This window comes from Schistocerca americana, chromosome 4 (assembly GCF_021461395.2).
Source record: "Schistocerca americana isolate TAMUIC-IGC-003095 chromosome 4, iqSchAmer2.1, whole genome shotgun sequence".
NCBI lineage: Eukaryota > Metazoa > Arthropoda > Insecta > Orthoptera > Acrididae > Schistocerca > Schistocerca americana.
This window is the reverse complement of record NC_060122.1, coordinates 330,665,573-331,819,005: the sequence shown is the minus strand read 5'-3', so window position 1 is coordinate 331,819,005 and position 1,153,433 is coordinate 330,665,573. Positions and strand designations below refer to the sequence as shown.

Below are 1,153,433 nucleotides of genomic sequence, written 5' to 3'. Positions count from 1 at the left end.
ACAGATGGACCCAACAACATTCCCAAAGGAGCGTTCAGGATTGGCATCACGTTCGTTTCAGCGATGAGTGTCGCATATGGCTACAATCAGACAATCGTCGGAGACGTGTTTGGAGGCAACCCGGTCAGCCTGAACGCCTTAGACACACTGTCCAGCGAGTGCAGCAAGGTGGAGGTCCCCTGCTGTTTTGGGGTGGCATTATATGTAGCCGACCTACGCCGCTGGTGGTCATGGAAGGCACCGTAATGGCTGTACGATACGTGAATGCCATCCTCCGACCGATAGTGCAACCATATCGGCAGCATATTGGCGAGGCATTCGTCTTCATGGACGACAATTCGCGCCCCCATCGTGAACATCTTGTGAATGGCTTCCTGCAGGATAACGACATCACTCGACTAGAGTGGCCAGCATGTTCTCCAGACATGAACACTATCGAACATGCTTGGTATATATTGAAAAGGGTTGTTTACGGACGATGTGACCCACCAACCACTCTGAGGGATCTACGCCGAATCGCCGTTGAGGAGTGGGACTATCTGGACCAACAGTGCCTTGATGAACTTGTGGATAGCACGCAACGGTGAATACAGGCATGCATCAATGGAAGAGGACCTGCTACTGGGTATTAGAGGTAGCAGTGTGTACAGAAATCTGGACCACCACCTCTGAAGGTCTTGCTGCATGGTGGTAGAACATGCAATGTGTGGTTTTCATGAGCGATAAAAAGGGCGGAAATGATGTTTATGTTGATCTCTATTTCAATTTTTGTACGGGTTCAGGAACTCTCGGTACTGAGGTGATGCAAAACTTTTTTTGACGTGTGTGTTGTGTGTAACAGTTCTTACATCAACTGCATGCCATATGTGTTTCCCAAAGTATAGGATGGATACTTTTCAGTTTGTGCATTTCTGTGAAATGCAGTTACTTTGATGTTATGCCATAGCGATGTACACTGGTGTGCAAAACTTAAGGACAGAATTAGCTTTCATGTGATGAAGTTTTGCCAAGTAACTCAGGTCGATGAAATCTGGACCACACATAGAAAGAACTGCTACAAAATAGTACAAAAGGTAACTGAAAGAAATACGCAATGAGACGAACAGGCATGACACTATTATTCACAGACACTAATTACATTGACGTCACTGCTATTTATAATGGTCTCCTGGACATTACATAAAGCGGGAGATGCTTTCTTAATAGGGTGTGTGGTCACTACAGACGCCAGTGCATGCCCCGCAACAGGCTTCGATGCTGGCCTCAAGGTTGGTAAAGAGTTCTGGTAAAAGGGCGTTCTATTCCTTCACCAGCGTGGCTTACAGCTGCCGGATGCTCCTTGCTACATACAGGCGTGCTGCAATACTTCCCCCCCAAAGCATCCGCACGTGCTGAATGGGATTAAAGTCGAGGGTCGCTGACGTTCCAAGAGCTCCTCCAACTGCGCGTTCGGTGCGGTAGTGTGCTGTTGTCCGTAAAAATGATGTCATTGCCGAATGCACACCTGAAAAGTCGCACTTGCGGAAGGAGTATAGGTCTCAATAATTGTTACCGGTGACTATACTGTGTTCAGAAATTCGGAGGTCTATGTCCTTGCAAGCATGATCCTCTCCACACCATAACAGCCGAACCACCAAAACGATTGTGTCCGACAACGTTCCTGGGTGCATTTTGTGTTCCGAACTCTCGCCACATGACGGTACATCCAGCATTGTCGAACATGATCATTTAATGGTCTAGGTGTTGTTATGGGAAGGTATAATATTGCGTGGCCGTAATGACCTCAAATCTTTGAACATGGAACACTCACAGGTGAACGTTCCTGTGACACCGTACTGCTTCCCCATGTCTGTCTTTTCAGAGGTGCATTTGGCTCTGACTTCATTTTTAGGGATGACAATGCGCGACCGCGTCTACTACCGCATCTGAAGGAGCTTTTCGAACGAGAGGATATCTGGCGAATGGACTAGCCTGCCCGTTCCCCTGGCTTAAATCCCATCGAGGACATGTGGGATACGTTGGAGACCTATTGCAGCACCTCCACATGCACCAACGACAATCCAGCGGATGTCAACCGCGCTAGTGGACGAATGGAACGCCCTATCTGCATTGCTGCTCTTGGTGACCACACGTCCTGTTAAGGACTATGTCCCGCATTTTGCAATGTCCAGGGGATCGTCATGAACTGCGGTGACTTCACTGTGATTATTGTCTTTGGATAAAAGTGTCATTTCTATTCGTCTTGCCGCATATTTATTCCAGTGACCTTCTGTGCTATGATGTAGCAGCTATTTGTATGTACAGGCCATGTTTCATCGAGATATGTTACTTGCCAGTGACACATCATCCGAAAGTTACTTCCGTGCACTGGTTGAAGCAAATTAACATTATTGTAATAAAACAATTTAAATATTGTTATACTGTTATCAGTCCTACGCATCTGTGTGATATGAAAACTGAAGGAGGGGGGGGGGGGGGGGGGGAACGGCGAGTTTTATTATAGCGAGAGGATGGCGGCAAGAGAGTAACCGTCGATGTGGGTCATCTGAAGAGAAAGTAGCCTACACACTGAACAACAAAATCTGATGGTAGTGGGGCATATGCGTCAGTCTCAATTCCCCTCTCTCCCAACAGAGATTTCGTAGATGGAACTTACTTTGAAAATCGCCCTAAATCACGAAGGAACTGTGACTCCCTCACCGGCAAAGGACTGAACCTGGCTCCGCGCTTGTCGGCAAACACATACAGACGGGCAAAATTTAGCACTTAATTATAGAGGAACAGTTTTCCACGGACACTGAGGCAAATTCATATGTGCCCCAGGAAGCGCGGTCCGCGCGGCTTCCCCCGTCGGAGATTCGAATCCTCCCTCGGGCATGGGTGTGTATGTCGTCATTAGCGTAAGTTAGTTTAAATTAGATTAAGTAATGTGTAAGCTTAGGGACCTATGACCTCAGCAGTTTGTCCCATAACACCTTACCACAAATTTCCAATTTTCCAGGAAGCGCACTTTGGGCGCTGCTGTTCGTATTATCTACCACACGTGAGGTCACTTTTCAACGTTTCAGTGCCGCCGACAGCTGCATGTGTAGCCTGACGTGGTACGGAAACGTCTGCTTGAGCGAGCTCCGCTGTACACGGAAATAATGTATCAGCGAACGGACGCTGAACACAAGAATATACGCTACGAAGTGACGTACGTATTTCTGATCCTCCGTTTAGATCCATACATCGGACCGACACTAAGTTAGAAGTAGATATTTCTGCATACCGTTGCATTTTATCTTGTAAATTACGACAAATTATTACTTTTCACATAAAATACGGTGTATACAGGTTGGTCCTTTGATAGTGACCGGGCAAAATATCTCGCGAAATAAGCGTCAAACGAAAAAACTACAAAGAACGAAACTCGTCTAGCTTGAAGGGGGAAACCACATGGCACTATGGTTGGCCCGCTAAGTGGTGCTGCCATAGGTCAAACGGATATCAACTGCGTTTTTCAAATAGGAACCCCCATTTTTTATTACATATTCGTGTAGTACGTAAAGAAATATGAATGTTTTAGTTGGACCACTTTTTCGCTTTGTGATAGATGGCGCTGTAATAGTCACAAACGTATAAGTATGTGGTATTACGTAACATTCCTCCAGTGCGGACGGTATTTGCTTCGTGATACATTACCCGTGTTAAAATGGACCGTTTACCAGTTGCGGAAAAGGTCGATATCGTGTTGATGTATGGCTATTGTGATAAAAATGCCCAACGGCTTGTGCTATGTATGCTGCTCGGTATCCTGGACGACATTATCCAAGTGTCCGGACCATTCGCCGGATAGTTACGTTATTTAAGGAAACAGGAAGTGTTCAGCCACATGTGAAACGCCAATCAAGACCTGCAACAAATGATGATGCCCAAGTAGGTGTTTTAGCTGCTGTCGCGGCTAATCCGCACATCAGTAGCAGACAAATTGCGCGAGAATCGGGAATCTCAAAAACGTCGGTGTCGAGAATGCTACATCAACATCGATTGCACCCGTACCATATTTCTATGCACCAGGAATTGCACGGCGACGACTTTGAACGTCGTGTACTGTTCTGTCACTGGCCACAAGAGAAATTACGGGACTATGACAGAATTTTTGCACGCGTTGTATTTAGCGGCGAAGCGTCATTCACCAACAACGGTAACGTAAACCGGCATAATATGCACTATTGGGCAACGGAAAATCCACGATGGCTGCGACAAGTGGAACATCAGCGACCTTGGCGGGTTAATGTATGGTGCGGCATTGTGGGAGGAAGGATAATTGGCCCCCATTTTATCGATGGCCGTCTAAATGGTGTAATGTATGCTGATTTCCTATTTAATGTTCTACCGATGTTACTACAAGATGTTTCACTGCATGACAGAATGGCGATGTACTTCCAACATGGATGTCCGGCACATCGCTCGCGTGCGGTTGAAGCGGTATTGAATATTATATTTCATGACAGGTGGATTGGTCGTCGAAGCACCATACTATGGCCCGCACGTTCACTGGATATGACGTCCCCGGATTTCTTTCTGTTGGGAAAGTTGAAGGATATTTGCTATCGTGATCCACCGACAACGCGTGATGATATGCGTCAGCGCATTGTCAATGCATGAGCTGTTGAGAGGAATGTCGTCACACGTATTGCCAAATGCATTGAGGTTGATGGACATCATTTTGAGCATTTATTGCATTAACGTGGTATTTACAGGTAATCACGCTGTAACAGCATGCGTTCTCAGAAGTGATAAGTTCACGAAGGTACATGTATCACATTGGAACAACCGAAATAAAATGTTCAGACGTACCTACGTTCTGTATTTTAATTTAAAAATCCTACCTGTTACCATTTGTTCGTCTAAAATTGTGAGCCATATTTTTGTGACTATTACAGCGCCATCTATCACAAAGCGAAAAAAGTGGTCCAACTAAAACATTCATATTTCTTTACAACATTCATATTTCTTTACGTACTACACGAGTGTGTAATAAAAATGGGGGTTCCTACTTAAAAAAAAAACGCATTTGATATCCATTTGACCTATGGCAGTGCCAGCTAGCGAGCCAGCCATAGCACCATCTGGTTTCCCCCTTCAAGCTAGACAAGTTTCGTTCTTTGTAGTTTTCTCGTTTGACGCTTATTTCGTGAGATATTTGGCCCGGTCACGATCAATGGATCACCCTATATATATATATATATATATATAATAAAAAAGTGAAATGCCCAGAAGACATGGTAGGATCTCAAAAAAAACTTTATACATAGCAACGGAGGATGTGAAAATGATCAGAGCTGCAACTCTCAGCTTCATGTAGAACGGCCAAGAGTATGCGTTAGTGTCGTTTATATTTAGTGTTATTACAATGCCTGGTAGGGTGTTGATGACTGACCCCTTTGAAGAACACGGAGATGCCGTGAACTCATGAAAGACAACATTATCAGCACATGACAGAGTTTGAAAGTGGCGTTGTTTTGGTTCTTCATCTGTCTGGTTGGTCGAATCGTGCAATATCCAGATTTGTGGTGCATTCAGATGTGGCAATGGCCCGATGTTGAACTGCATGGGAACGTGAGAGTAGCGCACACGTCGTCAAGGTTCCGGTCGACCACGTTTGACTACCACAGGGAAGGGTCGCCGTACTGTGTAGCAAGCACGTTGTAACCCCTCCACATAAGCACTGGCGTTTCGAGACCAAGTAGTGGACTCCCTCCGACATTCTGAGGGACCACACACACCATTAGTCAGCGAGTAGCAGGAGCCGGACTAGGGAATTACTGACCAATGTGCAGGCTGCCGTTAACACCACAATACAAACGGCTCCGTTTGGAGTGGTGCCGTGACCGCGAAGCATATTCCCATGCCGGCCGGAGTGGCCGAGCGGCTCTAGGCGCTGCAGTCTGGAGCCGGGCGACCGCTACGGTCGCAGGTTCGAATCCTGCCTCGGGCATGGATGTGTGTGATGTCCTTAGGTTAGTTAGGTTAAAGTAGTTCTAAGTTCTAAGCGACTGATGACCTGAGAAGTTAAGTCGCATAGTGCTCAGAGCCATTTGAACCATTTTTGAAGCGTATTCTGACGTTGATTGTGTTCAATGACGAATCGCGGTCCTGCGCTATCCTGGACCATCGTTGGCGAGTGTGGTGGCAACCAAGGGAGAGGTCCCATTCTTTCAGCAGTGTTATTTCTGGCGTCATGGTATGGGCGAGTATGGCTTCAGATCATAACTTTAGCGATTGAGTGAACTCTTCCAGCTCAACTAAACGTCACGGATACCTCTCATACGACAGTATTTTCGTGCTGTTTTTCAATAGGACAATACTCGTCCACATATGCACGTATTTCTAGAAACTGTCTGCATGGTGCTGATGTATTCCGCTCTCCAGATCGGTCCCCAACAGAATACGTGTGGAACCAGCTCGGACATAAACCCGATTGCAGTGCCAGTATGTAGGATGTCAAGGACCAGTTACAGCACTTGTGGAGGTGGCTGCCTCAGGGTAGCATCCATTAGCTTTTATGACACCTTTCCCAACCGAATCGATGCATGCATCCAATCTACAGGGGATGCAACATACTGATAAGTGTGCCAAGTTATTTGTAAATGTAACTTGATTTTGCAATCCTTGTCCCCTTCTGGTTGCGTAACTTATAAGTTAAGCAATATATATATATATATATATATATATATATATATATATATATATATATATATATATATATATATATAAACTGAAGCGCCAAAGAAACTGGTATAGGCATGAGTAATCAAATATAGAGATACGTAAACAGGCAGAATATGGCGCTGTGGCCGGCAACGGCGTAGTAAGGCAGCAAGTGTCTGGCGCATTTGTTAGATCGGTTACTCTTGCTACAATGGCAGGTTATCAAGACTGAAGTGAGTTTGAACGTGGTGTTATAGCCGGCGCACGAGCGATGGGCCGCAGCATCCCTTAGCTAGTGATGAAGTGGGGATCTTCCCATACGACCATTTCACGTCTGTACCGTGAATATCAGGAATGCGGGAAAACATCAAATCTCCGACGTCGCTGCGGCCGGAGAAATATCCTGCAAGAACATTTCCAACGACGACTGAAGAAAGTCGTTCAACGTGACAGAAGTGCAACCATTGCGCAAATTGTTACAGATTTCAATGCTGGGCCAGCGTGCGAAACTTTCAACGAAGCATCATCGATATGGGCTTTCGGAGCCAAAAGCCCACTCGTGTATCCTTGATGACTGCACGACACACCAGTATTGGACTTCTGATGACTGGAAACATGTTGCCTGGTCGAACGAGTCTCGTTTCAAATGGAATCGAGCGGATGGACATGTACGGTTATGAAGACAACCTCATGGTTCAAATGGCTCTGAGCACTATGGGACTTAACTTCTATGGTCATCAGTCCCCTAGAACTTAGAACTACTTAAACCTAACTAACCCAAGGACATCACACAACACCCAGTCATCACGAGGCAGAGAAAATCCCTGACCCCGCCGGGAATCGAACCCGGGAACCCGGGCGTGGGAAGCGAGAACACTACCGCACGACCACGAGCTCCGGGCACAACCTCATGATTCCATGGACCCTGCATGTCAGCAGGGGACTGTTCAAACTGGTGGAGGCTCTATAATGGTGTGGGACATGTACAGTTTGAGTGATATGGGACCCCTTATGCGTCTAGATACGACTCTGACAGGTGACACGTACATAAGCATCATGTCCGATCACCTGCATCCATTCAGCTACTAACGGGCGTTGATATATATCAACGGAGACAGGTGAAAATGTGTGCCCCAACCGGGCTCAAACCTGGGATCTCCTGCTTACATGACATACGCTCTATCCATCTGAGCCACCGAGGGCACAGAGGATAGTGTGACTGCAGGGACTATCTCGCGCGCGCCTCCCGCGAGACCCACATTCTCACCTTGTATGTCCACACACTACATTCGTAGTGTCCCTAGCCAACACACGCATTACTCGTGGAGGGCATTCTTACCAAGTCCCGTAAGAGTTTGTGTAATATGTGTGCATCCGCACAGAAGAAGGAGATCATGGCCGGTATTGCCAGAAGCATATATTTATATGGATATGGTGTCTGTTCTTTCAGACATGTCCGAAAGAACAGACACCATATCCATATAAGTATATATGCATCCATTCATGTCCATTGTGCATTCCCACGGACTTGAGCAATTCCTATTCAGCTATGCTGTTCACCTCAGACACTTCCTGAACCGTTTGGGATATCGTAGTTCGGTCTTGACTCAAATGAACTGTAAAATGCCCTCACTAAATGGCGTGTGATTTCATTCCACAGTTATGTTAACTGCAGAGGTATCGGTATCTCCTTAGATTTTTCAAACGGAACTGTAGTATCTTCTGCCGGTATCATTTTTCTAAAAGAGACGAATTTAAAGGTGTTTTTAAAATCCATTTATTAGTTTCAGAGAAAATGCAATATTTAGAACTTAGGATTTGTCTGTGCCTGAAACCAACTGGAGTCTATGCAGAAATCTGTGTTTTTATCCCGAGCTGACGTCTTATAATGGTGCGTTCCAGATTGACGCACTATGAGAGTGTCCTTACAAAAACGGAATAGTGGAGAAAAGTTAAATTTATAACTGATACTAATCACTTGGTTGGAAGGCAAAAACGTGACATCTAAGGGTGATTCACCAGTTAACTACGCTCTTGTTTCTGTCAGAGCTTTGAGACAAAGGTCCCTTTCAAAAATTGAGTGCATTTGTAAAACAGTAAATTAGAGTGAAGTAGGAGGAGGTTAGTGTTTAACGTACCGTCGGCGTTCTTTTACTTGTTGAAGTTTTTGCAATGAAAGACCGACCACGTGGGCCCCAATAGTCAAGCAGCAAACGTCCACACTCCACTGCCTCTGAAGTTCAGCTTGCCTCAGGCAATGCGGGTTCTGTGTGACGCAATAAAGCACAGATCTTACATTCAGCTTTCCACTATTGGTAAAGGTAGCTTCATCTGTAAAGAGAATTCTGTGAAGAAAGCGCTTATTGTTCCTAATGTCGCACTACACTGAGGTGGCAAAAGTCATGGGATACCTCCTAATATCGTGTCGGACCTCCTTTGGCCCAGCGTATTGCAGCAACTCGACATGGCGTGGACTCAACAAGTCCTTGGAAGTCACCAGCAGAAATATGGAGCCACGGTGCCTTTGTAGCCGGCCATGACTGCGAAAGTGCTGCCGGTGCAGGATGTTGTGGACGAACTGGCCTCTCGATTATTCTCATGATCTGGATGGCCAGAGTATTCAGGATGGCCAAACTATTCAGTTGAATTGTCTAGAATGTTCTTCAAACCAATCACGAACAGTTGGGGCCTGGTGACATGGCTCAATGTCATCCATAAAAGTTTCATCGTTTTTTGGCTGCAAATGGTCTCCAAGTAGCGGAACATAACCATTTTCAGTCAATGATCGGTTCAGTTGGACCAGAGGACCCAACCATTCCATAAAAACAGCCCACATCATTATGGAGCCGCCAGCAGTTTGCATAGAGCCTTATTGACAACTTGGGTGCATGGCTTCATGGGGTCAGCGCAACACTCGAAACCTTCCATCAGCTCTTACCAACGGAAATCGGATCTCACTTGACGAGTCCATGGTTTTCCAGTCGTCTAGGGTCCAACCGATATGGTCACGAGCTCGTGAGCGGCGCTACAGGCGAAGTCGTCCTGGCGTCTGTCGTCTGGTGCCACGATCCATTAACGCGAAATTTCGCTGCACAGTCGAACGTTGATTTCTGCGGTTATACGACGCACTGTTGCTTGTCCGTTAGCACCGACAACTTTATACAAACGCTGCTGTTCTCGGTTGTTATACGTAGCTTCAAAATGCGTCTGTAACAGAAGTGCGTTCCAGCCAATGAGTTGTTATTGAGTTTCATTTGGCGGATAATCATAGCAGCGTAGATATTCATATGTACTTGCATAATGTCATCGGAGACTTGGCAGTGAAAAAAAGCACGGCGAGTCGTAGGGCGAGGCATCTGTCATCATCGCAAAAAGGTAGCGCAAACCTGACCGATCTCCTGCGTGCTGGCCTGAGGCGCAAAGCTGTGGCTCCTACAGTGTTGGAACTTGCGAACACTCTCTTTCGAGGTGACAGACGGATCACAATCAGACCCTTCGCTGCCCAAATGGACGTCTTTGTTGGTACTGTTGACACACCCGTCTACCAGTTTGAGTACTTAAAGGTGTGTGGTCACAGGGCTCCTCGCCTTCCGGCTTCCATCTGTTTGGCCCAATAAAGGATGCTCTCCGTAGGAAGCAGTACGTAGATCATGGGGGGGGTTACTGATGATCCGACGTCGACCAGTAGAGGGATACCATGCAGTCATGCAGGCCTTCCTAGTACAGTGGCGTAAGGCTATCATATTGTCATATTGAACGGAGATTATGTTGAAAAATAGGGTTTTGTTGCCAAAAGAGTGGGAAATAATATGATGTATTGGAATCCTGAATAAAACAAACCTGCTTTCAGAAAACAAAGTGTTTTGCGTTACTTATTAAACAGCTCTAGTAAATGCCATGTTCTAAATATTATACACTACTGGTCATTAAAATTGCTACACCAGGAACAAATGCAGATGATAAACGGGTATTCATTGGACAAATATATTATACTAGAACTGACATGTGATTACATTTTCACGCAATTTGAGTGCATAGATCCTGAGAAATCAGAACCCGAACAACCACCTCTGGCCGTAATAACGGCTTTGATACGCCTGGGCATTGAGCTTGGATGGTGTGTACAGGTACAGCTGCCCACGCAGCTTCAACATGATACCACAGTTCACCAAGAGTAGTGATTGGCGTATTCTAACGACCCAGTTGCTCGTCCACCATTGACCAGACGTTTTCAATTGGTGAGTGATTTGGAGAATGTGTTGGCCAGGGCAGCAGTCGAACATTTTCTGTATCCAGAAAGGCCCATAGAGGACCTGCAACATGCGGTCGTGCATTATCCTGCTGAAATTTAGGGTTTCGCAGGGATCGAATGAAGGATAGAGTCACGGGTGGTAACACATCTGAAATGTAACGTCCATTGTTCAAAGTGCCGTCAATGCGAACAAGAGGTGACCGAGACCTGTAACCAATGGCACCCCATACCATCACACCGGGTGATACGCCAGTACGGCGATGACGAATACACGCTTCCAATGTGCGTCCACCGCGATGACGCCAAACACGGATGCGACCATCATGATGCTGTAAACAGAACCTGGATTCATCCGAAAAAATGACGTTTTGCCATTCGTGCACCTAGGTTCGTCGTTGAGACGTGGCTGCAAGATCCGTTACAGCCATGCGGATAAGATGCCTGTCGTTTCGACTGCTAGTGATACGAGGCCGTTGGGATCCAGCACGGCGTTCCGTATTACCCTCCTGAACCCACCGATTCCATATTCTGCTAATAGTCATTGGATCGACCAACGCGAGCAGCAATGTCGCGATACGATAAGCCTCAGTTGCGATTGGCTACAATCCGACCTTTATCAAAGTCGGAAACGTGATGGTACGCATTTCTCCTCCTTACACGAGGCATCACAACAAAGTTTCATCAAGCAACGCCGGTCAACTGCTGTTTGTGTATGAGAAATCGTTTGAAACTTTCCTCATGTCAGCAGGTTGTAGGTGTCGCCACCGGCGCCAACCGTGTGTGAATGCTCTGAAAAGCTAATCATTTGCGTATCACAGCAGCTTTTTCCTGTCGGTTAAATTTCACGTCTGTAGCACGTCATCTTCGTGGTGTAGCAATTTTAATGGCCAGTAGTGTACTTTCTCTGAAACTACTGATCGGATTTTGAAGAGTTAAAACCTGTTGAACTTTTCTCTTTTAAAACTATGATCTGTGATACAACTGGACAATGTGTTGGCTGACCTTACCAAGATGGAGGACCGTGGATGGAAGAGAAAAGCAGAGAATGGAGATGTTTGGAGGCAGATTCTTGAGGAGGCCAAGAGTTATCAAGGGCTGTAGAGTCAAAGAAGAAGAAGAAGATGAGTGATACTAGCAGAATAAAGTACTGTAAATATATTTGGGAAAGCGAAGTTGATATCTATATATACATAATTGATAGAGCTACGAAAAGAGGCTGGACGCCGTTTGGTGGAGACTTTCTCAAAAATCATTTGGTGAAAAAGGAATTGCGATAACTTGAATGGTTCGTGAAATATTGTAGGTCAACAGCTTACTTAATTCACCTTGGATTGCAAGGTGATTCAGCTTCCCCTGCTGCTTGTATGCAACCCACAATGCCTTGAAATGCGTGTAAGATTTTTGCAATCTCTCGCTCATTACATGCATACTATTAGCTCTAGAGAAAAAAACAGGGCCTTTTAGCAGGAAATTTAATGCAGCTAAATTATGTACTGGGGTACTTTTCCTTAGAGGGCATAGTTTTCGAACGATCCAAGAAAAAAGTACAAACGCGTTTTTCTTGTTTAATCTGAAAACAGTGGTCCCCACCGAAAACGCATTCCAGCACTAAATTTAGCTGCATTAAATTTCCTACAAAAAAAAGGACATGTTCCTTTTTCTGTAGGACTAATAGTTTGCGTGTAGCTAGCGAGAGAGTACGAAACTTGCACGCTTTATTTTAAGGCATTGCGGGCTGCATAAAACCGAGACGCTGGGGCAGGCTGAATCACCCTCTATACAGGATTTCCATTTATCTTGACCTCCCCAAATAACTTTTTGTCCAGGAGTTAAATAGAAAATGAACCAAGCAAATGTTGTTTAGCTGCAAGGGGAACCTTAACCAGCATGATTGCCTTTCTTGAAACTTTTTTCGTTACTAGGATATGAACAGCTATACATCTTTTTTAAATAGGGCCCTAAATTTTTTATTTGTTAACCCACTTCCTCTCCTCAATACCTGATCAGAAACTCACATGTAACCATGACGTTACTGAAAATGTTAACACATAATCGACTTTGGCTTTCTCGTTCTAGCACCAGTGCAGGTACTCCGGGTGACGTAACTTGTCTGCATACAAGAGTTGACAATAAAGGAATGGGAACAGACGAGAAATATAGACCAGTCATGCAGTCAATAGTTTACAGCTGAAGATCAGTGTGAGTACAATGTGCATTAACGAAGAGACAGCAGAAATGCTACTTATGATGCCGTGCTGAAAAGTAACACATCCTAATTTTTTATGTGAAAACTCTTAATACTTCTAAAATAAAACGAAAATTGTTAACATTCAACACCTTTATCCTTCATGTCTACATACTGATTTTTCAACATAGCGACAAACACATTTCTCCCAACGACAGAGCAGTTTGTTGATACTGTAGAATGTTTGACTTTGCTGGCGGAGCCACAACCTCACCTCTGCTTGCACCGCTTCATCACTATCAAAGTGAAGTCCTCGAAGGTGTTTACTAAGTTCTCGAAACAGATGAAAATCGGCTGGGGCCAAGTCGGGCCTGTATGGAGGACGATCGATGACTGCAAACCCAAGGCTACAGTTCGGAGCCCTCTAGAGGCAGAGGGCTGCAGATATGTAGACATGAAGAATAAAAATGTAGAATGTTAATAACATTTGTTTTATTTAAAAAGCTTTAAGAGTTTTCACATAAAAAATTCGACGTTACTTTTCAGCACGCCTTCGTATTTCGGGTGGTCAAGGTAAATGCGACTGTTGGTTTCAGGCGGTGGGATGTGAGTTGGCTCGTTGGGATCACATACAGTCATCTTCAGATCTCCTCCAGGTTTTCATCTACATCTACATCTATTCTCCGCAAACCACCTAACGGTGTCTGGCGAACGGTACCCTAGAACCATTAACTGACCGCTCCCTCCCGTCTTCCGTGTTCCATTCGAGAATGCCGCGTGGAAAGAATGATTGTAAGCGTCTGTTTTTGCTCAATTTCTCGAATTTTCGCGAGATGTATGTGGGAGGAAGTAGTATATTGTCTGTTTTTTTTCACAGAAAGTACTCTCTCGAAATATCAATAGCATACATCTATGTGATGCACAACTCCTCCCTTGTAGCGTCTGTCACTGAGTTTTTTTGGGCATCTCTGTAACGCTCTCGCGCCGACTAAACGATCCTTCGACGAAACGCGCCCCTCTTCGCTGAATCTAATCTATCTCATCTATCAGTCATACCTGATAGGTGTCCCAGATTGACGAACAATACTCAAGAAACGGTCAAACAAGCGCGTCGTAAGTCACTTCTTTCGTGGATGAGTTACATTTCCTTAAGATTCTTCCTATGAATCTCAGTTTGCCATCTTCTTTTCCTCCTCCTTGTTTTGTGCGGTCATTCCACTTCAGGTCGCTTTGGGTAGTGGCTGATAGATATTTTACAGTAGATACTGTTTCCAATCTGTGTGTTGAGCAAGCAGTAAAGGAAAAAAAAGAAAAATTCGGAGTAGGAATTAAAATTCATGGAGAAGAAATAAAAACTTTGAGGTTCGCCGATGACATTTTAATTCTGTCAGAGACAGCAAAGGACCTGGAAGAGCAGCTGAACGCAATAGACAGTGTCTTGAAAGGAGGATATAATATGGACATCAACAAAAGCAAAACGAGGATAATGGAATGTAGTCGAATTAAATCGGGTGATGCTGCGGGAATTAGATTAGGAAATGAGACGCTTAAAGTAGTAAATGAGTTTTGCTATTTGGGGAGCAAAATAACTGATGATGGTCGAAGTAGAGAGGATATAAAATGTAGACTGGCAATGGCAAGGAAAGCGTTTCTGAAGAAGAGGAATTTGTTAACATCGAGTATTGATTTAAGGGTCAGGAAGTCGTTTCTGAAAGTATTTGTATGTAGTGTAGCCATGTATAGAAGTGAAACGTGGACGATAAATAGTTTAGACAAGAAGAGAATAGAAGCTTTCGAAATGTGGTGCTACAGAAGAATGCTGAAGATTAGATGGGTAGATCACATAACTAATGAGGAGGTACTGAATAGAACTGGGGAGAAGAGTAGTTTGTGGCACAACTTGACTAGAAGAAGGGATCGCTTAGTAGGGCATATTCTGTGGCATCAAGGGATCACCAGTTTAGTATCGGAGGGCAGCGTGGAGGGTAAAAGCAATAGAGGGAGACCAAGAGATGAATACACCAAGGAAATTCAGAAGGATGTAGGCTGCAGTAGGTACTGGGAGATGAAGCAGCTTGCACAGGATAGAGTAGCATGGAGAGCTGCATCAAACCAGTCTGAGGACTGAAGAACACAACAACAACAACAACAACTGTTCAATCATCTTTCGGGCGTGCACTCGGGACAGCGACAATTCTTCTTGCGATATTTCGGCTAGAAACCTCCCAGCCATCTTCAAGGCGAGTCAGAGAATGAGTTCATAGCGTTTGCGCGTGCCTATTTATACGGAGAGTCACGTGATACAAAGCTGCTGAGGATTGAAAGCGCATGCGTCAAAGATATCAAAGTCGACACTACTGCGCTAGTCATAGATAAGATGTATATAGCAAAGATAAACATATAAGCGCAGAGTGCAAACAAAATAGTGCTGCTGCGAATCCACCGTGCTTGTAAATAAATAATTAATCCTTAAATGTGGTAACATCTGTCGGAAGTGAAGATGCAGAAATTCTTTCCGAACGAAGGTGTGAAATAAGCGGTTTCCAAGCATTGTCAAGATGAAATCCTTCGTCACGGTTTAGCAGGTTGTCGGCTAGTTGTATTTCTACAGCTTCCTTAACAACTGAGTCCCAAAAAGATGAAGCAGTAGTTAAAATCTTAACATCTTTACAATCCATGGCATGGCCAGTAGAAATGCAGTGTTCGGCAACTGTTGATTTGTTGGACTGAAGAAGACGTGTGTGCCGCTGGTGTTCGACGCATCGTTCCTGTACAGTGCGCGTGGTTTGCCCTATGTAACGTTTGCCACACTCACAAGGGATTTCATAAACTCCCGCCTTTCGCAAGAGCAGATCATCCTTAACGGATCCCAACAAGGCTGCAGTCTTAGCTGGTGGGCGGAATATCACATCCACTTTATGTTTCTTCAAGATTCTAGCGATTTTAGAAGAAACACTACCCACGTATGGGAGAAAGGCTGTAGATTTCACTTCCCTTTCCACTTCCTCATCCTTTTCCTGTGATTTTTCTGCAGTTTTTATTTGCAGGGCTTTCTTAATCTGCTGTTGCGAATAGCCATTTCTCCTAAAAACTGCCTCCAGGTGTACAAGCTCATCCTGCAGGCTGTCAACATCAGACACTACATGAGCCCTGTGGACCAAAGTTTTCAGAACACTCATAATTTGCGACGGATGGTGGCAGCTAGACGCCTGCAAATACAGGTCTGTGTGTGTGGGCTTACGGTATACGCAATGACCTAGGGATCCTTCTTCTTTCCGGCGAACCAGCACATCCAGAAACGGTAAACAGCCATTCTTCTCTCGCTCCATAGTGAACTTGATGTTTCCGTGAATGGAATTGAGATGTTCCAAAAACTCTATCAGTTTATCCTCTCCGTGGGGCCACACTATAAAAGTGGCATCCACGTATCTCCAGTAGACCGTCGGTTTTAATACTGCTGAGTTGAGGGCTTTCTCTTCAAAATCCTCCATAAACATATTAGCCACCAGGGGAGAGAGAGGGCTTCCCATAGCGACACCGTCAATTTGTTCGTAATATTGTTCATCAAATAAAAAATAAGTGGAGGTTAATGCATGCTTAAACAAAGCTGTTATATCATCCTCAAACTTGCTGCTAATGAGATACAGGGAGTCAGCCAGAGGTACTTTGGTGAACAACGAGACAACGTCAAAACTAACTAATAAATCTGTGCTATTGAGCTTCAGACCTTTCAACCTACTGATAAAATCCGATTCATGTCGGGCGATGTGGGTGTCCAAATCATTCGGTCGAATTGTCCAAAATGCTCTTCAAACAAATCGCAAACAATCGCGACCCGGTGACGTGTTTGTTGTTTGGGAACATGAAGTCCGTGAATCGCTACAAATGGTATCCAACTAGCCAAGCATAAGCATTTACAGTCAATGCACGGTTCAGTTGGATCAGAGAACCCAACCCATTCCATATAAACACAGCCCACATAATTACGAAGCCACTACTAGCTTGCACAGTGCCTTGTTGATAACCTGAATCAATGGCTTTGTGGAGTCTGCCCACCACACTCAAATCAAAAATGGTTCGAATGGCTCTGAGCACTATGGGACTTAACATCTGAGGCCGTCAGTCCCCTAGAACTTAGAATTACTTAAACCTAACTAACCTAAGGACATCACATACATCCATGCTGGAGGCAGGATTCGAACCTGCGACCGTAGCAGTCGCGCGGTTCCGGACTGAGGCGCCCACAACCGCTCGGCCACCGCGGTCAGCCACTCAAATTCTACTATCAGCTCTTACCATTTGAATTCGGGGCTCATCTAACCAGGCCACGTGTTTGCTGTCGTCTAGGGTTGAACTGATATTGACACGAGCCCACAAAAGGTGCTGCAAGCGATGACGTGCTGTCAGCAAAGGCACTCGCGTCGGTCGTCTGCTACCATAGACCATTCGCGCCAGATATCGTCGCACTGTCCTAATGGATACGTTCGTTGTACGTCCCGCATGATTTCTGCCCTTATTTCACACAGTTTCGATTTTCTGTTAGCACTGACAACTCTACGAAATGCCGCTGCTCTCAGTCGTTAGGTGAAGGCAATTGGCCACTACGTTGTCCTTACTGAGAGGTGATGCCTCAAATTCGATATTCTCGGCACACTCTTGGCACTGTGGCTCTCGGAATATTGAATTAAAAACTAAACTCCTCCCGAACAGGCCATGAAGGCACAACGGTACCGACCGGCCGCCATGTCATGCTCAACCCACAGGCGTCACTGGATGCAGGTATGGAGGGTCATGTGGTCAGCACACCGCTCTCCCGGCCGTATGTCAGTTTACGAGACCGGAACTGCTATTTCTCAGTCACGTAGCTCCTCAATTTGCCTCACAACGGCCGAGTGCACTGCGCTTGCCAACAGCGCTCGGCAGACCGGATCGAATTCCCTAACAGTTTCCGAAATGGAATGTCCCATGCGCCTTCCGCCAACTACCATCCTGCACTCAGAGTCTCTTGATTTCCTTCATACGGTCATAATCACGTCGGAAACCCTTAAATGAATCACCTGAGTACAAATGACAGCTCTGCCAATTCACTACCCTTTTGTACCTTGTGTACTCGTATCCATTACTGCCCCATCTGTGTGTGTGCTATCCTATGACTTTTGTCAACTCAGTGTCCATTGCCTCTCACACTTCCTTGAGGTACTCCGAAAATTACCTTCACATTGGTTGATTTTGTTCCGTTAAGAACGACATGTTGGGTACTACCTGCAAGGAAGTCTTAAATCCAGTCGCAACTCTGACCCGATGCTTGGTAAGCTCGCATTTTTTTTTTTTTCATTTAACAGCGGTGCAGGACGAAACACTTCTCTGAAGCCAAGGAACACGGCATTGAGCTGAGCACTGTAGTCTACAGGCTATGGATCTCACGGAGGAACAGAGCGAACTGTTTCGCAAAATCTCCGATTGCGGAATCCATATTGATTTTTTATAGTGGAGATTTTCGTTGTCCACAAACGTCATAATACTTGAGCATGAAACGTGTTGCATAATTCTACAACAGACTGAGGCCAAAGTGTAGGCCTATAGTCATGTGCATCTGTCGTACGACCCTTCTCGGAAACGGGAATGATTAGCACTTTTTTCCAGTCACGAGGTACCCTCAGTTGCTCTGCCAAACTACTATAAACTGTTGGTAGAAGGGGAGAAAGTTATTCTGCATTATCTTTGTGAAATCTCACAGGTATCTCGTCTGATCTTCATGCCTTCCCACTACCAAGCAATTATATTTGCTTTTCTATTCGGCTATCGGTTATCTCAGTATCCACCATTTGTACGTTCGTACGATGATTGAAAGGAGGGCACTTATACGATCTTCAGCGGTGTAACAATTTCGGAAGACCGAGTTCAGCATTTCAGTCTTGTCTCTGTTATCTTCTGTTTCGGTGCCTGTGTGGTCACTGAGTGACTGAACAGATGATTTTGAACTTCTTGCTGCTTCACCGTAAGACCAAACTCTTTTGGGGTTTTTAGTCAGATCGGCTGACAAAATTTTACGTTCAAAGTCATTGAAAGCTTCTCTCATTGCTTTCCTTACGCTCATTTTCGCTTTGTTCAGCTTTTGTTTGTCTGCTCTGTCTTAACTTCCTTGAGTGAATGGTGAAGCTCTCTTTCTTTACTAGCAGTTTTCTAACATATGTTTAAAACATCGGTGGGTCTTTCCCATCCCTTAACACCTTGCTCGGAACAAACCTGTCGAGGACATATTGAACGATGCTTTTGAATTTTTTCTAGTTGCGCTTCACATCTTCGTCTTCAGGACTGAATATTTGATGCTGACTACTCAGATACTGTGCAGTTTGTATCCTGTCACTCTTGCGAGGCATCAATATCTTCCTGTCTTTCTTAACATTCCTTGTAATACCCGTTGTCGTAGTTGCTATCAGTGTTAAGATCACTATTTCCTTCTTCTACGTTAACTGATTCGATAAGTTCAGATATGTTGGTTGCTAGGAGGTCTAAGATGTTAGTTTCACGAGTTGGTTGTCTAACTACTTGCTCGAAGTGCTTTTCGGACAAAACATTCAGAATAATTTCAAACTAATCCCTGTCTCTGGCACCAGTTTTGATAGCATGGCTCTCGCAATCTGTACCTCTCAACTTGAAGTCACCATCTATTACGACAGCTTGATCAGGAAGCTAATTCATGTTTTCTGCAAGTTCTCTCTGAAGCGATCTACCACTACAGCTCCTAACGAAGGTGGTCTTTAAAAGCGTCCGATTACCATTTTTGACCCATCTTTGATACTTCACGCAGATTAATTCCCATTCGGAATCCGTGAGAACCTCGCTACATGTTATCGATTTCTTAATGCAATACATACGCCGCTACCGTTGAATGGTTTGATTTCTTTGGGGTTTACCTTTCGGGAGTACCTTGCAAGGTGCCTTGCGGTCAGATCGTCTCCCACGAATATTTTGCTACCGCCTTGAAACATCGCCTCGAACTCGCCCTTCGCCAGTTGCGCTTTGGGTCTGATAAACTTATTTGGTGTTGCACTGCCAGTACTTTGAAGGTTCTTAAGCGAGGCAGCTCTTCTTCTTTTTTATGGAGACGTTTCCTAAAAAAAGATTGCTATCCCTGTTGAAAAGTTTGAATGCGTTCTGAGGCTTTCCGCGTGTTTCTGGTGTGAGCAACATGTCGAAGTTGTACTGAGAAACAAAAATACACTACTGGCCATTAAAATTGCTACACCACGAAGATGACGTGCTACAGACGCTAAATTTAACCGACAGGAAGAAGATGCTGTAATATGCAAATGATTAGCTTTTCAGAGCATTCACACAAGGTTGGCGCCGGTGGTGACACCTACAACGTGCTGGCATGAGAAAAGTTTCCAACCGATTTCTCATACACAAAAAGCAGTTGACCGGCGTTGCTTGGTGAAACGTTGTTGTGATTCCTCGTGTATGGAGGAGAAATGCGTACCATCAGGTTTCCGACTTTGATAAAGGTCGGATTGTAGCCTATCGCGATTGCGGTTTATCGTATCGCGACATTGCTGCTCGCGTTGGTCGATCCAATGACTGTTAGCAGAATATGGAATCGATGGGTTCAGGAGGGTAATAAGGGACGCCGTGCTGGTTCCCACCAGCCTTGTATCACTAGCAGTCGAGATGACAGGCATCTTATCCGCATGGCTGTAACGGATCGTGCAGCCTCGTCTCGATCCCTGAGTCAACAGATGGGGACGTATGCAAGACAACAACCATCTGCACGAACAGTTCGACGACGTTTGCAGCAGCATGGACTATCAGCTCGGAGACAATAGCTGCGGTTACCCTTGACGCTGCATCACAGACAGGAGCGACTTCGATGGTGTACTAAACGACGAACCTGGTTGCACAAATGGCAAAACGTCATTTTTTCGGACGAATCCAGGTTCTGCTTTCAGCATCATGATAGTCGCATCCGTGTTTGGCGACATCGCGGTGAACGCACATTGGAAGCGTGTATTCGTATCACCCTGCGTGATGGCATGGGGTGCCATTGGTTACACGTCTCGGTCACCTCTTGTTCGCATTGGCGGCACTTTGAACAGTGGACGTTACATTTGAGATGTGTTACGACCCATGGCTCTACCCTTCATTCGATCCCTGCGAAACCCTACATTTCAGCAATATAATGCACGACCGTATGTTGCAGGTCCTGTAAGGGCCTTTCTGGATACAGAAAATGTTCGACTGCTGCTTTGGCCAGCACATTCTCCAGATCTCTCACCAAATGAAAACGTCTGGTCAATGGTGGCCGAGCATCTGGCTCGTCACAATACGCCAGTCACTACTCTTGATGAACTGTGGTTTCGTGTTCAAGCTGCATGGGCAGCTGTACCTGTACACGCCGTCCAAGCTCTATTTGACTCAATGCCCAGGCGTATCAAGGCCGTTATTACGGCCAGAGGTGGTTGTTCTGGGTACTGATTTCTTAGGATCTATGCACCCAAAGTGCGTGAAAATGTAATCACATGTCAAGTCTAGTATAATATATTTGTCCAATGAATACCCGTTTATCATCTGCATTTCTTCTTGGTGTAGCAATTTTAATGGCCAGTAGTGTATTACTTGTTGTTAGTTTCAAGTTGATAATTCCATTAGCACTTTACACAATGAGGCGATGGGGTTGCAATACGCACATATACAGATGGTGGTCGTATCGCGTACACGAGGTATAAAACGGCAGCACATTGGCGGAGCTGCCATTTGTACTCAGGTAATTCTTATGAAGAGGTTTCAGACTTGATTATGGGCGCGCGACGGGAATTAACATATTTTGACCGCGGAATGGTAGGTAGAGCTAGACGCATGGGCATTCGTTTTCGGAAATCATTAGGGAATTCAATATTCCGAGATCGACAGGATCAAGAGTATACCGAGAATACCAAATTTCGGGCATTACCTCTCGCCACGGAGAACACAGTGGCCGACAGCCTTCGGTTAACGACCGAGACCAGCAGCGTTTGTGGAGAATTGTCAATTCTTTGCGTGAAATAACCGCAGAAATCAATGTGGGACGTATGACGAAGGTATCCGTTAGGACAGTGCGGCGAAATTTGGCAATTAATGGGCTATGGCAGCAGATGCCTTTACTAACAGCACGACATTTGCCTGCAGCGCCTCTCCTCCGCTCGTGACCATATCGGCTGGACATGGTGAACGAACCTCTAAAATAATATCGGTTGGCCCCTAGAGGACTGGAAAACAGTAACCTGGACAGGTGAGCCCCGATTTCGGTTGCTAAGAGCTTATGGGGGGATGAGTGGCGCAGACCTCACGAATCTGTGAACCAAGGTTGCCAACGAGGCACTGTGCCAGCTAGTGGTGACTCTATAATGGTATAGACTGTGTTTATATGGAATGGACTGGGTCCTCTGGTCCAACTGAACCGATCATTGACTGTAAATCGTTGTGTATGGCTACTTGGAGACCATTTGCAGCCATTCACGGCCTTCGTATTCCCAAACACGTGACCGGGCCACAATTGCTCGCGAGTGATTTGAAGAACATTCTGTACAGTTCGAGCGTATTGTATGTCCACCAAGATCGTCCGACATGACTCCAATCGACTATTTAAGGGATATAATCGAGAGGTCAGTTCGTGCACGAAATACAGCATCACCAACACTTTCGGTATTATGGACGGCTATAGAGGCAGCTCAATATTTGCGCAGAGGACTTCCACCGACTTGCTGAGTCCATGTCCTGTCGAGTTGCTGCACCACGAGGGAAAAAAGATGTCGACACAACATTAGGAGGCGTTCCATGACTTTTGTCGACTCCGTGTGTAGCTCTCTGTAGATGTTTCCTGCTATTTGCCGTAGTATGCTTTCATTAGTCTAGAAGGGTCGCTCCTTGGGTCGAGACCACACATTCAGTTATCTTGTTCCGGACTTCTCTGATTTTTCTCGTGATTTCCACAATATGGATTAAAAAGTTCGTCTCTTTAAAGCTATTCCAGAAATGCTTGGTTTTGGTTAATTGCATCTTCAACTTGTTTGTTTTCGTCAGCATTTAATGGTTGTTCCTAGCCTGGTGTGTGTGTTAGTGTCCATAAATGTGTTCAGTTTGTACAGGCGTTTCGATGTGTCTCCTGGCGTTTGCAACTTTCGTGTTACTTTGACGATGGTTTCTCTCCTGTCCTTGGTAGACGCCAGCGGTGTCTATGAGAGCGTCGCTGTATGTTTAGGTAGTTGATCTGGCCACATTGTAGTTTCTTGAAGCCATACCACGAGTCATCACCTCTACATACGGAGTACCTTGCTTTCACGTTTCGCAGAAAGTGACAATCCTTTCAGGGATGCAGCCTGCACATTTTACAGGTAATGCCAGTAACAGCAGTAATTTTTTGTGTGATGCAGCCTTTGGCATCTCCCGCATTGAGGTTTTCTGTATAGTAGGTACGATATTTACGAAATTTTGTCTGTTTTTTATATTTCTCTCAAGCGACTGCATAGGCCGCTAGTGGTATTGAAATTCCATTGTCCTTATATCATTTTTGGTATTGACTCCCTTTACTGTAGCCGGCCGGTGTGGCCGAGCGGTTCTAGGCGCTTCAGTCTGGAACCGCGCGACCGCTACGGTCGCAGGTTCGAATCCTGCCTCGGGCATGGATGTGTGTGATGTCCTTAGGTTAGTTAGGTTTAAGTAGTTCTAAGCTCTAGGGGACTGGTGACCTGAGATGTTAAGTCCCATAGTGCTCAGAGCCATTTGAACCATCCCTTTACTGTAAATTCTTCCTCCTGGAGATCTGCTTTGATTATTTGTTCTGGAATTTCAGTGGGCAGATGTTTGATCATCACCTTCAGGTCTTGGTGTGTTTAGAAGGTAATGTTCCTGTCAAGTCAGAATCTGAGTGCTGTCTCTGGTCTTCTTAGGACTCAGAAAAGTTTTTGATATCGTCACTACGGTATTTCGCTCTCAGACCTTCTTTGACAATTCTATTGAATCGTAATTCAGCATCGTGCAGTTCCCGACATGATGGATCACTCTTGGCGGTACTGTGTTTATTTATTCATTTATTTATTTACTTATTTGCCTCCTCTGTTTCTGCATGATAGTGGGAGGCTCGTGCTAAGTTTTCACCATCTTGTAACTTGTGTGAAAACGTTGTGGATGTTACTTGTTTCTGAAGTTGGTTTTTTTGTTTCCCTTTCTTCTAAGATCCATGTTCTCAATTCTATGACCATCCGGAATATTCTCTTTTTACACATCAACTGCATTTCCGTCCGAGAAAGCATTCTCTGAAGAAGATCATTCTTCCTGGTTGCTCTCTTCCTCCGACGAACTGTCGATGCTTTCATCGTCTTCCTTTCAGATTGCTGGATCTCATCTTGAGTAAGTTTCCTGCTAGTGTTGATGAATTCCTGTGTTTGTTTCTCTTACAGGAGACGTTGTCACTGTCTCTTCGTCTCCGTAAGATTTCGTCCGGTAGCTATTGCTTCAGGTTTCATGTGTTTTCCCAACGTCGATCCCATCGAGGGTGCAGAATCTACCCGACATTTCCTTCGCCGCTATTCTTTTTAGCTTGGTATACCAGACCGCGGGCCAGGCCCACCGCACCAAGACCTCTAGGTCCGTATTTTCCCGGCTCTAAAAGCCCTATAACTCCTGCTATTCCGCATTACGTCACCTAGCAAGAACCTTGGTCTGTGATCAAACTCGCAACGAGAGAACATCACTTTGCCACAAATACGACTGTTTATGACGATATGACGTGACTGTTCTCCGTTAAATCCGCGTTCAAAGCTCACAACGTTTTCGCAATGTGACTCCAACCGTTTCTTGTTTCCCCATTCGTCTCTGCTCCGCTTGTATTTTCTCCTTATCGTTTCACGTACCCAGGGTGCAACCAGGCGAGATTCTATCTCTGGGTGGACAGTAGTCATAATTTTTTGGCTCGTCGGTATACAAGGTGTAAATTCAGTTCCCTCTACACGCGTTGAGGACTTATAGTACCGTTTTTCCGCTACAGGCAAAATCCAGGGTAAGCACAAAGTCTTTCCCTGATTATAACAATTTATTACAGAATAACCGTTTGAAATAATAATTTACATTTGATGCCGTTACATAGGTTAGTGTTACTAGTTTTTTTCAAGGCCAATTACGTTAGTAAACCTCAACGAGTGCTCCCTTGGTAGCTCTGAGAATGTCGAGTTCCCGCCAGGTTTTTCGTAACATGTTCACTCACAGTACCCACAGCAGCTTGTATCCTAGCCTTCAGTTCGTCGACGTCAGCAACTGGTGTGTAGAAGACTCTGTCCTTGATATAGCCCCAGGAAAAAAAGTCATGGGGCGTAATGTCTGGAGAGCGGGGTGGCCAGGGTGTTGGACCGTTCCTTCCAGTCCACCGATCCGGAAATTTTTCATTCAGGAAATCATGCACTATCAGAGCTCAGTGGGGACGGGAGGAGGGGGGGGGGGGCGGAGAGTGCTTCTTCTTGCTGGAAAAGCATCCATGGTTGATATTCTTCTAACTGTGGGGCAATTAACTGTTGCAAAACGCCTAAGTAAATGTTAGCGGTAATGGATTTTTCCGCGAAGAAAAACGGTCCAAAAACCTTGTTATGCGTGAGGCCGCACCAAACATTCACTTTTTTGCTGTCTCGCTGTAACTGTACAGTAGCTAGTGGAGACTCTGAACCCCATACACGGACATTATGCCTATTTACCATTCCACTGACATGAAAGGTGGATTCATTGGTACAGCATATGCGATTTAAGTAATCTTTAGCGCCATCAATCCTGTTGAGAATCTCAGTTGCAAGTTCAGCACGTGTCAGAAAAGCATTCGGTTGCAAGACCTGCACGATTTGCACTTTGTAAGCATGCAACCTAAACATTTCATGGAGAATCTTCACCACTCTTGGTTGCGGTATTTGAAGTTCACATGATGCTTGACGATTTGATTTAGACGGATCCGTTGAAACGATTGCCGAACACGATCAACAGTTGCATCACTCACACGAGGCCTGCCACTTCGAGGACCATCTTCAACACTGCCTGTTTCGTTAAACTTTGCATACCGTCGCTTTATTGATTTAACGCCAGGAGGGCTGCGTCCATAAGAAGCCCTAAATTTACGCTGAACACTGATGGGCGATTTCGTTTCGTGAAACCAAAGCACACATTGCGCTTTCTCCTCCTTCGACGCCATTTCGCCAGCACTTGCGCCATCTATTGGTCACAATAACTAGTAACACTAACCTATGTAAAGGCATCAAATGTAACTTATTATGTCAAACGGTTATTCTGTTATAAATTTTTATAATCAGGGCAAGACTTTGTTCTCACCCTCTATATGAACACGTGTTTAAATCTCTCGCATTTTCGGCGCCACTGTCTAGGATATTGTTGTTGTTGTTGTTGTGGTCTTCAGTCCAGAGACTGGTTTGATGCAGCTCTCCATACTACTTTATCCTGTGCAAGCTTCATCTCCCAGTACCTACTGCAACCTACATCCTTCTGAATCTGTTTAGTGTACTCATCTCTTGGTCGCCCTCCACTATTTTTATCCTCCACGCTGCCTGATGCCTCAGAATATGTCCTTCCAACCGATCCCTTCTTCTAGTCAAGTTGTGCCACATATTTCTCTTCTCCCCAATTCTATTCAATAGCTCCTCATTAGTTATGTGATCTACCCATCTAATTTTCAGATTTCTTCCGTAGCACCACATTTCGAAAGCTTCTATTCTCTTCTTGTCCAAACTATATATCGTCCACGTTTCACATCCATACATGGTTACACTCCATACAAATACTTTCAGAAACGACTTCCTGACACTTTAATCTATACTCGATGTTAACAAATTTCTCTTCTACAGAAACGCTTTCCTTGCCATTGCCAGTCTACATTTTATATCCTCTCTACTTCGACCATCATCAGTTATTTTGCTCCCCAAATAGCAAAACTCATTTACTCTCTAGGATATTATGTACAACATTTTCCGATCACCTGATGTCCCATGCCCAGTACACGTTTGCCTACATACCACTCAGCTGAGTTTGTGATTTGTACAGAGAGGCTTGTGCGTGCTATTGTGCATGTGGTCTCTTTTCATACTGTACTTGTGTGCAGTAGTAATCATTCACTACAGTACAGAATGCAAGCTGTATGTACATTTTAGTTTTAGTGTTTGTTGTTGGCCACAGTGCATGGCACGTTCGCGGAATACGCCGACATGTTATGCGTCGAAGCTCGATCCACTGGGAGGACTGCTCGTCAGTCATATGCAAAGCGCATTCCCCACCAGCAGAGCCAGCTGTGGCTATCACGGCGGCGCCGTACAGTCTAGCTTGCAGAGGCTGTACTCCATAGAGTGGGAAAGGATGCGACGACAAGTACTAGAAACATAGCAAGTAGACGAAGTCTGGTCACAAAACTGTGTGGCGTGTTTTGCAAGAGCAACTGTGACGACCGTACTGCTGTATCCGATATTCCGGAGATAACCTACGTGGAAAGTCAGATCGCACTTAACACACTTCCTCACAGTCTAATAACTGACACAGTTTTTTCATGAGCATAAAGTAACTTATAACATCAGATACGTGGCTCAAGTTCAATGGAGAATCGCTGAAATGGATTACACAACAGCCGGCCGGTGTGGCCGTGCGGTTCTAGGCGCTTCAGTCTGGAACCGCGTGACCGCTACGGTAGCAGGATCGAATCCTGCCTCGGGCATGGATGTGTGTGATGTCCCTAGGTTAGTTAGGTTTAAGTAGTTCTAAGTTCTAGGGGACTGATGACCACAGATGTTAAGTCCCATAGTGCTCAGAGCCATTTGAACCAATTACACAACACCAAGTTTCTTTTTGACTTAAATGATAAAAGAAAACATTCTTCTGAAAAGTATCTTATTTTTTTCTGCAGCTCGGCGGTATTAGTCCCTTTGGAATAAGGAGTTAAATCCTGCTGAGGAAGCAGCGAAATATTTTTAAGTCAGAAATAAAGTTTCTCCAACCTGGACGAAGCAAAGAGCAGTCACCAATTACCGCTCTTCATGGGGCCGATCAGGATTCCGTCGCAGATCCACGCGATGAGGCGATTACCCGAGCTGCTAAGTTCGGAGTGATGACAGCGTGATCCTTGGTCGCAGGCTGTGATGGTTCTTTCTTCGAGGGCAGCTGCGCCGAACTACAGCGTGGCAATTATTGGACTATATGAAACAAAATCGTCACAACTTCTGAACGGTTTGTGTTGAGACGTTCAAAGTGCACGGTTGGCCACGGGGCATGATGGGAATTAGTAAGCGCATGCATGTTTCGGTTTAGCAACGAAGCCCACTTTCATTTGGTTGAGTTCGTCAATAAGCAAACTTGCTGCTTTTGGGGAACTGAGAATCCGCATTTCGCCATCGAGAAGTCTCTTCACCCTCAACGGGTGATTGTGAGGTGTGCAATGTCCAGTCACGGAATAATCGGTGCGATGTTCCTTGATGACTACCCAATCGTACGTGAAGGTTTTGGAAGATGATTTCATCCTCGTTATCCAAAGTGACCCTGATTTCGACAATATGTGCTTCGCACAAGACGGAGCTCGATCCCCATCGAAGAAGGAGAGTGTTTGATGTCCTGGAGGAGCACTTTAGGGACCGCATTCTGGCTCTGGGGTACTCAGAGGCCACTGGCATTGGCCTCGATTGGTCAACGTATTCTCCGGATCTGAACACATGCGACTCCTTTTTGTGGGGCTATATTACAGACAAGATGTACAGCAATTACCCCAAAACTATTGCTGAGCTGAAAACAGCCATTCAGGAGGTCATTGACAGCATCGGTGTTCCGACACCAGCGGGTCATGCACAATTTCGCTATCGTCTGCGTCACATCATCGCCAATGATGGCAGACATATCGAACATGTCATAACCTAAATCAGAATATCTGTAGTGTCGTTTACATGTTGAATAAATTATGTGCACTCTGAAACGCCCTGCTTAAGTCTGCAGGACAGAACAGGTAGTTGGAATTGTGGAAAAGGGCCAAAAGGGGCTGTCAGTTACATTCAAACGTATAACTTTATTTAGTTGTCCAAACAATACAGCAACAATTTTTGAACTTAGTTATCATCTGAATAGGCCACACTATCTTGTGCCTTAAGGGCACAGCCACTTAAATTTAAAAACGGCTGAAAGCCATTAACTTAAAATTCAGACTCGAAACAGAATATTTAGAAGGCAGAAGGCCTCATGTAAGTAAGTTCTATAACTTGGCTCAAGGCCCAACAAATCCAACACTTGAAAGGCAAACTACTTTAATTTAAAGACGGCTGAAGGCCCAACATTTAAGACTCTAGGTAAAATTAATTAAAAAAAACACACAAGGCAGAAGGTCTTATCTTTAATTAGGCTGAAGGCCCCACACAGTCTGATACTTGAAAGATAACAACTTCAATTTAAAAACGGATGAAGGACTATTACTTAAAACAACTAAAATAATTTTTAATACGCAGAAGGCCCAAAGCTTTATCTTCAAACAGTACTTTACACAGGCTGAAGGCCCATTATTGAAAAACACAACTACAATAAATTTTCAAAAGGCAGAAGGCCCAAAGCGTTATCCAAAAAATGTTTTAAATGAGGCTGGAGGCCCAAACAATGGAAGACTTGACAAGTAAGGAACTTTCAGTTTTAAAGCGGCTGAAGGCCACTGGACTAAAACCATACAAATTCAAACCATCGGCTATAAGCCATTAAAATACACAATCAAACACCAATAAGAAAAGGCAGTACAGCCAGCGGTGCTCAGAAGTTTCCGGGGGTCGGTCTGTACTTGAAATATTAACATTCGCTTAGGGGAGACAGGTAGTTGGCCCAACTATATCCGATCCGCCGGCAACCCAAACATGGGACAGTCAACGGACCTGCCGACAAGACGACGTGCTTTCCACCCGACCAGTGCACGAGGAACTCCAAAGCCAGAACTTGAAAGGCGTAGCCGCCCACAACCAAGTATGCATAAACTGTCAAAACTACACACACGTGTTGGTCAGAGACAACACTGCCTGAATTTTACGTCAGCGGCCAGGGCAGGTAATCGGAACGCTAACGGCCACAAGGCAGAAAATTCCGCTGGTGCACCAAATAACCAAAATACATTTAAACTCCTCTGGATGGTGGCCAAACTTTCGCCAACTCTAACACTCGCTGTTGCTCACGGGTATACCCCCAACAGCCAACCTTGAAAAAAAAAATGGTTCAAATGGCTCTGAGCACTATGGGACTTAACATCTGAGGTCATCAGTCCCCTAGAACTTAGAACTACTTAAACCTAACTAACCTAAGAACATCACACACATCCATGCCCGAGGCAGGATTCGAACCTGCGACCGTAGCAGTCGCGCGGTTCCGGACTGCAGCGCCTAGAACCGCGTGGCCACCGCGGTCGGCCAACCATGAAAACCAACGGCACAATGTGAACAGTCTGGCTTCGGTAATTAAATGACCACTCAACTTTGATGACCTGGGTAGGTGAGCCACGAACCCCTTAGCAATCGGAACAGCTCCCACACCCTCCGACACTGCGTAGAGACCACCAGCGGGCCCGTCCCACTGCGCCGCAAGGAGATTTCCTGGCTGATCCACACCAACCGACCGACTGCCACACGTCAGCACGGAGACAGCACTAAAATAACTGAGCAGTCGACATCACAGTTTCACGAACACTTGCACGAAGGACTAGACAATACTAATGGCAGCGACTGTGCAATAACAAGAACGAATGACGAGTCGACACACGCAGGCAACCCATATGCAGTCGCCGGCCAACATACGCGTCGTCCGACAAGATGACCGACCGACGGCCAACCATGGTGGTCCACAATCAAGTGATGTATATCGGCAACCGTCGGGCGAGTCATGGCTGTCCGGACTTCACTGCAGCCGTGCCCCGACTGAACTTCTGCCACGTCCTAAGTCAAACACTGCCCGGTCCGAACTGCACTGCTTGTACCTCCCAGCTCGCTGGCAGATCCGAACTAACCCGGAACACACGACAACCGGGAAGTAATAGCAGTCAGCAAAGATAATACGTGAGGGCTTATATCGATAAGCGCCGCTACTGCCGCTCACTGGCAGGCAAGGTGGCAACTCAGTGACACCAGCAACTGAAATTAACATAACGAGGTGGTAGTACAGTAAAAACAGGATGTCAAATGAGGTACGGCACGAACACGAGCCACGCACGTCTCACACCCTGTATGTTGTAACAAACTGACGTTTTTTTCCATATAGTTCAGTAACTGTCAGCCTGTAAATAGGCCGCGGCGGAGAGCTACAAGTTTCCGATTGACTGCCCTTGCGGCTTCGGCGGTAGAAAATAATTCCGCATTCGAGCGTCTTCTAGGATGCGCGCACCGATGTATCTCCTGGACTTCGCAGAGCCGCCGCCCTCTGTCGGCTATGCGGCAAGACTGGTTCTGTGAGCCGCCACAGTGCGTCCGCGGCCGCGCGAAGTGCGCTAGCTCACGAGGTGTCGTTGGCGCGTTCACCGCGCATTCATTCACTACTGGCCATTAAAATTGCTACACCACTAAGATCACGTGCTACAGACGCGAAATTCAACCGACAGGAAGAAGATGCTGTGATATGCAAATGATTAGCTTTTCAGAGCATTCACACAAGGTTGGCGCCGGTGGCGACACCTACAACGTGCTGATATGAGGAAAGTTTCCAACCGATTTCTCATACACAAACAGCAGTTGACCGGCTTTGCCTGGTGAAACGTTGTTGTGATGCCTCTTGTAAGGAGGAAAAATGCGTACCATCACGTTTCTGACTTTGATAAAGGTCGGATTGTAGCCTATCGCGATTTCGGTTTATCGTATCGCGACATTGCTGCTCGCGTTGGTTTAGATCCAATGGCTGTTAACAGAATATGGAATCGCTGTGTTCAGGAGGGTAATACGGAACGCCGTGCTGGATCCCAACGCCCTCGTATCACTAGCAGTCGAGATGACAGGCATCTTATCCGCATGGCTGTAACGGATCGTGCAGCCACGTCTCGATCCCTGAGTCAACAGATGGGGACGTCTGCAAACAACAACCAACTGCACGAACAGTTCGACGACGTTTGCAGCAGCATGGACTATCAGCTCGGAGACCATGGCTGCGGTTACCCTTGACACTGCATCACAGACAGGAGCGCCTGCGATGGTGTACTCAACGACGAACCTGGGTGCACGAATGGCAAAACGTCATTTTTCATATGAATCCAGGTTCTGTTTACAGCATCATGATGGTCGCACCCGTGTTTGGCGACGTCGCGGTGAACGCACATTGGAAGCGTGTATTGGTCATCGCCATACTGGCGTATCACCTGGCGTGATGGTATGGGGTGGCATTGGTTACACGTCTCGGTCACCTCTTGTTCGCATTGACGGCACTTTGAACAGTGGACGTTACATTTGAGATGTGTTACGACCCGTGGCTCTACCCTTCACTCGATCCCTGCGAAACCCTACATTCGGCAGGATAATGCACGGCCGCATGTTGCAGGTCCAGTATGGGCCTTTCTGGATACAGAAAATGTTCGACTGCTGCCCTGGCCAGCACATTCTCCAGATCTCTCACCAACTGAAAACGTCTGGTCAATGGTGGACGAGCAACTGGCTCGTCACAATAAGCCAGTCACTACTCTTGATGAACCGTGGTATCGTGTTCAAGCTGCATGGGCAGCTGTACCTGTACACGCCATCCAAGCTCTGTTTGACTCAATGCCCAGGCGTATCAAGGCAGTTATTACGGCCAGATGTGGTTGTTCTGGGTACTGATTTCTCAGGATCTATGCGCCGAAATTGCGTGAAAATGTAATCACATCTCAGTTCTAGTATAATATATTTGTCTAATGAATACACATTCCGGCCGCGGTGGTCTAGCGGTTCTAGGCGCTCAGTCAGGAACCGCGCGACTGCTACGGTCGCAGGTTCGAATCCTGCCTCGGACATGGACATGTGTGATGTCCTTAGGTTAGTTAGGTTTAAGTAGTTCTAAGTTCTAGGGGACTTATGACCACAGATGTTGAGTCCCATAGTGCTCAGAGCCATTTTGAATACCCATTTATCATCTGAATTTCTTCGTGGTGTGGCAATTTTAATGGCCAGTAGTGTATGATTGATTCGCCTCGACGGATGGTTGATTGGTTTGGCAGGAAGGGACCAAACAGCGAGATCATTGGTCCACAGCTAGGTCATTGGTCCCTTTCAAGGGAACAATCCCGGCATTTGCCTGAAGTGATTTAGGGAAATCATGGGCAACCTAAATCAGGATGGCCGGACGCGGTGTTGAACCGTCATCCTCCCAAAATCGAGTCCAGTGTGCTAACCACAGCGCCACCTCGCTCGGTCGCCTCGACGCGGAATGACGTGCGGACGCACAACTACGTTAGACGTCCTGTGGGAATGGAGCGTGGAAGACAGGGACGAGGACTGAGGATAGGTAGAGCTTGGTGAGAGTGTGGGTCGGCCAAGAGGCGTGCTGAGATAGTCCGCGCAATTGTGATAAGCACTGTGTGCCGGTGGCGCAATGGTTAACCCAACTACCCGGTGAGCAGGAGATTCCATGTTCGAATTTTTTCATTCGTTGCCGATGGTTCTACTTGAAGCAGCTGACATCAGTAGCCGCTTTCCTTTCATTTCTCCCATCTCCGCATTCAATTGACATAAAATGCCATCAGACTTGCAAAAGGTCTGGAATTCGGCTGAAGTGAATTGAGGACCATTGTCTGTGACAATCCACGCAGACCGCCATTCGAGGGCGAAAATCTTTGTCAGTGCTTGGACTGTATATGGGGATGCCATGGACATCGTTCGTGTTACGAACAGAAACCTGTGCCAATATCTACCGCTATGAGCCACATAGTTCCTAGGAATGGGCCCACAAAATCAAGGTGGATACAGGACCATAGGGTTGAGGTCGTTGGCTAAGGGGAACAGTGTTGGGGTGGGGCAGCGTTGCCTACTTTGACAGTTGTACACTTGGCGACCATAGCTGTGATATCATAGTCCACACCTCACCAGTAGATGTGGTGTCTTGTGGGTCGCTTTGCAAGCGCCACACGTCAGTGATCTTGGTGTAGCAGATCCAGGGCCAGTTGCCTATCTACTTTTCGTAAATGGGGTGAATACGCCATGGTTGTAGCTCACTGTGTAGCTTCTCACTAAATGCGAAAGGCATGTCATGTGGTTTGAAAAATTTGGGTGCCGCCATTGTAGCAAGTTCATGTGTGTCTCAAAGCTCGGGACACCTGAGGCCTTTCGTGAAAACATGGTCGAAATTTCTCTAACACGTCTGTAATATCCGCAGTTTGTCCAGTACCGTCACGGTCTTTGAAATGTCATGAATTTCCAGTCGTGATGTATTAAATAGATCCAAACTCAAGAGGTTGGAAGCTCGCTGAGAGGCGACCACCAAAATTCGTTCTGTGAGAGTGGTTACACCACACTGAACTAATGCATACAAAATCCTGGCACAGATATGAGGTCATTACTACAACTGCGAAATGTGTTGTTGAAAGGATGTAATTGTGGTGGCCCAACATTCTGATAAGATTTCCAATCAATGACGGTGGCCGAGGAGTCCATGCAGATTTGGAAGACGACTGGGGCTCCCTAGAGAGACACTGTAATCGAGATGATTCATTGTGAATGGGAAGTACCGTTTGCATGTGGGAGTCGCCTGGCCAGACTTTGTTAGCAATGAGTGGTTCAGCTGGATCGAAGAATTCCAATACACTACAGCATAGAGCAACAAGTTTTCCATTAGCTGCGCTTGCGGCTTCAGCAGAAGAAGATAGTTTTGCCTGCAAGCGTTTTCTACGATGTGCATGGCGATGAAAGTTCTGGACAGCCTGGAGCTGCCGCCCTCTGTTGGCTTTCCTGTGAGGCTGCTCCACTGAGACGTTGCGGTGTTCCCGCAGCTGCCCCGGCTGCGTTGGTCCACAAGGTGTCATCGGTGTGGCGTAGCTGTCACAACACATAGGACCCAAGGATTTTACATCATGAGCCAACTTCTACAGGTGGTTCTTGCACCATGGCGGATCCTTTTTGCAGAAGACAACCTCTTCAGGGCAGTTGTTCTCAATTCTCACAACAGTCAGGTTTAGTCTGATGAAAACCTGCATGCTGTGTGCCCCTCCTCCCCCCCCCCCTCCCCTCCTTTTCTCCAATAGGTTTCAGGAATGATGCGATCTGAACATTTGGACAGGGATACTCGATGGAGGTGTGATTGGGCCATACTTTCTTCCATCACATCTCACAGGTGTTGCGCAGTTGTGATTCCTTGATGGCATACTGCATGAGCTGTTGAAAGATGTGCCATTTCATGTGTGTCAAAACATGTGGTTCCAGTGTGATAGTGCACAACCTCATTTTATCATGTACGACCCAAGATCATCTGCATCAACGATTTGGAAAGAGCGGATAGGTCGTGGTAGCCTTGTTGCTTAGACTGTATTCACTCCTGATTTGAACCCAGTAGACTACTATCTGTAGGGTCACATGAAGTCCTTCATTTACAATACCCCTGAGGCATCTGAGGAATATCTACTGGAGCGGGTTATGGTTGCAGCAGATGATGGAGGACCAGAGACTGGTGCTCGTGTGTACCAGAACACGCCACTGATGTACCGTATCTTGGCTGTCGGCAATTATCACATTGAGCCGTACTTCTAAGTGGACTCCGACGACAAGCAGCAGGAGTCAGAGCGACTGGTGTTGTATTTTGCGTGTAGCGGGAAAACGGAAAAATTCCAACACAATCCTAGGCTACATATCGAGTGTTTTGGGTCTATGCCACATTATGACTCGAATACGACATAAACTGAACATCACAGTAACTAAGGAATTCATGAATTGATGTCAGCGCACCAAGAAAATGCAATGGAAAAGAGTGGGATGACACAAGCATGACCGACTCCCGAATGGCTCCTAAGGCAGTTGTGTAAAACTACCATTGCGTTATCTCTCTCATACGCCAGGTAGTGAGACAAGAGCCACAGCATTTTATGGCAGTCAGAACAATTGAACAGAATAACTGTGCCATCGCAGGACGTCATTCAGCCGCGGCAGTTTGGAAATCTGCATGAAGAGACTTGCATCTGCGGCAGGGTGACTCCATGAGGGTGCTCTCAGTGAGAGCAACACGGCAGCAGTGCAGGCACGAGTCGGTATACAAGACCAGTGGACACGTCGGACAGAACTGGGAGTACGGCCGAGCGAGTAACATGAGAGGGAACCTCTAGTACAAACCAGCAGCCGAACAGGACGGATTTTATCAGACGTATCGTAGCGCATGGCTGGCTGATGTGGCCTGTAGCCTTTAAGAACAATATTCTATCCAAAAAGTGGAAGTATGGCAAGTCTATCGCTGTTTGCTACTGAGCAGTCTGTTCCTGGCGGTTTCTGGAAAGCACGACTTTGGGACAGCGTCTTGCGCCGTGGAGTGTATTGTCATACAGCGCTTCCCTCGTTTCTGGTGCTAGTTATTGTTGACTCTCCTTCATATACGACTGCCATCGTGTTTGTAGGAAAGAGCAGACACTGTAATGTTGTGTACATAGATACTTAGTCTCTGCAAAGGTGATTATTTATTACAGCGTTGCCGTTAAATACTTTTGTAATAGATTATACCTGTTCCTGAGTGCATGTAGAGCTCAGTGAATCTGCAGGTTATGTCATTGTACGTTTCGCCAGGTGACGTAAGCGAGTATAGGCAAATAACAACAACCTCTGCATGGTACCTTCGTTGTAGTGTTGTTATAATTACAGCTCTGGTTTCTTTTACAGTAAGTGAGCTATGAATCTTGACATTCTTCCCATAATGCCGGTTCTGAGTGCATGCCCTAAAGCTGTTCTAGGAAGTTATTTGGAAATGTTCAATCAACATGTTATATTTATGAATTGTAACGAAACTCCATAAGTCTTCTTACACCCCTTGTCACGGGGCTGTGCCGTCCGCCCCCGGTAGCTGAGTGAATTGGCCTCCGTAATAAAAAACTGAGTAAAAGGATCAACAACGAACTTGAACGGATGTCATGTGACGTCCGCAACGGCCAAACACAACGATCAACAATGAACAAAATGCAAAAAAGAAAAGTGGTCAGCGTGACAGACTGTCAATCCTAAGGGCCCGGGTTCGATTCCCGGCTAGGTAGGAGATTTTCTCCGCTCAGGGACTGGATGTTGTGTTGCCGCCAAACTGGCGTCAAATCGAAAGACTTGCACCTGGCGAACGGTCTACCTGACGGGAGGCCTTAGTCACACGACATTTACATTTTTTGTGTTATGCCCACCAGCCCACGTCCAAGCCAAACCATTTGTTATCCCCCTGTAGTAATGTACTATCAATGATCAATGTAATCGCCCACCAAACCACTCCCAGGCCAAACAATTTGTTATCCGCCCCCTTAGTGAATGGTCCTTGATGTACTATCGACGATCAGTGTTGTCATCAGGCAGTGCACACGGGTGGTGCTAGATCATCATTGTTACTCATGCGTAATAGTTAGAATAACTGCACTAGATTTTGATGATCAAGCTGGTCAAGCGTGGCTTACTGTCGCTATTGTTCGTGTTGATTCGGCGTTACGTTTATTGGCTACTAGTTTGGAAAACGTTCCATCTCGTGATTAGATTGCATATCGAACTTTTATGTTAAAACAATCTGAAGTGCTGCAGGGACTGAAATTTCAGGCAACTTTTTATTGATAAACCTGTGTGTGTGTGCATACTCGTCGCCTATGTAAATTATCTAAAAATGACAGTGTATCTGTTTTTATTAGGGGTCGTGAATTGCCTATGAAGTTTAAATTTGTTGGCGACATGACTGTACATAATAGTATTTAAGATCGGGATGTCATCAAGAAACCATTGATGATACATCGAGTAACTGTAGAAGTTAGAGTGTAATAAGTTGTTAAATAAATTACACATTGATCTTATCGAAAGCTGAGAAGTGATTTCTTTTGTTATTTTGTAGCCACCCTGGGTCCTCACCTCAGTATCCTGTCCTCTATCTCAATCTTTGCATAATCTCTTGCAAAGTTGTGTTGAGGCCTGTTGACCTTGGGCCCTGATAAGCCGCTCTCCCGTGGCCGAAGGGCGGAGCTATATTTACCACACCATCTGTTTGGGCACGAATGGACATAGACTCGGTATAAATGCTCTTCATAGCTGTTTACGTTGTTCATACGATATGCTACTGTTGTGGGAATAAGCGACGGAAGTTAAAGTTTTCACTCATAAGAACGTTTTGAAAAAAATGTTCGAGTCCGTTCCTGCCCGTACAGGCACATAGTAACTACAGACCTTCCCGTTTACCGATGTGCCCTGTAAAGTAAATCTAGATGTGCTCATTACTGCCTACCAGCCCAACCCCAACATAACCATTTTTAACCCCCCCCCCCCCCCCCCCCCCCTAAGTGAATGATTCTCTACGTACCATCGATTATAAGTGTAATAGTCTAATAGTGCAGATTGGTGGTGCTAGACAATCAGTGTCGGTCATGCGTGATAGCTAAGTCAATGCGATAAAGGAACAAAAGTTAAAGAAGACTACATAGAAGGAAAAATACCTGTCCAAATTATCCCGAATGTCATGTGAACAACATGAAGAGATATGAACACGATTAACTCCAGTTACATTGATCATTGATGGTACATAGAGAATCATTCACTACGGGGGAGTAACAAGTGGTTTGGTTCAGGGGTCAGTTGGTATTCATAAATGGGCACATCCAAATTTACTTATGTTCCTATTTGGACAGGAATGGGCTTAGAAATTTTTCTGTCAATGTATGGGTGGACACGATTATTCAGAGCAAATTTCCATATACAAATTATTAGGGGTATAGGTACAAATATTGTGATCAGTGGTACCTTAACATTTATCCACTTCAGTGTATCAGTTGCCTTTTCTCTAATAATCTTCCCTCAAACACGTCACGTAATTTACTGCCTCTTGTTTTCTGGACAGCCGTAACTGATTACGCCTTTCGGTATGGACTATCCATTTGTTTCCACGCGTTCACACTTCAATATCTGACCCTACTGCTCAGCGAAAAATAAACTTTAATGGCACACTTTGGCCATGCGTAACCTGAGATACTAACCAAACTAAAAACATACTATCGTAATGGGTACACTTGTTAGTCTGTAAATGAAGTAAGTATTGATGTTATGTTGTTCAGTACACTGTCCTCAGTCATCGATAAAAATATCTGCACCTATACCACTAATACCTTGTATATGTTCCGGCCTGTGTGCGATCAATTAATTTTTCGAATTGGGTATGTGTTTTTAAATTATTCTCATTCTGTGGAATGTCCCATTGTAATTTTATTGTGTTATTTGTTTTTAATATTATGGTTAGTATCTTGGGGGCGGGATACCTCTTTTTGAGTTTTAATTAATTGTAATGGTTCTTGCAATTTTGCCTTGATTGAGAGGGCATTACTCTATTTCTGAATGTTTGTCGTTATTCATTGACTTGGTGGATTTTATCGATTTGCTTTTATAAGTTTTTTAAGACTGGTTGCAATGTAAAATATCTGCAATATTGTTAAATAACAGTTTTAAAATTATGACCACTCACCACTCATGTACGTCGGGAGGCAATGGAGAACGTTGAGGAAGAGGTATATCGATCTTTAGTACCAATCTTCACTACCAGTCGAACCCCCCCCCCCCCCCCCCAGTAAGGATAGAATCTGCCAAACCGGACGCATGCCGCATTTGTCAAACGACAACCCAGCGCCCGATCAGTGCAAGTATAACCAACTCCTGAGCACCACGATGTCCACAGTGCAAACACACCGGCGTGTTTTCTTCTGTCCTCCAACAGTCTATTCTTCGGGTGGAGCGTTATACTTGGCGGAGTAGTTGGTTATACTTGCACTGATCGGGCGCTGGGTTGTCGTTACTGCAAAGAAAGATGAAGAGTTTTCAACGACTGAGGCATTGGTTCTATTCATGCCAGTCAACTACAGATTATTAAATTAGACCTACATCACTGAACAGAATAAAAAGAGAGGAGTGATATGCGCTTCTCGTAATCAGTTCTAAAAATATAGTTCTCTCCCTCAAGATAAAACAATGTAGTCATTCTCAGCCGGTCGCTGTGGTCGAGCGGTTCTAGGCACTTCAGTCCGGAACCGCGCTGCTGCTACGATCGCAGATTCGAATCCTGCCTCGGGCATGGATGTGTGTGATGTCACATTGAGCAGATCCTTAACAACATTCCCTTGTATAATACACAATATAATACACCATATACACCATCAGATGTAATACACAAAAACAAGGAAGATTCAAATGTTCAAATGGCTCTGAGCACTATGGGACTTAACATCGTAGGCCATCAGTCCCCTAGAACTTATAACTACTTAAACCTAACTAACCTAAGGACATCACACACATCCATGCCCGAGGCAGGATTCGAACCTGCGACCGTAGCAGTCGCGCGGTTCCGGACTGAAGTGCCTAGAACCGCACGGCCACAACGGCCGGCAAAACAAGGAAGAGAACGAGTGGAATACACTGATTCTACTTATGCCTAAGGAGGAAGAAAAAGTAAGGCAAGTACTAGTATCTTAACATAAAGTGCCAAGGTGTGAAAGATTCATTATGACATACGGCTGCGTAGGATTAATCTGTTCTCTGTTGGGGAAAGTATACTGGTAAAGATATACTGTAAACAATCATTGTTACAAAATAAAAATAAGAAATGGCAATTGATTACACCGGTTCTTTTCGCATTGTGCGAATACCCCATGATGGAAGCTATTTACTCGCGTACCCACAGAATAGGAAGATAAAGGGTTTGTACGGACATCGCGACCTGAAAAAGTGTTTCCAGTAGGAAATCGTAAGGAAAACTAACGGCAAAGACAATGCTTGTATAGGTAATAACAAGTACGGCTGTAGATCGGAGCACAAGATTAAAGAACATCACAACACAAACATACTGGTACTATTCTATCTTTTACACAGTACTTAAGTAAAACAAAAATTAGTACGTTTATGTGGCAAATAAGGCTGGATTATAAAAACGAAAGTGGGCTAGGATAAATTTGTGACCAACAGATAAGAAGTGAGGAAATGTAATTGTCAGGCAAGATAGTCCTCTGATGCTGATGACTGTAAATTTGAATGAGTGATAGAGGAATTCGTCGCCTATGCATTTTACTGCAAGTTGAACAAGGTGAGTGGAGAAACGATGGGAAAAGAAATTGACCTCCTTAAAGGAATGGAATAGAGGAATCGATACAAGTAGATTTTTTTTTGTCTTTGCATAAATATACGTTATCCATGCGACTTTGAATGCTAATATTACTCTTGACACCACAAGAGCTAACTGTTCGGAACACATAGGAAGAGTAAGAATACTATTACACACAGTATTTTAATTTTGCCTTTATTTTTAAGCGAGTTATATGAGTGTTCAGGACTAAAGTTTGGAACCGGAAGGACAAACTACATCTAACCCACAGAAGAGTAGAAATACAAATCACTCGAGAAGAACCAGCAGGACCCAAACACCGATGCTCGGACAGAAGCATAGAAATGAATGGAGAGACAAAGATACGCAGTAGCACGACAAGAGCTTAGCTTTAGCACATACTATTTTTATTTAATAGGTGTAATCTGTGCAGCAAGCCGCGGAAGGCGAGTAACCATAAACGTGAATAAAAGACACAATTAAATGAACATGAACCACAAACACAACTAAACAATCAGATCAGTGGATACGGTGAATCTAGTAGGAGAATAACAAATGGTACACACTTAGATGTAAAGCTATCTATGTGAAGATGTCACTAACTAAGAAAGAATAATCTTCTCTACTCTAGATTTGTCTATTATATATTTTTTTATTACAGTTAGTGCTTGTATTATGATTTGAAGTTATCAGTTGATAATTACCGCGAAGTTGTGCTCTGGGTCTCGTGCAAATGGAATTCTTTCTCACCCCCTCCCCTCCCCATCCCTCAACAAGCTTGCGGTAAAAACAGTAATTCACATCTCAAATTTGAGATGATTGCGAGCGCTTGACGGTGCTCCGAAATCTTGAATCGAACGTAACGAAACCATTAAGCAAAGCGCATTCACGATGATAGAACTGAGTACTGTAACTTCACAAGGCGTGCTTTCTAGACTACCCGCGTAATACACACGATTCACATTTCGGTATGCTGGAAGCACAAGGTAGTATCATGTAATCCGTATTTGCTTATGCCCTGAATAATAGGGAGAGGAAGCGATACCTCAAATAATTTTATTGCAAATAATAAAATCTAAATGAATGATTCTTGAACAGAAGCATAGAAATGAATGAAGAGACATAAAGATGTTCTCAAACAAGTAAGAATTGTGCTCATGAGCAAGGACAGTACGAAGGAAGATTGTTAATAACTTAAATTAAAAAATGACTATAAACTTAGTGGCTACATTCGAGCAGTGCAAATATTGTGCAGTGAAAACTTTGGTTTATGGAAGTTTTGTTGGTGTTGTAGAGGAAAACCTGTTCCGGACTTGTAAGGGCGGACAGTAAGCAAGGAGCAGGGAAATTAACAGTAAAATGTGTCATTTATTGGGTTCTAGTGGTAAGGAAAGGTTTTTTCTACTTCTTCAAGAACCTTGCTACTCTTCTCTGGGTGTGTTGGAGCCCAGTGCACGTAAAACCACGATGAAAGAAAGCACGCGACAACCCACGCTCGTAACACACGTAGGGTTATAAAGTATACTGAACCGCTCAACTGTGGTGGATAAGAAGACCAGTTGCCGCGATGTAGTACCATACTGATCGTTGCGTAGGCACTCATCTACGCATGAGCTTCCTTGCCGCCAAAGGGCGTAGGGACAATGTCAGTATTGAAATAGGAAGCGAACTTCACAAAGACACTTATACAAGTGCAAATTAAGAAAATTTGTAAAGATATGAATTCATGTATCTGGAGACACCCCACACTTCAGATTACCGGGACTGAAATGATATGGTAAAGGAGAATGAGGACAATGTAAATATACTTCAGAGAAGCGTCATGAGTGGCGAAATTTTGAGCAAAACCTACACATTTCTCTTGTTGCCATGTTAAAACTTACTTCTTTTGCCAAAACATAGCGGAGTTTACCTCACTAACATGTTGCGCAGACACAGTTACGAGAGAATCCTGAAACAATGGTTTATTAAGTTTATTAAGTTAGGAACTGAGGAAAAGTAAGGTTAGTAGCTTATGAAAAAGAACATTCTTGGTATAAAATTAAACCAGCAATCTCTTCAGTTATGTTGTTACAAAACACATAGCATTTCTCATTTCATCAGCATCGATGGCCCTAAAAAATTACATTCTTTTATCGAAAATGTCTATAGTTAGTGGAGTAACACAGTGGACAATGAAGTTTTGCATAATAACTATATGGCAAAATACTCTCCTCCTTGCGTGCTATCATTTGGCAAAATCTCATTTCGATATTTCAAACAGTTTATGAAATATGAGGCCTGTGCTATGGAAAATAAATGTCCTACGTCTGATCAGTTTTCTTGAGACTGATGACAGATAAGGCCCTCCACCCAAGTCCATAGAAAAATTCGATATGTCAGTTAAATTTCATATGCAGCAACATGTTATGTAATATGCACCAAACGCAAAATCATAGCGACCCATGTTTTCCATTACAAACTGACATATAATGCTATCAGGAACGCAAAAATGATTTTTTTTTACCGAATAGATTGTGTAAAATCGTCTGAGAAAGATTGCAGGGCATGTTTCTCGAAACTGACATCGCCGAGCAGCCGAAAGAGGGCAAAAACTGTCGGCCTCCCATCTGTAACAAATGAATGAACTCTCCCAGCGCTTTGGAAGAAAGTTGGTCGCTGCACATCGGCCACTGTATCCTGCGTAGGCTCTAACAGGCACACTATACGTTATACTGCTCAGAGCCGGCTAACTCACAACGACATGCACTGCATTACATAGCGAGATCACTTAGGACTGCCCACATCTGACCACAACAGACTGACTGGCTCCATACAACTGATTCTCTTTTTTTTTTCCTTATTGTATTTCAATGCCCCATATGGGGTGGGCTAGCAGCAGCATAGGCGCCGCCCTGTAACTTTTTTCTACAACGGACACTTTTATCTTTCATCAACAATGTTGAAATACACTGAGGTTCCAAAATGGCTCTGAGCACTATGGGACTTAACTTCTAAGGTCATCAGTCCCCTAGACTTAGAACTACTTAAACCTAACTAACCTAAGGACATCACACACATCCATGCCCGAGGCAGGATTCGAACCTGCGACCGTAGCGGTCGCGCGGTTCCAGACTGTAGTGCCTAGAACCGCTCGGCCACTCCGGCCGGCAAATACACTGAGGTGACGAAAGTCAAGAGATACCTCCTAATATCGTGTCAGACCTCCTTCTGCCCAGCTTAGTGCAGCAGATGGATGTGGCATGGACTCAACAAGTCGTTGGAAGTCCCCTACAGAAATATTAAGCCATGCTGCCTCTTTAGCTGTCCATAATTGCGAAAGTGTCACCAATGCAGAATTTTGTGTACAAACTGACCTATCGATTGAGTCCCATAAATGTTCGGTGCGATTCATGTCGTGCAATCTGGGTGGCCAAATTATTACCTCCAACTGCTCATAATCAAACCAATCGTGATCAGTCGTGGCTCAGTAACATTACACACAGTCATTTACAAAAATTTCATTGTTATTTGGGAACGAGACGTCCATGAACGGCTGCAAATGGTCCCCAATCAGCTGAACACCTGCAGGGCCCAGTCCATTCCATATAACCTCTGGCCACAGCAATATGGAGCCGCCACCATGTTGCACAGTGCCTTGTTGACAGCTTAGAGCCATCACTTCCTGGCGTCTGCGCCTCACTCCAATCCTATCATCAGCTCTTACCAACCGAAATCGGGACTCATCTGACCAGGCAATGGTTTGGCATTCATCTAGGGTCCAACAGACACTGTCACGAGCCCAGGAGATGTGCTGCAGGCGATGTCGTGTTGTTAGCAAAGGAACTCGCTTCGGTCGGCTGATGCCACGGTCCATTAGCGCCAGATTTCGTCGCACTGTTCGAACCGATACGTTCGTCGTAAGTCCCACATTGATTTCTGCGGCCATTTCACGCAGTTTCGCTTGTCTGTTGTCACTGACAAGTCTACACAGAACCCTCTGCTCTCGGCGGTTAAGTGAAGGCAGTCGACCACTGCATTGTCCGTGATGAGAGTTAATGCCTGAAATGTGGTGTTCTCGGTAGTCTTAACACTGTGGATTTTGGAATATTGAGTTCCCTGACTGTTTCCCAAATGGAATGTCCGACATGTCTAGCTCCAACTACCCTTACACGTTCAAAATGTGTTAATTTCCATTGTGCAGCCATAATGGTGTCGGAAGGCTTTTAGCATGAATCATCTGAGTACAAATAACAGCTCTGCCATTGCACTGCCACTTTAGACCTTGCGTACCTGATACTACCGCTACCTGTATATGTGCATATCGCTGTCCCATGACATTTTGTCATGCAGTATTTTTATTGTTAGTGACCTGGGGACAATTACAAGTGATAAAATTTGACAACCATCACACAGCATGATATTATGGCAAGTATGCAGAGAATTTCATCCATGGAAAGCCATCACTGTGATATTACATTCCTGCAGCACTGTCCACACTTAATGACAATCGGTTGCAGACTTGGCACAGACAACTGCATGATTGCAGCCAGTTGTGAAATGCTGTGAATGACTGGCTGGACTTGTAGCATGATGGTGGCAGTGGTTCTGTTATCAAAATCTCTTCAGTGCATATGGACCCAGGGGCTGCAAGGCAATGTGGGGGTGGCAATGTGGGGGCCCTCCCCTGTGTACACCCTGCATTTTTTAAATAACGACATAAACATTTGTATCCTATCGCAGTGCTGGTGCTAATTGTTTAAAAATTACATAGTTTTAAACTTGCAGCATGTGGACTCTTGCCAAAAGTGATATGTGACCTTATAGGAGTGGAGAAAACCAATTAATTTTGAATTTCCCACCATTTTAAACTTAGAACAGGCCTCTAAATTTAGAACAAGTGACCTGGCAATCATACAGAGTGGTCCCATCTTCTCAGGTCCACCATCTTAATTCTACATTTAGCACAAGTGACCTGCAATCATGCAAGCTGGACCAGTATGCCCATGTCACACAGCTTGTGTAAGTAGGCTGTTTAGGTTTTTTTATTGGTAACGCCACCTCTGTATGAAAATCACTGGCTGTGCTGTGTGCAGTCTGTGGCTAGTTTGCATTGTTGTCTGCCATTGTAGTGTTTGGCAGCGGCAGCTGGATGTGAACAGCGCGTAGCGTTGTGCAGTTGGAGGTGAGCCGCCAGCAGTGATGGATGTGGGGAGAGAGATGGCGGAGTTTTGAAATTTGTAAGACTGTCATGAACTGCTATATATAATATGACTATTAAGGTAAATACAGTGTTTGTTCTCTATTAAAATCTTTCATTTGCTAACTATGCCTATCAGTAGTTAGTGCCTTCGTTAGTTTGAATCTTTTATTTAGCTGGCAGTAGTGGCGCTCGCTGTATTGCAGTAGTTCGAGTAACGAAGATTTTTGTGAGGTAAGTGATTTGTGAAACGTATAGGTTAATATTAGACAGGGCCATTCTTTTGTAGGGATTACTGAAAGTCAGATTGCATTGCGCTAAAAAAATATTGTGTGTCAGTTAAAGCACAGTCATGTATAATTGTTCAAAGGGGACGTTTCATATGGCGACCCTGCCAGGATACCTCACTGGAATCTTTTGATTTTTTTCTTGTAGTTTGTGTAATTAGTATAGCTTTTGTTTATTGCTAGCGTGTAATTGTAGAGAAAATATCCTTTGTAGTTGCAGTCTTTCATTGTGGTACAGTAAAACAGTTGTAGGATGCATGCAGTTTTACACCAAGTATTTCGCAGCTGCGCTTGCAATTAACTAGATATTTTTTCAGTGCTATGTTAATGTGTTCTCTTATTTTTGCTCTTCAAATTGTGCTTTTCTGTGTTGTCGTGTGAAATATTGTGACAATAATGGCGTGTGAAAAACGTAACACTAAGCTCCAAAGTAAACTGAGAAATGACAACGAAGACGAAAGCAGTGTGTTAGCGCCACCGTGTAATGAATTAACTAATGTTCAAAGTAGTAATTTGGTAATTGTGCATAGGGAAATGGAGCGGGCGGCAAACAATGGCGTAGGCAGTGAAACAATTAGTGAACAGGGAAGCATTATCGATCGATCGCTCAGCAACAGCTCACCTCAGGAATCCGAAATGACAGGACACAATTTTGCAAATACTGTAGATTCAGGTTTTGGGTCCTCACCGTTTTCGCAAATAAGTCAAGACACATTTTCTGCTTGTCAAAATGTAAATGTTGCCGGTGCAACTTCACTGCCGAAAAGCACTGAGGAACATGTTTCAGACACCAGTGCATTGTTATTACAGTTAATGCAACAAATGGGACAAAGGCTACAAAAGTTAGACACAATGATTGAACAAAATCATAAACAAATGGGACAAAATCTTCAAAAGTTAGACACAGTGGAACAAAATCTTAAAAAAGTTAGACACAATGGAACAAAATCTTCAAAAGTTAGACACCACACTTGAACAAACACGTCAAGATTTAACTACTGAGTTACATAACATCGAATCGAAATGTCAAAAAGTCTGTTATGACGTAAAAACACAAATTTGTGAGCATTTCCAACCTATTTTTTCGCGTCATGAAAATGCATTACAGAATCACAAGCAGCCATAAAAGAACTGCAAACTATTGTTCATGAAAATCACGACACCTTGCAAGCTAAAATTGACTCAGTTGCATCTACCGATTCGGTTATGCAACTTGCAAAAACTCAGGAAAACTTAAAGGACGCAGTAGATTCGATTTCAACACAAATGGACACTCTGAAACTTGGTTCAGAAAAACACACTGAGGAAATGTGTTCACTATCGGAGAAAGTAGCCGAACTTTCGGATCAGTTCACTAACTTATCTACGAAGGTAGATGATAATCTGAATGACGCAAAACTGGTAGTCTTTAATGACACAGAAGAGTGCGAACAAATTAAGAAATTCAAACAAAATCAGAATCAAATTAATACGCAACACCAAAGAGAAATCCGGGAAGTATAAGATCAGCTGACTCAGGTAATACAAGAATTGCGTATTTCAGAGGCCACTCGCGCTCCAATACGGGAAGAGGGACATAGAAGTACGGAACAGCCACAAAATAATAACTCAGGGCACTTCGGAAATTATGAAAGAAATTGGCAAGGTACACCGAATTATGAGATGGAACCGCCGAAACTACGTAACAATGACCGACATGCGACTAGCTGACATGATGATTTTGACTATAAGCTGTTTATTACTACACGTAAATTCAAAACATTTAAGAATTCTGGCAACGACATTCATCCACGAGCATGGCTTCATCAATTCTCTCATTGTTTTCCTCCCAACTGGTCATTGCAGCACAGATTAGAATTTATGTGTGGCTACTTAGAGAATGAACCAGCTGTAAGAATGCGATCGGTCATTCGCGAGTGTCACAGTGAAGGAGAATTTTACCATGCCTTCCTCTCAGCATATTGGTCTCAAGCCACACAAGACCGAGTAAAACATAGCATCATAATGACGAAACATTTCGAACAATCTGAATTCTCCAGTCTTGTGAAATATTTTGAAGACATGTTGCACAAGAATCAGTACCTGTCAAACCCACACAACCCCTCAGAACTCATCCGCATTTGCTTAATCAAATTACCTGAACATTTACGACACATTATTTTGGCAGGACGTTGCAAAGGCGACATTGAAGCTTTTCAGGGACTCTTACAAGAATTAGAAATTGACACAGGCAGTCGCCGGATGCGAAAACAGGAAGACAATCACTACAGGTCACATACGTCACAATTCCGCAATGACAGAAACAATAACTGGACACGACAAGGCTATTCTTACAACGTAAATCGTGACCAAAACAGATACCACCCGTATGACAACCACTGGCAGAGTAATAGTTACAGAGAAAGATCGCACTTCCATAGTAATGAATATGACAGAGACAACCATAGAAACAGACAATTTGGCAACCAGAACTATTATTATCACGGGAGACAGAATAACTTTAGACGCAACGGTCCAGCGCGCAGTTACGATTCAGGGAGAAATTCGCCACCTCGTGACCGACAAGAAAGAAACTATGGAATCTACCGACATGACGACAGACGATATGATCGTAACGACAGACCTGAAATGCATCAGAACTGGCGGGATTTAAACAGGGCAGGGCCTTCTCGTCAAAGTGAATTTGTAGAAGTTAGGTCTCCTAATCCCAATAACGGCGCGCGCCAACAAAGAGACAGACAATGACTCGCACAGCAGGCAACCACGTGCGCCCGCTGGCTCCGAGAAAAATAACATAGACGCTGACCTTGAGAAAAATTCCAGTATTCTTTACCGACGTATACCGCATGACAATTGCATTCAAGTTGAAACTCTGCGTACTAGGAAGAGCAAAGGATTGCACCACACTTCACATGTAAAACCGTTTATTGAAGGATAATCTGCTTTTTAACTTTGTCTTTGCCATATAACTTTTCACTTTACATTGCTGGTATGCTTTGTCAGACTTAAGAAACTGTTAACATGCAACAATGTTTGAAGTTAAATATCCAGTCAAGAACCAAGAGAACTTATTTAAACAGAAATTACGAATGCATTGTTATTGCGAACAGACGACACAGTGTTATTGTGTGTGTACATTCTTGCTTGGTAGTTGCACGATTACGTAACGACTATAAGGCTCACATACTTAGAACATGTACCGGTACTGCTAATGAGATTGTAATGCAACATTTTGGTTTACTTGAAATTTGGTGTATCATGAGGTAAGTACATTGGCTTCTGCAGAACTTAGCTTTCGGAGGACGATAACTACGACACTTCCACAGAGATTATCTTACAAGACGCACAGTTTAGCGCTACAGTACACTTATTTGAGTGATTAATTTTGTACTTAAATCATTTATTTTTAAAGATATTTGAAGTACAATGACACAAAGGTTTTCCGTGATACATTTCATTCCATTGCTGTAATCTGTAACACCTGAGGGTATAATTACATTAATCCTCAGGGTGGTACACGCTTACTTTGTGTACCATGTGTTTGGCAAGCACAAGGAGCCCTAGCTAATACGGTATTTGCTTATACAACTTTACACATCGGTACCATATTTCTCCAACACACAAATTACACAGCTATCTGATCATTTAACTGAGAGATAAATTTTTTTTTACTACATCAGTGACAGATGTTTACGTAATTACACAGTTGGATAACTTCACACTTATGAAATTGTATTTTGTCTGTACTTTGTGAAATGCTCATATTTTTCGGAACCATTGTGATACTATGAGAGCTTTGAATGATGTATTTGGTATGGGATTATGATTTTTAAAGTGCGTTTGAGGCAGATGACACTTTTGACATGTGCAGAGAATTTCATGGTAGGTTCAGCGATCTGAATTGCTCTCACAGTGGTTGGGCAGCGCCCTAAATAACTACCTGGTGCATGGATATCTGCTTGTAGTTTGGACGGCATATGATTCATGGAGGTAAAATAGAGTTCACAACTGCATCAATGTTTACAGCTATAGTCAATCCTTTTGTTTTGAGTCTAGTTCTTCATGTTTCCATGAAAGCTGCAGGAGGTTCCTTTGACAACAAACTGGCAGGTGAAGAGCCAGGATATATCATCCCTCCACCAAAGGGAGGGATGTTGACGTAGCACTACAGCCCAGCCTCCTTTCTCACCCTTGTAGAACGATGGCAGCACCTTTGGGATGCATGGAGGTGGTTTTGTTGACTGTCAGAAACATTGTTCAGAGGCCGCATCCATGAACCTCTGATTCTGGACGAGTGATGGGAAAACGTTTCTGGATGCTGATGTGTATAGCCTCGGTATGGTTGCAAAAATTGGGGCAGGCGTGGGTGGTTTTATCTAGAATTGCCAGCCACAGTGGCCGAGCGATTCTAGGCGCTTCAGTCCGGAACCGCGCGACCGCTATGGTCGCAGGTTCGAATCCTGCCTCGGGCATGGATGTGTGTGATGTCCTTAGGTTGGTTAGGTTTAAGTAGTTCTAAGGTCTAGGGGACTGATGACCTCAGATGTTAAGTCCCATAGCGCTCAGAGCCATTTGAACCATTTATCTAGAATGAGTCTGTAAGGATAAGGATTTGTATTGTTTTCGCAGAAAGACTTATTGTGACAGACCACGGAGATGCAGTCCAGCGTAGATCCACTTTTTACGCACTGATTTCTGAAAGAGAGGAACTGAGAAACTCCAGTTGGTGGTCCTCATATCTTGTCTCGGTGTGGAACAATGGTCACCCTGTATAACTCCCATGGTCCCTCCTGGAGCCATCCAACTGAGGATTCTTGGTGAGTCGACCAGACTGGAGCAGGGCAGAGGGTGGAACGGCGGATGACTTGATGCATCATGCTGTGCTAGTTTAGGCATAGAAAGTGAAACAGAATGATTAAGATGTAGTCTGTTTGGAAAGGAACTGACTGCCTGAAACGGAGTCACAGGCATGTGGAAGTGGATTACGGCAGTAGTGCGAGAACACCTTGTAATGAAATTATCTGGATGTACTGTGCCCTGAGGGCGGGTAGTAGTGCGAGAGCACTTTATAGTGGAGTTTTGTAGACGTTTTATGCTGAGAGGGCGTATAGCAATGCGAGAGCATCTTTTAGTAAAGTTTTTAGGTCTATTGTTTCTGGAGGATGCACATTGGCCCTGTAGGGATGGAAGCGTTTTGAGCGTCAACATTTTGATAAGGATTGATAGGCGGTCCTGGATTGGCGTCGTACATGCCACGGAATGTGTACGGTGCGTATTTGTACCAAGGATTTGACAAGTATTAAGGACTGGTAAAGTGTCCTGAAACAGCCTGGAGGACGCCATGGAATGTGTATGGTGCATATTTGCATTCAGGATTGGACAAGTAGGAAGGATTGGCAGTGAGTCCTGTAGCGTCGGTGTAGCAAGGATCTGGCAACTAGGAAGGACCAACGAAGAGTCCTGAAACATCGAGAAAGACGCCTCCGATTGAAGAGTGTGCACATGAGCACAAAAACTGTCAGAGGAAGTGAAATAGGCATTTATTGTGACAAAGGGCAAGTTATGACATGATCAAACCAAGGAACTTGGGTTCCTGAAGAAGGTAAGAAGAAAGCCCATTGATAGATTTCGTCTGAAGAGTCTTGTGTAATGAAATGCAGTTCCAAGCGTGGAATGGAGTTGGCACAGGTGTCTGTCGCCTTGTCAGAAGCGAGCTTCCAGAGCCCATAGACACTGGAGGCAACCTGAGAAAGGTGGCTGGGTACCTCTGGTGATGTGGCGATGTCAGTCAGCTTCTTGAATATTAGTTCTTGCTTTTGCTGTATGTGCTTCAATAAAGACAGAACACGTGGTGTCAAGTTTGTGATAAAGACGAACACCAGACATGTGAAGAATCGTCTTATGATCATCGTCTGCTGTGGGAGCTGTGAGAAAGTTCACTGTATATGCTCTTAAAAACTTGTCGCCATGGACTGACAGGACGAAAATTTTGAACCATATCCTTGTTGCTATTGACGTAACTCTGACTTAACTTTGCAATCTTTAATCCTCATTGCCATTTTTTGATATGACCTAGTGTGGGATCACAGAAAGAACAGACTCCGAGTGGACAACTAACAAGAAAGACGCTATGAATAACAACTTAAAAAAAGAGAAAATTTTTATTAGTCACAGGTGGTTCTGTTAAATCAGTCACAGGAGTGCAAGACGACTTCTGGATGCTAGATGAATTGGTGGCCGTCTTATAGGTGGATTATCAGTGATAAGTCTAAAATCATAGTTCGTAGTTAAATCTGTGTCCAGATGGATCACAGATCAGATGGATGTCCAGAATTCACAGTCACAGAAAAAGTCCAAAACTGCTTGATACCAGTTCCTGATGTTGGAGTCCATGGAGGCTGAAGTCGCAGAACATTGCTCGTGATCGACTGATGGCAGGTCGTAGAGGACTCTGGAGGTACTGGTGGGTCCTGGTTCAGCACTGGACCTACTGACTTCAGACAGATGATCCTCGGTCGGCTTGGCAAACTCAACTGCTTTCGTAGCAGCCGGGCGGCACCCTGAACACCTGCCTGACGCGAGGATATCTGTTTGTCGCTCGGAGGCCACGTGACGCACGCAGGCAGAGTAGTGTCTACATCTACATCTACATCCATATTCCGCAAGCCACCTGACGTTGTGTGGCGGAGGGTACTTTGAGTACCTCTATCGGTTCTCCCTTCTGTTCCAGTCTCGTATTGTTCGTGGAAAGAAAGATTTTCGGTATGCCTCTGTGTGGGCTCCAATCTCTCTGATTTTATCCTCATGGTCTCTTCGCGAGATATACGTAGAAGGGAGAAATATACTGCTTGACTCCTCGGTGAAGGTATGTTCTCGAAACTTCAACAAAATCCCGTACCGAGCTACTGAGCGTCTCTCCTGCAAAGTCTTCCACTGGAGTTTATCTATCATCTCCGTAACGCTTTTGCGATTACTAAATGATCCTGTAACGAAGCGCGCTGCTCTCCGCTGGATCTTCTCTATCCTGGTACGGATCCCACACTGGTGAGCAATATTCAAGCAGTGGACGAACAAGTGTACTGTAACCTACTTCCTTTGTTTTCGGATTGCACTTCCTTAGGATTCTTCCAACGAATCTCAGACTGGCATCTGCTTTACCGACGATCAACTTTATATTATCATTCCATTTTAAATCACTCCTAATGCGTACTCCCAAATAATTTATTGAATTAACTGCTTCCAGTTACTGACCTGCTATATTGTAGCTAAATGATAAAGGATCTTTCTTTCTATGTATTCGCAGCGCTTTACACTTGTGTGCATTGAGATTCAATTGCCATTCCCTGCACCATGCGTCAATTCGTTGCAGATCCTCCTGCATTTCAGTACAATTTTCCATTGTTACAATCTCTCGATATACCACAGCATCATCCGAAAAAAGCCTCAATGAATTTCCGATGTTGTCCACAAGGTCATTTATGTATATTTTGAATATCAACGGTCCTACGACATTCCCCTGCGGCACACCTGAAATCACTGTTACTTCGGAAGACTTCTCTCCATTGTGAATGACATGCTGCGTTCTGTTATCTAGGAACTCTGATAGTCCATATGCTCTTACTTTGTTCATTAAACGGTTGTGGAGAACTGTATCGAACGCCTTGCGGAAGTCAAGAAGCACGGCATCTACCTGGGAACCCGTGTCAATGGCCCTCTGAGTCTCGTGGATGAATAGCGCGAGCTGGGTTTCACACGATTGTCTTTTTCGAAACGCATGCTGATTCCTACAGAGTAGATTTCTAGTCTCCAGAAAAGTCATTATACTCGAACATAATACGTGTTCCAAAATTCTGCAACTGATCGACGCTAGAGATATAGGTCTATAGTTCTGCACATCTGTTCGACGTCCCTTCTTGAAAACGGGGATGACCTATGCCCTTTTCCATCCTTTGGAACGCTACGCTCTTCTAGAGACCTACGGTACACCGCTGCAAGAAGGTGTCAACGATTGCACCGCTGTTGACGGCGATAATCGCGCCGATGGTGGCGCGGCTGGCGCCTCTCCTGTCCAGCCTGCCACCGCGCGTTTCCGTGGCGGCAGCGTGAGGTTCCTTTGATCCTCAGATCCAACTTGAAATGTTCAACAAAGCCAACTAGCTCACACCCACCCACCCACCCACACACACACACACACACACACACACACATACACACACACACACACACACACACACACACACAAACGAGCGTGCTATTCGCTGGATATGAATGAAAGTCTGGGTGAATGTTGCCAGAGGTCCCACAGTAGAGTGCAAGAAGAGGGACATAACAGATTATGAGGTAAGCGTAACTTTAGTGCCCAATGGGGCTGCCTCCACAACACGAGGCAGGTCGAAGAATGGGAGAAGGCAGTGTATGCGAATCAGCAAGCAATTACTGTGCACTGTGGTGGTGTTCTGTGTAACAGCATGCTCACTTCACATGGGGAAGAATCATCTGGAAACTGGAAGACGAATGAAGTGTGACGGAAGTTTGGTATTGCTCACAGCATTGTTTCACGTGTACTGGATGCATTCTGAACAGCAGGCACTGCTGCCCAAAGGAGAGGAGGTGGTCGACCACAGTCCTTTACAGCAGCAGATCACCGCTACACTGAGCAACAAGCAAGAAGGTACCCACGTCAAACAGCCAGTGGAATAGCAGTCGCCTTTAACAGGACTGAGGCGGCATCATTTGAAATGGTGCCAAGAGCGTGAGGAGAGGACCAACGAGGAGTGGAGTTGCGTACTATTCTGAGTTATGATTCTGGACGTACCCTCATATGGCGAGGGATGGGGAAATTTAATGAACCCTGGAAGATCGTCGAAAATGGTCGTTTTTTGGTCCAAGAGTTATGATGTGGGGAGGCAAAATATTGCATGGGCGTATTGACCTCCAAATTTATGAACACAGTACACTCGCTGACCAGCGGTGTTGTGCCACTGTACTCCTTCCCAACGCGTCCTTACAGGGGTGCATTCGGCGCTGGCTTCATTTTTATGGGTGTCAATGCCCGATCGCAAATAACAGCGAATCTGGAGGAACTGCTGGAACGAGAGATTATTCAGTGAATGGGCCTGCCAGTCTCCAGTTTAAATGCCATCGAGCACATATTAGATGCAGCACGTCCAACGACCATCCAAAAGTTGTCAACCGTGCTGGTGGGGAATGCAACATCCTATCACAAGGAGAGTGTCGCGGAGCATGCACTACTGTCCGTGGTGATCATACTTCCTATTAAGAACCCTGTCCCATCTTTCGTAATGTCCAGGTGACCATCGTAATTCAGAGTGATTTGAGCGTAGTTATTGTCTTTGATTAAAAGTTTATTTTGGTTCGTCTTACTATGTATTTCTTTCAGTTACCTTCTATACTCTACCGTACTGTACAAATTTTTAATCTAGCTATGTTATCTGACGGTGACACATCATTACTTTAGTCCTTACGGATTTCACGCCAGTGTGGTAGTACAGCTTATAATACGCACTCCGGCTTTTCTAATTTACGATCCGTGTGCCCCAAAACAGGTAACTGAATGTGAAGCAGACCTTGTAAATAATGAGTTTCAAGTGGAGAACTGAGGTAAAGAGTACGACACTCTTTCGAAATGTCGCGGTGTTTTAAAGCTGCCACTTGACTGCAAAGCAGAAAGCTTTTCATCAGTAGTATATGTCGGGAAAGTCTACATTCACATATGCACTCACAGAACTAGCACCTGTAACTGTGTAATAAAGTCATTTCAGTTGTATCGCACTCCCGTTAAATGGAATGTACATCCTTGACTTATTTCCACGTGGAATCTATGGAATGCGACTAGAGTAATGTGAATTCCTCAGAGGAGTGCTGCAACAGTTGTTAGGGACAGAACCTCTAGTTTTCCACAAGAGGATGCGATTTCAACACGACGACGCACCATCTCGCTTTGATATTAATGTCCGTGAGCACATGAACAACAGAAATAGATTGAAAAGACAGTCCTGTACCATGTTGCCGCCGCTGGAGCTACTGGTACCGGTACGTATCGTTGCCTGAGAAATGATATGAAGTCCTGAGTAAAACTGCAGTACAAACTGTCGTGGAACTGATAGTTACGTTTCTGGCTGACTATTTAATTTTGCAACAGACAATAAGGATACCTGACTATGGCTGAATTTATTGCACCGTTGCATTGAACGCATCGAGAATGACGTCGTCGCTGTGAGCAGTTGATATAAGCTGAAGATATTGCAGTACGGTGTAAGTTTTATGAATAAGAAACGAGATTTTCGTTTCCAGTCCTTACTTGTTTAGGTTTCGGATGTTATACCATCCACAAAATTTTCACATAAGCATTTGCGTCTCTGAATATTACTCACTTGGGGATCGTGAGTGTTATTTAAGGAGAGAAAAAATTTGTATATTGAAAAAACAGTAAAGGAAACTAAGAAGAAATTTGAAAATAAGTTTAAAGTTGAGGGAGAAAAAATAAAAACTTCGGGATATGCAAATCACATTGTAATTCGTCCGGAGACGGCATTGGCACTTGGATGAGCATCTCAACAGTGTCTTGAAAAGAGATTATAAGATGAAACACAAAAGTAAAAGAAAGTTATTGGAATGCAGTGTAATTAAACAGGTGATGCTGAGTGAATTAGATTAGGGATCGAGACACTAAAAATAGTAGGCGAGTTTTGCTATTTGGGCAACAGACTGACTATAGAATGAAAAGAATTTCTGAAACAAATGATTTGTTAACATCTAATATAAATTTAGTGTTAGGGAGTCTTTTCTGAAGGTATTTGTTGGGAATGTACCCTTGTACGCAAGTGAAACGTGGACGATAAGCAGTTCATACAAGAACAGGAGAGAAGCTTTCGAAATGTGATATTACAGTATAATGCCGAAGATTAGTTGGGGAGATTGAGTAACTACTGAGGAGGCACTGAAACGAATTGGGTAAAAAACAAATTTATGACGTAAGGTACTAAAAGAAGGGAGACACTTCTTGAAGCATCAAGACATAGTCAATTTGACAATGGAGGTGAGTGAAGGGGGTAAAAATTGTAGAGGAAGTTGTTGGCATGAACACAATAAACAAGTTTAAATGTACGAATATTTTAGTAGTTAATCAGGGGTGAAGTGGCTTGGACAGAATAGGTTAGCGGGAAGATCAGAATCAGAACGATTTTGGGGAGAATACCACAACAAAAACATCAGAATTCGCTGTCATAGCACAGCACGCTGCTAAGTTCACATGCATCGTCGAGTATTGAGTCATATGCTGTGACTTTGTAAACAGGGATTTCAGGTTAGAAGCAGGACCGTGAAAAGTCCTAAAGTCCTTTAATAGACCATCGTGTCTAGCACCTCTAATGCAACAAAAGTCTTCTGAAACTGCAGATGACTTTAGAGAATGTTGATCCATACCTGTTTGAGCTGTGCACGGTACACGTTATCCCATTTATTGTTTGTCATCTTCTAGTACGGTACTGCCGCCTCGTTTTCTTATTCCATTTACCGGCGTCACTAATATCCTGCCTTACTTGCCCGTGAGCGACAGCAGCAGCGCGTATCGATAAGTGAACTGTCGTACCATCCCTGGAGCGACCGATAGTAATTCTGGGTCGTCGTGTGTCTGGCAGTCAGTTTGAGACGGACCAGCAGTGCAGTCGGGACGCAGCAGCAGTGAAGTCGGGGACGGAGTACTGGTGAGGAGTGAACAGCCAGTGCTCGCCGACCGCTGGCGACACATATGAACCGTCAGACTGAGGGAGATTGGAGCGGGACGACCATTGGTTGGTCGTTCGGCTGGTTGTCTCATCGGTCCTCTCACCGTTTCCGGGCCTGGGGAGTTAGTCGGTTGGCGTGGAGCAGCGAGGAAATCTACGCGGTGCGTAGTTTGGCCAAGGCCAATGGCGGCGTCCACGCGCGGTCAGTGTGTGTGTGGTGCTGTCCCCATTGCTACAAGGGCTGTGGCTCACCGATCCTGGACACGAAAGTTGAGTTTTGACTTAATCTACCAGCAAGTCATGACTGTTCATCTTGTGTCGTTTGGATTTCGTTGTCAGCTGTTTGGACATTCCTGACAGCAACAACGAGTGTTTTCAAGTTGGCAAATTTTAGCCACCCTCAGGTGGAGTTTAACTGTACTTGGTTATTTTGAATTGAAGTGCACCAGCGGAATCTTCTGCCTTGTGTCCGTTAATGTTCCGGTTACCTGCCCTGGCCGCTGACGTAAGTTCAGGCAGTGTATTTTTCGCATCGTGTTGTCGCTGTCCACCACAGTGTGTAGTTTGACAGCTCAATATACACTACTGGCCATTAAAATTGCTACACCACGAAGATGGCGTGCTACAGACGCGAAAATTAACCGACAGGAAGATGTTGTGATATGTTAATGAATAGCTTTTCAGAGCATTCACACAAGGTTGGCGCCGATGGCGAAACCTACAACGTGCTGGCGTGAGGAAAGTTTCCAACCGATTTGCCGGCCGAAGTGGCCGTGCGGTTAAAGGCGCTGCAGTCTGGAACCGCAAGACCGCTACGGTCGCAGGTTCGAATCCTGCTTCGGGCATGGATGTTTGTGATGTCCTTAGGTTAGTTAGGTTTAACTAGTTCTAAGTTCTAGGGGACTAATGACCTCAGCAGTTGAGTCCCATAGTGCTCAGAGCCATTTGAACCATTTGAACCAACCGATTTCTCACACACAAACAACAGTTGACCGGTGTTGCCTGGTCAAACGCTGTTGTGAAGCCTCGTGTAAGGAGGACAAATGCGTACCATCGCGATTGCGCTTTATCGTATCGCGACATTGCTGCTGGCGGTGGTCGAGATCCAATGGATGTTAGCAGAATATGGAATCGGTGGGTTCAGGAGGGTAATATGGAACGCCGTGCTGGATCCCAACGGCCACGTATCACTAGCAGTCGAGATGACAGGCATCTTATCCGCATGGCTGTAACGGATCGTGCAGCCACGTCTCGATCCCTGAGTCAACAGATGGGGACGTTTGCCAGACAACAACCATCTGCACGAACAGTTCGACGACGTTTGCAGCACCATGGACTGTCAGTTCGGAGACTATGGCTGCGGTTACTCTTGACGCTGCATCACGGACAGGAGCGCCTGCGATGGTGTACTCAACGACGCACCTGGGTGCAAGAATGGCAAAACGTCATTTTCTCGGATGAATCCAGGTTCTATTTACAGCATCATGATGGTCGCATCCGTGTTTGGTGACATCGCGGTGAACGCACATTGGAAGCGTGTATTCGTCATCACCATACTGGCGTATCACCCGGCGTGATGGTATGGGGTGCCATTGGTTACACGTCTTGGTCACCTCTTGTTCGCATTGACGGCACTTTGAACAGTGGACGTTACATTTGAGATGTGTTACGACCCGTGGCTCTGCCCTTCATTCGATCCCTGCAAAACCCTACATTTCAGCAGGATAATGCACGACCGCATGTTGCAGGTTCTGTACGGGCCTTTCTGGATACAGAAATGTTCGACTGCTGCCCTGGCCAGCACATTCTCCAGATCTCTCACCCATTGAAAACGTCTGGTCAATGTTGGCCGAGCAACTGGCTCGTTACAATACGCCAGTCACTATTCTTGATGAACTGTGGTATCGTGTTGAAGGTGCATGGGCAGCTGTACCCGTACACGTCATCCAAGCTCTGTTTGAGTCAGTGTCCAGGTGTATCAAGGCCGTTATTATGGTCAGAGGTGGTTGTTCTGGGTACTGATTTTTCAGGATCTATGCACCCAAATTGTGTGAAAATGTAATCACATGTCAGTTCTAGTATAATATATTTGACAAATGAATACCCGTTTATCATCTAAATTTCTTTTTGGCGTAGCAATTTTAATGGACAGTAGCGTATAATTGGTTGTGGGCGCCAATATCTTCTATGTTGTTCCATTGAACTCCCTGTTGTGTGCTGGTCGGGTGGAGTGGTAGTTATCTTGTCTGTGGGTCCGTTGACTGTCAGTCGGTTGGTTGTCGTTGGATCGAGAATGGTTGGGCCGTCTGCTTGTCTCACCTAAGCGAACGTTTGTGTTTGAATTCCAGGCCGACTAACGGAACTTATGAGCGCTGTTGGGTGTACTGCCCTTTCTTATTTGTTCTTGTTGTTTGTATTTGTATTGCTTCTAGCCGATTTTTAAATTAAGGTTGTTTTGTCCTTAAGGCGTAAGATTGTTTGGACCTTCAGCCTAATTTAAAAAACTGTTTAAAGATAAGGTCTTTGGCCTTTTAAAATTTTATTTTGGTTTGAGTCTTAAGTGATGGGCCTTCAGCCGATTTTTTAATTCAAGTTGTTTTACTCTTAAGGTGTCAGATTGTTTGGGCCTTCATCCTAATTGAAAGAACTGATTTAAGTTAAGGCCTTCTGCCTTTTACATTTCTGATTTTGGTTTGAGTCTTAAGTTACTGGCTTTTAGCCGATTTTAAATTAAAGTGGTCTTGCCCTTAAGGCATGAGATTGTATGGCGCATTCAGCTGGTAATTAAGTTCCAAAAATTAATGCTGTGTCTTTTTTTTTTAATTTTCCTTGCTCTTTGGTTAAATAAATGAAGTTGTATGTTCGAGTGTAACTGACAGCCGATTATTTTAGCCCCTTTCTACAATTTAAACTACCTGTCCTGTCCTGCAGGTTCAGCAGGGCGTCTCACTGTTAATTTATTGGACCTGCCAGACAAATGGTTCCGTTGAGCGAAGCCCTGAGCTCAGTAACACCTGTGTCCGCCAGATATCACCTACTGGGACTGCTCTGGAGACCAGAGTACACTGAGGCGATATCTGCCAATATCGTGTCCGACCTCCTTATACCATGGCGTAGTGCAGCGACGCGGTGTGACGTGGACTCAACAAGTCGGTAGTCTCCTGCAGAAATATTGAGCCATGCTGGCTCTATAGCCGTTCACAATTGCGAAAGTATCGCCGGTGCTGTATTTTGAGCACGAACTGACCTCTCGACTACGTCCCATAGGATTCACGCCGAGGGATCTGAGTGACCAAATAACTCGCTCTAGTTGTCCAGAATGTTGTGTGGTCCGGTGATATGGCGTATTGTCAACCATAAAAATTCTGCCATTGCTTAGGAGCGTGAAGTCCATCAATGGCTGCAAATGGGCTCCAAGTAGTCGGACATATCAAATTCCAATCAAAGGACGGTTCAGCTTGAGCAGAGGACCCAGTCCATTCCATGCAAAAACAGCTCACACCATTATGGAGCCACCAACAACTTGGGCAGTGCATTGTTGACAATTTGGGTCGATGGCTTCGTGAAGCTGCGCTACACTGAAACTCTACCGTCAGCTCTTACCAACTGAAATCGGGACTAATCTGACCACGACATTGTTTCCCAGTCGTCTGTGGTCCAACCCATACGGTCAAGGGCCGGGTGCTGCAGGCAATGTTGTGCCCTTAACAAAGGCCGTTGCGTCGGTCGTCTGCTGCTAAACCCCATTAACGCCAAATTTTGCCGCACTTTCCCAGCGGATGTGTTAGTTGTATGTCTAACATTGATTTGTGCTGCTGTTATTTCACGCAGTGTTGCTTGTATGTTAGCACTGACAACTCTACGTAAACGCCGCTGCTCTAGATCGTTAAGTGAAACCCGTCGGCAACTGCGTCGTAATGCCTGAAATTTGGTATTCTCGGCCCGCTCGCGACACTGTGGATCTCTGCTTACGGAATTCCATAACGATTTCCGAAATGGAATTTCCAATGTGTCAGAGTCTGTTAATTCCCGTCATTCGGCCACAATCACGTCGGAAATCTTTTCACATGAATCACCTGAGTATAAATGGCAGCTCGGCCACTGCACTGCCCTCTTATACCTTCTGTACCCGATCTACCGCCATCCGAATATGTTCATATCGCTGTCCCATGTCTTTTACCACCTCAATGTAAAACGCAACGGTAGCCAGAAAATGACCTTGTTTATGTTCACATTTAGAGGGATCAAACTCTTCTCCTTATATATTGTCCGGTAATAAATGAATTCTGCAACGTGGCTAACTCAAGCTATTGATTCAGCTTATGAATTTTGTGTAGGAAAAATTTATTCCGACCAACCCACGGTTTTTTAATTTTGTTACGACAACTTCAGAACAGATTGTCCTACCCATTTGGGTGTAGTTCGTTTTATGTCAGATAAGATCTGATTAAAAAAGAGCAGTTGGCGGCAAACTCAGTGTCTATTTCATTTTGTTGCGACAACTGTAGAACAGCTGCTCCTCCCGCTTTATGTAGTTTGTTTTTTTATCAGATAAGCTCTGATAAAAATCGAAAAGTTGGCGACGAGTATTTTCGTATCTTTCAAGTGTGTATTTGCTCCGTATGGAGTCTGTGAGGACATCTCATGCAGCTGCTGAAAACGTTACAAATAGTTCAGCTAGTGCAAACCACTGTTCCAAATACACTGACGGAAAAAAATCGCAACTCCAAAAATAATTAACGTAGAGTAATGAAACTACGAGAATTCATTTGTCTAGGTAACGTATACAAGTGATTAACATTGCAAGATGACAGGTTAACGAACGCTCGAGATAAGCCACTGCAAATGTGAAAAGCTGGCACATAAGTAACTGGTCCAACCGCCAGAATGCTGAATGCAAGCACGCAAACGTGCCTGCATTGTGGTGTACAGGTGCCGGATATCAGTTTTCGGGATGAAGTTCCAAGCCTGTTGCACTTGGTCGGTCAACGCAGGGACGGTTAATACTGTTTGTGGATGACGCTGGAGTTGTCATCAGATGATGTTCCATATGTGGTCGGCTGGAGACAGAGTGGATCAAGGCAACGTGCCGACACTCTGTAGAGCACGTTGGGTTACAACAGCAGCATATTGGTGAACGTTATCCTGTTGGAACACCTCCCCCCCCTCCCCTCCCCCTCCCCTCTCCCCCCCCTCCCACTCCACCACTGGAATGCAGTTCATGAATGGCAGCGCAACAAATCGAATCACCTGATTAACGGACGGACTTGCAATCAGTGTGCGTGGGATTACCACGAGAGTGCTTCTGGTGTCATACAAAATCGTACCCCAGACGATAACTGCCGAAGCAGGTCCAGTGTATCTAGCACGCAGACAGGTTGGTTGTAGGCCCTCAAATGGTCTCCTTCTAATTAACACACAGCCATCATCGGCGGCGAGGCAGAACCACCTTCCATCGGGAAACAGAGAAGATTTCCACTCTGCCCTCTAATGAACTCTCACTTGACACCACTGAAGCAGCCAATATTCGGTGGTGGTGGTGGTGTGTTGGGGCTTATGGGCGCTCAACATCGAGGTCATCAGCGCCCTGACACACATTAAAAGGAACGAATGTGGACAGACCTAAGAAAACTAAAGCACACACTCAAAGAAAGCAGGAAAAGAAGGAAAATGCTACATAAGAAAGTAAAACCTAAGGAAAGGGAAAACATAGCAACAAGAATGTCACAGGAAATTGTTATTGGCTGGCCACTTACATAAAATATGGGCGAGCTTGTCACACAGTGAGGTGTTTTGGGGTCAGTGGAATGCTTTCTACATGGCGTCTGGCTCGGAGCTGTCCTTAAAGTAACCCGTTTGTAACAGTTTGTTGTGTCACAGAGGAGCATCTCGCTCAAACTCAGTGAGGTGTTGATAATGGAGTCCTTGTCGCCTTAAAGGCATTTTTATCTAACATCAACTCACTACGTCCAACCTCAAACGTAACTAGTGCTCTCGACCATTACAGTGCGTATTTAAAGCAAACCTGATTTGCATCCTCATAGTGGCGCTACTAGCGGTATTCTTATTCGACTGTCGCGAATAGAAACTCGCCTACGAACTTTCGCTTATGTCGCACAACTCCTTCTTGGTGTCGAGATTTTTCTTCAGTCGGTATATGATCACAACCTACAAGTCGTTCCGCACCAATCGCATTCCCTTCATTTGTTCATACCCCCGTCTAGGCATCCTGATTTTTCCCTTGTTTCCCTAAATCATTGAAAGCAAAACCGGGGTACTGTCAGTTTCTTCCCCAGTCCGAACTTCGCCTCTAATGACCTCATCATCGATGGGACGTTAAATCTCAATCTTACTTCATTTCGGACTTTAAAAAAAAAAAAAACGCTTGAAGGTTTGGACTTATACTCGCAAAGATTACATCTTTATTTCCAGGCTTGCCAAGCACTTGTCCCAAATGCATAGAAATCATTTTTCTTCTTTTGGATAGGTTCTGAAAGTTATGACTTGCTGAAGTTGTAACTGGATTGACAGAGAGTCATTTCTTTTAATTGAAGGGTGGGGGAATTTTTCCATCTCGTGCATGTCCGTAGAAATAATTATGATTTGTAAGTGTGTCTTGACTGTATAGGGCAATCGAACTCGTCCCTACTTTCAGGGGATTGTAAATTACAGAACTGGCGATGTGGAAAGGAGTAACGACACCCAATGAGTAACGTTACCAAAGTGGTGACAAAGTCATGGGATAGCGTATGCTCATATACGGATGGCGGTAGTATGGCGTACACGAGGTATAAAAGCACAGTACATTGGCGGAGCTGTCATTTGTACTCAGATGATTCATGTCAAAAGATGTCCAATGTGATTGTTGCCGCACGACGGGAATTAGCAGACTTTGAACACGGAATGGTAGTTGGAGATAGACGCGTGGGACAACCGATTTCGGGACTCGTCAGGAAATTCTGTATTCCAAGATCCACATTGTCGCGAGTGTGCCGAGAATACAAAATTTCAGGAGTTACCTCACACCGCGGACAACACAGTGGCCGTCGGTCTTCACTTGTCAGTGCTAACAGACAAGCAACACTGCGTCAAATAACTGCAGGACTAAATTTGAGACAAACGGCGAACGTATCCGTTTGGACAGTGCGGTGAAATTTGGCGGTAATGAGCTATGGCAGTAGACGGCCGATGCGACTGCCTTTGCTAACAGCTTGATATCACCTGCGGTGCCTCTGCTAAGCTCGTGGCCACATACGTTGGATCATAGATGACTGGAAAACCGTGGACTCGTTAGACGAGTCCCGATTTCGATTGGTAAGAGCTGATGGTAGAATTGGACCGTGGTGCAGATCCCACGAAGCCATAGACCCAAGTTGTCAACAATGCACTGTGCAGGCTGGTGATGTCTGATAATGTTGAGGGCCGTGTTTACGCGGAATAGACTGGGTCCTCTGTCCAACAGAACCGATCATTGACTGGAAATGGTTACGTTCGGCTACATGGAGACCATTTGCAGACATTCATAGACTTCACGTTCCTAAGCAACGATGGAATTTTTATGAATGACAATTAGCAAGTCATCGGGCCACAGTTGTTCGCGATTTATGTGAAGAACATTCAGGGCAATCGAGCGAATGATTTGGCCACCGAGATCGGCCGACATTAGTCTCGTCGACCATTTCTGGAACGTAATCGACAGGAAGGTTCGTACACAAAATTCTGCACCGACAACACTATCGCAATTATGGACAGCTATAGGGGCAGCGTGGCTCATTATATCTGCAGGGGACTTCCTGCGAGTTGTCGATCCCATGCCAAGTCGTGTTGCTGCACTACGGTGGGCAAAAGAAGGTCAGACACGATATTTGTAGGTATTCATTGGAAATGGAAATGCCGTGTGGCTAGGGCCTCCCGTCGGGTAGACCGTTCGCCTGGTGCAAGTCGCCACTGCGGCGACTTGCGTGTTGATGGGGATGAAATGATGATGATAAGGACAGCACAACACGCAGTCCCTGAACGGAGAAAATCTCCGACCCAGCCGGGAATCGAACCCGGGCCGTTAGGTATGACATTCCGTTGCGCTGACCACTCAGCTACCAGGGGCGGACGTAGGTATTCCATGACTTCTAGCACCTAAGTGTTCATTAAAAGAAAGAACTTTCACGTTACCGAGAACAGCCTTCACGAAGTGTGAATGCAGCCAAGAATTCACTACAGCCACCCATAAACAAAATACTGACACTTAAAAGGAAAGCGGCATTGCATATATGTTACCAAACGTAATGGTTATAGAGTGGCGGACAACGTACCGTTACTTTATAAGATACTATTGCGGGAAAGGTTCCTTTATGAACCGAAGATATGACAGATAGATCGTAGAGATCATTGCACTCAGTTTGGTCGAAACGACGAAAAAGGGGGGGGGGGGGATTATCTTCTTACCACATGGTGATATGTTGAAGGGGCCTTGCAGCATCCATCAGGCTGCTATAACGCTCAGTTCCAAAACAGTTGCTAGCGCCGCGTTAAAACGGCGCGAGCATCATTAAGCGTGACTGTCCAAGGCAATGAACAGCAAAACTGTAATGAGACTCTAGGCGGAAAGTGGCTGGTGACGAATGCGATAACCGTAGCAACATACTTCCCTGTTATTGTTTTTGTTTCTCTATTCAGTTTGACGTATTGTATTCGGTGTTGTATTTTGTAATGCTGAATAGTCCGCCCAAAAAAATCGCATAACATGTTGTGAAAATCAGGCGTATGTCTCAACAAGCGTCGACTGTAATTACCTCTGTGAAGAGCTAAACAGTTTTAACTTCGCAGTAATTAAATTCGTGATGAGTCACCATGTATGTAGTGCAGGTTCATTGGGATGTCTGTTAGGTTCTCCCCGACATCATGTCCTCGTAGACGGTCTGGAATTGTTCTATAAGATTAATAGTAACTTGATAAGACAGTCATCATCATCATCAGTTATCTGCTATATTAGCAGGTCCTTTGCCTCTCCATTTTCTGCGATCCATTGCTTCCTTCTTAAGGCTGCTGTATGTTGTACCGTCCATCATGTCATCCAGTATCTGGAATCTCTTCCTTCCTCGCTTCCTTTTCCCTTCTACATAACCTTCTAAAACTGTTTTTATCAGTCCGTCATTTTTTCTTAATATATGCCCAATCCAATTTCTTTTTCTTCTCTTTATTACATCTAGTAACTGCCTTTTCTCTCCCACTCTTCTCAGTACCTCTTCATTTTTTACTCTGTCCATCCAACTTATTCCTTCCATCTTCCGCCATGTCCAGATCTCAAAAGCCTCCAGCCTTTCTCTGTCTTTTTTCCTCATAGTCCATGTTTCAGCGCCATATAGAAGAACACTCCATACAAGACATTTTATGAGTCTCTTTCTTAGTTCTCTGTCCATACCGCTGCAGAAGATTCTCCTTTTCTTATAAAACGCCTCTTTTCCATTGCTATCCTTGTTTTAATTTCTGTGGTGCACTTCCAGTCGGTGTCTATCCTGCTTCCAAGATACTTAAAATTTTGCACCTGTTCTAGTTTTTCTCCATTCAGCAGAATTTTTAGTTCCTTATTTCCTCCTATTGCCAATACTTTTGTTTTATTTGTGTTAATTTTCATTCCATATTTTTTCCGTTAGTTGCAATGGTGTCCACCAAATCCTGTAATTCTTTTTCCCCTGTGGCTAGAAGGACCATGTCATCAGCAAATCTCAAGCACCCTACTCTTCTTCCTCCAATTTCTACTCCTTTGTCATCTAATGAGCATTGGTCAATCATATTTTCCAAGTACAGGTTGAAAAGAGTAGGTGATAAACAGCATCCTTGTCTTACTCCTTTCCCTAGTCTGATCCAGTTTGTACTTTCTCCTCTCACTTTAACTGAAACTTTTTGATTAAGGTACAATGAGTTTATAAGTCTTCTGGTTTTCCAGTCCACTCTCTTTTCCCTCATAATAGTCGCCAGCTTGTCCCAAACCACATTGTCAAATGCCTTTTCTAAATCGATGAAGCACATATATAGGTCTCTTCCTTTTTCAATAAACCTTTCTCCTAAGATTCGTAGGAGCCCTATTGCATCTCTGGTGCCCGTATTCCGTCTAAAGCCAAACTGCTCCTCGCCGAGATTCTCCTCTATTACTTTTTCAAGTCTTTTATTAATTATTCTTAACATCACTTTGGCTGCATGTGAAATGAGGCTGATTGTCCTGTGCTCGCTGCATTTCTTGGTTCCTTGTTTTTTCGGCAATGGAATCATTACTGTTGTCAAAAAGTCCTCAGGCCATTCACCTCAGGGAGTCACACCTAGTGATACGTGGCTGGCGACCAAGGGGGCCCGAGCTGAGTCCTGGCATTGCTTCCACTTACTTATGCCAGGCTCCTCACTCTTATCTTTCCTATCTGGCCACCCTCGGCCAGCTCTTGTTCTTTTCCGACCCTGACACTATTAGGTTTCGAGGGCTAGGGGTCTTTCATTTTCCAACCTATACTTCTCATGCAGCGTCTGACCCGGAGCGGGCGGCTGCAAAAGGCGTCTGTATCCCATGTTAGGGGCGGCCTCCAGAACTGCGGAAGGCAACGGAATACCACCGCAGATTATCTTCCCTGCATAATGCAGTCTCCATTTTATGCACAAAAAATGGCTTCCTCTCATGATAAGACAGTGGATAAGATTAAACCTCACCTATTATTCCATGGTGACTACCGATTTCTTCTCCAATTATTGAATAATACACAGAATAAAAAGTTATTTCCATTGCTTCCCTACCATGTTCCACAACCGTCGACAGTCAAAGATATGTCTTTATAATAATGTCCCTGGTTAATAACACTGTCACCTAATAAAACTGTCTTTGATTTTTACGTACGGTACAGTCTTAAACACAGGTACGACAAAGTCCATATACAATGAGGTGACAAAAGTAGTGGAATATTTATATCATGTCGGACTTCCTTTTGCCCAGCATAGTGCAGCAACTCTACGTGGCATGGACTCAAAAAATTGGAAATTTATGGTAAGGTCTTATGATACCAGACTGCTGACGTCATCAGCCCCTAAGCCTACACACTACTAACTTAGGCTATGGGTGATACACACATCCATGCTCGAGGGAGGACTCGAACCTCTGACGGGGAGAGCCGCACGGACCGTGACAAGGCGCCCCAGACCTCGCAGCTACCCCGCGCGGTCGGCATGAACTCAACAAGTCGTTGGAAGTCCCCTGCAGAAATACAGATCCATGCTGCCTCTATTGTCGTCCGTAACAGTGAAAGAATCACCAGTGCAGAATTTTGTGCACGAATAGGCCTCTCGACTATGTTTTATAAATGTTGGATGAGATTCATGTCGGGCGATCTGGGTGGACAAATCATTCGCTAGAATGATCCGATTCTTCAAAACAATCGCGATCAATTCCAGCCCGCTGACATAGTGCATTGTCATCCATAAATATTCCATCTTTGTTTGAGAACATGAAGTCCACGAATAGCTGCAAATGGTCTCCAAGTAGCTGAACATAGCCATTTCCAGACAGTGATCAGTTCAGTTCGACCTGTTGCGGCCCATCAATGGTCGAACCCTGGACTCCAGATGGCCGAGCTGAAGCCGGCACCCATCGCGCCGTATTTCGTGAGGAGTCTGAGCGAGTTCAGTAGCGTCAAGGGGCAGTTCAGAGTGATACAGCGGTATTCAGAAGTATTCCCTTATTCAGCCAGTTTATAGAAGCATAATGTCAGCGCGCTGCCCGCAGGCTGTTCCGCGAGTCCGGCCGTCTTACAAGGGAACCTTCCCATCACACCCCCTTCAGATATAGTAACAAGTTGGCACAGTGGATAGGCCTTGAAAAACTGAACACAGATCAATCGAGAAAACAGGAAGAAGTTGTGTAGAACTATGAAAAAATAAGCAAAATATACAAACTGAGCAGTCCATGTAAGAAATAGGCAACATCAAGGGTAATGTGAGCTTAGGAGCACCGTGGTCCCGTGGTGAGCGTGAGTAGCTGCGGAATGCGAGGTCCTTGGTTCAAGTCTTCCTCGAGTGAAAAGTTTACTTTCTTTATTTTCGCAAAGTTATGATCTGTCCGTTCGTTCATTGACGTCTCTGATCACTGTAATAAGTTTAGTGTCTGTGTTTTGCGACCGCACCGCAAAACCGTGCGATTAGTAGACGAAAGGATGTGCCTCTCCAATGGGAACCGAAAACATTTGAACACAAGGTCATAGGTCAACCGATTCCTCCACAGGAAAACACGTTTGATGTATTCTATACGACACTGGTGGCGGCATGTGCGTCACATGACAGAAATATGTTGTCGACCCACGTAACTTGTACAGTTGGCGAATGGGTAAAAAGATTCTTCTACCTTGCCAGATTTAGGTTTTCTTGTGGATGTGATAATCACTCCCAAAAAAGTGATGAAAACATAAGAGTTTGTCACATAACCTGAAAATAAAAAATTAAAACTTTTACTCGAGAGAATACATGAACCACGCTAACCACGGGACCACGGCGCTTCTGAGCTCAGATTATCCTTGATGTTGCCTATCTTTCACATGGACTACTCAGTTTGTATAATTTGCTTATTTTTTCACAGTTCCACACAACTTCTTCCTGTTTTCTCGATTGATCTGTGATCAGTTTTTCAAGGCCTATCCACTGTGCCAACTTATAACTAAATCTGAGGGGGGTGCGATCGGGAGGTTCCCTTGTTAGCACTCCTGGACTGCAGACACTGCTGCTGCAGTCATCGAGGCTGACCGGCGATGGAAGCCAGCCGCGCTCGCCTTGTCACTGCCTGCAGAGCCGTACCGACTGGCGCGCTCTACTGGCCGCGATTCCGGAGACTGTTACAGTTCCTGGTCCGCACTGCCCTCCGCCCTGTTTGGCCGGCTCTGTCCGACCACGGGAAGAAGGCGGTTGTACTGGCCACCTGTGACCCTCGGCCACTGCTGCTCCCAGGACAGGATCTGACTCGAACCCGCACCCTCCTGGACACCGTGCCGCAACTTGCCGCTAGTGGTGTTTGCTGGATGGCAACACCTGCCTCCGTCCCTAACGCTGTTTCAGCGCTGCTGCGTCTCCCGCAGCGTACGCCTCCCCCGGACCCCGGTACGCCAGGTGGGAAGCGAACGTGGCCCGTCCTGGACCTGCTGCAGACCGCTGTCACTGCCCTCCTTCAGGCAGACAGTGCAATCTCCAAGCATCCGGCTGCCGTTCCGTCCCGCCGGAAGCAGAATACAGCCTGAACAAGTACATAAAAACAAAGCACAAGTTTACACAGAATATATTTACAACATCGCTACCAGACTGACCCCTATAAGTGTAGATCAGCACAGTTCCGACCCAACTCTCGACTGACCTGGCACACCTCTCAAGCTAAAAGTGCCGTACTATTTATACTGCTTTTCCCCTTGATTTTGTTTGCAGTGTCAGAGAGAGACAGAAACTATGGCAGCGGTAAATTCCCATACGTCAGCCACTTAGACATCGCCACTCCCGGCTCTGGCCTACTGCCTCGCCTCATACATCGCAATAACTTAAAGCAACGCTGCAATCCCCTGCCTCGCTGTTGTTCCACAAATCGTACGTGCAATACGCCGCTGCAGCTCCGCGCCATGTTTACTCTACCTGGCCTACTGGCTGCTGACTATTACCACACACTGCCAGCGGCCCTAGACTTCGTTGCCCAATCATGCCTTTACTGAAATTCCCCTTTCATACTTCTAAGACTAACACTAGCGCAGCAGAGCACAGAACCCAGTCCTTTCTATGTGAACACAGTGCACACTATTATGGAGCCACCGTCAAATTGCACAGTGCGTTGTTGACAAGTTAGGGCCGTGGCCTTGTGGAGCTGTACCACGCTCGAATCCTACCATCAGCTCTTACCAACTGAAATCGGGACTCATCTGATCAGGCCACGGTTTTTCAGTCGTCTGGGGTCCAACCGATATGGTCACAAGCCTAGGATACGCGCTGCAGGCGATGTCATGGTGTTAGCAAAGGCATTCGCATCGATGATCTGTTGCCATAAGCTATTAACGGGAAATTTCACCGCACTGTCCTAACGGATATGTTTGTCGTACGTTCCACACTGATTTCCACAGTTAATTCATTCAGTGTTGCCTGTCTGTTAGCACTGACAATGTTACGCCAACGCCACTGCTCTCGGCCGTTAAGTGAAACACATCGCCAACAGCGTTATCCGTTGTGAGAGGTAATGTCTGAAATATGGTATTCTCTGCAGACTCTTGCCATCGTGTATCCCGGAATATTGAATTCTCTAACGATTCCAGAAATGGAATGTCCCATGCATGTAGCTCCAACTACCATTCCGCTTGCAAAGTCTGTTAACTCCTGTGGTGCGGCCATAATCACGTCAGAAATCTTTTCATATGAGTCACCTGAGTACAGATGACAGCTTGAGTATGCGATACTGCCGCCATATGTATTTGTGCGTATCGCTGTCCAATGACTTCTGGCACGTCAGTGTATGTTACATTACAGTAGGCGTTTAGCGAACATGCAGCTGCTGATGTGTGAACGAGGAGAATGGGGTTGAGACCGCCGTGTCCTGGAGCTTTATGACCTCGGAGCGGCCACTCCGAACTCAAAAAAATTAGACCTCTTCCCAACTGCTGAGAAAAGTAACGGCAAAGTGCTACCTGTTGGCATGCATAAAGTGCACCGTATCTTCGTTCCTTAGAGGTTTCCCAATCTGTGTAATCACTGACCAATACGAAGGAGTACGTTTTCCATATCAAGGAGCATCTTTCAAGAAGAAGGAGCTGTTCAGATTTTCAGCTAACGGTTGTCTCCATTTCGGAAAAATTGCTTTTATCTCATGATGACCCTATTATAGATCAGATTCCAGGTTAAACGCCCGCATCTCGTGGTCGTGCGGTAGCGTTCTCGCTTCCCACGCCCGGGTTCCCGGGTTCGATTCCCGGCGGGGTCAGGGATTTTCTCTGCCTCGTGATGGCTGGGTGTTGTGTGATGTCCTTAGGTTAGTTAGGTTTAAGTAGTTCTAAGTTCTAGGGGACTGATGACCATAGATGTTAAGTCCCATAGTGCCCAGAGCCATTTGCACCAGGTTAAACTTCCGTAGTCCGAAGGAATCTATCTATGACCGTCTGTTTCCTCTCCGAGTTTTCTCTGAAGGGAAATCTGTAACGTTATGTATACATAGAATTAAACGTGAGGTGTGGAAATGAAAAACGTCCCATTTTTTTCACAAAACGCGTTTCCAGTTCTGTTGTACTCTCAGTACTCTGTTGTAGGACCCTGGACTTGATCCAGGTACCAAACCAAGGAGAAAGTCTTTCAAACATGCGTTAGCAGATGGGGCGTTAGCTTTCTGCCAAGCTGTGCTTCCCTCTAGGGTTACCAAATTTAAAAGATAAGAACAGCAGTGTTTGTTGACTACAGTTCTACCAGTTAAAACATAACGCTGTATTTCTATATCTTTATTACCACAAACAAAACGTAATAGGGCAGTATTAATGCCAAACAAAAACTGTCTTCCTGCCACTTTGTCGAAAACTGATAACTTTCAGACAGTGGTTGTGTACAAAATAAAAGGTGATTCGTTCGAAGAAGAAAACAGCAACCAGCTTCTGTTAATAATGCAGTTTATTTAGACAAATAGCGCCGTTACCAGTTTTGAGCCTATGTGTTAACTTCAGATAGCTGTTCACATTTATATTATATTTATTGTTTCTTACATTATGTGTTGAAAAAAAACAACCGTATATTAATTTAAACAATAAGAAGTGTAGTACGAAAGTCAACATCCGTCTCAAGATTAATCCGTAGCTTCGAAATCGATAAGAGCGCTATTTGTGTCTATAAATATCGTAATTAATGGTGGGTGGTTGCAGCTTCTTCATTGCGAGAATCAAATTGTGAAATAGTTCTTCATCGCACTTAGAACCAGTCAGTTTCCTAGTACGGCATTTCGAATGTTTTTAATAAAGTATTTGTTTTCTAATTTGCCTCATTATTGTTCGCGGTGGTGCGGTGAGCAATATAATTCCGTGGTCTCAGGATACCTTCTCAAGTTTTTGGATACAAACCAGTTATCTGAAAACACAGATTTATTGTTTTTTCATTCTCCTGACGAATGTCATTTGTGGCACTTACAATGTATTCCATTTCCGCTCTTCAGTTATTATAAAGAAATGAAATACACAAGAGTGTTTATTGTACCGAGGGTATCAATGTTCCATAGCAGTCTAATTGTGTAGTTAATTGGAACCTCATTCTTCATTATTTGATGTAGCATGAGCACTTATGTGCGCTTCTTGTCATGTGATGAGGCTGGCTTTAGTTGTAGTGTCACAAAGTGAACCCCACTTACGAACCCAGCAGCGTTGCCTTTGGACGAAATTTCTGCGTTACTTGTTTCGTATTTTAATAAGAACCGCCAGGTCGCTGTAGCCACGCTAGCATTCCACAATATAGCCAGGGAGCCAGTATAAAAAGGCTGTAAACCTCGGGCTGACTTAATAATTTCCACTGCCTCTCCTTCTCCCGGAGAAGTTCTGTTAAAGGCGTTGGGTATCTTCCTTTCTCGACCGTAACACCAAACATCAGACTTCATTTCCTACTAGCAGGGTAGAACTAAGATCAGACTTTCTGCTCAGTTACAATTCACATATTTAAAGCTGCACATAGAATTACAGCACAGTAGGGGAGCTTCACAACCATACTCAGAGTACTGTCGTATTTATTGGCAAACTCGAGTTAAATCACACATTGTGATCCTAAAGAGTACAGTGCAGTACATATCGATCGAAAAATATTGATAATACTGAAATAGGTTGCGAAGAGTGGTTAATTCGTGGAGCCTGAATACAAGAATAAATCCTGCGGATAATGCTTGGATAAGTGAATGATGCAACTAACAGGCAATTAAAAGCATTGGATAACTTGGCGAGCGAATGAGGTGTATCGTCACCTATTCATAAATAGACAGAAAATCTGGCGTTATACACTACTGGCCATTAAAATTGCTACACCAGGAAGAAATGCAGATGATAAACGAGTATTCATTGGACAAATATATTATACTAGAACTGACATGTGATTACATTTTCACGCAATTTGGGTGCATAGATCTTGAGAAATCAGTACCCAGAACAACCACCTCTGGCCGTAATAACGGCCTTGATACGCCTGGGCATTGAGTCAAACAGAGCTTGGATGACGTGTACAGGCACAGCTGCCCATGCACTTTCAACACCATACCACAGTTCATCAAGAGTAGTGAATGGCGTATTGTGACGGCCAGTTGCTCGGCCACCATTGGCCAGACGTTTTCAATTGGCGAGAGATCTGGAGAATGTGCTGACCAGGGCAGCAGTCGAACATTTTCTGCCAGAAAGGCCCGTACGGGACCTGCAACATGCGGTCGTGCATTATCCTGCTGAAATGTAGGGTTTTGCAGGGATCGAATGAAGGGTAGAGCCACGGTCCCTAACACATCTGAAATGTAACGTCCACTGTTCAAAGTGCCGTCAATGCGAACAAGAGGCGATCGAGACGTGTAACCAATGGTACCACATAACATCACGCCGGATGATACGCCAGTATGGCGATGACGAATACACGCTTCCAATGTGCGTTCACCGCAATGTCGCCAAACACGGATGCGACCATCACGATACTATAAACAGTACCTGTATTCATTCGAAAAAATGACGTTTTGCCATTCGTGCACCCAGGTTCGTCGTTGAGTACACCATCGCAGGCGCTCCTGTCTGTGATGCAGCGTCAAGGGTAACCGCAGCCATGGTCCGCGAGCTGATAGTCCATGCTGCTGCAAACGTCGTCGAACTGTCGGTGCAGATGGTTGTTGTCTTGCATCTGTTGACTCACGGATCCAGACGAGGCTGCACGATCCGTTACAGCCATGCGGATAAGACTGCCAGTGATACGAGGCCGTTGGGATCCAGCACGGCGTTCCGTATTACCCTCCTGAACCTACCGATTCCATTATTCTACTAACAGTCATTGGGTCTCGACCAACGCGAACAGCAATGTAGCGATACGGTAAACCGCAATCGCGATAGGCTACAATCCGACCTTTATCAAAGTCGGAAATGTGACGGTGCGCATTTGTCCTCCTTACACGAGGCTTCACAACAGCGTTTCACCAGGCAGCGCCGGTCAACTGCTGTTTGTGTGTGAGAAATCGATTGGAAACTTTCCTCATGTCAGCACGTTGTAGGTGTCGCCACAGTCGCCAACCTTGTGTGGATGCTCTGAAAAGCTAATCATTTGCATATCACAGCATCTTCTTGTTGGTTAAATATCGCGTCTGTAGCACGTCATCTTCTTGGTGTAGCAATTGTAATGGCCAGTAGTGTATGAAGGCGTGGTGTCTGTTCTTTCGGACATGTCCTTCTTCAGTGCAGATGCACAAGTACGTCCGACCTCCTGCGGGAATCTAAGAGTAGCGAGCAGGGACTGCGGACACGTGGCGGTCGGTGGGGATGCGGGTCGGCTGTGAAGTGTGCCGAGCTAGTCCGCGCAGCTGCGAGTGCGTTGTGCGCAGGGTGGCGCAATGGTTAACGCACCTGCCTAGTAAGCAGGAGATCCTGAGTAAGAATTTCACTCGTCGCAAATGATTTCACGTAATGTCCCAATCCAGCTGACGTCAGTAATCCCTTCCTTTCCATTTCCTTTCTCCCCTCCTCCTCCATCTTCAATTTGCATATAATCTGGCGTTTCCTGGGTGGTTAACATGGATGGTCTTGTTATTCGGTGGGAATGATAAATTTGTGCTAGCGTTTTTAAATCACCCAATGCGTTATCACGACTCATATGTAATAACATGATCTAAATGATTACTCGTCGCAGCTTTCGAGGTTTCAGCATTGTGGAGAACTTCTACCCACATGGCGCCTTTGTGGCCTGTCCACGAGGCCTAGTGACTGGCTATGCAGATAGCAGTAGTGCGTGTTGTCACTTCGAAGGCTAACTAAAGGGGGAAAGGTGGCTGTTCTCTCAGTATCCTATTCGGAAACTCCTATCCAGGGAAAAACAGATCCCTGACCATGGTACTACGTTTAGTAATCATTCTAACAGCGTCCGTTTTCAGCAAGTTCTACGGTTGGAATTCCTAGGCCCTGACAATATTTTATCGCCAATATCACCTAAAAGGCGTATCTCTGCATGTGAAGGTGGGCTTCTACATACAAAGGCACCGTTTTAGCGAAAGGCACCATTATGGCGATAATTTGTAACTTGTTAATAGGATATTATTAATCAGAAAAAATACCTCTGTTCATGAGGAACATAGTTACCGTCATCTTTCAGTTGCCTTGGAAACATACTTCAAATCAGCATTTAAACTCCTCTGCTCCCGTACAGGCCATGAAGGCCGAAAGGTAACGAATGGCCGCCGTGTCATCCTGAACCAACAGGCGTCGCTGAATGCGGATATGGAGGGGCACGTGGTCAGCACACCGCTCTCCCGGCCGTAGGTCAGTTACCGAGGCCGGAGCCGCTACTTCTCAATCAAGTAGCTCCTCAGTTTGCCTCACAAGGGCTGAGTGCACCCCGCTTGCCAACAGCGCTCGGCAGACCGGATGGTCACCCATCCAAGTGCTAGCCCAGCCCGACAGCGCTTAGCTTCGGTGATCTGACGGGAACCGGTGTTACCGCTGCGGCAAGGCCGTTGGCAATATTTAAACTACAGGACTTAATTATTAATGAAATTATTTAGTATTTAGCCATAATGACTTCCCATACTAAACTCCTCTTCTTTATTGACTACACACTCGGTACTATAACTCCCTGTGAGCGTGGCATCACACCAGATCAGTCGTGCGGTGATGCCACACTTCCCAGAAGCGGCAAATTATTGTCACCTCTCAAACACATGGATGTCAGCTGGGGTATGGGATGGGTCGTACTTTGTCATCATCTTCATCTCTATGTACTTCTTCGTGCTGCATAGTCGCATTTGTGATATGAATACTGCCTGATAGTGGCAACGCGTTGAACACCTTTTTACTCCAATTACTACATCAAAGTCACTGTTAGATGCTATGCCAATATTCATCCATTTGGACTCGCTAGCAGCTGAATTATGTGTATCGGAAAATAGAAGTATTCTGCAGACGCTTAACTGCGGCTTGGTAAGTTGAGTAAGTTCAGGCGGCTACTGTTGCTGTGGCTGTGGCGGTGGATGGAATAGCCGAACGGCAGGTCCAATAACTCAGGAAGACTGCACGTGGACTGCCCGTGGACTGCTGTGGCTGTGGTTGTGCAGACAATACAGACAATACCTGGTTTTCCGGATCCTGCAGTTCTGCTAGTACTGTAGCAGGGGCATGTTGTGCTACTGAAAAAATAACAAAATGTAGGTGTAAACAAGTGTATTAATAATCGAACATAATTATTAGTAACTGACGAACAAGTATTTACTTTTAGATCTGAAATACTTCTTCTGCTTTTTATTGTATTGTGGTTCCTGCTGATGGCGCTCCAAAGTGGTCGGGTGTTACAAAAAGGTACAGCCAACCTTTCAGGAAACATTCCTCACACACAAATAAAGAAAAGATGTTATGTGGACATTAATTTCCATGTTAGAGCTCATTTTAGCTTCGTCATTATGTACTGTTCTTCCTCGATTCACCGCCAGTTGGCCCAATTGAAGGAAGGTAATGTTGACTTCGGTGCTTGTGTTGACATGCGACTCATTGCTCTACAGTACTAGCCTCAAGCACATCAGTACGTAGCATCAACAGGTTAGTGTTCATCACGAACGTGGTTTTGCAGTCAGTGCAATGTTTACAAATGCAGAGTTCGCAGATGCCCATTTGATGTATGGATTAGCACGGGGCAATAGCTGTGGCGCGGTACGTTTGTATCGAGACAGATTTCCAGAACGAAGGTGTCCCGACAGGAAGACGTTCGAAGCAATTGATCGCCGGCCGGTGTGGCCGTGCGGTTCTAGGCGCTTCACTCTGGAGCCGCGTGACCGCTACGATCGCAGGTTCGAATCCTGCCTCGGGCATGGATGTGTGTGATATCCTTAGTTAGGTTTAAGTAGTTCTAAGTTCTAGGGGACTGATGACCACAGCAGTTAAGTCCCATAGTGCTCAGAGCCATTTGAACCATTTGAAGCAATTGATCGGCGTCTTAGGGAGCACGGAACATTCCAGCCTATGACTCGCGACTGGGGAAGACCTAGAACGACGAGGACACTTGCAATGGACGAGGCAATTCTTCGTGCAGTTGACGATAACCCTAATGTCAGCGTCAGAGAAGTTGCTGCTGTACAAGGTAACGTTGACCACGTCCTGTATGGAGAGTGCTACGGGAGAATCAGTTGTTTTCGTACCATGTACAGCGTGTACAGGCATTATCAACAGCCGATTGGCCTCCACGGGTACACTTCTGCGAATGGTTCATCCAACAATGTGTCAATCCTCATTTCAGTGCAAATATTCTCTTTGCGGATGAGGCTTCATTCCAACGTGATCAAATTGTAAATTTTCACAATCAACATGTGTGGGCTGACGAGAATCCGCACGCAATTGTGCAATCACGTCATCAACACAGATTTTCTGTGAACGTTTGGGCAGGCATTGTTGGTAATGTCTTGATTGGGCCCCATGTTCTTCCACCTACGCTCAATGGAGCACGTTATCATGATTTCATACGGGATACTCTACCTGTGCTGCTAGAATATGTGCCTTTACAAGTACAACACAACATGTGGTTCATGCACGATGGAGCTCCTGCAAATTTCAGTCGAAGTGTTCCTACGCTTCTCAACAACAGATTCGGTGAACGAAGGATTGGTAGAGGCGGACCAATTCCATGGCCTCCACGCTCTCCTGACCTCAACCCACTTGACTTTCATTTATGGGGGCATTTGAAAGCTCTTGTCTACACAACCCCGGTATCAAATGTAGAGACTCTTCGTGCTCGTATTGTGGACGGCTGTGATACAATACGCCATTCTCCAGGGCTGCATCAGCGCATCAGGGATTCCATGCGACGGAGGGTGGTTGCATGTATCCTCGCTAACGGAGAACATTTTGAACATTTCCTGTAACAAAGTGTTTGAAGTCACGCTGGTACGTTCTGTTGCTGTCTGTTTCCATTCCATGATTAATGTGATTTGAAGAGAAGTAATAAAATGAGCTCCAACATGGAAAGTAAGCGTTTCTGGACACATGTCCACATAACATATTTTCTTTCTTTGTTTGTGAGGAATGTGTCCTGATAGTTTAGACGTACCTTTTTGTAACATCCTGTATATAATGAATGGGAGGCAGTTGGATTTTTAAAAGGGGAGGAGAGAGGGAACTTGATTCCTATTGGTCAAGGGCATCATAGCGCAATTGCCTGAGAGCAATGTGAGGGAGGGATGTAAGGACAGATGAGGGGAGGATAGTAGATTCGGTGACCTTGAATACAACAACTACAACTGCATCTGCTGTATTTTGACACCTGCTTACACCGATTTAATGGCCAGAATCGGCAGTGCCCTGGTACTTCTACAAATATGTGTACAGAGCCATTTAATTCGGAAGTATCTCATAAAACTAAAGGCAGATACCAGATTGAGATTCATTGAAGAATTCTCAGGAAGAGTAGTTCTGGAATCGTAGGGACTCGATGGTGAAAGTGGTAAGGTGCTGGCCTGGTAAAATTCTGATTAAGTTTAGCAAACTTTCCTCACAAAAACGACTGCTACGGTCGCAGGTTCGAATCCTGCCTCGGGCATGGATGTGTGTGACGTCCTTAGGTTAGTTAGGTTTAAGTAGTTCTAAGTTCTAGGGGAATGATGACCTCAGAAATTAAGTCCCATAGTGCTCAGAGCCATTTGTTACCGAGTTGCTGCTTTGCCTGACCGTGAGCAGCGTTAGCAGCGCGTATCGATATATACCCTCTTGTAGTATCTTTGTTCGACTGCTATTACTTCCCGGTCGTTGTCTGTCGTAAGGGAGTTCGGATAAGGAGTTCGGCTCGCGAGTTCGGGGCTATCAGTCAGTTGGAACGCGTCTGGAGCACAGTCCGGACCCACTAGTTGGAGAGTTGCAATGCGGCGCTAGTGCAGTCGTTTCATATGAGCGCACACTCCGCTGCAGAGTGAAAATCTCATTCAGCGATGTAAAATTTTTTAAGGCTGAGTCACACCCAAAAAAGAAAATTAATGTAAAGGGACAAAATAGCGAATAGTGGTATTAATACTAACAGCTCCACTGTGTTGCTCGGCTTTTAACAAGAAGATTTACATCACAACATCACTGCAAGTGGCAGTGACAAAAATGAGAGGCCATTAACCTTAACCTCCAAGAATACACAAACTAGTACTACTGCATCGACATCTAGAGAAACCTTACGAAGCAAGGGAAGAAAAAGAAAATACCTATGCTTTATGACCTGAGGATAGAAATGAAGCTAACTCAGGTTTAGCAAAAGCAGACAAATGAAAGACAGTTCAGCTAAGATGCATCAATTTGAATTAAATGAAATAAGTCTTACTCACTCAACTCATTAAGAACTATACGTAAACTCGATAAACAAAGGGGTGAAAAAATGGACACATAGAGCACAGAAAAGATTTTCTTAATTTAAATATAACAATTAGTCGACAGTAAGGACAATTATATTTTATCCTGCAAGATAAAGCAATACTTGCGGTATGTGCACACTATGTGCCACCTTGAAGCTTACCAATCAACCTTGAAGACATGAATTTTTAAGCTTATTGTTTCAAGGCGTACACAAAACTATCTGTTGCATGTTATGAATCAAAGGCCACATTTAATTACACATCCTTTTACAGAAACATAAATGGGGTTAATGATGGCCGGAAATTCACAAATTGTAATTAGATAATTCATACATCAAATAATACATAGTAGGTTTCGACAAATGGCTTATTAAATCATTGCAAAAGGCCACCCAAAAGGAAGCAGGTCGTGTGATCTGAGCGAATAGGTGAATCAACAATCAAACAACTAAATTTTCGGCCACTTGACAGTTAATCTTGAATAGAACAACGAATAACATGTATTGACACCTGTATTAGTGGAAGGCGTTCGAATACCGTTAACAATCTGGTCACTGTCCTACAATTAGGCACTAGGTAACCGGGATGATGAGTTACAATCCATATACACACTTCACGAAGAAAACTACTCATCATTAATCTCAAGCAGTATCATCCTTCCAATGGTCGAGGTTTCAGACCCTTTAAAATAATAAGTGTCGCAAAGATACTTACTGGCCTCAGTCATGGCTGCCGCAATTCCACTATCTTCAGTTGTGGTCCAAAATAAACACTTCCACCACAGGTATGGACACTAAGTGTCGTCTGCTTACATGAGGGAGCTTGCCTGATTTAGCACTGAACTACACTTCCACACCGCATTGTCGCGCCGAGTGACACCACAACCACCACCAACTGCTGGGAGCGTCTTAGGCAGTTGACGGGCGACCTGTGAGAGGAAGCCCTGCCAGGCAGACTATATCGACAACAAACCAAGTGACCGATATAGTCATGGCACGCCACAATTCTCCGCCACTTAAGGTGGAACAAGTGGGGAACTTACCAACATCATGCTTACAATCACTGAGTTTAAATGAATAATGTGTGAGGCAATGCACTTACATGAGGAATGGTCTTGGATCTGGACGTTGACTGGAAACATCACCCTGACGACCTTGTAGAGCCCTATGAAATGGGACAACATCTTATACGTCATCTTTCACCCCTCATTTCTTGTGCCCAAAAGTTTGTTAGGAAAACCATATCCCCTAACCGCAGTGTGGTATGATTCCTTCCTTTGTTATAGCGAGCAGCCTCTCTGTAGTGTGCAAGCCAGATATTACGAAGCGCTGCTTCCCAACTTTTTTCTAATGATGTTAGGTCATTACCCTCTGTCTGGAGATCATTGATGGATCATGGGTTGGACATTAGCAGATTGGCCAGAAAGGTGAACATCAGTTTAACTGGGGTGATTTTGTGTGATTCATGTACAGCAGTGGCGGAAAAAAGTCTTTCTGTCCATCTGACTGATCCCACTTGGTTTGAGCTTGTGGGTGGTAGATTACCAGGGCACATTTATGGTTGCGGTTGACCTGTTCAGCAAACAAAGGTTGTGGATAATATCGAGTGGTCTTATTTTGTTTTGAATTCACAAGATAAGAAGGCTGGAGCATTATCTCCAACCTGTGCCTTCGGACCCTTAAATACAGGAAATATAAGCCTCAAGTGGCTAATAGTAACACCAGTGGTACCCAACATAATCGTACCAACCACACAAACTGCGAAAAGGCGTCTACCAGTATCAAGATGTTCTGATTCCCTGTCTTCATACAGGGTAGAGGCCACAAGAAATCAATGAAAATTTCAGCGATGGAGTATTCTTCCCTGGTAGAATTGGGTTCTTCTATCCAGCTGTGGGGATTTGGTTTACTTTTGATGAATTCTTCACACTGACAAACTAATTTTAGGTTGGGCCAGGTTAGGGGTTCCTTGATCTTTAATATTGTTTTGTGTGCCTATTGACGTCCCCCACAGAGAAAATTGTGAAACTATTTAAAGACAGAGTCTCAAGCAAATAAAATGCTCACTCGCAGCTTGAACAGTTACCTTGAGAATAGCGGATTAATGTCTTGAATGAATTTACTTAAAATATTTTCCGTATTGAACGATTACTAAAATTAATCCCAGGCAGTCAGGCGTCATTAGTAACTACAGCATGAAACAACAAAGCCACAAATCGATTTCATACCGTATTAATTATCAATCACCAAAGGGAAGGGTTTCAAAATGTGAAATAACTAAAATTAACGTTTTATTTAATCGTTTGGCTAGGGTCACAGCTGTGGTCATCAGTCCCCTAGAACTTAGAACTACTTAAACCTAACTAACCTAAGGACATCACAGACATCCATGCCCGAGGCAGGATTCGAACCTGCGACCGTAGCAGATTCTACCAGAAAGCCCACACTGCGGAATAAAGAATTTGTACACTGGGCAGATACAGAAAAAATAATGGAAACCGATTGATAGTGGGCATAGCCAAAATCATTTTCGTGATCTCAAAGCTAACCATGGTAACAGCGTCAATCGCTCTATGGAAACTTCAACATCAACACCGTGTCACTAGTAATTTCACTGTACTCATGCTGACATGTGGATATATGTACACTTCTAAAGTCACTAATCACCCTTGTTATCTAGCATAAATGCTTCAGTTATTCACGGGCATATATTTGTACACTAGTTTCAACTTTAAATGAAATGAACTCTTTCGTTCGGGACGCGATTTAAACTCAATACTTACGGGAATTGCTAACTAAGGAAAGTTTTCGAGCCAGTCCTAGACTTGAACACAGCAGCGATCGTCATTGCTGACTAAGAGGAAAAAAATATCTTATTTTTGGCCGATATCTATTTGAAATTACACGACTAAAATTTTTGTTCTGAACTGAAACTCCTATCCCTTAACTACTGTCCCTGTTAACTAACCTCGAAAGATGTTAAAAATGGTTCCATTCAGAAGTAAGAATGCGAGTGCACGTTTAAACTTGAAATGATGTGACGAAAAGCTTGGCGTTGAACGGGGCTCTAACCCGGCAATTAGCAGACCTATGATTGTCGACTAAGCACAGTCAAAGATTGGGCATCGAAGTTTACACCGTTAGTGAGATGTTTGAAACTGAAATGTCCAGACGAAAAATTTTTGTTTTACTGAAGGACGAATTCGGCAGCTTTCGTCGTTATATTCTAGCCGCTAACAGATATTAAATATCGATTTCTTTCCCCAGTGGAGAAATGTGCGTATGTTTTGAACTAAAAAGAACGTGACGAAAAGTTCTCTGCTGACTGGGAGTCTAGCGCCACACATTATACACGAAAAGATATTATCTATCGAATTCAAATGGTTCAAATGGCTCTGAGCACTGTGGGACTTAACATCTGTGGTCATCAGTCCCCTAGAACTTAAACCTAACTAACCTAAGGACATCACACACATCCATGCCCGAGGCAGGATTCGAACCTGCGACCGTAGCAGTCGCGCGGATCCGGACTGAGCGCCTAGAACCGCTAGACCACCGCGGCCGGCTATCTATCGAATTCTTTTTCAGCTAGGAATGACATATTTGAACCTTAAATGGTGTGATTAAAAGATGTATGTCTAAGTGTTGGCAACACATGAAGAGACCTTAAAAATCAAAATTATTTTTCTCCGGTAATTAGGTATTAGCATGAAACTTCCTGGCAGATTAAAACAGTGTTCCGGACCGAGACTCGAACTCGGGACCTTTGCCTTTCGTGGACAAGTGGTCTACCATCTGAGCTACCCAAACACGACTCACGGGCTATCCTCACAGTTTCACTTCTGACAGTTCCTCGTCTCCGACCTTCCAAATTTTTCACAAGCTCTCCTGCGAACCAGGTAAGAGACGAGGTACTGGGAGGAGTGAAGCTGTGAGGACGGGGCGTGAGTCGTGGTTGGGCAGCTCAGATGGAAGACCACTTGCCCGCGAAAGGCAAAGGCCCAGAGTTCGAGTCTCAGTCCGGCCCAAAGTTTTAATCTGCCAGGAAGTTTCATATCAGCGCACACTCTGCTGCAGAGTGAAAATCGCATTCTGGAAACATCCTCCAGGCTGTGGCTAAGCCATGTATCCGCAATATCCTATCTTTCAGGAGTGCTAGTCCTGCAGGTTCGCAGGAGAGCTTCTGTGGAAGGTAGGAGACGAGGTACTGGCAGAACTGAAGCTGTGAGGACAGGCCGTGAGTCGTGTTTGGGTAACTCAGATGGTAGAGCAGTTGCCTGCGAAAGGTGAAGGTCCCGAGTTCGAGTCTCAGTCTGGCACACAGTTTTAATCTTCCAGGAAGTTTGATATCAGTGCACACTGAGCTGCAGAGTGAAAATCTCATTCAGGTGTTAGCATGCCAGAGCTTAATGAGATATGAAACAAAATAAGAAATTAAAGCCTTGTTACTTTACAAGATGATTGGTTTATTAAATGAAAACTTACTGGTAACACAATTTCTAGTAGCTGCAATTTTCTCCTCTGTCATGGCCAAATTTAAGGAGACTCTTCTCCAGGTGATAGCGGAGAGACTACGTTCTTCACTTGGCGTTACCAGGGATGAAGAGGGACTGTTTGTTTCTGTTAAAAATGGTCACCTGTAGTGGCAATCGAAACCAGACTAACTCATACCAAAGCTAGAATCAATCCAACAGACCACCGAACTACACATTTGGCTTGCTCATGATTTTTTCGGAACGGAGGATGTGTCACACCGGATGATGGCTGAGCCTTGACTTCCTAGAGGTGAATTACAGTCCATCCAACACATTAATTTCCTTGCTCGATCGCATCGCAGTTCACCCGGTGCCTCGTGTACTAATGTCTACTTTTGGCTAGATTTTGTAATCACTGATGTTAAATCACTTAATGACAATTTGTACGAACTGGAGTCACTGTACGATGTGAAAGCTTCCAAAAAAGTATTGCTTTGCACTTGGGTTATTCTGGTGCTGTACGTGCTTGTGGTGTAGTGGTAAACGCCGTGCTGTGAAATCGCAAAAGTATGATATCGAGCCAGCCGCATTCTTCATTTCTTTATACCGCATTTCGTCTGATATGATTGCTTATTTAACAGCGTTGCGACTATTGCTCATGCAGCATATGAAATGAAGAATACTGAAGTATATAATTTACCACTGCGGGCAAAATGTACCTGAGAAAAGTAGATTATGCATAAGTTCATGCGCTTTGGCAGTATGAAGGACCAATGAGTAGATACAGATGCAGGAAGCTATAGCTGTTCTCTTAGAATGGGAGTAGTACAGGGTGTGGTACGTCGTCAAACGTGATGTAACGGTCCTAGTCACTCGCTGGCGATTTGTGGGTCAGTGGTTCAATTCCCGTCTCCTGCAAATATTCGCCATTTAAGGTTTGTGAATTTCTGGAAGGTGGTTTTGGGGTTCAATTATTTATGGAATAAGGTAATTTACTAGAACATCCCATGTACATATAAGAAGGACCACTCTCTACAAAGGCAAGCAGTTTAGCTATGCATGCGTATTTAATAAATGTGCTTTATTAGCTGTTGTTGACAACCTCATCTTGTAACTGGGGCGTGCTTTCGTTTTCTACATGACAATATCACTCCTTTCCAAAAACATCTTGCGACATGTCCGTGACGGGAAAAAATGAGCAATTCAAACTCATCTAGAGAATCACCGACAGATTTCCTTCCCGAGCATGGATCAAGGAATTTGAAGGGGGAACAAAGGTGAAGGGGGGGGGGGTATAGACGTAATTGTAAATGTTTTCGTTTCATAACTACGCAATGTCATTCTGTCACATCAAAAAGCGAAAAGCGCAGAACTGGGCCGTATACGAAGTAAAATGGCCGACTAGCAATGAGTGGGTGATCTGGTGGCTCGAGATCTGGATAGTACAACATCTCTGTAAGTGACGAAAGGAAACAATATCAATTTCCGACAAGACAGACTTTTAAAGATGAGACTACTGAGCAAGGGGACACAAAGACATAAGAAGTAAAACGATAATATGCTGTACTTTAAAAACGAAAGGTTTTACTTTATTCTCATAAAGGATCAATTAAATTTGTTGTTATCATTTTCGTGAGGATAAGATTTCAAAAATGGCTCTGAGCACTATGGGACTTAACATCTGTGGTCATCAGTCCCCTAGAACTTAGAAATACTTAAACCTAACTAACCTAAGGACATCATACACATCCATGCCCGAGGCAGGATTCGAACCTGCGACCGTAGCAGTCCCGCGGTTCCGGACTGAGCGCCTAGAATCGCTAGACCACCGCGGGCGGCTAAGATTTCCAGACAGGAATACACCATGTAAATAACTTAGGAATGAAATAAATAGAAAGTGTAAGCAGCAAAGGCGAAATGGCTGCTGAAAAATGCGAAGAAATCGAAAAAAAAAAGATCGTTGGGAGGACTGACTCAGCTTATAGAAAAGCCAAAACAACTTTAGGTGAAATTAAAACCAAGGGTGGTAATATTACCAGCGCAGTGGCAATGCCAGAGGGAAGAGCGGATTGGTGCAAAGCGTACAATGAAGGCCTCTGTGAGAGGGAATACATGCTTGATCACATGATAGAAGAAGAAATTGGAGTCGATATGGAAGAGCTATGGGATCCAATATTAGAGCCGGAATTTAGAAGAGCTCTGGAAGATCTGAGCTCAAATCAGGCAGAAGGGATAAATAATATTTCATCGGTATTTCCAACCAACTCGTGTGTAGAATCGATGAGATTGGAGTCGTACCATTAGATTTTCGGGAAAATATCATCTGCACAGTTCCCTAGATAGCAAGGGCAGATAAATCGGAGAACTACCGTACAATCAGCCTAGCAACTCGTGAATCCAAACTGCCGACAAGAATGATATAGAGAAGACTGGAAATGGAAACTGAGAATTTGTTAGATGACGATCAGTTTAGCTTTAGGAAAGGTAAGACCACCGAGAGGCGTTTATGTTGTAGGGTTTGATAATGGAAGCGAGACTAAAATCAAATTGGAGACACATTCAGAGGATTTGTCGACCTAGAAGAAGCTTTCGACAACGTAATGTGGTACAAGATTTCGAAATTCAGAGAAACGGTAAGCTATAGGGAAAGACACGTTATTAACAATATGTGCAAGAACCAAGAGGGAACAACAAGACTGGAAGACAAAGAACGAAGTGATCGCATTAAAAAGATGTCTTCACACATACTGTTCAACCTATTCATCGAAGAGGCAATGACGGGAATCAAACGAAGGTTCGAGAGTGGGGTGAAAAGATATCAGTGATAAGATTCTCTGTTGATATTGCTATCCTCAGTGAAAGTGAAGAAGATTTACAGTATGTGTTGATTGGAATGAACAGTCTAATGAGTACAGAATACGGATTGAGAGTAAACCGGAAAAAGACAAAAGTTATTAGAAGTAGCAGAAATGAGAGTAGCGAGAACATCAGAATTGGTGATCATGTAGAAGACGAAGTTAAGGAATTCAGCTACTACGGAAGCAATGTAACTCATGACGAAAGAAGCAAGGAGGAGCTAAGAAGCAAACTAGGAGACGAAAAAGGACATTTCTGACTAAGTGAAATCTTCTAGTATCAAACATAGGGCTTAATTTGAGGAAGGCATTTCTGAGAGTGTACGTGTGGAGCACAGAACTTCATGGTGATGATTCGCTGACAGTGGGAAAACCAGAATAGAAGAAAATCAAAGTATTGTACATGTCAGGATAGTATCAAGAGCTTACGTGAGCATCTGGGCTGTTTTTGCTACACCTAAAGACAGTATTCGGGGAAAAATGGACTTTATTCCTAAGAATTACCACTAAGGGGTACAATGCTCATGAAAACTGACTATGGCCGCGGGGAGAACCACACGTGGTACGGAAAGAGCATTACACCTTCGATAAGAAGGTTTGGAGGACACGTCCAGGGGGAAGGAAGCTGGCAGGCAAGAAAGCGACCCACAGTTGTGGCCGCTACCTCGCGGACTGCGTATCTCACGCGACTGCTTGCGGTCCTCCTATTGGCGGGTTTGTGGTAGAAAATTGGCGTCTCTCACCCAGCAATACCGTGGTTGTGTCCTCAACTCAGCGTAATTGCGTTGGAGCCGGCCAAGAGCGCTTCAGAGTAGTTTACGTAGCTGCTCACGCTACTGCCTGAGCCTAAGTCAAAGTGATGGAACTAGAATACCAAAAAAATTTTTACATTATTATCTGTTATCATGTACAGTGCTTGAAAATGCGATGCTACAGAGAAATGTTGAAAATCTGGAGGACTGATAAGGTAAGGAATTAGGTCTGCCACAGAATCGGCAAAGAAAGGGACATATGGAAAAACTGTGATAACAAGAAGGAACAAGATGATAGTTGTTATGTCGGCTACTGTGGGCTGTCAACACTGACACAAACAAGGAAGGAGGGAAGTTGCGATGGCCTGTGGCAGGAATCCAAAACGATCTGTACAGTAAACTTTCTAGTTAATAGGAGTTTTATTTCTAAAAGGAAAAGAAACATAACTTAACACTATGCCGTCCGGCGACACCACAATGGTGTGCGCGATGTAGCGGTCAACGGCCGGCGATACCACAGTGGTGTCGTCTGCATAGTACCGCTCAGTGGCCGGCGACAGCACTTTAGTATCTTTTGCTTGCTGCTGGTGTTTTGTTTAGGTAGCAATAAGTTACACACGTCAACAAGTTTTTTGTTTTTATAAGTACTTGTGCCCTTTCATCATGGCAGACGAAAGAGGCAATAGGATTACTTACGATGAATGCGCGGACGTCTTGTCTGACGTTCCGCATGACTTGGCCGATTGGGAAGAAAACATTGGATATTAAAAAAATGAAAGTGAAGCAGAATCGTAGGAAGATACTGAAATACGTCCAAAGAGAATTCGGTTGCCAAGTGATTCGGCTGAATCAGACGAAGAAGGATCCCCGGGTCCAAACATATTTCACAAAGATACACAGAGCGTCGAGGATATCGTAGAATTATATATTGGGAATGATCTGTTTGAATATATTAGCAACGAAACCAACAAGTACTACAGTCAAAATTGCAAAAGAAGGAAACTGGATTTTAAAAAATTCCAAGTTTGTCGACGTTACGGGACCCGAACTTAGAAAACGGTTCTGGCTTGCTATCCTTATGGGAATTGTAAAAAAACGCAATGATCGATGATTATTGGTCAACGAAACCGTTGATAGATACACCGATATTTCGCAAATCGATGTCCCGCAACAGATTCAGACAAATATCATATTTACATTTTTCCGACAGCAGCAATTAACCGGATAATGCCGACCGGCTTGTCAAAGTGCATTTCGTGATTGGTTATTTTTCCAAAAAGTTTAAAGAAACGTTTAACCTAAGTCAAAACATCTCAACTGATGAAGTAATGATACCGTGGCGTGGACGATTAAATTTTAAAGTTTACAATCCGTCGAAAATTACGAAATATGGCATACTCATTCGGATGCTGTGTGATTCGATTACCGGATACATTTCCTCATTCAAGATATATTCCGGCGCTGGACAGCCTTTAGCAAAAACAGTGATGGAACTAGTGACACCTTCTTACGGAAAGTGGCATCACCTCTGCATGGATAATTATTGTAACAGTGTAGAACTTGCGGAGAAGTTACTTGAAAAGAAAATTAGAGTTTGTGGAACGATACGGCAAAATAGGGGATTTCCGAAAAATTAAAGCGCGCAAAAGTCACTGTGTTTGAAGCTTATTATCAACGGAAAGGTGGCAAGCGGCCGGCGACAAGCCAACTAACACGAATTAGCGCTGCCGGCGCCAAGCGAATAAATTTGTGCGAGACGTGCGGACGGCAAAGTGTTAATTTCTCGTTGTGAAGTGGCTACCTGTGCCTCTTACATGCAATTACTGCTCGCAGAACGCAGGCCAAGTATCGTCTTCCTGTTGCCCAGTAATGATACTCTCGATGTCTGCGACCGAACTGGGGTCGATCAGCGGTGGGTGGCTGCTTAAGTAAGTGTTGACAGGGAGCGCTGAGCTCTGGATACCTGGGTGTGTGGCGCTGCTCGCTCTTTCCCCATTGGCGCGCGGGTCACCGCCTTCTCGATGCCGTTCTGTGGCGCAGTGCTGGTAGGTGTGCAGTCGATGCTTTAGGATCGCACAATAGGACATCTGTTAAGACATCGGGGAATAACCTCCATGGTACTAGAGGGAGCTGTAGAGGATGAAAACTGCATAGGACGACAGAGCTTGGAATACATCCAGCAATTAATTGAATACGTTGGATGGAAGTGCTACTCTGAGTTGAACAAGTCTCTGCAGGAGAGGAATTATAAAAACAATCCTCAGCGGAACGAACGTCGAAGAGATTACACAGGCATCTGACAGTCTGAATTATAAGTATCATGTCGATCAGCTTTAGGTTCCTCCGTCTTCACGCTGAATGTGTGTTCAAATAATGGCTTTTCAAATTGCAAATTAATAAGGTACCGACATTGTACAGGACATCGAAGTGAATATTTTAGATGTGATATTAACAGCCACTTTCTCGGTATGACATAAATGGTGGGTCACACATTGTACATTTATTTTTATTTTATTTTTATTTATTGATTTGTTTAACCTGGCAAGATTAGGGCCATCAGGCCCTCTCTTACATCTAACCAGGCATTCTACTTATTTTACATTCATATGTTTTAGTAGGCATGTTAAACTACATCTAGTACAAAAAGTGAAATAAACAATTTGAAAGGTACACCTGGAAAAATACATACATATAGAGTTTATATTCTTAGGTCACAAGTACTGTTATAATTAGACATTATTGAAGAGACAGATTTTAGATAGGAGTGCCGGCAGCACGGAGTATGAGGGAGACTCATGGTGAAGGGAGGAGAAGAATAGAGACATGATGAAACATAATTAAGGAAATATAAAGGAAAAGAAGATTGCGTGGCTAATAGAGAAAGATGAAGAGGAAGGCATCTCAGGAGCAAGATAGGAGACGCTAGCTTTGCTATTTGACAGGTGAGGGGATTGTCCTTGTACATTAATTTTGTGGAGAACTTTGTGAGGATGATAGTAGGAAATGCTTCAACTTCTTCTTAAAAGCAGCAGGAGATCGAATTTTGCACAAGGTAAGGGGCAGTTTGTTCCATAGGCGGACAGCGGCAACTGAGAAGGAGTTTGCAAAAGTTTTTGTTTTGTGAGTGGGCACAGTTAGGATACCAAATAAGAGTGACCTCGTGTTTCGATTATGATGACATGACAGGTTTTTAATCTCTGAAGCAAGGTACTGGGGTGCTTGCGCGATGAGGAGTCGGTGGAGTAGACATAGAGTGTGGTAGTCACGCAATTTGTCCGGCCGCAGCCACCCTAGCTCGGAGTATGAAGCACTAACATGATCATATCGGCGAATGTTGCAGGTGTAACGCACACAGGCATTCATGGCTAGCTCTAGCCGTCTTTTGTTTTCACTACTCATGCCTTGTTGAATCACATCACAATAGTGGAGGTTCGGTAGAACGAGTGCTTGCACGAGCTGGCGTTTCAAGTCCTGTGGAAATATGTTCCGAAACTTTTTGAGAGCATAGAGACAAGCAGACGTCTTTCGGCACACTGCGACTGTATTCTCCGCCCAGTTGAGATGCTCATCCAAAGTTACACCCAAGTTCTTCACTGTTTTCTGATATGGTATTGGAGTACCGTCGAGCAGAATAGGAGGTAGCCGTTCGCGGAAATCTGAACTTATTAATTTCTGATGGGCTATTAAGATTACTTGCGTCTTTTTTGCATTTAGTTTAAGCCCCAGGTTTTTCGCCCATCTCACTACTGAAGACAGATCATCATTCATCTGAGCGATTGCAGTGTTTACATCTTCAGGTCTGACGCTTAGGTAGAGCTGGAGGTCGTCGGCATAGAAATGATATTTACAGGAGGACAGAACCGACGAAATATCGTTGACATATAAAGAAAACAAAAGTGGTCCTAAGACTGATCCTTGTGGCACTCCCGAGGAAACATGTTTCCAGGAAGATTTTTCATTTACGCAGACAACACATTGCTGTCTGTCTTTTAAGTAGCTTTCAAACCATCTCATTGCACTATCAGAGAAATTAAGCTGTTGCATTTTTCTGAGCAATATGTCAAAGTTAACAGTGTCAAAAGCTTTGCTGAAGTCCAGTAGCGTCAATATTGTTGCCTTTCGATTGTCGATGGCATATTTCAGGTCATCAGTTACTTTAATTAGAGCAGTGTTTGTGCTGTGATGTTTACGGAAACCGGATTGAAATTTGTCATATAGGCTGAATTCATGCAAGTGTTCAGTGATTTGGTCATGAACAATATATTCAAGTGCTTTGGAAACAGCAGGCAGTATGCTAATTGGTCGGTAATCACTAGGCAGTTGCGGGTTTTCGATCTTAGGGATGGGTCGAATTAGGCTTCTTTTCCATGCAGTAGGATATATTCCGTTCACGAGGGAAAAATTAAATATGTCAGTTAAGACAGGTACTAAGATATCGGCAACATTCTTAATCATGGTTATACCGATACTGTCGTTGCCTATTGCATCAGAAGAGATTCTCATTATTGCTTTTCTTGCCGTATTTGTTGTTACATGTTTTAGATGGAAGGTATCGTTGTTAGTTATCCTGTTTGGGGATTCTTGTGGACGGTAATTATCAGCTGTGCTGGTATTCAGAGGTGCAGAGAAGAATTCATTTAATTCGTTAGCAGACACATGAAAAGTAGTTTCCGATTTTGCCTTTCCGACCCCCAAGCTACGGAGATTCTTCCATAGAGTCGTGGGCGTCAGATCGCTGCATACAAGGGAGCGAGCGTGCCTGATTTTAGCATTGCGAATGCATTGTTTCACTCTGTTCCGTAGCTTTCTGTATTCTTCGAAACGCTCGGGTTTCGGATCTGCCTTGAAACGCCTGTGGGCAGCATCCCTATTAGTCATCATTTGACGTAATTCAGCTGTCAGCCATGGAGCAGGAGATTTTCTTACACGGATTGTGCGCACAGGTGCATGTTTGTCATAGAGGGCAGTGAGTTTATCACCAAGGTCATTAATTTTGCCGTCGATTGTGGGTTTTCTGATTATTTGATGCCATAGGATTTCTGAGCAATCGGCTGTTAGAGCGTCAAGGTCAATACGTTTCATGTTCCTACAAGTTATGTAACGCGATTTGATCCTTGGGGGCTGCACAGAGTAGGCCAGGAATATTACATCATGTGCTGAGAGGCCAGGGGCCGATGTTTGACCAACATCTCTTACTTTGTCAGTCTGTTTCGTTGCGATTACGTCTATAAGAGTATGACTGTGCGCCGTATGGTGTGTAGGTTGTAATGGAAGAATGTTCATGCTATTGCAACTAAACAGTCTTCTTAGGTTTATTGCGGAGGGAGTGTCTCTTAGCAGGTCTATGTTCAAGTCACCCATTACGATGACATGTTCGTATTGACACTGAAGTGAATGTAATTCCGACTGGAAAGAACTCATTGAGCTTATTTTTGGCGGCTTGTACACGACGCCAGTCAAGAATTTCCGACTTTGTATATTTATTTCAATGAACATGAATTCAGCCTCTTTTTCTTCAGCAGGATTTGACGTACATAAGACTTTCGCTTTGAGATCTGTTCGTATATACGCGCCGACCCCGCCACCTCGCTTTTTTGATCTGTCTGCCCTAAGAAATGTGTACCCTGGGAGATGAAAAGATGCAGAGGATATGTGTGGTTTCAACCACGTTTCGGATAAGAGGATTACGTGGTAGTTTAGTTGGTTGAAGAGGAGGCTAAGTTCTTCGTAATGCGCAGGTAAAGACTGGACGTTGCAGTGAGCTGCTAAAAGCTCTGACGAGTTCTGCCGAGCACCCTGGAGTAGGGTGGCAGACTGGTTTGTCCCTTTGTTAGGCACTACCTGCCGCGAGGGGCACTGGCCGCTGCTTCCGCCAAGTGACATACCACAGGGGTGTCCAAGATTTTGCACGCCCTGTTTGTGACACCGCGAGTGCCGAAAGAAAGGCGCCTGCTAAAGATTTCCTGAGGTTGCGGGAGTATAGAAAATGGATTAGTGGTATTCTGTGCAAGGAGAATATGACCAAAATAGTGACGGCTGTGTGTCACTGTGTATCCTCTGTCGTACGAGGAGAAATGTAATTAGCGTATTTGAAACAGCTTAGGGTGGAAATAAGGGAGAAGGGAGTGATTTAAGAGGCCGATGCTGCCAGCAGAGAGAAGTAAGCTTAGTAATTAATAGATTATCGTAGGAAGCTAGAATTAAATTGAAATTTACTAAAGTGATACTGGTAGTGATTATCGTAGGAAGCTACAATTTGACTGAAATTTGCTAAAGTGATACTGATAGTGATTTTTGTTATGAACAATTTAAACCGAAGAGATGGGTGATTAATGAACTAAAGGAGAGACTAATAATTGCAATAGAACTATTTCAGAATCGAAGAGAATAAACTGAGAAAATGAAAAAAGAATTAGCAGTAACTAAAATTAAGTAATGGTTAGAGCTACAGACACAAAAAAAATAGTGAAAAGTTAATACAGTTACAAAAATAATTAGTTGAAGGTACAAATATGGGTATAATTAAAAAATTAATACAATTACAAGACTATATCTGAGTATTGGGGCTGTTACAATTGCAAATGGTGTTAAGTTTGCACTTTTGGCTCGAGTAGCTTCACTTAATACTATTCAGTTCTGTCATGTTTGTGACTGTCTTCTTTCCAGCTGCTGTCTTAATGATTACTCTGCCATCCTGAGTCCACACATTCTGAAGACCGAAATGGGATATGGCACTGTTTAAAATCTTTAGCCGTTCATGTGTCAGATCTTCCCTTACTGTAAGCCCTGTCCTTGCTAACTTCTTCTTCTGGGTATAGATCTCTGCCCTTTTTCGGTACGAAACAAATTTAATTATTATTGGACGAGGTTTGGTGGCACCTGGTAATTTTCGTCCCACCCGATGGCTCCTGTCAATGTCTGCCTTGGTCACTTCAACACCTAATTTTTCACGTGCAACTTGTATAAGCAGGTTGTCCGTGTCTTCTTCCTTATTTTCTACTACTCCAAACAGTCGTAGACTATTTCGCCTTTGGTACTGTTCTAGTTCGTCAGTTGCGGCAGATAGTTTGACTTCCAACTCTCGTGCCTTTTTCTCGTATTCAGACACAGACTTTTTTAGTGCTGTAATTTCGGCAGTATTGGCCTCAACAGTTTCACGCATTTTGGCCAATACTGCTGCCGTTACAGTATCTGATATAGTGCCTGCTATCAGATCGAGATTGTTTTTAACGCGAAGCGCAGCGTTTACCTCAGAGCGGACCAGCTCCGCTATACCGGGAGCCGCGGCCGCACCTTCCGCCAAGAGCGGGCCCGCCGCACCTGCTGCTTCCCCGCTGCTGGACGCGCTGCTGTTCACTCTTCTGTTTACCATTTTCTCGAAGATATTGGCGGAGCACAGAAAAAAAAATAGCACTACTGCACAGAACACTGTTGTTTTCACGATTTCCACTTGTACTAGACAACACCACCTGCGAGAACACCTTCGAATTCAACTAAATTTCGCGAGCCGAACTTAACACACATTGTACATCTCCACTGAAAGTACAGTGGGAGGGAGAAGTGAAACGGCTAAGCTGTAGAGTGTTAAGTCAACAGCACTTCAGGCAGACTAGTGAAGGTGAACTGTAGAGGTATGTTAAATTATTCCTCTTACTCCTATTAAAGGATGAACGGTAAATTAGAAATGATACAGATCGTAGGATTTGAGTATCAAGTTCGAATCGTGCTAGCGCTGTATTTCAACTAATACCAGACCTCTGCAGTCAGATACCAGGACCAAACAATCACCAATTGTAAACGGACTACGAAATTTAGATCGAAGACGGACAATTTCCAAACAAATGAGGTACTTTCTGCTCAACAGTGAAACAGGGAGTACACTATGGAATCAACAAAACAATAGTTTTCATCAGCACTATTACATGAAATGTACAACACTACCGGACTAATTATGGTGCATCCTTGAGTGTATTATTGTGCACAAAAAGTAGCCTAAGTTTCAGTTCAACATGGTCCAAGTAAATTTCAGCTATTTTCCCAGTACTACAAACTGCTGAATTTATTCACACTTCTTTTTTTTATTAGGCATTTCTGTGGTTGTATTTACGTCTTGCGGTTGCGCTTAAGCTCCACCGATCAATGAAATGAATGTTTTCAATTACTTCTGTTATCAGTCGGAAAATTTGTTTCAGAATTATGCTGTACATTTCGTCTAAATTAAAGCCAGCGAGCAATATATCTTCTCATATAGCGAGCGACTCACACCACCGACAGACTATAAGGTAAGAATCATATGTCGCAGCATACAGGAGGAATAGTAAATATTTTGGGAAGTGCTAGTATAGATAAATGCGAATAAAACACTTCATATAACATGCGTCCAGTTCATGTTACAACTGATTACAGACATAGTACGGATTACAAAGGTACAGCTGATTACAGAAAGAAGCTTTCAATTCGTCTATTGGTACTCCTGTTGTGAAGGGGTATATTTATCGACAGTCATTTCTATTTTGAAGTTCAAGTTGTGAGCTGTGCTTGAGTTTGAGTTAACATAACTGATTTTTTTCAATGTGATTGTGATTTTTTGCTGTGACTGTGATTAGTAGGCCAATTATACTGTATCGTTTAAGCATGTGGCACGTATTTACAAATGCTTAGTGTTCCAGTATGGCATTTGCGGATAGGTTTCCTAATGAGAATGCTGCGTCTGACAAGGACGTCAGTTCGTTAATGTTTTGAAGGCGCAAATGAAGCCTTAGATTTTTCACTATAGCTACGTCCAACACTTCGGGTCTGTGTGACGAATTGTTTGAGACGTGATGGCTTCCAGTCGTTCCTCCAAGCCACACAGTTGATACCCTCGTGGGCTGGAACGGCGCGAATTTCAAGTGAAGTGCTCGGCGTTGACTTCCCACAAAGCAGAATTCTCTCATGTCGAACAAACAGCAGCAGAAGGTCATCCTCGACGAACGGCCTCTGAGGACTAAGATACCCGTAACTAATGTAATGATGCAAAAACGAGCGGAGATGTTAACTGCAGTTGTTTCCAGAGCTGTAAATTGTTGCAGTGCGAGAGGAACGTGACTGATCGCTTGATATATATGGTCGTGCCACCCCTTCAGACATTTGCTTAGCCGTCGGGTAACCCACTGTGTTAAGTAAGTTGAAAGGTTGGGTGGGGCGGAGGTTCGTTTCCGTTAGGAATAGAATGTCGATCTTAAAACGGATGAGGTTACCCTCAAATTCCACCTTGCTCGCGTTGAATATAGAGAGTGAAAAGTTATCCAGCCTTGTTCGTCTATGGGCCATTACTAGGCGTGCGTATCTTCACGACTCCATATGCTAAGGTGAGCAGTTTTGACAGGGTGTCTGGTACTTCATTAATTTTTCGTAAGGTCTCTTGAAGGAAGGTAAATATGTTCTTTTGGCAGAGTCGCTAAAACTTCTGCTTCGCTCGTGACAATCTTCATGACTTCTGAGAAGTCGAACTGTGAATGTGTGTCAGTTGTAGTCGCGCTATGTTATGCACATCTGGTGCCAGGGGAAGTGTGTCGGGCGGTTATAGATTGTGTCGTTCTCCGACGTAAAGACGGAAATTCTTTTTCGTTGGCGAACGTCCAGTTGAGTGGGGGTATCAATCGGTTGTCGTCTGGTCTGTGCTGATTGTCCCTGCGCAATGTAAATCCACAATGCCTCCTGGAACTTTGGGACATCCTCTCCATGTACGGCGATGTTCGCCTTCATAATTTACATATTTTTCCGTTTGGTTTGGAGCTTTTTGGAAAACCTTGGACACGTAGTGATCTATGCACTTCAAAGTTCGAGGTGGCAGGTGGCAATGATCCGTTGTATGGAAGAGACGTAGACATCTTCTGCGTTGTCGAGGCCCATCTTCTGGCCGATATGTTTCAGTTACCACTTTGGTATCCAGCAGGTGTTAGACGTCATATATTGACTCGCTGGCTGAGCCTGCTGGAATGGCCACACAACAGAGTGCATTGAAACCGAAGGTGGAATGTGCGGTATCCGTACATACTCTCCGACCAGACAGCAACTGGATGTACGCCTACTTCCTGCGTGTGGCCTAACCTCAGGTGTGGTCTACTTCCTACACAGGTGTCTGTAAGCCACCTACCACCAAAACAATTTCCGGGTAGCAAACTAGCTCACCAGTAACAACAACTGGACTTGGTATCGCCTGGAGCTCGGGATTCCACCACTGCAGGTACTACTACTGCCGCATGCGGGATTTCGGTTGGCAACAGGAAGTTCCGCCAATGCAGGACTATTTCTCCCCGAGTTTCATGCCTGGAAATAGTCTGCAGTGTATAGCTCCGCCTCAGCAGTAATTAGGTCGGCGTGCGGCCTTTGAGAAACAAGTCATCGTCGGGAAATTTCAATTACTTCTGTTATCAGTCGGAAAATTTGTTTCAGAATTATGCTGTACATTTCGTGTAAATTAAAGCCAGCGAGCAATATATCTTCTCATATAGCGAGCGACTCACACCACCGACAGAAATGTCTGATTGTTCCACGGTTCCTCGGTCGTAGTAACCCCTGACCAACACCGACCTCCGCCGATACGCCGAATCTTCTCTAGGCGGACGCCGACTCGTAGATCCCGGCCTTGAACTGCAACTCACTGTTAAGGTTCAACCGTGCACTTTAAAACGATGTTCCCAGCCTGATGATATATCCTCTAGTACCTCCCTAGGTGGTGACCAGCTATGTGCTATGTCTTCCTGTAACCCACATAGACTGTAAAGTTGCTTATGAAGTGTTACTTCTTCCTGCTCTGACTGCTGTTCTGTCCACAACAGAAGCTACGAAAATTAACTTTTGAACTTGATTTGCCTTTATTTTGCATGATATGTGCGGCTTCGTTTCGGATACATTCCAGTAGCTGAAACTCCGTAAACTATAAAAATTGAACCATTTTGTATGCCATATTTCATCCGAATTAGTCTCTGCTACCAGCTATAAAATATTTCAAGATAGGATTAAATAATCAATCAGTTGTACATAAACGGTAGGTACATTGACCTAGGTTTCGATGCCTATTACGGGTGTCTTCATCAGAATTAAATGTCTCTAATTCGTAAAATTACATTGCTAAAAGGCAATAGTCAGAATTTGGAGCAGCTATGCTCATACTAAAAGCAAAATACAACGTTCTAGCCTTTCTCACGTGTACCCAGCTGGAAACAAAATCAGTCTGATGATGTTCCCAGCTGAGCACACGTGAAAAAGGCTAGAACGTTGTATTTTACTTTTTATATGAGCAAAGCTGTTCCAAATTCTGACTGCTGCTTTTTAGCAATGTAATTTTACGATTTAGCAACATTTCATTCTGATGAAGACACCCCTAATAGGTGTCGAAACCTAGGTCAACGTACCTACCATCCAGTGTAACCGGTTGGCTGTTAATCCTATCTTGAAACAAGTATACAGTTGCTGAATAACAGCCGTGTTCAAAACTTTAAAATATTTACTATTCCTCCAGAAACACCCCATATTTGCTGCTCAATCTTCTTTCGGCCATGGAAATAACAGACTATACTGTAGCTCTGTAAGTAACCGCTCGAGAAAAAAATAGTGTATGAATCACTGTAATATTTAAAAACCTAATTAGAGGAAATATAAAGAACCCTATTATGAAAAGTTTCGTCACAGTCGCTCTCTCTCTTCTTTTAATGTACTCGTGTAGTATCTGATATGTATGGAGACTGATAGCGGTGACATAAGACTAGCCTTTAGAGTAAATTAACTATAGTTTAGTGTCATAAATCTTGAAAAATAACTGTTTTCATCGTAACTGAAGTCTAAGACAAAAAACATGTAGATGTAGTTAGGGAAACGATGAAATATGGTCGTGACATGGCGTTAAATATAGATTCTTCGATGAAGTAGTCCTATAAGAGTTTGTGACTTGATGCTGATTTATCAGATTATTGCTGGATTGAGACGTAATAACCAGTTTCGAAATGTCTGTACTTTTTTCTGAGAAAAAAGCAGTATCATGTGGTAGTATCTTTTCATTAATTATGTAAGCCGGGTCAAAGAGTGTTTTCTGATTATGGTTTGTAGCTTTGTGTTATTCTGTCTCTGGCTTGCGATTGATAAATTGTTACTTACGAAACTGTCAAGTAGCAACTAAGAAAGAGCTGTTGAACGCTGGTTTCTGATTACATATACACAAGGATCTGTAGTATCGAGTTGGGCAACTGAAATGCTTTCTTATTGAACGCAACGTTAATGTTCCTAAATGTAGCTCATTACTTCGGAAACGCGTGATGTATAGTAAGTAGCTCTTGCACAGAGCAGTACAGATTAAGAGTTGAAATTCCCAACTCTACTAATGAATTCTCCAACATTCGAGAACGATACGAAATTGAACTTTGGTAACAAACCGCTCCGTAATTAACGTGTGAAGTTTATCGATTTTCCGATGCAAACTTTGTCAGGCTGAAAAGGCAGAGGCGGGGAGGTGGTTGAGCGGGAAAGAGGTACGTTCCGCGAGATCGTTTCGTTAGTACGCCGCCACCTAAGTAATGACTACGATACATCTGCGGCATAAACCTGCCTGATAATAAGTTGGATATAAATGGCGCGCTCAAAGGGAATGTTCCAATGCACAACTTGTCGGTGTTGAGAAGGACGAGAAACTGTAAAATGCCATTGTCTACATTTGTTTTGTTCCCTTTTAGTGCTTGATAATTCTTAGATTTTTTATAACATTTTGTTTCAGTGTTACACGTGATATAAGCAAAGAAAGTCTGGATAGTGACTTTACCATTGAGATTGTGCGCATTACCAACAACTCTAGTACTCCCAGCCCCCTGTTGTTCAGGTCACTCAAATTTTTTATTGAATTTGAATACTAGAATATCTGCTTGTATAAAAATTGTATTTCCTGATGAAATAACCAAACAAAAAAGTCTATGTTGTGATATTTAGCAATAGACTAATTATAAAACAATAGGTGGTATATATAGCGTGCTTTACAGACTGTGCACTTAAAGTTCAAACTATTCTATTGATGAACTGAAAAAGTTTTCCAGTCATAATTTTTTTTTAGATGTGGGAGCTGGTGCGTGAGTGAGCCACGTAGCCAATAGTTCATGGCAGAAACAAGCAGCTATCAAAGCAGTGGAAGGGATTCAGTAGTCGTACTCAAAGAGAAGGAGCAGTCGATTTCATCGACCGGAAAGGTTGTAATCACTGTATTCTGGGATGCAAAATAGGTTCTCCGTATTGATTATCTTGCAAATTGTGAAAAAATAACTAGCTAAAATTGCGCAGGTCTTCTGAACCAGTGAGAAGAGATGTGTATTGCAAGAGAAATTACCAGTACACCTTCTCCCGTATGTTTCAGTAGTAGGAAATACGAAGGAGTACAAATTTTTGGAACATCCAGCCTATTCCTAAGATATGTACCTCTCTGACTTTTACCTAAAGAAATTTGTGACTTGGACACTTTTTCAGTTCAATGAAGAGACGATGGAAGCCGAAGATAATTTGAATTTGAATAATAGAATTCTACTAATTGGAAAACCGTTGGACAAGATGGACCTGCAGTAAAACCACGATGAAAATTAAGTACAGTTTTGACTTACTTTCTCATTGCCAGTTCAAAAAGTTCCCCTTGTCCTCGTAGCAGTTCTATAAGAAACTTTATTCTCTATTGACTGTTTATTTCTAGAAATAAAGATTTAATTCATTTATTGTAACAGACGTTCTTATGGGAACTTCTAAATGTGAAATACCTTTATTTAATAGTCCACACCAAAATAGACTCGCATGGTCAAATTTAACCACTCGAATTTCATGTTTTGAAGTGATGATTTTTGTCTAGTATTATAAATTATTTTAAATCATGAAGCGATCTCTCACAAACCCGCAGCTGTAAACGTGCACCTTTCTTGTTCTGGCTTTCCGCAACTTCTAAGAGTATGTTCATTTCCTGAAAAACTATTTATTTTGACTGTTTTTAATAGTGCAGTATGTACCAAGCACCGGTTGTTCCTTTTACTTATTTTTGATATAGTGTGTAGAAAAGATAGGAATATACGTACAGCTGGGGATTCTTACACTCACAGAGGAGATATTATACGTCTATTGGCGTATGTGAGTGGTGGTTGATAACATGAATTTGCTTCAATACGCCACCAGCATCCATTCTGCGAAGACAAGGAAGAAGATGATCCGAAAAACAGTTAAAAAAGAAAGAACAGACATTCTACTATCTACATTTTCAAGAAATTGCTACGAGAGATGTGACTATTAATGACAAAACCACAGGTTTAGAAATTAATTTGAAGGCGAAGTCTTTCAATTTTCTTCAGGAGTGCTTCATACAGGTGAATAACACTAACAAAATTTTCGAGGTCGTCTGCGTTATTTTCCGAGTATTTTGGTACAGGGAGCCCTAATCCCCGATGGCTTGTCACAGAATATGGAGAAACAAACAGTCGTGGTTGCAAGCTTGTAATTATTATTTATTTACCAATGACGTTTCTCACCTAATTCAGGCATCTTTAGATTGGCTGATATTTGATAGTGTTATCCACCTCGAATACAGAACATGCAAAACATCCTAGCAATTAATTGGCCTTGTCAAATATTCGTAAACATTTCTCGAGGTCAGTTATTTGCTGGGACATTTTGGATGATGATGATGATGATGATGATGAAATTGATGAAATGTATGACGAGATAAAAGAAATTATTCAGGTAGTGAAGGGAGACGAAAATTTAATAGTCATGGGTGACTGGAATTCGTCAGTAGGAAAAGGGAGAGAAAGAAACATAGTAGGTGAATATGGATTGGGGGGAAGAAATGAAAGAGGAAGCCGCCTTGTAGAATTTTGCACAGAGCATAACTTAATCATAGCTAACACTTGGTTCAAGAATCATGAAAAAAAGGTTGTATACATGGAAGAATCCTGGAGATACTAAAAGTTATCAGATAGATTACATAATGGTAAGACAGAGATTAAGGAACCAGGTTTTAAATTGTAAGACATTTCCAGGGGCAGATGTGGATTCTGACCACAATCTATTGGTTATGAACTGCAGATTGAAACTGAAGAAACTGCAAAAAGGCGGGAATTTAAGGAGATGGGACCTGGATAAACTGAAAGAACCAGAGGTTGTACAGAGTTTCAGGGAAAGCATAAGGGAACAATTGACAGGAATGGGGCAGAGAAGTACAGTAGAAGAAGAATGGGTAGCTCTGAGGGATGAAGTAGTGAAGGCAGCAGAGGATCAAGTAGATAAAAAGACGAGGGCTAATAGAAATCCTTGGGTAACAGAAGAAATATTGAATTTAATTGATGAAAGGAGAAAATATAAAAATGCAGTAAATGAAGCAGGCAAAAAGGAATACAAACGTCTCAAAAATGAGATCGACAGGAAGTGCAAAATGGCTAACCAGGGATGGCTAGAGGACAAATGTAAGGATGTAGAGGCTTATCTCACTAGGGGTAAGATAGATACTGCCTACAGGAAAATTAAAGAGACCTTTGGAGAGAAGAGAACCACTTGTATGAATATCAAGAGCTCAGATGGCAACCCAGTTCTAAGCAAAGAAGGGAAGGCAGAAAGGTGGAAGGAGTATATAGAGGGTTTATACAAGGGCGATGTACTTGAGGACAATATTTTGGAAATGGAAGAGGATGTAGATGAAGATGAAACGGGAGATAAGATACTGCGTGAAGAGTTTGACAGAGCACTGAAAGACCTGAATCGAAACAAGGCCCCGGGAGTAGACAACATTCCATTAGAATTACTGATGGCCTTGGGAGAGCCAGTCATGACAAAACTCTACCATCTGGTGAGCAAGATGTATGAGACAGGCGAAATACCCACAGACTTCAAGAAGAATATAATAATTCCAATCCCAAAGAAAGCAGGTGTTGACAGATGTGAAAATTACCGAACTATCAGTTTAATAAGTCACAGCTGCAAAATACTAACGCGAATTCTTTACAGACGAATGGAAAAACTGGTAGAAGCGGACCTCGGGGAAGATCAGTTTGGATTCCGTAGAAATGTTGGAACACGTGAGGCAATACTAACCTTACGACTTATCTTAGAAGAAAGATTAAGAAAAGGCAAACCTACGTTTCTAGCATTTGTAGACTTAGAGAAAGCTTTTGACAACGTTAACTGGAATACTCTCTTTCAAATTCTGAAGGTGGCAGGGGTAAAATACAGGGAGCGAAAGGCTATTTACAATTTGTACAGAAACCAGACGGCAGTTATAAGAGTCGAGGGGCATGAAATGGAAGCAGTGGTTGGGAAAGGAGTGAGACAGGGTTGTAGCCTCTCCCCGATGTTATTCAATCTGTATATTGAGCAAGCAGTAAAGGAAACAAAAGAAAAATTTGGAGTAGGTATTAAAATCCATGGAGAAGAAATAAAAACTTTGAGGTTCGCCGATGACATTGTAATTCTGTCAGAGACCGCAAAGGACTTGGATGAGCAGTTGAACGGAATGGACAGTGTCTTGAAAGGGGATATAAGATGAACATCAACAAAAGCAAAACGAGGATAATGGAATGTAGTCAAATTAAATCGGGTGATGCTGAGGGGATTAGATTAGGAAATGAGACACTTAAACTAGTAAAGGAGTTTTGCTATTTAGGGAGTAAAATAACTGATGATGGTCGAAGTAGAGAGGATATAAAATGTAGACTGGCAATGGCAAGGAAATCGTTTCTGAAGAAGAGAAATTTGTTAACATCGAGTATAGATTTAAGTGTCAGGAAGTCGTTTCTGAAAGTATTTGTATGGAGTGTAGCCATGTATGGAAGTGAAACATGGACGATAACCAGTTTGGAGCCGGCCGAAGTGGCCGTGCGGTTAAAGGCGCTGCAGTCTGGAACCGCAAGACTGCTGCGGTCGCAGGATCGAATCCTGCCTCGGGCATGGATGTTTGTGATGTCCTTAGGTTAGTTAGGTTTAAGTAGTTCTAAGTTCTAGGCGACTGATGACCGCAGAAGTTAAGTCGCATAGTGCTCAGAGCCATTTGTATCCCGCCTGGGATGCGGCGTGTGGGTAAGGAGCAGGAACAGGAACAGGAAAAGGTACTAATCTCTAGTTACTGCCGGTACTGTTAAAAGGAACATTTACTAGAGGATAACATATGCAAAGATATTACATAACTGCAAGGTGGTGCGAAGTTGAAGCGAAGTGTCCTGGCTGTTTGCACCTGATCAAATGGGCAGAATCTGTAGCGGAGCTTGGAGAGCTGCACAGCACCAGCTAGAGGGCGCTGCCATCGGTGTCTCGTGGTAGTGCCAACTTTGAAACTATGTGGCATCGTTACTATCGATACCACACACAATGCCACTCTTGCAGTGGTGTGGGTTCTGTCTAGGAATTGCTTTTACGGCAGTGTTAACTGAAAGTTAACTGTTATTCACAGAATTACGAATAGGTTTGCTGATGAAGACTCGACCGACTTACACCACATGTATGGGTTCACTGTGTGCAATGGAAGACAGACGCAACGAATCTATGAAGAGCTGTTGCAGCATCGACTGCAGCCACATCGGAGAAATTTTCATCACTACAAAGGATTTTTCTAAATTAGTTACACAAAAGTAACCTTTAATTGTGGAAAGGATAAATAACTCAAGAAATGTTTGTTACTTCATTGAATACATTATATCTACAAGTTTTGTCCCCGGATACCACTGTTAGTTCCTGACCTTCTCGCTAGATGGCATCCGTGAAAGAATTATTCTAACAGTCGTCGTTGTTGTTGTTGTGGTCTTCAGTCCTGAGACTGGTTTGATGCAGCTCTCCATGCTACTCTATCCTGTGCAAGCTTCTTCGCCTCCCTGTACCTACTGCAGCCTACATCCTTTTGAATCTGCTTAGTGTATTCATGTCTTGGTCTCCCTCTACGATTTTTACCCTCCACGCTTCCCTCCAATACTAAATTGGTGATCCCTTGATGCCTCAGAATCTGCCCTACCAACCTATCCCTTCTTCTAGTCAAGTTGTGCCACAAACTCTTCTTCTCCCCAATTCTATTAAATACCTCCTCATTAGTTGTGTGATCTACCCATCTAATCTTCAGCATTCTTCTGTAGCAACACATTTCGAAAGCTTCTATTCTCTTCTTGTCTAAACTATTTATCGTCCATGTTTCACTTCCATACATGGCCATACTCCATACGAATACTCTCAGAAACGACTTCCTGACACTTAAATCAATACTCGATGTTAACAAATTTCCCTTCTTCAGAAACACTTTCCTTGCCATTGCCAGTCTACATTTTATATCCTCTCTACTTCGACCATAATCAGTTATTTTGCTCCCCAAATAGCAAAACTCCTTTACTGCTTTAAATGTCTCATTTCCTAATCTAATATCCTCAGCATCACCCGACTTAAATCGACTACATTCCATTATCCCCGTTATGCTTTTGTTGATGTTCATGTTATACCTTCCTTTCAAGACACTGTCCATTCCGTTCAACTGCTCTTCCAAGCCCTTTGCTGTCTCTGACAGGATTACAATGTCATCGGCGAACCTCAAAGTTTTTATTTCTTCTCCATGGATTTTAATACTTACTCCGAATTTTTCTTTTGTTTCTTTTACTGCTTCCTTAATATACAGATTGAATAGCATCGGGGAGAGGCTACAACCCTGTCTCATTCCCTTCCCAACCACTGCTTCCCTTTCATGTCCCTCGACTCTTATAACTGTCATCAGCTTTCTGTACAAATTATAAATAGCCTTTCGCTCCCTGTAGTTCACCCCTGCCACCTTCAGAATTTGAAAGAGAGTATTCCAGTCAACATTGTCAAAAGCTTTCTCTAAATCCACAAATGCTAGAAACGTGGGTTTGCCTTTCCTTAATCTTTCTTCTAAGATAAGTCGTAGTGTCAGTATTGCCTCACGTGTCCCAACATTTCTACGGAATCCAAACTGATCTTCCCCGAGGTCGGCTTCTACCAGTTTTTCCATTCGTCTGTAAAGAATTCGCGTTAGTATTTTGCAGCTGTGACTTATTAAACTGGTAGTTCGGTAATTTTCACATCTGTCAACCCCTGCTTTCTTTGGGATTGGAATTATTATATTCTTCTTGAAGTCTGAGGGTATTTCACCATACATCTTGCTCACTACCTGAATAATTTCTTTTATCTCATCATACATTTCATCAATTTCTTCATCATCTGCAGAGCTAGCTGGCATATAAACTTGTACTACTGTAGTAGGCGTGGGCTTCGTGTCTATCATAGCCACAATAATGCGTTCACTATGCTGTTTGTAGTAGCCTATCTGCACTCCTATTATTGTATTCATTATTAAACCTACTCCTGCATTACTCCTATTTGATTTTGTATATATAACCCTGTATTCACCTGACCAAATGTCTTGTTCCTCCAGCCATCGAACTTCACTAATTCCCACTGTATCTAACTTTAACCTATCCATTTCCCTTTTTAAATTTTCTAACCTACCTGCCCGATTAAGGGATCTGACATTTCACGCTCCGATCCGTAGAACGCCAGTTTTCTTTCTCCTGATAACGACGTCCTTTTGAGTAGTCCCCGGCCGGAGATCCGAATGGGGGACTATTTTACCTCCGGAATATTTTACCCAAGAGAATGCCATCATCATTTAATCATACAGTAAAGCTGCATGCCCTTAGAAAATATTACGGCTGTAGTTTCCCCTTCCTTTTAGCCGTTCGCAGTACCACAACACCAAGACCATTTTGGTTACCGTTACAAGACCAGATCAATCAATGATCCAGACTGTTGCCCCTGCAACTACAGAAAAGGCTGCTGCCCCTCTTCAGGAACCACACGTTCGTCTGGCCTCTCAACAGATACCCCTTCGTTGTGGTTGCACCTACGGTACGGCTATCTGTATCGTTGAGGCACGGAAGCGTCCCCACCAACGGCAAGGTCCATGGTTCCAGGGAGGGGGGGGGGGGGGGGCTAACAGTCGTCAAGAAGTCGTATAACGGTGCAGACCATGTGCAGTGTTGTTTATGGTTTCACGAATCCAGATCCTCTACTGCAGTTTAAGGGCAATTCATCACAAAATCGAAAGCCACAACCTCAAAGACAAAGAGTTATAAATTAATAAAATCGTTTCACCGAAACTGGCTGTGTATCACATAGGACGCTGGGTCAGGGTCGGTCTGCAGTTTCTGAGGCAGTTGTTGAACGAGTCAGTGTAAATCAATGATACGTGCCAGCTTATAACTGAATATGCTTAGTGATACAAAGTGGAAGCAAAAACAGTTTAGTATATAACATGTATAAGTGTATTAAACGCCAACAAACAGTATTTACAATGTGCTCCACGCTAATCACTTCTTTGTTGTGTCAGTCAACGACGAACTTACAGAACAGATAGTTTAAAGGAAAAAAGTTAGCCATGTATTAGAATTTATGATGGATGGTTATCAGTTTAATAAGTCACAGCTGCAAAATACTAACACGCGAATTCTTTACGGACGAATGGAAAAACTGGTAGAAGGTGACCTCGGGGAAGATCAGTTTGGATTCCGTAGAAATATTGGAACACGTGAGGCAATACTGACCCTACGACTTATCTTAAAAAATAGATTAAGGAAAAGCAAAACCTACGTTTCTAGCATTTGTAGACTTAAAGAAAGCTTTTGACAATGTTGACTGGAATACTCTCTTTCAAATTTTGGAGGTGGCAGGGGTGAAATACAGGGAGCGAAAGGCTATTTACAATTTGTTCAAAAACCAGATGGCAGTCATAAGAGCTGAGGGGCATGAAAGGGAAGCAGTGGTTGGGGAGGGTTGTAGCCTCTCCCTGATTTTATTCAATCTGTATATTAAGGAAGCAGTACAAAAAACAAAAGAAAAATTCGGAGTAAGTATTAAAATCCATGGTGAAGAAATAAAAACTTTGAGGTTCGCCGATGACATTGTAATTCAGTCAGAGACAGCAAAGGACCTGGAAGAGCAGTTGAACGGAATGGACTGTTTCTTGAAAGGAAGGTATAACATGAACATCAACAAAAGCAAAACGAGGATAATGGAATGTAGTCGAATTAAATCGGATGATTCTGAGGGAATTAGATTAGGAAATGAGACACTTAAAGTAGTAAAGAAGTTTTTCTATTTGGGGAGCAAAATAACTGATGATGGTCGGAGTAGAGAGGATATAAAACGTAGACTGGCAATGGCAAGGAAGGCGTTTCTGAAGGAGAGAAATTTGTTAACATCGAGTATAGATTTAAGTGTCAGGAAGTCGTTTCTGAAAGTATTTCTATGGAGTGTAGCCATGTATGGAAGTGAAACATGGACGATAAATAGTTTGGACAAGAAGAGAATAGAAGCTTTCGAAATGTGTTGCTATAGAAGAATGCTGAAGATTAGATGGGTAGATCACATAACTAATGAGGAGGTATTGAATAGAATTGGGGAGAAGAAGAGTTTGTGGCACAACTTGACTAGAAGAAGAGATCGGTTGGTAGGACATGTTCTGAGGCATCAAGGGATCACCAATTTAGTATTGGAGGGAAGCGTGGAGGGTAAAAATCGTAGAGGGAGACCAAGACATGAATACACTAAGCAGATTCAGAAGGATGTAGGTTGCGGTAGGTACTGGGAGATGAAGAAACTTGCACAGGATAGAGTAGCATGGAGAGCTGTATCAAACCAGTCTCAGGACTGAAGACCACAACAACAACGATATTAAAACTACACCAAACAAACATAAAGTAAGAATTGTTTTCTGTGTGTGAATGTATATGCGAAAATTAATAAAATAAAAGTACACGAATATTTGTTTTTAGGTTCTTTATCCTGGGTAGCTCGAAGTATAGTAACCGTTGTTTCATATCTATATGAGAGCAAAGCATCTCCGGCGATTGGCTACAGCTGGTCGACCTCCACTCCCTATTATTAATAACTAACGAACAAATACTTACTCCTAGTTTTCTTCTGATTTTTGGATGCAGTGGCTGGTCCCTGGTGACAGCATTTCAGAGCGGTCTTCTCATTATAGAGCACAGACCTCGAGTGATCGCTGGCCGGTGTGGCCGAGCGGTTCTAGGTGTTACAGTCTGGAACCGCGCGACCGCTACGGTCGGGCATGGAAGTGTGTCATGTCCTTAGGTTAGTTAGGTTTAAGTAGTTCTAAGTCTAGGGTACTGATTACCTCAGATGTTAAGTCCCATAGTGCTCAGAGCCATTTGAACCATATGAACCTCGAGTGATCTCTGTTGGGCAAGAGCAAAACAGGGGTGAAGAAAAGAAGCTGGGCCGATCACTACATGCACGCCTCGAATGATCCCATTTGGCCTACCACCCCTTCCCTTCTCCCTCCTTCACCTCCACCTCCGCCAATCCTCCCTTCCCCCAACCCTCATCCCTGGAGGAGTGAAGCTCTGGCTGCCATTTCTTTTCATAGCAGCAAGACTCCTTTGGTTGTCATCCGCAGCATCCTTGCAGCACAGCGAGCGGTACGTCGACGATGTTTTACGCCCCGCTTTGTTGCTCTTCATGGCAAGCAAATCTAGTCTTACATTACATTTCAGCAAGATAATGCCCGCCCGGACACGGCGAGAGTTTCTACTGCTTGTCTCCGTGCTTGCCAAACCCTACCTTGGCCGGCAAGGATGCCGAATCTCTCCCCAATTGAGAACGGGATTATTGATGGTGTAACGCCCCAGATGGACAGAATTTGATATGGCATCCATCAGGAGAACATCCAACAGCAGTTTTCATCAATGCGAAGACGAATAACTCCTTGGGTAAGGACTAGAGGTGGGTCAACGTGTTATTGACTTGCTCGCTATTTTAGTGAGGAAACATAAAATGAACTGCATATTTCGCTGTGCCCGAAATGAATTGCAAAAGTTTCTTTAACACTGCTTCAGGCCATTACAAACCATCCTGTGGTGTTGTGAAGACGAGAATTTTAAATACCAGCGGCTGCTCTGACAACATTACGAAATGTTACTCGTAAGACAAACCTAGTTTCAGCTGTAAATGAAATAAGGAGCCAGTTAAATAATAGAACATTCATCATCCTGTTTAGGAGGTGTATTAATTAGTATTTTTTCTTTCCACTGAGGCTGTCACTGCATACGATGTGTGGCGACCACTTTTACATTTGATACTACAACAAGCTCAGGATCGTCTAGGTTAATGCGGATCCTGCTGCTGTTTACTATACTTACAAAACATACCAAAAGCCACATTTGTAAGCAGACTGCCTTACTTATACACGGGTCCTCTGGACACTGCCAACCTGCTCACAAAATTACACTTAAAACATCTAACTACCTAGGATGTTATTTTGAGCCGTTCACAGCTCGCATTTATCCCTTTTATTGTTTGTCATCTTTTAGGGTACTGCCGCCTCGTTTTCTTATTCCTTTTACGGGCATAACTAATTTCCTGCCTTACTTGCCTGCGAGCGGCAGCAGTAGCACGTATCGATAAGTGCACTGTTGTACCATCTCTGGAGCAACCGATAATATTTCCGGGTCGTCGTGTGTCTGGCAGTCAGTTGAAGACTGACCAGCAGTGCAGTCGGGATGCAGCAGCAGTGAAGTCGGGGAGGGAGCGCCAGTGAGGTGTGGACAGCCAATGCTCGTCCACTGCTGGCGATACACATGCACTGTCCAACAGAGGGAGATTGGAGCGGTACGACCATTGGCTGATCGTTCGGTTGGTCATCTCATCGGTCGAAGTATATTTTGGTCCTTCACCGTTTCCGGGCCTGACCAGTCGGTCAGTTGGCGTGGAGCAGCGAGGAAATCTCTGTGGCGCATGGTTTGGCCGAGTCCGCTGGTGGCGTCTACTTGCAGTCGGAGTGTGTAATGCTGTTCCCATTGCTATGAGGTCCGTGGCTCACCGATCCTGGACACGAAAGTTGAGTTTTGACTTAATCTACCAGCAAGTCACGACTGTTCACATTGTGTCGTTTGGATTTCTTGTCAGCTGTTGGGACATTCCCGCAAGCAACATGTGTTTTCAAGTTGGTAAATTTTAACAACCCTCCGATAGAGTTTAACTGTACTTGGTTATTGTGAACTGAAGTGCACCAGCGGAACCTTCTGTCTTGTGGCCGTTAACGTTCCGGTTATTTGCTCTGGCCGTTGACGTAAATTTAGGTAGCGTATTTTCCTCATCAGGATTGTTGCTGTCCAGCACAGTGTCTAGTTTGACAGCTCAATGCATAATTGGTTGTTGGCACCAATACCTTCTACGTAATTACATCGAACTCCCTGTTGTTTGCTGGATGGGTAGAGCGGATGTTATCTTGTCGATGGGTCCTTTGACTGTCTGTCGGTAGGGTTGTCGTCAGATCGAGAATGGTTGGGCCGACTGCCTGTCTCACCTAAGTGAGCGTTAGTGTTTGAATTCCTGGCCGAAAACTTCTGAGCACCGTTGGGTGTACTACCTTTTCTTATTTGTTCTTGTTGTTCGTATTTGTATGGCTTCTAGCCGATTTTTAAATTAAGGTTGTTTTGCCCTTAAGGAGTAAGATTGTTTGGGCCTTCAGCCTAATTTAAAGAACTGTTTTACAGTAAGGCCTTTGACCTTTTTTTTTAAAAAAAAATTAGTTTTGTTTGAGTCTTAAGTGATGGGCCTTCAGCCGATTTTTAAATTAAAGTTGTTTTGCTCTTAAGGTGTCAGATTGTTTGGGCCTTCAACCTAATTAAAGAACTATTTTAAGATAAGGCCTTCTGCCTTTCTAATTTTGGTTTGAGTCTTAAGTTATTGGCTTTCAGCCGATTTTAAATTAAAGTGGTCTTGCTCTTAAGGCATGAGATTGACGTATTCAGCCGGTTATTAAGTTCCAAAACTTAATGCTGTGTTTTTTAAAAATATCTTGGCTCTTGTAATGTTTGGTCAAATAAACAAAGTTGTATGTTCGAGTGTAACTGACAGCCGCTTATTTTGGCCCCTTCCCACAATTTAAACTACCTGTCCTGTCCTGCGGGTTTAGCAGGGCGTATCCATTTTATTTTTATTTTGTGTACTATGTCGTTTCGTCTATGCAACTATTTTAAGTGAAATGTTTAGCTCGTTAACTGCAAATGTTTTGGGCTTGTCATTTTCATGAACAACCCGTCGTTGGCCGGGTTGGAATATTGTAGCCATGATATTCGGTACAGAATAAACAGTAGCACATTAATACGCTATTTGCTGTTGTCGCATAGCAGTAGATTGTCCAGTGCTACTTGATAATAGTAAATGGTTGGAAGTGGACATTTTGAATATATTGTGTGGAGATGATCCTAACACATGACTTCCCGTCACAAAGAAAACTTCGTAGATGGTATAAGTGTCTAAAGTCGAAATAGGGCATAGAACCATCTTTGAAGTTATGCAGGGATAACTGTCTCGCGAAGTAATTAAAACATTGAAAACATAAAAACTGAACGTTCAAAGTAGCGATTTAAGATGCAGCTTTTAATATGAAAAAAAGATGATCAATAGATAGTTGCAGCAAATTTCTGGCTGAGATCATTTACACCAAACACAAGAAAGAGCGGCTCACACGTTTCGCGCCGTATATGGCGGGGTGTATTCTGCGACGCGTAGAAGACGGATCTGAAACAAGTGCGGAATGAGTTGCAGGAGATTCAGGCATGAACCAGTCTTTTGCATGATCAATTCTGTGTGAGTAGTTACGCCATGTATATCACAGCGTGAGCAACCTTTCGCGCTGCAGGACCTCTACAGATTACAATTCTGTCAATTGATTCCAGTACGGAGCGCTGGAGATCCGAAGTTCACAGAATGCATTTTATTTGCCGATGTGGTGGGATTCGCACTGAGTGGGATAATAAATTACCACAGTAACGACGTGTGGGCGACTGCAAATCCTCGAGCGGTAATGGAAGCAAGGCATCAGGTTCGCTTTGGTACCGATATGTGGGCAGGAATAGTGGGAGTCACAGGGCCATAAACTTTACCGGACAAATTAAAAGGCGCTGTTTATCACCAGTTTCGGCGTGGCATATCACATACGCTGTACTGAGAACTTTATCTCTGTAGGAAGATGAAGGATGTGGTTTGCTCACCATGTGGTACCAACCCATTTTCTAAGCCTCGTACGAGAGTAGTTAACACAAAATTTCGTGAGCGACGGTTTCAAGGAGTTCCAGTAGCGTGGCCATCTCGTTCACCTGTATTCAATACCTTATATTTCTATTAGGATACTTAAAGGTGTTGACGTGTTCCACAGCTATCGACAACGTGCGTATGTCACAGGGGTGCGAATCCCATGCATGCGACGATAGCTGAGCGAGATAGCACAGTAGACTCTCATTCGGAAGGACGGCGGTCAAATCACCCACATCTAGGTCGTCCGTGGTTTCCCTAAGTCGCCTAAGGCAAATGCCGATATGGTGCCTATGGAAATGGAAATGAGCGTTTGGCGTCTTTGGCCGGGAGGCTCCTTACGGGGCAGGTCCGGCCGCCTTGGTGCAGGTGTTATTACATTCGACGCCACATTGGGCGACCTGCGCGCAGGATGGGGATGAAATGATGATGAAGACAACACAACACCCATTCCCTGTGCGGAGAAAATCCTCGACCCAGGCGGGAATCGAACCCGGGCCCCTTAGGACAGCAGTCAGTCACGCTGACCATTCAGCTATTGGGGCAGACATGGTGCCTATGAAAAGGTCTTACATATAAATACCGCAGACCCAAAACATGACGAAAATAGCTTGTTGGTCCACCTTACGAACTCAGTAGAGCAGCTATTCTGGTAGATTTGCAGAGGTACGTGGCAGTAGATGCCCACGCACAGGTCACTCAGTTCCGGTACATAACAGCCGGTGGCTCCTGGGGATGGACCTGGCGCCTGACAGCATCTCAGATGTATTCCAATCAGATGAGGCGAATTTGGTGGCCATCAGTGTTAGTTCACGATCATGCTCCTCAGTCTTCTGTAGCACGATTGTGGCCCTGTAGCGTGGGGAGTTATCCTCCCAGAAAATGCCATTTTCGTCAGGGGATACACAATGCTCAGAATTGATCCAAACAACAATCCGAATTTTTTGTATAAAAACTGAACTATTGGAGCCATTTGATAAAATTGTCTTACACTGTGACAGTGTAAACAAAAGATTTTGTCTTCATGTGAATAATTTTATATTCATCATTTACAATGAATATTTATTTATTGATTAGGTTCCTCGGGTCCATGCAAGCCAAAGCTACTTCGTCATGGAATGACTCTGTAATAGTTTACAGAACACTCAAAGAGAATTTCTAAATGAAAGACTAAAATAATATTTAATCTAATCTAACCTAATCGACGCAAAGCAAAAATGAGTATTGCACAGCTTTTGTTCAAACATTAAAAGATAAATGATTCACCAAGAACCGTACCAAGAATAGAATAATATGATTGTTAACGGCTTACAACTTTCAGCAGTGCACATGAGGATGTCCCCTCAGGTATACAATAACTGATTCTAAGCATGAAGGAGCAATTGAGTCATTAAGATCAGTGCACAAGTTATGACTACCATTTCCACCTAATACCTCAGCAAACTGTCAAATCAATCTTCAGTACAGAGAAAGTACAGCTCATCTGTGATAGCAGTTTCTGAAACCTAATTCGCACAGTGACAGAGTACTTATATGCAACGTTTTGCAATGTCAGGCATAATTTAGTGAGTTGTCTCTGATGCATCAGAATATTCACGTACATATAACGAAGAAATCACTTGGTTTGAAGAAAAATAATTAAGGAATGAATCTCATTAATATAGAGTTATATTATTACCAAAAGAATACAGTTAATTTACGATTCCACATAGGTTCTCAGGCCAGTAAATGTAAAAGAAAATCTCACAAAACGTAGTCGGAGGAATGTATTACTAACACAGAACTTTATACAAGGCATCGGCCCTTTTATATTTCAGGAGAAAAGGATAACTTTGAATTTACAGCATGACGGGTTGATGAGATAACATTTGTTCCTATAATCAGCTTCCATTTAATCAATAATTAGCTATCTGTTCATTTCGCCATGAAGGAGAATATTGCCTCAAGCATGAGCGCAAAGTAATCGTGAATTAACCTGCACGTACTTGTTGAGTACACTCTCTAAATAACCTAACTATTCGCTTGATAGTCGTCACTGCAAGTAATTGAAATTATCTCACACGATGAACCTCGTACCAACCAAAGCCATTTCACCTCATAACCCAAACAAAACTGAAATCGACGAAGAATTCTGCCAGAATGGAGACTGCACATCCAAACAAGGAACACTTCACGGCTTCCAAACCGCAAAAGCTTCTTGTTGACTGATACATAAACCTATCTCCCAAAGTTGGAAAAATACTGTAGTTGACGTACAAAGAGGTTACTCAAAGAGCTCATATCGCTCAATCAAAGCTAAGTTTAGCACAAACATACAATGTACAGCAAAGATGTCACGATATATGAACATCAACAATCCAGTGGGTGTAATGAAATACTCAAATGAACAGTAGCTTATCAAATGGTTTAAATGGCTCTGAGCACTATGGGACTCAACTGCTGTGGTCATAAGTCCCCTAGAACTTAGAACTACTTAAACCTAACTAACCTAAGGACATCACACACATCCATGCCCGAGGCAGGATTCGAACCTGCGACCGTAGCGGTCGTGCGCTTCCAGACTGTAGCGCCTTTAACCGCTCGGCCACTCCGGCCGGCAGTAGCTTATCACTTAGTTTTTTTCTTTTCTGCTGAATGCCTACTGAAAATGAAACCTTCTGAGTAGTGCATGCGCTTTTCTAGCAATACTTAAGAAAGAAGTATCCAACGACGCATTGTTTTTCCTGGTAGTGTTCTCTGAATGAATGCAATATTTTCTTCTGAAAAGGCCCATTTTTCTCAACAAAAAATCTTATGATGGAATATATATGTACGGCAGAGTTAGAATTGTGAGACATCTGAATAAATGTGATTTAAGAAGACTGTTAGTGAATGCACAGAGTCGCCTCAAAATATATAACCATACGAGATAAGAGAGTAAAAATAAGCAACAATATACAAGCCTTCGCACTTCAGTGTCAGAGATAGTGAAAAATTACTCTTAGATTGAAGATAGCAGCATTCAGTTTCTGCTCAAGATTTCGAACGCGATTGTTTCAAACAAGCTTGCCACCTACCGTCGGTCCTAAAAATTTAAAATGGCCACCTATAATGACTGCTTCACTACATTTGGACGACAAAAAAATCACTTTTACAAGGACTCCCTGCTAGAAACTATAGGCATTGTGTTTCGTTGCAAATTAAGCGATAATATTCTCCATCTGCATTCAACGCCTAGGCATTAAGCCTGTTCCGACTTCACATAATTATCACCATCTCTTCCTAAGCTATCCTTCATCTGTTCTTATTGAAGGCTTGTTTACATCTGCTGAGGTGTTATCTCCATTTTCCTCGTATTCTTTAATCTTCTCATGTAAGTTATAAATTCTCAGTTCTGCCAGGATGACATCATTTTTTATGTGGTCCCTTCCTGAGCAGTCTTTGACAGTTCTTCAAAAAACTTATTTCCACTGACTTGAATTTATTACAGGAAAAAGCTGGACGGATCATTTGGCAAACGAACTTGGTGAGAAATTAAGAACAAACTACTGGAATTCCAGATGGAACAAAGATAAGCTATAAACTTTTTTCAGAAACACATATACAGATGTTACTGATTAACCTATTACCTAAATCATGTTTCAAGTCTTTCACGATAACGCTTGTGTCATCCGCAAAGCGAAATTTTTTTTCAGATAACTTAATGTTTAATGCCAGATCATGTATACACCGGGCGGTCATACGAGGTTTAGAACTTTAATGGTGGCAACTATTTTTTTACAGCTTGTACAAAATAGTTACGTGGTTCAAAGTTTTATTGACGTTCAAAGTAGTTCAAATGGCTCTGATCACTATGGGACTTAACATCTTAGGTCATAAGTTCCCTAGACCTCAGAACTACTTAAACCTAACTAACCTAAGGACATCACACACACCCATGCCCGAGGCAGGATTCGAACCTGCGACCGTAGCAGTCCCGCGGTTCCGGACTGCAGCGCCAGAACCGCACGGCCACCGCGGCCGCCTTGTCCTTTTCTTAATCATCATCGTCACTGTGGTCATCTTCTCCTTATTAATCTTCCTCAATGTAATCAACATCTTCTTCTTCTCCTCTAGTATCTCCACCTCCTACTTTCACAAGTACATTGTTTTTCTTGACTTTAACTTTGTCTTCTTCATCTTGGTCTGTCTTCGTCTTTCAGAATTCTTTAATCTATCTCTGAAAAACTGGTATGATGGTAAGTTGAAGTACGTACTTCTTGAATGCATCTTCTTTTATAACAAAACATGGCATCTAAATATGGCGCAAGAAAAAATTCAGAGCATTCGGATACTTTTGAGCACTCTGTAAAATACCTTGAAGTACTGCAGTTTACACATTTTACATACTTTTTTAGATAAATACTTTTCAATATTGGACAAAAAATTAAGAGCATTGAGCTTTTTTATGTCTTTAGTATAATTGAATATAATGCAAACAGTACTACGCTGTTATTTACTGTAAAAAAGTCCCCCCAACCCCACCACCCACCCACCCCCCCACCATCCTGGATCGTTAGGCACTGTGACTGACGGAAAAAATTTTCCAGTCCATAACATCTTGCATTTTTTAACTTTACTGCTATCATCAATTGCAACTTTTTTGATTTCCCACCATCTGACTTCTCTAATTTTTCAATTTTCTGGCATCTTCATCTTCGATTTTTTAATTTCCCTCCAACTCTATCTTAGTTTTAAATTTTCCACCATCCGCCGTCTTGATTTTTAAATTTTCCGCTAACGCCTTTTACTGACGTCATAAACAGCTGCGCTGACTAGTGGCAAAAACTTGAACTATGTATATCACTTAGTTCGCAGTAATATTGGTAATATAGACTTACTAATATAGACTTATTAATATAGAATTAATAAAGCATTTGGTTTGATTTGTGTGGCTCCAAATCAGCCTCTTTGCCTTCTTATGACATGCTCCTGAAGCTACTGGGTCTACAACTTTGCCTTCGCCTTTTTTCTCGAAGTTCGAGATTTTACTGTGAAAAATTTACAAAAAATTTAGAAGTCGAAGTATTAGCCATCGCTGGCCACCACTTTCTCTCATTTTCGGGCAGTTTACTAATCCCACGGCGGACGAATTCGGCGTCTTTTGAGGAGATCCTTGAATCTATCCAGTTTTGCACTTGGTCATATGACTGGAAGTGCTAGTCTGCCAGGCCGTGTGACACTGATCGAAAAAGGTGGTAATGAGAGGGAACAGTGTCTTAAGAATACGGCGAGTAAGGTAGAACTTCTCATTTCAACGTTTGCAAATAAGTTTTGATTGGTTTTGTGACGTGGAATTGACCAGAGTCATGTTGCAAAATTCACTTTTTCATGTTGATCGCTTTATTGTGGCAGTTTGTCTTTCAATGTTCTTCTCAAACGCTTCAGTTGCGATACCAATGTCGTGTGATTGTTACTGTCAGTAATACCACTTTCTAAAAACTTCTCCCTCCCATTGCCATGCCGGTCGTAGACGTCAAAATCACCGTTCTTGAAGCGTTGGAACCATTCTCTGCACGTTCTTTCACTAAAACGTTCCTCACCATAGGTCTTACCCAGCATTTAATGAGCCTCAGCAGCAGATTTCTTCATGTTAAAACAGAAAATTAGAACTTCCCGAAGATGACGATAATGAGGCTCGTAATTTGATATATTCAATCGAGAATAAGAATGATATTTTGATGACGTCATGTTTACAAATACATGAGCTTATTGTATGACACGACCTACCATCCTCACCGCCACCTGCAGCTACTACCGTATGTTGCAAAACGGCGGAGGCCAGTTGTAGACCTAAAATGAATATAACTGTTTACCTTCAGTGGTATGGTACACACCAATCAATCCAATAGTACAGGTGGATCGTATACAAACATAAAAAAAAGTTCTGCAACACTTTGGTTCCGACTGTTCTCGAACCTGTACAGAAAAGGGGATTAGAGATCAACATAAACATCATTTCTGCCCTTTTTATTGCTCATGAAATCCATACATTGCATGTTGTACCACCATACAACGAGACCTTCAGAGATGATGGTCCAGATTGCTATATACACTGGTACCTCTAATACCCAGTAGCACGTCCTCTTGCATTCATGCATACCTGTGTTCGGCGTGGCATACTATGCACAAGTTCATCAAGGCGTTGTTGGTCCAGATTGTCCCACTCCTCAACGGCGATAAGGTGTAGATGCCTCGGAGTGGTTGGTGGGTCACGTCGTCCATAAGCACCCATTTTCCATCTATCCCACGCATGTTCGATAGGGTTCATGTCTGGAGAACATGCTGGCCACTTTAGTCGAGCATGTCGTTATCCTGCAGGAAGTCATTCACAAGATGTGCACAATGGGGGCGCGAATTGTCCTCCATGAAGACGATTGCCTCGCCAAACGCTGGCGGTATGGATGTACTATCGGTCGGAGGATGGCATTCACGTACTGTACAGCCGTTACAGCGCCTTCCATGACCACCACCGGCGTACGTCGGCCCCACATAATGCCACTCCAAAACAGCAGGCAACTTCCTCCTTGCTGCACTCGCGGGACAGTGTGTCTAAGGAGTTCAGCCTGTCCAGGATGCACCAAAACACGTCTTCGACGATTCTCTGGTTGAAGGCAAATGCAACACTCTTTGGTGAAGAGAACATGATGCCAATCCTGAACGGTCCATTCGGCATGTTGTTGGGCCCATCCGTACCGCGCTGCATGGTCTCGTAGTTGTAAAGATGGTCCTCTCCATGGACGTCGGGGGTGAATTTGCGCATCATGCAGCCTACTGCGTACAGTTAGAGTCGTAACATGACGTCCTGCGGCTGCACGAAAAGCATTATTCAACATGGTGGCGTTGTTCTCAGAGTTCCTCCGAGCCATAATCCGTAGGTAGCGGTCATCCACTGCAGTAGTAGCTCTTGGGCGCCTGAGCGAGGCATATCAACGACAGTTCCTGTCTCTCTGTATCTCCTCCATGTCCGAACAACATCGCTTTGGTTCTCTCCGAGACGCCTAGACCTTTCCCTTGTTGAGAGCCTTTCCTGACACAAAGTAACAATGAGGACGCGATCGATCAAACCGCAGTATTGACCGTCTAGGCATGGTTGAACTACAGACAACACCAACTGTGTACCTCCTTCCTGGTGGAAAGACTGGAGCTCATCGGCTTTGGGACCCCCGCCGTCGAATAGGCGCTGCTCATGCATGGTTGTTTTTAACTTTGGGCGGGTTTAGTAACATCTCTGAACAGTCAAAGACGCGGTGTCTGTGATACAATATCCACAGTCAACGTCTACCTTCAGGAGTTCTGGGAACTGGGGTGACGCAAAACTGTTTTTAATGTCTAAAACCTTCTGGTAGATTAAAACTGTGTACTCGACTGAGACTAAAACTTGGGACCTTTGGCTTTCGCGTGAAAGTGCGAAAGGCAAAGGTACCGAGTTCGAGTCTGGGTCCAGCACATAGTTTTAATCTTTAACATTATGTGAGTTGAAAGCCATCCACAGAAGTTGCATTTTACAAATTCGGAAGACATGGAAACAGTTCACATAATTAGTGCATGGTGTTTCGCATTTTGAACAGCAAATGTTGGTTTTTGGGAGTAGATGGTGAAGGATCATAATCGTTTTCAGAGGCGAACTGAAATTGTAGACTGAATTATAGTGCCAATATTACAAGCTGGTCGTCATAGAAGCTGACAGCTTATGAGATGCATTTGCGTTCTTGCAAGAATCTACTGTTTGCGACAGATGATATTCTGAAAGATGCTTAAGACGAATAAGACTGTGGTGGTATGAGATGTTAAACGATTTGTGTTCCAAGTTAAAGTTAACTGTAAAATATGTGATTTACAATGTGAAAATGTAAAAGAAAAATTAGAATAAAATTTATATCTAGAGTATTTTGGTTTTTTTTCCCTTCCAATCCTTCTGTAAATATTATATATTGATTCCTCATTAAAGCAATCATTACAGAGAAAGAGGATGATAAAATTTGGTACAAACATTTCTAGAGATGAAATACATTGATGAGGTAGAATTTTAGCTGCATTGTTATTTTAGACAGAAATACTGTCAGAGATAATGCTTTTGAATATGGTGCAAAATTCAGACGTGTGTGCATGCTTGTGTGTGTGTGTGTGTGTGTGTGTTTGTTTGTTTTACAAACTTTTGTACTTCAAGATAAAGTTAAAGCCCTAGCACTAGTCGCTATAATATGTGACTGGCATTGGTATCAGTTGTAGAGAAGAGTTTTTGGCACAGCAAGAGCATACTTTGGTAATTCTTGTCAACAATAGAACTTTATGTTATTAGTTTGATCAGTGATAGTGCCCATGTGTGTTTTGCAGTGAGGCATGTGTATCATATTACAATGAACCGAGAGTCATATGCATTGGGTATCAGGAAGACAACTTACTGGAACAAGAAAAACGCTTAATCAATGAGTTCGATCTTGGTGATGGCTCCCTATCTCCCTTATGGAAACTTGACAGGCATAACAGTATGTTATTTGTTCATGAGATGGATAGTCAATGCGATTTTATGTTTCTGCATGACTGACATGTGATTTGTATTGGGCAATTTGTCACACCAGATGACGCCTTAGACTGAAACTGGTAGTAAATAAGTATTGTTATAATGCAGCTCTGTGTCATGAGATTTCTGAAATATGTATCTGCTTTTGATAATAGCAGCATAAAACAGTTTAGATGTGGAAAATATGCTGCTTTACATAATTTTTGGATAAATATTTTGAATATGTCGCAAAAAATTCAGAACATTTGTATACTTTTGAGCATCTTACAGGGTAAATGACACGTTGAAAATTGCACTATTTATGTAGTTTTTTGGATAAATACTTTCGAATATAATGTAAATAATAAAGGGCTATCAGATGCTTTTGAGCCCTCTGTAAAGTACTTTCAAATACTGTCGTTTACATTCTTTACATAATTTCCTGGATAAATACTTTTGAATACTACAAAAAATCCGAGCATTGAGACACTTTTGAGCATTTTTAGGGTTCTGTACCTCACCTGGTAAAAATGGAACCCATAAATAGCATCACTTTATTGCCTGTCTATCTGTCCGACTGTTATGACCCCTTTTTCTCAGGAATGGGTAGATGTATCTAATTGAAATTTATGTCACACACTAAAGTCAATGGTCTCTTGGAGGAATGAAAACTTCAATCTTGTTAGTCAATCCAGTCAAAAGATATGGCCATTCATGTCACATATTTTGATACACACTCATTATCAAAACCCATTGACCAACAATAAAAAAATGACAAGAAGCAAGATTTCAATGTAGAATTAAAGGAAAAAATTGAAAATTGCAAATTTGTGAATATATTGCATAAAAAATTTGGTTGCGATTTTTCATCAATCTGTCTGTTCGTCTAGCAAGACCCATGCTTCTCAGGAGCAGATAGAGGTGTCAGCTTGAAATTTATAGCAAATCATAAGGTCTACGGCGCAAGTAATTTAAGCTTGTAAGACAATGCAAGCAATGAAATGGCTATACATGTCATATATTTTAATATTTGCGAATTCATTCATCAAAACTAAAAGTTACAATTTGCAAGAAAATGCTGTCAGATGACGCAGCCATCTGGATACACTTTTAATAGCATTACTTACGTCTTGACCACACTTTTATTTTACGTCAACCTTACGTGTTTCGAATTTCAGTCATTTTCAAAGGCTACAAAAATACAACATAAAACTGATATCAGACGAAATGAAAATGATACATTTCACCATTGATAAGAGACTGTTACGATGACTAGAACGTGGCTTCCTAGCTCACCATTGCTGTGTTAGTCATATAAAAACGTTACATACATTGTACCACGACAACATTCTTGCTCACAAGACAAGTGCAAACTGCTACCAAGAGAAACTTTCCTGGAAGCCATGTGGACTAGACCACCAGGCGGCTTTGGGTACGTGGCACATTCTGCAATTTCTGTTTTCAATCGCAATTGTCATCATAACAATGTATAAAATAATTTCATCAGTCAATATGGGAATTACTTACAATGTTTTGCAAAAGATATTACTTTGCAAAACAATGTGTCACAGTTTTTTTCCTAATACACTACGAGAGCGCACTGATTGACGCTGGGGAAAACTGTCGGTTAACAAGCAAATCTTTTGTTTTATTTACAACTTGCAGCATATAAAATACTACCATCAGTAAAAGTTCATAAATATTTAATAAAAGTTAAAATTATATAGATTGCTAGAGGGTTGTAGGGGAACTGATTAAAGTTGGCATACTTAAGATACTGTACGTAAGATCTTCTGTAGTTGTATGAAAATAAAATTGTTTTCTGTGATTAACAAACATTATAAAGTGCCATATCGCAATTAAAGGAAGGAGGAGGAGACAAGGGGTACACAATGTTAATCTTAACATATTAAAAATCCTGTAAAACCGTTTGTAATAGTGTGGCTACAAATGTTTATAAAATGGCAGCATAAATAAAATACCACGAAAACATTGTGAAACAGCTACAGTTGCGCTGTTGCCACGAAGCGTGAGGCGCTGAGCAGCTGTATATGATTAGTTCATCGGCGTGCTTAAGACAATGTACATATGCCAAGATTAATATTGTGTACCCCTTCCCCCATTTTTAATTTGCGTCATGGCATTTGTAAGGTGTCAGACAAATAACACACCTTACATTGAATTCCTGAAACAATTATAGTTAAATCGATATGTGACACAACATAATTACATGAAAATCTACGAATTTTATTGATAGGCAAATCAAATAAACAAGCCGACATTTTGTGAATGTAAACCACTAACACTCACACTAGGAATTGTACACAAGTAATTTTCCAGACCTGAGCTATGAGCCGCAGTTCTGAGTAAAGGAGAATTTTATGACAGCAACACCCGTCCCATGTTCGGCTGAAACCTTCACAGCACGACATCCAGTGGACACAACGCGACACTGGAGTCACTGCACAGGCCGCTGGCAATAGCCGCCCTTGTCGTAGCTTTTAACGACGACGCTTTGGAAAGCCTTTCTGCAGGGACACGACTGGAGATGGCAGATAGGCGTCCGGAGAAACCCAACTCAAAACATTGGTGACTCACTGTAGCTACCTGTGTTAAAACCCACGTGAAAAAGAGCTGCTTGTCGCAGTATTACGTAGCAGAAGTTAAACTCTGCCTTACTAAAGAAACGACGCCCTCGATAGGCTTCAGAAACTCTAGTGGGTGGAGTTATAACAAGAGGAACACTGTGATTGGCCAGAAAGAAAAGGCGTGGCCATCAGCTTTGATATAGACAAAATGCAGACACAAAAATTCGCTCTTCTCTTGCAGCAAATCGTCGAGTGTCTGAGCGAGGTGACTTGCGCCGCGCTGAGACGATTGCGAGAGTAATTATCTGAACACTTGTTTACAGGCTCGTCTTGACTCTTATGGAGTTGAACTGCAAAGTTTCCTAGTACAGAGAATTGCACCGAACACTGACAGTTAATGCTTGCGAGTGAATTGAGGGCAACGACATAGACGCTATTCCAGCCAAACAGCGTGTACCATGTCACTTAGCTAGGGAATATCTAGGAGTCTCGGCTTCATCAAAGACGTAGGAAATGTATCAGATCGGTGTTTAAAAGTCGAGAGAAATTTAGAATAGGTTCTCAGGTTCACAGCTCGAGCCGACAGCAGGCACTGCCGCCGCAGAAGGAAGGTACGCACGCGCGCCCGCGCCACGCCACGCCACCAAGTGATATTCAATTGACACTCAGAACTGCGGTCGTCTGTCTCTCCTAGTTTTTCGTACATTCAGCCATGACCTGTAGTTAAACATATTCACGATAGTCGAGCTTCATTGAAAAGAAAACTCGCGATACATCTTACCAAATAAAAAGGATTGATTAGCCACTGCAGAGTACTTTGTACTCTGAAGTTACTGAACTGTTTTAATTGTGCAATTACATTGGCAGTGATATTTACGTGCCCTATACAGACCCCATTTATTTCTGGGTATTTTCATTCCGCATTTTAGCTTAATTGATATCTTTGACCCCAATTGCACTTAGTTTGCTTTATTTTATCGTCCCCCAGACATGGTCATCAACCACCTTGCTGCAAGGTATGCAAGAGAGCTTTGTAACCTCCCCCTCACTTATCGACCTTAATGACAGTGGAAAATTAAACCGCGTGTACCTAATGGAAATTTGGGAAAAGCAATCGTCACCAAAGTCAATCTGTCGGTAAAGAGGGAGGAAAGGGTTACATCTAAATGAAAGGAAAATTGCAAATGAAACTGGTGGAAATTAATTTTGAAAAGGGGTAAAGTTAATAAAAAAAGTAAATGTGCGGCCGTTACGTTAAGAATTAACTAGCGGTAATTAGATATTTGAGATTTGGGGGAAATTACCGTCGCCTGTCCTATGGACAATTACTATAGTAACTGAAAAAGAAAGGTTATTACACATATAATTAGCACTAGAAGCGTCGCAACTGAAGGTTGACACGTGTAGTGTGAAAACTGAAAGATTGTCAGAAGTTATAAATTTCGCTACACTCTGACTTAACTTAGCAAAAGAATTAATAAAACCGGAAAATCGAAAGTTAATTTAGTGACTGAAGTCAATAGTGAGCTTTCTTTCTGAAGCACATCGAAATTCAGTAAAATACGGTTAGTCTTGGACTACCTCAACAATCATTTCAAAAGCTACTTGAATCTACACAATTTAGAAATAAGAGATTTAACTTTGAACTTGAATTAAATGATTCTGAACAATTAACAATAGTAAAATTTAGTACGTACCAAGCTGAGCTGGAGTCACAGGTAAGCTAAAATATGCAAACAAAACTCGCACTCTTAATTTGTGCTTGTGTAATCTAAATATTGTAGCCAGCTATGAATACCTTAACTGAACTTTGAAATTAAAGCAGTGAAATCGAATGCTTTTACTTTAATGCTGACGTTTGAATTTCAGCGACACTCGAGTTCATTCCGGAAAAGGAAGGGACCCTGCTTGGTAATGCAGTTGGGACAATGAGCAACAAAGGTACATGCTACGTTGCTGTAATTTTGTGATTTGAACAGTTTGAAAAGCTGAGGTCTGCCATACAGTTCTAAAACTTTACGTGCTTCCAGTCTTCCTTGTTGGTTGATTGAAGGTTTGAAGCCGTCGATCGAGGAGGTGGCGACAGTCACTCATTGTCGGCCGTCGCTGTTGCAGAAGCTGGATGTTGGCGCGCCTTCTTCTCGACACGGTCACCAGGCGAAACGGGCTCTTGATGTGCGCCAGCTAATGCTTCCCGTCCGCGATACCGTGTCAGAAACTATCATAGCAAGTTGAGCACAATTACATGCTGCCCAACCCCGAAAGCGCGGCAACTCGCGGGAGCGTCACACAACACACCTGCTCCACTGCACTACCCCAGCCAGACTCTCTCTGCTCTGCCCGCGCTCCACGCGGCAGAGTTAACACTACCAAAGATCCTAAACACTTTGGTTCTCCACACGACCTATCGATGTAATGGTTCGATAGCATAGTTTCCCTAGGCCTGACCCAGCGTAAAAATACAAATAATCTTTACACAACAAACCAATTATACATCGACATAAATGCATATATATATACAAATAGTAAAACAATTACAATATGCAAAGACACAGAAAAGTAATATATTCAGGTAACAAAATAAGGAAAAAAAATTATAGTACAATAGATGGAAATACGAGGATATGCATTTCCGGCGTTACGGCTTCTGCGAAGTTTGGAATGTAGGAGACGAGGTACTGGCGGAATTAAAGCTGTGAGGACGGGTCGTGAGTCGTGCTTGGGTAGCTCAGTTGGTAGAGCACTTGCCCGCGAAAGGCAAAGGTCCCGAGTTCGAATCTCGGTCCGGCACACAGTTTTAATCTGTCAGGAAGTTTCAATCTTAGAATAGTTAGGAACTTTGCTTCACAGTTGTGAACATCCATTATCAATATTTCACTATCCTGCACGTATTATAATTTAGATTACTATGTCATGAAGTCACACTTAGAGTAGAAATAAACCTTAATAACGAATATCTAAGATTTTCATTTTTTCTAACGTATAGTTACACCTGAACCTGTACAGTATTTTCTGTTAGCGATAACGTACCTTTTCAGAGAGTGTGGTGGAACTGACATTGTGATCTATGTCTGATTACATCACTGTCCATTCTGATGCACTCTTCTGAACTTTGCATAATGAGCTAGTGTCTGCTTACCTTGAAGGCCGTAGGTTCAACACAGATTCCTAAAACATTCACAGAGCGTCCTTGGGCAGCTGTCGTAGGAAGATGGACCTGGACCAGTTTCAAACATGTTAGACATTCTACAATACTTATTATTCACAGAAAAAAAGTTTTACGGTCATACAACCATAAAAGACCTCATGTACGTTACCTTAAGTATGCCAATAAAGTATTCACATGCGACTGATCAGCGCCTCACGCTGCATGGCACAAATTGAAAATTATTGAAAACAGCGTTACTATAGCTGCTTCACAATGCTTTCGCGCTATTTTATTTAAGCTGTCATTTTATAAACATTTGTGGTTACACTATTACAAACGGTTTCAGAGGATTTTTTAATATGTTTAGATTAATATCGTGTATCCCTTCACCCCTCCCTCTTCCGTTAATTGTGACACGGCGATCTACAATGTTTGTTAGTTACAGAAAACAATTTTATGGTTCCATTACGTGTCTTAAGTGTGCGAGCTTTAATCAGCTCTCCTACAATCCTCTAGTAATCTATATAATTTTAACTTTTATTAAATATTTATGAACTTTTACAGCTGGTACTAATTTATGTGCTGTAAGTTGTAAACAAAACAAAAGATTTGTTTGTTAACAGATTGTTGGCCCCAGAGCCAATAGCGCGCTCTTCCAGTGTATTAGGAAAGAAAACTGTGACACACTCTTTTGTAAAGTAGTATCTTTTGTAAAACATTGTATGTAATTCCCATATTGACTGATGAAATTATTTTATACGTTGTTATGATGACAATTGCGATTGTAAACAGTAACAAATTGCAGTGTATGCCACGTACCCAACGCTGTCTGGCGGTCTAGTCCACATGGATTCCAAAAAAGTTTCACTTGGTAGTAGTTTGTACTTGTCTTTTGCCCAAAACTGTTGTCGTGATACAATGTATCTAACGTTTTTATATGACTGACATAGCAATGGTAAGCTAGGAAGCCACATTCTAGTCATTGTAACAGTGTCTTATCAACGGTGAGATGTATCATGTTTTCACATCGTCTGATATCAGTTTTGTGGTGTCACCGCCAGACCCCACACTTGCTAGGTGGTAGCCTTTAAATCGGCCGCGGTCCATTAGTATACGTCGGACCCGCGTGTCGCCACTGTCAGTGATCGCAGACCGAGCGCCACCACACGGCAGGTCTAGAGAGACGTACTAGCACTCGCCCCAGTTGTACAGCCGACGTTGCTAGCCATGGTTCACTGACAATCACGCTCTCATTTGCCGAGACGATAGTTAGCATAGTCTTCAGCTAAGTCATTTGCTACGACCTAGCAAGGCGCCATCACCAAGTATATTGAAATGGAGATTATATCTGTACAAGAGTGATGTTATATAATTATGGATTAAAGTTAAGTATTCCAGAAGCTACGTACTTTTCTTTATAGCATTCATTACGTATCCTGTTTCAGACCTCACGCCAGCCTGCGTGAGTTTAAGCGCGTGCCTTTCGGCTTCCTCTCATTGTATCTAGGCTGTCTTGTCTAGACACAACAAGTTTTATGTTGAATTTTTGTAGCCTTTGAAAATGAAGGAAAGTCGAAACGAGTAAGGTCGATGAAAAATAAAAGTGTGATCAAGACATAAGTAAAGTTATTAAAAGTGCAAAACCTATCATGTCGGACCTGCAGGTCAAGCGGGAAAGCAGGTGGACGCCGCAAAAATGCAGCTTATAAGAAAATTAATATACCGCTGGATAGCGGAGGCGTGCAAGGCTCGTAAAAGAAAAACCAGACAAAATCGGCGCTAATTATTGTGTCCTGAATGGTATAAATAGTGAGAAGCTTCATGAAATTAACATATCTTAAATTTCCCAGTGTTTGGCTAGTTCAAAAACCAACAGTGCAAATAAGGAGTACGATTAATAACCTTCCAGTTAGCCGAGCCACACTTGCATCAACACATTGATTTAAATAAATCTAGTAATTACTAAAAGAACGAAGTTTTTACTCTGCAGCGGAGAGTGCGTTGATTTAAAACTTTCCGTCAGATTAAAACTGTGTGCCGGACTGGAACTCGAACTCGGGACCTTTGCCTTTCGCGGGCAAGTGCTCTACCAACTGAGCTTGCCAAGCGCGACCTGTCCTCACTTCTTGGAAGGTCGGAGACGAGGTACTGGAGGAAGTAAAGTGTGAGGTCGTGAGTGGTGCTTGGGAAGCTCAGTTGGTAGAGTTAGTGTCGGCGACAGGCAAAGGTCCCGAGTTAGTAATTACTTAATTGGCAATTCAGTCCGTTATCACTTCAACAATTTAGATGAGCTAGAAATACAATAAAAAATTAAAAGGAGAGCTGCAATAGGTGCGCAACGATTAAGACACAAATAAATACATCGGCGTGCTATACAACCCCTTCTTGGCAATGTGTAGTGGGCTCGGAAAGACTAAAGTGGTGCACGACCGCCGGCATTCGCTGGCCATTCAGTCGTGTGCGGACTTGTCTCTGCTTCTGGACTCTACTCCTGCTCTGTCACCCAGGCTGATTTTAGCCAAGTCCCATCAAAAGACAAACAAATGGCAGCCTATTTAGCAGAGAAATACAGAATTTAGTACGGGAACTGAGCCAGCCCTCTACTATAGACCTAACGCCGCCGAACGACACTCGAAATTGCAGCAACAAGGAAACGATTGAGTTAATGGAGTCGAATAAAGGAAACTTGCAAAGCGGCCAAAATATAGATACCGTTCGACTGCCAACTACAAAATGTACCAAACTGGCGCCGCCTAGGCGAGGGGTAAACAAGTGATCGCCACGCGGAGCGGAGCCCTAAACCCCAAACTCACGCGTCCGGTTGGCTAACGAACACATGACTAACAGCAGATACAGCACAACCTTCTGAATAACATTACAGCCACGTGTAATAGTAACAAATTTGAAATAAAGTCCTCACTCAGAGATACTTACGAATTGAGATTAAGAGGCCCCACCCTTACAAACATAAAAAACACAGACAGTCTTGGAAGTAGAAACACCCAGTAAGAGCTTTCCAGTAATAGTAAGAGTACACGCAGGACATTGCACGTTATGTGAACCGACTCCAAATAGAAACACGCGCCGCCACAAATCCGACGCCTTACACCAAATAACACTTAAATTGGGAGCATTACATAAAGAAACAAAATCAGTAGCTTTATAGGAGAGCACACGCACAACTTTCCTGCCTAGAGACAGAAGCGGGATCAATAACCACAAGTCTGACATGAAATGGGACGTTAACCTTGAACAGACAGCCACAAATTACCGAACACTACAGTCACAGTACTGATACAGGATCTCGTGGTCGTGCGGTAGCGTTCTCGCTTCCCACGCCCGGGTTCCCGGGTTCGATTCCCGGCGGCGTCAGGGATTTTCTCTGCCTCGTGATGGCTGGGTGTTGCGTGCTGTCCTTAGGTTAGTTAGGTTTAAGTAGTTCTACGTTCTAGGGGACTGATGACCATAGATGTTAAGTCCCATAGTGCTCAGAGCCATTTTGAACTGATACAGGAAACGGCAATTATGGTTGTTGGTGAAGCTCGGCTCACTCGCATCCGATAAACCAAATCGGAAGCTCACGAGACATATCCGTCCAATGATGCGAGATGGACAGCATGTAACCGACAAACAACTTCAACACAGCGGCGGTCCGCCGTCCGTCTCCTTCATTCTGCTCGTATTATTCGTGTGTTTTTCTTTTAATGATGTTCACTTCCAGTCCCATTTCTACTGCTGTTGCCATCAGTGTCCTATATGTTTCGTTACCAGCTGGTTCTGTTCTTGCAAAAATATTCACATCATTTGCATAGGCCGGAACCCGCACCGTTCTATTGCCATTGTGTCTGTCATGCTGATTTGAGCTGTCCTTATTACCTTCTGTAGCGCTACATTGAAAAGCATACATGAGATCTCATCGTCTTGTCTCAGTACAAGTTAGTTTCAAAAAGGGGTGTGATATTTCCTAGTATCCGTACTTCACATATTACTTTTCCCATAATCAAATTTATGACGTGTATTAACTGTTGTGGTATGCCAGTTTCAAACATGGCTTCAATAAGCTTATTTTCTTTTATGGTGTCATACGCTACATCTACATTTATACTCTGCAAATGACCGTGAGGTACATGGCAGAAGGTACGTCCCATTGTACCAAATATTAGGGTCTGTTACTGTTCCATTCACGAACGGAGCGCGGGAAGAATGATTGTTTGAATGCCTGTATGCATGCAGTAATTATTCCAATCTTATTTTCACAATCTCTTTGTGAGCGATACGTAGGGGATTGTAGTACATTCCTAGAGCCGCCATTGATCGGGATAGTTCACGTCTATCTTCAAGAGTCTTTCAGTTCAGTTCCTTCAGTATCTCTGTGACAGTCTCTCACGGATTTAACAAACTGTGACCATTCGTGCTGCTCTTCTCTGTGTATGTTCACTATCCCTTGTTAATCCTATATGGTACGGGTCCCACACATTTGAGCAATATTCTAGGATGGATCACACGTGTGATTTGTAAGCAAGCTCCTTTGCAGACTGTATGTATTTCCCCAGTATTCTACCAGTCAACCGAAGTCTATCATCCGCTTTATCCACAACTTACCCTATCTGATCATTCCATTTCATAAAGTTTTAAAAATGGCTGCGTTGTCAGCGACCGTTACGAAGTAAAATTAAAGCAATAACAGCCCTCGGTCGCAAAAATGAAGTCTTATTGACCTAGGTTTCGGCCACTACTAAGAGTGCCTTCATCAGAAATAAATAATTTCAACTGGCAAGTCACATATAGAATAAAAATCAAGCGATAAACCTTTAGTCACAAAATTTTAAAATAGAAAACATGTGTGAAAACACGTGAGCGCAGCCCATAGTGGTCTGCTGTACAGTAGTTGTGCCTCAACGGAATTTCGCCCTCCTACAGCAAATTACAGTACAGGTATGTACAGTAGAGTACCCGTGGTCTAGGGGTGCCCGCATCTCGTGGTCGTGCGGTAGCGTTCTCGCTTCCCACGCCCGGGTTCCCGGGTTCGATTCCCGGCGGGGTCAGGGATTTTCTCTGCCTCGTGATGGCTGGGTGTTGTGTGCTGTCCTTAGGTTAGTTAGGTTTAAGTAGTTCTAAGATCTAGGGGACTGATGACCATAGATGTTAAGTCCCATAGTGCTCAGAGCCATTGCGGTGGAATCTTCTCACAAAATTTCAGTCACCAACGGAATGGAAAAATATTATTTATGCCGGCACAGTAGCTCAGCGTTTTCGGTCAGAGGGTTTAGCTACCCTCTGTAGTTAAAAAACTGAGTGAACTGATCAACGAACAACCTGAACGGGTGTCATCGGACGTCCGCCACGAACAAATACAACGAACAACATAGGACAAAATGAGATCAATAAAAAAAAGGGGTAGCGTATTTGATTTATAATCAAAACGTCTTCGGTCCCGGGTTCGATCCCCGCCACTGCCTAAATTTTGGTAAATAATCAGCATTGGCGGCCGAAGACTTCCGGCATAAGAAGTCAGCCTCATTCTGCCAACGGCCTTGTCAAAGAGGGCGGAGGGGCGGATAGAGGTTCAGGGCACTCTCTTGTCCTAGGGGTGGGAAATTGCCCCTAAAAGCGGAAGAATCAGCAATGATCAACGACATGAGGATGCAGAAGGCAATGGAAACCACTGCATTAAAGACACGTAACGTGTATCCACAGGACATGTGGCCTGTATTTGAAGAAGTGTCATGATGATCTCTCCATTGGCAAAAGATTCCAGAATAGTCCCCCATTCGGATCTCCGGGAGGGGACTGCCAATGGGGAGGTTACCATGAGAAAAAGATTGAATAATCAACGAAACGATAACGTTCTACGAGTCGGGGCGTGGAATGTCAGAAGCTTGAACGTGGTGGGGAAACTAGAAAACCTGAAAAGAGAAATGCAAAGGCTCAATCTAGATATAGTAGGGGTCAGTGAAGTGAAGTGGAAGGAAGACAAGGATTTCTGGTCAGATGAGTATCGGGTAATATCAACAGTAGCAGAAAGTGGTATAACAGGTGTAGGATTCGTTATGAATAGGAAGGTAGGGCAGAGGGTGTGTTACTGTGATCAGTTCAGTGACCAGCTTGTTCTAATCAGAACTGACAGCAGACCAACACCGACAACGATAGTTCAGGTATACATGCCGACGTCGCAAGCTGAAGATGAACAGATAGAGAAAGTGTATGAGGATATTGAAAGGGTAACGCAGTATGTAAAGGGGGACGAAAATCTAATAGAGAAAGTGTACGAGGATATTGAAAGGGTAATACAATATGTAAAGGGGGACGAAAATCTAATAGTCATGGGCGACTGGAATGCAGTTGTAGGGGAAGGAGTAGAAGAAAAGATTACAGGAGAATATGGGCTTGGGACAAGGAATGAAGGAGGAGAAAGACTAATTGAGTTCTGTAACAAGTTTCAGCTAGTAATAGCGAATACCCTGTTCAAGAATCACAAGAGGAGGAGGTATACTTGGAAAAGGCCGGGAGATACGGGAAGATTTCAATTAGATTACATCATGGTCAGACAGAGATTCCGAAATCAGATACTGAATTGTAAGGCGTACCCAGGAGCAGATATAGACTCAGATCACAATATAGTAGTGATGAAGAGTAGACTGAAGTTCAAGACATTAGTCAGGAAGAATTAATACGCAAAGAAGTGGGATACGGAAGTACTAAGGAATGACGAGATACGTTTGAAGTTCTCTAACGCTATAGATACAGCAATAAGAAATAGCGCAGTAGGCAGTACAGTTGAAGAGGAATGGTCATCTCTAAAAAGGGCCATCACAGAAGTTGGGAAGGAAAACATAGGTACAAAGAAGGTAGCTGCGAAGAAACCATGGGTAACAGAAGAAAAACTTCAGTTGATTGATGAAAGGAGAAAGTACAAACATGTTCCGGGAAAATCAGGAATACAGAAATACAAGTCGCTGAGGAATGAAATAAATAGGAAGTGCAGGGAAGCTAAGACGAAATGGCTGCAGGAAAAATGTGAAGACATCGAAAAAGATATGATTGTCGGAACGACAGACTCAGCATACAGGAAAGTCAAAACAACCTTTGGTGACATTAAAAGCAACGGTGGTAACATTAAGAGTGCAACGGGAATTCTACTGTTAAATGCAGAGGAGAGAGCAGATAGGTGGAAAGAATACATTGAAAGCCTCTATGAGGTTGAAGATTTGTCTGATATGATAGAAGAAGAAACAGGAGTCGATTTAGAAGAGATAGGGGATCCAGTATTAGAATCGGAATTTAAAAGAGCTTTGGAGGACTTACGGTCAAATAAGGCAGAAGGGATAGATAACATTCCATCAGAATTTCTAAAATCATTGGGGGAAGTGGCAACAAAACGACAATTCACGTTGGTGTGTAGAATATATGAGTCTGGCGATATACCATCTGACTTTCGGAAAAGCATCATCCACACAATTCCGAAGACGGCAAGAGCTGACAAGTGCGAGAATTATCGCACAATCAGCTTAACAGCTCATGCATCGAAGCTGCTTACAAGAATAATATACAGAAGAATGGAAAAGAAAATTGAGAATGCGCTAGGTGACGATCAGTTTGGCTTTAGGAAAAGTAAAGGGACGAGAGAGGCAATTCTGACGTTACGGCTAATAATGGAAGCAAGGCTAAAGAAAAATCAAGACACTTTCATAGGATTTGTCGACCTGGAAAAAGCGTTCGACAATATAAAATGGTGCAAGCTGTTCGAGATTCTGAAAAAAGTAGGGGTAAGCTATAGGGAGAGACGGGTCATATACAATATGTACAACAACCAAGAGGGAATAATAAGAGTGGACGATCAAGAACGAAGTGCTCGTATTAAGAAGGGTGTAAGACAAGGCTGTAGCCTTTCGCCCCTACTCTTCAATCTGTACATCGAGGAAGCAATGATGGAAATAAAAGAAAGGTTCAGGAGTGGAATTAAAATACAAGGTGAAAGGATATCAATGATACGATTCGCTGATGACATTGCTATCCTGAGTGAAAGTGAAGAAGAATTAAATGATCTGCTGAACGGAATGAACAGTGTAATGAGTACACAGTATGGTTTGAGAGTAAATCGGAGAAAGACGAAGGTAATGAGAAGTAGTAGAAATGAGAACAGCGAGAAACTTAACATCAGGATTGATGGTCACGAAGTCAATGAAGTTAAGGAATTCTGCTACCTAGGCAGTAAAATAACCAATGACAGACGGAGCAATGAGGACATCAAAAGCAGACTCGTTATGGCAAAAAAGGCATTTCTGGCCAAGAGAAGTCTACTAATATCAAATACCGGCCATAATTTGAGGAAGAAATTTCTGAGGATGTACGTCTGGAGTACAGCATTGTATGGTAGTGAAACATGGACTGTGGGAAAACCGGAACAGAAGAGAATCGAAGCATTTGAGATGTGGTGCTATAGAAGAATGTTGAAAATTAGGTGGACTGATAAGGTAAGGAATGAGGAGGTTCTACGCAGAACCGGAGAGGAAAGGAATATGTGGAAAAGGAAGGGAAGGAAGATAGGATATCTGCTACGACATGAGGGAATGACTTCCATGGTACTAGAGGGAGCTGTAGAGGGCAAAAACTGTAGAGGAAGACAGAGATTGGAATACGTCAAGCAAATAATTGAGGACGTAGGTTGCAAGTGCTACTCTGAGATGAAGAGGTTAGCACAGGAAAGAAAACATAATAATCACAATGTTCGCTAACAGTACTGAACATAAAAATGCAAGTTACCAAATTATTTCCTATCAACGTGCTTTCTCCGTAGATCAGCAGCATTTCTACCTTGTTGTCATGCGCGTACGTCATAAGCCCTTACACAATAAAAATGATAATCTCAGTGTGTACCACCGCAAGGCAGTTATTAAGTTACTGTGATGCACAACTACACTTGTATGCAGTGTACTACGCGAAAGCAACGACAAATCAGTGCGCGCAGGGGGGGGGGGGGGGGGGGGGGGGGAGAGCGTGGCGGTGGGGAGTACCTGTGTTTACTAGAACCACAAATCATAAACAAAACCCACATCTCAATTACAGCACGACGTTGGGTACGTAATGTGTACAATCAAGGCAGTAAACAAGTCGCTTTCTTCACAATCTGTGTACTCTTTATCGTCTGCAAATCTACGCGTTATTGACAAAAATGATACAGTGTGGTACAGTTTTGAATACCCCTTGGAGAGGGTATTCTTGAATAAAATGTACATAGTTCCATTTAAAAAAAAAAATTTAACTCCTACCCCGTATCTCCTCCAAGTGTGGAGGTACATAAAGCGTATACCCTCAACAAGAACTACCCAATGATATTAAGAAACACTGGCTGAAACAAATTTTCGTTTACGAAAAAAGTTATTTTGAGTGAGCAAGATAAATGGGACACCGTGTATGTGATCTCGGTGATAATGTTGGAAGCCCCGTGATGCTGCTCTCAAATGATGCTGTTGTGTATAGAGAAGGTTCAACGCTGAAAAATTGCAACCAAAAAGTTACGAAAAGATTTACAGAGGATTGATTCTTGGTGCAGCAACTGGTACTTGTCCTTCAAAACAAATAAATGCAACGTACTGCGCATAAAAAGCGAGAAAGGCCCCGTTACTGTATGATAAAACGATTGCCGAACAATCATTGTCTGGTTGTATGGATTTAAATTGTTGGTTGCTAACAGCGAAGTCATTGCCGCCCTTTCTCAGGATAATGGTGCTGTGGACCCCACTGCAATAATGTGTAGTGCCAACAGTCAAGTACGGATGAGGCGTTATGAAGCTTTTTTTTTTTTTTTTTTTTTTTTTTTTAGGGCGTGACCCCCTTATTGCACTTAAGAAAACACTAAATGTAAATGGAGAACGAAATGAACACATTTTGCGGCCTTTCCTCTTGTGTACAATAACGCAGCTTAGGAGTCGATGATTATTTGTGCCAACATGACAAAGCACCCTGTTATAAAGCAGTTTCTGTGAGCCAATGGGCCGGCCGCTGTGGCCGAGCGGTTCTAGGTGCTTCAGTCCGGAACCGTGCTGCTGCTACGGTCGCAGGTTCGAATCCTGCCTCGAGCATGGATGTGTGTGATGTCAGAAATGTTCAAATGTGTGTGAAATCTTATGGGACTTAACTGCTAAAGTCATCAGTCCCCAAGCATACATACTACTAAACCTAAATTATACTAAGGACAAACACACACACACACACATACACACACACACACACACACCCATGCTCGAGGGAGGACTCGAACCTCCGCCGGGACCAGCCACACAGTCCATGACTGCAGCGCCTCAGACCGCTCGGATCTTCCCGTGCGGCTGTGTGCGATGTCGTTAGGTTAGTTAGGTTGAAGTAGTTCTAAGTGTAGGGGACTGATGACCTCAAATGTTAAGTCCCATAGTGCTTAGAGCTATTTGAAGCATTATTGAAAACATAAAAGGCAAACCACTATGGGCTGTGCTCACATGTTTTCACGCACATGTTTTCTATTTTAAAATTTTGTGACTAAAGATATATCGCTTTATTTTATACGTGACATGCCAGTTTAATGTTTTATTTCTGATGAAGCCACTCTTAACAGTGGCCGAAACCCTGGTCAATAAGACTTCAGTTTTGTGACCGAGGGCTGTTATTGCTTTAATTTTCTTTTTCATTCCATTTCATACACCCAGGTATTCCTGTGAGTTGGCCGAATCCAACAGTGACTCTTATTGTCATAAGAGGCTATGTTTTTTTTTTGTTTTGTAAAGTGCACAGTTTTACATTTCTGAACATTTAAAGCAAGTTGTCAATCTTTGCACCACTTTGAAATCTTATCAAGACCTGACTGAATATTTATCCAGCTTCTTTCAGACAGTACCAGCAGATAACAGCATCATCTGCAAAAAGTCTGCAGGGTCATTATTATACGACATGAACAGAAAGGATTCCAACACCCTTCCCTGGGTCACACCCGAAATTGCTTCCACATTTGACGAGGACTCTCCATCCAAGATAACCATGCTGTCCTCCCTACCAAAAAGCCTCTCAATCCAGTCACGAATTTTACTTGATACCGCATATGATCGTACTTTTAACAATAAGCGTAGATGTGGTACTGAGTCAAATGATTTTCGGAAATCAAGAAATACTGCACCTACCTGATTGCCTTGACCCAGAACTTTTAGCTTTCAATTGTAGTTTTAGTTGTTATGAGAAAGACTGCGTTACTGATAGCACAAACCAATGTTACACGCAGTGCGGTGGCTGATGGAAGTGACGAAAGGAATTTCCCATTTACAATACCATTTACACTGCATCGAGTGTCAATTTTGTTTGTGGAAACAGCAAACATGGCAAATTACATCTAAATATGGGACGAATATAAACACTAGGCTGCAACGTAGGTTATTACATACCACAACCTTTATTTGCATTTGAGTTCATTGGCTTCGTCAGTCGCAAACTAATTATCACCTAGGCTTCTAACCTAGACTTTGGGCTACGCTAAATCTCTTTTGCCACGAGCATGCTGCTTTAAAATCAACAAATACGTGATGTGTTTCTATATTTTACGCCCCTGTTTTCTCCAATATCTGCCTCAGGGTGGGTATTTGGTCAACAGTTGATTTGTAAGATTTAAAGCTTGCCTTATATCTCCCAACTGCTATTTCTGCGAAAGATCCTACACAGGTACAAAGCGGGGAGTAGAATTTTTTAGATGCAATATTTAATAATGTAATTCCCCTATAGTTTGTACATTCCAGGATGTCCCCTTTCTCATGTATAGCACACATTACTGCCATATTCCAATCACCTGAGATGATTTTTTGCGTCCATGTACAGGGTGCTCTAAAATTTCCCCTACAGCTCCTAGGACTTGCAGAGGGGACAATATTTTGAATTGGAACCCATGTTCGGAAACGTAACATTTCCGTGTTACAGCCGTTCTAAAACATGTTTGCTTGGTAGGTACGCAACACCGTGGAGGAGCGGGGGGGGGGGGGGGCGGTGGAGGAGGGGGTATGCTTACGTCGGATCAGCTAATGTCATTTAACGTCTATACTGCCTCTCTGACCTAGTTCAAGCCTCGTTCACGCGTCTGTGAGTGTTACAGAAACATGATTGAATACAGGTTTTCAGAATACACCGACATGATCATCTTGTATGGTGGAGCTCACGGCAATGAAAGAGCTGTTCGTCACCTTTTCGCTTCAATTACGCAACGGCTTCGAGAAATGGGTACCAATACCATCAGCAGGTGTGACTGTGGTCTCCAAGGAAGCGCTGCACGCCCGAATTAACTGTAAACAATAGTGTTTGTGAAAACTAATTAAGTTTCCTTTTCGTTTCCTTGGTTATTAATGAGTGGAATTGTAAAACATGTGATGTGCTGGGTCACGCCTACTAAATTACTTCTAAAAGTGGTCGCGTTATCAACGTGTTTTCAAATGGTTGTAGCACAGAAGTGGTACGCTTCCGGACATGGGTTCCAATTCAGAATATTATCTACTCAGTCCCCTCTACAAGTCCTAAGAGTTTGTAAGGGGAATTTCACAGCACCCTGCATGTCAGATCAGGGCGTGCATGCATTTAACAAGATGTTCTACACCACACTCAGTAAGCTCAGCTGGCAGGTTATCATTGTCAGGCTATTGTTGGCTAGTTTTTTTATAGCTAGCCGAACCTCTTGCGTGGAGGGCACCTCATTTTCCTCTTCTTCGGCCTGTTGGTTTTCAGTTAGTTCCCATGTTTCGGCATTCTTTGAGTATAATAATTCCTTAAAGTACTCTGCCAAGTGATGTAACACTCGCCGGCCGGGGTAGCCGAGCGGTTCTAGGCGCTACAGTCTGGAACCGAGCGACCGCTACGGTCGCAGGTTCGAATCCTGCCTCGGGCATGGATGTGTGTGATGTCCTTAGATTAGTTAGGTTTAATTAGTTCTAAGTTCTAGGGGACTGATGACCTCAGACGTTAAGTCCCATAGTGCTCAGAGCCATTTGAACCATTTTGTAACACTTCTGATGTTTGTTCACCAGTTTTTTTTCCCTTTACATTCTGTTTCTTCGGGTGGAATCCCTTTCTAAAGTTATTGACCTTTCTGTGGAGTTTACTGCTTTCATTAGTGTACTTCTGTGATTCAGTATCATGCAACTGCCTTTCGAAAAAGAGTCTCTTCACTGCATTCAGAATCCGCTTTTCTACACGCCTTTTCATTCTCTATAGTCAATCAATAGCGTTCTTGTTCTTCTAGCCTGCTTCTTCTTGTATGCTTCGTTTTTTGTTCTTGTTGTCTCCTACTATTCATTCCTTCTGGTCTGTTTTCCATTTATGAACGTGATTTTGGCGAACAGATATCATTTTGTAAGAAAATGTTTGGTGTATCTTCTGCCGGTGGTGTTTTATTAATGATAAACGATAAAGCTAACTTTCACTTGGACGGCTTTGTAAATAGGCAAAACTGTCGCTATTGGGCAGCAGACATCCAAAAAGCATTGCATCATAAACCACTGTACAATGCTGAAGTGGCCGTGTGGTGTGGAGTTTTCATACTGGGGATCGTTGAGCCTTACTTGTTTTGAAGAAGGCGGCTCTTGTGTAGCTGTAAATTATAAATGTTATGTTGCAATGCTACGCATTATTTTGCGGTCGCAACTAGAGGCTTTTAGGAGCCAGGATGGAGTCACTGCCGACACTGCTATAGCATACACGGCAGTTTGAGAAATGTTTCCTCAAAACTTGAGCCCACGTTTCGGTGATCTCCACTGGCCTGCACGCTCTCCAGTTCTGTCGGTTTGCGTCTTCTTACGGTGTCATTTAAAATTCAAAGTTAATTTCCGCGAGCCTCGTTTACTCAACGATCTGATAGTTTTAATACATGAAGAAATTGCTGTTGTTTCGCACGAAACTTTGACAAAATGTATATAGAACGTGAAGAAAAGACTTTTAACGTGTGTGCACGAAGAGCGCCACATTCATGTTGCCCTTAAAAAAACTGCAGTTCTAAAATTTCGTAACTTACGGGTTGTATTGGTGTAAATACATTTTATATGTGATCAAAATACACGTAAACATAGTAATTTGAAATTTTTGCTCCACACTCTATTTCGAGAAAATAATTTCTTTCCGGAGATCGATACAGAGAAGAGGAAAGCACAGGAACAAACCAAAGAAGAAAATAAATATTACAAGCGAGAAGGTTTATTTCAGGATAATCGCAGAAGACGGTGGGAAGAAGAGGAAACCGAAGATACATCAACAATGTAAACCAGAAGCTGTACCTTTAAGAGAGCACAGTTACACGTTGATTTCTGCGGGCAGCAAACAAAATTATTGCGTGAAGGAGACGAGATACTGGCAGAAGTAAAGCTGTGAGTACCAGGCGTGAGTCGTGCTTCGGTAGCTCAGATGGTCAGAGTCGGCTCTCAGCCGTGGCAGCGTGCGGACGGCACCGCGCGCCGGCCAGTGCTCCGCTGCAGGCGTTGTTTACTTCCGCGTCGTAGCTTTAAGGCTTGTGTCCGTCCACCATGAACAACATGTCGAGCGCTTACCGCCGTGCGACCCTTGAAGTTTCCTTCCCAGCTGAACATGCGCGACCTCGTACACATGAAGTTGAAACGTTCATACGTGAAGAAGTTCGTTTAGATCCTAACCACGTTATCGGAATCCATTTTTCGATCATGAGTAGTGTCGTTTATATTAAAATGACAAACACCGAGGTGTGTGAAGAAGTTATTCGCCGCCATGCCAATGGACTTAAGTTCAAATACTCTGATGGTCACGTCGGAGCTGTAACACTTGAACTCGCAGAGTACGGTCAACGTACGATTAAGGTGTTTGAACTACCTTTTGAAGTGCCGAAGGACGAAGTTGTCTCTGCGTTACAACCATACGGTAACGTCATCGGTTACTCATCGGTTACGTAGAGGAAAAATGGCAAACCTTCACGACCTACCATGTCCTTAATGGTGTGCGTCAGGTCAAAATTGAACTGAAAAAACATATACCATCATACTTGACAATTGGCGGGGTGCGAGCCATTGTCATGTACGACGGCCAACCCCGAACATGTGCTGGTTGTGGACAAGAAGGTCACGTCAGATCCGCCTGCATGCGACGCCGCCTGATTCAGACGCCGGTAGGCGAGGAAGCGTCCCCAGCGGTGATCACTCAGATCCCTGTCACATATTCCAAGGTTGCCAAGGAAGGTAGCACCTCTACACAGGGTCTTCCGGCTCCGTCTGATCAGGTAGATGCAACCGCTACTGAGATTCCTTCTGAGGTGCCACAGACGCCAGATCCTGACCTGCCGACTCTTCGCAGCACTGTGACTGAAAATGCTTCTGAGATGGACGTTGATTCGGGAGTGTTACCTACTTCTGCTTTCCTTCAGACCGGTCCGGAGTCAGACGAAATCCACCCGCAATCAGACTCTGAACAACATGTTCGAAAACAAGGGTCGACACGAAAGAGAAAGAAACGTAGCCGCACACCCCCTGATGAATCCATTCTACGGATGGATACCAGGGATGCAGACCCGAAGATGGACGACAAACCGCTCTTTGATGACCAAAAGTCTGATGCGAACGACCCGCCACAGGCGACCACGGCAACGAACATCCCTCCTTACTGGCGCCGTCGCCCCCACAGGTCGACGTTGAAGAGAGCCTATCCGCTGAGCCGAAAACTACGTCTCCTCTCCACGTGGATGATGTGCACAGCCGATGCCCTACCGCAGTATCAGTCTCCTGGGCAGACGACGTGGAGATCGAAGGGACTGGGGTGGACGGTGCTGATGATGGGGCGCCCCCATCGGTTGCGCCCGCGACCGCAAACTCTCCACAATAGCAGCCTCTTCAGCGGACCGGCAAGATCGACGACCTCTTACTCCTGAAGAAGGAGCCACACCTGTGCCTGTGGGACTACAACACCAGCATTATCGTGTCGCAACGATTAACCTCGCGACCATTCGTGCACCCCACAAACTAGCGCTGCTCCGCGATGTGATTTATGGTGCGGACATAGATATTGCGCTTTTTCAGGAAGTGCATGTCGCCGATTTTTCACCACCACATGCCTTCACGGCGCACCTTTCTCCCGCTTCGGATACCGGTAGTGGTGTTGCCATCATCTTACGAGAAGGTCTTCCTGCCGAAGATGTCCTATACCTCCCCAACGGCAGAGGTATGGCCCTTACTCTCTTTGGTGTGCGCATCGTCAACATTTATGCGCCGTCGGGCTCCAGCTACCGTCGTGAACGCAATGCTTTCTTCGCGAATGGAGTTACACCCCTTTTTATGGGACCAAACGATGACTGGGTCATGGGTGGAGAGTTCAACTGCACCCAGCGACCTCAGGATCAATTGCCGCGTCACTCACCATGCGCAGCTCTGGAAACAGTCGTCACGCGGCTACAATTTGTCGACACGTGGAGACATGTTCACGGTGACCTTATGGGCTTTACGTACTACACTGCGCACTCCTCTAGCCGACTGGATCGCATCTAAATCTCGCGATCCCTAATTTAACACACTCGACAGGCTGAAATCTGTCCTGTTGCTTCCTCAGATCATGAGGCTTACTTCTGTGATGTTGTTCTCACAAGACAGGCAGTATGGCACGGACGTGGTTTCTGGAAACTGAACACGGCACTTCTTAATTCACCTGACTGTCGACTTCTAATAGAAGACACTTGGAACACATGTAATAGACGCAGTCCCACGTATCCGTCTACCATATCGTGGTGGATCCAGTGTGCAAAACCTGCTCTTCGAAAAACTTTGATATGGTATGGCAAAGATGTTGTAGCCTGGAAGAAGAGCACTATGGACTTTTACTACAGGATCCTACGAGAATGCTCCACGATGCCAGCCTCCCCTGAGCGCCATACAAGGCTGAACCATGCTAAGGCACAAATCTCCAATCTCATGCGGAGGCATTTGGAAGGAGCGATAGTACGATCTCGTACTGCTGTTCGCATGCCTCATGAACATCCGTCGATGTGCCATATCATCCAAGAACGCCAAAATCGACGCCGAAAATTGATTCACGTCCTAACAGACCAAGAAGGGCGTCGCTACGTAACCCAATCTGCAATAGGGAATGTGCTTCATGCCCACTACCAGCAGCTCTACGCCGCAATTCCACATTCCCCAGAGTTGATCGAGGAAGTCTCGCAGCTCAACTTCGGTGGTATCCCAGGAGATGCGGCGATTGACTTGATGTCAGAGGTGACTGATGATGAAGTCCGCGATGCGATCCGGGCAGGAACCAACAATCGCTCCCCAGGACCCGACGGTCTTCCCCTCGAATTTTATCACACCTTCCGTGATTTGTTAGCGCCCACCTTCACCTCCATCTGTCGGGAACTGATGTCTCTGGAAGTACCTGTGCCGGACGCTTTCATGGAAGGAATTATTATTCCTGTACATAAACCGCATGGTGGCAACAATATCAGTGATTATCGGCCCATCACCCTCCTTAATACTGATATGAAAATCTTCACTCGCCTTTTGGCGGCACGACTTAAAAACGTTGCCCGATATGTTGTGTCGCCAGAGCAAGCATCTTTGGGAGGGGATAATAATATCCGCACGGCTTTATGCCGCTACAGGGATATGATCGCCGTTACCCAGGCACAACGCCTGTCTGGGGCACTTGCGTCTTTGGACTTTAGTCAAGCTTTTGATAGGGTTGACCATTCTTTCCTTACGGCCGTTCTCCACCATATGGGTTTCCCAGTCGCCGTTATCACGGTAGTGATGCGCCTTCTGCGGGGTGCCTCATCCAGGATTATGTACAATGGCAGACTCACTCCTCCGATAAAAATAGGTCGATCCGTACGTCGAGGTTGCCCTCTATCAGCGGTTTTGTACGCCTTTTCCTTGGAATCCTTGCTATGTGGATTAAGACAACGTTTGGTAGGGTTGTCCATAGATCGCTACCGATTCTGTTGCACGGCCTATGCTGACGATGTAGTCATCTGTTTACGTAATGCCGACGAGGTTCGAGCTGTTTTGACGTGGGTAGCGACTTATGGTGAGGCATCGGGTAGCTCTTTAAACGTACGTAACTCACAAGTTATGTTCATTGGCACGGGGCTTCCCGTGGAGAGCGTTACACCTCTCACCACCGTTGATACCATTCGCTGTTTTGGAATAGATTTTTCATCTGATCTCCGGCGTTCATCCACCATCAACTGCCGACGCCTCCTTTTAATGATCAGAGCAGATCTTATGGACCATTGCCTTCGATCCCTAGATATTCTCCAACGAGCTCGATATGTAAATATATACATCGCATCCCTAGTTCCCCATGTAGCACAAGTTCTACCTTTCCCGATTACTGTGGCACGTCGCATGTTGGCAGCGATGGCATCTTTCGTCAGCTCTGGGCTGTTGTTCAAAGTTAACTAAGCAACCCTTACTCTTCCCCGTGAACGAGGTGGGATAGGTCTGTCTCACGTGCCGGATAGAGCTCGCGCCCTATTTGTCAGCTCCCACATGACGGTATGGACACGTTGCCCAACGAGCCTCACTGGTCTCCTCCTGTCGGCATACTCGCCGGTCTCACTGTCAGCCCCAGTGAGATGTTCCAGCCCAGTTCCATTGTATGCGATACTTCTTTCTTGAACTCAGTTATCTACGCCTCACCTTACCAAGACAACTTTTACTCAAGACAAAGGCAGTATACAATGTCCTCCAATTAGGTCGTCCATCTAACCCGATTGAACAAAAGTTCCCCCAGGTTGACTGGCGTCATGTATGGCGCGCGGTTTTCGCCTGTTACCTTGACACGAATGTTCAATCCGTCTGGTACCTAACTGTCAATGGTAAGCAAATCAACCAATTTCGCCTTCATCGTATCCACCTCGCCCAATCACCTCTATGTTCCACGTGTGGAGTGCCAGACAATGACGGCCATCGGTTTGTTTGCGGACCAGCGGCGGAGGTTTGGCACTTGGTTCGTCGTATTGTGGCTTTTCTAACGCGGGATATTCCGGATCAGATTACTCCCCTTTCATTCTTGTTTCCGGAACGTGACTATTTTCCTCGGACAAAGACCAATGCTGTAAACTGGATTTGCGGACATGCCATTCACTACCTATTTGGACAAACTGTCGACTCTGTACTCGATTTTTGGACATACCTCAATGACCGTCATTATGTCGTTGTCCGTAACCCAAAATACAGACAATTTTTCTCAAACTTCCTTGGGAGTGCTTTCCACGACCCGCCTCGCAGCTGGAATGTGTTAAGCCAAGAGAGAAGAAGTTTTCCTGTTTGAACCAATGAACATTTCTGAACAATTTAACGGAAAACAAGAATTTCGAGAAGACGTGACTCAACATATTACCAGTGGGGCGCAGAAAGCCTCTGATCAATTACACAACAAAAAGAAAAACAAAAAGAAAAACAAAAAGAAAAAGAAAGGAAAATAAAAAATAAAAGAAAATAAAAACAATAAAAATAAAAAAAATTCAGAATAAGGAAGATTTTGTTTTGTTTGTAAGGATAGCCCTAACCTTGATTTCCCATATTTCCCCTGGTATGTAGGTGGCTCTCTGGAGTAGGTTTAGTCAGGAGCCAACGCCTGAAGTGGGCCAGATTTTTTCTTGTTATAGGATGAAAAGTGGCGGTGGCACTTAGGGTTTTTTTTAAAAAAGAAAAAATTAAAAAAAGAGGTTCTAGGGGCTTGACATACTATTTTCTATTATAAATTAAAAAATAAAAAAAGGAAGAAAAACAGAAAAAAATAAAAAAATAAGAAAGGGGTGGCATAAAAAAGATAAAAAATTTAAAAAAACAAAAAAGGGGGTTGCGTCTAAAAAATGTGGTAAGGTGCTGACCTGTGAAGAAGCGTCAGTTATGGTTCACAGTTCCAGACCCCCTGCCAGCAATGTTATTATCTCTTCTGTAAAAAGCGCTTCTGGTAGAGCACTTGCCCGCGAAAGGCAAAGGTCCCGAGTTCGAGTCTCGGTCGGGCACACAGTTTTAATCTGCCAGGAAGTTTCAGAATTATTGCGTCTTCGTGAGACAGAAAAGATACTGAATTTTATTCTTCTTTGAGTAATTCCAATTAAGACCTACCAGTATTGTTCTACACATTGAACTGTGATGATCTTAAAAGGTCAGACAAAACAGCGAAGGACCAAAGCTTCTGAAAATTCTTCTGAGTTGAAATTATTAAACGAACGATCTGACATTTAAATGTACTGTTATCCATTGTTAAACTCAAATCTGTATCTGCGAAGTTTACTAACCTGACGTGTACCAGTCCTGCATCCTGCATCACAATTGTTTTCTCTGAAATTCTACAAGAAGACGCGTCGCGGTGGCGTAGATATTTTTTATTTGAATTTTGGTAATTATTTTCTTATTAATATTATAGAACCGCCATTTTGCCGTGGTTCAGCGTTCTTCAAGAAACAGCACTATGAAGACGGCAGTAAAGAACTCTTTTTGCTGCAGTGCATCCACTGCGCATCTCCCGATGGACTGTATCGGCGTTTCAGCAATTACCATTCAGCTGCCATCTTCATTGTTGTAGGGCTGGCCGGAGTGGCCGAGCGGTTCTAGGCGCTACGGTCGCAGGTTCTAATCCTGCCTCGGGCATGGATGTGTGTGATGTCCTTAGGTTAGTTAGGTTTAAGTAGTTCTAAGTTCTAGGGGACTGATGACCACAGCAATTAAGTCCCATAGTGCTCAGAGCAATTTGAACCATTCATTGTTGTATGGTGTGAAGAAACAGAATTTCGACGTCCAACTGAACAAAGAGAGCGTACAACTTTTAGCATTTCCTTGAGAAAATAATTACAATATTCCACAGCATATTTGAAACTCCTGGTTAAATCCGCAGGACAGAACAGGTAGCTGGAATTGTGGAAAAGGGGCAAAAATTAGCGGCTGTCAGTTACACTCGAACACATATAACTTTATTTAGTTGCCCAAACATTACAGCGCAAATTTCCGACTTTAACTATCGACTGAATATGTCACACAATGTTATGGCTCAAGGGCACAATCTGTTTAATTTTTAAAACAGCTGAAGGCCCATAATATAAAACACAACTACAATAAATTTTCAAAAGGCAGAAGGCCCAAAGCTTTATCCAAAAAAAATATTTTAAATGAGGCTGAAGGCCCAAACAATGCAAGACTTGACAAATAATTCTAATTTTGAAACGGCTGAAGGCCCATTATTTAAAATCCAACTAAAAGCATACGAATTCAGACCATCGGCTATGAGCCATTAAAATACACAATGAAACACCAGTAAGAGAAGGCAGTACAGCCAGCGGCGCTCAGAAGTTTCCGGGGGTCGGTCTGCACTTGAAATGTTAACGTACGCTTAGGAGAGACAGGTAGTCGGCCCAACTATATCCGATCCACCGGCAACCCAACCAAGAGACAGTCAACGGACCCACCGACAAGACGACTTGCTTTCCACCTGACCAGCACACAAGGAACTCCAATGGTAAAACGTAAAAGGCGTAGCCGCCTACAACCAGGTATGCATAAGCTGTCAAAACTACTCACACGTGTTGGACAGCGACAACACGGTGAGGAAAGGACACTGCCTGAATTTTACGTCAGCGGCCAGGGCAGGTAACTGGAACGCTAACGGCCACAAGGCAGAAAATTCCGCTGGTGCAGTTGGACTTCAAATAACCAAAATGCATTTAAACTCCACCGGATGGTGGCCAAACTTTCGCCAACTCGAACACTCGCTGTTGCTCGCGGCAATACCCCCAACAGCCAACCATGAAAACCAATGGCACAACGTGAACGGACCAGCTTCAGTAATTAAATCACCACTCAACTTTGTTGTCCTGGGTCGGTGAGCCACGAACCTCGTAGCAATCGGAGCAGCTCCCACACATTCCGACACTGCGTAGAGACCGCCAGCGGGTCCGGCCCACTACGCTGCTCAGAGATTTCTTGGCTGATCCACACCAACCAACCGACTGCCGCACACCGGCTAGCCGGAAACTATAAGCACCAGACTAAAGATAGTACAAGGTGCGAATATCGATACATACCGCTGCTGCCACAAGTAGAAAGAGGAAGAACCACGGCCTAACTGCAATAACCGCGGGAAACCAAACGCAGATTAACAGTGAAGGTTTAAACCAACGGGAAATCCGGGCCCAGCACGGCTCAATCTTAATTACATTAACAGTAATGGAATTCTGTCTCGCTGCTAGAATATGCGATCATGTACTATAATTACAAATGTGTAAACATTACCACTTGTATTCATTCAATATGTCATACAATGTTATGAAAATCCGGCAAGATTGAAGTCGACAGTACTTCTTCACAAGAAGAGATTCAACTTAGGACTTTGAAATTATTGGCAGCAACGTTATTTTTTTTATTTCGTGCAGACATCATATTGTATTTCTGTATAATGATAACATTAGTTGAGCTTCGTACGTTTATAAGCGATCAATATTTGCAGTAGTCAACATTTTGTTATTGTATTCGATGTGAATATCTTACTCAACACCGAACAGGTAACTGGCATGAGCAGAGCATTTCTGCTCACTTCTCCTTGGCATAACAGTTCCTTCAAACATAACTAAGATACTTGTGTACATAACAATTTACAATTGAAAACAGTTTGCTCAGTAATCAACATTACAATAGACCTTCTGGGTTACGTTTATTTATACCTATGTATGTATATATTTGCATCTATTGTTTTGTAAAAGTGAACGTGTGTGTGTGTGTTTCCCAGCTCATCTCAGTCTGGTAGAAGAGGAAAGCCAGCCATAAGACAATTTCAGGGATTTACTCGTGTAAGTCAGATCAGAAGCATCCTGTGTTAAGCTGAGTTTGGTCATGAAGACGTTGGGTGCTAAAGTATGAAGTACTTGTGACAGCATACTGACAAGGGAACCTCCCCATCGCACCCCCCTCAGATTTAGTTATAAGTTAGCACAGTGGATAGGCCTTGAAAAACTGAACACAGATCAATCGAGAAAACAGGAAGAAGTTGTGCGGAACTATGAAAAAAATAAGCAAAATATACAAACTGAGTAGTCCATGCGCAGGATAGCCAACTTCAAGGGTAATGTGAGCACAGGAGCGCCCTGGTCCTGTGGTTAGCGTGAGCAGCTGCGGCACGAGAGGTCCTTGGTTCAAGTCTTCCCGCAAGTGAAAAGTTTACGTTCTTTATTTTCGCAAAGTTATGATCTGTCAGTTCGTTCATTGACGTCTCTGTTCACTGTAATAAGTTTAGTGTCTGTGTTTTGCGACCGCACCGCAAAACCGTGCGATTAGTACACGAAAGGACGTGCCTCTCCAATGGGAACCGAAAACATTTGATCGCAATGTCATAGGTCAACCGATTCCTGCACAGGAAAACACGTCTGATATATTCTATACGACACTGGTGACAGCATGTGCGTCACATGACAGGAATATATTGTCGACCCACCTAACTTGTACACTTGGCGAATGGCTAAAAAGATTCTTCTACCTTGCCCGATTTAGGTTTTCTTGTGGATGTGATAATCACTCCCAAAAAAGTGATGAAAACATAAGAGTTTGTCGCATAAACTGCAACAAATGAATGCAACAGTTTCACAGTCGGCGCAGTTACCTCGCATCGGGCGGACGGACGGACAGATAATAATTGTCTGAAAATAAAAAATTAAACTTTTCACTGGAGGGGAGACTTGAACCAAGGACTTCTCGTTCCGCAGCTGCTCACGCTAACCACGGGACCACGACGCTACTGAGATCGCACTGTCCTTGATGTTGCTAATCTTGAGCATGGACTACTCAGTTTGTATATTTTGCCTATTTTTTTCATAATTACACTCAACTTCTTCCTGTTTTCTCGATTGATCTGTGTTCAGTTTTTCAAGGACTACCCACTGTGCCAGCTTATAACTAAATCTGAGGGGGTGCGATGGGGAGGTTCCCTTGTGAGTGCATCGGAGCGATGTAGGCAATATGGGACGAACCTATTTGGATTTGCTTACACTTCCCTGTTATAGTAAGAGGCATTGTGGTTTACGTCGCGAATTCACACTTCATTACATATTTTAAAAACTTTCGTAAGTAATCCAGTACCTGTAGCAGCAGTGATAGCCTGGGTTAATCGGAGGAGTCGGTGAAGTAAGTTAGCACCTTTTTAAAAAATGTGGGAAAACTCTCAGGTTTATAACGTATACTAGTATCACCCATTTCATTCTTTACCACATCCGCCTGTAAATGCTCTTCTTGTACAACGGTACATTAAAATTCCTCAGATACTTGTACAGCTGTCCACCTTGGAGTACACGTATGTGTGGACGTCCATATGGAATCGGAAATTCAACATTTTGTCTGTTACTAGTTCGTCCACAATCATCACTAGAATGGGCGATAAAGATCCAGCTCTCATAACGTCTAAGGCAAAATAAAGCTGAATAATATTTGTTTCACGTTACTACTCTCTGAAGGTACTTAACGTTGTACACTGCATTTTACGTATCGAAAAAAGGTCGACGGAACAGGACAGTAACACGTAAATCTGAAAAATTATATGCAAGTAGGGAAAGGTTTTAATGTTAAGAAAATATTAGGAAAACTGCGATGCCTGCCTGCACCAAACTCTTCACTTCAGAATAGCATATATAGCCAACTACCTCAGTTGTTTGTTGAATAGTGTTATTATCTCTGTCTTCGTCCACAGTGTTCACCTTCTACGGTTCCCTCTAGTACCATGGCTATTATTCCCTGATGTCTTAACTGTTGTCGTATCACGTTGACCCTTCTTCTAGTCACTGTTTTGTATGTACTCCTCTTCTCACCGGTAATGCCGAGAATTTCCCTGTTTCCTGTGTTAGCTGATCACTGAATTTTCAGTATCTTTTTGGAACACAACAACTGAAACGCTTCGACTCTGTTCTTTTCGTTGTTCCCACAGTCCATCATTAACTTCGAATACTAAAGTGTGCGTCATTTATGTTGGCGGCCGAGTTTAGGTTCGTTCTGCGCATCTGACGTCACAAAACACAGTCAGCCAATGAACAGAGAACGACGTTGCCAGATCTCGACTGCAGTGCAGAGCACGGACGAGTGTCCTCAGTTTTAGAAACGTTCAGTCATAAATAAAGTAATTGAACAAAAGCAATGTCTTGATAGCAGACTTTCTTTTATAGTTAGTCTGGAAAAAGCATTCTTTATACCAATTGCTTCATATTCTATTAATTAATTAAACCAAGCAAGCAATAAGACTCCTCATTCAGGCGATAGCAAGGAAGGGTGTTCGTATCAATCTCACGAACCGCTTTTTCGCAATAAAGAACAGCGGTAATTGTTTATTTCCTATTGTACTTCGATGAAGCGTGAGTAATTCATAGTCATACCAACAGTGTTTGTCAGTATTTTGCGTGACGTGTTAGGATTCTCATGGAGTTTTGTTGACAGATGAGTTGCGTTAGCGTAGTGGTTACGGTGTTGGGCTGCTAAGTGAAAAGTTGTGACTTCAATCCTTGTGCAGTGCTTGATATTTTCTTTATTTAAAAACAATATTGAAGTGCCTTAACTCACGAATTTTATTCGTTTGAATGCAATTTTTTGAAATTTCTAGTGCTTTGTCTCATCATTAACTCTTTCGCTGCTGCAGACACATGCTCCCCGCATTCCGCGCTGTGCGCGATTTTGTCATCACTGCACTGCTTGCCTGTGCAGACACATGGTGTTCCCACTGCTTTGACACACTTATCGTTGGGTTTCACAAAAACTATTTGGCCCAAAAATTTGATTTTTACACGTCTTCTTGACTGATACCTTCCCCCCACAAATGACTTAATTTTGTTTCGATGTTCAACGCAGTTATTGCGCAGCATTAAATGTAGTAAACCATTGCACGAAATTTTGAAGAGTTTGCAGGTCCATAGAGTATACTTTCCGTATGGTCGATTTTAGTAGCCACAATGTTGAGAATGAAATGTGGACAAGATACCTAAATTCCACATAAAATTTACTGTATAACAATACCTCATTTAATTTAAGTACCACATAGGTGTCGTATGTAATATTGAGAAATATTCCGTCTTTCGCGACTGTAATAAAAGTTTTATATACACACGGCGCGTTTGGCTTTATTTTAAAGCACTTCCATCGGTGAAAGGTATGGCACATACACAATGGTATTCATGTTCTATTTCTTGTTTTCGTTCCACAGTCGCAGTTTTACCAATGGTATTGAAATATATCCCTCTTCTGCAACTGTAATAAGCGACTTATTTAGACCAGACGCGTTTCTCTCTTTTGAAGCATCATAAGAGGACTGTATTTTGTGTCCTCCATTGCCAAGTAACCTTTCGTAGTTTTGTGCTGCGGTAACACAATATTCAACGTTTGCGTTGGCTGATCAGTGTTTTAGCAAATAAATGCTGTTTGTGTGTGCCACACACAAAAATTATATTTGACATAGCTCAGAGGACTTCACTGACAGATGGTATGTTCAAGTCCTAATGTTTTTGTTAGTCCACAGTTTTGTTTAATGTATTTTGTCTACTTCCTTTTGATTGATTGAAGTGCTTTAAAATAAAGCCAAACGTGCCCAGTGTAAAAAGAACTTTTGTTACAGTCGCGAAAGATGGGATATTTCTCAATATTACATACGACACCTATGTGATACTTAAATTAAATGTTGTTATACAGTAAATTTTATATGAAATTTAGGTATCTTGTACACATTTCATTCTCAACATTTCGACCATACGGAAAGTATACTCTATGGACGTTTACTTCTGCAAACTCTTCAAAATTTCGTGCAATGGCTTACTACATTTAATGCTGCATAATAACTGCGTTGAACTTCGAAACAAAATTAAGTCATTTATGGGGGAAGGTATCAGTCAAAAAGATGTGTAAAAATCTAATTTTTGGGCCAAATAGTTTTTGTGTAACCAAATAATAAGAGTGTCAAAGCAGTCGGAACACCATGTGTCTGCACAGGCGAGCAGTGCAGTGACAAAATCGCGCACAGCGCGGAATGCGGGGAGCACGTCTGTGTAGCAGCGAAAGGGTTAATGCGGCCGTGGTGGCTTTACTTGATAAACAGCGCGCTCCCCCCTAAATGTAAGCTTGCGAACTATACTATACTATGGCGCTGCTTCTCTTGGCGCGTGCGTCGTGTGCAACTGGCAACGCAGCAATCTCCCGCGTCTGGGCGGGCATGCGCGAGCCGCCAAGATAAAAGAATTGAACTATAGTTGTAATATAGACGCACATTTTCAGATATTTCCTCAAATTGTCTATGTTTGGTACTAGTGTAATAACTAACCCATTGTTTTACTGTTTTTTCTTCACAGAAAAACATGTGTATTCAGTTATTGATCCTTGAAGCACGGAAGCTACTAGAACCTTTTACATCCCATCGCTAATTGACTTTCGTTTATAATTTGTCTATCTCCATGTACGAAATTTCAGTCTTCGGTCCTCAGTCTGTCTGGAAATGGCACTGCAAAGAGCAGGAAGCGATACTCAAATGCTCTTCTTAATTACACAGTTATTATATGCCTAAGAGCTGCATATCAGTGTTGTACGACGCTCAGGAACGTGTTCATTAATTCTACAGAGATTGGATGCAATTTATTGGAAGATTAATTTAAGGTAAAAGTAACAACAGGCATATCTCATTTGTTCTTAGAAATCCGTACTTCACTCATATTGTGTTAGTGATACGTATTTCTGTTAAAGCGCTGTCTATTTTATACTGTGTGGCATATTATCCAACCAAGCAACAAGAAGAGCTATAGTCTGATCCACGAACGATATGATTCGCCCAAGTCAGGCATTTCAGTTTTGCCAATTACAAGCGACAGCTGCGATACGCGCATACTCGTGCTTTGTGCTTCAAAACAGCGAGTATCCTACAAGTTATGTCCTCGCTTACTTTCATAGAATTTTTCTCTTACTATAACCGTCAGAAACGACGATTCGCAACAAATGGGATAAAAATACACTAAATAATTCGCTACAGTCACGTTTAATACTCACTCTGGCTGCGATATTAACACCAGAGCGCTCAAAAGAATACTGAACGCTCCCTGGCTGTCGGAGAATGCGTGACGTAGATGCACAGAAAAAGCCGAATCTTGAACACCATCGTTCGCGACTGCAACTATACTACGTAAAGGACATTGGTGAGAAACTTAATATTCACAAGCTGTGTGGACTGTTATGTGAGTAAATTAATCTTCGGAAATAGCACGGTCTCAAAAGTTTGATCATATATCGGTGGAATTAATTAACTGGCAAATACGGAAAGTATTCCCAGTTAATAACCTTATTCATATGTTCATGAAATTTTATCTTATGTTCATGAAATTTTATTACTTGGTGATTCACTCATTTCTTTAATTTTATTTCGTGGACGCGTCACTTCTTCTAGCGAAGATGCCCTCTTTGCTTGCGGTGTTGTGTTTCTTATACAATCCTTACTTCGTCTGTCTTCCGTTATTTTGCCTCCTAGGAGTTCTTCTCTTTCTAGGGGCCAAATTGACTGCATGTAGACTTAATTCAAGCAGAGGCCTGCAGCTATTGGCAGTAATGTCTGCTGGTAGCAAATGGCTGCTCACCTCGACTGCAAGAAGTCTTCTTCTCGTGGTTATCGGCTAGTGTCGACTCCATGAGTGTGCATATTGTGAGGAACTGAACACTACTAAGACTGAGGGCGCAAGGTAGGTGGCATAAAGGTGAGCCAGGTTTGCTAGTGTTACCACAATGGCAGTACTCGGTTGTAGTTGTTGAGGCAACTATGACCTCATTCGCTCTAGTCTCCTGTTTGGTCAGCTTTTCCAGAAGCACTGCCTCTACTGTAAAGTGTCACAACTTCAACTTTCAGAGACGTTGGCTGGTGTCAGTGTATTGACTAAGTGTTTTTGTGTAGTAAATACGCGCTCTTGCGCAGAGGCAGATAATTACAGCGCTGTTAGTCACTTCTTCCCTTATGACGTCGTCCCGCTGAATCGACGTTAGAAATGTTCACCACCGGGGGCTAGGCTGTGGTGCAAAAACTTCGTCTTCTACGTGGTCCTTGGGTTCGATAAAGTTTTTTTTATTTATATCATTTCTGCTACTACTCAATAGTATTCTGTTTCTTTGGTTTACTTCCTACCTATATTCAGTTATCATCAGAAAGTTTATTCAGTTTAACAGGTTCTGTAATTCATCCCCTCTTTCACTACGGATAATAACGTCATGAGCGAAACTTATGATTGATATAATTTCTGCTGGAATTTTAATCCGGTTCGTTAAGAGTTTTTTTTATTTTCCTCATTGCTTCTTCGATCTAAAGGTTGAACAGTAGGGGAGATAGACTGGATCCTTGCCTTAAGGGGGGTAGGACGTCAAAAGAGCCGCCTTGGAGTAGGTACCACAGGATATTTTAATTTCCACTGTCTATTCTGTTACAAATAAATTCATAAAACTTTTTCAGCATGACCAGGAAGGATTCAGGATTCACACACATAGCAGCGGAAGTTCAAAAACATAGCAAAATAATTTTTTTACATATAAAATTTCATAATTGTTTCACCTAACTATTGGCTGCATTTGTTGCTATCGGTACACTTTTCTTCATAAGTAAGGTGTATGAAAGTCTAGAATTTTCCAAATCTATTAAAAACTATAGTAAAAATTGAGATTATTAACTATAGAATTTGAGTTTTTTCTAAATATGACGTTTAAAATGTAAAGCTCATTCATGTTTTCATGAATTAAATAAATTCTAGATTTTCATACACCTGTAAGTACGGTTTATATGCTGTGCAAAATTCATCGAAGAATCTCTGTTACATATGAAGAAAAGTGTATCTATAGCAATAAATGCAGCCAATAGTGTGTGAAAAAATGATGAAATTTCACATGTAAAAAAAAATTATTTTGTTGTGGTTTTGAACTTCCACTGCTGTGAGTGTGAGTCCTGAATCCTTCCTGGTCATGCTGATAATGTTTTATGAATTTATTTGTAAAAGTACAGACAGAGGAAATTAAAACGTACTGTGGTGCCTCTCCTGCTCCAAGTTGGCCCGTTTGGCGTCCTACCCTCCTTAAGGCCCTTATTTGTCCGACTACTACATTCTTTGTCTTCCATCCTTATTGTTCCCTCTTCGTTCTTGTGCAAATTGTATATTAAGCGTCTTTTACCTATTTTATGAGAATTAAAAACATCTTTTATAAACAGAATAATACTCTGCAAAGAATTATTATGCTTAACCTATGAGCTAGTTTGAATCTACAGGTTTAAAACACCATGGACGTAATGAGACTCAGGTCAGTCACACATTACAATGTAATAAAATGTTAAAAAATGGTGCAAGTATTAAATTTGTGTTATTATTATGGGTGCTGCAGTTACACAGACAATGAATAGTGTTCTGTAGTTTTACTTAAACAGCTGAAGGTTTCACAATTTTCAAATTTAGTTTTCTAATACCTTACATTGCCCTGGTAAGTAATATTTTCTGTACTTCCATAAAATTTGTGGTTTTGTGTACAATAATTATAGGTAATATAGTTTTGAATGATTTTCTCTTTCATGATATCAGTTGTGATGTGCACGTTCAACATTTTCGAAGGAATGACGCTGAAAATTTACTTTAAACTTCTCTTGTTTCTTCAAAAGTCTAACAATGAATATTCGCTGCGTACATCAGTGAAGATAGGCATACATTTAGTTTACTGTTCTTTTATTCACAAGCTCGGCAATGAACAGTGTTGCTGGGCTCCGTCTACATGTCTGCAGCAGGCAAGAAGATTTACCCATGACGCACAACGCAGACGATTAGCGTCGGCTGCCGACGGCTTGTATACTTGGAGCTGGACTGCTCAAATAAGCGCCAAAGGCGTGAGGGAATTTTCACTAAAGGCTCCGCTTTGAGGGCAGACGCCGACCTCGTTGTGGGCAAACATAATTGAAGCCACTTTAGCCGTAATTTCGCGAGATCACGACACGCGATGTGCAAGCCTCCACCCAACGCAACAGCTACGTGCAACAGCCTGGGCGCTCTTTCCCTGCCACCCGATGACCTTTTCTTCCAAGGCGGCTAACGCTGTATCTATTTGTGTACGAGGTTTTTTCTTCTTTTTAAATCTTCACCTGTTTTCCCGTACAATTCCGTTAGTATTTTTGTAACAAATTCTTTGAGAAAAAGTAATTTTAAGACCCCCAGTAAAGCTGTGATTCAGACAAACAATTCAGTTTTTTCTATTAATGAAGATTTTATATTTTATAAACTACCGTGTTTCTGGTGAGATAAGCCGTAATACATCTTCTTTGTATGTAAGCTTTTCTCAGCCCATAACGACCAGCACGCACCAGAGGACTGAAATACCGGGTGATCAAAAAGTCAGTATAAAATTGATAACTGAATAAATTACGGAATAATGTAAATTACGGAATAATGTAATTCTTTGCTATAAAATTGTTTGAGAATAACATTTGTAGAATATTAGCACCGAAAATTATTACCATGCAAGAAATACAATGTTGCTTGTGTGCGCAATGCACGTGGCGGTATACACGATTTTAAATGTCATTTTTAGTTCACCACTTTAATTTACTAGTGCTGCGGCGCTGCTTGCTGTGCTCCATTTTGAAGAGAAAACCTTTATTGTACCGACGTAAGTGAAAGAATAGCTCAGGGTCATAGTCGTGCGGTTACACTATACATACTGAACACTGTCATTACACAGTTAATTAGTGATTAGATCAGATGGCTTACATTCGGTTTGGAAATTTTTTTCTTGTTATACAAAGTACATTTCTGTGAACAGTGTCATACATCCGTGTGTGAAACCTTTTCCGTGTTCTGAATTTTGTTTCGAAAGTTAGGTACGTAAATCAGCAACGGACTTTTGTTAAAATAATTTGTGTAATTTATTCAGACAAAATTTAGTACTTCAATTGATGTGTAATTTTTATTGGTTTTATTGTTGCGTACTTCTGAGATGTTGAAAACTGTCCAATGTGTCATTAGGCAACACACCGTTGGTCAATCGACTACACAAAACAGGTTTCGTGCACTCTGCACCGCACATATACAGAGATATAAAGCAGAAAGGTTTCACAGTTCACTAAACAGATTAACAGATGCTGTGTATCACAGATTACTGCGCGATGATTTACAGGCGATAATTAGAGAACATTGCCCATGCAGAAAGACAACGACTGTGGTTTATGCGTGACGAGGTAACACCCCATTTTCTACGGATCGTGCGGCAGTAGCAATGGTAACACCGATTCCCGTCAGATCACCGAAGTTAAGCGCTGTCTGGCTGGGCTAGCAATCGGATGGGTGACCATTCGGTCCGCCGAGCGCTGTTGGCAAGCAGGGTGCACTCAGCCCTTGTGAGGCAAACTAAGGAGCTACTTGATTGAGAAGTAGCGGTCCCGGTCTCGTAAACTGACATACGGCCGGGAGAGTGGTGTGCAGACCACATACCCCTACATATCGGCATCCAGTGATCGGTCGGTCGGTACCGTTGGGCCTTCCAAGGTTTGTTGAAACGGAGCATTTTTTTTAGTGCAGCAATACCTCACCGGAAAGTTTCTTAGAAACTGGTTGGTCGAGCAGGTCTGGTAGTTCGGCCTCTCTGTTCACCGGACCTGCATATGTTGTATTTCTGAATATGGGGACGTTTGAAGGCACATTGGTGTACACCCATCCTATCGACAATGTGCGGATGTCACTGGAGCGTGTGACAATGCCTGTGACGGAATCAGAATGGCGCCAGGAGTATCTGAAAGAGTGCATGGCTCACTGAGAAAGAGGGCTGAAGGATGTCAGGATGCTTGTAACCATATGCAGCACTGCCTATAGTGTCTAGCTGTACGTAACAGACAGATGGGTATAAGAGAACAGATTGACCCATATCTCAAAAAGTATTCGTGTACGGACGTGCCATTACACGAACTTTTCTCCAATTACGAATACTACAATGTGACACTTTTTTTTAAGCACCCTACATTTACTGACAGTAAAAGCTATTATAATCTCTCCAGCTGGTGCACCTGACCCAATCGTTAATGATTTCAAATTCTGCGCTTCTTATGCAGATTTTTATTAATAGAAAATGCAAGTAGCTTCTTAATGGGGGTAGTTTAATAAAGCCATCACTGCATCGATTAGCTGCTCATAGTGAACCTGAGGGATTGATCATCACATAATTTCACAAGATTGAAGCCCAGCAAAAGTATCACTACAAAATAATGGCGCTCAACGGATGCTACCAACACGATTTAACACTAGAATTTGTATTTCATTCCTGCAATGCACACATTTTATGTTATTAGTTATTTACAACTGTCCTGCTCAAGCGCACATATTCAATTGACAGTGAATGAATTAATCCTCAATTTTTTGGTCCCGCGCCTATCGAGAGAGCCACAGGATTGACACCAACAGAATCAACTCCCGAACGTGGGGCTCCCTTTAGCAGACCTATTAATACCGTGTGATCAAAAAGTTAGTATAAAATTGAAAACTGAATAAATCACGAAGGCCGCCCGGTGTGGCCGTGCGGTTCTAGGCGCTTCAGTTTGGAACCGCGTGACCGCTACGGTCGCAGGTTCGAATCCTGCCTCGGGCATGGATATGTGTGACGTCCTTAGGTTAGTTAGGTTTCAGTAGTTCTAAGTTCTAGGGGATGATGACCACAGATGTTAAGTGCCATAGTGTTCGGAGCCATTTGAACCATTTTTAAATCACGGAATAATGTAGATAGAGAGGTACAAATTGACACACATGCTTGAAATGTCATGGGGTTTTATTAGAACCAAAAAAATACAAAAGTTCAAAAAATGTCCGACAGATGGCGCTTCATCTGATCAGAATAGCAATAATTAGCATAACAAAGTAAGAAAAAGCAAAGATGATGTTCTTTACAGGAAATGCTCAATATGCCCACCATCATTCCTCAACAATAGCTGTAGTCCAGGAATAATGTTGTGAACAGCACTGTAAAGCATGTCCGGAATTATGTTGAGGCATTGGCGTCGGATGTTGTCTTTCAGCATCCCTAGAGATGTCGGTCGATCACGATACACTTGCGACTTCAGGTAACCCCAAGGCCAATAATCGCATGGACTGAGGTCTGGGGACCTGGGAGACCAAGCATGACGAAAGTGGCGGCTGAGCACACGATTATCATCACCAAACGACGCGCGCAAGAGATCTTTCACGCATCTAGCAATATGGGGTGGAGCGCCATCCTGCATAAACATCGTGCGTTGCAGTAGGTGTTTATCAGCCAGACTGAGGAAGATGCGATTCTGTAACATATCGGCGTACCTCTCACCCGTTATGGTAGCAGTTATAAAACCAGAATCACGCATTTCCTCGAAGAAAAAAGGCCCGATAACGGTAGATGAGGTAAATCCAACCCATACCGTGACTTTCTCGTCGTGCAGTGCAGTTTCCACAACAGTTCTAGGATTTTTGGTAGCCCAAATTCTGCAGTTGTGGGCGTTGACAGGCCCTCGGAGCATGAAATGAGCTTCGTCGGTCCACAACACATTACTCAACCAATCGTCATCTTCCGCCGTCTTTTGGAACGCCCACACCGCAAATGCCCTCCGCTTACTAAATCGCCAGGTAACAGTTCATGATGTCGATGGATTTTGTACGGATAGCATCGAAGGGTACGCCTAAGTGCCAACCAAACAGTAGTGTAAGGAATGCAGGTGCGACGTGCGACTGCATGAACGCTGACTTCCCCGTGCATAGACGAACCCGCTACAGTCTCCATTTCTTCATGAACTGTCTCAGCAACATTACGCCTTGTGCTCGGTCGGCCACTACAGGGCCTACTGTCTAAACAACCCATGGCTTCGAACTTCGAAATCATTCTCGCCACAGCTGCATTTGTCAACAGACCTTTACCCGTTCGAATCCCCTTCCTATGGCGATAGGATCGTAACGCTGAACTGGCGCATTCCCCATTCTGATAATACAGCTTCACTAAAAGCGCCTTTTCAGGTAACGTCAACATGCTGCGACTGCTGGCGCATCTGATTCTCTCTCTCTCTTTTTTTTTTTTCTTCTTTATTGTTAATTTCACACCTGATACAGGCAGGCCAGCAGCGGCATATTACGCCGCTCTTCGGCCACAGATAAAACTAAAGATACAAAAGAAGACAATCGTAGAACAGACAGGGTGGCTATACAGACGTAGACATACAAAATTATAACACACGGAGCCGTTCACGGGCGCAGAGTCCAAGATAAGAATGTTCAGGCACGTGGACATGCACAGAGATGATAGATGGCACACGCGAGCGTTGGAGCACGAACGAATAAACACTGGAACACTTGAGCATGAACACGACGCCACACACAAACACTAGGCCAGGGCTTCACAGTATACGTGCTCGCGGAGCAAGCTGTGAGCAGCAAGGCGCGAGCACGGAGCAGCGCGAACACGCTACCCCCCCCCCTACCGGACCAGAGCAGAGAGTGGGGAGAGTCACATGGGCACACAACAGCTGCCGGCCGCCAGTCAATGTAAATCCGCAGCCACCTGCAGGGATATCACTCACGAATTATTACTGCGACAAATAAAACAAATAAAGGAGAATGTACACGTCCCACATAATTTTATTAGCTTAGTGTATGCCTCTACATTCGTATTAATTTGTGAACTGTTACACAATAAAAGGTGCCACTGAAGTGTGGGATTCTCGGTTATCTTGTACTTTTTGCCCTTTACAATTGCGTCTATGTTCGGAGTAATTTTTCTTGTGCATTGTAGGCGCAGCGTGCAGTTTAAATTTCTATCAGACAATGCGTTTCTCAGACTCGTCTTGTTACATTTCATTGCAGAGAACAGTTGTTCACAAACATACGTGGAACCGAACATTGATATTATTGTAGCCGCCAGTTTCTGCAAACGAGGAAATCTATCCTGAGGGAAGTGTCTGTAGAATTCCAAAATGTTTTTCTTGTTCTGAAATTTGTCTCTGTATTCTCTGTCACACTGCAGGTCAATAATTGCTAGTTGCAGCTCAGGACGAATATCTTCAATATTCGCTGAATATGGAGAGGAGAACAGATCAAAATCACTGCCTAGTGCTGTCAGATATTGAAAGCGTTGATCAAATTCTTCCTTAAGGGCAACTAAACTATGTGAATAACGTTCACAGTCTTTGTGAACATCTTGCATGGATGATAATTTAGGAAAATGAGCTAGATTTCCCGTTTCCAGTTGACTCACCCAAAGTGTCAATTTCATTTTAAAAGCTCGTATTCGATCTATGAAATGAGTAATTAGCGGATCTTTATCTTGTACTGAAATGTTCAAAGCATTCAGATGGCTAGTTAAATCTGCTACAAATGCGAAATCACATTTACATGAAGGCTCTTTCAATTCAGGAACACACATGTTATTTATTTCCATGAACATATTTATCTCATCTAATAGGCAAAAAAATCGATTTAATAATTCGCCACGACTAAGCCAGCGGACCTCGCTGCAATAAGGCAGGCTACCATAGTGGCTTTCTACATCCTCAACAAAGCTTTTAAATTGCCTGTGTTGTAGCCCATACTTCCTTATATAATTGGTTGTACGAACAACAACACTCATTACATTTTTTAGAGTGATACTCTTTGCACATAAGTTTTCCTGGTGGATCACACAGTGAACGCCCCTTATTTCATTCGGTACGGTCAGTTTTTGCATTTTCTCCTTCAACAGCGCAACGAAACCTGATTTTTTCCCTGTCATCGCTGGTGCACCGTAGATACTGACACTAAAGAATTCCATGAAAATCCCATATTTTCAACACTTTCTTCAACACTACTTAAAATATCACCTCCGGTTGTAGTGTTCTTCATGGCTACCAAATCGAGGAGCTCCTCCCTCACCTGAAAATCTCTATTAACACCTCTAATAAATATGGCAACCTGCGCTGTTCCACTGATATCAACACTTTCGTTCAGAGCTAGAGAATACGCCATAAAATCTTTACAGATATTTGCAAGCTGGCTCTGGACGTCGTCTGCCATGTCCTGTGTGCAACGTATAATGGTCGTGTTAGATAATGGCACAATCCGAAACTGTTCAACTTGAGATGGACACAAATGTTCCGCTGCAGCTACCAAACATTATTTTATTAAATCGCCATCAGTGAAGGGGCGCATGGATTTTGCTAAAAGCAAAGCAATTTTGTAACTCACTCTGAGAGCTGCCTCAGTTGATTTTTCTTCGTCGTCCTGATCTTCTTCGGATAGCTTCCTTTTAAGTTTAATAACTTCCTGTGCATGATCTGGTCCATCACATTTTCCACTTCCGTAGTCTTTCGCTTGGTACGACATATAATGTCGCTGCAAATTAAATTTCCTAAAGAATTCAGCGTTTTGTGACATAATAAACATTTTCCAACACCATCTTTTTCTGTAAACAGATACAGTTCCTCCCAATGGGGGTTGAACTGCGAAAGCAAAATGGTTCAAATGGCTCTGAGCACTATGGGACTCAACTGCTGAGGTCATTAGTCCCGTAGAACTTAGAACTAGTTAAACCTAACTAACCTATGGACATCACAAACATCCATGCCCGAGGCAGGATTCGAACCTGCGACCGTAGCGGTGTTGCGGTTCCAGACTGCGAAAGCATTGTTGGGGTTACACAACGGCGACTTGACATGATTCTTAACCAGCAAAGTGACTGTTAGAGCTGATCGTAGTACTTCAAACGTTACACAGTCGGCGCGAATTCAATAGGCACGCTGCGGCCCTATTCAAACATGCGCGCGCATTTCCCCTCCCTCCCTACTCCACGACCTTGCACCTGCTCGCGAGCACGTCCTGAGCAGATGCGAGTACTCGCGCTCAAAATCGGCCAGATGTTAAGCCCTGCACTAGGCGATGATCTCCTGCGCGCGAATGTCCACGTAACGTGTGCGAGTGCGGGGACCTGCCAAGAGGGGAAGAAGGGGTTGGGGGAGGGAGAGGGGAGAGCAAAGATGCCAATGGCAGAGGAGATGGTAGGAGAATGGAGGTATGGGGGTAGGGGAAGCCCGGGGAAGGAGTGGGCAGAAAGGGAGGAGGGAGGGAAGGGGGAGAGAAGGGAGAGAGGGTGCCCATAGGAACAAACACAGGAAGAGGGAGGGAGGATCAAAGTTCGTAGGATGGGTAGATGGAGTGGAGGAGGGCATCATCAGGGACGGGGAGCTGGCGGAAGCCACCTTTGGAGAGGGTATGGAGAGTGGAGAGATGGAGAGCAGGTGGGACGTGGAAATACAGGTGAGGCAGTGGATGGGGGAGGGAGAGGATGGGAGAGACCAGTCGATGAGGAGCATCGAGTTTACGGGAGGTGTAGAGTATCGATATCCGTCCAAGGAAAAGGAGGAGGTGGGGGAACGGAATGAGGTCGTACAGGATCCGCATGGGGGGATTCTCTCTCTCTCATTACAGGTCCTTTTACGCACGATTGTCATGCGCAGTCACTGACGTTTTGCTGTCCAGCGCCATCTGTAGGACATCTTGTGAACTTTTTTTTTTGGTTCTAATAAAACCCATGTCATTCCAAGCATGTGTGTCAATTTTTACCTTTCTATCTACATTATTCCGTGGTTTATTAAGTTTTCAAATTTATAGTGACTTTTTGATCACTAGGTGCATTCTGGTTCTTTGTGGTTTGAAGGGAAGAAAAAAGTGGACGGCAGAAGGTAAGGGGAGAGATCAGATGCACACCACACCGCCCAAGCCCACAAACGACCGTGACGAGCAAAGGCGAGCGGTCATTCTTCCATGCGGTAAGCGAGTTCGGCGGGCGGCGTTTTTTGCGGTTTGTGGCCGCTCTTAAGCAGCGGATTTTGAGAAGCTGCGCCGAGCATCCGCCGTGAAGAGGGACGGGACTTATGCGGACAATGGCGCGCCGCGGGGCGTGGCTGCTCGGCGCTTATTCCAGAAGAGTCAGGCACTGGCGGCGAGAAGCTGGAGCCGGCTGCAGCTGACTGGCGCGGGGCCGGAGGACGGCGGTCGGTCGCCGCGGCCGCGAGTAGCGCCGAGTTGTCTGCTACCACAGCCGACAAGCACCTGCTCGTTCGATCGACATAAAGAAATGTCAGAAGTTTGACGCACGAAAACTGTACCCAGTGAAATTTGCATCCAACCAAAAATCTGTGAAATTTGTACCCGCCGTACTGGAAACAACCTGCTCACTACTTACAACCTACCTGAGACCCGAACCCCCCGATCACGCGCTCCCTACTCCCGCATGGTGTTTTGCGCGGCCCTGTCTGAACCGCGTCGAAGCCGCCATGGTTCAAAATGGCTCAAATGGCTCTGAGCACTATGGGACTTAACATCTGAGGTCATCAGTCCCCTAGAACTTAGAACTACTTAAACCTAACTAACCTAAAAACATCATACACATGCATGCCCGAGGCAGGATTCGAACCTGCGACCGTAGCGGTCGCGCGGTTCCAGACTGAAGCGCCTAGAACGGCTCGACCACATCGTCCGGCGAAGCCGCCATGCAAATGAACAATGTAAACACTCTGTTCCACAGAGGAAGACTGCAGTGCAGTTCCTTCTCTAGATTGTCGCACAGATGACAAAATGGTAGATATCGAAATAGATGACAGAGGGCTGGAAAAAAAATTAAAATCGCTCAAAAGAGGAAAGGCCGCTGGACCTGATGGGATACCAGTTAGATTTTACACAGAGTACGCGAAGGAACTTGCCCCCCTTCTTGCAGCGGTGTACCGTAGGTCTCTAGAAGAGCGTAGCGTTCCAAAAGATTGAAACGGGCACAGGACATCCCTGTTTTCAAGAAGGGACGTTGAACATATGTGCAGAACTATAGACCTATATCTCAAACGTCGATTACTTGTAGAATTCTGGAACACATTTTATGTTAGAGTATAATGACTTTTCTGGGGACTAGAAATCTACTCTGTAGGAATCAGCATGGGTTTCTAAAAAGACGATCGTATGAAACACAGCTCGTGCTATTCGTCCACGAGACTCAGGGGGTTCCCAAGTAAATGCTGTGTTTCTTTACTTCCGCAAGGCGTTTGATACAGTTCCCCACAGTCGTTTAATAAACAAAGTAAGAGCATATGGACTATCAGACCAATTGTGTGACTGGATTGAACAGTTCCTAGATAACAGCACGCAGTATGTCATTCACAATGGAGAGAAGTCTTCCGAAGTAAAAGTGATTTCAGGTGTGCCGCAGGGGAGTGTCGTAGGACTGTTGCTATTCACAGTATAAATAAATGACCTTGTGGATAAGATCGGAAGTTGACTGAGACTTTTTGCGGATAATGGTGTGGTATATCGAGAGGTTGTAACAATGGAAAATTGTACTGAAATGCAGGAGGATCTGCAACGAATTGACGCGTGTTGCAGGGAATGGCAATTGAATCTCAAAGTAGACAAGTGTAATGTGCTCTGCTTTATCATTTAGCTACAATATAGCAGGTCAGCAACTGGAAGCAGTTAATTCCATAAATTATCTGGGTGTAGGCATTAGGAGTGATTTAAAATGGAATCGTCATATAAAGTTGATTGTCGGTAAAGCAGATGCCAGGTTGAGATTAATTGGAAGAATCCTAAAGAAATGCAATCCGAAAACAAAGGAAGTAGGTTACAGTACACTTGTTCGCCCACTGCTTGAATATTGCTCACCAGTCTACCAGTCTGGTATCCGTACCAGATACGGTTGATAGGAGAGATAGAGAAGATCCAACGGAGAGCAGCGCGCTTCGATACAGGATCATTTAGTAATCGCGAAAGCGTTACGGAGATGATAAATGAACTGCAGTGGAACACTCTGCAGGAGAGACGCTCAGTAGCTCGGTACGGACTTTTGTTGAAGTTTCGAGAACATACCTTCACCGAGGAGTCAAGCATATATTGCTGCCTCCTACGTATATCTCACGAAGAGACAATGAGGATAAAATCAGACATCAGAGCTCACACGGAGGCATACCGACAATGTTTCTTTCCACGAACAATACGAGACTGGAATAGAAGGAAGTACCGATAGAGGTACTCAAAGTACCCTCCGCCACACACCGTCAAGTGGCTTGCGGAATATAGATGTAGATGTAGAATGTCTTCCTGCCGGCAGAAGAGCAATTGTCTTCATAACGTTCTTCGATATTCCCTCTCATATACGCGTGTTGCATTGGATCTTCTTGTTTTCAACTTCGTACCCTACTTTTACTTCTTGTGTCTCACATGCTCTGTGATCAATCAACAACAGGATCACAGAACATAAGCGACATTGCAGGTTCGCTCAAGCGGAGAATTCGGTCGTGGCAGAGAACGCGCTGTGTGAGACCGACCACGTGGTAAAATTCGCCGACAGGGAATTTCTGGCTGTAGAGAAGAGCTATCGTGCCCGCTGGTTTAGAGGCGCTGTAGAAAAAAACAAACACAGGGGTAGATTCAACAAGAAAGAAGAAAGCCTCAAGGTAAACGGTTCCTAGCTTCCTGTGCTGCAGCAAACGACCGTTGCAGGTAGCAAGAGGACAACCGCACTTGAAATAACCGAGGAGCAGCTCTTGGACGTAGCACATATAGTCTGCGGCCGCGAGCGCGGCTCCAGCCCACCACCAGCAGTAGAGGATGAAACTTCGACAACGCCAAACACTCGCATTTCTCTACTGTTCCACTGTCTCACAGCGAGCGACAAGAACAAACACTTCAGTCCTTCCGTGCAAGCTATATTTTCTCTTATTTTATTGAGATGATTATTTCTCCCTATGTGGCCGTGCGTGGCTCGTGTTCGTGCCATATCTCATTTGACATCCTGTTTTTACTGTACTACCACCTCGTTATGTTAATTTCAATTGCTGGTGTCACCGAGTTGCCACCTTGCCTGCCAGTGAGCGGCAGTAGCGGCGCTTATCGATATAAGCCCTGTCGTATTATCTTTGCTGACTGCTATACTTCCCGGTTGTCGTGTGTTCGAGTTAGTTCGGATCTGCCAGTGAGTTGGGAGGCGCTAGCAGTGAAGTTCGGACCTGGCAGTGTTCGACTTAGCCGGGGCGCGGCGGCAGTGAGGTCTGGACAGCCATGACTCGCCCGACGGTTGCCGATTCATATCACTTGAGTGCGGACCACCTTGGCTGGTCGTCGGTCGGTCGTCTTGTGAAACTGTGTGTAGCTTGTGATGTCGACTGCTCAGTTATTTTAGTGCTGTCTCCGTGCTGATGTGTGGGAGTCAGTCAGTTGGCGTGGAGCAGCGAGGAAATATCCGCGGGACGTTGTTTGGCCGGACCTGCTGGCGGTCTCTACGCAGTGTCGGAGTGTGTGGGGCTGTTTCCCTTGCTACTATGTCCGTGGCTCACCGACCCTGGACACGAAAGTTGAGTTTGGATTTAATTTACCAACAAGTCAAGACTGTTCACATTGTGCTGTTTGGTTCTCGTTGTTGGCTGTTGGGATATTCCCGCGAGCAACAACGTATGTGTTCGAGTTGGCAAACGTTTAGCCACCGTCCAGTGGAGTCTAACTGTATTTGGTTATTTGCTATTGAAGTGCACCAGCGGAATTTTCTGCCTCATGGCCGTTAACGTTCCAGTTACCTGCCCTGGCCATTGACGTAAATTTAGGCAGTGTCCTTTCCTCACTGTGTTGTCGCTGTCCAGAACGGTGTGTAGTCGACAGCTTAATGTATGCTTGGTTGTGGGCGTCCATGCCTTTTACGTTTGCATTGAACTCCCGGTTGTGTGCTGGTTGAGTGGAACGCAAGTTACCTTGTCGGTGGGTCTGTTGATTGTCTGTTGGTTGGGTTGTCATCGGATCGAGAATGGTTGGGCCGACTACCTGTCTCACCTAAGTGAACGTTAGTATTTCAAGTGCTGGCTCAGCCCCGAAACTTCTGATCGCCGTTAGTTGCACTGCCTTTTCTTATTTTCTTTTGTGTGTATTTGTATGGCTCATAGCCGATGGTCTTGAATTAAAGTTGAATTGCTTTTAGTGGTGTTTTAAGTCATGAGCCTTCAGCCACTTTAAAATTAAGTTCCTTGCTTTTCAAGTGTTAGATTGTTTGGGCCTTCAGCCTGATTTAAAATATTATTTAAAGATAAAACCTTGGGCCTTCTGCCTACTAAAAATGATTTTAGTTGTGTTTTAAGTCATGAGCATTCAGTCGTTTTAAAATTAAAATTCCTTGCTTATCAAGTGTTAGATTGTTTGGGCCTTCAGCCTAATTTAAGATAAGGCTTTGTTATTTAAATTTATTTTACCTTAAGTTTTAAGTCATGGGGCCTACAGCCAGTTTTGGTCTTTCGAGCATCAGATTGTTTGGGGTCTTAAGCCTAATTGGAGATAAGGCCCTCTGCCTTGTGTTTTTTTAATTTAATTTTACCTTGAGTCTTAAATCATCGGCCTTCAGCCGTCTTTAAATTAAGGTTGTTGCTTTTCAAGTGTTAGATTTTTGGGCCTTCAGCCAAATTATAGAACTTACTTAACGTGAGGCCTTCTGCCTTATAATATTCTTTTTATCGTCTGAATTCTGAGTTAATGGCTTTTAGCCGTTTTTTTAAGTGGTTGTGCCCTTAAGGTATAAGATAATGTGGCGTATTCAGCCAATAACTAAGTTCAAGAATTTGTACTTTAATGTTCGATCAAATAAATAAAGTTGTATGTGTTCGAGTGTAACTGACAGCCGTTCATTTTGGCCCCTTTCCACAATTCCAACTACCTGTCCTGTCCTACGGGTTTAGTAGGGCGTTTCAAAAATATTTTCGCAACTGGAGGACATAGTTGGAGATCGAAATTTCGTGGCAAGGTCTCGTCGCAATGAAGAACGCCTTTGGTTTGACAATTTCCACTTCAAAGCACGTACCAAATCCTTGATACTCTCTCCACAATTTCGCGATAATTCGAAAGGATCTATCCTTCTTCGAACTTTTTCGATGTTCTTCATCAGTCCGATCTGGTAAGGATCCCATACCACATAGCAGTACTCTAGCAGAGGGCAGAAAAGTGTGGTGTAGGCAGTCGCTTTAGGTATCAGCCCATCTTTTAAGTGTTCTGCCAATAAAACGCAGTCTTTGGTTCACCTCCCCACAACATTATCTGTGTGATTGTTCCTACTAAAGTTGTTCTTAACTCTTATCCCTAGATTTTTCTTCAACTGACTGCCTTTATATTTGTGTGATCTATCGTGTAGCAGAAATTTAATCGATTCTTTTTAGTACTAATGTTAATGGCAATTTTTTTATTATTTAGGATCACAAATGCCACATTTCGCACCATACAGGTATTTTCTCTAAAACATTTTGTAATTGGTTTTGATATTCTGATCAGTTTACAAGACGGTAAATGACAGGATCATCTGCAAACGATACAAGAAGGCTACTCAGATTATCTCCGAAATAATTTACATGGATTAAAAACAGTAGATGCACTGTATCAGTTCTTGGGGAGCGCCAGATATTGTTTCCGTTTTACTAAATGTTTCTCTGTCAGTTCTGACAAGAAATCACGGATCCAGTCGCACAAATGATACTCCAGAGGCACGCAATTTGATTAGAAGCCACTTATGAGGCCTGTATGTAAAGCCTCCGTGAACTCTAGAAATGTGGAATAAATTTGAGATCTTCCGCCGATAGAAATCATTACTCCCTGATAGTAAAGAGCTAGTTGTGTTTCACAAGAACAATTGTTTTAAATCCGTGTTCACTATGTGTCAATAGATCGTTTTCTTGGAAGTAATTCGCAAAGTTGGAACACAGTATATGTTCCAAAACCCTACTGAAAAACTGAAGTCAGTGGAACGGAACTGTAATTGGCGGCTAACTCATATTTCCTTTTGTTGAATATTGGCGTGACGTGTGCAAATTTTCAGTCTTTAGGTACGGATATTTCGTCGAGCGAGCGTTTATATATGTTTGCTAAGTTTGGAGTATTACATCAGGATACTTCGAAAGAAATCTAATTGGTATACGATCTTGAGCGGAAGACTTGCATTTATTAAGTGATTAGAGTTGTTTCACTACACGAAGGTACCTCCTTTTAAGCTACTCAAGGTGGCAGCAGATTTTGAGTTACATTCTGGAACATTTACTTTGTATTTTTTGGTGAAGGAATTTCGGAAAACCATACGTAGTAATACGATTTTAGTGGTACTGCATCGGTAACATTACCACTCATATTCTGTCCTAAAAGGAAAAATCTTTATGCTTTTTTACCTAAAGAAAATTTTGTCCTTTTGTTACCTAAATTATGGTGTTACCTAAGTTGTGACGAATAATATGTTCTTTTAAAGTGTGTCTGTCTTAATACACAACTTTATCATAACACATCTTCTACCTTGCAATAACGATAATGATATGCAGAATTATCCAGGTGTACTTCTCATACGTAATTCTCTCGCCACTGCAAAGAGGAGTGATACAGATATTAGTGTATGTGATGTTGAGCAACAGAGTTTTAGCACCCGATGGAATACCTATCAGATTCTTTACCACATTTCCCTCTGAGTGAGCCCCATTTTTACCGTAATCTACCACATATTCCTTGACCAAAAAACGGTGCTCACTGGTTGAAAGAAAACGAAGATAACACCCATTTACAAGAAGCGTATCAGAAGCGGAACATAAAACTAACGTCCAGCCACCTTAAGATACATTTGTTGTGTAATCTTAGAACGTATTCTGAGCTCAAACCTAGTGAGGTATCTCATCCAAGCCAAACAGCATGGAGTCCGGAAACATCGACTATGTGAAACCTAACTCTCAGTTTAGTCACATCACACTTTGAAAGCCGTATACCGAGGTAGTCACGTATAAGCAGTATTTCTAGATTTCTATAAAGCGTTTGACTCAGTATCACATCTACGTTTACTATCAAACTTATGATCGTATGGGGTATCAAGCGAAACTTACTGCTCGATTGAGGATTTTTTGGTAGGGAGTACACAGCAAGTTATCTTGGGTGGAGAGTCATCAACAGATGTATAAATACCTTCGACTGTACTCCAGGTAAGTGTGTTGGGACACCTGCTGTTAACGTTGTGTAGTAACGACTTTGTAGACAATCTTTTAGGAACCTCAGACTTTTCGCAGATGATATAGTTATCTATAACGAGGTACTGTCGGAAGAAATTACACGAATACTCAGATCTTGATTAGATTTCAAAGTGGTGACAAGATTGACAACTTGATTGAAATGTTTAGAAATATAAAATTATGCACTTTTCGAAATGAAAACGTGCTGTCATATGGCTACAATATCAACGGGTCACAGTTGGAGTCAATTCGTACAGATACCTGGGTGTAATACTTTGTAGGAATATAAAATGGAACGATCACATAGGCTAAATCTTAGGTAAAGCAGGAGGCAGACTTTGGTTCATTGGAAATGCAATCAGTCTACAAAGGATACCGTATACAAAATACCCGTGCGACCCATTGTCGAATTTGCTCAAGTGTATGGGATCCCTATTAAATAGCACGAACAGGGGACATTCAACGAAAAACAGAAAGGCAGCACTAATGATCAAAGGTTTGCTTGACTAGTCGAAAAGACACGCAGATGCTGATAAAACGGAACTGACAGATGCTTAAAGATGGAAGCAAACTACCCGAAGGAAGCCTCCTTAATAAATTCCAAGTATCAGCTTTAAATGATGAATCCAGGAATATACTGCAACCACCAAGTGTCGGTCCCCTAGGATAGTGAGGACAATGTAGACTAATTACAGCGCCCAATGACGCGTTTAAGCGTTCTTCTCGGGCCCCATACGCGAATGTAACGATAACTAATCTTTATAGCTGGTGCAATAAGTACCGTCCGCCATACCTCTCACAGCGATTTGCGTACTGTGGGGATAATCGTAGAATTATTGTTATAAAGAAATTGTTTTCATGTTTTGTCACTACAGAGGTCGCGAACACACAGCAATAGGATTGGTAGAAGAACCTAGGTTCAATTCATTTCACTTACACAAGAAGAACTCCATCGACCAAATTTTCAAGTTTCTTGCGGGATGCCGATTTTTGATCACTAAACCGGTGTATCACTGTTAATGTGCAACCAACACTTTCACAAAAACCAAGCCGAGACTGGAGCGACCCTTACTGAATGTGAGCTAGTGGACTAAGAGTAAAGTAGGCCTTACTGTTGTCAACAGCAAGTACCTTGAGAGAATGGAACTGACCGAATGAAACAAGTTCGTTTCCACGCAAGACACACAGCACATGCCGTCGACTATTTCGCTGTTGTGCAGATATTTTCAATCCAATACCGGACCACAGGTTTAAGACATCAAACAAGCAGCCGCGCGGGGTAGCCACGCGGTCTCAGGCGTCTTGCACGGTCCGCGCGGCTCCACCAATCGGAGGTTCGAGTTCTCCTTCGGGCAGGTGTGTTTGTGTGTTGTCCATGACCTAAGCAGTTTGGTCCCATAATATCTTACCACAAATTTACAAATTTTACATCAAACAAAATGTAAATACTATGTAATGAAGTACTGGAGACCACCGGTTCCTTGTACCCGGGACAACCTGCGAAATTTTGTGGTGGAGTTCTGGTTCACCCTGTATACATGTAAAGTGGCCTTTTTGTTAAAATGACTGTGCATCTTATGTACACTGAAGCGCCATAGAAACTGGTATAGGCATGTACATTCAAATACAGAGATATGTAAACGGGCAGAATACGGCGCTGCGGTCGGCAACGATTATACAGGATGTTAGAAAAAGGTGCGGCCAAACTTTCAGGAAACATTCCTCACACATAAATAAAGAAAAGATGTTATGTGGACATGTGTCCGGAAACGCTTAATTTCCATGTTAGAGCTCATTTTAGTTTCGTCAGTATGTACTGTACTTCCTCGATTCATAGCCAGTTGGCCCAATTGAAGGAAGGTAATGTTGATTTCGGTGCTTGTGTTGACATGCGATTCACTGCTCTACAGTACTAGCATCAAGCACATCAGTACGTAGCATCTTGATTGAGCCCCATGTTCTTCCACCTACGCTCAATGGAGCACGTTATCATGATTTCATACGGGATACTTTACGTGTGCTGCTAGAACATTTGCCTTTACAAGTACGACACAGCATGTGGTTCATGCACGATGGAGCTCCTGCACATTTCAGTCGAAGTGTTCGTACGCTTCTCAACAACAGATTCGGTGACCGATGGATTGGTAGAGGCGGTCCAATTCCATGGCCTCCACGCTCTCCTGACCTCAACCCTCTTGACTTTCATTTATGGGGGCATTTGAAAGCTCTTGTCTACGCAACCCCAGTAACAAATGTAGAGACTCTTCGTGCTCGTATTGTGGACGGCTGTGATGCAATACGCCATTCTCCAGGGCTGCATCAGCGCATCAGGGATTCCATGCGACCGAGGGTGTAAGCATGTATCCTCGCTAACGGAGGACGTTTTGAACATTTCCTGTAACAAAGTGTTTGAAGTCACGCTGGTACGTTCTGTTGCTGTGTGTTTCCATTCCATGATTAATGTGATTTGAAGAGAAGTAATAAAATGAGCTCTAACATGGAAAGTAAGCGTTTCCGGACACATGTCCACATAACATATTTTCTTTCTTTGTGTGTGAGGAATGTTTCCTGAACGTTTGGCCGTACCTTTTTGTAACACTCTGTATAATACAACAGGTGTCTAGCGCAGTTGCTACTGCTGCTACAATGGCAGGTCATCAAGATTTAAGCGATTCTGAATGTGGCGCTATAGTCGGCGCACGAGCTATGGGACACAGCATCTCCGAGGTCGCGATGAAATGGGGATTTTTCCCATCCGGCCATTCTATGAGTGTACCGTGAATATCAGGAACACGGCAAAACATTGACATCGCTGCATCCGGAAAAGATCGTGCAAGAACGGGAGCAACGATGATGGAAGAGAAAGAATCGTTCAACGTGACAGAAGTGCAACCCTTCAACAAATTGCTGCAGATTTCAATGCTGGGCCTTCAACAAGTGTCAGCGTGCGAACCATTCAACGAAACATCATCGATATGGGCTTTCGAAGTCGAAGGCGCACTCGTGTACCCTTGATGGCTGCACGACACGAAGCTTTACTACTCGCCTGGGCCCGTCAGCACAGGCATTGGACTGTTGATGACTGGGAACATGTTGTCTGGTCGGACGAGTCTAGTCCCAAATTATATCGAGCGGATGGACGTGTACGGGTATGGAGACAACCTCATGAATCCATGGACCCTGCATGTCAGCAGGGGACTGTTCAAGCTGGTGGAGACTCTGTAATGGTGTGGGGCCTTTGCACTTGGAGTGATGTGGGGCCCGAGGTGCGCATAGATACAACTCCGACAGGAGACACGTATGTAAGCATCGTGTCTGATCACCTGCGTCCATTGATGTCCATTGCCGATTTCGACGGGCTTGGGAAATTCCAGCAGGACAGCCCGCCACTCCACACGTCCAGAATTGAAACAGAGTGGCTCCAGGAACACTCTCCTGAATTTAAACACTTCCACTGGCCACGAAACTCCCCAGACATGAATATTATTGAGCACATCTGAAATACCTTGCAACGTGCTTTTCAGAAGAGATCTCCACCCCTCGTACTCGTACGGATTTATGGACGGCCCTGCAGGATTCATGGTGTTAGTTCCTTCCAGCACAATTTCAGACATTAGTCGAACCCATGGCAAGTCGTGTTGCGGCTCTTCTGCGTTCTTGCGGGGGCCCTATACGATATTAGGCAGGTGTACCGGTTTCTTTGGCTCTTCAGTGTACGTTACACGTACCATATGCTGATCCATGGGTGCAGACCATAATTTATTTTAATGTATACTTCATCTAGTAGAAGAGATATGATTTTTAAAATCCGCATTTGTAATTTGATTTTAATGTTTTCCATTCTATTTTCCGAAGATCTGGTTATAAGTAATATATATATACAGTGTGGTTCATTGATTGTGACCGGGCCAAATATCTCGCGAAATAAGCATCAAACGAAAAAACAACAAAGAACGAAACTCGTCTAGCTTGGAGGGGGAAACCAGATGGCGCTTTGGTTGGCCCGCTAGATGTCGCTGTCATAGATCAAACGGATATCAACTGCGTTTTTTGAATAGGAACCCCCATTTTCTATTACATATTCGTAGAGTACGTAGAGAAATATGAATTTTTTAGTTGGACCACATTTTCGCTTTGTGATAGATGGCGCTGTAATAGTCACAAACGTATAAGTACGTGGTATCATAACATTCCGCCAGTGCGGACGGTGTTTGCTTTGTGATACATTACCCGTGTTAAAATGGACCGTTTACCAATTGCGGAAACGGTCAGTATCGTGTTGATGTATGGCTATTGTGATCAAAATGCCCAACGGGCGTGTGCTATGTATGCTGCTCGGTATCCTGGACGACATCATCCAAGTGTCCGGACCGTTCGCCGGATAGTTACGTTTTTGAAGGAAACAGGAAGTGTTTAGCCACATGTGACACGTCAACCGCAACCTGCAACAAATGATGCCCAAGTGGGTGCTTTAGCTACTGTCGCGGCTAATCCGCACATCAGTAGCAGACAAATTGCGCGAGAATCGGGAATCTCAAAAATGTCGGTGTTGAGAATGCTACATCAACATCGATTGCACCCATACCATATTTCTATGCACCAGGAATTGCATGGCGACGACTTTGAACGTCGTGTACAGTTCTGCTACTGTCCACAAGTGAAATTACGGGACGATTACAGATTTAGCGACGAAGCGTCATTCACCAACAGCGGTAACGTAAACCGGCATAATAAGCACTATTGGGTAACGGAAAATCCACGATGGCTGCGACAAGTGGAACATCAGCGACCTTGGAGGGTTAATGTATGGTGCGAAATTATGGGAGGAAGGATAATTGGCCCCCGTTTTATCGATGGCAATCTAAATGGTGCAATGTATGCTGATTTCCTACGTAATGTTCTCCGATGTTACTACAAGATGTTTCACTGCATGACAGAATGGCGATGTACTTCCAACATGAAGGATGTCCGGCACATAGCTCACGTGCGGATGAAGCGGTATTGAATAGCATATTTCATGACAGGTAGATTGGTCGTCGAAACACCATACTATGGCCCGCACGTTCACCGGATCTGACGTCCCCGGATTTCTTTCTGTGGGGAAAGTTGAAGCATATTTGCTATCGTGATCCACCGACAACGCCTGACAACATGCGTCAGCGCATTGTCAATGCATGTGCGAACATAACGGAAGGCGAACTACTCGCTATTGAGAGGAATGTCGTTACACGTATTGCCAAATGCATTGAGCTTGACGGACATCATGTTGAGCATTTATTGCATTAATGCTGTATTTACAGGTAATCACGCTGTAACAGCATGCGTTCTCAGAAATGAAAAGTTCACAACGGTACATGTATCACATTGGAACAACCGAAATAAAATGTTCAAACGTACCTACGTTCTGTATTTTTATTTAAAAATCCTACCTGTTACAAACTGTTCGTATAAAATTGTGAGCCATGTGTTTGTGACTATTACAGCGCCATCTATCACAAAGCGAAAAAAGTGGTCCAACTAAAACATTCATATTTCTTTACATACTACACGAATATGTAATAAAAAATGGGGGTTCCTATTTTAAAAAAACGCAGTTGATATACGTTTGACCTATGGCAGCCCCATCTAGCGGGCCAACCATAGCGCCTTCTGGTTTCCCTCTTCAAGCTAGACAAGTTTCGTTCTTTGTAGTTTTTTCGTTTGACGCTTATTTCGTGAGATATTTGGTCCGCTCACGATCAATGAACCACCCAGTATATACGTGTAGTTTTCTTCGAAAATTTGGGAAGCTCCGCACCAGTACCAACGGTATACCCCACGGGCATGGAAATCAATGTGTTACCGTTCTGTCAAGGCATTCTTGACGTGACACTTTAGACTGCCATCGGTGCAGGTAATATGGATAGCGATCATCTCGGATTTTAGAGGAGCGGCAATCAAGAGACTTGGTACCTCATGTAGAGGCTACTGGAACACTGTTCACTCACCAGCTACATCCTTCAAAAAAAATTGCAGGAGATAAATTCTTAAACACTTACTGTGCTGTGAGCATAGGACTCGAATATCAAAATCTCCCACTAATTTATCAGTCTGACTTGTAAACTCTGAGAAGGTAGAAGTTTGGGGCATTGATATCAGACAATGAGCGTAACCACTCAAAATTCACGGGAATACCAGAGCAATAGCAATTGAGTTCCACTAGGCAAAATGGTGGTTTGTTTCGAACATCGCACTAGGTCAGTAAACATCGCAGGACGCAATTTCAAACAAGTAACAGCGTTTACCGAGATTATATTGTGGGCCATTGTTATGCTGGACAGTCCTTCAGAATTACTGCCAATCACGTTGGATGTGAAGTGTCCGCAGTGTGTCATTGTTGGTTCCGGTAGCCAATGAAAGTACGTGTGCTCATCGTCCTACTGTCCGCCCCAGTAGCTCAGTGGTCAGCGTGACGGATTGCCGTCCTCTGGGCCCGGGTTCGATTCCCGGCTGGGTCGGAGATTTTCTCCGCTCAGGGACTGGGTGTTGTGTTGTGTTCATCATCATTTCATCCCCATCCGGCGTGCAGGTCGCCCAATGTGGCGCCGAATGTAATAAGACCTGCGATATGGCGGCCGGACCTGCACCGCGAGGGGCCTCCCGGCCAATGACGCCAAACGCTCATTTCCATTTCCATCGTCCTACTTCCGGGCAGTAACCACGCTTGAGATGCTGCATCAGACTGGCAGCTATTACTGCAAGCATGGAGAACACTTCACAAAGTAAGACCAATGTTTCACCCAGAGCTACGACGATCAGGAACAATTTCCTGCACGTATGGCTACGAGCAAGGTTGCCATTCCAACCATCCCCCTGCACGTAAACACCAGGCTGATCGCATCTGCAGGTGTGACGAAAGTCGCAATTGGATAGAAGAACATCAAAAATTTGTGTCTGGTGCTTAGAACAGATTCTATCTTTAACCAAATGACTGCGAATACTGTGTCGACCACGCTGCTACTTCTGGCGTGAATCAGGTAATGAGACACACAACTAATCACGGACACTATCGAGTCATAGCCCACTAAGATCACACATGATTGCAGTGTTTGTGATGATAAAATTGAGAGAAATATTCACAATGAAGCCAGCTTATCCAACATCTGCACCATTGTCACAGGATTATTTGGTAACGTGATAGCGTTACGGAGATGTTTAGCAAACTCAAGTGGCAGACTCTGCAAGAGAGGCGCTCTGCATCGCGGTGTAGCATGCTCACCAGGTTTCTAGAGGGTGCGTTTCTGGATGAGGTATCGAATATATTGCTTCCCCCTACTTATACTTCCTGAGGAGATCACGAATGTAAAATTAGAGAGATTCGAGGGCGCACGGAGGATTTCAGACAGTCGTTCTTCCCGCGAACCATACGCGACTGGAACAGAAAAGGGAGGTAATGACAGTGGCACGTAAAGTGCCCTCCGCCACACACCGTTGGGTGGCTTGTGGATTATAAATGTAAATGTAGATGTAGATGTCTCTGCGCACGATTACATTGTAACTACAGGAAGTTACATGTAGAGCTTAAAGTGGTGACCATGACGATGAAATTACAGTCATATACAATGCACACGCTGTACAATACAGGGTATTTCACGATTCATGTTATACATTTCTAGAGGTTGTCGAGGGGCAAATCAAAGTGGTCCGAATGTCAGAGTTCCGGGGTACAAAGAAACACAGCAGGGGAAAGGAAATACAATACTAATCTGACTATAGCAGATGTTGAAAATACCATCATTCATCTATTGACACTTCTGGGCCATGGTCAGCAAGTTGATGAAGCCGTATCAAAGCTGGACTGCTGAAATTGCTGCAGTCTCATCCGAAATGTTCTGCTGTAGTTCTAGAAGACTAAGGGGGTTGTTACGATGCACCTTAGACTTTAGGGCTGCCACATGAAGTAATCGTACACTGGCAGTTCAGGTGACCTGGGTAGCCAGCTAGGACTGCTATCAGAATGACCTTTGCTAAAACCTTTGTCAGCCGTGAAGATTATGTAAATGTGCTCCATGATCGGCCGATTGTATAGGCAGTTGCTCCATCCTGTTTGAAGTACCTGCTGGTCTTTTCCTCCTCAGTTAATGCTGCCACAAATTCGCTTCCAATCGTATCCACTCATCCGAGTCACTTTCATTTGACCCATCCTGTTGATCAAGTTTTACAGAGGAACACATGTCCGTAAACTCACCCAACGACGCTACTGAGCGTCATAGTTACAGGCACGTGCGCTCCTGTATATGTACGAGTGTGTACACGGTGATTCCGTGATTGCGTTACAGACTTACGAGGATGATGGAGAAGAATAAATGTATCAATTTGAGATAAGAGTCCCTGTACCGGAAACGAAAGAGTCGAAAGTTAAGAGCACATGGCTCTGAGCACTATGGGACTTAACATCTAAGGTCATAAGGTTTTAAGCGAAAATCGTTCTGATACTTCTGACAGTGGAATAGATGTACGGCTACGGTTGTCGATGCGGTAGTATGGCCCAAACAAGAAAAAAGTCTAGAAAACATGAGCTCTAAAATCCACATCTAAAACGCTATGAGCACTTGTTCAATAGAAGGGATGTGTTTCACACTAGCTCCTCAGGTAAGCGTTTCAGAGCCCATGTTTACTGGAAATTTTATCTTGTCTGGCTCTCTGAAAGTTGCATACCCCACATCCTTAGCAAAAATAGTATCGGTACATGGATTCCACTGTCAGATGATTTTCGCTCATAAGTCTCGACTCGTTAGTTTCTGAACCAGGGATCCTTATCTCAAATTGATACATTTACTCGTCTCCATTGACCTTGAAAGTTCGTAACATCGTCACGGAATTATCCTGTGTGTACATACATTTAGAGGCGCCGGTATCTATAACTTTGCCACTCTGCAGCGTCGTTGGATGACATTTCCGTACATGGGTTCACATGCAAAAATTGATCTACAGGGTGGGGCAAATAAAAGTGGCCTGGATGAGTGGATACAATTGGATGTGAATGGTGGCTGAATGTCTGTGGGAGAAAGGCACCTTGCTCAAGTGCCGAAACGAGAGACATTAATGATGTCGGACGCTGGGGAGTGAAGCAAAGTCGACGGTGTAACTCATCGCAAAGACGTTCCATTGGGTTCAGGGTAGGACTCTGGGACACCAGTCCGTTCCAGGAATGTTATTATCTACAAACCATTGGCTCACAGAAGCCGCTTTATAACAGGTTGCTTTGTCATGTTGGTACAAATAATCATTGACTCCGAACAGTTGCATTAATGTACACACCACGTAATGCCGTAAAATGTGTTCATATTCATCTCCATTTCGTGTTTTCTTAAGTGCAATAAGGGGGCCACACCCTAAAAAGAAAAAGCTCCACAACGTAACACCATCTCCTTTGTACTTGACTATTGGCACTACACGTGATGGCACTACCGTGATCCTGAGAAAGTGCGGCGATGACTTTGCTGTTTAGCAAGCGACAATTTTAAATCCATACAACCAACCAGTGATCGTTCTGCGCCGGCCGGGGTGGCCGATCGGTTCTAGGCGCTACAGTCTGGAACCGCGCGACCGTACGGTCGCAGGTTTGAATCCTGCCTCGGGCATGGATGTGTGTGATGTCCTCCTTAGGTTAGTTAGGTTTAAGTAGCTCTAAGTTCTAGGGAACTGATGACCTCAGAAGTTAAATCCCATAGTGCTCAGAGCCATTTGAACCATTTGATTGTTCGGCAATCGTTTTATCATATAGTAATGGGGCCTTTCTAGCTTTTTTATGCGCAGTACGTCAAATTTATTTGTTTTGAGGGCCAAGTGCCAGTCCCTACACCAAGTATCAATCCTCTGTAAATCTTTTCGTAACTTTTTGGTTGCAATTTTTTAGCGTTGAAACTTCTCTATATACAACAGCATCATTCGAGAGCAGCATCACGAGGCTTTCAACATTATTACCTAGGTCACATACACGGTGTCCCATTTATCCTGTTTACCCATAATAACTTTTTTCTGATGCGTTAAACGAAAAATAGTTTGAGCCAGTGTTTTTTAATATCATTGGGTAGCTCTCGTTGAGGGCATACCCTTTAGGTACCTCCACACTTGTAGAAGATTTGGGGTAGAGGTAAAATTTTTTAAATGGAACCATGTACATTTTATTCAATAATACCCTATTCAAGAGATATTCAAAAATGTACCACACTGTACCATTTTTGTCAATAACACGTAGAGGTGCAAATGATAAAGAGTACACAGATTGTTAATAAAGCGAGTTGTTTACTGCCCCGATTGTACACATTACATACGCAACGTAGTGCTGTAATTGAGATGTGGGTTTTGTTTATGATTTGCGGTTCTTGTAAACACAGGTACTCCTCTTCCCACCCCCACGCTCTTGCCCCCCCCCCTCCCCCCACGCACCTGATTTCTTGTTGCTTTAGCGTGCAGTACACAGTGTAGTTGTGCATCACAGGAACTTAATAACTGCATGGCGGTAGTACACATTGAGATTACAATTTTTGTTGTGTAACGGTGTATGACGCACACGCGTGACGACAAAGTAGAAATGCTGCTGGTCTACGGAGAAAGTACGTTGACAGGAAATAATCTAGTAACTTGCATTTTTATGTTCAGTACTGTTAGCGATCATTGTGATTATTATGTTATTTGTCTTGTACTCTACTGTACGTACCTGTACTGTAATTTGCTGTAGGAGGGCGAAATTCCGTTCAGGCACAACTACTGCACTGCAGACGATTCCCTGACGAGCCACCGCCTTCCAGCTGGATGTTTGATCGTCTCATTTCCCTTCTACGTGAAGCGGGAAGTTCAAATGCAAGAACTCGAAACCATTGTAGAAAAAGAAACAGACGAAGCTGCTGAGGTCGCTTGGCTCGCTGCCGTAGCCGTGAATCCTCAAGTCAGCACACGACGAATTCAAAATGAAGTTGATTTCTCGAAAGCAAGTGCACATCGCGTTCTGCAACGTCACAAATTCCATTCTTACCTTGTTCATTTACACCAAGAACTTCGTGGAAATGACTTCAACAATAAGGTTCAGTTTTGTCAGCATGCTCAGCAACAACTTCTGACTAATCCTAATTTCTTCTCAGATGTTCCTTTTACCGACTAGGAGTCATTCTCCAAGAAAGGTTGGTTGGTTAGTTGTTTGGGAGAAGAGACCAAACAGCGAGGTTATCGGTCTCATAGGATTAGGGAAGGATGGGGAAGGAAGTCGACCGTGCCCTTTCAAAGGAACCATCCCGGCATTTGCCTGGAGCGATTTAGGAAAATCACGGAAAACCTAAATCGGGATGGCCGGACGCGGGATTGAACCGTCGTCCTTCCGAATGCGAGTCCAGTGTGCTAACCACTGCGCCACCTCGCTCGGTGCCCTCCAAGAAAGGAATAAAGGAATTGTCAATATGAGAATGTGCATTATTGGCCATCAACAGTCCACCATGGCTCTGACAAATGGAGCATAACGGCCATGGAACGTTATTGTTTGGTACTGAATTAATGGTGATACCGCTGTCGGACCTTTCTTTGTAAATGGCAACCAAAATGGCAGACGATACGTCAGATTTTTAGGACACACTCTTTCCGTTCTCTTGGACGCCGTACCTCTGAATCAGGGGGTGGTGGTATTGCATGATGGTTGCCCTGCACATAACGCCTTAGGAACACGACGAATTCTGGATCATAAATACCCTGACAGCTGGATTTGACATGGGAGCCAGTTATTTCGCCTGCCCGATTCTCCGGGCTGTACAGCGCTGGATTTTTTTTCTGAAGGAAACAGTCATGGATGTTGTCTACCAAAATGTTCCAACAACACCAGACGACCAGACACCAACGCGTGTACAGTTTTGACCGTAGTTGCTGAATGTCATGGTGTTGGGACAGCTGGAACGTCAACGTTGCCTTCATTCACCATATCCTGTGTGGGCATGTGGACTCATAGGACACGCGGCATTCAGCAATAGATAATACTCAAGAAACGTTTAACAGCAGTTGAGTATTATAAGGAATGGTATTTGGTGCGGAAACTGCGTCCTCTATAGCGCCCAAAGTTCTTGAGTAATACATTTTAGAAGGCTTTCCACAATTGAAAGCTATTAGGTTCCAGTGCCACTCTGATATGAAGAAATGACACAGAGAGGGAATCGTGGATGGCGACATGAAACCATACAGAAGACTGATGAAAAGAAGGTTCAGAAGTTAAAACCTTACTCTTCTCCCCGAGGACTTTTTTGCTTGTCGATTTCAATATTGATCCGTATCTTTATCATCTAAATAGCTCTGCTCCTGTTAATCGCAGTCCATTACTTTTGTCATAGGCACTTTTATTTTCATATTAACTCTTGCCCTCTCGATCAGATCGGCCGGCCGGGGTGGCCGTGCGGTTCTAGGCGCTACAGTCTGGAACCGCGTGACCGCTACGGTCGCAGGTTGGAATCCTGCCTCGGGCATGGATGTGTGTGATGTCCTTAGGTTAGTTAGTTTTTAGTAGTTCTAAGTTCTAGGGGACTGATGACCTTAGAAGTTAAGTCCCATAGTGCTCAGAGCCATTTGAACCAACCATCGATCACATCAGTTTACGTTAACGTGGTCGTCATACTTTGTTTTGTTTTCAGGTACAAGGTGGCAGCGAAGGTGGTGATGAGTGAAAAAGTTGTATGAACAGTTAAATATCAGAATATACGTAACGTTAACAAAGGTGTTGCGTGTTTTAGTTACGCAGATGTAATCATTACGAATGTAATTAGCTACCAGGTCTTGTTTCCTTGTTTTGAGAAAAACAAAATTGCTAGAGATCCACCTCAGCAAATTAAGATTCTAAGAGGGCATGCTGAAAAGTAATGCCTACAGATTTTTTATGTCAAAACTCTTAAAGGCATTTAAGTAAATCAAACGTTTTTAACATTCTTTATCTTTGTTCTTACATGTCTACATATTTATTTCTCACCATAGTTACGATGGCGACGAGCGCACTTCTCCCAAGGAGAGACCAGTTTGTTAACACCATCACCGTAGAATGTTTGACCTTGTTGAGGGAGCCACAATCTCACCTCTGCTTGTGTCCGTCGCCGGTAGCTGAGTGGCAGTTGGCCTTTGGCAGTGCTGCGGTGAGGACACGCTATGTTCCTGCCGCGGAGCGAGCGCTCGTGTTGTTTACATCGTACTCGGCCGTTTCGTACGTACCGTACTCAGCATGTACAGGGTGTTTCAAAAATGACCGGTATATTTGAAACGGCAATACAAACTAAACGAGCAGCGATAGAAATACACCGTTTGTTGCAATATGCTTGGGACAACAGTACATTTTCAGGCAGACAAACTTTCGAAATTACAGTAGTTACAATTGTCAACAACAGATGGCGCTGCGGTCTGGGAAACTCTATAGTACGATATTTTCCACATATCCACCATGCGTAGCAATAATATGGCGTAGTCTCTGAATGAAATTACCCGAAACCTTTGACAACGTGTCTGGCGGAATGGCTTCACATGCAGATGAGATGTACTGCTTCAGCTGTTCAATTGTTTCTGGATTCTGGCGGTACACCTGGTCTTTCAAGTGTCCCCACAGAAAGAAGTCACAGGGGTTCATGTCTGGCGAATAGGGAGGCCAATCCACGCCGCCTCCTGTATGTTTCGGATAGCCCAAAGCAATCACACGATCATCGAAATACTCATTCAGGAAATTAAAGACGTCGGCCGTGCGATGTGGCCGGGCACCATCTTGCATAAACCCGAGGTGTTCGCAGTGTCGTCTAAGGCAGTTTGTACCCCCACAAATTCACGAAGAATGTCCAGATAGCGTGATGCAGTAATCGTTTCGGATCTGAAAAATGGGCCAATGATTCCTTTGGAAGAAATGGCGGCCCAGACCAGTACTTTTTGAGGATGCAGGGACGATGGGACTGCAACATGGGGCTTTTCGGTTCTCCATATGCGCCAGTTCTGTTTATTGACGAAGCCGTCCAGGTAAAAATAAGCTTCGTCAGTAAACCAAATGCTGCCCACATGCATATCGCCGTCATCAATCCTGTGCACTATATCGTTAGCGAATGTCTCTCGTGCAGCAATGGTAGCGGCGCTGAGGGGTTGCCGCTTTTGAATTTTGTATGGATAGAGGTGTGAACTCTGGCGCATGAGACGATACGTGGACGTTGGCGTCATTTGGACCGCAGCTGCAACACGGCGAACGGAAACCCGAGGCCGATGTTGGATCATCTGCTGCACTAGCTGCGCGTTGCCCTCTGTGATTGCCGTACGCGGTCGCCCTACCTTTCCAGCACGTTCATCCGTCACGTTCCCAGTCCGTTGAAATTTGTCAAACAGATCCTTTATTGTATCGCTTTTCGGTCCTTTGGTTACATTAAACCTCCGTTGAAAACTTCGTCTTGTTGGAACAACACTGTGTTCTAGGCGGTGGAATTCCAACACCAGAAAAATCCTCTGAGGAATAAACCATGTTGTCCACAGCACACTTCCACGTTGTGAACAGCACACGCTTACAGCAGAAAGACGACGTACAGAATGGCGCACCCACAGACTGCGTTGTCTTCTATATCTTTCACATCACTTGCAGCGCCATCTGTTGTTGAAAATTGTAACTACTGTAATTTCGAAAGTTTGTCCGCCTGAAAATGTACTGTTGTCCCAAGCATATTGCAACAAACGGTGTATTACTATCGCTGCTCGTTTAGTTTTTATTGCCGTTTCAAATATACCGGTCATTTTTGAAACACCCTGTAGATCACCATGGCGCACCTTTAGGCGCTCAGTCCGGAACCGCGCGACTGCTACGGTCGCAGGTTCGAATCCTGCCTCGGGCATTGACGTGTGTGATGTCCTTAGGTTAGTTAGGTTTAAGTAGTTCTATGTTCTAGGGGACTGATGACCACAGATGTTAAGTCCCATAGTGCTCAGAGCCATTTGAACCATTTTTGAAACATGGCGCACCAATACAGAAACGAATTTTTACGACCCAAGGCACTTGAAGTAGAACGATTCCTACGAGAAGAGGCAAAAAACCTGGCGACCGACATTCTTGGCATTCACTTGTCCATTGTGAGTAGCATCGTTTATGTCAAGATCATCAACAACGCAACATGTGAACTGATCCTTTGGGAGACGAAACAGGGCCTCCGTTTCTGCCATGTTGTTGGCAATATGGAGACTGGGCACGTCGATTATTCTGGCATGGGACTCCGCACGATCAGACTTTTCGAACTTCCATTCGAAATACCGGTGCAGGACGTCGTGGCCGCGCTGCGCTCCTACGGTACGGTTCATAATCATATTGCGGAAAAATGGACGCCATTCCAGACATATCCTCTACTGAACGGATTCCGCCAGGTCCGAATAAAACTTAATATCGGTGGTTGCCGTGCCATCATCATTTACGACGGGCAACCGAAGACCTGCTCTGGTTGTGGGAAGGAGGGACACCTCAGATCCGAATGTATCCAACGTCGCATCACTCAACTGCCGCCGGCTGACGCGGACCAGCCATCGCAGCCGACGTTTCTTCCCGTGACTCACATAGCAGCCCTCACGACCGCTTCCACTTTACCACGACAGCCGATATACACTGTTGAGTCGCCGCTCCACCCTCCAATACAGAGCGATGACGACACATCTGTTCTACAAGTTACGGATTCAACTCCGATGGAGCCGCCCCCGTATACGGATGACGCGAGGCATGACGATAGCATGGCAGTAGACTCGCTTATTGTGCCAACGGCGGCCTTTGTGCCGGAACGTCGTGAGTCGTTGCCATCATCTGACACAGGACACACCAGGAAGCAACGCTCTCCGAAGCGACGGAAGCGGAGGCGTAGAGCAACTTCCGAACGGGATGCGACACAGCCTCCAGAGGATGACGACTCCACCTTCAATGACGACGCTACCACAGAGGCAGCCGCCATTTGCTGCAGTGTGGCACCACCGAACGCAAATGAGGACAAATCACACGTGTCTACAGAGGCACAATCGGATGCCGATATGCCGGACAGATGCTGCCCACCCCATTCTGGAGTGCAGGCACCCATGCCATGTCCTGAAACAGCTAGGGAAGCCGATCTTGCTCTGAATTCCTCGGTGTGGGCGGATGACCACGACGACGACGGCACCACGCAAGTCACGCCAACGGGGCCAACGCCATTGGCGCCGGCTATCGAGAAACGACTGCAGGTGAGGTTTTGGGGGACGCAGAGGTGCCGATACAATCGGAAGTTCCATAGACAATTCCAATTTTAATGGATAACTTAGCACCTGCGGTTCGACAACAAGCGTATCGTATCGCCACGATTAATCTCAATACGATAAGAACGGCAGTGAAGATCCAGTTGCTGCGTGAGATGCTTCGTTCTTCGGATGTTGACATTGCTCTGTTGCAAGAAGTGTATATAGTGGCCCTCCCAGTCTTCTACGGTTATGTGACATATACACTCCTGGAAATGGAAAAAAGAACACATTGACACTGGTGTGTCAGACCCACCATACTTGCTCCGGACACTGCGAGAGGGCTGTACAAGCAATGATCACACGCATGGCACAGCGGACACACCAGGAACCGCGGTGTTGGCCGTCGAATGGCGCTAGCTGCGCAGCATTTGTGCACCGCCGCCGTCAGTGTCAGCCAGTTTAGCCGGCCGAAGTGGCCGTGCGGTTAAAGGCGCTTCAGTCTGGAACCGCGTGACCGCTACGGTCGCAGGTTCGAATCCTGCCTCGGGCATGGATGTGTGTGATGTCCTTAGGTTAGTTAGGTTTAATTAGTTCTAAGTTCTAGGCGACTGATGACCTCAGAAGTTAAGTCGCATAGTGCTCAGAGCCATTTTTTTTTGTCAGCCAGTTTGCCGTGGCATACGGAGCTCCATCGCAGTCTTTAACACTGGTAGCATGCCGCGACAGCGTGGACGTGAACCGTATGTGCAGTTGACGGACTTTGAGCGAGGGCGTATAGTGGGCATGCGGGAGGCCGGGTGGACGTACCGCCGAATTGCTCAACACGTGGGGCGTGAGGTCTCCACAGTACATCGATGTTGTCGCCAGTGGTCGGCGGAAGGTGCACGTGCCCGTCGACCTGGGACCGGACCGCAGCGACGCACGGATGCACGCCAAGACCGTAGGATCCTACGCAGTGCCGTAGGGGACCGCACCGCCACTTCCCAGCAAATTAGGGACACTGTTGCTCCTGGGGTATCGGCGAGGACCATTCGCAACCGTCTCCATGAAGCTGGGCTACGGTCCCGCACACCGTTAGGCCGTCTTCCGCTCACGCCCCAACATCGTGCAGCCCGCCTCCAGTGGTGTCGCGACAGGCGTGAATGGAGGGACGAATGGAGACGTGTCGTCTTCAGCGATGAGAGTCGCTTCTGCCTTGGTGCCAATGATGGTTGTATGCGTGTTTGGCGCCGTGCAGGTGAGCGCCACAATCAGGACTGCATACGACCGAGGCACACAGGGCCAACACCCGGCATCATGGTGTGGGGAGCGATCGCCTACACTGGCCGTACACCACTGGTGATCGTCGAGGGGACACTGAATAGTGCACGGTACATCCAAACCGTCATCGAACCCATCGTTCTACCATTCCTAGACCGGCAAGGGAACTTGCTGTTCCAAAAGGACAATGCACGTCCGCATGTATCCCGTGCCACCCAACGTGCTCTAGAAGGTGTAAGTCAACTACCCTGGCCAGCAAGATCTCCGGATCTGTCCCCCATTGAGCATGTTTGGGACTGGATGAAGCGTCGTCTCACGCGGTCTGCACGTCCAGCACGAACGCTGGTCCAACTGAGGCGCCAGGTGGAAATGGCATGGCAAGCCGTTCCACGGGACTACATCCAGCATCTCTACGATCGTCTCCATGGGAGAATAGCAGCCTGCATTGCTGCGAAAGGTGGATATACACTGTACTAGTGCCGACATTGTGCATGCTCTGTTGCCTGTGTCTATGTACCTGTGGTTCTGTCAGTGTGATCATGTGATGTATCTGACCCCAGGAATGTGTCAATAAAGTTTCCCCTTCCTGGGACAATGAATTCACGGTGTTCTTATTTCAATTTCCAGGAGTGTATTTCACCGGCGGTACGGCAGTACTAGTGTGTGACGGAATTGCCTTTAACTGTGAGCTCCACCCCAAAGACCAAGTCCCACATTTCTCGACTTCTCAAGAACTTCGGCTAATGACTCGATATCTGCCTCTTACCGACACTTGGAATAAAATGTATGGTGACCGTCCTGGACCTACATACCTTACTAGTCGCTCAGCCAGTCGCCTAGGCCGCATTTATGTCTCACGAGCGGTTCTAGGCGCTACAGTCTGGAACCGCGCAACCGGTACGGTCGCAGGTTCGAATCCTGATTCGGGCATGGATGTGTGTGATGTCCTTAGGTTAGTTAGGTTTAAGTAGTTCTACGTTCTAGGGGACTGATGACCTAAGAAGTTAAGTCCCATAGTGCTCAGAGCCATTTGACCCATTTTTTTAAAAAGATATTTGAGTATTAAACAAAACAAGAACTGTGTTCTTGGAAAGAGGAGGATACTCTTTAATTCATTATTATATTCCTCAAGCACGGGAACAGAGCTTAAAATTCCATTACGATGAAGATTAACAATTTAACTTGAGATAGCGAGATAACAGAGGTAGCAATAAACAGTTTTGAAAATTAATTACTTAATTTAACTATTCCACTACGTAGCCTTCTACCGTCGTACACACACACACACACACACACACACACATACACACACAGTTGCGGAAACCCATGCGTCCTTGCACGCACAATCCACTTACGTAGTGGACCTCAAACGTCTAATGACAATGTGTTTTTCTCTGGGAAGCGGTTGTGTTTGCAAGAGAAATAAGAGGGCGTAGTTAGACAACGGACATTCTCTCTTTCCACCCCCGGAATAGCCACTGAAACAGAACAAGCAGTGAAGAATATCGGCGGCCAGTACCTTCTGCCACGCACGGGGGCAGTGATTTACGGCGTGCAGATGTAAATGTAAATGGAAGGATAAGTGAAGAAATGGAGTAAAATGACAATAGAGGAAGAGTGTGGGAAGGGGCGCCCTTGCGCATGCGCGCGAGCGGAGGCTGGCTGGCGGTGGCGGCGGTCCCGGGCGGCGGCGGCAGCGCCAGTCGAGCGGCGGCCCCCGCGCAGAACACGTCACGCCGGCAGCCCGTTGCCGCCCCCGCCGCCACCGCCTCCGCCTCCGCCCCCGCCGCCCCCGCCGCCGCTCTCCGCGTCTCGCGCCATGGCGGCCGCGCGCTCCCCGGCGCCCGCGCTGCTGCTCGTGCTCGCCGTGCTCGCGCGGACCTCCCTCGAGCAGGACGAGGACATCCCGCACAACGAGTAAGCCAAGCCAGCCGCCTCCAGCGCCGCGCCGCGCCTAGCTTCGCCGCCGTCGGCCATCTTGCCGGGGGCGGCAGCGGCCGCTGCTGGCGCCACACGGGGGCTTCCGCGCTGCGGCAAGCGAGCAGCAGCCGCCGCGCCGCTGCCGGCGATACATTCCAGAGGGAGGCGTCTACTGTGCAACCAGTGGCCCTCATGCCCTCCTTATCCACTGGCCACTGTCCAGTTTCCGGCTCCGAGCCTGGACATTTTTACATCCCTAACCAAGTGATCAGCTCATACATTGCTCACTCTTCGCGATGGTCGACATCACGCCTATTGAAGAATTCTGAAGCGGAGTGTGCGATGTTTTGAAACTTCTTGGCAATTTGAAACCGAGTGCTGGACCGGGATTCGAACCAGGAACTTTTGCGTTTCGTGGGTAGTGCTCTTACCGACGGACTATCCGGGCACGACTCACGACATGCGCCCACAGGCAATGTCCTTTCTTCCAGAATTGCTAGTCTCGCAAGATATGTGGGAGAACTTCTGTGAAGTTTGGAAAGTAGGGGAGCAGTACAGATGGCAGCAAAGCTGTGTGGATTGGCTGTGAGGCGTGCCTGGATATCTCAGTCAGTGAGAGAATTGGTTGTAGAACATGAAGGCACTAGGTTCGATTCCTGGTACGGCAAACAATTTTAATGTCCCAGTAAGTGTCATCAGTTTCTGGAATGCACTTATTAGATTTCTAAACAGTCTTAATTTGCAGTGATTATTTTTATTTCATAGCTCGTTTAAACTTTTAGTAGGCTCACATACCGTTGTAATAACAAAACTCAGTACTCAATAACCGTCAAATTACCAAAAAAATTATAAAAATTAAAAAGTCAAGACTGATGAGGTGTTCTCAAAAGCCGCTTAGATATATGAAGGTGCTTTATTGGCGCTTTCACAGCGGTATCATCAGGTTTATCTGTCAGGAGCAAAAATCACTGTCTGAAATTTTTGAAATGGTAGAAATACAGGAAGCTGGTTATGTTTAGATATCGTTCCCCATCGTATAGCGGAAGGATGACTCGACTTAACATACTGTCCACGACGAACTCAACGGAGAGCGAAGTGCAAGTACGGAGTGGAAAAAGGTGGGCGGGAATTCGGCCATGACCTTTTCAAAATAACAGTCGTGGATTTCTATTGAACGATTTAGGAAATCACAGAAGTTGAAATCTGCATCGCCAGAATGGGATCTGAAATCCACTCTTACTGAAAATCTGTAACAAAATCAATCTATCGACGAGCGTCGTCTTACAAAGCGTTTCACAGTTCTGTATTTCACTAACAAAGAGAGATTGACACATTACAGATGTAACTATAATAGTAAAGCTCTGAAGATGTTCTGTTAATCGCTGAAACCAGTAACGAAGTAAAAATGATCACTGCGATCAAGACTTTTTACTAAAGTTGCTACGGTACGTATTATATTTTCGATATAATTCCGTGACACACTATTCCGGCTGTAACACAGGTAGGGATACTTCGCCGCGTGGTTTGCAACACTTTCCTCCTCAAACCCTTTGTCTTCGAGTAATGATTCCATCAGAGACGCAGTCCGGACAATAAAGCCGAAAGGCAATGGGCCGTTACCCACCGAAGAAATCGTACGGTATTCGCTGGATTGATTTAGAGTAAAGGCGGGGAAAAGTAATTACAATAGCTGGCCAGAGCAGCGCGCTGCACTTTACGGAGAGGCTTGCTACTGTGCATTACGTAAGCGCTCGTTCCGACAAGAGTCAAGCAATGTAATTCATCCTCCCACAGATATCTCATGACATTATTTTGACTGTAAAGTCAGAGAATTTTGAGGTTATACAGAGGATTACCAAAAGTCATGTTTCTTTTTTCTTTTCTTTCGTGGATCATTCGTGAATGGCGGAGGAGAGAGGCGAAAGTGGTAGTGATACACGTCGCACGCGCAGTCAGGCGTACGGGGTATAAATGTTGATCTAGATGCACATGACTTTTCCGATTACGTAGTATGAGTCAATACCACGGAAGCTACTAAGCCGTCGACGAGTACACGCTGGAAATTTTCCATTTCCGTTGCTGAGCTATCTTCAAAAAAACACGGCTTGTTCCATGAAGTGGGCTCTGGAAAGATGCAGGGAACCAGGCGCGGCAGATCGGACGTTCCTTAATGTTTTGCTAAAGGCACAGTGAGAGGTCAGTAATGAGGCGAATGTCGCAGTTACTGTGAGGCGGGGCTGTGTCTTTTCACACAAGTAACTCCTTAACTGTCTTTCCGAGGTTGGACGAGCGGCGTTCTACTCCCATCAAGAAAACACTACACAGTGGCGGTGATAGCAACTAGATCTGAGACACGAAAGCGCAGGCATTTATTCCACTCCATACGCTAAAAACACGCATCCACAAACTTGAAAGAGCGCTCTAGATCAATAACGGTTGGGTGATAAACGAGGAAAAGTGTAGCATATGTGACAATCAATAGCGCCTTTCTCTTCTAAGTCCAAGTGACTGGAATAACACGTAAGAATTACTCGCTGTAGGAGCTAAGAAACATTCTTTGAATGCCGCATGTGACGACTACAGGCTGTACCGGTTTCCGTCCGGAAATGCGCGGAATTGGCATCATACGATACTGTTTCATGAGTGCGTCCGGTATTTTAGACGAACAGTAAATTTCCCTGTCTAGGCCATGTAACATTATTCTTATGGTACAATAGTTTAGCGATACATCTCGTCTCTATCGGCATGTATTTCCTGATGTATTAGGGGAAATGGAATACTAACCGTATAATTGCCGGAGTATTCTTTGTTTATATACCTGTAAGGTCACATGCCTTTAAAAGGCATTTACTCGAGCGTAGCTCGAATTTTGGCGTCTCGTGTCCGTTCTGGCGTATTGAGTGTTGTACGAGTATATTGAGACCAGTGAGATAAACCGTGTGACAGGAAATCCTTTTCAGGGAGGTAACCTGTTTTAATTGAAAACTGTTAGGTTGGTTCAAATGGCTCTGAGCACTATGGGACTTAACTGCTGTGGTCATCAGTCCCCTAGAACTTAGAACTACTTAAACCTAACTAACCTAAGGACATCACACACATCCATGCCCGAGGCAGGATTCGAACCTGCGACCGTAGCGGTCGCGCGGTTCCAGACTATAGCGCCTTTAACCGCTCGGCCACTCCGGCCGGCGAAAACTGTTAGGATTCACTAGAAGTGACTGTTGGTCTGTGAAGAAGAAAACATTTGAAACTTCCTGGGATATTAAAAGTGTTTGTCGTACTGGGCCTTGAATCTAGAACCTTTACCTTTCGCGGGCAAGTTCAGGCTCATTTCTTTTGTTCACCAGTAAGGTCGCCCAAGAACCTGCCCGCGAAAGGCTAAGTTGCCAGGTCTGACGCCTGCTCCAGTACACAATTTTAATCTGGCAGAAAGTATGAGATAAGCGCACACTCCGCTGCAGAGTGAAAATTCATTCTGGAAGGAAAAATTTATTCAGGTGAAACTCGGTTTAGCGATGCATTGATCCATAGCGTTATGGTACAAAAGTTGAACACACAGCACTGGGAAGACGCCTATAGTTTCAAGATCACAGGTTATAAAACACAGGGAAGAAAAGAGTCTTTCAAATTACAATGCATATCGATTTTGCGTCGGGCTCTTTTTTCACTTTTCACCGACGTACATCGATTCCTCGCATTCTTTTTTGGTCAGTATTTAATTTTTTTTATTGATATCACGATCGTTACATGCGATGCTGTAATGAATTGTGTCCAATTCGCGCTGCCTTATTTACACGCTAGATTACCTAATTTTAAAAACACTTATTTACAGTGATAATAAATTTGTATCAGAATGTGACCATTTCAGACCATTTATTGCATGAGGTAGGCTGTGGCGGTGAACAGCACAGGTGTCATAAATCCACGAACGTCACTCCGTCCACCGCCACCGCTTATCATCACGGTATAAATTGTCTGAAGGATGATCACATTCGACCGAAACCGACAACTATTGTAAACAAATGTTTTAGTGCGGTCGGGTTCCTTTCTAATACATTTTTAAATTACTTTTAGCCAAGCCGCTCTTTCTCCACCAGAAGTGTTCTAAAAAATTAGAGATTTGTGAAGTTTTTCAGTAGCAGAAGTGTGATTTGTGATACATCTACATCTACATGCATATTCCGCAAGCCACCTGACGGCGTGTGGCGGAGGGTACCTTGAGTACCTCTATCGGTTCTCCCTTCTATTCCAGTCTCGTATTGTTCGTGGAAAGAAATATCGTCGGTATGCCTCTGTGTGGGCTCTGATCCCTCTGATTTTATCCTCATGGTCTCTTCGCGAGATATGCGTAGGAGGGAGCAATATACTGCCTGACTCCTCGGTGAAGGTATGTTCTCGAAACTTCAACAAAAGCCCGTAGCGAGCTATTGAGTGTCTCTCCTGCAGAGTCTTCCACTGGAGTTTACCTATCATCTCCGTAACGCTTTCGCGATTACTAAATGACCCTGTAACGAAGCGCGCTGCTCTCCGTTGGATCTTCTCCATATCTTCTGTCAACCCTATCTGGTACGGATCCCTCACCGCTGAGCAGTATTCAAGCAGTGGGTGAACAGGTGTACTGTAACCTACTTCCTTTGTTTTCGGACTGCATTTCCTTAGGATTCCTCCAATGAATCTCACTGTGGCATCTGCTTTACCGACGATTAATTTTATATGGTCATTCCATTTTAAATCACTCCTAAGGCCTACTCCCTGACAATTTATGGAATTAACTGCTTCCAGTTCCTGACCTGCTATATTGTAGCTAAATGATAAAGGATCTTCCTTTCTATGTATTCGCAACACATTACACTTGTCTAAATTGAGATTCAACTGCCTTTCCCTGCACCATGCGTCAGTTCGTTGCAGATCCTCCTACATTTCAGTACAATTTTCCATTGTTACAACCTCTCGAAATACTGGAGCATCATCCGCAAAAAGCTTCAGTGAATTCCGATGTTATCCAAAAGGTCATTTATACATACTGTGAATAGCAACGGTCCTACGGCACTCCCTGCGGCATATCTGAAATCACGCCTACTTCGGAAGACCTCTCCATTGAGAATGACTTTAGTGAACTACGTATCTATAAACACAGCGACAATGCAGTTGTACTTATTCCTCCTTTCGTGGATACAAGAGTAGTGACTATAGGTCGAGTTGAGAATCCGTCTTCTGCCCTATCTCGGCAAAGATGTGGTAGCCGTTTCCCCGGCCATTTAGACCGTGACTGTGTGCAGTCCCCTACGAACCTGCGGCAGTGGCCACAGCGCCAGAGGAAGTCGATCGGCGGCTGTGACTTGCTGAACGTTTGCCGCTTTGGGCTGGAAAGCACGCCCGCGCCCCGAGCGTCGAGCCCGGCGGGGCGCTGTCGGTGGCGCCAGCTCCGTGGCGCCAGCGGTGTGGCGCGCATTGATTGACGCCGCTGGCGCCCTCGAGCGGTGCTCCACGGGCCGACGCCGACGCCGACGCCGCCTCCCGCTTCCGGCCCCTGCCTCTGTCTCTACACTTCACAAACACTGGGTCACCTGACACGGTCTTCTCGTGTGTCGCACCCTTATCCCAAAACCCACGTCCCCTTCCCCACTTTTTATTTTCCTTTTTGGCTAACGGAACTGATATTTGTGACAGCAATGGTTCACTAGTAATGAGGCTGTGTAGGGTGAGCAGCAGGCAACGACTGTTTGTCGTTGACGCTACAGTACAGGGAATGTGTAGTTTGGGAGTACATAAATGACGAAATGAACGGTAGGAATACTGGTGGTATTGACAGTATCAGTAAGGAAAGAAGCATAAATGAATGTGTAGAGGAGAAACAGGGAGCCGAAGACTTCTCATTGTTTTTTGTTTGTTAATCTGTTTGTTTTGCACATAATTAGAACTGCACATCGTTCGATGTTACTCCGCTGCGTATTTTATTAGCCAACAAAATACAAACTGCATTTTTAAGTAATAAAAATTAGCTGCTCGCGTACCTTCTGAGCTTTTATGTAACCAAAGCAATCACTTTTGATGCAAATACAGTTTAGACGCGCAAACACAAAAAACTATTGCTGTTATTTTGTACTGAAGAGAACTTTCATCATCATGATCAAAGGCAAGAGTTTCCTGTTATTCTTGACTGGCTTAGCACCAACTTCATCGCTCGCATAGATTGTATGGCCTGCAGAGTTTTTTTTTTGTTTTCATTTAATCGAATTTTTATGTTGTTTACAAGGTGAAACACTTCCTAAGCTTTTCACGCTAATTAATGCCGTATAAGCATTGTCTTTTTCGAAGGTACTTCTGACCAAAAAGCGATTCTCTTAGCTGAGTCCGAAGTTTTTGTTAATCATGCTTTTTGGGTTCTTGTGGAGATATTTTAATTTGTACTTTCATCCTTTAAGAAATATATCTTTATATCTAACCGAGAAATGACTTATCAGTTATCATAAGTTTACCTTTAAAAATTTTTATGTTGTAAAGAAATATTTTCTTAAAAATTTTCACTCCCTGTTGCACTCCATTAAGGTAAAAATCAAATAAAAACAGTCTCGATCACAGTTTCAGATGTTTTATTTGTTAGCAACTGGTTTCGGCCGTTCGGACCATCTTGGGAGATCCTCAGAAGTAAGGTTGACAATCTTATTTCTAAGGATTTTGCTCCGTCCGCCGCAACCAGCAGCCATAATGGCGTTCAAAAGCCTGAAGATGGTCTAAGGATGGCCGTAACCGATTGCCATCAAATAAAAATTCAGAAAACGCAATTGAGACTGTTTTTATTTGATTTTTAGCATTTTATACTGATCGCTGTGCTCCAGTTACAGAATACTTTCTAAACTTTTAAACTCCCTTAGGGGTTGAGTTTCCAGAAACAGTGAAACACACAATTTTTTTATTTCTAGTTGAGAAGCCAAATTTAAATTTTCATAGATTTTGCTTCAAAAATGCATTTGTAATAAAATATTGTCATAAAAGGTCTCATCACCTATTTAACTCCCTTAGGTGTTCATTTTCTAAAATCACTGATACATAGATTTTTTTATTTGTAGGCGAGAATTCAAATACCATTATTCATAGATGTAGCTTTAAAAATACTTTAGTAGTTCCTTAATAATTCGAAAAAAACGCTTTTACCCACTATTTTACCCCCAATGGGGTAAAATTTCGAAAAATACTGAAACAGGTATTTCTTTATTTCTGACCAAGAAACCAAATACTAATTTTCGTTGGTCTAGCATCAAAATGGCCTTAATAGCGACATTTCTTTAAAAAAACCTCCTTCCCCTATTTCACCCCTTCGGGTTGTAATTTCGAAAAAGCCCTTCTTGAACGACGCGTACAGTACAAGATCCACACCTTCTCCAAATTTCCTGTTTCTCTCCTGAGTGGTTTGGGCAGGGCGATGATGAGTGAGCCAGTAAGTCAGCCAGTCAGTCAGAACATTGCCTTTTATATTTAAAGATAAGTGCGAAAGTTGCTCAACAATAACAGAAAAATGTCTTATATAAGCTCGAGGAAATATTGAAGCGATGTTTGATACGTTTTCTTTGTTTTTTTTTCCTGTCTTTAATTTTAACTTTTGTTTTGAGGAAACTGCGTTTTCTAGCGCTATATGATAAATCTGTATTTTTATTTTTTTATTTTTGCAACATCCATCTGTTTCACGTTGCGCATCAACAATTTTCGAACAAAACCCGAATTAAAAATCGACCATTCCCATTTTGTTATAAATATTGTTTATTTTTAAGTAACGGGTAGCTGGATAACCATGTAAAACAAAAATGTTCCTCAGGTTACGTGGCCCCTTATATATCCTCACTGTTTCTAGACAGCTCAACACTTCCGCTTTCTGGGGGAGTCTAGTAGGAGACTGATCGCATACGCAAACAAAGCGATCGAAATGAGGTAACGCCCGATAGATCTGCAGCCCACCTAACGCACAGGTAACGTGGTTGCGATCTTAACTGACAAAAGGTAGTAGGAAAATTACCGTAGTGTGCCATATCTTACCATAGACTACCGTAGCCTACGGCAGTTTTACAACAGCAGTCGTCGTTAACTGATTGTATGAAGTTGCAACATGAGCCGAAAAGAATTTCTATTTGGCATGATGAATAGCAGCTTTTTCTGAATGTGGAAATATGTAAGCTAATGCAAATGAGAGGGAAATAAAATCCCGTCATGTTCAAATACAGCGTCAGTAGTATACAAGTTGTTTGACTATAATGAGCACAAACGAAAGGGGCGGGCAGAGGACAAAGAAACAAGCGATCAACCCTAATAAACATAGACCCGGGAACAACTGCACTCATGCCAATGTAACAACATTGATAATGTCTAAGACTACATTTATATCAAAACACCGCAAGTGAGGCATAAATTACATAACGATAAACTGCCCTCATTTGATACTATTATCATTCCGGATGCGTAAGTACTTGTAGACAGCGTTTCGACAAGTTCAAATGGTTCAAATGGCTCTGAGCACTATGGGACATAACATCTGAGGTCATCAGTCCCCTAGAACTTAGAACTACTTAAACCTAACTAACCTAAGGACATCACACACGTCCATGCCCGACGAAGGATTCGAACCTGCGACCGTAGCAGTCACGCGGTTCCGGACTGAAGCGCCTAGAACCGCTCGGCCACCACGGCCAGCGTTTCGACAAGTGTCTCGGCCATTGTTCGCCAATACCGTGGCCTCCCAGATTCTCATCTTGAACCCATTCTAAATTGTTTTTTGTCTACGTATATTTAAAAGTTTTGGTATGTTCCAGCCCTCTCGACAGTGTCAGTAACCTCCGGAAATACATTGTGAATGTTTGGCGATGCATTGAGAAAACGCCTGGGATGTCTGAACATGTCGATAGAGGGCGTGCTGATGCCTGCCTTCACGTGAGTGGCGGCCATGTGATCACTCAGTGTAATGTGTTTGTGGATATCTGCTGTTTGCATCATCGGGGGTATTTTCATGTATTCAGTCGTAATACGTCGTATCGGGGACACCATTGGATTCCAGACATATATTTACTAAAACTATTTTCTTATTTCATTGCCCTCTACTTTGCGTCTTTCGTTCAGATCTATAATACCACCCTGTATATGAAATGAGATCAAATGAAACTAGCATTGCAGGTCGGTTGTAAAAATAGTGACTGGTAGACTTCGCTTTATTGGGAGAATTCTAGGAAAGTGTACCTCACCTATAAAGCAGACCATGTACAGAACACTTGCGCGACCCAGTCTTGAATATACCAGAACATTAAATTCAGAACACGTCAAGAAGTTCTTATTCCTTTATTATGTAAATCAAAGGTGGTGGGGAGAGAAAAGAAAGGAAGAGGAAGGAACTGATCATATTAGCTGCATCGGAACTTTAAGTGGAATCAGCAGCGGCTACTGAAAATATGTGCCGCACTCGGATTCGAGGATTCGAAAATGAGATCTCTGGCTTACGAGGCAGTTGGATTAACCACTGCGGCACCCAGACACAGTGTTCATAGCAAATGCGCGGATTATCTCGAGCCGATACCCGGCCGACCCACATTCCCACGTAGAGCCACCACTTAACTGTAATCTCCAGCCATGTCTCCTTGCTCTCTAATTTTAGATTCCCACTGGTGGTCGAACATAAATGTGCAACTACACTGACTGGTGTGGATGCATATACCATCGAGGTGTATCAAATATATAAAGAGCGGTGTCTGTTCTTCCAGACATGTCCAAAAGAACGGATATCACACGTTCATATAATATTATTCCTTCCCGCATATGTCTCGCAACAAGACCACGGCAGTAATACTGCAGATATTCTGGGTATATGAAGGCATGCTGTTCGTCTGCCTTCCTGCTCGCTGCCCACGACTGTAATCAGAAGGGGGGGGGGGACATGATACCAATTGACTAGTACCCACCATGACAGAGCATACAGACAGCTTCCGGAGTAAGCAGATGCAGATAAATGGTGGTCTCTGGACAATGAAGACAGCAGAGATGCTCAAGTAGTTCAGTGTCTTGCCGCCTCACAATCACTACAGGAAAACTTACATGCATGAATGAATTATTCTGGTAATGTGCTGTGAAAGGAAAGCGAGTACGAATTGCGAGAAGTGCAGCGTCCAACTGCAGTTCAACAGAATTAATCTCACACACCGATAGGCCGAAGCATTATGATCACTGCCCAAGGCGACACTGAAAGCCGCGTGCTGCCATTGCGGATACGTTATACAGCAAGTAAAGTACGAGGCGTGTTTTTTAAGTAAGGTCTGTTTGAACATAAGTACACCACGAAAGGTTATTTCAAAAAAGTAAATTTATTTTCAGAAATTACATACTTCACTCTATTTTTCGTCATAGTTGGCAAGTTTGTTCAAACACGTAGTATCATACCTGTCAACCAATTTTAAAATGCCCTCTTTATAAAAACTTGCCGCCTGCTCCGATAACCAAGAGTTCACTGCCGTTTTCAGGTCGTCGTCGTCATTGTAACGGTTGCCGCTGACGTATTGTTTGAGGTGGAGGAACAGATAGTAATCGCTCGGCGCAAGATCAGGACTGTAGGGTGGGTGGTCTAAAACTTCCCAGGCAAAACTGTCTAATAAATCGCGGGTCTGACCTGCAGTGTGCGGTCTTGCATTGTCATGGAGAAGGACAATTCCCTTTGTCAGCATGGCGCTTCTTTTGTTTTGAATTGCTCTGCGTAGCTTTCTCAGGGATTGACAGTATGCTTCTGCATTGATAGTGGTTCCTCACTGCATGAAGTCGAACAACAAAACATCGTGCCTATCCCAAAACACCGACGACATGATTTTGCGCTGGGTCTGTTTGGCCTTCACCTTTACAGGCGAGTGTGTGTGTCCTCATTCCATGCTGTGTTGTTTCTTTTCGGGCGTGATATGCGATACCCATGTTTCGTCTCCAGTTACGATCTCACTCAAGAAGCCGTCACCTTCTTCGTGATAACGAGTCAAGAACTTGATCGCACAATCAAATGTTTGGTTTTTGTGGTCCTCTGTTAGGAGTCTTGGGACCCAACGGGAGCACAGTTTCCTAAACTTTAGATGCTCAGAAACAATGTTGTAAAGCACTGATCTCGACACGCCAGGAAATCATTTTGAGGGACTTGTTATTGTGAAGCGACTGTTCTCACGAATCCTCGCTTCAACTGAAGCCACCAAATCATCTGTAATCAAAGAAGGGCGACCGGAGCGGTTCTCATCATGGACGGTGTCATGACCATCTTTGAATTCTCGTACCCACCTACGCACATTGCTTTCACTCATAGCAGATTCACTGTACACTTCGCAAATCTGTCGATGAATTTCTACAGCAGACAGTTTCCTTGCTGACAAAAACCGTATCACTGAGCGAACCTCAAACGCGGTGGGCGATTTGATAGTCTTAAACATTTTGAAAGCACAGAACAGAACCGTACACGTTAGCTACAGAGCTGAAACTGAGCAGAGCTGTCCTCGAGGCATGCCGGTACACGACGCACGCGTTCGTTGCGGTATGCAACAAAACGGACCTTACTTAAAAAAAAACACGCCTCGTATATAACTGGAGCAGATCGAATGTGGAATCATTCTAGCCACGTTACGGGGCGCAAATGGGGAAAGCCACTGACAGAAGCGACTTTGACAAAGGGCTTGGGAACGAGCATGACGGAAACGGCGAAGCTGGTCCGCTGTTCGCGTCCTACTGTCGTGACCACAAATGCAAAGTGGCTGATGGGCGATGAAACCATGAGAAGCTGACAAGGAATTGGATGTCTGCCTCCTTGTCATAGGACATGAACTGATCCTTGAACGCAGAATACAGGCGATCCGTAATAGATCGCATTATGGAGTACAATTCTGGTTGAGGCGCAAGCACACTATCCAGTCCATGTTGCTGAACGTGGCGCTCCCCAGCGGACCATCCCTACATGGGCCCATGTTGACCCAACGACATCATCAGTTATGGTTACAGCGGGTCCATGGATTCATGAGGTTGTCTGCATACCCGTACACGTCCAACAGTCCAATGTCCGTGTTGACGGGCTCAGGAGAGGCGTAAAGCTTTGTGCCGCGCAGTCATCAAGGCTACACGAGTGCGCCTTCGCCTCCGAAAACCCATATCGATGATGTTTCGTTGAATGGTTCGCACGCTGACACTTAATTGATGGCCCAGCATTGAAGTGTGCAGCAATATGCGGAAGTGTTGCACATATGTCACGTTGAACGATTATCTTCACAGTCCGGAACCGAGCGTCTGCTATGGTCGCGGGTTCGAATCCTGCGTCGGGCATGGCTGTGTGTAATGTCCTTAGGTTAATTACGTTCAAGTAGTTCTAAGTTCTAGGGGACTGATAACCTCAGATGTTAAGTCCCATAGTGCTCGGAGCCATTTGAAACATTTTGATTCTCTTCAGTCATCGTTCGTCCCGTTCTTGCAAGATCTTTTTCCAGCCGCAGCGATATTGGAGATTTGATGTTTACCGGATTCCTGGTACTCACGGAACACCCATGAAAACGTCGTACGGGAAAATTGCCACTTCATCGCTACCTTGGAAATGCTGTGCCCCATCGCTCGTGCGACTATGACACCACGTTCAAACTCACTTAAATCTTGATCACATGTCATTGTAGCAGCAGTAACCGATCTAACAGGTGCACCAGGCACTTGTTGTCTTTTATAGGCGTTTCCGACTACAGCGCCGTATTCTGCCTGTTTACAAATCTCTGTATTTGAATACGCATGCATATTCCAGTTTATTTGGCGCTTCAGTGCAAAAACTGCTATTAGAAAGTAATACAGTAACCAGCAACAACAGATACTACTTTTTATAATGGAGTTCTAAGATTCTAAGTTTCTGGAAACAATTTGCCATAAATTTAGGTATATTTTATGAATGCACGATTTTAATTTGTTAGGGTTACAGTTCTAACAATTATTCAAGGTATAATATATGTTTAAGTTATAATTTATTCTTAAACAAACGATTCAATAGTAAAAATAAAGGAATAATGCTGTTAAGAGAACTGGTGTGTAATTTTGCCCCATCGGGTAGCCAAAATGACAAGTTTACAACATTTTTTAAACTGTGAATTGATAGAGAAACTAATTATTTTATATTGAATTCTTTACGCACATCCTATTCTACAATGTCTGTCTAATGTAAAATTGTTTTTAATTTTAATTATCCTACATGAGTTATAAAAGACAGTTTACATTTTAGTGTCTCATTATGGGCCTCTTTCCCCTACTTATTCTAAATGGGACATTCATCTGGGGTTCCAAAGAACCTGTGATAGTAATCAAAGGCGACATGACAGCTGTGCATCGTGAACATTATTGCGTACCATCTGCATCCTTTCAGGCTAGATGTTTTCACTGACGGCGACGGCACCTTTCAGCAGGATAACTCTCTATGTCACAAGGCCAGACTCGCGCTGCAGTGAGCAGGCTGCTCCCACAAACCCCCAGTATGAGAACTGTGTGGCCAGTGTGCAGACATCGGATTTCACATACCTCTAGAAATCTAATGAGACTTGTGAAATCCATGCCACGAGAATCGCTGCTGTATTGCGTTCCAAAGGTGGATCAACATGCTATCAAGCAGGTGTTCAGAGTGTTTTAGAGGTTGAATAAGGTGGTCACATGCGTGACTGTAAGTATGAAAAATATAAATGTTCAACTATTCTGTACGTGTATGTACAAACCTCTTCGACTCACATACACCAGTCACGCTTCTATTAGCATCAGCCTGTGTTCTAGATACGTTGGTACCTGATGACGACAATACACTATCTTTGCCCGGCTATCTGTTAGTGATGCAAACGTACGTTAAAATAAAAACCGACTGTGAACGTAAATATATATGGGTTCCGTCCTATGGGTCGTCAAGCGAATTTTCTATGCTGTTTCGCCGGATATTTACAATTCAGTTTTTGCAGTGTGTAGCTGGAGTCAACCTAAACAAATACGACTCAGCGCTTTTGTTGCGACGCCCAGAGCCAATGGAAACCGTTGGTTTGTTCCCTGTTACGAGGGAAAGGTTTTTATAGCGGCATTTTACGTGCCCATTCGATTGAGCATTGCCACGTTGTGTGGCCATAATGTCAATAGTTGCTTTGCAAATCCTGAGGGTATTTTTGTTCCGTCGTTACAACTACAAGAAAATGTGTGTTTTCCTCTTCAGTCGTATTTCGCTTTATTGGAGTAAAGCATCATCAGTGGTGGCAATTTCTGGTTGGTTTTTTGCCGTCTGCTAGCACGTGCAACAGCCGAAGATCGCGTTTGACGTCATTCTCTCCGGCACACTACTCGAATTTGCACGCGCAACAACCTGGCCAACGACCTGACTGGCTAACTTCAATGATAATTATATTGGAATAAACGTATCGAATATTTTTCCTAACTACTGTTTCTCAGCACAACCTACCCTGCAGCACCGTTACAATATTCTAATGAACTTACACACATTGCGACAAATAAATTAAAAATGACAGTAACTACTGGAAATATAAACTAAAGGAACAGGTATCTATTTTGTACATTGCACGTTTTTGCACAAACGCAGGTCACTGTGCGCCAGACATTCGACTGCATCGGTTGTGAGGTCGTGGCTCCCTTGTAACGCACACTGAAGAATTATCGCGGGCAAACCACGGCCAGGTGAGCGATCTTTTGCTCCACATCGGCCGCACTGGGGTCGTTATGAAGTTCCCCAGTGAGACAGGGTCTTGTTGCAGATACCATGTTAATGTTGCGCCACTGTCTGAGAAAATCCTGGTACCTTCAATAAGTGGTGCCGAGACAAGTTAACGAAACGAAATACGTAATCCCTCATTTACCTAATCAGTTGTGTGTGATTAACACAATTATGTCATAATGAACGAAGGAACGTCTCTGTTACTTGTAAGTCCTTTGATTAGAAAGCGCAACAGAATCGTGAGTAAAGCTGCAACACCACAAGCACGAGAAACTGACAGTAACACAGCGATGATTCACATTTAGAAGGAACTATTCAAATTCAGATGGCTCTAAGCACTACGGGACTTAACATCTGAGGTCATCAGTCCCCTTGACGTTGAACTACTTAAAGCTAACTAACCTAAGGACATCACACACATCCATGCCCGAGGCAGGATTCGAACCTGCGACCGTAGCAGCAGCGCGGTTCCGGACTGAAGTGCCTAGAACCGCTCGGCCACAGCGGCCGGCAGAAGGAACTATGGAGACCTCAAATACATTTGTAAAGGAACCTATACTACTGATGGTACTTACCTCATTTGTACTATCTCTGGATTTATATTCTAGTTTTTCCCTCATGTAATTAGTCTAAAAGGCACTTGAGTTTTAATAACGGTATATTTTTCGGGAGCATGGTCAACTGCTGCTCGAAAATGACATCCCCATTTGCCTGATAGTGATAGGCCTTTGATTTAATTCTACAGAGAGACAGAGATGGTTTTCATATACTCGGATAAACACCTCCGGGAATTCGCGACTGATTTGCCTCAGGTCGCTCGATATGGTGCTGCTACAAAGTCTGCCTCGCTGCTGACGTTTGCTTGCACAAACCTGCACAAATTTGGCACATACGCTCAGCCATGTGCTTTTTGCTGTTCTTGCCCTAAGTTATGTAACTGAAAAACGATCATACCACAAGTAGTTTTTACAGTACACATGATTGATCACGTTTGTTCTACAGGTGGTCAAACATACACCAAATACTGTATCAAACATGCTCATCAAGTTACTGGTCATTAACAGAGATATTGCCGAAACATCGCTCAAAAAAGGACTCTTGCCATTGCCATCCTTTTCTCCCCTCGAAAGTGTGGCGCTTTCGCTGGTGTTTGCTTATCCATTGTGATACGGCAAACGAACCAATTAATACGAGATCCAAGTTACGACAGGTTATTGCTTCACTTGAAGAAAATAATTTAAAAATACGTTAATAAGAAAACTGTAAAACCTCCGTGTCTGTCTATGTGAACACGCTGTCCTCCAAGACTACTAGATAGATTTTCATGGGGTTTCACAGGTAGCTTTAACGTGGCTCGGTGTAACATATAGGCATTACTTCACCTAAATCCGATCACGAAAAAAAATTGTATTGTAATACAAAGATTTAGGAGTCTGCTCGGCTTAGTAGTTCGGATGTTTACCTTAATGACGGCGTAGTACACCAAAGAAGGAATAAATGGCGCTGTTAGTTTCCTACACCAAAGAGCCAATAGATGGCGCTGTTAGTTTTTCTACCTCACAGTTAAAAGTGTATTCGGAAGTTACCGTTAGTGACAGAATTAAGCGCACAATGTTATCTTTGTGATTACCAACTAACATTGAACTTATTGAATATACTTGGCTAGAACATTTTGCTTTGAGTATTAAAACTTACTATACTTCTTTCGATAGTTTTCAGTTGCCGGCCAGAGTGGCCGTGCGGTTCTAGGTGCTACAGTCTGGAACCGCGAGACCGCTACGGTCGCAGGTTCGAATCCTGCCTCGGGCATGGATGTGTGTGATGTCCTTAGGTTAGTTAGGTTTAAGTAGTTCTGAGTTCTGGGGGACTGATGACCTCAGTAGTTAAGTCCCATAGTGCTCCGAACCATTTGAACCATTTGATAGTTTTCAGTTATATTTGACATCTTGGGTAGGAGAAACAAAGTTTTTACAAAGTGATCGTGTGAGCGTTCTGTTTTTACCACTGAGTTGCGGAACCCCAAAAGGTGACGGTGGGCAAAGGCTAGCACTTAACAGGAAACACTTCCTAAAGTTCTGAGAAATTATGTTTATTTGGTCACTGACTAACTTTCGTCTTTTGGGGCCAGTTTCGCCTCGCAACTGAATCTCGTAAAAAACAGATAAAATGACTTGCGACTTACGGAGATGTGGTTTATACAGAAGGTACAAAAGATACAATAAAATGATGACATCACATAGGAAAGTGTCACACAGATAGTTGCAATAACTAAAGCAGGAAATAAATTTTTTATGTGGAGATGGATTTAACAATGATGAAGAATAAAGCTGAATTTATAATTTCAGTCTAGTACTTGTTAGTAAGGCCAACGGGCTTGCAGTAGTGGTAACACCGGTTCACGTCAATTCACCGAAGTTAAGTGCCATTATGGGCTTGGCTAGCAATTGGGTGGGTGGCCATCCGCATCTGCCGAACGCTGTTGGGGAGCGGAGAGCACTCAGCTCTTGTGAGGCCAATTGAGGAGGTGCTTGATTAAGAAATAGCGGCGCTGGTCACAAAAGCTAACAACGGTCGGGAGTGCGGTGTACTGGCCTCATACCCCTCCCTATTCACACCCAGCGACGTCTATAGGCTGAGGATGATACCTCGGCCGGGCAGTACCGTTGAGTCTTCCGAAGCGTGTTCGGATGGAGTTTGGATTTAGTTTTATTTGTAAATAAAATATAACTTACCAGAGCGGAAAAAACTGAGTTTGGTCATTTAATACTAAACTAGCACTCTGTGCCATATGTTCGTTGATTTTAATCACACCTTTTCGCTGAATTAGGTCTTTAGGAAGGACATGTGGACTTGAACACTTAAGCTACGATATTCCGGTTTTAGGTTTATTACGTTATGCCGTCAGCGTCTCTGAAACATCACTTGAAAAAAAAAATCCGTTTCCGGATAAGCAATTAAATTTTTTCTCCATCTCACCGAGTCACCCATTACGGAGGTGCATCTTTGAAGCACCCATGTTAAATAATGAGAATATTAAAAATAAATGAAACGGCAAGTCGTCTCTTTTTGCTACCTATTGCACCGAAGAGCGTATAACCAGACCGTTTTCCTACAAACGCTTCTCTGAAAGTTGGAAATGAATGGTGACACTTTGGTGAGAAGATCAGTGGCGTGGGAAGTACGCTCAAAGAAATCAAGTGTGTAGTGTCAGCTACATCCATCGCATCGTTTATTCCCTGATGGGCGAAGATTTTTCTCTTGCCTTTTCTTTTGCTGCACACCTAAACTTAGCAAATGTCTGTGCGAAATAATTTACAGCGATCAAAATCGCCTTAGCGGAATCGGCCAGATTCGCAAAAAGCACTGGATTTCAGTATCCCCGAAAACGCTTAGTATTTCAATTTACAGGGAAGAGGAAAATCACTCGACCACCCGTAAACATCAAAATTGAGTATTCAGAGGGCATTCTTCGCTACAACTCTGTCAAAATTCATATCATGGTTCTCTTACGAAAGGCTACTGTCGTCGCACTTATATTGTATGGTAGATGCTGACTAATATTATTGAGGAAGAGTTAATAGTTATGTAAGCGCCACAGATTTCTTAACCGCAATTTTGCGTATGAACCTTCCTGTGCGAAATCTGCAGACACGTATATGACATAAATTAATTCTACACTGCGAGTTTTAGGTCGTTCACAGCCAGTTTTCATGCAAATGTGTTTTGTGACTTTTGCGGCATGATTGGTGGAAGATACAGCTAACTTCTTGTGTCCAGCCAGGCTTCAATTCTCTGCACAATTTTACAGAGACTCATTAGCCATCTTTGTCAACTTTACTCGAGGATAAACTGTTACACACCCTACCTTAAATATGCATGCAGCATAAATTAATGTGACAGCGTCTTCTAATTGCGTCATCGAGTATGAAAACTGTATTGAACAACCGGTAGTTGTTTGAAGGGCTGGTGCTGCAGTTTATTAAACTGCTTATATGAGTCGTTGAGCACTCATGGAATACTGATTTTTTCTTCCTTTATCTAACCAGCAGACAGTACACTCCAGATACTTCATAACTCTTATTTATCGTCCGTCCTTACACATAATAAGCTGGATTTGGTGTTCCCGACAGAGTAGCTACATCACATACGATTGTCACTTCTTCAGCTTCCTCTTGCGTATGATCTCGAATTTCTCTGAATTTCCTATCATAGACATTTCATGAGATGTGTGTAGGATGCAAACTCTACTCGCAAAGTGTATTCTCAAAATTTTAACAGTAAACCTTGCCGTGACGCACAAAGACTATTTTGTAGTGGCTGCCAGCTGCCACTGAAGTTATATGACCGTGTCTATCATGCTCTCGTTCTGAATTAATGAGTTCATGACAAAATGTGTCTCTCTTCTGTCAATCTTCTGTATTTATTCTATTTGCTAAAGTTCCAGACTAACAAACAATGCTCAAGTGTCGTTCGAACGGTGGATACCAAGCGTGCTCCTTGGAGTGAACTTGTTTTCAATCATCTTTCCTGCAACATTTTGTGCAGGGTAAGGTAGATAGCACATGACAATCAGAATATGTCAACGGCGAATCCCATACCTGGGCGCGGTGATAATATTTTCCACTATCAAGATTAGAACGCCCTTGGTCGTTTGGAACAGATGCTTCAGGGGTGGGCTATGCAATAAAATGCTTAGAAAATAAAATACTGTATCTGTAACCGATTCTGATCTCGCGAAACACTACACAAAAATGTTTCAAATGGCTCTGAGCACTATGGGACTTAACATCTGCGGTCATCAGTCCCCTAGAACTTAGAACTACTTAAACCTGACTAACCTAAGAACATCACACACATCCGTGCCCACGGCAGGATTCGAACCTGCGACCGTAGCAGTCGCGCGGTTCCGGACTGAGGCACCTAGAACCGATCGGCCACTGCGGCCGGCAAACACTACATACCAATACACAGCAATTTAAAAGTATTTTTGCGGATGACAAATAGTTTACAAAAATGTTACTGTCAAATGAACGATTCCTACATTTATGGTATTATCACCTAACATTAAAAGCAATATTCACTGTTTAGCAGTTGAAATTAATCAGTATTAATTTTCATATTTTAATATATTGATTACACTACAAAGATACGTTCGTCATAAATTTGTGTGACAAGCTAACGAATTTAGCGACAGAGAAATTTTACCGATAGGTTTATGCCCTTCCTGTCGCCACCCTGTAGCCCTCCAGTACGGAATTGGTGCGCCCCAGCTGTCTGCGTCTAGTGTAAGCCATGAAATAGTGCAAACGTTTTCAAATGTCTGCGAGTAGTGTAACTGAGGCGGGACGTGGGGACCAGCCCAGTATTCACCTAGTGGGGTGTGGAAAACCGCCTAGAAACCACATCCCGGCTGGCCGGCACACCGGTCCTCGTCGTTAATCCGTCGGGTGGATTCGAACCGGGGCCAGCGCGCCTATCCGAGCCCAGGAAGCAGCGCATTAGCGCCCTCGGCTAACTTGGCTGGTTAATATTATAATCTATATTAATAATAAATCTGTACAGCAGTCGTGGCATTCTGTTCGTCTTCGAACACGCTAATATCCAAAACTACTAGACTTTCATGGGCTTTTCGCAGATAACTTGAGAATGGCTTGTGGCACAATGAAGGCTTTAGTTAATTAACATCAGATCACCAAAAACAGGTCGTCATACATGTTATAAAAATGTTTGTATTTAGGGGTATATGTATGTACGAGTATGTTCCACATCTCCGAAACCGCTTAACAGATATCATCCAAACTTTGTACACATATCACTTTCAGTCTGGGAAGAAACGCTGTACAGGTAAGAACAACCTACCTATCAATCAGGTAAGGATGGGGGTGAAAAAGTAGTGTAGGGCAAGACTCGCGAATACCCACGGTTGATTCATCCAGTATTTGAGAACGGGACCACTTAGTGACTTGCTAAATGTTTACACATATTTTCGAACCACTACGAAACATTTTCTCGCTGACACCCCCCACATAATGATGAAAGGAAAAACGATTATCGCTTACTACATTTTCGTTAATTTTCACTTCAGGAATGACGTTTCAGTTTATTACTTCTTTACTACAAACTGTATTCGTAACACATTTTACAGAGAGCGTTCACATATACCACTGAATGTATCTGCAAAATTATATCATTGCACGACACGTAGTTCATCATATAGTATATGACGTCGTAAACTATGAGATGCGTGAAAAACTGCCGCATCATGCATGATGTTTAAATTTGTTATTATTTACCAGCTGAACCTATTTCGGTGAAATTTGGTAAGGAAATACCCTGAGACTTGAGGAAGAACATAGGCTACTTGAGAAATTGCGGAGTATTAGATACTTTTTGATTTGAAGAGTAGAACACGAATTAGTGGAAAATCTTTACTCTTTGAAAAATCCATTTAGTCTTTGACTTACTTGTGAAAATGCTTTTCTTGTTTGATATTTGCTACGTGATACTATTGAAAGTACTCTCAATACAACGCGTATACAATCTTCAATGTGTTTAATCCATATTTCCGCACTATTGTTGGATAATTTACACATTGTATAAAGTATAACGACTATGCACACTATTCAGTATTTGCAACAAAATTTACACATAGTTTCAAACCTTTACCAAAATTTTTGTCGCTCACAACTCCCACAAAAGATGAAATGAAAATAGTTTATCGCTTACTACTTTCTGCTGTCCATGCAGTAAAACTGTTGCATCAGGTATGACCTTTCAGTCTTTTTACTTCTTTACTACAAATTGTATTCACGACACATGTTGCAGATAATGTTCACATACAGCACTGAATATACCTGCAAAATTATATCACTGTATGGCACACAGTTCAGGAGATATAAGGACATAAACACCGAGATGCGTGAAAAACTTTCGCATCGCGCATGACGTTTGAATTTATTACTACTTTGATACTAATTCTATTCGCAACCTATTCAGGTACGACACAGAGAAAGGAGGAGAAGAAAGAGACAGAGAAGAAGAAGAGGAGGAGATGTACTGGCAAAGGGGGAAGAGGAAACGGACGTAGAGAGGAAGGAGAGGAGATGGACAGTCGGAGGGGAGGAGGAGGTGGTCAGAGAATGGGGAGTGAGGGAGGTGAAGAGAGAGAAGGAGGCAAGAATGTGGATAGAGAGGAGATCAGAGGAGATGGACAGAGAGAGGGGACGGCGAAGATCGACTAATAGCATTGAAATAAATACATAGCCGGGTACTCAGCCCGTCGTTAGTAATTTCCTCTTGCACACTGTTATCACGATTACTGGTAAAAGATGTACAACATAATGAGATGACACATGCAGTACACTTTTATCGGGCTCGTCATTTCAAATCGACAGATTTGTATCAAAGATAATATGTGAAATTTTTGGACTGATAGAACCAGTTCAAAAATGGCTCTGAGCACTATGGGACTTAACATCTACGGTCATCAGTCCCCTAGAACTTAGAACTACTTAAACCTAACTAACCTAAGGACAGCACACAACACCCAGCCATCACGAGGCAGAGAAAATCCCTGACCCCGCCGGGAATCGAACCCGGGAACCCGGGCGTGGGAAGCGAGAAGGCTACCGCACGACCACGAGATGCGGGCATAGAACCAGTTAATTAGTAAAATTTATCTGTTAAAATGTGACAGCATCGCTGATAAAAAATTTTGAAACCGTGAACGAAGAAATGTTGTAGATTGACAAGTATTCGCTCAGAGGTTTATCTTGTGAGACACACAGATGGGTTCAATACGAATAGTCTGCGTGGAAGATTAACTGTTGTTAGTTTGATTTAAAGAGGAAATGTGGTTTTAAACGGTATATGACAGCGTAGTTTGCTATTCTACATGAGGCAGATAGTAGTTCTCATCAACAAAAACCCCTCGTAATGTTGTCATAGAAGCATTAGTGTTGTGTGTTTTCACATTGACTTGCACGAAAAAGACGAAGGTATTTTTGTTGGCTGTTATTTCTCTGAAAAAAGGTTGTGTCATATTGCCGACATGGCTATCCGAAGTTAGGGATTTTCAGAACTGTCCCGTCATTCTATGAAATCGGGTAGGCTGATAAATACTGCCACGCATCATCAGAAAAGAAGAGCTTTTCAGGAGCAACCTGTCCATAGTGCACAGCCAACAATAGCCAACTGCAGTACTGACGTGGAGTAACAATATCTGTAGACGCATGGTTGACTCCGTGTGGAAGTTTGTGTGTGGCAGTGAGTCTTGCACGGAAAGCCAAATGGAAAGGCGACCGCTCGCGATAACCGGGAAATCCACGTTCGAGGCCCCGTCCGGCACAAATTTTCATTGTCTTCATTCCATTCTACAGCTGATGGTTGCACTTATTCGCAGTTCGCGAATTCATACAATGAACATCTGTGCCGGTCAGTCGACGCTCTACGATTACATCATACGGTTTCTAGTTTCAGTTTGTGCACAGTGCTTCTTACTGTACTTATCGCTATCAAGCCCCTCTTCCACTGGTTTCTGTTTCCTGCTTCCTGCCGTCAATACCTTTCCATGCCTATCTGCAGCGAGTCCTCATGGATTACATCTCTCCACCTCTTCTTTCGCCTACTTAGTGGTCTTCTTCCGTGAGTAGTAAAATCCATGGATTTCAAAGGCCATCGATATTTATACACCCGAGCGACATGACCTCCCCACATAAGCCGTTTGGTTCTCACCAGGTCTAAAATATTTAATTTGTTGTACGTCTCACCCAGCTCGCAGTTATGCTAGATCCTGCATTCCCCAACGATATCGTACTACACCATAGAAATCCTTAAGGCTGTGCACTCGAAAACGAGAAAATTATTTGCAGTTTCGCTCCCATAGAGCCTTACAAGTTGAATCAATCTTTTGTACAGCTGGGGCTTTGAGTTTCTTGAGAGACTAAGCCTTTTAATAAGCTGACTCAGACTGAAGTACGGTCGGTTTGCGTCTTTAATTTTCAATTTGATTTCTGCCTCACATGATGCGTCCTCTGAAAATATCACTCCCACTCCCAGATATTTAAAATTATGAACCTCTTTTTAGGATCGGATTCCGGCCACGCGAGATGGAGAGTTTCTTGAAAAGGCATGGGTCCAGCCCATTAACAGATATTCGGTCTTCGATTCATACACGAGGGAACAGATAGCGTTCACTGACGCACCCACGCTGTCACTTATCCACATCAGTTCTTGCTTGGATCTGGACAACAGGGCACGACGTCTCGTCCTTCTACCTCGATCCCTTCGAAATTCTTATGGAAAGCTTCCCTCATTAGCTTTTCGACCGTTAAGTTGAACAAATTATTGGTGACATCGCAGATCTTTGTCTCAGCCTTCATATTATGTTAGAGTTCCCAATGACTTGGCTCCCGAGCTGCACTTTGCCTTTTGAATAAACGAGACAAACTATAACTAAGCTAACGAGTTTCTTATTTCAAACTGGGTTGGGCAATTAATAAGGCTCTTCCATGAAATTCAGTCGTAGGGTCTAAGTCTTCTTAAAATCTAGAAAAGCATTTGAAGGTCTTCGTCAAATTCCCACTTCTTTTTGATGAGCTGTCACAGTAAATAGGTGCCCGTAGTCGAACGGCCGTTTCTGAAACCGTCATGATATTCACCAGCCACTTCTTGCGCAAGCGACTGGTTTCTATCCATTATACGGCTGGGCAAGGTCTTACAGCAGACGTTCAGGAGGCCGATTTCTTTGTGGTTGGTACAGTCTACTTTGTCACGTTTCTTGTGCATAGGGTAGATGACCGCCGTCTTCCAATCTTATGGGGTCGCCATCATGGTTCAGATCCTCTTGATTAGTTGGCGAAATCGTTTATCAGTCTGAAGTGCGAAATGGCGCTACGATTTTCTCGGACTTCTTTCCAAAGCTTCTCCTAACTCGTCTAGGCTCCGCCACCTTAAACTGGAAAACCACCTGCCCGAGCAGCGGGCCGCAGCGTCATGCGGTTATCGGAGCCTACCTGCAGGGATACAGGTGTTCGCGCAGCGCCAGATGGTTCAAATGGCTCTGAGCACTATGGGACTCAACTTCTGAGGTCATCAGTCCCCTAGAACTTAGAACTACTTAAACCTAACTAACCTAAGGATATCACACACATCCATGCCCGAGGCAGGATTCGAACCGGCGACCGTAGCAGTCGCACGGTTCCGGACTGCGCGCCTAGAACCGCGAGACCACCGCGGCCGGCCGCAGCGCCACAGGCAGCACTCCCGTCGTTCGTGAAGAACCCTGTACTATCTTGGAGCGGTATCACATATGCTCTTCCCGAAAGCGCAACTGTAACAGGTCTGTTTGCAGTTCTGTACGTTAAATAATAATAAATTAAGTGGGATCCGCCTTTCCGCAAGAATAGAATTTTTGTTTTGTTTAATACACAAACACGTTTCACCACAGCTGTGGCATCCTCAGTACGTCTTTTCCCTTTATTGCTCATGAAATGTATACATACAAATTTTAAGTAGCTTAGTACTATGTTACAGGCAACGGTCTTGCCGCAGTGGATACACCGGTTCCCGTGAGATCACCGAAGGGCTGTCGGGAGTGGCTGCCACTTGAATGGGTGGACCATCCAGCCGCCATGCGCTGTTGCCATTTTTCGGGGTGCACTCAGCCTCGTGATGCCAATTGAGGAGCCACTCGACTAAATAGTAGCGGCTCCGGTCAAAGAAAACCATCATAACGACTGGGAGAGCAGTGTGCTGACCACACGCCCCTCCTATCCGCATCCTCATCGGAGGATGACACGGCGGTCGGATGGCCCCGGTGGGCCACTTGTGGTCTGAAGACGGAGTGCTAGTACTATGTTACAGCAGATTTTATTGTTGTTTAAATTAGATATGTACTTACCTTTTTTAATTTGGATGTACTCGGTGCCTGCAAAAAAAACAAAACAAAAAAAAAATACATAATATCATCTGCGGGCCTAAATTGATAAACCATACATCTGAAACACAGGTATGTTATGGCACAGTAGGATTTGAATTTCTGTAGCGACCGAGGTAGCACAGAGGGTGGACGACTGTTCAAACCTGCATCCGGCCATCCTGGTTTAGGTTTTCCGTGATTTCCCTAAATCGCTTAAGGCAAATGCCAGAATAGTTCCTTTGAAGGAGCATGGTAGATTTCCTTCTTTGTCATAATCTATAATCCGAGCTTGTGCTCCGTCTCTAATGACCTTGTTTTCAATGGGATTTTAAACACAAATCTCCTCCGTTGAATTTTTGTTTAATGTACAACCTTTAAACTATGTATTGCGGTAAGACAGTGGTATATGCCTTTTTCTTACGCTTACCATTGCTGCATTTGACTTGTTCTGTGATGTACTTGCTTTTTATTTACCCGCAAAACTTGTTTAAGGTGTTGTTTTTTTTTTTATTTAAAATGGCCTCTGAACATGGATAGAATTTTTGTGAGACTTTAGTATCAAGAACTACTTGTCGTGGTATATTCATTGTGTTGCGTGTTTTAACAGAGATTACTTACTTTTTTTTAGCTCATCGATGAATTATGGATCATATTACGTTACTGTGACTCAGACACAAATTTCACTACACAAGTTAAGTTTCAGATGCGCTTTTGACTGTCATTTGCTTAACGTTTTTCTATTCGATTGGTAGCAACGAAAATTTAATTTGTATCGACGTGTTTTCATTTTGAGTATGTGAATGTGCATGTGTGTATGTGTGCGTGCGCGCGCGCGGGCGCGCGTATGTGTGTGTGTGTGTGTGTGTGTGTGTGTGTGTGTGTGTGTGTGAAAGAGTGGGTGTAATTGTGTGTTATTTGATAGATCGCTTATAACGTTGAATAACATTTTCTTGCAGAGTACTGTTGACCATTCATGACTTTTTTTTACCCTGAATGATAGCTTTTTCGACGTGGTAATTTTCTTTTATTGTTAATAATTGGTACAGATAATTATCGTGTTTTAAGGTCTTGAGTGTTTCTATACCGCTAGGATGGAGGTTGCTTTCAGTGGGTTGGAGCGGCAACAGCGGAGTGATTGCTGTCGCTTTTCAGTGTTCTTAAACGTTCCAACTATCTTATTTTGAAATTTCTTTTTGACTGTCCGGCACACACTGAATCACAATCTTTGCAGATTAACTGGTACATACCTACTTTTCTGAGTTTATCTGTGCTGGCGTTGGGTGTTTTAGACTTTCCCGCAGTGCATTATTTGTTCTGTACACCACACGTGGTCCTTGTTTTCTCACAATGTTTCCTGTTCTGTGTGATATTTTGATGTAAAATTTCAGTGTGTGTCATGTTTGCCTCTTGTTTGTGGTACCTTCATTTTGTGCACTATCTATGTTCTCTGTTGTGTGATCATTACTAGTATGTTGTGCTGTAATACTGTTGTGTGTTTTTGATGTCAACTGTGTGTTTTTTTTTTTGTTCAATTTGTCTAACGTGTTCGTTATGTAACCATTATCTGTGGCAGCCTTACAATCTTTAATTCTTCTTTATCCACTGCAATTCTGTTCAGTCTGTATGTGAGGTATCTGAAGCTGGTCTGTTTGCTGAGTGCTGTTGTGTATTAATGTACTTATCAGCGTAGGTTTTCTGTGTGTTGAAAGCCTGTGTTTGTGTTGTTTGTCTTCTATTATGATATGTAGGAAGTCATTTTTTTGCCGGTTTCGGTTCCAAGTAGGAAGTGCATGTTTGGGTTGGCTGTATTAATATCTCTGTGTAACTGAAGTATTTACTCATGTGTTTCATCTACCAGGGAACTTGAGTAATCAACAAGGTGGTACGAAGGTATTACATTATATTGTTTGCGTTCTATTATTTATTCAAGGATTTTGTTTTCGAGATGATTATATAAGTGATTGGCCAGTTAACTGCTTATGGGTGATCCCGTGGAGATTTTTTCAGCTGGATGTAGAATCCATCTTTAAATTTGAAATAATTTTGCCCTGCGATTACTTTCATTATGATTGAGGCTTCTTATGTCTATAATTGTAGTTTAATGTTAGTCTGTCTCAGTCTTTCAATTTTTTGATTGTTTCTTTAGTCGGTATGTGGGTGTACATTAGTGAGATTTTGAATGAAAGCAATGTAGACGCGTCGAGTATATTCACGACTTTCACTTTGTTTTGTGGTTGCACACTGCTTAATTTTGACATTTGAACTAAGCACACAACATAACAAAATTAAAAATCCACAGTAAACAGAACTAGTTAGCGTATCTAACTGACACTTAAGTTACGTTATTTGATAGGAACTACCAATAAGACAAACATTTTGATTGATACTAACGCCATCTCTGTCGTTAGGCTGAGAGAGCTATACACTTGGTTCTGGTAGCCGTCTTATAAAATGTCGTAGTTAATGTGTTGCTCTACCAGATCCTACATTCTTGCAGAAAACGAAGTTTTCTATTGGCCTCGAAGCCTGTTTCGTTATGCCAACCGACCTTCCTTCTCCGTGGTCAGTCTGTCATCTCGGATAGCCAGTTTCAGTGGCCCGAACATACGATAGCGATTCCGCAAGAAGTCAAGGATGCGACGGAGTTGCTGCCGTTTATGAACATGACGTCTCGTGTGTAAACAAGACGTATTTGGATCGAACTGTTGTATGCATGAGGTCAGTCTGTAGCAGTGCTCAGTAACGCCTACTGTTTACTATTTGCTCACGGCCTGAAAATATTTTAAATACAACTTTTCATTTACTAAACTTTTTTATTTATTTTCCGCTGGGGTTAAGAAATACCTCGAGCGTATGGATATCGTTTGATGTCCGGGTATTGCGTTAGAAGCTGTATGTCGTCGCGTACTTTATTGCTTTCCAGAGCTCTGTAACCGTCTTTCTCTCTGTTACACTAGCACGGTCATACCACAGAAGCATCGTCCAAGTACCGTCAGAAACACGTTGGTTTAACCTGTTGGTTTCTAGTGCCCCTTCTTCAAAGCGTTCCATGGATTTACTATCATGTCAAGCTGCCAAGAGCAGATGAATTTACATCGTGCTTCCTAGTTGTGTTCACTTTTCTGTCCATTCTTGCCCAGTCCGAGCCTAATGAATTCGCATTTGACAGATCACTGCAGTTGAAGTCTTTCATGCATAGCACTACAGAATATGTTTTTCCTAATGGCGTATAATAGTAGTTTAGTGTTCAATGACGTGGCGCTAGTCTTTCAACTAGACGCCGCCTAGGCGACTTGCCTCTCTCTAATTTTCCCCAGTTATTCAGCCGGGGGAAGAGGACCCGCACTTTAACGTGGAATCCGAACCAAGTCTCGTTGCCGGCCAGTGTGACCGAGCGGTTCTAGGCGCTTCAGTCTGGAACCGCGCGACCGCTACGGTCGCAGGTTCGAATCCTGCCTCGGGCATGGATGTGTGTGATGTCCTTAGGTTAGTTAGGTTTAAGTACTTCTAAGTTATAGGGGACTGATTACCTCAGATGTTAAGTCCCGTAGTGCTCAGAGCCATTTGAACCATTTGAACCAAGTCTCGTTGCTGACGACTCCCCACATCGTTGAGAGGCAAAAGGTAGGTTAAAACACAAACTGAAAAATCCATGGTCCGACTGCGATTCGACCCCCGGGAACTTTCGCTTTCCAGGAAAACTTTTAACTGCTAGACGACAATGTCCAAAATTTATGTTCTGCAGAAGCTCACAGGTAGAAAATGTGATATAATTTCATAATCCATTATCGAAAAAAGTCGATGCAGCGCCTAGCATCAAACTCTTTTATCATAACGTAAATTTACATCAAGTAAATACAGTTTTTTTTCTTATATATAATATATATTTATAACAAAAGCACGACATTGCTTGCTTGCAAATTTTGTAGACATTATACAATGCTTCTGAAACTATTTTAGGATTTCTGTAAGAAATTCATATTTTGAATGTTAAAACCAGTTTAATTCGTCACTTCATATTTTTCTGTCGTGAAATGAGGATGTATAGCAACTGAAGACCATAACAGCATTACAGGTTTCATGGGAGACCCACTCGTTAGATTAATTCCAAAACTGTATCACGTATTAACAGAGGGAGCCGTTGTGCAATATTAAAATTCTAGTAAACGACTGTTTTGAAAAGTAACGTTTATTGAACTGATGCTGAAGGATAAAATATCATGTTTAACATATACGACTGTGACCCAAACGCATCAGCTGAATTAACATTACCAATCAGCGCACCCGTTTCAGATGAGGCACTTCTTCAGTTCTCAGTTCTTTCGGATAGCGTAAAAATTTTCATTTATTTTATTTTACTAAAATGGCAGACATGTTTGTGAAAATAGTAGTGTACGTAAGTGTGATTGCTACCACGTTAATATACGTTTAAAAATGTAATGTACAAAGGAAGAACTCTTTTGGCACAAATTAAAATCAATCTAGCCTTCATGAAGCTTAGTTCTATTATTAAGTACACGGTAACAGAAAATTGTATCTGTTGCGCGGTCAGTCTCGTGGAATTTTTAAATGATGTCATAGACAGATCGACTGTAATATTTATTAAAATATTCGTAACTGAAATTTCGACCTTATGTCACTGTCAAGTGATTATATCTGCAATTAACGCGTACGTAAAGGTTAGACACACCATTGGCAAAAATGTGTTTTACACTACATTCGTGAAAAATCTGGTTTAAGAATATACAAAAATTTCTCACATGCTGAAACTCCAGCAGCAATCAAAATTAATAAACTGCACAAAAGTGGCATGAGCCTGTACGGGTTGTTTCAGCACTCGTCACGTACTCCATACGTACACACCATCTTGTTACGAGAGCACAAAAGCAACAGATAATTGCACCATTCTTAACTTATTTTATCGGTTTGTAATGGTATCAGCCTTTTACTTGTACCACATCCCTGGAGACTCTCGCTCACGAAAGGATTTACAGAGCAAGATACGTAACTGTACACAATCACACATGACTCTATATCAATTTCGCCATTCATTATTCTAATAACAGTAGATCATAGGACATGTATTAAATGTTACAGCACTATGAAGGAACAAACAAAGTTAACATTCGGTCGAAATCAAAAGCCATTTTAGGTTAAACGTATTTACGTAGAAATACAGAGTATAGAAAACGTTGAAAAAATTTCTTATGTTGTTGATCATGATATTTGATCAATATGAGAATTTGATTTACAGCTGTGTATACTTTCTTGATAGATATCAAGAAGTTAGGTAGTGCTGAGTGATGTTGGTGTCCTACGAGGCTATGATTAGATGCATGCTTGCTCTGTGCAATGACTGCCGGCGGACTGTATTGTGATTAGAGTGTGGAAAGTCTAATGAGCATCATCCTTTAGGGAAAAATTAGGGGGAAGAGAATGAAATTTATTTGCTTTCTTTGCTCAATAGTATCTCTGTTACATGAATTAAAACCAGAGATCACTTATGAGACCTGTAATTCTTAAGCCATCTCTGATGTTACGAAGAATGTGGAAAAAAATACAAAGTACTAGGGATTAAAAACTGTACAAAAAGCACTGTTCGTGATCCACGTCGAAGACACATTTCACATTTGCGTAACATGTTATGGTAACATTCTGACAGCTGCATAACATGACCTACTTCGTGAATATGGACAGTACTACGTCAGGCAGGCCGTACATACGAGAGACAAAGTCATACCAAACATGAGAGACGTTTGTTTCTAAAGAGTCCACAGAAATCGGCCGTAGCTAAACATGCATTAGTAAAATTCAAATGGCTCTAAGCACTATGGGACTTAACACCTGAGGTCATCAGTCCTCTAGACTTAGAACTACTTAAACCTAACTAACCTTGCCCGAGGCAGGATTCGAACCTGCGACCGTAGCAGCAGCGCGGTTCCGGACTGAAGCGCCTAGAACCGGGCGGCCACAACGGCCGGCGCATCAGCATCAGACATAAAATTACGTTCAGTGACACTTCTTACAACGAGAAGTCCAACCGTTCGTGGGATAGCGTAATTAAAGAATCTATAGACATCAGACCATTTGATTACATCGTCAATAACAAGGCAAGTTGCAGCTGAGTACAGCACACGACCATCGCGAGGTTCAAACGGCGCGGCAGACTCACGACGGAAATGTTGCTTCGTAGGGAGACGGACTGCACTTCGGTGGCGTCTTAACGGCACCACAGCTATGTATGAACGCAACAAGCAACCAGACGCCGGCAGGTAGTTAGTACTTGATAATGTCCGAGACGCACTGAGCCGAAATTTCGTCGATGTGTACCAGTTGAGGCACCTGCATGTCCGTCGATTATATCGTTTTTTATCATCTCCGCCTCTCGCCACAACTGAAAAAAGAAAGCAAAGCAGTACATCTTTTGGTCATTTCTGCTGCCATCCGCCACTTTCGGTGGCACAATTACCTAACTACATTTGTCAATTACACTTCTATGTTTCGTAATGAAGAGGGCGTGGGAGCGGATGGAGGTTCAGGGCACTCTCTTGCCCTTGGAGTGTAAACTCCCCCTACAGGCGGAAGAATCAGCAATGATACACGGAGTGTGGACGCAGATGGCAATGGAAATCACTACATTAAAGACACATAACTTGTATCCACAGGACATGTAGCCTATAACTGCAAAAGTGTCATGATGATCTCTCCATTGGCAAAAGATTCCTGAATAGTTCCCCATTCGGATCTCCAGGAGGGGACTGCCAAGGGGGAGGTGACCACGAGAAGAAGATTGAATAACCAACGAAACGATAACGTTCGACGAATAGGGGCGAGGAATGTCAGGAGCTTGAACATCATAGGGCAACTAGAAAATCTGAAAAGGGAAATTCAAAGGCTCAATGTAGATAGAGAGGGGTCAGTGAAATGAAACGGATTCTGGTCATACCAGTATACGGTAATATCAACAGCAACAGAAAATTTTACGACTGGGGTAGGATTCGTTGTGAACAGAAAGGTAGGGAAAAGAGTGTGTTAGAGTGAACGGTTCACTGATAGGGTTGTTCTTGTCAGAATCGACAGCAAACTGACACCGCCAACGATAGTTTTGCACACATGCCGAAGTCGCAAGCTGAAGATGAAGAGATAGAGAAAGTGTGTGAGGATATTGAAGGGGTAATACAGTAAGTAAAGGGAGACGAAATCCTAATGGTCATGAGGGACGGGAATGTACTCGTAGGGGAAGGAGTAGGAGAAAACGTTACAGGCGAATATGGACTTGGGACAAGGAATGAGAGAGAAAAAAGACTAGATGGGTTCTGTAATAAATTTCAGCTAGTAATGGCGAATGGCGAATACTCTCTTCAAGAACCACAAGAAGAGGAGGTATACTTGGAAAAGACTGGGTGATATGGGAAGATTTCAGTTAGATGACATCATGGTGAGACAGAGATATCGAATTGGATTGTAAGGCATACCCAGGAACAGATATAAACTCAGATCACAATGTAATAGAAGAGTAGGCTGAAGTTCAAGGGATTAGTCAGGAAGAATCAATACGCAAAGAACTGGGATACAGAAGTACTAAGGGATGTCGAGACACGCATGGTTCTCTAAGGCTACAGATACAGCAATAAAGAATAGCTCAGTAGGCAGCGCAGTTGAAGAGGTATGGATATCTCTAAAAAGGGCAATCACAGAAGTTGGAAAGAACATAGGTACAAAGAAGGTAAATGCGAAAAAACCATGGCTAACAGAAGAAACACTTCACTTGATGGATGAAAGAAGGACGTACAAAAATGATCAGGAAAATTCAGGAATACAGAAATACAAGTCGCTGAGGAATGAAATAAAGAGGAAGTGCAGGGAAGAAAGACGAAATGGCTGCACGAAAAATGTGAAGAAATCGAAAACGAACTGATTGTCGGAAGGACTGGCTCAGCATATAGGAAATTCAAAAAAGCCTAGGATGATAACATTAAGAGTGTAACGGGAACTCCACTGTTAAATGAAGAGGAGAAAGGGAATAGGTGGAAAGAGTACATTAAAGGCCTCTGTGAGAGGGAAGATTTGTCCGACATGAAAAAAGAAGACACAGGAGTCGATATAGAAGAGATAGGGGATCCAGTACTAGAATCAGAATTTAAGAGAGCTTTGGAGGACTTAAGGTCAAATAAGACAGAAGGGATGGATAACATTCCATCAGAATTTCTAAAATCATTGGAAGATTTGGCAATAAAACGAATAATCACGTTGGATTGTAGTAGGGCCTACGTGTGAATCTGGCGACGTACCATCTGACTTTCGCAAAAATATCTTTCACACGGTTCCGAAGACTGCAGGAGCTGACAAGTGCGAGAATTATCGCACAATCGCCTTAACAGCTCATGCATCCAAGTTGCTGTCAAGAATAATGTACACAAGTATGGAAAAGAAAATTGAGGATGTGCTAGATGGCGATCAGTTTCTCTTTAGGAAAGGTGAAGGTACCAGAGAGGCAATGGTTGATAATGGAAGCCAGACTAAAGAAAAATCAAGACACGTTCCTAGGATTTGACGACGTGGAGAAAGCGTTCGATAACGTAAAATGGTGCAAGATGTTCGAAATTCTGAGAAAAATAGGAGTAAGCTATAGGGAGAGACGGGTAATACACAATAAGTACAAGAGCCAAGAGGAAATAATAAGAGTGGATGACCAAGAACGAAGCGCTCGGATTAAAAAAGGTATAAGACAAGGATGTAGTCTTGCTCCCCTGCTGTTCAGTCTGTACACTGGAGAAGCAATTATGGAAATAAAAGAAAGGTTCAGGAGTGGAATTAAAATTCAGGGCGAAAGGATATGAATGATGTGATTCGCTGATGACATTGCCATCCTCAGTGAAAGTGAATTACATGATATGCTGAATAGAATGAACAATCCAGTGAGTGCAGAATATGGATTGAGAGTAAATCGATGAAAGAGAAGTAGGAGAAATGGCAACTGCGATAAACTTAACATTAGTACTGATGGTCACGAAGTGAATGAAGTTAAGGAATTCTGCTACCTAGGCAACAAAGTATCAATGACGGACGGAGCAAGGAGGACATAAAAAGCAGACTGGCCCTGGCAAAAGGGGCGTTCCTGGCCAAGAGAAGTCCACTAGTATTAGACATAGGTCTTAATTTGAGGAAGAAAGTTCTGAGGATCCACGTCTGGAGTACAGCATTGTATGGTAATGAAACTTGGACTGTGGATAAACAGGAACAGAAAAGAATCGAAGCATTTGAGCTGTGGTGCTAGAAGCGAATGTTGAAAATTGGGTGGACTGATAAGGTAAGGAGTGAGGAGGTTCTACGCAGAATCGAAAAGGAAAGGAGTATGTGGTAATCACTGACTAGGAGAAAGGACAGGATGATAGGACATATGTCAAGACATCAGTGAATGACTTCCGATGTATTAGAGGGACCTGTAGAGGGCAAAAACTGTAGACAAAGACAGAGATTGGAATAGACCCAGCAAATAATTGAGGACGTAGGTTGCAAATGCTACTCTGAGATGAAGAAGTTGGCACAGGAGAGGAATTCGTCGCAGGCCACATGAAACTAGTCAGAAGACTGATGATCCAAAAAAAAGAAAGCACTCTTCAGTGCAGCTTTTGGAACAAGAATGGTAATGTTACTGAAGATGTCAGACCAGTCTCATTCTTAGAACAGTAACACACGCGTATGAACATAGCAACATAGGCCGGTTTCATGATGTTTCAAATTCTTCTGGACGTTGCACCGCATTATTGTATAAAATACTTTAATTATAAACATAAAACAAACGTTTGGACCCTATTTCCATGGCCGTTCTCAAGGGCAAGAATGTTTTTGGCGGAGGAAAGGTGACTCTATTTAGTCTAGACCATCGGCGTCAATAAGTCATATTTTTGAAACTTTATTGTCCCTAAAATATAATAGGTTATGGTGGAAGGAGGAGGGTCAGAAAGAAGCTGCTGGTGGGGTATCCGGCATGTCAATGACTGGCGACCGTCTGCGAATCAGCGCACGGCTTTTAGATGGATAAGTTTTCTTCTTGGTGTGCGCGGAAATGCGTTGACAGTTGCCCTGTAGCTGTTTGTTTGGGCTGTCGCGCGCGTGCCCGGTGAGGCTTCTGCACCAGCGACCACTCACGGCCCGCTTGAGTCGGATATCTAGCATCCGTTACACCGAAAGTTTGTAGCCGTCTTCGCTACTGATGTTGCTAGGTTACATAACATTTCCATCGCCTCTCGAATTTTGCGTTGGCGCGTCCACGATTCTTTGGCCAGCACACGGTCTTCGTATGCTACAACTTCGAATACCCCAACTGATGGATGAGAGGGTCAGCACTACCAACAGTGACGTCCAATTGAGCAGCGAGGCGTCTGATTGTGATCCATCGATCACTTAGAATGAGAGTGTGTGTCAGTTCCAACATCGTCGGAGTCACACCTGTATGTGGCAGGTAGGCACCCGGGATACGTGACAGGTTTTTAATTCACTGCCAGGTCTCCATAGAAATTCTGTAAATGTCTATGAATACCAGCGATACTCTGGATTTTCGCCGAAAGAACCCTGATAACAGCTCTCCGCTTGGAACGCTCCTCCGTCACAGACGCCATTTTCAACGGTACATATAGTGCCACCACCTATCGGTGCTTCATGAAACCATAGGGGCTGAAGTTGGAATATTCTACGATGTCCCACAACAAATTCCGCATTTTTTCATCTGAAAATGGCCCAGAAAAAAATTTATTGCATTACTTACTGAACGACCTTTGTATAATCTTGTCTTCGCGGTACCTACTCTAAGGATATGTTGGGGCTGAATTACGTTCCTTGAGTCTTCATTTCGTACTTTTATTGTAAGTAGATCTGCAAAAAGTATCATGTTTATTATTTATACTATCTGCCAAGTCACTAACATATCACATGAACAACAAGGACCCAAATAATTTCCCTGTGGCACGCCTGAAGTCGTTTCTACCCCTGTCGATGACTCTCCATTCAAGGTAAAGTGCTGCGTCCTCTCTACACGAAATCCTCAATCGATTCACAAATTTTGTTTGGTACCACGTATGATGGTACTTACGTTAATAGGCGTTGGTGTGCTACTGAATCAAATGCTTTTTTGAAATTCAGGAAATACTGCACCCAGCTTTTTGGCATGATTCGTGGTTTTCGTATGACAAAACCGCGAGTTGGGTTTCATATAAGCATACTGGTTGCTATGGAGGAGGTCATTGTGTTCGAGATACGTTATTACTGGAACAGTGCTGTGCACAACAATCAAATTAGATTTCTTCGGACCATTCTGTCTGGACGTGAAACAAGTCATGGAACGCCTCCTAATATCTCGTCGAACTTCCTTTTTCCTGGCGTAGCGCAGCAACGCGACATGGCATGAACTCAACAAGTCATCGAAAGCACCCTGCTGGAATACTAAGGCATGCTGCCTCTACGGCCTTCCATAACTGCGGAAGTGTCGCGGTGCAACACATTGTGCATCAACTGACCGGCCGATTATATCCCAAAAATATTCGATGGGATTCGTGTCGGGCTATCTGGGTGACCAAAACATTCGCTAGAATTATCCAGAATATTTTTCAAGCAAACGCGAACAGTTTCAGTCCTCTGACAAGGTGCATCATTGTTTGTGAACATGAAGTCCATGAGTGGCTAAAAATGGTCTCCAAGCAGCTGAATGTACCTGTTTCCTGTCAATGATCGGTTCACTTGGAGTAGAGGACCATCTCCATTCCAAGTAAACACAGCCTGTAATGTTATGTGTGCCTCACTGCTTTTTTGTAACTAATTTGTGTCTGATTTTATTCTGAGAAACTCATTAATGTATGCAAATACCGAAAATGTAAATTTGATTCAAAAAGTACTTGAAGTGAAGTGAAGCGCAGCTGGACACCAACAAACTCTTTAGCGGGCAATCCATGAACCGATAGTAATTGTGAATATTTGAGTATGGACTCGAAAAAGAAGTTAATTGATTTATTAAAAAAAAAAGAGAACTGTTAATCTGTATCTTGTGGAAAGAGAACGTGTTGCTAGGCCGTCGCTCAGAACGAATTGTTACATTTAAAGAAAATTGATATATTAGTGATAAAACCGAGTAAAGTATGTGTAAGAATTGCCAAACATTTATGTATACAAATTTTCTAGAAGTGAAAAATAGAAATATCTTGTTTTTGGCTCTCTGAGCACTATGGGACTTAACATCTGTGGTCATCAGTCCCCTAGAACTTAGAACTACTTAAACCTAACTAACCTAAGGACATCATACACATCCATGCCCGAGGCAGGATTCGAACCTGCGACCGTAGTAATCGCGCGGTTCCGGACTGAGCGCCTGAACCGCTAGACCACCGCGGCCTCTTGTTTTTGGAAAAGGAGGTGAACTTCATTGTCGTCGCCGTCTATCAATCGACAGTACTGTAAGTGTACAAAGTTCACTAAAGTACAGGAAAAGAAATGCATTCTCTATAGTTTTCATTCAAGTAACAACCTCTCATAATTTCTTAATTACAGTAATTGAATTATGTTCTTGTACAATAGTATAGTGTCAATTTCGATGTAGCACGACGCGTAGTTTGAACGAAGTTTGTGTGCTAAACGATCTCCTTTTCTCACGAAAAGCAGATTGCTCTTTGATCTTATTTACTTACAACAGTGGCCCCTTAGGTATGGAAAGCTAGGAAAACTTGGGCTCAAAGCTATCCGCAATACGACCAAACAGAGTTGTATTTTAAACCTTAAAGAACAATAACTTCCTCCAATTGTAATATGTCACCAACTGGTGCAGAAGCTGATCATTCAAGGAGGCAGCAACCAAACTTCAGGTACCAGTTACGACTTAAACTAAAAATCTCAATCAAAAATCAATCTCTCTCTCCCTCTCCCTCTCTCCAAACACATATAAAAATATTCATATTAAAAAAAGTCATTTTATAAGCCAACACAACTATTGAGCCGCCACCAGCCTGCTCTGTTACTTGTTGACAAATTGAGTCCATGTCCGTCTGCTGGTGTAGCCCATTAATGCCAAATTTCGCCGTACTCTGCTAACGGATACATTCGTCTTAAATCCCTTGATTTCTGCGGTTATTTCAAACGTTGCTGTTTGTCTGTTAGCACTGACAACACTATACAAACGCCGCTGCCCTCGGACGTTAAGTGAAGGCCGTCGGCAACTGCGTTGCTGAGAGGTAATGCCTGAAATCTGTAATTTTCGGCACATTCTTGACACTGTGGATCTTGAAATACTGATTTCCCTAACGATTTCCGAAATGGGATGTCCCATGCATCCAGTTCCAACTAGCATTCCACGTTCAATGTTTGGTAATTCCCGCCGTGCGCGCCATAATCGCGCCGGAAACCCTTTCACGTGACTCACCTGATTACCAATCACAATTTGCCAATGCACTGCCGTTTTATATCCTGTGTACCTACTGCCATCTATATACACTACTGGCCATCAAAACTGCTACACCAAGAAGAAAATATAAACGGCTATTCATTGGACAAATGTATTATACTAGAACTGACATGTGAGTACATTTTCACGCAATTTGGGTGCATAGATCCTGAGAAATCAGTACCCAGAACAACCATCTCTGGCCGTAATAACAGCCTTGATACCCCTGGGCATTGAGTCAAACAGAGCCTGGATGGCGTGTACAGGTACAGCTGCCCATGCAGCTTCAACACGATACCACAGTTCATCAAGAGTAGTGACTGGCGTATTGTGACGAGCCAGTTGCTCGGGCACCATTGACCAGATGTTTTCAATTGGTGAGAGATCTGGAGAATGTGCTGGCCAGGGCAGCAGTCGATCATTTTCTGTATCCAGAAAGGCCCGTACAGGACCTGCAACAAGCGGTCGTGCATTATCCTGCACATCTCAAATGTAACGTCCAAAGTGCCGTCAACGCGAACAAGAGGTGACCGAGACGTGTAACCAATGGCACCCCATACCATCACGCCGGGTGATACGCCAGTATGCCGATGACTAATACACCGCGATGTCGTGATGTCGCCAAACACGGATGCGACCATTATGATGCTATAAACAGAACCTGGATTCATCCGAAAAAATGATGTTTTGCCATTTGTGCACCCAGGTTCGTCGTTGAGTACACCATCGCAGGCGCTCCTGTCTGTGATGCAGCGTCAAGGGTAGTCACAGCCATGGTCTCCGAGCTGACAGTCCATGCTGCTGCAAACGTCGTCGAACTGTTCACACAGATGGTTGTTGTCTTGCAAACGTCCCCATCTTATGACTCAGGGATCGAGACGTGGCTGCTCGATCCGTTACAGCCATGCGGATAAGATGCCTGTCCTCTCGACTGCTAGTGATACGAGGCCGTTGGGATCCAGCACGGCGTTCCGTATTACCCTCCTGAACCCACCGATTCCATATCCTGCTAACAGTCATTGGATCTTGACCAACAAGAGCAGCAATGTCGCGATACGATAAACCGCAATCGCGATAGGCTACAATCCGATCTTTATCAAAAATCGGAAACGTGATGGTACGCATTTCTCCTCCTTACACGAGGCATCACAACAACGTTTCACCAGGCAACGCCGGTCATCTGATGTTTGTGTATGAGAAATCGTTTGGAAACTTTCCTCATGTCAGCACGTTGTAGGTGTCGCCACCGGCACCAACCTTGTGTGAATGCTCTTGGAAGCTAATCATTTGCATATCACAGCATCTTCTTTCTGTCGGTTAAATGTCGCGTCTGTAGCACGTCATCTTCGTGGTGTAGCAATTTTAATGGCAAGTAGTGTATGTACAGATCGCTGTCCCATGTCTTTTGCCTCCTCAGTGTAGCTGCAGCGTTGCCTGGCGACCAGCGTCTCAAATTGACGGAGCCATTTGCAGGCTTGATCGGGCTTCAGAGGCGCCGGCGCCTCGCTCTGATATTAAACCGGTGCCAAAGGATGAAACGACGACGACTGCCACGCGCCGCTTTCGAAAATGGTCCCGCGAGTGTAGCAGGACCCTCCTCGTTGGAAGTCTTTTGCGTGGCAAACAGTCACTTAAATACGTGCGTACATTGTGACATCGCTTTCTGCGCCGTGCTGTGAAACGCGGAACACAAACGTTAAAAAGACAGAAAGAAGTAGAGAGCGATAGAGAGGGACAGAGAGAGACAGAGGGGGCGAATGCTCTCGGTGAAGAGCATCCGAGTCTGGAGAACAATGCGGGATGGAGGCGCCTGGTAGGCGAGCCGAGGCGAGGCGAGGCGAGGCGAGGCCAGGTCCGTATCGATCCCGGGCCGGCAGATAAGAAAGCCGTGTTTTCGCCGCTGCCGTGCTTCTCCCCTGCCGGCGTCAGCAGCCGCGGCGAGGCGCCGTGGCGCACCTGGCGGCCCGCGGCAATAACATCACAGAGCGCCGGCCGCCAGCCGACTCCACCCTCTGCTATCCCCCATCCTCGTCTCTCCTCCCCTGTCCTGTCCGCCGCCTGCTGACGTCGCTGAGGGGACCAGTTACTCAACGCGGAAGAGCTACTACACCGTTTGATAACGGAGGGCAAACGCGAGACACATGGAGAGGCGTTTGACACCTTCAGAAGAAGGTCTCGAACAATTTTGCAAACTCTGTAGGTCTGAAAAGGGTGAATGTGATAGGAGATAGATCCCTTTCTAATTCCAGGCATATGCACATCCAATTAACTATGTCCACCTTATTGCATCCTTTCTATCTAATCGCCCATCCTTCGTCACTATCAACAATACCAGTTCCCACAACTTCCATCCCTCTGGAGGAGTACCCCAAGGCTCCATCCTCTCTCCTTTATCCCCACTACACTGCTGATGTACCCTAACCACGTCCACCAGTCTACTTCCTCCAGTATGCTGATGCGACCGCTTTCCTCAACCTTTACCCTACACTCCAGAAATCCCAACGACCCATTCAAACACATACCAATCAGTTTACATCAGGTGTAAACCAATGGCTCCTCAAAATCATCCCTCCAAAACCAAGGCAATAATTATAGGTCAAACCACCAGCATCTTCCGCCTCCGTGACTTCTACTTTACCATCTACGACCTCGCTAAAATATCTTGGACTAACCCTCGACAGGCAACTAACGTGGAAACCATCCAACAGAAGCCCACAATAGACTAAAACTACTAGCAGCCTGAACTTGGGAATTACACCTGTCCACTATTCTCCACACGTCCAAACTCCTGATGCAGCCCATTCTCTGCTATGCAAATGTTGCATGGATCTCCGCCCCGCCAAAGTTCTATAAGTCAATCCAAATACTCAAACACCAAACACTCCGGTCTCACGTTTCGCATCCGTTTACCTTCCGCCATCTGGATCCTCTACTATCTCATTCCCACCCCTCCACACTCACATCAAACATATATGCATCTCCTACACTGCCCGCAAACTACACTCCTGGAAATTGAAATAAGAACAACGTGAATTCATTGTCCCAGGAAGGGGAAACTTTATTGACACATTCCTGGGGTCAGATACATCACATGATCACACTGACAGAACCACAGGCACATAGACACAGGCAACAGAGCATGCACAATGTCGGCACTAGTACAGTGTATATCCACCTTTCACAGCAATGCAGGCTGCTATTCTCCCATGGAGACGATCGTAGAGATGCTGGATGTAGTCCTGTGGAACGGCTTGCCATGCCATTTCCACCTGGCGCCTCAGTTGGACCAGCGTTCGTGCTGGACGTGCAGACCGCGTGAGACGACGCTTCATCCAGTCCCAAACATGCTCAATGGGGGACAGATCCGGAGATCTTGCTGGCCAGGGTAGTTGATTTACACCTTCTAGAGCACGTTGGGTAGCACGGGATACATGCGGACGTGGATTGTCCTGTTGGAACAGCAAGTTCCCTTGCCGGTCTAGGAATGGTAGAATGATGGGTTCGATGACGGTTTGGATGTACCGTGCACTATTCAGTATCCCCTTGACGATCACCAGTGGTGTACGGCCAGTGTAGGAGATCGCTCCCCACACCATGATGCCGGGTGTTGGCCCTGTGTGTCTCGGTCGTATGCAGTCCTGATTGTGGCGCTCACCTGCACGCCGCCAAACACGCATACGACCATCATTGGCACCAAGGCAGAAGCGACTCTCATCGCTGAAGACGACACGTCTCCATTCGTCCCTCCATTCACGCCTGTCGCGACACCACTGGAGGCGGGCTGCACGATGTTGGGGCGTGAGCGGAAGACGGCCTAACGGTGTGCGGGACCGTAGCCCAGCTTCATGGAGACGGTTGCGAATGGTCCTCGCCGATACCCCAGGAGCAACAGTGTCCCTAATTTGCTGGGAAGTGGCGGTGCGGTCCCCTACGGCACTGCGTAGGATCCTACGGTCTTAGCGTGCATCCGTGCGTCGCTGCGGTCCGGTCCCAGGTCGACGGGCACGTGCACCTTCCGCCGACCACTGGCGACAACATCGATGTACTGTGGAGACCTCACGCCCCACGTGTTGAGCAATTCGGCGGTACGTCCACCCGGCCTCCCGCATGCCCACTATACACCCTCGCTCAAAGTCCGTCAACTGCACATACGGTTCACGTCCACGCTGTCGCGGCATGCTACCAGTGTTGAAGACTGCGATGGAGCTCCGTATGCCACGGCAAACTGGCTGACACTGACGGCGGCGGTGCACAAATGCTGCGCAGCTAGCGCCATTCGACGGCCAACACCGCGGTTCCTGGTGTGTCCGCTGTGCCGTGCATGTGATCATTGCTTGTACAGCCCTCTCGCAGTGTCCCGAGCAAGTATGGTGGGTCTGACACACCGGTGTCAATGTGTTCTTTTTTCCATTTCCAGGAGTGTAGTTTAAATAACAACATTGTCGCCACTCTGATCACCAATCATGGTATGCTGCCACGCCTTAACAAAAACATCCCTCCATCCATACACCTATACACACTACATATCCTATCCCAACGCAACTTCAATCAACTCCCTCTCCCAGACAATGAGATCTGTCCTAATAATTATCCCTTCTATCAACTCTTCCTCATCCATCCCACTCCATGTCAGGGCTTCTCTCTCCTGTTCCTCTCCAACCATCCCCATCTCTTTCGTCTTCCAATCACTTCCCTCATTCACACGACACACTAGTCTTCAGCCTCTCTCTTTCCCACTGACTTTATTTCCCACTATCCATGTCAGCTCCTACCTTTCATCTCCATAGGTTTCCCATCTCAGAGACTCCTATCTTCGTACTGACACCCCTCAACCCTATATAATATACTCTCTCCTCCAGCAATACCTCCCAACCTAGTGCAGGTCGTACAGATTTTCGTGAAACTGCTGTGATTCAGTAATTTTATCCCAAGAATTTCACCTTCTTGCTAAGTGTTTTTAAAATGTAGATATTTTCTTTGTTTTTTACTGTCTGTCTTCTATTTTTAACTTAAAATTTTGCTTGTATTTCTTGTTGTAATTTTTTTTAATTCGCCTGGCTGAAGAGCCAAGAATTGTGTAGCTGACAGCCCACTCACCGCCCATATGGGTCGAGGGAGATCAGATAGCAATAAAGAAAAAAAGTTAGGAGGTAGAACTACATACTGAACACAATGGTTTAACCAAGATGTTAAAGAATTAGCTACTCAGAAGAAGAAAGCATTCCTAAAATATAAAGTCAGTCAAAGTCAAGACGATTATATGGAGTGTAAGATCATTCGTAATATGGTGCACTCGGATATTCAGAAAATAGAAACGGGATTATTGGGAGCGATGTACATAAGGTATGGAAAGAGAACTTTATGGATGCTTCAAAAACAAAAGAAGAATATTAATGAGCACTTTCAGATACACAATGTAAAAAAAATTCAGTGGGAAAATTATTTTAAATTACAGTATCAGGTTGTAACAAAGGTGGAAATTGAAACCAGTCGTCAAAGCACATAAAATGACAACCAAAAGACATCTCGTTGGAGGAAATATGCACAGCAATAAAAAAACTTAAAAACAGAAAATCTCCAGGGCCAGATGGCATAGTGTAATGGATTAATAAAATAGGGGGGGCAGGGATTATATCAACAGTTTTGTAGTTTGTTTCATAATATCATGAAGGAAGGCAGATACGAAGAGAATAAAAAGAAGGTATTCTAGTTCCTGTGTACAAAAAAAGGAGATAAGCACGTATTAGATAATTATCAGAGAATTACCCTGCTTGATACCGTCTTAAAACTGTTAACATCAGTAATTAGAAACAGAATGCAGAATTATACAGAAACACCAGAAGAATTCAAGGATTCAGGGAAAACAGGAGCACAATAAATGCTATTTTCACTTTAAGACATACTGTGGAGAAATCTAAAGAGTTTAATAACCCAGTCTAAGTGTGCTTCGTTGACATGTCAAAAGCCTTTGATAGGTTTAGAAAAAAAAGGACATAATTCAAACCTTAATCGACAAGTGAGTACCAATAGGTTTAGTGAAAATCATAGAAGATACATATAGAGGTAACAAAACGAGAATTAAAACTCGTGAAGAGTTCGCAGATGTAATTGTACTAGATAAAGGAATTGGACAAGGAAACTCATTAATCTCACACCTCTTCATTTTAATAATGGACCACATCAATGATGAAGTAAGAAAGAAACCAGGCTATAAAATGGCAAATAAAGTGGTAAACATTACGTGTTATGCTGTACTGACGACAAATAATGAGAATAATGTACAAAACTTACTTCGTTAATTTAATAAAACAACTAACCAATGTAACATGGGAACCTCGTCTAAAAAAACTAAGATTATGGTAATGTCAAAAGCACCTGTACAATGTAAGTAAGAAGTAGATCGGGCGACAATTGAAGAAGTGATGGGCTTTAATTATCTAGGAACTGTTATCACTAGCTATAAAGACTTAACCACGAAAATGAAAAATCAAGTGACAACGACAGTAAGTGTGGCCAGATTTCTGCAAAATACTGCATGGAGAAACAAATTTATGGCAAATGAGGGTAAAATAAGAACATATAAAACAATGATGGGTCCTTTTTAGACATATGCACCAGAAACTAGAGCAGAAACGAGAAAGATAAAATAAAAGTTAACGGAAGTGGAAATGAAGATACTAAGCTAAATCCAAAGAGTAACCATGCGGGACAAAAAATAAATATGTCGGGAGCAGTTTGGAACATAGAATGTAAGTAGATGGATGACGACAAGAAAAAGAAACTGGAAGGATCATGTGTGAAGCACGGACGTTTCAAGACTAACTAAAATTTATAAACAGGGACGGCTGCAAGAGACATGACCACCCATGCTACCACCCAACTGATGGGACACCAGTTGGTCCTGTTCAACCACGGAATGAGGTAGAAAAAGAGGGGCAACACCAGTCAGCTAGGAAGAAGGGGAAGGCGCCAGCCGCCGTTACCCTCTCCCCTATCCTCTTCTGTCCTGTCCGTCGCCTGCCTACGCCTCCGATGGGACCAATTACTCAACGCGGAATAGCTACTGGACCATTTGGCAACGGAGGGCAAACGCGAGACAATTAGAGAGGCCTGCGAAACCTCGGTACAGCAACAGAAGGTCTCAACAATTTTACTGCATTTGTGAGGCCATAGTGTCAGAAGGAATGAGATGAGGTGAAAGACTGAGTTCTACAATAAATTTCAGCAATCAGTGGCGAATACACAAGAGGAGGAGGTATACAATATCTGACCAAAATTAATCGGATACCTGTTAGTAGTGTGTCCACCCTTCGTCTTTATGACTGCTTGAATTCTACTGAGCACACTTTCAATCAGGCGTCGTAGTATAAGTGGAGGAACGGCAGCCCATTCTTCCTCAAGAGCCGACACCAGAGATGGGAGTGGTGTTACACGCTCACATTAAAAATTATTCCATTTGGTTCAGAAATTTTATTGACTACAGACCACTGTCTCACAAATACCACTTTATGACAAGGTATATTGTTATGCTGATACAAATAACTATCGTCTCCGAACTGTTCCTGTACTATACGCAGTTCGAAATGCCGTAAAAGTGTTCATATCCGTCCCAATTCAACATAGTCTTAAGAGCAATGAGGGGACCACACTTCAAGACGGAAAACGCTCCGATACCGTAACCCCACCTCCTTTGTACTTCACTGATAGCACTACTAATTATGCTAGGTAAAGTTTACCAGGGAAAGGAAAAAAATGGTTAAAAACGAAGCGTTATGAGATAAAAGAAATCAGAGAAGTACACTTCAGCACACATCGAACAAACTATGACACACAAGAAACACAACATACACGAGCACTATGCTCTCGTAATTTTGTTTGTGAAAACGTTTTTTCCTTAAGAAACTGAAGTTTTCGTGAGGTTTTCCTTCATTGTAAGAACGGAAATGGAAGTCTAGTCACACATACTCCAGAATGGGAACCAGGCAGTCCACAGCATAGCTCAATGAGATCTGAATGACAAGATTGAATCTCAACAACAAACAGAAGGTGTAATACAACGTTTTTCATCCACATTGTACTGTTTTTTGGAAAGCTGCAACTGTTTGTAATATGAAAGCAAAACAAATTGTAATCTGTGACAGTAACATGTTTTATAAAAGCCCACGGCGCGTTCCTAGCGTTTTGAACCTCGTCCTTAGAAAGGTACACACTACTAAAAATGTATCCGCCTGGCGACGGATGTGCACACCCAGGAAGGCGTCGTGTATGAAGCCTGTGACTGTGACAGATAGCCACCTGATATTTTTATGACGACGAAGATCTTTATACGGGAAGTGGAAGCTGCTATGCTTCTTGGAAAAACGAAAACTGTGACTAAAAGTTGAGTGATCTTTTCTCAGAAAAATGCATGTTCTTTATTGCTAACGGTCTTTTGTGATTTACGGAACTACGCCGTCAACAATGTACACCGCCAAAAGACGGCGTGATTGTGCAGAAAAGTAAGCCAAGAGCAAACTTCACCATCACAATGATCCAAAGTTAAACAACATACACTGATGCAACTTCTTTGTTTCAGAAATATAGCACAAAATTGAAATTAATTCCAACGTTTAACTCTTTTTGTGTTTTCCAACATAAACAATTTTTCATGCTACATTTTAGAAATACAGCAGTAGTAACTTTATGAGTAAATGTCGAGTACTATCTACTACTTTCGCAGTATTTCAGCACCCTTTACGTTACATCCTTAAATGAGGTTTTGTTAGTTAGTCTCTTCTGCTTCTTAAAGGACACCATGCCGGCCGGTGTGGCCGAACGGTTCTAGGCGCTTCAGTCTGGAACCGCGCGACCGCTGCGGTCGCGGGTTCGAATCCTGCCTCGGGCATGGATGTGTGTTATGTCCTTAGGTTAGTTAGGTTAAGTAGTTTTAAGTTCAAGGGGACTGATGACCTCCGATGGTAAGTCCCATAGTGTTCAGAGCCATCATCAAAGGGCACCATGTTGGTACCCACGAATGTGAAAATGCTTTTATGCACTTAACCTGAAAAATTTCGGGATGGTTTCCAGTTTCCACCTAACAACCACAAAGCTAAATAAATGAAACACATACACGCTAAGAACCCACTTTAAGCGTTTCACAAACATTCTGAACGCGACATGCCTTCCACATTGCAACTAAGTTAGTTTGTGGTGACAGTAAGTGCTTCTGCCTGAAGAATAAAAATGAAAATAGTTACAAAATCATAAATACAGGAAGGCAAATCATTACCAGATTCTGTTATACTATGGAAAACGCAAAAGAAAAAGTTGGAGGTCGTGCTTCGACTGGTATCGTAACGCCTTCTATCTTATTCTAACTTGGGCTTACTTTTCCCGTCTCTGTGATACCCTGCAAATAATAAATGCAAGCGAACAGGTAGATCTAGTCTATTTTAGAAATTTTTTCGAAGTTGTGCCACACTGCCAACTGACGACACTGATTGCGGCCATCCATATTCTCAAACATAGTGGATCGAAGATTTTTGTACTGGCAGAAACCAATACGATAGAGTGAATTGTGAATGTTAAACAGAAAATATTTGATGTACACGAAAGAATGGCAGTGCATTCACAATTGCTGTCGACATATATAAATGACTGATCAGACACGACCATCAGCACTCTGACTTTTTGCTCTTCATGTTGTTATCTACTGGAAGATCCTGACGCTGCTACATTCTACTCTAAATAAAAGCTTTCATATTATTTGGGTCTACGGAAGATAATGAACATAACCCAGATCAGTTCTCTAATAATATTAGATTACAGCATTAGTGGTGACTTTTGAATCTCTAACATAGTTTAACTATCCACTGTTAGTTCTACGCAGAGACAAAAAAAGTGAAATGAACTATGATGGAGTTAATCACACAAACTTGGTCCAACGAGCTACGGAGGTTGGTAATACTGTCAGTGTTATGTAGTAACCAACATACAGTTGGTTCAATAATGTAAAGTTTTGTGTGAAAGGAATCCTCCAGATAAAAACGTATATAGTATCACCCTTTTTCCTGTTTTTCCGTTCAAAACATAATTATAGCAGCAAATTTAAAGGTTGCCGAGAGTCAGGCACACTAAAAAAAACGTAAATGTCGTGTGACTAGTGCGTCCCGTCGGGAAGACCGTTCGCCAGGTGCAAGTCTTTCGATTTGACGCCACTTCGGCGGCTTGAGCGTCGATGGGGATGAAATGATGATGATTAGGACAACACAACACCCAGTCCCTGAGCGGAGAAAATCTCCGACCCACCCGGGAAACGAGCCCGGGCCCCTTAGGATTGACATTCTATTGCGCTGACCATTCAGCTACCGGGGGCGGATGTCAGGAAAACTGACTGTGGGAGTAATCTGCGGCGGACTGATGACAGAATTCGACTATCAGAGGACGTGAAAGACTAATAAGACGGTGTGTGAAACAAAAAGACCGAAATTAAACGGAAGAAAAGTTGGGCCTGGGGAAAATGTAATTGGAACAAAGACACTAAGACCAGAATTAATTTCCCAGCAAATGACAATCCGTAGAGAAAACCGATAATTATTTCAAATGTTCAAAAGTGTATGAATTCCTAAGGGAGCAAAGTGCTGAGGTCATCTGTCCCTAGACTTACACACAACTTAAACTAACTAATGCTGTGAACAACACACACACCCATGCCCGAGGGAGGACTCGAACCTCCGGCGGGAGGGAACGCGCAATCCGTGACATGGCGCCCTAAATCGTGCGGCCAATCCGCGCGCCTGCAAATTATTTGTCTTGTTTTGTGTGAAACAAACACATTACCTATTTTTGAAGTAATAGGTGGGTTCCAACCAGAAAAGGCTTCTATAATACAATTAACGAAACAGAGTAAATGACTAGCGATCCTTCTCTTTCCCTTTCTTTTTGTTAGGCTGCTAGTTTTCGGTACACTGAATATGACATCATTAGATACGACCCAGCAGATGACATCTGATAGCTGATTGAAATGAGCTGGAGAGTCGTCAAATGAAACTTGACCGATTTACAAAAAACACAAATGATTTGAATGAAACCCTTCAAATCAGGGATTACACACTTTGAAACTAAGAGTGTATATTGATTCGCTATTTCTCTCAATAAGATGACAAAAGACAAGAAATTATCATCTGAAGAGAAATGAGAACAGTTAATCGCAATACGCTGGCTACAGTATGACTTTTCTTATGTCTTGACCACACCTTTATTTCCAAAAGCACCTTACGAATTTCGACTTCCTGTCATTCAAAGGCAGTGTTATGTCAATCATACAAAATTGCTCATTAGATACACTGTATCACTTCAACAGTCTCAATCACAGGTTGCACTTGTCTCGCGATTTAGAATGTTGATGTGATACAATGTATCTAATGAACGAGTCTCTACGATTGACATAACACTGCCTTTGAAAATGACGGGAAGTCGAAAAAGGTAAGGTGCTTAAGGAAATTAACAAAAGTTCATCCAAATCGCCGCTTCGTCTCACAGGATTTTCATGCAAATTGCGGCTATAGTGTGAGTTCCACATTTCACCAAACGTACTGTTCAATGTGCGTCGCTACACAAGTTCAGTAAGCAACAGTTGTGACTACCTAACTAGGTAAGCTCATCCAACACGGTTAGGTCGTACCATATCGTATGGGAAAATTCTGTTTTTAATTGTCCTGAGACCAAAAACCATGTAAAAAGCGAAATGATATGTTTTTTAATTGTCCTGGGGACAAAAGCGACATTAAAAAGCAAAGTGGCATTGGTTTCTACGTGTCGTGAGACTGGCGCTAGACATCTTTAGTATGCTGTCCGTTTTCTGCCACAAGCTGAAATCGAGTAACAGCATGTTCCATAACTGATCGGAGCGTCTCGCGGGTCACGTTCAGAATGCGTTGCACAGTGTGTGTCTTCATTTCAACTACGTTCGTAATTGGAACACTGAACACAACGCCTGTCAGATAACCCCGCAGCCAGATGTCACACACATTAAGATCACGTGATCTGGACGGCCATGCTGTAGGGAAACTACGTCTGATAATTTCAGTTTTTCCGAAATGCCTCTGCAGCAGCCGCTTCACGGGCTGTGCAATGTGAGGTGGAGCGCCACCTTGCATAAAAATGATGCGATCCAAATTTCAAGGCTGTTGAGGCGTTGAAATGATTTCGTTGCTCAAAAGACTATCATGGCATTTACCAGTGGCGGTACAGGTAACAGGACCCGTAGGACACATCTCCTCGGAATACTACGGCCCGACGATAAATGATACTGTCAACCAGCACCATAAAGTCACCTTTGCAGAATGAAATCGTACAGGTTGATGTGCGTGCAGGTTTTCGGTTGCGCATATTCTGCAATTCTGCATATTGACATGTCCTTGGCCAGCCGCGGTGGCCGAGCGGTTCTAGGCGCTTCAGTCCGGAACCGCGCTGCTGCTACGGTCACAGGTTCGAATCCTGCCTCGGGAATGGATGTGTGTGATGTTCTTAGGTTAGTTAGGTTTAAGTAGTTCTAAGTTCTAGGGGACTGATGACCTCAGATGTTAGTGCTTAGAGCCATTTGAACCATTTGAACGTGTCCTAGGAGATGGAAATGGGCTTCGTCTGTCCACAGAACGTTCTACCATTCACTGTCCTCTTCCATGCGAGGAAGAAATTCCAGACTGAACGTTCGTCTTGCTGCCTCGTTAGCTGGAAGTAACTCCTTAATAGGGGTGATTTTGAATTGATTTTTGTATGGATATCAATGTAGGATGCTTCTTAAGGTTTTGTGAACCGTGGTCGCAGGCATGTCCAACGTTCGGGAAATTCCCCGAGCACTGCATGTTTGCACACCATTGCTCAACTCCTCTTGCACTGCTGTGGTCACATCTCCAACTAAGACGGATCAACTGTTTACCTTCCACCGCCACAATACTCTTCAAAAGAACCTGTCTTTTCGAATTTTGTAGTATGCTGAGCAAGCAGTAAAGGAAACAAAGGAAAAGTTTGGAGTAGGAATTAAAATACATGGGGATGAAATAAAAACTTTTAGGTTTGCCGACGACATTGTAATTCTTTCAGAGACAGCAAAAGACCTGGAAGAGCAGTTGAACGGAATGGAGAGTGTCTTCAGAGGAGGATATAAGATGAACATCACAAAAGTAAAACGAGGATAATGGAATGTAGCCGAATTAAATCAAGTGATGCTGAGGGAATTAGATTAGGAAATGAGACACTTAAAGTAGTAAATGAGTTTTGCTATTTGGGGAGCAAAATAACTGATGATGGACGAAATAGACATGATATAAAATGTAGACTGGCAATGGCAAGGAAAGCGTTCGTGAAGGAGAGAAATTTGTTTACATCGATTACAGATTTAAGTGTCAGGAAGTCTTTTCTGAAAGTATTTGAATGAAGTGTAGCCATGTATGGAAGTGAAACATGAACGATAAATAGTTTAGACAAGAAGAGAAGCTTTCGAAATGTGGTGTTACAGAAGAATGCTGAAAATTAAATGGGTATACCACGTAGCACAACTTGATTATAAGAAGGGATCGGTTGGTAGGACACACAGTGAGGTATCAAGGGATCATCAATTTAGTGCTGGGTAGAAACGTGGGGGCTAAAAATCGTAGAGGGAGACCAAGAGATGAACACAGTAAGCAGATTCAGATGGATGTAAGTTGCAGTAGTTATTCGTAGATGAAGAAGCTTGCACAAGATAGAGTAGCATGGAGACCTGCATAAAACCAGTCTCTGGACTGAAGACCACAACAACAACAATCATTTTCTCCAGGCTCTTAGTAGACTTCGGACCAATGCCTTTTATTATACCTTTGAGCGTCCGGAACTTCTGCAGGGCGACTGGCGCACAGCCACCGTTCTTGTAAAAGAGCTTTACCAGCAGGACGCGATCCTTCATGGAGACAGGCAGCCGTGTTTGACGCTTCGGACGCAAACTGAACAACAGCCGCGTGCCACGCATCCTGTTGGTGCGCATACTCTGAGGCTTACAGCGCCATCTAGTAATCTAATTTTCGTTAGTTCTTTTTGTTTCCTGTTGTTTCGCCCTGTGCTAGTCAAATCTGACTTTATTCCGAGCAGTGGTTCTCTTTCTACAGCGTTTTGAAACTGGAACTTTAACCATCGACAATATGTATTTTTAGTGTTTGTATGTGCATTTCAAGAACTTACGAGAATGCACATCGGAAAGAATTCTCGAAACATAAAAATGACCAACTACCAGTACCCGATAATGTACGGAGGGTGAACTGCTATCCCTGAAGAAACGTTATTACCGGCCATTGTTCAACAGAAGATCCCAAATAGGATGGCAATAGATAATCACTTTATAGTACAACATCAATTCTGAGGAAAACCGCACACCACTTCTGAGCTGTGGTTGCCTGATTGACGTATCTGAAGATTCCGGTGAAGATATCAAGAGAAGATACTGACAGGGTATAACACCATAAATTGACGACACTACCCGACTAGCGTATCAAACAGATTTTCAAAGAATAGTGTCAATAGGCAATCACAACATAATACGATCTACCTTCTTAGTTGTGGAATCAGTAGAAAAGATTAGCGGTGTTAAAATATATTGATGTACAGTTGTGATCTCTCAAGATCAATATCGTAAATCAATCCACAATATATAAGAAAACTTCTGAGTACACTACAGAGAATCTTTAGAGATGGGTTCTCTAAACTAATGTATGTTCGTTGGGCCTATACTTTGGTAACAACAACTTCCTTCAGTAATGTAACACCACAGTTTTATTTAGGCCGTTAGTGTTGAAAAGAGTAGGCAACATGTACGCGAACGTTATATGCAACAAAATTAATCTGACACCGACACATTGGATAAATAGTTTTTTTTCTTTTCAGAAGATGTCCAGCTCCGCCTCAATTCAACACCCAAATAAAAACACGCAACATTGTAATTCCAAGTCGGCAAATCACAAATTCACAAATTACTGCCCTACTTATAACTTCTGCTTAAATAAATGCCAATATAGATACTAGTGGGACTCTCAGTGCATAGACTCACAAAATATTACGTACCCGAGTGTTGCAATCTGTAAGTCATGTTTGCTTACGAAAAAACAATCCTATGTCTGTGCCCTGTATTTGAAGAGGATTAATATAAAAAGGTATTTCTTTAGATAATGAAAGAAATCGTTATTTCCATCAGATTGTTAAATCAACGTTAAAGAAAATAAACGACACAAAAACGCCTATTTGCGATCAGCTGATCTGATAGACAAATGACTACTGTTTGTGTATTGTTTCGATGTGATAAAATATATCTCTTCTACCAGAGGCAGTTAACCTCTCTGACAGCTTAAACTTTGTATCGTAACTGTCAAAATTCAATCTTTTTCTTTTCACTTTAGAGAAAAACGTTACTAAATATTTCTGCTCAGAAGTATTTGTATTATTATTTCTGCGTTTTAAATGCTCAGAGACATTGACACAAGAAAATAAGTGGTATTAACAAACTAGACAATAAGTTCGGACACCAGTGGAACTTTGATTTTAATTTAACGATGAACGTTAATTTATTGTCCTTGAGGAACGTTACACAATATTTCCGTCTTTTATGTTTCAACAATTTCAGTTGTTACATAATCTTTTACTGGAAAAGATTTTAAAGAAAAACCTATTTTCGGTATTGAATAATAAGTCAAAAATAAAAAAAAAATCACTAAGCTCCACCGCCACTTTTGTCCCTGTATGGAATAATGTACAAGACTCAACCTCTTCAGGTGTTGGACATTCACGGTTACTAACCCTTTTTAAAATATCTTTTTCCAGCAATGTAGAATAAGAACATTTTTTAGTATGCCGGTAAATGTTCACTTTACTTACTACTCAATAGTAATGTCATCACCGTAAGTGCTCACAGTTATTGAACTCGCAGTTGCTTATTTCAGTATGAAATGGGAAGAACAACTATTACAATAGTATACATTCTTTAGGTGAAATGACCAAGATTTAATAACACAATCGTTTACACTCTCCACAGGGGTTAGTAGTCACAACCACCAACAAATATACCTTACGTATACCGACACCTATCATCAAAATAAATCAATATACGACAGAGGCTTCACTTACGCTTGTCGTCACTTTCTCATCAATTGATAGGTTCGCGTATTTTTCAATATAGAACTACTACCCCGAAGACAACGAAAATTCAGTCAAAATCACCTGCGCCACTTTTCAACCCAAACAAAATTTATTCTGAAATTAACTTCAGATACTACACTGAACCTCTGTTCAACTTTCTAGGACAGCTCAGTCCTTAATTTATAAATCATTTGGAAACATCTAGCTTCAAAACTTCCCATTACAATCAACATAAGAACAATCTCCGACCGAGAATTACTCCATTTTTTACAACGAACTTTATATGGTTGTTCACTCACCTTAAGTGAAAACAGTCTTATCTTCTTCAGAACTAAACGAAAACATGAGCCTTACGTAAGTGATGACAAATTTCAAACTTTCCAATCAGGATAGAATCCAATATTATCTTGCTAATTTTCCTTTCTTTACGTATCGATGTAAATACGTTAAGTTAGATCATAAATTCTCCTACTGCAAGATATAATGTTAATTAAGCGTCAAACGCCGAACTAGTGTCCTAACCATGAACAAACGACGAACTCTGTGTCTACTTCAGACCTACTTAGAACATACTACTAAAATTCTTATTCTCTTACATCATTATTGTTTTAAATGATTAACTCTTCTTTGGCCTTCTGTATTCTTTTTTCTTTAGACGCCAGGTCGCTGTTGTACCGCGATCGGCAGCCAAGCCCACCACTTTGTCTTGCGGTCTATAACATATAACAGAATTCCTTTTAACAAATAAAATTTATATATTTATTATCCAACCACTTTGCGTATTTTGTGCTGATAAAATATGAGCGAATTTTTACTCAGGGGCAGCACAAGGGTCCTACATAACCAAATAACGTATAAAAATTCAAAACCGAATAAAGAAAATCCACTAACGATGGCACAAACGTGTTGGAACATGTTTGAGTTTATATGAAAAATAGTTGTTTGCATGATAGATAGACTTTTTATACAGTAATTTTATCTGCAAACAATGCTACAGCAAGAGCTGGAAAACAAAATATTGATTATATTTTGATCTGTATTTATTTGTCAGGGTATTAAAGGAAACTTGCCTTATAAAATATTGTAATTAACAATGAGGATGAGGATATTTTGCAGAAAAGGAAATTGCATTTCTGCCAAGCTAAACTATACTAAAATGTTACTGGCAGAAAAACGTTTGAAACCAAAGCGCAGCAATTTTTTCGCATAACATACAAGAGAAACCAACAGTAATTCGAAGTAGGCAGAGGAAAAGGTGGAGCGGTAAAGGCTCGATAGAATCAAAGCACTTAACGGAAGAACCATCGAAACAAACTGTTACGTATTTAATGTTACTGTAACAATAAATAGTTTGCACCGTAGGAATTATTATTATTGTTATTGTTGTTCTATGCATCATAACTGAAATAAAAATGAAGCGTAATACTTTAACATCTAACAAGAATTCATTACCATTTACTCACGAATTGTCTTGCGGGCCAGTCCTTAAATCTGTGTCTGATTGTGTGCACAGAGCACAAACTCATAGATTATTCTCTATTGCTCCATTTGAGTCTAATGTAATGGCATAGCCCAGTTGAGTGCGGTATCGGTTCAATATACTCGCATTTTTCTTGGTTGGCATTGCGCACACAAGCTGTCGGTACTACGTACAAGATGATGTTAGTGGAATTTTTTTCTTTTGCCGTTCTGTTTCCCAAGTCTCCTTATGGTCAAGGCACATCGTAATACGCACCAGAAAGGTGCCTTATTAGTCAAAACAGAGGAATCAAATTGGAGAGAAGCGGTGTTCAAATCCTTGTCCGAGCAGATTTAGTTCAAATGGTTCAAATGGCTCTAAGCACTATGGTACTTAACATCGGAGGTCATCAGTCCACTTGACTTAGAACTACTTAAACCTAACTAACCTAAGGACATCGCACACTTCCATTGCCGAGGCGGGATTCGAACCTGCGACCGTAGAAGCAGCGTGGTTCCGGACTGAAACGATTAGAACCGCTCGGCCACAACGGCCGGCTCAAATTTAGTTATTCCGTGGGTTCCCTAAATCGTTTACGGCACGTAAGAACATAATTCCTTTGAAACAAACATGATCGGTTGCCGTCTTCATCCTTGTACTCCGTCTTTACTGAACTCGTCGTCGACAGAATGTTAAACCCTCTTATTCATTCGTTTCTTTTTTCTTTTTTTTTTGTAATAAGCGTAATGCTTCTTTCTGTTCACCCCCGTTACATCTGCTTAGGTGGGAGAGGCTGAAACACGATCCACTGAGGAATGTCGGTGCTTTTCATTATTTCCCACTCCAGCCTTTCATTAGCTGCGTTCTTCTGCGGAGGCGGATCGGGCAAATATTTAATATTAGCGGAAGCCAATTGACAGGAGTTAACTGGATGTTCCCACTGATTGCTTTCACGGATGCATTTAGCTACGCATCAATCTGGTCATACTGGTAGGCGGTACACAGCAGCACGGAAAAATTGAAAAAACGAAGCTCCACTGCCTACTCAGACATCTTATCCTGCAAGAGTTTTTTACGGACTCCCTGTTGAGGATAACTAATGATTTTAGTTCCTAGTGTTAAGTGAGGCTGAAATATTAATGTTGTACCTAAAGTGATTCCACAATTAATTTTCAGTGCACATCAGCTTTGAATTAAATGCACTGCAGGCTACAGGAATTGTACTATGAAGGTGGCATACATAAAACGTAAAATTGGAGTGAAGTGCATTACATGCTAGAATATGCAAATGATTAACAATTCAGCATAACTACCCAATGTAGGGAGTTGGAGGTAGAGACCCGTAATTTTCAGTTCTTTTGTTATAGCGGTAAATGGGAGGCACGTTTTCCAGCGATTTAAAATTGAAGTCAGAGGTCTGCTTGTTACCCACAACGCATCCACCCACAGTGCGAGCCTTCACCCAACTTTAGATCACAGTGCGAGTCTTTGCCCCGTTATAGATAAACGTGGATAAAAAAGGATAACTACACAATAAAAACATTTGAAACAGCCGTTTTTTACGGTTTTGTACTGTACCCAAGTTAGCCAACGTAATAAGGAATTGAATTGTCTCTTAAAATTTGGATATAATGCATAAAAATATTTGAACAAAAACATTAGTTTCCTCTCGACGAAATGAAATTTAGTAGGCTAACATGAAAGAGTACAACTACTGAGGCTAAGCTGTGCAGATACCTAGTAAACAGTGTACTTCATTACGTCCTTCGATTCTTACGTGAAGTCCCAGTCACTTGTTCTTGTTCTCCTTCGGATAATTCTTCACCATATTGTAAACTCATATCTATATCTGAGCTACTGTCGTTATGTGAGAAGTCTGAATCGGCCTCTCAAGAAGAATGAACTGGCTGTTTGATATGTTCTCTTGCTTTTTGGCATTGATGTAATGAAATCTAGCTTAGGGCGTTTTGTTTCTATAGCACGGTGGTATCTTTCTTTGGAACGTATTTCGTTCTCAGTAGCCATTTTTTCTTTCCCCATGTATTCTTCTCCCATTCTTTCTTTATTGGGCGTCAACGTTAGAAGCACGGATTTCAATGTATTGCCAGAAAGTCTCCCCTGAATCCTTATCTTAGACAGTGGAATTACGTATACCTTCAGATAGATAATCTCGTGCAAGGTGTGCTGAATATCGTCTTTTGTGGGGATTACCATTGAAAAAAATGTCGTCACATTGTTGGAGCTGCGAGGATTTACCCAACTTCGCCATTTTCTGAAAAATGCACTATTGTTGATTTTGTGGAGGGACGGGAACAATTATTTCCGCACGAAAATGGAGCTTAATGTGGTAATGGCAACGAGGGATTTGTTGATTCGTCTTTTCAAACAGTACATTACGCAATGTTCCAGTTAAACATCAGAAAAAAATACATGTAATTACTTAAAAACAGACTTACCACATTTTATTACCTTTTGAGCGATCTGCCTGTACGAAATTTCATGGAAGAATGAGTTACAATGAGACAAACCTGCAACCTGATGGTCAATTTCTGAATCGATGGCAGTCAATTCTAAAAATCGGTTAGGGTTTTTACCCCTCGTGGTGCTTTATACTCACTTCTCCACGCCATCTACATTGTGAATGTAAAGGATAATGGGTTTCTCATTCAGAAAACTCGTTTAAACGTTAGTTTCTAGTCAGAAGATCATGTTATGCCTCGCTTAAGAAGGAGCAACGTCTTACAGCACGTATCTGAATTCCACAGCAGCAAAATCGTGGTTTATAGAGATTACAGTTTACTTCCCAGCGATACTGCAGCTCGCGTTGGTTGCGATCCCACGGCTGTCATGCGAATGTATGGAATCCGATGGTTTCGGATGGGCATACTTAACGTCATACATTACTTTTACGGGCCCACGCCAGTAGCACCCGAGGGGACTGACTTATTGGTATCTCGGCCGTAGTACAACAACGTCACATACATTCTCTACAGCAAGGAAAATATGCACACGGACAGTGTCGTGACATTTGGAGGGCGACGTACTGTCAGCACGGATGCTGTAATTGTGGCTTCCCTTGACGAAGCAACAGAGAGAGATTCACGTACAGTGATGCGCCCAAAGACAACACTAGATTGGCACCACGTAGTCTTTTCAGACGAGTCCATCTTCTGTGTACAACATCACGATGCATGTACTAGTGCGTGCAGCCTGTCAGGAGAACGAGCGATGCGGGATTGTATTCGTCATCATAGTATGGGCCACTCGGTACACAACAGGGGCACATCTGGTTCAATAGCCGATAATGTGGAAAACAGACGCTACGTTTATAATGCTGTGGCCCGTCTTAAAGGTCTCCGTGACGCTATTTTTCAACCAAGTGTCGCGTGCTGCCCGTGATGACCTGACCCACTTCCTCAGAGATGGTGTTCGAGTGTCGCACTGGCGAACACTTTCTCCAGATCTCTTACCCACTGAAAACGTGTGGTCATAGACGCGCCATCACTCGCCATACGCTGAAATTGATGAACTCTTGCAGAGAGTTCAAGCACCGTGGATTAGACTACTCGTTTGTGTAATCCAAGCTCGTTCCACTCGATAGTCAGTCGGGTTAGAACAATTGTTTCCGCCGGAGGTGGTAGCTCTGTGCTCTAAATTACGCACTACGCGCACACCAAAATTATCTACAAATTTACTTACGTGTCCTTGTTGCTATACTGAATACGCACAATAAGGAAAATTCCTTTTTTGCTATCACTCATAGTCAGAAGTGCAAGATCTTCTGAAGAGGTTTTCTTTTTGTAGTCATTTCTATTTTCTACCAGCTGATGAACCCGGCATTATCCGGATACTCATTTTGTCAATTATCTATTAGAAACGAAAAATAAACTGCGTTTGTCGTAGAGTATCGGAAAAACTTTATTTTCTCATACTCGTTAAAACATCCTTGAAATTATGAAACAGTCGTACAAAGAAATATGCATAATGTACAAATGTATAAGTTCGGTATAGAAATTAATGAAACATTATTCGGGACAGTTTCCGTACGCTGGGCGCAGCTGCTTCGCGAGTCTACAACGCGATTTTGTGAATGTCTTGCTCTATGGACGGCTACCGTTTTGGCCTACAGTCGTTGCGCTTCACAGTAGAAGGCTGTCAAAAGCGCTACTTGCTGTCAGAGACTTCCTTCATGTGATTGGACTGTACGAGTGTCTTAGTTGTAAAGAATAAATGTATTAAAACTCTACACATGATACGGCATTTTTTCACGTATATCAGCGTGTATTACGTCGTATCTCTTTAACTATGTGCCCTACAATGACTTATTTGTGTACTTACATTGAGCGGTATATGTGAATGCTGTCGGCGAAATGTGTTGCGAACAGATTTAGTAGAAAAGAAGTAATAAATTTATACCTCATGTACGATGCGGCAATTTTTCAAGCATCTCACTGTTTATGACGTCATATCTCCTGAACCATGTGTGATACCAGGATATAATTTTTTAGGTGAATTTAGTGGCATATGTGGACACCGCCTGCGAAACTGGTAGCGAATGCAATTAGTAGCACAGAAGTAATACATTTTAACGTCCTGCATGATGCTGCAGTTTCTCAAGCATCTAATTGTTTATTACGTCATATTTCCTTAACTACGATAAGGGGCTGGTTCTTACCGCCATAGTGATTGTTGCCTGACAGTAAGGGATATGAGTACTAAATTTGGTTGAAAGCGGTCCAATGATTTAGGAGGAGATGTGAAACACACACACACGCACGCACACACATACACACACACACACACACACACACACACACACACACACACACACATACACACACACACACTGAAGCGCCAAATAATTGGAATAGGCACGCGATTCAAATACAGAGATATGTAAACAGGCAGAATACGGCGCTGCGGTCGGCAACGCCTATATAAGATACCAATTGTCTGTCGCAGTTGTTAGATCGGTTACTGCTGGTACAATGGCAGTTTTTCAAGATTCAAGTGAGTTTGAACGTGATGTCATAGTCGGCGCACGAGCAATGGGACACAGCATCTCCGAGGTTGCGATGGAGTGGGGGTTTTCGCGCACGACCGTTTCACAAGTGTACCGTGAATATAAGGAATCCGGTAAAACATCAAAACTCCGACTTCACTGCGGCCGGAAAAAGATCCTGCAAGAACGGGACCAACGACGACTGAAGAGAATCGCTCAGCGTGACAGAAGTGTAACACTTCCTGAAATTGCTGCAGATTTCAATGCTGGGCAATCAACAAGTGCCAGCATGCGAACTATTCAAAGAAACATCATCGTTGTGGACTTTCGGAACCGAAGGCCGATTCGCGTACCCTTGATGACTGCACGACACAAAGCCTTACGCCTCGCCTGGGCCCGACAACACCGACATTGGACTGTTGATCACTGGAAACATGTTGCCTGGTCGGACGAGTCTCGTTTCAAATTGTATCGAACGGATGGACGCGTACGAGTATGGAAACAACCTCAAGTATCGATGGAGCCTGCATGTCAACAGGAGGCTGTCCAATGTGTTGGAGGCTCTGTAAAGGTGTGGGGCGTGTGCATTTGGAGTGATATGGGACCCCTAGTTCGTCTAGATACGACTCTGACAGGTGAAACGTATGTAAGCAGTCTGTCTGATCACCTGCATCCATTCAAGTCTATTGCGCATTCCGACGGAGTTGGGCAATTTCAGCAGGACACCACACGTTCTGAATTGCTACAGAGTGGCTCCAGCAATACTCTGCTAAGTTTAACACCGCCGCCGGCCATCAAATTCTCCAGACATGAACTTATTTAGCATATCTGGGATACCTTGCAACGTGCTGTTCAGAAGAGATCTCCACCCCGTCGTAGTCTTACGGATTTATGGACAGCCCAGCAGGATTCGTGGCATCAGTTCTTTATAGCACTACTTTAGACATTAGTCGAATGTAAGCCACGTCATGTTGCGGATCTTCTGCGTTTTCGCGGGGCCCCTACACTATATTAGGCAGGTGTAACAGTTTCTTTGGCTCTACTGTGTCTTTCCTCAAGTATGATAGGTGGCTGGTTCTTATCCCCACATCGATTGTTGCCTGACAGTAAGGGAAATGGGCAATAAATTTGCTTGAAACCGGTCCAGTAGTTTAGGAGGAGGTGTGGAACATACACACGCACGCAGTCATACAAACATACATATGTTTTTATAATACGTATGGATTACACCGGATACCCACTATTCGTAATTATCACAGATCTCGTTCATTCATGTGTGATTTGGCATTCGATTCCATTACTGGGTGTGGTTCCCACGAATTTCGATAGAATTCAAAAAAAGTAAAAAATGTGGCTGTGCCACCGCAAGATAGTTGGGAACAGAACGCGGCGTAAATCATACCTATACGGGCAAAATAAAGTGCCATTGTTGAGATGGCAATGTGGTGAGCACAAGAGGAGAGTTCGCCACGGCCAAGCAGCCACGTTCCGCGACCTGGCCCGTGTCTCCCTTTGCGCTCGCCGTCCAGTGCCTCGCGGTCAATTGGCCAATTTTCTAGTTGGGAGGCCATCTGCAGGGGGATGCTGGACGAAGGGCAATGAGAGGGCCGCAATTTGGGACGGTATTTGGGCTAATGCTCTGTTCCGCTGCTGAATGCTGAGCGTCACTACACCTCATGGTATCCCCTGACAGTACCACTGTGACCTTAGCACATTAAACGGCGTGATTCTTCTTAACGTTTAGAAACCACCGAAGCGACTTAGATGGCGCTGAGACAAGTAATTTAATACAAGTCATATGGGGCCGCAAATGTTGCGAAATACCCCAAAATGGATCACAATAATACTGGACATGTGACGTCACTGGACGACGTACCTCGCCGCGCGTGTAGCGATTGTGCTTGTCCATCCTTCCCTCGCCGGTAGGGGCAGTGCTACACATCGCTAAAATAGACTACTTTGGTTTAGAACACCTTTTGTAAATGTGATCTGTTGTAAACGTAGATATTACAAAACTATTGTCCTCGCTGAAATGAAGCAAAAGCTGCTCTAATTTCGTGTTCCTTACCTTTTAGGCTTTCTTTCTTCGTCTACAGACTCTATTTAGTAAAGTTTTGTAGGTCATTTACTGGTAGGGATGCAATTTGGAAGCTTACACTTATTTACTTTTGACGCAGTACGGTGGTTTACGGTGCACTGTACATAGCAATTAACCAGCGGAGACCGCGAAACGGTAAATAAATTAATAAACCTTAGCTCAATATAAACACGTTACAGTCTAACGCAGCGCAAAAGAACACTGCCCGCCAAACTCAAGACTCGAAATCTGAACCCCACACGCTGAAATCGCGTACGTACGCCCGGAGAAACATCGACGTGAATGCTTGGCTTGGGTTGTGATGATCAGGTGGGACAGACCGACAGGCTCCATCGCTGCTCGTGCGGCGAGGTACATCTGATGACGTCACATGTTCAACACTTGCCATCCACTTTTGGGGTATTTCCTGATATTTGCTGCCGCATGCATGTTATATTAAAAACGCTAATAAGAATCACCCTGTATTTCAAAAGACTTATTTCTCAAATTAAAATGGCTCTGAGCACTATGGGACTTAACGTCTGAGGTCATCAGTCCCCTAGAACTTCAGAACTACTTAAACCTAACTAAACTGCCGGCCGTAGCGGCCGTGCGGTTCTGGGCGCTGCAGTCTCCGAGCGGAGAAAATCTCAGAATCGGCCGGAAATCGAATCCTGGCCCGCTGTATGGCAACCAGACACGCTGACCACACAGCTAAGTGGGTGGACGAAAACTTTGCATATGGAGGGAAAGGAAGGACGTCAACCGTTTAAAATCTTGTCGATAGCTACATATTTAATATGTAATGTTGGATAACGATCGGTAAGGAAATGGGCAGCTCTTTTTCAAAGGGTGCAACGTAGCATTCACGCTAAGAAATTCAGGGAAACTGTAGATCCAATTTGAACTTAGTTCTTGATGAATTTGTTTCCAGTCCCTTAAAAATGCGCCACCTCACTCACTGAAATTTGCCACACGGGACCACCCCTTCTTTAACAGGAGTGTGTAAGGGTTGCAGTGAAAGTCTACTTTCTCTGGAACATCGCAGGATTATGATCACACTCTTGATAACAAGAAATAGACATATTCGCCAATATGGCAAATTATTCGATGTAGATTACAGAACAAAATACAAATAACTGCACTGCAGTGGACTTGCGTTCTGATAACCAGTCCAAAACACTACAGACATCACCGGATTCATCGCCATTAGGACGTTGGTCTATCGACTTGCCACTGTGAAGTGCATGCCAGAGGGCATTTTCCACTGCACCAATTATTTGGGTTTGGTTGGGTGGTTGGTTTGGGGCGAAGGACCAAACAGCGAGGTCATCCGTCGGGAAGAGTGGGGAAGAAAGTCGGTCGTGTCCTTCCATAGGAACCATCCTGGCATTTGTCTGAAGCGATTTAGGGAGATCACGGAAAATCTAAATCAGGATGACCGGACGCCGGTTTGAACCTTCGTCCTCTCGAATGCAAGTCCAGTGTACTATCCACTGCGCCACCTCGCTCAGTTATTTGGGTTTCTTCCCGTTTTTTACGTAGGGAACGCGGGAAGAATGATTGCTTAAACCCCTCTTTGCGTGCTGTAATTAATCTACCTGATTCCTACTGGAGCCATACTCGCGTGGTTGTAGTATTTTGTTAGATTGATCACTTTTCCTTGTGCTTTTGTGCGTCATCGACGTATGGTCGGAATGGCTATTAACGGATTTGACTTGGTTAGTTTATGGTGTAGACGGATGTCTTTCCTGTCGCCACACCCCACGAAGGAGTACGTGTACTCCAATTGTGTGCTTGTAGTATTATTCATGTGAAAGTAAGCGAAAGTATTCTAAAGATCTGCGATTCGTCTAACTGAGGAGGGACTTGGCTGTCAGCCCGGAATTCACCTAGTGGGATATGGGAAACTGCTTCAAAACTGTATCCAGACTGGCCCTCGCACCGACCTTTGCCGTTAATTCGACGAGCGGATTCAATTGACGACCGCCGAATCTCCTCGTCCCCGGATGCGGCACTCTAACACGCTTCTGTACGGACGGGGAGATTCGACACCTAAAGTTGGTTCCTGAAGTTCTGTAAGAAGGTTTTACCGCGTAGTTTACGTCTCTCTTAATCGTCTGCCAGTTCAGCTGTTTCAGCATCTCCATGATGCTCTTTCACAAATCAAACAAACCTGTGTCTATTCGTGTTGTTCTTCTTTGTATACGTTCAGTAACCTCTGTTAGTCCTACCTGGTATGGGCGCCACATCACTGAGCAGTATTCCGGTATGTGCGCACGAGAGAATTGTAAGCAATCTCCTTGCCAATCTGATTGAATTTCTTTAGTATCCTACCAATGAAGCGGTCTGCAACCGGACTGCACTCAGTAATACCAGCTTCAAGGGCAAGCATGTGTTAATGGATAATGGTGAGCCGGCCGCTGTGGCCGAGCAGTTATCTGCTCTTCAGTCCAGAACCGCGCGACTACTACGGTCGCAGGTTCGAATCCTGCCTCGGGTATGGGGGTGTGTGATGTCCTTAGGTTAGTTAGGTTTAAGTAGTTCTAAGGGACTGATGACCTCAGATGTTGAAGTCCCATATTGCTCAGAGCCATTTGAACCATTTTTTTGATAATGGTGAAATACCCTTTTCTGTTACACTGTGACGAGCAGCTTTCTTATCGGGCGTCGTATCGCCGATTTGCGAGGCGCCGAGGTGGAGAAGAGTACGTACCTCTTTAATACTGGCGAATTTTGCATGAGAACTAGACATGCACTCGACCCCCTCCTTACCTACCACCTAATTAATGATATGTACAACTAGTTTGTAAAATAGGCAGTACACATTCACAATAATTTAATAAAAATCGTAATCTACTCAGTAAAAAAAAAAGGAATTTTATCATAATAAACGACAGGAAATGGGATTCTGCATCTATCTACGAAATGATATGCGGATTAAATATTATAATGAGATTTATTATAAATCAGAACACAAAGGTACTTGATTGTCGATACAAACAGCAGGCTAGTAATAATAATGTCATGTGCCGAGGGCCTCCCGGCGGGCAGACCGCTCGCCTGGTGCAAGTCTTTCGATTTGACGCCACTGCGGCGACTTGCGTGTTGATAGGGATGAAATGATGATGATTAGGACAACACAACACCCAGTCCCTGAGCGAAGAAAATCTCCGACCCAGCCGGGAGTCGACCCCGGGCCCTTAGGATTGACAGTCTGTCGCGCTGACCACTCAGCTACCGGGGGCGGACAACAGTAGGGTAAAGGATAGGGTATACTGAACTATTATGAGAATAAGAGTTGGCTCGAGAACAAAGGGCTCATACTCGCTGTGATGCAAGAGACTGACGATAATGACTGGGGGTCCTAATGAATCAAATATTAGTCCCCCGACTATAATGCAGTATCGCGATTAGCAGTGAGAGCTCAAATGGGAACACATCGAGAAACAAACAAGGTGGACTTGTAGCGAAGCGATCGCACGAACTGCCGAGGATTTCAGTAAAAAGTTGTAGGTCCTACAAAGCCAAAGCCGCAAAACACTTTACCAGTCCTGAAATCTGCAGCACGTCGTCAGTAGGCTGATGATGTAGGCGCCGACTCCTGCTGTGGAGCAGGTCTCTTTCAACCTATAGTCTCGAATACTGTCTGAGAATTTTAAGTTTCACTCACGTGGCCGAAGCAGGGAAACTCTTGGACGCATGAGGATGTATCTCCAGGAAGAGATACAACAAAACCGCCTAAACTCGCCCTGTCGATACAGGTGCGAAAACACAGAGTAAGAACCTGGGTCTTAAGTCGCAGACTGAAACTGGAGTATGACGGAATTCGTGCTCCACAACGGTTCTGAAAAAGTGCGACAAAGTAGCAAGACCGTCCGATTCCAATGAGGATCAGATCCCGAAAGCCCTGCGGCCACGCAACGTAAGAGCCAAGCCATCGTTATTCAATTCTTCACTACCCTCAAAAAGCCGCGAATCCACATTCAGTTCCGATTCCAAAATTCCCCCACACTATCTCAGAACATCATCTGCGCCAATAGTGACCGTTCCCCCCCAATTTCGTGCAGGGTTTTATGATATCAAAAAAATGGTTCAAATGGCTCTGAGCACTATGGGACTCAACTGCTGAGGTCATTAGTCCCCTAGAACTTAGAACTAGTTAAACCTAACTAACCTAAGGACATCACACACATCCATGCCCGAGGCAGGATTCGAACCTGCGACCGTAGCGGTCTTGCGGTTCCAGACTGCAGCGCCTTTAACCGCACGGCCACTTCGGCCGGCTTTTATGATATCAACTGGGTTCAGTTTAAGTTGACCTATCATGCCTCTGCCATTTAGCTGGGGACACTGAACTTTCCATTTGACCAGCTACGGAAACAGCATGCCAAGACCACTGGCCATCTGGCGCCAGACAGTCGTAACCAGCAGGGCACCATCCACAAAAATTCTGAGACTCATGAAGACAATGCAGTCAGTCGGCGCCAGGAGTCTTCGTTCCAGACTCACCGGTTCGGTAAACACATAAACTGTAGTGACACTCAGACAGTTCGCAGGTCGTTTCGCCCTCCATACAATAAGCGAAACTTGACCGAGGCCAGTCGCCCCGACAGGCGCTCGAGTCCATTGATGTACGACGCTCTCCGTATTCGCGGAAGTGCGGACTCCCCACGAAAACGCAGTGTGTCACGTCCTCCGGTGCTCACTTCGCAAGTCACCCAGGAAAGTAACAAAGAAAATTAAAAGCAAGACCACATACAGTTCCCAACATGCACAGTCATCAAGTGAAAAGTAATTTGAGCTCTCAGTACAAATACTCTCATCACAGTAACCTTATTTGGCCCGTTCCCACTGTGAAATGATATAAAGCATTAATAAAATTGATGAAAATGAGAGGCGACATGCAAAAGAAGGCATGGAATCGCTCAGATTTTCTGCCAATGTGTGTGCAGACTTACGAGAATATGATGGTGTAATAGCCAAGCCATAGTAAAAGGAATACCAATGTGCAGTGGAGTGAGAGATTCAGAATTGTGGAAGAATGAGGTTCAGTGTACACAAACAGAGGATTAATTTTCAATATCTACAAAAACCAAACCGTAGAAACAGAAGTGGAAGATCGCGAAAGACAAGTTCGAGGTAAGTAGGGAATAAGGTGGAATAGCATCATATCGTCAGTTTTAACATTTGTGATGGTGGTGATAGTGATGATGACGATGATGATGCAAGGAAGAAAAGGGATACACGCAAGACGTTGCGCTCCTAACTTCAGAGTGATAATAAGGAAGATGCAAAATAAATGTTCAATGGATTAGTATCCTTATCTTATTTGGCACTGACCTCGAATTAAAAAAAAAAATAAAGAAGAAGGATACCTAAGGTCTCACTTTTCAAGCATTTATCCCGACTTGCGGGGTCTGCTGGTTAATCAGATGTGGCATGTTAATGTTAAGGGGTATACAGATGCCCTTCCTGTCGCCACCCCATACCCCTCAGGAAGGAATTAGTGTGCCCCAAATGTCTGCGTCTAGTGTAATCTATGAAATAGTGCGAATGTGTTCAGATGTCTGCGAGCCATGTAACTCAGGCGAAACGTGGGGACCAGCCCATTATTCACCTAGCAGGATGTGGAAAACCACCTAAAAATCACATTCAGGCTGACTGGTACACTGGCCCTCGTTGTTAATCCGGGGAGGGAAGGGGGGGGGGGAGATTCGATCTGGGGCCGACGCGCCTAACCCAACTCCAGGAAGCAGCGCGTTAGTGCTCTCGGCTACCCTGGCAGGTGAAAGACGCTTAAGATATTGAAGATTAAGTGAAACGAATCTGTTTGCTCAATATCAAAATTATATAAGACACCGTAGTAGATCATGTAACAAGAGTACACAAGATAGTCAGAGAGAGGGAAGTATAATATCAGATTGGAAGGAAGAGAATAAGAAAGATTATTAAAGAACTGTGCTTATATTAAATACTAACAAGCAGCAGAAGAATTATCTAAAAATATACATGACTATATTAATGTTTGGGAGGGAAACACAGAGCTTGATAAAACCAGAAAAGAAAGTGAAATAAATTGAAATGTGGGGGTATGAAAGAATTATGTGATCATATAAAGCGTGAAATGAAGAGATACTACAAAGAATAGATACGCTGAGAAGAATTTGAAGAATTCTTGCCCTATGGATCATGTTAATGGAACATCTGCTACAGAATTTAGGCTGGAAGGAGCAATGGAGAGTAGTAGTACCGGCGGAGGACTAAAAGTAGGCCAAACAGATGATAGACGACATGGGGTATAGTAAGCTGAAACTAATTAAATACGTGGTGGGTTTAAAATACGTGTCTGTCAAAACCTCGCGCTAATAATGTGAATTCCGATTATTGAGTCTTATCTAGCATCACCTTTGCTATACTGGTTCAAATGGGTCAAATGGCTCTGAGCACTATGGGACTCAACTGCTGTCGTCATAAGTCCCCTAGAACTTAGAACTACTTAAACCTAACTAACCTAAGGACATCACACACATCCATGCCCGAGGCAGGATTCTAACCTGCGACCGTAGCGGTCGTGCGGTTCCAGACTGTAGCGCCTTTAACCGCTCGGCCACTCCGGCCGGCTATACTGCTTTCAAACACAAACTTCTCTATGTAAATAACTTTTAATGACTGTGATAGCAATTAATCTGAAACGCATTTGACTGTCTGTAGATTAGATCGTATATGAAGAATGGTTCACCAGAATACTCAGATTGACTTTATCATGATATAATCACACACAATGCTTAAATGATACGTAACGAAAACGTGCCCTGTTATAAGAACGCATCTACTGAACTAACATGAAAATTTTCTGGTGGAAACTACCCTTAATTATCTCTCAAAATGTTCATTTAGGCCGTATAATTGTTTCTTACCTTGCCACAGATAACTTGGCTGTGCTGTAGCTGCACTGCAAAAATGATGAGCTGAAATAAAACACTGTGTGGCAGTTCGCCTTCTTGTAGTATTAATTAGGCTACTGTAGCAAATTAAACTTCTTCAGCCTCTTTCAAAAAATGCTAATCACTATTCACGCAGTGGTGCAAACCGTTACAGTGAAACTTTTTACGAAACATGTTCCTCATTTCACTAGTGAGGATAAATTTTAGTGAAATACTTATAAATTAATAGGTAATCACTCTGAAATTGTATTCAGTTCTTTTAATGACACAAAAGAAAATACGCACTAGTATTAATAACAACCATTTTTCAACACTGTCTTTCTTAGCATCACCATGCACCATAAATTTCGCTGCATCACAATATTTAGATTACACAAGATTTACTCTCTTGGATTCCTAAGGAAGGATCTTTAACCTTGGTGGGCAAAATTAATTAGAATACTGAATACATGAATATTATTAGGTATTATTAGACACAATAAAATATCTACACTATTATGATTGCTAAACTCGCGCTTGTAGCGAAGTAAACTCAATAAAAATTACCTTTCTTCGAAGTGCTGTCTCGCTATGCATTCCTCTCAAAAATAATTCTTTACCCTCAAATAATACACCATGGAACATCTGAAATAAAAATGTCTTTGCGGCACAAGGGTCGTCCAAACTCCTTACTGTGACGTGACCCAACACTTTCTTTCCCTCTCTACCGACAACTGCTAGTGATGCCTTCTCTCGCCCGAATTCTGCTCGATAATTCTACAGTCTTTGGAAATCAAAGAATACGTATCTCTCACGTGTTAGGCAAAGCTTCTCAAAGTGGTGAACATTCCGAACAACCGATTTCTTCTAATATTTACATTCACAACTACCATTTCTCCTAATATGCGAGGCCGTGTCCCCTGCCGAGCGGCTCCTCTCAACTTGAACAGTCATTGCCGCTCCCATCATTAAAAAAAAATTAATAAATAAATAAAAAATATAAAAAGATTTTTAAATTTTAACTACCGCTTTCACCAGATGACGGTATATTGGACGCGAATGGTGAGGAGTGGGTACAGGGCAATGTTCTATGTTACTACGTTATAAATAGCGTATATTGCCTGAGATGCACCGATAAGTGGTGCGAAACCGGTCGCAAATTTAATAAAATCATTCATACAGCCAGTGCGGAATTTTCTTTGAAAAAATGTCGAAGTTTGGCTGTGGATGCCCGCCTTACAAAACAACATGTTACATTTTCCTCGTTCAGTTTTAGGTCGAAAAATGCGGAATTTGTTGTGGGACCGCAGAATGTTCTCGCTTCAGTCCCTACAGTTCCATGAAGTCCCGTCTTTTACTGAGGTGCTTTCCAAGCAGGGAGCTATCATTTTGTTTTGATGGAAAGCGACTATCGCAGCTATTTATATGCGCTTGCAGATGTCTACGGAGAGCTGGCCGCGGTGGCCGTGCGGTTCTAGGCGCTTCAGTCCGGAACCGCGGTACTGCTACGGTCGCAGGTTCGAATCCTGCCTCGGGCATGGATGTGTGTGATGTCCTTAGGTTAGTTAGGTTTAAGTAGTTCTAAGTTCCAGGGGACTGATGACCTAAGATGTTAAGTCCCATAGTGCTCAGAGCCATTTGAACCATGTCTACGGAGACCTGACAGTGAACAAAAGAACGGTGAGTCGTTGGGCGAGGCGTATGTCACCATCGCAAAAGGTCGCGCAAACCAGTCCGATCTCCCACGAACATGCCTGCCGCACACAGTTGTGAGTCCTGCAATATTGGAACGTGCGGACACTCTCATTCGAAGCGACCAACGGATCAGAATCAGACACCTCGTTGCTCAACTGGACGTCTCCGCTGGCAGCGCAGACACACTCGTCCACCAGTTGGACTACTCAAAGGTGTGTGGCCCTTGGCTTCCTTGCCGCTTAACAGAACACCATAAAGAGCAACGGTGGCTCATCTGAGCAGAAGTGCATGCACCGTACAAGGTTGATCGTGACAATTTTTTGTCGATCATCGTCACTGGCGATGAAAAATGAGTTCACCACTTCGAACCAGGAACAAGACGGCTATCCGTGGAGTGGCGCCATATCTCCTCTGCTCCGAAGAAAAAATGTCGAAGCCGCACCCTCAGCCGGTGAAGCCATGGTGATGGTCCTCTGGGGCTCTGAAGGGGTTATTCTGTCTGATGTCCTCCCTCACGGTGCAACTATCAACTGTGAACTGCACTGCGCTGCCCTCAGGAAACTGAAGAAACGGCTTCAGCGTGTTTGTCGCCACAAAAATACAAACGAACTACTCCTTCTCCACGACATCGCAGGGCCTCGTACCAGTCTGACCACCTCAGAGGAGCTCACAAAACTTCGTTGGACCGTTATTCGTCAACCCTCCAGCCCGCATCTCGCATCTTCCGAGTTGCCTCTGTCTGGCCCAATGAAGGTTGCACTCCGGAGAAGCAGTACTTGGGTAATGGAGAGGTTATTGATGCAGCAAGACGTTAGCATTCAGGCCCTTCCAGTAAGTTGCATAAGGCCGTTGCATTGAACGAAAATTATATTGAACAATAGGGATTTGTAGCCAAAAGGGTAGGTAATAACATGGTGTATTGGAATACCGTATAAAACCAACCCGCTTTCAGAGAAAAAATGTGTTGCATTCTTTACTGAACGCCCCTCGTGGATGGTTTTCAAAGTTTAGTACCACGCAATCCAGTTGGGGGGAGTGCGTCCGTGTCAGTTCCTGAGAGAACGGCGAGTGACTGAAGGACCGAGTGACAAAAAGCCATATACAGATCCGAAACGACAGGCCGTTAGTAATCCAAAACGTGAAAAGGGCAAGTAGAGAGTAAAATAAAGAGCAAACGAGAAATTGTACGCGAAAATAATGACGACGATCGGAAAGCACCGGGAACATCAGCACAACTGAACTAGGAATGCGCTCCTAGCTTACACCGTCAGAGGGTCTTGCCAGCTGAGGCGAAATTCGGGCCGCCCGCGGTACCGGCGCGAAACAAAATAACTCTGGATGACCAATGATGTGTAGATACCCATCTCCACATCCGAGCCCGGCGAGGATACCGAAATCCGTAATCAGATATGAAAAATATCAGTGCATAATAAGAGGATATGGAAGACTTTCAAACCAGTCGACTGAATGATGAAGGAAAAAATAAATAAAAATGTCCGGCACACAGTTTTAATCTGCCAGGAAGTTTCATATCAGCGCACACTCCGCTGCAGATTGAAAATCTCATACTGGAAAAATGTATAAATATAGTCTTATATTTTAATGTTGTTTGTGTAGGTAATCATGAAGGTGAAGTAAATATTAACACCTGCTGCCGCATACAATTTATTTTTCTTTACAGATGTCTATCAATTTAACAATCTTATTCGATTAACTGTGCTCCACAGCAACAAATTTCGTTAGACAGTGGACTTAAGGCTACGGTTGTCGTATTCTGTGCGAAGGATGAACACTATTCATAAATTTTTCTCTCCTAGAAAGAAGATGAGGATCAAGAAAATATTGTCAATCAGTTAGATGGATGCAGCTGCGATACGTTGAGTGTCTACTACGTAGCCGAGACAAGCTGTAAGGAATAAAAAGAGAGCTAGTAGAAATTGTTTGTGCAGATGAATTGCAACAAAAGTAATCATATTGTAAGCTATTTGATTAATTAACAGGAAAATAGCAAAGCGGTATGAATATAAAAAAACATCCGAACTTCGAGCACACTTTCAATATGCAGCTATAAATTCTATTTGAGCTAATTAGCGAGACAAGCTTTGCGCAAGTGTTGCTCCGCATAACAGCGCCTAACGTGGTCACTAATGAACATTTTCGGGCCCAGAAGAGACAGAACGAATAAGAGAGGGAAAGAGAGAGACAGAGAGAGAGAGAGAGAGAGAGAGAGAGAGAGAGGACACAAATGGAGAGGAGATGGCTAAAAAAATTGCAAGTGAGAATGGATGCCAGCAATAAACGGAATGGAATTGTCCCACGTTCCTAATTTAATTACTTATTTAATACTAGAGGGCGGAAGGAGAGCGCGGGCAGGCGGTGGCGCCGCGTCGCGCCGGCTGAGGGAACCAGGGCAGTGTGCGGTCTTGAGTTACGGTCCGAGCGCTGTGACGCAATTAGATGGTGGCAGGCGCCAGGGGCGTTTCGCGACGGAAAGCGGCGCCGAGATTCACGTCAGTAGCGCCGCAAATGTCGGCCACCGCGGTTTGTCTTCAGGTTCTGCCTAGTTAGCACTGCAAGACCTCTCCAACAGGTGAGGGACGAACCTGGCAATTGCTCCGTAATTGAACTCTCTTCCCAATACGGTTGGGAACGATTACAACAAAAGCTTACTATTAGTAACTGGCTGAGCCCAGCAGCTTCATCTCGACAGTTTCACTTCCTGATGTAAGGTGCGGTAGCCCTCCATCTTCATGCGAAACCCACCCTAGTATTCTATCCTAGTCTTTTACTGACAATGCACAACCACACAACCCTAACACTCAAAAATTACTTGAGCTAGCAGTCGATCGAAAACTAACCTCAAAGTTGGAGTATCGCGAAGCATCCAGAAAAGGCCAACTGTAAGGTGAAACTACTAATCAGACGAACATGACGAATAAATTCCAGGATTATCTTTCATGTCTGTAAAACCCTCATGCTCCCCGTCTTTACGAATGCTATTCTAGCTTAGACTTCCGCTTCTCTAAAATTTTATCAGTCGCTCCAAGTCCTCCTTTCCATATCGGTCGACTTTCTCCCACTCGTATCCTGAACCAGCTCCTCAGACACCCACGTATAACATCCGCCTCTGTACATATCCCGTAAACTTTATACACCCTGAATTCTTCACAATCTTTGATAATCCGACCTAATTTCTTTCCCAAATTAGTTCCACTCGCCTTCCAATATTACACCATGAACTCACCTCTGAAATTTACCTTTTCTTTCAACCATACCTTACCCTGCCTCTCCCAGATGAAGTCTTTAACCATCCTTTCTTTACCCCTGCTCATATCCCACACCATTATCCTACGCGTCGGTTCCTGTCCAGTAGACGTCTCACGCCATTTTTTCACATAATATCCTCCCCAGTATTTCCAACGCAACAATCCCTACCCACAGATACCCAGGAATTCCACCACATCATTTAATACAGAAAATATTACATCACATCACAATCATCTAGTGATAAAAATCATCACCTGTTTTTCCCATTTAAATTATTTTATATAAAGTTTTAAAATTATGTACTCAAAAGAGTGAAAAGCAGCAACTTCGCTGCTGCCAACCTGTCCTCAGTAGAAGGGAATGTTAATGAAAGATGAGTAAAATAAATTAATTGGCTGTTTCCATTTAGACGATATGATCCTAACCGTGACAACTGATCTACGAAACAACCAAGGTTTTGAAAAGTCCTCGGTCCTTTATCACGTCATATTAAACGTCCTCTCCATATTCCACCGAAGTCCCAAAGTTACTTATTTCTAAAACAACCTCACTGCCTATTCTAGTCCTTATGCCACGTCACTTAAACATTCGCCAACGTCCCATTTCTGTGACTAAACCTTTATGGGCGAGAAAGCAACAAATACGGCCCTCCAGAATAATTCCCTTAACTTCTAATCACACAAAACCATTTCCTAAAACCGCTTCCTACCAACCTGTCAACGTGACACTCCAATCTTTATAAACCGATTCACTTCAACAACACTGTTACCTTCTCTCAAATGTCGATGTCCATATGTCATCCTTTCTCCTTCTCTCCATAGCCACAGACACCATCAACCAATCAACGAGACTGTCGTCACTTCAGCCATCATTGTCCACATCAGCAATAGAATTTCGAATCAGTCACTTCCAAAATACTCGCATGTCCTTTTAATTGTATAATCTTGCATGACTTTTCCGTAAAGCTCTACTGCTGAAGATCAGAATGGTAGCGGCTACAAGCTAATTTCCAAAAGGGGAGCTGAAAAAAAGGCTGAAAAATCCACGAGGAAATTCAGCATGTTACGCGAACTTGACATTCAACATCCTACCAACTGTAACCTTCTAACAAATCGCTGAGTGCAGCTGTTGCAAGTCTCCCAGCACATCTTTCCTCCCTCCTATCTTCACACTCCTCGCGCCATCTCGTAACTAGTTTGAATTTCATTTCCCTCTCCGACTCTAAACCACGCCCCAAAATCGTTATCTCGTACCAAAAATAACAATTTACTTTTGTATCTTTTAATACTCACATTAGGCAATAGCCATATATACACTTCCTCCTTCTACAATGTTATAAAAAGGACTGAGTGCTGCTCACCGTGAAGATGATACACTTAGTTGTAGATGGGCACAGCGAAAAGGCTGTTACACACTAAGCTTTCGGCCAAACCCTTCTTCAGAAAAGAAGGGAAAACACACAAACATTCACACAGGCAGACACACATCACGCACACAGTAATTTACCGTTTGCGTAATATTGTTGATATTCCAACTTGTACTTTCCATTCTTTGATTTCCTCCTCCCAGCATCTTTTTCAGTCCTCCATTTTGTTGTGCACATTTCCTGTCCGCTTCTCGTTTTAGTTGTCGTTACAAGAAATTTGTTGTTGACATTATAACTTTACGAGCTCAGCCGGCCGCGGTGGTCTAGTGGTTCTAGGCGCGCAGTCCGGAACCGCGGGACTGCTACGGTCGCAGGTTCGAATCCTGCCTCGGGCATGGATGTGTGTGATGTCCTTAGGTTAGTTAGGTTTAAGTAGTTCTAAGTTCTAGGGGACTGATGACCACAGAAGTTAAGTCCCATAGTGCTCAGAGCCATTTGAACCATTTTACGAGGTCAGTGATAGAATAGCCTCGTATTATCTTGATGCGATATTCAGTTAAAGGATATACAGGGTGGTCGGAAACTCCCGTTATAGACTTCTAGGTCTTGCAGAGGGGAGTGAGTACATCGTATTTTGAATAGGAACCCATGTCCGGAAACGTCATCCAACGAGACTACAGACCGTCAAAGTTATAGGTGCGGGCGTCTGTAAATTGACGTATACACTGGGTAATTCCGTGATGATGTTACACACTTTCTAGGATGATGGAGAACGATAAATGTATTAATTTGAAGTAAGGATCCATGTACCGGAAACGAACGAGTCGAAAGTTATACGCGAAAACCGTTCTGACACCTCTGACAGTTGAATACATGTACCGGTTCTCGTGTTGCGAAGAGTGTAGGGTTGGTAACTTTCAGTTGTGGTAGTGTGGAAAAGTACGAGGAAAAATGTCCAATAAACGTGGGCTCTAAAGTGCGTACCTCAACAGCTATGAACACTTGCTCAGTAGAGGAGATGTGTCTCACATTAGCGAAGATGAACGAATGGTCATAGCTCCTCAGGTATGCAGTTTAGAGCCCACGTTTATTGAACATTTTTCCTCGTTTTTGTCCTCACTACCACCACTGAAAGTTAGGCCCAGATATTTAATCGACGTGTCTGTGTGTTCGAACATTATAATATTTTTTTTCTTACTTACCTTCATTAATTCCATTTTTCTACGTTTAGGAAGATGCTATTCATCACACGAAATAGAAAGTTTGTCTCAGTCACCCTGCAGCTTCCTACAGTCTCTCAAAGGTGACACCCTACCATAAATTGCATTATCATCGGGAAATAGCGCAGATTACTCCCAACACTGTCCGTCAGATCATTTATGTACTCGTACATAGGGAATAATAGCAGTCCCGTCACAACCTACCTGGCGTACTGCTGAGGGTACCGTTGTCTCTGAAGAACACTCATGTCCACGACAATGTATTCAGTTATATTAGTAACGAATTCGTCCAAACATTCACAACTGGGAACCTATTCCGTACACTAGGACCTTCGTTAACAATCTGCGGTGGAACACTGCGTCAAACCCTCTCCGTAAATGTAGGAATATGGATCCTGCCAGCGTGGAATGGTGGATGAGAGATAACAGTCGCAGCGAGGACAAAGAGTATTACATCGCCAAGTTAATGATAGTCGTAAGTTTTTTCACACTTGTTATTTCCTGCTCGTAAAAGCTGGGCGGAGTGTTGTAAGACCTTACCCCCTCCAGCCAAATATTCCAAATGGCTGGGAGCCAGGCAGAAGGAATCCCAATTGGAAATATTTGGGCATTCGCCTGATGACTAAGTGAAACCACCAGAAAACTGTGATCGTAAACTGTGAATTATATCTAATTTTATCTCTGGGGTAATATTACCCATTGGTACATACCAAATAAAAGTTTGTATGTGTATGTGTGTGTGAGTCAGTTGCACCTTGATTTGCTTTTGCAATGAGCGATGTATTGCGGCACTGAATCGTGATTTCGTTTTTTGTGCAATAGTCACACACCAACAGGATGAATGTGCGGGTGCGTTATCGTGACGCAAGAGCCATGTTTTAGGCCGTGTTTCCTTCTCACATTTTCTCGCAGACGTCGCAACACGTCCCGATAGTACCATCGATTAACAATTTGTCCCTGTGGCACGAATTCATGATGAACTAACCCTTTAAAGTCAAAGAAAATTATGAGAATTGCTTTGACATTTGACCTGATCTGACGAGCATTTTTTCTTCTTGGAGAACCTTTCCCATTGTGAAGATTGAACCTTGGTCTCAACATCACAATCGTGGATCCACGTTTCTTCACCAGTCATTATTATCTTAAGAAGCTTCTCGTTCTCATTTGCGCGATCCGAAACCTCTTCACAGATCGCGAGGCGAAGGTCTTTCTGGTCTTGACTCATGAGCTATGGGATGAATTTGACGGCAACACGATGCATTCCATGATGCTGTGTCAGGATTTCATTACATGATCCACCTGAAATATTACATTCTTCTGCAATCTCTCGGACAGACAGTCTTCCACTGGCACGAAAAATTTCGTTGACATTCCTGACATGATCGCTGTCGGTAGACGTCAAAGTCGTCCTGAACGGTCTTTTTAACTTCCGCCCGCCCATTTTTAAACTGTGTGAACCATTCATAGCGCAAAGTACGGCTTAGGCATTCCTCATTTGGTGTGTCTCTGTAAAGGGTTCCTTGAGTTTCACTCAAAATTTAATGCAGGCGCGTTGCTCCCCTAATTCTGCAACCTCGAAATTAGCAAACTGTGCGACGCAACGCTCTACTCAAGACAGCAATGAACAATAACTGACTTACAACAATGAAACGTCTGGCAGTGACACATTAAACACAGGTGTGTGCAGGGATGCCAACTTCATTTCGCTCCAACAAGCCATTGGCACGAAATTACGAATGTTCCGGAATTTCATGAACAGACGTGATATATATGTGTTAATGCCCCCCAATTCTTTTATCAAAACTCTTCACTTAAACAGTGACGCAGTTTATAGGGTGTATGCTGGAAAAATAACTGTTGGGGAAGAGCCGTACATTTTTCAGATATGGCTAGGACTGTAGCACACCCGGCGGCTTTGACTTGCATGAGTTAAGGAACTGAGTCCTTCTCTGATGCTTGCGGAATAGGCGTTTCATCTTTCATCCCTTCAAAATACGACGCAGTAAGTTTCAAGCTGAACAAACTTCAGACGAAATAAGACGATGCCCTCGAGCGAGTAAAACCGACTGAAGAGGGAACCAGGGGAGAGAGGTGGGAGGCGAGAAGTAGCGAGGCGTGGGGCAGAGGGTGGTGGAGAGCGAGAGAGATACATAACCGCGCCGCGGAACTTTAGTTTGCTTGTGGTCGGCCGGAGTCAGGAAGTGCAAGTTGGGAACAGCTGCGAGTGTGCGCCCCTCGCCAGCCGAATACGATACTCACGGCGCATGCGCGAGCTGAGTCCAGAGCTGGCCCGTTTATGCGGCCTCTGGTATACTGCCGGAGGCATTCTGCCCCAGCTGTTATCAACGCCACGCTCTATTATGTCGTCCAAATCTGATACCGAATCTTCTGTTAAGCGATTGTAAGGACTTTCTGCTTTCCGCTCCATGACGTTACAGTCTTTAAATATTCTCCACCTTTCAGTGACAAGAGATCAGCAACCGTGTATGTTCTCAGAAGCACGGTACAGAGGCAAAGAATACAATGTCTTCGGGATGAAGTGACACATCTGTCAGAATTTTTTTAAGGACATCGTGCCACGCATTATCTGCGTACATTACGTCTGGCGTGAGACACCACTGCAGTAGGGGACAAATTTCTATGACGAAACCATCACAGATGTTTCCGCAGCCCACTCATCTATTCGCGAGAAATGAACCTATGAGTCGCTTTCAGTGGGAATGTCCGCGACTGAGACAAAATGGCACCATTGATTGATTCACAAATCAATCTGCAGCCACGGTGTGACTAACTAAAATACCAAAATGTTAAACCCCTCCATGTGTTCCTTGGAAATCAGGAAACGAAGTATAAAGCAGACTTTGCGGGATGAGTAGCGTCGCGATTATTTCCACCGGCTATTAATTTCGTGAAAGGCAAAATACGCCATTCTTAGAGACGAACACAGGTACATTCAAAGTGTAGAGTGCAATCCTGAAATCACAGTTGTGATTCCTTTTGTGGGCGCTAGGCGAAATCGGCGTAATTCAAGTACAACATGATTCTTATTAACGTTAAAAAACCCGGAAGCAATGTAGATACCGCTGCGACAAGCAATTTAACGTAAGGTACATGGAGCCGCAAATGTCGGGAAATACCCCAAAAGCGAATGACAAATGCTGAACATGTGAGGTCACCAGATGACGCACCTCACCGCACCTGCAGCCGGTGGGCTTTTCGATCTTACCGTTGCCGGTAGGGGGCAGTGCTACACATCGCTCCGCTAGAGTTCTCTCTTTTCGTTCTTGCATTATACGATACGGTAAAATTCTAAGTGGTGGTAATACATGACAACGATTAATCGGTTCACATTTACGAAAACAGAGTAGCCTTGCAGATCAATGTGTAACACTCCCCTCTACCAGCGAGAGAATTATATACAATCCCAACGGGTGCACGTGTGGCGACGCACCTCATATGGTGACGTCACATGTTCAACAATCGTCGTCCACTTTTGCTGTAGTTCTCGACATTTGCGGTTCCACGTGTCGTCTTATATTAAATTATTTGTCCCAGAATCATCTACGTCGCTTCGGTTTTTTTTAATATTACTAAGAACCAACCTGTATGCTGCTAGAGTGTCACCGTTTTCTTAATTTTTCCGTCCATTATTATGCATAGGTTCAGTGTGATCCGTTTCTTGTATTGCTACAGATAAATGAAATATCAACATCTTCTTACACTGCCGTGTTTTGCGTTTAAATCTTTTTAAAAATTCATCCATTTTAGACAGTAATCTGAAATTACAGTTTTCTCGAAAATTATTGCATACTTCCTCGTCCTGTGTTGCAAAATGCTTTGTTTCGTATAAGGAATCATGAGTTCCTGCCGATGTCTGTTCCTCCTTTGTTACTAACCGTTGCTATACGTAAACACAAACATTTGATACTGCTACATTTCGACCACATTTCTTCAAAGACTATATTTGATCCATAGGAAGGTCAACATTACTTTTAGTTTAAAATCATTGCTTCCATCTTAATTCGAGTAGGCTATTTTGAAACTGAGCCTTCTGTTGACGGCCGGCCGAAGTGGCCGTGCGGTTAAAGGCGCTGCAGTCTGGAACCGCAGGACCGCTACGGTCGCAGGTTCGAATCCTGCCTCGGGCATGGATGTTTGTGATGTCCTTAGGTTAGTTAGGTTTAACTAGTTCTAAGTTCTAGGGGACTAATGACCTCAGCAGTTGAGTCCCATAGTGCTCAGAGCCATTTGAACCATTTTTGAACCTTCTGTTGACCTCTTCAGCGCACTATTTGATTTTTGTGTATACCTGTCGCACATGTCCGACCGAACAGACATCGGTCGTGATGAGGCGGTTGGTACATACATGAAAACAAGCAATGTAGGAAGGGGAAGGAGAGGGAAAGGGTGGGTTGGAACTCGTGGTGCCTAGCCGCACAGCGCAGCGTGATAATAAAATGGCGAAAGTTGAAAATTTGTGCCGGACCGACACTCGAAACCGGATTTACCGCTTCTCATGAGCGGTTGCCTTAACCGCTTTTCTAAAGTAGATATTTGATTAGTATTTAACAGTTTCACATAATAACAGAATACAGACTCATCTGAAAAATAATTATATAAACTTCAGAAATCTTCAGGAAATCGTCCATTGAGTTATACCTCAGATGACGCTTTTGTAGAATTCACAGTATATTTCCATTTTTTTTCTTCCGTCAGATTTCGTGTCAAAATACTATCATAAGCTTTACGTATTGGAATAATGAGAAAATTCGCGCATGTAACCTCGGCCATCGGGACACGGACTCTGACCGACTCAAATCTCCAACTTATCTCACGCTGCAATGTAGCGTCCCTTGTTCATTAAACTCTCTACTCGCAAATCCTGATTCCCGCAGGAGTTCGGACGATATTTCTGCATTCGAGCTGAAACAAATGTCGAGGAGCTGTCGCACTCTTTTTCAGAAATGTGTGTATCTGAGTCGCGTCTGATTTCTCCGACACCTCCGAGTAAACTGAGATACAGTAAAAATTCAAAACTGCAATTATTGGATGGCACTGAACGTCTGAGACGACATCTTGAAATTAAAATGGAACGGGGGATGAATTAATAATTAACTATAAGAAAATGGTTAAGGCAACCGCTCATGAGAAGTGGTAAATCTGAGTTCAACATCCGGTCTGGCACTAATTTTCAATTTTCGTCACTGCATTACAACAATGCTCTGTGCAGCTAACTGTCGTGATTTCTGACCCATCCTTTCCCTTTCTTACATTTCATATTTACTTGCTTTTTTTTCCTTGACCGTAAGTTATTAAGGATGATTTCAGCAGGTAAGGCTAATCCTACAACCTCACTTCATTTCTTCTGCTCTCTACCTTCCTTGGCCGTAAGTTATTAAAGGATGATTTCAGCTGTTAAGGTTAATCCTACAACCTCACCTCATTTCTTCTGCTGTCCACCTGCTCTGTTTATTTAGTCAGCATTTTTGTCAGTTCTGTACTCACGTCCTCATTCGTAAGGATCTCTGGGAAGAATTCGTCCTTTCCTCCTTCATTCTGTCATTTTACTGGAATGATTTTGAAAAACCAGAATTACATTTGTGGAACCACAAGCAGTCTATAGTGGTATATTATCTCCCTAAAGTGCATCATGTAAAACAGCATCTTTTGAACGTGTTTCCTGCGACCAACCAGCGTTGAAAGAAATCTGCCCTCTTCCAAACTATTAAACTCTGCTCAACACTCTTATTCTTCTGCACGTGAATTTTCTGTATTTTAAATCCAGCATCGATTAAATGTGTTTATAGCACTCTACATACTCAGGTACCTCACGGAAAAGTAGTTATATTTGGAAAACAGACGGAAGAGACTATTGTTGCTAGCACTTTTTATTCGGTAGTTATACGTTAAATGAGTTCATGTGTTACCTCACAGTTAATAACAAAAATGGTTCAAATGGCTTAAGCACTATGAGACTTAACATCTGAGGTCATTAGTCCCCTAAACTTGGAACTACTTAAACCTAACTAACCTAAGGACGTGACACACATCCATGCCCGAGGCTGGATTCGAACCTGCGACCATAGCAGCATCGTGGTTCCGGACTGAAGCGCCTAGAACCGCTCGGCTACAACGGCCGGCAGTTAATAACAGTTTGAAATATAATTTTTTAGTAATTTTCAATATGCCCCTGTTTTCTGAAGATGTGTTCGTTAGATATTTGCCAGTTGCTAATATTCTCACTAATGTCTTAGATTCAGCACTCTGTCTGCACTCTAGCTGTGACCATGTCGTGTTCTCCAGTTTTGTTATAGCATTCAAAAAAATTAAGTGGGAAAGATTAGAGTTTAATCACAATAACATTCACTAAGACGGTGTATAAGTGTGGAGAGACAAGTTGATCCTGAATTCTTCAAAGGAACCATGCCGCCTTAGTCTTGGCACCATCGGCCTTGGCCACATGCTATGAAAGTTAATTCTATGTTTATCGAATATTTATGTAGTTAGAAGCAAACGAGCGATAATGGTACACAGAAACTTTGAACTGGTTCATTTGACTAAGCGAAAACAGCAACTAATCTTGCTGTCAGTGAAAATACACTACCGGTTTTGTGTTAATAAGCAGACATTTATCTGAACTTCAGGAAAATAACTATAAAACACGAAATGAAAAACAAAAGTGAGACCTTTTTACACTTTTATGATTGACTCAAACTGATACATAAACCGAAATGTTACATCACAGATTAGTGTGATCGTGATCGTGGACAAAACAATCACAACGGTTTATCCTGAGCAAAATTTCACTGTTTCTAGACGAGACACCTGAAAAACGAAAGTAAATCTGTTATATTTGAGCCGGCCGGGGTGGCCGAGCGGTTCTAGGCGCTACAGTCTGGAACCGCACGACCGCTACGGTCGTAGGCTCGAATCCGGCCTCGGGCATGGATGTGTGTGATGTCCTTAGGTTGGTTAGGTTTAAGTAGTTCTAAGTTCTAGGGGACTGATGACCTCAGAAGTTAAGTCTCAAAGCCATTTGAACCATTTTTGCTATATTTGAGATGTACGAATGTTTTTAGCTGTTTCACAAGTGTATGATGTATCAGGTCCCCAGTTTTTCGTTCTATGCTGAATCGCTTAAGGCAATTTCATTGATACTTCCTTTCAAAAGCACCAGCCACTTTATGTTTTCTTCCCAGTACTCTCCGAATTTGCACTCTCGTGACTTCCTTTCTAAAAAAATGGTTCAAATAGCTCTGAGCACTATGGGACTTAACTTCTGAGGTCATCAGTCCGCTAGAACTTAGAACTACTTAAACCTAACTAACCTAAGGACATCACACACATACATGCCCGAGGCAGGATTCGAACCTGCTACCGTAACGGTTGCGCGGCTCCAGACTGTAGCGCCTAGAACCGCTCGGCCAGTCCGGCCGGCCTTCATTTCTAGCCACATCCAAATCACAGATTACGTAGCTGCAAGAATCGAGTGGTTGCTTATCCTTCTATAGCGGTTTTGAGAAGATATATTGACTCATTGCCTCCAATGAGGGATATGAAAATACAACATTCCGGCAATGCCATCGATTTATCGCGCTGTACAATATATTATCCGTCCAGCGTTAATTGCAGGCGCGTAATGTTTTACCACTCATAATTATTCCAATTCGTCGCTTTTTTTCACAAAATTGTTTTATATAGGTTTTCCGAAATGTATTAAATGAGCCGTATTCTAATTTATTTTGTTTCTGAGCAAGCTATACATAATATTCTGATGGCATCATAAGTAGCGCCACCATAACACTGAAATTCGTTTTGAACAAGATTTTAAATTATCTTGGATATTGACGAAAAAGCATTCCAGTTCGTTAAATGCAATATGAAAAACAAGTTGCTTAGCTTATTTCAATTTTTTATTTTTGCTTCTTGACAGCATGAATTCAGCCATGTTTCAAGAAACGAGTCTGAAATCCAATGCATTTTAAATATTACAGTCTGAAGTCTTTACATGAAACAGCGCATGTCCTATGAAACTGTAACCTAAAGTACTGGATGATTACGTTTTGATTTTCTCGGAGGACAGACACAACGGCGGCATTTCTAAAACCAGAGGCACAGCTCGAACTGCTTCACGAGGTTGCGACACTACCACAAAACCTCAGAAGCCTGCAGCGCTTGCATGTTACAACTTGCTTTTCATCCGTTGTACATAAAGAAGCTCACACACAAAATCATTTGGTACAATTGCGTACAAAGTAGCAGAAATCGTCGTGCGACGAATAAGAATAAGTCTCCGAAACGCATCATAGCAATAAATAAAAAAGTAGCTGGGTTGTAGAAGTTTAAAGAGGGCAATAGGAAAATTACTCGACCTGCAGAATAAGGCCTTCTTTTTAGGTAAAAAAAGTGGGGCAAAGTGTTGTACTTGCAGCATAGTGTACCCAGGAACACATGATTTTTCCTTGTCGGTGTTTCAATCTAGTGACCAATATTGGAAACACAGTAAGGAACGCGCCATAGAAATCGTCATAGCAGTTCCGACTTCTTCTACTGTTTTTGCTATTGTGAGTCGCGGTTTGTGCAGTCGCCGGATTTAAGGGCTGAGTAACATATTAAAGCTATTTGAATAGTACTGTTAATTCTTCAATTACAGACTTTTATGATGAGTAAAATTCTGTACATTTTTAAAACCAGTTACGTAACGTGTGGACGATTAAATCGTACTTACTGAGTCGTACATCACCTTGGACTTTGAAACGGAGGATCTTCTACTACGAGACACGCGATATTTGCTTATAAAGTAAGGTTTTTTCTTTGACAGTTTTCCCTATCTTTAAAATGGAAGCCGGCCGGTGTAGCCGAACGGTTCTAGACGCTTCAGTCTGGAACCGCGCAACCGCTACGGTCGTAGGTTCGAATCCTGCCTCGGGCATGGATGTGTGTTAGGTTAGTTAGGTTAGTTAGGTAGGTCCTTAGGTTAGTTAGGTTTAAGCAGTTCTAAGTTCTAGGGGACTAATGACATCAGATGTTGAGTCCCATAGTACTCAGAGCCATTTGAACCATTTTTTTTTAAATGAAAATTTTTGTTATTTGCCAATAGCTTCTGTTTCATACTGTTGTTAACTTTTGATCATACTTCTTAATTTGTTTTCACTTACTGATTATTGGTGTGTAGTAGAGTAATAATGTAACATATATGCTATTAAATACAGCACTGACAGGATTTTCTCGATTACAACACTTTTAAATTTGAATAGAATATTTATTCTATGGTAAATAACCATTTTGAAAAGTATTATTTTTCCAGAGTAAATTTTGTAATTTCAGGAAAAGTATGCAGCAAACAAAAAGTGAATGCTATCTTTTCAAAATGGAATAATAAAATTTGTTAAACTTCTATTACAGGTCTGGCTGAGGTCAACATCTGAAATGTCTTCTAAGGTGCAAAACTCTACCCCACATCTAGTAACCGACGTAGCCCCTCTTTATGTCAGTGATCTTTGTTCAGCGTTTGCCACTGAATGAGACCATTCAAATTTCTGCGAAAGATCATCAACAATTCCCATATCTTATTCACTGGAATTGAAACAGTTTTCATCTCCAAATTTCTCTAGATGGGAATATAGTTGGAAGTGAAGGAATGCAAAAACTGGTGAACAGGGTGGACATAGCAAATTGCTTATAATAGATCTTTTAGTTTTGCCGTTGTCATAGTTGCTTTGTGGGCAGGTGCATTGTCCTGATTTTGTTACTATGCAACCCTCTGGTATTTTTCATCCAGTTGACAAAGGAGATATGTGTAGTATTCAGCGGTTACTGTATTGCTCTTTGCGAAATAATCGGAAAGAAAATATCCATTACGTTTGCAGGAGCTGAAGTTGACTTCACCGTATTATAAGGCGGATGAAGTTGGAGTTTTTAAAGAGAGTCAGTCTGGAGAACTGTATTTTAGCATTTGCCTTTAGTCAAATGCGGCACCTATCATTCACAATCCTTGCTTGCCTGTGGTGTTTAACATAAGGTGTTTTTGTCTATAACTTACAATAAGTGAAAGAAGTATTATTTAGATAGGCAAACCTAAGAAAAGTTACCCTCTCTGCACAGTTATGAACGTGTAGTTAATTTTCAAGGAGTGTCACTAACGCGTTATAAATTTGAAATAGAGCACTACCTTTTCCTATCATGCAGTTTATTTATTTTAACCAACTGTATAGAACTCAGTTTAAATCAAATTTCTAAAGGTTTTAGTTAGGGAGCTAGAAACGCTCAAAGCTTTTGGTGAGCAAGCAACATGCTGTACTTAATTGACTGAGCTCAGTTGGAAGTTCTGGTGGCGAAATGTTCTTTTAAGTGAGGTAAATAAACGAGTGTATATTTTTCAGAATGTATTATTTAATGCGCACTCTAGAGCTAGAGTGTCGCAGGTGTCATGGAGCAGGAAGCTTCCTCGATGTGCTGTTTGAAGCCATCTGCCAGAAATAAATAGTTTTTTGATAGCATGGTTTTCCAATTTATCCATCTAAACGAAACAAATTATCCATCACGCATACATTTAAACACCATATAAAATTATTAAGCTGATTTTTTGGCACTTAAATTTGATGTACTGCGTGCACCAACATGACAATAAAAAAATTTTCAGGCTGATAAATTTTCTCCTTGTTCTTATATTTTGCATGGTATGAAAGTTATCTGCAGTTAAGGCATCGACAAGTATTAACTGTGGTAGAGATGATCAAAAATACAAGATAACTAACTTCTTTTCACTGGTTTCAAAGCTGTTTCTAGTTTCTATCACGTTCTTTCAGAATGGAATAAATTTTATTTTATTTTCAGTTACAGGAATTCTATTAGGCTCGCAATGTAAGTATAAGTCATGCCTTTTATGTGGGTGCGGTAGCTGGCCAAAGCAAGAGTGTTGGAGGGTAAATGTTTGACCACTTAGGCGACTTTTGTGCCTAGGATTGAAAATGTTTTGCATTAACCATTTGTAGACAAAAAAATATCGCTGCATACCAGATTAAGGTTGATGAAGCAGTTTGTAAAGACTCTTCCACAAGATGGGTCCTGCTTTAACTATCTTTCTATGTTTTTTTTTTAAGTCATCAGTCTTCTGGATGCGCGCCCGGGTTCCCGGGTTCGATTCCCGGCGGGGTCAGGGATTTTCTCTGCCTCGTGATGACTGGGTGTTGTGTGATGTCGTTAGGTTAGTTAGGTTTAAGTAGTTATAAGTTCTAGAAGACTGATGACCATAGATGTTAAGTCCCATAGTGCTCAGAGCCATTTAGTCTTCTGGACAGTTTGTTGTGACCCTCCAAGAATTCCTCTCTTGTGCCACCTCTTCATCTCAGAGTAGCACTTGCAACCTACGTCCTCAATTGTTTCCTGGATGTATTCCAGTCATTGTCTGCCCCTACAGTTTACCTTCTACAGCTCCCTTTAGTACCATGGACGTTATTCCTTGATGCCTTAACATATACTATCGTCCTGTCCCAATTTCTTGTCAGTGTTTTCCACACGTTCCTTTCTTCGCAAATTCTGCGGAGAATCTTCTCGTTTCTTATCTTATCACTCAAATTAATTTTCAAAATTCTTTTGTAGCACAATATTTCAGACGTTTCGATTCTCCCTCGCTCTAGTTTTTCCACTCTCCACGATTCACTTCATAGAAGGCAGCGCTCCAAACATAAATTCTCAGAAATTAGTTCCTAAAATTATGACCTATGTTTGATACTGGTACACTTCTTTTGGCAAAGAATGCCCTCTTAGCCTTTTCTAGACTATTTTTTTACGTCCTCCTTGCTTCGTCAGTCTTGAGCTATTTTGCTTCCAAGGTAGGAAGTTCCTTAACTTCTTCTACCTCTTGATTACCAATTTTCTCGCTATTCTCATTTGTACTACACATCATTACTTTTCCCTTCATAGGTCAAGAAAAAGGGGAAAACTGTACTAAAATTCACAAATTGATGAAGGATTACGAATTTGAGAGTACAGTGAATGATTGATAGAATGATCAATGTGCCGCCTTCAGGGCTGTTGCTGAAAAATAAAAGATATCCAAATTACATGAACACTGTCAAAACCATGTCGGAAAATTTCAAGAATTTGTGCTGTAACAGCAGTGTTAAAGTTGACTTCTTACAGTGACATGCTCACTGTATCCGTGAAAATCTGGGACATTAAAGTGAAGACCAAGGAGGGCACTTCCATCACGATGTTAACGAAACGGAGAGCAGGTACAAGGGAAAATGGGACGAAAGTGTTAGAGCTGACTATTGTTCGAACAGGTGGAAGTTCTGTGAGAAAACAAAAGGAAGAGAAAGTCTACAAAGTTAATGTAACAGCGTTCTCATAATGTTTTTAAGAGAATTTTGTAGTATTTTTAGTATATTAATAAAAAATTTTTAGAATAATTTTAAAAATATAGACCTTGATTGAAATTTTATTTTAATATTCGTGCTTCCATTACCTGCATCTTCAAAATATGAGATGCTGTTTTGCGAAAAATTCCGGTGAGATGGAACAAAAGAGGTAATATTCAGAATCAGCGTTATAAACTGATTCCGGTACAGCTATTTTTGGGAAATTATTTAACAAAATTTTTAAAAGTGCAAGCTTGTGTAACAAAGGGAAATTATTTGTATGCCTGGGTTGAACATAAACCGTGAGTCTGCTGGAAGTGGCGACAGCAATGTTTCGCTCTCAGCGGGCGCCGTGCTTATCCATGTGGTTGCTGCGTGCTTTGGGGAGCTGCAGCTCGGTCATTTCCCGATGTGCAGTATGCTGCGGGTTGCATCGGCGGCAGGGGCTCGCTCCGCGTATGTGAATGGCAGAGTGAGAGCCGACCGTGGCGATTTGTAGTCAGGCCTGCTCGCTCGCCACAAAGCGCCCATCGCGCCACGCTTCAGGGAGCAAGTGGCACGGCACACTGTGCTCAAACAATTCTCTTTTACTTATCAAAAAGTGGTGATGATGGCGACGACGAATATTTTTGTTCTTGTTTTGTTATGTGGTGTGGCCGAGCGGTTCTAGGCGCTTCAGTCTGGAACCGCGCGACCGCTACGGTTAGTTAGGTTTAAATAGTTATTATTCTAGGGGACTGATGACCTCAGATGTTAAGTCCCATAGTGCTCAGAGCCTTTTGAACCTTTTTTGTTCTGTTTTGTGGCGCAAAAAAACTGAGGTCTTGCGCCCATAATAAGAAAAGGAGGTTAAACGTGACCACACCTTAAGCCTAATCGACGGAAGGAAAGGGAACTAAAAACAAGGACTGTCCGCAGAGGCAGCGGAGGTCTCCAACCAAAGATTAAGTGTCTTTATTGCTACAACGGTTAAAACGTAAAACGCGTTTCAGCTGCGGCGTTAAAAACGATCTTTGCCTCTAGGGACGCTGCTTGGCGGGAATACTTTTCGCCCCACATGCTTTTCTCCTACAGCACATACGCAACAAGTTATAAACATAATAGAATATTGTATACAACAATATTTTTAACCATACAACGGTCTGGAAATAGCGAGGGATTTGCCGACCTTACGATTTATCATTGTTTTGGAAAGAGATGGTGGTACACCAGATGACACAAACAAACGCCTTTTGAATCAATTTACCAGTTGCTGGTTCAATGACAGGAGGTGTGTCAGCAGGGGTTGAATGACGCATGCGCAAAGCACCGATGAAGAAGAGTAGCAGCAGACTGGTGTGCCCGAGGCTATTCAAGTACACGTCACGATGGTAGACTGACAACGTGGTAGCCAGTGGAAGTGCGTGCTGTTATCCGTTATGAATGGGCACGTGGGACTATTGTCTTCATCATTCATGAACTCCTGCAGACCGTGTATGGTGAAGAGGCCACATCTCGTCGACAGAGTACAGGATATGGTGTTTCCTCAGCAGGGGACGATCAATGCGGTACGCTACTGCGACACCCACACCAAACACAGATTCGCCACCCGACGAAAGAGACTATGGCTCTTGAATGAAGGTGTTTTGATCTTGAGCTAAAACGCAAAAACATACCTTGCAAGTTTCACTCAGAACCATATCCGTCGCTTCGGATGGGAGACATTGGACCACCCGCCCTGCAGACTAGATCTTGCTCCAATTGGCTTTCGCCTATTCCCTGCTCTGAAAGCCCTCTCTGGACGTTATTTTCGAACCAATGTTGAGGTGGTGCAGACTGCACGTCAGTTGAATGCTTCACAGAGCCCCGAGTTTTACCAGAGTGGTTTCTTCATACTGTTTGCACGCTACGACAAATGTCTCAGTTCGGTGGCGTGTATGTCGAAAAACAGTGCAAGGTATACAGCTCATTGCTGTCTTGTTTTTTTTGTCTGTTTTTTTTTTGTAATAAAGTTTCCGTGTGAAAAAAAGACGTAACCAGTAACGTCTACCAAAATACGAGCTTGACAGCTACTCCTTTGTGATTGCAACTACGGTGCGGATACAATGTATCTTTGAGGCACACAGTCACTCCAATTCGGAAAGATCCATGCTTCATGGAATACTACAGAAACATACTGTGGCTCAGATACTCAAAGTCAACATACAAAAAATAGGCGGTATTAGTTTCGGAATGGCTGTGGCTTACAGTTCCTGAACGCACCATCTTGCGACGGTACACTGAGGGTATTACACATCTCATGGGACACCTCCTAATATCGTGTGGGACCTCCTATTACCCGGAGTGGTGCAGCAAACTAACGTGGCATGGATGTAGCAAGTCGTTGAAAGTCACCTACAGAAATATTCAGTCATGGTGTCATTCATAATTGCGAAAGTGTTGCCAGCGCAAGATTTTGTGCAGAACTGACCTCCATATTATTTCCCACAAATGTCCGATCGGATTCATGTTGGGCGATCTGGGAGGCCAAATGATTCTCTCGAACCGTCTGGAAACCAATCACGAACAATTGTGGCCCACTGACATGACATCGTTGTTTGGGATAATGAAGTACCTGAATGGCTGCAAATGGTCTCCAAGTAGCCAAATATAACCATTTCCAGTCACTGATCGGTTCAGTTGGACCAGAGGACCCAGTACATTCCATGTGAACACAGCCCATGCCCTTATGGAGCCATTACCACCTTGTACAGTGCCTTGTTGACAACTTGGGTCCATGGCTTCGTAGCGTCTGTGCAACACTCGAACCTTACCAGCTGCACTCGGCACTCATCCGACCAGTTCATCCTTTTCTAGTCGTCTAGGGTCCACCCGCGTCTGTCAGCAGTCACAACCCTACACCGCGCCGCTGCTATCGGTCGTTAAGTGAAGGCTGCCGGCCACTGCATTGTCCGTGGTGAGAGGTAATGCCTGAAATTTGGTACTCTCGGTACACTCTTGACGCTGTGGATCTCTGAATACTAAATTCCCTATCGATTTCCGAAATCGAATGACCCATGTGTCTAGCTCCAAGTGTAAGGTGTCAGGCAAATCCAACACCTTCCATGAAAACCCTCATATGATGAGCAAATCCAGCAGTATGTCACACAGCTCCGAATAAATCGTGACATTAAATTAACCAAAGTAATACGAGTAACGAGTGGGCAAATGGAACACCACAGACTAACACAAGAATGCCTAAATGCATGTCATACCTTCCCACCGTGAGACAGACGCAGTTCTGAGGGGAGAAACGAGAACAGAAGCCGAGAGCAGAACCGTGTTAAGCTAGAAGGCCCTACGATAAGGGATGGACACGTACGTCGCCAGCTAACCACCAGGACCACCCCCCAGCCCATGTTAAAAGCTAGAGCCCTCCAGAAGAACAGTATAGATCTTACAATAACACTAAAAGGGCCACACCAGCCGCAAGTTTTAGCGTGAGACTTTTTCGCGTCTCTGTTACGTTGCAAACTTTAAAAACATTGCCCCTCCACGAAAAGTATAACGTTTCTCATTGGATAGACAGAATTTTTGTAGGCAGAGCTTAAGGTTAACATTGAGACCCTGATTGGTCAGATGAAAACACAGCCAGTTAGTTTTTTTTAAACCAACTTTGGTAAATTGTAGTAAGGAGAAGTTAGGAGGAGTTGCTTCCGAGACGGCGATCTGTATGGAGCTGCGCCAGCCGCCGCCCCCTGACGAACACTGACAAGGTAATGAACCCACGCGATGCCGTATTTTTGAGCGCATAAGGCTTCACTCAGAACTGCAGAAGTCTCATCTGTTACATCCCCTTTTTACGTAGTACTAGTGTCGATCGTCAATTAAAGCTCATGGTGTTCACATTTGCTACGTAAGTTAAAATCTGAAATGCGATGATTTCTCTGTTATATAATTATTGAGAAGCCACATCAGCCACTGTAATTTACGATAAGTTAGATAAGTAATTAAAGATAATTGAGGGTCACTGTAGACTATTTTGATAGTTTTCTCTTTTGTGAAACTTAATTTAAATCTAGATTATAGATGTGATATGGCATAGGTCATCCTTCGATCCATTGTAGAACTTGGAAACGCATTCAGGGAATATTCGTTCACATTTTTGTTGAACGCAGTTGGTTTTTATCATCCTGTATTAAAACATTTCCTTCTATCAATAGTGCAATTTATAAACAATGTTTTGTGAGTAGAATAAAATTTCCAATGGTAAACTTAACTGCTTTTTCGACGTTATTTTACCAGCTAACTAACAATAGGAAAGCCTTGAACCCCTTCCACTAAATTTAGTTAGTATTAAAATTCTTTTACAGGGAGTGCAGTGGAGCTGACGCTGAAATCATTAAGTATTTGGTTGTATCATCGCTAGTCTCACTGAACCCTTCTGAACTCTACATGTCATGTGTGGTCTGGCGTCTCCTTACCAGCAGCAGGTCCCAGGTTCAAACTAGTCAGTTCCCTAAAAAAGCACGCTCAGAGCGTCGTTGCGCGAAAGTGGTAGGGAGACACGACAAAGAACAACAGACACCACGCAGAATGTTAGACAAGTAGCACTCCGCCTTTGTTAATTCCCGTCGTGCGGCCATAATCACGTCTGACATCTTTTCAAATGAATTAACTGAGTTCAAATGACAGCTTCGCCAATGCACTGCCCACTTATATCTAGTATACGCGATGCTACCGCCATTTGTATATGTCAGGGGCGGGCAAACGTCGCACGCGGTTCATGAGCGCACAGCGCTGCACGTGTGCTGCTAGCCTGCAGTCGTCGACCGCGGCAGTGGCGACAGCCAGCAGGTTGGGGCAGTGTAGTACCAGGCTAAGTGCGGACGTTGATGCGAAGCGACCACTACGTAGTGAACGTTGCATTTCAAGAACCGGAAAATGAAGAGTGAATCAAGGAAACGGAGAAGTTGTGATTTGCTATCTTTTTAAAAGGAATGGGAGAATCATTTTTTCTTTGTGTAAAAAACGTGAAAATTTGAAGTGTTTAATATGTGGCAGTATTCTCGCTGGTCAGCGGAAGTTTATTATTGAACGCCATTATAATAAATTTCACAAGGACGAGTACAATTTATTGTCGAATTCTGAGCGGATGGGGAAATTGACTGAGTTTAAGAAGAGCGATCTGACGGTACGAGATGATGGTTCAAATGGCTTTGAGCACTATGAGACTTAACTTCTGAGGTCATCAGTCCCCTAGAACTTAGAGCTACTTAAACCTAACTAACCTAAGGACATCACACACATCCATGCCCGAGGCAGGATTCGAACCTGCGACCGTAGCGGTCGCGCGGGTCCAGACTGTAGCGCCTAGGACCGCTCGGCCACCCCGGCCGGCGATACGAGATGAATCTGACGTAAGTTGCTGTTGTCATGAGAGATCTGCGACTGTCTTTCGTCATGTCTCTCATTAATTAATTTAACATTTTATGGAGCACTGTTTTCAATTTTTCAGGACGGCGACAATGATCGCACAGCGGTACGTGCAAGTTATAAGATTGCGCTTAATATAGCGAGAGCTGGAAAACCATTTGCTGAAGGTGAGTTTATAAAGGAGTACATCAATGACGCTACTGATTTACTTTACCCACTGAATGCAAATCAGTTTCGAGCTATCACTATTTCTCGGCGGAATGTAAGTCGTCGTATAAGTGCCGTGGCAGGTGACGTTTACCGCCAATTAAGGAGTGCAGTGCCCTGCATTTTTCATTGCACTTGATGAGTCCACAGATATTTCAGACACCGAGCAATTAGTGATTTATGTCCGCGGTGTGGACACTGCTCTGCACATAACAGAGGATTTTTTAGATATGATATCTTTAAAAAGCACGACCACCGGTGCGAACATCCTAAAAGCTGTTGAAGAAGCAGTCGTTTCAGCTGGCTTAAACTGGGAACGTTCAGTGTCAGTGACAACAGACGGAACACCTGCAGTGAAAGGGGAACAAATGGGATTTGTTGGACTACTAAGAAAAAAGCTACAGCATTTTGCACGAAGAAGTACTCTGTGCAAAAGCAGCAAAACTAGGGGACGTCATGCAAGTGGTTATTCGGGCAGTTAATTATTTGAGATCCCACGGATTTATGAATAGACAGTTTCACACATATTTAGCTGAAATTGGGGAAGAGTACGGTGACATACCATACCACAGTGAAGTCCGCTGGCTTAGCCGCAGTAATGTACTCAAAAGATTTTTTGAGCTGAGAATACCAATAAATTAGTTTTTAAAGGTCAAAGGAAGGCACGACTCCAAGTTAGAAGATCCAGAGTGGGTTGCCCACCTTGCATTTTTAATCGACATTAACGGACACATAAACGCATTGAACACAAGTTTGCCGGCCGCGGTGGCCGTGCGGTTCTAGGCACTGCAGTCCGGAACCGCGGGACTGCTACGATCGCAGGCTCGAATCCTGCCTCGGGCATGGATGTGTGTGATTGCCTTAGGTTAGTTAGGTTTAAGTAGTTCTAAGTTCTAGGGGACTGATGACCTAAGATGTTAAGTCCCATAGTGCTCAGAGCCATTTGAACCATTTTTGAACACAAGTTTGCAAGGAGAAAATCAGCTAATTTGTGAAATGGCTGAAAAGGTGCAAGCTTTCACTAGCAAGCTTGAGCTGTGGGAACGACAGCTCTCATCAGGGAAAGCAGTGCGTTTCCCTACTCTGTCTACCATGCGAGAACAAAATTGTGAAGAATATGTTTCCGTATTTAGTGCAATAAAAGAGGAATTTATCAAGCGATTTGGGGATATATCATATTTGTCACAAGCTTTTGAATGGTTCTCGAGACCATTTGCTGTTTCTGTAGATGATATTCATCCCAATTTGCAAATAGAATTTATAGATCTACACTGTGATTCTCGTCTGAGGGACAAGTTCATTTTGGAAAGACGTGTAATAGACTTTTATCACGACTTTCCACAGCAAAGAATTTCCTCGTCTCCATCGTGAAGCCGCGAGGATAATGTCAATGTTTGGCTCGACATACGTTTGTGAGAGATTTTTTTCGGTTTTGAAAATTAATAAGTCTCGGTTAAAAGCAAATATCAGTGATGAAAATTTACGTAACTGTTTGTGTTTGTCTGTATGTAGAAATTTTGTTCCAGACATTAAACGTATTGTAAACTCCACCTGTGATAATGAAATAAAACGTATCGTAGGTAATAGGTACTATTTCAAACCATGATTTCCTTCAAGCATTTCTACTAATCTTATTCCTTCATTCAATGAAGCAAGCTAGGAAACGAAACGCATTACAGAGGAAGGAGCGCAGAGACGGTATGGTGGGGAGCTAGTTTGCCCCTGTGTGCACGCAGAACACCTGTTAACTGCACCGGTGCAAATGCACCGCACACGCGCAGGATTCCTGCCCGCCCCTGGTATATGTGCAAGTCGCTATCCTATGACTTTTGTGATCCCAGTGCAATAGTCACTATATTCTTCCCAAGAGTACGAAGCGCAAATCTTACACCTTCGTCGGATTCTGTACAGAGCACGAGGATCCAGTCAGTCTGTCAAGAGCTAAGTTGAATGGTGGCAGTAAGCCTCTCGTTTTTCATTGCCACGTCAGCAGAAATGTCCACCGGAAGGATCGCGCCGACTTGGGAGCACTGTTTTTCTGCGAGCAGAAAAGTTCCCCCCTGGGCAGCTGCCGTCGCGTCGTGGAGGGTATTCGCTGGAGCACGGCGGCCTGACGAAGCCGCCGATGGCCTCTGCCCGCGGAGGCAGCGCTCCTTCAGGGGGCGGCGCGGAGCGGAGCGGCGAAATCGGCTTAGCGCGGCGCGGCGCTGCGCTGCGCTGTTGCAGAATTCGGCAGGTAGTGAATTGCGGCGGATGGCAGAGCAGAGGCGGCCGTGTCGCAGCCTAAGAGGCTTACCAGGGCAGACTACGTGCTGGCAGCGCGCTGGCGGGACTTACCTCCCAGCAGGCGGCCGTCAGCGCTCGGCGCTTGTTAGCCGCCCGTACTTACACAGACGGGGTTTAGCAAATCAAACGGTGTGTCGCACAGCAGCGTATTTAATTCTCCAGAGTGCTGTTGGAAGTACAGATTCATCTTCAATAGTGGTTCAACTGCAGGTGCTGATCAGAACTTCAGTTGTTGGGTTGGAGATGGGGGTGGGGGGGGGGGGGAGAGGCGGCAAGTCAATCCCAGCTTGTTACTCTCAATCCCCTCCCCCCCCCCCCCACCAACCACAATTACAGTATATCATGCCTTCAAGTGCTATAGGTGAATTGGATTTTTCTACTACATATTTTTACCCTAAACACAGTGTCTCAATTTGAATATTATATGATTATACAATTTTATCTTTGATTCCTTCAGCTTTATCTCTTCTCAAAAATCTCTTCAGTCTTTGACTGTCCTCCTGTTTCCATTATTCTGTCCAATTTTTCCAGTTTTTTTTTTCCTTTCTTTAACTACAAATTTCGTGGTTATAATTTTGTCCTTGGATTTACTTATTATTTATCATTTTCCTATTGTTCCTGTTTTGTTTTAGGTCTTCTCCTACTTCTTGAAGCCAACTGGATTTTTTGACTGAACTGTTCAACACATTAAAAATCCTCTTTGTGAGTCTGTTGTTAACCATTCTATGTCTGTGTACATAGAATGTTAGTTGAAGTTTCCTGATCATGTTTGCGATTCTGCCTATACGTTCTTGTATTTCTTTGATTGGCCTCAACATCCATATGCTGTCTCTTTGGGTTGTTGCAAAAATTTTTCCTAGGATTTTATAATCTGTTTTTTTCTTCTGCCTGTGCGATACCTGATGTTCTGATTGTGATCGTTTGTGATGTGTACAGTGCATCTCTTTGGTTGGCCTCTTCGTCCATATCCTATCGCTTTGGGTTGCTGCAAAAATTCTTCCTAGGACTTTATAATCTGTTTTTTCTGCAAAAAATGGTTCAAATGGTTCTGAGCACTATGGGACTTAACTGCTGTGGTCATCAGTCCCCTAGAACATAGAACTACTTAAACCTAACTAACCTAAGGACATCACACACATCCATGCCCGAGGCAGGATTCGAACCTGCGACCGTAGCAGTCGCGCGGTTCCGGACTGCGCGCCTAGAACCGCGAGACCACCGCGGCCGGCTCTGTTTTTTCTGCCTGTGAGATACCCGATGTTCTGATTGTGATCGTTTGTCATGTGTACAGTGTTTCTGGTAGTACAAGAATTGTAGAAAGAGGGAGGGTGGGATATATGCAATATATTTGACATGTGTGTTTTGTACACTGGCGAAACTGCGGGTCAAAAGGTAATATATATCATCAAAATGTTTAAAATGCAATGATAAATTTCACAGACACAAGATTATAAATGAGAAAATAATCACTGAAATACAAATAAACTTTTATTGTAACATTTTTAAACTGGACTAAAAAGTATGAAATAATTTCTCCTAGACCCATGTTGTTGTTGTTGTGGTCTTCAGTCCTGAGACTGGTTTGATGCAGCTCTCCATGCTACTCTATCCTGTGCAAGCTTTTTCATCTCCCAGTACCTACTGCAATCTACATCCTTCTGAATCTGCTTAGTGTATTCATCTCTTGGTCTCCCTCTACGATTTTTACCCTCCACGCTGCCCTCCAATACTAAATTGGTGATCCCTTGATGCCTCAGAACATGCCCTACCAACCGATCCCTTCTTCTGGTCAAGTTGTGCCACAAACTTCTCTTCTCCCCAATCCTATTCAATATTTCCTCATTAGTTACGTGATCTACCCATCTAATCTTCAGCATTCTTCTGTAGCACCACATTTCGAAAGCTTCTATTCTCTTCTTGTCTAAACTATTTATCGTCCATGTTTCACTTCCATACATGGCTACACTCCATACGAATACTTTCAGAAATGACTTCCTGACACTTAAATCAATACTGGATGTTAACAAATTTCTCTTCTTCAGAAACGCTTTCCTTGCCATTGTCAGCCTACATTTTATATCCTAGACCCATAGTAGTCCTGAAAAGTTGTGTTCATGAATTTTTAATAGCTATCTCGATACTTGAGATAAGATCTATAACAAAAAACCTGGGGGGCATTCAGTATATAATAATTAGGTGAAGTATTCATGCTTCAATTATGTATTGCATGTACCCCGCGTTTTGGTTAGCAATGGTACAAGTGTTGTCATAGCTATTAAAAATATACAAGCACTGGTTTTCAGGTCTAACTATATAGGTTCGGGACCCTAGGAGAAATTATTTTGTCCTTTTTATTTCGATTTAAAAAGGTGCTACATCAAAAATTTATTTATGTGTAAATAATCGTTGTAGTGCATCCATGTAACTTTGTGCACCTTCTGAAGTTTTTCTTTTCTTTTCATGTGGAATTCCTTGTTTGATACTCCTGTTTGTATATATTCCCCCAGATACTCGAATTTTTCCAGACGTTTAATCCTTGTATACTTTGGATGCATGGCTCGTGTGTGTTGTTGTTCTTTCTTTCCACGTATTGCGTTTTCTCATATGACATCTGTACACCTGTTTTGGCACACAGTGCATGCAACTGCTCTAGTGGTTCCTGTGCTTCTTCTCTTTTGTCGCTGGGTGCTGCCAGGTCATCTGCAAATGCCGGGCATTTTATGATTGTTTTATTTGGTGGTTTTCTTCCTACCAGAATCTCGTTTATTTTTTTCTTACCATTGTTTGACAATTTTGTCAAAAACAGTGTTGAATAAAAGCGGTGAGAGTCCATCTCCTCGTCCGAGCCCTTTTGTATCTGGAGTGGTTGTGAGACTTCTCCCATAAACTTTATTTTGGATGTGGTGTCTGTGAGTGTCTGTCGTGCCCTAGTTTTTCTGTGTATTACACATTGTTCTTGTTTGTCCTTTCTATAGAGTCGTACACCTTGTTAAAGTTTCACAAATATGATTACAGTGTTGTTCGCCTGACTGACGTTTAGGAATGCTCACAGTTTCCATATCTGTTCAATACATGGTCTTCCTTTGCTGAAACCTGCTTGGTATTCAACTATCTTTGTATCAGTTTATAAATCTAGCCTATTGGATAATGGTTTGGAGAGGATTTTGTAAGTAACCGGTCGTAAATGAGATTTAGATTTACGGCAAGAAAGGAAGAATGAATTGATTGTTGGTGTTAATAACGATCATCCTCCTTTACCAAGTCTGCGTTACTGCAAATGACGTGTCTCTGAGCACATTTGTTCTGTGCATACAGTACACGTGAGGCGCCTAGTTGTTTCTACTGCATTGTGTGGAATACGAAGGTTCTGTTATAGTTCACTAACCTGCTGTCTTCAGGTTGATGTCCCCAGCGCAAAAAAACAGCACGCAGGTCGTAGGTTCTGTATCTTGAGGCCGAAACTGACTTTTAGCGAGGTTCTGAAATAATGTATCAGTTCTTTGGGATGCCACTCGCGTATTTTAATGTAGCCACACGAGAAGACTACATGGTCTTAATACAACAGCACATGGTCAAACACAATGTCTACGAAAATGTATCTTTACACTATTTGTGGCACGTGTCTGTGCCTCATGACTACTGGAGTGAATCTTTTAATACTGAATACTGGCAAACACATCCTGCCACAGACAACATGACCGTACATATCGACTGCCTAATCAAGAGTGACGAACAGGAACTTAAATAAAATTGGAATCACTCCTACGACAGGCATGTCTGTTCTTCTCGACTGCCTAATCCAAAGTGACGAACAGCCCGAAACACTTCGTGCGCCATACCAGAAAAGGCGTGACCCGAACGCTTCCGAAGTGCTTCGTCTGCAATTTCGTCAGTCTTTTGTTTTTGACTTACATTGTTTTTAATAATTCTAAAATGACTGATTGATAGTCATCTGTTGAGAGATATTTATATTAAAAAGTGAAGTCATTCCAATGAGTAGTTTAACTAATAATGATAACTACACTTTAACGTTTTGGCGCCCTTGCTCCGAACACAGCAGCCAATCACAGAGCAGTAGCATTATGCAGGCGGTCTTTCTCACGGGAATGGTACCGAATCTGACATCTGTCACAGGTACCTCACACCACATTTCGTCATCTATATACTTCTCGCATCTCCACTGCTCTGGGAACAGCTTCTTGGAACTTAATATGATGACTGACTAAGCCAGAAATATTACAGATTGACCACAAGATGTCAGGAAAGGCTGACCCGCCAGTATAAAATCCAGTGGTAAATACTGTGTTGTCAGTAGAGAAGGAAGAACAGCAAAAAAAAAATGGTTCAAATGGCTCTGAGCACTATGGGACTCAACTGCTGAGGTCATTAGTCCCCTAGAACTTAGAACTAGTTAAACCTAACTAACCTAAGGACATCACAAACATCCATGCCCGAGGCAGGATTCGAACCTGCGACCGTAGCGGTCTTGCGGTTCCAGACTGCAGCGCCTTTAACCGCACGGCCACTTCGGCCGGCGAGGAACAGCAGAATAGGTCGGCTAGAGGAGGTCGGTGGGTTCGAACGTGGACTAGTCATCTGAATATCAATCCATCAGGGACCTTTCAATCAAAGCTGTCTAAGTCGATTGTTGCTTGATGCGTCCGGAAAGTGGAAACGCGAAGGAACAACCACAGGTAATGTAAGACCGGGCAGACATCACGATCTGACGGACAAAGACCGCCGACCGTTGAGGAGGACGGTGGTAAAATTTCGCATCAAATCAGCGGAAGGATCACTCGTGATTTCCAAAAGCCTACCAGCAGCCCAGCTAGTACAATGATTGTGCGTAGGGAAAGCTCGTCATGAGCCATACATTTCTGAAAACGCTAAGCGACACTTGAGGTGGCGTAAAGAGCGACGCCATCCAGTGGATGATTGGAAACGAGAAATTTGGAGTGATGAGTCACGATATACCCTTTTATGTCGCTAGGGGGAGTGGTAGGACTGGGTTGAGCAGTGAGGGGTACTTGCTCTTCGCTAAAATAATTTTTATTTTATTTAAAAAAGTTCTGAATATTCATTTTCTCATAAAAATAGCATATAGGAAAGTCAAAACAGTCTTCGGTGAAATTAAAAGTAAGGGTGGTAACATTAAGAGTGCAACCGGAATTCCACTGTTAAATGCAGTGGAGAGAGTGGTTAGGTGGAAAGGAGTACATTGAAGGCCTCTATGAGGGGGAAAATTTGTCTGATGTGATAGATGAAGGAACAGGAGTTGATTTAGACTTTCGGAAAAATCTCATCGACACATTTCCGAAGGCTGCAAGAGGTGACTATGCAAGAATTATCGCACAATCAGCTTAACAGCTCATGCACACAAGTTGCTGACAAAAATAATATGCGGAAGAATGGAAAAGAAAATTGAGGATGTGCTAGATGGCGATCAGTTTGCCTTTAGAAAAGATAAAGGCACCAGGGAGGCAATTATGAAGTTGCGGTTGATAATGGAAGCAAGACTAAAGAAAAATCAAGAAACGTTCACGGGATTTGTCAATCTAGAAAAGGCGTTCGACAATGTAAAATAAGCTATAGGGTGAGATAGGTAATATACAATATGTACAAGAACCAAGATGGAGTAATAAGAGTGGACGAATAAGAACAATATGCTCAGATTAAAAATGGTGAAAGATAAGGATGTAGTCTGTCGTCGCTATTGTTCAACCTGTACATCGAAGAAGCAATGATCGAAATAAAAGAAAGGTTCAGGAGTGGAATTAAAATTCAAGGTGAAAGGGTATCAATAACATGATTCGCTGATGACATTGCTACCCTGAGTGAGAGTGAAGAAAAATTACATGATCTGGTGAATGGAATGGACAGTCTAATGAGAACAGAATATGGGCTGAGAGTAAGTCGAAGAAAGAGTAAAGTAATGAGAAGTAGCAGAAATGAGAACAGCGGGAAACTTAACATCAGTATTGGTGGTCAGAAGTAGATGAAGTTAAGGAATTCTGTTACCTAGGCAGAAAAATAACCATTGACGGACGTAGCAAGGAGGACATTAAAAGCAGACTAGTACTGGCAAAAAGGGCATTCCTGGCCAAGAGAAGTCTACTAGTATCAAACATAGGCCTCAATTTCAGGAAGAAATTTCTGAGGGTATACGCTTGGAGCACAGCATTGTATGGTGGTGAAACATGGATTATGGGAAAACCGGAACAGAAGAGAATCGAAGCAATTGAGATGTGGTGCAACAGACAAATGTTGAAAATTAGGTGGAATGATGAAGTAAGGAATGAGAAGGGTATGCACAGAATCGGAGAGGTAAGAAATATGTGGAAAACACTGACAAAGCGAAGGGGCAGGATGACAGCATATCTGTTAAGGCATCAGGGACTGATTTCCATGGTACTAGAGGGAGCTTTAGAGCTCAACAACTGTAGAGGAAGACAGAGATTGGAATACATCCATCAGATAATTGAGGACGTAGGTTGCAAGTGCTACTCTGTGATGAAGAGGTTGGCACAGGAGAGGAATTCGTGGCGGTCCGCACCAAACCAGTCAGAAGACTGATGACTCAGAAAAAAATAGGAAAATTTAGAAATTTTAAAGAGAGTTACTTTTTCCAGACCAAAACTGTTACAATATGGGTAAACAAATCAGCTTTGCAGCTACTCAACAAGAAGAATTTACGCAACACCAAAACGATCACGTAATAATACGTAATTCCACTAAACTGAAAACACATGAAGTGTTAATGCTGCTTCGTAGCAAAAATTGATTTAAAATACATATATGCATCATATATATACATATTTAAAAGTTACAAACAAAACTATTCCTTAAGGAGCAAATTCTAATTCAAATCCTTAAGAGCATTTTTATAATAGAAATACAGTCCAAATAAGCATTACCTGCAACTTGACAGTGAAGTAAGGAGCGGACTGATTTCATAGAACAGTGAATCCAGTGGCCAAAAGAATAAAAATCAAAAAACTTAGGGAATCGAGAATCGACAGATATGAATCACACTTAGAAGGCAAATACTGGTTTTATAATGTGAGCTTATCAGGCTGAATTCACTCAGTACACACATCTGCGCACACCACTTAATAACATATGCAGACCTCCAACACAAGAGAACAGGGCTGTCTAGTAACACACTTACTCAGGTAATGCCACTGTGTCCAGTTTCTGCTTCGGTAACAGCCAGCAGGATAGCCCTAAAGCAAACTGCGCGGATACCTTACCAGATTCCATATATAAGGGATTTCGAAAATCACGGCAGGCGTACATTTTCAGAAAAATCTGTGCGTTTCTTCGTTAATACTTGATACTTATAAATATGTTGTTTCTAATAATTAAATTTAATTAAAAATAGTAAGAAGTTAAAAAACATAATATTCACTAAAACTTCATGCAAATACAAGTGGATTTTTTAATGTACTGACATAACAATTTTTCTTCAACAACTACAATTTTATCATTGTATCTTCGGTGAATTGCAGTATCTCACCATCTACATAATTTTCTCTGCAGCAGCCGTAATTGCTGTATAATAATGCATGGAATGTACTATGTTCTGTCTGGTCGTCAGCTCCTAGAGAGACACTACAGTGGAGTCAATTGATCTCGTATCTCAAGGAAACCAATAATCACTCTAGTTGTTTGCATGGAATGGAAACAAGAACTTCGAAAGCTTAGTGGACTAATTGCGGGAGGAACCTCAGAACCGCTTGAACTCCGTCCTGGCAGGACAGCTCTGTCCCTTTTTAGACACCAGCTTCATTAGCCCTACGTAATGGTTCGCTGACACAAGCTTACACGCGAAAGATACGTGAGCGAAGTTGACCCTCGAACATTAATTAAATAAGCTTGTATACAAAACAAGTATCCTTTCACTGTAGTTGATTTTATTCTTAGACGTTACGCCTAACGTATTTCAGCTCACAGTAGACAATTATTAACTGTTTATATCGATGTTCCGAATAGCGGGGCTACTTTCGAGAGCTTATTTTACGTAGCATATCATTCCACTTTAGTATTTTATCCATCCTCAGCAAATATAATATTATTCAACCAACCAACCAGTTGCATCAAAGAAATGAAATTTCCTTACCGGTTACACCTATCGCATTATTTATTTTGACAATAAGATGCATACAGCAAAATGCCGTAGTCATATGGTTGCACAGTCACCATGAACCTCATGACCACGGCATTTTTCTGTATGCATGTTATTGTTGACACTCGCAAATAATGTGATAGGCATAACCATCTGAAGAAGAGCACTAAGTGCTCGAAACCGGAAAAGAAATTTCTTTTATACAACTTATTGCTTATTATTTTGTTATACGAACGCTCCCTTCCACCATGAGGTATTTCGTTGTATTGTCTTGAACGTTTATGTTGAGTCTATAACATGGCACCCTGGCTGTTTTTCAGCGGGTCCCAGGAACAAATAATAAACTTCACAAGTCTTATGGTTCGGACCAAAGTTCCTGGGAAATTTCCATTATTTTTCGGGTAAATCTGGAAATGGTACTTTCGTCCCGCTTAAAACTCTGTGGGCATGTCCGAATAAACAGACACCACACTTATAAATACACTCCTGGAAATTGAAATAAGAACACCGTGAATTCATTGTCCCAGGAAGGGGAAACTTTATTGACACATTCCTGGGGTCAGATACATCACATGATCACACTGACAGAACCACAGGCACATACACACAGGCAACAGAGCATGCACAATGTCGGCACTAGTACAGTGTATATCCACCTTTCGCAGCAATGCAGGCTGCTATTCTCCCATGGAGACGATCGTACAGATGCTGGATGTAGTCCTGTGGAACGGCTTGCCATGCCATTTCCACCTGGCGCCTCAGTTGGACCAGCGTTCGTGCTGGACGTGCAGACCGCGTGAGACGACGCTTCATCCAGTCCCAAACATGCTCAATGGGGGACAGATCCGGAGATCTTGCTGGCCAGGGTAGTTGACTTACATCTTCTAGAGCACGTTGGGTGGCACGGGATACATGCGGACGTGCATTGTCCTGTTGGAACAGCAAGTTCCCTTGCCGGTCTAGGAATGGTAGAACGATGGGTTCGATGACGGTTTGGATGTACCGTGCACTATTCAGTGTCCCCTCGACGATCACCAGTGGTGTACGGCGAGTGTAGGAGATCGCTCCCCACACCATGATGCCGGGTGTTGGCCCTGTGTGCCTCGGTCGTATGCAGTCCTGATTGTGGCGCTCACCTGCACGGCGCCAAACACGCATACGACCATCATTGGCACCAAGGCAGAAGCGACTCTCATCGCTGAAGACGACACGTCTCCATTCGTCCCTCCATTCACGCCTGTCGCGACACCACTGGAGGCGGGCTGCACGATGTTGGGGCGTGAGCGGAAGACGGCCTAACGGTGTGCGGGACCGTAGCCCAGCTTCATGGAGACGGTTGCGAATGGTCCTCGCCGATACCCCAGGAGCAACAGTGTCCCTAATTTGCTGGGAAGTGGCGGTGCGGTCCCCTACGGCACTGCGTAGGATCCTACGGTCTTGGCGTGCATCCGTGCGTCGCTGCGGTCCGGTCCCAGGTCGACGGGCACGTGCACCTTCCGCCAACCACTGGCGACAACATCGATGTACTGTGGAGACCTCACGCCCCACGTGTTGAGCAATTCGGCGGTACGTCCACCCGGCCTCCCGCATGCACACTATACGCCCTCGCTCAAAGTCCGTCAACTGCACATACGGTTCACGTCCACGCTGTCGCGGCATGCTACCAGTGTTAAAGACTGCGATGGAGCTCCGTATGCCACGGCAAACTGGCTGACACTGACGGCGGCGGTGCACAAATGCTGCGCAGCTAGCGCCATTCGACGGCCAACACCGCGGTTCCTGGTGTGTCCGCTGTGCCGTGCGTGTGATCATTGCTTGTACATCCCTCTCGCAGTGTCCGGAGCAAGTATGGTGGGTCTGACACACCGGTGTCAATGTGTTCTTTTTTCCATTTCCAGGAGTGTATATGTGCCTTGACGGAAATTAATGATCATCCAGAGCAGATTCAGTCTTCGACCTATTTCTCCCGGGAATCAGCGTGAGGCTGAGAACAATGGGCACAATGTACAACGATTTGGGAATTTGGGCTGGACGGGAACTGTGCTCGAATAGCCGAAGCGGTTAAGGTGGCCGCTAGCGTAAAGCAGAAAATCCGGGTTCAGTACTGGTCTGGCACAAGTTTTAACTTTTGAATTTATTTCATTCCTAGACTGCAGCTGATGTCGGAATTTCAGTTTGTCATGCAAAACTCTGTGGGATTTGGCTGAAGGAAACCGAAATTTTGTCATGTCCGGCAATCTTCGGTACGGAAGATAGAGACTAAGGGTTCTCGAATGAGCAGCGGTTTATCCGATCTTTGCTCTCCGCCATGATCTGCGAGCTGTCTCCGTCTGCTAACATCGCGTGCGTGAAGCGTTGTGGACAAACTTAACGGCAAGCAGCGACAAGGACATCACGATCTGGCGTGCCACGCTAAGTCCGCGTGCTGCGTTCCGCTGTGAGTTAAACCTTTTAGCAGGCAATAAATACATAATTTCACTTAACACTTGATGATTAAAGCAGAATTTGTAACAGAAATTCAGCGATGTAAGCAAAGAAACAGTTGTTGATAGTCCACAGACGTACGGTTCAGTTTTCTATGTGCAGAAAGCTCTGGCAGCAAAGAGAGGAATATTAAACCTGAAGTGGAAGAAATACAACGTGTGTAGCGACTCAGGCAACTTGTTTTTGCTATCTGTCCTCTTACACTGAAATATGAACAAGGACTTTTCAAAAAAGTTGTTCACAACGAAATATTTGATAATAGACAAGCAAAATATTTGCCTTTTTAGAATATTCTTTTCCGCTGACTCCCTAAAAGGCTTAAGACAAATACTAGAATGATACTGCCCTACCTTCCACAACCCGAGCTTGTCCCTAATAAAATCGTCGTCGACAAGACGTTAATGCCTAAACTTCCGACCGAGCGAGGTGGCGCAGTGGTTAGACACTGGACTCGCATTCGGGTGGACGACGGTTCAAACCCGCGTCCGGCCATCCTGATTTAGGTTTTCCGTGATTTCCCTAAATCGCTCCAGGCAAATGCCGGGATGGTTCCTTTCGAAGGGCACGGCCGACTTCCTTCCCCGTCCTTCCCTAATCCGATGAGACCGATGACCTCGCTGTCTGGTCTCCTTCCCCAAAAACAACCAACCTAAACTTCCCCGTTCCTTCCAACTGTCCTGTCCCTGCGTTTGAAAATCTGGCATAAATTCACAAAACTGTACTGATTTGACATAAGAAATAGACCCCTTGCAGTTCAGTCATTTGAAGAATTATTTGGCAATTTACAATATTAGGCAATGTATTGACTGAGAAGCAGAGCATCAACACTTACGCCTGTTTTCAAGTTGCCTGTATTAACTGTAGCTGTGCTACACACTATAGTCAATGCAGAAAGATAATTTTCGACTTTTGTTAGGAGAAAAATTCATTGCCTGACGAAAGGAATGAAGCAGCCAGAAGACATGGTCGGATGTCCACGGATCTTTCTACACGTACACACCATCGGCGGATGCGTTAGTGTTGTTCGTATTTAGAGTTGTTGCCAGTTCCGACAGAATATATAAGGGACGTGAACAGCGTCAGATGTTGAGTGATAACTGTGAAGGAAGCAGAGAAGGTGAGTACTCGTATGAAACAGCAAGTTCGAAATGGGCCCCATTGAGGTAGCCATTTGGCCAGTTTGTTGAACAGTACAAACAATATGGAGTTTTGTGGGAGATTTGGATGTGACAGTGGTCCGACGTTGGACTGCATGGGGACGTTACGGTTCGGACTGACCACGTCTGCAGTGGAGGATAGCCATATTGTGCAGCAAGCATATCGTAACCCTTTCTCATCCAAAATGACCGTCGTCGGCCAGTATGGCGACAATATGGCGAGAGGTTCCAATATGAAGATGATTTGAAGAGGCACAGCGGTGTTACTGATCGTGGCGTAGTGGTATCGGATATAACTTTAGGTCACGGCTGGTGCTGACTGAGGAAACTCTGACGGCATGATGCTACGTCACGGACATCCTGCGTCATCATGTGTTACCCATCACGCGACAGTATCGTGGTGCCATTTTTTGACAGTACAATGCTCGTCCAGGTATGGCACTGTCTGCGTGATGTAGGGCTGGCCAGCAAGGTACGTAGCTCTGTTACCTATTGAACATGTGCGGCACCAGTTCTGTCGTCAACTCCACCCCACTCCCAGTACTCAGATTAACATGGACCACTTACAACAGTTCTACAGCTTGCCCGCAGTGGTTAGCACACTGGACTCGCATTCGGGAGGACGACGGTTCAATCCCGCGTCCGGCCATCCTGATTTAGGTTTTACGTGATTTCCCTAAATCGCTTCAGGCATATGCTGGGATGGTTCCATAGAAAGGGCACGGCCGATTTCCTTCCCCATCCTTCCCTAATCCGAGCTTGTGCTCCGTCTCTAATGACCTCGTTGTCGACGGGACGTTAAACACTAATCTCCTCCTCCTCCTTCTACAGCTTGCCTCAGGAGACGATGCGAAATAGGGAATACAATTCTATGGCATAAATGGAAGAGCATATGAGTGGTTTAAGTCATATCTACAGAACAGGAAGCAAAAAGTCTCTTTATATGATTCAAGTGATTCAAAGGAGTTTGCCACTTCATCTAACTGGGGTGAAATTACATTAGGTGTTCCACAAGGTTCGATCATGGGCCCCCTCCTGTTCTTGATATATGTGAATGACCTCCCTTCTTATGTGAAACAAGATGCTGAACTGACCCTTTTTGCTGATGATACAAGCATAATTATTAATCCAGTAAAAGAAAGTCTGATAGAAAATGATACAAATAAGGTCTTTGGAAAAGTTATGAATTGGTTTTCTGCGAATGAGCTTTCTCTGAACTTTGAAAAAACACAGTACATCCAATTTTCTGCTGCAAAAAGTACAATTCCTTCAATAAACATAACACATCAAAAGAAATCAGTAGCCAGGATAGAGCATACTAAGTTTTTGGGTGTACATATAGATGAGAATCTTAATTGGAAAATTCATATTTGGATCTCCTAAAGCGACTAGGTTCAGCAACTTTTGCAATCAGAATAGTTGCCAAATTTGAGAATGTAGAAATTAGTAAGCTAACGTATTTTGCATACTTCCACTCTCTGATGTCATACGGAATGATATTCTCGGGCAACTCAACACTTAGGCAAAAGGTATTCACTGCTTAAAAGAAAGTAGTTAGAATAATGTGTGGGGTTCATAGTCGCACATCTTGTAAGCATCTGTTTAAAAGGTTTGGAATTCTTACAACTGCTTCACAGAACATTTACTCAGTAATGAAATTTTTTCTCAACAACATGGACCAGTTTAAAATCAACAGCGACATTCACGATTACAATACTAGAAAAAAGAAAGACCTACACTATCCTCTATATACGTATCTTTGGCACAGAAAGGGGTACAATATGTTGCTATAAAACTTTCTGATAAATTACCAGATGAAATAAAATGTCTGAAAAACAGCAGTAATGGTTTCAAAAACAAATTGAAATCATACCTCCCTGACAACTCCTTCTATACCATAGATGAATTCTTGAATATGAGTAAATAAATCTGGAGATATAATATATGCGTTTTGTGCCATTTAAGGTAATGGGATAGATAATAGAAATATTTAGGTATAACACTATAATGTAAACAAAAAACTTGTTTCCTGTGCGCATTTCTTGTGCATTTGACACGTTCCATATCATAACGGTTTTTCCGTGCTATTGATCAATGGAACACGTAACTAACTAACTAACTAACATCGAGGTCGGAATAGGTGCAACGCCATACTGACAAGTGGGATAGTACTGCCAACTTCTTTGTAAAGCTGAATCGCTTTCGTAATCTCCGAAATAACATCAGAAACCCTCTCAACAGGTCGTGTAGTTTAATTTCGTTATATCCTACCCTTCTGAGTGCTTCACTTTCGTTGTCAGGCAGTGTATTTCAAAGGCCTGCACAAGGCCAAGAAACTGTTTCGCGCTTGGCACTCTTCCAATCTCTGTCTTCTCATGTAATATTTGCCCCCACCTCCCTAGACAAGTTTTTTGGACAAATGTTCTCGTTGACTGTGTCAGACTGCATCTTGTCTTAACGGGTCCGTTGTTTTAATCAGTGTTTTTTCACATACTTTTTTTTCCTTTTTTTTCCTAATTCTCCGGAGGAACTCCACATTTCTTATCTGCCACTTAATTTACCGGAAACTTATGTAAAACCACATATATAAAGCATGGACTCTACTCTATTCCGGATTTCCAGCCGACCATTACTTACATCCCTACATACAGTCACCTAAATTTTTTTCTCAGATTTCAACCTACGTAGAGTTGTGGCGAAGAAATCTCTCTGCCTGTGTTTGACTGCGTCCGCCTGCTTAGCTGAGTGGTAACGTCCTTGCCTCCCATGCAGCGGGCCTGGGTTCGATTCCCGGCCGTGTTGGAGATTTGCTCCACCCGTGGACTGGGTGTTGGGTTGTCCTCATCATCATCGACGCGGAAGTCGCCCAACGTGGCGTCACATGAAATTAGACTTGCAACAAGGCGGCCGAACCAAGACGGGACCTCCCGCCCAACAACGCCATACGATCATTTCATTTGTTTGACTGCGTCTTATTACCTCCCGGCCCACTGTGTAATGCTTTGTTATGCTTCCTAGGTAGGAGAATATCTGCACTTAGTATACTAACGTGGCCCACAATATTCATGTGAAGTTTATTACTAGTATCAGCTCTGCTACTCATCACAACTTTCGTCTTTCCTCGGTTTACTGTCAATCCAGACTGTTGATTCCGCTCAGTATGTTCCGTACTTCTTCCTCATTTTCACTCAGGATAGCAATGTAATCATAGAAGTTTATCACTGATATCCTTTTATCCCGAATTTTAATCCCATTCGTGAATCTTTCTCTTATTTCTGTCATTGTTTCTTCGATTTACATATATACTGAACAGTTAGCGAAAGAATACATCCCTGTCCTACACTCTATCCGAGCACTTCGTTCTTGGTATCCCTTCTTATTTTACCTTCTTGGCTCTTAAACATATTGTATATTACGTGTCTTTCCCTACAACTGAAACCAACTTTCCTGAGAATTTCGAACCTTTTACACCAGCCTGCATTGTCGAACGCTTTTTGTAGCTCGATAAACCACGTGAACGTGTCGTGATTTTCTTTAGTCTTGCTGCTATTACCAAGCCAGACTGATCATCATTTAACAGAGGTTCAATTTTCTTTTTTCAATCTTCTGTGCATTATTCTTCTCAGCAACTTACATGTAGGAGATGTTAAGTTGATTGTGCAATAGTTTATGGACTTTCCTGCCTTTGTTATCTTCGCTAATGTGTGGATGATATTTTTTCGAAAGTCTCCACAGTCATAGATTCCACAAATAAACTTGAATAGTCGTTTAATTGTCACTACCCTCAATGGTGTTAGAAATTCTGAAGGAATGTTAACTATGCTTCCCGCCTTATTTGATCGCAATTCTAAGAAAGTACTGTTAATTACGATACTAATACTAGATCCCTCATGTCTTTCATATGGAATCCCACGTCTGCTTCTCACCGTTGATCATTGCTCAGTCTTCCACCTTCCAGGGCAGTTTCTCATTCCAAGGGGAAAGTGTGTGCCCGAATCCCGTCCACTCCTCCGCTCTCCTTCACGAGGTCGTTGGTAGACGAGGTTGGCTCTTTTTACCGGATGTATTCGACCAATAGCGCCGACAATTTTTATTCAAAATTTAAGTAGTAGCTAAGGAGAAACACGTGACTCACAATGTTTTGATTATTATCTCTAGTCCGATTTTTTTGTAGCAACTGCTGCATTTTTTTCTGAAATGAGAATTTCTCGTTCATTACAAGAAAGTGAATATGTCATATGTTGATGGTACAAATTATTTATTCAAATTTATTGTAGATGAAAGTTATTTGTCCAAATATTATTTAATGAAACTGTACACATAATAACATTAGACGTGAAATGAAAAACTTTCGATTTCGCTGGAAGAAACTCATGGCTACTACAAAAAATATTTTGTCTCTTTGTATATAGCCTCAAAACATTTTCCATTTTAAACTAATTTATTTGTAGTTTTGCATAACTTTCCCAACTGACTTGTTGAGGTGATTGTGCTGCTTGGTTGAATGCAAAGTCAACATTTTCCGTTCTTAACTTCTCTCCAGTATCACACTCAGGTTATTGTACACAACAGTCCATATCTGGCTTCTAAATGAAATTGAAGGCTCTAGTGTTGTAGTGAGAAAAGGTTGATAAATCCCTGCATATCAGTGGCCTTGAGTTTGGGGAGAAAAAAAGTAAAACGATTGATTAACGAGGAAAGGCACTGTATTTACTGTGCCGCGAAATGTGGACGTAGTTTGGATTTAGTGTGGTTCTCGTAACAATAGAGAACTTATTCATCTGTTTCCAAATGGTAATCGTTTTCTTGGCAACGAGAGGTAGGAAGAAATGAGCTCTCTGGTACGTGAACACGATGCTTTAGAGACAGACAGACAGCACTGGCAGGTCATAGCACCCGTTTGCCCACCTACAGAGTGCCGATGGGGACGTTACGTTCAGGCTGACAAATCAGCAACTCATCATCCCAGAGTTGTGTCGTAGTGGTGCAATGAACAGTTCGTGGACTTTGAGGTAGTTGCTTGAGGACAAAGGTCAAATAACGTTAGTGCTGTCAAGCACAACTTAGACGCTCTCTAAACGGAAGTGCACTTTTTGGCTCCTCCTCCGAACAGCCCTTGCGAGACGTGATGACTGAGCGATTATTAGTTTCCACAAGTCATCCAGAGTCCTTTGGACGTAGTCATTAATGCTTCTACACGCTATTACCAAGGTGTGTCTAATTCAGATGATCATGCGTGTACTCAATTAGTGACATCAATATCACACAAGCCCATCAACGGAGACTTGTTGATACTCTTCACATGTGCCTGGTTTCGCAATATTTGTCGTAAAACAAATTTTCATCATCGTTTACAGTTCTTAAGCTGTCGCTGAGGATCTGTGCAGACTTTCAGACCATGCTGCTTCTACCATTTATCTAGCACTATGTCCAGTTGATCTGACAGAGTGCGTTGACATGTGCCATATCGAAGATCACTATTTGCTGTGCTACGCTCTTGCAAAATCTAATACTTTTTCTCAACATTTTCTGGCAGACGCTAGTTGAAGTATGTGCTTAAAGATCACCATCATCAGCCGATGTCCTGTCGATTTTAAGTTCTTTTCTAGCCTAATGTATAGCCCGTAAGCATCTGATTGAAGATTTGCAGTTTCCTAAAACAGTTGAACCAAGCTAAGAACAAAACTTATTACAGGCGATCTGTTCTTTAAAGTTGCCCTTTGCAAAACTGGAATCTCGCGAAAACAACTGTGGAAATACGTTCACCGAAGTTGAATCCACTACGAAGAACTGCAGTGATTGCAACACCGGTTGGCGAAGGGTATGTGGATGTGTCTAGTGCAGAGGTCGTCATGATTTTTGCTCAAGAGCCAGTATTAACTTGAGGGACGATACCTCGGGCCGCATATGTAAGAATCTTATTGTTAAATGGTAAGCTATACAAATTGGTATGTTGCAAGCGTCCAGTAGACTAGTTGTGGTAAAGGCGCGATAAGTTGGCAGCTGGCCCCCATGTAGTGATCGTTAAAAAACGGTACCATTCAGACCACTTCGTGTCAGCTGTCTCTACTTCAGATTGTTGCAACCTCAGCGACCTCAGAGTCATAGCACAGCTTTGCCTAACAAAGTCTTGCGCTCTATGTGTGAACGGATGGTTAATTGGTTAATGAAAGTAACTGTTGGGTTGGGTTGTTTCGGGAAGGAGACCAGACAGCGAGGTCATCGATCCCATCGGATCAGGGAAGGATGGGGAAGGAAGTTTGCCATGCCCTTTCAGAGGATCCATCCCGGCATTTGCCTGGAGTGATTTAGGGAAATCACGGAAAACCTAAATCAGGATGGCCGGACGCGGGATTGAACCGTCGTCCTCCCGAATGAGAGTCCAGTGCCTAACCACTGCGCCACCTCGCTCGGTAAAAGTAACTGTACTTATGTTTCAAATAATTATTCAATCTGAGACACTATGACATATGACTTGAATGTCAGTTTTCTTCTACTCATTGCACTGTATTATAAGATCTTTAATGTAATGTTCCTTGCTGCAAGTAAGTAGAAGATGACCTACTCTGTAACATGCATTGACAAATCCATGTTACTTCCGTCTCAAAATTCATACCGTAGTAGCTGATCGCTACGAGACGCTCGTACACGTGAGTTATCGGTACTGAAAGACAAAACACTGGTCGCTGTCGCCGATCGTTTATAGGCGCTTCAACCCGGAACCGCGCTGCTGCTACGGTCCCAGGTTCGAATTCTGCATCGGGCTTGGATGTGTGTGATGTCCTTAGGTTAGTTAGGTATAAGTAGGTCTAAGGCTAGGGGACTGATGATCTCAGATGTTAAGTCCCGTAGTGATAGGAGCCATTTTTTTAAAGACAAAACAATAAAAGTTTCTCGCTATAGCTCAGCAGTGGCCGCGCTACTTGACCCCTATACCCTATAACGATATGTTTACGTAATGTGTACACATAAACATACAGTTATAAATGCCCCCGTTCGTAGTCGCTAATTATAACAATGGGTTTACTTTTGTGCTGTAACATAGAGCTATAATCAGCGGTGGAAATATATTTGCGAACGCCGACCGTGTGCGGCTGTTTCTTGTTGGATCGTCTGATCAGTCGGAAGCTGCATTGCAGAGGAGAGTAAATGCCTATTCAAAATATAATTATTTTTGGATAGCTCAACATGAATTTCCTAAGGGACCGTAGTTTATCATGCATTTACCAGTAGAATATGGCGCGGAGAAAATATTTCGCCGCATGCAACTTCCGTCCGAACTCGACGAAAGAATTCGTGACTGTGAACTCTCTATTTGGCAGAAACATAAAGAAAATTAAATAACTTCATGAAAGAGTGAGACATAGATTCTATATTAAATAAATAGTCCATACACCAATTCCATTTAAATCTAAATTTATGGCAATTAATAGATGAACTTACACTGCAATGAAAGATTTAACATGGATGCCGTTTTGACTGGCACTTCTCTTCTCGTAATAAAAATAATTCCTTTGACGTTTTCACATACACGTCGCACAATAAATCTACTGCTATGCAGTATTGCACTTTTAGTATTGCACTTTTACTTTACACTAAAATATTATTATTTTTATCGATAATAATAGGGCGCAAGACATGCGTGTCCGACACAAGTTACAAGAGACAAGAGAAGAATGAGTAACTGTTCATCGAGAATATCTCGTACATCAAAAAAAAAAAAATGTGTAAAAATGTTCTTCTTCTGTCCGTTTTTCGCGCCGCGGTTTTCAAAGTCAATAACTCGCTGCATATGTGACGGCGCTTCGACAATAAACAAGTTACGTCACTGGTCGTTCACCTTTTACATTCTCGCAACATTATTTGCTAACTGTAGCTGTTGCCGAGCGACTGCTCGATTAGTGAATGATTTAAAATGATAAGGCAATCACATAATGTTACAACCCTGAGGTAAGCGGCCAGCTTTACTTAGCTCGTGGACGAACACATCAACATCGATTAAAATTAAGCACATCTTAAAATCGTAACTGGCTGTGCAAGTATTTTTTTTTGTTACTAAGCAGGAAAATTACAGCTCTTAACGTTAGTTCACGTTTTGGATTCGCCTGTTAGTTGTCAGATGCATACTGTTATAAAATACGACTCATAATCGCAGGCCACACGAATACTTGCTTCGGGCCGCATGCGGCCTGCGGGCCACAATTTGACGACCACTGGTCTAGTGTCTAGCAGTCTGTCGATAGACTCATACGCGTTCGCTCCAAAACTTCAGAGTTCAGCGACTTTCTGATTTGCAAACCCTATGTACGCATGCGCGACTTTGTTAGCCAGGTACCTGGTTGTTGACTGCAGCTCTTTCATTATTGCTGCACGACTGTATAGCCTCACACTTTTTTTTTTTTTCATTTTAGTTTTTTCTCGAGTGTGGAGCCCTTTGTCCGCAGAACATTATCTTGGAACTGATGGGTCCACTTTCATCATTACAGCAAACCTTCTGGACGCTTATAAAATTTTCGTAGCGTTGAGGTTCACAGAAAAGCGCCTTATGTTCGCACCGTTAAATTTTATCGAAATTTCTGTCACGCTCGTGGACGAGCTACTCAGTGAAAAGAGGAAGAAGAGACAAGAGGGCGCACAGAGGAAGAAAGAAGAGAAGACCGAGTGGCCGGCAAAAGGCGCGAGGTGCCGTAATGGCAGAACATTACCGCCAACAGCGACAATAAAATTCTGGGAGCACAGTTGTTAGCTGTACTGCTATTTTCTCGGTTTCCTGCGCGAGCATACGAACACGCGCTGCTGTGAACACTGGTCTCACAGAAACTCGCGTAGGTTTCATGAACATTCTGGAATTGTGCGAGTCGTCGGACCTCTGGTGTTTCATTTCCTAACTACTTTTAGTTCTACCGTGCTGTGTAGATATCCATTAACTATCATTCAATTGAGGAAGTAACCAGCGGACTCTAAAAAATCGTAAACGTAAGTCTTCGTGTCTTTTCTTAATTGAGGACCTACCGACCCATAAACTCTCTATTCAGTTCGCGTGTAGCAACGTTATGCAACCTAATGAATTTGTTAATAACATTTTTTCAGGAGTTCAGTCTGGTAGTTCCTACAATTGACAGACTGAACAGTAAATTTGCGGGAGATGCGGTAGCAGTGGACCCACGAGAATGCAATATTGGCTTAAACACATTAGTTAAAAAAAAAAAAAGAACACAATATCAAGCTGGAATGAAGAGTATAAAATATCGTTACTAAAGCTTAGAATATAGGAAAATGCACCCAGAAAGCTGCTACAGTCCGCTCTATTTCGTGTCTTTCAATTGTGTGGATCAATGAGGAAGATTCTGTCTTAGCCGAAATATCAAAGACGTTTGCTAATACTACGCCACAAGGAGCCCAGTGAAATTTCGGGTAAATACGAAATTTCAGTGTCAGTTGCGATACAAACATAGACTCGTTGCAACAGTCAAGCAGTGTCATCAGCCTGTTGTCGCTATTTCAAAAGCTTTTTTGTCACTCCTCTGTGTTACCAGGCTCTGACACGTCAGTAAGATAAATTTCTTTATAGAGTCAGTTTCAGTTCCTTCAGTCATTGAAAAGACACAGTATGAAAAGCTTAACTCTCCTTATATGACTGGCTTGAGCGATTATATTCTTTACCATTTGCCATAGAGATACTTAAAGGGTATGAATCACCACTGAACAGGAACTATGTGGCGAAGGGAGTCAGTACGACAGCCCCAAATTACTGTCGAAATTTAACGTGCTTCCCTTCAGCAGCACTCCTGCCTAAGACGTAGCAGCGGTCAGGTGACGAAAATTTCTCTCTGGAACATGGGTTCGTCCCTAAAGAAGCCAGTGGTGTGATTCTTTGAGGCATGCCGCGGAATTGGTTTCCTGAATCAAGGCGCCAGTCTGTGTCACCACTTATTCCAGGAACGTTACAAGGTGTCAGCGTCAGAAAATGGCGCACCTAATACCGAAAGGAAAGTCTCTGTCAACTAGCTTTCATCCTCTCAGTATACATAAAAAGTAGCTACTTATAAAATATCGGTAACAAGGAACCTAAGAGATTTTATCACTTGACTTTTCTTTAGTTATGCTGACGTATACGGACTGAAGATGGATTTATTACTGCATCTCATAAGCGTCAAGATTTAGTTTCGGACTTCTTCATTTTCCATTTAGTGAATCGATGAGTTCATTTCTCATTTTATCCGTTTCATTAAATTCCCTGCATCCCGTTTCAAAACTTCGTTTTATGTAAATGATCTTACCTGAAAATTATTTCACATAGCCTCCACTAATGCATTATACAACTCTCCACAGTATGTTGTATTAAATGGCATTGTTCCTTCATACAGCTTTTCATTGTTCAGTTTTTTTTGTTACTCCGTTTTATGGTGATAATATCTTTCGCGTCGTCTATATACACATGTTTTATGATTTTTTTCTTGCAAGAAAACTCTGTTGGTGCACGTTAACATATCCTTAGTTAACTGCGATGCTGTTACCATGTTCCTTGATTTGTCATCAATGGGTATTTTCTTCAACAGGCCTATGCTAATATAATCTTGATGCCACAAATAACCCTAGTAATATCTTTTACAATTTTTACTTTGTTATATTTGGCATGCTTCAGCTCTTGTTCTGGTGCGAACATCTAGATTTTTCTTAGTTGTGTCTCCTAATGTTCTTCTTTTAATCCGCAAATACTATATTGTAGTTGCATATAATAGTTAAGACTTAGTTTACTTTTGCAGCTACTGTCCATTGGCTATTTTCTGTTTGTCTGCATTAATTGTTCACAACTAATTTTTTTGTTTTTCAGGATTAGAATCAATTTCCTTCAGTTTCTCGTTCATCACAAGATTGCTACAAGTTGCGTGCTTATTACATGTGTGTAATTTATAATTAGTGCTCTTTCTCTTTATATATGACACTAAGACCATTGATATGAATTGTGTATAAAATATTGTGTAACTTCTGCTTGACGGAGCCCGAAGTACACTTCTGAATCGTAAAACATAGGGCTAGAAGTATTACTGATTTATTTTGTTAACAAATCTGCTTGTGAAAATAGCCTGTTCATTCGAAAATCAGACGGTTAATACAAGGCACGACAATCCATCAGACTTTATTCTTTATTCACACAAGTGAATAAATAGTAATTCTTTATGATTTATTAATGCTGAAAGTCTAATCGACTCTTCAGGAATGATTACATAGGCATTAAAGGCTAATAATATATATAGTAATAAATTCGAGCACGCGAGCCACTGACATGTGTAATTTATGTGTAGTAGCTAAGTGGCCAAGTGCCTTACAAAGTCTCACTACTGACTAATCATACTTCAGTACATAAAAAGACTTGTCAGGATTTCACAATTTCCATAATTACTTTAAAAATGGAGAATTATATTTTGAAAAATTACATTTGAACACTCCATGAATGCATCGTGTTCTGTATTTCTGTAAATCCTTTATTTATTGAGTTGGGTGATTAACACATTTGCTCTTGCGTTCTTATACCTTAGCTTGTTTATATTCGAATTGTTTAATTTTTAGTGGTTCTTATTGCAGTATCATTCTCGTCATATTTTATTTCTTTTTTCTGGGCTCCATGCGTTTACTAGACGCTTTAACGGAAGCTGTTTCTTTACTTATCGTAGCTATCCAGTGTCTGAACTCTTCCCACTGTTAACCACCTATCTGCTGGATCTATATTTCATGCTTAATGTGCTATTTCTTGTGTCTGGTTCACTGAAATTCGTCTTGTAATTATTAAATAGTGAACTGTTCTAACGTTATTCTCGTTCTTCACTTTCCTGTTGACAAATCCATTCTAACTGTTCATGAGTATTTCCAGACATTTTTTCTTGATTTGCCGTCGATGCAGAACTCTAAAATATGTGGCTACAAGGCCCCGAAACGTCCGGTGAAGTTCTGTTAGTCCTTTGGCATTTGTAAGTTCGTGTGAAGAAAAATTTACGGAAGTATTCTATCTCTTCAGCACTACAAATCGTGTGAGAATCCCAACATCGACACAGAAATGGTTTTAACCTTATTTCCCACAGATAACGTCTTCTTTATTTGGATTCGTTTTACTGAAGCTTTTAAAATATGATTGGTGAATAACTGCTTAATTAATAAGAGTCTCTCCGAAAGTGCGACCTGCAGTCGCATTGATGGATTTTGTGATTCCTTTGGCCACAGTAAGAGTATCACCAATTCTGTTTCACATTTCCTTAAGTTTTCGAATTTCGTCGGAAGTTTCCTAGAACCAAAGCACTTATGCAGTGTTCGCTTTGAAGTTCGATAGCGTTGTTATACTGATAGAAAGGAGTTTTGCTTGTTTTTGGAAAGCAAATTGTTCTTCTCATTGTCATCAATGCGCTTATAATTTATTTTCCATGCTCTGGTCTTTGGCACAAAAAAGAAATACTACCTTGATAATCTGAACGAACTTAATTTTTATTTTTTATTTGTTCTTCTTATTAATATGATTAGTTTTGGCATTAGTATTGCTTCGTGTAAGTGAAAATATATATAAATTCAGTGTGGAAAAGAAAGGTACAACGCTACAGAACAGAACGAAGTGTTGCAATCCGTCATTTACGTAGAACTTTAGCGTACCTCATAAAACTTTGAAGTAGGAAATAAATTCTAGGTACAACACACTCCCTAACATCAGTTACTTGTATCAAAGGACTACTTTATTGTCTGCTTTGTATTATATCGAAATTTGATGTAACTGTTTGATTGTTTTCCAAAAGACACGACCTTTCTTCTTTGTATTTACTTTATGGAGTTCTCCAAGAAATCCAGGCCTAAAACCAGAACACTAACTGGAAGATGATATCGGATCGTTTTGAAAATCTCGACATTTCCTCGCCCCAGTCTCTCTTATTGTGTTTGTCATGGCACCAACGCGATATGCCAGAGGGTGTAAGATATGTAGGATAATCTATCATGAATACCATTTCTTTTTTTCCCAATATTATTTCTCGAGGATAACGCCTGATTTCTTTCGGTGAGGATAAACCGAGTTACTGACTTGCTACGACCTTAGAAGCGAGTCTCGAAACTCCTACGATGTGAGGTACGAAGTTTACTTCATAAGAAATATTATATTCTGGATCAGTGCTGTGAAACGGTCCCACTAGTGGTCTCTTTTTTCCCACGATTCTTTCATTTCAAGTCCCTAGTTCACCTTTCCTACATCTTCTTAACGTAGTCGTTCCATCTTAGACATCTTTGTAGGATTTATTCGATGTCAAGTTTAAGGATCTTTACAGTTAATTGAGTCAGCTATCTTATTTTTAGACATTACCTTACATTTATGATGTTATTCATCACACCAAGTGGAAATACTGTGCAAGTCGCCACGCAATTTTTTTATTGTTATCCACAGACGATACTATTCTTTAAACGATAGCCCCGACAGAGATAAATATTAAATTGCTTCTAATCCTATCTGATGAATTGTACAAGGTGTTCGATAATCTTTGTATCAAACATAGAAGTAAAAAAGAGAAGGGAGTTGTCATGATGTCACAAACTTGAAGCAGACGTCCGCCATCTTAAGTCGCCCAAAACATAAGGTTCACCGCGGTGATACTTCCCTGTGACGTTACTCAGACGTGCTTGTGTCCAGTTTCGACCGGTTGGATGCTTTGATTATGTGGAGACGCAGTTGTTTCATCAGAAATGCCTGCTTGCGTTGTTTGTGTACTAATCGGTCCGATCGTAATCTAAAGTTCAAATGAATCACTCTTCATTCCTAAGTGGAGCCGTTCAAGAAATATTTTCTTTTGTGTTCATGAAATATGGTTGCACTGTTTACTTTTATTGTAGTAGTTTTATTTCTGTCATCTGACTTTAGATTTGCCTTACTTAGTGTCTGTTCTCTCTCTCTTCTTTCCAGTGATTTTCATTGCCTTCCAAATCGCAAACGCACCTACATCCGAGCCACACTGTATTAACGCTCTCGCCCCTGCACAACATACGGCTACGTAACCGCGCTAATCGTTGGGTCAGCATCATATGCCCTAAATTCCACCCTCTCATAATTATTCATTGTTTACATTTCCTCCCCCTTTAAGAAAGATTCTGACTAGAACAGTCGGAGACAATGGTCATGTGTGTGTGTGTGTGTGTGTGTGTGTGAGAGAGAGAGAGAGAGAGAGAGAGAGAGAAAGAGAGAGAGAGAGAGAGCGCTTCCTTTCTTAAGAAGGCTTTGGCTGAAAACTTATGAGAACGCTCTGTTCCCTCACGAAGTTTGTTGCAAATAATCCATTGCATTTCAACACGAACAATACTGTACACAATCATAATACCAGAAGAAAAAGAAACTTTCTTACACAACATTAAGGTTGTCTGTAGCACAAACAGGGGCTAACAGTGCTGCAACCAAAATTTTTTATCACCTACCCACTGATATACAGTACCTGACAGACAGCAAAGTAGAATTTGAAACAAAACTGAAAACGTTTCTCTTTGACAACTCCCCACATTTCATAGAAGATCATTTATTACTGTGGTGTGCAAATGGTGATTGGTAGGAATTACTAACATATGACTATCTTTAATTAAAAACCTAAGAATATAATGATTGATCAGCGTCGAGGCGTATTTAAAAAAAGGGTTGATGTCAATATATAATGACTCGTTCCACATCATTGCGACTTATCTTGCAACTGATACATGGAACACGAAACTAACTAACTTATTATTGATATACACAAAGCATGGTACAGTTATATATACTTTGAAAACATCAAAACGAAATTCAAATGTAAAATCAAGCAGATGATCATAGTAAACGTACATTCCAGCTGTGCTCTGTTTGGTTATTCCTGAAAAACTGACACAGTTATTGTCGAGAAATATTTTGGGAAAAGAAGCAAACAGGCTACTGTTGGAAAGGTAGACCTACATCTTACACAGGTTAGGCTATAATCATTAAAAAATTACTTACATATATGTTAACGCAAATATCAATTTTACTTGGTCTTAAGCGTTTGATACTTTTCTCTCAATCACATTCATGATGTTCAGAAATTATATATATATATATATATATATATATATATATATATATATATATATATATATATACCCTGTAAATTGCTATTATTGGCCACACACTGAATGACGCATCAAGGGTAAGATTTCAGAGTGAGAAGATGTCTAAACTACAGTGGGACTAATGCACTGAGAAACTAATAAAGCAAGAATTCTATTCTACATGGAGTTCTGTTTCTTTTCAACAATCGTTCACTTTGTTGACGTACACAACATACAGTAGCATGTCTTGCTTGTTTCCTCATTGCACACGTTTATGAGCTAACAAAGAACACATAGCCAAGTTTTGTGCAAACGTGGGCATTAAAAACACTGTGCATACTAGTTGAAACCTAAAAATATGACGATCAAGAAGCAGTACCAGTAAGCAAACAAGCATTGTTTGCGGAGTTCCAACTTTATTTGCTGTTGATACAAATGAAGCAAAAGTGGAATAAAAGGCATTACAGAAGCATCCGTTTTACATCACATCTTCCTCTTCTTGGTTATGTGAAATATATCAACAAAAACAAGTTTTATTAACGAGAAAAAAATGTGTCTTATTGCTAGAGCAAATACGCATTCAAGAAGAAAAAAACGGTCGAAATTTTCTTTCTTACACTATGTTGTTCATATAAGCACTGTAATTTTTAGTATTTAAAATAGCTGTTGCGTGCACACGATAGAAATTTTGAACAAGAAGCAACCGCAAACAGCAGTTTGCTAATGTTTTGGGCTGTTTGAGATGGCGGCAGGCCCCGCCCACTCTGGCTTCAAAACAACGTACAGCGCAAGTCTATAGCGCCATCTCACTTCTGTTTTCTTACCTCCATAGTATCAAATCTTTAGGGGTGATAAATCACGTCATGGGGAAGAAAACAGTAATCTGCTATGTGTGAATGGGAACAAATCGAGTTCCTGTATTCGTTTCTAAATGATGTTTTTTTCCCATTAGTATACTGACTAGTTTGATGCGGCCCGCCAAGAATTATTCTTCTGTGCCAACCTTTTCATCTCAGAGAAACAACTGCAACATATTTTATCAATCATTAGATGGACGTTTTCCAATCTCTATCTTCATCTACAGTTTTTACACTCTGCAGCTCACTCTAGTACTATGGAAGTTATTCCCTAATATCTTAACACTTGTCCTCTTGTCAGTGCTTTCCATACATTCCTTTCCTAGCCGATTGTGTGGTGAACCTCCTCATTCCTTGCCTTATTAGTCCACCCAATTTTCAGTGTTCTTCTTTTAATAACTTTTCTTATGTCTCGAACAAACTTTTATTTTTCGAACAAACTTACTCGTTTCGACTTCTCAGTCATGAAGTTTTTCATTAGACACATTATATCCCGACGACATTCTCGATAACTTGTCTTGTGATCGAGAATGTTGACATGATACAATGAATCTAATGAAAAACTTTGCATGACTGACATCACACTGCCTATGAAAGACATAAAAAATGTTATTAATAGTGCATGCAAATCGCCGTGTCGTCTCACACAATTTTAATGCAAATTGCAACATTCTTCTGTAGCACCACAGCTCAAACGCTTCGGTTCTACTCCGCTTCGGTTTTCCCACAGTCCATGTTTCACTACCATACGATGCAGTGCTGCAAACGTACATTCAGGCCCTGGCTATGAATGGCATTTTTACCGGTGCTAACTTGTTTTTTATGCCCTCCTTTGTCTGTCCGCCCGTCATGGGTTATTTTGTTGACGATGTAGCAGAATCTCTCAATTTCTTCCATTTCGTGATCACCAATTTTGACGCAAAATTTCTCACTCCTCACATTTCTGCTACTTCTCCTTACGTCAGTGTTTCTTCGCTTTACCCGCAATCCATATTTTGTACTTGTAAGACTGTTCAATCCATTCAACGGATCCTGAAATTCTGCTCACTTTCACTGAGGAAAGCAATGCCATCAGCAAATCCTCTCATTCATATCTTTTCATCTTGAATTTTAATCCCACTCTTGAACCTTTCTTTTATTTCCATCATTGCTTCTTCGATGTATAAATTGAACAGTAGGCGCGAAAGACTACTTCCCTCTGTTATACCTTTTTGAGACCGAGCACTTCGTACTTGGTCTTCCACTCCTATTGTTCCTCCTTGCTTCTTGTTCATAGTACATATCATCCGTCTTTCCCTATTGCTTACCCCTGTTTTCTCATAATTTCAAACACCTTCCAACATTTTGCATTGTCGAACGCTTTTTCCGGATCGACAAACCCTATGAACGGACGTTTTTTTCTGCAGTCTTGCTTCCATTATTAACCTCAACGTCAGAACTACCTCTCATGTGCCTTTACCTATCGTGATGTCCGCCCCCGGTAGCTGAGTGGTCAGCACGACAGAATGTCAATCCTAAGAGCCCGGTTTCGATTCTCGGCTGGATCGGAGATTTTCTCCGCTCAGGGACTGGGTGTTGTGTTGTCATAATCATCATCATTTCATCCCCATCGACGCGCAGGTCGCCGAAGTGCCGTCAAATCGAATGACTTGCAGCCGGTGAACGGCCTACCCGACTGGAGGCCCTAGTCACACGACATTTACATTTATTTTGCCATCCTGATGCCAAACTGATCTTTATCTAACAGATCGTCAATTTTCTTTTCCATTCTCCTGTATATTATTCTTGTTAGCGGCTTGGAGCTGTTAAGCTGATTGTTCGATAATTCTCGCAGTTATCGGTTCTTGCAATCTTGGGAACTGTGTGGATGATGTTTATCCAAGAGTCTGATGGTATATTGTCAGTATCACACGTTCTGCACACCAGCATGAATAGTCGTTTTGTCGCCCCTTCCTCTATAATGAAATTCCGATGGAATGTTATCTACGCCTTATGCCTTATTTGATCGTAAGTCTTCCAAAGTTCTTTTAAATTATGATTCTATAACAGTGGATCCCCTGTCTCTTCCCTACCGAGTTCTGTTTCTTCTTTTATCAGTCATCAGACAAGTGCTTCCCATCATAGAGGCCTTCAATGTACTCCTTCCACCTATTCACTCTCTCCTCTGCATTTAACAGTGGAATTCCCATTGCACTCTTACCCGCTTAGAGTTGCTCATTCATAAGGTTTTATGTTGAAAACTCCATGAATTTTTTGGGGTAGGCAGTATGCAGATCTAGCACACATAGTATTTCCCGCTAGTTCGGTGAAATCTCTTCATCCCTGGGCGGCGAATGCAGTAAAATGCATCAGCGAACATTTTGTTCCTAACAAAAGTTGTTCTGCATGACACGATCTATCACCCCTAGACGCTTGTTGTAAAGTCTTTCAAACATCCTGTACTATAACCCCTAAACGTTTGTTGTTTGTTGTAACGTGCATATGCTGACAACAATCCTGTTACTTTTTGTTGAGGTACAAGTGATGTAAATTAGGTACCATTAAAAATTAGTCATTCAATGTAACGAACATACTGTAGTAGGATTCCAGCAGTCAAAAATTCTTTGACGCAATCGCATATCCAAGAACATCTCATATTGGTTATCAATCCTCAGTATATTACAGCGCCGAGCGCTTTTCGAAAATCTAGGAAAATTTGCTTCTAGCGAACTGTCTCACAGGTGAAGTGTAAGAATACGAAATGTCCCCTTGTGGTGTGAAACGCAAAGTGAGTGGCGTGACGTTCTCGCCCTGAAGCTGCATTTATAGCGCAGCCGTGAGTGCAGCCTAGCGAAAGCCTTGCCGCGCCGGTGAGAGCCCTTGGATGCGACAACGCTCCGGTGCCTCATTACCGTGATGCGTGTTCATCACCGAGTACGGCGATGCGTGGGCACCGGGGCCCGCAAACTGGTGCGCTTAGTAGCACTTTGGGTGATGAGCGTGGCGCGCCCTGGCGCCGCGGCGCAGTTTAGCTCCACCTGTGGGGAAGTCCCGCCGACGGGGAAGTCCCGCCTCAGAGGGGAGGGCGGGGGAATACCGGCCAGCGGTAGCAGCAGGGCGGTGACCCGTCGAGTAACGACTCTGGCGGCGCGCTACTAGGCACTTAGCGACCGAGACACTCTTCCGCCGCCATCTTTTAAGACTTGCAACACCTAACATTATATCGATGATATCTGTCGTTACGCCCCTTCCCTACGCTCCATTACACTCTTCAGATCAATAAGCCAGTCAGTCGCCAACTCAACGTAAGTAACTATGATGCTTTGCTGCTTTAAGAACGCCATCTTTCCTTGTCACCAGACTGACATCAACACACATTTAGCTGCACGGCGCAGTCCAACAGTATAGAAGATTTTATCGTCAATATAGTCACTTTGTTCCTCCTTTCGTAGTTCTCACCCATCCAACTGTTTTAATGCCATCCATGTCTCTCTTTGTTTTTCTTCCTGACACCCTGCCTAGTGATAATATTCTCTCTTTGTGTACCTACTATACCTGTCTCTCCAGTGGGCATTCTGAAGACAGTTTCTAGCAATTCCTCTTCTCTGACTTGTCTTTACCTGCATCATTCTCTCCAGTTCAATAGGTTACATGCATCCTAGGTTTCTGTTAATATGTCTAGCATCCTAAACGTTTTCCGAAGAGAATACTGTACAGTTTGTAACGTTTATGTCTAATGTAAGGTGGGACCTTTTTTTGTCTAACAAAGAACAGTTATATCAAGTGGTGTGCTGACTGCATACCTGATTACGTGAATATGTATATTTACCTGACTATTGTTTAAGCAATCTAAATACTAGCAAGAAATCAATACCCGTAAACCCAAACTAATTAAAACCTGTGTGTGATAATGACAAATTAAAGGTAAGTACACTCAGATCCACTTGATCTTACTACAGCCCTGTAAATCTGAATAAATACAAAAGTGGTTCCTGTGCGAAAATCCATAAATTGTGTGAAATAAATTTCTTACCTCGTATTGGTGTCGCCTTGGATAGCGCATTGTTCTGCTCTCAGCACTGCTAAACTAACTACAGTTGCACAAACCAAAATGCAAGATATTTGACTGAGACACATTTAGAATTTGTATAAATAATCACGACTTGGAATTGGGAAGCGGAACATGACTGAGGAGAAGGACTGTAATATCTTACTTGAAAATCTTACTAAATTGTGAAACTGACTTGCAATTGTTAAGGCATATCATAAAAATTATATTTACGCAAACAAATGATCTTTACGAAAAATACAATAAAAACTTGGGGTTACATACAAAGCTGGTCTTATTCAAATTCGATCTACAGCAAAAGCGCATAAAAATATGAATATTCATTACCTTATTGTAGATCGATGTAACAATATGTATAGAAATATTCTTCATCAAAATTTCATAATAATATTTATAGCATATTCTTAATTAATATTACTTCAAATCTTATTTCTTCCATACAACATTAATACACAACAGTGAAATTATTACACCAAATATTTAATACTAAATGATGGTCGAAGTAGAGAGGATATAAAATGTAGACTGGCAATGGCAAGGAAAGTGTTTCTGAAGAAGAGAAATTTGTTAACATCGGGTATAGATTTAAGTGTCAGGAAAACGTTTCTGAAAGTATTTGTATGGATTGTAGCCATGTATGGAAGTGAAACATTGACGATAAATTGTTTAGACAAAAAGAGAATAGAAGCTTTCGAAATTCGGTGCTACAGAAGAATGCTGAAGATTAGATGGGTAGATCACATAACTAATGAGGAGGTATTGAACAGAATTGGGGAGAAGAGGAGTTTGTGGCACAAGTTGACAAGAAGAAGGGATCGGTTGGTAGGGCATATTCTGAGGCATCAAGGGATCACAAATTTAGCACTGGAGGGCAGCGTGGAGGGTAAAAATCGTAGAGGGAGACCAAGAGATGAATACACTAAGTAGATTCAGAAGGATGTAGGTTGCAGTAAGTACTGGGAGATGAAGAAGCTTGCACAGGATAGAGTTGCATGGAGAGCTGCATCAAACTAGTCTCAGGACTGAATACCACAACAACAACAACAACAACAACAACAAGCGACTGCCCACTCCGTAGAATCGCAACAGACACTGCCAGCCTCTGGCGCATTACTCCCGCTACCCCCGAGCAACAACTGCCTACTACTCGCGACCTAACATAAGCTCTTTGTTACAATACTCTGCCTCAGTGACAGCTGCCTCGCAGCAATCTTTCACACTTACAACTTTGTAATCGATGTATCGCTAATGCTCTTGGATAACACGTTAAAATTTACAATTTTCATTATATGTACCTATTTCAAGCTTCACTGTATGTAAAGAACGGCATCAAGGAGTCACCAAAAGCTACTGTAATGTACGTTAATTCACGGAACAGTAGTGTCTCCTTTCAAGTGACCAATATTTAGTTTAAGGCAGATTCCTTGGCTTCAAAAATATACTTATCTTTAGTTACGGAATCTGTAACACAACGTACATGTGCAAAGTGAGAGACACACGTGTATGTGTGAAATGTTGCAATCACACACAACTACGTGTAGTATGTGATCGAAATTATCCGCAGTTAGTGAACCTTCGCCTCTATGACCGCTTGAACCCTGCTTTGGAGACTCTCAGTGAGGTGTCTGGATAACTGCGGAGGAATAGTAGTCGATTCTTCCTCAAGAGCCGGAACCAGAGAAGGCAGTGAATTTGGACGCCGAGGTCTGGAACGAAATCGATGTTCTAACTCATCCCAAAGGTGATCCATTGCGTTCGGGTCGGGACACTGCACAGGCCAGTCCATTGCAGGTATGTGATTGTCCACTCAAACTATTGCCTCGAGGATCCTGCTGTACAATAGGGTGCATTCTCATGCTGGTACAGTCATCGTCTCTGAACTATTCCTCTACTGTATGCAGTACACGATGCTGTAAAATATGGTCATATCCTTCCATATTTAGAGTTTTTAAGAGCATTACAGGGACCACACAGTAATCGCAAAGAATCACTCATACCGTAGTTTCACCTCTTTCGTACTCCACTGTCGACACTACATGTGTTGGCAGAAAATGTTCTCCAGGCGTTCCCAAACCCATATCTTCCCATCGCATTTTCACAGGGTATAGTGTCATTGATAACTCCAAATCATTCATCTTCCTTCAGACCACATTAGCGTCACTTAGCACTGACCACAAAAATGTATGGTTTATGAGGAGCTGCTCCACCATTGCACCCTACTCCTTTTTAACTCCCTAAGCACAGTCACTATTTACTTGGACTACTAGTAGTATTCTGGAACTCATGAGTGAGGTCCGCGGGATGATGCTTTAGCTGCGGTTGTTCCTTTGCGTTTTCGCTTCACAATCTCATCATCAGCAGTCGAAACTTGGGCAGCTTTAGGTAGGTTGAATTGTCCATGACGGATTTGTACTCAAGAAACATTCAGTGACTAGTCCACGTCCGAAGTCACTGAGCTCTCCTGATTGACCGATTTTGCTGTTACTGATTCTCTGCTGACAACGCGATACTCACCGCCTCCTTTTATACTGGCGTCTCCGCCTCTCATGACATCTAGCGGTCAGTTCCAAATTGCGTAAGGTGCCTGGTACTTTTGATCTGTATCTGTATCTGACGTCATGTAATCTGCCTTAAACTTGATCAGGTGTCAGTCCTTGAATTGAAGATGTTCACTTGAACGAAACTAGTTAAATTGGTCAGTATACATTATTCTTGCATCTACTCCTGTGTTTTGCCCATCTACAGAACCTAAATATAATGTAATATTGTATGTGACATGAGTGAGAAACACACAGGAATCAAATAGTGTCTTATGTGTATCAGTTACCGCACAGAGATAAATTTTTTTGCGCCTATTTTGCCCTGTTAAAAGCACCATTTAATTCCGGGCTTGAAGAAGTGTCTTAGGCGTTCGTAACTATAAATGAGTCTATTAGTCTGTCGGCATTAGGTATGTATGTCACAGCCCATCGTGTGTGTATTGCTCGAGCTAGATTATTTTATTGTTTTTAGGTCACAGATGTCACAGTTCATTGGAAACTCTGTTATGGGTTGCCACTACTGTTTGCACAACTGTCTTTTATTTGATCTGTTGTTGGAACCACCTGTGATTTGTGTTCCCTTCCATTTATCTTGTTTTTATCGACAGTTCTGTTTTTATACATTTTACCATGTCTAGATTAAAAAAACCTGAGGCAAATAAAATTATATGCTATGTTAGAATGAGCAGGAACAGCAGTGTGTACTATGCTAATCTTGTTCCGTATTTCAACAGCGGTTTAGATCGTCTGTGACCAGACAAATTGTTTCTAACGCTTGTCCATTATCTCAGTCAAGTGCCTTCGAGTAACATATCCATTTCAATTGTAGTGTGGGAGATTAGCATATGAACGTTTGGTAATTATAGAAATAAAAAACTTTCATCTCTGGTACAAAGGAATTTAATATTCAAATACTCAGTGAAGATGTATACGGGTGAATTAAAATTTGGAAAGTAGCAGAGGCCTTGTCACTACAATGACGGAGCGACAATCAGAATTAAAATCCTAGAGTTACGAGGCAATATTGACCTTACGACTTATCTTAGAAGATAGGTTAAAGAAAGGCAAACCTACGTTTTTAGCATTTGTTGAGTAAGTAAAAGCTTTTGGCAACGTTGACTGGAATACATTTTTAGAATTGTGTCCAGTGGCCAGGTCCAAATGGACGTAGGATTCGGAGATGAAGGAAATTGCATAGAGTAGAGTGGTGTGAAGACCTCCATCAAACCAGTCTTTCGGACTGAAGACCACAACAACAGAGTCACAAGGTTCTCTCACATCTGCTGACAAGGAATGTCTCAGAAATGCAAGGAGAGTGCTACTTTAAATGACACACTGGATGGCCGAGAGGAGTTTTCCACCAACGTCCTCTCAAATGCGAGTACAGTGTCTTCTAATTGCGCCATCTTGCTCGAAAAAACATGAGGAGCAGAGCAAGACAAAGCATAAACCCCAACACCTTTATGCAGAGTTGTTAAGAAACGATATGAGATCCGCATTTTGAGCTTCATAAGGCGCTTTTGTAAAAATAACGGTAGAAACACAAGAGTTGGCAAATGCTTAAATTTGTCCTGCGGTGAGAGACGAATTACTTTTAAACTGACAGCTCATAATTCCAAATATGAATAATGTTCCAGTAGAGATAATCAGTGGTCGCAAAAATAGTGAATGGTGAACAAACAGGAAGGCTGAGGGATGACGATATAGCTACTATTACAAAAAGAGTTGTCTGCTGTAAACATTCGTTGGTAGTGGCCGACAAACATACAGTTAACATCTAGAATCGTCTGCGTAGTACCTCTGTGGTTCTTACTGATAAAGAAATAATGTGGAGGTAGGTTATAAAGAGTACACTGAGATGAGAAAAGTCATGGGATTGCGATATCGTCATATATATATGGCGACAGTATCGATACACAATGTGCGAGGCGTGTTTTTTAAGTAAGGTCTGTTTTGTAGTAGGCACTAGTAGTTCCCGCGAATACCGCAACGAGCGCGTGCGTCGTGTACAGGCATGCCTAGGGAACAACTGTGCTCAGTTTCAGCTCTGTAGCTAACCTGTACGGTTCTATTCTGTGCTTTCAAAATGTTGAAGACTATCAAATCGTCCACCGCGTTTGAGATTAGCTCAGTGATGCGGTTTTTGTCAGCAAAAAACCTGTCTGCTGCAGAAATTCATCGGCAGATTTGCGAAGTGTACAGTGATACAGTTATGAGTGAAAGCAAAGTGCGTAAGTTGGTACGAGAATTCAAAGATGGCCGTGACAACGTCCATGATGAGGACCGCTCCGGTCGCCCTTCTTTGATTACAGACGATTTGGTGGCTTCAGTTGAAGCGAGCATTCGTGAGAACAGGCGCTTCACAGTAACAGGTCTCTCAAACTACACTCCTGGAAATTGAAAAAAGAACACCGTGAATTCATTGTCCCAGGAAGGGGAAACTTTATTGACACATTCCTGCGGTCAGATACATCACATGATCACACTGACAGAACCACAGGCACATAGACACAGGCAACAGAGCATGCACAATGTCGGCACTAGTACCGTGTATATCCACCTTTCGCAGCAATGCAGGCTGCTATTCTCCCATGGAGACGATCGTAGAGATGCTGGATGTAGTCCTGTGGAACGGCTTGCCATGCCATTTCCACCTGGCGCCTCAGTTGGACCAGCGTTCGTGCTGGACGTGCAGACCGCGTGAGACGACGCTTCATCCAGTCCCAAACATGCTCAATGGGGGACAGATCCGGAGATCTTGCTGGCCAGGGTAGTTGACTTACACCTTCCAGAGCACGTTGGGTGGCACGGGATACATGCGGACGTGCACTGTCCTGTTGGAACAGCAAGTTCCCTTGCCGGTCTAGGAATGGTAGAACGATGGGTTCGATGACGGTTTGGATGTACCGTGCACTATTCAGTGTCCCCTCGACGATCACCAGTGGTGTACGGCCAGTGTAGGAGATCGCTCCCCATACCATGATGCTGGGTGTTGGCCCTGTGTGCCTCGGTCGTATGCAGTCCTGATTGTGGCGCTCATCTGCACGGCGCCAAACACGGATACGACCATCATTGGCACCAAGGCAGAAGCGACTCTCATCGCTGAAGACGACACGTCTCCATTCGTCCCTCCATTCACGCCTGTCGCGACACCACTGGAGGCGGGCTGCACGATGTTGGGGCGTGAGCGGAAGACGGCCTAACGGTGTGCGGGACCGTAGCCCAGCTTCATGGAGACGGTTGCGAATGGTCCTCGCCGATACCCCAGGAGCAACAGTGTCCCTAATTTGCTGGGAAGTGGCGGTGCGGTCCCCTACGGCACTGCGTAGGGTCCTACGGTCTTGGCGTGCATTCGTGCGTCGCTGCGGTCCGCTCCCAGGTCGACGGGCACGTGCACCTTCCACCGACCACTGGCGACAACATCGATGTACTGTGGAGACCTCACGCCCCACGTGTTGAGCAATTCGGCGGTACGTCCACCCGGCCTCCCGCATGCCCACTATACGCCCTCGCTCAAAGTCCGTCAACTGCACATACGGTTCACGTCCACGCTGTCGCGGCATGCTACCAGTGTTAAAGACTGCGATGGAGCTCCGTATGCCACGGCAAACTGGCTGACACTGACGGCGGCGGTGCACAAATGCTGCGCAGCTAGCGCCATTCGACGGCCAACACCGCGGTTCCTGGTGTGTCCGCTGTGCCGTGCGTGTGATCAGTGCTTGTACAGCCCTCTCGCAGTGTCCGGAGCAAGTATGGCGGGTCTGACACACCGGTGTCAATGTGTTCTTTTTCCATTTCCAGGAGTGTAATTTCCTGGCGTGTTGAAATCTGTGCTTTAACACATTGTTTCTGAACACCTAAAGTTTAGGAGACTGAGCTCCCATTGGGTCCCAAAACTCCTAACAGAGGACCACAAAAACCAAAGATTTGATTGTCCGATGAAGTTCTTGACTCGTTATCACGAAGAAGGTGACGGCTTCTTGAGTCAGAGCGTAACTGGAGACGAAACATGGGTTTCGCATATCACGCCCGAATCGAAGCAACAGAGCATGGAATGGAGACACACACACTCGCCTGTAAAGGTGAAGGCCAAACAGACTATGTCCCAGCGCAAAATCATGGCGTCGGTGTTTTGGGATAGGCATGGTGAGTTGTTGGTCGACTTAATGCAATGAGGAACCACTATCAATGCAGAAGCATACTGCTAAACCCTGGGAAAACTACGCAGAGCGATTCAAAAAAGAAGACGCGCCATGCAGAAGCATACTGCTAAACCCTGGGAAAACTACGCAGAGCGATTCAAAAAAGAAGACGCGCCATGCTGACAAACGGAATTGTCCTTCTCCATGAACACTGCAGGTCAGACCAGCGATTTATTAGATTATTAGACAGTTTTGGCTAGGAAGTTTTAGACCACCCACCCTACAGTCCTGATCTTGCGCCGAGCGATTGCCATCTGTTCCTCCAACTAAAACAACACCTCAGTGGCAAATATTACAATGATGACGACGACGTGGAAACGGCAGTAAACTCTTGGTTATCGGAGCAGGCTGCAAGTTTTTATGAAGAGAGTATTTTAAAATTGGTTGAGAGGTATGATACGTGTTTGAACAAATTTGGCAACTATGTCGAAAAATAGAGTGAAGTATGTACTTTCTGAGAATAAATTTACTTTTTTGAAATAACTTTTCGTTGTGTACTTATGTTCAAACGGACCTTACTTGAAAAACACGACTCGCATAAAAGGGCCTTTCACTGGTGGAGTTGTCATTTGTACTCAGGCGATTCAAGTAAAAAGGTTTTCGACGTGAATAACGCCGCGCGACGGGAATTAACAAACTTTTAACGCGGAATGGTAGTTGGAGCTAGAAGCATGGGCATTCAATTTCGGAAAGCATTAGGGAATCCAATATTGTGAGATCCACTGTGACAATAATGTGCTGAGAATACCAAAGTTCAGGCCTTACGTCTCACCATGTATTACCCAGTGGCCGACGGAGAACAGTGGCGTTTCCGTGGATTTGTCAGTGCTAATAGACAAACACCATTGCGTGAAATAACAACAGAAAACAATATGGGACGTGCGACGAACGTATCCGTTAGGGGAATGCGGCGAAAATGAGCGTTAACGGTCTATGACAGCAGACGAGTGCCTCTGCTAACAGCACGAGATCGCCTGCACCGCCTCTCCTGGGCACGTGAGCATATCGGTTGGGCCCTAGACGACTGGAAAACCGTCTGATGCTCAGAAGGGTCTCGATATCAGTTGGTGAGGGCAGATTGTAGGGTTCGAGTTTGGTGCAGACGCCACGAAGCAATGGAACCAATTTGTCAACAAGGCACTGTACAAGCTGCTGGTGGGACCATAACGTTGTGGGCTGTTTACATGGAGTGGGCTGAGTCCCCTGGTCCTGGTGAACATGTCACTGACTGGAAATGATTATATTAGGCTACTTGGAGACCAGTTGCAGCCATCCATGGACTTCATTTTCCGAAACATGTCACTGGGCCACAATTATTCGCGACTGGTTTGGAGAACATTCTGGACAATCCGAGCGAATGATTCGACAAACCCATCGAACGTTTCTGGGACATTGGCTGGTTAGTTCGTGCACAAAATCCTGTACCGGCAACGCTTTTCCAGTTATGGACGACTATAGGGGCGGCATGACTCTGTATTTCCGCAGGGCACTTACAACGACTTTATGAGTCAAAATGGCTCTGAGCACTATGGGACTTAGCCCGCATCTCGTGGTCGTGCGGTAGCGTTCTCGCTTCCGACGCCCGGGTTCCCGGGTTCGATTCCCGGCGGGGTCAGGGATTTTCTCTGCCTCGTGATGGCTGGGTGTTGTGTGCTGTCCTTAGGTTAGTTAGGTTTAAGTAGTTCTAAGTTCTAGGGGACTTATGACCACAGCAGTTGAGTCCAATAGTGCTCAGAGCCATTTGAACCATTTGAACTATGGGACTTAACATCTCAGGTCATCAGTCCGCTAGAACTTAGAACTACTTAAATCTAACTAACCTAAGGACATCACACACATCCATACTCGAGGCAGGATTCGAACCTGCGACCATAGAGGGCGCGCGGTTCCAGACTTGATGGGTCCATGCCACGACGCGTTGCTGCACTACGCCGGGCAAAACGTGTTCCAAACGATATTCCATGACTTTCGACACCTTAGTGTATATATTTATGGAATAAACAAGTATACATGATATATCTTATTCTTAATCTCTGAAAGAAGGAGAAGAGCAAAGTAGAATATTCTGATCATTAAAAGACTATATACACTCCTGGAAATGGAAAAAAGAACACATTGACACCGGTGTGTCAGACCCACCATACTTGCTCCGGACACTGCGAGAGGGCTGTACAAGCAATGGTCACACGCACGGCACAGCGGACACACCAGGAACCGCGGTGTTGGCCGTCGAATGGCGCTAGCTGCGCAGCATTTGTGCACCGCCGCCGTCAGTGTCAGCCAGTCTGCCGTGGCATACGGAGCTCCATCGCAGTCTTTAACACTGGTAGCATGCCGCGACAGCGTGGACGTGAACCGTATGTGCAGTTGACGGACTTTGAGCTAGGGCGTATAGTGGGCATGCGGGAAGCCGGGTGGACGTACCGCCGAATTGCTCAACACGTGGGGCGTGAGGTCTCCACAGTACATCGATGTTGTCGCCAGTGGTCGGTGGAAGGTGCACGTGCCCGTCGACCTGGGACCGGACCGCAGCGACGCACGGATGCACGCCAAGACCGTAGGATCCTACGCAGTGCCGTAGGGGACCGCACCGCCACTTCCCAGCAAATTAGGGACACTGTTGCTCCTGGGGTATCGGCGAGGACCATTCGCAACCGTCTCCATGAAGCTGGGCTACGGTCCCGCACACCGTTAGGCCGTCTTCCGCTCACGCCCCAACATCGTGCAGCCCGCCTCCAGTGGTGTCGCGACAGGCGTGAGTGGTGGGACGAATGGAGACGTGTCGTCTTCAGCGATGAGAGTCGCTTCTGCCTTGGTGCCAATGATGGTCGTATGCGTGTTTGGCGCCGTGCAGGTGAGCGCCACAATCAGGACTGTATACGACCGAGGCACACAGGGCCAACACCCGGCGTCATGGTGTGGGGAGCGATCTCCTACACTGGCCGTACACCACTGGTGATCGTCGAGGGGACACTGAATAGTGCACGGTACATCCAAACCGTCATCGAAGCCATCGTTCTACCATTCCTAGACCGGCAAGGGAAGTTGCTGTTCCAACAGGACAATGCACGTCCGCATGTATCCCGTACCACCCAACGTGCTCTAGAAGGTGTAAGTCAACTACCCTGGCCAGCAAGATCTCCGGATCTGTCCCCCATTGAGCATGTTTGGGACTGGATGAAGCGTCGTCTCACGCGGTCTGCACGTCCAGCACCAACGCTGGTCCAACTGAGGCGCCAGGTGGAAATGGCATGGCAAGCCGTTCCACAGGACTACATCCAGCATCTCTACGATCGTCTCTATGGGAGAATAGCAGCCTGCATTGCTGCGAAAGGTGGATATACACTGTACTAGTGCCGACATTGTGCATGCTCTGTTGCCTGTGTCTCTGTGCCTGTGGTTCTGTCAGTGTGATCATGTGATGTATCTGACCCCAGGAATGTGTCAATAAAGTTTCCCCTTCCTGGGACAATGAATTCACGGTGTTCTTATTTCAATTTCCAGGAGTATATATATATATATATATATATATATATATATATATATATATATATATATTTCTGACAGTTACCTGCAGTATTTTCGCAGTTTTTAATTGTGTTTCTTTTTTAACACTGGTGAAATTCTTAATTTTTATTTGCTGCATAGAACCGTCGAAGTTTGCAAGTGCTACCTCTGAGATGAACAGGAGAAAAATTCGTGCGATCCGCATCGAACCAATCAGAAGACTGATGACTAAAAAAAAAATGGCTCTTGCATCAGGTTTGTCTACTGTTCATTAATGATAAGTTACATTGTCAGCGTTTAAGCGTGGGAGATCTCTAAAGCTACTGCAGTTCGAAAAGTATTAAAAATACAGGCATAATGATGCTGCTAATAGCCTCATCGTAAATATCCGCAACATGCAACGGTGCAAACATCGAGGTAAATAACAGGAAAAAAAAGGGGTGTGTATGGAAAAATGATTGCGACACGCTACTTGTCGCTGAGCCGAGCTAATTGGATCCCTCGGCAGGGGAGCCGCCAAAGTTAACGACCCTGTCCTCTGATGTTTGTCGTACAAGGCAAAGGGAGGATCTAGGTTGCCTGAAAAACCTGCGGTTCGGTTGAAACGATCTAATTTTTATGGTGCGTTACTGGTTACGCAAGAAGCAAGGCGACCACACACGAGTCTACTGGGGTGAATAACATATTCAGCTTATCAGCTTACTGTTCTTCTCATTGCAGACTCTATAACTAACTAGGACAGCACGATGTCCATCTTCTTGTCTGTTGTGTCAGTTCAGAATTCAAGACGTACATGTTCTCCTCCTTGTTCAACGCTGGCTGGGCAACATCAGACGATCTCTCTTTACCTGACAATTATTTATGGCGTTTACGTAGAAAGCACGCTCGCGTTTTAAATGCATATTGGGACATTAAAGAAGAGTTTTGGCAGGAACTTCGATTAGCATCTGATTGCATCAGCTGCCTACATGAGTTGGAAGTTGCCACTTTAACGTGTAAAAGGGAAATTTAAAACTTTGCAAGCAATTATCTGTTCATTTTTAATCATCAACACCGTTCTGATTCCTGCAGCATTAAATATCTCCTCTCGGAAACCACCGACTAGAATATATGTTTATATTCAGTATTTATTTCTGAATCGTGAACGCTATCGCCTCTTTTCTCCTTCAAACACGCCATATAATAATGGGAGCCTGAGCAGTAGGTATTGATTATTAACGCGCATTAACTGAAACTGTTAGCCGTAAATAAAGAAAGTGAAAAATGATTAACAGAAATTCTGTATACGCTCTAATCTCGTCATAACTCTATTACTCACATTTACATCGCAAAAAAAAATTACCAGGTCTTGTGAAACTGACACAGCGAATGACTTTGAATCATTGGTATGCGTGTGTGTGTGTGTGTGTGTGTGTGTGTGTGTGCGCGTGCGTGCGCACGTATTGCCGTCTGTACATCATATGATTCATAAATGTTTACAAGTGATTGTTTCCTTTCAGCCTTGCAGTCGATCTCTGTTGAGTAAATTACGACGCAGTAAATACATACAACCTCGCTGTGTCTGAACAACGCACCTTAAAAACGAAGCGATTTAAAAAATGGAATTTACGCAACTGACTAATTTTTATTTTACTCGACACAGCGTAACGAAAGATTATGAAGTTAACTCTTCGAAGTCATTATTTATATACGTATAAGAGGCTAGACTACTTTCTCGATGCATTGCTTGTGTTAGTTTACGTGCTAGCATATATTTTTGATGTGTCATACAGAATTTCGGTAAAGAATTTTACCGATAAAAGAACAATACAGATCATGTACCACAGATATCAAGTACTGCCTGAAATACTTTCTCTTCGCTACACAGTGACACAGGTTCACAATATTCAGATTACATGTAATAACAGCAGTACATTATATAAAATACGTACCCGCAGTCGCTACGAATACTATTGTGCAGACGTAGTTGATTTCAAGTCGAGGGAAAAAATTTCATCACTAATATTCAGACGTAAAGATGTTGGACATACAGTAACAGATCACCAATTGATTTTCGATGCACTGGTTGAATTCCAAATTCCTGCGCAATACCAGACGAAGCGAGGGCATGTGACACCGTTGATGGTGATCACACAGTCGGACAGGTGTCCTGCACTCTGAGCAGGCAGCGACGCAATCCGACTCTATGTATTACCTTTTCCGAAACGATGATGACAACTTCAAATGTGTTACTGTGAAATTTATGGCTGTCTGTCTACTATATACTCAAACATTTGCGACTTCCGTAGCATTCTTTGTGGCCGAGCAAGTACGAAACTATAGACGAAACACACTGGCTAATGCAACATTATCGGAGAATCAGCATACTGTCAGAAAAATTATGGACGAAAGTTTTATCTGGAGATTATCATTGTATGTAGTTAGTTCGCTAATTACTTGTTCTATAAATTATTTGAACGACTCTTTTATGGAAATGATGTGGAACACGTGTTTACAGAATATGTATACATGAGCAGTGTTAACATTAATAAATATATTTTTTAGTCCTTCACATACACTCGTGCAACTACATTTCATTATTAGTTTTTTACAGGCTATCGGTGTTTAAATAAAAATTCGCCCTTGAAATAGGAGTTGTCTAGGAAAAATGATTTAAAACTTACTTGATTTAAAACTTAGTTTGCTACCTGTCAGACATTTTTTGTTATTGGGAACATCAGTAAAAGATATTATTGTTCGCTATTGAACTTCTTTATGACCCCTGACAGCTTTAAGATGGTTAAGAAATGTAATTTTTATTCTTCTTAAACTGAGATGTATTATTTACGACGAATTTCAATAGCGAATATATGTATTGTGACAAAGTAGCTACCTCGGAAAATTATTACAAGAGACATTACTGAGTTGTAATATGCAAAATATCTCAGGATGTTGAGTACTTAGTTTCCAAGACTAGCACTTATAGGAAGAGCAAAAGTAGCTAAACCTAATTGTTTGAGCAACTCAGTAATATACTACTATATGTTACTTCCGTCTTAAGTTTTTATCAGTATTGTACACCCAAAAATTTGCAGCAATTCACCCTCTTCACTGATTCCTTTTCAACTGCTACTTAAACTGTTAATATAACTCTGTTTGTTGTCCAGAAACGAGTCTCATATGTTTTCTCAAAATTTAAAGGGACTCTATTTTCAGAAGACCGTTTGACAGTTCTTTTAAAAACCACATTAACAATCTCTTCTTCTGCTTTCTCTCTAATGATATTCATCATAAAATAAGTATCATCTGCGAAAAGTACAAATTTTTCTTGGTGGATGTTAAATGGAAGCTCATTCTCATATACCATGTACAAGGAACAGAGATGAACCAATTTTTTTTCCCAGCCACTAAAATGTTCTCTTCCTCCAACATTGTTTGGATTATTCAGCACAACTTTTGCGTTCTGCGTTTAAGTACTATTCAAACCACTTGTGTGCAAAGTCATCAGTTCCATAAAACATTATTTTTTTAAAGATGAGTTACACAACCTACGCCATCAAACACATTATGAAGCCGACAATAAACAGAAACTGGCAATATTTCTATTGTTTAAGGATTGTAATTCTCAGTCGAACAACCGTTCTGGAATCCAAACTGTGAGGTGCTAAGTAAATTGTTTCTCCTTAAATTTGAGGCAGCTGTTAAGCACTTTACTTTTTCGAATATTTTAGAAGAATACGGCAATTAGGAAGTTGGATGATAATCATTTGAGTTTTTCTCATCATCTATCTTATAAAAAGGTTTAATAATTCCGTATTTTAATCTGTCTGCAAAATTTCCAGGTGCCAATGATGCATTACTTATATCATTAAGTATATAACCTATTAAGTTGAAACTACTTATCAGAATTCTGTTTGAAATAACATCACCACCATATGAGCTCTTGTCTATTTATAATTGTTATACTTATATTAATGTCAGTAAAAGACGTTATTCTAACTTGTAGCTGGCTGAAGTGTTGTGGAATGACATTTTTTACGGGTGGTTTTGCTTCTTCAACTGAATCATTTAATTCTATTTTTCCTGCTACATTGCGAAACCTCTTTTAACTTGCTCTTAAAACATTGTATCCTGTTCTCGTTAATAAGCCTTACTGCCTTGTATGAACCTGCCTATGGACTGTAAGATGCTACACTGTTTACTTCCATTACTTGTTCATCGTAAGCAGATAGTCCATTACCAATTAGGTACACATTTATTGCTTCAGCCCGAGCACTATCTATAAAAATGTTATCAATCAGGATCCTACTGGCTTGCTGCACATGTGTTGGAAAATTATCTGCTGAAATTAGAGTCCATTCCATTTTTTCCTGTAATTAATCTACAGGCAAATCTTCATAACCTACTAACTGCTTCTTATTGTGTGGCAAGTAGCTCAATAATGGATACAGATTTCCCACAAATAGCTGAACGTTTGATAGAGCGGATCTGCAGACTGTTACAATTGGCAAAGAAGTGTCCACTAAAACAACTCAGAAGCGTATGCTTCTAGGCTCTCATCTGCACAAAAACTGCTTGTTTCAATGTAGTTCACTTTGTCTCCATACTTTTATTATATTGCAACTCCTCCAGTTTTCGTGTTAACTCCACACGAAAATGATGCTAGTCTATAAACCGTGATATTTAACTTCTCTATCCCTGTGGTTACGTGCGTTCAGGACACAGAACATCTATCACTTCAGCGTTGGTAAGTATAAGATGGACCGTGGGAATGATGGAGGAGGAGAAACTGCAGTATTGTGCTACAGATAGAATCTGTGAATTAGATAAACAGATAAAGAACGGAACGCAAAGTTAGTGGAAGTAACAGTCAAGAAAACTAGCTTGGATAATCCTTACCAGAAAGGACAGGTAAATGGGGCATGTACTAACTTGTCTAATAATAGCTAAATTGATTCTGCTAAAGGAAAAATGTAAGGGATAGAGAAAAACAAGAACAGATGCATGAGATTATCGATGACGATGGGTTAGTAGGCAGGCAGGATCGTGTAAAGGGACAGAGTACGTTGCCAATACATTCGAAACACTGTTTGCTATAAAAGAAACTGGTAAAACGGTGTCGTGCACGACTAAGCTGTCTTCGTCAGTACTCTCTCTGGCCATCCATTTACATAAAACCCTTCAACCCCTTTGTTCCGTCCTTTTTTTTCCTACCGCATACTGTGATTTACACTTGTTCTTTAATTTGCGATGAGCAGTGCAGTTTGTTCTCATGGCACAGGGTTAGATAATTGCAGTTAGCGTGCGCGGGTCCAAGCTATTCGTGTCAGACTGCGCACAGGCAATGTATGAGCACCAACTGGTGCGTGCCGGCACGCAATGTGCAGGGGCAGTTACGCGATTAGGTCTCGTTTGCAAATGGAAGCAGGAGTACCTGACCACGTCTCTGAAAAATCACATCCAGTTTCTTACACGTTATGTTACTTTTAGCAACTGACATATTTTGAGAGGAGATTTATAAGATGGCAGGAAAAGAAGAAGAAGATGAGGACGCGATGTTTCGTCGACAACAAGATCTTTCAAGATAAAGCACACCCTCGAACTGGAAAAAATGGGGCGTTGTTATTAGAACCACCCCAGCGTTCTTAATACGTAGTTAGAAGAAACCACAGAAAACTTCAGTCTGGATGACCGCACGACGACTTGATTGGGTTCGAGTCCTGTGTCGTTGCCAACGTACCGCACCACTTGGTAATTTACAGAAAAGCTGGGTCATTTCAACCACCTACATCCTTACACTGTTTGTGTCCGCATTGCTTTGATGGAGGCGAAAGAGGAGAAAGAATGGGGCGATAGGGGGGAGTCGGTAATGAATCATGTAACTTGAAAATTTCTTGTTATAAACCTGGGAATATGAAGAGTCCAGTCCATAATAATCAGCATAACGTTTGCACCTAGTCACATACGCTGTGCTGTTCGACATTATCATTTCTGTCAGTTGAAGACTCTTTTTTCTAAACCTTTGCTGCTCTTTTACTAAGAGCCTCAGTTTCGTTCTTGAGTCATAAGTCATCTGACTGGTTTGATGAAGTCCTCTCCTGTGCCAACCCTTTCATCTCATCTCAACCAAAATTATTTTCTGATTGTATCCCAATCTCTGTCTTCCTTTCCCTTTTCTACCCTCTACAGCTCCTTAACAAATGTCCTACCATCCTGTCCTTTCCTTTCCTCACCGACTCTAAGGATAACCTCCTCATTTCTTACCGCACCCGTCCACAAAATTTTCAACATTCTTCGGTAGCACCACATCTCAAACACTTCCGATTCTCTTCTGTTCCGGATTTTTCACAGTCCATGTTTCACTACTATACAATGTAGAGTCACAAACGTACATTCTCAGAATGTTTTTTTCAAACTAAGGCCTATGTTTCATGCTACTAGTTTTCTCTTGGCTTACTTATTGACAGAATGAGGTGCTAGATGAGTGTGCTAAGTATTCTAAGCTTAGTTTAGTTTACCTTGGCTTTCTACGGACATTTGTTTCATTTTATCGCTGTTCGATTTTCACCAACTTCGAACCAAGGCGCTTTGATGTTTCTATTCGGATGGTGGTGCCAGTCAACCTTCCATTATCCATACACGACCAGTATTTACATTCTTGATTTTTTTTTCTTTCCTGTCGTTTCTCTTCTTGCTTTGTGAACACTATGATGTAGCCATTTCTAGGTAATTGCCCCAATTCATTTATAGGTCTCCGCATATGCCTGATGCGATCGATATGTTAAAGGTTATTTTCATTCACTTTCACCTAAAGTCTCTGACTCATTTTATTTTGTTTTTGTTTATGAACGTACTTCCTCATAAAGTCAAAGCATTTTTACCACCAATCATAAGTGCTGTTTCATCTTTATTTTGTGACATACAACATGCGAGACGGTGCACTGATAATGAAAATGGGTTGTATTTCTGAAGAGCTGGGTCCGAATTTACGTCTTCCCGTCCTGCATTACGTATCAAGTGATTTTTCTCGAATCATTTCAGAATGGGATGACTTCTCCAAAGAGGCGACAACCGATTCCTCCAGCCATTCTTGCTGAATATGAACCATTCCTTTACCTTTCTTTGCCATAGAGTACCACAGATTCTTAAATTCTAAAGGACTTGTGTCATAACCGCAACTTCCATTTCCTTCCTTTCACTACTGTGTCTAATCCTTTCATCAGTCTTGTGAAAGTTATGAGCATGGCTAAAGTATTACGTAAACCATGCACAATAGCACACTCGTTAACTCTATCGAAGAACTGAAAAGAATACTTAACAGTGTATCCCCCTGTCTTCGAGCTGCTGGGAATTAACAATTTTTGGGCTTTTTGTTCCCTACTCAAACTTGTTAGGCAGTTTTGAAAATTCAAACTACACACATCAAAAAAAGTTCTGCATCACCTCGGTTCCGAGAGTTCCGGAAACTGTACGGAAATTTGGAAGAGAGAACAACATAAACGTCATTCCCATCCTGTTTATTGTTCATGAAAACCACACATTGCATGTTGTATCAACATACAGCAGACCTTCAGAGGTGGTGGTCCAGATTGCTCTACACACCGGTACCTCTAATACCCAGAAGTACGTCCTCTTGCATTGATGCCTGCCTGTATTCGTCGTGGCATACTATTCACAAGTACATCAACACTGTTGGTCCAGATTGTCCCACTCCTCAACGACGATTCGGCGTAGATTCCTCGGAGTGGTTGGTGGATCACGTCGCCCAAAACGGCCCTTTCAATCTATCCCAGGCATGTTCGATAGGGTTCATCTCTGAAGAACATGCTGTCTACTCGAACGATGTAGTTATCATGAAGGAAGTCATTCACAAGATGTGCACGATGGGGGCGCGAATTGTCGCCCATGGAGACGAATGCCTCGCCAATATGCTGCCGATATTGTTGCACTATCGGTCGCAGTATGGTATTCACGTATCGTACAGCCGTTACGGCGCTTCCATGACCACTAGCGGCGTACGTCAGCCCCACATAATGCCATCCCAAAACAGTAGGGAACATGCACCTGACTGCACTCGCTGGACAGTGTGTCTAAGGCGTTCAGCCTGACGATTGTCTGGTTCAAGACATATGCGGCACTCATCGGTGAAGAGAACGTGATGCCAATCCTGAGCGGTCCATTCGGCATGTTGTTGGGCCAATCTGTACCGCGCTGCAGAGTGTCGTGGTTGCAAAGATGGACCTTGTCATGGACGTCTGAAGTTGCGCCTCATGCAGCCTATTGCTGAGTTGTAACACGACGTCCTGTGACTGCACGAAAAGCGTTATTCAACATGGAGGCGTTGCTGTCAGGGTTCCTCCGAGCCATATTCCATAGGTAGTGGTCATCCACTGCAGTAGTAGCCCTTGGGTGGCCTGAGCGAGGCATGCCATCGACAGTTACTCCTCCATGTCGAAACAACATCGCTTTTTCTCACTCCGAGACTCCTGGACACTTTCTTTGTTGAGAGACGTTCCTGGCCCAAGGTAACAATGCGGACGCGATCGAACTGCGGTATTGACCGTCTAGGCATGATTGAACTACAGACAACACGAGCCGTGTACCTCCTTCCTGGTGGAATGACTGGAACTGATCGGCTGTCGGACACCCTCCAATAGGCGCTGCTCAAGCTGGTTGTTTACATCTTTGGACGGGTTTAGTGACATCTCTGAACAGTCAAAGGGACTGTGTCTCTGATTCAATATCCACAGTCAACGTCTATCTTTAGGAGTTCTGGGAACCGGGGTGATATAAACCTTTTTTGGTGTGTGTATTTCGCAGGCTGTGGAAAATTATATTCAATCACTGTTTCCCCAACCAAACAAGAATAGATAAAAATATTTGAATGGAAAAAACATAGTGAGGTCAAAGTAAACATTTTTAAGGAAACCAGGGGATTTCTTCGTACTGCTAGTTATTCCAGGGAGAATGATCTCATGGTCTTACAAAACATATTAACTGCACGTTCTCCACGTTTCTCTGTCCTGCGTTTCTAACTCTGCTGCTCAGTTCATCCTTTTTCAATGTCATCCATAACAGACATTCTAAATTACCTCAATAATCTACATGAGAAAATTAAATCTACAGTGGAACATGAGCAAAATAAAAGCATCAACTTTCTGACCTAAATATTACAAGACACAACAACACCTGCACCTTCAAAATTCATAGGAAAAACACAATGACTGACACCACAATCCCTGAAACCTCATGTCACCCAAATATCCATTAACAGGCAGCACACAGGTCAGTGCTACATAGGGCAACTAAAATTCCATTGAACCGAGAAAACATGCAACAAGAATTAAACACAGTGAAAAAGATTGCAGTTGCCAATGGGTACAATGGTTCCATGGTTGACACAATCCTAGACAAAGTGAAGAAAGTGCCAGGTACAAACTGTGCCACAGAAGAAAAAGAGAAAAACAAATATATATCTAACTTTCTGGAAGATTATAACTATGTGCCGGATCGAGACTCTAAGTCGGGACCTTTCCCTTTTGCGGGCAAGTGCTCTACCGACTGAGCTATCGAAGCGTCCCAACAGCTTTACTTCTGCCAGTACTTCGCCTCCTACCTTCCAAACTTTACAGAAGCTCTCCTGCGAACCTTGCAGAACTAGCACTCCTGAAAGAAAGGATATGGAAATATGTATGGAAATATGTATCTAGTATCCCATACATTCAAATTAAATCGGGTGATGCTGAGGGAATTAGATTAGGAAATGAGACATTTAAAGTAGTAAAGGAGTTTTGCTATTTAGGGAGTAAAATAACTGATGATGGTCGAAGTAGAGAGTATATAAAATGTAGACTGGCAATGGCAAGGAAATCGTTTCTGAAGAAGACAAATTTGTTAACATCGAGTATAGATTTAAGTATCAGGAAGTCGTTTCTGAAAGTATTTGTATGGAGTGTAGCCAGGTATGGAAGTGAAACATGGACGATAACTAGTTTGGACAAGAAGAGAATAGAAGCTTTCGAAATGTGGTGTTACAGAAGAATGCTGAAGATAAGGTGGGTAGATCACGTAACTAATGAGGAGGTATTGAACAGGATTGGGGAGAAGAGAAGTTTGTGGCACAACTTGACTAGAAGAAGGGATCGGTTGGTAGGACATGTTTTGAGGCATCAAGGGATCACAAATTTAGCATTGGAGGGTAGCATGGAGGGTAAAAATCGTAGAGGGAGACCAAGAGATGAATACACTAAGCAGATTCAGAAGGATGTAGGTTGCAGTAGGTACTGGGAGATGAAGAAGCTTGCACAGGATAGAGTAGCATGGAGAGCTGCATCAAACCAGTCTCAGGACTGAAGACCACAACAACAATCCCATACATTGGCATTGTATCACAGAAGATTGCAAATATTTTCAAAAATCACAAAGTAAAAGAAAATAATTGGGTTTTCTACATCTAATAAACTACAACAAAAACTAATACACAATATAAAGTGTAGGCATGATCCATACTCAGACTCTGGAATATACAAGGTCACATGCCAGGAATGCTCCATGTTCTACCTAGGACAAACAGGCCGAAATTTCAACACCAGGTACACAGAGCACATAAAGCCTACACACATAACAGACACACTTCATCAGTCATAGCAACAAATGTACATAATACAGGACACCCATTTAGAAAAATAGAGCAAAATGTCGAAGTACTCCACCGACTAAATAAAGGACATACAATAGATTTGCTAGAAGAACTGGAGATATATTCACATTACAGAAAATATGAAGATAAAATATTAAACGACAAACTTGGAAGTGAATCCGTGAATTTCTTCAGATGTTTCGATTGTATACTTAATAAAAATAGTAACACACAGAAATGAGCACAATTGTGAAATAGACATAACTAAATTATGATCCAAATTGTTAAGGTAAATAACCCTTTGTACAAAAGCATATCATACTCTATGGAAGACCTATAATGTCATCTCTGTTGACTACTTGTAAGAACATGTGTGTCATTGTTTTGTTTATGTAAAATGTTTCCGATGTTTAAAAGTGTACAACAAGTTGTGTGTTATGTTTAGTGTGTGTGAGCCTCTGCACAAATGGACGATTAGGAAACTGTTATTACAAGTTCTTCTAAATTTCGCCACTAACTTCACAAAAAGATCAACAACCAACTAAAAATCACGTGTTTTCTTATACATTGCAGTAAATTCAACGAAATGAAGCAGAATCTCACACATCGACAACATCACATAGGAATGGCATGACAAACACAAAAAACGCACTTGAAAATAGGAATCATTTCCCGAAACGCGTCGTGCGAAAAATAAAATAAAGAAAATCGTGACTGGTATCAGATGAGTTATTTATAAGCAAACCTACTGTTTTCAAAGTCGCAGGCTTTCAGAACCATTTATAATGGATCAAATCAGAAGGTTTAATTTTCTTCACGCAGCCACCTCTGCGTGCACTGCATAATCGTTCCCAAGGTGAAGTCCCCGAAGGTTCTCTTCAAGATTTGGAGGCAGTTGAAAATCAGATGAGACCAAGTCAGAATTGTATGGAGAACTGTCGACGACAGTAAACCCAAGGCGTTCGGTTATTGCAGATGTTGCAGCGCTCTTGTGTGGTCTACATTGTCGTGTTGAAGGAGAGAGTACTGCACGTGTGTAATAACTCTTCGAATTCGTGCTTTCAGTTCTCTGCGTGTCTCTAAGTACCTTGGTGGTACCTTTAGGCATGAATTTCAAATGCACCACACCTCTAACGTCCCAGAACACTGTGTGCATGACTTCACCTGCTGATGGCATGGTCTTGATCTTTTTTGGCGTCGATGATCCTTCGTGGCGGAACTCCATTAATGCGCTCGCGTTTTCGGGCTCAGTGTGTCGAACCCAGCTTTCATCACCTGCCACAATGTTGTTAAGGAACCCATCAATCTCACGCTCAAAAAGAATAAGTAGTTGTTGATAGTTGTCCAATCTTCTCCGTTTCATGTCAGGAGTGAGCATTCGAAGCAACCACTGTGCCTCTCAGCCGAGGTTCTGCAGCCTGAATGTAACGCTCTCGTAATACTGGTTCCCGGGTTCGATTCCCGGCGGGGTCAGGGATTTTCTCTGCCTCGTGATGGCTGGGTGTTGTGTGATGTCCTTAGGTTAGTTAGGTTTAAGTAGTTCTAAGTTCTAGGGGACTGATGACCGTAGATGTTAAGTCCCATAGTGCTCAGAGCCATTTGAGCTCTCGTAATATGCCACGCTTGCCTGAGAGCAGTGTCTGTGTTATCCGACGGTTTTCTCTGATGAGCTCATCAGCCAGATTCCTGTGAATCTCGTCGGTTGCCGTACGTTTTATTCCACTCCAAGCTTTTCTCACGTAGCAACGTTGTTACGTTACACCTTGCCATGTTACACCCTCCAATTTGGACCCGGCTAGCGGCAGGTCGTTTCAGCTTGCTTCATCGAAGCAAGAACGTCGACCAGGTACTATGCATGGCACTTAATATCTGAACCGGTAGAGAGAACAGAGTAAACAGTTCGGAGGCGTTACTTTTCAGCACGCCCTCGTACTTGGATTCATATCCCGCAACTGGTTATGCCAGTTCCTCAGTCACGTACTAGTTCTCCAGAAATTAAACCGATTTGCATATTATTCGTAATTTGTTTCTACTGATCTCTATCAGCTTCTCTGTGTCTCCTTATCGCTACCAACCGCATGTAGCTCTATCTGACAATCGTAAAGGCAGAGTATTTATTTCCACAGTTACTAACAACCCCCCTTCTGACCTTGTACCAAATGCGCGTGCAGATCTTACAAGCACACTTCGTTGCTAATGTCTCAGATGTAATTTTACACATCGATAGCGCAGCTGCTTGTTGAGAATCATACAACGGCAATAAACGGTTTCACTGCTGACAACGTTAATTTATAAGACACAATTGCAACTCGGACCGGCTACTGCATGATTTTGCAAGCTTTCTCAGAGACTGTACTGGGGTGAGCCGAGATGACACAGCGGTTGTCCCATCATTTCTGTTCTACGGAGGTGAAACGCGTCAGGCTATTTTCTGCCACTGCCGTCCCTCGGCGACCGATTCCCGCAGAGACCAGGCCAGTTCTCAGGTCTAGCCGGCTTTGCAACGGCCTCGCGAGAGTATTTTTCCACCCCTGCCCTACGGATTTCCAGACGGAACGAACTTCGCCTTTGCGCAAAGGAACTAGCGGTCTCTTCGGACGGCACCGAGGCAAAGTAGTTCATGTCGAATCTTCACAACTCTTATTCGATGCAAAGTATAGGCAGTAAATATTTTCTAAAGCAAGAGACTGCCGCCCTGAACCAAGGAGTAATCGTGTTAACTGTCACATAGAAAAAATTCAATCTATGACCATCAAACCTGGTGATCGTATTCCACTACAAAAATCAACTCATTGTCATTCTTTACACATTGACGCGCCGAGGAAACTGGCGTAGGCATACATATTCAAATACAGGGATATATAAAAGGCAGAAAACGGCACTGCAGCCGGCAACGTCTATACAGGGTGTTACAAACAGGTACGGCCAAACTTTCAGGAAACACACAAAGAAAGAAAATATGTTATGTGGACATGTGTCCGGAAACGCTTACTTTCCATGTTAGAGCTCATTTTACTGCTTCTCTTTAAATCACATTATCATGGAATGGAAACACACAGCAACAGAACGTACCAGCGTGACTTCAAACACTTTGTTACAGGAAATGTTCAAAATGTCCTCCGTTAGCGAGGATACATGCGTCCACCCTGATGCGCTGGTGCAGTCCTGGAGAATGGCGTATTGTATCACAGCCGTCCACAATACGAGCACGAAGCATGAACCACATGCTGTGTGGTACTTGTAAAGGCACATGTTCTAGCAGCCCAGTCCGTTCACCTAAGATAGCGCCCACTGACTTCTCCATCCTTTCTTGGATGAAGAAACCACTGTGTGGCAGGCATTTACTCTGAAGAGCCGAAGAATCTGGTACACCTGCCTAATATCGTTTAGGGCCCCCCGCGAGCAGGCAGAAGTGCCGCAACACGACGTGGCATGGACTCGACTAATGCCTGAAGTAGTGCTGGAAGGAACTGACACCATGTATCTTTCAGGGCTGTCCATAAATCCGTAAGAGTACGAGGGGGCGGAGATCTCTTCTGAACAGCACGTCGCAAGACATCCCAGATACGGTCAATAATGTTCATGCCTGGGGAGCTTGGTGGCCAGCGGAAGTGTTTAAACTCAGAAGAGTGTTCCTGGAACCACTCTGTAACAATTCTGGACGTGTGGGATTGACATGCTGGAATTGCGGAAGTCAGTCGGAATGCACAATGGACATGAACGGATGCTGATACTCACGCAGCATGCTTAGGTACGTGTCACCTGTCAGAGTCGTATCTAGACGTATCAGGCCCTGCACTCACCCCACACCATTATAGAGTCTCCACCAGCTTGAACAGTCCCCTGCTGACATGCTGGGTCCGTGGATTCATGAGATTGTCTCCATACCCGTACACGTCCATCCACTCGATACAATTTGAAACGAGACTCGTCCGACCAGACAAAATGTTTCACTCATCGACAGTCCAATGTCGGTATTGACGGGCCCAGGCGAGTACACAAGTGGGTCTTCGGCTCTGAAATCACATATAGATGATGTTTCGCTGAATGATTCGCACGCCGACACTTGTTGATGGCCCAACGTTGAAATCTGCAGCAATCTGCCGGAGGGCTGCACTTCTATCACGTTGAACGATTCTCTTCAGCTGTCGTTGGTTCCGTTCGTGCAGGATCTTTTTCTGGTCGCAGCGAAGTCGGAGATTTGTTGTTTTATATGGTTCCTGACATTCACGGTACACTCGTGAAATGGTGGTACGGGGAAATCCTCACTTCATCGCTACCTCGGAGATGCTGTGTCCCATCGCTCGTGAGCCGACTATAACACCACGTTCAAACTCACTCAGATCTTGATAACCTGCCATTGTAGCAGCAGTAACCCATCTAACAAATGCGCCAGACACTTGTTGTCTTATATAGGCTTTGCTGACAATAGCGCCATATTCTGCCTGTTTACATATCTCTGTATTTGAATACGCATGCATATACCAGTTTTTTTGGCGCATCAGTGCAAAATGTATGTCTGCATGGTATTTTCAGGGGTTACAACCCTTTTAAATTTTCAAATTATTATACTAATTCTTATATTTTATTCTTATGTTTATTCGTCAGAAAGGTTTGATGCATGCACTTGGATGATAGCGATCGTAGAAACATTTAAAAGATGAAACTTCCGAACACCAAGAGCAACGCGCCAAGGTACGTTTTACACCGTGACATTCCTTCGTATGAATCGCACTCTAGAAAGAAATGTAGTGAACATTGCTGCAGATTGCTCGTGTTGGCAATAAGTTTGGGCAGACCACGCGTAACAGATCTCTTTACCCAAAACGTGAGCTTGCAATGGTTTTTGAATCAAGATACACTACAGGAATTTCACCGAAAACAGTTTCAAATAATTTTCTCATTCATTTATTTTTTTAATTTATTCACCGGACATAAAGTTAGTAAAAGAACAGGGGAAACATTATTTCAATATACACTGAAAAATATTCGTGTAGCAATCTTCTACGGAAATGGGTAAATAAATAAAAAAACAAATAATAATAGACTTTCGAACACGGGGCGCAAAAGTGTGAAACCGCGACGCTAACTTCTGTGTCACGGCTTTGATTGAATTGTTTATTCGCTAAGAGGCACATAAAGTACCTTGAAGACTTTGACTCTCGTTTTCTCAGAAACAGCCGAGTATCCACGTATAAGCCTTCGTTTATTTTGACCCATCTTTCATTGAGCGAAATTTCTGGGAAATCGGATTATGGCATTTGCCGTGCTCTGCTCATCAACATGGAAAGTCGCAGCATTGCTCCCCTTTAACTACTGAAAACAAATCACCGCACGATGTCTCACTTTATAAATGGGGTACGTCATTGGTCAACAGTTTGGGCGAAGAGAAAACGAGACTCCCTTTAGAATCTTTGTAATCCGCCTTGATGTTGCAGTGTACAATGTTGCAATGTGACAACACATATCTGTGGTAACACAGAGGAGAGCACTGTTACGTTACAGATTATTTCGTTCACTAGTTTTTAACCACGTTGTGACGTAATGTTTTTTTATTTAAATGAAATGGATTTACGTAAGGTTATTGCAGTCAGAAGGTCGATGAAATATAAAGCATCTGTATAAGTGGTGTACCTCAGTAACAGAGATCTGCTCCTTGTCCCAGAATTCTTGCCAAGAACTGGACTCACATTTTAGTTTCAATCAGTGTGCAACGTGAAATAAGAGACAGATACGTTTTGCAGATTTTTTGAACACAGCGACCTAGGCAATACGTCACAAGTCCTTTAGGCCAACAATGCCCCAACGAGCGACTAACGTTCATTTATTAAATCCAAACTAAGTCTTCATTTCAGATACTTAGAATAGAAAAAAATTGAGGAATTGTTAGATGACGTTCAGTTTGGCTTTAAGAAAGGTAAAGGCACCATAGAAGAATTTCTGACGTTGCGGTTGCTAACCGAAGCAAGACTAAAGAAAAATCAAGACACGATCATAGCATTTGTCGACCTGTGGAAATCGTTGCGCAGTGTCAAATGGTGCAAAATGTTCGAAATTCTGAGAAAAATAGAGGTAAGCTATAGAAGACGCGTAACATACAATATGTACAAAAGCCAAGAGGGAACAATAAGAGTGACCAAGAACGAATTGCTCGGATTAAAAAGGGCGTGAGATAGGGATGTAACCTTTCGGGACTGCTGTTCAATCTATACAGCGAATAAGCAATGATAGAAATAAAAGAAAACAGAGGTCAAGAGTGGAATTAAAATTCAAGATGTAGGATATCACTGATAAGATTAGTTATGACATTGCTATCATCAGTGACAGTGAAGAAGAATTACAGGATGTAAACGAAGAAAGCCTAAAGTAATGAGAAGTAGCAGAAATGGCACCGCGAAATAACTTCCACGGTACTAGAAGGAGCTGCAGAGGGTAAAAACTGAAGAGGAAGACAGAGATGGGAATACATCCAACAAATAATTTAGGACATAGGTTGCAAGTGATACTCTGAAATGAAAAGGTTGGCACGGGAGAGGAATTCGTGGCGGGCTGCATCAAACCAGTCAAAAGACTGGTGACTCAGCTATTAAGTAACACAGCGTTATACGACTTCATTTGGTCGTTTATTTTGAGGTAATAATTAATTTCAGATGTTCGTACAAATTAATCGAATTCTATAGGTTTCGTACCTTACAGTTTCAAGATCCTATACACTTCATATCATCCACAAGGTAGAGAACACTAGCGCGAACACTGTACTTATATTATAATTGTACAGTTAATCTGGGTGATTACAAACTCTAAATGAATTAAGAGTTGTGGTATCGAGCGGTGCAGTAAATCTCCTAGGTGGGCTGTTACGTATCAGGACATAGGGTGACATCGCATTCAGTAGCAAAAATATTCTTATAACAACGTTTCCTGTGGTATCATATTGCGATGAGGTCGACAGGACACATCTTGAGAGTCGAGGAATAGTAAATTTAAGGATGAGGTAAAGTGAACGGCTTTAGAAAGCATCGCTCCTGCGAAACGCAACACGCCCTTTTTTCACATGATAGCCTGCGAACCATGGATGATGGGTATCAGACGGATGCCATATTCCTTGACTTGCGGAAGGCGTTTGACTCGATGCCCCACTGCAAACTCCTAACTAAGGTACGACCATATGGGATTGGTTCCCAAGTATGTGAGTGGCTCGAAGACTTCTTAAGTAATAGAAGCCAGTACGTTGTCCTCGATGGTGAGTGTTCATCGGAGGTGAGGGTATCATCTGGAGTGCTCTAGGGAAGTGTGGTAGGTCCGCTGTTGTTTTCTATCAACATAAATGATCTTTTGGATAGGGTGGATAGCAATGTGCGGCTGTTTGCTGATGATAATGTGGTGTACGGGAAGGTGTCGTCGTAGAGTGACTGTAGGAGGATACAAGATGACTTGGACAGGATTTGTGATTGGTGTAAAGAATGGCAGCTAATTCTAAATATAGATAAATGTAAATTAACGCAGATGAATAGGAAAAAGAATCCTGTAATGTTTGAATACTCCATTAGTAGTGTAGCGCTTGACACAGTCACGTCGATTAAATATTTGGGCGTAACATTGCAGAGTGATATGAAGTGGGACAAGCATGTAATGGCAGTTGTGGGGAAGGCGGATAGTCGTCTTCGGTTCATTGGTAGAATTTTGGGAAGATGTGGTTCATCTGTAAAGGAGACCGCTTATAAAACACTAATACGACCTATTCTTGATTACTGCTCGAGTGTTTGGGATCCCTATCAGGTCGGATTGAGGGAGGACATAGAAGCAATTCAGAGGCGGGCTGCTAGATTTGTTACTGGTAGGTTTGATCATCACGCGAGTGTAACGGAAATGCTTCAGCAACTCGGGTGGGAGTCTTTAGAGGAAAGGAGGCGTTCTTTTCGTGAATAACTACTGAGGAAATTTAGAGAACCAGCATTTGAGGCTGACTGCAGTCCAATTTTACTGCCGCCAACTTATATTTCGCGGAAAGACCACAAAGATAAGAAAGATTAGGGCTTGTACAGAGGCATATATGCAGTCATTTTTCCCTCGTTCTGTTTGGGAGTGGAACAGGGAGGGGAGTTAACATCTGAGGTCATCAGTCCCCTAGACTTAGAACTACTTAAACCTAACTAACCTAAGGACATCACACACATCCATGCCCGAGGCAGGATTCGAACCTGTGACCGTCGCAGCAGCGCGGTTCCGGACTGAAGCGCCTAGAACCGCACGGCCACAACGGCCGGCGGAGAGAAGATGCTAGTTGTTGTACGAGGTACCCTCCGCCACACACCGTATAGTGGATTGCGGAGTATGTATGTAGATGTAGATGTAGATGAAAGTGTAGGGATTAAAAATTGTAGAGGACACCAAGCCTTGAATAGAGCAAGCAGGTTCAAACAGATATAGCGTGCAATAGTTACGCCGACCTGAAAAGTTTGAAGAAGATAGACCGTCGTGAGGTGCTGCGTCCAACCATTCATTGGACTGATTACTACAGCAACACATTAAATGCATCTGATGAGCTGGAGCTTTTGTGTGAGCTGAAGACTCAACTTACGAGTATGACCTCTCAAATTTGTTTGTTATTAGATTTAGAAATGGAAATGCTATCGCTCTATTGAAACTGGTGACATTATTCCGTGTATTGATCCTACATTGGAGACACTGAACTTTGCAATTTTACTTGGAGGTTGGGCGCAAGCGTCCACCACATTATTTCAGTCTTGGAATCAGAGTATTCGTTACCTCTGTTGTTCAACATTTACGTAGACTTTATGTAAATTCAGAATTAGATTTGACTCGAAGTAAAGCGGCCGGCCTCCCCGCCTCGCTGTAGCAGCCTAGCTGCAGAGGCGGACTCGCCGTGGCTGGCCCATTCGCAGCGGCGCAAGTTTGGCGAACTTGTTGAAGGCCCGGCGCACGCAATGTGAAGCATTATGGCCGGCCGCGGAACTGTGAGAGACTTTCCGAATATGGCCGCAGCAGGAGCGTTTCCCTTAAACATGGCCGCCGCGCTGCTTATGAGAACGCTGCTCAGGTGGATTCAGGTCATCTGCTTCAGAACCGCCGGCGCTCGAGTAAGGTGTACAGGGCCGCTATCACAGCTACTGACAAAGCAAGCACGACTTGTCCTACTGTGGTTTCACCTCGCAATTAAGAAACCATTAAGAATTTGAGTTTCCGAGGAGAAGTAACATTTCTTGAATAATATCAGTCTGCCGTACTGGCTGATACTGTTAGTCGGTGTTGACATTGCCATCCCGGAGTTGTGCAGTCTGTTGTAAATTTTTTTATTTACGATAGGAATGAAAACCCATAAAGTCAATATCGCACATGAAATCTTCTTTGCCGGCCGTGGTGGCCGAGCAGTTCTAGGCACTACAGTCTGGAACCGCTACGGTCGCAGGTTCGAATCCTGCCTCGGCCATGGATGTGTGTGATGTCCTTAGGTTAGTTAGGTTTAGGTAGTTCTAAGTTCTAGGGGACTGATGACCTCAGAAGTTAAGTCCCATAGCACTCAGAGTCATTTGAACCATTTTTTGAAATCTTCTTTATTTGGCTAACGATGTAGCGATCTTCAGATCATAAATCATTCTTGATTAGTGTTGATCCCATTAAGGCTCCACATATTACTAAAATTTTTCTTAAGATGACGACACCAATAAATAAAATAGTTTAAACAGCTTTTCATCGTTTATGATCAGTCTAACTGAACGATGGTCATAAAGCAAAGGCGTTATGCCGTTAAAACTTGGTAACTGACACAGTCAGTATTTACATCTCGCAACCCCCAGGCTCTCCTCCCCGACAGAAAGTGGGAATGAAGGTACTCCCACCCTGATAGATGGCTCCCATTATACAGTGGAACATGAATGGATTCCGGGAACATGTGACGGAACTGAACCTCCTAGCACAGCAACGCCCCCTGTGCTTGTGTTTACAGGAAACGCATTTAAACCCATCTGATGCTCCTGTACTAAGGAGCTATATGTCATATCGCAAAGATGACCTGATTGGAGAAGGGGCCAAAGGCGAAGTCCCTGTGTTTGTCAATAATGACCACCACTTCTCTGCTCTCCCCCTAGATACTGACCTGCAGGCAGTTGCAGTTGAAATTCATTCACCTCGGAGGCTTACCGTGTGCTCCTTTTATTTACCCCCTCTGGATGCAATGACCTTAGACGCTCTCACAGATCTTATCGACCAACTCCCCCGCCCATTTCTCCTCCTGGGAGACTTCAATGCCCATCATGTCCTGTGGGGCTCCACTTCTCTTTGCGCTCGAGGTCGAATTTTGGAGAGCCTCCTAACATCTCTAGAGTTGTGCATCCTCAACACAGGTACTCCGACTCATTTCTCTACTGCTACAGAGTCATTCTCAGCCATTGACCTATTTTTCTGCTCTCCAACCCTCACCGACTCTGTTCACTGGGAGGTCATTGACGACCTTCATTCCAGCGATCACTTCCCTATCCGCATTCATCTCCTGGATGGTGTATTGCTGGAGCAGCGGCCACCATCGTGGATGATTGGCAGGGCTAACTGGCCACTGTTCACTCGGTTGGCTGTCTTTGACCGCCACAATAACGTACAGGAATGGGTGGATCACATCACGCTTGTGGTCCATCATGCTGCTGACCTGTCCATACCACAGTCTTCTGGCACTCTTAAGCGGCTCCTTGTGCCTTGGTGGACAGAAGAGTGCCGTTCAGCCATCCGGGACAGGCGTGCGGCTCTTCGCCGATTTAAATGCTGCCCAACAGCGGTCAATCTTACCGCCTTTCGAATCGCGAGGGCCAGGGCACGCCGTGTCATTAAAGAGAGCAAGAAAAGGTCATGGCAGGAGTTCCTGGACTCCATCAACCGTTCCACTTGTTCCACAAGAGTATGGGAAGCCATCCGGAGGATTTCCGGTAAACATAGCCGTTTACCAATAGCTGCTGTCCTGAACCAGGGATGCCTCCAAACGACACCCAGAGCCATTGCTCAGACGCTGGCAGAGCATTTTGCACAAAGTACTGCCACTGAAAATCAGGATCCAGCGTTTCGTCGCTACCGTGCGACTGTCGAAAGAGCGACCTTGGACTTTCGGTCGAACAGTTCTGAGGCCTACAATTCCCCTTTCTCCATGTGGGAACTTGAATCGGCACTTACTGAGACTTCTGACACTGCACCAGGTTACGACCGTATCCGGTACTCCATGCTTCGACATCTGCCAGCGGCGTCAAAGGAAATCCTCCTCGAATGTTTTAATCTCATATGACAGACAGGAGTGTTCCCCACCTCGTGGAGGGAGGCAATTCTCATCCCTCTCCTCAAACCAGGAAAGGACCGCACATGTCCCGGTAGTTATCGTAGTATCTCCTTGACAAGTTGTGTCGGAAAGACCCTGGAAGGGATGGTTAACCGGCGTCTGGTCTGGCTGTTAGAGACCAGACAGCTCCTTAGCCGCTTTCAGTGTGGATTCCGAAAATTTCGTTCCAAGGTCGACAACCTGACCCTCCTAGAGGCGGCTATTTATCAGGCTTTTCTCCGTCAGCATCACTGTATCGGTATCTTCTTTGATATCAGTAAGGCATGTGATACTACTTGGAGACACTGTATTCTTGCACAAATGGATCAATGGGGCTTTCGTGGCCGCCTCCCGATTTTCATTCGGTCTTTCCTGTCTCAGCGGTTTTTTCGGACCCGCGTTGGTAACACACTGTCTGATCGCTTTGAGCAAGAGAACGGTGTCCCCCAGGGCAGTGTTTTAAGCGTTACCCTCTTTGCCATAGCCATCAGCAGTATAACGTCTACAGTGAGGAGTCCAGTACAGTGCTCCTTATTTGTGGACGACTTTGCTGTTTTCTGTTCCTCCTCCAGTGTTGCAACCGTGAGCCGTCAGTTGCAGCTAACAGTGCGGCGGTTAGAGGAGTGGGCTGCAAAGACGGGTTTTCGGTTTTCTGCCGATAAGTGTGTTTGTGTTCATTTTAAACGTTCTCGTCATCTTTTTACTTTGCCTGCCTTGCATATGGGGGATACTGTCCTACATTTTAGAGACACAGTGCGGTTTCTGGGCCTAATTTTTTACTCCAGGTTGTCATGGCTGCCACACCTACGTGACTTGAAAGCCAGAACGCTGAAGTCACTGAACATCCTCAAATGCCTCAGCCACAGGTCTTGGGGCGCGGACAGGGCGCATCTCCTACAGTTTTATGGAGCTTTTGTGCGTTCACGGCTGGACTATGGGTGCACAGTATATGGGTCGGCGAGGCCATCTTATTTGCTGATCGGACCAGTCCCGTACCCAGCCTCTGTGCTGAGTCTGGCGAACCGCCACTTACCATCCGGCAGCAGTTCCTGCTGGTGCGCCAGGCTTGTAAGTTTCTTGCAGCTCCCAGATCGCCTGCTCACCATCTTGTTGCCCATCCACCTCTGGACCGCCTTTTTTCCCGCCGTCCCCGGGCTACGTTGCCGTTTGGGATCCGTGTGCAACGTGTACTAGAGTCCCTAAAAAAAAATGGCTCTGAGCACTATGGGACTCAACTGCTGAGGTCATTAGTCCCCTATAACTTAGAACTAGTTAAACCTAACTAACCTAAGGACATCACAAACATCCATGCCCGAGGCAGGATTCGAACCTGCGACCGTAGCGGTCTTGCGGTTCCAGACTACAGCACCTTTAACCGCACGGCCACTTCGGCCGGCCTCGAGTCCCTCGGTGTGGAGTCTGTACAACCCCAAATCCAAGGTTTTAACCTCATGCCACCCTGGTTACTGAAGAGGCCCGGAGTGATTTTAGATTTATTGCAGTACAAGAGAGATTGCATTCCTGCCACCGTTTTTAATGCAGTATTTTCTGCCATTTTATCTGAGCACCACGACTATATAGCTGTTTTTACGGATGGGTCGAAATAAGGGGATTCTGTTGGTTGCTCAGTTGTTTTTCCATATCGTGTCCTCAAGTTCCGACTACCTCAGACTTTTACTGTCTTTGCTGCAGAAATGTTTGCGATCTTGCGGGCACTGGAGCACATGAGACATTCTTCCTCTCCTAAATTTCTTGTCTGTTCCGATTGACTCAGTGCCCTTCACTCATTCCAACGTTTGTATCCGGCAGACAAAATTGTCCAGACCATCCAGGATGCCCTCCTCCGACTACAGCGACTGGGGAAGGTTGTAGCTTTCTGCTGGGTTCCGGGGCATGTCGGCATTGCTGGGAATGAAAGGGCAGATCTCGCAGCGAAGGAGGCGTGTCTCGCCCCACAAGTATCTCAGTGTGCTATCCCCTTGCACGCACTCATCTCGCTGTTGAGCTCACGGGTCATGCGTCGCTGGGAGGATGAGTGGCTGGAAGTGACTGACAATAAGCTCCGTATAGTCAAGCCCACAACGCGTGTGTGGTGTACTTCCTTTCAGCCCCATCGACGGGACGAGGTTCTCGTCACTCGGCTTCGAATAGGCCACAGCCCTATGACGCATGGCTTCCTGCTCCGGCGAGAGGACCCTCCAATGTGTGGTGCTTGCGGCGTCCAGGTCACTGTGCGCCACGTTTTATTGGATTGCATTTTATTTTCTGACCAGCGGGTCGCGGTTGACTTGCCAGCGGACCTGCCGTCTCTTTTAGGCAACACTCGGACGAATGTGGTTAAAGTTTTAAAGTTCTGTGCCCTGTCAAATGTTTTTACAAAGATTTTAGGGAGAGGATTTTAATTTGCTCACTGTGTGACAAGCTCGCCCATATTTTATGTAAGTGGCCAGCCAATAACAATTTCCTGTGACATTCTTGTTGCTATGTTTCCCCTTTCCTTAGGTTTTACTTTCTTATGTAGCATTTTCCTTCTTTTCCTGCTTTCTTTGAGTGTGTGCTTTAGTTTTCTTAGGTCTGTCCACATTCGTTCCTTTTAATGTGTGTCAGGGCGCTGATGACCTCGATGTTGAGCGCCCATAAGCCCCAACACACCACCACATCTCGCAACAGAGATCATCATACACTGACGCAAAAAAATCGTAACACCAAGAAGGGGTTGTGCGACCTAAACGATAACTGGCAAGGGTGTTTCTATGTCCGAAAGATAGTGTCTATTCAAATTTCGTTCTAGTCGCATAAGAGTGGGGCTAGTAGTGCCACTATTAGGATGCAAATTAAGTCTGCTTTAAACACATGCTACAACGGTCGTGAGAGTTAGCTACCCCCTATGAGATTGGATATGCTGAGTTGATGTTAGTAAAGAATGCTTTTAATGCGACGAAGACGCCATTATCAACACGTCACTGAGTTTGAACGAGTTCATGTAATATGGCTACGAGAAGCTGGGTGTTCCTTCGTAAATACTGCAAAAAGACTTGGCTCGAATGTAGCCACTGTACGTGACTGTTGGCAGAGGTGGTCAAAAGAATGTACGGTCGCAAGAAGACCGGGCTCCCGAAGGCCAAGCGGAACTACTGGAAGGGAAGACTGCCGTGTTTGACGCTCGGCTCTGGCGTGACGTACTGCATCTGCAACAGCAGCTTTACAGCATTTGGCACCACAGTGACACAACGGTCAAAAATCTGTTGCTTCAAGGACAACTTTGAGCCAGACGCCCTGTAGCGTGCACTCCACTGATGCTAAAGGACTATCATTCGCGACTTCACTGCTCTCAAGCGGGAGTTCATTTGAGGACAGGGTGGTGATCTGTTGTATTTTTTGACAAAAGCTGGTTCTGCCTCGATGCCAGTGACAGCCATGTGTTGGTTAGAAGGAGGCCAGTTAAGGGCCTACAACCAACCTGTATGTGCGTTAGTCACGCTGGACTGTGATTGGTATTACGGTCAGGGGTGGGATTATGTATAACAGCAGGATAACTCTCGTGGTTACCCCAAGCACCCTGACTGAAAATTTGTACGTCAATCTGGTGAGTCATACTGTTGTGCTGCCATTCATGAACAGCATTCCAGGGGATGTTTTCCAACAAGATAATGCTCGCCCACATGCCAATGTTGTAATCTAACATGCTCTACAGAGTGCGGACACATTGCCTTGGCCTGCTCGATGCCAGATCTGTCTCCAGTTCAGCACATATGGGACATCTTCGGACGACAACTCCAGCGCCATCCGCAAATAGCACTAACCGTCCTTGCATTGAACCACTAAGTGCAACAGACGTGGAGTTTCATCAAAACAATTGATATCCGGCACATGTATAACACAATGCATGCATGTCTGCATGCCTGCATTCAACATTCTGGCGGCTACATCGATTGTCAGTGTACCAGTATTTCACCCTCGCAATGGCTTATCTCCAGCTTACATTAACCTGTGAACCTGCAATGTTAATCAAATATGTTACGTAGACAAATGTCTATCACTATTCTATACCAGTTATTTTTTGGTGTTACAATTTTTTTTTTCGTCAGGGTATATATGTACATTACTGTAGCATGGTATATGTGATTAGTAAAACAGCTGACGCCCATGAACGTTGTAATGGGTGTCAGCTGTTATACTAATCACATGTACCACATTACAGCAACATATATATGACAATCTTTGTTATGGGGTGATGTAAATACTGATTGCGTCACTTACTAAGTTTTGACGGCATAACGCCTTTGTATTATGACCATCGTTTAATTACACTGGCCAGGAACGATGAAAAGCTGTTTTTAACTATATCTTGTATGGATGTTGTCATTTTAAGAAATATTTTAACCATTTGTGAAGCCGTAATGTACCATCACTAATCAAGTGTGTTTTATGATATGAAGATGGCTAGATTGTTAGGCAAATAAAGAATCTTTCGTGTGTGGTCGCATGTGCTGGACTGCTTTGCAAATACACTCCTGGAAATTGAAATAAGAACACCGTGAATTCATTGTCCCAGGAACGGGAAACTTTATTGACACATTCCTGGGGTCAGATACATCACATGATCACACTGACAGAACCACAGGCACATAGACACAGGCAACAGAGCATGCACAATGTCGGCACTAGTACAGTGTATATCCACCTTTCGCAGCAATGCAGGCTGCTATTCTCCCATGGAGACGATCGTAGAGATGCTGGATGTAGTCCTGTGGAACGGCTTGCCATGCCATTTCCACCTGGCGCCTCAGTTGGACCGGCGTTCGTGCTGGACGTGCAGACCGCGTGAGACGACGCTTCATCCAGTCCCAAACATGCTCAATGGGGGACAGATCCGGAGATCTTGCTGGCCAGGGTAGTTGACTTACACCTTCTAGAGCACGTTGGGTGGCACGGGATACATGCGGACGTGCATTGTCCTGTTGGAACAGCAAGTTCCCTTGCCGGTCTAGGAATGGTAGAACGATGGGTTCGATGACGGTTTGGACGTACCGTGCACTATTCAGTGTCCCCTCGACGATCACCAGTGGTGTACGGCCAGTGTAGGAGATCGCTCCCCACACCATGATGCCGGGTGTTGGCCCTGTGTGCCTCGGTCGTATGCAGTCCTGATTGTGGTGCTCACCTGCACGGCGCCAAACACGCATACGACCATCATTGGCACCAAGGCAGAAGCGACTCTCATCGCTGAAGACGACACGTCTCCATTCGTCCCTCCATTCACGCCTGTCGCGACACCACTGGAGGCGGGCTGCACGATGTTGGGGCGTGAGCGGAAGACGGCCTAACGGTGTGCGGGACCGTAGCCCAGCTTCATGGAGACGGTTGCGAATGGTCCTCGCCGATACCCCAGGAGCAACAGTGTCCCTAATTTGCTGGGAAGTGGCGGTGCGGTCCCCTACGGCACTGCGTAGGATCCTACGGTCTTGGCGTGCATCCGTGCGTCGCTGCGGTCCGGTCCCAGGTCGACGGGCACGTGCACCTTCCGCCGACCACTGGCGACAACATCGATGTACTGTGGAGACCTCACGCCCCACGTGTTGAGGAATTCGGCGGTACGTCCACCCGGCCTCCCGCATGCCCACTATACGCCCTCGCTCAAAGTCCGTCAACTGCACATACGGTTCACCTCCACGCTGTCGCGGCATGCTACCAGTGTTAAAGACTGCGATGGAGCTCCGTATGCCACGGCAAACTGGCTGACACTGACGGCGGCGGTGCACAAATGCTGCGCAGCTAGCGCCATTCGACGGCCAACACCGCGGTTCCTGGTGTGTCCGCTGTGCCGTGCGTGTGATCATTGCTTGTACAGCCCTCTCGCAGTGTCCGGAGCAAGTATGGTGGGTCTGACACACCGGTGACAATGTGTTCTTTTTTCCATTTCCAGGAGTGTATATCAAAATGTTATAAGTAGTCACAATCAAGCTGCAGTAGCCCATTAAAAACAGCACTGTAAGGTGCTTAAAACATTATTAGGAAGGCAAAGAGTATGTGGTACGCAAATAGAATAGCTAATTCACAGTATGAAATTAAAACCATATGGTCAGTCGTGAAGGAAGTGTCTGGTCAGCAGCACAAGGTGGACCATGTAAAGTCAGTTCGTAGTAAAAATATTTCTCTTACTGATAAGTCAGGCATATGTACAGTATTTAACAGTCACTTTCTGAACATTGCTGGTGCATTAAATAAAAACTTGGTTTCTAGATGGAATCATATAACTCTCTTGGAAAATGCCTTTTCGAGAGTTATGTCTGAAATACTCCTCTGTGATACTGACAAGATGGAGACTAAGTCAATAATTAAATCACTGAAGACTAAGAACTGTCATGGATATGATGGAGTACCTAGCACAATATTTAAGTACTCTGGTGCACATGTTAGCCCTGTACTTAGCCATATTTGTAATTTTTCCTTTAAGAATGCCCAGATTCCTGAATTACAGAAGAACTCAGTAGTAAAGCCGCTTTATAGGAAAGGAGAAAGGGATGACGTAGACTATTTTAGACCTATTTCTATGCCATCAGTGTTTGCTAAAGTTATTGAAAAGGCTGTGTCTGTAAGGATAATTGATCATTGTATTTCACATAATTTGCTATGAAATGTACAGTTCTGTTTTAGAAGTGGTTGAGTAACTTAAAATGCTATATTCTCTTTTCTCTGTGACATACTGGTTGGGTTAAACAAAAGGTTTCGAACGCTACGCATCTTTTTTGATTTAACTAAGGTGTTGGATTGTGTTGATTACAAAATATTGTTCCAGAAGTTGGACCATTATGGAATACGGGGAAAAGCTCACAATTGGTTCACCTCTTACTTGAACAACAGACAGCAAAAGGTCATTATCCACAGTGTTGAGAATGGCTATAATGTGGGGTCTGAGTGGGGCACGATCAAATGGGATGTGTCCATGGGATCTGTGCTGGGGGCCACTCCTATTCCTTATTTATATAAATAATATGCCCTCTAGTATCTCTGGTTGCTGATGATACTAGCTTGGTAGTAAAGGATGTGTGTAACGTTGGCACTGTTTCAAATAGTGCAGTTAAAGACATAAGTTCGTGGCTTGTAGAAAATAAACTAACGCTAAATCACAGTAGGACTCAGTCTTTACAGATGATAACACACATTTCAACAAAACTCGAGGTTTTAATTACACACAATGGGCACACGATTAGTGAAACTGAACAGTTCAAATTTCTAGGTATTCAGGCTATTGCTGTCATTTTTACTATTCGAACGGTATCTGAAGTAAGTGAAAGTTCGACACGAAAAGTAGTGAACTTTAATTATTTTCACTCTCTTACGACGTATGGTATTATATTTTGGGGCAACTCTTCCCATTCAAGTCCGCAGCTCGTGGTCGTGCGGTAGCGTTCTCGCTTCCCGCGCCTGGGTTCCCGGGTTTGATTCCCGGCGGGGTCAGGGGTTTTCTCTGCCTCGTGATGACTGGGTGTTGTGTACTGTCCTTAGGTTAGTTAGGTTTAAGTAGTTCTAAGTTCTAGGGGACTGATGACCATAGATGTTAAGTCCCATAGTGCTCAGAGCCATTTTGAACCCATTCTCCAAGGATAATTTTGGCTCAGAAACGGGCGGATCGGGAAATAAGTGGTCTTCTCGACCCCTGCTCATTAGTCTGGGTATTCTGACATTAGCCTCTCAATACTTATATATTCTTTACTGTCGTTTCTTGTTAACAATAACAGCTTATTCCCAAGAATTAGCATCTTTCACTGAGTTAATACCAAGCAGAAATCCAATATGCATTTGGATCGCACTTCCTTGACTCTTGTGCGGAAAGGTGTGCAGTACACTGCTTCATCTATTTTCAATAAGCTACTACAAGAATTCAAAAATCTTAGCAGTAATCCACGCGATTTCAAATTGAAACCGAAGAGTTTCCTCATGGGTCACTCCTTCTATTCTGTCGAGGAGTTCCTTGAAAAATTAACCTGATTCCTGTGTTATGTTGTTGGCTGCGTTTACATAAACTAATAGCTTGTCTTTTTTTGGTTTCATAAACATTTTATTCTATCCCTTATTACTTTTATGTTGTAACTTTATGTACTCAAATGTTCCATGACCTTGGAGATTTGCTTCTCAATTTGGTGCTACGGAACTAGACGTGTAAAAGAAAGAAAGGGAAAAAAAGATTTCATGTACGATCCTCGCTTCGTGGGTTTTCATTCCTTAACATGAATAAATGACCCTGTTAGGAATAAACAATCCTTTCATTTCATTATGTTCATTAGGAGGTAATTTCGGCTGTGTAGCCAACCTCAATAATTGTCTTATCATAGCCTGTGGAGCACATTGCGACGCAGCTGTTGCTGTAACACAAAGGGATATCGATCTATAAGGGGTAGTCAAATGAAAACGAGACAAACGGATAAAATCTAAGTAAATCGTTTATTATTTCAAAAGAATTTAACTGTTAATTCGTTTATCCCACTGTGAGACAAGATAATTAATGGCTTCATAGAAAAATACTTGCGGTTGCCTGCGGAACCGTGTTTGCACCCAGGCGTGTAACTCTTCGTGGGAAGCAAATCTATGGCCACGATGTCACGAACATCTTTCTTCAGGACTACAAAAATGTGTAAATCGCATGTGGGGGGGGATCTGGTCTGTATGAAGAATATGTAAGGGTTCCCAGCGGACATTCGGAGCTTAGTCGAAACAACCTGCCAAAGAAATTCCCTCCCATATGTTGCCAACATTATTTAGATTACGTTGCAGAAGTTTCGGTGGAAAGATCTTAAGCATCCTCCATACAGTCCAGATCTCTCCCATGCGATTTCCATATTTTTGTAGCCCGAAGAAACACATTAGTGGCAGTCGATTTGCTTCGGACGAAGAGGCGCACGCCAGGGTGCAACCATGGTTCCGTAGGCGTCATCAAACTTCTCCCGTGAAAGCATTCGCCGTCTTATCTCACAAAGGGATTAATGTATTGTGGCGATTACTTTTGAAATAACACGCAGTTTATGTACTTTTCTCCATCTGTCTCGTTTTCATTTGAGGTTTGACATTTGACATGTTAGTAGTGTAAATGGACATCCAATCAAGTGGTGACCTAGTCTCTATATGTTACACTAAATAAACTGAAATGTGTTAATCAAGAGTGTTTTATTCTACATTTTGGATTATAATGTAAACTGAATGAAATTAAATTTACTGTACAACTCAAATTACATAAAGCTCTGCTCATATACTCAGCCTATACTGCTACTGAAGCATGCAAAAACAAGATCAAGAAAACTCTCATTCTCTAACATTAAATGAAGAGTATAAATGAAAAACGTCATACATGCCATTTTTTCAAATACGCATTATGAGTGCTATTGTGTTCTCTTTACTCTGATGCATGTCTCTAGACTTGTAAGTGTGAAATCATGGAGAAAATTTTGCAAACATTCGTTACCAGTAGGTGCAGCTTATTTTTAAATACCACGCATCAAGGCTGAATCACTTAAAGCTATGAACCTATTCCATGTTGTTTCAATGCATAAAACAGCATTCTTTAATTCAAAGATTCTGCTGAGATATTGTAAGATCTCCAAATACATTATGATCGATGTGTCTCAAATATGTATTAAATATTTTTTCTCTGTAACACAAGAATGGAGAAATGTCAATGTATTCAAAAAAGAAAGACCATGGCTGATGTACGTCATGCCGCACTTCATGTGAAAGGCTAGCATTGTTTATCAGTTACAAACCAACAAGGCCTCTTGTCGATGTCGCCATTTCTTCCTCAACAGCATATGAACTTTACTGTAAACTCAGTAATATCTGACCCGGAGAACGGAGCTGTGGAGCTGTGTAAGAAACAGAAGTGAATGTGGAGATGTTTTCTCTACTTGAATTTAATTTTGTTATTCTCTTGTAAGGAAAATGTAAATGAAATACGAAATGTCCTAATTTTATTCGTTGATACCAGTGTTGCATCCACTACTATATTACTTTTGTAAAATAGGAAAACAAACCTCCTTCAGTCGTAAACCGTTGTTTTCATTTCAGCACACGATGGATTCCGAGCCCGAGGATCGCATCTTCAGATTCTTGATTAGTTTACATCTTTTTTGAGTTTAGGTTGCTACTGTTAACAGTACATAGGTGTATTACGAAGTGGTACTCTGTGAATACAATTTTTACAAACCTAAGACAGAACCGTGGTGAGAACCTAAAGAACTGCGATCCATAGCTAGGACTCAACCCTTGGTACGCACCTGACGTTGGCTTCCATTCCGTTGGCGTACAGTGCTAATCGACCTTAATACGAAGGGGCATTCGGTAAGTAACGCAACGCATGTTTTTCTGAAAGTAGGTTGGTTTCATTCAGAATTTCAATACACAATATTATTCCAGACTCTTTTGGCTACAAAACCCTATTTTCAACATAATCACCATTCAAGGGAACGGCCTTATGCTTTCTCACTGGAAGGGCCTGTACGTCCGGATGGTATCACTCTATTGGTTGACGTCGGGGTCAACGTCTTAGTAACCTCCCCATCATCCATGTACTGTTTCCCGCCGAGTGCACCCTTCAGTAGACCGAACAGATGGAAGTCGGAAGGTGCGACATCTGAGCTGTAGGGTGGATGAGGAAGAACACACCTTTGAGTAGCCCAGCAGTTGCTCAGTAGTACTAACAGAGACGTCCAGTCGAGCAGTGAAGTGTTTCATTATGATACATTAATCACCTCGAATAAGAGTTTATATTAAAAATGAAGAAATTCCTCCAGCTGTATTTAAGGTGTCGATTTTATTTTGGCAACTAGTTTCCGCGTTGTATACCAGCTGACGTCCCACTGTCTTCCATTTCAACTATGGATATACGAAGATCGAATAAGAGTGTCTGCACATTATTCCAATATTGCAGGAATCACAGCTGTGTCCGGCCGATCGGCACGCGAGGGATCAGACACATTTGCACGACCTTATTGCAATGACGAGAGACACTCCTCGCTTCGCCCAGCGGCTGACAGTATTTCATTCACTGACAGGTATCCGTAGACATTCTTCGGGCGCCTATGCGCCTATCAATACCTGCGATGCACCGGTTTAAAAAAAAGAAAAGCGCTGTACTTGAAAAACATCTTCGTTCAAGGCTACATATAGCGCCGCACTAGTCGGAACTTTATACATCTGTACCTGCTGAAGCGGGAATATCCCAGGATGTCCAGCAACAAATTCTGCATTTGTTCAATCAAAGTCGGCCGGGAAACGGAAGATTCTGCATTACTTAACGAATGCCCCTCGTACCTAGCACGCTGCACTCTTACGTACTTGAGTCAGCTACCGGGATCGAGAACGGAAGTTGGGCTAGGCTATGGGCAGTCGTCTTCTTCTGTGAACTGCGGTAAGAGGTCGGGGCGAGAGCATTGGCCGGTGCGGACGAGTGGATGGAGTGGGGGCCGGAGGGGGTGGAGGAGTGGGAGGGGGCTGCGAATTTATTGTAATTCCGGCGGCCGGCGTGCAGTGTGAGACAATCGGCCCCCGACTCGGCGCTTGCAGCAGATGAACGCGCCGTCTTTTGTTTCCGTGATTTCAATACGCTTCATTAGAGGCGTTGGCCCTGGCCGCCGCCCCGCGAGGCGGAGGGCGGGAGGAGGGCACGCTGGAGCTAGTGCTGGCTGCGCTGGAGCTGGAGCTGGCTGCGGAGCCGGCGGCTGGTGCTGGTTGGTGCTTGGTGCTGAGGGGCCGTCACCGGCGAGGGGCGGAAACTGCTGCGGGGCCTGCACTCCCGGTCAAGCCGCCCCACAGTCGCCGACCAGACCTGAGAAAATTTCATCTTCAGATGCCCACTCTACTTTTTCTTCTTAGTTGTACCGGACTGGGCACTCCACGATGTGCACTCACCAACCTTAGGGTTTTCCAAAAAGACTTATTCGATGCCACAAGACAAAGTCTCGATCGCACAGTTTTTTGCACTACTGGCCATTAAAATTGCTACACCAAGGAGAAATGCAGATGATAAACGGGTATTCATTGGACAGATATATTATACAAGAACTGACGTGTGATTATATTTTCACGCAATTTGGGTGCATAAATCCTGAGAAATCAGTACCGAGAATAACCACCTCTGGCCGTAATAACGGCCTTGATACGCCTGGGCATTGAGTCAAACAGAGCTTGGATGGCGTGTACAGGTACAGCTGCCCATGCAGCTTCAACACGATACCACAGTTCATCAAGAGTAGTGAGTGGTGTATTGTGACGAGCCAGTTGCTCCGCTGCCATTGACCATACGTTTTCAATTGGTGAGAGATCTGGAGAATGTGCTGGCCAGGACAGCAGTCGAACATTTTCTGTATCCAGAAAGGCCCGTACAGGACCTGCAACATGCGGTCGTGCATTATCCTGCTGAAATGTAGGGTTTCGCAGGGATCGAATGAAGGGTAGAGTCACGGGTCGTAACACATCTGAAATGTAACGTCGACTGTTTAAAGTGACATAAATGCAAACAAGAGATGACCCACACCATCACGCCGCGTGATACGCCAGTACGGCTTCTAATGTGCGTTCACCGCAATGTCGCCAAACACGGATGCGACCATCATGATGCTGTAAACAGAACCTGGATTCATCCGAAAAAATGACGTTTTGTCATTCGTGCACCCAGGTTCGTCGTTGAGTACACCAGCGCAGGCGCTCCTGTCTGTGATGCAGCGTCAAGGGTAACCGCAGCCATGGTCTCCGAGCTGATAGTTCATGCTGCTGCAAACGTCGTCGAACTGTTCGTGCAGATGGTTGTTGTCTTGCAAACGTCCCCATCTGTTGACTCAGGGATCGAGACGTGGCTGCACGATCCGTTACAGCCATGCGGATAAGATGCCTGTTACCTCGACTGCTAGTGATACGAGGCCGTTGGGATCTAGCGCGGCGTTCCGTATTACCCTCCTGAACCCACCGATTCCATATTCTGCTTACAGCAGTTGACCGGCGTTGCCTGGTGAAACGTTGTTGTGATGCATCGTGTAAGGAGGAGGAATGTGTATCATCACGTTTCCGACTTTGATAAAGGTCGCATTGTAGACTATTGCGATTGCAGTGTATCGTATCGTGGCATTGCTGCTCGCTTTGGTAGAGATCCAATGACTGTTAGCAGAATATGGAATCGGTGGGTTCAGGAGGGTATTACGGAACGCCGAGCTGGATCCCAACGGCCTCGTACCATTACCAGTCGAGATGACAGGCATCTTATCCGCATGGCTGTAACGGATCGTGCAACCACGTCTCGACCCCTGAGTTAACAGATGTGGACGTTTGCAAGGCAAAAACCATGTGCACGAACAGTTTGACGACGTTTGCAGCAGCATGGACTATCACCTCGGAAACCATGTATGCGGTTACCCTTGACGCTCCATCACAGACAGGAGCGCCTGCGATGGTGTACTCAGCGACGAACCTGGGTGCACGAATGACAAAACGTCATTTTTTCGAATGAATCCAGGTTCTGTTTACAGCATCATGATGGTCGCATCCGTGTCTGGCGACATCGCGGTGAACGCACATTGGAAGCGTGTATTCGTCATCGCCACACTGGCGTATCACCAGGCGTGATGGTATGGGGTGCCATTGGTTACACGTCTCGGTCACCTCTTGTTCGCATCGACGGCACAATGAACAGTGGACGCTACATTTCATGTGTGTTACGACCCGTGGTTCTACCTTTCATTCGATCCCTGTGAAACCCTACATTTTAGCAGGAAAATCACGACCGCATGTTGCAGGTCCTGTACGGGACTTTCTGGATACAGAAAACATTCGACTGCTACCCTGGCCAGCACATTCTCCAGATCTCTCACCAACCGAAAAAGTCTGGTCAATGGTGGCCGAGCAACTGTCTCGTCACAATACGCCAGTCACTACTCTTGATGAACTGTGGTATCGTGTTGAAGCTGCATGGGCAGGTGTACCTGTACACGCCATCCAAGCTCTGTTTGACTCAATGGTCAGGCGTATCAAGGCCGTTATTACGGCCAGAGGTGGTTGTTCTGGCTGGCGATTTCTCAGGATCTATGCACCCAAATTGCGTGAAAATGTAATCACATGTCAGCCCTAGAATAATATATTTGTCCAATGAATACCCGTTTATCATCTGTATTTCTTCGTGGTGTAGCAATTTTAATGGCCAGTAGTGTAAAATCATGCCAAAGGTCTATCCTTATGCACTGCAGTCTCTACTGTCGTGTTAAACGGAAACGACTCATCACAGCTGCCGAATGAATACCCACCCTCATTCTGGTCACGGGAAGAGTATCTGAGTTCGTGATATATTCTTCTGGCTCTGTGGTCAAAGCTGATTTGAATGGACTGATGACCCCATAATGAATAATTATCCTTGAAATTAAAGAATACCAACTTCCGCCGAAGTCCGAGAATTTCGACTATGAGAGTTCCTGAAGGCCCACCAATGTGTTGCAGTGTAGCAGCTCCCCTTATGACGTCCGAGAGAGCACGATAGAAAAATAATCGGACAATACATTACTACCTTCTAAGATGAATCTCGCGGAATGACCACAATCAGAAAATCAGGAACTGTAGAACTCATACGGAGGCTTAGGAGCAGTCGGTCTTTCCACACATACATTCGTCACTGGAAACGTCAGCGGTCAGTGGTACCATAAGTTCGCGCTGCCGGCTCCCTCCCCCCCCCCTCCTCCCCCCCTCCTCCCCCCTCCCCCCCCCCCCCCCCATCTCACCTTTTGCAGAGTATACTTATAGAGTGATCAGAAGTATTTTTTTTATATTTCAGTACTCGATTCTGTTACTGGCCGTTAGAGTTCCTCCAATCATCTCACCTTGTCTGTGATTAAGTTCGTTAGATCCGTCTGTGTGTCAAGAAAGCTTTCCTTAGAGGTTACATCACTTTCACAGCTTCATATAAAATTCGTTTTTGAAGTATGGACAGTTTACAGTAAGCTATCAGGCAACCAAACCCTGTAGGAGTCGACCCAGTCGACTGTCGGCGCCCAACAACGCACGATGCCCTGATTACAACTCAACGAAAGGTGTTGCTGTGGCCGATTAATGTAGCCCATGTTTCAACTGTTCTTCGCTCGACGAAATTGCGGGAAAGGACAGGGATCAATGGATCAATATTGGTTCTGTGCTCTCCGTATAAATAGACAAATCTCAACAGGCTAATCAACAACAACCTCTATTTTTAATACGCTATGTTATTCGAAATTCTTCCAATGTTTAAGCGCTAGAGGAATATAGCAGGACATACCAGTATTAATAAATTCTCTATATCAGAAGTAATTGAAATTTTCCAATAAGTTGAACTCCGCCATTACTTCACCCAAGACACACTCTCATGCGTCTTTTTAATTCGTGCCCTCCTGGCATTGTTCTAAGCTGTTATTTGTATACCACTCGACCAACCAAATATTTATAACATCCGACAGAGTATCATGTACTGAAGAGCGAAAGAAACTGGTACACCTAATATCCTGTAGGGCTCCCGCGAGCCCGCAGAAGTGCCGCAACACGACATGATGGACTCGATTAATGTCGGAAGTAGCGCCGAAGAGAACTGACGCCATGAACCCTGCAGAGCTATCCATAAATCCGTAAGAGTGTGAGTGGGTGGAGATCTCTTCTGAAAAGCACGTTGCAACGCATCACAGATATGCTCAGTAATGTTCAAGCCTGGGGAGTTTGGTGGCCAGCGGAAGTGTCTGAACTCAGCAGAGTGTTCCTGGAGCCACTATGTAGCAATTCTGGACGTGTGGGGTGTCGCATTGTCCTGCTGGAATTGTTCAAGTCCGGCGGAGTGCACAATGGACATGATTGGATGCAGCTGATCAGACAGGATGCTTACGTACATGTCACCTGTCAGAGCCGTATCTAGACGTATCAGGGGTCCCACGTCACTCCTACTGCACACGCCCCACACCATTACAGAGCATCCACCAGCTTGAACAATCCTCTGCTGACATGAAGGGTCCATGGATTCATGAGGTTGTCTCCATAGCAGTACACGTCCATCCACTCGATATACAATTTGAAACGAGACTCGCCCGACCAGGCAACATCTTTCCAGTCATCAGCAGTCCAGTATCGATATTGACGGGCCCAGAACAGGCGTAAAGCTTTGTGTCGTGTGGTCAACAAGAGTACACGAGCGGTCCTTCGGCTTCGAAAGCCCATATCGATGTTTTGTTGAATGCTTCGCACGCTGACACTTGTTGATGGCCCAGTCTTGAAATCTGCAGAAATATGCGGAAAGGTTGCACGTCTGTCACGTTGAACGATTCTTGCAGGATCTTTTTCCGGCCGCAGCGATGTCGGAGATATGATATTCACAGTACACTCCTGAAATGGCTGTACGGGAAAATCCCCGCTTCATCGCTTCCGCAGAGATGGTGAGTCCCATCGCTCGTGCACCGACTATAACACCGCTTTCAAACTCACTTAAATCTTGATAACCTGCCATTATAGCAGCAGCAACCGATCTCACAACTGTACCAGACACTTGTTGTCGTATACAGCCGTTGCCGACCGATGCAACGTATTCTGCCTGTTTACATATCTCTGTACTTACCCATGCCTACACCAGTTTCTTTGGCACGTTAGTGTATATCATATAGCTTATTACTCAGTCTTTTTCAATTTGTAGTTCATCTTATGAAAGCTTTTATACGACAATACGGAAAATTTTTCAAATTATTTTTGTTTCACCCGAAAGTTTGCGTGAAGTTATGTTAAAATGTCGGACTAGGAAGCCTTTTTCCAACGAGGGCTGTAAATAATATTGTAGAAACACATACTCCATAAGATCCTTGTGAGTGAGATGCAAGGTTTTATGGCGCTAGACATCATTCAAACAAACCGTTTGCGTTGTATTGACTGTAAAATGGAAAATTTCTGCTGCATGTCTGGAATCCTTAGAATCATGTGGGAATAATTAGTAATCAAATTTTTTAATACAGTGTACCTATATAACTGCTTTTCTGACACTGAAAATCAAAAGCAGAATCCAACTTGCTCAACTAAGATTTTTGGGTCAATTTTAGGAGTCTCATGGAGAGACGGCATGATTAACTTGGGTATATAGTAACATATGAACATTTGGGGCATAGAAAAATCTATGGCTTCCAAGAGGAAGAACGATTGTGTCACGGTGGCTACAGCTCTATAAATTTAGGGTTCAATCTTCGGTCATTCTTAGGATCCTTGCTGTCACTTGTCTCTTCTTTTACCTCTGAAAATGTCCTGTAAATGTAATGAAACTTCAAGTTAACCACTGTTCGGATTCTACACATCGGTCGTCAATCTGTGCCGTTCCCATATGACAGGCTGGGTAAATCAGTTCAAAGGTCCGACGAAGACTTTAATAAAACAAACTCGCCCCCCCCCCCCCGTAACCCCACCGACACCCCAGAAGTGCGAAGCCTAATATAGCTCTGAGGTGTTAGAGCCGTCCTTCGGGTTGAAAATAGCATTATCTCTTAAATAGAAGATGTGTCTAACACATAAAGAACAAAAGTCGTTCCTTACACTGTTGATTACTACTTAAGGGAAGAAGAAGAGAAGAAGAAATTTTAGTATTGACGTCCCGTGAAAAGACGAAAATGAAATAATATAGTCAGAGATACATTTGCCAAAAAAAAGTATAAGGAGTCGGAAGAATTTTCATTGATATGAAGGCCAAGAAATTTTTTTTCTAGCACAAATGACGTGTCTCGAGAATACACTGTGAAGTTAATGCTGTCATAAAGAAAGATAACTCGAGATTCAGAGCAGAGACAGGTGAATTTAATTTGAGGAAAGTTTTAAGCTGCAGCAGAATATTTCGCTTCAGAGATTGTATCTGCCTGTCGACAATTTTAACTTTCTCTGCAGAAGCTTCCTCCTACAGCGATACTCAGAAATTCTAAAAGGCTCGCGCAGCGGTTACCAACGCGGATGAAATTTTGTCTGCCTCCTGAGAAAAGAAATTCATCCTGAAAAACATGTTAAGCAAAAACTGGAACAAATTATTGTACTCCAAAGGCGTTTTACACGTGCTGGAAATTCTCTTGCCTTCCCTCCCTCTGTAATGGTTTTTGAAATACTAGAACACAGCGTTTGGAGAATGCTAATACAGTACTCCACTTGCAAACCCCGGGGCATAATATATCCATTACTTCGGATATTCTAAAGGATTTTCTTACGCCACACATTCCAAGATTGGGTGTCATATCTATGTATCTCTACTCTTTTTTTTCCGCTGTAATTGCATCATTTCAGGGCTGTTGGTTCCTGTGCTGTAGCACGTAGCGTTATACGTAAGTCTTTCATTTCATTAGAACATAGCGATTTCCATTTGTTTCCTTTGTTACAGCATGTATTTTTTTTATCTGTTCAGGTCTCTAACTCAGCTATATACGTAAAACTGACGTAACAATTCTTAAAAGACATCATAGTCGCCGTTGACTATACGAAATATTTGTTATTACGATTGCAATTTCGGCCTTGGGGCCATTTTCAAGTAACACTGCAAAAGTTACATTCTGTCAGAATATAAGGCTATCTGACATGATACTATCTACATGAGTACATGTCAGATAGTCTTATATTCTGACAGAATGTTACTTTTGCAGTGTTACTTGAAAATGGCCCTAAGGCCGAAATTGCAACCGTAACAATAAATATTTCATACAATCAACGGCGACTATGATGTCTTTTAAGAAATATTGTATGACTGTGAATCCCAACCATGATAAGTTAATCTGATGTAATAATGTCACCGGTAGCATGTAATTTATTTCTGTTTATCTGGATCTTGTACTTCCTACTTCGGTAAGTGATCATTTCGTGACCTTCGCTAGTTACCAGATTTTATCTGTTATGCAATGTGTCATTCAAGTAAATTGTTGGATTTCTGCTAGAAACTCTTGCTCTGAATTTTCTGCCACGCCAGTCCCAGTTGAGGCCTGCCTGTAACGTAATGACAAACCAACGATTTCGTTCCATCGCGGCGTTTGCCAAATAATTTCCAGATCACTTTTGTGAGAGTTCTCTAGTAGTTAAAAATGTCTTCACTGTTTGAAAATAATTTCTGTTGGCCTGTTGAGCAGACGAGGATAGGCTCGTATACCGCTCTCGAGTATCCTTGAAGAAGTGCATCACCCTTTGGATCTAGTGTTTGTTCCACAAAGACCATTATTTACCCCATCCACTAGTTATTCGACGGTCCCCATTTTACAAGATAATTGTCATCCTGAAATTCAGATGTCCATATGAATCTACTATCTAAAAACTGAAAGCAAGTATTTGAGATGATTACTGAAGCATTGCCAACTGCAAACTCGTGATGTTCTTAATGGTTTAGCGTCTCTTATCAAGCAGGTAGAAACTGAGAGATTACCATCTATCAACTGTGAAGCTGTAGATAATCAGTAAGGTGCGTTACTTATATACTTAAGTCGTAATTTGTGGTCTTTCGCTTTTGTTACTAACCATACCAATTTGGAACCTTCTTCGGACATTTCATTCTCATAAATAAACAACCAGCAGCAAGTATGGTGATAACAGTACAATAACACGGAGAACTCATAATCCATCATTTCAGAACGATTACTGGTTTTAATAAATGAGAAGGAAGCCACAGAAACCACACTGACTTGTGAAAACAAAAATCACCCCATGAGAAATCTAAGTATACTTAGTAGACAACTACATATTTGAGAGCAGGGCGGCAGTTGATGTTGTGAGAGAGAGAGCAGACACCTGGGACAGATAGTTCAGGCAGCTGGCATGGAAGCATCGTTCATTGTGGACGGCGATTGACAGAGCAGTGGAATACCACACGTAGGCAGATAAATGGGATGGTTTGATATTCATCCATCAGTTGATCACAAGCTGGCTTAACAAATTCCAACCACAGGTTATCAACCAAAAAAAGCCAGCAAAGGACATTAGAGGATAGGATATGCTTAGAAGACAGATATTTGCTGTTGTCCACTTAAAGCTGTAGGATCACGATCCCAAGCAGCGAACGACGAGGTGACTCCATCCTGTAAGACTCGCAGAAGATATCATGAAGAAGGATATGCGTACGAGACGATCAGTAGAGTTTGTATATCTGACCGTTCTTCACAAGCAGGAAATCTTGGCATGACATGTACGAGACGATCAGTAGAGTTTGTATATCTGACCGTTCTTCACAAGCAGGAAATCTTGGCATGACATGTTCGTTGGAGGACCGACCTCTTAAGGGATAAGAACCTTTTCGTCTGCAAACTGATAGCGTATGTGTTACAATTGCAAGGGCTCAATCTTATCAAGCAGGTAGAAACTGAGAGATTACCATCTATCAACTGTGAAGCTGTACATAATCAGTAAGGTGCGTTACTTGTATACTTAAGTCATAATTTATGGTCTTTCGCTTTTGTTACTAACCATACCAATTTGGAACCTTCTTAGGACATTTCATTCTCATAAATAAACAACCAGCAGCAAGTATGGTGATAACAGTACAATAACACGGAGAACTCATAATCCATCATTTCAGAACGATTACTGGTTTTGCCCAATATTGTTTAAGACCTATTTAAACAATCCCATCAGTTATGTGGTTCACTATGTAAACATAAGATAAAAAAGTTATACGTTAATTATTCTTTGATGAAATACCTAAATTAGTGCGACGATTATACTTCAAAATGTGGTGTGCTAGCTGTAGTGATGGAAGTTGGGTACTTTGTAAACATTTTTATTTTCTATTATCCGCTTCACATCTATGTTGAGGGTAGTGTTCTTTCGCTCTGTCTATGGATAATTATTTCTGTTAGTTTTAGACCACAGTTAATTTCATTATACTCAAAGCAAGTCTTACGTCATTGCTTTATTATGTCGTTACAGTCAATAGAGCAGTTGTTGTTAAAAATTACATTTTCTGAAGCGTTTCTGATTTAAGACATCATCAGAACATCTGGCAAATGAAACATAATTGTCACGTAAGTACATGACGCTAAGAGTAAAACTATTTTAAAAGATTGACAACGAAGTTTACATACGATGTATAAAATGGTTTAAAACACAGTATTGTGTCACATAATTAACATTTCGACATCTGTGCCCAATAGGTGGTGGGCTGCCGTTTCAAAAAGTAAGTATCAACCCAGGTCATCAGGGGGCATGGTTGTATGTTTGTGGTGTCGTTAAAACCATACATCAAAGGCAGGTACTTTGTTCCATGATGTTCCATGGAATTCAGAAAACTAATACCTGTGACAACTGGAACTGTGACAAATTGATAATGATCATTTAGCAAACAGATAGTTGCAGTTAAAACTGAGATATGTGGAATCTTGCAACTGCTGTTGCACTGAGCTCATTTTTAAGAGAGACACAGCAAGACTCCACTGTGTCTGCAGACCGTGTCACGAGCGAGTGCACCCAGGTCCCCGCATTCTCAGACTACCAAACAACTTCTACAGATTCAGAGAGACGTTCTCGTCCCGGTTCTCATTCTGTATGCACACAGGACTCATTAAAATGCATAAAGGAACTCGTGAGCCCGTCGCAGACGCACGCTTTTTCATCTTTCCGTTTCTTTTTAGATTGCACGCAGTCCTTCGTCGTCACAAGAACTGCAGGATACCAGACTTACTTTCCTTCGTTATTTTTCCCTCATAGCACAAAGTTGTGATTCACTTCATCTACCATACAGCTAAGAAATTTTAGTCTGCAAACTATAAAACGAAGTCCTTAGTTTCTTCCGGCGTGTGCAATGTTCATTCAAATAACTTACGGGAATGCAGCCGGGTGCTGTCGTCGACAACCGCCAATATTTCGACAGGTGACCGCCCTGTTATTTTCAAGGCAAAACAGCAGCAAGAAAGCGCTGTGCAAGGAAATTTAGAACCTCGGTTTGCAGACCAATTCCGGATAGAACATTGGTTTGTAACTACAGACTAACAGTTGTCGCCATCAGTCTCAGCGTGCAGAGGTACTTCGTATCTTGGTTCATAGGGCCCATGCAATTTCAGATCCTGGTTGTCAACCAATCGACTTAACGCATCTTGAGCTCAAGTTCTGTCAGAATGGATACAGTGAAAGATAGATCCAACGCGTGTTACGCTTTCGACCAACCACGCTCCGGGTGAGTGATGACAAATACAGAGTCGGAACCAATGTTAACGGCCTCTCAGCCTTACGCAGGGAACATCTCCAACAATATTGGTCGTATTTTGCGGAAATATGGTGTGTTTTCTGCCACCACCAAAGATTGTGGTCCTTTTTAGGCCAGCTTAAGGCGTGTCTATGGTATGCCCTGCACTCGTGGAGGACCGGTGTAGTAAGCATATGCGTCACACACGCTTACAATAGCCGAGCAAATCCGCTATTGCAGAACACTGTCTTGGCGCCAGTCATCCTATGGAATATAACAATACGATTTTATCAACTGAAGCCATAAAGTCTGTATATGAGTCCGCGATCATTTTATTTTTAGCACTTATATTTTCACAAGTCCGTCTTGATCACATAGATTTCTTTACACTTTATGACCGGTTTTGGCTTATCGCCATCTTCAGGTCGTTAAAATATTCTGATATTCTGAACACGTTTAACTTGACGATGATTTATATATATTCTGAACACGTTTAACTTGACGATGATTTATATCAGAATATTTTAACGATCTGAAGATTGCGATAAGCCGAAACCGGTCATAAAGTGTAAAGAAATCTATGTGATCAAGACGGACTTGTGAAAATAAAAGTGCTAAACATACGATTTTAAATTACGTTGCATAGCGCTTCCTTGCTGCATGTGGCCTTGAAAGCAGTTGTCCATGAAAATGATAGGGTCGACAACTGTCCCAAAATCGACGGTTGTCGGTGACGTCATCGGGCTGCTTTCTCGTTAAGTTGTTTGAACACTGTACTCTCCAGTTTTCCTTATCTGGTGTGGTTGTGTTGTATGCGTTCTCATTGTCTCGACTCCAACTACACTGTGATCTAGTGTTGGTGTCGCTCCCCTATTTATAGCTGAGATCGACTTCCAGGGTTTGCCATGCCCTGTGTTATTCATTTGTTGAACATTTGTATTTCGCACTTCTCAGTGTTAGACGTGTTGTCTCAGCGTTTTACAGCTTTTGTGCATGCGGCGAAATCTTAATGAGCTGAGGGTAGGATCACAAGCCTTACTTGAATTGAATCCTCTATCCCGGTTTTCTAGGTTCTTTATTCTGTATTTCGATAGACACCTTAATTACGCTGGGCCAGTAAGTTCGTGTCTGCTTGAGTACGTACATTTGTACCAGTGGGGTACAGTTCACTTTTTAGATGGTCAAAGACAGAAAAATGCATAGGATTGAGGTCAAATGATCTTTGTGGCCAAGATATGGTTCCTGCTCGGCCTATCCATCTTGGGATATATTGGCGCTTAAGACATCGTCTTATCTGAGCAGCAAAATGCCCTGGTGCCACGTCATGTATGTAGCACATTCTCCAACGTTAGGCGAAGAACATAGGTGAAATTGAGCCCATTTACAATGGGGACCCAATCGAAAAGTGTGGGCCTGAATTTAAAATACAGATATACTAACTAGGATAATATTTCATAGTTAGGTTTCTGCCGGTTGGTAACCGCAGATCTAGAATTATCTCGAAAATTACTCGTTTGCAAACCCATGTTGAGTGGAACGTTTTTTCTTCTATTATCGCAGACTTTCACCCATGGTACTTTTCATTATTAGTTCTCACACATTCTGGATAACTACAATAAAATCACGGAAAATAATCTAAGCTTTACAGCATAATTATGTGCGATGGTATCTTAGTAAGCCTACGACAAAATTATGTGATTTCCATCTCATAAATCTGTACACAGGAGCAAAATAGTATTTGTTTTACGATCTAAACAATACATGCTGTCAGGTTACTCACTTCCCTGTGTAGTGGCTCAAACATTTTCAAATTGCGTTCGTTATCGTCACACAGGCTCAAATCCTGACATAATGGTATGGGATGTCATTGAGTACAAAACGTGATTACCTGCGGTGCGTAATCTCTAGCTTCAGAAGACATTTAATAATATCGCTACTACAACAACAATAAGTACTGTCATTGTTCCTGTACGCACTTGTTACACTGGTACATCGCTATTTCCAACCTTATCCTTAGCTGAAGCAGTCTCCTTAAATTTCCTTTTCCCCAAATCTCTTTATCGTGAAATATCTATTTTGTAACCTACAGCTTGTTCTTATACTAGCCACAATCATTATTATAATTGTTGTCATTATTTTTATTGTTTCTATTATCCTATCAGTGGCAGCAGCTGTTGTGGTACAAGGACTGCCAATATTAACTTCATTAGTTCGTAGTCAGTATAATTTACCCGCACTCCCACTTCAGAACTCAAATCATTTTAATAGTGGTTGTCATATTAAGATTATTTCTTAAGTAACTACAACGTAAAAAGAGATACTGTATGTGTGAAACACTGTTCTGATGTAATAGAGGGCCTGATGGCTCTAATCGGATCAGACTGAATAAATAAATAATTTGGATAGCGGACAGTGGATTTTACATGTCGTGACTACAATATCCCAGTGCAGGCCGGCCGCGGTGGCCAAGCTGTTCTAGGCGCTTCAGTCCGGAACCGCGCGTCTGCTACGATCGCAGGTTCGAATCCTGCCTCGGGCATGGATGTGTGTGATGTCCTTATGTTAGTTAGGTTTAGGGGACTGATGACATCAGATGTTAAGTCACATAGTGCTCAGAGCCATTTGAACCATTTTATCCCAGTGCAGTAGCCATGCACAATTTTGCTGTACCGCACAACATACGGCCTTGGGGCTGTTCTCTCGCCACAAACCGGCAGCCGGAAAATAAACACGAGACCGCGCCCGCGGCCGGTAAACACGAGCATATTTACCGGTCCACTGACAGAAAGAACCGCACAACACCACGGCGCCAGTATAACTCCAGGTGGCGCCACAGTTACGGACGTTTCCTACGCTGGTCAAGTACCGCCTGTGCACGCCTAACCTGGCCGTGCACTTCAGCAGCCGATCGAGCCACAGCCAGCCAGTTTACGAGAAGTCGACGGCCGCTAGTCACACACCGTGTTTAGACCTAGGAGACTGGGCGGCGAAGCGGAAGACAGGCATCAATGCGGTTAAGAGCCGAGTTGTACAGTTCGCCAACAGATGTCGTCCAGTGATGTAGCAACTGCAGCTCTTCGGCGAACTTATACAATTAAGTAACGACGCAAAGTACCTTGGCGTCAACCTTGACCGTATGCTCACCTGGCAAAAGAATGTGCGTCATGTTAAAGGGAGATTGCAGCAATGACTTGGTGCACTCTACCCAATCCCGCACGAAGGATCCACCTTACCGGTCGACTCCTCTAGGCTTGTGTCCGGCCTATCATGGAAAAGCCGTGCAAGGCATGAGGCACCGCAGGTACCTATCACCTACGCTCTCTCTAGCAGACGCAGAACATGGCACTGCGGAGAATATTTCATGTAACCCGATGGTTTCCAGCTCAACCTCTTCTCGACGCAGTACAAAAAAATGTAGGTCATTGCCAGCTTCCAACATCACGAGAAGACAAGGGGATCCGTTCATCCGCCAACTCGGCAGACGAAAAGGCGACAGAGACAGTTTTCGGCGGCCTCTCACTTGATAGATAGTGGGCTCACTTTACTACGACTTTGCAGTCCATCATTATCGCTTACGAGACGTCTCACCGACAGACTGAAGAAATAAAGGAACAGTAATATTGTTGTCGCAGAAAATGACCAAGGGTGAACATTGCTTTACATCTTTCACCCAGAGAAAGAGAAGACAGCGGATCGCAACAAACCAGTCGTTCTGCGAATCCCAACAGGGGTCGTTCTGAGAGTTCAGTCTCTGCAAGCAGCCAAACCAGCAGCACCGCCATTGGCAGCCAGGAAGGATTTCGCCAGCAGCACGCTCCCGAGTCGCCTCGCCTCGCCATCGCCCCAAGCTGACGTCGCCTGCCCCGACCACAGCCTTCTTAGTCCGCCGCCTGACCCTCCAAGAGCCGCTACGCCGTCACCGCGCAGCCGCCGCTCTCACGCTGGCCACGGCCCCTCTCTTAGCCACCTGCCTTGCGTCCTCGACCTGCCCAGCTGTCACCGGGTGCCGCCACTGCTTTCCACGGACTCCTGCCTCGCGCGATTCTGCAGTTAGGAGCGGCGCGGGGTAGCAGCGAGGTCTAGCCGTCCTGTCACGGTCCGCGCAGGCTCCCTTCGTCGTAGTTTCGAGTCCTCCCGCGAGTATGGGTGTGTGTGTTGTCCTTAGCGTAAGTTAGTTTAAGTTAAATGGTTCAAATGGCTCTGAGTACTACGGGACTTAACATCTGAGGTCATCAGTCCCCTAGAACCTAGAACTACTTAAACCTAACTAACCTAAGGACATCACATACATCCATGCCCGAGGCAAAATTCGAACCTGCGACCAGAACAGTCGTGCGGTTCCGGACTGAAGCGCCTAGCACCGCTCGGCCACCGCGGCCGGCTAGATTAAGTAGTGCATAAGCTTAAGCATCGATTACCTGAGCAGTTTGGTCCCGTAAGACCTTACCACAAATTTCTAATTTTTCTGCAGTTATAAATGCTGTGACACAATACTACCTCAGTTATCAAACCTACACTTTGACTGAATCTTCTTACTTATTTGTGTCTAGAAGCGACTCTATTTTGTTCTTGACGTAAAGCAGTTACTCTTTTTTTCCTATTACTCTTGTTCCGTCTTGTTGTTCATTATTACTGGTGCCACGTCAGTAAGTGGTCACATACTTAAACGAGACCGATGCTGTACCCTGTTTTTGAGGTCTCCGTGTCGATATATGTCAAGAAAATAACGCAAGACCGCATGCTGTTCCTGCTGTCCTGAGCTGCCTCTGCACACACGATGTTCGAACTATTATCTCAGCCAGCATATTCTTACGAAAACTGAAAACATTTGGTTTAAGATTTCGCCGGTCGAAGTGGCCGAGCGGTTCTAGGCGCTTCAGTCTGGAACCGCGCGACCGCTACGATCACAGGTTCGAATCCTGCCTCGGGCATGGATGTGTGTGATGTACTTAGGTTAGTTAGGTTTAAGTAGTTCTAAGTTCTAGGGGACTCATGACCTCAGATGTTAAGTCCCGTAGTACTCAGAGCCATTTGAACCATTTTACTTAATCTAACTTAAACTAACTTACGCTAAGGACAACACACACACCCATACTCGCGGGAGGACTCGAAACTACGACGAAGGGAGCCTGCGCGGACCGTGACAGGACGCCTAGACCGCGCGGCATAGGGGTGAAGCACTGTCGAATGACATTCTTGTATCTGTCATGCGAACTCGGTTCAAAACGTTGTACAAGTGGGTTACAGCCCAACTGGAGGTCGCAGATCCGTACATTAAATTTACCATCCTTTACAATACGAAATGAGGTGAAACTCCGCGATCAGGCCCTGAAGACCACGCAATTGTCGACTAAAAGCCATTTCATCCTCAGTCATTCATCGTCGCATGCAGGATGGATCAGCATGGAGTCAGCACACTACACTCCCAGCCGTTGTTGACATGTAGACCTTGGAGCCGCTACCTCTCAATCAGGTAGCTTCTTAGCTGCCTTCACGAGTCTGAGTGCACACCAGTCCACTCCTCCTTCCTTGGTGCGACAGGGAATTGAACTTGACCCCCGCATGAGGATCTGTTTGTACACCCAGAAGTAGTACGGAATAGACCACCTGGAGTGACGTGAATCGCACTCGCCAGTATTATGTTGACAGTAGAGGACGCAAAACCACAGGGTCGGTTAGGAAAGCTGAATGACTTGGGACGTGGAGTAGTTGTTGGACGTCACCTAAATAGCATATCCATCAGCGATGTTTCAACCCTTCTAAAACTGCTCATGTCGACTGTTGGTGGTGTGATTGTGAAGTGGAAAATCAAGACAAGACAGACCTCATGTAGCGACACGGAGAAACTGTGGAGAATTACAGTTGCTGGTCGTTAAAAATTGCTTGCATTCCAGCTACCACAGTGACTGTATGGCGGGAGAATGGGGTACAGTGGTCGGGCAGCCCCTCATAAACCACACATTCCTGTCGTCAGCGATATCCAACGCTTGAGATGGCATAAAGAGTGACGTCATTGGACAGTAGATGACTAAATGAGAATGGTCTGGAGTGATGACAATCCGCTGGAAAAGTCTGGGTTTGGCAAATGCCTGGAAAACATTGTTGTTGTTGTTGTGGTCTTCAGTCCTGAGACTGGTTTGATGCAGCTCTCCATGCTACTCTATCCTGTGCAAGCTTTTTCATCTCCCAGTACCTACTGCAACCTACATCCTTCTGAATCTGCTTAGTGTATTCATCTCTTGGTCTCCCTCTACGATTTTTACCCTCCACGCTGCCATCCAATACTAAATTGGTGATCCCTTGATGCCTTAGAACATGTCCTACAAACCGATCCCTTCTTCTTGTCAAGTTGTGCCACATACTTCTCTTCTCCCCAATCCTATTCAATACTTCCTCATTAGTTACGTGATCTACCCATCTAATCTTCAGCATTCTTCTGTAGCACCGAATTTCGAAAGCTTCTATTCTCTTCTTGTCCAAACAATTTATCGTCCATGTTTCACTTCCATACATGGCTACACTCCATACAAATACTTTCAGAAATGACTTCCTGACACTTAAATCTATACTCGATGTTAACAAATTTCTCTTCTTCAGAAACGCTTTCCTTGCCATTGTCAGTCTACATTTTATATCCTCTCTACTTCGACCACCATCAGTTATTTTGCTCCCCAAATAGCAAAACTCCTTTACTACTTTAAGTGTCTCATTTCCTAATCTAATTCCCTCAGTATCACCCGACTTAATCAGACTACATTCCATTATTCTTGTTTTGCTTTTGTTGATGTTCATCTTATATCCTCCTTTCAAGACACTGTCCATTCCATTCAACTGCTCTTCCAAGTCCTTTGCTGTCTCTGACAGAATTACAATGTCATCGGCAAACCTCAATGTTTTTATTTCTTCTCCATGAATTTTAATACCTACTCCGAATTTTTCTTTTGTTTCCTTTACTGCTTGCTCAATATACAGATTGAACAACATCGGGGAGAGGCTACAACCCTGTCTTACTCCCTTCCCAACCACTGGTTCCCTTTCATGTCCCTCGACTCTTATAACTGCCATCTGGTTTCTGTACAAATTGTAAATAGCCTTTCGCTCCCTGTATTTTACCCCTGCCACCTTTAGAATTTGAAAGAGAGTATTCCAGTCAACATTGTCAAAAGCTTTCTCTAAGTCTACTAATGCTAGAAACGTAGGTTTGCCTTTCCTTAATCTTTCTTCTAAGATAAGTCGTAAGGTAAGTATTGCCTCACGTGTTCCAGTGTTTCTACGGAATCCAAACTGATCTTCCCCGAGGTCGGCTTCTACTAGATTTTCCATTCGTCTGTAAACAATTCGTGTTAGTACTTTACAGCTGTGACTTATTAAACTGATAGTTCGGTAATTTTCACATCTGTCAACACTTGCTTTCTTTGGGATTGGAATTATTATATTCTTCTTGAAGTCTGAGGGTATTTCGCCCGTTTCATACATCTTGCTCACCAGATGGTAGAGTTTTGTGAGGACTGGCTCTCCCAGGGCCGTCAGTAGTTCCAGTGGAATATTGTCTACTCCGGGGGCCTTGTTTCGACTCAGGTCTTTCAGTGCTCTGTCAAACTCTTCACGCAGTATGGTATCTCCCATTTCATCTTCATCTGCATCCTCTTCCATTTCCATAACATTGTCCTCAAGTACATCGCCCTTGTATAGACCCTCTATATACTCCTTCCACCTTTCTGCTTTCCCTTCTTTGCTTAGAACTGGGTTTCCATCTGAGCTCTTGATATTCATACAAGTCGTTCTCTTATCTGCAAAGGTCTCTTTAATTTTCCTGTAGGCAGTATCTATCTTACCCCTAGTGAGATAGGCCTCTACATCCTTACATTTGTCCTCTAGCCATCCCTGCTTAGCCATTTTGCACTTCCTGTCGATCTCATTTTTGAGACGTTTGTATTCCTTTTTGCCTGCTTCATTTACTGCATTTTTATATTTTCTCCTTTCATCAATTAAATTCAATATTTCTTCTGTTACCCAAGGATTTCTATTAGCCTTCGTCTTTTTACCTACTTGATCCTCTGCTGCCTTCACTACCTCATCCCTCAGAGCTACCCATTCTTCTTCTACTGTCTTTCTCTCCCTCATTCCTGTCAATTGTTCCCTTATGCTCTCCCTCAAACTCTCTACAACCTCTGGTTCTTTCAGTTTATCCCGATCCCATCTCCTTAAATTCCCACCTTTTTGCAGTTTCTTCAGTTTTAATCTACAGGTCATAACCAATAGATTGTGGTCAGAGTCCACATCTGCCCCTGGAAATGTCTTACAATTTAAAACCTGGTTCCTAAATCTCTGTCTTACCATTATATAATCTATCTGATACCTTTTAGTATCTCCAGGGTTCTTCCATGTATACAACCTTCTTTCATGATTCTTAAACCAAGTGTTAGCTATGATTATGTTGTGCTCTGTGCAAAATTCTATCAGGCGGCTTCCTCTTTCATTTCCTAGCCCCAATCCATATTCACCTACTATGTTTCCTTCTCTCCCTTTTCCTACACTCGAATTCCAGTCACCCATGACTATTAAATTTTCGTCTCCCTTCACAATCTGAATAATTTCTTTTATTTCATCATACATTTCTTCAATTTCTTCATCATCTGCAGAGCTAGTTGGCATATAAACTTGTACTACTGCAGTAGGTGTGGGCTTCGTATCTATCTTGGCCACAATAATGCGTTCACTATGCTGTTTGTAGTAGCTTACCCGCATTCCTATTTTCCTATTCATTATTAAACCTACTCCTGCATTACCCCTATTTGATTTTGTGTTTATAACCCTGTAGTAACCTGACCAGAAGTCTTGTTCTTCCTGCCACCGAACTTCACTAATTCCCACTATATCTAACTTCAATATTACCTGCCATCATATGTAGTGCTCATAGTGAACTACGAAGAAGGTGATGTCACGGTATGTGTTTGTTTTCCGTAGTTAGGGTGTGGCCCCTCACTGTGCATAATAAAACGGTAAATGCGGAAGGATATGAACAAGTATTACAGCACTTCGGAGCCGATAACTGTATCAGCATGACAGTGCACCACGTCATAAAGCAGCAAGCGGGAAGCAATGGTTTGTGGACTGCAACATTCCTGGCAGCAATGCACATGCCTCCCAGGGTCGTGACCGGGACCTAATGGAACAACTTTGGGCTGAGTTACGACGTCGGCTTCGCTCCAGACCCCAGCGTCCAACATTACTTTCTCTGGTTTCCGCTGTTGAGGAAGAACTGGAGGCCATTCCTCCGCCGGAATTCAGACATCTCACTGAAAGTGTCCCCATTTGAGTTCAAGTTGTCACAAACGCAAAGGGTATACACACTTCATATTAATTCCTCTAATAGGTGGCTGGATGTTTCTGATCAGATAGTATACAGGGTGACTCAATTGCCTATCGATTGGTTTTATGCAACGTGCAATGCCTTCAAATACCACATGGAAGATTTTAACATTCTTCCGCTTGGCACACCCAAACTTTTACTCCTACACAGAAAATGAACACAATCATTCTGTAGGAGCTTTAATTTAGTTAAATTTTGTAATGGGATACGTTTTGCCGTAATTTTTGAATTATTCAAGAAAAATAACATTCAAATGCCTTTTTTCAATAACTCTAAAAGTATGACCTCCAGCGAAAGTGTATCTCAGTACAAAATTTAACTACACTACTGGCCATTAAAATTGCTACCCCAAGAAGAAATGCAGATGAAGGGTATTCATTGGACAAATATATTATACTAGAACTGACATGTGATTACATTTTCACGCAATTTGGGTGCGTAGATCCTGAAAAATCAGTACCCAGAACAACCACCTCTGGCCGTAATAACAGCCTTGATACGCCTGGGCATTGAGTCAAACAGAGCTTGGATGGCGTGTACGGGTACAGGTGCCCACCCAGCTTCAACACGATACCACAGTTCATCAAGAGTAGTGACTGGCGTATTGTGACGAACCAGTTGGTCGGCCACCATTGACCAGACGTCTTCAATTGGTGAGAGATCTGGAGAATGTGCAGGTCAGGGCAGCAGTCGAACATTTTCTGTATACAGAAAGGCCCGTACAGGACCTGCAACATGAAGTCGTGCACTATCCTGCTGCAATGTAGGGTTTCGCAGGAATCGAATGAATGGTAGAGCCACAGGTCGTAACACATCTGAAATGTAACGTCCACTGTTCAAAGTGCCGTCAATGCGAACAAGAGGTGACTGAGACGTGTAACCAATGGCACCCCATACGATCACGCCTGGTGATACGCCAGTATGGCGATGACGAATACACGCTTCCAATGTGCGTTCACCGCGATGTCGCCAAACACGGATGCGACCATCATGATGCTGTAAACAGAACCTGGATTCATCCGAAAGAAATGACGTTTTGCCATTCGTGCACCCTGGTTCGTCGCTGAGTACACCATCGCAGGCGCTCCTGTCTGTGATGCAGCGTCAAGTGTAACCGCAGCCATGGTCTCCGAGCTGATAGTCCATTCTGCTGCAAACGTCGTCGAACTGTTCGTGCAGATGGTTGTTGTCTTGCAAACGTCCCCATCTGTTGACTCAGGACTCGAGACGTGGCTGCACGATCCATTACAGCCATGCGGATAAGATGCCTGTCATCTCGACTGCTAGTGATACGAGGCCGTTGGGATCAGCACGGCGTTCCGTATTACCCTCCTGAACCCACCGATTGCATATTCTGCCAATACTCATTGGATCTCGACCAACGCGAGCATCAATGTCGCGATACGATAAACCGCAATCGCGATAGGCTACAATCCGACCTTTATCAAAGTCGGAAACGTGATGATACGCATTTCTCCTCCTTACACGAGGCATCACAAGAACGTTTCACCAGGCAAAGCCGGTCAACTGCTGTTTGTGTATGAGAAATCAGTCGGAAACTTTCCTCATGTCAGAAAAATGGCTCTGAGCACTATGCGACTTAACTTCTGAGGTCATCAGTCGCCTAGAACTTAGAACTATTTAAACCTATGTAACCTAAGGACATCACACACATCCATGCCCGAGGCAGAATTCGAACCTGCGACCGTAGCGGTCGCTCGGTTCCAGACTGCAGCGCCTAGAACGGCACGGCCACTCCGGCCGGCCTCATGTCAGCACGTTGTAGGTGTCGCCATCGGCGCCAACCTTGTATGGATGCTCTGAAAAGCTAATCATTTGCATATCACAGCGTCTTCTTCCTGTAAGTTAAATTTCTCGTCTGTAGCACGTCATCTTCGTGGTGTAGCAATTTTAATGGCCAGTAGTGTACATTAAGTTTCCTACAAAAAGTTCGAGTTCATTTTTTTGTGGGACTAATATTGTGCACAGCGCGTGCGAGAGGATATGAATATCTAGCACTTGGTTTCTGAAGGCATTGTGGATTGCATAAAACCCATTGTTAGGGGCAGCTGAATCATCCTACCTAAAAATTTAGTCGTGTGTCCTTTCAACTACAATGTAAATGCACAGTAAACAAAATTTCATCGTTTATTATCCTTCCTTGTTCATTATTAATGGTCAGCAGCGCAGTAACTTCGCTGAGGATGCGACTGCTGAAGATGAGTTGACTCATGCGACTGAAACGCCGCTGAGCAGAGGCGTGTGGCCGGGCGTGCTGCCATGCCGCGCCGACTGTCCCCCGCCTTGCCCACGCAGGCTACGCACTACGCGTAGTACTCGCGCCCCAGGCCCGCTCTGCGCGTACGGCGCGCGGCCTGACCACGGGCGGGCAGGCGCAGCAGCGGCCGCTGCCGCCGCCACGGGATCGATACGGGTGCTGCGAGAGGCGGTGGCGGGAAGCGGGAAGAGAGAGGCGCCGTGCTGCAGCCGCGGGATGCCGGCCTCATTCACCCACCTACTGCCGCTGCCTACAGCCCGCCAATTCACTCTCCTCTGCATCTATACACCGCAAACCGCCTGACGTGGCGGAGGGTACTACTTGCACCATCATCAGTAATCCCTCTTGCTCGCTCGTTTCATTCGCCAAGTGTGCGTTCGAAGAACGATTGTCGATGCTCCTCCGTATGAGCTCTAATTTCTTTTCCATCCACTCTGTTTCTTCCTCACACCTCTCTCCTCTATTCTCTTTTTTTCTTACCTCTCTTCTTTTCTCCATTCTCTCTCCTCCATCCACTCTATTTTCCACTCTCTCTTTTCCCTTTTCTGTACCCCCTAGTGTCGTTTCACTCTCCTGTCTTTAACCTCTCTCTTCTTTTCTCTTTTCTCTCTTCTTCTACTCCTCCATTCTCTGTCCGCCATTTTTTCTCTTTTCGGTTCCCATTCATCTTTCTTGTCTTCTATTTTCTAATCTCTCTTTTCTGTTCACTTTCTTCTCCTGTGTCTCCTCTTCTCTCTCTCTTCTCTTCTCTCTTCTTCTGTCTTCTCTCTTCTGTCTCTCTCCTCTATCTTTTCTACTCTTTCTCCCCTCTTCTCTCCTCTCCAATCTCTCTCCCCTCTTATCTGTCTATCCTCTGTTTTCTCTACCGACTTGCTCTCTTCTTCCTTATCTCTCTTCTCACCTCTCACTTTTGTCTTCCCTGTTCCTTTCTCTCCTCTCTTCTCTCTTTCCTGATTTAGGAGGAAGTAATGTCTTTCAGCGTCCAGTTATAGGTGGGCGGTCCTCCGAGCCAGACTATTGAGTTAATTAGTTAGAGAGAGCTTAGATCGGGGACGAATGTCATCTTGAGGAATATCTTGGTATACCTCAAACACCTGCTGTGTCACATCTTAAACACTGCTGGCTAGAAGCTGGCGTGAAACATTACGCCCTCCTGTCTCATCCTGAACATACTATATGAGTCATAAATCAAGGAACCAAGTAGGCCAGCCAAGCATCCGTGCATTCTTCAGGGCCTTTGCAGTGTGAACTGCAGTGTGGATTCCTGCATAACACTTCAGGAATATGCCTTTTGGTACCCTGGTCATGAAAACTACGACAACAAAATGGTTCAAATGGCTCTGAGCACTATGGGATTTAACATCTATGGTCATCAATCCCCTAGAACTGATGATGATGAGCGTTTGGCGTCATTGGCCGGGAGGCCCCTCGCGGGGCAGGTGCGGCCGCCATATCGCAGGTCTTATTACATTCGGCGCCACAGTGGGCGACCTGCACGCCGGATGGGGATGAAATGATGATGAACACAACACAACACCCAGTCCCTGAGCGGAGAAAATCTCCGACCCAGCCGGGAATCGAACCCGGGCCCAGAGGACGGCAATCCGTCACGCTGACCACTCAGCTACTGGGGCGGACCCCTAGAACTTACAACTACTCAAACCTAACTAACCTAAGGACATCACACACAGCCATGCCCGAGGCAGGATTCGAACCTGCGACCGTAGCAGTCGCACGGTTCCAGACTGAAGCACCTAGAACCGCTCTGCCACAGCGGCCTGCTACGACAACAGGCTTACCATTCTTGCCACATACTGCTGATCACTTAGCCTTCCTAAAACAATTACCAAATCAGTCTTAGTGTCATATCGTCGGCCGCTGTGGCTGAGCAGTTCTAGGCGCTTCAGTCGGGAACTGCGCTGCTGCTACAGTCGCAGGTTCGAATCCTGCCTCGGGCATGAATGTTTGTGATGTCCTTAGGTTAGTTAAGTTTAGGTAGTTCTAAGTCTAGGGGACCGATGACCTCAGATGTTAAGTCCCATAGTGCTTAGAGCCATTTGAACCATTTATTGTCATGGAGAGGTATGTGTCTCGAGGATCGCTGCTTCACCAGGTCGTCCACGGAATGTTGGCGTCGATCTGACCTCCACAAACAGAAGCCCACTGCTGAACACAACATAATTACACCGAATGTCCCAATTGACTCTGCCTCTACACTATTTATTTCTGTTTTACTCTGTTATCTGTCGTACGGCTTCAGCGGTAAGCGGCGTAAGACACCTCAAGATCTCAACTCAGCTTCCAGTAATCTTTTCCGGATGGTTTGTGATGATACTCTGCCAGTAACCGCTGCCCAGATTTCAGCTGTTCTTATCAGTGTGTTCACTAGAGTCAGTTCGAATAATTCTGCGATCTTTTCGTGGTGTCGCGGTGCCTGCTCTTCTTGCCTAGCTATTGTCCTCAATCAATCCCGTCACGGTTTGTTCTGCAGCCACTGTACTAAAGCCATCAGTCTGTGAGATTTCTCGTTGGTTTATTCTTTGAGTTATTTGTTTCGATTTGACTTTGTACTAATCCGGACTCTGCATTATCGGTATCAGGTAATATCGCGTATCTACACAACGCAGGTACAGTACGCAAATGAACCACCATTGTGTTATGTCCCTCCAAATCCAGATATGTTCCCAGATATTATATAACCCGTTTGTACTTCTTTCGTAATCATATAACTCCACTGCTTCATGTCCTCTTTCAACTGAGAGAGCCTATATGTTTGATCCTTCTAAGTCCGCTTCGCTGTGTGAGAGGGAACGTACCTATATCTTTCACTCGACGGTCACAACTCTCCATGGGCACGTGATAATGATTCAACCTGCCTCACAGTCCGAAAGACGACCATGAGCTGCACACACACATGTCCTCTGGGCGCCTGTGTCACCATCTTCACTTGAAAATTCTAGTAACGTCAGAGACACCCGTCAGATATCATGTACTCACACCATTCCGCATCTGCAAGAATACCTTTTTTCTGTACTGAAAACAAATTCACGTACGTATGAATTTTTGATCGGCATATCACACAAACATGAAGTTGCTGGAGTGTGTTGATAGCTTTTGGTCAACGTGTTTCTGAAGTAACACATTCCGTTTCCGTCAGTGTGTTTACATACTTCAATTAAAACAGAGATAATTGTTCCAGTACCTTGGTAAATAAAATCTTCTCAGTATTCAAATGTTACATATAATTTTAGGCAGTATCGATTGTCCGAAACTTCTTTCTATTTTTTGATCTGTTTATGAGACGTTAAATTATTCTAGAGGCATTCCCTCTGCGACATTCCAGGTGCCTACAAATTAGACAAACAGGCACAGCGCTTTTGTAACAACGCTGCAGCACCCCAGCAGAGTCGGATAAGTTACAGATAACACGAATCATCAGTTTGGACGTGATCTTGTATACAAAGACAATTCCCTCCGATATGTTCTTCGAACATGCCGTGGCTGAATCTGGGCGAACTATTAACCAAAGGGGGCGAACGACGGTGATCGTTTATTTATTGGCTAAGTGATCTACAGAGAAATACCAACGGTGAGTGGTGGTATCAATACTTGCTGCAGTGAGAAGCACCTGCTTCCATAGCCGAGCTTGCCAAAGTGAATGCACTCGAACTGGTGGAAAGTGAACTAAAATCCTGGAAGCGAAAGAAATGTTCTTTTGTAGTACATCTGTAGTAAGAGACTGAGATTAGTTGAATGCACTTCCTAATCACCAGACTGTGTTTGAATGCCTAGGAATAAATCTGAATCCTCTAGAATGAGCTCAATGCCACTGTTGGTCTCTTTAAGCTCTTCTAACCTTCGGTTCTATGTGAGAGGAGTAGATAATAAGTCAGCACCAAATTCCACCCTCTCCCGCCGAATCATCCTCATAATTACCCATAGTATCACAACAATGTATGTCTTAGACTTCTCAGAGTCACCTTAGTGACGTAGATCGACATCAGCAGTATTGTTCTCTGATTGAATAACACAGTGAACTGGTATTCGGTAGGAGCTCCGTTAAATCTCCACCCACAATTCAAATATCTCCAAGTTGTGGGGCACCATCTCCTGAAAATATAAATACAACTGTGTAAATTGCTGATAAAATTTCTTCACTTAACAATCAATTTCGGTCCACAGACCGTCGTCAGGTTCCTGTTTACCAATTGAAAGAACATATAAAGATCATTACAAGATTACATTGTCACAATCCTATTAACTGATGTAAATTTTAACGAATATCCACAGGTAATAAAAGTGACGTACTCACATAAAACCTTATGTGGCGTTATAAAACCATTGGACGCAGACAATAAAACAACATTTATGAATTCGTCGCTAGAAACAAAAGGACGACACACGGAATAGTGTAAAGAATTATGAACAAAGCATATCATAAAAACTACCACTGTTCTTGTGCTGTATTACATGGCTGCGAGTGGTACATCATTCATCGTATACACCTTAGAGAGTGTGCATTGATACAGCAACCAACCGGGCAACTAAATTCACTGTCATTGTCACATCCAAACGATAACATCTTTATGCTACTCTGATACGGCTCCCCGACGACCAATCTTTCTGTGCTCATTCCATAAAACTGACTGTGCTGTTTACATCATTCCACTGTCATGACTTACACGTACCTCACATGGAGTAAACTCGCCGTTTACGTGGCGCGCTTAAAAATGTTGGATAACAGGAACGACTAGCTCGCATGCTGACGCAATCACGTTGTGTAAGATCTGCTGCGAGTTGTATCAGGGCAATACACCCGCTTCGAGCACAAATCTTCACTACAGAAACTGTTCCTTATATGCATCAATGAAAACAATAATTGTCTGTCTGATCGGCTGTGAAGATATATGTGGCAACTGAAGGCACGTTAGGCCGCCCTCACATGGGTTGAAGTGGACGTGGCGCTGTACGAGTTTTGTACCAGTTGCTGTTGTTTCACTTTGAGAAACCACTCCTGCATGTGAAACACTAAATAATTTGTACCGTATTTCGGCAACGTACATCGAAACGTTTAACCAACAAGAGCGTTCTCTACGCCACAATCAGATATTGGGAGACGTTGTATTGGATTTTGTCGTTTTAGATGAACCACAGTGAGGCGGCAGAGATCCGCTTGGAGAGTGGTAACGTACTGGTTTTGAAAAACTGTTCGTAATTAAACAGTAGTATACTTAAAAAAACAACTGAATACTTTACAGTTAGTAAAATACCAGCTTAACTCTCGAATGCATGACCTTATTCGTAGAAAACCAATTTCAGTGAAAAAAAAAATCTGGGAGTAGGGTCTAACACAGACAATACTAAGTAATACGATCAACAACAAAAATTTAATTTAATTTTGATATATTCAGTATTTTTGGTCTGTTGTCGATAGCATTGATTAACTATTAATCGCTCAACTACAGTCACAGAAATAATCTGTTTTATCATTAACCAGCATTTTACATATACAAAAATCTGACTAGGTGTGAACTAAAAGACAGAAATAGTACACTCTTTTAGCTGCTTTCGTGCACGTTTGTAGACTTTCGACCTTCCGCAAAGATTATCGATTTTCAACGGTTTGCGCTAACATAATGACGCTGAGCACAGCCTGGCTCGATGCGACCAGATTGTGTGTCTTGCCAGATGGAAGCATCACGCATATACGAGTGGTTTGTTTGACATTACGGGTAAATTTACGTTTTGTTGCCAAATGGCAACACCATGTAGTGCATCGTTAACAGTGGGAGCACTGTTAACTAGTAAATAAGGCAGTTAATCTAAGACTCATCACATCAATAAATATAATCCTCAAAATGTGTGGATGCAAAATTGTAATTTTTGAAAATGAATCGAAGATCACCACACTTTGGCCGACCAAAAATAAAACCTCTTTCCCTTTTCTTATCAAAATAAGTTGAAGTACTAAGCACTTGCAGCAAGAATTATTATTTGACGTTATTCGTTAACAGACAATTACAGGCGAACAACTTCAAATGATAAAAAAATAGCTCCTATATTTAGCAACTGCACAAACGGCATAAGGCCAGATGATAAATGCTTACCACAGCGAAGCCCTTTCAGGTAATTAAATTTTACAAGAAAATTTTATTAAGGAACAAGACGCCTCACCCCTAAACATCAGGTTCAAATGGCTCTGAGCACTATGGGACTTAACATCTGAGGTCATCAGTCCCCTAGAACTTAGAACTACTTAAACCTAACCAACCTAAGGACGTCTCACTCATCCATGCCTGAGGCAGGATTCGAACCTGCGACCATACCTGTCGCGCGGCTCCAGACTGTAGCGCCTAGAACCGCTTGGCCACTCCGGATGATTTTTGGAATTCTGATCCAGTGTTATCTATCCCTTCTGCTTTATTTATCCTTAAATCTTCCAAAGCTATTTTAAATTCTGATTCCCTAACTTTTTATATCGACTCCTATTTCTTCTGCTTGCGTTTCATTAAATAAATCTTCCCCTTCATAAATGGCTTCAATGTACTGTACTCTTTCCATGTATCCGCTCTCTCCTCTGCATTTAGCAGTGGAATTCCCATTGTACTCTTATTAATGTAACCACCCTTACTTTTAATTGGATCCAATTTTTTTATTTTATTTTACTTTTCTGTATACTGAGTCAGTCCTTCCGAAAATAATTTCTTGATCTGTTTCTTCACATCTTTAATGCAGCTCTTTCGCCTTAGCTTCCCTGCACTTTCTGTTTATTTCATACCCCAGTCACTTGCATTTCAGTCTTCCCGAATTTGTCTGAACATTTATGAACTTCCTTCTTTCATCGATCGACTGAAATGTCTCTTCAGCTGTCAATGCTTTCTTCGTGGTTACCTTCTTTGTACCAATACATCCTTTAGGAACTTTTTTTTTTCATTTTTCCACATAATTTCCATCCCTCTCAACTGCCTTACGCCATCTTGTCACCAGCGCCTGTATACCCGACGGTAAAATTCTGGACCAACCTGTTGGAGCCAGTGTTTGGCAGCGTGCACGAGGGAGTCATCATCTTCAAACCTTGTTCCACGAAGAGAGTCTTTCAGTTTCCCAAAGAGATGATAGTCACACGGAGCCAGGTCAGGACGGTAAGGCGGGTGTTTCAGTGTTGTCCATCCGAGTTTTGTGATCGCTTCCATGGTTTTTTGACTAACATGCGGCCGTGCATTGTCGTGCAACAGCAAAACATCCTGCTTTTGCCGATGTGGTCGAACACGACTCAGTCGAGCTTGAAGTTTCTTCAGTGTCGTCACATATGCATCAGAATTTATGGTGGTTCCACTTGACATGATGTCCACAAGCAAGAGTCCTTCGGAATCGAAAAACACCGTAGCCATAACTTTTCCAGCAGAAGGTGTGGTTTTGAATTTGTTTTTTTCTTGGGTGAATGTGCATGATGCCACTCCATTGATTGCCTCTTCGTCTCTAGTGAAAAATGATGGAGCCATCTTTCATCACCTGTCACAATTCTTCCAAGAAATTCATCCCCACCACTCCCGTACTGTTCCAAAAGTTCGCTGCATGTCGTTTTTCTTGTTTCTTTGTGAGCCACTGTCATCGTCCTGGGAACCCACCTGGCACAAACCTTTTTTAACACCAAAACTTTCAGTATTCTATAAACAATTCCTTCCCCTATCCCAATGTAGCGTGACAATTCGTTCACTGTGATGCGTCTGTCAGCAGTCACCAATTCGTTAACTCTCTGCACATTGTCTGGAGTGTGTGCAGTACCAGGCCTGCCGCTGCGAGGACAATCCTCAATGCCGTGTCCGCTTTCATCACGTAACCTGCTTGCCCACAGACTAACTGTACTGCGATCGACAGCAGCATCTCCATACACCTTTTTCAACCTCTTGTGGATGTTTCCCACTGTCTCGCTTTCACAGCACAGGAATTCTATGACAGCACGTTGCTTCTGACTAACGCAAGTATAGCAGCCATCTTGAAGACATGCTGTGACGGCGCCACTCACGGGAATAGTTTGAACTAAGTTTGAAAACAAGCAGGAAGGATGTATCTACACACTGTAAAACTTTCACACATGCAGAATGAAAACTGTATTTTTACAAAAATAGTGTGCATTTCTTTTGGAGTGACCCTTGTAGAATGCCAAAATACGGCAAACAATGTCAAGCGGTTACGGATAAGTGAACAATGGCAGTAATAGATTAAACATGCAGAAAGAATTAGCTAAGTGCGGCTAGCAGAAAAAGGAAACAAACAAATCACAGTATAATTACTATACAGCTGGCTAGTTTGGTAAACAGCTAATAACAGACAACAATCAACTGGCCAGCTGTATTACCAAAAAACATGCCTTTATCACAGATGAACGAGGAATTTACATTACCAAATAAAATTTAGTGAAAGCCAAAAGAGCAGCTAATGCACATGAGAAGGTCCCTCTCCAGGTTCGGTCTTAAATTCTATAAATAAGTTAGTGAATAATTGTAATCTGTCCTGTACTACACATACATAAGTAGATTTTAACACTATTCTCATAAAATACAAAACACCAAAAATAAAAAATAAACGGTAATAGGTAATATGCCAGACAAGTAGCTTAAGGAAAAATTTTTAAAGTGAGAGCTTGCGTTCACAATCAACAAAGCCACGATATCCAGTAACGTGGTAAGTAGCAGTCGAAATCCAAGTTACAATCCACGTTCGTGCCAAACAGAGAATACGTGTCCAGCAATAGACACTTGTAGAAAAGTACAAACGAGCTGCTTCGCTGTCAACAGAATATCGGAGGAACGACCACAAATACCACCTGGATCCGAAAGAAATCAGGATGCAGTTGGTCATACGTCAGTTAAGAACAAAATTACTGCCCCTTACAGGAAATAGGTCTCCATGAAGTCCACAATACAGGCACATAACGGTTCACCGAGTAGGCTCGCTTGCCAAAACTATTTTGTAGCAAAAAAACCCCATCCAACGTGAACGTGACGGTGCCATTAATACTCCACTGGTTAGGATATCGCCTTCCAGCTACGCTCGGCCAAACAGAGCGCTCACACGTCCTCGGTAAATCCAGACCTCAAACCCTCCACACTGCTACCAGAGACTACCTTCAGCCGACCGCCTTGGCCGAGCGGTTCTAGGCGCTACAGTCCGAAACCGCGCTGCTGCTACGGTCACAGGTTCGAATCCTGCCTCGGGCATGGACGTGTGTGATGTCCTTACGTTAGTTAGGTTTGAGTAGTTCTAAGTCTAGGGGACTGATGACCTCAGATGTTAAGTCCCATAGTGCTTAGAGCCATTTCAACCATTTCACTACCTTCACTTATGCGCACGTCCCTAAATCCGCGGTCGCGGGTGCTCACGTGCCCTCTTGCTGGCCGGTTTCCTCCAGTTTCCAGGCAACGAGGCATAGACACACACTGCGCAAATATCCATATCATACTCCACAAGCCACCTAATGGTGGTTGTTGCGGAGGGTGCTTTATGTACGACTGACTGAGCCCTCCAACCCTATTCCACTCGAGAATGGCGCGTGGGAAGGAAGATTATCGATAAGCCTCTGTATTGGCTCTAATTTCTCGACTTTTTTCCTCGCGGTCACTACGCGCGAGACATAAGAGACAGAAGTGGGGGGGAGGGGGAGGGCGGGGAGGGGGGGGGCGATAATACGTTGTCCGACTCATCCCGGAAAGGGCTCTCTCAAAATTTAAATAGCATATCTCTCCGTGATGCACAACGCCTCTCTTGGTTACAAGAGGAGTTTGTTGAGCATCTCTGCAAAGCTCTCTCGCTGGCTAAATGAACCCGTGACGTAACGTGCCGCTCTTCATTGGATCTTCTCTATCTCTTCTATCAGTCCTACCTGGTACGGTTCCCAGACAGACGAACAGTACTAAAGAATAAGCCGAACAAGAACCTTATAAGCCACATCGATAACTGAGCGCCAAGGATTTAATGCCCTCACGGCACCCTAATGTTTGGTGGTTTTTACATAACAACTTACGTCCTACGAATGTATGCTGTTTCCAATCAGCATCTCTCAAAACGCGTCGTTATTGTTAAGATTTGTTGTTATAAAATGACAAGAAACCTCATATTGTTGGTTAAAGAAGTTTTCGTATTTGTTTATCTTAGTATTAAAACTTACGTGTTATGAAAGGCATCAGGCCATTAAAGATTTATCGAAAACGTATTGTTCTTAGTACGGTTTATTATAATTATATGTCAATCAATAACGTGTCATGATACAGTAACATAAAAGATAAGTCGCAAAATTTCATCCTAGTCTAGTGCGGAGATGTGTGGGCTTACAAAGTGAATCTAGATGGTTGACTTCCTATATGTCCAAATATTTTTGTTTTAATTACCGTGGTGCTTTCTAAAACGATGTGGGACTTTCTTATTAATTTAGCGGAATTTTGTTCTACAATATTCGATGTTATATAAATGTAAGTGCACTCTCACAGGAAGGGGGTTTGTTTGATTTTGTGAACATGCCACGGAACACCGACTTACGAACTGCAAGATTGTTTTCTACGACACTGCCTGATTCTGTTGCAACTCAGTACTTATCATTCACCCAAAAAGAATGTTCTAGGTTTGGGATACTCTCTCTCTCTCTCCCCCTGTCTCTCTCTCTCTCTCTCTCTCTCTCTCTCTCTCACACACACACACACACACACACACATGAAAGTACAAAAAACATAATAGTAATATTGCAGTTAATAAATGTTTTTCTGCTTTATTTCAAAGACAGGATGCGTTACTTTCAGTAGGATAGTTTGCACTTGCTTGTTTCAAGTCATGTACTTCACATGTTCTAAAAATTCTCCTGCGGCGTAGAAAGAGTGATCAAATAAGAACGAACTTAGGGTTTTACTCAGAAGTAAGAATGATGAAATAATATTTATATCATGTGGACGACTATTCCATCGCCCCGTTTGTAAAGGAAGTTTTATAAGCTGATATCTTTACTGACAGGACGTGGAAGTGTCCCTTTTAGCCTTATAACATGTTCATGGATATTGAAGCTTTTATTTATGTATGCTGCAGACAGAAAAACATGGTTAGCATGTGGAGAAGAAAAGAAATGTGCATTTTGGTGAAGTTAACGTAACAATTTTACGTCTGTCTATTTTCGTAAACAAACTGACTTGCGAATCACGTACAGCTGACAATTGCGTTGCAGAGAGCTAATCAGCACGTTCTATGTGACGCAGGCACTGCCTCTCTTGCGGTTGCTTTAAGAGTCCGCGTCCAGGTTATGTTCCAGTCACTTGGGAGTCACCGAACAAGGTAGTAATTAAGCATACTATTACTTTGTATGAGAGGGGCTATACGTTACCAGTGGAGAGTGACATTATCACTTGGTACCAGTTCTACACCTAACTTCAAAGCTACCAGTGTGCGCTTTTTAAAAGAGTGTCACTAACGCTTTGTTGTGTGATTTTATTTCTGTCACAGTCCGCTGCCGGTAGCTGAATGGTCAGCGTGACAGATTGTCAATCCTCTGGACCTCGGTTCGATCCCCGGCTGGGTCGGGGAATTTTCTCCGTCCAGGGACTGAGTGTTGTGCTGTCCTCATCATCATCGTATCACCCTCATCGACAAGACCAGCACCCGGCGAATGGCCTGTCCGACGGGGGCTCTAGCCATACGATTAAATAAATAAATTTCTGTCACAAGCTGGATTTGAATCGGTTCCCTCGAAACAGGATGCCTCCCGTTTTCGAGAAGGGTCGTCGAACAAGCGCGCAAAACTATATCCAAACTCTCTGACGCTGGTCAGTTGTAGAATTTGCGAATATGTTTTATGCTCGAGTATTATGTCACATCTCGAGAGTGAAAATCCTCTCTGTAGGAACCAACGTGGGTTCCATAAGCAACGACCGGGTGTGAAATCCAGATACAGGTGCCCACGTAGATACCCGGCTTCCTAGTCTTCTGGAAGGCATTCGATACAGTTCCGCAGTGCCACCCAATGAACGAAATACTAGCTTGCGGAATATCAAACCAACAGTGAGACTGGATTGACGAGTTTCTAGCAAACAAAACTTAGCATGTCATTTCGAACGCCGCGCAGAGTGACCACGGACTGCGTGGGAGGTTCGAGTCCTCCCTCGGGCATGGGTGTGTGTGTTGTTCTTAGCATAAGTTTAAGTCAGATTAAGAAGTGTGTAAGTCTAGGGACCGATGACCTCAGCAGTTTGGTCCCTTAGAAATTCACACACATTTGAACATTTGAAGCATCAAGTAGTACACATACGGAGAGATCTGAAGTGGACTGATTACATTTAATTAACTGCGGGTACGGGAAATGCAAGAGATTCATTGAAACAATCTTCAGGAAACGTAATGCGTCAACAAAGGAAGTAGCTAACAAAACACTCGTTTCACCAATACTTGATTACACGTCAGTATGGGGTCTGTACCAGATAGGGACGGTGGAGGAAAACGAGGAAGAAGAGCAGCGCGTTTCGGTACAGTTTCTTTTAGTAAGCACGAAAGCATTACAGAAATGGTGAACGAATTCCAGTGGCAGATTCTGCAAGAGAGGCATTTCTGCATCGCGGTGTGGTTTATTGTTAAAATTCTGAGAATGCACGCTCCTAGAACAGTCGACAAATAAACTGTCCAGTCACATTAGTGTGAACACGCGTCAAAATCCTGAATAGCCACCTTTGCTGGGAGGACCCTGCAAGAAGAGAATCAGTGAGGTTCTGGAAAGCTCCGACAGGAATGTCGAGCCATATCAAGTGTCGTGGCCAGCTGCACTGGGTTTCTCTGCAATTGCGCGAACTGCCCGACCGAAGTGGTAGCACAGAATCACGATTGGGTTTTAATCCGGGGAGTTTGGTGGCCAGGGTAGTACGGTAAACCCATTCCGGTACTGTTTGAACCATGTGCATGTACTGTGAGCTGTGTCACACATTGCACTGTCCTGCTGGTAGGCGCGGTCGTGTCGAGGAACAACAGACTGTTTGTGGGGGTGGACATGGTCCCCAAGGATAGGAGATCCAGAGTGTCAAGTATGTTACCTCTCACCACGGACAACTCAGTGGCCGAAGGCTCTCAGTTAACGACCGAGGAAAGTGGTTCGTACTTGTGTTGATTTATTGTGCCCTCCAGAATAACGAGGTCACGCAGGGCATGCCACGAAAACATTCCCCAGACCAGAACGCTCCATCGTGATAGCAGGGTGTTTAAATTTCCTTTACTTCATGTCTATGATCACAAATTTTTTGATTTTTGTAAACACAAAAAATTTGCGACCATAGACGTATAGCAAAGGAAATTTATTCTATATTCGGGACACTGTTTAATTCGCGACCATGTCGCAGGCTGTGCAAGCAGTGTGTCTGCTTTCAGACGAGTCACGTCGTACACGCCAACAGACTTCTGTCCGATGGAGCCTAAAATGTGATTCATCTGATTCACCTGTCGCCTCTCAGTAGACGTCCTGTTGGGGCATTGGAGTGCAGATTCCAGCCTTCGTTGCCAATGTACTGCAGAGCATGGGTGCATAAATCAGGTAACCTTCGCTGAACGTTCGTTGAGGAGACGCTCTTGGTAGCCCCTTGATTCAGTTGCTCAACAGTTGCACGTCTACTCACCCGTACACCTCTCCGCAGCCCTGTCACCTACGGCCCGTCCTGCTCCACAGTAGCCACGGCGCCAGTTTTTGACAGCTCCATTTTCCCACGGAGGAATACTTTAATCATGGCGACACGCATTTCGACACACCAATGAGAACGTCCTTTTGGATGTCAGGTAAACCGTTCCATTTCCATATTAGGACACGACTTCACTGTTTTCCACGTCACCCCGAAATGCTTTACACTCAGGTGACAAAAGTCGTGGGATTCCTCGGATGCGAAATGCTTTTGCCTGGCGTAGTGTAGCACCTCGACGTGCCATGGGCTCAAAAGTAGTTGCGAGTCCCCTGCAGATATATTGAGCTACGCTGCTTCTGTAACCGTCCATAATTCTGGAGGTGTTGCCGGTTCAGGATTTTTTGTATGAAGTGATCTCTCGATCATCTCATAAATGTTCGATGGAATTCATCTGTGTGATCAAATGAGTCGCTCGAATTCTTCAGAACGTTCTTCAAACCAGTCACATGACCAGGTCACATGGAGCATTGTCATCCATTAAAATTCCGTCGTTGTTTGGCATCATGACGTCCACGAATAGCTAAAAATGACCACCAGTGGACCCAGTCCATCATGGAGCCACCACCAGATTGCACAGTGGCTTGTTGACAACTTCGGTCCATGGCTTCGTGGGGTCTGGGCTACACTCGAACCCTACCATCACCTCTAACCAGCTGAAATCGGGACTCATCTGACCAGGCCAAGGTTTTGCAGTTATCTAGCGTCCAACCAATGAGAGGCGCTGCAGAGTATGTCGTGCTGTTGGAAAAGGCACTCGCGCCGGTTCTTCTGCTGCCATAGCCCATTAACGCCAGATTTCGCGGCACTGTCCTAACGGAAACGCTCGTCGTAGTCCCGCCTTGATTTCTGAGTTTATTTCCCTCAATGTTGCTTGTCTGTTAGCCGCGATAACTCTGCGCAGACGCCGCTGCTCTCGGTTGTTAAGTGAAGGCCGTTGGCCACTCCGTTGTCCGTGGTGAGAGGTAATGCCTGAAATTTGTTTTTCTCGGCACGCTCTTGACACTGTGGATCTCGGAGTGCTGGCTTCCACCATGATTTCCGAAATGGAATGTCCTTTGCGTCCAGTTCCATTTCCCAATCTGCGTTAAAATCTGTTAATTCCCGTCGTGCGGCCATAATCACTTCGGAAACCTGAGTACAAATCACAGCACCACCAACGAGCTGTCCATTTATACCTTGTGTATATGACAGCACTGCCGCCTGTACATGTACTTATCGCTATGGTTCAAATGACTCTGAGCACTATGGGACTAAACTGCTAAGGTCATCAGTCCCCTAGAACTTAGAACTACTTACACCTAACGAACCTAAGGACATTACACACATCCATGCCCGAGGCAGGATTCGAACCTGCGACCGTAGCGGTCGCGCGGTTCCAGACCATAGCGCCTAGAACCGCTCAGCCACTCCGGCCGGCACTTATCACTATCCCACGACTTTTGTTCAAATGGTTCAAATGGCTTTAAACACTATGGGACTTAACATCTGAGGTCAATAGTCCCCTAGACTTAGGACTAAACCATACTAAGGACAGGCCGCGCGGGATTAATCGAGCGGTCAAAGGCGCTGCAGTCATGGACTGTGCGGCTGGTTCCGGCGGAGGTTCGAGTCCTCCATCGGGCATGGGTGTGTGTGCGTTCGTCCTTAGGATAATTTAGGTTAAGTAGTGGGTAAGCTTAGGGACTGATCACCTTAGCAGTTAAGTCCCATAAGATTTCACACACATTTGAAGATTTTAACCTAAGGACATCACACACATCCAGGCCCGAGGCAGGATTCGAACCTGCGACCGTAGCAGCAGCGAGGTTCCGTACTGAAGCGCCTAGAACCGCTCGGCCACAGCGGTCGGCCCACGAGTTTTGTCCCCTCAGTGTACGTGCCCTCCACTGCTAGTGCTGCCACGTGCGGTCTGTGAGTGGTTATTGTACGTTGACACCGAACATATGCGTCGGTTCCGTGAATATGAGTGGACCGTATATATTGATTCCTCTTACGTACATCCCGCGAAAAGACCATGCAGACAAAATTAGAGCGCTTCGAGCCCACACGGAGATTTACCGGCAAACATTCTTCCAGCCAACTATCCGCCACTCAAACGGGAAAGAGGGGGAGGGGAGGGTGACAAGGGTACAAAAAGTACCCTCAGCCACACACCGCAAGTTGGCCTCCGGAGTATGTATGTAGCTGCATATGTAGAAGTCGACAGGAACGGACGTCAGTATCGGCCTCATACCGAGTGCTAAAAAACCAATAAGTGAACTCTGTTGTTGGCCTGGACGTTGAAAGCTGGCGGTGCGTTGCAGTGCTGCATCGTTAAGCTCCGCCGATTAAAGTGGAGCCGTCAGCAGTATTTACAGCGCTATCCGGCATGTTTATAGGTTGCCCGCTTCCCGCCGTTCGCCTCCTAATACAGCTTTCACGCACTGCCTCGGGGCTTATTGCCGTCAGCATGATTTGGCACTGCTGCCCGCCGGTGGGCGCCGAATAAAAGAGCCGCGTTTAAATTCCTTGAGACGAGTACGAGTATTGGGTATTTTGGTGCGCTTTTGTTCTCATTCTGCCGCGTGTTGTTAATAACGCGCCCGGCGCTCGGTACTTTTTAATCCCTTGTCGCTCCGCGTGTCCGTAGCCTTATGCCGGCGCCGCAGCCGGCCGTGTAATACCGGCACTTCCTCCGCGCTCGACGAAGAAAATTCTTTTGTCCTCCTCGCTCTTCCTCCTGCCTTCCTCTTCTACCCCTGTCCCTGTTCCCATTGCACTAAATCAATGAGGCCGTGAAACGCGAGCACGAAAAGTTTCCAACTTTGTTTACCTCTCCACCCACACAAGCGTCCGTAATACTCGTGCCGGAGGAGCGGGGACGGGTCGAACAATGGAGCTCCAAACAGCAGCCGCGCGTCTGTGTAATTCCGGGTAATTTCGGGGAAGCGAGGCGGATTATCCGTCGGCCAGCCGCGGACTCTGACGGTTAGGGGGGAGGAGGGGGAGTGGGGGGAGGCGCTTCGTTGCCTCGGATTCTTCTTTTAATTCACTGACTCGTGGCGTTCTGAGCCACTTTGCTAGCGTCCAGGTGTGTGCTTGCTGATGGTAGAACGTACGAGGCACTGCCGACAGCAAGTAACGTCAGCACTCGAGAACGGTGATTCATCCTTTGCTGGGAGTCTTAAAGCATGATTAAACAATATGACCATTGCCAATAGTACAGATTTAGCGGGTACACGTTTTAAACTAGAATGCCTGTCCTTACAGTAATGGTGGCAGTAGTTAGCAAGGGCGTCGGCGGGCAACTTCTGCCAACATAAATTGCATCAAACTTGGTAAGCTTCGTGCAACGATTTGTAGGCGGACTGCCTGTAGAAGTGAATCCGGAGTATGTCCTGAACTGAAAAATGCCCTCTCATACACAACGTTTACACCCATCAATCGAATTAGTAACGAGAACTTTAATAACTTTTTTATGTCTTGACCATACTATTTTATTTCCAAAAACACCTTACGCAAAAAAAAAGTTCAAAAGTGTGTGAAATCTTTGGGACTTAACTGCTAAGGTCATCAGTCCCTAAGCTTACGCACTACTTAACCCAAATTATCCTAAGGACGAACACACACACCCATGCCCGAGGGAGGACTCGAACCTCCGCCGGGACCAGCCGCACAGTCCATGACTGCAGCGCCCTACACCGCTCGGCTAATCACGCGCGGCCACCTTACGCTTTTCGACTTTCCTCAATTATCAAAGGCAGTGTCGTCAGCTATATAAAATTGCTCATTACATACACTGTATCACACCAACATTCTCAACCACGAGACAAGAGAATGTTGACGTGATACAACGTATCTAATGAGCAATTTTATATAACTGACAATGATAATGACGGAAAGGAGCATCGCGTAAGGTGATTTTGGAAATTAAAAAAAAAGTGGTGATGACCTAAGAAAAGTTATGAAAGTACATCCAAATGACCGATTCGCCTCACAACATTTTCATGCAAATTGCAGCTAATAAAGAGAACCGACACCGGAGTGTATGGAATAACGTCCTAGACAGTGAAAGCTTACTTTGCGCAGCGCTTTATAATGGGCGTAGGAAAAGAAAATTCAGTTTTCATGGACCTGACTAGTCGTAGCAACCACATTACTTCAAATGAAAACTGCGCTTAGAGCCATGTGCCGTGCAATGGGTACTCGGCCACATACTGCTACGAAGTTCACAATTACAAGACATTAAACAATCACATTTTCTATATAACAAAGGACTATGGCTCTGCCAGATGTGTCAAACTCCAATACTCACCTCATTTACAGTAAAACCATGCACAGGAATACGAAGTATAATGGTCCTAAGAAATTGGGTCTAGTTTTTAGGTAATCGCAGTGAAAATTCTCGAACGTTTATATCATTGGTGAGGTGAAGTTGTACACTCTGCATCAGGTGATCGTGTGCTGACTACTAAGTGCGGTTAGGTATGAACTCGTTTTAATAGGAAAATGGTGCAAAGGAAACATAACTGATTTAAAAATTAATATCTGATTAAAAATATACTCGAATATAATTTCATATAATTGTGTCTTAAGTGCGATGGGCAACACAATTAAAGGATCACTTTTTCGAAACTCCTTAATTGATCCTCATTGCGACACATAAGTTTGAAATTTGACTCAAAGGTGCCTGCAGCCTTTCTCTGTAATGGTGCAAAAGCTTGGCGTCCTACGAGATCACTCTCGGGCTCGGCAACTCTTTAAAGGCGTCGAAAGGCAGACGAGCCTGTCCCACGCTTCGACGCCGACCTTCTTGAGGACATCAAGTATCTGCCCAGGGTCTATTTGACGCAAGTTTCAACTAGATCCAAGCATGATCAGGCGGGAGTAGTCAACAAGTAATTCCATTGGCTGATTTCGGCCTCCAGCAGGAAGGTCGAAGTAAGGTAGACACAAATGGTTCAAATGGTTCTGAGCACTATGGGACTTAACATCTGTGGTCATCAGTCCCCTAGAACTTAGAACTACTTAAACCTAACTAACTTAAGGACATCACACACATCCATTCCCGAGGCAGGATTCGAACTTGCGACCCTAGCGGTCACGCGGTTCCAGACTGTAGCGCCTAGAACCGCACGGCCACACCGGCCGGCAGGTAGACACACTCAAGGAGTCTACTGCAATTTGGCGCTCTTCCTTCCGCTCCTCTAGGAAGGAGTCCACTGTTCTATGCCGTCTACGCATTGGTCATACCAGGCTCACCCATTGTTTCCTCCTGCTTAATGAACCACCCCCACGATGTGGAGCCAGACTGACGGTATCCCATATATTGGTGGAATGTCATCTTCTTATGGCCCTTCGTGCTAAGTACAGTCTTCCTGATCCTTAATTTTAATATTAACAGACAATTCACGGATGGTTGAACTCGTCCTCAGTTTCCTCCGTGAAAGTGGTTTTTATTTCCAGATATAAGGTTTTTATCCTACTGGAGCAGGGGCAGGATGTTTGTGGTTGGGATCTTTCGTGTCTTCTGGGTCCCCATGACCACTTCCCCATGGAAAGGCCACTCTTTTTTCCAGTTTCTTGATTTGGTCTCACCTTTTATGACTTTTACTCTTTGTGTGTTGAACTTCATCATTTCATAATTTGACTCCCCTGACTGGATCCGTCCATCGTTAGTAGACTCTCTTTCATCTGTGAGTAACTTCGGAATCGCGGGACAGATGGCCTCGACATTTGGCCCCATAACCCCTCTAAATCAATCAATCAAGGTAGACAAAGCTTGCCCATGTATCAACGTCTTGAAATATGAAAGTGTAAGACTGAACAAGTTGGAAGATGCGCTCCCTACAAAACACAAACCCTCAAATTACCCTCGACAGTGGTGGGAGTCGTCCGACATCTATTCGTGATGCTTCTTTACTCAAGCGTCTATCCCGTCTAGTACGGGATACGCTTTTACATAATTTCGCAGTTCTTTATTTTATTAACTTTGTGATCGTATGCTCTTTTTGATGCCACTGTCGTCAAGGTAGCCTACGGGAGGGAGCCTTATCCGCCATCTGTCTATGAACTGCGTAAATTTGATCTGCTTGTGTATCGTACTGTGTGATCCGGAATTCGGGGACCAGCCCTGCTTTTGCCTACACGAGAGTGAGAAACCTACACTCAGGCTGCCAGGTCAAGGTCGTTAATCTGCCGTGTGGATTGGATCCGATCTGGCTGACCTCCCTGTCTTATAAGACAGAACGCTGTACGAGCAGGTCGACGCCCATGCGAGAAATCGGCACAATATGTATACACCCACACCTCTGTTGAACCGGAAGGCCTGAATATCTGATAAGTGCCTTGGTACTTGCCGCCTCCACATTCTTCTAAGGCGACCACCATGCACCTGACAAATCCTGCACTCGTCCGCAAAAAGATGCTGTGAATCAAATTCTGTTACCGGTGTTCCCTCCGACGTAAAGGACAACTGATCGTTTTGTGGTACTGATGGTACTCCTTCGGTCAACGCATCCGTCCGAGATCCCTCCAAAACAGTTATGAAGCATTGTCCTCTGATAAGCTAAGATCTTAATCTGTAGGTAGCCGTCGTCACCTGGTGCTGGTGATGTTGACTGCAGGAGACCGCTAGAAGCAGAACTTCATTGTTTTGTCCTCCGCAATAGCGAGGGATCCTACGAACAGTGGTGAGAAACCTCTTGCTGTAAATTGATAGCACACATCATCTAAGCTTGAAATAACACATCGAAGTTCGCTGATAGAAAAAGGCCTTATTCTCCTGTTCGCGGTTGGATACACAGAGCGCAGGAATGAACTGCACTGACAACCCTGGTTTACTTTTACGTCTATTACACGCAGCTGGCTGTATGTAGCGACCGCCTGTGGTTAAACACGTACTGGAAAATTGGTTTCCTATATACTCTAGCGACCAAACGTTAAAAATGGAAGTAGCTTTCTCATCATGTGTCACTCCCAGGTAACATAGCTCGATGAATCTTGGACCGTACATAGACACCAAAAGGTTGGTAGGGAGTTCTTGTGCTAGGGCGTTCCATTCCACCCTCACAACTGCTGGGTGGTCGTTGGTGCATGCGGTCGTGCAATACGTTTTCCCAACACACGCTACAAGTGCTCGATGAAATTTAAAGGGGGGGGGGGGACTGATAGGACAGTCCAGTAGTCTAATGTCATAGCGGATTCACCATGTATACAAGTCATGAGAGTGGTAGAACACTTTTCGTGAGTCATTTGTTTCGAAGCCATTGCGGCAGTTCGAAGTGGTTGGTGGGCTAGTATCTTTTCCGTTTCATTTATCTCTGGAAGAGTTTCAAAGAGAAAATCATTCAAGGGACCGAAATGTGGCAAATATCCGGCACCTGAAGCCAAGATTCTTTCCTGTGAGGAAGATCAGATGAAATGCCTATCCCACGAGAAAAATCCAACTGAAGGCCTTGGAAATAGCAAGAGACTTAAACGTGCCATAAGGGGAATTCCGTGCGAGTGTTAGTTAGCATCGTCGATTTATGTGAATAAACGGCATTTCTGTCCGACGACGTCTACGCTGACGCTGAGAATGCCAGCATATTTCCAGGAGAAACTGATTAACTTCCAGCGGTACGTCATTCAGTTGCGACGTTGTCACTCATACCCTTTCCATCAGATTGGCAATACTGACGAAATGATAGTAATTTTTGACATGCCGAGGAATATGACGGTAGATATGAAAGGGGCAAAAATAGCCCACTAACAGATCAGAATAACTGTGACATTAGCTCATACAGCCGATGGCGGAAAGCTACCCCATTAGCAGTTTCTTCTGGTTGGGCTCGACAGCCTCAATAAATGTTTGGACAACATGGTTATGGGGAAACAGCAACTGCTATGAATTAACTCAGTACTGAGAAAACAGTCTTAATCGCGATTTTTTATTTATTTTATGCCGACCGGTTTCAGGCCATCGCAGGGGCCATCTTCAGGGAGAACATATGGTCTCCTGCCACACATCGGTAGACGTGACGCCACCAGCAGGAGACCATATGCTCACCCTGAAGATGGCCCCTGCGATGGCCTGAAACCGGTCGGCATTAAATAAATAAAAAATCGCGATTAAGACTATTTTCTCAGTACTGAGCCTCAATAAATTTGAAGAAAGACATTACCACTTGACTGTGTTTAAATATTTTATTTGCACTACTTCGTTCTGACTATTCTCAACTGCGTCTATAGTGACAGATGTAGATAAATAATCGTCGTTACAGTAAAAAATCTCTTGCCATGCATATTTGTCTACAGCACGGTCGTAAGCGGTCATCATCTTGTAATGTTTTATCACAAATCACGACGATGTATTCACAGCTGGTGCTATAGATGCACCTGAGAATGGGCAGTGCCAAAAACTAGTGGTGCAAAGAAAATAGTTTAAACACAGCCTGTTGGAATAATTTCACTAAAATTAATCTCCTTATGCCATTCCTAATAGAAAAAACGAACCTAAGGGAAACTTTCTTAGTGACTCGTTGCCGAGAAAACTGCTGGATGACAGCGCAACTGATGGCTGACTGGCTGTCTACTGTTTGGAATCGGACACCTGGGGAACTGCTAGCTAAGAGAGCTATGCTAGTTTTGGGGAATTTTAAGAGGCATCTAACTGCTGAAGGAAAAGATAAGCTTGCTGCTCAAAAGACAGACCTTGTTGTAGTATCCGAAGGAATTTCATCAAATCTACATGTACTAGAAGTAGCCATAAACAAGACGTTCAACGACAACCTACAAAAACTGTATTCAGACTGGCTGCTGGAAGAAGGCCATGTCATTACACCACGTGGTGAGACTAGAAGCCTCAAGTCTCCTTTCTACGCGAGTGGATTCTTCCTTCATGGAGATCAAGAAATGATGCATATAGAACGTGCTGGATGGCAGCGACGATGACGTGCTACGGGAAGAGAATGAATGGGGAGTGACAGTAATCAAAGTGAATACCGATACTGATTGTGATGAAAGTGAACATGGTACTAATATATTATGTGCCATTGTGTTGGATCATATATTAGAACAAATGTTTACAGTACATACCTACGTCCACCGTGTAAGTACAAGTAGATTTCTGGTAATTTCCTCTTCTCAATCAGTGTGCGAATTATTTTCGTGAAAAATATTTTTCTGTTTCTCGAAATTTATGGGTACGGCTTATACGCAGGGGCGGCTTATAATCTGGCCAATACGGTCATAATGACAACAATCGACGACGACAATCATTCACTTTAAATTCAGCGAACTGTATCGTGTTACCGGTAAGTTCACAATTTTATACGTTATCAACTCATTCCATTAACATATAGACGACAATACTGGTAAACGCTGTAAATAACGTCCTATAGACATATGAATGGAAATAAATAGTTGTTGGGATATGGACCATTTTATTTGTTACTGTTGTTTTACGGTGACTACACAAAGGTGTAGGCTGTGTTTCTGTCAACGTTCATTGCTCATTTCTAATTGGGTTATGTCTGTAGCTAAGCCTCTGTGACGTTATCGTACATACCGCTTACAAGTTTTGTATCGTACGTCACCTGTTCCGTATGTACCGTTTTGAGGTTGTGCTGGGAATAGAATAAGATTAGTGATTCCATGGAGAGCGAACAGTGGAAACATTGACATGGTGATTTATTATTAGAGTTGCGGAATCGCAGGTATGGTATTCTGCTACAGTATTTGATCAGAAGTACCCTGACACCCCTATGTCATGCGTACGTGACGACTAAATGTCACAGAGGTGGACCAACCAGTATAAGAGGAGGTGGGGAAGTATAGTGTTGTCACTAGAGAAGCAATAACAGTAGAATAGATCGTTGCCGACAGCTCAGTGACCTTGAGCGTGAACTAGTTGCTGGATGTCGTCTGAAACCGTTAGAACAATTTCAACGCTCCTAAAGGTGCCCAACTCGTCTGTTAGCGACTCACTGTGAAAGGAAAGTCGAAGGAACAACCACTGCCAAACAAAGACCAGGCAGACGCCTCGTGGTGACAAACAGTGACTGTCCAGTATGGCGGAGGGTGGTCGTAAGAAATCGCACGAAACCACCTGAAGGAATCACACGTGAATTGCTAAGTGTGCCTAGAGAGTTAAAAATAACGGGGACAATGGTATTGCAGCTCCTCACAAGTCACACATTTCTACAGCCAGTACTAAGCGACGCTTGAGGGCGCAGCTGGACATTGGTTGACTAGAAACGAGTGACATGAACTGATATGAATCACGATAGACACTGTGGCAATACATTGGAAGGGTTTGGGCTCGGCGAATGCCTGTAGAAACCTGTCGTCTTTTGTAGTGCTAACAGTGCACTACGGAAGAAGTTGTGTTACGAAATGGATGCATTGTTCGTGTTTAGCATATGGTCAGACAGTGCACCCTGAAATATTGCATCAACTGTGAAGGAATAATTCCTGGACAATAACATTCCTTAAATGGACTTCCCTGCCCAGTGCCCCGACTGGAACCCAATGGAACACCTTTGGGCTGAGTTAGAACGTAGACTTTGTTCAAGATCCGAGCGTCCAACATCACAACATTCTCTGGTTTGTGCTCTTGAGATGTCATTCCTCCACAGACATTCAAACACCTCACTGAAAGTGTCCCTAACACATCTCAAGCCATCAAAAAGCAATGAGTGGACACTCCCCTTAATAATGTCGACTAATAAGTATTGGGCACTTTCGATGAGACAGTGTATGTGTTAGCCATTGCCTTTAATCGACAAGCACGTCCTACACACGCCGTACATCCTCAGTGTCACATTACTACATAAAAAGAGGTTCTGGTCGTTCCAGTTACAGTACTCTCCTTGCATTGGCAAGACGTGCCTCGACCTCTGGCTGTATCAGAGCAACAGTAGACGCGAGTTCGTCGTTGAAGCTGTGCAAATCCGTCACATCTCGTGGTTTGTCTTAAAGTCACTAACCTTGCTTCTTGAGAGATGTCCCTATCGCTGCATTGTATACACTCGGTCGTGGGATACCACAGATGCGGTGGATGTGGCGCCATAATGTCGATAACTGGAGAAATCCTTAACTGCTTGGCTTGCGGTAAAGATTACACAGGTTATCTTTTTCAAGGAATGGTATTTATTGATTCCTATGCTTTTAATCACAAAAATGGTTCAAATGGCTCTGAGCACTATGGGACTCAACTGCTGAGGTCATTAGTCCCCTAGAACTTAGAACTAGTTAAACCTAACTAACCTAAGGACATCACAAACAGCCATGCCCGAGGCAGGATTCGAACCTGCGACCGTAGCGGTCTTGCGGTTCCAGACTGCAGCGCCTTTAACCGCACGGCCACTTCGGCCGGCTTTAATCACATCACAGCTCTCTATACACTACGAGTAGCGCAAGATACGCTGAAGAGCGAAAGAAACTGATACATCTGCTTAATATCCTGTAGGGCCCCCGCGAGCACGCAGAAGTGCCAAATCACGACATGGCACGGACACGACTAACGTCTGAAGTAGTGCTGGAGGGAATTGACACCATGAGTCCTGTAGGTCTGTCCATAAACCCGTAAAAGTCACGTAGAACAACTTTCCGTCAGCGAATTACGCCTTCCCAATGTGGCAGCATTTAAAGCGGCTTAGCATTGATCGTATTCCACTTAGCGAGCCACAAAAATGCCGCAGCCCAGTACAATTAAAACGGCCAACTCACCCCGCTGCAACGAGAAACTTCCTTCAAGCCGAGCGCCGTCTCTCCATGCAAGCCCTAACACGACTGCTTAATAACACGTCACAACATTTCTCGGCTTCCGCTGCTGCCTAGTACAAGTTTAGGGTATACTTCGCCACCACACTACCTCGTGTCTGCCGTAAACTCAGCTCCGAGGATGCACCGCACCACATCACATTCACTTGCCGTCCCCAACTGTTTCCACTGCAAAGCCTTACCTCCTTTATACTTCGGCACTGGACTCTCGCCACCTCTCGCGGTACATCGCGGGCTGATAGCAAGACTCTCTGCAATCTAGTACGGACCGTCTCATACTGGAGTCTTGCTCAGCCAATAGAAAGCTAATGTCAGGCCACGCAAGCAAGATGCCACGCTGTAACTTTCATGTTATTCCGACACCATATTGTCTCTCTATGCGGAGAGTACGCTTTGCACAGTATTGCACAATCTTATAATGTCTTGGATATTTGTTATATAACATAAATGTTTTTTAACTTTTGTCGATTTTAAAAAGGCTTACGATTCAATAGATAGACAAACATTATTTCACACTTTAGAAGAGTTCAGGATTGACGGGAAAACAAGGTCAATTATTCAACAGCCATTAATAGATACAACCTCGAAAGTTAAATTCATGGGACGAACATCAGAAGCATTTCATATCCATACTGGTGTTCGCCAATGAGATGGAATGTCCCCCACCCCCCTTCTATTTAACATTGTTCTGGAAAAAAATTGTGAGTACATGGGAAAAGGAAATATAAGAGCAGAGAATCAGGACGATCTTGCCATTCTAACGAACAATAGAGAGGAAGCCAAACTTGCATGGGAAAAAATACACGAAATCTCACAGAAAACTGGCCTACAGATCTCCTACGAGAAAACACAGTACATGGGAAACAAACCTCTAGATAATCTCCCCATGACTACCCAATACGGGAAAGTGGCACAAGTTGCCCACTTCAGATATCTGGGAGAGATAATCCAACCATCAGGATTGAACTCAATAGCCAATAAAGATAGAATCTCCAGATTACAAAAAGCGTATAAGCTCACTTGTAATCACTGTAATAAGAAATCTGTTTCTGTCAGTGCGAAACTAAGGCATTACAACATAGTAGTCCTACCAGAAGCACTTGATGCTGCAGAAACTACAGTGATTCATGGTCATACGAAGATCAGAGAGATTGAAAAGCAGGAAAGAAAAATTCTGAAGAAAATATATGGACCAGTGTTTCGGGAAGGAATTTGGATGGAGAGACCAACTAGAGAGATTTACAAAGACGTAGAAACAATAACAGACACCATTAGAAAGAGAAGGATGAAATTTTATGGACATATCAGCAGGGTGAATAAAAGCAGGCTCACAAGGCAAATCTTTGAGATAGTAAACAAGAGCAAAAACAAGACAAAGTGGATCACTGACACAGAACAAGACATTAAAGAACTGTGGATCACACAAGACAACATAAACAATAGATACCAGTTTATAAACATCATAAAGAAACATACATTTAAGCAAGAACATACGGAGAACAGAACGGGAAAAGGATGGTCGGAAGAACGCAAGAGAGAACGCAGTGAACGTTCAAAATGGTTGAAATGGCTCTGACCACTATGCGACTTAACTTCTGAGGTCATCAGAACTACTTAAACCTAACTAACCTAAGGACATCACACACATCCATGCCCGAGGCAGGTTTCGAACCAGCGACCGTAGCGGTCGCGCGGCCCCAGACTGTAGCGCCTAGAACCGCTCGGCCACTCCGGCCGGCTCGTGTACAGTTATTTAAACGTAATCGGTTCATAGGAAGTGGCGTAAAAATTGAGCAATAAATATATACTTTAATAAAAATTAAAAAAGAAATGAAGCGTAAAGTCTCTTCATTAGATCGAGTGGTTGCGATGGTATATGCAGCTTGAGAACCTCTGCATCAACCAGTACTATGTATTGTGACCAGGCTAGCGCAGGGTGAGAGCGAATTTACATAAAACCAACAAAGCTTATGTATGTGAAAGTGACTACTTGGAGCAAGAACACTGTCGTCTAGAGCTGAATAAGTCACGATCTGAGTGCAGGAAAGAAAACATCCGAGTAGCTGAACGTATTAGTAAGGACCGAATCGGTACTTTAAGTCACGCCGAATACTGTTTTCCCATTGAAATTTCGTTACCCTCGCCCCACATGGGCGGATGGTGGGCTGTTAGCGGTGACATTTACGTAATGTTTATTTTTAGCAAGTTAACGAGCCCCATGAATATACAACCATAGATACGCAAATCAACAACCTCTGTGAACATAATGAACATCTCTTCTGTCGTATTTTGCAGAAGTGCAGGTCCACGGCTCTGGTCCATGAGTGACTGTTTTAATACTGAACAACAAGAATAACATTTAAGAATTATTTGCTTGAATTATTTCTTTGACTTGCAGATGAAACAGCGTCTGACTGAGACATATACATTGGCCAGAATTCTAATATGGCTGACATCGGTGTTGCCATCAAAATATTATGAACTGTTCTTGTTCGAGTGACAAATAGCATGTGTCATCCTTCCCTTGACACTGTTCCGCAGATTGTCAAAATAAAAATTGAATTGGATGTTATTATGTGCAGCGACCAATAGCGTACGATTGCAATCGAATTTTGTCAAAGTAGAACATTTTCCAAGTTATCGGTATCTACTTATAGATGTTATAATTAATTAATATTAATTGAAACACTATTGTTTATGTGAAACTAGTTACCCAATTTTGGCATCATACTTCGGTTGAGAGAGGTCAGTTGTTTCAATAAGCTGTTACTACAAAGTGTTGAAAATACGTAGAGTAGTGCTCTTGTACGAGGCTTCTGGGGTTAGCCCATGGAAGCATCGATTACCCGCGAAACTTGTTACCCCGTTGCGAATACTTGGTGGTGTTTCTGACTTTAGTTAGTAACATTAGGCATGTTTTCTGAAAATTAAAGATCGAAAGTGAAATCAAAGTCACGTGATGACAATAGTGTAAAGCTGAGCAATATCACTGGTACGAAAAAAAAGGGATAATTTCAAAAAAATACTATGTTGTAGTCGAATGCGTCGGTTATTTTAAAACAGAACCAGCTTATTGTTGCGTCTAAATTTAGGCAGTTATGCAGGATTTTTAGTGATGTGTAAAAGTTTGTGTGATCAAATAAAGTGCTAAAAATATGGTCACGGACTCATTTTGAGACTTTATATCTTCAACTGATGAAGAATGAGTTATATGAATGCAACAATTGGTTAGAATTCGATATAGCGTTTGTAATTGACCTATGACTGAGAAAAGAGCATAGAATTCAACAGAATTCTATCACAGCGGTAACAATTGTATCCAGCTTTTAGAGATTTGAGAAATGCAAGAGTTACTTAAAAAAGGAAAAAACGGTGTTAATTACGGATCATTTCATAGATACAATAAAAGAGAATCGAAAAACGGAATGCATACTACTGCAAAACAATATCACAACTGCAGGTCAGCTACAGGGTATTGTCCTGCTGGAGAGAACAGCAGAAAAGATAGGCAGCAATGTTTAAGACTAACAAGCCGGCTCTAGGAGGAAAAGATGTTGCGTAGATCGCATCTCCATCTTGAAAAAGCAGATGAACATATGGTCTTGAGGAACAAGACGACAGAGCCGGCCGTTGTGGCCGAGCCGTTCTAGGCGCTTCAGTCTAGAACCGCACGACCGCTACGGTCGCAGGTTCGAATCCTGCCTCGGGCATGGATGTGTGTGATGTCCTTAGGTTAGTTAGGTTTAAGTAGTTCTAAGTTCTAGGGGACTGATGACCTCAGATGTTAAGTCCCTTAGTGCTCAGAGCCATTTTTTGAACAAGACGACAGTAATTTTCTTTACATAGATAACGGATTTAAATTAAAAAAAAGGCTGAATAATTGTATCGATGTTTGACATCACTGGTGATGCTGGTCAAGCAGAGTTTTCTGACTGTCAGCAGGAATGGATTGGAAGGGATTTATTGAGTCTGAGGATGGAATGAACAGTATCTGTACGTTTTCAGGGGGATATTCAGCCGCCAGATAATTGGTAAAATTCGTGGTGAAACCTTTAGCTGCCATTCATTTTGCACAATGCGTTACTAATTTCAGTCAATGACCATTATCAAGCTAAGCTGAAATTAAAGCCAGGAAAGTTATACCAAGAACAGTAGCTGACTTGTAGCAGAATCGGCGAAAGAAGTCCCCTGACTGTTGCAGTGGGTTTGGCACGGCTGCTTCGCGCGTCAGCCTCAACCAACCACGCAACCCGATTTTGTACACGTCTCTATGGCAACGGCTCAGTGTTGCCGCTGCTATATAGGAGGGTATTCTTTTTCACTGCAACCGTTTGCGCTTTACAGCTGAAAACTGGCAACGGCGCTCCCAACAGTCGGCGATCTTCACCTGCTGACTCCACTACGGGTTTTTGTCTGTCAATGTTTTGCAAACTAAGCTGTCACAGGGGAAAAAAGAGGAGTGAGCTGAAGAAGAGCCCTGATGTGGAGAGTATATGTTCTCTGCTACATCTGGAAAGATAGATGGATCTCTGGGCGAAATACATGATCAGGTAATTATAGTTTCGTTCTAATAGCTTGTCGCGACTGTGTAGATGTCGGTTTAGGGGATGTGCTGGTGCAGCAAACCTTTTACTGAGTAACGAAGGCATGTTATTTCACTCCCTCTCCACTCATGGGCAAGGGTGGGTTGGAAGCATTTTGCCATATCGCTCCTCAATCACAGAATATGCAACATGCATTTTTCTATAATTCAATAACACTCTTAAACGCATTTATTATTATTATTATACCGCCAACCGGTTTCAGCCCGGCGTTTCCTGCCGTTATGTAGACAGGAGTAACACCACTAGCAGTCGAACAATGGTGTAAACGCCCAGAAGATGACCCCTACGTCGGGTTGAAACCGGTTGGCGGTATAATAATATTAATAAATGCGATTAAGACTGTTTTTGAATTATTGATTAATCATACTAATCGCTGCTTCTCCACAACCATGTAGTCCAAAAATACATTTTTCTTTTAAAATATAGAATGCTTTGGTAATGGAGTATAAGGTGATAATGAGATGATGATGATAATGGTGGTTATGTATTAACGTGCGGAGATATATTGTGTGGGCTCCTGGTTGCTGTGAGATATTAGTAATTTTGAAAGGGATGCGTTTGCTGCCTTTTTTACTGTAGGTGGATATGTACGTATCTGGTGAAAGGAGCCGAATTCACCCGCAGGCTAGCTAGGCTGTGGCCAAGGCACCAAAGAACAAAAATTTAAGTCTTCATTTTAGTACTGTGGCGGGCACCTCTTGCAAACATCACAGATGTGATTACTTTTATGGGCTTATTCGGATGAATTAAGTTGGCACTCATTTCTCAAACGCCGCGCTCCTTAGCGTCAGATTCCTAGTGGCATCCAGTCGTCAGCCGTGTGGCCCTTCAGGCGAGAAAATCGCAAGTACTTTTCAAAGGAATGATTAACGAGATTTTCACAGTTTTAAGTGAGTTTAATTTCAGGGAAAGCTAATTTTTTTCTACCCTTGTTTCATCCAAACCATGACCTTTCTGTTGTGAGGTGCAGATTCTTGAGCCCTTGAAGGTTGCGAAAACCAATTTTAGATAACTTCATTCGTTAAGGAGATATTGTGGGAAACGTACGTGCTGTCGTAAAGTGGATAGGGTATTACAGACAGCGTGCTGCTTGGTGACGTCATAACAAGGTCACGCGGCTGCAATGAGCTCTTTAGCGGGGATTTCAAAAATCAAATGGACATGTACATTTAAAAAAGACGATCATATTTTTTTTATAAAAGTAGTATGCTTTTGATCGAAATAATTATACTACTACCAATTGGGAGCAAGTAAGTAATTCCACCATGAGGAACTGAAGACCGCGAAATGCTGACCGGTCGCCGCGTCATTGTCTGCCATATGATGTTATTCACGTGTGGTATAGAGGGTGAGTGGGTCAACACGTAGCACTCTTCTTGCTCTCGGTATTTTAGAACTTGTCACTCAAGTAGCTCCTCAACTGCTAGCACGAAGCTGAGTGGAAGTTATTCCATTCCTCCTGCCAAGAAAAAATACCTGGCAGTACCGGGTCTCCGCATAGCCGTCAGTCAGTCTGACTCCTATGTTACGGAGGTGGACTACCAATTGGAAGCAACTCCAAGAAATTGTGCACATCGCTAATACATCATTATGACGGCTTTACCCGTCACTGTGATCACCTCCGAAATTGAGTAGTCAGAGCGTCTGCCTGCCATACGGATGACCATGGTTCAAATTCCGGTTCTGCCAGGGGTTATTCCTTAGTGAGTGGACTGGAACGTGTTCCACGCAGACCCGTAATGTCAACTAAAGAGCCTCTTGTACGGGAAGTTGCTACTCGAAGACATGGAAAGCCGGGAGACTGATGTGCTGAACTCATGGCCCCCATACAGCAAGCGAGACGTCATACGGCAGAGGATGACACGGCGACCAGCCGTGATCGCGCGGTCCCCTGGGTCTGATCGCATAATTTATTTGTTTAGTATCCATCTTTGCAGTCGCAATGTACATAGCTGATGTGGCATCTGTATCCGCCATTGTAGGCAAATAAGAACAACGTAACAGCAAACGAAACTGTCACTGTAATCATGAATTGTGCAGTAAAATTTTATACGTTTAAGAAATAAGCCTCGAAAAGTGCACTGTAGACTCTTAATTCTAAAATTACTGTAAAACCTACTTTTCGGGTCAGTTATCATGAAATTTTCCCTAGGAGAATTTGGGATTCTATAAGTCCTAATTACTGTCCTGGCCGGTCTCTTTAGTGAAAGATGTTGGTGACAGGCTGAGTAGATTCCAGAAATAGTTGGAAATTAGAGAGGGCCAATTGTTGTCTATTGCCTCACACATGGGGATCGTCACGGTGTGACTCTACTTGTAGTTGTCTGGATTTTCGATAATCTGGAAATTAACAAAAACATTAAAATTTCATGACTTAAAAGCCTAGACAAACAAGCTATATTCATTTTCACATAAAAAACAAATTATACATTATTTTCAAGCAACGGAGGCTTTTCGGCAGTCGTTCTTCCCGCGAACCATACGCGACTGAAACAGAAAAGGGAGGTAATGACAGTGGCACGTAAAGTGCCCTCCGCCACACACCGTTGGGTGGCTTGCGGAGTATAAATGTAAATGTAAATTTTGAGCAGTGATTGGGAAAAATATTCCGCATTTAGTTTTCTAGACTGCTATAGTAAGCTCCTTTCGAGCGAGAATATTACGTCGTTTATGTGCAGCATATCATGCAACAGTTCGGCCAAAGTCGTTTCCATATGGTTTTCCGAAGAAACCATTATTCTGAACAAGTGTGTTGATGCCCCTGTATCTGTCAATGTATTCAGAATGACTGCGAAGTTTGTGAGCTAATGTATCATCACTATCGCCATTGCACGCAGACGAACGAACGGGCGATAATTTCGTCATCAGAAACCATACCGCAGCCAGCGTTGTTATAATTTCACAGCCAGTGATTAAGTCATTAACATTCATATCTGACCACTCTGGAATGTTTGAAGATGCTTCAGCGAACTCCGATCGGTCGCCTTTGTCACTAGTTTTATTCAACGGGCAAACTGCACCAGCGGACTGACAAGTGGCTGGTCATAGATTGTTTTTTCACTCTGACGGAGTTGAATTTCCAACACCAAACTCAGTAACGATGTTTTTCAACAATTCCTTTTTACCCATCCTGTACAGTTTTCTTTTCCTTTCGGGATCTGCATTTTTATACGTGTTGAGGCAATGTTACTAACTGATTAGTGGCTCGTTACTCTTCCTGAAGCAGCCACTCTCCCTAGGACGGAATCTATGTACCCCCGTGTGTTTGTGTCTAGAGTAAAGCTGTGTTCAAGTAAGAAACCGTTCTCCAAACGTTTCCATAGCGTTTATCTCAGCGGGCTGTGAGTACCAGGCCGTATTTACCAAGCTGGATGTGGGTACTCGCCTAGTACCACATCTAGGCTGACCGGCTCATCCGCCTTCGTACTAAGTCCACGAGTCGGATTCGATACTTGACAGGCTCGCCTCCCCGTATCCCGGAAGCGGCGCTGCAATGCGTTTCAGCTATCCAGACAGTTTTTCCGTTCTATACAGCGTATCTAACTTTTTGTTCATGGGTATTATCACCTTCTTTGTCCGCCTCGATAGCTGAGTGGTGCCGGAATGGTAGCTCAGCGTGTTCGGTCAGAGAGTTAGCCGCCCTCTCTAATAAAAACTGAGTTAATGGAATGACGATGAACTTGGAAAATTGGAAATTTGTGACAAGGACTATGGGACCAAACAGCTGAGGTCATCGGTCCCTAGGCTTACACACTACTTATCTAACCTAAACTGACTTACGCTAAGGACAACACACACACCCGTGCCCGAGGGAGGACTCGAACCTCCGACGAAGGCAGCCGCGCGAACCGTAACAATGTGCCCTACACCGCATGGCTACCCCGCGCGGCGATGATGAACTTGAACAAGCGTCATGGGACGTCTGTCCCTAACAAATAGAACGAATACAATGAGATATGAGAGGAAAACGAATGGTCGGCGCGACGGAATGCTGTGCTAAGGGGCCCAGATTCGATCCCCAGCTGGGTCGGAGATTTTCTCCTCTCAGGGACAGAGTGTTGTGTTATCTTCATCATCATCGTCTCATCCCCATCGACGCGTAAGTCGCCGAAGTGGCGTCAACTCAAAAGTCTTGCACCAGGCGACCGGTCTACCCGAAGGGAGGCCCTACCCACACATTTTCATGATCTTCTTTCTCTCTGATGCCATTTTCGCGGCAAACGAAAGCGATAAACCGATGTACAACTCAATGTTAAATTGATAACTGACACCTCGAGAGGAACTGTGTACGGCACGGGGCTGAATTTAAATTTAATTATTGTCGTCGTCGATTGTTGCCATTATTATCTCCCGAGTATCCAATACACTGCAGTTACTGCACTTCAAAAAAGTCGACTTGACTGAATCGAAAATCCAGATTAATGAGGACAGAATAAACGAGCTTCGATCGTATCTGAACAATGAAAACTCCTCCCGAACAGGCCATCAAGCCCCAACGGTACCGACCGGCCGCCGTGTCATCTTCAGCCTATAGGCGTCACTGGATGCGGATATGGAGGGGCATGTGGTCAGCACACCACTCTCCCGGCCGTATGTCAGTTTACGAGACCGGAGCCGCTACTTGTCAATCAAGCAGCTCCTCGGTTTGCCTCACAAGGGCTGAGTGCACCCCGCTTACCAACAGCGCTCAGCAGACCGGATGGTCATCCATCCAAGTGCTAGCCCAGCCCGACAGCGCTGAACTTCGGTGATCTGACGGGAACCGGTGTTACCACTGCGGCAAGGCCGTTGGCATCTGAATCAATCGTAGCCGCAATAACGAGAAGATGCGCAGCTAGGTTGCCACATATTTGTAACGGACTCTAGTGTCCGAACGTTCCCACACAATACAAGAGGAAGAAGGCTATTGAATGCTAACGAGCCGCATATACACGGGAGTGCAAAACGCAAGACCGGAAATAACTGTCGCATGATGTGTCACGACCAAATAACATTGTTCGATGAAACTTGGACCATACGTAGAAAGAGCGGCTACAATACAGTATAGAAGGTAACTGAGGGAAATGCACAATGAGACGAACAGCTATGGCACTTTTATTCAAAGACAATAATTACACAGAAGTCATCCTGATTCATGATGGTCCCTCCACATTACAGATGGTGAGACATGGTTCTTAATAGCATTTGGGTTCGCCACTCACGGCAACGTGATTCCATGCCGGCCACGAGGTTGGTAACGAATTATTGTGGTAGGGCGTTCAATTCCACCACCAGCGCCGTTTAAGTCTGATGGTCATCCATGTATGTGGACGTGTTGCAATACGTCTTACCAATGCATCCCACACGTTGTCGGTGAGATCTAAGTTGGGGGAAAGGGCAGTCCATGCCATTCCATTCACCGAATATTCTCTCGTTCCAACAGCTACTTCACCTGCGCTGTTTGATGCAGTCGCGCGTTGTCGTTCATAAAAATGAAGTCATGGCTGAATGCATCTCTGAAAAGGCGCATATCGGGAGGGAATACAGTATCACAATAACGTTGACCGGTGAACGTACCGCTTCCAAAGGTTTGGAGGTGAGTACACCCACGCAACGTTATGGCTCCCCACATCGTAACACCCCAGCTACCAAAATGATCATGTTTGATAATGTTCCAGCGTACATTATGTGCTCCCACCTCTCGTGATATGAGAACACGTCCATTTGAGACAGTGCGTTGTGGAGAAGTATTTCAGCACTTCCACATGCACCAGTGACCATCCAGCAATTGTGAACGGGCCTGTTGGAGGAATGGAAAGCCCTACTACCAGGCTCGACGAAAGGTGGGTGGGAAGGGGATGGGGGTGGGGGGGGGGGGTCAGGGTTGGAAAAGCTCCTGGATCCAAGCCTCATGGGGGTCCCCAAGTCTCTCAAGGGTTCAGATCCCCAAGTGTGCTAAATTGGCAAAACTCGGACTGCTTTTGTAAAATAATACTTTTATCATATTACGAGCATTATCCCAACAACAGCATAACCAATCGAGCTCTTCCTTCCCATTACAATTTTACGAGTCATACAGGCCAATTGCATACAGTTCTGTTTCGTGTTTAATCTTGAACGCACAATATTTTCTTTAGACATCATGCACTAAAACCATCTTGTGATTGGTTCTAATATGCGCTTTCCAAAATATTTCCCCCTCAAATGTACATGGCAATAGCTGCGAAACGTCGTTGTAATTTGATAGGTTTGCCGGCATTCAAAGATAAGGCACTTCTGATTACATCACATGATGGTTTTACGTGAAAAACGAGTATACAGAAAATATTTTGGATTCATGAGCAAACACAATATGAAACATTTCTATTTGTGTACAGTTGTCCTGGAAGGATCGGAAAAGTGAAGAAATGAAATGACTTAAAAGACGTACATTGGTCATGCTGATGCTCGGAAATAAGGAGTTAATCTTCTTTTGTTCGTCCGTAGAATACCAGCTTACATGGGTACTCTCATTTGACCTTTTCTTTCGTTCATCAACCTTCTGATTAGTTTGATACGGTCTGTCATGGATTCCTCTCCTGTGCCAACTTTTTCATCTCAGAGTAGCAGTCTCAACATTCGTCCTTGATTATGTGCTGGATGTATTCCAATCTCTGTCTTCCTCTATAGTTTTTATCCTCTGCAGTTTCTTCTAGTACCATGGAAGTTATTCCCTCATGTTTTCAGACATGTCCTATCATCTTGTCCCTTCTTCTTGCCAGTGTTTTCCATATATTCCGTTCCTCGCCAATTCACCAGAGAACCTCCTCCTTCATTACATTATCAGTCGAACTAATTTTTAACATTCTTCTGTAGCATTACATGTCGAATGCTTCGATTCTGTTCTGTTCCGGTTCTCTCACAGTCAACGTTTCACTACCATACAATGCTGTGCTCTAAACGCACATTGTCAGAAATTTCTTCTTCAAATTAACGCCTAGGTTCGATAGTACGTAGTAGATTTCTCTTGGCCACGAATACCCTTTTCTCAGTGCTAGTCTGCTTTTTATGCTCTCCTTGCTTCGTCCATCATTGGTTATTTTACAATCTAGGTATCATAATTCCTTAACTTCGTCTACTCTGCGATCCCCAAACCTAATGTTAAGTTTCTCGCTGTTCTCATTTCTGCTCCACCTTATTATTTTCGTCTTTCTTCTGTTAACTCTAAATCCATATTCTGTACTCTTTAGGTTGTTCATTCCAATCAATAGTTCCTATACTGTAGCTGTTCTTTCTACGTATGGTCCAAGTTTCATCGAACAATGTTACTTGGTTGTGACACGTCATGCGACAACTACTTCCGTTCTTTAGTTTTGCACACCAGTGTACATACCGCTCCTGAGCGCTCAGTCGCCGTCTTCCTCTTATACTGTGTGTGAACATTGGACAGTACTATCCGTTGCAACTATGTGGCAACCTAGCCGCGCATGTATTCGCTATTTGGGATACCATTAATTCGGATGCAATCGAATCGCGCTTGAACGGTTCTCGTTAATCTGGATTTTCGGTTGAGTCTCCGCTTTCCTCTCTCTCTCTCTCTCTCTCTCTCTCTCTCTCTCTCTCTCTCTCTCCTCCCACTGCCACTTACTCCTCTCTCTTTCACCATCACTGTTTCTCTGCTACTGCCTTTCAGCAGCGAATATGTTCGCATACTAAAATTTTTGGTGAGAAAGGCAGAATGACGATTGAGGCAGCTGGTACCTCTTTTCTGTCTGACTTTTACAGAGAGAGGTATTCGCCCTTTTGTGCTGTGGCAGCTTACATAAAACGATTTCTATAGATTAGTAAAGTTTTCTCAGTTTATTTATATACTTTGACGCCTTTGTATACTGTGAAACATATAAACAACAAATAACTGCGCATAATATGTGGTTAACAGAAATCGTTTGCTTTCCGTTTTACTCAATGCTTTGCTCATCGATCGCAATTTGTCGAAAATTACTTGCATCATAAAAGAGTAAAAATTCTATTAGAAATATTTTACTGAATCTGTAGTCTTCCCGGTTACACAAAATTTCTGGCAGTGATTTTAAGTTCTTTATAGGTATGTTAAAACTCTTTCTAGCCCGTTTTATTTTTTGTCATTGCAGCACCACATCGGGCGTATTTGTAAAGGCGTGAAGTGCTAAGCATACAGAGACAGTGTGTCATAAAGTTTCATTGTTATAACCCTAGAACTCTTACCATGTGTCAACAACAGTTAAAACCACATTTACGCCTTAGGCTGGATATTACATGCATATTTTACTGCATAAGTTCGAACATTTGAAATTCTGAATCTTGATAACGGATAATGATACTCCAGAAAGTTTCCCGAGAATATCATCTTAAGAAAATATGGTAAATCTTTCGACGATCTATCATGAACAGAAATTATAGAAGTGGACATCTCCCCAACTGGTACTTTTCTTACCCAAAAATCTCGCTTTTTCGGGATTTTCTCAGAAATCGCTTAGTAGGAAATTGTGACTTTAATAGCTACCTAAGGTCTATCGTAGGCCACACCTAAGTCAAACGAGCCAAACGATTTTCTTGATTTGCCTGGGTTGGAGAAAGTGTGTAATGTTTAAATTTTGACCCTCTACTGTAGGATAGCTACAGTGTGGTAATTCTTCAGATAGGTATACAAGTGGTCGCTAGGCAGGAGACTATCCAAAACAGTTGACGCCATATCTCTGTAAACAACAGAACCCGGGACAAACCCCACGGCTTTTTGCAACATATTGGTACCATATACTGTCGTCCATGGACCTGTTGCATTTGTGAAGATATGCTCAGCGTTTAATAAGGAATTATATTTATTCTATATTTCATCCCAATGAATATTTTTTGTGCATCTCCAATATTCCCGGATTGCATTAAGTTTAAGTCATGTCAAACCTTCTTTAAAAAAACAATAAAATTGGTTTGCTTTATTTGGAATTGGTGTCCAGTTACAGATCTTGCCCCGAGCTCAGTCCTGGCTCTCAGTGTTCATGCCTACTACATTACCAACCCTGTGGCCGGCATGGAAGCACTTTGCAGAGCACGCATTGCCTTTCGTGGTGATCGCACACTGTATTATGAACCATGTCCCCCCTTTGTACTGTCCAGTGGACCACCATGAATCGCGCGGGGTATCCGTTTGGTCTCAGGCGCCTTGCCACGGTTCGCGCGGCTCACCCCGTCGGAGACTCGAGTCCTCCCTCGGGCATGGATGTGTGTGTGTGTGTGTGTGTGTTGTCCTTAGCGTAAGTTAGTTTAAGTTAGATTAAGTAGTGTGTAAACCTAGGGACTGATGACCGCTGGATTTTGGTCCCATAGGAAATTACCACAAATTTTTTTACCACCATGAATCTCAGAGACTTCAGTGTAATCATTGTCTTTGAATAAGTCATTTCTGTTCGTCTCATTGAGCATTTCCTCCAGTTATCTTCTCTATTACACTGTAGCAGTTTTTTCTATGTATGACCCCAATTTTCGTCGAGCTTTGTTACTTGGCAGTAACACATGCGAAGGTTCCTTTCGTCCTTCTGTTTCACACACTAGCGAACGTACAGACTGTTTCAAAATCTTTCCATCAAGCGTCTCTAAGTGATAGATTACGTCATTTGGAACAAATTTTCTTAAAGGCAAAGTGTTGGCTGACGCTTTCCGATGGCGCTAGGCGTCTTTTGCTAGCGGTTACGCCCCATAGAGGTCGCAGACCCGAGACACTCTGTAGTGTGCATGGGCAACGTGGGTAGCCTATAACCCGGTCATGTGTTGAGCGTGGAAGGGGTTGGGCAGAAATCCTGATTCGCTTCCAAACTAGATTTCTCCGCTCAGAAACGCTCATTCATAATGGTTCTTGTTGAAAATCACTCTCTCAATTTACTGAGGTTGGTAGTATGCATTACAGAACACCTGGTTAGTAGACCCTTGTAACTCTGTGAAATATCGTTGTGTGAGAGCTAGAGCTGGCGAACTCAGTTAACAGATGCCTAGCAACACCCTCATCATTGTTTGACAAAAGTTGTTCTACACGACGTGACCTATCACTCATATCATCCCTTGCGTATAAATGGCAGTCAAATGAAAACGAGACATATGTAAAAAAGTGAGTGAACTGTTTGTTGTTTCAAAAGTAATCGCCATAACAATACATTTATCCCTCTGTGAAACAAGGTCAGTACCTTCATGGAAAAAGGTTTGCGGTTACCTTCGGATGCATGATTGAACCCAGCCGTGCAATTCGTCGTCCGTAAACAAATGGACAGCCTCGAATGTATTTCTTGAGGTTTCAAAAAAATATGGAAATCGCATGGGGAGATGCCGCAACTGTATGAAGGATGTGTGCTGGCCCACATGTTGGTAAGGCTGTTTTGAGCATGCTCTAGATTTAGAAGCTTCGCTGGGAAGCCCTTTTGCATCCTCCACTCAGTCCCATTTCTCCCAATGCGATTTCAGTATTTTTGGAGCCCTAAAAAAGATAGTCGTGGCCGTCGATTTGCTTCCGTCGAAGAGGTACACGCCAGGATGCAATCCATAGGCAATCGAAAACATTTTTCATGAAGCCACTGACCGTCCTGTCTTGGAGTGTTACGGTGATTACTTTTTGCATACTTAAAACTTCACTCACTTTTTACATCTGTCTCTTCTTCATATGACTACCCCTTATACTCTCGCCTGACATAAAATTAGTGATCCCAGTGCGGACGCACAGATGAATCCTTAAACCTCTTTAGATGGCACAGCGATCGTGTCACGTGCTCAACAGCGCGAGCACTGGCTGTACGTGAGCATAAGCCAGCAGTTGTCAGTGAGACGTAAGTAAACTCAAGGGCGTGACAAAGTGTCAACAAGAGGCTATCGTGTCTGTCTCTGCCCATAACCATACCGTGGGTGATGTTGCTGGATTTGTTGGTGTTTCGCGGCGGACTATTCACCGGGTCTACAAGCAGTTGTGTAATACACGTGGCCATGAAACACATCAGAATTGTGGTCGCAAAAAGATCCTGAGTGTTAGGGACCGAAGGCGTCTTCGACGGCTTGTGAATCAAAATCACTTCCAGACACGACAGTAATCGTTACAGGCAGTGAATGAAAATCCATCCCCACCTGTTAGCGAGAGAAGACTGCGACGGAAAATGCGTGCAATCAACATTTGGAGTCAGTCACCTTGCAAGAAGCCACTGTTCACACAAGCACATGAAGCTGCTCGTCTTGAATGGGATTGAAATGATCGAGAGTGGACCGTAGCTGAATGGCTGAAAATAATGTGGTCTCAAGAATCACGTCTTTGCGTGACACATGTCGTCGAGTGCACCGAGGGTTAGACGAAGCATTTCATCCTGAATGTGTGCAGTGTCAGGTTCAAGAAGGAGATTGGTCTGTGGTGTACTGGGCCTGTTTTTCTTGTCATGAATCGCTACCGCCTGCTGAGGTTACCATTAACCTGTACTGACATGTTTACTTAAGGGGGGTAGGACGTCAAACGGGCCGACTAGGAGCTGGAGAGGCACCACAGGACATTTTAATTTCCACTGTCTATACTTTTACAAGTAAATTCATAAAACTTTGTCAGCATGACCAGGAAGGATTCAGGATTCACACTCGTAGCAGCGGAAGTTCAAAAACATAACAAAATAATTTTTTTACATGTGAAATTTCATCATTTTTTCACTTACTATTGGCTGCATTGGTTGCTATAGGTACACTTTTCTTCATAAGTAAGAGAGACTGTTCGATGAATTTTGCACAGCATACAAACCATACTTACAGGTGTCTGAAACTCTAGAATCTTTTTATGAAAAAAAGAATGAGATGTTACGTTTTAAATTTTATGTTTAGAAAAAATCAAATTTTGTAGTTAATTATCTCAATTTTTACCACAGTTTTTAATACACCTGTAAGTATGGTTTGTCCTCTGTGCAAAATTCATCAAAGAATCTCTCTCACTTGTGAAGAAAAATGTACCTATAGCAACAAATGCAGCCAATAGTAAGCGAAAAAACGATGAAATTTCACATGTAAAAAAATTTGTTATGTTTTTGAACTTCCACTGCTATGAGTGTGAATCCCGAATCCTTCCTGGTCATGCTGACAAAGTTTTATGAATTTATTTGTAAAAGTATAGACAGTGGAAATGAAAATGTCGTGTGGTGCCTCTCCTGCTCCAAGACGGCCCGTTTGACGTCCTACCCCCCTTAAACATTCTCAGTTATCAGGTATTGCCTTTCAGTCAATATATGGGTAATGAATATGCTGTTGATACCCTATTCTACAAGACGATAGCAGCATAATCCACCGGGTTGGAAGAATATGACTCGTTTTCCGAACACCCCCACCCCATTACATCTCGACTGGCTTATAAACTCACTGACTTGACAGATAGAATATCTGTGGAACTCGTTGGAACAGTGGGTGAAACATCGGCATAAAAATCCCTGAAATTCGCTGGAATTTCGCGATCTGTTCCTCGGCGAGTGGCTTAACTTGGATACGACGTATCTGCACAAGCTCGTGGACTCACTTCCTTACCGGAGCCAGGCGGTTATGAAGTCTAGGAGCGGAATTACACTGTATTAAATGATGCTTGTCATGATTTCTTTAGGGGTGTCTAATTTTTGTCCCATGAGATTTTTTTGTTCTTTTTTTATGGCTTTAGGGCGCAAAACTGCTGCGGTCATTGGCGCCCGGTATGTGACTTAGGAAAAGCTAAAAAACGGAACTGGAAACCAGCAGCAATGGGAGCAAAACTCAAAAACGTGGGGAACCGGAAAACAGAAGGAAAGCTCAAAAAACCACTATAGAAGGGGGGTTGTTTGTCCCCAAAACGAGCTTCAAATGACTGACGTCATCTCACTGGCACTAATGAACTCGAGAACGCGATCGGCTGATCGCGTGTCATCTGCTAAAATGGAAGATATATCAGGGGACAGCTGTAGACGGGCGCGTAACGGAGTAAAATAGGGGCACTCAAGTAAAAGGTGTCTCACCGTCCACAGTTGAGAGCAGTGGGGATCGCCGCTTAAAAGATGTCGTTGGCTAAAAAGACAGTGCCCTATCCGGAGTCAGAGGTCCAAGCACAGGGAATAGCTTTCACGTCCCGCAATTTATTATTGGGAAGTGTCGACCAATGTGCGTGCCATAAAAGAGCAACACGGCGACATAAAACACTCCGTAGATCGGCGAAGGGAATCATGCGAATAGCTGGCCGAAGAAGAGAGACTGCAACCTTGGCCGCTATATCGGCCTCCTCATTTCCACAGATACCAACATGTCCTGGGATCCAGACGAACGCCACAGAGACGCCCCTCGAGTGGAGCAAGTGGAGGCAGTCCTGAATCAGGTGGACCAGAGGGTGGACAGGGTAAAGAGCTTGGAGACTGAGGAGAGAGCTGAGAGAGTCTGAGCAGATAACATACTGTATCCGCTGATGGTGATGGATGTATTGGACAGCCTGGAGAACAGCGTAAAGCTCCGCAGTATAAACCGAACACTGGTCGGGAAGCCTAAATCGATTTGTGGTGTCGCCAACAATATAGGCACTCCCAACACCAAACGATGTTTTTGAGCCATCAGTGTAAATAAATGTGGCATCCTTCATTTGTGCGCAGAGAGCAGCAAATGCCCGACGATAAACAAGAGAAGGGGTACCATCCTTGGGAAACTGATAAAGGTCAATCCCATGAGCTTATATACACAGGGTGTTACAAAAAGCTACGGCCAAACTTTCAGGAAACATTCCTCACACACAAAGAAAGAAAATATGTTATGTGGACATGTGTCCGGAAACGCTTACTTTCCATGTTAGAGCTCATTTTATTACTTCTCTTCAAATCACATTAATCATGGAATGGAAACACACAGCAACAGAACGTACCAGCGTGACTTCAAACACTTTGTTACAGGAAATGTTCAAAATGTCCTCCGTTAGCGAGGATACATGCATCCACACTCCGTCGCATGGAATCCCTGATGCGCTGATGCAGCCCTGGAGAATGGCGTATTGTATCACAGCCGTCCACAATACGAGCGCGAAGAGTCTCTACATTTGGTACCGGGATTGCGTAGACAAGAGCTTTCAAATTCCCCCATAAATGAAAGTCAAGAGGGTTGAGGTCAGGAGAGCGTGGAGGCCATGGAATTGGTCCGGCTCTACCAATCCATCGGTCACGGAATCTATTGTAAGCTAGAGTATCCCGTATGAAATCATGATAACGTGCTCCATTGAGCGTAGATGGAAGAACATGGGGCCCAATCAAGACATCACCAACAATGCCTGCCCGAACGTTCACAGAAAATCTGTGTTGATGACGTGATTGCACAATTGCGTGCGGATTCTCGTCAGCCCCCACATGTTGATTGTGAAAATTTACAATTTGATCACGTTGGAATGAAGCCTCATCCGTAAAGAGAACATTTGCACTGAAATGAGGATTGACACATTGTTGGATGAACCATTCGCAGAAGTGTACCCGTGGAGACCAATCAGCTGCTGATAGTGCCTGCGCACGCTGTACATGGTACGGAAACAACTGGGTCTCCCGTAGCACTCTCCATACAGTGACGTGGTCAACGTTACCTTGTACAGCAGCAACTTCTCTGACGCTGACATTAGGGTTATCGTCAACTGCACGAAGAATTGCCTCGTCCATTGTAGGTGTCCTCGTCTTTCTAGGTCTTCCCCAGTCGCGAGTCATAGGCTGGAATGTTCCGTGCCCCCTAAGACGCCGATCAATTGCTTCGAACGTCTTCATGTCGGGTCACCTTCGTTCTGGAAATCTGTCTCGATACAAACGTACCGCGCCACGGCTATTGCCCCGTGCTAATCCATACATCAAATGGGCATCTGCCAACTCCGCATTTGTAAACATTGCACTGACTGCACAACCACGTTCGTGATGAACACTAACCTGTTGATGCTACGTACTGTACAGCAATGAGTCGCATGTCAACATAAGCACCGAAGTCAACATTACCTTCCTTCAATTGGGCCAACTGGCGGTGAATCGAGGAAGTACAGTACATACTGACGAAAATAAAATGAGGTCTAACATGGAAATTAAGCGTTTCCGGACACATGTCCACATAACATCTTTTCTTTATTTGTGTGTGAGGAATGTTTCCTGAAAGTTTGGCCGTACCTTTTTGTAGCACCCTATATATATATATATATATATATATATATATATATATGTGTGTGTGAGTGCGTGTGTGAGGTGGGGAGGCTGTGGACGGCGGCGCTAGCCGCTACCTGCAGAGCAGCGCGGCGCCGCGTCTTGGGCGCGCCCGGGCACTGGCTGCTGCCGCCGCCGCCGGCCGATCGATGCCCGATGTGGGGCACATCGAGCGGCCGGCCCAGCCTAGGCGGCCCCCACTGCAGCCCTGCCGCCGCCTCCCACTCCGCACGCCGACTCCTTTCCTCTCCTCGCACGTCGATCCCAATCTCGTTACACGGCCTCTGTTGTGCGCACCGAGACAGGTGCCATGACAGGCCAGTGCTTTTGTTTAATTTCTGGTGGCTAAATCCCTCGGCGTACCTACAACACTCCGATTCATTTCATCCTCACCTACGAAAATGTTCCACGGACGTCCCACCCATCCAAATTTCACTGTCGCTCCAAACACTCGGGCAACGTGTATTGCGCCTAGCTATCCGTATGCTTTTACCCTCTCCCACATGCATCCTGTACCAGCATACTAATTTTCCACATCTATGCCGGGAATACTTTTCCTAGTTATCTACATCTACATCCTAACTCCGCAAGCCACCTGACGGTGTGTGGCGGAGGGTACTTTGAGTACTTCTATCGGTTCACCCTTCTATTCCATTCTCGTATTGTTCGTGGAAAGAAAGATTGTCGGTATGCCTCTGTGTGGGCACTAATATCTCTGATTCTATCCTCATGGTCGCTTCGCGAGATATACGTAGGAGGGAGCAATATGCTGCTTGACTCCTCGGTGAAGGTATGTTCTCGAGACTTCAACAGAAGCCCGAGCTACTGAGCGTCTCTCTTGCAGAGTCTTCCACTGGAGTTTATCTATCATCTCCGCAACGCTTTCGCGATTACTAAATGATCCGGTAACGAAGCGCGTTGCTCTCCGTTGGATCTTCTCTTTCTCTTCTATCAACCCTATCTGGTACGGATCCCACTGCTGAGCAGTATTCAAGCAGTGGGCGAACAAGCGACCTGTATCCTACTTCCTTTGTTTTCCGATTGCATTTCCTTAGGATTCTTCCAATGAATCTCAGTCTGGCATCTGCTTTACCGACGATTACTTTTATATGGTCATTCCATTTTAAATCACTCCTAATGCCTACTCCCAGATAATTTATGGAATTAACTGCTCCCAGTTGCTGACCTGCTATATTGTAGCTAAATGATAAAGAATCTTTCTTTCTATGTATTCGCAGCACATTACACTTGTCTACATTGAGATTCAATTGCCATTCCCTGCACCATGCGTCAATTCGTTGCAGATCCTCCTGCATTTCAGTACAATTTTCCATTGTTACAACCTCTATATATACTACAGCATCATCCGCCAAAAGCCTCAGTGAACTTCTGATATTATCCGCAAAGTAATTTATATATATTGTGAATAGCAACGGTTCTATGACACTGGCACACCTGAAATCACTCTTACTTCGGAAGACTTCTCTCCACTGAGAATGACATGCTGTGTTCTGTTATCTAGGAACTCTTCAATCCAATCACACAACTAGTCCGATAGTCCACATGCTCTTACTTTGTTCATTAAACGACCGTGGGGAACCGTATCAAAGGCCTTGCGGAAGTCAAGAAACACGGCATCTACCTGGGAACCCGTGTCTATGGCCCTCTGAGTCTCGTGGACGAATAGCGCGAGCTGGGTTTCACATGATCGTCTTTTTCGAAACTCATGCTGATTCCTACAGAGTAGATTTCTAGTCTCCAGAAAAGTCATTATACTCGAACATAATACGTGTTCCAAAAATCACAACTGATCTACACTCCTGGAAATTGAAATAAGAACACCGTGAATTCATTGTCCCAGGAAGGGGAAACTTTATTGACACATTCCTGGGGTCAGATACATCACATGATCACACTGACAGAACCACAGGCACATAGACACAGGCAACAGAGCATGCACAATGTCGGCACTAGTACAGTGTATATCCACCTTTCGCAGCAATTCAGGCTGCTATTCTCCCATGGAGACGATCGTAGAGATGCTGGATGTAGTCCTGTGGAACGGCTTGCCATGCCATTTCCACCTGGCGCCTCAGTTGGACCAGCGTTTGTGCTGGACGTGCAGACCGCGTGAGACGACGCTTCATCCAGTCCCAAACATGCTCAATGGGGGACAGATACGGAGATCTTGCTGGCCAGGGTAGTTGACTTACACCTTCTAGAGCACGTTGGGTGGCACGGGATACATGCGGACGTGCATTGTCCTGTTGGAACAGCAAGTTCCCTTGCCGGTCTAGGAATGGTAGAACGATGGGTTCGATGACAGTTTGAATGTACCGTGCACTATTCAGTGTCCCCTCGACGATCACCAGTGGTGTACGGCCAGTGTAGGAGATCGCTCCCCACACCATGATGCCGGGTGTCGGCCCTGTGTGCCTCGGTCGTATGCACTCCTGATTGTGGCGCTCACCTGCACGGCGCCAAACACGCATACGACCATCATTGGCACCAAGGCAGAAGCGACTCTCATCGCTGAAGACGACACGTCTCCATTCGTCCCTCCATTCACGCCTGTCGCGACACCACTGGAGGCGGGCTGCACGATGTTGGGGCGTGAGCGGAAGACGGCCTAACGGTGTGCGGGACCGTAGCCCAGCTTCATGGAGACGGTTGCGAATGGTCCTCGCCGATACCCCAGGAGCAACAGTGTCCCTAATTTGCTGGGAAGTGGCGGTGCGGTCCCCTACGGCACTGCGTAGGATCCTACGGTCTTGGCGTGCATCCGTGCGTCGCTGCGGTCCGGTCCCAGGTCGACGGGCACGTACACCTTCCGCCGACCACTGGCGACAACATCGATGTACTGTGGAGACCTCACGCCCCACGTGTTGAGCAATTCGGCGGTACGTCCACCCGGCCTCCCGCATGCCCACTATACGCCCTCACTCAACGTCCGTCAACTGCACATACGGTTCACGTCCACGCTGTCGCGGCATGCTACCAGTGTTAAAGACTGCGATGGAGCTCCGTATGCCACGGCAAACTGGCTGACACTGACGGTGGCGGTGCACAAATGCTGCGCAGCTAGCGCCATTCGACGGCCAACACCGCGGTTCCTGGTGTGTCCGCTGTGCCGTGCGTGTGATCATTGCTTGTACAGCCCTCCCGCAGTGTCCGGAGCAAGTATGGTGGGTCTGACATACCGGTGTCAATGTGTTCTTTTTTCCGTTTCCAGGAGTGTACATTAGAGATATGGGTCTATAGTTCAGCATAACTATTCGACGTCTCTTCTTGAAGACGGGGATGACCTGTGCCCTTTTCTCAATCCTTTGTTGTTGCTGTCGTTGTTGTTGTTGTGATCTTCTGTCTAAAGACTAGTTTGTTCGACCCTCCCACACTACTCTATATTACGTGCAAGCCTCTTCATCTCCGAATAACCACTGTAATATACAGGGAGTGGACAAAGATAAAACACCAAAAACACAACCATTACCACACCTACGCTGAGGAGCCAAAGAATATCGTGTAGGACCCCCACAAGAACGCAGAAGTGCCGCAACCCGAACACGACGTGACATGGACTCCACTAATGTCTGAAGTTGTGTTGGAGGGAACTGACACCTTGAATCCTGCAGGGCTGTCCATAAATCTGTAAGAGTACGAGAGCGTCGAGGTATCTTCTGAACAGCACGTTTCAAAACATCCCAGATACGATCAATAATGTACATGTCTGGGGAGTCTGGTGGCCAGCGGAAGTGTTTGAACTCAGAACAGTGTTCCCGGAACCGCTCTGTAACAATTCTGGACGTATGGGGTGTCGCATTGTCCTGCTGGAATTGCCCAAGTCTATCGGAGTGCACAATGGACATGAACGGATGCAGGTGCTCGAACAGGATGCTTACGTACGTGTCACCTGTCAGAGTCCTACCTAGACGTATCAGGGGTCCCATATCACTCCAACAGCACACTCCCCATACCATTACAGAGCCTCCACGATCTTAAACACTCCCCTGCTGACAGGCAGGGTCCATGGATTCATGAGGTTGTCTCCATTCCCGTACACGTCCATCGGATCGATACAATTTAAAACGAGACTTGTCCGGCGAGCCAACATGTTTCCAGTCATCAACAGTCCAAAGTCACTGTTGACGGGCCCAGTCGAGGCGTAAAGCTATGTGTCGTCCAGTCATCAAGAGTACACGAGTGGGCCTTCGGCTCCGAAAGGCCATATCGAGGATGTTTCGTTAAATAGTTCGCACGCTGACACTTGTTGATGGTCTGGCATTGAAATCGGCAGCTATTTGCCGAAGGGTTTCAATTCCGTCACGTTGAACGATTCTCTTCAGTCGTCGTTGGTCTCTATCTTGCAGGATCTTCTTCCGGTCGCAGCGTTGTCGGAGATTTGATGTTTTATCGGATTCCTGATATTCGCGGTACACTCGTGAAATGGTTGTACGTCAAAATCCCACTTCATCGCCACCTCGGTGGGTCCCATCGCTCATGTGTCGGCTATAACAGCACATTCAAACTCACTTAAATCTTGATAACCTGCCACTGTAGCAGCAGTAACCAACGTAAGAACTGTGTCAGACACTTGTTGTCTTATACGGGCGTTGCCGACCGCAGCGCCGTATTCTGTCTGTTTACATATCTTTGTAATTGAATACGCATGTCTATTACCAGTTTCTTTGACGCTTCGGTGTTATACGGTGTAGGATAACCATTGGCATTAAAAACAGTTTCCAGTCGTCTCAGAATGGATAATACATGTTTTTTATGTCTTTCAAGGGACTATTACACAATTATCCCTGCGAAATAGTGGTAAGTTCAAGTAACGATGACGTAGATGGATAGCGGTCAGTTCTGCTCTCCGAAGTAGACAACAGATATTGAGATGTATTAAATGTGGTAGCCAGGATAAATTCAACAATTCACCCTCGCGCTGACAAATCCAGTCCTGGAAGATGCGAGGTTCGTGAATGGGGGTATTGTCGTCTTGGAACACTGCATCTCCATTGGACAACAAACATTGCACCGTAGGATGTACCTGATCAGCCAAAATGGTCACATAATCCTTGGAAGTAATGTGATCTTGCAGAGGAAGTATATGGCCCATGGAATACTACGCTAAGGCTGTCTAAATCATCACTGAACTCCCACCACGTTTCACTTCCGGGAAGTAAACTCTGCCAGAAGTTGTAAACAGTGTGAAACAAGACTCATCCAAGAAACAACTTTCTTCCATTGCTCCATAGTCCAGGTTTTATGACTTCGACACAACGCTCTCCTGTTACGTCCATTTGCATCACTGATGAGTGGCTTTGGAATGTCTGCTCGCTCTAGTATTCATTGCTTCTGCAGAACTTGTCGTGTTGTTTTGATGCTGACGGGGTCTGCGAGTGCGACATTGAGTTCAGCAGTGGCTTATACAGCTGCCGTCCTCTTATGTTTCGTCACAGTCTTCTTCAATGACCGGCTGTCGCGATCACTGAACACTCATTATCGTCCGCTTTGCGACAGTGGAAGATGATTTCCACTTTCCCAATTTGCGATGTAAACCTTCGATATGGTGCCTCTGGATACACCATAACATCATACACTTTGGCTGCCTTGGTTACGGGAGGAACCACAATACCAGCACCAACAATTCCCTTAGCGCAGACATACTGCACTCACAACTACACAGAACCTTGTTCTGACCACGACTGGCACTGGAAACCTATCGACTACGATGCACGGCTGCCGTTCGTGGACAACAGCGCTACCTGCAGGTGTGGCTAGCATCTACATTTATATTCAAGCAAGTGTTTATTGCTGTGATTCAATATTGTTGTGCAACAGCTGAACATCAATTTCAGCCTGCTTACTGTCTACATACCTTGGTCTCCCTATCCGTATAACTTTTACCTTCCACACTTTCCTCCAATACAATTTAACAATTCCTTGATGTCTTATAATGTGTCCTACTTCCATATCTCTTCTTTCAGTCAAGCTGTGACATAAATTTCTCTTTCTCGAGTTCTATTCAGTACCTCTTCATTAGTTTATTGATTTTTAGAATTAATCTATAGCACCACATTTCAAATGCTTCTACTCTTACTGCTTACCGTCCACGCATCACTTCCTTGCAAAACTGCACTCCAGCTAAACATCTTCAGAAAAGACATCCTAACACTTAAATTTACATTACAAATTTCTCGCATTCAGAAATGGTTTCCTTGCAATAGGCAGTCTGCATTTTATATTTTCTTAACTTCGGCCCTACAGTTATTTTGCTGCCCAAATAGAAAAACCTTTCTACTACTTTTCGTATCCCATTTCCTAATCTAATTCCTCAATTTAATTCGACTACATTCCATTACCATTGCTTTAATTTTGTTGATGGTCATCTTATAACCACCTCCCAAGACACCGTTCATTCCATTCAACTGTTGTTCCAAGTTGTTGCTTACTCTGACAGAATTACAATGTTATCAGCAAACCTCAATTTTTTGCTTCTTCCCCCTAAACTTCCATACCTTCTCTAAATGTTTCTTTGTTTTGCTTTACTGCTTGCTCAGCGTACAGACTGAATAACATCTGGGATAGGCTACAATCCTGTCTCGCTCCCTTCCCAACTACTGCTTTGCTTTCATGTCCATCGACTCATAACTGCAGTCTGGGTTCTGTATAAACTGCATACAGCCTTTCGTTTCCTGTATTTTATCCCTGCTATTTTCAGAGTTACCAATATTTTATTCCAGTCAACGCTGTAACAAGCTTTCTCCCATTCTTTTCACTTGCTAGGCCTGTGTCTCCCGACAAATCTAAACCCATACCCTTACTCGCATCCCCCACCTTGGAGAACCGTGACTTGATGCTGCACCGCTTTCGCCACGCTTCACCTTCCTCCTTCCTAAATTTACAGCTGTATTCTGCAAGGCACTATATGGTGCGTGGTAGAGGGTACTTATGTATCACTACTCTTTTCTGTTCCAGCAGCTAATTGCCCACAGTAACTTTTTGGTAAGCCTCAGTGTAAGTTTGAATTTCTCTAATTCTCCATGTATGTTCTTTTCGTGAGATATACGTAGGAGGAAACAATACAACGGTTGACTCTTCTAGGAACGTACGCTTGCGAATTGTCATAGTAAACGTCACTGTGATGCACAACAACTCTCTCGTAGTGTCTTCGAAGAGCATCTTCCGTCGCGCTTACTAAATGGTTGTTCTTCTTTGGATGTTCTCTATTTCTTCTTTCAATCACATCTCGTACGGACCCTAGACAGACGTGGAATATGCAAGTACAAATTGAACGAGGGTTTTGTAAGCTACCTTCTTGCGGACGAACCACATTTCCCGAGGATTCTTCCGATAAGTCTGTCTGGCAGTTCCTTATTTGCTCTTAGTTTTATGTTGTCGTTAATTTAAATCGCTCCGTGCGCATACTCCCAGATATTAAATAGATGTGACTGCTTCCAGCAATTGTTCTACAATAGTGCAATAGTGGGTCTTTCTGCTTACTTAAGCGCAGTACGGTGTATTTATTTATGTTCAGCGTCAACTGCCTATCCCTGCACCAAGCCTCGATCCTCTGCAGGTCTCCATACATTTTGCTACAATTTTCTCTGTTTATGTCCGCACCGATAGCTGAGTGGTCAGCACGGCGGTCTGTCACGCCAAGGGACACGAGTTCGATTCCCGGCTGTGTCGGAGATTTTCTCCGCTCAGGGACTGGGTGTTGTGTTGTCCTCATCATCATCATCAGTGTAAGGCAACGGGAAACCACCACTGGAATCACTTCCCTAGACGCTCATGCGGTGGACCTCTCTGACGAGGCTTCCCCCATGACAAGACCTGCCTTAAGGCAGAACACAAAGTAGTCTCTGTCTACAACATCATCAACCGCCAAAAATTTAATGTAACTTCCTACGTTATCCACTAAGTGAAAAGTAATGCTCCTATAAAACTCCTTTGGGAAACGCCAGATATAGCTTCTCCATCTGAAAATGCCCCTCCACTAAGAAAGTTATGCGGTATTCTGTTTTCTAGCAACTATTCAGTCCAGCAATATATCTGGTCTGATATCCCCGTAACCTTACATTTTATTCATTAGGCTACAGTGCGGAACTTTATCTTACACCTTCTAGGCTATTTTTTCCCGGAACATTTCCAATCCTGTTTCCTCCCAGGCCATGACATTATTCCTGAGACTTACGCATACTATCAACAATAACCTAACCTTTCCTTTAGCCCTGAGGGTTCAAATCCACTCTTCTGCATATCTTCAATAATACCAGCCTCTTGTATTTCCCATCTATGGACCCTTTCCGTTACTCACCCCACGATCTTTGTCCTACCACTTCCTCTCCGATCCCACATGCATTCACACCCCTGATTCAGTAAAAACACCATTAAAAAGATTTTGATCTCACATCACCACATCAACCTCAGATCATCAGTTTCATTCCTGCCTTTATGTCCTCTCCAGATACGGACGCGTAATCGTAAACAAAGTGAAGTTAGTCATGAGTGGAACACAGAATAAAGAAAGCCAGAATGTTAAAGTCCACAGCACGGTCAGGTTCCATAAAGAAGCTATGCGTGATAGCTACTAGCGGGAAGTACTACGAGGGTCAGCCGGCCGCGGTGGCCGTGCGGTTCTGGCGCTGCAGTCCGGAACCGCGGGACTGCTACGGTCGCAGGTTCGAATCCTGCCTCGGGCATGGGTGTGTGTGATGTCCCTAGGTTAGTTAGGTTTAAGTATATCTAAGTTCTAGGGGACCTATGACCTAAGATGTTGAGTCCCATAGTGCTCAGAGCCATTTGAACCATTTTACTACGAGAGCCACACCAAAAGAAATGCACACTATTTTTGTAAAAATACCGTGATGCTGACAGACGCATCACAGTGAACGAATTGTCACGCACGTTGGGACAGGGGAAGGAAGTGTTTGCAGAATACTGAAAGTGTTGGTGTTAAAAAAGGTTTGTGCCAGGTGGGTTCCCAGGATGTTGGCAGTGACTCACAAAGAAAAAAGTAAAACGGTATGCAGCGAACTTCTGGAACAGTACGAGAATGGTGGAGATGAATTTCGTGGAATAATTGTGACAGGTGATGAAACATGGCTCCATCGTTTTTCAACAGAGACGAAGAGGCAATCAATGGAGTGGCATAATGCAAATTCACCCAAGGAAAAAAATTCAAAACCACACCTTCTGCTGGAAAAGTTATGGCTACGTTGTTTTTCGATTCCGAAGGACTCTTGCTTGTGGACATCATGCCAAGTGGAACCACCATAAATTCCGATGCATATGTGACGATACTGAAGAAACTTCAAGCTCGACTGAGTCGTGTTCGACCACATCGGCAAAAGCAGGATGTTTTGGTGTTGCACGACAATGCACGGCCACATATCAGTCAAAAAACCATGGAAACGATCACAAAACTCGGATGGACAACAGTGAAACACTCGACTTACAGTCCTGACCTGGCTCTACGTGACAATCATCTCTTTGAGAAACTGAAAGACTCTCTTCGTGGAACAAGATTTGAAGATGATGACTCCCTTGTGCACGTTGCCAAACAGCGGCTCCAACAGGTTGGTCCAGAATATGACCGTGCGGGTATACAGGCGCTGGTTTCAAGATGGCGTAAGGCAGTTGAGAGGGATGGAAATTATGTGGAGAAATGAAAATATTGTTCCTAAAGGATGTATCTACACATTGTAAAACTTTCAGACATATAGAATAAAAGATGGATTTAAAAAAACAGTGTGCATATCTTTTGGAGTGACCCTCGTATTTCAAACTGAGCCGCGGCCGATTGCTTAGCCCGTTGCGGTGAGCAGCTGAGCCCACGTGACATGCGCTCTTCACTCATGTGCTGAAATGCCTCCGATACTTAATCGGTATCGTCCGTTGGCGTCGCTATTAAACTACCAGTGTCACTGACTTTTCTTTCTACTGGATCATCAATTAACTTAGTGACTTCATAATCCCGCCACGACTTTCCTGCCGCACCAAACCCATCATCTCAGAAAAACACTTAGTTCCAATGTCCCCTACCATGTGTTGGTTATATTCCAATCTTTGTCTTCTATTAAAGTTTTACTCTCTGCAGCTCCCTCAAACGCTATGAAAATTATTCCCTGATGTCTTAGCACAGTCCCATCATCCTGCCTATTCTTCTTGCCATTGTTCCCACATATTTGTTTCCTCACTTATTCTACTAGAAACATTCTGATCTCTCATAAATCCATCTAATTTTCAGCATCCTTTTGCAGCACCACGTCCCAAATGCTTCGATTCACTTATTTTCCTATTTCTCCACCGACCATGACTCACTAACATAGAATACCGCTCTCCAAATGTACATTTTCAGAAATTTCTTCGACAAATTAAGGTCGATGTTTGTTACTAGTAGACTTTTTTCCAGGTTTACCCCTTTTATCTGTGTCAGTCGCCTTTTTATGTTCCTCTTGCTTCCTATGTCATACGGTATTTTGCTTCCTAGGTAGCAGAATCCCTGAATTTCGTCTGCTTCGTTGTCTCCAAAGTTGACGCTAATCCTCTTTCGCTACTCGTCATTACTTTCGCCTTTCTTTGGTTTACTCTCAGTCCATATTCTGTCTCAGTAGACTGTTAATTCCATTCAGTATCTTCTGCAATCCTTCCTCTCTTTCACTGAGGATAGCAATGTCATCAGAAAATCTTATCATTGATATTCTTTCACCTTCAATTTTTATCCCACACATAAACCTACCTTTTGTTTCCGTCCTTTTTTCTTCGATGACAGATTTAACAGAAGGGGAGAAAGACTGCATTCCTTTATAACCCCGTTTGATCTTCTATTCTTCTTTCATTCCCTATACATACTACATGGGGCCCAACCGTGGTCTAGGGGGTAGTGTCTCTGATAAGTAATCAAAACGACCTCGGTCCCGGGTTCGAAACCAGCCACCGCTGAAATTTTGACTAATAATCAGTACTGACGCCCGAAGACTTGTGGCACAAGAAGTCACCCTCATTCTCTTGTCGAACAGGGCGCAGGAGCAGACAGAGGTTCTGGATACTCTCTCGTCCTTGGGGTGGGAAACTGTGCGTAAAGGTGGAAGAATAACCAACAATCAACGGCATGAGGATGCAGATGGCAATGGAAACCATTGCATTAAAAAAACAAAACGTCTATCCACAGATGATCTCTCCATTGGCAAAAGATACTGAAATAAAGCGCCATTAGGAGTTCTGGGAGGGGACTGCCAAGCGGTAGGTGACCATGAGAAAAAGATTGAATAATCAACGAAAGGATAACGTTCTACGAGTCGGGGCGTAGAATGTCAGAAGCTTGAACGTTGCAGAGAAGCTAGAAAATCTGAAAAGGGCAGTGCAAACGCTCAATCTAGATATAGTGGGGCTCAGTGGAGTAAAATCGAAGGTAGACAAGGATTTCTGATCAGATGAATATAAGGTAATATCAACAGCAGCAGAAAGTTATGTAACGGGAGTAGGATTCGTTATGAATGGGGAGGTAGAGCACAGAGTGTGTTAATGTGAGCCGCCCGGGGTGGCCGAGCGGTTCTGGGCGCTACAGTCTGGAACCGCGCGACGGCTACTGTCGCAGGTTCGAATCCTGCCTCGGGCATGGATGTGTGTGATGTCCTTAGGTTAGTTAGGTTTAAGTATTTCTAAGTTCTAGGGGACTGATGACCTCAGTAGTTAAGTACCATAGTGCTCAGAGCCATTTAAACCATTTTGGTTAATGTGAACAGTTTAATGATGGAGTTATTCATATCAGAATCGACAGAAAACCAACACCGATAATGATAGTTCAGGTATACATGCCGACGACGCAAGCAGACGATGAAGACAAAGGGAAAGTATAAGCGGATATTGTAATAAAGTACATAAAGGCAGATGGAAAATTTAACAGTCATCGGGGTCTGGAATGCAGTTGTAGAGAAAGGAGTGGAAAAGAAACGGTTACAGGGGAATATGAGCTTGCGAGAAGGAATGAAAGAGGAGAAAGGCTAATGGAGTTCTGTAATAAATTTCAGCTAGTAATAGCGAATACCTTGTTCGAGAATCAAAAGAGGAGGAGTTATACTTGGGAAAGGCAGGGTGATAGGGGAATATTTCAGATTACATCACGGTTTGGCAGAGATTCCGAAATCAGATGCTAGATTGTAAGGCGTAATCAGCGGCAGACATTGACTCAGATCACAATGCAGTAGTTATGAAGAGTAGGCTCAAGTTCAAGAGGTAAGTCAGAAAGAATCAATATGCAAAGGAGTGGGATATAGAAGTACTACGAAATGATGAGGTACGCTTGAAGTTCTCTAAAGTTGTAGATACAGCAAATAAGGAATAGCTCAGTAAGTAGTATAGTTGAAGAGAAATGGACATCCCTAAAAAGGGCAGCCACAGCAGTTGGAAAGAAAAACATAGATACAAAGAAAGTAACTCCGAAGAAAGCATGGGTAACAGAAGAAATACTTCAGCTGATCGATGAAAGGAGAAAGTACAAAAATGTTCAGGGAAATTCAGGAATACAGAAATACAAGTCACCGAGGAATGAAATAAATAGGAAGTGCAGGGAATATAAGACGAAATGACTGGATGAAAAAATGTGAATAAATCGAAAAAGCAATGTTTGTCGGTTCAAAAATGGCTCTGAGCACTATGGGACTTATCTTCTGAGGTCATCAGCCCCCTAAAACTTAGAACTACTTAAACCTAACTAACCTAAGGATATCACACACATCTATGCCCGAGGCAGGATTCGAACCTGCGACCGTAGCGGTCGCGCGGCTCCAGACTGTAGCGTCTAGAACCGCTCGGCCACTCCGGCCGGCCTATAGGGAGAGACGGGGAATATACAATAAGTACAAGAGCCACTATGGTATAATAACAGTGGACGACCAAGAGCGAAGTGCTTTGATTAAAAATGGTGTAAGACAAGGATGCAGTCTTTCACGCCTACTGTTCAATCTGTACATCGAAGAAGCAATGATGGAAATAAAAGAGAAGTTCAGGTGTGGGATTACAATTCAGGATAAAAGGATATCAATGGTACGATTCGCTGATCACATTGCTATGCTGAGTGAAAGTGAAGAAGAATTACGTAAGCTGCTGAATGAAATAACAGTCTAATGAGTACAGAATATGGACCGAGATTAAATCGAAGAATGATGAAAGTAATGAGAATTAGCAAAAATGAGAACACCGAGAAACATATCACGATAGGTGACCAGGAAGTAGATGACGTTAAGGAATTCTGCTACCTAGGCAGCAAAATAACTAGTGACGGATTGAGCAAGGAGGACATAAAAAGCAGAGTAGCACAGGCAAAAAGGTCAATCCTGGCCAAGAGAAGTCTACTGGTATGATAGGTAGCTCTTAATATGAGGAAGAAATTTCTGAGAATGTACGTTTAGGGCACAGCATTGTATGGTAGTGAAACGTGGACTGTGGGAAAACTGGAACAGAAGAGAATCGAAGCATTTGAGATGTGGTGCTACAAACGAATGTTGAAAATTGGGTGGACTGATAAGGTATGGAATGAGGAAATACTTCGCAGAATCGGAGACGAAAACAACATGTGGAAAACACTGACAAGGAGAAGGGACAGGATGATAGGACATCTTTTAAGTCGTCAGGGAATGACTTCCACGATACCAGAGGGAGTTGTAGAGAGCAAAAACTGTAGAGGAAGACAGAGATTGGAATACATCCAGCAAGTAATTAAGGACGTATGTTGCAAGTGCTACTCTGAGATGAAGGGGTTGGCGCAGGAGAGGAATACTTGGCGTGCCACATGAAACCAGTCAGAAGACTGATGACTCAAGAAAAATGTTGTGTATTATACGTTTCCCCTAGCTTACACCAATTTTTCTGAGTGTTTCGTATATCTTGAACCATTCTGTATTGATCAGAGACTAAAGATCAGTAACACAGCCACTGCCATCCCATGCCACCAGTTATCCTAATGATGGTCAATGAAAAAAATGTGTTTACATTCCGCGCACCGTATGAGAACTCAGCGTGACTACCCTTAATTTTAATACCCCAGATATTTCATAAATGGTGTAAGATAGCCGAAAATATAACACTTCAGGTATTTCCAGCGCTTCTGTTCGATATTTGGTGCTTGGGTCTATCGTCGAGTATGAAAACAGGTCAAGGATCGTGTATTCTATCGAAAAAACTGCTTTCAGCTAGTGGTAGAGTAGGAAAGGGCGAATATGTTGACACAGGTGAATATGATAAACGATTTCATCTGCAGAAGTACAAAAGCAACAGTTTTTTTGAACTGAAAAAATGGCTCTGAGCACTATGGGACTTAACTTCTGTGGTCATCAGTCCCTTAGGACTTAGAACTACTTAAACCTAACTAACCTAAGGACATCACACACACCCATGCCCGAGGCAGGATTCGAACCTGCGACCGTAGCGGTCGCGCGGTTGCAGTCTGTAGCGCCTAGAACCGCTCTTCCACTTAGGCCGGCTTTTGAACTGAATATTTATTTAAAAGAATAGATTCGCAGTAGGAAATAGGTGGGTTGGTCTAACAGTAGGCGACGTGACAAGCAAGAGTAGATTACGAATTTTGGAACTTGCAATATGAAATAATATAAAAGGCCAGCAAACAAAAACGAAAGAGGTAATGGATGACGGACAGTAATTTCAGATGGGCGTAGTAGCTCTTAACGAGACTAAACGGAAGAGGAAAGGAACTGAACAGCTGGACGGTTGTATCCATCTATACAGTAGTGTCGATGATAAATTTGAGCGAGCACAGGCTTGGTGTTTTATACTTATCAAGAAAAATTTAATTAAAAACACTAAGGATTGAGATGCAACATAAAAGTGTATTATAAAGTAGAGCTTAATGTAAGAATGTATGATGTGCGTGTAACTGGAGTACACGTTCCGTCAAATGATGACAGAGTTAACGCCAAGGATGAACATGCTAAAGAATTAAACCAAGAATTGGACAGTGTTTACCGAAGGATACAGGTAATTATTTTGGGTGATTTTAACGGTCGTGATGGGTCCTGACTAATGGACGCAGTTGTGGAATCATGTGGAGGAAAAGATGTGACTGATAATGTCAGCAATATTCACTAAGGATTCAAAATGGTTATTTTTAGAATAAAGATGTATACAAACTTATATGGTCACAGGCTACACTCCAAAGAAAATCTGTAACTGACTAAATTATAGGTAGACGGAAGTCATTTTTAAAATTACACGACGTGAAAGAGAATAAAGCACTCAGGAATGCAAAGAATGATGTGTGTGATAATAGATGTACACACAATATATTGGAGTTGGGCTAAGCAATGGAACATAGAGAAATCTGAAATCTCTGCAACACAGCATAAAAATTGTTTATCTCAGATGCATCTTATGAAAAGAACGAAAAATTATGTCTATAGAGGTTAGAAAAGTGATTTTGACTATGAAGAATGGACAAGCTTCAGGTCGAAATGGATTGCCCATCTAATTGCTCAAAGGTAGACCAGACAAACGTCTGGCCAACATTTTCAATTGCTTCCTAAGGGAGGACAATTAACTGAGGGATGGGGAACATCAAATATTTCCACCATAAATACATACCAAGGACGACAGGAAAAAAATGCACAAACTACAGGGGAGTAAGTGTAACAAATTCAGTATGGGAAAATTATACAGCGAGAATCGAATCACAGATTGTGGGCGAAGAAGAATAGAATGAGTTCTGTGCCAAAAGATCATGCAAAGACCATTAGTTTTGCCTAAAATAGCTCATGGCAGAAAGGCAGACCAGGAATTTAGGGAGCTATATGGTCTCTATTGCTCTTAAGAAAGCCTATGATACTATTTCCCTCTGCAAACTGTGGACTGTAATGTTAGCAGTGGTACAATCTCTAGAATTAAAGTAGATGCAAATATATTTGCAGAGATTCCACTAATCAAAAAGTTCGACAAGGAATTGAAATAGCACCTACATTTCCAGAATGAGATTTTCACTCTGCAGCGGAGTGTGCGCTGATATGAAACTTCCTGGCAGATTAAAACTGTGTGCCGGACCGAGAGTCGAACTCGGGACCTTTGCCTTTCGCGGGCAAGTGCTCTACCAACTGAGCTACCCAAGCACGACTCACGCCCCCTCCTCACAGCTTTACTTCTGCCAGTACCTCGCCTCCTACCTTCCAAACTTTACAGAAGCTCTCCTGCGAACCTTTGGAAGGTAGGAGGCGAGGTACTGGCAGAAGTAAAGCTGTGAGGACGGGGCGTGAGTCGTGCTTGGGTAGCTCAGTTGGTAGAGCACTTGCCCGCGAAAGGCAAAGGTCCCGATTTCGAGTCTCGGTCCGGCACACAGTTTTAATGTGCCAGGAAGTTTCAGCACCTACATTATTTAAAATATAGTTGAATTCTTACTTAAGGCCATAGAAGTGTTCCTGCTGCAGTATGAGTGTTTCTATAAACGATTAAAATCTCTTCACTAAGCATTTTCCTGATAACCTACTCGTTTTTGCAGAGGACAAGGACGACAAAAATTATATTGCTCGAAAGTTGGCCAGAGAACATCAGAATCGGAATTTAATCATTAACTTGCAGGAAATGAAATAAATATTTGGTTCTGGAGAAGCAGTTAAAGACCTAATGTTAGACTTTGGAGCTTTCAAATGGCTCTGAGCACTATGGGACTTAACAGCTATGGTCATCAGTCCCCTAGAACTTAGAACTACTTAAACCTAACTAAACTAAGGACATCACACAACACCCAGTCATCACGAGGCAGAGAAAATCCCTGACAGACTTTGGAGCAGTAAGGTCTTTGGACTCATGTAAATATTAGTGAATCATTACTAATGAGGTTGGACCCAGTAAAATCGAAATTAACAGCCGCATTTCCCAAGGCAGGCAAGCAAACAAACAATTAAATGGAATTTTATGAAGTTCACCCGTTAAGTCAGAAACCAAGAGTAGGATATGCTTAACTGTCGTAGAAAATATAGGAATGCATGGAGGTGAAACTTGGGATACGATTAAGAGGTGCATACTGGCAATGGAGATGGTATTTTGGAGGTGTTGACACTACCTGATAAGACTAAACATGAAGACTTACATAAGAGAATGCACATGGGCACAATACAGTGGATATAATTGCAGGAAAACGGTTGAGATGGTATAAGAATGTTTGCCATTTGATTGCTGACATATGACCTAAGAAGATGATGAAATGGTTTCCTACAAATGGAAGGAGAAGACGCCCGAATTCATACAGGGCCGGCCGGGGTGGACGAGCGGTTCTAGGCGCTACAGTCTGGACCCGCGCGATCGCTACGGTCGCAGGTTCGAATCCTGCCTCAGGCATGGATGTGTGTGATGTCCTTAGGTTAGTTAGGTTTAAGTAGTTCTAAGTTCTAGGGGACTGATGACCTCAGATGTTAAGTCCCACAGTGCTCAGAGCCATTTGAACCATTTTTTGAAAAAGGTCCTCCAAGTTGTTCCTATATCGTGTCTTCACAATATTCTTTCTTCCGTGAGTGCTAGTTCCCATAGTATGCAAGTTTGGAAGATAGGAGTTAAGGTACTGACGGAAATAAAGGTATCATGGTAGGTCATGAGTAGTGGTTGAAGAGCTCAGTGGTTACAAAATTTGGTCGTGAAAGACAAAGGTCCCAGGATCGCGTCCCGGCCCGGCACATAGTTTCAATCCACCAGTAAATTTCAAATCAGCGCACACACCGCTGCAGAATGAAAATTCATTCAGAAAGCAGATTTGTGGGTATTATGAACAGAGATTTAGCAAATTAACTATGGGAAGGCAATCGCCAACACGACGCTGTAAGTCTTCGTTTACATTTAAGCATTCCAGTCCCAAGTTTCCCCACATATAACGATACAGGGTGAATATTCCTAAAGAAAGGCATACTCTTCAGCCTTTACGGAGTTTCAGGATGTGGGAGGGAAAGAGAGAGAGAGAGAGAGACAGACAGACAGACAGACATTCAACTTGAAATGATGTCTCTAGAGCAGGCTGGCCAAACTGTTCTGCAGAACAGTGGTGTTTCATGGGAAGTGAATAACCCCTCCACGAAAAACTATTAATAAAATGCTGGTGTTCTTCGACATTTTGACGATACTATTATTCGAAAATTTTATTATGATTTCTACGTTATTAGTTTGATTTAAAATTGAAGTAATCACTGAATAAAACAAGTTTTTCCCATTTTTAAAATTTTATTAACCTTGAAAATAAACCAAGTGTTCCGTCAAACTACCAGCATTCTCAAACTGTTCCGTCAAAGGAATGGTTTGGGACACCTTGTCCTACAACAACTGTGAAACGTGAGAGGTTATTTACACAGTTTTAAGCTTTTGCAACTGTTAGGTCGACCACAGAAGGCAAATTGCATATAGCATTTCTCCTCCATATCCTTTCTCCGAGGTAATTCAGGCCTCATTGATGTCAAGAATTTCAACGATCGAAAGCTGAGAAAATCTGTATCAGAACTGTATTACATGCTGAATAAGACATATAACGTAACGAAGGAATCATAATGATAGAGTGAATTTTGCACCACATGCAACCATGGATAAAGTGTAGTAAGTGTTGCTCTCCTGGTTTTAGGTATGTATGCATAGCATTCCCCACCACTTTTGAGTATTACCATTAGATACCTATGTGGCGTGACGTCTTAAGATATTCACCACTAATCTTGTAATCTGATGCTACTGGGTTCATTCTCTTTGTTCTGTGCCTTATATTCTTCTTCTAATACTTCTTCTTCCATATGGTAGGTGTTCCAGGGTTTGGCTAATGGTAATAGTCACTCTGATATTAACTGCACGTGGTCCTACCATCTTATATTACTTCGTTTCATTGGTTCAACGTTAACGCCGGCCGGTGTGGCCGAGCGGTTCTAGGCGCTTCAATCTGGAACCGCAAGACCGCTCCGGTCGCAGGGTCGAATCCTGCCTCGGGCATGGATGTGTGTGATGTCCTTAGGTTAGTTAGGTTTAAGCAGTTCTAAGTTCTACGGGCTGATGACCTCAGATGTTAATTCCCAGAGCCATTTTTTTCAACGTTAAATATTTCATAATATCTTAGTTTTTTGTTTTATCTAATTTTGCACATATCTTCACATCGTCGAAACATAATAATTACTCCAAATCTAGAGAAGAGATGGGAAGTTAAAAAGAAAATTTTAGAACGTTGACGACCGTAAAACTGAACCGAAACGTACTCAGTTAAACAGTGTTTCTAATCAAAGCGGACTAGCAAACCCTGTGTTGTTTTCTGCAGCTGCGGACCGATCAAGATAAGAACCCAAAGTGTGCAACGCTTATAAAACGTGAAAGCTGAAAACACAACTTCCCTTTCGCCTGCGTTCAAGTTACGAACGCAGCGCCCGCTTACGGACTGCGCAAATGTGTCACGCACGCGTCCCGCTGTGGCGTCAATTATTTTTCCTCAAAGGCCCGTGCGAGGTAATTACGGAGCCATGTCCCTTGCACGCGGGGAACTGACGCGGTGCAATTTCCTGCGCGAAATGGACTGGCTAAACTTGGACTGCGCGCGGCCTTTTATACCGGCTTACTGCGGGGCCAGTATTTTTGGGCCTGCGCCGTCGAGTCAGGCGTTAATGCGGTTTGAAGGCCATTGCTGGAGGCGACTTGTCGTCGGCAGGAGCCGCTTCCACCACGTGGGCCGAGGGCACTACATCCAGTGGGAAGACCACAACTGTCGAGGGTGTTTTCAAGCTATCTCCAAATAAGGCACAAGCCAGTTGAATGTGATGAAAAGTCTAATGTAAATGGAATATAGATTGAGAGTAAAGCAAAGAAAGGTAAAAGTAATGAGGAGTAGAAGAAATGAGACTAGCGGTACACTTAACATCAGAGCCGCGAACAATGAAGTAGATGAAGTGATGGAAAACTGCTGCCTTACAAACGAAATACCACATAGCAGAGGAAGCTAGGAGGGCATAAAAATAGAAAAGCATAGGTAAAGAGGGCATTCCTGGCCAAAAGAAGTCTACTAGTATCAAATACAGCACTCAATTTGAGGAAGAAATTTCTTGGAATGGACGTTTGTTGCACAGCATTGTGTACAAGTGAATCATGAACTGTGATAAAACTGGAAAAAAGTGAATGGAAGTGTTTCTTGTGTGGCGCAATAGAAGGATATTGAAAGTTAGATGGCTAAATAAGATAAGAAATTAGGAGGTACCCCACTCAAAATTGGTGAAGGAATCAGCATAAGTAGACTGCTGAAAAGAATATGGGACAAGGTAACAGCATCAGCAGCAGGAGCACTCCGTTTTCAGGCCACAAGTGGCGCATCGGGACTATCCGACCGCCGTGTCATCCTCAGCTGAGGATGCGGGTAGGAGGGGTGTGTCATCAGCTCACTGCTCTCCCGGTCGTTACGATGGTTTTCTGTGACCGGAGCCGCTACTATTCGGTCGAGTAGCTCCTCAATTGGCATCACGAGGCTGAGTGCACCCCAAAAAACGGCAACAGCGCATGGCTGCCCAGATGATCTCCCATCCAAGTGCCAGCCACACCCGACAGTGCTTAAGTTCGGTGATCTGACGCCAACCGGTGTATTCACTGCGACAAGGCCGTTGCCCACAAGGTAACAGGACTTGCGTTAAGACATCGAGAAATTACTTCTTTTGTACTAGGAAGAGCTGTAAAGGGTGAAACCTGTAGAAGAAGGCAGAGATTGGATATATCCAACAAATAATTGGAGATGTTGAGTACAAGTGCGTCTCTGTAATAAAGATGTTCGCTCAGAAGAGGGGTCGGAAGAATGATGACCCTAAAAAATTAAAAGAAAAGCTGTTTGGTATAGCTCACAAAAAATAACGTGGCACTTGTGCAGAAACATATTTCCATCCTGAAAGTTGGGTAAGCCCACTCGCTTCACTTACCTGTCAACTGCCGACTTGCACACTTCATGCTTCCTTATTGCTTCGCCTTACTACTGTGCCATGAATTATCACTTCACGGCAAAGCTGAAGTCCCATTCCGCTTCGCAGATGACGCCAGTGCTGTTGATGTGTTCCTATCATGATAGCATGTTCGCGTAACTGCGAAATAGCTGAGTGCAACACAACACAGAGGTGAGGACTGATCATGAGTTACCGTGGAGAGCAGTCTGGTGTGGGGCGAGGAAGCAGCGACAACTTGGACCCAGTGCCCGGGGCAGTGGGAAGCTGTGGCAACACAAGATTTTTCCTGTGGTGCCGGCCCATGGACAGCGCAATGTTCGGTCTTGTTTACATCCTGAACTGACTGTTTCAGTGACTTGGCCAGCGAGCAGCGTCATCTGGCAGGACGAGTGCCCGTTCGTAGCTGGAAGCTGATGACAGTGGGCCTGTGTGTGTGGAGGAGGCGGCGGCCTCTGGCATGATGGAGAATGGAAGCTAAGGGAGCAAGGAGTTTGCAGGGAGCCACTGAGCAAGCACAACAGGCTGGCAACTGGGATAGCTGTATAGTTTGAGCGGCAAGTTCGCGTGGCCAGCAAGGGGGGGGGGGGGGGCAACTAGAAGTGGCTGTTGTTCTGAACACAATGCATCGATTTCTGTTCCATGTTGACAAGACAAAGGCAGAGATGAACTGTGGTATGTACGTTCAAACGGTGGTGCATGAGAAGAATAACATACTGTTTGTGCTCGGTGGAAACGTCGGTGTGCAGAAAATTGTGTCTGTCTCTGTGTCAGCTTCCGCAGTGCCAGTTGTCCTCTTGTGATAAAGGTGGGGCAACTGGAAGGCCTAGTATTGTTATCGAAAACTAGTTTCAGGATGACAAGATTCTAGGTGATCTAGACTTTATCGTAGTGTTGGAAATGAAATGAGCGTTTGGCGTCATTGGCCGGGAGGCCCCTTGCGGGTCAGGTCCGGCCACCATGGTGCAGGTCTTATTACATTCGACGCCACATTGGGCGACCTGTGCGCCGGATGGGGATGAAATGATGATGAAGACAACACAACACCCAGTCCCTGAGTGGAGAAAATCCCCGACACAGCCGGGAATCGAAACCGGGCCAGTAGGACCGCAATCCGTCGCGCTGACCACTCAGCTATAGGGGCAGACTTCTTAGTGTTAATTGTGCTTAACTAAGTTAACTTTCTGGTTTATGTTTGTGGGTCTTGTTTTGAATTATTAGTCCGATTTATTCGGTCCTCTTGCCAGGACTGGGTAGGCTGATTCTGTGTACTGTTACTACTTACTGTTATCTCTTGACGAATAGCGGAATTTGTGTTAGTTTGAAGCTTTTGTGTGTGGGCTCTGGTTGGTTTAGTCTGGATATTGTGTACTGAACTAGAGTCTTGACAGTCTATTTTTCTTGTCAGCCTTTCTGTTTTATCATTGTAAAGCTACATTCATTTCTGGGGCAGGGAATTTACAGTGTTGGTGTCCTATGTTAGACAATAGCTTCATGTGTATTTTTTGGATTGAACACCAATCATTTCCACAGGGGCAGCAAATTAAGTATTTATCTTGTGTGGAATGCAGGCAGGTGATTTGTATAGTCGACTAATCATCATCGAGGAGTGCTGGATGCGTCCCTACGACCCCGGACAAAAGAGCAAAGCGAGCTGTGTGAATCACCGAAAAAGGTGAAGCGGCAACTGATCGGGCAAGGTGATACTGAGTGTTTTTTGCTACCGCAACAGTGTGGCCCTAACAGATTATAGTCGTAATTAGTTGTTGGCCGCGACTGTGTTCATATATCAGAAGTTTTGTTATGGTGAGTGATAATGAGCAAGTAAGCTATTGTACGTGCAATATTGCCTGTTCAGGTAAGCATAGCTCGTGATATGCGTCCCGCTCTCCCCCTCCCGAGCTGTACGAACCAACGCACCATGCGTGGCCATGCGCACGTCTTTGCCATGCAGTGCGTACAGAGGGCCGTGGGTACGAGCGCGCATCTGTACAACGTGCTATTGATGTAGCTATATATTATACAACGTGTACATTATACAGCAAATTGTGTGGAAGTATGGATTAAACACATTAAAGACAGTATAATGGTTGTATTCACTACTTTGAATCGTATCACAGAGCACATATCAACCAATAAAGGCGTTTCCAAAAATTTGACAAAAATGGCTCTGAGCACTATGCGACTTAACATCTATGGTCATCAGTCCCCTAGAACTTAGAACTACTTAAACCTAACCAACCTAAGGACATCACAAACACCCAGTCATCACGAGGCAGAGGAAATCCCCGACCCCGCCGGGAATCGAACCAAGGAACCCGGGCGTGGGAAGCGAGAACGCTACCGCACGACCACGAGCTGCGGACAAAAATATGACAAAGAATAAAATTCAGAGATTAAATAGCTTTCTCAAAGAGTAAATATTTTCCCTACTTGCGAAATAGTCTTCAAACCAATAACTTTCTTGTACTACACACTTTATAATGTAGCTTATGATCTTCCTCAGGGTTCAAGCTACCTCCATACAGATTTCATCGAAACTGGTTCAGGGAGATAGTCGAGGAAAGGTAACAGAGAGGTAGTTACGCACTTGAAATACTAGTACGATGAAATATTCAATATCTTTTTTTGTTCGTGATCCGATTTTAATGAAATAAAGGCTACACGGTGTCCCGAACAATGCTCAAGTTACATGCGAAAACCCCACGAAAATTTGTCTACAAGATTTGGAGAAGTGTGTTCAAACAGGCAAATAGATAGACACGACAGTTTTACAAACTTATTGTTAGCAAAGATGTAGATGGGGAAACGTTCAAAGCCCCAGTTCATACTGCACACGACACAAACAATATTCTTTTCCGATGTACAAAATTTTGTGTTACCCCTGCCACTGCATGGCAGGTGTTCCGAGAACAAGAATGAGGTGATTTTCCAATTGAAATGTTTCCTCATTTTTATATAAAACACTACAGATTTTTCACGCATCCTAACTTCCAAAGTCTCTCATCTTTCCATTCTTCCGCCTGAAGATTCCTCTCTCACGTAGCTCTTCTGACGTGGTGCCTTAGATCGCGCGGCCCCTCCCACCGGAGGTTCGAGTCCTCCCTCGTGCATGGGTGTGTGTGCTGTTCTTAGCATAATTTAGTTTAAGTAATGTGTAAGTCAAGGGACCGATGACTCCAGCAGTTTGGTCCCTTAGGAATTCACACACATCTGAACACATTTTTTTGCTCTTCTCTCTTTCCGTATTTCTTTCGGGCGCCTTCTTTTTGTTCCATTAGTTGGAATCCATTCTACCACCTTCTTAGGTCATCTGTTCTCACCAAAACTGCATACATGCCCACAACATTTCAATCGTTTTGATTCGATTGTATCTATTACAGTGGTAGCAAGGTTCATCCTGTCACTTATTCATTTTGAAGTTTATTCCATAGTGCCAACCTGCAGCAACATCTCCAAAATCCCATCTCAATTGACCATAGCAAAAACGGAGAATTCTACGAAGAGTATCTCCAACAAGTTACCCATCGTTGCGGAAAATGTATAGCATAGGAGAGTGAATATACATAGAAAGAAGAACTTCAGGATCAGGCAATATACATGTCCGAAAGAACACACAGCACACATTCATATATAATATATGCCAGCCGGTGTGGCCGTGCGGTTTAAGGCGCTTCAGTCTGGAACCGCGTGACCACTACGGTCGCAGGTTCGAATCCTGCCTCGGGCATGGATGTGTGTGATGTCCTTAGGTTAGTTAGGTTTAATTAGTTCTAAGTTCTAGGCGACTGATGACCTCAGAAGTTAAGTGCTCAGAGCCATTTGAACCATTTTATATATATATATATATATATATATATATATATATATATATATATATGTGTGTGTGTGTGTGTGTGTGTGTGCGTTTGCGCGCGCGCGCAAGACCGGGAGTCGAACACGGATTTCCTGTTATACACGAGCGGCCGTCTTTCCCACTGCGTTTATCCGGGCACACTTCCCGTGCATCCCAAATTCCCAACCTGTCGCAACTACTTTCATAGCACCCCCCTGTCCATCATCCTCATTTCTTGCAGCATTTAGCATGATGCCCACAGGACTTCAGACCTAGTGTGAATCCACAATGAAGTTATCGTAAAATACCGTCAAGCAGTATACATTAATATTACACCGAAGCGCCGAAGAAACTGCTATAGGCATGCGTACTCAAATAAGAATATTAGGAAATTTGTGGACGGGAGGGGGGGGTGGGGTGGGGGGGGGAGATGGGAGCCGCATGAACCGTGGCAAGGTTCCCTAGACTATACGGCTACCCCGCGAGGCTTAAAATAAGGAGATGTGTAAACAGGTAGAATGCGCTGCTGCGGTCGGTAACGCCATTATAAGACAACAAGTGTCTGGCGCAGTTGTTAGATCGGTTACTGTTGTTCCAATGGCAGGTTATCAAGATTTAAATGCGTTTGAATGTGATGTTATAGTCGGCTCACGAGCGATGGGACACAGCATCTCCGAGGTAACGATAAAGTAGAGATTTTCCCGTACGAGCATTTCACAAGTGTACCGTGAACAACAGGAATACGGTAAAACATCAGATCTCCGACTTTACTGCGGCAGGAAAAAGATCCTGCAAGAACGGGACCAACGACGACTGAAGAGAACCGTTCAACGTGACAGTAGTGCAACCATTCCGCAAATTGCTGCAGATTTCAATGCTGGGCCATCAACAAGTGTAAGTGTTTGAACCATTCAACGAAACATCATCGATATGATGACTGCACCCTTGATGACTGCACGACACAAAGCTGTACGCCTCGACTGGACCTGTCAACACCGACATTGCACCGTTGATGATTGGAAACATGTATCGTGCAGATGGACGTGTACGGGTATGGAGACAACCTCATGAATCCATGGACCCTGCATGTCAGCAGGGGGCTGTTCAAGCTCGTGGAGGCTCTGTAAAGGTGTGGGGTGTAAGCAGCTGGAGTGACATGGGACCCCTGATACGTCTAGATACGACTCTGACAGGTGAGACGTACATAAGCATCCTGTCTGATAACCTGCATCCGTTCATGTCCATTGTGCATTCCGATGGACTTGGGCAATTCCAGCAGGACAATGCGACATCCCACACTTCCAGAACTGCTACAGAGTGGCTCCAGGAACACTCTTCTGAGTTGAAAGGTAGCACGTTTTGTATTATCGCGAAATGTGGGAGAGTGTGTCACAGAAATGATACAGGGTTTGTGCTGGAAATCATTAAAAGAAAGGCGTTTTTCGTTGCGACGGTACCTTCTCACGAAATTTCAATCACGAACTTTCTCCTCCGAATACGAAAATATTTTGTTGACACCGACCTACCTAGGGAGGAACGATCACCATGATAAAATAAGGGAAATCAGAGCTCGTACGGAAAGATATAGGTGTTCAATCTTTCCGCGCGCTGTACCAGATTGGAATAATAGAGAATTGTGAAGGTGGTTCGACGAACCCTCTGCCAGGCACTTAAATGTGATTTGCAGAGTATCCATGGAGATGTAGATATGGGAACATTTCCTCTGGCAACCAAATTCCCCAGACATGAACATTATTGAGCATACCTTGGATGCCTTGCAACGTGCTGTTCAGAAGAGATGTCCACCCCACCGTACTCTTACAGATTTATGGTCAGCCCTTCAGAATTCATAGTATCAATTCTCTCCAGCACTGCTTCAGACCTTTGTCGAGTCCATGCCACGTCGTGTTGCGGCACTTCTGCGTACTCGCGCCGGTCCAACATAATATTAGGCAGGTGTACCAATTTCTTTGACTCTTCAGTGTTTATGTATGCTGTCTATTCATGGTATGTTCAGTGTGGATGCACCCTGCGTAAGAACTCCTGCAGGAATCATGCCAAATCATACATGTAAGCTTTTACGGCCGGTATTGTCCTCACTTAAAACTTCCGGGCTGATAGGCCGTGGTGGAAGTATAAAACTCTCTCCTGACGTTTCGTCTCCAACTGCGGGAGACATCCTCGGAGGTACAGCGGCGAACTGCTGTACCTCTTAGGATGTCTCCCGCAGTTGGAGACGAAACGTCAGGAGAGAGTTTTATACTTCGACCACGGCCTATATCAGCCCCGAAGTTTTAAGTGAAGAGAATCATGCCAAAAGCTGCAAGCAGTGAGGACGGTGGACAGGGGGCCTCTACTGAAGCAATGTGCGACAAGTTGGGAATTTGCTTTGGACGGGAAGCGTGCTCGGATAGACGAGTCCTGCTCTGGCTCAAATTTTCACTTGTCGCCATTGAATTATTACAATGCCCTTATGTGGCTAACGTCGATATTTCTCTCATATCAAGTTAAAACTTCGAGATTACCTCTCACCAGGTACAGGTGAATCGTTTTGTTGTGTTATTGACGATAGTTTTAAACAGAAGAAAAAAAAAAAAAAAAAAACACGAAACCCAGAATGGGGAGAGCATGGGAAGGGGAAGGGGAGGGTATACGTTGTGACGGCAGCCGGCGCCCACGCAGGCCATTATTTGCGGTGGACCAGTGGGGGTGACACGTGCAGGCGCTCGGCCGCCAGTGCCGCTCAGAGCTGCGAGGGCGGCCGCTTCCCTCCAATCAATACGCACAGCGCGCCGCGGCACAGCCTCCGCCGCGCCACGCCGCGCCGGCCGGCATCGGCGCGGTGCGTGGGTGCGTAGCCGGCGCGCTCGCAGGCCGGGCCGGCTGCCCGCTAACCCCCTCATTCAGAAAACCATATCGCTACACCTGTTTCGGCAACAGTACGAAAATCTCAACCAGGTACTGGACTTACACAATCTGATCAACACATCAGAAGAACTCGGACACCTATTACAGAACAACAATGTGGGTATGTCCACCGTTCACGTGTATGATTGCCTGAACTGTGCGATGGACTCAATGACGTGCCTGAATACCTGTGGAGCAACGGCAACCCATTCCTGGTCAAGAACAGAAACCAGAGAAGTTGGTGATGCTGGACGCAGCGGTCTGGAGACTACTCGTCGCAAAGGTGTTGCTTTGGGTTCAAATCGAGACGTTGGACAGGACAGTCTGTTTCAGCAATTTTGCTGTCAAAACACCATTGCCTCATACAGGGGTGACAATATGAAATAGAACGTTCAAATAGCACGGTTGCCTGCGGGGCGTGATGGGGATTAGTATGCTTATTGTTGTTTGTTTTAGTGAGGAAGCCCACTTCCATTTTGATGGGTGCGACAATAAGCAAAATTGGCACATTTGGGGACTGAGAATCCGCATTTCGCGATCGAGAAGTCTCTTCTGCCTCAACGGGTGACTGTGTGGTGTGCAGTGTCCAGTCACGAAATAATCTGCGCGATATTCCTTGATGGCACGGTGACTACCGAACCGTACGTGAAGGTTTTAGAAGATAATTTCACCCCCATTATCCAAAGTGACCCTGTTTGTATCCTATGAAAGTGTCTTGTTAAGTTTTACTTTATTTATCAGGCGCGACGTCAGAAACTGCCTCTCTGGTCTCCTCGCCTTTCCTAATGAAAAATTAATCGTCATGTAACAGGTCCTCAGTTCAATACGACTTCATAATTTCTGTCTTTATGGTTCTAATCTCGTACTATCCATTCTAATGTGTCAACCCGCAACCGTACGTGGTATATTGAACATAGTTGTGGGGTAATGCTCATCTTAACCGATAAATCTTGATTCGTTGTAAGCAGCGACAGGGAAGTATGGTAATACGTTACTATTCACAAAATGTATTTGACTAAGACTATCAGTCGGATGTCGGCGTCCATCACTTCCATTGGAACAATGCAACTGCATATCTTTGTGGCAGATTCAGTAGTAGGGTATCGACATTATGGCGTCGCAAAAAATGGAAATGTTCAAATTTCCGTGAAACTTAGAGTTGCGACTTCGTTGTCAAGGAATTCCAGCTTTGCTAAGATAGCGAAGTACTAGGACGTGGTGCAGTTGGTGTGGTCTGCGTTATCACCAAGTCGGAATAGATTACAGAGTGGGTGGAGGATCTCAGAGAACATGCGCAGAGCAAGCGACAACAGTCCGTTCTGGACCTGGAGATAGCACTGAGGGATAAATGGAACGCCACACCAGCTGGGTTACTCAATATCCTTGTGGTCAGGGCACCAAACAGAAACAGATCTTACGTTTTTGTCATAACCTGAAATCAAAAGATAATTTTTCCTACTTGTATTTCAGCTGTACCAAAAAACAACAACACATTATTTAGCTACTGATGTAGTAACTTCCAGCATATTTTAAACATTTTCAGTTATCTTGTAATTTTATTATTTGAGTTTTCTGTGCTAGCAAAGTGCTTAGGAAAAGAGGTATACCTTAATTTCTAATCTAATAAAAACAAATAAACTTTCCGTGATGTTACTGCATAATCGTTCACCACAGAATTATTTAGTCTACTATCATACGACCAGCTTTTTACGATTGTGCTATTAATATGTTTCCATAGCAAGTATATGCATCAAAAACAATTTAATAATGATGCTGTAATGACAATAAAATTAGATTTAATTTAACTCTGCCAGCACTTATCATCCGCTGCTAGCGCAGTAAACATGTATTGGTGGTCGCACTGTGCGCAGAAGCATCTAACACCTCTTGGTTCGTATTCAGACCACTGTTTGATACATTCTGGCAATTCAGTGAAACACCAGAACGGCAAATAAGCAAGAAAAGGAAACTTTCTTTGAAGGATAATATGATAAAATATCATGTGTATTCTTTAATGCCGCACTCAGAAAAAAAAAAGAGTTTTCGCTTCAAATATCTAAGCTATACCGCTCAGGGGATTGACCTTGAAAAGACTAGCTATAAAATTCGTTACAACAAAAGGGAAAGAGTTTTCAGACTTTTAACCAGCACACGGTTTGGACAGCTAAAGATTTTCTTTTATCATCACAGAAAATTTCTGTCTTTCTTTCTGTCTTATAATCTCCATCTCTGCCAGGTACATTTTTTGCGTCATCTTATCACAGCAATATATTAGAAATATTCCAGACAAAAATTTTAACTTGTGATAGCTTTATCTGCCGTATTAAATTTATCATCGTTTCATTTTATATAATGAAGTTTTATTTCCCATAATTTTTCAGCACATTACAGACTACATAACGTTTAAAAGTCACATATTCCTTAAAACATTAACCGAAACTCATTTTACATGACATTGTATTGTAAAAAATGCACGGTATGCCGATTCTTGTATATCGTATGTACTGCTGTTCTTAAGGAGAGTCCTCTAGGTCCACGGGCAGCTGGGAATCCACGCATAAACTCCGTAAAGGGGACGGTAACAATCCGTAGCTCCCCCTGCTGTGTGTTTATCACTGTCACCCACAAACGATCGCAAGAAGTGGCCGTGCTAGGGTGTCAAGTGGAGTTGCCATTGACAAGGAAAGTCAATCATCGCCGACGCAAAAACAGGATGTAGTGTGACGGCTCGCGCGTCGCAGACTTGTTAGCGCTGGTGTCCTGCGGGATTGCATAAAGGGCAGGGGGCTGCCTTGGCGTCTCGAAATCTTAATACAGAGGAAGTCACTGACAAAGTGACGTCTGGGGACAGTCCGCTGCAAGAGGTCTGAACATCATGCAAGGGGCTCCTCTCACACAATTGTTTAACATCTTTTTTTAAAAAAAGAAAAATGTGAATCTGAATTTAATCTACAGGAGTTCCATTTCACAGTGAGAACAAAGTCTCTCTTCTCTTCCTTCCACGTTGTTGAGCTCGCTGCTGTATCACAAAACAAACGTTCTGAAGAGAGACTTAAACGATAGGAATTTTACGTTGTTCTGGACTGTTCTAAATCATATGCTGTTAAAAGAATATGCGTGAACTAAGCGTCATGTGCGACTTCTTGAGACTGTACCCTAATTTATTCAGTATTTTTTAGAGGTGGAGGGGTCTAGAGCGGGGACAGCTGTTCTCAACCTTCTTTCTCATTTGATGCTGCCCTCCAAGAATTACGAATTCCTCTCCGCCCAACGTTCTTAATTCAGTCTATCCTTTTCATATTATTGTTACTACATCCTGACTTCCGACTAGTTATTTATTGGATATATTCCAAACTCTATCTTCTCTTATAGTTTTCACTGTCAACATATCCCAAAATATGTCCCTTCCCATCTTCAATATTTCCACATGTTCCTCACCTCGCTAATCCTCCGATAAACTTCTTCTTTTCATATCTGATCAGTCTACCTCAACACAATTCTGTACTCCAAGTGCACATTCTCAGAAATTTCTTCCACAAATTATATCCGATGTTCGATTTTAGTGGACTTATTTTGACCGGAAGTGCTCTCTTTTCTTCTGTTAGTCTATCTGTTAAGTCTGCCTTGTCTTATTCATCATGTGCTGCTTTGTGGCAGAATTTTTGCACTTCGTAGTGCCCAGTTTTTATGTTCAGGTTATTGCTAATCTCATTTCTGCTACTCCCAACTCTTTCGTCTTTCCGCTGTTTCCTCTCTGTCCATAACGTGTGTTCATGAAACGGTTCTTTCCATTCAACAGGTCCTGCAATTCTTGCTCATACGTACAGATTTGTCCAAAATTTAAGAGCAAGTAGCAGATGTATTTTAAATATAATGTTGTGATTAACCATATTGTACAACAGAAGAAGGATAAGTAAAGAATCAAAAATAGCGATAACAACAGAAAGAATTCGGAGTATGAGGTCACCGACATTTCAGAAAGCGCGAATTGTGCAGAAATGCAACGGTTGACGCGAGATTTAGTAGGCGACTTACGCTGCTTAACATGGTGAGTATAAGGAGTCGAAAGTTCCGATGAAGTGACTGTTTAACGAAACTTCCGTAAATTCAAAAACGTTTTGGTCTGAATTTTCCAGAAATTATCAGTTATCATACATATTTCACCGCCGTCTCGCTGAATACTGTCAGTCTGCTGCAGTGCACAAATACAAACTATGAAAATATCTTTCTTTATGTAACTGAAGGTATTTATTTTGTTTCAGGGTGAAAAATTGGGCTCTGAAGTTCGGTGTTGGTCTTTGGGAGTTCAGCCGGCAATTCACGAAAATGGTTGACATACAAAAGGTAAATCAAAAGTTTCTTTCTTTTTCAAATAATTAATTGTTTAGTTTGCCTATACTCTATGAAAACAGTTCTCACTGTTTCTAGTCGTTTTTATGTAACATATTCTGCAATGTTCATTGATGCTATGAAATGATATATTATATTCACTTAGTCACGTGTCATGTAAATGCAACAGCCTTTGTGTTCTTCATGTAGTAATATCAAACTGTTGTACAATAAGCTGGCTGAGACGCACTAAACATAACAGGTTACTTCAGAGCTCGTTTAACTGTCTCAGCTAACGTACTAAGAAATTTACCGTCAGGATGATAATCTCTGCACAAACCTCCTCTGTTCTGTTGCATGAGATGTTACTGCTTCTAAGTACTGTTTCTGACAGCAATGTATTTTTGCTAGTGTGATAGATCGAAACCATGCGAAGAACCTTCCTCTTCGTGTAGCAGACGAAGTCGACCTATAACTCACCTTAAAGTGCAGCCCGCTGCATAGTTTTTTTTTTTAATTTCCTTAAATAAATGTTGTCTCTGAAATAAAATACGCCTGTTGCGAGTTGTGACGTCACCATTATGCTTTTATACTGAGTTGCTACCCAAGAAGGCACCAGACTGTATAAAAGTGTTAGGATAATACATCATACAACGTTCTCAAGGTCGTTACGTGTTCTCACATCTCGCCGTATGAGGGCACATTCAGTATCATCCAACATGACCGTTTTGGTGGTCCAGGTGAGGCATAATGTTGTATTGGCTTCTGCCCCCCAGTTCTTTGAACACGGTATACTCATCGGTTGCTGTTATTGTGACACTGTGCTCCTTCCCATGTGCTTCTTTTCAGTGATGCATTCAGTCCTTACTTCATTTTCATGGATGACAATGCGCGACCGGATAGAGCAGAGCAGTTGGAGGAGCTGTTGGAATGAGAGTGTACTCGGCAAATAGGCTGGCCTGCAATTCCGTCAACTTAAATCACAGCGAGCATGTGTGGGATGCTCTGGGGAGACATATTTCATCAAGTCAACATGAACCTGCGCCCATCCAGCAGTTTTCAAGCGCGCTAGCGACGGATGGAACACCCTGTCACAACAACTCCTTACCAGTCTTCCGCCCAGCATGGGAGCACGTTGCAGAACTTGCACTGGCGTGTTGGTTATCAGACGCACTATTAACAACGACGTCCTGCTTTTTTAATGTCCAGGGGATCATCATAAATCGCAGTGAGTTCGGTCTCATTATTGTCTGTCTTCGAATAAAAGTGTCATTTATGTTGGTCTCATTGCTTTTATCTTTCAGTTAGCTGCTGTACTATATGGTAGGACTTCTTTTTACTTGTATGTACGGTCCAAGTTTCATCAAGTTATCTTCTTGGCAGTCACTCATCATATGAAATCTACACTATTGGCCATTAAAATTGCTACACTATGAAGATGACGTGCTACTGACGCGAAATTTAACCGCCAGGAAGAAGATGCTCTGATATGCAAATGATTAGCTTTTCAGAGCATTCATACCAGGTTGGTGCCGATGGCGACACCTACAACGTGCTGACATGAGGAAAGTTTCTAACCGATTTTTCATACACAAACAGCAGTTGACCGGCGTTGCCTGGTGAAACGTTGTTGTGATGCCTCGTGTAAGGAGGAGAAAAGCGTGCCATCACGTTTCCGACTTTGATAAAGGTCGGATTGTAGCCTATCGCGATTGCGGTTTATCGTATCGCGACATTGCTGCTCGCGTTGCTCGAGATCCAATGACAGTTAGCAGAATATGGAATCGGTGGGTTCTGGAGGGTAATACGGAACGCCGAGCTGGATCCCAACAGCCTCGTATGGCTAGCAGTCGAGATCACAGGCATCTTATCCGTATGGCTGTAACGGATCGTGCAGCCACGTCACGATCCCCGAGTCAACAGATGGGGACGTTTGCAAGACAACAACCATCAGCACGAACAGTTCGACGACGTTTGCAGCAGCATGGACTATCAGCTCGGAGACCACAGCTGCGGTTACCCTTGACGCTGCGTCACAGACAGGAGCGCTTGCGATGGTGTACTCAACGACGCACTTGGGTGCACGAATGGCAAAACGTCATTTTTTCGGATGAATCCAGGTTCTGTTTACAGTATCATGATGGTCGCATCCGTGTTTGGCGACATCGCGGTGAACGCACATTGGAAACGTGTATTCGTCATCGCCATACCGGCGTATCATCTGGCGTGAGGGTATGGAGTGCCATTGGTTACACGTCTCGGTCACCTCTTGTTCGCATTGGCGGCACTTTGAACAGTGGACGTTACATTTCAGATGTGTTACGACCCGTGGCTCTACCCCTCATTCGATCCCTGCGAAACCCTACATTTCAGCAGGATAAAGCACGACCGCATGTTGCAGGTCCTGTACGGGCCTTTCTAGATACAGAAAATGTTCGATTGCTGCCCTGGCCACCACATTCTCCAGATCTCTCACCAATTGAAGACGTCTGGTCAATGGTGGCCGAGCAACTGGCTCCTCACAATACGCCAGTCACTACTCGTGATGAACTGTGGTACGGTGTTGAAACTGCATGGGCAGCTGTACCTGTACACGCCATCCAAGCTCTGTTTGACTCAATGCCCAGGCGTATCAAGGGCGTTATTAGGGCCAGAGGTGGTTGTTCTGGGTACTAATTTCTCAGGATCTATGCACCTAAATTGCTTGAAAATGTAATCACATGTCAGTTCTAGTATAATATATTTGTCCAATGAATACCCGTTTATCAACTGCATTTCTTCTTGGTGTAGCAATTTTAATGGCCAGTAGTGTACTTTCATCCGTACGTTCTGCACACCATGGTATTTTTAAATTGTGATTGTTACCGGTGATTTTCCGTCAATAATGCGAACAAATAATAATGGAACTCCAGAATGAAATTTTCACTCTGCAGCAGAGAGTGCGCTGTGATTTCATTCTAGAAAAATCCCCCAGGCTGTGGCTGAGCCTTGTCTCCACGATACGCTTTCTCCCAGGACTGCCAGTTCTGCAAGGTACTTCTGTGAAGTTTGGAAGGTAGGAGACGAGGTACTGCAGAATTAAAGCTGTGATGTTCAGTCATTGGAGCGGTGAACATATTGAACACAAGATGTATATGGAAAATGAATTCGAGAAAACACTTAAGTATCAGAATCACAATAAGAAATATGGTAACATGCTCCGAATTGTCTTCAACTGAATGGGTATAGGCTAGGAACTAGACTCCTCGTGGAGAGGGAATGGGTTGTGTCACGTTCCCGACCCTAACCTCACCTGCAAGTCACACATGAAAAATAAATCAGTAGTACAGCGCATACAAGAATATGACGGCAAACATCTGGTGTCTGTTATAAAGGAAGATCTTGAACTCCCTAAGGATGCGTTTAGAAGGTTGGAACTGACAAAAATAACACGGCAGTGATGGACTGCGATGTCGCTGATCGGGACTGCTCTTCTGTCCATGTGATTTACCCTCGAAGGAACACACATCAAGGATTTACTGAATGATTAATTTGGGTCTCGAAAACGAGGATAAGGAAGCTCAGACTGCAGAAGAAGAAAATGTGCATGCTGAGCTGCCACCAGTTGAAGGTGACAGTGGAGGTGCTAAATGTGTGCTGCTGCTAAAGACTGCATATCATTACTCATTCTTTGAATGCTGTAATTTATGACTGCAAATATCTGTCACCTTATTTGTGTCATTTCATTGTAAGCTAGCCATTTTTGTTACTGCTTTTGTGGAATAAAAAAAATTTAGGAAAAGGAAGAGCACTTGCCCGAAAATGGCAAGGTCCCGAGTTCGAGTCTCGGTGTGGCACACAGTTTTAAAATGCCAGGAAGTTTAATGATGGAACTTTTTGACTATTTATTCTGCTTGTGTCCCTACATTTCATTACAATTTTCACACTTTGCAACTTTTCTATAGAACACAACTGTGAATATCCCCACGGACCTTCCAACATTGTTCACAGGGTCATTTATGGTGCAGTAAACAGTGAGGGCCCAACATCTTGAAGGAAGGAAGATTAGGGTTTTACGTCCCGTCGACAATGTTGTTAAGGTGGGGAAGGAAATCGGCCGTGCCCTTTAAAAGAAATCATTCCGGCATATGCCTGAAGCGATTTAAGGAAGCACGGAAAATCAAAATCTGGATGACGGGATGTATATTTTAATTGAAGTCCACCCGAAGGCGAATGAAGTGTGATAACCACTGCGCCAGCTCCCTCAATCAATAACTTAAGACACTCTCGAAGTTGCTTTCAGATCTGGTTTCTCCCCGTTAAGATGAACGTTCTGTGCTCTACCTGCTAGGAATTCGTAAATCAAAAAGTCGTCCGATTTTCCGTATGCTCGTATTTTCTCCACTATTCCAATAGCGCTATGACGTGTGCTTCTGCTGCCTATGAGTAACTTCCGAAGCATCAGTGCAACAATGTCATGGATGTGGAAACCCGTTGTTCGAAGCAATTGCCGCTCTCCGTAGTTACGGCAATAACATTCTCCACCGTAGCGTGAAAATATTTCATAGATCGTTACGAATTGTCCGGGACCCACTGATCCGTACAAACATCTGTTTACGCACGGGTTGCTGTCCGCAGATACAAAATTACGCATGATAGACAAATCTTTCCCGATCAGAAAATGCGCGCTCGAAGCTATTAGACAACATAACCAAAACTGCGCAGTTGCCTACCGCTGATGTAAACTAAATATTGCCTTCATTTCACGGGCTAAATATAATACGAGGAAGTTCCATCAGAGGTTCCATGTTTCGAGAGATGTAGGAAAGAGAAGTGCTTCTGGAGTGCGTCGCAATTAGCGGCTAATTGCTGCAAGGGCTGCAAGCAGCAGGTGTCTGAGGCCTTCACGAGAACTGTTGGAGGACAACTTGTTCCGAGTGGTCGCCCTGTCTGAGTTCAGCCGTCTGAAATGTGTAGCAGCCAGGTGTTGCTTTATTAACGAGGTCCTGAAATACCCGACAACCCCCGCGTATCCACCACAGAGTGTTAAGCAGAAGTCTGCGCGGGTGAGGATATCCGAGGATATTCCGCAGATTCTTCTTCTTATTATTATTAATGTTAATTGTCGCATTGGCCTGGGAAACAATATGCGTTCTGCACATTCCTCCACCAATTATTTCTATTCCTGACTTTCGGAGCTCATGGTCCTTTCCTCAGGGCCATCACCTCTGTATCTGTGTTGATACCATCCTTACATCTTGTCCTCTGCCCCTTCTACTCTCAGTAGTCTTTCCTCTTCCTTCCTAATTAGGTATCCTACCGACATCAGTCTTCTTTTCTTCGTTCTTCGGCCGATACAAACTTGTGAGTACAGGTTTGCCAGTTTCTGGTTCTTTAAATATAGTCCATTCCCGTGAATGGGTGACCCTTTGGGTTGGGTTGTTTGGGGGAAGAGACCAGACAGCAAGATCATCGGTCTCATCGGATTAGGGAAGGACGGTGAAGGAAGTCGGCCGTGCCCTTTCAAAGGAACCATCCCGACATTTGCCTGGTGCTATTTAGGGAAATCACGGAAAACCTAAATTAGGATGGCCGGACGCGGAAATGAACCGTCGTCCTCCCGAATGCGAGTCCCTTTTGGGGCAAAATATTTTACTTAATATCTCTTGCTCGAATACATGCACTTTTTGTTCATCTTTTCTACTTAATATAAATGTTTCAGACCCATATAGAGCTATCGGAAGAAAACACTCTGGTACAGAATGCTTTTCAAACTTCTCGAAATTGCTGTACCGCACAACACGTCCCTTACCCCAAAATACGCTCTGTTCGTCGCTGCAATCCTTGCCTTAATCTCAATCGATGTTCTGTTTTTTTTTTGTTTTTTTTTTTTGCTAAAATTGCTTCCTAAACATTTAAATAAGTCTATTCTTTTAAAATTCAATTCATCAGTTGTCAGTAGGGTACCAACATTGGGTACCCTGTTTATCACCATGCACTAATTCTCCTCGTTAATTTGTAGCCCTTCTTTCCTTGCAGTATTTCTGTAAGAACTTGTCACGAGCTGCAGGTCCACTTCGCTATCACTTACCTGCGTATGAAAGCCGATTTATTCTATTATTACATCGTCTTATTTCAGCTAGGCTGAATTATTTTGTGTTCTCTCTCTATCTTTTGTAAAATTAAACAAAAAGATATTGGTGATAATGAGTCTCCTAATCTAAGGCTAGTTCTGATCCCACAATATTCTGACACGCCTTTACTGATAGATTTCCTCTAGACACATCTCTACTAGACGTAATAACTTTTGTGGAAACAGACTCTTTCAACACATTGGTGACTCTGCCCTTTATGCTGTCAATAATTTTTTTGAAGGCAACAACAACCTTGTGAACCTCAACGTTATGTTACCAACCTTTATCGGTTACCTATATGTGCGTAATAAGCCTACATACAGGGTGAATCACTTAAAACTTGCACCACAATTATTGTGGAAACAGAAAGTGCTACTGATGTGCGAATTTCACAGAATTGATTGGTGGCCAGGCGCCCGTATTGTTAGCCAATCAACAGATTGTAGTAATACTTAGAAAGTATATTTATTGTGTAAACATACACTTTTTAAATGGAACAATGACTATTGATATTAACATACTAAGAGTAGGGTAAACTGGAATTTCAGTGGTGTTTGTTGCTGGATTCTAGTGCTAGTCGTTTACGAGATATTATGTTTTGAAAAGTTCCCAAGCCGACACTTGAACTATACCTGTGGTAGCACACACTAAAGAACAACATAAATGCATACAGTAATTATATAGATTCTGACCAGTAACGAGACAATTGACCATCACAGGCTGTGTTCAAAATGACCGGCGGCAACAGCTATACAAGCTTCCAGTCTGGTATGGAACGACTGCAGAACTCGTGCTAGCATTTTAGCGGAGATGTCCGAGAAGGCTGCAGTAATACGTCGTTGCATATTGCCGGACGTTGCTGGTGTCTCCTAGCATACAGGGTCTTTCAGCTTTCCCCACAAAAAAAAGTGTAGCGGTGTCAAATCAGGAGAACGGACTGGCCAAGTTACAGGTCCCCTGCGTCCAATTCAATGATTTGGAGACAATTCGTGAAGAAATGCTGTAGTACTTCGTGAACTAGGGGTTGGACAGCTATCATGGCGGTACCACAGGTTCCTCTAGTCTGCAGAGGAACGTCTTCCAACACCCGTGGAAGATGGTCTGTTAGGAGGCTTCGATACTGGGGCGCTTTCATTGTTCCATCGATGAAAAAGGGGTTTATGAGCTGATGCTTCACTATCCCACACCTCACCACACGTTTACACTTCTGACAAAATCAATGGGGATTGTCAAAACCTCAATAATGCATGTTTCAGCGGTTTGCCAGGGTATGATTGGTAAATGTGGCTTCATCACTACACAAGATACATGATACATCTGGAGTATCCTGTCTAAATATCTATGTACAGGAATTAACATGAGGCTCATAATCGCTTCCTTAGAGCTTTTGATGGAAAGAAACATGGTAGTGTTGGAACCTATGTTGATGAAGAATGCGTAAGACACTTGCCTCACTCATCCCACTTCCTCATGAGATTGTGCGGAAGCTAACATGCAGATCAACTGCAAGAATCTCAATATCGCCTTCTTCTGTCATCACTTGTTTCCTTCTGTTACGTTGTCTAGGTGTTACACTACCACTTTCACGTAACTGGTTGAAGAGGTTGATAAATAACGCTGAGATGGTTGATATATATTGGGATATATTTGCCACATACACCATGCAAGAACGAAGTGCATTCTTCCTACACTCTCCGTACTCCATGAACATGTCGGCTCTTTTCTGCACCGTAAAAGCCATCCTCCACTTATGACCTACTGCTTGGACTGTCACACATCAACTGACCAGCAAGTCGCAGTGCACTCAGGGAACACACTAGCACACTGCAAGCAAATATAACGACATCGCGCGTAGCAACTACGCTGGTTGAATGGCACAAACAAGTATAGGTGTGGAAACTTTTCAAAATATGATATCTCGTAAACGACTCGCACTAGAATCCTGTTACAAACATACCTGACATTCCAATTTACCCTACTTTTAGTTTGGTAGTGTCATAGGTATTGTTCCATTTAAAAAAAGTTTAGGTTTGCACAAAAATACACTAAGTATTACTACAGTCTTTCGATTGGCTAACAGTACTAGCCCTTGACTACCTATACATTTAGTGAAAACTGCGCATCAATAGCACTTTCCATTCCTGCAATATTTATGGTGTAAGTTTTTGGTGAATCACTTCATTTGGTTGGTCTGTTTCTTCTGAAATCACAGCCGTAGTCCCACATAATTCCTTCTTAAGTTGGGATCATTTTCCTCAGTAGACACTTACACAGAACTTGGTAGATTACATTAGTGAGTGCAATCCTTCAATAATTATCAAATGTAAAGTGGTGTAGTATAGGGAATATTACGGCCATTTTCCAATCATCAGGCAATAGTTTCGTAATCATTTTAATCAGCACAGGTCCACCATTTGATATTCACCGAAAGCCTTATCATTTTTTAGGTTTTTTGATTATTTGTCGTATTTCTCCTTCAGGGATCTCTACGCTGTTATCTATGGTGTCTGATACCTCACATGGCAAAGAGTGAATGCGGTCATCAAGTTTAGTAATTCTGCGAAGTACTGTGCTCATCGCCGTTCTACTTTCGTGTCATTCGTGAGGCTCTTCCCCTGCGTGTCTCTAGCTAATGTTTTCCTTTTCTTTAATTTATGTGTTACTCTCTTTACTTTTTGGTACATTCGCCCTATTCTGTGCTGGATACAGTCCTCTACGGCTTCTCCTATTAGCTCCTTGTAATACTTCAATTTCTCTTACCTTATTATATTTGCTGTTTTCTTCCTTATTCTGGTATACTTGTCTTTTAACTCTTCGTCTCTCATATTTTCTAATCACCTCTTCCTAGCCAATCTTCCCTCTCCAATATTTTGCAGGCACATTTCATTGTACCACACTTCCTTGCTGATTCAGGAAGTAGTAAATACTTTGAGGATAATATCCCACACCAACGCTTTGGGGTTAAAAGTTATAGGATAGCATCAATATCACTATTTTCGTCTGTTTAGATTACATACGAGCGACAGTAATAATAATTATTGTTTTAATCCACTATTATCAACATTCGGGGTTCATTACCAGTGTTCTGTGAACACGAGGCAGGAAAACGATATGCACTTTGATAACACCTGCTTAAGCATTCTACAGAAAGGTGTGTATTACAAAGCAGGTTTAATTTTCAATGGGTTTCAGCAGAGATGAAAAAAATGAGCGATAAACACCAAATCTTCCAATCTAAGTTGAAAGGTTTCCTTGCGGCATACTACTTCTATTCTTTACAGGAATTCCTCACAGTAGTTGAGAAGTTTTCTTTGCGATGTTATTTATTCCTACAGCGTCTCACAATTTTTCCGTGTTTTATTAATTACTTCGCTTATAAATTTTCTAGTCCACCTTCTGTAAATTATACGGGGTCTTCCAAGAGGTAATGTTCAGGGTTATTACAGCAACGATAATTCGAAGGAAAAAGTCTAGTCAACATGGGCTCTAAAATGCATACCTTTCGAGCTATGATCACTTCTTCAGTAGAAGAGATTCTTTTCACATAATCGAAGATGAAAAAGTGCTCGTAGCTCCTAAGGTATGCATTTTAGAATCCATGTTGACTAGACTTTTTCCTTCGAATTATCGTTGTTGTCATATCCCTTAATATTGACCATTCCACTTTATTATAGGAAATTTAATGTAGTTACCTTTTATACTGGGATACGTTTTCGCTGCAGGTCATAGTTCTCGAACACCACAGCCTCCAGTGAAAACGTAACCCAGCACAAAATTTAACCAAATTAAATTTCCTACAAAATGCCCCTGTAAGACTAATAGTTTGCGTGTAGCGAGCGCAACAATATGAGACCGTCGCGTCTGGTTTTAGGAGGCGTTTTGGGCTGCAATAAACCTTAAGGTATTGGATGCTGAATCACTTTCTATAAGGATTTAATCCCTGCGGGTTAGCTATTTTGATTTTCCACGAACGATTGAATACATTGTCGATGAGTTCACAAATGTCAGAGGACACTAAAAGGCAGTTTCATGTTGGGTTATGCATGTAAAACGTGCCTGCGTATTTTTGCTTACAGCGTATTATTCCCTGTTGCAGCTTAGTTGTTTGCTTGCTGTTAAAATGAAGCCTGACAAGACCATATCACCATCTGTTTTGAGCCGTTGTTTTGTTCGTGATCTAGAGTACTACATATTTGGTGGCTATTACTATGCTAGCCGAGCTGCTCGTAGAAATTTAACACTGCGCTGTGTTTAGCAGGTGCTGGATTAGTGGTTCAGCAGACTGACGGCAGTGTTCTCAAATTTCATTTCAAAGGAAGACAGAAAGACTAGAGGTTTTCGTCTCCTTGCCATGTGATTGGAGAAGGCGCTGTATTTTTGTGTTTTATCAGTTGGTCGTTTCAGAGTAACCACTCTGCTTTTCTGAATAGTGTGGGTTGGGATGGAGCAGATAGTCTAATATGAATGGCCAGACATTTAGGTCAAGTTCAAAGTTTCAAATCGAAACTGGAGAGTTTCCTCATGGGTCACTCCTTCTATTCTGTCGAGGAGTACATTGGAAAATTAAACTGGTTCCTATGTTATATTGTTGACTGCTTTTACTTAAACTTATGGTTTGTCTTTCTTTTTTGGTTGATAAACATTTTATTTTATCTTTTATTACTTTTATGTTGTAATTTCATGTACTGACACGTTCCATGACCTTGGAGATTTGCTCCTCAATTTCGTCATACGGAACAAGACGAGTAAAATAAAAATAAATGAAATAACCAAAATAATAGTTCATAAATATTTACCAGAAATGTCATAAAATGTAGATAGACGCAAACTATCCCGAGAAAGCCTACTTACAGAGTTTCAAAAACCAGTTTTATGTGATCAGGCTACAAATATTTTGCAACCACTACGTTCCTGGGATTTCGAGGACAAGGTTAGACTAATTCCAGAACGCAGAGATGTTTGAACAATCATTCTTCCCAAGCTTCATATGTAAATGGAACGGGAAGAAGCCATACCAATGGTACGATGTGAACCACACTCTGCCACTCACTTCACAGCGGTTTGCAGAGCAAATGTAGTTGTAGAATATGATTAATTAGTTTCGAAAAATGAGGTTTAAAACTACATTTTGCATCTACGTTTAGTGCTTTGAAAGTGGAGAATTATCGCCTACTGGAACAGTATGGAGAAAGAAAGAAAGAAATTTTTTAACGTCCTGTCGACAATACGGGAAAGAGTACAGAGTGGGGAAGGAAATCAGCAGTGCGCTATTGATAGGAATCATCGCGGTATTTGTGCCAAAAAATTTAAGGGATCCACGTAAAACCGAAATCCGGTCAGCCGAAAGTTGATTTAAACCGGGATATTGACAGAAGGAAACCACGTCAAACATAAATGTGACTGGCTGTGCGGAGAATTGACACCCACTCACCGCAAAGGCGATCCAAGTGCCTCACTACTATGATATCTGTTCTCCTTTATTAGAGTATGTTCGTCTCAAAATAGTGCATACGTGCCAAAGTGGATGGGCAACCCGTACCAGCTGGCCTGAAACGAAAGGAGCACCTCTGTTCTCGTAGCGTTGCATAAGCAAATCCAGTTACATGAGCAGCACGTCAGTCCAGATTGAGCTACGGCACACGGTGCTGTTGAGTCACGCCACACGCTCGCGGTGGAAGCTCGCGCCGACCAACCGTCACATGACAATCGATTCTCGCTTAACGACCCGTCCACACGCGATGTTAGCGCAATCGATAGTCTAGCGAGGCTGGCTCGCTGCGTGGTAATCGCACCCCTTCCACCCCTACTGATGTTTGCTGTCAAAACACTTGTGCGCTACTGCTTCGCGGGTACTGATGCTAATGTGTAAATAATTCGTGGCGGTTGTCAGAAGAAAACACGATAATAATTAAGATAGCGTTCATTGGGACTTTCTGTTACGGGTTTGCGGTATCAAATGAAATACTAAGCGAGCGTTTGCGTGGTTCAGTTGCTATAGGTGTAGGTGACCAATGGGAGAATTTCGCTTACGTTGATGCAATGAACATGAAAGGACGAAAGCCGTATAAGTGTCAGGTGTCTCGCCAACGAACAGTTACAGCCATTGTGGTTTATGAACTTATAGAAAATTTATATACTGTATAAAAAATGTAATTTAGAAACCTACTGACCAGGCACGAGTATTTCAGTTTTCAGAAATCCGAGGTTCTTAGTCATATGTCTTTATGATTTCACACCATTGTTTTCGATACAAAAGATGCTTCCTTCCTTAATTAGTTATTTCTTCCTTACATGGATAACAATTACGATTTTTCGCTTTGCTGCGGACCGTGTCAATGAGTTGAGAGACATAATACACCTTCTCAGTGAAAAATATGGGAATATGCTGACAATTTAAATTATTCTCTTTTACAAATAATCTTAATTTGTCTTTGTTTTCATATGGGGATATACACTTAGCTCTTTGTGCAATGAAGCGCGCCGGCCACCGTGGCCGAGCAGTTCTAGAGACGCTTCAGTCCGGAACCGCGAGACCGCTACGGTCGCAGGCTCGAATCCTACCTCGGGCATGGATGTGTGTGATGTCCTTAGGTTAGTTAGGTTTAAGAAGTTCGAAGTTCTAGGAGACTGATGACCTCAAATGTTAAGTCCCATAGCGCTCAGAGCCATTTGAACCATATTTTTTTTGCTATGAAGCGCGCACACGCACACACACACACACACACACACACACATTACAATATTCATTATTCAGAAATTCTTCTTTGGAGTAGGAGGAGTTATCAATGAGTTTGATCTCAGTTTAAGTGTGCAGTTAAATCTACTATCTATTAAACTGTTCATAACACTGGGCAACTAGTCAAAGATTTTGATGGCTGAATACCTCAGACCTTTTAATGCTGAACCTCGGACGAAATAACCCAATTATTCTTCTAGTATCACCTTTATGAATCTACTGCTCTTTTTGAAATGTGATTGGTTGTCGACGAAAACTTCACAAAGGCGGCTGTTCACAATATGTTCAAGTGTTAGATTAGGGGTCTACAAAAGTTCATATTAACCTTAGTTTGTGCTTCTGTGCAATGAACACTTTGCCCCAGGTTATGCCCGAAAGACTGTATTGAGTGAAGAGGGTAATAGGAGACTATTAACATTTATTGTGCCAGAATGTCGGTTCTGTCTGAAAAAAAAATCCAGTGATACAAAAAAATCACTAAGTAAAAATACGTATTGAATATGGGGATTTTTGTGCTGTTGCTTCGGCCGTTTGAATGGCTCGCCGCCCAGAAATACTCTGCTCTTAGCTTCCCATCAAGGGTGGCATAAACTTCACGTATCGTTTGATTTGGTGGCATTAGTTTCCGTGAAGAAAGGGGTCATTCACCAAGCGTCGAGATATTCATAAGGTCGCAATATACTCAACATATATTTTTACTCGGCAGTTTGTCACTTCTGCAAATGGCTTATAACACTGAATTTGTCCCATAAGGTCGTTTATGCTGACACGATAAATAGAAAAAAAAGCATTTTAAAATATGCTACGTGTCGTCGTACTCTTTCTCCTCCTCCTCCTCCTCCTCCTCCTCCTCCTCCTCCTTCTTCTTCTTCTTCTTGACTCGAATCTACTATGAAACAAGAACATTTAGTGGAGATATTCTCTCTAATGAGGTACTTCATCCTATCGTGCCACTACTACTTAATGCTCTCGCTCTGCTGGTATTTTGGTTTGTGTATGAAGTTCCTAGAAAGTTTCCTCTCTTTTCTTGAAAACCTTTAAAGATGTTTACTTTATTTCTGAATTTTTCTCTGTTTTGAATAACGCCCTCTGTTATGTTCATATCTTGTAAGTGTTTTTGAGTATCTTCCATCCACCGATTCTTTCAAATGGTTCAAATGGCTGTAAGCACTATGGGACTTAACATTCGAGGTCAACCGTCCCCTAGACTTAGAACTACCTAAACATAACTAACCTAAGGGCATCACACACATCCATGCCCGAGGCAGGATTCCATCCTGCGACCGTCGCAGCAGCGCGGTTCCGGACTGAAGCGCCTAGAACCGATTCTTTCCCTTTTCGTTACTGAAACACTGTAAAATTTGAAGACTCTCTTAGTTAATCTGTTAGCCTTCTCTATTTCCTGATCTCCAAGGAAACTGACTCACATTTTGCGGATTGTGTCTGAAAGTCTGCGAATTGTTAGATTGCTTCTCAATTTGTAGTTTCATGTTCTTCTATGGTGAGACATACAATTTTTCTAAGGATTCTGCTCTCGTTATTCTATTTCTTCTACTTTAAGTGTGGCGCTGCAGTCTGCTGCATAGAGTGCTTGTGATTTCATAACTGTTTCACAGCGTCTGGGGATATATTTTTCGTTCTAGGTCTCGCTGGAGAGTTGATACGCCATTTTCATTTCCTAGGGCGTGACGTCGTTAGTTTCCTTGATCATTCCACTAATTTGAGTGATTTTGTTAGCTTTTCAAATATATTTTGTACGATTTTTGTGCATCTACATTATTTGCATGTATTCTTTTTTCGGTGTCGAGAATTCTAGTGTCGCTTTGTGTAATATTCTTCCAAGAGGTTTTGGATTGGCATAGATGGACAGATTTGTTTCAAAAGGCATTTAAAGAGTACAGAAATCCTGATTTTAAAAACGTTTTCTTTAAAACATGGCAGACAAGTAATTTTCGACAGTGTCAACAGTTAGGAACTTTTGGAGCCAAACAGTCTTTGTCTGAAGCCAAAATCTATATGCAAATGGCATAGGTAGGATGCAGTATCCAGTTCATCTAGAAGATCGCTTATGGACATGAGTGAATAGGCATGGAAAGGCATCACCAGTCGGCTGTTACGTACGTCTTTTCGCGTCGTGGTAGTGTGCATTGAAATACCGCTTTAAAAATGAAGGTTCTAAAAGACTGTGTGGAGCGCTGCTGGAGAAAGTTGTGTAGGTGGAGGAGGATTGAGCAGCGCAGAGCCGGGCACTAAGAGCGCAAGTTGCGGTCCCGCTGGCTGCGACGGCGCGTCCGCAGAGTCCGCAGGCGGTAATTAGAGGCCCTGCGTGTCCTTGTTTACCTTTGCGACCCGGAAAGCGGCCTCTCAAAGGCAAAGGAGCGTCGCCCCCCGCTACCGCCCCGCTGCTGCTGGCTGTGCCGGAATGCAGCGCCCTGGGCACATGCCTAGCGAGGCTCAGACCCTGCCGCGTAGGCCGCCCAGCGGCACAGCTGACAACCCGGCCACGCACCACACACCGACGGCCATCGCAAGGTTTTGCGCTTGCGCCTAGTAGAGCTGCCACACTGCAGCGTAGAACTACAACAGCGCATTGCTTCGAAACGCGTCCTACGCTTATGCAACCTTAACGCTTACAATTTCCTTCTCACATAATAGAAATTAGTATTATTTCTAATAATGGAATGTAGTCGATTTAAATCGGGTGATGCTGAGGGTATTAGATTAGGAAATGAGACGCTTAAAGTAGTAAATGAGTTTAGCTATTTGGGGAGCAAAATAACTGATGATGGTCGAAGTAGCGAGGATATAAAATGTAGACTGGCAATGGCAAGGAAAGCGTTTCTCAAGAAGAGAAATTTAACTTCGAGTATAGATTTAAGTGTCAGGAAGTCTTTTCTGAAAGTATTTGTATGGAGTGTAGCCATGTATGGAAGTGAAACGTGAACGATAAACAGTTTAGACAAAAAGAGAATAAAAGCTTTCGAAATGCGGTGCTACAGAAGAATGCTGAAGATTAAACGGATAGATCACATAGCTGATGAGGAGGTATTGAATAGAATTGGGAAGAAGAGAAATTTGTGGCACAACTTGACTAGAAGAAGGGATCGGTTGATGGGACATGTTCTGAGGCATCAAGGGATCACCAATTTAGTATTGGAGGGCAGCGTGAAGGGTAAAAATCGAAGAGGGAGACCAAGAGATGAATACACTAAACAGATTCAGAAGGATGTAGGTTGCAGTAAGTACTGGGATATGAAGAAGCGTGCACAGGATGGAGTAGCATGGACAGCTGCATCATACCAGTCTCTGGACTGAAGACCACAACAACAACAACTAATAATATACCGTGAATCCATTGAGGCGGCTGATATACAGGGAGAAACAAAATCCTGTCATTCGAATGCCACAGCACTTTTTTGTACTATACTGCAGTTTCCGTGTTATACCATATTGTCCGAGAAATGTATTTCGGCCATGCATGCATATTCCAACCTTTTTGGACTGCTACTCATATACTGAAGTCATTGTTATAGAGGGCGTTGTTCGTCCTCCATGACGTACTCTGTGGCTAGTTGTATAGGTCTGTAAATAGCAGCTTCAGTTTGAATTAAGCTATGTACAAGCTAAGATTGTGCATTTACAACCCTGCTGAATGTACATGAATCATTTCCTACAGTATGTTACTTAATGTGGTGTCCCCAGTTCTGTATAACTGTGATATAGATCTCGTTTTATGCCATTCAGTTTCTCATTCCCTTGTATGTCATGTAATTGCCAGCACTGATGATAGCAATACTGTAGCTGAAACAAGATTTGCAATAAAGTAAAGATTGAATCGCGACTGATTGCTGACTTCTTTCCATCCGAATTACACCACAGTCGTTGTGGACAAAGGTTCTAAAGGAATCAAACATTTTGAAATAATCCTATATTAAAACAACGAACTTTCACCCTACCGAGAACAGTCTTCACAAACATATGGTTGCAGCCGACACAGTCGCTGTACACAACGATTCTGATCGAAACCGTCCGCACTCGTGGTCTCGCGGTCGCGTTCTCGCTTCCCGAGCACGGGTTCCCGGGTTCGATTCCCGGCGGGGTTAGGGATTTTCACTTGCCTCGAGGTGACAGGATGTTTGTGTTGTCCTCATCATTTTATCCTCATTCATGAAAGTGGCGAGACGGGACTGAGCAAAGGTTGGGAATTTGTACGGGCGCTGATAACCGCGCAGTTGAGCGCCCCACAAACCAAAACATCATCATCTAATCGAAAACAACGTGATGAAATATTCATATATTAAAGCAAAGAACTTCCACGCTGCCGAGAACAGCTTCACAAACACAGTTGCAGCCAAGAAGTTATTGCAGCAAATCTTTAACTCAAGTATCGACACTTAATGGGAATTAATCGCCGTTAATTCCTTACTAGAAGGGTCGTCGCTACTCTAGAAGCTACATTCACCTGTACTCGGGAGATACTTTTGGGGATGTGGAGGGGTGGGGGGTTGAAGCTTTCTTTAAAAATCAGGGAGATCATTGCACTCAAAAGAGTTCGGTAAGAAGCTGCAGACAGTGGCTGTTATGGGAGTTGTTACAATATGGCGATTTCGAAAGTGGCTTGCACCACCCAGCAGGCTGCTTCAACGCTCATGTTCCAAACTGTTGTTAGTGAAGTATTAAAACGCTGGCGCATTATCGGAGGCGTCATTACGTATCACTGTCCAAATGGTTCAGACGGACGCGTCTCAAAGTATTACGACTTCAAAGTCATTGCTTTTCGATTCAATAAATTTTACCAATAGTCGTACACTTCAAGATATTTTATTTTATTCTGAAAGCAACCAGTTTCGGCAATTCATTTTTCCATCTTTTGGTTCCATACGCTTTTTTCAAATCAACGAACTTATCGTATAGCGCCCTAAAACTGGATATCGTGACCTCCAGTCGCTGTGCAACTGCTTCATACGAAAGCGTGACAGCAACGTTGATTTGAAAAAAGCATGTGGGGGTCTGAAGATGGCAAAATGAATCGTCGAAACTGGTTGCTTTCAGAATAAAATAACATATCTTAAAGTGTACGGTTGTTTGTAAAGCTTATTGAATTGAAAAATACATAACAGCCGATGTACCCTGGCCGCAATGGACCAACAGAGATTGAAAGTGATTGGTCCTCAGCAAACTTCCAGGCCCTAACGCACAGAAAATAGCTCATTCCTCAGAAGGTACCTAACCCGTCCAGACGCCAAACGACGCAGAGGGAGGGAGTTTTCCGTATCATCTGTACCTGTTCACCTATTCATTTCATTATGTTGTTTGATGATTTTTATCATGAGTGCCAACGTAAATTCGCTGTCGTGCTCTGTAGACCACTGTAGCACAATTTTGGCCTTGTGACATGGGCAGTTATCCTCGTGGAAGACGCCACCGCCGTCGGGCAAATCATCAAGCATGAAGAAACGTGGTCCACAGTTGCCATGGTGCCTAAAATTATTTCCACAGGTCCCATGGAAGCCGATGAACGTGCTGAGAAACACTTGCGTCTGCACCAGCATTGTACTCTGTCATCAGATCTGTCTATCTCGGTTTACAAAGTGGAGGGCCTCCGACCTCCAAGTTCTGTGATGGGGCGTGGATGTCCAAACCCTTGTGGCCTACTTTTGGTGTTGCTATCCTTCAACTATTTTCCATAGATGCTCACGACAGCAGCATGTGAAAAGCCGACCAGCTTCGCCATTTTCCAGATGCTCGTTCCCAGGAACAGAGCCATAACAATCTGCCGTTTTCAAGTTGCTTATGTCAGTGGATTTCCCCATTTGTGACACCACTTACATACTTTCCTTACCGCGTCACGTGCCCGTAACGCTACCAGTCGGCCTTCAGTCTCGCGAAGGGCAGCGGTCGTAGGATTTGGCTCACCAATGTATGCATTATTTATAATTGTTTCATGCGTAACGTAAAATTACAATTTTTGCCATCGTTGTAGAGGATTAATTAAATATGTAACTCGCTTTGCGGATAAGAAACTCGCCAAGTCAGACGTCTAAATATTCTCAGTAAGAACGTTATCGTCAACGCCACAGTCAAGCCAGAAATATTTCTTCCATCAGTCACGCCAGGAAATGTTCAGACGTCAAAACATAACAACAGCTGCAGTCGTTTTGGCATTATACACACTTCAAAAAAAGTTTTGCATCACCTCGGTTCCGAGAGTTCCAGGACCTGCACAGAGAACTGGCATAGAGATTAACATAAACATCATTTCCGCCCTTTTTATTGTTCATGAAAACCACACATTCCATGTTGTACCACCATACAGAGAGATCTTCAGAGGTGGTGGTGCAGATACACACATCAAGAAAAGTTTTGCATCACCTTAGTCCCGAGTGTTTCAGAACCTGTACAGAAAATTGGAATAGAGATCAACATAAACATCATTGCCGCCCTTTTTATTGCTCATGAAAACCACACATTGCATGTTGTACCACCATACAGCGAGACCTTCGGAGGTGGTGGTCCAGATTTCTGTACACACCGGTACCTCTAATACCCAGTAGCACGTCCTTTTGTATTGATGCATGCTGTATTCGTCGTGGCGTACTATCCACAAGTTCATCAAGGCACTGTGGGTCCAGATTGTCCCACTCCTCAATAGCGATTCGGCGTAGATCCCTCAGAGTGGCTGGTGGGTCACGTCGTCCATTAACAGCTCTTTTCAATCTACCCCAGGCATGTTCGATAGGGTTCCTGCCTGGAGAACACGCTGGCCACTCTAGTCAAGAGATGTCATCCTGAAGGAAGTCACTCAGAAGATGTGCACGATGGGAGTGCGAATTTCCTTCCATGAAGACGAATGCCCCGTCAATATGCTGCCGATATGGTTGCACTATCGGTCAGAGGATGGCATTCACTTACTAGACAGCCGTTACGGCGCCTTCCATGACCACCAGCGGCGTACTTCGGCCCCACATAATGCCACCCCAAAATCGCAGAGAACCTCTATCTTGCTGCACTCGATGGACAGTGTGTCAAAAGCGTTCAGCCTGACCAGGTTGCCTCCAAACACGTCTTCGACGATTGTCTGGTTGAAGGCATATACGACACTTAACGATGAACTGGATATCGTTGTCGGGCCCATCTGTACCGCGATGCATGGTGTAGTGTTTGCAAAGATGGACCTCGCCATGGACGTCGGGAGTGAAGTTGCGCTTCATGCAGCCTATTGCGCACAGTTTGAATCGTAACACGACGTCCTGTGGCTGCAGGAAAAGCATTATTCAACATGGTGGCGTTGTTGTGAGGGTTCCTCGAGCCATAATCCGTAGGTAGTGGCCATCCACTGCAGTAGTAGCCTTTGGGCGGCCTGAGCGAGGCATGTCATCGACAGTTTCTGTCTCTCTATATCTCCTACATGTCCGAATAACATCGGTTTGGTTCACTCTGAGATGCCTGGACACTTCCCTTGTTGAGAGCCCTTCCTGGCACAAAGTAACAATGCGGACGCGATCGAACCGCGGTATTGACCGTCTAGGCATGGTTGAACTACAGACAACACGAGCCGTGTACCTCCTTCCTGGGTGAATGACAGGAACTGATTGGCTGTCGGTTCCATCCGTCTAATAGGCGCTGCTCATGCGTGGTTGTTTACATCTTTGGGTGGGTTTAGTGACATCTCTGAACAGTCAAAGGAACTGCGTCTGTGATACAATATCCACAGTCAACGTCTATCTTCAGGAGTTCTGGGCACCGGGGTGATGCAAAACCTTTTTGATTGTTTGTTGAGCCTTATAGCGCCATGCAAGTTGCCTGAGGTCTCTATCGCCTCGTCGTTCCGAGGGGCACAGTGGATGTGATGGCATCCCTCAGAAGACGGCGACATTGCATGTAGTTTACTGCACACCATAAGAGCTTTGCAGGGGAAGAAAATGAGGGACGATTTAGGGGGTCCAGCCTACCATATGCTGCCACAGGCGGCCATCTATTACTGCCCCTTCTGCCTCATGTAGATACAGACCTCCTCATTCACAGCACACAGCCGCCTCCCTCCCACACCCTCGCACCGAATCACATGTTGGTAAAGCAGCATACAGTAACTTCATTTCCATAACACATATTAATGGAGCGACGAGGTCATTAATATCACTTAATAATCAGAGTGTGATGTTACTGCTCTAGTGACAAGCCTAAAAAAGAATTTATACTTGCCGTTGTAAACATTGTTATTTTCCACTTCGTTTGGTAACAACTTTCATCGGAAAAGATACACACGTTTGTTGTTAAATTATTCCTGACGACATATTCGCTCATTGATTCATTCGCATGAGACAAGTCCTTCCTTTGCTGCCTTTGTGGTCTTGTTCATTAGTCCTGTCTTCTCTTTTGGCCTGGACATTTTAATTATATCTTTATTACATGCCAAATGAGCAGTCCCCTTATCATTTACTTGAATTCCAACGAAGCCTTTCTTGAACGTTCCTTTCTTCGTCTTTTGTTGCGCAAGGTTCGGCAATACGGTGATAAACCGTTTTTTGATTATTGAGAGAAGCAATAACTTTGTCCCAGAGTTTAACTTTGTCTTTTATATTGTATGGGCCCACACTAACTAACTAGTTCCTTACGCTTGTGAAGCAATCTGTTGTGCTCTCCTGGCGAATTCCGTCATACTCCTTTATAATGTTCTCGAACAGCACAATGCTGATCTTTACGCTCGCACGTCTTCTAGATAAGTCATTGGAAAATAAAGAATTAATCCATACAGGTCAGCCTTCCTGTATACAATCTGATCTTTTTTTCACTAAAGATAGTTTTCTGTGCAATAAATTGTTAGAAGTATCATGCCGCAGGTAATGAAGAGGTCGTTAGCCCCTAGTCTATGATAGTTGGTACAGTTCATTTTATCATACCTCTTGTTAACATGGCAAATGCTGTTACCGAGTCTTTTCCAACTACATTAAGCATTCAGATATTCACAGTTGGTGAAATCTCCCTCTGCAACCTCTTTAATAACATGAGCTTGATGACATTTTTATTTCGACTTTCGTTGTAAACTACATCAAATCAGTAGCATCTGAAGTCCTTGTGAGCTGACACAAGGGCTTCTAAATACAATTATCTGATTTTGACCCATTTGATACTAGTTCAGTCTGTACAAATCCGGACTACATTGTTAATGACGAATCTGCTAAGTGGTCATAACCGGATGATAGATCAGTTGACGACATACGCGTACATAATGGAAGAGTGCAATCAAACTATACGGCGACTGAGGTCTTGGAATGTAATGACGTAAGCACATTATTTCGTCACTGCAGCTGTCTAAAATTTTTCTTTTCCATTGAGAATATCCTGAAACTGTAGTAGACTGGATCGCTACTGATACTTGCAGCACCATCAAGTGGTGTTATTACCGGTTTCGACTTATTAACAACTCTTCATCAGACGATTTGAGTAACTCGTCACCAGAATACGCCCGAAGGCGCGCTCACTGTGTAAACATGTCTGCGCAGATACGTTTAGTGTGTAATGTTTCTGATAAAAAGCTGTTTTCACTGACATTTACTTCGTGGTTTCCATCTCAGAAAAACGTTCTGCTACGATGGATTTCTCAGTATGTCCCAGACGGCTGTTCCCTTTGTGTTACGGGATTCAAATGGTTCAAATGGCTCTGAGCACTATGGGACTCAACTGCTGAGGTCATTAGTCCCCTAGAACTTAGAACTAGTTAAACCGAACTAACCTAAGGACATCACAAACATCCATGCCCGAGGCAGGATTCGAACCTGCGACCGTAGCGGTCTTGCGGTTCCAGACTGCAGCGCCTTTAACCGCACGGCCACTTCGGCCGGCCTGTTTTCGGGGAAGCGGGTGTTAATATTTCTTTTTATGGTTATCCACATCGCGTTCTATACGTACCAGGCATCGCTCTTTTACTGTTCTTAAGCATTCTTTCCTCTTCTTGGTGGGACTTAAGATCAACCCCAGAGTAGGCCAACACTTCTCCTATTCGAGCCGGCCGGTGTGGCCGAGCGGTTCTAGGCGCTACAGTCTGGAACCGCGCGACCGCTACGGTCGCAGGTTCGAATCCTGCCTCGGGCATGGATGTGTGTGATGTCCTTAGGTTAGTTAGGTTTAAGTAGTTCTAAGTTCTAGGGGGCTGATGACCTCAGATGTTAAGTCCCATAGTGCTCAGAGCCATTTGAACCATTTGAACCAATCCTATTCGACCCGTAGTTTTGTTAATAAACGAGTGGAAAAGTTTCCCTGTTGGCGGATGTTCTTCCTCATTAGTTGTGGCTTTCTCTCTTCCTCGATCCGCCTCCTTATTGGAATAACCCTTTTTCTCGAAAGCCGTAGGTGATTCAGCTCATCTTGTAAATAAACCTGCTCGCAAATTTTATAAGCTCTGTCCACTAGGGTTTTAATGACATATCTTTTTTGTCTCGGGTGATAGTTCCACAGGTATTGGCCAGTATATGCAGTTTTCCTGTACAACTCATGGCCCGAAGTCTCGTAAATCCCTTCGATCACAGATCATCCAGAAAATTAAGTTACCCATTGTTCTCATACGCCATCGTAAATTAAATTTTTGGGTTGATACTGCTGAGATGTAAGAAGATGACATCCAGTTCTTCTTCACAGTTTGTTCACAGTACCAAGGTATCATCGACGTAGCGACAGTGCTTAGCAGGTATTTTATTGACTGTCTGCAGCGTCCGTTGTTCTAAAGCATAGACTGCAACCACAAATGGTTCAAATGGCTCTGAGCACCATGGGACTTAACTTCTGAGATCATCAGTCCCCTAGAACGTAGAACTATTTAAACCTAATTAACCTAAGGACATCACACACATCCATGCCCGAGGCAGGATTCGAACCTGCGACCGCAGTAGTCGCGCGGTTCCAGACGGTAGCGCCTAGAACCGCTCGGCCACTTCTGCCGGCTCTGCAACCACAGAAAGAATTCTTATCAGCAGCTTAGACGTGCATAAAAGGGATTGCTACCTGGCACATAGTGACAAATCGTTCGTATTGGAATATGTTTTCCAAGATGAAAACCACGAAATAAAAATCAGTGATACGAGTGTTTTACCAAAGACGACGCATTACAATGCCTGCGTGTGTAACGGGACGATAGGGATTCACAATCACTATAATGATTTTAATAGAACAGGAGAAAGTTAAGTTAGATAAAGCACGGTTGTCGACATTGCACCAACTAAATGACAGTCGATACATTTCTTAGATGCATTGCATATGGCGAGGATGTGGTTAGGTCAGGACCTGAGTTTAAATTCAGGGCTACAAACCGCATCGTCTGACGCAGTTCAGCCATTGGCCACTACAGATTAGCTCCCGACAGAACATCTCCCATTTCCGTTACACGTTGCGGCGTTCTCTTCCAACAATGCTCCAAGCTACACATTAACAGCACTTACGAAGTGACCCGCCATGTTTGTGTGTCGCCTATAACGGAACGGTGACAGGCAGCGCAATGGTAACACTGTAGCGGAAAGTGACAGACGTCAACCATCGAGTAACTTTAATCAGATTGTAGTGACGGATATGTGTGGCGTTTTCGCAAAGCGGAAGGAGAACAGCAGAAGTCGCAGCAGACTTGAGCAGAGGCGCAGCTGCGGTTCGTTAGGGCAGCGCAAGCGTTGCTCAGCAGTCGCCGCATAACGGCGGCCTGGCAGAGCTGCGCGGTGAGGTGGGTGGTAGGCGACGGCGGTTATCTGACGGCGCGGCGCGCTGCCGCCCGGACGCGTACAGATTTCTCGCCCACGATCTGCCCAATGGACGTGTCGCTGTGAGACAAGGCGGACACGCACAAAAGGCAGCTAGGCGGCCGCGCGGGCCGGCGCCTCCCTACCTCCCCACCTGCCTTACTACCTCCCTACCTACCTGCTGCTGCTGCTGCTGCTGCTGCTGTAGCCGCGTGGTCTCTCTTCATCTCGCAACCCAAACACGTACACACGTAAAATAATTTAACCTAAAACATCACGCAGCCACATATTCACGCTAAAACTTAATTTCGCCACACTTCTGTCTCGCACTGTTGCTACGTTCTTAACCGTTGAGCAGGGGACGGCAAGAAATCACGTAGGTATCTGTTACACAGAAATGGAGAAGTCACAGTTTCCACATTAACAACTTAACAGAAACTGGTTACTACTTCAGTCACAACCAGAGGTCGAAGTTTCTACTTCTTTCTAAGAAACTTTTGTCAAGTTATCGAGTCTGGATGGGATTTCAGTGAAAGTCGCAACTAGAAAGTATCAACTAAAAGTAACATTTAAAGTTCAGCGCCGTATGCAATCTGTCGACCGGCGTCGCAACTAGAAAGTATCAACTAAAAGTAACATTTAAAGTTCAGCGCCGTATGCAATCTGTCGACCGGCGTTCGTACTTCGTTCTAAGAACCTCGTGTCTCGCGCTATGGATGTGTAATCTACGTATGATCTAAGAATGGAACCATGAAGCTAATTTTCTCAGAGAATACTTTTACACTTGGTGTTTTAACTGGCAGCAGCACTTATGACGTACAATATGGGCATACATCGTACATAAACTAAGAAAAGTGTAAGGACCGAAGGGTGTCAACTACGTAACGAAAACTGCACTGTAAACTCAACTTATATTAGATCCAAGAGCGGGGGCATGGCAGCAATGATCGTAAATTTTTAATCTGTTTACTGCAGATCGATTTCAGCTATTCTACCTTCACTGCAGTTATATCCAAGTCGTGATGACTCATAATACATACAACCTCACATGGTACCACTTGACGCTACGAATATCCGTTCTCAGATGAACTTACGTTTGTTTTCTGTAACTTCAAATGGTACCATGTGCTATTATATCTACGATGACCCATCAAGACTCGGATATAATTATATTGAAGGTAGCTACACAGTACATGAAATCGATCTGCAATAAACAGATTAATAATTGACGACCGATGCTGCCCTCCCTCCGATCTTTGATCCCATTAGTACGGTCATGAAGCACACTCTTTATGATGCATTTTTTTTCGGCGCTCACGAGGAAAGAAAATGTTACTATTAACGAAGTAAGAGCATCTCACCGGTAATATTAGAAAAATGAATCATATATGAAAATTAATTCTCTCCAAGCTTTGATCCCTGCGTCACTGACGGGGACTTCGCACATCTACTAAGAGAATGTCATAATTACAATCATCCAAGAACAATTACGCTGTGCAATATCTACAAATTAAGGACTGTTTTTCTCTTGGAGTAGCTAGGAGGTCAATTTGTAAACGCATTTGCCGTTTCATCACCCTTTTGTTGTGGTCTTCAATCCAGAGACTGGTTTGATGCAGTTCTTCATGCTACTCTATCCTGTGCAAGCTTCTTCGTTTCCGAGTAACTATTGCAACCTACATCCTTCTGAATCGTCTTAGTGTATTCATCTCCTGGTCTTCCTCTACTACTTTTACCCTCCACGCTTCCCTCCAATACTAAATTGGTGATCCCTTGATGCCTCAGAACGAATCCTACCAATCGATACCTTCTTTTAGTCAGGTTGTGCCACAAATTCCTCTTCTCCCCAGTTCTATTCAGTACCTCCTCATTAGTTACGTGATCCACCAATCTAATCTTCAGCATTCTTCTATAGCACCACATATCAAAAGGTTCTATTTTCTTCTTGTCTACACTATTTATCGTCCATGTTTCACTTGCATGCGTGGCTACATTCCATACAAATACTTTCAAAGAGACTTCCTGACACTTAAATCTATACACGATGTTAACAAATTTCTCATCTTCAGAAACGCTTTCCTTGTCATAGCCAGTCTGCATTTTATCCCCTCTACTTCGACCATCATTAGTTATTTTGCTCCCCAGATAGCAAAACTCGTCTACTACTTTAAGTGTCTCATTTACTGATCTAATTCCCTCAGCATCATCTGATTTAATTCGACTACATTCCATTATCCTCGTTTTCCTTCTGTTCGTGTTCATATGTTTATATCCTCCTTTCAAGACGCTGTCCATTGCGTTCATCTGCTCTTCCAGGTCCTTTGCTGTCTCTGACTGATTTGTTTATTTATTTTTTTAGCGTATGGCTTTCTTGGATCAAATAATAACATAAAATCAAGTACAGATATCTAAGCCAGTGTTAATATGATGATAATGTACAGTTACAAAGCAAACTACTATATATATATATATATATATATATATATATATATATATATATATATATATATATATTCATAATTTTACAGTTTAAATACAAACAACTATATTTAGAAGCTATTATGATATCTGACAATTAGAACTATATTGTAATATCGAGGCCATCGATTCAGTCCAGCGCCGTGTCTGCAACTTGAAATAAATCGGCTGGGTCTCCAGGGTATGATCTTAGTGGGCATGTGGTTGTGATGTATCGGATAGTCTGGCGAGGTGCACCGCAGTCGCTAGACGATGGTTCTGCAAATCCCCATTTGTAAAGTGCATCCTGACAGACACCATGTGAAGTACTTGTCCTATTAAGTGCCTTCCATATGTGGCGAGGCAGTTCCATTCCTGGCATGATCACAGTATGGCCGATGGTATAGGGGGCAAGGACTTGCATTATGGACTCGCAGTAGTCCCTCCATTTGTCATTTGTACTGAAATTTTCTGCTGGTGGTTGGAAATGGCTCTGAGCACAATGGGACTCAACTACTGAGGTCATTAGTCCCCTAGAACTTAGAACTAGTTAAACCTAACTAACCTAAGGACATCACAAACATCCATGCCCGAGGCAGGATTCGAACCTGCGACCGCAGCGGTCTTGCGGTTCCAGACTGCAGCGCCTTTAACCGCACGGCCACTTCGGCCGGCTGCTGGTAGTTGTCCTGCAGTAAGGAGTGGAGGAGACCTAGATTTAAGTATTATCAGAGCTATACCAGAGAGGTCTTCGTGGACAGCTAGTCTGTGACTCGCTAATATTTTTTTGTATTCTCTAAGGAGGTGTTCTTGCCTGTGAATGTGGGGGGATCAATATGACACAGGACAGGAAGCCAGGGAACTGGAGTACTTCTTAAGCTACCACTGACTATTCTCATAGTTTCATTCAGCTTGATGTCGACTTTCTTTGCGTGGCAAATATTTAGCCAAGCCTGGGAGCAGTATTCAGCAACGGAATACACCACCCTAAGAGCTGAAGTTCTAAGTGTGGATGCCTTTGCACCTCAGGTTGTGCCGCATAATTTGTGAATTATGTTGTTCCTAGCATTAACTTTGGCTGCGGTGTTCTCCAAGTGCCTTATATACGACAGTGTTCTATCCAGTGTGATTCCCAGGTATTTCGGGCATGGATTGTAGCATAGGAGATGGTTGTTAAAATATACTACTGGCTGCTTATTTGCTTGTCCACTGTTGAGGTGGAAATTGGACACTTCAGCTTTATTCATGTTAGGAGTAAGTCTCCAGTCAGTGAAGTATTTGCCTACCACTGAGTGGTCCTCTGTGAGTATATTGCTGGCCTCTTCTATGGTTTTACTGCAGGAAAATAGTGCTGGGTCGTCAGCATAACCGTATTTCTTGGAACTTGTTTGAGGCAGGGCAGAGATATATAGACTGAAAAGAGTAGGTGCGAGCACCAATCCTTGGGGTAGGCCATTATTCACTTTGCTCTTGCTTTCTCCCATGAATATTTGAAAAGGATGGTCACAAAATGACTGTAATTTGTATGTTGCTTATCGATTAGGCGACCATCACCCGACAGAGGTGTTACAAAAGCAATGAACATATTGAGGTAAAGCTGGAGGTGAACACGTGTTGATTAGCAAAGTTGCACTCTTTATCATATCTTTCTTTTTGTACTCGCATCATTTTGCTTGTAAATGTAGATTTTGATTACTATGTGATATACTCGATTCATTTCGATCGCTGACTAAAACAAACAGTTTTCTTTCATTGCATCAAATCTTCGCCGTAAGATGTAAAGAACTGGAAGCCACAACACCATTAAATTCTACAATTCATATGTACTGCTTGCACATTCAATTACTATGGCAGTGTAGCTATACAGCCTAATAAGTCAATTCCGTATTTCTGGTGAGAAAGAGTTGTGGTAAACTGTCTTCGCAACATTGTTGTTGTTGTTGTTGTGGTCTTCAGTCCTGAGACTGGTTTGATGCAGCTCTCCATGCTACTCTATCCTGTGCAAGCTTCTTCATCTCCCAGTACCTACTGCAACCTACACCCTTCTGAATCTGCTTAGTGTATTCATCTCTTGGTCTCTCTCTACGATTTTTACCCTCCACGCTGCCCTCCAATACTAAATTGGTGATCCCTCGATGTCTCAGAACATGTCCTACCAACCGATGCCTTCTTCCAGTCAAGTTGTGCCACAAACTTCTCTTCTCCCTAATCCTATTCAGGTTTCCATATTAGTTATGTGTTCTACCCATCTAATCTTCAGCATTCTTCTGTAGCACCACACTTCAAAAGCTTCTATTCTCTTCTTGTCCAAACTATTTATCGTCCATGTTTCACTTCCATACATGGCCACACTCCTTACAAATACTTTCAGAAATGACTTCCTGACACTTAAATCTATACTCGATGTTAACAAATTTCTCTTCTTCAGAAACGCTTTCCTTGCCATCCTCACTACTTCGACCATCATCAGTTATTTTGCTCCCCAAATAGCAAAATTCCTTTACTACTATAAGTGTCTCGTTTCCTAATCTAATTCCCTCAGCATCACTCGACTTAATTCGACTACATTCCATTATCCTCGTTTTGCTTTTGTTGATGTTCATCTTATACCCTCCTTTCAAGACACTATCCATTCCATTCAACTGCTCTTCCAAGTCCTTTGCTGTCTCTGACAGAATTACAATGTCATCGGCAAATCTCAAAGTTTTCATTTCATCTCCATGGATTTTAATACCTACTCACAATTTTTCTTTTGTTTCCTTCATTGCTTGCTCAATATACAGATTGAATAACATCGGGGAGATACTACAATCCTGTCTCACTCCCTTCCCAACCACTGCTTCCTTTTCATGTCCCTCGACTCTTATAACTGCCATCTGGTTTCTGTACAAATTGTAAATAGCCTTTCGCTCCATGTATTTTACCCCTGCCACCTTCAGAATTTGAATCCAAACTGATCTTCCCCGAGGTCGGCTTCTACTAGTTTTTCCATTAGTCTGTAAAGAATCCACGTTAGTATTTTGCAGCCGTGACTTATTAAACTGATAGTTCGGTAATTTTCACATTTGTCAACACCTGCTTTCTTTGGGATTGGAATTATTATATTCTTCTTGAAGTCTGAGGGTATTTCGCCTGTTTCATACATCTTGCTCACCAGATGGTAGGGTTTTGTCAGGACTGGCTCTCCTAAGGCTGTCAGTAGTTCTAATGGAATGTTGTCTACTCCCGGGGCCTTGTTTCGACTCAGGCCTATCAGTGCTCTGTCAAACTCTTCACGCAGTATTATATCTCCCATTTCATCTTCATCTACATCCTCTTCCATTTCCATAATATTGTCCTCAAGTACATCGCCCTTGTATAGACCCTCTATATACTCCTTCCACCTTTCTGCTTTCCCTTCTTTGCTTAGAACTGGGTTTCCATCTGAGCTTTTGACATTCAAACAAGTGGTTGTCTTTTCTCTGAAGGTCTCTTTAATTATCCTGTAGGCTGTATCTATCTTACCTCTAGTGAGATAAGCCTCTACATCCTTACATTTGTCCTCTAGCCATCCCTGCTTAGCCATTTTGCACTTCCTGTCGATCTCATTTTTGAGACGTTTGTATTCCTTTTTGCCTGCTTCATTTACTGCATTTTCATATTTTCTCCTTTCATCAATTAAATTCAGTATTTCTTCTGTCACCCAAGGATTTCTACTAGCCCTAGTCTTTTTACCTACTTGATCCTCTGCTGCCTTCACTACTTCATCCCTCAAAGCTACCCACACTTCTTCTACTGTATTTCTTTGCCCCATTCCTGTCAATGGTTCCCTTATGCTCTCCCTGAAACTCTGTACAACCTCTCGTTTAGTCTTTATCGAGATCCCATCTCCTTAAATTCCCACCTTTTTGCAGTTCAAATGGTTCAAATGGCTCTGAGCACTATGGGACTCAACTGCTGAGGTCATTAGTCCCCTAGAACTTAGAACTAGTTAAACCTAACGACATCACAAACATCCATGCCCGGGGCAGGATTCGAACCTGCGACCGTAGCGGTCTTGCGGTTCCAGACTTTTGCAGTTTCTTCAGTTTTAATCTACAGGTCATAACCAATAGATTGTGGTCAGAATCCACACCTGCCCCTGGAAATGTCTTACAATTTAAAACCTGGTTCCTAAATCTCTGTCTTACCATTATATAATCTATCTGAAACCTGTCAGTATCTCCAGGCTTCTCCCATGTATACAACCTTCTTTCATGATTCTTGAACCAAGTGTTAGCTATGATTAAGTTGTGCTCTGTGCAAATTCTACCAGGCGGCTTCCTCTTTTATTTCTTACCCCCATTCCGTATTCACCTACTACGTTTCCTTCTCTTCCTTTTCCTACTGCCGAATTCCAGTCACCCATGACTATTAAATTTTCGTCTCCCTTCACTACCTGAATAATTTCTTTTATTTCATCATACATTTCTTCAATTTCTTCATCATCTGCAGAGCTCGTTGGCATGTAAACTTGTACTACTGTAGTAGGCGTGGGCTTCGTATCTATCTTGGCCACAATAATGCGTTCACTATGCTGTTTGTAGTAGCTTACCCGCATTCCTATTTTCCTATCCATTATTAAACCTACTCCTGCATTACCCCTATTTGATTTTGTGTTATAACCCTGTAGTCACCTCGCCAGAAGTGTTGTTCCTCCTTCCACCGAACTTCACTAATTCCCACTATATCTAACTTTAACCTATCCATTTCCCTTTTTAAATTTTCTAACCTACCTGCCCGATTAAGGGATCTGACATTCCACGCTCCGATCCGTAGAACGCCAGTTTTCTTTTTCCTGATAATGACATCCTCTTGAGTAGTCCCCGCCCGGAGATCCGAATGGGGGACTATTTTACCTCCGGAATATTTTACCCAAGAGGACGCCATCATCATTTAACCATACAGTAAAGCTGCATGCCCTCTGGAAAAACTACGGCCGTAGTTTCCCCTTGCTTTCAGCCGTTCGCAGTACCAGCACAGCAAGGCTGTTTTGGTTAGTGTTACAAGGCCAGATCAGTCAATCATCCAGACTGTTGCCCTTGCAACCACTGAAAAGGCTGCTGCTCCTCTTCAGGAACCACACGTTTGTCTGGCCTCTCAACAGATACCCCTCCGTTGTGGTTGCACCTACGGTACGGCTATCTGTATCGCTGAGACACGCAAGCCTCTCCACCAACGGCAAGGTCCATGGTTCATGGGGGGGGTGTTCGCAACATTAGTTTACTGAAACCGGTGTACCGCAAGTTATAATTTCTGGTTGGCGGCTAAGTGTAAGGCATCTGAGTAGGGTGTCACTTTTGCTACGTTGAAACATTTTTGTACATTGTTGAAGTGGATACTACGGTTAGAGTATTTCCGTGGAAATGTGGATTTGGAGCACGTAAAATTAGTTTATTGGAAAGAAAACAGTTGATCTTCTGCAATATTTTCTTCGTTTTACTACTTAAAATAGGTGACGTCGACCATCAATCTGGAGAGAATGATCGTGACATTTAACAGAAGACATTAACGTCCTCTGGTCTTGAAAGTGGTGTTTACAGCCAGTTTTACCATTCCACAAGCGTCGTTGCTAAGTGCAAGTAAATGAAGTAGTGCAATGCAAATTCTGTTATGAAGTAACCTCTTCATCAGTTAATTTAATTTCACCGTAATCTAAGAATAATTCGCGATGTCCAATATTAACTTGAAAAGTATTCCCTAAACATGAAAAGATCTAAATAAATACTTTTTAGGGTCCACTTGCCACAGAACGTCAAAACCATTTCCTGAGATTTAAATATCTACCCGTTTTTGCGCAACTGCTTCTAAAAATGAGCAAGAATCATTAAATGCTTCCTTCAAGCAAGCGTGTAGCAGCAGTAGAATGAGGAAGCTAATAGCGATAATGGCAGTATTAATTGAAGTATTTGGTAACTTCATACTCTGCAACTGCATTTCTCTCTCCAAGAAATATCTTAAAAAAGTGAAAATTTCAAAAGGACTTCCAATCGAGGCTATGATGGCTAAAAGCATCTTTCCATCCCACTGACATGAGACAAGCATAATTTCCGTGTCCGAAACCTTCTGATAGTGAAGCAGTTAATAGAGAACTTCATTTTTCCACAGTGTCTGGTTTGTAAGCTAAGCTCATCATACATGACGACACAATCACGAATGTAACAAATCTAGGCTTCATTGAACTCGTGGACTGATCCCACTTCCTGTGTTACGAAGTATGAGTTCCATTCCAACTTAAAACAGGTACTTTAAACACTCACGCACGAACAGATCTCCTCCACGTCTAGTAATTCCAAGTAAAGAACTTAGGATGCACCGTAGTGCAGAGTCCGCATTATGAACATCATATACCTTCGCTGAAAACTGGGACAGAGCCAGTTAAGGTTTCACTATGCAGAGACGGAAGTCGCTGCTAAAGAAACTCCTTCCTTACACTAGGAACTTTATTTTATTTAATGAGCCACTGGTCACAGGGTTGTAATTTTATTTGAATTTGAGACGTTGAAAAATATGTTGCTGGATTGGGATTCGAATTCGGATCTCCTTATTCGTGGTATCTGACCCACTCGAAACAATATAGCTCGATCATTTCGTTGTTTTCCCCAAAATTGCAAACTCCTTTAGGTCTGCACGAAAGACATGCATGTGGGTTCGAATCCTGATCCAGCACAAAAATATTCATGGTTTGATTTCAAGCCCTAGCATACGTACGCTGAACTACTAGTGGTAAATAATTTTCATTTTTAATGTCTCTTCGTGTGTTATCAACAAAAGCGATAGGTGCCTTATTTCTGGGCAAACATGTACACGTATCATTACTGGTGAGCAGACAATTCATAGATGGAGAAAACTGAGGTAGGTGCCGGGTTCAGTTCTCGGATAGACAAAAAAAATGTGTCTTCATTTCAGATTAGAATTTCTCTCTGTCGGTTAAAAACTTTGATATGTAACAACTGAATTTACTTGTTTAACAATCTGATTAAGTGCTGGGTCCTATTCCAAGTCGCAAACCTTCACATAATAGCACTTGGTTTAAAACACGTAGAAAATTTTACTGAAAATTATGTTAAATGTTTTTCGTGGTTAGTTAACAGGAGGATAAAGATCTTGACAGGATTCTAGGAAGTACACAAATATTTTCAAGTTCATATTTGTTAACTGATACTGGTGAAAACTTCGATATTTCTCGACTCTTTGTGCCTAGTCACCAATGACGAACGTTGCTATAATCGAGTCTCGATCAGGCACGAAAGTTTTGCTTAGTTACAATAGCTATACGTGTTTGGTTTCAATCCAGATCCGGAACAAAAAAATTAGTCATGTCGTTTAAAGTTCAGATATGTGGGCAAATAATTGTTCAATCATAAGTAGAGAGAAATTACTTATGATACGATGTTAATTTTGAGGTTTCCGTAGAGCGCTTTCCGCTGTTAACCTCGCTGCTTTTAACTGGTTAGTTCAACGTCCATTTTACGACAAACGACTGTTATCAGGTTTTACAGGTGTACGAATACCTTTTAAAGAAGAAAAATGATTCAAACTTACAGAGAACATTTGGCGTACAGATATTGTCTCAAAATACCGTGTTCATAAAAATGTTTAATTTTGCCTAAAGATTGCTGGAATGACATTAAAGTGTGGTAGTGATTTTGAAATGTTACTTATTGTAATTAAGTTGAGTTTACAAGCGTTAAGGACTGTTTCATCTCTAATGAAGAGTTTCCTAGCATTTTCAAAGTCGTGGTGTTGATTTTCATCTGTAATTATTATTTTAAAGAACAATGTTCTCTAGTGATCTTTTGCGGTATCCATTTTGTACAGTCAAACGGCCATTACAAGGAGATTAGAGGGCCTGCAAGACAGCTACGTTATGTGGGCTGCATGGAGATTAGCGTGAAACACAATGGAGGCCGTTCGGATTCTTGTGGGTACGATAGTGTCAAGGTGGGTCACGCTAGATCTTTCCATCGGACGGCGGTACCACCGGTGCCTCACACGCGACTCTACCAATTATGCTACCAGCAATACATTAACGTATGATGTATTACCTGTCAGCGAGGCGCCACCAACAGCTGTGAATACAATTCTGAGTGAACCTTCGACGAGAGAACTTTCTGAACAAATGAAATATCACATAATTTGTGATTAATGTAGTGTAAAATTATTTTATGTGATATTCCGTTGTTTTTTTTAAAAAAAAGGGACTTATTTCAGTTTCAAAATAAAAGTTCAGTATATTACAAAACTCTGCAGCTCGTGGTCTCGCGGTAGCGTTCTCGCTTCCCAAGTACGGGGTCCCGGGTTCAATTCCCGGAAGGGACAAGGAATTTCACATGCCTCCATGTGACTGAGTGTTGTTGTGTCGTCTTTATCATTATCATTCATCCCCATTTTGCTCGGAGGAAGGCAACGGCAAACCACCTCCATTAGGACCTTGCCTAGTACGGCGGTGCGGGTCTCCCGCATCGTTCCCCTACGCTCTGTCTAGAAGCATCGAACTTCATTTCCATATTACAATAGTAGCCTAGGGCATTTGAATACGACTGCCGCCCGACGGCAACAAACAGGAAAAGGAGCGCCGCCAGACGAAGGAAAACATGAATACGCGTGCTGCCTTACAGAGCGAAACGCAGTTGTCAGTGCAGCGTGAGTATGTTAACTTATTGATTTTGTGAATTGTGAAAATTGTTTATCTTCCACAGCATAGAAAAATTATACTTGGATATTTTTTTATTATTGAACTGTTCTGTAACTACCATCGGGGTATTGTTATCAATGTTTTTGTTGACCCCTAGACGTCAAACGTAGCCAAATAATTAAACCAGCAGCGCATTGTGAAACCCACGAACAGTTCAAACCAGTAAATCTTCATTTTTAATTTTTTTATTTTTTACTAGCTGTTCTCTGGTCACGCATTACTGTGTCTCGGTCTAGTTAAAAGGAAAAGAAAGAAAAGAGAAAGCACACGTTTCAAATATGTATTGGAATTGGATATACGTCCTAATCTCCTTTTCCCCCTGTCCTTGCACAATTACATAACCCCTTTTCTTTGACCATCTCCTCCTCTTCCCTCCCCCCTCTGTCTATCTTTTCCTCTCCCCTCTCTCTCCATCTCCTCCTACCCACTTTTTCTGTCAATTTCCCCCTCTCTCTGACCCTGAGCCTTCTTTATCGTTTTTGGAAATTCAGATTCTATAGTAGTATTCTATTCATAAGACGATTAGCCATTAATACAACTTTCCTGTTTGCCAACATTTCACTATTAAATATTTTTAAAAATCCTATGTATGTCCCTACGTCTATTACAGTAAAATGTAAAAATCTGAAGTAAATCAGTCAAGAACTATTCGAGATTTTTGGTAATAACGTTCCCCCTTGATATACTATATGTTTATTTATATATTTATATAATAAAATTAGGTATATACACGCGTATTCTAACGCAACGTTGTGTCGAAATATCATAGAAATCGATGAAGAACTTTTGGAGATTCGACATTCTCAACAAATGAACATGAGGTTTTTGCTAACATCGTATCACACTCGTATTCTAATACAACGTTGTGGCTAAATTTCAAAGCAATCTGTGAAGAGCTTTCGGAGACACACAATTTTGAAAAACGAACATTTACATTTTTATTTATATAGCTTCCACAGAGTTAAGTCGCATGTGGTTGGCTCAGCAAATTGTAGGGAAGTATTTGACAGTACAGTTGCAGACTGCAAAGTTAAGTAAAATAAATTTGCCAGAATCCCGTGCTAGACGTAATTAACACGAAAGAGAAGAAGAAAGAGTGTCTTTGGTCTGTGATGCTTCTACCTTATGTTTGTGCTTGTAATTCTACAGGTTTAGAATAGCGGAGATATTCGAATGCCTCGAGTTCCTGATCAGTCATGTGACGAGTTCCTTGAATACCTCCAATATGCTGTAGAGGTGGAATTCATTGTGCATGTCCACGATGAGCGTACGTCGTGGAGCACTGTTTATGATTCGAAAACCCTTATTCTGAACGACCTACTGACGGCGCAGATGAATTGAAGCTGCACGTTACCAGAGAGGAGCAGCGTATGTCATCAGTGATCTAATAAGAGTCATGTACATCAGAGGTCACCAAATCGTTTTCACAGCTGGCCGGATAACTGACAAAATGACGAGCGCGTGCTCCATTATGATTTCGTACAGTACTTGCACGCCAGAACGAAAATTCTGGGAAAAAGACGAAAAATTAATTTTAAAATTCCATGTGAGTGGCATGCAATGCCCAAATAAAAGGACAACCAATGTATTTACTTACTAAAAAAATTAGGAAAAAAGATACTTACATCAGACCTGCTGTTCACATATCTCTCACACTAAACAGCAAAAGATAGTAGCAAGATTTGTGAAACTGACGTTCGGCTTTCAAGATATCTTCAATGTTTAGTTTCGTATTGCTGCATCGAACCAAAATAATAGTTTTCAAATGTTCAACAGTCAATCTCATTCAATGTGCTGACTCAACATACCCCATTTTCATTCAAGCTCGCTCGCAGACATAAGTTGTTTTAAACACTGATGCCACACAAGCAGCAAATTTCTTCAATTTCGGAAACCCGACATCAGGTTAGCAGGGGTAAAGTTCAACAATTTTTTCTGCTTTGTGCTTCTATTTGAACAAGTTACTTACTTGGAAATCAATAAGCACCAACTGCAGTTCAACTGCCACATCACTAAGGTTACGTTCAAACGGATTCTGGAACAGAAGAATGTTGCTCTCACTTCTGTCAAGACCTGAAAATCTATGCAAAAAGTGCTTCTTCAAGCCACGAATAATTTTTTTCGGAAAGTCAAGGTTACATCTTAGAGCACTGTGGCACAAAACTCTTTGGAACAATAAAACAAAGAAAAATTTCCGCCTTGCAGTTGTGCTTCAAACAATGACAGCAATCTCCGAAATCCTTTGATGATTTTGTTCAGATCACAGAAGAAGTTATACTTTCCGTGAAGCTTCAAGTTCAGTTCATTCATGTGGGATGTGATGTCGATCAAAAATGACAATATCGATAGGCAGGTAGGATGTGGCAGTTACGGATCAGCTCTATCTTTCTCAGTAAGAAAAATATCTATTAGTTTCGGAGCTCGTAAAAACGAAACAAGCCTTTACCCTGAAACTTCCTGGCAGATTAAAACTGTGTGCCGGACCGAGACTCGAACTCGGGACCTTTCCCTTTCGTGGGCAAGTGCTCTACCATCTGAGCTACCCACGCACGACTCAGGCCCCCTCCTCACAGCCTTACGTCTGCCAGCACCTCGTCTCCTACCTTCCAAACTTTACAGAAGAGGTACTGCGGAGACATGGCTTAGCCACAGCCTAGGGGATGTTTCCAGAAAGAGAAACATACCCTAGGCTGTGGCTAAGCCATGTCTTCGCAATATCCTATCTTTCAGGAGTGCTAATTCTGCAAGGTTCGCAGGAGAGCTTCTGTAAAGTTTGGAAGGTAGGAGACGAGGTACTGGCAGAAATAAGGCTGTGAGGAGGGACCGTGAGTCGTGCTTGGGTAGCTCAGGTGGTAGAGCACTTGCCCGCGAAAGGCAAAGGTCACGAGTTCGAGTCTCGGACCGGCACACAGTTTTAATGGTTCAAATGCCTCTGAACACTATGCGACTTAACTTCTGAGGTCATCAGTCGCCTAGAACTTAGAACTAATTAAACCTAACTAACCTAAGGACATCACACACATCCATGCCCGAGGCAGGATTCGAACCTACGACCGTAGCGGTCGCTCGGCTCCAGCACAGTTTTAATCTGCCAGGAAGTTTCATATCAGCGCACACTCCGCCGGAGAGTGAAAATCTCATCCAAGGCTTTACCCTATCTGATCCTCCACACTGCTGTGTGATAAGGCAAGTCACAGAATTCCGAATCAGTTTTTTCAAGAAAAGTTTGGAGTTGACGGTGAGCAGAAACGACTGGTTCCGGTACAAAAGAAATATCTAACTCTTTCCCACAGAGTGCTTCCTGATGCAGGACAGAGCGCACGGAATTTGCAAATCGGTCAACTGAGTCCTGATTATTGAAGATAGTAAATCTGAGGCAAATAGCAGCCAGGAAGTCTCTGCACGTGCGACTATCTCCTAGTCTTGTAAACAAAATACTTAAATTTAAACTGTATCATATGGTCTCGTATTCCATACGTTTTCTCAAGAAACTTGAAGTCCCCACGGTGAGACGGATGAACTGACGTCGCGGGCCGTACTTTGGTGACCTCTGATGTACATGAATCTCGACTCCCTCCTGTTCAGAGTGCTGCACCTTGCCTGTTAGGCTTGGGTACAGTTGCTTGAGCCTCACATGCGCTCTGGTGGCGAGCACGGTGTTCAAGTAGCTGACTGACACCGGCATAATAGTCACGTATGGCAAAACAGGGAATCGGGGGGCAGTTCGGCCGCGCCGCACAGTAGATTGACGGCCGGATCCTCTGCGGTCCGGCGAGCGCATTGTCCGCACGCTGCATGCGTTCGCACCGCGCCGCGCCTCGACCAGGGCCGAGCCGATCCGATCGCGAACGACCGCTTTCGATCCGGCCAGGCCGATTTCACAGCGCGCCCAATTCCGCAATAAAGGCGGCCGCGCCGGCCGCTAACTGCGACAAATAAATTACAAAGCAACGCGCCAATGACTGCGCCCGTCCGTTCTAGTACATTACTTCTGGAATGGCCCTCTTGCGCGCATAAACCCACTCGTAATTGTGCCAGACACGCTCATACCTCCAGCTTTTTGGACATTCCTTCCTTCTCTTTTGCTGCCATCAATTTAAACATCAGTCTGCGAAAGACGCTTCGCAACTTCAAATTTGCGTTTCACTGGTGTAATGCACTGGGTAGGCGAGTTGCGGTTAATACTAAAGTGGCTTTTATTAAAGAACAAACTGGCATTCACTATTTGATCAAAAGTATCTGGACACTTATTCGCCTTCATGATGCCGTGAACTCTGCTGGGATGTCTGAATATCTCTGAAGGAATGACAGCCCACACTTCTACATGAGCCGAAACCAGAGAACGTAGTGATATTCGACGCTGGGTCTAGAACGTGTCGACATTCTAATCCATTCCAGGTCGGGACTCTGGACAGACCAGTCTATTTCAGAAATTTTATAGGTCACAAGCCATTGCCTCACAGATGCTGCATTGTCCTGCTCGTACAAATATCGTCTCCGAAATGTTTTTCTGCTGTACATAATACACAGCGCTGTAAAACAAGTTCATATCCTTCCGCATTTACCGTTTCATTCTGCGCAGTAAGGAGACCACGCCTCTTTATTTGTGGAGGAGGGGGGGGGGGGGGCCATCAGTCTTGCGACTGGTTTGATGCGGCCCGCCACGAATTCCTCTCCTGTGACAACTTCTTCTTCTCAGAGTAGCGCTTATGTCCTAGTACTGTGTCTACAGTTTTGCCCTCTACAGTTCCCTCTAGTAACAAGAAAGTCATTACCTCATGTCTTAACAGATGTCCTCTCATCCCTTCTCCTTACCAGTGTTTTCCACATATTCCCTTCCTCTCCGATTCTGCGCAGAACCTTCTTATCAGTCCATCTAATTTTCAACATTCGTCTGTAGCACCACATATCAAATGCTTCGCTTCTCTTCTGTTCCGGTTTTCCCACAGTCCATGTTTCACTACCATACAGTGCTATATTCCAGACGTACGTTCTCCGAAATACCAAGCCATAACCATGAAACAAACTGCCGTACCGTTACAATGCCTCCTCCGTAGTCTGGACTAGACGTGATGGCACATACCGTTCTTCAGACATACGCCAAACCCAAACTCTTCCATTCGGGGTTCCACATGGTATAGCGTGATTCATCGCTCCAAATCACTCGTTTGCAGTCATTCACTGTCCAGTGACGTCGTTCTTTGCACCACCTAAAGCGTAGCTTAGCATTGACCACAGAATCGTGTGACTTACGACCATTGTGCCCCCCTTTTTTTTTAACTCCCTACGCACAGTCACTGTGTTAGATGGACTGCTGAGAGTATTTTGGAATTCACGAGTGTTGGCTTCCGCTGATTTCACGTGATTTTTTACAACCGCCGTTTTCAGTGCTCGACAGGCACTGTCCGTCAGTACGTGAAGCAAAATGTTCAAATGTGTGTGAAATCTTATGGGACTTAATTGCTAAGGTCATCAGTCCCTAAGCGTACACACTACTTAATCTAAATTATCCTAAGGACAAACACACACACCCATGCACGAGGGAGGACTCCAACCTCCGCCGGGACTAGCCGCACAGTCCATGACCGCAGCGGCTAGACCGCTCGGCTAATCCCGCGCGGCAGTACGTGAAGCCCGTCTGTTCTTGGTTTACCTATGGTTTTTCCTTCGCGTTTCCACTTCACAATCAGTCTAATTGGACAGCTGTAGAAGGGTTGAAATGTCCCTGACGGATCTGTTGCTCAAGTGACATCCACTGCGTAGTCCACGTTTGAAGCCACTCAGCACTCCTGTCTAGCCCATCCTGCTGTTACGGCTTATCTACTGACCACTCAGTACTCTCCGCCTTCTTTTATACTGGCGTTCCACCTCTCTAACATCTAATGGTCAATTCCGAATTACAAAGGGGTGTCCGCATACTTTTGAGAAGATAGTATATCTCCGTCAGGAGTAATAAAGACGATACAAAGTAATTAAAGCTGAATAGAAGAGATGAGTAAATTGTTTCATTTTAGGTAGCAACGAAACACTTCAGAGAACTCGGTCGAATTGTGAAGAGGCATGCCACGTCGCATTCTTCGCAACTGACTCATGAGTCATGATTAAGCTTACTAACTGACTGCAGACTGCGAAATGCAAGCTGAGGGCAAGCCTGAACTAATTGTCATTCTTCACCCACCCGAGTAATGGGTTGTATATCTTTATGTAGACTCACCACACTCGCAATTCTGCAGCAGACATATTTGATGTTTCTCTAACTTCTGTTGTGCTGTCTTTCTCAGCTCTTAATATTGTTTCATAATTATCGCTTTCGGTCGGGCTAATGACATATGGATGAAACATAACATGAACTAAATGAGTGTTAATTTCACGACGCGGCCCGAATGAAATTTCGAATGGCATTAATCAGAACAGCTCTAAACCCAGAATCAGTACACGTTTAAAGCAGCATCTACGAAACTTGCTACTGATGATGACTTGCATATAATAAAGGCAAAACGAGTATGACACGAAAACTTCGTTTTGTTCAGTTGTAACTAGACGGGTCCCAAATGATAATTATCAAATAATCTTTAGGCGTCTCTACGTCCTTATGCAGGTGCAATATACAGGGTGAGTTACAACTATTGCCACCAAGAATAACTCCGAAAGTATGATAGGAACTGAAAAGTTTCTGGGACAAAAGTTGCATGGGACAACGGGGCCCATAATATTACGTTGTTTTTTTGTTGCCATGTGGTGTCGCTTCACAGATATGAAGGTCAACTTTGTTCTTTCAAATGGGATGCTATAGTTTGGTACTTATTTTCTGATAGCGGTTATCGAGACAAATCCAATGATGTGTAAGGTCTTTGAAGGTCAACGAAGCTCACAAAGGTGGCAAGAACGTCCATTTACAGAAGGTGTTCGAAGTGATGATCATTGGTATCCATACAGTGCTGCTATCTTCTTATCATGGACTGAGTGGTATTCCTTATCACATCGGCACTGACAATTCTCTCTCGCATATCTTCAGGTGTAGTTGGAGCGTCTTTTACGAATCCCCACAAGAAAAAATCCAGAGGCATCAAGTCTGGCGAATGAGCCGGCCACGACACATCTCCTCCGCGTCCAATCCAAAGATTTGGGAATTATCTCTGCAACTCATTTCTAGCAATCAGCGAAAAATGTGCCGGCCACTCATCGTGTTGATACCGCATTCTTTTCCTTGTTCCTAAAGGTATTTCTTCCAATAACAGACCTAATGTTTCTTGCAGGAATGTGATTTACTTCCCACCATTGAGATTTCCTTCGATGAAATAGGGGCCTATAATTCTGTCCTCCAGAAACTCACACCATACATTCACTGACCACGGTTTTTGGTGTGCAACTTTCCCCATCCAACATGAATTTTCACTTGTCCAGCAATGCATGTTATGCAAATTAAAATTTCCATGGTTCGTGAATGTGGCCTCGTCAGTAAATAAAATCAAATTAATAAATGGTCATCCCTCTGAATCTGAAGTTGAACCCATCAGCAGAATTCACTGCGATGCATACAACCCATACCAATTAATTCTTGGTGGAGACTGATATGGTAAGGACGATATTTACGACGATGCAGGATACGAACGACAATACTCTGGCTCATGCCAGATTCCATTGCGATTTGACGCGAACTAACACAAGGATCTCGAACCACAGTGGCGAGAGTACCAATTTCCGTTTCCTCGTTAGTAATTTTCCTTTGCCGGATATGTTTCCGATGCGTTAAAGATCCAGTTATTCTCAGTTTATCATACAAATATTTAAATGTACGACGTGTAGGGTGAGTATGTTGAGGATATCTTTGAGCGTGTAACTCTCTAGCTCTCACTGAATTTCTTTGGCATTCACTGTAAATAAGAAGCATATCGACATGTTCTTCGAAGGAATACATCATTCACATTCGTTTGATTCGACGATAGTAGTCTTACCGTTCCTATTAGTGCTTTATTGCGAAACCGTCGAATGGTGCTTACATGTCAATGGCACGTGACATGGATACCCTGTATTCGGCGAATATTTACTACGTGCACGATATTCGAGAGAGAATTGTCAGAGCATGTGCTTCGATAAGTGCCGAAGTGATAAGGAATATCACTCAATCCATGATAAGAAGATTGCAGCACTGCAGTGACACCAGTGGTCACCTCTTCGAACACTTTCTGCAAATGGATGTTCATGCCACCTTTTTGACCTTCGTTGACATTCAAAAACCTTACTGTTACACATCATTGGATTCGTCTCGATAGTCGCTGTCACAAAATAAGTACCAAAATATAACACCCCATTTAGAAAAAAAAAGTTGACCTTCATGTCTCTGAAGCGACCCCACCTAACAACAAAAAAGCAACGTCATATTATGGCCCCCGTTGTCCCATTCAACATTTGTCCCACAAACGTTCCAGCAACTAACATACTTTCGGAGTTATTCTAGGTGACAATAGTTACTGACTCACCCTATATAATGGTTTCATGCCGGAAAATCCTGTGTTTTTAGATAAATCCTCAATCGAATCTATGGTATTTTTGTTCCCCATCGGCGCACGGTCAGCTACCCTCCCGGAACAGGATATATGCACCATCTCTGTTTGCCTGTAGTGTTATTCACGTGAAAATGAGCGAAAGTTTTCTAAATGTTTGCGAATCGTTTAACTGAGGCGAGTGGGACTAGGGTATCAGCCCGATACTCACCTACTGGGCTGTTGGAAACCGCCAAAAATCGGCGTACAAGTCGGCCATTACTCCGACCCTCGTCGCTAGTCTACCTTTGATCAGATGCTGGCGTGTCTGCCCGACCCCGAAGCGGGCTTTAATATGCACGGCTATCTGGGTGGTTTCGGTGACCAAACACAGAAGTGAAATTTTTTGTGCAATCAGTTCAGGGGATCGTGCACAAGACTGTTATAAGGTTACATTATACTGCAAACTACTGTTTGTCAATACATGCATTCCTCAATGAAATCTGTTGTCAATAAAGTGCTAAATTTTCATAAGTATAAGAACAATTTGCACGGTACTTTGGTCCAAAAAGGTTTTCATTATTCGGGACAACTCGCTTTCAACAACCTACCGGAAAGGATAAAAAGTTTAGCTCTTAATAAAGCATAGTTTAAAACTGCCTGAACTTTATTTTCGTTAACATAACCAATCGACGTCTACATCAATAATAATGACGCGGATAATGAGAATGCTATGAAGCATTTGCACATCTGAAGACTAGGTCTACCCGTGGTCTAGGGGTAGCGTCTTTGATTCATAATCGAAACGCTTTCGGTCCTGGGTTCGATCCCTGCGACTGCCTAAATTTTGATAAATAATCAGCATTGGCGGCCGAAGACTTCCGGCATAAGAAGTCAGCCTCATTCTGCCAACGGCCTTGTCAAAGAGGGCGGAGGAGCGAATAGAAGTTCATGGCCCTCTCTTGTCCTAGGGGTGGGAAACTGCCCCTACAGGCGGAAGAATCAGCAATGATCAACGAGATGAGGATGCAGAAGGCAATGGAAACTACTGCATTAAAGACACGTAACATGTATCCACAGGACATGTGGCCTGTATTTGAAGAAGTGTCATGATGATCTCTCCATTGGCAAAAGATTCCGGAATAGTCCCCCATTCGGATCTCTGGGAGGGGATTGCCAAGGGGGAGGCTACCATGAGAAAAAGATTGAATAACCAACGAAAGGATAACGTTCTACGAGTCGGGGCGTGGAATGTGGTAGGGAGACTAGAAAATCTGAAAAGGGAAATGCAAAGGCTCAATCTAGATACAGTAGGGGTCAGTGAAGTGAAGTGGAAGGAAGACAAGGATTTCTGGTCAGATGAGTATCGGGTAATATCAACAGCAGCAGAAAGTGGTGTAACAGGTGTAGGATTCGTTATGAATAGGAAGGTAGGGCAGAGGGTGTGTTACTGTGAACAGTGCAGTGACCGGGTTGTTCTAATCAGAATCGACAGCAGACCAACACCGACAACGATAGTTCAGGTATACAGGCCGACGTCGCAAGCTGAGGATGAACAGATAGAGAAAGTGTATGAGGATCTTGAAAGGGTAATGCAGTATGTAAAGGGGGACGAAAATCTAATAGTCATGGGCAACTGGAATGCAGTTGTAGGGGAAGGAGTAGAAGAAAAGGTTACAGGAGAATATGGGCTTGGGACAAGGAATGAAAGAGGAGAAAGACTAATTGAGTTCTGTAACAAGTTTCAGCTAGTAACAGCGAATACCCTGTTCAAGAATCACAAGAGGAAGAGGTATACTTGGAAAAAACCGGGAGATACGGGAAGATTTCAATTACATTACATCATGGTCAGACAGAGATTCCGAAATCAGATACTGGATTGTAAGGCGTACCCAGGAGCAGATATAGACTCAGATTACAATATAGATGAAGAGTAGGCTGAAGTTCAAGACATTAGTCAGGAAGAATCAATACACAAAAAAGTGGGATACGGAAGTACTAAGGAATGACGAGATACGTTTGAAGTTCTCTAACGCTATATATACAGCAATAAGGAATAGCGCAGTAGGCAGTACAGTTGAAGAGGAATGGACATCTCTGAAAAGGGCCATCACAGAAGTTGGGAAGGGAAACATAGGTACAAAGAAGGTAGCAGCGAAGAAACCATTGGTAACAGAAGAAATACTTCAGTTGATTGATGAAAGGAGGAAGTACAAACACGTTCCGGGAAAATCAGGAATACAGAAATACAAGTCGCTGAGGAATGAAATAAATAGGAAGTGCAGGGAAGCTAAGACGAAATGGCTGCAGGAAAAATGTGAAGACATCGAAAAAGATATGATTGTCGGAAGGACAGACCCAGCATACAGGAAAGTCAAAACAACCTTTGGTGACATTAAAAGCAACGGTGGTAACATTAAGAGTGCAACGGGAATTCCACTGTTAAATGCAGAGGAGAGAGCAGATAGATGGAAAGAATACATTGAAAGCCTCTATGAGGGTGAAGATTTGTCTGATGTTATAGAAGAAGAAACAGGAGTCGATTTAGAAGAGATAGGGGATCCAGTATTAGAATCGGAATTTAAAAGAGCTTTGGAGGACTTACGGTCAAATAAGGCAGAAGGGATAGATAACATTCCACCAGAATTTCTAAAATCATTGGGGGAAGTGGCAACAAAACGACTATTCACGTTGGTTTGTAGAATATATGAGTCTGGCGATATACCATCTGACTTTCGGAAAAGCATCATCCACACAATTCCGAAGACGGCAAGAGCTGACAAGTGCGAGAATTATCGCACAATCAGCTTAACAGCTCATGCATCGAAGCTGCTTACAAGAATAATATACAGAACAATGGAAAAGAAAATTGAGAATGCGCTAGGTGACGATCAGTTTGGCTTTAGGAAAAGTAAAGGGACGAGAGGCAATTCTGACGTTACGGCTAATAATGGAATCAAGGCTAAAGAAAAATCAAGACACTTTCATAGGATTTGTCGACCTGGAAAAAGCGTTCGACAATATAAAATGGTGCAAGCAGTTCGAGATTCTGAAAAAAGTAGGGGTAAGCTATAGGGAGAGACGGGTCATATACAATATGTACAACAACCAAGAGGGAATAATTAGATTGGACGATCAAGAACGAAGTGCTCGTATTAAGAAGGGTGTAAGACAAGGCTGTAGCCTTTCGCCCCTACTCTTCAATCTGTACATCGAGGAAGCAATGATGGAAATAAAAGAAAGGTTCAGGAGTGGAATTAAAATACAAGGGAAAGGATATCAATGATACGATTCGCTGATGACATTGCTATCCTGAGTGAAAGTGAAGAAGAATTAAATGATCTGCTGAACGGAATGAACAGTCTAATGAGTACACAGTATGGTTTGAGAGTAAATCGACAATCAAAACGCTTCCACTCGTCTCGGTATGGATAAATGCAAGTTCTGTACGGTTTTCAAGGGGATCATACACCATTCTACCCGCTAAAGAGTGACAAGTTCATTTGACGATGATGGAGGTGGAAAGCGCTCACACACCATTCTCTCCAAAATAGAATACAAAGGCTCAATAAATGCTGAGATTATTGAGATCTGATGTCCGTGGTGGCCGTATGAGATGCTACATTTATCATTGTGCTCACAAAACCATCAGCCATAATGGTCATACAATGCTTGGCAGTCATGTGACCTTCCAGAGTAATCATGAGACCCATGCAATACCACGATACGGCTGTCCAAATCATCACCGAATAGCCACCACGTTTCATCTTGGGACGCAGTCCCGGCCGCCAACTGGGAACAGTGTGAAGCAAGACTCATCCGACCAAATGAATTTCTCCTGCTGCTCCATAGTTCTGGGTTAATGCTTTCGGCACCACGTTTTCCAGTTACGAGCGTTTGCAACAATGTTAAGTCGTTTTGGGATTCCAGCTATCCCTGCAATTCCCTGCTTGTGGAGTCCCCATAGTGCTATTTTGGTCCTGATAGGATTCGCGAGTGAGGCATTCAGTTCTGCAGTGAGTTTTGCAGCTGTTGTTCTCTTATTTTTCGTCACAATGGTCTTTAATGACTGTCTGTCACAATCACTCAACACACCTCTTCTTCCGCTTTCAATATATGTAGTATAAACCTTCAACACAATGCCTCTTGAAATTCCAAACACTTGCGTACCCTTGGGTACAGAAACACCCACCATGCGAATAGCAACAACTTGCCCACTTTAGAGTTCACTTAGCTCCGGCTTAATGGAGTCAGGCCTACATAGAATACTGTTCGCAGCACGATTGACACTTGCAGTGTATTGAGGACATTGCACAGGTGCCGTTCCTGACCAAATATAACAGGGCAACCTGCAGGCTTGGCTAGCATTTACGTTTATGTTTAAATATGCCTTTTTCGCAGCGATTCCATATTTTTGTCTAACCCTTGTACGTCCTTTTGTATGTTCTGAAGTTTCCCCTGTAAGAAAACACACGCCGCCCCCCTCCCCCCCCTCCCCCACGCACACACACACACACACACACACACACACACGTTCACTCAGCACGTAAAACAGATGATACGCAGTTAACGCTCATTTTTAAAATATTGGTTTTGAGCTTTACGGCAGGCAACTTTCCTTTAGAGCACGATGTCTTCATCAAACCAATACGGTAGAAGCCGTGATTACAAATCAATGTCTTACTAAACGTCATTTCTTCCGTTTGTGGCCAGACGTGAGGAATAAAATCAACTGACGGGCCATGTTATACAAGTTGGGCATCACACGGATGCCACCACCAACCAGGAATGTATTATTTAAGATAGAGAAATTCATTGCAAGTTCTGTTCGATACATTAGCCACCCAGCCATCGGTGTACTCTTGTACTTGCACTCTTCGCTCCAGTACATGTTTGTTCAAGATGTGAGCGCTTTATAACACTGTTGATGAGCCTATGCTGATATAACTATGTGATGTTGGTAGGACAGATGGTCATACTGAATGGTGGATTCTGAACATCATTGCGATGTCGTGTTTCTGGATGGTAGTGTGTCCACATTCTTATCGTTATCCAGGTTTGAATCTGCAAGCGACCGATTGCACTTTGGCTGGCTTATCACTGTTGTAGGTGGAGACAGTTCACATTGATCCATATTATTAAATCAAATGACGCTAGACCAGTGTTTCGGTAGCTGTTTTAATGATATCAAAACTGGTTCAAATGGCTCTGAGCACTATGGGACTTAACATCTGCGGTCATTAGTCCCCTAGAACTTAGAACTACTTAAACCTAACTAACCTAAGGTCATCACACACATCCATGCCCGCGGCAGGATTCGAACCTGCTACCGTAGCGATCCCGCGGTTCCAGACTGAAGCGCCTAGAACCGCTCGGCCACACTGGCCGGCTTAACGATATCTCTCGAGAAACTCAGTGTTTGTACCGTACTTCTGGTAGCAATCACCTGCCTGCTGTCAAATGCCCTGAAATTCTGCCTTGTCCCTACCTGTTCGTGACTTCGTAGTATAACATGTGACGTCATCAAAGAAACGCAATTTCTAACATTCCCAACGGAGAAAAGGGCGCCCTGTTTCCAACATGATGGGTTTTCTTCGACAGTTCCTGACTAGTATAATTTTTTCTGGAAATATACATGGTTTTAAATATCTGTTTCACATGCGCTACGTCAAGATTGGCTCCTTTTAGTTTTTTCGCAAACATACTTGGTGTATGTACATCCCCCTTACAAACTCTGAGTACGAGAAGAGGCGGCTGGTTAAGTAATCTCGTAAATACGAATCTATAATATGTTCATATACGTATTGTTTCATACAACAGCTACAAGTAAGTAAAATGCACTGTTCTACCTTCACTTTTCCTGTGTGAAAGAGCGTTAATAATTAAGTGTGACTAGAAAGTACTAGATTTGTAGCTGTGTGAGTAATGCTGAAATTCCCAACAATAAACGAACTTGTAAGAATTCCAATGGAACGACACTACGATAACCAACAGGAGAAGAAGTGACACATGGATATCCCAAATTTCGTATGTTTCTCAGCGGTCAACATTGTTACAACATTAGGAAACTGGCTCCCAATGCAGTAATTAGCAAAGAAACAATCAATTATTGCAGTTTCGTCACCTAACAAATACTGTGTTTTATGTGCTTTTTGTTGTAGCGCGGAAATATTTCGTTTCCGAATACCGGTTCCTGATCAGAACATTAGCTACATATTACTATAGAAATCTGTATATGAGATTTAAAAACACACCATTTATAAAGATGTCGCTTACCCCATACTGTCGATTTAACTTCTACGCCACCTTTCCAAATTGTTTCCTTCTTTACGTTTCTAACATTAAAAATTACTTGTGCAAGCACATAATCAACGTATGGAAAATGAATGTTTCTTTGCTTTGGCCTATAAATGCACCACTGCACCGTTTACATAGACTACACATGACGATTTCTGCGTCATCAGTAAATATTTGTGTCCTTCGCTACATCGTCTCATTGCAGTTTATAATGGATCTCCATTATTTAAAAATTTATCATTGCGTATAATTAAGGATGCTAGAGAAATCCATGCTGCCTCCTCAAGCGAGATCAAACTTAAATGAGTGAAAATAAACTAAAAATTCCGTTGCATAACACCTTTCATTTTATAAACTGTATGAGGAATAGTTTATCCTTTGGAATCGAGTAACAACGGCCGTATGTGAGAACATATTAATGTTACGATGGTGAGTCAAATGAAAACTTTAAATTTTTAAAAAAAAATTATTTATTGTGCAGAAATGTTGCAAAACTGTATCACTTTTAAACATAATCTCCCCCACGCTCAATGCAAGTCCTCCAGCGCTCACAAAGTGCATAAATTCCTTAGAAAAAAATTCTCTTGGTAGGCAACCACTCATGCACCGCGTGGCGTACCTCCTCATCAGAACGGAACTTCTTTCCTCCCATTGCGTCTCTGAGTGGTCCAAACATATGGAAATCACTTGGGGAAAGGTCTGGTGAGTTTGGTGGATGAGGGAGACACTCAAAATGGAAGTGAACCCAGGTTTCGTCGCCAGTAACAATTCTTGCAAGGAAGCCATCACCTTCTCGTTCAAAGCGCCAAAGAAGTTCTTCACAAGCATCAACACGTCGTTCTCTCATTTCAGGAGTCAGCTGCCGTGGCACCCATCTTGCAGACACTTTGTGAAACTGGAGCACATTATGCACAATGTAGTGTGCTGACCCATGACTAATCTGTAAATATGCTGCAATGTCATGCAGTGTCACTCGGCGGTTTTCCTTCACTAAGGCTCCAACTGCTGCAATGTTCTGTGGAGTCACAACTCGTTGTGCCTGACCTGGACGAGGAGCATCTTTCACTGAAGTCACACCAATTGTGAACATCCTACTCCATACGATAGACTTGCTGCTGTGACAAACATGCATCACCGTACTGAACCTTCATTCGTCGATGAATTTCAATAGGTTTCAAACCTTCACTACGTAAAAACCGAATAACAAAACGCTGTTCTTCCCTGATGCAAGTCGCAAGTGGGACGGCCATCTTTATACTGATACTGCGACGGTATGCGTGCATCTGAACTATGCTGGCACCTACAGGCCATTCTGCATGCTGTTTATAGCACGCTTACCAACTTACAGAATAAGGGCGCGAAATTTCGATTTGTTATTACAAATTTAAGGTTGTCTTTTGACTCACCCTCGTATTTGTCTTTGTTAACACTGGACATGTAATGCGTAGATAAGTTTCGTCTTCTTGTGCAATTTTTCCTTTACCTCACAGAAAAACGCTTTTCGCTTTTATAAGATGATATCTCAAAACGCCGACATCTTGAGAGTCCTAAGAAAGAGGCCTGTGAAAATTTCATAAGCTCCGCTTCACGCTAAGACAAAACGTTCACTTTGATTTTATTAATGACGGAGCAATTTAACATTCCTTTATAGAGGTTCAATTTGCTTCTGTGCCAGCGACAGTTCCTCTGTCAATGTCCTTTTTCTTACTTTTCCTTCTCTCTCCGAGAGGACGGAATTAATGCTCCAGAGATTAAGATGTCCGAGCACACAGTCAACGTCTAAGGGCTGCTCGTCGCACGGAATTACTTCACTAATGGGCCACCGGAGAAAGTACCAGTGTAGCACATTTCACAGAATTATTTTCATTTTACACACTGGTAGTTGCTTTTCTGCAACAAAATACAAAATCATATTATCAGTGTTGAAACTTCTCACTTTTCAGTTGTTTAGATATTTATACGTGATGAATTAGCATGATTTACCCTGATGTGGATTACAAGCAATCACAAGTTGCAGCAAAATGGAAGAAGAGAATATTTGGTTGTTGTATGATATTACTAGCTGAGTACCCAGCTTTGCCCAGGTATGTATTTGTTCCAATCTTCTATTAGCCCAGCTCGTCTTCCACCCTGTCTTTGCGTCTCCTCCTTTTCCCTTCCCTGTTCACTTCTTTCTCCCCATCTCCCTCTAACTGCCCATTTCTTCTTCGCCTCTGTCTCAGTTCATCTCCTCCTCTTTCCTTTCTCTGTCCACCTGCTCCTCCATCCTCTGTCTATCTGCTCCTTTTCCTCTGTGTACCGCCTCCTCTCCTCTATCTCCCCCTCACTCTCTCCACACCTATTTTCTCCTTCCCGCTCTCCCTGTCTATCTCCTCCCCCCCTCTCTGCTCTCCTCCCCCTTTATCTCCTCTTTCACCTCTTTGTATCCATCTCCTCCTATTTGCTTTCTCTGTCCATTTCATCTTCTATCGTTTCTCTGTTCATCTCTACCTCTTTTCTTTACGTCCAATCCCCCATCCCTCTCTTTCCATCTTGTCCTCCATATCTGTGTCCATATCCTCCTTCCCTCTCGGTCAGTCCATCTTCTCCTACCCTCTTCTCTCTCCACATTATCACTCCTACTGCACTGAAAGACCTGAGTCGAAACAAGGCACCTGGAAAAGACAACATTCCATTACAACTACTGACGGCCTTCGGAGAGCCAGTCCTGACAAAACTCTACCATCTGGTAAGCAAGATGTATGAGACAGGCGAAATACCCTCAGACTTCAAGAAGAATATAATAATTCCAATCCCAAAGAAAGCAGTTATTGACAGATGTGAAAATTACCGAACTATCAGTTTAATAAGTCACACCTGCAAAATACTAACGCGAATTCTTTACAGACGAATGGAAAAACTGATAGAAGACGACCTCGGGGAAGAATAGTTTGGATTCCGTAGAAATGTTGGAACACGTGAGGCAATACTGACCCTACGACTTATTTAGAAGAAAGATTAAGGAAAGGCAAACCTACGTTTCTAGCATTTGTAGACTTAGAGAAAGCATTTGACAATGCTGATTGGAATACTCTCTTTCAAATTCTGAAGGTGGCAGGGGTAAAATATAGGGTGCGAAAAGCTATTTACAATTTGTACAGAAACCAGATGCCAGTTATAAGAGTCGAGGGGTATGAAAGGGAAGCAGTGGTTGGGAAGGGAGTGAGACAGGGTTGTAGCCTATCCCCGATGTTATTCAATCTGTATATTGAGCAAGCAATAAAGGAAACAAAAGAAAAGTTCGGAGTAGGTATTAAAATCCATGGAGAAGAAATAAAAACTTTGAGGTTCACCGATGACATTGTAATTCTGTCAGACACAGCAAAGGACTTGGAAGAGCAGTTGAACGGAATGGATAGTGTCTTGAAAGAAGGGTATAAGATGAACATCAACAAAAGCAAAACGAGGATAATGGAATGTAGTCGAATTAAGTCGGGTGGTGCTGAGGGAATTAGATTAGGAAATGAGACACTTAAAGTAGTAAAGGGGTTTTGCTATTTGGGGAGCAAAATAACTGATGATGGCCGAAGTAGGGAGGATATAAAATGTAGACTGGCAATGGCAAGGAAAGCGTTTCTGAAGAAGAAAAATTTGTTAACATCGAGTATAGATTTAAATGTCAGGAAGTCGTTGCTGAAAGTATTTGTATGGAGTGTAGCCATGTATGGAAGTGAAACGTGGACGATAAATAGTTTAGACAAGAAGAGAATAGAAGCTTTCGAAATGTGGTGCTACAGAAGAATGCTGGAGATTAGATGGGTAGATCACATAACTAATGAGGAGATATTGAATAGAATTGGGGAGAAGTGGAGCTTGTGGCACAACTTGGCTAGAAGAAGGGATCGGTTGGTAGGACATGTTCTGAGACATCGAGGGATCTCCAATTTAGTATTGGAGGGCAGCGTGGAGGGTAAAAATCGTAGAGGAAGACCAAGAGATGAATACACTAAGCAGATTCAGAAGGATGTAGGCTGCAGTAGCTACTGGGAGATGAAGAAGCTTGCACAGGATAGAGTAGCATAGAGAGCTGAATCAAACAAGTCTCAGGACTGAAGACCACAACAACAACAACCCCAATAGGAGGTTGCTGCTTCTTACCCCCACAGTATTTCTTTCCAGACAGTAAGTAATAGGTGTATTAAGTTTGGTTGAAGCCGACCCAGGGGTTTACGAGGACCTTCTTACTCGTGAATTTACTCGTATACGTAATATCATACATATTTACTATGTCACATATATTTAACACATTTCACACATATCTGCACACATACTTGAACTGTATCTGTAGCGAATTTCGTTTTCACAAAGGTCAATTTTTCCGACGTTACGTATCCTGAATTAGTGTTGTCCAATAATATAATTCTGTAGCAACATTTAGCAGCATACGTGGATACGGTCTGCCAAATGTGTTGTAAACAGACTTAGTAGCAAAGAAGTAATAAATTTAAACGTCATGCATCGTGTGGTAGTTTTTTTCGTACCTCAGTGTTTATAACGTCATATATTCTGAACTATGTGTTGTACAATGGTATAGTTTGCAGGTACATTTAGTGGTGTATGTGAATACTGTACTGCAGTTAGCTGTAAGGAAGTAACAAATTAAAACGTCATGCCTGATGCGACAGTTTTACTGCAGGAACAACGAAAATGTAGTAAACGATAAACTTTTTTCCTTTGACCATTTTCTCGGTGGTGTCAGCGACATATAGTTTCGTAAAGGTTTGAAATTATGTGTAAAGTTTGTTGCAACTCACTAAATGCTTTCATTCTCAAATACTGGATGAAAATAGTCTGGGTATTCGCGCGCAATGCGCGCAATGGGCTACTCTCCTTTTTCACATCCACCCCCACTGCTTTGAGTCCTTACCTCCCGAGTGATTCCTTCCAGACAATAAACGATGTGCGAACCAAATTTGGTTGAAATCGATCCATTGGTTTAGGAGGAGATGTGGAACATACCTACAAACATCCATACAGTATATACATACATACATTTTTATAATACGTATGGATTTCGCCTCGTCCATCAACTTTACGTATCGTTTAGTCTTTGCTGCTTGTCTAGAAACTCTGTTTGCTACAGGCTGTGGAACAAATGTCTCATTGTGTCAGATACTATTTGCTCTGGTTTATGATACGAATTTTTTATTTTCCTAATGCCGACATGAGAATATGCGTGTAATGTCAGTACTGTATTTCTTATTTTTGTTTTTTTAACATCCAAATGCATAAGTACGTTGCTCAGCACAGTGAGTATTTACCAAAGACGAAGGTATCGTCAGTAGCGCTCCAGGGGAGTGTGATATGACAGGTCTTGTTCTCTATGTATTCGCTCATAAACGATCTGATGGACCGAGTGGACAGTATCTGCGACTGTTAGCTGACGACGCTGTAGTGTACACAAGTCTCTTCGTTGAGTGATTGTAGGAGTGTACAGGATGATTTCGACAGAATTTATATTTGGTGGGATGAATGGTAACTTGCTCTAAATGTCGGGAAGCAATGCTCTAATACAATATTATTGGTGTGCAGCTTTACACTGTCACGTCCAATACGTATCTAGCCGTAACGCTGCAAAGCGACATGAAATGGAACAAGCACGTAAGCCCGGTCATAAGGAAGGTGAATGAAAGACCTCTGTATAGTGGGTGAATTCTAGAAAACTGTAAATAATATATGAAGGAGACAGCATATACACACACCGAAAAAAGTTTTGCATCACCCCAGTTCCCAGAACTCGTGAAGATAGACGTTGACTGTGGATATCGTATCACAGACATACTCCCTTTGACTGTTCAGAGATGTCACTAAACCCGCCCAAAGAAGTACGAGGTGCATTCAAGTTCTAAGGCCTCCGATTTTTTTTCTAATTAATTACTCACCCGAAATCGATGAAACTGGCGTTACTTCTCTACGTAATCGCCTTGCAGACGTACACATTTTTCACAACGCTGACGCCATGATTCCATGGCAGCGGCGAAGGCTTCTTTAGGAGTCTGTTTTGACCACTGGAAAATCGCTGAGGCAATAGCAGCACGGCTGGTGAATGTGCGGCCACGGAAAGTGTCTTTCATTGTTGGAAAAAGCCAAAAGTCACTAGCAGCCAGGTCAGGTGAGTAGGGAGCATGAAGAATCACTTCAAAGTTGTTATCACGAAGAAACTGTTGCGTAACGTTAGCTCGGTGTGCGGATGCGTTGTATGGTGAAACAGCACACGCGCAGCCCTTCCCAGACGTTTTTGTTGCAGTGCAGGAAGGAATTTGTTCTTCAAAACAATTTCGTTGGATGCACCTGTTACCGTAGTGCCCTTTGGAACACAATGGGTAAGGATTACGCCCTCGCTGTACCAGAACATGGACACCATCATTTTTTCAGCACTGGCGGTTACCTGAAATTTTTTTTGGTGGCGGTGAATCTGTGTGCTTCCATTGAGCTGACTGGCGCTTTGTTTCTGGATTGAAAAATGGCATCCACGTCTCATCCATTGTCACGACCGACGAAAAGAAAGTCCCATTCATGCTGTCGTTGCGCGTCAACATTGCTTGGCAACATGCCACACGGGCAACCATGTGGTCGTCCGTCAGCATTCGTGGCACCCACCTGGATGACACTTTTCGCATTTTCAGGTCGTCATGCAGGATTGTGTGCACAGAACCCACAGAAATGCCAACTCTGGAGGCGATCTGTTCAACAGTCATTCGGCAATCCCCCAAAACAATTCTCTCCACTTTCTCGATCATGTCGTCAGACCGGCTTGTGTGAGCCCAAGGTTGTTTCAGTTTGTTGTCACACGATGTTCTGTCTTCATTAAACTGTCGCACCCACAAACGCACTTTTGACACATCCATAACTCCATCACCACATGTCTCCTTCAACTGTCGATGAATTTCAATTGGTTTCACACCACGCAAATTCAGAAAACGAATGATTGCACGCTGTTCAAGTAAGGAAAACGTCGCCATTTTAAGTATTTCAAACAGTTCTCATTCTCGCCGCTGGCGGTAAAATTCCATCTGCTGTACGGTGCTGCCATCTCTGGGACGTATTGACAATGAACGCGGCCTCATTTTAAAACAATGCGCATGTTTCTATCTCTTTCCAGTCCGGAGAAAAAAAATTGGAGGCCTTAGAACTTGCATGCACCTCGTAAATAACCGTGCACGAGCAGCGCCTATTAGACATAGGGATCCGACAGCCGATCAGTTCCTGTCAATCCACTAGGAAGGAGGTACACAGCTCGTGTTGTCTGTAGTTCAACCATGCCTAGACAGTCAATACCGCAGTTCGATCGCGTCCGCATTGTTACTTTGTTCCAGGGAAGGGCTCTCAACAAGGGAAGTGTCCAGGCGTCTCGGAGTGAACCAAAGCGATATTCGAACATGGAGGAATTACAGACGGACAGGAACTGTCGATGATATGCCTCGCTCAGGCCGCCCAAGGGCTACTACTGCAGCGGATGACCACTACCAACGGATTATGGCTCGGAGGAACCCTGACAGCAACGCCACCATGTTGAATAATGCTTTTCATGCAGCCACAGGACGTCGTGTAACGACTCACACTGTGCACAGTAGGCTGCATGATGCACAACTGTGGCCCAACAACGTGCCAAGTGGACCACTAAGGATTGGCATCACGTTCTCTTCACCGATGAGTGTCGCATATGCCTTCAACCACATAATCGTCGTGTTTGGAGGCAACCAGGTCAAGCTGAACGCCTTAGACACACTGTCCAGCGAGTGCGGCAAGGTGGAGGTTCCTGCTGTTTTGGGGTGGCATTATGTGGGGCCGAGGTACGCCGCTGGTGGTCATGGAAAGCGCCGTAACGGCTGTACGATACGTGAGCGCCATCCTCCGACCGATAGTGCAACCATATCGGCAGCATATTCGTGAGGCATTCGTCTTCATGGACGACAATTCGCTTCCCCATAGTATACATCTTGTGACTGACTTCCTACAGGATAACGGCATCGCTCGACTAGAGTGGCCAGCATGTTCTCCAGACATGAACCCTATCGAGCATGCCTGGGATAGATTGAAAAGGGCTGTTTATGGACGACGTGGCCCACCAACCACTCTGAGGGATCTACGCCGAATCGCCGTTTAGGCGTGGGACAATCTGGACCGACAGTGCCTTGATGAAGTTGTGGATCGTATGCCACGACAAATACCGGCATGCACCACTGCAAGATGACGTGCTACTGGGTATTAGAGGTACCGGTGTATACAGAAATCTGGACCGCCACCTCTAAATGTCTCGCTGCATGGTGGTACAACTAGCAATGCGTGGTTTTCATGAGCAATAAGAAGGGCGGAAATGATGTTTATGTTGATCTCTATATCAATTTTCTGTACAGGTTCTGGAACTCTCGGAACCGAGGTGATGCAAAATTTTTTTTGATGTGTGTAGAACGCTAGTGCGACCGTCGTTGAGTACTGCTGGAGTGTTTTGGATCCCCGGTAGGATGTCGAAATTATTAGAGACATGGTGTCGCCGAGAGTTACTCGGGGATTGCGGAAATGCTCCGTGAACACAAAATGGGAATTTCTGGTGGGATTCCTCGAAACAGTATTGGGAAAATTTGGAGAGCTGGCATTTGCCACAGACTGCAACTACTGCCACCAAAGTACATCTCGGGTTTTAGGACGGCGATGACAAGGTAAGAGAAACCAGGGCTCGTTACGAAGAAAAGAGACTATTTTTTACCTGGCTCCGCTTGTGAGTGGAATAGGAAGGGGAATGACTTGCAGTAGTACAAGGTACCGTCCGCCAGCCACCTTATGGTGCCTTTCATAGTATGTGTGATGGAGATGAAAAACTGGCGGCCGTGGTATGTCGAATTCGCAAGCCGCACCCCACAGGAGGCGAGCCAGTACAAACAAAACTATACCGGCGAATTTCGAAGAGCTGAGGAACAAACTGACGATAGGAAACCACTTTCGCAGACGTCATCCATGGACGCTACAGAGCTTACAGGGGTTAACGCTCGGCAGCCAGCTAAATTGGGTCTGTGCTCTGAGACAGTGATGTGACAGGCGCGGAAGAGTGTGACGCCACCTAACGCAGAGCCCTACCGAGGTGATACTGCGCCCTTGGCAGAACTACCGATGATGTGCCTCCCTCCCACGTAAAACTACTTTTTTGCACTTTTTCTATTCAGATTTAGAAAAATTTTATAAATTTGTATGTAGGTATAATAAAAATTAAGAACAGCAAAACTGGAAGTTCAGCAATATGTAATGTAAGAACTATAAGGTGGACAAAGTAAATCTACCCAAGTAATATTTGCAATGAGACTGAATCTGTATTGACCCTTAGTCATGAACACCACAGAATATTATTCGCTATAGAGCCCGCTTCGTGCCATTTCGCCACTGTTAAATTTTGCGCTGCAGACCTTTCTGGAGGTTTTACCAAAGCACTTCGTCTTAAGCTCTTGCACAAACGGTTTCGCACACATTTGTCGCGAATTGCACTTCGCATAACGCTTGGTAACGGACACGCGCTGTTGTATCGTAAACAGCAATTTGAGATGCATTCAAAAGAGCACTAAACAGGCCTACTCCTCTCACTCAGTCAAACGCAATGACACAACGAAATACTGGGGTCAGAACATGCTAGGAGATGCGTGTGTGCAGACATGTGACAGCAAACGATTGGTACAACGAAACCATAGTTTCCAGCGTTTTATGTGATGGGCAGATCTGTTCATTAAACTTTTCGTAGTATGTATACAGATGGAGATGGAGATAAAAAACATATGTCTCACTAATGTAATATGCAGTTTTCAGTGTTTGGACATGTATATTCCATATCTGTCTAGTGCTGCCATCTAGCGAGAAGCTTTCGAAATTTGAAAAAAAAATATAATGCTGACCATGGGGTGAGTAGCCCGCCCGGTTGGCCGTGCGGTCTAACGCACGGCTTTCCAGTCGGGAAGGAACGCCTGGTCCCCGGCACAAATCTGCCCGGCGGATTTGTGTCGAGGTCCGGTGAACCGGCCAGTCTGTGGATGGTTTTTAGGCGGTTTTCCATCTGCCACGGCGAATGTGGGCTGGTTCCCCTTATTCCGCCTCAGCTACACTATGCCGCTGATTGCTGTGCAAACAAGATCTCCTCGTACGCGTACACCACCATTACTCTAACACGCAAACATAGGGGTTACACTCGTCTGGTGTGAGACGTTCCCTGGGGGCTCCACTGGGGGCCGAAGCGCACAATAACCATGGGTTCAGTGTGGGGCTGCGGAGGGGTGAAGTGGACTGCGGTAGTCGTCGTGGGGTTGTGGACCACTGCGGCTGCGGCGGGGACGGAGCCTCTCCGTCGTTTCTAGGTCCCCGGTTAACATACAATACAATACATACAATGGGGTGAGTACAAAAAAACGTTATGGACGATCAGATGGAGTGGCGTGTGTATATAGCTGGCACAGCGCATCTCTTTCACTATGATCAGAGCAAATCAGCATCTTGCCCACTCACGAATGTTTGAAGTAAATAATTGGGTTTCCTGATTCACCATACACAGTGTTTCCATAATAGCGTGCAAAAAATGTAATAGGAATAGAGTGTGCTCCAATTTCAGGTAGGGAACCTGGGATCAAAGAAGCCAATTAAGGAGATAGAGGAATAAAATCACATTTAGGTGTACTTTTTTATTTATATTAGTTACAGTCAACTCCAAATACCATCGTTGACACAATGAACGTACCATTTGTACGGCATGCGCCGAAACTGACGTCCATCGACCTCAATGCAAGCATGACTTCGGTGAACAAGATTCTGACGCACCCTGACTAATGTCCATGGTGAATTTCGAATCACATCACAGGCAGCTTCAATTCTGGCAGCTAATTCCATCTCAGTATCCACTTGGGTCTCACATAAAAGTGTCTTTAGACATACCCTTACGAGGTAAACAAGGGGATTCAGGTCAGGTGACCTCGCAGGCCATGGAGTGGGACTTCCACTTCCAATCCAGCGACCAGGAAATACAGCTGCGGACATCCACACTGAAGTGAGGCGGTGCACCGTCATGTTGTATCGTGTTTACATTGTCCCGTGACAGAACGTGCTACGAATCAACGATACAACAGAGCCACCTTATGGACAAGTAAAAAAAACAAAATCTGTATCATCACTTCCTAGTAATCAGGTTCGTCCTCCATGTTTCCTTGCAGTAAACAAAGAATATCCATCACAGTACGTGTAAACTTGTACGTAAATTAACTGTAAATAAGCTGTAAAACAGTAATGCAAGACAAAGCAGTAGGCAAATTTTCATCCATAGCTCCTTAAGCTGGTTTCTCCCACCCCATGTTCCTTAACTCAAAATTGTTCAGTGGAGCATTCTCTATGTCCTATTACATTTTTGCACGCTCTTACGTAAACATCCTGTAGACAATGTTTTGAAATAATGCGAGCTCCTCATTAAGTCTGCTAGTACAGACATAAATTGTATTTATTGGGGCGTATATATCCCAGTAAACTACACAGAATGTAGAAAACGTGGAGATCTGGTACATCAAAGCCATCTCGAAATTTTGGGTTGAAAGTGCAATATTTCAAGTTCTTCTTTTGTCACAAGAATAAATATCTTTTGACACTGATTCGTTACACTTTTTTCCATATTTGTGTCCCGATAAAATCATTCTACAAACAAAAATTTAACTTTGAAAATCTTAAATTCTCGTGAAAACGTGGAACTAGATAGTTTCGTAGGACACATGTGGTTTGCCTCTCAGATTTTGAAAATCGGTAAACTTAAAATAATTATTGATCCTAACAAAAGACAGTTTTTAACCTTTTATTTTTCAGATATATGTAAAATAAATTTTAACCATAAATATTTTTCCAGATCAGTTTTATCTTCTCCACCCTGTAATTGTATGGGTTATACTTGGAGCACACTGATAAACAACGGAGCTTAATACATTCAATGCTTTGGCATGTGTCAGTGTTTAATTTCCATTAAAATAACAACCGAATACCTAATGCATCACTAGGCTTACTTCCACTGGTATTACAGCATCAGATGCTGCAATGCATCCGATGACCAATGGCAGAGCATACACGGGGGTTCCTCAGATGAAGAGCATATAGCTCTTATATATATACACGAGGACTAACAACTTCCGAAATATTATCAATCGTCCAAAAAAGGCGTCTTCCCGAATTCGTTTTTATTTGCAAAGCAGATGGTATGAAACGAAGCTTGGAAGTAGCAATGGTACTGGCTGGAGGGGAAAGAAAGAGCCCGGATTTTATGTAACATCAAATGAAGAAATATGTACATAAGTATTTATGAAACTATACTCTTTGGGAATGTTTCGGTTGAAGTGTTTCTGTAAGAAATGTTTAAATTCAGGTGCCTGAAGTTTTTTCCAGGGTATGTTCCCTGCAACCAAAGAGACACACAGTTCCTTGTAAAATTCACTATTAGATGATGCAGGCCATTCCTATAACTGCGTGAGTACGAGGGTTGTCCGGAAAGTAAGTTCCGATCGGTCGCTAAATGGAAACCACAGTGAAAATCAGAAACATTTTAATTGCAAGAGTTAGCTCTACTTTCCAGATTCTTCTCCACATGGTCGCCGCTCCGACTTAAGACATTTATCTGAGCGTTATACCGAATTTTCAACACCATCGTCATAGAAGGCAGCCGCCTATGCTTTTCGATAATTCTCTACGCTGGTCTATAGAGCTTAGCCTGCGCCCAAGTGTCGTTCGTATCCAGCATTTCATGTGAACAGAGATGATACTCAGGACGAGACAATTAGGGCTGTGTTGTGGGTGATCGAACACTTCCCATCGAAAAAGCTGCAGGAGCATCTTCACTGCCCCTGCAGAGTGCGGCTGAGAATTGTCATGAAGAAGGAAGTGCGTGGCAGTTGTGTTAGGTGGGCTGCATTCAATAAGGCGAAGCCTCTCGGCAGGCCCTTCTACTTGGCAGGAGACATCGTTGTTCCAGGCACCTTTATTCGCTCACAGTGCGCTCACAACTGAAAAGAGCATGTTGATGCGATCGACGGGCATACTAGAGACACTGCCCGAAACGTCTGTGCAAAGATTCATCAGGTTTTTACTGTGGTGTCCATTTCGTGACTGACCGGAACTTACTTTCTGGACAACCCTCGTAGAACATCTAGCTTTGAAGAAATACATTGTTTATTCCTAAAACGTTGTTCAGTTTGAGATTTCATCGTGCACCCTATAGGTATATCACAAATTTGGCGGAGGAATATTTTACCATCTGTGGTTAAAGCAATGTCAACAGAAATCGAGGAAATGGGTAAGATTACGAATGTAAACTTCAGGACTTTTCCGATGGTTTGGTAAGTAGTTGAAAACCTGAAATTTAAGGGGACAGTTACTATAATTGTTTAAGTTCAATGAAAATATTTAAATGCTGTTATCACTTCTCAAATTATGAAAAATATTTTACTCTACCTAAGGGGTAATACGGAGACCAGGGGTGGGTAAGATCACAAATATATAAACGTTTACATTAAGAGAGAAAAAATTTATTTTAAAAATTCAGAGAAACAATGGATGTGACGTAATGTATAAAAGTGAAAGATGAAACAATATAAATACAATAACAGATTGCTGATAATCAAGCTCAGTTGTGAAATATTAGTCACAACAAAAATTTAGAATAACTTTAATTAGGTAGGCAATACACTTCATACAGAAAAATCGCACTTCCAGGGAGTGGCTTTCGCTTCACCATCATCCCAGCCAGAACATGCAGCATGTACCCAAGATTTGCACAAGAAGCACTGATATCATACGTCTTCCTTTCCATGTTCTCCGCAAATAATGCAGTCTTCCTCATCTTCTTCTAATATTGTTCCGATATCAAAGTTGTCGTCCTCCATACAAGGAATCTCTTGCGATGATTTGTCAGCTGATGAGCAGTCCAATTGATACTTATTAGCTTTCTTTACTATTTTAGGAGTTTTCGATCCTTTGGAACACTTAAATTACTTTGGAGCTAGTGATTCAAATTTTCTTTTCAAGCTTTCCTGTCTTTTCAGTTCTAGCAATTTTTTCTTCCTTCTTGTCTTCAAGAACTCGTTTCATAGGACTTCCATAACTGTCATAAGAACGTAGTTTCTTCCTTTTCTCGCCATCTGAAGTGGAGGAAGAGGTGAGCAAGTGGGGATCTGCGGAGGAAGAATCGAGGAATTTGATGACTGTGGAGAAACAGCCGAGGAAATCGTAGGCTGTGGAGGTGGGGGGTTGCTGACATCGTGCGTTCTGGAGGAAGAGCTGACGGAATGAAGTTGATCATCGGCAGGAGCAACCTGTTGATTGTTTTCAACAAGATCAGCGGTGTATGAGGCTTGAAAGTCTTGATCTGTAAACATGTTGCTGTCTAGAGGCACAATGCCAGTAGCTCTGAACCCATTCATAGCAGTCTGAATAGTATGAGGGTGGTTTGAAAAGTTCTCGGAATCACCACGAGAGGTCAGCGCTAGCACAAAGAGTTGTTCACCTGATATTCATTGGACTGTTATCTGTAAACACGTGCCACGTCAGTTCTCTTGGAGGAGAGTTGTGGCGGTGACGTGCCTCTGTTGTTGTTCCCGAGTAGTGATTTGCGAAGATGGAAAAAATCGAGATTCGAGCAGTGATAAAGTAATTCATAAAGAAAGGTATGAAAGCAAAAGGACATTCATGCCGATTTCCAGATACACTCGGGGACTCTGCTCCTTCATATTCCGCTGGTGCCAAGTGGACAAATGAATTGGGGCCAAGATGTGTCACTACTCCAGAAATCATTTTATAGGTTCACGAAATGGTCATGGAGGATCGCCGATTACAAGTTCGTGAAATTGCTCACGCTTGCCAGATGTCATCTGATAGGGTATATCACATTTTATCTGAAGAATTAGAGATGAAAAAATTATGTGCGAGATGGGTGCCGCGACTCTTGATGCTGGATCAAAAACATGTGCCATCATCATGGCAAAATTACACGAACTAAAGTATGAATTGTTGCCACACCCGCTTTATTCAGCTGATATGGCTCCGTCAGACTTCCATCTCTTCCCAAAACAAATTTTTTCTTGATGGACGAAGATTCGCTTCAAACGAAGAAGTGATAGCCGGAGCTGACAACTATTTTGCAGGCCTGGAGGAAACTAATTTTCGAGATGGGATCAAGGCACTGTATCATCGTTGGACCAAGTGTATTAATCTACAAGGAGACTACCCTGAAAAATAAAAAAAAAGTTTTAGTGATGTAAGGACATTTTTACTTTTCTGTTACGGGCACTTTTCAAACCACCCTCGTACTCACTCTGAGGTATGCTTTGTCAAATATTCCGGCTACCTTTCTGGTTGTAATCACGGCTCATGGGTTAGACACTAATCTTCGCGGTCTTGACAATAGGCAGTGTTCAATAGACCACAGAGAGACACATCGATCGGCTGCAACCTGTGACATGAATGAACTGGAAATCCTAGTAGGCGTATCCCATTATCCCTACAAAAGTCATCAGACTCAAGAGTGACATGTGATGCATGATTGTGCATTATAATCAGGACTAGATTTTGTTTGCCTGGGTGAGCATGAATGGTGAAGTGTTCTAATAACTACAGAAAATTTTTAGCTGTCATCCACCCTGATTCATCAGCCACTCCATTGGTGCATGGGGGTGCTCATTTAAAAACTCAGGTTTCATCCTTAACCTGGGAAAGACGAGAAAAGGTGGAATGTAAGTCCCAGTAGCACTCATACCACATAAAGCCGTGACTGTTACTCCTCGTTCAGCAGAAGAAACTTTAATCGTATAGCGGAAACCGATAGGTCAGATCACTTTAGGGGTTTTCGTTGGCACTGTGGAAAATCCCGTTTAATCTAAGTTGTAGATATTCTCAGCTTTGAACAAAGATTTCAGTCTAAGTTCTTTAGTGTTTGATAAAACTTCACTACGTTAACTCTATTCAATGTCATGAGTAGAACTACTGATTTTGCCTCTGGCTTTCTCAGAGATAGTTTGCGGATGTTTCGAAAATATTTTATGAAGTCTTTTCCCTCGGCTTTCATATCTTTATTGAACCGACGGATCACTCCTGGTTCCCCTGCATACGAAAAACACAGTCTCCCAAACTATTTATTTGCTATCCCGAATGTTCTGTTGTCCAAATAAATCGCATATCGTCTCAGCTCTTCTGTCTGATGGTCGGTAAATGTGGTTTAAATCTTTCTAAGGATGCTCCTAAAAAAATAAAAGTTTATCCATAAATTTAAAGATGCACCATTTTTTGAGGGATTTCTTTAAAAAAATTTGCTACGATAGCCCACTTAACGACTTTCCCATTGGAGGTCACATCTCTGTTTAAAATACCTCCATAGTGTTGGCTCTGACACGTTATGTTTCTTTGCTGCTACATTTACACTACAGGTTTTATCTCTTGCGTCAGCAATAGCTGCAGTCGTTGCCTCATCCCAGTATCTCCTGTCACTTTTTATGGTATAATTTCTAGGAATTACGTTTATAAAATCTAAAACGTTAACAGATGAATTGCCTTACATTAGGATTTAAAAATTTTAAAATAGTGCATCTGAAATGCAGTTTTAAAATCAATAATTAAATAACGACTAAAGCTGTTAATATAAAATTTCTTCTCCAAAACATGTGGGGTAAGATGACGAACTAGCGAACTTCTCGTCATCTTACACACCTTGTCGGTCGTCATCTTACCCCCGCCGCCATTTCTGTTTTGAATTCGATTATTATTACCCTAGTTGATCGTCGACCACCTACACCATACACCGTTCGTTAAATTATCTACGAGTTGTATTTTGAGAATAGTTTATGGAGGAACGTAAATAGCTTACCACACTCGAGTAATTCCTTACGCTGCGAAGTCCAAAAATTACAAATTCACAGAAACAAAACACAGCTTTCTTGCCACTGATCGATAAACAATCAGTCCCGAAATCACGTTCGGCGAACTTCGTAACTCATGCCTGAGTCTCAGAAACTGCTTAGTGAGGTGCTGCTATCTATGAATGCGTCGGAGAAATATCGTGTTCGTCATCTTGCTCGCTTCGTCATCTTACCCCACCTTCCCATCCATGATTTCAACTTTGATGACAAGAAAGACGCAACCGGTGCCATGGTTAAGTTAAATGCAACTGACTGTGAAACGTTTGACACCAAGAAAGGAAAGCGCTGAAAGCAAAGTCATTGTTGTCCGCATCGAAGTTGTGGAATTTTGCTTTGACTATAACGGGACTAACGACAGTATGAGAAAAATGATAACAAAACATGACTTTTTTCTTTGTTGCTATGTAACGAAAACGTATCGGACTTACGAAAACGTATAATAATTCCAAAATAATATTAAAAACAGGTAAAGTTATGTAGTATAGTGTGAAATAGGTGTTATACTTCAAAATATGTATATTAAAACTTTGAAATAACGGTCCTTTCTATGTAATTCGTCGATATTTGAGCTTTTCTTCTAACTACTTGTAATGTAACAGAATATGTAATTACATGAAATTCGGACTCAAGTTACATATCCCTTCCACCGTTTTCGCTTGGCTCCTCCACCGTCACGTCTCGCTCTTGTTTTTAGTCGGCAGTTATCGGCATAAATAGAAATCCTTCGTTGAAGTAGCATACGTGCTACAGCTCCCGCTTGCCGACCTCTGACGCCGTACATTACCTTAGTGCAGCAGCAGCGAACGAACTGTGCAGCTGTGTGAAATAGGAGGACCGTTGCCGCAAAAAATCATGACAGCGATAGACATCTGTTCGGTAGTGGTCATTTATGTACGATGCTACGTGGACGAAATGACACTGTGATAACAGCGTGCGTTTATAGTCACGTGCCGAAGGAAAGGCTTCTTCTCGTAGGGACACGACGAGTACGAGAACTCACGTATCTCGCCCGCTTCGTTGTTAAATTGCCATTTTATTTATTTTTGCCAGTTATTGCGACGCCTCTGTGCCTGCTCCACTGGAGGAGGCCTACCTCGCCATCTCCTCTGCACGTTGTAACGCCCTGAATGCTATCAAGTCCATCTACAAGGAGTTTCGCCTGCGGTTCGTCAACATAAAAATCAGACAAGGCTCGTGGTTTCCATCAGACGGGGGAAGGCTGCTACATTTACCGGTCGGGAGTATCGTGCCAGGATACTAAACAGTTTATAGACGTTACCTCCTCTTTTCTTCGTTATTAGATATTAAATCACACCATCGTCAATTCCAAATTAAGATCTGTAGGTAGTGTTTCAGATTGGCTTGGGCTGCGTGGTGTTTTGTTATACTTCACCTCATGCACCAAAGACTTAAATAAGTTACCATCTGAACACTCCTTTTATATATACTATAATGAATGTTGCTTACTGAATATTCGGTCACCGTTGAGTAATCAGGGTCCAGCTAGTCTATGCCCTGAATCCATGTGCCTTCTTGCTCTAACCTGGCTCGGACATCGCTTCCTTACAGGCTGTAGATAAACCTGCTGAAAATTAACTTCTCGTTCTCATTCACTGCACCACATAAGAAAGAAGTGAGATTCAATTCACCTTCCCATATTATCTTCAGACTTACAACTGAGTAGATGATAAATGAGGACAGCTACCAACTAGTATGCTGCCTCTTTGTACTACGTACATAGCAGATCTGATATTCAACTAGATAACTAACAGTTACAATACATATATTATCTTTGACATTTTGCGTTCTTAGATTTCATTTAGCTCTTTTCTTCCACACCGCCCGCTCCACGGTACTCTTATCTCCATCTCAGCAGGTAAGATCGTCTGACTGACATCCACTTCCGTAGTCACTGAGCCGTTACCTCTGGTACCAGCATCTACGATTCAAAACACCTCCTCAACAGTGAGGTGCTCACCACTTATCGACTACTCCGTCGCTAACAACTGCTCTTTGAGATATGTGTTTAAGGACGTGATACCTCTCATTCAAGAGGTCACATTTATCGATTCTTTATCACAATAAAACATACAATAACTGGCGTGTTTTGGAAGGATCTTCAATGCGGTGTATAATGGTGTCGTAACATGATTAATATTTTTCTGTTATTCGACTCAGAACTTCAGACTCGTAAGTTTTTCGTGAGCGTTCAATCCGCGGCGTTTATTAGTACGTGTCTGTGCTGCGATAGACTAAAAGAAGCACATCAACTAGCTTCCTTTTTGGTTTAACTATTTGCGAAGTTTACATGCCATATTTGTTGGTTTTCGTATTTATAGTTGCGTATTGCAAAAATACGCAGTGTAAGTGAGGCTCCAATTAGAGATCTCCCCAAAACGCATTATTTTTAGATTGTTTGGTGATACAGCATCGGGAAATGTGACGCCGTGACTAAACATGCCGCTGTACATTGCTCCACTCGCATTACTTATACACCCTTCGACGGATCTAATTTGGGCTCACAAAGTTCGCTCACTTTCACCCGAAACTTATGTTCCAAATTAATGACTAATAAATTGTACACTGAAATCAGACTGTGCTATTTTTAATTTTGTGGTACGCTGTAGCTGTTTTCAAGGAACTAAAACTCACAAGAACTCGGACGTAACACACTCTGAAAAAGAAACTTGCTAATAACACATTTTACCCCGCAAAAGCCGTCGGCAAGGAAGGGAATTCTTAGCAACTACACGTAACAGGATACTAGACATGTTTCCGCCTCCGCAGCTGAAAGGTATTTCTACCCTCGCCACGTAGTTGGAATGTCTCTTGCCACTAGCAGTTGATCGGACCTGATGCACTATTTTTTTTATTTTTGATACCATGATCTCCAACGGTATTCCCCTTTACTTTCGGGAAGACGTGCATGGATTTCTCCGCGGCTACGAGAGGCTTCCCAGACTTCACTCCATAGGTTATAAAAAAAGACTATAGAAAAAAATTAAAAATGAGTGAAACACAACATAAGCATTCGAAACAAAAAATAAAAAAAACTTCTCTGTTGCATGCATATGATACTCTCTCCCCTTTTACTTTCCTTCTTTCTTAGTTTAGGCAGAACTATTCGGATAGGTGACAAAGCCTGGAGTTGGGGCTACAATTTATAACCGCTGATAATACGATAACCCTCGGCATTAAGTACGACAACACTGAGCCGATGCCATACACAGGTAAACAAAATCGCGTCAGGTGACTAGTTGTGGTAGCAGAACCTACTTTGTCACAGGTCTTCTCTAACCGAATGGACTACAGCTCTATGATTTCACTCCACAGTGAAACTGGGAAGCAAGACGTGTGGAGTTACACCCGTACTTTTCTTTCGAAGTTCTTTGTCACTATGCTGCAACGAAAAGAAAACTGTCTTTGATTACTCGTAGCATCTTAACTGTCACTTCAACGATAATTTAGTTCCTTGCTGGCATCTAAACATAACATGGGCAAAGTATCTTCCGTGATGTTCAGTTCTTGGCAGTTCGTTAAGTTGGCCGTAGCCAATCCGGTGATAATGTACGATACTCAATGAGAGAGGCTGAATCTGATGATTTTTTTCGGTGGAAGATACAAACTGATTACTTTCGTTTTCGATGTGGAGAGTGTAACATTAACTGATGTCAATAGCACTAATACCTTTTTATAGCAATTTGTTGATATTGACAGTCACGTTTTTCTTTCGGAATACGGCTTAACATAACTGCTTAAAGCAATGATTATCGGGTAGAGTGTGATATGGCCACAGAAACACCCCCTCTTAATTGTGTTGACAGATTGACCTGTACTCCAAATGGTTCAAATGGCTCTGAGCTCTATGGGACTTAACGTCTGAGGTCATCAGTCCCCTAGAACTTAGAACTACTTAAACCTAACTAACCTAAGGACATCACACACGTCCATGCCCGAGGCAGGATTAGAACCTGCGACCGTAGCGGTCGCGCTGTTCCAGACTGAAGCGCCTAGAACGGCTCGGCCAATCCGGGCGGCACCTGTACTGCAGCCCCAGGTCAAGATCAGGTTGAAATGTGATAATTTCGTTTGAAATGACGAGACCAACGAATGTAAACTCCATTCACGAGTGTGGTGACGCTTTGACGAAAATCGATGTCTAGATTAGGTTGAAATGTGATAAACAGGTTGTAAGTTGGCAAAGCTAGCGAATGTGAACACCAAAAAATTATTGCGGTAACACGTTGATGTGTAGCCTAGCCCGAGGTCTACGTTTGTCGTTGCTGTCACCTCCCTGAGTGTCTTCAGAATTTGCCGCAATTTTCGATGACGTGGTTAAGATGATACATAGAAACTCAAAATACCAACTAACTTCTTGTACGAAGCATAGGGAACTGCTTTTGAGCTACCAACACTCGACTCATGATTCGTCGTCTTCACTTCCCCTTCCATCACTTGAACCATTACCAACAGCAGGACGGAACGAAAGAGCGGTGGACGACACAAGTGCACTTTAGCCCGTAACGGCGTTAACATCCTGGCTGCAATCACAGTTGGCCATGTTGGGTGGTGATGAAATTCCAAAGGAGGAGTTCACAGAGGCGTGTGTGAAAATTAAGGACGAAAGCAGCAGAGGGTCACGTAGCAGTCGTCCCGAGCGGCAGCGGCCCTTGTCGGCAGCAGCGGGCTCCGGCCAGCACTCTACGCGGGATACTGGAAAGCCATGTGCTCTGCAAGGAGGCCCTCCGTATGCACAGGTGCGGCCGCTGTCTGCTGCAAGGAAACTCATTTAGGCAGCTGCTAATTGCGTGCTAATTAGCCTCGCCGAGGAGGCCAGCCCGGCATCCGCGATATAGCTCTTGTCAGCTGCAGCTGGCGACTCGCCCCGTGCACCGAGTAGTCAGTTCTAGTACTCACACTGGGTGTCGCGGATCAGAACGTCAAAACGGTCCACAATGCATTTCAATTGGCGGAATTCACTCACATCGTTAAGGAAAAGGAACGTCAACGCAAAGAATTCTCGGTAGGATAGTTCTGACCACTGGTGATGGGAAGTGGTGGTTGTGGAGGAGGTGGGGGGGGGGGGGCGGTGGTGGAAAGTGCGTTGTCGTCTAACGTCTGAATCATCAGGAATTAAACTATTCTCGCTCTGCTGACTAATGTTATTGTAGTAGTGGACATCGTGCTTTTGTTTCTTCATCTTTATCCTATAGTCTTCACTGTTTCCGTGTCACTTTGCGAAGATTCCATGATCACTTCGATTCTTTTCCTATGAATGTTCTTACATGAAAGAGGCCAAATATCTCAAAGTGACAATGTAGGTGAGGCGGGAGGGATATGGTTGCGGAATTGAGGAAATTGAATATGTACACTCAAAGAATCGTTTATTATCAAAAACCAATATAAAACCTTACAATTTGCAAAATGCACAATTTAATATTGGACGCACTGATGAGTCGCAAAGAAGTCAGTTAAACCCAAGGCTCACCACATCAATAATGCAGTTCTTAAAAAAAAAAAAAATAAATAAATAAATTACAATCCACCGTAAGTTCACGGACCCCAAATTGAACCTCCTTCCTTTTCTTATCAAAATTATTTCAAATACTAAGCAATTTCAGGTAGGATTATTAATTGCTATACAGCAGTGTTCGTTAACACACAATTACAGGTCAAAAACTTCAGTTGATCAAGCAAATAACTACACTTATCCACTGCACAAACGGCTTAAGACCCAAGCCCTTTCAAATAACTAACTTTTACATACAAATTTCATTAAGGAACAAGATGTCTCCTCCATAAAGACTAGCTTATGGCAACACTGACCGAAGAGAATAAAATTTCACTGCTCAAAGAAACTTTAACAACATTTAAGACGAATACAAGGCAACAGATTCCATGGCCGGCGACCATGCAATCAAGTTTTACAATGTACGATGGTGCTTTACGATTTACACGACGTTTGGTTAAGAATACAAATGCCCATTAGTAAGGGACTTTAAGCTTACATTAAAACACGCGTCTGCGGGCAGCCAAGTTATTAGGCCTATAAACATAGTGAGCCTTACGGCGCAACGGGCGATCAAAAACATTCGGTACAAGGTGTGGAGTTCGTGAGACCTTCACGGCAAATTGCCTAGGACATACAGGCTGTCGCAAACTGTCGAACCAAACTTATACTAAGTGCCGCCTCTAGGCGGTGCTTCCTAGATACACTTAAGCGGGATTTAGAAGGAATCAGTTGTAGTAAATCAGTAGTAAATCTTAAGAGAAGCCGGCCGCGGTGGTCATGCGGTTCTAGGCGCTCAGTCCGGAACCGCGCGACCGCTACGGTCGCAGGTTCGAATCCTGCCTCGGGCATGGATGTGTGTGATGTCCTTAGGTTAGTTAGGTTTAAGTAGTTCTAAGTTCTAGGGGACTGATGACCACAGGTGTTAAGTCCCATAGTGCTCAGAGCCATTTGAACCATTTGAATTTTCTTAAGAGAAACTAATCACAACCTAATCGTAAATATAAAGGCCTTGTGGCCAGAACCACACTCAAATGAAGTAAGGAAACGGAGAGTACGGGAAACAGTTAATCTTGGCAAGCAAACGACGGCAGTAGCCGATCAAATATACAGAAAGAATTAGCTAAGTACGGCAGGCAGAAACGGCAAACAACGAAATCACAATATAATTATTACATAGGCGACCAGTTCGGCAAACAACTTATGCGGATTTTACCTAAATCGGCTGGCCAGCTGTCTTACTAAAACTGATAACTTTTCCACACATGTACGAGGAATTTGCATTACCAAAAATTATTTGATGAAACCAACAAGAACAGTTACAGCATACAGTGAGGTTCCTTTTCTGGGGCATTCTTGCATTCAATACGCAAGATATTAAATAATGGCTAACCTGTCCTTTAACACATACACATAAGCAGAACTAAACATTATTCTTATAAAATAGCGATAAATAGAAAAAGGCTGGCAAGTTCTGAGTAGGTAATACGTCAGACAAGCAACTTACAGAAAAATTTAAGAGTATGCGTGGGGTCAACCAAGCCACGCTTCTCAATAACTTCACAAGTAAGAATCAGATTCCAAGTTACAATCCATGTTTGCCACAACTCGCAAATAGAAGTCCAAAAAACCAGCCAAACAACGCCCGATAGAGAAATATAAATGAGCACCTTTCCTCACAACATAATATCTAAGGAACGACTACAGATACCACCTATATCCGGAAAGAAGCAGGATGCAGTGAGTCACGCATCATTTAAGAACAAAATTACTGGAATGATATTTTCACTGTGCAACTGAGTGTGCGCTGGTATGGAACTTCCTGGCAGATTAAAACTGTATGCCGGACCGAGACTCGAATTCGGGACCCGAGTTCGAGTCTCCACCCGACACACAGTTTTAATCTCCCAGGAAGTTTCAACAAAATTACTGCCCTTTACAGAAAAAGACTCATCATAAATTTCACAATATGGGCAGGCTCTCGTCACTGATTTCTGTACCCGGTCAAAAACTCCACGCACGTTCTGAATGCACTGACAGCCATCCATAATGCGTCCCCAGAGTTCATCGATGATCTCATCAGAACTGGAGTACAACGAAGAGTTTTAATTTCCCCACATTACAAAAATCCAACTGTTTCAAGTGGTGGTAAGTTACTGTGGGACCAAACTGCTGAGGTCATCGGTCCCTAGGCTTACACACTACTTAATCTAACTTAAACTAACAAGGCTAAGGACAACACACCCATGCCCGAGGGAGGACTCGAACTCGAACCTCCGACGGGAGGAGCCGCGCGAACCGAGGCAAGGCGCCATAGACCGGCGGCTACCCACCGCGGCTGTTTCAAGTCTGAGAACCTGTAAGGCCATGGTTTTGAAGAGCCATGACCGGTACACAGGGTCGAAACGCTATTATCGACGCTATTTACCAGTACTTCGGTATACGAAATTATGGGAAAATCAAAGGAGAGCAGTTTATAGCTTTCTAATTTAGGCCTCACTTATGGTGTTTCGAAATAAACGTATCCTTAGACATTGACATGAAACATTTAACACATCCATGGCTGCGCATGTGCATACGTCGTATCAGGGAAATCACTGGTTTGCGGAACTATGTTTGAATATTTTGCTTTGGCTATTAATGAACTGTTTCATTTCTAGTTCCTCATTTCTGATACCCCGACTTTTGGTATCGCGGATGTTGTCTCACAATCTAAACGATTCGACGTATTGACATTCCGTTTAGTGAGAACATCTCTCCATTTGATGGTGACGGCGCCTTCCGATCCGTTCCATTCCGTTGATGTCCTCTGTGAATCGACCTGAACTGGACGTTGAAGAAACTTTGCTTTGAAGAAAAATTTCTTTGTTGAACAGTTTTACCTGAAATTGATGCCTAAGCTTCTCTAACAATGACTCATTGACACTTGCTTCTATTGATGTGCATTTACATTTGTAACTCGAAACCACAGCACAGAGCGTGGCGTGTTGAATTAACAACCAGTACTCAGCCAGTACTTGTCTCATTCTAGCCGCGTATGGACCGAGGAGAAAATGACTGTCTGTATGCCTCTATATGTGCCCATATACAGTTTTTATATATACTCTCATGGTACTATCCGAGATACACGAGAGGGGCAACATCGTCTTTCTTCCAAAGATACCGATTCAAGTTCCTTTAGCAACTCTGTTACGCTTTCGTATGGTTCAAACAAACAGTTTACGATTCTAAAAGCGCCTCCCTAATTTGTCCCTGTTTAATCTGTCTTGCGTATTTGATAATGACTCTAAACACAGGAGCATAACTGGAAAATGGTGGCGGAGAGTCGTGCAGTGATAGCCCTTAGATATGTACTATACACTATCATCCGGACACCCCTATGTGATGCAGAATTGATCGTTAGCTGTCACGAGGGGACGACCCACCAGTATAAGGAGGGGACAGCTCGGAGGCTTTGAATGTGGACCAATCATTGGTTGTATCTGAGTAGCAAATCCCTCAGGAACATTAATCAGCGGAAGGAATCATTCGTGAGTTCCAAAGTGCTAACAGCAGTCCAGCTAACACCATAACTAGGCATAGGCAGTTAAAAAGAATGGGGTACGACGTTCGAGCAGCTCCTCATAAGCCACATGCTTATGTAGTCGATGCTAAACCATACTTCTGGTGAATAAAAGGTAACGCCACTGGACGGTGGATGAGTGGATACGTGAGATTGTATGATTCGCACTATACCATGTAGCAATGTGAGGGAAGGGTCTGGGTATGCCGAATGCCTGTAAAAGGTTACCATCATGTATAGTGCCAACAGTGTAGTGCCAACAGTGAAGCAGATTGTATTACCATATGAGGGCACTGTTCATGTTAGAGTATTGTCCCCTTATTGTGCTTAAGGAAACGCTAATTGCGGAAGGATATTAACACAATTTACAGCATTGTGTATTGCTTGCAGTAGAGGAACAGTTCGCAGACGATGATTGTTTCAGCATTACAACGCACCTTGTTACTAAGCTGCGTATCTGATGCTATGGTTTGTCGACAATAACATTTCTGAAGTGGACTGGTTTGCCCGGAGTCGCGACCTGAACCCAACGGAACACCTCCGGCATGTGTTAGAACATCGACTTCGACCCAGACTCTAGCGTCCTGCATTACTACATCCAGACACCTACTGAAAGTGTCCCCAGGAGACTTCAAGCCGTCATAACGGTCAAGGGTGGACACACCCCATATTAATGTCCACTAATACGTGTCCTTACACTTTTTATCAGATACTGTACATTTCCAGAACCACCCACACTTTGGATTTGTGACTTCACATTTTATGACGGCCACCAGTAGCACATCTACGTAGAGAGGCTGAATTCATATGTCGTGAAAAAAAAGGCAAAGCAACGGATGAAAAAAACATTTCAGACGAAACAACTTCTAGCCTATAACCACGAGATGCACTTTGACACATTATAAAAGATTCTGTTTCTATATCATCATCGAAAGTGAAATTTCAAATACACACCTGGAAATTGAAATAAGAACACCGTGAATTAATTGTCCCAGGAAGGGGAAACTTTATTGACACATTCCTGGGGTCAGATACATCACATGATCACACTGACAGAACCACAGGCACATAGACACAGGCAACAGAGCATGCACAATGTCGGCACTAGTACAGCGTATATCCACCTTTCGCAGCAATGCAGGCTGCTATTCTCCCATGGAGACGATCGTAGAGATGCTGGATGTAGTCCTGTGGAACGGCTTGCCATGCCATTTCCACCTGGCGCCTCAGTTGGACCAGCGTTCGTGCTGGACGTGCAGACCACGTGAGACGACGCTTCATCCAGTCCCAAACATGCTCAATGGGGGACAGATCCGGAGATCTTGCTGGCCAGGGTAGTTGACTTACACCTTCTAGAGCACGTTGGGTGGCACGGGATACATGCGGACGTGCATTGTCCTGTTGGAACAGCAAGTTCCCTTGCCGGTCTAGGAATGGTAGAACGATGGGTTCGATGACGGTTTGGATGTACCGTGCACTATTCAGTGTCCCCTCGACGATCACCAGTGGTGTACGGCCAGTGTAGGAGATCGCTCCCCACACCATGATGCCGGGTGTTGGCCCTGTGTGCCTCGGTCGTATGCAGTCCTGATTGTGGCGCTCACCTGCACGGCGCCAAACACGCATACGACCATCATTGGCACCAAGGCAGAAGCGACTCTCATCGCTGAAGACGACACGTCTCCATTCGTCCCTCCATTCACGCCTGTCGCGACACACTGGAGGCGGGCTGCACGATGTTGGGGCGTGAGCAGAAGACGGCCTAATGGTGTGCGGGACCGTAGCCCAGCTTCATGGAGACGGTTGCGAATGGTCCTCGCCGATACCCCACGAGCAACAGTGTCCCTAATTTGCTGGGAAGTGGCGGTGCGGTCCCCTACGGAACTGCGTAGGATCCTACGGTCTTGGCGTGCATCCGTGCGTCGCTGCGGTCCGGTCCCAGGTCGACGGGCACGTGCACCTTCCGCCGACCACTGGCGACAACATCGATGTACTGTGGAGACCTCACGCCCCACGTGTTGAGCAATTCGGCGGTACGTCCACCCGGCCTCCCGCATGCCCACTATACGCCCTCGCTCAAAGTCCGTCAACTGCACATACGGTTCACGTCCACGCTGTCGCGGCATGCTACCAGTGTTAAAGACTGCGATGGAGCTCCGTATGCCACGGCAAACTGGCTGACACTGACGGCGGCGGTGCACAAATGCTGCGCAGCTAGCGCCATTCGACGGCCAACACCGCGGTTCCTGGTGTGTCCGCTGTGCCGTGCGTGTGATCATTGCTTGTACAGCCCTCTCGCAGTGTCCGGAGCAAGTATGGTGGGTCTGACACACCGGTGTCAATGTGTTCCTTTTTCCATTTCCAGGAGTGTACAAATTTGCGAATTTTAAAGAAAAAGCGGCCATCTATCCAAGACTCAGAAGCAGAATCGTGAACAATGGGCAATATACACTGAAGAGTCAAAGAAACTAATACACCTGCCTAATATCGTGTAGAGCCCCCGCGAGCACGCAGAAGTGCCGCAATACAATGTGGCACGGAATCGCTCAATGTCTGAAGTAGTGCTGGAGTGAATTGACAGCATGAGTCCTACAGGGATGTCCATAAATTGGTGATAGCACGAGAGGGAGGAGATCTCTTCTGAACAGCACGTTTCAAGACACCTCAGATATGCTCGATAATGTTCATATCTGGGGAGTTTGGTGGCCAGCGGAAGTGTTCTTGGAGCCACTCTGTAGCAAGTATGGATGTGTGGGGTGTCGCATCATCCTGCTGGAATTGCCCAAGTCCATCGGAATGCAAAATGGACATGAATGTATGCAGCCCATCAGACAGGATGCTTACGTACGTGTCACCTGTCAGAGTAGTATCTAGATGTGTCAAGGATCCCGTATCATTCCAATTGCACAAGTCCCACACCATTACAGAGCCTCCACCAGTTTGAACAGTCCCCTGCTGACATGCAGGGACTTCGCGTTCAAGAGGTTGTCTCCGTGCTTCTACTCGTCCATCCGCTAGATACAATGTGAAACGAGACTCGCTCGACAAAGGCAACATGTTTCCAGTCGTCAACAGTCCAACATCGGTGTTGACGGGCCCAGGTGAGGGGTAAAGATTTGTGCAGTGCAGTCATTAAGGATACGCGAGTGGACCTTCGACTCCGAGCGCCCATATCGATGATGTTTCGTTGACTGGTTCGCACGCTGAAGCAGTTTGCGGATGGGTTGCACTTCTGTCACGTTGAACGATTATCTTCAGTCGTCGTTGGTACCGTTCTTATAGGATGTTTTTCTGGCCGCAACGATGTCGGAGATGTTTTACCGGATTCCTAATATTCATGGTACACTCGTGAAATGGTCGTACGGGAAAATCCCCTCTTCACTGCTACCTCGGAGGTGCTGTGTCCCATCGCTCGTGCGCCGACTGTAACACCACGTTCAAACTCACTTAAATCTTGATAACCTGCAATTGTAGCAGCAGCAACTGATCTAACAACTGCGCCAGACATTTGTTGTCGTATACAGGGGTTGCCGACGGCAGCTGCGTATTCTGCCTGTCTCTCTATTTGAATACGCGTGGCTATGCCAGTTTATTTGGCGCTTCATTGTATTAGATATGTATATAGAGTGGGACAAAAAATGAAATGATTCCTATATTTCTTATTATTTCGCAGACCGAAAAAAACTTTCGTTGAAACTTGTACCGTATGGGACGAGGACTATTATGATGAAGGAGAAACAGCAATGAAGAAAATGCTATGAAATTAAGAGGAATTACAAACTGGCTTAAAAAAGAGGTTGTGGTAATTTGATAAACAGACGAAAAAATACCGATTAAGGAACTGCCGATAAAAGTGAAGCGTGAAATTCTCTACGTCGAAATAACCAAACAACTTTTTTGGTCTCGTTTCCTTGCGGGTGAGGAAGCTCTTTAGTCATTTAATGGCAGTAACGTATCGTGAGAAAGCGGATCTCAGCTTTAGAGACGACAACAAATTTAATTGTATGGAAGCAGTTGCAGGTGCTTGTTTTTCCAGTTTCCTTAATGGTTTTGTTCAACTCGTTATTTGATACTAGGAGAGTCTTTCATCGAGGCCTGTACCGAAAAATGCTTTGCAAGAAGAATTCGACGTGACTATCATTCGTACAAAAGTCAACAAAATCTGGAATTAGTCTCTTCAAGATTATGTTCTCCTACTGAAAGAGATCCCCAGGCGAGGTGACATTGATCACCATTCGCTGTATCAGTAAATGATATATTCAAACACGCGGTTTCTATCTAATAGTGCGGAAGGCTTGAAGAGCTTACGGAAAAAGCACGTACGTGTTGTGGATTCGTTGCCGAAAAGAAGTAGAAAATGAATGGGAATGTAAATTTCAGAAACTCCAGTGACAAATAATGCACTAAAGACTCAAGTTCAAATGGTTCAAATGGCTCTGAGCACTATGGGACTCAACTGCTGTGGTCATAAGTCCCCTAGAACTTAGAACTAATTAAACCTAACTAACCTAAGGACAGCACACAACACCCAGCCATCACGAGGCAGAGAAAATCCCTGACCCCGCCGGGAATCGAACCCGGAAACCCGGGCGTGGAAAGCGAGAACGCTACCGCACGACCACGAGATGCGGGCGACTCACGTAACAACCTCGTTATCCACATACAGAAGCCGGCGGACATACGTCATTTGATTGCAACTACGAGGGAAATGGCAATAGATTCTTCATTTGCAACGACGTGGCCAATACCTCAGCTAAATCCATGTAGGCAAAGAAATATTGTCTAAAGACGACGAACGAAAGCGCCGCTACAAAGAGCATGGGCCAGCTGTAACTTGAAAAGTATTCGAATGTTCAAACGAGAAGTGAGTGTTTATTGACTGTGGAAATCAACTTAATAGAAGGCGCCTATGAGGCAATGGTTACGCTGGAACTGTAGAACACCGAGCGAGGCGGCGCAGTGGTTAGCACACTGGACTCGCAATCGCGAGGACGACGGTTCAAACCCGCATCCGGCCGATCTGATTTAGGTTTTCCGTGATTTCCATAAATCGCTTCAGGCAAATGCCACGTGGTTCCTTGAAAGGACACGGCCAACTTCCTTCCATAACCCGATGGGACCAATGACCTCGCTGTTTGGTCCCCTCCCGCAAATCAACCAACCAGCCAACCAACTGCAGAACAAAAATGTGATTTTCGAAAGAGAAAAACATTGTTTCTCTACAAAGGAATATAACAAGTTCTGTTGAGATTAACAGTGTTAACAATGTGATGTACATTGTGTTGCATTAGGAAACACTATGAACTGAAACCTAGTAGTTTGGAACAGTCTTCTTGAGTAACTAGAAATATTTATAAACAAAGGTGGAAATACTATTTAGGATCCACGTGTGTATCCTGTACATTAGATTAATCATAACTGTACTGTGAAAGCTAAATTAGCGAGAAAACAAAGGAAAATGCACAAGATTTAGTGGTTAAATACGTGAAGATTCTTGTCAAAGAAGAAAAACTGTCGGTTAGCAGAATCCGTAAATTGATATGACGAGAAAAAGAAATTGTCAGCGACGGAGTTCGGATGAGACATGATTAAGGAGTCATCGGACCAAGCTGATCTGAACACGCAGGCCAACTCACAGTGAGAAAGAATAAAAACGGGGAGCATGACTTATGTGTGGTCTACGGTAATTGAAATAAAATTATGCTGTATTTAAGTCATTACCTGTTGCCCCATATAGAAGATAGTGTAGGTAAACAGCAAGATGCTGGTGTCATTTGGGCACTGGAGCCCAACAATAGATTCTTTCACAATGACACTGAAAGTGAATTTTGTCCGTGACATACTCAGGACAGTTCCAGTACAAGAAATTCCCATTTGGAACATCAAATTCGCCTGCAGTTACCCAGCCCTTCACAAACACTGTTTACTGGATTTTAACTTAAGAAAACGTATTTATTATTTACATCAAAGAGTTTATAATACCAGTGAAAAACTTGTATGAGGTTCTTAAGCAGTTTGGTTTAGTGTAGGAAACAACAGAACACGACCCAAAAACTAATTTAGCAGATATTCAGTTCTTGATGAGAACTACTGAGTTTCCAGGATACGTCCTACAATGCAGATGAATTCAGCTCTCTTCTGAGAAGACAGAAGCCATTTAAAGCTTTTCAGAATTGCAACCCAATGTAGGTTTTTTTAATTGGAAATTACGTATATTCATAGGCTCGACCTGTCTTCCTTGTGTTGCTATAGACATGAAGCTTCTATAACGGCTGATAGATTTCAGAAATATAGTTTCTAAACTAGCCATACTTATTGTGTGATATCAAGCCGCTCGAAGTGTCTGGTGTGTGGTTTCTTCACAATAAAGTAAATATTAAGGAGATATTTCTCACTAAAATCATAAAGGTGTTACCAATATGCGAACACGCTCTCTTACTTATTTCTGATGGGGACCAGCCCGACAAGCTGTCTTCTGGATAGGATTTTCTTGGAGAAAAGTCCACCTTCACAAGGTAAAACAAGAAGCCGAAGATTGTGCAAAGTATGCTCAGTCAAAGAAATAAAAGAAAACTGGAAAGGCTGCAAGAACAGACACAACATGCCAGTGCAGTGAGTGCAATGTCGGCATTTACAAAGTACCATAATTCAGAGTGTTTCATACTATATGGAAATAACGTGCAATAATTTATATTTAGGTGTTTACCATGTTAGTTTCCAGTTACTGAAAGTGGAATAGGAGATTTACTGAAAGTGGAATAGGAGATTGTTAGTACCGGAATGGTTATTAAAGAATTTTTTGACTTTGGTAATTTTTTTGTATTTTTTAAAAACTAACGTAGTTTAAATAATTACAGGGAAAGCTAAATATTCAAAGATGCTTCCATACAAGTTTAGTACCACATTTGTATGTGTGCTAGTTATCTAAATAAAAAATATCGAAAATCCATAAAAAGTACAGGAATTGTAGGAAATGGCAAGATGATACATTAAGTGGATCGAAGGCGGCGGACTAAGCCCATGAAACTGGTTGTCAGTTTCTACTTACGCTTGAAAAAGAAAATACCTCAGTGTGCTCAGTGTACTGTTTGTCCTGCATTTATTTTAATTAATTTGAATACCTTATATTCACAACACAAAGCAAGTTGCATATCCGTTGTTTAACATTAATGATCGCCACGTCGTTAGCTAACAGCAGGATCAGAGTAATTAAGATATGACACACAAAGGTATCCAGAAGACGCTACTTTATTACTTACTGCTCTCCAGATAACACGACAGCATTAACTTTGACACAAGGAAATACAACTGACTTCTTGCAAAAAAGAACAAAAAAGATATGTTTTCAACTCTAATGGACCTAATCTCAACGCCTCATCTCTTATTATCTGCAGACCCCCCAGTTCAATGATTTTATAGTACTTAAGCCAAAACTACCGCACGGTTCCTTTTCTTTTGCTCTTGGAAACATGCTCAGGGACTCCCAAAACACACATATGAAAATACGAGCATTACATGGTTGGTTATAGAGTGCGTTTTCTCTCATCCTAATCGCACTTTGTCAGACGTAATACAAACATTTTAATAAAATGAATTACCAGGTATTACACTTTATCAGCGTAAGCTCTTGTACGTTTCTGTTTAGCTAATTGTGCGTTCGAAGAAAATAAATCAGACTGCTTACATTACTAGAGAACTATCTGGCATGGCGTAACAGCGTTTAATAGTTTTTCGACACTTTTAGTGTCTTTTGACTGTAACTAGTGTCATCAGTATTGATCATCCCAGGTAATGGAAGCGCGGTTCACTGCAGAACTGACACGGATCGTGATTGCCATAATGGGGAAGCTCTCTAAAACGTTTGCAGATTGCACCTTCTTTTCATAATCAACTACCTCATAATACGTATAGCTAACTCCAAGATAAGATCTATACGTAGTTGTTTAGCCGTTGACGGCACATTACCTGACACCTTAGCATAAAAAAGGGACAGTATTTTTTTTTGCGATTTACCGGTCAAACTGTATATTTTCGTACTACGCAATAATATTCGCGAAAACCACCAAATATTCCATATTATCTTCGCTGGAAGCTTAATGTTTTTCGATTTTTCAATTCTTAACTTATACATTAAAAGTGTTTCGTGTGTTTTCAGTCTGCGGCGTTTGTGAGTTCGCGCGAAGAAACAGTGGTGTTTTTGTGATGTCCCCAGTCCTGTGCTGTGAATAGCTGAAGGAAGCAAACCGAGCAGCCGCCATGTTGATCAGAGCTATTGCCAAGCTATCATGTTATGTTTGGTGTTTTTTCTTATTTATACTTCCGTTTTAGGAAAATATTCAGCTTTAAATGATACATCAAATTAAATATCTCTTGAAAGTGCTTTATTTTTGGTACGATTTGTTGCACTAAAGAGCCAGGAAATGTGAAGACGTTGGCAAAACATGTGTCCAGTTATTACTGTGAAGTTAAAGGTACGCTGTAGTAATTCATAAGAAAGTAAAACTCACAAGAACGCGATAACAATACATTCACAAACAGAAACTTGTTAATATCGTCAGCAAACAAGGAAATTCGTAGGAACTGGAGGTAATGGCACAATTTTGCACTCTTCTTTCTCTTGGGAAACGCTCGCAGCTTGGTAACAGTTATGTTACCATATTCCATTGCACTCTAACGGAAACTCTAAAAATTTAGCATGTCTTTTCTACAATGAATGGAATTCCCAATATCAGAAACAAAGAGAGTATTTAAACCACCAAAATATCAATATTCAACTTCGGTTAACGACAAACGAAATCCGTAAACAGCGTAACGTGAAAATCATGTGGAGATTATTAGATCACCCTTAGACTCCACAAACTGAACCTTCTGGAAGCCTATATGAGCTGTACTCCGTAGAACCACACCCTCAAACTTCTACTTCATGGAGCTAATCGACATTTCAGTGTGTAGTCTTAGCCATCACTTGACGTCATCTGTTCCAAAAAACTTGACTGTCATTATTTATGTCGATGCGGAAAATATTATAAACGCGTCCTAATAATTTAGATTTTGTAATTCATTATCGAAAAATACAATTAGGGGCGGCGCGCTTCAGCCCGTTAACTACAAATTGCGCCTGCTAAAGAGGTAGTGTTGCGCTTTGCCGGAAGGCGAAAACCGCAAAACTCCTGCGCTGACTCATTGAAAACGACTTGCAGAAATGTTTCGGGCCACTAGAAGGAATCATAGAAGCCTGTGTGGAATCAAGTTAGGTCCGTTTCATCTTGTGTCAGACAACTTGCACCACATTCTCCGGTATAGTGCAAGAACAGACCTGTAGTAAACCGTTCGTCTGTTTCCAATGACTTGATCGATCTCTGTTAAATGTGTCGCAGCTAAGTTCGAGTTTAAAGGGTGAAGTCACTCGCCTACTAATACGCTACGGCTAGCGTTCCCTTAGTAATGCTGGTTGTCTCGTTTTCACAAAGAAATTTTCTCTCTGCAGCGGAAATTGTGCAGATTTGAAACTTCATGGCAGATTAAAACTGTGTGCCTGATCGAGACTCGAACCAGGGAGTTTTACATTTCGCCGGAATGCGCTCTACGACTGAGTTATTCAAGTACAGCTCACGACCAGCCCTCGAAACTTTACTTCTATTACTACCTCATCTCCCATCTCCCAAATTTCACTGAAGTTCTCCTGCATATCTTGCGAGATGAGCACTCTCGGAAAAAAGGATACTGCGAAGACGTTGCTCATCCTCAATCTAGAACATTGTTCTCAGATTCAATTTTCACTCTGACGTTTCAGATCAGCACACACTCCGATTCAGAGTGAAAATTCAATCTGAAAACAATTCCCTAGGTTGTGGCTAAGCCTTGTATTCACAGAAACCTGTCTTCCAGGAGTGCTAGTCCCACTAGGTATGCAGGAGAACTTCAGTGAAAGGTGAGAGATGACGTACTGGCAGAAGCAAACCTCTGAGGACGGATCGTCAGTCGTTCTTGGACTGTTCAGTGGGCAGAGCACATTCCCACGAAAGACAAACGTCCCAGTTTCGAGTGCCTGTCCGGCACGCAGTTTTAATCTGTCAGTAAGCTGCCTATATATTTTTTCGTAGTTCAGAGTAAAGCATTGTTTTCAGTTTCTTTCGTTGTACATAACGTAACATTTTTAGGTTGTATGATTAATATACTGAGTGCTCCAAGATTCCCCTTAGAGTCTTCTAGGACTTACAGAGGGGACTGAATAGACAGTATTCTGAACTGGAACTCACTTCCGGAAACGCACCGTTTCCCTGTTAGAGTCGTTTGGAAATATTTTTGCTTCATAGGTATGGAGCAGGGTGGTCGTGGTGGGGGGGGGGGGGAGGGGGCTGCTTACGTCGGATCATCTGATGTCATCTGACGTCTGACCTACCTCTCTGAGCTGGTTCGAGCCTCATTCACGTTTCTGTGAATGTCAGAGCGACATGTTTGAGTACACGTTAGCAAAATACACTGACCATCAGGACCAACGATTCGGACACCGATGGATAGGCTGAGGTGGTCCAGTCGCATGGCCTCCATGATCACTGGATTTGACTCCATTGGACTTTTTCTTCTGGGATCCATTGAAGAGTTTGATTTATGAGACTCCTGCTGAGACAGAAGATCTAGTGGCAGAAGTTGTGGTCGCTGTAGGATAGATTGCAGAGACACCAGGTGTGACAGAGCGGGTGCACCACAATATCGTTCGTAGGTACAACGTTTGCACTGAACTTGGTGGGCCGGCCGCGGTGGTCTAGCGATTCTAGGCGCTCAGTCCCGAACCGCGCGACTGCTACGGTCGCAGGTTCGAATCCTGCCTCGGGCATGGATGTGTGTGATGTCCTTAGGTTAGTTAGGTTTAAGTAGTTCTAAGTTCTATGGGACTGATGACCACAGATGTTAAGTCCCATAGTGCTCAGAGCCATTTGAACCATTTGAACTTGGTGGTCGCCAAATGAATCTTACTCGTTGTGAATCAGAATATTAACCTTCATTTGAAAAGGGCAAAAACGGTTTAAGTTTAACTGTAAACAACAGTATTTGTGAAAACTGATTAAGTATCCTTTTTGTTTCTTTGGTCATTAATGAGTAGAACTGTAAAACAAGTGATGTACTGGATCACGCCTAATAAATTGCTTGTAAAAGTGGTCGCGTTACCAAAGTGTTTTCCAATGGTTGTAGCACGGAAGCGGTAGGTACGTTTCCGAACATCGGCTTCACTTTAAATTATTATCTACTCAGTCTCCTCTACAAGTCCCAGAAGTATGTAAGGGGGATTTTAGAGCTACCTGTATTTATTGTTAAGATAATTCAGACTGATACCTCGTAATATTTGAAGGCTGTGGATGGTTCCTGTGATTGAGCGGTTTTAATGTGTGTAACACGATCATGTCTTGCAGCCTATTTCTGTACATTACACTAACTGAATTTGACTGAGATCCTATTTTTTTCAATTAGCTAAGTGCTGCACGCTGACGATAAGAGAGCGCAAGAAAGCAGCCTGTCCATGGATCTTTAACACAGATGAGCTTCAAGTTTTACGCTTATTCAAAAGCAATCTCTGCTCAGATATCTACATGGAAATTTCCACGGTGCTGCTTCCTTGGCACTGCTCCACGGCAGCTCTTTATCTGTCATATTTATGCATCCCAATGCCTTCATGGCCTGTTCGGGCGTAGCTTAGTTTCAATACATAGTTATCGTAAACTGAATATCCTTAGCTATAGCAGCATTCAGCGTCCGGAAGCACTAATTTACATCTAGCGTAACGCTGGCGATAGAATGGTAGTTCGGGATTGTACAGATGAACAATATTTGGCAAGGACCCCGGAAAGAAAAGCTTGTGTCTTGCATCAGCAAAATACGTGAGCGTTTCTTTCCTGTCCTCGTGAGAAGCAATTTACAGGAACCTATATTTCATTATTAGAGTACCAACATTCCCAAAAGAAAGTATAATTATTATTCCCCTAATTTACCTGCAAATTTAATTTGGAAATCTACCGTTTCAGCCGCTACGGTACTATTCGCAGGGTGCAGGTGTCTCAATGCAGATATATGTAACTCAGAGCTGAATTAGAGTTTGAATATCTCTCGTGAGACTTAACATTTGCGAAACAGCATTTCAACTAAGAATCACGTAACTGAAAAACAAAAGTGTTGAAGAGAAGATACAGAATCAAAATGAAGAAAATGGAAGGTAAAGCATTTATGAAGTGAGATTACTAACAATGTCAACCGTTTTCTAAAACTTGTAATTTAAATTACGGGCCTTTTGGACCGAAAAAGAGTTTATAGTTAATCATTACAGTCCTATTGCATCCAGTTATAACAATTCCATCCATACAAATATCCCAAGAAGAACGTAACTGACATCTCTCTTGAAACACAATTTCTTTTTTGTTATTATGTTTTTACGTTTCTGTCAAGTATATACATACATACTTTAATCCTTGTTCCATAGATCATGAATACGACATTTCGTAATGATGTGAACGATCACTTTAACATAAATTTTCTTTACACAAAATAATAAATTAATTAACTTTTTTCTTTTATAGTTACTAATTCATATCTAGGAATTCATCTATTGAGTAGAAGGAGTTGTCATTCAGAAATTCTTTTAATTTGCTTTTAAATGTTGGTTGGCTATCTGTCAGACTTTTAATGCTATTTGGCAAAAGACCAAAGATTTTTGTGGCAGCATAATTCACCACATTTTATGCCAAAGTGAGATTTAATCCAGAATAGTGAATATCATTCAATCTTCTAATGTTGTAGCTATGCATTTTGCTGTTACCTTTGAATTGGGATGGGTTATAGAAGCTTTCGAAATGTGGTGCTACAGAAGAATGCTGAAGATTAGATGGGTAGATCACATAACTAATGAGTAGGTATTGAATAGAATTGGGGAGAAGAGGAGTTTGTGGCACAAATTGACAAGAAGAAGGGACCAGTTGGTAGGACATGTTCTGAGGCATCAAGGGATCACAAATTTAGCATTGGAGGGCAGCGTGGAGGGTAAAAATTGTAGAGGGAGACCAAGAGATGAATATAATAAGCAGATTCAGAAGGATGTAGGTTGCAGTAAGTACTGGGAGATGAAGAAGCTTGCACAGGATAGAGTAGCATGGAGAGCTGCATCAAACCAGTCTCAGAACTGAAGACCACAACAACAACAACAACAACATATAAATGACAAATTTCATAAGTGAATATGTGTATTGTGAAGGTACTGTGAATATCCCGAGTTGCTTAAAAAATGTCTGCAAGGTGATCTTGGGTGGGCTCCAGCTATTATTCTGATTACACGCTTTTGTGCAATGAATACTTTCTCTCTTAAAGACGAATTGCCCAAAATATGATGCCATATGAGCAGTGAATGAAAATAGGCATAGTAGGCTAATTTAGTGATATGTTTTCCATCAAAATTCGCAATAACCCTAATAGCATAAGTAGCTGAACCTAAGCGTTTCAGCAGATCATCGATGTGTTTCTTCCAATTCAATTTTTCATCAATGCACAAACCTAGAAATTTTGAGTTTCTGCCTTAGCAACACATTTCCGCTCATAGCCTATATTTATCAATGGTGTTATGCCATTTACTGTACAGAAATATATAAACTATGTTTTCTCAAAATTTAGTGAGAGTTCATTTGCAGAGAACCACTTAACAATTTTCTGAAAGATATTATTTGCAATTTCCTCAGCCACTTCTTCCTTGTTGGGTGTGATTATCAGACTTTACTTTAAAATTACTATACTACTTTGAAAAGTTGAGACATTATCAAAAGCATGAATCCTGCATACAAAATGTTTCAAGAGCAGAAGTTATTTAAAATTAATATCTGTACCTTTTACATAAAAATCTCCTCCTAAATAACTGGATCGATTTCAACCAAACTTGGTACACATACTACCTGTTGTCTGAAAAGAAGCACTGTGGGAGGTGGGGATGAAAACTGTAGGTAACGCTGACATCTAGGCTACCCTTCACCGCCAGATTGTGCTAGTAGCATCAGAAGGCATATTGATTGGGGGAGGGGGGGGACACTGATCAGAGAGGGGGGGGAGGAGACCTAAAGTGAAAAGGGGAAGGATGAGATGGACAGTGAGAGGGGAGAAAGGTAGCTAGACAGATAGACCACAACAACCACAACAATTAAAACTTTATATCTAATCTTCGTATTACGTTGCTCCTAACGAGGGTAACAATGTTGGAAGTGAAAATGATGGTCGTTATACATCAAGTAAATGTTCGCGGTATGAACAGGAAACGACCTGTCGATCAACTATCCTATCTCTGTGGCTGTTCGCAGACTATGCATTTCAGCTGATTTCCTTCTTCATCCTTTCGTAATCCGAGTTTTTGTTTCGTTTACAAGGACCTCGCTGTCGACGAGATGTGAAAGTCTAACAATCCTTTTTTCCTATGGCATTATGCTGTCATGGGCATACGACAGTGACCTGTTTGTTATAATTGTCTGAATGAGACTATGTTACGATTTTTACTGTATTAGTATGTTATATGATCAAAAATATAACAAAAGTTGCGATCTAGACTGTGTTATTCAGACTGAGACTTATCGAATCACACCTAAGACACTGTTTACTCACCACAAGCCATAATTTAACAGTTACATACTTTTTACAACGTAAGTCACATCGAATATCTGCAGAAAAACATCTTTTGAATGTAGCATCTGCGTACAGATAAATATGTAAAATCTAAATTTCATCTTAGAAATAAGAACATATATCTATGTATGAGTACAATGGCATGAATACACCTACGATTAATACATTTATTTCAAAAATTATTTACATTTTAGTGTCCACCTCCGCAGCTGAGTGGTTGGCAAATCCTGTATGATCTGGTAGATTGGTTCATGTTTAATATATCGAAAGTCTCATTTTCTCCGAAGGCACAATGATCAGTGCTTCTGACTGCCATGTGGAGAACCTAGATTCAGCACCTGGTACTCACACGGATTGATCCTTGGCATGAGGTCTTGAACGGATCCACACATCCTCAAGATGTTAAGTGAAGAGCTGCTTGAAGGATAAGTGGCGTCTCCAAAGACTGAAAGCCGACAGATCCGAGAAAATGGCATAATAACAATGATTTCGTGCGCTCTTTCAACTGCGCCCAATTGAAAGAATTGCACCTGGCCACTGAGCCGCACGAAATAATAACAGTAATCACACTGAAGCGCCAAGGAAATACGGAGATACGTAAACAAGCAGAATACGGCGCTGCGGTCGGCAACGCCTATATAAGACAACAAGTGTCTGGCGTAGTTGTTAGAACGGTTACTGCTGCCACCATGGCAGGTTATCAAGATTTAAGTGAGTTTGAACGTGGTGTTACAGTCGGTGCTAGAGCGATGGGACACAGTGCCCCCGAGGTAGCGATGAAGTGGGGATTTTCCTGTACGAGCATTTCACGAGTGTACTGTGAATATCAGAACATCAAATCTCCGACGTAGCTGCGGTCGGAAAAAATCCTACAAGAACGGGACCCACGACGACAGATGAAACTTTCACCATGACAGAAGTGCAAACCCTTCGCAAATTGCTGCGGATTTCCATGCTGCGCCGTCAGCAAGTGTCAGCGTGCTCACCATTCAACGAAACTTCATCGATATGGGCTTTTGGAGGCGCAGGCCCACTCGTGTACCCTTGATGACTGCACGACGCAAAGCTTTAAGCATCAAATGGTTCAAATGGCTCTGAGCACTATGGGACTCAACTGCTGTGGTCATAAGTCCCCTAGAACTTAGAACTACTTAAACCTAACTAACCTAAGGACAGCACACAACACCCAGCCATCACGAGGCAGAGAAAATCCCTGACCCCGCCGGGAATCGAACCCGGGAACCCGGGCGTGGGAAGCGAGAACGCTACCGCACGACCACGAGATGCGGGCTTTAAGCATCGCCTGGGCTTGTCAATACAGACATTGGACTATTGATGACTAGAAATATGTTGCCTGGTCGGACGAGTCTCGTTTTAAATTGCAGTGGATGGGCGAGTACGGGTCTGGAGACAACCTCATGAATCCATGGACACTGCATGTCAGCAGGGGACTGTTCAAGCTGGTGGAATCTCTGTAATGGTGTGGCGCGTGTGCAGTTGGAGTGACATAGGACCCCTGATACGTCTAGATACGACTCTGACGCGTGACACGAACGTAAACATCATGTCTGATCACCTGCATCCATTCATGTCCATTGTGCATTCCGACGGACTTGGGAAATTCCAGCAGGATAATGCGACACCCCAAACGTCCATAATTTCTACAGAGTGGTTGCAGGAACACTCTTCTGAGTTTAATCACTTCAGCTGGCCACCAAACTGTCCACATGAAATTATTGAGCGTATCTGGGATGCCTTGCAATGTGCTGTTCAGAAGAAATGTCCACCCCCTCGTACTCTAATGGTTGTATGAACAGCCCTGCAGGATTCATAATGTGAGTTCCCGCCACCACTACTTCAGACATAAATCGAGTCCATGCCACATCGTGTTGCGGCACTTTTGCGTGTTCGTGGGAGCCCTACACGACGTTAGGTAAGTGTACCAGTTCCTTTGCCTCTTCAGTGTATTGTTATTATTATACCACTTCGGTGACATGCGTGTCCCTAATCTACCCCAATTATCAAACTGAGGATAGGGGAACCTCAGTTTACCGTGTAATCCGAAACAATTGTCCTTCCTGGCGACTCTCAAATCGTTGAGAGAAGAAGGCTCGATTAGCGGAGGTCTGAAAATTTCCGCGATCCGAGTGGGGGTCAGTCCCGTGATCTTTCAGTTTCCAGCACGCGATGTACCACTAGACTACTAGCCCTGAGGTGAGATAGATGTTTTGACCCTATGCCCCCCATACTGCCTCCAGATGACGCCACATCTTCTGGGCCCGATCGCATTGCAGGTTTTTCATTTAGTATTTACTTTCTGACAAACTCTCATTTCTATGTTTCTTACATGAGTTATTTCCACCGTATCAAGCCGCCATTTTCGGATCGATGTCCGTTACTGTGGTCTTATCCTCCTTCCTCTGACACCAGCACTGAGACTCTATTTCGGACGGCACTGTCTTTGCTTATTTTTTAAAAAATAGTATAAGGAATTAAGTGGTTTGGCAAGGTAGACTGAACTTGCTGCTGGACCCCGTGCTGCGTTCCTGCGTTAGGATGAAAAATACAGGTTCCTAGTGTGAAGGCTGTACCAAACACTAAAAAAAGATTTGTGCAGAATGAATGAAAATGACTGACACGTGGTTCTTGAAACCAAGAAGATGTTTTCTATCGCAGCTGTATACGTATTCACATACCATTCATTTTACAGAGTAATCCCAACCAGAAAAGAAGTTTGAGAACAGCTGTCTTCGTGATAGTGCTTTAGTCCAATAGTTTATATCGGAGAGCTGGCACCAAACGTATCGAGACATTCAAGCAGCACGCAAAACCAAAAATAAATTTGCATCGCATTTGCATTAGACTGCCTCTGGAGCTACATTATCGCTGAAAATGTGTTTTCCTCGGAAGCCATTTGGAGAAGATTTATTGTTACATCCAAGAAGTAAGTGTTCACCTTTATTCAGTAAGGATGATTAATTGGCCATTCCAAAGTCTCCTGCTCCCTAAAGAAAGCACCAAAGTGCCATCCATTTCCTCCTGTAGCAAGCTATCACGGCGTTACAACGTCATTCGTTTTCGATGCGACAATATCGATAAGGTTATGAATTTTACAACTGTCGTGCTCTGCCTCAAGTGCTGTGTCTGTTGCGTGACGTTTGTAATACAGCAGAATGACGTTTATATCTAACGTAAATAGCTGTTGAGTGACTTGTGTACTTTTCTATGTAATTAATAATTATAACTGTAATGATTCATCAACGAAGTGTGAACGGTACCCATGTCACGTACAATTACGGAAGAAAAGACTTTTGGCACCAAATCTGCTGTTTATTCACTGACTGACTAGTTTCAGGCCTTGCTCATTTTCACAAGCCACGTATTTGTACAAGCCAACGCGACACACAGTGTAATTCAACGAGAACAAATGCTCCATTGTGTACAAAACGTCCCACGTGGATCATGTCAAGCTGGATAATGAAGATTTGAGACACATATAACCTAAGTACGAGTTGCGACAATACAGTAATGAGACTGATGTGAAAAAAATGTTGCTTACCGTTTTAGTCAAGTTTAGTGTAGTCTCCTTGAAATTAGTTCCCTTCTGATTGCACACACTTTTTCCAGCACTTCTGTCATTGATGGTAACATTTCTGGAACTCATCTTCTGTAAAATCCTCCAAGACCTTCGTCATAGCTTTCTGGACATGTTGTGTTGTTTGAAAATGGTGTCCCTTGACCGCCGTTTTGACTCTTGGAAATATAAAAAAAGTCGCATGGAGCGATATCTGGCGAATAAGGTGGCTGTGGTAATACTGAAATTTGTTTTGAGGTTAAAAATTGCTGTACTGACAGAGAAGTATGGGATGGCGCATTATGGTGATGCAGAATCCAATTATCAGCAATGTTGGCACGAACACGAAGAACTCTTTTACGAAGTCTTTCTAAAATTTCTTTGTAGTAAGATTGGTTAACTGTTTGTCCAGGAGGCACCCACTCCTTATGAACAATTCCCTTGGAGTCGAAGAAGCACACAAGCATTTCACTTTTGACTTTGACATGCGAGCTCTTTCTGGTCTGGGTGATCCCTTTGAGCACCATTGCGAACTTTGGCGTTTTGTCTCTGGATCGTACTGGAAAAAAAAAAACTTTCATCACCAGTGATAACACGGCTCAACAATTCTGGATTGATTTCCGTTTGCTCTAACATATCGGTTGCCACATTTTTCCATGTTTCTCGCTGTTGGGGTGTGAGATTTTTGGGGACCATTTTTGCACAAATCTTTCTCATACCAAGACGAACCGTTTCTCGATTGATGTTCAGTTCTTCTGCAATCAGTTTCACGGATAATCTTCGATCAGATCGTACGAGTTCACACATCCTAGCCAAGTTTACATCTGTCCATGGGGTTGATGGTCATCCATCGCGGTCTTCATCTTCAACACTCTTTCTGCGTTCACTAAACATTTTATGCCAAGGGCTCTTGACATAACCTCCTCTCCAAAAGCGTTCTGAAGCTTACCATAAGTTGTCGCCGCGTTTTCACCCAATTTAACGCAAAAAGAAATGGCATACCGTTGCGCAATATTATGCGGTTCCATTTCTGTGATAAGAGACACAAACACGTGTTAACTTATTACAGCACAACGCACGACTGAGCAGTTGCATCTATGTACTTCTTGGACTAGAAGTGGCTTATAGACCAAGGTCAAAGATGTTGTGCCTACGCAGGCCTGGAGGGTTGCCACATCTCCCAAAGAAAATCTGTCTCATTACTTGCGGCTCTTCGCGGATGATGCTGTAGTATACAGAGAAGTTGCAACATTAGAAAATTGCAGCGAAATACAGGAAGATCTGCAGCCGATAGGCACTTGGTGCAGGGAGTGGCAACTGACCCTTAACATAGACAAATGTAATGTATTGCGAATATATAGAAAGAAGAATCATTTTTTGTATGATTATATGATAGCGGAACAAACACTGGTAGCAGTTACTTATGTAAAATATATGGGAGTATGCATACGGAACGATTTGAAGTGGAATGATCATATAAAATTAGTTGTTGGTAAGGCGGGTGCCAGGTTGAGATTCATTGGGAGAGTCCTTAGAAAATGTAGTCCATCAACAAAGGAAGTGGCTTACAAAACACTCGTTCGACCTATACTTGAGTATTGCTCATCAGTGTGGGATCCGTACCAGGTCGGGTTGACAGAGGAGATAGAGAAGATCCAAAAAAGAGCGGCGCGTTTCGTCACAGGGCTATTTGGTAAGCGTGATAGCGTTACGGAGATGTTTAGCAAACTCAGGTGGCAGACTCTGCAAGAGAGGCGCTCTGCATCGCGGTGTAGCTTGCTGTCCAGGTTTCGAGAGGGTGCATTTGTGGATGAGGTATAGAATATATTGCTTCCCCCTACTTACACCTCCCGAGGAGATCACGAATGTAAAATTAGAGAGATTCGAGCGCGCACGGAAGCTTTCCGGCAGTCGTTCTTCCCGCGAACCATACGTTGGGTGGCTTGCGGAGTATAAATGTAGATGTAGATGTAGATGTACTTTATTGTCGCACCTCGTACAAATACGAGGCTTGTGAAAATGGGTGAAGCCTGAAACTAGTAATCCAGTAAATGAAAAACTGCGATGGTGTTAAAATGTCTTTTCTTTAATACTTGAGACCTGTAAGGAGCGACGTACTGAAGATGTTTATATTATGTATAATTAGAATTGCATAGTTACTGTAGCTTATTAATGTAAAATAAATATTATGATATATTTATGTGCTACTGGTCCCCGAAAGTAATAACTAACACTTTTTATCTTAAGAAACACATGACAGCACATACAGGTGACAAAAGTCCTGGGATAGCGACATGCACATACATAGATGGCTTTAGTATCGCGTACACAGCGTATAAAGAAAAGGGCAGTGCATTGGCGGAGCTGTCATTTGTACTCAGTTGATTCACGTGGAAAGTTTCCCGACGTGATTATGGCCGCACGACGGGAATTCAGACTTTGAATGCGGGATGTTACTTGGAGCTACACGCATAGGACAATCAATTTCGGAAATGGTTAGGGAATTCAATACTCCGAGATCAAAGAGTATGCCGAGAATATCAAATTTCAGGTATTACATTTCACCACGGACAACGCCGTGGGCAACGGACTTCACCTAACGACAAAGAGCAGCAACGTCTGCATAGAGTTCTCAGTGCTAACAGCCAAGCACCACTGCGTGAAATAATCGCAGAAATCAATGTGGGACGTACAACGAACGTATTCGTTAGGACAGTGCGGCGAAATTTGGCGTTAATGGGCTACGGCAGCAGACGATCGACGCGTGTGCCTTTGCTACCAGCACGACATCGGGCTCGTGAAAATATTGATTGGATCTTACACGACTGATCAGATGAGTCCTGATTTCAACTGGTAGGGTTCTGATGCGGAGCACCCACCCTCCTCCCCCCCCCCCCCTTCCCCATGAAGCTATGGACCCAAATTTTCAACAAAGCACTGTGCAAGCTGTGGTAGCTCCATAGTGGTGTGGGCTGCTTTTACATGGAATGGACATGGTCCTCTGGTATAATTGAACCGATCATTGACTGGAAACGGTTATATTCGGCTACTTGGAGGCCATTTGCATCCATTCGTGGGCTTCATGTTCTCAAACAAAGATGGAATTTTTACGGATGCGCCGTGTCGCCGGACCACAATTGTATGCTACTGGTTTCTACATTCTGGACAATTCGAGCGAACGATTTGGCTACCCAGATCGCCTGACGCGAATCCCATCGAGCACATATGGGACATAATGGAGAGGTCAGTTCGTGCACAAGATTTTGCACCGGCAACACTTTCACAATTATGGACGGCTATGGAGGTCGTTATCAAGAGAAAGAAAACTGGCGTTCTACGGATCGGAACGTGGAATGTCAGATCCCTTAATCGGGCAGGTAGGTTAGAAAATTTAAAAAGCGAAATGGATAGGTTGAAGTTAGATATAGTGGGATTAGTGAAGTTTGGTGGCAGGAGGAACAAGACTTTTGATCAGGTGAATACAGGGTTATAAATACAAAATCAAATAGGGGTAATGCAGGAGTAGGTTTAATAATGAATAAAAAAATAGGAGTACGGGTAAGCTACTACAAACAGCATAGTGAACGCATTATTGTGGCCAAGATAGACACGAAGCCCACGCCTACTACAGTGGTACAAGTTTATATGCCAACTAGCTCTGCATATGATGAAGAAATTGATGAAATGTATGATGAGATAAAAGAAATTATTCAGGTAGTGAAGGGAGACGAAAACGTAATAGTCATGGGTCACTGGAATTCGACAGTAAGAAAAGGAAGAGTAGGAAACGTAGTAGGTGAATATGGATTCGGGCTAAGAAATGAAAGAGAAAGCCGCCTGGCAGAATTTTGCACAGAGCATAAATTAACCATAGCTAACACTTGGTTCAAGAATCATGAAAGAAGGTTGTATACATGGAAGAAGCCTGGAGATACTAAAAGGTATCAGATAGATTATATAATGGTAAGACAGAGATTTAGGAACCAGATTTTAAATTGTAAGACATTTCCTGGGGCAGATGTGGACTCTGACCACAATCTATTGGTTATGAACTGTAGATTAAAACTGAAGAAACTGCAAAAAGATGGGAATTTAAGGAGATGGGATCTGGATAAACTGAAAGAACCAGAGCTTGTACAGAGTTTCAGGGAGAGCATAAGGCAGGGCCGGCCAGAAATTCTGCACGCGTGCGGTGCCTCTGCACATGTGCAACTTCCGGGCCACAGCGTGCACGCCGCAGCCGTCAGTGTTCATGTAGTGCATGTTTGTACGCACAGATGTCGCTTTATCCACTTGCTGAGATACTCTGTACCGGCGCATTCTAGTGCTTTTTCCACAGCTTGCAAACCAATCATGGGAAGGTATTTCGCGTATTAAACACTTAAAATACTTTCACAGTCTACTCATTGAGACGTCTGCTTTTATGTTAACAGTTTAACCCAATAAGACAAGTAATACAGTTAACAACCGTGGGTTTTTATTAAGGCAGCTTGACTGACGGCACGTAAATACGCGTAATGTTTTTGATCTAGTATTTAAGAACGAGAGCACTTAGCGACTTCCAACGAACCGTAGTCATGATTTCAAATAACATTAAACCAAAGCAAGGTTTCCTATAATTTATTCTCGGTGCCCTCAGTTACACCCACATAATTTCTGTCTCGCTGACCTCTGAACAGAATGACAACCGCAGACCTCTCGATGATCACCTGTACCATTATTGCTATATCTTTCATCAGTTCCGTCTGAAATCTGCGTAATAAACGACAATTAGATGAATGTTATGTTTTATCGACTTCAGCTGAGCTTAGCCCTTCACACATTTAAAAAAAACTAAATGTAAGTATATAACAATCGGTTTAATGACCAATTTTTCTGATAATAATGTAACATGGAGCAGAATGAGGCAATAATGCACAGTTAGTAAACACTAATTTTTAATTATGAAAGGAATAAATCCAAACACGTTTATCACTGGTCATGCGAAATGATATAGTTAATATCGGGTACAAAAGCACGGCTCATTGACAAACGCAAGCAATTGAGGGAGATTTTCATCACTGATGCTTGATCGAAACGACCGAGAACTTAGATCTGCCGTCCGTTGCTTTTTCACAGTACCTACCATTTCTCAGTACTGTCAAGGTTACGGTCACCAGGGGGTAAACGAGACTGGGTATGTTGCGCTCTTCCTTGTACCACATAAACAGGGAAGAGGAGCCGCCGCCGTTCATTTAGGACACATGTCTAATAACAGATGTCGCTGTCGCTCGCTGTCGCTCGCTGTCGCACACGTGCGCACATGTGCAGCACTTCCGCACGTCTGCACACTGTGCAGCGTTTGGCCGGCCCTGGCATAAGGGAACAATTGACAGGAATGGGGGAAAGAAATACAGTAGAAGAAAAACAGGTAGCTTTGAGGAATGAAATAGTGAAGGCAGCAGAGGATGAAGTAGGTAAAAAGACGAAGGCTAGTAGAAATCCTTGGGTAACAGAAGAGATACTGAATTTAATTGATGAAAGGAGAAAATACAAAAATGCAATAAATGAAGCAGGCAAAAAGGAATACAAACGTCTCAAAAATGAGATCGACAGGAAGTGCAAAATGGCTAAGCAGGGATGGCTAGAGGATAAATGTAAGGGTGTAGAGGCTTATCTCACGAGGGGTAAGATAGATACTGCCTACAGGAAAATTAAAGAGATCTTTGGAGAAAAGAGAACCACTTGCATGAATATCAAGAGCTCAGATGGAAACCCAGTTCTAAGCAAAGAAGGGAAAGCAGAAAGGTGGAAGCAGTATATAGAGGGTCTATACAGGGGCGATGTTCTTGAGGACAATATTATGGAAATGGAAGAGGAGGTAGATGAAGATGAAATGGGAGATACTGCGTGAAGAGTTTGACAGTTCACTGAAAGACCTAAGTCGAAACAAGGCCCCGGGAGTAGACAACATCCCATTAGAACTACTGACAGCCTTGGGACAGCCAGACCTAACAAAACTCTACCATCTGGTGAGCAAGATGTATGAGACAGGCGAAATTCCCTCAGACTTCAAGAAGAATATAGTAATTCCAATCCCAAAGAAAGCAGTTGTTGACAGATGTGAAAATTACCGCACTATCAGTTTAATAAGACACAGCTGCAAAATACTAACGCGAATTCTTTACAGACGAATGGAAAAACTGGTAGAAGCTGACCTCGGGGAAGATCAGTTTGGATTCCGTAGAAATGTTGGAACACGTGAGGCAATACTGACCCTACGACTTATCTTAGAAGAAAGATTAAGGAAAGGCAAACATACGTTTCTAGCATTTGTAGACTTAGAGAAAGCTTTTGACAATGTTGACTGGAATACTCTCTTTCAAATTCTAAAGGTGGCAGGGGTAAAATACAGGAAGCGAAAGGCTATTTACAATTTGTACAGAAACCAGATGGCAGTTATAAGAGTTGAGGGACATGAAAGGGAAGCAGTGGTTGGGGAGGGAGTGAGACAGGGTTGTAGCCTCTCCCCAATGTTATTCAATCTGTATATTGAGCAAGCAGTAAAGGAAACAAAAGATAAATTCGGAGTAGGTATTAAAATCCATGGACAAGAAATAAAAACTTTGAGGTTTGCCGATGACATTGTAATTCTGTCAGAGACAGCAAAGGACTTGGAAGAGCAGTTGAACGGAATGGACAGTGTCTCGAAAGGAGGGTATAAGATGAACATCAACAAAAGCAAAACGAGGATAATGGAATGTAGTCGAATTAAATCGGATGATGCTGCGGGAATTAGATTAGGAAATGAGACACTTAAAGCAGTAAAGGAGTTTTGATATTTGGGGAGCAAAATAACTGATGATGGTCAAAGTAGAGAGGATATAAAATGTAGACTGGCAATGGCAAGGAAAGCGTTTCTGAAGAAGAGAAATTTGTTAACATCGAGTATTGATTTAAGTGTCAGGAAGTCGTTTCTGAAAGTATTTGTATGGAGTGTGGGCATGTATGGAAGTGAAACATGGACGATAAATAGTTTAGACAAGAAGAGAACAAAAGCTTTCGAAATGTGGTGCTACAGAAGAATGCTGAAGATTAGATGGGTAGATCACATAACTAATGAGGAGGTATTGAACAGAATTGGGGAGAAGAGGAGTTTGTGGCACAACTTGACTAGAAGAAGGGATCGGTTGGTAGGACATGATCTGAGGCATCAAGGGATCACCAGTTTGGTACTGGAGGGCAGCGTGGATGGTAAACATCGTAGAGGGAGACCAAGAGATGAATACACTATGCAGATTCAGAAGGATGTAGGCTGCAGTTGGTACTTCGAGATGAAGAAGCTTGCACAGGATAGAGTAGCATGGAGAGCTGCATCAAACCAGTCTCAGGACTGAAGACCACAACAACAACAACATGGAGGTAGCATGGATCAAAATTTCTGCAGGGGACTTCCAGCAGGAGGGGGGAGGTCCGACACTATATTGGGGGATATCCCATGACTTTTGTCACCTGAGAGCTTCTGATGTTGGGGGATATCCTATGACTTTTGTCACCTTAGCGTATAATATCTGAGAATAAGGGCAGTGGTATTTCGCACAATGCGGTTCAGCTAAGGATGGGGGCGGGGGTATTCCGCACATTGTAGTCCACCAGCTGAGACAGTAAGCGCCTTCTAAACTACCATCAAAGCACGAAGAAAGCAGCAATTCTTCCGATGAATGATTAACGCTGCAAACCGCGCCTGCTCCCCTAGCCGCCACGCCGAGCCCTGCCCATTACATCCGTTACTTTTACGTATTTTAAGACAGTGAAATCACTTTCACCTGCGGGGAAGGTCTTAACACCTATCTGCTTCATCAGTTATGTAAGGGGTCCTGGAACACATTTCGTGTTCGAATGTGTGACTTTACTTGGAGCTTATATCTAAAACAACACGAAATTCCGAAGTGATGGTCCTGAAGAACACACTCCTCACTACTGAGTTTCGATATACTCAAGACTATTTTCAATGGAGATATAGTGTTTAATTTGGTTTCCAGAACAGTTTTGGTACAATCACGCACTATCTGTTAATAAATGAGATAACTGTTTATGCGCCTATCTCCCAATAACAGAGACAATTTCTTGTTATGAACAGTTGTCAACAGTCGTTTAAGGTTAAAGAAGACGTTTATTAATAATTCGGAAACGGAAAGTGGTACGCTCGTTTCACTATATCAGTTCTTCGAAGCATCCTTCCTGAATGTCAACTCACTGTTACCATTTTTGCAGGAGATTCTTTGGTGTGGAGAGATGTTCATTGTTGTAGTGACCTTAGTAAACTACCTGATGAGCCAAAGCGTAATGATCTCTTGCTTAAAAGCATGTTGGTCCATCTTTGGAACGGGATACAGCAGTGATTCTGCGTCACGTGGACTTCACAGGTCCTTGGCAGGTTTGCGGAGGTATTTGACGTTAGGTGTCTACGCAGTCGTCATATAATTTCTATAAATCATTTCTATAAATTACAATTGTGGGCGTACAGCTAGCTCCCGATAGCGTCCCAGTCGTGATCCATCGGGTTCAGATCGGATGCGTTTAGTAACCGAGGTTTCAAAGTGAGTTCATTATCATGCTCTTCAAACCACTGTAGTACGATCCCGTCCGTACGACACGGACAGTTATCCTGTTATAAGACATTCTCGCAGTCGAATAAGACATCGTGCATGGAGGGATGCAAGTGGTCCGCAACAAGGTTCGTGTGGCTCAAGCTGTCATGGTGCATTTGATTACTACCACAGGTGAATGTTGGAGAGTGGGCAAGCCTGTGACCACATTCTGAGATGATGAAGCGTGGACGTCCAACACCTTGCTGCCAATTAGTGGTTTCACCGTCCTTGTAGGACTTTTCATGGATGCTCACGACAGTAGCTCGTGCACAACCAATCATCTTCGTCGTTGTCTAGATGCTAGTCTCCACGGACACGGCTATAAAAATCTAGCCTTCCTCAAAGCCACTTATGTTAGTGATTTTCCCCATTTGTAACTCGTATCGTTGCTAGAAAGAATCCCCATCCATATTAGGAACTAAAGGACTAACCCGGCTCATGGCGCACGCCCCAAGTGCAGGCTGCCTATCTAACGACTTAGAGGAGCAACAAAAATTGGATTTCTAATATTTAGTGTAATTACTGACCGAATTTAAAAATTTAAAATGCTATCATAATTTACTTACTACAAGTTATCATCTATGTAAAAATTCATAATGAATGGATGTAAAATGTACCGCAAGACAACTGTAATTGGTGATTTCTTTACTGTCACAACCTGTTTCGCTACATTAAAACAACATCTTCGGATGAACTACATAAGAAGGAAAGTATCCCATGTATTACATTAACCAAAATACCATAAGAATCTTTTTAAAAAAATTTAAAAATTTTAAATTTTTCGAGAATTTCAAGAGAATTTTTTAATATTTTACTATATCCTACGTAAAGTATTTAAACACGCATAAAAATCAAACTGAAGACGTACTTACGATAGTACCTCTCCAGCATATTTTATTTCCCAGAGTATTGTCCAAAACTACAAACTTCTGTTTGCTAGCTCGATACATCTGGTGTTCACAGTGTTCAATGTTGGGACTGCCCGAAGAGATATATTGGACATACTGGCAGAGCTTGTAGTGTGCGTTTCCACGAGCATCTTAATTTGGCCAGTTCGAAGTCTGCCTTAAATGCTTATCTTCGTGAACGGGACATGTAGTTGATAACCTTCACTCCAATTTATCAATTTTATACTGTCAAGAAAAAGCTTTAAAGCTCAACATGCTTGAGGAGGTGGAAATCATGCACTGTAAGAACACCCTCCTATTGCACACTCTGAATAACCCGATGGAACTAAGGCAATGTGGTAAATTGAATAACTTCAGTCGTCTAAAAAGCGGGGTTTAATTTCATCTGCTTTGTGAGTCTACTTATTTTTACTTATATTACTTTTCTCATCATTATACTTACTTTCCTTGAATGAGCAATTGTAATTTTGAACTTATTTATTATTTTATCTTTGAATGCATCCTTTCACTGCTAAGACGGTCTTGAACCTTCCGCATTCATACATCGTCTTTCCGCCTTAGTACACACCTGAAGGGCTTCCGTGTTGTACCTTTACAACCATAACAGGGTATGTATAGATTCTCGTTTGATGTTATATCAAGCTGTCTTAATTCTCTGTTATCTTATTATCTTAAATTTCGGTCATAGGTGTCCTTTCAATTGAATTAGCCTGCATGACAAAAAATATTACCGTATCATTAACTATGGCAGTATGTTGCGGTTTTAATTTAGTGTTCTCTGTTTCTTGGATTCCACATGGATACGATTACCGGCTTGTTGCTCAGTCAGCCTTACGGTCATGACATTTGGTCATTATAGTGTGAGAGCGAATGAATGGGGAAGGGTGTGCAAAAGCGTCGAGGAGAGAGGGATTGGTTATGTAGCTAGCTGGATGCTCCAATTTCGATCTTTCCTTATTTATGTCTTTCATTTTCACTCACAAAACTTATTGTGCTTTTCCCGTAGTCCGTCACCGCACATTTCGCCTCGGTGTCCTGTTTTATTTATTTTAAAGAATTCCGGTTTTTGATTACGAACTTTGGGAGCGTTTGGTGCGCTAATGTGAGACCGTTATTAAGTACGTTTTAAGTTTGGTTTTTTTCTTCCTGTTTAAATACTTGACATAGGTTCTATAAAAATATTTTAAAAAATTGCATGGAATTCTCGAAGTATTTAAAATTCTTGTAAAAGATTCGTATACTATTTTGATCATATGTATTACATGGGATCCTTTCCATCCTATGTAGTTCACCTGAGGATGCTGTTATGAGGCAGAGAAACCGGTTGTGACGATAAAGAAATCACCTATTAACAGTTCATTTTACCTCCATTGACTAAGAAGTATTACAGTTAGAAACTGTGTACATGTCTTGAGGAGTGTAAATCATGGCGCGCAAATTACCAGAATATATTCATACAGTATTTCAGAATGAGAGTACTTAGCGAATTCCAACAAAATATACAAATTATTTCAAACTTTTACGAAACACTTTCTCGCGGCATATCCCATAAAACGATGAAAAGAAAACAGTTTCTCGTTTACAGCATTTTCGCCGCTCATGCTGTAACACTTCAGCACCATATATAACGTTTTAATGTACTGCTTCTTTACCAATAAATCTATTCCCAACAGATATGGCAGACAGTATGCCAATATCCACATAAAGCACTGAATGTACCTGTAAAATTATGTCATTGTACGACACAGTGTTCAAGAAACACGTCGTCATAAACATTGATATGCATGAAAAACTACCTTGATTATAACTGAACGCAAGTTACAGTTATACAAAAACAAAAAACCGGTGCAAAAGAAGATGGAACTCAAGAAGCACTCTTGGGGCAGATGGTAAATGCATTGGCGTTTAGACAAATAATAAGTAACACTAATGCACCCACTCATTGGCTGGCCAAATACTTAGTCTCGTTGTTGAGATCTTTTGTACTTAAATGTGAACATCATATCCGTAATCCAGCTGATTTTAATAGTAGGTTAAAAACTTTGTCCGGAACCGCGCGACTGCTACGGTCGCAGGTTCGAATCCTGCCTCGGGCATGGATGTTGGTGATGTCCTTATGTTAGTTAGGTTTACGTAGTTCTAAGTTCTAGGGGACTGATGACCTCAGATGTTAAGTACCATGGTGCTCAGAGCCATTTGAACCATTTTTAAAAAAACAGCTTAACAGCTATGACGTATTGGACAGCTTGGCTCTGAGCACTATGACTTAACATCTGTGGTCATTAGTCCCCTTGAACTTAGAACTACTGAAACCTAACTAACCTAAGGACATCACACACATCCATGCCCGAGGCAGGATTCGAACCTGTGACCGGAGCGGTCACGCGGTTCCAGACTGAAGCGCCTATACCGCACGGCCACACCGTTGGACAGCTTGGATGTGGGTCATGTCCTTAGGTTAGTTAGGTTTAAGTAGTTCTAAGTTCTAGGGCACTGATGACCTCAGATGTTAAGTCTCATGGTGCTCAGAGCCATTTGAACCATTTTTAAAAAACAGCTTAACAGCTATGACGTATTGGACAGCTTTGACGTTATTTCTGTGTTCACCATAGTACCTTTTGTTCACTGTCGTTGATTACCACCAGGTTTGAAGAAGACATTACAGCACGATTTACGCATGCGCTAACCTACACTTACTTTCTATTTTATAATCAACATTTTGAACGCATTGATGGTGTTGCTATGGGCAGTCCTCTCTAACACACGCTAGCTTATTTATTTATGGAGGATTTTGAAGAAAAAGTACTCAACTCTGCAGTTTTAAAACGGACAGTATTCTAGAGATACGCCAATGACACATTCACAGTTTGTCGCCATGACGCGAACAGTTTGATCTAGTTTCTTCAACATCTAAATTCCATCTCCTAAAAATCAAATTTACACTGGAGTGGGAAATGAATGGCTGTCTATCGTTTCTGTATGTATTAATTCTATGAAAGGAAGATGGGTTTTCGGGACACCGCGTTTACCTGAAAGCCCATCCATACCGATTTATATTCGCAGGCATGTAGTTGCCATCATTCTTCACAAACCATGAGTGGACTCAAAACGTAAGCACATAGGGCTCCTATAGTCCCCAACGCTGATAGTCTACAGAGCGAACTGATACACTTGGAAAAAATATCTAGTAACAATGAATACACAAAACATCAAATTGAGGGAGCTCTGCAAGCGAAAAGGCTAGACCAACCAAAATAAGAGCAAGAATAATAGAGAGATGTAATGTCTATGGCCTTTCTACCGCACGTGGGAAATACTTCTTCAGAAGTTCAAAGAATAATGAAGAAACATAAAGTGGATGTAATCTTCCCCCAACGGCCAACACGGTAGCTCTTCTGGGATCCGTGAAAGATGATCTGCTTTTACGAAAGATGAGTATATACGACATTTCTTGTGAGTGTACTAAAAGGTACATTGGTAACAATGAACATTGTAAAACTACGTTGTATTGAACCCCAGCGATACATTCGCCTACAACAGCCCACCTAATTTGCAGCAACTGAACACTGTATTTCCAGTGGACATTCCAGCGATTACGGGAAAGCTAAGATACTGGCCTTAGCCTCATCCTATTGGGAGTCAGTGATGCAGGAAGCTGTGGAAATAGAATCAGTAGAAAACCTGCTCAGCCGAGTTCAGGGTTTCCATATCGACAAATCATAGAAAACCCTCATTCCACGTCTGCACTTTCAAAAGAAGTACTGTTCTAAATCTTCGCTGTCATTCCTCTATAATAATCAACCAAATACTTCGTAGGCATTGTGGATTCGCTCACTCTGCGCTTGCTTTGTCTTGTCTATGTCTGGAGCTCTTGTTATCAACAGTGTTATCTCTGAAATATGTGCGTTTACTCCACAATTTTTTTTTCTTTTTTTTGCGTCATCAGTCTTCTGACTAGTTTGATGTGGACAGCCAAGAATTCCTCTTCTGGGACAGCCTCTTCATTTCAGAGTGGCACTTGCAACCGACGTCCTCAATCTCCGCCTTCCTGTACAGTTCATGCCCTCTACAGTTCCCTCTAGTAACATAGAAGTCATTCCCTCATGTCATAGTAGATGTCCTATCATCATGTCCCTTCTCCTTATCAGTGTTTTCCACATATTCCTTTCCTCTCCGATTCTGTGCAGAACCTGCTCGCTCCTTACCTTATCAGTCCACCTAATTTTCAACATTCGTCTGTAGCACCACATCTCGAATGCTTCGATTCTCTTCTGTTCCGGTTTTCCCACAGTCCATGTTTCACTACCATACAATTCTGTGCTCCAAACGTATATCCTCAGACGTTTCTTCCTCAAATTAAGACCTATGTTTGATACTAGTAGACTTCTCTTGGCCAGAAATACCCTTTTTGCGATTGCTAGTCTGCTTTTGATGTACTCCTTGCTCCGTCCATCATTGATTATTTTGCTGCCTCGGTAGCAGAATTCCTTAGCTTCATCTGCTTCGTGACCATCAATCCCGATGTTAAGTTTCTCGCTGTTCTCATTTCTGCTACTTCTCAATACTTTCATCTGTTTTTGATGTACTCTTAATTCTGTACATATTAGACTGTTCATTCCATTGAACAAATCCTATAATTTTTCTTCACTCTCACTGAGGATAGCAGTGTCATCGGCGAATCTTATCACTGATATCATTTCACCTAGAATTTTAATTCCACTCCTGAACCTTTCCTTTATTTCCGTCATTGCTTCTTCGATGTACAGATTGAACAATAGGGTGAAAGACTAAATCCCTGTCTTAGACCAATTTTAATTCAAGCACTTCGTTCTTGGTCGTCCACTTTTATTATCCCCTCTCGGCTCTTGTCTATATTGCATGTTACCCGTCTCTCTCTATAGCTTATCCCCATTTTTTTCAGAATTTCGAAAATATTGCACCATTTTACATTGTCAAACACTTGTTCCAGGTCGACAAATACTACTGTCAACGTGTCTTGCTTCCATTGTCAACCGCACCGTCAGATCTGCCTCTCGGATGCCTTTACCTTTCCTAAAGCGAACTGATCGTCATCAAACACATCCTTAGTTTTCTTTTCCATTGTTCTGTATATTATTCATCTCAGCAACTGGGGCGCATGACCTGTTACGCTGATTGTGCAATGATTCTCGCACTTGTCAGTACTTGCAGTCATCAGAATTGTGTGGATGATATTCTTCCAAAAGTCAGATGTTACGACGCCAGGCTCTTACATTCGACACACCAACTCCAATAGTCATTTGGTTTCCAATTCGCCCCAAAGTTTTTAGAAATTCTGATGGAAGTGGCATCTATCCCTTCTGCCTTATTCTTATTTCATTTTAAGACCTCCAAAGCTGTCTTAAATTCTTATTCTAGTACTGGAGCCCCTATCTCTTCTAAACTGGCTCCTGTTTCTTCCTCTTTCACATCAGACAAATCTTCCCCCTCATAGAGACCTTCATTGTACTCTTTCCACCTATCCTCTCACTCCTCTGCATTTAACGGTAGAATTTCCGTTGCACTCTCAATGTTACCACCCTTGTTTTTAGTTTCACCGATGGCTAGTTTGACTTTCCTATATACTAAGTCAGTCCTTCTGACAAACTTTTCTTTTTCAGTTTCTTCACAGTTTTCATGCAACCATTTCATTTTGGCTTCCCAGCACTTACTGTTTATTTCATTCCTCAGCGACTTGTATTTCTGTATTCTGCAAGTTCCCTGAACATTTTTATACTTGAAACTTCCTGGCAGATTAAAACTGTGTGCCCGACCGAGACTCGAACTCCCGAGTTCGAGTCTCGGTCGGGCACACAGTTTTAATCTGCCAGGAAGTTTCATATCAGCGCACACTCCGCTGCAGAGTGAAAATCTCATTCTGGATTTTTATACTTCCTTCTTTCATATCTCAACCGAAGTATTTCTTCTGCTACCCATCGTTTCTTCTCATTTACCTTCTTTGTACCTATGTTTTGCTTTCCAACTTCCGTGATTGCCATTTTTAGACATGTCCATTCTGCTTCAACTGTACTGGCTACTGAGCTACTCCTTATTGCTGTATCTATAGCCTTAGAGAACTTCAAGCGTATCTCATGATTCCTTAGTACTTCCGCATCCCACTTCTTTGCGTATTGACTCTCCCTGACTAATCTCTTAAACTTCAGCCTACTCTTCATCACTAACACATTGCGACCTGACTCTCTATCTGCTCCTTGGAACGCCTTACAATCTAGCATTTGATTTCGGAATCTCTTGCTGGCCGTGGTGTTATTTAACTGAAATCTTCCCGTATCATACGGCCTTTTCCAAGTATACCTCCTCCTCTTGTAAGTCTTGAACAGAGTATTCGCTATTACTAGTTGAAATTTATTACAGAACTCAATTAGTCTTCCTCCTCACTCATTCCTTGTTCCAAGCCCATATCCTCCAGTAATCTTTTCTTCTACTCCTTCCCCTAAAACTGCATTCCAGTCCTCCATGACTGTTAGATTTTCCTCTCCCTTTATGTACTGTTATTACCCTTTCAGTTTCCTCATATGCTTTCTCTGTCTCTTTATCTTCAGCTTGCGACGTCGGCATATATACCTGAACTATCGTTGCAGCTGTTGATTTGCTGTCGATTCTGGTAAGAGCAGCCGTATCACTGAACTCTTCACAGTAACACACTTTCTACCTTATTCATAAAGAATCCTACTCGCGTTATACTATTTTCTACTGCCGTTGATGTTACCTTATACTTATCTGACCAGAAATCTTTGTCTTCTTTCCATTTCGTCTCACTGATCCCTACTATATGTAGATTGAGCCTTAGAATCTCCCTTTTCAGATTTACTAGCTTACACACCACGTTCAAGCTTCTGACGTTCCACGCCTCGACTCGCACAACGTTATCCTTTCGTTAGCTACTACAAACAGCATAGTGAACGCATTATTGTGGCCAAGATAGATACGAAGCCCACACCTACTACAGTAGTACAAGTTTATATGCCAACTAGCTCTGCAGATGACGAAGAAATTGAAGAAATGTATGATGAAATAAAAGAAATTATTCAGATTGTGAAGGGAGACGAAAATTTAATAGTCATGGGTGACTGGAATTCGAGTGTAGGAAAAGGGAGAGAAGGAAACATAGTAGGTGAATATGGATTGGGGGACAGAAATGAAAGAGGAAGCCGCCTGGTAGAATTTTGCACAGAGCACAACATAATCATAACTAACACTTGGTTTAAGAATCATGAAAGAAGGTTGTATACATGGAAGAACCCTGGAGATACTAAAAGGTATCAGATAGATTATATAATGGTAAGACAGAGATTTGGGAGCCAGGTTTTAAATTGTAAGACATTTCCAGGGGCAGATGTGGACTCTGACCACAATCTATTGGTTATGACCTGTAGATTAAAACTGAAGAAACTGCAAAAAGGTTGGAATTTAAGGAGATGGGACCTGGATAAACTAAAAGAACCAGAGGTTGTACAGAGATTCGGGGAGAGCATAAGGGAGCAATTGACAGGAATGGGGGAAATAAATACAGTAGAAGAAGAATGGGTAGCTTTGAGGGATGAAGTAGTGAAGGCATCAGAGGATCAAGTAGGTAAAAAGACGAGGGCTAGTAGAAATCCTTGGGTAACAGAAGAAATATTGAATTTAATTGATGAAAGGAGAAAATACAAAAATGCAGTAAGTGAAACAGGCAAAAAGGAATACAAACGTCTCAAAAATGAGATCGACAGGAAGTGCAAAATGGCTAAGCAGGGATGGCTAGAGGACAAATGTAAGGATGTAGAGGCCTATCTCACTAGGGGTAAGATAGATACCGCCTACAGGAAAATTAAAGAGACCTTTGGAGATAAGAGAACGACTTGTATGAATATCAAGAGTTCACATGGAAACCCAGTTCTAAGCAAAGAAGGGAAAGCAGAAAGGTGGAAGGAGTATATAGAGGGTCTATACAAGGGCGATGTACTTCAGGACAATATTATGGAAATGGAAGAGGATGTAGATGAAGATGAAATGGGAGATATGATACTGCGTGAAGAGTTTGACAGAGTACTGAAAGACCTGAGTCGAAACAAGGCCCCCGGAGTAGACAATATTCCATTGGAACTACTGACGGCTGTGGGAGAGCCAGTCCTGACAAAACTCTACCATCTGGTGAGCAAGATGTATGAAACAGGCGAAATACCCTCACACTTCAAGAAGAATATAATAATTCCAATCCCAAAGAAAGCAGGTGTTGACAGATGTGAAAATTACCGAACTATCAGCTTAATAAGTCACAGCTGCAAAATACTAACACGAATTCTTTACAGACGAATGGAAAAACTAGTAGAAGCCAACCTCGGGGAAGATCAGTTTGGATTCCGTAGAAACACTGGAACACGTGAAGCAATACTGACCTTACGACTTATCTTAGAAGAAAGATTAAGGAAAGGCAAACCTACGTTTCTAGCATTTGTAGACTTAGAGAAAGCTTTTGACAATGTTGACTGGAATACTCTCTTTCAAATTCTACAGGTGGCAGGGATAAAATACAGGGAGCGAAAGGCTATTTACAATTTGTACAGAAACCAGATGGCAGTTATAAGGGTCGAGGGACATGAAAGGGAAGCAGTGGTTGGGAAGGGAGTAAGACAGGGTTGTAGCCTCTCCCCGATGTTGTTCAATGCGTATATTGAGCAAGCAGTAAAGGAAACAAAAGATAAATTCGGAGTAGGTATTAAAATTCATGGAGAAGAAATAAAAACTTTGAGGTTCGCCGATGACATTGTAATTCTGTCAGAGACAGCAAAGGACTTGGAAGAGCAGTTGAATGGAATGGACAGTGTCTTGAAAGGAGGATATAAGATGAACATCAACAAAAGCAAAACAAGGGTAATGGAATGTAGTCTAATTAAGTCGGGTGATGCTGAGGGAATTAGATTAGGAAATGAGGCACTTAAAGTAGTAAAGGAGTTTTGCTATTTGGGGAGCAAAATAACTGATGATGGTCGAAGTAGAGAGGATATAAAATGTAGGCTGGCAATGGCAAGGAAAGCGTTTCTGAAGAAGAGAAATTTGTTAACATCCAGTATTGATTTAAGTGTCAGGAAGTCATTTCTGAAAGTATTCGTATGGAGTGTAGCCATGTATGGAAGTGAAACATGGACGATAAATAGTTTGGACAAGAAGAGAATAGAAGCTTTCGAAATGTGGTGCTACAGAAGAATGCTGAAGATTAGATGGGTAGATCACATAACTAATGAGGAAGTATTGAATAGGATTGGGGTGAAGAGAATTTTGTGGCACAACTTGATCAGAAGAAGGGATCGGTTGGTAGGACATGTTCTGAGGCATCAAGGGATCACCAATTTAGTATTGGAGGGCAGCGTGGAGGGTAAAAATCGTAGAGGGAGACCAAGAGATGAATACACTAAGCAGATTCAGAAGGATGTAGGTTGCAGTAGGTACTGGGAGATGAAGAAGCTTGCACAGGATAGAGTAGCATGGAGAGCTGCATCAAACCAGTCTCAGGACTGAAGACCACAACAACAACAACAACAGTTACTCAATCTTTTTCTCATGGTCACCTCCCCATGGCAGTCCCCTCCCGGAACCTGCAAGACTTGTCGGGTGCTCGAGGAGTCCTGTAGTGAGTGTCTTCAACACGTGGCGAAACCAAACTGAAGGCACGTCCAGACGTCCTGCGGTTGGACGACCACCCTCCGTTGCAGATGTCGGAAGTCGTAGGCTGGGCAGACTGGTGAAACAGGAGAGGTGACGAACTGTGGCGGAATTAACATCAGAGAGAGCGGAGTGCAAGTGTGTCTGAACACACAGTGCACCGAACACTCCTAACAATGGGCCTCCGTAGGCAACGACCCAAGCGTGAGCCAATGTTAATACCACGACATCGGCAACTACAACTGAAGTGGGCAGGTGACCCTCGGCAGTGGACGTTGGCGCAGTGGCAGAGCGTTGCATGGACTGATGAATTCCGATTCCTTATTCATCATGCCGGTGGGAGGGCACGAATCCGTCGTCTTCCAGAGGAACAGCTCCTTGAAACCTATACTGCAGGCCGGAGACATGCTTGGCGGTGGCTCCATTATGCCCTGAGAAACGTTGTCGTGGGCGTCATCCGTGAGTCCAGTGGAGCTTGTGCAAGGCACCAAGGAGTATTGTACACTGGTTGCAGACCACATACAGTCCTTCATGACGATCATGTTCCCCGACGGTAACCGCATTTTTCAGCAAGATAGTGCGCCATGTCACAAGACCAGGAGTGTGATGGAGTGGTTCGAGGAACACAGTGGCGAGTTCCGATTGATGTGCTGGCCCCCCATCTCGCCAGATATGAATCCGATCGAACGCATCTGACATGTAATTGAACGTTGCGTCAGAGCTCATCGCCCCCTCGGATTTGCGGGAGTTGGTAACTTGTGTTTCCAGATGTGGTGCCAACTCCCTCCAGCAACCTACCAAGGCCTCATTGCTTCCATGCCACGACGCACCGCCACGGTTACCCGTGCCATAGGTGGACATGCCGTCTATTAGTTAGGCGGTCATAATGTTCTGGCTGGTCAGTGTAAACTTCTCCACCATGCGGCATTTAGTCTTGCGATAGAGATTGGTCATAAGTTTTAGATCATAAATGTTTATTTCTGTAGCATTTGTCAAGTTTCACATGTCTTCCATCGTAGGTGTCTTTTTTCGTTGTGAGTCTTAAGAAGCCGGCCAGTGTGGCCACGCGGTTAAAGGCGCTTCAGTCTGGAACCGCGCGACCGCTACGGTCGCAGGTTCGAATCCTGCCTCGGGCATGGATGTGTGTGATGTCCTTAGGTTAGTTAGGTTTAAGTAGTTCTAAGTTCTAGGGGACTCATGACCTCAGATGTTAAGTCCCATAGTGCTCAGAGCCATTTTGAGTCTTAAGACTGCTTTGAAGCGGCCTGCCATTATTTCGTGTCTTGCCCCAACCTCAGAGTAGCACTGCACCCAACGGCCTCAACCATCTGTCGTTATATTCCAATCTCTTGTATTCTCCTACATTTTTTGCCTCCTACGGCTTCCTCTGTTACCCAAGCACTTCCCTGGAGTCCTAGCATATCTTCTATCATCCTTGTATCTTTCTAGTTAGTGTTATTTATCCACAATATCTTCCTCGTTTAACGGCACATCATTTATCTTTACCTCAGTTTTTATTATACTACACTTACTATTTAACAGCCGGCCGCTGTGGCCTAGCGATTCCAGGCGCTACAGTCGGGAACCGTGCGACCGCTACGGTCGCAGGTACGATTCCTGCCTCGGGCATGGATGTGTGTGATGTCCTTAGGTTAGTTAGGTTTAAGTAGTTCTAAGTTCTAGAGGACTGATGACCTCAGAAGTTGAGTCCCATAGTGCTCAGAGCCATTTGAACCATTACTATTTAACAATTTCGCAGAATTATTTACATATATTTTCACAAGAATTAAATAACTGGCATTAACTTTTGCACTTCTGAGAATCTCGTCATCCACTATCTCAATAGGGCGCTTTTCATTGAGTATACTTCTACAAACAACATATCTCAAATGTTTTTATTTTTCTTATTTCGATTTTTCCCGTAGTCCCATGCGATGTCCTTCCCTCTACAGGGCAGTACAGTACTGCGTGCAAGACATGAAATCTATTTGCAGTTGCGAATATGAACAGCAATCAGCTGTATAATGAAATTACGACAATGAAAATCTGTGCCAGACCCCGACCCGAACCGGGATGTCCTGTTTATCGCGATCACGAATCAGAGCCAGACTCAAACTTCAAAAATGGTTCAAATGGCTCTGAGCACTATGAGACTTAACATCTGAGGTCATCAGTCCTCTAGAACTTAGAGCTACTTAAACCTAACTAACCTAAGGACACCACACACAGTCATGCCCGAGGCAGGATTCGAACCTGCGACCGTAGCAGCAGCGCGGTTCCGGACTGAAGCGCCTGACGAGTCAAACTTCCCTATGTCGTCAGTCATGCGTCTATAACCTGTTCTCGTACATCCATTATGTTTATTTCCGTACAGGGGAGGTATTTTAATTGGAAGTCACTTCTCCGCTGCCGGCAGATGCATGTCCAAAGAAACACATTCCGTCGTCATTCGTAATGACATCTTATTTATCCGCTGACACTGGGCGAGTGACTTTCGAGTAAAATGTGTCACCTGTACAAGAGTATACATAATGGATGTACGAGGTAAAGGCTAAAGACACATAGCTGGCGACATTTAGAAGTTTGTGTCTCTCCTTGATTCGTGCTCGGATAGCCTAACGGTAACGCGACCGCTCGCGAGAAGTGGGAAATGAGGGTCCGAGCCCGGTATAGATTTTCACTGTCATCATTTCTTTATACAGCAGATAGTTCTCCATATTCGCAACTGCGAATACACTTAATGTGTTTCATAACAGCTGTAGTCTCCGCAGGAACATTGCATTGTAATTCGGAACAGAATGTCTTAACTTACTGTGTACAAGGTCTGAATTGCAGCCAGAACAGGCAGCGTCCTGCTCGCAAGGCTGACCGTGTTATCACAACAGACATTATCTTGGAGAATAATGGCATTAAGATACAGATTTTTGGAATTCGAAAGGACTTTTCTTGCGTTGTTCTTAGAAACCTCATCCTCCAAGGGAGTACCCAACGAGGGGAAACGTTGGACAGGTGCCTCCCACCCCTAGAAAGAAATCTTCACAAATCTATTTCGCATCCAAGCGCCCTCCCCCCCCCCCCCCCAAACCCCACCCCCACGAACAGACAGACGTATAAATAAATTGAGTATCAGACGAAAGGAAACCAGAATACGTAACGGATGTTTACTTGTAGCAAGTATATCCACCCAATTAGGAGTGTTAATCTTCAACTCATTGCGATAAAATATCAACTGAACTTACCCTTACCTAGTCTGAAGAGTTTTGCTGCTCGACTAGCGAACTGATTATAAAGCGAAAAGAACGATACCAGGCGAAAAGTGTTACACCTTGCTCAGAATAATACTCATGATAATGTTCAAGTCAAAGGAGAAGTATAGCCGAGTACCTTGTTAACAGACGACTACAATTTCCGTCTTTTGAATGGTGAAGAACTTGAAGATATTCTTTGTTTAGACGCAAGGGTAAAATAAAGCATACTTGAGTTGCTTCGTCACACATCACTACGGACTGCAGGAAAGTACCTCCTACGGTTCAAATCGCAAGTTTTTCACATATTCGTAACTTTGTCTGCCAATTCCAATGCCAAAATTTGTTTTATTGGTCATGACAAGCTATAATATTTTTGGCAGCGGTTGTAAGCAGAATTAAGTGAACTGTTAGAGAGAGAGAGAGAGAGAGCGGGCTTGCCGCCAGGATGAATGGAATACAGTTCGGGCGTATAACTAACTGTTCGGTCTTTTGTTTCCTTTTATTTCATTTCTTTGCCCATTTCTACCGCTGCTTAATTTTACTTCGACGCAAAGTTCCATTCGCAAACCACATATTGAAATACAAACATAGGGCACTTGAGATCTACATAAGTTATTATATTAATTACTACGTAGAACTCTCATCCTGCTTTTGAATAACAGCTTAATACTGAATTAAATGATATTATTTTGCAACCCGTCTCAAGATACAATACATTGACGACGACTAACATCTAAATCGTTTCCTTTTTTTTTGTGATATGTTACAATACAGCATCACCGGTCTATTGCGGTCTAACTGTGTTGGTGAGGCAGTAAATTTCCACAGGGCAGTGACTGCGTCACTGCAATTCACTTTGGAGGTGTGGCGGTGACAGTACTACATGAGCCAGGCAGAAAAATTTAGCCTAACACGGGCAGGTATGATTGGAAAGTATTGGACGTAGAATGGGGGCTAGTCCCGTCAAAGGATGCGTCCGTGGTGGGCGTGCCATACCTATCGTTAGCCATGGTCGGAATCCGTTTCCTCTAGGATGGTTAGGGGAACCGGATGTCGATGCCAGCGGCGTGGAAGTGTGGTCCCAACGTGGCGTAACCCACCCATGGACAGTGTCCCTCAAGGCATCCACTTTCTCATAGAGCCGCCGCGCGTTGTTGCGTATGGTCGTCTTTAGGGGGACGATATCCGCTTCCTCGTGGGGAGTGACAATTCTCGTGAGTGGCGGGGCGTGCAGGCTCCACCAGAGCACCTTGTTCTGCAGGCGCTGCAACGTCCGCATCCTGGTGACACTAATCGTGGCCCATGCAGCAGATCCATACGTGAGGGCAGGCAGGATAACTGTTCGGTAAATGCGGAGCTTGGTATGCAGGTTAAGTTCCCTACTGCGAAAGAGCGGGTACAAAGCCCTGGTTAGCTTTTGCCCCTTGTTGGTGACATACTCCGCATGACAGTGGAAGAGCAACTTGTGGTCCATCTGGACCCCGAGATAGGTGGTTGTCGGGGACCAGGGCACCTGCACACCTGCAATTGAGATATTGCGGCTGAGGACTGGGCGCCGTTTCGTAAAGTAAACTGCCGTAGTTTTGGCGGCATTGAGAGCTATTTTGTTTGTCCGGCACCAGGTGATAGTGGCGTCCACCTGTCGTTGGAGGCGGGCGACGACGGCGTCAGTAATGCGGCCAGTGGTATAAAGTGCTGTGTCGTCAGCGTATTGTGCAAGGTGGCACTCGGGGATGACCGGCATATCATTGACATAGATATTAAATAGCATGAGAGATAGCACCGATCCTTGCGGAGTGCCTGCTGACAACTGGCGAATGCCAGAACGCATTCCCCGTTGAGCCACTAGGAAAGTCCTACCACGGAGGAAGTCATCCACGATCTTGACATAAATATCCGGTATAGGGGTCTGTGTCAGCATCTTGTGTACGAGGGTGTCTTGCCAGATCTTATGGTAGGCGTTTTGCAAGTCCAGAAAAACGGCAGCTGTCGACTTGGCAGTGTTGAAGCCTTTGCTGATGTGTTCAGTGATCCGTAGTACCTGAAGTTCAGCAGAGAGGTGCGAAGTGAATCCAAACTGTTCAGGACGGATCGTCCCAGCTGCTGCAAGAGGTTGGGAAAGTCGGTGAAGCATCACAGATTCAAGGACCTTCGCCATAGTGTTTAGGAGGCTGATGGGCCTGTTGTTGGTGGGGACTGTTGGGTCTTTGAACCTCTTGGGGATCGCAATCAGCTTGGCTTGTTTCCACTGAGGGGGAAAAAGGCCAGATGTGAGACAACAGTTTAAAATCTTGGTGAACAAGATGAGTGGTGTGCGGGGAAGGTGGCAAAGATGTTCATTTAAAATTCCGTCCAATCCAGGGGCCGACCGGCCACGTTTCCGTCGAAGGATGCGCTGAATTTCTGCCATGGATGTAAGAAGGGGAGCAGACTGGGGTGGGCGGTTGCGGAAAGCAGCAACAGCTGTCAGGACTTCATGTTCTTCCTGTAGTTCGTTCGGAGAAAGGTCCTGGACCAGAGGGCGGTTTTGGGCCTCGAACGCATCTGCCAGCGTTTCCACAATTTGCAGGGTATCATATGACAAGCCCGCTGCTGTGCGAATAGGATGGGCAGTCGCTGGCTTAGAACGCCGCAGGGTGCGAATGACAGCCCAGTCAGATTTTTGGTGGAGTAGGAAAGTGGACATCCTGTCCTCCCACTGTTCAGACCTCCATTCGGCGAGCCGGTGGCTGAATTCGCGTTGGAGGCGTCTCATTTGGCGCTTGTCCTGGGGGTCACGAAACTGCTTCCACCTCCGGCGGTAGCGGTTCTTTTGCACCTTCAGCTCTCGTAACAGAGGGGGCAAGTCGTCCAGGGGTGTTAAATTTCGAGGTGCAGTGGAGGTGGAGAGTTTCACTGCTTTCTGTATTTTGGCGGTAAGGTAATCCACAGCACGGACTATATTGGCCGGTGTTGTCAAATCGAGGTCGTGTCGAGTAGTATTACTAAGTACCCTGGTAAACTTATCCCGGTTGATAAGGGTCGCAGTGGAACGAGCATCAAATAAATCGTTTCCGGACTATAAAATACATATATAAACTGTCTATGTAATTTCACCTGCGAGTTTGTTTCTGAATAAGTATTTCAATTTCCACTATATAAGGGGGAGGTCTTTATATACTTTTTGGCTCTTGCGATGTATACATGAATCTATTTACTTTCATTTTTGCTGGCAATGTTTTTCAGTATCCAAAGATACACATACGAAGACGTTCCTGCTACCTGACAATGTATGTAGATGGTGTCAGATTTTGGAATCTCTGTCTACCTTACTTTGCTAATACGGCCTGGCCACTTCCTTGATTTTCCGCAAATACTCAACGAAATAATTACGAATGCTCTAATATGACAAATTAATGTCGGTGATATATATTCACTAGTGCCCAAAATTAAGGCAAAAAACGCAAATTTTGCAAGATAGCGCTTATATTGCCATAAAACAATATAAACAGGTGATAGTAAAGGAGAAACAATGTAAAAATACAGAATATAAACAACTGCAACATGTATAACGGTAGACAAAAATGTTCCTCTTTGTAGGGAGCACATTGTGCTTATGTGGGAGCGATCTAGATGGTTGTAAAACAATAAACTGGTAGCCAAGATCGCAGAAATTCTTTTTATTTCATGATTACCGGTTTCGGCGAAACTAAAACCGCCATCATCTGATTTGTTTTACAAAAATGTTCTTCGTTTTTTCCAACTTCACGGATTTGCACACACATACCGACAACTGGTTAATGTGTTCAGTATGGGGTGACCACCTCTGGGAGCAATACAGGCCTGACAACGATTGTGCACGCTGTGAATGATGTCATCAATCTGCAGAGCTGCTCCCAAGTCTTTGAGAATGGTTGGTAGATGCTGACGTTACGCAACCCGCGTCCCCAGCGCATCCCAGACGTGCTCTATGGAATTCAAAGCGGGAGAGCGAGCAAGCCATACCATGCGTGCAATATCTTGGTCTCCAAGAAAACATTAAACACCCGTGCTGTATGAGGTCGATAATTGTCGTCCATCCATATTAAGTCTGGAACAACAGCACCTTGCAACAACCGCACATGCCCAAGATCTCGTCAGGATACCTGACACCAGTCGATTCAAAGGTACAATTCATGAAGAGGTGGTCAACATAATCCCTGCTGACACCATTAGGGATCATCCTCGATATTGGTCTCTTTCCACAAAGTTTGGGTCTCGAAATCGTGTTCCACGTTCCCTCCAGATGTGAGTCTGTCGAGAGTTGCATTCGAGACCAAATCGTGACTCATCTGTGAAAAGAACTTTGGCCCACTGTTCGATCGTTCAGATGGCATGTTGACGACTCCACTCTAGACATTCCCTCCTGTGAAGAAGCGTCAGAGGTACACATTCAGCAGGTCTCCGGTAGTATAGGGCACTCTGTGGAAGCCTTTTGTACACCGTTTGCCTCGATACAACACGTCCAGTGGATGCTGGCAGGTCAGATGCCAGTTGCCGTGCAGTTCTAAGGCGGTACCGTCTTGCCCTTACAGCCAAATAATGGTCCTCCCTTTCTGGTGTCACACGTGGTCGGCCCCGTCCTGGTCTTCGGGATACAGTTTCGGAATTTTTTTTGAAAATTTCTGGTAAGTCCCTAAGGGACCAAACTGCAGAGGTCATCGGTCCCTAGGCTTACACACTACTTAATCTAACTTAAAGTAACTTACGCTAAGGACATCACACACATCCACGCCCGAGGGAGGACTTGAACCTCTGACGAGGGGAGCCGCGCGAAATGTAGCAAGACGCCTCAGATCGCACGGCTACCCCGCGCGGCTACAGTTTCGGCCTCTATAAACTGTCGCCACATGCGAGAAACAACAGAACGATTCACATTAAGCGATCGGGTCACATCAAGTTGCGACTATCCTGCTTCCATTTTTCCTATGGCCCTCCACTGTAGAGAGTTTGATAGGCTTCTTGTCTGTGCCATACTGCACCGTCTGTGGGTGTGTACGCAGCAGTTGTGGATGTCGGGCTACCAGGGAAACACTACCCCGTTTGATAGGTGCCCTGACGTCATCAATGGCGTGCCTCTCCGTTGACCGGAATGCCATCTTTGGTGCGGAACACGATCGTACGACATAGGTTGACAGTTTGTATAATTATATCGTGAACTAGAAACAGGACGGGGAAATAGAAGTTTGTTGCTTTAATTTTGGACGCCAGTGTACTCTTTATAACATGCTGTGCCAACATTGTCCATTAGGAGACGGACGCTCCTGGACACACCTCTGCTTGCCCTCGGGCGAGGCCAGCTAGTAAACATTACCACGCATTCTGTGTACCTGCGAGCTACTTGACGGGCACTGCCTGCCTTCGTGCGCTCGGTCAGTGCAGAACGGCCACATAAACTACGAACCTGCAGCCTGAGTAATATGAATAAGAACGTCAACAAGAATGGAAGGCCAAAAACGGTGTGCTCTATTAAATAGGGTCTAAGAAAGAGATGCAGACTATCTCACTTACTGTTCAGTCTTTATATACACTGCGGAAAAAAGTGCAACACACTAAAGAACTGTGTTCAGTGGCATCACCTTATAAGATGTGCATACTGAGACGTTGTGCTGTTAGTGATTCATTTGTCATGGTCATTGGCGATCAGATACTGATCTGGAGGCCTACCTGTGCATCCTCTGATTTGACTCTGCAGGCGGTAACTGTGTTTATACGTCAACACTTGTTGCATCATTCATTGTAGGGTACAACCATGCGCCACCGACGAGTAAGTACTCCTGTTGAACAATTTCAGCCATTTAAAGGGGAGTGCATTGTTGGCATGTTGCAAGGACTGCTACTCACGTTGGGCACAGTCTATCAGTCGGCCGTGGTGGCCGAGCGGTTCTAGGCGCTACACTCTGGAACCGCGCGACCGCTACGGTCGCAGGTTCGAATCCTGCCTCGGGCGTGGATGTGTGTGATGTCTTTAGGTTAGTTAGGTTTAATTAGTTCTAAGTTCTAGGGGACTGATGACCTTAGAAGTTAAGTCCCATAGTGCTCAGAGCCATTTGAGCCATTTTGAACAGTCTATCAGTGGTGTGTTGCTCTCTTCAGTAGCAGTCCGTGGAACATTCCAACACGCTTAACTAGGTTCTGTACATCCTGTAGTATAGGCACCCGGCAAGATCAACGCACTCAGCGAGCAGCGGTGGCTCATTGAACGTCACCAAAGGAAAAAAAAAAATTGGGCTCATATTGCACACGCTATATCATCGAGAACCACTCCAGACCGTCCATTTGCAGCAGGACTAAGACCATGTGTGCCTCTGGCCAGGCTACCCTGCCACCAAGACACCACCCAGCAGGCTACTTGTGGTCGTGTAAAGAGTTTGGAACGGCGCCCTTTTGTCTTCAATGATGAGGGTAGGTTCTATCTGTATGTGATCTATAAACGTACACGTGTACGACATATACCTGGTGAGCGTCCTACTCCAGAGTGCATTCGCCCACTACGCACAGGTCTCACCCCGGGTTTCAGGGTGTCACGGTTACATTTCGTTTTTCTGCAGGGTAAACTAACCAGCACCCTCTACATTGTTACTTCCGTGCTACTGCCATTTCTTCGACACGATGTGCTTTTTCAGCAGGACAAGGCACGTCCACACACAGCTGCTATGACACAACGTGCTAGTTGTGGTGTAAAACAATTGCCCTGGCCACCAAGCTCGCCAAATCTCCCGTAAATTGAACATGTATGTGACATAGTGAAACGGAATCTAACACGTTCTCCAGATCCTGCAAGAGACATTGCCAAATTGCTACAAAAGGGCGTGATGATAGTCATAATCTACGCAGGATGCCATTCGGTACCTTTACTGTCGTTTGCACGAGATAATACGCGTCTGCATTGCCACCACACGGGATACACTGTTCACTGATGCGACGGTTTGGGTACCCTTTACTGTGACTTGGTCTGCATTTGTCATCATATATTCCTAGAATGATGTATTACCTGTGACCTCATTTGTCAATAAAATGACCTTATCCTCTGGGACGTTGTGTTTTTCTTTCCGGCAGCGTAGAAGATGCAATGACACAAATAAAAGATAATTTCGAGTGAGATAAAAATTCAAGGCGAAACACTGACTGTTGACATTATTATTCTTATCCAAGGCGAGGAAGAGTTACAGGACATACTGAAAGAAGTGAAAGGCTATTGACCAAGGAATGTGGATAGAAAATAAACAGAAGAAAGACGAAAGTAATTAGAAGTAACAGAAATGAGATTAGCTATAAACTTAACATCAAAAAGTAGATGAAGTGAAAGAATTCTGCTTTCTTGGAATGGAAACAAAACCTGACAGATGCAGCAACGAGAACACAAAAAGCACACAAACACTAACAAAGAGGACATTCCTGGCCAAAAGAAGTCTTCTAGTACCAAACATTGGCCTTAATTTGAGGAAAAAATTGCTGAGAATGTACATTTGGAGCACAGCATTGTATGGTAGTGAAACAAGGACTGACGCTGGGAAGGAAGAGAATCGAAGTATTTGAGATCTGGTGCTACAGAAGAATGTTGAATATTAGGTCGACTGATAAGATAAGTATTGAGCAGGTTCTCCGAAACAAAGAAACATACGGTAAACACTGACAAAAAGAAGGCACAGGATGATAGCACATGTGTTAAGATGTCAGAGATTAACTTCCATGGTACTAAAGGGAGCTGTATAGAAAAAAATTGTAGGCAAAGACAGCAGCTACAACATATTTATAAACTAAGTGAGAATGTCGGTAAAATGGAGGAATTCGTGTTGGGCCACATCAAACAGTTAGAAGACTGATGGGACGAAAATAAATGCTTGTTGAGCTTAATCTCTCCGTCCCATGGAAGGCGTACTATTTTATCGTGCTCTAATCCCACGAGACAGTGTGCGATGTTTCGCAATACAGCCGAGGACACTGGTGAAAATCTAACGATCAGGATCGTAACAATCCCACTTATGAAGGAATTGTTATCTAGTCTCACATGGCCTGTTCTGAGCTTAGGAATTTTGAACGATACTGGTGTATAGGAACTTTACCTATAACAGTACATTACATTATTCAGAGAGTAATGAACCCTACGTGGAAAAGTGTCGTCGTCCTGCAAATGCCGCGACACTCGAAGTACAACAAAATTGTTACCTGTCACAGTAACTAAAATATACACTGATGTGACAAAAGTCATGAGATAGCTCTTAATATCGTGTTGAACTTCATTTTGCCCGCCTGGTGCAGCAACTCGACGTGGCATGGGCTCAACAAATCTTTGGAAGTCCCTTGCACAAACATTGAGCCATGCTGCCTCTATAGCCGCCCAAAAAGGCGAAAGAGTTACTGAAGTAAGATTTTATGTACGAACTGACCTCTCGATTATGTCCCAAGTCGGGTGATCTGGATGGCCAAGTCGTTCGATCGAATTCTCCAGAATATTCAGCAAGCCAATCGCGAGCAATTGTGGCCCAGTGACGTGGCGCATTGCCATCTACTAAAATTCCACCGTTATTTAGGAACATTAAGTCCATGAATAGCTGCACATGGTCTCCAAGAAGCCGAACATAACCATTACAACTCAATGATAGGTTCAGTTGGACCAGAAGACCCAGTCCATTCCATGTAAATACAGCCCACACCATTATGGAGCCATCACCAATTTGCACTGTGCCTTGAGGACAACTTGGGGCCGGCTGCTGTGGTCGAGAGGCTCTAGGCGCTTCAGTTCGGAACCGCGCTGCTGCTACGGATGTGGGTGATGTCCTTATGTTAGTTAGGTTAAAGTAGTTCTAAGTCTAGGGGACTTATGACCTCAGATGTTAAGTCCCATAATGCTTAGATCCATTTGAACCATTTTTGACTTGGGTCCATGGCTTCGTGGGGTCTGAGCCACACTCGAACCCCACCATCAGCTCTTGCCATCTGAAATCGGTACTCATACAATCAAGCCTAGGGTCAAACCGATATGTTTACAAGCCCAGGAGAGGCGTTGCAGGTGATTTCGTGCTGTTAGCAAAGGCACTCGCGTCGGTCGTCTGCCGCCGTAGCCGATTAACGCCAAATTTCGCAGCACTGTTCCAGCACATACGTTCGTCTTACGTCCCATATTGATTTCTGCCCTTATTTCACACAGTGTTGCTTGTCTGTTAGCACTGGCAACCACGCAGACGCCGCAGCTCCACTTTGTTCAAAGTCTGTTAATTCCCGTCATACGGCCATAATCACTTCGGAAGCCTTTTCACTTCAATCACCGAGTACAAGTGACAACTTCTCCAATGCACGAGCCTTTTATATCTTGTGTACATGATACTACCGCCATCTGGGCATGTGCATATCGCTATCCCTTGACTTGTCACCTCAGTGTGTACTCTCTGAACAGACATGCTTTTCGTTGCTGACACATCAGCCGTGTAACTAACAGAGACTAGGACTTAGGGTTCAAACTCCTACCCATCAGTCCACTTTCAGGTTTCATTTGATTTTCCTAAATCGTCTTTTAAACGACGTAGAATCCTTCACTCCTGCGCTCATCTGTTTACTTTCGTTACGACACCGGATTCGAATTTACAAACAAAAATAAAACTCTCTGCATCCAAAATATCTCACTGTGTCTGGCTACAGCTTACGCATTACTGCACAAAAATTCAGCGTATGTTTTTCTTAAAGTTATTCAACACACGCAATTTTCAGAAACTAAATTTCTGTTGAGCAGCATAAACTTCTACACAGCGCGCACACACGCACACACACACACACACTCACACACACACACACACACACACACACACACACACACACACACGCACACACACACACACACACACACACACACACACATACACATGCATACTTTCATTCGAACAAGAGTTATACACGAGAGATACAAGGCAAATCGGCAAGGAAATGCAATATTTAATGAATGAATGAATATATTAAATTTGACCCGGCAGTGCAGTGAGTTGTAGCTGTTACTGTACTTGCTGATAATAAACCATTTTCAGAGAATTAATGACGCAGTCGTTGGGCGAACCTGCAGATCAGCAGTTAATTAAAAGTAAGCGAGCCAATTTACTGATTACAGTTGTGATGATCAGACTTCATTACATGCCATTTTAATAAAGTGTAGTAATGAAATTTTCACTTGGCAGTGGACAACACGATTGGAAATAAGAGCTGGGAATTTTGTGAGCAACAACAAAAATTACGACCAAAACAGTTGATATTATCAAGCAGTGTAAAATGAATGAAACGAGTCCAGCTACCTCTATTTGAATTTCACAGTAATGTGTCGATAGATGCATCGTTTGCACTCTGAACGGAATAAATATGATTTAATTTGCTGTCAAATCGTTCAAGTTACACAGACTCATTATTGCTTTAAACTAGATGGACTCTATGCCCTAGCATACTACTGCTCTGAGCGACTACGTTACTTAAACAGTGCTTATACCTACAATTCTTTAAACACAGTGCGTTTAACGTACAACGCAAGCTCTGTCTGTGTCGATGCGCCAGAACCAGTACTTCCGTGGGCAGGCTGCGATCACTGCATGGAGTCCCAACCCGTTGCTTGGTTAGCTCCGTGACGAGATGGAATATGTTCCATCTCGTCTCAGAGCTGTGCACAAATTTAACGTAATGGTAGTGCATCGACTGTTCAGTTCAGAAACAGCTGGTCGATGTCAGTACTAAGAGGTCATGCAGTCTGCACATGATGGCGAGGCATATAATGAAACGCTCATTTTGTCCCATTGCAACTGAAGGGGGCAATCAAATACCGAGACAGTTTGGTGTCGGGTGGTTGCAATGCAAACTGGAGTGAGGCCGGACGCTGGAGTTCAAATGGCTCTGAGCACTATGCGACTTAACTGCTGAGGTCATCAGTCGCCTAGAACTTAGAACTAATTAAACCGAACTAATCTAAGGACATCACACACATCCATGCCCGAGGCAGGATTCGAACCTGCGACCGTAGCAGTCCCGCAGTTCCGGACAGCGCGCCTAGAACCACTAGACCACCGCGGCCGGCTGACGCTGGAGTGAAAAGCTGACAGCCGGGAATGCTAAGGTGTTTGGAGAGACACAACAGCTCTTTTAGAAAGGGTGAGTGGAACGCGATACGGCGAAGTCTGCCAATCGGGTGGCACCAGGCTAAAACCGTTGACTGCCTGAGGTGCACGAAGGAACGGTCCATTCAGCCTTGGGCGCATAGGAAATACTGGAGTTCATTTGAAAACGTAGTCAGCGAATGACAGCCTTAGTTACTACAACAAGTAATACAAATAGGTAATGGGGGTTGATCTGCCACCAACTCATCTCGGGAGATTAATTAATAATTTTCAAATCTGCAGTTACTATGAAATGACATTAAAAGCTAAAGTAGTGTGGAGGTAGGTAGCGGCCCCACACTGCCGCCACAAACATGCATAGTGCAAGCCAGTCTGGAGACGATACCACTCGAAAAATTCACTAACTCCTTGGCCACCATAAGCGGAGGGCGCACATGACTTCTTCATCGATAGTCTTAACCCGCAGGACGGGTTTGTTGGATTTCCCTACCCAGAAGCAATTCGTGGCCCAGATGTTTTTGTGTAAGTAATTACAGTAAGGAAACTTCCTGGCAGATTAAAACTGTGTGCCGGACCGAGACTCGAACTCGGGACCTTTGCCTTTCGCGGTAAAGGGATCTACCGACTGCGCTACCCAAGCACGACTCACGTCCCATCCTCGTAGCTTTAGTTCCGCCAGTACCTCATCTTCCAAACTTAACATAAGCTCTCCTTCGGATCTTCGCAGGAAAGCTTCTGTGAAGTTTTGAAGATAGGATACGAGGTACTGATTGAACTACAGCTGTGAGGGGGATTTCTGAGTTGTGCTTGGGTAGCTCAGTCGGTAGAGCACTTCCCCGCAAAAGACAAATGTCCCGAGTTCGAATCTCGGTCCGGCGTACATTTTTAATCTTCCAGGGACCTTCATATCAGCTCACACTCCACTACAGAGAGAAAATTTTATTCTGGACGTACTGTAAGATTTACTTATCCTGACATAGTTTTGTTTATTCCCGGTTGAGAACCTGGTGGTGACCTTGGAGTTTTTATTTATTTGTCTATTGTATGGTTTTTAAGCACAGTATTAAATAAAATACAAACAGCAATAAATGTAATTTACGAACATACATTTTCACTACTGATCATTAAAATTGCTACCCCAAGAAGAAATGCAGCTGATAAACGGGTATTCACTGGACAAATATATTATACTAGAACTGACATGTGATTACATTTTCACGCAATTTGGGTGCATACATCCTGAGAAATCAGTACCCAGAACAACCACCTAGGGCCGTAATAACGGCCTTCATACGCCTGGGCATTGAGTTAAACAGAGCTTGGATGACGTGTACAGATACAGCTGCCCATGCAGCTTCAACACGACACCACAGTTCATCAAGAGTAGTGACTGGCGTATTGTGACGAACCAGTTGCTCAGCCACCATTGAACAGACGTTTTCAATTGGTGAGAGATCAGGAGAATGTGCTGGCCAGCGCAGCAGTCGAACATTTTCTGTATCCAGAAAGGCCCGTACAGGACCTGCAAAAAGCGGTCGTGAGCTATCCTGATGAAATGTAGGGTTTCACAGGAATGGATTGAAGGGTAGAGCCACGGGTCGTAACATATCGGAAATGTAACGTCCATTGTTCAAAGTGCTGTCAGTGCGAACAAGAGGTGACTGAGACGTGTAACCAATGGCACTCCATACCATCACGCCGGGTGAAACGCCAGTATGGTGATGACGAATACACGCTTCCAATGTGCGTTCACTGCGATGTCGCCAAACATGGATGCAACCATCATGATGCTGTAAACAGAACCTGGATTCGTCGTTGAGTACACCATCGCAGGCGCTCCTGTCTGTGATGCAGCGTCAAGGGTAACCGCAGCAATGATCTCCGAGCTGATGGTCCATGCTGCTGCAAACGTCGTCGAACTGTTCGTGCGGATGGTTGTTGTCTTGCAAACGTCCCCATCTGTTGACCTAGGGATCGAGACGTGGCCGCACGATCCGTTACAGTCATGCGGATAAGATGCCTGTCATCTCGACTGCTAGTAATACGAGGCCGTTGGGATCCACCACGGCGTTCCGTATTACCCTCCTGAACCCACCGATTCCATATTCTGCTAACAGTCATTGGATCTCGACCAACGCGAGCAGCAATGTCGCGATACGGTAAACCGCAATCACGATAGGCTGCAATCCGACCTTTATCAAAGTCGGAAACGTGATGGTACGCATATCTCCTGCTTACACGAGGCATCACAACAACGTTTCACCAGGCAACGCCGGTCAACTGCTGTTTGTGTATGAGAAATCGGTTGGAAACTTTCCTCATGTGAGCACGTTGTAGGTGCCGCCACCAGCGCCAACCTTGTGTGAATGCTCTGAAAAGCTAATCATTTACATATCACAGCATCTTCTTCCTGTCGGTTAAATTTCGCGTCAGTAACACGTCATCTTCGTGGTGTAGCAATTTTAATGGCCAGTAGTGTATATTTTTAATACATTCTACAGCGTCGTTGGCTGCCATCAGAAAATTATTGAAAATTCCACGACATGCCCCGTTGGGACATTCTGCGACAATGTGGCGATCGGTTTCCCTGGCTGCTTGACCTTCACATTTTGGAGATGGAGCCTTACCCAGTCTATAGAGAGAGTCAACGCGTCTACCATTATTGGTGCGTATTTTGTTAGTCGTTGCCCATATTTTGCACGATTGTAGGTATCGCTATCGGTTGTGATCAGCTGCACTTTCGCAGAAAAAAACAGACCTAGACTCGCTGAATTCTCAGGTTATGAGAATACAGTAATAGCATTTCAAACCCCTAATAGTACTGAAGTCGCCAGAGGTACGGGGATGCTGGAGTGGACGCTGTGAGACGGGGCACAGGGCAGCTCACGGCTGTGGAGAGACGCTGCGACTGTCCGTAGACATTTTATTTTCCTTAGCTCCAGGCATTACAGGTGTCCGTCGTCCCCACTCACGTCGGAGCCTACTCACTCGGCGGTTTGGTCGCTCTGCTTTGCTGAGGGCACAGCCCAGTTGCCCGTGGCCCAGTTGTGACAGACCCGGCGAGGCACGCTATCCCCAGCAGCCAACTCTTCCCCTGACGGCTACTGGGTGGACTCTGGTGACAAGTGGCACTCGCGCCACGCCGACGCGCTCCCCCTGATACTGGAGAGTTGATGTCTAATGTCCTCTGCAGCAGCCGGGATGCGACCCTCTTACCTCCGGGCATGAGTCGGCCGTGCTGCTCGAAGGCCTGGTCTGGCCCGCTACTGGATGGCTCTGGGTCCCTTGCGAGCTCAGAGGGTCGAACCGTGGTCCCGCCCCAGACTGGAACTGTGGTCATCCAAGAGATATGTGACACTAAAGATACTAGTATTACTTTATACTCGGCAGTAAGCATATATTTTGAGAATGTGCCTATTCAACTCACCAACTGACATACATTAGGTTAGCGCCAGTGCGCTGGATTCGAGGGCGGTTTGTGACAAGAGTTACTCCCAATCCCGCTGAGCACGCCGTTTTAGCAACTCTCGCACCCATGTCGGCCCTATGCGCTTTGCTATTTCACGTTGCACGAAGTTTTTATCAACAACCGCACGCCTGACTTACGGGTCAGCCGCAAATTCCCGCTAAAACTACCATATCCGTGACGCCGCTACACCACAGACGACTCATACCGTCATAGCATGGATATATAGGAATTATCTAATTTTAACAAAAAAATGGTTCAAATGGCTCTGAGCACTATGGGACTTAACCGCTGTGGTCATCAGTCCCCTAGAACTTAGAACTACTTGAACCTAAGGACATCACACACATCTATGCCCAAGGCAGGATTCGAACCTGCGACCGTAGCGGTCGCGCGGTTCCAGACTATAGCGCCTAGAACCGCTCGGCCACTCCGGCCGGCCTAATTTTAACAAACATACTTTGTAATGTGGTCAAGGGCACATTGGAGGTGTGTGCCCTTGCATTGTCTTGCATGAAATAACTATAGATTTATCGTTCGTTCTCTGAATAAAGGTTGCGGTATATTGTTCATTGTACATACACTATGTGATCAAAAGTATCCGGACACCTGCCTGAAAATGACCTTCAAGTTCGTGGCGCCCTCCATCGGTAATGCTGGAATTCAATATTGCGTTGGCCCATCCTTAGCCTTGATGACAGCTTCCACTCTCGCAGGCATACGTTCAGTCAGGTGCTGGTGGGTTTCTTGGGGAATGGCAGCCCATTCTTCACGGAGTGCTGCACTGAAGAGAGATATCGATGTCGGTCGGTGAGGCCTGGCACGAAGTCGGCGTTCCAAAACATCCCAAAGGTGTTCTGTGGGATTCAGGTCAGAACTCTGTGCAGGCCAGTCCATTACAGAGATTACCACACCGCCACAGGTCGTGCATTATGCACAGGTGCTCTGTCGTGTTGAAAGATGCAATCGCCATCCCCGAATTGCTCTTCAACAGTGGGAAGCAAGAAGGTGCTTAAAACATCAATGTAGGCCTGTGCTGTGATAGTGCCACGTTAAACAACAAGGGGTGCAAGCCCTCTCCGTGACAAACACGACCACACTATAACACCACCGCCACCGAATTTTACTGTTGAGACTACACTACCGGGTAATCGCCATACCCACACCCTGCCATCGGATCGCCACATTGTATACCGTGATTAGTCACTCCACACAACGTTTTTCCACTGTTCAATCGTCCAATGTTTACGCTCCTTACACCAGGCGTCGTTTGGCATTTACCAGAATGATGTGTGGCTTATGAGCAGCCGCTCGACCATGAAATCCTAGTTTGCTCACCTCCCACCTAACTGTCATAGTACTTGCAGTGGATCGTCATGCACTTTGGAATTCCTTTGTGATGGTCTGGATAGATGTCTGCCTATTACACATTACGACCTTCTTCAACAGTCAGTGGTCTTTCTCAGTCAACAGAAGAAGTCGGCCTGTACGCTTTTGTGCTGTAAGTGTCCCTTCACGTTTCCACTTCACTATCACATCGGAAACATAGGACCTATGGATGCTTAGGAGTGTGGAAATCTCGCGTACAGACGTATGACACAAGTGACACCCAATCACCTGACCACGTTCGAAGTCCGTGAGTTCCGCGGAGCGCCCCATTCTGCTCTCTCACAATGTCTAATGACTACTTAGGTGGCCTCTATGGAGTACCTGGCAGTAGGTGACAGCACAGTGCACCTAATATGAAAAACGTATGTTTTTTGGAGTTTCCGGATGCCTTTGATCACATAGTGTATTAGCAGGTATGATCTGGTGGAAAAAAGATCGGCCCACTAATTTGCATTGCACTAATTTCACACCGCACGTCATGCAGAGGTTCTTGATACAAGTGATGATAATTTTCTAGTCGAATGTTCAGCGTGTCCACACGTCCCCGATAAATGCGCTAACAGCAGTGACTTTCTGGTCAGATATTGTGCGGAGCGAAAACAAGATTCCCTAGAAAATACACAATGCATTTATGTTCGAATTTTCATACCCAAACGAAGAGTGGGAAATGGAGAAATCGGGTATCAGAATGACCAGCGTGTGGTCTAGTTTTGCAAAAAAGGTTTTAATTGCTTGAGAATAATCAGGATAATTAACAAAATTTTAATAGTAATTTAGGAAAAAATTTTTGGCTGAATTTTCGTAGCCGAACGAAGAACGGGAAACGCACAATTGGGATGACAAACTGACCAATCTGAGATCCAGTCTTACAAAAAGAGGTTTAATTGATTGAAAGCAATCAGGACCATTAAGAAATACTTGATTTCAGGAAAAATTGAAAAATTTCCGAACAGCTGGTGTTAGCTGCGTAAATGAAGTGTCAAAAAAATTCACGTCTTCAAGGCCTAGCTATTTTGCGTATAAAATTTACATTGGTGTAGAAATACTGAATTTTTTCTTTCAAGGTGAAAAAAATAAAATAAATATCAACTTACAGCATAAACTGAAACTTCTCTGCTTTCTCTTTATCTACATGCTCTCAATAATAATAAAATACCGAATGATTTTTAAATATGTTATATTTCCTGCTTTCTGAATAAAATTTGAAAATAAAAAAGTTTTCAAACACAGTCAATGTTTCCTGATATGATTTCACTGAAAGTACGGAAAAAATAGATAAACATTTGATGCGCTTCAGTTGCTTTACATAATGTGCATCATTCAAAGACAAGCTGCACGTTTATCTACACCTGCTTTACTTCTCACTCTTAGACAAATCGTATCACAAAGCATGGTTTTTTTTTCAGTTTCTAAAACTGAGGTTAAAGTAACACTCATGTGAAGAAAACGATAACGCCTTGTTCAGAGTTATTCTAAAGCCAGTAGTTTAATAGAGAACTCAATTTGTAATTACTAATTGATTACACTCAAATGTAGGTACAGAGGCTCTTCGATGATATCTTATTGATATTCCACGGATTTCATATTTTTGACATCCATGTGGAATAATCTCATGTTGCATGTGATGCTTTGAAGTGATCTAAGGCCAAAATTAGTGGGGGGAAAATAATACATTACATCGCAGAATAGCTAAGGTGAAATAATACCTTTATCATTGCCACGATGATTGCTGGTACCTCCTACAGGAGTTTCGAATAATAGTTTCTCTAGATGTGTACATCTACATCTACATCCATACTCCGCAAACCACCTGACGGTGCGTCGACTCTTTCTGCATCTCTCAAGAATTTCCTACATAATTTAATCCATGGAGTATAATTTACTATTCGATGAGTGTAATTTATGAATTAATGAGTTCAGATAGGGCAATTGCAACACCTTTTGTGCTACGGTAGCACAAGCAACTTCCGACGTAACCAATGAATTAAGTAAATTACTCACAGTCGGCAGACAGATAACCTAATTAATGTATAATTCCTTACGGACAGAAATACTCAGACTACACAGCAGCCATTGAAGTGAACTGTGAAACTGAATAATTGTGTTTTTCATATGTTGCAGAAATACCAAGACCACGATGTTGACGTAACACGAAAGGATGGCCTGATTCTCATACGGGAAATGGCGCTCGAGGTGAAGAACATGATGGACATCAAAATGCACGCGGTGATGGTGAGAATCTTTTGTAATTACGCATGTAACTTATAACTTGTAAAGTAGAATTACTTCACCAGTTATTTCATGTAGACTTTGTTATTCTGGACTTGATAAAGAAGCGTCTTTCCACGCACAAGACTGTCGAACGTGGCCAATAAGCTGTGCAATGACGATGAGCTTTCTTACAAAAAATACAGCGATCTCTATACAGAACAAAAACTAGACGGAGCCAGTAAAAAGGCTTTCGCGTTCTTGAGTATGGAATAATAATCATCTTCGTTTCATAATGCTATAAATCCGGGACGTCAGCTGCTTAATATTTTATTAGGGAGAATAAAGACTGTTCTCTTCCTGTTTTGTCTCCGCAGAGCACCATTGATTGTCTTTTGTTTATATGCTATCGATGAAGACTTAGAGTTTCTAAATTAATAGCATAAAGCAAAAAAAGTTAAGATGATATTTGAATATTCTTAAAAATATAACTACAGTATACAAACCGAAACTACGTTCTAGAAAAGGGACTTATTACCCTAGAATTTAGTCTTAGCGTCGTAATCTGTTCTCGATTCGTCTTTCCAAATATTTTTCATGTTCCTTGTGTCTAATTTACGAACTCATGGGGCTGTAGTACCCCCATATCTACAGGCTGAGTGATCTTTGAGCTTCGTAAAAGAGACTTGCGGAATGTCGATACTGTATGAACCAAATAAGGTGGGTCGGCACGGAAACGTGTGACACTCAGTGACGTGACAGATCGAAGCCGCTGTCTGCTACAACAGTAATCTGCTAGCCATGTGAAGTAAGTTCACAGGACAAAAAAATATAGTCCAGTGCGCACGCACGGATGACTCATAAAGTGTTTATAGATGATGCAGTGATCGAGCCACGTGCTCAACTGCTCGCGCACTGCCTCTACGTGAACATAAGGAAGTAGCGGTCAGCGAGACCTCAAGATGAGATTGTAGGTAAACGTAGGTAAATGTAAGGGCGTGACAGAGTGGCAAAAAGGGCAATAGTGTTTGGCCATGCCTGTAACTGTACAGTGTGTGAAGCTGCTCGATATGCTGATTTTTCGCGGCGGGCTGTTCAAACGCCGAGAATTCTTCCGGGTTGTATGGCCGCGGTCCATGGAACTTTTCTATCCCTGACGTTTCGTCCAAAGCTACGTTGGACGTCTTCGGAAGTGCTCCTGTTTGTGCTGAGTCTTGCCGACTGACGAGTCGGACGTCGAAGAACAGCCTAAATGGTTCAAATGGTTCTGAGCACTATGCGACTTAACTTCTGAGGTCATCAGTCGCCTAGAACTTAGAACTAATTAAACCTAAGTAACCTAAGGACATCACACACATCCATGCCCGAGGCAGGATTCGAACCTGCGACCGTAGCGGTCGCTCGGTTCCAGACTGTAGCGCCCAGAACCGCACAGCCACTCCGGCCGGCGAACAGCCTAAATACCGTGGAAAGTTGGCAGAGCTAAAAGGATTTGTGAGCTGGAATATCTGGACGCAGAGTTAAAACATCTAAATCAGGCTTTTGAGGAAAATGGGTACTCTAGTAAGTTTTGCGAGCGGATAACAGGAGGCCAAAGGACAACGATAGGACACAGCGATGGAAGGTTTCTTTACCCTTCATCAAAAAAGTAACGGATAAAATCGGCAAGATTTTAAGGAAACATAACGTTCGACCGGTTTTCAGACCAACTAAGAAAGTAGGCCAGACACTTCGTTCCGTCAAGGATGAACGTCCCCATCTGTCTGTAAGTGGTGCATACAAGATGCCGTGTACATGTGGTAGGATCTACGTTGTAACTACAAAGAGATGTGTGAATACACGGTTGAAGGAACATAAAAGTCTTTGCCGACTAGGGAAAACAGACAAGTCAGCCCTGGCGGAACATGCTCTTCAGTTGGGTGATCACGTAGTGAAATTTTCGGAAACTGAAGTTTTATGTACTATGACGAACTATTATCCACGGCTATATAGAGAAGCCATCGAAATATACAAACATGGGGATAATTTTAACAGAAAAGAAGAAGCTATGAAACTCAGCGATATATGGACAGTGGCGCTACAGAATCGATGAGAAGTTTTTATCTTTGGCGTACTATGATCGATTGTTATATTTTATCCTTGACAAGGTTTATCTCTGTTATCACGTGAAATCCAGACCACGCCCACTTTCCACCGTATTTAGGCTGTTCTTCGACTCGTCAGTCGGCAAGACTCAGCACAATCAGGAGCACCTCCGAAGATGTCCAACGTAGCATTGGACGAAAGGTCAGGGATAGAAGAGTTCCATGGACCGCGGCCATACAACCCGGAAGAATTCCTGGCAGCTGAAACATCCAGTCGTGAAAGCCTTCATTGTAAGACTGTTCACAGTGTCTACAAGCAGTGGTGCAACACATGTGGCCACGAAACACAACGTCAGTATTGTGCTCGGAAAAAAAGTCATGACTGAGACAGACCGGAGACGCGTTTCACAGGTTGTGAATCAAAATCGCTTCCAAACCCGACAAACTGCTGCAGACTGTGAATGATGGTCCATCCCCAACTGTTAGCGAGAGAACTGCAAAAAAGGAACATTTGGAGTTGGTCACCTTGCAAGAGACCATTGCTCACACAGGCACATACATAAAGCTGCGCCGACATCTGTGACCGAGCGGTTCTAGGAGCTTCAGTCCGGAACCGCGCTGCTGCTACGGTCGCAAGTTCGAATCCTGCCTCGGGCATGGATGTGTGTGATGTCCTTAGGTTAGTTAGGTTTAAGTAATTCTAAGGGACTGATGACCTCAGATGTTAAGTCCCATAGTGCTTAGAGCAATTTGAACATAAAGCTGCGCGTCTTCAGTGGGCTAGAAATCATCGAACAGGACAGTAACTGAATGGCGGAATGTTATGTGGTCTGAGAATCGCGTTTGTTGCTACATTCAGATGCCGCACGTCATTGATTGCACCGAACGTCAAATGAAGCATTTCATTCTCATTGTGTGCAAGGTGAGTTTCAAGCCAGAGATGGACTTGTGATATTTCGGGGCTGTATTTCTTATCATTAATTGGGCTCGCTCTCAGATGTGACCACTAACATTAACCGGCATGTTCATTTAAATATTCTGAATGATCAGGTGTTATCTTTTAGTCAACGTCTATATGATGGGTAAGCTATTGATACCACTGGTTTTCAAGACAGCATAGTTCGTCAGGGTAAAAGAGTATGTGACTGATTTCTGAACATTCCCCCACCCTATTATATCTCGATTGGCCTGCAAAATCCCCTGACTCGAACCCCATAGAAAATCTGCGAGACATGTTGGAACAGAGGGTAAGACGTAGACATCAGCACCCTCCCTCCCCAATTTGGTGGAACTGCGCGATCAAACCTTTAGCGAGTTGCACAACCTTCTGAACTCACTTTCAAACTTAAATGTTCAAATGTGTGTGAATTCCTAAGGGACCAAACTGCTGAGATCATCGGTCCCTAGACTTACACATTATTTAAATTAACCCGCCTCCAGCGGGTGGGGCCGCACTATTCGTAACACACACGCCCATGCCCTCCAGTGGGAGGGGCCGCACTATTTGGGACACACACACACACACACACCCATGCCCTTGGTGAAAGGGGCCACAGTATTCGTGATTCACACACAATCATGCCCACTGGCAGGAGGGGCAGCACTATTCGTGAGACACACACACAGACGCACATACACACACACATACACACATACACTCACTCTCTCTCTCTCTCTCTCTCTCTCTCTCTCTCTCTCTCTCTCACACACACACACACACACACACACACACACACACACACACATGCCCTTCAGTGGGAGGGCCGCTCTACTCGTGACACACCCACCCACCCAAACACACACACACACACACATGCCCTCTGGTGGGAGGGGCTGCACTATTCGTGACACACACAAGCACACACACACATGCCCTCCAGTGGGAGGGGCCACGTTATTCGTGACATGGCGCCTATAACTATGAGATTCCTTCCCGTTCCATTCCCGCTTGAAGTGCGGGGCAAATGATTGTTTAATTGCCCCTTTGCACACTGTAATTAGTCTAAACTTGTCTTCGTGTGCGCTAAGAGAATGATACATACGGCTGTATAGTAGACTCAGAGATTACTCACTTAAAACTAATTCTTGAACATTTTAACAGGCCTTCCTGGGATGGTTAACATCTATCTTTAAGCGTCTGTCAGTTCAGACTTTCCAGCCTAGCCATGAGCGTCTAACAAACATGCGGCCGTTCTGGTTTTGGGTATAGTCCTTGTCACTCTGTGATGTGTCCGTTAGGCATACAGTATTTTAATAGCAGCGAAGCAGGATAGCAAAGCGAACACAGCTGGGTGACATTACGTTTAGTCAGATGACGGCAGATTACAGGTCGGCCAGACACGGAGAGCTGTGGGCAACGAGTTGAATGTCACCTGTAGTGTGATTTCACAAATATATAGAAAACTACAGAAGGGGGGGAAAACAGCATTCAACTGCAGTACAGTTCTACAACTCATCGCCAAATGCTTTATCTTGCCTTCAGTTATCTAAGCCGTCCGTTAGTATCCACCCTAGATACAGACTCCGGATTACGCATCACACATCAAATAGTGTTTTATCGGTTTCAGGAAGTAGGGTTGCTGTATATGCTAGGTGAGTCACACGCTGCAGTCCCTTCAACAGGGGCACCGCAAGACTCAGAGCATTCAATATCTACATTTACGTATACAACTACATTCCACAAACGACCTTATGGTGTATGGCGGAGGGTACTTTGTGTACCACTTTCACTTCCACCTTTTCCTGTTCCACATGCGAATTTTTCTTGGAAAGACCGTTTGCTGGTAAGCCCCCACATGTGCTCGAATTTCTCTTCATGGTCTTTTCGCGAGATGTACTTACCAGGAAGCAATATATGGTTGACTTATTGAAACTAACGCTCTTGGAACAGTAATCTACACCGTTAGTCCAGTCAACGAAAGAGAATTACGGGAGAAGATATGTGAACTCACAAATTATTGTACAGTGGTGGGGGAGGTGGGGCTGAGTGTAATTAACATACTAAAAATTCTGATCGGGGTGTGAAAGTAGGGGTGATGGGGGGGTGGAGTGATTTTAAAGCTCTCTTTTTCCCGTTTTTCTTTAATATCTTGAAAACAGCTGCTTCTAGCGAAAAATTTTTCCAGTAGATAATTAAACTAAATTAAATTTCGTACAAAAAAGTCCTGTTCATTTTTGCTCTAGGACTAACAGTTTCTCCGTTGCGGACGATAGAAAGAAATTCTCAGATTATTAAAAATAGTGTCTTAATGGTACATTGTGAAACAACATTGGTTAAGAACAAATGTTAAATGTTTGCGCCACTTCTAAATGCAGTAGAATTTTGTTAAGGCATAAATTGTGTTCTGCTGATGTTACTGGGTGGAAAAGCTGGGTTGGAGGTTAGAAGCGTGACGGTACGAAGGTGGTCGGCTCACAGAGTGAGCCGGCAGTTCCCCATTCTCTCTACCACACTACGCCACTCAAAGCAGCTACAGGATATTTCACAAATATATAATGTCCTTCCGCAGCTCACCTTGTGAATCATTGGCGATACAGTGCACAGACTCTCTCGGGGGAGGGTATTTGCTTTCCACAAAGTGTGTTATCAGCACATTGAACGCAGATATGAGTTACTAATAATACTAAAGAAAAAAAAGGCATATGGGGAGATCCTACGCAAATCTGTGCTACACTGCTACGGGAGAAACTGATCCTTTAGCCATCCTGCATGACAGCTGTAGTATTCTCCTTGGAAATGCGATTTCCCCTACTTCGACCGCTGCTCGCTTTTCAGTTTTCAGATAGCCTGAATCTCCAGAGCATTTCCTGTCCAGTTCTCCTATGTAAGTAGATAAAATAAATTCATTGTTTATACAATCGGTCTATTTTCAGTTTATTAAGTGAGTACTTACTGTAGTTGTTATGTGTGCTTTTATGTAAAATACGTTTCTATAAACAATGACTGAGAATTCCTTAACTTGTATGTGTGATACCAATGATCTATGTGGTGTTGATGGGAAAGGGACTGGATTGGTAAATTGGCATCTTGCTGCTGTCTGTCGTTCACAGCATATTTTGAAGCCATGTAACCATTTTGTGGTCACTTAGTGATGAGTTAATAAACAGCCAGAAGATTACTGTGCCGGCCGTGGTGGTCTCTTGGTTCTAGGCGCGCAGTCCGGAACCGCGCGACTGCTACGGTCGCAGGTTCGAATCCTGCCTCGGGCATGGATGTGTGTGTTGTCCTTAGGTTAGTTAGGTTTAAGTAGTTCTAAGTTCTAGGGGACTAATGACCACAGCTGTTAAGTCCCATAGTGCTCAGAGCCATTTGAACCATTTGATTACTGCATTTCTTTCACGATTAATTGTGTAGCTTATACAGTGCATAAACCTCTTTAATTCAGGAATTTCGGGCACTTGCAAAAATGGCTGCACTGAGTGGAGCCACTTCCCGCACAGTCAAAGTATATCTTGCAAGGTGGTTTTCAGTATGTCTGACGGAATAGGACTCATCATGTTAAAACTCAGAACAGTAATCTGTTTTAATGCATTGCTTTATTTGTATTGAAATGGCTAAAGCTCTGTAACACCTACGTGACCTACTTCTGTTGCAGATAGAGCCAATTTATGGCTGTGGGTCTCTTCAGATGTTGGGAGAGCTGAGGCTCAGGAATTGTATTTCATACCCTGAAGCTGCTAAAAAGTATTACAGCCATTGATAGTGGACGCAATGAAATCGACATTGCCGATCGAATACATACTGAGAGCATGTTACGCATAGGACAGGCTCCTCAGTGCGGTAGACGGTTGACAGTTCCAGCTGATGAGCGCTTTTTGCGTAATAACTCATTTAACAACGAGAAATAAATATTCAGTAAACTGAGAATAACTTCGCTTTATACACACGAGCTCAGTAAAACAATTTTGTCTGCTCACGTGAGAGAAATGGACGGTAAGCGCTCTGGAGAGCACATCCCAGCCACCTTCCTTCCCTAACGCTTCCAACCTCCAACCCTGCTCCCCCCCCCCCCCCCCGCCCCCCTTTCCTCGCATAACACAATTTACCCCTCCACACGGTCCTACTGCACTTACAAGTGGTACAAACATTTAATATTTGTTCTTAACCCATCTTTTTTAACAATATACATTAATTTTGTACCATTAAGACATATTCCAATAATCTGCGATCTTTTAATCCACCACGAAGTGGAAACTATAAGTCCTAGACAAAAATGAGTATGGCCCTTTTTTGTAGGAAATTTAATGTAGTTCATTTTTATACTGGGAAACATTTTCCAGCTCAGGATTTTTGGTATGTTGTTCACGACACTCCCCATAACACTGCACAAAAATTTTCGACTATACCAATGTATTACCCCAGTCGACGTTTTTGGCCCTTCATTGACTGGATTACATGATGCACAAACTCTCTGTTGCAACATCTGCGATTGCCCAGTGATGCTTCCACGTTTACCAAATGAACCTGTAACAAAAGGCGCTGCTCTTCTCTGAATCGTCTGTATTTCCTCTATCAATACTATCTGCTACAGATCCCAGACTGACGGCCAAAATTCATGTACTGATCACACAAGGAGTTTGTAAGCTACCTCCTTTGTTGGTAAACTACACTTCCTTGATGTAAGTCTTAGTCTTGCATCTCTCTTATTTCTTACGGGTTTTATGTTGTCATTCCACTTTACATCGCTCCGTACACATACTGTAACGTATGCGGCTGCTTACATTGATTATTCTGCAATCGTGGACTAATGACCTCAGAAGTTAAGTCCCATAGTGCTCAGAGCCATTTGAACCATTTTGCAATCGTGAAGTAATTAAATAATGGGTCCTTCTGCCTATTTATGGTCAGTAAGTTACATTTGTTTATGTCGAAAATGAATTGCGAATCCCTCCATTTCGCTTTAATTTTCTACCGTTGCGAGTTCTCGGTACACAACAACATCGTCCGTAAAAAGTTTGATGGGAATTCCAATATTATCTACTGAGTCATTTGTATACATTGTGAAAATAAATGGTCCTGTAACACTCTCTTGGACTACACCCGATGTTACCTTCAACTCCCAAGAATTCTCTCAGCTAAGAACGACATGCTATCTTATGTTTGCTAGGATAATCTGATATTCAATGGGGCTGCATCTTGTTAGGGGCACCTATTTCAAATGGCTCAAATGGTTCAACTGTACGCTTTTGTGCTGTCCGTGCCGCTTCACGTACCCACTTCACTATCACATCGGGAACAGTGGACTTAGGGATGTTTAGAGCGTGGAAATCTCGCGTACAGACGTATGACCAAGTGACACCCAATTACCTGACCACGTTCGAAGTCCGTGAGTTACGCGGAGCGCCCCATTCTGATCTTCAAAAATGGCTCTAAGCACTATGGGACTTAACATCTGAGGTCATCACTCCCCTAGACTTAGAACTATTTAAACCTAACTAACCTAAGGACATCGCACACATCCATGTCCGAGGCAGGATTCGAACTTACGACCATAGCAGCAGCGCGGTTCCGGACTGAAGCGCCTAGAACCGCTCGGTCACAGTGGGTCGGCGGCACGTATTTCTTAAGGAATTAGTGACGTTAGCAGTTTTTGAGGATGACAAACTGCAATTAACTTCTAAATAATTTGACGTGTGAGATATTATGTACACTCAGTATTCTGAAAACATGTACAATAAAATTCTCATACACATGAGAACCATGCACTGACACTAATGTAAAGGACGATCTGCAGTGCTATACAGGGTGGTCATAAAGTGTCTGAAAACCTTGTAAGGTTGTAGCAGGGTAGGTTGTGCTGCGAAATAAGTCTTAAGAGAAAAATTGGATACTTTATGCCGTTTCTGAGTTTTAGCATTTAAGTTAGCCAATCATTCCGTTGCGCGCTCAAGTTCAAACGGCCCTCTAGGTTCAATGAGAGTCAGTTGCTTTCATGGCATAGATGGTAGCGCACGAGACTGCCTAGTCCTTAGCTCTGGTTGGATATTTACTACCGTCCGTTGTTTCGATTTTAGGAAACCAAATGAAGAACACATTTGGCGTCACCGGTCCGATTGAATTTGCACGCGCAACGGCCTGATTGGCTAACTTCCATGCGAATGAACTCGGAAACAGCGCAATGTATCGATTTTTTTTCTAGACAGTTATTTCTCAGCACAGCCTCCCCTGCAACACCCTTACAGGCTTTTCAGACTGTTTCTAACCACCTAGTGTATAGCGTGTTTCAGAAGGAATAGCGAAATTTTGTTAGGCAGTAGTACAGACAAATTCAAATAAAATATTCGATGTGTGTCCAAGTTTTGTTGGTTACACAAATACAGATGATCACAGGCATAAATTTTCAGTTTGCATGTTGGTACTACCGCAGACTAGTGAGTTTCTTTATCGAGTATCTTCTTTTTAAGTACACGTTGTGAAGTTGTCCTTGAGTTTACATATCTGAGTTTTTCATCTGTGATTGGGACTTTTTGCCCAATTCTACTTCACTTTTAAGCATGCCGCGCTGATTAACAAATGCTGAGGTGGCTGACAAGTGTTCGTGTATGAGCTTAGTAATGGATACGCTGCTTCTGCTGCTTGTAGAAAATACAGCAAGCGCTTTCCTAACCGCGGAGTACCAGATCCATACGTATTTATTTATGTTTTCACTAAACTGCATAAGACTGGTGCAGTACCCAGCAGCCATATTTCATCTTATTAAGTTAGTAGAAAGTAATTCTTCAACAATCACATGCTGAATTTCTACATGTATCTGTGGTTCACGTACAGTAATATGGCAGACATATATTCACGGTGTAAGGGTACTGTACCCTTACATAATGACAAATTACATGAACAGTAAACGTTAACAGACAATTGTTATTAATGTGTCACATTTAGCCATGCTATTTCAATGGGAAATTACAGCATTGGGTTTTCATGTTGCCATGTTATTTCAGTGAGATTATGCAGGGTGCACAAGAACTTGTGATTAACCTGACTTATCTTGTTGCTGATTAGTTATTGAATCAGCTAATGATATACTTTGACTTTAATGCAGTGTAATTAAGTGATACTAACAGTCACTTCTTAAACGCCATTTCCCATTTACAAATATAAAAAAATATTGTAAACAGGGACTCAAATGAGAATTATTCTTAATGAATTAAGGTTCTGCGATAACAAGCAAATAGTTTTGACTAATTACTGCAGTTTCATAATTTTAAATTTTTCATTTTTTCCTTATTTGTCTTTCTACATATTTTTAAACTTTAATATTCAAATCTAAAGTCGCTATTATATTTTATCATATTAAAGTGTTATTTTGGTGGGGATATGGAAGGGTACAGTACCCTTACATCCCTGTATCCTTACATAGTATCGATCTCGCGATCTATGCAGCGGTCATAAACTAAAGCAAAGACTGCAGTGCAGTCAACAATGTGCGAGTGGATGAGCGAGAGTTGAGTGTTAGCGTCCGTGAGTGGAAGTCGGATGTGCGAGAGGCGAGAGACGGTTGATCGGTAGCGAGGCCGGGAATCGGTGGCAGAATGTAGATGTAATGGCACACAGTATTTGATTTCTGTTGAGTGTTTATAAATGTTGGGTTACAAGAGGATGTTTTAATTAATAAAATCGAGTATTTGACAAAGGACATGTTATCAAAATAACTCTGAGCGCTATGGGACTTAACTTCTGAGGTCATCAGTCCCCTAGAAATTAGAACTACTTAAACCTAACTAACCCAAGGGCATCACACACATCCATGCCCGAGGTAGGATTCGAGCCTGCGACCGTAGCGGTCGCGCGGTTCCAGACTGTAGCGCCTAGAACCGCTCGGCCACCCCGGCCGGCGGACATGTTATCATTTAGTAGTTTTCCTTAGATTTCACATGAATAGTAGGGCACGACAATGAGTTTTATGAAAAGGAGCTATTACTTGTTATGCTAAATTAATTAAATATAACTTCATCTTCAGCGTATGCGAATAATAAAGTTCGGTGCGAAACTGGGGGAGGGGGGGGGGGCGGTATAACGGCCCCTGACTTTATCATTTACAGCGGGTTCATCACAAGAAGGATATACGGATATGAATGCACATTGGAACTCTGTCATTTACTAACTGCAAATCACTGGCAATCTTATTAATACTGTTTACTGATGAAACCACTTTCACTCGTCACGATATCAATACCGTAACGCTTGTAGCTCACGTCGGTCGTCCGACAAAAAACCGCATGCCTTTGTAGAGACACATTTTCATAACGCTTCTCTGTAAATGTGTGATGAGGTATGAGAGACAGTTGACTGGGCCTGTTATGTTAACCGCATCGTCACACAGGACTCCGTTATCTAGATTTTCTTGAGAGCTAGCTTTCGCCGTTATTGGAAGAGGATCGTTCGGCTACAGACCTTTGTATAGTCTAGTCGTCAGGAGACACATCTTCTAAACGTAACGCTCCCTGGAAGATGGATCAGCATAAATGATCGCGTTTCTTGGCCACCAAAGTCGTCGGACCTTAATCCTTTGCGTTTATGCCTGTTGACTGCAAAGTCTACAAACAAAAAGTAACAACAAGAATTATAGAACGGAAGAACGGATTATGAACAGTGCTCCCTCCCCCCCCCCCCCCCCATGAAAAGAAGCACCAAGACACCGTCGGAAAAGCTACAAATGGTTCGAATGGCTCTGAGCACTATGGGACGTAACTTCGGTGGTCATCAGTTCCCTAGAACTTAGAACTACTTAAACCTAACCAACCTAAGGACATCACACACATCCATGCCCGAGGCAGGATTCGAACCTGCGACCGTAGCGGTAGCGCGGTTCCAGACTGAAGCTCCTAGAACCTCTCGGCAACATGGACCAGCCATAAAAGCTACAGGTAGTATTGGTTAGAGAACTGGACAGTGCATTAATGCCGAAGGTGTAATTAATGAAAATCAACTTTGCACTTAATCATTTGCCTTCTCTGTTTGTCTGGGTACATTCTGAAAGCTGTATCTGTGTAACCAGTAACAGATGGACACATGTAATATGGAATGTTTTGTGTGAGTCAATCTATACTACTATCTCCTAAAATACACTCCTGGAAATGGAAAAAAGAACACATTGACACCGGTGTGTCAGACCCACCATACTTGCTCCGGACACTGCGAGAGGGCTGTACAAGCAATGATCACACGCACGGCACAGTGGACACACCAGGATCCGCGGTGTTGGCCGTCGAATGGCGCTAGCTGCGCAGCATTTGTGCACCGCCGCCGTCAGTGTCAGCCAGTTTGCCGTGGCATACGGAGCTCCATCGCAGTCTTTAACACTGGTAGCATGCCGCGACAGCGTGGACGTGAACCGTATGTGCAGTTGACGGACTTTGAGCGAAGGCGTATAGTGGGCATGCGGGAGGCCGGGTGGACGTACCGCCGAATTGCTCAACACGTGGGGCGTGAGGTCTCCACAGTACATCGATGTTGTCGCCAGTGGTCGGCGGAAGGTGCACGTGCCCGTCGACCTGGGACCGGACCGCAGCGACGCACGGATGCACGCCAAGACCGTAGGATCCTACGCAGTGCCGTAGGGGACCGCACCGCCACTTCCCAGCAAATTAGGGACACTGTTGCTCCTGGGGTATCGGCGAGGACCATTCGCAACCGTCTCCATGAAGCTGGGCTACGGTCCCGCACACCGTTAGGCCGTCTTCCGCTCACGCCCCAACATAGTGCAGCCCGCCTCCAGTGGTGTCGCGACAGGCGTGAATGGAGGGACGAATGGAGACGTGTCGTCTTCAGCGATGAGAGTCGCTTCTGCCTTGGTGCCAATGATGGTCGTATGCGTGTTTGGCGCCGTGCAGGTGAGCGCCACAATCAGGACTGCATACGACCGAGGCACACAGGGCCAACACCCGGCATCATGGTGTGGGGAGCGATCTCCTACACTGGCCGTACACCACTGGTGATCGTCGAGGGGACACTGAATAGTGCACGGTACATCCAAACCGTCATCGAACCCATCGTTCTACCATTCCTAGACCGGCAAGGGAACTTGCTGTTCCAACAGGACAATGCACGTCCGCATGTATCCCGTGCCACCCAACGTGCTCTAGAAGGTGTAAGTCAACTACCCTGGTCAGCAAGATCTCCGGATCTGTCCCCCATTGAGCATGTTTGGGACTGGATGAAGCGTCGTCTCACGCGGTCTGCACGTCCAGCACGAACGCTGGTCCAACTGAGGCGCCAGGTGGAAATGGCATGGCAAGCCGTTCCACAGGACTACATCCAGCATCTCTACGATCGTCTCCATGGGAGAATAGCAGCCTGCATTGCAGCGAAAGGTGGATATACACTGTACTAGTGCCGACATTGTGCATGCTCTGTTGCCTGTGTCTATGTGCCTGTGTTTCTGTCAGTGTGATCATGTGATGTATCTGACCCCAGGAATGTGTCAATAAAGTTTCCCCTTCCTGGGGCAATGAATTCACGGTGTTCTTATTTCAATTGCCAGGAGTGTATTTAGTATTCCTCTTGGAACACCTTGAACACGAAGGGGCAAGAAAAATGGGTCGAACGAGCGGATACCACTGGACGACTATGTGGGACAGCATTGACGGAGGAGGAAAAGACTTACAGTTACTTCCAACAGGATGGAGCAACTGGCCACATAACCGGCCGAACTTTGGAGCACGTTTACGCAATCTTCATGCCTGACCGAGTTGTTAGTAAAAGTTAGTCTGGTCGGGGCACTAGCTGACCACCCGCGTCATCTCATCTGTCAATGGGTGATTACTTTGTGCGGGGAGCCCTCAAGCCTAAGGTGTATCGCAGCAACTCTCATAACCTACAACAACTGCAGCACAACATTTTGGGTGAGACTGCAGCAATTCCAGCAGTCCAGCTTCGATCCGCCTTCAGCAAATTGCTGATCAGGGGCCAAAAGTGTGAAGAGAGAAAGAATGGTCTCTTTCAACATGTGCTATAATCAGATTATTACTGTATTTCCTTTTTTTTTTTTTGCTGTGTTTCTTTGTACCCTGGAACCCCGTGCTCCGGTCCACTTTTATTTGTCCCAGCCTGCATATCAGATCCGATATTAAAAAAAAAAAAAGGAGCCAGACACTACTGTCACATGATAATGGTTGTAAGTGACGAAATTATGACTAAAATACACTACCCCACAAAAAAAGGAACACAGCTAGAAGATATGGTCGAATGTTAATGCAACTTGTTACATTAACACACCATCAACTGGTTGTAAATGATTATAATTATGGAGAGGCCACCAGAGTGCATTAGTGATCGTCGTATTTAGTATTGTTACTAGGCCAAGTTGGGTGTGTAAGAACCGTGGACTGCTTCATATATTGAGTAATCACTGTGAAGGACGCGCATATGTCGCACAAACGTGTGAGACAGCATTATCAGCAAAGGTCAGAGTTTGAAGCAGACTCATTGTGGGTCTGTTTTCGGATATCTAGATTTGTGGGTCATTCGGATGTGACAGTGGGCCCATGATGGACTGCAAAGGTACTTGAGAGAAGGTATACCCGTCTTCAAGGTTCATTTCGACCACGTCTGACCAACACAAGACAAGGGATGATCACGTATTGACTATTGCGCACCAAGCGCATCGTAACCATTTCACGTCTGCGTCTGCCTTACGAGAGCAAGTAATGGACTTCCTGCAACATTCTGTGTCATCTTGCAACAGTGGGCGGACACTAGCAGTAGACGGGCTTGGGAATTACCGTCCCATGTGCAGACTGCACACCAGAAACGGCTGTGTTTGGATTGGCGCAGAAAGCTTGGATTAATGGTGTCATATTGTGTTCATCAAAGAACAGTGGTTCTAAGCTACCGCTACGATAATCGTCGACGAGTATGGCCGCGACCTGGGAAGAGATCCTACTCTTCCAAAGTTTTGGAGGGGCACAGTGATGTTACTGGTGAGGTCACCGTGTAGGTTGTCGACGGGTCATGGTAGGAAGTGATTGGAGGAACTCTGAAGGCACAACGATACATGACAGACGTCCTGCATTCTGCTGGCCGGGGTGGCCGAGCGGTTCTAGGCGCTTCAGTCTGGAACCGCGCGACCGCTACGGTCGCAGTTTCGAATCCTGCCTCGGGCATGGGTGTGTGTGATGTCCATAGGTTAGTTAGATTTAAATAGTTATAAGTTCTAGGGGACTGATGACCTCAGACATTAAGTCCCCTGGTGCTTAGAGCCATTTGAACCATTTTTGAAGACAAGACGGATTTTACCTTCATGGAAAAATGTTTGCGGTTGGCTACAGAACCATGAATGTGCCTAGGCTTGCACCTGCTCAGAGCCATTTGAACCATTTTTTCGTCCTGCATTCTCATGTATTAACTGTCATGCGACAGTATCGTGCTACCATTTTTCAACATGAAAATGCCAGTCTACACAAGGCACGTGTCTCTGTAAATGCTGTGCATGATGCTGAGATAATCCCATGGTCTACAATATCTCCAGACCTGTCCCCGACAGAAAATTTTGGGACCAGCTGGGATGTCAACACCGTCCCATTGCCAGTGTCCAGGATATCAAAGACCAGTTACAACAGTTGTTGGTCAGCTTGCCTCACGAAGGAAAACAAAGGCTTTATGGCATCTTCCGCAACCGAATCAGTGCATCCATCCACGCCAGGAGGGCACATAGTCATAAGTGTGGTCATCCTGCCAATTTTATGTAAATTTGACTTTATTTTGTAATCACATACCCTCTGAAAGCGTAAAGTTTCATTCCGTTTCCTCCTCCCCTCCTGGGTGGTTAGCTTTTATTTATCAGGTAGTGTACTTTATGACAAACGTGCAAACTGCTTCGTTACAATGAGAAAAATTTTCATTACTGTTTGAACACCACAGTATTTTGCTGTGCGCAGCCCTTTTACCCCTGCCTTACTCTGACCTTCGAACTTATCCAGCTGGTTACGGGGAAGGAGGACAGGGAACAGTTTAACGAGGGCTCCGAACAACGGCGCACGTTAACAGAGGTGACGGATCCGACGAGAGGCAGTAAACTCCCAGGACGCATGGAGTATTGAGCCCTGCACTTCTGCATTTGTCATCTGGCGTTTTCCCATTTCTTTACTTTTTATTTGCACTACTCTTTGTACAACGTAATTTCGTCTTTATACCACTGACTTTTTTCTGAGTTACTGTTTATACAATATTATACTAACAGAATGTAGGAGGTCGGAGATGAGGTACCGGCAGAATTAAAGCTATGGGGATGGGTCCTGAGTCGTGCTCGGTTAGTTCAGTAGCTTTCTCTTGAAAGGCAAAGGTCCCTGGTTGGAGTGACGGTCCGTCACACAATTTTCATTTGTCAGGAAGTTTAATATTACATAAGATTACCAATAAGCTTTTTACACCACACAATAACAAGTAACTGTAGCATTCGTACAGTAAGGACTTGTATACAGTCGTAAATAATTACCTATGAAAAGTAATTCATATTCGCGTAATTGGGAGTCATCTGTTCTGTCACTTTTAAGCAGTGGCATCTTTGTATCTCCTTTTCCCCCTCTTCCGCGTCCTGAAGATCCTTTTCCTATGTATCTGACCGCTAAATAATTAGTTCTCGATGTTTTCTCTGTGATGTTGACAGTAAATGCCGGCTGCATAAAAAGTCTCAGACAGCGATTTTCAGTCTCGTCTTCCTTGTCTGGTTCTGCCTTTAGCGTCTTCTCTCCAATAAATGAACGAATCAGATTCCCTATAGTATTTTAGAGCACATCTTATTCCTGTTCCTTATAGTGTTTTAAATAGTTTTCGTAATTAAAATTATTGCGAGCCTGAAACAAACATAAACTGAATTAAAATTAAAGTTTAGTACAGTACAAATCTGCTGCTTCATCTAATAGCTGTTGCTCCGTATGTCTCCTTTTATACAATCATCCATTTTTTAATATTGGCACAGGTAAATTTTGCAGTAGACAAAAATTATGCGTCCGCTTGTACTTTACGAATTGCACCCACTGAAGAACCGAAACTCATTTTTGCAGAGCTGGACGTCACTTATACATAAAAGTACTCGTCCGTAATAGACTCATTTTGTCTACTCCGCAATCTATCAGGTTTCCTGTTTGATGTGTGGATTTATAGGTCTTCCAGGAAGTCCAGATAAGGTCCTTTATCGGCTGTTTGAAAGAGCCTTATCTTCATCAATGTTGTAATGTTATGATTCTCCAAACCGAAATATGTCTTGTTACAAGCATACGTGCCCTCTTTGAAAAACTTCAGAGGATATCTTCGAATCTGGCCTCTGTTATGTTTCGCGAAGTTACCTCAGGTAATACTGAAAACGACGGAAAAAGAAAACACAGCCTTTCTCATCTTGAGAACCTGAAGCTAAATTTCAAATTTGCTATAGTTCTGAACGCAATCGTCAGTCGTTCTACGCTCCGTTTTATGAATTGTAGTTTCATTTTGAAAATACAAAAATCTTGTAGACAGACAGCTTGAAAACTACACACCAAACAGGAAGGAGATGGATAGCTAGCTGAAAGAACAGTATTCGTTTATTCCGGACGCGTACCTCAATGTACACAATCACCTCCAGCTCCGCATCGATACTGAACAGCCTCGACACGCCTAGGTCAAAAGAGTATATTGTACACTCCTGGAAATTGAAATAAGAACACCGTGAATTCATTGTCCCAGGAAGGGGAAACTTTATTGACACATTCCTGGGGTCAGATACATCACATGATAACACTGACAGAACCACAGGCACATAGACACAGGCAACAGAGCATGCACAATGTCGGCACTAGTACAGTGTATATCCACCTTTCGCAGCAATGCAGGCTGCTATTCTCCCATGGAGACGATCGTAGAAATGCTGGATGTAGTCCTGTGGAACGGCTTGCCATGCCATTTCCACCTGGCGCCTCAGTTGGACCAGTGTTCGTGCTGGACGTGCAGACCGCGTGAGACGACGCTTCATCCAGTTCCAAACATGCTCAATGGGGGACAGATCCGGAGATCTTGCTGGCCAGGGTAGTTGACTTACACCTTCTAGAGCACGTTGGGTGGTACGGGATACATGCGGACGTGCATTGTCCTGTTGGAACAGCAAGTTCCCTTGCCGGTCTAGGAATGGTAGAACGATGGGTTCGATGACGGTTTGGATGTACCGTGCACTATTCAGTGTCCCCTCGACGATCACCAGAGGTGTACGGCCAGTGTAGGAGATCGCTCCCCACACCATTATGCCGGGTGTTGGCCCTGTGTGCCTCGGTCGTATGCAGTCCTGATTGTGGCGCTCACCTGCACGGCGCCAAACACGCATACGACCATCATTGGCACCAAGGCAGAAGCGACTCTCATCGCTGAAGACGACACGTCTCCATTCGTCCCTCCATTCACGCCTGTCGCGACACCACTGGAGGCGGGCTGCACGATGTCGGGGCGTGAGCGGAAGACGGCCTAACGGTGTGCGGGACCGTAGCCCAGCTTCATGGAGACGGTTGCGAATGGTCCTCGCCGATACCGCAGGAGCAACTGTGTCCCTAATTTGCTGGGAAGTGGCGGTGCGGTCCCCTACGGCACTGCGTAGGATCCTACGGTCTAGGCGTGCATTCGTGCGTCGCTGCGGTCCGGTCCCAGGTCGACGGGCACGTGCACCTTCCGCCGACCACTGGCGACAACATCGATGTACTGTGGAGACCTCACGCCCCACGTGTTGAGCAATTCGGCGGTACGTCCACCCGGCCTCCCGCATGCCCACTATACGCCCTCGCTCAAAGTCCGTTAACTGCACATACGGTTCACGTCCACGCTGTCGCGGCATGCTACCAGTGTTAAAGACTGCGATGGAGCTCCGTATGCCACGGCAAACTGGCTGACACTGACGGCGGCGGTGCACAAATGCTGCGCAGCTAGCGCCATTCGACGGCCAACACCGCGGTTCCTGGTGTGTCCACTGTGCCGTGCGTGTGATCATTGCTTGTACAGCCCTCTCGCAGTGTCCGGAGCAAGTATGGTGGGTCTGACGCACCGGTGTCAATGTGTTCTTTTTTCCATTTCCAGGAATGTATTTTGGAGTACTTGCACACAAAAACTATGTAGCCAGTAGATCAGTATGTGTGCCATCGTGCTTCCTCATAGATCTATGCATCTCATGTCACCCTTCACATTTTGCAGAACGTCTCAGGGATTATACTTCGAAAGGTTTCCTCAAAACTTTTTCACAGTTCTCGGCGTCTTGTACCGACGTTGAGCCACATGGGACTGGGTTATTTCCCATAAAGAGTTGTAGGGCGTGGTTAGGTCCAGGCGTTGACATCCTAGACCACACATTAACATGATAGTGACTTTCCTTGCACCAGAAAACAAGATCCCCCTGTGTTAACTACAATATATCCCTCAGTCATAATAAAATAACACTCCTGAGCGAGGCACAGCATTTGGGTATTTTGCCAACAAAGCACCGTTCGCTGCAATTCGATGTTTTGTGTCGTTGTCAGATAATTCATTCCAAACATCGATGAAACCTTTTTGTCGTAATACCTGCTCTTAATATCGTCAAGGATTGTTGGCTGCGGTATTTGAAAAAAAAATGGTTCAAATGGCTCTGAGCACTATGGGACTTAACTTCTGAGGTCATAAGTCCCCTACAACTTAGAACTACTTAAACCTAACTAACCTAAGGACATCAGACACACCCATGCCCGAGGCAGGATTCGAACCTGCGACCGTAGCGGTCGCGCGGTTCCAGACTGTAGCGCCTAGAACCGCTGCAGCATTTGAAGTTCAGCTCCTCTTTTATGAATGAGTTTCCGTGCAAACTGCTCAATTCTACATAGTTACCTATCTAGCGTACGAGTAAATAAATTGTAGACGTTTTGTTCTAAGATTGCCTCTTTAACGAAACAGTTTATCACATGCTACGCAATACATTTTTGTCGCACTTTTAACCATTACCAAATGGCGATTATGATTGGTTGAAATGGTTCTAAGCACTATGGGACTTAACATCTGAGGTCATCAGTCCCCTAGACTTAGAACTACGTAAACCGAACTAACCTAAGGACATCACACACATCCGTGCCCAGCGACTATGACATGATTTTAATTTTTGTTTCGGTGTCTCTGTGTATAGTCTCGCAGAACACATTTTAAATTATTTTCAATGCATAGACATCCTGTAGAGCGCTTTTGCAGTGTGAGAAATTCACTATTTAAATGCTGTATAACACTGAAAGTATTTTATGTCTTTTTTTTATTTTTATGCTTAGGCTAGTTTACCACTCAGCGTTGCCCGGGTACGTATTTGTTGCAATCTTCTATTAGTTCACCTTCTCCTCCCCCCTCTCATTGTCCAGCTCTTCCCCCTCTTTCTGTCCATCCCCACCTCCCCCTCTATCTGCCCATCTTCTTGTCCACCAAGCCCCTTCTCTCTGCATCACCACGTTATTACCCCCTTCGCAATTGGAGTTTGGTGTTTTGTTTCCCCATAGTATTTTTTCCAGATAGTAAGTAACACATGTACTAAGTGTAGTTGAAGTCGATCCTGGGACTGAGAAGGAAGAGCGACTAAATTTTTCTTCCAAAATTTTGTGGGATTTGTAACACAGAAAAAGTTTCATTATATTTTGAAATTGTATGTAAAGCTCGTTGAAAGTCAAATACTAGACGATTTCAGTCAGCGTACTGGAGAATCGTGAGCTACGCTCCTTTCGATCTCCCACCCCTACCCCTTTGATAGGCACGTGATTCTTACCCCCACAGTGGTCCTTTTCAGATCGTAAGCAGTATGTGCACCAAGTTTGGTTGAAATTGATTCAGTGGTTTAGGAGGAGATGTGAAACATACATACATATAAACATACTTACATACATAATATGTGTGGATTTGAAGACTACCGTTATAGACTGTCTGAACCGGTAATCTAACAATATACTGAGATCGTGTCTGGTAATAACTAAACCAACGAACACAGCAATCACGGCCATCTCTAATCGACAGAAATCTCATATCTCATAGGATTTGTAGGTCACGGGAGATCCAGCACAATGCAAACGGCAAAGGCTGTGGTGGAAAATGAAACACGATCTCATCAAACTGTCCACTCTACCCAAAGCGTGGCAGTGCTTACTAATGACAAAAAGTGTAAAACTCTCCCTTTGATGTGGCGCTCAAAACGAAAAAAAAAAAAAAAAAAAAAACGGAATAACGTGGGCAGCGACTGCTCCAAAAGAAAAATAAATTAATTCAAATAAAAGAGCTTTCGTTCCCAAATTTTCACTGGGAAAAGCTACCCGGAATTTTTTCAGCGATTTCCGCATTTTACTATTACTCTTTGCGTTCTAACAGGGCCCACAGCTTATTTCACAGCACAGGATATTTTGAAGCATTTTGAGTCTCAGAATTATTTGCATGCTAAATAATTACCTTTATTTCAAAAACTGATGACATTGTTCAAGATGATGAGACCAATAACATGACATGTCAGATTGCATGCGAGAAGAGTGGATTTCACTTAACTATTAGTGAATCATAGGGGACACCGTGTCACGTGTAGCTAAATACCACAGATCTCTGGATCTCCTTAAAAGTAGGATAGAGCCAGCTATTGCTTCATCAACATCAGTCACTCTACACAAACAATAACCATTACCTTTACCCATCTCTGTATACCCTGTCTGTTTCTTTATAACTTACATCTGCCCTCCATCAGACATCTTAATTGTACGTTTCTAATTACTTGTTTCTTATCTAGCACGTGCTAAAATAAGGAAGCTAGGAAAGAAGGATACTTAATTCAATGCATATTTTGGTTTTTCTGTAACACTTTTTTTACAAGTATTTGTATTCCTGCTCCACTCCAACAAAGCTCACTTCACTCATGCAACAGTTTCGAAATATTGTTAATGAAATGTTCCAAACAGAGATCACGTGTGTGAAAACAAGTGCGTGCGGACCTTATTTTGTTTAACTTTACCAGCGGCATATATTCAACATTTTTCCTTGCAAGTAGCTTTCTTTTTAGATTTGCACTGTTGTTCTCTTTTCCGCAAATTCGGCGTCATGTAATTTAAATGGTCGTTGACTTTACAGACGGAATTAATCCACCGCAATAAATTTAAGCCATATTATTTATGGAGATCTTGGTTATATACCCTCTTTCTCCATATTCACTCGCCGAAACAAATTTTGCTATAGACTTCCCTTCAGATCAAGCGCTGCATTAATTACATCAGGCACGTTTTTAAATTGCTATGACAAGCAAATATGAGGAATACACTAAGGAAAATATTATGTAAAATGTCTGTTCACAAAAGAAAAAGAAGTGCAGTATTGTTCCTTTTCTTTTTGTATAGCAACCGATAATACACAATACGCAAGCGTTGAAGGTAGAAATCACGAGGGCATGCTGAAAAGCAATGCCTCCAAATTTTTTAAGTGAAAACTCTTAAAACTTTTTAAATAAAACAAGCCTTATTAACATTCTGTATCTTTAATCTTCATGTCTGCATATTCATTTCTCTACAAAGTCACCCTGGCGACCAACACATTTCCCCCAACGAGAGACCAGTTAGTTGATAGCGTCACTGTAGAATGTTGACTTTGTTGACGGATCCACAACCTCACCTCTGCTAGCACCGCTTCATCACTATCAAACTGAAGACCTCAGCCCTCGAAAGTGTTCACGTTTTGGAAAAATATGTCAAGTTAGTCCTTTGGATGGTTTATCCTCGAAAAACTCTCAATAGTTGTACAATTTGTTTGCTCTGCGTTGATTTCGTCCCAAATCTTCTATTACAGTGCTTGAACGGCTTTTATTATCTGTGTCCAGTATAATTCTGGCGATTCAGATAGAAAATTTCACCCCTGCCATCACATTTTCGTCATTACAACCTGTTTGTCCAGTATTAATTCCAGATTCGTCTGTTTATGTTTTCATCTTCTTGATTAACTGCACAATCAGTTTCGTTTACAACACATGTCAGACAAAAATTCTCTGACTGGCATGAACTCCTTGTACTTCATGTACTCCTTGTACTATTGACTGTGGTGAACTTGCACTCGGAATGTGGACGTTCGTTGATATCACCAGCACAAAAAATTTAGAGTTGTGTTAATACGACAGGAATGTCCAGCCACTTATAGAAATTATCTGTACTTTCCAAAATGAACAACAAAGTCAACATTAGTGGATTACTGATATTTAAATAAGATATTACTGATATTTAAATAACTGATTTACTGATATTTAAATAAGCTTGTAAAATATGTCGATGGACTTCGAAGCAGCTACGCAGTGTACCTCACCTGACTGTTGAAAGATAAAAATTTTAGAAGGGCGAGATGAGTGGGTGTATTCATAACACGTTGTTCATTTCATCTTCTGGCCCTTTTTTCCACTTACAGTGCACTTAGCTCATTTCTTTATGTCATATTCTGTAGGCAACATGTAATTGACTACAGATGTAATTTTCCAGAAACGTAGTTCAATGCCGACTCCGATAGTAATACATAGTTCTTATAAAGTTGAGAGCTTCTCGTATATCTTCTGCCCTCGGCTTTCTGGCGTCTGGAACTTCCGAAAAAGACCTTTAAAATATTACGTACTTTGATTTTTAGACAGAACAGCTTCCATCGATTATCCTTACAAAGTTACACGGGAGAAGTTTGTGCTCGCCGGGAACTGTTGGCGTCGCGTGGAAGGATTTCTTACAGGCGCTTCTGGCATTTCGCTGAGCGGGCATTAACACACGCCATTGCTGTCCCAAGTTGTATAGCTCTGCACTCTTCACTAAAAACAGACTTTAGTACATATATTTATGAAATTTTCGATGACTAATTCCATAATTTTCAAGCTGTCTTTTTGTCTTGAATAACATTTTTTTTCGTGTGTTGATAAAATTCGGGCAAGTAACAAAGTGTCTCTCGCAGTCTTTTTTTTATTTTTATTTATGAATTTTGTCAGCTATGAACCGCATACAAATTTAGACTTATTGTTTCTATTTCTTCCTGTTTTTCCCAGTACTTCTTCATTTTGTGCCCAACGCTCGTCTCTGCTGATCTGTCCACATTCTCTTGGGTCGAGGTTTTGGCTCATCTTCTTCATAGTTTGCGTTTGCTATCAGTAGCTTGAAATAATTCTTGTCACGTATTATTTGTTCTGTAACACCTATTTTGTTGGCATCTTTCTTTACTGCTTTTATCCATCCTAGGGTTTTTTCAGCTTACTAACGTAATTAAAATTTTCTTTGTAATCCGTGTTTCTTCCATTCTTTTTAAAGGTCCAAAAATTTTTGCCGTCTCTTCCTCATTGTATCTGTGATCTTTTATGTATTTTTGTATAAATCTTCATTTCTCCTTTTATTTTTCTCTCCCTTTTTTCTAGTTCTCTTAATTCGCCTTCCTTATTCAATGTTAGGCACTCTGATCCATATGTTACTTGTGTCCTAATAACTGAATTATAATGTCTAATCTTCGCTTGTATGGATATTGATTTCTTATTGCAGTAGTTTTGTGTTAATTTATATGCAAATGCTAACTTTTTTATTCTTTCTTTCTTTGTTGTGTTATCTAATCCATTGACTTGGATCTACTCCCCAAGATATTTGAATTTATCAACTCTTTTAATTTTTCATACTTTGTTTTCATAAACTTTTCTGTATTATGTTTGTGTTCTATATACTCGGTTTTTTCATAGGATATTTTAGCCTAGACTTTTCAGCAATCTCGTATAACAGATCAAGCATAGCTGTTGCGTCTGTTCGGTTTTCAGTTATCAATGCTATATCATCCGCAAAGACTAATCATTTCACTTCGGATTTGTTCTTTCCTTGGCCCATGCTTTTGCCCTTTGTGCCTCTGTTTTTAATGTGCTTTCCCATGTTTTTACTATTTTATCTAAAATCAAGTTAAAGAGAATTGGGGAAAGTCCATCTCCTTGTCGACCTCATGTTTTGATTTTGAACAGTTCAGAAATTTCGCCTTGAAACTTAATCCTCGGTGTTATATCTGTGAGCGTTTGTTCAGCACGTCTTCTGGTGTTTTCGACTATCCCTGATTCATAAAGTATCTGGAATAATGTTTGTCTGTCAACTGAGTCGTAGGCCTTCTTGAAGTCTACGAAAGTAATTACTGTATTTTTTTTTTGTATATCTCTCACTCTCAAAATTGTTTTAAATTAAGAATCCTTTTCTGCACATGATCTAGCTTTTCTAAATCCTGCTTGATAATCTCGTATATTAGATCCTGCTTGAACCTCTATTCTATATTTCTGCTACTATCCCATCCTCTCCTGGTGCTTTGTTATTCTTCAATGCTTTGATAATCTTTTCTATTTCTTCTACTGTAGGTGGTTCCGATGGTGGATTTTCATGTTGTGGTTTTTGTGTCTCTCACAGTCTAATAATAAAAAGTCCCAGCAATGCACACCTAAAACAATATTATAATTTCGAGAATGAGATTTTTCACTCTGCAGCGGAGTGTGCGCTGATATGAAACTTCCTGGCAGACTAAAACTGTGTGCCGGACCGAGACTCGAATTCGGGACCTTTGCAAAGGTCCCGAGTTCGAGTCTCAGTCCGTTACTAACGTCTTTGGTCACAAAATCTATGGCAAGACCAGACAACGACAGTCTGCGTCACTATAGATCATATAAATCAGAATCAGTGTTCCCTCAAAGGTGTGCTATTTTCTCGATCGAAAAAAAAAAAATAAACACAAGTTTAAATCTCGTAGGAGTGAACAGCTCTTAGCTCATTATTATGGGTTATAATAAAGAGTTTAAAAATTGAAATACTGAGAGATTTACACATTTGTTCTTTTTAATTAGCAAATTCATAAGTAAACGAAATTTTTCATTGGCAACTCGGAATTATTACTACGTGTGGCTAACTCAAGGGGCACTTCAAATTTACACAGCGAAGAATTTCACGGCAATATAGTTTAGTTGTGTGATTTATCGTGACTTGTGCTTATGCATATGAAGAAAGTGCAATTTCTCTTTACAGTCCCTTCTCAAGAAGTGCAACGTATTACAGACAGAAATTTCTTCACATTAGTTTCCTTCTATGACATTTCCGTGAACCTCGTGTTCGATAATGTTTCGTACGTGAAGACTAGGTTCAGAGCACTGTTTATGAATTTGGACAGATTCAAAATTTCCTTGTAATTTTGGAGCATTTACGTTTCACCCAAAGAAGCGCTGTGTCCTCTAAGACATTTTTTCTTAACTTAAAGATTTGTTAAATCTGAAAAGAATAACAGAAGTAATCAGAACTAAAGTTTCAGAGTAATCTTTGGGTTTATTAGCAGAGTCCGACGTCAACCGAAACTATCATAATCTGTAAGTCTAATAAATTAGACCAATGTCGCTCCGTTACAGCATTTGAGGCGCGCATAAGCACACAATACTGCATTTATAGCTGCACCAAATATATTTCATCTGTTCGAAGAATACATAAAGGAGGATAAATACGTCGTGTAATTTTGTAATGGTTTGAAAGTATCATATTTATTGCAATATTTTTACTCGAAGTAATAATTAAAAAAGTGATTAAAGCTTTACTCTATAGAAAATAAACTAACACACTAAATCTATGCATTTTAACGATATAGATGTAATGAACTGTCTGTGCTGAACTTAGACAATGAACTCAAATTATTCTGCGATATTAACCAAAATAGTCTGTGAACACACAAAACATTTCTCGGTACTCCGCCCAGAAATGTTTCCAAAAGAGCGATACTCATCAAATATTGTGCTACTACATAACAAAGATGAAAACCATCTCTTCCCTGGCATATTCCAGAGACATTACAACAGAAGTTCGGTATACAGACAGATTTACTATTAGTTTGAAATACTCTTTGTTACTACGAGGACATTTTGACAAATGTAATGTCAAAGCTACCTGCTGATGAAGCAGTTCAAGAATTCACTTCGAGTTTACATTTGCACACCTCGTGTAAATTAGTCCGTGAAATTTCAATAATTATCGTATAATATTTACTGTGAAATTAAAATGTAAAGGCTACTGAAAGTTTGGAGACATTACCACGATGAAGAAGCTGTGTGGGCATTGATGCTGTTTTGTGGGAACATTATTCCCCGGAGGTAAGCCATGTCTAACTAGGGATCTATCTACGAGATATTCTCTACATAGCAGTGTGCTGCTGAGATGGCAGAAATGAATGCCAGAGATCATTTGATATTGCAAGCAGTCGCAGCCCACAGATTAGAGGAAAGCTACGGCAACCAATCACTCCGGACGCTGCTCAAAACGAAACTGAGTCTACGCTCAGTTGCTCCCTCAGCGCTAGATACCTCTACCAACAAATTCTCCTCCTATCCCCTACCCTTCACCTTTTCTCTAATTACCGTCCCTCAGCACGATATTCTTCTCATCTCGTGGAACTAGGGCGGCTGCAGTGTAAGCAAGAGGTATAGCTAGCGTTCGCTCCGCCCAACAGTTTATAAGTGACAATTTATCTTATCAGTTCCCCTGACGTTTTACAGGCGCTCATGTAACTAACCATGTGGGGTAGCTATTCACACACTAAGTACGCTGTGAATTGTTTAATGTTAACTGACTTCTTTACTGCAATAAATAGCGCATTTATGGTGATTGGTTCAAAGCATCTTTTATCTTGATGTTTAATGTTTACAATTGGTGAAACAACGAACTGTTACGAAATACAAAATGTTTATCAACATGTGCACTTGCTAAGGAAAATACACGCACCTCTACGTTATCACACGGATACTGCCTGTGTGTGAGCATGAGACTATGAATAACCAAATTTCCTTGAAAAATTTTCTTCTTTCCGGAATTGTTGAGTTCGGCACCTTATCAGTCCCACATCCATGATCCATACTACATGCCATTTTATTGGCAGCAAAACAGATGCATATCATTCGAAAACGTAGCTGGTAAGATTTTCATTTGTAATTCCTTAAAACTCGTTTTAAAAATTTTCGATTTTAGGAACTATCTTTGTTTCTGTATTATTTACTAAAAACAACAAATGTATTCCTTACACCACAGGCCTTGTGTTGTGAGTCGGGCACCCCAAGCTCAAGTGCGAGAGAGAGAAGGGATCTATTGTAGTTCCCATAGTTATGGAGGGAGACAGGACCAACTTAAAACTAAAGGGGAATCAGATTTTTGAACTCTCGGCTTTATACCAGAATACTCCTGTATCGACTCCGTCCAGTAATCTAGACTGTTTCATTGGGAAAGCAGAGCGGATTTTGCACAGGTAGATCATGTGCTAATAATGTTTTCGTCCTGGAAAATAAATCTGAGAAAATAAGAGAGTCGAACCATATATCTACAATGCATTTATACACTATGACAAAGCCGCTGACACGTTAGTAAGTAACGAGCTATGATACGTCACAGGCAAGAAAACAATCCCCAAGCATCTCAGAGAAGTGCTGAAAGACTTCTACAAGACATAGATGTGTGTTACAAAGAAGCAAGGGGAACTGATTTCAGAATACATGAGCATGGGCGTTCAACAAGGCTCCTCTTTGTCGTCTATTTAATTTGATTTATACATTGACGACGTCGTTCACGAATGGCAAAGAAAACTTTCGCAGTTAGGTTTTCACAATGACAAAAATAACGATAGGGTGGTATTGAAGCTCTTGTTTGTCACGATCAGGTACCCTGGAGCAGATATAGACCCAGAGCACAATTTTGTAGCGATGAAGAGCAGGCTGAAGTTTAAGAGACTAGTCAGGAAGAATCAATGAGCAAAGAAGTGGGATACGGAAGTACTACGGAACGACGAGATACGCTTACAGTTCTCTACTACTGAGACAGCAATAAAGTAGAAGAGAAATGGACATTTTTAAAAATGGCAATCATACAAGCTGGAAAGAAAAACATAGGTAAAAAGAAGGTAACTGCGAAGAAACCATAGGTAACAGAAGCAATACTTCTGTTGATCGATGAAAGAAGGAAGGACAAAAATGGTCAGAGAAATTCAGAAAAATAAAAATGAAATAAATTGGACGTGCTGAGAAGCTAATGCGAAATGACTGCATGAAAAGTGTGAATAAATCGAAAAAGAAGTGATTGTTGAAAGGACTCAGCACATCGAAAAGTCAAAGCATGCTTTGGTAAAACTTAAAAGCAATGTTGGTAACGTTAACAGCGGAAATTCCACACTTAAATGCAGAGGAGAGAGCGGATAGGTTGCAAGAGTACACTGAAGACCTTTATGAGGAGGAAGACTTGTCTGATAACGTGATAGAAGAAGAAACGGTAGTCGATATAGAAAGATAAGGGACCAAGTATCAGAATCAGAATGTAAAGGAGCTTTGAAAGACTTGATGTCGAATAAGGCAGAAGGGATGCATACCATTCCATCAGAAGTGGCAACAAAATGGCTGTTCATGTTGCTGTGTACAACTTATGAGTCTGGCGGTATACGATCGGACTTTCGGAAAAACATCATTCACACAATTCTGAAGATAGCAAGAGGTGACAAGTGCGAGAATTATTGCATAATCAGCTTAAGAGCTCGAGTATCCAAATTCCTGACACGAATAATATACAGGAGAGTGGAAAATGTGTCAGGTGACGATACGTTTGGCGTTAGGAAAGGTAAAGGCTCCAGAGAGAGGCTGCGATTAATAATGAAAGCAGGACTAAAGAAAATCAAGACACGTTCATAGGATTTGTCGAACTGAAAATGGGTTCGATAATGGTAAATGGTTCAAGATGTTTGGAACTCTGAGAAAAATAGGGATAGGCTAAAGAGTGAGGCGCGTTATACACAATGCGTATAGGGGCCAAGAAGGAATAAAAAGAGTAGAAGCCCAAGAGCGAAGTGCTTAGATTGAAAAGGTTGTAAGGCAGGGATGTAGTCCTTCACCCCTACTGTTTAATCTACACGGCGAAGGAGGGATGACGGAAATAAAAGACGGGTTTAAGAGTAGAATTAAAATTATTGGTGAGGGGATATCAATGAAAAGATTCGCTGATGACATTGCTATCCTCAGTGAAAGTGAAGAATTACAAGATTAGCTGAATGGAATGAACAGTCTAATGAGTACAGAATATGGATTAAGAGTGCATCAAGGAAAGGCAAAAGTAACTAAAAGCAGCAGAGAAACTTAACATGAGGATTTATGGTCACTAATTAGATGGAGTTAGGGAATTCTGATACTTATGTAGCAAAATGACCCACGACGGCCGTGGAAAGGAGGACACAAAGGCCATTTCTACTCAACATAAGTCTACTAATATCAAAGATTGGCCTTAAAATTGAGAAAGAAATTCTGAGAATATACATTTGCGGCTCTGCATTGTAAGGTAGTGAAACATGGACTATGGGAAAACCGGATCAGAAGGGAATGGAAGCATTTCAGATGTGGTACTACAGAAGAATGTTGAAAATTAGTAACGTAACGATAACGTAAGGAATGAAGAGGTTCTCCAGAGAACCGGAGAGAAAAGGAATAAATAGAAAACACTGACAAGGAAGAGAGACATACAATTTATAACAACAAGAGTTACGGTAATCAATGGTGCTGCTATTGACAACATCTTTATAGACACATCGAGTAAATTGTGCAAATTCTTGCAGTTAAATTATAAGATTAATGAATAAAAAGAAGTTGCGCATGATATGTAAAAATAATCGAAAACGAACTACAGTTTCGAACCAACATTTGTGTACTCTATTTATACTTTTAAAAATGTAAATAAAGTATGTTTGTATTTATTCTGTAAAGATTTTTAATCTCTTCTTGTATAAGACTAATATAAACAGATAATCAGCTATACGTCCATATATTTCGTAATCATAGTTTCTCTTCATGCGTGGCTAACATGTGTCTAAAAAGCTACTGCAAACACTGAAAACTTAAATTTTGTACGTAAAAAACCTTGACTGTTGCCATCATTTTTATGGATGGCTGTCCTCTTTAACCATTTTGTGATTAAAGAAATGTCCTAACTATTTGGCTGCATTCAGCCTTCGAAGATATTTTAAATGTAATTTGTTCATAATATAACTCGAGTATGATTTACAATAAATAAAATGAATTTTACACGACTCAGGATCATTTCATTCAAGTATTTTCTAAGAAGTTATGTCTCAACAAAACGTTTCTAACTCTGGTTTTACGTTTTCTTTGAATCATGAAACAACTTCGAAAAAAAAATTTGTAAGTTTTTAAATTCAAGCAAGCCTTTATTTTGTAACGCTCAACAATTTATCACAAGTGAATCTGAAAGGACTTAGATATCAATTTGAATAAAATCCGGAAAAAAGTATTTCATCTTATCACTTTACAGTCGCTATTCGCGTTACACGATGATAGCAGTAGGATTGTCCCACAAGCTTCCTCGAATATCAGTTCTCTAAATTTCCTTAGCAGGGCCACGTGAGATCAACGTCGCCTTGTTGCCAAAGAGTGCCATTTAAATTCGGTGAGCATTTTTGTTACATACTCGTATTGGCGGTATCCACCTGTTAAGCTCCTTGCAGCGCATCTGGGAACTCTTCCGACATGTGTTCTCACTCCTACTTCAGAAGCGCGCTGAAAGCGGGACCAGTGTTCTGGAATTGATCGCACTAGCGTTATGTGCGCTGTTTCCTTTTCAGATGCGCTGCAGTTTTCTCAGAACCCTCCTCACATACCTAAATCTTCCATTTGTCTTCCCTACTAGCTTTGTACGTTTGTTCCACTTCATATCGCTTCGTAATATTATCCCTAAATATTTCCAGGATGTGACGAGCTCCAGTACTATTAGTTTTGTAGTCTGGTTCCTTATTTCTGTTATGGGCATTCTCTTTCTTTTGTCCACAGTTGTAGACACTGACAACTTTTGTTTCAGTTGAACGTTTGCCGTCAATAGGTCTATTTATCATTCTAGTAGACATTCTGAATTTGTGGCGCTTTCATAAATACGCTTTATTTACGAAACCACTAAACTCCTATCACGATCAGATCGAATCTCTATATTCTATTTACTGAGGTGGTTGTTATGTAATAACTGTGATCTGCTCTGTTACTTAAACCCGTAAAATTAGTGCTGCGGCGCATCGACTACCACATCCGACCAGGATATGTTAGTAAAAACTAAACTAAACTCCGCCTGAACAGGTCTTGGGAGGCCCAACGGTACCGACCGGCGGCCATGTCATCCTCAGACCACTGGCGTCGCTGGTTGGGGGCATGTGGTCAGCACACCGCTCTCCCGGTCGTATGTCAGTTTACGAGACCGGAGCCGCTACTTCTCAATCAAGAAGCTCCTCAGTTTGCCTCACAAGGGCTGAGTGCACCCCACTTGCCAATAGCGCTCGTCAGACCGGATGGTCACCCATCCAAGTGCTAGCCCATTCCGACAGCGCTGAACTTCGGTGATCTCACGCGAACCGGTGTTACCACTGCAGCAAGGCTGTTGTCACGATATGCTCGTAACTGACCCTAATTTCCTCCCAACTCGTAAAGAAATACCTATTTCGTATGAACAGGCTAACATACAAAAATTCGATCTTGGCAACAGCACCGGACGTACGCAGGTGTCGCAGTTGAGGATGTATAATTACCCTATCATTCCTAACGAAAGAACAGATAAAGAACTAGTTCTGTAAATAAATTCTATGCTAAGGGAGTCGTGTCATAGGCAGATAGTAAGCTAGTGTGAGCTGTGGCGTACTCCTTTTCTTCGTTTTGGGTTCCGTAATGTTCACTTAAGATGAAAATTTATTTTTGGACCTAGTTACCAAAGAGTATACTGCTCTGTGGGTGCAAAGATATGTATCAGTTAGTGATAACAGAGTGAAAATACCTTTCAACAAACATTATCCAAATTTTAGCGAGCATCACATCTGAATGTGATAAAAGTGGCCGTTAATAGACTGACGATCTAAACTAGTAGTATGCTGGTGAGTAACGACACTAATCACGTTCATCAATTTTGAGAAATCATTAACTAAATTTTAATAGTAGCGCTGAAGTGGGATAGAGTTATCAGTTTAAAAAAAATGTTAAATCTGATCTTATTAGTGCTACATCGCTAGGCGGAAATCTGAAATAGGGATCTGATGTCGCTATAGCTGTGATTTGCTTGGAATGAGATAATATTGTCCTCTACACTACAAAATACGGTGAACGTAGACTTTTCCGGCGTATACATCTGATTCAAGCTCTCGGGTTTCCAGCCGGGTGGCAGTATTATAAAACCGCGACGTTTCGACGAGTGATATCTCATCGTCTTCGCCAGAAGATGATGAGTGTGTCACTCGCCGAAATGTCGCTGTTATAATACTCCCAGCTGGCTGGAAACCCTCAATTACAAAATACTGTTTATTACAAGAGTTTACTTTCTGCCTCAAAATTAAGATTCGAGATAAGACACGCGGGATATCAGCACGGTCTGATGCGTCCTGTCACTGTTCGCGTGGCTCCGTCTGAGTTCAAGTCCTCCCTCGAGCATGAGAGTGTGTGTTGTCCTTACCGTAAGTTAGTTTAAGTTAAATTAAGTATTGTGTAAGCTTAGGAACCGGCGACCTCAGCAGTTTGGTCCCATAGGATCTTACCACAAAGTTCCAAGGTGCGAGATAAGATAGTGAAGTATATGAGTGCAGATAAGGACACAATGGACAAAATAATGCATTTACAATTTCGTATCGTAGTTCTTATATAAGATTTTTAAATTCATTTCAGTTGTGAATATATCTGGAGCTGACTTTGCCGACAGAGTTTTTTAAAATCGTGTAACGGTTCGCGTAAATGAATATACTAGAAATAAATTCGACTCCTTTTTCTAATATTTCGGCTGAATACTGTCCAGCCATCTTCAGAGTTGAGCCGTGGTGACTGAGGCTCCAGCAGTTGCTCCGTTCTTTTGAACCCGCGGATCGGACCACTGCGGCCACAGTTACATAATGCGCCAGAGACGCTGATCGGCGACAGAGAGGTATGACATACGCATGGAATTAGATCTACGGCTGCGCGGTCGATCCAAACGGTAATATCAAAGTAACACTGCGAGCTTCACCGTCGCGTCGTCTTTGTCAGTTTATTACAGAAATTGCTGGATTCTATGATTTGTCCAAGCTGAATCCGCTATCTCTATTAATTAAATTCGTCACCAAACGAATTTCATTTGCTTCTTTCACTACTGAGTCCCAGAAAGATGAAGTCGAGGCAAAAATTTCTACGCTATCGTACACCATAGAGTGCCCAGTGTCAATACAGTCTTCTGTCACCGCAGATTTATTAGGTTGTAAGAGCCGTGTGTACCCGCTGTGCTCTGTACATCTCTCCTGGACTGCACGCGTCGTCTGTCCGAAGTATGGATGGCCACACTCACAGGGGATCTTGTACTGCCGGCACATGGTCAGCGTGACGGATTGCCGGCTGGGTCGAGGATTTTCTCCGCTCAGGGACTGGGTGTTATCTTCATCATCATTTCATCCCCATCTGGAGCGCAGGTCGCCCAACGTGGCGTCGAATGTAATAAGACCTACACCAAGGCGGCCGGACATGCCCCGTAAGGGGCCTCCCAGCCAATGATGCCAAACGCTCATTTCTATTTTTAACGGAACCCAGGAGAGCTGCCATCCTTGGTGGAGGACGAAAGATCACTTTCACTTTGCCTTTACTGAGGATCCCTCCTACTTTTGATGATAGGCTTCCCACGTATGGTAGAAAAGCCATGGTTTTAAAACTTTCCGTGCCTTCTTCTGCTTCTCTTATACCCACTGTCGGTTTCATTTGCAGTGCCTTAGGTATCTTGGTCAGCCGCTGTGGCCGAGCGGTCCTAGGCGCTTCAGTCTGGAGCCGCTCTGCTGCTATGGTCGCCGGCTCGAATCCTGTCTCGTGCATGGATGTTTGTGATGTCCAAAGGTTAGTTACGTTGAAGTAGTTCTACGTCTAGGGGACTGATGACCTCAGATGTTGAGTCACATAGTGCTTAGAGCCATTTGAACCTTAGGTATCTTAGAAATAACTTTTGTGACGACTCTGATACGTGAAATTCTTAAGAAACAAATTCAATATTTATTTTTACCTGCACATGTTCTGCACGCTGCAGTTGATCAAGCATATTAATTCACTTTGATTCATTTGGCTCTTTCTGTGTTGGAAGTAGTGACTGTATTGAAAATTTGTGTTTAAATATGCATTAGCGTCGCCACAAACATTTTACAATAGCATATAGATTTATTAACGGAGTTGACGTCCGAGCTGGTCCCACACATGTTCTATCGGGGACAGATCTTGGGATCTTGATGGCCACACGAGTACTTCTGCATCAAACATACTGTTCAGAGCCACATGCAGCATCTAGACGAACATTGTCCTGTTGAAAAATGGTTCAAAGTGGTTCAAATGGCTTTGAGCAGTATGGGACTTAACATCTGAGTCATCAGTCCCCTAGAACTTAGAACTACTTAAACCTAACTAACCTAAGGACATCACACACATCCATGCCCGAGGCAGGATTCGAACCGGCGACCGTAGCAGCAGCGCGGTTCCGGACGGAAGCGCCTAGAAAAGTTCTTCCACAGCGGCCGGCTGAATAATGGTACCTGATACGGTAGCACGAGAGGTGACATATGAAGAGGGAGGATGTATGTGATGCACCGGTGTGCCGTCAAAGTTCTCTCAGTCACTTCTGGCCGTGACCATGGTCGTTTTAGTTGTCCAGTAGTTGTGGTGTGGGGAGGCATAATTGTGCATGGACGTACTGACCTCCAGATCTCTGAACACGGTACGCTCGCCGAACAACGCTATAGTGGCATCATACTTCTTCCCCAAATGCGTCTTTTCAGGGGAGCTTTCGGCAGTGCCCGCATCTACACTGCTGGCCATTAAAATTGCTACACCACGAAGATGACGTCCTACAGACGCGAAATATAACCGACAGGAAGAAGATGCTGTGATATGCAAATGATTAGCTTTCCAGAGCATTCACATAAGGTTGGCGCCGGTGGCGACACACACAACGTGCTGACATGAGGAAAGTTTCCAACCGATTTCTCATACACAAACAGCAGTTGACCGGCGTTGCCTGGTGAAACGTTGTTGTGATGCCTCGTGTAAGGAGGAGAAATGCATACCATCACGTTTCCGACTTTAATAAAGGTCGGATTGTAGACAATCGCGATTGCTGTATATCGTATCGCGACATTGGTGCTCACGTTGGTCGAGATCCAATGACTGTTAGCAGAATATGGAATCGGTGGGTTCAGGTGGGTAATACGGAACGCCGTGCTGGATGCCAACGGCCTCGTATCACTAGCAGTCGAGATGACGGGCATCTTATCCGCATGGCTGTAACGGATGGTGCCGCCGTCTCGATCCTTGAGTCAACAGATGGGGACGTTTGCAAGACTACAACCATCTGCACGAACAGTTCGACGACGTTTGCAGCAGCATGGACTATCAGCTCGGAGACCAAGGCTGCGGTTACCCTTGATGCTGTATCACAGACAGGAGCGCCTGCAATGGTGTACTCAACGACGAACCTGGGTGCACGAATGGCAAAACGTCATTTTTTCGGATGAATCAACGTTCTGTTTACAGCATCTTGACGGTCGCATCCGTGTTTGGCGACATCGCGGTGAACGCACATTAGAAGCGTGTATTCGTCATCGCCATTTCTGGCGGATCACCCGGCGTGATGGTATGGGTTGCCATTAGTTACACGTCTCGGTCACCTCTTGTCCGCATTGACGGCACTTTGAACAGTGGATGTTACATTTCAGATGTGTTACGACCCGTGGCTCTACCCTTCATTCGATCCTTGCGAAACCCTAAACCTAAATTTCAGTAGGATAATGCACAACCGCATGTTGCAGGCCCTGTATGGGCCTTTCTGGATACAGAAAATGTTCGACTGCTGCCCTGGCCAGCACATTCTCCAGATCTCTCAGCAACTGAAAACGTCTGGTTAATGGTGGCCGAGCAACTGGCTCGTCACAATATGGCAGTCACTACGCTTGATGAACTGTGGTATCTTGTTGAAGCTGCATGGGCAGCTGTACCTGTACAGGCCATGCAAGCTCTGTTTGAGTCAATGCTCAGGCGATCAAGGCCGTTATTACGGCCAGAGGTGGTTGTTCTGTGTAGTGATTTCTCAGGATCTATGCACCCAAATTGAGTGAAAATGTAATCACATGCCAGTTCTAGTATAATATATTTGTCCAATTAGTACCCAGTTATCATCTGCATTTCTTCTTGGTGTAGCAATTTTAATGGCCAGTAGTGTAAAAGCGCAGGTATAGGAGCTCTTGGAACGAGAGGATATTCGGTGATTCGACGAACTGACTTGCCAGCCCGTTCTCCTGACTTAAACGCCATCTAGCACAGGGTCGGATGCGTTTGGGAGACATGTTGCAACACGACCACATGCGCCCACGACCAACCAGCACTTATCGACCGCGCTGGTGGAGGAATGGAACGCCCGACCACAATAACTCCTTACCAACCTTGAAGGAGAACATTTGCAGAGCCTGCACTGGCGTCGTGGTGATCAGACACCCTACTAATAACCATGTCCAGCCTTTTGTAACGTCAGGGGACTATCGTTCGTACACCGCGGTGACTTCAGTTAATTACTGTGTTTGCATAAAAGTGTCTTTTCTGTCCGCCTCACTGCGTATTTCTTTGAGTTACCTTCCTTTCTACACTCTTACGGTTCTTCCTATGTGTGGTCCAAGTTTAACCGAGCTGTTTTCCTTGGCAATGACGCATGTTGCGAAACGTCCTTACGTCCTTAAGTTTTGCACACCAGAGTATTTCTAAAACCATAACAGGGACGATTCCATTCAATAAATACACGACGCTATGGAAAACCAGCACTCATCAAAATGTTATGTTTCTAGATTTCTCATATAATACTAGTTCAGGAAACGCTCCAACTATGCTTTTGTGACATAGTTGACGACTCCAAGTTCTTATTATAGCCCATTCTATGACAATTCGTGCTACCCTTCTTTCAATATCACTCGTAAGCTCTATCCATCAGAGGCCTCACACACTTGAGCAATATTCTAGAATAGCTTGCACGGGATTTTTTATAAGCAGTCTCCTTTGTGGACTGACTGCATTTCGCAAATATTCTATCGATAAACGGAAGTCTGCCACTTGTTTACCTACTACTACTCAGCCTGTGTGATCATTTAATTTTACCCCCAAACAAATTGTTACACCCAGGTATACTAATGGTTTGACTGAATTCAGGTATGACTGACCGATGTTGTAGACATAGCATACTGCTTTTCTGCGCTTTTTGAAGAGCACAGTTTTACATTTCTGAAAATTTTATTTAAGACGCCTTACTTTTTTGGTACTTTGAAATCTTATCGAGAGTTAACTGAATATCTATGCAGTTTTTTTCAGATAGCACTTCATTGCAGATAACTGCATCACCTGCAAAAAGTATGAAATTTCAATTAATTCTGTCTAACAAGTCATTAATTTACGATGTGAACAGCAAGGGTCCCAACACATTTTCCTGCGGCGAGCCTGAAATTACATTCTACGTCCAACATAATATGTTGCGTTCGTAGTGCCAAGAAAGCATCAATCCAGTTACAAATTTTGTTTCGCATCACGCATGATTGTGGTGTTGTGGTGTTCTGTCCGAAGACTGATCTGATGCCTCCACGTTAGTCTAACCTATCATCTCTGAGTAACAGCCGCAACCTACGTCCATTTGAACCTGTATACTGAATTCTGGGTTTAGTTTCCCTCTACAAATTTTAACCCCCCCCCCCCCGCCCCCCCCCCCCCCGGCCACCTTACTTCCATTACCAAACTGATGCCTCAGGATGTGCCCTTCCTTTTAGTGACGTTGAGAAATTTTTACTCCCCAATTCGAATTATCACCTACTCATTAGTTATTCGATTTACCCATGCTATCTTTAGCATTTTTCTGTAGTATTCATTTCAAGAGCTTCTATTCTCTCCATGTCTGAACTGCTTATCGTCCATGTTTCATTTCCTTAATGGCTACGCACCAGATGAATACCTTCATAAAATATACTATGTGATCAAAAGTATCCGGACACCCCATAAACATACGTTTTTCATATTAGGTGCATTGTGCTGCCACCTATTGCCAGGTACTACATATAAACGACCTCAGTAGTCATTAGACATCATGAGAGAGCAGAATGGCCGGCCGTTATGGCCGAGCGGCTCTAGGCGCTGCTGCTACGGTCGCAGGTTCGAATCTTGCCTCGGGCGTCGATGTGTGTGATGTCCTTAGGTTAGTTAGGTTTAAGTAGTTCTAAGTCTAGGAGACTGATGACCTCAGATGTTAAGTCTCATAGTGCTTAAAGCCATTTTTGAAGATCAGAATGGGGTGCTCCGCGGAACTCACGGACTTCGAACGTGGTCAAGTAATTGGGTGTCACTTGGTCATACGTCTGTACGCGAGATTTCCACACTCTAAACATACCTAAGTTCACTGTTCCCGATGTGATAGTGAAGTGGAAACGTGAAGGGACACGTAGAGCACAAAAGCGTACAGGCCGATCTCGTCTGTTGACTGACAGAGATCGCCGACAGTTGAAGAGGGTCGTAATGTGTAATAGGCAGACCTCTATACAGACCATCACACAGAAATTCCAGACTGCATCAGGATCCACTGCTAGTATTATGACAGTTAAGCGGGAGGTGAGAAAACTTGGATTTCGTGGTCGAGCGGCTGCTCATAAGCCATACATCATGCCGGAAATGCCAAACAACGCGTCGCTTGGCGTAAGGAGTATAAACATTGCACGATTGAACAGTGGAAAAATGTTGTGTGGAGTGACGAATCACGGTACACAATGTGGCGATCTGATGGCAGGGTTTGGGTATGGCGAGTGCCCGGTGAACGTCATCTGCCAGCGTGTGCAGTACCAACAGTAAAATTCGGAGGCAGAGATGTTATGGTGTTTTTCATGGAGGGGGTCTGCACCCCTTGTTGTTTTGCGTGGCATTATCACAGCACAGGCCTGCATTGATGTTTTAAGCCCCTTCTTCCTTCCCACTGTTGAAGAGCAATTCGGGGATGGCATTACATCTTTCAACACGATCGAGCACCTGTTCATAATGCACAGCCTGTGGCGGAGTGGTTACACGGCAATTACATCCCTGTAATGGACTGGCCTGTATGTGCATAGAACACCTTTGGTATATTTTGGAACGCCGACTTCGAGCCAGGTCTCACCAACCGATATCGATACCTCTCGTCAGTGCAGCACTCCGTGAAGAATGGGCTGCCATTCCCCAAGAAACCTTCCAGCACCTGATTGAACGTATGCCTGAGAGAGTGTAAGCTGTTTCAGGGCTAAGGGTGGGCCAACATCATATCGAATTCTAGCTTTACCGATGGAGGGCGCCACGAACGTGTACGTTATTTTCAGCCAGATGTCCGGATACTTTTGATCACATACTGTTGTTTCTAACTCTTACATTTGCATTAGATGTTAACATATTTCTCTTTATCAGTTACGCTTTTATTGTTATTGTAAGTCTGCATTTTTACCCTCTCTACTTCGGCTATCTTCATTCAACTAAATTCCATTTCCGTTGTTTTATCAAAGCCCAGAGATGGACGCGAATGCAAATGTACACACAGTATCCATTAACAAGCGATTGAGACAATATTGCGCGCTGTCCCAATAGTTGTTGAACACGTTCATTGACGGTATCATATCTAGATTTAAGCAAAGGAGCAAAAGGAATCAAATTCAACGGACAGCACATCCATTGTATAAGGTTTTCAGAACATGTTGCATTAAGTGTGGATACGGGGAAGGAACTACGTAAAATGCTGCTAGTTTTATCATCATGACTAAAGGAAGGAAACTTGAAACAGAACACTTCAAAAACCCAAATAGTGACAGTCCAAAATACCAATGAAGAGATACAAACAAACATCAAGATAGCTGATGGAAACCATGTAACAATACAGTCAGTTCTACTGCTTAGGAGGCGTTGTCACTCAAGACGGCAGGTGCACCACGGGAATCAGAAGGGAGTTGCCGTCGATAAACAGGCGTGCAGTAATAAGGATCAGCTTTGATGAGTAGGCACACAAATTACAGAACTAGAAAAGAAGTCATAAAAAATATTGCCTGGAGTGTTTCGTTATATATCAGTGAAACAAGGGGTCTGGTGAAACAGGATGTACAACGCCAGTAAGTAATAGAAATATGGATGTGGAGAAGGATTCTGAAAATAAGCTGCAGAGAGACAAAGTTCAACTACATGGTCTTCAGGGATGTAGACGAAGCAAGAGTCTTGATCAGTGCCATAAAAAAACCAAAACAGAGTTCACCTGCCACGCGACACATCACTTCGAATTATTGACTGACACATTGGAAAAAAACAAATTAGGAAAGAAGGGAAGAGGAAGGACGCAGAAATACCATCTAATTTCCATGATGGATGGATCTAATAGAAAGAAAACGCTGACTCGAAACCCTCTGCAGAGGAGAGACAAATATGGTAGCAGCGACATGGACAGCCAAGAATTCGGCATGCCAGGACGGCTCTGGCTCTCCCGCCAGAGCTCGCGTGACTGGCTGCACACTTCCCACACCGCCGCGCCACGCTGTCAGCGTGAGGAGAGAGAAGCGAGCAACTGTGAGAGAGTCATACTTAAATGAATGCAGTTGTACTGCATACAACTTTGTTTCGTATTTCATATTTCTTAACAACGTAGTTCACAAACAAAACATATTTACAGTATTATTTAATTACACTACCGGCCATTAAAATTGCCACACCACGAAGATGACGTGCTACAGACGCGAAATTTAACCGGCAGGAAGATGTTGTGATATGCAAATGATTAGCTTTTCAGAGCATTCACACAAGGTTGGCGCCGGTGGCGGCACCTATAACGTGCTCACATGAGGAAAGTCTCCAACCGATTTCTCATACACAAACAGCAGTTGACCGGCGTTGCCTGGTGAGACGTTGTTGTGATGCCTCGTGTAAGGAGGAGGAATGCGTACCATCACGTTTCCGACTTTGATAAAGGTCAGATTGTAGCCTATCGCGATTGCGGTTTATCGTATCGCGACATTGCTGCTCGCGTTGGTCGAGATGTAATGACTCTTAGCAGAATATGGAATCGGTGGGTTCAGGAGCGTAATACGGAACGCCGTGCTGGATCCCAACGGCCTCGTATTACGAGCAGTCGAGATGACACGCATCTTATGCCCATGGCTGTAACACATCGTGCAGCCACGTCTCGATCCCTGCAAGACTACAACCATCTGCACGAACAGTTCGACGACGTTTGCAGCAGCATGGACTATCAGCTCGGAGACGATGGCTGCGGTTACCCTTGACGCTGCATCACAGACAGGAGCGCCTGCGATGATGTGCTCAACGACGAACCTGGTTGCACGAATGGCAAAACGTCATTTTCTCGGATGAATCGAGGTTCTGTTTACAGCATCATGATGGTCGCATCCGTGTTTGGCGACATCGCGGTGAACGCACATTAGAAGCGTGTATTCGTTATCGCCATACTGGCGTATCACCCGTCGTGATGGTATGGGGTGCCATTAGTTACACGTCTCGGTCACCTCTTGTTCGCATTGACGGCACTTTGAACAGTGGACGTTACATTTCAGATGTGTTTCGACCCGTGGCTCTACCCTTCATTCGATTCCTGCGAAGCTCTACATTTCAGCAGGATAATGCACGACCGCATGTTGCAGGTCCTGTAAGGGCCTTTCTGGATACAGAAAACGTTCGACTGCTGTCCTGGCCAGCACATCCTCCAGATCTCTCACCAACTGAAAACGTCTGGTCAGTGGTGGCCGAGCAACTGGATCGTCACAATACGACAGTCACTACTCTCGATTAACTGTGGTATCGTGTTGAAGCTGCGTGGGCAGCTGTACCTGTACATGCCATCCAAGCTCTGAAACTTCCTGGCAGATTAAAACTGTGTGCCCGACCGAGACTCGAACTCAGGACCTTTGCCTTTCGCAGGCAAGTGCTCTACCATCTGAGCTACCGAAGCGCGACTCACGCCCGGTCTCACAGCTTTACTTCTGCCAGTATCTCGTCTCCTACCTTCCAAACTTTACAGAAGCCCTCCTGCGAACCTTGCAGAACTAGCACTCCTGAAAGAAAGGATATTGCGGAGACATGTAACTTCCTGGCAGATTAAAACTGTGTGCCCGACCGAGACTCGAACTCGGGACCTTTGCCTGTCGCGGGTAAGTACTCTATCATAGCTCAGATGGTAGAGCACTTGCCTGCGAAAGGCAAAGGTCCCGAGTTCGAGTCTCGGTCGGGCACACAGTTTTAATCTGCCAGGAAGTTTCTTATCAGCGCACACTCCGCTGCAGAGTGAAAATCTCATTCTGGAAACATCCCCCAGGCTGTGGCTAAGTCATGTCTGCGCAATATCCTTTCTTTTTTAGGAGTGCTAGTTCTGCAAGGTTCGCAGGAGAGCTTCTGTAAAGTTTGGAAGGTAGGAGATGAGATACTGGCAGAAGTTAAGCTGTGAGACCGGGCGTGAGTCTTGCTTCGGTAGCTCAGATGGTAGACCACTTGCCCGCGAAAGGCAAAGGTCCCGAGTTCGAGTCTCGGTCGGGCACATAGTTTTAATCTGCCAGGAAGTTTCATATCAGCGCACACTCCGCTGCAGAGTGAAAATCTAATTCCATCCAAGCTCTGTTTGACTCAATGCCCAGGCGTATCAAGGCCGTTATTACGGCCAGAGGTGGTTGTTCTGGGTACTGATTTCTCATGATCTATGCACCCAAATTGCGTGAAAATGTAATCACATGTCAATTCTAGTATAATATATTTGTCCAATGAATACCTGTTCATCATCTGCATTTCTTCTTGGTGTAGCAATTTTAATGGTCAGTAGTGTAATTTGGTGTGCTGAAGACATAACTTTTGCGTGGTACAAACTGTCGGCATGTGGACAGACGCAGACAATTTCAAAGATTTTCACACCCAGGTTGCTACGTAATCGTGACTTATTTAATTTCATAATTGAATGAAGCCTTCCGCAAACATGTAGGTTGACTGAAATATTGTATTATGTTTGTAGCCTCATTAGGCAGACGTGGAAACTCTTCCAGAGAAACAGCAACGAAGACGTCGTGGATGGTTTTGAGATAAAAGAATGTGAATCTTAAACGAGAATGTAATTGCAGATCAATCACTTCCATGCACACACGCATGTTGACTTGGCAAACATCTTGAAAACAGTTCAAAAGCGGATGTGAAATCAGCAGTGTTGCCAAAACTTTTATAAAATAATCCTTGTATTTCTTTCAAGGCCACAACAACATCTGCAGTTCTCGCGCTTTCCGTAACGCCAGTGACCTTAGGGAAATGGACGGCGCTTTTTTTCTCAGAATTTGTACCTTCCACAATGGGATTTTCTTTTCAAATATGTCAACATCAAACCAGAAATAACTTTTTTCTCATCTCGCAGTGTCTTACTGTGGGCAGTGTGTAGTCAAGTCCACTTAAAGTGAGAGGTCTGTAATCCATTCTGGACGTTCTAATTTTCGTTCCTGCTTTTCTTCTCCCTTCATAAATTCTACAATAGCGGGTTTTAAAATGGCTAAATCGTTCCAGGCATGTCCTTTGAGACGTAAATTGCAGTAATATATAAAGTAATCGTTCAGTTCCAACGAAAACTGTTCCAGCTGAAAGTGGAATAATGTGTGCAACTTCAGAAAATTTACTGTATCTACTGCCAATTTCTTGACGTACTCCACTACGGAAATTTTGCATAAGGTGCTTCTTGATGTACACAGCAACTGAAACTTCTTTATAAAAATTCTTTTCTGCTTCTATTGCTGAATGAAATGGGAAGTTGAAGCTTCTGCGTTATTTAATTCTGAAGCAGCTGATTAAAACTGAACGTACTGTGCATACTTTCTCTTTACTTATTCTTATCATGTCAACACTGACCCACAATATTATAGCACGACGCAGTCTGACTGCCCAAAAAATGAATAACCTGACTTCAAATAATTAATTCAAAAGAACGCCCTGACTAAAAAGAAATCCTAACAATACCCTTTACATTTAATTAAGCACTTACCTCACAAAAATCTTCATTATTCGAACTACTGCAATACAGCGAGCGTCAATACTGCCAGCTAAATAAAAGATTCTAACTACTAAAGCCACTAACTACTAATAGGCATGTGGTTAGAAAAGGAAAGATTTTTGTTAAATCAAATAATGTATTTTTTATCTTAATATTATCTTTATCTTCAGACACGAATAAATCGCCATTGACATCTAGTACAAAGGTATATAATCATGAATAATATTCAATCTCCAACTGGAACATGTACAGATCGTTAGCCTACGCTAACTCTTCAGACCTCTGCCCTCCATCAATGCTAACTTCTCACATCTAACATCCATCACTGCTGGCTGTTCAACTCCAACTGCCCAGCAGCACTTCCATCACTGCTGACGACTAACAACGAGTCCAACCAGCCACAGAGCCTCTTACATAGAAAGAGCAGTCAGAGATCCGATCCAAAGCGCTACACAGTGCTGCCAACACTTACACAATAAATCCCGTCTGTCGATCGTTGTGATATTTTCCTCTTTCATTGTCAACTAAGACTTAGTTCTTTTTGCATGGTACTGTGACGTAATTCCATAGCAAATTTGTGGTACCTGTCGGTTATGCGACTGAATATCGCATAATAAATATAGAGAATTCTTATCCTTTTCTTCTGTCCTGACCGCGCGGTCTATTATGGCGCCTTGCCACAGTTCGCGCGGCTCCGCCCGTCAGAGATTCGAATCCTCTCTCGGGCACTGGTGTGTCTGTTGTCCTTAGTGTAAGTTAAAGTTAGAGTAAGTAGTGTGTAAGCCTAGGGACCGATGATCTCAGCAGTTTGGTCCCATAGGAACTTAACCACGAAATCTTCTGTCATTCCCGTACGTTTCTAAAAGCTTCTTACGATAGATCACTAGACCGTCTCTTTCTTGTGCAGACAGCCACTGGACCTGTGAACTTTTATACCACAAACAAACAGCGAAGGGTAATCGCCGTTGAAACCACGATTCTGCCGAAATGAAGAAACTCGTGCCGCGCCCCGCAACGCTAAATGAAACGTCACGCTGTACCGAATACGTCCGAAAAGAACCGAGCAAAGTCGAGACAGGCCGAGCCTCGGCCGGCATCGGCCCGTACATCATACTCATGTGCATTTTGGCACTCTGCCTTAGAAGAAGGAGGAAGAGGAAGATGAAGATGATGATGATGCTGATGAAAATGACTGCTCTTCGAAGTCGATTGCCATCTCTTAGAGATGGTGTTATTTTCAGTTATTAAGCTTTGCTGTACTAGTGAGTTAAAGAGCTGTGTGAGTAATACGGTGTTCTGGTGTCTTGTAGATGAACGCTCAGTCAGACAGACAAGACACTGCATAAACAGAAGGTGCGTGAGATGGCTTCCTGGACGGAAGTTGGCTGCTCGTGCTTAAGAGATGCTGGACTGCAGCACTCAGGGCGCGCGCCTGGACGTAGCCCGCCGGATCTGGCACTTCTTAGGCGCGACCAGCCTCCCCCTCCCGCCCCCTCACCAGCCGGCTCGTGTTATTGATTTGGGCGTCGCCTTCGCCCTGGCCACCGTCGGGAAAGAGGGCGACCACTCGCCCCGAGAGGCGACTCAGGGACCCGCCGTCGCACCCTCTCGCCGCTGCATCACGTGTTCGCAAACCACACGCTCGTGTCTCTCTCTCTCTCTCTCTCTCTCTCTCACTCTCCACAGATTCATCTTTCCTCTACTTCTTCTGGTGAAAGATCGACTAGCTCTCGGGTGTCCCTTTTCGGGAAACACACCCCTTCCCCTTATCGCAATATACGTACAGCGTACTAGTTTCATAGCTTATCTGCTCACACAACACTTCATGCTCTGCGCAGTCACGCCTCTGGACATACATCTTGATAAATGAACAACCGCGACTGTTAAAGGAGCCTTCATTGAAACGACCAGTTTCACAGTTTTATAGTTGCATCCACAGGTATACATATTAGTAGAAAAAGAGGGGGGAAATAAAATAGATAATACACTGCTGGCCATTAAAATTGCTACACCAAGAAGAACTTCAGATGATAAACGGGCATCATTGGACAAATATATTATACTAGAACTGACATGTGATTACATTTTCACGCAATTTGGGTGCATAGATCCTGAGAAATCAGTACCCAGAACAACCACCTCTGGCCGTAATAAAGGCCTTGATACGCCTGGGCCACGAGTTAAACAGAGCCTGGGTGTCGTGTACAGGTACAGCTCCCCATGCACCTTCAACACGATACCTCAGTTCATCAAGAGTAGTGACTGGCGTATTGTGACGAGCCAGTTGGTCAGCCACCATTGAACAGACATTTTAAATTGGTGAGAGATCTGGAGAATGTGCTGACCAGGGCAGCAGTCGAACATTTCTTTTATCCAGAAAGGCCCGTACCGGACCTGCTACATGCGGTCGTGCATTATCCTGCTGAAATGTAGGGTTTCGCAGGGTTCGAATGAAGGGTAGAGCCACGGGTCGTAACACATCTGAAATGTAACGTCCACTGTTCAAAGTGCCGTCAATGCGAACAAGAGGTGACCGAGACGTGTAACTAATGGCACCCCATACCATCACGACGGGTGATACGCCAGTATGGCGACAACGAATACACGCTTCTAATGTGCGTTCACCGCGATGTCGCCAAACACGGATGCGACCATCATGATGCTGTAAACAGAACCTTGATTCGTCCGAACAAATGACGTTTTGCCATTCGTGCATCCAGGTTCGTCGTTGAGTACACCATCGCAGGCGCTCCTGTCTGTGATGCAGCGTCAAGGGTAACCGAAGCCATCGTCTCCGAGCTGGTAGTCCATGCTGCTGCAAACGTCGTCGAACTGTTCGTGCAGATGGTTGTTGTCTTGCGAACGTCCCCATCTGTTGACTCAGGGATCGAGAGGTGGCTGCATGATCCGTTACAGCTATGCGGATAAGATGCCTGTCATCTCGACTGCTAGTGATACGAGGCCGTTGGGATCCAGCACGGCGTTCTGTATTACCCTCCTGAAACCACAGATTCCATATTATGCTGACAGTCATTGGATCTCGACCAACGCGAGCAGCAATGTCGCGATACGATGAATCGCATTCGTGATAGGCTACAATCCGACCTTTATCAAAGTCGGAAACGTGATGGTACGTATTTCTCCTCCTTACACGAGGCATCACAGCAACGTTTCACCAGGCAACGCCGGTCAAGTGCTGTTTGTGTATGAGGAATCGGTTGGAAACTTTCCTAATGTCAGCACGTTGTGTGTGTCGCCACCGGCACCAACCATGTGTGAATGCTCTGAAAAGCTAATCATGTGCATATTACAGCATCTTCTTCCCGTCGGTTAATTTTCGCGCCTGTAGCACGTCATCTTCGTGGTGTAGCAATTTTAATAGCCAGTAGTGTATTTTCTACAACGTCAGTTAAAAAAAGATGTATCAGATAACGGATAAGAGTACTCAGAATTAGTTTGTATATGCCACAGACCAGGGTTAAATGGACAACCAAACATTCTCAGTCAAATCGAAGTAAATCGTCCGTCGAAGAAACTGTAGTCAGGTAATAATGTCGGCAGAACGATAGAGTCGACGATCCCAGAAACCAAGAGATCCTAAAATAAAAACCGTCATTACAGATTCCGACGCTGGCAGAACTAGCTAAATTTTGTACAGAAGAGTTAGAACACATTCGCTTCGGCCACCGCAGAGGACGCATGTTCCAAGGCTTGAGGCACTACCCAGTCTTACAGCTGCACCGAGAGATGTCCCCGACTTAGAGCAGAATACAAAGGCCGAGCTGAACTTAGGATTTTGAGACAGCGCTGCAGCCGTCTTCTACCCTCACACATATTATTAGTAGTAAGCATGGACCGTCGTTGCAGCCACTGATGCGAGGCGAACGTAAAGTCAGTTACTTTATACCAGGGTTTCATTTTGCAGATCTAATTTGCGCACCCAGCTAGTAGCACTCATCATGCACTTAGGCGACAGTACTGGTGTTCATTCACGCTTTTCCGGGACTGTTCTTCAAGTCACTAACCTTTTCGCACGCATTGGCCGTACTCGTGACGTAGTTTTATATCGTTCTTTTATGTATTCATCCATCTGTGCATAGCTCGTATCTGCAATCCCTTGTTCACTTGTTAAATGTTTGTATTCTTGATTCAGTGAGTAAGTCATTTTTAATGTCTCTTGGTAATAAACCAGATTGATATAGTGACTATTTGTTTCCTTTAGTAGTTTCATGTACCCCGTCATCAATATGTCCATATTTTCATGCTTAATTGGGTCATCCCTAGTAAATTTCAATTAATAAGCCATTATCCATAGTGCGATCTTCTTCTTTTAAATTTGCGTGATCTTATGGAGAACTTCCCATTCCTGTAGGTCACCGGGGATAGGATCTGTAGCATCTTGCAATATTGTAAACAGCTCAGCTGCCACCTCACAGACTCTACGAGTGTAGGAAGTATGATGAGCAAACACACCAATTTTTCCCACAGCTCAGTACAAAACGCATTATGTGGTAAGTTTTTCTATACATAATGTAGACATCATAGTTCAAAGGTGCTGCAGATGGATTGTATTGGCATCTTTGTATAACCATATGTAGAAAAATAGGTGGCGCATTTCATAATGTCTGATATACTGAATAACATACACTTAAAATAAGCAATTGTCTAAAAAATGTATGACTTGACGTTATATTTTGGACTATAGAGTTTGTTTCAGTTAGTCTTTCCTCCCATTTAATAAGAACGAGTTGGAACCCACGCCTGTAACTATGTTGTAAAACCTAACTGAATATTTACGTCAATTTTTAACGTATTTCCGAAATAATGTTGCAGTCTTTATCAATTTCCTGTTGGATAAACACAGTAAAAGCAACACTTGTACAAAATATTTCTCGAGCACTGAAGTTTCTGTTGCCGTTTACAGCAAGAAAGCTGTCAGAAATAGCGTAGATGAAGAAAGAATCTGTTACGGTTACCTGGGCGTCTTCTGATGTGGTATTTCAATCTTGTGCTGGACTGACAGTTACTTGCTTCAGGCACTGTTACAGCCAATGACATAAAGTTTATAACAAGGAATAAGTACATAATTTTTAATCACTGCGGTACCATTTTGTTCGGAACGAAAGACATTTATGTACTGCTATATTAGTTAATGTTGTAATTAAAAGTAACAACATGAAAAAATATTTCCCATCGTTTTTTCTAGTATGGAGAAGGGTGGGCGATACAAGATTGTTCATAGGTAAGATGGGACATCAGAAAGTAAGTTACACTTGTTATACCTCGATGAGACCATAGCGCAACAAGAGTGTGACTTCTGAAGAAAGCACGTGTTTCGGGTTTCCCGCAGACACCGTCCTGCTCCGGTACTTTAAACACTTGCATATCAGGGTACGACAGGAATGACGTGTCAAGTGGAAAGATGCATATACTTTTACTATATCGTCTTCACTGCTCGAAGGACGAACGTTTGAAAGGATTGAAAGATAACTGACAGGGGCTTTCCAAACCTTGGGGAACTAATACGGGGAAAATCATCGGCGACCTTAGCCAGGAAAAACTCAACTACACGCATTTCACCTGCGTAATGGAGAAGGCACAAGGGAGTTGGAAACAGAGTCGAGAGAAGTTAGACTACACCATTGCACCAACGCAAAATACTTGGGAGTCAATCTATAACGTACTCGGTCATTTAAAAAAACTTCAATGAGCTTAAACGGAAAATATGTGCAGGGTTGTAGTCACTCACCAATACTGTTTATCTATACATGACGGAAAAAGGAAGGTTCAAGCCTGGAATTAAAATTCAAGGTGGAAGGATATTAGTGATAAGATTTGCCGATGGCATTGATATCTTCAGTGAAAGTGAAGGAGCATTACAGAATCTGCTGAATAGAATGAACAATCTAATGAGTACTGATTGAGAGTAAATGGAATAAAGCCGAAAGTAATGAGGAGTAGCAGAAATGAGAACTGCGAGAAACTTAACATCAGAAGTAGATTAAGTTGAGGAATTCTGCTACCTAGTCAGCAAAATAACCCATGACGGACGGAACAGGGATGACATAAAAACAGACTAGCAGTGGCAAAAAGAGCGCTCCTCGCCAAGAGGAATCTACTAATAACAAACATAGATCTTAATTTGAGGAAGAAATTTCTACGTTTAGAGCACAGCACCGTATGGTAGTGAAACATGGACTGTGGGAATATCGGTACAGAAGAGAATGGAAGCATTTGAGATGTGGTACTACAGAAGAATGTTGATCATTGAGTAGACTGATAAACTATGAAATAAGTAGGTTCTTCGCAGAATCAGCGAGGAAAGGTATATATCGAAAAAACTGACAAAAAGAAGGGACAGGCTGACAGAACATCTGTTAAGACATCAGCGAATAACTTCCATGGTACTAGATGGAGATGCAGAGGGTACAAACTGAAGAGGGAACAGAGATTGGAATACATTCAGTAAATAATTGAGGACGTAGGTTGCAAGTGCTACTGTGATATGACGCATTTGATACAGGAAACGAATTCATTGCAGAACGCAACAGACCAGTCGGAAGACTGATGATTAAAAAAATGTGCAAGAAACAATATTATACTAAATTAATTGGACCGACGTTGGAAGAGCAGCCTGAAGTTCTTCGACCATCAGCAATGGGATTTTGTTTTAATAACGGCAACTCGCCTTAAGTTAAGGAAGAGTTTTATCCGATGGACACTACCACTACAAGGTCGACCTCAGACCCGGCACATGTCTTTATGATTGGACTGTTTGCAAAATAGAAACTTTCAGCCCAACCAGAAAGTAGCACAACGATAAAACAACAGTATAGTACATGGAGAGCACTGAATACACTAATTGCAGGAGTCACAAAATGTGAAGTAAACATGGTTATGTGGGGCTACTCTGAAGATGACCAGTGTAAATACGGAGATACTCAGACGTTTGAACATTTACTCATGTCCACAAGGATGGACTTTGATTGCACAACGAAACATCATTTTCATTCAATGACAAGGCTATTAAACCTGTATAGTTTTGAAAAAGGGGACTTTAGATATTCTTGCCACGACGCGGAAAGTAAAGTAGTTAACTAACCGGAAATTAACTCTAAAGTTGAATTACGCGGGACACTGGGATTCTTGTGGCAAGGCGTCTAAATTACACACTGGTTCACCGTGTAATACTTTTGGTATATTGATCAATGCAACTTTGCGTGCAACCGTAGTGAAATGGTACCAACATTTTGACGAAGGCCACACAGACATGGGTAACGGTGATCGGTATGGATGGCCACCGATATCGACCACGGACGACATTGTCCAGGAAGTCGAGGGACTGATTCACAGCAGTCGCAGATTTTCTAACGATCAGGTCGTTCGCTCAGCACTTCTCGAATACCTCAGTGATGAAGGAACGGATTTCTATCGTCGAGGAATCGAAAGATTCGTATAACATTCCAGTCGTTCTTCGTACTGATTTGGTAACCATGTTGAAAGAAAGTGTCATTTATCTCAGCCATTTGGACATGTAGTGCAGCATTCGTTAAAAATTATTCAGCCTTCCATAATAATGCGTATCTTACTTTTCGAAGTCACCTCGTAACTCCGTGACTTCACATGATGATTGGGTAACAACTATGAGACACGCAGTAAACAGACATACGTAAGTGGTCACAGCATCTATCCAAGTTAGTACGAGGCATGTTTTTTAAACTAAGTACATTCTGAAATAAAAATAAAACAAGGAGACTTTTCTTATCAATTTTATTTTTACATGAAAGCCTGTACTTTAATCGGCTTTTCTACATAATTTCTACCAATATTAAGGCGCATATCGTATCATACAACCAGGTTTTGAATACCATCCTCACAGAAATCTACTTCCTGATTAGACAACGGTTTTAACACGGCCGTTTTGATATCTTCGTCGTCGTGGCGCTGACCACCAAGATGCTTCTTGAACTGCAGGAACACGTGGATGTCACTGGACGCTAGGTCGTGGCTGTTCAAGTCGTTCCTAGTCAAATTAACCGATCAGTCCTTGTGTTCGATTGGTCACGTGTGGACGGCCATTGTCATGAAGCAAAACGATCCTCTTACTCAGCCTGCGACGCCTTTTGTTTTGGATTGTACGGCGCAGTTTGTCTTCAGTTCTCCGAATAAGTTGTAGAATTTATGGTGTCATTATGAGGCAAAAAATCCACAAGCAAAACCCTTTCACTGTCCCAAAAGCAGTACACATGTTTCCCTGGGCTGAAATTGTGTTCTTGAATTTCACTTTCTTAGGGGATGATGAATGCCGCGATTCCATAGACTGCTGCTTTGATTAAAGAGGACGACCGAAGAAAGGCAGAAATACTGAATTCAGTGTTCCGAAACTGTTTCACTGCGGAAAATCTTAACACGGTCCCTGACTTCAGCCGTCGCACGGACGCCAAAATGGAAAATATTGAAATAAACGATATCGGAATTGAAAAACAACTGCTATCACTTAGTAGCGGAAAAGCATCCGGACCAGACGAGATACCCTTAAGATTCTACAGTGATTATGCTAAAGAACTTGCCCCCTTTCTATCAGCAATTTATCGTAGATCGCTGGAAGAACGTAAAGTACCTAGCGACTGGAAGAAAGCGCAGGTCGTTCCCATTTTCAAGAAGGGTCATAAATCAGATGCGAATAATTATAGGCCTATTTCGCTTACGTCAATCTGTTGTAGAATAATGGAACATGTTTTGTGTTCTCGTATTATGACGTTCTTAGATAATACAAATCTCCTTCATCATAACCAACATGGATTCCGCAAACAGAGATCATGTGAAACTCAGCTCGCCCTATTTGCCCAAGAAATTCACAGTGCCGTAGACACTGGCGAGCAGATTGATGCCGTATTCCTGGACTTCAGGAAGGCATTTGATACGGTTCCGCACTTACGTTTAGTGAAAAAAATACGAGCTTACGGAATATCGGACCAGGTTTGTGATTGGATTCAGGATTTCCTAGAAGAAAGAACACAACATGTCATTCTTAACGGTTCAAAATCTGCAGATGTAGAGGTAATTTCGGGAGTACCGCAGGGAAGCGTGATAGGACCTTTATTGTTTACAATATACATAAATGACTTAGTTGACAACATCGGTAGCTCCGTGAGGCTATTTGCAGATGACACGGTTGTCTACAAGAAAGTAGCAACATCAGAAGACTCGTACGTACTCCAGGAGGACCTGCAGAGGATTAATGCATGGTGCGACAGCTGGCAGCTTTCCCTAAACGTAGATAAATGTAATATAATGCGCATACATAGGGGCAGAAATCCATTCCAGTACGATTATGCCATAGGTGGTAAATCATTGGAAGCGGTAACGACCGTAAAATACTTAGGAGTTACTATCCGGAGCGATCTGAAGTGGAATGATCACATAAAACAAATAGTGGGAAAAGCAGGCGCCAGGTTGAGATTCATAGGAAGAATTCTAAGAAAATGTGACTCATCGACGAAAGAAGTAGCTTACAAAACGCTTGTTCGTCCGATTCTTGAGTATTGCTCATCAGTATGGGACCCTTACCAGGTTGGATTAATAGAAGAGATAGACATGATCCAGCGAAAAGCAGCGCGATTCGTCACTGGGACATTTAGTCAGCGCGAGAGCGTTACGGAGATGCTGAACAAGCTCCAGTGGCGGACACTTCAAGAAAGGCGTTACGCAATACGGAGAGGTTTATTATCGAAATTACGTGAGAGCACATTCCGGGAAGAGATGGGCAACATATTACTACCGCCCACATATATCTCGCGTAATGATCACAACGAAAAGATCCGAGAAATTAGAGCAAATACGGAGACTTACAAGCAGTCGTTCTTCCCACGCACAATTCGTGAATGGAAGGGGGGATCAGATAGTGGTACAATAAGTACCCTCCGCCACACACCGTAAGGTGGCTCGCGGAGTATAGATGTAGATGTAGATGTAGAAAGTGTAACGTAAACCATCCAAGTTCCGACGCCTGTAACAATTTGGCTTAAAAATTCGCCACCTTCTTCACTGTACCGCTCCAGGAAAGTCAAAGAACTGGCTAAATGTTTGCATCTGTGCAGCTCGGTCAGCATTTTCGGTACCCAGCGTGAGCATGACTTTCGATAACTTAAACGCTCCGTAATATCTTCATAAATCACACTTCTTGACAATTAAGGAAACTCATCAAATAACCTCGAAATCATAAATAATCTGTTCTCTCTCATTTGTTCATAAACTTTCTACACCAAATCATCAGTAATGACTGAAGGTCACCCGCATCGTTCTTCATCAAGCACATTCGTAATGCTATCTTTAAAAGCTCTCACCCATTTCCGTACCATACCATCGCTCATAATGTTTTCTCTCCACACTTCACTGATATAACGATAATTTCAGCAGCTTTCATGCCTTTGGTGTTAAGTAAATGAATCAGAGCGCATTTTCACAGTCGGCAAGATTCTCAACTGGAGGGGGTATTTCAAACAAACCTAAACACGCCGAATGAATCTGTAATGGCGTCTGTGGCTGGCCAACAGAGTGCGGTACACATAGCGCATGCGCCAAATGCCGATCGCTGCGGTGCAAAACCGAAAATTTCAAAATTCTGCTTAATTCAAAGGCACGCCTTGTACTCACATTACAGGTGTTCAATATGGACATCGTTTGCGATGTACAAACGCCAGTACTTGCTTGCAATTCACTGACACAAACTGTTTGAGAAGTCGCGACTGTACCCTGCTTTGCAAATTTGTTGATTGGGTTGCCTATCTGCAGGTGCAAACTAATTCGATGCGACAATAGGGAGCAGATGATGGACAAAGAAACCTGAAGACAGTACAATCTACAGGTGCAAAATGTAATAATAAGACTCCTGTAAAGTATTAGCTGGTTTTCCTTTCCAAATGGGATATTGATATACAGCAATAAATGCAGAAAATTCCCATTGGTTCTCCGATACAGTACCAAGGGACACAAAAGTCCTAATGGTAGTGAAATGGTTAATCATGTACAACCAACAGAAAGTTTCTCAAATATTTTCTTCAAGCGACAGTCTGCAGCATGAATGTATTTTAAGAAATGTATGTCAGCTTTGCTGTATTGAATTTTACTCATTTATTCCGACCGGTTTTGGTTTTCAGTCATCATCCAGAGACTATTTCAAATACACAGAAAGGAACAATACATCTTGCTGACGAAAAAAACACAATCCATAGTCGTTGCGTAATGAACATCATCCATAAAGATAATCGAAAAGAATACTTACAATGCAAAAAACAAAACGACCTTTAAATTTCATTTCTACGGATGAATGCCATACTACAGATTACATTGTCGCACACATCAACGGCTACCAGTGAAATACTGTGATTTATTCAGCTGAAATACAGAGTACATCAGTTTGATATGAAACCAAAATTGTTTTTCTTGTATATGATGCAATGTCTCAAATAAATGAACAAAGAAATCTTTCAAATTCATATGAATAAAATTATTGTTGAGAAACAAAAAGTACAAAAAACCATACACCACATAAAATCCATACATGTGTATGTTAGAGGAATACTGTAACTGTAGTGACACAGAAACAAGAACATATTTGACTGTCATGTGTAATATTCCAACTTTTACATCATTTTTGTATTCAACACAATGGAGTAATTCCCCGGCTAGTATGGGCTTATAATAGCTGACGTTACTGATATTATTTTGACAGTCTGGTAATATGCAGATGTGAATCTGAGAGAATACAAGGTGAGTCAAAAACGACATTTTAACTTAGAAATGATATAGAAATTTATTTAGATAACTTACAGGAATCAGTATATGTGTCATTTTGGAACGAACAACCTCAAGTCTCATTCACGTAGTGCCTCAGTACCCCATTTCGCCACCAGAAGCGCCATTGTAGAGCGCAGTTAAATGGCTACTTTCACCGCTGCGGAACGCGCTCGCTTTGTGTTTTGGTTTCGCACGGTCGTCGAGCAGATGCGCAAAACTGTAGACCTATATATCTGACGTCGATCTGTTGTAGAATTTTAGAACATGTTTTTTGCTCGAGTATCATGTCGTTTTTGGAAACCCAGAATCTACTATGTAGGAATCAACATGGATTCCGGAAACAGCGATCGTGTGAGACCCAACTCGCTTTACTTGTTCATGAGACCCAGAAAATATTAGATACAGGCTCCCAGGTAGATGCTATTTTTCTTGACTTCCGGAAGGCGTTCGATACAGTTCCGCACTGTCGCCTGATAAACAAAGTAAGAGCCTACGGAATATCAGACCAGCTGTGTGGCTGGATTGAAGAGTTTTTAGCAAACAGAACACAGCATGTTGTTATCAATGGAGAGACGTCTACAGACGTTAAAGTAACCTCTGGCGTGCCACAGGAGAGTGTTATGGGACCATTGCTTTTCACAATATATATAAATGACCTAGTAGATAGTGTCGGAAGTTCCATGCGGCTTTTCGCGGATGATGCTGTAGTATACAGAGAAGTTGCAGCATTAGAAAATTGTAGCGAAATGCAGGAAGATCTGCAGCGGATAGGCACTTGGTGCAGGGAGTGGCAACTGACCCTTAACATAGACAAATGTAATGTATTGCGAATACATAGAAAGAAGGATCCTTTATTCTATGATTATATGATAGCGGAACAAACACTGGTAGCAGTTACTTCTGTAAAATATCTGGGAGTATGCGTGCGGAACGATTTGAAGTGGAATGATCATATAAAATTAATTGTTGGTAAGGCGGATACCAGGTTGAGATACATTGGGAGAGTGCTTAGAAAATGTAGTCCATCAACAAAGGAGGTGGCTTACAAAACACTCGTTCGACCTATACTTGAGTATTGCTCATCAGTGTGGGATCCGTACCAGATCGGTTTGACGGAGGAGATAGAGAAGATCCAAAGAAGAGCGGCGCGTTTCGTCACAGGGTTATTTGGTAACCGTGATAGCGTTACGGAGATGTTTAATAAACTCAAGTGGCAGACTCTGCAAGAGAGGCGCTCTGCATCGCGGTATAGCTTGCTCGCCAGGTTTCGAGAGGGTGCGTTTCTGGATGAGATATCGAATATATTGCTTCCCCCTACTTATACCTCCCGAGGAGATCACGAATGTAAAATTAGAGAGATTAGAGCGCGCACGGAGGCTTTCAGACAGTCGTTCTTCCCGCGAACCATACGCGACTGGAACAGGAAAGGGAGGTAATGGCAGTGGCACGTAAAGTGCCCTCCGCCAGACACCGTTGGGTGGCTTGCGGAGTATAAATGTAGATGTAGATGTAGAAACGAACTCTGCAACAAATTGTTCGACGTAAATTTCGCACCGAATACTAAGGAACCCTGGAACACGTTCGTTACAGCCCCAAAGTTAATCTGCTTTGTGCTCTTAGCACAGCGAAAGTGTGCAGAGCTTTGTTCTTCATGGAAAAATCTGTCTGTGATATTGTGTACCTGGGTACGCTTGGAAACTTTTTAATTCCACAGAGCGATGAAGCTGACAGAGATGGGATGATTTACTACCAGCAAGACGGCGCACCACCTCATTTCCTCACGGAAGTGCGATGTTTCCTCGACAATCGCTTCCCAGGTCGGTGGACTGGCCGTGAAGCCTATCGCACGGCCGCCTCGCTCACCAAACGTGACGCCACTGGACATCTTTCTCTTGGGTTTCGTTAAAGACCGTGTGTATGTTTCTCCCGTACCAAACAATTTAGACGACCTGAAAAATAAAATCTACGCTGCCGTTTGCTAGTTACTACGGACTAGAATTACCCATTTGCGAGCTTCGCTGGGTCGAGAAAAACATTTGCGACGTGCTACGGTTTCTCTCTATGGGCGAGGACGGGAGAAACACACTGGTTGCACTGGGTGATCACAATAATTTTAGTTCAAAGTCAGTTATCTAGTAAAACTAGATGGCTCGAGCCCCCACGTGCTTCTGCACAAAAAAAAAAAAACAAAAAAGAAAACAATTATCGCCCAAGCACCTACATAGCACGCATGCCCTTGGTGTTTCGTAAAATGTGGTTGGACTTATTAACTAAATTGGCTACGTTAGGTCTGAGGGGTGCCAACCACATCTGCTGTACTATCCCCAGTAATTTTAAATTAATGTCAAGTTTATAAAAACAAATGTTAGCAGGTAGCAATAATTTTTAGTGAACACAACACAGTTTTAACTAACTGGAGTTTATTTTAACTTGTTCAGGACAGATGTGACTGGAATACTGGTACGTGTTCTTGATTTCACCTCAAATATTTACCGAGTTAGTTCAACAGCGCCACTCAAATGTTCATCACAATCATTAATGTTTCTTTTAAAATAGCTGAAACCCCAAGATGAATAAAGTTCCGAGCGGAGAATACTTCTCCAAAAATAATAATAAACCAAACACAGTCCGAAGTCCAACTGCAAGCTGAAATCACTATGTCCCACAGCGATTGTTCAGAGTTAAAGTTCGACACGACTTCGCGGTACGAAAATATTCTAAATTCAACTCGTGCGCGAAATTTTCACAAGTCTCACAAACACACCACAGAGAATTCTTCAAAGTCCCGCAGTGGTTAGACACTGGACTCGCATTCGGGAGGACGACGGTTCAATCCCGCGTCCGGCCATCCTGATTTAGGTTTTCCGTGATTTCCCTAAATCGCTCCAGGCAAATGCCGGGATGGTTTCTTTGAAAGGGCACGGCCGACTTCCTTCCCCGTCCTTCCCTAATCCGATGAGAATGATGACCTCGCTGTCGTGTCTCCTTTCCCAAAACAACCCCAACTCTTCAAAGTCCAGCAGCACCCAACTGCTGAAAATCACAAATTCCACGCAGCTTCGCGATCCGAAAATATTGTAAGTCCAATTCGTGCACGGACTTTCGCCAGTCACTCGTGCTACCCCTTTCAGCTCAACTGAATGGCTGCCCTCTACCACAGAAAATGGCCGCCCTTAAAAGCCCTCGGTTTGAATACTCTGAAGTCAAATCAAGTTTTTGTGCACGTGAAATTTACTTTTACACTTAATATAGATACAATAAAATGCATGTAACACTTCTATTCAGACGGAAATTTTCCGCTGAATTCAGATTCATCATCATAATTTCTGTACCGAATCTTATTCTCATATTATTAAAATTTATGTGTTCTTCATAGAGAACTTTTCATTATTTAAAATACTTTCAATGCATAAATAACTGATATTATTATTGTATTACCTATTTCCTTAAGTCTACTTTTCCGTGCTGCCGCTATCTTGATAGTTCCTGTTATTTATTTATCAAAATTCTGCATTTTTAATCACGAAAACAGCATTCCGGCTCCTCATTTGAATTTTTAAAACATGTAAGAAAATTACATAGATATCTTAATACTACTCATTCAGACCTTTCATTTGACTCTTAGTTCGTAAAATTTTGTCAAAGCGTCTCCAAGATGTCCAATTTACAATCTTACTTAGTTATTAAAATATTCAATTTATTATAATTAAAAAACTACCAGGGCGACTGGAGGCGCGTTTATAAGAGCACAACTGGCTAATTTTCTGCTTTAAAATGAGCCGACAAGCTCCTTTGTGCCACATTGGGATCAGCTTTTATGCATTTCTACATCATACATTCACTTTAGCTCTCTGCTACATCGACCCGGAGAAAGCCCGCAATGAGCCAGCGTACCTGCCGTTGAGTTTCCCCGTCACGTTGCTGGACGCCAAACTGACCGTGCTCATTTTAAAGTACCGCCATCTGTCGGTCAGTGCCGAAACTAGGACGACTCTGCTGCTGTCAAGACGGCTGACACACACACACCTTAGATGTAAACACGCCAGATTCTCGACTGCCACTTTGCCGCGATTTTTACTACAGAAACTGCGGTCTTCACATCCGCCCCCTAAAGCCTGTCACCTCACACGTTGCACAAGTTACACCCGATTTTCTGCAACGAGTGTGGGAAGAAATTGATTACCGGTGGGATTTTTGCCGCATCACAAATGGCAGTCACACTTATGACCATGGAGGTAAGAATAAGGGGAGATGGCGCTACGTATCCCAGCCGTACTACGTTTTGAAGCCATGGGGGCGTGGCTCGCTGCCATGACACTCTGACCAAAACATTGCCCGTGTGCTATAGCGCTGCGTGTATTACAGTTGCTAATTGCACCATATACGCATGTAACGACATTAGATTGGTTGTTTCAAAGTTTTTGTTTAAAATAAAATCTCGTAAAGGCGAAATTCCGCATTTCTTCTGATTAAAAATAGTTTTTAATGTAATATTACGAATAGCTAGCCTTCAATGTAAACGATACAATTTTGTTAATTCAGTAATAAACGTGTATCACAAACTAAATAATAGAAACTGAAAACTAAGTTAGCTATACCCTCCCTCCAAAGCCCCATAAATACATCTTGTGTGTAATACGTACTGGGACATTTCAGTTACGTTACACTACTGGGAAACACTGTTCATTATCACCAATATTTACTGAAATACGGTACATAGAATGGCAAATCTACACAGTGTCCTGTTTAGGCCTATACTTTACTCCAGTTAATGTAGTGTTAGCTTTTAATTTGGTACATGATGAAGACAAAGTGAGTTACTCAACACTTCGATTATCGACGATACGTACGTATTATACTGAAACGTGAACTTGAAAACTAAGAATTTAATTCTTTGAATTAACATACCTTTTGCAAATGTTTTGGGTGTGTAGGGAAAACTGATGGTACAGCATTTTCTCGGAGCCTTACTGTTGAAAGGGAAGTTCGGTCTATGTCCTCTTCTCGGAAATGCTAAGAACATATAGTGCCAATTCTTCCTCCTCACGGCATTCTCCCACAGAGCTTTCCGACTTTCATTTTTAGGAAATCGAAAATCGTACAGGAGAAAACCACGCTATAGTACAAGTACCGATGTAGCACACGTTCATTCACAATGAAGTTGTAAAATCACACTTAACGGGACAACTTACACATGAAATGTTATTCCCTTCGCTTTCGCATCACAATCAGAACGATTCGTACATCCGAACACCACACAAGTCACCATAATAGCGCAAAATCCTTCCAAAAGCGAGCGACAAGCCTGTGCACACAAGCTTACAGCAGCAATGTTTTGGTCGGATTGAGTGGCTACCGCCGGCTTCACATAGCTTAACAGCTGTGACGTCACGGCGTTTCCCTCTATTCTTACCTCCATGCTTACGACGCTTGGAGCTGTGAATGGCATGTGTTCAGCACTCTTAAGGGCGGCCACCTGGCGGCCATACAACCCGACGCCTCTTCTTGACCGTGGTTCGCCTCGGTGCAGCTTCTAGACGTTATGTGAGTTATATCATTCTTATGAGGCTACAACACGGGTGTTACCCCACACACCCATATCTGTTGAAGATTATCGGTTCTGGACATTGCGATAAGGACTCAACATCAGTAGCGGATCTAAACCACGTCACATTGCAATGTTGCAAGTACACTGCTGCACAATCAGTTTTGAAATTGGTTGTGAGAGTTTATCCCCTCCCCACAAACGATCTGGTTTTACTCCACCGTTTTGAGAAATATAACTTGTTCACAGACTATCTGAAAGCCACCAGCATCCAAATTTAATTTATGAGTTGCTGAGGTCTTCATTTTCACAATGCATCAGCCCGGTTCGTAATCGAGTGCGTAATTTTGTGTTTTAATTTGCGCGCAGATCTCTGTTCGCACAGTAAATTTTCATTCTTGCTTTCTTGTGCATTTTAACTCACTGTTCTACTGGCACTATTGTACATACTGTTGGTTGTATTGTGTTCATCATTTTGAGTTTTTCTTTTAAGTACGCCTGCCTGTATGCCACATTTCTCATGTTGTTGTATGATGTTATTCATAATTTTAAACTTCAGCTATTGTTGTACTTTTTGTATGACGTACGGCGTCAGCCCTTTCATGTGTTGTATGTTATTTTAAGAGCATCTGAGTGTCTTAATGTTGTTGTGTAGTGCTGTTTGTAATCCTGCTCCAGTGTCACTGTTATCACTGCCGCCAGATATCTAGTCTTTGTATGCTAACTTCGTAATTTTGTTTGGCTCTGAGCACTATGGGACTTAACATCTGTGGTCATCAGTCCCCTAGATCTTAGAATTACTTAAACCTAACTAACCTAAGGACATCACACACATCCATGCCCGAGGCAGGATTCGAACCTGCGACCGTAGCAATCGCGCGGTTCCCCACTGAGCGCCTAGAACCGCTAGACCACCGCGGCCGGCAATTTTGTTTTATTCTGCTTTTTGCAATGATGTTTCTTTGGCACTTTATAACCGTTGTTGGCTGTATGGTCCTTATAATCCAAAGCTAAAATAAAGAACTAAAAAGTAAGTAAAAATGGCGGTCACGTCAAACCAAAATGACACGACACGTTAGCGTATAACTTGAGGTTGTTCGCTACAAAATGACACATCTCACGATTCAATAAGTTATTCCAGAGTTGTAAAGTCCTTTTTGACTCACCCTGTATAATGCATTACAAAAAGTGTGTTATGTTATACCTTGGATATTTGATAATGACCGATTGAAAATCACGTGTATTTCTTAAATTATAATATCTCGATGGGTACACTCTTTGCTGTGGCAACATATGGTTACAATGGTTCTACAAGTACCCATTACGCTCAATCTCTGTATGTCAGCTGAATGAGTCAAAATACTTCACTTGTGTGTCATAATACGCCCTGCAGTACGGCATTCGTCTGCAGCATGATATATGAAATGTAAAAGTCGTACTGTTTTTTGCTTTGTAAGCACCTCTTTTTGATTATGTATGATGTTCAGTACTTAACAACTATGGATTGTGAATTTTTCGTCAGCAACATGTGTTGTTCCTGTCTGTGTATTTGGTATAGTCCCTGGATGATGGCTGGAAACCGAAATCGGTCGGTATAAATGTGTAAAATTCACTGCAGCCAAGTTAACATGCATTTGTTAAAAGAAGCTTTTTGTCTAGATGCGACAGACGACAGGATACTGTCGGCATGTGGTTGTTCTCAGCTCAGAGACCATAGTTCTATATCTAGGTACACTGAACAGCCAAAGAAACTGGTACACCTGCCTGATATCGTGTAGGGCCACCGCGAGCAGGCAGAAGTAACGCAGTACGACGTGGCATGGGCTCGACTAATGTCTGAAGTAGTACTGGAGGAAACTCACACCATGAATCCCGCGCGGCTGTCCATAAATCCGTAAGAGTACGAGGGGGTGGAGATCTCTTCTAAACAACACGTTGCAAGGCATCCCAGATATGCTCAATAATGTTGATGTCTCGTGGATTTGGTGGTCATCAGGAGTGTTTAAACTCAGAAGAGTGTTCCTGGAACCACTCTACAGCAATCCTGAACATGTAGGGTGTCGCATTGTCCTGCTGGAATTGCCCAACTCCGACGGAATGCACAATGTACATGGATGGATGCAGGTGATCAGATAGGATGCTTACGTACGTGTCACTTGTCAGAGTCGTATCTACAGGGTGTTACAAAAAGGTACGGCCAAACTTTCAGGAAGCATTCCTCACACACAATTAAAGAAAAGATGTTATGTGGACATGTGTCCGGAAACGCTTAATTTCCATGTTAGGGCTCATTTTAGTTTCGTCAGTATGTACTGTACTTCCTCGATTCACCGCCAGTTGGCCCAATTGAAGGAAGGTAATGTTGACTTCGGTGCTTGTGTTGACATGCGACTTATTGCTCTACAGTACTACCGAAGGTGTCCCGACAGGAAGACGTTCGAAGCAATTGATCGGCGTCTTAGGGAGCACGGAACATTCCAGCCTATGACTCGCGACTGGGGAAGACCTAGAACGACGAGGGCACCTACAATGGACGAGGCAATTCTTCGTGCAGTTGACGATAACCCTAATTTCAGCGTGAGAGAAGTTGCTGCTGTACAAGGTAACGTTGACCACGTCACTGTATGGAGAGTGCTACGGGAGAACCAGTTGTTTCCGTACCATGTACAGCGTGTGCAGGCACTATCAGCAGCTGATTCGCCTCCACGGGTACACTTCTGCGAATGGTTGATCCAACAATGTGTCAATCCTCATTTCAGTGCAAATGTTCTCTTTACGGATGAGGCTTCATTCCAACGTGATCAAATTGTAAATTTTCACAATCAACATGTGTGGGCTAACGAGAATCCGCACGCAATTGTGCAATCACATCATCAACACAGATTTTCTGTGAACGTTTGGGCAGGCATTGTTGGTGATGTCTTGATTGGGCCCCATGATCTTCCATCTACGCTCAATGGAGCACGTTATCATGATTTCATACGGGATACTCTACCTGTGCTGCTAGAACATGTGTCTTTACAAGTACGACACAACATGTGGATCATGCACGATGGAGCTCCTGCACATTTCAGTCGAAGTGTTCGTACGCTTCTCAACAACAGATTCGGTGAGCGATGGATTGGTAGAGGCGGACCAATTCCATGGCCTCCACGCTCTCCTGACCTCAACCCCCTTGACTTCCATTTATGGGGGCATTTGAAAGCTCTTGTCTACGAAACCCCGGTACTAAATGTGGACACTCTTCGTGCTCGTATTGTGGACGGCTGTGATACAATACGCCATTCTCCAGAGCTGCATCAGCTCATCAGGGATTCCATGCGACGGAGGGTGGATGCATGTATCCTCGCTAACGGAGGACATTTTGAACATTTCCTGTAACAAAGTGTTTGAAGTCACGCTGGTACGTTCTGTTGCTGTGTGTTTCCATCCCATGATTAATGTGATTTGAAGAGAAGTAATAAAATGAGCTCTAACATGGAAAGTAAGCATTTCCGGACACATGTCTACATAACATATTTTCTTTCTTTGTGTGTGAGGAATGTTTCCTGAAAGTTTGGCCGTACCTCTTTGTAACACCCTATACTGTATACGTTTCAGGAGTCCCATATCACTCCAACTGCACACGCCCCACACCGTTACAGATACTCCACCATCTTGAACAGTCCCCTTCTGGCATGCAGGATCCGTGGATTCATGGGGTTGTCTCCATACCCATACACGTCCATCCGCTCGATACAATTTGATACGAGACTCGTCCGACCAGGCAACATGCTTACATTCATCAACTGTCCAATGTCGGTGTTGAAGGGGCCCAGGCGAGGCGTGAAGCTTTGTGTCGTACAGTCATCAAGGGTACACCAGTGGGCCTTCGACTTCGGAAGTCCATACCGATCATGTTTCGTTGAATGGTTTGCAGGCAGACACATGTTGATGGCCCAGCATTGAAATCTGCAGCAATTTGCGGAAGGGTTGCACTTGTGTCACGTTGAACGATTGTCTTGAGTCGTCTTTGGTCGCTATCTTGCGGGACCATTTTCCGGCCTCAGCGATTTCAGAGATTTTATGTTTTACCACATTCCGGATATTCGCGGTACATTCGTGAAATGGTCATACGGGACAATCCCCACTTCATCGCTGCCTCGGAGATGTTGTGTCCCATCGCTCGTGCCCCGACCATAATACCACGTTCAAACTCACTTAAATCTTGATAACCTGCCATTGTAGCATCAGTAACTGATCAAACAACTGCGACAGACGCTTGTTGTGTCGACCGCAGCGCCATATTGTGCCTGCTTTTTTTTTTCTTCTTTATTGAGTTTCGATTCCCCACGAAGGGGGCGGGCTGGCAGCAGTTTAGTATGCCGCTCTTGAGCCTACAGAATTTGTTTTAAAAAGAGGAAGATAATAAATAATAAAAACAGGCGATAAAATCGGAGACTGAAATGGCAACATGGCGGAAAAAAATCGTGGAACTTCAAACATAGAAACAAAGGGATGATGATGCTAATAAAATACATATGAAGCAGACAGGTAAAATAATAGACAGACAATTAAAAAACACGGCGACAGTCTGGTTTCTGTTCGCAAGAGACATAAAATTCACACCCAGGGACAGCATGATTTCTGTTCGTAACACTTTGGAAACACGAACAACACTGAACATTCACTTGAACACTGCACTAAAAAGTTGGCAAATATGACATGCCGCAGCCGAGGGCAATTGGGGGGGGGGGGGGGGGGGAACCTGGGCAGATGATGGGAAAATAAAAGGGGGGGCGGAAGGATAGGGAAAACGTAAGGGGGGAGAGGGGGAAAGGAGCCGATGGAGGACGAGGACCTACAAGAGGGGGGGGGGGGGGTGCTGGGCAGACGCGGCAGAGAGTGGGTAAGGCAGAGGAGGGGAATACAAAGGGACTCGGGGGGGGGGGAGGGAGGTAGGGAGAGGGTAGGCTGGGAGAAGAACAGGATGGAAGGGGGGGGGGGAAGAGGGAGCCCAGAGAAAGGACGGAGGAAAGGAGGGGGGTGAGGACCAGAGTTGATAGGAGGGATAAATGGAGGGAGAGAGGGCATCATCGGGAGGGGTGTGCCTGTTTACGTATGTCTGTATTTGAGTACGCATGCCTATACCAGTTTGTTTGGCGCTTCGGTGTAGTATAGAGTACACTATGCTCGCTCCGTAGTCGTTGCTGCTGCCTGTGTCTCACGGCGGTCCTCCTCGTGTTGTTTGTGCGCAGAGGATCATGGACTCGGCGGAGCAGGCGGCGCTGTCACACCGGCCGGAGCGGTCGTCGGGTGCGCGCTACTACAACTCGCGCCGCCTCAACGAGTACGGGCCGGACGGCCGGCTGCGGCCCGGCTACCAGGAGATGGCGCTCACGCCCAACCGCCACTTCGACCAGCTCGCCGTCAACACCAGCCTCAGCGCCGTGCTCATGCCGCCCGACGTGCACGACTCAGGTGGGTCCCGCCCGCTGCCTTCTCCAACACATCGGGTGATGATCGTGCACAGGCTGGGAGCTAACCTCCACCAGTGTCAGTTCGATGTTAAATCCGAACACGACTGCGCGATCATACACCGAGGTGACAGAAGCCGTGAGAGAGCGGTGTGCAAAAACAAGATTGCAGTAGTATCGCATACGCAAGGTACGGGGTGTTCAAAACGTCTCTCCGCAGTGTCGTATGATTGTTAGCCGCGCGTGCCGTATGCCGCAGTGAATATACCGAAATAAAACTAAGTGAAATATAAGTTATTAATTTATTAAATATTCATTTTTACTTACAAATTTTCACATTAAATGTTGAAAGTGTCCCCCCTGTTGTTGACTACACAATTCAATTCGTCCAATCATGTTTCCAAATACAAGATGTAACATTTCTTCTGTAATAGAAGCAGTGGAAATGGATATTGCAGTTTTCAATTCATCGATGGATTTTGGACGGTTTTTATAGACAGTTGCTTCCGCTTCACCCCAGAAGAGAAAGTCAGGTGATGTTAGGTCAGGCAATCGTGGGGCCAAAGTCCCTGTGAAATTATGCGATCACCAAAAACATCAGCGAGCAGCAACATTGAAACGCGAGCTGTTGAAAATAACCGTTCAGTATTTCACTTAACATAAGTTCTCCTATGAATAGGTACAGAATATCACTGCAGTATCGTTGTGCGTTTATTGTTTCGTTGAAAAATATGGGACCCACAATCCGACGTCTAGAAGTTGCAATTCAAACTCCTATTTTCACAGAATGAAGTAGTTTCTCGTGAATGCACAATGGATTTGCAGTACTCCACATCGAAAATTTTGCAAGTTCATGTGGTTCTAGGCGCTTCAGTCTGGAACCGCGCGACCGCTACGATCGCAGGTTCGAATCCTGCCTCGGGCATGGATGTCTGTGATGTCCTTAGGTTAGTTAGGTTTAAGTAATTCTAAGTTCTAGGGGACTGATGACCTCTCTTTTTTTTTTGCTAGGTCACGTACCCGGATTAAAGAAACCACGCCTCATCAGTGAAAAACGTTTTATTAATAATATCCCTCCCATTTTGTTGAACGAAATTTTTCAACCATTGACAATAATGCAGTCTCTTGCCATGATCAGTATGTTTCAGTTCTTGCACGAATGTTACTTTGTATGGGAAAAGTTTTAATTTTTTACTTACAGCTGTATGGGCCGTTCCGACACTAACATCGATTTCTTGGGCTAGATTTGTTACTGACTTGTTCGGACTCATTGACATTTTATCGGAAATATCGAGTAGTTTATCCTCAGACAAAACGCTAGGACGACCACTTCTCGGTGCATCTGTCATTGAACCCATACTTCGATTTGTTAATCAAATCTCGCACAGTATCGCGATGTGGGAGTGTTGTCTCCGGGAAAACTGAATTAAATGTTTGACGAACTGAAACTGTGTATTTACCACCAGCTTTGAACACTTGTCCGACTAAAAACACATGTCCTTCAATGTTTAGCATTTTAACAGTGCCAAAACGAAACAAACGAAGGAAGGAACTAAACTTGAACGTTCACGTCAACACGTAACGACACACACCAACGATACTACTGACGCTGGCTAAGATAAACGAAACAGTGGAACGTTGGGAGAGTCCACTTGAAGGGAAGTAATCCAGGCAGGCGAACAATCATACGGCACGCGCGGCTAACAATCATACGGCACTGCGGAGAGACTTTTTGAACACCCCGTATAAAGGAGCATTGCATTGGCGGAGCTGTCACTTGTACTGCCGTGTTCCGCGTGAAAATGTATTCGACGTGATGTCGCACCAAGGGAATTCAAAGACTCTGAACTCGTAATGGTCATTGGGGCTAGACACATGGGACATCTCATTTCGGAAATCATTATGAAATTCAATTTTCTGAGCTCCACAGTATCAAGATTGTGCTGAGAATACCAAATTTCCGTCATTACCTCTCACCACAGACAACGCAGTGGACGACGACCTTCACTTAACGACCGAGACCAGCGGCGTTTGAGTAAGGTTGTCAGTGCTAACGACAAGCAACAATTATTGAAATAACCACAGGAATCAATGTGGGTCGTACGACAAACGTAGGACAACGCGGCACAGTTTGGCGTAAATGGGCTATGGGAGGACACAACGAATGCGAATGCCTTTGCTAACATCACCACATCGCCTGTAGCGCCTCTCCTGGGCTCGTGACCGTATCGGTTGGACCCTAGACGACTGGAAAGCCGCGTCTGGTCAGATGAGTCCCGATTTCAGTTGGTAAGAGATGATGATATGGTTCGAGTGTGGCGCAGGCCCCTCGCAGCCATGGATCCAGATTGTCAACAACGCATTGTACAAGCTGGTGGTGGCTCCTTAGTCGTTTAGGATGTGTTTATATACGAGGGTCACTCCAGAAGAAATGCACACTATTTTTTTAAAATCCATCTTTTATTCTACATATCTGAAAATTTTACAGTGTGTAGAGACATCCTTTGGGAACAATATTTTCATTTCTCCACATAATTTCCATCCCTCTCAACTGCTTTACGCCATCTTGGAACCAGCGCCTGTATACCCGCACGGTAAAATTCTGGACCAACCTGTTGGAGCCACTGTTTGGCAGCGTGCACAAGGGAGTCATCATCTTCAAACCTTGTTCCACGAAGAGAGTCTTTCAGTTTCCCACAGAGATGATAGTCACACGGACTGTAAGGCGAGTGTTTCAGTGTTGTCCATCCGAGTTTTATGATCGCTTCCATGGTTTTTTGGCTGACATGTGGCCGTGCATTGTCGTGTAACAGCAAAACATCCTGCTTTTGCCGATGTGGTCGAACACGACTCAGTCGAGCTTGAAGTTTCTTGAGTGTCGTCACATATGCATTAGAATTTATGGTGGTTCCACTTGGCATGATATCCACAAGCAAGAGTCCTTCGGAATCGAAAAACACCGTAACCATAACTTTTCCAGCAGAAAGTGTAGTTTTGATTTTTTTTTTCTTGGGTGAACTTGCATTATGCCTCTTCGTCTCTGGTGAAAAATGATGGAGCCATGTTTCATCACCTGTCACAATTCTTCCAAGAAATTCATCTCCACCATTCTCATACTGTTGCAAAAGTTCGCTGCATACCGTTTTCCTTGTTTCTTTGTGAGCTACTGTCAACATCCTGGGAACCCACATGGCACAAACCTTTTTTTAACACCAACACTTTCAGTATTCTTCAAACACTTCCCCTATCCCAATGTCTTCAAGATGTGATGCGTCTGTCAGCAGTCACCAATTCGTTAACTCTCTGCACATTGTCTGGAGTGTGTGCAGTATGAGGCCTGCCACTCCGACGACAATCCTCACTATTGCCGTGCCCGCTTTCATTACGTAACCTGCTTGCCCACCGACTAACTGTACTGCGATCGGCAGCAGCATCTCCATAAACCTTTTTCCACCTCTTGTGGATGTTTCCCACTGTCTCGTTTTCACAACACAGGAATTCTACGACAGCACCTTGCTTTTCTGACGAACGTCAATTGTAGCAGCCATCTTGAAGACATGCTGTGACGGCGCAACTCACGGGAACAGGTTGAACTAAGTTCGAAAACAAGCGGGAAGGAAGTATCTACACACTGTAAGACTTTCACACGTGCAGAATGAAAACTGTATTTTTACGAAAATAGTGTGCACTACAGTAGTACAAGTTTATATGCCAACTAGCTCTGCAGATGACGAAGAAATTGAAGAAATGTATGATGAAATAAAAGAAATTATTCAGATTGTGAAGGGAGACGAAAATTTAATAGTAATGGGTGACTGGAATTCGAGTGTAGGAAAAGGGAGAGAAGCAAACATAGTAGGTGAATATGGATTGGGGGACAGAAATGAAAGAGGAAGCCGCCTGGTCGAATTTTGCACAGAGCACAACATAATCATAACTAACACTTGGTTTAAGAATCATGAAAGAAGGTTGTATACATGGAAGAACCCTGGAGATACTAAAAGGTATCAGATAGATTATATAATGGTAAGACAGAGATTTAGGAACTAGGTTTTAAATTGTAAGACATTTCCAGGGGCAGATGTGGACTCTGACCACAATCTATTGGTTATGACCTGTAGATTAAAACTGAAGAAACTGCAAAAAGGTGGGAATTTAACGAGATGGGACCTGGATAAACTAAAAGAACCAGAGGTTGTACAGAGATTCAGGGAGAGCATAAGGGAGCAATTGACAGGAATGGGGGAAATAAATACAGTAGAAGAAGAATGGGTAGCTTTGAGGGATGAAGTAGTGAAGGCAGCAGAGGATCAAGTAGATAAAAAGACGAGGGCTAGTAGAAATCCTTGGGTAACAGAAGAAATATTGAATTTAATTGATGAAAGGAGAAAATATAAAAATGCAGTAAGTGAAACAGGCAAAAAGGAATACAAACGTCTCAAAAATGAGATCGACAGGAAGTGCAAAATGACTAAGCAGGGATGGCTAGAGGACAAATGTAAGGATGTAGAGGCCTATCTCACTAGGGGTAAGATAGATACCGCCTACAGGAAAATTAAAGGGACCTTTGGAGATAAGAGAACGACTTGCATGAATATCAAGAGCTCAGATGGAAACCCAGTTCTAAGCAAAGAAGGGAAAGCAGAAAGGTGGAAGGAGTATATAGAGGGTCTATACAAGGGCGATGTACTTGAGGACAATATTATGGAAATGGAAGAGAATGTAGATGAAGATGAAATGGGAGATATGATACTGCGTGAAGAGTTTGACAGAGCACTGAAAGACCTGAGTCGAAACAAGGCCCCCGGAGTAGACAATATTCCATTGGAACTACTGACGGCCGTGGGAGAGCCAGTCCTGACAAAACTCTACCATCTGGTGAGCAAGATGTATGAAACAGGCGAAATACCCTCAGACTTCAAGAAGAATATAATAATTCCAATCCCAAAGAAAGCAGGTGTTGACAGATGTGAAAATTACCGAACTATCAGCTTAATAAGTCACAGCTGCAAAATACTAACACGAATTCTTTACAGACGAATGGAAAAACTGGTAGAGGCCAACCTCGGGGAAGATCAGTTTGGATTCCGTAGAAACACTGGAACACGTAAGGCAATACTGACCTTACGACTTATCTTAGAAGAAAGATTAAGGAAAGGCAAACCTACGTTTCTAGCATTTGTAGACTTAGAGAAAGCTTTTGACAATGTTGACTGGAATACTCTCTTTCAAATTCTAAAGATGGCAGGGGTAAAATACATGGAGCGAAAGGCTATTTACAATTTGTACAGAAACCAGATGGCAGTTATAAGAGTCGAGGGACATGAAAGGGAAGCAGTGGTTGGGAAGGGAGTAAGACAGGGTTGTAGCCTCTCCCCGATGTTGTTCAATGTGTATATTGAGCAAGCAGTAAAGGAAACAAAAGAAAAATTCGGAGTAGGTATTAAAATTCATGGAGAAGAAATAAAAACTTTGAGGTTCGCCGATGACATTGTAATTCTGTCAGAGACAGCAAAGGACTTGGAAGAGCAGTTGAATGGAATGGACAGTGTCTTGAAAGGAGGATATAAGATGAACATCAACAAAAGCAAAACAAGGATAATGGAATGTAGTCTAATTAAGTCGGGTGATGCTGAGGGAATTAGATTAGGAAATGAGACACTTAAAGTAGTAAAGGAGTTTTGCTATTTGGGGAGCAAAATAACTGATGATGGTCGAAGTAGAGAGGATATAAAATGTAGGCTGGCAATGGCAAGGAAAGCGTCTCTGAAGAAGAGAAATTTGTTAACATCCAGTATAGATTTAAGTGTCAGGAAGTCATTTCTGAAAGTATTCGTATGGAGTGTAGCCATGTATGGAAGTGAAACATGGACGATAAATAGTTTGGACAAGAGGAGAATAGAAGCTTTCGAAATGTGGTGCTACAGAAGAATGCTGAAGATTAGATGGGTAGATCACATAACTAATGAGGAAGTATTGAATAGGATTGGGGAGAAGAGAAGTTTGTGGCACAACTTGACCAGAAGAAGGGATCGGTTGGTAGGACATGTTCTGAGGCATCAAGGGATCACCAATTTAGTATTGGAGGGCAGCATGGAGGGTAAAAATCGTAGAGGGAGACCAAGAGATGAATACACTAAGCAGATTCAGAAGGATGTAGGTTGCAGTAGGTACTGGGAGATGAAAAAGCTTGCACAGGATAGAGTAGCATGGAGAGCTGCATCAAACCAGTCTCAGGACTGAAGACCACAACAACAACAACAGTGTGCATTTCTTTTGGAGTGACCCTCGTAGAATGGACTTGGTCCTAGGCTACTTGGAGACCATGTACAGCCATTCATGGACTTCATGTCCCCATACAACGATGGAATTTTAATGGATGACAATGCGCCATTCACCGGGCCACACTGTTCGCGATTCATTTGAAAAATATCCTGGACAATTCGAGCGAATGATTTGGCCACCCACTTCGCCCGACATGAATTCCATCGTACATTTATGAGACATGATAGTAAGGTCTGTTTGAGCACAAAATCCGTCACCGGCAACACTTTTGCAGTTATGGACGGTTATAGAGGTAGCATTGCTCAGTATTTCTGCAACGACTTGTTGAGCCCACGCCACATTGAGCTGCTGCACTACAATGGGCAGAAGGAGGTCCGGGTACGATCTTACGAGGTGTTGGCTGGCTCTGAGCACTATGGGACTTAACTGCTGAGGTCATCAGTCCCCTAGAACTTAGAACTACTTAAACCTAGCTAACCTAAGGACATCACACACATCCATGCCCGAGGCAGGATTCGAACCTGCGACCGTAGGGGTCGCGCGGTTCCAGACTGTAGCGCCTAGAACCGCTCGGCCACCCCGGCCGGGTTACCAGGTTTCCCATGACTTCAGTCACCTCAGTATAATGACATCAATTAACACAATGTTCCTTCTTAATATTTTATATTTGCATGTTGTTATCATTCCCGATTTTTACGTTATGTTTACGTTTTCTGGTATCGAAAGATTATACACCAATCTTAATTTTCATTCTTCATTTGTGCCTATCTGTCCACATATGTTCTTCACTACTTTTTCCTCTAATTAATGCGTGAATTCCTTGTGTTAAGCCGGCTGTTGCGGCCGAGCGGTACTAGGCGCTTCAGCCGAGAACCGCGGTGCTGCTACGGTCGCAGGTTCGAATCCTGCCTCGGGCATGTATGTGTGTGATGTCCTTAGGTTAGTTAGGTTTAAGTAGTTCTAAGTTCTAGGGGACTGATGACCTCTGATGTTAAGTTCCATACTGCTCAGAGCCATTTTTGAACATTTTGTTAATGTGGCCAGTGCTCTCCCTCTTTTTTTTTCTTTCCTAGTGGTTCCCATGCGATGATCGGCCACAGCAATTTCTCCTCTGAGATCCTTTCGTATGTCCATACCATACGAGTTGTCTTTCGTTCACATAATCTTTTGTGACATGAATTTTCCTTCCTTGTGACTTCATTTCTAAACCTTTTCTGCACTAATATGTCTACAAAAGTCTTCAATAGACCATCTTAGTTGCCATCAATATTTCTATTTATTGGAATTCCGTTTTCTTTACTTCTGATCCATGTGTCATAACGCTTCTAATAATTGTTTTGAAGATTTTTTTCCTTTACTTTACAATCTGTTGATTCCATAAAATACCATGTAATGTTCCAATACTGAACTTTCCAGAATTTATTGTTGAATTAATCTCCGCATCTTGTTTACTATCTTGTGTCATTTTTACTGCTAGATATTTATACCCTTCTGCACGTGTAATCGTTTCCATCCTTTCTTCTCGTGTCCAAAACTTGGTTTGTTCCTTCTGTTACCACATATGAAGCATCATGAAAAAGTTCCCCTTCCACGACCGTACAGTCCAGAATCGGTACGCCAGTTAGTCAAAATCGCCGTGAGCGTTGAGGCAATCATCACACAACGCACCAGGCTGTGTGTGGAAGTCCATCACTGCCTGCTGCACATCCACGTCGCAAAGAAACCGTTGCTCTTTCAACACCTTTTTTAAGGGCTCGAATGCGTGTTAACCGCATGGGAAGAGATCAAGACACATGACAGGCGCCCGAGTGTCTCTAACTTGATTTGGCATGACTTGCGTGTTACATTTTCAACATGGGGGGCGTGCGTTATGATGAAGTAGCAGCAATTCATGTCGCAGTTTTCCCGGACTTTTCACCTTAATTGTTCTCCGTAATTTCTCCCCATGCCCATTATTCATTTTCCAATGGATGTCTATCGATGATAGTCCTTCGTCAGCCAATAAAAGCAAAACAGAATGTTGGTCCTGTTCGGAATCATTTGGTAATAACGTAGGCATAGTTGACGTTTCTATATTTACCGCATATGCATCGGAAGACACGAATGTCAAACTAATCCCTTGCCTAAATGTCGGTGCTTATACAACCGTTGCGGAGTCGCCCTATATTGCTTACGCGCTGCAGAAACGCCCTCAAACGTGTCACGAGGGACACATAGGAATCCTAACTGGTGAGGGATGATTGTGGGGTGGAGGTTCGTTTTAAAATTACTTTTGTACGTGTTTCTTGAATAACTAGGAAACCGTGGCCTCCAGCGAAAATGTATCCCACTACTAGGGACAGCTGAATCACCCTGTACATACGAAGTCGTAATTTATGTATGTACACCTCCAGGAACTATGGTGCTGTTTACATATATACTGCCAGTAAATATTTTTTTAGATCTACAATGATTTTTAATAATTATGTATTTGCTGACAAGATAACCAACTAACAGGGAATGCCTAAAGAGGGACATAACTCACCTAGAACTATAAGCGACAGTCATATAAGACAGAGGGAAAAAATTAATTAAATTGTTTATTATTTCACAAGCAATTCTCATAACTGTCAATAAATTTATTCCACTGCGAGACAAGGGGGTCAGTGCCCTCGTGGAAAAACGTTTGCGGTTGCCTACCAAACCATGATTGTACCCAGGCGTGCACCTCTTCTTCGGAAGCAAAACGACGGTCACGAATGTATTTCTTCAGGCCTCCAAAAATGTTGGAGAGAGATCGGAACTGTATGGAGAATGTGTAAGGGCTTCCCAGCGAAACATAAGTAGCGTACTCGATACAACCTTGTAGCTCTGTAGAAACTCATTCGTGGCCGTCAATTTGCTTCGTACGTATTGGTGCAAGCCTAGGAACATTCATGGTTAAGTAGGCAACCGCAAACATTTTTCCATGATGGTACAATCCGTCTTGTCTTCAAAAATAGTTAAAATGGCTCTAAGCACTATGGGACTTAACATCTGAGGTCATCAGTCCCCTAGACTTAGAACTACTTAAACCTAACTAGCCAAAGGACATCACACACATCCATGTCCGAGGCAGGATTCGAACCTGCGACCATAGCAGCAGCGCAGTTACGGACTGAAGCGCCTAGAAACGCTCGGCCACAGCGGCCGGCCCGTCTTGTCTCACAGTGGGATAAATTTATTAACAGTTATGGCGATTACTTTTGAAATAATAAACAGTTTACTTACTTCTTTTCCATCTGTCTCTTTTTTTCATTTGCCTACACCTTATACGATTGCGGAACCTAAACAGTGCATAGCTTTACATAGAAAAAATTGATACATGCATCCTGGTGGTTAATATGGTCACGATAACACGCTAATTGTTTTGTGAGGTTATAGTGACCAATCGTTAAAGCGAGTATAGATTATCAATATATTTACTCTGTCAAAAAAAACAAAGGAAATTCAAAAAATAAGTTACATGTCGAAACTTTCTGTCAGATTAAAACTGTGTGCCAGTCCGGTACCCGAAACTGGGTTCTTTTAATTTCGCGGACTAGTGCTTCACCGACTGAGCTATCCACACCCAACTCACGACCCGTAAGGGAGATACGTGGCGACGTACTGGCTGAAGTATAGTTGTGAGTGCGGGTCGTGAGTCACGTTTGGATACCTCAGGTCGTATACCGAGGTTCTGCCGGCACGGTAGGTCAGCGTCTTTCGTCAGATAACTGGCAAACATTTATAATAAAAAGTAAATAAAATTAAAAAGAAACTGAGTGATGGTCTCATCGAGAGAATCTGAAATATGCCATGCGAAATTCGCATAGAGACAGTGACGAAAAACGGCGAAGATACACATCGGAAGAATGACGACAAAAAGACGGTGGAGGACTTATCTGCTAAAAGCAAAGGTCCCACACTGGAGTCTCAATCTGGTAAACAGTTTTAATCTGTCAGAGAGTATCAGATCAGCGCACAATCCGGTCCAGAGTTAAAATTCATTCTGAAAGATTACGCGTTATCATGGCAGGCCAAATAACTTTTAATGAAAGACACAATACACTTCAAAGTAACAAAGATGCAGAACACGATTTTTCAACATAGTTACCAAGTCTCTGTAAACAAGGGTCGGAACGTTCTAGCAACCGTTCAATTCCTCGCCGCTAGACATTGGCTCCTTCGTCACAGACCTGTGAATGTCTTCATCGTTGCAAAAAATTTTTCCCACATATGTCTTTTTCTGTTTGCTGAAAAGTGGAAATCAAATGCTGCAAGATCTGAACTTCCTGATCAACATCAGCCACGTCTATACAGCCTTGATCAAATTGTTGGCACCATTCCGCTGCGACTGGACACGGCCCTGTATTTAGTTCATACACCGCCAGAATTTCGCCGTGAGTCTATTTGCAATTTCAATGTTTTGTTCACAACAACCGCACACTATTCCGCGTACTTGAACTTCATGGAACTTCTCCAGCTATTCCTAAGTTACAAGTGCTCTACACTTTATGACAGGGCCGGCCAAACGCTGCACAGTGTGCAGACGTGCGGAAGTGCTGCACATGTGCGCACGTGTGCGACAGCGACATCTGTTATTAGACATGTGTCCTAAATGAACGGCGGCGGCTCCTCTTCCCTGTTTATGTGGTACAAGGAAGAGCGCAACATACCCAGTCTCGTTTACCCCCTGGTGACCGTAACCTTGACAGTGCTGAGAAATGGCAGGTACTGTGAAAAAGCAACGGACGGCAGATCTATGTTCTCGGTCGTTTCGATCAAGCATCAGTGATGAAAATCCCCCGCAATTGCTTGCGTTTGTCAATGAGCCGTGCTTTTGTGCCCGATATTAACTATATCATTTCGCATGACGAGTGATAAACGTGTTTGGATTTATTCCTTTCATAATTAAAAATTAGTGTTTACTAACTGTGCATTATTGCCTCATTCTGCTCCATGTTACATTATCATCAGGAAAATTGGTCATTAAACCGATTGTTGTATACTTAAATTTAGGTTTTTTTTTAAAATGTGTGAAGGGCTAAGCTCAGCTGAAGTCGATAAAACATAACATTCATCTAATTGTCGTTTATTACGCAGATTTCAGACGGAACTGATGAAAGATATAGCAATAATGGTACAGGTGATCATCGAGAGGTCTGCGGTTGTCATTCTGTTCATAGGTCAGCGAGACAGAAATTATGTGGGTGTAACTGAGGGCACCGAGAATTAGTTATAGGAAACCTTGCATTGGTTTAATGTTATTTGAAATCATGACTAAGGTTCGTTGGAAGTCGCTAAGTGCTCTCTTTCTTAAATACTAGATCAAAAACATTACGCGTATTTACGTGCCGTCAGTCAAGCTGCCTTAATAAAAACCCACGGTTGTTAACTGTATTACTTGTCCTATTGGGTTAAACTGTTAACATAAAAGTAGACGTCTCAATGAGTAAACTGTGACAGTATTTTAAATGTTTAATACGCGAAATACCTTCCCATGGTTGGTTTGCAAGCTGTGGAAAAAGCACTAGAATGCGCCGGTACAGAGTATCTCAGCAAGTGGATAAAGCGACATCCGTGCGTAGAAACATGCACTACATGAACACTGACGGCTGCGGCGTGCACGCTGTGGCCCGGAAGTTGCACATGTGCAGAGGCACCGCATGCGTGCGGAATTTCTGGCCGGCCCTGCTTTATGATGACATTTGTAGGTATACAGATGGCACAGCAATAGGGGCATGTATATCTGGTACCACAACCGACATGTAAACAACCCACTTGGAAAACAAACTGTTTAATAGCCAAGAACACTGCGTAAAAGAAACTGAATTTTCTAGGAGATAATGTCACACTCCTGGTAGCAAAAGGCGATGCCAAAACCATAGCAGGCATCGTAAATTTGTTCAGTAGTCTACAACAGAAAATTACATTTACAATGTAACATGAACAAGACAAAACTATCTATTACCTAGACCTAAATATCATGAGACACAACAACACATGTACATTCATAATTTATAGGAAAAATACAATAGTCAACAACACAACACCTGCAACTTCATGTCACCCAAACCGTCACAAACAGGCAGCATATAGTTCAGCCATGGGAGAGCCAACCATGACAAAACTCTACCATCTAGTGAGCAAGATGTATGAGACAGGCGAAACACCCTCAGACTTCAAGAAGAATATAATAATTCCAATCCCACAGAAAGCAAGTGTTGACAGGTGTGAAAATTACCGAACTATCAGTTTAATAAGTCACGGCAGCAAAATACTAACACGAATTCTTCACCAAAGAATGGAAAAACTGGAAGAAGCCGACCTTGTGGAAGATCAGTTTGGATTCCGTAGATATGTTGGAATACGTAAGGCAATACTGACCCTACGATGTATCTTAGAAGATAGATTAAGGAAAGGAAAACCTACGTTTGTAGCTTTTGTAGACTTACAGAAAGCTTTTGACAATGTTGACTGGAATACTCTCTTTCAAATTCTGAAGGTGGGAGGGGTAAAATACAGGGAGCGAAAGGCTATTTACAATTTGTACAGAAACCAGATAGCATTTATAAGAATCGAGGGGCAGGGAAGCAATGGTTGGGAAGGGGGTGAGACAGGGTTGTAGCCTATCCCCGATGTTATTCAGTCTACATATTGAGCAAGCAGTAAAGGCAACAAAAGAAAAATTTGGAGTAGGAATTAAAATCCATGGAGAAGAAATAAAAACTACGAGTTTTGTCGATGACATTGTTCTGCCAGAGACAGCGAAGGACATAGAAGAGAAGTTGAACGGAACGGACAGTGTCTTGAAAGGAAATATAAGATGAACATCATCAAAAGCAAGACGAGCATAATGGAATGTAGTCGAATTAAATCGGGTGATGCTGAGGTAATTAGTTTACGAAATGAGTCGTTTGACGTTTGTTAACATCGAATATAGATTTAAGTGTCAGGAAGTCTTCTCTGAAAGTATTTGTATGGAGTGTAGCCATGTATGGAAGTGAAACATGAACGATAAATAGACAAGCTTTCGAAATGTGGTGCTACAGTAGTATGCTGGAGATTAGATGGGTAGATAACGTAACTCATGAGGAGGTACTGAATAGAAGTGCGGAGAAGAGGAATTTGTGGCACAACTCGACTATAAGAAGGGATCTGTTGTTAGGACATGTTCTAAGGCATCAAGGGATCACCAATTTAGTATTGGAGGGCAGCGTGGAGGGTAAAAATCGTAGAGGGAGACCAAGAGTGAATACACTAAGTAGATTCAGAAGGATGTAGGTTGCAGTTGGTACGTCGAGATGAAGAAGCTTGCACAGGATATAGTAGCATGGAGAGCTGCATCAAACCAGTCTCTGGACTGAAGACCACAATAACAACAACAACAACAAAGTTCAGTGCTGCTTAGGGCAATTAAAATACCTTTGAATCAAGAAAACACGCAATCGGAAATAAAAATAGTGAAACACATTGCAGTTTCCGGTGGCTACAGTGCTTCCATGGTTGATGCATATCTAGGCAAAATGAAGAAACACTCTGATACAAATCACACCACAAAAGATGAAAATAAAACCAAATGTATATCTAGCATTCCATAAATTGGCAAAGATTGTAAATATCTTCAAAACCAACAGAGTAGAAACTGGATTCTCTACATCTACTAAAACATAAATTGCAATCATGACACATATTCAGAGTCAGGAATATACAAAATAACATGACTGGAACCTATGACAAACAGGCCGAGTTTTCAACATCATGTAAACAGAGCACATTGAGGCCTGAACACACACACACACGACACAACATCAGTAATAGCCCCATGTACAAACAATACAAGACACTCATTCTGATAACAGAGCAAAATGTCAAAATACTCCACAGGTTAAACAAAGGTTGTAAGGTACGTCTGTTGGAAGACCTGGAGTTCCATTCATCCTCCAAAAACATGAAGATAAAATATTGACGGCTGAAAGGAAGGAAAAACTACAGCCGTTATTTTTCCCGAGGATATGCATCTCAACTTTATGGTTAAACATCTGCATCTGCGTCTACATGATTACTCTGCAATTCACAATTAAGTGCCTGGCAAATGGTTCATCGAACAACCTTCAAGCTATTTCTCTGTCATTCCAATCTCGAACGGCACTCGGGAAACACATCTTTCTGTGCGAGATCTGATTTCTCGTATTTTATCATGATGATTATTACTCCCTATGTAGGCGGATGCCAACAGAATATTTTCGCAATCGGAGGTAATAGTTGGTCATTAAAATTTCACGAGAAGATTCTGCCGCAACAAAGAACGCATTTGTTTTGATGATTGTTACCCCAGTCCACGTATAATATCCCTGGCACACACTCCCCATTTCGCGATAATACAAAACGGGTTGCCCTTCTTTGAATTTTTTCGATGTCCTCCGTCAGTCCTGTCTGATGCGGATTCCACATTGCACAACAGTATTCCAGAAGAGGGCGGACAAGTGAGTTTTCTGCCAGTAAACCGCACTCCTCCATTCTGATCTCCGGGTGGAAACTAGTCGGGAAGCTGTCATCACCAGAAAAACAAAACCGGCAATTTATGGATCGAAGCGTGGAATTTAGATACCTTAACCGGGTAGGTAGGTTAGAAAATACAGTGAGTATTATTGACGTGCAGTGGCACGATGAACAGGACTTCTGGTCGTGTGAATACAGGTTACAAATAAAAAATCAAATAGAAGTAGTGCAGCAGTAGGTCTAATAACGAATAGGAATCCCGAAAGCTACTAGGGGCAGCATAGCGAACGCATTATCGAAGCCAAGACAGACACAAAGACAACATCGAACAAAGTAATAAAAGTTTATACGCCAACTATGTCAGCAAATAATAAAGAGACTGAAAGAATGTGTGGTGAGATAAAAGAATGCTTTCGGGTAATTAAGAAGAGAAAAATTAAACTGTGATGGGCAACTGAAATTCGATAGTAGGAGAGGAAGAGTAGGAAAAATAGTAGGAGAATATAGACTAGAAGAAGGAATGGAAGAAGAAGCCGCATGGTAGAATTTTGCACAGAGCATAATTTAATCATCGCTAACACTTGGCTTAAGAATGTTGAAAGAAGCTTGTATACTTGGTAGAGACTTTGAGACACCGGAAGGTTTCAGATTGATTATATAATGATAAATCAGAGATTCCGGAAGCAGATTTTAAACTGTGAGACATTTCCAGAGGCAGGTGTGTCCCATCATAATTTATTGGTCTTAAACTATAGATTAAAACTGAAGAATTTGAAAAAGGGTAGGAAATAAAAGAGATGGGACCTGGATAAGCTGAAAGAACCAGTGGTTGTTGAGACTTTCAAAAGGAGCACGAATGAGGAGCATGAGGCAACGAATGACTGATAGAGGGGAAAGGAATACAGTATAAGACGAATGGGTAGTTTCGAGAGATGCAAAAGTAAGGCAGCAGAGTATCAAATAGGTAAAAAGACAAGGGCAGGTAGAAATTCTTGAATAACACGAGATATTGAATTTAACTGATGAAGGGAAAAAATTTAAGAACGCAGCACACGAAGGAGGCGAAAGGGAATATGAGAGTCTAAAAATGAGAGTGTCAGGAAGTGGCTAAGTAGGAGAGGCTAGAGAACAAATGTAAGTCTATAGAAACATGCACAGCTAGGGGAAAGATAGACTACGCCAACAGGAAAATTAAAGACGCCTTTGGAGAAAAAAGTTACAACTGTATGAATAACAAGAGCTCAAATGGAAATCAGTAGTACACAAAGAAAGGAACCGACAAGTGTGAATACTACTGAACTATGCCTTTAGTAAGTCATGCTGCCAAACACTGATTTATTTTATAGCAGAATGGAAAATCTGATAGAAGCTGACATTGGAAGAAATAAGTTTGTGTTCCTAAGAAATGTGGTAACATGCGACCCTACGACTTATCTTAGAAGTCTGGTTAAGGAAAGGCGAACCTAAGATCATAACATTTCTAGATTTGGAAAAAGCTTTTGACACTTCACTGGAATACACTCTTTAAATTTCTGAAAGTAGTAAGGGTAAAATACAGGGAGCGAAAGGCTATTTATAACCTGTACAGAAACCTGACGACAGTTGTACGAGACGAACGACATGAATAGAGAACTGTGATTGAAACGGGAATGTGACAGTTTGTAGCCTATTCCCAGTGTTCTTCGATCTGTAAACTGGGAAGGATATTGGTAAGAAGAAATAAAAACTAAGGTTTGTCGATGACATTGTAATTCTGTAAGAGAGAGCAAACAATTTCGAAGTACAGTCGGATGGAATGGGAAGTGTCTTGAAAAGAGGCTATAAGATGAACATAGCAAAAGTGAAGTTGGGATAATGGGATGTAGTTCAAATATGTGTGAGTTCCTAAGGGAGTAAACTGCTGAGGTCATCGGCCTCTAGACTACTTAAACTAACTACTTAAACTAACTTATGCTAAGAACAACACACACACCCGTGACAGAGGGAGGACTCGAACCTCCGGCGGGAGGGGCCGTGAAATCCGTGACATGGGCCCCTCCGTGCGGCGGATGCAGTCTGTGTAACCAGGCGATGCAGAGGGCCAAAAGTAGTAGATGAGTTTTGCTATTTGGTCAAAGAAGAAAGGGGCTGAAAGGACAACTCTGAGCATCAAGAAATTTTCAGTTTTTAATATTCTAGGAAAGCGGAAAGGGGGGGGGGGCAATAAACTGCAGAGGCAGATCATGAGACATGAACAGATTGAAATGTATGTGGGTTGCACTAGTTATTCGGAGATGCAGAAGCTTGAACAGGATAGAACAACGTGAGAGCTGCATCGAATCAATCTTCGGACTGAATACCGCAACAACTAGAAACATAATATTACATGGGAAACTGGAAAGTGATTCAGTTAATTTCTTCAGAAGCTCAGAAACTTTGAGGTTTGCCGATGACATTGTAATTCTGTCAGGGACAGCAAAGGACGTGGAAGATCAGTTGAACGGAATTGACAGTGTCTTGAAAGGAGGATATAAGATGAACATCAACAAAAGTAAAACGAGGATAATCAAATCAGGTGATGCTGAGGGAATTAGATTAGGAAATGAGACACTTAAAGTAGTAAAGAAGTTTTGCTATTTGGGGAGCAAAATAACTGATGATGGTCGAAGTAGAGAGGATACAAAATGTCGACTGGCAATGGCAAGGAAAGCGTTTCTGAAGAAGAGAAATTTGTTAACATCGAGTATAGATTTAAGTGTTAGGAAGTCGTTTCTGAAAGTATTTGTATGGAGTGTAGCCATGTATGGAAGTGAAACATGGACGATAAATAGTTTGGACAAGAAGAGACTAGAAGCTTTCGAAATGTGGTGCTACAGAAGAATACTGAAGATTAGATGGGTAGATCACGTAACTAATGAGGAGGTATTGAATAGAATTGGGGAGAAGAGGATTTTGTGGAACAACTTGACAAGAAGAAGGGATCGGTTGGTAGGACATGTTCTGAGGCATCAAGGAATCACAAATTTAGCATTGGAGGGCAGCGTGGAGGGTAAAATTCGTAGAGGGAGACCAAGAGATGAATACATTAAGCAGATTCAGAAGGATGTAGGTTGCATTAAGTACTGGGACGCGAAGAAGCTTGCACAGGATAGAGTAGCATGGAGAGCTGCATCAAACCAGTCTCAGGACTGAAGACCACAACAACAACAAGCTTCAACAGTATATTTAAATAAAAATAGTGACACACAGAAATAAGTACCGTAGCAAATATATACAAGTAAACAATCATTTTCCGAAAAGCGTACTGCAAAATATAAATAAAAAGAAAATCGTGGCTGATAGTACAGAAGTTATTTCGTAAACAAACCCAAACTAATTGAAGCATCATTATTAAATTTAAATTTTTTATCAATGTCTATATTGTCGAAATTCTTGTTTTATTTTTTTAGGCACGGACTAAAAATACTAAAACCACAACATTGTGAGTACACTTCTACGTCTAATTTTCAAACTTTTGCTGTTAAGATTTCCTCCCAGAGTCTTGGCATTTACTGTCCCTCTTCAACATCCAATAATTCTTAGCCATAATATTTTCATTCGATCCACTTTGGCAGTGCTCCTGTGTCTCCTTAATGTCCTGGTAGAAGAGTTCTATTTGCTCTTCACTATAATGTCCCAGATGTTCAGTGAAGGAGTTAATATGAAGGTGTAGGAAGGTACGACCTAGCTTCTTAAAATTTTTCCAAGTGGCTTTGATGATGCACATGTAATCTGGATCCTTTTTATTCCCTAAAAGGTTTTCAGTAACAGACGTGAAGGCAGTCCATGCAACTGTCTCTCTCACATTCATTGTCTTCAGATTCGTAATCCATCAATTTGTGAATTTGCGGACCAGCAAAAATTCCAGCCTTGAATATTTCTTGTCTGATGAGGGGAAATTTCATAGAAAGTCGCTTAAAGCAGTCTCCATGTTGTGAAAGAGCCCTTACAAACCACTTTGTCAACACTAGTTTGTTACACTGTGGTGGGAGCAAAATATTTTGTGGACTACAAGCGGTTCATGCAACAGTTTTCAGTACTATATACAGATGTCTCCGATTTTGTCAATCTTTTACACTCCAACGGTTTTGCTATGCCCGGCGACCACACTTACGTAAAAAGCAGCGCTTTTTTGTGTACCCACCTTGTTTTCTTATTAAAATTTCTATAACAAAAGAATAAAATAATCTTTATTCCATGACGAAAGAAATGTATGTGACGGAAGAAAACTAAGAGCAGTTTTGACCAACACCAAACTTTAGTTAAGAAAACATATTGATTTTCAAATATCTGTTACGGTATCAGTAACGATGCGTAGATCTCGTAAGGAAGACGTGTTCTGACTTACGGTCCTTCTTGACGGTAATTTCCAATATGTGACCTAGTACAGACTACGTAGAAATTGTAAACTATGTCAAATAAGAGTAGCAGAGGCTATAGTGTTTCGATAATAAATTGTGTTTTACCCTAGTTGGCTTTGTACTTGCTTCTAGACTAAACCTCTTTCCCTGGCTTATTTCTGGTCACCAAAGGAATGTTCAACAACTGCTCACACAACAACAGATGTGAATACACGTCAAATAGTGTAGGGATAGTTCTTTTTCTTTCTCTTGGAAAAACTGAAGTGGAGCAAAAACAGGTTCCCAAAGGAATTTCACAATGAATTTCTGTCAGAAATTTTCATTGCCAGATGAAGTCGTAAATGGACAAATAGCGTGTCAAACTGACCAGCGTGAGGCCTCGGTTGGCAAAAAGCGTTTACTTTTTTGAACCTAATCAAGATAATTAAGAAAAAATTAATTTTTATTTGAGGAAAAATTTTGGTCCGAATTTTCATCGCCAAACTAAGGGCAGTAAATGGACAGAAGGAGCATCAATCGGACCAGCGTGAGGTGTAGTCTTGCAGAAAATGTTTAATAGCTCGAAAGTAATCAAATTAATAACGAAACACTTAGTGACGGGAGGGAAAATTACACAAGTGATTTTTGTCCGAATTTTCATTGCCAAAGGAATAGCGGGAAATGGAATAATGGGGTATTAATCTGATCAGCGTGAGGTCTCGTTTTGCAGCAAAAGATTTAATTTCTTGAAAGTGATAAAGATAAGTAAAGAAATTAAAATATTTCACAAACAGCTGTTGTAATATATATCAACGAAGTGTCAACAAGTTAACGTCTTTGAAGGTTAGCTATTTTGCACATAAAAAGTTACACTGGTGTATTGCAAAAGTAAAATAAATATCAAATTGGAGCATAAATTGAAACTTCTATGCTTTCACTTGATCTAGATATTCTTAAGAATAATAGTATGATCTACTGATCAATATTTGAATACATTATACTTCATACTGTAAACGTGAAAATAAAAAGAAGTTTTGAAAAAAAGTCAAATGTTTGCGAAAAAAGTCAGAAATAAAATAGATTAGAGAAATGTTTGATACACCTCATTCGCTGTAAATAATTTCGAGCAGCATTCAAAATTGCCTCAAATATTTCTCTAACCTATTTTATTTCTTACTTTTCGACAAAGCTTTTCACAAAACATTTGACCGTCTTTTACAACACTTTTTTGTCATTCTAGTCATCAGTTTTGGCTCTACTTATTTTAACTGTTATTCATGTCTCTTAGTATTTGTAATACTTGGAAAGCAGAAACTATAACTATTTTGTAAATCAAGAAGAAAAAGATTAAAAATATACGTTAATCTTACAGCATATCTAACATTACGTGACGAATGGTCTTCTTGCCGCTAGGGGTGCTAGTGTATCCTCCAACTGTCAGAGAGTAACAACTGTGAGCCACCGTAAATCAGTGTTGTATAGTAGCGCGTAACATACGCACCATCTACCGGACGAAATTCTAAACTTGGCAACCATCAACTGAGACGGTTCGCTGCCACTATCAAACGGCTAACCGCTTCACGGTACACAAGGCAACAAAAATTTGATACTTAGTATTTCATACGATTATTGACAGAATTCAAAAATTTAAATTGCTGTCATAATCTATTCATTAAGAGGTACGATCATTTCTAAAAGGTTTAACACACTGAAGTCACGTTTTACAGTTACAAAGGGTGTAAATGGCTTGAGGCAACGTAATTGACTGCATGCAAAAAGACAAACTATAAAATTCATCCAGTACTCGAGTACTTAGTGACTTCCAACAAACTTTATACGTAATTTCAAACCTTCTCGAAACTTTTTCTCACTGAAACCACCCACCAAATTAATGAAAGGAAAATAAGATTACCAGTCATTACATTTTCGCTGTTTATGCAATAAAACTTTCTCATCAAGAACGATGTTTTAATTTATTACTTCTTTACTACTAACTCAATTCGCAACACATGTTGCTGACAGTACCCACAAATATTACTGAACGTACCTGCAAAATTATATCGTTGTATAACACATGATTCAGGAAATAGGACATAGTAAACATTGAGAGGCATGAAAAAACTAGCTCTTTCGCTTAAAACAGATAACGAGCTACCCAGACTGTACTCATGGAATGTTTGATAATGAGAATACTTAGCGATTTCCAACTAACTTTGAACATAATTTCACACTTTTTAAAACTTTTTCTCGCTTTAGTGGTTTACGTCAAATATCCAATACATTAATTCATTTGTGAAGTAATCAAACGTTTGAAGTTGTTTTACACATGGGAGTCTGATTCTTTAAGGAATCGATGGTTTACTGGCAGTTGGTAAGAACAGATACAGCGAAACTGGAGGGAAGGAAATTACAAAATAAACTCTTTGTTTGAGACACACACGTTGTACTCTCGGTGGAATAATATCTTACAAAACGAATATATTGTTCTGGTCGATGTAACTACTTTTCTGAATTTGGGTGTTTTACAATTTATTTTTAACTTACATCAAATTTTTATTGTTTCTACTCAGGTTTGATTTTTACCTGTTGACAATGACATGTTTGCTGGAAACAGTAGTTTTAATAGTAATTAAAATGACTACAACTTCAAGAAAATTATCAGTGGTGGTGTGGCGGGCACAAAGCTCGGAGGGATGGAAACAAATCTCACTCTGTTGCATTAGGAGAACTGCTGGCTGGGAGTAATGGCGCACTCCTGTAATCCAAGCTACTGGGAGGCCGTTGTGTGGGCGAGAAATGCAGACCCACTGCATAGTCGGCCGTTATGCGAACTCTGGTACAACCGCAGTGATCCCACTGTCCTCTATATCGCTTTGGAAGAGCGAGGAATTTCGTCCTAACAGTGAGTGAACGACGCTCCTCGCAAAACCAAGGTGGACAGAGACTAGTACAGGTGCCACTCCACCACACAACAATTTTTTTATAATTTTTCTTTTATTTGTGACATATTAGTTGTATTGTCTACCATTATTCACTTGATTCAGCATCAGATTCCCGCTAAACTATATCAACACCACACTACATCGAAAGGCTCGAGCAGGTTGTTAGCTGCTTTACTGCTTCAACACAGAGACGAATGGAAGAAACACAGACAGAGCACTGCATGCCACAGTTCGGTTACAGAAAAAAAAATGTAATTAAAACTAGATACTAGAGGAGATTTGCTCGTATCTATATCTGTCCTTTCATTATTGTTTAGATGTGAAGAATAGCCAACCAGCGAACTTTAAACTTAATTTCAAATGATTTTCAACTTTTTCTCACTTTGATGCTTAACATAAAATATCTAATACAGTAACTGATTTGTAAAGTAATCAGACTTTTGAAGCTCTTTTATACATGGGAGTTTGACTAGGGAATCATTGGTTTTATTGATAGACACTGCCCGCGCCAATGTCTGTGAAAGTACTTCGGAGAGACCCTGCAAAAAAAGTTCACTGTCCACTATGAGGAGTATCAGTGAATGACATTATATAACTGATAATAATTAGGGATGTCCATCAGGATTATTGCAGTTGCTATGATTTCATTCTGTTTCTGATTTATAATTTTCGGCGTCAACCCAACATTATTGATACAGTTATAGATGGATTACCACTAATGAATGTTTTAAACGCAATTTCGTGCCATGTTGATCATTTTGAAGCACACTTGCTGTATGTAATAATGTAAAAACATTTTTGAAATGAAAAGCTGGTCAAATGTACTGTGAAATGATTTGCTTAAAAGTACGGAATAAAACAGATTAGAGAAACATTTGACGCACCATTGAATGATGCTCGAATTCATGCACAGCGAATGTTCCTCTAATCTGTTTTACTTTTTACTTTTAGACAAATTGGTGAACGAAACATTTGAGCGTCTTTCTTTTTTCAAGACTGTTTGTTTGGTCTCGATTTTTCTTGACATACTATACTATCACTGTCTCAGGCAGAGAACGAATGATCGGGATTGTTTCTGCGTTAGGGTAACAAGACAGGTTTACAAGAAGGTGGATTTCATATCGTCGCTTAAGGCGAGTCGCTTTATTATCAGAGTTAGGTTCTGAGAATCTTACTACTGGCACCAGGATGTAAGTACAGTCTTGGGGGCTTCGGGGAAGCACAGTACATACTGTTGGGCACCTCCTCCCACACACACACACACACACACACACACACACACACACACACACACACACAGATGAATTAAATAAACAGTCGATTTTATTTTATACGAGTATATTTTCGTGAAGCGAAATAATATCGTGACAATTTTTTCTCGATTTATCCACACATGAAAAATTTATTCGTTCTTGCAAGTAACAAATATTGCATCCGTTCGAAGTTCCATATTACTTAAATACAATTATTCCACTAATAAGACAGTCTCCTTACATTCAGAATAAAAACACAAAAACTAAGTCAATAAAAAACTAAATAATGTCAATAGAGTGAAATAACATCTAATACTGGACTGGAAGACCAAACAAGAGTGAGTACATAATTTCAAAAAATCACCTAAGTTTGAGTATCCATGAAAACTGTTATTGAAAAGTATTTGCACGGAGACTTACATCCTTTTCCTACTTAATTGAGTTTTCCCTCGTTCTTGTACGTGCAAAATGTTCCATTGTTTTAGAAAAACCGGTATTTATCGCTCTTTCATTTTCTACTTAAAATGCACGTCTATATGTTCGTCTAAAATCTACGAATCACTGTAAACGGAATGGTAGAAAATACTTTTTACGGAACCAAACTTTAAAGTCTGTTCCTTTCGGTTCGCGGTCAGAGTGTGGGAAAAATGAGTTCGTCTACACATCTGAGAGAGCAATTTTTCTCAAAATTTTGTCTGCATTCGTGGGTTCTGCGCTGGAAGATGAGTCTTGGAGTTTTCCAAGCACGTTCTTGTGAAATGTAGGGCTTAGTGCTCCGAATTCTGCCAGTAAAGTTCGTTTATGGGTGAATGACTTAAGTGCTTCATCTTTAAGATCTTCGTCACAGGCAGCAGATTAGAAATATGAAAAAATGTTGTTTGGTATGTATACTTTATTCCTTAAACTCAGGTATTTAGTTCGATTAAATGTTGTCAATCACTGGACAAAAAAATGTTACTTTAAACTCAGTTGCGGGTTCTGTCAGCTCCTTGTCCTCACAAAGCTCGTCGAAGTGCTTCTCTACTGCTTTAGTTCGTTACTTACAAGGGAATGGTCAGACTTGTCATGTCGAAACCTGTGTTGCTTTTTTTACCACTGTGAGTTAACATTGCAAGAAGTCTGTATGCAGAATTTTAGCCGCTGACATGACCTGGAAGTCTGTAAACAATTTTATGAAGGAAGACATGACTGTCGCATGGTTTCCGCGCTTATAACTGCCTCTTGTACAGCCCTGACCTCTCTCGCTAGGTTATACCAACGCCATCTAGGGACAAGGTGGCGTTAGCTACGCGCCTCTCTCTTGCCACAGCAGTGAGAGAGCTGATTCCCCCAGTGAAAGCATCGTATGATAACTAAACATTCGTTGACAAATATGGCTGATATGTTATCTACAACATTCTTTCCAAATAGCTATGAAATAGACACAAATAAATATACGGTTTAGAACACGTCCAAATTTTATTTCTTGTAATTACCGCAAAAATGCGAAATATTGATACAGGCCGGCCGGAGTGGCCGTGCGGTTCTAGGCGCTACAGTCTGGAACCACGTGACCGCTACGGTCGCAGGTTCGAATCCTGCCTCGGGCGCCGGCCGCGGTGGTCTAGCGGTTCAGGCGCTCAGTCCGGAACCGCGGGACTGCTACGGTCGCAGGTTCGAATCCTGCCTCGGGCATGGATGTGTGTGATGTCCTTAGGTTAGTTAGGTTTAAGTAGTTCTAAGTTCTAGGGGACTGATGACCACAGATGTTAAGTCCCATAGTGCTCAGAGCCATTTGAACCTGCCTCGGGCATGGATGTGTGTGATGTCCTTAGGTTAGTTAGGTTTAAGTAGTTCTAAGTTCTAGGGGACTGATGACCACAGCAGTTAAGTTCCATAGTGCTCAGAACCATTTGAACCATTTTTTATTGATACAGTGTTCAAAACATAGGTTTTTTGTGCACAAAGAACATACAAGCAAAGACGACATATGACAGCTCTGCGAATCACAGACGTTGTTAGATGTCCGTGACAAAACTGGTCTGGTGTTAGGAATGAATCAGGCCTAGTATCAGTATATTTCGAGGAGTGCCACGCGTATTTAATCAAATTCTGAAACCGTGGGGAGGAAAATTAATAATGTACTACTGATTGCAGCTTGATAGACAGGAAATTGCAGTGATCTGCACATAATAATTTTCTCTGTTAGTTTTCTGTAAAATGCCTTCCACTGACGGAAAAATACTCTGTCTAAAGGTTGAAATACGTTCGTCGTGCCGGATGGAATCTGAAGTATCTCTACTTCTTTGTCAGGGTGGGCTCGAAATACAGCTTTTAATGAATCAGACCTTTTGTGACCTGACCACGAATCTAGAAGGAGAAGAGATTTGTTCCCGCAGAACGGAAGAAAAGCATGACGCATGAGAAGTGTAACGTTTTCATTTCCCATTTTTCCAGACTTCGATGCGTCTAGAGAAGATTGTTTGCGTAGAACATTGTTCTATTGACACGTGGTCCAAAACGTCCAGTTGGTTCTTGAAGACACACTTATAGTTTAGGCAGCAATGAACCATCCAGACTAATTATGGGCATTATAGTGTATGAATGGGTGGGTGCAGTCGTGGATAGCGCAATTACCTCAATATGTTTTTCCCCTTTGAATGACAGTGCTCTTTTCGCACGCATTTCTTTTTGAAAACCTGACTGATCTGCATTGTACACGTACGATTCACTAAAACTAGCGATCTTATTTTTTGCATTCGTAAGAAAAGCTTCTATCATTTCGATTTGTGTCACTTCATTTTCCGACCTGTTTCTCGATACAAATTTTGTTATTTTTATTGCCACAATTTTGTGTGATCTCGTGAAGCGACTAATCCAACTTTGAGAAGCTGTAAATTCTTTAGCGCCTGTCGCGTTGGCAATCTCTAACGCCCAGTCACGCAAAGTTGTATCGCTGACACTAAATGACTGTTGTCTGGCATCGGTAAATACCTCAAAAAGTCACGCATTTACCTCCGTCGCAATTTCCAGTCGACTCTTACGTCGTCCAGCAACTTCCTTTTTCCATCTATACAATTCACGTTCAGAACGGACAAAGCGATACTTATTTTGAACAGAACTGACACGTAGGCGTTTCTTATCACTTTCGTTCAACCAATACGTCACCGCTTTTTCTTTGTCTGATAAGGTAATTATAGCTGCTGGTGTTACTTTCGGAGATAATTGATGGTGGTACGTGGCACTATCACTAGAAGAGTCTTCATGAGTGCAACTTCCGTCGGTGTCTTCGCCGTCTGTGGATTCAAAGTCTGCAATATCGAGTGTTTCAGTTGCTTCTAACCACATGTCTGCGCCATTTACATGCTCGTCTAGAAGTTTAACAACCATGTCGCACAACACATAGTCTTCACGCGTGTTTTCTGTTGATTGCTTCATTTGGCGTCTGTGGTATATCTCCATGGCAAGCAGCAAAACATTTACAGGGTTCGCCATCACCTGTGAGGGGAGATTGAATGTTCACCGTAAAGTGGCTTGCGGAGTATAGATGAACATGTACAGAACATCTTTCACATATCTAATCAGTTTCAGGACGGTATGTTTCGAAATACGTACCAGAAATTAAAAGGACGTGCATGCGACAGAAACGAATATTCGTTTCCCCTTTCCACCAAAACCCTGCAGCGATATTCCTCTTTAGTGAACGCCGCGATAAGACGGTCGCACTTCCCGGCCATGCGCACAACGCTCGCGACTCGCCATTTCCAGGGGTGGCCAGCCGTCACTGCAAGCGCCAAGCAGGAAACACAGCCATGTTCGTGATTTTTTTTAGGTGACTTCCAGTTCATGTCAGCAGCTACAATTTTGCATACGGACCTTTTGCACAGTTAAATAAGAGTGCTAGAAAAAGCAATACATGTTTCGGCATGACAAGTCTGACCATTCCCTTGTTAGCAAATATACACTCAAGCGAACGTCTGACACACGTGTTGAAAGTTTCATTAAGTAGCTTTCCACATGACTCTTTTACACTAGCTATTCCTGGCAGCACATGGGCGATATTTCGCAGGAGCAAGGCACCGGATTCGCTTTCGGAAGAACGGTGATTCAAATCCCCGTCCGCCCATCCGTGTTGAGGTTTTTCGTGATTTCCCACGAATCGCTTGAGGCAAAAGCGGAAGGGTTTATTTTGAAGAGGCGGTGAACGATTTCCTTACCCATCCTTCCCCTGCCAGAGTTCGCGCTTATAACAAACCAAGATTTAAAGGTTTCTGGATCAGCTGGATCAACAAGATACAGACACGGTGGCGCCGTCTATCAGTACCGCGGAGTGTCAATTTTCATCCCATATACAGGTCAGTAATCAAGACCTTTCAATACTATCCTTGACCTACCGAAAGTTGAGATTTCACTGCCATTTGCATAACATTCTTTGCGATTTCAGTCGTATAGGACGGGATTTATGATTTTTACATAAGTATGTCATACTCTGTAGTATTTACGGAATTATATTCTTTTCCATATTTGTCTATGTTTAACAAGATATTTTTTTCAAATAATAATCTGAAAGTGTAACATTACGAAAACCGGCCATCCTATAAATTTCGTGTCACAACAGTTTACATTCAAGAACAGCTGTTAACTTTAAAAATTGTAGTTAGCTTTCATTTAATCTACGCAATTTATAATAAATCCCATATGTATTCATTAAAATTCCAAATGTCAAATGAGCTGTGGAAAAGCGTAATTTATTATTCATCAGACAAACAGTAATCAGTGTACTGAAAGTAGTAATTAATTTTGCCAGAAACAATTTCTCTCGATGTAAAAGATTAATATTACAATACGTAAACATACCTTGTGACGTATTTTGAAAATTATGAATTTTGTTTTTAGAACTACGTAAAATATCTTTTTTTGCTGTTTAGATTCTTATATTTTTGAAACTGTAAAAAATACAACTTTATTTAAATTTTTCACTACTGTAGGAACCAAATGAAATTTTATTTTGATGCAGTAACTTCTAGGACATTCTGAAAAACAATACAATAGTATGTAGAACAGAATGCGCTAAAGTCAAATCAGTCTGTAGTCAGTCAGGACACATCGTGCGTAGTACGTCTTTTGTTATTAGCAATCGCGCGAGAATATATTTATTTGCTACAAAAACCGTTTGTTTGTGATGAGACTATGTTTTCGTCATACCGCTGATTGGAGTAAACGTATAAACAATTTGTTGAGTTTTAGTCCACAGGATGTTTCACAATGTTTTTACGATTTGAAATTTTAATAAAGAGCGCTAAAAACAAGATACAGCAACGGTGGCGTCATCTGTTAGTAGTGCGGAGAGTCAATTTTCATCCCATATACAGGTCAGTAATCATATCGTACTGGCCGAAGCATCATCGCGCCCTCACGGTGGAGCGTTATTTTGCTATGGTGAATCTGTCGGGCGCATGCAACATGCTTTTCGTTAGCACTTCAAGATTCAGCCGCAATATCTGATTTCTGTTCAGGGAACAATATGGAAATTGGTATGAAACTTCCATGCAACTGCAGTCTCCGGGTCTCGGACAACTCTCTTACATCCTTGACCAAAAGTATTGAGCACGCTAGGTAACCTCGAGTGTTGTGAAGAAATAAGAAAATTAAATAAATAGAAACAATTTGTTCGAGTTTATAATGTTTATTGGTAACACAAAATCAATATTCCTTGGGCCCACCTTTTGCCCTTATTACAGCAGAAACTCGTTTTGGTAGACAGTACACTAGCTTTTTAGAATCTTCAGCGGTTATGACGTTTCACTCAAGGCGTAGGCGGTGTTTTAATTCTTATTTTGACTCAACTGTGTGTCGCCAGACATGCGCTGCAACAAATCCTATAAATGCTCTATGGGGTTAAGTTCCGGTGATTAGGCAAGCCAGTCCAGAAGCTCGCTGTTATTTTCCCGAAGCCAAGCCACTGTAAGGACAGATTTATGGCAGGCTGCGTTACAGTGTTGGTATTTAACGCTGTCCATGTTTGTATCGCCAAAAATGGTTGTAAAAGAGGCCAGTAAAGCAGATTCTAGGACGTCTACATACTCCGTGGAATCCATGCGGCTTTCACATACGACCAATTGTCCCACTCTTGCAACGCTCATACAGCCGTAGATCATTATGCTCCCTCCGCCGTATTTTACGTTACACTCTGGGTTATGTTCCTCGCACCCGGTGCATCAAAAATCTGAAATGTAAATAAATATTATAGAAAATTCTTTCATGAATTTTTAAATTAATGCATTTTCTTTTCTATCCAAATTGGTCTGTGCTGTTAGAGCATCAAGTTGACAAACCTAACTGAATATTTGCTTCGTCAGACCACACGATATTTGACCAATCTTGTTCGATGAATGTTCCATGTTTTAGAGCCCAATCATACCGTGCCATTGTTGTCAGAGAGCGATGACTTCTTCCTGGCCTTACAGCCAATCAGACCAAGTTCTTGAAATAGTCTACAACTGATGCGAGCAGATATTGTTTCAGTAAAACTTTGAGTCAACTCACCAGCGACATCTAAAGGGGTTTCTTCCTGTTCGTTTAACGACTCTCTTACTATCATTCGCTCCTCACGTTCTGCTGTGATCCGCCTGCGCCAGGTTCTGGGCCTATTAACATGCGACACGGTCATGGAGAATCGCTCAGTAGCATATTGTACAAATCGGCGTGAATATTTCACAGTTTTCGAAGTCTCCGCTTGCACATCCCCTTGCTTATGCGAAGCTTTAACTGCACTCGTTTTTCTAAACCATGTTCGGTTATATTACGCTTAACGCAGCAGTATCGCCGATGTCACAGATCTGAACAGGAAAGGAGTACTAGATTAGTGACATGTGTCCACAATTAGTGAATGTAGCAAACTCAGTAGTACACAGAAAAACATTCAAATGACAAATTTTATTACACTAGATGTTTTATTGGTGGCTTTGAGGTGGATCATTTTTTTTGGCCGTTTTCGATGCCGACAAACTACTTTTTACTGTTACATATATCGCAAAAGTGCAAAATTTCTAGGCTCCTCAATACTTTTGGCCAAGGATGTACTAGTCTGCAGGCATGCCCTCGTTGTACGTTACGAAAATGTGGTTCCAACAAGATAGTGAGACATGCCACACATCGAAGATCTTGCGAGTTCTACGTGAAGCGTATGGTAAAAGCACAATTTCCAAACGCGCTTGTAGCGAATGGCAGCCTCGTTCGCCTGATTTAACATTGCCAGACTTTTACCTATGTGGTTATTTGAAAGCGAGAGTGTACTCCGTCCGGCCGAGACACTTGCAACAGCTAAAAAATAGAATTCGCAATGAAATTTCCGGAGTCCCTCCAACAGTTACGAAAGATGTGTTCAAAAACGGGGTGAAATGCCTCTAGTATTGTGTAACCGCGAATGGTCGTCATTTGTCCGTTGTAGTATTTCATAAGTAAATTTGAATAAACGCCGTACCTTGTGTAAAATACTTAACTTTATTGCGAGATTAGTTTGTGTGTTATTCAGATTTGAAATCGTCAGAACATTGTGAAATTCCTAAGGTTGTCTTATCTAGCTTGGATCTCGTTGGGACACTCTGAGATGGAGGTGTACAATTACATGGAACTTGTTGCCCCAGAAATAGTTGCTACATCATATTTTTTTCCGAAGATTTCACCTTTTCCAGCAAGTCTTTTTCCCTTTCATGTATTTATAGAACTCCATGCAAGTCAGATTGTAGTTAAACTGGCATTTTAAGTTTGATTCCACAGTCCTTGGCAGCACTCACTTCTTTCATCAGTCCACTGGGCAAACATCACCGAAAATTCTCTATCCACAGTGGCGTTGTGTGTGGGGATAGAAGAAAATAATTTTAGCAGTTGATATTTGCGTTCAGGATTTTCGTTTTCCTGAAGATGGTAAATCCACCTTTCTTCCACGGAGTCTTTAAACTTTCGTTCCTCCGAGTCCCGCTTGGTTTTTTAACAACTCTTCAAGATACACGAATTCCTGAATACAAATATCACCTGAAATATATACACCATCTTTAGTCAGCTATATAATAGTGTTTTCAATCAACACCCAATCTGGAGTTCCAGATATTTGATATTTATTAAAAGAAATAGCCCATTTCTCTAAGTAAGCAAATTTTATGGTATAAAAAGCCATTGTATCTACCTGAAATTTCGAAATTGAATTAATTATTTCTTGGTTAGGGATTCATTCTTTTATTTGTTCAGATTAATCTTGGTTTGCATGTCAATAAAATTGGCAGCCTTTCTTTCATTCAGACATCTCTGAGTGTCGATTAATATATTTCTTATTTCAGTTTTAGAAGATAGAGGAGTCTGATGATTGACATTAAGGCGTAAGCAGCTTCTCTGTCCTTACCGTGTATATTGAAAAATAATTAAATATTTTCATTACCATTGTTTCAATGTCGACAGTGAAGACTCCAACAGCGTTTGATATACAGGGTTTTTCTATATGATGGACCCATTTACAAACCTTCGTATTTATTCAAGTACAAATTTAAAATGAACAAGCTTTATACCAATGAAAATAGGAAGTTTCAAAGTTTTTTTCAGAATGTTTGATATCAACTTAGTAATTTGTAATTAATTAGTTTTTAATAATTATTTAATAATTAGAAATGTGCTAAATTATAAATGTTTAATATGGGCATTGTTGACTGCACGGCAAACGTCGACGCGATTGCTAAACTCGTCCTACACACGCCATAGCGTATCTGCTGTTACAGAGTGCAAGGCAGCAGTGATCCAGTTCCACAGATCGCTCAGAGTGGTTGGTAGAGGCGGGACGTAAACAGCTTCCTTCACATAACCCCATAATAAATAGTCGCAGGGTGTGAGACCAGGAGATCTCGGTGGCCAGAAGTGCAGAGCCAGGTCCTCAAGTCCCCTGCAACCGATTCAGCACTGAGGAAGGGAGTCATTCAAAAAGCCTCCTATATCACGGTGCCAATGTGTCAGAGCTCCATCCTTTTGCAAAATGCAGTACTGGGAATCTTACGTAACTTGAGGGAACAGCCATTGTTCCTACATGTGATTCCCGTTATATTCTTTCCGCAAAGAAAAATAGTCCATAAACCTTTGCACGGGATAGGCCACGTCGATCTTCGGTGAGTCTCTTTCGTGTTGCAATGGTGAATGTGGATTTTCCAAACCCCATATGCGGACCTCTTTACCATTAAGGTGGAGCGTCGCTTCACCGCTAAAAATTTCACACTGTACAAATGCGTCATCCTCCATCTTTGCCAGCACATAACCACAAAATCCGAGACGTTTCTCTTTGTCTCTGTGGTGGAGAGCCTGCTCAAGTTGTAATCGGTACGGTTGTACAGCAAAAGCTGTATCAGAACTTTCCATACAGTTGGTTGAGGTATTCAAAGTTCTCGGCTGGCTCTTGTTGGTAGACTTACTGGGCATGCACACAAAACTTTTTTAAATCAGTCGGACATCATCCTCTGACACACGTGCTCGGCCTGTGTTTTTTCCCTTGCACGCACTCCCAGTCTGTTTAAATTGCTTAAACCAACAGCTAATGCTTTTGCGAGTTGGTGGTTGAATACCGAATTTGGTACAAAATTTCCGCTGCACTACAATTTGTGACTCACTTTTCGCGAACTCAAGAGCGCAGAAAACCTTGTGCTCCACAATCAGCATCTCACTCACAACTGACAGTGAAACGGAATGACGGTCCTATTGCCGCGCGAACTCTACTGGCCGCTTCTGAAACCATCACCGTCCGCCCGCCAAAAGCTTTGAAAATTTCTCTTTTCATTGGTATAAAGCTTGTTATTTTGGATTTGCACTTGAATATAAACGAATTTTTGTAAATGGGTTCATCATTTAGAATAACCCTGTACTATTGTGGAGAATATGGGCAGGGCATCAAATGCCTTCTTCGTTTTTTCCTAGTTCTTCTTCTCTAACTTAGCGAAACATATTCCACTGACCGCATCGATGAAGCTCTCCGAAACTGGTATTGGTATTGTCTCCACAAAAAGCGATTAACTTATCTGCAGTTGTCTTCGATGTTTCATTATTCAACGAATCAGACTTCAACAGCTTCTATTGGATTCCGTCAACTTCAGTAAAGTATTGAGCAGCTAAAGGAAACATCTTTTCAGCTTTGTGGTTCGATGCGTTGGTGCCTAAGCCGTAAAATGTAAGTCCTTGCAGTTGTTTTAAACATTCGGGCACCGAGTGTAGTGAGAGAATACTTTTAACGATCGCTGTAACTTGGCTCCTGGCTATATGTAGACTGCTTTGTGGCGACTATAGAGTCAGGATACGTTCAGCATTCAGTTTTACGGTTCATTCAAGAGGAATGACGAACTAATGATGCCTGACCACTTTATAAGCTGTTGTTGGTTGTGCAGCAGCAAAAAGCATTTTTTCCGGGGTATCTTCTTTCATCATGAATTTAATAGGCTTTCATGTCGACGCTACCGCGAATATATTTGTATGATTGTTCGTAGAAATGTGATGCCTCACATCAGCATAATTGCGTGAGTCACTGAGATGAAACAGCTACAAATCTCTCACAACGCTTCTTGATCCATACGCCCTTTCTTGACAAAAGATCACTCTTTTGTATAATCATCCGAAAAGTGACACTTTCTCTTTCCGTCCTTAGGCATTTTCGTAAGCTATGATAAGCTTGTTAGAAGGTAAACAGTCTACAATAACACTTTAGTCATCGAAGTACACGTCACTATACACTTCACGCCATATATACCTGGAGTACACACTTCACATGTTACTAACATGCACTCGTTGTTCGTATTACGTTTAGAAAGAATCGTCTTATCAGATCGCTACTCAAATGTACGTGGGATGAAAATTGACACTCCGCACTACTAACAGATGGTGCCACCGTCGCTGTATCTTGTTTTTAGCGCGCGTTATTCACATTTGAAATTGTCAAAGCATAATGAAACACACTTTGTAATAAAACTGTTTTTACGTTTACTCCAATCAACGGATTGACGAAAACACAGTCTCATCACAAATAAATTGTTTTTATGGCAAAGTAACACATTTTTGCGCATTTGCTAATAACAAAAGACGTACTACGCACGATGTGTCCAGACTGACTAAGACTATGGGATGAGAAGTTCCGCCTTATGCAAGACACCTTTTTTCTTTTGTTTCACCCATTACATGTTTCAGCACTTTCGTGCTATCATCAGTGGGTTCTATTTTTATTTTTAACTGTAAATTTGTTGTTAACATATTAACATTTGCGTCGTTTACAACATTATGTAAAAGTTGCATTTATAATTTAATTGGCGAAAAGTAACATACCTTACATTATGTTATTATCCTCTTGTTTTGGTAGCTGTTATGCTACACAATACACAACATGTCATCTGCAAACAGCAAAACGTAATTTATTTTCTATTTGTTATGTATTTACGAACGGAAATAAGACTGTATCACGTTTTCTTTCTGTAACTTACAATTTTGAAGTTGTGGTACGTTTTTCTGTTTTGTTGGTGAAGTAAATAGGCTTACTTCTTTGCCTGTTTTCACACCCGCGCATTCTGTTCTATGTTCTATTGTATTGTTTTCCAGACTGTCCTAGAAATTACTGCATCAAAATCAAAGTTCATAATGACATTCGGTTTCTAAAATAGAGAAAAATTTAAGTAAAGTTGTATATTTTTAACAGTTGCAGAAATATAAGAATCGAAACAGTAACAAAAGGTATTTCATGTAATTCTAAAATAACATTCAGAATTTTCAAAATATAGCACATGGAATTTATTATAAATTGCGTAGATTAAACGGTGGAATTCGGAGCAATAAGTCCTACATTTCACAATAACGTGCTTGGAAAACTCACAGACTCGTCTTTCAAGAATGTTCGCCATCCGACTACTTGTCTGTTCTGTAGAGATCGTGCAGGCAAAATTATGGGGAAAACGGCTCACTCAGATACGCAGACGAATTCATTTTCGCTCGCTCCAACCGAGAACCGAAGAGGAACAGACTTTAAAATATGGTTCAGTAAAAGGTACAGTATCTTCTACCATTCCCTTAACGGTGATTCGCATATTAGTGATGGAGATGTAGACGTACACTTTCAGTAGAAAATGAAAGAGCGAGAAATACTGATTCGTCTAAAATGATGCATCGTATTGTACATAAAAGAACGACGAAAAGCTCATTTAAGTGAGAAAAGGATTTAAGTCTCTAGACAGATACGTTTCATTAGCAGTTTTCATGGATATTCAAACTTAGGTACTTCTCTTTTATAATTTATTCATTCTTGTTTGGTCTTGCAGTCCCACTTAGACGGTATTTCACACTTTGGACATTATTTAATTTTTTAATTAATTAGTTTCATGTTTTTATCCTGAATGTAAGAAGTCTTATTAGTTAACAATTGTGTTTAACTAGTATGTGCTTTGGGTGATGTGCAACATTTATTATGTGCTATAATGCGCACACGAATGGCTTCTTCATGTATGGATGAACAAAAAAAGATTGTTGCGATTTTATTCGCTTCACCAAAGTATGTAACACAAAATCAACTGTTTTTTTTCTTTTTTTAAAGTTTGTTTCACTTTTAGACTTCAGTAGGAGGAGAGGGACTTGGAATGGTGTAATGTAGTATGTGTGTGTGTGTGTGTGGGTGTGTGTGTGTGTGTGTGTGTGTGTGAGGGGGGAGGGGGGGGGTTTTCCAAGGTTGTGGAGGAGGGGAAGGGTGGCAGGCTGTGAGAGAAGATGCATGGACAACGTTTTGTTGCGTTTCAGATGCAGATGGGATGAAGTGGGAGAGGTGCATGTACTGTACTTCCCCAGAGCCCTCATGACTATACTTACGCCCCTGATCATTTGCAGTCTGCAGCAACCCAGCCTCCATTCCTCTTAATCTAGAACAGTGCCGTAAGAGAAACCACTCCAAAATCTGGCTCGCCTATCTTTCCTACTGTTGCCAGAAGTAATGCTCCCACGAACGAACTGATATAATAAAGCGACTCATCTTAGAGTACAACTGTCACCCAAGGATTTGATTGTTACACTAAGGCAGAAACAATGCCGATCATTCGCTTACTGCTTGACACACTTGTAATGCGGTACGTCAAGAAAAATCATGAACAGATGAACAGTTCCGAAAAAGAAAAAAAGACGATCAAATGACTCGTGAACCGATTTGTCTAAAAGTGAGAAATAAAATAGATTAGAGGGACATTTACTGTACATGATTTCGAGCATCGTTGAATGGGCGTCATAAGTTTCTCTAACCTGTTTTATATCTTACTTTTAAGCAAATCATTCCACAAAGCATTTGATCGGCTTTTTTTCAAAACTTTTTTTACATTATTATATCTAGCTAATGTGCAACAAAATTAACAACGTGATACGAATTATATGTACAAAACATTCATCAGTGGTAATCTATTAGTAATTGTATCAACAATGTTAGGTTGACATCGAAAATTACAGATCGGAAACAGAATGAAATCATAGCAACTGCAATAATCCTGATGGACATCCATAATTATTATCAGTTATATAATGCCATTCACTGATACTCCTCATAGTGGACAGTGAACTTTTTTTGCAGGGTATCTCCGAAGTACTTTCACAGACATTGGCGCGGGCAGTGTATATCAATAAAAACAATGATTCCCTAGTCAAACTCCCATGTATAAAAGAGCTTCAAAAGTCTAATTACTTTACAAATCAGTTACTGTATTAGATATTTTACGTTAAGCATCAAAGTGAGAAAAAGTTGAAAATCATTTGAAATTAAGTTTAAAGTTCGCTGGTTGGTTATTCTTCACATCTAAACAATAATGAAAGGACAGATATAGATACGAGCAAATCTCCTCCAGTATCTAGTTTTAATTACATTTTTTTTCTGTAACCGAACTGTGGCATGCAGTGCTCTGTCTGTGTTTCTTCCATTCGTCTCTGTGTTGAAGCAGTAAAGCAGCTAACAACCTGCTCGAGCCTTTCGATGTAGTGTTGTGATGATATAGTTCAGCGGGAATCTGATGCTGAATCAAGTGAATAATGGTAGATAATACAACTAATATGTCACAAATGAAAGAAAAATTATAAAAAAAATTGTTGTGTGGTGGAGTGGCACCTGTACTAGTCTCTGTCGACCTTGGTTTTGCGAGGAGCGTCGTTCACTCACTGTTAGGACGAAATTCCTCGCTCTTCCAAAGCGATATAGAGGACAGTGGGATCACTGCGGTTGTGCCTGAGTTCGCATAACGGCCGACTATGCAGTGGATCTGCATTTCTCGCCCACACAACGGCCTCCCAGTAGCTTGGATTACAGGAGTGCGCCATTACTCCCAGCCAGCAGTTCTCCTAATGCAACAGAGTGAGATTTGTTTCCATCCCTCCGAGCTTTGTGCCCGCCACACCACCACTGAAAATTTTCTTGAAGTTGTAGTCATTTTAATTACTATTAAAACTACTGTTTCCAGCAAACATGTCATTGTCAACAGGTAAAAATCAAACCTGAGTAGAAACAATAAAAATTTGATGTAAGTTAAAAATAAATTGTAAAACACCCAAATTCAGAAAAGTAGTTACATCGACCAGAACAATATATTCGTTTTGTAAGATGTTATTTCACCGAGAATACAACGTGTGTGTCTCAAACAAAGGGTTTAGTTTGTAATTTCCTTCCCTCCAGTTTCGCTGTATCTGTTCTTACCAACTGCCAGTAAACCATCGATTCCTTAAACAATCAGACTCCCATGTGTAAAACAACTTCAAACGTCTGATTACTTTACAAATGAATTAATGTATTTGATATTTGACGTAAACCACTAAAGCAAGAAAAAGTTTTAAAAAGTGTGAAATTATGTTCAAAGTTAGTTAGAAATCGCTAAGTATTCTCGCTATCAAACCACAGTATGGGTAGGTCGCTATCTGCTTTAAGCGAAAGAGCTAGTTTTTTTCACGTCTCTCAGCGCTTACTACGTCAGATTTCCTGAACTATGTATTAGACAGTAATGTAATTTTGCAGGTACATTCAATAATATTCGTGGATTCTGTCCGCACAATTTGTTCCGAAAAGAGTAAATAGTACAAAAGTAATAGATTAAAACGTCATTCAAAAAAATGTTCAAATGTGTGTGAATTCCTAAAGGAACAAAAGTGCCGCGCATTCCGTGACATTTCGCCTCAAACCACGCTGCTAATGGGAATATTTTATCAATGGCTCTGAGCACTATGCGACTTAACTTCTGAGGTCATCAGTCGCCTAGAACTTAGAACTAATTAAACCTAACTAACCTAAGGACATCACACACATCCATGCCCGAGGCAGGATTCGAACCTGCGACCGTAGCGGTCACGCGGTTCCAGACTGAAGCGCCTTTAACCGCACGGCCACACCGGCCGGCCGATATTTTATCCATGAACAGAGAAAATATTACGAGTGGTATTCTTTTCAATTTCACATTTTGTGGAGGGCGGGGGTCTCAGTGAGAAAATGTTTTGAGAAGGTTTGAAATTATGTATAAAGTTTGTTTGAAGTTCTCAAATACTGGACAGATTTTATAGTCTGTCTTTTTGCGTGCGGTAAGTCACTCTACCTCAAGACATTTACACAGTTTCTAACTGTAAAACGCGTCTATAGTGTATTTAAGCTTTTAGAAATGATCGTACCTCTTAAGGAATAGCGTTTTAAATATTTAAATTCGGTCAGTAATAATATGAAATACTGAACAACAAATTCTTGTTGTACCTGGAAGCTGTTACGCAGTCAAACTACAACTCGGACCATGAGCCATGAACCACGAACTGAATGAGCCGTTTGGTAAGATAGGTAGAGATGGCTGTTTGCCGTCTCACAATTAGTTACGGGTTGCCGCGTTTACAACTTCGGGGGGTAGATGGTGCGCGTGTCGACACGCTACTTTATAACACTCGTGCACGGTGTATCCCATCAGCCACCGCGCCGAGTGTCAACTCGGTTTGTACGTAACCTTTGTTACCGTCTGCTAGTAGAAGACACATAAGCGCCCTAGCGACAAGAAAGCTATTCGTCATCTAACGTCAGATGTGCCGTGAGATTAACGTCTGTTCCTAACTTTTTTGTGTGCTTAATTTATGTAGCAGCTATACTTTCGTGCGTCAAGCATGAAAAAGTCAAGAGACGTAAATAATCGTAAAAAAGTAAAAAGGGGTAAGGCAACCGCTCGCGTAAAGCGGGAAATCCGGGTACGAGACCCGGTTCGGCATAAATGTTCGTTACCGTCATTCCCTTACACAGCTGAAAGTGCGAACAAATATCATGTTTTCTATTATTCTTAAGAATATGTAGTGCAAGAGAAAACAGAAGTTTCAGTTTATGATGCAATTCGGTATTTATTTTACTTTTCCAACATGAAATAAAGAATACTACAATTTCTATACGAGTGTAACTTTTTATGTGAAAAAAAGATAGAAAAAACTAAGCCTCAAACAGATTAACTTTTTAACACTAGCTAACAGTAGATATTCGTAAAATATTTTAGTTTTCCCTCAAATTTCCCGCGTTATTTATTTATCCTGATCACTTTCAAGGAGTTAAATATTTTACTGCAAAACGAGAACTCACGCTGATCAGTTTGACACTCCGTTTCCCACTACATATTTGTTAATGAAAATTCGGACAAAAATTCTTTGCTAATCTTACTGACATACATTACAGTTTCTACGTAGTCGTACTTGGTCCCACGTCGCAAAGAACCATTAAGTAACAATACGGCTTTCCTACGAGTTACATGCATTGTTACTGAAGCCATGAACTATACAACACCAGCCTGGATGATATCAGACGATTCCAAATGAATATGTGTTCTTTAATAGCTCTTATGTTGATTTCAAAACTGCTCATATTTTTTCCCGTCAGATACACTTTTTTCATAAGGGAAGAAAGTTTATTTTATTTTTGTTGATAGGAATTTGATTAGGAAAAGAAGCTGGGTACACAAAATGAGCTGTGAGTGTGGTATCCAGGCAAAGTTAAAGCGTTGGTGTCCAAAAGTGCAACTAAATCGGAGACATTTGTGTTTGGCACTAAAAATTCTTGCATGAACCGTTCGTCGACCACAAAAATTATTGCTTCCACCACCAGAGTTGAAGCACAGTTTGTAAGGGCTCTTCCACAAAATGCAAGCTGCTTTAAATGCCTATCTATGCAGGTTCGAATCCTGCCTCGGGCATGGATGTGTGTGCTGTCCTTAGGTTAGTTAGGTTTAAGTAGTTCTAAGTTCTAGGGGACTGATGACCTTAGAAGTTAAGTCCCATAGTGCTCAGAGCCATTTGAACCATTTGCTAAGAGAAGCGTTTGTAGTATTTTTAATCTGTGCCTAAATCCTCAGATGATGTTGCCCGCAGCTGGCAACGAAACGTCAGGGAGAAGTATTTCTACTATTGGATCACGGCCTCTTAGCCCGGAAGTTTGAAACCATCTGATGGTTCGAATGGCTCTGAGCACTATGGAACTTAACATCTAAGGTCATCAGTCCCCTAGACTTAGAACTACTTAAAAATGCATTCGCGCCCGAGGCAGGATTCGAAGCTGCGACCGTAGCAGCAGCGTGGTTCCGGACTGAAGCGCCTAGAACCCCTCGGCCACAAAAAATCTGAACTGCACACAGATACACAGTGAAATTCTGACGGTATATGGATTAAATGCAGCGCCGTGATCAACCGTAATGAAATGGTACGAGCAATTTAACCAAGGATGTATAGACGTGGATGATGCTAATCAATTGTTTCAAATTATTTCAGATAGATCTGGCACCACGTGATTTCCATGTTTCCGGGGAGGGGGGGGGGGGGGGTGGAGGGCGCGGGAAAGGGCAGGACAATTCCAACGATGAGGACGTTAACACAGGGACTCTCTATAGCTCCGTGACGAAGGAGCGAATATGTCTTCCGGCGAGGAAATGAACGACTGTTAGAACGTTCCGACCGATGTTTGCAGAGACTTGGTTTCTATGTTCCAAAATAGTGTCATGTATCTGTGTTACTTTGAAGTTTAGTGCAACATTCAATAAAAGTTACTTAGCCTGTCATAGTAATGTATAACTTTCCAGAATGAATTTCCACTATGGAGCGGATTGTGCGCTGATTTGATACCTCCTGGCAGATTACAACTATGTGCCAGGTCGAGACTCGAATCTGGGACCTTTGATTTTCGCGGTTAAGTGCTCCACCTCCTTTTTTTTGTCGTTCATCTTTTGATGTGTTTCTTTGCAGTTTGTTGTCTCTGGTTTTGTGCTAATGACGCATGATATCCTTCAAATTCTATCAATGAGAACTTCACTCAGTTATTTCATTACAGACGCCGAACATGCTGAACTACCGTGCTGACATAGATTTGGTGCACCGACTCAGCTATGTAGACACGACTCACGACGCCCACTCGTAGCTTTATTGTAGTATCTCCCACCTTACTCACGGGTCGTGCGTTGTACGTGGATAGCTCAGTTGATGTGTAACTTATTTTTTGAAGATTGCTCGTACTTTTTGACGTACTAAATATGTTGGTAATCTACACTCACTTTAACGATTGGTCACTATAAAAAATCAGCCTGTTATCGCAACCTTATCAACCACCAGGATGCAACTATCAAATTCTTTTTTAGGGTTCCGTGTCTCAACCTGTAAAAATAGAACCCTTATAGGATCGATTTGTTGTCTGTCTGTCTGTTAAATATTTTTCTCAGGAACGGATGGACGTACCGAGTTCAAATTGATGTCACGTATGAAGATCTATGTTCCCTTCTACTTGTAAGAATTTTAAGCGCCTAAGTCACTCCAGTTAAAACATACGGCCATTTATGTCATATGTTTTGATACCCGAAAACTCACTCATAAAAACCTACAGGGTGCTTGCCATTGCCGTGTAATCATGAAATTTGGCAAGAAACAGTGTTTCGCAGTAAAGGGTGTTTCGTAGTAAAGGTAAAGGAAAAAATCCGAAAATTGTTAATTAGTCATTACATAACAAGCAAAACTATTTTTGTCACTTTTATCCGTCTATCTGTTTGTCTGTCCGTCTGATAAAAACCTTTTTCTCTGGAACAGTTTGGCGTATTAAATTCAGATTTATGTCACTTGGCAGTGTAAAAATTGTAAGCTTCCAAGTCAATGCAATGGAAAGATATGGACATTTATGTCACATATTTTGATACTCAAAAACTAACTCAGCAAAACCTCTAGGGTGCTTCCCGTTTCCTAGAATCCTGAAATTTGGCAAGAGGCAAGTGAAATATAAAAATATGAAACTTGTCGAATTGTAATTATGTCACGTAAAAAATATTTTTCGGCCTCTGAACATTCAGCATCCGTGAGAAGCATAGTGGACGAACATTATAGCATACAAATATAAAACGTATGTTGTAGTCATGGTTTAGTAAGTAAATAAAAGTATTTTATTAAATCTTCTCTCTCGACACATATACTGAAGTCCTTTGGATGTCCAGCTTAGTCTGAGAAACTACTGTAGCATGTCTGACACGTTGTTGGAATTCCCGGGACCAATATTTTGCCAGTATCGGTATCCATAACGGGCAAAAATCTTCGAGATTCTCGATTCCCAGGATGGATGAACTACACACATACATAACGAAGTTTGTACCGAGTCTTCAGTGCGCGAGTCTTATCTGCACTTGGCTATTTGTTCTTCAGATAAAGCTGTGCAATTTTTTGGTTCCGCAGTATTATAAGCGGCAGCCAAAGGAAAATGAAACATGTGAAAAAACGTAAGAAAAATTTTCATTATTTCAAAGTTAGTATCCATAACTGTCAAATGTATCCCACTGTGAGACAAGAAGGTCTGTGCCTCCACAGAAAAATGTTTGCGATTGCTTACAGAACCATGCATGTACCCAGGTGTGCACCAATTCGTCCAAAGCAAATCGACAGCCACGAATGTGTTTCTTCAGGGCTCCAGGGTTGTTTCGGCTACGCTACAGAATTTTCGCTGGGGACCCTTACCCACCCTCCAGAGTCCCGATCTCTCCCCATGCTATTACCATATTTTTGGAACCCTGAAGAAGCTCATTACTGGCCGTCGATTTGTTCCGGACGAAGAGGTGAACACCAGGGTGTAGTGATGGTTTCATAGGCAACAGCCTGCATTTTTCCATGAAGTTATATATCGACTTTTTTCACGAGGGGGTAAATGTATTAACAGTTATGACGATCACTTTAGAAATAATAAACAGTCTACTTACTTTTTTCCATCAGTCTCGTTTTCAATTGACTGCTGCTTGTTGTTCTCTGCAAGCGCGAGATAAGCCATTGCAAATGTGAAATGCTGATACATTAATAACCAGTGTAACCACCAGCATGCCGAATGCAGACATGCAAACGTGCCTGCATTGTGTTGTATATGTGCCGGATGTCAGTTTGTGGAATGGTTCCACGCCTGTTGCACGTGGCTGGTCAGTACAGGGACTCTTTAATATTTGTTGTGGATGTGGCTGAAATTGTCGTCCAATGATGTTCGATACGTGCTCGCTTGGAGACAGATCTGGTGATCGAGCAGGACAAGGCAACATGTCGACACTCTGTAGAGCATGTTGGGCTGCAACAGACGTACGTGGGAGTGCGTTATCCTGTTGGAATACGCGCTGGAATGCTGTTAACGAATGGCAGTCAATCTACAGATTCCCATAAGTTTCATCGATGTTTGTGCGTCTGCACTTAAAAAAAATCATTGGCCGGTAAGCCTTATCTATGTGAGTCCTAGTTGGGGCACACATTTTTCAGCTGTCCCCGTTGATATTTATCATCGCCTGTAAGCAGCGAAAGGTCTAGATTTCATTATAACTTCATTCGTTCTTGGTTTGCGATTTTTCGTTAAGTTGTGGCGGTCAACACAACGAATTTCAGAAGTGTGCATGTAAGTGGCGAATTACGACAACGATTTTTTTATCATACTGAATACTTTATTCCGTGGCATAGGGAAGAAGCTTCGAAGAGAAATTCTACGACTTAACACGGTGGTCGTCAAATGCTGCCCGAAACAAGTGTTAGTGCGGCCCGGGGTTTCTAGCTGTATTTTATCTCGTAACTTACATCCGAATCTGAAAACGTCAATTAACTTTAAGATCTTCTTAAGAGTGTAGTTTTCCTGCTCAGCAACAAACAAAAATACTTACAGAGACAACAGTATTTTAAAACGTGCTTAAATTTAATCGACGTTGGTGAATTCTACCGTGAGCTAAGTAAAGTTGCCGCTGGCCTCAGGGGCAAATGGGTAAGCTGTGCGGCGGCCACTGCGGGATTAGAAGTTGTGAGGGTGAAGGGGGGGGGGGGGGGGGGGGTGGCGAATGTTTTATTATTTGTCTTCCAGTACTGACAACTCAGGCTCGTGTGTGACTCGTACCCATCAGCTATTATAGTATAAATTTTGACACGAACGTAACACGGATTCGTGAATGCAGGTTACAGAGACTGTCGTCTTCAAACGCGGTGCAGATTTGTAGCAAGGAATATGAAATTAAATTAGGGCCGTTGTAATACAACGCAATGACTAGAAGAAAAATGACATTCAAAACTATTTGTAAACATTTGTAATCGTGTCTCATTTTAAATAATGAATCAAAATGTAAGTGCAGTTACTTTTATTTATTAGTTAGTCGTACGTTCGCCGCGTGGGGTAGCCATGCGGGCTGAGGCGGTTTGTCACGGTCCGTGCGGCTCCCTCGTCGCAGGTTCGAGTCCTCCCTCGGGCATGCGTGTGTGTGTTGTCCATAACGTAAGTTAGTTTAAATTAGATTAAGTGGTGTGTAGGCATAGGGACCGATGACCTCAACAGTTTGGTCCCGTATGGCCTTACCACAAATTTATTTTTTTAATTGTCCGCTCACATGCACAACACAACAACACTTGGTTTGGTAACTGCTCTGTGACAACTTTGGTGTCGCTGAGGCTGGCAGCGGTCTGAAACAGAGAACAGTCGACACGAAGTGTTACGAATGGTGCCGACTCATAGCGATCAGTATTTGGGAGCTGGCGGTCAACCCATCGCTAGTCTACTGGGGGCTCATAACATACTAATTTATGTAGGTTACCAGTTAATAATACGATCAGTACATATGCCGCCAGAGGGGCCACGTCACAATGTCAGTAGTGGCTGATAAACCACTTTCCTGAGGTCAGGAGAAGACATCGTCAGAACGCCTGCTATATTGTACGCAATGTAGGCAAACGCATAATTCACGAGAGGCTCGTGTGTTCACCTTTGTAGCTGAATCCCATCAGTCTGCGTTCTGCTGTTTTAGCTATCGGGCAGTTTGCTTGTGTAGCTGTTCAAATTTTCACAATGTGTACAGAGTCGAAAAAGTGACGAATGTCGCCAAACTGTTAAAGCAGCAGTGAGACTGTCGTTTAAAACACCATAAAAAAATTTAATAGGCCGAAAGTGTAAAAAATAAAATACACCGACGGAAAGAATAGCAACTGATAAGCGAGACGAAACTAACATTTTAGCAGTGGTAACATGCAATCCTTATGTCAAGCGAGACGAAACTAACATTTTAGCAGTGGTAACATGCAATCCTTATGTCATTATGAAGCACCTTGAATGTACGAGCGGAATCAAAAGTAGTATCCTGCTAATAATACATTCCTTTCCACATTTCACTGCATCAATAGTTTCATCGCTGGTGACTTTCGAAATCAGTTACAGCTCTTCGAATGGTGTCCACGAGACCTTGCGATAGTATGCAAGATTTTTTTTTTAGGGGTGAAACATCGCTTACAATCCAAGGGTAAATCAACCTTCGCAAAGTGCAGCACTGGTCATATGAGAATCGACGAAGACTTAGAGAAGAGTTAAAACCTTGACCTTGGTCTTTCAACTTGTGGTGCGAGCTTTTGAAGGATCGCATTATTGCTCCCCGTTTTATCGATGGAACCCCAAAGTGCCAGAAGTATCTACAGTTCCTAACATCTATGCTGCCGTCATTATTGGAACCCATCTGGCGGGACATAGAGAGAGAGCAACATGATGGATATCTCGCTCATTCCGCGCAGACAATTACAGACTTTCTCACAGAACTTTTGGAAATCGATGAATCGATCGTTCACGAAACCCAAAGTGACATTCATTCTCAACAGACTTTAAGCATCTGGGCTTTTGTCTGTGGAAAAAAAACTAAAAAAAGAGTTCTATAACGAAACGCCGTCGGCTCACGAAGAGATGAATTTGTATAAAACATGGTGTCTACAATGCAATAAGTCCAGACGAAGTTCAACGCGCAATATTGTCTGACCGGAATAGTTTTGCAGTCTCCTTCGTTGCTCAAGGTTTATTTTGAGCTCTTGATAAGACAGCTGCAATAATAAACATAATAACCGAAATAATTATGAAAAATCCGCCTCGATTGCACAAACTACCTGATGTTTACCTAGGTTTCAGCGTGGGTAACCACGCCTTCTTCAGAACAAATATAAAACGGCTTGCCTAAATAGGCATAGTCAAAGGCTAAAATCAACACCTACAGCGGCAAGACCCCATAAAATTATTTTTACAAATACACGGTACATATGTACCAAGTCAATAATATTAGTTATCTTAACCCTGTGTGTGGTGCCTCGCCCCAGCCAACGTACGATGGTCATAGGCTCTCCACCGAACATTTGTTCTGAAGAAGGCGTGGTTATCCACGCTGAAACCTAGGTAAACACCAGGTAGTTTGTGAAATCCAGGCGGATTATTCACAATTATTTTGGTACTTACGATTGCTGACGCGCTACAGTGCTGAAAGTTCTTATAATAAGCGTACCTTAATTAAGTGCTTACATTTGGTGTAGCAGGGGAGAGCTTTGTAGGTCCTATTCTTCTGATGGCGGGACAATAGTTTGCGCCATTGTTATCTTGTTACTATTTGATCTAATTCCACAATATTATGTCGCTGCAGTACTCTTCTAGGGCTCTTTCTGCAGAAAAATTACAGCGTTCCATTCAAGAAAGTAGGTGTCACTACTCGGCATTTATAAACGTTAAAAAATACAGTACTTCCGCACGTCAGTCAGTTCTAAAATTTGTGTTGTATAAGTGCATAATTATTTGAAACATGATTGCATCTTTTTTTAACTAGTGGTTATAAAGTATAAATGTGATTTTATTATTGCAGTGTATAAGACAGCAAGAGCGTTTACATGGTCATAAAGGCATGGGCCGAAACGCTTAAAGTTAAAGGGCGTGTGTAAGCAAAAGCAATCAAGACTGAAGACTGTATTTACTTCTCTACCGAACGAGCCATAGAGTTTGTTGCTGGTTCCAGCCTTTCCTTATTACACGCGTGTTCCTCGTAATATTCATCGGATTGTCAGTCCAGACAAAGACTGCTCAATGGGGATTCCATGTAACGTCCGGTGACTACAGAAAGTCATTGTCTCATTACAGACAAAACCTTGTTTAAGGTATAATCATGAGTGCACAGTAAGTGAAGTGCTTCATATTAGTTTCTTGCAATATTAAGTTCCTGGACGTTCATAAAAGGTAACTCCAAAACACGAAGAATAATAGTATTTCTAGCAGCGACTGAGTAAGCCGACTGTGTGGTATGTCTCTGAAAACAGCAAGTCTCTGCTAAAAAAAAATCCATGGTTAGCCTCCGTACTTAGCTGCTGCTGTCAATGTTGCTGGAATGGAGTTTTGCATCTGACTACCTGGAGGCCACTCTGGCGGCTGGTTAATGTGATAAATTCTCACCCTGGCACAAAGATGACGGTGACAGCGATATAAAGTCGATGAATTTATGTTGGTAATTATCGTTGATAAGGATTTTTAAATTACTCTTTTATTTTTGTTCCGTTGAAATACTTTAGCTGTAATTCCATGCTATTGTAATTATCGTCCTTTACACTGTTTATCACAACCGAAAATAAAGAAAGTTCATAAGGAATTATACACTCAGTGACAACATTCCACATGTTTAACAAGTTCTCGACTTTACGCTGTTACCTACATAAACAGATACACAAATACGCAACAGGCCTTCATATTCTTGTCTGTAACCCGTTGACTCAGAGTCTGTTATTACTCAGCGGCTAAAACGGTGCACAGACCCAGTTGCAGGTTGTCTATCCAACTGGTTTCAGCGACAATACAAATTTGATTTCCAGCATTTCGTGTGATTACTGACAGAATTTAAAAATTTAAAATACTATAATAATGTACTCATTAAGGAGTTAGATACTGTGTACTGAGGCAGCGTATTTGTCCGCATGCAAATACCCAAATTATATTCATCCATTATTTGAGAAGAACACGTGCCACAAACTTTGTATATAGTTTCAGACTTTATGAATTTTTTCTCGCTTACACGGCTCATAGAATTTTTCAGGCAGTAGAACTTTAACATGAGGGATGGCGTTTTACTTAACCACTTCTTTGCAACTAATTCTATTCGCAACACATTTTGTAGGCTGTATCCACGTATACCGCTGAATACATCTGCAAAATTATATCATTGTAAGATACATATTTCAGAAGGTACATAATAAATATTGAGATAGGTGAAAAACTAGCTTTACTTAAAATGGAGTAGCGTAAATTACCCAGACTGTGTTCATCCAGTGTTTGATAATGAGAGCACATATCGATTTACAACAAAATTTAAAACATGCTGCTTTATACATGGGAGTTGGATTCCTTAAAGAATCGATGGCAGGGAATTACTGGTTAGACTAGTAATAGTCTGTAGCCATGATTCTCTGACCACTTGGTCACAAGTCAAATTCCGAAACTGATATTCTTCGATAAAATATTTCCACTTGGCGTCCCTCTTCGCCACCCAATTGCCCAATTGGGGCCACTCTACTCCCCCCCCCCCCTAACTAGCAGCAGGGGGGGGGGGGAGGGAGGAGAGGGTATGATGAAAATTGCAAAGGGAGACGACCAAGGCTTGAATACAGTAAGCAGCTTCAAATGGACGTAGGTTGTAGTGGTTACTCGGAGATTACGAGGCTTGCAGAGGCTAGACTAGAATGGAGAGCTGCATCAAACCAATCTTTGGACTAAAGACTACGGCAACAAGTAAGCAGCTGAGACAAGGGTTGTTTCTTCAACAACAACATAGTCCCTTCCCCTCCCTCAAGTTGCTATATTTTCTCTCTAATGGTGTTGACGTTGACGAGATGTTGAAGATTAGTATGCATTCGTTTGAAAAAAGAAAAAAAGGCCAGGTGCGATGAGGACCCGCGCTCTGAGGGTTCCACAAAAATTCAGTTATGTATATAGACAGTTTGTTATCCTGGGAGTCTACAATCTCGACGATTTTTCCCCGTTGGCGACATTGATACTGGGGGATACAGCTCCCATGAATTCCAACACGTTCGGGATTATTTCAGTTTTTAATTGTTACTTTGAAATAGGATAACAAATGACAAAAGAAATTTTTTTCGTGTGATATAGCTACAGATTAACACTTTTCACGATTTTTTTCGTTTGCTTCTACTGTGAATCCTTGCTTCTTGCCAAATTTCATGATTCTAGGCCAACGGGAAGTACTCTAAAGGTTTTGATGAGTGAGTTTATAAGTAGCAAACTATGTGACACAAACAACCGTATCTTTTGATTATGTAGATTTTTGCGGCGTGATGTCCTTCACGGTTACGCAGCCTGATTTCATCGCCCAGCCGGGAGTCCCAGTTGTATGGTTTACCCAAGGTTCAAAAACCTAGAATTCCCCTTCCTCCAGTCGTCTGCAATTTGGACACTCCTACTTACATAATTTGGCCAAATAACTTGCTACTGTTCTTAGCCCTCACGTGGGGAAATGTGAACGTCATATATCCATCTCGACTGATTTTACTCAACGCTTGAAGTCTCTGTGCCTTGGAACATCAGACCTAGTTAACTACCATGTTGTTCCACTCTTTTTCTCACGTACCTTTGAAGGAGTCCTGGTTGTTAATTGGTCAGATTTTGGATGATAAAACTACTGAGTTGTGTCGCCATGTGTGGATATCAACATATTTTTTTAATGATACATTTTTTGAACAAACGGACGGTGTGCCTATGGGGAGTCCTCTTTCCCCTATTGTCACCAATCTTTTCATCGAAGATCTTGAAGGCACCGCACTCAGGACTTTTCTCCGAAGCCCACAAGTTTTTAAGACATGTGGATGATGTTTTTATCGTTTGGTCAGATGAAATGGAAGCTCTGCATCGGTTTTTAGCTCATTTTAACTACATCAAATTTTCGATGGAAATTGAAAAAGATAGAAAATTACTTTTCTGGATATTTTCGTACGCAAAAAAGAAAGTGGGACTGTGGGACACAGCGTATACCATAAACATACGCATATGTACTATTACCTACATGCTACTAATTGTCGTCCACCGCATTAACGCTTGAGAGTTTTTTATGCACACTGGTCAAGAAAGGTAATGCTACTTCGGATTCTGATAATTTGAAGCAGGATTATCTTCACATTGTTTTCAGGCAAAATGGGTCATCAAATTGATTTTCAATTTGGGCCACCATATAGAGCAACAATGGACACTTGTAAACCAGTTTCCTTTTTTACTCTCTGCGGGGAGCATTTCTTCGAAAATTTCAAGAATTCTCAGAAGATACGTATTAAAAGTGTCGTTTTGCCTTTAGCCAAAACTAAAGCCCTTCTTGAATCTGTTAAAGATGGCTAGTGAATGAGGAAGCCTGGAGTATATAAAATTCCCTGTATTTGCGGCAAGGCTTATACTGGACAGTCTGTTCGTACGATTCATGACCGATTTATGGAACATCAACGTCACACACGTTTGCTCCAGCCTGAAAAATCTGCCGCCGCTGAACGATGTCTCAATGAAGAGCATAATATATGTTTAAGGAGACGCAAATTATTGCTCCGGTTTCCCGTTTCTGGGATTGTACTCAAGGCATCCGTCGAAATACGATTATCCTATGAGATTATTAATAGCGATAAACATTTTAGTTCAGGAAAATATGGAATCCTGTTTTATCATATATAAAACCACAACAGTCCGGTTTTCGATCGGCAGCACCTTAATTTGCGAATCATCGCTTTTCTTAGCTTCTACCTCCTGCAGTGCTGCAGTTATTCGCCTTCCAGAGGGCAGCTCTTTCGCTTCTCACGCTCGGCTGTTCACGGTGTATAAATGAGCCGCCGCGTTGAGCACCTGTCCTGCCGCGCCTGCATTCCGACATTCCACCTGCTCTCCATCTCTCCAATCTCCATACCCTCCCCCAAGGTGGCTTCCACCAACTCCCCCTCCCTGATGATGTCCTCATCCCCTCCATCTACCCCTCCTACCAACTTTGATCCTCCTCTACCACACCCTGTGTTTTTTACCAAGGGCACCCTCTCTCCCTCCTCCCTTCCTCCCCCCTCCTCCCCCCAGGCTTCCCCTACCCCCTACCTTCTTTCCTCCCCCTCCCATCTCCTCTGCCACTGGCATCTACACACTCCCCTCTCCCTCTTCCCCCACCTTTTCCCCTTTTTGGCAGGTCCCGGACTCGTACACATATAGTGAACTTTCGCGCACCCGAGATCATCGCCTAGTGTTTGTGTGTGCCGTCGTGTTCGTGTTCCACTCTTTCATCTTTTGTGCTCCATCATTCGCGTGTGTCGACTCTGTCATCTCTGTGCGTGTCCACGTTTCTGAACGGCTCCATGTGTTTTCATCTTGTATGTCTACGTTTGTATATCTACCATGTCTGTTTTTCGATTGTCTCCTTTTGTATCATTACTCCTATATGTGGCCGAAGAGCGGCGTAGTATGCCGATGCTGGCCTACCTGTATCATCTGTATCAGGTGTGAAAATGACAATAGGGGAAAAAAAAGAGAATCTCCAATCTCACCTGAAGGTGGCCGCCAGTTGGAGCGTCGAAATATCATGTCATCAGGACGATGAAACCCGGTTGCATACTCGTGAAGAGCATCAGCAGTATCTTATAACTGCATTGACGTAGAAGCCAACATTTATTACAACACCTTAGTATGTGACATGAATTTCAACTTGATACATCAACCCGTTCCTGGGATAAATGGTTTTTACAGTCGGACAGACAGGCAGACGGATAACAAAATTGTCCTATAATGGTTCAGATTTTATACATAGAGGAACAGAACCCTAAAAATGAGAAATTCGTCTCATAAACAGCATTAAACCCAAAAGCAGTTGTAACGGGAGAGTAAAAAAATTTGATCCGTATCAGCACAAAGTATTCATATGGCTCCAAGTACTATGGGACTTAACAACTGAAGTCATAAGTACCCTAGACTTAGAACTACTTAGACCTAACTAGCCTAACGACATCACACACATCCATGCCCGAGGCAAGATTCGAACCTGCGACTGTAGCAGCAACGTGGTTCCGGACTGAAGCGCCTAGAAGCGCTCGTCCACAGCGGCGGGTTCACAAATTACACTACTGGCCATTGAAATTGCTACGCCAAGAAGAAATGCAGATGATAAACGGGTATTCATTGGACAAATATATTATACTAGAACTGACATTCTCACGCAATTTGGGTGCATAGATCCCGAGAAATCAGTACCCAGAACAACCGCCTCTGGCCGTAATAACGGCCTTGATACGCCCGCGCATTGAGTCAAACAGAGCTTGGATGGCATGTGCAGGTATAGCTGCCAATGCAGCTTCAATACGATACCACACAGTTCATCAAGAGTAGCGACTGGCGTATTGTGACGAGCCAGTTCCTCGGCCACCATTGACCAGACGTTTTCAGTTGGTGAGTGATCTGGAGAATGTGGTGGCCAGGGCAGCAGTCGAACATTTTCTGTATCCAGAAAGGCCCGTACAGGACCTGCAACACGTTGTCGTGCATTATCCTGCTGAAATGTAGGGTTTCGCAGGGTTCGAATGAAGGGTAGAGCCACGGGTCGTAACACATCTGAAATTGAACGTCAACTGTTCAAAGTGCCGTCAATGCGAACAAGAGGTGACCGAGACGTGTAACCAATGGCACCCCATACCCTCACGCCAGATGATACGCCGGTATGGCGATGACGAATACACGCTTCCAATGTGCGTTCACCGCGATGTCGCCAAACACGGATGCGACCATCATGATGCTGTAAACAGAGCCTGGATTCATCCGAAAAAATGACGTTTTGCCATTCGTGCACCCAGGTTCGTTGTTGAGTACACCATTGCAGGCGCTACTGTCTGTGACGCAGCGTCAAGGGTTACCACAGCCATAGTCTCCGAGCTGGTAGTCCATGCTGCTACAAACGTCGTCGAACTGTTCGTGTAGATGGTTGTTGCCTTGCAAACGTCCCCATCTGTTGACTCAGGGATCGAGACGTGGCTGCACGATCCGTTACAGCCATGCGGATAAGATGCCTGTCATCTCGGCTGCTAGTGATACAAGGCCGGTGGGAACCAGCACGGCGTCCCTTATTACCCTCCTGAACCCACCGATTCCATATTCTGCAAACAGTCATTGGATCTCGACCAACGCGAGCAGCAATGTTGCGATACGATAAACCGCGATAGGCTACAATCCGACCTTTATCAAAGTCGGCAACGTGATGGTACGCATTTCTCCTCCTTACACGAGGCATCACAACAACGTTTCACCAGGCAACGCCGGTCAACTACTGTTTGTGTATGAGAAACTGGTTGGAAACTTTCCTCATGTCAGCACGTTGTAGGTGTCGCCACCGGCGCCAACCTTGTGTGAATGCTCCGAAAAGCTAATCATTTGCATATCAAAGCATCTTCTTCCTGTCGGTTAAATTTCGCTTCTGTAGCACGTCATCTTTGTGGTGTAGAAATTTTAATGGCCAGTAGTGTATATTAAAAAGGAAATATGCCCGTATCTCCGTCTTTGTTGGTGGTTACTAGGGTAAGCCATCTTTATTTGGTTGAAAATGGCGTCTCGGATCACAGACAAGCTGCTATTATATAACATTCGTGTATTGATAGTGTCGCTCTCCATCTGGTTTGCATGATGTTATGAATATATTCACTGCTTAACAGGAAATACAGAGTATCTCTTTTCGTATTTTTCTTCTTTTTTGCCTTTTTATTGCTATGGTTCCTTTTGATTCTTTCTTTACCTTTGTTGTCCCATATCAATTAAATAACTATAAACCGTGTTATCTCTAACTTGGGACAGGGAATACTGGAATAATGTATTAGTCTGTTGGTCCTCTGTGAATATAGTTCTGGGAAAATAAAATGCTTTTGCATTAATAATACACACAAGATATAGGGGAGACTTTTCAAATTTCCTTATTGTTTTTATTCTCCTTGGTGCAGAAATCAATTTCGAGAAGGTACTTGGAAAAATATGCAGTGTATTATTTCTTCTTTCGTAATAACATTTAGTACGCCACATTACTGTGAAAAAGAATGCATAGAAAGCAATGCGAATCTTTGGCCTTCATTATCGTAGATGGTAAAATGAATTTTATACTTAGATATCGATACATGGTGCTACGTTGGAGAGAGGAAAAACACAGATATTTCAAATTTCTTTATGCCATGAACTAAATGTGTGTAAATAAATATATATGTACATTTACTGTAAGTTATGTGGAACGCTGCTTGCAAAAGTAAATCGTTTTCCTTCCTTGGCACTTCTTAATGAAGACACGTCTTTCTCATGTTTCCCACCACTCGGCTGCCTCGTCATTAGTCCCTTGGCTGTGACTGGCAAGCATTCTGCGATCAGTACGCCAGTCTAGTTGCAGTATTGCTGTCAGGTGACTTCTCTCTCTCACTCATCTTATTCCAAATCGCCTCTGTCTTATTATTTCTAGGTACATTTATGAAATAAGAACATTAAAAATTAAGTATATACCTCTTCTCCAATCCAACAAAACCCTTTCCTCCAGCGACTAGTCTTCATAGCACGTTATTTTATTTCACAATGTTTTCTGTTTCAGACGCTGAGGTTATGAACGCGATCAGGTGGTCGGAACACCTCGATCCGCTGTTCGTAAACAACTACGAGATCGATCCCTCCCTGTCGTGGCAATACTTCGGCAGCGCTTCTGGCTTTCTGCGACGATATCCAGGTGTGACCATATAGGATTGAAAAATTAATTTAGAAATAATAATTGAACTTATCAATATTGTTTCAGTATATCTTAATTAAATCAGGGAAAAGCAGTTGTTTACTTTTTGTTTTCAACAGCTGGATGGCATCCAAAAGTTCCCGAAATTAGAATTTCGTGCGCAATTGTTTACGAGTACACTGAAATACCGCTAGGTGTCTCCTCATACACCCTTCCTGAATTGGTGTGGCAGGTGGCTGCGAACTGAGTGGGTTGGTAGTTGTAGCGCGTATTTGCGGTTTTCCAATGGCTGTCCTGAAAGAGCAGCATGTTAGAGTATAGTTTTGCTTAAACGTAGGAGAACGGCTGCAGAGGCGCAACAGATATTAAATATAGCTTTTGGAGTTCATGTTTAATTAAGACAAGGCATACGGCTGGTATAACCGTTGCAAACACGGACGGACATCGGCTAATGTTGACTACTGTTCCGGTCGGCCGTAAATTAGCATCCCACAATGATAATGATGATGGTGATTTTGATTTGTAGGCCATCAAAGGCGTGGTTATCAGCGCACGGTTAAATTCCCAATCTTTTCACTCCCCAGTCTCGCCATTTTCATGAATGATGATGAGATGATGAAGACAACACAAACACCTTGTCCCCGGGGGGGAGGGGGGGGGGGAGGGGGGGGGGAAATCCTCTACTAGACCGAGAATCGAACCCAGGGCGCCTTGCTCCAGGGGCAGCAACGCTAGCCACTGGACTATGAGCTGCGGACAGCAAAACACGACAAAACGATCAGAAAGCAAGTAATATGATTCTGCAAGATCGTAGACAGATCATGCAAGATCGGAGTATGCGCAGCATTAAACTGTGCGGCTGACACAGTGAACGCAACCATCGCTCAGTAGCCTGCAATTGCCTAACGCATTGTGTTATACTTGCGTTTACGAGCGGGGTTGTTTACGTTAGTGTAAATTTTTGTTAGTGACTGTCGATTCAGTACAGAGTTACGTCGTAGTTATCAGTGTATTGAGGGATTTTTTAGAGTAAGTTTCTGAGCGAAAAATAATTATCACCAGTTGTGCTAACCACGCTGACAAGTAAGTAAGGGAGTTAGGATTCAATTTTCATATACTTCCTAAAAACGATGAGGCGAAACGAAAACGGATAAATGCTTGTAAACGTGCAGATTCGTTTTGAGTTGAAATTTCTCGTGCATGCTCAATACATTTTACTGATTCTGATTATGGAAGGCATTGGAAAAATGAACTGTTGAATATTCCTTCGAAAAGCAAGTTGGAGGCCGATGCTGTTACAACCCTAAATCTTCCAGTGCTGATTTAGGCCGTAGTAATGAGCCTAATAACGACAGAAATATACGGGCACAAAAAGGAAGCTACCGTAAAGAAGTATAAGATATTTTACAGTTAAATATTTTACTAGCTAATGAAGAGATGACTACCAGACAAAACGTTAACCGTGAAAATGCTGCTGTGAATGCGACAATGTGCGCTTACGCTAACAACTGGAAATTGTGGAAACAAATAAAAGACTTAGGAAAACGAATGCAGAATTGCAGGGTCGTCTCTCTCTCTCTCTCTCTCTCTCTCTCTCTCTCTCTCTCTCTCTCCATGTAGCGATGAGTTACTGAAATTAAAACATTTTTAAAAAGTGATTCAGGGTTCTTTTTCTGAGTGCCAACAACAAGTGATTGTGGAAGGACGGTGTACTAAGCGTTCACCTGAAGATATTGTAAAGGCTACAACTTTACGTTGCCTATCTTGTAAAGCTTTACGTTGCCTATCTTGTAAAGCATTATCTTTTGTCAGTGAAATATTGAAATATCCTATTCCTAATGAAGTCACTATTAAAAGAAGACTCAAGCAATTTAATGTTCTACTACTTTTTATTGATTTAAGCATTAGTGTTTTGAAAATTCAAAGTTGTTAACAAAATTTGAAAACGATGAAAAGAAGGACTGGAGGACTTTGCTGTAATGTTTTTCGTAATAGCGCGCACTTTCATTAGAATAAAAGCTATGAACAAGAAAAAAAATGCAAAAGTAGTATGCGAAATGAGAGCGAACAAAGGCAAAAAGAGTTGTAACATAACATTCCAGAATAGAAAATGATAACCTGTTAATACAGTTAAAGAGTTTCACCTGACATTATGGGTTTTTTTTCGGTATTACAGGCGTATGTGGTCTAAGCCTGAGTGAGCCTCTTCCTCGAGAATCGAACTTTAAAAGTTCAACTTGAATTCCCTTCTCCAGACTGAAATAGCCTGCAGCAATCGACGTTAGCGCTTCCTCCACGGTCGACTGAGAGACGCACGACTGTAAGAGAATGCTTAAAAACGCGATGTCGAACGTGTAGGCCTAAAATTTCCAAAAAAATCCTCGCATCATAAAATTCTCAGACCTCGGACAGTTTTGCAAGCCAGACATTAGCAAGGACAGCACTAAAAATCCAGGACTGTCCAGGCTAATTGCGGATTAATGGTAAGCCTAAGCGGAGACTTCTAACCGCCCCAACAAAGACGTCCAAGATGCAATTAAAAATTGCCATAAACATTGGAATCCGTAATTTGCTCCCAAGGGCGCTACTCTGGAGGTGAGAGTGCAGAATTAAATCTATGTAAGACGTCAATATATTACTTAATATATTTCGGCAACTTTTGGATATCACCTCGTAACGGACTTGATCATTCGAACTCCATTCCCATTTATGAACCCCGCTGAAAACTGACCTCCTACTTCAAACGCTTCTTGTTGACAACGCTTTCGCGATCGTCTTTTGATAATGTAATCATCTTCTTCAGCGATTAAGTGGCCTCCGGATGAAGCGTCTGCCAGAAGTGACCAGGAGCTGCACGACTTCCGGATGAGCTCGTGGTACATCGACGCTGCCACCAGCCCCAAGGACGTCGTCATCCTTCTGGACAGCTCTGGCTCCATGACGGGCCTCAGGAGGGACCTGGCGACGGCAGTCGCCTCCGCCATCCTCGATACCCTCGGCAACAACGACTTCGTGAATGTCTACAAATTCTCGGATACCACGGAGGAGCTGGTCGCTTGCTTCAAAGACATGCTGGTGCAGGTAGACGTTGTGCCTTCACTTTGCTGTTGTTCTCTGTGCAGTCTGCCTCATAAAACCTCATGTGTAAACACTCTACCAAATGTAAGACGCTGTACCGAGACACTGAACTACAACGTGGCTTGCCATTTACAGGTCTAACAAGGGGAACCGGCCAAAGGTCGCTCTCTGGTACGGACGAAACTTGGCATGATGAAAGAAGGGTGAAAATAAAGGGACATCTTTGGTAAACATTTTTGGAAACAGTGATCAATAGAGTATTATATTTTAACTAAAGTTCAGTCTTGTTCACAACACTTATGTCTCAATAACATAGGTGACCGGTTTCGGTTATATTTATATAACCATCTTCAGGCCCTTCGTAGCAGCTGAGGAGAGCTCCGCCTTCCATCCTCCAAGGAAGCCAAGGGTCTGAAGATGGTTATATAAATATAACCGAAACCGGTGACCTATGTTATTGAGACATAAGTGTTGCGATCAAGACTGAGCTTTAGTTAAAATATAAAAAGACATGTATTTCGGGTTAGGTGCCAACAAGTAAAAGCTTTCGAGAAAATGACGGTCAAACTTCCGATACTTCATCAGTACACTCGCGCTTCATAAAACTAAGTGACTAAAAGCGCAGTTCCGAATTTTCGCTCCCTGTCTTCAAAACAAATATGTTCTGCTTTTCTTTTATTGCCCTCGAAATAGGTCACATCAATGTTTTTTTGTAACGTTATAAAATACAATGGAATTATTGCCAAAAGAAATAAGCATTTCAAATTTTATTAAAAAAAAGACCGTATCATGGCGAATCATATATAACCAACAGAAAATTAAAAACATAAAAATTCTAGTACTTCAGTTTTCAGTTTGATGTTTACTTTTATACTTCAAGAGAACCATTGCATTCATAAAAACATCGAAAATATAAAAAATGGGAGCACGAAGATCAATGTGCGAAGTCACATATACCACAGCCACATGTTTTATTGTGGAAATGTCTTTTGGAAAACCACATTGCGATCTGGTTCTCATTTCGCGGTAAATCACGTATGTCAAAGCATTTTTCCAAAAGCTGGAGCCTGCATAGGTCAAGGTACGTATTTTAATTCTACTTGTGATTTCCCTTTGCAGTGCAGTGAGAATAGAAACGTCACTTCTGTAATCGGCAAATGCAACTTTTCACTTATTAGTAAAAGTGTACGTCTCAAGGTTTACGTAACTGCATACGCTTTGGCGGAATTACTTTTAATGAACATGTCGGTATTCCAGTTTCATCAACAAACAGCCCATCGTACAAGCATGGATCGTTTTACCCATCCCACGAGTGAATAAGTACAGAAAGAACTCCAGTTTTAAGGAAGGTCGCGAAACGTTGTCCAGAAACTGATGATAAGTTTCTTAAATGAGTTTTCGAGGTTTTGCGGCTGTTGCGTGCACATTCTGATGTCGTCCGATTAAATGATATACGTCTTGATATAGACTTGAGGGCCAAATTTGTTACTAAGTTCTTGAAGACAAACGAAAACTGTTGGCCGCACTTTTCCGGAAAGTGTTGATCCGTGTCAGTTATGATGATAAAATCATTTTTTTTAAAATAAGATTTGAAATCTTTACTTCTTTTGCCATTAATTTCGTTGTTTTTCCCGATGTGATAAAAAGATTGTCACATACTACTGTCACATACTTCCGTGACAACAAAAGAAAAAATAAACATAAGACTGAATTTGAACATGGGGCGCGAAATTTGGAAACTGTGCTCCCAGCCACAGCGCTAACCATGCAGTTGGTTTTACGCTCCGCGAGTAGCCTGATGAAGACGCGTCGAAACTTTGACCGACATTTTCTCGAAGGCAGTTGCGTGTTGGTACCTAAGCCCAACTACGTACCCCTTTGTTTTCATCCTTTCATCACTCTGCCGGCGACCTCCGATGTGTTCCCCTTGTAAGGTTACAAGATTTTGTTGGTGGCTCCTGATGCTTGAACATAGAGTATTCAGCTTCGCAGAGTGTACAAACTAATTTTTAAGACTTTTTCTAATAGCTGAAATGAAATGTTAGCTATTATGCTGTTGGCCATTAAAACTGCAACACAAGGAAGCACATCAAATAAAAAATTTTACTTATTGGGCGTTATAGTGTTACAGGGAGAACATATAATTAAATTTGTAGACGATTCGAGGGCATACAAGGTGAGAAATTTAACATCGAGAGCCGCCACATCTGACTGCAACAACAGCTCTAACCCAGCTGGTAACCAGGCCGAATTGAACTTGGATGGCAGATATAGCTCATTACCCCAAGCTCAGCTCCGTGCTGGAGTTCATCAGCCGTGGCGGTTGGCAAGTAGTCGTGTAACTCTCGGTAAACCATGACCAGATTAGTGAGAGATCTTAACAACATGCTACCCGGGGCAACAATGGAACCTCTACACCAAAGTACAGGGTTATTAAAAATGATTGAAGCGATTTCACAGCTCTACAATAACTTTATTATTTGAGATATTTTCACAATGCTTTGCACACACATACAAAAACTCAAAAAGTTTTTTTAGGCATTCACAAATGTTCGATATGTGCCCCTTTAGTGATTCGGCAGATATCAAGCCGATAATCAAGTTCCTCCCACACTCGGCGCAGCATGTCCCCATCAATGAGTTCGAAAGCATCGTTGATGCGAGCTCGCAGTTCTGGTACTTTTCTTGGTAGAGGAGGTTTAAACACTGAATCTTTCACATAACCTCACGGAAAGAAATCGCATGGGGTTAAGTCGGGAGAGCGTGGAGGCCATGACATGAATTGCTGATCATGATCTCCACCACGACCGATCCATCGGTTTTCCAATCTCCTGTTTAAGAAATGCCGAACATCATGATGGAAGTGCGGTGGAGCACCATCCTGTTGAAAGATGTCGGTCTCCAGTTGTGGTATGAGCCAATTTTCCAGCATGTCCAGATACACGTGTCCTGTAACGTTTTTTTCGCAGAATAAAAAGGGGCTGTAAACTTTAAACCGTGAGATTGCACAAAACACGTTAACTTTTGGTGAATTGCGAATTTGCTGCACGAATGCGTGAGGATTCTCTACCGCCCAGATTCGCACATTGTGTCTGTTCACTTCACCATTAAGAAAAAATGTTGCTTCATCACTGAAAACAAGTTTCGCACTGAACGCATCCTCTTCCATGAGCTGTTGCAACGCGCCGAAAATTCAAAGCGTTTGACTTTGTCATCGGGTGTCAGGACTTGTAGCAATTGTAAACGGTAAGGCTTCTGCTTTAGCCTTCTCCGTACGATTTTCCAAACCGTCGGCTGTGGTACGTTTAGCTGCCTGTTTGCTTTATTCGTCGACTTCCGCGGGCTACGCGTGAAACTTTCCCGCACGCGTTCAACCGTTTCTTCGCTCACTGCAGGCCGACCCGTTGATTTCCCCTTAGAGAGGCATCCAGAAGCTTTAAACTGCGCATACCATCGCCGAATGGAGTTAGCAGTTGGTGGATCTTTGTTGAACTTCGTCCTGAAGTGTCGTTGCACTGTTATGACTGACTGATGTGAGTGCATTTCGAGCACGACATACGCTTTCTCGGCTCCTGTCGCCATTTTGTCTCACTGCGCTCTCGAGCGCTCTGGCGGCAGAAACCTGAAGTGCGGCTTCAGCCGAACAAAACTTCATGAGTTTTTCTACGTATCTGTAGTGTGTCGTGACCATATGTCAATTAATGGAGCTACAGTGAATTTATGAAATCGCTTCAATCATTTATAATAGCCCTGTAAGTTAGGACAGCAACGTACGGTCTTCCGCTATCTTGTTGAAAAGTGTCATGGAGACCTGTATGATAGAGCATAGCTGCCCATCTTTTGCACGTCAGGAATGTAATGGCTGCTGTTGAAACCACTGGATTTGCGAAGAAACGCTGATCGTGTTGTGTAGCCGCTGGCATTCCGTACCATCACGCCAGGTGCTATACAGTCTGTCCCAGGAGTAATGGCCAACAGTCGCACGGAATGGCCGCGCGATTTGAGGCGCCATGTCACGGATTGCTCGGTCCTTCCCGCCGGAAGCTAGTTTAAGTCAGTTTGAGTAGTTTGTAAGTCTAGGGACCGATGACATTAGCAGTTTGCTCCCTTAGGCACTCACAGACACACAAACACACACACACACACACACACACACACACACACACACACACATATTAATGGCCAATATTCATGAATGTGCCAGGAACGCTCATTCGAAACAACAAACTTCATATGAACATGTGTCCTGTTCTGAATGGTTTTCGAGATAGAGCATATATAATATAAATTTCTTTTTGAGTGGCACTCACTCATCTGTCTTACCAGCCATTCTCTTTGACGTTTTATTCTACCCCAGCCAATCTTGCTGCTTTCAATCTCTTTGCTCGGGATGTGTTTCTACCATTAAACTAACCCTTTGGGCGCAGTTGTCCATGGTGTATCGTGGGTGAGATAGTTCGAGGAATTGAGAGCATCGGTTAACTGCGTTTGTACAAGCACTGTGTAAAACGCCACGCAGCTACACTAATGAAGAATATGTACATATGGTGTACATTTACGGCTTTTGCGATGCTAGTGCTCCTGCTGCTGTCGAAGAATACCTTGGCACAGTGTTTACCAGAGTTTTCGGCATACTGCATTTAGCAGGTATTCTTCAAAGATGCCATTTTTCTTCTGATCGCATGGTCCAACAACCTGTTCAGGAACAACAACATATTGTTCAAGTGCTGCAGCTAATAGCACCGTGTGGCGACTTTCTGCACGTCCGACGAACACGTTAAAAACACGTATTTTTCAACTGATACTTTCAATAGATGCTTTGTAAAAAGCATGTTGCAATTGCAGACAACCTTGTAGGTGGCGCAACCACAGCTATGGGTATTTATAACCGCTTCAGCTGTAGTTAGTCTTTTATTACTGTATCACAACCGGTTTCGTGCCACTAAGAGCCACATCGTCAGGTGAACATGTGATTAAAACATCAGACAGGAAAACCTCGAAATCTTCTTACCCAACATTCGTTGTCCATCAAAACAAAACACCGCTAAGAGACAGCATGCCGAAGATTAAAAACTGTCAGATTCCAATTTTGAATGGGTCAAAAACAAATCATACCATAGTGATCTATTTATTGAATCTCCTTACCAATAGATCACTATGGTACGATTTGTTTTGGACCCATTCACTATATTGGAATCTGTCAGTTTTTAATCTATGGCACACTGGCTCTTAGCGTGTTTTGTTTTGATGGACAACGAATGTTGAGTAAAAAGATTCCGAAGTTTTCTTCTCTGGTGTTTTAATCATATGTTCACCTGAAGAAGTGGCTTTTAGTGGCACGAAACCGGTTGTGATCCAGTAATAAAGGACTAAATAGAGCTGAAGCGGTTATTAATACCCAAGATGCATGTTGTAATGTTTACTATCTGTTTACTGACTGTTGTACGTGTGGACGTGTATAAACCTGATATTGTATTGAATAACACAGAAGTCTCCGAAACTATTTGGACTAGGGCGTATGTCCATATGGAGCTTTTTACTTCAAACGATCGTGCCTGTGATATCCCTGAATACCGACCATTCCTCCTGGGACATCCTATATGAGGGTAACGAATGCATTCTGACCGTAGGCATTCTGCCTGGAGCCTCTACACATATATACGTCCACCTTGATGCTGTACGCAAAACCGGGATTCGTCTGAAAAGACGACATGGTACCATTGCTGTGTCTTTAGCGTTGCCTTTGGAGGTGCACTATCGATGCTCCTGCTGTCGTGACAAGGGGACCTGCAACAGTGTTCGCCGCGCTGACTGTCCCTGAGCATACTTGTCTTGTTGCCCAAAGGTTCCGATTCCATAATAGCAAGACACTCCTAGTATCCCCACACGCGCAAGCAGAAATACAGTGGAACCGGTAAACTGCAATATCGCTAGTTCAAGATCGTGTCACCGTCAGTTTCCAACGAGTGCTGGTAGATATTTCTCCTTCTTACATGAAGAATAACAAGATCTGTTCACAAACAACCAACATTCGTGCGAAATTTCAGAATGAGAAACCCGCTGCGCAATCTTTCCTTATGTACAGAATGTACACTCTGCTGTTGCACTGAAATACTAATAATTTACATATCCAAGCATGCAGTACACTTCGTGCCAATTGCAAGATTGTTTGCATGCCGCCTGTACGATGTTGCAGTTTTAATAGCCAACGATGTATAATGTACAAACCGATTTTTAAGTCATTGCTCAAATAACAGTCAAATGTTCACTTTTATTTATCTTTACACAGAAGTAGATTTTATAAGTGAAATTTGATATGTATTACAGTATATGTGGGCAACAATGACGATACTAATATTGAGCACGTTTCTCATTAACCCTGTTACGAGAATCCAGGTAAATCTGCGAGCATTAGTGGCCGTAGACAATGTGTCATATGGAGGTTTGGAACGTCCTGGAAGTGTGCACGGATAGCCGAAATGATTAAAGCGACCGCTTGCTACAAGCGGGAAACCCTGGTTCGAGTCCCAGTCCAGCACAGATTTTCATGTGTTACCAATAGATACTCTAATACAGTTGATGCAAACATTATTCGCTATAGTGACTAATATTTAGAAAGTGAGAAGTTCTTACAAACTTAGACTATTGCTTATTAACAGTTGCACTGAGAAAGCTCGTGCAAAGACTGAACGTTATACGAGGTGGAATCCAAAATTTTCGGGACTGGTGCTGCCATCTGGAAATTAGGAGTAGTAGATCTTTGCACCGCTAGGTGGTGAGAGCTGCATATTTGATGAGTCAGTGTGCGAAGTGGCATTCAGCTAGGAGGACGTGTTGCGTGTCTGCACTGATTTCTGTAGTACTCTGTGTTTGGTATGTGGCGAATTTACGATGGATCCGCGAACAGAACAGCGCGTGTGTATCAAATTCTGCGCGAATCTCGGGAAAAGTGCTACGGAGACCCTTGCAATCATTCAATAAGTGTTTGGCTGACAGAGCATGAGCCGTATTCGTGTGTTTGAGTGGCATGCCAGGTTCAGGGCCAGCCTTACAGACGTCGAAGATGATGATCATACTGGAAGGCCCGTTAGCCGCACAACGCCAGACATTGTTGCCAAAGTTCAACAATTGGTACATGCAGATCTACGTCGAACCGTTCAAGACCTTGCACATGAAGTGGGGACTGGTTATGGGACATGTCAACGAATGTCGACTGATGAATTCGGCATGCATTGTGTCGCTGCCAAATTTGTGCCAAGGATCTTGACTGCCGATCAGAAGGCACAGCATGTTGAAGTGTGCACGGACCTTCGTCAGACCACATCTCATGATCCAACCTTCTTGTCACGGGTTATCACTGGCGACGAGAGCTGGGGTTTACGGTTGTGACCCAGAGACAAAGCAGCAATCATCCCAGTAGAAGAGCCCGGGTTCTCCGAGACGCCAAAAAGCGAGACGGGTGAAGAGCAAAGTGAAGAGCATGATCATAGTTTTCTTTGATACCAAGGGAATTGTGAACAAAGAATTCGTCGCACCCAACCAAACAGTGAATTCTGCATTCTACTGTGACGTTTAGCGACGGCTCCTGAAAACATGTAGCGATGAAAGCCCGAACTTTAGCATCAAGGGAACTGGCTGCTGCATCACGACAACGCGCCCTGTCACATGTCCTTGCTTACCAGGACCTTTTTGGCAAAAAAAAAAAAAAAAAAGAAAAAAAAAGAAAACCAGCATGGCAGTTGTACCCCATCCACCGTACTCGCCAGATTTAGCACCTTGCTACTTCGTGCTATTCCCAAAACTGAAACTCAAGTTGAAAGGCCGTCTGTTCGACACTCTAGAGAGGATCCAAGAAACATCGCTGGCGGTGATAAACACCCTCAAAGAACAGAATTTCCAGAAAACGTTTGACCAGTGGCAGAAGCGCTGGGACCGCTGTGTACCTGCGAATGAGACCTACTTCAAGGGCGATGGCGACCATTAGTCCAAAGGTTTTCAACATATGGCAGCACCAGTCCCGAAATTTCCGGATAGCACCTCGTAGCCATACTCTCGCGTCACCCAAATCAAATTGCCATTCACTCTTCCAACGTCTGCTGTCCACGGGTTAGCTAAATCACACTAGTCAACAAGATTTTGTTGCATTGCTATCAGCAGTTATTCTTACCTAATTTAACGGTGCTGATTTCATGACTGAGGTCGTTTTTCTGAAACCTCCAGTTTCTTTTACAATCGCCCCATGTCAATATGTCATGTTTTAATTTTGAACTCATAAATTAGGGAGATGAATATTTGATTTAAATCTCTTAAAATTAGCTGGATAATACAAATTAAATTAAACTAAATAGAAATTAAGTAGAAACACAGTCTATGTCAATTCGGTAGTGCAAATTGAAACTTGTACCATCATGAAGATGCTTACAGTTAGATAAATGTGTCTCATACCTAACACACCCTATTGAGGCAGAAATTTTCGTCTCAAGCTCTTCCGTTTATGAAGTACTACATCTACATCTACATCTATACTCCGCGAGCCACCTTACGGTGTGTGGCGGAGGGTACTTATTGTACCACTATCTGATCCCCCCTTCCCTGTTCCATTCACGAATTGTGCGTGGGAAGAACGACTGCTTGTAAGTCTCCGTATTTGCTCTAATTTCTCGGATCTTTTCGTTGTGATCATTACGCGAGATATATGTGGGCGGTAGTAATATGTTGCCCATCTCTTCCCGGAATGTGCTCTCTCGTAATTTCGATAATAAACCTCTCCGTATTGCGTAACGCCTTTCTTGAAGTGTCCGCCACTGGAGCTTGTTCAGCATCTCCGTAACGCTCTCGCGCTGACTAAATGTCCCCATGACGAATCGCGCTGCTTTTCGCTGGATCATGTCTATCTCTTCTATTAATCCAACCTGGTAAGGGTCCCATACTGATGAGCAATACTCAAGAATCGGACGAACAAGCGTTTTGTAAGCTACTTCTTTCGTCGATGAGTCACATTTTCTTAGAATTCTTCCTATGAATCTCAACCTGGCGCCTGCTTTTCCCACTATTTGTTTTATGTGATCATTCCACTTCAGATCGCTCCGGATAGTAACTCCTAAGTATTTTACGGTCGTTACCGCTTCCAATGATTTACCACCTATGGCATAATCGTACTGGAATGGATTTCTGCCCCTATGTATGCGCATTATATTACATTTATCTACGTTTAGGGAAAGCTGCCAGCTGTCGCACCATGCATTAATCCTCTGCAGGTCCTCCTGGAGTACGTACGAGTCTTCTGATGTTGCTACTTTCTTGTAGACAACCGTGTCATCTGCAAATAGCCTCACGGAGCTACCGATGTTGTCAACTAAGTCATTTATGTATATTGTAAACAATAAAGGTCCTATCACGCTTCCCTGCGGTACTCCCGAAATTACCTCTACATCTGCGGATTTTGAACCGTTAAGAATGACATGTTGTGTTCTTTCTTCTAGGAAATCCTGAATCCAATCACAAACCTGGTCCGATATTCCGTAAGCTCGTATTTTTTTCACTAAACGTAAATGCGGAACCGTATCAAATGCCTTCCTGAAGTCCAGGAATACGGCATCAATCTGCTCGCCAGTGTCTACGGCACTGTGAATTTCTTGGGCAAATAGGGCGAGCTGAGTTTCACATGATCTCTGTTTGCGGAATCCATGTTGGTTATGATGAAGGAGATTTGTATTATCTAAGAACGTCATAATACGAGAACATAAAACATGTTCCATTATTCTACAACAGATTGACGTAAGCGAAATAGGCCTATAATTATTCGCATCTGATTTATGACCCTTCTTGAAAATGGGAACGACCTGCGCTTTCTTCCAGTCGCTAGGTACTTTACGTTCTTCCAGCGATCTACGATAAATTGCTGATAGAAAGGGGGCAAGTTCTTTAGCATAATCACTGTAGAATCTTAAGGGTATCTCGTCTGGTCCGGATGCTTTTCCGCTACTAAGTGATAGCAGTTGTTTTTCAATTCCGATATCGTTTATTTCAATATTTTCCATTTTGGCGTCCGTGCGACGGCTGAAGTCAGGGACCGTGTTACGATTTTCCGCAGTGAAACAGTTTCGGAACACTGAATTCAGTATTTCTGCCTTTCTTCGGTCGTCCTCTTTTTCGGTGCCATCGTGGTCAACGAGTGACTGAATAGGGGATTTAGATCCGCTTACCGATTTTACATATGACCAAAACTTTTTAGGGTTCTTGTTTAGATTGTTTGCCAATGTTTTATGTTCGAATTCGTTGAATGCTTCTCTCATTGCTCTCTTTACGCTCTTTTTCGCTTCGTTCAGCTTTTCCTTATCAGCTATGATTCGACTACTCTTAAACCTATGATGAAGCTTTCTTTGTTTCCGTAGTACCTTTCGTACATGATTGTTATACCACGGTGGATCTTTCCCCTCGCTTTGGACCTTAGTCGGTACGAACTTATCTAAGGCGTACTGGACGATGTTTCTGAATTTTTTCCATTTTTGTTCCACATCCTCTTCCTCGGAAATGAACGTTTGATGGTGGTCACTCAGATATTCTGCGATTTGTGCCCTATCACTCTTGTTAAGCAAATATATTTTCCTTCCTTTCTTGGCATTTCTTATTACACTTGTAGTCATTGATGCAACCACTGACTTATGATCACTGATACCCTCTTCTACATTCACGGAGTCGAAAAGTTCCGGTCTATTTGTTGCTATGAGGTCTAAAACGTTAGCTTCCCGAGTTGGTTCTCTAACTATCTGCTCGAAGTAATTCTCGGACAAGGCAGTCAGGATAATGTCACAAGAGTCTCTGTCCCTGGCTCCAGTTCTGATTGTGTGACTATCCCATTCTATACCTGGTAGATTGAAGTCTCCCCCTATTACAATAGTATGATCACGAAACTTCTTCACGACGTTCTGCAGGTTCTCTCTGAGGCGCTCAACTACTACGGTTGCTGATGCAGGTGGTCTATAGAAGCATCCGACTATCATATCTGACCCACCTTTGATACTTAACTTAACCCAGATTATTTCACATTCGCATTCGCTAATAACTTCACTGGATATTATTGAATTCTTTACTGCTATAAATACTCCTCCACCATTGGCGTTTATCCTATCCTTGCGGTATATATTCCATTCTGTGTCTAGGATTTCGTTACTGTTCACTTCCGGTTTTAACCAACTTTCCGTTCCTAATACTATATGCGCACTATTTCCTTCAATAAGAGATACTAATTCAGGAACCTTGCCCTGGATACTCCTGCAGTTTACCAATATTACGTTGACTTTTCCTGTTTTTGGTATCTGAGGACGGACGTTCTTTATCAACGATGATAATGTCCTCTCTGGTAAGCCGTCAGGTATTTTATCGTTTCGCCCAAGGGGGGGTCCCTCTAACCTAAAAAACCCCCGTGTGCACGCCACACGTACTCTGCTACCCTAGTAGCTGCTTCCGGTGTGTAGTGCACGCCTGACCTGTCTAGGGGGGCCCTACAGTTCTCCACCCAATAACGGAGGTCGATGAATTTGCAACCATTATAGTCGCAGAGTCGTCTGAGCCTCTGGTTTAGACCCTCCACACGGCTCCAAACCAGAGGACCGCGATCGACTCTGGGCACTATGCTGCAGATATTAAGCTCAGCTTGCACTCCGCGTGCGATGCTGGTTGTCTTCACCAAATCAGCCAGCCGCCGGAAGGAACCAAGGATGGCCTCAGAACCCAAGCGGCAGGCGTCATTCGTTCCGACATGTGCTACTATCTGCAGCCGGTCACACCCAGTGCGTTCAATAGCTGCCGGAAGGGCCTCCTCCACATTACGGACGAGACCCCCCGGCAAGCACACCGAGTGCACACTGGCATTCTTCCCCGACCTACCCGCTATTTTCCTAAGGGGCTCCATAACCCGCCTAACGTTGGAGCTCCCTATAACTAATAGGCCCGCCCTCTGTGACTGTCGGGACCTTGCCGGAGAATCGGCCACTGGCCCAACAGGCGAGGCATCCTGTGGTGGCTCGGAAACGATGTCATCACCACTAGGAAGCACCCCGTACCTGTTGGAAAGGGGTAAGGCAGCTGCCACGCGGCCAGATCCCACCTTCAGGGAGATCTCGGTAAATACTCCAGCAGTAATCAACCATCATGTTTCTCCCATCTCCCTTGATAGCGCTCTTCCATTGTCCTGAGGTCCTCAAGGAATGGTTCGCCTTGCTGGTCAGCGACGTCTCCTAAGTTGTCAGGGACTTTATTAAGATGACTCTATACGAAATGGAGTTTGACGCTCTCATTACATCCCAGGTCATGAAACGATGACAACATACCAGCTATGAGACTTTCACAGTTAACAGCTTTTTATTATCAAGGAAGTTTTCCATTACCGCCACGAATGATAGCCACGCAGCCCTTTCCTTGATGTTCATCTTTGCGATAAATCCTTCCTCAAGTTCAAGTGCCCAAATCTGGGTATGTTTAAGCATTTCTACCTTCATCTTCTCAAGGGACAAAACAGGAAGAGTCATTACTATATGTTGGAAACATTCACTGTCTGTATCCAGTGCTTTAACAAACTGTTCAATCATACCCAGTTTGATATGGACTGGAGGGAAAATTGTTTTTCTCGACTGACAGTTGGATCATTCACAACCTTTGGCATACCGGTTTGCAGATTCTCATGTTTGGTCCTCTTCTTCTGGTTCCAGTGTCTATCTTGTAGCCGGTGTCCCACATACAACGAAAGCAGGGCCACTTTGTAAATGCTCTATGTTGGTCTAGCAGCGAAATAACCATTTTGAGGTCCACCCATATTATTCAGTTATGCTTCTGTTATTTTAGTAGGTTAATCACAGTCTTCTTGTCATTGCGCTCTTCTCGTAAATATACAGAAAAATGACCTACTGGAACAGGTGTAACATGCTTCAGACTGCGTTTTGAACTGTCTATAAATCATCTGTCTATAAATCATCTGGATTGTACAATGTAATCCCTAATTCCAGGAGAAGACCTGAGACATTATGGAAACACAAATATCTGTTTGCTTCTCTGAAATATGAAAGAAAGCTCCATTCCGCTTTCATTAATATGACACTTTTACAATACCACTCAGTCCACATTTTTGTTGCAGTCTAGAGATTAACACTTCAGCTGCAAATTTGGAAAGACCCAAATCACACACAGCGTCTTTCGGCTCCGACTGGTTAAGCTGATGATAAATTGAGGATTGTGAGGGATTAGTTGCTTTCCTCACCTGCCTCTGGAGTTTTGTCGCTATGCGCATCTGCAGATGGAGTAAATCGTATAAAAACTGGGTGTAGTAGCTCATCAGAGAGCATATTAGGTCTGATTGCTGAGATTATGTTATGGCCGTTTTTCGTACCAATTGCCTTAGTATTAGCGATACAATAGCAGCAGTGACTTGTGTGATCCGGTGGTTCTCATCAAGACATGGGGTTCTGATAGGTGAACCCTTACTCTTCCATTTCGTCCAATCACGCAGCATTTACTCATAATTGTGACTTGCAGTATGTGCGGCCCATGGTTTGTCTTGCTCGCCAAGAGTGTCATAGTATGTTTTATAACTGTGCCCCACAAATGATATTATATTGCGTCCTTCACGAATATAAGTATAGCACGCACAAATGTAAAAGAAACTTTCTGGATGTTTATTACATTGGAGTTTGGTCGTATCTATGATGAAATGATATCAGATCTGAAAGGGAGAAGGACAGAGTATTACAAAACTGTCAATAATATAAACATATAGATAATTAGTCAAACCGCAAATGGCTGGAATGGAAAAGTTCGAATTTCATGAAAACGAGAGCAAGGAGAGCAAAACCGATCTCGTATTTGAAATCAGAAGATCAAAAACATTAATAATCAGTAATAAATTCTCTTGCAGTTGAGAGTTCGAAAAAATTAGTTGGTCAGTGTCAGCTACGACAAATTATATTTTCAGTGGGAATGCCACAGAACATGCATTCTGGTATAGTTAATAGTTGCATGTTCCACGGATCATATTTGCGATCTCCCGCTGTGATGTATAATTAATCATTTTACAGATATACTCTTTCAATGAAAAGTAGGGCAACATGTCGACCATTCACGTGAATATCTTTTACATTAACTTTAAGCTAACTTTATGGTGAACATACAGTGATCTGTTTTAACTACGTATGTGTTTAAGCATACACGCACACACACACACACACACACACACACACACACACACACACACACACACACACACACACACACACACATTCTTTATATGATTATACATTCAGAAATTCTATTATGTAGTAAAAGGAGTCCTCCAGGAGATGCGAGTTCATTTTTTATTTGAGACTGATTTTGTCTAGTAGCTGTTACATGTGTCACTTTCGCATATAAGTCTTCGATATTTCCAAGAGGGTCAACAGGAATAAGGCGGGAATAAATAGTGACTGTGATAATATTCAAACGTCTTACCTGTTATTCCATCTGCTATTATGTAGAATGTAATCGTAATTTCTATACATCCACCTAAGAAAAAATTAAACATATAAATGTATCAATTACAGTAAGTACCAAAACAAAAATTGCAAATTACAATTGTCTATTTACACATTAAATATGTGCTGTTCATACTTATTCTACATCATTTGCAGTCTGCCAGTGAGATGTTAGCGTTCTCGTTCTTTCTAATTGAAGCTTCACTTTCTTCGTGTTCATCGTAATTTGCATTTCGTTCACACATCTTCTACGAGTACCCCTGCAAAGTAAAACTAGTATCAGTCTAATTTTCTTTTTCAGGCGAACATGGAAAACATCAGAGAACTGAAAAACAACTTGGAGTCACGAAAATCGGAAAATATCGCCAATTTTTCGTCTGCACTGGTAACAGCATTTGACATATTACAGAGGGTAAGTGTTGCAAACATTCCACCTAACTACTTGCTACGTTATTTACAATTATCTCAGCTTACTTTCACTAGATTACCTGAGTGTGTCACTACACTAATTACTGTTACACTAGTTGTGGATAATATTATTTGGAATAGTTGAAAAATGTAAATTTACAAGAAATGTCTACTGAGATTTTATGAGACTGTTGGTAACTACGAGGTCTCCTATTTTTTTTATAAGTGAGGAACTCTGTTTATGGGGCAGTTGGTAACACTGTTATGAAGAGTGCTTCACGCGCTGTGTGTAAACATGCGCTCAGTCTTGGCTTGGCAGCCGTTGAGAATGGTGCTCCCGTTGGATGTTACCGCCAAGTGCGAATTGCGCGCAGTTATTCGGTTTTTGAACGCAAAGGGCACTGCGCCGATTAAAATCCATCGCCAATTGATGGAAGTGTATGGTGAGACGTGCATGGATGTCAAAAATGTTCGTAACTGCTGTAGAGAGTTTGCAGCTGGTCGAACCGAAGGAGCGGGAGACCATCAATTTCTGAGGAGACAGTGTTGAAGGTTGAGCAAAGCATGTGTGAAGATCGGAGGATCACCCTGGATGATCTCTGCACGTTGGTTCCTGAGGTTTCCCGAAGCACCGCTCACAGAATTTTAACGGAAACATTGAACTACCGGAAAGTGTGCGCAAGATGGGTGTCATGCATGCTGACACGCGGCAACGAGTTGATACTTCCCGCACATTTCTTCACCGCCTTGCAGCCGAACAGGACAACTTTCTGGACTCAATTGTCACGGATGACGAAACATTTGGCCGGAAAACTGCCACAGCGTCTACAAAAATGCATCGACAGAAATGGTGATTATGTCGAAAAATAGCTAAATGTCAAGCTGTAAACTGATGAAACCATTGTAGAAATAAACAGGCCTATGTACTTATAAAAAAAATAGGAGACCTTATTTTTGGGATTACCCTCGTATACAGGGAACCCGAAAACAGTTACGTGAACACACTGAAAATTGATCTCTGAAGTTTATAGACTAGCTTCCATTCTAGGAGAAAATTTTTAGAACCGTAATAAGTGGAAGATAGCTCAAAGACTCAAGTAGCTCAAATACACAGACTGCGCTCTTATATTAGCTGGAAGTGGGGCAACCATAGATATGTTGCGTAATATACACTGATGCGCCAAAACATGGTCACTACTGCTCACCACGAGACTGAATGCCAACCAGTGGCGTTGCAGGTGCTTGATGCGGTAAGGAAAGTACATAAAAGGAGCAGACGAACTGGGAATCATTCTAGCGACGACATGGGCCGAAAATGAGGAAACCCCTGAAAAGGGGCCGATTATTATACCCCGGCTTCTAGGAACGAGCATCTTGGAAATGGCGAAGCTCGTCGGCTGTTCGCATGCCACTATGATGAGCATCTGTGGTTGAAAGATGGTGAGACCACGAGTGCGGATGAGGTTTCTGGACGTCGACGCCTCTTCACTGAACGGGATATGTGGAGCCTTGACCGCTCTCTATAGCAGCCTCTGGCGGATCTGACGACAGTTTACAGGTATAGTGCGTGTACAAGTGTTTCGAAGCACATCGTTAGCGCACATTTGTGAACATGATACTCCGCAGCTGACAACCACAATATGCTCCTATCTTGACACAACTACACTGTTGTAGTGGGCACGGGATCGTGAAGACTGGACCGTGGATCAATGCCGACGTGTCACCTGATCGGATGAATCACGTTTCTCATTAGACCAGATCGACGGTCGTGTTCAGATACACTGTCATCCAGGCTACTTGCTGCTCGAAGCATGTGCCGCATCATGGAGGTTGGTCGATGAACGTGTACAGCACCAAGGACACAGGATACTGTGGGCAATATTATCGTATGGTGGACATTCCCAGGGGTTTCCATGAGACCTGTGGCTGTGACTGAATGCACTATGACGCCCGTGGACTATGTGAGCGTTATTGGAGACCACCTGCATTCTTGATATCTTCCCCGCCAGCGATGATACCTTCCATTAAAATAACTGTCGGCGTCACAATACCAAAGTCGTGCTACAGTGATTTGAGGAACGCGGTAGTGAACTTATTTTGATGTCTTTGGAACAAATTAGCTTGTCTGAACCAGCTGGAACACACCTGGAACGCTATCGGCACCGCTCCACCCCCTCAAACTACTGGCTCGTAAGTTACGGTGACTACGTGACCTGTGCATAGATTTCTGGAGCCACATACCTCTGCAAGCGGAATCGCCGTTGTCTTGCGTTCCAAAAGTGGACCAACTCACTTTTTAATCAAGCGGTCATAATGTTCTGGCTCATCAGTGTACGACATCCCTATCATCCAGTGGAAGCAAAGATGGTGTCAACAGTGTCTACTGGTGGTTTGGATGTGTTACCACAAACAGCAGAAAAAGCGCTGAAAATATACGCCGTTGTGGGCATCGTAGCCGGCCGAAGTGGCCGTGCGGTTAAAGGTGCTGCAGTCTGGAACCGCAAGACCGCTACGGTCGCAGGTTCGAATCCTGCCTCGGGCATGCATGTTTGTGATGTCCTTAGGTTAGTTAGGTTTAACTAGTTCTAAGTTCTAGGGGACTAATGACCTCAGAAGTTGAGTCCCATAGTGCTCAGAGCCATTTGAACCATTTTGTGGGCATCGTAATGTGTCGCCTGAAGTGAGAAAACTTAATTCACATGTTACGAGCCAAAGTAGCAGACTGAGCTCCCGAAACAGGTGGCAGCCTTTAGCTAAGGAACCACGGTCACACAACAAGACAACAGCGTGGGCTGGGCCAGCTACCGCGACTTGCATCCGCGCCGTGACCACGCCGTGGGTTAGAAGCACACGCTACTACATTGTGTCGGCCACATAGAACGAGAGCAGAGAGCATTTGAAACGCCCCCCCCCCCCCCCACACCCCCTCTGCGTGCGGTGGTAGTTCCGGAGGAGAAATCCGCCATCGTGACCCGCGTTCCACGCCCTGTCTCCCCCCCCCCCTCCCCCCCTCCCCCCCCTCTGTTTGTCCTCCTCTTTCCTTTCCGTTCTCCATGTCCATTTTCTCCCGCAGCTCTATCCATACCATCTTCCTCTCCACCCTTTCTCTGACCTTGTACCTTGTTCAAAGTTATTGCAAATTCAAGTTCTGCAGTAGTATTCTAAACACAAGCCGATAAGTCATAAATACAACTTTCTGTTTTCTGTGGAAATCTTCTGCGAGGAAGAAAACAAAACAGCACATTGTTGCACATACAATGTATGTTTAAAAATTTATATCGTGACAGAGAACATACTTGGGAGAAACAATTTGTGTATAAATGCTCCGCTGACATATATACATACAGGGTGAAGAAAAATTCGCGCACTCGGACATCGCGGCGCGGTTCCTCACATGCCAGTGATACAAAAATGTCTCACAAAATTTAGTCCTGCCCATGTTTCCACTAGTAAATGGACGCTAAGATTGGCAATTTGGCAACACTGTAATCACATGTACGTTAACTACCTCCGTCAGGATACAGTGCTGTCTAGTTTTGCAGTGGACAGCCTTTAACGTTAGCATGCAGGAGATCGAGGATTCGATTCTGGATCCAAATGTATTTGTTTGTGTTTGCCAACTTCTTCTGCCAAATAATACTGCAGTATAGACCGTTTCTTAAGCCACATGTATCCGACATTTACATTGTTCATGTTGGAAATTGCACATTGCTAGCCCTACCTTCAACGTAAGGTCATAACGAAACGTAATGGGTGGGACCATTGGGGGAGAGTACACAGAAAACAGGCATGGAATCTAGTAGATGGAGTGGTGAACAATTCGCGTCCACGACGTGCAGAAGGCTTCTTTAAAAGCTGACCAGTGACAGCGATTGTACTTCCACTTCTGTGTTCGTGGTATGTAAGTGCAAATAGGTTTAAGACGATTAAGACACCAGATGCCATACCATGCAAATAAAAAGAAATATCCCTCGACCCAGAATCGAACCCTGGACCTTCTTTGTGTTCACCCAAAGTGCTACCCAATGCACAGCACTGCTACTAGATGCTGCCAGAGGTAGTTAGGTTACATACTCGTATAATTACAGTGTTGCGAGATTGCCCATCTTTAACCTCCGTTTACTGCCGGAAAATATGCGCAGAACGAAATTTTGTGAGAGACATTTTTTTATTGCTAGTACTTGAGAAATTGCGCTGCAATGTCAGAGTCCTCGAATTTTTCTACTTCAAATTTTTACATATTTTCTAGTAAATGTTTGGACAAACATAGGCTACACATACACTCACACACACACATACACACACACACACACACACACACACATATATATATATATATATATATATATATATATATATATATATATATATATATATCTTATGTGTAGCTTATGTTTGCCCAAACATTTACTAGAATAATACGTAAAAAATTTGAAGTAAATCGGTCGAGTATTTTTGAGATTTTTGGTAACAATATTTCCTCTTTATGTCTTTATATATAACATATGTATTCACATGGTAAAAGATATATAGCGTATTGTCCGTCTGAATGATCATAACAGTATCACGTAAAATTTTAAGTAAATCTGTCAAGAACTTCTCGAAATTTTTGGTAACAACGTTTTCCCCTTATATATTAATATTTATTTATGTATTACAAATATTTAAAAACAGGTCGATAAAAAAACGTTCATGTTCGAAAGCAAAATTGTGTTAAAATTTCACGTCAATCGAGTGGCTACTTTACGAGTTTTCCGAGCACAAATATACGCACGCGGATATTTTATATATAAAGATCTTGGTGTACCCATCACTACCAACTTGCTATAGTATGTTTTATTATTACAGCATTTAATGTAATCGGAACACTTTAAACTAAAAGTCGATATTTATGTATATCCAGGGTGACATTTAAGCACAGACTGTTTAAGCTGGTGCATAAGATCCCACACCAGGAGAGGAGTTTGCAACATAAAATTTTAAAATAAAAAAAGTGAAGCATACACAACAGGAGGAGAAAACGAAATGAAATTTGCCTCGTCAAAAACGTATGCGATGTTATTTCAGTGATTACAGTATCGAGCCAAGGCAGTTAATAGATACACGTGCGGTATATGGACTTGTCCTGCTGAAAAATGGCAACGATACTGTTATATGAAAGGTAACAAATGAGGACGCAGGATGCCCATGACGTAATGTTGTGCCGTCAGAGTTCCCTGAAGTACTACCAGCCGTTACCCGAAGTAGTGCACGATGGCTTCACACACCACGACGGCAGGAATAACACCGTTGTGTCTCTCCAAAACATTCGAAGGATGGGACCAATTCTCCAGGTAGCCGCCATACTCGCCAACAATGGTCATCTGCGGCAGTGCAGCACCGCTGTTCGTCGCTGAACACAACGCGAACGTCTTTCATCAGCAGTCCATGCATTCCGGTCATGGCACCATTCCAACTGCAGCCGTTTGTGTTGTGTTATAATGGCAGCCTACTTATGGGACGGTAACTCCTTAGTCCGGCTCCTGCTCGTCTCTGAGTAACGGTGCGGGGTAGCTAAGAATATTGCAGGGAGAATATTGCTTGTTCCCTAGTGGCAGACACGGATGTGAAGGGGTTCCGTGTCGAGTCAGACGTGGTCAGCCTGAACTCGACTACGCTCACTTCCCATGCATTCCAACGCAGGGCTAATGTCACATCCGTACGCCTCGCAGATCTGGATATTGCACGATCTGACCAGCCAGACAACTGCAGACGCACAACGGGGTCCCCTTCAGATTCTGTCAGGTGCTGATAACGCTGACTCACTTTGGTACGCGGCATCCCGTGTCCTTCACAGCGATCGTTCATCTCACGCTCTTAACGCCCCTTACATGCCGTGCCATGCCTGGTAATAACATTAAACAAAATGGTTCAAATGGCTCTGAGCACTGTGGGACTTAACTGTTGAGGTCATCAGTCTCCTAGTACTTAGAACTACTTAAACCTAACTACCCTAAGGACATCACACACATCCATGCCCGAGGCAGGATTCGAACCTGCGACCGTAGCGATCGCGCGGTTCCAGGCTGCAGCGCCTAGAACCGCTCGGCCACACCGGACGGCAGTTTGAAAGGGATATCATTGTCGTCTCTGTACGGCCAGCTGGTAGAACGTGCTAGTTCCAGATTTGTGGAGCCTTCTGATGTGACAATGATCCGATGCTGGACTGCATGGCAACGTGAGGGTAGGCATATTCATCGTTCCGGTCGACGAGGTCTGACCAGTACGAGCTAGGATCACCGTACTGTGTACCAAGCACACAGTAACTCTTTTATATATGCACCTGACATTCGAGAGTAAGTAATGGGCTCCACGCAATATCATCTCACATCATTGGTCTGAGGCTAGTAGCCGTCTCATGTGTAAGCCGCCATTAACGCCCCAACACAAACGGCTGCATTTGGGGTGGTGGTGTGACCAGGAAGTATGGACTACCGACGAATGGCGTCTCATTTTCAACGCTGAATCGTGGTCCTGCACTACCGCGGATGACCATCGTCGACGAGTATGCCGGCAACCTGAGAAGAGGTTCCCCTCTGTATTTTGAAGTGGCACAACGTAGTTGCTCCTAACGTCATGGTGTGGGGAGTCTTCGGAAATGACTGCGGGTCACGATTGGTGGTGATTGTGGAACTCTGACGTCCCAACGCTACATCACGGACATACTGCGTCCTCATATGTTACCTCTCATGAGACTGTATCATAGCGTAATTTTTCAACCGGACAATGCTCGTCCACAGTACTTCCCTGGCCAGCAAGCTCTCCAGATCTGTCCTAACTTTGACGTCAGCTCAGTCCCAGTGCCAGTATCCAGCATTTCGAATACCAGTTACAACAGTTGTTGGACAGCTTGCCTCGAAAGGGGATATAACGGCTTTATGAAACCCTTTCCAAACGAATCAGTGCATTTATTCAGGCCAGAGGACGTCACAAGCCACCGTAATAAAAGAAGCTGCCTCAGTTGGAGGTGAGTAGTTTTTCAGTTAGTTTCGGCCGTTACTAGCAAACTGAAGCAAGCAACAGGTTGTGGTCTGGCAGCTCCAGTTGACGCTGTCTGTATTCGTTTCTGAATAAGAGCGTGGTGGCAACGCTGTTGGTGACCATATTGATGTGCAGCAGAATATGAGAAATTACTGAAACGGGCCTCGATCTTTATGCCTAAAACCAGACATAGGTAGCTCTCTGGAGTTACAGATAGATTAAAGCCGTAGCTAACAGCAGAATTTCATCTATCTGCCATTTCCCCGCACCGTAGATTTTATCACACAGGGGCTCATAGCAACAATGCTTTTAGTCGAAGGTGCATTCGTGTTGCCTGGCTTAGAGAGGTATTGCAAATAGTTTCTACGTAAATACCAGACTTTCAAGCGTCAAGTCACAAAGCGCCGAGGTTCCTTTGTACCACCCAGTCAACATTTCGCAAATGTGCGCATGCACGTAGTGGGCACGTTACCAGTATCGGAAACCTTCATTGTGTAACATTAACAGGCCGCTATACATCCCGATCGGAAGTTTTTACCAATAACTTCCACAGAAGGATGCGTCGTATCCCAGATCGCACGGACGTTTCCGAGATATGCTCACACAAAACAGCTGACTAAAGAAAACAGTTTGTTCAAGACTTTAATGGTGCTTTTGGTAACGAAACCCATTCGCACGAATGTATATCACCCAGCCATTAACCGCACTGTATAGCGCGTTCAAAACACAGCGCTCAGGTGCCCCGCCACGAAAGACTGGGTCGAGCAGCTGCTGTTGAACTTTTTGGGATCGCATGCGTCTTTTAAAAGAGACTTAGACACTCTGACAGGCGAGGTGCTATACGGTCAAACACTACCTCTATCAAGTGAATGTTAAGGAATATGTCACATGGCATCATCAAATTGTCAAAGTTTAGAGAGCAGCTGCGCGTTCAAGTGCGGCGATGACGACCAATCACGATCGCTTACAGCACACAAAAAAACACCGGAGATACGATGCTTTACATACGAAGGGTATAACTTTTTTTTAAATTATCTACTCGGAAAAAAATCAAACTACATCTGTGAAATTTGCTGGTGGTGTTACCCTTCTCTGTATAATCGCCCTACACGGCAGGAAATCATTTCCGACCACGGATGTCTTGGCGTAAACCTTGGTTTTAGACTGAATATACGCTGTTCTAGAAACGTTACACCTCGAAATTCACCTCATCGTCATTCTGGAAATGCCTGCCGTCCAAGGCAAGAAAAAGAAGGCACTGTGTGCTATGTCAGGAGAATATGGGGAGTGAGAAAAAATTGGATAGCCCAAAAAAGCAGCATATGTGATTGTGACCCGTGCAGAATCAGTTGGGGCGATATCATAGAGCGATAAAACCCCTCGGATAGGTTTCCGCGGCACTTTGTCTGGACGGCCTGCTGTAATATCGCCAGGAAATTTCTGGGGTTTGCTCCTGTGACGATTTGCCTCTTGCGAGTACAATCTGTTTGCAGTACACCATGTCAGTCTCACCATGTGCGATGATGGTTGGGTCCTGACTTTCTTCGGCAGTAGTGAATGAATGCCCCCGCTGCTGAGTTTGTTCCTTCCTCTCCAGGACATAGTGATACAAATACACTTACAGACAAAAAACGACGCACTTCGAAGGAGTTACGCAAATTGGTCTCTAATTGATATTCCTACAGATAACAAAGGAAAACGCAAAACTGTAAACTCTGGCTGCCGATGGATGGATGTGTGATGCCGCAACGCAATTTCACCGCGCAGCTCGTAAGAATAGTAAACAGGAGACATGTTGATACCAGGCCATAAAATTTTTGCAAATTTCATTTTGTGTTCACACCTAGACGGTAACTATGCCTCACAAGCAGCCGTGTGAACAATATCCGCAGATATCAGCATTTTGGAGAGGACGTGTTGTTGCGCTCAAAGAAGCCGGTTGGAGTAATCTGCGAATCGCTCGACGTCTGGATCGGAGCAATGCCAATATTTGACAATGTTCAGGAATAGGTGACTCATGGCCGAACAAAGTGTCAAGAAGGAAGCAGTCGAGATAGAACGACTGCAGAACGTGAGAACCGAGCAATCAGAGAGGCACTCAGAGTCCCAGAGTCATCATTATCATCATCCGACGTGCAACTGGTGCTTCAGTGACAACAAGGACCATTAGTAGGAGGCTCAAAGAAACGTGGCTGAACTCACGGTGCCTCTAGTGCCTGCTACCATTGACCTCTGCCCACCAACAAGCCCGTTGGCCGTGGTGTCGAACACATTCGGCCTGGAATGTCACTGACTGGACTAAAGCTGCCTTCAGCGATGTGTTCCGCTTCGATTACCAGCGAAGACGTGTATGGAGACGCCCTGGACAGTAATGGGATACCAACCTGACTGTCGGCCACCGTACAGCCCAACAACCAGGAATAATGGTCTGGGCTGCCAATTCTTTTCATGTAGAGACCTTTGGTTGTCGTCCTCAGCACCCTTCCAGCACAGCCCCCGTCGACGGTATTCTACGCACCTTTTTGTTGCCCTTCACGGCAAATCATTCTGGGCTTACATTTCAGCAAGATAATGTCAGCCCGCACTTGCCGAGAGTGTCTACCGCTTGTCTTCGTGCTTGCCAAACCCTACCTTGGTCATCAAGGTCGTTGGATCTCTCAATAACTGACTGAGTATAATGGGCAGGGTCCTCCAACCTTCTCGGGATGTTGACGATCTAATGCGCCAATTGGACAAAATTTGACACGATATACCTCAGGAGGACATCAAATAATTCTGTCAATCAATGCCAAGCCACAAACTGTTTGCATAAGGGCCAGAGATGGATCAAAGCCTCATTGACTTGCTCAGTACCTGAAGCCCTGTCTCTTGAATAAATCATTCATTTTTTCTGAAAATGTAATAATTTGTTTGACAACATATGCATCACATAAACTAATTACCATCTCATTCGGATAATTCCTTCGTGGTGCATCGTTTTATTTGTCTTAAATTGTAGTACCCGTCCATGGAGCTTCAACAGACACAGCTGCTGCTTCGGTTCGGTGGGCCTTTTGAATAGCTGTGAACAGTCGCAGAATCCAGCAGAGGAGCATGGTACGTTTGTCGTGTTGTAAATGTCGTGCAAGATGTTCAAAACTGATCCATCATTTATTCTCACTTTTTCCACTATCGTCTTGATTGTGTTGCGCCATTCTTCTAGCACCAGGACTTCTCTTGAGATTCCAGAGAGATGCTCTGTTACTTCGTATTTTGCCATTCAGGCTTACTGGACAACTCTGGAAACGTCTGTGCTACCTAACTGTGTCCACCATCTCAGCATGAATCGCTGTACCGTTATTATACTTTATATGTAGAAATCGAACTGCCGCACGAGACTCCCCTTTATCAATGGGAGGCACCGTTTTGTTTCTAAGTCATCAGTCTTCTGACTGGCCTGTGCGGCCCGCCACGAATTTCTCTCCTATGCCGATCTCTTCGGGTCAGAGTAGCGCTCACACCCTGCGTTCTCAATTATTTACTGGATGTATTGCAATCTCTGTCTTCTCCTACAGTTTTTACCGTCTACAGCTCCCTTTCGTACACTGGAGATATTCCCTGATGTCTTAACACACTTCCTTATCCTCCCGTCCCTTCTTCTTGATGGTGTTTTCAAATGCTCCTTTCTTCGATGATTCTGCGAAGAACCTCCTGATATCTTATCTTATCAGTACATCTAATTTTCAGCGCTCTTCTGCAGCACCAAGTCTCAAGCGATTCGATTTTCTTCTGTTCCGGTTTTCCAACTGTTCATGATTCACTGCCATACAATGCTATGCTCCAAACGAACATTCTCAGAAATTGCTTCCTTGAAGTAAACTTTACGTTTGATACCAACAGACTTCTCTTGAATTTTCTCTTTGCTTGTGCTAGTAAGCTTTTCATGTCGTCCTTGCTTCGTCCGTCATGGTTAATTTCGCTCTCATGGTAGCTCTATTCCTGAACTTCGTTTGTATCGTGATAGCCAATTTCTAAGTTAAGTTCCTGGCTATTCTCATTTCTGCTACTTCTCATTCCTTTTGTCTTTCTCCGGTTTAATCTCGCTCCACAGTCTGTATTCGTTGGAATGTTCATTCCATTCGACAGATCCTGTAATTATTCTTCACTTTCACTGAGAACTATAATGTCATCTGCCAATCTTATCATTGAAATCCTTTCATCCTAAGTTTTAATCCCTCTCTTGAACCTTTCTTTATTTCCATCATTTCTTTTTAGATGTATAGATTGAAAAGTACGGGCGGGAGAGTGTATCCCTGTCTTGCACCCTTTTTTATCCGAGTCCTTCGTTCTTGGTCTTCAAGTCTTATTGTTCTCTCCTGTTTCTTTCACATACTGTATATTATTCGTCTTTCTCTATGGATTCCTCTTATTTTGCTCAGAATTTCGAACATGTTGCACCATTTTACACTATCGAACGCTTTTTCCAGATATTTTTCTTTAGTCTTGCTCTCAAGTGCAATGTTAGAACTGCCTCTCTGCTGCATTACCTTTCCTAAAGCCAAACTGATCATCTAAGGGATCCTAAATTTTGTTTTTCATTTTTCTGGGTGTTATCCTTGTCAGCAGGTGAGAAGCCCGAGCTCTTAAACTGATTGCGCGACGGTTCTCGTACTTACTTGCCCTTGCTATATTCGGAATTGTGCGTATGACATTTCTCCGAAACTCTGATGGTACGTCGCCATTCTCATAGATTCTACACACTAACTTGAGTAGTGGTTTGGTTGTAACGTCTCCCAATGATTTTAGAAATTCTGGTGGAGTGTTATCTATCCCTTCTGCCTTATTTGATCTCAACTCTTCCAAAGCTCTCTTAAATACTGACTCTAATAGTAGATCTCCTACATCATCCATGTCGACTCCAGTTTCTTCTTCCATCGCGTCATCAGACATGTCAATCCTCTCATAAAGATATTCTATGAATTTTTCCGATCTATCCGCTCTCTCTGCATTTAACGGTGGAATTTCCATTGCACTTTTACTATTACCAACCTCACTTTTAATTTCACCGAAGGTTGTTCTGACTTTTCTACAGAGGGATTGATAAGAATGTAGACACTATTTAATAGACAATATTAACGGGACAAAATGACATACCGTTACAACAGGGTTATTTTATGTGTTCAAAATAATCCCCATTAGCAGCCATACAACGTCGATACCGCTGAACTATGACTGTCAGTGTTGCCGGTGTGATAACTGCACAGGACAGTTCGATAGTTTCTGTAGCTCAGTCAGTATAGCTGGCTTCTGTTGATAAACTTCGTTTTTCAAGGTCTCCCATTGGAAGAAGTCAAGAGGTGTAAGGTCTGAAGACTGTGGTGGATACTCAGCAGCTCCTCTTCGACCTATCAGTCGTCCAGGTAGATTTTCACCTAAGTACGCTGTAACATCTCTGTGGTAGAGAGGAGGTGCGTCATCCTGTTGTAGGTAAAATCTATCATTTCCAAACGCCTCTCGGATGGCATGTGAAGATACATCTCACCAGCTACGGTACCTTCAAAGAAGAATGAGCCAATCACACCCTACGATGACAGACCACACCACACATTAACACCGAGTAGATTAACACGTTTGTCCACGTGAACGTGAAGATTTTCAGGACCCTTGCACGCAGTTGTGGCGGTTTATAATACCGTTAACTTTTAACTGCGCCTCGTCAGATCAGATAACCATCCCTCCAATCCGTTCATTCTCGCGAAGCAGGCCTTCAAACCACTTGCAGGACACCATCCTTCAAACCACAGCGCCCTCGTTCATAGCGTACAGTGATCTTGGAATGTACACTTTCCACTTTGCAGCCTTCAGAATTTGTCGTACGCTTGATTGGCTTACTCCACTTTCCCGTACACCCTCCTTCATAGATTTTGGAGGTGACCTAGTAAAATGTTGCAACACTGCAACGCTGGAAGCTGGGCTTGTTGATGTTTTTGGTCAACCATACCTTTCCATATGCACATTCCGAACAGTACTGCCGGCTTCAAGTTTATCCTAAATACGGTAAATTGTTGTATGTGTTGGTGGCTGAGTTCCGCATCCATTACGCCATTGCCATTGTACCTCCATCATTTTTTCGTATTTCCAGTACCACTATCAACACGGCCTTGCGTTGTTCAAACGACAGTATTACTTCATTCATTGTTTAACTGTCATCTGCTGGAGAACGCGCGCCAAAATCTGTTGAGAAAACAGTGGACTAAGCTACTGAGCAAAATTGCAATAATGTATCATTTTGTTCCAAAGATATTAACTATCAAAGAGTCTCTACATTTTTCTGGACCCCTCTGAGTCAGTCCTCTCGACGATCATTTCTTTTTTGATTTTTTCACGTCCTTCCTGCAAGCATTTCGCCTTGACTGCCTGGCACTTCCTATTTATTTCGTTCCTAAGGGATTTACATTGCTATATTCCAATCTTTCCCTGAACATTTTTTTTTAATTTCCTTCTTTCGTCTATGAACTAAACTATTTCTTCTGTTACCCTAGGTTTCTTAGCAGTTACCTTCCTTGTACCTATGTTTGTATTGTTTGTATGTCCCACATCTGTGACTGCTTTTTTTAGAGATGTCCACTCCTCTTCAACTGAACTGCTTACTTTGGTATTCCTTAGCGCAATATCCTCATCCTTAGCGAACTTAATTTTTTTCGAGGCGGAGGAGGAATTTAGTGTTTAACGTCCCTACGTCATCGAGGACATTAGAGACAAGGCGCATGCCCGGGTCAAGAAAGGATGGAGAAAGAAGGCGGCCGTGCTCTTTCAAAAGAACCGCCGCGACATTTGCTTTAAGTGACTTAGGGAAATCACGGAAAACATAAACTAGGACGGCCGGACGCGGGTCTGAACAGTCGTCTTCCCGAATGCGAGTCCAATGTTCTAGCCACTGCACCACCTCGCTCGGTAATTTTCTTTTTTGGGATGACAGTTAAAACTTCATGGCCACCTCTCATATACCGTTACAGTTAGACCCGTAGAGGCATCATATGACGTCCCGGATGCAGTATAAGTGCGGAGGGACAAGACGTATGACACTGACATGGATGGACGAACAGTTACAGTATCACTCAGTAAAGTGAAACTGGTTATCCCTTCGTAGGCCATGACTGAGGGTGATGATAATGATTGTCCACTCCCCACCCCCACCCCCTCCCTTCCCCAAACTGCTACCGCCACAACCAGCCCATACAAACGACAAAATAGTAGCCACACGCACTGGTCGGATCAGCAAATGGCGCCGTTGATGCGCATGTGACTAACTTTGGTTTTACCATAAATTTGACAATATTCACTATTTTTTTTACGCTTACTGTTTCCTCTTTGCTCATTTATGTTTTCTCTTTCATTTCAGCAAATATTTTTGATGAGTTACAAGTAAAAAAACTGATTACGTTTGTACTCATTTTTGAAATTAATAATCTGGAGCTGAAACCGCTTCGAAGGGGGAATGGAACAATCTACCTACAGAGATTCTCAACAGTGTTTTGCAGAGTCTATTAAACATATCGTGTACTGTCGTTCACACTGTGCATACGGCTTGTCGATTCTTGGCGTGACTGTTCGTGACTTTACATGACACCTTACCTCATACTTCTGTTCTTGTTGGCTTATGTCCATCCACAGTGAGGAATTCCTTCCATAGTTTGTCAAGAAAGTCGCTATATGGGCTGTTTCTGGAAAAATAGCAAATATTTAAGGAGTTTCCAAAAAAAATGGTTCAAATGGCTCTGAGCACTATGGGACTTAACATCTGTGGTCATCAGTGCCCTAGAACTTAGAACTACTTAAACCTAAGTAACCTAAGGACATCACACACATCCATACCCGAGGCAGGATTCGAACCTGCGACCGTAGAGGTCTCGCGGTTCCGGACTGAAGCGCCTAGAACCGCTTCGCCACAGCAGCCGGCAAGGAGTTTCCAGAATGAATTAAGTAGCTGGTACCAGAGATTAATTCTAATAAAACATTGCATATAACATGTGTAGAGCTTTTATTGATGACTTACACTGAGGTGAGAAAAGACATGGGGTACCTCCTAATATCGTGTCGGACCTCCTTTTGCCCGGCGTAGTGCAGCAGCACGACGTGGCATTGACTCAACAAGTCGTTGGAAGTCCCCTGTACAAACACTGGGCCTTGCTGCCTCTATAGCTGTCCTTAATTGTGAAAGTATTGCCGACGCTGGCTTTTGTGCACAACCTGACCTCTCGATTATGTCCCATAAATGATCGATGGGATTCATCTCAGGCGATCTGGATGGCCAAATCATTCGCCAGAAGTCTCCAGAATATTCTTTAAACCAGTCGCGAATAACTATGCCCCGGTGACATGGCGCATTGTCATCCACGGAATTCTGTCGTAGTTTGGGCTCATGAAGCCCATGAATGGCTGCAAATGGTCTCCACCTAGCCGAACATAACCATTTCCAGTCAATGCTCGGTTAAGTTGGACCAGAGGACCCAGTCCCGCACCACTGTGGAGCCACCACCAACTTGCACAGTTCCTTGTTGACAGCTTGGGTCCATGGCTTCGTGGGGACTGGGCCACACTCTTACCCTACCTTCAGCTCTTACAAACTGAAATCAGGACTCATCTGACAAGGCCGCGGTTTTACAGTCGTGTGGCGTCCAACGAATATCGACATGAGCGCAGGAGAGGCGCTGCAGGCGATGTCGTGCTGTTAGCAAAGGAACTTGGCGTCGGTCGTCTGCTGCCATAGCCCATTACGCCGAATTTCGCTGCACTCTCCTAACGCGTACGTTCGTCGTACGTCCCACCTTGATTTCTGCAGCTATTTCATGCAGTGTTGTTTATTTTTTAGCACTGACAGCTCTACGCAAATGCTGCTGCTCTCAGTCGTTGAGTGAAGGCCGTCAGCCACTGCGTTGTCCGTGGTGAGACGTAATGCCCATTGTCCGTATTGAGACATAATGCAAAAAACATTAGTGTTCTTGGCATACTCTTGACACTGTGGATCTCAGAATATTTAATTAACTAACGGTTTCGCAATGGAATGTCCCACGTGTCTAGGTTCAACTAGCCAGCTGGAGTGGCCGAGCGGTTCTAGGCGCTATAGTCTGGAACCGCGCGACCGCTACGGTCGCCGGTTCGAATCCTGCCTCGGGCATGGATGTATGTGATGTCCTGAGGTTGGTTAGGTTTAAGTAGTTCTAAGTTCTAGGGGACTGATGACCTCAGAAGTTAAGTCCCATAGTGTTCAGACCATTTGAACCATTTCTAGGTTCAACTACCACTCTGCGTTCAAAGTCGGAAACCTTTTCGCATGAATCACCTGATTACAAATGACGGCTCCGCCAGTGCACTGCCCTTTTACACCTTTTGAACGCGATACTACTGCCACAAGTCTGTGTGCATATCACTATCCCATGTCTTTTGTCACCTCGCTCTAGACGTACCTGGTTAGAGAGATAAGATTTCACTTCACGTGTTTGTACTTCAATCTCTATGGGTTTATTTATCGACTGCGATTTTATATTTGAATTTCAAGTTGTGAAGTTGCGTTTGAGTTTACATAATTGACTTTTCAACTGGCAATGTGATTTGTTGCCTAATTCTAGTGTATCGTTTAGGCATGCCGCACGTATCTACACATGTTGAATATGCTGATATGGTATTTGCTAACGGATCTTGTAGCGGAAATGGTGCTGCTACTTGAAGAGACCATGGTAATGATTTCCAAACCAGATTCGGCAGTGTTTACTCGTGTTTTCACCGAACGGCTTGATACTGGTGCAATGCCCAGCAGTCACATTTTATCTGAACGTGCAAATGAACAGATTGCGGATGAAGTAGAAGACATTGTTCAGTTGTTAGGACGTAGTCTTTCAACAAGCATACCCAGAGTATCTACAAGAATAAAGCGGACTTGATGACTGCACGGCCTCTGTCCTTATCATTTACGATGGCTTCAACATGTCCCAGAAGGGGATGAAGGTATATGATTGGAATCGCACAAATCTAAGGGCTGTCAGTTCGACTAAATACCTAGGAATTACAATTACGAGCAACTGAAATTAGAAAGACCACATAGATAATATTGTGGGGAAAGCGAAACAAAGACTGCGCTTTGTTGGCAGAACACTTAGAAGATGGTATAAACCCACTGAAGAGACAGCCTATATTAATGGACACTTGTCCGTCCTGTGCTGGAAATGCTGCGCGGTGTGGGATCCTTTACCAGGTAGGATTGACGGAGGACATCGAAAAAGTGCAAAGAAGGGCAGCTCGTTTCGTGCTATCGCGCAATAGGGGCGAGAGTGTCACTGATATGATACGCGAGTTGGGGTGGCAGTCACTGAAACAAAGGCGGTTTTCTTTGCTGCGAGAACTATTTACGAAATTTCAATCACCAACTTTCTCTTCCCAATGCGAAAATATTTTGTTGACACCCACCTATGTAGGGAGAAATGATCATCATAATAAAATAAGAGAAATCTGAGCTCGAACGGAAAGATTTAGGTGTTCCTTTTTCCCAGGTGCCATTCGAGAGTGGAATGGTAGAGAAGTAGTATGAAAATGGTTCGATGAACCCTCTGCCAGGTACTTAAGTGTGAATTGCAGAGTAACCATATAGATATAGATGTACCGGGTGATCAAAAAGTCGTATAAATTTGAAAACTGAATAAATCACGGAATAATGTAGATAGAGAGGTACAAATTGACACACATGCTTGGAATGACATGGGGTTTTATTAGAACCAAAAAAACACAAAAGTTCAAAAAATGTCCGACAGACGGCGCTTCATCTGATGAGAATAGCAATAATTAGCATAACAAAGTAAGACAAAGCAAAGATGGTGTTCTTTACAGGAAGTGCTCAATATGTCCACCATCATTCCTCAACAATAGCTGTAGTCGAGGAATAATGTTGTGAACAGCACTGTAAAGCATGTCCGGAGTTATGGTGAGGCATTGGCTTCGGATGTTGTCTTTCAGCATCCCTAGAGATGTCGATCGATCACGATACACTTGCGACTTCAGGTAACCCCAAAGCCAATAATCGCACGGACTGAGGTCTGAGGACCTGGGAGGCCAAGCATGACCAAAGTCGCGGCTGAGCACACGATCATCACCAAACGACGTGCATCTGTCGGACATTTTGTGAACTTTGTTTTTTTGGTTCTAATAAAACCTCATGTCATTCCTAGCATGTGTGTCAATTTTTACCTCACTTAGATTGGAATCTTGTCGTTGGTTAATTGCATATCGGCGAGTAATACCGTTAATACTCTTTACTGACGGACTAACTTTCACTAATGAAGGTATCAACTCGTAACTAACATAGATGGTCCGACGAAAACCAATACGCCTTTCTGGAACTCAAAAACAATTTTGCAACGCCCTCATGGATTGAATTGTTTGTGGTTTTTGATCGAAACATCGTTCTCGATTATCTTTTGGCCTAGGAAAATGGCTAATGGAGATAAAACTAAATCTGCATCCTCAGTTCAGTTCGATTGAGCGCACAATGTATTCAATCTTAAGCGGGGCTATGGAGTTTGTATGCACTGTTCACCCTGTCAATCTATGTTCTGAAAGGGTCGTTTCTAGCTCAAGCTGAGAGAATCGTCACTTCACGGATAGAAGGACTTTCAGCAAGGAAAGTTGCCCGCTGACGTGGCGTACACAACAGCATCTACATCTACATACACACCCACAATCTGCAAACTAGAGGTTACTTGCCATTGAACCAATTATTAGGGCTTCTTCCCGTTCCATTCACGTAAGTAGCAAGCGATGAATGACTGTTTAAATGCCTCTGTGCGATGTTTAAATGCCCCTGTGCATGCCGTAATTAATGTAATCTCATCATCAAGATACCTGCGGGAGCGATGTGTAAAGGGTAGTAATATACTCCTCATTTAAAGCCAGTTCTTGGAACTTTGTAAGCAGGATTTCTCGGGATGGACAGACTCTGTCTCAAAGTTTCTGACAGTTCAGTTTCCACAGCATGTCTGTGACACTCTCCCACAGTTAAAACAAACCGGTGAGCATTCGTCCTGCTCTCCTCTGTATGCGTTAAATATGCTCCCACACATTGAGCAATACCCTAGGATGGGTGGGGAGGAGTGTTTTGTATGCAGTCTCCTCTCTAGATTGATTGCATTTCCCTAGTATTGAACTAATGAACCGCAGTCTGCCCCCTCTTCCACTTCGACTGCTCTTTGAGATCGTTTCATACCCCGTCAGCCCCAAAAATGTAGAGACTAGATTAAAAAAATTGAGAAACGTTAAGATGGTGGCTTTAATGATTCAGATATCATACATAATTCTCCATACTGGAATACAACGCACAGAACGTTCATACATCCACGTAAAACTCTCAGAAAAGTCCTTCTTTGCGATGTTGTTCAACATGCGTGTCACGTTGTTTTCAGTGTCAGTTATGCCGTAATAGCGTTGATATTCCTCTGCATTTCTGTACTTTGTCGTTTTTTGGTAGGTTTGTATTGATAATACCAAGTATTTCCACTCGTGACGATTTGTTCAGGATAAAACTGTTCGCGTTTTGCATTTCAATCAGGTTGCGGCATGCGCCCACTCAGCTTTGCACACACTTTTTTATTCTTCGAAACATTCTGTAGAATGTCTTGAAACACTTGTTTTAGAGATGTTGCTCAATTGCACACTGCGGTGGTACGTATGCTGCTGAACAATGCCTACTCACAACTGACTGATCGAACGCACATTGTTGCTTGAAGGTACTGGCGTGGGTTATACGCCAGGAGTAAAATAAGTCTCAGAACTTTTTGAACGAACTGTATATTCCTACAAAATGTCACAACCGGTATTCGTATAAGTTGACCGATTCAAACTGTGACTTGTTGGTACTGTAGTCATAGCCTGTTACTTTTTGCGTTTTGTGATGCGCACATTTTTACGTTTTTGAACATTTAAAGCAAGTTGCACCACTTTGAAGTCTTATCGAGAGCTGATTATTTATGCAGCTCCTTTCATTCTAGGTAGTTGCATCATCTGCAAAAAGTCTGAGGTTACTATTAATACTGTATGCAAGGTAAGGCTTAGGGCGCTAAACAGTAAGGTCACCAGCACCTTAACATTAACGATATGCCCAAGAGCACGGTGAAAATCTATTATAAAATAACAATAAAACGGAAAACCAAGTTCCGTTCCTTCACAAGAATTGAAAGGAAACCCCGATAACACGAGCTTCAGGAAACCCCGTCGAAAAATCCCGACGAGGCACAACAGAATAACTAGATAAAATCATGGATAAAATACCGAGAAAGACAAGGTTAAAAAGGGGACAGATGACTGAGGCTGGATGATTCCTTGTTAATAGTGAGTGATCGACCGTGTGTCTTGTGCTTCCGTGCAACTACTGGGCACCGTTTTTTGGTCGAAGAATCTACAGTGGATTATAGTTAAAAGAGGGGCTACCTCAGCCACAATGCTCCAAAAAGAGCAGGTGCTGTACGCAACAAGATTGAGGAGCATCGGCATGTGACTTGCACGAGATACAGGGTCATATCGAAGACTACAGTAGCCTACATTCAGTTTTGCATGAACATTTAGCTGTGAAAAACATCCGTTCCCGATGGATTCGACCGGGGAAACGCAAGATCTGTAACAGTAAACGAAATTCAGATTATTCGTACAGGCCTGGATCTAAAGCGCCCCATAGATAATATTGTGAGATTGAGAGGTTGCACAATAACACTGACAACTTAAAAAACTTTTGAAATATATTGGGCTGCCTGGAAATATTGTGCCGTTTGTGGGCGGTAGTGACAATATCCTTGCCAGTCTCTTCCACTCGACAATGTTAAACATGTGGCTATCATTGTGTTTACTATTCGTTGTGTTGAAAATGAGTTCGAAACAAGACAAAAGAGCGTCATGACGGAGTGCATCGAAATACATATGTACGGTAGGCTATCTGTCGGTGCTTTGGAATGTTAGCGCACAAAACAGAAATGTCAAGAATAAATCGTATGATTTGCTACTCACAAAATAGGGTAAAGACCGTGAAAGGACGATGCTTTTTTAAAAAATTAATTAGCGGTAGAACAAAATTATGAATAAATGAATATATGGATATTGATGTGTGTGTATACATTACCTACCAGAATACAATCGTTTAGTGCTTAGATTATTGTTGCATTACTTGTTTAACTCTGTCCCAAATACTTTAAGCTCAAACTGTACTTATAAATTCAAATCTTCGAAAGAATTCTCAGTAGCAAGGTATTGTAGCGCAACAGGTAAACACTGACTTGGTGGAATTACGTCTCTCATTATAGTACCAGTATTTTGGCTCTTGGTGATCAGGTGTAAGCGTCGGAAGAAATTTTACCAGCCTGGGGGGGGGGGGGGGGGGCAAGTCTCTAAAATTGCCATTTTTGATGTACCGGTTAATGAGTTAGTCAGTTTTCAAATCGATCATGCCACAAGAACTGATGGCTACCCACTCAATATTTCTTACACGAACATTACTTACATACTTAAAACAACAAACAAACGGTTATACAGCAATTGATAAAGTCGTACTACTGTCTCGTTGCGTTCAGCCACGTAGTACTACATTTGGCTAAACGAAAGGTTTGGCGGAGTCGGGGGAAATCACTTCTAGAAGTGCGTCAGAAGTTTTGTAACGAATAACAATACCGTGCTCCCCGGCTTTCTTGGTGCGGGGAGGGGGGGGGGGGGGGGAGAAGTGAAACAAGTACCCATGTGTGGGGACATGGCGCTGCTCCATTTTTAATGTAGGCCTATCAAATTTTGGACCAACAACGCATAAAAAGTTATGAAACTGGTACGCTCTCATGAATGATCTTTGACGCTCGTTTACTCAATTTTTCGTTCATCTTTCTTTTCTGCTTACAGCAAAATAGAGTAATTATCACAAGAGCAGAATCTTTATATTACGAACTAAAATATTCCGGCACTATATTATTGAGCAGTTTAAGGAGAACGCCGGCCGAAGTGGCCGAGCGGTACCAGGCGCTACAGTCTGGAACCACGCGACCGCTACGGTGGCAGGTTCGAAGCCTGACTCGGGCATGGATGTGTGTGATGGCCTTAGGTTAGTTAGGTTTAACTAGTTCTAAGTTCTAGGGGACTGATGACCTCAGAAGTTAAGTCCCATTGTGCTCAGAGCCATCTGAACCAATTTCCAAGGAGAACGTCTATTATTATGCAATATTATTGACCATCTAGGCACCGTTTAGGTAGCAATCAACTGTTCCGGTCTTCAAAGATCAACTAAAATCACCACTCCTAGTTTACACGACCACATTGGGTTGCGCCACTCGTGTGGAATGAGTTGCACGCAAATTGTTTCATATTCGACTGTAGACACGGCAAAACGAGTATACACTTCAGTTTCGTAGTTTTGTGGGTTCCTGAGTCGTGTCTGAAATGAAAGTTTTTGCAGCTGCACGTCGCACGAGTTGTGATGGAGTTAAAGCTTGTTGCTGCATAAGGAAAAAATAAGAAAGGTGGTTCAATTCGTGACTGGATGAAGAAAAAACGTCAGCTCGATTGATCAGCATCCTTGCTGAAATAATTTATATTGGAAGACCCAAGAAGTTCTTTTAAATACCTTAGAATGCCACCAGAACTCTTCACGTTTCTTTTAAATAGAGTTAATTACCGATAAGGAATAAAGATACTGTAATGCATGAACACTGCCGCCAGAACTGAAATTACATATCACATTGCGTGCATTACGAGGTGCGGCTAGAAAAAAACCGGACTGATGCTGGAAAAAACATTTATTTACAATTATTTACAATTTCATGTTATCTCCTTCAATGTACTCTCCTCCTCGGTCTCTACACCGCTCCATACGAATTTTCCACTGTTCATAGCAATGCTGCAGATCATTTTCGGTAAGTCCATACATTACTTCCGTCGCTTTTTCTTTTACTGCTTCAATAGTCTCAAATCTAGTTCCTTTCAAAGCTGACTTGACTTTAGGGAAAAGAAAAAGTTACAGGGGGTGGATGATCTAAGATGGGAATGTTGTGTTTTGCCAAAAACGTCTTCACTGACAACGCACTGTGAGCTGGGGCATTGTCTTGGTGAAGAATCAATGACTTTTTTCTCCACAAATCGTTCCGTTTTCTCCGTACTCGCTCACGTAGGGTAGCCAGGACGCTAATGTAGTAATGCTGATTCACTGTTTGTCCCTCTGGTACCCAATCAATGTGCACAATCCCTTTGATGTCAAAAAAAACAATCATCGTTGCCTTGAATTTCGATTTTGACATTCGTGCTTTTTTTTGTCGTGGAGAACCAGGAGTTTTCCAATGCATCGATTTTGTAAGAAGGTGGGATCACTTTCAATGTTTTCCAGGATGTCAGAACAAATCATTCTTCGGCGTTCCTTCTGTTCAATTGTGAGACACTTTGGAACCATTTTTGAACATACTTTGTTCATGTTGAAACTTTCATGAAGAATCTGCCTAACACTTTCCTTGTCAACTCCTGTTAACTCAGACACTGCTCTGATTGTTAAACGGCGATCTTGTCGAACAAGTTTACCGATTTTTTCAATGTTTGCATCAGTTTTTGCTGACAATGGTCTGCCAGTGCGAGTGTCATCACTGGTGTCTTCGCGGCCATCTTTAAATCGTTTAAACCACTCAAACACTTGTGTTCGCGATAAACAATCATCGCCGTACACTTGTTGTAACATTACAAACGTTTCACTTGCAGATTTTCCTAGTTTGAAACAAAATTTGATGTTAACACGCTGTTCTTTCTGTACACTCAACATTTTCCGACGCACAGACAAAACGTCAACTACTTAAAACAGACGCCACGGGCAGACTGAGTGCAGGAGGCAGATGAAACTCGAGCAGTAGGCGGAGCGAGAGTCACGTGACAGGCCACGCGACTTTCAGCCTTATTGCATTCGTTTTATTGTTTCACCAGTACTAGTCCGGTTTTTTTCTAGCCACACCTGGTACACTCGAGAACACTCGGCACGCTATAAAAGGCGGTTTTAGTTTGTGATGACGCTTTTTCATTAACTCCAGTAATTATTAGCATTAACAGTAATAAATATTAATAGTCTAAATTGCACTTTTTTCCTTATATCAAACAAAGAATGCGTGGACGGCGATTCCACCACCTCAAGACACTTGAATTCTACCAAAACCATGTTTTTGAGATAGGCTACTAACAAAAAATGTAAAAAATGTGTCCACTATTGGTTCGATTGCAGCCAGAAGTGTATAAAATTTAAAGTTAACGTGTTGCTTAACAAGAGTAGCGTTTAATCGTCTCAAAATTGTTATTGTAATGATCGTTGCTCGTATGATAATATCGGAAACAAGGAAACAATCGACTGAGCGCGCCGGGTTCGTCATAGTTTTGTTGTGATGCAATATTTTTTTTTCTCTTAATTCAGGTACGATGCCATAATTATCAAACATGCTCATATTCTCGTCCTTCGTTTATGTTAGAATAATCATATCCTTTATGTTGAATATCGAATGTCATTTTTCCCCTTACTTTGTTTCCTTACGCGGCCTCTTCTATGAAACTTAAGATTCCGTTAAATTAGAGTCCGGTTATTATTTCTTCGTAAGCTGGAAGAATATAATGAGAAAATGAACATTTTTTTATTTCATTTGAGAAATTGCTATGTCAAGTAAAAGAACAATTTTCGGCTACTTGAATTGAATACGGCAATTGACCCCTCCCTTAATTAAGTCCCGAATATGCTCTTGTAATATTTCTATTGATTTCACATCCATTAGAGTACTTCATCACGGAGGAATCGAACAATTTCTGTCGGACTGAATTATGTTTGCTTGATCTTAACTGGAGAGAACTGGGGGTGAGGGGATGGTGTAGAATTTCCCCTACCTGTTAAAGATACAATGGAATCTAACTTATCAATTAAATATGATGTGTTTAATTTCCTTAATCATAATCGGGAGGTGTGTGCTGGATGCCACAACCATTAGTTAAAAAATAACTCCTTTGGAATTCAGCAAGCTTCATTCTAAGAGACTGTAACCCTCAAAGAAAGAAGTGTTCCAGAGAATGTTAAAATGAATGTTATTATCATACATGACAACCAAAATATGAACCCACCGATGAAAATATTTTCTTGTCTTCTGAAAGTCACATGCAACCCATCACAAAATGCTGATCAAGGTTTTTAGATGCATACAAAATTAGACTAAGAGAGGTCACTAAAGATATACAAAGAACGGCTGCATGAATGTTCAAAAGTTTGTTTAACTAGTGTCATTGGATATACAAAGAAACCTGAACAGTGAGGCATTTGAAAATGGACATAAACTGTCCTACAAAAGCCGACTTAACAGAGTTTCAAGATTAAGTGAGGAATCTACGTCTATAGGCTACTGCAGCTTCTTTTGTATTGCTCCCAAGACTAGATTAATTACATGCAGAGAGGCATTTGAGAAATATTTCTTCACACACTCTATACAAAAATGAAATGGGAAGAACGAGAGAGAGGACACTGTGCCATATACTTTACAGTGGTTTGCAGAGTGTATATGTAGATACATAATTTTGTGCGGCTGACACTGCCATTTGATAAATAATTTAAAAACTGAGATCTAGGTACAATGTGCATTAGTCCCTATTCTGTAAGAAATACTGACAGATTGTACACTTATAAACCAAAACATTATGACCACTGCCCACTGCGAAGTTGGATGCCACCTGGTGGTGTTGCAGGAATGTGACACAGTAATAAAAAAATGTAAGCAGAGCAGACATGTATGGGAGATCACCCTAGCAAAGATGCGGGCAGGTAATGGGGAAATCCATTGAGATAATTAAATGTGGCAAAGTGCAGATTGTTGTTACGCAGAGCCTGTGAACAAATATCTCAAGAGCAGTGAACATGGTCCAATGGTTGGATTACGACAGCTCTTCACAGTGCATAGGGTTCGGAGGCTTGTCTTCTCTGTAAAATAGAATAGATGGTGATATGTAGCATCTCCGCTGGAAGAGCGCAATGCTGGTGCATGCATAGCATTCATTGTACGTTATTAAACATGGAGCTCTGCAGCAGCCACCCCCATGTTTTCACAGGTTGAGCAACAACATTGTCAGTTACAATTACAATGGGCAAGGGACCATTGGGATTCAGCCATTGATCAATGGAAATGTGTTGCCTCTTCATGCGAATCACATTTCTGCTGCATTAGACTGATGGTTGTCTCTGTGAACGCCATCATCGAGGTGAACAGAGGCTCAAAACATGCAGTGTACCATGGATTTAGGCTGGTGGGAGTATTATTATACAATGGGAAACATTCGTTGCACTTGCATGGGACCTCTGGAAGTAATCTAAGACATGCTGACAGTTGTGGACAACCTACATACCTTCATGCTTGACATCTTCCCAATGGTGATGTCATCTTTCAGCAGCATGATTGTCTTTGTCTCAGAGCCATAACTTTGTTACAATGGTTTGAGGAGCATTATGGTGACCTCACGTTGATGTCTTGGTGACCAGATTCACCTGATGTAAATCCTATGGAACCCATCTGTGTCGCTATCAGGCACCATCGCCATGTATGCAAATCAGTGTTCTGTTATTTACGTAAATTACATGACCTGTGCGTAGACATTTAATGCCACAAACCTACCAGCAAACTGTCTGACCCCTGATACGCAGAATTGGTGACATGTTTCATTCCAAAGACAGACAAACAAGTTATTAAGCATATGGTCATAATATTTTGGCTCATCAGTGTAAAATGATAGTTTCAATTACAAGGGATCAATCAGTGGCCTATTTATGTTGTAAGTGGTCAAAGTTCCTAATTTTTCCTAATTTATGGAAGAGGGAAGACCTTTAGGGAAGCTTCAAAGATAAAGTCATATTTTTAATTTAGGCCTATATTTTGTTTTGTTAGGTTTAATTATCTATTTCTTGCCCTCGTTCTAGGGGAAGGTTGTTAAAGATATTAACATTAAGAGTACATAACCCCACTCTAAACCCTAGACAAGAAGAGGCCTTCACTTCACCTGTAGCGCCCCTTGACCCTTATCTATTGTTACCTGTGTGAAAAGTTATGTTACATTACTCTAATGAATGTAACCATAAAATAGGCCAGAGTAGCTGTTCCTTTTGAGGATATCGACATGTAAAAATAGACAAGGAGAGACCTCCACTCCGCTTATAACACCCCTTGACCTCTATCTATTGTTGCCTTTGGAACATTATGCCCCCACTTGCGGCATGTGCTTGTAGATACAATTTCGTTATTTTTTGTCATTAGGTAGATAGTTACTTTGCAGATTTTATAAATTCTATAACCATTCTTTCTCTCCTGCTTTAATCTGTTGATAGTATGGAAATGACCACTGCTTGGAACTGGTTACAGCATTATGAAATGCTCGTGTGATTATGTCATTAAAAGCTTTATTACTCATTTTGTCATACTGCTACATAAACTATATCTTACCTGTTTTCTCATTGTTTCTGACACTGGAAAGATTAATGGTTCGACAGTGTGTGTCATTTTATTGTTGTGAACTTAAATAACTTGCTTGTTAGTAGAAAAACTTTAGTACAGTTGACACACATAACTGTTAGCCTTTTTTTCTCATTACAGATTATGTGTTGAAGATCATCAATAAAGAAATTGCTTTTCTTTTGCAGTACAACAAAAGTTCATTAGGCTGCCAGTGTAATCAGGCAATAATGTTGATAACGGATGGACCACCAGATAAATATCGTGAAATATTCAAGCATTATAACTTCCCACATATGCCTGTGCGAGTATTCACATATCTAATAGGCGCTGATTCTTCTAATGCTGAAGAAATGCATTGGATGGCATGTGAAAATAAAGGTAATGCATTTTTAAAAGGTAATACACAAGGCGATACACGTATAAACTCATAACTTGTAATATGTAGTGAAACTCACAAGTAGATGTATTTCATAATGAGTAAGCTGTCCCATTGAAAATGTTGCTCATTTTATGTACTTTCTGTCTTTTCAAAACAACTACATATTAATAAGATATTGTCCAGTGATTCTAACAGCACAGTTATTGATAAAATTGTGGTAAATGACTGTGAAAAACTGAAAATAAGCTACTATAGTTTTTTGAAAGACAAGCAACATTTTAATGGTCGATAAAGCTATGAGTGAAGGCTGGAATCCAACGGACATAATCAGTGAGATTTGTAAATGTGTTATATCAACCTGTCAGAAGCTTAATAGAAATGGTGCACTCCTAACTACAAGGCTGAAATGTCAGTTGCAAGTTATTGGAGTATTTGGAGAAGTAACAGCAAAAGGAAAAAAAAATTACAAAAACTAAAAGAGCACACAGGAGAAAAACACAAAAAATGTAATAGGTGTCAGAAAAAGTAGGGTGGTCATTAACTTGATGATTGTTGGTTTTCTCCCACCCGTGAAGCATGTCGTCGAAGAGTAGAGGAAAAAAGAGACGTGCAAGAATCAAGGACTCGCAGAATATGAACAGCAAAACCAAGGTAGAGGACGTGAATATGTAATGCAATATGGTGTGTGGAGAGAGCAGGAAGACTGTTGCAGTGACTTAATGATCATTCCATCAAGTGGGAATACACGGTGCAGCAACATAGTATACTTTTATTCTGAAACTATGACCCAAACCCACTGCAGTGCAGATCATGTATTCCGTGACTAATAGCCATGAATAACACGCTGAATGTCAGTCAGAAATGATGAAATCTGTGTTAAATTCTTCTTTCCATATAGCTCACACAACAGAACACATCTGTATTTAGGTTCCTGACAAATTAAGTTTGTTTTAGGAAGTACATCACATAAGATAGTGCTTTCAGACAATTTAATGTATTAAAAAAGAATAAAATATTGTGTGATAATTTTATGAATTATGAATGTGGAAAACAATACCTGATGTGACACCACTCTAAGAGCCTGAAAAACAGTAGTACCCCACCCTCAGCAACCTAGCAGGAGGTTTAATTGTAGTTGTAGGTAAAAATTAATATTTGGCACTTAAGCCCTTCTACAATAAATGCAGGCTCCGTCTTATAATGAAATTTGATGAGAGTAATGTTACCTGGTTGAAATATAACTGTATCAGTTAGAAGACACGTGTCCTCCAGTTATATATGAAAGAATCTCAGAAAGCGCTAAGTGATTTGTCTCTGAGTATTCTGACTTTTTACAGGGTCAAAGTTATCGGACAATTTTAATGTGTTGTGTGTTGTCCATAAACCTGGGGGGGGGGGGGGGGGGGGGCTCTGTGAAAAAAACTAAACTAAAATCCGCCCAAAGAGGCCATGAAGGCCCAACAGTATTGACTGTGTGCTGTGTCCTCCTCAGCCCACAGGCATCACTAGATGCAGATATGGAGGGGTATGTGGGCAGCACACTGCTCTTATTGCCGTATGTCAGTTTATGGGACTGGAGCTGCTACTTCTCAATCAAGTAGTCCCCCAGTTTGTGTCACAAGGGCTGAGTGCACCCTGTTTGCCAACAGTGCTCAACAGACAGGATGGTCACCCATCCAAGTGCTAACCCGGCTCGATAGCACTTAACTTCAGTGATCTGATGGGAACCAGTGTTAACATTGCGGCAAGGCTCTTGGCACTGGCCTCTGTGAAGGAAAACTGAATATTTTAGACTATAGTGTGTGTTAGTTTTTGCCTTTGATTTTTAGTAAGTGAGGGAAAGTCTGTTGAATTTCATGGGCACTTGTTTTAGATAATTTCACGCTTTTCCAATACCGGAGGGATGGTTTGGATTATACCCCCCAGTTTTTTTTCTTTACGGTAATGTTCCAGACAGATCTCACATTTTGTTGGTTCTGATAATTTTCTTTGCTTTTCTATTCCTACATTTTTGTATTTCAAACATTCTTATTGTTTCACAAATTTATTACGTAATTCATTCAAACCATCAGCTGTGGTTAAAATTCTCTTGTTTCGACACAGAATATTTTAATTACCAAAATATCCATCGTTTCCTTTCACTTGAATTTGGACTGATACCAGCCAGCATTAGTATGAAACATCCCTTCACACTGCCAAGAAAGAAAGATTTAAAATTGAGTTGTATTTCTTATCCAACATTTCTTTTTTGGTATGTTTCTCCTCAGTTTTCCTCTTGTCGACTGCCTGTAAATATTTTTTGGTGCTCTAAATTATCACATGCAGAACATGAGTCATTCCTCAGTAATGCTTAAGTGTTAGGGATTCCCAACTAGTTCAGATTAAAGGAAGACATTGATTCAATTCTCAGGCATTAAATTTCATGTTTAGAAAATCAGTTATGCAGGAGGATCAGACAGAAAAACCATTATTTAACAACCACACAAACCCTCATATGGAGGGCATAGAAATAGGCATTCCTAATGTTGAGAAACAGCTGAAAGAGTTAGAAACAAAGAAGTTGTGAGGCCTAGATGCTGTTCCAAAGTGCTTTTACAGAGAGTACTCTTCAGCATTGGCCCTTACTTAGCCTTCATTTATCATTAATTTCTCAGCCATTGGGGAATCTTAAGTGGCTGGAAAAAGCACAGGTAATTCTTGTATATAAGAAGGTTAAAAAGAATGAACCCCCCCCCCCCCCCCCCCCCCCCAAGTTACATACGAATGTCTTTAACATCAGTTTGCTGCAGAATTCTTGAGTACATAATAAGTTTGAATGTAATAAATTTTCTTGAGAGAGGAAAGCTTCTATTCATAAGTGAGCTTGGATTTAGAAAGCATTGCTTTCATGAAACATGGCATGCCCTGTTCTTGTACAATATCCTGCAAATGATGGATGATGGGCAAGAGGCATATTCCATATTCATAGATTTCGGAAAAGCATTTGACACAGTGCCACACAGCGCTCAAAGGACTGAGCATACAGAGTAGGTTGTCAGATATGTGAATAGCTCAAAGACTTTTAGGTAATAGATCCCAGTATATTATCCTGGATGGTGAGTGTTTATTGAAGGCAAAGGTATTGTCATGAGTGTCCCATGGAAGTGTACTAAAACTGCTCTTATTCTCTGTATATGTAAACAGTCTGAAGGATAGGGTGAGCAGCAACCTGCTGCTGTGCTGTAGTATATGGGAAAATGTTGTCTCTGAGTGTCTGTATGAAAACTTAAACAGAATTTTTATTTGTTTTTATGACTGCCAGATTGCTATAAACGTGTGAGAATGAAAGTGAATGCAGGTGAATAGGTGTGTTGCTTGACACAGATACTTCAGTTAAATTTCCAGCCGTAACATTAGAAAACTGGTACAAAATGGAATGAGCTTGTAAGGTTGATTGTCGGGAAGGGGAATGGTCGACTTCAGTTTTTTGGGAGAATAGTAGGAAAATGTAACTCATTCGTAAATGATACTGTGTGCAGAAAACTTGCACAACCCATTCTTGAGTGCTTCTCAAGTGTTTGAGATTCCCAGCAGGCCAGATTGAAAAAAAAACCATGAAATCAATTGAGTGGCATGCTGCTTGATTTGTTACCAGTAGATTCGACTGACATGCGAGTTTTAAGAAAATGCTCTGAGAACTCAAATGGAAATATTTTGAGGGAAGAAGGTGTTCTTTATGTGAAACACTATTGAGAAACCTTAGAGAGCTGGTATTTGTGACGGGCTGCAGAATAACCCTACTGTCACCAACATACATCCTGTGTAATAATGGTGAAGATAGGATTGCACAGATTAGGGCTTATACACAAGCTTGTAAACAGACATTTTCCTCTGACTCCATTTGTGAGTGGAAAAGGAGAGGGAATGACTAGCAGTGGTACAAGGTACACTCTGCCATGCATCAAATAGTGGCTTACAGAGTATGTATGTAGATGTAGATTTTTTTACTGTTTGGATCAGTCAGCGTGAGAGTGTTAGAGAACTATTCTGTGAGCTTGGATGGGAATCCTTGGAGGGAAAAAAGATAATTTTTTCACTGAATGTTATTGAGGACGTTTAAAGAACCAGAATTTGTGACAGACTTCAGAATGATTCAGCTGCATCCATCATTCATACTGTATAAGGAAAAAATAAGGGATTTCAATAAATAAGACCACTGTGATTATTAGATGTCATTATTGGAGAACATGACTGGTTTCACAAATTAAATTTGCATCTTCAGGTCAAAAGAGTAAGGTTATGTTTAAACAGGATAAAGCCATTTCCAACATTTATATCCAGCTACTTAAAACTTCTGGCTTACGAATGTGTCTATGATAAAATGTATTGGGGGCTAAAGCCATCTCCAACCTCTACTGTAGACAGCCCTGGGAAGAAGCATTGATCATTCATGAGCCAGGAGTTTTAGATACCTGGAATGACTTAATCCAGCTTAAATACAACCTTAATCTTTTGATATGAAGCCCCTGAATATGCAAAACCGGTCGTGTTCTCCAATAGAGAATTCTAACAGTTGCAGTGGCCTTGTTTATTCAAATCATGGGAAATTTCAGCTGTGGTTGCCCTACATATACAGGAGTGTGCTCAAAATAAGGTAGTTTAAGGATTGTACAGAGGTACACAGGCAAACATTTTCCCCTAAGCACATTTGTGAGTGCAACAGGAAGGGGAATGATTATAATGGTACGAAATTCCATCCCTTAATGCAGTGTACAATGGCTGGCAGAATATATATGTAGATTTACTTTTTTGGTGGCATGTAATATGCCCTGAAATTTACTTATTGTGCCTGCCCTAAGGTTGTTTCAATATATCATATCTTTTATGAGCTATTTGCTGTCTGATAATGGAATTAAGGAAATGAAGAGTGATGAGAATGTGAAGCTTTGTTCATGACATAAGCCACAGGAAACTTACTGCAAGCTCAGCTCACCAACAGGACAGTTGTAATATAAGGTACCTACCAGATGACCCCATTGCATATGTTCAGCGCATGCAGGAACCACTTTGCCATCACTGCCTGCATCTACTCGGCCAGACAGGGCAGTATGATTGCATACACTATGACCCAGCTGCCTGACTGCCCTTGTGTGGCCTTTTTGCCCACCCCTGCCCACCTGTTCCCGTGAACACATGGGCATTCGAGCTGGCACTGCCAGCCTCAAAGTATCTAGAGAAGCTACAGGAAACCTAAATTCACATAATTAGATAGGGACTTGAAGCTCATTTCATCTAAATGTAGGATCAGTGCCTTAAACATTATAACACTGTTCTCAGTAATGGTAGCAGAGTTATTAGCATTAAGCATTTAAGAGTCTGACAACTGAAAATTGATGTTATCTTGAATTAATGATAATAAGAATGGAAACTCCCCACGATACTCAAACAACAAAAAGAGGAGGGCACAAGAAAGCTATATAAATAAACTTTATAAATGTATAGGCTTCTGCAGCCACTATCAGTCTCAGTAAGATTCTCCAAGGTGTATTGCTGCAACATCTTATAAAATACTTAAAATTTTGTAAGATGAAAGGGCAGTAAATCCACTATGATTTTAATGCAACTTACATACTATGTCACTTTCAGTAATCTGACAATGTAAAATCCTAGGGGGAATGTAAGCGATGATCTGAGGTGATGACCTACTATGTAATGTATTTGCAAACTGAAGAGTGAGCAGAAGTGTCTCCGCAGTATCTACCTCAATATGTCACAGAGAGCACTACAGTCTATTTCACAAAGTTTTACTAACTCTTCTGCAATGTGCCTTTTAACTCAGTGGGAACACATTGTGCAGACATTTCCAGGGAGTGTTTATTGTCCACTGAATATGTTAACATTATGCAGAATTAGATACTGATGTGGTGAACAAAAGAATCTCACATGATCAGAATCCATGTAAATCAGCATATGCAACAATACACAAATAGACAGGAACTGTTTTCTGTATAGCAGTTGTTGCATTCTTCTGGGAATGGCTACTTTCTCCAACACAAGTACTGCATGCTCTCCATTTTACAGACAAAGAGAAAGAGACTTCTCAGAGAACACTATGAATAAGAATCCATACATGTATCTTCTTATTCTTTTCGTCAGTGTGTACCCCATCTGGTAGAGGCTTCATTCAGGTTTTGGCCAAGGGAGAGCACCACATAATTGTAAGTCATGCAAACTTCGTTCTGTGTGCTATCATATTTTAACTGTTTGTGTATAATATTTTCTGAGTTTGAAAGTGGGAACAAGCCCAGCAACGACATGGATGAGTGCGGAAAGTGGCCAGAAAATCATACTCAGGCTGTCTATGCATCAGCCATGGTCGTTAATCTGCCACAAGGATTTGAACCAAATCTGGCTCACTTCCTGTCTCTCAAGGTAGCATACTGTATGTTGCACTAAACGAGCAGGTGAAGATCCATAGATAACAAATCTAACTAAAAGAGAAAAGAAATAATCTGAGTACAGTTAATGGTGTGGGGACATGGATGCACGTAGGCATAGGACAGAGACAAGTGGAGATTGAGGGCAGGAGTTTCCAGCAATGAAGCATCATTAAGAGGCGAACTCACATTTGCAAAATGCAGTGGCTATGCCTTCAGGAGGTTAACTCGTGCTGCTGACTACAGTCGTTCATATACTCTGCCTTACCAAAAATGTGAAGCACGAAGAAGACAGGGTTGGGTGCCCATATAACTTCATACATACACACAATTGCCAGGTATGTAAATTTTATTTTTTTATTTATTTGTCCATAGTCCATTTAGTACAATAGTATTAGACATGTCAAAATAGGATAGAATAAGGTGAGGATGGGGCAGGAAATTGGCGATGGCTTGATAAAAGGAACCTTCCCAGTATTCATCTTAGTTACAGGGGAAACCTTGGAAAACCTCAAGTCAGGATGGCTGGTCCTCTCAAATGCGAGTCCTGTACATTAATAATGGAGTAGCCACCTCTCTCTCGGTCATGATTGGAAGTGATTCATAAAATACATTGTCTACATTGTGAGTACAACATGCACAGTAAGTAAATAAATGAAAAAGGAAAATAAAAGAACTACAGAAAAAGTGTGTACACATGAACAAATTTACTTAACAGTGCAGAAAAGTACAAAATGTACAATAAGTCAGTCAATGATGTAGGTGGATCGTGAATCTTTGATTTAAAACACCCCTCAAGAAATAAAACATGTGAGCGCATTGTGTAGCACTGCTAAGAAGTATAAAGCACAAGCACACGAAAACCTGCCATCACTATAATCATCATTATTAGGCTAGCACAAGATCCTTCTCAACAGAGGTGTATCACACTGCTTCTGAAACAGAGGAAACAGAAAACCAACAGCAGAAATGTTCTCTGCAAAGACAAACACAGCACTGATGTCCATCAGTTAGCAGAATCAAAAGAACCCAACAGTGAATGAAGGCCTAGTAATCCTATAAGCTAACGTATTCATTTACATTGTAAAAACACTGTTCAACAAGATATTATTTTAACTCTGATCTAAAAGCCATTTTTGTCTCAAACAGAATACTAAATGTCTTTTTCCAAAGCTGTTTCACAGAGGAAGACTGCACTGTAGTTCCTTCTCTAGATTGTCGTACAGATGACAAAATGGTAGATATCGAAATAGACGACAAAGGGGTAGAGAAACAATTAAAATCACTCAAAAGATGAAAGGCCGCTGGACCTGATGGAATACCAGTTCGATTTTATACAGAGTACGCGAAGGAACTTGCCCCCCTTCTTGCAGCAGTGTACCGTAGGTCTCTAGAAGAGCGTAGTGTTCCAAAGGATTGGAAAAGGGCACAGGTCATCCCCATTTTCAAGATGGGACGTTGAACAGATGTGCAGAACTATAGACCTATATCTCTAACGTCGATCAGTTGTAGAATTTTGGAACATGTATTATGTTCGAGTATAATTACTTTTATGGAGACTAGAAATCTACTCTGTAGGAATCAGCATGGGTTTCGAAAAGACGGTTGTGTGAAACCCAGCTTGCGCTATTCGTCCACGAGACTCAGGGGGCCATAGTCACGGGTTCACAGGTAGATGCCGTGTTTCTTGACTTCTGCAAGGCGTTCGATACAGTTCCCCACAGTCGTTTAATGAACAAAGTAAGAGCATATGGACTATCAGACCAATTGTGTGATTGGATTGAAGAGTTCCTAGATAACAGAACGCAGCATGTCATTCTCAATGGAGAGAAGTCTTCCGAAGTGAGAGTGATTTCAGGTGTGCCGCAGGGGAGTGTGATAGGACCGTTGCTATTCACAATATACATAAATGACCTTGTGGATGACACTGGAAGTTCACTGAGGCTTTTTGCAGATGATGCTGTGGTGTATCGAGAGGTTGTAACAATGGAAAATTGTACTGAAATGCAGGAGGATCTGCAGCGAATTGACGCATGGTGCAGGGAATGGCAATTGACTCTCAATATAGACAAGTGTAATGTGCTGTGAATACATAGGAAGATAGATCCCTTATCATTTAGCTACAAAATAGCAGGTCAGCAACTGGAAGCAGTTAATTCTATAAAATATCTGGGAGTACGCATTAGGAGTGATTTAAAATGGAATGATCATATAAAGTTGATCGTCGGTAAAGCAGATGCCAGACTGAGATTCATTGGAAGAATCCTAAGGAAATGCAATCCGAAAACAAAGGAAGTAGGTTACAGTATGCTTGTTCGCCCACTGCTTGAATACTGCTCAACAGTGGGGGATCCGTACCAGATAGGGTTGATAGAAGAGATAGAGAAGATCCAACGGAGAGCAGTGCGCTTCATTACAGGATCATTTAGTAATCACGAAAGCGTTACGGAGATGATAGATAAACTCCAGTGGAAGACTCTGCAGGAGAGATGCTCAGTAGCTCGGTATGGGCTTTTGTTAAAGTTTCGAGAAAATACCTTCACCGAAGAGTCAAGCCGTATATTGTTCCCTCCTACGTATATCTTGCGAAGAGACCATGAGGATAAAATCAGAGAGATTAGAGCCCACACAGAAGCATACTGACAATCCTTCTTTCCATGATCAATACGAGACTGGAATAGAAGGGAGAACCGATAGAGGTACTCAGGGTACCCTCCACCACACACCGTCAGGTGGCTTGTGGAGTATGGATGTAGATGTAGATGTATATATGTTGGCAGCATGTTATAGAGAATGGCACCAAAGTGGTTCACATGTCTTTTTTGCCCTCAACACACATTTGTATTTGTAGATGGCTGGTACAGCACACAAACATAACTTTTTGAATAGGGATTTGCAGTTAGTCCTAGCCAAGCTGTAATTTCTGTAATTTAAAAATTTTGTTTGATCAACTTTTAGTTTTATTCCAGAAAACTAGGGACTGAAAGCAACCAAAATAACCCATATTCTATCTGAGGAGCAAACTTTAGAAATAATTCTCAGAGCAAAACATGCAAAACATTTTTGGGAGAGATTAGTTACATGCTCTTTCCAGCTTGTCTTGGTCAACATACATTCCTAAAAGTTATGAGCATTGTACCATTTCTAACTGATATCCACCCAGTGGCAGATGGAGAGCTTGGATTTGACTCATCTCCCCAAATTGTATATAGTGTGTTTTCTTTACATTTAGGCTCAGCTTACTGGCATTGAACCATGAATGCAAGGACTTAAGGACTTTATTAGTTGTAATGGACAGAGGTTCCTTCATATCACTCTCTGTTACACTAGTGTCATATGCAAACATGATCTTGACTGCAGTGTCTGAGGTGTACGTATCATCAGGAATAGAAGGGAGGGCTAACACACTACTATGGGGTACATCTATTTCGACTTAGCTTGCATCAGATATAAATCTGATTGTATGATTATTATGAACTGACGTGAGCTCCACCACCTGTATTCTACACTGATCAACTAGAACATTATGACCAATGACCTACTATTGATATAAACCCATCCAGGCGATAGCAGTATCACCTGGCAAGGAATGACTGCTAATCAGATACATGCATGATACGTGTAGTGTCATTGAGCATGGTATCCATGTGTAGAATGAGCAAGGCCCATGATCTATCTAAGTTTGACTGAGGGCAGATTGTGATGGCCTGCAAGCTCAGCACGAGCATTTCGGAAACTGCACGACTTGTTGGGTGCTCGAGAAGTGCTGTGGTGAATTTCTTCAACACGTGGTGAAACCACGTCTGGATGTCATGGGGTTGGGCGGCCACCTCTTGTTACAGATATTGGACATCGTAGGCTGGACAGGTTGGTGAAACAGGACAGGAAGCAAACTGTGGTGGAACTAACATCAGACTTTAATACTAGGTAGAGTACAAGTGTGTCTGAACACAGTGCACCGAACACTACTAGTGATAGACCTCTGCGGCCAACAACTCATGCACGTGCCAATGTTAACACCACAACATCAGCAGTTATGACTGAAATGGAAATGTGACCATCGGCACAGGACATTGGTGCAGTGGTAGAGCATTGCATGGTCTGATGAATCCTGATATGTTCTTTGTCATGCTGATGGGAGCGCACGAATCCATCTTCTTCCAGGGCAGCAGCCCCTTGACACCTGTAGTGCAGGACAGAGACAAGCTGGCGGCAGCACCATTATGCTCTGGGGAACATTCACATGGGCATCCATGGGTCCAGAGGAGCTCATGCAAGGCACATTTACTTTAGAGAATGCTGAGAGGAGTGAAATGGATAGGTAATTTTCAACTTTATGCCTACTTCAATACTTGAACAGAGATTTCACTTTCGATATTTTTATCTTCACCCTCAGTGAATGTTAAATTAACAGGGTGAGCCAAGGGCTTTGCAATTTGTGAGGCAACAAAGTTTATAAGTGACACTGGAACACCATCTACACCAGCTGACATTTTGCATTTGAGGCTTTTGATCACCTTTAATACTTCAAGCTCATTAGTTGGCACTAACTTCATGCTGTGTGGCAGTGTGCAAAACCCACATTTATCCTAATGTGTGAAACTGAAGCTAAGTTTTTGAAAAGCATTACTATTGTTTGTGTTTAGTGTTCTTATAAGGCCTGGTATGGTATACTGGGTCTTACAAGAGGAGCAGTCAGTATTCAGAGATATGACGGGAATGCCATCATCTCATCTTCAACATCTTCTCTTCAGGTATTAGGCAGGAATTGCCTGTTACGGTAGCCATCTCTGTTGTGGTCTTCCTCTGTTGGGGTCTTCCTCTGTCGCTTCTCCCATGGCACTTATAATTTCTTGCCTTTAAGAGAAGTCTCTCACTCTCCATTCTTTGTAGTTGTTCATTCCATTTTCTTCTGTAATCTCGAATTTTATCATTGAGGCTAAACATTTGCTGCAGTTCTTCTCTAATATCTTGATTTCTTAGCCTGTCTTCTCTTGTGCAACATTTAACACCTCTAAAGAATTTCATTTCTCATGCCTGAATCTGGCTTTCTTGCTTCTTGGTAATCATCCAGGTCTTACTTCCATATAGCAGTGTGGGAACTGCAACAGTTTTGTAAAATTTAATATGAATGTCTTTCCTGGTTTTGGTTTTTAGGTTTCTGTTAATTGTTCCACATACCCGGCTAAATTTACTAATCTTAATTTTGATATTCTGCTGTAGCCTTACATCATTTCACATCTGAGGTAACTGAAGTGGTTTACTTGCTCTAAAATCTTCTGATCTATCACTAATTTGGTTCTGATTGGTTCTTTTTCTGATTGGTTCTTTCCCCATGAAGGCCATTGTCTTAGTTTTTTCTTTTGAAACTTCCATGTTAAATTTTGCACTTATTTGTTTTATCAAGTAGAGTCCTTTCTGAAAGTCATCTTCATTATCTGCTAGGATCACTGCATCAGCAAATAGTAAATTACTTAAAAGAATGTTCCTGTCTAGGTTGATGCCTTTCTGAAATTCTGATTTCCATATATGTAATATTAATGTAGATGTTGAACAGAGTTGAAGAGATGGAGCAACCTTGTTGTACCCCTTTGTTAGTTGGTATCATTAGTTATTTCACCATTGAGATCTAGAGTGATATTTGTGTCTTGATGTAAATGTTTTATCGCATTTACTAGATGCTTTCGATATCCATGATTTGTCATTATTTCCCAAAGTTTCTGTCTATTGACAGTGTCAAAAACTTTTTTAAAGTCAATAAAAGCAATGCGTATTTCTTTATTATACTCTCTCTGTTTTTATATTATTTACTGTGGAATAAAAGCTGCATCTATTGTGGAGTGTTCTTTCATAACACCCATTTGCTCCTCATGCAGTACTGCTTCTGCTAAGTTTTTAAGTCTTGTATTTCAAATCTTACCATACACTTTGTATGCTGAGTTCAGTAAACTTATTCCTCTGTAATTACTACATAGGCTTTTGTCTCCTTTTTTAAAAATTGATATCACTCTAGGTGTTTTCCAGTCTTCGGGAATATTCTTCTTCTTCCAACATTCATTGAAGAGATGTAGCCATCGTTGGTGTAGCATCATTCCTCCATATTTAAATAAATCACCATTAATGTTGTCTTTTCCTGTTGCATTCTGTTCTTAAGTGATGTTAGTGCAGATTTTAATTCATGTAATCCTCTCTCATCTAGTTGTTCAATCTCAGTTTCTTGTGCTGTATGATTCGCTGTAATGATTTATCAGCTGTTCTTCTTCAATACTATTTGTTTGTATCTTCTCTCTTTCTGTTGTGTTTAAGGCTTTTAAACCTTATATGCCATTTGTTGTCTTCTGTGGATGTCATGTTCGATATTAGAAATAAACCTATCCCATTGTCCCTGATGTGCTTTCCTTACTATGCATTTAGCGTTATTTCTTTTCTCCTTATAGTATTGTTTGTTCTCAATAGTGGGGTTGCCTAAGTATCTTATATATGCATCCTGTTTTTCTTTGACAGCTTTCATAATATCCTCATTCCAAATTTTTAGACCTTTTCTTTCCTGTATTCTTTCCTTTTTACCAAGAGCTTCTCCTGCTACTCTGCATACAGCATTCTTCAATGCCTGTCATTCTTCTTCTATATTGTCTTTAGTTTGGAATTTTGCTAGTTCTTCATTTAATATCCTTTGGTACAGGTGTCTGATACTGTCCTCTTCAAGCAAGTATACCTTATAAATGCTTTGATCTTGGTGGTTTGTTACTTGTTTAATTTTTTCTTCCATTTTGTAAAAAGATCTATTCTGGAGATTAGTAAGAAATTATCTGATCCTGTATCTTGCCCATTATAAACTGTTGTATCCTTTACTTGGCCCACTAGCTTATCATTTACTAAGATGTAGTCAATTATTGATCTAAGACCTCTGCTGGTCCAAGTATACTAGTGTATATCGTTTTTCTCAAAAAGTGAGGGTGATTTTTAAATTGTTTTAAGTGGCAAAATCCCTTAGTAATTTTCCATTTTCATTACATTTTGGTTCTCCAAACAGACCTATAACATTCTCAGCTGGGATATTTCCTATTTTGGCATTAAAATCACCCAGCATAATAACCTGATCAGTAGCACTGTAATTACTCAGAGTCTTCTGTAGTTCTTCATAGAAGCTTTCAGATGCACCTTTTATACCTGCTTCAGGTGCATATATGTGTATAAAGGTGGCGTTAGGCATTATCAGTTTCAGCCTGACTGTAAGTGTCCTTTCACTTACGTATATACAATCTTAAATGTCTTTTCCCATTTTTTATGCAGGATAGTACTACTCCTTTGCTTTCTCTTTTATGTTGTTCAACACCACTATAGAATGTAATGTAATCCCCTACAGAATTATTTCCTCTTAATTTCTTTTTAGTTTCTATGATTGCTACAGCATCAATATTCATGTCACTTAGTATATTTACTAGTTATACCTCCTTTTAGGAAATTCCTCTCACATTCCAGGTTGCTACTTTGGTGTGTCCATTTATCCATTTTTGTTTGTCCTTTTTCATAGCCTTGTCATTTACCTTTGAGACCGTCTTGTTTCTGAGGCTTGTTTGGGTACTGGGAGTAGTCTGTGTTTTCTGAGAGTTGGTTTCCAGCCATCTGCTCAACCCTCTTCTAGGAGGACCAGGATTTTCTTTTGGGGTTATCTCCCTTAGCTGATATGTTCTGGTTACTTAAAGGTGCTGGAAATAAGTTTGCCTGTATCCTCTCCTATTGGTTTTGTAGCCTGTATCCACTGTGTATCATACATTGTCTAGGGGTCTCATGACTCATGCCTTCTAGGATGTGGGAGTAGGGTTTGTTGGCAGAGCTGCATTGAAATCCTTGAGGTCTGATTAATTTCTCAAATTTCAGTGGACATTTCCTAGAGTTATGTTTCTGCAAACAGGTATCAGCAGCCTGACCAGACTCTAGGGTCCTTTGCCAACCTTTGACTGTTGGAGAATAGAAAAGAGAAATGAAAGACACCCTCAGGCCTCGAAACCTAATACCACTGGGGTCAAAAGAGTAAGAGTTGGCCAAGGGAAGCCAATTGGAAAGAAAACAGAAGAAGCCTGACACAAGTATGTGGAAGTAGTCTCAGACTTAGCAAAGGGCCCATGTGGTTGCCACACACATACTCCTAAGACAGGAGCCCCCTGTGGGACTACTCTTTGTCTGGAATCTCACCAACTGACCTGTCTGGCATGGGTGACCCTACTGGGAGCATAGCTCCCACCAGCATAGCTCAGTGGATCACTGATACACACTAACCTCCCCACCAACATTAAGGTGGTAGTCCATAAGGAGGAATGTCATTCAGAGCAAAAAATTGCAGTAAACATCAGCTCTAAAATATGTACCTGAAGAGTTATGAGCACATTTTCATGTTTGATACTGTGAAACATGTATCTTCTACTGCAAGCTCTTTGCTTTCCATGCTTTGAGAGGTGGTAGTAAGGACCAAAACAAGAAAAAATCTCCAGTGAACATGAGCTCTAAAGTGCACACTTTAGGAGCTATGAGCACTTGTTCATCTTCACTTCTGGTAAAAACATCTCTTGTACTGAACAACTGCTTGTAACTCTTAAGATAGGCGTTTTAGAGCCCATGTTTACTAGACTTTTTTTTGTTTCAAATGACCATTCCTGTTATATCCCTGACTACTGACATTGCTCATGGGACACCCTGTATATGGGGCATGCAAAATTTTAGATGTGAAGTGGTCACTGTGCAGGACAAGAAACTGCTATGTACTTCTGTGAGACAGTATTATCAGCATCTGACAGAGTTTGAAAGGGGTCACACTGTGGATTTTCATTTGGCTGACTGGTCAAATGATGCAGTATCTAAATTTGTTGGATGGTCTGATGTCTGACTGCATGAGAACATGAAGACAGGCATACTCGTCTTCTAGGTTGTGGTGAAAACCCTCTGATCACCATAAGGGAGGATTGTCATATTGTGCACCAAGCACATCATAATGCTTTCTCATCTGCACCTGCCATCTGAGAGCAAGTAATGGACTCCATGCTACATTCTGTGTCATCCCACACAAATGGTCAGAGAGTAGCAGGATGGTGAAATTACCATCTTATGCTTAGGCTGCAGTTAACACTACAACATGAAACAACTGGGTTTGGAGTGGTGCCATGACTGGGAAGCATGGGCTGCTGATGAATGGCATCACACTGTTTTCAGCAATTAACTGCACTTCTGTTTTACCATGGATGACCATAGTTGGCAAGTGTGGTGGTGACCTGGGTCGTCGTACGGTTCTTCTAATGATTTGGAGAGGCACTGCAGTGCTACTATTGGTGCCATGATGTGGGGAGACCTCAAGCGTGACTTCATGTCATGGCTAGTAGTGACTGAGGAAACTGATGACACAACAGTATGTTATGGAAATCCTGCATTATCGTGTGTTAACTCACAAGTGACAGTATCGTTGTGCCAATTTTCAACAGCCCCATGCTTATCAACACATACCATGTGTCTCTATGAACTGTCAGTGTGATGTTGAAATATTCCTGTCGTCAGTAAGATTTCCAAATTAGTCTCCAATAGAATAAGCCTGTGACCAGCTAGGATGTCAACTCCATCCCAGTGCCAGTATCTAGGATATCAGTAATCAGTTACAACAGTTCGTGGCCAGCTTGCCTCAGGAGAGGATACAGTGGCTTAATGACACCCATCCCAACTGAATCACTGTACGTACCCAGGCCAGAGAGGACACAACCTCATGCTGATAAGTGGGCTCATACTGCCAAATTGTTTATAAATTTTACCTGATTTTGTAATCACTAATATAACAACATCACATACCATCTCAACCTATGAAGTTTCATTTTGATTCATTCTTCCCTTCAGGATGTTTCACTTTCTTTGTCAGGGAGTATAGATGGGTAGTCTTTGCACTCATGCATGAAGATTTGCAGTGGAAGTAATATGTGACATGGTGGCATTCGCAAGTAGATCTGTCTTCAGTTGGATAGAATAAACCACTCAGGATTGGAATAAAGCATGGTAGACAATTGTTTGGGCCAGGTCTTACATCTTTCACATGGATACAATTCATGTAGCAAGGTTTTGAGGTAGGAGTTTCATATGGGTAGACCAGAATATTTTGTAGGTTTGGCAGGCGTAGTAATGCCCCTTTGAGTTGGTGGGATTAATTTTTGAGGAGGGTATTCTTTGTGTTGGGTCATGACGAAAAGACTAGTAGCCATAGCTTTCCCAGCCAAGGTGGTCTTTTGTAATGATAGGGGAGGGCATCTTTGCTTGCTGTTTAATGGGTATGGTTGAGTTAATCACAATGTAATAAGATATGGCCAACAGATTTGGCTGTGTATCATGTTTTATAGTGCCTGTTTAACATGAGTAATCACTACGCCCTTTTTTTCTTTACTGTCTCTAATTAAATATGGTAGTATAGTAGCATTCTTCTTATGAAGTGTAAGATGTCTATCGTTCAATACATATTCTTTGGAGCAGGTAGTGATTCAGCATAAAACTGTGATTACTTTTTGTGTGGTATCCTTGGTTTCATATACTGCATGCGATCACATGAAAATGTTTTCCTGTCAAATTATGTTTTATTTTTAGCTTCTTGCCAAAAAGAAGCAAAGATTCTTCTGAGTTTAACTCAAGACAACTCTTCCACTAAAGTCGTCTGAGCATAATTTATTTGTAAAAACTCTTCCTTTGCACTTATATAGTGTTCTCTAAAATGTATCTTGAGTGTGAAACAATGTACCTGTGAACTATTATGCTTTCCTTTAGTAAGATTCTCAATACAATGATTCTTAAGGAATTTATTTTTCCAGATTGAGGAATTATTTAATGCTGTTCTCTTTCCAGGTTATTATGTTAGAATAGGGAGTAAGTCTGAGGTTAAGGAGAAAGTTCTTAAATACATATCGGTGATGGCAAGACCAATGGTTATGTATCAGAATGATCACCCAATCCAGTGGACACCAGTCTATGCTGGAGGAAGGGTAAGACAAACTTCTTGTGCCTGAATGCAATTCATCCTTCCTGTTTTTTATACACATTTAGTTTTTGTTTTTTTCAGCAGAAATATTATATATTTCAGTAATTTTTACCTTATACTCAAAGACTACACATATGTAACAAAGTGCATGCAGAACTGTCATGTTAAAATATTCATCCAGTTTTCAGTTCCACTTTTTTCTTTTTCAATGGTTGTTTTTAATGTAGCTATATTATCTTTAATTAAGCTTTTCTGAGACCTATTCCAAGATATTTACCCATTTTACATGTCCACTAGTTAGTCATAAAACTGTTTTGGGGAAATCATTCCTACAATAACTCCTATTTCAGAAACTTAAATGGGTGTTTGAACGTAATGTAATAATCATAATCTGTTCATTATGTTGATTTTGAAGGATAACTTATTCATATCATTATAATATCTAATCTACTTTTTCATGTCTTGCTGTTATAGAGACATTCCAGAAACATAATAAAGTGAATGATAACCAGAAATGCCTTAAAATCACTGTAAGATACATTGTGTTTTTGAACAGTTGTAAACAGCTGAAAAAGTGCTACATTTCCCATGAATGCTTTTTCAAAGCTAAACAGTGACCATTGTGGAACTTCTTGACACATGAAAACTGTGCAGTTTCCAGGATTCAAAACCAGACCCTCAAGTTTTGTGAATAAAGCTCTTACAGGGTTTTGTTAAATAGGAGATTGCATCTGTGTGGGACATCATGGGTGATGTCTGCAAAGTTCAGTTAATTACATCATTGTCCATTTAACCATAGAGCAGACTCTCTCTTTAATGTTACAGGAGCAGGCACATGATGTATTATGTACATGTGCTTTATCATTTATTGCAATAATTTACATTATACAGTGATTACAAGTAATGTTTAAGCTTGTGCATAACAATTGTTCCATGTGTGTTACAGATGTTAATTTGTTAAGTTGGATAAATTTACTTGCAAATTAATTGTCTTCAACCTCAGGTGAGCAAACAGTGCATTTTCACATAGAGCTGTCGTCTGAGAATGACTATTGCAGACAAAATCATTACCACACCTACATCTTATTGTTGTGGAGCTGTATATTGCCCTTCCACATATTTCACATCTACAAGCTAACTACAGCTATGAAGCTTGGTGTTATACATATTTTGATAAAATGTTGTTTGATGAGTTGAAATGAAAGGTTCTTTAGAAAAACTCACGTGAATGTTTTTTCCCCCCTTGAAGTAGCACCTGCACATTGATACCAGCCACACTCAACCGTGCATACCATATAGTCATTGTCTGTATTCTTGTCTTCTGCATTACTAAATATTTATTGTACATTTGGTCAACAGTATCAGCCCCAACCTTTGTCTTATCATAGTCTAGTATTATATGAGGTTTCTTACTAACCTCATTTACTGTTCCTTGATTGTGTGTTATGGAGATGATTGCAAAGGATTTGGGTGCATATGATACCATAGTAATGTCTCTCCAGTATCAAAAAACTGCTGAACCAATTTCTCTATTCCTTTTGGGCAAAAATTCAGGTGGTATTTCGTTTTTAACCTTTTAGGGTTCCCGTAGAAGTGATTTTGTTTTACAGCAAGGAGAGAGCCAGTGGATACCTAGTATACCAGTTAACTGTTGTTACATTTCTATTTGTGCCTTCTATTGGCTTTGTTAGTCTACGCTCAATATCAAGTGGCTTAGTAGAAACACAAAATGGGCCTTCTGGCTGTTTGCCACAACACACTTCCAATAAACCATTGTAGAATGATTTAGTATTGCACAGAGCAAATCTTTTGATGCCTTATTTAGCTGGTTTGTTGGGAACGTATTATATGAAGCTGCAATGATCTTTGAATGCTTCTGGTTTCTTGTCAGTAGTAACAAAATCTCCGAGACTGTCACTGTTCATACAGCTTTCGGCAAATGCATTCAGAAATGCATCCAGAATGCATCTGGCCACACTGCTAACCTATCTGTTTCACATCTCATATCCCTAGTTTCTTCATCATCAAATCTAATGGAAGTGAAAAGCAATAAAAATCTCTTATAACTTATGCAGGATCTCAAAGCGATCATTCCTGCACTGTCATTTGACTGAAGTTCCAGTACATTTGTGTGGTTTCCACCTTTCAAGTCAGTCAAATAAAGAATGCCGAAAACCACACAAATTTCATTATGATCTGTCAACTTAGCATCCCTATCTCTAGAATAATTTTCTTTTTGTCTTATTCCGTGAACGTATACATTTGTAATATGGTCACTTTCATCCATCATATCAGTGCTGATGATTTTATGGAATGATTCAGTTTCCTCAACAATATTGTGCGCTACCATTTTAGGGCCTGGAGAGGTCCTTGTAACAGTAAATACACCACAAAAACTGGTGTCAAGCCTACCCTTGCAATGTATATTGTATTTGGAATATAAATTTGACTTCTTTTTACTTCTCGTTTCAACCACATTCCTGTTGCTAGTACTACATGAGTATTGTTATTGTTGATAAGATGAATAAATTGTAGCACACTCTGCTGGACAGTCCTGTAGTTTATTGAACATCTATCTATGAACATCTTCTGGCCCACAAGGATAAATGTTCTTCTCTCTAACTGATGTTGGTAATCTAATCATGTCTCCAAATGTAGTACACATGACTTTATAACAATTTTGCTTACTTAACCCCCCCCACCCCCCCCACACACACACACACAACACACATACTCTGCTACCTGAGTAGCTCTTCATTGTCAGAGTACTCACTCACCCCACAAGGTAACCAGCCACATCTTCAAGCTACGTCAGGATTTCCAATACAATTCATTGTTAGATCCTGTGAACCTCTGTACTTTTGTTTCTCATTTGCAGTGAACTATATTTAGTAAAGCACTTCTCCTTGTGCATGTTGACATGATCTTCTTTCTCTTTGTCACCAGTTATTTTTACCCCTTGGATGCATTAGAAAAAAATGCTTAGATCTGATAATTACTAATTTCAATTTAGCAGTCATTTTATAACACATGGGTGGTCAAACTTCATCCCATGAGCTGGTTCTGTATCGAGATAGTTCATAATGTATTTCCGTAAAACTATGTTTTCATTACGTAAATGAATGAATGTTTCTGTGAAAGAATGTCTGCTGTAAGTGCATAACACTGCACCAAAGATGAGCTTAATCGGAAACCAATAATGTGGCTGATCAATCTAGTGTGGTAGTGGTTGTATTTTGCAAATTATAGAGACAATAATGCATCAGCTGTTCAGTTGTATTGTACCTGCTTGTGTAGAAGCTCACAGTTTTCTTTCAGAGAACAGTTATTATAGTATTTCATTGTGGTCAATAATAGCAAAATGAGGAAAGTGAACGGCGGTGTAGCATATTCAGCAAAGTGTGGACAACACAACATATTTCTGGAGCTGTTGGGAGATAAGTTATATGCTTCACTTGCAATGAAAAGTGGCAGTTTTCAAAGAGAACACTCTCACACATTTTAACACAAAACATTATGTGTACTTAAGAAAGCTTTCCAAAGACTCAGGGATGAAAAAACCATACAGAATGATAGTTCAACTGAAGAAGCAACAAATATTTGTTCCAAAGCAAAAATGTTCAGGTGAAAACAAAAGTTAGTTTTATTTTGGTGTATTTTGTGGACTGGCAAGACAGCCAATCCACTAGGACGGGAGGCCGAAGGGCATGCGTTTAAGCTCACCCAGGATGGTGTGAGGTCTGGAACAGGACAAGGTCTTTATAGTAGCAAAAATAGTACGTAGCTTCTGGAATACCTAACTTTAATCCATAATTGGTGAACATTGGTTTGACGGTACATGCATCACAAGATAAATAGCAATTGATAATGGCGCCTTGCTATGTCGTTGCAAATGATGTAGCTGAAAACTATGCTAACTATCGTCTTGGCAAATAAGAGCGTAATTTGTCAGTGAACCATCGCTAACAAAGTCGGCTGTACAACTGGGGCGAGTGCTAGGAAGTCTCTCTAGACCTGCCGTGTGGCGGCGCTCGGTCTGCAATCACTGACAGTGGCGACACGTGGGTCCGACGTATACTAACGGACCGCGGCCGATTTAAAGGCTACCACCTAGCAAGTGTGGTGTCTGGTGGTGACACCACAGTGTATAATATTACAAAAGTGAACAGGGTGTTAGTGAACAGTGAGTTATTCAAGAAATGTAAGCTTTATGTGGTCAAAATCATTTGTCTAGGCAGTAGAAAGGTTTTTGTTTGTTTCAGCTTATTTGGTAGAACACAGTTTGTTTGAACAGTTGATGCATTAAATGTAATCAGTCTGGCTGGCATTTACTCGCATGGGTGAATATACAAATAGAACTGACACTGTACAGCTACTTATTTTTATCCATGGTGTCTATTTTGACTATGATATAATCCAGGAACTGTTTTTGGTGGAGTAATTAACAGGAAGCACAATTTTTGTAATGTGCATGAAGAAGGGTAGACTAACACAGATAGCTTAGAAGCATTATTGCTGATTGATCTTTAAAAATAAGTAGCAGGAAAGTTTCTCTTCAGAAGAGAATCCAGTAAACTGTTCATGAACAGACCATGAAGTCACATTTATTTATTTTGTTTATAAAGCAGAAAACACTGTGCAAGCAATTACACTGGTGTCCAAAATTAAAGCAACAAATGGAAATTTTACAATGTTGCGTTTATTTTGCCACAAAACAGTGTAAACAGGTGATACTAAAGTGGAAACAATGTAAGGAATACATAACATAAACAAATGCAACATGCATAATATTAGACAAAAATGTTCTTCATGTTTTCTTACTTGATGGATTTTCACATGCATTCCGACAACTGATTAATGTGCTCTGTATGGGGTGCGATCACTTCTGGCAAAAATACAGGCCTGAAAATGACAGGGAATGCTGTGAATGATGTCATCAGTCTCATGTTGAGGCAATAAAGCCCATTCTTCCTGCAGAACTGCTTGCAGTCTTGGAGAGTGGTTGGTGATTGCTGACATGATGCAAGCTGTCTCCCTAGTGCATCACAGACATTCTCTAGGGGATTCAGATTGGGAGAATGAGCAGGCCATGCCATGCATGCAATATCTTCTGTTTCCAAGAAAACATCAGCCACTCATGCTCTATGAGGTTGAGAATTATCATCCATCAGTGTGAAATATGGGCCCACAGCACCTCGCAGCAACCACAAATGAGGTACCAAGATCTCATCTGATACCTGACAGCTACTAAACATTGCCATTTCACTCCTATAATTTGAGACACTGGACTCGCATTCAGGAGGACGACGGTTCAATCCCGCGTCCGGCCATCCTGATTTAGGTTTTCCGTGATTTCCCTAAATCACTCCAGGCAAATGCCGGGATGGTTCCTCTGAAAGGGCACGGCCGACTTCCTTCCCAATCCTTCCCTAATCCGATGAGACCGATGACAACGCTGTCTGGTCTCCTTCCCCAAAACAACCAACCAACCAACTCCTATAATTTCATGAAGAGAGGTTTGAGTGGTAAACATAATCCCTGCCCACACCATTAGTGATCTTCCTTGACATCGGTCTCTTTCCATAATGTTCATGTCCAGAAATCGTGTTCCAGCTTCCCTCTAAATGAGAATTAATCAAGAATCACTCTCCAGACTGTATCGGGACTCACTTGTGAAAACAACATTGGCCCACTTTTAGACTGTCCAGGTGGCATGTTGATGACTCCACTCTGACATTCCCTTCTGTGAAGACACATCAGAGGTAGACATACAGCAGATCTCTGACAGTAAAGGTCTTCTGCACACCGTTTGTCTCAATACAGCATGTTCAATGGATGCTGTGAGCACACATGCCAGTTACCGTGCAGTTCTAAGACGTATTGTCATGCCCTTACAGCCAAATAAAAGTTCTTTCTCCTGAAGTCACCCATGGTTGGCCCTACATGGGTCTTTGGGATATGGTTTTGGTCTCTATAATCTGTCACCACATCTGAGAAACAACAGAATGATTCGCTTTAAGCCATCAAGCCAAATCAGTTTGCCACTGTCCTGCTTGCTTTCTTTCTTTGGCCCTCCACCGCATATGTCTGGTAGGTATCGTCTCTGTGTCACACTACACCATTAGTGACTCTATACACAGTGATTGTGGATGTGAACATACCTGCCAAACACTACCTCGTTTCATAGGTGGCCTGACGTCATTGTTGGCAAGGTTGTCCATTGACCAGAATGGCATCTTCTGTGTAGAACATGATCATACAGTCTTCTAGTTGACAGTTGGTATGATTATATCATGAATTAGACATGGGATGGTGAAATAGCAGTTTGTTGTTTTGATTTTGGACATTTGTGTATTATACATTAATCATGAGAAGTACTAAGCTAGATGGGACACTTGTCAAGACACTGGACTCTCATTCAGAAGGATGGCCATTCACATCTCCATCTCCCCACCTAGATTTAGTTTTACTGTGGTTTCCTTAAGTTACTTTAGGAAAATTACAAGATCTCTGGCCAGCTTCAAGACAGATGTTTGCCATATACCCGGCCATATGCTGACCACTTCTGTCTCCAGCACAACACCTGCAACCAATGGCTAGTGTGGTTCCAGGCATTCCTCCACTAGAGACAGTATTTGCCAAACAAATGAAATGTCCTGTTGGTTTGTCAACAGTACAACCAACAAATGCAAGAAGACCTGTTGACTAGCCATCCTCCAGCAGTTGCCACCAGAGGCACCAATCTCACTACGAGTAGCATACGCACCAGCAATAGCAGCACTGCAATCATGGCACTAGGTAAATCGGTGGGTCACATTCATTTGTCTACCACAAAGATATTCTTTTGCCTGCTGCCTATTTAAGATGCCGCTCGGTTGCAGGCAGGCAGCACACAAGCTCTCACTTACGCTCTTACCTGTACTCCAAGCTTACAGTGGCCACACCTATTGACCCATCAGTCAGAGCTTTCACCAACTGTGCCATGCTGATCTAGCAGATGTTGCCTTGGAATCTTTGTCTACTCTGACGCTACCCTTCCCTGGTCTTGAAATCTCAGTAGCCATCCATGGAAGATACATGACAGCATCCATACTGATCCATCATCCGTCACCTTTGGAGCTTTCCCTTCCTCTGATGCTGGCATTCCCTGGTTCCAGTGTTCCTGAAACAGGTGTTCTTCTATGTGAACCTGAACCTAGCAGTTACCATCACAATGGACTATTATCACAACCTCTGTCATGACCTCAACACCTCACAGTGCATCCACCATCACAGACTCACTCTTGTGCTCCTCAAGCATGACCTCGATGCCCATGGTGCCTTGCTGCCCAGGCCCAACCTCTGGCCTCTTAATGGCCCTTCCCATTATCATGTTCCTTCCACACCACCTAGATGCTCACAGTGTTTCCGCCGCAAGAGGCACACTCTTGTACATCTCACATACGACCATGTGCTCCTGGTGCCCCGCTGCTCAGGTAAATCCCCACCCTCTGGGTCCTCTCCCCTTCCCATCCCAGCACCATTGCCCCTTCTGCTGCCCTTCTCCAGCCATGCCTGATGGTTTCCCAACTGAAATGCAACTTTGTGTAGAAAATGTAGCCATGGCCAGCCTCTCTCAAGAGATTGACAAAGCACAAAGCACAAAGCTGCCGCAGTGATACTGCACTTCTGTTCTCATTTCAAGCCTCTCGTCGACTTCCTTGGCAGCCATGCCCAGACCATCTGCCCCCTCTGTGGCAACCGCTTTCTAACCTCAGGTCCTAGATTCCAGGAACTGGATTGCAGTTACCATTGCTAAGAGCTTGCAACATGCTTGGATATCTCATGTTGCCCGGGGCAGGGACTGCTTCGCTATGGCCACCCATTCGGCCCATTTAAGATGTTGCTCGATCACAGGCAGGCATCCCACAAGCTATTGCTTATGCTCACACTCCAGGCTTATGCTGGCAGTGCCTAGCAGCCCATCAGTTGGAGCTCTCCCTGACTATGCCATGCAGAACCACCAGGCATTGCCTTGTAGTCTTCGCCTGCTCCAACATTAGCCTTCCTTGGACTTGGCATCTCAGGAGTTATCCATGGAAGATACACAACGACGTCCACACCAATCCGCCAGCCATTACCCTTTGAGTCTTTACCACCTCTGATGCCATGCCAGCCTTCCCTGGATTCGGTGTCCCTAGAACTAGTATTCTTCTATATGAACCCGTACCTTGCAGTTACTATCACAACCCACATCACAACCTGACTATGCCACAATGTACATCAAAATATTATTACAGCACAAGTCACAGCAGACTTTTGGCTTCACCACATACGTACTAGATCGGGAAGATTGTTTTCTGTTTTATCTATCAGAAGCTACATTATGTAGTACTTTGTTCTTCATGCACTGTGTTAATGAAGTGTCACTTATATGCTACTCATCACTTATTGTGTGCAGCCAGCCACTCAAGACACATCAAAATGCCAGTATGGTTTCTTTGCAAAAGTACACATCCAATTTCTTTCTACATTCTTCTGCAATCCAAGTTTGTGCTCCAATCTCTAAAGACCTTGCCATTGCCACAACATTAAACCTTCGTCTTCTTTCCTTCCTTGAGAGGTTTCCATGAGGTGCTCCTTTAAAGTTCAGTTACTGAGTATGATTTGGCTGTCTGCTGCATAGCCAGGGATGCTGAAACCAGTCAACAAACAGAAATATGTACCAACTCTTGTTGTAACATATCAGTGGCCCAATTCATGCAACATGCACATTCATCACATGCTTTGCTAATATAAACTGAAAGGGGTGGACACACCAGAATTTCTTGCATATGAAGGTTGAATGAAAAGTAATGCCTCCACCTTTGTTAAGTGGGTTTGGATGGGAATATTTTAATAAATCAAACACAGAAATAATCCTTAGAATGTGATCTTTAATTACCAATATTCACTTTTCCATGTAATCACCAGCCAATTGGCTACATTACTGCCAACGATGAACAAGTTTTCTGAAGCCGTCACGGAAGAAGTCGACACACTGTTTCCGCAACCACAGTCTCACAGTTCTTTCAATATTTTCATCAGAAGCATAAAGATGTCCACCTAGACTGTCTTTCATTATTGGCAACAGATGGAAGTCAGATGGTGCTAAATCTAGACTGTATGGCAGGTGCCTTATGGTGATGAGATTCAGTCTCTGAAGCTCTGCTGTGGTGGCATGTGAAGTGCGTGGTTTGGTGTTATCATGCTGCAGGAAATATTTCTGTTTTCCTTTCAGTATCTTGTTAGCTCTCGTTTCAGAGTTCGCAGCGTTGTGATGTCTATATCTATCTATCTATATCCGAATCCCGCTCTTGGAGCCGGGTCTGGGTGCTGATGAGTCCTCTCCATTTGGCTCGGTCCTCCCATCACTTTTCTTCCTCCACTTGCTGCCAGGCTACACCTCTCCTTTCTACAGATATTCTCACTCCCATTTTGCACCATGTTCTTTGGCGCCCTCTAGGTCTTTTCCCATCCATCTTTAGTTCATCCATAGTTTTGGGGAGTCTCTGCCCATGCACCCTCTTAACATGCCCATACCATCTTAATCTCTTTCTTTCAGTTTCTTCTCTCATACTTTCTTGTTTAAGGTCCTTTCTAATCTCTACATTCCTTACTCTGTCCATTCTTGTTTTTCCCGTAACTGCTCTGAGAAATTTCATTTCCCCTGCTTGCAGTCAGCTCCAGTCACTTTCTGTCATTGTCCAGGTTTCTCCACCATAGGTGACAAAAGGGATGTAATAATCCTTATACATAAGGAGTTTTGCTCTTTCTGAAACTTCATTATCCCAAATCAGGTGTTTTATTGTTTGGTAGAAATTGCCTCCCTTCTGTAACTTCCTACTAATTTCACTAGTTATTCTTCCATCCCTAGATATTTTACTCCCTAAATAAGTGAAACTTTCTACCACTTTGAGGGGTTCTCCATTCAAGGTAATATTTCCGTTGATCCCTTTCTCTCTTCCAAATACCATTACTTCACTCTTATCTTTATTTATTTTTAATCCATACCTTTTCATTATTTCCTTCCACGCATCAAGCTGTAACTGTACATCTACCTCTTTATCACCCCATATTACCATATCATCTGAAAAAAATCATCTTTTTGTATTTTTCTTTTACTATATCTTTAACTGCCCTATTCATTCCTTCCATCACAACATTAAAAAGTGCAGGAGATAGAATACTTCCTTGCTTAAGTCCTTCTCTTATTTTGAAATATTCGAAGTTCCCCAATGGTGTTCTAATTTTACAATTGTGTCCTCTGTACATTGTCTTTATAACATTAATGTATCCATCTTCTATATCTATCTTCTTCATTTCTTCCCAGAGTCTTTCTCTGTCAACTGAGTCATAGGCCTTTTCTATGTCTATAAAAACCATTATCACCCTTTTGTTATACTCCCAACTTTTTTTCCATCAGTTGACGGATAGAAAATATCAGGTCGATCCTGATTCTTCCTTTCCAAAACCCATGCTGTTCTTCACTCAGCTCCTTTTCTATATTTTCACTTATTTGATTTAGTAAAATTCTTTCAAGAATCTTGGCTGTATGACAAATGAGGGTTATTCCTCTGTAGTTTTTACAAAGTCTTTTATTGCCTTTCTTGAAGATGGGAACAATGTCTCCTGTTCTCCAATCGTCAGGTATTGTACTATTTCTCCACATGCTTGATAGTAATCTATACAGCCACTGCATTCCCACTGGACCTGCTGCTCTTATCATGTCCACTGATACTTCATTAGGTCCTGGGGCTTTCCCCCCATTCATCTTCTTCACAGCTTTTTCCATTTCTTCCCGTGTAATTTGTCCTAATTCTGCTTCCCAACTTCTCTCAATTTCTCCATTATTTGTTGTTTCCTCATGTACCTGCTCCTCAGTGTTTAACAGCTTCTTAAAATATTCTTTCCAGAGATCTTTTATATTCCCCAGATCTTCAATAATGGTACTGTCCTCTGTTTCCATCTTTACTGGTACTTCAGAAGCCTTCCTTTTATTTTTCATCATTTTATAGAACTTTTTCTTATTACTCTTCACATCTTCTACAAGTTTTTTTTGTAAACTCTTTCCATGCCTTTTTCTTTGCTGTTTCCACTATTTCTTGGCACTTCTTCTTTTCCTCTATATATCTTTTATGGTCTTTGTCATTTTTAGTTTTCCACCACTTTCTCCGTGCTCCATTTGTTATTCTAACTGCTTGGATTGTGGTATCATCCCACCAACTTGTCTGTCTTATTTTTTCCTTTCCAGATGTTCTGCCACATAGTTTTTGTGCTGCTTCAACTAAAATGTCTTTGAATAAACTCCATTCTTTTTCTACGTCGCAGAAAACTTCTTTTGGAAATTTTTGTGTGATTAATTCTCTGTACTTCTCAGCACATTCACTCTCCTTCAGTTTCCAATCCCGTATCCTCATCACTTTCTTCTGTTTTCTATTTTTCACACACTGATTCATTTTCCATTATCCCACCAGTAATCTATGGTCTCCATCTGCACTCACACTTGGAATTACCTTCACATTTGTTACTTTCCCTCCGCATTCCCTATCTACTAGAATATAATCAATTACACTCTTTGTTCTTCCATCCCAACTGTATCTGGTGACAACATGACTTTCTCTCTTCATAAACCAGCTGTTTGCTATTTTCATTCCATTCCTCTGGCACAAATCCAGGGGTCTTTCCCCTTCTTCATTTCTGCCTCCATATCCAAAACATCCCAATACTTGCTCAAATCCCTTTCTGTCTTTGCCTACCTGTGCATTAAAATCTCCCATCACTATATTAACACTCTCTATATGCTTTTCTAACACATTTTCAAAGTCCATCTTCTATTCCTTGCTACATCCCACTTGAGGTGCATAAATCTGGATTACTTTTAGTGTTTCTTTTTGGAATCTCAGGTTTAAGATTATGATCCTGTCTGATATATATCTCACATTTTCAATACAGTTTTGTACATTCTTATTCACCATCACTGCCACACCATTTCTTCCAGACCTGTTATTCCCACTCCAATACAGTTTTCCTCCTCCTCTCAAATTCTTCTCACCTTTTCCCTTCCACTTTGTTTCACTTAATCCCAATATATCTAACTTCCTCTCTGTTAGTACATCTGTCATTTCTTCCATTTTTCCATTGAGGGTTAATATATTAAGGGTGCCAATATTTAAGTTATTTTTTAGTCCAGTTGGTTTCATCTTCTTGTACTGATGAATATGATCAGGTCTCCCATCATTTTCACCAGTACTTGAAGAAGCAGTGGGGTCAAATCCTGAGTGGTTCGTTCCGAGGCTCGTCTATGTTTTGAAAGCAATATATGAAGACTTTCCTACTGGCTTGCTAGGCCTAATGCAAGAAAGGATTTTCTGTTGGGGTTGTCTCCCTTAGCCTTTGGAGTTTCTCCTCCCCCACTAGGCAGTGGTTCCCTTCTCATTTAATCCCCAGAAAGGAGGGTTGCCTCATCTGCCAGCTATGCCATTCCGAAGTCTTCCTTCTCCGCCATCGCTGCCATTAAGGTCTTCACCCGTAACCCTGGGCATGGGTTCCGTGTTATACCCCACGAGATTGGGTCCCTGCCGGAACTCAGCCCTCCTAGCACTCTGGCCTACTGAAGTGTAGGATGCCCACCCCTGCGACGTGGACGCGCCAGACAGGAATTACCGCAGTGGAGGAATAAGGAAAGGGCCCTACCTCCCTGAAGCTGGGTTAATGATTGTGTGTGGTGCCACAATCAAAGGTAGCCTTGTGATGTAATGCTCTGAATTTGTTGTTGTTCCACGATCAAGGGAATCAACATGGATAACACCCTCTGCGTCCCAGAACACTGCGGCCATGATTTTTCCAGTTGAGGGCTGTGTCTTGAATTTCTTTTTCTGGGGCAAGTCTTTGTGTCGATATTCCATAGACTGACATTTCATCCCTGGGTCATAATGGCGTACCCATATTTCGTCTCCTGTCACAATTGAATGGAGAAAGGTATCACCTTCATTCTCGTAATGCGAGAGGAGTTCCTGGCAGATTTCAAGTCTGTGCACTTTCATTTCATTTCTGGGGTACCCTTCGTGCACAGATCTTCCGATAGCCAAGCAATGCAATAATGTGACCCTCATATTCTGTGGAAATGCTGATTGTGCTTGCAATTTCTCTCTGAATGATATGATGACTGTCCTTAATCAATCTGCCAACATTTTGCTTGTGAAACTCGGTGGCTGCTGTCACAGGATGTCCAACTCTTTGTTTGTCACACAGGTCAGATGTCCCCGCCTCAACATCTTAAAACTTACTCACCCAATGACGCACATTACTCACATCAACACAATCACCATAAGCTGCTTTCACTCTCTGATGACGAATCTCCTTTGGGGTGACACCTTCTGCTGTCATGAATTCAATGACTGCACATTGCTTAAATCGCACTGACTGGCCGTCTGCACAGGGTTCCATACTCTACACAACTGTTCAATGTGAAGGCTTCCTACCAACTGGAGCTGTAGAAAAGAGGCTTTGGAACAAGGTAGTACCTGCCACATACCAATGCTGCCACCTGTTGATGAGTTATGAAGGTGGAGGTATCACGTACAGCCAGTTAAATGGGTGGGTGTGCCTAGAAAGTTGTTTGCTAGTTTCCACAAGACAAGAAAACAATGTAGTCATAGGTGGATAAATTGAAATAGAAAGCATGCAGGAGCTATATGGATGCATGAAAGTGAAAACTGTAATGCATGGACAGTCTAGAGGAGGCTTCTATCCAGCAGCAGACATTAAATGACTGATGATGATTGTGTACATCTAGTGAAGTGACGGTAAAGAGCTAGATTGCTCCCATTGATTTAGTACGGATTTCCTATTGTTATACCTTGTGACAATCTGAACCTTTTGCTTGTTGTAAGTATGGCACCATTACTTTCTGATACTCATCTCTTTCCTTAATTTGGATCAGTGATACTTGTTATAGTAAACCACTTATTGACATATATACAGTACATGTAATTACAGTCCTTGGTCATTCAGCTGTTACCACTTTCTTTAAAAATGCCTACATCTTCAGTAACACTCACCTATAAAATTAATTTTAGTCAGTCTTGTCTTCATCTTTTATGATAATAAAAATAAAACCATATTAATAACAGAAATATTTATTGTTTTATCTCATTGTATTTTCAGAAAGAAACTTCTATAACAGTTTTTCCACAAATTTTTCATCCCCCAGACCAGTTAGTTATAGACACTGATGTATATTGTAACAGTACTTTTTTGTTATAATTTAAAATTTTATGCTCAAGATGTTCTTGCTGTTAACCAAATATATTTTAGTTGATGAGTTTCAGATCTACTCCAACCTAAATATCTGTAGTAACATTCATTATACTTGTAACTACTTCAGTTTTTAGATGTATGTCAGACCTGATTTTATAATTATTTGCAACTGACTCTCTCTCTCTCTCTCTCTCTCTCTCTCTCTATCTTGCACACACACACACACACACACACACACATACACACACACTCACTCACTCACTCATATTGTACTGGAAGTGGCAATTTGACTGCATACTATTCTTGCCTGAGGAGTGGGGAGAAGGCCAGAGCCCTATTGCTCTACATGTGTTTTGTATTGTATACATGGAACATCAAGCCATACCATCTCCTTACTAAATTTCTCCAATTTGTTACTTAACAGAAAGCCATGTATTTGGATTAAATATGAGAACTGACTAATAATGTTTTTGTCTGTAGGGTGACAATTTTTATGGGGCTGCACAAGATGGCCAGCTGATGACCTCTGTCTCCACTCCTGTCTTTGACCGTAAGAATTATTCAGTAAGTGAATCCGATCTTATTCTCAGTTTTGGAAGCTTCTTTGTCTTGCATTAGAATAAATGTTTTTGAACTTATTTGTGTATTATATCTTGATTTAAAATAAAAATACCACAATGGTTTCATATATTTAAGAATGTTCAACATCAAGTAAAAATTTTAAATTGTAATTGCTTACTTACTGGAAAACTTTTTGTTAATGAATTTCAGTGGACCAAAATGCTTTTTCCTTGAACAGAACTTTTCCTTAAATAGATTTTCAGCTCAGCTTCACCAGAGTAATGACCGTGAACCAGGTTTTGAACATTTTTACACCTTTACAACTTTCAGACTGTTCCTTCATATGGGTCACTCTGCCCAGGGTGTGGAACCAATGACGTCATCATCATGAGAATACAAAGCTCTGAAATGCCACACTTGCTGAAACATCTGTGATATCGCCTCATTCTTCTTCAGAGAAATCAATATTTTGTGCAGTACGTGATGCTGTATGTCAGGCATCATTCCCAAAAGCATACAGCACAGTCCACTGAGTTAAAGTATTCTGCACAGCAAGAAGCATGTGTATAGCTTGTGTTATGTTCATATTCATTACTTCTTTATTCTCAGATTGTGAAATTGAGTTTGGCGTAACAGTCATTTTATATTCTGCTTTTGCAGAGCTAATTATGCCCAGACCCAAGTGCTGAAGATCACTTGCACAGTTAGCAGAAATAAACACTAGATTAATGATACTGAGAAAAAGTAAGTTTACGTTTGAAAGTGCAGGATAGCTGTCAGTAATAAAGGCAATCACTCTTCATGCTGCAGTCATCTTGGAATGTAATGCTATAAGAAACCTTGTAAATATTTGTGTAGTCATCCAGGCTCTGAAATTACGGCATTATGTGTAGGCCAATATTTTTTAGTTCTTAAAACACTTGGAATTTTGTGTTTTCATTTGTTAATGGCAGTTAATTTTGACTTCCATCACAATTAATGTACAGCACTGACATGACTCAATTTAGATGTTTTTATTTGTATGGCACGCTGGAAGGCCCAGGTTTAATCTACACATTTTTGTCATTAAATCTGTGTATCAGCTGTATCAAAGTATTGGTTTTCCAATATTCTTACAACTTAAGTGATTTTTTGGGAGTGCAGCTGGTTATCACATGCAACCATGTGCAGTATTTCATCTGTGCATCTGCAAGGAACCTTCAGGTGAGCCATCGGAGACTGACATTGGCTACACATGTCATATAAATTATTAGCATGCGTATACATTTCACATATACTTCATTATTATAATTATCAGTCAGACAGCACTGCCATTCATCATGATTCTCCACATACTCAGTCATCTCCACTGAGAGCAAATCATGGGAATAACTGGATTCCATGTGCTAGCAACTTAATATCACTACACTGATTACTAAGGTTGTATGCCAACTGTATCTCCACAGTCTTTTTGATAATGGTATTCCAAAAAGAATTAGCAGTAATTAGAAATACTTTTTATCATATTCCATTATATGTGTGGGTGCATTGCTTAGCACTGGTAGGGTTCATTGACTGCAGAAGGTGACTGAAGCATTGATATTCTACTTAATGTTCTTCGATGAAGTGTGTGGTCTGACATATATAAGCCATATGACATTGATGAGGTATTTCACATACTCCAGTCTCCTGCAGTAATAATTTTTCAGTGATCCAAAAAGGTCTGCAATCTTAGATGGTAAACTACTTTCACTTGAAATTTCTGGAGGGTCCTGCATATTTTGAATGAGGGATTCCCAAAAATTGGAGAAAAACTGAATTTTTCCAGTGTACTAACCTCCTTATCTAATTGCTTGTTTTTTTGGTTTAACTGATAGTGTCCTGTTATTCTGCCGGGTGGGGTATCAATTTCCCTTGAAGACTGCTCTTAGATAGACTATCTCCACAGGCAAATTCTCAGAATCAGAAACTGTACTTTTCCTTTGTGGAAGTATGGTTTGGAGTGGGTGATGGCAACTGGAACACTGTAAGTAGAAATTGATGTGACTAGACTTACATTAAAGTGAATGACTCAGGGAGCCATTATTCTTCTGTTTAACCAAACATTGAAGAATGACACACAACCATGTTTTCCTGTTTCCACAGTAACCTGGATGCTCATGTGAATGAAGTTGATATTGTGCAAAAACTCCATTAATTTGGTCTCTCTGTGGGCCACACTTTGGAAATATCGTCAATGTACCTCCAAACAATAGTTTAAGAGATGCTGATTCCAGGCCCCCCCCCCCCCCCTTTAAAATCATCCTTAAAATAGGGTTGCCCCTCAAGGGAACAAGAGGATTATGGAAACCCTGTCAGTCTGTTCAAAAAATTCCTTATTGAATGTGAAACAGGCTGAGATAAGAGCATGGTTTCCAGATTAAGGCTTTGATGTCCATCAGAAATTTGTTGCTGATCAGTGCAAGAAACACTTGTCAGTGATACCCACGTAAAATGTGAGATGACATAAAGGCTAAGCAATCTGAATTGTTTAGGTGAAGTACTCCAAGTCTGTTGATGAAGTCTGCAAATTTGTACATGTTGCATGAATACAAATGATCTCAATAAGGAAATAAGATATGTTCAGCTAAATCATTTATAGGAGTAGTATCAGCCGTAATGGTAGACCCTCTTCATAAATTTTAGGAAGGCCACATAGGCTGGGTGGAATGCAACTTTGACATTCTAGTCTCCTGGTGGTAGCTTGAGGTAACAAGGAAAATGTAACGAATGCTGAATTTGTATAAAAATCTTCTTTAAGGTCACACTTGATCTTCCGATAGGCATTGTCATTTAATTATAAACCATACATATTATTGACTTAAAAACTGTGGGATAACAGTACTACCACATTACCATTGTCAGTCTTGAGTATCACTATCTTTAGATCCTCTCAGAGACTTCATAATGCAGCCCTTCTCTATGGAGAATATGTTGTGTTATGGAACAATGTTGCATCAAACACTGCACTCATTTTTTGCCATAGCAAAGTCTGCAACACATTGAGTGGCAGCTCACCAAGTAGCTGAGTTTTGCACTCTCACTGTTGATGGCACTGTCCATTGTCAGTCTTGTAATTACAATCATATCACATGGGCAAAATACATACTGAGTAATAACAAATTGTGCAAGGTTGGTAGCTGATGACATTTTTCAGTGCTCACTTGAAGATGTCGTGCAGGTTCACAGATGAAATATCATTCTTTGTAGTTAATGGTGACTGGGTGCACTCCAAAAATACTATTTTTCAGCAACAGGAAAAATATCAAGGTTTGCTTCTTACATCTTTTCCATTTCCACAGTTTCATTTTATCCATTTAAATTTTGGTAAGAGAGATTGTTATTATTTCTAACTGATCCAGCCATTAATTTATGCACTGGAATCTCCAGCCTCATTTTCATGGTCATTTCTTTGGCCATCTCACATAATACATTTGTAAGAATATTTCCAGTTCTCATTCCATGATACCATTTTAGAAAGGTCTGTGATCTCTCTGTCAACCAAAGGAATCACTTGCAAATTACTGCTGTGTATTATTAACTATACAAAAATTATGAAGAAAGAGAGAAACAATTATAAATTTTCAGACATATGAGGAATTTTATCATACTCAGTTGTGGTTTTTTAATTGACTTTTTCGGGTATGTAAATCAGTGAAGGAAATGCTCAAGCTTTTAATTTCATTGAAAAATTCAAGTTCATTATCATTTAGTGATATAATTGATACCAGGAATTTTATTTGGGGTAGTGTGTTAAATTATTTCACTGCCTTCTTTGTATTAAGAAACAGTCTGTTTTACTCAGAAAAATGTATTTAGTTGGTCAGTACTTATATTTACGGAAAAATAGTAGAGGTTCTTCTGTATCATATACTACAATCAGCAGCAACAGAAGGTCTTCTGCTATTGGGTATACTAGATGGATCTCATGTATGTTAAGCAAAAATAAGCAAGGCCAAAGACTGAGCCCTACGAGACCCCAGGTTTTTATGAGTAGTGTGTAAGAATGTGCTGAATTTCTCCATGCAGTTCTTGATTTTCAAGATAACTTTTAAATCAGTTATGAGCAATTCTCCTTGTTCCATATGTATAAATCTTTTGCAAGCAGGACACTACGTTTTACGATGTTAGAGGCCATAATGAAACCAAGAAAAATAGCTATGACTGGATGATTTTTTAAAAAAACATTTAGATTGAAATCTACCATTTCAAGTATTGCATCAACTGTAGTTTTTTCACCTTGGAAGTCAAACTGAGTAGGTGACATTTTTATTATTTCATTTTCTCCCACTATAATTGATGATAAAATGGCCTGGTCAAACAATCAGTGTCCAGTTCTGAAACCCAGCCCCACACCATGTATTATTTTAACATGTTTGCTTTCTTCAGAAATGAGTGCGGTCTGCTGGTCGCTGGTATTTTACTAAATTCAGCTAGTGATTGGAGTTGCTAGTAACTTCTTTACCAACATTTTTTATGTATTAGTATGACTGCAGTTTTGAAATTAGTTGCAAATGTGCCATTTCAGGAATGAGGAATTTGTTTATATGAGACAGTCGTTTTGTATCGTACGGTAAGACACAGAGAACAGCATTGCTGCAGTAAACCAGAAATCATTCTTCTTCCACATATAAGTGAACAACAGTTGATAACATAGACACAAATATAGAAATAATCCAGCTGTTGATACATGCAGTTGCTCACAGTAAGTATGAACACAATATGAGTGTGAGTGTCTGTTGCACTATTCTTATAAAGAGTATGGCTCCAGTAGATCGCATAGCAGATGCAGTGCTATGTGCAAAAGTCATGTGTTCCAAACAACTTATGGGAATTCAGCCAAGTAATATTTACAGCAACTGCTGGTATTTCGGCAGGAGTACATCCCGCCATTTTCAAGGCACAAACGGCAACGGAGAGGCAATGTACAAACAAATTTAAACCTTCATTCTTGGAGTAATTCAGGAAAGATAACACACACACACACACACACACACACACACACACACACACACATACACACACACACACACACACACACACACACACAATGAAAACTAGTGCCACCAAAAATGACCAAAGACAGAGGTATCAATATTAAATACTACAAACTAGCAGGTGACGTAACATTGACTCTGTTCCTCTGTTTTTTGACAATGGAGAGAGCAGGATTCCAAGTAGAGTTTAAACAAAAACCTCCATCCATGTTTACATTATTGTTCACTAATTTAACCTCAACAGCTTCCTTAATACGCTGGATGTGCATGCCAATATCTTGGTATTGTTATATAACATAGAGTGACCAGTATCCAACCAATGTTCAGCGATAGCAGATCTACTTGGCTACTGTAATCGTGTGTGCCATTTATGCTCAGTACATTGGTCCACCATGGTCCTGATGGTCTGACCAATGTATGCCATGCCACAGCTACAAGGAAAGGTATTCAGGTTCTCCCTACCCTGAGGCCAAACAACAAAAACCTGTCTATTTCTTCAGATATGTTGATGATACTTTTGTTGTTTGGCCTCGTGGTAGGGAGAATTTTAATACCTTTTTAGAACAACTGAACTCGATCCACCCAAACATTTGTTCTTCGGTGGAGACGGAAGAGGATGGTTGCCTTCCCTTTCTTGACGTTTTGGTTAGGAGGAAGGTTGATGGATCATTGGGACATGGAGTTTACCGGAAACATACTCACACCAACTTGTATTTACAGACTGATAGTTGTCACCATTCGGCTCAGCGTGAAGGGGTACTTTGTACCTTGGTACACAGGACACATGTCATTTCTGACACTGAGACTTTGCCAGCTGAGCTGGCCCATCTTAAAGCTACATTTTGTCAGAATGGTTATAGTGAAAGACAGATTGATTGTGCACTGCACTTTCAACCAGCTGTGCATTGGGGTGACTGACGATAATACTGAGTCGACACCTAAGTCTGCTGCTGTTTTTCCTTACGCAGGAAGCACTTCCAAAAAGATCGGTTGTATTTTATCGAAATATGATGTAAAATACATTTTCCGACCTCCAGCTAAATTTAGAGTCTTTTGGGTTCGGTTAAGGATGATCTTGGTTCACGTAAGGTGGATGTATATCGCATTCCTTGTAGCAATGGCATGGCATACATTGGTCAGACTATCAGGACTGTGGAGGACCGATGTACTGAGCATAAACAGCACACACGATTACAGCTGCCAAGTAAATCTGCTTTTGCTGAACATAGTTTGCATGCTGGTCACCCTATGTTATATAACAATACCGAGATATTGGCATGCACATCCAATGTACTAATGAATCTGTTGAGATTAAATTAGCAAACAGCATTGTAAACATGGATGGAGGGTTTTGTTTAAATTCTGCTTGGAATCCTGCTCTCTCTCTTGTCAAAAAACAGAGGGACAGAGTCAATGTTACGTCACCTGCTAGTTTGTAGTGTTTCTATATTGATGCCTCTGTCTTTGATATTCTTTGGTGCCACTAGTGTTTACTGTGTGTGTGTTATCTTTCCTGAATTAATCAAAGTACTGAGGTTTTAAATTTGCTTATACATCACCTGTCCATTGCAGTTTGTGCCTTGAAAATGGCGGGATGTACTCCCGCTGAAATATCAGCAGTGACTGTAAATATTACCTGGCTGTATTCCTTTAAGTTGTTTGAAAATTGTATACACCAACAGAAACTTAGGTCTCACAAAAGTCATGTGGCTCACCGCAGGTGCCCTGTGTTGGCTGGTCTACATAGAGGCTATTGGCAGAATAATCGAAGTGTGGTGCACCAGTAGCCTTGTGCCACAATGTATAGACAAGTGTTATCTGCAAGGTTATAGCAGCCTTCCCTACATCGGGAGAGGACGCTCTGCTGATGCAGGCATTGGGGCAAATGTTGAAACTTCCATGGCTTCTGGGGTGGATGTTGCAGGTGATAATGGTTGTGGGAGAAGGAGATTCCAAGTCAGTAAGAGTGAGAAGAGATGCAAGTGTTGCAGCTGTGGACTCATGTGGTGCCTGCTCCCTTACAAGGTACCATAAGAAAGGACCAGTGACAAGAATGCTGATTGCATCTTGACATTCGGTTTCTTGATGTGGTGGAATTATGCTGATGGTGAAGATGCTGGCCACTGGGCCAGTGGCGTCCATGACACTGGTGTTGAAAGACGTGAAGGCATCTACCCAGCTGGTGGGAAAATTTCTGGTAGCAGCAAAGCATTGTGGGGAAGGCCTGGCAGCAGGCACTGAGGAGCTCGGAGGTGAAGCAGGAGGTGGCGACATCCGTGAGGAGGGCAGGTCTACTCCCACAATATGAATGCCCTGTGAGACCAGGACAGGTGCTGAGAGTCAGAGGCAAAGGCAGCAGTAGCAGTGGCAATGGACTTGCAGCCTTCGCTGTGGTGCGAGGACACAGCTGGTCATCATGGCACGCCACCATCTCATTACTGGTGCACACCATATAGAGGCAGCAGTCTCTGCAGTTGTGGTCCATGATTATAATCCACATTGGTCAGCAGCAGAATCCCCAAGCTCAGAGCACAGAACCAGGAGCAAACTGAAGAAGGGCTGCGATGAGGACTCCATCTACGGCCATTAGTGGGCAGCATGAGCAGATTCAGGAGGGTGCGTGGCTGGCGAGCAAGGAGCATCTTGGACAAACTCTGAACTTCCACTGGCAAAAATTTGTGGGAACTCAAGAAGCCTGTCGAGGTGTTGACAATGGAGGAGTCTAACATACTTCTTTGTATGAACCTTGAACATGTGGGCGAGACGTTCCAACTCACCATTAGATTGGGGGTGAAAAAGAGTGTTATCTGCAAGGTTATAGCACCCTTCCCTCTATGGAGAATGCCTTGATGGGCGCAAAAATCATGGAAGACCTGGAACACAGGTTGTGGACTGTAATCTGCCACAGGTGCATAAGGCAATCCTTCTATAGAAAAAAACTGGGAGAGGACCTGAATCATTGCAATGGCTGATGTTTTAATGACAGAAGATAATGTATGTAAATTTAGAGAAAGCATCGACAACCAACAACTAGAATTTTGGAAGGTTTCTACGAAAACAACATGGACACATTTCATTGCATGCTGCAGTGTGGGCCGCAGAGAGAGAGCTGCCTGCGACACCATCTGTTGGAGAACACACTCAGAGCAGGCCATGACAAGATGTACAATGTCATCACCAATGATGCTGAGCACGAACACATGCCGATGGACCAATAATTTGGTATGCGAGTTGTCACAATGTCCCAGATCTGTGAGCTGAAGCACATGCCACCGTAGGGTGGCCGGGGTCACAACTGTAGGTGACAGCCCATATGTAGCTAAGAAAACATCAAATATGAAAATGTGATGACAGAGAGCAAAATAGTTATGCAAAGGATCAGAATCACTGCCCAGAGGTGCGTATGGCCAACCAGTCTGAACAAGGCGAACAGTTTGATTCAAAACTAAGTTGGCAGTACAGCTGCTGTGTTCCAGGAGCCAATAATAGGAAACTTTTCCACTGTATGTCATGCCTCAACATCTAATTGAGAATGGAGTTCATCCTGATCAAAAGTGGGATCCAGGCTCATGACAGTGTATCAGTCAGTGTTAGCATGCTGCACAGTAGGCTGAAAATGTGTTTCATAATTGTGGGACAGAAACAAGGCCCAAAACTGGAGGTGATGTGCTACTTTGTCAGGCAGTGGAATAGATAGCTTAAACAATGAAACCAAGGGATTGTGGTTAATAATTAAGCAGAACTTAGACCTGTAGATGATAGCAAGTACTTGCTTATCAGCTTGGGAGTAGTGTTGCTGAGAAGAGTTGAGCTTTATTGATGCAAGGGGTGTTGAGCTTTCTTGATACATAAGGTTTTGGACATTCAGAACCATCCTCATATTGATGTGTGAGAAGGGCCCCAAGTCCATACTGAGAGGCATGTGTAGCCAAAACCAGTTGGTGGCCAGGATGAAAAGTAGGCAAACAAGGAGCAGAATGTACTGCATATTTCAGAAGAATGAACTTGCACTTGTTGGTCAGCAGTCACTGATAAGGTACAATCTTTGGAGCAACAATGAGGGTGATGGGCCAGTGCAGCTGCGCCCAGAATATATTTGTGATAGTAAGCAGTTGTACCTAAAAATCCTTGGAGTTCTTTGACATTTGTAGGGCAAGGCAGAGCTGTGACTGCAATGACAGGATGATGTAAAGGTTTAACAGCATTTCCAAATACAAAATGGATGAGTGAAATAAATGTGATTTGGCCAAGTTGCATTTCAGTGAAATGTAAGACTGTGAACAAAATGCATAAATTGCATAAGGGCTCCTCTGTGGATGCAACCATCATGACGATGTCATTAAGATAGTTGATGTATCCTGGAACCAACGTCGTCACTTGTTCCAAAAATGCTGAAAACTGCCGAACAGGAGACACTGATATTGGTACTGATACAAGCAGCTGCTGACAATAAGTAATAACACAGTATGAGAGGTAGTGCCTGCTGCACTGCACTTATAAAGTGGAGGACTCCAGTAAATGGTGCGATGCATACCATGCCATGTGCTCAAGCCATGTGGCCCACCATAAGCAGCTTCTGTTGGCTGCCCCATACGTTTACCATTGATGGGCTATTCAAAGCATAGCACACCAACAGCCTGGTGCCAAGGGGCATATATAAGCATTATGTACAGGTTTATAACAGGTTTACTAATAAACTTGCTGAAAGTGTAGAGAATAAATAATGGACTTTTGTCTTGCATAGCATATGACTCTTTATTTGTTTTATTATGAATTATTTTTTATCTCAGCTCCAGTTTTTCCAGCAAAAAGAAATAAACAAATAAATATATCTGCATGTTGATGATAATTTCATCGTTTACAGTCATCACATTCCTGAAAATCTTGCATAAATTGTGCAGGCATAGGCTTTGATAGCTGTTGCCATCTTTATTACAGCTTTTGTGAGCGCAGGAGTGCGTTGTCATGTTATTTTATAGAGCAGCATTTCTGTCGCATTGGAAGTGGTGTTGTTTTGCTAAAAGAATGGAAGAACAAATAACGTGATTTTGTTGAGCGTAGCAGATGACATTCTATTTATTTTATTATGAATTATTTCCAAGTCTTCATTTTTCCCACGTATGGTGATCCATTTAAAGAATTTCCTGGTGTTACATACACTTTTAGTTTGTGCAGGGAAGTATACTACATAACAGCAGAAAGTCTTCAGATAAGCTTCAAGAGTTGGTATTTCACACTTTGGTACTGGTACACATTCTGCCAGTTTTATCTACGCAAAGAAGATAGGAAGGGATGTGAAGAGTTCTCTCCCCACATACTGTCTGGAGAAATAATTTTCCTGTGGGAGTTTCTACATATTTTGCTCCAGCAGTGGCTCACTTTTCCTGCTTTAAGTTTATTTCTATCAATCTTTTGTGCACTCACGCCGGCTGGAGCGGCCGTGCGGTTCTAGGCGCTACAGTCTGGAGCCGAGCGACCGCTACAGTCGCAGGTTCGAATCCTGCCTCGGGCATGATGTGTGTGATGTTCTTAGGTTAGTTAGGTTTAATTAGTTCTAAGTTCTAGGTGACTGATGACCTCAGAAGTTAAGTCGCATAGTGCTCAGAGCCATTTGAACCATTTGTGCACACACAAAATACAAACTGAATATACATTCATTCAGTTTCTAAGTTTTGCTCATATATTTAGAACATTCTTTTTTAAAATCATTTATAGTAACATTTTTTTTCAAAGATAACACACTTTTGCACTGGTGAGCATTTGTCCTGATCAAAGTGACTAAGTCACCACAACATATTCTTCCAATTCTACAAGTGACAAACTGTAATAGTATGGTCATCCTGATTTTCAGTTTTTCATGGTTTCCCTGGATCACTAAGGCAAATGCTGGGATGGTTCCTTAATCTACTTAATCTAGGCCATGGCCAAACACCTTTCCTACCCTCTTAAAGCATGTTATGTATGCTGTGTATTATATTTTGGCCTACTCAGTGACCATTTTATTACCTTCACAAATCCTACATCCTTGGATGAATAAAGATAGACAAATAAATACACAAATAAACTTATTTGATCCATTCTGTACCAATTATATTTTTACCATCAAAATAACCATAAGCAGTATATTAGGGACTTGTCTACATACGATGATTAAAAAGAAACTGATGTTTACAAAGCAATACTCAAAACCAACCATAAAAACTTGTGTTTCATCAAATTCCACAAATAGATCAATACTTGCAAGATAGTGTAAGAATAAATCTATACAGATAAAGAAGCACTTCCACTAAATTCATAGCACACTAAAATACCATTACACCCTGACTCAGGAGAGGCACAACCAAGCTTGGGAGTAACTTTTCCTTGACTTCAGAACCTCAGCATATATCTTTTACTTTCGCTGCTTCTTGTCTTTATTTCGCTGAAAGAGTTTTATAAACTACTAATGAGCTGTTAATTTTTCTTGTTTCAATTTCAATTTTTACATCTGTTACTGTTCTGGTTGATGATAATGTGACATTAATATTATTAGCATAATGTTTTTGCTTACATTTGGAATGTATATCCCACTTTTGAATTTGATATGATACAAACATGCAAATTGTAAATATATACAGAATCCAACTGGCATAACACTGTTAGCACACTAAAGCAAAATGTTCCTCAATTACATGTCATCTCAGATGGTTGACTACATTTAACAGCAACTTGACATTTACACCCTCAATTAGGGCCAACAACATTTATTGAACACGAGGAACTTCTGTAACAACAAATTACAAGTATATGTTAGACCATGAACAAAACTGTAAGAAAGATTTTGATCCCACATCCATTATTAATTATGACACAGAGGAATTACAGACATTGGCTGCAAGTGGTCATTGATTGAAATCAATGGGGAAAATTGAAAATTTGTGCTGGGCCAGGATTCAAACCCAGGTCTCCTGTTTACTAGGCAGATACTCTAACTACTAAAGCAGCTGACACAGTGGTCATTGCAATTACACAGACTACTCTAGCATGCCTACTGGTCCGGCACAAATTTTTAACTTTCCCACTTGCAGCCAATGTCTGTAACTCTTCTGTGTCATAAAACAGTAATTGCACTACCTAGCTGATAAACACACGTTTCAAAATAAAAGTTCCATGCAGATAAGAGTCCACAGGTATAGATGAGTCGGAGAACAGCAGATTGAAGAGAGACCACCACAAGGCAGCCTTATATTTGCCCGCTATGGGAGCTCATGTGACTGGGCTGTGATATTGGCCATGTTTCCACTGCAGATGTACTTGCTGGACATGTGCAGTGTTACACATATCAATATGTGGATATCCTTCATTTGCACATCTAGCAGGTTTGCTATAGAAAAACTTCAGTCTGTTAAACTTTCTCTTAATTCTGTTACAAATCAGTCACTTCATCAACAAGATTTCAAAATTCATGTGTTGTCAAACTCAGTAAAAAGTGAAGGAGTTGTTACCAAATAAGTCAAAATACTCACTTAAACTTTGAAAACTTTACTCAGTGTGAGTGTTTTGTTATATTTGTAGCATATTAATTTAGGTTTCATTAATTGTTAGCCTATTTCCATTACACTAGGATATTACATACTTGAGGTACATTCAGTGACAGTAAACAAAGGTGTCTACTCTGATTCTATCACCTCCAAAAAGTGTGGTTTTGACCAGGAGATCAGAGCAGGCAGAACTCTATTATATAATTCATCCTCTTTTTAAGAAGGCTTTAGTATAACTTCCAGAAATTTTCAGATTCTAGGGCAACACCCTTTCACTTGGTAGAAAAACAGAGTACTGCAGATCTTGTGTATCCAGAGTATTTATTTTGTTGCCTTTCTTTGTAGAACTGTTGGATGTGGATGTTTCATTTACACTCATCTGTCAGTTAGCTTTAACATGTAGCATTCTTTGTTAAACTATCCCTGTGCAACAGTCACTTGAATGGTTTGGTACTTGTAATGTTCAGTAATGTTATATGTCCAAAAATATTTACTTCTATGAGTTTTTACTGGTTCAGTTACCATATTAATATTTTGTAACTGACAAATACGATTTTCTTCTCATTACTGTTCTGTTTTTATTTTTTACAAACTCTTGAAAGGCACACTGTTAACTATGTCTTGTTACACTGAAATTTTTAATGATCTTTTAAGATTTTCATTTTTGAATGATTTTTATTGTGTTACGTACTTTGAGATTTAGGGGCTTGAGTTTGCTGTTCCATGAGGTTGGATTGTAACAAACTTCTTTAGGAACCGCTTTTATAGTTTAAGATAAGGGCTGAGGATAACACATTCCAAGCATTGGTGCTTCTTACTTGTGACAGTGTTTCTGGGCAGGATAAATTAACTACATTGCTCATAAAGCTAACTGAACTATCTCTTAAAAATTATTTGTGGGTTTCAAGACATTGCAAGTTATTTATAATGCATGAGCTTTCTACATAGTATTTCCTTCCTATTTTCTGTTTCAGTTTATAGCCACCAAACTTATAAAAATCCCAGCTAATAGTCAAGAGGATGTTTAAGATGCCACAATGCAATCCCTGCAGAGTGCTTAGACTCAAATTTGGTAGGATGACAGTTCAAATACTCACCCATCCATCCATCCATATACAGGTTTTCCATGGTTTCCTAAATTGTGTAAGGCAAATAGCAGAATGTTTGATATTTGATTTATCAAACAAACATTGCTTGTTGAATTTGACGTTCATCAATGCCTGTATAATTTTAAATTTTGTTTTTTACGATCTGGCCATAAATTCGTTTGCCTGACATGACTGTTTCTCATAAAATTTCTTGCACTCCATTATGCTGTCTGGTGCAGCAACCATATGTAGAATATTTGATTTGAAAACAGTCTTGGTTGCAACTTATTCTTTTATGAACAGTGCATTTTGCCTTTGTGGGGTAGCTTCAGATTACATTAAAATTTTCCTCTTACAACAAACAAAAAACCATGAAATGGTTCTGTGATAGACTCTAGCACATGTTGTATTGGATGAACCCACAGAGACCTTTTCCTTTTCCAACATATTAAAAAACATAAAATGTCTCTGTGCTAGATTGACTCGTGCACTGAATCGGATGAGCTTGCAGACCCTTTAATAAATTTGTACCAGCAGTCCAGAATGATGCGATGGTAGGATTCCACTTCACACTGAAGTGGAAGAAATTTTATGAAATACCAGGACGATTTGATTTAAAAGGACATGGCTAATTTCCTTCCTGATCCTTCCTCAGCGTCATCTCTAGTACTATTATCATAGACATAACATTAAACATGACCTTCCTTTTGTTTTTCCCAAGCCATTACCATATGTGCTCATGTTTCGATCAGTTGTCTGTCATGCCTGTTTGAACATTGTCATAGCTGTGTCCCATAGTTTGTTTATTTTTGTGATAACATCTCAGTTGTGAGTATTATTACACACTTTTATTTTTATTTATATTTTTATTTATTTATATTTTTATTTATATTTTATTTATATTTTTATTTATATTTTTATTTATATTCCTATGTTCCAAAAAATGATCATTCATTGTAAAATGGTTGTACCCACAAACTTATCTTTATGGAAGTATTCTAGTGTGTATTCAGTCACTGCTGATGTTCTATGACAATGAAGGTGAACACACAACACATGCTCACAACATCAAGCTCATTGCATCTAAACTATTTGCAAATGCTGATAAGCTATCTTTGGGGGAGGGGCAGATGGACTTGAAGTTCCACCTTTTCAGAAACTGGCTTGTTTATTTTGTGACCAAACCACATAATGGAATACATGCTGCCAACAAGGTAAGAAAATGTGGCCTTGTATGGATAAGGATGAGAAATATTGATGATATTGTCATGATCAAAATAATGCCTCTATACAGCAGTCAGCAATTTGATAGCAGCAAGGAAGAACACATGAAAGCTTTTGATTATTAAACAATTCATGAAAGCTATGTTTTCATTAATATTTTCAGAATTGCTGCAAGTTTCCATGTATGAGAATTGAAGATACCTGTGGTTTTTTAATAAATTTGTTTACTGAACCGTTTTCTTAAAAATTGTAGATATAGCTGTCTACATTGTTTGAGAAGTTACACAGAGTGTTTCGCAATTAATACTATAGGCTTCTAGGAGTTGTAAATGACTTAACAGAAAGTAAATGTCTGGAAATGTGTGTTTGGATGTAAGATCGGATCACTTTCAGACGTCCTGCTTCATGGTATGCACACAGCGGGAACAGTGCTCTCTGTGTGCTGTGGGCAACATTTTGAGTACTCTTCATCAGGTCCTGTTCTATGTGCCAAATGACATCCTCTTCAAACTTGAGAGTGCAGTACATCCATGGAACAACACAGTTGACCCACATATTTGCAAATGTACTAGTTTCTTGCAGCTGTTTTGTAGCCAGATGAAAGTGGTATGTGATGTCATAATTACCAAAAGAACTAATGACGGCACCCTCTTTGGGCTGCACCATGAAATGGGAGATTTGAAAGTGATCTGATCTTGAAACTTATTTTATATCCAAACAGTACGTTTCAAGTCATGTGTTCCTTTTCAGAAGACTGTAATAGGAATTGTGAATCACGCTGTATTTCAGACATTGATATACAGGCAGATGCTAGGAGAAGAGTTTCCCAAACTTTGCAGATGATTTAGAATATCACATGTATTGTTTTAAGTTTGTAAATTCTCCTCTATGAAATGAAAGTAAGAGAAGAATACTTTGTATTTTCAGGAAAGAGTGGCCAATTTACTAGGTGTGGTAGGCACTGATGTTCCTGTAGAACAAATTAAGAAACTGGTGCAGCCATATAAGGTTAGTTATCATTCGCAAACTGTTTTTCAAAAGTGCTGTGTAGTGAAATTTAAGTTAAGTGAGTCTGTTCTCAGCAGCCAGAGACAATGATCATGTGTGTGTGAGTTGTGTCTGTATGACTATGCGCACAGGCATGCATGCGTGTGTGTGTGTGTGTGTGTGTGTGTGTGTGTGTGTGTGTGTGTTGTCTAATTCAGGTGAAGGTCTTGTGGCTGAAAGCTTACTTGTTCAGCAATCTTTTTGTTGTGCCTGTCTGTGACTCAACATCTTCACTAAATAATGAAGAGCAATCTATCCTTTCCATAATACTGTCGTTATTCCATCCTGGATTTTTCCATTGTTTGAAATTTAAGTTAATGTTTTTGAACTACATAATAATCACATAAGCAGCAAAACTAGAAAATTTGAAATTCAGGAAATGTTTAATAAAAGTTAAAATGTAAGCATACTTTATTTTAAGATTCTTGGAACCATACTGCAAATACATCAGTAGGATGTAGAATGAGTAAGATGTTTGCAATAAGAATCATTCATAATTGTTTGTAAGACATGTAGACTAATTCTTACAATAGTTACAAGTATTGTTAGAATCAGGTGATTAGATGGAACATTTGTGTGGTAACACTCAAAAGTTTGTTCCATTGTGCTGATCATGTAAATTTACAAAGTATTACATTTAGTCAAGTCGTATATAATGGACATGAATTAGTTACATTTGTACTTAGAAATATTTACTGCTTTTTGCAGAGTGCTTAGGTTTTTTACTTCATCATTGAATTTGTCCATTTGTGAATCACAGATAATTCATTACTTTTGCTTGTCTCTTTTCCTCTTCCCAGAACTTCTGCATTCTTTCACTTCTTGTCTTCTTCTGCTGTTCAGTTAATAAAACTCTGGCTCTAATTGTAGGTGGTTTGTGTTTTGATATTGAAATCTTCATGCAGTTCCTTTGCTAATCACTATTATATATTACCTGTGATGTATACCAATCTCTTCTGTGTCCTTCTTGTCCTCCACCACTAATTTGGTGGTCATTCTCAATCTGAAAATTAAATGAAAAATCTTTTTGGTAAATGTGTTTTTGTCTATTCTCAGAGTATACCCAGATATTTTCAACATAAATTTTCATGTTGTATGCGTAATCTTTTTGATACATTTTTGTAAATCTTAATTTGTTCCGTGTTTCATTTGCAGTTTACTGTAATACCAACATTTTTCTCAATATCCTTCATTGTTTTTTCACAAGTACTTGTTATTCTGTTTTCTTCTTTGCAGTATAAAAGACTTGCAACCATTTAATCCTGTTGGTTTGACTTTCTTTAGTCATCAGTCTTCTGAATGGTTTGATGTGGACTGCCACAAATTCCTCTCGTGTACCAATCTTTTCACCTCAGAATGGCACATGCAACAGTCTTCTTCTACAGTTTTTACCCACTATAGTTCTATCTAGTACCATGAAAGTTATTTCTTGAGCTTTACCAGATGTCCTACCATGCTGTCTGTTCTTCCTGTCAGTACTTTCCATGTGTTCCTTTCATCACCGATTCTGTGGTGAGCCCGCATCTCGTGGTCGTGCGGTAGCGTTCTCGCTTCCCACGCCCGGGTTCCCGGGTTCGATTCCCGGCGGGGTCAGGGATTTTCTCTGCCTCGTGATGGCTGGGTGTTGTGTGATGTCCTTAGGTTAGTTAGGTTTAAGTAATTCTAAGTTCTAGGGGACTGATGACCATAGATGTAAAGTCCCTTAGTGCTCAGAGCCATTTGAACCATTTTTTTCTGTGGTGAACCTCCTCATTGCATACCTTATCGGTCCACCTAAGTTTTTCAACATTCTTCTGTAACATCACATCTCAAATGCTTTGATTCTCTTATGTTCTGGTTTTTCCTCAGTCCATGTTTCACTCCCACACAATGCTGTACTCCAAACATACATTCATAGAAATTTCTTCCTCAAATTAAGACCTATGTTTGATATTAGTAGACTTCTGTTGGCCTCTCTTCATCACTGCCAGATTGTGAGCTGAGTCTGTATCAGTTCTAGGGTAAGCCTTACTATCTGGTATCTGATTTCAGAATCTCTGCCTGGCCATGATGTAATCTAACTGAAATCTTCCTGTTTCTCCTAGCCTTCTCCAAGTGTACCTCCTCCTGTTGTGATTCTTGAACAGAGTATTCCCTATTACTAGCTGAAATTTATTTCATAACTCCATTAGTCTTTCTCCTCTCTCCATTATAGTACCAAGCCCTTATTCTCTGGTAACCCTTTCTTCTGCTCTTTTGCCTACAACTGCATTCAGTCCCCCATGACTATTAGATTTTCATCTCTCTTCATGCACTGAATTACCCTCTCTGTATCCTCATATACTTTCTCAAATTCTTCATCTTCAGCTTGTGATGTTGTGTTGGTTTGCTGCCAGTTCTGATGAGAATAACCCTATCACTGAACTGTTCACAGTAAATCACTCTCTGCCCTTCCTTGACTATATTATTAAGAGAATAGATTGCTACTCATCATATAGTGGAGATTTTGAGTCACAGACAGGCACAACAAAGAGACTGCTAAACAACATCTTCACTACAAGGTGAGTAGAAATCTGTCCTTTTCAAAATGTTGTTATTATTCCATCCTGGATTTTGCATTGTTTGATCTGTCCTACATTCTTACTCATAACGAATTCTACTACTGTTATACCATTTTCTGCTTCTGTTGTTATTACCTTATACTTGTCTGACCAGAAATCCTTGTCTTCCTTCCATTTCAGTTCACTGACTCCCACTACACCTAGATTGAGCCTTAGCATTTCCCTTTTCAATTTTCTAGTCCCCTACAACATTCAAACTTCTAATATTCCATGCCCTGACCTGTAGAACATTATCCTTTCTTTGGTTATTCAATCTTTTTCTCGTGGTCACCTCCACCTGGGCAGTCCCCTCCCGAATATCCAAATGGGGGCAAGACTGGAGTCTTTTGCCAATGGAGAGATCATTGTGACACTTTTCAATTACAGGCCCCATGTCTTGTGGATAAACATTATGTGTCTTTAATGCAGTGGTTTCCAGTGCCTTCTGCATACTTTTTACGATTGCTGATTCTTCCACCTTTAGGGGCAGTTTCCCTCCATAATGGGATGGAAAAGGCCATTGGCAGATTGAGGGTAACTTCTGTTGCTGGAAGTCTTCAGCTGCCATTGCCAATGATTTTTATTCAAAATTTAAGTGGTGGTGAGGCTCGAACCTGGGAGTAAATGAAGATGTTCTGATCACTAATCAAAGACCATGAGGGGTCTATGGGTTTACTGTACTATAATGTCTAATTTTGGGCATGATGGTCACCCCTTTATCATGCATATTTTTGATTAGCTTGTGTAGATTACATGGTACGCTAATTCTAATTTTTTGGATCTGTCTTTATTCCCTCTCTGTATATATTCCGTTGGATCAGAAGAGTTCCCCCAGTTACTTGAACTTTTCCACTCACTTAGCTGCTCCATGTTGTTTTTTATGCCTCTTTCTGACAGGAAATATGATATAGATATCTGTATTTATTTTTTTTATTACTAGTTTTCATTTGACGAGCAGATCATATTCAGGTGCAGTACTGCAAAATGAATTTTACCAAGTGGCTGTGTTCTTTCATTATACCGGCAGTGATCATAGTTTTACCAAGATGTAAGTCTTCAGTTATGTTTTATCTTTCTCTCTGATGTTTATATTCTATGTCCCTTGTCTTTTTACAGTTTCAACAACAGTGATTATCCACCATCTTTTGCATATTATCTTAGTTATGAGTTAATGAGTAAATTTATCAGTAAAGACTAAAAATTAAATGATAGATTTATTCCTATTCTCCCAAAGTGTATTCCTTTTATTGCTTCAGCTCTCAGAGCTGCTTCCCAAGTTCGCAAGATTTAAATACTAACATGCAATGTCATGGTCGCTGAATACTGCCACAAGCATGGGTGCTCACAGTGTGGCATAGTGGTTACCATCACTGGTTGGCTTGCTATGGGTCACCAATTCAAACCTAACCACCAGCATTTATTTGTTAACTGGTGTTTACTTTTTCTAGAATGTTCTTGAAATATCTGATTTTTAAATTTTTCAAATATTCTGGAGTATTTAATGTGTGCATAAATAACAGCATTCTGGAATATTCTGTGTTTGTGTAAATGACTGCAATCACTGCCCAGGAGTTCAATTCTGTTGTGACTGTGCACTGGTGTCAGTGATATACATGGTTCCAGTTTTAAGTGTTGTACTGCATTAATGGCCCTGCCTTTGGATTTTGACTTCTTTATCTTTTTGACATGAAATTGTTTGGTAGAGATGCCATGTGCTTCAAAACATCTACACCACGATGGCTCCAATTAGACAACATACAAACTGCCACCTATGCATGGGGAGGAAGCATAATACAAGCAGTACATTATTGTAAGCTCCGTATATTCAGGGTACAGATGGATTCCAAGACATCCATCAGTGTTTTCCAGAGACACTAGTCAGGACGTGGCAAAATGGCTGAGAAGATTTGACCGACTCATGAAATACAACAAGTGTGTGACATCATGTTTTTGGCAAATGTGTTCTTTTATTGGATGGCGTAGCTCAGCAGTGATTTGATATTAATAAAGAGAAACTCAATAGCTGGGGAAAATTCCAGGTTGAAGAAAATGTTAGGTGACAGTAGCAAGTTGCTTAGCAGAAGTGTGATTTACATAGAGAATATGAGGGTTGGAACTTTCACAATGGCAACTATTTACTTACAGCTTGTACAAAATAGATACATGTTTCAAAGTTTTATTGACCTTCAAAGTAGTCACCATCATTGTGTATAGCCCGGTGCCAGCGATGTGGAAGTCGTAGGATACTCTTAGCAGTGCCAGTTGCGTTGACAGTTTGAGCGGCGTGGTCTATTGCCCGACAAATTTGTAGCAGTTCTGAAGCGAATGCCTGAAGTGTTTCTTTAGTTTAGAAATCATGTTGAACTCACGAGGGCTTAAGTCAGGGGAGTGCAGTAGGTGGTATCGCACTTAGCAGCCCCATCAGTCAAACAAATCAGTAACAGCTTGCGCTGTACGTGCTTGAGCATTGTCCTTCAAAATGATGGTCAGGTCCTGCAGAAAGTGTCATCACTTCTGTCTCTATGCTGTTCATTTTTGGAACACATATCTATTTTGTATGAGCTGTAAATAAATAGTTGTCACTATTAAAGTTCCAACCCTTGTACATTGGCCTGGTGCTGCCTTATAAATCTGAATGTGACAGACATCAATAAAATCTCACACATAATGAAGGGCATCATAGAAGACATGTATCAGGCTCTTCTGGCAGAGAAAGTCACAACAACAGAGTAATTCATCATTGGTGCCATTGAGTAAAGGAAATGCAACAGAAAGAGATGGATGAAGACCAGCTGCCAAATATGGTTCCTGTGGCAGTTGTGGGCCACCATGAGCTTGTCTCCCTCATACGTCAGATAGTGAGGGGAGAGATACAGCCATGTACGACAGTCAGAAACACCAGACTGAATACACAAGAAGTAGCAGCCATGAATGTTGAACCAACATGTCAGGAGATAATTCAGACTGTAAAGAAGAGATGTATTGATCTATGGCACCAATCTCTGCCACCAGTCAAACATGCCTTGAAGAAAGGACTCTGCCAACTTTATCTTATGGTGCAACCATCAAACAACTCAGCATCTGATCAATGCAGGGACAACCAGGTCCTCCACTAAGTACAAAATCTCACAGAAAACAGACATTTGAAGACAAATAACAACTCAACTTTAAGTTTTCATACCAGTGGTATGTTGGGATACTGTAGAGAGAGGAAATAAATGTTTGATGATTGTTGTGCTGTAACATGTCAACCATCACTACAGTCCTATCATGCCAGGCAACTGCAGATGATAATAGCCAACTTTTGGGACAAAGCCCATCACTGCACCCTGGTTTTGTGATGCAAAAGAGATTGAACTGAAGATCACAAATGGAAAATACCTTCAAGCAACAGTGACATGTGTTATTACAAGAATAACTATCAGTGAGCAACCTGATGAGTTTGTTGTTTTAACAGAATGTAGTCATATTGTTATTCTCAGTTGGGACTTCATACAGGCATTACAAGCAGTCATACACTGTGGAAGGTCAGAGCTCCAGACTGACAAAGCTATTCGAATGTGCACACATAACAAACACTGGTCTGCGCAGTTGTTTGCCAATGAAGACTTTATCCTATCATCATTAAAGAAATGAGTTCCAGTCATTAATCGAAATGCTCAGTTGAACTGTGGAGCATTTGTTGATTGTAAAAAGCTATATAGGCTCACAAAGAAATCTGAATGCCGGCAGTGATCATAAGCATTGTAGACAGTCAAGGATAACTTTGGATCACTAACTGCCACAACCAGCCAAGCTCATCCCAATGGGTATATGCCCAGGGACAGTTGCACCAGTCCAGGAAAGGCAGCTTAGTGCCATTGACAGAGGATAATACCCCCCCCCCCCTCCCCTCCACACACACACACACACACACACACACACACACACACAACAATTGACAGTGCAAATGAGTGAGCCACTATCGAACTGCCAGTAGGGTATGGTCTGACCAAGGAACAACGTCATTGAGTGATAGCCATTCCTTGACAGTTTTTGGATGCTTTCAAATCTGGAGTGAAGGAAAGACAGACCAAGCAGCCCAGGGTAAAACACCATGTCAACCCTGGGGACCATACACCAATTAGCCAGTGCTCATATACAGTCATCACCTTAACAACAGATAATCTGTGAGGAAGTGAAGAATATGCTGCAACATAACATCACTGACCCTTCAGAGGTTCATTGGTTCTTTCCTATACTTCTTAAGAAGAACATGGATGACACATGGCGTTTCTGTGTTGGTTACTGATGGCTGAACAGAATCTCAAAAAAAGATTTCTATATATTGCTGCGCATTGATGAGATGCTAGACTGCTTGAAAGGAGCAAAGAATTTCTCATCTATGGACATGCAGGCAAGCTTTTGGAAAATTGAGGTTGGCAAATCTGCTTGGGAAAAGACAGTCCTCATAACTCGTAATGGACTCTGTGAGTTTGAAGGTTGCTATTTGGATTGTGTAATGCCCCAATCACCTTTGAACATATCATGGACAACCTACTTTGCTACCTTAAATGGACAATGCTTATGTGGTATCTGGAGATATTGTCATTTTATTAAGACATTTGAAGAATATCTAAGCTCCCAAACAACCATGGTGAAGTATGTTCACACTGCAGGTCTCTGCCTCAGTCTGCTAAAGTTCTTCCTCACCACACAAGAAATAAAAATCTCGGAGCACCTTGTGAATGGTGAGAGCGTCCATTACAATCCAGAGCAAATAAGATCAGTCACAGAGTTTCCAACTCCTCAGCACAATCATGATGTGAGAAGTTTTTTTGAAATGTGCTTGTACTGCTATGATTCATAAAGGGCCTCTGTACCAAGGCATGTCCCTTGCAAAAGCTACTGCAGGGAGATGCTAGGTTTTCCTGGAATGAGTTGCAAGAAAGAGCTGTCCTTGTTCTTAAGTAAGTGCCAACATCTTTTACAATTCTAGTATTGTTCGATGATAATTCTGAGACAGAACCCATGCTATCAGTTTTGAAATAGGAGCAGTTCTAATTAAGAATCAGGAAGCTGCTGGAAAGGTGGTAGCTTATTCTTCCAGAGTACTCTCCAAGATGGACTACTCTACAACCGAGAAAGAATGCCTTGCAGTTGTTTTGGCCATAAATGAGTTCTGTTTGTATTTATTTGGCAACCCATTCACTGTTATGATGGACTACCATTCTTCCCGCTGGCTCACAAGCCTGAAGGATTTGTCAGATTGACTGGTAATGTGGGCACTGAAGCTTCAGGAGTACATCACAATACTCTACAAAAGTGAACGCAAACCCAAGGACTCTGAGTGTCTTTCAAGGAATCCTTTGGTAGAACAACGGTAGTGTGAATGAAACCACAGTCATTGCTGCATTAAATGACGCTGCTGCTGAACAAAGGGAAGATCCAGCACTGCTGAAAACCTTAGAAGCCTTGAAGAAGGAGGAACTGATCAAGGGAGAACTCTAATTAATTAATTAACAGAGTGTTATATGAGAGGAACTGAGGTCCATTGGAGAAAAACAGATGCTTCTCATCCCAGCTCATCTATAGCCAGCTATCCTGAAGTTTTTCTGTGATGCACCAACATCTGATCACATGAGATTGATAAAGACTGGACTGAATCAAATGTAAGTGTCACAGGCCATGGCACTACCAATCCATTGGACTACCACTGCCACTGGCAATGATGGAATCATGTGCCCCAGTTACCTCCAAGGCATTTGGAACCCATCCCATCTGCAGCAGTGCCATTGAACAAATTGGAATCAACCTCTTGGTGGGGATGTTCCCAAAGTCGACAAATAGGAATCAATGGATAATAGTTGGCACTGACTACCTCACCTGATATGCTCTCTCTAAAGATGTGCCAACTGCTGAAAGTCTAGAAATTGCAAAGTTCCTTATAGAAGACATAATTTTGAAGCACAGAACACTCAGTGTGATGTTCTTTGATTGTGGGAATGTTTTCCAGTTGAGACTAGTATAAGAGGTAATTACACATTGGGACATAAACTACAATCCACAGGTAAATAGCTTCACATAATGATTTAATAAGATGCTGGCAGGTTTGGTTCCAATGTAATTAATGTTGAACACAGGGATTAGGGTACAGCACTGCCCATTGTGACATTTGCAAGCAACACAGCAAAGCAAGACACTACAGGCTCCACACCATTTTTTCTGCTCCACTTTTGAGAGGCCGATACAAGAATGGATACACTGTTCCTGTTCCAAGTGAATGACACTCAGGATGAATATGTGAAACACCCCATCACCACGGCCAAAGAAGCAAGACAGCTGGCTGGCATACAGGCCGTGGTCGTCTAGGAGAAGAACTGAGAGCACTTCAGTGCCAAGCATTGACCAGTGAGGTGCAGTGCTAGAGATTTGATTTGAAGTCTCACACCTGTCCAGAAAGTAGGACCATCAGAAAAGTTACTAAAGTGCTACTTTGGGCCATATCATATCCTCTCTCACTTGTTGAATGTCACAGATGAAGTCAAAGATTACGACTTTTCATCAAGAAAACAAAAGTGTGGAGCCATCATCCATGTCCTCCATGTGAAGTTCTGCTACAGTGCAGAGGTGCGAACCACTCGATGATCATGAAGCTCTAATGGAAGGTGCTACCTTCAATACTCATAATAGTAAAGAAGAACTAACAACTTGATTAGGATGTGAGGGGGTCACTGTCCCTCCAGGAGGAGGAGCAATGCCACAACGTATGACACGTGCATTTGACACTCACTGGTTGGTGTATGGGGGCTGACCAGTCCAAACTTGATCACCAACAATTATTTGTTATATAGTATTTATCATTCGTGAAATTTTCTTGAACTATCTTATATTTGAAATGTTTATATGTTCTGGAATATTTGATGTCTATGTAAATACCAGCATTCTGGAATATTCAGTCTGTGTATAAGTAACTCCTCTCTCTGTCAAGGAGTTCAGTTCTGTTCTGGCTGTATTTTGGTGTCAATAATAAATCTGTTTTCAGTTCTAAGTATTGTACTTCATTGATGATCCTGCCTTATGGTTTCGAACTTGATTGTGATTTCCTTGTGACAATTATTTCATTAAAACCGATTACCAGTTTTGGCTTTTCAACAATCATCAGATCTAAAAATTTTAGCACAGACATGTGTGGTCAGAATTGACTACACACCTATATGTTGCTGTTAAATTTGTAGATCTGATGATGACTGAAAAGCCGAATCTGGTAATCAAATTTAATACAATGGAATGTGCCCAAGACACTAATTTTTATAATATAGCACAGTATGGACATCACTGGTCTCATCGGGAAGTAAAAATGACCTCGTTTCATGGTCTCATGACTTACTTTGTAAGAGTGCAGTGTCTATGACACTTGTACTCGTGGCTAGCTGGTGAGTCTTAAATTCTAGTATTTTTGGTTGTTACAGGTCTTTTCTGGCAAGTGACATTGTCATGTCATGCTGACAACACTTGAAGCAGCAAACCCTGAGAGAAAGTCTGTGGTTGTGTGAGTCAGAAGTTGAGATTGGCTGAGTTAACATTTGGGCACAGAGTTACAGGAAATCAGTATGTGAAATTGATGGTGGAAAGTATTAAAGCTGTTATATTGAGGGGTATTTTAATATATACACAAAGGTTAGTTACAAATGGATTAGAGAATCTTTGGAATTGAGCAGAAATAAATCATGGGGCCAGGTGCCAACTTATTTAGTTTGTGTGGACATCCATTATTCGTGTTGAAAACGGCATATAGAATAATTTATAGCTGATCTTTAGTATACTTATAATCAGGCTGGTACTGAACCAAAGTGAATGAACTATTGCTTCTCTGGAATAAATGGACTATGATTTGCAAATTATATCACTGCCAATGAAAAGGGCATAGTTAGATGTGTCCTATTGTTAGAACATTAATAAACAAAGTTGGTGGACACCATCTTTTACTGTCAAGAGAACTTCCCAGTTCTAGTTATTAATTTTGTGTTATAGTTAATTACAGGCACTCGCGGGCACTGTGCACTTGGCTTTCTTCCTTAGCCCGGCATGAACCTTTTGTAAGTTGTCTCCTTGTGAAAGATCTGATTGTCTTCAGAATTAAATTAATGTTGTATTTCAAGAGAAGGAAAGGGAGCTTACAAATGGCACCCAATGTGACTGACAGGATGCAATCTTCAGATTCAAAAATCCCAGAAAGGAACTGAACAATTGGGAACTATGCAAGACAACAGCAGGGAGGGTAGCATATATGTGAACTACAATCGTTACTGACACATGTGGAAAGAAGTAACCTACAAGTGAACCAAGGAACACCATCATTACTTCAGAAAGAAGATGAACTGCACTGGTATGAGTCGTCATTATCATGGCATATCAACGATAGCAGTGCAACGGGCTATGTTCTCAAGCTAAACAAGTTTTAAGTTCCTCATACTTTTCAGAAAATACTACAGTTCATTTAATTTGTAGGCAACCAGGTTTTTTGTAGGTAGACAACTTACAAACACATCACTCCCGGCTAAGGATGGAACTGCATGACAGCAACTTGCAGTGTGACTGTAATTAAATATAATACAACACAAAATTAAATAATGGAAAATCTGGGATGGAATGTAAAAATACTTAACTTTAATCCATTAATGATGAACGTCACTCTTGACGGTACGTGAGTCACAATATTATCTGTTCAGAAGACATTCTTGAAGATATGACTTATAGTAACTGAAAATGGCGCCTTGCTAGGCCGTAGCAAATGACGTAGCTGAAGGCTATTCTAAACTGTCGTCTCTGCAAATGAGAGCGTATGTATACAGTGAACCATCGCTAGCAAAGTCGGCTGTACAACTGGGGCGAGTGCTAGGGAGTCTATCTAGACTAAACCTGCCGTGTGGCGGCGCTCGGTCTGCAATCACTGATAGTGGCGACACGCGGGTCCGACGTATACTAACGGCCACCTAGTAAGTGTGGTGTCTGGCAGTGACACCACAAATACTATGAAAAGGGTAGTTGCTAATCAGCATACAGTTGAGATGAGATGCTGATTTGCAGATAGGCAGAACAAAAGGACTGTCAGAAAATTAGCTTTCAGCCAACAAGGTCTTCATCAGAAATAGAGCGCGCGTGCACACACACACACACACACACACACACACACACACACACACACACACACACACACACACACACCACACACACATATACACATACATTTATTCACCCAAATGCAGCTCACACGCACATGACAGCTCTGGCTGAGGCCAGAGTGCGAGCAGTAGCGTGTGATGGGAGAGGCAACCAGATGGTGGAGGTAAAGAGCAGGCTGGGAGGGAAGGTAGGGTAGGGATGGGGGACACTGAGTGCTGCTTGTGGGAGTGCTCAGTGGTCATTTGTGTGTGAATCACATGTGTGTGTGTGTGTGTGTGTGTGTGTGTGTGTGTGTGTGTGTGTGTGTGTGCGTGTGTTCTCTATTTCATACAGAGGCCTTGTTGACCAAGAGCTCACTTTCTGACAGTCTTTTTGTTGTGCCTATCTGCAACTCAGCATTTCCGTTCTATAGTGAATAGCACATATCCTTTTCATAATATTGTTACAACACAAAATTCGTAGCTAGTGATGTCAAGCATCCTCTGCAACAAAAGACGCATTGACTTAGCTTATTAATCATCATACAACAGGACATGCCTACCTAAGTCCTTCTCATTGACACTGATGTAATTCACTAATCAAAGTTCATTTTTATTCATGTTGGTTCAGTACCAGTCTGTTTGTAAGTAAAGTAAAGGTCAACTAAAGGTTATTCTATGTGCTGGTATCCACACTAACAATAGGTATTCACACAAATTGCGTAAGTTGACATCTGGACCGGTAAATTTATTTCTGATTAAAGCGAAACATTCTACAAGTCACATACTTTGGTTAATCTTTGTGTATCAAATAATATATGCCTTGGTATACCTGCTGTAATATTTGCCACCTCATCTTTCACATGTCCATTTCCCATGACTCTGTTCTCAGATGTTAATCACCCTATCTCAACTTCAAAGTCTCGTAATCTGTCTCCGATGGCTCACTGCTGTAGGTATTGTCAGCATAACACATCATTGCCCCAGCTGCCAGAAAAGATATGTAACAACCAAAAATACTAGTATTTAAGGATCACCAGCTAGTGTGTTCTAGGCCATTGAGTGCAAGTGTCAAATACACTGTGCTCTGACAGCTTCTGGGCAGTACTGAAGAGGATTTGTGAGAGTCAATTTCCTTGCCTGACCCCTATCAGTCTTTGAACAGCTGACATGGAAAAACTTTTACGAGAACTATTCAGAAAGTAGGGAACCTTTTGCATCTGACGCTGCTAGGTGCGTGCCGATCGCATATATTTTGGTATATGTGTGCTCGGCAGCTCAGTCGACATCCATCCATGACAGTGGAAACATCTCTGCATGTCTGGTTTTTTCGATATTCAAATTTGAAATGTGCACTGCAATCAAAAATCTCGCCAGTTGTTAGGTACAGTCTGTGTTAGGGTTTTTGTTGGTAAAAAACCTAAAACCTATAGAAATTTATTGTGAACTGTGCGAAGTGTATGGAAGCAATATAATGAGTGAATGTTCCATCTAGTAATGATGCATTCAGTTTAAAAATGGCTAAACCAACGTTCATGATGAAGAGAAGAGTGGACGCCTGAGTATTATGACTGACGATCTTGTTGCTAAAGTTGATGAAATGATTCGTGAAATAAACCATCACTTCACAATAATAGAACTTTCACTTTCTTTTTCACAAGTTTCACGGACGTTGTTGTTTGAGATTGTCACTCAAAAGCTAGGCTACCACAAATTTTGTGCACGATGGGTGCCTAAAATGCTTACAGACCACCATAAAGAACAGTGAATGGGGGCAACATTGACATTTCTGGAGACCTACCACAAACATGGTGATTCATTAATGGATTGAATCATAACCGGTGATGAGACTTGGGTGAAACATGTCAGTTGCGAGACAAAATTACAGTCCATGGAGTGGGGGCACACAAGGTCCCCCCAAAAACAAAGAAAATGTTTGCAAACCTTGTCAGCAAGGAAGTTGATGGCAGGCAACATTGACATTTCTGGAGACCTACCACAAACATGGTGATTCATTAATGGATTGAATCATAACCGGTAATGAGACTTGGGGGAAACACGTCAGTTGCGAGACAGAATTACAGTCCATGGAGTGGGGGCACACAAGGTCCCCCCAAAAACAAAGAAAATGTTTGCAAACCTTGTCAGCAAGGAAGTTGATGGCAACAGTGTTTTGGGATAGGCAAGGTGTGCTTCGTATTGATTTCCTCGAATGTGGAGCAACCATAAATTCTGCCCGGTACTGTCAAATTTTGCACAGCCTTAGGAGAGCAGTTCAAAACAAATGCCGAGGAAAGCTGACATCCAAAATTTTGTTTTTGTACGACAGTGCCTGATCTCACATGGCAAACTGCTCTAAAGAACTCCTTAATTCATTCAAATGGGAAATTTTCCCTCATCCGCCATACAGCACCAGTCTTACACCAAGCGACTGCCACTTGTTTTCCACGATGAAGAACCGGCTCGCAACGCAGCGCTTTGATGACAATGCAGAACTCCAGGCAGGCATGACTCACTGCCTGAAGTCTCAGGCGGCAGAATTTTACGACAAAGGTCTTTTGAAGCTTGTCCATCGCTATGATAAATGCCTCAATGTGTTTGGTGACTATGTGGAAAAGTCGTATGTCAGTCGCTCTTTCAGATGTATATAATAACATGTATTTCTTGTACTTAGTTTTTTCTTAATGCCAAAATGTTCCCTACTTTCTGAATAGCCCTCATATTTTCATTATTACTGTGAAATACTCCATGAGATTTGTATGAGCATATTGGCTGTGGACACATTGTATTTCAGATAGGGAAACTGGCATTTTAAAAAAATAATGTTCAATGAGTGAAGCTTATTATCAGTGGATAAGTTTGCATTAGACTGGATACTTTGTTTATGTCATAGGCTCAAATCAGAGAGACTTTCAAGGATGTGAAATATGTCGGAACAAAAAGTATAGTATACATATTTTACACATGTATTGATAAGCTTAGATTAGATTTAATTTTAGCTCTACATACACAAAGTAAAGCAGTCGTCAGGAATGGCCACATTAGTTCTGGTAGCTGTACATACACAAAGTGAAGCAGTCCTGAGGAATGGCCACATCAGTTCTGGTAGAACATAAATACTTTAGAAGTGAAGGGGACCATTCAACGAAAAGCAGAAGCATTGATTCATCAACAGCATTGATTCATCAAAAGAAAGAAATTATGAACTTGTGGATGAATCGTTTCTTGAGCTAGAATACGAACACACACACACACACACACACACACACACACACACACACTCTCTCTCTCTCTCTCTCTCTCTCTCTCTCTCTCTCTCTCTCTCTCTCTCTCTTCAAAACTAGTTGAGGAAACCAATGTTGCTTGGGTATTTATCTGTACCTGACACTTCGTACACATGGAGTTTATTTTTGACTTAAAAAGCTTATTTGTATATGAATTTTAAAGTAGTATGATTGGGTAAAAAGCTTTTTTGTATAAAATGTTTAAAGCAGTATGATTGGTGACATGAATGAAGAGCTTGTTTGCTTCACTAAGGTGGGAGAGTGCCCTGTAGAGCTGGCTGTGCAAAAATCAGCTGACACTAATTTTCATGCTCACAAAACACAGTGTCTGATCTTGTGCTTTGTTTATGGTCATGACATAACTTAAGTTCATAGGAGTTGTACATATTTAAAGCAGAATAATAAATTGTTAGGAATAAGTGAAATTTGGGGTATAAAACTCACTCACATGCATCACTTACCATCAAAATGTCTGCTTCTATGATGTTACATTGGACAGAAGTAACTTTAATCCTCTGTGAGTGAAGGGTTCTTAGAAGTGACATAATGCATGACAGTCTTGATCACAGTTATGTCGTGCTTCACGTTTGGAAGGTGTTTCCAAAGAGCAAGTTAAAGCCAGATGTTCTTGAACTATGCAAAGTCTCACCGATTCTTGAGACCACATAGTCATCAGTTTCTTAGCCATTCTGGTGTATTCAGTAGGACTCGACTGCTTTGTAGGTATTTATATTAGTATGAAATCAAAATGTAATGATTAGGCACCCAAACCACAAAGCAAAGTTAATCAATTCTTTTTTCATAGCAAAGAATATAAACAAAATCTATCAAATGAATCAAAGCAAGTTTTTAACACAAAGTGAAATTAGTAAATCCATATATCTTAGCCATGTAAATTCCCTGGTAGTTTGTATTCATAAAGATAAGATTGCAGTGCCTAATTCTGTCACTGATGTAAATTTCCAAAATTAAAAATAACAGCCTGTCTGTTGGTTCTTTGATGTACTATGAAAGTAACACAGCCCTCTGTTGGTTCTTTGGGGTGCTATGGCATGATGGTTAACTTCCAAGATACTAAGCTCAGCAGAAAATGTTACGTAAAACTTTTAAGTTGTGATAACTTTTCTTTCCATGATCTGCTTTTGATGAAATAAACCCTATATGCTGCCCCAAGTTACACTAGAAGTACCTGTGAAAACTTCATGAAACATTCGCCTGGTAGTTTTAGTGTTCAGACAGTTTTATTATTAATATTGATAAAACGGAAATGCAGATTACCCTTCCAGAATTCTTCTTTATTAATTCAATATTTTTTTGATTCTTATTACCCTTATTTGCTTTAAATAAAAAAAGAGATGTTGAATTAATCTTATGTAATATTTTGTGCTTTTTTCTTGAATAATTAATTTTGTGTTATTACACAACATTATAAACTATGTCTTCAATAACAGTATTTAAATGCGCTGTTTGTCAGTCACATCAGCTGAAGAGTTAATGATAACTGAAATTCTTCTTTGCAGCTTGGTGTCAATGGCTACTCTTTCATTATTAACAACAATGGTCATATATTGTACCATCCAGATCTCCGGCCGTTGGTAAAGTATTTTTAATTAGCAACAAAGTTTCTCCATACATACATTTTATATCACAAATTATAGCAGTTTTCAGTGTTGAAATTGAGTTCCACAGCTTGTATATATTCATTAAAACTTGTGTTGTTGCACTGCTAGCTGTGATGAAATCTTTATTATTACTGTTGAGTTCGATTGTGTCACTATCACCAAACATGAGATACCTGATGATGATTGCTGGTCATGAGGTACTTGATGATAATCAATAACATTCAAAAGTGTTAGTAATAATGAAGATTTTCATAGCAGTTGATTCTTTAAATTTTGCACTGCTTTTAAATTCAGTACCACCCCAAACCTTCACACATCTACACACCTGTACACAAACACACACACACACACACACACACACACACACACACACACACACACACACATATGCAAAGCAAGAGTAGAAATGTGACTGTGTACAATTGTTAGTCTACATTTGATCATCTGTCTGTCATAAAGAATACGTGAAATACGTTGAAAAGGAAATACACAACATTATTTTTGATCAACAGCAGTTTTTATTTAAAAAGACATTTCTCACATTATAATATTGTATGTCTTAAGAACAAGCATAATTAAGTTCCTACATGGGAAGTCTTTGATTTAAACACACTGCAGAAACAGAATTGAATGAAATCAGTTGTGGAAAATGTAGCTTGTAGTATACTATTTGACTAGCAATCATAGCATATTGCAAAAAATGTAGTTTCTGGAACTTAAAAATCCATGTCCTTTTCCATGTCTGTCACTGTAGATCAAGAATGGAAATGGTCAGGTAAGTTTCACATAAGAGAGAAAAAAATAAACTAGATATTTTAATTTGGTAGTTGCAATATTTTGCTACACTGATGTTTCAGGCCCTGTGCTTCTGAATGACTTTTGTTTCTCTGTATCATTTGCACTCTTTTATTTTTTTTTTTATACATTCATTTTTCTGCTAGATCAAACAAGAACACAGTGTAAGCAGGGTGCAGCTTGACACGGTCACTTCGATTAATGCTAGGCATAACATTGCAAAGTGTTATGAAATGGAATGAGCATGTCAGGTTGTTAGTGGAGAAGGCCATGTTCACCTTCATTTTATTGGGAGAATTTTGGGAAAGTTTAGCTCATTCATAAAGGAGACTGTTAAAGTGTTTGGGATCCCCACTACGTCAGGTTAAGGCAAGAATCGAAGCAATTCAGTGGCGGGAGTTAGATTTGTTACAGACAGGTTTGATCAGCACACAAGTATTATGGAAGTGCTTCATGAAATGAAAAATGGAAATTCCTGGAGGGATGATGATGCTCTTTCCACAAGACACTATTCACAAATTTAGAGAACTGGCTTTTGACGCCAACGTTTATTTCACATAAGGACCATGAAGATAAGATGTGAGAAATTACGGCTCGTATGGAAGCTTATAGACAGTCCTTTTCCCTTGCTCTGTTTGTGAGTAGATGTGAATTTGGTTTTCTTCTGCTTTTTTGGACTCTGTTTTAATCTATCTGTTTTAAGAAATTGTCAGTAAGGATTTCTTCTTTTACTCTACATGGTACTGTATCAATAAAGACATCTACACTTTTCATGATACTCAAACAGCTAACCTTCATGATTGTGTTGTTGCCTTTAAGTTGCCATCCATTCAAAATTTTGTAACATTACAACTTGTTCTGTTATCTGTAAATATTTTCTGCAGTTACAAAATCTATATAAATGTGACACAATGTCTGCAAGTTGTTATAGGATTGATTTGTGGTAATTATAATGAAATACAAATCATATCTCAACAAGGAATCAATGCATTTGTCTCTGGGAAGGAGCAGTGTCATGAACCGTGGCTTAAGTTTAGAAAAATAGTTGGTCAAGCACTGGATAGATATTTACGTAGTGGAACAAGATGAGATGGACCCACCCATGGTGTGTAGCCTCTGTCAAGAAACATGTAAATGCACAATAAATATATGACGGAGCATTGGGTTATAGATGAAAAGATGCTAAATAAAACACATTTAGCTGTCAAAAGGGTGATGTGGGAAGACTTCAGTGACTACTGTAGTAGAATCTTATTGAAAGCCCTCTCACAAAACACAAATTTTGGACTTATGTAAAGACTTATAGTGGACCCTCAGTTAGTGTCCAGACACTCATGAACAAGAGAGGAACTGAAACTGAGGTTAGCAGAGCAAAACAGAAATACTTTACTCCATTTTCAAATGTTCCTTTACAAAGTAAAACTCAGGAGTAATTCCCCATTTTAATTATCCAATCATCGCAGAAATGAGTGAAATAAGTATTAATGTCAGTTGTGTTGAGAAACAGCTGAAGTCATCAAAATTAAACAAAGCTCCAGGGTCTGATGGAATCCCTATAAGATTTTCCACTGAAATTACTAATGACCTAGCCCCCTTTTGAATGTAATATACCAATGATCCTGAACAAAAAACTTGCCAGAATATCCTGCTATGGCAATGGAGCACAGTGTGCAGCCAGTGTTCCAGTCCTGAGAAATGTTGGCAGAAAATAACCTGATGGCCCTAACAGGCCATTGGCTTCAGGTAGATTAACCTTTGTGGAGGGATATAGTCCATCAGCAGAAGAAATTCCATTGGAATCCATGATGATCGAGGGTAACATCTTCATTATTTGTGCACGTGGGCCCCACTCTAGATACTATCTGCTATGGTGGTGTGACCCATGTTTGAGAATGCAGCTCTAGTGCCACAAGCAGTCTGAAAACTGCACAAGGAAGGCAACAGGCAACCACATTGTACTTAATCCACAGGAAAGTCTTTAACATGACTGTAAAACTGAAAAGCCATGGCCCCCAGTGGGCAGGGTTGCTAATACTCTCTGGACCACTCATGAGACAGATAGCGACTTGGAATAGCTGCAGCTTATTTCAAAATGGAAAGACTTACAAAGCCATCAGAGGGGTAGAAAGACTTCAAGTTGAGATCCTTAGAATGAATGAGATGTGCTGGCCTAATTTGGGAAAATGTTAATGCTTCATTGTTATCAAGTGTATTATACTGGCAAAAATGGTCCCTACCATTTCAATGGAGTAGTGTTCATAGTTCATCCAGTTATCAAACAGACTGTCAAGAAAGTTGTACCTGTGTCCTGTAAGGTCATTTTCTTCCAGTTCAATACAGAAACTATTCTGCAGAAAGTTATCCAAGTGTATGCACCAGTGCATCAGATGTTGGTTTCGATTCATTTTTCCACCCAAGTCAAGACAGTCCTGTCTTTCACCAAACCTGCAGTGATGGATGATTTCAGTGCCAGGTAGGCTGTGATTGACATGCTGATATGGTAGATAATTTTATTTTAGAGACTGGCAATGATGAGAAAATTGCTCACCTTATTTTGAGTTGCCTCTACATCATCTCTATGCATGGACAATCAAATTACTGCATCCTTGTCTTCAAACAATTCAGAAATTCCATAAGTCATACCGACACATGAAAAACAGTGATCAAAGTTTACAAAAGTTTATTGACCAAATAAAAAAATGTCAACTTCAATGATAATAAAATCACAATTACAGTATCTCACAGGTATGAAGACTGGACAGTAAGGTGATTCCAGAGTCTGACCAAAGTATCACAGTTAGGGTCTTCTTAGACAAATACATGTGTTTGGAAAATATTATAAGTCCAAATAAGCTGTCCTGAATAACACCAGCATATGAGCATAAATATTTATCCAGGATACAGTCTGATTGTGCCAAGGGAACAACGATGAAGGCTGAATACAGCAGTGTCAGTCCATGTGGTGGGCTTTGAGCACATCCTAAGACAAGGGGGTGAATAGCTCCCACCTGTAGGCTAGGAGAGGTTCTAAAAGCCGGAAGAACTGATATGTGTGCTCTGGCACCAAGTTTTATAGTGGCCATTAGTGGAATACTCATGGCACTATGTTTTTGCCATATGGATGGTGGATGCAAATAGGTCGGTTGGAAGGGGTGGCCTCTGCGAGTGCTGGTACCACCACCTTGTGTCCATCCGTTACTGCGACAGGGCGAGTCTGTGACACTGAAGGCTGCAAGCATGCCTGAGGTGCCCAGAGGTTTGCCAACTGCTTCTGTGAAGATCTCTGGTATTGCATACCTCCCCCACCAGAAAAGAATGAAAGGTTGGAGCCCATCTTGATGTCCTTATATGGGTGCTGGACTGCAGTCAGCGCAGCAACCAAGTTCATGGGGATGGCTTCTGGTGTCACTGTGGTGGAGGCAGGGTTCTGGCCCTGGGTTGCATTGTCCATATCCCAGTTGACTGCCCTGTCCTCTTCCATCTGGTTGATGAGTGTGGTGGCTCTGGAATAGAAACCAGAGTTATACCAGTGTCTGTTATGCCAGGACCCAGGCATTTTTGGAGCTGATAGATGTGCTTCTGGCAGGTGACACTGTTAGCCAAAGTAACTTCCTCCATATATTAGTCAAGGAGACGGGAGATGGTGGCAGGTAGATATTGTTGTCGGTCCCAAGAAAATTTAAGGGCCCACACAGGGTTTTGAATGGTAAAGTGATGGTGCTGAGTGTGCTGAGTGGCTTCAGGGCCAGACTGAGGATGCAGAAGAAAGAGATGGAACTGGTGAGAACATCCATGTAGTTTCTCTGCTGGAGAGGAGCTTTCCTGGGAAGTGGCTTGATAGGATGCCGAGAATAACAAGAGTGTGTCTTCTAATAGATGGTGCTGATGGAGTTTGGTCATTTGTGTTTTGAACGTCCTAATGAATCTTTCTGCCTTGCCATTGGAAGCTGGGTGAAAGGTTGTTGTGTGGATCAGTTGAAAGCTACCTTTTTCTCAAAATTACATGAACAATGTAAATGTCAACTGTTTGAAACAATTGTTTTAGGAAGTCCTTCAGCGGCAACAATATTTGAAAGAGCATGGATGCTGCAGTCTGAAGATGCGTCTGACATTTTGGAGACATAGGGAAATCTGCTTACCACATTGTCCACAATAAGTCAGGAGAAGCCAAGGAAAGGTCCAGCAAAGTCAATGGGTAGGCAGGACCAAGGTTCAGAGGTGTCAGGCCAGTGGTAATAATGGTGAGGGGAATTTGCCTGTTTGCTTTGGCCTGTAGGACAGGAAGAGACTAAGATGGTAATGGCGGTGTCCATGCTCTCCCATACACATTCTGCCCTGTGAGGCACTTAATCAGGATAGTGCCCGAGAGTCCTTCATTTAGGAGCTACAACACCCGTTACTGTAAGGTTGTTGGAATAACAGCACCATCTTGTATGAGATGGATATTGTGCAGCAATAAGATTTCATCTGAGTGATGCCAGAATCCTTCAGTTTCTGGATTCCTGATGCCTTTTCGGTGTGGGGGCCATCCGTTGTGGACAGTTATGCTGACTGCCCTAAGTGTGGGATCCATGTTGGTGTGTTGTGCGGTGAGTTTTGCAATGAGCAGGAGGCGACAGGCAACCTAAGCCAGAGTGGTGTCCGAGTGAAAACACAGCCCAGATTTGTCATCGACACCTTGTCATTGCCTACAGGTAAGTGAGATAGCAGGTCCGCAATGGCACGCTGTGATGTCGTTCGATATGGGCTATCTTATGTGTAGACAGAAAGATGAAGGGCTGTGTAGTGCAACTGTGAATAGTGACCATTGAATTAAATCACAACAGAAGCAGTTTTTTTCAGTCATGAATGTCAAGTGGTGGCCATAGATGTAATCATGGAATTTCTTTACACCGAAGATGATGTCCAGGGCTTCTTATTATATTTGGCTGTAATTGCATTGTGAAGTAGACAAGAGTTTTGGACACAAATACAATTGGCCGTTCAACTTCATTGATGATGTGAGAGAGAACCACCCCCAGACCATAATCTGAGGTGTCTGCTGCCCATACCAATGGGTATTGCACATCATAAGCCATTAAGCATGTCGGATGCAGGAGTGATTGCTTGAGCTTTGAGAGTGCCATGGCACATTCTAGGTCCATTGCCACTTGACATTTTTCCGAAGTAGTTGGTGTAGTGGTTCCATGATGGCGGCTGCATGTGGTATAAAATGCCTGAAGTAGTTCAGGTGTTTTAATGCAGATTGAAGCTGAACTGTATTTGTTTGTGTGCATAGATTTCGGATTGTGTCAACATATTCTGGTGTAAGATGAAAGCCAAAGGCCATGAATAAGTATATCCTAGGTATGTGACTTGAGAGACAAAGAAGAGACACTTGTCTTTGTGCTATTTTAGATTGGCCTCTTGTAGCTCTGTGAAGAAGGCCTCCAGGTTGTCCAATAATTTCTTGTCACCCTTGCCTGCAACTAGTAAGTTGTCCAGATAGTTGACTATACCAGGAAATGGCTGGACCAGTTGCTCCAGGCGCCTGTGAAATATAGTGGAAACTAGCAGTTCTGAATGGAAGACGATTGTACTGTGTTGTAAGGGAGCTGTAAATAGGCATCTTCAAGATCGATTTTGGCATATATTTTGCCTGCTGCCAGTGGAGTCATCAAAGTGTCAAACTTAGAAATTGATTACACATCCGCAATGGATTTTATGTTGACTGTTGACTTAAAATCTCCACAAACTCATAGTACAGCAGTTGATTTTTCCACTAGAACTATGGGCATTGCCCATTGGCTGTTGGCCAATGGAGTGATGATGCCTGCATCTTGAACCTGGGATAATTTGTCCTGTACTATGTCTTTAAGGACAAACGGAACATTGCAGGCTTTGTAGAAGTGCAATTTGGCTGTGGGAAGAAGGTCTATATCTGCTGCAAAATTCATAACTCCAGAGGTGGGATGCTTGAAAACAGGTGTGAATTTGTTCGTAGTCACTGAGTGGATGGCAGGCTGAGCATCATGGATCTCGACTCAGAGAGCAGAGAATAAGTCCATCCCCTGAAGGTTGAAATGATGCAGTTTGTCTGCTACCAGAATCTCTTGTTGAATGGTGCATTAGTGATACAAGATTATGGCCTGAAAATGCCCTTTGATATGGATGATATCATTAGTGGAGCTCCGTAGATGCTGACTGAATGGCTGGAGTTGGTGCTCCAAAAGTTGAATATATGATCCAATCAATGATGGCGGCCAAAGATCCTTTATCAAGCAGAAAATTGACTGGATGTCCATTGACTTGAAGTGAGAGGCACATGGGACTGATGGTATGCGGCATCGTAGCCTGAACAAAGCTGTTGGGTGGGTACGGAGTGTTGTCAACCTCTGATTCTTGGTCAGCTTTGTCCCCAGCTGTTACATTCCACTGACATTTTATGTGTCACACCCACTGTCCTTTGCCCTCCTGAATCAGTATTGTTGCTGCTGAGACTTTGACTACAAGAGGAAAGTTGCTATGAATGTTGACGATATAGGTGATTGGTGCGATTAGGATGCTGCCTCTGGGCTGGATCTTGTTTTCTGACTGTGGCTTTGTCACAAGCACTGTTGAAGGATCTTGAATAGCTGCTGTGGAATGGAGAGATTGTTTGAATGCTTGGATGATAGGGAGTCACGTTTCCAAATGAGGATTCTTCACCTTGAGTAGGTCTGTATGAAGATTGTCATCTGGTGTGTGGACAAGGATCATGGTTCTGACCAAAGATTCAGCATACAGTTGGGGTTAGAACATTGGGCATGGCAGTCTCTGGACAGGCTCTGCAGTTGGGCAATTCACTCTATATATATGTTTGATTGGCTTGTTTGTGACTGAAAAATTTGTGCCTTGCGGTGGCAGCATGGACGTGTGCATCAAAGTATTCTGGAAGACTGGACCTCAGTTGTTCATAGGGTAGTGAATATGGTTCTGCTTCAGGGATTAACTGCTTGAGGAGTTGGGAAATCTCTGGTCCCACACAAGTGTGGAAATAAATACAATGTTATTTGTTCTCTATTATTTTGAATGCAAAGAAATACTGCTCTAGCTGGGCAAAGTAGTTTGTCCAAGGTTTCACCTTCTTGTTAAACTGTTGGAATGCCAAAGGTACTAATCAGAGTCAAAAGACTGTGGACAAAAGAGCTGCCAGGTGATTGGAGAGTTCCGGGAGGGTGGGAGTACCTGTAGTTATATGCTCAAACAATAATTCCACATTTCGTTGTAACTGTTGATGGACAAGTAGCAATTTTGTGAAAAGTCTATCTGTTCCACCATGATAAGCCTGCAGATGAAACATTGTTGAAATGTAACAAGGCTGGATTGGAAGATACGCATCACTAAAATTCTTCCTTGTAGCCAAACTGGTGTGTCACTCACACTGACACAGGGAAAAATAATGAACAAAGTTTTAAAAACTTTTTAGTGACGAAAGAAAGAAACATCTGCTTCGATGGTAATAAACTCACATACTAAAATATAGACTTTCACGGCCGGAAATATCATGTCCATTATAATTATCCGGGCTGTTATACCGTGGTCAGTTGATGAATTTTGTCTCAATTCCCGACGTTTTGTCCGACTGCGGGAGACATCTTCAAGGGGGTCCGTAGGTCGATGGAAAATCCAACACACCCACTGGCTTGCTACTGACTGCTGCTAAATTTCGTGTCCGCGCGCTCCCATGCCGTGGTGTGACGTCACGTGTTTTGAAAACGTCAGTGCAATTGGCCGCTGTCCGTCGCTGTCGATCGCCGTTGCCATCACCCAGTAGTGGACGGGTGGTCCACATCTTCTTTAACACCGGCATCCATGTACCGTTTAATTTCACACCCTCCTCCTTTCGGTTGAAATTATTTGGGTGTTTAGTGATTTCGATTGCCTCCCTGTAGAGCCTTTCGTAATATCCGCTTGTGGCTGCGAGTACTTGCAACTCTACAAAACGAATATTGTGGTTCCCTGGCTGGAAAGCATGCTCCACAACAGCTGATCGTTCCGTTTCTCCTCTTCTACAATTTCCCTTGTGTTCTTCCAAATGTTAAGAAACAGTTCTTTTAATGGTACCCACATAAACATCACCACAGCTGCATGGGATCCTATACACTCCAGCTTTTTCCAATGGTTTGCGAGCATCCTTGGCAGGCTTAAGGTATTCCTGTATCTTCCTGGTGGGCTTGTAAATTACAGTAATATTCTGCTTCGTCAAGATCCTCCCTATTCTTTCCGTTACATTTTTCACAAATGGCAGGAAAACCTTAGATTTTGCAGTAGCCTGTACGTCAGTATGATTTCTGCGTGGCTGCCTCAACGCACGTTTTATTTCGGCGGACGAATATCCGTTCTTCATTAGTGCATTGTGGAGATGTTCCATTTCAGCGTCGAGCAACTCAGGTTCACAAATATTTCTAACTCTGTCCGCTAACGTCTTGATAACATCCCGCTTCTGTTGTGGGTGGTGGTTCGAATCCCGGTGCAATAACAGTCCGTTTGCGTGGGTTTGCGGTATACTGAGTGGCCCAAACTACCATTTTCGTTTCTAAAAACAAGCACATCAAGGAAATGTAATTTGCCGTCTACCTCCTCCTTCATTGTAAACTGAATTCTCAAGTTTATACTGTTCAGATGTTCGTGGAACCGTCTTAGTTCCTCCCTAGAAACAAAAATGGTAGTTTGGGCCACTCAGCATACCGCAAACCCACGCACACGGACCATTATTTGCACCAGGATTCGAACCACCGTCCACAACAGAAGCAGGGTGTTATCAAGACATTAACGGACAGAGCTAGAAATATTTGTGAACCTGAGTTGCTCGATGCTGAAATGGAACATCTCCACAATGCACTAATGAAGAACGGATATTCATCCGCCGAAATAAAACGTGCGTTGAGGCAGCCATGCAGAAATCATACTGACGTACAGGCTACTGCAAAATCTAAGGTTTTCCTGCTGTTTGTGAAAAATGTAACGGTAAGAATAGGGAGGATCTTGATGAAGTGGAATATTACCGTAATTTACAAGCCCACCAGGAAGATACAGGAATATCTTAAGCCTGCCAAGGATGCTCGCAAACCATTGGAAAAAGCTGGAGTGTATAGGATCCCATGCAGCTGTGGTGATGTTTATGTGGGTACCACTAAAAGAACTGTTTCTAAACGTTTGGAGGAGCACAAGGGAAATTTTAGAAGAGGAGAAACGGAACGATCAGCTGTTGTGGAGCATGCTTTCCAGCCAGGTAACCACAATATTCATTTTGAAGAGATGCAAGTACTCGCGGCCACAAGCGAATATTACGAAAGGCTCTACAGGGAGGCAATCGAAATTGCTAAACACCCAAATAATTTCAACCAAAAGGAGGAGGGCGTGAAATTAAATGGTATATGGATGCCGGTATTAAAGAAGATGTGTACCACCCATCCACTACTGGGTGATGGCAATGGCGATCGACGGCGACGGACAACGGCCAATTGCACTGACGTTTTCAAAACACGTGACGTCACACCGCGGTGCGGGAGCGCGCGGACACAGAATTTAGCGGCAGTCAGTAGCAAGCCAGTGGGTGTGTTGGACCTTCCATCGACCTACGGACCCCCTTGAAGATGTCTCCCACAGTCGGAGACGAAACGTTGGGAATAGAGACAAAACTCATCAACTGACCACGGCATAACAGCCCGGATAATTATAATGGACAATAAAATCACAATTACTGTGTCTCACAGGTATGAAGACTCGACAGTGTGGTGATTCCAGAGTCTGACAAAGTAACATGATAGGGTATTCATAGACAAATACACTTGTATGAAAAATATTCCAAGTCTGAATAAGCTGTCTTGAATAACACCAGCATATGAGCATAAATGTCTACCCTGGAGACAATCTGATTGCGCCAAGGAAACTACAGTGAAGGCAGAATATAGTGGCATTGGTCCCTATGATGTGCTTTGAGAGTGTCCTAAGACAAAAGTGTGAATACCACCTGCCCAGAGGCTAGGAGAGGCTCCCAAAGCCAGAAGAACTAACTTGTGCAGCTGTGATGCCGAACTTTATAGTGGCTGGTGGTGGAATACTCGTGGCACTGTTTTCTACCCACATGTGCAGTGGGCATGAATAGATTCCTTGGAAGTGCCGGCCTCTGCTAGTGCTGGAACTCCCACCTGGTGTTCATCTGGTTCTGTGACAGGGTGAGTCTGCGAAGCTGAAGTATGCATGGGCCATGTAGGGTGCAGGCTTGACTGAGGTGCCCAAGGGGTTGCCAGTTGCTTTTGTGAAGACCTCAGGTATAGCATATCTTGGCACCTCTGATCATTAACCTTTTGCTAATCACAAAAAACTATGAAAATGAAAAAAGTGTCACCCAGTGTTAAAAGCTGCTGAATTGGGATCTATAAATTTCAAGATCAAGCACCGAGGAACAAGGTCAAATAGCACTGTGCACAAAATTGGATCACATCCAATCAAATATAGGTATAAATAATGTGGAAGAAACATGGATCCAAGTGAAACTATAGTGAATAAAGTGAGCCAAGGAAAACTAAATGTTGCAGAGAGTAAGAAACTCAACTCTTGCATAACAAATGAAATCCTACAACAAATCAATTGCAGTGGATGGTTGATCATGGCATCTGGGAGAGTGATGATATGGATACCACAATAGCAGAAGTAGATCATGCCATAACCATATCAAAGAGTGGGAGGCTCCAGGTCCTCACAAAATGCAGGTTGAAGTTCTAAAACTGCTCAAGAACAAACAATCTCTTTCCATGTTGGTTGGTTTGTTCAACAGCATCTGCCAAAGTGAAATATTACCACATGAGTGACTGACTGGAATTTGTACCATTTCCCAAATGCTCAGTGAAAGTGCTGCAACAGCTGCAGAAAGATCAGTTTAATGAGTCTTGCCATCAGTTTATTCCTTAAAATACTGCCTTTGAGGGTGTATCATAAATATGAGGCGAGCATTGGAGACTGGAGACTCTCAATTTGGATTGAGGATAGGTTTTGAGTCTCAGGAAGTGTTACTCAGCCTTCAACTATTTCTTCAATGATTTTGTGATGCATGTGTTGTTGTTTATACTTGTTTAATTGGTTATGAGAAACTTTTGTCACTGTTCATTGTGACAGACTGATGGATGTCTTGGGTAGTCTGAATGGTTGTGACATACAGTTGATTGGAAATCTTCACTGGAATCAAAGTACTGTCATGCATGTCAATGGTCAACTGTGAGAGGAAGTATTGATTATGAAAGGAGTTTACCAGGGCTGCATTCTCTCCCAGTTACTTTTTAGCATCTATTCTGAAAAGAATTTCCAAGATGTTCTTGGTGGAAAGTATCAAGGAGAAATCATTAATGGAGTTATCAATAACATCATATATGCTTATTACAATGTCTCACTTGCATCCAGGCTATAAGAATTGCAAGAACTATTAAACACTATTACTGAAGAGAGCAGCACCATGGAGTTACATTTAAATGTCAAGAAGAAAAATGTCATCAGAAACTGAGATAAAATTCAGGACACTATTTCACTCAGTAATGACAAAAGAGAAAGGATTTTAGCATATAAGTATTTGCGGTCTCAAATCAACGATAACTGGGACTTCTCTCAAGAAATTCACTGCAGATTGAGCAGGCCAGAAATTCTTTCCAGAAAGTTAAGAAACTCTGTCTAGCCATGACACTTTGCACTCAACTACTTAAATGCCATGAGTTCAATGTCCTACCTTTTGGAGTTAAGTCATGGACACTTACCTCAGTATTATATAAGCAAATGGAGGCATTTCAAATATGGGAGTATCAAATGATACTGAGGATACCATCCACAATGGTCACAAATGGGGCAGAACTATGATGTATGAACAAAAATTTGGAAAAATTCTCAATACCATCAGGAGAAGAAGACTCTAAGGCGTTGGTCATCTAATGCATAGCAGCCTATTGCAACCAATACTTCAACCAAAGTACAAGACATGGAGGATTAACCTGGCTAAACCAGTAATTTGGATTGAGCACAGAATCGCTCTTTAGAAAAGCCGTGGACAAACAACAGATCATACTACTTTTCACAAAAGCTCGTGGAGGTGAGGCCATTAAAGAAAATGAAGAAAAAGAGGTTGGAAGAAAGTACAGTTTACATCCATTTACCATAAAGGCAGCAGAAGTGTCCATAAAACTACAATCCAATATCTTTGACATCCATTTGCTGTAGAAAGTTAGAACATAGTCTGAACTGAAGTGTAATGAAGTATCTCAAACGGAATGATCTCATTGATGCCAAACAGTGTGGATTCCAAAAACATTAATCATGTGGAACCCAGCTTGTGTTTTTCTCACATGACATCCTGAAAGCCATGGATGAAGGCAGCCAGACTGACAGTGTTCTTTGACTTACAAAAGGCATTTGTCTCAGTGCCACACATAAGCTTATTATTAATAGTATATCATATTGGGTATCAAATGATATTCTTGACTGTATTGAAGGTTTATTGGTGGAGAGGACACAGCATGTTATCTTAGACAAAGAGTCATTGATAGATGTAGTAGTAACTTTGGGTGTGCCCCAGGGAAGCTTTTCTGTTTGCGTTGCATCTTAGTGAGATTGCAGACAGTATTAATAGCAATCTGAGACTTTTTGCAAATGACGCAGTTACAAAGCGTCATCTGAAACAGCTGCAAAAATATTTATTCAGCTCTTGATGCCATTTTAATGCAATGTGAAGATTGGCAACTCACACTACATGTTCAGAAATGTAAAATTGTGTATTTCATGAAATGAAAAAAAAAAAAAAACCAACTTATTATCATAACTACTTGTAGAGATACTAAATAGAATGATCACACTGTCCCAATTGTATGAGGGTATTTTGAAAAGTTCTCAGAATGGAATAGAAAAAAGTACTTACATCACTGACACTTTTTTATTTTTCAGTGTAGTCTCCTTGTCGATAAATTCACTTCGTCCAACAATGTTCTAGTGCCTTGATCCCATTTCAAAAATGAGTTTCCTCCATGCCTGCAAAGTAGTTGTCAACTCTGGTTATCAATTCTTTGTTTGAAGTGAATCTTCATCCACCAAGAAAAATTTTCAGTTTTGAGAATAGATGGAAGTCTGACAGATCCATATCAGGTGAATAAGGTGGGTGTGGCAACAATTCATATCTTAGTTCATGTAATTTTGCCTGGCGATGGCACATATGTGCGGGCGTGCATTGTATTGGTGGAAGATGACCTTTCTTTCTTGCAAAACCTGGCCTTTTTTGCGTATCTTTTGTTGCAATTTGTCCAGGAGGTTAGCATAGTATTCTCCAGTAATTGTTTGCCCAATGGGGAGATAATCTACAAACAGAATCCCCTTTCACATCCCAGAGCACTGGTACCATGACCTTTCCCACTGAAGGAATTGTTTTTGCTTTCTTTGGTGGCAGCAAATCAGCATGTTTCCGCTGCTTTCACTGTTGTTTTGTCTCTAGGGTATAGTAGTGCACCCAAGTTTCATCTGTGGTCACAAACCAGTGCTAAAAATCTTGTTCGTTTCTCCTAAAATTGGTGAAACATTGTTCGGATATGTCCATTCTCATGCATTTTTGATCCAGCGTCAAAAGTGGCAGCACCCATCTTGCAGATAATTTTTTCATTTATAAAATACTCTTTCAGATGACATCTGGCAAGTGTGAGCAATTCACGTGCTTTCAATTGGCGATCCTCCATGACCATTTTGTGCACTTTTGCAATGATTTCTGGTGTAGTGACACATCTTGGCCAACCACTGTGTGGATCATCATCTAAGCTCTTCTGACCAAATTTAAATTCATTTGTCTAGTTGGCATCAATTGAAAATGAAGGAGCAGAGTCCCCCAGTGTATCTCTGGAAATCAGCATGAATGTCCTTTGCTTTCATACCTTTCTTTATGAAGTACTTAATCACTGCTCGAATCTCAATTTTTTCCATTATCGCAAATCACTATGTGGGAACAACAACAGAGCCACATCACCCAAGAGCTCTGATGTGGCACTTGTTTACAGGCAACAGTCCAATGAATATCACATGAACAACTCATTGTGCTAGTGCAGACCCCTCGTGGTGATTCCGAGAACTTTTCAAACCACCCTCATAGGTAAAACAGGTGGCAGACTGCATTTCATTGGTAGAAGACGAGGGAAATGCAGTCAGTATACAATGGAGATGGCATGCAAAACATTTAGGAAACTCATCCTAGAATACTATTCAAGTGTGTGGAACCCCTTACAAAATATGACTAACAGGGGATATTGAATGGATGCAAAGAAGGACACCACAAATGTTCACAGGTGTGTTTTACCCATGGAAGAATGTCTCAAATATACTGAAGAACTGAGGTGTCAGACATTTGAAAATAAACACAAACTATCCCATGAAAGTCTACTTAGAAAGTTTCTGGAATCTAGGACTATACAAGTATCACTCACAAAGAGATTAAGGAGGCAAGATTAGATTAATTACAATGCTGACAGAGGCATTTATGCAATCATTCTTCCCATGCTCACTATGGAAATGGAATGGGAAAAAGCTCTATTAGCTGATATAATGGGACCCTCTCCTATACATTTCACAGTGGTTTTGAGAGTGCAGATATAGATGCAGAAGTTGTATTTCACAGTTTTCATTGGAAAACAGCTTTCAAAGGTGGAGAGAAATTTACTTAGAAGCACACTAAATGTAGAATATACATCCAGTGCCACAAATACCTAATTCCATTGTACGCTTTGCAGGTTCCTTTTAAAGGTGTATGTTATAAGTTAATTAATTATTCTAATGGTTTTTCAGTTAACACATGTTTTAAGATTTGTCATATTGTCTATTATGGCTAACTGGACATTGTTATTTGGTAACTTAGTAAAACTAGATGAACTTTAGGTTTGTTAACTATCTCCATACATACAAGGGTAAGTCAGTTATTATCTGCAAAGTACTTATAAAATTTTATTGTAATCAAATAGGAAACTTACAAGAGCAGCATTTTTTGACATAGTCTCCTTGCGTTTCAATACACTTGGTCCATAGTTGTACAAGCTTCCTGATGCCCTCATAAAAGAAGGTTCTCGGTTGAGCTACAAGCCAGTAATGCACTGCTTCTTCCACTGCTTCGTCCGAGGTAAATCGATGGCCCCTCAATGCCTGTTTGAGTGGACCAAACAAGTGATAGTCAGAAGGGACAAGATGGGGACTATATGGAGGATGATCCAGTACTTCACATTTGAATTTCTGGAGCGTTTCAGCAGTGTGTGCAGCAGTGTGCGGACAGGTATTGTTGTGCAGCAACACAATGCCTTTTGACAGCAATCCTCAGTGTTTGCTTCGAATTGTAGGCTTTAGCCTGACAGTAAGCATCTCACTGTAACATACACTGTTTATTGTTGTGCCCCTTTCTCCATAATGTTCCAGTACTGGACCCTGTGCATCCCAGAAAACCATAAGCATCAGTTTTCCTGCAGACGGTTGGGTCTTGAACTTTTTCTTGCACGGCAAATTTCGATGTTTCCATTCCATACTCTGCCGTTTATTCTCGGGCTTGTAATGATGGATTCATGTTTTGTCACCAGTAATGATGCTGTTTAAGAAGTTGTCCCCTTCAGTACCATAGCGATCCAAATGTTTTTTGCAGATGTCCAAGCGTGTTTGTTTATGTAATTGTGTGAGTAGTTTTGGGACCCATATTGCACAAACTTTATGAAACCCAAGTCTGTTGTGGATGATTTCGTAGGCAGAACTGTGACTAATTTGCATACAATGCGCCACTTTGTCAGTAGTTAATCGTCTGTCTAAGAGAATCATTTCTTGTGAAGGCTCGATAGTTTCTTCATTTGTGGTGGTAAACGATCGTCCGGCTTCTTCATCGTGCGTAACACTTGCGCGATAATTTTGGAATTTTTCAATACATTTGTAGACACATTTTTGTGGCAAAACACTGTTCCCGTACTGTACCTAAAGTCTTTGTGAATTTCGGCCCCTGATAATGCCTTCCGACCACAAAAAAATGGATCACTGAATGTTGCTCTTCTTTGGTGCAAATAGACAGTGGAGCACCCAAGATTAACAGCATGGCAGCAATAAGAAAACTAACCTAGTTGCTTGAAAATCACAAAGATATAACAACAAATAAACAAAGCATGCATCATCTATGTAATCTGACAGTACTACCAAAATAAACAAAAATATAACTAAATTGCAGTTCATTATTGAATTACCCTTGTAGATTGCAACTGAAGTTAGACTGTAAGTGCTAAGTAATATTATTTCAGTGTAATATTTTAGCTCAGACTTCTTCCAAACATTAATACTGAATTCACCACAAATTATCATTTGTATCCTTTAGTCAGATCGGTGACATCATAGAGTTTCAATTTTTCTAAGAAGTTCTTAAAATTTCCTAATGGCGGTCTGTAAAGTGAGGGATACAAAATTATACTCATAGGCTATTTACTTTGAATTCTCACAAAATGAAGATGATGCACACAGTAGTTCATGTTGTTGTTGTGGTCTTCAGTCCTGAGAGTGGTTTGATGCAGCTCTCCATGCTACTCTATCCTGTGCAAGCTTCTTCATCTCCCAGTACCTACTCCAACCTACATCCTTCTGAATCAGCTTAATGTATTCATCTCTTGGTCACCCTCTACGATTTTTACCCTCCATGCTGCCCTCCAATACTAAACTGGTGATCCTTTGATGCCTCAGAACATGTCCTACCAACCGATCCCTTCTTCTAGTCAAGTTGTGCCACAAACTTCTCTTCTCCCCAATCCTATCCAATTATTAGTTATGTGATCTACCTACCTAATCTTCAGGATTCTTCTGTAGCACCACATTTCGAAAGCTTCTATTCTCTTCTTGTCTAAACTATTTATTATCCATGTTTCACTTCCATACATGGCTACACTCCATACAAATACTTTCAGAAACGACTTCCTGACACTTAAACCTATACTCGATGTTAACAAATTTCTCTTCTTCAGAAATGCTTTCCTTGCCATTGCCAGTCTACATTTTATATCCTCACTACTTCGACCATCATCAGTTATTTTGCTCCCCAAATATCAAAAGTCCTTTACTACTTTAAGTATCTCATTTCCTAATCTAATTCCCTCAGCATCACCCGACTTAATTCGACTACATTCCATTATCCTTGTTTTGCTTTTGTTGATGTTCATCTTATATCCTCCTTTCAAGACACTATCCATTCCATTCAACTGCTCTTCCAAGTCCTTTGCTGTCTCTGACAGAATTACAATGTCATCAGCAAACCTCAAAGTTCTTATTTCTTCTCCATGGATTTTAATTCCTACTCTAAATTTTTCTTTTGTTTCCTTTACTGCTTGCGCAATATACAGGTTGAACAACATCGGGGAGTGGCTACAACCCTGTCTCACTCCCTTCCCAACCACTGCTTCCCTTTGATGTCCCTCGACTCTTATAACTGCCATCTGGTTTCTGTACAAATTGTAAATAGCTTTTCGCTCCCCGTATTTTACCCCTACTACCTTCAGAGTTGAGAGTATTCCAGTCAACATTGCCAAAAGCTTTCTCTAAGTATACAAATGCTAGGAACGTAGGTTTGCCTTTTCTTAATCTAGCTTCTAAGATAAGTCGTAGGGTCAGTATTGCCTCATGTGTTCCAATATTTCTACGGAATCCAAACTGATCTTCCCCGAGGTCCGCTTCTACCAGTTTTTCCATTCGTCTGTAAAGAATTTGTGTTAGTATTTTGCAGCTGTGACTTATTAAACTGATAGTTCGGTAATTTTCACATTTGTCAACACCTGCTTTCTTTGGGATTGGAATTATTATATTCTTCTTGAAGTCTGAGGGTATTTCGCCTGTCTCATACATCTTGCTCACCAGATGGTAGAGTTTTGTCAGGAGTGGGTCTCCCAAGGCTGTCAGTAGTTCTAATGGAATGTTATCTACTCCCGGAGCTTTGTTATGACTCAGGTCTTTCAGTGCTCTGTGAAACTCTTCACGCAGTATCAAATCTCCCATTTCATCTTCATCTACATCCTCTTCCATTTCCATAATATTGTCCTCAAGAACATCGCCCTTGTATAGACCCTCTATATACTCCTTCCACCTTTCGGCTTTCCCTTCTTTGCTTAGAACTGGGTTTCCATCTGAGCTCTTGATTTTCATACTAGTGGCTCTCTTTTCTCCAAAGGTCTCTTTAATTTTCCTGTAGGCGGTATCTATCTTACCCCTAGTGAGATAAACCTCTACATCCTTACATTTGTCCTCTAGCCATCCCTGCTTAGCCATTTTGCACTTCCTGTCGATCTCATTTTTGAGACGTTTGTATTCCTTTTTGCCTGCTTCATTTACTGCATTTTTATACTTTCTCCTTTCATCAATTAAATTCAGTATTTCTTATGTTACCCAAGGATTTCTACTAGCCCTTGTGTTTTTACCTACTTGACCCTCTGCCGCCTTCACCACTTCATCTCTCAAAGCTACCCATTCTTCTTCTACTGTATTTCTTTCCCCCGTTCCTGTCAATTGTTCCCTTACGTTCTCCCTGAAACTCTGTACAACCTCTGGTTTAGCCAGTTTATCCAGGTCCCATCTCCTTAAATTCCCACCTTTTTGCAGTTTCTTCAGTTTTAATCTACAGTTCATAGCCAATTGATTATGGTCAGAGTCAACATCTGCCTCTGGAAATGGCTTACAATTTACAACCTGGTTCCTAAGTCTCTGTCTTACCATTATATAATCTATCTCAAACCTGTCAGTATCTCCAGGCTTCTTCCATGTATACAATCTTCTTTTATGATTCTTGAACCAAGTGTTAGCTATGATTAAGTTGTGCTCTGTGCAAAATTCTACCAGGCGGCTTCCTCTTTCGTTTCTTACCCCCAATCCATATTCACCTACTACGTTTCCTTCTCTCTCTTTTCCTACTGACAAATTCCAGTCACCCGTGACTATTAAATTTTCATCTCCCTTCACTATCTGAATAATTTTTTTTTATTTCATCATACATTTCTTCAATTTCTTCGTCATCTGCAGAGCTAGTTGGCCTATAAACTTGTACTACTGTGGTAGGCGTGGGCTTCGTATCTATCTTGGCCACGATAATGCATTCACTATGCTGTTTGTAGTAGCTTACCCGCAACCTATTTTCCTATTCATTATTAAACCTACTCCTGCATTACCCCTATTTGATTTTGTGTTTATAACCCTGTAGTCACCTGACCAGAAGTCTTGTTCCTCCTGCCACCAAACTTCACTAATTCCCACTGTATCTAACTTTAACCTATCCATTTCTCTTTTTAAATTTTCTAACCTACCTGCCCAATTAAGGGATCTGACATTCCATGCTCCAATCTGTAGAATGCCAGTTTTCTTTCTCCTGATAGCAACATCCTGTCGAGTAGTCCCCGTCCAGAGATCCGAATGGGGGACTATTTTACCTCCAGAATGTTTTACCCAAGAGGACACCATCGTCATTTATCCATACAGTAAAGCTGCATGCCCTCGGGAAAAATTACGGCTGTAGTTTCCCCTTGCTTTCAGCCGTTCGCAGTACCAGAACAGCAAGGCCATTTTGGTTAGTGTTACAAGGCCAGATCAGTCAATCATCCAAACTGTTGCCCCTGCAACTACTGAAAAGGCTGCTGCCCCTCTTCAGGAACCACACATTTGTCTGGCCTCTCAACAGATACCCCTCCGTTGTGGTTGCACCTATGGTACGGCTATCTGTTTCGCTGAGGCACGCAAGCCTCCTCACCAACGGCAAGGTCCATGGTTTATGGGGGTAGACAGTTGTTCATATGAATGAGTTTTAATTTTTTGCAGGGCATCAATCTTCTGATTGGTGTCATGCAACTCACCGTGTCTTCCTCTCCTGCACTAATCTCTTAATCTCAGAGTAGCACCTGCAGATATATGCCAATCTCTGTCTTCTCCTACATTTGGTTTCATATTTTAGAGGATGACACACGGGAGATGGATGGTTTTTAATGAAATAATACTCCTCGAACTTTAAAATCAATGCATGTTTATTTACACAAAATCAAAGCTCATTATCTGCCATTTTAGTTAACAAAATTATTTGTGAAAAATAATGTCATCAAGGTGATGTCCATCATTTCAAAATCAGGACTCAAGTCTCTTCTCAAAATCCTCCATCACACGGACTAAAATCTCTGCAAGGATGGCAGCAATTTCTTGAATGATTGCATTCTTCAACTCGTCCAAATTTCGTGGTTTGTGGTTATAGACACAGTTCTTAAGGTACCCCCACAGAAAAAGGTCACACACTGACAAGTCGGGAGACCTGGGAGGCCAAGGAACATTGCCAAAACGTGAGATAATCCGGCCAGGAAACACGCGGCTAAGAACTGTCATTGAAGTGTTTGCAGTGTGCAATGTTGTCCCATACTGCTGGAATCAAATGTGTTTTAAAGGGATTCGTCGTCTTCTTAGTTCTGATTTCAAGAATGTTTCAAGCATACGAATGTAACGAACCGAATTAACAGTAACTGTGGCCCCGTTGTCTTCAAAAAAATAAGCTCCAATAATGCCAACAGAGCCAAGAGTACACCGGACTGTTACTTTTTCTGAGTGTAGAGGATGCTGGTGGATAAGGTGTGGATGCTCTGGAGCCCAGTAACGTAGGTTTTGCTTATTCACGGTCCCGTTTAAGTGAAAATGAGCCTCATCGCTCATCATTTTCATTCGATCCCAAAATCACTTGCATTCTGTAAACAAAGTCTTCTCATTCAGCAAAATCAGTTTCCTTAAGTTGTTGGACAATGAGCATTTTGTAGGATTGGAATTTTGATTCTTTATGCAAAATTCCTCTAACCGATTCACGATTGATTCGTAATTCAATGGCATGAGGTCTAGATGACCATCCTGTGCTTCTGACTGCCACTTGCCTTACCCTTTCAACATTTTCTGGTGTCATTACTCTGCTTCTTGGGCCAGGATGCTTCTTATCCAGTGTATTTCCAGTTGATCTGAAGTTTTCCACCCATCTGAGGATGGTGTTACGGCTTGGAACAGCTCCATGTCGACCGATATTAAACCGCGCACGAAACAATCGCTGCGTAGCAATAATAGACTCACCACTTTTCACGAAACTGTCATAGACAAACACTCGATGTTGCAAGTCCCACTGCTCCCATAGTGACTGAGTAAATGAAATGGCATCTTGTGTGGATCAGAACTATCCCCACCATGACCACCTCCCACCACTGCGCCCTCAATACTACGCAGTTCAAAACCGTCTGTCTCCCATGTGTCACCCTGTATTTTGTAAAAGAAAAGAAATCCATTGTAGGCTGTAAATTTATCTTTATTTGTTGTGCTGTTGGCCACTTTCAACTGGGGTGTCATTATCAAGTACATATGCAGAAACACTATTTACACTGTTTAATTCAAGTTATACTATAAGTGGATTTTCCACATATTTTCTATCATTTTGGTCAAATTTGATACTGAGTATGCTAACATTGATGCGTGGGTCCACATGTGGACTGACAAATTGATTTGCCCATTGGATCTCATGCAACGTGGTGTATAATGTTACTACATGTTTGCTTGATATTGATGCCTTAGTTGAAGTTGGTCAATAGTACAACAAGTAAAGATAAATTTACAGCATACAATGGACAATGTTTTCTTTTATGGAATTCATCGAGGCTGTGAACACACATACACATTTATCTGCAGTCTTCTCAGTATTGTCTATAGCTCCATAAATTTATTTGGGCTGTATTAACTGAAAAGATGGTAGAATGATTTTATTTATACTGGTGTTGTTAACTCGCCTGTAGAAAGAGAAAGGATGGACTTAATTTATTGGGGCTTTCAAGCATATTCACAATATGTAGCAGTTCAATACTCAACAGTACCTAAATTTACATTAAACAAATTCATGGACATCAGGAAATGATCCACAGCTTTTCATCTTACATCATTAATAAAAAGCATTTCAGTGTGATACCCACACATGTTCTGATTGACAAGAAGCCTTATTTGATACTGCCAAATTATTTAACATTAACAAACTCATATTTATTGCCCACTTTTAGTATGCAGGAATTTGTCTTTACTGGCAAGGATACTGAGAAATATATATCACAAAATAATAAGTTTCTTAAAAAGAAAGCTGCGATAATCTTTTTCTTGTCCACAACTCGTGACTTCCTTAAAATATAGTGCTGTATTTCATTTTTCTGCCATTTACATATAATTTGTGCAATAACATAGTAAGAAGATATGGGACACTGTTTTGTCTTTATTTCATTTCATAAAGTGTAAAATTAGTTTCATGCTTTGCACATTTCTCAAAATGAATTTTCTGTTTATATGATTACTGGAATTTTGAAAACTTTTTTTATAGTTTCAGGAAACACTGAAGCCCAATTATAACAGTGTAGACTTAACGGAAGTTGAGTTGGTTGACAGTGATGGTGGACCACGAGAAAACAACACGCTGTTACTAGATGTAAGCATTACTGAAAATTTTACCTTAAATACCTGTCAGAAAGCTTTATCCTGTGCAGATGTTGTGCAAATGGAGTGAAACATTTACCTCTGTTCATGTATGACATTTTAATTGAAGACACAAGAATGAGTTTTAAAGTATTATGCTTGGACTTGTTAGTGAAAATAAATATCCAAAAAATTTTATCCAAAAAATTACAGGAAATTTAAGCATATTTTTTTCTTTTTTTTTTCAGAGTAGATACACACTATTTATGTTATGTCATAGGTCAGCTTTTTATTTGGTTTAAGGTAAGATAACCACTATTTGTGAAGAGGAAGCACAGAGCAGCAGACAGTTACATATAAATGAAAAATAACATTAGTAGCACAACTATTGTTTTGCTTTCTTCCTCAAGTTACACACACCTTTTTCTTTTCACATGTGATGCTTGTCCATACATCCATACATCTATGATGCAATTCAAATCTTCAATTAAAATGGAAATCTGACATCATTTACAGACTGTTACGAAAAGTTACTGCTACAGACATTCATCTAATCAACTACAGTTGACTTTGTAAATTCAATTCCTGTATGGTCTGAAGATTGCATATACAGCAACGTAATTCCCATCATAATCCTTTATTGGTACATTCTAATCCATTAGGTTCTATAGTATACTGAATATAGGACAAATTAAATTTGAAAGATTGAATGGGAGGGGGTGAGGGGGCGGGGAGGAGGGGGGAGAGAGAGAGCGAGAGAGAGAGAGAGAGATTTCAGTTTACAAATAAAAAATAACAAACAATGGAAAATCCAGGCTGGAGTAATGACAAGATTATGAAAAGGAAAGTTGCTACTCACCATATAGCAGAGATACTGAGTCACAGATAGCCACAACAAAAAGACTGTCAAACAAATTTTTCGGCCAAGGGTAGACTGAAATGTGGTCATGCAGCTGGAGTTGCTTTTTCATGTGTGTTCGTGTGTGTGTGTGTGTGTGTGTGTGTGTGTGTGTGTGTGTGTGTGTTTGCTGATGAATGCCTGTTTGCCTGAAAGCTCTGTTTGATAGTCTTTTTGTTGTGCCTATCTGTGACTCAGCTTCTCTGCTATATGGTGTGTAGCAACTTTTTTTTTCGTATATTATAAATAACAAACAATAGAATTTAAATGATAGAAATTGTCTATAGTTACACGTTTAATCTACCCAAGCTGTGTTTCATAATTCAAGAATTCTTTTGCTGAATAAAAGTACTGTTCCATCAGAAATGATTTAAAGTTATGTTTAAAAGTATTTTGTTGACATCGATCTTCATAGGGAGGAACGATCACCATGATAAAATAAGGGAAATCAGAGCTCGTAAGGAAATATATAGGTGTTCATTCTTTCCGCGCGCTATATGAGATTGGAATAATAGAGAATTGTGAAGGTGGTTCAATGAACCCTCTGCCAGGCACTTAAATGTGATTTGCAGAGTATCCCTGTAGATGTAGATATCTGGCTAATATTTATAATCACTACATAGGCTACTGAATAATTTCATTGTTATGTGTCAAAACACTTTCCTGATACAATATTGTCCTACTTTGAGAGATGTGCTTGTGGGTATTGGCATTTTTATTTTGTTATAGGTACCCAGTTCTGTTTGAAAGATGCTCATTTGCATACAAAATAGATTCTCATATATAAAGGCTTAGTGGGGTCATTATTTTCAGCTGAATGAAGTGTATTCTACATATTTCAAATTTCTTTAAGTTTCAGGTAGCTCTGACAGCTTTTCAATGCATCCTATAGACTTTTTTTCTGGGGAAAGAATTTCCCCAGAATATTTGCCCATGAATAGTGCTGAATAAGCACACATAATATGTCTGAATCGCTCTTGACCTGCTTGCACTTTGGCTTCACACACAAAGTGCATAACAGACTTTTGAAAGCTTTGCTTCAAGATCTTTCACATGACAATCCTATTTCAAATATTTTTGTAGCCATATCACTAAAGCTTCAGTTTCTGGAACTGATTTCTATAATGTGTTGTCAAGAAGTCGTGTTGTGTCAAATACTTGTTGAAGTGAGGAAGAGTGGACATTAATGAAAACATGTTTTTCTACATTTATTATTATCTTATTTTGTTGAAATTAGCTAATAATCAGAGACATAGAAGTATGTACTGCTGATATTACAAATACTTTATCTGCAGTCACAGTTAAAATACTAGTGTCATCTGAAATAAAATTTGTTCTTTTTGCTTGAATAAAGTAATTTATGTCATCAATGCAAAGAAGAAAAACTACCAGTAACAGTATTCAGCCAACATAGTTGAGTGGTCATGCAAACACTGTCAGCAGATTGAACAATGAGGTCTTCATGTGAGAGCATTGTCTGCTGCAAGAATGATGCACTGTACGTGTATGGATTCCTTTCTAAGTACCAGACCTGTCATTCTGAAAGTCAGGTTCCTGTATTGAAATACAAACAGAATGCATGATTTTAAATTAAAATGATGGCTGAAGAAGTGCATGTCTGATCCAAAGTAAACAATTCAAACCTTAATCTCACAAAAACTTGTGTTACATAATTTCAAGCAAATAAAAATGACTTGTTGGTACCAAAAAGAGACATTAATTGCCTTACACTGTATGAAACACTGAATGAAATTCCTTGGTTTCCAGATAGACAACAATCTAAAATGGAGCAACATATAGATAAAAAACAATCTAAAATGGACCAACACATGTCTTGAGGTCCTGGTAGATAACAGTCTAATATGGAGCAACACATAAATAAAACTAACTTGCTTATTTACCCTACTGCAGCTCTCCACTGTCCTCGGGATGAGACATACAAGGGAAAGAAAGCATTCATTCATCAAACGCAAGCTGTTAGAATATTGTATACTGTAGACAAATGTGCATCTTGTAAAGTGAGCTTCAAAATGATCTGGAATTGTTACACTCACTTCCCAACATATTTATTGCAAGTAATACCGGGTGAATAAGAAATGACTCTACAACTTTGGAATGATATGGAATTTTATCGAGATAACTTACAGAATCAGTAAATGTATCATTTTGTAGCAAACAACTTTAAATTTAATTCACTTAGTGTATTTATAGTTTGTGTGTAAACAAAGAAATTCTAAAACCAAACCTTAAAGTAAAGACATTGTGTTCACAATATGCAAAGTATTATGTACTGGATATAAGCAAGCTGCATTGAAATCTGCACACAAAGCATGAAATGAATTTAAACTAGGAAGGGAAAAGATTTGTTTGTGATCATGTCAGTGAAATAATCAATGAAAGACTTTTAAGTAATAGAACAATCTGTCAGCTTCCTGTATGTCCAACTGACAACTGTGAGGAAAGTAAAATGAAAAAGAAAGACAGATGAAAAGACAACACAACTGGTGACCCTAGTTTAAACGAAAGGTATGCTGTAAATATGACTCCCAACTATCAAGTCATAAACAGACCTAATCTAAAAGTTTATCACTAGAATGTTCAATCCCTGTGTAATAAGATCAACAAAGTTATCATACTGCATCTGGGGTATCTGCCTCGGGTGGCTATTTCAAGGGGACACCAAATTCATATTCTTGAAGAAAAAAACCTAGTTTCACAAAGTGTCTAGATCCAGCACATGTTGGTCTATGGATTATTTATGTGATTTTGAAATGCATCCCTGTGGGTTTTTGAACATTTTTGAGCACATTCCAAGTTGATTTATGAACAAATCATAAGTTGATTTTTGGATGTATGCATAGTGTATGTGATATCTGTGCCAGGGAATCCTCGTTGCATCTAGAAATAAACTTTCTCATGGACAAAGGGGACAGGGCTATACGAGTTGAGTGGAATACCCCTGAAAGGGTGAATGCCAATCACTGTTTGTTTATGTGGTTGATTGGGTGTGTGAATGATCAGTGTTATAATTAATAGTGAAATCCATACATCCAGACTATGAGAGTGGAAATAAACAACTAATAGGAATAACAGGTAAGGAAGATTACATATTATCTTCTCAGCGTATCCAAGCAAATGAAATTTTGACTGAAAATGTTTGCCAGATCACTAAAATAGTAAAGGCCAGTTGTGTAGTACCCGGTTAGCAGCCACTTAAGTTCTATTCTTGGAATAGTGTGGAAAATGTGTTGTGTGACCATGTAATAACGTCTAACTGGAAAATAAGTGTGGGATAACTAAACTGGTGATTCTGGCATGGTTAATGAAATTAACTGGAGAATAAGTTTTGACAGTGGCAGGAATAGTTACAGAATTGATGATGACGAGATTGTTTATCAGAATGAGGAAGGAGAAGAAACAGGGACATCACATAAAATTATATGGAAGAATATTAGTATTCCTAATTTATATAAAAATTTCGTGCTACTACTTCTTGATCTCTTGCTTGAGAAACTGGAGCATACGAATAAAATGTGAAACTATCTCCTAACATAAAATGTTTTGCTTGTAGTAGGTCTGATATGCATTTGATATTTGTACTACTTGAAGTATATTCTTTTGTATTATAAAAATGACCATTTGTGCCAAAACAATCTCACTTATTTGGCATGTGTTACAATTGGAAAAGGCTGTTTCGTTTCATCTAGCAGACAGTGACAAAATAGACTTAATTAAATCGAGAAACAACACTAGTTTTGGGTGCTATCCTTATTAACAGGGTTTACAGTGTTACGCAATGACATTTTCATTTTTCATGTAACAAAATGTTTGACGACCTTAATGAGGTAGTAGATTCTTTCATAGAAAGGAAAGCACGCTGTGTAAAGCTGTAGCAAGATCAGAGAGAAAAAGAAATGTGTACTGTCTTGCCTGTCTCATGCCTTTACTACATTTCCTATATTTAATTTTATGTCACACTAAAGAGAAAGTTACTAGCTGCTAGGCAATAAAGAGTGAAAATTTTCTGAAAAGTTCCTTTTCTCCCGGTTACAAATAATCATAGGATGTCAAATCAGCTCCCTGGGAGCAGTAGTGACACCGCAGGACATTTTACTTTCCACTGTCCTTAATATATGTTTGATGGTTTCCATTACAAAATATACACATTTGAAATCCACAGAGCGAAATACAGTGGCATGCGATAGAAGAATGCTGTGCGAAGAGGCGGGGCACTGCAGTTTGGCACACTTAACACTGAAAAACATGTCTTACATTTTCTGAAACAAGCGTCCTGTTAAGGGCTTGTTGGTAACTACACTGAAACCAGATTCTTAGGACTTTGGCTACAGAGCAATGTAAAATGGAATAACCATATTAAACACCTTAATGCAGAACTGAGCAAGACATGTTACTTTTATGGGAACAGGATACGAATAACGGTATATGGAATAAACTGTCCCCACTAATATCTGCACGTACATATATTTCAACAATTATCATACATGTGTACACAATACAATGTATGAGAATAGACTGAATTAACATGGCAGCTCGGATGAGCGACCTGAGTCCCAAAGACTAATGTTGTCTATGGTTGATATGACCTATTGACGCCACACAGCCCTCCCCCCCTCTTTCCCACCCCCCTCGAACCCCCACCCCCCCCGCAGTATGGAGTACCATATGTGAGTCTTGAGGGAAGACCATCTGGGCATCGACACTATTGGTGGTCATACGAGCTGGTAGATGCATGACCGGGACCTCCACCACGACCGGGGCGGGGTGCGGAGGTGGAGTGACGGGAGGCAGGTCCACCTCGAAGTCGTTGAGCCAGCGAGGACAGATGATGCGGCGGCCAGACCGAGAGCAGGCAGGTTGAACAGCCAATGGCAGGGTGTAGGTGTGGCAAGCCTGGATACTAATCGAGCCGTCCGGCGAGATGAAGGCACGAACTGCATTCAGGTTGCACTCATGAGGGAGGTTGAGGCTATGCACAACACTGATGTTTGACTGGTCATTGGGTGCCAGGGCCACTGTGTCTGTGAGTAGAATGAGAACTCAGTTGTCGAGAGTGACTGTTGAAATGTCGCCCACGTGGTGTGGGGGTACATTGCAGAGCAGGGTGACTATGGGAGAGGGTGTCTCCATAGTTGATAAGGTATCAGCGAAACCCGCACACTGGGTGGAGGGTGACGTGTCTGAGAAACCCGCGAAAGGCAACGGGAAGGTGTTGGATGAACAGAATGGCGTGGACCAACGAGAAACATTGTCAGACTCCACGGTGGGAGGGAGACTGGCGGGAGAGTCATTAGGAGAATCAGACAAAGGCAGCAGAGGGACGTCGGGGTCCATGAATGCTGGTTTGAGTCGGTGTGACAAATCAGTTTGTGGACTGTCTTTGACGATGATGTTGAAAGTTGTATTGCCCCACAGGAGGACTTTAAAGGGGCTGAGATAAGGTGGTTGCAGAGGTTGTCGGACCAAATCGTCTCTCAGCATTACATGGGAGCAAGTGTTGAGAGCGGTTAGCACGTAAGTGTCCGGCAGGGAGTGGCTGATAGGTGTGTGCAGGTGTGAATGTTGGAAGTGGTGCGAATGTGGCTTATGAAATGAAATCTGGGGAGGGGGGGAAATCTTCAGGTACTTGAGGTTGAATTAGTTCCTCTGGTAGGATGGGGTTCTCCCCAAAAACGAATTCTGATATAGTTCCCTGTAAGTTGGGATTGAAAGTTGAACAGAGGCTGAGCAGTGCCCATGGAAGTGCTTCAGACCAGAGGCAGTCATGGCACTTGAGCGCCATTTTTAGAGTGCAGTGTCACCATTCCACTAACCTGTTGCTTTGTGGGTGGTAGGCTGTGGTGTGAATTTTCTTTATGCTGCAGACGTTACATAAAATGGTGAACAGGGAAGACTCAAACTGCTGACCCTGATCCGTGGTGATGGTGGTCCGACAACCAAACCTAGCAATCCATGAGGAAATAAAACCCTTGGCCACAGTCTTGGCAGTGATGTTAGGTAAGGGGACTGCCTCTACCCAGCGGGACGTGCTGTCAATTGTGGATAGACTGTATCTGTGGCCCTCCAACGGTGGAAGAGGACTGATAAGATCGATATGTACATGACGAAATCGTCCTGGAGGAATGTTGAACTTGCCCAGTGTGGCGACCAATTTTGTTGCATTGACAGAGGACGCAGCTGTGTGTCCAGGTCTGACTGTCCCATTTTATATTTTTCCAAACGAGATGCTTGGAGACGAGCTGTGTAGTGGCGCAGACGCCAGGGTGAGCGAGGTTATGCAGAGCGTCGAAGGCCTGCCAGCGCAGGGGGGGGGGGGGGGGGTAAGTCAATGATACGTGAAATAGTATTGATCCACGAAACAAATCTGCGGCAATGTTGTCCATACCTTTTATGATGTAGCAAACACGGTTGTGAATTGGGAGACTAGATCAAAGTGACAGAAACGCCGAGGGGGTGGGTCCTCGAGGGAGTTGCAGAAAGCGACTGCGAGTGGTTTGTGATCTGTGAGGATGAAGAACGAGCGACCCTCCACGTTGTGGTGGATGTGTTTGATGGCCTCGTAGACCGCAAGGAGTTCTCTATCAAAAGTAGAGTATTTCTTCCAAGTTGTTGCTAGTTTTTTAGAGAAGAAATGAAGATGGGAAACTGTGTCTGTCTGGCATTGCTGTAGTACCACTCCCACTGCGATGTCACCAGCGTCCATAGTGATGAACAACTCGGCCAAGGGGTTGGGGTGGGCAAGTATCATGGCATGAGATAAAGAAGTCTGTAATGCATTGAAAGCCTCCAGCATAGGTGTAGTCCAGTGAACAGGATGAATCCTGAAGTCTGTTTACCCGGCAGTGAGTCTGTCAGTGGGGCCTGCATGGCGGCGGCAGAAGGCAAGTGATGCTGGTAGTAATTTATTGTGCCCAGGAAACGTCGGAGTTCTTTGGAAGTAGCCAGGGGAAGCAGTGAAGTGATGGTGTGCACGCAAGATTTGGGAGGCTGTATTCCGTCGGTGGAGCAGGTGTAACCCAAGAAAGTGACGGAAGGCTGATGCAACTGGAATTTTTCTTTGTTGACCTTAACGCTGTTGGAGTTCAAGGTCTGGAGGACCATGGATAAGTGATTTTCATATCCATGACAGTACAAGCGTTTAAACGTCTGTAGTCACCACATATTCGGAAATAACCATCATGTTTGATGAGGTGAATCGATGAAGACCAGTTGCTGTCTGATGGTTGTAGGATACCTGCATCCAAAAGTTCATTAATTTGCTTCTGGGCTGCGTGCAACTCAATAGGGTTGAGGCATCTAACCTTGTGCCTAATAGGAGGGCCGGCAGTGGTAACTATCTTGTGTGTCATTCCGTCAGTGACAGAAGAAACTGAGAACTGCACACAAGACTGACCAATGTCCTGACGCGAAGGTTTTGGATGGGTAGGGCACGATGAGGCATAGCCGTTAGTGCAAGTGGGAAAAGGCAGCATGAAAGTCACATGTCTAGCAAGTGAGCGTGGCATGTGCTTGTTTGGAGAGGGTGGCTGCATGCCCAGTGTGGAGGGCTCGGAATGTGTGGCGACTGTCTGGTCTCAACCTTGCACTTGGTACCCAGCGCGGGTGAGAGCAGTGTTGGTGTCGCGTGTGGAACAGCGATGATCATCGAGTCATGTGGCTGGCACACGAGAGAGGGGTAATGTTTATCAACACGCAGGGTGGCTGCATGCACGGTGGACATGGCCGTATCGCACACGCAACTGTTATTAGAAGCACTGTCTGATACGTATGGCAGTGAACATGGCGAGCGCGGCGGGGATGCGGAGTCTACTGGACGCGAATCGTCACACACAATTAATGTTTTTGGACTAATCTGATGAGTGTTTGAGCTGGTGTCTGCTGGAGAAACACGATTAGGTGGCGGGACTGTGGACTGCAGTTTCAGCAGCGAGGTATGTGCTGCGATGAGCTCATTGTAAGCGTGAGCTATTCATTGTTTCAGCTCATCGCTTTCCTGGCGGAGTTGTGCCGCCAAGTCGTATTCTGACAGTAGCTTAGTGACGCAGGTCACAATGTCGCCAGCGAGGGTGGAGCACTCGCGTACCAACTTATATGTCGCGAGAGAACCAGAATGTGGAACATAAGTGTGGGAGCACAGTATCTGAGTGTTAGTGGGATGTTGTAGCACTGAACCCTGAACTATGTTCGGAGAGATTTTGTAATGGGACAAAAAATTCATACCGAGTATTGGTTCATCAATGTCGGCAATGTAGAAAGTCCACGGAAAACACAGAGAAGGAGATTGACACACCGTAACTTTGACAGAGCCTGAGGTTTGTAATGTTGATGCATTGACAGCTCGTAGAAGTGACTTCGTTAGGGAAAAGACGGGGGGAGCCATTGATGTAGTTATGGTAGACACGTCAGCACCAGTGCCGACTAGGAAAACGAGCCGTGACGAAATGTCAGCCATGTACAAACGACCGCTCGGCCAGATGGACAAGTGGACAGAGTGCAATGTATGAGGATGCCTGTGAGGTTCCCTGCAGGACTCGGCATCTTTTAGGTCCTGCAGTCGGCTTTTGTGTGCTGGCAAGATAATTGACACTTCTTGGCATTATCGCCGAAAATCTTGTAGTACCTAGCAGTGCGGATGAGTCGGATGCAGTGGTGGTGATGACTGCGGCAGTGGAGGCATATATACCATCACATATGGATGGTGCGTGGGTGATCCTGGAGTGCTCGTACGGTGGAGAGAACGAGCGGATACTGTCAGGCGATGTAGAAGGCGCAGAAGCGAAGCGAGCCCTTCCTCTGCCAGCAGACGGCTGGTAAGCAGGAGCAGTTGTGCTACCTAGTGGTGAGTAGTGAGCTGGTTGGTGTTGTCGTAGCAATGAATACAGTTGGTCTGCAATGCAGAGACAAGAGCTGATTGACTCGAAGGAGTGTGGTAGCAGGTGGATCTGTAGGTTGGTAGGCAATTTGGCAGACCACACCACCCACAGAATGATGTCCGGCATGGTATGCTCACTCACAAGTAACTGAAGGTGGCGCCAGAGTTGTGATGGAGTTCGGTCCCCCAGGTGTTCCTCATACATCTTGATGATTAATTCTTGTGGTGAGCAGGCGAGTCGTTCCATGATCATTTTCTTCGTGAACTCGTACTTCGGTTGAGGCAGTGGTGCGAGGAGTAGATTGCAAATTAAGTCCAAGTGGTCATGGGGGTGCGTGATGAGACACAGGAATTTAGAGTGGCCGTCGGACATGTGATGCAACTCAAAAAGATGCTCGACAAGAGCAAACCATGTTATAGGGTTGTCTCCGTATAAAGGTGGCAGCTTCAGCAGATGACCTGGGGGAGGGGATGAAGGTGGCTTTGATGTCCCTAGGAAAAGCAGCTGGTCCATGGCAGGAGACGCCATACAGCAGGCCAGCATAGTAGGCGTGGGTGTGTTACTGGCAAGAATGTCCGTAGCAACGGCGGGTTGCATTGTCCTAGACGTGTCGTGAAAACACAATGCGGCTGGCACGGTCGGTACCGTGGGAATGAACTGTTGCGCAATACCTGTAGGGGTTCCGTAAACTGGACCATTATTACTGTCTTCTTTGTGGGTGAGGTTCCTGTTCCATCATTAGTTGCTGCTGCCCTCTGATGCCACTGGCCACTGCCTCAGCTTCACTACTTGATGATTAGTTGATACTGACTGACTGTTACTACTATTGCCAACCTTTTTATGCCTTTCAAAGGCCTTTCATACTCAGATATTGTGTCTTGCATCAACTTTCCCCTCATTGGCAACTTCTTTTCAGTGTTTCTGAAATATTTCGTGTCTGTATGTCCGTGTTGACTGACTTCTAGTAAGTACAGAGTTCTTGGTTGAAACTTTCCTAGATAGTGGCCGGGACCTCTTCTTCTTGTGTTATTCTCAATGCAGTTTTTATTCCCAGACAATATTTTTTCACTATGTTCCTTACATTGTGTGTATAAGTAGACTGCACTAATGTCTTGCTCAGAGTTTGTGGCTAAATATTCTCACTTGACAGTTATGATTTATAATTAAAATATTCTACAGTCATGATGCATTATATTCAGTGCACAAATAGATAAAAATTATAATTTTGCTAATAATGATAGCTGTTGAGCAATGCAATCTTTCTGCATTTTCTCCCTCCAGCAAAGGTTTGCTTCACCTGGTGTCTCATCACAATAGCAACAGTTATCCAGCCATTACCATGCTGTGCAGCTGTACTTTTGGTAACAGTAAAGTTCAAAACACCTCCACAAAATGTAGACGGGCAGTGAGGGAACACTTGACCTCCAAGACCTGATGTTGTAGTAATTTCAACATCATCTATTGCCTTATAAACAGAAACGTGTGAACGCCTAAATCTACTCCTATAGCGGGGCATGCTCTCTGTGTGGACTTCGATGTTGCTGCACATGCGGCTGCATGACGACTGACGCCGTTTTACTGATAACACCACTTATATAGTGCTCGCGGCGGCTTGTTAAAAGTAGAGCCGCCAACTTTATTTAATGTTTATAATAATAAACAATATCCCCAACAACTTTTATGTCATAACAATTTCTGGATCCTTTGACCCAACTGTTGCTATTGTACGGTACAATGGTAGTACCGTTAGAGGTGTTTCTGGATTGGAGGGTTTCAATACCAGAGATGTTATTGCTTTTCGTACATTTCAAGTTTGTGAGGTGTACAATAGGGATAATGGAGCTTCTTATTTTACTAGTAACATGGCTTTTGTTTTGAGGACTCGCAATCATCATAAAATAAATGTACAAGAGGGTGTTTGTCTTTGGGTCAAAGGATCTGGAAATTGTTATGACATAAAAGTTGTTGGTGAGAAGAAGAAGAAGAAGAAGAAGAAGAAGAAGAAGAAAACTACACATTGATCTTGCCAAAAGCCGAGAAGCGATTCTTCTTGGTGTTGTAGCACTCAGGGGCACTCTGGGATGCTCTCTCTGTGAGGCACTTCTGGGTAACTCTGTGGGCTACCGCTAGATGGCAGCAGCAAACTGCGTATGCGCAGTGTTTGGTCTGTGGTGCTAGGGTCTTTGGGCAGCCGGGAGGCGGGTGGTGTGGAGCACGGCAGCTCTAGTTTTAACAAACCGCCACGAGCACTAAAATCAAAGAGCTCTTTCTCACTGATATCATGGAAACACTCCCACGACACTTCAACCAGTAAAGTTTGTCCACATCCATTAGTCTCTATCAAGTGTTTAAATGACCATATATGGGCATGAAAATGTTGTTGGAATTTCAGGCGACTGGTGACACAGGATTGCACTATTTTGGCTGACACAGGAGTGGACCATTTTGCCCTTGCCTTCAGTTATAATTTACCAGCCATAAAGTCATTTCAGTGTAAACATCCAAACGACATATTCCTAAAAATGGGGTTCACTGCCAGAACATAAAAGGATTATGGCAGAAATTGGTGAGAGCTAAAGACAAAAAGTTAGGCATAAATGCTTTATAGTTTAGAGGATGTGGAACTAGCACTGGGAACCCATATGGCAAGGGTATTTAAGCAGCTGCTGAAGTCATTGACATTGTGGTGTGTGGCATGTTCAGCAAATGGGTGGTTAAGTTTGTAGTTAGCCACAGTTTTGTGGTGTCCAACATGTGCCTTGGCAGCTGGCTGGTTTTATGTCGACATATAATTCTTGCATTGCCGGTAAATGGCATGGATACTTGCACAAATAAACTTACCTCAAATTGGATAAGACGTACCTGTGGCAAGACTGTAGCAGGAGGCTGTGGGTGGTTCTTTGAGCTGATAAATAACTCAGTCTGAAATGTTCTTTCATTGGCAGTGGCAGGAATTCATGGAAGAGCCAAGCTCCAGGTTTAACACCACTTGTTGTTGACAACATCTAGATTTATTTTGTGAAAACATTTAAAATTTTCCTTTACAATGGAATGAAGCAGAAAGCTAGTTGTCAACAACCAATAATTACAGAGCGCCAGAAGGGGTCAAAATTTGAATTGAAATTTATCCCCTCTTTTTTTTTTTTAAATTACAACAAGATCAACATCAATAATCACAGAGTGCCAGAAGGCTTAGCATTTATTTTAAAATCTCTCTTTAAATAATTTACAAGATCAAAATCAATTATAACCAAGCTCCAGAAGGCTTAGAAATTGACATAAAATTTTTAATTATCAAGATCAATATAGAAGCCCAGAAGGCTTACAAGGGAACCTCCCCATCACACCCCCCTCAGATTTAGTTATAAGTTGGCACAGTGGATAGGCCTTCAAAAACTGAACACAGATCAATCGAGAAAACAGGAAGAAGTTGTGTGGAACTATGAAAAAAACAAGCAAAATATACAAACTGAGTAGTCCATGGGCAAGACAGGCAACATCAAGGAGAGTATGAGCTCAGGAGCGCCATGGTCCCGTGGTTAGCATGATCAGCTGTGAAATGAGAGGTCCTTGGTTCAAGTCTACCCTCGAGTGAAAAGTTTGATTTTTTATTTTCAGACAATTATTATCTGTCCTTCCGTCCGTCCGATGCGAGGTAACTGCGCCATAGTATGGGGACGCTACACCTAAACAAACATCGAAACACGCGACGTCAGTCGACTACAGCGCACGGAAGAGAGAGTATTCCTGCTAACGAGGTTCCCTGGCTGGCAGTTGACTGTTCGCTACTTTGGATGAGAGTGCATTAAATACATGAGATGTATTCCGTGGGGTTTTGCAGTGTGGTCGCAAAACACAGATACTAAACTTATTACAGTGAACAGAGATGTCAATGAACGAATGGACAGATCATAACTTTGCAAAAATAAAGAAAGTAAACTTTTCACTCAAATTAAAAATATGCTTTAACAGAGATAGATCAAGATATTTTATAATTCTTCCGTCTCTCTCCCTCTCCCTCTCCCTCTCCCTCTCCCTCTCCCTCTCCCTCTCCCTCTCCCTCTCCCTCTCCCTCTCCCTCTCCCTCTCCCTCTCCCTCTCCCTCTCCCTCTCCCTCTCCCTCTCCCTCTCCCTCTCTGTGCTTGTGTGTTTGTGTGGTGAACTAAACTTCCCATAGAGTTTAACTTGATGAAATTTAATAACTGTCTGATGGCTTGAAATGTCTTTTTTTGCACAATTTTGAGGCTTGATTCCGGGATGGGATGGCAAGCAAGTGCAAATTTAACGAGGAATGGAAGATTAAGATGGTCCCCAGGACAGGGTATCGCAATAAGCATAAGTGCTTAACTTAAGTGACCAACAACCCACAACTGCAACTCAGCACGGAATAGTGGTTCTGATGAGGTCCTAGTACCAGCCTCCACTCAGAATTGAGACCGCTTCTTCTCCCATCATCAAGTCAGCCAGCTGGTGAGGCACACTAGAACAATTTTTTGGCTGGTCGGACAACCATCAGCTGGGTCAGCGTACAATATGGCTGACTAGCCCAGCCTGCAAAACTGACAACCTAATGTTAGTGTTAGATCAGCTTAGATAGTAACCATGTAAAACACAAGAATAATTCACCAGTTGAACCTTTTGCAAATTTGACCCCATTTTTATTTTTAAAAATTACAAACATTTAAATAAGATTATAACACTTAAGCCCAAGAAATTATCAGAGATAATTGCAGAAAACTATCATTTATGCCCAGTACTCTGAAATATAATACCTATATTGACAAACATTGAAACAAGAGGTAATACTTAAACACAAGATTAATCCAAGGTAATTACAAGAAGTTGCCTCCAAGATCCAGTACTCAGACAGCATTAAGATTGACTACTCACTCAAAAGCTTCACTAGATACAAATATTGTGCCCTACCAATATAGGCCCCCCATGAACCATGGACCTTGGCATTGGTGGGGAGGCTTGCGTGCCTCAACGATACAGATAGCCGTACCGTAGGTGCAACCACAACGGAGGGGTATCTGTTGAGAGGCCAGACAAACGTGTGGTTCCTGAAGAGGGGCAGCAGCCTTTTCAGTAGTTGCAGGGGCAACAGTCTGGATGATTGACTAATCTGGCCTTGTAACACTAACCAAAACGACCTTGCTGTGCTGGTACTGCGAACAGCTGAAAGCAAGGGGAAACTACAGCTGTAATTTTTCCTGAGGGCATGCAGCTTTACTGTATGGTTAAATGATGATGGCGTCCTCTTTGGTAAAATATTCCGGAGGTAAAATAGTCCCCCATTCGGATCTCCGGGCGGGGACTACTCAAGAGGACGTCGTTATCAGGAGGAAGAAAACTGGCATTCTACGGATCGGAGCGTGGAATGTCAGATCCCTTAATCAGGCAGGTAGATTAGAAAATTTAAAAAGGGAAATGGATAGGTTAAAGTTAGATATAGTGGGAATTAGTGAAGTTCGGTGGCAGGAGGAACAAGACTTCTGGTCAGGTGAATACAGGGTTATAAATACAAAATCAAATAGGGGTAATGCAGGAGTAGGTTTAATATTGAATAAAAAAATAGGAGTGCGGGTAAGGTACTACAAACAGCATAGTGAACGCATTATAGTGGCCAAGATAGACATGAAGCCCACGTCTACTACAGTAGTACAAGTTTATATGGCACTAGCTCTGCAGATGATGAAGAAATTGAAGAAATGTATGATGAGATAAAAGAAATTATCCAAGTAGTGAAGGGAGATGAAAATTTAATAGTCATGGGTGACTGGAATTCGACAGTAGGAAAAGGGAGAGAAGGAAACGTAGTAGGTGAATATGGCTTGGGGCTAAGAAATGAAAGAGGAAGCCATCTGGTAGAATTTTGCACAGAGCATAACTTAATCATAGCTAACACTTGGTTCAAGAAACATAAAAGAAGGTTGTATATATGGAAGAATCCTGGAGACACTAAAAGGTATCAGATAGATTATATAATGGTAAGACAGAGATTTAGGAACCAGAATTTAAGTTGTAGGACATTTCCAGGGTCAGATGTGGACTCTGACCACAATCTATTGGCTATGAACTGTAGATTAAAACTGAAGAAACTGCAAAAAGGTGGGAATTTAAGGAGATGGGACCTGGATAAACTGACTAAACCAGAGGTTGTACAGAGTTTCAGGGACAGCATAAGGGAACAATTGACAGGAATGGGGGAAAGAAATACAGTAGAAGAAGAATGGGTAGCTTTGAGGGATGAAGTAGTGAAGGCAGCAGAGGATCAAGTAGGTAAAAACACAAGGGCTAGTAGAAATCCTTGGGTAACAGAAGATATATTGAATTTAATTGATGAAAGGAGAAAATATAAAAATGCAGTAAATGAAGCAGGCAAAAAGCAATACAAACATCCAAAAAATGAGATCGACAGGAAGTGCAAAATGGCTAAGCAGGGATGACTAGAGGACAAATGTAAGGATGTAGAGGCTTATCTCACTAGGGGTAAGATAGATACAGCCTACAGGAAAATTAAAGAGACCGTTGTAGAAAAGAGAGCCACTTGTGTGAATATCAAGAGCTCAGATGGAAACCCAGTTCTAAGCAAAGAGGGGAAAGCGGAAAGGTGGAAGGAGTATATAGAGGGTCTGTACAAGGGCGATGTACTTGAGGACAATATTATGGAAATGGAAGAGGATGTAGATGAAGGTGAATTGGGAGATATGATACTGCGTGAAGAGTTTGACAGAGCACTGAAAGACCTGAGTCGAAACAAGGCCCCGGGAGTAGACAACATTCCATTGGAACTACTGACGGCCTTGGGAGAGCCAGTTCTGACAAAACTCTACCATCTGGTGAGCAAGATGTATGAGACAGGCGAAATACCCTCAGACTTCAAGAAGAATATAATAATTCCAATCCCAAAGAAAGTAGGTTTTGACAGATGTGAAAATTACCGAACAATCAGTTTAATAAGCCACAGCTGCAAAATACTAACGCAAATTATTTACAGACGAATGGAAAAACTAGTAGAAGCGGACCTCGGGGAAGATCAGTTTGGATTCCGTAGAAATGTTGGAACACATGAGGCAATACTGACCTTACGACTTATCTTCGAAGAAAGATTAAGGAAAGGCAAACCTACGTTTCTAGCATTTGTAGACTTAGAGAAAGCTTTTGACAATGTTGACTGGAATACTCTCTTCCAAATTCTAAAGGTGGCAGGGGTAAAATACAGGGAGCGAAAGACTATTTACAATTTGTACAGAAACCAGATGGCAGTTATAAGAGTCGAGGGGCATGAAAGGGAAGCAGTGGTTGGGAAGGGAGTGAGACAGGGTTGTAGCCTCTCTCCAATGTTATTCAAACTGTATATTGAGCAAGCAGTAAAGGAAACAAAAGAAAAATTTGGAGTAGGTATTAAAATCCATGGAGAAGAAATAAGAACTTTGAGGTTTGCTGATGACATTGTAATTCTGTCAGAGACAGCAAAGGACTTGGAAGAGCAGTTGAACGGAATGGACAGTGTCTTGATAGGAGGATATAAGATGAACATCAACAAAAGTAAAACGAGGATAATGGAATGTAGTCGAATTAAGTCGGGTGATGCTGCGGGAATTAGATTAGGAAATGAGACGCTTAAAGTAGTAAAGGAGTTTTGCTATTTGGGGAGCAAAATAACTGATGATGGTCGAAGTAGAGAGGATATAAAATGTAGACTGGCAATGGCAAGGAAAGCGTTTCTGAAGAAGAGAAATTTGTTAACATGGAGTATAGATTTAAGTGTCAGGAAGTCGTTTCTGAAAGTATTTGTATGGAGTGTAGCCATGTATGGAAGTGAAACATGGATAATAAATAGTTTGGACAAGAAGAGAATAGAAGCTTTCGAAATGTGGTGCTACAGAAGAATGTTGAAGATTAGGTGGGTAGATCACGTAACTAATGAGGAGGTGTTGAATAGGATTGGGGAGAAGAGAAGTTTGTGGCACAACTTGACTAGAAGAAGGGATCGGTTGGTAGGACATGTCCTGAGGCATCAAGGGATCACAAATTTAGCATTAGAAGGCAGCGTGGAGGGTAAAAATCGTAGAGGGAGACCAAGAGATGAATACACTAAACAGATTCAGAAGGATGTAGGTTGCAGTAGGTACTGGGAGATGAAGGAGCTTGCACAGGATGATTAGCATGGAGAGCTGCATCAAACTAGTCTCAGGACTGAAGACCACAACAACAACCGATATAGGGCATTCATCAACAGTCTACAGTGTCAGCAACATGACAGCCATCTCCCTGTGCGGCCTGGGCTAACAGACACCCAATTGGATGGCCAATATAATTCTAAAACACAATTTAAAAAAGCAGTTTAACAACTCAGCACAATAATGACTCCAGTAGGACTCCTCTTAGTTGGACTCCATCACAGATCCACCAAAAAGCAATACCACAAGCAACTCAAACAATACTGAAACCAGTCATTCTGCAGCAACAGAGATGAACTGCAAGTAATCAGGGGCACACAGAATCCATAAGTCAGTTTGTAAGGTTCCCTTGTGCATGTAGTTGTGACTTATTAATTGTGCAGTGAAATACAGATACATGGTGAAGAATGCAACATTATGTTTTTATGCATGAAGAGCTGACTGCCAGTCCTTTAACCATATTAATGGATATTGCTATGATTAACATAAGATTAAATTTGTCATGGACAACTGCATCATCTTAAGAATGCATGAAATTCCAACTAAAAATATCCACTAACTCTTTAATGTGTTATATGAATGGCTCTGTCATTTATTAATTAATTTGGAAGTTCAGTTATTGCAATCCTCACTTTAGGACCAACAAACTGTACAAAAAAATTATCTTTCTGTAACAATTGTTAAATTGCCCATTAATCTGCAAAAAACTAAAAATAATTGTTCCTCACTGAAATTAATATCAGTCCTAGCATGACTACTTTGTTGTTCTCACATATTGCTATTATAATATTAAACAGAGTTTCAAATAAGTTTTACAGTGCTGGGGAAAACTGCACATTCATTAAACAGAAGCACTATGCAGAAAAGTTATAGCAACTTGTCTAATACAGATATTGGGCCCCCACTCATCTTACAGTTAATTGGAAATAACAGCAGTCTTTGTCCAAACACAAGCTCAGTCCAGCCCAAGTAAACAGCGGAAGCAGCAGTTGTAGCTCACTTTGTAGAGGTAGAGTCAAGTAATGGCAGCCAGCAAAAGAAAAACTGATTGCAAACTAGCCGGTGAGTGGGTTTATATTGGCCCTCAATGGGGTTTCTCATGACCAGCCTACGATATATCTAGCTGCCTTGCCGAAAGTACCATCACTGGATGTGAGGAATACTATGCATACTGATATGTCCGTATCTTCCATTTGCACATCTGGTCGGGTTATTAAATCAGAGATGTAATTCCAGTCAACACTAAGATGCATATTAAATAGATCTTAATGTTTCCTGTGCTTAGGAAGCATTTAAGTATATAACATTGTATGGAATGAATGAAGGTACACAAATACTTTGTATGGAATATTAGATGAAAACAGCAGCTGAGTAGTGTAAGCAGCAAAGCAGTGGTTTTTTTCCCCAGAAGCTCTGTGTTTTTTGTAATATTTATAAGATCTTGATTTACAGTGTATTGAAGAATATGAGTTGAATGGCAGCTGTGGTAGTGGGTTATTACATGATTTATGGGTTGTTAGATAATTTGCAGTAGTAGCCTGCAATGGCTTTCTCCTTGTTAATGTACATCTTGACTTTCAGATTCCTGAAGGTTCTTCTTCAAGATAGGGTTTATGAAACAAAGTGTGTGAATGAATAAGTGAATTATTAGTTACATAATTATTTTTCTTTTTTACATCACTATTTTCATTGTAACTTTCAGTTTTAGTTGTGTTCCTGTTCTAAGACTTCTATGAATTTTCTGTCTTATGCTTTTTTTTTTCTTATTTAATTTCAGCTGCGGCATGATATGATTGACCAAAAGGAGGGAGAGACAGAGCTTAGTGTCAAAATCCACTATGATGAAATGGTAAGCATAATATTTCTTTGTGTTTACTATCCTTCTGATCAAAGAACATCTTTGTCACCACCATTTTTCATTCCCATTAAGCTGGGTGTGGATCCGCTTCATATGTCTGTAGCACTGCAATTGCTACAATCCAGAGGTCTCCAGCAGCCTTGTTTCTAATCTTAGCTCTGTTCAGATGTCTTTAGTAATTTTATCTTTTTTGTTTTATATCATTATAAATAGGAGGTATGGTTTGCACAGGCTGAACTTAGAAGTGGGTGCAGTTATGGAGATGTTCCATCCCAAAGCATCTGAATTTTTAAGTTTTTTATATTCTGTTCTCAATCTCTTGTCTTGGTTTTGCTGATTTTAAGTCCCATTTTCATGAATTCTTTATGCCAAAGATTTAGCTTGGTTTGTACTTCTATTTCTCTCTTGCCTCAAGTTACGGCAAAAACAAAATCATTAGCTATTGGTCCCTTTCTTGCGCCTTTCTTGTGACTTCTTTTAAAACTTTATTCATTTTGATGATAAGGAGGAATGGAAAAATGCTACTTCATTTCTGGAACCCACTTCTTATTTTGAACCAAACTGATCTTCCTTTTAGTACTATTTCACTGTTCTTGGTTTCATCATATAATTATCTTACTGCTTCGATGATAGTACTGAAGTGAGAACATGTGGGTATCGCTGCTTACATGTCAGTCTTGCAGTGAGCTGACTTACTGTCGCACCCATGCACTTTGTTCAGGATATAGGCTACGGTGATAGTATGGTAATGGGAACTGATAAGTGCACATTTGCTGATAATGATTTGTGTCTGCACAGATGAATAATAGAATGAGTGACAAAAATAAATCAGATCACAAAGTCCATTAACCAGTGACTGCGATAATTTGTGTTTGCATTAGAGTTCCTCTCGAACTCTGATCTCAGAGGATGAACACACCTCGGTGATGAGTGCATCATCTGACTTCATGAGCATAGGAGAACAATGGACTCATGTCTGGAATGAAATGTGCTTTCCTTGTGATTGCAGGGTATAATGTATTTCGTGGTCCTGATGAAGTGAAAGTGGAAACAAATAGAGAGTGCCAAACAAACTTCTGTACACATCTGTAGGGAGCTTGCATTAATCTCAACCCATGTGGTCTGTGGATTGAAGTTATAGACTCTCAAAAAACACATATGTACTGTACAGTGGCTCAGTTAACACTCTAATTGTTTTCTGCCGATCCACGCCCGTACATGCCACACCTTACCAGAATTTTGCCTATTAGTAGGTATGTGCACTGATGGATATCTGATGCATCTAACTCAGGCTGGCTATGAGTGGCTTTGGTACTTTCATGCATTTTTGCGGCATGGCTGACAGACAGATCCCACCTTGGAAACCAAAGCTCGGAAGCTGCGAGAAAGTGCAGGTGCGAATCTTGTCTGATAGATGTTTGTTTTGGCATACTTCATTGTGTTGTCAGTGTGAGGGCCTGTCAGGGGTGATTGGGCAGTGGTATGTGCTGTCAGCATGCGGGTGCATGGTGAGTGTGTCTTCATGCAGCTGGCTAGTGACAGTAGCAGCAGGCAGCTTTGCCTATGAGCTGACCATAGCAAAAAGTGGCCAGCTTCAAGACTGTGAGTCACTTGAAAAGATGTCATCTCAAAAAAACACTGGATGAAAGGGAAATGAAGTAAAGTGTTCATGAATTTCTTTACTCATGTGAATACAGTGTTGTCATGTGGATATGGTTCCTGGGACTGTGGTACACAAGCCCAGGGGTACAGGGGTAGATGTCTGGAGCTTGATGGGAAAGGACACGGAAACTCAGCACGGAAGGTAATCTGGCATCAACATCCAACATGGTGGAGGCACAGGGAAACGAACGCAAGTCCAGGAGCTGAGACAGACAAGCCACTGGTTGCGAAGGAGATGGTTTCTGGAGCTTGACTGGAGACGATATGTTGACAATGTGGCTCACTGGAGACAGCATATCTGCAGCAGATGATGGCTGGGGCATTGTTATGACGCAGCACAGGTGTTTGAAATGGATGCAACAGCCAGAGTGCATGACATAGTCCACTGGTAGCTGTGATGGTGGTGGCCTAGGCGCTTGTGGTGAGTGCGGCCTGTGCAGCTGTGATGGCTGGCTGGGCAATATGGCTTGGGGGACGAGGTGCACATTGTGGCACGATGACAGCTGGTGGCATGCATGCGTCATGGGTGATCACGAGTGTGGGTGATTCCTGACTGATGGCAGAGGAAGCATCATCCACTGACAAGTCTTTCACTGGATCGAAGACGTGAACAGCAGCAGGAGCAGTCAAGATGTAATCCAGCTTGACTCGGTTGATCGACACTATGTTTGGCTTGCCACAGCACTTGATATTGAGTATTCTGTTGCTGCAGGTGATGGTGCGGTGTGGTCCCGAGTACGGTGGCCAAAGTGGTGGCTGTACTGTGTCAGTACACAGCACGCCATATATGCAGCACTGTAAGTTGGCATGAACAAACACTTTGCCAGTGTGATACCTCATCAGTGCATGCTGTCATAGGGGGGCCATGTGGGCACGCAGATGTTCTCCCAAGGGAAGGGCCGACACATCGTAGGGTGATGGTATCTCCTCCATAAAATTACCAGGGGTGGTGAGGGATTGTCCATACAAGAGGCCAGCAGGTGAAGCACTGATCTCTTCATTCAGTGTTATTTGCAGACCAAGCAGTACCAGTGGGAGTGCTGATCTCCAGGAGACATTGTGGCAAGTTAGAATGGGTTTAACTGTTCACCGGAGCTGCTCGACCATACTGTTAGACACCAGGTGGTAGCTGGTAGTTCTGTGTAACTGCACACCAGACAGTTGACTGACTTGTGTGAACAGCACACAGTGAACAGCACTATGATCCATTGTGACGTGAGTGGGGCAGTCAAAGCATGCCACCCAGATGTCAATGAAGGCAGGGGCGATGGTCTTGTGATTTCAGCTATGGGTGTTGCCTCCAGCCAGCATTTGAAGCAGCAGCAGATAACATTTGCTAGAAAGGGAGCAGGCCAACAATGTCCACTTGGACATGTGCAAAATGTTGTGTTGCATTAGGAAATGCACTGACGGGTGTGCGGATATGCCTCCCGACTTCAGCATGCTGGCGTACGGTACAGGTGCATCCCCATTTGTGGCAGTCTTTCCGAAGGCCTGGCCAGATGAAATGTGTGGCCATGAGCAGCACAGTGGTGTTGATGCCGGGTTGGGGATGAGGTGCATGAGCAGCACAGTGGTGTTGATTTGTGGCATGAGTGTGACAGCCCATGGACACTGTCGACAGCACTGTGCCGTAATTTCTCCAAGAGAAACAGGCAGTGTTTGCTGTTGAAATGTCACACCAAATTTTGTGGCCAGAACCAGGAATAGGCGCTAACTCAAGTTATATGCTGCTGGAGGTGCCCTGGCAGAGCCTGTCCAGTTGTTTGTCATCCTCCTGTTCTTGGGCAATCTCCTCAAAGTTCACAGGAGGAATGATAATGGCACAAGCATGGGACAAGCAATCGGTAGCAATGTTGTTGATTCTGTAAGTATGGTAGATGTCCATGGAGAACTGTGACACATACTCCAACTGCCGGAATTGGCAAGGTATATACTTAGTATTATTAATCTGAAACATTTGAGTTAGGGGCTTGTGGTCAGTGAAAATCATGGAGGGAAGGGCTTCTATTGGCAGGTGGGAGTACCATATTTTACGAACTGTAAGATGCACTTTTTTCTTCGAAAAATTGCCTCCAAACTTCAAGTGCATCTTATACTCACAGTTAACATAAAAATGCCCAGTGTTTGATTTAAAATACACACCAGTCATAGAAATGGCCATATATTCAATCACACAGGAAACCTATCTCTATCCAGAAACATTGCATTCAACTGGCAGCAGCAGTGTACCGATGTGACAAACATGAGGTGTGGGAATTCACAAGCCTGCTAAGACAGTCTCCCTCCCATGCTTCCATCACAAAACCTGGAACACTGTCTAGCATATGATGCATCATTGCGGTGTACCGTGCCAGTGAATTTCAATTGAAAGTGATTTGTGTTATCAGTAACAGTACAATATTTTTTTTAGTAGCTAGTTTTATAATGGAAAAAATAAAAGGTATTCATATGATGTGGGCTGAATGCAAAATGGCCAAAACAAGAAGATGATGTATTGAAGTTTAGTCAAGGACACCATCAAAATGCCACTGGAATTAATACAAAAATGAATCAAGTACATGCTTGTAAGGTAGCACTACAGTGGAACTTAAAAGACTTTAAGCATCGAGTTGGTTAGTGCTACAGGTTTATGAAGCATCATGGATTTAGCATGCAAATGAAAAGCTAAATATCTCAGAAAATGCCACAAGAGTATGAAGAAAAAATATTATTTTTCCATCACTTTATTATTCAGCATTGAAAGAAAACCAGTGTGGAATTAAGCCAAATAGCAAATGTGGACAAAGCTCCTCCGAAATTGGATTTCCGAATAACATAACTGTTAGTGCTAAAACTGTAACTATAAATACAAGTGGACCTGAAAAAATGCACTACACTGTTGTCCTTTCATGTTGTGCTGATGGTACTGAACTTAATCCAAAGGTCATTTTTGAGCGCAAAACAATGCTAAAACCTTTTTAATTACCACCAGGTGTTGTTGTTGTTCACACTCATGATAAGGGCTGAGGGTTGGATGAATGAGGCTGATATGAAATTATAGATTAACATCATCTGGGAGAGAAGGAAACATGTTTTATTAAAGAAGAGTTCTCTTCTTGTGCTAGATCAGTTTAGCAGTCATTTGAAAAATTGTGTGAAAGTGAAACTGAGCTAGGAAAACATAGATCTTGCTGTTATTCCAGGAGGACCTACTTCACAATTGCAACCTCTTGATGTCTTGATGCTTTTCCCCATTGCAGCTGTCCAGTTAACAGGAGCCCTTCGCTTCAAGTCGCCCTGTGTAGCACTGCAGTCAGAGGTTCTAGCACTTTGGCGGCATTGGGTAGATGGCGAGCTGTACCTTGTCTAATAGTGGTGTAAATCTACTAGGGGTGATTAAATGCCCAACAAACTCAGTTTGTCTGACCCCACATATGCTTTTCAAGGTGTCAATGATGATGCCAGTCTTGCTGAGATGCTGAAAGATGGTCGTTAGATGGCTTGATGGAGTTTGAGCGACTTCAAATAGATGAGGATGCTGTTGAAGTATGTGAAACATGACAGTAAGCCTCATAAGAACCTATCCAGGAAACACTGCCAGGTCTGGGCAGCATTCTGATAATTGGTGTTTTGTGAATGTTTTCAGGTGCCATAGGATCCAGTGTGAACCCCTTCACACAGTTTTGCTAAATATAACTGAGTCCACCAAGGTGTGACTAAAATCCTGTTGGTGCACCGTTCATGTAGTTAAGGCACAATAGTCTGTACATAGGTGCCACAAGTGCACTAAGTGCAAGGCAGAGGACCATGGACTGCTTGATGATCAAAATATGCTCTGTCACAACATGGCCTCAAACACAGGCTTTGCTACAGCGAGTTTCTCAGGCATGGGTTGACATGGACAGCTCGAGGTGGGTGGGCTGGGCGTAGTTATGATGTGGTGGACTGTCGAGTATTTTACTTCCTTCAGTGCACCAAGTGGGTGAGTGAGCTCTGGAAATTTGTCTAGTATGTTTGTGCACTATTTGGATGACTTCAATGGATAACACTGAAGAAAATGGCCGGCCGTCAGTGTCCCACTATTTTCAGATTTGTTGTCAAATTGATCAGCTGGGCATTCGCAATGTCAGCCAATAAGTTGTAGTATTTGAGGAAATCTGCACCCAGGATTGGGTTGTTGATGTGAGCCACAGTGAATGTCCACATAAATGTGCAGTGCCATCCAAGGTCCAAATCTCAGTGATATGTGACATACGTTTTTTTTGTTGAATTGTCTGTTGCAATAAGAGACAGCACCTCAGCCTTCAGATGGTCTCTTAGCATGGATTGGGGAAAAATAGAAAGATTGGAACCCATGTCAACAAGGTACTTCACTCTGCCTGCCCATTCCATTTTGAAGAGATGCCTGGATATTGCTCTGCAGCCAGATGCACCTAGGCCTGGTTGCAGTTGGCATTTTGGTGCTAGCAAGCAGGCCAACACTTTGCCGCTTTGATGTCAAAGTGTGAATGATACCAGAAAAAACCACTCTGCTGCTGCTCTGGCATCATCAGTGTACACCAGAATGGCTGGTACTGTGCTGCTGGTTGCACAAGCTGGCTCAGTGGCAGTGGGATCAGCTACCACTATGGCGCATGCTGCCCTCTGTCTGTGAGTGGGCCAACCAGTGGACCTGCATGATGAGTGCTGCCATCTGTGTGGCCAAGTATTTTACTAGGTGGTGCAAGTCAGGATTCAGGCCAGTGGCTGCAGGAGACACTTGGCACTGTGGAATCAAATTTGCGAGTTGATCTGTGGCATTGTACAGTGCTGTGACAGTGCTATTGGGCACCATGCACCTGATCAGCCAAAACCCATGATGACATCCAGCTGCATTTCTGTTTGCATGGCAGTGACTGCCTGCACATCCAGATAGCACACAGTAGTGAGTCCAGCAACATGTTGGACAGTGTGAGGCTCGACAGATGGCGCAGAAAGTGAGATGGCCTCTTTTCAACGCATTCCTCTTGGTGCAGGAACTGATGTACTCGTTGTTCCTGTAATGATGAAGTTCACTGGATTAACTCCTCTTTTAGTCACTTATATGTAGACTGCATTGGCGGGACAGTGATAATGTGTCACACTTTAACCGTGTGGTGTTGATTTAGCTATCCCAAGAAGCATCTGAATGTGGTGAGGTCATATTGGGTGTTGTTGCTCAGAAAAGCAGCCTCCATGTTGCTGAACGACGATTGGGCCGCAGGGCTAAAAGGGCGGCAGCCTAACCGCACCCTTCCTATGCTTGTTGCTGCTCCTGTAACAGTGGGTGGTGGTGGTGGTGTGGCCATGCTTTGTGTGTGGAAGTTTTCCTCAGCTGGTTCGGGGTGGGCAGAGACCATGCATGCAGAGTGTGCCTGTAGCTTGCTCTCCAGCCTCTGTTTGCCTGCTAGCAGCTCATCTATTGTCTTTTGTCTACTGTCTATTGTCTTTTGCAGTTCTTCCAAAGTCATCATCTTGCTTTAGCACCTAGTTCTTGATGATTTGTCCATAAACAAATCACTCTTTGTTTACAAGGATGTAAGTGTTAGATCACTTGTGGTTCTGCTACATTCACACTGATGAAAGTCCATCACCACGTATTTAGCCTAGTTATCATGTTGGGGTCACCAGCAAAGTGGGAACATGTGGATATCACTGCTTACATGCCAGTCATGCAGTGATCCAACTTTACTGTCCCACTGAAGCACTTTGTTCAGGATTTAGACTATGGTGATGCTGTGGTGATGGGAATTGATATGTACACATTTGTTAGAAATTTGTTTATTCTGCAAAAATTACTAAATGAACAAGTAACAAAAATGAAATCAGATCACAGCGTCCCTTAACCGGTGATCGCAATAATTTGTGTTTGCATAAGAGCTCCCCGTGAACACCTCTCGTGGAGTGTGTACACTCCTCGGTGACGAGTGCGTCATCTGATGGTATGAGCACGGGAAAACAGTGGACTCGTGGCCAGAATGAAACTAGCTTTCCTCATGGTTGTGGAGCACCATGTGTTGCGTGGATGTGATGAAGTGAAAGTGGAAATGAACAGAGAGCACCCGACAAACTTTTGTATATATCTGTGGGGAACTCACATTAAGCTTGACTCACATAGTCTGTGGATTGAAATTATAGAGTCTTGCAAAACACATCTGTACTATATATCATCTTAGTTCACACTGTCACTGCCTTTTGCTGACACATGCCCATGCGAGCCACACATTGCCAGAATTTTGCTTACGGTAGGTATGTGCACCAACAGATTTCTGATGCAGCAAACTTGTGCCAGCCATGATTGCGTCTGATCCATTCACACATTTCTGTGGCACGGCTGCTCCTGTATCAGGAACTTTTTTAATACTAAAACATTCCCATATAATCCCAGTTATTCTCATCTAGCATTCTCGTGCCAAAAGTTGATCTTTAAAGTCCAAAACCATGTTAACTCTCATCACATATAGTATCAATAACTTTTCTTATTTTATCCCGAGGATGAATTCATAGATTTTTACTCCATGGGATAACAGAGTTACATTTGAGTAGTTGGTGCACTTCTTTTTCAGTAATAGACTCCTGACAAGCTGCTTCGGGTCAAATTAATTTCTCTTTCAAAATTCTACTTGGAAGTGTGTAAAACCATTGGTGCCCAATCTGTGCAAGATCATTTCTTCATTGAATTTGCCTTATCCAACAGGCTTATTATATTTCATTTTATATACCACTATCCTCCTTTTCCCACCAGATCAACCTATCTGTGTTTACACTAACACAGTCATGTAATTCATTGTTAACAGAGTTTTATCTCTGTTACACTTTAATGAAGTTTCTCCATTACACTTCAATAAAGTACCAAAACGCATATGGGTTTTCCTCGTCACTGGGAAGTTGAACTGATTGGGTAGATTCATTTTCAGTACTTCTACTCTTTATAATGTTATTTAACAATTTTTAATTCCTATCTGATGTTATTCTAGTGTCCAGAACTTCCTGGAATTCCTGATTCTCAGCTTCAGCTAACTGTAAATCGCTTCTCATTTTTCTGCTTGTAAACTAAAACTTATCTTTCGCTGCACCTGAATTATCGTGTGTGTGTGTGTGTGTGTGTGTGTGTGTGTGTGTGTGTGTGTGTGTGTGTGTGTGTGTATGTGTGAGTGTGTGTGTTGGCTGATGCAGAGTTTATAATGCATTGTTCTTACTTGTGATGGCCTTTTTAATATCCACATTCCACCAACCTATTTTCTTAGGTTTTTGTATGTGACTCTATCATCTACATATCTACATCCCACATCTTTTGTAACTACCACCTCTCTCGCAAGAGTGTATCACTCTTCATATTATGATTTTAGTTCTTCATCTGGCAACATCCTTCATCAAAATTTTTCACTTGATTCAGAAAGCTGCCACATTTTTATTTTGGGGTGCTTTTGTTACAGGCTCTGATATATATATATATATATATATATATATATATATATATATGTCTGTTTGTGTTTCTATCGACCTGCCAGCGTTTTCGTATGGTAAGTCACATCATCTTTGTTTTTAAATATATTTTTCCCGTGTGGAATGTTTCCCTCTATTATATATATATTGCCTCTGCACTTCCACCTCGACTGACATCTCTGCCCAAACTCTTTGTCTTTAAATATGTCTGCTTGTGTCTGTATATGTGTGGATGGATATGTGTGTGTGTGCGAGTGTATACCCGTCCTTTTTTCCCCCTAAGGTAAGTCTTTCCGCTCCCGGGATTGGAATGACTCCCTTAAAACCCACTTCCTTTCGTCTTTCCCTCTCCTTCCCTCTTTCCTGATGAGGCAACAGTTTGTTGCGAAAGCTTGAATTTTGTGTGTATGTATGTGTCTGTTTGTGTTTCTATCGACCTGCCAGCGCTTTCGTATGGTAAGTCACATCATCTTTGTTTATATATATATATATATATGGTAAAGTATTTTCTGCTGAAATCATTTGGAATGACTTTGACTTCATTTATGGCCTTCCATACTGCATCTGTTATTACACTGGTTGTTTAATCTGACATACATCTTTTGATCTTATTGAAGTCCTTTTTCTTCAAGTGGGGTTGCCCACCATCAGGTTGTTTCTTCATGCAAAGATTCAGTAGTTTTTTCCTCTCTCTGGATTCTACTTACCAACCCTGATGGCCCAATGTACATTAAGATCCTGTTAATTAAGGGTCAGACACAAGCAGACACTTGTAAAGGCAAATCTGCCAACTTATGTATTAAAATTGCAATGGGCAATTTTAATACATAAGTTGGCAGATTTGCCTTTACAACTGTCTGCTTGTGTCTGTGTATGTGCGGCTAGATATGGGTGTGTGTGCGAGTGTATACCTCTCCTTTTTCCCCCTAAGGTAAGTCTTTCCACTCCCGGGATTGAAATGACTCCTTACCCTCTCCCTTAAAACCCACATCCTTTCGTCTTTCCCTCTCCTTTCCTCTTTCCAGATGAAGCAACCGTTGGTTGCAAAAGCTTGAATTTTGTGTGTATGTTTGTGTTTGTTTGTGTGTCTATCGACCTGCCAGCGCTTTCGTTTGCTAAGTCACATCATCTTTGTTTTTAGATTTAAGTAATGATTTATATACATGAAAAATAAGTTGTGAACTGTTTTATAATCTACATATATTGAATATCAAAACAATATTGTACCATTCTAGACTGAAGATGTCATAAACTAAAAGGTGAAATGTGTCTGAAACAAAAAATATTGCAACAAGAAAAACACATTTTTTATTTACAAAACAAATATTAAATCACATTGTTTCCTTGGGAACATAGATATCCTTAAATCAACACTTCTGAGATAAATTATTCAAGAAATATGGACTGGATGGCACGGACATTGGTGTGGATGTTTTTTGCTTGCACCCACATTGCCTCAGTACATGCTATCCCTTCGGTTACCAAACATTAATGGTTACTGCACAAAGTGTTAACAGCGTTGCCACAATTCAATGAAAATTCCCTTTCATAGTTCTACTGAAAGCAGTAGGTAAATCCCCACCAGTCACTATTTGCATGACAATCTCACACAATTTAAACATGTACCATATATTGAATTCTACAGTTTTTCTATGATTAACTGCAATTGAAACGTAAGCAACTCATTAATAATCTCTTCCCTAAGCTAATTATAGTAAAATACAAATATTTGTGTTTTGTGCTTTAACATATTATATTCACTCAGTATTTGTTAGAATTTCAGTTTACAAAACAGATAAGTGACTTAAGTGAATGTTTCTCATTGAAATTCAGTAGGTATTAAGTAAGGACTAAATTTTCATGCTCAGAATGTAGACATTTTTAAGACAAATTGCAAATAGTTGTTGCCAGTTTAAGATAGTTATGCACTACAACAACCCTAGACAGTTGTTGCATTTGTGTAATATTGTGAAATAAAAATAGTGTAGTTATAATTCAGACTATTCAGTAGAAACAAAAGATAAATTGAAGCAGTGATATTGCTGAAAGATATGACCATGAGAATAGTAAAATCCTGAACAATAAACCTTGAGCTTGAAACTTTTGGGATACAAACTTTGAAAACAGAGAGAAATTCTTATGTGCTGCAGAAAAAAATAACTTTCTGCCTCTCTTGGATCAGAGGTTATGAACAGCAACTAGAATGTTCAAAAGGGAAAAAAAGGAGAATTTGACATTGAGCTCGAATTGGACTATACAACAATGGTTGACCAACTCAGCTCCTGATATCTCAATGAGTTTCACTTCTCTAAGGTAGTATGGGTAGATATATCACCATGTTACAGCAACAAACCCTAAAACCATTCTAAGGCATCCTTTTGTATTTGCAAAAATGTGCCATAACAGTCATACAACTTTCCAAAGTGATATTTGCAACAAGGCTCAGAGTAGACAAGAATCTGGTCACCATGTTCCATCCATCACTCCTAAGAATCTTCACTTTCACGTTTGGCTTCTCAACTGGGGGAAAAAGCAACCACAGCTGTCAGACCTGGATTATATTGATATATTCAATAATTGTCACCAGTGAACATGTGTTGCACAGGATGGGACTTTCCAGTGTTGACACCTTCCTATGCCTCCCAAATTCAGTGGGATAATGCATCCACTGAGAACAATTTACTGATGGTAATGTGTTTGTACAAGGTTCCTCAAATTTTCTGAAAAATGTGCTCAAAGCTATCTGTAGCTTATGTGGACACCACTTATCTGTAGATTGGCTGTACAAATAACACTGTCTTTTGTAACCATGGTCACTGAATGCCCTATGTAGTTCTCATGTTTCAGTAACAGACTGTACCAATGAAATTTTGGGTATACTCATAAACCATTGCATAAAATGAAGCACAGTTGCTAAACACTCCATGCAGCTGAATACCAAAATGTGGAGTGAGTTTTTTGCAACAGCAATTTAATGAAGAACAAATAGCTGCAAACCGTTTAATGTCAATGTAATTATTATTTCAGAACATTATATTTCTTAAAAATAAATCTGTAGCTATGTGTTAGTTTACACTGTTAGTTGGCACTTTGCTTTTGCAGAGGCGTGTCACTACTAGAAGACATAAATATTTTTATAATCCAATAGAAGGAACTCCATTCTCTCTTGGTCTTGCCATTCCAGAAGGTTATGGGATGTATGAAGTGAAAGGTGAACAGGAGTTGAAACTGCGGCCTGTAAATCGTAAGTCTTTTTTAATCACTTCATAATCTTTTCTTTGTAAACTCTATTTCTTAATATAAAATTTGTAATCTAGCAATTCTGCATGTGAAAAAATGTTTTGTGTGAGTATTTGTGTACTTAATTTCTATGTTTCTTTATATTGTTATGGGAAGACAAAACCAAAAGATGTGGGGTTAATTAAGACATCATAGAGACCATCCAAATAGAGACCCATCACACTCTAAGGTAGCTTCTGGTCATATGTTCATGCCTCCTAAAAAGAGTAAAATCTGCATATTGATACCACACACAAAAAAATAGATTTCATAAAAGAGAATAAATGATAACTTAGTATGTTTCCAAAGTCTTTTACATTTTAAGAATTCATTGAGGCTATTAACAAGTTCAAGAACAGAAATGGAGCAGTTCTGGACATATGTGCATTGGATGACAAAAATAATTTGAGCCATGGGTGAAAGTATGGTTATTAAAACTATTCAATAATCACAGTTTTCCATCCAAGATACCTGGAATACAGAGGAAAAGCAAAATTACAACAATACATAAACCAAGAAAGTATCTACTTGATCTCCAAAATTACAGATCCATCTTTCTCCTCTGCACATATTAAAACCCTAGAGTGATTAATTTTGAGTTAGTTGAATTACTGCAAAACTCAGAAAAAATTGATCATTGGAAAAGGAAAAGTTGCACATCACCCAACTTGCATTTGGCACAACATATAAAAATATTTTATAGAAGCAAAAAGTGATATGAGTTGTTTTAATTGAAGCAACTGTATCCAGTGACACTCTTGATCATCATGTTCCTTTAATTAAACAATGGAAAATCCAGGATGGAATGTGTCAATATTATGAGAAGGGAAGTTGCTACTCACCATGTAGCAGAAATGTTGAGTCGCAGATAGGCACAACAAAAAGATCTAATAATTATAGCTTTCAGCCGTTAAGGCCTTTGTCAACAATAGACAGACATACACATTATTAATCCAACATTATACATGAAAGCTTTTCTTTTCTTGTAGCAACACTATGTATATTAATTTAAACCATTACCTTTTCCTATTTGTGTGTTCGTGCTGCTTAACAGTGATGTCACTATTGGCTGACTACATCACATGTCCTATGCTCCAAATATCCGCTGTCATTGGCTAGCGAGATGGCTTGACACGAGCTACGACTGGCTTAAAAAAAATCGCATCACAATCTCGATTTCAATCCTTCAGAAAGTAACATGTTGTGTTTGGTGGAATTCGTATTTATACTTTCGTAATACGAAAATATGCAGTATACATCTTTCTAAAATGTTTTTTTTCCCCTGAGTTTCATTATTTAAAGTGCCGGGAAATTCTACGCTGGTGTATAAAACCACAACCATTGAAAGGATTAATAAGTTTTACAGTTCCAAGGAAAGGTATACTGTTACTTAACACGAAAAAGTGTATTTTCATCCAAGAGAAAGTGTATTTTTAACTGGGAAATCCGCGAATTTTTTTTCCTCATCTACGTATACACCCTGAATAATTTCTCGACTGCTAAAAGCCTCAAGCTCTGCTAAAGTGTCTACTTTAGGAGGAGCTTACTGTAGCAGGAGCTCCTTCTTTAATGCCCTTTCTTAAGTACTGCAGTGCATTATGCACAGAGGCCACGCAAAATCACTTGGGCTCCTACTGCATTCTTCGTACTAATAGCAATACTCATCCGCAGAAGACTGAGGGGCCATGCAAAATCACTGGGGCACCTACTCAATCTTCGAACTAATAGCAATATTATCAATAGCTTTATTTACTGTAAGGCATGAATGCCTTCTCCTCCTATAATAAGGTGGCATCACTAGTCTGTGTCAATGCTGCTGCAAGTGCGACTGCTCAATGACTGATGCCGTCTTAAGAGAAAAGTCGCTTATATAGCACTTCCTTATGTAACCACAGTGCGGCTTACTTGAGTTCTGCTGGGCTAAAATCCACTTCTGGTAGGTTGCTTAAGCTACACTGAGGTTAGATAAGGAAGAGCTATATAAGTGACGTTTCTCTTAAGACGCACTTGCAGCAGCATTGACACAGACTCGTGATGCTGTATTATTATAGGAGAAGGTGTTCATGCCTTACAATATATAAAGCTATTGATAATATTGCTATTAGTATGAACAATTGAGTAGGTGCCCAAGTGATTTTTCATGGCCCTTCAGTCTTTTGCAGATGTGTATTGAATTTCACACTTACAAACACAGATGCTAATGGACATGGTAACAGGTAAGTTACTGTGGCTGCAGTATGTGGTCCTAAAATAAACACTGTAGCAAGGCTGGAGACTTTTAACAGTCGTGAAATTATTGTGTATCGGACATTTCAGATATGTGAAGTCTATAACAGAGATAGAGGCACATCATATTATATGTTTACAATGCCTTTGGTTCTCAGAACAAGGACTCATTGTAAAATAAATGAGTCAGAGTCTGTGTTCATACAGTGCCAACGCATATCTTTTGTGTTATCATTCAGGCATCATTTCATAAAAAATAAAAACTATTATTTCTCTCTGCTTTGACACTGACATTATTTATGAAAAAAGTAGAACAGTCAAGCCAAGTAATGCTCAGAGAAGAATATCAAGATTTTAAACTGAAGGCTGATTCTAAATGGGTTTGCTGGGATGCAACACTGGGGAAGTCACAGAGGTCCTCTCTTCGAGTTGGACAGGATTCTCAAGCATGAGCAGCAATAGGAAATATGCAGCATTCTTTTCCAATGATCAACAAAACTATGAGTGTTGATATTGTTATAAAAAAGTAAGTATTGTTGCTAAGTAGTTGGTTCTCATTTACAGCAAAAGTAAGGATTACACTATGTCACCAATTTTTCAAGTAATATGCAGTGAATGAAAAGATGATTGTGAACTTTTCTTCATGAAAGAATTCAGTTAAATAGGATCAGGTAGTAATAGTGAGCAGGGCAGGGAACCATGAGGGGTTAATGAAGGGGTTCACAGAAGTTTTGTTGTAGGTCTTCTGTCTCGTGACTGGTTTGATGTCGCCCGCTTACCTTCCCCTCCTTTGCAAACCTCCTCATCTTAGAGTAGCACTTACACCCAACATCCTCCATTTTTGGACTTACTCCAGTGTCTGATTTTGCCTAGAGCTCCCTATAGTACCATGGAAGTTATTCCCTGATGTCTCAGCACATGTCCTATGACACTGTCCCTACTACTTTTCAGTGTTCTTCATACATTCCTTTCCCTGCAGATTCTGCAGATAACTTCCTCCATTTTTCAGTCCACCAAATTTTTTTAACGTCCTGCAATAGCACCAATTCTGCAATGGTTTGCTTATCTTATTTTCTGATTTCCTAACATTCCATGATTTGCTTCCATACTGTGTTCTAAATGTACATTCTCAGAAAATTTCCTCCTCAAATTATGGCCAATTTTTGATACTAGCAGACTTCTCTTAGCAGGTATGTCTTCTTTGCCTGTGCTAGTCTGCTTTTTATGTTCTCCTTACTTTGTCTGTTATGTATTATTTTGCTTCCAAGGTAGCAGAATTCATTCACTTTGTCTATTTCTTGGTTGCCAGTTTTGATGTTAAGTTCATCACTAATCTCATTTCTGCTACTTCTGATTACTTTTGTCATTCTTCAGTTCACTCTCATTGTATATTCTGGACTCATTAGATTATTTATTAAATTCAGCAGGTCCTGTATTCTGTACTCATTGAGTTATTTATTCCATTTGACGTGTCCTGTAGTTCTCCCTCACTTTCACTGAGAATAGCAATGTCATCAGTGAACTCTATTATTGACATTCTTTCACACTGAATTTTAATCTTACTCCTGCACCTTTCTTTTATTTCTGTCATTGCTTCTTCAACATATAGACTGATCAGCAGTAGAGAAAAGCTGCATCCCTGCCTTACACCTTTTTTTAATCTGAGCACTTCATTTTTGGTCTTCCATTCTTATTATTACACTGTACGAAATATTACAGCCAGGTTTCCTGAAATTATTTTATTGTACCATTACTAGTTTTGGGCCCAAGCCCATCATCAACTGATAGCATTGCCTTCTTTGCAAGGTTTACATTTGTGTCTTCATGGAAAGCCCTCCTTTACATAAAATTAAATCTTGCAAAGAAGTCAACACTTCCATCTGATGATGTGCTCAGGCCCAAAACTAGTAATGGTACAATAAATCATTAAAAAACGCTAGTGGCTGGCTGCCATATTTCCTACTTGTGGCTTATGACGGCAGCTGCAGTGTTCTGTAAACAAAATGGATTAAATAATTCTCATAGTTCTCTGTTGGTTTCATACATATTGTGTATTACCCATCTTTCCCTATCAAACAATGGAAAATCCAGGATGGAATGTAACAATATTTGGAAAAGGAAAGTTGCTACTCACCATATGGCAGAGATGCTGAGTCACAGATAGGCTCAACAAAAAGACTCTCACAAAGCTTTCGGCCATTAAGGCTTTCGTCAACTGTGGTGATTATATGGTGAGTAGCAAATTTCCTTTTCATAATTTTGTTACATTCCATCTTTCCCTTAATTTGCACCTATTTTTCTGAGAATAGTTAACATTTTCCATCATTTTACATTGTTAAATGCTTTTTATAGATCAACAGATTCTATGAATATGTCTTGGTTTTTCTGAAATCTAGCTTGCATTATCAAGCACATGTCAAAACTGCCTCCTGATGCCTTTAACTTTCCTGAAGTCAACCTGATTGTCAACTAACAAGTCCTAATTTTTTTCTAGTCTTCTGTAGATTATTCTTGTCAACAACTTTAAGCCATCTTTGAGATTGTGTGGATGATATTTTTCTGAATATCTGATGGCATGTCACCAGATACATAGACTCAACAAGCCAGCTTGAATAGTCACTTGGTTGGCACTCCCCCCCCCCCCCCCCCCTTTCCCAATGATTTTAGAAACTGCAAAGGAATGTTACCTATGTTTTCTACCTTATTTGATCTCATATCTTCCAGAGCTATGTTAAACTCTAATACTGGGTCCCCCATACCTTCCACATTGACTCTCACTTCTTCTTCTATCATGTCATCAGCCATTTCTTCCTGCTTATACAGGCCTTCAGTGTGCTCTTTCCATCCACCTGCTCTGTCCTTGTGTTTAACTGTGCAATCCCTTTTGCATTCATAATGTTCATGCCTTTACTTTTAATTTCAGCAAAGATTGTTCTGACTTTTCTATATGCTGAATCTGTTGTTCTGACAGCTGTTTCTTTTTTAAATTCTTCATGTTTTTTCCATTTTGCTTTGCATTTGCTGTACTTCCAATTTATTTCATTTCTATATGAATTATTTTGCTGTATTCTTGTCTTTTGCTGAACATTTTTCCTCTTCATTCTTTCATCGTTCAATTGAAGTATTTCTTCTGTTGCCCAAGGTTTCTTCACACCAGGATAAGATTAATATAATTGGGCACTGGCACTCCAAATTGGGAGCAGGCTATCATTAAGTTGGAAACCTTTTGGAGATGCTATCGAAAGTGGTCTTACAGGTGTTGGAAGGCAAGGGTTTCAATTTGGAAGATGTTAGTTGGGACTGAATACTGACATTATCTTGAGGAAGGAGCAGAACTGTTTTTAGGATGCCTTTGCCATCAAGATTTGATTCTCCAGTATTTGTTTACTGATACATAGGGCTTGGAAAAATTCAAATATTTGAAGGTCATTGTGATAGGAAGGGTGCGACCAAAGTGGAGGAAATTTTTGAGGTGGTTTCTCCATGATATTCTTGATTGAACATGAAATCTAAATGTTATAACAAATTTCTTTGGTCTGAAAATATTATCCCCATAGGTTGAGTTTCCACAATAAATGATCTAAAACTATTTAGTGAATTGAAATATTTAAAATAAAACTAATTTTTTTCATCTTGAGGATGAAATGCACTCTTGTGCCCGTTCTTGCTTGCAAATAATTTTGTTTTTGGACAGATTTTGCCATGAGCAAACATAATTTGGTCTTCTTTTTATCCAGACATCTTTGTTGAAGTTACAGCATCATCCGTGTTTTTTTTTAGTTTTCTTTCTATTGTAGGAAAATTGCTCTTTATTGTCTGTACATATAGAATTCAAAAATTGCAGTTTTTTAGAAAAGTATCCATAAATTTGGAAACAGTCAAAATTTTATATACAGACCTTGTCTACACATGCTGAGGTTATTGTGGCTTGCTGTGTTTTGTGTCTGTGTGTTGGTGTGTGTGTGGGGGGGGGGGGGAGGCTGTTTGAACATGTGCATGCACACCCACACGCGTTTGTACGTGTGCATGTGTGTGCACGTATGTGCGTATGTGTGCACATACCTGTGTTTATAGATTTGGGTCATTTGAAAGTTCTGTTAGGTCACAGAATAGAGATCCATTGCAGAGAATGTGTACTCATTTACTGTTTCATTTCCTTTGTTTTCCTTCATCTATGGGTTTGTTATGGGGGTATGTTGCTGCATTTGAGAATGTTGTGTATATGACAGTGTCTAGTAGACACCATTACTGCTGTTAGTTTTTAAGTGGCTTATGTATTTATTATTTTATAATTACTTATGTTCATTACAACACACGTAAAAGTTGCCAATTATTATCCTACTAATCAATAACTGCTGTCAGAGCTGTAATAGGTTTGCTGCAACAGAGTATGCTGTTAATGTTTACAGTGCTCTCAGTATCTCACCCATTCTTTGTGTTGTGCAATGAAGATAACACTCTCATTAAAGAGTTCGTTAATTGTTTTGATACAATATGTTCTGAAAGATAATGGGCACCAGTACATTTTAATGATGTTTAACTTGTGTCGTTAAACCCACTTAAAACTGACTTAAACAAATACAAATCTTTACGGCCTTTTATACAAGGTGCATGCAGCAGTTAGGAATACATTAAGTTTTATAAAATGCTAACCTTCTGTTGTTAATCTCCTTAGCTATCATTCAGACCATTATACATTTTATTCATTAGTGCTGAGACTCCCAGTAACAGTTAGTAGATTACCAAATTGTAAAATTATGAAAGATCTTGTCATTGTATATATCTAAATAACTTTTAATGGCACTGTTTTAAACACTATCAGAAGCAAATTACATTGATATAGAGTAGTTTTCACTCTAACTGACAAAACTTTCTTCTGTTACAGTTACAGAATTTTTCAAAGGGAACAACTGGCGAGTGCATCCAGAATGGTAATTACTGATAAGATGTCTTTTGTATGATGGTTCTAATTAATGTAATGAATTGACAGTGTGTTCTTCGACCTTTTGTGTTCACAATCCAGTTTGGTGTTTCCGTAATGAAGGCCATACTTTGATTTTCAGGGTTTACTGTGAATACAACTATGCCTCTGAAAATACATTTAAAACACCTGAAGAACAGGTGCTCCATTTTTTGTCAAGAACTCGTAAGCCTGGATGGAAATGGATGTCACTGAGGCCAAGATCACCACTCAGAGATGGGCATCCTAATATGAAGAAAATGGAGAAGGACTCATATTTCTGTAAGTGTATGTCCCTGAAAATGAATTTTGACATTTAACATGCAAAGAACCAAACTAGCAGTGATAATTATTCTGTAATCAGTCAGATTTCAAATGTCTTGAGGCAGTGAAAAGTATCTAAAATAGTGACAGAGTGAAATGTCACAAAATTATGCTGTACGTTACATGTACAGTGGAAACACTGTAAAAAGCAAAAATTAAATTATTAAAAAATGAGTGAATGGAACTGCAATAAGTGAAAACTATTACATGAATGAAGGCAGAAACATAAAATAATTTGCAGTAGCAATGATGTGAAGATTTAAAGTTCAAAGAAGCAAGAAAGGAGGATGGAGAGTTTAACATTCTGCTGATGACAAGATCATTATCAGCAGAGCATAAGCTCGACCTAGGGAATGAAACTGGCTACAACCTTTTCAAAGGAATCAACCCAGTATTTGCATGAAACAGTTAACATAACAGTGGCAAACCTTAGTCTGGGTGGTGGAAGGGGGATTTGAACTGCCATCCTCCCAAGTATGCATCCAATCTCTTAACTATTGTGACACTTGGGTGAAGTGAAGTTCATTGAAAAGAGAGTGTATAGTAAAAGATAAAAAATTGTTAACAAAGTTGGACATATGAGTGCTTACATTGAATCAAAAGAGTTTTATATAGAATTTTCTCCTTTGCCCAACTCCAAATCATGGAAGTAAGTAAATGTCTGAATGATGTCAGAATGAAAGTAAAGTATACATTCCAGTACAGAGTGAAAAATTGTCGTGCGCAGAAGGTCTGTGCAAGACCTCTAGGTGTTACAAGTGACCAATACCTGTCTGCTCTGGGCTACTACTGCAAGATAGGTAACAATGCATCCTTTTGTAGAGACACGTGTATTGAACTCAGCTTTTTAGGAAAATTTAGAAAGGAAATTCCAAGTAACGAATGCTGAAGTCGAGTAATTAGCTATTTTCTGTTATTAATTACAAACAGCTATACAAGAACTGTGTAGGCACTGCACAGGAGCTGTGCAAATTTCAAGTCCTAAAGGGGTATAGGGCCACCAGTACTAACTTAAGAGGAGCGAGCCATGAAATGCAAAATCCCATGTGACACTAGTTGGGAATTGACTGTCACAGATTCTGCATATCTGTACTTGCTGCTTTATGTTATAAAAAATCATGAGATTTCATAGACTACTTTGTTGTCTTAGTTTCCCACTGATGAACCAAAGTCTACCACCTGCTTTACCTTATGTAATTATTTAATTTAATATCCCTATAAATTATTACACTTGGGTATTTATATGAGTTGACTGATACAGTTATGACTCATTGATATTGTAATCATAGGATACTACATTTTTTAGTTTTGTAAAATTCACAATTTTATGTTTCTGCATGTTGCCAATCTTTGCACCACTTTTAAATCTTATCAAGATTTGATTGAATATTTCTGAAGTGTATTTCAGACATTATTTCATTATATAAAAGGTGTCCCATATTGATTTACACTTTATTTTTCCCATCATTCATGGTGCACTACTTGACTCATCATTACAGTTGCTAGTATGCAGTACTTTGGTCTAACTGCAGGTGGCATGCCAAGCAGTAGCATTAATAATCGTATTAAAAGACAGTCCTAGATTGCAGAACTGTAGTTATTGTCTCAAAAATGACATGTTTCAGCCAGGTAGGGCATCATCAGGTTATCTCGTGTAATGTTGGTCATAAATCATAGCAACACAGACTAAGACCACACACATAAACTAAAAACTTGGTCCTGGAACAAGATGCCAGTGGCTGATCCATGCTCACACACATTATATACAGCGTCAGTAGATGTAGTCCCTGCACAGTGCAGCCCATTTTTCCACCTGCTATCATTATTGAGAAAATAGCATGAGGTGTGGCAGTGAAGGACAGCACTGGATGCCGTGGTTTCCATGGGAGGAGGGTGTATACTCTGAGGATATTCTCAGGCAGTTGGTGGTAGTGTATGGAGGCTGTGAACCATCATGAAAATCACTTCTGTATGAGTTGAAGAACCACAGGTACCATTGCTAAAATGAGGTTCCAGGTACTTCCACACCCACCATATCCTTCTAACTTGGCCACTTTAACTTATGTAGGCTTTCCTCAAACCACTTTTTTGGAGTCTGTTCACCAAGTTCAGGACAGCTGCTCAAAGGTCCAGGAAGTCTGTGATTGATGTCTGTGCAGATGTCTCTTCAAAGCCCTAAAAAGGTGGCAATCAAAATGGGCCAGATCAGTCAAATACAATTGGTGTGGCACTACTTGGAGCCCCATTTCAGCAATGGCAGCCATAGTTTTTCAACTCATGTGGGACAAATGTTGTCATGTTGCAAGAGTACTTATCATGATGGTGCACACTCTCCACAAACTGCCACCAATTGTCTGTGAATATCCTTAGTTTTTACACCCTACTTCTACAGAAAACATGTAGTCCAGCATTGTCCTTGTGATAATACCCCATGTTGTTCACTCATGTAATAACAGTAGTTGGGAAATGGGCTTTACTGTGGATGGATTACACTTCTAGTGATTTTTCCTGCCACCTATGGTTAGACAAAAATACTTCATACCTGCAACTGTAATGAGAGTCAAATGGTGCACTATGAATGATGAGAAAAAATAAAGTGTAAATCAATATTGAATATCCCTGGTAGGTAGCCATGTCATCTGCAAAAAGTCTGAGGTTACTGTTAATAATGTCTGTAACATTATTAATATTCAACAAAAACTGTGAGGGGCCCAACGTATAAAATTGTATGAGGCACAAAAGTAGACTACAATCCATGCTACAGTGTAAAATACATTTCTCACAGCACTCACTGTTTGAAAATATACACTGTATTTTAATAAAATTAACAAGAAAAGCCTGTCCAATTCTACATGAAGTTTGAGGACATAATTTTTCAAAGCAAATTTATCTGAGGCAATGACACAAATGGTTTTTCTACAGTGTAGGACAGAGTTTAACAATCTACAGATCCTGAGCACAAGTACCTGTGCCTGCTTGGGCACTTGCACTTCCTCACAAGCAGATTAAAAGTCATAGTAGTGTCAGTGAAACAAAATCCATCATTCAGAACAAACCAAATACAAATGTAAATAAGTTGCTGGATGTAACCTCCACAGAAAACAAAAATACACACAGCAGGAAGTGAACAACTAGCAAGGACCCAGAAGAAATTCAACAGTAGCAGGCATACAGGGGTGCAGGGTTACAAACTGGCTAAAACCACTGCAGACACAGCAAAAGGAATAAACTGTAATAAAAACAACTGTGCTACAAACTGGAAAAACTGGTGAACAGTATAGGTTTACTTTGAAGCCTACTATGCAAACGTTCGAAAATTTCAATACTGAAAACAGAAACAAAGTTATAATAGAAACTTCCTGGCAGACTAAAACTGTCTGCCAGACTGAGACTCGAACTTGGGACCTTTACTTTTGTGAGCAAGTTCTCTACCATAGAGACAAATGCTCTCTACCTTAGAGCACTTGTCCGCGAAAGGCTAAGGTCCCAATTTCGAGTCTTGGCCCAGTACACAGTTTTAATCTGCCAGCAAGTTTTACATCAGCTCACACTCCCCTGCAGAGTGAAAATCTCATTCAGGAAACAACCCCCAGGCTGTGGCTAAGCCATGTTTCCACAATATCCTTTCTTCGAGGAGTGCTGGTTCTGCAAGGTTCACAGGAGAGCTTCTGTGAAGTCTGGAAGGTAGGAGATGAGGGGCCATCAGAAGTAAAGCTGTGAGGATGGAGCATGAATCATGCTTGGGTAGCTCTGATGATAGAGCACTTATCTGTGAAAGGCAAAAGTCCCGAGTTTGGGTCTCAGTCTGGCAGGCACACAGTTTTAATCTACCAGGCGGTTTCATATCTGTACACACTGCTCTGCGGAGTGAAAATCTCATTCTGGAATGTCATAATAGGCACTGGCAATGAAAAATGATGAATGCCATATAGCAAAGAAGAGCCTGGTTTCACCTTAGCAAACTAAGAGGTGGCATCATAACTAATACTGTAACTAGCTTCTTACAAAATACTTTCCAAAGTCAGAACAGTTTTACAGTTGAAAAATTAAAATGAAGGTATCAAATAATAGATTCAATATTGGTATTCATTTCAACTTAAAAATATATAACAATGGACAAAGATGTAAAAATATATAATAATGGACAAAGATGTAAAAATATATAATAATGGACAAAGACGTAGGCCCAAGAATGTTGTTTTAGTATCCCTGCCAGCAGATGTCCCGAAGGAAGCAAGTGAAATGGCATGGGTAGAACAGAGGAGTAAAGCCTGCCTTGAAGGGTGCACACATCGCAACGTATCGTGAGTGGCAGTAAGCGAAGTGGGCAGTGCTCCTTGGAGTTAGACTGCAGTGGCCATAGCCTAACACTTGTGCTGAGAGTTGACATGTGCTCAGGCGTGGCCAAGCGGTTCTAGGCGCTACAGTCAGGAACTGCGTGACCGCTGCGGTCGCAGGTTTGGATCCTGCCTCGGGCATGGATGTGTGTGATGTCCTTAGGTTAGTTAGGTTTAAGTAGTTCTAAGTTCTAGAGGACTGATGATCTCAGAAGTTAAGTCCCATAGTGCTCAGAGCCATTTGAACCATTTTTTTGTGCTCAGTCATTAGGCGTCCTTGCCAGCCATGTGCTGATTTATTGTCATGTACTTATCTCTATGGGTATGCGCACTCCACTTCCAATAATTCAATTTGCATGGTGAGTAAATTCCATTCAAAGGTTTCTGTTCCCCAGTTGGTACCAAGTCATGCCAACTTTGTCAAGTAGTGGAGTTGCCACATCTTCTGCAGGTACTAGTTGATAAGACATTTTTTATTCCAGAGGATGCCTAGTGATCCAGTGAGATAAACGGCGAAGGCCAAAAATATTCCAGTAGCGAAGGAAATGTGAGCACTGAAAATATGCAAGCTAAGTTACACACAGTGTAAATGTACAGTGTCTTAGGGAAAAAGGGTTTCATTATCGTCATTTGTTGCGGAAGTGAGATGCAATGTATTGTGTACCTTATATATTTGAATAATCCACACCCTCAAATTATCCACATACCCTAATTTTGATGGAAGTAAAAATTTTTTTCTTTAATTTGTTTTCTTTACCAAAAAAAGTTCTAGAATAATGATTATGTGTTCAAAATTACGTATAATATCCACTAGTTTGAAGAAATGTGTCATAATCTTCACCTGCTGTTGGACAGGTTGATAAATTATTAAAACACAACTGATTCAGCAGTGTATAGCTGGCCAGTCAGCAGGCCTGCCGGCTGGCCTATTATCTGGGCGGCCAGCCGGGTAACATTATCCCTGCCAGCTTACTGTAGGTCTAGCTACAGTAGCAACAAAAAGAAATGTGAATTACCATGTTTAAGAGTTTAATGTTAATACCATATGTGCAATAAAATATTTTAGTCAGTACATATGCTCCCTTACCTCTCTATTCATCATTACTTTCATAATCATCACTAGTGGGAGAATAATTGTTGTTGTCATCATCTTCCCATTGAGTGTTGTCCACTATTTCATACAGTGAATTTGTGATACCACATTTTTTGAAGGATTTTTCCACCAGTGGTTGCTGAATGGAGTCCCATGCATGTTTCACCCACTCACAAATCTGGGACAAATCCAGGCGTTTGATGTTTTCACTCGGTGTGAACTTGTGGTTTTCATCAGCCATCTATTGTGTGTATCACTGTTTAAGTGCAGCTTTGAATGGCTGGTTTATACACACATCTAATGGTTGTAGGATGGATGTTAGGCCTTCAGGGATAATGACTAGTTCAGTTTTCCCTTTTTGTATCATAATTTGTCTTGCACTTCCTTAGTTGTATGTCCATGGAAGCTGTCCAGGACCAACGTATTACGGGAATTCAGTAACGCATGAGGGCGAGATTGCCAAGCGTGTGTCACCCAGTCAATCACATGGCCATTGTCCATTGACCCTTTTAGATTCACTCTCACTAATATGCCTTTCAGTGGTGTTTGCATAATAGTTTCCTTTTAAATATTGCATAAGGTGGTAGCTTTAGTCCATCTCCAATTACACACAACATCACTGTACACCCTTGCCTCTCACTGCCACCAGTTCATATCATGATGTTGGATTCTCCTCTCGTGTTCACAATGTTGTCAAGCGACATCTCAAAATAGACTGGCATTTGATCTGCGTTACCAGTTTGTGATAATATACAGGACTGTTAGCATCACAGATTTATCACGTTACGATGAAAATGCACCATTTTTTCCCCATAATTGCCTGGAAGCTGTTGAGTGATGGTAGTTTTCCTCCAGAATCCTAATCTATTTCAGTTGAATAATCTTGATAGCCATCCCTGGCTAATTTTGAAGCTGGTAATGCTTAGTTATTTGGATTTAAGTTGGCAAATTTCACTCATCACCGAGCCATCCCTGGCTAATTTTGAAGCTGGTAATGCTTAGTTATTTGGATTTAAGTTGGCAAATTTCACTCATCACCGTGCATCCATTTTGCCGCTTCTCATCTACAGAGCCTTTTTTTGAGGTCCGGATGCTTCACTTTTTGTTGCAAAATGCCTGGCAATTACCCTTAGTTTCTTGAAGCAATGTTTTGTTTTTTTTGCCACATGTGAATACAACTCTCACTCATGTTGTACTTTCTTCCCACTGCACAGTTTCCAATGTTCTCAGCTTCTTCAATAATTTTCAGTTTTTCTTTAGCAGTGTACAAGTGACAAATGAGAACTTGTAGCCATAATTAACAAGTTTGAAGAAGTTGATAATCCTTCACTTCTAACGTGATACTGATGTGTCACAGACTGAGGCCACAATAATGCAATAGTATAATGGGATCTATTGTTGGAGGCAGAGCAGTACCAACCTTCAGTTGTATACGGTATGTGAACACTGTCTAGCCCATTGAGAAACAGGATACTACAGACATATTGAATATGCATGGTATAAGGAAACTTCTAACCATGGTGTTGTGTCTGTGTATGCAAATAGTGAGCTCAGAGACAATACAATTGTTGTAAATAACTTGTGAATGACCTTCCCAGGTGACACTGCCTTATCGTAGGCACCTTCAGTGCTGGGCTGGATGATTTGTGTGCTTTGATGAGGTTGAGAGCCATAGCATAGCTACTGGCAGGGTCACCCAAGCTGGAGTGGTCTCGACAGTGGAGCCAGACGGAGTGTGTCCCACATCATAGGGTAGGGGTGACTCTACAGCCTAGGTCATCAACCCCTCTAGGGGAGCTAACCCTGGTCCTCCAGATTGGGGGTTGAGTGCAGGATTGATACCCCTGGGTTGTAAAAAATCTGTTATTGCAAATAATTCAACAAGAAATGCCAGACTGCCCCTATATAGACAAACTGTGCTAGGAAACAGGAATATGTATTTATTGGTGCTTAAATTTGGAACATGGAACATGTGTACGCTGTTGCAAACAGGAGCAATGAATAGTATTGCAGAAGAGATACTAAGGTATAGAATGGGAGTTGTTGAAGTGCGGGAAATCAGGTGGAAGTGAAGAGGAGAGATTTATAAACAGAAATTCTCCGTGTACTGTTCAGAAAAAGACAAAAGACAAGGGGAGTTTGGAGTTGGGTTTATAGTCTCCAAGGATATGCATAGATCAGTTATTGCTTTGACGCCATGTAATGAAAGAATATGTACTCTGTGTATGACAGACAAATTTCACAATGTGACCTTTGTGGATGTATATGCACCAACAGAAGAATCAGATGAAAATACTGTGGACATCTTCTATGATCAACTACAGAAGATGTGTGACAGGATACCCAGATATGATTCCAAAATAGTTCTTGGTGACTATAATACAAAACTAGGAAAGGAAGAGGCGTTCAGAAATGTGTTTGCTAAGAAAAGTCTGCATGATGAAACTAATAATAATGGTAAGAGGTTTGTGCAGTTTGTTTCTGCAGACAAGTTGAAGGCAGTAAATACCTGTTTCACAAGGAAAAATATGTACAAAGGGACATGGAAAATATGAGGAACAAATGAAGCAAACCAAATAGACCATATAGTGATATCAAAGAGATGAGCATCTGATTGGAAAATGTGCACACTTTTCTGAGGAGCTAATTCTGATTTGACTATTACCTAGTAGGAGCCAAAATGAGACAGAAACTTGCCATGGTTGGCAGAGGAAGTAGTACCAGAGTAAAGGAATGGAATATAGAGCAACTGAAAGATATGTCTACTGTTCTGGAGTACCAGAACAAATTGAGACGGGAGTTACAAACAAAAGATGGTGGAGATGATATGGACGAAGAATGTAACTCTATTAAAGATGTCATTAAGACAACAGAAGTGAGGAGACTTAGGAATGAAGACTGGTATGATGTTGAATGCAGACAGGCAGTGTAACAGAAGAAGGAAGCATGTCTGAAATGCTTGCGGTGGAATACTAGACCAAAAAGGCATTATATAATGAAAAGAGAATAGAGGCAGAATGGTATGCAGGAGGGAAAAAAGGGAAGCCGTGAAGAGAAAGGTAGAGGAGGTGGAATAGCACTACCAAAGGAATGAAAACGGAAAATTCTACAAGAAAATTAAAGAACTCAAGAATATAGACCAAAAATAACAGCTTGTAAGGACAAAGAGGGAAATTTGCTGACAGATAAACAAAATGTTCTGGATGGGTGGAGAGAATACTTGAAGGGAATTTTGGAAGGCAATCCTACCAGGAATAAACAGCCACTCTATTATACCATCGACCCAGAAATAGAGGAACCGACATTAGAGGAAGTACGAAAGGCAGTGTATTGTTTAAAAATTGGGGGCACTGATCCTCATAAGTGGATCTACAAATTATTAAGTTGATATGGAATCCCAGAAGAATAGATCAATACACAAGAAAGGAGACAAGACCTGCTGCTCAAATTACTGAGGAATTACCCTGCTGAATGTAACCTACAAGATCTTCTCTAGTAGACACATGAAGAAAAGTTTTGCATCACCTCGGTTCCAAGAGTTCCTATCCTTGTAACTGCCCCCAGTGTAAAACCTGTCCCATGCACCCTCCCACCACCACCTACTCCAGTCCTGTAACCCAGAAGGTGTACACGATCAAAGGCAGAGCCACGTGTGAAAGCACCCACGTGATTTACCAACTGACCTGCCTACACTGTGATGCATTTTATGTGGGAATGACCAGCAACAAACTGTCCATTCGCATGAATGGACACAGGCAGACAGTGTTTGTTGGTAATGAGGATCACCCTGTGGCTAAACATGCCTTGGTGCATGGCCAGCACATCTTGGCACAGTGTTACACCGTCCGGGTTATCTGGATACTTCCCACCAACACCAACCTATCCGAACTCCGGAGATGGGAACTTGCTCTTCAATATATCCTCTCTTCCCGTTACCCACCAGGCCTCAATCTCCGCTAATTTCAAGTTGCCGCCACTCATACCTCACCTGTCATTCAACAACATCTTTGCCTCTGCACTTCTGCCTCGACTGACATCTCTGCCCAAACTCTTTGTCTTTAAATATGTCTGCTTGTGTCTGTATATGTGTGGATGGATATGCGTGTGTGTGCGAGTGTATACCCGTCCTTTTTTCCCCCTAAGGTAAGTCTTTCCGCTCCCGGGATTGGAATGACTCCTTACCCTCTCCCTTAAAACCCACATCCTTTCGTCTTTCCCTCTCCTTCCCTCTTTCCTGATGAGGCAACAGTTTGTTCGAAAGCTTGAATTTTGTGTGTATGTTTGTGTTTGTTTGTGTGTCTATCGACCTGCCAGCGCTTTCGTTTGGTAAGTCACATCATCTTTGTTTTATATATATATATATATATATATATATATATATATATATATATATATATATATATATATATATATATATAGTTATAATAGAGGGAAACATTCCACATAGGAAATATATATCTAAAAACAAAGGTGATGTGACTTACCAAATGAAAGTGCTGGCAGGTCGACAGACACAAACAAACACAAACATACACACAAAATTCAAGCTTTCGCAACAAACTGTTGCCTCATCAGGAAAGAGGGAAGGAGAGGGAAAGACGAAAGGAAGTGGGTTTTAAGGGAGAGGGTAAGGAGTCATTCCAATCCCGGGAGCGGAAAGACTTACCTTAGGGGGAAAAAAGGACGGGTATACACTCGCACACACACACACATATCCATCCACACATATACAGACACAAGCAGACATATTTAAAGACTTTGTCTTTAAATATGTCTGCTTGTGTCTGTATATGTGTGGATGGATATGTGTGTGTGTGTGCGAGTGTATACCCGTCCTTTTTTCCCCCTAAGGTAAGTCTTTCCGCTCCCGGGATTGGAATGACTCCTTACCCTCTCCCTTAAAACCCACTTCCTTTCGTCTTTCCCTCTCCTTCCCTCTTTCCTGATGAGGCAACAGTTTGTTGCGAAAGCTTGAATTTTGTGTGTATGTTTGTGTTTGTTTGTGTCTGTCGACCTGCCAGCACTATATATATATATATATATATATATATATATATATATATATATATATATCTAAAAAGAAAGATGATGAAACTTACCAAACAAAAGCGCTGGCAGGTCGATAGACACACAAACAAACACAAACATACACACAAAATTCTAGCTTTCGCAACCAATGGTTGCCTCGTCAGGAAAGAGGGAAGGAGAAGGAAAGACAAAAGGATATGGGTTTTAAGGGAGAGGGTAAGGAGTCATTCCAATCCCGGGAGCGGAAAGACTTACCTTAGGGGGAAAAAAGGACAGGTATACACTCGCACACACACACATATCCATCCACACATACACAGACACAAGCAGACATTGTGTCTGTGTATGTGTGGATGGATATGTGTGTGTGTGCGAGTGTATACCTGTCCTTTTTTCCCCCTAAGGTAAGTCTTTCCGCTCCCGGGATTGGAATGACTCCTTACCCTCTCCCTTAAAACCCATATCCTTTTGTCTTTCCTTCTCCTTCCCTCTTTCCTGACGAGGCAACCATTGGTTGCGAAAGCTAGAATTTTGTGTGTATGTTTGTGTTTGTTTGTGTGTCTATCGACCTGCCAGCGCTTTTGTTTGGTAAGTTTCATCATCTTTCTTTTTAGATATATTTTTCCCACGTGGAATGTTTCCCTCTATTTTATATATATATATATATATATATATATATATATATATATATATATATATATATATATATATATGTGTCTGTATATGTGTGGATGGATATGTGTGTGTGTATATATATATATATATATATATGTGTCTGCTTGTGTTTGTATATGTGTGGATGGATATGTGTGTGTGTGCGAGTGTATACCTCTCCTTTTTCCCCCTAAGGCAAGTCTTTCCGCACCCGGGATTGGAATGACTCCTTACCCTCTCCCTTAAAACCCACTTCCTTTCGTCTTTCCCTCTCCTTCCCTCTTTCCTGATGAGGCAACAGTCTGTTGCGAAATGTTGAATTTTGTGTGTATGTATGTGTCTGTTTGTGTTTCTATCGACCTGCCAGCGCTTTCGTATGGTAAGTCACATCATCTTCGTTTTTAAATATATATATATATATATATATATATATATATATATATATATATATATATATATGCCATAATAAAGAACCAAACATAATACAGTACTGGTACTGAAAATTTACATCCCAAAAACCTCACTGAAAAGCTGAATATTAGTTCGAGGCATACTGCACTGGGAATCTTGACATAGGAATGTGCACTTTAAATATGCACTTCAAATGTGCACATTTCAGTATGTGTCACGAAATTCTGATGCTCTTGGAATATCCTCTGATGTCTTGTTTCTTTTATGACGTAATGTAAGATCTTTTAATGTTTAACACATACGAACATGTGGGCCTCCTACGTCATCGTAGCTGCGCAAGCGTGGCGGCACCTGTTACCTGGCGCACTCTGGCAGCTGCTGAAATGAACCTATTTCTAACAGGTTGTGGGAAAATATTGCGGATGATGGTTTGAAAACTGTTACTTTCAAAGTAAATTTCCTTTTACACAAGTTGAACTATGAGCGAGAATTTATGTCGTTATTGAAATTTTACTGGCACATTTGTGTGATATATCTTAAAATGTAATACGCTCATAAAAGACCAACATTATATTTGAAAGCTTAGCTTCTCTTCCAGTGTATTAACCTTAGAAACCAATATCATATGTGAAAGCTTTGCTTTTCTTGTAGCAACTCTATGTAAATTAATTTAAACCATTAACATTTCCTGTTTATGTGTTCACACTACTTAACAGTGATGTTGCTATTGGCTGACTACATCACGTGTCCTAAGCTCTGAATAACCGCTGTCATCGGCTGGTGAGATCAAGTGGCGTGAGCTATGACTGGCTTACAAAAGCACATCGCAATCTTGATTTCTATGCTTTGGAAAGTAAAATGCAGTGTTTGGTGGAAATCGAATTTATACTTTTGTAATACAAAAATGTGCAGTGTACATGTGGCTGTACATCAAAGATCTTTCCAAAACATGTCTTTTTCCCTGAGTTTCATTTTTGAAAGTGCCGGGGAATTCTACATCCATGTATAAAACCATAACCATTCAAAAGTATGATATGTTACACAGTTTTGAGAGAAAATATACTGTCAGTTAACAGGGAAAAAGTATGTTTTCACTCGGTAGACAGTGTATTTTTAACCGGGAAATCTGGGAGAAATCCGGGAATTTTTTTTCCTTGTCCACGTATACACCCTGGTTTGTGTGTGTGTGTGTCTGTTTATTTTTGACAAAGGCCTTATTGGCCGAAAGCTTATTTTGAGACAGTCTTTCTGTTGTGCCTATCTGCTACTCAGCAGTATTTCACAAAGCATTAAATTCTTTTAGAAAATTTAATTGGCAGTGACATTATGTCACTCCACACAAAAGAATTTGGAAGTGAAAAATGTGATGGACCTGACTGTACACAGGAAATTATTAAACTTACAAGGAAGCTATCTGAAGAAGATATGGAAGATGAAGAAAGATAAATGGAGTTTGCTGTTCAAGTGAATTACAAAATAGCTTTGCTTTTAACAAAATGTCTGTGCCCCTTTGAAGATGGCAGTTTGAAAAAGGATTGTGTAGTAGTTGAAATGGAACATTTATGCTCATCTCAAGTAGAACAGTTTCAGATGGTGTTTATATGGAACATGACCATTATGCATTGCATACAGGACATGACAGACGACATTCAGAGCCAGCTTGCAAATACAGTATTTGTAAAGATTTTGCGTCATATTCTCTAGCTTTTGATGAAAGTGTTGATGTAAGGGGCTCAGTCTAGCTTGCCATTTTTAGAAGAGATGTTAATAAGGAGCATGAGGTGAGAAAAGAGCTCCTTGATGTGGTAGCCTTGAAGAACACTACAACCTGAAGTGATATTTTAGGTTTAGAAATCAAGGTTTGTTGCACTGCTGAAGGAGAAAAAGCAAAAGCTGTCATTGGCCAATGAAATTGGGAGTGTCCACTGTACAGTTCACCAGGAGCACTTAATGTGCAAAGAGTGTTAATCTAAAAAATGTGATGAGAGGTGGTATTCATACAACCAGTTATCTAATGAAGCATGAACTACAGCATAGGCAATTTAAAATCTTTTTTGAGAATACTGAGAGGCAGTATGGTAGCCTGCCTTATTACACTGAGGGTTGCTGGTGTAGTCAGGGTGAATTAATAAATTGATTTTTCCCTCTAGTAGATGGGATAAATATGTTCATGGAAATAAATAACATGTTTTCCTGAATCGAAAGATCCCTCAGGGAAAAGCATTCTTGCATTCATAGCAGAGTCAGATAGTCATCTGAATGCTTTGAACATGTCACTACAGGGTAAGCATGTGGTGATTACTCATTTTGTAGATAGTTTATGAGCTTTTAAAATGAAATTGACACTTAGGGTGACAACTGGAAAAGATCCCTCAGGGAAAAGCATTCTTGCATTCATAGCAGAGTCAGATAGTCATCTGAATGCTTTGAACATGTCACTACAGGGTAAGCATGTGGTGATTACTCATTTTGTAGATAGTTTATGAGCTTTTAAAATGAAATTGACACTTAGGGTGACAACTGGAAAAATAAAATCCAGCTCATTTTCCTAAATTATCGTCCTTGCAAGATGATGTTGTTAACAAAGACTTTTGGCATTACTCACATATATTAATTTCCCCAAGGAAGAATTTGAGCAATGTTTTCAAGATCAGACAGCATCAGAAAGTGATTTTGATCTGTTCTCCTCTCCATATGCGGCAACTTTTCAAATAAAAGCTGCTGCCTCCTCAGTTTTACTATGTAGGTTCTACTTAACTGCAAGTAGTAGCTTAATATTTACTTGATTACAGTTATATTTTACAAATACAATATTTTTATGCATATAAATATTGAGTTCTATTTATGATGCGTGCAGCTTTATAATAAACACTGATTCTTGTTGTGTGTCTGACAGAACTTTTTAATCTCTGTTTCTCTATATTCAGATGATTTGCAGAAAGAGTGGCTAATGAGTTATGTTTTTAATTTTCTGTTGAAGGGGCAGTAGTTCCCAGTTTCTTGTTTTATGTCATATGGGAGCTTACTGAATATTGTACCACCAGATTACACAATTTCATGAACAAGGAGGTTGAATTGAATTGAATTTTATTTGATCCTGTAAGATTACATCGTGTACAGTAAATGTACGTGTAATATAGGACATGTCAAAGTATTAAAATTCTTTATCAATTATTTTTCTACACCTTTAGCTTACATTTTTACACCACTGATAATGAGTAACAATATATACAAATTTAATGGCATAAGTATTCTGCAACACTGTAAAACTCTTTTTCAATGAGATAGTCTTTAAGTTTCTTTGTAAATTCATTGTGAAGTACACTATCTTGCAGGGTTTTGGGCAGACTTCTTAGTAGTCTGATACCAGAGTACTGGGGTCCTTTTTCTAGCATTGCCAGTCGGTGGGGTATGCTCCGTACTTCATTCTTCTTTCTTGTATTGTAGGTGTGTACACTAGCATTTGTAATCCAGTCCTCACTACCTTTTGTGATGTACATTATTGTTTTGTATATATATAATGATGAAAAAGTTAAGATACCTAAATTCTTGAAACAGTTTCTGCATGTTTCAGAGGTCTTTCTTCTTAAAATGGTCCTAATTGCTTTTTTTTGTAATGTGAACACTCGTTTTGTCTCTTGTTTGTTTGAGTTTTCCCACACCGTCACTCCATACTGTAAGTATGGTTCGAAAAGTCCATGATACACTGTACACAGAAGGTTCTTGTCTGAATACTGTGATAGCTGCATCATTAAGAATATGACAGAGCTCAGTTTCTTACAGACATTATTAATATGTTTTTTCCATTTCAGTTCATTATCCACAAGAATACCTAAGAATCTAGCAGATTCTACTTCTTCCATCCTTGTTCCGTCAACCTCTAAATCCATGTCTACAGCCTTTTCCTTGTTTTTAAACACTGCATACATAGTCTTTTTTAGATTTATAACCAGTTCATTTTCCAACAGCCATTGAGCTGTGACATTTGCAGATATGTATGCTCTTCTCTCAAGCTGTTCCATATTTTGGTCACTATTTAGTATTGTCATGTCATCAGCATACAATATTTTCTTTTCTTCCTCCTCAACACCTATATCATTAACAAATACATTAAATAACAATGGCCCCATTATCGAACCCTGCGGCACTCCATATTTGATGGATTTGGTTTCTGATTGGTACGAGTTTCCTAATGATACATACTGCTTGCGGTTGCACAAGTATGATTTTATCCATTCACCTGGTTGCCCCCGAATGCCATAGTTACTTAATTTTTGTATCAGCATATCATGGTCAATGGTGTCAAATGCCTTTGAAAGATCCAGAAACATTGCAGAGACAACCTTTTTCTCATCTAAGGACTGTAAAATGTATTCTGTTAGACTGACAATTGCTGATTCTGTAGATTTACCCTTTCTGAAACCATGTTGTGAGGTCATGAGAATGTTATGTTTGTCCAAATAGTTAACTAATCTGGTATACATAAGCATTTCTAGGATTTTTGAGAAACCTGATATCAGTGAAACTGTTCTGTAGTTGTTGGGATCATCCTTACACCCTTTCTTGTACACTGGCACTACCTTCGTTATCTTCAGTTTTTCTGGAAAAATTGCATCTCTGAAAGAACAGTTTGCTATGTTCAGCAGTGGTGTTATTATCTCCTCACATACCAGCTTTATTACATGATTTGATATTTCATCATCACCAGCTGATTTCTTGGACTTCAGTTTCTGTATAGTTTTCCGCAATTCATCTTCTGTGACTGGTCTTAAGAACATAGTACTGCATGATCTTTTTGGTACCTTAATACCCTTCTGTTTTTGACTATTTCTTTCCAATTTTAGGTTTTCTACTACACTGATATAGTTATTATTCAGTATGTTTGCTATTTCCATACCATCTGTGACCACTGTGTTGTCTACTTTAATTGACCTAATACCTTCTTCTTTGTTTGACCCATCTTTTTCCTTTCTTTCAGCATTGATTGCATTCCAAGCTGCCTTTGCCTTGTTTTTTGAGTTCGCTATAGTGGTGTCAATTGCTCTTGCTTTCGCTTCTCTTACTGTTTTTCTATACTTCTTTTTTAACATTTTATAGTTTTCAGCTTCGCCCATCCGTCTCACATCCTGAAGCTTCCTTCGCTGTTCTAGTATTTCACTCGTAATCCACTGTGTTTGATCTTGATGCCTTTCTTGTCTCTTTACTTTGGGAAATGCTACATTAAAATGGTACTTAATTCTTGAAATAAATGCATCATATTTTTCATTTACACTCTGGGCCTGTAGGGTTTCATTCCAGGTTTCCTTACTTAACATTGTTCTAAAGATGTTGATATTTTGTTCACTGATGATCCTAATTTCTTTGGTTGTTTGTTTTGGTTCTGATACTTTGTTATTACTTCTGCAAAAGCTGATTAGTTGTCCATGATGATCAGATATTTCTGTCTGAACTACATGTGACTCATAGTTACACATATTAGCAATTATGTTGTCAATAATTGTCTCACTTTGTGAAGTCACTCTTGTTGGTGCAGTTATTGTCACTTTCATGTTATGCTGTATTAACAATTCTTCAAAATCCTGTCTTATTTTTGTGTCTTTTCCCATGTCAATGTTGAAGTCTCCACATATAATAAGATTTCTCTTCATATTCATTCTCAATAAGCTAGCAACTTTTTGTAGAAAGATGCTAATATTGCCACATGGTGACCTGTACACACAAAACACTCTAAAATCCTCTGCCACTATACCAGTAACTTCAAAGTATCTTTCTCTAGCTATGGGAAATGTAGCAGCTTCACTGTTTACATTCTTTGATAGAGTACCTGTTTTAATATATATACAAACGCCACCACCCTTATATTTAGATCTGCAGAAGTAACTAGCTAGTTTGTAGTCCTTTACTGCCACATTATGTATTTTACTTTCAGTTAGTCCATGTTCACTTATGCATAATATGTCTGCTCTTACTTCACTCAGGAGTACTTCTGCTTCTAATTTTTTGTTACCAAAGTATTGAATATTTTGATGAAGTACTTTTATGTAATTTTTCTTTTGTTGGTTTACATGTTGTGAGCTGTATTCTGGGGCAAATTCTTTAGTATCGTCTTTTTTTGTATGGTGCTTATATTTTTCTTTTCCAGCTGGAGTGTATGATTTTTCATCCCCTTCAGGCCACATTAGTTTCCCTTGCATCTAATGATTTTGCAGACATCTGCAAACATTCTGCTGAACGTTACAGACCCCAGTCTATTTAAATGCAAGCCATCCTTCGCTAGTGAGTTTTTACATAGGAATTTGTTTGGGTCTATAAAAATTGCCCCAAGACGATCACATTGTTCTTTAAGAGCACAGTTTATTTTGGCGATATATTTTTCACTCACCGACCTTCTGTTTATGATTCCGCTAAGTATCAGACGAGATCCTGCATACATATTTCTTGCAGTACGAATCATGTTTCTTGTTTCGCTTGCCATTTCTTCCTCACTGCTGCTCCTTAACGAATTCGTCCCAACATGTATAAACACCCCATTATAGTTATGTCTGGTTTCAGAATCTGGTTCTGTAGTATCTTGTCTTGCATTTACCATATTTTTAAAATGTTTACCGAGTTGATGCGTTCTAATACCAGGTCGTACGTCGATCTTGCAATTGGGGACAGCGATATTCTTCAGCAGCGAATCGCCAATTATTAAAAAGTCATTTTCCTTTTGTTGCGTATCTGTCGCCTTGTTTTTCCTTTTGCTTATGTCACCACCTTCCATTTATATTTATCTTCCGGTTTTTGGCTTACTGAGTTTACCGAGACATCAACGGGAACACTTGAAATGTTGTTTTTAAAGTACGATCGGTCATTCGTATTTTCGCGATCTTCTTGCTTTTCCGTTTGATGGCTTTTACACACACAGGACTTCTTTTCTTGTATTAATGTATCGTTTTCTTTCTTGATGGTTGAAAGTTCTGTTTTTAATGCCTCAATGTCACTTCATAGTAACTTTATAATTTCGTTTTTGTATCAACTGCACTTACAAGATCGGCCGTTTCGTCACGTAAACAACCGTGACATGTCCACGGAAAATCATCGCTGACGAACTTTAGATTTACTTTCGCGCACTTTTCGTGTAACCAGAAGTTGCATTTGATACACAGAATACCCTTCATCACACGCTTTTTACATTCTCTACACGAAGAACTGTTCATTTTTTGACTTTTTAACGAGAGACAAGCGTCACTACACTTTCCTATCGGCGCCATCTTTCTCCAGTGAAGTGCATATGCAAATCATGATAGTACATCAAAATTTAGTTGAAAATTATTTTTATTGCCAACAACAGAACCCATTAAGGAATTTGTGTTGGAAACTGAATGTAAGAAATCATAGATCTGCAAAAAGGCTTTACCAAGATATATTGTTGTCCACTTTGCGCACTGTTTTTACTGCTCTCTTCTGCTGAACAAATACTTTCTTTACTTTAGATGCACTATTTCAGAAGATAATTCTGTAAGACAACATGGAGTGACAATATTCATAATTAGTCAACACTCTTGGCTTTATGTCAACACAGTGAGAAATGCTTCCTTGGGTATAACAGATTGAACTGAGTTCATTGATTAGCTTTTCCACGTGGTGACATTGTTTTGTCTTGTTATTCAGTTGAACACTAAGGAACTTTATACACTGTGCTTCATTAAGTACTCTATATCTGACCATTAATATATACTTCTGTTGTTTGTTTGAAATTACGTAACATGGGTCTTTGTGAGATTAAATCTTAAACTATTAGCTCCGAACCATTTATGTGTAATCTAAACTGTGTCTGCTAAGGTTGAGTCTGGATCCTTCATTAGTAAGTGTGTGTCATCAGCAAACATTACAGTTTTTGAACTGATCTTTAAGAGTCTTAGACAGCCATTTGTTGTAGATTCATAGAAAATATTCTGAGTCAAATGTAATGAGGTATCGCACACAGAATGACCTCCTACATGTCCACTGCCATGGATGCTGAAAACATCTATCTTATGAAACCCAACTCACACTTTTCTCATGTGCCATGCTGAAAGCCATGAAAAAAGGCAGTCAGGTAGATGGAATATTTCTTAATTTTCAAAAACCATTTGAATTTGTGCCACATCTATGCCTATTATCAAAAATATGATCATATGAGGTATCAGGCAAAGTTTGTGACCGGATTGAGGATTTTTTGCCAGGGAAGATGCAGCAAGTCATTTTGGATGGAGAGTCAGCAATGGATGTTGTGGTAATTTTGGGAATGTTCCAGGCAATGTGTTGGGACCCATGCTATTTATGTTGAATATTAATGACCTTGTGAAGAATGTAAATTCATTTAGTAACCTCAGACTTTTCACAGATGATGCAGTTATATGTAACAAAGTACTGTGTGAAAGAATCTGCACAGTTATTCAGTCAGATCTTGATAAGATTTCAAATTGATGCAAAGATGGACAACTTGTTTTAAATGTTCAGAAGTGTGAAACTGCGCACTTAAAAAAAAGTTGTATCCTGTGACTATAATATGTATGGTTAAAGGTTGGAATTGATCAATTCATACAATGAACGTAACATTTTGTAGGGATATGAACACACAGTCTCAATCATAGGTAAAGCAGGTGATAGAGTTCAGTTTATCCGTAGAATACTATGGACATGCAATAAATCTACAAAGAAGATTGCTAACTAAACATTCATGCAACACATCCTTGAGTATTGCTCATCTGTGTGGGACCTGTACCAAATAGAACCTCACAGAGGAATCATGAATGGAAGATTATCCTAATAAAGTGAGCACAGAGGCATTTAAATAGTCTCTTCTTCCCATTTTCCATATCTGAATGGAATGGAAGAGTAACTGGTACAATAGAAAGTACCCTGTGCCATGCACATCACTGTGGTTTGCAGAATATAGTTGTAGAGATGGATGTAGATCATTGATGTAGGTTAAAAAACAGTCATTATGGCACTCCATAGGTTATGTTCTCCCTTTCAGAAGTTATTTTCATGCCTGAGATACAGTCTGTTGGAGACAACTGGTGCTTTCTGTAGTGGAGGTAAGCGTCCATCCATGTAAGAAGGATTATGTAACTGTTTGGTTTGCTGAATAACTTTTTGTGGTCCACACAATAAACACTCAATACTCCAGCATGATAATTTTTCTTGTTTAGCTGTGCTAGCACATCATTTGAGATGTGTTGTGTTGTTTTCTCTGTGGAGAACGCTTCACAAAAACCAAAACAGGTCAGTTAACAAGTTCTGCTTAATTAAATGACTCAGTATTCTGTCATACTCCCCTTTCTCAAGCAGTTTGGAAAGGCTGGGAGGAAATATATATATAAAATTCATAGCTGTTCGAGACTTGAAAAAGTCTCTGGAACCATACAGTTTCATTTGACTAAATCACCTATGCCTGAGTTTCAGGCAGGATCCTTGTTTCATTTGATGCTGAGGTGCTATACCAGTACAGTTGGAGAAACTCTGCAATGCAATTCAAATTTAGGGGGAATACCAAGTGGGCTGAGGCATGAATGGGAATTTGTATTGAGGAGGGAGGCATGCAGGTTAGTCTATGCAGTTGTGCAAAGCCACTGTGCTAGTGTGGCGTAGTGGTTGGTGCACCTGCCTAGTGAGCATGAGACCTGAGTTTGAATTCCAGACTCGGTACAAATTTTCAGTTGTGGCTTCAGTGTGTGTGTGTGTATGTGTGTGTGTGTGTGTGTGTGTGTGTGTGTGTGTGTGTATTTATTTAAGTCTGTCAGGAAATGTGCCCAGAGTCATTAATAGATTACAAAATAGCTTAAGTGTAATCTTGTTAAATAAGCACAAGATTTTGATGTTTACCTAGAAATGTAATCACAGCCAGTGGAATCACTACTTTTTAGTGACGCGATGAATTCTGTAACCTACTTAGGGTTTAAGAAGGGATTAAAAACAGCCTTGACAACAATAAAATATTTATTTGTTATGGTTACTGGTTTCGGCTAGTATGTGACCATCTTCAGACCATTTATACCAGGATGGCAGGTCATACGGTGAACAGAACAGTTGTTCTGGTTACAACAGGTGTTGTGTGGTAGGAGGAGTTTGTGGAATAGAGTGAGACAGGTCTTTTGATAGATGACTTACTGGTTGTGCCACAAGGTGAAAGGATTGAAATAATTGTAGTCATATAGCTGATATTTCCACAGGAGTACACACTGTCATTCTCAAGGCAAAACTGCAGCATGTCACCTCTGTGCAAGAGAATTTAAAACTTTCATTTGCAGAACAATTCCAGAAGGATGACCATACAAACATACTCACACACACACACACACACACACACACACACACACACACACTCACACACTGTATACACTTGTCCCATCACACAACCATAGACGAAAACATACTCTCTCACACACACACACACACACACACACACACACACACACACACACACTCACACACTGTATACGCTAGTCCCATCACACAACCATAGACAATCGACATCAGAAGTTATCGATAATGAAAATTAATAATGAATAGGTGAGGTAGCGTTCTGTTTTTTGACAATAGTGGGAGCAAAATTCCACACAGAATTTAAATAAAAACCTCAATCTCTATTTACAAGGTTACTTGCTAATTTCATTTAAACTGCTTCTTAAATAACACTATCCCAATAGCTGCAAGTCATGCCTGAATGTCTGGTTTGTTGCATACCAAAGTTTGACCGGTGCTGACAATGTTCTACAGTAACAGATTTGCTTGGATATTGTGTTTGTGATGTGTATGCTCAGTACACCAGTCCTCCACAGTTCTGATAATCTGCCCAATAATGCCGTGCCACAACTGCGAGGAATACGGTAGACACCCACCCTACACAAACTAAGATCATCCTTTAGAGAACCTAAAAGGACCCTAATCTTAGATAGTGATCAAAAAACACATTTCACATAATATTTCTGCAAAATACAACCTACACCATTGGAAATGCTCGCTGCATAAAGCAAAAAGGTGCCAACTCGTTATTATCATCACTCATCCTGTGAATGGTTGGTCAGTAGCATGACTCATGTCTAACCTGTCTCTCACTGTAAGCATTGTGCAGAAAAGTGACCTTAAGATGGGCTGATTCAGCCAACAAAGTCTCAGGGTCTGAGATGATGGTGACCCTGTGAACCAAGGTATGAAGCTCCCCTTCACACTGAGCCAGGTGGTGACAACTATCAGCCTGTAGATAAAAGTCAATGTGAGTAGGCTTCCTGTAAATGGCATGTCCCAATGTGTCATCAACCTTTCACCTGCCTGATATGCCAAGGAAGGGAAGGCAGCCATTCTTCTCCATCTCCATCATGAAACAAATATTAGGGTGGATTGAATTCAGGTGTTCTAAAAAGTCTGTCAAATTCTCACTGCCATGAGGCCAAACAACAAAAGTATCACCTACATATCTAAAAAAAAAAAAAAAAAATACACACAGGTTTCAAAGCTACTGACTCAAAGACATGTTTTTTGAAGTCTTCCATAAACAAGTTGTCAATAATGTGCGGCAGTGAACTTCCCATTGCAATTCTATCTGCTGCTCGTAGCACTGGTTGTTGAATAAAAACTAAATGGAAGTCAATGCACATTGAAATAGGTTTGTCAAGCCTAACCTCAATCAATTGTAACCAATCAGACAGAGGAACTAATGATGGGAGAGATGGCGTCAAAACTTACTAGAATATCATGAGTCATTCAAACACATTCTCTATGATTGATGTAATATAATGCTTACACTGACTGATTAGTGGGCTCCACAGAGTTGCAAGGTGTTTTGCTACACAATATTACTCACAACCAGCCTAAGAAGAATCCCTTCCTTGTGGACCTTAGGCAGGCCATGAAAACTAGGGGGGGGGGGGGGGGGGGGGCATCACAATAATAGTCTTGATATTCTCCTGTGATATGGAACTTTCTTCAGGAGCCTGTTAGTCTTTCTCTCACTGATCCTGTGATTTGCTGAATCAGGAAGTAAAAACTCCAGCTTTTGAATGCAATCCAGCTTGTTCAAAATAACTGTAACATTGCCATTGTCCACAGGTGAAATAACAATATCTGGATCAACTCTAAGAGAAAGTAAAGCAGTCGTCTCAGCTGCTGTTATGGCGTCATGGTGTTAGGTGAATGTGTCCCAGTCAGCACACAGTATGCCTCTCTCCTAGCTTCCTCTGCAACTTCAGGAGGTAGTTTAAAAACAGCCTGTTCAACAGAATTAATAAAATCAACCACTGGCAAACACTTGGGCTTCAGTGTAAAATGTAACTAGCATGGATAAAGCTGCATCATGAAAAGCTTTCTCTGTTGATATATGGCATGATACTATGAGCCATGGAAATTTCTCACTTCACCAAACATGGGCAGTTACAGAATGAAATTTCCAATCAGAATGTGACTGTGAAACACTGTCCAGCCAATCATAAGAAAAAGCTGACAGTTTTGAAGCAGTCATTAAATGAAACTGCTGATGAGTGTAATGGATCCTGTATGTTCACTTAAGAGTTGATCTGGATATTGTTATTTTACCCATGGACAAGGGTAATGCTACAGTTGTTCTCGACAAGCAGGATTGTGTTTAAAAGGTGTAATGCTACAGTTGTTCTCGACAAGCAGGATTGTGTTTAAAAGGTGTAGTGTTACTATCTGATTCAGCGTATCGTGGTACCAATGCTGACACCACAAAAAGTGTTGAGTGAAAGACTGGCAGTCTCCTGAAGAAGAGTTCCTTGTTGCAGAAGACTATCAAGACTCTTCATTTTTATTGTGCTGTTCCTTCTAGGTTATATAGCTTTCTGAAAGTCAACAAGGAAGAGATTTTTTCTTGAGCTGCTTGTGAGTAACATCGTTGCTCCACCATATCTTGTAGCAAAACACTTTGCTACTCTGTTGAGCTCACTAGTGTGTTGGTGTGACCATCACATTAAGGGCTCAGTGGATTTCTTACATTGATTACAGAAATACATATGGCTGAAACTGATATTCTAGTAAGTATGGATGTGGTCTCTCTCTTCACTTGCATTCTTCTGTCTGATTTGCTATGATTGATTCAGGTCGGGTTTGGTGTTGAATTAATGAACCTATTTTGACATGTGTTAACTTCCATTTACTTTATGTTCGGCGAACAGTATTAAGATCAGCAAATGGAGCTGCAATTGGAAACCTGATGTAACCTGTTATTGCCATTTTTTTTTTTTTTTTATGGAAGACTCTGAGAAAAGTGTCTTGGAATCAACGGCTTTGAAACCTGTGTGTTTTTTCAAATATGTAGATGACAGTTTGGTTGCCTGGCCTCATGACAGTCAGAATTTGAGCGACTTTTTAGAACACCTGAATTATATCCACCCAAATATTTGTTTCATGGTGGAGGTGGAAAAGAATGGCTGCCTTCTCTTCCTTGATGTGCTGGTAAGGAGGAAGGTTGTTGGCACATTGAGAAATGCTATTTGTAGAAAGCCTACTCACATTGACAGGTTGATAGTTGTCACCATCTGACCCAGTGTGAAGGGGAACTTCATACCTTGGTTCACAGGGCCGCCATCATCTCAGACCCTGAGACTTGGTTGGTGAATAAGCCCATCTTACGGTCACTTTTCTGCACAATGCTTACAGTGAGAGACAGGTTAGACATGAGTCGTGCTATTGACCAACTATGTATAGGGTGAGTGCTGATAATACTGAGGTGGCACCAAATTCTGCACCCTTTTTGTCTTACACAGGGAGCATTTCCAATGGGGTTGGTTGTGTTTCACAGAAGTACATTGTGAAATGTGTTTCTTGTCCACCGTCTAAGATTAGGGTACCTTTAGGTTCCACAGAGGATGATCCTGGTTTGTGTAATATAGGTGTCTACTGTATTCCTTACACCTGTGGCATGTCATATATTGGACAGACTGTCATAACTGTGGAGGACTGGTCTACTGAACATAAGTGTCACACAAAATTACAACAGCTGAGCAAATCCACTATTGTGGAACATTGTCTTGGCACAAGTCATCTTTTGGAATATAACAACACAAAGATTGTGGCCTGTGCTTCCAGCTATTTGAGAGTGTTATTAAGGAAGCAGTTGAAATTAAATTAGCGAGTAATCCCATAAAAAGACTTACAGATTTTTGTTTAAATTCCATGTAGAATCCTGCTCTCTCCTTTGTCAAAAAACACAGGTGCAAAGTTAATACTACCCTCACCCATTGGATGTGAATTTTCACTATCGACAACTTCTGATGTCAGTTGTCTTTGGTACTGTGATGGCACTAGTGTTCACAGTGTTTGTGTGAGTGTATGTGTGTGTGATCTGCTTTCTGGAATTTCTGTGCAAAACTGAGTTTTTAAATTCCCTTGCACAGTACTTACTTGATACAGTTTTGCCTTGAAAATGACAGGGTATGCTCCTGTCAAAATATCAGTGGTTGTTGACGACATCGCGTAGCTGTAATCCTATGTTATTTGAACATTGTATATGCCAGGAGAAACTCAAGTCTCACAAAATGAGAAGAATTCTGGGGGTAGAGCACGTAAGAGTCATAAGAGTGTGGGAGGGGTAGAGAAGGAGGGTAGGGGAAAAATGGGAGAAAGGTAGAGGTGAAGGTGGAGATGAAGAGGGAGAGTGAGTGGTGGAAAAAGTGGAGAGGGGAGGGAGATCAGTGAAGAATGGGGGAGGGGCAGGGGAAGAAGATTCATTGGAGAAGGCAGTACATGATCTGGTCAGGAAAGGAATGGTGTGGGCAGAAGAGGGAATGGGAAAGAAAAGCAGAGGAAATGGGAAACAGTTTAGTGAAGATATAGGCCAGGGGGATTGCAAGAGCACAGAATAATGTGGCGAGACAATTGCCACCTGCGTAGTGCAGAAGAACTTGTGCTGGGAGGGAGTATCTAAATGGCCCATGTAGTGAAAAAGCTGTTGAAGAAATTTGTGTAGTGGTGTGCACCATTTTCAGCTACTGGATGATCTAGTTTGTGGTTCACCACAGTTTGGCAGTGACCATTCATGCAAGTAGGCAGTTAGTTACTTTTCATGTCCACATAGAATTCTGTGCAGTAATTGCAGCATAGCTGATGTATAACATGGCTGATTTCACATGTGGCCCTGCCTTTTATTGGGTATGAAATGCCTCTGATTGGACTACCATAGGAGATGGTGGGTGGGGTATGTGGAAGGTCTTGCAGCTGGGCCAACAACAAACATGGGGTGTAGGACAGCAATAGGGTTGGACAAGGATATGCTGTATGTTGGACAGGCAGTGGACCACAATTGTGGGTGATGTGGCTAGGATATCTTTCATCTTAGGGCACAAAAAGAGTTAGTTGAAGCTGTGATGAAGGATGTGGTTGAGCTTTTTAAGCCCAGGGTGATATGGATTATCAGAGGAGTGCTTGTCAGTGGCTGGTTCACAGCCATAAGGCTCTAGACTCTGAGGATGACATGGCACACAAGATGGTTTATGGATGAACTGGGTATGGTATCGTCTGTCAATAAAGGAGGTCATCAGTATATTTAGAAAACTCCTTCTTTCTATTGCAGAAGATGCAGCCACAGATGGCAAGGCTGTAACAAAAAGTGTTGTAGACATGGGACAGGTGACTGCTGTCATGGTGGAGTTACTACTGTTGGGGGTTGGTGTCCTTGATATGAACAGAAGTATTTTTGGACCCACCTGGGAGGTGAAAAGCCACACCTAGGAAGATGGTTCATTTTGGTGAGAAGAACCAGGTGAACCAGATTTGGTAGCAGATGTTCAGGTTATGGAGGAAATAGTGAAAGTTGCCATGAGTTAAGATGAAAATGTCATTAATGAATCTGAAGTACCCAGGGGGTTTTAGGTATTGACTGAAGTATACCTCCAGATGGCCCATATATAAGTTGTTGTAACAAGTAACAAAATGTCTACTTGCATGAATGGCCACTACCAAGCTTGACCATGCAGTTGCCAAACATGCTGCACAGATGACTTGAATGGCTGCATCACTACACTGGTGAACTCTATACTCCCTTCAAGTGAAAATTTCTCTGAACTATGCAGGTGGAAATTCTCTCCTCAGAATATCCTGCACTCTCGTGGCCTCCTGGTGTAAATATCCACTAATCTGTTTCCCACTGCCTTATCTTACCCTTTTCCTTCTCACTCCTGTCCACACCAGTCCTTCCCCGCCCAGATCATGTACTGCCTTCTCCCACCACTCGTCCCTCACTTTCTTGTTCAGTCCTCCCCCCCCCCCCCCCCTTTCCATTCCTCTCCCTTTCTCTGTCCCATCTCTGTCTCCCACTTCATCTCGACCTTCTTCTTCTTTTTTTCCCTCTCTCCCTCCCCCCCCCCCCCCCCCCTCTCTTGCTTTATATCTCTTATATGCTCTACCTTCTGAACTCCTTTTGTCTTGTTGTGCAGGCACTGAGTCATCTGTCAAGAGATCTGCCTGACTCTACCCTACCTCCACCAGTCCAGGCAATTGCATTCACTAAACAATAATCAGTTATCAGTCTGGCTGCAGCTGTGGGGATATACGTTTGGGTGTATTTGTGGTTGTATTTGTGAATGTGTGTAGTGTTGCTAGAGAAAGAAGAAGAATTCGCAAATTATTTTAAATACTGTTTTCTCTTACTTCTTTCTATGCTCCATCCATCCAGTCTGATGTAGGTGAATAAATGTTTTCCCCCTATTTTGAGAAAATACATATTAATAGGTGAAGCTACTTCACTTGAGATGTAACTTGTGTTCTAATATTATGAGTACACAGAACTCTGTAACATACAAGACACTCTGTGCAAGATGTTGGCCAAGAAGGACCCTGCACATTTTGACTTGTGAGTACAATAGTTCTTTCCATACTCACAATTCATGTCACATGTATTGAAGCCCATTTTCTCTTGATGTGATTGTAGCTTCTTGCCCCTGTTGTAATCTGTTTTTTAACTTCATGAATCAGCTTACTTTGTGTGTAGGAAGGGAAGCTGTCCAACTGTTATCATCCTCTGCCTTGATGAAGTATCTTCTTCCTATGCTCCAGTAAACCCACTATGTACTGACAAGGAACTCTCCTGGAACGCTGTTGAGGAAGAGTAGAACTTCCATATAGCGAGTACACACTCTCCTACTCCACTTTAAACACCTCATTATTGGCAGCCACTTCTATTTATAGGAGGTCACAATATTCCAGCTAAATAATATAGATTATATACTGGTATTAGCTTTAAGCAACCTTCTGTCACCCTGTATTTTACATGGCAGCTATTTATTTAATAGAATGAAGTAATCATAAAGTACCAAATTGGGATCAAAACTAAGATTTCGCCCATAAGTAAATATTCAGCTTAAATTTTCCTGTTTCAGGTGACAAGACATTGATGCAGTCTCTTGTGTATGATGCAGTGATTACAGATGGCCTAGAACGGCAGACTCCTTCATCAGTTGGCCAAGATACAAAGTGAGTACAGTAAGTTACAGCAAATGTAAAAATCTATATATGCACCATGCACCACCACCACCAGTACCATCACCATCACATTAAATATGTGTTATTTTAGATGTACACTTTTTGAGTCAGTTACCACAAATTTGAAATTTGCACAGCAAAAATTTATATGATATTGCATGGCTAAAACACCATTCACAATAATGTGAAGCACATTTTTTGATATTAGGTTTGAATTATTTTAAAATTTAAAGCAATGCAGTAAAACTGGTCTCCAGCAAAGTTGGCATCAAAGCCATTATGTAACACTCGATTTAAACTTACAGCTTGGCTCACTGTGAATTTGCTGGATCGATAGATAGCAGTCATTACACATATAATAATCAACCACAAAAAACCTGTTTGATGTAATTACACACTTAAACAAGCCCACTAAGTCTTAATCTGTTTGCCATGTCTATATTGCATAGGTGCTTCACATCTGTCGCAAAACACTCTAGGGCACAACAATATTTGATTGGTGACTAAACAATTTGTTGATTACTCATTCCAGAGAATGGAAAATGCACAGTCCTCATACTTACATCTGTGCCATGTATTTACTTGCATTGTTGTCTTATTTTCAAAAATAATTTTTGCTCGACAACATGCTTCAGTTGGAAGAGACTTATAGTGGTGACAACAGTAAAATGTAAAACTAAGAAAAAATCAGTAATTCTGTTCATTATTTGTTGACACATCTATGAGCGTATAACCAATGTAATTTATTCTGGTGATGAGATGATCTTTACTTACTAAGAAAGTGAAAACTGTAGATGTATTATTATGTATGTGCAAAGAAATCCGTTATGACTTTTGTGCTATAATGCAATATTTATATCCCTTGAATTTCAAACTTAATTTACTGTTGCACCATGAGTGTTTATTGGATGTCTTAATACTAAGGAAAGTCATTTCACATAGATAACTGATTCCTGTACTTCAGACTGAATCTTTTACCTACAACAGTTTCAACACTGTTACGAAATTTCCTGTCAGAATGAGACTGTGGTGCATTGGTTGTTGAACCCACATACATCCTTTTCACGGGTAATGCTTTTATCAGCAGTGTTGTTTAGGCATGTCTAATGACTCCAGTTAAAGCTTCTGCTATTGTTATTTCTTCCTTTCCAACTCCACACAATCTGTTTTGGGTTTGGAAAGATGCAGAAGTATACTGATAAACTGAAGCTTTAAGCTGAGCAGTGAGATTTGACTTGATGTCACTGATAGTAGCAACATTGCTCACAAGAGGTGGGAGTATAATTACAGGGCTCAGTTCAGAGCACATCTGTAATCTGTCAGGAAGTGTCATACATGAAAATTTTTCTTGCGACTCTGGAGGTTCTTTTTCCAAACCAAATTCCTAATAAATATTAATGAAAGAATTTTCTTTATTTTGTACAAGAAATGAAGGAACAGTTCTCATTTTCTTCCTTTCCCTCATAGTGCAAAACAACTAAGAGTATTGGACAAAGCTTATGGCTAAATTAACATATTGCCATCTATTAAATAATAGTTTAATATTACAACCATCAGATATCCTCAGCCCAGAATTTTAAAGTTGTGAAGAGTAAATCAAATATCTGGTCAATGTTCAGATGTCAGAAACTAAGATTCTTGATTTTTTTGTTAATTAAACATTAGCCAGAAGATTTTTAATTTTTTGGGTAGAGGATAAGTTAAAATGCCACATATTGTTTTCCATCTTGTAACATATTCTGAGTCATTAGATTGCATAGCATTTCACAACAGTATTTTGCTCATATCTTATTAGGCTACCGGTATGTGAATCATTTACTGTTTATCATTCAGAAGCATTAAAAAAAGTGCTGCAATTAGTTATAATTTTATAGTTGTAATCAGAAAATTGTTAAATATACTCTCATAGACAAAATCTCATAAAAGCACTATGGAAACTATATTTTCCCAACAGATTAGGAAATTAGAAGGGAACAAAAAAAGAAAACTGATGTGTGAGTTATAATAGAAAGGTAGATGAAGCCAGGAATATGGGGTGTATGAGGTGCTACCTAAAATATCTTGAGAATTTCATTGTACTGGTCAAACCAAAAGCAGTATGACATCTGCCACTAGATGTCGCAAGGTACATATCTTAGCTATTGTGGCACAAAGTTGCGTCATCTTTGGTGCATGCAATTTTGAGTTGTAGTGGTGCATGTCAGGATGTGCCTCAGTGCTTCTGCAAATTGTGAAATGGATAACATGAAGAAGCAATGGGTTTGCATCAGATTCTGTTTCAAGTTGAAGAAACTGTAGCTGAAACCCACCACATGCTGAGAGGGGCATTTGGTGGTAGCGCACTGAGTCAAGCAAGAATATTTGAGTGTTTCAAGAGGTTCAAGGAAGGCCTAGAATCTGTGGAAGGTGACAAACATTCCAGTCAACCATCAACATGTACAACGCTGGAAATGGTCATGAAACTGCATGACTTTATTCACGAAGATCAAAGGCAGACAATTCACAATGTTTGCAACAGACTTGAGCTGTCATACTGTATATGTCAGTGAATTCTAACCAATGTGCTGAACATGAGATTGATTACAGTGAAGTTGGTCTCTTGCCTGCCCAGCATTGACCAACAAAACCTCAGGATTCAGACATGTACTGAGCTGCAACAAAGAGTTTGAGAGTGACCAAAATTATTATCCAGAGTCATAACAGATGATGATCTTGGGTCTATGGTTATGATCCTGAAACAAAGCAGCAATTATCACAATGGAAAATGCTGTTCTCTCTGCCGGCCGCGATGGCCATGCAGTTCGGAACCGCGGGACTGCTATGGTCGCAGGTTCGAATCCTGCCTCGGGCTGGATGTGTGTGATGTCCTTAGGTTAGTTAGGTTTAAGTAGTTCTAAGTTCTAAGGGACTGATGACCTAAGATGTTAAGTCCCATAGTGCTCAGAGCCATTTGAACCATTTGAGCTGTTCTCTCTAAGGCTGTCAAAAGTTTGACAAGTTTGTAGCAATGTGAAGTCAACACTGATCATTTTTTTTATTTCTGGGAAACAGTGCATAAGGAGTTTGTTCCACATGGTCAGACTGTCAATGGTTAGTTTTACTGCAAGGTTTTGAGGTGACTGAGGGAAAATATTCAGTGTAAATGGCCAAAGTTGTAGAAAAAGGAAGACTGGTTCATCCACCATGACAATGCGCCAGTGCAGACATCAATCATTGTGAAGGAATTCGTGACCAAAAACTACATGGCAGTAGTACCCCTCCCTCCCTACCTACCATGCCTAGCTCCATGTGACTTCTGCCCATTCCTGAAGATGAAAATTGTGTTGAAATGGCAATGTTTTGACTTTATTGAAGACATTCAAGTGAAATCACAAAGGGTCCTGAATACTGTTCACCATGCAGTCCTTAAGGACTTCCAAAAATGGCCTGAGGTGACTACTTTCAAGGTGACAAAAGACATTAAGAAGTAAGTATATTTTTCTGATTTTTACAATTCTTGGATATTTTGGGTAGCACCTCACATACAGGAATTCAGGGATACAGAAGTGTAGCTAATAAAGCACTCACTACTATGATTTGTAGCCATCAGTGAGTTCTCTGACCGGCACTCTTGTTTCAGCACAGGTGTTTGTTTCACCTACGAGCACTCGGGGGGGGGGGGGGGGGGGGGGGGGGGGGGGAACAGTGAGAACTTCTTTGCTATTAGAGACACACTGTGCCTATCATAAATTTGTCACATTTTATAAGTTACAAGTTATTGCTGTTTGTTAACATGTTATATGTTAATAAATGTTTGTTGATCAGATTATACGAGTGCCGATAATTTGTGTGCTATCATGGCTTGTGTACCCAAACACACGCGTAAGTAATTTTGATGGATATTACCGTAGCTGTTCTGACATTGGTGACCCTGACGAGATAAGCCTATAGATACTAGAAACAGAAATACAAAGTGTCATGACTGGCCAAACGATTTTCAAACTACTGAAATGCAGGACACCGCAGATGGTAGAGGTCCAACATTGTCACGACTTGTCCTTTGTTTTCTGTCATTCTGGCCTCAAAATCCAGGGCTTCAGTTTGTGCACTTTGAAGCTATTTTTCATTATGCAGGACTAATCACAGATACTATGAAGTTTATGCTAATGGTCAGTCAGCTCACTCACCACTGTGTGGTCAAAGACAGTTGTTTCGCTGAGTGTCTGCATCACATTGTTTCACTGAGTGTCTGCATCACAGCAGGAGAGCATGCATCTGTAGTGTTAATGAAAGAAGACATCGGAGACAGAAAGCCATCACAATACCTCAGGCTCCTACATAGTAAAGTATACATTGGAACTGTACCGAAAACATTATGTCTTACAGTCTCTACCTCCTCCAGCTCAGGTTAAGGCCATTGTAGCATTTTGTATTGAAATGCCCTTGGATACCATCAAAGATCTGTCTGACAGGCATCAGGAAGCAATAATGCTGCCATCAATCAGTAGTGCAGCAGTGCTGTGCAACAGTGTGATTGCCTGTTAGGCAAAGCGGACACTCTGGCTTGCCAAATGAACAAACTGCTGGCTCAATGCAGTTATAGTAAGGTTAGAGATCATTACTGCAGAAGATCCTGCAGTTGTTCAAGAACTAACTCACTGGCAGTACAGATCAGTCACCTACAACATGTTGGTATCACCAGATATTTGGGGATAAGTTGTGCAAACATACACGGTAGGGGCAGTTAGACAAAGGCACATCCAATTGCAGGACAGTCTCTCAGCATCACTATATTAGTGACTGGAAGACCAGACAGAATTTTTTTTTGGACAAAGGCTCAGATTTGTGCATTTGTCCAAGAACTTTTCTGTATAACTGCTGGCCACCAGGTTTGTTAATCTTCCTAGCACTAACAACTCATCAATAGGCACGTGAAGTACAGAATGTATTGAGCTGGACTTAGGGCTGTGTCAGACCTCCATCTGGAATTTTATTGTTGAGCTTGTTATGGAGCCTATAATTGGAGCCATCTTCCTGGAGTATAACAGTCTGTTACCTGATGTAATGAATTCACAGCTCATCTACTGCATCTACAGGTGGATTCTGACACAGTACAGTGACTCACAGTCCCAAGCTGGTGTAGGCAGCAGGAAGCAGAAATGCCAAGTTGCTTGAACAGTTTGCAGCCATAACTTGATCACCCAATGTGCCGAATGAAGTATGTCACAACATTGCACATTCTAGCAAAACAACTGATGGCCCACCAGTTTCAAGCCATTCTAGAAGCTTAGCTCTTGGTCGTCTCACAGTTACAGAAATGGAGTTTAATCCAATGCTAAGGGATTTATTTACCCTTGTTTTACTCCTTGGTCTTCACTCCTCTATCTGATACCCAAGAACAGTTCTGGAGAGATATCCAGTTCCTCTGTTAAGGAATTACAATTATGCTCTTAGTGATACAACTGTGTTTAGTGTGCTTCCTTGTGCAAAGGCTTTCATGCAAATTCCTGTGATGAACTAAGACATTCCAAAGACTGTTGTAATCACTCCATTCAGCTTATTCAGAAATCCTCATATGACATTTAATCTACACATTGATGCTCAGTCATGATAAAGGTTCATTGTCTCTGTGCTGCAGGACTGTCATTCTGCTTTGCATACTTGGATGAGCTTGGCTTTTTAGGCACACAAGAACAGCATCAACAACACTTCACTCACTCACACATTCACTGGTCATACCGGACTCGAGAGTCTATTATCGCAGCAACGTATTTTCGCCATCTGTCCCTGTCTTGGGCCATTTCCTTCCATTCACCTTCAATAACAAGGCTCCTCAAATCAGCCTTCACATTGTCCTCCCATCTACGCCTTGGTCTCCCCATAGGACGTTTTCCCTCTAAGTGCCCTACCAGTACTCTGCGTGCTGCCCTGCCCTCATCCATTCAAGCTACGTGACCCACCCATCACAGCCTACGTGATTTAATAATACTGTTTATGTCAGGGCTTGAATAGAGTTCATGAACCTCTTCATTATGCAGTTTTTGCCACTCTCCGCTAATGTCATCCCTTTATCCTCCGAAAATTTTCCTCAAATTTTTGTTTTCAAATACTTGAAATGGCTTTTCATTTTGCACAGTGAGAGACCAAGTCTCACACCCATACTTCATAACAGGTAGAATAATAGTTTTGTATATTCTATCAGGTATTTAGTTTTGTCTTCACTTATCCTTAGACCTACATCTTCACTAGCCTTGATTAACGCATTCACATTTGCTGTTACAGATTCTTTCCTAGCGCTAATGATGTTTAGATCATCTGCATACCCTAATATCTTAATATTTCCATTTAACTCCACACCCTCTGAATTATCTGCTGCCATTCGTACAATATATTCTAGGACTAAATTAAGAAGTAGCGGAGATAGGGCATCTCCCGGCTTAAGTCCGTTCTTTATTACAAATTCTTCTGACTCCAATCTCCCCACATGTACTCTACCTTTTATGTTTTTCAAACTCATTTCTATAAGTCTAACATACTTCTTTGGTATTCCAAGTTCCAAAAGAATTCTGTATAATTTTGTTTTCAGTACTGAATCATATGCTTTTGTAAAATCTATGAAAAAAATATGAACTGGTTTATTGTATTCCCATTTCTTTTCCAAAATTTGACGCAGGGTGAATATTTGGTCTATAGTTGATCTGTTCCTCCAAAAGCCAGCTTGGTAATCCCCCATAATTTCATCTGCATATGGTGTAAGCCTGATTAGCAGAATATTCGAGAAAATTTTGGAACATACTGGTAATAGCGATATCCCTCTATAATTACTGCAATCCATTTTGTCACCCTTCTTAAAAATTGGGATCAGAATTGACTCCTGCCACTCTTCGGGTTTCATCTCTGAGTTCCATACTTTAGTTATCACTTTGTGAACTACTTCCACCAATTTCTGTCTCCCATTTTTAACTAATTCTACAGTTATGCAATCTGATCCTAGTTCTTTATTGTTTTTCAATTTGTTGAATGCATCTCTTACTTCCTTTAACCCCAGATCACGTAAGAAACAGATTGCCCGATCGCATGGTCCAGCAGACAACCCTTGTCAGGGAACGGCCACCAGGCGGCAACAGCGTCACACCCTTACTTGTGGAATCAACCACTAGATGGCACTCCGTTCTGTGAAATATGTGGCAACGTCGGCCGAACACGTGCAGCTTTCCACTATTTGGCGTCTGTGAAGTACAGCTGTTTCTGACATACCGGTGGTAGTGAAACGTCATGCCGAGGGCCTGCGAGTATATCAACTGTAGAAGGAGTAGACGAACAAATCCTGAACTAAAAATGTTCAGATTTCCTGTCAAAGATAAAGAAAGGTTACGCGAGTGGATTTTAAATTCAGGTAAATCAATATATTAGTTATGAGTAAGAATTGATAAAGAGCCCTAAGCATTCGATCCTATCTAAATTTTGTTGATCTTATATTCTGATATAACGTGGCAGCCCTTCCTGTACAAGAATCATATCATATAATTTTTAAATGAAATCTTTGCTGCGATTTGGACTTTTTTAAACTGTTTATTCACTTCACTATCGTAATTTTGGCTGTAGAGGCATCTTTGTGTGCAATGTGAAAACTGAAACCAATATAAGATATGGATAACAAAATGCAAAGCATAGTGTGGTAACATTTGGTAAACAATTAAAGAAGCATTACTTTACAAGACTTTTCCTTGGCACTTTAAAATGGCTCTAGAGCTGAAATCGCAACAGTGGAATACATGAATAATAGCGATCATCTAACTGCTAGGTCATCGGTCCCTCTAAATCCTGGTATATACTAGAGCGAACGAAGTGAATGAGTGTAAAACGTCGTTTACACTGCTGCAAATAAGTATTCATAGATAATTCGCCAATGTTCACTGCCATTCGTTTATACGTGTGAACAAGCATTTATACTGGAATGAAGGGAAGAGAATAGAAGAGAATGAGCATAGCATGCAAACTATAGACGCTGCCTATTTTAATTTTTTTTATCTGTGCGCTAATAATCCTTACACAGCTTTCACTCGAAAACAACAGATAGTAACAGGACTGCGCGAGTGCGGATATCCCCAGTAATAACTGTGTTGCAGATAAAAGCGCACGTCTGTTGCGAATATTTGCGGGTTATCTTTAAACTGCACAAAGTAAATTTTTAACATTATTATGGTTTGCCGTCTGTGGCTCTTCAAAGTTGACACCGCCAAAATATGCTCGAAAAACACGCTTTCACTTGTATATTACCGCGTTTGCAGCCCCCTTTCAACAACAATCCAAAATTCATCATTTTGTGCCACTCTTATATCATTTAGGATAAGTTACAAGCAAAGTAAAAGAATTTAAATTTGAAATGACTGTCACTGAAATATGTCAAGCCTTAATTCGCATCACAACCGAGTGCGGATATCAGCAGACAAAAATTCAGGCAAGGCACAAGTCTTTTTTCAGAGCAGTGGTGGGTTAAACTGCTTTACACAACGTTAATATCTCAGAATGCGGATAAGCAACTTGGCAGATGTGGATAATGATCTTGTGGATGCGGTGCACATACGGACGGCGGCATTTTTCCTGTCCGCGCAGACTTCTAGTTACAGCTACGATGTAAATCTTTGATACTGAGATAAGATTATTTTGCCCGCTAGTTTTGACAAAGCAAACAAATGGCGTAGGAAAATAATAATGTCGGTAACGTCAGGACGCGAAACCCACTGCTCAGTGCAATATTTGTCAGTAAATTAATGAATTATATTTCAAAGACGAGAAGATTTTGAAAATTTTCTAGTGTTAACCTTCACGTGGAGATCTTTTTTACCACCTAATCCGTATCAGAAGAGCTCTATAACAATGAGGAAAGAGACGGCATGGAAGGCGAGTGTAAAACCTATGCGACTGCAATACAGTCTGCATTTAAACAGAGAATTATTTGTGTGTTACTTTCCATTTATTTCATTTCGCATATGATTGTGAGAAGTATCCCTACACTAGAAATAAACTTGGTTTGTAGAATTACAGGAGCTAATCTACATTCTTCGATTGAAAACTCGGAAAAAACCGTAGCCGATCATGGTCTACAGTCAGCTGTGTGACGAATGCAATTCGCGCCCAGCACTCTAGCCGAACGCAAATCAGCGTCATTCAAGTCACCAAAGATACAGCATTGCCAATTCCGCAACATAGACAGCTCAGTTAGCATTGTAGCGTCCCCTGCGACATCTGTTGACCGACGGGAAAACTATTTTTACGGTTGCCTGTTCCGCCGTAAGGACGGTCAATCTGTTTCGTACGTGATCTGGGCTTTAACGTTGGCTCAGGTATCTGGGGTTCTGCTGTATGTATTTCGTATGCCTGCTCTTTTCCTGCTTCCTGGTGTACATTTAATAGATACTCAAAATACGCCCTCCATTTACTTAATATAGCACTGGAGTCTGTCAGTATCCCCCCGGCATCCCCTCGAAGTGCATTTGTCCTAGCCTTGAACCCCTTCCTGTACCCATTTATGTCTAGGTAAAGTTCTGTAATGTTTTTTGTTTTACTGTTTGTTTCCATTTTTTTTTTTTTTAATTTGATTGTTCAAATAATCCCTCTTCTTTGCCCGTAGCCTACGACCAACTTCCCTTCTCATGTTCAAGAACTCCTCTCGTTTTCTGTCTCCCATTCAATCCCAATCTAATCGTGCTATTCTCCTTTCCTCTACCAATTTCTTGCATTCCTCATCAAACCACAGTTTCCTCCTGTTCTTCTTAATTGTACCTATTGTGACCTTTGCTGCCTCTTTGATATTATTCCTCACAGTGATCCACTGTTTATTTACATCCTCGTCTTGATCTTCGTGTGTCCTGAGAGCATCAAATCTATTTGAAATTTCTATCATGTCCTTCTTCTAAAGTTTTTATCATTTAGCTTGTCAGTGTCGAACCTAACAAGTTCTGCATTGTGACACCTTGATGTTGCTGTAGATAGCTGTTGGTGAACTTTGGCAACTACAAGAAAATGATCAGAATTGCAGTCTGCTCCCCTGAAAGTCCTAACATTTTGTATACTAGTGCGCCATCTCTGATCTACAAGAACATGATCAATTTGGTTTCGGGTGCATCCATCTGGAGAGACCCAAGTTGCTTTATGAATGTCCTTCCTTTTGAAATATGTGCTCTCAACAATCGTGTCTTCTGAAACAGCAAAATTAACCACCCTTGTGGCATTATCGTTTGAAATGTTATGCAAACTTTCTTTCCCAATTGTAGGCTGGAATACTTCCTCCTTCCCTATCTTCACATTAAAATCACCTATGATTAATTTTGTATCATACGAGGAGAACTCATCCCACAGTTGATCTAGTTCTTGATAAAAGCCGTCTTTAACAACCTCTTCAGTGTCCTCAGTTGGTGCATGTACATTAATTACTACTAGTCTATTCCACCTGCTGGACAACACTATAATTGATAGTCAGTCACTAATGAACCTTATATCTCTGACTGCATGAAGCACTTTTCTCTGTACTGCGAAACCTGTTCCGAAAGAGCTTCCGCACCTCCATAGAAAAATGTATAGTTACCCCTCTTTATGCTACCCTCCCCCTGCCACCAAGTTTCTTGAATAGCTGTAATGTCTATATATGGTATCTATCTAATTCATCTAATAATGTCTGGAACGTTCCTGACTTGTTCAAACTTTTAACGTTCCATGTTCCCAACCTGAAAGTTCCTTTTGGCGTGAATCTCTTCGAAGTTGGTTCCGCCCAGAGATCCGAATGGGAAACTTGTTTACCTCTGGAATATTTTACATCAAAGGGACTGATGCCCATTAATGTTGCTGATACTTGATGAATATATTTGATAGTAAGAGAAGAAGAAACATGGATGGTTCATCATGCCATCACCTGCTCCCCACCAGCTGTCCGCGACTGCTTATTTTTTGTATTCGCAGCTACCCTTCATATCTGAAGGCCGTATCCTCTATCCGCAACCAGGGGACGTGCTGTGCTGTGGTGGTAGGGGCCCACAATACAGATCAGCAACACTTGATGAAGATTTTCAAACACTTATAACAGCATGGTATGGTTGAACACAGCTAAGTATTTTTCATGGTAAACCTCAGTTACCTTTTTGGGCCATCTGCTTTTGCCTGTGCGGTCCCTGCTGCTACCAGAGAAAGGAAGCTATCATGAAGATTCCACGGCCATAAACCGTCATGGAAGTATGCCACTGATAAAGGATGCTGAATTTTTACCAGCAACATCTACCACGATCAGAAAAATTGCAAGAACTACTAACAACAGCACTTACTGGATCCAAGACTAAGGGGAATTCACCTATCCACTGGACAGATGAGATAAGCCTTGCTTTTAGTGCAGTGAATCAAAGCTTAGCAAATGCTGCACTCTTGGCATATTCTGCATTGAATGCACCGCTTACATTAAAAGTTGATGCGTCGGACAGCTATTGACGCAGTGTTGCAGCAGCAAGTCAGTGGTGCTTGGCAATCACTTACCTTCTTCTCATATAAGCTCTCTGCTTCTCAGTGGAAATAGAGTGTTTGTGGTCATCATCTTTTGTCTGAGTATGGAGGCCAGAGGACTTATAGTATTTATCAATCACAAGCCATTTATCTATGCCTTCAGACAGAATAATAACAAATGGTCATCACAGTAATACAGTTTCCTGGAATTTATTGCTCATTTCAGCACTAATATTCACCATATTTATGGTGTAAAAGCATGGTCACTGACTGTCTATTGTGAGTTAACAATGTGACCAATTTCATTGATTTTGTTCAGCTCATGTAGGCACAGGAATCTAACAAGGAATGCCATAAGCTACTGCACAGTGTATAGTCCAACCTTCAAATACAACTTGTTAACATTCCATGTTCTGATGTCAGACTATATTGTGACATCTCCAATAGATGTTCTCACCTGTTTCTGCCACCCACTTTCTGCAGATGTGCTTTTGATAGCCCCCACAGCATATGCTACCCTGGTGTCAGAGCGTCGAGTCACCTGGTGTGCAGAAGAATTGTCATGAGTGGGCTCATACATGCCTTCAGTGTCAGCACAGTAAAGTAGCCCATCATGTGTGTGTGCCCACTGGAGAATTACCACACACAGTAATGCACATTGATGTTGTGGGTCCAGTACCTCCTTCTAATGGTCAGTGTTATCTGATGACTTGCCCTTGATCATTTATCCATTGGCCAAAAGCTCTATACCAGCTGACAATCTACCAGCCTTTACCCTCATTTCAAATTGGGTTTCTCACATCAGTTGTCCACTGCACATTACTGAGGAACATGGCCAATGATTTGAGTCTGAGTTACTTATTAAGTAACTCAGCGAATTCTCTGGTACTCTCCATAACAGGACAACCATTTACCACCTGGCGAATTCTCTGGTACTCTTCATCACAGGACAACCATTTACCACCTTGCAAGCAGTTGTGTGGTTGAATGATGGCACCATTCTTTAAAGCTTGCATTAATGTATCCCACCACAAGCAGGACAACTGCATTACCATACAGTCTTGGACTTTGCATTACTTACAAAATAGACTTATTCTCATCAACAGTGGAGCTTGTATGTGGCAAAACATTTTGAGTGCCTGGTGAATTCATCGATCTGAGATCTGTGCAGTTAACGGATCATGACCCCATTTGATTTAATTTGTCATGTAAGGAACGACATTGCATACATTCACCCACATTAATCCTCCTGACATGGAACGGCACCTACCTTCATGCATCATGAGCTGCAAACATGCATGTATGCTATGTTATATACAGACGGTGTCAGATCATCTCTACAGGCTGTGTACATGAGCTCACATCAGGTGATCAAAAGTGGAAAACAAACACTGGATATTGTACTAAATCACTGGATATTGTACTAAATCATAAAACTACTATTATCTCAATTGACAGGGTAAAACTAGCATATGTATATCCAGAAATGCCACATATGCTTGTGCCTCAAAACCAGCTCAGCATCAAGTACAAGTACTACCACCCAAAACAGATGCAGAAGTATGAACTTCAAGCATTGATTCATTTTAGAGCAAGATATTTGAATGATGCTCCACTTCTCTCTACAAGGCTGGTGTAGTGAATAAAACAGTCACCCACTTTGTTTCATAGCCATTAGCAAGCTCACTGGCCAACTGCCAAACTGTCAGTGGTGCTCTTGTTTCAACGTTGGCAGTTGTTTTGTTTATAGATTCTCCATGGGAACAGATAGTGAGAACTACTTTGCTACTAGTGACATATCACGCCAAGTGTAAATATGCCACAATTAAAAATTGCAAGGTCTTGGGTACCTTCAACATGTATATCTTAATAAATGTATGTCTTAATAGATGTTTGTTGTTCAGATCTATAATAATTTGTATGCTATTATGGCTGATGTGCTTGAGCACATGCGTAAGCAGTTTGAATGGATATTGTTATAGATGCTCCGACAGAACAAAACATTACACAGTTTGTCTGGTACTGAGCGCCACGGATTTCGAATCCATGTCAGACAGAATGGAACTCGATGATCACTAGAGGTCTTTGGAGCAGTCTCACTGTAAGCGGTGGCTGCATACGCTCCTGGCCCCAAGTCTAACTTGTTTGTTCGTGGGCCACTACTATTCGGTCCCGCCGCATTTTCTTTAGCAGCAACCCAATGACCGTTCCTGTCACGGTTACAACAGCTTGTGACTGAGAAATTTATTTTTGATTTAATCTGCTTCTCATTAAGTCCAGCTCTACTGATGACTTTTAAATATCTAAGAAGCACATTGTTAATTTTATATCTAATGTGCAATGTTCAAGAATTTTATTGTTAGTTGATGTAATGTGTTACTGGAACACAGCCACTTGTCATGCAACATATGTCACGGTTGCTAATTAGTAGAACAGTGAGTATAATTAAGCTATGAGTAATGTCAAATCCCGTTCATGCAGTGCTTCCATCATTGAATAAAAATACCAGGTATGATGTGAACTAAGCATAGCTTCATAAATGAAGCCTACATGTCCAAGCAAATGTTCAGACCACCCATTCACAACTTCAGAAAGTACCCCAGAAAATGCAAATAGCTATTTTACTACCTACTTCCAGTCAAAAACATATGATTTACTCCAAAGAAATGTGTATATGAAAGTAGTTTGGAAGATATACAGAAAACTAGTTGTGGTCATTCTGACATCATCATATCATAAACACCTAACATAAGCAATATCTAGCATGTTATCACATTAGATCCTAACTATATGCCTAAAAATGAAATCTGCTGTTGCTCAATCCTTTCATTTGTCATCTTGTGCATAAAAATATTATTGTGTTATTTATATGAAAAATAAATGACATATAATTATTAATCTACAGTTGACTGAAGTGTGTTGCATAGACGCAGGTAACAAAAAAAATATTATTTACGTTAGCTTTCAAGCTCTTGCTCTTTCTCTATTGGAAGAGTACATATTCACACACACAACCCCACAGACAACCAAACTCAGTACTAACTGTTGATTGTTAATAGCAGTTGCTTAGGCAAATGGATGTGGAAAGGAAGTAGGCAAGGATGTACTAGCTGAGGGGGGGGGGGGGGGGGGGGGTAGTGTGAGGCAGGTCTTCTGACAGATGACTCAACAGCTACACAGGAAAAAAGAAGTTAAGAGGGTTGAACATGTAAGAGACCAGTGGGGGGAGGGTGGAGGAGAGAAAGGTGGAGATGAAGATGGGGGCAGAGAGGGGGGGAGAGAAAGGGAGAGTTCAAAAAGGGGGAGGGGGAGGGAAAAAGGGGAGAGAGAAACAGGGTACAGATGTGGGCATTTACCACCTCCCTTCTACCTCTGTCTTCCCTCTGATCTCCTTTAATCTTATTATGCAGCTGTTGTCTAATCTGAAAAAAGACATGCCTCACTATTCCATTATTCTTGCCTTGTGCATCCTTCCCGGTCTGCTGTCCATCTCCTTCTGCCCAGGCAACTGATATCGCTAATCAGGTTAGTCTTGCTGTGTGTGTGTGTGTGTGTGTGTGTGTGTGTGTGTGTGTGTGTTGTTCTACTAGAGGAAGAGCGAAAGCTTGAAAGCTAATGTAAACACTGTTTTCCATTCCATGTTTCTGAGTGACATGCATCAGTCATTTATAGGTGAGATGTCGCCTATTCTTTATAAATATTAGTAATAAATTTGTAAAACCATCATGTCTGTCTGCTTATCTTTGAAAACACTAATCTCCAAAACTACTAGATGAATTTTCATGAGGCCTTTGCAGGTAGCTTGATCATATTTGGGGCACCATATAGGCTTTAGTTTATCAAAATCAGGTCCTGGAAAAAAGACATGATTTACAGTTTCACTGATACTTTCTTGTCTGTGTGTCTGAAAATGCTAATCTCCAAAACTACTAGACAGATTTTGTGGGCTTTCTCTGGTAATTTCAACATAGCTAAGGGCACCATATAGGCTATATTTCATCAATATCAGATCACAGAAGAAAAGAAAAATTATACATATTATAAAAATTTATGTATGCATATTTGTACATTCCACATCTCATCCAGAATCAGTGGACAAATTTCAACCAGACTTAGTACCTATATCACTTACTCTCTGGAATGAATCACTGGAGGGGCTGAGAACCCCTGTCTATCCAAGGGATAAAGGTGGGAATGGAAAAGAAGTGTAGGCCATGACACGCAAATATCCAGATTTTATTAATCCAGTGTTTGAGAATGAGAGCACTTAGTGACTTGCAACAATCTTTACACATATTGTCAAACCCTTACAATACTTTTTTTCACTGACACCTCCCATGTAATGATGAGAGGAGGTTTGTACTTCATTTTCTCTGTGTTGTGGCACAACTTGACTAGAAGAAGGGATCAGTTGGTAGGACACATTCTGAGGCATGAAGGGATCACCAATTTCGTGTTGGAGGGATGCGTGGAGGGTAAAAATTGAAGAGGAAGATCAAGAGATGAATACACTAAGCAGATTCAGAAGGATGTAGGTGCAGGAGTTACTGGGAGATGATGAAGCTTGCACAGGATACAGTAGCATGGAGAGCTGCATCAAATGAGTCTCTGGACTGAAGACAACAACAACATTTTCCCTGTTCATTTTTCTATCAGGCATGAAATTTTAATTTATTGCTTCCTTACTACTAACTGTATTCATGACACATTTTGCACACAGTGTTCACACATACCACTGTATTTACTTGCAAAATTATATCATTGTACAACATTCAGATCAGGATATGGAAAGCTGCCACATCATGCATAGATACTTACTGATTTGAAGAGTATTATGAGAATTAGGGACAAATATTTACTCTTCGAAAAATCTATTTACTCTTTGACTTTTGAACCATATTTGTGAAAATGCTTTTCTTTGTTGATTTATGCTATGTGAGGCAATTGAAAGTAATGAATAAAATGCGTATACAATCTTCAACATGTTTATTCCATGCTTACACACTATTTGTTGCAAAATTTATAGCTGCTATGTGCACTACCCAGTCTTTGAGAATGAGAAAACTTAGTAACTTGCAGTAAACTTTACACATAACTTCAAATCTTTAGAAAACTTTTTCTCAGTGGTGACTCCCACAAAATGATGAAAGGAAAGAAGTTCATTGCTTACCAGATATCTGCTCTTCATGTTGCAGGTACGATGTCATGACATATCTATTATTGCTTCTTTGCTACTGTCTCTATTTGAAACTCATTAGCAGGCTCTCTCTCTTCCTCTCCATCCTTCCCTCATTTGTTTGGTCCTTATTATACAATCTTCCTTGATTAACACACAAATGTCTTCTGATAACTAATAACATAAGAACACATTTGCACATCCACTGATGAATTCTGAGCCATAAGATCCTCCTATGCCCCTTTTGATAACTCCAGCCTGTTTGGACAACCAATTCTTGGCCACCAACTTTCAAGTGTGCTCCATGTTCCTTCTTGGGGGGGGGGGGGGGGGGGGGACGACTGGGTCAGCAAGACAATACTGCCTGGCACTTTAGGTCAGGACACATTAACTGGCATTTTAGGTCCTGACATGTTCACCGTGTTCATATATTTATTTGGGTGTTCTTGTTCACCCCTTTCAGTATTACCTGTTACTCCAAGTAATTTCTAATTGTGTATCATGCGCTAGTTATGAAGAATGCTTTAGTTACCTTTTTGAACAATTGTGCTTTGAACACTTCCATGGGCAGTTTATTACACAATTTTATTCCATAGAAAATACTGTTTTGAGATTTTTGCTTGTTTTTCCTTGGTAAATGTAACTATATTGGCACTTGTTCTATGACTGTGTATAGAACTATTTGTGGAATACTTAGCAGTGTTATTCCTGATATGCGCCAGAGATCGATTAATGTACTCAGCTAGTATAGTAAGGGTGCCCAGTTTTTCTCTTCATAATGAGCCTGACTACTACTACTACAAGTTATTACTCATAAAGCCCATTTCTGCAATTTGTCCATGTTTTGTGCCTTTTATTCTCAGAAAAGAATCAAATAGGTAAAAATTGAGTGTATGTAGGAATCATATATCACCACAAGACACTGTCTGTTACAAACTGTAGATAAAGCCATAAGAGCATAACATGGTGATGACATTCTTGTAGCCAGTATTCATCCCTAAAAACTTCGTGCTTGTTACACAGTCTATAGATTTATCATCTATGCCTAATACAAAGAGATTTTTTCCCTCTTTATGCTGAAGTGCATAGAAAGAGCAAGAGCTTGAAAGCTAATATAAAACCTGTTTCCATGTTGCATGTATCTGTGTCACACACATCATTGAGCTATAAGTGAGCAGTTGCCTTTCTGTTGGAATTTCCATTGTTGTTATTGGGTTGTTTGTAAATCTTACCAGTTGATCCATCTTGTATATCACCCATGGAATCCGTGTGGTTCATTAAGTAATTGCAAAATCTTCTATCATATATTGTTTCATGATTTGATGTAACAGAAAGCTAACTGCAATATGCTAAAGCCTGGTTTTCATTTCTTTTGAAACCTATTCTTCAGTTAATGTCGTGTTTATTTTATTGTTAAGGTAGCTGATTATGTGTTTGTTTACCTCTGGGATTTCTGCAGGAAAATTCTAAAAAAATATTGACAGTAGAGATATATTTTACATAACATTCAACAATAATTTCAGTAAAAATGTAGATAAAGGAGTGAAATTGGATGGTGTATACATCGATAGTGCAACTGTTTACAAAATTAAGAACTTTTGGTTCAGTTCCATGTGTGGCACAAAGATTTAACGTGCTGTAAATGTTCAAATCTTGAGAAATTCATACACTTCCAAAATTATAGTCTATATTCATGCTATTTGTAACATGGACATGAATTCTGTCGCATTTGAACAGAACTAAATGTACAAATGTTATCACTTATCAGTTTCTCTTATAATATTTATAGTCTTCTCCTGCAATCTATGTAAAATTTGTGAATTGCAGGTAACTGTGGTACTCTTTCTTTAATGAATGCCAAGAGATCTAAAAAGAGGCTAGGTTTGCAAGTTGAGTGTAATAGAATTTTTCCTACATGTCCACCAATACTTACTGTAAATTCTTCCAGTGCATCTCAACACAAGTGTGACTTGTGTAGATAACTCTTATGTTGTCACTCACAAGATTTAATGTGAAAATTTTTACCTCTGATGTACCTAAATGAAGAATATTAGTGACATAGAGGTTGTAAATAAAATTGAACTTGAAATATTTTAATAATGCGATGGTAGTCATGTGGGAAGCTTGTCATTGTTGATGATTAAAAAGAAAACCTACTCGGTCTTTTTTCATGAAACATGATCTTCACTCAGCTCTCAAAATTATTGTTCCTTCACATATGATTAATAATGGTCAAATTAAATGTCACTGTTACATAAAATCAACAGTATTGTATAGCAGTATCCTCTGAATGTTATCCTGTAACCCCAATAAAGTTCCATATCTGTGTGTTTGCAGTTGTTATCAATAAATTATTTGTCTTTGTTACTGTAAGTTGATCCTCCACAAGACTTTCTGATGTAAAATACTATGTAAGAACAGTGGTGTATCTACAGTGGTTGTGTTTCCACCAGTCTTAATGAATGATTTTCAGTGATATAATGATGTGTCTCTAAATGAAGTCTTCATTCGCTACATTTTTCATCTGTCACTAAGGAATATATCAAGTGATGATATTGTTCAATTGAAGCTATTACAGTGATGACAAACCCTAACTGACAGAAGTCTCAGTTACATTTGAGAGATTACTGCTTTTTCTTAAAAACTGACAATTTTTTTACAGGAAGTTACAAACAGAAAAGTGTGTTACTGACTGTGTATTAACTAAGCAGTTATTTAAATGATAGCTGCTGGTTTATAGCTGCTGATGCAGGTGTGTCTGTCGTGTTGATTTCATTCTGTATTTATTACAGTTACTTGAGCAAAACCAGTGTTTGAAATATTTTTCTTCGTCTTTACAACCATAAATTGCATCTCTGAATCTTAATGAGGTTAGATGTGCATAATATTTATCCACAAAGTAGTTTCCTATAATCTCAGTTAATATTACAGAAACCAATTTTTAATGCCTCATTACTGTACTAGACAAGCACCAATGGATGCTGTATGCTGTTATGTTTCTCTAAGTTAAGAACTGGTTTACATAACTCTACTCACAAAAAAAATGTGAAACCTAAAATTTTACATGAGATCTAAATGTGCCATTGTTTACTGTGCAATCTCCTTTGCTCAGTCTTCTATCAGTTTTTAATTACTTCTATTGCCATTTTGTTCTTATGATAATCAATGTCATCTGGAAATAACTGCTTTATTTATTCATTTTTAAATGAGTAATTACATAGTTTTGGAGTTGTTGGAGACAGTATTCCAGACTACTCTTAATATTTGTCTAAGAATTTGTGTATATACACTATGTGATCAAAAATATGCAGACACCCACAAAAACATATTAGGTGTATTGTGCTGCCACCTATTGGTAGGTACTTCATATCAGTAACCTCAGTAATCATTAGACATCATGAGAGAGCAGAATGGGGCACTCCGTGGAACTCACGGACTTCGAACGTGGTCAGTTGATTGGGTGTCACTTGTGTCATATGTCTGTACATGAGATTTCCACACTTGTAAACATCCCTCTGTCCACTGTTTCTGACATGATAGTGAAGTGGAAATGTGATGGGACATGTAAAGCACAAAAGCGTACAGGCTGACCTCGTCTGTTGACTGACAGAGAATGCTGACAGTTGAAGAGGGTTGTAACGTGTAATAGACAGACATCTATCCAGACCATCACACAGGAATTCCAAACTGCATCAGGATCAACTGCAAGTACTGTGGCAGTTAGGCGGGAGGTGAGAAAAGTTGGATTTCTTGGTCGAGCGGATGCTCATAAGCCACACATCACACCGGCAAATGCCAAACGATGCCTTGTGGTTGTGTTGTGGTGTGGTCATGCTTTTCATGGAGGAGCCTTGCACCCCTTGTTTTTTGTGTGGCACTATCACAACACAGGCCTACATTGATGTTTTAAGCACCCTCTTGCTTCCCACTGTTGAAAAGCAAATCCGGGATGGTGATTGCATCTTTCAACATGATCAAGCACCTGTTCATAATGCATGGCCTGTGGTGGAGTGGTTACACAACAATAAAAACCCTGTAATGGACTGGCCTGCACAGAGTCCTGACGTGAATCCTATAGAACATGTTTGGGATATTTTGGAAGGCCTACTTCATGCCAGGCCTACTGACCAACACTGATACCTCTCCTGAGTGCATTACTCCATGAAGAATGGGCTGCCATTCCCCAAGAAACCTTCCAGTACCTGACTGAGCATGTGCCTGCGAGAGTGGAAGCTGTCATCAAGGCTAAGGGTGGGCAAACAGCATATTGAATTCCAGCATTACCGATGGAGGTTGCCACAGACTTGTAAGTCATTTTCAGCCAGGTGTCCGGATACTTTTGATCACATAGTAAATGTAAATATTCAGAAATCTAAAGTATTTATTTGTTTATTTATTTATCTGCTTATTTATTTACTTAATATTATGAAAATGATTGCTACTCACCACATTATGGAGACACCGAGTCACAGATAGACACAACACAAAGACTGTCAAACAACTAAGCTTTTAGCAAAATGGTCTTGATCAGAATTAGACAACACACACACACACACACACACACACACACACACACACACACACACACACTTGACCATAGTATCCGGCTGCCGAGGCCAGACTGCGAGCAGCAGCACATAATAGGAGAAACACTCTTGGTGTTGGGAAGGAGGAAGATGGGGTGCGGAGGGATATTGGGGTAGGTGTGGGTGGGGCATTGGTAAAGTGCTATTTGTGGGAGCACACAGGGATAAGATGGAAAGAGAGTAGGGCAGCTAGGTCCATTTGGCAGTTTGGAGGGGGGCGGGGGGGTAGCAGTGGAAAAGGAGAGAAGTAAAAAGACTAGGTGTGTTACTGGAACAGAGGGTTGTTCAGTGCTGGAATGGGAACAAGGAAGGGGATAGGTGGGAAAGGACAATGACTAATGAAGATTGAGGCCAGGAGGGTTATAGGAACACAGAGTTCCCAACTGCACTATTCTGAAAAATTGATGTTGGTAGGAAGGATCTAGGTGGCACAGGCTGTGAAACAGTCATTGAAATGAAGAATTTCGTGTTGGGCAGTGTGTTCAGCAACTGGGTAGTCCAGCTTTTTCTTGGCCACAGTTTGTCAGTGGCCATTCCTGCAGACAGATAGCTTGTTACTTGTCATGACCATGCAGAATGCTGTACAGTGGTTGAAGCTTAGCTTGTAGATCAGATGACTGGTTTCAGAGGTGGCCCTGCCTTTGATGGGACATGTGATATTTGTGACTGGAGTGGGTGGTGTTGGGCTGATGTATGGGACAGGTCTTGCAGTTAGATCTAGTACAGGGATGTGAGTCATGAGACAAGGGTATGGGAGCAGGGGCTGTGTATGGATGGTTGAGGATTTTGTATAGATTCAGTGGGCAGTGGAATACCATTGTGGGAGGGGTGGGATGGATAGTGGGTAAGACAGTCGTCATTTCAGGTCATGGCGAGAGGTAGTCGAACCCTGGTGTAGAATGTGATTAGTTGCTCCAGTCTTGCATGATACTGAATCACAAGGGTAATGCTCCTCTGTGGCCAGATAGTGGGACTCTGGGAGGTGGTGGATGGTTGGAGAGATAAGGCATGGGAGATCTGTTTTTATACCAGATTAGGTGGGTAATTACAGTCTGTGAAGGCTTCAGTGAGAACTTTAGTATATTTAGAGAGGGACTGGTCATCACTGCAGATGACTAGGCTGGATGGAAGGGACTTTATGGTATGGAATGGGTGGCAGCTGTCAAAGTGGAGGTACTGCTAGTGGTTGGTAGGTTTGATATGGATGGAGGTACTTACGTAGCCATTTGTCATGTGGAGGTTAACACTGAGGAAAGTGGCTTGTTGGGTTGAGGAGGATCAGGTGAAGCAGTTGGAGGAGAAGGTGTTGAGGTTCTGGAGGAATGTGGACAGGGTGTCTTCACCCTCAATCCAGATCATGAGGATGTCATCAATGAACCTGAACAGGTGAAGGGCTTGGGATTCTGGGTGGTTGGAAAGGATTTCTCTATATGGCCCATGAATAGATTGGCATAGGATGGTGACATGCGGGTGTCCAATGCCATACCCTGGCTTTGTTTGTAGATGAGAAGGGAAAGTAGATAAACGAGAAGTAATTGTGTGGTAATAGGCTGAATGTATTGGTCTATGAGAGCAGAGGTTCTTTCTGTGGGGATACAGTAAATGGCTACAGTGGGGTGTAGAGGGCAGTTGGGTTTATGGGCATTAGAAAAAATATGGAAGGTAGTATTGTGGGGAGTGACAGGTGTGAGGAGAAAGTTGGACTCTGGGGAGAGTTATGGAATGGGCCTAAGGATTTGAGGGGAGCCTGGATACCATTCTTTGTTTCTGGAATGGCCTTTCCGCTACTGAACAACCTTTACTAGTGCTCGATGGGTTCCAAACCTACAACCTCCTTCCTAGTTACCATGACCAACTATACCCTCACCCACAATTACTTCTCCTTTGAAGGCATCACATACAAATAAAACTGGACATGGCAATGGGTGCCTGCATGGCATCATCCTATGTCAACCTATTCATGGACCATATAGAGCAACACTTTCTAACTAGCCAGAATCCAAAACCCCTCACCTGGTTCAGATTCATCGATTACGTTTTCGTGGTCTGGATCAAGGGTGAGAACATCCTATCTACATTCTTCCAGAATCTCAACATGTTTTCCCCCAACCACTTCACCTGGTCCTCCTCAACCAAACAAGCCATCTTCCTTGATGTTGACCTCTGCCTCAAAGATGGCTACATCAGAATCTCCATCCATATCAAACCTACTAACGACCAGCAATTCCTCCACTTTGACAACTTCCACCTATACCATACCAAGAAGTCTTGTCCATCCAGCCTAGCCATCCATGGCCACCGTATCTGTAGTGGTGAACAGACCGTCTCAAAATGCACCAAGGATCCCACTGAGGCCATCACAGACTGTAATAACCCACCCAACCTTGTTCAAAAACAGATCTCCCATGCCTTATTTCTCCAGTCACACACCATCTCCCAAAGTCCCACCATCCAACCAGAGAGTGGCATTCCCCTCATGACTCACTACCAGCCAGTACAGGCGCAGCTGAATCACATTCTTTGCGAGGGTTTCAACTGCATCTTGTCATCCCCTGAAATGAGGGATGTCATACCACTATCTGTCCCACCCCTCCCACAATGGCACTCCATCGCCCACCGAACGTATACAATATCGTAGTCCATTCCTACACAGCCCCTGCTTCCAACTCCTTGCCTCATGGCTCATATACCTATAATAGATCTTGATGCGAGACCTGTCCCATACGTCCTCCCATCACCACCTACTCCAGTCTGCACCAGCATCACCTATCCCATCAATGGCAGGGCTACCTGTGAAGCCAATCACGTGAGCTACAAGCTAAACTGTAATCTCTGTGCAGCATTCTACATGGGCATGACAACCAACAAGCTTTCTGTCAGTATGAATGGCCACCAACAAACTGAGGCCAAGAAACAGCTGGACCAACCAGTTGTTGAACACACTGCTCAAAATTAAGTTCTTCATTTCAGTGACTGCTTCACAGCCTGTGCCACCTGGATCCTTCCTACCAACATAAGCTTTTCAGAACTGCACAGTTGGGAACTCTCCCTGCGATATATCATACATTACCATAACCCTCCTGGCCTCGATCTTCTTTAGTCATTGTCCTTTACCCACCCATCCCCTTCCCGTCCCCATTAAGCACTACACAGGCCTCTGTTCCATAAACACACCCACATTCGTTTTACTTCACAACTTTTCTACTGTCCACTCCCCCTCCCTCTGCTTCCATCTAACGTCCCGATTGCACCTAGCTGCCTCATTCTCCCACTTCATCCCTGTATGCTCCCACTAGCAGTACTTTACCATCCTCCTCCCCTACTCAGCTATCCCTCTTCCTCCTCAATCCAGCCTCCTCCTTACTGTCACTACCTCATCACACGCTGCTGCTCGTAGTTGGGCCTCGGCAGTCAGAGAGAGGTTATGTGTGCCTGAGTTGCATGTTGTGGTTTGTGTGTGTGTGTGTGTGTGTGTGTGTGTGTGTGTGTGTTTTGTCTAATTCCGATGAAGACCTTTTTGGCCAAAAACTTACTTGTTTGACAGTCATTTTGTTGTGCTTGTCTGCAACTGAACCTCTCTGCTATATGGTGAGTATCAATCTGTCCTTTTCATAATAATGTCATTATTCCATCCTGGATTTTCCATTGTTTGTTTTCTTTGTTCTTGTATTTATTTTTTTTATGTTTGTATTTCTTTCTGTTGTGAGGTTTTGGATGCTGTCACATGAGTTAAACCTGTGAGGCAGTGAAAAGAATTAAAGGTGGAGAGAGGGAGAGGGAGGTTGAGGGGGGAAGGAAAGGGGAGCAACTATTGATGTCAGCTGCCATCCGGACTTTATGCAGAAAAAATGTGTGCCGGAGCAGGTTCAAAACCCAGAATCTTCTGCTAACTCGGTAGTTGGTTGAACCAATGTGCCATCCAAACACAGAGTTTATTACTGTTGCTCACAGTATCCTGGCATGCCTCCTGGCCAACCCACATTCTCACCTAGCATCACCTATCTGCTGTCCCTGTCCCCGTCTTCCTGCTGTGCCTGTCCCCATCCTCCATGCTCGCTACTTTGAGATTCCCGCAGAAGGTTGAATGTAATTGTGCATCCACACTGAAAGTTGGACATACACCATGAGGAGTCTGCAACTGTGTTATTTGTTATATAAATTGAAGGTGGATAGGGCACAAAGGAAAGGAAAGAAAAAGAAAAAGAAGGAACTATTGAGGCCAGCTGCTCAGTGGCAATGAATCCACCGCCTTCAGTGCAGATCCACAATTACGTTTGACCTCGAAAGTAGCTCAAATGAAGGACATGTACAAGGACTGAGGATAGGTGGCACTAGGTTGGAATGTGGGTTGACTGGTAGGCATGCTGGTATAGTCTACACAATTGTAATGAACTCTCTGTCTGGATGGCACAGTGGTTAATGCAACAGCCTAGTAAGTAGAAGATCCTGGGTTCCTATCCTGATCCAGCACACGTTTTCACTCATTGCCACTGATTCCACATAAAGTCCTGAGGCACCTAACATTAGTAGTTCTTACTCTTTCCTTTCATTTCTCCCCACTCCTCCTTCAACTTACATAATATATACAACAGCTGCAGATTCCGCGTGGAGTCTGTATTTTTGGACATGACTGAAAGAAGAGACATCATGCATTCACTTAATAAGAAGACTATCAAGAAACGTGGGCCAGCCTGTCGGAGTAAATGCTCTGACCACCCATTCAGGACTGCAAAATGCTCCCTTTAAAGTCGTGGCTCTTGCTATGTTGCTTAGGTAACTTTGTGGTCTATTATTGGGAATTTATCCAGGACATGTAAGATATTAGTATCAATTTGGAAACATGTGGCCTAATGTTTGTCAAATTCATAATTGTTGACCATGGATAACCAGATCAATATGTCACCATTGGTATGTTGAGCAGTGGGCATACAGTGAGTAGTGATGGTTTGCTAAATTGTAAGACCCATTGCACTGTCTTTGCCTGTAGCTATGACAAGCAGCTGAATCAGGAAAACAGCAGCTGTTGATCAGTAATTTGGTAGAATTTGGTATGATGAAGATATAAATGGTACTTCCTGACTATGTAAATTAAAATTATGGTTTCTTTTCCAAACTGCAGATAGTTTGGCTGAGTTCCTGATAATGCACTGATCGGCCAGAACATTATGACTGCCAATTCCTGCTGTCACTATAAACCCATCCAGGCACTAGCAGTATCACCTGGTGAGGAATGACAGATAGTCAGTCACATGCATGGTGCGCGTGGTATCAGTGAGCATGCTGTTTGTGTGTAGACTGGGGAAGATCCATGATCTGTGAGAGTTTGACCAAAAGTGGATTGTGATGGACCAGATACTCACCATGAGCATTTCAGAAACTGCATGACATGTAGGTGTTTGTGGAGTTCTGCAGTATGTCTTCAGTATGTGGAGTTCTGTGGTGAATGTCTTCAGTACGTGGAGTTCTGTGGTGAATGTCTTCAGTACGTGGCAAAACCAAGGTGAAACCACATCCAGACCTTGTGGGATTGGCTGGCCACCCCTCATTACAGATGTTGGACGTAATAGGCTGGGCAGACCGGTAAAACAGGAAGTCATTGAACTGTGGTGGAACTAACATTAGACTTTCATGCTGGACAGAGTACAAGTGTGTCTCAACACACAGTGCACCAAACACTTGTAACGAAGGGCCTCTGCAGACAATGACCCACACATGTGCCAGTGTTAACACCACAACATCAGCAACTATGACTGAATTGGGCATGTGGCCATTGGCACTGGATGTTGGTGCAGTGGCATGGTCTGCTGAATCTTGATACCATCTTCATCATGCCAATGGGAGGGCATGAATGTGTCATCTTTCAGGGAAATGGGTCCATGACACCTGTACGGTGGGATGGAGACCAGCCACTGGTGGCTCTATTATACTCTGGGGAACATTCAAGTGGGCATCCATGGGTCCAGTGGAGCTCTTGCATGGCCAAGGACTATGTTACAGTGGTTGCAGACAGTGGACACCCCTTCATGACAATCATATTTCCCAATGGCACTGGCATTTTTCAACACGATAATGTGCCATGTCACGTGGCCGGGAATGTGATGGAGTTGTTTGAGGAACACAGTGGTGAGTTCCAATTGATGTGCTGGTCCCCACCCCTTGCCAGAGCAGAACCTGGTTGAAAACATCTGGGATGTGATTCAACGTGGTGTGTGTAGATGCAGTGCCAACTCGCTCCAGCAACCAACCAAGGCCCCACTGCTGCCATGTCATGAAGGGTTGTCGCTGTTATCCGTGACAAAGGTGGACATACCAGCTATTAGGTAGGATGTCATAATGTTCTGTTGAACAGTGTATTTTAGATGTGAAGACAATTTGCTGTTCCAGCTGCTGGTTTTTTGTTTCTGCAATAAGACCACCAGTCCTATGCTGGGTGGCATCATTAGAGCATTTGACCTTTTTACCCAGAGGGTACGAGTGGTTTTGATAATGGTTGGACGTGAGTTACTGCTTTAAATGCAAGAAAACCTTTCAGGCTACCAATGAAAAAATTGATGATTTTTTTTCCTTTATTTTATTTGTATGTTTGCAATATGAACTGTTTTGCAGGGGAAATGTGCATGATAATTCACTTTTCCAGAAATTATTTTTGTTCTTTGATATTTTTTTGGAGGCAGTATAGGAACTATAGGCTGTGTGCAGACATAGGGAGGAATCTCCTTTTTCTTAGTGCAGGCTGACAATTCTTGAACTACATGAAAAAATGTAAATTGATTCAAACTAGGACATGAACAAACTTTATTCAATATGTAAACATCACCCTAGATATTCGGACTTAGGTTATGACATGTTTGATACACATGTCATCATTGGCGATGATGTGGAGCAGACAAATAGAGAAATTCTGCATGATCCGCTGAAGTGTCAGAACATCAATGCTTCTGATGACCTCTTGAATTGCTGTTTGCAGCTCAGCAATGGTTTTATTCTGTACACCTTATCTTTAATGTAGCCCCACAAAAAGGAGTCGCATGTGTTCAGATCTGGAAAATACGGCAGCCAATTGAAGCCCATGCTAGTGGCCTCTGGGTACCCCAGAGCCAGAATGCAGTCCCCAGAGTGCTCCTCCAGGACATCAAACACTCTCCTGCTTCAGCTGGGTCAAGCTCTGTCTTGCTTGAACCACATCTTGTCGAAATCAGTGTCAGTTTGGATAACTGGGATGAAATCATTTTCTAAAACCTTCATATAGCATTGGTAATCACTGTGCCATCAAGGAATATCACACTGATTATTCTACAACTGGACAGTGCACACCACACAGTCACCTGTTGAGGATGAAGAGACTTTTTGATCATGAAATGTGGATTTTCAGTCCCCCAAATGTGTCAGTTTTGCCAATTGACAAACTCATCCAAATGAAAGTGGGCTTCATCACTAAACCAAACCATATTCACGTCAAAGTCCTGTTCATCAATTCTGTGGACAACAGTGTTGGTGAAACACAACCACTGCTCCATGGCCCTGGGGCTTAATGGCTAATGGGTTTCAATTTTGTATGGGAAGAGTTGCAGGTTTTCAACAACAATTTGTCACAGTGTCTCCCAGTTGATTCCCACCTTTTGTGCAGCACGTCTGATCATTTTTCTGGGGCTGGTTTGAAACACAGCATTTGTCTTCTCGATGTTTTCAGGCGTTTTCACCCTTTTTGTATGACCAGCATTGCCAACACTGTCTTCATGGATACTACCCATTCTCTCAAACTTACTTATCAAATTCTTGGTTATTAGTGCACCTGGAAATTGGTCACAAACTTCCTTTGAGCCCCAGTTGGGCTGTTATTGCCCACTTTGTAGGCCTCCACAAGTGTTATATGCTCAGGCAAGCTGCACCATGACTTTTCATGTGCAAATGGCCGATAACAGCAAGATGCGTGCACATGCACATGCTACTTTCCATGATGCTTCACGGTGAATTGTGCAGTTTGAATCTCCTAACCCAAACTGTTCAGAAGTTATGATGATTGTATTTCATATTGTTCAATAATTGTCATCATGTTACACGTTTGCATGAAGGAAACTATATTTATCTAATTTACATTGCAGGTCATCAGTGTTGCTTGAAGAGCATTGCTAGATTTCTTAAATGCTGTTCTCACTCTGATCCTATTGTAATGATATCATCAACGTAATGTGCACGCTATGTAATGCCTTGAATTAGCTGCTCTGAGTATCTCCAAAATAAGGTGGGGAGATCAAAATTGTAATCTGTTGTATTTGTTCTGTACAAATGACGTATGTCACAAAATCTTGTTGGAAGTAAATGTCAGCCAAATCAATTTTTGAAAAAAATCTCACCATCCACCAGTTTAGATCCAATTCCTTCTGCCACTGCGTGGGATGTGAATGTATGAGTATACGTGACTGAGCATTTACTGCAGCTTTCAAATCATTGTATAATCTTATAGTTCAATTTGTTTATGGTGACCTCTGGGGCTGCCCACTGACTGAATTTAATAGGTGGGATTATTTCTAATACTTTTAATCTGTTGGGTGAACAGAGAAGTTTTATGCACAGTCAGCTGCTTGTAATTACTGTCCAAATCATTGGAGGAATTGAACTAGGTACAAGATATATTTGTTCTTTGTTTTATAACTCAAATAAAAAAAAAGCATCTGAAAGAAATTATGTTAACACTTCTGGAAGGCTACTTGACCTCAAAGTGGAATTATTTGTTGGCTGTAGGTTAGAGCTTGGTGTTGTTCTTGTGGTGTAGGTTACAGCTTGGTGCTGTTCCCATAATTGTTTTAAACTTTCCTGCATATACTTGTTAATGTATGCCACTGGAATACAATCAGTTGTGTATGCCTGATTTCTGGGTACTTATTCCAAGTTTGTATACCTTGACTATCATGCTATGCATTCCTGTGCTTGACATGTGATATTTGTCACATATTTACAAGGATGTTGTGTGCTTATCCATCTGGGCTCTTGAAAAGGAGCAAATACTCGAAAGTCAGCAGCAGTGCATAGTAAAGTACTCATTTCAACTAACTGTCTAATGGAAATGATGTCTTTCTTTGAAATATTCTCAAGCAAACTAACAAACAGAAAACTAATCCATTGATTAAGGATTAAGTTTTAACTGCGCAGCTATTTAAGTGATAGCTGCTGCTTCACAGTATCCTACACAGGATTTGTGCTAACTCCAGAAGTTTGACTAACAGTAAGCTTATTGTGCTGTCTTCTTTGCTTAAAACTCTATCAGGCTTAATTACTTGTGAGGCCCTTCTCTTTCCTTATGATAACCAATGTTTTCCAGAGACTAACAGTTTTATTTATTTTTTCTAATTACTAATCCCATATTTGTTTAATTGTTAGTGAATCTTCTCCAAACTGTTCATAACACTTTTTATGGGGTTTGTATATTGTATGTAAATATTTTAAACCTAAAGTCTTGTGATGGGGTGTCAAGATGGCTTGTAGAGGGCAAGTGATTCTACACTGGAGATGAATATGGGTGCAGCAGAAGAAGGCAGTCCATGGATACAAATACCCTTTATTGTACATTATTTATATCAAGTGTTCACTGATACTGTATCAAGCTCTTTGCATGTCTTGTGTTACTGAGTCTATAGCAGAGCTGATGCTGGAAATTGTTGTCATCCCAGTGAAGGTGGTCAAGTGACAGTAGGGTGATCCAGTGCTCTGAACTCCACACCGGATGATCAATAGCTATGACTGGCTGCATTAGACTTCAGTGGCATAGGGCTGGTGGGACTTTGGTTCAAGCCTCAGAACATGGGGAGGCGTTTGGTTCCTGCTGAGTTGATCCGCATGGGTGCAAAGTGCAGGGCTGCCAAGAGATTTGGCAGTCAGGCAGTAGTCAAGGGTTCAAGGCTTGGTGACAGTGCTGGCAACTGTCATAGGTGCATCATTCTCTTTACAGCAGTGTCCAACACAGGTGGGCATCATAATGTAGATCAGCTGTCTGATGCTGACTTGCTGGCCCCAGGGAGTTATAAATTCTGCTGTTATAAGACTGATTATGTGGATGTGGTAGCACTGCTGCATTCTTCGATCACGGATCTGATTGTTGCCATGTCAGAGTGGTGATGCAGCTTTTGGCTTAGGGTAATCTTTTTTCATTAGTCATTAACTGCAGTGGTATGTGCCCAGAACATGTTACTGTGGTTATAAGCACTGTTTGGTTCATTACAGTACTTATTTATGTATGCATTTATTTCATGTGCCAAGAATAGTGTCTTCAGGCCCTCTTTTACGTCTCACCAATGTCTTTTGTTAGTTAACAGTACGGTGTACACAATACTTGAGCTGTACACAATAATAATTGACACAGTAATGAATGTGTGGTTTATTAAAATTGTAATAAGTAATTTCCTCATGACATTCTTGTTAAAGTGAGTAGTGGCACACTAACAGAAGTGCATGACAGCAGTACATAAAGAATCAAATCCGGAGAAGAAGGTTACTGGACTGGGAAATAGAGGGAAATAATGGAGCAAGGTTAGCAGTTGACATGAAAAAAGAAAATAGAAATAGCTAGGCTTGAGAGAAGATGTATAGTGTTGACAATGAAACATGAATAATGGTTCACTGTTAAACAGGTGGGATGTACTGAAAGGGATTCCTTGCCAGTTGTAATAGATGAAGCTTTAATCGCCTTTTAAATACAGAACGGTATTGAATGATACATTGGTTACTGGTTAATTTGTTGTAGAGTTGTATGACTGAAATGGGAAGGGAGATGGAAAATATTTACCATTATGCGTAGGTATGACCAAGGTGCTGGATGTTTCAGATCTTCATTTGCAGCTATGAAATAATGATAGGTATTTGATTTTTTAGGAGAGGTGTTAATGAGTCGAACGACTAAGAACCTGACGTACAAAATAGAGCATGTGAAGGTCACGTCCAGTTATGTCCAATGTAAATGAGTTTGTGAAGGACTGACATGTATATATCTTATAAAGTCATTCAAGGCTATCTCAAGTGGTCTTGAGTTTTCACTATTTGTGCGATATTGAACTACATCACAGTAGTAAATATGTAATAGTACTACTGTCTCAACTAGTTATTGTCTTACATAGGCAGAAATATTTTTCTAAACTTTTGGATTGCATGTAATCAAGAGAGAGGTTTGCTACATGCTCTGATAATAAGTTCATCCCGGGTTAGTTGCTCATACAAAACTAGACTGAGATTTTATTTTTAATAAGGCAATTGGACACCATCAAGGAGTATAGGAGGAACTGTTTCATGAAAATGTTGTGGATCAACTTTCATTTCAGTAGGAGGATAACCTGTGACTTCTTTGGGTTTAGTTTAAGCTCCAGGTTTTCTGCCCACTGTGATTCTGAATGAAGTTCAACATTCATGCTTGATATGGTATAAGTAATGTTTTTTGGACTGGTGCGTTGATAAAAGTGGATATCACTCATTAATATCAGTTTTTAAGATATCTGTTGTATCAAAGTATTGCACTGTTGAGGAATTCAGCTATTTCTTTTCCATTAATAATGTAGTGAAATAAACTCTGTCAAAATGGTCTCTTCACTCCTTTACATGGCATGTTTGATGTTGTCAGTCACTTTAGTTAATGCAGTGGCTGTGTCACAGTGTTTTATAAGTTTTAAAGCAGACCAAATGTATTCCAAGACCTTCAATATTGCAGGTAATATGCTGATCAGCCTCCTGTCACCTAGTGATTTTGATGCTTTCTACTTGGTGAAATTTGTACCACTAATTTGAAAGATTGAAGGTGTCCGTAAGCATTGGAATAATAATTTGGGCACCAATACCTATGATCTTTCCATATTCCATTATTACATATTGCTACAAAAGAGTCTTGCAATTGATTTCTATACGGTGTGTGTAAGTAACACATTTACTTATGAAGAAGAACAGGGGGGGGGGGGGGGGGGGGGGGGGGGGGAGGGGCACAAAACAATGCACCATGAAGGATTTATGTAAATTGGTAACAAATTAATATTCATACAGATATCGATAGAACATGGAAAATTGTATACTTCAGTGGCCGATGGATGAATGAGTGACGCTGCAGCACATTTTCACCATGCAGTTGGCAAGGATATTAAACATGAGACATGTTAATACCAGGACACAAAGTCATTGTGAATTTCATTTTGTGTATTCAGTTGGACAGTAACTATGCCTGACAGACAGGCACATGAACAATATACGTAGATGTCAGCATTTGAGAGAGGATGTGTAGTTGAGCTCAAAGAAGCTGGTGAAGTAATTGGCAAGACTCCACTTGAATAGGAGTGATGACACAATTCAGGGATTTTGGGAGGTATGGTTGAACAATGGCCAAACAAAGCATCTTGAACCATTGACCTAGAGGGACAGCAGAACGTGAGGACCAAGAAATTGTCAGAGAGCACTCAGAGCCACAGGTTCATCATAATCATTAATCCCAATTGCAAATGGCACTTCAATGATCATAAGGACCATTAATGGGCAGCTCACAGAAGACCCTTGCACTAACTGCCATTGCCCTCTGTACATCAAGAAGTCTGTTTGCAGGGGTTCGGGCTCATTTGCCCTAGACTCTCATTGACTGGGGTACGATTGTCTTCAGTGATGAATTCCACTTCGAATTGAGCCTTGATGACCAGCAATGACATGTCTGGAGATGCTGTGCAGCAATGACATATCTGGAGATGCCGTGGACAGCGATGGGATACCAACCTGACTGTCACTCTCCATATGGCTCAACAACTGGGAGTGATAGTGTGGGGTGCCATTTCATTTTATAACTGGATCCCTTTGGTTGTTACCCGCAGCACTCTTACAGCACAGTGGTATGCTGTCACTATTCTATGCCCTGTTTTTCCCTTCATAGCAAGCCATCCTGGTCTTACATTTCAGCAAACTAATGCCCACCCACACATGGTGAGACTTTCTAGTGCTTGTATTCATGTTAGCCAAACCCTATCTAGGTCCCTGAATCTCTCCCCAGTTGAGTGTGTTTGGGGCATTACAGGGAGAACCCTCCAAACAGCTTGCAATTTTGACAATATAATCCATCAGTTGGACAGAATTTGACATGATATCCCTCAGAAGAACATCCAATAACTCTGCCAATTAATGTCAAGCGAAATAACTGCTTATGTAGGGGGCAGAACCAGACCAATGTGTTATTCACTTTCTCAGTTTGTGAAGCTCTTTCTCTTGAATAAATCAACCAATTTTCCTGAAGTTATAATTATTTGTGTGTCTGTACATGTACAGCAGATGTACCAATTTCTGCCCCATTCAGGTCCTGAAGCTATGCAGCAGGATTTGACTTGCTGCATATAATAGAATGGGCATGCCTGATTTTGTGGTCACATTTGCTTTGCGTTACTTTGCTCTGTAGTCTCCTATATACAAAGTTCAGATACTGAGTTTTATCTGATGCTTCTATGTGAAGCATCTCATTTATTCATTATCTGGTGTGGCTTCATAGTAAACCATGGAGCAGGATTTCACTTTATTTTGAATGTTGAGGAGTGTGTTTTGCATATGACAGCTCATTTCTTATATCACACCATTGGACTCTGTGACTGACCTGATTTAAGTTTCTGTATATTTTTAGACGAGACTTCGTTGGTAGAACAGGTTGTAAAACTCATAAAAATGCACTGTTAGTAAGTGTATGTCGACATGAAAGACAAACAGCTCTGAGGCATGTCTCATCCTGTCCACGTCCAATGAGACCTGCTCTATTGCTAGTACCAGCTGCCTGCACGTGAGACAATGTCCTGTGTTCACTGCATTAGACATTCTTCAGCAATAACCAAGGTTAAGGCTATCCAAGGTGTACATATTGGTAAATAAATACAAGAAATACTTAGGACTATAGTTCCTGTAGTCTCTTCAAAGGGAAACTGAAACAAGCTGTATAAACAAGTTCTAATTTGTTCATAATTAATACAAGCACTTATACCAATCCTAGAACACAAAAACCTTATACTTTGTGTGTGTTAATCAGACACAATATGTTATTGTACATTATTCCTTTACAGAAAGTATTTATCCCAAATTAGCTTGTAGATCTCTCCATTTTTAATTAATGTATACACCTGTATTATCAAGAGGCTAAAGGCTTTCAGATTTGCAATTTCAAACAAATTCTTAGAATAAGCACCATAAAAAAACACTATAGAATAAAACATGTAGTATAAAACAATTAAAAAATAAAACAATTTTCAACCTTTATACATACCTCATCGTTACCTAAAGTCTAAAATTTTTGTAATGGAATTTGTACATGTATAGTAATGTTCCTTTTGCTGTGAAGACAAGGTAAAAAAAGTTGTACACAAGGCTGAGGTTAAGTCTTGAAGTCTGTGGTGGGCTTAATTTTTGGGAGATCAATCCTCAAATTTTTGCCAGCAGTGTGTACATTTGTGTGCTTATTAAACTCCATTGTCTGTCATAAAATGTTATATGTGATTCCAGTTTTAAGAAATTTAAATTATGATTGTAGTGGTAGTAAAATGTTATTGTGTTTAGAACATTGTATGTATTGACAATATTTCCACATAATATAACAATTAATTATTTATATACACCTCTTTCAATCACCTGAATTGATTCACTACCAGAAATAACTTTAGTTACTTGAGATATCTCATTGTTTCATTCTCAAAAGGTTTCAGTGGTCTCAGAATAACTGTTTCCACTTTCATGCTCTACTTTGGTCCCATTTTTCTATATTTAATTTTACTGCATTCAAGGATCCCTAATTCCTCATGAATTTACACTGTAAAGATTAAGATGAAACCAAAAACAGACTAATTTTTAATGTTTTTAACCTGTGCTATAATGTAAGATATTTAAAACTTTGCTTGTCTGATTTCATGAATTTGTAGACAACAAACATAACTTAAGTGAAAACGTACAGTTTTACAAGAAATTTATGTTTTCTCTCTTTCTCAAAGACACACTGACTATACTTAGAAAACTAAACTTTCGCATTAGTTCACATATGCGAGTTCATCCATAAATAAATATGTATACACACATCTTACATGGAACTTACATGCCAAATATATCAACTTTCATCATATTTGAAAGAAAACATACACAATTACATGCATTAATGTATGATAACACCAATAGTTTCATAAACCTAATAATGCCATTGTGTCTAAAATATATGCCATGTGAGATTCAAGAGCCAAAGAATTTCCATATTAGGCATCTAGGTTTTCTTTATGGATGACCTCACCTCATGTCATGGTATTAATATCATTTTAACTGCTGGAGACCAGTCTACTTGTGAATGTGTTTCTGTTTCAGTTTCCTTCACATTTTAGTATGAAAGGCACACAATTTTAGCAATTGTTCATGTATGTGTATTTGTTCTGCACTAACTGTTAATACCTCCTGTTCTCACCCACTAAAGCCCGTTAGCCATGCTGATGGCTCTACTTCACAGGTAAAGTATAGTTAAGTGAATAATAAATTTGTATATTTTTATTAATTTAGAAATTACTTAAGGTATACAAACTTGGTATTGAAAAGTTTGGTATTTCATTCAGTGCTAAAAAAAATACATAGTGTTGTGTCAGATATTGGACCCAAAAAATCTAATTAGCAATTTAATAGAACATTCTTTAATTTAGAAACATTTAAACAACAATTTTAAAGGTAAATAAAGTTAATTACTGTGATCAGTGGTAATGAATCTTCAGAAATATCACATGAAAAAAAAAATCAGATACAACATTAGGAAAAATCTATATAATGATAATAAAGAAGTCACGTAACTTTAAGCACACTGTTCATCTCTAGTCAGATTGAAGGTATTAACCAATATTGTAACCTTATGAACATGAGCCTTCATTACGTCAGACTGACATAACTTAGTGTTTGAGGTTCTGTTGTAGACATAAATTATCTCCTTATACCAATAATATGGAAAAATTATTTTATTTCTCTGAAAGAACAGAATCATGAGACCTAATTCCATGTATTACAGCTTTCTCATTGAACTTACTGAATAGGCTTCAGTAAATGACCATGAACACTTGTTTTTTTGACATACTCCTTTTCTTGTCCACTGTGATATTAGATTGGGAATCCACCTTTTTATGTGATTGGATCTTACAAGAATTCTACTCTTACATTACCTCATTTGAACTTCCAGTTTCCTTCCAATGAGGAAGCAAAAATGGGTGTATGTGTTGCAAAACAAATACTAGTATGCCAAGCTGTGATGACCAACCAGGTGTTAAATATTTAACTATCCTACTGAACACATTAAAAAACTGACAGAAAAAATATCTGCTATTTCCTTTACTTTTTTCTACTTCCAGTTGTGATGATCCAAATTGGCACCACTGTCTTATGTATCTGTATCACCCAAAGATTCATGGTATGTCTACTATTAAACATCATGTCTCTAGAATGCCCATCTACCTCTTTTTCCATCCAAATTATTAATTTTGTTCTAACAATTTGTAGACCTATCAGACCAATCTTGGAACCATGAATGTGGAACTCAGGAAATATCATTGGTCAACCAGTAATTTTATGAGTTCTTTGTAGGTAGTTTTGCTGAATGCATAAGGTGTCGAGCTGTGATATCATCCAAACGATTATGATGTATTTCAGGCCAGCCTTACGCCTAGCCAGAACTTTTTAGTTCGCTATGACAAATGAAGTTATTGTCACAGTTACAAAATCTTTCCCTACTGCTGACTTCCACTTTTAGTCAGTACAAATGAGGTAGCTCGCTGGCTTCTTGCCATGAACTCCAACATTGGACATCTGTGAGCTCACTGTGGGTTGAGAGTAGAATGACTGTAGAGGCCAGGCAAGGCTTGTTATATTATCACATGGATGAGTGTGCTCAGTGCACATGATTGGCTGCCACCAGCCAAAATGACAAGCGGATTGCTCATTGGCTGTCCATGAAACATGATGTTATCTGGCAAGTTATAAGCACACATTGAATGTGTGGAAAGGTAGCTCTATTAGCTACAGTACCCTCTTAAGGTCACTGTCGCTATTGGTCTTGCTGAATGGCTGCACCTTCTGATTATGCAACCACTGATAGTGTGACATACAAAGGGATGTTGCCAATGAGCTCAAGAGGACATAATATCCCTCTCCCTCATGGAAGCAGAAGCAAAGCACTTTAGTGAGGTCTGGAACTGCAGCTGGTGACATCTGTCTAGTGCCCAGTTGTTGGTTGATGTCATAGTAGGTGGCTGCCTCTGGGCAGCCAAACAATGGAACACCCCTTTCTCCTCTGCTGGAAGGTGGGACAATGGCTCCTGGAAGTGAGAATGGTTCTCAAACAGGGACGAACCGAAGGAGATGATGCATGGGCAGATGGGTGGTTGGTGCATTCGGACCAATCTACTCACGACACTGGTGTGACAGTAAATGCTCAGACAGAGCACTGCACAGAAGGGGAGGGTTGCTGAGAGCACCAGGATTGTCGCAGCAGAAGATTGCAGACCTGGAGGCAAGGTGCAGCCCGTTGAGCTCATGAGACACTCACAGCGATGATGTGGCCCCAGGAGAAGAGCAAGTAGAAGGCAAGCTGATGGGAAAAGAGGTGTCCACCCAAAAAACAGCAGCATTAGGACCCTTTGTCAGGGCTGGTCGCAGATGGAGGTCTGGCCAAGGTGCCACTGCGGAGGCGTATCCAATCAGCTGCATCAGATGAGGGAGATTCCTGCAGTACGAAGTGAGCATTGGGAGCCCAACAAAATGGGTAAGGAAGGCCATCCATCACATAGATTCACGGATGCATCTGGGTGAGGGGGTAGGGGGGGGGGGGGGGGGCATCTGTTGGTTATCCCACCACATGACGTACAGATAGCTAGTGGAAGCATCCAGAATGGCCATCCAGATTGTATCCCAAAGGGGCCCCGTGGAGGGAGAGGAGAGCTAATACCCTGGTGTCAGTGACTCCAGTCCATTCAAGTAACGAGGCCACCATTTGCCACATCTGAGATTTGTACGTGGTTACTTAAATCATAGACACAGAAACTCAGATGCTGGAAAAGATCAAGGTTCCAAAATGTTAGCTGGTGTTCATGAGCGTACAACAAGAAACTGTGCTAGCACACGGATTGTACAAGACAATTACCACAAAGGGGCACATTGTGGTTATTGTATGAGACATTGGGAGTAACTAATGAAACCAGTGGTGAAGAACCAATAAAAGCATCAGTATTCACATTTGTAATAGATCTAGTATCTGTGTGAAAATTTAAAAAAATGTCCATCAACGTCCAAATTCGCAAAATTCAGTGCAACAAGTGAATATTATTTGGAATAAAATTAACATTTTAACAAACAGTTTTATCATTATCTACAGTATGTGTAGCAGAATTTACATTAGAACAAGTATTACCATTAGAACTTCATAATTGAATATGAAACAGCCTATTTGTGAGGTTGTCAATATAAGAATCACTTCCCCAAGCCTGAGGTGATGAGCCACATAGACACATTGGGTTACCTGAAACACCAGAAGGATCAATACAGCACAATTTGTGTGAACAAACATCAGCTTCATGAACCTGCAGGTAGAAAAAGAGACACTGTACGTTCTGAAAGGGCAAGATGGCCTGATGTAGTGGATGAATCAGTGAGTGCAAGATGACTGGCGGTGACAGGTGACGACGGCATGTGGCAAGTCCTTGTTCCATGGTGTAGCCCAAGGCCATGGTGGTGAGCGACCGTCAGATGAAGTGGAGTCCAGGTTCTGAGGCATAGCCCAGTGTGTAGCTGGTGGATGACCTGCAGGAAGGGTGTGGCCTAAGGTCAAGGTGGCTGACACTGATGATCTGGCTGATGACAGTTGTTAACAGCAGGACACTAAAAAGTCGTCTGAAACACCTCAGAATCATTGCATTGAAATGTCTGTGCAGGGCTTTGAGCTTGTTCAAAAGCATGCACTTTGGATAAACAGTTAGTTAATGAGGAGTTGCACAAGTGAATGAGGTTGTTACAAAACCATGAGTGTGGGGTACAAACAAGTAAAATGTCTTTGACCGCAGAACCTGCGCAAGACTTGGCGCAGTTCAGATTTCCACATATAAACTGACAATCATGGGTTAGGCCTTGCACGGAGATAACCTCGTATATGAATGAAAAACCTTATGGATTGCTGCAGCCACAGGAAGGTTTTCCTGAAAATATGTGTTTGGATGTTGCATTATGTCTGTATAACTGCATTGACTCTGATGCTTATCTGGAAAAGGTCACTTTACAAGTTGAAACACAGGAGCAGCAGCAGTTGACAAGAAAAATGCATGCTTTGCTACATCACTATGAGGTCCATAAGCAGCAGAGTGTCAATCCAAGCAGTCCACTTGCCCCACTCCAGGTCGAATGGGGAAGCATGGAGGTGGACACTGAACGTCTAAGTTGTGCTGCAACTCGTCCTTCAGGTGGTGCAGCAGTTGACCCTGAGCAGCTACCAACTTGTCCAGCTTGGTCTGCAGGAACTGGTTCAGAGTAAACATGGGAACAGAGAAGTCCATTGATTTTGGCATTCGGAATAATACACAAACGATAAGGATCCATGGCATGGAACACAAAACTAATGCCCAACAAGGAGCAAATTACTGTCATGTAGATGGCCACAGATCAATGCAATGCACTGGAAAAGAGTCAACTAAAATGTTCACTACCTGAGCAATGCAGGAGAAGCAGAAGCTTCATACCACAATACCGAGGAGTTGCAAAATGTGTAGGTTTCAAATCAAAATTGGCTGCAGCACTGTTATGATGTGTTTATCTGTCCAGTAACTTATCACTACAATACAACTGCACCAGTGTAGTGTTGGAGAAAACTACACAAATAAACAGTCCTTTTTTATTTATTTATTTATTTAGATGTGGAGGCCTCCCATGCCCACACCGGCATGATGACCAACTCAAAAGGTCTACTGCCATCTCTGCATAAGTTTTAGTTTCCACTAGAGTGAGTTGTCGCAGGATGTGGGTACTGTGATTTTTGCGTACATCTGGTTACGGTTAACCATTAATACATGCTCATCTGGAGATAGATTGAGTCGAAGTCGAACGAAGGGTAGCAGTTTGAAGGGCAGAGGAAAAAAAGGGCGAAGGCAAGAGCCAAGTGGAAAAAAAACCTCTGCAATAATTAGGTCGGGTGGTAAGAGCAGTAGCGGATGTCTTGCTGCCTGCGATAGGTCATGCAAGGGTAGGCTTTGTTAGTAGTGGCTATCATGCATGTCGATACCTTTGACGTTGTGCGGTGGTGTTGCTCGGAGGCTGCCGCTGGGTGCTGGTGTTGAACTCTCGATCAGCATCAGCAACCTGCAACAGTTAGGTTTATCATTGTTTTGTGTCCGATAGGTCATATATCAGATGCACAGTGTAGGGTGATGTTGGCGATTTGTTTGTGCATCATTGGGCGAGCTCATCAGTTTCCCTGCTGTGGCCTGTTGGTTGGCTCTAATAGCAGCTGGTAGTTTCCAATCAACGTTGCTGATATGCAGGAGCTTGCTGACGTTTGTTGCTTCTTGGTGTATGTTGGCTTGCCATAGGTGGTAATGCCCTAGCTAGTAGTTTCAAGGCGGCATTCATTGTGAAGATCCATGGTGCGTGTGCAGTGTGGAGCATTGCTAATGCTTCGTAACACTTTGTTCTATATGATCTGCGGGTGGCACAGTTGTGTAGAAGCTGCATATCCCCAGATGGGAGCTGCATACGTCATCAGAGGTCTAATCAGTGTCATGTATATGGTCCTCGACACCCTCCTATTCAGTGTGCTTCACCTATTGACCATTGGGTAGAGTTGTTTGAGCCTCACATGTGCTCTTTTGGCAATGTATTCGATGAGGTCCCCCCATGTAAGTTTCTGGTCCAGCCAGACACCGAGATATCTGACTTTCTCTTGGAAACGTATTGGGCGTGTATGTAATATTATCTGTTACTGTGTTGATGTTTGCGCAGTAGTTTCGGTCTATATGTAAACAGAACTGCTTCACACTTGTTGACGTTTACTTTAATATGCCATCATTCCAACCGAGGCTCGGCAGTTCTGAGTGCCATCTGTATTCCTGAATTAATGTTCAATGGTTTCCAATCTTGTGCAAGGATGGCTGTGTCATCCACGTAGATGGCTAACGTTGTGTTTTGTGTTTCTGGGAAGTCGTTAATGTACGGGTTGAACAAGATGGACCCTAGGATGCTTCCCTGGGGTACTCCAGATTGGATACCACGTTGTGTTGATTGTTTGTCCTGCACGTCAGTGTTGAAACATCTGTTCATGAGATATGAGTGTATGAGACATACGAGTCCGTTCGGGAAACAAGCTTTGCTTAGTTTGCGTATAAGGTTGTTGTGCCAGAGATGGTTGAAAGCTTTTTCAGTGTTTGGGAACATGGCCCCTGTGGCTTTGTTCATTTTGTAGCTGTGTGTTATATATTTGACTATGTGGAGGAGTTGTCGTGTTGTTGAGTGGTGATCCCTAAAGCTGAACTGCTCCAGTCTTAATGTGTCATTGGCGATGCAGTGCCTAGTGATGCGTTTTAATATTACCTTCTCAACAATCTTGCTGAGTGAGCACAGCAGACTGATGGGTCGGTAATTTTGTGGGAGGGAGTAGTCTTTCCCTTGCTTCCTGAACATCAGGACCTTGGTCGCCTTCCAAATGTCAGGGAAGTGTTGGTGTTTTAGGATGGCATTCATTATGTGTGTAAGGTATCCTACGGCTCTATATGTGAACTCCTGGAGGACACAGTTTTGAATGCCATCAGGCCCAGGGGCTTTCCTGTCCAGGTACCATTACTGTATTTATTAGAACACTCAAACAGAACATAGAACCCTGGTATAGGCTGAACACAAATATCTCTTCCTGGAAGAGGTAGCTTCCAAAAACAAAGCCTGCATTCTGACGTATAGTGCAAGTCTGATTGCTCCTCTTGCAAGATTGTATACACCACTTTATATTCTGAGATGGCTTCGAAGACATCCACTGTACTGGCAGTGGTACCACTGACTGATGACTGTCACAGGAGGTAGCTCAGTGGTTTCTTGGTGTGGACTCCAAGTGTGGACTTCTGTGAACTCACTGTCCTCACTGTGGGCAGAGTGTAGACTGACTGTAGAGTCCCAGCAGTGCTGGTTATATTAACATGAGAACACTCTGTCTGCATGATAGGCTGCCACTGGCACAGAGGAGGGGCTGCTTGTTCATTGGCTCTCTGCACAATGTGATGTTATCCAGCGAGTGACTGGTCTCCACAGAATGCACAGCAGTGTAGTTCTGTTGGCTGCAGTTCCCTTTCAAGGCAGTCATCACTATCAGTTGTGCTGTATGATAGCACTTGCTGATTATGCAATTGGTGACGCCACACCGCACAAAGGGATATTGCCAGGCAAGTGCTGGAGTGTGTAATACAAATGTTCAAGAACCAGTATTAAGTGAATAGTCTAGTCATACTCTACACCCCCTGCATATTGCTCCCATAGGGATGCTGAGGACAAGATTAGTTTAATTACAGCATGCATAGAAGCAGTTAAACAGTTATTCTTTCCAAACACCATACACAAGAGGAATGAAAGGAACCATAATATATGGCACAATGGGAAGAATAATCTGCCATGCACTTCATAGTGGTTTGGAGAACATGTGTGTAGATGTAGACACCTACTCTCCTTGTTACAAACTTTCTTCTTTATCTTGTGTATCTGTCAGTTTATCTGTTTTCACAATCCGTTTAGTCTTTAAGTAATTCTTCACACTATCACCTACCTTCTTCTCCCTTTGTGTTTGTGTACACCTAACTTATCTTCTGTTTCCAGTATTTGTCTAGTCAGTTGCCTACATGTCAATTTAGAATTAAGCTAATTCATACAATTTTTACTTCCAAGTTACACCATATATCATGTGTGCCTTTTTTAGAGGGGATTTTAAATGATTTGTTCTTCAGAGCTGTATGTTTATGTTTGGTATTAATTTTCTTTCATATTTGGCTGAAATGAAATTACCCCTATTATTTTGTTTCTGCTATTTTACTCCCATTATTTCAATTTCAGACTTTTCTGGTCATGTGTTTCAAGTTGGAAATTTAACACAATTATTCAGTGACAGGCTGATTTGGTAAATTATGCAGAAGTGCTCTGTCCATAAGTGAAATTTTGTGTGTATTCTTTCTTTTAATTGTGAAAGATTTATCACCACTGTTCATAATTTGTAGGACATTAGTGAATGTTATTGCAGTTTGCAGTTGGGTCCAAACACTGAACATATTGCATTAATATAATTGCTTCTGAACTGTGAAGCATGACTTTTAAAGACATATTATCATGTGAGTAAGAATTTGATTATCAGGCAATGAAAAGGCAATCTGAAACAGAAAAATGTGAAAGTAATTGAAAAATCAGGTAAATCTTATTAGACTTTGATTTATGATCAAAGAGGCTATTTTTTCTGCATCTATTACTTTCACTTAAATGGTTATAATACCTGCATCTCAAATAATGACTAAAGTCAAAGGCACTGATCGGTACCATTGCTCACCATTTTTAAGTTCCTGGGAAAATGGGGAAACCTTCCTCAGTGTGTAAAAAATATTCTCCATTTGGCTCTTTAAATTGTTTTCCTGTATAGATCTATCATTAAATTTGTCTTATGTGTGACAGCTGCACCCTCAAAGAGAATGATTTTTTCTTATGGGAATGGTTTTCCTTAGAATATTTCAAACTGCTTAAAGCTCAGTTGTCATTAAGTGTTAGTATGGACTATGAAGAAAATATTTTATGCCAGAAATGAACTGGAAAATGATTTTAATTGGTACAGTCCTTGTAATGAGGAATGGTGACATTATGTAGTTTCTTTTTTCATTGGCTTCCAACTAAAATGATAAGTTGCATTTACAGTGCTTAATCAGACAATGGAAAATTGAGGATGGAATAATGACAATATTATGAAAAAGGTAGTGGCTACTCACATATAGCGGAGATGCTGTGTCGCAGATAGTCACAACAAAAAGGCTGCTGATAAAAGCATCCAGCCAAACAGGCCTTCCTCAGAATTAGACAACATACAGGGTGGTGCACGAAATGTGTTACCAATTGTTTCTTTCACAATTTATGACACACATTAGATAACCCACTGGGATCTCTACAGCAGTACCAGCAGAGCTTGGAAAAACAAATGAGTTACAAAATGATGTGTAATTCATGATACTGCCGCTAGGAGGCTACTAAGCAGCAATGGCTGACAATGGAAGACTGACGACACAGCAACGATCGGCAATTGTGTTACTTTTTCATGAAACGAAAAGCCTTGTTGTGACTCAGAGGCGTTTTCGACAACAGTTTAACACACGGTGGGTCCCTTGCAAGAAGACCATCCACAGGTTGTATGATAAATTTGTACAGGAAGGAACAGCATTGGAAGTGAAGCGACCTCGGCCTAAGCCTGTTTGTTCGCTGGAGAATATTGAAGCGGTACGAGTTGCTGTACAGAGAAGTCCCGGGAAATCATGTAGAAAGGCAGCAGTGCAACTGGGAATATCCAGATGCTCCATTCAACACATTATTAAAGGTGACCTTCATATGTACCCATACTAGATGACCTGTGCACAGAAGCTCACTGAAGAACACAAGCAGCAGAGACTACTGTTTGCTCAGTGGGCGGAGGATAGGGAAGAAACTCTCAACAACGTTTGGTTTTCAGACGAGGCGCATTTTCATTTAGATGGTGTGGTTAACAAACAAAATGTACACTTTTGGGCCACTGTGTTTCATGAACAACAGTGTGGGCAGAAATTTCCAGCCACGGACTTATTGGACTCTTTTTCTTTGAAGAAACTGTGAACAGCGAGCATTATTTGAGCATGCTTTGCAATAACTTCATTCCATAGCTTCTTGCTACTGCCTTGCCCTTCAACATGCAGTGGTTCATGCAAGATGGAGCAAGGCTACATACTGCAAACACTGTGTTGGAGTTTTTACATTAGCATTTTGACATGCAGATCATTTCACTCAGGTTTCCAGGTTGCTTCAGTGATGGACAAAATTGGGCCCCCAATAGTCCAGACCTCAATTCATGTGACTTTTTTCTTTGGGGGTACCTACAGGAAAAAATTTTCCCGAAATGTCCACATGATATAATGGAGCTCAGAAGACTTATTCTTCAAGCTTGCAGTGAAATTACGGAAGACATGTGCCGTAGGGTAATCACTAACTTCTGTGTTTGTTTGAAGGAAGTTAGGAAACAAAATGGTGGACATATTGAGCATGTGTTGAGTTAGAACAAATCTCCATCAATGGCTCTTCATTGTAGTATATGTTCCTTTTAGATTGTATTGACAACAAAGTTTATATTCAAAAACAAAATGGTAACACATTTCGTGCACCACACTGTACACACTAATTCTGATGAAGGCCTGTTTGGTCAAAAACTTTGTTCAATGCAAATGCAACTCACACACATGCTGTATATGTGAGTTGCATTTGTGTAAGTGTGTTGTGTGTGTGTGTGTGTGTGTGTGTGTGTGTGTGTGTGTGTGTGCGCGTGCGTGTGTGTGTTGTCTAATTCTGATGTTGTGTTTGGCTGAAAACTTTGTCTGACAACCTTCTTGTTGTGTCCATCTGTGACTCAGCATCTCTGCTGTATGGTGAGTAGCAATTGTCTTTTTCATAATGTTGTCATTTACTGGTTTAATGTGTGCAACAAGGCTGCATTGCTAAGATGAACGGTGATTTTTAAAACTAAAGACTACACACACCCTACTCAAAATTTACAGAACCGGAACCTGAGTATCTCAACAATTGCAGCAGAAAGCAATATCTCTTTAGTGACTGAGAAACATTTTATCTTGAAGAAAGATATCTAGGTTATTCAAGCCAACAAACTCTTCCATTTTTTAGTGTGACTAGATGGCTGTACTGTCTCAGGTATAGGTCAGATATACCACCCCTCAACAAGTGACACTAATTTGTTATTTTGAGATGTGAATAGTGTAGGCAATTGTATTAATGATTTATGTTAGGAACGTTAACATTTTGTGATGCAGGAAGTTAGATAAATAGATTTTGTTTGATGGGTATTTCACATGGCCAATTTTTGTGAAACCTGTTTGCAAGAAAAGATTTAGTAAGGAGAAAATACATTACATATAGGACCAGCCTGCAGATGATGAATGAGTACAAAATTAAGGGAGATCTTGCAAGTTACTAACAAGATTTTTAACTATCCCTTCTTATTTGCAGTATGGTTTAACCATTACCTAAGTTAATAATGTAAAATCTTTGATGGGAGTAATTTAATTGATTTAATTAGACAGCCTTTGTTATGTTACTGAAAAATTGCTAGCTAGAAATTGCAAAAGCTGACAATGCTATGCAGAAATATATTTAAAAAATAGGTAATCACTATGCCAGTGTTTGGAACAAAGACCAGAATAATGACAGTTTATAATGTCACTGCAAAGAGCAATGGCTGCTTCATTATCAGAGAGTATATGAACTTTAAGGAATCACATAGTGACATGCCCTTTTATTCATTTTCCCTTTCCTACAGGCGTTAAATGTTGTGTATTGGTCTTGGTTTTCTCAATAATTTTCAAAATTTAACTGATGCACTGCAGAAAGAAAAGAATAGTGCTGTACAAGTTTACCTTCATATAAATTAGCTTTAAATAAACATATCTGTGTCACATATTCTTACCTTTTTCCTCACTCTTAACTACTTGTATGGCAGCCATCGTGTGTCATAAATGACTTCATTATTAGTGTCACCCATAAAGTAGCAACCTAACACCTAACTAGCAGTGAGGAAGCCTTTTGAAAAGAACCTGCTCCAGCACTCGGTTCTGGCAAAGCAATTTTGTACATGTTGGTGTGCATGGAAATGGTTGTGGCTTAGCTTACTTGCCTTAGATAAACTTCATTTACAGTAAACTGTACATGAAGGATATACTGTCAAGTATTATGAAAGAATTCACTAATGCTGCATAATTAAGTGTAGCATCTCTTCTCACTTGATAGGCTTAATTTATTTAAGCCACAAATAATCTATCATTTTTTTCACACTCTTTAAATGTTGTTTAGATATACAGTTGTTAATTCCTTGCGATTGCAATGCAAACTGGTTAAAAAATATGTAATCATGATAGTTTGCTGTATCATCGTGATGTTTTTTTCTGCACATACAGATTAAAGTTAAGGCTATTTTGGGGGAGAAATGTTTCATCCCATTAGAGCCTAACAGGTTTTTGTGCAGATGCATTTGTGTACATCTGTAGCTAAAATAAACTGTTAAATCTGCGCGTTTGTGTGAATTCTAAGGGACAAAACTGCTGAGGTCATCAGTCTGTTGAATCTGCATTCTGTGATGTAATGGTATGTGAGAAGCAGGCACAACATGGCAAGCTAAGAGCCAGAGAAACATAAAAGCACAGTGAATATTAAACCACAACAAATCCATGCAGTATGTAATGTTAAGCAAGTTATTTTTGTTTTATATAGTTTGTCTTATCAGAAGTTTCAATGATGTTATATCATCTCATAACTTATTTCCCATTGTGTTTTCTGTATAAAGCAACTTCACGGGCTGAATCTATTTTAAAGAGTGGAGAGATCTGGGAAAGTTTCAGTTTCTTTGTGAACTTAAATATGAGTGTACTGTACCTTCTTATCATCACTTATGAGGGACATAATTATTACAAAATGTTTCAGATTGTCTTTTCAATTTCATTCACATTTCTTGCAGACACTAAAATGTGTTTTATATGCCATTTCCATGTTAATTGGTTTTTGTTCACTGACACTAGGGTAGCAAATAGAGATCAACCATATTTTTGACCATAGTGCTGCAAAAGAATTATTATTTAAAGAAGTTCAGTGTTTAATATGGTTTTTCATAAAATTTCACCCTGTATATTGTAGTATCCACTAAAAATTAAAATTCTATGCACTCTGGATGCAGTAAGTATTATGTTCATTACTGAAAAGCATTTTGTAGTTTCTTGTTATTTGAAAGTGTGGTTATGCTCTTGTTATATAATGCAATGTATGAGTAGTTTCCACTATGCATTATTTTGCTTTTCCCCAACAAACCATATTTCTTTCTCAGAAAGAAATGCTAATTTTTAATGTTTTTAATTTTTTCAATGACTTAATTAATGTATTTCTTATATTATTTGTAGCTACCATTGCCAAGCTTATACCACAAATTATACAAATGTGTTTTACATAAAAATTAATGTCTAGAGGAGTGTGTAGATACATGTAACATATTTCTCAATGAAGTAAAATACAAATGATAAAATCTGTACCAAATTTTTTGAGGTACTGATACACTATTCAAATGATATTCCTAGCTCCATCTGACCTGCGATCTATCAGCCTGTTGCATTCTGGAAAATGAATTACAGTAACAAATCCACAGTAGTGCATTTGTGAGGCTATAAATCTTCACTTACTACTTTGTGACTGTGACCAGGCTGAAAATGTTTTGGCCATCAGGTTTTGCAGAGCAGAAAACAATATTTCTGGCCAGAAAGAAACTTATTAACAGGTATTTTCTTTTGATATTTCCTGTATCTAGAAGGAGAGCTGTCATTTATCAAATATGTTTTTACATTAATACATTTCACATCCTTACAGGTCTTCCAGCAGGCTGGGGCCTACAAAAGAAAATCTCTTGAGCCTTTATTGTATGTTTATATTTTTTCCTTTTTTAGGTATGAAATTTAGTTTATGAAGTTCATTTTGACTTAGGCAGAAATATTGGTTATCCGTACTGACTGCAGAAAGAAGTCATTTATGATTGCGTTTTAAATCATTGTGCCTGCCGTGTGTGAAAAATTTATGTAAAACATTATAGATATTGCATGTTACAAGAAAAAGCACATAAAATAGTATTGAATATGTGTACATGTTCTTGATGGAGGGGTTTGTGAAAATCGTAGTTAATTTGTACATATAAGGGATGATAAGCAGTTGTATTTAAAGTTTGATACACTTCAGTTTACCTGTAAATTGCTTTCCTGCTTTCCTCCATCAGATTACAAAAGAAAATTCTATAGTTCAAATTCTGTGGACCATGTCCCCTTCTTCTTCTTCTTCTTCTCTCCCCCCCCCCCCCCTCTCTGTCTCTCTCCCCCCCCCCCCCTCATCCACCACCGCTTTCATTAAATCATAAAGTATTCTGTGCATCATTTGTGTCTGGAGTTATTATTTTTATCTGCTTTCTTATTCATAGACACTCATGGTCAGGTGAATTAAATAGACCTACACAGTAGCATTCACCATCCTCTTTTTCCTTCATGATAACAGCAGTTGCCAGTCATAGAATCCACAAGACACTGGAAGTGTTTGGGTATCATTCTGATCCATGAATGTTCAACTGCTTTCAGTAAGTCACAGAGATTGTTCAGTGTCCAAATTTTACAAATTTCTTATTATGTAAATTGAAAGTGGGGAGAGGAAGGGGAGAAAAGAAAGGAATAGAACTATTGCTGTCAGCTGCATCAAGACTTAATGCAGAATCAGTGGTGCCAGGTGAAAATGTGTGTCAGACCGGGATTCGAACCTGGGATCTCCTGTTTACTAGACAAACATGTTAACCACTGTGGGATCTGGGCACAGTGTTTATCACAATGGCTCTATTTTGGCATGCCTCTCAGCCGACGCACATTACCACCTAGCACCACCTATCTGCAGTCCCCTTCCACATTCTCCATGCTCGCTACTTTGACATTGCCACAGGAGGTTGGACATAGTTATGCAAGTCCAAAAAACAGACACCATGCATCCATATAATTGATTCACATCTGTGGGGAATGAATCCACTACCTTCAGTTGAGATATACAACTATAGTGGACCTCCTGCGGAAATCTCAAAATAGCAAGCTTGGAGGACACGGATGAGGACTGTGGATAGATGGCCCCCAGTGGGAATGTGGGTTGGCTGAGAGGCATGCCAAGCTAGTTTGTGCAATTGTGATAAACACTGTGTTAAAGTGGTGCAGTTGTTAACGTAACTGCCTAGTAAGCAGCAGATCCCAGTTTGAATTCTGGACCGGCACACATTTTTGTTTGTCATCACAGATTCTTCAATTTACATAATATGTATCACAGCTGCAAATTCCACGTGGTGTCTGTTCTTTCGGACATGTCTAAAAAACAGACACTGTGCATTAACATAGATACACATTTCACTCAATAGTGTGCCAGATGATGTCAATGGGATTGAAGTCAGGTGAAAGCCTCATGAGCCCTCTTATGCTTATCAAGAGATCCTTAAACCATTGGGACACAATTTGGGATTGATGGCATTGTGCATTGTCTTGCAGAAGATAAGCCACTTGTTAGGGTCCTGTTGGCAAAGAAATGAATGCATGTTATTGGACAGTAGATTCCCATATCATTCACCCCATTTAGAGATGATGGAAGTTGTATCAGGAACTCGAGTTCAACCAACGCAAACATCCCACACATGAAAATATCTCCACTATCTACTTAAACGTTGCATGTTGGCAAGTGGAAGACATTATCTCATGTAGCTTCAGTGTATGTTTGTCCTGCCCCATCAGAATGTACAAATGTGTACTGAAACTCATTCGTCCTATAACATTTCCTCATGTTTACTTCTGGACTTGGTGTAGAGAGATCCACATGCAGTGGTCATTTGTGTACTTTATAGCAAGGAGATGGTTTTAGATGGTATGACTGCTGAGCTGTTATTCCAGCAGTGAATTAGTGAGTGAATTGATACATTGTAGTTTATCTGATCATTGCTACAAACCAAAATAGTCAACAGAAAGTTCTGTCACCTACATGTTTCTAAGTGCAGGTGACACCGGCAGTGACAGTATTCCCAGAATCGAGGCATTAGTAATACACCTTTCATATGGTGGCATGTGGAAAGTCCAGTGACTGCATGACCCACATGCATCAGGCATCCACAATCTGACTGTGATCAAATTTACTGATAAAGCATGTAACATACACAGTGCAATTGACTGTCATTCCAACATCCAATATAAGGTCTGCTGATATCATAGTCATGAAACATGTTGAACTATTCTGTTTGCTGTGCTGACAGGAGGCCTCTCTTCAAAAATTATTTTCTCAACTGCTCATCAGTGTACACAATGAGTAAGCATATAAAAAAATTGAGACTGTACTAAAGCTGCAGATAAGTAAATAAATATGGCAAAGATTAATGTAAATGGATTAGCAGTCTTTCAAACTTTGCTACTGTTTCTTTGAAATGTCTTAAGAATGGTATCAGAATATAACATATAATTAAAATGGCATGCAATATGCAGAGAGCATCAGTGGAGAAGAATTGCATCAATAAATGCCACGTAAGCAATGGGTGAAGGTAAGGACCATTCTTCAGACTTCCTTTAACATATTCTTATGAGTTACCATTTTAACAGAACAGCTACATTGTATTTTGTATAGTGCTTTATTTCAACAATTTTTAAATGTAGCTGTGCTGGCTGCAGTGACTGACAAATAGAATGCAAACTTTATTTCAATATAAATTGATAAGGATGAGTCTTCTGTTCCTCACTGCAGCTAATTAACTTGAAAATTCATCCTTATTCTGCATTCTACCTCCCCATCTCCTATGTTCTTGTAGCTGGCTATCACAATGTGTATGTTTTATGGTGAACATTACTGTTCAGATTTGTTCTGTGGGAGTATGTAGTCATCGTCTACATTTACAGACCGCAAGCCACCATACTGTGCATGGTAGAGGGTATCTTGTACAATTGCTAATCATTTCCCTTCCTGTCCTAAATAGAGCAAGAGGAAAATGACTTCTATATGTTTCCATATGAGACCTAATTTCTTATATTTTCTCTTTATGGTCCTTACATGAAACATATGTTGGTGGCAACTGAATTGTTTTGCAGTCAGCTGAAATGTTGGTTCATGAAGCACCTCCATAATATTTGAGTGATGACTGAACCTATTGGTGACAAGTCTAACAGCCTGTCTCTGAATTGCTTCAATCCAACCTGTTGGGGTTCCAAAACACTTGAGCAATGCTCAGGAATTGGTCGTACTGATGTTCTATACACAGAGTCTTTTATTGCTGAACTGTACTTCCCTAATTTCTTCCAATGAACCGAAGATGACCATTTGCCTTCCCTGTTACCATCCGTATGTGCTCGTCTTCTCAAGAGACAGTGAATAAATTTAAAAACTCAAGTCAGTCATTTACAGGGTGTAAATTTTAAGTTGACAAACCAGAATAACTCAAAAAATAAGCTTCACATGAAAAAATTTGTAGAATCCAAAGTTGATTATTTTTGAGGGGGACATCTGCTGCTGCTAAAATTAGCTCACCGCCCCAGCCCCCAGGGAGTGGGGCGGGAGGCAACTTTAAAATTTAAAATGGGAACACCCATTTTTTTATTGCCGAATCAGATTCTACATAAAAAACTACATACATTTTATCTTAAATATTTGTTTTGAGTCTTGGTAGTTGGCGCTGTAATTCAAGAAAATCCATGTTCTCATTTTTGCATGGAAAATGGTTACGGATAAATAAAAAATACTTATTTACTTCATAAATTTTCATTTGCTAAAACTAAAACTCTGCCTCTCTCCCCATAGGGTGGGGTTTGAGAGAGAGAAATTAAGAGTTTTACAAATGTTGACCCACCCTATGGGGAGGGAGGGAGAGTTTTAGTTTTAGCGAATCAAAATTTATGAAGTAAATAAGTATTTTTTATTTATCTGTAACCATTAAAGTTGCCTCCCGCCCCATCCCCAGGAGGCTGGGGTGGCGGGCTAATTTTAGCACCAGCAGATGTCCCCCTCGAAAATAATCTACTTGGGATTCTACACATTTTTTCTTGTGAAGCTTATTTTTCGAGTTATTCTGGTTTGTCAACTTAAAATTTACACCCTGTATATAGCATACTCTTCTCATAATTTCCCTTTCTATTAAAGCACATACTCTTTTATTTACATTTCCTGTTTTAGTAGCAGTTCCTGCATTGCGTTATTCACTGCATGCAATGTTTGAAGAAATATAAGGTGTATAATTGATAAGTTGACAGTCGTGCAGTATTTTCTGTTAGTTTGACGTTTATTTTGTAACACTGATTTCCACTGTTATAATCTCTAAAGTGCAATATATTTAGGAAATGTAGAAAAACTATGATGGTAAGGAGACTTCAGATTGATAGTCTTCTATGTCTGATCATTGTCAAGGAATCCTGCATGAAGTACCATGAAATGAGATGTGTGATTGCCAATTTTACTACTTGTCCTTTTATGAATAGTTAAGGAAGAGAAGAAAGAAATAAGAGACAAAAACAATGCATTACCTACAGGCGCAGCCAGCAGGTCTGTTCGTCAGTCAGCAACACAAATGAAGCATAGGGCTGGGACTGGTGCACTGATGGAGCCTGAATTAAGAGCAAAGCATACCAACTCAAAGCAGGAGGCTTTATGGTACATACACAATTTGTCCTCAGGGTTTCTAGAGTATTTTTATTCTTAAAAGATTCCGACAAAAATCAAAGGTGTTGTTCAGTTTTCTATGTAATCTCCCTATCTCGTGCATCATATACAAAAAATTCTCAGGGGAACAGCTGGAGCATGGTGGCAAATCATAATACAGGGTTATTACAAATGATTGAAGCGATTTCACAGCTCTACAATAACTTTATTATTTGAGATATTTTCACAATGCTTTGCACACACATACAAAAACTCAAAAAGTTTTTTTAGGCATTCACAAATGTTTGATATGTGCCCCTTTAGTGATTCGGCAGACATCAAGCCGATAATCAAGTTCCTCCCACACTCAGCGGAGCATGTCCCCATCAATGAGTTCGAAAGCATCGTTGATGCGAGCTCGCAGTTCTGGCACGTTTCTTGGTAGAGGAGGTTTAAACACTGAATCTTTCACATAACCTCACAGAAAGAATTCACATGGCATTAAGTCAGGAGAGCGTGGAGGCCATGACATGAATTGCTGATCATGATCTCCACCACGACTGATCCATCGGTTTTCCAGTCTCCTGTTTAAGAAATGCCGAACATCATGATGGAAGTGCGGTGGAGCACCATCCTGTTGAAAGATGAAGTCGGTGCTGTCGGTCTCCAGTTGTGGCATGAGTCAATTTTCGAGCATGTCCAGGTACACGTGTCCTGTAACGTTTTTTTCGCACAAGAAAAAGGGGCCGTAAACTTTAAACCATGAGATTGCACAAAACACGTTAACTTTTGGTGAATTGCGAATTTGCTGCACGAATGTGTGACAATTCTCTACCGCCCAGATTCGCACATTGTGTCTGTTTACTTCACCATTAAGAAAAAATGTTGCTTCATCACTGAAAACAAGTTTCGCACTGAACGCATCCTCTTCCATGAGCTGTTGCAACCGCGCCGAAAATTCAAAGCGTTTGACTTTGTCATCGGGTGTCAGGGCTTGTAGCAATTGTAAACGGTAAGACTTCTGCTTTAGCCTTTTCCGTACGATTTTCCAAACTGTCAGCTGTGGTACATTTAGCTCCCTGCTTGCTTTATTCATCAACTTCCGCGGGCTACGTGTGAAACTTGCCCGCACGCGTTGAACCGTTTCTTCGCTCACTGCAGGCCGACCCGTTGATTTCCCCTTACAGAGGCATCCAGAAGCTTTAAACTACGCATACCATCACTGAATGGAGTTAGCAGTTTGTGGATCTTTGTTGAACTTCGGCCTGAAGTGTCGTTGCACTGTTATGACTGACTGATGTGAGTGCATTTCAAGCACGACATACGCTTTCTCGGCTCCTGTCGCCATTTTGTCTCACTGCGCTCTTGAGCGCTCTGGCGGCAGAAACCTGAAGTGCGGCTTCAGCCGAACAAAACTTTATGAGTTTTTCTACGTATCTGTAGTGTGTCGTGACCATATGTCGATGAATGGAGCTACAGTGAATTTATGAAATCGCTTCAATCATTTGTAATAGCCCTGTATATGAGCACATTAGGTTGCCATCATAAGGAACATACACAGTTTGCGCCACAGTGATAACAGCCATTCACATATCTTCAGTATTTCTGCCAATAATTTTCTGTATTTCAAAGAAAAATAGATTCTGGAGACAATATTTTTCTACTCTTGTGAGCAATATTTATGTGTGACAAGTTAAAACAGCATACCAGAATAGGACTCAAACTTGTGTATCTACAAGGGCAAACTGTAAAGTTCCCAACCTGGTAGTGAAAACAACAATTCATGCTTCCATAGAAGCTTTATATTTCAACTTAATCTACTCTAATATCAGTAAATTTCATCCAGTGGTGTTCCAGTGTCATTATCCCCTCTCTGTAGTGTTCCTCCAGAAGTGATGCGAAGTACCCATCTACAGCCACAATGGACCGAAAGTATTTTGTTTGCTTCATGACTTCTTGATTGGATGAAAAGTGTTTAGGAAATGGGATGGATGTTTCAGCACTTCATAGCGTAAGTCCCTCAATTTCCCCACTGCAAAGACACTTCCATGGACAGGAGAATTGCCCTCATGCTAGATAATTTTTCTTCTTTAAGCTGGGTCAGTTTACATGAATCCTTGCATCCAGTTTAATTGTGCAGAGTAGTATTCTCCAGTTATGGTTTTACCTTTTACTAGCTAGTCAGTAAAAAAAAAAAAAAAAATCTTTCACATCCCAAAACACTGAACCATGATATTTTCCACTGAAGGCACTGTCCTTGCCTTCTTTGGAACTTAAGAACCAGCTTTTATCCACTGCATAGACTGTTTGTTGGATCCAAGTGTGTAGCAATCAATCTATGTTTCATTCACTGTCACATACCTATGCAAAAAGTCACTTCTGTTTCTCTTAAAACACAACAAGCATTTTTTGGAACATGTCATGTAAATGTTTTAGTGAGTCATAGTGAGCACATGCAGCACCTATCTTGCCCGAAGGGTTCTCACATTTAGTTCCTAGTGCAAGATGTGACCAACACATTCCTTTGATATCCATGGAATATGTGCACTTTCACATGCCTTTATATGCCGGTTTTCCAAAATCATATCATGCACCTTGTTGATGATTTCCGATGTGCTTATACTTTTTGGTCATCCTTCATGTGGATCATCTTGGCCGCCCATTTCTTCACAGTGGAAATTGAAGGAGAAGACCTGCAATACACATTCACGAGCTACAAATGACTTTTGGTCAGTGTTAAACCATATTTTACGAAAAATTTAATCACTGTATGATACTTGATTTTTACCATATCCAACACCATGTGCACTACAACTGCATGAAACAACTGCCTACAGTTGACTGCTACCTGGGATGACCTGCAGTTTTACGTGTCATCTTCTAACACTTGCACCAGTGTAAGGGGGAAAAAATCATGTAAGTAGTGCTGTGATTTATGGGTGAGTGGAGAACTTTTCAGGCAGCCCTTGTAAATGGCACTACTGGTTATGATATGAAGTCACGTGCCATGGACTGATTGAAAGTTGTGAATTGCTTCAGTTTTCTCCACAACTCTGTAAGGTAATGCTAGAAGCCTGTGGTAGGCTGAAGCTTTGAGTTGCTCCATTAAGTATGTTCAGATAGCACAATTTTCCGAGTCTGAGTCCTTAGCTTGTATATATACTAAATGTATCATGTAGTACCACTTTAATCCATGCTGTACAAACAGTTCTGTCCTCTCCACAAACAAAACCCATTTGAAGTTCAACAATAATGATTTCTTCTTATAAACACTTGAATATAATATTTGCCTTGGAGGGAGGAGAAACCTCTGTACTCTCATAATTTTCTTGACATGTGTGTGTGAATTGGCTTCCATAGATTTCACCATAAGAAGAAGTTTTAGACGCATGTAAAATATTGCTGACCTGTTTACTATGCACACATTTTATCTTGGCTCCTGTACTCACTAGTTCCCAACAGATGAAAGTTGAGAGACTTTGGATTGGAAGTATTTTTGCATCAGGTCACTATCAGAGGATACTGTGTGCAGTTGCATTGTGATAATCACAGACAAATGGTGTGTGTAATTTATTGAAATTAGAAGCATTCTTCTCTCTGCACACTCGTCTCCCCATTGCAATACAAGTGTGGGATAGAGACTGCTTCCTTCTCTTGTACATTCTCCTTCTGCAGTTGACCAAGTTAAAGTTGTGTGTAATATTAACCTTGGCAGGTATCATAAGTTGTTTGTATATGCCATGTTAGGTGTTGTTAAAATCTAACATTAATTTTATTTATGTCACAGAGATATTAATCTGTTAGTAAAACAGTTTTTTTCTTGGTGTTTGTGTGTGTATGTGTGTGTTAAGTAACTGGAATCTTCTCTGTCCACAGAAAAGCTGTGAATGTACGAAGAAACAAAAAACTTCAATATTTTGATTGCAGTGTGATTTTAAAACTATTGTTTAATTAATCAGTGCAGGCTGCTGGTCATAATATAATCATTTATATTTTTATACTTAAAATATTCTAAGGATTTTTTGTATATTTTTATTGTGTTACTCTGTAAGAATGGTAAAAAAAGTGATGGCAACACTGTTGAAGAATAATTACATGCATATATTTGGACTGGTAGCACATTTATGCTGTTACTAAAAACCATTGTTGATGTATGGGTCAGCCAGAATAGTAATTTTGAAATGATTGCTTGTAAGCTGGAATGATTTTGAAGCAACAGTGTCTTTGAGGTGCTCTATGTGATATTTGTGAAATTGAAAAAAAATTGTGAAAGATGAAAAGCCAAGGGATTGAAATTGAAGTACTATACAGGATTACAGTTGGCATGTGGAAATGATGCACTGTCATATTGGATGGTAGCGTGACATTAAATGGAGTTTTGTATTAGGTGAGCTGAGCCAGTTAATTTAGCCCTCATTGGTTGCCTTCCCAAGATGGAAGAGAAATAAATGTTAGTACATGACCTCTAGAAACTTATTGCTGCTTGACTGTCTGTGAGTTGTTCCACGAGGTCAAGTTATATTCCCAAGCTGTGTGATACAGCCTACAAGACAAACTGAGATATGAGCCAACATGATTATGAAGGCTTTACAAAAATGAAAGAATCCTTTCAGTGCATCACATATCTAGATTTGCCCTCCTTGATATATAGTGTTGTGCTGTCCATCAACAAAACTAATTCGAGTATCATCATACACATCCTACCATGGATTTTTCAAATAGTGAAGATCACAAGTGGAGATTTAATTTAAAACCATTACTATTTTTGTCACTACAAGTTTGGTGTAAAGTTTATCCTTGCTACATTGCAGCCACTTTCTTGGTAACCCTTATATTATGAATGTGTATCACTAACAGCATGGAATGTGTCATGTATACTTTATGTAAGTCCTCCTGATTAATTTTTATGTTGCCATGAAGAAGAATAGTCCCAACCAAAATGTATGTGAACCATACTACAATTAAACAGTGCACATTTTTATATCTTTCCTGTCTGCTATGTTGATGAAAACTGAAAATACAGATTTTTTTCATAATTGTAGTCCTGGTGCATGAGGAAAGAATATATAACTACACAAAATTGAATGTGATGTTGTAATACCCCAACTTGTCCACATGCACAAGCCCATGTCCCCATGGTGTTAAGAATGGATCACGGGTATCATAACCGTAAGAGAAAGTGAAAGTGTTCATTCTTTTGTGCAAAAATATATTTTTCTTTGGTCACTAATGTAAAGTTAACATATCAGATAAAGTAAATACTAAAACAGTTTTACTGTAGCACCTATTCCTTTAGCTAATATCAATGACTTTAAAAGTATTTGCTTCGACTGTAAGCTACAGTTTCTTTTAGGTCTCAACTGCGCTAACTATGTAACACAACTAGTACTGGATTGATGTCGCTAGTTTTACACAATAGCCTCCACGCAGCACCCTTGTCTCCTAAGCATGGCAAACAAATTCCAAGAGAGCATCTGCTGGAGAATTATGAGCAAGTCATCTCTTATCTACTTTCAACATCAACCTACACATTCTCTATGCTGTACAAGCCGAGTCATTTGCAACTCAAGGAGCTCACTTCCAGCCATCTCAGAAAACCAGTCCCTAACCTATTTAATGATCTGACAATCATCCTCAGACAATTTAGGAGCAAGACCGCTCTGAACTGTGACAGATATGCGATGAGCATGGTACTGGTTTTCCGAGCATGTGTACAAACATAACAATCTATCTTTTGTTACACATTGTTCGAAGAGGTTTCTAATGAAAAATGTTGCTTCAATAGTTGCAAAATGGTGTCTCATTATGCAGGGCAATGTGTCTTATTGTGGAACTGCACAAAATTAAACATGGAGTCTCTTCAATCAAATCTTTTCTAACAACCATTTATGCTTTTGTTTTCTGTTTGAGAATGAGTATTATATTCTTCTGTGGGTTGGCAGAAATAAACCGAGACCACCCAAGTCCAGTTATTTTCCACTTAATATCATCCCTTTCCGTGGCCCTTGGTACTTGTCACTAGTGGCTTTGAACTTACACAAGTCTCAACTGGTACAACACAAGTTTCATGTAAGGGCCCACCTACATTACAAATAACTTTAAATCATTGATGGTGTTGTCAGAGAACACTTGAGTGTGTAACATGAACTGTGACATATTAAGTAAGACTGTCATAGACCAAAATAGCTGTAGCAGTCGTTGCTTACTGAGGAGCCATTTGCCTCATAGGCCACATGTCTTACATTATTTATTGTCTCAGCACATCAAATTATTATATAATATCTACAACACTAACATGCTACAACTTTTAAAAAGTAAGGCTCAGTTTCAAGAGTAGATTCTAGAAATCTCAGCATTATCTTGGACAATATGAGTGGGACTGTTTATACAACAACAAGCTCTTTTTTCCATGATATACAACTTCAAATGAGTAGATCCTCTATGTACAAAATCATAAAAAGCAGTCTTCCGATTCTGTCTTTGACCTAAGACATTCTGGAAGACATCTCTGCCAAGTTACAGTGAGCTGCACCTCTCTTTGTATGTTATATATTGTACACACATCAAACATACTGTGTAAGTGGCTTATGAGAATTTCATTGTAACAGTACCTAATGTTTTGTGTCCTCATGTATGTTCATATCTTTGTCATAATGACACTACACAGATATGCTGTGACTGAAAGAAGAAGTATGCCGCAGTTTCAGTTTTTGTGTTGTTAAACATTGTAGCACAGCATACTAACAAAGTCTTTTTCAGTTCCAGATCGAAGTTATGCAGATTATACATAGAAGCAGTTATTAATAAAGTATATTTTTTGATTTTAAATGCATAGGGCTTAAAGTTTACTACCATATTCAAGATGCAGTTAGTGCAGTGGACACAGCAACATGTTCTTGGTACAAGAGTCACCAGCAAGTGTACTTAAGAGTGAGCAGCAATGAAGCAAAAAGCTATGTTTTATTTTATAAGTTATATATGGTGCAAATTGTGTTTAAATTGAGGAACATGTACAATAGAGACCAGAGGCAGTCAGTTGTTAAGACACTGAACTCATATCCAGGAGGACGGAGTTTGCTCTTTCTGGTTATCCTGACAGGTTTTCCATAATTTTCCTATATTGTTTCAGGTAAATGTTTCCTTCATCAACACCATGGCTGACTACTTGTCCCATCCTAGTATTTTTACATATTCTGTTTACATGTACAGGGTGCAGTGCGAGAACTTCCTTATTTCAACTCCATGTCATACAATAGCTGTTACTCATTGTTGCCTGTGGTTGAGCACATTCAATAGGGCGAGACTCAGTATTTGCTTTTAAGGTTAGTGTAGTAGCAGTCATGCAGTGGATGAGAAAGGAGCACTCATTTGCCATAGTGACTTACTTTTTCAAGGCCATTCAGTCATTCATTGCACCCCAGTGAGCATTCATGCAGTAGTTTAATACTATACCTGCAGGTCATCTTCCTGATTGAAATTGATTGACATGTGGAAGGTCATGTTTATGGATACTGATAGTGTGCAAAAAAAAAAAAAAAAAAAAAAGAAACCAGGACCTTCAAGAACCACCAGGACACTAGAAAGTGTTGTGAACGTGATGAGTTTGAATTTTCCCCTCCCCCCCCCCCTCTCCCCCCCCCCCCCCCCCCCCTCCCAAAGCGTTATCCGTACAAACTGGTGATCACAGTTAAACCATACATTTTGTTAAAGAAAATAAAAAATAAAAATAAATGAATAAATTTGCACGTGAAGCCTTGATCAAAGGCCTGCCTCATAATGCCCTTGGGTTGTTCTGCTATGAGGCACATTTTAATTTGTCTAGATGCATCAATAAACAAAACATGCAAGATAGGAGTGACACAAACCTGCAAGAACTTCATGAGCAGCACCAGCATACAGAATAGATGAGTGGAGGGGAAAATATACTTCTGTGAGCAGTTTCATTACTACTAATTCTGCACATCATTGAAATAATAGATTTGACTATATTCTGCCATCATGTATCATTCTGGGAAGTGCAACACTGCATTAGAACCCAGTCATTGTTAAAAGAATCAAAGTGATGATCCTGTCGATTTAGCCAGACTTACTCATCACTTTTTGTTTTGGCACTAGTTCACCTGTACACACTTCATCAAAATTCCTTCATCAGCTTTCCCTTTTCCAAACCAATTTTATTTCCTTTATCTTTCTTATGATTCTTTTTTCTTCCTAACTATATTTTAGAATTTTTACATTGATTTGTTTTGTAAGCCCTTTATACTGCTAAATCTTAGTCTTCTCTTGGAAAACTTTGGATCAGATAATGAAACAACATTGCCCTTTTCTATACTTGATTGCTTGCACTAGTTTTTCACTCAATACAAGGTGAAAGAAGAGGATGAATTTACTACTGAGTATGCTGTTTTGTACTTAAAAATACACTCCTGGAAATTGAAATAAGAACACCGTGAATTCATTGTCCCAGGAAGGGGAAACTTTATTGACACATTCCTGGGGTCAGATACATCACATGATCACACTGACAGAACCACAGGCACATAGACACAGGCAACAGAGCATGCACAATGTCGGCACTAGTACAGTGTATATCCACCTTTCGCAGCAATGCAGGCTGCTATTCTCCCATGGAGACGATCGTAGAGATGCTGGATGTAGTCCTGTGGAACGGCTTGCCATGCCATTTCCACCTGGCGCCTCAGTTGGACCAGCGTTCGTGCTGGACGTGCAGACCGCGTGAGACGACGCTTCATCCAATCCCAAACATGCTCAATGGGGGACAGATCCGGAGATCTTGCTGGCCAGGGTAGTTGACTTACACCTTCTAGAGCACGTTGGGTGGCACGGGATACATGCGGACGTGCATTGTCCTGTTGGAACAGCAAGTTCCCTTGCCGGTCTAGGAATGGTAGAACGATGGGTTCGATGACGGTTTGGATGTACTGTGCACTATTCAGTGTCCCCTCGACGATCACCAGTGGTGTACGGCCAGTGTAGGAGATTGCTCCCCACACCATGATGCCGGGTATTGGCCCTGTGTGCCTCGGTCGTATGCAGTCCTGATTGTGGCGCTCACCTGCACGGCGCCAAACACGCATACGACCATCATTGGCACCAAGGCAGAAGCGACTCTCATCGCTGAAGACGACACGTCTCAATTCGTCCCTCGATTCATGCCTGTCGCGACACCACTGGAGATGGGCTGAACGATGTTGGGGCGTGAGCGGAAGACGGCCTAACGGTGTGCGGGACCGTAGCCCAGCTTCATGGAGACGGTTGCGAATGGTCCTCGCCGATACCCCAGGAGTAACAGTGTCCCTAATTTGCTGGGAAGTGGCGGTGCGGTCCCCTACGGCACTGCGTAGGATCCTACGGTCTTGGCGTGCATCTGTGCGTCGCTGCGGTCCGGTCCCAGGTCGACGGGCATGTGCACCTTCCGCCGACCACTGGCGACAACATCGGTGTACTGTGGAGACCTCACGCCCCACGTGTTGAGCAATTCGGCGGTACGTCCACCCGGCCTCCCGCATGCCCACTATACGCCCTCGCTCAAAGTCCGTCAACTGCACATACGGTTCACGTCCACGCTGTCGCGGCATGCTACCAGTGTTAAAGACTGCGATGGAGCTCTGTATGCCACGGCAAACTGGCTGACACTGACGGCGGCGGTGCACAAATGCTGCACAGCTAGCGCCATTCGACGGCCAACACCGCGGTTCCTGGTGTGTCCGCTGTGCTGTGCGTGTGATCATTGCTTGTACAGCCCTCTCGCAGTGTCCGGAGCAGGTATGGTGGGTCTGACACACCGGTGTCAATGTGTTCTTTTTTCCATTTCCAGGAGTGTAATATTTTGTAGATGCTGTGCTGACAAATTTGTTTTTCACACACAAATCTTAGTTTGCAAATATTTTTTCATTTGTAGTGTTTATCAACTATTTTTTTCTAAGATTGATTAATTTTATGCAACAATTAGGGATTCTACAGATAAAATGTAACCTATTTTAAAGAAATATTAATGACTAATGTTAACAAAATTTATACTTTTCAGGTATATTTAGTGCTTAAAGAGGACATGATTTTTCATGATTTGATGCTAACATATTAAGCCAATGGGTGGCAAAAGAAACTACAGAGCTAATCATCATAAATAATTTATATTTTATTTCTTCTTGTGTTAATATCTTTCATTTACAACTGCATGATTCAGTAGAAAGAGATTTTATAAATTTGCTGTGTTGTCGTAAATCTTATTACATTCATACATATAACAAAAGTTTGTAATTGCCACTATTTTTAGGAATTCAGTCTTAGTGGTTGCATTGATCATTCCTGTTACAGTTTCTGTGTGCATCACACCACCAATTTCTACCACTGTCTCCTTGCTATCCTAGTTCCCATGACATTTGCTCTATTTCTGTCGGAATATGTACCTCTAGCCATTGTGTTACAATTTGTATGTATTTTCTTAGAATCTGACAATGTACTACCAATTGAATACTTCTTTAGCCAGGACAATTTTAGATCTGAAGTCATGACAAATTATTGCCAGTTTGTTGCTGGCCTTGAGCATTATTTCCTTTACCCATACAGACACAAACCTTCTTGTACTTTTTAGCCATATGCGTGAAATCCTTTTGATTGGAATCTAGATCTTCAATAAATCAGTATCATTACCCATTTCATGGGTAATGCAGGAGTAGGTTTAATTATGAATAAAGAAAAAAAGGAGTGAGGGTAAGCTACAACAAACAGCATAGTAAACGAATTATTGTGGCCTAGATAGACACGAAGCCCATGCCTACTACAGTAGTACAAGTTTATATGCCTAGCTCTGCAGATGATGAAGAAATTGATTAAATGTATGATGAGATAAAAGAAATTATTCAGGTAGTGAAGGGAGATGAAAATTTAATTGTCATGGGTGACTGGAATTCGAGAGTAGGAAAAGGGAGAGAAGGAAACATAGTAGATGAATATGGATTGAGGGTAAGAAATGAAAGAGGAAGCTATCTGGTAGAATTTTGCACAGAGCATAACTTAATCATAGCTAATATAAAAATGCAGTAAATGAAGCAGGCAAAAAGGAATACAAATGTCTCAAAAATGAGATCGACAGGAAGTGCAAAATGGCTTATCAGGGATGGCTAGAAGACAAATGTAAGGATGTAGAAGCTTATCTCACTAGGGGTAAGATAGATACTGCCTACAGGAAAATTAAAGAGACCTTTGGAGAAAAGAGAACCACTTGTATGAATATCAAGAGCTCAGATGGAAACTCAGTTCTAAGCAAAGAAGGGAAAGCAGAAAGGTGGAAGGAGTATGTAGAGGGTCTATACAAGGACGATGTACTTGAGGACAATATTATGGAAATGGAAGAGGATGTAGATGAAGATGAAATGGGAGATACGATTCTGTGTGAAGAGTTTGACAGAGCACTAAAAGCCATGAGTCGAAACAAGGCCTCGGGAGTAGACAACATTCCATTGGAACTACTGACGGCCTTGGGAGAGCCAGTCCTGACAAAACTCTACCATCTGGTGAGCAAGATGTATGAGACAGGCGAAATACCCTCAGACTTCAAGAAGAATATAATAATTCCAATCCCAAAGAAAGCAGGTGTTGACAGATGTGAAAATTACCGAACTATCAGTTTAATAAGTCACAGCTGCAAAATACTAACACGAATTCTTTACAGACGAATGGAAAAACTGGTAGAAGTCAACCTCAGGGAAGATCTGTTTGGATTCCGTAGAAATATTGGAACACATGAGGCAATACTGACCCTACGACTTATCTTAGAAGAAAGATTAAGGAAAGGCAAATCTATGTTTCTAGCATTTGTAGACTTAGAGAAAGCTTTTCACAATGTTTACTGGAATACTCTCTTTCAAATTCTAAAGGTGGCAGGGGTAAAATACAGGGAGCAAAAGGCTATGTACAATTTGTACAGAAACCAGATGGTAGTTATAAGAGTCGAGGAACATGAAAGGGAATCAGTGGTTGGGAAGGGAGTGAGACAGGGTTGTAGCCTATCCCCGATGTTATTCAGTCTGTATATTGAGCAATCAGTAATGGAAGCAAAAGAAAAATTCGGAGTAAGTATTAAAATCCATGGAGAAGAAATAAAAACTTTGAGGCTTACTGAAGGACTTGGAACAGCAGTTGAATGGAATGGATAGTGTCTTGATAGGAGGATATAAGGTGAACATCAAAAGAAGCAAAACGAGGATAATGGAATGTAGTGGAATTAAGTCAGGTGACGCTGAGGGAATTAGATTAGGAAATGAGACACTTAAAGTAGTGAAGGAGTTTTGCTATTTGGGGAGCAAAATAACTGATGATGGTCGAAGTAGAGAGGATATAAAATGTAGACTGGCAATGGCAAGGAAAGTGTTTCTGAAGAAGAGAAATTTGTTAAGATCGAGTATAGATTTAAATGTCAAGAAGTCGTTTCTGAAAGTATTTGTATGGAGTGTAGCCATGTATGGAAGTAAAACATGGATGATAAATAGTTTGGACAAGAAGAGAATAGAAGATTTCGAAATGTGGTGCTAAAGAAGAATGCTGAAGATTAGATCGGTAGATCACTTAACTAATGAGGAGGTATTGAATAGAATTGGGGAGAAGAGGAGTTTGTGGCACAACTTGACAAGAAGAAGGGACCAGTTGGTAGGACATGTTCTGAGGCATCAAGGGATCACAAATTTAGCATGGGAGGGCAGCGTGGAGGGTAAAAATAGTAGAGGGAGACCAAATGACGAATACGCTAAGCAGATTCAGAAGGATGTAGGTTGCAGTAAGCACTGGGACATGAAGAAGCTTGCACAGGATAGAGTAGCATGGAGAGCTGCATCAAATCCATCTCAGGACTGAAGACCACAATAACAACAACCCATTTCATGTGGCCCTGCTCTACTTATCCAAACACAGTGCTTGTAATTATGTGTGAAGATGAATCAGACAGTCTGTGTCCCTATTTCTTATTAGCCAAAATAGGGTACATACAAGTAATTACAAATATATGTACTATTCTACATACTTTACAGTATTTTTCAACATAGTCCCCACACTGACTCAGACACTAGTGCCACTGCAGCACTAAATTTGAGATGCCCCTGTGTATTTTTCCCTTCTTTAATTCTAACAGAACTGAGTTTATGAGATCACATATTGCTCGTTTTGTACAGAAGCCAAACTAAGCTGGTATTAAATGATTATTGTCAGAATGTTATTCAGTGTTGTGATAGAAGCAACCTTTACACAAAAAGTATTTATCATTAGGAGGAGGGAAATGGTTCTACAGGATGAAAAGTATTTAAACTGACAAACTCTGGGAGGTTGTAGGGGACATCAAAACAAATGTTTTTCCCTAATGTCAGTTTTTAGTATGAGGAGTATTTCACCCGGTAGAGGAAGATTTCTCTGGCAGCAAATTAATTAAACCAACAAACACTTTTCCATTTTTTATGACCAAGAGACAATAACTAGGTAGCAGATACGACCCAATTAAACAGTCTTCAACAACACCGACACACACATTAACAAAGAACCGCACTTCATGAGTGCTAGTAACTGTGGCATGTGGATTATCCTCACTCCAAACATGTGAATTGTGCATGTTGAAGACTCCATCACACCCGAGTGTTGCTTCATCGGTAAACAACACAGAGAATGGAAATGTAAATTGCAGTTCACACTGTTCCAGGTACCACTGTGAAAATTGTGCTCTGGATGGATAATCAACCGGTTCTAGGTTGTGGACATGCTGTAAGTGAAGTGGACATAACAATTGCTCTCGAAGGACTGTTCTTACATTCATCTGATTCGTCCCCATGTGACGTGCAATTGCACGAGTGCTGATTGAAGGATCCCACTCCACATGCTGCAAGACAGCTTCCTCAAATTGCAGCATTCTTACCGTGTGACGGCATCCCTGTCCAGGTAATCTGCTAAATGACCTGGTCTCATGCAGACATTGGTACACAGCATCAAAGGTCGTATGATGCGGGATACGGCGATTAGGATATTGTTGTTGATAAACCTGCTGTGCAGCTCGTCCGTTGTGGTGCGCTAGGTAGTATGCACCAACCATATCAGTGTACTCACTCCAGGTGTATCGCTCCATTAGTAAACAGAGACAATGCACTACTAGACTGGTGGACAGCAGTTGCCTACAACTGAAGAGCATAATACGCCCTCTAACTACTGAAGATTGTAATAAGGCCTCTATCAACTGATGAGCATAATACAGCCTCCAACGGTTTAAATAATCCTTGTAGGAAAAAATGACATTAGGGAAAAATATTTGTTTTGATGTCCCCCTATAATCTCCAAAAGTTTGTTGGTTTAAATACTTTTCACCCTGTATAATTAGAGGTCATTTACTTACCTCCATTTTCATGGACATCTGTTGTTGCTGCATATTTCAGTCTTTCAGGAAGTACATCTTGATCCATTGACTGATTACAAAGCTAACTTAAGGGAAACTACCAAATAAGCCCAAGAATTGAGTACTTTGGTTGAAATACTATTATAAAGAAAAGTTTTTTTCCATCCAGTGACCTTATTATTTTTGTGATACCTTTGACATGTCTGCTAATAGCATGGGCAGTGCCTTTATAATTAAATCAAATGGCTGTGCTTTCAGTTCCCTGTTTTTTTCCTTTGTTTTCACATTTTCTTAAAAAGAATTCATTGAATTTTGTTGCCAGTGATTTGAATTTAACGTCAGATGTCTCACTACTATTGTTATCAGTGTTGAATTTCATTTGACTTTGCAAATTTATTCTTTCCATTCCTAATAATACTCTAAATTATGGTTGCTTTGATATTGGGATTTTGAAGTTTTTGTATGTGGTGTGAGAATTTTGCCTATTAGATGTCACATCAAAGAATTTTGCAATACAAACAATTGAAAGTCCAGGTAGGAGTATCAACAAAGTAGGATAAAACAGATTGCTGCTTACCATAAAGAAGATGTGTCAAGTTGCAGACAGGCACAATTAAAAGACACTTACATAAATCTTTTGGCCATGGCCTTCATCAGTAGAAGAGAGACAGATGCCATATGAATGGTGTGTGTGTCTCTTTTACTGATGAAGGCTTTATGTAAATGTATTTTAATTGTGCCTGTCTGCAACTGAACATATCTTCTTTACGGAAAATAGCAATCTGTCTTCTCCTACATTGTTAATTTTGCAATACAGCTTGTTGTGCATCTTATATTTTGCTTAAAGTTAGTCCTATGCAGCTAAAACAGCTCTCTCCTCCAGGTGCAAAATACTTTGATCCTGGATGTTAGGAACTCCTTCGCTTAGTTTCTGCTGTGTTTGTCCATGATCCTTTGTAAAGGAAATCTGAATTCAAAGATTAATAATGTTGAAAGAATATTTTTAGCAAAGAATTAAATTTTGTCTTCTGCCATGTGCCATTGCTAATTTTTTCCAATTGTTCATCCAGTAAATTCTGAATAATATGAGTCAGCATTTGTAATTCTGTGTAGCTGAACCTTTCCCTTCTTAGCTAAACCTGATTCATTGGATACTTATCTCTGATATACTGATAAGTATTTCAAGAGAGTAATTACATGCTTTTGATATTTGTTTATTGTTTTGCATTCACAATAGTGAATATGAACAACTATCATTTATGTAAGGGAATGATGACAGTGAAAATCTATGCTTGACTAGGAATTGTACCTGACTTTCCCGCTTTACATGAGCAGTCACCTTCACCACTTTGGCTATCTGTGCACAACTCACTGCCAAACAGAAACTTCTGTATGTTGTTCCTGTATCACAACCTGTATGTGTACACACATTATTTAGTTCCCATACAGGGGAGAACATTTTAATTGAAATCTACTGCCTGATATTGGCGGATAAATACTGTGTTGCAGTACCTGTGTTGTTAAAAAGAATGATGCAGTGTTCCTTTGGACATGTGTACATGTCTGAATAAACAGGCACTGTGACAACTACAGCCATTGTGTAATACATGAAAATTTATTCACAGTTGCAAACACAGACAACCATCAGCTGTATGAGGTAATGATGATAATGAAAGTTTGTGCCAGGTCAGAATTGAAACTTGGATTTCTGTTTTTGTGAGTGGACACCTGAACCACTTGGCTATCAATGCACAACTCATGGGTGGTTTCCAACCTCCAAATGTCATAATTCCTGCATCACAGCCTGTACTCATTCACACATTACGTAATTCCCATATGGAGGAGGACATTTTAATTAAAAGTCACTACCTGATATCAGCAGATAAATAGCTTTGGAAAAAACTTTCTAACATATAAATTTGTATTCTATACTAACAAATTTCTGCCTTTCAAAAATATTTTTCTTGCTATTGTCAGTCGCCATTTAATATCCATTATCAGCTATTTTGTCATTCACATAGCAAAACTCATCTAGTACTTTTAGTGTCTCATTTCCTAATCTGATTCCCTCAACATAATTTGATTTACTTTGACTACAATCCATACCATTGTTCTACTCTTGTTGATTTTCATCTTACAATTTTTTTCATGATATTATTTATTCTGTTCAAATGCTCTTTCAAGTCATTTGCCATCCAGCAGTGTTAGTATGTCAACAGGAAACATTAAAATTTTTATTTCTTCTCTGAAATTTAATCACCCTTCCAAATTTATCCTTTGCTTCCTTTATCACTTGCTCAGTGTACAGACTAAATAATAATGGGGATAGTCTACAACACTGTCATACTTCCTTCTCAACTACTGCTTCCCTTTCATGCACTTTTACTCTTGTAACTGCAGCCTAGTATCTGTACAATTTGTGCATACCTTTCGCTATCTTCTAAGATAAGTTGTAGGTCAGTATTACCTCTCATTTTCCTACATTTCTCTGGAACCCAAACTGATCTACCCTGAGGTTGGCTTCTACTGGATTTTAAATTTGTATGTAAACAGTTGATGTCAATGTTTTGCACCAATGTCTTCTTAAACTGATAGTAAATTAATATTCACATCTGTCAACATCTGCCTTTTTTGGGAATTGGAATTATACCTGTCTCATTTATCTTGCACATCCAGGTGGATTAGTTTTGTCATGGCTATCTCTCCCAAGAGTCACAACTATTCTGAGTGAATATTATCTACTCCAGGAGACTTTTGGAGCTTACATCTTTCAGTGTTCTGTCAAATTCTTCATGCAGTATCATATTTCCCCTGTCATCTTCAGTTACTTCCTCTTTCCTTATTATAGCATTGTTTTAAAGTTCATTTCTCTTGTATAGACCCTCTATATATTCCTTGTATCTTTCAGCCTTTTCTTCTTTGCTCGGTACTGGGTTGCCATCTGAGCTGTTTGTGTTCATACAGCTGCTACTCTTTTCTTCAAAGGTTTCTAATTTTCCTGTAGGCAGCATCTATCATACACATAGTCATGCATCTTTACACAGTCTTGCATTCCTCCTCTACCCGTACCTGTTTAGCCATTTTGCCTTTCTCTCAATCTACCTTTATAGATGTTTGTATTCCCTTTTGCTTACTTTATTTTCTGCATTTTTGTATTTTATCCTTTTGTCAATTAAATTCAGTATCTTGTGTGTTACCCACGAATTTCTACTGTACATTGTCTGTTTGCATTTTTGGTCTTCTGCTGCCTTCACTATTTCATTCCCAAAACTACTTCTTCATCATCTTTTGTATTCATTTCCCATGTTTCAGTCAGACATTACCTATTGTTCCCTTTGCAACTCTCAAGAACTTCTGGCTATTTCAGTTTATTCATGTTCCATGTCCATAATTTTCTACCTTTCTGCACTTTCCTCAGTTATAATTTGCAGTTTACAATCAATAAATTATGGACAGAATCCTCTTTGCCCTTAGAAATGTTTGCAGTTCATAATCTAGATTCGAAATCTTTATCTTAGTATTGTGTAAGCTATTTGAAACCTTTCAGCATCTCCAGGTCTCTTCCTCTTATACAACCTTCTTTATTCTTAAACCATGTGTTAGCAGTGATTTTGTTATGCTCTGCGCATAATTCTACCAGGCAGTTGCTCTTATCATTTCTTTCTCTCAGTTCAAGTTTTCCTATTGTTTTCCTCCTCTTTGTTATCAAATTCACATCCCCACAGCAATTAAATTGTTGTCTTCCCTTAATTATCTGAATAATTTCCTTTATCTCATCATACATTCTTTTAATTTCATTGTTATCTGCAGAGGCAGTAGACATATAAACTTGTACTACTGTGGTGAATTTTGGCCTTATGTCTATCTTGGCTACAATAATGCATTCACTATACTGTTCATAGTACCTTACCAGTGTTCCTGTTGCTTATTCACCGTTAGGCCTAATACTGCACTACCCCAATTTGATTTTTATTTATGAGACTGTACTCATTTGATCAGAAGCCTTATTCTTCCTGCTACCACAGTTTACTAATTCCTATTATGTTTAACTGCAACCTATGTAGTTATCTTTTTAAATGCTCTGACCAGTTTGCTTGATTAAGGGGTCTAGCAATCCAAGCTCCCACTCATAAAATACAAATTTTGTTTTTCCTGAAGTTGACATCTTCCTCAGTAGTTTCTACCCAGACCTGAATGGTGGACTATTCAACCTCTGGTGTATTTTACCTGATAGGATGTCTTCATCATTAAACCACGCGGTAGAGCTATGTGGCCCTTGAGAAAAATTACAGCTTTTGTTTCTCCTCACTTTCAGCCATTTGCAGCACCAACATAACAAAGTCTAGTTGGCTGATATTACAAAGCCAGATCAGTCAATCATCCATACTGTTGCTGTTGTCACTACTATAAAGGTCGCTGACACTGTTCAGCAGCCACAGTTTTATGTTTTATCTGGCATGCCCACGGATATCCCTCCATTGTGATTGCATCTTTGCTATGGCTATCTGTATCACTGAAGCACACAAGCCACCCTGCCTCAGCAAGATTTGTGATTAAAGATGTAGATTTTAAAGTATTTTTAAAAATTTTAAGGAATTTAGATTTTACTTGAATAACTAGACAAGGGAAATATACATTTTCAGAAAAGTCACACATACCTTCCACACGATATCTGAGTTTTAGTTTATTCATGTTTCATTTTATATGCAAGTGCTTTATGTAAAAAAGTCAAATTCTTTACCTAGAAAATTGCAAAGAATAAGGGAGACTTTGTCACCAAGAATTCTCAGTCAAATGCTCATTGTGAATACCATAAGAACCTCATGCTTTAGAATTATTTAGCAAATGTGGATCTTTCTCAAGTTCATAGCAAATTCTGCAGCTACTGCCTCTGTGATATACAATGCAGATGTCACATCATCTGTAACACAGTAACTGTTGCAACAGCAAAGTCTGATGTGGTTAAAAACATTGCTCAAAATGAGTGGGAAGTATCAGGGCTGTGCCGAAGCCATGGCAAGAGAGGCACCCACCATTGGTGCCAGTATAGAGGGAGTGCAAAAACTGACTGAAAAAAGAAAAATGATATACATGAGTTACACATGAGTTCTCCTGCCCCACTTGTTCTTGTCTTCTGCCTTTCTGTTCACATGAGACTGAAAGTGCATGATATTATCATAGTCTCATTTTGTCCAAGTAGTAAAGAAAGAAATGACTGCTACTAAACATCCATGATGTGGGTTGTGTCAACAGCGCACATGTTTCATACAGCTGCTGCCTACATAGGTAGTTCATGTACAACAAGTGAGAATCTCAAAGGTTGGCCACTGAGTTTTGAAGTAAATAATATCGTTTTTGCTGATTTTTTGCCAACCGAGGACTGGAGTGAAACTGTTTAAGCAAGACTACCTCAAAATATTTAATGTAATAGTGAATGAAATGGGAAACAGATCTTACATAAAACACACCATTTATCTCAGTTTCATTTCTTGTCAGGAAAGCTTAAATGAGAGCACTAACACAGATTCCTGTTGGGATATTTAAAGTTTTCTTCTTATTCTTCTTCATCTTCTTCTTTTTTTCTGAAGTACAGGTTTCAAGATGCTTTGCAAACATTAAAATAGCTTTGAGGATATTTATGGCAGTTTCAATGTAGTTTCAGCAAATTAAAGATGTTAAACTACTTCAGTTTGAGTATAGGAGAAGCAGACTGTCAAATTCAGCTATCTTGTCAACAGAATACAACACAACCACGGAATTTTACTTCAACAACATTATCAATGAGTTTTCTGTGCTCAGAGCAAGTAAATGGAATGACCTTGTCCTTGGCATCCATCCATTCTCAAAGGGTGATGGTGTAGCATGCTTGATTCAGAGTCTGCAATGTCTGCTGTGGCTGAAAAGTCCCAATCGAGAGTGGCCATTCCTACTGCAGTTTGGGCATGTGAGATATGAGAAGCTGCTCTCCCTTTCTGTCTTGTCTTCTTCCTGATTTATTCTTGTGTGCATTTGTCTTCTGCAAGCTTGACCCTATTTCGACAAGTTGGTCGCCACCTGAAAGTAATAATTCAAGAGAGCATGCTGGAAAGTAATGCTATGTGGAACTCTTAAAGATTTTTAAATAAAAACCTTTTATTAACATTCTACATCTTTATTCTTCATATCTACATATTTGCAGCGCTCTGCTGCTAGAGAGCTCCAAATTGGTGAGTGAGTGTAACATGACAGTGTCCAACGTAACTATATCATTGCATGAGAAAGAGTATACTGTAATTGAGTTTAGAATTTGAAGAGTTTGTCCACACGTGGAGCACCCTCTTCTTCAGCATGACAGTGTTGAACCACACAAAGAATGCTGTGACATCTGCAACAATCCAGCACCTTGGGTATACTGTCATAAATCATCCTCCACACAGTCCTAATATGGCCCCATCTGATTTTCATCTGTTTTCAAAACTTAAAGAACACCTTCAAGGACTTTAATAGTGATTACATGGTGCAAGCAGAAGTGAGGTTGTGACGCCATCAACAGAGTTCTACAGTGATGGTATTAGCAAACTGGTCTCTTGTTGGGAGAAAATGTGTTTGTCACCAGGAAATCATGTTGAGAAATAAAATTTGTAAACATAAAGAATGTTAATAATGTTTGCTTTATTTAAAAAGCTGTAAGACTTTTCACATAAAAATTTGGACGTGTTACTTTTCAGCATATCTTCATAATAGGAGCAAATAAAATTTATTGCTTATTGTACATCATGATAAAATCAAAGTACTGTAGCTGTTACAAACAATAGGACACAGATTTTGTTTTACTTTAAATTCTTTTGATAAATTTGAGCAACTTGTAATTCTATTTACTACAATGACACTTTTCATTTCTTTCTTTTCTTCCTTCATCCATGTAGCTAATTTAAGTAATATTTTTCAATAATGCTTCATATTTATTATACCTACCTTTCAAATTACAAAATTTTCTATATCTGTGTAGAAATAATTACAGAAAGGTAGTTTTAATGGGGACGGGGGGTGACATGTCCATGACAGGTTAAAGTTTTGTGTGAGTTTAAGAGTTATGTGTGACTGCCATAATATGCAAACAGCAACAAAAATATTTTTAAATGCACAAATTCCTTAAAATTCTTAAAATAAAAGTGGTACTCATTATAATCTCTTCACAATGGAGTGAGAAATTGTATGATGACAGAATAGCAGAAACAAACTTCGGAATGAACTGATTCTGAATTGCCCCTGGCATAACCAAGCAGGGACTCTTCTGAACTGTATCTCATTCTACAGGAAGGAAAAGGGTTACATTAAACTTACATTATGCCTTCCAATATTTTGGAGCATTAATTTCTACGTAGCTCACAGGGTTAAGGGATGTCTTGGCAGAGTGAAGTAATACATCATTGTGTGTGGAAACTGTTGCAAAACAAATATGGTTATAACTGGTTATGTTGAACAAAAATGGTCAAACTGAGATGAAAATACAGTCATTTTATTACCAGCTCAAAAATGCTCCTGTAGGAACACAAAAAGGCAAATATGCCCTTCTTCAAAAGACTGACAGAAAATTGGGGAACCAGCTGCCTCGATCCTCATTCCACCTTCCTCACCCAAAATTGTAGCATGTTTCTGCAGTAAAATGGCATTTCTATACTGGTGTATTTTGCTGCATCATACAATAGAATTCATAAGTGATAATGAGGTCCTATTACAAAACGTTCCAGGCAGAACTCTTGAGAACAGCACAAACAATTAATAATAGCACCATCTTCACTTTGTTTGATACCACAATCACTATTTCCCACCCATAAGATTGAGTCTAGTATGCTATTGAAATTCATTACAGTTTCTCTCCCTTTCATTTTTCATGATATTTATAAAATACTAAGAAACAGCAGCACATAATTAGATTAATTTCATTCAAACACTTCATTACAATATTCATTGCATGATTATTCATTGCATGTCACAAATTCTTTCTCTGCATGAGCTGTTTCATAGCAGATCTGTTGTGGTACAGTGTCCATTAACAAATACATCACAAATCATATTGGTGCTATAATGTTCTTGATTTTCATTATAATTTTCTTTTGTGAGTGACTGAGATCCATTTCATATAGGTCTGTGTTATTTTTTTGGTCAGTTCTATCACACTACACTTTCTTTTTCACTCATTCTTACCATTCATTAATCTAGCTCAGTATCCAATATTGGTTAGTTATTTGTTATTAGCTAGAGTTCTCTCATTAGAGGACATTAATGTAGAATCTGGAATCAAGTCCCTGTTATGAGAACAGAGCCATCAACAAGAACTGACACTTCGCATGTAAAGTGTATTTCTAAGTACAGACAAAAGTACAGATGGACATGAATTGCCTGCCACAGTAGAGAGTACATCCATACATACATATATAGAATGTTGTAACATATACCATGAATAAATCAATCCCAGAAACTTCCAGAATTACTAGTACGTATTAAACTATAAATGTAATAGAGAGAAACATTCCACATGGGAAAAATATGTCTAAAAACAAAGATTTTGTAACTTACCAAACAAAAGCATTGGTACGTTGATAGAGACAATAACAAACACAAACACACACACAAATCTCAAGCTTTTGCAACCCATGGTTGCTTCATCAGGAAAGAAGGAAGGAGAGGGAAAGACGAAAGGATGTGGGTTTTAAGGGAGAGGGTAAGGAATCATTCCAATCCCGGGAGCGGAAAGACTTACCTTGGGGGGAAAAAGGGACAGGTATACACTCGCACACACATCTCTGCCCAAACTCTTTGCTTGTGTCTGTATATGTGAGGATGGATATGTGTGTGTGTGCGAGTGTATACCTGTCCCTTTTTTCCCCCCAAGGTAAGTCTTTCCGCTCCCGGGATTGGAATGACTCCCTACCCTCTCCCTTAATACCCACATCCTTCTGTCTTTCCCTCTCCTTCCCTCTTTCCTGATGAAACAACCATGGGTTGCGAAAGCTTGAGATTTGTGTGTTTACTTGTGTTTGTTGTTGTCTCTATCAACGTACCAACGCTTTCATTTGGTAAGTTACAAAATCTTTCTTTTAGATATATTAAACTATAAATAATTATATGACCTAGCAGCTACAACTACTACATTGTAACAGGTAATGCACAGCATGTGGCATTGCTCCCCCTCCTCTTGAAAGCATGACCCATTGTTTCACAGTTATCTGTATCATCCTGGACCTAGATGAAGTCAGTGGCCCACTGTATGATGGCACTGTGAATCTTGTAGTTTTATGCAGATAACACAGGTGATGTGTCACAGCTTTTGTTTCATTGATGTAAGATCGTCATCCTCTACTTAGTGTTTGACCATCTGTCAAGCGACATATGATTTTGTGAAGAGGAAAGTACGAGGGTCACTCCAAAAGAAACACACACTATTTTTTTTTTAAAGTCCGTCTTTTATTCTACATGTTTGAAAGTTTTACAGTGTGTAGAATACATCCTTTAGGAACAATATTTTCATTTCTCCACATAATTTCCATCCCTCTCAACTGCCTTAAGCCATCTTGGAACCAGCGCCTGTATACCCACAGGGTAAAATTCTGGACCAACCTGTTGCACCCACTGTTTGGCAGCGTGCACAAGGGAGTCATCATCTGCAAACCTTGTTCCACAAAGAGAGTCTTTCAGTTTCCCAAAGAGATGATAGTCACATGGAGCCAGGTCAGGACTGTAAGGCAGGTGTTTCAGTGTTGTCCATCCGAGTTTTGTGATCGCTTCCATGGTTTTTTGACTGACATGTAGCTGTGCATTGGCGTGCAACAGCAAAACATCCTGCTTTTGCCGATGTGGTCGAACACAACTCAGTTGAACTTGATGTTTCTTCAGTGATGTCACATATGCATCAGAATTTATGGTGGTTCCACTTGGCATGATGTCCACAAGCAAGAGTCCTTCGGAATCGAAAAACACCGTTGCCATAACTTTTCCAGCAGAATGTGTGGTTTTGAATTTTTTTTTTCTTGGGTGAATTTGCATGATGCCACTCCATTGATTGCCTCTTCGTCTCGGGTGAAAAATGATTGATAGAGCCATGTTTCATCACCTGTCACAATTCTTCCAAGAAATTCATCTCCACCATCCTCATACTGTTCCAAAAGTTCACTGCATACCATTTTTCTCGTTTCTTTGTGAGCCACTGTCAACATCCTGGGAACCCACCTGGCACAAACCTTTTTTAATGCCAACATTTTCAGTATTCTACAAACACTTCCTTCTCCTATCCCAATGTAGTGTGACAATTCATTCACTGTGATGCATCTGTTAACAGTCACCAATTCGTTAACTCTCTGCACATTGTCTGGAGTGTGTGCAGTACGAGGCCTTACACTGCGAGGACAATCCTCAATATTGCCGTGCCCGCTTTCATCATGTAACCTGCTTGCCCACCGACTAACTGTACTGCAATCGACAGCAGCATCTCCACACGCCTTTTTCAACCTCTTGTGGATGTTTTCCACTGTCTCGTTTTCACAGCACAGGATTTCTATGACAGCACGTTGCTTCTGACGAATGTCAAGTGTGGCAGCCATCTTGAAGACGTGCTGTTATGGTGCCACACACGGGAACAGGTTGAACTAAGTTTGAAAACAAGCGGGAAGGATGTATCTACACACTGTAAAACTTTCACACATGCAGAATGAAAACTGTATTTTTACAAAAATAGTTTGCATTTCATTTGGAGTGACCCTCATAGTATGTTATTAATGTTTCTGATAGCTCAGCCTTCCACAAATATGCAAAAGTCCATTCTAGAGCACGTATTTTGTAGCTTACAGTTCAGTGTGAGGTGTTATAAGATTCACCATCCTTATTCTAGACATCCAAGGTCCACATACATACTAGCTATATTGCTTCTTCAGTTCTGGTGACACATGATTTATGTAAGCATTCTGAGCATCATCATGGTGAAACAGAAACAAAGGTCTCCTTTAGTTTAAGCCTCCTTATCATGGATGAGAAAAAAACTTGTAGTGCCTTGCTTTGCTGTGTTGTACGTAAAGTTTGCAATAGTCTCAAACATAAACATACCCGTGGAAAGCATATTTGCCAACAATATCTTAAAAGATCTCAAGAGGCCATTCATCTGTGGGTGGTGGGCAGTTGTAATTCATTGAATGATAGAATTACTTCTTACAGTAGTCTTGATTTAAACATTTTTACATGATCAGAGATCATTACAAGAGGTGCTCCATACTTCAAAATTATGTCTATGATAAGAAACCTAGTAGTTTTCAGAACTTTGGCAGCCAGTACAGCCTTGGAGACAGAGCTATGTTTGAGGTAGTTAGAACAGAAAATTTACAGCCATTTGTCTTCTTGGGAAACAGCCCAAGTGGTTACTTCCAGTATGGAGCAGCTGCAGAAAGAATTGGTATCAGATGTCTTGGGAGGGAGTAATTGAAGGACATTCTTCTGTCATTGGCATTTCAGAGAGTAGATTTCATAATGTTTGACAAATCAGTTGAGACCTGGACCACAATACCTACTTCCAATGCTCACTGTGGCCTTTCTAAATTATAGTGTCAGAGTATCATGAAAATACTTCATTAACAAGCTGGTGCAGTGAGCAACCATTCCATACCATTGGGCCATAATTCCTTTTATACAATTTTCCAGTTATTAATCTGGATTCACCTTTGCTTCTTCCTTCTCTAAAAAGTTTATGATCTTCAGTAACATTGGATATTCCCTTTTTTGGCTGCAAGGTTCATTAGTGTTGGTACGACTGGGATACCACCAGCACTCTCTAAAGGATTCTACAAAAGGCATCAGCATCTTTGTGTTTCCATTCATTTTAATACTTTATTGTGATGTCGTATTTCACAAACTTCAGTGCCTATCTTGCTAGTTATCCTGATGGATCCTGTAAGCTTACCAACCAGTATAAAGAACATTGATCAGTCACAACAGTGAATGGTCTGACATGTAAATAAGTTTAAAACTTACTAAATGCCCAAACAACTGCTGCTACCTTTCTCAGTATTCTCATCAAGAAGTGCTAGGAGTGTTAAAGATGTCAGCACCTCCTCAAGGATTCAGAAAGAATTTTCGTGCTCCTCACTCCAAGAATAGTGTCTACTCACAGCAGTTCTTATAGCAGCCATGTATTACAAATGAAACCCTTTATGAAGTGACTGTACAAGGAGCACATACGGAGGAAGCCTCTCACATCACAAATGTATCGAGGAGCTGTAAACTTTTTCTGGATAAGGACGGACTTTGTTTCCATTAACTAACTGCCTCAGTACTTTTATTTCTTGAGCAACAGTCATCTAGTTTCTCAGATTCAGGTAAAGGCCTGCATCGTAGACAGTTGTCAAGTGGCTTAGATGCTCTCCAAGAAAATGGTTTGTCATGCAGGACCAAAGATATTTTATTAATTCAAGATGTAAAGCAGATTGTTTGTATTGCATTCAGAGTTAGCTGGAGTACTGTCCAGCGCAAACAGCTTAATTTTGAGCTCATGGAAAGCAGCCAGCATTATGAAAACAGTCTCTTCCTGGTCAGCCTCTTAAACATCCTTCTTCCTGTAACCAATCTGTATATCCATAGAGGAGAAATACTTCACCCATCTCAGACAGTCCAAGTTGTTATCAGTTCATGGCAATGGATGCCTATGTTTTGGTGATTTTGTTCGGCCACCAGTAATGGATGCAGAAATACCATTTGTCATCTTTCCTCTCCATGAGGACCGCGGGGGAGGACCAAGGACTGTGTAACAGCTGAATGATGTCATCCCACAGCATTTTGTGTACTTCTTTCTGAGTTACCTAATATTTATCAGGAGATGTACCATGTGAGTGCTGACTGATGGGTGAATGATCCCTAGTGTTGGTATGGTGTTTGACATTGAGTCATCTGATCTGCCTCCAATACACTGGACTTAAATGCACCCAAATTGACCAACACGCACAAACTGTTTCCTCAGAAAAGCCGGGACTTGTTGGCAGCTGGATAGTAGATACAACAGACTGGCACTCATCAATGGCAGGGCAACATGATTGTATGTTCATAACACTGAACTGAGCTTCCTGGACTGGTATACATGTCCCTATGCCCATACCCTTAGGGATGAGCTGCAGCTGTTCATCACAGTTGGTGTCCCTGTCCTCTCCTTATCAACTTGTTGTTATGGTGATGAACATATATATTTTTTTCTGTGAGGCTGAATATCTTTTTGTCCTTATGTGGAGCAAAGGAGGTTAAATTAAGCACCGAAACTATGATGGTGAGATAAGTGAGTGTTCAGTCATAGACAACTGCCTAAAGCAGTTGTTGGTTGCATGTACTGAGAGTAGCTTTGTAAATCTGGAGATCCAGTCTTTCACAGACAGTGACTACTTGTGAGGTGTGCAAGAAGTCCCATCCCAGGGTGACATTATGGGTCCATTGTGGTAAAACAACAAAGTCAAAGGACTAGGTTCTGTCCTTCTTAGATATTCTCACAACATAGATCTCTGTTGCTTGGACATATTTTCCCTGTGCAACATTTAGCACAATAGCCATGGAATCTCAAACATGATTATATTCTGGTGGTGATGAAAAGTATCTGGTATCACATAATATAACAACCCAGAATTGACTAACATGTGGACAGATTGATCATTGATGATTATGTCAATGAAATTTCCCAATATATTAGCAACTGTCATCTATGTAAGATTTTCATTTATGGCTGCCTCACTGCCACACATGGTTAGCTGATTTTGTTTCCTGATTTTGGTGGTAGTGGCCTGTTAGAGAGTAAACTCGAAGAGTGTGAGCTGTGGGACTCAGTGTTGGTTTACCTTGTAGAGATTGGGGACAGTTATTGACAAATTGCTTCTTGTTTAACATCTTACAGTGTAATAGCCATCAAACCCTCTATTTCTTCCTTTAAAAAAGTGTGCAGCATGCCAGGCCATCAGCAATGGAAACATACCAGCATGTTGTCCTCCATTCTCACACAATCTAATTAATGAGGGAGCCAGTTATATTTACATCATTGACTACCTTGGATGATGCCTGAGAGCTGCAACCAAAGTCTGGGTTTTCCAGCTCTATTCCTCAGTGTTGGTTTACCTTGTAGAGATTGGGGACAGTTATTGACAAATTGCTTCTTGTTTAACATCTTACAGTGTAATAGCCATCAAACCCTCTACATCTTCCTTTAAAAAAGTGTACAGCATGCCAGGCCATCAGCAATGGGAACATACCAGCATGTTGTCCTCCATTGTCACACAATCTAATTAATGAGGGAGCCAGTTATATCTACATCATTGACTACCTTGGATGATGCCTGAGAGCTGCAACCAAAGTCTGGGTTTTCCAGCTCTATTCCTCAGTGGTGGTTTACCTTGTAGAGATTGGGGACAGTTATTGACAAATTGCTTCTTGAATTAGCAGTGCTGCCTTCTCTTGGCTGGGATTGATACTCAATGCTGCTACATCCAGTCACCTGGGTTTGATAATAATGTATGTCATAAATCCTCATTTCCCTCTTCTATTTGCCATATTAGCAGTGTGAGATACTTATGGTTATCCAAGACTGCCATCAGTATGACATTCAGAAGTCTGTCAAACACCTGTTGGTGTGCTCTTTTCTGTTTCTTTTCCTTGGCATGTTGTGCTGACACCACTTGATGAAGTCTTCTGTTGTGATGACTCCTCAAAACAAGTTCTTGATAGACATCATCAGCCATGCCCTTCATGAGATATAAAATCTTATTCGCTTTTTTGTTCCACTGTGTGACACAGCACCAAACACTATTTGTGTATGACTCTATTGTCTCTCTGTGGTGTCTGGCTCTATTCTTCCATTGTTCTCTGACTGTGCATGCCTGCTGCTGCTTGCCACCAAGAAAATTTGTCCCACCTTTTGAGCTTTTTCTTGTTGTTCTCAAATCACTGATGGGCTGTACAGTCCAAGTAAAGGTAGCCACTGGGAAGAAGCATCATGTATTCCACATGTTGCAGTTATAACAATGAAAATAATTAATTATTGATAATGTAATGTGAACGGACAGATAAAAAGATATACTCACCAAGTGGCGGCAGCGGAACACACACACAGTAGGATTTAACTTTCACAAACTTTCAGAGCCAGTGGCTCCTTCTGGTTGAAGAGTTGAAGGGGAAGAATGAGGGGTGAAGGAAAAGGACTGGAGACATTTAGGGAAAGGGGTACACTTCAGAAAAGTCACTCAGAATCCCAGGTCAAGAGAGACTTGCTGGACGGGCAAGTCTCCCCTGACCTGGGGTTTTGGGTGTATTTTCTAAACTGCACCCCTTTCCCTAAATGTCTCCAGTCCTTTTCCTTCACCCTTTTCCTTTCCCTTCAACTCTCCTGCCAGAGGAAGGAGCCACGGGCTTCAAAAGCTTGTGAAAGTTAAATCCTTTTGTGTGCCACTTGGTGAGTAGATATTTTTATCTGTCTATTTACATGTTTTGGATAGCAGTACAATCAAATCCCTTTAGCCATTTTGTCTGTTGACTCAACATTTCCAACATACGGTGAGTAGAAATCTATCCTTTTCAAAGCATTGTCATTATTCCATCCTGGATTTGCCATTGTTTTATGGGAATTCCTTTTATGTTATTCCATAAAATGTTATTATGTTATCTTTTCACTCATCATACTGTCCCCTTTTTAGTATAATTAATCATGTGTGGTGACTAAAGTGGCTGGTTTTCACTGAACATCTTTTTTATTTGTAGTCTATTCTTAACTGCCCCGTTTTCAGTAGGCCTAAGCATCTGTTTTATTATTGTCAGTATTTTGACAAGAATGGATTGCTACTCACCATAAAGATAACACATTGAGTTGCAGACAGGCACAACAAAAAGACTACTACACACTGAGCTTCTGGGCAAAACCTTCTTCAGAAAAGAAATTACATGATCTGTTCTTTTTGTTTTTCCAACCTGGACTTTCCATAGTTTGTTTTTTTATTATTGTTCTTTATAGTTAATTCATCTGTTCAAACTGTTTCTGGAGCTTCACTTGGGCAGAGGTATTACAATTTTTTAACCTTTCTTCCTTTATCATACCTTCTCTTTTCCACCTGTAGCTTTTCAGAGGGAAGCAACTGGTTTCAAGTGCTGAAGATTAATTATCATTATGGGCTGCTGCTGTCAATAAGTTTACTAATGCCTTTGCCTTGAGTTCTGTATTTTCAATAAAATTTATGTTTTCTTCTGTGGAAAAATGTTGACATCACCCAGTAATAATGTAGTTACTTTATCTAAGATCTGCACTTTTTAGTGGAACATAAATGTTTCCTGCCTTGGAAGAAATGTCATTATGTTATACCGCTGTTTATAAGTTGACTGATGCCTCTCTCATGAATATGTCCATTGTGTTTAAATATTGTATTTTCAATTAAATTTTTTTCACTGCAAAACTGTGGACCTTTATCAAATAATGTAGTTACTATTATCTAACATGTGCAGTTTCTAAATCAATATAAAATGTTTTTTCCCTTAGAGGAAGTTTTGGTTGCATATGAAAAACTGTTGATGTCTTTATTCATTAAAAAAATGTTCAAATGTGTGTGAAATCTTAAGGAACTTAACTGCTAAGGTCATCAGTCCCTAAGCCTACACACTACTTAATCTAAATTATCCTAAGGACAAACACACATACCCATGCCCGAGGGAGGACTCGAACCTCCGCCAGGACCAGCCAGACAGTCTATGACTGCAGCGCCCTAGACCGCTCGGCTAATCCCGCGCGGCTTATTCATTAAAGAAGCTTGGTATTTGTGCATTTGCATTTTATGCAAATATATATACATATATATGCAAATACATATATATTTGTACCTGTCTGCTGGTATGTTATTCACTGTATTCTTTTTGCTCCTTTAGCTTACAAGAGAAAGTTTTCATTGCAAAATCCCAGGCCATTTTTGTGAAATTAATCGATTATTAATGAACAGCTTGTAATAGAGGATTGTTATATCATTTGTGAATTGTTCTTGGTTTTGAAAATGCGTAGAATTTTATATTTGTAGTTGTGAAAATTCATGTTTCTCCTAATTTTACATATTATATCACCTTTAGAAATTTTAACCTATTCCAGTTACACTTCAGGCTGTCATACCAGCACCAATATCTGGCCTGGTCATTTTTTTTTATTTCTACAGTGTGGTAAACAACAAATGCAGCTACTGGCAACAAATGGTGTAGCTCATGAAGCAAACAGTATACTCATAGAACATGTACATGAGCATCATAGAATGATATGACATTTGAGTTGGTTCTTCCCATCTGGCATCAGTCACCTGCATTCTTTTTAAAGGAATTTTTAATGTCATATGTTTCCTTTCAGATTCAGTGAAGAACTTAACCAAAGCAAAAGCAGTGCTTCCAGCTGTGATGTACTTTCTTTTCAAAACCCTGCCAAATGTATAAGATTTGTAGAGTACTGTATGTACAGAAAAGAAAGACTTTCCAAGTATTTTAAAAATAATATGTTACTTTGTCCTCACGTTCTTTCCATTCAGTATTGCAGTCTCATTAGTTTTGTAACACATTTTCCATCTTTACAGACAAGGATACCAAATGTTTGGGGTGACATTATCATTCATAGCAACACGAAGTGGATTACTACGTTGGCAAGATCATATTCCTCCTAGTACAACTGACAGCAGTCAGCCAATACGGTAATCTAAGATCAGTATGGTAATCTAAGATTTGTGAGATATAAATGATGCATTTGAACTGAGTCTTAATGCCCATATACTTTCATTTTTACTTTTTTATTTCAGTCATTTTAGTGAAGATAATCGTCGTGCAATTGATGAAGTTTGGTACAAAAGGGCAGTTGACCAACATAATATAGAACCAGAAAGTTTTGTTTTCTCTGTTCCATTTGATATTGGTTCGGTGCCCAAAACCCTGGTAACAGCAACACACGCAGTTTTTGTAGAATCAAAAGGTCATCAAGCACCAGCTGCTGTGGTTGGGCTCCAGTTCCAACATTCCACATTGGCTGCTCACTTCCTGAATATTACAGCAACAGTAAGTAACATACTAACTATTTGTTCTGATTCTGAGTCTGTTTCTGAAGAAAATAATAAAGAGAAGCTGTAAGGGAACATAGCATATGTACATCAATTAGTCGTGTATTTGTGGCCAGCATACAAATGACAAACCTGCGTTAAATTTTTTTGGCACTCTTGTCACAGTGATTCTCTTTAAAACTTCAAGTTTTTGACACTATCCACTAATGTACTCACCAGGAAAGAAACTCACTTGCAAAGAAGTAATAGAATCCCACAGCTGTGAATGACGTAGTTGTGCCCACTGCGAGTAGATGTTGAATTTGTGTCACTGGTATGATGCCATCTGCAGCATCTTTATTTCTGTCATCCTATATACACTCCTGGAAATTGAAATAAGAAAACCGTGAATTCATTGTCCCAGGAAGGGGAAACTTTATTGACACATTCCTGGGGTCAGATACATCACATGATCACACTGACAGAACCACAGGCACATAGACACAGGCAACAGAGCATGCACAATGTCGGCACTAGTACAGTGTATATCCACCTTTCGCAGCAATGCAGGCTGCTATTCTCCCATGGAGACGCTCGTAGAGATGCTGGATGTAGTCCTGTGGAACGGCTTGCCATGCCATTTCCACCTGGCGCCTCAGTTGGACCAGCGTTCGTGCTGGACGTGCAGACCGCGTGAGACGACGCTTCATCCAGTCCCAAACATGCTCAATGGGGGACAGATCCGGAGATCTTGCTGGCCAGGGTAGTTGACTTACACCTTCTAGAGCACGTTGGGTGGCACGGGATACATGCGGACGTGCATTGTCTTGTTGGAACAGCAAGTTCCCTTGCCGGTCTAGGAATGGTAGAACGATGGGTTCGATGATGGTTTGGATGTACCGTGCACTATTCAGTGTCCCCTCGACGATCACCAGTGGTGTACGGCCAGTGTAGGAGATCGCTCCCCACACCATGATGCCGGGTGTTGGCCCTGTGTGCCTCGGTCGTATGCAGTCCTGATTGTGGCGCTCACCTGCACGGCGCCAAACACACATACGACCATCATTGGCACCAAGGCAGAAGCGACTCTCATCGCTGAAGACGACACGTCTCCATTCGTCCCTCCATTCACCCCTGTCGCGACACCACAGGAGGCGGGCTGCACGATGTTGGGGCATGAGCGGAAGACGGCCTAACGGTGTGCGGGACCATAGCCCAGCTTCATGGAGACGGTTGCGAATGGTCCTCGCCGATACCCCAGGAGTAACAGTGTCCCTAATTTGCTGGGAAGTGGCGGTGCGGTCCCCTACGGCACTGCGTAGGATCCTACGGTCTTGGCGTGCATCCGTGCGTCGCTGCGGTCCGGTCCCAGGTCGATGGGCATGTGCACCTTCCGCCGACCACTGGCGACAACATCGATGTACTGTGGAGACCTCACGCCCCACGTGTTGAGTAATTCGGCGGTACGTCCACCCGGCCTCCCGCATGCCCACTATACGCCCTCGCTCAAAGTCCGTCAACTGCACATACGGTTCACGTCCACGCTGTCGCGGCATGCTACCAGTGTTAAAGACTGCGATGGAGCTCCGTATGCCACGGCAAACTGGCTGACACTGACGGCGGCGGTGCACAAATGCTGCGCAGCTAGCGCCATTCGACGGCCAACACCGCGGTTCCTGGTGTGTCCGCTGTGCCGTGCGTGTGATCATTGCTTGTACAGCCCTCTCGCAGTGTCCGGAGCAAGTATGGTGTGTCTGACACACCGGTGTCAATGTGTTCTTTTTTCCATTCCAGGAGTGTAATACTAGACATACTCCCAAGTAGTCTCTTCATGGCAAGCACATGCTTCCACACATTTCTGAGCGTGGTGCCTGCATATCTACAAAAGCTGTTGGCACACATTCTAATTTTCACAGCCTTTTTAATGATAGTGTCTCAGTAGTTTGAAAAGTTGGCTAGGATCCAGTCTGCTTATTCTTTAGCAGTATTTGACAACAGTAAAGTTTTATAGGATTCTATAAATGATGTTTGGTATAGTGCTGAGAAATGGTCCAAACAGTCTGTTCCACTTAGCCGCTGCCACTTTCAAATGGTGTATGTTAAACACCTGGGACTTTGATGGCATGACTATCCTTCACAGGGCACAACATTTCTTTGATTTTCTGTGGCAGCTGAAAGATTGTCTTAACCTGTGTTTGTTTAAAATTCACCCTATTTTTCTGGATGTTGCTCCATGAAACAGCAGGAATATTGTACACTCATCCAATTGTGTTCCTTGACTGGAGTTGGACATGCATTTTCTGCAGAGATCTGTCTTGATTGCTTCTGCCCAATAGGCATATTATCTGAACACAGAGGTTAGATTTTTTCTTTATGGTACCAAGATGGTGATCATCTTATATGCTTTTAGCTCTATGTGTCAGTGTTCAGGACAGTTCCATTATGGGCAGGCTGGTGGAAACTGTATCCATTAAGATACAAGTCCATTGGGTCAATTTACTATGCATTTACAGGACAAGTAGGCCAACTAACTACTACTCATCTAGAATGTTTAAGAAGGGTAGCTTTTCTTATTTCTCCATTTATAAAGTAAACAGTGTGCTGAGATGTGGGCTGTCCTGTGATTAGTGAAGAGATGAAATGTTTTCTTGTCATGCATTCAGATCAAAAAGGAATCATCAGTACAATAATAAAAACAACATGAGCAAAGAGAAGCAATTTTTAAGGTATGCTTTTCAAAATTCTCCAGGAAAAAGAAACTATACCTGGTGAAAAAGGTGAGTGTGTGGCCATTCTGTTAGCCATTTCATAATATCTGTCCCTTTAAAAAATGGTCAGTGGTGGTTATCATAGTTAAATGACAATATATTCAGTGACTTCTGTATCTTAAATGGAAATACTTCTAAGAGCCATACTTTTCAGTCCTTACAGCCTTGTACTGTTCCAATTTTTACCACCATCTTCATTAATTTTCAGTAAGCCACTTGAAATGTCAGGGGACTACCCAGGATAAAGGAACAACTAAACAGGCATGGGAAGGGTGCAGGCCATCAAGTCATTTGTTACTTTACAAGAGTCCATCAATCTTGTATTTCACAGATACCAAAAGCACTAATAAAATACAAATGATGATAGCTGTTTGTGATTAACACAATGAGTGACAATAATTAATGCCAACAACAGATTCAAAAAGTCAACAGCAGCTCAAATTTCAGCAGAAAATTAGATAAAATAACTAAGGAAAAGCATTCGGGCAATTACTACAAAAGTTCTTCAGTTAAGCCAAATGATGATTAATTAGTTAATTCAAACAAATAAGATGCACCAATTTAGGAAGGACTAACAAGCAATTAGTACAATGAAATATAACTTAAACATCACTTAGCACTGGGCAAACAATGACAGCAATAATGCTAAAGATTACTATTCTCACATTTGGCTGCTCAAAGGGGATGCTTGTTATTAATGTATATAACTTACAAGAAGTGTAGCAATATGAAACTTCACACGTCTGGTATCTGATTAGCTGAGGCCAGTAATGTAATAATGTTTTATGCAAGAGCACAGGAATGATTCTCAACACAAATACCCAATATGTGATCAATGATAGAAGCCCCTTGGGCATAATCAAGATACTGATGTGGAATAAAAATAAAATATCATTTAACAAATTGAGCATTACATCAATATTAAAGTTTAGAATAATGGGCACTTCAGGTTCAATTAACACGCAGTTGCTACAAGACAGAAACTCAGCTTATGAGGGATGCCGAAGCAAGCCAGGAGGCCACAGCATCTCAGAGGCTACAGTGAGATGGGAAGCGGCATGCCGCATGTGCGCATATACGCAGCCAATGAACTGGTGAGTAACAGCTAACACCCTGGGGAAGTGCCTCCAAATGCCATGAACAGTTCGGAAAGCCGAGAGCAAACAAGCAGACATCTGATTCATGCAAAATAATCATAGAATGTAAAAGACAAGAAACTCAAAATTAATCTTTCAATAAAATATAACAAGAAGTTAGTGGAATAACGAAGAAATCACAGAGCTACTCGAACACATTAACATAAGTGACTTAAAAGATAACAGGCAAATCTTGAGCACTAACACTCAAACACTTAGAATAGTAATTGTATTTAGAACAATAAATATTCATTTTTTTGAAAGGGGCAAAATGTCACCAAAGTTATGGAACTTAATTACTCAAATGAGGCAAATTCACTGGGCTGCTTCCGTTTGCGTAACACAACTGCAGGAAATTTTATAGTCATTACATCAGTCAGGGAAACAACAGCTTCCAATACCAATAAGACTGTTTCAACCTCAGTGGTCACTAATACATGTAGTGGCCTAGAATATATGACAATTAATTTCAGGCCCGAATGGGGAGATAAGCAGGCATTGAACAAGTTGCAATTAAAGGAAATTTTAAAACACATAAAATATGGCACTCAGATAATTTCAGACAGAGGCACAAGAAAGTAAATTTAATACTTGAGACAAAGTCATAGAGAAAAACAGGCAATCTTGCATAGCGGGAGCAGTTTCAACAAAGGAGCACATATGTGAATCAAGTAACGAGTACCTGACCCCCAAAGGGCAGAACAGATGGCACTAGAAAATGAACAGCACTCCGACACCCACCTCAGTAGCTATGCCTCCTTAATCCATCAACATTAGACCCAAGTATTGCTGCCCAACACAGCTGTACTGACCTCCAGCTACTTAGACAACCATCAGCCCATAAGCTCCATGAACAGCTCACCATACATCACATGTGCCTCTTGTCTTTCTCTCACTGACAGTGACTGACTGATTGCCTGCCCATATGGTCAATAACCCTCTCCAAGAAACAATAACCAAAGGGTCAACTAACAGGCAACCAAGGCGCCACCCAGTGACTAGACAGAGACGGATTGCGCCAGTAGAGAAATATGAAAGAACATAGAAAGAGCCGACACAGCCCATCACTACCTTCTTAATATTAATTCAAGTGCCTGTCTCCTTGGCTGAATGGTCAGTGCACCTGACTGCCCAGCAGCAGGCCTGGGTTCAATCCCCAGCTGGATTGGAGATTTTATCTGCTCGGGGACTGGGTGTTGTGTTATCCTCATCATCATTTCATCATCATCAACATGCAGTCACCTAATGTGATGTCAACTGAAAAGACTTGCACCTTGGCTACCAAACTTCTCCATGTGGGAACTTCCAGCCATAAATGCCATACGATCATTAGGTATGTTTTCATTTAATTCAAATTAGTTACTGGTCGAAAACTCTGTTTTCAGTTAGTGCCATCAAACTTTCATTGTCTGTAGTTGTAAATAGCTTCTATTGGCTCTTTCAAACAAATTTTAAGCAAAAAGTATATATATTAATGCCAGAGTAATTTATTCATTGGCTTAACAGCACCATATCCATAAAGAAATAGTAAATAAGCTTGAGGAGACATTGATTTTCATCAAGAGGTTACTTAAACTGAAATGGACAACAGTGACTAATGTATGCATTAATATTTTTATTGTTGTGAACTTAATTCATGTTGTTTATTTTAATGAATGGTAATAGTATGAAGAGTGTTTCAGTAGGAACACACAATTTGAACTTTTAGCAAAAAATTAGTTATTTGAAAAGTTGAAATATTTTTTTAAAACACATCAGTACGCAATTTGGTTTTGGTTGTTGTGAGTAACAATATTAGACAAATATCAGCCAGGTACTCATTGTACAAAATTTTTATAGACATTTTCACACAATTATGAATGTATTTCCACAGTGATTCATTCAATTTTGTTCTTTAACTCAGAAATAAGCAGGTTGTTCACTTATATAGTTGACTTCCTGGCCAACTCTGGTCTCTAAGGCGAGAGATGACATGATCTGGAAATTTATCATTCAATAGTGCATGTGATTCATGCATGATATGACAGTATTTTGCTAGAGCCACTTGTTTTTGCAGTCCATACTCTCCGATTAGGTCCAAAGAATCTCACTTTGGATTTTGCAATAATGTACGCCATTCACTATCACTGCATTACATGTAATATTCTCCAAAAAATATAAATCCCAATCCTCCTGCCAGGCCAAAATTCACTCCAAACAGTGGCTCATTGTGCATTCATACAGAAGTGTTTCATGAGGATTCTTGTTTCTTGATAGAGCCATGAAACTGTAAGTGCCCCTTATCACCAAAGGTAACATTGCTCATTTATTTTTTTTTATTTATTTATTTATTGTTCCGTGGGACCACATTTAGGAGAAGTCTCCATGGTCATGGAACGAGTCAATACATGAAATTATAACACGATTGTAGAAACAGATAAAATGAAACAAGTCGTTAGTTTAAATAAAGAAAATCAAGAATGTAACACTGGAATTTGCTTAATTTTTTATCTCTTCCAGGAGCTCCTCGACAGAATAGAAGGAGTGAGCCATGAGGAAACTCTTCAGTTTAGACTTAAAAGTGTTTGGGCTACTGCTAAGATTTTTGAGTTCTTGTGGTAGCTTATTGAAAATGGATGCAGCAGAATACTGCACTCCTTTCTGCACAAGAGTCAAGGAAGTGCATTCCACATGCAGATTTGATTTCTGCCTAGTATTAACTGAGTGAAAGCTGCTAACTCTTGGGAATAAGCTAATATTGCTAACAACAAACGACATTAAAGAAAATACATACTGTGAGGGCAATGTCAAAATTCCCAGACTATTGAATAGGGGTCGACAAGAGGTTTTCGAACTTACACCATACATAGCTCGAACAGCCCGTTTTTGAGCCAAAAATACCCTTTTTGAATCAGAAGAATTACCCCAAAAAATAATACCATATGACATAAGCGTATGAAAATATGCGAAGTATACTACTTTTCGTGTTGAAATGTCACTTATTTCAGATACTGTTCTAATGGTAAATAAAGCGGCATTTAGTTTCTGAACAAGATCCTGAACATGGGCTTTCCACAACAGCTTACTATCTATCCGTACGCCTAGGAACTTGAACTGTTCCGTCTCGCTTATAACATGCCCATTCTGTCTGATTAAAATGTCAGTTCTTGTTGAATTGTGGGTTAGAAACTGTAAAAACTGAGTCTTACTGTGATTTAGCATCAAATTATTTTCCACAAGCCACGAACTTACTTCATGAACTACATTATTTGATAATGTTTCAATATTACACACAAGATCCTTCACTACCAAGGTGGTGTCATCAGCAAACAGAAATATTTTTGAATCACCTGTAATACTAGAAGGCATATCATTTACATAAATAAGGAACAGCAGTGGCCCCAGCACCGACCCTTGGGGAACGCCCCATTTAACAGTGCCCCATTGGGACTGAACATCATTACCACTCTCAATATTGCGGAGGATTACCTTCTGCTTTCTGTTCTTAAAGTAGGAGGCGAACCAATTGTAAGCTACTCCCCTTACTCCATAATGTTCCAACTTCTGCAGTAATATTTTGTGGTCAACACAGTCAAAAGCCTTCGTTAAATCAAAGAAAACACCTAACGTTCTCAACCTTTTATTTAATCCGTCCAAAACCTCACAGAGAAAAGAGAATATAGCATTTTCAGTTGTTAAGCCATTTCTAAAACCAAACTGTACATTTGACAGCAAATTATGTGAATTTAAATGCTGCAGTAACCTTGTATATACAAGCCTCTCGATAACTTTAGCAAACACCGATGGCATAGAAATAGGTCTATAATTGTCAACATTATCCCTGTCTCCCTTTTTATAAAGTGGCTTCACTACCGAGTACTTTAATCGGTCAGGAAACCGACCACTGCTAAAGGAAAAGTTACAGATATGGCTAAGTACTGAGCTAATATACGTGGAACAATACTTCAGTATTCTGCTAGATACCCCGTCATATCCATTAGAGTTCTTGGTCTTTAGTGATTTAATTATTAACTCAATCTCCCTCTTGTCAGTATCATGGAGGAGCATTTCAGGTAACAGTCTCGGAACACTTTTTTCTAAGAGCGCTATATGATTCCCTGTTGGGACTAGGTTTCTATTTAGTTCACCTGCTATATTCAGAAAGTGATTATTAAGTACTGTACATATATGCGACTTATCAGCAACACGGACATCCCCACTACGCACTGATTCTATATCCTCGACCTGTCTCTGCAGACCAGCCACTTCCTTTACGACTGACCATATGGTTTTAATTTTATCCTGAGACTTAGCTATTCTATCTGCATACCACATACTTTTTGCCTTCCTAATAACTTTTTTAAGCACCTTACAATACTGTTTGTAATGGGCTGCTGCATTTAGATTTTGACTGTTTCTAACGTTTTGATATAATTGCCACTTTGTTCTACAAGATATTCTTATCCCTTTAGTCAGCCACCCAGGCTGCCTGTTTGTGCTAGTACCCTGTTTTAAACGTTCTAACGGAAAGCAACTTTCAAAGAGCACGAGAAAAGTCTTGAGGAAAGCATTATATTTATCGTCTACTGTATCAGCACTATAAACATCTTGCCAATCTTGTTCCTTGATAAGGTTTACAAAAGTCTGTACAGCAACTGGATCAGCTTTCCTAAAAAGTTGGTAACTATATTTAACATGTGTTGAAGCACAAAAATCTTTTAGACTTAAAATTTGTGCATCATGATCTGAAAGGCCATTCACTTTTTTGCTAACAGAATGCCCTTCTAATAATGACGAATGAACAAAAATATTGTCTATGGTTGTTCTACTGTTCCCTTGCACTCTCGTTGGAAAGAATACGGTTTGCATAAGATTATATGAATTAAGGAGGTCTACCAGCATCCTTTTCCTTGCACAATCACTTATACAATTAATATTGAAGTCACCACATATAACTAACTTTTTGTATTTCCTATAAAGTGAACCAAGAACCTCCTCTAGCTTTAGCAAAAATGTTGTGAAATCGGAGTCTGGGGATCTATAAATAACAACAGTAAGAAGTTTAGCTCCACTAAATTTAACCACACCTGCACAACATTCAAACACCTGCTAAAGGAAAAGTTACAGATATGGCTAAGTACTGAGCTAATATACGTGGAACAATACTTCAGTATTGTAAACAGTCAACCAAATTTTGGTTCTCTCACATGCAATTGGTAGGTTCACCGCTTGCAAATAGCTGATAATTTAGTTGTTGTATCAGTTGAACATCATAAGGGTTTAAATGAAAATTGTTTGTCAGAATTAAGTGCTTGGTGCTCCTCAAAAATTTAATTAATGTGATTTAAGGTGAGTCAGGCTCAGGGACTTTGGACTACACTCTCATTTACTGTGGCAGTATTTTGCATATTGACATTGTTCTGAAGTGTTAACATCAGTAGGTGAATCACTTTTCTCAAACTTTTCAATTACCCATCTAAGTGTTGATGAATTGGGTACATTTTGCCTAATGAAAAGGTCTGCCATTCACAAAGTGAGTCTAAAGAACTTCCCCTGTACTTGTAATAAGTTTTGCCAATAATAGTGCGTTGTCCAATGGTAAATAAATTCATTTTCTCTAACAACAATCTCTCTAAACAACAACTTAACAATTGAAAATGTTGCCAACAGATCAGAACAAAAGTGATGCAAAATTTAAAATGTGCATTCTTATCGAGACACCCTATATTTCTAGTAATTCAAGAGTGCAATTGGTACGTGCACTAGAGGTGGAGGGGACAGGAAGGAGGAGGTAGGGCCATACTTCATGTCAGACTTGCAGTAAATGAGAAAATACAAGGGTTGTCAGTAAAATAAGGTTCCCCTGGTCCTGCAGTCATGAGGAATGCTGGTACGCAGAATCCAGCAACACTGGCATATAGCTTGGTTCTCCTTCTCCCATTTATCACCCTGCCAAGCTCTCTGTGATGCACAATCTTGGCTTGGCAGCTGTTAGAGATGGAGATTCCACTCGCATATCACACCAGGTGCCAATTATGGTCCATTATTCGCTTTTTGTGTACTGCAAAGACTACACTGGTGGACATTCATTCCCAACTGTGTGAAGTCTGTGGAGAAACATGTATGAGTGTACAATATGTGCACAAATGGTGCAGAGAATCCAAAGATGGATGTACAGACTTCCATTACGAACTGTGTTCTGGGTGGCCATCGGCTTCTGACGAGATGATTGTGAAAGTAGAAGAAGCAATGCTGAAAGACTGGATGCTGCTTTGTGAGATAAACACTGGTGTCAGCAAGATCAACATTGACAAAATTTTGACAAGCAATTTAGGGTATGCAAATCAGAGCCGAGAATGCTTGCAGAAGGCCAATCCCATCAACAGATTTGGATGGGATACTACTACACACCTGCCCTACAGCCCAGACGTAGCCTGAAGTGACTTCCGTCAACTGAAGAAACACCTGGGTGGGGTGAGGAGTTTAAAAAAGAGGTTTTAAGCTATCTTTGTGGCATGATGGGAGAGTTCTATGGTGCAGGCACACAGAAAATGAAACACAGTGTGAAAAAATTCACTAATCTCAATGGCAATTACGTCAAAAAATAGGTAAAGGTTTAAGTTTTCCACATGTGTATTATTCAATGCCAATAAAAATGTTATTCATTGTGAAAAATGATTGGGAACCTTATTTTACAGACAATCCTCATAGTTTTGAGAGTTCGTAGCAAATGGCTCTGTGTACATTTGCTACTAGTCACTGTCCATTAAATGTTCAGTCTTTCTTCAAACTGACACTGAATTATTATGTTTTTCTCTTTTGTGGGGGCAGGGTGTGAGTTCAGAATGCAAAGAAGTTTTTCTTTTTGTGTAAGGGGAGGGTCACAGCTGTCCTCCCATGTTTCTCACTAATTATGTCCTTGATAGAATTGCTGCTGACATACTCATATTTTTTATATGATTATTGACATTTATTGGTTTGAAAAGCAGTGATGAAGGAATCACCAGACAGAATGCATGTAAATTAAAGCAAAACAGTTGTAAGACATTTTTCATGATTTCTGGTAACAATTTCAGCAAATTCCAGCTGAACTTTGATTTATCCTCAGACAATCAATTGGTTGTGGTATTACTTCTATTTTACCTTGTATATTAATTAATATGGTGAAATCTGGATTATGAAATGACAAAAGTACTGGCTTTAACTCTGTTTATTATAATCACTATTCAGAACACAAAATTATCAACTTCTATTTATGCAGCCCCATGTGTAAGCATCATGTCTGCAGTCATATATAATGTGTCTCCTCCACTTACTGTCATGGTACAGACTGCTCAACTGCCACTTATTGCTAGCTCACCCAGACATTGTCAATAACTAAATGACAAAGATAAAAAATTACATGGGCATGTAAAATATTTATTAGAAACATATAGCAATATGCCCCCCCCCCCCCCCCCATGAACCATAGACCTTGCCGTTGGTGGGGAGGCTTGTGTGCCTCAGTGACACAGATAGCTGTACCGTAGGTGCAACCTCAACGGAGGGGTATCTGTTGAGAGGCCAGACAAACGTATGGTTCCTGAAGAGGGGCAGCAGCCTTTTCAGTAGTTGCAGGGGCAACAGCCTGGATGATTGACTGATCTGGCCTTGTAACATTAACCAAAACAGCCTTGCTGTGCTGGTACTGTGAACGGCTGAAAGCAAGGGGAAACTACGGCCGTAATTTTTCCCGAGGGCATGCAGCTTTACTGTATGGATAAATGATGACGGCATCCTCTTGGGTAAAAAATTTTGGAGGTAAAACAGTCCCCCATCCAGATCTCCGGGCGGGGACTACTCAGGAGGACGTCGTTATAAGGAGAAAGAAAACTGGCATTCTACGGATCGGAACGTGGAATGTCAGATCCCTTAATCGGGCAGGTAGATTAGAAAATTTAAAAAGGGAAATGGATAGGTTAAGTTAGATATAGTCGGAATTAGCGAAGTTTGGTGGCAGGAGGAACTAGACTTTTGGTCAGGTGAATACAGGGTTATAAATACAAAGTCAAATAGGGGTAATGCAGGAGTAGGATTAATAATGAATAAAAATTAGGAGTTCAGGTAAGCTACTAGAAACAACATAGTGAATGCATTATTGTGGCCAAGATAGACACAAAGCCCACACCTACAATAGTAGTACAAGTCTATATGCCTACTATCTCTGCAGATGATGAAGAAATTGAAGAAATGTATGATGAGATAAAAGAAATTATTCAGATAGTGAAGGGAGACGAAAATTTAATTGTCATGGGTGACTGGAATTCGATAGTAGGAAATGGAAGAGAAGGAAACGTAGTAGGTGAATATCAATTGGGGGGAAGACATGAAAGAGGAAGCTCCCTGGTAGAATTTTGCACAGAGGACAACTTAATCATAGCTAACAATTGGTTCAAGAATCATAAAAGGAGGTTGTATACATGGAAGAAGCCTGGAGATACTACAAGGTATCAGATAGATTATATAATGGTAAGACAGAGATTTAGGAACCAGGTTTTGAATTGTAAGACATTTCCAGGGGCAGATGTGGACTCTGACCACAATCTATTGGTTATGAACTGTAGATTAAAACTGAAGAAACTGCAAAAAGGTGGGTATTTGAGGAGATGGGACCTGGAAAACTGAAAGAACCAGAGGTTGTAGAGAGTTTCAGGAAGAGCATAAAGGAACAATTGACAGGAATGGGGGAAAGAAATACAGTAGAAGAAGAATGGATAGGTTTGAGGAATGAAGTGGTGAAGGCAGTAGAGGATCAAGTAGGTAAAAAGACGAGGGCTAGTAGAAATCCTTGGGTGACAGAAGAAATACTAAAATTAATTGATGAAAGGAGAAAATATAAAAATGCAGTAAATGAAGCAGGCAAAAAGGAATACAAACGTCTCAAAAATGAGATTGACGGGAAGTGCAAAATGGCTAAGCAGGCATGGCTAAAGGACAAATGTAAGGATGTAGAGGCTTACCTCACTAGGGGTAAGATAGATACTGCCTACAGGAAAATTAAAGAGACCTTTGGAGAAAAGAGAACCACTTGTATGAATATCAAGGGCTCAGATCGATACCCAGTTCTAAGCAAAGAAGGGAAAGCAGAAAGGTGGAAGGAGTATACCGGTATAGAGGGTCTATACAAGGGCGATGTACTTGAGGACAATGTTATGGAACTGGAAGAGGATGTAGACGAAGATGAAATGGGAGATACGATACTGCGTGAAGAGTTTGACAGAGCACTGAAAGACCTGAGTCAAAACAAGGCCCTGAGAGTAGACAGCATTCCATTAGAACTACTGACGGCCTTGGGAGAGCCACTCCTGACAAAACTCTACCATCTGGTGAGCAAGATGTATGAGACAGGCGAAATACCCTCAGACTTCAAGAAGAATATAATAATTCCAATCCCAAAGATAGCAGGTGTTGACAGATGTGAAAATTACCGATCTATCAGTTTAATAAGTCACAGCTGCAAAATACTAATGCGAATTCTTTACAGACAAATGGAAAAACTGGTAGAAGTCGACCTCGGGGAAGATCAGTTTGGATTCCATAGAAATGTTGGAACACGTGAGGCAATACTCACCTTACACCTTATCTTAGAAGAAAGATTAAGGAAAGGCAAATCTACATTTCTAGCATTCGTAGACTTAGAGAAAGCTTTTGACAATGTTGACTGGAATACTCTCTTTCAAACTCTAATGGTGGCAGGGGTAAAATACAGGGAGCGAAAGGCTATTTACAATTTGTACAGAAACCAGATGGCAGTTACAAGAGTCGAGGAACATGAAAGGGAAGCAGTGGTTGGGAAGGGAGTGAGACAGGGCTGTAGCCTCTTCCCGATGCTATTCAATCTGTATATTGAGCAAGCAGTAAAGGAAACAAAAGAAAAGTTCGGAGTAGGTCTTGAAATTCATGGAGAAGAAATAAAAACTTTGAGGTTCGCCATGACATTGTAATTCTGTCAGAGACAGCAAAGGACTTGGAAGAGCAGTTGAACGGAATGGACAATGTCTTGAACAGAGGGTATAAGATGAACGTCAACAAAAGCAAAACAAGGATAATGGAATGTAGTCGAATTTAGTCGGGTGATGCTGAGGGAATTAGATTAGGAAATGAGACAATTAAAGTAGTAAAGGAGTTTTGCTATTTGGGGAGCAAACCAACTGATGATGATCGAAGTAGAGAGGATATAAAGTGTAGACTGGCAATGGCAAGAAAAGCATTTCTGAAGAAGAGAAATTTGTTAACATCAAGTATAGATTTAAGTGTCAGGAAGTCGTTTCTGAAAGTATTTGTATGGAGTGTAGCCATGTATGGAAGTAAAACATGGATGATAAATAGTTTGGACAAGAAGAGAATAGAAGCTTTCGAAATACGGTGCTACAGAAGAATGCTGAAGATTGGATGGGTAGATCATGTAACTGATGAGGAAGTATTGAATAGGATTGGGGAGAAGAGGAGTTTGTGGTACAACTTGACAAGAAGAAGGGATTGGTTGGTAGGACATGTTCTGAGGCATCAAGGGATCACAAATTTAGTATTGGAGGGCAGCGTGGAGGGTAATAATCATAGAGGGAGACCAAGAGATGAATACACTAAACAGATTCAGAAGGATGTAGGCTGCAGTACGTATTGGGAGATGAAGAAGCTTGCACAGGATAGAGTAGCATGGAGAGCTGCATCAAACCAGTCTCAGGACTGAAGACCACAACAAGAACAACATAGAGATATGCATCAGAAAACCACTATCCATCAAATCTAAGATAACATAGTTTGACCAAATACATAAGAATCTTATATAGTGTACAAAGATCCCGTGATTAAAAATGCAGATTGTATGCATAATGTCTTGTAATCTCAGATGAAAAACTGCTTACATACTACACAAAGTTCCTGTGATTAAAAAATGCATATTGAATGTATAATGTTGTAATCTTGCATGAAACACAATGTATACAAAACTGCCACCATTATTTTCAGCAGGTTATAAACTATCTGACTGAACACACGGTGTCTTGCAAATGTCATAGGTTGTGACATTAATGTATTACAGAATTTGAATTGTGATGACTTATTTGGCTGCATGGAAGTAGTTGCTCACCCGAGTGTTGCTTCTAATATGGGGTACAATTGCAAGTTTTTATATGAAAAGTTTTGATGAAAATATGGGACCAGTTGAAAAGTAAAAAAGTGTTACATAATGATATGAAACAGCCTGACATAAGCCGCAATTGGGCATTGAAACTAATTCTATGGTGACAAGTGAAAAGTTGTCCTAATCCGGGACTTGACATATCTAAAAGACTGAACATATCTGAAAGAATAGACACCATTCTTCATCCCACAGTCATACATATACATGATGAAACAAAATATTCTGACATCGGTCTCAGTTGGACACTGAAATGAATTCAATAGTCACAAATAAAAATTTGTGCCAGATTTCTTGTTTTATGTGAGTGGTCACCTGAATCACCATGTCTATCCAAGCACACTTTCTGTCTGACTCAAATTCCCACCTTGTTGCACACTACTTATGTAGCACTTTCTGTTTGCCACACTCATTGCTCGCCACATCATGCTAGATTGCTCCAAGAGTTCAGGAAGAGAGTGCATCCACATTGAAATGATATTATGCCCATCAAGCCGTGTCTATTTATATATGTTTGGCATCAACATATCTGAAAGAACAGACACCATTCTTGATCCTATGGCCATACATATACATGATGAAATGAAATATTCTGACATCGGTCTGAGTTGGACATTGAAATGAATTCAATAGTGACAAGTAAAAATTTGTGCCAGACTGGAACTTGAACCAGTGGTCACCTTAACCTCTTAAATTATCCAAGCACACATTCTGTCTGACTGAAATTCCCATCTTGTTGTACACTACTTATGTAGCTCACCCTGTCCAGCATATGCATTGCTTGCTGCACCCTGCTGAATTCAGGAGAGAGAGTACACCCACAGTGAAATGATCTTATGGCTGTCAAGCCATATATGTTTACAGATATGTGATGTTTATTCTTTCAGACATGTCCAAAAGTACAAACACCATATATATATGAATATATACAGCTTGATGGACATAAGATCATTTCAGTGCAGATGCATTCTCATTCCTGAACACTTGCAGGAATCCAATATGTGGCAGCAAGCAATGAGTGTGTTGGACAGGGAGCACTATGCAAATAGTGTGTGACAAGATGGGAATTTAGATCAGACAGAAAGTGTTGTTGGATAGTTGAAGTGGTTAAGGTAACCATGTGCATAAAGCAGGGAAACCAGGTACGGCACAAGTTTTCACTTGTCACCATTGTATTCATTTCAGTGCCCCATTAAGGCCATTGTTAGAATATTTAATTTCATTATGTTTACATATGGCTGCAGGTTCAAGAATAATGTCTGTTATTTCAGACATGTCTAGAAGAGCAGAAACACACACACACACACACACACACACACACACACACACACACACACACACAGAGAGAGAGAGAGAGAGAGAGAGAGAGAGAGAGAGAGAGAGAATCATGTCATAAGGAGCAAACATTTCATACTCTTGGCACTAGAAAACCACCCTGATTAATCAGATAGTTGCTTGCTACCAAAACATTAGCAGATACGCTATCTTTTATCTTTGGTTTCCGTGGTTCATTAGTGCTTTCCTTGTAGAGGACTGTGTATCGACAGTATTTCATGGTGGGATTATATGACCTATTCTTGTTTCTGCTTGAATGCTGACAGTGAAATTTTGATTAGTGTTTGGTCAAATAACCTACTCTTTGGTCTTGACTAAAAGAAATGCCCACACATCGATTACTTACTGACAAAATTTCATTCTGAGAACTCACACTTGAGAGGCAGATGATATGATACTATTAGTGCTTAGTTCTGTCAGCAGCTAGCATCAGTACAAAGATGTACAAGATATAATTACTTGCTGATGAAACTGTATTCTGAGAACTCACATTGGAGAGATGGTTGAAGTGATACCATTAGTGCTTAGTTCTCTCAGCAACTAGTTTCACTGCAAAGATGTACAAAACGTAATTAGTTGTTCCCTTCAATTTGAATGGAGTGATATTAATTTGACAAGCGCTAGGCCACAAAAAATGCCAAATACTTGAAGTTTCCTTGCAGATTAAACCATTGTGCTACACCAGGACTTTTGTGTTACGTGAGCCATGCTCTTACCAATTCAGCTGACTACAAATAAACTGCAATCTTCCTTCTCAGCTTCACAAAGGTATAATGGCAGAATAGAAACTTTGAGAGTGGATCGTGTTTTATGGATTGTGATTTGTGGCTAGGTAGCTCAGTTTGTAAGAGCTTTGCCTGTAAAAGAAAAAAAAATCCACATCCTGGTGCATACCACAGTTTTAATCTGTCAGTAAGTTTTCAATTCTCCCATATCCCGCTGCAAGTGAAATATTCATTTTGGATAACAAATACTTTTATGATACAATATCATGTAAAACAATACATGGGAAAATGTGACAAATACTGATGAGAAACAGTTAGCTAGCAAACATAGTGTTTCTTCAACAGGCACTTTTGTAAATAAAGGTACAACATTGGGACTGATCACAACATCATTTTCATGAGTTTTTTGTGTTACTCAAGTGCAATGAACCCCTTTGTTCCATGAGACCTACTTCATGGTTCTCAACTTATCAAATAACATCAGTGGCTCGTCAGGTACAGCAATCTTGAAAAAACTGCTACTGCCCTAAAACAGCAGTACAAAGAAGCACAGAATCTTGTTTGTACAGACATGGAATATAGCTCTTATTTCAAACTGCTGAGACTCAATTGCCAAAGGCACTTTGGAAATTAGAATGTGTGCCAACAACTTTAACAGAGATGCAGGATGCATTGCACATGGACATTATACTTTGTTGATGGAAATAGAGATACTGCGAGTGACATTTCATCATAGACACCAGTGTAATCTCTGGTTCCAGTGGCCACTTCTACATTTGTTACATGTGTGCTATTCCAATACTTGTTAACAGTCAATTGCTCAATTGCTTTTCTAATAAAGACAATGGCAGATGTTGTCTAAAAGTCTGGCTTTTCATAGAGATTTCTTACAAGTACATCGAAAACGGTTAATATGACAGACTTTTGTGGCCTTGGCGTCATTGTCTGTTAATACAGTTTGAGGCAGGCCTTCTCTTGGGAATCTTTTTCTCAGTGACCAGAAGGTGGGTTGTAAAGTGGTGGACCTCATGTTTATCACAAAAGTGTAACTTAACAATATGTCCATTACTACAAGCCACACAGAATTTGAGAAAAGCCTTTAGAAGTCTAAGTGTGTTCTTTCCCATGGCTGTCATGATGCTAGCAGTGATGCAAAGTTGTATGGCATGGCTGCTTGATATTCTGCACACTTGGTACATTTGTGAATCAGATGTTCAATGTCTCTGTTGATTGCGACCAATACAGATGTTGGTGCATAATGTTCAACATGTGTGTCGTTCATCATTGATCCCAATGTAGAATACATAACACTTGGGACCTCCTTGATTGGAGATTGACCACACTGAAGTCATTGCAATATGTAGCCAACAGTATAGCTCCATCAATAACTGAAAGAGGGCCTGCAGCAGGTAAGTTACATAGGTTGGTAACTTGGGAGGCCAGCATTTACTAAAAAAGTGAAAGGCGTGCTGAACTGCTGTGTCCTGTTGTGTGCCACAGTGTATTTTGGTGGCTGTTATGGGAAAATTTTGTGCATTGTCTTGGACTGACAAGTTGATCAGGAAGCAGACACTACTGACAAATGCTGTCTCAAGACCCGTTGATATGCAGGGCAGTGTGTCAGAATCAGCGAATTTAGATGTAGACTTACAGTGAATTTGGAATTGTATCTACTGAGAAGCAAGGCCCATCATTTTGGGTGCTGTGCTGTTCACTCTGGAAGCCTATTGCATGGCCTGAATATTGCCACTAATGGCTTATGATTGGTTATTAGTGAAAGTATCTTTGAAATTTGATGTATAGATTTTTACAATTATTTGAATACATGAGTCCAGGTATTCATCAGTAATTTCTTTCCCTAGTAAGGACCACATGAAATAACTTATTTCTTTTGTCTTTCTTTCTTTCCAGTATTTTTTTATTATTTCCATATGTTTCTCCTCTTCTTTCATCTGTCCATATCACACCTGTCTTTTTCTTTGTTTTTTCATTGAAACCCATGAAACTTTTTACTTTTTCTCTGAACTTTTCTCTTTCTCCTATTCCTTCCTCTGTTATTTCAATTTCTGTCAGATATGTTTTAATTTGTCTGATCCATGTCATTGATGTTTTTTGGTGTGCGTCATTCTCTTTTCATCTAGCCTTTTTAAGTATACAACTCTTCTCTTCCTCATTGTGTCTATTCTAGTTTTTCATAAACTTCTTTATTAGTTCTAAATTTCCATTTCTCATTCTCATATTTTGATCCAAAGACTTTCCCAATTATTTTAATTTCCTTCTTTTCTATTTCATGTAATTGTTTAGTTGTATTTAACGAAAGGCATTCTGAAACATAAAGGCTTTCTGGTTTAATGACAATGTAAACTTGGAGTTTTGCACTTGTAGATTTCTTGCTAAATTTTTTGTTAGTTAAAGGGCCATCTAAGTTTTCCTTGTATTTGATAAGTTAGCTTCTTTCTACAGATAATTTTGTTGTAAAATTTCACCTAGATATTTAAATTTTGGAGTCTTTTTTTTCATTATTCTGTAATCAGTTTCCAAGTACTTCTTGCCTCCTTTGCATCTGTCACATACTCAGGGTTTTTTCCCCCAAAAGATTTATGTAGCCCGCTATTGAAGCTGTCTCTTGTAGGAGATTTACCTGCATTGTTGCATATTCTATAGTTTCAGCTAAGATGGAAATTTCATCTGCAAAAGCCAACAGTCAAAACTCAGACTATCCTATTTTCTCCAAATTGAGATTTTTTTAATTCCTTCTTTTTCTTCTGTTCTTTTGGTCCATTACTTGATTGCCTTGTCTAGCACATAACAGAACAGCAGAGGGGACAATTCATCTCCTTGCATTACCCAGTTTTGATCTCAAAAGCCGTGGAGATTACACCTGAAAATGTGATTTTCTATTTTGAATTTGTTAGTGTGCTTTTATGATTGCTGCTGCCTTGTTGTCAGCTCTAAACTGTTTTAAGGTGTTGAATATTGCTTCCCTTATGCTTTTTGAAGCCTGCAAATGTTATGTAAATACTTTTGGATCTTGTTCTTCTGTACCTGATTATAAATTTCAGATTCAAAACTTTTCTTTGCTTATTTTTAAATAAATTCACATTTGAGAATAGTGACATACAAATCATTTTTAAATAAATTCACATTTGAAAATAGTGACATACAAAGCTATGTAGCTAACAAAGACGTTACCCGAAATGCAACTCTAACTAATATAGGGAATTAGAGGCCAAAGGTTTTTGGGCTCTGCAATACTTTAAAGATGTTGTTGTTGTTGTGGTCTTCAGTCCTGAGACTGGTTTGATGCAGCTCTCCATGCTACTCTATCCTGTGCAAGCTTCTTCATCTTCCAGTACTTACTGCAACCTACATCCTTCTGAATCTGCTTAGTGTAACTTGGTCTCCCTCTAGGAGTTTTACCCTCCACGCTGCCCTCCAATGCTAAATTTGTGATCCCTTGATGCCTCAGAACATGCCCAACCAACCAGTCCCTTCTTCTTGTCAAGTTGTGGCACAAACTCCTCTTCTCCCCTATTCTATTCAATACCTCCTCATTAGTTACATGATCTACCCATCTAATCTTCAGCATCCTTCTGCAGCACCACATTTCGAAAGCTTCTATTCTCTTCTTGTCCAAACTATTTATCATCCATGTTTTACTTCCATACATGGCTACACTCCATACAAATACTTTCAGAAACGACTTCCTGACACTTAAATCTATACTTGATATTAACAAATTTCTCTTCTTCAAAAACACTTTCCTTGCCATTGCCAGTCTACATTTTATATCCTCTCTACTTCGACCATCATCAGTTACTTTGCTCCCCAAATAGCAAAAGTTCTTTACTACTTTAAGTGTCTCATTTCCTAATCTAATTCCCTCAGCACCACCCGAATTAATTCGACTACATTCCATTATCCTTGTTTGCTTTTTTTGTTGTTCATCTTATATCCTCCATTCAAGACACTGTCCATTCCGTTCAACTGCTCTTCAAGTCCTTTGCTGTCTCTGACAGAATTACAATGTCATTGGCGAACCTCAAAGTTTTTATTTCTTCTTCGTGGATTTTAATACGTACTCCGAATTTATCTTTTGTTTCCTTTACTGTTTGCTCAATATACAGACTTAATAACATCGAGGAGAGGCTACAACCCTGTCTCACTCCCTTCCCAACCACTGATTCCTTTTCATGCCCCTTGACTCTTATAACTGCCATCTGGTTTCTGTACAAATTGTAAATAGCCTTTCGCCCCCTGTATTTTACCCCTGCCACCATTAGAATTTGAAAGAGAGTATTCCAGTCAACATTGTCAAAAGCTTTCTCTAAGTCTACGAATGCTAGAAACGTAGATTTGCCTTTCCTTAATCTTTCTTCTAAGATAAGGTGTAAGGTGAGTATTGCCTCACGTGTCCCAACATTTCTATGGAATCCAAACTGATCTTCCCCGAGGTCGACTTCTACCAGTTTTTCCATTTGTCTGTAAAGAATTCGCATTAGTATTTTGCAGCTGTGACTTATTAAACTGATAGTTCGGTAATTTTCACATCTGTCAACACCTGCTTTCTTTGGGATTAGAATTATTATATTCTTCTTGAAGTCTGAGGGTATTTTGCCTGTCTCATACATCTTGCTCACCAGATGGTAGAGTTTTGTCAGGAGTGGCTCTCCCAAAGCCGTCAGTAGTTCTAATGGAATGTTGTCTACTCTCGGGGCCTTGTTTCGACTCAGGTCTTTCAGTGCTCTGTCAAACTCTTCACGCAGTATCGTATCTCCCATTTCATCTTCATCTACATCCTCTTCCATTTCCATAATATTGTCCTCAAGTACATCGCCCTTGTATAGACCCTCTACACCGGTATACTCCTTCCACCTTTCTGCTTTCCCTTCTTTGCTTGAACTGGGTTTCGATCTGAGCCCTTGATATTCATACAAGTGGTTCTCTTTTCTCCAAAGGTCTCTTTAATTTTCCTGTAGGCAGTATCTATCTTACCCCTAGTGAGATAAGCCTCTACATCCTTACATTTGTCCTTTAGCCATCCCTGCTTAGCAGTTTTGCACTTCCTGTCGATCTCATTTTTGAGACGTTTGTATTCCTTTTTGCCTGCTTCATTTACTGCATTTTTATATTTTCTCCTTTCATCAATTAAATTCAATATTTCTTCTGTTACCCAAGGATTTCTACCAGCCCTTGTCTTTTTACCTACTTGATCATCTGCTGTCTTCACTACTTCATCCCTCAAAGCTACCCATTCTTCTTCTTCTGTATTTCTTTCCCCCATTCCTATCAATTGTTCTCTTATGCTCTCCCTGAAACTCTGTACAACCTCTGGTTTAGTCAGTTTATCCAGGTCCCATCTCCTTAAATGCCCACCTTCTTGCAGTTTCTTCAATTTTAATCTACAGTTCATAACCAATAGATTGTGGTCAGAGTCCACATCTGCCCCTGGAAATGTCTTACAATTTAAAACCTGGTTTAAATCTCTGTCTTACCATTATATAATCTATCTGATACCTTTTAGTACCTCCAGGGTTCTTCCATGTATGCAACCTTCTTTCATGATTCTTGAACCAAGTGTTAGCTATGATTAATTTATGCTCTGTGCAAAATTCTACCAGACGGCTTCCTCTTTCGTTTCTTACCCCCAATCCGTATTCACCTACTTTAAAGATACAAATCATTTTTAAAGTTATTATATAAAATTCAACAAGTGCCCTATCTATGTCAAAAACATTTTCAGTGGAAGAAGATAGTATTCAGTTGTTCAAGATTAGCCCAAGGCAAAGACACAGACTGGATTACCAGTGAGATCATTTTGAAATCTGTAAACCGGTGATTGAAATCTTCCCTCAAATTGGAAATTGTTGTTGCAAGACATTCACTATCATAAGGGATCTCATGTTCTTCTATATGGGTCTTCAGAGTAGGGAAGTGTCTTAACCTACCTCTTTTAAGACAGCACTCCCGTAAACACCATTTATCAGTGAAAGAATTTACTTCAGGTACCGTGTCAGCAATATCTTTGTCATTACCTTGAAACTTCAAATTTAGCACATTAAGTGTTTCTGTTATATCAATTAAGAAAGAAAAATTCATAAGGTAGTGAGGATCTTCAGTATAAGCTGACAGATATTCCCTTCTAGCTCTTGCAGAAACAGTTTGATAGGCAGTAAAAGATTTTGGAAGTGTTGCAGTACATTTCCCTTAATGAGCCAATGCATTTCAGTATGGGGAAGTAAATCTCCATACTGCAGTTCCAGTTCATCAGCCACATCTTTGAAAAGTTTTCTTTGAAAAGAGTGAGATCTAATTTTGTTGACTGTTTTCACAACAGTTTTCATAGTTTGATTAAAATTTAAAAACTTAACACCCAGAGACAGCTGATGTAAAAACTGATGTAAAACTCTGGAAAACTATCATCTCTTTGGCACCAAGCAAAAGAACTGTTTTGAGAGTCACTTAAGGCTGGAGCTCCATGGTAATGCTTACAAGCTATCTTCCCAGATAGGATGGCTTGCTTCACGGTAAAAAATGTAACTTCTCCTTTTGCAAAGCCTTTCGAAGAAATTACTTTCAAAAGTTCTCTTTGACAGTGATATTATTAAAAATCATCCTTACAGAAACTGGCAGCTGAGCAGTGCCAGCTGCATCATTGCAATCACCTAATTGTGTTGAAAAATAACAACTCACATACAAGTCTGTTTTCATCTGAGAAAAAACATCATTAGATATTGTTTAAACTCCTCTAGTGACTGTTCTTGATAAAAGTTGAAGGGATTCAATGGAAGCCACAGAGCAACATTGCTGCTTTAATGAGAGTAAATATAATTATTTAAAACTGCAAAAAAGTAATGTTCACTATGAACTCTCATTGAGTAGTCTCATCAAAAATAAATAATAAAAAAGGTTCCTCCACTAGGTCCAGAGCATGATGTTCTTGTACCAAAAATTTAGACTGAAAAAGTCAATGAAGTTCTTGGATGATGTAAACTTAGCAGTAGAATTTAATACTCAACTTTTCAGTCTTCATTTCTGCTTTGTTGCTGATGTGCTGTTGTCCATAGTAAGTTGCTGTAAAAAGTTGTAGCAATCTTGCCACATCGCAGAAATCATCAATGAAAGTTCAGGCATTGCAATACTTTATTACTGTCTAGGCAGTGTGGAGCAACGAACAACTGGCATTATAAACTGACTACATCTTTACTCTCTGAAAACTGGCTACAATCTGCACAATGACAGTGCTGTTGCACTTCTATTTATACTTTTAGTAACAATCGTTAGTATTGTTTAAGATGCAAATTTACAAAATTGCAATAGAAAACTAATAAATAGATATAAGCTGTGGACCATGTAATTTAGGTACATTATTTCCTGATGATTATGTGTAGGTAGTTTCCCAAGTAAACAGTTTAGAAATGTGAAACAAGATAATATATGGAAATTAACAATGTGAATTACATTTGATTATTTTATAAGCAAAATGTAAGTTGCATTGTGTTCCTAACATAAATTGGATTTACAAATTAAATATACTTTCATTTAATAGTAGCCACATAGTTCATAATGATTTTCAGGGCTGAAAAACAGTATATTTTTATATTTGTAATAAAGAACTGCATAATTTCTCTTTAATTACAAATGATGTTGCAAGTATTTTACATTTCTGACCTACTGTATGCAAACTTTGATGAAATAATGCATACATTGTGAGCAGATATGAGGCAAATATAAATTCTACTGAACACTGGTAATCATTAAAGAATTTAGCTAATTAGTGGCTTCACTGTTAACAAAAAATTTCATACCATTCACCGAATCTGGATATTAAGTATACTACTTCAATCTGATGTAGTCATGAGCTTGCTATTTAGCTTCTAACCAGAACTTTCTTATTAACTGCGTAGTAATTAGTATCAAATTGCAATATTTGAATGTTTGAGAGTATTTTATATGCATATAAAATGGCTCTTTGGAGGTTGTTCTGTAACAGCTAGCTCAGACTTGTTTTTCAAATTCTGAAACAACTCATTGGCAGGTTCTTGAAATGCTTCTTTTATGAATTCACCATCTTCACAGGGTTTCCTCCTTTTTGCCAATACATTTGAAAAAGAATAAGATGTAAGAGTGTCAGCAACACTTTTGTCTACTGGTTTTGTGAACAGTTTTGCTGAAAACTTAAATGGTCTTCAAGTTTCTTGATTTTTTTTATTTTTGCCATTCGTAGTATAAAGGAAACTTGGCATTCAGACTTGGGTAAATATTTTTGAAATGTTTCTAACATTTCTCGTTTTCACAAACCGTATAGTAACTTGGCACAAATAAGTGCATGTGCCATTTCTTTCTGTTATGAAAACTTCACGTTCCCATTCGGAGTGAAGATGATAAATTTTACCTTTTTCTGATACTCAACTCATTGTGAATGAAGTTACACTACCTATTATTTTCTTGATACAAGGTCACATTTGAAGATAGTCACAAAATCTCCATGATGACCAACTACAAACTTTGAGATAACTTTCACTTTGTCATAGTGAACAGGGATGGTGTTCTCAAAAAAATGGCTCTGAGCACTATGGGACTCAACTGCTGTGGTCATCAGTCCCCTAGAACTTAGAACTAATTAAACCTAACTAACCTAAGGACATCACACATATCCATGCCCGAGGCAGGATTCGAACCTGCGACCGTAGCAGCAGCGCGGCTCCGGACTGGAGCGCCTAGAACCGCACGACCACCGCAGCCGGCGATGGTGTTCTCACAAAGTGTGTCAGCATATATGCAAGCTCAGTGTTTACAGCACACAAAAACTATTTACAGCCTTCTGCATATGTCCGTTCCATGCGCTATTACTTGCAGAAGTTGGTAGTGCACTGTAGTGGCATGAAACTCAACAATTTCTCTCAACATGTGCCAAACCAATAATGCACAAAGATAAATCAAATAATGTAGCAACACATTGTGTGCAGGTGGTGGCTGATTGAACTAACGCAAGAAACATAATGGGGTATGATTTTTTGCACACTCAGTACTCAGGTATCTGCCAGATAAGCACTCACGATCTACCAGTAGATTGTGATGTTGTCGGCTGCTGCTGTATCTAATGGCTAAGGCCTCTCATACCATCTGGGAGTAATTTATATGGGCAGGTGTTGACATTTTTTAAGCATATGTGATTGGTTGTTCAACCCCTGCAGTGTTTGCCTGAGGTGGTACAGTCCCTGTGCCATAGAGTGATGCATTGATTACCAAGATCAGTGGTTGATTGGATTTGAATGATGCTAGTCATGGGGCAGATCAGGGGTGTTCTTTCAGATGGCCTTTTTTTGCACACTTCAAGTCAGTGAAGGATCTCGTCTCGCCATTGTCTGCTGCCACTGGTAACACTGAAAACGCAATATCATGTGGCGCAGAGTGATACTTGCAGCCTTCCTTCAGCGCCAGATGCTGAGGAAGGTGGAGCAGTGTCCGATGGCGGCAGACATGAAGCAATTCTGCTGGCAGTGGTCGTGCTCATGGATGCAAATGATAGGAGGCAAGATACAGATGCAAGGCTTGATCCCTGTTGCGTGTGTTGCAGTTTGGCCATCTGCTGCTTGAAGGTTCTGACAAAACGCTCCACTTCTCACTTTGACTGTGATGGAACAGTGCACTAGCTACATTCCGTATGCCATTGCGTTCACAGAATGTTTCAAATTCATTTGACGTGAACTTGGGGCTGTTGTCTGACTCTATGACTTCAGGCAAACCTTTGAGGCAAAAATAGAGGACAGTGCTTGAACTGTACTACATGACATTGTTGAGTTCATTGGCACAGCAAAAGGAAACCTGCTATAAGAGTCTACAACAATCATACAATGAATGTTCCAAAAAGGACGTGCAAAGTCTATGTGCACATGTTGCCATGGTGATTTCGACTTAGACCAAGCAGAGAAGTTTTGTGGTGGAGTGGACTGATTTTCCACACATGCGTGACACTGTGACATCATCTGTTCTATTTGGGTGTCCATACCCTGCCAAGTACAGTGTCAGCGCGCTGTTTTGTTTGAACGGTTCCCCAGTATCCTTGGTGAAGTAACTACAGTTCCTTTTGCAAAGCTTTAGGGATCAACACACATGACTGTCCACTGTCATTTTGAACAAGAATCACATCTTGCTGTGTAGTGAGGCTATGCTGATGTGCAAAGTATCAGTGCATTACAGAGTTCTTTATGCTATGCAATGAGTGAGGCCTAGATGTGCGAATGTATTTTAGCAAAATGTTCAAATCTGAATCAGCTTCTGTGGCCTGTTAATTTTCCTATAGTTCAGAGGAAATGATTGAAGCAATTCAGAATTGTGGGCATTGGTGTGATAACAAGATGCAGCAGAAGTGTCAAAGTCTGTATCAGGGTCAATCGGAAGATGTGAAAGTGTGTCCACGTTACCATGTTGAGCTGTCGGATGATACACAACTTGTATTGGTTTTGAGTCAACAAGAAAAGCCCATCATTGCAATTTTTGGGCAGTTTGTATAGGAACCGGCTTCATCGTATGAAACAAGGACTGCAATGGCTTATAATCCGTTACTAAGTAGAATTTTCTGCCATACAAATGGTGGTGGAATTTGGTGACACCATATGCAATTGCCAATGCCTCTGTCTCTATTTGTGAACAGTTACACTGAGCTTTGGATGACACTTTTGATACAAAAGTAGTAGGCCTGTCTTCATCACCAAATCTGTGCAAAAGCATGGCACTGACTCTGTAAGTGGAAGTGTCAACTTGCAGCACAGCTGGTTTGTCAGGATCAAAGTGAATCAAGCATTGATCACTGAGCAATGCATCTTTATAAGTTTTTGAAAAGCTTCTTGGCACTCATCTGTCCAAACAAAGGGAATGTTCTAGTGACGCAAGCGATGCAATGTAGCTGCGATTTGTGCAGCATTCAGAATGAATCGAATATAAAAGTTCATTTTCCCTAAGACTGAGTGCATTTCTGTGACATTACAAAGAACTAGCAGGTCATGTATGGCTAACAAGTGTGACTGAGGAGGATGTACACCGTGATTGTTTATGACATGACCAGGATATTGCAACTCAGGTTTAAAAACATAACACTTGTCCGGTCTAAACTTTAGTCCTGCATCAGATAACATACTAAACAAAGCATGCAAATTTGCAATGTATTCTTCAGGTGTACGACCAGCTATGACAATATCATCCAAATAATTTGAACAGTTTGGTACTTGAGCAGTCAGCTGTTCCAAATAGAGTTGGAAAATGGTGGGTGAAGAAGCACTGGCAAAAGCAAATATTTACACAAGCCCAAATGAGTGTTCACCACACACATGGTTTGAGATTCTCCATCTAATGGTATCTGAAGATATGCATCACGTAAATCAATTTTTGAAAAGTAGTGACCAGCACCTAATGTGTCCATGACATCCTCTGGGTGTGTCAATGGGTAAGTATCAATCACAGTTTATGGGTTGACTGTAGATAAAGTCAACCCAGAGGCGAATGTGACCTGAAGGTTTGGGAAGCAAAACCAGTGGACTTGCCTATTAACTAGCTTGTTTGGATGCAATAGCTCCGCTATCTTGCAGTTCTTTAAGTTCAGCAACCACTTTGTCCTGTAATGCAATGGTAACATTTCTGGCCTGGCAAAATTTCAGCTGAGCATTGCCTTTCATAGTAATATTAGCAAAAAACCTTCAGAAAAGAGTTCAGGGAATTTTTTCAACAAGTCTTTGGCATTGAATGCAGTCACTGACAACACATTGTCCTGAATGTTAGAGCCAAACTAACCAAATGAATCAAGGCCAAATATGATCTCACACTTGTATAATTATAGCACTGTAAAAGTCACTGTTCACGTAAGTGAGCGATACAAGGCAGGCAAAGTACACGTTACAAGAACAGGAATGTCTTGTTCATTATAAGCCATCAGGTGCGTGCTAGTTTTAGACAGGCACATGGAGCCTAACAGTTCATATGTGATACGATTCAGTAATGCAACAGAGGCACCCGTGTCCAATTGAAATTTCACACGTTTTCCACTAAGATGCAAATGAACAAAGAGTTTGTTGGACTGGTGTGGCATTGAAGAAACTGTTTGCTTGCTAGTTTTGCTAGTGGCTGCAGCAGGCTTTGAATATACTGTCTTGATTATATGCCCCTTGTGACTAGATTTTTGTGAGTGGGCAGAATTCTTATGTTTGTTCTGCTGCAAACATACAGATTGTACGTGACCTTTCTTACCACAAGTGTAACACTGTGCTTGTCTGGACAGGCAATCTTGGCATTATTGCTGTGAATAGTGCTTGCTGTTGCTGCCTACTGGGCTGGTCGTGAGCAAGGAACGGCTCAAACTGATGAATTGGTGGCTGCTCAAATTTATCACACGCTACAGTACCTGAATCATACTGATCTAGAATTTGCACTACATGATGAAATGATGGATTTTACTGTCTCAAAATCTGTTCTCTTAGTTTGACATCATTTACATTGTACACAGTCGCATCACACAACATAAAATCTGAATATAAAGCACCACAAGAACCTTTGAATTTGCATTTCCTCATTAAACCCTGCAAATCTGTTACCCACTTGCGATAAGTTTGTTCTGACCTTTCCTTGCAATGAAAGAATTGGAACCAAGCTGCCATCACACTCACTTGTTGGTCATAATATTTAGTTAGAGCACCTACAACTTGATCATAGGAAAGTTCATTTGGAGTGGCATTAAGGAACAATTTCTGAATGAGACAAAAGACTGCACCTCCTACCATTGACAAAAAGTAATGTAGTTTTACTGTACGTGATACTTTGTGAGGAAAACACATTGTCACATCTTCATAATGTTGCAACCATTTGAGCTGTACCTTGTTTAGGAGGATGGCAGTCTGCTGCATCTGAAACTGAAACATCTGTGTTAGCTGTGTTGCATCTGTCACTTGCAGCTGAGATTCCTGAGCAGGGGGTGGGAGATGTGGATTGCTCATTTTGGAATAGGCAAATGCAATAAACAGACTATGTAAAAATTAAGCACCCAAATGAAGAAAATTTCTGCAACACATTCCTGAAAACACTGAATAAAAGAAACACTATGTTATTTCTCCTATATCATTGGCACCATGTTATCCATACATCTCATTGCCATGTTGTTATGTCTAGGAATCCTGCATACTCAGTTCGCTAGGCAGTCAATCAGACAACTCATATTAATGAGTTTTATTACAATAAGAGAAGTAAAAATACTTCACTTTGATCTGAGAATTCTTATAGTCATTTATACCTGATCATCCACAAGTGCAGTTATACAAATGTGTCGCAAGCAAAGGGCAACGTACAAAATAATCGGTATTCTTCAGAATAGACAAACACAAGTAACACTTCCGGTCCTGGTGACCACTGATAACAACAGTCTGTCAACTGAACTGCAGTGACTACTGATCTTTAATTGTGCTACGTAGAGATTGCTAATGAAGAGGCTACGATGCATTGGCTAGCAAAATGTCTAATGCTGAAGCTGCTATCAAAGTGGGCTGCCACCAGTCAGGCATGAAGCTTACGTCTTCTTCACCTACTGGCTGCTGCTATCACATTGTCATCCTCGAGGGAGGCTGGTCAGTGTACGATTGGATGATCTATTCTCACATCTCACACTCTTCTCTGTCATTCCCGACTGGTGTGCTGGCGTTGACTGTATATTGTAACAGTTACCATGTGCAACTAGTTTCTGTGTAGGTAGTGATAGCGTTGGGATGCCTAAATGTTGAATGTTTTCACATTTATTAGCATTTTAGGTGTGCCTGCGTCAACCTGAAAAATATAGTCTCTGGACCACAAACACTTGTATTGAAACACCAAGTGTGTCTGCTATCTCCATCCTTATGCTGTTTATATCCAAGCATTTCAGATGGGGGCCTGGTAGGCATAAGCAGTTATGACTCTTCTGGTACACCACAGCAAGGTACCTTTCACATCCACACTACATAGATTGCCTAGAAATGGGGCAGTTGAATTGTTTGTGCATTTGGAAACTGTCTTCACATGACGGGAGCAGTTGGCTTTGAAGTTATCTGTTGAGGAAGACTTGAGGAAAGTAGGTGGGAACGATTCTGTTGCCTTGGCTTGGCGTAGGCTATATTGGAGGTTGCCAATGTAGCTGCCTGTGAAACCTTGAATGATTGAGTTATGCATAGGACTTCTTCCAGTGCCAGGCACAGAAGTCTTAATACTCATTGTGAACAATTTCATAAAGTGAGAATTAAATTACAATTTCCTGATTGAGTGAATTGGCATACAACTCCTTATGAGCCGATTTGTCACAGACAACTTGACATTTTCAACTGAGTCCATGAAGATGCGTCCACCCATGCTGCATGTGATTGGTTTGGCCTTTTTTGTGTTGATTAAACTGCAGAAAGACTGACACTGCATGACTTATTTTACTGTAAGTTGCCGGTTAGTTACACAAGTCCTGAAAAGGCAGGGGGACCAAGTCTGTTTATGGAGACAGCTTTTGCAGTAACTGGAACAATTCTGACTTACCCCACAATAAGAATGAAGCATACTGTCTATGACATTAAATGCTGTAAGTGTTGCCTTAAATGGTGAAGGTGTGCACACCAGTCATCTTTTGTTTCCTTGTAGGCTGGAAATGGTGTAGATGGTGGTGACAGGGATGGGGCCATAAGCTGCTATCTTCCATCATGAGGTGGCTGGCTGAGCTGCTAAACCAGTATATCCATCTGCTGGTGGTGCCCCACCTCCTGAATTCCTAGTTGTTGTTGAAGCCAGATTATTTGCAGCTGTTGCTCTAATAGCTTAACTGGGCCCATTATACATGCCACCAAGTTTCTTTTTCAACACATATTTATTGCAAACTCACAACAGTTCGCAGTACAATCACATACAGAGCCCAGCAGTGATCTGGAGTAAAGTCCAGGAACTGTACTAACTCATAAATTAGACACATATTGTTGGTTTCAGGGTCTTTAAGGCAATGTGGGACAGAGTCCAATGTCAACAATCACTTGTTAGTCTGAAAGTTAATCCTTAAGCAGAGTCTACTTCACAGCAATGCATCTGATGATGTTTTCAACTTGAGGTGGATGGAACACAGTGAAAACCAAACACAAAGTGCCTTTAGGCAATCTTGGCCAACCTTATATACAGCTGTGGATTAGCAGAACTACCCAAGTCACACTGTGGTGCCATTGTGGCCTAGAAATCACATGATGAAAGGTGGCATCATCTTGGCTACATACTGATAGTGTGGGAACTAATGTCAGGTTGGAGGAGCCCTCCACATTATTGTCAGCAATTTCCATAACCAGCTCCACGTTTATGTCTGCTGACTGTACACTAGTCTCAGCATGCCCTCTCTGTTGTTGTGTCTGTCCACTGAACTAGCTCCATATTTATGTCTTCTGTTTCTGCCTGGAATACAAGAAACCCATCATGAAAGACTTGCCTCTAGGCAAGAAGTTCATTAGCTATGTTTCTTAGTCCTCTAACATTCTGATGCTCCACTGTTACATTATTGCAACAAGTACTTTTGTGTGTGTGTGTGTGTGTGTGTGTGTGTGTGTGTGTGTGTGTGTGTGACCTCTTTTGAAGCAATATGCCTGAATGAAGTACTGGGGGTTGTAATTAAAGTGCAGATACTCACAGATGTCTAGTGTGGGCTGTGATTATCATATGATAGCAAAATGTCGTACATATGATAATGCATTAATGCAGAAACAATTAACAATGGAAAAAAATTAGTTCCAATTTTGGCCATCAAGTGCAAATCTGGCTCTGTGAATGCAAGAAAGACATGAAGAAATGTTTCCATATGTAATGGATTAGGAATGGAATGTGGGCAGAAAAGATCAAACAAATGAGAAAGGCATAATGTTGGTCTTATTATTAATGGCTGCTTACATAATTTGTTCAGTATGAGCATTGGAGGTGGTGACAACATCATGCATCCATAAATCAATGTGATCAACAGTTATTAGCAGCAGTTCCAGTGGCATCTGAGCAACAGATTCCTGTTGGTCATACTGGGCTTCAGACCAGGTGGAGACTGAACATGTCCCTGGTAAATGCTTTCTTTTAGATATCGCCATAGCCAAAAGTCACATGGATTCAGATCAGGCGATCTTACAGGCCATGCATCTGGAAAATTTTGAAGATAACACATTTGCATCTGTGGCCGCATGCGCAGTCGTGTGGTACAACAGTATAAAGGGACGAAGCAAGCACTGGAGCGGCAGTCTTGCGGCTCACTCTGCAGATGGCTGAATGTTTTACAGCCGAAATATTAGAAGAGGAAGGAGATTTCTTGTGGCTGCACACCTGAAACTTAATGGAACAGTCTTTGTGCCGCCAAAACCTGAAGATTCACATTTGTAGAAGTTTGCATTAAGCAGATCTTTCACTGGGTGAATGAGGTGAGATGTCATCACATCTTGCATGAAAACACTGGTTTCCACTGTTTCCACTCTTCCAAAGCAGAAGTAACATGCTCTACGAGGAGGCCTCAGTAACATGCAGAAGTCACAGTACACCTGACAGGCCCTCTGAGTGTATTCTCTTCAAAGAAGAATGGACCAAGAATAAAGGTGCTTGTGAATCTACACTACATAGTCACATAAGGAGAGTGCAATGGCTCTTCATGCACAATGTTTGGTTTAACAGTACCAAAATTCGACAATTCTGTGCTTTCACTGTACACTGTTGTGTAAAATGTGCCTCTTTACCTCATAGAATATTGTCTGGCCATATATCATCAACATGAGTCCATGCCGAAAACCGAAGAACAAATTCAACACATTGCTGTGAATCTTGATGTTTCAGTAGCTGCACGGGCTGGATCTTGTGCAGGTTCCAGTGTAATATAGACGCAGAATTTTCTACCCTTTTGAGGACAATTCTCATGATACTGCACAGATACTACCCAGAGCACATTCTACATGGTCAGTTACAGCAACAGCAACCTCGTCAGTAACTTCCACTGGAATAGGGTGCCTTCCTCCTCTAGGTGCCACACCAAGTTCATCCATGTTTTTGAATTTCATTATCATCTTCCTAGAACCATGTAATGACATTGGGCTTCTTCTCAGACCTTTCAGTTGGTGATACTCTCTCCATGCAGCAATGTATTTGCTGCGATTCAAATAAAACAGTTTTACTAATGGCACACAGTCTCTTCTTGACATCCGTACTGTTCACTCATGTTATAGAATTTCAAATAACAGTGTGGATGTCATACTGTCATACAAATAGTGTGCAGTGCTAGATTTTGCATCTAGTGGCCAAAACTGGAACTAATGAACTAACTTTTTTCCAGTGTAAATCAGTTCCGCACTAACACGTTAGCATTTCTACCAAGTTTCACTACCACATGGACCTCTGTGAGTAGCTGTACTTTAATTATAACAGCCTGATATTTAACTTACAAAAGGCTTACCTCCCGCACCTGTAATCACAAGAATATTACCAGTCATGACAATGCAGTGTTTAATATTTTCAGCTAAGCTATCTTTCTTCCTTTTGGTGTGGTGTGTGAGTCCCCACCTCTCAGTAACAGCTACCAGTACAGTGTCAATCTGAGCCCCATCCAAAGTCAGCAGAAATATGTATAACTTGGCTATTGGCTTTGTTTATCCATTGTTGAACGTGCTGTGCTAGAACATTAAAAATGTCTTACATTTGTATCCAAGATAGTTGTGCTTAGCTTACCCAGGTCATTTATTCATGATGTGATTTTTTTTGGCCATACTGTTGCCTGCTCCCTGCTCCTCCCAGTTTTTGATAGAATAGAATAGAATGGAATAGAAGTTTATTGTCTTGTAGCATACAATTTCAAGTAATTGACTTAAAGTACAGGAGACTTGTCAAAACACAAAAACTGGTTTACAGTTTTCCTTATAATATCAGTAACATAATATACAGTACTGAATAGCTACTTAATTATGCAATTAATAATTTTTCTTCAAAAGTGACAAACTTTTAAAAATTAACAGTCCTAAAACTTGCTCTCTCCAACTCAAATTTTCATGTTGTCATTTATGAATTCTTCTGCTGAATAGTAACTTTTTGCACTAGTTTCTCATATAAGGATTTTTCCATGTTTCTACATTTATGCTGAGCAATTTTCTTTCTTTCATTTTGTTATAAATTTTCATACCCATATAATGTGGAGTTTGATCATAAAATTTTAAATGGTTGGTGGGCAGCATACAATTATTTTGATTTTTGGTGTTGTAATCTTGTTGAAAATGATTTTCTACAAATAAATCAGGATTACTGTGTGCAAATATAATCACCTCATATATGTATAGTGAGGAAACACTTAATATACTTAGATTTTTTAGGAGTGTATGACATGATTTTCTTCGCCCTACATTGTGCATATTTCTAGTGATGGTTTCCTGAAGTTTTAGTATTTGACACACATGGTTTGAGTTACTCCAAAATACAATTCCATACCTTATTACTGACTCAAAGTAGCTGTGATATTCTACTTTTCTTATGCCCATACTGGCAGCATTGTACAATAGCCTCATTGTAAAGGCTTGGTTATTTAATTTATCTGCAAGTTACTGTATGTGTGATCACCATGATAAGATTTTTATCTAGTTGCATTCCTAGGAATTTCACACAGCAAATCCTGGTTTCTGTGACTGACCTGAATATGATTTAATTTTGCTTGTTTTGTTTTAAACTGTATTAACTGAGTCTTTTCCTTATTTAATTCAAACCCATTTAAATAAAACCAGGTATCTAATTTTTCTAAAGTATTTAATACAACTTGTGGACTTTGATCAATACTGTTACTTTCAATGATCACAGATGTGTCATCTGCAAGTAAAAATGAGGGACACTCAATACTAAGTGGCAGATCATTTATGTAAAACAGGAATATAATGGGACCTAAGAGAGAATCTTGGGATACTCCATGTGAAATTGTTTTCCATTTTGAAGTATAAGTTTCTCTCTTTGATGATATATCCAGTCTTTGTCTTTGGTTGGTTATGTGGGATTTAAACCATTCTAATGCTGTGCCCCTAATTCCATACTTTTCCAGTTTACAGAGTAACAAGGAGTAATTCACACTATCAAAGGCCTTTGATAGGTCACAAAAAAATTCATGTGGCATGTGGTGAGTTGTCTAGAGATGAGCTAATTTTGTCAACAAAATGATTTATAGCAGATACTGTGGTTTTGCCTTTTTGAAATTCATACTCATTTTTTGAGATTATTTTAAATTTTTCTATGAAATTTTGAATTTGTATGGTGACTGCTTTTTCAAATATTTTTGATAGTGATAGAAGAAGAGAAACGGGGCGATAATTTCCCCTATGTTCTTTTGTGCCTTTTTTTAATAGTGGTTTAACTACTGTGTACGTCGGCTGGTCCCGGCAGAGGTTCGAGTCCTCCCTCAGTCATGGGTGTGTGTGTTTGTCCTTAGGATAACTTAGATTAAGTAGTGTGTAAGCTTAGGGACTAATGACCTTAGTAGTTAAGTTCCATAAGATTTCACACACATTTGAACTGTGTACTTCAGTGTGTCTGGAAAATAACCTTCTTGAAGGGACTGGTTAACTATTGTAGTTAGTGCTGTGGAATTATTTCAGAGACTGTTTTTAACACTTTTGTTGATATCCCATTCCATCCTGGTGATGTTTTGCTTTTTAGTGATAGTATCACATTTTCTATAATTTTTATAATAGTTTTGTAAACATACCGAAAAATTCACCTTCAAATTGCTCACTGTTGAAGAAATTTTCCTTGCCTGGGTAATGTTCTGCATTGATGTTTGATCTGTTTGCATTTATAAAGAATTCGTTAAATAATTCAAAAATTTGATCGGGATTTACAATAGTTTTATCCTCTGTCTTGATTTCAGAAATATCATAACCTCTACCTGTGGCACCTGTTTCAGCTTTTATCACTGACCATAATACCTTTGATTTGTTTTCACGATCCAATATAAATCTATTATTTGCCAGTTCTTTGGCTGCCTTTACAACATTTTTCAAAATATGTTCGTAATTTTTTACATAGGTAACAAAATCAGGTATTTTGTTATGTTTTAGTTCCCTATGTAGCCATCTTTTTCTTGCACTGGAGATTTTTATTGCTTCAGTAATCCACTTTACTTTATTTCCTACTTTTCTATGATGTACAATTTCGTTAAAAATGTGTAGAAAGTTATCCAAGAAAGTAACAAAATTTTCAGAACATGAAATACTATGATCAATAGCCCACTCCACCTTATTTAATCTGTGATGGAATAAGTTCATGTTTTTTTGCTGAACTGGCGTTTGGTGTAGGTTTTATTGTTCTTGGTAACTCCATAAATGGAGCACAATGATCAGAAAGTTCTAAATCTAAACAAAACTTATTTGCCCCATTATGAGTATAATTGGTTAAAATATTATCTATACATTTTGCAGACATTTTGTTAACTTGAGTAAAATCAGTGAAATTTGCACTGAAACCTGATATTTGAATCATATCAATGAATTTTGTTGAGTTATTGGCTTCTCTGGCTATATCTATGTTGAAATCAGCAGTTATTATGACTCTTTTCAAGGTTTCTTTTTGAAGTTTTTGCAATAGATACTGGAATTTCGACAAAAAAATGTTTCATTATTTCTGCACATTGAATTCTATAGACAGATAAGATTACAATATTTTTACCTAACTCTATGCAATGGCTTTCATAGATACATTCTTCATTAATGGAATCAAAATTGAATCTTGCTCTATATTCCACTGATCTTTCCACAAGTATGCATGATTCTCCTCATGTTAAATTACTCCTACAAAAGCTGCTGGCAACAAAAAAATTATCAAGGTTATTTAAGATTTTGATACTATCCTTTGTAAGCCAGTGTTCATTCAAGCATAGAAGCTTGATATTTGGTATTTCTGACAAAATGATCTGCAAGTCATTAAGTTTTATTTCTCTGTCATTTGTGGAGTTTGAACGTAACCCATTTATTTTCAAGTGCATTATAAATGTATTGTTACTTTTTTGAATATTCCTAACGACATCTCTTTTGAAATTCTGTTTGTGTGTTTTCATTTCAACTTCATTATCAATTTTTACACCCCTGTCTCTGCATACTAGTTTCCCTTACTAAGTATGAAAGACAAATACCACTGTACATATTGCTGAATGTTGCTGATCCTGGCCTGTTTGCATGCAGTCCATCTAGTCCTGCAGATTTATCACTGATAAATTTATTCGAATCCATGAAAACTGCACCAAGTCTTTTGCACTGCTCTCTGATGCATTTTTTTTTTTTTTTTTTAATCCTGTCTATGTATTTATCACTTACCAATCATCTATGCAGGATACTACTAATAATTAACTTTGATGCTGGGGACACATCATGTGTCAGTGCTTCAATATACTTTACTACTTTGCTGAGGCCTAGTATTGTGTTTTACAGTACATGTGATATGCTATCCTGATCCTAGTTTTTCCTGCAGATGTTGGCCTACAGTCCTAGCATGATGCTCCCACGAATCAACCACTTTGTTTTCCCACTCAGATCAGTTTCAAAAACTGTCTCTTGTATTTTTGTCTGTGGTCTGCTGCACCCTACTTTCTTGTATAGCTGGAAGAGGCTCCTTCCCTTCAGTGTTAACAAAGTTGCATAAATCACTCCCTTTTTACACCTTTTCTGTTACCTTTTCCAATACCCCAATTGTCACCCCAACCTCATCTTTTTAATTTTTTTCCCACTTGCTCTAATACAATTTTGTGACCTTATCTCTCCTGGAAGAGCATAAATCTGCCTGTCCTTTAAGCACATCTTATGTATTGTAACAGTCCTGCTTACTGTCTGGAATTGGAGGTGACAGCGATTGTTAGTCATATTTGTGCACCTTTCTTGTTGGCTGCAGAAATTATGAGGTGACTTTATTATTATTATTATTATTGTTATTATTATTATTCCACACCTCTATACAATCATTTTGCTCTAAAAATAATCTTCTGCTGGCCAGATTTCATAACATTCTTCAGTTATTCATAAATCATTGGTCCTCAACTTGACATAATTCTTACAATATGCAACACCTTAAACCAGCTTCAGCTAAATGCAATTGCAATTTCATGAAAATCACAATGGACAACAATCTGCTCAGAATTATTGATAATGGTAACTCTCTCACCAAAAAATAGAATAGTATTTTAAATAATTTGTCCTGCAAAATGCAAAGATTTTCCATTCTAAAATCTGTAAAACACATCTCTTTAATAATTGCTATTGAGGTATGTAAATTTTCATTAGAAGTAAATAGGTACTGTGATTTCCTTCAATATCTGTGGTTCAAGTGCCGAAGTTTTGACATCTTATACAAATAAAAGCATTTCAGTTAGTACTGAATACTAGACTGTGCTAACTGTTGACATTCTGAACTACTGGTTTGTGTCTTTGTGAGACCCAAACAAAACTACTATTAAAGTATTTTCTATTTTAAGTTATATCAAGTGTCATTTAATAATTATTATTGTAGGCTGGAAGTCAAGCATAACCACAAATATATAATTACATACTCGAAAAAAGATCATGTGTTGTGTTGTTTAGTAAAAAAAGTGTTTCACATTGTTCAGTAGATGGATCTCAGTCTGTCACATTACTTTGTCCATGGATAACCTCATTGTATGTACTTTCTTCTGTCCCATTGTAATTGTCTTGTTGAAACCACAGTTCACACATCCCCACACATAAATTCCACACTGTTAGCTAAAGTTCAGTAGCATGCACATTTGTTACTCACAGTCACACTATTGTAAGTAATGGATGTATATGAATCTACTTTTTAATGGGTTGTTACTGTTGGGTTAATAGTTTTGTGTACATACATAAACAAATTAGTCATACTGGTTGGAACTTTTAACACTGAAAAACATTATATAAACTTAATTGAAATCAAACTTGTGTTGATTCCTATTGGTAAGAACTATGTACTTAGTCCTTAGCCTTGTTAGTTTTTCCTGTGTTTATCATAAAACAAATTGAAGCCTGAATTTATGATTGCCCTTCACATGAACTTTTCATTTTTTGTGAATGAAATGACTAAAGAAGTGAAACTTTGTTAATACCAAATTAATAACTTCATGGTAGCACAAAATGACAATGTCATTTCCAGTAGAAAGATACGCCAGCCATTCAGTTTCACTGAAAGGAAAGCTTTTAACAAGCAGTTGCCCACAAAAGTACCACATGCCTGAAACTTCCTGACAAATGAAACCTATGTACTACTAGATATGGACTTGAATATTGACTTCTGTGTTACATGAGCAGTGGCCCTGCTGATTAAAATATCCAGCCCTGCTGCAAAACAACAAAAATGATTCATTGTGGGTGCAATTGGTACAGCACCATTCAAGAAAATATTATTGCAATTTATGAAAAATGACATTATGTTAGTGACCTTATAACTAAAAATGTGCAATTTTGTGTTCCTTAAGTTAGTCATCTGTATTATAAAATTTGTGCTTTCTTGGTGATTGTTGCATGGTACTGGAGAACTTTCAAGCATATATTTGGTTGATCACTACGTAAATTAAATAAAAAATTGTTTGTTTGTTCTTAGTGTTCAAACTGCAAGAAAACGTGTGTATCTGATGAACTGGACTGCTATGTACTGGACAATAATGGATTTATTATTATTTCTGAAAGTCTTGATAATACAGGAAAGTTCTTTGGTCAAATTGATGGAACAATAATGGACTCCTTGGTACAAGATAAAATTTATAAGAAAGTTGCAGTTTACGATTATCAAGGCGCCTGCGTTGATCAGAAATCTCCATATAGTGCTGCAGGAATTCATGCAAGTGTAAGTTAATATTCAGATCAACACTTCATATGAAAAATAGGTAGTTTTGTAATCATTTGAATTTATATAAGTAATGAAGCAATGAAAATTCTGAGCACTTCTTATTCCCGCAAAAAGTGGGAGCAATATTATTGTTTATATTTACAGTATTAAATACAAATGTAAAGTCAAATCAGAATAATGTTACAGGCTGCACTGCATTGGATACTTAGATAAGTGCAGCCTTCTGAACCATCACAAGCAGTGTGTAAACCAAATAGTTCAACTTTAATTGTTTAATAATCTTCTTTAAATTCTGTGAAGTGCACCAGTTTCCAGACATCATGCATATTTTCAAGCACATTCACTAGCAATAGGAATTTGTGGAATGTGATTGAAAACTGATGTGATATCTGAAATATACACTTGACACAGAACTTTTATTTATTTATTCACATTTTTTGCATGGAGCCTTCAGTATGGTGACTTTTGCAAACATCATATGTATGACTCATAGTGTTACAAATAATAACTATAAAAATCAGTAATATGTATTAAAATTCACTACCATCTTTACAAACATCATTGGTAGTTTAACACATACCATAAATTGTAATTTTGATGAAACTGCCCAATTTGTTTATAAAAACAGTTGGATTTTCGTATGTCTAGCTTGTAAATACTTTGTGTTACAGTCCATCAGTGGATTCTTACTATTTGTTGTTCTAAAATTCATTGGATAAACAAAGGCATTCTTTAATTTAAAAAAAAAAATATTATCTTTGATTTGAACAATCTATAGCTATCAGTTTTCAGGAAATCTGGCAGGTTATTATATGATATCATTCCAGTCTTTCATTTTTAATTTTGTTCTTTGAGTACATTTTGAGCTGCTGTTGTGATCATGTATATCCTTACATTGGTTTTCTGGCAGACAAAAGCCATAATTAATTTACAGAAGTACAAGGAATAGATTGTAAAGTATTTGTGGTGTGTGGAAGGTTCACAGCAAGATTCTCTGGAGCTTAGTCCTTTTATAATACTTAATTACTCTTTTTTTGTTGTACTGAGCGAGGTGGCGCAGTGGTTAGACACTGGACTTGCATTCGGGAGGACGACGGTTCAATCCCGCGTCCGGCCATCCTGATTTAGGTTTTCCGTGATTTCCCTAAATCACTCCAGGAAAATGCCGGGATGGTTCCTCCGAAAGGGCACGGCCGACTTCCTTCCTTAATCTGATGAGACCGATGACCTCGCTGTCTGGTCTCCTTCCCCAAAACAACCCAACCCCTCTTTTTTTGTAGCAGCAGTAGATGTTAAGGTGTGCACCTGTGCAGCATTGCGTCATATTTCTATGCAGTATCTAAGAAGTGGGCGGAGTTTCTGATAGATGAAAATATTAATGTCTTTTTATATTTATTATTCCATAAATTATTATAACAGATATTAGGATAGCATGTTTATTTACACCACTCTTATATTTTCCAAACAATTTTTTTTTTCAATCAGTGATATGCAGACATTTTATATGTATACAATTTTTAAAATTTGTTCATTTTTAATTTGCATTGACAAACGGGTCAAACTTTCATGATGTGGAATGGTTTCAAAGTCAGCAGTAGAGTAATTGAAAATGACACACTCTGCAAGTGTGTGTTCACTAAGCCAACACATATGAGTTAAGTGAACTTGGAGAATAACTGTTGCTGCTTGAGTACCTTTCAGAGCTGTGCTTGATGCTCAGCCATTTTTCCATCAACCTTAAGGTTCACTCTGACCAGTTTCTTACAAATCTTCCTGATGCTTCAAATTACTTTGCAAAAATTACACTTGCAGTTCAGTAACAATATCCCAGCAGTACCCTTCCATATACATAGAATGGTGAGCTAGTTTATAAAATTGACTAATTTGCTTTCTGCACTATATGTAAGGAATAATGTCCAGCTTTTAAAAATGATTATATAGTATGGATTTAACCTCTGCTGGGTGCAACAGTTTATGACTAAAATCACAAATTAACCTCGATGCCCTTGACTAGGATTCATGTACATCCTTATTATGTGCAGCTGTTTCTACAGTTACAGTATGGAAGGTTCTGGCAGAATGTAAAAGAATGTAAATAATTTAGGAGTAAAGGCAATAACCCACCATATAGTAGAGGCGTTGAGTTGTCGACGAGCACACAGACTAGGCTTGTGGATGAATACATTTTTGAGCTAGAGGACACACACACACACACACACACACACACACACACACAACACACACACACACACACACACACACACACACACCTATACGGCTATGATCTCTTAGGTTTTCTCAATTCTATTTATAATGATGTGCTTCTGAGCATTCTCCCAGCAGAAAGTCAGGAAACACCCTGTAATTCAATATAACTTTTTATTATACGTGAAATTTATGTACCGAAGGATACTAAAACTTTACCTTTATACACTGCATCCTTCACTGATATTTCAGGAACTTGCTTTGTCAGGAGATAATAAGTTAGCTATTTCTGAGTATGATTATCTTTGTTTAGAACTCTTCAGTGCTTCCCCCAAACCATTTTAAGTTTATCTGCCAATGCATGATGATTCTTTTGCATCTGAACGTATGAGATTTAGCTGTGTGCCCAAGGAGAGGTTAGCTATTAATGTGGTGTCCATGTTTCGTACATTTTCACCTTTTTTCCAGAATTTAAAAATATTACTGACTTCATGTCACTATGTTACAACAAATTGACTGAGATTTGCTTGAGCCTTTCTCCTCCTTCCAAGCCTTGTCTGCATTTGTATTTCTTTTTTAACTTTGTTGCTTTTAAATGTGTATAACAGGCTATCTGTACTACTCCTATTGCTAAATTGTAAAAATTCTCTCTCTCTCTCTCTCTCTCTCTCTCTCTCTCTCTCCCTCTCCCTCTCCCTCTCCCTCCCTCCCCACCACCCCTCCCCTCTCCTCCCTCCCTCCCTCATTTCCAAATTATATATTTGCCAGTTTCAAATTTTACTTTCCTTTTTAAGTGTTTTTAATTTTTCTTGTGTCTAGTTCTTAACCAGAATCAACTGTAACTGTTGACACTTCTTTAGGCTTAACAAATGTGTCATTTGTGCCCTGTTCATACTTTGTCACTTGCTTAATCTGCATCTGGCTGCTCTCTATTTAATGAATCGATGTAACACCTCAATAGAGCACTGCTTGTTGGTCATTCCAGTAGTTTTTTTGACTTTCTGTGGGTATGTGTTATTGTGAGCTGATTTCTCCTACAATAAGTATGAAAATCACCCCAAAAAGAATAAAGCAGGGTGCATAATTGAACAACAGGTCATGTTAGGAGCTAGAGATAGTGATAATAACCAGGAGTATAATTTTCTAGAGACATAACTCTACATTGTTGAGAGCCACTGGATAAATTTCCCAGTCCATTTATCTACTTCTCATCCATGTAATTGCCAATTAATTGAACCCATTAGTGTGTACTGAAGACAAAAACTAATACCCTCTATTTCCTATCCTCATACCTCAACACATCACCTTGAAATGAATGTGAAGTTAAATGTAGTTCCAAGCATGTTACAGAAAAGTAATTGATATTGCTCTGCTACAAGCAAAGTGACCATTATAACTTCCTGGCAGGTTAAATCTCCCTCCTAGCCCATAAATGGCAGTCAATAATAGCATTGGCCCTGAAAGACACGGTCCTGGATTTGATTCTCATTTTGGCATACAGTTTGAACCTGCCACAATCTTCTGCAAAGTGAAAGCTCGATTCTGGAAAGTAATCAACACTTTTAATTCCTCTCTGCAGACAGGTAATTGTGCAGGCTGAGCCAGCTGCCTGAAACAGTCAATACTCATGTCACACAGCATCATAGGCTCCGACACAACAAAAAATGTTGTGGTTCAATTCTCTTTTTTTTTAAGCTAGAGCTGTTGATAATATGGATGTTTTAATTTTATTTGTTTATTTATTTTAAACTTTGAGATAAATTCTCAATGACTGACCTAATCAATAACATTACTGATTATGGTGCAGTCTGGTACAACCATACACAGAATAACATCCAGAGTAGCTGGTATAATGTCACACAGTGTCTTTAAACACAACACTTAATCAGTCAAAGAATTCATCAGTTGCCAGTTTTTCTTCTTATATCATTACTGCTGACACGGTATACATGAAGTAGCACCCAGATAAAATTTTTCATCTTATTAGGAAAATTTGTCAACACTTAAATAAATAAATATATATATATATTAATGATAATAAGTAACAAAAGTTAGTGCAGACTGCTTGAAATGTGATCTTCCTTTGCAGCCTCTCCTGCCAATGAAATGGTTCCTGCAGTGGGTTGTCAGCAAATTTCTTTGGTTATTGATGAAGACAAATGTCTATCAGCTTTGGGATCCTAGATGGACATTTGCTGATGATGATGGTATACTGTAACAGACTTTTTACACATTTCAATATTTATTATGATGAATAGCTGAAACAGTCTCAAGTTTCAGTCAACAAAATTATGCTATATATTATTTTTTAATTCCTAAAGTTCTTTTCAGCCTCAAAAATGATGACTTCTCACATCTTGTACTGCCACTGTATCATTCTGCAGCTGTCATATTTTCTCTATGTTTGTATATAAAAACAAAGATGAGGTGACTTACCGAACAAAAGCGCTGGCAGGTCGATAGACACACAAACAAACACAAACATACACACAAAATTCAAGCTTTCGCAACAAACTGTTGCCTCATCAGGAAAGAGGGAAGGAGAGGGGAAGACGAAAGGAAGTGGGTTTTAAGGGAGAGGGTAAGGAGTCATTCCAATCCCGGGAGTGGAAAGACTTACCTTAGGGGGAAAAAAGGACAGGTATACACTCGCACACACGCACATATCCATCCACACATACAGACACAAGCAGACATGGTCTTTAAATATGTCTGCTTGTGTCTGTATGTGTGGATGGATATGTGCGTGTGTGTGAGTGTATACCTGTCCTTTTTTCCCCCTAAGGTAAGTCTTTCCACTCCCGGGATTGGAATGACTCCTTACCCTCTCCCTTAAAACCCACTTCCTTTCGTCTTCCCCTCTCCTTCCCTCTTTCCTGATGAGGCAACAGTTTGTTGCGAAAGCTTGAATTTTGTGTGTATGTATGTGTTTGTTTGTGTGTCTATCGACCTGCCAGCGCTTTTGTTCGGTAAGTCACCTCATCTTTGTTTTTATATACAATTTTTCCCACGTGGAATGTTTCCTTCCATTATATTGATTTCTCTATGTTTGATTTTACAATTCATTACTTTAGCAAGTTGACCTTATGCACTGGCAGTCTTTGATTTTTTTCATTTTTATATTACTTGATGGTCCATGCCTAGATTCAGATTCAAATTCTTTATTAGTCATTCAGCATTATTACATGCAGTAGACTTCATCAGTTCACTTAACCTATTAATTTTGTAAAATACATTTTTACATATTTATATAATGGAAGGAAACATTCCACGTGGGAAAAATTATATATAAAAACAAAGATGAGGGGACTTACCGAACAAAAGCGCTGGCAGGTCGATAGACACACAAACAAACACAAACATACACACAAAATTCAAGCTTTCGCAACAAACTGTTGCCTCATCAGGAAAGAGGGAAGGAGAGGGGAAGATGAGAGGAAGTGGGTTTTAAGGGAGAGGGTAAGGAGTCATTCCAATCCCGGGAGCGGAAAGACTTACCTTAGGGGGAGAAAAGGACAGGTATACACTCGCACACACGCACATATCCATCCACACATACAGACACAAGCAGACATATTTAAAGACCAAATATGTCTGCTTGTGTCTGTATGTGTGGATGGATATGTGCGTGTGTGCGAGTGTATACCTGTCCTTTTCTCCCCCTAAGGTAAGTCTTTCCGCTCCCGGGATTGGAATGACTCCTTACCCTCTCCCTTAAAACCCACTTCCTCTCATCTTCCCCTCTCCTTCCCTCTTTCCTGATGAGGCAACAGTTTGTTGCAAAAGCTTGAATTTTGTGTGTATGTTTGTGTTTGTTTGTGTGTCTATCGACCTGCCAGCGCTTTTGTTCGGTAAGTCCCCTCATCTTTGTTTTTATATATAATTTTTTACATATTTAAGTTGATACTGGACATTTCTAAAAATTCTTTTAATAGCATGGGTTAGTTAACAAGAAGTTGTGTAACTTTTTTCTTAAACACTTTTATTAGCATGCTTGAGGCATGTCTAGACAATTTGTTGTATATTTAAATTGCCATATACTAATGACTATTGTTAGTTTTTGTTAATCTATTTTGCGGCATGGACAGAGAAGTATAGATTTGTTACACCTAAATTTGGTAGTTCAGCAAGTATATAGTTAACACTATCACAAATATATAGATTAATAACTGTTAATTTTTTATGTTTAATAAACATTGGTTTGCATTGTGTCCTATTATCTACTTTTACCATACCTCTGATTGCTTTCTTCTGGATCACCAGAATTTCATTAATTTTTTGTTGTTTCCTCTGAGTATTAACCCATACCTTAAAACAGATTGAAAAAAAGCAAAGTACACCATCCTCACATATTCAAATGCCACACAGCATCAAGTATGAAACCTAAAAAATTTGCTATTTGTTTTTCTATTTTTACAGACTTTGATAATCTGAATCACATATTCTGGGTCTTTTTCTCATTTAGCAGTAGACCATTCACATTAAACCATGATGTTGCATTTTCTTTTGCCAAATTCATACTACTAACAAGGGTATCAAATACATGGTTCACATACAGAAAAGTTGTATCATCTGCAGATGTATATGTCTTTATGTCTATGTTTCTTGGTAAGTCATTTACATGTACAAGGAATAGAAGTGGTCCTAATTTAGATCCCTGGGGCATGCTGTGTTGAACCTCAATTGTGTTTCACAGCTGACTTCCTGAACTCATGACTTGCGTCCTTGTATTAAGGTATGATTTGAGGAGTTTTAAACTTTTGTCACATATTCCATTGTACTAAAGTTTAGAGAGCAAAACAGAGCAGCCAAAACAGCCAAAGTCCTTGCTCAGATCACGTAAGGCTACCTGAATGTGAGCATGGTCCTTGAATGTTTCTCACAAATAGTTCTGTGGCTGGTATGGTTGACTTTTATTTTCTGTAACCAAACTGTGATGTGTTTAGCATATCATTTAGTTCTAGGTATTCATACATCTGCTGACTCATTATGCCTTCAATGACTGTGGCTAGTCGTGGAATAAGAGAAATTGGCCTATAGTTTGCTGGATCAGATTTGCTACCCTTCTTAAAGACTGGAGTCACCTTGGATAGTTTGAGAAGTTCAGGAGAAACCCCTTCTATGAGAGACAATTTTATCGAATATGTTAATGGTGCTGCAATGTAATGTATTATTTCTTTCAATAGATAGTCTGAAATATTAAAAATATCTATGCTATATGAATTTCTTATTTCTTTGACAATTTTAAGAACTTCATCTTGAAATACTTCTTTGGAGTGTTTCAAGGAAGGTTTGGCCTGATAATGATTAAGGTTTGTGCTCTTAAGATACTCCATATATGTTACATTGGGTTTACTAATCAACTTTTTGATTTCATCAACACAGCTTACAAAATATTTGTTGAATGTGTCTGATGGCATTGGGGCTGTCTTATCAAAGTTTTTGAGTTCACATTTAATGGTATTGATTACTGACCAGGCTGCTTTGCATTGGTTTTTACTATGTTTTTATGAGATTAGTGTTGTATCTCTGTTTTGCCAGTAGTTGCTCCTTATTACACAGTTTCTTAGTGGTTGTTTCAAGGTCCTTAATTTCATTAGAATTATTTACTTTGCCAAGGCACTTTAACAGCAGTAGCTTATTTTTTAATGTTTCCAACTCCTTGGTGTACCACAATTTACCCTTTCTTGTTTTATGATATTTGTTTGAAATAAGATGAGTTTTCAGCATACATTTTAAGTAATTGTGGAATGTTTCATGAATTGTTTGAGCATTGAAATAATTTGTCTCGGTTAGTTATGCTCAGCTGGTGTGTCAGTTTTCTGAGATTGTTTTTTGTTAGTATTAAGGTATTAGATAACTTTTGTACTGCCTTGTTCCCATGCCCTATTATAAAATGTATTAACTCTACTGTTCACATGGAGTGGTCTGGGAAATCAAATTCCTGTACACTGGTGGCTCTGAATTTACATGATGGAAATTGTGCTGTTTTAGCATATTCAGTAACTCATGTACACTGAATTTGTTACATGGTACATCAAATCTTGAATTAATGTCTCCCCCAGTTATAGTTACATATTTTTCCACTTTGTTCTGTGGCAGAGTGCACTGCGCAAATTATCTAAAAGCGTTTTTTCATCTGGGTCAGGGGAATGGTTAACACATACTTCCATTAGTTTCGAAGTGTTTCTCTACACATGCCCAACTAAGATCTCATGCTCTAAACTCTATTTCATTTGAAACATAGATAACAGTACCACCATTACGGTACTGGAATCTGCAAAAACTGTTTCCATCTTTGTAACCTTTTGGTATGTGGTATTCTATTTGTCCTGGTTTAAGCCAATATTCAGATAAACATAAGAAAGAATACTTATTTTATATTAATGGTTTCTCCAGTATTTCAGCTTTACTTTCAAGACCCTGAATGTTTAGAAATAAGATTTTGTTGTTGCTGCTGGTGCTGCTGCTTCTGATGATGGTGTTGCTACTGTTTCACTTATTTCTGGTGTTTGCTCTTCCACAACTACTGTGCTGTTCTGTGAGCTGCTTGCATTTGGGATGTTCACTTGCATTAACAAAACTCACATTTGTCTTGGAGGGCTGTAGCTTCACTGAAGCAAATTTCCCATTTGAGTCTCGAGGTAACCCATACATCTTGTCCTGAGATGTACGACTCCTGTACCATCACACTGCACATTTGAAATTTTATTTAGTACATCCAAATATTTTGTTACATTTTCAAACAGTCTGCAAATATTTTGCATCTCTACATTTACACTTTCAGTTTCTTTGTTTACACAGGACCATTCTCTCAAGTCATAAAGATGTGGCACTGAAGAAACAATAATGTGTAATGAGATTAAAAAACCTTTTTTTCATTCCTTGCGTCATCGTTTGATCCTGCCAGAAAGACAAAAAAGTTCTTTTTGCTCAATTAGGAAATTTCTTCCTGACTCATTGATGGGGCACCACTGCTTTTCACTCCTGGCTTTATTATGCAATTAAAATTCTGACTGCTTGTCTGCCGTAATTCAGTGGCCATATTTCACCCTTGGCTGGCTGCATACAGTTCAATTTACATGTACTTGCTATTCAGAGCTTACCGATTTTCTGTCTACCTTTGCTGTGTGCAATGTATTTTTTGGAACTTTTTATTTTGTCTTTTTTGCTAACATAAGACTTCAGTTTTGTGAAGCAGTGTGATAAAATTCTCTACAAAACTTGAAAAATCACCTTTAAAAATTTCTAAACATTAGTAAGTACAAAAATACTTTTGTTATCATATTATCCTTACTTGTAACAGCATGCATCATGTGAGATCAGTGGTTTGATTCTCACTAGATTGAACATACCTTTATTTAAATTTTGTTTATATTATTGTATGAAAATATTAATCAACAAATACTGAATCATAATTTTTTAACAAAATTAACGTCCTTCTATATTTAATTTCTGGTCATATAAGAAAATTAAAATTTGGTACAAACATCCTAAATGCTTCATTGTTAAATGGGAAAAAAAAAACGCTTCAATAATACCGTCCAATCTCTACAAATAAAAAAGTATTATATTTTCTATTTGATGTTCTACATATTTGTACTAAATTTTAATTTCCTGCCAGTACTCAGATTTCATGGGATAAATAACTAAAAACAATAAGGCAGCAGTTTTATCTAAAATTTATAATCCAGTATTTATTAGTTGTTGTTGTTGTTGTTGTAGTGGTGGTTGTGAGTCTGAAGACTGGTTTGATGCAGCTTTCATTTGCTAATTCACATATCTATTTGTTAATAAATATTAAATTTAGATAAATGATAAAAGATTTCTTGCAACATTAGCATAAAAAGATCTTCCAGGCAGTGAGCTTCAAATCTCATAAGTATCAAGAAAAGCAAAGATAGCCAGAACATAAAGTCCCCTTGTAAATAGGATCTTGAGATGAACAACCTACAGCAGCACTCCTTACAGAAATAAAATGGCCTCTGTTATGAGGCTCCAGAAAATAGCTGTAGTAAGATCACATGATTGAGGTTAGCTAACTTTGCCACTTCCACTAGCTGCCCCCCCCCCCCCCCCAAAAAAAAAAATTAAAAAAAAAAACGGGGGGGGGGGGGGGGGAGGGGGATTTGTGGTGACAGACTTTGACAATTCACAGGGGTTGGACAGAAATATGGAAACACCAAAAACACAACACATTACCAAGCCCAATATGGTATGGAAAACCAGTTGGCTTTCAAAACAGCTTTCTCATCTCAGAATAGATGGATAATGTCCTGTATGGTTTTCAAGGCAATATGACACCATTCATCCTACAAAATGGTGGCAACTTCAGGTAACAATGATGGAAGTGGATAGCAATCACACACCCTTCTCTCCAAAGTAGACCACAAAGGCTCAATTCAGTAATATTGAGATCTGGTGAGTGTGGTGGCCAAGGGTGATGCGACAATTCATCCTCATGCTCACAAAACCAGCCCTGGATGATGAACAGAGGCCCTGTCATCTTTGAACATATTGTCCCCATTGGGCAACAAACATCGTACTATAGAAGGAGCTGATTATCCGAAATGGTCGCAGAATCCTTGGCAGTAAGGTGACCTTGCAGAGTAACCATAGGGCCCATGGATTACCATGCCCAAATATTCACTGAACCCCTACCATATTTTACTCTTGGGATATAATCTTGGCCAGAAGTGATGAAGAAAAGGCTACTGCTAGAGCGGAGAAGCAAAACCATCTGCCTCTGCTTCAAATCTATTTCTCTGAAATAAACTATCTAGATTGCTTATTTTTTTTAAAATGTATTACGTCATTTCTAAAATATTTTGGCTACTCACATCATCATGCCCCAGCTCAGGACCTCTGAAACAAAATTAAGTGTCAACATGTAGAAAATCTTGTGCTATATAGGCAGCTGACATTCAGCTTTGACAAAGGTTTTCTCCGCAGTGACATTGAACTTCATTTTCAGAGTTCACAGTTTGAGTCCAATGGAGGTAGTAGATAAAAAATGCTATGGAATAATGTAATAAACAAAAGCTCTTAAGCAATATAGACCTTAAGTTCATAGACATTATTGACTCATTTCAGGAATTTGTTTACTTTATTGATTTTGAAATTTCTCCACATCCACTTTTCACATGAAACAAGTCAATATCTCAACAATGCCCACCAGCCACAATGAGGAGTCCATTCCTACCAAGCAGGAGTTCTTGAAAAATGATGCTTGCTATAAGAGAACCTGATATCCTTCAGTTCGCATTTGTGGCAACAAGGGGTGCCCCTCACTCTCGATATTGGTGCAACTCACCGAGGCCACGTGAAACTGATCACCAGTTGCCAACATTGCTTCCAACTCATCCATCAATTTCCATTAATGTTTGCTGGTGAAAATTACTGGCAAGTTTAGCACTTGTAACCATAGAAACAAGAAAATTATTAATAGCACTGCTGAAAACTAGATGCTGGTCACTTCCACACTGAAGAATGTAAGAAAGTGTCCTGAGTTCATGTAAAAGCTAAGTAAAGAGTTTACTGTGGATGCTGCTGCAGATAGCTATCAACTCCACAAGAGCTGCTGCACTGACAAGGGAACATTCCCTAGTGTCATTGAACGATCTTGATGAAACTTGGCAGATGTGTAGAGGGGGCAAAATAGTGAAATATCTATCTTTTTATTTGTGCCCAATTTCACTGTTCACTTTTAAGAGGCAAAGCACACAAAGAAAGGTAATTTGACACATAAGTTTAGAGGGAATAGCTTCAAAACCATGAAATTTAAAAAATTTGTTTAGTATAAAAGTTGAAATTTAACTAACATTCTTGAAAACTGTATAATCAACTTCTGAAGAAATTTGAAAATTTGCAAATTACACCATCATTAATGAATTTTCCAAAATAAGAAACTTTTGTTACAATGTGAATTAAGGAAGCTATCAAGGTACCAACATCCTTGTGTAATAAAGCTGGTTCTGTAATACAATTTTTTGAAAATAAGTTGTACACAATGTGCTGTCAGAGTATGTGCAGCATCCCTAATTAAAATGCCTAGATGTTAATTATTATTCTAATTATTTGTTTTACTTATTTTGGTTTATGTTTTACACTGTTATTTGCATTGTACTTTTTTCATTTTTTAGTTTACCATTTCAGATAGGTGTATTTTATTAACTGAAAATAATAATTGACCCATTATTATGATAAAAAATCATTGCAGTAATATAATCAGTAAAGAAATGCATACAGCGTAATGCTTTTTTACACCATGCATACAAAATGAATAAGTTTCTCCTGCACTAGGAAATACAATATCTGTCAAATATTGTTTGACTTGTTCAGATGTTGGCTTACCAAATTTTTATGTTGTCACAATAACATTTGAGGCTTCATAAAGAGATTCTTGGATCAAACTCTCCATTAGTTTCTCATAAAACTATGAAAAGGGGGGTAAGCACTTTGTGAGCTACAGAGACTGTAGGCTCAATGTGTAACTGTAAGTAACTGATGACAATGACTGCACCATGAATTCAACTTTCATTGCACCCTTTTGGAAAGAAGTACATTCAGAGTGTAACTGCAGGTTGAATCCATTCCGATAAGAGTTATACACATTTCAGCCCCTTCTGAACTTGCACTACAAATCATAAAATGACCTCATTGAGATCATTTTTGTCATTTATATTGTGTTTAATTGTAAACCTTATTATTTTCCAAGATACAGTTTCATGTTCCTTTTTAAAATGCAGTAGCCATTTGGGGCTTAACTTGAAGTTGTGTAACTTTAGTTCTCTGTTCATTTGCAAGGCCCACTTTTCGAGGGCAGTATCATGGATAACGAGTTGATGACCCATGGCCTCTAGTACTTTTTGTGAAGTCCAGTGGCATATTACCTTTAACTTATCATATTTTGAGCCATCATGAAGAACACACTTTCCCCAGTGATACAGCTGTCTCACTGACATAACTTTGTGATCTTTATGTGCCCAGATGAAAGCAACCTTTTTCCCTTGTTTCTGTTTTTCCAAAATTCAACTGCATATTTCTGGTATTCAAAATTTAATTCACTTTCTGAAGAAAGACATTGCCTGGGATGAAAGACTCTTCACATGTTTTGTAGACAGGTACACAATCATAATCAATCATTGTTTCATCTTAGAGCTCTGATCCATCAAACTATACCCATTATCTTGTTCCACAATAGTCGAATGCTCATCAATGCTGTCACAAATCAGTACTACAATGGTGTCTTTCAGTTCCACATCCTGTGAACTGAGAGAACTCTCAGGGAATTCCATACTGCTGAAATGATCGTTTAGAATTTGACAAATATTAACTGGGTTAATGATCAGTATCTTCCCAATAGGCATGTGTAGAGCATCTCATTGCCAATTCGATGCTGCCTGTGTTGTAGACCTGACTTGTTCTGCTCATCTGCTGTGATTGTTTTTGCTTGTGCTGTTTTCTTTTTGTTTAATTTTTTATGATGTCAAGTTTAAGTGAACAACACACAGCTGTGAAATTTTGTTTTCTACTCAGCAAAAATGCTGCTGAAACTGTTTTAATGTTGAAAACAGATTACCAAGATGATGGTATTGGAAAAACTCAAGTGTATGAGTGGTTTGCTCAATTTAAAAATGGCAACATGTTGACTGATGACAAACCTCATTCTGTAAGTCCATCAACTGCCAAAATCGACAAAAATATTGAAAAAATTTGAGAGCCTTTGCTGACAGACCATCAACAGACAGTTAATCAACTGTCAGAGATTAGTGGCAGACAGGAGACTGGTTCTTACACCATGACACTGCAACTGCACACACAGCCATCTCTGTTAGACAGTTTTTGGCTAAAAATGGCATGGTTCCACTGCCTCACATACCTCACTTTCCTGGCCTGTCTCCATGTGACTTTTCTGTATTTCCATGCATGGAAAAGGGCATGAAAGGACACCACAACACTGAAGAAGACAAGAAAAAAACAAAGGGAGGAGCTATCAGCCATTTCCAAAGATGACTGCAGAAAATGTTTTGAACTATGGAATTAGTTGTAATGGAGGATTTTTTGAAGGGGATAAGATTTTTTGTAAACAACTTAAAAATATGTAAATTTTAAAAAATAATTCTTGTTTTTACTGGGTACCCCCTCATACACAATAAAAAGTCATACACCATTGGGAAACAAGTTTGTTCAACACAGGTTCAGTGAAAACTGAGAAGTACAGGCAGTCTGAAGAAGAATCCATAGAAATATCTGTGTTGATGAACACGTCCTGAAATCCACTTGATGCAAAGAACATTCTGTCAGAGTGGGGTCCTGAAGAGGTCCGGGAGTTGCGCAGTGATGTGTAGTTCCATAGTAGTAGTAAACGGCAGATGAAGCTGCTGCAGAACCGTCAGCAGCAGCTTATACAATAGGTGGCACCAACGAGAAGACACCAACATGCGCGTTTCTCAGAGACTCACGTTGTTATCTGTGGTGTTTCCATCTATCTGTACAGCCTTGTACCCCATGAGCTGTTAGTTGGTGAACCTCAGTAGACTGCAGGCCATGAACTGCATGCATCTCTGGGCTGTGGCTAGTGACAAGTGGTGTCAGACAGGGCCAACTTCTAGAGTTGGTAACAGGGTGTATTACTGCATGTTACAAAATTTTATAATCTTCAGCTAGTTGTCTTCAGAAACAGCTATTAATGTATGAAACAAATCTTGAAACCACCATTGTCATGTCATGAACAACTTGTGCAAAGACTGTTTCCGACAGGTAGCATGCCGAGCCGTACATACTCAAATGCTTTGTCCCAACAGATCAGCTTTTGCTGATGGTGCACACACAGTTTGTGAGACCTTCTCTTCAAGAGTCTACAGAGATGCACCACAAAGAGAATGTGACTTATACGATTCAGCCATCAGTCTCTGTAGCCGTCAAACTGTTTGTGCCCCTTTTCATAGTTTTAAAAGAAACTAAGGGAGAGTCTAGACCAAGAATTCAATAATCTCTTTATGAACCGCCAAATGTTCTCATGATGGCATTGAAATCTGGTAAGCTAACATCTAAATGAGACAAATGATATTTGACAGATGTCTTTCCAAGTGTGGGAGAAAATTCATTCATTTTTGTACTTGATGGAAAAAAACATTATGTTGTAAGCATTTCTTTACTGATTTTCATTACTGTACTATTTTCAATTAACAGACTACATGTATGTGAAATGGTAAACTAAAAAATTTACAGTGTAATACAACAACTTAAAATATAAACCAAAACAAGTAAAAAAATTAGAATAACGATGAACATTTACATATTTTAATTAGGTATGTTGCACATACTCTGACAGAACATTGTGTTCAACTTATTTTCCAAAAATCTTATCACAGAAACCAGGTCTGTTGTACATGGATGGATGTGACATGAAAGTTTCTTTAATTCTTCTTGTGACAGAAGTTTCCATTTTGCAAAATTCATCAGTGGTGGTGGGGTAATTTGCAAATTTTCAAATTTTTTTCAAAAGTTGATTGTAAAATTTTCAAGAATGTTAGTTACGCTTCGGCTTTTATATGAAGCACATTTTTTAATATTTCATGGTTTTGAAGATATTCCCTCTAAATATAATATGCCAAATTACCTTCCAGAGAGTATTTTACCCCTTAAATGTGAAATTGGGCTCAAACAAAAAGATACATTTTCCATTATTTTTCCCTCTCTACACACAAAGTCTGATCTTGTTTCATCCAGATCATTCATTGATACTTGGAAATGTTACCTTGTGAGATTAGTAATACAGGCCAATGAAAAAAAAATTAACTTCTTTTACCTTGATAGTTGATGTTTATAGATATTTACGAGCTGAATCCAAATCTAGCCTTAGTGGTGTTTTTTTTTTTTTTTTTTTTTTTTTTTTTTTTTTTTTTTTTAATCACCCATAGTTTTCGAGCAATATGCTTTTTATTATATAGTATAAAAATTCTACATTATAGGGTAAATGGGGAAATTAATGAAATACTTTGTTACAACATAAGCATGATTTGTATTTAAAGTAAGCTTCTTAAAACAATGATACGTGTTAATAGAGGTTTCACTTGTAAGCTGAAACTGTTTGTATTGTCTTTCTTTCTTTCATTCTTTGAAGCTTCTTGTGTAGCTTTTTCTACGATGAGTTGCTTGCTGAACTTCTCGGTGAAGTGGCCAACAGTAGTCCCCCATGATGTTGGTGTTCCAGCAGCCTTGGTAACATTTTTCCATCACTTTAATGTCCTGGAGAAAATGCTCTCCTTACTCCTCACTAACATCTCTCATATTGTCCAGGAAGTAATCAGGGTGACTGTTCAAAAAGTGAACTTACAGGCTCATTAAACATCCTAAAGTTTTAAACTTCTTTAACATTGTAGCTATAATAGAAACATAATCTGGGTCCTATTCAGGTCCTAAGAACTTTGTAATGACTTATTTGAATGATATCCATGTTTATTTCTCATTTAACGTCATTGTGTGTTCAAAGTTAACATCAAACATCAATTTTTCTAATGTCAGGTCTGACAAAGATGCCTTCTTTTAGTTTAGCTTCTAAAAGGTGTAGAAACTTTTGGCAGAGATACTTGAAGCATGGTCCATCTTTAGGCAAAGCCTTTACAAACTGTTTCATTAGGCCTAACTTTATATACAGAGGTGGTAGGAGTATGTTTTTCGGATCTACAAGGTTTTTGAGTAGAATGTTCTTCTCACCAGGTTTTAAAGACTCCCTCACAGACCAGTTCTTTCTGCACCAGTGTTGTTCCCTAGCACTACTGTCCCATTCACACAAGAAACATGGAAATTTGGTAAAGCCACCTTGCTGACAAAGGAGCAGGCATGTTACTTTTTGATAGCCACATATCATCCAACCATGAGCAGAATAGCCTATTTTATTTAGCACTATTTCTAGGTTTTCATAGCTTTCTTTCATATGTATAGAATGTCCAACAAGTATAGATGCATACATGTTACCATTGTAACAAAACAGCCTTTAAACTAGTTTTGGATGAATCAATAAACAGCCTCCAGTCTTTCTTTTTGTATTAAGTACCAAACTCATTCATCAGACTGGGAATGTCTGAGCAGTACACTAAATCAACTTCTTATTGATAAAACTTGGAAAATTGCTGCTCTCTCTTTCTACACATGTATATACTGGTTCCAACTGCCAATAAGTTCTTTTCTTTTAATCTAGAGCCAAGCAATTCAGCTTTTTCTTTCGTTAAACCCAGATCCCTAACCAAATCGTTAAGCTCAGTCTGAGTAAACAATTTGGGCTCTAGACTTTCTGTGTTACAATTGAAATCATTATCATCTGGTTCATGTAAATCAGATTGTACACCAGAAAATACTTCTGTTGGAATAGAATTTAAATCATCTGGTGGTTCAGGAACTGGCAAATCTACACCACCCCCTATTGGTCGCATGGCAGATGGAAGGTTAGGGTAGCTTATTACCTTCTTGTTTCTCAAATTATGACCAGTAATGTCAACACTGCAAAAGTAGCAATCATCAGAATGATTTCTTCGCTCCCTCCATATCATAGGAACAGCAAATCTAAAGGCTTTTTTCTACTTTTTGGACCATTTTCTCAGATCTTCAACACACACATAACATACCTTATGTGGTGCCCAAGATTTACCTTGATCACCAAGTTTAGATCATAAGTATAATATATAAACCTTTTTCACAGAGTCCACAATGTTTATTTGTTGTTTTTAATCATAAATTCACCACAAATATAACAAAAACTGTCAGCAGAGTTTTTACGACGATTAGACATTGTACTGAGCACATGTACAGGAAACAGGAAAGTGACTTTAGGTTGACAGTAAACAAAACACAATCTGTTAACACAAAAATAGAATCGACCTTTTTTTGCTAGCAAATGTTTTTCATCTGTGTTACCAACATCATCTATGTTCATAACATATTTTAACTATATAAATGCTGTTAAATTCTTTAAAAAATCGGTTAATGTAATAAATTTCACTGGAAAATATGAAGAAATGGTGGGTGATACAGTTTTTTAAGTATCATATTTTTATTTCCCACCCTAAAAAAACATAAGAATAAGGCATTTTCAGCAAAAAAAAAAAAAAAAAAAAAAAAAAAAAAAAAAAAAAAAAAAAAAAAAAAAAAAAAAAATTCCATCATTGGCCTGTGTTATTGATCTGGATGACACTGTGAAAACGTCATACTTCTTGCTTTCACAAACTTAATAGCTACTGTTCTGCCACATCCTTAGCTATGGAATTTAGAGGCTATTGAAGAACATAAATCATCAGAACACCAATTACAATTTCTGTATGTATCCCAGAAAATTACTTACCTATTTGAATTTTTTTCTGGGAGGTTATAATTCTTTGATGAACATAGCAGTAAGTTCTGAATGGTCTTTGACAACTGTAATGAACAGAGATTGAATGTCTAAATAAATTTAGTTGTAAGCTGATTTGTTGGACTTCTCCAAAAATGTAATTCATTTGTTAAAGAAGTTGATTATCAAACGCTCCTCCATCCCTTTCATGAAAATAATTCTGACCAATCAAGACTCACAAAAGAGACAGGGAAGGTTAGAAGTAGAGAGTATTAGTTGTTACAAGTCTGTTAGTTCCACAAATTTGTCCAGCAAACTTCAGTGAAAATGACAAAGACAGATATGTTTTACATCATGAAAAAGATCGGTCTTAGATTCTATGACTACAACTTCCAAGGAAATTAAGGGCTAAATTACTATCTTCCATAGACATAAAAATGATGCTACAGTGGTGACAGAAAACTTTGTGCTTTTATGCAGGCTTACAGACAGTCATTCTTCCTAAGTACTTCTTAATAGGAATTGGGCTAATGATACACATGCGCCATGGATCACTCACCACATGCCATACATAGACTTGCTGAACAATTATACATAGTGTGTCAGGAAGAATACACACACACACACACACACACACACACACACACACACACACACACACACAAACATAGCAGTAAGTTCCTAATGGTTTCTGACAACTGTTTCACTCTCCCAAGTGTGTGTGTGTGTGTGTGCGTGTGTGTGTGTGTGTGTGTGTGTGTTTTCCACATCTTCTCATAAATCACTGGAACAATCTCAACAAAACGTGGGACACACATCTCTTGCTGCCAGGCAACAATCATTGTGCGGGTGACAAACTCCTATCATAGTTCAGGTTATATGACATCTTAAAGACTGAGATCTGTGAAAAACTGCTGCATCATGCATGACATTTAAATTTATTACTTCTGTGCTACTAACTCTATTCACAATAAATTTCACAAGAAGTATCAACATACACCGCTAAATGCACCAGCAAAATTATATCGTGTTAGCACACATAGTTCATGAGGTATGCCATCATAAACACTGAGATGTGTGAAAAAATGCTAAATTCTGCATGACATTTAAATTTATTACTTCTTTTCTACTAAACATATTCTCAAAATATTTTTCAGACAGTATCCACATATGGTTCTGAATGTACCTACAAAACTGTATCACTGTTTGACTCATAGATCAGGAGATACTATGTCATAAATCTGAGATGCATTAAAAACTGCCGCATTGTATTGACATTTACATTTATTACTCATTTGCTACTAATTCTACTCACAACATATTTTGTAGACAGTATCCACACTTGCCACTCAATGTACCTACACAAATACATAATTGTACAACACATAATTAGAGAGATATGATGTCATAAACCCTGAGATGCATGTAAAACTACTGTATTGTACATGACATTTAAATTTATTATTTCTTTTTTGTTAATTGTTCTCTCAACACATTTTGCAGACAGTGTCCACATACACCACTGAATGCACCTACAAAATTATATCATTATATGATCCATACATCTGGAGATATTATGTCATAAATACTGAGATGCATGAAAAACTGCCACATCATACTTGATGTTTAAATTTATTATTCCTTTGGTGCTAACTCTGTTTGCAACATACTTCACAAAAAGTATCCACATATGCCACCGAATGTATTACACAAATACATCACTGTATGACACATAGTTCAAGAGATATGAGACCGTAAACACTGAGATGCATGAAAAATTGCTGCATCATGCATGATATTTTAATACATTTATTCTTGACTACTAACAATATGACACTCATTCAGTCAGGTCAAATTAAGGAATCCCGAACACCTGGTAGCACTTTTGATAGCTTCCAACTGTGAAGCGCAAACTGCTGTAGGTGATACAGTAGACGTCTGTAGAGCTATGAAGAGGTGTTGCTGTAGAGATTTTACAAAATCGTATTGTATACACATGAAGCAGATAAGCTCAGTGCACAGAAACTCTCCAGGACTATGTTCCTTAATTTGGATAGTGTACTTATTTTGGGAAAAGTTAGTATGGACTAATTTGAATAAAACATTTCATATAAGATGTGTCCAGCTTTTGTAGGCTACAGAGATACAGCTGTTAGAAAATAACTTAAACAAATTCTGATGGAAGGTCTTAAGCTGGCAAGTGACTAATTTCAAAGTTGATTTTCATGAATTCCAATGCAGGCATCAGTGCATTTTTGTATTCTCTTGACAACACATGTAATTCTGCTCAGCTGCTCTGTTTGCCTTTGCATTCTTTTATGGGGCAACACTATTCAAAAGTCAAACGATCAGTTTCTTTGTAGACTTCACCTTCAACCATCCCCACAGGTAAAAAATCTACAAGGCAAGTTCAAGAAAACTTGGTGGCTAAGAAATGTGACTGTTTGTGCCAATCCATCGTCGAGGGAATGTTAGGTTTAAATGATTTGCCTCCTGTTGACTAGAAAGTGCAGGGGCCTCATCGTGCTGGAGAACATACCCATCCTGGTTGACAAAGGAATCTCTTCAGTAATGTTGGATAATTGTATTCAAGAAAGCCAAGGTAACTGGGCCCTGTAATGCAGTGCCTTAACACAACAGCCCCAATCAACTGACTGTCTATCATATCACACTACACATTTACAGAGAAGTATTCTTGAAAATGTGCCTCCACATAGGCAGATGGGGTTGTGTTAGACTGACAATGTGAGTTATAAGTATCACTGATACCATAATGAGTGAAAAAGAGAGTTAATGGAACTATTTGGCAATTTGCAATTAGCCAACAAAAAAATTCCAGTCATCTTTTTTCTTTCCTTCCCAAAGGTGTTAAATGTGCTGTAAATGATAAGAAAAGAGGCTGTGTGTATATAATGTCCACCATATTTGTATATATGAGACACTGATACACATTGTTGCAAAGTGGATGGAATACTGCAATGCCAAGGCACTTTGGAACACAGTGATCCACTTATCATCCCAAAGGCAAGCATCTGATGATGCATCTAATCTGCAGACTTCCCTGCGCTTTACATCAACGTGTGGAAAGAATCTAGTAGAAACTTTTCACTGCAGCATTTTGTCACTCATCTGTGCATACCACTGCTACCAGACAGTGAAACATTTCAGTATGAAGGTGCTACAAATAACTGCCTGTCTGCAGTGAATGGGTTAGTGAAAAGTTTGGTGACAGAGTGCTGTGGATCTACGTACTGGGTCAGATAGCCTCCTCCAGCCAGCCACCAGGTGAGATCAGAGGTTTGATGCCATTGTGCTGCCCATGGAATCCAGCAAAGCTTTCACCTAGCCCCATAGTCTATGCTAAGGGCAATCATTCCAGCCTGCAAGAATGCTGTGCTAGCACTAGCTGGCTGCCAGTGCTACTTAATACTGTTTAAGTGTGCTGTCTCCCAGCAGCATTCATGACCTTCAGGAATGACTGTCTCTGCTAAGATGCTGGACTGACATTGAGCTGTGCCCACCTGACAAGTTGCAGGCACACCTGTAGCTGCTCTAGCTTCATGAATAATAAAGAGTCTTCTGGAGCTCTGTCTGTCTTTCTGTGACTACATTCACCTCTGGCTGTTTCATATAGTCCCCATCAGCCTATTGAACCCACAGACCCCAGGTGGGAGAAGAGCTACACCATCCTTACAACCAGAAGAATGTCTCCCCACCACGCCGTAGTGGTCACAGCACAATGATACTATTATAGTGTAGAAATTCTGTGTGTGCTTGTTGAAGAACTACATTGTACCAATAGAACAATGTCTTCTACTTCATCTACACTGTGTTCATTTGTGCATCCATTTGAAGCATGGCACTGGATGCTGTGCCAATGTCATACAGTTTGGCACAAGCACAAGTAAATTCTCTAAGATTTGGTACTTTGAGGTTAGCAAGTTATCTCTGGTACTCTCTATGAGCAGCAGCAGAATTTCTGCTATGGAACACATACACAAATACCACATTGGGTACTCAGCATTTGTAAATACATGCAGTGTGCTACATACAGTAGAATAGGCCAACAAACTGCAATCACAGTTGAATAATTGTTTTTTAAACTCAAACACAACTTTGCAACTTGAACTTGAGAACAAACAATGACATAGATAAACCCACAGCAACTGAAGTACCAACATGTGAAATGAAAATATGTTTCTATAACTAGCTGTATCTCTTTAACAAGAAATGATTGGACACATGTTATGTGAAATGTTTTTATTCAAATAAGTCTGTACTACCACCTCTAAAATATTTACTATTCGTTTTGTAAAACCTTGTGTAGCTATAGATATTTATTACAGAAAAGACATGGGATTGTGGTGCTCAGTGGGACAAACTATTACTTCAAAATAAATGTTGATGAACATTTGTGTTTGATATAACTACATGTGAAATGTGAGAGTATATCAAATATAAGCAGATGCTTACTAGTAATACACTGCTGACCATTAAAATTGAAGCATCATGAATGTACCCTACAAGAAACTACTTGCTCGGATATGCAAATGATTAGCATTTTAGTGCAACTGTGCAAAGTAGATAGGACAAATGCCATCTATATTATATGTATAAGGAAGCATTGTACAGTGGATTTCTCACTTAGAAATTGCATTTAAATGTTGTTTGTTTGTGAGAAGGCCATATTATGGCTCAAGTAATAAGGAGAACTGTCTACTGGCACTTGCTGTAAATTGACAATGGCCGGTGGGCATTCAAGGCTGATTTATTGTTCCATGATATTGCTGTTGCAATGATCAGAATCCCATAACTATCGTGTGCATATACGAGGGCTATCCACAAAGTACATTACGTTTTCGAATTAAAAATAAATAAAGTATTGGAAATTTTTTTATTATATACAGATGAAAGCCACACTTAAATACTACTTTTCTACATAGTTGCCATTTAAATTAAGGCACTTATCGTGGCGATGGACGAACTTGGAAATTCCTTCGTCGTAAAATTCGGCCGCCTGCGCCTTCAACCACGTGGTTACCTCTTCTTGAAGCTGTGCGTCGCCATGAAAACACTGCATAGCCAACCACTTCTTCATTGCTGGGAATAAGTGGAAGTCACTCGGTGCCAGGTCGGGACTGTACGGCGGATGAGGAAACGACTCCCACTTAAAAGATTCGAGAACTTCACGAGTGGCATTTGCCGTGTGGGCCCGGGCGTTGTCGTGAATCAGCAAGATCTTTGAGTCCAACTTTCCCCTGCGCTTGTTTTGTATTGCTCTTCTGAGGTTGTACAGAGTTTGGCAATACCTTTGAGAGTTTATTGTAGTGCCTCTTTCCAGGAACTCCACAAAAATCACACCTTTTCTGTCCCAAAAGAGGTAACCACGTGGTTGAAGGCGCAGGCGGCCGAATTTTATGACGAAGGAATTTCCAAGCTCGTCCATCGCTACGATAAGTGCCTTAATTTAAATGGCAACTATGTAGAAAAGTAGTATTTAAGTGTGGCTTTCATCTGTATATAATAAAAAAATTTCCAATACTTTATTTATTTTTAATTCCAAAACGTAATGTACTTTGTGGATAGCCCTCATACAATTAATATGCTCAGGAGGGCCATACTCAGTGCCATGCAAGGTACCAAGCAACTGGTGCTTGAGGGGATAGACACATTTTGCAGTCAGCCAAGTGGTGTTGTACAGTTGTATCGCTTTCACTTACCTTGAGTCAAGAAATGTTTTTTTTTTTTTTTTTTTTTTCTTCTTCCCATGGGTTGCCAAGAGACTCACACATCATCACTAGCCAGTCACTATGATTGGTGAACTCTGGTGATATAGACTTCAAGCAGCATCAAATGATATACACACATATGTCAACCAAGCTCAATTCAACTCGATACTCAGTAGAGTTACAACTATTGTTGCTCTCAGAGCCAGAGGTGGCAGCCCTGTGTACTAAAGTCACATCCTACACATCCCCAAATCACCTTAAAAAAATTAAATTATGTTTTTCCTCTTACTCTACATACATACAATAAGTAAAATTTGGCTATTTGCTAACTTCTGGTGTTGCAATTTTAATGGCTAACAGCGTATCATTATGTTGATCATTGAATTAAAAAGTACAGTTGTTTCATTTTTCTTTGTTGTCTCCTGTCCTGTCTACATTCTTTCATAATTGGGAAAACAGTTGCTTAATATCTTAAGAAAAAAATAAGGAAATTGGTTGAGGATTTTATGCACAGATTTTATGCACGTAAGTCATCTGCACCAAGTGCTTACCTGAGTGGCTGAAATGTGGGGAAGACAAGTCGAGCTGTAATGGTAACTGTTATAGAACAACGGAACACATAGCAGCCAACATTTCCAATGTTGTTCTAGAGATACAATGTTTATGTGATCAGTTACAGTGCAGATTTGAGGAACAAATGCCTTGAACCTATTGACTAAGTTCACAGTAGTAGTTCTTATGAATGGTCCCAGAGGAAATCAACTAACAGAATGCAACTGCAGTGTCAGGTCATTGTTGCGAAGACTTTTGCAGCCTACACAGGGGCACCTGTGGTGCTCCTGTGCATGTCCACACAGGGATGAATCCAGCCAGTGTATGGGAAAATTTTTGGCACAACTGTGGCAAATGTTGTATCTTGTGACATACGTGTGATTTCAATCCACCCTTCATTAACCATGATATACAAGAGTAAGGTTTTCATCCCCGTCAAAATTATTCCTTAAATACTTTCTTAGCTAGTATCAAACAATGGAAAATCCAGGATGGATTGTAACAATATTATGAACAGGAAAGTTGCTACTTACCATATCTCGGGGATGCTGAGTCGCAGATAGGCACAACAAAAAGACAAAGCTTCCGGCCAGTAAGGCCTTTGTCAAAAATATGCAACAGACATATATGATACACACTCAAACAAATGCAACTCACACACATGACTGCAGTCTCAGGCAACTGGAGCCATGCTGGCAATGTGTGTGTTTGTATGTCTGTTGTCTGTTTTTGACAAAGACCTTATTGGCTGAAAGCTTTATTTGTGACAGTCTTTTTGTTGTTCCTATCTGTGAATCAGCAGCTCTGCTATATGGTTCTTAGCTAGTATGATGTTTCCATGAAATTTTAAGCACAGGTCTTCTCCTTTTATATTTACTCATTTCACAAATAACGTTAAAGTCCTTTACTGTGATCATGGTACAGAAATGTAATGCATGTACTATCATTTTAACAAAGTCAACACCTTTTTTGAATTGTTTGCATCAGTGCTTCATCTAAGCATATTGCTGAGCTTCTCCTCTGACCTAATTAAGTAAATGATGATAAATTCCTACAAAAGTAAATTTTTGTTCATGCAGAAGTGCACTATGATGTGCAGAAAAACTAGAGTGTACTCTTTCTCTTGCCCAACAGAATAAAGTGTTTCTGTAGGAATGTGATAACTCAAACCATAGCTTTCTCATTCCATTAAGATGATATATACAATGTGAACAAATGTTATAAATGAATAAACTAATATGTCTGTTACAACATCTACAGTAATTACTATTATAGACATACACCTCTTATGAACTCAGTGCTTGGAACAATTAAAATTCATCAAAAGTATGCCATATTTAAAAAAAGGCTCATTTCTGTTTGCTGCACCTTTACTTCTTAATGTAAAACAGTTGGACTGCTCCTGATAACAAAGTTTGTTGCAGGAACTGCATACACTGAAGTTGAAGCAGACACATTTGTAACAAGAGATGAGGGTGCTTCCCTTCCAACTAGTGAAGGATCTCTTCCTGAGAGACAAGGCTATCATACTTACATGACACCTGTGGTTCATCACATAAATCCAGCAAATAAGACACAACCAAGACCATGTGATAAACGAGTAGATCTCTATATCTTACAGCCAGATCGACTTAATATCAATCCACTGAAAGGAAAGCTAACAAACTGCCATTCAACAGGATGTGAAAGGTAAGTTCAACCTTCTTTTCTTATACGTTGGCATTGTTAGTTTTGTAGTTATAGGTAACTCCTCTTTTCCTCCTTAGAGCTGTATGTGCCTTATGTAACATGACAATCTCACTAACTGAAAATGTCTTGTTCCCTTTCTTAGACCTTTCAGTGTTCAAAAAATACCTAAAAGCAATTTAATTCTGTTGGTTGTTGACACTCTATGCCCATGTGGCAGCAAACAACTTAGTATAGTACCACAGGAAGTAACTTATGATTCTGTATCTGAAGCAGAAGGAGCACACTGTCGTAATAAGCCACAGGAGGCAATGTACAGAAGAAGGCCTCCAAAGTGTATGAATTATCACCCAGAGGTAATAAGTCATTTATCATTTATATGTCATTCGTACTAAAATATCCTCACAGTATTATAAATAGTCTTGCTATAATCTCAAAACTTGAATAATTTATGTGTTTGCTCTTTTTGTTTACATTTACTGTGTAGCTATTGAACTGACAATTTGACATAATTACATTGTGCTTCCTTGGTTTCCCCTCACACATTAGCTGATACACATTAATCTGTTATTCTCAGCAAGCTGTGTTCTATTTATTTTAATAAAAGCCAAGAAATTCATTCATTTTCAGTTCATGGAAACTTAGTGATAACTTATGTCCTTGAAAATTGATATTATCTTCTGTTTTCATTAAATTATGTTTAATGTAACCAAGCAAAATTGTTGAACCACACCTCTTTGTGCAGATATATGATATAAATGTAAGGGATGATCAAAATGTTTCTGTTTGAAGGCCATGAAGTCCAGAATCAGTTAGCCAATCATGCAGATTTATTGTGAGCATTGAGACAATCATCCCACTGATGCTCCAGGTTGAAACATCCGCTTAGTAAAACACCATGTTGTGCTGCATGAAGGAGTCCATAACTGTCTGCGGCCACAAGTTCTTATCCAACAGGAATTCTCCTCCGAGGCCTTTTTTAAGGGACTGAAGGTGTGATAATCGCATGGGGAGAGACCAAGACTATAGGATGGATGCCTCAGTGTCTCCCACTTTAGTTGGTGCTACCTCTGCATTACGACATAAGCAATATGGGGACATGCACTATCAAGAAGTTGCACCACCCCTTGTCGCTCAGTTTGAAATTGCTGTCCTGTTGACAAAATCATGTACTCTTATTTCCTCTACTTCTTTGGTGACTGAATCTGAGAACCCACTGGCAATTGGCATTGCACATCACCTTTGTCTGGTCAAACCTACAAGAATTTCTGAGAAGACAATGTCAAGTTCACCATGTAGGTTAGAAGAAAATAAGGTGCCTACTGTTCCTAGACGTTCTGATAATGAAGACCCCTGATGGTGCATTGGAGCATTCTGTCTATAGGAAGAAGACACACACAGACACATAGCTAAACAACACCTGCCATCATCTAGCACAGTGCAGTCTGTGCTCAGCATATTGGTACACAGAACATGAGCTATGTGTGACAAGGAAGGCCTACGTACCAAGTTATAGCATTTAAGTGAAATCTTTCAGAGGAATGGTTGCTCTGAGACACAAACAAGATGCACTCTCCAGCCAAGGAGGGAGAAGAAAATAAACACTCTAGAAGAAGAAACTAAGTACCTGGCATTCTTTCCACAAACAGGGTCAGCCAGAGCCAAGATTGCCAGTATAATGGAGAAACACAACATATAAACCATTTGTGCTCAGTGGTTAAAATGCAGAATATCTTTAGGTCAGTGATAGGCCACCTAGGGCTATGGGTACCTGGCTATGCCATGCCAATGAATTCTGGGACTTAGTTATCAAAGAAGTGAATGCAACAGAGGCAATGGACAGAATAGACAGGTGTAGCCAAGAATTGACATCTGTAACTATTCCCTTTCACCCCATTGAAGCCCCCCCCCCCTAACCCCTCCAACAAATCACAACATCTCTTCTGGAGGTATGTGATTGGCCCACCTGTTGACATGTTGGGCCTTCACTAGAGTCATTTGCAGTTCAGCGGCTGTGAAGAAACCAACTCAATGTTTCACCTGACGATGATGAGCAGGAGTTTGTCGAAATGGTATGACAACACATTGCAATGACTTGGGTGGTAACTCAAGAAAATTTCATCAACCATATAAATTGCATTCTGCAAGGATACACATGACAAACTTGTATTTACAGGTGTTTAGAAGGAATACTAATGACCTTTAAAGCTGTAAAACAAGTGTGTATTATCTCCTTTGTGATTGAGACTGTTACACACAAGCAAGAAGCAAAATGTCCAAGATCAAATATGTCCTCATCTCAGAATAGTAAAGTCAGCTCAATTCCTGTAGCAGTATTTTGGTATGTAGGAATATGAGGAGTATTGATGCAAAAGAGTAACAAAACAAGGAAAATAGAAAGATTAAGAAACTTCAAGATAGATTAAAACTGTATGTCAGACCAGGACGCAAAACTAAAACCTTTGCCTTTTGTGGGCAAGTGCTCTACTGACTGAGCCATCCTAGCATGACTCATGTTCCAGAAGTAAAATACAATGCCCATAGTTCTCTTTGCCAGTTTGATTTTAGATAATGCCGTACTACATTGAATGCCAATTTCTCAGTTCGCAAACACTGTTAAACATCCAACTCTTATGTTTCATTTCTGATTGATTTATTCTGGAACATAATATTATTTGAAAATCTTGTGTGCTTGATGCTCTGCAGCTTGAAAGTATTTGTCAAAAGACATCTTGTTAACACCTTGAGCTGATCATGGAGTTAACAAGCTGTCTTTCAACGAACATGATATGATTATTTAGTTCCACTGTTTTTATCAATGGCTGTACACTTGTAGTTCACCTGCATAGGGTCCGTCACATGATATGGAATTTCATAGAGCTACTTTCATCAACAGTAATTACTGAGAATCAGAATTTGCCAGAGATATTTTGCAGTTCTTCTACCTTACCGCAGGAAAAACTAAAATTTTCCACAGATGACATTTATACAATGAGTTCTGCATCATTCAGCAATAGTGTGGACACTTACACATTGTTTTTCACCTACAACACACTCCTGAAATTTTAAAATGTAATATTTTAATGTTACATCTTAGGAAAATGCTAAATCTTTGCATTTTGTTTCAGGAAAGTGAAATTAGAGCCTGTGGCCATGGAAGTGTTTCGTCCTTGTCTCCTTGGGTGCTACTCTACTGTTTATTTATGTGGACTATTAGGGCAATATCAGTCTCCTTATGACTGACTGTTTTATAATAAAATACCATTTTCCTGTGTTTATTTTTCTGTGAGTTTGTCTCAAGAAGAGAAATAAAATGAATGTAATTACAAGCTATTGCTGCAATGGTATGACAGTGACATTGCAGCAGACTTAATAAAAAGTGAACATCAATTATTAACAGATTACGTTCAGCCTACAATAACATGAATGTTTTATTTTTATTGTGTGTAATTTCAGACAGGTGCTACAGGATTTTGTTAAGAAACATCAAGTTTTAAATGTTCATGGAGGAAGTGGTATCTTCAGTGACAATTATTTTCAATAACATTTGTGGGATAGACAAAATATCACTATATATTTAACACAGTGGGCTGTGTAAATCAGTTTATTCATTATCAGACAGTCATACTTTATTTCTTACATTAGAATGAAATGTTTTACTGTTGGTGTTCAATGGTATTAAGTTATTTGATCATCTAAAAAACTGAGATGAATTATTACTGTGGATCACAATTTGGACTGGTACCACAAGTACTGTGTTACTACTTCCTTCACTCACCAGATTCTGTTTCTTTACAGAGAAATGGTGTAAATAAAAATGTAATTTGTATACAAAATAATATCATTAACTCTGTTAAGAAATCATTAAAAGTTTTATGTTAGTGTAGATAAGATATCTATTAGTTCCTGAATTATTTATTTTCAGAAATTTTAGTCTAGATATATATATGTATATGTACTATGTATCATTTTATTTTAATTGTCAAAGAATGTTTGTCCCTTGGACTGAACAATACTTTATTTTTTATATAAGATTGTAGTGGGTTGTTTTTGAGCGTATTGTGAAAAGCCTATCAAAAATGTGACACTTCATTTTGGTATCAAAAAAATTAGTTGAATTTTTATGTGCTATGGTGGATTGATTGAAGTCTTTCTGTTGAAGTATGTGTGCTGTCATAACAATGTTATATTTCTAATTTTTCGTTTTTAATTATTCTTTTCAAATTTGTGAAAATAATTTCCAAATTTTCATTAATTTTACTCTCAAGAGAGCCAATTTGTTATATCAATACTTCACAGAAAACTAATTTTCTTTGTAAGACCTAATGCAAAATATGTTTTATGCAAATCAGGGGTCGTTGGATTGAAATAACCTGCTCTTGGGTCCACTATAAAGGACTTGATGTTCAGCTCATCATATATCATTATCCATTTTCTTACAACCGTAAACATGTATAGCACAATTTTCACAAATCATTTAAAACAGACTGCCCCTTTTGCAATGATCAATACTGTAGATTAGTAGATGCTACAGATTTTTACATCCTAAATTTTTCGTAGCTACATTGGTTCAAACCTACAGAAGCCAGCAAGAAGTAAACTTAATACTTTTTAAAGAAAAATTTCTTCTGCTCTTCAGCTGTGCCAAACACTTAAACTGACATTGTTTTAATATTTCAGGCATAAGTACTGCAATACAAACATATCCAGATGAACATATCTCTGCAAATAAGAACCAATCATTAAACATAACATTAAATGAAACAACTAGACCAAATCTGTTATATGGAAAAACTATTAATTATCCATCAATTTCAAGTAGTAACCTTCCTAATACATATCAGTGATATTAACCACTACAACCCTTATCCCACTTCTGATTTTCTTGTGCAGTTTGATATTGTCTGTAGATCATTAAGTGTTAACTTATTAAATATATATATAATTATGCCCATATGCTTCAGATGGACTAGGAAAAGAAATGCTTTTTCTGGAGTGATGCCCTCTTGATCTTCCCCTGCATCTGTTAATGGAGAATGAAATGCACTCTGTATTTGAAAAGCTCCTTGAATGCCACCAATTCTTAACAGTTACCTAGGCTAAGCCTCATCTATTTACAGAAAGATGCAGGATTTACTTTGCCATGTATGAAAGATACAGAAATTAATCACTTAGAAGCAAATAATGAAAGTATTGTAACAATGAGACAATAAGTTTAACAAATAGACTGACTCAGCCAGTTGTATGCAGACTCGCTGTTTCTGCTGCACCAAGAAATACACCAAATATCTTTAAATAAAAGTATTTGTGTTTATTGTTTCTCTCTGACTTTGAACCCAGCAAATCTTTAATGGATAGTTTTAGGAAGATACACAAAGACTATGTGATGATAAGTCATTGCAGAAAATGTTCATTATTGTTCAGAAGAAAATGGTTTTATATTAGCAAAAACACTGGAACTTTGACACTACATAATGAGCACAACAACGCAAACTTTACTGTTAGAAATACCTCAAAGAGTAAAAGGAAAAATTACTACTACAAATGGTATGAAACTTAATAGAGACATACATTTGTGTTGAATGTGGTTGTTCATACTGTAACTTTTTATACCAGTATTAAGAAATCTTATAAATTAGAAATACAGTAGAAATGTGTGCATGTTTCTGTGTGTGAGCATGTTTTGCATAATTTCTTATATGTGAAAAGTACCTCATACTGATACACAATAAGAAAAAAAGATGTACTTTGTAATCAGATTGCATTTCTGTGGTGTGCTATATGTACTGTATGTATCCTAGCAGTGCTCCATGGCCATTACAGCAAACCATACCTCTTCTGAAGGGATAAGAGGAACATCAGTTACCATCCTCAAATGACCTGCGGCCTACTGTGCAAAAAGAAACTGCAATAATTTATTTGTGTCAGAATAAGCTGGTGCAAATCTCAATGGAACAATAATTGGACAATCCACCTTCAATGAAAGAAAAACTTATAACATAAACAATTCATGTTGCTGTGAATAAAGGTTACAATAATGAGGTGGTGATAAATTATAGTGAATTGAGATTTATTTTTTAATCTCTATTTATCAAGAAACTTACATAAAAGGAAGCATGACCGTGTGTTCATCAGTGCACAAATAGTAAGAAAGGTGTGATGACTGAAAGTTTTTCCTTGAGTATTCTATTGTTAAAGCTAAAAAGTGACAGGGAGTGAATTTTCCTTTTTAATTGTTTACCAAGTACATTTTTCCATCTCACAGTAATTTTTAAAAGTCATATGCATTTTTCATGCATTTTGCCTGTGCTCTGCCGTGTGGTTATGCTATACTATATGGTGTGATATACTTACAGGGAGTATTAGATCGTGGTGGTCTGTTACAAAAGAAGGCTTGACTTTTGAAGGGAAGGAAATTGACTTATGAATTGCATATTGTTTGGATGCCTTAATGTGGAGAATGTGTGAATTTTTACTCCAAGTCTGTTGATTGTTTGCTAATTACTCTTGCAAACATTATGTCTTCCATTTAAATTATATGAATAAGAGATCAGAATAAAAATAGTTATTGAATATAGTGAGGAAAGAGATGAATAAAAGTAGGTGGATGAATGGCACAGTTACATTTAAATAATTTATTTTTTGGTATTATTGTACTAAAATATTTAAATAAAAAGCTTTGATTATACAATCCTTGTACGTAACTGCGGTGTTGTAATAATGTGTGGGAAATTTGAAACCTTTTTGTTCAAATTAGTTTTGTCTCATGTGGAAAATATTATTATGGATTTTATTGCAATGTTTTGTGTAAAATATTAGCAACTGTTAGCTTCAATGTAATGTTAAAATTTGTATAGATTTTAGTGCTTGGAATACCCTACAATATTCCTGCTGTTTGTGGGGATATGGACACAAATGTGCATCCCCTTGTGGTTGGCTATATGAAAACCTGAAAACATTTTGTGTAAAACACAGAAAATCAGCAATAAAAATTAATAAAAATATTTCTCTACATCAATTTATTTTGATTTGTTTTGTAATGAGTCTAACATTCTACAGTGAATACCAGAGTGAACTGCAAACCACCTACATGATCATATGGCTGCGTATCACACACTACTTATTAATGAAAAAATTAATCATATTACAAGTATTTTTATCAACTATAATTCCATTTTTTCAGTGGTTCCTTAATTTAAACCTTTTATTTATGTATAGAATGGTTTTTTAAAGTACTATCCTGTTTTTGGAGGTGGACTGTATTACATATTATCTGCAAAGTAGTCCTCTGCTCGACTAATTCTTATTTCTGTGTGCAACACATTAGTAAGATATGTGGTTTTTACAAAAGAAAAAGACAAATAAACTATATCTTGTGTAATACCAGTTTCTTGGACCTCCTCTGCAGGAAAAATTGTGACAATATGTAAAATAAGTATAACTCAGAATAAGATAGAAGTCTGGTTAAAATTTGATTTTGAATAAAGATAAAAATACCAAATAAGTTCCTTAACTATAGGTATTATGAATCACCCTCAAAAAAAAAAAAAAAAAAAAAAAAAAAAAAAAAAAAAAAAAAAAAAAAAAAAAATTACTGTGTATCGGGAAACTCAGCAGTCATATAAATGTCAACAGGAATTTCATCAATATAAATGTCAGCATCCTCTATCAGTATCTAAATGTCTCAGCACAGAAAGGAAAAGAAAAGTTTTTACACTGTTTATTGAAGTTTGTGAAAGAAAATTTTTATTGTGGGAGCCACAGTATCTGGCAAATATGTTGATTAGAATGGTATTTATTACTGTTGTGTACATTTTATACATTTACAGACATACAAGATAGACAATGAAAAAATGCCTGACTGTGTGCTACAGAATGCAAGAAATATGTCCCTTTGGTTTAACCAGCCATATTTCATGACAAAAATCTAAGTCAGTATTTCACAAGCTACCATATAGTAACTATGAAGATGCTGCAAAATTCAAGGAAGCATCTGAGGTTTTATATTAATTTTTAAGACTATATACAGGATGAGGGCTAGGAAATGGAATTTTTTTTAGTTGATAGTATCAGTGACTGAAGTTCACCAACTCCCTCTACCCTTAGCCCACACATATAAGTTTAGTTGCAGTGGATAACTGCAGCATTGAGCATTATGTGTTTGCCATTGAAGAATTTATATGAAATGGGTAGTCTATCATGATCACTCAAAGTGCTTCCTGTTGTCACCTTAATCTCTGTGTGCATGATGTGCTTCCTTCCCACAACACAGTTTTGAGGTGGGTGAATGATTTTCACACTTTTAGTAACATGAAAATGAACAAAAAAGTGGCCATCATCATACCACAAAATGTTAATCGCATAAGAGTGTCTGTTATTCAAAGTTGGAGCCAAATAACAATATACTGCTCTCAAACACTTGGAATTGCTCGTAAATGTCTAATCATAATCTTGAACAAACATCTGAAATTTTATCCTTACAAAATCATGTTCATTTGGAATCTCCTTTTGTCTGACTATTTTCCACATGAACAATTTGGTGTACACATGTTAGAAATTTTAGAGGATGAACATGCAGTGGTGATGTTTACGAGGAAGGCTTATTTCCATCTATACAGCCATGTGGACTAATAAAATTACCATCACTGGGCACCTAGCAACCCACTAGGTTTACACCAGTGCCCTCCATACAGTGAAAAGGTAATTTTATGGGCGGGATTTCCAAAATTGGAATAATTGGACCCTATCTTTTAGGAAAAGAGAGAAATGTGGCTGTGATGATGAATTCCAAGTGTTTGTTGCTGTGCTTCCAGACTTTTTCATCGTTCACCTCGATGAAAATGGAAATGACACAGAGAACAAGTGATACTGGTAAGACAGTGCCACTGATGGTATGGCAAGGATTCCACTGGACTTTGTGTGACTGATTTTGCCTGGATACAAATTACAAAGGATGGTGACATTCCCTGACCTCCACACTCCCCAGATTTCATCCCCTATGACTTTTTTGTTTGGATTACTTCAAGTCAAAAGTATAGGTCAGTAAACCACAAACCATCACAGATTTGAAGAGTGCCATCAGAAATGAAATTGTGGCAGTACCAAATGATATGAGTGATGATTAACTTCAAGGACCACATTAACAAATGCACTGTGAGTGAAGGTCATCATCTGCATGACATTATTTTCCACATTTGATTTGTTTCCTTCTGTTACTAAAATTTACCAAGTTACTCTGTACATTGTGCTTATTTTCAATGCAGTACAATCAAAATTGAAAATTTGACAAGGTTTTAAAATTTGTCCATTTCTTGTCCACCACCCTGTATTAGCTGATCACTGGTGAACAAAATGAAAGTACAGAAAAAGGGAGCAAAACTGAGCTATGATCATGTTGTACATATGTTACAACAGCTTGGGCAATCTAACTACTCAACCATATGATTTGACAAAACTGTAAATAATGCATAAAAAAGAATATGACAATTTATTGGTCCTACATAGATGAAATTTTCTTGTAAATATGTTGCTAGTTTATGTGTTTATTGATTCTCATTACAGTTTGTCCATAAGTTAACAATATTAAGGTATGGAGTGTACTTACTAAAAGTAGTTTTGGAATCTCCTATTCCAGCTGTGGACTGTAAGAGGCATGAGCGCTGTCAGCAAGTTGAGTCCCTCAGAAGTGACTTACTTCTTTTTCTGTGTAGTTCAAGAGACACTGGACATGAATAATACTTATAGTTATGAAAATATGTAAAATATTCATTCTAATGTGTCATTCACCTGCTAAAAGCTTATCTTGCATTGTGCAGAATACAAAATTATTTTTTTATTCAATCCATTAAGATCTCGTAGCACATAATTGAAATATAATATCAGCGAGGAACTGTCTAGATAATGATGGTACTGTATTAAAATGACAGGTTTTTGTCTATCCTTAGACCATCTTCAGACAGCATCATCAGCTGAAGCTGACGAAATGTGCAACAGCCAGTTGACCTCAGTTTCAGTGACTGAGGTCAGCTGGCTGTTGTACACATCGTCAACTATAGCTGATGGTGCTGTCTGAAGGTGGCCTAAGCATAGGCCAAAATTGGTCATTTTAATAAAGTACCATCTTGATCTAAATTGTTTCTTCAGTGATTTTATATACATTACAAGATTGCTGCTTCCTGAAAATGTTACCAAAAATGTAATTGAAATACCACATGGCAGTAACAAAGAAAATCATATGGGTGTGACATGTAATCAATAAATGTCCTCATATTCTCTTCCTCCAAATACTGCACTAATGATATAATGTTTGTACTGTAGTTTAAATATAAGTAATCCAGTAAGGACTATGACTGGGAGGAAATTATAAGTGTACATACTCTAGGCCTTTCTTTTCATTTTATTTGCAGTTGTAAAATGAAACCTAACACTTATTGGCTGACCAAAGACCACTTAAAACATACAAACAAGCAAACAATGGAAACTCCAGACCGGAATATCAACTATATAAGGGAAAGATAGATAGCTACCCATCACAAAGATGACACATTGAGTTGTAGACAGGCATAAAGAAAAGACACTTGCACATAAGCTGTCAGCCAAAGCCTACTTCAGAAAAGGAAACAGACACTCATTCAGCAAACACACACACACACACACACACACACACACACACACAAACACACACACACACACACACATTTGACCGCAACTTGGACTGGCAATCCAGTACAAGATACTGGAGAAGACATTTGTGTATGTGTGTGTGTGTGTGTGTGTGTGTGTGTGTGTGTGTGTGTGTGTGCATGTGCGTTCCTTTTTTGAAGAAGGTTTTGGCTGAAAACTAATGTGCAAGTGTCTTTTCATTATGCCTGTCTACAACTCAATGTGTCATCTTTGTGATGGGTAGCTCTCTATCTTTTCCTTATATTCAAACATTCCGTAGCCTCAGTTTGCAAACTAAGCACATCCAGGGGGTATTATTCTTACAAAGCACTTTTGTGTAGATGCAAAATTGTCATCAATAGTTGTTGGCTCTTGTATCATTTTTGGACCATGTATCAGCTACTTCAATAGTAGATCAGGATGTGCACTGTATTCATTAAGACTATTTTCTGTGTATCAGGCTCTTCAATAGAAATTTGTATTCTCAAATGTCAGCACCGTTTGATGGAAAATTAATATCAGGATACTGTCTTTGACATTTATATTTGCATAATAAAGTAATGGAGTTGGTAGTGTTGAACTCATATGTAACAGACCTAGTGGTGTTGAACTTACATCAGGGCGTGTTGGCACATGCTGATTCCAGCTGAAAATTTGAATAGGTGGTCGAACTGTGCAGTGAGGAAGTTCAAATTTAAGTGGAAACAGAGTGAAACCAAGTTTATGAACTATAACAATTATCCATCCCTATATACCAAAAGCAATTACTGCTAGTAATTAATTCGTGCCACAAATTTTGATGTTCACTGTAAACTTATGACCTCTTAGGGGAAATTAATAACAAAATACCTGCAATAAGTGAAAGTGTTTTATATTTGTAAAATCTAAAACTCCTTTTTCAAACTGTCAGTTGCTACAAGGTTTTTGGAAAACTTGGTGCCAATATTGGCTGTTCTTATCATCCCCCCCCCCCCCCCCCCCACACACACACACCACACAAGCAAGCCAAGTGATACAGATTGTTTAAGATATGCTGTAAGAAAAAAGGAATCAACTCACAGATTATGTTTGGAGCTAGTTACAGTAGAGAACATATGTGTATGTAATTGAACTTTGAAACTAAATATTTTGATGCTACATATTGGCACCAGAAATATCATTATTCTCTGTTTTTTACTGAGAAATTGTCATCATATATTACTACTGATATCAAAAGAGGTCCTTTCTCATTATTACTGAATGGTTTCTTTTATTAAATAAGCTCAGTACTTCTTTGCATCAGAACTGCCTCATCTCATCTCTCATTTGACTTCTGATAATAAGAACTACAGATGTAAACAATCCCAAGTCAATGTGGATGACAGAAATCTCAAAACAGTGTCATAAGCGTTGTTTACCTGCAATTACTGCTGAAAATTTACCTTTTTTGCATACAAGGGTCATCAAGAAATTAATTCTCCCTATTTACTTTTAAAGAAATAAAACATATTTACGTGAAAAATGTCATAAGCAACAGATACAGCAATGTTTGTGCTGTTTTCTAACATTTTCACCCACCAGAAGTTAGATATTTTTCATGTCATGGGAGTAACCTTTTTATTTCTGTGTTGCAGAAGTCTGCCACCTGGGAATGGGACTACCACATGAAAGTTATCTTCAGATCTTCATTATTTTGAAGAAGCTGACCGTGGAACAAGAATTTCTTGATGAGCAAAAAGAGATGGAAATCACTAGGAGCAAGATCAGGATTGTATGGTAAATTATTATCTAGCTCCTGCCCAAACTTCTTCAGAGCAGTTATGTGTTGCGCCATATAAGGTTGAGCGTTGTTGTGGATCAGCACAACAGCTGCTCTGAGCATTCCACATCTCTTGTTTTTAATGGCCCATCACAATTTCCACGGTGTTTTGCAGCAGTGGTGAGCATTCATTGTTTCAGATCTGAATGAGAAGTCCAAAAGCAGAATGTCTTTCTTGTACCAAAATACCATGTGCATCTTTCTGCTCCAACATAGTCTGCTTGAACTTCATCTTCACTGGAGATAGACTGTGATAGTAGTATATTTACTATTGCTCAGAGTCTGGGCTAAATTGAGCAACTCAAGTCTCTTCACCCACGATGATCCTGTAGAGGAACTCATTGCTGTAATCATGGTACTGCTGCAGAAAAGTCAGTGCTGTCCCTAAGAAATTCATTTTGGGGGTGAATGTCAGCCTTTTTGGCACGTCTCTCACACACTTTCTTGGACAGCAGGAGCTTAGTGGCAATTTCATGCAACAAGGATCACGATATTTGTAAAGATGGGTGCTGTGATCCATAATCATTAAGTGATGTTTCTCCATAACACACTGCTGCACTGGCTCCACAAGGTCATCACTGATGATGGATGGCCGCCCATTTGCTCTTCAATATGGGCGTTTTGCGACTTTTGGAAAAGTGACTACACCAAAGATGCACAGTCAGTTTGCTTATGACCTTATGAATTAAGAAAGAATAAGGGCCGACATTTTCAGCCACTGTTGCAGTGCTGCTAACTGTTGTATTCACTAAAGGAAGTCTCGTGCCGAATGTCTAAGGTAGCATAGAAGTGAACCTTGTAACACTGAATATGTATTGCTGTGTAAGATAGCTGGCTTGCACACTTTGCAACATGTGTGATCACAGTGTGTGATTTATAAAATATTTAATATTGGCAACACAATATGAAATTTGGGGTGATAAACATTTATTAAAATAATATATATAATAATAAACTTTTATAGGTGGATGCAGGCACTTATTTAGGACTCCTGATGCCCTCTCCCACTACTTGAAATACAGATATTTATTAAAGTTTTCTAACATGTAGGCATGATTTTTTTCTGTGCAACACTTAACTTTGAGTTGGAAACCTAAAACTATGCTTTTATAAAAATTACGAACACAAAAACAAACAAAACCTCTTACAATAAATATAAATGCAAACACTAAATTGTGATTTATTACAACCAAACAGAAACAAAAACAGCTTACATTGCATTTATAAAGGTACCAGAGGGCAAAACATTGATTATTTTTTAACTAGGGGTTTGTCCTTGCACTTTCATTAACAAATATGTTTATGGTTTGTTCATTGTCCAGTTTCACTGCAAAGTCTGATTCAGTACCAAAGACACCAAGATAACTAACACTACCCTGTTTTTGTGATGTTTGTAAATTAATTATTTTCGTGCTGTACAGCAGAAAATAGTCTTTTTATTGAGCAACTGGAAGCATGAGTACTCAAGTACATTTGAAGAGCTACGTTTGAATTTGGGTAAGCATTTTCTACGTTGCTATCTTCAGCATCTTGCACAAGTCTGTAAGAGAGTATGACACATTTTCATTCTCTACATCTGAGGTGTAGCATTTGAAGTGCAAACTTCAGATGCAAATGCTGAGTCTTCAAGGTCTGAAGTGTAGACTTGCTAAGTCAGGATGGGCCTTCCTAGATTTCAAGTGCAATCAGCTAAGACAAAAACATAAATGTTTCCTTATAAGAAGAAACTCCACTAATTAAGTTCTTCAGTCAAAGAATTTTCTGTTTTTCTTTTTGTGTTCATTATCCTGAACTTCACTTTGTTGAATTTTACTAATATTACAAAAAGATTCAAACTTTTTCTCACTCAGATTCTTGAAAACCTCATATGTGATTTTCATTTTTTACAAGAAACCAAGAAACCAACATCAGAACAGTGACTAAGTCCATGACTACTGCTTGTAATTGCTTACTTACAACATCGAATCTTTCAAGAACTGAATCCCAAATTACAGTCATAAATGATGTCTCCAAGTTACACATTTTCTTCATTATGTCTCTAGCTTAAGATTTCAATAAAGACTTTTCACTTCCATTCTTAATTATTGACAACAGTGCTCTGATTATTGCTCGCCATCTTTATTCGAGCTTCTGCAAACTTCTTCTCTAGCATACCATCAGGTTATAGAGAGGAATTTAACAGTCAGGGTTGTTGTGTCTGAAAAATGTGCTTAAATGAATCCATTGTTAACTAGAATCATGAAAGAAATTAAATATTTCTTGCAAAATGTCTATAAAAGAAGTGGCGAGCTTATAACTTTTTACTGCACTTGAACCCACCAAATTCAGTGTGTGCACTGAACAAGGAATATTGTACACATAAGTCTTTAAGTCTAGCTTACCGAAATAAATACCTGACACCTCATGCTTTGCCATACCTCTGTCCTCTGTAGTTCATTATGCCCAATCCACGTCTCTCTAGAAAGTGGAATATTGCATATGCCAGATCCTGGCCACTGTGTCTTGGATTGGATATAATTTCAACAAATCACTCTTTTGTTAATCCCAGTTTATTGGCAAAATGCAGGACAGTGCTTAATTCATTGTTGTGTGCAACATCAGGACTTGAGTCAACAATGAAAAATAATATTTAGCTACAACACATTTAGCCACTATTTCTTCAACCAGTCTCTTCTCCATGATTTTGATTATTTCTTCATATGACACAAATGACATTTTTTCCTTTCCAGGATCCTTATATTGTGACACGAGGATAGCAAGTAATGGATCATAAACATTAGAAAGCTCCAAATACTTACTCCAGAAAGGTAATCCTTGAGAAGAATGTTACTTGACAACAGCAAAAAATGTCAAGGTGCAAAACTTTCTCCAACACTTCTTCTTTCCTTTCCCTTTTCTTTTTCTGGATAAATACTGAGCCACAGGCAGTCACTTTCTTCTAGTCATTATCTTCAGTGATTATCAGGATATTGCAAAGCAGCATCAATTAATGACAGGGTAGGAATCACATTAGAAGTCTCTTGTGAATTGATTTAACAAAACAAACTGAAGCAAAATTTATTCACTTGTTCACATGACAATCATACAGTGTGCCTCTGCTATGATTTGCTGTCATAGTTGCACATCAGATGTAAAACAATTAACAAAACTGCAATGACAAGTTAATTTATCATGTGACTCAAAGAAGTTAAAAGAAAATCTGTTTGTAAAACACAAACTGAAAGTTTCAAAAGTATGTTGTTTGTTAATGAACAGGAAAAGAAATGTGCATGAATATGTGGTGATAAGAGCTTATTAACAAAATCAATCTGGTGTTAAACACTTCAATGCCATGTTAACCACACTGTAACATAATTATCAATCAAAACTGTGTAAGAACACTATCTAATAAATTATAAAAGAACTCATTAACATCACTATGTCAAATCATTTCTTGCCTTTGCTAATGGCGTCAAGAATAACCAAGACTAATTAACACACTTCTGCATGTATGGCAATTAATATTGCCTGGTGAGCAGATATTTAAACTTCACAATATAAGGGTGTGGGGTATTTTAAGCACACCTTTTGAAAAATGTTGTAATCTAGCCAGTTACTTTGTATTTTAAAATTTTGAAAAAAAATTACTTTTAATGAATTCTTCTACCACATTCCACAAATGTTTTAAATTTTTCTGTTGAACTTAATCCCAAAGGTTTAAACCTTAGTAGTAGAAGTGACTTTCCCTGATGAATGCCATATTCAGTATTTTCAGGTTCAGGATCTTACTTACACATCAGTATGTCTTTAAAAAGTATGTTTTGAGAAAAAATCAACATCAGTTAATGCAATTTGTATCTTTTAATTTTTTTTTGGGAGGGGCATAAAGTAACCCCCTTCTCCCTTTGTAGTACATGTCATTGAACGTTTGTTGATATTGCAAAGAGTCAGCCAAAAAATATTTTCATTTTCTGGATCCTACTAACACATCAGTACCCCTTTAAAAAAAGTATGTTGTTAATGTAAGTCAGAAACAATTAAGGAATACTGCTTTTTAAATTTTTTTTTAGATGACCATAAAGTACATGCCCCCCCCCTCCCTCCTCCCCCGCCCTTGTTAATGTGCATCATGGCAAATTCGTTGCTATCGCTAAGTTTAAATTTTACAAATGTGCGCATGCTGCAGAAACTAATCAGCACTGCTAATATGCGTCAATTTTTCCCTGTGAGTGGGAGGTTTAAATTTTAGAATCTTTTTTGATACCTGTGGTTTGCTACCCCGTAGAACCTGCTGCTCTGGGCAGCTGCCCAGTTTGCTCACCTCTAAATATAGCTTTGGGTTTGAGGGTGCATGGCATGGGAGCTCAAGTCTAACCTTGTAAATAATCTAACACACTGAAAAATGGCTGTCTGTGACAACTGGCAAGTTCAGTCTTTGAATCTGAATTTCACTAGACACCCAGTGTTTAACTATCTTACAATAATTCATGAATAGAGACTTCCTATGGCTGTGGGTGATCAGCATGAGCTGAAACTGGAACTGTAGCATGAAATAACTGAAGAACCACTACTGGATCCACAGCTGTAAAACTGCAGGAAACAGCTGAGTGTCATTGCATTTCTCCATTTATGTGTGACTGGTGAAATAATCTTGAATCTATGATCCTGTTGGCAAAAGCAGAAAAGTTGTTCCAGTATCAATGCTCCCTATGGTGACTGACAGAGCTGAGGCTCTGAAGGTTTTGGGAGAAAAGAAAAAATATGTCACAGATTGCAAGTGCCATCTAGGCTGTGATAGATCAGATCTCAGTGTGGCACAACACCATGAAGAGGATCTGCTTGGTGGCACCCTCTCATGATATTGCTGTGTGCCATATGGGTATGTACACAGCTTCCCTTGCTTTGGGGTGGGGACTGATGAAGCTGGTTTCATTAGCTTCATGCTTCCTCACTAACTGATGTGCGAATATTGTGGGTGCACACATATTGCTCCCCCTGGAATTGGCATATGCCCTGGCACCACAGAAAACCACACCCAAAACTGCAGTCAAGGGACAGTTAAGTGTTCGGTCACATCAGTGTCCATATGCTTGCCTGCAGGATGAGGCACTAATGACAGTTACAACTTGTCTGGCTGTCATATGATCACAATGTCATAGCTCTGTTGCACATATGCTGTATTTCTGACTGCATACATTTGCTTAAAAAAAACTGTGAAACATAAACTCAGGATGGCTGTCCTACATGACAATCATATGTTTCTTCATCTTAACAAAAGTATAAGTTTCTATCTCTGAAAGTATATGTCTATCTGTTTAGTTCTGCAAATTCTAACTCATATTTTTGCAAAGTATTGGACTCAGAATAATATCATTTGTGGTGCCGTTATCTCATACATGCAATATGAAATGATTTCCCTGCCTTAGTTTTACCAAGACTAATTAATTTGCAAGTTTCTTGCATATGGATGAAAAATGTTTGGAATTTTGTTGAGTTTTGTCTGACCATTGCTTAACTGAAGTAGGTTTGAGACATGTTGAAGGACGATGATGTTGCATGTGAAGGGCCACTGCTTCATATGACTTGATAAGCTAAAGGTTGATATGTCTGATCATTTGTGAGATATCATACAGCTAGAATATTGACATTTGACACTGTTCTTCAATCTGAGAATAATCTATTACAAGCAGTGTTCTTGCTGTCACACTATGCATATTAGGTCTATATCCCATAACTGCATAAAAGAAGAAATAATTTTGTTTATTGTATTCTATCAATGACTATTTCAATCAAGAGGTGGATTATTTCACTTTGATTGAAAATACCATTTATTTCATTTTTACACTTTATGAAGATCACTACAGGATGTGGGGATGTCTACAGATCTTTATTGAAGATTTAAAATTGTTATTTTAACACAACAGATAAGGGTAATTTGAAGAGGTATTGTGAACAGAGAACTAAATTTTACAAACACTAAACATACTGTGTCTTGAACAATTGATTGTTAGCTGCACAATACATTTTGAAAGTAAATTACTTTGATACAAAAAAGCTTTCAATATTCCAAAATTATAGACCTAGAATATCTTTTTATGTCATTAACATGATATAGGTGCCAACTTTTTTGAGTTAACTATCTGAAATTACATCAATATGTGACTAAATCAAGTGGATTCAATGATTTAGGAAATAAAGCTAGAAAATGTTGACAAAATATATTTCACTTCATATATCAACAAAAATATTGGTAACCAAAAAGAAATGCAAAGTAGGGAAACAATAAATATCTTTGAAAAGTCTCTTAGGCTCATACCACTTTGATGTGGGTAGAAGGTAACTTCATTTTCAGAATTGTTTTTGCTGATTGACTACAACAATGAATACACAAATTGTTTTTGAGTGTGGCTCAACAGGCATTATAATTAGTTAAAAACTAAGACTCAATCTCATCTCCAGACTAAGATATCTGGAGAGCATAGGATTGATCCTCAACTGAAGGTACCATATTCTCAACTGAATATCAACATAAAGTGAGTGCAGTTCAGCAAACTATTGGAATCACAACACAAATATCTACAATTTAAACATAGTATTTAACTGTGTCACACTAAATGTTTTCCAGAAGATTGTAGTACTCTGCTACCACTATTAATGAGTGACTTACTGGTAATTCAGTTTCTGCATGCTGATCATTATAGTACAGTACACATTAAAGAAACAATTACCAGATACAGGCAATTTAACGATGGAAGAATTGCACAATCTGCAGATGCCAGAGAGCCATAATTCAGTACATAGATTGCAACATAACACTTGCTCCTAAATTCCACTAACAATAAGTCTATTTAGTTGTTTGTGATAAAATTACCAACATTAACAAGCCGATTAGGAGATATAGGCAGTGAGTATTGATGAAAATTCATCACCGTCTGCAAAATCCGTGGTACGTTCTGAAGTCTATAACTAAGTAATATTGTCACCACATGACACTTACTCCACCTATGCTAGGAGAGTGGACTTCTGATAGTATATGTGAAGGAGTGAGCCCAGACTGATCAGCCAATCAGGGTATATGGGTAATTATACTATGGCCAGCTGCAGGTTCTGCCATAAGTAAATAAATATTTGTCATTGCCACATGCCACTTACCCTTCCCATAACGATGAGCTTCTCTAACTGTGTGTGTCAAAATGAAGCCAGATTAAGGACTCTGTTAGGAGATACCAGTAAAAGCAATTGAATGATCAGGAAACTCAGTACAAGCAGATTCTTATAAATTTCAAGGCCTAACACTAACTCTTTATGTCACTCATACAATCTAAGACACAAAAAAAAGGAATTATCTTAATGGCATGGAAATCAGTAGATGTGATGTATAGTCGTGCTCAAAAGTATCCGAACGACTTGAATTGCATTTCGCCTGATTCGAATGCAACCCACATAGCGCAGCTGCCTAGCAGATCCTCTAGTCGCCCCTCGGTACAGTCGTTTGACTATTGAAAATGGTTCCAACAAGTCACCTCTAGAAAACACTACTCTGTATCGCCATAACTCAAGATGTAAAGTAATACGAAGGTACTACAAATATCAGGGAACATCTTATCACAGATAAGACGGTTCTTCAGGCTTGTAAGTTCACATTTATTACAATAAATGACATACTCGAAATGTTACCACTCTCATTATTACGTCAGATAGGTAATTCACGCACTAAGTTGGTCGTATTCATGATTTCCTCATACAAATAACATGGCGTACTTATTATTTAACACAAAATGACAAAAAAATTTAAGTTATTCACGAGCAGCTAGTTGAGAATATGTATGAACTTCAAATAACACAAAGAACCGTCTCGTTCTGCATATGGATTCAAACCCAGGTCATGCAGACTAAGCAAAGACTTCGTGACTGACGGAAACTAACAGTCATTCCTGGCTTGGCATACAGAGAGTAATATACCTCGATTTTAGACAGTACCAGTTAGCAAATATCAACTTTAAATTACATAACGTAAACATTGTTAACGGACGCGAATTCCTACCTAGCATCTGTTGTCCTTGTTAACGAACTACGAGAGATGTTAAATATTGCTTCTTCACAAGTAACTTACTTGAAATGCCGTGAGGTAAAGCTTTGTGTTGGACAGGGATTCGAACCCAGAACCTAATTGGATTGTCATCGAAGCACAATCAACTGTGACATATCGGATTTTCTCGGCAGTAGCTAGATGTTTTAACTGAAATGACGAGGCGAAACATTAATTTTTGCTTTCCCAGGGCTCCAACCTGGCACCTATCGCTGTTATATTCTAGAGAAAACGAACGTTAAAATGGGTTTGTTACACCAGCAGTGACATGTGAGCATGTTTGAACTAGAAATAATATGACGAAGAGCTCAGTGCTGACTGGGAATCGAGACCCACACATATCGTTGTTGACTGCACACAAAGAGACGTCAGCTACCGAATTTTTCTCCACCAGCAGCTCGGAATAGCATCCTTGAATTTACAATGATTTCGCAAACAGTTCTGTGTCTCACTGGGACTCAAAAACGTCAGATGCCGTTAGCGCTGAAAACGAATGAAAATACATTAAAAACAAAAATTATTCCCCACCAGCAGATAGGTGTTACCATGCTAGAGTTTGATAATACATAATGAAAGTTTTAGTGCCGGGTCAGGATTCGAACCCTTTCACGCGCAATATGTGGAGATGTTGAGGAATCTGCAGTTTTGAACAAACAACAAATTGCAGTCGAGCTGTAGTCACGAAGGGATCAAATTCCGCGTTAAGGGCGGTCTGAGTTGCATTCCCAGATCAGAACCAATTTTATCGACATACAAACGCTCAAATAAAAGATGGAATAAGTGTCCTGTGACCCTACATTGCGTTTGTTTCGTCACCAGAAATAAATAACTAGTATAAGAAAGGTTACTGCTGATAGAGTTTCTACGTGACGCAACTCCTGACTTGATTGTGGTTCAACCTAACGCCTACTTGGTAGAGAAGAAATATCATGTTTAACGTGAATTTCAGAACACAATGCCATTATACCTTCTTCACTTGGCGTAGCCAGAAGAGAACAGAATCTGTCTCTCCTTATCAAAAATCATCAGCAGAAGTTGGAATCGAACCCAGACCATAAGTAAATGAACCTAGCATCAATCCAAGAGACCACCAAAGTCTCTTCTCCATCACTCATTATTCTAACATAACAATGTTGCGCCACACTGGATGAGAATTCTGACACACAGACTCCTTGTAGTGGTTTGCAGCATGTTCAGTACATCCATTTACTTGGTTGACCGAATCACCATGAACTAGCTGCCTCGACTACCCAGTGCATACATTCGACTCTTTCGTAATCACCGAAATAAAATCACGTAACTGACATCTACACAGAACTGCCAACAGTGTAGGATGCAGAAATTTAAACAGGAAGTGTTCTTTTCAACTTGAGCGCTATCTGTTTGTTAAAAACGTCGTGCAGTGCAAAAGAAAAGCTGTAACTGTCTGTCTCTCAGAAGTCTAGATCCGGCAATATGCATTATCTCACAGCACTGTGCGATGCGAAAGTTCTGGAGGAATTGTTGTTGAGTTCTGGAGATGTTGTAGCTATCTGTCAGCTAGTAGCGTAACAGTAAGCGTCGCGCACTGTTGACACGACGTCGCGAGTTTGGGTACATTCACTGCTACACTTTTTAAACCGCCATACTGCTGTCTGCTGAAGTTATCGATCTAATGGAACTTTGAACATAATTCCCTTCACTTCTCAACCCAAAATAGTCGCATGTGGAAAAAGGGCTAACTTGTGCGACATTTTGTTCTTTTCAGGTTTAATACACTCCTGGAAATGGAAAAAAGAACACATTGACACCGGTGTGTCAGACCCACCATACTTGCTCTGGACACTGCGAGAGGGCTGTACAAGCAATGATCACACGCACGGCACAGCGGACACACCAGGAACCGCGGTGTTGGCCGTCGAATGGCGCTAGCTGCGCAGCATTTGTGCACCGCCGCCGTCAGTGTCAGCCAGTTTGCCGTGGCATACGGAGCTCCATCGCAGTCTTTAACACTGGTAGCATGCCGCGGCAACGTGGACGTGAACCGTATGTGCAGTTGACGGACTTTGAGCGAAGGCGTATAGTGGGCATGCGGGAGGCCGGGTGGACGTACCGCCGAATTGCTCAACACGTGGGGCGTGAGGTCTCCACAGTACATCGATGTTGTCGCCAGTGGTCGGCGGAAGGTGCACGTGCCCGTCGACCTGGGACCGGACCGCAGCGACGCACGGATGAACGCCAAGACCGTAGGATCCTACGCAGTGCCGTAGGGGACCGCACCGCCACTTCCCAGCAAATTAGGGACACTGTTGCTCCTGGGGTATCGGCGAGGACCATTCGCAACCGTTTCCATGAAGCTGGGCTACGGTCCCGCACACCGTTAGGCCGTCTTCCGCTCACGCCCCAACATCGTGCAGCCCGCCTCCAGCGTGAATGGAGGGACGAATGGAGACGTGTCGTCTTCAGCGATGAGAGTCGCTTCTGCCTTGGTGCCAACGATGGTCGTATGCGTGTTTGGCGCCGTGCAGGTGAGCGCCACAATCAGGACTGCATACGACCGAGGCACACAGGGCCAACACCCGGCATCATGGTGTGGGGAGCGATCTCCTACACTGGCCGTACACCACTGGTGATCGTCGAGGGGACACTGAATAGTGCACGGTACATCCAAACCGTCATCGAACCCATCGTTCTACCATTCCTAGACCGGCAAGGGAACTTGCTGTTCCAACAGGACAATGCAAGTCCGCATGTATCCCGTGCCACCCAACGTGCTCTAGAAGGTGTAAGTCAACTACCCTGGCCAGCAAGATCTCCGGATCTGTCCCCCATTGAGCATGTTTGGGACTGGATGAAGCGTCATCTCACGCGGTCTGCACGTCCAGCATGAACGCTGGTCCAACTGAGGCGCCAGGTGGAAATGGCATGACAAGCCATTCTACAGGACTACATCCAGCATCTCTACGATCGTCTCCATGGGAGAATAGCAGCCTGCATTGCTGCGAAAGGTGGATATACACTGTACTAGTGCCGACATTGTGCATGCTCTGTTGCCTGTGTCTATGTGCCTGTGGTACTGTCAGTGTGATCATGTGATGTATCTGACCCCAGGAATGTATCAATAAAGTTTCCTCTTCCTGGGACAATGAATTCACGGTGTTCTTATTTCAATTTCCAGGAGTGTAGATGGGGTCTGTGGGTCTGTGTTTGATTGGTATGCTGTGTCATACTCAAGTGGTATGCAAATATGGCATTTCATAAATCAAGTTATGTATTCCTAGAAACCCAAAATTTGTTTGTCAGCAGCGGAAAGAGGTGATACCTCTTGTGCATGCCAACATGCGGTGTATGCGCCCGCAGAGAGACAGGAGGGGCCGAAGGGTCGACGTCCATCGGGCCAGGGCACCCGACGGGCGAAGATGACATACGGTCCGGAGCGGGCAAGAGTTCCATGTCGGAGGACAACTGGTCACGTGAAGCGATCGGCGGCGCGTGACCCAGGGAGGCGCCCGGCAGTTGCAGCGACGCGTCCATTGCGGGCGTCGCCGGCGGGAGAACAGGCGGCGGCTGCGGTGGCGGCGGCGGCGCGTCGCCATGGGGCAAAATGGAAGGCAGCGTCGGTAACACCTGGGGCCGAGGCGAGCCAGTAGATGGGTCCCCAGGGCACTGACCGGACGGCACCGTCGGTGAAAGCAGACGGGGAGTGGCAGATCCCGTGCGACGACAGAGGCGCAGCTGATTGAGATGCCGACGCACCTCACCAGAGGCCCCCAAACCAGATACATAGCGCGGCCGAGGCAACGAAGAATGCGCCCTTCGAGCCAACGCCGTGAACCTCGATAGGGGGTGGCCGGCCGAAGTGGCCGTGCGGTTAAAGGCGCTGCAGTCTGGAACCGCAAGACCGCTAAGGTCGCAGGTTCGAATCCTGCCTTGGGCATGGATGTTTGTGATGTCCTTAGGTTAGTTAGGTTTAACTAGTTCTAAGTTCTAGGGGACTAATAACCTCAGCAGTTGAGTCCCATAGTGCTCAGAGCCATTTGAACCTCGATAGTGGCGGTAGTAGACAACGTCGCCTGGGGCAAAAGCAGGTGTCAGCCGCTGCACAGGAACCTGATGCGGCGGATGCAGCAAAGACATCAAGGTTCGATGAGGGCGACTGTGGAGCAACTCACCCGGCGAACGACCATCTCGGGGCTGAGAGCGATACGAGGACAAAAAGAGCAATAACGCGTCCTCCCGAGAATGCGACTCTTTCAACTTCAACATCTGTGACTTGGAAGTTCTGACCAATCGTTCAGCGGCACCGTTTGACTGTGGCGAAAACGGCGCGGACGTCAGATGTTGAATACCATTGGCCTTGCAGAATGACTGAAATTCTGCGGACATGAATTGTGGGCCATTGTCGGAAACAATAGTCTGTGGAAGACCTTCAATGCAAAAGATAGCAGATAACGCTTGGATGGTGGCAGATGACGTCTTGGAAGACATCCGGACAACAAAAGGAAAATTACTGAATGAATCTACCACAACCAACCATCGAGCATTCCAGAATGGACCAGCAAAATCGATGTGTAAGCGTTGCCAAGGGGAAGTGGCTTTTGGCCATGCAAAGAATGTCTGCGGTGGTGCTGATTGTTGTGCGGCACACACCACGCAAGAAGAGCACATATTCGTAATCGCGGCATCGATTCTGAACCAAGTACAGTGCTGACGAGCCAGTTGTTTCGTTCTCACTATACCCCAATGTCCTTGGTGGAGAAGCTGTAAGACAGAGGACTGTAACGAACATGGTACCACGACCCTGGACTGATCATTATCAGAACGCAACAGCAAAACACCACGTCATACAAAAAGTCTCTCCTGGTGAGCAAAAAATAGGCGAACCAACGGGTCCCCGATCCGTGACTTTGACAAGGGCCATTGCGTAGCAACAAAACGCAGAACGGTAGCAAGGACAGGGTCGGCAGCTGTGGCTGTAGCTACACGACGAAAATCAATCAGAAACGATTCGACCACGTGATCGGTTTCCAAATCAATGAACATGCAAGCAAGTTCAGAGGAATCGAATGCTCTATCCTCAGCAACAGGCAAACGGGACAACGCATCGGCTTTTCCGTGCTTAGCAGTGGACCGATACAAGATATCGTAGCGGTACTGCGAGAGGGAAATAGACCAGCGAATGAATTTCTGCGCTGTATGTGGAGGTACAGGCTTATGGTCTGTGACGATGGTAAAGAGACGACCATACAAGAAATCATGAAACTTTGTAACACCAAACACGAGAGCCAATGGTTCTTTCTCGATCTGTGAATAATTTCTTTGCGCAGACGAGAGAAATTTGGACGCGAACCATCTTTGCGCGCAAGCACAGCACCGATCCCGAAATCCAATGCATCCACCATCAACAAAAGGGGCTTCCGGGGATCGAATGGCGTAAGGCAAGTATTGGAAAGCAACGCCGATTTCAACTGGCGAAAGGAGCGTTCGCATTCCGTCGTCCAGACGAACGGAACACCTTTACGGCGCAAGCGATGAAGCGGAGCTGAAATGGAAGAGGCATGCGGCACATATCTGTGATAATAGTTAATTTTTCCCAGCACACTCTGTAGCTACTTCAAATTCTGCGGCGAAGGCAAGTCTTGTATTGCACGGAGGTGCTCGGAACTGGGATGTATGCCTTGGGCATTGAGTACATGTCCCAGGTAGGGCAAGTCACGAGCAAAAAACACACATTTGTCCTTCCGCAAGCGAAGACCATTTTGTCGCAAGACCTGAAATAATGTTCTGAGATTGGCTAAATGTTCTTCTTCCATCTTTCCGGAGGTCACAATATCGTCCAGATAGTTTGCTGCAGTAGGGACCGACGCACAAACAGTTTGTAGATATTGCTGAAACAATGCAGGGGCGGATGCACACCCGAATGGCAGTCGTTTGAATCGATACAAACCAAGATGCGTGTTAACCACCAACGCGCTGGGATTCTTCATCCATCAGTATTTGCAAGTACGCATCTGCTGGGTCCAACTTCGAAAAATATTTACTCGGGCACAGTTTGTCAAAAAGATCTTCCGGGCGTGGTAAAGGAAAAGTTGCAGTCACTAGTTGTGGATTCACTGTTGCCTTGAAGTCCACACAAAGTCTCAATTTTCCAGAAGGTTTTGGCAAAATTACTAAGGTTGATGCCCAGAGAGAAGCCTGCACACTTTCAATTACACCTTGTGATTCCAAATCGTGTAATGTTTTTACGACCTCATCACGCAATGCGTGGGGAATATTGCGTGCTCTGAAAAATTTTGGTTGCACGTTTATGTTCAGTTCCAAATGTTTTTTATAGTTCTTAGTGCAACCGAGGCCCGGTGCAAAAATGTCTGCAAATTCTTCACATAGACGAGAAACACTATCTGAAGGCACAGTCTGGTTCACTGATAGGACCTGATTTACTATAGACAAGTTAAACAACTGAAATAAATCGAAACCAAACAAGTCCACTGCAGAAGAAGAACGAAGGACATAAAATGACACAAGTTTTGTTTGTCCTTTGTATGTTGCAAGAAGGCTGCACCGTCCTAACACAGGGATATCTTGACCTGAATAACTAGTTAACTTAACATTTGCAGCACGCAACAGAGGTGTGCGCAACAGTTTGTAAGTGTCTTGATTGATCAGTGAAACTGAAGCCCCAGTATTGAGCTGGAATGGTATCACTTTGCCGTTAATGTCCAAGTCCACAAAAAGTTTATTGGCCTGCTGACGACGAGAGCGACTGTCTCGTGCAACGTGAACTGACACTGGTACAAAATCACTTGCGACTTGATGGGAGTTCCGGCGATGTCGACGCACACTATTTGTGGGACGAACACAGTCACTGTTAGAGAAAGTGGCACTGGGTGGAGTGGAATGAACTACATGAATTTCCATGGGCGAAGTTTCACGAGCCTGAGTATCCTTGGTTCGATTCCGATTCCGGCGCGAAGCAAAGGGCCTGGAATGGTTTTGAGCTTCCGTTCTGAGCTTTTTGTGGCAAATACTTTGAACATGTCCTTTTTTATTACAGTAAAAGCAAATAGCTTGGCGTGATGGGCAATTCTCACGCAAATGTCTAGTAGCACACCGCGGGCATGATTTTAGCACTGCATTTGCTTGTCGGCGCGGTACATGTGGCTGAGAGCCTGGCGGCAGCGGCGTGGCCAGACGCGAGGGCTGTTTACTGTTCCGTGCAGCTCGCCCGGCGGGCCGGTTAACCTGACACACGGGTGGCGAAGTTTCAAACGATTCCTGAGCAAAGTCAAGTGTGTCCTGCCGATCCAATATGTCCATCACTTGTTGGAGGGAGGGATTGACTAGTTTCAAAATCTGTTCCCTTATACGAACATCAGAAACGTTCTGCGCAATTGCATCATGTACCATAGTATCTGAATAAGGGAGTCCACATTGACACTCAAAAGCACAATCCCTAATAAGGCCTTGCGAGGTTGCAACCCACTCCCGATTTGTCTGACCTGCCGTACGTTTTGTACGAAAGAAGGTATACCATTTGGCAACTACATTGACTGATTCATTGAAATATGCATCTGTTGTTGTTGTTGTGGTCTTCAGTCCTGAGACTGGTTTGATGCAGCTCTCCATGCTACTCTATCCTGTGCAAGCTTCTTCATCTCCCAGTACCTACTGCAACCTACATCCTTCTGAATCTGCTTAGTGTATTGATCTCTTGGTCTCCCTCTACGATTTTTACCCTCCACGCTGCCCTCCAATGCAAAATTTGTGATCCCTTGATGCCTCAAAACATGTCCTACCAACCGATCCCTTCTTCTAGTCAAGTTGTGCCACAAACTTCTCTTCTCCCCAATCCTATTCAGTACCTCCTCGTTAGTTACGTGATCTACCCACCTTATCTTCAGCATTCTTCTGTAGCACCACATTTCGAAAGCTTCTATTCTCTTCTTGTCCAAACTATTTATCGTCCATGTTTCACTTCCATACATGGCTACACTCCATACAAATACTTTCAGAAACCACTTCCTGACACTTAAATCTATACTCGATGTTAACAGATTTCTCTTCTTCAGAAACGATGTCCTTGCCATTGCCAGTCTACATTTTATATCCTCTCTACTTCGACCATCATCAATTATTTTACTATCTAAATATGCATCTAATGCAGACAAAATTTCGTCGTAGGACAGAGTTGCTACTTCGCGTCGGGGAAATATTTTGACTATCACACGGTAAATTTGTACGCCGACCGAAGACAACAAAAACGGCTGCCGCTCGTTACCTTGAATTCTGTAGGCGGCGAGATGGAATCCAAATTGGCGTGACCACTCCGTCCAGCTTTCCAGTGCAGCATCAAAAGGACGAAAAGTTGGTGCAACTGCGTGTTGTGGCTGCGTTAGCGGTGGAGCGGCGAGATGGAATCCAAATTGGCGTGACCACTCCGTCCAGCTTTCCAGTGCAGCATCAAAAGGACGAAAAGTTGGTGCAACTGCGTGTTGTGGCTGCGTTAGCGGTGGAGCGGCGGCTGCCGCGTCGTTTTGCATTGCACGTTGACCCTGGACGAGCTGCCCAAGGGCATCCAGTAATGCCTGCGTCTGCTGATTCTGTAAGCGATAAAATTCGGACAGTACATCTGGAGATGGTGGCGAAGCCATTACACAAGTAAATCAGGGCAGTATAGTTAAGAACGCGGTATTGCCTCGTCGCCAATGTTGTGGTTGGCAGGAGAGCCAACACCGTGTTACTAGATGAAGCCGAAAAGCACGCGTTTTAGCTCACGCAGGCTGGCGTGAGGTCTGGAACAGGACAAGGAAATTAGACTTTAGAAAAAACGGACGTAGCTGGCGGAATACTTAACTTTAATCCATTAATGGTGAACGTCGCTCTTGACGGTACATGATTCACAGTATCAATAGTAAATGGTAATGGTGCCTTGCTAGGTCGTAGCAAATGACGTAGCTGAAGGCTATGCTAACTATCGTCTCGCCAAATGAGAGCGTATTTTGTCAGTGAACCATCGCTAGCAAAGTCGGTTGTACAACTGGGCGAGTGCTAGGAGGTCTCTCTAGACCTGCCGTATGGCGGCGCTCGGTCTGCAATCACTGATAGTGGCGACACGTGGGTCTGACGTATACTAACGGACCGCGGCCGATTTAACGGCTACCACCTAGCAAGTGTGGTGTCTGGCGGTGACACCACAGTTTGGCCAGTATTTTATGTGTTGTGCGGCTGTGTTTTACAGGTACTCGTATGTGTGTTGTTCGTATATGGCACTCAGCTAATTTATTTACTCCAAAGAAAACCCAGTTCAAGTGTCATTCCGAATCTTGTACCATGCCGATAAAAAAAATACGCAAAAAAATAACTCTAAAATGCAGAACTAATGTCCAAGAGCCAGATAGTACCAAAATAAGCACATAGTTTAATTGCAATATAGATGACCCGAGCCACTTGGCCCCTGGCTAATGCAGTGACACAGGACATCACACTATAGAAAATACGTTCTTGAGTGATTATCTACATCATTACATCATTCAAAACTTTTATCTTGATCTTGTGGGACATGCACTTCTGATATGAATAGTGCACATTTATTTACAACTAATCAGATATTTTGGAGCCAAAGGATTAATGAATAATCTTAAAACTAACACAGTATCTACAAATTCTGTGTAGAAAATTATATTACTATTTACAATTTATTACGTGAAATGTCTTTATAAGACAGGTTTTGGCTTTACAAGTAAAATGGATTTTTGGCAAAACCATTTTTTAGCGTCCTTTAAATGCATTTCAGCTTCTCCTTACAATATCCATATCAATGCACTGAGACTTTTCTTCTCACAACTAAATTTACTGTGTACATGAAAATAGAAATGAAACACTTTGGAATCCAAAATTAAAGCAACAAACTGAAATTTTGCAAGATTGCATTTATTTTGCCACAAAAAAGTGTAAACAGGTGATAGTAAAGTAGAAACAACGTAAAGAATACAGAACGTATACAACTGCAACATGCATAACGGTGGATAAAAGTCTTCCTCCCTTTTTTCCACGACTTAACGGATTTGCACACACATTCCGACAACTGGTTAATGTGTTCAGTAGAGCAGTACAGGCAGCAATACGTGCCTGACAACAATGGGACATGCTGTGAATGATGTCATAAATCTTACGTTGAGGCAATGACGATAATTCTTCCTGCAGGGCTGCTCGCAAATCTTGGAGCGTGTTTGGCGGGTGCTAACGTGATGCAACCCCTCTCCCTAGGGCATCCCAGACATGCTCTATGGGATTCAGTTCTGGAGAGCGAGCAGCCCACGCTATGCAGGCAATATCTTCCGTTTCCATGAAAAGGTCAACCACCCGTGCTCCATGAGGTCGAGCATTACCGTCCATCAACACGAAGCCTGGGCACAAAGCACCTCTCAACAACCGTACATGAGATCCCAAGATCTCGTCACGATACTTTACACCTTGCCGATTAACCCATACAATTTCATGAAGAGGTGTTCGAGTGGTCAATATAATATCCGCCCGCACCATTAGGGATCCTCCGTGATATCGATTCTCGAAATCGTGTTCCACGTTCCCACCAGATGCGAACCCGTCGACAATCACTCTCCAGACCAAATCGGGACCAATCTGAAAATAACATTGGCCCACTGTACTGCCGTCCAAATGTCATACTGATGACTGCACTCTAGGCGTTCCTTTCTTTGAAGACGCGTCAGTTTTCCGACTCTGCAGAAGCCTTCTGTACACCGTTTGCCTCGATACAACACGTCGAGTGGATGCTGCGATATCAGTTGCCGTGCAGTACTTAGGTGGTACCATCGCGCCCTTAACTCAAATAACGGTCCTCTCTTTTTGATGTCAGATATGGTTGGCCCTGCCCTGATCTTCGGGATACAGTTTTGGTCTCTGTAAACTGTCGCCACATCCGAGAAACAACAGAAAGACTCACATTAAGCCATCGGGCTACACCAGTTTCCGACTGTCCTGTTTCCATTCTTCCTAAGACCTTCCACCGCAGAGGATGTGGTAGGCGCCTTCTCTGTGCCGCCCTGTCTGTGACTGTGCACACAGCGATCGTGGATGTGGGGCTACCCAGCAAACACCACCCCGTGTGGTAGTGCCCTGATGTCATCGTTGGCTTGGTTGTCCGTTGAGCGGAATGGCATGTTCTGTGCAGAATACGATACGGATATCCGTTGACCGTCTGTATGATTATATCGTGAATTAGACACAGGATCGGAAAATAGCGGTTTGTTGCTTTAATTTTGGACACCGGTGTATTTTCACAGATATATACAATACAAATGTCATGTTCACGAAATAAATTTCCTGAGATGTTAATGTGGGTATAAACCCCTAATTTTATTTGATAGGATGTTTCATGAGGAATGTCCACAATTTTTTACGGACCAGTGTACTTTAGCTGCCACTTCTCATTCTTCTTTTTCAACAAGGAGAGTTTAAAAATTGCTTTTAGTAACACTCTGTTCCCAGTTCGGTACATTTTTTTCCTACCCAAGGGTTTATCATGTTTATGTTTTCTGAGTTTTGCTTGGTGAGCTAACGCAGCTTCAGCGCGTTTTAATTTTTCCTCAAACACAATTATTGTTCTAGGCATTCGTGGAAGGGTTTTAAACAATTCATTATTTTCATGTGCCTTTAACATAAGTTATGCAGGTGTGAAAGTGGTGGGGAAGTGTGGCAAATTGTTAATAATTTCCTCGAAGGGTTCTATATATTCTATCCACTTGGTCTGTCTGTGAGGTATATAAGTGCTGATAAATCTATTGAATTGCCTGAATACTCTTCCAGTGGGATTCTCTTCTGGGTGGAAGTGTGATACTACAATTTACTTAAATTTTTGGTTTTTCAAAAAGGATTTCGACTTGTGGCTGATAAAATTACTGGCATTGTTAGAAAGTATTGCACAAGGCTTTCCTATCTTAGGGATGTAATCATTGGCAAATGCGTTTGATTGTTGCTGTTGTTGTGGTCTTCAGTCCTGAGACTGGTTTGATGCAGCTCTCCATGCTACCCTATCCTCTGCAAGCTTCTTTATCTCCCAGTACTTACTGCAACCTACATCCTTCTGATCTGCTTAGTGTATTCATCTCTTGGTCTCCCTCTACGATTTTTACCCTCCACGCTGCCCCCCCCCATCTTCCCCCCCCCCCCACCCCACCCCATGAACCATGGACCTTGCCGTTGGTGGGCAGGCCTGCGTGCTTCAGCGATACAGATGGCCGTGCCGTATGTGCAACCACAACGGAGGGGTATCTGTTGAGAGGCAAGACAAACGTGTGGTTCCTGAAGAGGGCAGAAGCCTTTTCAGTAGTTGCAGGGGCAACAGTCTGGATGATTGACTGATCCGGCCTTGTAACACTAACCAAAACGGCCTTGCTGTGCTGGTACTGCAAACGGCTGAAAGCAAGGGGAAACTACAGCCGTAATTTTTCCCGAGGGCATGCAGCTTTCCAATAGCTTTACTGCGTTTGATTACGGCCGCAAAATTGGTGGTTTTCGTAGCATACAATTTCATATGTTTTGTAGTAATAAGTGCTACGACATACTTTACGCTCCCACGTGATTTTGGCAAGGTGTCCTGCTATGTCAGTCGCCATGGTCTCAAGTGGTTTAGTTGGCAATATTGCATGTAATTGTATCCGAGAACATACAATCGTGGATTTGGCTGTCTGACGTGTTATACAGTTTTTCAATATTTGGTGGATGTAACGTTTCATACTGGGAAAATAACAATAAAGTTTGAGTTTCTGATTACATTTGTTATGTCATAGTGGCCCACAGGAGAACTGTGTATACCATACCAAAGGCTCTTGATATTCAAAAGGAATACATACACACCATTCATCTTTTTCTGCATCAGGGCGCCACTGTCTAAATTGAAATTTGGATTTACTGGTTCATGAGCTATTGCTTCAATAATTGTGTTCTACTTTGTGTCATCTTTCTGTAAGGCCTGCATGTTACGACACATATTCAAATACACTACTGGCCATTAAAATTACTACACCAAGAAGAAATGCAGATGATAAACGGGTATTCATTGGACAAATATATTATGCTAGAACTGACATGTGATTACATTTCCATGCAATTTGGGTGCATAGATCCTGAGAAATCAGTACCCAGAACAACCACCTCTGGTCGTAATAACGGCCTTGATAAGCCTGGGCATTGAGTGAAACAGAGCTTGGATGGCGCGTACAGGTACAGCTGCCCATGCAGTTCAACACGATACCACAGTTCATCAAGAGTAGTGACTGGCGTATGGTGACGAGCCAGTTGCTCGGCCACTATTGACCAGACGTTTTCAATTGGTGAAGGATCTGGAGAATGTGCTTGCCAGGGCAGCAGTCGAACATTTTCTGTATCCAGAAAGGCCCGTACAGGACCTGCAACATGCGGTCGTGCATTATCCTGCTGAAATGTAGGGTTTTGCAGGGATCGAATGAAGGGGAGAGCCATGGGTCGTAACACATCTGAAATGTAACGTCCACTGTTCAGAGTGCCGTCAATGCGAACAAGAGGTGACCGAGACGTGTAACCAATGATACCCCATACCATCACGCCGGGTGATACGCCAGTATGTGGATGACGAATACACGCTTCCAATGTGCGTTCACCGCGATGTCGCCAAACACGGATGCGACCATCATGGTGCTGTAAACAGAACCTGGATTCATCCGAAAAAATAACGTTTTGCCATTCGTGCACCCAGGTTCGTCGTTGAGTACACCATCGCAGGTGCTCTTGTCTGTGATGCAGCGTCAATGGTAACCGCAGCCATGGTCTCCGAGCTGATAGTCCATGCTGCTGCAAACGTCGTCGAACTGTTCGTGCAGATGGTTGTTGTCTTGCAAACGTCCCCATCTGTTGACTCAGGGATCGAGACGTGGCTGCACGATCCGTTACAGCCGTACGGATAAGATGCCTGTCATCTCGACTGCTAGTGATACGAGGCCGTTGGGATCCAGCAAGGCGTTCCGTATTACCCTCCTGAACCCACCGATTCCATATTCTGCTAACAGCCATTGGATCTCGACCACCGCGAGCAGCAATGTCGCGATACGATAAAACGCAATCGCGATAGGCTACATTCCGACCTTTATCAAAGTCGGAAACATGATGGTACGCATTTCTTCTTCTTACACGAGGCATTACATCAGCGTTTCACCAACCAACGCAGGTCAACTGCTGTTTGTGTATGAGAAATCGGTTGGAAACTTTCGTCATGTCAGCATGTTGTAGGTGTCGCCACCGGCGCCAACATTGTGTGAATGCCCTGAAAGGCTAATCATTTGCATATCACAGCATCTTCTTCCTGTCGGTTAAATTTCGCGTCTGTAGCACGTCATCTTCGTGGTGTAGCAATTTTAATGGCCAGTAGTGTTTGACCTCCTGTATGTATGTTCTTTGAGTAACAGTACTCTAAATTCAGTAGTCTGGTGAACAAGCTCTGAATACTCGTGCAATCCTTCCGGTAGGCGAGATAGCGCGTCTGCTACCAAGTTTCCCTTTCCGCTAATGCGAACAATATGAGTGTCAGTGACAATAGTGCCAAACGCTGATGCAACAACTTAACAGCTCATGGTTTCGACATTTCCATAATGGGTCATCATCAGTTTTTTCACCATCTGGATCACGTCAATGGCGCCTGATTCGCTGTGGATGTCTCATTCACTGTAACAGTGACAGTGATTGAGGCATCCACAGCGAGTCAGGCGCCATCGCCGTCATCCAGATGGTGCAAACTCCGATAATGGCCCGTAATTAAACGGCTGGAATCGGTCAGAGGTTAAAAGCGGCTTCGATGAAGACTGTTTTTAAATAATTTTATCACATTAAGATCGCTGTTCTCCGACAATGTTATGTAAAATTATAAGATCTCTCACACTCCGATACAGTCCTACTCTCAAACCCTATGACTCTAATGTCCACATTGATGCCATTAGTATCCATCTGGAAAACGCAAGCACCTAGTCCGGAGAATGACGCATCTGTCGTCAAACAGAAGTTTTTACTCATATCCGGGTGATGCTGAGCTTGTGCATTTACCAGAGCATGTTTGATTTTATCAAACGCAATCTGGCACCCTGTTTGTCCAACACCAAGGTGTGTTTTTTCTAAGTATTAAGCAACCGACTCGGGACAAAGCGACGAAAGAAAGAAGATAATACTAAGTATGCCTTTAGCTGTTTTTTACTACAAGGAGGTGGCACGTTCTTTAGTGCCTCAGTCTTACTCGCTTCTGGTTTCTTACCTTTACGTGTTATGACATTACGTAAGAATTTTATTTTGTCCATTCCTAATGTGAATTTCTGCAAATTTGCAGTGACACTCGAATTCTGGAACTTGTGACGTACTCTGTCAAGTAACTCAATATGCTCGTTCCACGTTGCAGTGGCTATCAGCAGGTCGTCTTCCGATACTGTTACTTTATGCAGTAACTCGGCGACCTAATACTGTGTCTAGAGCGGTGATAAACACACCAGCACTCACATTTAACCCAAAGGGTGGTACACGAAACTGGTAACTTCTGCCGCTGAAAATGAATGCGGTCTATTTTCTTGATTCCTCGTACAGCAATATCTGGGAATAGCAATTTCGTAAATATATTGTAAATATATCGATTACTCGTGCATCCAGCACTGAGCGTAAACTACCTCTTGGCTTGGATACAGGCAATAGAGAATTTACTATATGGAGATAAGGAAGTTTCTACTATTCCCCATTTTAACATTTTCTTGATTTCTTTGTGTACGGCTTCTCTCTTGGTCCAGGGGATCGAATAGGTTGTGTGACAATACGTTTCATATGGCTTAACTTGTATGTGGTATACCTACCCTTCTGTTATACCTGGTTTTCCTGCAAAGACTTTTAGTTATCTATACAAGGGATAGCATAGCTCATGTCACTGCTGCTCACTTGAGTAATCTCATTCTAAAATCTTACCTAGTAATACTGCATCGAGATCTTGATCGTTGTTGCCAACATTAGTGCATTTGGTTACGTCAGCTAGAGCAATTGAAGTACTACCTGTTAGTTGGTTGATTTGGGGAAGGGGACCAAACAGCGAGGTCATCGATCCAATTGGATTAGGTTGTTGTTGTTGTGGTCTTCAGTCCTGAGACTGGTTTGATGCAGCTCTCCATCCTACTCTATCCTGTGCAAGCTTCTTCATCTCCCAGTAACTACTGCAACCTACATCCTTCTGAATCTGCTTAATGTATTCATCTCTTGGTCTCCCTCTACGATTTTTACCCTCCACGCTGCCCTTGATGCTTCAGAACATGTCCTACCAACCGATCCCTTCTTCTAGTCAAGTTGTGCCACAAATTCTCTTCTCCCCAATCCTACTCAATACCTCCCCATTAGATACGTGATCTACCCATCTAATCTTCAGCATTCTTCTGTAGCACCACATTTCAAAAGCTTCTATTCTCTTCTTGTCCAAACTATTTATCGTCCATGCTTCACTTCCATCTATTCTCTTCTTGTCCAAACTATTTATCGTCCATGTTTCACTTCCATACATGGCTACACCCCATACAAATACTTTCAGAAACGACTTCCTGACACTTAAATCTATACTCGATGTTAACAAATTTCTCTTCTTCAGAGACGCTTTCCTTGCCATTGCCAGCCTACATTTTATATCCTCTCTACTTCAGCCATTATCAGTTATTTTGCTCCCCAAATAGCAAAACTCCTTTACGACTTTAAGTGTCTCATTTCCTAATCTAATTCCCTCAGCATCACCCGACTAAAGTCGACTACATTCCATTATCCTCGTTTTGCTTTGTTGATGTTCATCGTATATCCTCCTTTCAAGACACTATCCCTTCCGTTCAACTGCTCTTCCAAGTCCTTTGCTGTCTCTGACGGAATTACAATGTCATCGGCAAACCTCAAAGTTTTTATTTCTTCTCCGTGGATTTTAATACCTACTCCGAATTTTTCTTTTGTTTCCTTCACTCTTTGCTCAATATACAGATTGAATAACGTCGGCGAGAGGCTACAATCCTGTCTCACTCTCTTCCCAACCACTGCTTCCCTTTCGTGTCCCTCGACTCTTATAACTGCCATCTGGTTTCTGTACAAATTGTAAATAGCCTTTCGCTCCCTGTATTTTACCCCTGCCACCTTTAGAATTTGAAAGAGAGTATTCCAGTCAACATTGTCAAAAGCTCTCTCTAAGTCTACAAATGCTAGAAACGTAGGTTTGCCTTTCTTCTAAGATAAGCCGTAGGGTCAGTACTGCCTCACGTGTTCCAACATTTCTACGGAATCCAAACTGATCTTCCCCGAGGTTGGCTTCTACCAGTTTTTCCATTCGTCTGTAAGGAATTCGCGTTAGTATTTTACAGCTGTGAATTATTAAACTGATAGTTCGGTAATTTTCACATCTGTCAACACCTGCTTTCTTTGGGATTGGAATTATTATATTCTTCTTGAAGTCTGAGGGTATTTCACCTGTCTCATATATCTTGCTTACCAGATGGTAGAGTTTTGTTAGGACGGGCTCTCCCAAGGCTGTCAGTAGTTCTAATGGTATGTTGCCTACTCCGGGGGCCTTGTTTCGACTCAGGTCTCTCAGTGCTCTGTCAAACTCTTCACGCAGTATCATATCTCCCATTTCATCTTCATCTACATCCTCTTCCATTTCCAAAATATTGTCCTCAAGTACATCGCCCTTGTATAGACCCACTATATACTTCTTCCACCTTTCTGCTTTCCCTTCTTTGCTTAGAACTGGGTTTCCATCTGAGCTCTTGATATTCATACAAGTGGTTCTCTTTTCTACAAAGGTGTCTTTAATTATCCTGTAGGCAGTATCTATCTTACCCCCGGTGAGACAAGCCTCTACATCCTTACATTTGTCCCTGCTTAGCCGTTTTGCACTTCCTGTCGATCTCATTTTTGAGACATTTGTATTCCTTTTTGCCTGCTTCATTTACTGCATTTTTGTATTTTCTCCTTTCATAAATTAAGTTCAATATTTCTTCTGTTACCCAAGGATTTCTACTAGCCCTCGTCTTTTTACCTATTTGATCCTCTGCTGCCTTCACTACTTCATCCCTCAAAGCTAGCCATTCTTCTTCTACTGTATTTCTTACCTCCTTTCCTGTCAATTGTTCGCTTATGCTCTCCCTGAAACTCTGTACGACCTCTGGTGCTTTCAGTTTATCCAGGTCCCATCTCCTTAAATTCCCACCTTTTTGCAGTTTCTTCAGTTTTAATCTACAGTTCGTAACCAATAGATTGTGGTCAGAGTCCACATCTGCCCCTGGAAATGTCTTACAATTTAAAACCTGGTTCCTAAATCTCTGTCTTACCGTTATATAATCTATCTGAAACCTGTCAGTATCTCCAGGCTTCTTCCATGTATACAACCTTCTTTTATGATTCTTGAACCAAGTGTTAGCTATGATTACGTTGTGCTCTGTGCAAAATTCTACTAGGCGGCTTCCTCTTTCATTTCTTTCCCTCCCCCCCCCCCCCTCCTCCTCCAAACTATATTCACCGAGTACGTTTCCTTCTCTCCCTTTTCCTACTAATGAATTCCAGTCACCCATGATTATTAAATTTTCGTTTCCCTTCACTATCTGAATAATTTCTTTTATTTCATCATACATTTCTTCAGTTTCTTCGTCATCTGCAGAGCTAATTGGCATATAAACTTGTACTACTGTGGTAGGCGTGGGCTTCTTGTCTATCTTGGCCACAATAATGCGTTCACTATGCTGTTTGTAGTAGCTTACTCGCACTTCTGTTTTTTTATTCATTATTACAACTACTCCTGCATTACCCCTATTTGATTTTGTGTTTATAACCCTGACCAGAAGTCTTGTTCCTCCTGCCACCGAACTTCACTAATTCCCACTATATCTAACTTTAACCTATCCATTTCCCTTTTTAAATTTTCTGATCTACCTGCCCGATTAAGGGATCTGACATTCCACGCTCCGATCCGTAGAACGCCGGTTTTCTTTCTCCTGATAACGACGTCCTCCTGAGTAGTACCCACCCGGAAATCTGAATGGAGGACTATTTTACCTCCGGAATATTTTACCCAAGAGGACGCCATCATCATTTGGATTAGGTGTGAATGGGGAAAGAAGTCGGCAGTGCCCTTTCAAAGGAAGCATCCCGGTGTTTGCATGAAGCGATTTAGGGAAATCACGGAAAACCTAATCAGGAAAAGCTGAGCGCAGGTTTGAATCGTCGTCCTCTCGAATTCGAGTCCAGTGTGCTAACCACTGCGCCACCTCCCTCGGTCTACCACCTGTCAGTGGAGGTTCAATACCTACAAACTTGGTTTTCACACGCTTTTGTTTTGAGCAAATCCAGAATTATACTTTTTCCATCAACTGTAATATAGCATTTACTTGCCGAGAATAGTCGATTTTTGCGCCCTTCTCTTGCAGAAATCTTACACCAATAATACAGTTGGCTGACAAATTCTCAACCACCAGAAACATGTAGTAAAGTGCTCCATTTTCTGTCACTATTTACAAATGAATCTTTCAAGTAATATTCTTAGATCTGGTGCCTATCGCATCGATAATTGTACAATTCTGTCCAGGTATTGTGAGAGGTGTACTTTTATCACATATTTGTTTAAACAATTTATAAGAAATAACGTTCGCCGATGCACCGGTGTCAATATTACTACTGTAGGTACTTTACCTGGTTCAGCTTCAGATGCAGTCTGCACCACTGTCTTGTTTTCCTCTCTGCAGGAATTTTCCTCAGAGAACAATTCATCACGTATATCAATACCGTTATTATAACGGATCAGATTGATCCTTTCTTGCTTATTGCCCTCTACACTATTCCCGACCGCTATATGAGGCTCAATGTGATCAAAATTAGTTTGTTGGCAGGCTATTTGAAGGTTTATTACTTTCAATCACTTCAATTAGCCTCACGGGTTGGTTTTGCACCCGCCAGTTCAGTGTTATTGTTAGTCTGATTTCTTTGGTGTGGGTTGTTATTCTTTATCGAATGCTGTTGCCCACTGTTTCGTGGTGCAGTATACAATTGCTAATTCCTTGCTCGTTGTTTGCCCATTTTTGTGGCGTTATGTTGTTACCCTGATTATTGCTGTGGTTGTCATTCCGATAACCAGGATTACACTGATTATCATACCTTCTTTTCTTTCCGAAGTGCTGTCGGTTTTTACCTTCCCGTATGTGGTTGTTTCTGTAACATTGCTGTGGTGCATTTCGGTTATTTCCATTCCCACTACCGTTACCGTTTCTGTTCTGGTTTCGGTTCTAGTTCCTATCACCACTGTTATTCTGGTACGCATTGTCCTTACTATTAGCATGCCCGTTTTATTGAGTCCATGGCTTTGTGTCCTCATGTAACATGTCTATCGAGTCAACAACAGACATGAGATGATCAATGTCATTTTTAGGAGCATGCAAGAGTTTTTTTTCTTAAATTTGAAGGTAATTTTGCCTTTAAAATTCGAATAACAGTTTTTACTGATATGGGATCATCCCAGTATCTTGTCTTACTGATATATTTCTCGAAGTACCTATGTATACTACCTTGTTAACTGTTGTAACCGAGCGAGGTGGCGCAGTGGTTCTACACTGGACTCGCATTCGGGAGGACGACGGTTCAATCCCGCGTCCGGCCATCCTGATTTAGGTTTTCCGTGATTTCCCTAAATCACTCCAGGCAAATGCCGGGGTGGTTCCTCTGAAAGGGCACGGCCGACTTCCTTCCCCATCCTTCCCTAATCCGATGAGACCGATGACCACGCTGTCTGGTCTCCTTCCCCAAAACCAACCAACCAACCAACCAACTGTTGTAAACTTCAGGAGAGTACACTTCTTTTCTTAATCACTCTTTCTGGCCTGTAGACCAATACTTTGACAAAAATGCTCTTATGTTTCGCATTTCTCTATAATTTTTAATCCCACAGCGTACCTTCGCCTTGTACATGTGAGGCAACAAATTGTTTTCTTTGGGTGCCTATCCATGATATGGTCAGTATCCTTCCGAAACTCTTTATGAGAACAACGGGGTGTTGCCCCTTCTCTCTTGTCACGGATGTACGTCCGAAATTGACGATGCTTGAGCAAACTCTCTTGCAACAAGCTATTCGTCAAAGCATTTCTGGGCCGGCCGTTGTGGCCGAGCGATTCTAGGCGCTTCAGTCCGGAACCGCGCTGCTGCTACGGTCGCAGGTTCGAATCTTGCCTCGGGCATGGATGTGTGTGATATCCTTAGGTTAGTTAGGTTTATGTAGTTCTAAGTCCAGGGGACTGATGACCACCGATGTTAAGTCCCATAGTGCTCAGAGCCATTTTAACCATTTGCAAGCATTTCTGGCCCTCGTATCACATGATGAATACCCGTCATTCGTGTAGTGTTGTACGGTGTTTCTCTGTGCAACACATCCGACTGTGGAGATAGTAAATGCATATGCGAATTGTTTGTCGCCGCTGCTGCTGGGTGTCCGCCTGCATAATGGCGCAGCTGACAACTCATGGTGCAATTTGCCTACTTGCTCTTCCACGTCATGCCTCCACTTTGGAAGATCACGTTTTAGCATCGTTTTAATTTGTTCTAACTCTGTTTTTACATCAGCACTAGAATTTTGAATTACGGTGTGTAATTCAGTCCTAAGCCCTTCGCGAACCTGTGAATCCTTTTGACGCAACCAGTTCACGAAGTCACTATTATTTCTGTCACTTTGTGCTGTTGAGCATTCGGTAACCTGTTTGTCTTTGTCATGCACCCAGGTAACAAACTCTTCATTCCGCTGGTCACATTGCAACGCGATCTGTTGTACAGTATTTCGCAGTTCAGATTGCGTTTGTTTCAGTTCGCTCACTTCCGAGTTCAACTGCATTACCGACGCGGGCATGTGTTTATATGTAAGTTGTAACGCAGCAAAGTTATTAGTAACAGCCTCTATCTTCGAATTTAGTTTTCTTATTTCAGCGGCCTGCTCTTCGGCTAGTCGCCGTAAATCTGCACTAACTTTTCCTCCAAGCATTCGAAATTAACATTCATCTGGTGTTAAATTTTATCGCTTATTTGTTCCTTTTGTTGATTTGCAATTTGCTGAAAATTTTCGTTCATATTCTCCTGAATATGCGTACTAATTTGTTCGGCCTGCTCTCGCGCAAGGTGTATGAAATTTTCATTCTTTTGGGCGGTTTGTTTTTTCGCAAGTTGTTCAAAATTGTCCTGTATAAAATCTGCTAGTCCCTTATACAATTCAGGAAAAGAACCAGATACAGGAGTTGGTAATTCAATCTTGGCTTCTAATTCTGCCGGCCTCTCAGCAGTGCTTGGGGTAGAACTTGTAAACTCTGGTTCAACGTCCGGAATTTGCCAATCGTCGGTATTTAATTCCGAATCGTGTACATTCTCCTCGTCCTCATACGTCGGTCCTTTCCTATTTTTCCCATGTCCATGAGTTATATAGACCAAAATGCTAAACACGTAAATGCACTTTTCTACAAACAGTTATTCTACATCCGAAAATCGCTTTCAGATGTAATAATTACCAACGAAGCTAAACACTCTAATCACGCGTAGCCATTACGCGAACCACTAATAAATTCCGCCATCTTGTGGTGCGTAACTTTCATACATAAACGTATAAAAGTCACACTAAATAATTTTATAAATTCACACACGAAGGGAGTTCCAGCCCATCTATTTTCTAGCACGAAGTACATCATTTGGCACTGAATTGATTCAAATGGCTCTGAGCATTATGGTACTTAACATCGGAGGTCATCAGTCCCCTAGAACTTAGAACTACTTAAACCTAACTAACCTAAGGACATCACACACATCCATGCCCGAGGCATGGTTCCAGACTGCAGCGCCTAGAACCGCACGGTCACTCCGGCCGGCTGGCACTGAATTAATTTTTCTTACATTACAGTTGCGATTTATTATCGCGTTATTGCTCCTATTATTTTCGTTTTCTTGGTTCACTCTCTTGATGTTTCTCAATTGCAGACATTAGTTATGTATTTCAACACGGAAAAAAAGTACATAATTACAAATACGAAATTGTAAATATTATATACACTGTAAAATTTCATTTATTATTTATTCCTTGGTAGTCCTCGTCTGAGGTCGCCAATTTAACGTCACCGCCCGTTAATTGTGATTTAATTATTTTACTTGCAATTAATAAGGAAGGCATTTTCGGGTTGTGAACTATTTTTATATTTAAATGAAAAGTAATGAGGGTGAGTCTTTCACATCACGTTATGAACTACTGGACCGATTTCAATCAAACTTGGTGCCCATTGTGGCGTTCGCTGTGTTATTCAGTGGTTTGGTATTTAACTAATTTGTAAATGAAAATGATAATCTTATTTTATTACATTGAGTAATTACTAAATAATTTTTCTCCCGGCTAAAGATTTGGTCAAGTTGCTAAAGAACTCCAAGTTAACGATGTGTTAAAGTGTTGTCTGTAAGTTGTGTAAGTGTCACTAAATCACAGTTCACACAACAAATTCTGTACAACTATTGATTGTGATGGAAAGTTATCTTCAACAAAATGATCATTAAAACCACTGAATATCAGCCGCGCACAACACTGACGTATGTTACCCGAAACAATATTCTTCGCAACTCGTGCGTAATTAATTTCGGCTCCATACGTCAGCTAGAACAGTTTGTTATAAGGATCGTGCTACGAGCACTGTTTTTAAAGAACCAATCTGTTTCGAATTATTTTCATTAAAATGAGTTCGGGACCACTCTGATGGACATATGGGTGCTGTGACAGTCGCCCATGCTGGATTCGGTCTCCATACATTGCGGCTGTTTGAGCTCCCGTTCGAGGTGCCTCAGGACGTGGTCATTGCCGCTTTCCAACTATATGGCACCGTCTTGGGTCACGTCGCGGAGAAGTGGCAAACATTTACGACCTACCCCGTATTAAATGGCGTCCGGCAAGTAAAAATTGAGCTGACGAAACATGTCCCATCGTACCTGCTGATTGGCGGTGTGAGGGCCATCGTCATGTATGATGGACAGCCACGAACGTGCGCAGGATGTGGCCAGGAGGGACATGTACGTTCCGAATGCTTACACCGCCGTTTAATACAGACGCCGTTACGTGAAGAGACCCAGGCTTCGACGGTCACGTCCTTACCCATCACCTACGCCAAGGTTGCACAGGACCCCGTCGTACCAATCTCGATTGCGCCGTCAACGCCACCCGCCGCAGCACAACGCGCCGAGGACACAAGCACGGCGTCACCTCCAGTGCTCGCTTCAGGACCGTCCGGTTTGCAGACCGAAACCGATGTTCCTGTTGGAACCATGGACGTCGACCTCGGTGTCGTGCCGACGTCTGCCTTTGTCCAGACGGGTTCGGCGTCAGACGACGGGCGACCACATTCTGATTCAGAAGGCCACATCAGAAAACAGCGGTCGCCTCGCAAACACAGGAAACGACGACGAACGCCTTCCGATGACGCCCTTTCTCAGACGGCCCCACGAGATGTCGACCTTATGTCTGACGGTGATATCCCACATTGCGTCCAGTCACGCGATGTGGCAGCAACAGGAGCCCCTCCTGTGACGCCTACTCTCCCAGCCAGGGACCTGTCCTCGCCGTTGTCAACGAATGATGACGGCGGTCCCCCTGCCACTCATGCGGAATCCACAACACCCGTTCCGGAAGTACGTGACCGTCACATGTCCACGTCGTCAGCTTCCTGGGCCGATGACGTTGAAGAAGAAGCGGAACAGACTTCCAGCGTGTCTGCACAGGAGTCCACCTCGGCGACACTGGGGCTGGCGCCCCGCCAGTAATTATCACCACTGCGGGACCACCGGCGGGTCTCCACCTGCCGGCTACTTCTACCGCACGTTCTGCAAATACTGAGGATGGCCGTACACAGCAATATCGTATCGCCTCGATGAATCTTGCCACCATTCGTGCCCCCCATAAACTGGCCATGTTCCGAGACACTATTTACTCTGCGGATGTTGAAATAGCACTCTTACAAGCGGTGTTTGTGGCTGACTTCCTAGTTCCCACCGGATACAACGCCCATGTTTCCGCCGCATCCGACACCGGTAGTGACGTCGCCATCCTGCTACGCGATGGACTCCCTGCAGAGGTCGTCATCTACCTCCCCACTGCGCGAGGTATGGCCCTCACACTGTTCGGCGTGCGTATTATTAATATCTACGCTCCGTCCGGCACTGGCCGCCGTCATGACCGACAAACTTTTTTTGCCGAAAGCGTCACATCCCTCTTCACAGGTCCGCAGGACGATTTGGTACTCGGTGGGGATTTTAACTCGGCACAAGAGCCCGCGGACCAACTCCCGCGACATTCACCTTGTGCATCTCTCTCAGTGGTCATCGACCGTCTACGACTTGTTGACTCTTGGAAGAAGCTCCACGGAATTCAACCGGGCTATACATTCTACACGTCTCACTCGTCAAGCCGCATAGGTCGCATCTACGTTACCCGCTCCCTTGCTGATGGCACACGTCATGCGGAAGTCTGGCCCTTGGCATTTTCAGACCGTGATGCGTACCTCTGTGACGTCACTCTCGCCCGACAACGAGTGTGGCATAGTCGTCGTCTGTGGAAACTCAATGTCTCTCACCTGACCTCCTCAGACTGTCGCCGTATGGTCGAAGAAGCGTGAGCGCGCTGCCGCCATCGTCGAGAAGCCTATGACTCCCTCAGGAAGACACTGATGAGTTATGGGAAGGAATTTAAGGCGTGGCAAACTAATACCCTGCACTTCTACTACACCATTCTACGTGACTGTGCGACGATGCCTTTCTTGCCAGCCCGGCAGTCGATGGTCCATCGCACGAAGACGCAGATCTCCTTGATCATGTGGCGTCACTTGGAAGGAACTGTAGTCCGTTCTCGTGCTTCTAATCGTATCCCTCAAGAACGTCCGTCGATGTACCACCTCTTTCAGGAAAGACAACGACGACGACGAGCTCTGATCCAAGTACTCACTGATGTGGAAGGGCGCCGGCACGACGCCCAACAAAGCATCGGTCGTGCTCTCCATGCTCATTTTGCCGGGCTATACGCAGCCGTACCACGTTCTACAGCACTTATCACAGAAGTCGCTCAGCTTACTACGAACACTCTTCCGGAGGATGCTGTGTATGACCTCCAAGACGACGTAACTACAGATGAACTGGTAGATGCTATCAAGGCGGGTTCCAACAACAGGTCTCCTGGACCTGACGGTATACCCATCGAAATTTGTTAAAGTTTTCACTATTTGTTGGCTTCCACGTGGACGGCAAACGCTCAAGAGCTGATGTCACCGGTGACAGTGGTCCCGAGCACCTTTCTAGAAGGCATTATTAGACCCGTACATAAACCGCACGGATTATCGAGGGTCCAGGACTATCGACCAATTTCTTTGCTCAACAGCGACATGAAAATATTCACACGGCTACTGGCATCGCGACTCAAGAAGGTCGCACGTTACGTCACATCCTGCGACCAGACTTCCCTAGGAGGCGACAACAACATCCGTACGGCCCTTTGCCGTTACAGACACATGATAGCATTAGCGCATTATCAAAGTCTCCCTGGCGCCTTGGCTTCACTGGACTTTAGCCAGGCTTTCGACCGTGTTGACCACTTCTATTTACGGACAGTTCTTCAAATGGTTCAAATGGCTCTGAGCACTAAAGGACTTAACATCTATGGTCATCAGTCCCCTAGAACTTAGAACTACTTAAACCTAACTAACCTAAGGACAGCACACAACACCCAGCCATCACGAGGCAGAGAAAATCCCTGACCCCGCCGGGAATCGAACCCGGGAACCCGTGCGTGGGAAGCGAGAACGCTACCGCACGACCACGAGATGCGGGCGGACAGTTCTTCAGCATATGGGTTTTCCTGGCGGTATTGTCACAATGGTTATGCGCCTGTTGAGTAGTACAACCTCTAAAATCATGTACAATGGTCGCCTCACACCGCCCCTGGTGATCGCACGATCTGTACGACAAGGCTGCCCTCTTTCCACGATTTTGTATGCTTTCGCCTTGGAACCCCTGCTCCAGGGCATGCGCCAACGTTTGGAAGGTATGGCTGTGCACGGCCACCGTTTTTGTTGTACAGCCTACGCAGACGACATAGTACTATATCTGCGCAGTGAAGATGAATACGAGCAGCACTGACATGGGTGGCGACTTACGGCGAAGCGTCGGGGAACTGCCTCATCGTGTCAAAATCCAAGGTCCTGCTCATTGGTGAGGGCTTGCCGGAGAGATGCGTTGCCCCCCTTAGTGTCGCCGCCACTATACGATGTCTTGGACTTGATTTCGCAGCAGATCTGCGCCGCTCAGCGACTATCAATGGTAGACGCTTGCTACAGACAATCAAAGCAAATCTTGCAGATCACCGGCTATGAGCTCTCGACGTTATCCAACGCGCGCAATACGTGAACATGTATCATGCCTCCCGTATACCACACGTGGCTCAAGTCCTACCAGTCCCAAATCTCCTGGCCCGACGACTGTTGATGGATTTCGGCTCCTTCGTCAGCTCGGGGATGTTATTCAAGGTGCAATATGAATCCCTTGCACTGCCACGAAATCGTGGCGGGGTGGGACTCATCCACGTGCCGACTCGTGTCAAGGCACTTCACATCAGCTCCCAACTAAAAATTTGGCTTCGTTGCCCGCAGAGCCTTACTAGCCTCCTGCTTCACAACTTTGCACTGGCCTCCTTGTCCGCCCCAGTACTGGTATCGACCATTCCAACCCCCTTTTATTACATACAACGATTTTTCCTGGAGTTCGGTTATGTCTACCGGTCCTTACCACTTACACGTCTGTACCTCACGAAAACAGTCTCCGAATTATTACAACAGTGCCGCCCGTCCAACCCCATCGAACGTAAGTATCCACAGTACGTGTGGCGACACATATGGAAGGCGATCCACGCGCGTTTTCTCGAATCAGACGCTCAATCAGCGTGGTACATCACCGTGAATGGCAAACAAGTTAACCGAGATCTTCTACACCGCATCCATCTCGCCGATTCATCTCTCTGCACCCACTGTGGCGTGGATGAAACGGATGTCCACCGGTTCCACTGTGGCACAGCGTTCGACGTCTGGACACTTGCGCGGCGGATTTTGGCGTTTCTTACTCGACAGACACCAGCTCAGATCGACGTCCACATGCTTTTGTACTCCGATAAGACTTTCTACCCCTCCGCCAAAACTCACTCTGTGAATTGGATCTGTGGCCACACGATCCAATATCTTTTTACTTCTGGCGACAAGTCTACGCTAGGATATTGGACTTATCTCGACGAACGACACTGCGTCCTGATATGCAACCCACGTTATAAGCAAAATTTTTCCAATTTCTTACGGAGCACCTCCGATGACCCACCTCGTAGCTGGAACGTCCAAGCCCTGAGAAGCTGAAAACTATATTAAATGAACTGAACTGAATAGATCTGCTACCCAGAACACACGCCTACGCAATGAGAAGACACGTTTGGACGAGCTGGACTGCTGTAGGCGGAGACACTTCAGGAGCTCCTGTAAGAACTGGTCTTTAATAAGTCGCACGAAGACTTTACATAAAAAAACAAAAAAAAACTTTTCCTTATTTATTCCTCATAATTTGTTCTTAAAGGAAAAAGAATTTTTATTTTGGCTTTGAGAAACGTTTTTATTTGTACCAGAATTTTTGTTTACTGGAAGGAGAAACCAGTATAATTGGAGTATTTGTTTTCTAAAATAATAATTTAAAAAAGATAACTGAGTGGTCAGCGTAACGGATGGCCGTCCTACGGACCTGGGTTCGATTCCCGGCTGGGTCGGGGATTTTCTCCGCTCAGGGACTGGTTGTTGTGTTGTGTTCATCATCATTTCATCCCCATCCGGCATGCAGTTCGCCCAATGTGGCGTCGAATGTAATAAGACCTGCACCAAGGGGACCGGACCTGCTCCGCAAGGGTCCTCCCGGCCACCGACGTCAAACGCTCATTTCATTTCCAATATATTATGATATAGTAGTATAGATATAAAAATCATCTGTCACTTACGACTCGTGCAGCAGTGATGAAAATCCAGGAAACACGGTTAGAAAGTTGGGGGTGGTTAACCCCACTCCAACAACAATTACAGAAGGATGGTGTGCAACAAACCCCAAAGGAAAGAATGGAGATGTTCAATTCGTGCAGATCTAGCGCGCGAACAAGGAAAGCACATGAAACGCGCCTGGGTATTTGTCATTGATAGCTATTCAGAACCTCAGCAGTACCCGGGGTTCCCTCTAGGTATTGAAAACGAGAGAAAAACCCATGTGGCGCATTGCTCCCCACCTTTCTAACGTAGGGTGAAGTGTGCTGATGACGTTTCAGCCTTTGTACGATTTTGGTTGGTTTATCTCCTCGGACTTTAGAAACGTCGCTACTGACAACTTGGTTCGGCTCGGAGACAGTGCGAGTTCATGCCTTTAAACCTGCGCCCAGGAAACGAGTTGTTAAAATGGCGGATCTTACCCAGGTTCTATTTTACGCAATGTAATTATTCGATTAGCTTCGAATAAGTCGTTACGAGCGAAGGCCTTAGAGTCGTTTGACCCGTCCCTAGATGATATAGCACAATTAGCACGGTCGCATGAGTTGTCTGTGGCAGCCCACGAAGCATTCGTTGTTGACTGCACGTAGCGGAAGTGGAGTGTGGTCTTTCCCGTAGGTCGTCGTAAGACAACACAGAAGGCTCTCATTCCCTAGGGTCCGACGTATGTGGTCAGTCTTTGCAAAGAGGCGGCCTCGCATCCAGCCTATTAAGAGACGTAGAGTGGTAAATATTAGGAATCTGTTCTCCCCACCACTGGAGCAGCCTTCACGCAAACGGCGCAGTGGTCGTCAGAATAGCTGGTCCGGTATGAGAGACAGTAACAGCCGTTGTTCATCGCCGTCGGGAAGTTCCTTCGATTGTTGGGCTTGTCCCGGTTGCTACCCCAACGTAGTTCACGGAAATGTCCTCATTTAAATAAAGTTTGTTGCCATTGCAACCACAAGGGCCACATCGCTGCTGCCTGTGCTATGCGACGTCTTATCGTGATCTGAAGATTCTTTTCAAATGTTATAAACGATGATTTTAGTGAGCAACCACCCATTCTCATTTCCTTATTCTATATATGTTTTTTAACTCAAAATATAAAGTATATATTTGCACGGAGCTTTTTTGTGATTATTAGTTGATGGAGGAGCACTACTCCCCATACCCAGTGTCGGAATTTCAGATGTTCTGGAGTGGATTGTGAGAGCGTTTAAGAGCCAAAGGAGAAAGGCCCGCCGGCCTGGGTGGCCGAGTGGTTCTAGGCGCTACAGTCTGGAACCACACGACCGCTACGGTCGCAGGTTCGAATCCTGCCTCGGGCATGGATGTGTGTGATGTCCTTAGGTTAGTTACGTTTAAGTAGTTCTAAGTTCTAGGGGACTGATGACCTCAGAAGTTAAGTCCCATAGTACTTAGACCCATTTGAACCATTTGAGGAAGGCTGTGCAAACTATGCTGGTAGATGAGGTTCTTTCACATTTCTTAGCCATGTACCGCACTATCACTATAAATGGATTGTGATCCTGTATGTTGTTGGATCTTTGGAGCCCTACCCTCGCTCCCACCACTCGTGTTTTATGTCCTGTTTCCGGAATGGCGTGCTGGTTTGGGTCGACACGCTTGGGTGTCAACTGGATTAGCCAGAAGGGATTGATAGTCTAGCACAGGGGTCGGCAACTATTTGAGGTTGCGATCGAAGCCAATAGATGTACGAAACACAGGAAACAAATACAGCCATCATACGGGCATAGAAATGCACTGCCTCTCCAACTCCGGGTCCTTCAACCTGTCTGGGCATCAGTATTCCCCCTCAGCATACAAGGCAATGGGACTCGCAACAATGATTATTGCTGAAGGTCATTGTGGCATTAATATCTCGCAGTGCAGGGAGAGCAACTAGTGGAGGTTGAGCTACTGTCTCTGATACCACATCGTCCACCGAACACGCAAGTAAGAGATGTACTTTGAGCTGCCCTTGGCTACAGAAGCCACATCTGAAGATACTGAAGTCGAGATGGACGCACTGGCTGGGCTTCTGGCACCTCTCTCTCCCCTCCTTAGACGTTTCAGACATGTACCTGTGTATTTTTGCTCTTATGTTCTCGGTTCTGGGGCAGAGATGGATATCCGCACCAGCCGCTAGTGCCCTGGTAATGAAGGATGAGGAACCAATGGTGCTGGCAGCTAGTGAACCGGTTACGGCGGCTGCCGACAGGGTGCTCCTGCGTCATGTGGCACAAAGTTGAGGTAGCCGCCAGCTCGCTTTTAGGGGTAGTTCTTTCTCGGTTTTCTCTCTTGTCATATGAAGTGCACTGCTAGCAATGTTTTGCCGGCCGAAGTGGCCGTGCGGTTAAAGGCGCTGCTGTCTGGAACCGCAAGACCGCTACGGTCGCAGGTTCGAATCCTGCCTCGGGCATGGATGTTTGTGATGTCCTTAGGTTAGTTAGGTTTACCTAGTTCTAAGATCTAGGGGACTAATGACCTCAGCAGTTGAGTCCCATAGTGCTCAGAGCCATTTTTTTGCTAGCAATGTTGACCAGTTGTCTATTAACGCCCTTTCCGCACCAGTTGGCTACAATTTGACTACAATCATGAGCTGGGTAGCCCTCCGTTGCAAGCAGTTACCAAAACAATGATCTCCTACAGTCGCCAATGAATTCCGTTGAGGGGTCAGTTATTTGAGCCGCACCTGTCGAATATTTTCGGGTTGAACGCTTTTACGGCATTCAGTTTCCAAGTTGTTGATTACATTTATTTAACGCATTCAGTCCGTCCTTTTGACGGCCTTGAGTAGCTTTTGTAGTCCCATACACAGCTGTGGAGCCAACGTCGGGTAAAGCAAGGGATTTTCTGGCTCACATTCAGTTTGACCCAGCTGCAACCCCTTAAGTTTCGCTGTGCTCACTCTTTCCTATCTGCTATGGGTATGCAGTTAAAGCTGAATTAGACAGACTGCAGGGTATACGGGTTATTTCACCTGTAGCTCTGGGTCAGTGGGCAACGGCATAGTGAAATTGGGGAAAACCAATGGGATGGTTCGGCTGCATTGCGATTTTAAACCTAAAGTTAATTCCGATATTGAGGTGGAAGTTTATCCAGTCCTTCGCATCCAGGAGCTATTGGCATGGTTGGTGGTGGACACTATTTTTCGAAAATCGAGTTGCCGGCCGAAGTGGCCGTTCGGTTAAAGGCGCTGCAGTCTGGAACCGTAAGACCGCTACGGTCGCAGGTTCGAATCCTGCCTCGGGCATGGATGTTTGTGATGTCCTTAGGTTAGTTAGGTTTAACTAGTTCTAAGTTCTAGGGGACTAATGACCTCAGCAGTTGAGTCCCATAGTGCTCAGAGCCAAGCCAAAATCGAGTTGCGAGACGCCTATCTGCAGTTGCCCCTCGATGCTGAGTCACAGCAGTTGCTTGTTATTAACATGCTGTTCGAGCTCTATAACTTTACCAGGTAACCTCTTGGTGTTCCGTCAGCCCCGTGAATTTTTCAGCGCTTTATTGAGCAGAGAGTTCACCATATTCCATAGTGTGTAACTTATCTGGATGATTTAATTGTTGTAGGTGTCACAAGGGAAGAATATTTACAAAACTTGCGTTCAGTGTTTTAGGCGGTGGAAAAGTATAAGATCTTTGTTCTCAGTGTCAAGTATTTAGGTTCAAATGGTTCAAATGGCTCTGAGCACTATGCGACTTAACTCCTGAGGTCATCAGTCGCCTAGAACGTAGAACTAATTAAACCTAACTAACCTAAGGACATCACACACATCCATGCCCGAGGCAGGATTCGAACCTGCGACCGTAGTGGTCGCTCGGTTCCGGACTGTAGCGCCTAGAACCGCTCGGCCACTCGGGCCGGCCGCAAGTATTTAGGGTATCTCTTAAGTAAGGGGGGAGGGGGGGCACTGATTACCATGTCGCAGCCACTTATAAATTGCCTGTCCCTCAGAAATTGAAGGAGCCCTCAGAACTTGAAGGAGCTACAATCGCTTTTTGGCATGGTAAACTATTATAACTAATTCATATCAGATGCATCGGAGGTCGTGCAACCTCTCAATCAGCTTCGTAAGAAAGGTGTGAAATTTATTTGGTCTGATGCTTGTCAGCGTGACTTTTTGCGGCCGAAACATTATTTACGTCCTGATTCTTACCTTGCTACCTTTGACTCAAAGAAGAACTTAATACTGATTAATGGCACACAGTACGACGTACTGCTGTAGCATCTAAGATCTCTCGCCTGACAAAAACAGTTACTCTCTGAATAGAGAAGGAGACGCTGGCCATAATGTATGGTGTTAAAAAGTTTCACGTTTTCCTGTATGACTCAAAATTTTCCTTGGTCACGTATCATAAACAGTTGGTATCGTTGTGTAACCATAAGGCTGGATTCCATGACAAGACGACGCAGAAATTACAGCGTTGGACATTATTTCTTTGCATTTATTTTTATGATACCCATTTTCGGCCCACCGCCAGCATGTGAGTGCTGATAAGTTGTCTAGGTTGCCCATGTGTCCCGCTATGGGGTTTGACAGTAGGAAACAGTTTGTTTAGTGATTGACAATGCAGTAGACAAAGCTGCAAGACTTCCCATAGTAGCCCTAAGTCAAAACTCATTGTCACGCAATGTTTTTGCAGCAGTTCAATTGAGGTGGCCCGCACGCCTTCCTAAGGACGCCCCTCCTGATTTTCGACGTTATTTCAGTATGAAAGAGTGGCTTGACGTATGTCAGGTAGTGTTGTTGCTTACCACAGAGGATGACGAGTGCCGCATTGTAGTTCTGCCTTTACTCCATGCATGTGTCCTCCAGTTGTTGCATTCTTCTCACCGAGGGCTGTCTCGCATGAAAATGTTACTGTGGTGGCATATATATTGACTTACGACAAGCACGCTGATGAAAAGTGCAGTGAGACAGTGTCGCGCTTGTTTGCGGAGCCAAGCAGACCCTCCCCAGAAGTTTTTGCTAAAGGTCTCAACCGCCTCAACTATAGGATAGGGTACATGTGTATTTTGACAAAATCCGGTTCTTTTATTGGGGAGATGTAGTTGATACTGGTGGACCCACCGTCGAACTTGCCTTATATAGCACGGATGTCCACCACAACAGTGAGATCCACCATAATGACACTCACGACTGTGTGCACAATAGAGGGTGTCCCGGCCATGCTGGTTTCTGACAACGGCCACCAGTTTATGTCGTTAGAATTTCAGGTGTTCTGTTGCTGCAGTGGTATCCAGCACATTACTATTGCTCCCTTCCATCCAGCACCCAGATTGGAGGTGGAGGGGATGGTGAGGACGTTTAAGAGTGAAATGAGGAAGACGGTACAAACTATGCTGGTAGATGAGTCTCTTTCACATTTCTTAGCCGAGTACCACACATTCACAGTAAATGAGCCTATTCCACTGGAGCTCCTGCATAGATGATGATCATGTATGTCGTTGGACCTTTTCCACATTCCCCCACTCCCACCAGTCATGTTTTACATCCTGATTCCGGAATACTGGTTTGAGTCAACACGCTTGGGTGTCAACTGGTTTAGCTAGAAGCGGTGATAGTCCAGCACAGGGCTCGGCAAATATTTGAGGTCATGGTGTATGTGTATGAAACACAGGAATAAAATATGGTTTTGACACGAGCACAGTAAGCCACTGCCTCAGGACCAGCTCCAGGACCTTCAACCTGTCTGGACGATATCAGTGTTCACTCTCAGTGTACAACGAAATGGGACTCACTACCCTTGCACAATGATAAATACTTAAGGCTACGGTGGCATTCATATTCCACAGCATAGGGAGAGAAACTGGTGGAGGTTGAGCTGTTCTCTCTGGTTTCATCCCAGCAGCCTACTGAACATGCAAGGAAGAGGTGTCATTTTGAGCTGCCCTTGGCTTCAGAAGGTAAACCTGAAGATCCTGATGTCCAGATGCACTCACTGGCTGGGCTTCTGGCGCCTCTCTCTCCCGTCCCTAGACGTTTCAGACAGAGACCTGAGCATTTTTGCTCTTACGTGCCCAGAAAATGGGCGAAGGGGGGGAGGGGAATAGATACCCGCACCTGACACTAATGCCATGGTAATGAACTACGTGGAACCAATGGTGCTGGCAGCCAGTGAACTGATTACGGTAGCTGCTGACATGGCGCTCGCACGCCATGTTTTCTGGCTTGTGTACGATTTTGATTGGTTTAGCTCTTCGCACATTAGAACTCTTGCTGTTTACAATTTGGTTTGGGTCAGACACAGTGCAATGTTTTCCTCCCAGTTTGCAAATTCATACTTTTAAACTCATACCCCAGGAGCGAATTGTTAAACTGAGCATGGGCTCTGGAGTCTGTCATGAACTGCTAGGGTCTGGTTCTGAGGTCCCAAGACAACCTGTGTAAGTGATCGGGTGTATGCGATAGCCCACGTACATGGTCTGGAGATCATGATGACATGCTGAGCCATTTTTCCAGGGCCCACAGCAGCACTTCATCATCCGAAATGTATCGGACAAAAACAGACCAGGTCGTGTAAGAGCAATTTTTGAGGTCGCAACAGATAGAACAGCATATGCTTTATTTACTGAGACATTCTTTATAAGTTTAGAATACTGAGTGAGGCATTCCCCATACTGGCATGGGGAATAGTGCCTCTTCATCAATTAATAACTACAAAAAAGCTCTGTACAAGTATATATTTTAAATTTTGAGTTAAACATATATATAAAATAAGAAAATGAGAATGGATGGTTACTCATTAAAATCTTCATCTATAACGTATGGAAAGAATCTTCAGATCACGAATACACATAAAACCTATAAAGTTTCAGGAAATGAATGTAAAACACAGTTTTTTATTACAGACTCTGTGACTGCAGTTGTAGGAGCAGCAGGACATGCACATAGACCGCTGCTGGCTTCTTCCTCATTGCTGCTGCAGCTTTTTCACTTCATCATACAGAACCAACGATGAGCTGGTCCCTTCTATATGTGCCACTGACAGGGGTGGTGTGGGAGGAATGAGCACTGGGCAGTCGCACTGGAGCTACCTTGGGGTTGGTGGCACACATTCTGTGCTGCTAGGGGAAAGCTTGTGGGGCGTTGGTTTATTATGAAAATAAAATCATTTGTTTGTCATCCAACTTAGTATCATTTTTATATTTTCAGAAGCACACAAAGTTTGAATCATAATTACTATCATTCCTCCTCAGAAGATGGGTTGAAGGATACCCATACTCCTCCAACTTCTATGTTGTGGCGTGTTGGTGAATATCAGATATTAATGAAGCTTTCTCACGATCTATTAAATGTACAGTTGTACTTGTATGGTCGAAAGTCCTTAGGATTATCGTCCTCTCCACACAGATCATCCTCGGATCGTTCAAATGTATTCCGTGATAATTACTTGTTGATAATAACTTGTTGTTTTCTGTTTATTTACTGCTTTTCACACTTCTGAAAGGCTTCTGTGATGCAACTTTTATGGAGAATGCTGTGACAACGCATCCATCATTTATGGATGCCACGAATGCTATATCTTTGAGCATAAATTGTCCACATTCGTTGCAGAAAACTTGAGTATCGATGACAATGCTTATGCTTTGAGATATCATCGCGGAATTCTTTGGAGATGCCCCATACCTACGCATTTATAGAAGTTCTTGTACAGCTCCTGCGAGTGTTGTATAATTTACCACACGGTCATTAAAATTAATGCATATGCTGTTGTGTTTAATGGAAAGTATTTTGAAGCTCTGAATTCTACATTAACATTGATAGGGCCAGATTTTACCGATTCATTCTGTTTGGAGCAGTTTATAATGGCAGTGGGTGCTAACTTCATAATTTCGCATGGACTGAGCGTGCATCTGAATTCTTGTTTCACTGTCACTGTCACTGCAAGAAGAGTGAGACATTGCCTAACTGTCAGACAGCTGTGACTGTTGTTACTCCAGTCCTGTTGTAAATTATCCTATGGATAGAATTGTGAATTAAGGTACAGTAGTTAGTTTACAACCATTGAATTCACTCGAATGATATTTCGGATTCTTTCTTCCAGCCAGTTTGTAGTGCGAATGTGATGAATCAAGGCATTTGTATATGAAATGCTCTTTTAATAGCTCTTGTTTGTTGGAGTTGTTCGTTAATACAGACTTTTCAAACAGGTCCCATGAAAAGAAACTTGAACTCAGCTGAACTTCTACACCCAATATCTGAAAAAGGCCTTAAGTGTTCCTGATTTGTTATTGAAATGCAGGACACCTTCCATTCAAATTCATCTGTCATAACCTTATTTGTTTCAGTCACAGACATTCCCTGAATAAAACATTGCTGACTGTTGCACTTAGTACTGTACCATATTGAGCTCTTATTTTACAATGATGAGAACATATTTCATATCTTTTGAAGTATCCATAGCAGCTTGAGTGGTATACACACTCTAAAATATTTATATTCGTTTGTTGATGTTGAGTATACTTTTTCTGTGGATCTTCTTGTATTTTCTAAGCCATTTAGGTCTGATTTCAATGTGGAAACACATGTTTTAAAGATTAATGTGACCCCTACATTAAGAGTGATTTCAGCACCATTCAATTCTTATCTTATTTTCTGAAACTGGCATGTGAAGACATTATGTGTAAGATGGGATGTTGTTGTAGGACTTCCATCTATTTTCACAACGTTATATGTATAGGAAAGTGTTACTTGGGACTGTTAAAGTATCCTGATGCTGAATGAGGATCAAAATTTCATCACTGTTATTAAAAATTGATGAATCAAAAGGCTTGTGTGTGAAATATAACCAATTCATCATGGTCCACTGGGGGAATTACAATGAGTCACATAACTGCAGTGTCTAGCATAGTATTTTAAGGAAATTGCAGTTCTTACATGTTAGAATGTAGTGTTTCTGCTGTGACGTGGTACACGATTGGTTGCCTGTATTGGTTTTATACTGTACACCCATGCGACTTCAAGCGTAAATGTATTTTGATTCCATCATTGTGAAAGATGACAGTTTGTCTATCTTGGTCTACAATATTCAACTCAAAATTGTCTAATGTCTGGAAGGTCACTCACGGGTATATGAAATTCACAGATAGTTTAACAGTTTTATACCCAGGAACATCGTCAGGTAAGACTTAGTAGATTGTGTGAATCAATTTATTGTTGGGATACGAATTTGTTGAAATATTGCAGGTAAAACAAATTGTGTTAATCTGTCTGCTGGGGGGGGGGGGGGGGTACAGACTGTTTTAAATGTATGTTTAAAATATCAAAATCGTATGGACCATAGTGTATTTGCACAGATTTGCTACCTCCTCCATGTAGTTTATAGTTTGACAATTAATCAAAGTGATACTTCATCCTCCATGGCTAAATCAGTTGGTGGTTAGTAATTTACAAGTAGAACTGAAGATTATCCTTTTCACATCAGAGTGCGTGGCATCACAACTAAGACTTGACAGTGAATGGAGGTATAAAGATTGTTTTTTGTATATAATTTTTCTTCTTTGCGGATGTTAGGAGGAATGTGAGATGTAAAGCTCCACACACACACACATATATACTAAAGTTTTGATAGTGTCAGAAATTGTAAAGTGCATGGCTGTTGGCAAAGCACAAACGTAGTTCTTCAGGTGGTTGATGGTCTTCAAATAAATCAACGTAGTAGATGGTATTTTGGTTTTTAACCTGTGCTATCCAATGAGGTCTAGATCCCCCACAACATCTACATTTACAATTCCACATTCTTTTAATTTCCACATGTTGTTGTGGTCTTCAGTCCTGAGACTGGTTTGATGCAGCTCTCCATGCTACTCTATCCTGTGCAAGCTTCTTCATTTCCCAGTACCTACTGCAACCTACATCCTTCTGAATCTGCTTTGTGTATTCACCTCTTGGTCTCCCTCTACGATTTTTACCCCCCACGCTGCCCACCAATACTGAATTGGCGATCCCTTGATGCCTCAGAACATGTCCTACCAACCGATCCCTTCTTCTATTCAAGTTGTGCCACAAACTTCTCTTCTCCCCAATCCTATTCAGTACTACCTCATTAGTTATGTGATCTACCCATCTAATCTTCAGCATTCTTCTGTAGCACCACATTTCGAAAGCTTCTATTCTCTTCCTGTCCAAACTATTTATCGTCCATGTTTCACTTCCATACAAGGCTACACTCCATACAATTACTTTCAGAAACGACTTCCTGATACTTAAATCTATATTCGATGTTAACAAATTTCTCTTCTTCAGAAATGCTTTCCTTGCCATTGCCAGTCTACATTTTATATCCTCTCTACCTCGACCATCATCAGTTGTTTTGCTCCCCAAATAGCAAAACTCCTTTACTACTTTAAGTGTCTCATTTCCTAATCTAATTCCCTCAGCATCACCCGACTTAATTCGACTACATTCCATCATCCTTGTTTTGCTTTTGTTGATGTTCATCTTATATCCTCCATTCAAGACACTATCCATTCCGTTCAACTGCTCTTCCAAGTCCTTTGCTGTCTCTGACAGAATTACAATGTCATCGGAGAACCTTAAAGTTTTTATTTCTTCTCAATGGATTGTATTAGCCACTCCAAATTTTTCTTTTGTTTCCTTTACTGCTTGTTCAATATACAGATTGAATAACATCGGGGAGAGGCTACAGCCCTGTCTCAGTCTCTTCCCAACCAGTGCTTCCCTTTGATGTCCCTCGACTCTTATAACTGCCATCTGGTTTCTGTACAAATTGTAAATAGCCTTTTGCTCCCTGTATTTTACCCCTGCCACCTTCAGAATTTGAAAGAGCGTATTCCAGTCAACATTGTCAAGAGCTTTCTCTGAGTCTAGAAATGCTAGAAACGTAGGTTTGCCTTTCCTTAATCTAACTTCTAAGTTAAGTCGTAGGGTCAGTATTGCCTCACGCGTTCCAACATTTCTACGGAATCCAAACTGATCTTCCCCAATGTCGGCTTCTGCTAGTTTTTCCGTTCGTCTGTAAAGAATTCGCGTTAGTATTTTGCAGCCGTGACTTATTAAACTGATAGTTCGGTAATTTTCGCATCTGTCAACACCTGCTTTCTTTAAGATTGGAATTATTATATTCTTCTTGAAGTCTGAGGGGATTTGGCCTGTTTCATACATCTTGCTCACCAGATGGTAAAGTTTTGTCAGGACTGGCTCTCCCAAGGCTGTCAGTAGTTCTAATAGAATGTTGTCTACTCCTGGGGCCTTGTTTCGACTCAGGTCTTTGAGTGCTCTGTGAAACTCTTCACGCAGTATCATATCTCCCATTTCATCTTCATCTACATCCTCTTCCATTTCCATAACATTGTCCTCAATTACATCGCCATTGTATAGACCCTCTATTTACTCCTTCCACCTTTCTGCTTTCCCTTCTTTGCTTAGAACTGGGTTTCCATCTGAGCTCTTGCTATTCATACAAGTGGATCTCTTTTCTCCAAAGGTCTCTTTAATTTTCCTGTAGGCAGTATATATCTTACCCCTAGTGAGGTAAGCCTCTACATCCTTACATTTGTCCTCTAGCCATCCATGCTTAGCCATTTTGCACTTCCTGTCGATCTCATTTTTGAGACATTTGTATTCCTTTTGCCTGCTTCATTTACTGCATTTTTATATTTTCTCCTTTCATAAATTAAGTTCAACATTTCTTCTGTTACCCAAGGATTTCTACTAGCCCTTGTCTTTTTACCTACTTGATCCTCTGCTGCCTTCACTACTTCATCCCTCAAAGCTACCCATTCTTCTTCTACTGTATTTCTTTCGCCCATTCTTGTCAATTGTTCCCTTATGCTCTCCCTGAAACTCTGTACAACCTCTGGTTTAGTCAGTTTATCCATGTCCCATCTCCTTAAATTACCACCTTATTGTAGTTTCTTCAGTTTTAATCTACATTTCATAACCAATAGATTGTGGTCAGAGTCCACATCTGCCCCTGGAAATGTCTTACAATTTAAAACCTGGTTCCTAAATCTCTGTCTTACCATTATGTAAACTATCTGAAACCAGTCAGTATCCCCAGACTTCTTCCATGTATACAACCTTCTTTTACGATTCTTGAACCAAGTGTTAGCTATGATGAAGTTGTGCTCTGTGCAAAATTCTACCAGGCAGCTTCCTCTTTCATTTCTTAACCCCAATCCATATTCACCTACTACGTTTCCTTCTCTTCCTTTTCCTACTGACGAATTCTAGTCACCCATGACTATTAAATTTTCGCCTCCCTTCACTATCTGAATAATTTCTTTTATTTCATCACACATTTCTTCAGTCTCTTCGTCATCTGCAGAGCTAGTCGGCATATAAACTTGTACTACTGTTGTAGGCGTGGGCTTCGTAGCTATCTTGGCTACAATAATGCGTTCACTATGCTGTTTGTAGTAGCTTACCCGCATTCCTATTTTCCTATTCATTATTAAACCTACTCCTGCATTACCCCTATTTGATTTTGTGTTTATAATCCGGTAGTCACCTGACCAGAAGTCTTGTTCCTCCTGCCACCGAACTTCACTAATTCCCACTATATCTAACTTTAACCTGTCCATTTCCCTTTTTAAATTTTCTAACCTACCTGCGTGATTAAGGGATCTGACATTCCACGCTCCGATCCGTAGAACGCCAGTTTTCTTTCTCCTGATAATGACATCCTCTTGAGTAGTCCCCACCCAGAGATCCAAATGAGGGACTATTTTACCTCTGGAATATTTTACCCAAGAGGACGCCATCATCATTTAACCATACAGTAATGCTGCATGCCCTCGGGAAAAATTATGGCTGTAGTTTCCCCTTGCTTTCAGCCGTTCGGAGTACCAGCACAGCAAGGCCGTTTTGGTTAGTGTTAGAAGGCCAGATCAGTCAATCATCCAGACTGTTGCCCCTGCAACTACTGAAAAGGCTGCTGCCCCTCTTCAGGAACCACACGTTTGTCTGGCCTCTCAACAGATACCCCTCCGTTGTGGTTGCACCTACGGTACGGCTATCTGTATCGCTGAGCCACGCAAGCCTCCCCACCAACGGCTAGGTCCATCTGTCATGGGGGGAATTTACATATAATCTCAGGCAATATATTTTGCATAAACTCTGCGCAAAATCTTGGAATACAGAACTTTCTTACGTATTTAAGTATATCAGTATTAGTAATCAACCTTTGGCTGCTATAGGCTGAAGCTTTTGTTTTCTGAGCCATCATTAATGAACAATCCCAGTCCATGTCAGCATGGTTTTAAATGTAGACCTTTTCCAACAGCCACAGGTATTTTTCACCTCATCAAGTTGTTCTTGAATGCTTTTTGTATTTTTCACTATTTGGGTGATGGATGCCGCTCCACCAGTTACTGTTACAATAGCTCAAAATCCTGCCAATGTTGGAATTATGAGTGGAAGAATCCACTGAATGTCTGATGTACTGGTAGCATTTTAACCAGTCTTCTTGTTATTATGATCAATGGCACATTTAGCTACTGGCAATGATGGCTAACCCACTTGGGTTTACTTTAGTGGACAATGAACGGTGTTCATAACTTGGCGAAAATTTATAATGATACTCAATTTAAGTTTGACACACATCGTTTAATCTATGGAAGAGCGACTTTTCAGAAAGTGTATTCACAGAGAGTAATATTTTCAAAAGAAGTGAAAAGCTTGTACCACAAAAAAGATTGAATGAGTTTTTCGAATTACTCACAGAATACTTGTCGAAACTTCCTGGCAGATTAAAACTGTATGCTGGACTGAGACTCGAACTCGGGACACAGTTTTCATCTGCCAAGAAGTTTCATATCAGCACACACTCTGCTGCAGAGTGAAAATAACATTCTAGAATACATGATGATAAACATGTGGTTATTACAAAGTGAATTTTTTGTTTTAATTTCAGGATAACACGACTTTTGTGATGAACTAAATGTGGTTTTTGTATTCCTTGAACAAATTGCCTTTTGATGTAAGCTGTTTAGGACATAATGAATTTGATCAGTTTTCAATAACTTAGAGCTAGTTAACACATTTCATTTTTTTAAAAAATTGACTCTTTGGTATTCAATAAAGCACTTTAACGCCAGAAATATTCATTTACGATATTTCTTTTCTAGTTGGCCGACAACAAGTATGTCCTCCAGAAATGTCCTCAAATCGGAAAGCAAAATCACATGCATTGGAAATTTCCTTTTAACTGAAAAAGACAAAAACAAATCAATGATAATTACAAATCCACTTCCTATTAAACTCTCCATTTTAAAAGAACAAATATTTTTCATCTGACTTCTGCATTTCTTACAGCTGGAATGAAAAGGACGAAATGTACACCACAATGCCATAATACTGAAAGTGAATACTAACTGGTCAGTTAAAAGGTTTCGCTTCAATCCACTGTTGTTACATTACAGCCACGTTGCTTAATAAAACAAAATAAATTGAACTGATGGGTGTTGTGCAGTTTGATTCATTTGTACTAGAACACAAAACGCTATTTGTTGTCTTTGATACTGTTTGAAGCTATTTTTGACGGTTTCAGACTCCGTTTGGACTGGATATGACTGTAGGAGTTTGAAGAGGTGGTCATAAAATGTATGATTTCATATCAAACTCAATTTTGTACCCTAGTGGACATCAAGCATTTTGAAAAGTTGCTACTCAGTGGTAAATGTAGCAATATTTTTTCCTTTACCAATGATTCCTCTTGTAAGCATTTGCTTAACTTTATCAGCTAAAATTTGACCTGCAGCATGCTGTTCTATTTTATCTTTGCTTATGGCATACGCAACATTGTGTCCTCTGCAAACTTCATTCAACATATTTGTTGACATGATAAACAAATCCAGTAGTATGTCACATAGCTCCGAATAAATCGGGACATTAAATTAACCGAAGTAATACGAATAACGAGTGAGCAAATGGAATACCGCAGACTAACACAAGAATGCCTAAATGCATGTCATACCTTCCCACCATGAGACAGACGCAGTTCCGAGGGGAGAAACGAGAACAGAAGCTGAGAGCAGAACCCAGAACCGTGTTAAGCTAGAAGGCCCTACGATAAGGGACGTCGCCAGCTAACCACCAGGACCACCCCCAGTCCGTATTAAAAGGTAGAACCCTCCGGAAGAACAGTATAGATCTTACGATAACACTAAAAGGGTCACACCAGCTGCAAGTTTTAGCGTGAGACTTTTTCGCGTCTCTGTTACGTTGCAAACGTTAAAAACATTGCTCCACCACGAAAAGTAACCGCCAGGATCACCCCCCAGACCATGTTAAAAGATAGTGCCCTCCAGAAGAACAGCATAGATCTTACGATAACACTAAAAGGGCCACAGCAGGTGCAAGTTTTAGCGTGAGACCTTTTCGCGTCTCTGTTACGTTGCAAACTTTAAAAACATTGCCCCATCACGCAAAGTATAACGTTTCTAATTGGATAGACAGAATTTTTGTAGGCGGAGCTTAAGGTTAACATTGAGACCCTGATTGCTCAGATGAAAACACAGCCAGATAGTTTTTTTTAAACCAACTTCTGTAAATTGTAGTAAGCAGAAGTTAGGAGAGAGTTGCTTCCGAGATGGCGAGCTGTCTGGAGCTGCGCTGACCACCGCCCCCTGATGAACACCGACAAGGTAATGAACGCAGGCGATGCAGCATTTTTGAGCGCATAAGGCTTCACTCAGAACTGCAGAAGTCTCATCTGTTACATCCCCTTTTTACGTAATACTAGTGTCGATCGTTAATTGAAGCTCATGGTATTCACATTTACTACGTAAGTTAAAATCTGAAACGCGATGATTTTTCTGTTATATGATTATTGAGAAGCCACATCAGTCACTGTAATTTACGACAAGTTAGATAAGTAATTAAAGATAATTGAGGGTCACTGTAGACCATTTTGATAGTTTTCTCTTTTGTGAAACTTAATTTAAACCTAGATTATAGATGTGATATGGCATAGGTCATCCTTCGATCCATTGTAGAACTTGGAAACCCACTCAGGGAATATTCGTTCACATTTTGGTTGAACGCAGTTGGTTTTTGTCATACTGTTTTAAAACATTTCCTTTTATCAATAGTGCAATTTATAAACAATGTTTTGTGAGTAGAATAAAATTTCCAATGGTAAACTTAACTGCTTTTTCGACGTTATTTTACCAGCTAACTAAAAATAGGAAAGCCTTGAACCCCTTCCACTAAATTTAGTTAGTATTAAGATTCTTTTACAGGGAGTGCAGTGGAGCTGGCGCTGAAATCATTAAGTATTTGGTTATATCATCGCTAGTCTCACTGAACACTTCTGAACTTTACGTATCATGTGTGGTCTGGCGTCTCCTTACCAGCAACAGGTCCCGGGTTCAAACTAGTCAGTTCCCCAAAAAACACGCTCAGAGCGTCGTTGCGCGAAAGTGGTAGGGAGACACGACATAGAACAACAGACACCACGCAGAATGTTAGATATTAATTCCCTTACTCCACATGATCAACCGTTGTAATATGACTGCATTCAGTATTTAGAAGATCCTTATAAGAACATCAACTGATTTCGTGTTTCTTGTTTGATTTACTGTTTGATTATACTGCTCAGTTATTTGTGAAGGTATATCTATGCATTTGTATGACCCACAGAGACTTTAAAGAACCCCTTTGTCTGTTTTTGTTGTTCTGTCGAAACGTTCCATGTTATTTGCTTTCATCTGAGAGAATGTTGATTAGTGGTGTATACAATGCTGCTCCAGTACTGCCTTGAAGTATCTGTTATAAACATCCTCACCGTAATTGATCTGAAGGTTTACTGGAGAGTGATTCGTCTCCATCTGCAACAATTGGTCCACAACCTGTGCAACTGCCTGCCCTATCTTTTTTTTTATTTTTTACAGATAGATCCAAGAGAATTTGGAATATTTATCAATAACTGTTAAAATGTACTTGACACCTTTTTTGTTCCATGAATAATGCTTCATATTTACAAGCTCCACCTGCTGTAAGTCTGCCAAGCCTCATATTATAACATGCCTGTGCAGTAATGTTTTGCATGCTGATTTGTGTAATTCTCCACAACAACCGTCTCAATAATTATTCTATAATGTATCTTTACCTGAGCTCTGAAATATTTGTAGTTTTGTTTCTAAGTGCAGTATTTCCTGTGGTTGCCAATGCTGTGAGCAGTCTTAACTGTTTTACTAACTTATTGGTATCATCATTATATACACTACAGAGATCAATTGTCCATTTTTTATGTTAAATGTCAGTAATAGCAGCAGGACCCTGATCCTCTAATGATGTTTTAATAACTTTTTAAATTACTGTATGAGCTTTTTATTATCCATGTTGGGGAATTTTTTGTCCTATGTAATTCAGTTATACAATTTTAATTATTTCCCTAATATCTATCATCTTTCAAAGTTTTTAAGAATATTAGGTTTAGTAAGCCTTTCAAATACTCTATTTACAATTTGTATTATGTGCTTTGTTACACTTATAGTTAATGCATGAAACATATGGTTCCTCTCCGATGACTCTGTGTTTCACCTATCTCATTATTGCTGTGACAGTTAACGAAACTGTGATCGTATCATCTCCACTATTTGGTTGTTTGCATTGACGATGTGATCTTTTCAAGAGATTCAGTGACAGGCTTAAACATTTCTGTGAGAAATCTGTCTCTCTCACACTGTCTCAGTCTTAGCAATCCTAATTTCTGTCAAATCACATTACATATTTCAGTGACTTTGCATCTTTTCGTTGTGGTCGACATTGTATGTGCATTAAAACAGAAACAACTTATATACTCCACAGACTAATTGTTTTTTCTTACCTTCATCTCTGTTAGCATGTTTTCAAGTACCATAATCTTTGAAACGAAAATATAAATTGTAATCTAGAATTTATGGAATTTTGTGTTAATCTGTAGAACATTTCTCTCTAATTTTGTACTAACAGTCCCAATATGGCTTCCTGCCTTCCCACAAATAGGTAGAGAGACACGACATAGAACAACAGACACCACGCAGAATGTTAGACATTAATTTCCTTACTCCACATGATCAACCGTTGTAATATGACTGTATTCATTCTGCTAGTCTTCCATTATGGTGTTCTATTCTATAGCTTTCCAGTGCTGGTTTCACACTTTCACTTTATAGCAGTATAGTTAATATTTTTGTATGAATTTATAAGAATATTCATTAATTCAGCTCTCAATACTACATAAGTTCAGTTTTCAGGAGGTTTCATATAATTGTATTTGTCCATAGTGTGCTGTGTATTGACACACTTACATCTCATTAGACTATCTTTACAAAAATTCCTGGAAGTTTTATCTGTATCATACATTATTCAGCCATCATATTTTATCAGTAATCACAAACTCAAATATGTGTGATTCCAGCAATCTCCACAGTCAAACAAAAAAAATTTACCCCAAATGACCATCTAAACAGGAATATTTTTGTACCAATTCCTTGTTTCACGGCACTGTCATCAAATACAAGCACAACATTTGGTTTTTCTTCTTATGGTATGAAACAGCAATGCTTTCACGGAATGTCTTCTATGTCACACCATCAGAGC

At 42.0% G+C, this 1,153,433-nt stretch overlaps 1 protein-coding gene and 2 pseudogenes across 1 annotated transcript; 1 reads left to right on the top strand and 2 right to left on the bottom strand.

Moving 5' to 3' along the window:
• Window positions 1-78,183: 78,183 nt before the first annotated feature.
• LOC124614141 lies at window positions 78,184-78,301 on the bottom strand (annotated as a pseudogene).
• A 348,571-nt stretch (window positions 78,302-426,872) lies between these two features.
• LOC124614131 lies at window positions 426,873-426,990 on the bottom strand (annotated as a pseudogene).
• A 42,315-nt stretch (window positions 426,991-469,305) lies between these two features.
• LOC124613049 (voltage-dependent calcium channel subunit alpha-2/delta-3) lies at window positions 469,306-1,092,270 on the top strand. The gene is made up of 25 exons (XM_047141624.1): window positions 469,306-469,371; window positions 604,661-604,771; window positions 672,451-672,673; window positions 727,899-728,030; window positions 730,834-731,111; window positions 745,911-746,021; window positions 773,715-773,907; window positions 791,191-791,327; window positions 806,084-806,167; window positions 821,939-822,019; window positions 838,585-838,659; window positions 861,872-861,976; window positions 881,716-881,787; window positions 894,007-894,148; window positions 901,295-901,340; window positions 901,473-901,651; window positions 930,574-930,667; window positions 967,344-967,376; window positions 1,017,329-1,017,442; window positions 1,017,548-1,017,800; window positions 1,058,505-1,058,747; window positions 1,063,045-1,063,162; window positions 1,084,991-1,085,255; window positions 1,085,398-1,085,608; window positions 1,088,381-1,092,270. The coding sequence occupies exons 1-25, from the start codon at window positions 469,354-469,356 to the stop codon at window positions 1,088,489-1,088,491; spliced, it is 3,429 nt and encodes a 1,142-aa protein (XP_046997580.1). The 5' UTR covers window positions 469,306-469,353; the 3' UTR covers window positions 1,088,492-1,092,270.
• Window positions 1,092,271-1,153,433: the final 61,163 nt, after the last annotated feature.

Bases quoted from the DNA above. Each gene is read 5' to 3' on its own strand.
- LOC124613049 (XM_047141624.1), top strand. The intron at 1,058,748-1,063,044 runs GTAAGTTAATAT...CTTCCTTTGCAG, and splicing joins CTGCAGGAATTCATGCAAGT to CCTCTCCTGCCAATGAAATG. The intron at 1,085,256-1,085,397 runs GTAAGTTCAACC...TCCCTTTCTTAG, and splicing joins CATTCAACAGGATGTGAAAG to ACCTTTCAGTGTTCAAAAAA.